This window comes from Elephas maximus, chromosome 10, assembly GCF_024166365.1.
Source record: "Elephas maximus indicus isolate mEleMax1 chromosome 10, mEleMax1 primary haplotype, whole genome shotgun sequence".
NCBI classification, from domain to species: Eukaryota; Metazoa; Chordata; class Mammalia; order Proboscidea; family Elephantidae; genus Elephas; species Elephas maximus.
The window spans coordinates 80,084,387-81,211,724 of record NC_064828.1 but is presented as its reverse complement, the minus strand read 5'-3'; the positions used below and the strand labels follow the sequence as shown (position 1 = coordinate 81,211,724).

The following is a 1,127,338-nucleotide window of genomic DNA, read 5'->3' as shown; positions in this document are numbered from 1 at the left end:
CCTAGGGGAACTGGCCTTTGTCACATACCTATTCAGTCCTACCCTGGGGCTCCTCTAAGCTGGCTCAGGCTCATTTGAGTCAGGTAGACCTTCCTGGATTAAAAAAGAGTTTCAGGAAGAGTTTGGAGGTAGTTTGAGGCTGACAAGTCAGAAAATGAGGCCCCCGTCAAACTCCCCAATCCTAGGTCCTAGAAGGCTCTAGCAGACTCTTTGCTTTTTGGAGGTGTGGGGCATTTTCCTGTGGCTCCCCAGTCGTCCCTTTGTGCAGTGGTCCTCCCCTGGTCTCTGCTGTGCAAGGCCCCAAGACTGCGTCAAGTGTGATTGTGTGTTGGTGTCTGGGGACACAGCCTTTGCAGGTGTGCAAGCCCAAGGGCATGGGAAGATCACTTTGCTAGAGCAACCTGCAGTCTCCCCGACCGAAGCCTCAGTGTCCTCTGCAGCCTGACCAGGATTTTGACAATGAATTCCTTGGTCTACCAAGAACCCCATAGAATACCAATTGCTGTCAAGTCGATTTCGACTCATGGTGACCCCATGTGTGTCAGAGTAGAACTGTGCTTCATAGGATTTTCGGTGGCTGGTTTTTCAGAAGTGGATTGCCAGGCCTTTCTTCCAAGGTACTTCTGGGTGGACTCTAACCTTTCGGTTAGCGACCGATCTCATTAACTGCACCAACCAGGGACTCCAAGAACCCCATAGAAACCTTATTTTCCTTTGCAGCCTGAACAGGATTTTGACACTGAATCCCACTGTCCACTCTGGACCTGCAATATCTTACTGAGTTCTGTCTGCTTGAATTCTGTGGGCTTGTTTGTTTCACTCCCGTCCTGATCACTGAAAACTTGGTAGAAGCGGCTGGTTCCAAACTACTTCTAGTCTGGGGAGTGGTGGGGAAAATCCACCCCTGGAAGGTTTATGTGCTGGCATGGCTCAGCCCTTTTTGCTATGTAATCCTGGGAAAGCTCACCAAACCTCCCTGAGCCTCAATTTTGCTCATCTGAATAAGGGCACATACAATCCCTACACTTTTCTCATTATTGTAGAGGATGGAGTGAGATTGCTGCTTGCTGTACCATGCTGTCAGGAAGTGGGGTGCTTCTCCTGGCCCAGGGTTGCTCCCTACCCTGTCCCTGGGGTTTCTCAGAGCATTACCATCTCCCAAGCTAACTTCCTCTCTCATCTTTTACCTTCCTCCCTCCTCCATCTCCAAGCCAGAGTTCCCTGGAACTCCAACCATTATGTTTTACCAAGAGGCAACTTTTCTCCCCACCCAGTAATAATTAACCCATGATAAGCAACAAAAAAAGGCATCAGCATGATGATATACCAATTAATCATAGTCCATGCCCACATGACATGAAAATTGGACCTATTTTTAAAATTAATGGTGCTAGAAAGGCAGATGGAGTCCAGTCCACATAATAGTGTGGGGTGCAGTGCTAACCAGAATGGCCCCTTTCTCTGTACTTGCCGTGTTTACACCTGTCTCTATTGAAGCATTTTTCCATGAGCCTGCAGAGCCTATCCTCATTCATGTGTGTGCCCACATGTGCATTTTCATGTTACAGATCACATCACTCTGGGAGAAAGCAACTCTTTGCAGAAAAATAGGCTGAGCCCACTCTGTCCTTATGCTGGGGGACTGGAAGGGAGGCAGTAGAGGCAGGGAATTACAAGTGAGGGCTCAGAAGTCAGAAAAGCTGGAGTTGAATCTGACTTTGCCCTCTTGCTCCTTGTGTAACCTTGGGGGAAGTCATTTAACCTCTTTGAGCCTCGATATTCTCATCTGTGAAATGGGAATAATAAAAGTACATGTCTTCGTGAAGATTTTATATAGGTTAACTGTGGCCGTGTGGTGTGTGCCCGGTGGGGATACCTGGAGAAGGAGATCTGTGCTTCTGGGCCACTTGTTGCTGTGCAACCTGGGGGAAAAGCCTCAGGTTTGCTCATGTGCCAAAAACCAACCGACCGACCGACCGACCGACCAACCAACTCGAACAAAAAAACCCATTGCTGCTGAGTCAGTTATGACTTATGGCAACCCCATGTGTTACAGAGTGGAACTGTTGCACGGGGTTTTCTTGGCTGTAATCTTTACAGAAGCAGATCACCAGACCTTTATTCCATGGTGCTGCTGGGTAGGTTTGAACCATCAATCTTTTGGTTAGTAGATGAGTGCAAACTGTTTGTGCTCCCCGGACATTTGTGCTTAAGCACAGTGGGTGGTACATGCCTAGCTGTTTTAGAGTTGCCTTAAGTTGAGGGGAGGATCAGAGGAGATCCCTGCACACTGAGCAGCACCTGTGGAGCACAGAGTGAGTGCTCCATCCATGTCACCACTATGGTGACTGAGGCTGGCCGTAGTTTTTTTTTTTTTTTTTTTAAATATAAGGATTTATAAATATGATTTTGCTGAATCACAATGTAAACTGTATTTCTTACAGAGAACTATAATGAATACCAAAAGATTTTTTTTTTTTTTTTTTTTTCCTGTCCTGTGTCAACAGAAGGTCTGGAGAGCATGACCGCCGGGATTCCTCCAGTCTCAGTCAGACCATTAAGTTTGGTCTTCTTATGAGAATTTGGGGTCTGCATCCCACTGCTCTCCTGCTCCCTCAGGGGTCCTCTGCTGAGCTCCCTGTCAGGGCAGTCATCGATTGTGGCCGGGCACCAACTAGTTCTTCTGGTCTCAGGATGATGTAGGTCTCTGGTTCATGTGGCCCTTTCTGTCTCTTGGGCTCTTAGTTGTCATGTGGGCTTGGTGTTCTTCATTTTCCTTTGCTCCAGGTGGGTTGAGACCAATTGCTGCATCTTAGATGGCTGCTTGTTAGCATTTAAGACCCCAGACACCACATTTCAAAGTGGGATGCAGAATGATTTCATAATAGAATTATTTTGCCAATTGACTTAGAAGTCCCCGCAAACCATGTTCCCCAGACCCCCGCGCTTGCTCCGCTGAGCTTTGAAGCATTCATTTTATCCCGGAAACTTCTTTGCTTTTGGTCCAGTCCAATTGAGCTGACCTTCCATGTATTGAGTGTTGTCTTTCCCTTCACCTAAAGCAGTTCTTATCTACTGATTAATCAATAAAAAAACCCTCTCCCACCCTCCCTCCCTCCCCCCCTCGTAACCACAAAAGTATGTGTTCTTCTCAGGTTTACTATTTCTCAAGATCTTATAATAGTGGTCTTATACAATATTTGTCCTTTTGCCTCTGACTCATTTCGCTCAGCATAATGCCTTCCAGGTTCCTCCATGTTATGAAATGTTTCAGAGATTCGTCACTGTTCTTTATCGATGCGTAGTATTCCATTGTGTGAATATACCACAATTTATTTACCCATTCATCCGTTGATGGACACCTTGGTTGCTTCCAACTTTTTGCTATTGTAAACAGAGCTGCAATAAACATGGGTGTGCATATATCTGTTTGTATGAAGGCTCTTGTATCTCTAGGGTATATTCCGAGGAGTGGGATTTCTGGGTTGTATGGTAGTTCTATTTCTAACTGTTTAAGATCACGCCAGATAGATTTCCAAAGTGGTTGTACCATTTTACATTCCCACCAGCAGTGTATGAGAGTTCCAATCTCTCCGCAGCCTCTCCAACATTTATTATTTTGTGTTTTTTGGATTAATGCCAGCCTTGCTGGTGTGAGATGGAATCTCATCGTAGTTTTAATTTGCATTTCTCTAATGGCTAATGATCGAGAGCATTTTCTCATGTATCTGTTGGCTGCCTGAATATCTTCTTTAGAGAAATGTGTGTTCATATCCTTTGCCCACTTCTTGATTGGGTTGTTTGTCTTTTTGTGGTTGAGTTTTGACAGAATCATGTTGATTTTAGAGATCAGGCGCTGGTCGGAGATGTCATAGCTGAAAATTCTTTCCCAATCTGTAGGTGGTCTTTTTACTCTTTTGGTGAAGTCTTTAGATGAGCATAGGTGTTTGATTTTTAGGAGCTCCCAGTTATCGGGTTTCTCTTCATCATTTTTGGTAATGTTTTGTATTCTGTTTATACCTTGTATTAGGGCTCCTAGGGTTGTCCCAATTTTTTCTTCCATGATCTTTATCGTTTTAGTCTTTATGTTTAGGTCTTTGATCCAATGGCCGTAGTTTTGGCTACAGGCAAAAGACAGAAAGGATGGCATCCTTCACCCACATGGCTCCTTCTGGGGTTCTCTAAAGAAGCCCTTGTCCTGGGGCTATGAGCATCCTCTGAGACCAGGCAGGCCCTGCTCCCTCCTTGACCTGGCCCCCCAGCAGCATCCGCCCTGCTCCTTTGTCCACATCCACTGGGTCATCAGCCACACTGGGTGGGTCCACATCCACTGGGTCATCAGCCACACTGGGTGGGTCCACACCCACCAGCCATGACAGAGCCACACTCCTAGTGCAGCCTCCTCAGTTTGAAGCTGGGACTCCCTGGCTCTGGGGAGCCATAACCTGGTCAGGTTTTCACTCCTAATCATCCTTACTACCAGGCTATCTGCTGTTTTCTTGTCTCCAGGGGAACCCCAAACACCCCCACCCCCTTGTTGGCTTGGTGGTTAATTATTGTGTGTGTAGGTTGCAGAAACCACAGGCTGATATTGAGTGGCTGGCTAGGTTGTCCACTCAGCCCTTTTACTAAAGACCCATCCAGAAGGGAGGAGCCCTGGGCTAAAGGGGAGACCAGAGCTCCTGATACAGTGTTGGCATCACCATACTCCTGCTTCTTTCCTCTCATTTCCTACCCACTAGGTCCTCCCCTGGCTTTGCATCTTCCTTTGCCAACTGTGCTGTGGGTCTGCCTGACGTGTGAAGCAAAGGTCAGTACCTGTCTCCCACACCATCCCAGCTCTCAGGTTCCTTCCTGCCAAATGGCACAGGTGGTACCCCCAATCCTGGCCTGGATGAATTCTTCAGTATTTCCCCATAGGCAGGCCAATCTTCCCAACGGAGGAAGTCTAGCTTCAAAAACTCCAGCCAACTCCTGCAACCTGCCCAGGCCTGGCCAGGGAAGTAACAGTCAGAGGAAAGGCGTAGAGAAGCCCGGAAGACAAATGTTTTTGACAAGAAAAGAGGGACAAGTATCAAGGCGCAAGAATGGCTGGCCACAGGAGAAGACTGCTTCTCGTGGAGAGATGGAACAGAGTGGGTCAAAGTAAAACACCCTGAATCTGGAGTTTAGGATGAGCAAGAAAAAAGTCGGCTGGGCACAGATGTGTGGGTAAGTTCTAGCTGCATATTCTGCCTCCACCACCAGCTGCCATCAAATCAGTTCCAAATTACCACAACCCCATTGTGTCGGAGTAGAATTGCGCTGCCCAAGGTTTTTGATGGCTGATTTTTCGGAAGTAGGTTACCAGGCCTTTCTTCCCAGGTACCTCTGGGTATACTTGAACCACCAACCTTTCAGTTAACACCAAGTGCACTGTTTTTACACTCAAAGACTTCATATTATATACAAATTATAATATATTATATACAAATATACTTTTGATGTATATAATATAATTTTGAACTAACAAGATTGACAAATGAGGACGTGGATGTATTTATACAACCAGTCAATTCACCTAGAAATTTCAGGCAAGTGTATACAAGTGTGGGTTAGATGAGTCCATCTACTAATAAAATATGATATTACAACCCAATATACAAGACACTGTCCTTTAGGAATCAAAAAAAGAAGAAAATGGGGAACTGTGAGTATAGAATCAAGCATAGCAAAAAGTCTCATGGGGAGGTCTTGTGGCATAAAGAAAGATGAGGAAGGTTACACGTAGTCCATGGAGGATTTAATGTTGTCTACTAGAGTCGATACATCATTTTCCCAATGAAAGTTAGAGGGGAAATAGGAAAAACTGTGTAACAAAATTTACTGGGACACTTCTAGGTATAAAATTCAATCAGGCTATGTGAGATTATGCTGTGGTAACAAGTGACCACAAAATGTTGGCGGCTTACAATAATAAAGGTTACCCCTCATTTCTACTGCATTCCATTGTGAGTTGGCTACCTATATGCTCAGTCATTTCACTCCTGGGCAGACGAAGTGACATTGGAACTTCTCTATTGGAACATTGCTGGTCTTGTGGCAGAGGGAAAAGAGACCAACACCATGAAGTGCTCACTGATCCTTCAAATTCTGTCTGCAAGCGACACCTGTCACTTCTCACGTTCCATTGGTCAAAGCAAGTCACACGGCCAAGCCTATAAGAAACTGGGGCAGGGAAGTATAATCCTTCTTTAATGAACAATAATAAAGTCTACCACACAAAGGGTCCTTCAAGTCAGTTCTGCTTTCAGGCCATATTAGGGTCGAGCCTCACTAATTCTTGTGAGATGCAGAGCCCTCATTATCCAGGTGGTGGGTGACAGTATTGGGGTGAGATTATAAAACAACCATCAGAATATAAACTCCATGAGGGAAGAGTCTTTGTTTTGTTCACTGATGTATCCCAAGGGCCTAGAACAGGTGCTTAACATACATTTGTTGCTGAATGAATTATAAATGGATTTAAGATGCAGTTGGACCCCTCCTGCCTCAGCCAAGGAGTATTTGTGTTGCAGTTTCCTGATGCCTTTGAATGTGGAGATGAATACACAGTCGGAGAACCTGTAACTCACCTGCCAGCTGAGTTGGGACTGCTCCTTCTGTTTTGGGATCTGTGTATTTGGCTTCTTTTTTGGCCTAGCTCAGGCCATATGGTCTCTGTTGCCACACCTTCACTCCCCTGTTATAGTGCCAAAGCAGTCCTTGACGATACATAAATGAATGAGCATGTTTGTGTTCTAAAAAGTCTTTATTTACAAACACAGGCAGTAGGTGAGATTTGGTCTGTGGGCCATAGTTGGCTTACCCTTAGTTTAGCCACAATCTGGCTTCTCAAGTTCTTGCTTTTCATGGTGTCTCTTTTAAAAAAAAAAAAAAAATAGGATCACAAAATTAAGTGCCATAGGGGTCTGGGGACCATGGTTTCAGGGGACATCTAAGTCAATTGGCATAATAAAATCTATTAAGAAAATATTCTGCATCCCACTTTGAAGAGTGGCGTCTGGGGTCTTAAACGCTAGCAAGCAGCCATCTAAGATGCATCAATTGGTCTCAACCCACCTGGATCAAAGGAGAATGAAGAACACCAAGGACACAAGGTGATTATCAGCCCAGGAGACAGAAAGGGCCACATGAACCAGTGACTACATCATCCTGAGACCAGAAGAACTAGATGGTGCCCAGCTACAACTGATGACTGCCCTGACAGGGAGCACAACAGAGAACCCCTGAGGGAGCAGGAGAGCAGTGGGAAAAAAAATGCAGACCCCAAATTCTCATAAGATCAGACTTAATGATCTGATTGAGACTGGAAGGACCCTGGTGGTCACGGCCCCCAGACCTTCTGTTGGCCCAGGACAGGAACCATTCCCGAAGCCAACTCTTCAGACATGGATTGGACTGGACAATGGATTGGAGAGGGATGCTGGTGAGGAGTGAGCTTCTTGGATCAGGCGGACACTTGAGACTGTGTTGGCATCTCCTGCCTGGAGGGGAGATGAGAGGGTGGAGGGAGTTAGAAGCTGGTGAAAAGGACACGAAAAGAAAGAGTGGAGGGAGAGAGCAGGCTATCTCATTAGGGGGAGAGTAATTGGGAGTGTGTAGCAAGGTGTATATGGGTTTTTGTGTGAGAGACTGACTTGATTTGTAAACTTTCACTTAAAGCACAATAAAAATTATTAAAAAAAAAATTAAGTGCCACAATTTTGTAGTTTCAGAATTTCTTGATGTCTGCTTCAAGTGTTTAGGGTTTTGGTTTCTTTAGTCCCAGAGAGCATGTCCATCCCCAAACTCCCTGACCTGACAAGGGTTTGAAGCTTGCTGTGTTGTAAATTCTAGGGACTCCATCCCATTAGTATGCACGTCTGTCTTGCTTTTTGGGCATGAACCCACTTTCCCTGCTTGATGTTCTCCAAGGACCCCCTGGAATATTGCAGGAGAAGGAAAGGGCATGGGCCTGGGTGACGGAGGAGGAGCTTGCCTCTTTACTTGACCTTCACAGTTCATTTGGCTTGAGAAGTATAGGCATCTATTTTCTTAAGGATGTGGCTCTGATATTTTCATTTCATGGAACCTGATGCCTCAGCCTCACAGATTTTTTTGGGCTGGAGTGCCTCTGGTGTAATGTGACAGTCTGGAGAGTATTAGCTAGCCACCCCCTCTTTCTGGGTCAGTACCAGGCTTATGTAATTAGAAGTCCAAAGAGGAGACGAGTCAGACAGTCAGACTAACCCAGCCAACGTCCTTCCCCCGCAGCCTGCTATCAGGTTGTCACCGAATTTTGGAGTAGGAAGAGACCTTGTGAACTCTGTCCATCTTGCTCCAACTGGATATTTGAACATTATGAGGACCAAAACACAAGCCTCTCATCCCAGATGTCAAAGCCAGAGTCTAGTCTCCCATGGGCACCCCACGCCCTTCAACTCATTTACAGTCAGCTGCCCACCACCCCTCCCTGCTCTCTCCAATAAGATAAACACATCTGCAGGCCATCCTGAGGGAACTGGGGAGGGAAGGAAGAAGGGAGGAGGGAGCCTCCCCAACGCAGACAATCAGAGCTCCGGCCTTGACTTTGGTTGTTAAGATAGCTACCACCTCCCTTCTTCAGCTGGCAGGGAGCAGCAGCCCCGGGAACATGAGCTATGGGGGAGAAGAAGCCAGCCAGGGAGAAAGATAAAGGAGAAAGGGGAGGAGTCTGGCCAGCTCCCACCTCCTGGCTGCTGTTCCAGCCAAGTGGCTGAGCTGAAGAGAACTGAGTGATAACAGATAAGGGTTCTTGCTTTCCTGTGGCCTTGTTTACACGAGTTTAGGTTCTTATGGGCTGGTTCCTGGGAGTGGGAGTGTAGGAGCTGTGTGGGCCCAGGGCAGCGTGAAGTTCCTGGACTGAGGCTTGCTTTCAGCTGGCCAAGGCCTAGGTGGCTTATAGAGGCCCCCTGCCCCAGCCTTCCCGCCACCACTCTCAGGCTTTCTGCGTGAAGCCTGTTGGAGAGAGGCTTGAGCTGAAATGCAAGGCATTCCACACTTGAAGTGGGGGGTCCTTCACCCAAAAATCAGTGGGCATGGTAACTCTGTTTCTCATCTGACCTCTAGGGTCCCTGGGTACCTAGATAGAATTTCTAACTGCAACAGGGCCCTTATGGGAACACGCTTAAGCAAATTCCAGGATTTCCTGCCCTCTTTTTTTTGTACTGAATTCTTTAGTCTCCTTGAAAGAAATTGGGTCTGAACTGCTACTGGGTCTGAGGATCTGGATGCTATTGAAGAGCAATTGCTATGTGGCAGGTGCTGTGCTAGGCAGTAGGGATAGACCAGAGACACCGTAGACGTAGCCCACGCCTCGTGGACATGAAAAACAATTAAGAGGTGATGTGAATCATGGGCTGAGACAGGCAGGATAGGCTATGGAAGCATACGGCAGGGGACCTAACATTTCTGGTGGTTGGAAAAGCCTTTATGGAGGAGGTGGCATCTAATAGAGGTCTGAAGGATGAGTAGGATTGTCTAGACTATGGTGAAAGGTATGAAGAGAAAGATCATCCCAGGCACAGGAAACACTGAGATGAAAGTGTCATGGAAGCAAAGACATAAAGGCATTTTTTGGGGAAAGAAAGTAGCGGTGTGTAGTGGGAACCCAGAGGGGGGAAGAGGCAGTAGCCACAAAGGATGCTGCAGAGGTGGGCAAGGGCTAGATCATGGTGGGTAGAAAGAAGAAACGGGGCCTGGAGGGAGAAAAGGAATGGGATCAATGGGCTAGGTTGGGATGGGAGGTGGGAGGACTCCAGAAGAATGGGAACCACAGCCATCTCTGAGGCATTCTTAGATGGGTTGCCATGAGCTGGAATTGATTCAATGGCCATTGGTTAAAAAACGAAACAAAACCAAACAAAATGACTCCTGGAGTTAACTTGTCAAACTCACGTGGCTGCCTTTCACAGTGTCAGCACTCAGCAAATGCTTGTGGGTTTGTGGTTCCTGTGGATTCTCCTCTTGCCCTCAGGCTCATCCATGGTGGGTGCTCTTCTCACCCTCAGACCCATCCATGGTAGGCGCTCCTCTCACCCTCAGACCCACCCATGGTGGATGCTCCTCTTGCCCTGAGGCCCATCCATGGCGGGTGCTCCTCTTGTCCTCAAACCCACCAATGGAAGACGTCTGTCTGGTCCCACAGCCCAGTCTTGGTTGGTTTGACATGACTCCAGACTGGCGACGATCTGGTAGGTCAGCATCTCCGAAGTAGGACGGGTGGGATCCAGGTTGAGGGCTGAGCTGCAGCGCACCCAGATAGACCTTGATTCCTTTGAAACTATTTCATTTACCTGCCATCCACACCACACCCTCTACTAGGTGGCACTGAGAAGGAGCACCTTGTTGATGGCCAAGTCAACCAGCCCATGTGCGCGAGTCATCCCCAAGACCCCTAACGAGTCATCCATTTACCCAGTTTTTTCCTTTTTTCCATTCCATTCAACAGTTATTGAGTGCTTCTTCAGTCTCTGTCACTAGCATACGGTAGGTGCCTTCATTGTGTCAGGGTTCATACCCTGGCTCAGGAAGTCCCAGAGTTGGCAATATTGAATTTAATAGGTCAGGTACAGGTTCCAATATCAGACTGCTGAGTTTCAAATCCTTGGTGTACGTACCTCCAGTGAACTCAGTGACCTGGGGCAAGTTACTGCATCCCTTTCTGCCTCAGTTTCCTCATCTGTAAAACAGGTATAATAATAGTACCTACTGCATAGGCTATTGGTGGATTAAATGAGAGCATTCTTGTACAAGGCTTCATGTATAGTGAATTGTCAATAAATGATAGTTGCTATGGTTTATATACATCAGCTGATTACTTTGGGAAAAGGAAATTGTTAAGAAGGATTCTTTTTTTAACTGAGAAGGTAATGCAACAAATGAAAGATATCTACACTAACAATCCTGGTGGTATAGAGGTTAAGTGCTACAGCTACAGACCAAAAGGTTGGCAGTTTGAATCCACCAGTTGCTTGTTGGGAAACCCTGTCAGGTTGGACTCCAGGGCAATGGGTTTGGTTAACAGCAACTATTTTTTTTTAATGTCCTCTCCTAGTAATTGTTGTGAAATCATAATAAAAAACAATCCACAAGTCCTGGGAACTTTACGCTTTCTTTTCTTTTGATCTGCTCCAGTAAGCCCACTATATATAGACTCAGGAAATGACGGTGGTGCGTGATCCACTCCCACGCCTAAGCTGAGAAGTGAGAACCCTGGATTTGTATTCCTGTTCCATCCCTTATGTGTTGTGTGATTGTGGGTATGTTTCTTAGCATCTTGGAACCTGTATCTCCTCATCTGTTAAACAGGGATAATAACACCCTCCACGGGTTATGAGAAGTAGTGCTAATATGGGCGAGGTGCCGAGCACATAACAAAGGATTAGTAAATGCTTGTTCTGTGTCCCTCCCTCTTTTTGAGTGTACGGTTCACAGAATGGGAGGTTCCCAGGGGTTGTTGCCACCAGGCCAGCCCAAACCCACCTCCAGGCACCCCACAGGAAGCCCTAACCCACCTGAGAGGACTGGGGAGTCTGCTCTGCATTAAAGAGCAGGTGTCAAGCAGCCTCTGGCTCCCTTTGCTGACACCACTACAGGGAAAGGAGGGGCTGGGTGGACAAGCTTCCCCAGGGTAGTGCAGTGATTTGGTATATCGGCAAGGAGCTGGGAGGAGGAGAAGGCAAGGGGGGCATCTCTTCCTGGGAGCCCTTGGGAGCCGCATCCCTCTGGGCGCCCTGACCACCGTTAGGGAGAGGGACTGTGGACTGTGTATGGGGGGTGAGCTGGGATTGCAGAGTTCAGAAAGAGGTGTTTGAACAAGCCAGGTACGGTGAGAGAGAAGCTTCCATGAACAAGAGGGGAGCTCATTAAATCTGCTGGTGGGAAGAACCTGGCATTAGTTACCTAAATTCCCTTTCCCCAACAAAGGGCCTTTCTCAAATACCTGGAGAATATTATGTTAATAATAAAGAATTGCTTATGTTTATAGAACATTTTGCAAATCGTGGTTTTCTTTTATATTCATTTTTTTTAGGACTTTGATCAATCTATTATTTATTTATTACTGTAAGTCAGCTCAATGGCATGCAATGACACCTATATATGTAACAAATCATTTGCCACTTCAACATTCTTCACCTGTACAATTTAGTGACATTAACTATGTTTCATCCATTTTCTAATTTCAACCTCACAAAGGGGCGGAAAGGGAGGTAGGATTCCTGTCTGACAAATGAGGAAACTGGGGCTCAAAGGGGCTAAGAAACTTGAACAAGTGCACGCAGCTACTAAGCTGGGACGTCATGCCAGGTCTTCTGGAGTGAGGGCGTCTACAGTTGAGGAGGTGAAGGGTGAGTAGGAGTTGTCCAGGCAACTGATGCTTTGGCCAGTAGACAAAACTTAAGAACTGTCTTCGTCTTTCTTTGTTTGAAAGTAAAGTGCTACCTGACCCTTCTTCCTTTTCTGATCCATCAGCTTCCCTCTGATTTGGGGACTGAATCCCCATGTGGAAAAGCTCTCCTGGGTGGCAGTGTCCCTGGGAGGAAAAAGGGAGAAGCCCTGCAGATGGAGGGACCTAGAGCAGCCCCACGTAAAGGCTTTCCAGAGCTGCTGATTAATGAGTGAGTGAGTGAAGTTGGAAATTCATGCTGTCTGGACATCAGCTGTCACCAATTGAATTAGGAGCCTCTCATCCAGTTAGTCTGTGTCTAAGAGATCAAACTAACAAATAGTATGAATATGGAAACTTGGGGAGGCCCCTTTACCTCTCTGGGCCTCAGTTTCCTCACCTGTAAATGGATCCAACTTGTTTTTCACCCAACCCCAATGACCTTAATTTGACTTTCTGCACGTACCTTGGTGCAGCAAACATTTCCCGAATTCCTGGAAACCAGTCCAGCTCTGTTGTTACCAAACGGGTGCCCCGCACCTGTCACTTAACCTCTCTGTGACAGGGTTTCTGCATCTGCCGAAGGCAGGGGTGGATCCTCGGGGTCCTTCCAGCTGTAACATTCCCTTGAGAAGCCAGGCGCCAGGAGTGGGCAGGAGGACTGGTAGGCAAGTGAGGCCCAGGGGCTTGCCTGAGTGGGGTGGCTCAACGTGGGGTCTGAATTAGGGGACCACATGGTGAGCTGGGGTCACAGAAGCCAGTAGAGGGAAAGGAGTCAGAGGAGAGGGCCTGGAAGGGTAGGGTTAGGAGTGGGGGGTATTGAAGAGGGACTCAGGTCCTTGACTAACCTCTCAGCCTGCGCCCATCCTACTGGGCCATCTCAAAAAAGTGCTTAAGGCCCAACGTTCAGCCTGGGGAACCCTGTGAGGCTGGAGTCAGCCATAGCACCCCTGCTGTCTGAGACTGGGTCTCCTGGTGAGCTCTCTGCTGAGTCGACCTGCCTGAGGCAGGAAAGAAGGAAAGGAATCCTCTGGCCCCTGGTTGGACCTTGCCATGGAGGCTAGCATAGCTGGGCCAGTGTGGGGTTAATGCTAAGCAAATAGTATCTTTGCTATCTGGGTTTGGATCCCAGCATGGGGGAAAGGCGGAGCCCACAGGCAGCCAGTTGTATCCAGAGCAGCCACTGCTGTGTTATCTCAGGGTACGGCAGTTAGGGGGGAGGAGGAGGCAGGCAGACCCTGCAGATAATGGCAAACTGTGTTTCCTCCAGTCTGTCTGGGCTCTTTCCCATCAGGGCCACTATCATTCTTTAAACAAGCCCCACGGAGTCAGCTCCAGTCCAGCTGCTCTGGGAGAACCAGGGTGAGGACAGGGAGGTAGTCTTGTTCTGGCAAACCCCATTTCCCCCTGTGACTCAGTGTCTCCATCTTGAAAAGAAGGGGGAGGGTCCCTGTGGGTGTCCCTCCTCCTCTGGCTCAGGAGGGTAACCTGGGGATATGTGAGGTCATGCTTGTCATAGAGCTGTGGGCCCTTAGGAAAAAGCCCCCGAAAATATCAGCTATTTCTATTGCTTATGGAGGTTTAAGGTTCAAGAAGAGCTTGATGGTGTTTTACTCATCAGGTCTGGCCACTGTGCTGATCCCAGGCGGGACGTGGTTACCTAGGCCCGGGCTGAGCAGGTCAAGCGCGCTTCCTTTTTCTAAAGTTACAAACTCAGAAGCCTGGGGCTCTCAGCCCTGGGAGTCAGCTGATGCCTTTGCCCAGCAGCCCAGTGGAGGTGATGGCATTGGTTTCTGTGTTGGGCCCTTGAGTCTTTGGGAAATGACACATGGCTGTCACCAGCCCCACAGGCCATCACCCGCTGAAAAATGTGACTGTGGGGCCATTGGCCCCGAGGGTTCAGCACCCTCTGTAGTGGGAGGGTAAGAAGTTGGGGAGCTTGGGAAAGGTGCTTCCAATCAGCTGGAGACCAGTGTCCTAAACTTAAGAGTCCAGACACAGATCCCAGTTTTCTGCACACCAGCCGTGTGACAACTGGCAGCCATGGATGCACCCTGTGCCTCAGTTTCCCCATCTGTTAAACCAGCACTACAATAACAATCCATGTTTTATAGGGTTGTTGCAAGAACTAAATATGACCTAGAATGTTAGTGGTCCCAGGAAGACATTTGACACATAGAAGATGTTCAGTAAATGTTATAGAAGGTAGAGAAGATAGAATGAGAAGTCAGGCTAAGGGGTCAGAGAACATCCAGGTGGCCTCTCCTGATCTAAGACTAGCTTGGGGTAAAGTCCAGCATAGACTCAATGACAGGGCTTGATAACACTAGTCCAGGGGCAGCTAGCCTAGGTGACAGCATTCTTTGGAGAGCCTTATTTGGGTTAAGGGAGTAGAGGTTCAGTATGGAAGCAGGTTCCCAGAGGGATCCTCCCTCCTTCCACCAGAGCCCACAAACAGTTCAACTCTTTAATGCCTGAAAACCCAAAGGCCTTGGGAGATGGGTATGGGCAGAGTTGGCAGGCCCTGCGGTCAGAGCCCACGGCTGGATACGGGGACTTCGATTTTCCTGGAAGCTTCCTGTTACATCACCTGGAACCAATTTCTTAATCGGTCATTCCTGAGCAAAGGGTGAGGCTGCACACAACAGGCTGCTTCTCAGCCGTGTGTGCTTGGGCAGGTCATTTGACCTCTTGGAGCCATGGTTGCTCATCTGTAAGATGGGGATAATAATCAAGCCTCCTTTAGGAAGTGGTTGTGAGGATGAAACGAGGCAATATCTGAGGTTGCCACGTGCATTGTGCTTTGCCAGGTGAATGGAAGGGGTGATTTTAAGAAGCCGACCCACACGCCTGCCAAGGGGCGAGTACTGGTCACCTGGAGAAAGCAGTAGGAGCTTCTGGAATCTTCTCCATCTCAAATCACTGCCTTTGGAGAGCTTAGGTTATAGGGCAGGTAGGGCCACTAGCTTGGTGGGTGAGGCTAAAGTGGTTAGAAGGTTCTCTGCTAAACTCTTTAAGTAACTCTCTGGTACCACCTTAAGAGAAATCAGTTTGGAGCTTTAGTTCATACCCCCTTCCTAACAGAAGGAAGGAATGAGAATTAATTAGTAAACGTGGCTGTCAAACGTGGTCTGTGTTATTATTAACTTAATGTGTTTGTTTAAAAAGGGGGAGGCAGGCTTGCTGCAGTTCTTGGAGTGTGAGCTGCCAGCCAGCCAGCCAGCCAGCCAGCTAGCCAGCCAGCCAGCCAGCCAGGTTTGATGGGAAACCCTGTAGATTGTTTCCACATGGGAGCTGACAACACAAATAATTAGTTGCAGTACTGGAAGGCCTTGGAGGCAAGGGATGATGGGTTCTGATGATGGATTTTGCAGTCCTTCATAGAAAATACAGACAGAGGCCTTCCCTAAGGCGAGGAGTTATTGTACAAGGGAGAGGGTGCCCCAGGGGGGCTTGGGCACCACCGTCTGAAGCCAGCAGGCAGGGAGATCACATGGTGGGAGAGTGATGCACCCAGGCCACACTGGCCTAAAGGGGGGTTCCAGGCCATGCATACACATCTGTACCCCTGGAGCAGATCTTCCATGCTGCTCTGGAAGATACAAGATGCTCAACCAACCTAGTACATGTACCCAGGTTCACTGATGTTCTACTTACACGCACTCAGCTGGGGATGAACAGGGGTGGGTGGGGGTGGGTGGAGGGTAGGAGAAAGCTGGTGCTGAAAGGCTGCTTTGTAATGAATTACCTAATTTTGCTGAACAGTGCTGGGTTGGGAGGGATTCTGGCTGAAGCTTCCTTGGCTGAGCTTTCTTTGTATACTCTGGGTCCCCACATTTCTTACTCCTTTCTTCCCATGAGGGAGGTTAGCACGGACTCTGGAACTAGGCTGCTTGGATTTGAATATTGGTCCCACCACTTATTGGCTGTGTGACTTTGGGCAAGTTACTTAACCTCTCTGTGTCTCAGTTACCTTATTTATAGAATAGGGATGATGACCCTTTATAAACTTGGTGTGGGGATTGAATGAGTCAACACTTGTAACGCTTCTAGGCAATGCCTAAATGTTAACTAAACAAATGAGTTGGTGTTGCCCTGAACCAGAGGCAGAGAGTGGGCTGCGTTAGATTGCCCATGTCTCGAGATCATTTTCTCTTCCCCAGTCCATTTCAACACACGGTCTAAGAAGAGTGGGCTTGTTATGCATATCACATTCCATTTCCATTCCGTTGCAGCTCATCCACCACCACCAACCCATTGCTGTCAAGTGGATTCTGACTCCTGGTGACCCCATGTGTGTCCAAGTAGAACTGTGCTCCACAGAGTTTTCAATGACTGATTTTTTGGAAGTAGATCACTTCTGAGGTGGCTCTGTGTGGACTTGAACCTCCAGACTTACAGTTGGCAGCTGACCGCCTTAGCCATTTGCACCCCCCAGGGACTCATTACCACTCATAAACTCCTCCTATACAAAAGCTGGCCTGCCCTGAGCTCACTATGGACCTGTGAACCAATCGTCCACATCTGGTTTCCCAAATCCCACCAGCTGCTATGCTGTTTGTTCTTGGAAAGATAAATTCCCCCCTCAGGGCGGGTGAGTCGGCCCCTACCTACCTACACGCATCTTCGTCACGTATTTGCCCTCAAATATTGGCCGTCACCTTGAATGGAGTGGTTTGTGGGGCAGGGGTGCGTCAGGGTGCAGCTGTGTTCCGTTAGTTCTGGTTAGTGTCTGGAATCCTCGGAGGGCCTGAGGTTATCTGCTGCCCTGATTTTGCATGGAGGTTAGCCCCAAATCTTTTATACTTCAATAAAGGACATTCCTTTGACTGCTCATTCCTTACCTTGTATATTGTGACCCAACTCAGTATTTTCAGTCATAAAGATAGAATACTACAAAAAGAGAGCTAGAAAATAAGAGTGAGCATAAACCTGGAATACAGATAAGCAATTGGCAACTGCCCTGTCTCTGAAACCGGAGCAGATTGGATGCTTAAATGTGCGTGCGTTTATCCAGAGTCTTTAAACAGCTCACACCTTTGACATAGCAATATCACTTCTGGGAAACCATCCTAAGGAAATGCTATAAAATTTGCAAAAATGCTCTATGCACAAAGATGTTCTTTACATAGTTATTTATAAAAGGAAAAATTGGAAACAACCAAAACGTCCAGCATTTGGGAAAAGGTTATATAAGATTACGGTCACGCTGATTTCAGCGGTTTTCAAACTTTTATGTTTATGAGTTGCTTCAGAAGCTTGTTATAATAAGGATTCCCACCCTACCATGAAGATTCTGATTTAATGGCTCTGGGATGAGATCCAGAAATCTGCATTTTTAACATACTCCATATAATTCGGGTGCAGATGGTCTGCCGCTCACTTTTGAGAAAACTGATCTACTTGATGAGATGTTTTGCAGTAATTTAAAATGATGTTTACAGAGAGATTATAATAACATGGAGGAATGTTTTATAAATAAAAAGATATGTAAAACTGTACCTATAACTTTGTATCCAATTATGAAATACAACTATGTAAAACAAAGCAAAAATATACAAAAATGTAAACAGAGGCTTTCTTGGGGTGGTAGGGTTACGGTGATTTCCTTTTTTCCTCCATTTTTGTATTTTTCAAAATTTCTAAAGGTGAGCATTATTTTTATAATAAAAACCCATAAACCCATTGTTATGGACTGTATTGTGTCCCCCCAAAGTATCTGTCAACTTGACTATGCCATCATTCCCAGTATTGTATGATTGTCCACCATTTTGTCATCTGATGCGATTTTCCTATGTGTTGCAAATCCTATCTCTATGGTGTTAATGAGATGGAATTAATGGCAGTTGTGCTAACGAGGCAGGGCTCAATCTACAAGATTAGATTCTGTCTGAAGACAATCTCTTTTGAGATATAAAAGAGAAAGTGAGCAGAAGACAAGGGGACCTCATACCACCAAGAAAGAAGCATTGGGACCATAGAGTGTCCTTTGTTTGGACCTAGGGACCCTGTGCTGAGAAGCTCCTAGGACCGGGGAAAATTGATGACAAGGATCTTCCCCCAGAGCCAACAGAGACAGAAAGACATCCACTGGAGCTGGCACCCTGAATTCGGGCTTCTAGCCTCTTAGGCTGTGGGAGAATAAATTTCTCTTTCCTAAAGCTATCCACTTGCAGTATTTCTGCTTTAGGAGCACAAAATAACTAAGACACCCATGCTTTTGAAACAGAAGTTGTCCTCCTTGGAGTGAGTTAAAAGACTTCCTATTGGTTGCCCTTTTCCCTGGAATTTGTATGCTGGGAGCTTTCATTTTATCCTCACAGAGATTGCAGGATCCTAAAACAAAGCAATCCTGGGCTCCTCACCATCAGCCAAGCCCAAATGTATGCCTAGGAAGTGCTGTCAACAGTCCGCTTCACCTATAAGACATCTGATAAACTCCTAGAGCTATCAAGGCCATGTTTAACCCCCCACATTTAGCCTGGGATGCTATGGCTGATTATTTTGTAGAACTGGGCCATCTGGCTTAATGCTGCTCTCTTGAAGATGTTTTTAGGTGATGTTATAATTCGTACAGGACAGTGAGGTTCTCAAGAAGCTGGACATAAGAAAAACAAAGCTTTTTGGCTTCAGTGGTAGAATTCCCATCTTCCATGCAGGAGACCCAGGTTTGATTCCCGGCCATTGCACCTCATGCGCAGCCAACACCCATCTGTCAGTGGAGGCTCGTGTGTTGGTATGATGCCGATCACGTTTCAGTGGCGCTTCCAGACTAAGACGGACTAGGAAGAAGGACCTGGTGATCTATTCCTGAAAAGCAGCCAGTGAAGACCCTACAGATCACAACGGTCTTATTTGCAAATGATCACGGGGATGGCGCAGGACCAGGCGGCATTTCGTTCCATTGTGTGTGGGGTTGCCCTGAGTCGGGGAAGACTTGATGGCAGCTAACAACAACAACAGTTGTTTCCTAAGTATATGTTACAAAGCAACAGATGGTAGAGTACAGAGCTGTGCAAAGACAGTTTAAAGTGTCATCAGTAGATCCCTGACATGTAAGACTTAATTTTGGGAATGTGCCAGCCAGTTTGGAAATAAAAAGTTAGAGGCAATGTGGGCCGTTTCCACGGAGCCCTGAAACAGGACAGCCTGTTCTGGTCCAGGGTTGCCACCTGTCCGGTCCTGGTGACAGGTATGTACCCCTGTCAGGGGCAGATTAACCAGTAAGCATGACATACACCGGCTTAGAGTAAGCAAGGTACGCATGGGTTTAACTGTGTGTATTTGCTTTTTGGGTAATCTGTCCCTGCCTGCAGTGGAGATGGATACATCAGTTTAACTTGCTTCTAATAGGATCCAGTAGTGGGCTCTCTCACCATTCAGCCATATGACTGGGGGCAAGTTCAGTAACCTCTCCAAGCCTCACCTGTAAAAATGAGAATAAAAATTCACGTCCTGCTGCTCTTGCAGGCTGCTGTGAAATAAGGTAAGTGAAGGCACTCTGTGAACTGCAAAGCCCTTGGGGTCCCCAACAAGCAGACAGAGCAGCGCGCATCCTCCCGTACCTTCACATGTGACCCTGATGCTATCTCTGAAGGCCTTGGGTTAATCGTACTTGAGGGGCCAAGCATGATGACGCAGGATTCTGCAGAGCTTGAAACCGTCTTCAAGGCAGTGAGGAGCCAGTGGACTCTGGTCCTGGCTGTTGATAAAACACCTTCGTTAAGGCCCATTGCCAAAGTGGTTGAGGTCTCCACGCATTCTTAAACAAAACTGTCTCAGTCATCTTGTGCTGCTATAACAGAAATACCACAAGTGGATAGGTTTAACAGAGAGAAATTTATTTCCTCACAGTAAAGTAGGCTAAAAGTCCCAATTCAGGGTGCCAGCTCCAGGGGAAGGCTTTTTCTCCCTTTGGGCTCCTGAGGATGTTCCTTGTTGAGGAGCTTCTCAGGTGCAGGGACCCCAGGTCTAAAGGATGCACTCTGCTCCCAGTGCTGCTTTCTTGGTGGTATGAGGTCCCCATCTCACAGCTTGCTTCCCTTCCCTTTTATCTCTTGAGAGATAAAAGGTGGTACAGGCCACACACCCTAAGGAAACTGCCTTTACCTTGGATCAGGGAGGTGACCTGAGTAGTGTGGTGTTACGATCCCACCCTAATCCTCTCAATATAAAATTACAGTCACAAAATGGAGGACAACCACTCAATACTGGGAATCATGGCCTAAGAAAGTTGACACATATTTTTGGGGGGACAAAATTCAATCCATGACAAAAACTTTCATTATAAAAGTGACATAGGTGCCTTATAAAAAACTGATAAACTTTTTATAGGAAAACAAAAAGTAAAAAAGCCCCCGCTCTCTATGCCTCTACCTCCTTTCTATCACCCAAACTCCTCTCCCAAGTGAGCTGTACTATCTTCCTGACATTTTCTATGTATATACAAATATATATATACATACTTGAAAAGTACTATGCAAAGGCATTCGACTGTGTGGATCATAACAAACTATGGATAATGTTGGGAAGAATGGGAATTCCAGAACACTTAATTGTGATCATGAGGAGCCTTTACATAGATCAAGAGGCAGTTGTTTGGACAGAACAAGGGGATACTGATTGGTTTAAAGTCAGGAAACGTGTGCGTCAGGGTTGTATTCTTTCATCATACCTATTCAATCTGTATGTGGAGCAAATAATACGAGAAGCTGGACTATATGAAGAAGAACGGGGCATCAGGATTGGAGGAAGATTCATTAACAACCTGCGTTATGCAGATGATTCAACCTTGCTTGCTGAAAGTGAAGAGGACTTGAAGCACTTACTCAAGAAGATCAAAGACCACAGCCTTCAGTATGGATTGCACCTCAATATAAAGAAAACGAAAATCCTCACAGCTGGACCAATGAGCAACATCATGATAGACGGAGAAAAGATTGAAGTTGTCAAGGGTTTCATTTTACTTGGATCCACAATCAACAGCCATGGAAGCAGCAGTCAAGAAATCAAAAGATGCATTGCATTGGGTAAATCTGCTGCAAAGGACCTCTTCAAAGTGTTGAAGAGCAAAGATGTCACCTTGAAGACTAAGGTGTGCCTGACCCAAGCCATGGTATTTTCAATTGCATCATATGCATGTGAAAGCTGGACAATGAATAAGGAAGACCGAAGAAGAATTGATGCCTTTGAATTGTGGTGTTGGTGAAGAATATTGACTATACCATGGACTGCCAAAAGAACGAACAAATCTGTCTTAGAAGAAGTACAGCCAGAATGCTCCTTAGAAGCAGGGATGGCGAGACTGCGTCTTACATACTTTGGACATGTTGTCAGGAGGGGTCAGTCCCTGGAGAAGGACATCATCTTGGCAAAGTACAGCATCAGTGGAAAAGAGGAAGACCCTCAACGAGGTGGATTGACACAGTGGCTGCAACAATGAGCTCAAGCATAACAACGATTGTAAGAATGGCTCAGGACTGGGCAGTGTGTCGTTCTGTTGTGCATAGGGTCTCTATGAGTCAGAACCGAATCGATGGCACCTAACAACAACAACAACAACAAACTTGAAAAGAAAACACAATTGGGTTCATACTGTTTGAAAACTTGTTTTTCTAACTTAATGAACTATGTGAAGAAGAAGGCGGCATCAGGATTGTAGGATGACTCATTAACAACCTGCGTTATGCAGATGACACAACCTTGCTTGCTGAAAGCAAAGAGGACTTGGAGCACTTACTGATGAAGATCAAAGACTACAGCCTTCAATAGGGATTACACTTCAATATAAAGAAAAGAAAAATCCTCACAACTGAACCAATAAGCAACATCTTGATAAATGCAGAAAACACTGAAGTTGTCAAGGATTTCATTTTACTTGGATCCACAGTCAACACCTATGGAAGCAGCAGTTAAGAAATCAAATGAAGTATTGTGTTGGGCAAATCTGCTGCAAAAGACTTTAAAGTGTTGAAAAGCAAAGATGTCACTTTGAGGACCAAAGTGCACCTGACCGAAGCCACGATGTTTTCAGTTGCCTCATATGCATGTGAAACTGGACAATGAATAAGGAAAACCTAAGAAGAATTGACACCTTTGAATTATGGTGTTGGCAAAAAATATTGAATATACCATGCACTGCCAGAAGAATGCAAAAATCTGTCTTGGAAGTACAGCTAGAAGTTTCCTTAGAAGTGAGGATAGGGAGACTTGGGATCAGTACCAGGAGAAGTGCATCATGCTTGGTAAATAGAGGGTCAGTGAAAAAAAAGGAAGACCCTCAATGAGATGGATTTACACAGTGCCTGCAATAATGGGCTCAAGCATAACAATGACTATGAGAATGGTGCAGGACTGGGTAGTGTTTCGTTCTGTTTTCATAGGGTCGATATGAGTCGGAACTGGCTCAACAGTACCTGATAATAATTATAAAATTTCATGCCAGTTCATGTAAATTGAGATTAACTTTATTATTATTATTTTTAACTGCTGCAGAGTATACCATAGAACAGATACGGGACAAGTTATTTATTCCTTTATTAGCGGACATTTAGGTTATTTCCCTACCACCTGTCTGTCAGTTTATTGTACTGTGATGGCTGGAGGGTTGATACTATGCTGGAAGCTATGCCACTGGTATTTCAAATACTAGCGGGATCACCCATGGTGGACAGGTTTCAGCAGAGCCTCCAGACTAAGACAGACTAGGAAGAAAGGCCTAGCAATCTACTTCTGAAAATTAGCCAATGAAAACCCTATAGATCACAACAGAATAGAGTCCGATACAGTGCTGGGGTTAAGTTCCCTAGGTTGGGAGGTATTCAAGATACACAGTGGCCACATGATAGACTCAAGCATACCAGTGACCGTGAAGATGACACAGGACCAGGAAGTATTTCTTTCTGTTGTATATGGGTTCTGGATGAGTTAGAGCTGACTTGCCTGCAACTAACAAGAAGAAGAAGTTATTTTTAGTTTTTAAAATATTATAAACAAGGCTTCAGTGAATATCCTTGCTCATCTATTTTTGAGCAACCTGTGAATAGATCTCTGTAGAATAAATTTCTAGATGTGAAATTACTGGGTCAAAGAGGATGTTTACACATTTAAAATTTTGATAGATTTTTTTCAATTGACTTCCAAAAAAAAAAAAAATTGTATCAATTTGCACTCCCTCCAACAGTTTATGAGAGCTCCTATTTCTTCCCTACATCCTTGCCAGCAATGAGTGTCATGACATTTTTGCCAGGCATTCTTTAAGATGGAGAGGCCGGATTCTGTTTTGAGACTGTGTTCCATCAATGTCTTCCCAGAGATTTAAAAAATCATCATCACAAGGCCTTTTGGAGAGCAGCATCTGGCCCCAAGACAGTCCAACCACAGGAAATTATCAACAGATTTCCCAAGGAACCCTCTGAGTGCTGGGAGTTTATTCAAAGGGAGCCAAGGCTTTCTATCTGAACCCTGACATTGCACCAATCTGCTGAGAAGCTAGACATCTACCTTTCTTTTCCTGTGGTGGGGGGAAAAAGAAATGAAGACAAATTTGGGCATTCAACCAAACACAGTGTCCTTGAGACCGTGTCTGGTTATCTCTCTATCTAGTTATCTCAGGGGCCACATCAGCTTTTCTCAGTCTGTAAACATCCTGCAAAAACTGCTTATAAGGGATACCCCTATGAAATGCTAAGAGTAGATCAATTCCTTACCAGAGGTGAAGGCTGTGGATGTAGCTGGCCTTGCCTAAGCTCGTTCACCCCTGATCTCCATGAACGCACAGCGGATGCTGGCTGCTGCCTAACCCAATAGGCAGATCGAGGGCCTGATTAGGACACCAGCAAAGAGGGCCCCTAAAGCAGTGAGAGAAATGCAGCTTCAACAAAGTTATCCAGAATTTTATGTTCAGAAGCATCTAGAGAGAAGCAATTTTAACTTCAGCATACATGCAAGTTTCATGTTTTAAGGGTTTGAATGGTTTTTATTTTGAATCACATTTAGAGGGTGCCATGGTCTTCAGGGTATAAGACTTTTGAAGGTCTGAATGGGCTCCCCCAGGAGCTTCCCCCACCCTCAAGTCATGGAAGTTAAGTACTCTCTCTCTCTTTTTTTTTTAACATTTTTTTTTTTATTGTGCTTTAAGTGAAACTTACAAATCAAGTCAATTTCTCACACAAGAATTTATATACACCTTGCTATGTACTCCTAGCGCTCTCCCCCCTAATGGGAGAGCTGCCCACATAGCCTCATGTGTCTACTTGAGCCAAGAAGCTCAGGAAGTTAAGTACTCTCTGAGGGACTGAGATTTTCTAGTTCTTCACGGATGCCCTGCCTACTGGGATTTTAGAGATGGGGCCCCATTTCAGTGATGTCTTCAGAATACTACATCTCAGGATGGCAGTAGGATTTCACTGGAAAGCATGAGAAAGCACTTGGCACCGTGTTGGTACTTAAGCAATGTTTTCTTCCCTCTTTATAAGCTTGTTGTCTCTGAATCATGCTTAACAGAGCAGGACTTGAAAGATTTTAAGAAGTCCTTTGTTGCTTTAAAAGTCCCTGCGTGGTGCAAAAGGTTTGCGCTTGACTACTAACCTAAAGTGGGTGGTTCGAACCCACCCGGTGGTGGTGTGGAAGAAAGGCGTGATGATCCGCTTCTGTGAAGATTACAGCCAAGAAAAACCCTATGGAGCAACACTACTCCGTAACAAGTGGGGTTGCCATGAGTTGGGGTTGACTTGATGGCAACAGGTTTTTTTTGTTTTATTGATTTATACACAAAGCACTAGAGAAACAGAGGTATGAAATTGGAATTTCGCTATCCTCTCCTTAGCTGTAGCACACAGTATGTGCTGTATAAACAGTTTTTCATTGAGTTGAGTTCACTTGAACTGAATCATACTTGTATTCACCCCACCCAAAGTCAAATATGTGTAATATTCATGATGGGGCAAAAGGTTTACTCCTTTCTGGAGCTACTTAATTTCTACCATTTTCATTACCTATTGAACAATTCTATTCTACATTGGAGGGAAGGAAAGAAAAACTTGCATTTCCACAATGTGCTAAGCATAAAAACTCATTGCCATTGAGCTGATTCCAACTCATAGTGACCCTGTAGGACAGAGTAGGGCTTCCCATAGGGTTTCCAAGGCTGTCTTTTTTTTTTTTTTTTCACATCTAATTAGTTTTTTTTTTTTTTTTATTGTACTTTAGGTGAAGGTTTACAGAACAAATTAGTTTCTTGTTAAACAATTAGTACACATATTGTTTTGTGACATTGGTTGCCAACCCCATGACATGCCAACACTCTCCCCTTCTCGACCTTGGTTTCCCCATTACCAGCTTTCCTGTTCCCTCCTGCCTTCTCGTCCTTTGCCCTGAGCTGTTGTGCTCCTTTCATCTCATTTTGTTTTGTGGGCCTGTCTAATCTTTGGCTGAAGGGTGAACCTCAGGAGTGACTTCATTACTGAGTTAAAAGGGTGTCTGGGGGCTGTGCTCTTGGGGTTTCTCCAGTCTCTGTCAGATCAGTAAGTCCGGTCTTTTTTTGTGATTTAGAATTTTGTTCTACATTTTCTCCAGCTCTGTCCAGTACCCTCTATTGTGATCCCTGTCAGAGCAGTCAGTGGTGGTAGCCAGGCACAATCTAGTTGTGCTGGGCTCAGTCTGATGGAGGCTGTGGTAGTTGTGGTCCGTTGTCCTTTGGACAAATCTCTCCCTGGGTCTTTGGTTTTCTTCATTCTCCCTTGCTCCAGATGGGGTGGGACCAGTGGAGTATCTTAGATGGCCGCTCACAAGCTCTTACGACCCCTGACACTACTCACCAAAGTAGGATGTAGAACATTTTCTTTATACACTATGTTATGCTAAATGAGCAAGATGTCCCCTGAGACCATGGTCTCCAAGGCTGTAAATCTTTACGGAAGCAGATTACCACATCTTTCTCCCGAGGAGTGGTTGGTGGATTTGGAGCAGCTGGTGGGTTCGAGTGCTTAACCACTGCACCACCAGGGCTTCTCATTTTTGCCTTCCCAACAACACTAGGAATATTAATATTTTATAATTGAAAAACCAGAGAGTTTCTGCAATTTTCTTCCCAAGGTTACACAGGTAATAAATGACAGAGTCAAGATTCAAAACCAGCATTGCCTGACTCCAAACTTTGTTCTGGTTTCTCTCACTGCCTCCGTCACATCAGGTTTGCCAGAGGAAGTCTGTTTCAGAAGTGCCAGCTCGTTATTGAGTTTCAGGTCTGAGTATAAACAGAAACCCCTGATACCGCACCTAGCAGGTTTGCTTGGAGCTCTCCTGGTCCACAGAATGTCAGGTGGCAGTGGGGCACCAGTCCCTCTGCCAGATAAAGCCGAGTCATCCAGGAAACAGGAGCCGGGCACAGATGAACAAAGAGGCCTTTGTGGTGGTCATGGTGATGCGAGTTTCGAAGCCTCCTCCATGGCCTAGGCTGTTCAGGGTGTACTGATCGCAAGATCCTTCTCGACAGTGTTCTTAGGAGAAGCCCACACCTTTAATTAAGCCCCACAGGACTGAACTGGCCGCTGCAGGGTCCATTCATTCATGTGTCTGGTCGTTTATTCAGCCAGTGGCTATTACTAGGCTTTTGATTTTCAGGCACTGTGGGGGTTAGAGGGTAGTCCCTGGGTGGTGCAAAGAGTTAATGTGCTGCTAACTGAAAGGTTGGAGGCTTGCTTCTACCCAGGGGTGCCTTGGAAGAAAGGCCTGTTGATTGACTTCTGAAAAATCAACCATTGAAAGAAAGCCTCATGGAGCACAGTTCTCCTCTGACACACACGGGGTTGCCATGAATCAGAATTGATTTGATAGCAACTGGATTTTTTTTTTTTTTTTTTTGAGGAGGGTGCGGTTCGGGGATGTGAGAACATAAGCTGAGGGATCCCTGCTCTCCTGAATGGTCGTCAACTGAATTCTAGCAAGTTTAGGTAAACTCTCCTTACAGACTTTCTAATGCACAAACTTGGTCAAAGCAAGGCCCTGGGTGATTTACTCTCTCTAAGAAATGCACAGCTCCCAGTAGACACTGTCTGCTCCATAACAGCGCTCTGAAGATAAATACACAAAAAGAGAGGAGAAAGGAGATTTGGAGCAAGCACTCTGAATGCAAAACCAGGGGATTCCCCATTAGGGAAAAATTCCTCTGGTTAAAAAAAAAAAAAGAAGAATTGGGTAAATGAGGCTGAAACATCAGTGGTATAAGACAACCAGCACACCACAGAACTCATTACTTCTTTAACCACTTTCTCATAAAAAAAAAGATTAAAAAATTAATATATATCTATATCCTCCACCTTCCACCCCCCCAGGAGAGCTTCTGTCAATTTCTTTTTTCCCCAATTTATTGTAGACTGTATTGTAAATTGTTTTCCTACAAAGTAATAAAACATAAATGTGGGTTTTAGGCATGCCAATGTTTTGGGTTGGCCAAGCATGAATTCTCAGCCAGTTATGGGTTGAGGGGCCTAAGAGGAAGCTGTGAGAGCTGAGTGGGAGGTAGAGACGAGTCCGGGAAAACAAAAGTTCCCCATTGGTCTAGTCTGAAAAAACTGAGATTTAGGAAACCATATGATCTGATGTGAGCTGAAGGCCTTTAAGGGACATGAGAAGGGAATCTATGCCTTAACGATCCAGAGGCAAAACCAAAACCAAACCCGTTGCCATCGGGTCGATTTTGACTCACAGTGACCTTATAGGACAGAGTAGAACTGCCCTGTAGAGTTTCCCAGACTTTAGTCTTTACAGTAAAGGAGCCCTGGTGACACAGTGGTTAAGCTCTTGGCTGCTAACTGAAAGCTCAGCTGTTCGAACCCATCGGCTGCTCTGTAGGAGAAAGATGTGGCAGTCTGTTTCAGTAAAGATTACAGCTTTGGAAACCCTATGGAGCAGTTCCACTCTCTCCTATAGGGTTGCTATGAGCCGGAATCGTCTGGACAGCAAAGGGTAAAAAGGTAGGAGTAAGAGGAGCCTGAGGAGGGACTTCTGTCAGCCTGCCGCTGCATGAAGACCTTTGAGAACAGTTTTAGAACTGCGAGGTGAGCTAGGTGCGGGAGGCAGCACTGAGATAAACAAGGAGGCAGCAAGGCAATGAGGAGGGATACGTTCACAATTGCTGAGGTCCACTAAGGGCCTACAGTGTGCCACTGCTGGGCTGTAACCTCCTTGTGTATCCCTAGAACATGACATGGTGCCCACACAGAGTTGACACTCACTACTTATTTGTTGAATGGATAAATGGGATAGAACTATCGTTGTTGTTAGGTGCTGTCGAGTCAGTTCCGACTCATAGCGACCCTATGGAGAACAGAAGGAAACACTGCCCATTCCTACAACATCCTCACAATCGTGGCTGTATTTGAGCCCACTCTTGCAGGTACCGTGTCAATCCATCCTGTTGAGGGTCTTCCTCTTTTTCATTCACCATCTATTTTACCAAGCATGATGTCCTTCTCCGGGACTGGTCCCTTCCCGATAACATGTCCAAAAAGTTGAGAAGAAATCTTGCCATCCTCACTTCTAAGGAGCATTCTGACTGTACTTCTCCTGAGATACATTTGTTTATTCTTCTGCCAACACCATAATTCAAATGCATCAATTTTTCTTTTGTCTTCCTTATTCATTATCCGGCTTTCACATGCATATGAAAAGGTGACTGAAAATACCATGGCTTGGGTTAGGTGCACCTTAGTCCTCAAAATGACATCTTTGCCTTTTAATACTTTAAAGAGGCCTTTTGCAGCAGATTTACCCAATGCAATGCATCATTTGGTTTCTTGACTGCTGCTTCCATGGGTGTTGACTGTGGATCCAAGTAAAACGAAATCCTTAACAACTTTAGTTTTTTGTGCGTTTATCATGATGTTGCTTATTGGTTCAGTTGTGAGGATTTTTGTTTTCTTTTCGTTGACATGTAATCCATACTGAAGGCTGGAGTCTTTGGTCTTCATCAGTAAGTGCTCCAAGTCCTCTTTGCTTTCAGCAAGCAAGGTTGTGTCATCTGCATATTGCAGGTTGTTAATAAGCCTTCCTCTAATCCTGATGCAGCATTCTTCTTCATATAGTCCAGTTTCTGGAATTATTTGCTCAGCATACAGATTGAATAATTATGGTGAAAAGATACAACCCTCTCGCACACCTTTCCTGACTTTAAAACCGTGCAATATCCCCTTGTTCTGTTTGAATGACTGCCTCTTGTTTTATGTACAGGTTTCTGGTGAGCACAAATAAGTGTCCGAACTTCCCATTCTTCACAATGCTACCCATAATTTGTTATGACCCACACAGTCAAATGCCTTAGCATAGTCAATAAAACACAGGTAGATAGCTTTCTGGTATTCTCTGCTTTCAGCCAACATTCATCTGATATCAGCAATAATATCCCTTGTTCTGTGTCCTCTTCTGAATCCGACTTAAATTTCTGACAGTTCCCTGTCAATGTAGTGCTGCACCCTTTTTTGATTTATCTTCAGCAAAAAATTTACTTTTGTGATTTATGTGATATTAATGATATTATTCGATAATTTCCTCATTCTGTTGGATCACCTTTCTTTGGATTGGGCACAAATATGGATCTCTTCCAGTCAGTTGGCCAGGTAACTGTCTCAAATTTCTTGGCATAGATGAGTGAGCACCTCCAGTGCTGCATCCTTTTGTTGAAACATCTCAATTTGTATTCCATCAATTCCTGCAGACTTGTTTTTAGCCAGTGCCTTCAGTGCAGCTTAGACTTTTTCTCTCAATACCAGCGGTTCTTGATCATATGTGACCTCCTGAAATGGTTGATCTTTGACAATTTCTTTTTAGTACAGTGCTTCTGTGAATTCCTTCCATCTTCTTTGGATGCTTCCTGTGTCATTCAGTATTTTGTCCATAGTATCCTTCAAAATTGCAACTCAAGGCTTGCATTTTTTCTTCACTTCTTTCAGCTTGAGAAATGCTGAGTGTGTTCTTCTGTTTTGGTTTTCTAACTCCAGGTCTTTGCACATATCGTTATAATACTTTACTTTGTCTTTTTGAGCCACGCTTTGAAATCTTCTGTTCAGCTTTTACTTCATCATTTCTTCCATTTGCTTTAGCTACTCTACATTCAAGAGTAAGTTTTCAGAGCCTTTTCTGACATCCATTTTGGTCTTTTCTTTCTTTCCGGACTTTTTAATGACCTCTTGCTTTCTTCGTGTACGATGTCCTTGATGTCATTCCACAACTCGTCTGATCTTCGGTCGTTAGTGTTCAGTGTGTCAAATCTATGCTTGAGAAAACCAAAACCAAACCCACTGCCGTCGAGTTGATTCCGACTCATAGTGGCCCTACAGGACAGAGTAGAACTGCCCCGTAGAGTTTCCAAGGAGAGCCTGGCGGATTCAAACTGCCAACCTTTTGGTCAGCTTGAGATGGCCTCTAAATTCAGGTGCAATATACTCAAGTTTGTACTTTGGCTCTCATGAGCTTGTTTTAATTTTCTTTAACTTCATCTCGAACTTGCACATGAGCAACTGATGATTTGTTCAGCAGTTGGCCCCTGGTCTTGTTCTGAATGATGACACTGAGTTTTTCATTGTCTCTTTCCACAGATGTAGTCGATTTGATTCCTGTGTATTCCATCTGGTGAGGTCTACATGTATAGTCACCATTTATGTTGTAGAAAAAAGGTATTTGCAATGAATAGGTTGTTGGTCTCGAAAAATTCTATCATGTGGTCTCCAGCATTGTTTCTATCATCAAGGTCATATTTACCAACTACCGATCTTCCTCTGTTTCCAGCTTTCGAATTCCAATCCCCAGTAATTATCAATCCATATTGATTGCACATTTGATCAATTTCAGACTGCAGAAGTTGTTAAAAATCTTCAATTTCCTCAACTTTGGCATTAGTGATTGGTACGTAAATTTAACAGTCATATTAACTGGTCTTCCTGGTAGGTGTATGGATATTATCCTATTACTGGCAGCGTTGTACTTCAGGGCGGATCTTGAAACGTTCTTTTTGATGATTAATGTGACACCACTCCTCTTAAATTTGTCATTCTCAGTATAGTAGATGATTTAAAATGGCCAATGCCAGTCCATTTCAGCCCTTTGATACCTGAGATATTGATGTTTACGAGTTCCATTTCATTTTTGACAATTTCCAATTTACCTAGATTCATACTTTGAACATTCCATGTTACAGTTATTAATGGATGTTTGCAGCTGTTTCTTTACATTTTGAGTTGTGCCACATCAGCAGATGAAGCGCATATTACATTCATGTCATTAAGGTTGTCTCTATTTGAGGAGGTAGCTCTTCCCCAGTTGTATTTTGAGTGCCTTCCAACCTGAGGGGCTCATCTTCTGGCACTATACCAGACAATGTTTCACTGCTATTCATGAGGTTTTCACTGTCCAATTTTTTTTTACAAGTAGATTTCCAAGTCCTTTTTCCTAGTCTGTCTTAGCCTGGAAGCTCCGCTGAAACCTGTCCACCATGGGTGACTCTTCCGGTTTTTGAAATACCGATGGCATAGCTTCCAGCATCCCAGCAACACGGAAGCCACCACAGTACAACAAACTGCCTAGAGAGTGGTGGGGGATAGAACCAATAACAACTAAAATGCATTGAGTACTTGCAATGTGCTACAACCTTTCCTAAGCCTCCACATGCTTTAAAAATATACTCAGTTTTCACAATGGACTTGTGAGACAGGTGCTATCCTTTCCCCAGTGAATGCCAGCAGCGTACTCTACGTACATGGTTTCTGATGGCTAAAACCCTGCAAGGTGTGTTACTATGTTCATTTTACAGAAGAGGAAACTGAGCATCAGAGACAAAGAAGTGAGGTGCCTGGGCAGTCTTCAAACTCAGATTTGTGTGAATCCAGAAGCCACAACGCCATCTCTTCAGTGCCAAAGGAGCCAAGATTAGAAGGAGAGTCATAGAGTGGTCAGCAGAGTTCATGCAAGAGGCATTTATTAAGTGCCTACTGAATACTCAGCTCTGTATTTGGTACTAAGAAGACCAGATAAATAGAAAAAGCTATTCTTATCCTCAAAGAATTGACTTAGCTATCTGGGGCTATGTAACAGATATAAAACTATCTCCGATTGTACAGTCCCAACCCCCTAGGGGTTATGGAACCCAAAGGGAGAGTTAGGGGTGGGGATGAGATAGGAGGGAAGGTTCTAGAACTTGGAAGGAATCACTGAATGTATATTACATTTTAGGTGACTGGAAAATCCAAATGTTTAATATGAATGATACTATTTCAGACCCATAATGCCTTATTTGCAAGTCTGAAATCCAAAGGTCACAGAAAAACAATTTTTTTTTTTTTGTAAATTTGTTACCCAATTTCATTTGGCAGTAAAACCTGACCTGGACAGAAGAGGCGATTTACAGCCTTTCCTTAAGCCCCTCCGAGTGAATGCTGACACAATTGCAGTAGTTGTGAAGGTGTCTAGTTGTGGGGTGCTGGCCCAGTGCCCACTAGGGAGGCATGGTAGATACTGCCTATGTACTGTGTTACCCCCTAATACAAGAAAAACTCTGATTTCTGGTCCCAAGGGTTTTGGGTAGGAATCATTAATATGCATTCATCACACAATTGGACCATGCAAACCAGGCATTTTGTCAAGTGCTTTTACCCACATTACCTCATTTAATCCTCACGGCAACCCTATCAGGCAGCCCTACAAACCCCATTTTACAGATGAGGAAACTGAGACCAAAGAACTACTTGCCCATGGTCACACATTTGTAAGTGGTGGGGCCAGGTCTGAATCTAAGATCTCTCTTTGGGCAGTAGCTTCTCAGTGACCATATTGGTGAGAGCAGTTTTAGAATCAGGCTCAGAAGGAAGTTCAGACTGTAGAGGTCCAAGGCAGAAGCAGCTGGAGAGGAAATGGGACCCCAGGGGTGGGTGACCCATCTGGGGGCCGACGGGGAGGAAAGGGTGGGTGAAGGTCTGAAGTGACTCTCAGACCAAGTAAGTCCAGGTATGCAGCCAGGGTTGGGAGGTACAGAGGGGTGGGCCTCTCAGAGGAGCTTGGGCTTCCTGTGGCTGAGGCTGTAATTTGGGGAGCACAGGGCCCCAGAGAGCCTGGATCCCAACCCTGGCCTTTAACTTGTCACCTACTCCCAGACATAAAGGGTGACCCTCAGGCCTGCAGCTATTCCCCTTTTTACTGAAAGAGGAAGCAGACACCGAAGTCCCCCTTTACCCACTCTGTGTGTTGTGAAGAAGAGGAACCTGGATCTGATTTGGATTTTTTGAAGAAATCTTGCTTTGATGTGGTCTAATCCAACTTCTTCATTTGCTAGTTTGACCTGGGACCATGGGTGGGTGTGCCTCCAAGGGACCAACCGAGGGGACTCTCTTAGCCAGGGAATCTTGAGGGCGGAGTTTCCCAAGCCTGGTACCGTGACTCCTTGGTGTGTCTACAGTTATCTCTAGGGCCACCGCAACATTTCCAAGGCAAAATTTAAATACTGAAATAAACTTACTGCTAAAATAAACCTATAGGGAAAGAAAAAAAAAAAAAAAGGCCGATGCAAACCAGTACTTTTTTGGAGATGGAAGGGGAAAAGAAAGTTACAGTTTTTTTTTTTTTAAGATGTCAGTATTCTGAAAACATGGGCTATCAGGTGATATGTTGGGGAAGCCCTGGGTTGGAGAGTTGGCTCCATCATTTTCCCACTGTGTGACTTTGGCCATGTCTCTTGAAGTCCTAATAAGATAGGGCTAAAGATGCACCTGCCGAGTTTGCTGAAAGGGTTAAGCAAGATGGGGTCCTATGAACATGCTTGGTAAATCGTAAAGTACTACACAATGGTAATCCCTGGGTGATGCAAATGGTTAAACACTCAGCTGCTAACCAAAAGTTTGATGGTTTGGTCTACTCAGCCACTCTGTGAGAGAAAGACCTGGTGATCTGCTCCCACAAAGATTACAGCCTAGAAAACTCTATGGGGTGATTTTACTCGGTCACATGGGGTTGCTATGAGTCGAGACACCTCAAACAATTACACAGGGAGCACTAGCAGCAGCAGTAATAAAGACAACAGGAGGGTTATTTGGAAATTCTGCCAGTTATTACAAATTGAGATAGGTAGGCAGAACTTGGGGTGATGGGGTCAGCAGCTTGAAAAGTCTTCTCTGGCCAAGATGAACCTAAATCTTGCACTTAGGTTTGAAAATTCAAATGTAAAAATATAAAATGGAGTAGAGGTTAGCCAGCTGGAAGGGAGGGGATGACTGTCTAAGGCAGAGTGTCACACGGGTGAGATAGATGGAGTATTGGAGTGAGGGTGGATTGATTGGATGGAACACAGAAGGAGAAGAGGAGGGTGACTCAAGATGAGACTGGTCAGTGCGCAGGGTCGTATCAAACAGGATCTCATAGGCTGTGGTAGAAAAGCTGTTAAAGGTGCTGGATCTCTGGGGTCAGTGGGCCTTGCATCCTTGCCCTTAAGAGTTCAGGACTTAAAGAGTTTTGGCCATTTAGCATCTTGGGTTGCTAATCCTTCCTGAAGACCCTAAAATGGGACAGAACTGGTTAAACCAAAACAGCCTCTAAAGATACAATCCAGAGACAGAAGGGTAAAAACACCTGGGTTTCCCAGGTGTTCATTCTGTTTGGGTACATTTGGGATCTCTCTATCTTCCACTCTGCCTGCAGCACTGAGCACACAGGCTTGCTGGGGTGACCCCGTGGAAGGACCCAAGACTGGGGGTCCTCCTGACTCCACCTCTTTGGGAACAGCTACCATGGCAGTGGTGTTGTATTACATTGTTGTGGGTCCCCATCTCACTTCAAAAATTTCCTGGAAAGGCTGGGGTAGAGAGGATCCTGGGCGAGGGTGAGTTCCTAGGGCCCCATGTCCGAGTCCAGTGAGACTGAGCACTGTGGACACTTGTTTTATGCAGGGTCAGGCCCAAAGTGCAGGGTGTGTGCAGGAAGAGGACCCTGCCAGCACATGGCCCTGGCACGGCTGAGTGGGACGAGGTGGGTTGTGTGGCCAGTGAGGCCTGGTGTGGGCCCAGGCCTGGCCTTCTCACTCCTTCGCAGAGTTACCAGAAGCTGATGCTGGAGCCAGACCTCACCTCCTCCTGGCCTCCGTGCCAGGGCTGCAATAAAAACTAGAAAAGGATGCAGGCTGTCTGTGATGGAAAGAGATCTTCTCTCTGAAACTGCCACCTTGGCTTCCTGGGTTAGTTTTTTCAGGGTCAGGAAGTGAAGGTGCCTTTGGAGACTCCAGGAAGGGGACAGATGGGCCTTTTCTGTTCCCTGGAATTAGGAGGGAGAGGACTACACTTTCCAGCCAAGATTTTCAGATCAGCTGGTCACCTGATGCTCTCCCTTGACTATGGCTATGCCTGTGGGAAGCTCTTCAAGTCAGCCTTGTGCACAGGCTGCCAGAGTCCAGGGCACCTGCTTGTTCTTAGGGCTTACCTTGCAGGGCAGATGGAAGAGAGATGATGGTGGCCATGCTTTGAGCCATGCTTATGTCAGACACTGGACTGAGCCTTTCAATGTTAGTTGCTGTCGAGTCGATTCCTGCTCATGGTGACCCCATGTGTCCAGGGTAGAACTGCTCCGTAGGATTTTCAAAGCTGTGACCTTTCAGAAGCAGATCACCAGGCCTGTCTTCTGAGGCACCTGTAGGTGGGTTCAAACCACCAACCTTTCGGCTAGTAGTCGAGTGCTTAACCGTTTGCCCCACCTAGGGACTCCTGAGCCTTTTAATAACATCACCTTAATGTAATCCTCACAGCAATTTCCTGAAATAGGTATTGTTTCCATTTTGTAGTTAAAAAACTGAGACTCCAAGAGGTTAAGGGACTTACCCAGCTCATACAACTCATTAGGGGCAGAGGGAAAACGTCAATCCACATCTGCTTGACTCTAAACCTGGTGCCTATAACCACCACACAGGCTGCCTCTCAAGGTTTTATTTCAAGAGTAGTCGCAGAAGAGCAGGTGGAGAAGTCTGGGAACATGAAGTAGCTGGCGGGGAGGGTGGGGAGGTTTGAGGTGAAGATGGGTCCAGAAGGAGAATGAGGCAGGAGTATGGATCAGGGAAAAGCTCCTCCCACCCACCTGTGCCCTGCTGAGGAGCCCGGCATTGGGAATAGCAAGCTTTTGACCCTGCTTTCAGGGCTGGCCCAACTGAGACTTGGCAGAGAGGTGTCCTGATGTCCTGAAATCCCAAGACCACCTCTCTCCTCTTATCTTCCAGGTTGGTATTAAGTTGTTGAGGAGAGCAGGAACTCTGAAGAACTCAGTCCTGGGAGCTCTGGGCCCTGGAAGGGGACGAGGCCCGTTTCTGACAGAACTGAGAAGGGCTGGAGGGGGTGAGGGGCAGGCTGGTGGGTGAGGGCTGGCAGGCAACTGTGCAAAAGGGCGGTGTATCAGGCTGGATAATTTTCCACACAATGAAAATGGATCTGGGCATCAGCACCTGCTGTGGGGAACACGGTAGTGAGTTGGGCCTGGAGCTTGAGTTCTGGCATCTGAGGGCTCCGTCTTGGGAATGAAAGGGTGTCTCTTCCTCTGGAGCACTGAGAGCCTGATAACCCTCTTTCCTCATAGGGCTAATTTCTTCTCTATAAAATAAATGTCCTAAGTTCCTCAGGACCTCGTTGGATTTAGGGCCTGACTGTGAAATCTTCTGGAGTAGACAGAAGGGTTTAAGGAGAGTTGAGGTTGGGTGGAGGGTTTGTAAATAACTCCGAATTTGGGTGAAAGGATTAGATATGGATTCAGGGGTGGAGAAGCAACGTGGAAGCTGGCTGGGAAGAGATTTTGAGGTATTCCAGTCAGGAATACCTCAGGTTGTGTGTGTGTGTGTGTGTGTGTGTGTTGAGGGGGGCCTGCCTAACTCCTGGGTACCTCTCTGGGTCATTGCCATCTCCTTCCCCTTGTTCCCTACTGTGTTTTTGCTAACTTTATCACTGCTTCCTTTGCCTGATTTTTTCTTTTTTTTTTTTTTTACTTCAGCTCAATTCCAGGCCTCCTTATTTAAAACAAAACAAAACAAACAAAGCTTTCCCAACCTGAAATCTCCTCCATGGAGTTTTGCCTGAGCAGATGTAAACAGGGATGGCAACCAGCCCCCTTTGTCTCATCTACTTTAGTGGCCAGGACATACACTCTGCAACCTGATGCTCCAGCTCTCCTGGCCAGGGTGAGACGGTTCCTTGGCCTTGGGAACCTGCTCCCCTCAGGTTCGGTGGTGTCCATGACAGCTGTTCTTCAGTTGTCTTCAGGACATTCTTCAGCACCCCATGTCTCTCTGCTGCTGTTTGAGTCTGTCAGTCTGAGGTCAGTTGACATGGAAGTGCGCCTTTGCCATCACCCATAAAACGATCAATTCCTTACTTCCTTGAAGGTTCTGCAGGTATCTCTTGGTTGTGTGCCTCTCCAGGCTAAATAATCCCAATTCCTGTAACTAACTTTATCACCCAGTCATCATTATTTCTTTTGAAATGGCTCTAAGCTCCTCTCTTAACTTCCAGATTTCTAAAATTCTCAGATCTTCAGTTTTATAACGAGAGGCTAAGCCATAAGTACATGGAGACCAGTGACAAGATAGTCACTTGGTTTCTCTCTACCTTTCTGCCTTGGTGCCTGTTTAATAATCGTTCAAATCTCTTACATTTCGTCCTTGCAGTTTACGAAGCACCACCGTATCCCTTATCTCAGGCCATCAGGCCTTCTTAGCCATCTTATTATTTCCACTGATTCAGGTTAAGCTTGGTCCTCTCTGATCTTTATTTAGATCATTTTATTATACCTGTGGGTAGATGTTATAAGCAGCCTTTGGCACACGTTGATTTGTGGGTTTCCTCTGAAAAGGTCAGTGTGAAACAGGAAATATGACTAAGAAAGTCTTCTTCCTCCATGAAGCCTTGCTTCATTAACTGGAAAAAGGGCGCCCACCCTTCTCCCCTAGTACTTACTCACAGCCCAAACAGACACGTTTCAAAACAGCACATACTTCCCAAAACGTTAAAACGTGCACACTGGGGGTCATGTATGGTGTGAGTCGTTTATTTGTCAGGTTTGTTCTGTCTGGGGGCCTGTCCTTGCACCAACACATGCTGCCTTGTCACTGCTCGCTCCACAGTGTCTGCGGAAGGGCAGGGACCTGAGGGATCTGGCAAGACCTTGTGGCTGACCAACAAGGAGAGAGGAGCTCAGGAGCAGGACTCTCTTGGGAGCTCAGATGGATAAGGGCAGAGCCAGAATGGAAATCCAGGCCTCCTGACTCCCAAGTCACATTCTGCCTAATTAAACTACACGCCTACTTCCTTATTCCAGACTAAGTCAGACTAGGAAGAAAGGCCTGGTGATCTACTTCTGAAAAGCAGCTGATGAAAACCCTCTGGGTCACTATGGTCTGATCCGCAGCTCATCATGGGGATGGTGCAGGACCAGGCAGTGTTTTGTTCTATTGTGCATGGGCTCGCTATGTTTCGGGGGCCAACTCCATGGGAACTAATAACAACAGCCTCCTAAAGCTTCTGGAGGGCCCCCTGCATCTCCCTCCTTGTGGTCCCTAAGCCAGGTGATGTTGCGGTGTGGATACACGGTTGCTGGACAGGGCTCTGGGCAAGTTAATCTAGGATTTCTGACAGCTGAGCCCGTTTGGGAGGCAGTAGTAATTGCACTCTTGAGCCAAATTGCCTGGTTTACACCTTGTTTTGGTTTCCTCATCCATAAAATAGAAAAATAATAGTTCTCACCTTATGGGTTATCATGAAAATATATGAAATGACATATATATTTTAATAATTAAATAAACTAATTCACATAAAACATTGAGAACATTCTTGGTGTGTGATCACTCCGTAAATGTTAGCTATTATTATTCTAGTGGGTTGGTCAGCTTTCCTCCATTCTATTCAATTAAAGAAGAATTTGGCATCAAACATGTGCTTCGCTGAAGCTGTGAAAATGGCCACATTGAGGCTCCACCTCGACTTTGGCCAGTCTCCCAAATGACAGGAGTTTGTTTTAAGAGGGACTGAAAGAAAGAATATAGATGGTCCAGTGCAAAGTCAACACTGCTGGGGTGGTGGTTGTTGTTGCGAGCTGCTGTTGATACTCATGGGGGCCCCATGCACAATGGAACAAAATGCTGCTGGGTCCTGCACCATTCCCATGATCAGCTGGGGATTGGACCATGGTGGTCCACAGGGTTTTTGTTGGCTGATGTTTAGAAGTAGATGGCCAGGCCTTTCCCCCTACTCCATCTTAGTCTGAAAGCTCTGCTGAAACCTGTTTGGCATCATAGCAACATGCAAGCCTCTACTGACGGATGGGTGGTGGCTGCATACGAGGTGCATTGGCCGGGAATTAAACCTGAACATACTAAAAAAAAAAAAACCCTGTTACTGTCCAGTCGATTCCGACTCATAGCAACCCTATAGGACAGAGTAGAACTGCCTCATAGGTTTCCAAGGTTATAAATTTTACAGAAGCAGACTGCCACATCTTTCTCTGTGGAGAGGCTGGTAGGCTCAAACTGTGGACTTTTAGGTTAGCAGCTGAGCGCTTATCCCCTGCACCACCAGGTCCCCTTGGATCTTTTGCATGGAAGGTGAGAATTCTACCACTGAACCAGTATTGCCCCCCCCCCCCCATGGGGTTAGGAGTGCCTTTTTAGACAGAGTGGGTGACAGGGAGCTCATTTCCCTGAGATGACACAGTGCCCATTTCTCAAAGATTTTGAATGACTGAGGTGGTAGGCCCAGTGTTGATTCTGGTTTAGCAACCAATCCCATTAGTGAGTGTGTGGATTGAGGTGCAGGAGCTCAGGGCTCCATGTCCCTGGACCAAATGCAGAGAGCGAGTGTGGAAAGACGTGAGTGGGAGCCCCAGCTGGGCTGGGGGCTGCCGAGGCTCACCTGGCTCATCCTTCGGTCTGCTGCTCTAACTCTCAATGCCTTCATCTGTATACTGAAAAATTCCTTGAGGGAAGGTTAAAACCCCAACCCTGAAAGGCATTAGAAACTTCTTCTTAGCTTTGAGTTGCTTCCTTCTGCCCAACAGCTTCCTGAAAGCATAGCCTTGTCACAGTGAAGGGAAGATGACCATCTGCAGCATGGGACCCCTCATCGCAGGTATTAATAAGGAAGGCTCCAGGGCCACAGCCGGGCATGTGAAGAACCTAACAGGACTGAAGAGTTTATAAAGCTGTTATTCCTCTTGTACATTTTCATGAATTATGGACCAATCTGAATTGCTGCAATGTCAGCATGAATGTTTTGGCTCTGTGTTACCCCACAGTTGTCCTGTTCCCCATCTGCCCGCATGCCAGGGTTGGAGGCGCTCTTTCAGGGTGTGAGACAGGTCTGCCCAGGTACAGAGAGCCCTTCTGCTGATAATCACAGCATTCCGTCACCAGCCAGGCCAGGCTCGTGTTCACTTGTGCTATTGCTGTACACTGTGAGAAAAGGGCATTTTCTTTTCTCAAATATTTTTGATGGATTGATGAGTTCTTACTTGTGTGCACCTGGGTGGGCATTTGGCACAGTTGGTTGGTTTGGTGCAATGGAGGTGGTTAATGATTCCTTAGAAATTTGCTATGTGCTCTAAATAGGATTGCAGTAATCCTTAGGCTCTCTTATAGATCCTTACCTGGAATCCACCTGATCTAAAACCAAATGGCAGCAGACCAAACTTTGCATCCATTCCTAGCTGATTTGCAATTAGAGCCCCAAGTTTAAAAAAAAAAAAATTGGGAGGGGTTTGGTTTTGTACACATTTAAGTGAGATTACTGGGTGTTCTGCATTTATTAACCCGCTATTTCACAGCCGGCCTTGATTTTCCAGATTCTTACTTTTCCAAAGTCCCAGAGTTCCTTATGCAGACCTGGGAAGAAACAGCAGGAGGAGAAAGGCAGGAGTTGGTTTGGGGATTTGGATGCTCCCCACACCCCTATTTCCTGTCTTCTGGGCCCAAGAAAATGGCTCTCCACTGTTTACTAGCAGCTGTCTCTGCAGCCCGGAAGCAGCACTTGCTTTCCTGCGGGCCCCTGGGCCACACTTCCAGGCTGCGGAACACTGGCCACTCCCTGCCTCCCGGGCACGGGTTGGGGTGAAGATGTGTGTGCAGTCGGGTGTGGGAGCTGGGCCAGCCACTCTGCCTGTCTCTCCCAATTAGTTCCCCAAAGGGAACAAAGCCTTATTTCTTTCCTCTCTCAGTTCCCAGGCACTGGCTGGGGGGAAAACAATCCTTGGCAGCTCAGGGGTTAAAAATAAAACACAGCGAGGGGGTAAAACAAGCCAGGCAGCTGCAGCGGCTCCTCAGAGCCCAATCCAGGCTAAACAGAGGCCCCAGCAGCTCCTTGGAGACTTGAACCCTGTGCGATGGAATTTTCCCTTGCAGGGAGGCTATTGTCCTCTGGAAAGGGCCAGGGCATGAGGAGGGCCTGGGGAGCACTGATCTCCCCAGCCCTCAGCCAGGGAACTCCTGAGAGCCCAAGGGCTCTGTCCCACCCAGCAGGGAGTGGGTGAAAAGGCAACGAGGGTGCAGCCGTCCCACCCCTTTGAGGAAACAACGGGGCCTGGCGGGAGCTTCCAAAGGCTTGGGCACCAGTTGTTACCCCACTCCTCAGCCCCAACCAGCTAGTCACTGGGTTGGAATAAAAGGCTTGGTTCCCTTGGCAACTGCGGGGTCTATGGTCTTTCACAGAGTACAAGATGGGATTGGGGGAGGAAGGGAGGCTAAAGAGGAGGGGGCAGCCTGTTTACCAGCACTGTTTGAGTCTCGAGGGAAACTTTTGTAGGTTTTGGTCTGGGAAATACAGGATGCCCTAAGTGTGGGAGATGCTCTTAACTGCTTGCCAGTTTTAAGGCACAATTGTGGTCCATAGTGGGAATACAACTGCTTAGGCCTCATGTCGACCTCATAGACAGCTCAGGAGAGTTAAGTGGGGCTTACCTTTAATAGGAGCCCTGGTGGTGCAGTGGTTAAGTGCTTGGCTTCTAACCAAAAGGCTGGCAGTTTGAACCTACCCAGCAGCTTCCATGGCAGAAAGACCTGGTGATCTGCTCCCATAAAGATTATAGCCTAGAAAATGCTATGGGACAGTTTGTTGCTGTGAGTTGGAATCTACTACATGGCACCCAACAACAACAACCTTTATAGAAGGAAGCCCTGGGTGGAGCAATGGTTAAGTGCTTGACTACTAACTGAAAGGTTGGTGGTTCAAGTGTACCCAGAGATGCCTCGGAAGACAGGCCTGGTCATCTGCTTCTGTTAAGGTCATAGCCTTGAAAACCTTATGGAGCTGTTCTACTCTGCATACATGGGGTCACTATGACTCGGATTTGACTCGACAGCAGCTAACAAGAACCTTTATAGGTAACTAGCCTGGGCCCTGTTTTATAACTGGAGACCCAGGGAAGTGTTGATAGATGCTCGAGCCCATGGAGAGCTATTTGTGAAGCAGAGATTAGAATAGCAGGCGCCTGTCTCCAGGGTCTGATCTCAATGGACTGGACACAGCTATTTTTAATACCAAGAAAAGAGTTGCTGAAATATGGACAAAGTGCAGAACCTGATTTTGTCTCAAGCACTAGACTTTGTGAGGAGTTTGAAAATCTATGCTTATACCAAACAGATGTGTTTAGCCATAGCGAAAACAAATGATAAGGGGCAGGGGACCTTGACCCAGGACTTTGGGACAAAAGGTCCCAGCATGTTGTCGCTAGCACGGAGGCATATGGGACTCTTGGTGTAACCATCTCTGAGGCCCTTACAACACACAACACAGTACCTACCAAATGGAGCAAAGGACATTGAGTCAGTAAGCCATGGTAACTTATGAAGAGAGATGAATAGCATATTTCAGGGCACTCTTCAGGAGACTTACAAAGTTTTTTTTTTTTAAAATGGAAAAAAGAAAATAACCTTATCTGGTATAGACAAGAAGTTCTTCGAGACAATGAGAGCTGGGCTCATCGCTGCTTCTTGTGGACGGGCTTGATTTTTCTGCTTTTGCCTAAGGATCTGGGAGTGGGCAGGGGTCAGGAGTAGGGGGAAGAAGTCACTGTGTTTTCCTGAGAGGGCGGCCAGGGCTACCAGCAGTGAAGTGCTCCCTCACGAAACACCAGGGTCAGTGCCTTCAAAACTAGTGGGTGGGTCTCATCTGAAAGACACAATTTGAGGAAACCTAGGGGGTGGCTTCTAGATGAAGAAACAGCTGGAGGGCAGGCTGCTGATAAGGAAACAATCCTGAGACTGCTGCGCGTACATGACCTACGGCCAATTGGATGCCACCTGCTTTAATAATCATAATAAAAATATCAAGGAATCACTTATCGCCCAGTTAACTTACTGATTGGTGGGTTGGGAGAGAGGCAAGTCTGGGCCAGTAACCAGTTACTGTGGGTTGGTTTAGACTCGTGGCTACCCCGTGCGCATCAGAGTAAACTGTGCTCCATGCGTGTTTCAGTGGCTGATTTGTCAGAAGTAGGTCTCCAGGCCTTTCTTCCAAGGCCTCTGGATGGACTTGAAACTCCAACTTTTTGGTTTGCAGGAGAACGTGTTAACCATTTGCAGAGACTCCATGCAGAAGAACAACCTGTTTGGAAAATATACAGAAAGTGGCACTCAGAGGAGAGAAACCAGTGTGAGGTCACATTTACTGATTGCCAGGCACTCTGTCATGTGTATATGATCTCACTTAAATTTTACAACAATCCAGTGAAGTTGGTGTGATCATTATCTCCATTTTGCAGATGAGAAAACTGAGGTCTGGGCAGAGCAACTTGAGCACGATCATGCAACTGAAGACGAATAGAACTAGGTTTTGAATACTGATTCTCCTAGATCTATATAACAGTCTACAGTTTACAAGAGCACTCTCAGATACGAAATCTCACTTGATTCTCAGAACCATTAAAGCAGGAGATTATTCCCATTTATATCCACAGAAAGGAGCCCTGGTGGCGCAGTGCTTAAGCTCTTGGCTGCTAACCAAAAGTTAGCGGTTTGAGACCACCAGCAGCTCTGTGGGAGGAAGATGCGGCAGCCTGCTTCTGTAAAGATTGCGGCCTTGGTAACCCTATGAGGCAGTTTTACTCTGTCCTTTAGGGTCACTATGAATCAGATTTGACTCAACGGCAAGGGGTTTTTATATCCACAGAAGCTAAATATCATAGAGTTTAAATGACTTGCCCCAAATCAGAAGACTAGTATGTGCAAAGGCCGTTACTGCTCTGGGGCTTTTCTTTCAATGGCATGTGGTCTGGTCTCCACTCTCATATGTCCAAGATTTATATGTCTGTCACTCATTCCTTCATTTATTCATTCAACTAGTATTTGTTAAGTACCTATCATAAGCAAATCAGCAAGAAGAACAGAAAACAAATCAGATTTTTTTTTTTTTAAAGGCCTTGTGAGTAAAAGGAGTTTTATAATCTCATTGTCTTGTGTCTACAGTCTTGGCTGTCAGTGGAAATTTTCCAGAATCAGTGTGCTAACTAGTGCATCTTATTCAGCAAGCTGATACATTTACAACCGAGGAACTAAACCATTAAGAACTACTGAATCACAAACATTCCTGAGACGCCTCATTCCTTGAAACGGATGCAGTAATTCAGCAAGCTTTGGCTGGAATATTAGTGATACCTGAGCGGGGAGCTTTTAGAACCTGGAGGTAGAGGGAAAACAGTGTGGACCAAGGTTTTCTTTGGCTTTCCATATTTGCACAGCCCCTCAGCCAAGCTAACATTCCTATCTCCCCTGGTCCCCGTAGACTGTATTGTGAGAGGGCCCCTCCCACGGACAAACTTCCTCCCCATATCTGATTTCACAGCCCAGCTACTTCCTGGACAGGACCAACCACTTATCGAATGCCCAAACTTCTATCGGCCAAAGTCATTAACATCCTGGCCTATTCCCTGTTCACCCATCAACCTAGGATTACTTGTTAAAGAACAATTTCTCACTTGGAACCACTATGGGGAAAACCTCACCCCCAAAGTGACAGAAGCCTCCATAATGTACACAGAGAGGCGAGAAGTCCTTAGAGACAAGTGGACATGGTTGTTGCCCTTGAGGAGCTTGTAGTGTCAGGTGAACAAAATTCCCATTCCCCCTCTTATAGCCTGACATTAAATCATGGGGGTCAAGGTGCAGATGAGTGTTACAGTGCAGGGTGGAGGGAAGCTAAGGTGTTTTTAATAAGAAAAATGGATGATAAAGGAACGGTGGGGACAGGCCTTTGAAGGGAATGAGTTGATTCAGGTAGTCATTCAACAAATATACATTGAGTGCTTTCTCAGCAACCTGGTCCTGTGCTGTCTGGTGCTCAGGAGTTTCCCACAGATTGAGGACAACACCAGGTTGCACAGAATCTTCTGGAAATGGGGGATGATGTCCTTTGAGAGGATAGAGGGTGGCTGGGGAGGACCATGAAGAACCCAGGGGCTGTTATGCTGGTGTTGAGCCTGATCCACATGGCCCAAATTTTGTTGACCAGAGATACCCCAGGAGACAGCTGGTTGGGTGACACAGTTGTCCTCTTTGATATGAAATATCCTAAATTTTCAAAGGGTAGTTTAGGAAACTTTTTACATTCTCTTTGGTAAACACCGATGACGCTGTTATTTACAAATTAGATGCAAACATTTTTTTGTTTTTCACATTTTGCTATCACTCAATCTCTGCCTCTCTTCTCTCCCAGTAGGGTTGCCAGATTTGTTGCTACTGTTGTTAAGTGCCATCGAGTTGGTTCCGACACATAGTGACCCTATGTACAGCAGAACAAAACACTGAACAGTCCTGCGCCATGCTCATAATCGCTGTTATGCTCGAGCCCGTTGTTGCCGCCACTGTGTCAATCCATCTCATTGAGGTCCTTCCTCTTTTCTGCTGACCCTGTACTTTACCAAGCATGATGTCCTTCTCCAGGGACTGATCCCTCCTGACAACATGACCAAAGTATGTACGACACAGCCTCCCATCCTTGCTTCTAAGGAGCATTCTGGTAGTACTTCTTCCAAGACAGATTTGTTCGTTCTTTTGGCGGTCTGTAGTACATTCAATATTCTTAGCCATCAATTCAAAGGCATCAGTTCTTCTTGGGCCTTCCTTACTCATTGTCCAGCTTTCTCATGCATATAATGCGATTGAAAATACCATGGTTTACGTCAGCAGCACTTTAGTCGTCAAGGTGACATCTTTGCTTTTCAACACTTTAAAGAGGTCCTTTGCAGCAGACTTACCCAATGCGATGTGACTTTTGATTTCTCGACTGCTGCTTCCATGGTGTTGATTGTAAAATGAAATCCTTGACAACTTCAATCTTTTCTCTGTTTGTCATGATGTTGCTCATTTGTCCAGTTGTGAGGATTTTTGTTTTCTTTATGTTGAGGTGCAATCCATACTGAAGGCTGTGGCCTTTGATCTTCATGAGTAAGTGCTTCAAGTCCTCTTTGCTTTCAGCAAGCAAGGTTGTGTCATCTGCATATCGCAGGTTATTAATGAGTCTTCCTTCAATCCTGATACCCTGTTTTCCTTCATATAGTCCAGTTTCTGGGATTATTTGCTCAGCATACAGCTTGAATAGGTATGGTGACAGGATACAGCCTTGATGCCTACCTTTCCTGACTTTAAACCATGCAGTATCCCCTTGTTCTGTCTGAACAACTGCTTCTTGATCTGTGTGAACGTTCCTCATGAGCACAATTAAGTGTTCTAGAATTCCCATTCTTCGAAATGTTATCCATAATTTGTTATGATCCACACAGTTGAATGCCTTTGCATAGGCAATAAAACACAGGCAAACATCTTTCTGTTATTCTCTGCTTTCAGCCAGGATTCATCTGACATCAGCAACGATATCCCTGGTTCCATGTCCTCTTCGGAATCCGGCCTGAATTTCTGGCAGTTCCCCGTTGATATACAGCTGCAGCCTCTTTTGAATGATCTTCAACAAAATTTTGCTTGTGTGTAATATTAATGATATTGTTCGATAATTTCCGAATTCAGTTGGATAAACTTTCTTGGGAATAGGCATAAATATGGATCTCTTCCAGTCAAGTCTCTACCATCAGGAACTGATGGTACTGAAGGAAGAAGCCCAAGCTGCACTGAAGGTACTGGCAAAAAACAAGGCTCCAGGAATTGAGATGTTTCAACAAACGAAGGCAGCGCTGGAAGTGCTCACTCATCTACGCCAAGAAATTTGGAAGACAGCTACCCGGCCAACAGACTGGAAGAGAGATCTTACTAGATTTAATAAATAAAAGTACAAGAAGCCCAGTTAACTTTTAATTTCAGATCAACAACAAATAAGTTTTTAGTATAAGTATGCCCTGTGCATTCTTTGGGACATATATTTAAAAATTATTCGTTATTTATCTGAAATTAAAATTTAACTGGGCTTCTTGTATTTTATCTGGCAACCCTAAAACCCTACCCTCCCACCCTCCTCACCCAAAGTTCTTTGAATTTATTTTTGCTTCCTGTCAGTAAGCCGTACCTCTTAGGGCAACGAGCTTGAAGTTTTATTATCTTCTGTATGAAGCAGTGTCATGATTTGTCTTTACCTCTCCTCACTACATGTCCTCTTCCCCTATATTTCAGGAAATGGTGTGTTTCTTCTGGGTTCATTTCCTCTTTAATTGTATGGGAACACACTCAGCATTTGGCTTTCATACACAAAAGTTCCAGGTACATCAGACGAATTCTTCCATGGCCAATGCACATCTCCATCCCATCTTTTTGGTTGTCTTTCCTGAAGTCTTCTGTTAGAGATTTCTGGAATGAATGCACCCAGTACTACCCCTATTCCAGATGTGAAGACTCCCAGGGATTAATATGGGCAGGGTAGGACTCTTTGAGGTTATTCCAGTTCCTTTCCTGATAATGTCCAAATTAGTCAAGAATAAAGTGTTTATTGAGCGCCTACCTGACGAAGTTGATAAGGACGAGAGGGCAGCATGAGTTCATTTGATAGACTCTTTGAAGTCTATACACTTTGCTTTCTCATTCTGTTTTGTACTTTTGATAGCCTGATAACAAATCAGTAAAACAATTGAGAGAAAGGAGGAGGGAAGGCAAGTGGGAGAGATTGTGTCGTGGTCTTGACGATGCTTTCATCGCGCCAGAATACGCAATGGGGATGGTGGCAGTGTTAGGAGGGTGGAATTACGAGTGATTTTTCTTTTCTTTTTTTCTGCTTTTCAAACGTTTTATATTGTTGTTCTCTAACTTAAAAATAAAACAGAAAATAAATTTTTATTGTTTTTTAATGCTAGTTCTTGCTATAAAAATACCTACCACTGACTCTCAAAAGAAAACATGGATAAAATTATGACAACATTTAAATGCTTGATAAATTTTTGTGTGGTATTTTCTGAGTAACTTTTTCCTGGTTGCATGGCTAGATGGTGGGGGAGCTGGGATTGGAGCTTAGGTCCGCTTGACTGAAAAAACCCAGGCTCTTCCATTATATCATAGCAGAAACTTTTTAGCTGGATCATGCTGGAATGTATCTGTTCAGCACTTACTACTTAATTATTATTTTATGCTCTGACATCTGGAATCGCCTACCTACACAATAATTGATTTTCATAATGTTGATTCTTCTCCACAAAATCTATAACCAGTAACCAACCAGTTGCCATCGAGTCAATTCCTACTCGTAGCGACCCCATGTGAGTCAGAGTAGAACTGTGCTCCGTAAGGTTTTCATTGGCTGATTTTTGGGAACTAGATGGCCAGGCCTTTTTTCTGAGGTGACTGTGGGTGGACTTGTACCTCTAAACTTGGGGTTGGCAGCTGAGTGCACCACTCAGGGACTCTACAAAATCATTTGTCTATGAATTAATCGGCAGCGAAAAATAAATTATAATGAAAGCTACTGTTTCCTGGGTTGCCGTGTGCCAGGTACCGGGATGAATTTTTTTTAACACTAATTAATTCAATCCTTGCAATAGTTTGGAGGTCGGTTTTAGTCCCATTTTATAGATGAGGAAGTAGAGATTCAGAACATTAGTATCTCAAAGCTAGAATACCTCCGGGCCGAGATTCAGAATCAGTGGGCCTAGTTAGGTGTAATGTATTTCACTGTATGTTAATCTTTTAAAAAAATCACTAATCCCTGTTGAGGGTAGTAAGTCTATGCATTAGACAGTGCTAGACTTGAGCTCAACTTCCCATCCTCCATTTCTAAGCAGAAGATAAGTGTTTCTACCTACCTTTATAAGGGATTCCCCAGGTGGTACAAATGGTTAACTTGCTTGGCTGCTAACTGAAAGGCTGGAGGTTCAAGTCCACCCAGAGGCACCTTGGAAGAAAGGCCTGGTGATCTACTTCTGAATAATCAGCCATGAAAACCCTGTGGAGCACAGCTCTACTCTGACACACATGAACTCATCATGAGCAGAGTCAACTAGACCACTTGACGGCACCTGGTTTGTCTTTACGTTATTGTTAGATACCTTCAAGTCTGTTTCTACTCACAGTGACCCCATGTGACAGAGTGGAACCTCTCATAAGGTTTTCTAGGCTGTAATCTTTATGGGAGCAGATTGCCAGGTCTTTCTTCCAAGGAGCCACTGGGTGGGTTCCAACTAACAACCTTTTGGTTAGCAGCCAAGAGATTTACTGTTCTGCCACCAGGGCACCTTTTTTTTTTTTTTTCTTTATAAGACCCTTAAAAGAATGCGAGGTACTTCTCAGATTAAATCACTCAAAGAGTTGTCTTAACCCTGATCCCTACAATTAAGCTGAGAGGTAGGTTCCTTTTGACAAAGCCACAAATTCCAAATCTTGCGCCCTGTTAACCTGCCCCTTCCCTTGGAGGCCTTGTGGGAAGCCGTTTGTATTGTGAAGGCTGCAGAGGAAATCTCCTTCTTTGTTTCTTCTCAGGCTTTGGGAAGATTGGTTTCCATATTAAATAGAGCACCATACATTTCTGAGAATGCCTGTCCTACAGACTTGTTTTGACCACCAGAGGAAAGATAGAAGGCCTGTAGAATGGGCTGTGTGACCCAAGAGAATCAAGGAAAACCCTTTCCAAAACAAAGTTATCATTTCTAGTTCCCTCTCAAGCTGGGCTTCTCAGAGAGCAGTACTCACCAACGGGGAGACCCCTGGCTCTCTAATTATCATCCTTCTGTCAGAGGTGTGTTCACAGGCATTTATCACCCTGGTGGTGACCTTCTAATGTCTGTACTTCTTGTCAAAAGTTCGTGATGTGTTTGTTTCATTGAATGGGTTAGCATTTATCAACCATTACCGGTATTTCATAATCATCCCCCTTGGTGTTGTAAGTAGAATTAGCTTTCTGCATTCTTGAATTTTGACACATGATTTTTTTTAAAAAACAATAAGGAAATTTATTGTGTCACATGACTGGAGGTTGAGAGAAAGGGTAGGCTTTGGAATCTGCCTAATCCACTGGCTCTGACTCAGCTTCCCTGTGATGTTCTAGGTCTGACCTCTTCGAGGTGGTGACAGCATCCTTAGAGCAGAAGCGAGATGGTGGCAACACTATGAGCCTCAGTATATATGATTGTTTTTTAAAGGATACCTTTCAAAATGTTCATTTTCCCCCTTTGTATGCTTACATGGGAATATTAAAGGGAATGAAGGAAGGGAGTGTCTCCTGGAGGTTTTACCCATAATGCCTTCTTTCCAGAAGTCCCACTTAACATTATTTTAGCCAGTTTTATTTAAAACAAGGTATAGATTTCCTTTCAAAGAATAAAAAAATATTTATGTATACAGGGCAGGCATTACTCCCTATTTTATAGGCAAGGAAAGATTATTGCCTAAAATCTCAGAGATTTTGCCTCCATACGAGAATAGTATGTTTATCATTATGTGGCAGGAATATCTGCACAGGTGTGATTCTATTAATGATTTCAGTAATGATTCTATTCAGAGGTCTGAGTACTGATTAACGCTGCTTGGCCTGCTGCACAATGGGAGTAACCTGGGCTTGATAAACCAAATAAGACCTTTGTCTTGTTTTGCTGGCTGCTCAAAATTGCCCCTGTCATAAAATCATTCAGCCTCCAAAGAGAGGCTAGGTTCCTTCTTGTAAAGATCTGTGTTTTATTTCTAAACCATGATGGCTAGTTGAGTAAAGTGAAGATGCTGATAGGAAAGGCTTAGGACATGTGTATGTGCTTGTGGGTATATGTGTGCATCTATGTGCACATGGGCATACATGCTCATGTGTTCCTGGGTGGTGCAAACGGTGAAGCACTGGACTACTAACTGAAAGGCTGGCAGTTCAAACCCACCCAGAGGTGCCTCAGAAGAAAGGCCTGGTGATCTGCTTCTGAAAGATTCCAGCCTTGAAAATCCTATGGAGCAGTTCTGACCCCGTGTGTGCAGAGCAGTACGCTGCACACATGGGGTCTCCATGAGTCGGAATTGACTCAGTGGCAACTGTTGTTGTTGTGGGCTACAACTAACAGCGTGCTACTCCCCAGTGGGATCTGGGTTGGGGGGGACGGGATGGTGATGCAGTCAGTTTACCAGCACCTCAGGCCAGCTTGAACATGGATTGTTTGCAGACAACTCTTGTCCTGAGGTGCCAAGTCCTCTTCCTCACCTGCACTGGTCTGGGCCATTTCGCCCAGGAGGATGAAGCACAGGACTAAGGAAGCTTCAGTAGCTTCTCTGGGTTCATTTTGTCTCTAAGTCTATGTGAACACTCTGCTACACTCATGGGTGCCTCAGAAATCCTTAAAGTGGGCTGGAGTACGTGGCCGGATTAGCACTAACCTCCCCTCTCCTGGGAAAACTGCTTGGCCTCACTCCAGATTGGGGTCAACAGTGTCACTTCCATCTCCTAAAAATACCCAAACCTGCTAATTAAAAAAAAAAAAGTTAAGATTCTCCTATAAGATAGTGCATGTCTTACATCCCTCTTCCCCGAGAGATCTCGCCAAGGTGTGACAGAAGCACCGTCTGTACCTTTTGGGAATCCCGGAGGGAGTGCATCACCCGCTTCCTGGATGTGGATCTGGGTTTCAGGAGGAAGGAGAGCAGTATTAGGAAGACTGTAGACGGGTGAATTTGATGCCCGGCCCTGGTCAAGTTTTATAATGGATTTTTGTATATTTGGAAAGACTGGGAGTGCTTAGCCTGGAAGAAAAGACTCAGAAAGGCCCAGGTTTACAGCCTTAAAATACCGAAAAGGGAGCTCAGGAGAAGAGGAATTAGACTTATTCAAACTATGACTGAAAGGTGGAAGTTTCTGGAAGAAGTATTTTGGTTCAACAAAAGAATGATTGTCTAACAATCATCCAACAATGAATGGAAAGCTTCCTTGGAAGTGGAAGGAAGGGCTCAGTCTCAGGTTAAGGTCGGCAGAATTTTAAAGTGAATTCCAGGAGCGGGTTGGCGGTTCAACGGATGACCTCTAAGGTCCCTTCCAGCTCTCGGATAATATGATTCTATATCTGTAATTTTCCATTTCCCTATTAAGAAGAAATTTTCCACATTCAGAATCATTTTAGTATCTGATAAAGGCTGTGGGATGGTTCCTGCTCTGTTTGCTTTAACATGGGGCTTACTCCTTTGCCCCAGTGACTTAAGGCATAAACACATCAGTGCTGTTTATTGGGCGCTGGAGATAGGAGTTTATTGCTGGGTAGGGAGGTCTTGTTTACGCGGGGCCTGCCAAGGAGGGGTCGTTAACTCCATAGTTTGCCTCACATCCAGTTTCTGAAATTCCTTGACCCCAAAAGACCTGGGCATTTTACCCCAGTCCTGGATAGTGATGCAGCAGAAGAGTTCCAGAGCCTGACTGCTCATTTTCACCAATTGCCTCCATAGTTCTCTCAACATCCTCTAATTCCACCACTGTTCTCTGTCCTCTGCACTGTTCTGTCACAGAGCCCTGAATATTGGCGCATATCCTAAACAGTCTTTTGAAATTCTTATCTCTCACATCATCTCTCCTTAACACGAGGACAGAGCGAACTTCCTTTTAAAAATAATGGACCCTCTTTCAAATGCTCCTTTCGCTAAGCTATTATAAAGAGTAAGACCAAAAAAAAAAAAAAAACTAGGAAGAAAGGCCTGGCAATCTACTCCTAAAAATCAGTCAACGAAAACTCTCTGGATCTTGACGCTCTCCCACTGCTCACAGGGATGGTGCAGCACTGCACAGCGTTTTGTTCCGTTGTTCACAGGGTCACCATGAATCGGGGGCCAACTCTACAGCAGCTTATAACAATTAAAAACAAAACAAGGAAAAATCTCAGCTTAAACATCTGTTAAATACCAGGTTATAACTTCATCTGACTTTCACTTTGTTTTTTAAACATATCTTTTAGTTTTATTTAGGTTTATATTACTCTTGGGCATAGATAGAATGGCAAATATTAGCAAAAGAGATGAGTGAACTATTTATAACTTTTTCTTATTCAGAATCTGAATTTCTGGGAGTGCGTTTAGATTTAGAGTAGGATATGTGTGTTTTTCCACCCGGTGGTGTCATACGTGCTGGGAAGAGCACTGGGAGATAGCATTTCTTACAAGAGTGTTCCATGATTGTCACTGGGTGACTTTAACTTTTAAATGGGAAGTTCTTTTGTTTAAATATAATCAAATCTTTGCCTTTGTAAAAATGGCATGGTGTCAGACCTCCTTGCCTAATTTCAGGAGTAGGGAGGAGAGTCGAAATCAACATTAGCCCAAGGCTGATTCCTATGAGGTGGAGGTCAGGCATACTTCCACTCTCCAACCTTTTTACCAATTCTGACACCAGGCTTCCTCCCCACAACACTCCCTGCTTCTCTGCTGGGTTCGATAATTTATTGCAATGGCCACACAGAACTCACAGACCATACTCATGATTATGGGGTTTATTAGGGAAGTAACAGGTTAAAATTCAGGATCAGGATCAACTTGGAAGTAATAGGAACAACTCAGGACACAGTCAACTTCTTCTTGGTTGCTTCCACCGGGCCTTCCCTCTCAGCGTGGGCCCTCTTGGGCCTGGCTTCTGTCCTGCTCGAGCAAGTGTTACAAAGCTCTTTAGTTCTACCAACAAGTGCCCAGAGGCACGTCACTCACCCACTCAGCCAGCAAACCTGATTCCAGAAGGTGCTCAGCTCTCTCGCTCTGTGGGTCGGCAAGTCTAGCCTGTCTGTCCTGTGGTACTGCCTCTTGCACCACCTTCAGTGTTACAGCTCTCTCTCTGTTTCCTGGGTCTAGGAGGTTCTCAGCATGGAGATCATGGGTCCATAAGACATGCTCTGCTCCCTGTTCTTCTCCTTGAAAGTAGTGAGTTTGCCCTCCAACCTCTGGGATTGGCTCCCTTTAAGCCTAGAAGGATGGTAAAACTGACCAATCCCCTACAAGGGTTCCATGAAGCTCATTTGCATAGTTCCACCCCTACAAGAGTTCCCTGCACCGTATTTGCATTAGCAAAACTATTCAATCCCTTGGTGGGCCACAAGCACCTTATTTGCATAGTCCCACCCAATCATTTTGTGGGTGTTACAAGACCATGGCTAGAAGGGCCATATGATAGTAATTCATTGCATTGCAGCCCTAAGATTCACTAGATGACTTTAAAAAGAATATTCTTTTTCCCTCTCTCTTGGGTTATAGGTATGTTGCAAGGAGGGTTTTAGGAGTTGGAAGTATAATACTGATCATTTGAAAAGGAATAAATCAATAAAACTCATACCAACTGACTTCATATCAGTGTTCATTTCAATTAATAGAACATGATCAAGGATCTGGGATATAAAGCTCTCACCCTGAGAAGGATCCCCTTAGTTACCCCAATCCTCATCTCTTCCAGCAACCACCAGGGAGATGTAAGGATTGGCTCCAGATGCCTTTAGCTATTTCAGACTAAAGGGAATGAACAAAGATGGTCAACATGGTTAGTTGCTAGAGAAATGCAAATTAAAACCACCCTGAGGTAGCATTATAAGCCCATCAGCATGGCTAAAACTTTAGAAGACTGACAATATCAAGTGTTGGTGAGGATATGGAGCAACTGGGAACTCTCATGCATTGCTGGGTGAAAGTGCAAATTGTTAAAACCACTTTGGAAAACTAAATGTGGTGGGCATATATCATGGAGTACTCACAGCTGGTAGAACAGGGAACTTGATGCACATAACACAGTATGAGGCTGGCTTAGATCTGGGGGTAAAAAAAGTAGGTGACCAAATGCAATTTAGAGCATACCATTTGTAAATGAAAAGCACAAATCTATTAGTCCCGTAGAGTGCTTTCTTCTCTGAGTCTTTGGTTTCTTCTTTCTCTTTTGTTCTGGACAAGTAGAGACCAATAGATCTATCTTGCAAGCTTTTAAGACCTCAGATACTACTCACTACATTGGGTGTAGAACATATACTTTAAGAACTGTATTATACCAATTAACTGAGTTGTCCCACGAGACTATGGTACTAAGCCTTCAAACCCAGAAAACCAGTCTCTCAAGGTGTTTGGTTACACTAAGAAGTATCCATAACTGTGTCTCCTATGTGGTTTATTATATATAGAGATATACGTGCATGCACTCACACAGCTGGTTGTCGATATGCCTATAGAGACATCTGTCTGTGCATGCATATGTACCCATATATCCATATCCATACACACATATGCCTGTATACATATTTATGTAACCACTCACATATTTTTTGGTTGTTGTCGGTGTTGTTGCAAAATTTTACCAAAAATGTCCTTTTCTCTTGTGCACTTCTTAGTGACATCATTTACTTTGATCAAACAGAGTGCATGTCACCCATATTTGATGCTACCTTTCCCATCACCAAAATAACAAGCATCTACTATTCAAGAGTGCTTCCCCATCTCCACCCCCTCCTCACTCATTCCTGGTAACCACCAATGAGTGCTGATCACTATATACATATCTATTCTTGCTTCTTATGAAACTGCGATCATACAATATTTGTCCTTTTGTGATTGACTTATCTCACTTAACATAATGGCCTCCAGATTCATCCATGTTGTAAGATGTTTCAAGGACTTATTATCCTTTATGGCTGGGTAATATTCCATTGTACGTATGTATGTACGTACCACATTTTGTTTATCCATTCATCCATTGATGGGCACTTAAGTTATTTCCATCTTTTTGCTATTGTGAATAATGCTGCAATGAATGTAGGTGTGCGTATGTCTGTTTGTGTCTCTTTTTTTAGGTCTCTAGGGTATATATACCTAGTAGAGGGATTGTTGGATCATAAGGTATCTCTATTTCTAGCTTTTGAGGAAGTGCCTTACCATTGTCCATAGTGGTTGTACCATTTTATAACCCCACTAGCAGTAGATAAGGGTTCCAATCTCCCCACATCCTTGCCAGCATTCGTTGTTTTCTGTTTTTTTCTTTTTTTTTTTTGATCATTGCCATTTTTGCAGGAGTGAGATGGTACCTCGTTGTAGTTTTAAATTGCATCTCCTTCAAGGCTAATGATCGCAAGCGTCTTTTCATGTGTTTTGGGGTTGCTCGAATGTCCCCTTTGGTGAAATGTCTGTTTATGTCCTTTGCCCATTTTTTAATTGGGTTGTTTGTCTTCTTGTTGTTGAGTTGTCGAAGTTTTCGGTATATTTTAGAGATTAAACCCTTATCGGATATGTTGTTCCTGAAGATTTTTTCCCAGTCCGTAGGTTTTCTTTTTACTTACTCTATTGATAAGCGTAAGTATTTAATTTTTAGGAGGTGCCAGTTATCTAATTTGTCTTCGGTTGTTCATGCGTTTTTAGTAGTGTTTGATAATCTGTCAAAAAAAAAAAAATTAGGTCACACAATTTTGTCCCTGTGTTATCTTCCAGGAACTTTATAGTTTTAGCTTTAACATTTAGGTCTTTGATCCTTTTTGAGTTAGTTTTTGCGTATGGTGTGAGGCATAGGTCCTGTTTCATTTTTCTGCAAATGGATATGAGATGATTGTTCTTGTCTCAAAGGGCTGATGAAGGTCACATGGCTCAGGAATGGAAGGGGTTGAGCCTGAGTCAACCCAGGGGGCTGGGGGAGACACACCAGAACTGCACATACAGGGAAAATGTTCCAAGCAGGGAGTGGAGAATAAAGTTACTTCCTATACTCTTGAGTTTTAGAGATACTGAGGCAAAGACATGCACAGTGTTCTTTACATAATTCATATTGCCCACCTCTTGTCAGTTCTGAGCAGCATTCTAGGAACTGAGGAGTTTCTTTGGTAGAGAAGAATAGAAATTGTGTCTGCGTGTTTGGAGGGAAGTCTTGTAAAAGAGATTTTGGGTGAATGTCCATGATCACGTATGAGGGAGGTAAAAATAGACAGAAGGGAAGGGAGAAGGAACAGCCCCAGCTCCGCTGGTTCTCCTGAAAGATTTGAGAACTGACTGAAACTCGTGTTCTTTTCCCAGCAGTACTTGCTACCTAAGAGTCTGGTTTGATAAGGCCTTTCTACTGCTCACAGGCAATATCTTCCCCATGTTATTACTCTCTTGGTTTCAGTCCTGGGCTTGTTAGCCCATGACAAACCAAGCCAAGTCCTGTCTTGGCCATACATACTTCTTTACTGAGGCATCTGTTGAAGAAGGTGTCTTAGCTTATCTTGCATCAAGGGGTTTGACTACTTCTCATTCCCATGTGCAAGGCACTGTGGTGTAGCTGAAACCTAGCCAAGGGAGCCTGGGTTTAAAAGTCTACCACTTACATGGTGTGAGATCTCAACGAACTACTTTCTGCCTGAGCCTCAGTTTACCCAACCATAAAATGGGAGAACAACTGAGTCCAAAGAGCTGTTGAAAGGAAAAAATGAAATAAAGAATATAAAACGCTCTTGGCATATGGTATGCATTAAAAACACTACTTTCTTTCCTTTCATCCAAATATTAGCTGGGAAGTTGGGGCTATTCATGTATTTATTCAGCACATATTTATTAAATGTCCCCTAAATGCTGGCTGGCAAATGGTGCCCCCTGCAGATGTGCAGCACGGTGGCCCAGATGCCTCTGCCCCTCTGGAACATACAGTCTAGTGGGTTAAAAACAAAGTAGAATCAGGTGTTATGGGAGTTGTGGCATCATATTTTCTTAGCCTTATTCTCTGATGTCTCCTCCCCATTTGCCATGAGGCCAGACATGAACATGATGCTCAAGGGAAATTCTCTTAACTGAACCTTGAGAACAAGACAATAGTGACTCATAACAGGTAAGTTTCCATCAGCAGCAAATGAAGGACTGGGGAAAAGTTGAGAGAATCAAGCAGCTGTCACAACAATCGTCATCTTCTATTTATGTGGGACTCTTCTCTCTGCAAACTAAGTGTTTTGTGGACATTACTCAGTGAATTCTCACAGCTTCCTCATGGGGCAGGGAGGAGGCAAAGATTATTAGAGATGAAGAAAGAGGCACAGCTAAATGATAACTGCCTTGCCTGAGGTCACACAACCAGCAGAAGCACTAGACCAAGAACTGGGTTGCCCAACTTGGAGCCCATTGGCTTGCATTCTGAGCAGCAGGGCGATGAGATCAGGAAACTGAGTGTGATTGTGGGAAGTAGGACTTACTGATGGTAGGGGAGCCTTACAGCTTGTTCTGATGCTTTCCAAATATGAGTTCTAATTCTACATTCTTTTCTGCTTGGGTGTCCGTAAGGATTACATCTAGGAATATTCCAGTGTCGGTCTCTTCCGTCTTTCAGTGCTGTCCCTTGGATGTTAATGTGATGGGGACCTTAGAGGTAATCCTACCCAATCCCCTTGAGTTACAAATGAGGAAACTGAGGCACAGAGAGATGAAAAGACTCAACCAAGGTCATATAGATTGTAAGTAGATGAGCTAGGTCTAGAACTTAGCTCTCTCAGCCTCTAGCCCAGGATTCTTTCTCCCCCACCAGGAATGTTCCCAACATGCCCCTGTTGACCAGTCTTGGCCCTCTCAGTTCTTATTTGCAGCACTTTCTGATATCCCAGAACAGAGTTCCAAGCCTCCAATTCTCCCACTAGCCTACCTTATTTGTAGCTAGTTTTCTGGACTACCTCTTTGAGATTTCTCTGGAGCACTGTCTGCCTTGAGGGTGGCCTTGAATACTAGCCACAGGATGAGTGCCTAGAATTTGTGGTGAGTCCTTGAGATTACTTCTTGCAATGGGTGTCACAAGCTTCTCCCATACTTGCTCTTGTCTGCAATATAAGCCTCTGAATTGTCTCTCTTGTTTGAGTGCCAAAAGCACTTAGCACATGTGGGAATATTTTCCGATGACAGTAACTTCTCCACCGTTGATAATATCTACTTTAGTAAACTCTTTTACCTATCAAGATTTCCACTCTCTTTGACCACATTGTCACATGGCTTCAGAAGCCTCCAGTGGTTCAGTCAAGTGACAGTGTCTTGGGTCAACCATGGCCGATGGCCCCTGTCCACTGACAGTCCTCACCTACCATCATTCCCCTCCTTGAGCCTTATGGGCCAGCCGTACCAATCTTGCCCTTCTCTTCCCTACAAGATTCCCACACTTGAAGACCTCTGGCGTGAATGTGGGTAGATGGCTGTAGGTGGGGATGATCTAATTTTTATATTTTGAAGTTGAGTTTGTGCTTTTCAACCTTGTTTCTCTCTCCTGGTCCTAAGGAGCAGGGAGTTTTAATTAAACTTTGAATATCCCACTTAGTGCATTCACAGTCGGTACATCCACCCCGACCTAACAGGCATGGTTACCTCTTGGGGTGGGACTACTGAGGACCTCCAGCAAATGGACCCCCCTTCCTTCCCATTTTTTTTCTGAGTGCAGCTGACCTGATCACCACCATCCCTTAGGAGCCAGATGTGTAGGCAGCACATTTTATCCAATTCACAGAAAGGTAGAAAGGGAGACAGGAAAGATCCATGCGCAGCAATGGCAAGAAACCGTCACTTCTGTTCATGAAATTGGGGTTCCTAGGTGGTGCTAACTGGAACTTTGGAGGTTCAAGTCCACCCAGAGACAACTATGGAGCACAATTCTGCTCTGATGCACATGGGGTCACCGTGAGTCGGGATTGACTTGACAGCAACTGGTTTTCAACTGGTTGATGAAATTAGTTCCCAGCTTCCAATGTTTGGTTGTTAACCAAAAGGTCACCAAGTCAAATCCACCACCCATTCCTTGGAAACCCTACTCTGTTCTATAGGGTCGCTATGAGTCAGAATCAACTTGATGGCAACAGGTTTGGTTTGGTTTCTTTTATTCAGAGGGTGATGCTGTCTTGTGAAACAGCTCTGGAATCCTGCAAGCCTTCACAGAGACCTCCCCATAGAGATGAGCCAGAAGCCGGGCAGCGTGAATATGCCCATGTTGGCGGCTTGGGCATAGGTTGGTGAATCGTCTTCTCAGCAGATCCTTCTCAGCCTCCTCGGTGATGTTTTCACGAGTTCAAAGGGGCCAATGTGAGAAACCCGCTACTGCTTCGTGCACTCCCCCCTTGGGGTTACCTCGCTCTCTCCCCTGCTGCTCTAAGCACTTTACATTTATCTCTCTCATCTGCACACTCAGAGAAGTGGGGAAGAGACAGGTATTATTATTGCCATTTTACAGATAGAGAAACTGGGACGAAGAGCAGATGCGGTGCACGGAGGTGAAGTTGAGGCCGAGAACACAGGTCTGACCCCAGCTTACAGGATGTAGGGTGTTCTGTCATGTCCCCATTCTCTCTTGAATCCAAATAGCAAGAAAAACATGGCTTCAGAAGGAAAATAGTGCTAAAGTTTTATCTGATGAAAAACTCAATATACGCTGACTGTAAAAAATTTAAATGGCTGCCAAATATGGGGATAGAGTTTGCTCTGGAGGGGAGGGGTGGGTGCCAGTAAATGGGGTTAGCCTAAGGGCTTCAGTTATAACAGCAATGCTTCATTTTTCAAGTTGGGTGGTGGGTATAGGGGTGTGATCTTTTTCTTTATTCTCTTTTTGTGTATTTTAAATATTACACACCAAATTAAAATCACTGAACAAGGTTATTGTTCAAAATGGAGGAATTTTAGCTATGATTTCCAAGACTTTGAGTATCAAGGACCAAAAGGATTGATTAAGGCAACAAAAGCGATGGTATACTTCTAGAGAGAACGGCAAGGGAGGAGACTGGCAGAAAAACAATCATGGGATTACTTATTATGAAGCAAAAAATTAAACCGGGCCTTCAGCAAACGTTTAACTAGAGCCCACTGTGTGCCAAGCATTATATTACCAGTCGCTGTCAAGTCACTTCTGACTCATGGTGACTCCACGTGTGTTAGAGTAGAACTGTGCTCCAGACGGTTTTCAATGGCTGATTTTTCAGAAGTAGATTGCCAGGCCTTTCTTCCGAGGCACTCTGAGTGCACTTGGACCTCCAATCCTTCGGTTAGCAGCTCAGTGCATTGTAATGGTTTGCACCACTTAGGGATGAGTATTTTTCTAGGTGCGGAAAAATGTAGCGTGGTTCTTGCTCTCAGGGACTTTCATTCTAGTGAGAGAGAAAGGTAAAAATAGGCCAATAGTCAAAAAATATCTTACAAACTGGACTGACAGCAATCAGAAGCAGTTTAAGTGGAGAGAACAGGGCAGGAAAAGAAGGCCCCTTGGAGAAGGGTGTCCCCAGTGGATCCAACACCTACCCTCAAAAAAGATTATGATCTCATGTTCTTGCCATCCCAGGAATGGTCTCTGGTCTTTACTGCAGCACGTTCTCACTGTAAGAAACACAGAAAAGATCTGATTCCCACCACACCACTGATTCCAGTCCTGGCAACGAGTGCTAAGAAAATTATTCAAGGGGGAAAAGACCTGTTGGAGTAGGGTATTCCCCAATGAACCTATTGTTCAGTCTCAAAGGGCTCCTTCTCTATGTCTCCCATAGCAAAGATTTGGGGAGCAGCCCAGCTCCCCCAGGGATAACGAGGTGAGGGTGGGGACAGAGCTAGTGCCCCACGGAAGCCCTGGAAACCTAAAACTCCAACCAGTCTGAGTGTTGGTTCCACCCTGGGTGTGCCCAGGGCCTCTGTATTATACTCTAATGAGGGGTTGGGCCAATGGTGGTATGTTTCTTTTTTGTCAAATGAGGTGCTATTTTGCATAGATAAATACTATGATTGTGATGTGGGAACCAAATGGCAGATCATTATGCAGAAAGCACTGGCAAAGGTGAGATTATGAAACCAGTTCTGCTTCAGGCATGCTGCCTGAGCGTGGGAACTAGGAGGTGTCTGACTGTCTGGGCCTCAACCTGGGCCAACTAGATTGAGGCTGCCCTCTCAGGCTTATCTGCTGACAGCTGGCTGGGGCAGGAAGTGCTCTTCTCCACTTTTTACCCAAGACTCAGAATCCCAGGAAGGGGAAGTGGAGGGGGAAATGCAAGTGGCTCCCCCACTACTGGCCACACCTGAATGTATGGTCAGCAGTTGGTGGGACTAGAACCCAGCCCTTAGCTATATCCAATTGATTCTCTCTCTCTATGAGAGACAGAGGCTCAAAGAGGTGCTATGCATGCCTGGGAGGAGGCAGAAAATAGGAAAAGGAAGAACATCCTTGGTTCTGGGGGGTGGGGGGCGGCTAATAAGGGGTCCCGCTAGCTGGGATTGTTGTTGTTAGCTGTCATTGGCTCCCGACTCGTGGTGATCCCATGCACGAGGGAATGAAGCAATGCCCAGTTCTGCTCCAGCCTCATGACCGGTTATAGATCAGACCATTGAGATCCACAGGGTTCTTACTGGCTGATTTTCAGAAGTCTTGTTTTTATTTATATATCCTTCTTAGTCGGGAAGCGCCACTGAAACCTTTTCAGCATCAGAGCAACACTGACAGATGGTTGGTGGAAATGTATGAGGTGAGAATTCTGCCAGTGAACCAACACTGCCCAGTCTTTGCTGGGATAGCTGGGATAATCAGCTTGATCTCAGATGAGGATGGAGACTGAAGAGAGATGCTGCTTGGGAAGCCAGGGAGGAAAACCCAAGCAAGCTGAGATGAGATAGACAGGCAGCTGAGCAAGAAGACCCAGGGCTCAAATTTCCAAGCAGAGGACGCTCCTATATATGTCTTCCTAATGTGAAACTCCGTAGCTACTAGAGTGGTACATACTATACATAGTCTGTGCTTTGATGGAGCCATATGCCTGCCCTTTGTCGTGCTCCAAAAACCTGTTGAGAGTGAGGACTGTTGACAGTTTCCAAGAGGTCAGATACACGAGATAAACAAAGCCAAGGTCAGCACAGCCCAGGTAGAGACACAGGTGCCTGTATTTCAGGTGGTGTCAATAGTGAGAGCGCCCCCCACAGAGCACATTAGGGAGAGGCAGCCTGGGCTGCAGGAAGCCTGAGGGGTCCTCATGAGGCTAGGCAAAGGCCATCCATTCATTTATTCAACCAGCAAACTTTGTGCTAAGCACCTACTATGGTGTCAATAAGACAAAGAACCTGCCTTCGTGGAACTGAAATCAGAATAACCTCCTTGAATTACCCATCTGGAAAGCAACCAGATTGTTCCCTCTGTTTCCCTGATTCATTAGCACACTGTCACACCAGCTCTAAATAAGACACAAGACTTGGCTGATTGTCTTCATTTCTCCAGACTTCCCGTCTCATCCTCTCCTGGCAGAGTAGCTGGGGAGAGAGTGGGATAGGAATTGGGGGAGTTGGCTCCACCCTTCCCAAGGTCTTAGGACTCGGAGGTCTCTGGATGGTAAGTAGATGTGGCAAGGAGTGGTAATGATGCAATTCAATTATGCCAGGTAGTTAATGAGCTAGTGCTGTATCTTTATTATGCATCAAATACTGGAACACATTAAGACCTACAGTGTCTTAGGCCTTCTCAATACATACTACATTAAATCATGATTCTTTCTGGTAAGAAGCCCACAATTCCTATTCGTCCAATCTCTTCAACGACCCGACCTTTAATTGATGTGCAAAATCAACTGTGATCCTTATTCCATGAGAGTGACTCAATGGAGGATTATGATATTCAAGTTTCATGTCATCCTAGGAATGGTCTACGGTTCTTACTCTATCATGTTCTCACCGTAGGGAATTCGAAACAATCAGACTCTCACTACACCGCTAATTTCAATCCTGGAAATGAGTTCTAAGGAAATTGTTCAATAGAAGCAAAAAACTGCATGCTTGAAGTCGTTCACTGCTATCAAAAATTGGAAACAATTTAGCACATAGAAGATACAAAATATTACAGGATTGGTTGAACCAATTACGGTAAATCTGTACATGGCCTGTTATATAATCATTAAAAATGATCATAACAATACCCTTGTAGAATGATGGGAAATGTTTCGTATATGGTATCAAATGGAAAATGTATAATATAAAAAAGTGTGTATATTTTATGGTGCTCTGGTGGTACAGTGATTAAGTGCTTGGCAGCTAACCAGAGGTGAGTGGTTGGAGCCCACTAGCCATTCCGAGAGAGAAACATGTGGCAGTCTGCTACAGTAAAGATTATAGCCTTGGAAACGCTATGGGGCATTTCCACTCTGTCCTACAGGGTCGCTTTGAGTCAAAATTGACTCCCATCGGGTTTGGAATTTTTTTTTTTTAGATGTATATTTTGGCAATCTGCAAACTATGCAAGCATGTTGAATGCTATTTGCAAAAAAAGGAAATTGTGTTAGAATGATGGGATATAGGTGATTTTATAATTTTACAAAATTAGTGTTAATGTTAGACATAATTTTTAAGGCACTCTAAGAAAAAAATCCTAACTTAGAATATCGCAGTAACTCTTCATGACTGGCTGTTTTCCATGTTACCCCAAAACTGATAATCAGAGTGAGGTGTGGGTCCACCTACATCTGAGTCAGCAGGGGATCGTATTCAACAATGCTGATTCCTGGGCTCTGCCACACCTAGCACCAGAATCCCCCAGGGCTGCGATCCAAGAATCAAAGGTTCCGCCAAGCTTTGCAGTGATTTTAATGCACGTTCATGTTTGACAACCACTGTCCTAAAAGGTCTCAGAATCAAACTGTGAACAGATGACAACAAGAGGCAGGAATTGATTTTCTCTTATGAGAAGCAGGCTGATTCTCTGAAAGTCACTTTACTCAGGAATCAATCACTCATTTTTTGAATTTACCAAATTTGTCAATTTATCGAAAACTTGTTTTAAGCAATAATCTTCTGGAATATATTAGATGAACATATTCTCCATCAATATCACACCTGATTGCATCCTGTCTGAGTATGTTTGTAACCATGCATTCAGAACATATTCTTATTCAGTTCAATATATTATTCATGAATACATTTCTTGCAAATACATTTATAAGAAAAATAAAATGTTTTTTAAATACAAAGAACATATTCAAAAGAAAAATATAGTAATAAGAAGACTATGTCTATAAGAAAATGAAATCATTCCAGTCCCCTGAGCTTTTGACACACTGAATATTCCTTAACTTGCTGTTAAGAAAAACATATTCATTGAAAATATCCAAGAAGTTTTTGGGAAATTAGTAAATTTAGCAAATTCAAAGAACTGATTATTCAGCAAATCAGTGCTTTGGGGATTCAATGTTCCTTGAACCGACCTAGAGCCCCTCTAGAAACACAAGCTCCCCCACGCTGAGGTTTGAAGCAGTCAGGAGTCCTAGGTGTCTGAGGATATGCTGGAAGGTTTTGGAAGGATCTGGGTGTGGCATCTCTTTCCTGTGAGGCCCTGATGCTTATTCATAAAATTACAAGGAGGCCAAGGTAGTTCTTCCTTCTGTCCACAACCAATTTCATCACAGTGGCTGGGGGGTACAGTTCTTATCAGTCTTTTAGAGATGTGAGATCCATTTCTAAGGGGGGCTTGAAAAGTAATGGATTGCAATTTAATTTGAGAAGTAGGGGCTGACTGCACTCTTAGAGGAAGCCACTGTATATCTTGCTCCCCCTCACCTAGAGGTGAGACTTCCCCGCTGAGAACCTCCTTTCTCTCTTTGGTGGCCCCCCTCTGTGACACTGATATAGCTCTGTTGCTTATGCAAATTAACATGTGACCACCATTTTGGAATTTACCCCAGCAGTTTAGCAACTAATGAAAGAGTTCTCAACAGGAGATTGTGCTAATTCCAGCAGCCACTGACAGTCTTAAATAATCACTGATAATGTGAGCTCACATTTATTGAGTACTTTCCATGTAAGAGCCAGTGTGCTAGCCAATTTACATGGATTATCTCATTTAATTCTCATAACAACCCAATAAGGAAGGGACTAGTATTATCCCTAATTTACAGTTGGGGGAACTGAGACCTAGAGTTAAATCTCTTCCTTGAGGCCTCACATCCAGTAAGTAGTTGATCTGAGCTTTGAAACCAGGCAGGCTGGCTCCAAAGCTTCTGGCTCCCTTAGTTTGCAAGATAAACTCATAGTTTTATTGCTCAAAACCCATCTACTGCCAGTATTGTCCTGAGGTTGAGGATGGACAAATGTCTAAGGAGAAAGCAAGGTAGTAAAGAAGGAGGTATCCTGATAGGTAACCTGCTAGGAGCTTGTTACAGATGCTTAGACTGGATCAAAAGCATTTAAATGTACTCTGGGTCTTGAAGCTAATAATGCATGGAAGCTGATGATTGTCTGCTGACTAATGAAGGAATTTATCAATAACCCCGGTGCTGAAGAACTCCTCTGGGTGCCAGACCTTGAGGGAGATGGAATGCCCAGACAAGCACTTCTGCCTTCTTTGTATGGTTGCTAGATAAAATATATGCGCCCCCCCCCCATCAGTTTGTCATGCTATGGGGGCTTGCATGTTGCTGTGATGCTGGAAGGTATGTCAGCAGTATTCAAATACCAGCAGGGTCAGCTGAGCTTCCGGACTAAGACAGATAAGGAAAAAGGTCTACTTATGAAAAGAATTAGCTAGTGAAAACCTTATGACTAGCAGTGGAACATTGTCTGATATAGTGCTGGAAGATGGGCCCCTCAGGTTGAAAGGCTCTCAAAAGACAACTGGAGAAGAGCTGCCTCCTCAAAGTGGAGTCGACCTTAATAACATGGTTGGAGTCAGGCTTTCGAGACCTTCATTTGCTGATGTGCCGCAACTCAAAATGAGAAGAAATTGCTGCAAACATCCATTTATAATCGGGACATGGAACATACGATGTATGAATCTAGAAAATTGGAAATCATCAAAAATTAAATGGAACACACAAACATCGATATTCTAGGCATTAGAGAGCTGAAATGGACTGGTACTGGCCATTTTGAATCAGACAATCATATGTTCTCCTATGCCAGGAGTGATAAGTTGAAGAGGAATGCTTTCATTCATCGTCAAAAAGAACATTTCAAGATCTATCTGATGTACGATGCTGTCAAGTGATAGGATAATATCCATACTTCTACAAGGAAGACCAGTTAATACAACCATTATTCAAATTTACGTACCAACCCCGAGGCTAAAGAGGAAGAAATTGAAGATTTTTATCAACTTCTGCAGTCTGAAATTGATCAAACATGCCATCAGGATGCATTGATAATTACTGGCAATTGAAATGCAAAAGTTGGAAATAAAGAAGAAGGATTAGTAGTTGGAATATACTACTGGGTGATAGAAATGATGCCAGAGATTTCATGATAGGATTTTACCAGATCAATGACTTCTTCATTGCAAAAACTTTTTTTCAACATCATAAATGGCAACTATACATGTAGACCTCACTGGATGGAAGACATAGAAATCAAATCAGCTACATCTGTGGAAAGAGACGATGGAAAAGCTCAATATCATCAGTCAGAACAAGGTCAGGAACTGATCACTGGGTGCTCACATGGAAGTTCAAGTTGAAGCTGAAGAAAAATAGAACAAGTCTATGAGAGCCAAAGTATGACCTTGAGTATATTCCACCTGAATTTAGAGACCACCTGAAGAATAGATTTGACATACTGAACACTAATGACCAAAGACCAGACAAACTGTGGAATGACCTCAATGACATCATACATGAAGAAAGCAAGACATCATTAAAAAGACAGGAAAGAAAGAAAAGACCAAAATGGATGCCAGAAGAGACTTTGAAATTTGCTCTGAAATGTTGAGTAGCTAAAGCAAATGGAAGAAATGATGAAGCAAAAGAGCTGAACAGAAGATTTCAAAGGGCAGCTTGAGAAAACAAAGTAAAGTTTTATGATGAAATGTGCAAAGACATGGAGTTAGAAAAACCAAAAGGGAAGAACACACTCGGCATGTCTCAAGCTGAAAGAACTGAATAAAAAATTCAAGCCTCGAGCTGCAATATAAAAGGATTCTATGGGCAAAATACTGAACAATGGTGGAAGCATCAAAAGAAGACAGAAGGAATACAGACAGTCACTGTACCAAAAATATTGGTCAACTTTCAATCATTTCAGGAGGTAGCATACGATCAAGAGCCAATGGTACTGAAGGAAGAAGTCCAAGCTGCACTGAAGACGTTGGCGAATAACAAGTCTCCAGGAACTGACGGCATACCAACTGAGATGTTTCAACAAATGGATGCAGCACTGGAAGTATTCACTCATCTGTGTCAAGAAATTTGGAAGACAGCTACCTGGCCAACCGACTGGAAGAGATTCATATTTATGCCTATTCCAAAGAAAAATTATTCAACCGAATGGGGAAATTATCAAACAATATCATTAATACCACACACAAATAATATTTTGGTGGAGATTCAAAAGCCGTTGCAGCAGTACATCGACAGGGAGCTGCCAGAAATTCAAGCCAGATTCAGAAAAGAACGTGGAACCAGGGATATCATTGCTGATATCAGATGGATCCTGGGTGAAAGCATAGAATACCAGAAAGATGTTTACCTGTGTTTTATTGACTATGCAAAAATATTTGACTGTATGGATCATGACAAATTATGGATAACATTGTGAAGAATGGGAATTCCAGAACACTTAATTGTGCTCATGCAGAACCTGTATGTAGATCAAGAAGCAGTTGTTCAAACAGAACAAGGGGATATTGCATGGTTTAAAGCCAGGAAAGGTATGTGCCAGGGCTGTATCCTTTCATCATATTCATTCAATGTGTATGCTGAGCAAATAATCCAAGGAGCTGGGCTATATGAAGAAGAATGTGCCATTAGGATTGGAGGAAGACTCATTATCAATATGCAGATGACACGACCTTGCCGAAAGTGAAGAGGACTTGAAGCACTTACTGATGAAGATCAAAGACCACAGCATTCAGTATAGATTACATTTGAACATTAAAAAAAAAAAAAAAAACCCTCACAAATGGGCCAGTAAACAACATCATGATAAACGGAGAAAAGTTTGTCAAGGATTTCATTTTACTTGGATCAACCATCAACACCCAAGGAAGCAGCAGTAAAGAGACAAAAGATGCACTGCATTGGGCAAGTCTGCTGCAAAAAACCTCTTTAAAGTGTTAAAAAGCAAAGATGTCACTTTGAAGACTATGGTGCGCCTGACTCAAGCCATGGCATTTTCAATCACCTCATATGCATGTGAAAGCTGGGCAAAGAATAGGGAAGACTGAAGAAGAATTGATGCCTTTGAATTATGGTGTTGGTGAAGAATACTGAATATACCATGGACTGCCAAAAGAACAAACAAATCTGTCTTGCAAGAAGCACAATCAGAATGCTCCTTAGAAGCAAGGATGGTGAGACATCATTTCAGGAACTCTGGACATGTTATCAGGAGGAATCAGTGCCTGGAGAAGGACTTTGTGCTTGGTAAGATAGAGGGTCATCAAAAAAGAGAAAGACCCTTGAAGAGATGGATTGACACAGTGACTGCAACAATGAGCACAAGCATAACAAGAATCATGAGGATGGCACAGGACTGGGCACTGTTCTCTTGTACATAGGGTTGCTATGAGTCGGAACTGACTCTAGAGCACGTAACAGCAACAACAACAGATAAAATATAGGACATCATATTAAATTTGAATCTCAGATAAACAACAAATAAATTTTTAGGGTAAATATGTTCCAGATATTACATGGGACATACTTGTAGTAAAGTATTATTTGTCGTTTATCTGAGATTCAAATTTAACTGGGCATCCTGTATTTTTATTTGCTAATTCTGATAACCCAATTTCTTTGGGAAGACGGCTCATAACCCAGGCAATATATTAATAAGTACAGAACAAGAATTACAGATAACAGGGCCTTTGGAGTAGGTAGAGAGTTTTGGATTTGTACCCAAGGAGTTGAAATGATTATCTGGGTAACACAGACTGAGTAAAAGGGACCTCGTGATGGGAGGTCCTGGCAGAGCTGGTTCCTGAGATAAGTGGGAAGGATCTGGAAGGGTGGAGAGGGAGGAAAACACACATGGGGCCAGCAAGCAGACAATGAAAACGTGTAGAGGAGGCTCCATGCTGGGGAGGACCAGAAGTGGAAGACTAGCCTGTGGTGGGCCTTGAATGTCCTGCTAGGGATTTTGGACTAAGTCTCTTTTGTACAAGGATAGAGGACCAATTGAAACAGTATTTTAGGAATGTTAGTAGAGTGATTGGGTCCCTGTTGGTGCAAATGGTTGCTGTTAACTGAAAGGTTGATTTGAGTGCACCCAGAAGCACCTTGGAAGAAAGGCATGGCAATCTATGTCTGAAAAGTCAGCCATTGAAAACGCTATGGAGAGCAGTTCTACTCTGACACACACTGGGTTGCCCTGAGGCAGAATGGACTGGACAGGGACTGGTTAATCAGGTGACGGCAAGTAAGACTGGTGGGAAAGGTGCGTATGTGTGAATGCGAGTCCGTGGCAATGGGAAAGGAGGGTTGACTAGAAAGATATTCCAAAGAAATGGCTTCATCTCTCAGATAGGATATCCAGGTGTCCATCAAGTGGAAAAGTGACTGAAAGTGACTGTTTCCCCTCACATGGGAGACCTGGGCTGTGCTGAATATGGAGGAAGAGAAAGCAGCTCTGAGCACAGGGTCTCAGAGGGAAGCTTTTCATGTTAGGAGCACTCTCAGATGTCTGTCACCACAGGAAGACAGGTGGGGGAAGGGATAGTGTCACATCTTGTTCTACTTCAGCCCCCACCTGACACACACACACACACACAAAACTGTGTACTTATACTCGTATAGATTTTTGTAGAAAACAAACTCCTGTTTTAACCTCAAAAAATACTTGTTAGTGATGCAATTTCGTCCTTTGGATTCTGTTGTTTTGCCTCCTTTGGAGCCAGTCTTTTTAAGCACCTCTTCCACTGCCAAAGCTGTCACCAGCTTGGTGTGTGACTCAGGCAGAACACCTTCTTCTCTTGGAGGTTCTGGGTCCCCTTGCAGCTGGACCAACTCCTATTGCTAGCAAAAGGTTTTGAGATGCTCTAAAGAAATATATTTCAGCAGCACTTGAGATTCCTGCCATTGGGCCAACTTATCCTTTGCTCTGGCCCTGGTGTCAAGCCAATCGTGAAAAACTCACTCAGCTGTTCTAGGTTTTCCCAGCAGAACAACCTGGGCAAGAAAGAAAAGGCCCAAACATGTTGGAAATGGAAACAGTTCCAGCCCTTTCCTGGGACTGGGTGCGACAGGACAGACCCACAGAGGCAGGGCAGGTAGGAGGGAGACTCCTCCAGCAGGGGCAGAGCCCTGAGTACCCAGGCTGTATCTAATCTTCTCCCTGCCCTGCAGTGAGGGAGGTCTGGGCTTGCAGCAATGGTAATGTTCCAGAATGGCCTAGAGGGAAGGTGTGGGCTCAGTGGCCCCATGCATTGTGAGGAGGGAGAACATTAAACCCCCAAGCGGGGTGATCAGTACTTACTGTGACAGTAAGGGTATTCAGACCCTATTTCAAACACACTGTTGTGTGCCTCCTGCTGGCCAGGTCTTGGGCGAGGAGACTGTTGGGAAGGGGTGGGTCTCAGTGTCTTAACCTGTAGAACTGACCAAGGCCAAGATGTACTTGGGTTTAGGTCTCTTGCAGGAACAATGGCTAGCCTGCTCACACCAGGACAGGCTGACCTTGGCATCAAGGTGACCTGGACTTTGTTGATGAGGTGAATTGTGGGGGGAGGCACTGTGCCAAATGTCCATTGATCCTTATTTCTGCCATCCACCCAATTTCCCTAGGGCATACTGACAATGGCCACAAGTGAGTCCTTGCATAGATCCACCCCATTTCACTCCCATTGCCCATGGGCTAAACCATGCTGCCCTCAGGAGCTCCTACACCAGCCACACATACCTGCTGGCCCTTCCCTGTTCTCCGGGTACCCTTTGCCTTTGCATAGACTATGTGTACCCCCTACCTGGAATGCCGTCCCCCATCTGCTTCTTTGCCTGGCCAACTACTCCTCATCAGATGAGACTGTCTCGAAAGCCACCTCCCTGTGAAGCCTTCTGGGTTTCCTCCTTTCAGACCTTCTTCCCTAGGCTCTCTTCTGCCCTTTGGCTGGAGAGAGAGCAACTATATAGCCCATTGCACTGGAAGCTGTGTGTCTCCAATCCCCAGCCCTGTGTGAGGCACTGAACTTGGTCCCTATCAGCTTTTTGACCTAACTTGGGCCCACTGAACACCTGGGGTCTAGCCTGGCCTTGGATTTTTCAGGGCGCTGCCACACTGCCTTTCAACAACCAGCGTGGCCTCCTCTGGGGTGGGCTGCTGGTAAGGCAGAAAGTTCTCAGGTCAGTGCCCACACACCACCACCTGGTGGTCTTGCCTCAGGCCTCTCTTCCACCTTCTTGGGCTCATCTCTGAGGCATTGGATCCCTCCTTTATTTCCCAGATTCCTCCACTGAGGCCTGCCAGGCCCAGCCTGGCCTTTCTTGCTGAGTAAGCCTGTCTGCTCTAATTGTCACCAGCTGGGCCAGGCCTCCTTCCCAAGATGCAGTGAGCTGCCTGGGTTCAGAGGCCGACTTTGAGCACGCTGTGGGAGAATTGCTGTTGCTTCCTCCCAGTGAATGTTGGGGGAGACACCCAAGCCAGGCCACGGAAGGCGGGAGGGAGGCCCAGGAAAATGCAGGGACATGGGAGATAGAGTTGGGGGGACCCACTCTACTGCCCACAGCCTTTCTTTAGATCAGTGGTTCTCAACAGGGGGCAAGTTTGCCTTCCAGGGGACATTTGGCAAAGTCTGGAGACATTTTAATTTTGGAGCCCTGGTGGCACAGTGGCTCAGCTGCTAACTGAAAGTTCAACAGTTTGAATCCACCAGCCAATCTTTGGAAACCCTATGGGGCAGTTCTACTCTGTCCTATAGGGTCGCTACGAGTCGAAATCGACTCGGCAGCAATGGGTTAGGAGACATTTTTGGTTGTCACAGCTTCTGACACACACTGGGTCACCCTGAGTCGGAGTCTACATGAGGGCAACTGGTAGAGGGAAGAGGGTGGGACCAGCTGGGTGGGGGGGCTGAAATGTTTGAGAGGTGGCCTCAAGTGGGCTTCTGTGTGTTGAGGGGATGAATTATTCTCAGGGTACACTAGAGGCCTTCTCTACCTCTCCTGGGGTCTTCACATGGAACCCCAGTTCTCCCCACACTGATCCTGCCCCTTACTGCCCCGCCTCCATCCTCACCTCCACTACAGGAGGTGGGGGATGGTTCCTACAGCCAGTGGATACAGAGAAAAACTTTTCACCTTATTTTTTGCTCCACATCGATCCTTAGTTTCAGAGGGGCAAGGGATTTGTTATCCCTTTAAAAAAAAAAAAAAAAAAAGCTATATATAAAAGAACATTTTTTCTTCTAACCCTATACAATAGTAGGATTTGCCACCATGCATTTGTCACTGACTTTGAACCAGGAACTTTCTAGGGTTTCTTTTTCTCACAATAACCCTGTGAGATGAGTATTCTTATTATTCCTTAAAAAAAAAAAAAAAAAAGCAAACTTGACATAACCCCAGTTGGTTATGTCACTTGCCCGTGTCACATTGGTAGAAAAGGCACTGCTGGGTTTGGGGCCAGGTCTCTGATCCTGAGTCTGGAATTAGATCTCTGTAGATTTCTCCTGCAGGGGAGTGGGAGGCCAAGAGGAACCTTTTAGGTAAAAAGTTGGACTGAACCCTGCGAGTATGTTCTCAGGAACTCAGGGGCAGGGGGCAGCCAGGAGGGAGGCATTAGGCAGGTAAACACAGGGTGAGGGCCCCAGGAGAGCAGAGACTGCTGGAGGACACGGGCTGATTCTCATGAGGGGTGATTAAAGTTCACTTTTGAATCAGCCTCAGCCTGGGAAGTGTCTTCCTCCTCCGAGGCCAGTACCCTTGCCCGGGAGATCTGGCTGTACTCCCTACCCTGAACTTGATTAAGCTGCCTGAAAGGAAGGACCAGGGTGCCCCTTCCCAAGAGCAGCTGCCCAGTCTCTCAAGCTTTAGAAGTAGGCTGGCCCCTTGTCTGTCCGTGTGTCCACCCTGGAGCTCTTGCTGGGCTGCTTGCTGCCACCATCGCCACCCAGCTCGAAGGCTGCAGGAGGCTGGCAGTAAACAGGAAATGGTTAAGTAAGAGCAGGTGGAGCATGCCGGGTGCTGGAGCAGGGCAGGAAATAGCTGAGCAGCTGAATGGACTTGCAAGAATGCTCCTGCCCTCCTCCCTAAGGCTCTGGCAAAGGCATTGTCCACCCACTCCTGCCCAGCCCCACTCAGCAGCCTGACCTGCTGCCGCCCTCCTCAGCTGTGCCAGGGATGGAGAGGGTGGGGAAGGGCGTGCTGGAAGAGAGGGATCCAAGAAACCAGGAAGTCCAGGGAGGAGCGAGGCTAGGAGGGAGTTGCTCCCCAACTAGGGCTGTGCGTCAGGCCTATCTTGAGGGGCCCGGGGGTATGAGGGGCAGTGGGAGGTGACCAGGCTCTCCAAGAACCGGAGATTTTTTTCCTCTTCCTGGTTCTTTGTTCCCTAGAGAGCCCTTTGCATTGACTCGGACTCCCAGGAATTTTATGTCCCACCCTGGGTAGAGCACACTGCCAGGTCTGCGCCTGGGAGCTGGGAAGGCTGGATGGACCAGGGTCCTCCCCGGCTCCCCCACTGGCTCCCACAGTGGCAGATGACCCCCTAAGGAGAGCACATAACCTTAAGGAGAGATGAGGAAGCTGAGGTTCATGGAAGTTAAGAAACTTACCAAGGTCATCCAGTGGAGGGGGAGCTGGGGCTTGAACCCCCCTTTGTTGTCTCCACCTCTCTCCCCTGCGCTTCATCTAGCATACACAAAATTCTCTTTGCTTGAAGACCCCCTTTCAGCCCTGGAATAAAATCAGTGGTGCTCTCGGGATTTTCTTGACCCCTTTCTCTGGAGGACCTAACCTCATGAACAAGCACAGCTCAGCTCTACTTGCTGGGGCTCAGGGAGAATTCAGCCCTCTTGCAAGTGGGCTTCCTCTCTGCAGGGCAGATGGTTAATCTGGCTTTGAAATGCCCACTGACCCATCGCTGCCCAGGGACCCCAGGCCATATAGGTATGAATTCCCAGCCCAGCCCCACCAGGAAGGCCATCCCACACTGTTGGGCACCCAAGTGGCACACAGGGACACTGAGGCAGGGGTGGCCTGTTTCCCAAGCTGGTTTTGCTTGCTCCCCAGCAAGTGGCTCCCAGGAGTAGCATTGCTACAGTGGGGGGCTGTGGCATCTACCTGCTCAGATGGCCTTGGCCCCTGTCTGAGTGGGAGATGACATATTTTCTTAACAGCAGTGGACATCAAGGATGTATCAGTTCCCAAATGATGATAACCATTAAGCTTTACTGGGTATGTATTGTATTTATTTATACACAGTATGTATTTAAGTATGTACATGTATTTATTTATAGATGTACTAACTCATTTAATCCCTAAAACAACCCAAAGAAAAGGTACTTTCATTATTCCCATTTTTCAGATGAGGCAACCGAGGCACAGAGAAGGGAAGCAACTTGCTCACATCATATAGCTAGTTCACGTGCCGGGATTCAAACCTGGGAAGTCTTGGCTCCGGAGCCCATATTCTGGCCACTCTGCTGATTGCTCATGTGGGGAGCCTTGTGGGGAGACCACACCGGTTCTCCTGAATGGCCCTGGTAAGATCCCCATTCTTTGAAGAAATTCCTTTTCTCTCAGGAGCTAGAATTTCCTGAGCGCCCTTCTCTGCTAGCTGAAGTCTGAGGCTCCTGAAGCCCTTGATTAATACTACCAAGTGAGAAGAGGAGAAAATGGCCAGAAAGCTTACTGCCTCTTTAGGCTGGACTGCAAACATGGAGTCATCCCACTTCTACTTTCAGAGGAAAGTCTGTCATTGGTTCTGTTCATCTGAGAGCCATGTATTGGCACCAACTTTGTGCCAGGCCCTGGATTGGGTGCTGGGAGGGACCTACTAAAGTAGATACATTACGTGCCTTGGGACTTTAGCAGTAGAAGAAGGGACAGCCACTTTGTGTGTCTATTGATGCAATATGGTTGATGCTCAGATAGGAGTAAGCATGAGGCAGGGGGATATGGAAGCAGAGTAGGGGCACTCAGTCAGCCCAGGAAGTCAGGCAAGGTGTCCTGCAGGTGACCATGTCTTAGCTGAGCCTTAAAGAATGAGTCCAAGGTAGTGGGGAGAAGGAAAACGGTGGGGTGGGGACAGAGGCAGGGCCTTCTAGGCAGAGGCAACAGTGTAGGCAAAGATTGGAGCCCTGATAGTGCTAGGTGCTAGGTAAAAGGACAGAACTGTAAGCATGTTGGAGTATGCAGGTGGTGCAAAGAGTTAATGTGCTTGGCTGCTAACCAAAAGGTTGGCAATTTAAGTCCACCCAGAGGCCTGGTGATCTACGTCTGAAAAATCCAGCACTGAAAACCCTATGAAGCACAGTTCCACTCCCACACACATGGGGTCACCATGAGTTGGAATCAACTCGACTGCAACTGGTTTTTATAAGCACGTCAGCATTTCTAGGAGATGGATATGATGGGAGATAGGCTGGAGACATTCGCAGCCCATCACAGGGCCTGCGAGGCTATGTCAGGGCTCTTGTTCTTTGTCCAGCATGTTTCCTGGCCTGAAAGACTATAGGAAAGAAGAAGGCCTTGTAGATGAGAGCTCAAAAAATAGTGCAACTAGGAGGAACCACACTACCTGATTTCATGACCTACTACAAAGCAAGAGTAATCAAGGCAGTAGGATTGGTGAAAAGATAGGCATTTACAACAGTGGAACTGAAGAGAGTGCAGAAATACACCCCCACACACATGCTTATTTGATTTTTGACAAAGTGTAAAGGCAATTCAATGGAGAAAGGATAGCCATTTCAAAATACGATGCTGGGAAACTTGGATATCCATATGTATCTATATGCAAAAGAAAAAACAAAACAAAGGCTTTGTCCCATGACTCAAAATGGATCATAGACCTAAATGTAAAATGTAAAAGAATAAAACACAAAGACATTGGAGAAAGCATGCGTATGTAAACAAACCTAAAAGTATAAAAGAAGAAAACATAGGAGAAAATCTTTGTGGTTTGAGTGAAGCAAAGAGGTCTTAGACATGACACCAAAGGCATGACCCATAAAAGAAAAAGTTCATAATTGGACTTCATCAAAATTAAAAACTTCTATTTTTTGAAAAATATTGTTAAGAAATGAAGAGACAAGCCGTAGACCAAGAGAAAATACTTGTAAAACCTGTGTCTGACAAAGAACTTGTATCTCAACTGTATTAAAAACAAAAACAAAAAAAACCTCTCAAAACTCAATAATAAGAAAATAATCCAGTTTAAAAAGTGGGCAAAATATTTGAACACACACTTCACCAAAGAAGAAATATGATGACAAATAAGCTCACAAAGATATGTTTAACATCTTTAGTCATTAAATTAAAATCATAATGAGAAATCTTTTCGAATGGCTCAATAAAAAATTGAGAACAAAAACCCAACAATACCAAGCACTAATGAAGATGTGGAGCCACTGGAACTCTCAGGTGTTGCTGGTGGAAATGTAAAACGGGGCAACCACTTTGGAAAAGAGTCTGGCAGTTTAGTATAAAGATAAATAAACACTAACATATGGCCCAGCAGTACTACTCTTAGATATTTACTAAGAAAAATGAAAAAATTTTTACATACACACAAAAATCTGCACATGAATGTTTATAAAGGTTTTATTCATAATGCCCCCAACCTGGGAAAACCCAAATATCCTTCAGCTGCTGAATAGACAGACAAACTGTTGCACATCCATATAATGGAATAGATCAGCAATACAAATGAACTACTGATACATGCAACAACATGGACAAATCTCAACAGCAGTGAAAGAAGCCAGACTCTAATACATACTTATGATTCTATTTATATGCCATTTTGGAAAAGGCAAAACTATAGGGGCAAATAAACTGATTGCTGGTTTTCAGAAGCTGAGACTGGGGGAAAGGGCTGACTATAAAGGGATGCTGGGGAATTCTGGGGGTGATGGAACTCTTCTGCATCTTTATTGTGGTGACGATTATATGACTATATGCACTTGTCAAGGTGGTGAGACTCCACCTTGTCTACTTTGGGCAGGTTATCAGGAGGGACCAGTCCCTGGAGAAGGACATCATGCTTGGTAAAGTAGAGGGTCAGTGAAAAAGAAGAAGACCCTCAATGAGATGGATTGATATAGTGGGTGTAACAATGGGCTCAAACAAAGCAACAATTGTGAGGATGGTGCAGGACTCGGCAATGTTTCGTTCTGTTGTACGTAGGGTCACTATGAGTTGGAATCAACTTGACAGCACCTAACACGCATTTGTCAAAAGTCCTAGAACTATATACTAAAATGGATGATTTTTACCATATGTAAATTTTACTTCAATAACTCTGACTTAAAGAGCACAGTGCAAGTAGGTTATAGGACATAGGACTGAGAGTTGGGAAGAATGAGAATTGAAAGTCCCCCTTGGACCTAGTTCCCAATTGTCATTCTGCCTTCCCAGGCTCTTGTCTTCCAACCCTTGAGGGCCTAAGCAAGCTCCTACAGAAACCTTGGTACCTGTGGTTTTGAGGTCCAGAAAGAGAGCCATTAATGAGCCCCTCCTTTGGGAGTATTGAAGACCTTCTTTTTTTTTTTTTTTTAACACAAGTGTCCCTGGGAAGGCTAATAGCTTAAGTTGAGAGAGCCCCTCGTGAAATGAGAGAGAGGGAGTTGGTGGGAGGATGGGAGAGGAGTCAGTTACTAAAATGCTGAAGAAAGGTGGTGGGTTGGTATCAAAGACGAGCCTTCAGTTTGGTTGGCAGCACTAGGCTGTTCCACGAATCATGGGCATGGGGGACAGAGGCATAGGAACTACAAGGAAGGGCTGCTTCCCTGTGGCTTCATTTGCAAAGTCCTCCCTCTCCATCTGGTAAACCACAACAGCTGCCTGGGCTTCCTTCCTCAGTACCTGCCTCTTCTACCTCCTAATTATCCAATTTCAAGTACAAATTGCCCAGCCATGTTTGGGGGATTATTTCTTTATGGCAGCTAAACACAAAGGGCCTCGGGATCTTCTCTAGGTGTGTTTCTGCTCCCTAGGGCCCTTTAGAGTTTGAATTACCTTAGGCATTTCTGTCCTGTTAGTTAGACATTTCCTGGCCAGGAAGAGGGGCAGAAGACCCTGAGCAGGCATCAAGGACCCAGGCTTCAGCGGTCTTGTGATGTGAATTTTGGTGTAGGCAGACTTGCTAGGGCATCTGTCCGGCCTTAGTAGCTGATAATTGAATTTTTTTCTACAGCATTTGTTTCAAATGTGCCATGTACTTTCCCACCATAGGGCCTTTGCACATGCTATTCTCTCTCTCTGGGGCTCCTCACCTTCTGAAGTTCCATTTAATCACTATTTACTATGCCTTGCTATGTGCCTAGTGCTGAAGATGCAAAAATAAATAAGACAGGGCTCCTTATGTTAAAGGAGACTTTGGCCTAGCAAGAATGGAGGCAATAGTGGTAGTAACGATAACAACAATAGCAACAACAACAATGGCAGGACCACTGAGGGAGCACTTACTATGTTACAGGCATTTACATGCACAATGTCATCCAAAACTCAAACAGCCCTACAAGGTTGTCACTGTTATAATTCCTAGTTTATGAATGGGTAAACAAAGTCTCAGTGATATTAAGCCACTTGCTGAGCTGGTACCTGTTGAGGCTGGGACTTAAGTCCAGGCCTTTGGGACTCCAAAGCCCATGTTGGTGACCACAGCATTGTCCCACTATACCCAGAAAAGTCCCTTTCTGTCCCATGTGAAGGAATGTTGTCGTTAGGTGCCATTGAATTGGTTTTGACTCGTAGCGACCCCATTTATAACAGAACAAAGTGTTACCAGGTCCTGTGCCATCCTTACAATAGTAGGTATGTTTGAGACCATTGTTGAAGCTACCATTCAATCTCAATGCCAACTTGACAGATCCTCAATTTCATCCTCCATAGAAGGAATTAAAAATAATGTTGGTCCATCCCACAGAATGTAAGCTATAGCTGGAGAAACCAGCCTGCGGCCATAGGCAAAGGAGGGCTGGGCAGGGGTGCTACACACTACCTGGCCACCCTGCCTGTACCTTTCCTCCAGGAGCCTTCCCATTCATTGCATTCAAAGGGAACATACAGGACTGGCTGATCAGGGGGTGATCAGGGGCCTCAGGAGACACTCTGAGGCAGGAACCTCCCTGACTTTGGACAGAGGTGAGTCACGTGCTTAAGAGCGAGCCCACAGCAGCCCAATAAATTGTCCTCTGGCCCCCAAAGTCTTTTGCTGTCGAGTAATCTGAAGACGATAAATTTATGAATAATGCAGGTGATGTTGTGTAACAGCGAAGGTTGATGGGCTGGGAGTGACTCACTCCTGAAGGCCTCGAATCAGACTGATGTTATTTCCTTTGGCTTTCAATGGACCCATGCCAGACTCCCTGGAACACCTGCCTCAGGCGCTGAATCAGAGATGTGGGTTCTGGTTGGCAGAGGAGAACTGTAACCTTACTGCGGGCCCAAAGCCAGTTACAGAAAGACGGGTGTTGAGGAGGCTGTGTTACCAGAGGGCTTACAGAAGGGCTGCCCGGACGAAGGGGAAGAGGAGGCCTCATCCAGGTGCAGGGAGTGGATATTGAGTCCACAGAGGAACAGAGTGCAGTGTTTGGGTAAGAACAAGAAAGCGCAGAGGGAAGAGATAGAAAATGTGATTGTTGAGCAAGGCTCGGTTTCCCTTTTCTCTCCCTCTGTATCCCCCTTCTAAGGAGCTAGGCAGAGGAGAAGCAAAACCAGGCAAAAGTCTCTGGATAAAAGCAGCCTTTGACAAGGCCAGTGCTTTTGGTGGCTGCATTTCAGCTGCCTTAAAAATGACCTGGAAAGAGACGGGACCAGGTGGCATCTTCCGCACCTGGTGGGCAAATTGCCGCCTCTGTGAGGCTGTTGGACAACCAGCAAACAGAGCTCTCCCAAAGCCCGAGACCTAACAAACACTCCTAGAAAAATGGGGATAACCTACTCCCCAGGAAAGCTCCCAGAGAACAGGGTGGAGCCTTTTCTTCTTGGCTGTCTCTTCTTCCCTCAAGCCCTCAGCACTCGGCTCTGAGCTTTGGACAGAGCAAGAAAGTGCTCACGGGGCAGTGGTGGTCCAGTGGTAGAACTCTCTCCTCCCATGCAGGAGACCTGGGTTCGATTCCTAGCCAATGCACCTCAGCCGCAGCCACCACCTGTCAGTGGAAGCTTGCTTGTTGCTATGATGCTGAACAGGATTCAGTGGGGCTTCCAGACTAAGACAGTGCCCTGGCTTTAAGTAAACCCAAGGTAGGCGAAAATTATCCAAACTGTGTAAAAATTCTATACAAAGATTGACCCCTGGACTCCTTTACAATTAAAAGTCCTCCCTAGACATCTGAAATTATTACTTGAACTGCACCATTTTAATCCCCAGGCAGATTTTGGGGAACATATCTATTATTTATTTATTTTATCTATTGCACATAGTCTATTGTATCACATGAAATGTGCTGATGGCAGGTTATTTAAGTCCTGGGTCCTGAGGAACCATAAATATAAGGGTTCATAGTACCATCAGCTCCCTGCCCTGCTCTTTGCTTTGTCCCCCATTTTCTTCTGTGACTTTGGAAGTTCCATGCCCAGGACAATTTGCTCTGCAGAGGGCCTAGATTTCTTCTAGATGACACGGTCTGGGTGCATACAGTTGGCCAAGACTCGGGCCTGGGGCTGGGAAGTTTACCTCATTGCAGCAAGAGGCTAAACTGCTGCCTAGGTGGGCTACCTGTGTTGGGGCACCAGCCGTGACATTGCAAAACATGCGCTCTGGAAGGAACTTAGAGACTCCAGGCTAACCCCTTTTCAGGGGTTCTTCCTATAAGATCTCGAAGGCTGCTTTGGGGCTGGTGGAGGGCAGGAGCAGCATTGTCTGCCAGGGATGTTTGCATTTTCAACTCAAGCTGTCCCCTCTCCCGCCCACTCATTGTCTTCATACATTACGAGGTCCCCCATAGTTTGCCCCAAACTCTTCCCGCCTCCCTCATTCCTCTCTATGAAAAGAGAAGCTTCTGCTTGTGGGTTCCAGTGACCCTCCTCAGCTATTCCAGGGGGATGGAGTGATGGGCTTTCTACAGCAAGGTCTCCTGGAGAAAAGCCTGCCCAGCTCAGTGCTCCTCCCTGGGTGAGGTGAGGGAAGCAGGGGCAGGGTCTGAGCACATGAAGCCACACAAAGATGTCAGCGGTCAGGGTCAACAGGAGACTCTGGGGTAGAGCACATCATTTGACTCTTTCTTTTTTCTGTCCCTCCCACCGGCTCTCTACAGCATTCCCTACCTTCTTCAGTTCCCTGTTTGCATTTAGTGTGCTCCAAAGCTCAGCCACACTTTCAGAGGCCTTGGCATGGCATTCACAACCTCACCTACCTGCCCTTCCAGGTTCAGCTCCCAACACCACCCTCCACATTCTCATGTGCTAGACCCACGGATATGCTTAATCCCGGCGCATAGTTTGGGTTTGGGGGCCTCTGTGCCTTTGCACCTGTTGTTCCCTCTGCCTGGAATATGTTTCTCGTGTAAGCTCATCTTTCAAACTCAAGCTCAAATAAAACCCCCGTCTGGAGGCTTCCCTGAATCCCGACTGAAAGGGTTAGGTAATGGCAGTGTATGTTGCCACCTCCTTTATGGGCAAGAAGGTTTGTCTCACTGCACTGTAGTTAATTGTGGACCCTACTGTCTCATCCCCCGAAACTAGAGTGAACCTGTCAAGAGCCCATGTGGCAACACTTTCATCTTTGCTTACACCTTCACCAGTGCGTAGTGCTGGGTCTCTGTGCCTGGCACATAAAAAAAAAAAAAAAAAATTTTTTTTTTTTAGCTGTTGTTAAGTGCCATCGAGCGGATTTTGACTCATAGTGACCCTATATGACAGAGTAGAATTGCCTCACAGGGTTTTCTAGGCTGCAATCTTTAAGGGAGCAGATCACCAGATTTTTCTCCAGCAGTTTGAACCACCAACCTTTCGAATAGCAGCAGAGTGCTTAACTCTTATGCTACCAGGGTTCCTTTGGTACATAGTAGGCGCTCAATAAATGGTCATATGAATGAATAAATGACTCAATGAATGAATGAGCTAGCAGCAGGGTGAGAAAAGGAAACAGATGAGTTCTTTAAAGTGAGCGTGGCAATCGGTACCTCACAACGCCTTTATTCAGGATGCTCTCTCCGGAGATGGGCTTTGTGGGCGCTGTCTCGCCCCTGCCTGCCCTTCACTGCTAAGTCGGAGATCGTTAAGGGGGCTGTGCCATCTGTCTGGCCTCTCCTAGGGATTTCTCCACTGGCTGCTTGCTTCCAGCTTTCCTGATCGGTCTGCCGCAGGCCTTGTACACCTGGCGGGTACTTCATGTGGGACAAAGCCTGGGGTTGGCTGTGAGTTCCATCAGAGCCAGAACCTTACACTTTCCAGGGGGCAGCAAGAACAGATGCTTTACAGAGAGGAAGGGAGGGTACCAGGGTTTGGGGACAGGATTCCCTTGGAGGGCAAGGGTAGGTGTTAGAGTAATGGGAAATAATGTTGATCATGGTGTTTACGTCCGGTGGGAGGGGCACATGGACGGGGTGGGTGGGTGTGGGAGGGAAGGGTGTGGGCGAGGTGTCAGGTGAGAGTAGGAGAGAGCTGGAGTGCAGTGACTCACAGGGGCCCAGTTCTATAGCAGCTGAGTGTTAAGTGCTTGAAAGGCTTCCCAGTGAGAGTTGGAGAAAGGAAATGAGTTAGGGAAACACAGGGGCTGGATCACATTGGAGGGGCCGAGCTGTCGGAGCAGTGAGCGCCCTTGGCTTGGAAATGCTAACACAGGCTGGAGGTAGGGCCCGGGAAATGCTGGGGAAACAGGAAACAGACATTAGGACTTGGCCAGTGACACGCAGAGTCCTGGAGGAGCCATGTGGAAACCCTTCCCAGGAGCGGTTCTGTGCATCATCCCTTCCTTGCAATGACAGGCTTGGGGGACACCAAGGATTGGGGCTCAGCCTCAGTCCCCTGCAGGACCCGGTGCCCCTGGAAATTCCCAGCCGAGGCCGCCTAGGAGGGCCAACAGTCTGCTCCCCCACCTACCCCTTGAAAGGTTTTCTACTAATAGCCACAGCACCCCAGGAGGGGTGCACTGGGATCCATTTGTTTTTCCAGAGTCTGACCTCTGGGTAAAACTCTTCCCCCAAAATGTGCCGGTTTAAGTGAAAGCGATAAATCAGCCCCTTTGAAATGCAGAAGAAGCTCGGGAAGCCCCCTTTGATATGCAGCTTGGAAATGGGGCACTTAAAACCTGGGTTAATTCTCTGGCTTTATTGGAGGCAGAGAAAGGAAAAGGAGGAAGCCGAGGGCCGGTCATTAAGTCTGGGGGACTTGAAAAGCCCACGGCAGGATCACGGAGGCAAAGCGGCCATGGGAAAAGCACCCCCCACCCCGATGAACTTTAATCCTGGTTCCCACCCAGACAGATGAGATGGGGAGGGGGCTCGGCGGGGGCGGCGGTGGGGGAGGCAGGGCCAAGGAGAGGCTCGGGAGGGAGGAGAGACTGTTGCTATGGAAATGAGCCGGTGCCTGGGGAAGGAGAAAGCCAAGGGCTAACTTGGCAATTTCCTGAAAGGAGCTGAGAATTCACGTGAGTGTGTGTTCCATTCATTTCGCTGCTTGTGCTTTCAGAGGCCAGGGGGCTGGGGCCCCTCCATGGGGGCCAGGCTGTATGGCTCGCCCACTACCTCGGGGGCCCCTTGGTCTGAGCCCTTCATTAGAAACACCTGGTCCTCGCGGCACTCTTCCTCACAAGGCAGGGTGGAGGTTAAGGCCCTGAGGGCTCCCCGTGATTTTCAGACACAAGGTGGGGTTCTGAAAATGCAAGGTGCTTTCCCACCCATTCCCAGAAGGGAGGACAAGCTGGGTGCCGGGGACACAGGAGGTCCCAAGGCCGCCTGTTGGTGGTGAGGTGGCCCTGTATCCTGGATTTTCTAGGGGGGTTCTCCTTCAAGATGTTATGGGCCACTATTATCCCCATCCTGTCATTGGGCAGATGTTCCAACTTGGGGTCAGGGAGAAGCAGCCCGTCACTTCCCCCTTGAGCAGGATTCCTTGGAGTTCCTGAAGGTAGCTCCTGCAGCTGCAGGCCAGCCCTGCCTCCTCGTCCAAACAGCTGTCCCTGGCTGGCCTGTGGGCTGTGGCAGGGTAAGTGGGGAGACAGCTTGGTGCAGCCTGCCCACTCCTCCTCAGTCTTGTTTTAGGGGGTTGGGGAAAGGCAGGTGGGAGGGGGCGGGTGAGAGATGAGGAAGTAAGAGCTTGATTGTCTAGAGTTTAGACCTTGTCATTTCAGAAAGGCCAAGGGAGAAGGTGCCTGACAAGCGCTTGCCATCTCCAGCCCTTCTCTGATCTTTGGTGCTGAATTCTGGGGAACACATTTGTAAAGCAGCTGGGCTGGCCTGCTGGCCCACACAGGTCTGGGATTCTGAGCTCAGTGGGCTTGGGTTTCACCCACACACACACATACACACTCACACACACGCACGCACACATGGTAAGCTTAGAAGCCAGTGGCAGAGGCCTTTCCTGAGGCCCCTAACACATCTCCCCACTCCTCTCTCACCTGTGGGAGTCACAGACTCATGCGCATTTGGAGACGTTTCACCCCCCCACCTTTTGACTCCTCAGGAGTCCGCTGCGATATTCCAAATCTTTTTCCTGAGTTAGAACAACATGCTTACAATTGCGTTCCTCAATAAATTAACTCAATACGTTAAATAAACTCAATAAATTACTGAAATAACTTGCTTGAAGGTCCCCTAACTTGGGACAAACTGAGAGCAAGCCCCCCAAGGAGGCAGAACTTGGGATAAACTGAGAGCAAGCCCCCCAAGGAGGAAGGGGCACAGCAGTGTTTTCTGTTGTCACCTCCACCTCCCTGAGAGATATGAGGGGGGCAAGGCCCCTCAGCAGCTTCCAGGTCCCCATATAGGGCCCCTCCACACAGCCATTTCTGCTGCCTCCTCATCTCTCTCCTGCTCTTGAAGTGACCTGGGGTGGAGGGCTCCCCCTGTGCCATCTTCCTCACACAGCTCTCATCTTGGATCTCCTGATGCCCCAGCATTTCATAGAGTGAAAGCAGCAGACACTGGGTGACACCACCTGAGCTCCAAGGCTGTTCTAGAAGGCCTGGGTGGAGATGCCATTTTGCTTTCTCCCTCCCTCCCCGACTTTAGGAAAGGTGGGGCTTGGGAAAAGGGGGAGGGGGAGTCATGTTCACAAAATGCCTGCTTGAAAGCAGAGCCAAAGAGGATTAAGAAAGGGGATACAATCAACGAAAGGCCCCAGAGAGAAAGGCAGTGATGGCAGGAAAGGAGGTGGATGGTTGCGGAGCCCGGAGGGAGGAAGACAGGAGAGAAAAGACAGACCTCAGTGGCTGGGGGGAATGTCAGAACCAATCCCTGGTCAACAGGAGTGAAAGCTAAATTCGTGTTGCCTGAGGTGTTGCTGGGGAAGATTTATGGGGGTGGTGTGTGTGTGTGTGTGTGTGTGCGCACACACGTGCGTATATGTACATGAGAACAGGAGCCTGTGTCCATATCCACACATCCGCACTCACTCAGGCACACCCAGGGGGAGCTATAAGGTAGGCCTGTGCCAGAAACTGCTGCATTCCTCCTAACCCCGAAGCCAGCTCTCTTTCCAAAATGCTTTCTCATTATTCGCAGGCACATTCTTCCCCCACCACACTCGCCTCTTGTTTCTACGTGCCTGCTGCAGTCGAGACTCTTTTTTCCCTCCTCTCTAATGCAACTGTAAAAACACCTGCATTTTATTAATGCTGCGTGGGGCTGGGCTGAGCCCCCTCTGCTCTCTGCCCCCCCTCACCCCCAACCAAGCCCAGTGAAGCACAGCACTAGGGTTAACCCTGTGTGGCTGGGTTTCTGTCCTGGAGATGTGGGTACCTACTCGGTCTGTGCGGAAAAGTGCAAAAGAGGTGGAGGGGTCTGATCCGCATCCCCCAGACCTCCCGCCTGTTCAGCTGGATAGAAGTTCCCGAAGCTTTGCCTAACTCCATTCTTCCCTTGCTCCGAGCTTTTGGTCCAGTCCTCTCCTCACTGCCCTCAGTTTCTCTCTTCAGAATACGACGACACCATTCTGTCTTGAAAGGAATCCTTGTGAAGTTCTAAGAGAAACTCCTAAGAAGCCTGGCCCTTTAAGAGTCTACGCCACCCTTGTGCCTTTAGGATCCATTGAGACTAAACCACTCTAGAAAAATAGCGGCTTTCCTATTTAAAATATTTTAAATAAGGAAAGTATAAAGAATATAAAAATGGCCCATAATCCCATCCCCCTGAGAGCCATGTTAACTTTTTTTTTTAAAAAAATGCAGTATGTTTAGTTGAGTGACTGAAAAAAAAAAAGCTTAGAGAGGTATAACATGAAACTTAAGTTTTTCTCCCCTCAAACCACAGATGCTCCTCCCAAAGGTAACGACTGTTTGAACAGTGCTTCCTTCTTCTCTCACATAACTTAGTGAGAATTTTTTTTATGCCTTGGTAAACTGTCATGTTATTGTTGTTGTTAGGTGCCATAGAGTCAGTTTTGACTCACAGTGACCCAGTGCGAAAGAGTAGAACTGCCCCATAGGGTTTTCTAGGTTGTAATCTTTATGGGGGAAACCCTGGTGGCGTAGTGATTAAGTGCTACAGCTGGTAACCAAGAGGTTGGCAGTTCAAATCTGCCAGGCGCTCCTTTGAAACTCTATGGGGCAGTTCTACTCTGTCCTATAGGGTTGCTATGAGTCGGAATCGACTCGACGGCACTGGGTTTGGTTTTTTGGTTTAATCTTTATGGGAGCAAATCACCAGGCCTTTCTCCCACGGAGCCACTGGCGGGGTTTGAACCGCCAACCTTTCGGTTAGCAGCCAAGTGCTTAACCATTGTACCACCAGGGCTCCTCGAAAGCTAACACTTTCTTGTGTACCCTTCAGGGGAAGAATTTGGGCTGCTTCTTCTTTTAATTAAAAATGAGTCTGGAATTCTTGCCACTGCACAGACCCACTTCGTTGTTTTTAATGGCTGCACATTAATCCATAGCGTGGCTGTACTGTAGTTTATTTAACCAGTCTCCTAGCGATGGACATATAGGCTGCTTCCAGTTTATAACTCTTATAAACATTGCTGCAATGAGTGTCTTTGGACACATACTCGTGTGTGAGTGTATCTGCAGGGAAATTCTTAGCATGCAATTACTGGCTCCGATGATACGGCCATTTAACTCTTTTTTTTTTTGTTGTACTTTAGATGAAGGTTTACAGAGCAAATTAGTCTCTCATTAATATACATATTGTTTGGTGACATTTGTTGCCAACCCCACAACATGTGAACATTCTCCCCTTCTCCACCTTAGGGTCCTTGTTACCAGCTTTGCTGTCTCCTCCTGCCTTCTTATTCTTGCCCGTGGGCTGTTGTGCTCATGTAGCCTCGATTTGTTTTATGGTCCTGTCTAATCTTTGGCTGAAGGTGAACATCAGGAGTGACTTCAGTTCTGAGTTAAAAGGATGTCCAGGGGCCATACTCTTGGAGTTTCTCCAGTCTCTGTCAGACCAGCAAGTCTGGTCTTTTTTTGTGAGTCAGAATTTCGTTCTACATTTTTCTCCAGCTCTGTCCTGTACCGTCTATTGTGATCCCTGTCAGAGCAGTTGGTGGTGGTAGCCAGGCACCATCTAGTTGTGCCAGACTCAGTCTGGTGGAGGCTGTGGTAGATGTGGTCCATTAGTTCTTTGGACTAATCTTTCCCTGTTTTTGGTTTTCTTCATTCTCCCTTGCTCCAGATGGCGTGGGACCAGTGGAGTATCTTCGATGGCTGCTCATGAGCTTTTAAGACCCAGCATTTAACATTTTGTCTACACTTTTTTGAAAAGAACTGTTCCTTTTCCTTGGATGCTCTTCTCCATATTTTTTGGGCAAGCTCCTAGTCATCTGTCAGAACCAATTCAAATTTCATCTCCTCTGTGAAGCCTTCTCTGATTGCTCCAGAGACAAACAGACTCCCTCTTCCATGTGCCCTTAGTCCCTCTTAGACAGCCATGTTGTAGCTCAGTTTTCCTTCGGCGTCTGTTCTCCCAACTGGTTCGGGATTGAGTGCACTGAAAACCTTTCTCCTGGGGCACATTTCTTTTGACTTTTTAAAATTTTCTTTGTGTGAAAATGTTATCATCTCAAAGACTCCAAGTTGCTAGCGAGCCCTCTCCATGGGGTGATGTCTGCTTACTTCAAGGCAGTTTTGACCCATCTAAGACTGGCCAGTAGTTACCCTGTATTCAGATATTTTCTGGGAAGGGAGCCCATTACATTATTAGGCAATCTTTTCCAGTGTCTCAAAACCCCAGACATTCTTGGTACCAGACCTTTCCTGCTGCACCTGAAGTCGATTTTTCCTTGGTCAGTAAGTGCTTTGTCAGACCACTAACTCCTCACGCACTGGAAGGCTCTCATTACATCATCCCTCAGCATCAGACCTGAGGGCAACGAGTAATAGGCTGGGTGACTGTCTGTAAGTGGACTTTGGGGGCCTGGCAAGCCTTCTCTCCTGCTCAATTCTTATCAACATGATGAATAAACATTTCTGGGCTTCTATTCCTCGCCAAGACAAATGCATGATAGCAAGAGCAGCAGTTCTGAGTCCAAGGGCTCACAGCCCCATGATGTTGTTGTTGTTAGCTGCCGTCAAGCTGGCCCCAACTCATGGGCTACAGTTCAGACCATTGTGATCCAGAAGGTTTTCATTTGCTGATTTTGGGAAGTGGATCACCAGGCCTTTCTTCCTTGTCTGTCTTAAGCTGGAAAGTCTGCCGAAGCCAGTTTATCATCATAGGAACAAGTAAGCCTCTACTGACAGACTGGTGGTGGTGGCTGAGTACGACGCGCATTGGCGGGGAATTGAATCTGGGTCTCCGCGTGGAAGGGGAGAACTCTACTACTGAACCACTATACTGCCGCTGAGGTCCGATTCCTAAGCAGAGCCCAGAGCACAAGACCTTGGGGTCTTGGCACGTGAAGAGTTGTTCCATCTCTCACCTCATTTGGAATGTGGTTTGCTAGACACTAGAGCTTTACCCTCTCAGATCTCCATCTGCACCTTCTGCTGAAGGCCTTTTGCTGTCAGGGTTGAGTTCACAAAGGCACAAGGGCAGAGCTGGTGAGCTATTTCAGCAATCCCCTTTGACTCCCTCCGCTGACCAGGGACTGCATGACATATTAATCAGCTGCTTGAAAGGTCTGCCTGGCAGGCATATTCCCTGCAGCCTGGGAGATGCTGATCTTGTCAGCTTTGCAACATCAAAGAGGCAATGAGAGAAGAACAACGGGCTCAGAAAGACCTAGTCACCTGGGTGCCTGTCAACCGCAGGCTTGCAAGGCCTAACACATCTGAGACATGTTGTCTGGCTCTGGGAGGAAGTGGAGCCTTCTCTGCTGAGAGGACCTGCCCCCAGTCCCTGCTTCTGGGGCACAGGAAGGGGTGGGGGTAAGCCTAAATGTTGGCCTCCATGCTCAGTGACTCAGATGTCACTGCTACCACAAAGGAAAATTCGTGTGGGGGTGAGCACCTCCAGAGACCTCTCACCTGAGATTCAGGGCATAATATCTTCACTCACATGTTCATGGGCCAGGCCTGTCAGCCCCGGAACATTAGTCAATAGGCCTGTGTTGACATTTCTGATTTCAACTCATAGTTTCTATGAAGGACCTGGCCTCAAGAAGGGGCTGAGCCCTGAGGGAGACAACAGCCCTCAGGTACTTCACACAGTAACGGTTAAGGTTAGAGGAGTCCTCAGGAGTCAGTCTGGTAACTGGGTTTTGATATGACCTAGGTGATGGGGCATCAACATTAACATAGTTTGTGTGCTATAAGATGGTCTTGGTCCTTTTATTTCCCAATAAGCTGGAATGTCTGACAGAGTAAATTCCAGATGCCCTTAAGGGATTTTTTTTATGACTAGGTTGCTAAGGGGACTGTCCTCTATTGATAAGCATTTGGGAAATGCTAGTGTTAGGATAGGTTTTTTGGTGTGTGTGTGTTTCTTGTTGTTTTTGTATTTGTTCTACTCCCCTCCTACCCCAGACTCACCCACCCAAGGAAACTTAGGAAATTATATGCTGCAGAAGGTGGAAAGTGTTGCCAAGCTTTCACTAGACTGTAAGCTCCACAAAGAAAGGGATTCTATCTGTATTGTTCACCATTGAATTCCCAGTACCTCACACAGTGCAGGCTCCAATTAACAGTTGATAAATCTTGAAGAAGAGCCCTGGTGCTAACCAAAAGGTTAGAGGTTCAAACCCACCCAGTGGCTCTGCAGGAGAAAGAGCTGGCAATCTGCTTCCGTAAAATTATAGCCAAGAAAACCCTATGGGGCAGTTTTACTCTGTCACATGGGGTCGCTTTGAGTTGGAACCATGACTCAATGGCACCCAAGAACAACAAATCTTGAAGGGAGGAAAAAACAGTCGCAGAGAGTTCACTTGAGTTGCCTGAGATTTCACAGTGAAACCAGGAGGAGAATCCTGCACCCAACTCACAGGCAAGAGTTCTCTGCAGCAAACCACTCGACTTTCTTTGTAAAGATCCTTTGGGTGGGTTTGGGTGTCAATTACCTCTCACAGGGGAAGCAGCAGCCAGGGTGGACATGGGTCTTGAAGCTCAGGACTGGCCTTGGGACCGTGACTGAGACAAGATGGGCAGGTCCCAAAGGCATGGAAAACCTGGATAAGGCCCTGGTTTTGGTGAAATAGGGCCTTCCTACAGCAATCCATAGGGGGAATGGCTTGGTCCTAGAGGCTAGGGAAGGTGTTCTCTTGGCCAAGACTTACCGAACAGCCGAATGTCAGGACTCGTGTCCCTGGAGGCTTTCCTAGAAAGGGCCTTCTCCCAACCTTACCCTGTAGAGCTGGGGCAGGGCTGGGGGCTTTCTGCCCTGTGAGAGGCTCCAGAAAGCCCAGAGACAAAAGGGACGGTGCATATGCATTACTCCTCCTCTACAGGGCTCTGTTCCCTTCAGAGAAAACTTCCTGATTTTTTTTTTTTGGTCAGCTAGGTACAGAAAGCTTCCCTTCCCTTGACAGCTCTAACTGGGTAGAATGTTAGCAGGAGGGAAATTATGACTCTCCAAGAGTGTGTTGTACTTAGACTGACCATCCCCTGTATACTGGTACTGAGAGCCATGAGACTAAGAACATGGAACAAAGATAGACACTGAACCAAACTCCAGAGCCTCAGTTTGCCATGGCTCAGCTCCCGCACCAGGAGCCTGTGAACCAGCAGTTTTGAAAAGCCAATGCAGGAAAATACCTGAGGTTGTTGGCGGCTATGACCAACCAGTCCTTCTCTAGCTCCTGTTCTTTAGACTTCCCTGGAGTTAGAAGTCTTCCATGTAAATTCTTGTCAGTCTGTACCCCGAACAGCCTAGGGTATGGTGGAGGCCCAAGATAGTGCTAGTTTTGCTGAGGTCATCAGAACAGCTTTCCAAGCATGTCTGGCCATAGTAGTCCCATCCAGGAACTCTCTTGGAACTGGTGTGGGTTGTCACAGGTTCCCTGTGATACAATGAACTCATCCACATCGAGTCCACCAAAGCACTTGTTCTATATCCTGGTCCTTTTTCTGTTATATTTTTCTCTCCTCTTGGGACTGCTTTCCTCCTGTCCTCTCTTGTTGCCCCTCATCTTTCCAAGTTCTCAGTACCACCTAACTCCAAGGACTCTGAGAGCTGGAAGATATCATGGAGCCAGCTTTCTTCAAGTCATACTCTAACCCTGTGAAACATCTGAAGATGTTTTCTTTTAAAGATAAGTTTGGGGAGAGGGTTAGATGAGCTATGAGAAGTTACGCCTGTTTCTTCTTTATTTTTCTTTCCCCCTCTGGGGTGAGAGACTAGCTTTTTTTCTTTTTTTTTTTTTTACAGTACATTTTGGCAGGCCCCATTTTTTTTTGACAGAAAAAAAAATAACAGGCATATTTTGGGCGATTACTCAACTGGGGTCCTTTGTGACAGGATATGCAGCTGCGTGACTAATGGAGCTGGCTTTCTCCTGGCTTCCTTCCCCTTTCAGAGCTCTTGTTTACTGCCCTATACAGAAAAAAAAAAAAAATGCCATAAGCTACAGACTTTTTTATAAGAAAAAATGCCTGTGAGATACTCAAAGGCAATAAATCCTTTGGATATCCTATTTCCAGGCTGCAAACTCCCCACTCCCTCCCCACTTCTTTTTAAATGCTCAAGCTCTTGACTCACGACATGTGAATCTTCTTCTCCCACCCACACACCCTTGCTTTCTTCTGAACATATGTCCAGCAGATCGTGTTCGCGAGTGTGTGTGTCCCTGTGTGTGTGTTTGGGGTGGGGGAAGGGAGCAGGATGGAAACCATATTTATGATGCTTAACTCAGCAATTGCTGAAGGAAGGAATAATGACTTCCAGGGGCTCAGGGCCTTTTTTCCAAGGCCTTTGTGTTTCCATAATCTATGAGAATTTTGCAATGCAAGCAAAAGTTATTACAAAACATGGAACGAGCTTAATGAGGAAGAATATATTCTAAACATGGAGGCACTGTCTCTTTACAAAGGAAATCCAAATTCGGCTTGCTTTGGAATTCAGAATCTTTGGGCTTCCCAGAGAACTTTTGAGGAAGACTTTCTTTAGCTTGTGGCATTTGACAGCTGGAACTGACCCTTTAGTTTCTCTAGAGATCAGACAACATTTTATTTGAAAAGGTGTCTGGCCTGTGGATGGAAACATTGACTAGCTATTTAGGTTTCAAAGAGACAGTGTAGATAGAGTATAGGATTTATAGTCAGGTGATGGGTTTGGGTTTCAGTTGTGTGATAGGAGCAAGTCATTTAACATCTCTAGGTCTTGGTTGCTCCACTGTTAAAATTGAGATATTGCCATCTCCCCGTCTAGGTTGCTGGCAAGAAAAATGAGATGAGAGGAGTGGGACAGTGGGAGTTTTAGAGCAGTGTACTGTGATCCCTGCTAATGATTCTTCAGCCAAAGGACCAGCTCACACTTTCAACAGAGGAGAGAGTATGGTCACATGAGACCTATGATGCGCTCCTGATGAACAGAGGACCTGATGAACAGGAGAGAATTTATTTATAGAGCAGCCCTGGACACAATATTACATGGATGTTTGAGAGGCTGGTATTGCCTCCAAATTTGCCCACATCCTAGTTATCGTCCATGCAGGTCTCAGAATCATAACTTCGATCACATTCCTTCCCTACTCAGGAGGCTGTCTCATGAAATCCAGACAAAAGGTACCTACTAACCCCAGTTCGCCTGCTTTTTCTTCTGTAACTCATCTTATGCACAAGCTCGTTGTTCTAGAGAGGCGAACACTGGACACAGTTTTCTCTAGCCCCTTGCCCAACATTTTCACTGGACGTTGCCTTCACTTTCCTCCTTTTCCTCTCTGTTAAGCCTTGCTCATCTGTTGTTTCTGGTAAGATTCTACCCAAAACTTAACTCTCCTAGAGTTTCCACTGACTAAGAACACCTTGAGTAGAAACTCCAAGCCTTCCAGCAAATTCCAGCAATGGTCTCCTTTTACTTTCCTTGCTCGAGTCTCATGTAGGTTACGGGTCCTCAGGAAAGTCTGTCGACTTTGTCAGAGGGTAAACTGAGGTACCAGCCAAGGAACTAATTGACCAGGGATTACACAGCAAGTCAGAGGCACAGACAGGAATAGAAACCCCACATCCTGATCCCAGTTTGCTTGGAGTCTAGAGAGGCGCCTTAGCTTGGTATCCCAGAATAGCTTCTCCCAGGCTGACCAGCTGTGAAGTGATGTGTTGCAAGGGTTATTTTTTGCCTTGGCTTAACTCTTAAAAAAACACCCCAAACTCCTAAAATCGGCCTAAGAAAATCCATTTCTCACATGTCATCCGCTTGCCAAGTTTAACCCTAGTATATTACATCATGAACACCTTCAAGCCTCACTCTCAGCTTACGGTGACGCTCGGGTATCTGAATTCAGTTCAGAAATCACAGTTTATTGAAGGAAACAGATCATTAAGTCACTGCACTGGACTGAAACCATCGACATTGCTTATTTGGAGAAGCTGAGCATTGAATAACGTTCTGTAGAGTCGTGTGGACCTGGACTAGCTGGGGCTATTTAATAAAGGGTGTGGCCATCCGATGGCATGAGGCCCACCAGGGCTAATGTGAAGAGGGAAAGGGGCAAAGGTGTACTGGAGCTAGCTTGCATTGCCTGTGAGAACTGACGGTTAAATTTTCAGTAATTTTGCAAGTTCGTTGTTAGACTCAGACATTATTAAACATTAAATTACATTAACTTATAATTAACTAAATTATATTAAAAACAAAGGTCATAAATACTAAGAACTAATCACATCCTAATTATTTTACTACAATTTGCTATTATCAATGTGCTCGAGTTATTTATGTCTATTGTATCTATGTGGTGGGAATATGGTCTAGTGGTATGCTGCTATGCATCTCTTCCCGATTCCAAGTTCAGTGATGTCACATTGATAGCTTGAAATTGGCCACAGTAGGAATATTTACACCACGGAAATTGGCAGACTGTACAGGTTAGGGCTGGATTTTTTGTTTTGTTGCTGGTCTAGGCTTAAAAAAATGAAGGAGAAAACGTTAATAATGAGATGTTTGTAGCAGCGACATCATGAATGACAGAAAAAATTGAGAGAAATTCTTTCAGTATTCAAAAACTATTATCTGATTCAGCAAAGAAGCCACCCATATCATGGACAAATGAGTGAAGTTCTGAAATACATCTCTGCTGTTTCACTTTGTCTTACTTGTTATTGTAAATGAATTTATCAATCAACATTGGTGTCAGACCTATGCTTGGAAAGTCAGCTGTTAAATTTACCAGCACACTGTTGGAAAGGAGTGCGTATGGAATACTCCCTTGAGGTCTTAGAGGAAAGATGTTTTAGAATACCTACAACTCAGCAGTCAAGATCTTGCCGGAGGGACAGCTGTGGAAGAGGAGAGATTAATTGCTGGGAAAAGAGCAATTCAGAGCCAGCAGCCAGAGACTAGTCCATCAGAACAAGCATGTGGAAAATAAACCGGATAGACTAATCTGAAATATACCACTAGATACCAACAAGGTGAGGTGGCAGAAAAGCCATCATCACTTCTAAATTCAAGGTGAAGATTAATACCATATGTTAATACCATGCCTTAAAGTTCTAAATGTCTTTCCTGTACATAAGCTCATGTGATCACCAGAACAGAACTGTGAGGTAGACAGGTAAGCTAGATCCAACCCATTGGCATCATATTCATTTTACAGATGAGAAACTGAGGCAATGGGAGGCTAAATAGTTTACTCTTTCTACGTAACTGCCTAAGCCGGCACTTGAAGGAGAAACAGAAATAGCACGGACTTTGGGATCAGACACACCTGGGATCAAACCCAACCTTGTAATTTATGTAACTCTGAATGAGTTACTTTCAGTGGCGTATCTACAGAAAATAGTGCCTATGGCAATTAGTTTTAAATTGCTGAATGATCTCTCATCAGCCGGCGATGGAAACTGCGATGGCCAACAGAAACTGCTCATTAGCGCTCTCCTCAGGCAGCGCCAGGTCACTCACTCTACCTGCCATACCTTAGTTACACCTCTGGTTACTTTCCCTTTTAAACTTCGGTTTTTAAAGTTACAAAACTGAGGTATAAGGCCCAGGTTACAGGTTTGCACCGGCGACTGGTTTAAATTAAATACTAGATGTGAAGGACCTGGTACTTAGGACGTCACCAATAAATGCTTGTTTCCTTCTCCCTCCCACTATCATATTTTAAAATTACTGATACTTGATTTTGAAATGCAGATAAGATTCTTTTGGCTAACATATTTACTTTTCTAATTATATTTTTTAGGCTTAGGCAAAATTACTCTGCATGGCTTTAGGCCAAACCAGTTCAAGGGGGTAGGGTCGGGGCAGGGGCAGGGAGATGGGCCCGAAGAGGGCTAGGCTAGGGTTTCAGTTTCATAGAGAAGTTCTTCACTTATAGGTAATCGGAAAGAATCCAACACATTTTCCTAGTTCAACAAGCCTATTCCATGCAAAACGAGCCAGATTCCAGATGGACGGCTCCTTCCTGGGCCTAGGCCTCTGCATCACCACCAGCAGAAAAGAGAAGACCCCTTTCCTGCAAGACCCTCACCCTCTGTCCCCTAAAATACACAAAGCCTCACTACCACTCTCTGCCTTGCAGGAGACTATCTATGGAAAATAGTGCCAGTGAAAGAAACTGGGATGGCCGATAGATACTGTTCATTGGCGCCCCTCCTCAAGTGGTGTCCAGGGCACACGCCCTACCTGCCATGTCTTAGTTAGGCTTCTCCTGCCTGACACCCCAGGACCTATCTCCACAGGAAGCCAGGGCCTCCAGACCATTCCTTACCTCCATGGGCAGGAAGGCAGTCCCCACCCCTATCAGAGCCCTGCTCCTCCTTTCCAGCTTTATCTTTCTTCTCAGCACTTTCCCCATCTGGCACGCTGTGTAATTTACCAGGATGAGTGGGAACCGATTTGACTGCGATGGGTTTGGTTTTTTTGGTTTAAGCTCCATGAGGGCAGGGCCTTTTGTTTGTTTCATTTGGAACCTGTTGTTGTTGTTGTTGTTAGGTGCCGTTGAGTTGGTTCCAACTCATAACGACCCTATGTACCACAGAAGGAAACACCGCCCGGTCCTGTGCCATGCTCACAATCGTTGTTATGCTTGAGCCCATTGTTGCAGTCACTGTGTCAATCCATCTCGTTGAGGGCCTTCCTCTTTTCCACTGACCCTCAACTTTACCAAGCATGATGTCCTTCTCCAGGGACTGATCCCTCCTGACAACATGTCCAAAGTATGTAAGACACAGTCTTGCCATCCTTGCTTCCAAGGAGCGCTCTGGCTGTACTTCCTCCAAGACAGATTTGTTCACTCTTCTGGCAGTCCATGATATATTCAATATTCTTTGCTGACACCACAATTCAAAGGCCTCAATTCTTCTTCTGTCTTCTTTAGTCATTGCCCAGCTTTCACATGCATTATGAAGCGATTGAAAGTACCATGTCTTGGGTCAGGCGCACCTTAGTCTTCAAGGTGACATCTTTTCTTTTCAGCACTTTAAAGAAGCCCTTCGCAGCAGAGTTACCCAATGCGATGCGTCTTTTGATTTCTTGATTGCTGCTTTCATGGGTGTTGATTGTGGATCCAAGCAAAATGAAATCCTTGACAACTTCAATATTGTCTCCGTTTGTCATGATGTTGCTTACTGGTCCCGTTGTGAGGATTTTTGTTTTCTTTATGTTGAGGTGTAATCCATACTGAAGGCTGTGGTCTTTGATCCTCATCAGTAAGTACTTCAAGTCCTTTTTGGTTTCAGCAGGCAAGATTGTGTCATCTGCACAACCAATCCTGATGCCCCGTTCTTCTTCATATAGTCCAGCTTCCCAGATTATTTGCTCAGCATACAGATTGAATAAGTGTGCTGAAATGATACAACCCTGACACCACGCAGTATCCCCTTGTTCTGTCTGAACAGCAGTTTCTTGATCTATGTACAGATTCCTCATGAGCACAGCTAAGTGTTCTGGAATTCCCATCCTTCCCAATGTTATCCATAATTTGTTATGATCCACACAGTTGAATGCTTTTGCATAGTCAATAAGACACAGGTAAACATCCTTCTGGTATTCTCCACTTTCAGCCAGGATCCATCTGACATCAGCAATGATATCCCTGGTTCCAAGTCCTTTTCTGAATCCAGCCTGAATTTCTGGCAGTCCCCTGTTGATACGCTGTGGCAGCCGCTTTTGAACGATCTTCAGCAAAATTTTACTTGGGTGCGATACTAATGGTATTGTTCTATAATTTCCATGTTTGGTTGGATCACCTTTCTTGGAATAGGCATAAATGTGGATCTCTTCCAGTCGGATGGCCAGGTAGCTGTCTTCCAAATTTCTTGGCATAGACGAATGAGCACTTCCAGCACTGCATCTGTTTGTTGAAACATCTCAGTTGGTATTCCATCAGTTCCCTGAGCCTTGTTTTTCACCAATGCCTTCAGTGCAACTTGGACTTCTTCCTTCAGTACCCTCAGTTTCTGATCATATGCTACCTCCTGAAATGGTTGAACATCAACCAATTCTTTTTAGTATAGTGACTCTCTGTATTCCTTCCATCTTCTTTTGATGCTTCCTGCATTGTTTAAAATTTTTTTGCCCATAGAGTCCTTCAGTATTGCAACTCGAGGCTTGAATTTTTTCTTTAGTTCTTTCAGCTAGAGAAATGCTGAGCGTGTTCTTCCCTTTTGGTTTTCTATCCCCAGCTCTTCGCACATGTCATTATAATACTTTGTCCTCTTGAGTCAGCCTTTGAAATCTTCATTTCTTTTAGTTCATCATTTTCACCAACATAAATGGTGACTACACACATGGACCTTGCCAGATGGAATACACAGGAATCAAATCAACTACATCTGTGGAAAGTGATGATCAAAAAGCTCAATATCATCAGTCAGAACAAGGCCAGGGGCCAACTGTGGAACAGACCATCAGTTGCTCATATGCAAGTTCAAGTTGAAACTGAAGAAAATTAGAACAGGTCCACAAGAGCCTAAGTATGACCTTGTGTATATTCCACCTGAATTTAGAGACCAGTCCAAGAACAGATTTGACACACTGAACGCTAATGACTGAAGAACTGAAGATGAGTTGTGGAATGACATCAAGGATGTGAGACATGAAGAAAGCAAGAGGTCATTAAAAAGACAGGAAAGAAAGAAAAGATCAGAACAGATGTCAGAAGAGACTCTGAAACTTGCTCTTGAATGTCAAGCAGCTAAAGCAAAAGGAAGAAATGATTTGGAACCTAGAACAGAGTAAATCCTTTCTCCCCCCTTACTAATTCAAATAACAATTCATATTCAGTAGACAGATTTGGCTCAGACCTCACAAGCGCAAATCATGGAGGGTGGAGGGTGTTGCCAAAGGCCTGGAGCAGAGGTCACTGTCGGAAACAGACCTCCCTAAGGATCAGCCACAGACTGGCCATGATGGGGACTGAATGAGGAGATGGAGCTCAGTGGTTAAGAATGTGGTGGTTCAAATCCAGATCCTGGCACTTATTAGCTATGTAACCTTGGGTACGTTATTTTATCTCCTTGGTCTCATTTTTCTTATCTGTAAAATGCAAATAAAAATATCCACCTCATATGGTTGTAGTGTGGATTAGTGAGATAAAGCATGGTGAGTACTTAGCACAGAGCCTGGCACGGGGAAAAGGAGCCAGTATCCACTCCACTGTGAAGGCAGAGGTGGAGATGGGGCACTTGGGCAAGCTGGAAGTGGACAACTGGGGGAGATGGGGAAAAGCCAAGCATGCTAAAAAAGCCTTCTCTTCTGTATACACAGACAACATGCCCACCAGCCTGGCGTGGGGCAATGCAAAGGAGCTTTGTAGCAATGACGTTGATCCAGGAGACCTGGCTGGCTTAGGGGTGTCACCATCACAGCACTCACTGAACCCAGAGATTGCTGGAATGACTCCAATGCCTTCAGGTATATATGGTGTCTAACACAGCTTTCCTCTCTTGGGCAAAGCAACGGCAAATACACTTCAGCACATAGGAAACCATATAAGAGGGAGGATACCAGGACTGAAGCCACGCTCAAGGATAAAGGACACCAGGAGTCACGAGATATACTGAGTCGAGGTCTACAGGGTTTAGACCCAGGAAGAAGCAATAAGGCAAATGGAGAAGGTAGCATCATTTTTCTTTCACTAAGACAGTTGTGGCTTATTAAAAGAGGTGGGATTTTGAGGGGGCATTGAGGTAGAGGGGCTTTGAAAAAGGGCAGAGAAGGAGACAGCAAGAATAAAAAGTGGCATGTATGAAAGTATTAAGTATGCTATAAAGAAGACTGGGAAAAGGGGCGGAGTCCCTCAGTGGTGCAAACCATTAATGCGCTCGGCTGCTAACCGAAAGATTGGAGTTGGAGCCCATCTGGAGGGACCTAAGAAGAAAAGGTCTGGTGACCTACTTCTGAAAAATCAATCATTGAAAACTCTGGAGCATAGTTCTACTCTGACACACATGGGACACCATGAGTCAGAGTCAATTCGATAGTAACTGGGAAACTGGTAGACAAGAGGGAGGAACACAATGCAGGGTGTACAAGGGAACTACAGGTCTGTTCAGCCTTTAGGCAGGGCCTGAGTACATCAATCATTAGGTAGCAAACAGTCTGCCCCAGACACTGAGAGGGTCCTCCTGAGAAGCCTGATTTAGCACGAGAGGTCCCTGTTCCATCTGGCATTTTAAAGGGTGAAGTTGCTCAAGACACTATGGTATATGTGAAGAAAGACCTGGAAAAGAGGTCAGGAAATTTGATTTGAGGTTCCAGAAATGTCATTTTCTAGCTTTGACCTCAAGACTCAGTTTCTTCATCTGTAAAACAGAAGAAACATGCCCGGCTCCTCTCCTCCATAAAGCATTAAGAGTATGTGGTCAATCTCACAGGCCCATCTATTCTTGACCATTGGGGCCTTTGGCTCTGGATGCTCCGTGCTTTGCCCTTCCATGAACACTTGCTTAAACAGGCCCACCTGCCTAGTGCGGCTCCAGTGAGGAGAGCGTCCTTTCCTGTTAATTCTGACCTCTCACTGCCCCTACCTGCATGTGGAGACACAGCCTCTGGAAGCTGGGTGGAGTGGCTTGTCCATCAGTCAGGGCAGCTCAGGCGCTAAGTACATGAATGAACTCTTGCAAAGCATTCTGGGCCCTTTGCTTGAAAGCCACTGGAGCAAGACAAAGGGCGCCTTCCCTTGCTGCATTCCTTAGCAGGGGGCTCGCCACACCTGTCTTGCCCCAGAAGCACCTGTGCAGGTGTAGACATGTACACCTTCCTGGACGCTGGCTCTATCCCAATAGTATACAATGCAGGTGCAAATTCCTTTCCTCTGCAGCTTCCTCTGGAACTGTGTATCAGTCACATAGCCCTAATCTCGCCAGGACTCAGTTTCCAGGTTTGCAAAGTAGGGTCCTCAATCACTCTAAACTCCCTACCTCCTGGGGAATTTTCTGAAAGCTGTTACAGACTGTTTTAGATTCTCTGGGACCTCTGCTTTCCTTGCTCATCAGGGTCTCAGAGATCCTTTATTCAGGACAAGTCAGAAAAAGAAGACAGAGAAATGGACCAGAGACCTGAGCTGCACCCAGAAAGAACAGGACTTGATGATGCCCTTATGGGTCTGCCAGCATTCCCACACCAAATGCAGCCATTTGCCTCATCCTAGCTGAGAACATTTAGGGTCCCCAACCACAGCTTACTGTGAGGGTCTAGAGCCAGCCTGCTGGGGTGTGGGTATTCTGCCTCCCACTTAGTAGCTGTGCAACCCTGACCAAGTCACTTTAACCTCTCTGTGCTTATATTTTCCCACCATCTGTCAGTTTGCCGTGCTGTGGTAGCTTGCATGTGCTTTGATGCTGGGAGCTATGCCACTGGTACTTCAAATACCAGTAGGGTCACCCATGGTGGACAGGTTTCTGCAGAACTTTCGGACCAAGACAGACTTGAATGAAAGGCCTGGAGGCCTACTTCCAAAAAATAGCCAATGAAAACCCTATGGATCCCAACACAATATTATCTGAACGAGGGCTGGAAGATGAGCCCCTAAAATGGAAGGCACTAGACAATAGCAACAACAATGGACTTAAACATACTACGGATCATGAAGATGGTGCAGAACTGGGCAATGTGCCTTATTTTGTTATGTAAAGTTGCCACGAGTCGGAGCAAACTTGACAGCAACTAACAACAGCAACAACAGTTTACATTTTCTCATCTCTAAAATGGGGGTAGTAGTTGCACTCACCTCATAGGCCCTTACATGTACAGTATTAACTTATGCTGTTAATACTGTATTTGTAAAGTATCTGGTACCTAATACAGTAATTATGAATGATAAATAACAATAATAATAATAATTGTTGTTAGTTGCCATTGAGCCCATTTTGACTCATGGTGACCCCATGTGTGCAGAGTAGAACAGCTCCATGGGGTTTTCAAGGCTGTGACCTTTTGGAAGCAGATCATTAGGCTTACCTTCTGAGGTACCTCTGGGAAGTCCCAACCACCAAACTTTCAGCTAGTAGTAGAGGGCTTAACTGTTTGTTCCAATCCTTCTTTCTTCACCCCAATCATCATTCTGGTCCATTTCTCTGACTTTCTCATTACAGCCCCAGAGCCTGGCCCTGTCTTTGCCCTAGGTTTGCTACTACCATGAACACTCCAAGACTCATGGAAGCAAGGCGAGGAAGAGAAGTTGTGTGAAGCAGGTTGGGAAGAAGGATTGAAAAGAGGATGGGGTTGGGCTCAAGGGGAGGGGAGAAGATTAAGGACATAGAAAAGAGGAAGAGAACAACGCCTGAGTTTCCCCTCACAGGTTTGATACCGCAGTGCATAGCTGAGTGTCGGTGGAATTGTCCCCATACCTGGGCTCCCCCCAATCTAACTTAATCCAGCTTTTAGTAACCTGTGTATGAAAATGTTGTAGGACTAATTATACCCTCCAGATTTTGAATTCATTGAATGTGGGGGCCTTATCTTTGTATTCTTTGGCTCTTGAACTGAACCACGTTTAAAAGTTATTGCATATCCATATTCTTCCTTCCTTGACTTGGAATGGGAGGTTGGGAATAACTATGAGAATAACTATGGCCTCTTTGTCCCAACCCTAGGCCTTTCTTCAGCGTTTCTGCAGCCCCGCTGGACACAAAGAGAATCAGGAATCCCCTAGGCACCCAAATGAGCAATGTGAGTAAGGGTGTTATCCCCTGCCCATTTGACTAGATACTAAACTGTTCCCCGCTGCCATTTCTAATCTAGCACGTGGTACCATATTGGATTTGTGCCAGATAAATCCAGGGAGTCTCCTCAAGCTATATCTCAGAAAGCTGGGACCCCAACTCAGATGTTTTTAGGTCTCTCAAGCTCTCTCTGGTTGTTAATAACACCCTAATCTTTAGGGTCTCTTCCGCAGGAAGGGTTAAAAAAAGCCATTGCCGTCTAAACTATTGCTTCTGTTCCTCTTTCTCCCCTGTTTCTCCTTCCAGCCTGGAACAGCCTTCTACTTTCTCTTTCCATCTAGGAGGAACTTTCCTTAGGTCTCCTCCACACCATGGCTTGTAATAAAGTCCTGCTATCAGGCGTTGTTCTGGATATGTAAAGTGAAGATTTTAAAATTTAGAAATCCTTTTTTCCATAGAGCCTCTAGCAACTCAAGACAGTCAGCTTGGATTCTCAAGGCCCAGCAGTAACTCATTGTCCAGGTGGTTCTATCCCTCTACAAGAAGAATTAAGCACCATGGGTCCATGGTTGGGAAACCATAGCAAAAGATGACTTCCAGTGGAAAGGAAAATACAATGGTTTAAGATTTTTAATAGTATTGTCATTGTTGGTTGCTGTCGAGCTGGCTTTGACTCATGGCAACTTACGTATAACAGAACGAAACGCTTCCTGGTCCTGCACCATCTTCACGATCATTGGTATGTTTGAGTTCATCGTTGTGGGTATTGTGTCAATCCACTTTATTGAAGGTTTCCCTTATTTTCACTGACCTTCTACTTTACCAAACATGATGTCCTTTTCTAGCGAATTATCCTTCCTGATGATGTGTTCAAAGTAAGCAAGTTGAAGTCTCACCATCTTCCCTTTTAAGAAACGTTCAATAGTATTACCTCTGGCATACTTATAAAATGGAACATACATCATGGCAGTATTCCTGTATAATTTTACATACCATTTTATACTTTTGTGTGTATATAATGGGGAGGGCATACGTCAAATGAAAGTAATCTTTTCTCAACAGTGGAAATATATGTGGTTTTCACCTTTTTCTTTTGGCTTGTACCCATTTTCTGATTTTCTACAATTAATATATGTTTCCTTAGCGTTATGGTGTTGGTGAAGAATATTGAGTATACCATGGACTGCCAGAAGAATGAACAAATCTGTGTTGGAAGAAGTACAGCCAGAATGCCCCTTAGAGGTGAGGATGGGGAGATTACATCTCATGTACTTTGGATATGTTTTCAGGAGGGGCCAGTCCCTGGAGAAGGACATCATGCTTGGTAAAGCAGAGGGTCAGCGAAAGAGAGGAAGACCCTCAACAAGATGGATTGACACAGTGGCTGCAGCAATGGGCTCAAGCATAGCAACGATTGTGAGGGTGGCACAGGACTGGGCAGTGTTTTGTTCTGCTGTACACAAGGCTATTATGAGTCACAACTGACTCAATGGCACCTAACACCACCACCACCTTAGAATAAAAATAAGACAATAAAATCAATGATTTCTTGCATCTCTTGGGATAAAATAAGAATTAACTATATTTATGTAATATAATATTTTATAATATAAAAATATATAATATAAATAAATTTATAATATAAAATATATAATACTTTATATGAAAAATAATCCTATTTACCTGTTTATTTATGTAATATATGATACATACGATGTATTAGCAGATAGATGACTACTCGAAGGAAAATACTAGAAGGAGATACAACAAAATATTATCAACAGTTTTCCAATATGTGTTTTTTCTAAGTTTTTTTGCATTATTTATTATTTTTGTAATTTGGAGAAAAATCTGTGTGTGTGTATGTGTATGAGTGTGTGTGTGACTCCGTATGCTTCCTTTGGTGAAAACGAACATTTTCAAGTTATTTTCAGATCGTTATTTTTGTTTATTTTCCTGGTACAGATTAGTTATCTGTTTTTCTTAGCATAAAAACAGGTACTGCTTTTTTCCGGTACTGATAACTTCTAACAGTTACATGTTGGAGAGTTTGGCCAAGTCTGGCTAGTGCATATAACTGATGGACATGGTTGGGTGAACTGTGGATGAGCGTCTAAACTTGTTTACAAATAGTGAAAAAAACCACAGAGTAGAGAATGTTCTGGCCCTTATTTCCATGCACAAGGAAGTATGTTTTGGGGGATATATGTGAGCTTAATCAGGAACACTGGTCATCGTCCAAAGCGAGAGACAGGTAATGACTGAAGCATCCCCAGAAGGGGGATTGTGAAGTTGCATCCCGGCTGTCCAGGCCCCCGGAGAGATGGACATGATGATCTCATGGTTATCTTCCATCCCTTATGATCTCTGGGACTTCCCTGATGCTTGTGTAGCTGTTTGTAATTTGTGCTTTGGCTAGTGCTTTCTAGATTGCTCTGAGGGAAAACACCAATTTCTCCATTTTATTCTGGGTCATATAAATAGCAAAGTTTTAGGTCTCCATCCCCTGTTTATGAATTTGCTTCAGGAAATATTATCCAATATAAAAATGGCCTTAAGAAAAAGGAAGTTCTTATTAAAGAGGTGGATTTGAATTCCCAGGCACCTCTGGGCCAAGATTTGTTCACGTGTTAAGAGGACTCCCTGTCCCTACTCCCAGCCCCATTGCCCTTGGACTTCTCTGTGGGCAGAAAGGCCTTCTTTTCTGCCTAGAATTTTGAAATTTTCTGATGGAAGTCTTGGTGCAATGACAAATGTCATTTTGAGACCTCAGAATGTTTTCCATTCATCACAAATCACCCTTCTACAAAGCAGTTTTTAAATCCTTCTCTAGCACTAGTAAGGACTGAGAAACAATAGAGGTTTCATGTATTTGTCCAAATTGCATGGAAAGTTCCAGGGACTATGGGAGGGAAGGATGGGGAGGAGAATAAAAACAGAATGTCAGGGTCTCAGGATGTCCAACTTAAAATATTGTGCTTCAAGCATGTCCCTCTGTCTATAAATCCCATTCTCATCTCACTTACTTGGAGGTGGAAAGTTAACATTGTTTAGCTTCTCTGGTTTTGCTTCTCTGCTTTTATTTGACTGTTGGACACTGTTCACCCAGCTACCACCTTCCATGGGCTCTGTGAGACTCTAGGACTATCAGGAGGACTGCCTAGAAAGGAAAACCCATTTTACCACTGCCCCCTCGAGAAGGGACATCTGGGTCCACAAGGATAGTTTCACTTAACACTGCTATAGCTCTTCCTAGTTATGTGTCTGATAGCTTAAAATTTATGTTTAGATAAGCAATCAAATTCATACTATCGCCCAAGGCCCTAGAGTGTTCAGAGCACTGGGGAGGCAATTTTCAGGCATGTAAAGATTTCCGAGACAAGGCTGGGGGACACATAGATTCATTAGGAAGACAAAGGCCAACACATCTGAAACAAAGAACATAGAAGATGGTCTTCAAAAAAGAAGTTAATTGTGGGGAGTAGACAAAAAGTGCAGTGTGTGGAGGAGAGGCAAGGTAGGTTCCAGGCTTCCCAAGGGTTTGGCTGGGGATGGGAGAGTAGGGCTGGAGCTAGACCTCAGAAGATGGGCAAAATCTAGATGGATATGGCAAGCAAAGGAAATGGAATGAATAAGGACAAAGAATAGGCATGGAGCAGAATTTGGGATGAGTTTGCACGTCTGGTCAAGGTGAAGATTCATGTTGGGGAAGACATTCAGGCAACAATGGAAAAACTTGATTCAAGTTTGGGGCTAGATTATGGTCACTATGAATCGGAATTGAATAACTCAATGACAATGGGCTTTGTTTAGTTATGGAGGACTTTAAATGCTTCTTTTTCACTGTAAGTTCCTGTGCACCCTCTATTTTCCAGATAAAGACATTTTTCCAGCAGTGGCTTGTTCAAAAATCTGACATTTGTCCTGGACCTCTTCTTACTTCCTTCCTCATACTGGCCCACTACTAAACCTCTGAGCCCACCAACCAACCCAGACTGGGTGGTTTGCTCAGTTATACTGGGTACCATGCAAAGTCCAGGCTGGCAGGGAGGTTCATTTTGCCGATAGAGATGGACTGAGAAGAAGTTGAATCAAGGGGTTGGGCTGTGTCTCCACAGGCTACCACACTGGGAGGGTCAGTGGCAGATGCCAGGAGCTGCCTGGCATTAGGGTGCAGTCTGGTAGCCACAGAAGAGACCCTCATCCTAGGAGGATCTGAGAGCACTCAAACACCTGCTTGGCTTGATTTGCTTTGGCTAGTAGCATTTCTGGCAGGATGAGCAGGAGACGGATGGTTGAGAGCTGGCAGCAGTAGGAAAGGAAGTGTCTTTAGTGCTGAAATGAGATAACCTGTGAGCTCCTATCTGCAAATGGACAAGTTCTGATTTTAGATAATGTTGCTGGCAAACTTGAATCAAGTTTTTCCATTGTTGCCTGAAGCACTCCAATAGAAGACGAGGGTGGAATGGACCTGCCAGTGCCACTCTCCATGTGAAACAGACGATTAAAAGAATCCAATGGCCAGGAGGTCAAAGTGAGGTTTGACCCTGTAATGAGACAGAGGTACGTGAGGGGTCAGGATGTAAGAGGAGACAACATTGTTGGGTATTGCTGGGGAATGGGGCTCCCAGAGATGGGAACTATGGCCGTGGTTCTCGAGCCCTTTCCATGTCTGTGTTCCTGGCCTGCTGCCCTCTACATGGATTCATGAAACCAAGAAGCAAATGTAAGGGAAGAAGGGCTTTTCAGCCGAAAACACCCCATGAAGAACGACTTTTCTACAAGCAGACCAGCGGGGAGGACATTTGCCACTCCTCCCTGCCTCATAACCATGACTTTCTCAGTCAAAGACTGTCCATCTTTCCAGCTGTCCCACCAAGCTCTGGAGCCCCATGCTGATTTCCTTTGGAAGTGCCCCAGCTCCCGGGGCAACCTCCACAACAGCAGGGCCCATGGACGGCTCCAATGCCAAACTTCCCGTTGCAAACAAGGGTCGGCCTGGTCTGTGGAAGTTAAAATAACACACCGGCTGTTTATGAGCAAGAGCCCTCAGTAAAGTCATTGGGATGGTTCTCTCTGCAGCGTGTCTAATCTTCGCTGGCTGCCTTTCTGGGTCCTTGATTCTCAATCTATTTTGGTTTCTCTCTTCTTTGACTCATTCTGGAACTTCTGTGCCATAAATCTGATCAGCCCCCTCCCCCTGCCCCATCCCATGTCTGGTCCCACCAGCAGGCAGACAATTCAGAATTAGCTGTGGTCATGGTTGTCCAAACTGACAGGCAGGGAAACTGAGGCACAGCAGGCTGCAGGACCTTGTCTGGACTCCCACAGCGACCCAGTGGCACAACTGCCAGCAAGACCCAGGGTTCTGGCTGGGGCATTAACTCTGGAGCTCTTAGGGACGGCCCAGGGCCATGTGAACTATTACAAAGCTCTTACTAGGCCACACTTGTCTAAAAATCCTAGGACTATGTGGCAAATGGGATTGCAGTGGGGGTGGGAAATGTGTAAGGGTGTGTGTGTTTGTGTGTGGCAGATTTGATGGTGCTGTTTGCAATCCCCTCCATGCCTGGAATTTGACAAGCTCAGAAAAGGAGCAGAAAGCCCAAAATAATGCGGGGAAAGAACAAAGAGCCTTCCCAAAGCCATGGTTCAAGCTGTGGGCAAAATGTCTTCTTGGTTCTCATCCAAAGCCCCTGCCCTCAGGCTCTAGGGGCTAGCTGGGCTGGTTTGGCCAGTCCAAGGCCATGTCTAAGGAGTCTGATCAGCTGAACTCCTAGCTCCAAATCTTCCTGCTGCCCCAGGCCTCCCTGGGCGCAGCCTACCTGCTCCAGGGAGGGGAAACAGGGAGGCAAGGAGGTAGTCAGGCTTTTAGACACTTTCCAGGTGCTTCAGGGGGTCCACATATTTTCTATGTAAAGTTCAGTCTGTTTGCAATTAAGCCTTTCTTCTTTGCTTATTTCTGGAGGGATTAAAAATAGCGAAATCAGCTTAATCTGGGAGACTGAGATCAACAAGGCCACTGTTTCCAGCAGTATGAAAATACCAAGCAGTCCCACCCACATTCATGGGTCATACAGTGAAGCAGGCCTGGTAGGCTTTCTGGATGAAGGAACTTTAAGTTGCGTAAATTCTCAACAGATAAGCCTGTTTTTGGACTTCAGCAAGGATATCTTCTTTTCAACTTCATCTAAAACAGAAAGGGCCCAGCACTGTTTAAGGCCTGGAATCCTCTCTTTCTTTCTTTCCTTCCTTCTAAGTGAGCTTAAAGGGGCTAAAGGCCTTTCAGAGAATCTCATCTTGGTTCATTTACTTCACCAGCTATAGCCTTTCCTTAGAGATATGGGCACACAGGGATCCTGGGCAGCGCGGGATCCAAGAGCGCTGCTCCTGAACTGTCATACCAGGAGAGTGTGTGTCTGTGGTTCTTTCACCAGAGGTTGGAACAGATGTCACTGATCATCACGAGGGCTGGGGAGGAACACCCGCTTCTGTGAGATGGCTATTGGGCTGAGAAGGACAGGTGTGTCCATGGATCAGAAGAATAATCCCTTTTATGTTCTGCATTAGTCAGAATGGGAAAGGCTATGCTCCTATAACAAAGAAACCCCCAAATCTCAGTGGTAATCCTTCTGAGGAGTCTCTGGGTGGTGCAAATGGTTAACACATTCAGCTGTTAACTGAGAGGCTGAAAGTTTGAGTCCACCCAGAGGCACCTGGGAACAAAGGCCTGGCGATCTACTTCTGAAAAATCGGCTATTGAAAACCCTATGGAGCACAGTCTTACTCACCTCACTACCCCAGGCTGGTCTGCCTGCAATGAGAACAAAGTGGAAAACATCCTCATCCGCTGGGGGAACAGGGGGCAGGCCTGAAGTGCTTTTCTGGGGTGTTGGTTGCGAGGGGAACTCTGCAAACAGTAAAACATAAGCCAAGGGAATTTAATAAATAAGAGCCAATTTACGTACTTCAACAGCAACAGAAATAGAGCATTCCATCCAGATTGAATCAAGTGATCACCATGGATTTTCTTCCATCCTTGGAACTGACAAAGCTTCCTCAAGGGACATTATTTACAGTGTCCACCTTGGTTTGGCCTGAGTACCCCAAGCTGAACCCTCAGCGATAAGTAGAGGAGCAAGTGGCAATATTGGCTTAAGCTGGGTGAAGCCTAGACTAAATTAAAATGTCATGATTAATAGACATTTTAATTAATTCATAGTGAAAGAGAGTAAATTGTGAGGAAATATCATTTATGGTAGTATACATAAGAGGGTTTCACCATGGAAGTAATATTTATTATTACATTAAATACACACTAAGAACAAAGACTCAGCTCAACAGGCATGATCTGGACTTATTAGTAATTCCAATTCTAAAAACGTAGTGTTTGCTAGTGGAACTCCTGTCTGGGGTACCCCCACCTGCTGGTACTGCTGTCCTCACACTAAAAGTGTCTGATGTGCCTCAGTCTCTGTACCTGAGCAACAGACTGAGCTTGAAAAGTATCAGCCTAGTGCTGGCCCTGCCGCCTTTCTCTTAGTGCCACTGAAATGATATCTGTGCATTTTTTTCCTCCCCACTCCTCCCTCCCAGCCCCTGGTAGCCACTAGTCTACTTCTGTCTCTATGCCTTGGCCTTTTCTAGCTATTTCATATAAGTGGGATCACACAATATTTTGTCTGGCTTATTTCACTTACCACAATATTTTCAAGATTCATCCATGTCGTACCATGTATCAGAACTTCATTTCTCTTTGTGGGTGAATACTATTCCATTGTATGGATAAACTACATTTTGCTTATCCATTCATCTATTGGTGGACACTCGGATTATTTCCACCTGGTGGAAATAATGCTATTGTGAAGAATACTGCAATGAAAATTGGTGTGCTAGTGTCTGTTTCAGTCCCTACTTTCAATTCTTTGTGGGTATGTATCTAGGAGAATTGCTGGGTTATAATGCAATTCTTTGTTTAACTTTCTGAGGAATCATCAAACTATTTTCCACAGCAGCTGCACCATTTTATATTCCCACCAGCAATATACGAGTATTCCAATTTCTCCACATCTTTGCCAACACTTGTTACTTCCTGTTTTTTTTTTTTTCTTTTTAAATAATAGCCATTCTAGTGGGTGAGAAGTGTATATGTACTTTTTGACTGCAACTGTAAATTAGGGCTCTTTAGTTTCCAGGGACAGAAAATCTGCCTTAGTCTGCTTTAGCAAAAGGAAAATTTAATAGCCCATGCAATTGAAAGATCCAGAATTAGGACCAGCCACAGACATAACTGGATTCAGGGCTAAAATAATATGTTTTTAGGATCTCCATCACAGCTCTGCTTTCTCCTATATTGGCTTCAGACTCAGCTTCCATGAGACAGCAAAGAGGCAGCAGTTCCAGGCCCTATACCTCTCAGATTTGAAGTTCAAGGGGAAAGAGTGAGACTTTTCTGCTAGAAGTCCTAGGGAAACCTCAAGGTATCTCATAGGCTTCGACTGATCAGCTGACCCTTCCCTAAACCAGTCACTATGTCCCGGAGAATGCTATGCACTGATTGGCTCAGGCCTGGATCATATGTTTCGTCCTGAATCTCATGGACTGAGATCAGGGGACAGCGTGGGATTCCCCAAGAAGAAACTCTACATTAATGTTTGGCAATTAATGCTTAGCAGTACAAACACCAATGAGGAAGCCTAAACATGCTGAATCTAATCATTTACAGAAAAGCACATTCTGGGGGCAGCGTCTGTGTGAAGTTGGTTCAACTTTTTTTTTGACTGCCCCAGGATCCCTTTCTGTATGTGCTTGGTATAATTGCCACTGCCAGGTTGGTATAAGTTCTATTAGTGAGTTATTCTCCCCCGAACCCCTCTCCCAAGACCCAGTGCTATTACCAGCCTCTTCCGTCCAGAATCTGATTATAGACACAGTTGGGGATGGGATGGGGGAGTGTGTTTCTGATGATCCCTGACAAAGTGATGTTTCCATTTCACACATATGACTAATAAGGAACTTGGCCAGGAATAGCTCTTTATACAGCTTTAGAAACCCTGGCCTGAGCCATAAATCACTGAATGAGGCTCAATCTACATCCTTTAACTTAAAATCCAGTTTCTGTCTGCCCAGTATCCTGCCTGAGGAGTGGGACAACAGAGCATCTGACGGTGTCATCCCACTGGGACTACCTCCAGGCTTGTGGGGAGGTCACCTTCCCATGGTGTTGCCCTCAGCAGCAATCTGGGGTCAGGCAGAAACTCTGAGCTTGGCCCCTCACATCCTTCTACTTGCTGCCTTGCCAATGCAAGCCTTAAAAGTCATGGAAACATCTCTGGTTTTCTAGCTTAAAGGATTCCAGCAATAGGGGTCAGAGGGTAGAGGGTCAAGTAGGAATATGTGGAAGGGTAGATATCTCTGGGCAGGAAGATTCTTGCTCTTCCTGCATCCATGTGAGTAGCGGGACAAAAGGAGCTGAAAGGACAGCAAGAGTGTGGCAGGGCTTGGGCTTCTCAGGATAGAGACCAGGAGTGAGCGGCATTGCCAGAAGAGGCTGGGAAAAGACGTTTGTCTAGATTGAGCATCCAGAACACTTTGTCATGCATTTCCATTAGGATAGAAAAAAAGAAACCCAGTTGCCATCAAGTTGCCTCTGACTCATAGCAACCCCGTATGTGTCAGGGTAGAACTGTTCTCCATAGGGTTTGCAATAGTTGATTTTCCAGAAGTAGATCACCAGACCTTTCTTCCAAGGCACCTCTGGGTGGACTTGAACCTCCAGCCTTTCAATTAACAGCTGAGTGTGTTAACCATTTGCACCACCCAAGGACTTCAGTAGGATAGGCATCCAGAAAACCATCAAATTTCTAACACAGGAGATAGAGGGTAACATGGCATGAGATGGTCCAGCAGACACGATGACACATTGATAATTCAACAGCAAAGCCGCACTAGCAAAGCCTGCGGTTGGAGCAGCAAATAAGCAAACCAACTCAGAGTGATCAAATGCAAGCAAGACAGCAGGTGGAAGACTCACTGGCAACAAATAGATACCCTGGGGTGATGAAGACGGAATTGTTTTCTCTCTCCAACAAGGATAGCTGTTTTCCTTCGTTTGGGCAGAATTTCCAACTTTCGCAGGGGCCAGGTCTTTAGGGAACCTTGTTTCACCCTACACCAGCTATAAATAGTCTGGTGACGCCAGAGAACCTTTGACCTTCTTTGGATTTAGCTTTTGGACAAAGTTAAGAGTCTTTTCTGAGCCTTATTTTGGTAAGAACATCATTTGAGGGAGGATGGGTTGGGAAGAGGGTTCGTAAGGGCAGGCTGAAGACACATTTCTTTAAAGACATGTGAGTTGTATTTCATGGCTAGGGAACAGATGTCTCAACCAGTGTCCCTGGGCTCGTCCATAGCCCTTCCTTTTCAAAAACTCCAGCAGAGATTTGGAAGAACTTTCAGAGGTCAGGCTTACACGCTTGCTGCTAGAAGGAGTAGCTCATACCTGGGATAGCAGAAGTGGAATCTTCAAAGAGCCCAACATTTGGATTAATGGTGGCTGAACATAACAAGATGAAATAATAGGGTACAATAGGGAGCCTTGGGGCCAAAACAGACTGAAATCTACATTTTGGTTAGCAGCTGAGTGCTTAACCACTGCATCACCAGGGATCCTGATACATATCCAGGATTGGAGAGATGTGAAAAAAGACTTGGAGGTTTGAGTTGAGAGTAAACTTGATGTGAGTCAACATGCATGAAGTGTCAAGAAAATTGGTGTGATCATAGGTGACATTAATTTAAGAATAATCTTAGATGACATTAACTGAAGAGTAATCTTAGGTGACATTAACTGAAGAAAAACATTGAAGACCAGAAATGTATTTCCCTTGTTGGACTCTTTGCTGGGCTGTCCTACCTGGCATACCACAGCACCACCTTTAAAGGAGAGACAAAAAGAAGTTGGAATACATTTGGGGAGAGGTATTGGGAAGGGTAAGAAGCTTGAACGCTTGTCACGTGGGAAACGTACGAAGGAAAAACAGAAGAGACAATCCAGGGCAAATAAGAGAGAAGTCATCTTTGAGTATATGAAAAATGGTCATGTGGAAGAGCCTTGTCCAGATAGTGCAGAAAGAAAGCACAAAGACCAGTTGGTGAAGGCTAACATAGATAGCTCCCACTGAGTTAACTCTGACTCATGGTGACCTTATGTACAACAGAACCAAATGTTGCCTAGTCCTGCATCATTGTCATGATCACTGGCATGTTCAAGTTCATCATTGTGGCAATTGTGCCAATCCATCTCACTGAGGGCCTCCCTCATTCTTGCTGGCCCTTTGCTGCACCAAACATGATGTTCTCCAGCAATTGATTCTTCCTGTTGATGTGTCCAAAGCAAGTGAATGGAACAATGTCTTGTTGCGATCCACAGGGTTTTCATTGGATAATTTTCAGAAGTAGATCGCCAGACCTTTCTTCCTAGTCTGTCTTAGTCTGGAAGCTCTGCTGAAGCCTGTCCACCTCAGGTGGCCCTGCTGGTATTGGACATATCAGTGGCAGAGCTTCCAGCATCATAACAACATGCAAGCCACCACAGTACGACAAACTGAAAGACGGGTGGTGGGAAGGCTAGTGGGAGGCAGGTCTAAGCTCACTCTGCTGGGAGTCAGAGTGAGATATAAGCTAGTGAGCCTGCTTTCCCTGGAGGTGTTCAAGCCAAGGGCTGTTGGAGAAGAGACTGAGGAATTGAATGAGAAGTAGAGCCATGTTGCCCCAAAAGATCTCTGTCAAATCTAAATGCCTAACCACATGAGTAATGTTTGCAAACTTGTACTTCCTGCACTCTAGCTATTCATCAGCTGTATGACTGATGACCTAACATACCCAATGACTATTCTTCAATGCTTAGGTCATCAGGGTCTCTGAGCAGGGGATTCCCCTACGTGACCTTGGGTAACCTTTGGAAAAGCAGTTTCCTTCCACACAGTGGAAAGATCCTGGGCTTTGGGGTCAAGCAGACCTGGGATTGAATCTCCTCTGGGCCACTTTTCACTATGAGGCCTCAGATAAGTCACTTGGAGCTGGGATCACTCAGCTACTGGGCACAGGCTCTGTGCAGACACCAGAATTTGATAGTGAACAGATAGACACTGTTCCTGTCCACAGGGAGCTTACTTTCTTGAGCCTGTTTCCTGTTCAGTAACAACGTGCCTGTTCTGCAGCGTGTTGTGAGGAATACACGGACTAATACATGGGAAGCTCAAGGTCAGCTCAGAGTTGGTTCCTTTCCTTTCTCTTCATTGCAAGGAGCTCAAGGCTACAGCCATTCCCAGGAAACCATAGCTCCCAGAAACCCTTGAGGGCCCTTGTGTGAAATCTGTCACTATCTTTCCTTTCAAAGGTTGCTGAGAATTGGGCCCACCTGTCTCTCCTCCCTAAACAGATGCCCTTCTTCCATGGCCTACAATATGTTCACATGACCCACTCACCAACTTTTCCTTGGAGAACCTACACACAATTTGGTGGCAGCGGGGGTGGGCAGGTGGGGTGGCAAGGTTGGTAGCAGGAGTAGGATGGCTGCTGTTTCCTAGCAGGCAGGTATCCCCCGGTTTCTGTGGTCCTGGGTCCTGATTCTAGAGCCCCTGTTACAGATTTCTCAATGTCCTGGGTTGAGTAAGAAGACTCCCAGTTTCTGAATTTTCCATCTTTTCTAACAAGGAGGCCCTCATACTTATTTTTCAAAGTTCATACCAAAGACCATTTCCCCTGGGCAGCATCGCCTGATTTTTCCCCTTCGCCTGAACGTTCTGGGCCACATAACCAAGCACTGCCAACGGTTGGTCTCTAAACATTTCCTGCACCAGTCTTGGTTTCTCCAATGTGAGGGTGGGACCAGGTCTGATTCTCTGACCCCGTCCAATGTCCAGCTCCTTTTGGGTAGACAGTTGTTGTTGTAGGTGTGGTCAAGTCAGCCTCTGACTTGTGGTGACCCTATGTACAATGGAACAAAATGCTGTCTGGTCCTGTGCCATCCCCATGATTGGTTGTGGATCGGACAGTTGTGAGCCGTAGGGTTTTCACTGGCTGATTTTCAGAAGTAGCTCACCAGGCCTTATCTTCCTAGTCCATCTCAGTCTGAAGCCTATTTGGCCGCATAGCAGCACGCAAGCCTCCACTGACAGATGGGTAGTGGCTGTACACGAGGTTCATTGGCCAGGAACCCAGCTGAGGCCATCGCTCAGGGAAGGCACGATTTCCACCACTGAGGCGTCCAATATACCTTGCTGTTCAATTCTGTTTTCAGCTTTCCTCTCACAAATCCCTTTGTTAAGTGGAGAGCAGGAAGAGTAAACACCAAGTTAGCAGTCATTCAACCAATATTTCACAAATGTCTCAAGCCCGTGATTTACAGAATAAAACCTGCCTACAGTCGTGCCTCATGTGGCCTGTATTGTGTGTAATTAAAAAAAAAAAAAAAATATTACAAAAAAAAAAAAAAAAAACCCAGGAGATTTGTATACAAAAATCTGAATCTCTAGGCTGTCTTGAAAAAACCAGCTAAAACTGAGTTGCGGCTGCCCCCTTTAGACGGGCCTGCCTTCTCCTGTTCACTGCAGACCCTAACCAGCTAGCTTCCCTCCTTTGGGTTATTGCCAGTCCCCAAAGGCATCGGAGTTTTCAATCCGTGGCTTATTCGTTTAAGAGCTACTGACACCAATAGGAACCCTATGAAACTTTGAGCTTAGAGACGCCTGACTTCCCGGGCTTGTTTCTTGATCCACTGTAGGGTGTGTTCCTCCAGCCCAAGACTCTCCCTCTCCCAGGTGCAACCAAATCCCAGTTCCCACTGTGGGTGCTGCACCTCCCGTGGGTCTTGCTGACAGCTTTGCTGGCAGCAGCCTGCCACAGAACCGTGCCCAGCTTGCAAGGAGAGCTCAGGTGGGCAGGTGTGTGCCCCCTCAGGGCACCGCTCCAGGTTGAGCCTGAGGGCCCCAGCAGCTGCTCTCCACGTGTTGTTTCCCAGGCAGAGGGAGGCTGTTTGGAAAGACCACCCACTCAAAGGCTGGCCCACTTCTCTTGAAACTCCTTTCAAAGACACCCAGGGATTGACCCTCTGCTTGGCCTGGTGCAGTGACCTGAGGTTACCCACGCTCTCAGGGCAGTAGGGACCCTACTGAGGTCCAGTTTCCTGCCCTCTGCAGGCCTGGATTTCAAAGCTGTCCATTCTCTCTTCCTTCTTCTCCTGCCCGCCTCCCGCCCTCCTTTCCTCCCCAACATTCTTTGCTTCTTGTTTATGTTGCAGAAAACATCTGCGAGAGTAAATGACTGAGATGAAAGATCTTGGCAAAGGGCAATTTTTCTTTGCTTGGCTTAAAGGCGGACAGATGAAGACTTTAGCCTCACCCTCGCCTTCCCCAGTATGACGCCCTCCTCCACGTCCCAGGGAGGATAGAAATGGGATCTGAATGAAGACGGACCAGAAGGTGGCCCAGCCAGCCCCAAGTCCCCAGGCAGGGGAGATTGTTTTTCCAATGGAACAGGCTTGCCTAGAGGAAAAGGCTGCACCGAGGGTGGAGGAAAGCAGCTCGCCATGTTTCTACAGCTGGTTCTGCCATAGTGTTTTTCCTGCCTGAGAGGCCTCTGTCACTGCTGTCTCCCACTGCTCTCCACTCTGCCCTCCCTCTAGGCTGTGTGGCCGCCAGCGCCTGCGACTGACTCTTTGTTCTGGACTCAGTGGCATGGAATGGAGGGGAGTCCATCCCACCCTCCCACCAGCCTTTCCACTCTTTTGCTCCTCTCTCCTGAGAGGTTGTGCAGTACAGGGAGAGACAGCCTATGCTTCAAATCCTCTCTCTTATCTCAAAATGGCTGCGTGGTTTTGGACAACTTTGTAACTTCTCTGATCCTCAGTTTTCATGTTTGTAAAACGGGATACCTACCTCAAAGCGTTGTAACGAGGATGAAATGAAATAGCAAAACACAAAATTGAACACTTAATAAGGACATAATAAATGGTGGTGATGATGATGATCGGATAGGCTGTGGGGAGAGAGTAAGTGAGGGAGAAAGCTAACCCTGAGTTTCTCCATTTCTCCCTCTGTTGATGGGTTAACTTCTCCCTCTGCCCCTCTTCTCTGTAGAGGAATCGTGAAACAGCTCTGAACAAAAGTACTTGGTGTGTCTGTGGTAAGGGGTGACGCGGAAACCAGCTTCACCGTCCTTGGCAACGCGAGGGCTATTGGCTTTACTTTATGGCTGTTGTCTCCCTGCACTTGCTGACTCTCCTCCAAGGGAGGGAGGCCAGTGGCTATTATGGCTTGAATTGTATCCCCCCAAAAAGATGCATTTAAATCCTAACCTTTGTACCTGTGAACCTGACCTTGTTTGGAAATAGGGTCTTTGAAGATGCTACCAATTGAGTTAACATGAAGTCATACCAGACTGGGATAGTGTCCTGATAACGGAGGAGAAGGGACACGGAGGCACTGGGAAGACGACAGCACCTGATGCTGCAGCTGCAAGCCAAGGGGCACCTGGAGCTACCAGAAGCTCAAGTGGGGCATGGAACAGATTCTCCCTCAAAGCCTCAGAAGGAATCAACAGGGCTGACACCCGGATCTTGGAGTTCCAGCCTCTAAAGCTGTAGAGAATAAATTTCTGTTCTTATGAGCCACCCAGTTTGTGGAACTTTGTTAAGGCAGCCCTAGGAAATGAATACAGTGGCCGTGGTCATCTAGATGAACACCTGGAGCCCTGCACCATGAAGCCTGTTTGCCATGGCTGGGGCTGAGTGCCATGGGCTGGATTGCTGGGCCCCCAGATTCTTAGTCCAAGCATGGCATGGTGGCACCAGAGGGTTTCCCACAGAACAAAGGTAAAGAGTGTAGCTGCACCAGAGAGCAGCATGGGCAGCTCTGTCCACCCCATCTCATCTGCCAACCTGGCCCAGAACCTCCCTTCTTCTCCATGTTGCCTGACTCTCCTTCTGTTGGAGTACTGCAATAGCCATAAACCTTTTGGAAAGGGCAGGGCCAGATCTTAGGAGGACATCACCACCTGGGACCATGGCAAGGCAGTTGTCACTTGGGAAAATAATGAACAAATTCTTATCAGGAGGGACATGGGACACATAAGCTTTGGCCTAGATATAGGAAGAAGAAAATTTGGAGTATGGACTAGGGTAGGAATCCCCTTCCTACTCACATCATCACCAGGCTCACTGACTGAATCCAGGAAATTTTGCTCTTAGAGATTCTAGCTGGAGGGCATGGAACAAGGCCCATGCCTGGCGACCTGTCCTGAGGCTCCCAGACCTGCCCTGTCAAATCTTCCTGCACACAGGCCTCCCTCTTTGGAGAAGTACAGGCCTCAAAAGAGAAAGGCTGTGTCTGTCTCCTTTTCCAAACTGAGAAGCCTGAAGCCCCCAGACTGATCTTTGCAGGGAAAGGTGAAGGGGAAGAGCCTTGGCCGAGGAGCGGGGGCAAGATGAGCTACAAGTTCATCTCTGCCCCTGTGAGCTGGACCCCTGGGGTTTGGTCCCAGGTTATTAGGCTCACTCAGTATCATTATTACATCATGTATTTAATAATGGAGAAACTGGGTTCCAAGAGATCAAGCAACATTCCCTGTGCACATGGTGGAAAGTATAAATTGCAGAGTCAGGGTTTGAACCTGGGTCGGTGTGGTTTCATATCCTTAGTGTTCCTTCCCCACTAGACCGGCATGGTCCGATACGAATACCACTAGCCACTAAATATGAATTACCATATGACCCAGCAATTCTGCTCCTGAGTATATACCAAAAAGACTTGAAAGGAGGGACTCAAACAGATAACGGGTACACCAATGTTCATTGCAGCATTACTCACAAGAGCCAAAAGGTGGAAACAAACCAAGGGTCCATCAACAGAAGAATGGATAAACAAAATGTGGTATATCCGTACAATGGACTATTACTCAGCCATAAAGAGAAGTGAAGCTCTGATACATGCCACAACAGGGATGAACCTGGAAAACTTTATGCTGAGTGAAATAAGTCAGACACAAAAGGACAAATATTGTTATGACCCCACCTAGATGAAATATCTAGAACAGGCAAATACATAGAGATAAAAGTAGATTAGTGGCTACCAGGAGCAGCTGGGAGGAGGAAATGGGGAGCTATTGTTTAAGGGGTGGTGAGTTTCTGTTTGGGGTGATGAAAAAGTTTTAGAAATGGATATTGATATTGATTGCACCATATGGTAAATGCAATTAATATCACTGAATTGTACTCTTAAAATGGAATTTTTTTGTTATGTATATTTTACCACAATAAAATAGAAAAAAAAAAAAGTCCCATGTGGCTCGTTACTATCATATTGGACAGCGCAGATACGGAACATGGCATCTTCACAGAAGTTCTATTGGATAGCACTGCAATTAGACTGTACGGACTCTCTATCCTTCTCTTAACCACATTGTTTAAACCATTTAATTAGCTACAAACTCTTCTCTTCAAACACCTACACACTCACACCCAAAGACAGGGTGGTAATTATTCACCCCATGTTGGGAATAGGAGCACCGAAGAGCAGAAAGGGCCAGTGATCCATGGTGGCTTGGAGCCAGGAATTCAACCCCTGTCTTCCAGGCCTCTCTGCAGCTTCCTCGCTGCTCTGTGCAGAGTCAGGGCTCAGCTGGGCCTGCACGGCTAGGGGAACTTGGGGAGTGAGCCTCACTCACTCACTGACTCACTGAGGCAGGCCTGAAGGTCATGTTGCCGGCCTGCAGCCGTCCTTTCAATCACCCAGCCCTCTGAATAGGACCCTGTGAGCCCAGCCTTCTGAATAGGACCCTGTGAGCGGGCTTTGTGCAAGAGCACAGGAGAAAGGGGCTCTGTCTGGGAGCCCTCGAGCTGCTCTGAATCCCAGCACAGAGACCAGCACTGTGCATGGCTGCCCAGAGAGGTCAGGGCAGGGGAGGGGCCACGCTCCAGCATCACACGTCAACCTCCCTGTTCTGATAGTGGCTCATGAGTGTGTGTGTCTCTGTGTGTGTGACAGACCTTAGTCCCCAGTTGCCCCATCAGGAAAAGCGGGAGAAGAAGAATATTAGAATTAGACAAAGGCTGTATAATTTGCCAAGGATTTCACGCACAGTCTTGCTTTTCACAGCTGCCTTAGGAGGTAGATAGGGCACCTATGATCATCCCCATTGGCAAACGAGATGACTGGGGCACAGAGAGAGACTTGCCCCACAACACCCAGCTAGATGGTGGCAGAGGAGGCTGCCTGAAGCCAGGCCAGTGGTCTCTCAAAGGTTTTGCCCTGTCTGAGCATCCTTCACAGCGTGCTATAGATGCTTGCCTACCCCTGGGCTAGGAGGACTGGCCCAGGAGACTCCCTGAACCAGGGCTTCAGGAGGGCAGAGACTTTGTCAGGTTCCTTGCTGAAAGCCAACCCTTAGATGATGCCTGGCCCTTAGAAGGCCCTCAACAGAAATTAGGTGGATGGATGAGTGGCTGCTGTTGAATGTGAGCAGAGTGCAGGGGACAGTAGTGTCACCTGGCTCCTGTCTACTGTGATCAGTTACATGCCTTGGAGAAAAAGAGGAGATGGTGGACAGAGGCTGGGAAAGTTCCGGCTCTATTCCGTCCTCAACAAGCCACAAAGGCCAGAGAGAAAAGACACCACTGATAATCGAGGCTAGGCTTAGTCGAAGAGTTGGTACTCCCCCAGGGCCCCAAGTCCTAGTGACAGTCTCCCGCTCCTCACTTACCCCCTTGGCCCTGGATGCTGGGACCCAGAGGCCTGCTCCGGGGCCTGACTTCCGGTGTGTGTGGGGGCCTGCAGGCGTCCCTGGCAAGCCCAGGGCTGGGCGGAGACTGTGTAACTGGAGTGAGGGTGCGTGTCAGAGGGGACCGGGCTGCACAAGGAGACCTCAGCCAGGATGAAATAAATCTGCCCATTTCCCCCCACTCGCCTGCCCTCTCCCCCGACCTGCACAGGTTTGCAATTCATCCACCGTCCTCAGATGCTGTTCATGCTATCAGATGATGAAAATGGAGATTCATCTTGAAGAAAGAAAAAGGTAGCTCGTTCTCCCCTTCCTAGTCTATTTGAGCCCACTCCCTCCCCCATCGCCATGTGTTCCTGAAACCTGGGGCTGTTCCAAGCCTTAAATGTGCTGGAAAGTATATCCCTGAGCAGCTGTGAACCTGCTCAGGCTGCAGTGGCCTGGGGTGAATCAGAAACCAAGAGATAGCCGGCTAACAATGCAGCCCCTTGTTCCTGCGTTGAGAGAGAGATTGCCATCAGCGCCAGGGCTTCTGGGAGAGAGGGGCTGTAAGTGCACGCAACACACACACACACACGTGCACACAGGCACACTCACACATATGCATGCTCTTGTTCTTACACACACTCCTGCATGCTCACACTCACACACGCATTCACACCCACTTACACACACCAGCATGCTCACACTCACAGTCAAACACCACACACACACAAACCCATACACACACATACTCTCACAGTATACCCCCACACTCACACACACACACCTGCATGCTCACACACACCTTTTGCCTCCTGGCACCATCCACCTGCTGTGCTGTGTTACCTAGCAGGCTGGAGGTGATCCTGACTGGCCGGCTGGGTTAGTCTCTCTTTCACTCTTACCCCAGCCTCCCACTCTTTTCCTCTCATTCTGACCTAGCTGGGAAGGCAGAAAAGGGAGCTGGATGAGGGGGTTTGCATGAAGCCAAAGGGAGTGGGAATGTTTCAAGGTTTCCCAGGGAGCTGGGGGATCGTGAAGGACGATGGGATACACACCTAGAGGGGCTTCTTGGAGCCTGAGAAGGTTTTGGGAAGCCGGTTTGTAGGAACCAGACATTCTGAAAAAAAGAACGTGCAGGCAAGTCTCAAAGCAGACCTGGTCACGGACTTGGCAGCCACTCAAGGCCGCGGTGGAGTCAGGGGGCCTTCCCATCAGGCCTGATTACAACCACTTAGAACCCTGGCCAACTGCAGGCATGAAGTGCCAAGGACCTACAGGGGTCCCAACCACCCACAGAAACTGCCCTATTCAAACTCACCACATCCTGGAGAGGTGAGGGCGCTCTCCCCTGATCATGGATGGATGAACTGAGGGGCAGCACTACTTGGCTGCCAGGCACTGGCAGTGAGGAAACTATGATGCTCAGTTCCTTAATCCACGGTCCCTGGGTGATGCAAATGGTTTGCATTCGACCACTAACTGAAAGTTGGCTGTTCAAACCCACCCAGTGGTACCATGGAAGACAGGCCTGGCGATCTGTTTCTGTAAAAATTACAGCCAAGAAAACCCTATGGAGTTTAGTTCTACTCTTAACATGTAGGGTTGCCATGAGTTGGAACTGACTTGATGACAATGGGTTTTTTTGTTGTTGTTGTTGGCTCTTTCCACCAGATGCCTCCCATGAGCCTGATCTAAAGGTGAGCAAGGAGAAAGGATGAACATAAATACTTTCAGATGTAAACGTATCCCCACAGCCCATGGAGCAGGTCTTGTCTTCCTACACAAGATGGGCACAGCCCAAACTCCAGAATGCTTCCAGGACAAAGGCCTTGACTCTAAGACTGATCCTGAAGGACTCTACCAACTCTGAAGCATGGGATCACCTTCAACTCTACTCTCTCTCGGTCCTCACATCCAGTATGCTAGAGTCCTGCAGGTTCTTTCTCAGAAAGAACTTTCAAATCCTGCCTACTTTGCTCCCTTCCCAACCACCATTGCCTTACATCATCTCTTCCTTGAATTATCACCACAGTTTCTCTCCTTCACCATACACCATGCCAAAAATGCATCTGTTCATGACACTCTTCAGTTGCAAAACCTCCCCTATGTTCCTTTCCTCAGGATCAAGTGCAAGCATCTTAGTCACACCAAGCTGAGGCCAGTCTGAATCCAGCCTCATCTCTAGTTCCTTCCCAGGCACCCTCTGAACTGAACCGCTCTGTGACACCTCAATGCCTTTGCACATGCTGTTCCCTCTGCCTAGAATCTCTTACCCCCAACATTGTCTGTACCTGGAAAATTGTACCTCTCCTCTAGAACACAGCTCAGGTGCCCTCTGACTCCCTGCATAGCCCTGTGCTCATGCCTCTATTATACAGCTTCTTTAAACTGTGATGATCATTTACACACTTGTCCATCCCACTAGACCAGTGGTTCAAAACCAGGATAATTTCACCTCCAGGGGACATTTGTCCATGTTTAGAGACAATGTCACAACTTAGGTTGTATGTGTGCTACTGGCATCTAGTGAGTAGAGGCCAAGGATGCTGCTAAACATCCTACAATGCACATACAGAAAGAATTATCCAGCCCAAAATGTCAATAGTGTTGAGGCTGAGAAACCCTGAACAAGACTGTGTGTCTCTTGAGGCAAATACTTACTATTTGCTTATTTTTTATTGTACTTTACATGAAGATTTACAGAAAAAAGCTAGTTTCTCATTAAATAGTTAGTACACATATTGTTTTATAACATTGGTTAACAACCCCATGACATGTCAACATTCTCCCTTCTCAACCCTGGGTTCCCTATTACCAGCTTTTCTGTTCCCTCCTGCCTTCTAGTCCTTGCCCCTGGGCTGGTGTTCTCTTTTAGTCTCGTTTTGTTTTATGGGCTTGTCCAATCTTTGGCTGAAGGGTGAACCTCAGGAATGACTTCATTACTGAACTGAAAGTGTGTCCGGGGGCCATGCTCTCAGGGTTTCTCCAGTCTCTGTTAGGCCAACAAGTCTGGTCTTTCTTTTGGGGGCAGATACCTTTGTAATTCCAGTGCCTGGCCTAAAGAGGCATTCAATAATTATTTTTTTTAATGAATGAATGAAAAGACTCATTTAATAGTTAGAGATTCTCTCTCTTTCTCTCGAGGATGTGGGTCACTTTGAGATGGCCAAGTTAGAACTTAAGAAGGTGAACAGACACTGAACAAGCCTATTGAAAAGGATGGAATAAAAGATGTATGTGAACCAAAACGTGCTGTTTTAAGGCAGAAAAGGATGAAGGTATAGCAATTGCATAATTAAATAATTATTTGATTAAATCATGTAATTAATCACTTAATTGATTAATTATTAATATTATTATTATTGTATTTTAACGTGGATCTCAAGTTAAGCATGAACACACATCACCATTGTAGCCCTTCTTTTATAATTAGACAGGGACCTCAGGTAAATTCCCCCAACACATGCACACAGGGAGAGTCTACATTTATTAGGGCAGAGGATGCAAGGCCAGGCTCCACATCTTACATGGGATGTGGCCAGCTTGGAGACCATTCAGAGAGAAATGAAAATGATTAAAGCTCTCAATACCTAGGCCTGATGAAGAAAGGAGAAAGGAATTGGTATTATTTAACCTCAGAAAACGATGGCTGAGTTGTGTCCTAATAGTTATGTCCAGTGACAGGAGGGAGTGACCAGACACTTTTTGACACCCAGGGCCCAAGAAGAAGATACAGCCGAGGAAGGATGGAGTTTACGTGGCTTCTGACAGAGCAAGTAAGTGAAGGGATGAGTGAGAACCCACAGAAGCTCATTGTCTAGGGTTCTACCTGACTCCTGGTCTCTTGCCTTGTTCTCTGCCCCGCCACAAGCACAGATGGAGGGCTGGAAGGGGTGCTGCCTAGGCTTCAGACCCCGTCTCTAGAACTTTCCTTTGAACTGGATGGGCAGGAAAGACAAAAGAAGCCTGGAAGGCAGAGGGCAAGAGTATTGGGGTGGGGGGATAAAAAGGGGAGAAAGAAGGAGAAAGGAAAGCAAGAGCGAGGAGGCAGCTGGAGAGACATCAGGAAATGTCGAGGCTGGGTGGTGAGGCCTCCGCATCTGGAAAACAGACTGGGGGATATATTTAGCCTGCCATGACTTGCAATAATTTGTGTGAGGGGGGAAAAAGGAAAATGTGAAGTTGGCGTCGTTTTGGGGAGGGAATGAGTTATAAGAAAGGAACAGCTTGATAGGGGAAGCAGCGCATGAAGCCATCAGCCCTTGGCAGCTAGTTAAGGGCGTCTGAGCAGCACAGGCTGTCAAGAGTGAGTGATGGTGTTTACTGAGCTTAATTCAGCTCATGCCCCCATCCCCTGATGTGCCCTGTGCTCCCCATTGAGAATGTGGGGTGCATTCCTGGGCATGCCAGGCGCACCACCTACCATGCACCATGGCGATTCAAGGATGATTCAGAATGCTTTCTGGAGAAACAAGGGCAGACGGAGGGGCTCTGGATGGGGCCTCAGGACTACGTGAGCAGCACTGTGTAAATTCTAGGAATTTGTATACATTGCAGAGGCCTCTCTCCAGCTGGATTATAAATAGAGGATTAGTTCAAAGGCAAGCAGCCTTTTAAAGAGACAGTGCCAAGCAAAGCCTGCAAACCAAATACAGTAAAACCTCCTTAAACCCCTGTTGGTTTATTCCAAGTAACATATAAGTCAAAGCAACAGCACTTTCCTGGCTGGCTAGGCGTTCTCTTGCCCTATAGGGAAAAGTCTCTTCCCCCCCCCGGCCCAAACTCATGGTGTCCCCATGTGTGTCAGAGTAGAACTGTCTTCCATAGGGTTTTCAGTGGTTTATTTTTTTTTTCAGTAGATCACCAGGCTTTTCTTCTGAGGTATCTTTGGATGGAATCAAACCTCCAACTTTTTGGTTAGCAGCTGAGCAGGTTAACCTTTTGCACAACCCAGGGACTCCTAGAGGACTCAAATCGAACTATTGTAAGAATTCAGTTATCCAGAATGAAACAAGTCATTCTGCACAGCTGAGCTTTCCAGCTAGCTAAAGGTTTGCCCTTATTTTAAGTATCCCATTTAAAACATTTAATCATTTTGGATGTAAGTCTTTCTAAAAAGAGCCACATACATCCCTGGTTTTAAAATAGAATGTACTGATCTTAACATTTTTGTTCTACTTAGAGTCATTTTATAAACGTCAGTAACTACACTGTTATTCCAGTAGCGCCAAAGCCTTTTGAGGTATGGGCGGCCTTTGTCTCTACGACACGTCACTTCATAATGCTGTGTCTTGGTGTTCCTGGGTCTACTTTTCATCATTTTTCTCTCTCACCTTTTGTGGCCAGTAGTTGCATTGGCCTGTTGTTAGGGAGAGTGCTATTTTACCTGTAGCAACCTCATAACCTGATCTTCTTTCAGTCTAATTTACTTCTTTTAGTCTGTTCTGGGTTGAGAAACCAGATAGACAAACTTGTTAAAATTCTGTAAACAAAAAGTAAACAGACTTTGAGTGATCTTAGTCTTTCTTATCCCTGTAGGATTCACCCAATCTTTTCTTAAAGGGTAACAGGCCATCCAGCCCTCCAAAAATGTAGTTGCTTTCAATTATACGCTACTTTATATAAACCAGTATGGGTCTATGCAGGTAATTTTGGCTGCTGAGATGCATCTTGGCTCATCTCCAGGTTCTGGTGTGACCTTAGATAATGAGGTGTTGGGGTAGCTGTGTTTTGGGTAGGTAAAGGCTTACTCTATTTAATGTGAAGTCTATGATCTCAAGGTCCTTCATTTGAGCTAAATCGTTTTTGTTTTTGTGTTTCGCTTTTTGTCTGCATATATTTGAGACAGAAACCTGATGGCACAGTGGTTAAGAGCTACAGCTGCTAGCCAAGAGCTCAGCAGTTCGAATCCCCCAGCCACTCCTTGGAAAACCTGTGGGGAAGTTCTACTTTGCCCTATAGGTTGGCTATGAGTCGGAATCAACTCGATAACGGTTGTGTGGCCTGGTTTGATTTTGGCGATATTTGAGGCTGGTGGTGTGATTAAACCCAGCACAGGGAAAAGACCATAAATAATTACCCTACCCACTTGTTCATTAATGCTCCATTTTCTATGCCCTGGAAGATGACGAGGACTTCCAGGCAAGATGCTAAGCAGGAGAGCCATGCCTAGCCTCAAAAAAATGGGAGGACAATGGCTCAGAGATGTTGGGCTGTAAGTTGGTTTAGGGAAGCAGGTAGAAACTGGATATTCAAAATGGGTGAAAATAGGTCAAGTCAACTCTAGAGGGCCTAAAGGTATTTCCTTGAGTTGTTTCTCGTATCTTCTGATTAAATAGTGAAACCCTTTCTGTGGTTAGTCAGATCTGGTGCTTTGTAAAGTCCTCAAACTGCTGACCTCCCATCAGCAAAGATCAGACATTACTGATGGAGAAATTAGGCTAGGACCAAGGGAGTGACTTTAGGCTCTCATAGACCGACAGACCAGGAGGTGACTCTGAAGTTCAGACCACAGCCTCAAGGCAGCTCTCTGTTAGCATGTCTGAGGCAGAAGGAGTCCTACATTATTTTGAAGTTCTATCACAGTTTACTCTTGGATAAGAGCTCAGGGTCAGACTTATTTTGTCCTCATATCAGTATCAAAGTAAAAGACAGCTGGTCCCTGTGCTGAAGATGCTCAGCAGAGCCAGTCTGCCCACATTCTATTGTGAGGAAATCCATCCCAAAAGGCCAAAACAGGCTCTGGAGCACGTGCTTCCCTCTTCACATATGGACGGACTAGGGGTGCACACCTGGCTCAAGGACGACCCATCTATTGGCTAGCCAAAAATGGCCAATGGTTGTGTGGCCTGGCTCAAATAGATGGGCTAGGGTAAGTACATCCTTTTAGGGGAATCTGAGATTGAAAAATGGAAGGACTGGGCTAATTGACAACAGACACTGCAGCTGAAAAGTCACATAGGTCTAGAGTGGGGCATTGATGTCCTTCTGTAAGTTGACCTTATGGTAGAGTAGAAACGAATAAGAGGTGGAGACTGGAGGACAAAGTAGAGTTTTAGAGAGAGAATGCTTAGAGGGAAAGAACATAAAGAACTTTCCTAAGAGAGAGATGTCTAAGTTCTTCACAGCTTGTCTGTTCCTGTGAGGCCTGGTTACACTTGTGTTCCTGACTGTGGATTTCTGTGAGCTAGCTCAAGTTTTTTTTTTTTTTTAGCTCAAGTAGGTCTCTGTTCTTTGCAAAAGAAGCACTTTGCCTAAGACTACCACATTCTCTATAAAACAATTTTTCAAACACTAACTAGGAGCTCAAAGTTAGATTCATCTTAATATGTTCTTCTCTCCTCTAAGGAATTCCATTTCTTAACTTCTCCTCAGAGAACCCATTTGTCAAGGCTTTAATCCTTATCCTGTAGGATAGAGCAGAACTGCCCCCATAGGGTTCCCAAGGCTGTAAATCTTTACAGAAGCAGACTGCCACATCTTTCTCCCACAGCACAGCCGGTAGGTTCAAATCGCTGACCTTTCAGTTACCAGCCAAGTACTTTGCCACTATGCCACCAGGGCTTCTTGTCTTTTTCTGACCCCTCCTAAAGATTTAACTGAAAACCCTAAAAATCTGCAAATCCTTCATGTTCCGTTGCTATGACTGGTGTCAGAATTGGCCTTGGGGATGGTCAGAGTTGGTTCTAGTGCACACTGTTCTCTCGGCCATCAATCCTAGGACTGCACTCAGATTGATTTTTTAATAACAGAGCAGTCCTGCTGACTGACTCCAAGATCTGCTTCTTCCCAAACCTGATATTCCCCAGGGCCATCACCATCACAAAATGTCAGTGCAGGCAGGGGCTTGGCCCCTATGGAGCCCAACCCTGGGGTTTTAGTCGTGAGGAAACTGGGTCCCCCCCCCAAAAAGAGACTGCATTATTTGCCCAAGGTCAGGCAAAGTGGAATAACTTGTTTTTTCCCCTCTTCAAGTGTGTGTGTGTGTGTGTGCTTTGCTCTTGCCGTTACTGAACTTTTTCCCATGAATTTTAAAATTCTTCAAGCTTCAGAGGGCATTTTGAATTGCACGTATCCAAATTTCAATACCTGATTTGTGATCCTCTGTGAGTGACAGAACTGAGTGTGCAGATGTTCCACAGAACTCTGTAGATGCCCAGGTGGACCGAGCCACAGATGTTCCCCTAAAACTCACTGCATGTGACTGGTCTCCAAAGTAGGGTGTGTGCAAGTTGATTTGTTAGGGTAAGGGAAAAACAGTAAATATCTATTTTTTAATCTCATTTTAAATCGTCATTTTCTGTGTTTTATAATGTATATAATATTACAGCAAACATGCATATACCTCATAAACAAATATACGTATGTCTCTCTATATATTTGAGGGTGGTCAACTTTTTTATTGATAGAAGTGTGCAATCGAGGCTTTAACATGTAGTTCAAGTTCAGAGTTGCTGGTCACAGAAGAACCGTACATTACAATGTGGTGGGGATTGTGTGCTCACCATCATTCAGCCTCATGCAGTCCCACTAAACTAGTAGAACTTACATCAAAATGAAGAAATCATAAAGGAGAATGATATGATAACCTTAATAGATTCTACAAAATACATTTAATTAATCAATCACTCCTGGCTTTCTTTTTAAAATATTTCTTAGAAATTACTTTTTTAACACAAAAATACTTTCTACCTTAAATCAAATGCCAAAGTTATTCTTAATGTCCCAACATTAAAGGCATTCTCAGTAAAAAAAAAAAAAAAAAAACTAGTGCCATCGTAAAAGCAAAGATAAAATGAAGATATCAGCTCTCATTTTTACTATGTAGTTTTACTACACCACAGTAATTCTGAAGTTGTTTTTCAATGCAGTAAGACATGTTACAAGAAATAAAACTCCCGGAAAGGAGATGATTAAAATTGAGTTACAGTAACACAGCTTAATATAAGACAAATAAATAAAAACCAACATGTGAAGCAAATTATGTCAATTTCCTCAAATTATCAGAGATTAAATAAATAAATACATTTTTTTAAATAATAGAAGTTGCTTTATACTTAGAATTTTAATGCTAGAAGAGGTAGTAAACATGTACCTGACCCACAGGTGTTTGGTGTTTGTTGAATGCATGAATGAATTACAAAGTAGTCTCATTTTATAAGTAATGTAACTATGGTCCAGAGAAGGAGCCCTGGTGGCACAATGGTTAAGCTCGGCTGTTAACTGCAAGGTCGGCAATTCCAACCCACCATCAGCTCCTCAAGAGAAAAGACCTGGCAATCTGCTTTCTGAAAGAATACAGCCTAGGAAACCCAATGGAGCAGTTCTACTCTGTCATATTGCGTCACTATGAGTCGAAATCTGCTCGAGGACACCCAACAACAATTGTAAAGTACAGAGAGATTAAATGACCTGAATGAACTCACCTTTAAGGAAAATAGATTTTTCTTTATACATAAGACTAAGGATTGGAAGATAATAATTTTATCCAGCAAATGAAAATAAGACAAATTAGATATTTGAGCAAAAAAATAATTCAGAAATTCACTAAACAGCATTCCCAAATAAACTCCATATAGTTTAAAGAGTTAAATGTTAATAAATAAAAAAGAACCCACTCAGATTTCTAAAAGAAAATATAGGTGAACAGCTACAGCTGCTCCGTGGAAGAAAGATGTGGCAGTCTGCTTCCATCAAGATTTATAGCCTTAGAAACTCTTACAGGGCAGTTCTACTCTGTCCTATGTGGTCACTATGAGTCGGATTTGACTCCACCGCCCATAACAATGATCCCTGGAGGAGAAGGGACTCTAGACTAAAAACAATGGAAGTATCACGAAAGACCTAGAGATTTGACTACATAAAACGTTTAGATGTTTTTACTTTGAAAAACCAACTTAAAAGGCCAACAGCAAACGAAGGGAAAGATTTATAACAAAATGCAAGAGACACAAGGTTAATATCCTTCCAGAGTTCGTATGGTTTGACAAGAAAAACAAAAAGATAAATGAACAAAGAACAGGAACATAAAGGGAAGTGCAAAAGACCAACCACTGGAAACAAAAGGTCAGCTTCATTGATAATCAAAGCTTTGTGAATGACTATTTTCCACTTATCAAAGAAGCAAAGTTTTAGGTATTTGCTTACTTTTAAAGAAGCACCCAAAGCTGACAATTTGTAGGGAAACAGTCATTCTCATTCACTGCTGGGGGAGAGAAAACCGACACCACTTTTCTGTAAAGCTCTTTGTCCATATACATCCAGACTCCTGAAAACGCTCATCAGCTTTGACCAATTAATTTTACTTTTAGGAATCTACTTATGGTAGGACTGCTAGATTCCAGGTGCCCAGGTGCAAATGAATTTCAAGAAAACAACAAAAAATGTTTAGTGTAAGTATGTCTCAGGCAATAATAGTTTGGGCATACTTACACTAAATTCTTCATTGTGTGTCTGAAATTTAAATTTAACTGGGACGCCTGTATTTTATCTGGCAATCCTAGCCTATGGAAATAATCTGAAACGCAGCAAAGATTTATGTGCAAATCTTCTTTGCAATTTTATTTATAATAGCAAAATTACTGCAAGAAAAAAAAATCCTACATTTCCAACCATGGGGGGATAGGGGAGTCTGTGTCTGAAGAGTTTTTAATGACAATGCTTATGACATAATGTAAACTTAAAAATCAAGCAGGGTCCAGCCTATGATCTCAAGTACATAAAGCAATATGCACAGAAGAGTGACAAAATGGCAACAATGGCTCTCCCCAACTATTGACATTATGGACTATTTTTATTCTCTTCTCTCTATAGTTCTCTATTTTCTAAATTTCCTATCATGAGCACATAAAACCTTTATAAGGAGTGTGTGTGTGGTTAATTAAAATAACAATAATGATAAAACAAACCAGGCATGGTCAAAACCTGCATTATGGATGGTTGAGGACATATCCAGGAGGGTCCTGATGCTACTCAAGATGAGTGGGAAATGGAGCGAAGGCAGTGCTTCTTCTAACACATCCCTACTCTCAGGGCAGAGATCCGGGAAGGATGACAACCCTCGGGGTGGTTTGTGGGCTCCAAAAAGCAGCAGCAGGAACCTACGTCCCATTTCCAGGCAGGGCCCCAGAAGGCTTCCAGGCCTTCAAGAAGAGATGCTGCAGACTAGTCATAAGAAGGTCTCACAGAGTCCCCTGTGCCCCAGGGGGCTTGAGAGCCACAGAAGGATTTGGGGGGGGGCCCTCAGAGTGGCACAGAAGTGGCAGGCAGAGGTCGGCCCTGTGGCCGTATGGCCAGGAACAGGACTTTCAACAAGGGTCCTGGGCTGCTGCCTGGGCACCAGAAGGGGGTGGACACCTTGGCCCTACACAAGCTGTCTAAGGGGCAGCTTTCATGTTTGAGCACTCAGTAGGTGCACAATAAATGCTTGTTGCATGAATTGTGATGCCAGCAATGCCCAGGGCAAGCCTAAAGCAAGGTTGCAGGAATAGGAAGGGAGTAGAGAGAACTATGGGCAGAGGAGGAGGAACAGATGGAGGCCGTGTAGGGGAGCACAAGATAGGAGGGTGGGGTGAGGCTGGAGACTGCCACCGGGAGGGGCAAAGCCCAAAGAGGAAGCTGAGAGACAACAGTCTTCTGCTCCAGCATCTTCTCCCATCCAGGGAGAGGCCCAGCCCATTGTACATGGCAGCTCCTCTCACCTGGGAAGATGCTGGAGAGGAAGCAGGGACCTGGTGCTGCCGTTTTTGAGACAGGGCCATTGAGGAGGGGTGAACAGCCCACCCAGACCTTCTAGAAAAGAAAGACACAAGGAGTTGGTCTGATTTCTTGGCACATGTTTAACATTAATATTAAGTGAGTTACATGTTATATGAACATGTCTACCTGTTCCTAGGGTCCCCGTAGAGTCTCTATGAGTCGGAATTGACTCGATGGCACTGGGTTTCGTTTTGGTTTTGACCCATTCCTTGGAGGAGTGTGATAAGAGAAGTAAATACAGGGCAGGGGAGGAGAGTAGTTTTATCTTCCATCAGTGACGAATTTTTTTCCTCCCCACTTCAAAATGAGGCAATGCAGTAAGTTGGTATTTGCCATATTTTAGAGGGATCTGGTTTATTCTTTATTCCCCTGCTGCTCCCCTCCCTCCTCTGGACTCCCTTCTCTCTGTAGCACCCAGAGCAGTGTTAACAATGAAGGCGGCTGAAATTACAGCCATGACTTCAATGCGCAGCCAGTTGACTTCTGCTGGACTCCTCCATCTGATGGTGTGGTGGGTCGAATAATGTCCTCCCCAAAATCATGTCCACTCACAACCTCAGAATGTGACCTTATTTGGAAATAGGGTCTTTGCAGATGTTGTTGTCGTTAGGCGCCATCGAGTCAGTTCTGAGTCATAGCAACCCTAAGTACCATAGAACGAAACACTGCCCTGTCCTGCAGCATGCTCACATGAGCTGGTTGTTGCAGCCACCGTGTCAATCCATCTCATTGAGGGTCTTCCTCTTTTCTGCTGACCCTTTACTTTACCAGGCATGATGTCCTTCTCCAGGGACTGATCCCTCCTGACAACCTGTCCCAAAGTATGTAAGATGCAGTCTCCCCATCCTTGCTTCTAAGGAGCACTCTGGCTGTACTTCTTCCAAGACAGGCTTGTTCGTTCTTTTGACAGTCTGTGGTATATTCAATATTCTTTGCCAGCACCACAATTCAAAGGCGTCAATTCTTCTTCGGTCTTCCTTATTCATTGTCTAGATTTCACACGCATATGATGCGATTGAAAATAACCATGGCTTGGGTCAGGTGCACCTTAGTCTTCAAGGTGACATCTTTGCTTTTCAACACTTTAAAGATGTCCTTTGCAGATACAAGCAAGTTAAAATGAGGTCATACTGGGTTAGTTGTTGTTGTTAGGTGCTGTTGAGTTGGTTCCGACTCATAGCAACCCTCTGCTGGATTAGGGGGAGCCCTAAATCCAATGAGTGGACCCTATACTGGATTAGGGGGAGCTCTAAATGCAATGAGTGGAGTCCTTAAAAGAAGGAGAGGACACAGACACACAGAGGGAAGATGGCCACGTGAAGACGGAGGCAGGAACTGGAGTGATGCTGCCACAAGCCAAGAGCCAGGAACCAGAAACTGTACGAAGCAAGGAAAGATTCTCCCTCAGAGCTTCTGGAAGGAATCAACCTTCACAGGAATCAACCTGTGACGTATTGAATTTAGACTTCTCGCCTTCTGACCTGTGAGAGAATATATTTCTCTTGTCTTAAGCCACCCAGTTTGTGGTTCTTTGTTACAACAGCTCTAGGAGGCTGCAGACCTTGCTCCTCTTGCATCTCAACTGCATTTTGGACTTCCTGCCTCTATTTTCAAATCCCATGCTAAAAACCAACCAGTGTGAGCTTGTAAGAACGCAAACATGACCATTATCAGTCTCCTGCTTAAAACTCTTCAAGGGCTACCCACTGCCCACATTGTAAAGTCCATGAATGAAACAGACGAGGTCTCAAGGTTCAGGATCCTGCCTACATTCACCATTGCGACTCCCACCCCTGCCAGCTTCTACCGCATAGTCCAGAGACAGTAAACTCTGTGAGATTCCTGCCTCACCCACGTTCCAGCTCCTGGGCCAACACATGTGGAACATCATGTTGCTGTTTGTTGCTGCTCTTTTGTTTCTGCTGTTCCTTAGGCCTGGAATTCTGTAGCCCATCCCTCTTACCTGGTGAACTCTCTTCTCCACTAAGAGTCAGTTGTCACCTCCCCAACAAGCCAGGGCTGGGTCACCCTCCTCTAGGAATACCTAGATCATTGCATTTACCATGCCATATTTTCAGGATCTGCTTCTGTATCTGTTAGCCCTACTAGAGTATAAGATTCTTGAGGGCAGGAATTTTGTTTGATTCATCTTTGTTGTTGGTTTGTTACTTTGGAGACCCCATGTGTTACCATAGGGTTTTCTTGGCTGCAATCTTTATGGAGGCAGATTACCAGGCCTGTTTCTTCTAGGATATTGCTGGGTGGGTCTGAACTGGCAACCTTTCAGTTACCAGCTGAGTGCAAACCATTTGTGCCACCCAGGGACCATAGTTTGATTCATCTTTGAAGCTCCAATAACTAGTAACTACTGTCTGGCCTGTAGTAGGTGCATAATAAATGCTTGTTGCACGAATTACTGTGTATTGGTACTGAGCTAAGCACTTTATAAAGTGGATTATTTTTAACCCTTACAACAAGCTTGAAAGGTAGGTACCAGTGTCCCCATTTAATAGATGAGAAAACTGAGGCTCAGAGAGGTTAAGCTGTTTGCTCAAAGTCAAGGTGGTTGCATCTGGATTTAAACACACATCTTCTGATTCCAAAGCCCATGTTCCTGCCGCAGCATCACAAAACCCCCCTGGGAAGAGGTCTTTTCCGGGGGCCCCCTTGGATGTTTGGAAGTGAAATTGATGCCTTTCAGGGGGTCATGCTCGCCTGGTTTAGGGAAGTGTCATGTGAAGTACCAGGGAGACATTAGCTACTTCCAAAGCCTTGAGGCCCGGCCTCTGCACCACATCTCCCCCACAGGCCTTATGGGAGCCAAATTTAACAGCTCTTTCTCAGTCCCCACCCCTCTAGAACTCTCTGCAATACTGCCCTGTTCTCATTCCCCTCAAACTGCCTCCTTTCTCCTTCTCTGGCTTTTCCTCCTCTTAATTCGTAAATGTTGATACTCTCCCTGCTTCCCCCTTTTGCTGACACGACCATCCAGGTTCTCAGTTCCTCTCCCTGTCCTTGTGGCAGAGATGACCACCTGTCCACCAAACTGTCATGTCCCTAGAGATGCATGCTCAGCCAGTGACAACCTATCTCCACCCTTCTTGCTTCTGGGTGAGGCCATAAGACTGAGTTCTGGCCAAGGCCATAAGACTGAGTTCTGGCCAATGGGATGTCTGGCTCATAAAAACCTCCTATGAGACACTCTACAACCCCGTATGCCAAATGGATTTTAATTTCAAGGCAACCCTCAGTCAGGATCCTTCAGCCCTGTGCCAAGGTGACTTTATGTGAGTGACAAACAAACTTCTATTGTGTTAAAGCACTGAAATTTGGGAGTTAGCATAGCCTTAACTGGAAAACCCTGGTGGCGTAGTGGTTAAGTGCTATGGCTGCTAACCAAAAGGGCAGCAGTTCGAATCCACCAGGCGCTCCTTGGAAACTCTATGGGGGCAGTTCTACTCTGTCCTGTAGGGTCGCTATGAGTCAGAATCGACTCAACAGCAACGGAGATTGCCTTAACTAACTCAGACCCCCTCACTGATTTCTGTGTTCCTGGGCTCTCCCCACCCCAACAGGTTCCCCATTACTCTCTACCCTATACCTTATTGCTAATTAACCTTCCTTCAATCTATTGGGTCATGATGCCACCTTTCCCCCTAACTCTGCGATAGCTCCCCTATACCTACTGACTCAAGGACGAGCTTCTGGGAGAACTATGGAGACTTTGGGCTCCAAACCACCTCCCCTTTACTTTCTTTCTCCTCCTTGCACTCCTGTCAAATCTATCTCCAGAGAGCTCATAGGTATCCTGCCCTCTCCTGTCTCTGCTTCCTGTTGTTTTCTCTGCATCTCTACCTTTTAAAATCTTGCCCGCCCTTAGAGACCATCTCAAATCCCTGTAGTCACATGGAGTTGCTCCTCTCTGAACGGTCACAGCTCTCTGCTTGTCTCCCACATGGGATCTCTGAGATGTTGCATTACACTACAGTGATGTGTGTTTATTAACCCTCCTTCTTCCCTGCTAGACTGTCGGCTCTCTGAGCACAAGCCTGGGTCTTCCTCGTCCCCCACTGGTCGGGTCAGAGCCCCAGGTACACAGCACTAGTAAATCCCCTCCCCAACCACCCAGCTCTCCGCCATCTTTCTTTCTTGAGGGCGAGGCTGGGGAACTGCAGAGTGTACACAACCACCTCATCCATCTCCCTTCTCCCAACACACTCAGAGGGCTAACAGTGTGACCTTTTGCATCTGCGAATTCCTCTGGCTTGCTCCTTTTTTTCCTCTTTAAGCACAGGGTCCTGGAGCTTGCTCAAAGGCCTGACCTGGCTGGGAAGAAGTTGGCTGCTCTGTTTTATTTAGGCTAGCCCAGACATCAATCTAAGACTCTTTAAAAATAAAGTCCTGTTTCAGCTGAATCCCCAAGCATGTCCCCACCCACTCCTAACAAGGAGCTTATTTGCCTCCTCGGGCCCCCAGTCTCAATTACATATCCTTCACGTGGCCCACACATGTGTGAACGTGTGAGTTAGGATGTCAGCTAACAGTTGCCCTTCCTGGCCCAGTTCAAAGGAGGATTTCTCTCCTGTCCTAGGCTCTCCTTCACTGGTGCTTTTCTATCCTTTCTGTCCCAGGGGACCTTGCGAACTTCCTTGAGGCCTCTTGCCTCCCCAAACTAGCCAGAGCAAACCTTGTTCCTGGAGAAGATACTGCCAGTTCCAAAGGTCTGGGTCCTGCCATTCTTTTCCCACAAGGCCTTCTTCACAGTCACCATAAGAGCAAACAGAAGACAAAAGCCAAAGCCTGAAGCAGAAAGTGAGTTTGCAGTTGTGCTAGAGTGTGTGATGGGGGCCTTTGAATAAACGCTCCTAGTTGGGGTTGTGGGGAAGGGCAGCGGTCTGAGGGTGTACGAGAGGAAGCCCAGATTACGTTGGGGCCGACCCTTCTTACTACTTTGCTTGGCTACCGGAGCCTTGGTTCTTTCCCATTTCCACTGATGAAACACTTCTTTATGTCTTATTCACATCCTGTCTTGACTACCACAATTGTCTCCTTGCCGGCCCACATGTCTCTCATCACCAATGGGATCCAAATGTTGCTGACAAAACAATCTCCCTGCCTTGGTGCTGCAATTGCATTCCTCCACTTCTTCAAATTCTTCTCTGTCTCCCCATTACCAGGGGAATCACGCAAGCAGACCACTATCTCAGCTTCTTCACGTCCCCTCACATCCCCACCCTCCACCCCCATCCTTCTCTGCTCTTCCTACCTCCTTGTTCAGCCTCTTGCTAGTCCTAAGATCACAGCCCTTTCAGACCTGCCCCAGTTTTCCTGGCAGTCAATGAAGGTTTATTTAGAGGGACATGCAGTCTTCTAGGCAGTGGAGGTTCAGCAAGAAACACAACTGAGGGATTCTTGCCCTCCTGGAGCTTACATTCTAGTGGGGAAGACAGACGACAAACAAAAGTACAGTAGAATGCTGAATAATTATAAGTGCTCTGAAGAAAAGTAAAGCCCAGAGAGGATAGAGAGCAACAGGGGAGGTCCATCCCTCTTACACAGGGTGGTTGGGGAAGACCTCTTTAAGGAGGCCTGGAGCCTGCTGCCCATCTTCCCCTCATATGGGGCTCAGGCTTCTCTAATACCCTCCTGCTTTGACGGAGGACTCCCCTCCCACCCTTCTCTTTGCATATGTATACCTTGAACTAAGATCAGGGGAGAGGCACTGGGTGTAATTTAGCTTCAACAAGAGACTTGAAGCATTATTAATTCATGAAAGAGTCACGGTCAAAAGATGAGACGGTGGTGGTTTAGTGGTAGAATTCTTGCCTTGCATGTATGAGATCTGGGTTCTATTCCCAGCTAATGCGCCTCAAATACAGCCAACACCAGTCTGTCGGTGGAGGCTTGCATGTTGTAATGATACTAAACAGGTTTCAGTGGAGTTTTCAGACTAAGATGGACTAGGAGGAAAGGCGTGGTGATCTACTTCTGAAAATCAGCCAATGAAAACCCTGTGGATCACAAGGGTCCAATCCTTAGCTGATCAGGGGGATGGTGCAGGACTGGTCAACATTTCCTTCCATTGTGCAGAGGGTCGGTCCATGAGTCAGGGGGCTGACTCGATGACAGCTAACAACAAGAATATGATCAAAAGAAATCAAGCATAAACACACAAATCACAAAACATACTCTGTTCTTTTCCATTTTCCTACCTAGAATGGAGGTTATTTAAATATGGCATCTGACTGACTAGTGGAAACTCTGAGCGTCCTATCAATGTCTCAATTGTGTATCCCTTTACCTGGGATCAGAGAGCCTCTTTGGCATTAGTGACCCAAATCCAGCTCTGTCTAGCCTAGCTAGTCTTCCTTCTTCAGAGAAAGTGTAGTGGAGCCCACTACATGGATGCTTAATGGTGATCAGCACCATGTTCACCTTTAAACAGCCTATAGGAAAAAGTACCCAGTGATGGGGCTTCAATGAACAACTTTATTAGCAGGCGGAATGACTAATATTAAGTTAGCAGCAATACAAATTGTGTATGTGTAGGTTTTCTTCCTGGTAGGAGAAAGGGTTCTGAGGGGTAGGAAGATGAATTTGGGTGTGGGTTTAGACTGGAAACAATGTTGTTGTCCATGATCTCCTACTGGCTCTCTGGCAGCCAGCTCAAGAGTAACAGCCACCCTGTCCCTCACAGTTTCTCTTTGCCCCAGATTTCATAGCTTGGCCTGTTTAGATCTGCTCTGTCCAATAAATAGACAGTAGCCACTGGTGGCTATTGAGTCCCTGAAATATGTACGGTCCAAATTGATACATGCTGTCAGTGTAAAATATATACTGGGTTTTGAAGACTTAGTACAAAACAAATAGTAAAATATCTTACCTGTTATTTTGATATTGATTACATGTTAAAACAATACTTTGGGGCTAAATATATTATTAGAATCAATTTCACCTGTTTATTTTCCCTCTTTCGATGTGGCTATTGGAGTCCCAGAGTGGTACAAATGGTTAACACACTTAGCTGCTCATCAAAAGGCTGGAGGTTTGAGTCCCCCCAGGGGCACTTTGGAAGAAAGTCCTGATGGTCTGCTTTTGAAAAATCAGCCATTGAAAACCCTGCAGAGCACAGTTCCACTCTGATACATGTGGGGTCTCCATCGGTTGGAATCAACTCCATGGCAAGTGGTTTTTTTTTTTTTCTTAATATGGTTATTAGAAAATTTAAAATTACATATGTGGCCTGCATTACATTTCTATTGGACAGTACTGGTCTAATATCAGAACTCTGGTTTTAAAAAATATTTTTCCAAAGAAGTTACACTTTTTTCTATGGAAATCTTACACAAAACTGCACTATGTAAAGCAGGCAAAAGTGGAGCTCCCTAGGTTGGAGAGGGGGATGCCAGGGGAGAGGAAGTTGGGGTACATGGAGGAGGCTGGGAGTGTGGGAGGACCCCCATCCATCGCTGAGCCTTGTCTGGCTCATCTATTATTGGATTGGATGGCCCAGTCATTTGAAATTGTGGGGAAAATGCTCAGAGGCGGTCCTCATTCAATCACCCTAAGTGGAATCTGATCCTTATCTTGGGATAAACATTCCAAATGGAAGGTGAGTGCTGGGAGATAAGGAAGATAAGAAAACCATATGGCCCCCATCATGGGAGGCTTTGAGGACCTTATTCTTGAAAGGATTAATGATTCCAAAAGGGGATCATAGCTGTTTTGTTTCTTCAGGAGGCAGAAGCTCCAAAGCCCTAAATAAGGGATATGAACTGTCCTGAGGCTGAGAGGACTAGAACTCAGGAAGTGATGTTCCTCCCCTCCCTTACCTGGGTTCTTCTCTCTGCCCTCTTCCACTCCCTCCTTCCCCCCACCCCCCATCAAAGCCTCTGGGGCTGGTGTAAATGGACTTCTAATCTGTAATGCACTGGGCAGCCTAGATCTGAGGAGTTTGGGATCTGGATCCCCCTCCCCCAACCCCTTAATCTCAGGTAATTTCTAGAGACTCTACCTCTGCCCCCCGCCCCCCTTCTGTGCCTGGCCTGGAGAGAGGCAGGGGTTCAGGGGGCCTGCCTGGACCAAGGCAGGCAGCTGTGGGGGAGGGCAGGTAATCTGAGCCCAGGAGAAAGGTACCCAGGGATTTGGGGTTGAGGGAAGGGGGAGGCAGAGGCGACAGGCTTTTGAGCACGTTCTCTCCTCCCTACATCACGAGGCACCTCATCCTTCATTCCTCTGGCACCGATGGTCTTCCACAGCTGTTCCTCTTACCCACAACTGGAGATTGTCAAATGCATTAGGTTTAGGTGCAGAAGTGAATGCTCTCACCAGGGATGGTGTAGCAGTACTAATTGATAATAATAAGAATAATAAAAAGAATAACCAGTATTTATGGAGGGCTCACTTTGTGCTAGTGCTCCACAAGGATTGTCTCTGTGAATCCACAGTAGCTCTATGAGGTAGGTGCCATTTTACCAAGGAAGAAACTGAGGCTCAGAGAGGCTCAGTAACTTGCCCAAGGTTGCATAGCTAGTAAGAGCTGGAGCCAGGAGTCAAACCTAAGAGTCTGAAACCCCGCATCCAAGTTCTTGACTATCTTGATGCAGGCAAGCACGCAATTATTCCCATGAAACTTCAGCAGGCTTGGTCAATGGCAAGCAATTGCCCAGACTCTCCCGGGTCACATTTTGGACAGCCCCAAGGTAACAAGGGCAATTGCACCAGGCTACCAACCAAGCAAGCCTGAGCTGTGGTCTCACACCCCGCTTGGTGGGACAATTCAAGCCCACTTTTGTTCAAACAGTCCTGGTAGAGAAGGGGACACCCCCTCCCCACCCCCATCCCCAGCAGGGTCAATCTTCGGGAGAGGTGGGAACAACTTAGTGGTGGGGAATGGGGTTGGGCAGAACGGCATGAAGGCCCAGCCCACAGGCTTCCCCTACCTCAGGCTTGCCCTGGCTGATGGCCTGGGTTCGGGGCTTTTCTGTGCTCTGAGCACATCTAAACGTTTGGAGAAAAACAAGAAAGCGAACAATAGCCACTTGTGGGCTACAGAACAGGACCGACTTCCCCTGGGACTCAAGCACCGTTCATAAACTGCCCCAGCTGCACTCTCACGGTTGGGGTGTCACTGGAGCCTCACTGAATTACAGCCTTGTCCTCGCTGGGGGCGGCTACTGGCTCCTTTTATATCTCCTTGCGGGAATGCAGTGCCAGTGGGGGGAACCAGCCTTTTGGGGGAGGGCATGTCTTCCTGCCTGTCTTTCGGCAACTCACATAAAAAAGATGCACCCAAGCCTGGCATTGTAGCGCTGCCAAGACACGCAGTGACAGACATGTCCTGGTCAGAGCTGTATGCCCCACAGAAAAAAGGATCAGCTTTCTATCAAATGGGCCTTGGGCGCAGCCCCAGAGAGCTCGAAGGGGTCAAAAGGCCGTGGAGAGCAAGTGGAACTACCTTGTGCTGAGAGCAGTTTAGCCAGGAGGTGATGGCATGGGTGCCCACAAAAAGAGGCCTGTTTGTCCTCATGTCGTGCTGGGTGGGGCAGGTGGGCCCATGGTAGGCTTCTCCGAGCTGGCTCCCCTCAGGCTTTTCAGAGTTGCTTCTCATTGTCACCGAGCTCAACTCCCTTCTCATTCACAGTGGAACCAGTGATACCAACCAAGGCTCAACCAGGCTAAATTCCCCAAACAGGTGCTGCCTGATGGACCTCAGGACCCTCAGACAACTTCGATGTGCTGCCTGAGAGCATCCCCATCTGGATGGCATCCCTGGAAACGGCTGGAGTGTTTCTAAAGAGGCTGTTCAGACATCACATCACAGTCCCAGACGGCCCAAGCAGTTCTTGCACTCACTTGGCACCCTCCCTGAGAAATGCTTTGGACCAGACAGCACTTCTGGGGTTGTTTTTGCCTGAGGAAAGTGGTAAGAATTCCTATTGAAGGAAAAGTCAGTGAGTTCATTTACTAAAAGTATCAGTAAAGAACTGTCTTGGGGCTGTGAAGGGTACCATGTCACGGCCTGGACAAAAGACACTAGTGTGGGCAAGGAGGCCCCCAGCTGAGGGGACCTTAGGGCAGAGAGAGAGAGAGGGATTTAGAAACAAATGATTTGGTTTCTGGAGAATGAAGTGTCTTTGTTATTGTTAGCTCCCAACTCATGGAGACCCTATGTACAACAGGCTCAAACTGTTGTGACCCACAGGCTTTTCACTGGCTGATTTTTGGAAGTAGATCACCTTTCTTTCTAGGCCTTTCTTCCTAGTCTGTCTTAGTCTGGAAGCTCCACTGAAAGCTGTTTGGCCTCATAACAACACAGAAGCCTCCACTGACAGGTGGATGGTGGTTGTGCTGGAAGCACATTGGCCGGGACTCAAACCCAGGTCTCCTGCATGGGAGGCAAGAATTCTACCACTGAAGCACCACTGCCCACCTCATCCTCTTTTTATTAGTGTCTAAAATGTTCAAAAGGCTGTGCTAGGTTATACCCCCAAGCACTGATCCAAGGCAAAGATCAATAGTTCTGTGCTGACGAGGTCTTCCTGGGAATGTAGCATTCCTTTCTTCCCTCATTCACTTAGTACAGTCTTATTGAGGGGCTACCAAGTGTGGATGCCGAGGATAAAAAGATGAGTAAGAAACCATCACCCTCAAAGCTCTCAGTGGTGATGACATGGTGGAAAGAGTGAGGATAGGGGTGGGCAGAGGGTGGGCAGCGGATCAACTGTGGGAGGGCAGCAACCAGAGCCTGGGGAGGCTCCTACAGGCATAAACCTGAGCTAACCCTTCGAGGATGAGCCAGGAGCTTGCCAGGCAGCCAAGGAGGGACAGATAATCCAAGCAGAGGGAACAGAGTGTGCAAGGGCTGGGAGTGAATGTGTGTGTGTCCCTAAGGGGAGCTGGGACAAGGGCTATAAAAGGGGATGGTGCCCAAAGAGCCCCACATTCTTTGCTTTTGACTCTCATGATTTTCTATAAGCAGGGCACAAGGGGGCTGTGAAAATCTTCTGGTATGAGGCTCTCTCTTCAGTCAAATTCAGCACCCTGGCTTTGGTGCCATGGTGATCCCCACAAAGAGGGTGCCTATAGCCAGCCACCCGCTCCTTTCATAGTTAACGCTTTCCTGAAAATCTGTGCATCAGGCAAGCATGTTGTAAGAGAAGGTTCTGTTCCCAGGAAGTTAAACAATATTTTCACTGTATTTTCTTCATTTCAGTCTGACAGCATGTCCCCCCACCCCCTGCCTGGCCTCAGCCCTAAAAAATTGTTATTAAATCAATGCACCTTTAGAACTGAGGGAATACAGTAAATCTGTAATTATATCCCCACCTTTTAGACACAGTCTTTGATGGTGTATTTCCAGAATTTCATATACGCTCTCCAAGTTTATTCTCTTCCTTCACAATTGAACAGTCAACTGGCTTAAGTCCAGTGAGCATTTGATTGAGGCTAAACATTCCCCACTTTCAGCACTCTTAATGATTTCCATCTTTGTCTCAATTATGCAAGGTTTATGAGACCTGCCCTTCTTATCACTAGCATCAACACTTCATTTTTCCATTTCCCACTCATTTTTATAAAATAATAAGGTCAAAATGCAATAGAATATTCAAATATTTGCATAAACAATGCTGAACAGTCAAAAGGTGACGTTGCTGAATTTGTACTGTCGACAGCCAAGCAGTGTTACCATGTGATAGCTTGAAATGTTAGTTCATTAGCCAATCTGGGAAAGATGAACCCAGCGTTTGGTTCAAGGGGTCAGGGTGGTGTAGCTCAGTGTATAAAACCAAAGCCAAACCACTTGCCACTGAGTCAGCTCTGACTCATGGCAACCCCACGTGTGTCACAGTAGAATGGTGCTGCTCCATGAAGTTTTCAATGGCTAATTCTTTGGAAATAGATCTTCAGGTCTTTTCTCTGAGGCGCCTCTGGGTGGGGTCAAATCGCCAACCTTTTAGTTAGTAGTTGAATGCTGAACCATCCACACTACCCTCTGAGGACTGGCTGGGTATAAATTCTGCCACCTCCTGTCCAGATGGGCAGGCATTGCTGGGTAACGAGGCTGTTGGTAAAGGCATTTTTCCAGGCAATTTGTATTGCATCACAGACATGCTCCAGTAAAATTTCCAATTTCTCTGAGTCTGAGGTGCATAAGAGGAAAGGGGTGTAGAGACTGCCACCCCATTTTATAGCTGGGGAGATTCTGACACATCCATCACAGAGGGAGGTCAAGTTCTAGGTAACACTTCCCATAGACATGGCCCCAGGCTGATCTGCTGGCAGGAGGAGGTGGGGTGGAGGGGCTGCTATCATCTCAGAGATAGGGGGCTTACCAGCAAAAAGAGTGGTGAAAGGACACTTAGTGTTGCTTGAAGAAATTCCTCAGAAGGCTCAGTGGTGCTTGGAAACAGATACACAGGTTTTCTCTGCCACTTAGCAACGCTTTGCGGTGGAACGTGACTTAACAGCTTATGTCTCTAAGCTTGTCGCACTCTGAACGTGGTCCTTGCGAACTCAGCAGTTCTAGGGGATACACGGGCAAGATACTCCCTATCTCCAAGGCCGCCTGAATCTCAAGAACCTTTCCATACTGTTGAGTCAGAATCTCTTAGGTGCAAAGGAGTTTGTGAGGAAGTGGTGGACGAAAACCTGTTTTTTTAGCCCATGACTGACTAGCATGTTAGAAGGGAAGAAACCTAACCATGGAGGTGGGAGACCTGGCTTCCAGGCTCACCTCTGCCACAACTTTCTGAGTGAGTCTGGACAAGTCCCCTCATCTGCAAAATAAGAGGGTTGGTCTTTGTGAGCTCTTGCTTTAATACCTGACTATTAGATTGGTGAAATGGGATAACATGGGAAGTGTGAAAATTATAAAGTATGATTTTAAAAACTATCTTAGGAGGTATTTACTGTTTTCTCACGTGTGAAAGGTGACCAGTCTGACCCTGAGATTTATAACAACATATGCCGGCCGGGGTGCTCTGGGCTTCCAATACAGCCTAAAACAACCACACAAAACTACAAAGCCATTTGCTTTTGAATCAGATCCACAAGAGCTCTGGGTGGAAGGGTCACAGGTTCCCCGCAAGATTCTGACCAGTGGAAAGCTGGGATAGGAAAACCTCCTTTTTTACTAAGGTTAAGACCAAGCACACTTCTCAGTCGCTACGACCCACATTTTATGTTTTGCTTTGAGTTTTCAAGATCTAGTCTGAAAGATGGTGTTTTCCCAGCCTTTAAAGAAGAAAATGGGAAACGTGGGTTTCGTGATTCTTACTTTGCAACCCTCCTGGGAGACAGTACAAGAGCTCCACCTTTGCAGCAGCAGATACACACCTGAGCTTGGAAGGAAAACTACCTGGTAGTCAGCTGTGAATGTCCGTGAGACAAGGAAAGGGAGTCAGGGCTGGGAGGCAGGCGAGCTCCCCTGCTCGCTGAAAGCCTACTTTTGTTTGAGCCACATCCCAATCATGACCTACGCTCGGGAGGCAGGGACCATACCAGGGAAGGTGGGAAATTCCTAAAATGAAGCCGGGGCACCGGATGGGCCTGGAAGCTTGTGGCTGCAAGAATCCCTTTCTGCTGCGCCTCTTGGGGCAAGAAGGTTCCTCTCCCCCGCCAGCCCGTTCGGGTTGGTTTGCGCTGGAATGCGAAGCTTTTCAAAGTGTCTGAGTGATAGGCACTTTCTAAATATGTACAGCGATGGGCTGATAAGAAATCCAGCGTCTGGCTTCCAGGGTTCGTGGCCCCCCCGCCCTGCCCCCAGCCCGCGCGACCGGCGCTCCTCCTTGCAGCCCAGGGGGCACGAGCTGGGGCGGCGTCCCCGCTGTGCTCAGCTGAAACCCTAGCACTTCCTTATAGGCCTTGTTTGGGAACGCTTCTGTTCACTCCTGGGGTCCCCGTTTTCCAAGTTTTACTTCTGGAACTGAAAAAGAAAAAAGAACCCCCACCCCCGTCCTCGGCACCACACCCACAACTTGAGCAGGGCAGCAGCCGGGGTCACCCAAATGGCTGAGTCAATTTAACGAAACGGGAGCGTCCCCAACGGGCCGACCGCCCCCAGCTGCCTTCACCCCTCGCTAGGCCCCACAATGCGCCCTTGTGCCGCGCCTGCAGCCAGGCCGAGGGATTTGGCGCAGGGATGGGGGGAATATTCGTCAGATATTTAAAACAGAGCCGGGAGAACAAAGCAGGCCTTTGTGCTAGGAGCAGGGCCGAAGCCGGCGGCCCGCGCCGATTGCTCGCCGACGCGCATGCGCCTGGCGGATCCGGCCGCGCTCGGGTTACGGACGGCTTTGCACCCCAGGTACGCTGGGCGCTCAGTTAACCCCTTCTCCGCTCGCTCCCCTTGGCGGGGCTGAAAGAAAAGCTGACTTTAATCGATGGCCATTACATGTTTAATTGAAAAAAGAAAGTCATTTTCCCTGTTTCTATAGGAAGCGCAGATCATTAAAATAAAATTATATACCAGTTGGGAATCCAGGTTTTAAATGACCAGGATTAATAGGACGCTTGGGCTGTGTAAAAATCAAGACATTTTGAAACGAGGCCTTCTATGGACTCTAGAAGTGAGACTTTTTAAAAAAGAAATAGAGCTTCTTCTCGTTTCTGCTATGGTACGTGTTTCATTTTCCTGTTTACTGTCTGTCCCTTGGGATTTGGAAGAAGCATTGGTTATTGTCGAGGTGTTGACTCTTGTTTTAGATTGTGGGCTGGAGGGTGCTTATTTAATATCAAAAATAGCTAAATAGAAGTGAAACGTGCATGGAACACAGATGAACCAAGGAGTAAATCCAGTTTTGTGCACCAGAGTTTCCTATAGGAAGGAAGGAAGAAAGAAAGAAAGAAAAAGAAAATAGTTGGCACTAAACACTTTGTTATTGCTGGGGGAAGAGTTTGCGGAAGTCTCTCAAATAGGGCAGACTAGGAGTAACTAGGTGGGGGATGGGATGTGCAAAGTACCCCGTCTTTCTTCATATTGGCACTAATTGCCCTGGAATGTGTAATGGGACAGTGACAGGCAGAGGCTGGGGGAAGCCAACTTCAGGCTTTAGGTAGAAATGAGTTATTGTGAGTTATACAGGTGGATGGATGGGAAGGGCAGATGATTGCATAGCCTTCCAAACCAGGCTTCTGGGCCCAAGTCCAGAGGGGTTAGATCAACAATCCCCTGCCAAGTAAGTCAGGGGCAGTGGGAGGAATTAGGGGGACATCTCACGACTTGGGCGCTAGCTCTCTCTGTACACACACCCGTGGAATATCTGGCTCTTTTTCTTTCCATCCTAGCTCAATTACCAGGTGGTCACAAGAAAGGAGAGGTATTTTTGTGTGAGGTCATTTTGGCAGAAGCTCCCTTACCATCCTTGACCTCTAGGTCTCCAGGGCAATGGCTGCTGGGATGTCACTGGCACCAGATCATGTTCCTTAAAGGCCACACTGCAGCAAGGGCAGATAAACAATTTCGCGGCAACAGTCACGTAGCAAACTCATTCTCAAATGTGGCCTGGTCAGTTAGGATGATGTAAGAGTTTTTTTCCACTCCTTCCACATTCTTGCCTCAGAATTCCAGGACTAGGATATAGTCTAAGATTGTACCTTGGGATTTTGGCTAAGAGAACAGCGTGGGGTGAGCCTTGGAGATGTACCTTCTTCTAGATAGAGGGACAAAGCCCCTGTCCTCTTGGCTTCCCCAGCCCAAAGCTCATTTCCTCTCTCTCTCCAAGCCCAGTAAATAGTTTTATCTTTATATAAAGGAAGTTGCTATTGACAGCCTCCAAGATGACAGCCCTCAATTTGTTTCCTCCCCGTGTATGCGAGTCTGCTCCTCATCCCTTGAATCAGGGCTGGCCACAGTGACTTGCTTGGCCAATGGAATATGGTGGAGTGACGCCCTGGATCTTCCAAGGCTTAGTTATAAGAAACCTTGTGATATTTGCCTGGGTCTCAATTTTGGGACACTCCCTCCAGAAACCACCCACCATCTTATAAGATGTCCAAGCCATATAGAGAGGCCAGAAATAGGTGCTCCAGTCAAGAACCCCAGCTGCTCTGTCAGCCAACACTCAGCATCAACTGCTGGCCATGTGAGTGAGTGACATCCATCTTGGATGTCCAGCCCAGTAGAACCTATAGATGACTACAGCCCTAGTCATTAACTGACTGCAGCCTTAAGAGGTCCTGAGTGAGAACTGGCTAGCTAAGCCTAGTCAACAGTGGTGTGAGAGATAATAATAAATTGTAGTAAACCATTAAGTTTGTGGTTATGTAGCAATAGATAATCAACCGGAATGAAATGCTGGATGGTAAGTGGAAAGAGAAAAGAGACGCTCTTGATATCTCAACCACTTCGAAGGGCTCTGACCATTTCTCTGTCTTTTCTGCCCCTGCATCCCTCCCCGCCCCAAAGGAGTGCCTGAATGGGGCAAACAGTTAAGGTGTTTGAGTGCTAACCAAAAGGATGGAGGTTCAAGTCCACCCAGAGGCACCTTGGAAGAAAGACTTAGTGATTTAATCAGCCTTTGAAAATCCTATGGAGCACAGTTCTACTCTGACATATTCAGGGTCACCATGAGCCAGAGCAGTTGATGGCAACTGGCTACCCCCCAACACCACTTTTCCTTTCTGAGTTATGCCTGGAACACAGAACCACACGAACCTTGTATTGCTCACTAATTGTTTCATGGGCATGAGGGTAGGGACCTATTTTACTTGATTCTTAACACTCCTTAGCACTGACAGATTCGTCAAGTGGTTCTAGTGGATAAATATGGAGAATAACACCTGAAACAGCATTTCAAGGTGCTTTAAATAGCTTCTAATCTTTGATTTTAGATATCTGGTATATCACGACTGACTGGGCCCACCCAGGAGCCAGCCACATTCTGGGAGAGTCTGAACCCCACCAACACTGTGGTTGCTCAGGGGAAGCAGATGGGAGCCAAGAGTCCAGCTGCTAATCTCCTGCTTAGATTTGTCCCTACTGGGGCTTTAGGATAGGACACAGGGATAGGACACGTGTGACAGCCTTGGAAACCCAAAGGGGGTTAAAACCATGAATGGGAGAAAACACCACAAAGATGCGAGCCCCCAAGACTCACTCTCAGAGCTCCCTGTCTTACAGCTGAGTGCCTGCCTTACAAAGGGCATTGCCACTTGTTCAGGCCTCCTCCAGCTGTCCATTTGTGGACATGTATGTTCTAGCCCCACCAGGGTCAGAGGTGGGGACACAGATCAGCTTGTGCAGAACCTGGTGCCTGCTCAGAGGTCCTGCTGAGCCCAATGCACACTTAGCGCTCTGCCCTGGAGGTGGGAGGACAAAGGCAGTTTAGGGAGGAATTCCTTCATGCCTTTACTGTTTACCTGTGAGCTAAGCCTAGCTTCTGTAACTGGGGATGCAGCTGGGAATAAGACAGATGGACAGACCAGTCCCTGCCCTCAGGGAACACACCTTCTTGGGAAGTTGTCACTGATACACATCACACCTAAGTGAGAAGAGCTTGGCTGACTCTGGGAGTTGGGGGAGCTTGTGGTCTTGTCTCCTTACATCTGAGCCTACCAACTTCATTAAAGAGCTGGAACTCCCTGTGCTGGGGTGGTAATGAGTGTGGGTGCTAGAGCCACATGATACGGGTTCAAGTTTTGGTTCCACCACTTATTGGCTGTGTGACCTTAGACAAGTTACTTAAACTCTCTGAACCTTTAGTTCTTCATCAGTGAAAATAAGCATAGTAATACAGAGGCAGATTATCTAATAAACAAGGTAAGCATAGGCTTACTTACTTATCTATATAGTGAACAATGTCACATTTTTTTTTTCACCACATCAGAGATTCTGCTTTGGAGTATGGCTGGCATCTGTCTCTCTCCCAACCTCACAGCACCTTCCTACAGAATCAAGGCCTCTTTTCAAGTTTACAATCTTTGACAGGGGTGGAAGACTCAGTAAGCAAGGTAAGCATGGGTTTACTTGTGCTTACTTACTAATCTGTAGTGAACAATTTCACATGGGTTTCACTTTGATGTGGTGTGGTGAAACTCATGTGAAATTGTTCACTACAGATAAGTAAGGAAGCACAAGTAAGCCTTTGCTTACCTTGCTTATTGGATAATCTGTCCCTGGTGATAGTACTCCATCTCAGAGTTGTGCAAAGCTAGCACTTAGCTCTGTGCCTGGCTCCTATCATAAGTGCTTCCCATAGGACACGGGAAGGCTCTGCCTCTGAAATTGTCTGCAAGGTCCTGGCTGAGGTAGGACAAGTAGCTTTTGCTTAGAAAAAGCAAAATGGATAATGAGGGAAGGGGAGAGGACCTCACCTGGGGATGAAATAGTCCCGCGACCTAGCTGCTCCAGTTATCTATTTCCTGAGAGGATGGAACAGGACCCAGTTGACCCAGGTCTGACTTTCCTGGCTAAAGTGTTTTCATGGATCCCACCACCAAGAACTGCCCCTGCATGCTCTGAATCTCACACAGCTCTGGGAGCCTAGGGTCCTTTTCCAGAAACTTGAGATAGGTTTGAGGTCACCATTGTGGGGCGGGGGTGGGGGGGTGGAGTTAGAGGAATGGGGGAGGAGGAATGGAGGATGGGGTGTGGGGGGATGAGGGGTGGCAAGGGGGGGGTGGGCCATGAGAGCAGAGAACTGAGGTTCCATCATTTTCATTCCATCCCTTTATCTCACTTCAAACTCTGACATACGAGAGCTATGACTCACAGGCCCTGTTCCCAGCCCATCAATCCCTCTCCATGCTCACTTTTCTGCCTATAAAATGAACATAATACACAGCCCCTTTTGACTTTGAGGGGACTGGGGAGATGGGCAGGTCACAAAGGATATCACACTGGGGGAGCAGTTCTGAGAGGGGGTTAGCTGCCCCTGCCCATAGGAATGGGTTGTCTTTGTCAAACGTTCCCACAGTATAAAGCAATCAGCAAGGGGGACCATGGCCCTTTCTTCTGTAGTCATCAAGCATCTGCTAGAATCACAATTCCTTTTCCAAGCAACACATCCATGTTAAGCCACCATTCAGACAGTACTGTGGGCCCAGTTGTTCTGAGTATGGAATACGCTCTCTGGTCTGTAGCCTAAACCTCTACAAGAAGGGCCGTTTTCCTGAGAAAATGCCCACCTTACCTCATATTTCAGGATCTAGCTGGTGGCAGGGGCCCACGTCCTAACCAAGGGGCTCTTGGTAAGCAAAGCTTTAGCCCAGCATCTGGGAAAGATTCCAAATCCCCAGTGTTTCCAATGCAGAGGGGTTATACTTATTGTAAATCTCTACTCTCCTTAAAGTAGTTTAACAGAAAGAAGGTATTTGATCCTTCCTTAGTATATCTCAGTAGTTTGATTTTCACTGTCATCTGAACTCAGGACATAGAAAAGCAAAACATAAAGCTCTACTGGTCCTACTGGTTTATCCATCATATTCTGTTACCCCCTAAGAAGCCTGCTTTATTAGCATATCTGATCACTTGAGAAACACCTGGTCAGAATGAGTAAGTGGCAACAAGGGAAGAGTTGGCCTAGTTTCCTCCCCAGATGTAATTCTTTGCGCTCTCCACCCAGCGTCACTACTAGTCCACATGGCCCCTATGTACAAATTAGCAAAAATTGCCACTTCTCTGTGTGGACACGGCCATGCTAGGGAACACAGTTTGGATTTCAGCCCTCCACCTGACTTCTTGGTGTGATGAGCCTGTTCAGTGAACAGCCTGTACAACTGTACATGATGGCCCTTCCTCCAACCATTGTCACGAGCTCCAGTTCTTCTTCTTGGAAAGTGCTTGTTGGAGAGGGGTGGGAGAGATGATCATTGCTGTGCATTAGAGACAGGTGCCTGGAGGCCCAAGAGCAACACCTGAATAGGGGCATGTATTGAGTACTGATTGAGCTTCCAGGGCATTTCACTGTAGGGCCAACTTTCCCTGGGACAGGGGACCAGGCCTTAAAATTAAGATAGTCATGGGAGATGGAACAGCTGGTCAGCCTGCCCATAATCCTGCCTGGAAACCTGACAGCAAACAGCTCTGGATTTGCTCATTTGGATGCTTTAAGGGAATTTCCAAGAACCCTTCACCCTCTTCTGAGAAAGAAAGGGGGTGGGGGTTTCATGGAGCTACTCCCCTCTTGCCTCCTATTAAATTTGGTCTGTGGTTAGGACATCTGGGTGCAGGGAGTTTTAACCCATCTCTGCTTTCAGATCTAAATCCAATCACCTGTCAAGGGGCTTGCCTTCCCTGCTTTGATGTATCTATTTAAGGAGTTCTCCATGGTGCGATATGGGGGACGAGCCCGGAAGACTCCCTATGAGATCTCAGGGATATCATCTTCCTGGGCTGTGACCCAGTATCCTCACCTCTAAAACAGAATGAACAGCACACAGCATGCCCATAACACGGAGAGCCCTCATGACGAATCAGGACATGAAGCTTAGTTGGGCTTTTTGTAATGGATGCGTGACTAGATCCAGCCTCAAGTCCTGTAAATAACCAGGGCTATTAGGTTTTTTTTTTTTTTTTTATTAGGAAATGCAGAGATACTTGTTCATTTCCTAATTCATTCATTCAACAAACATTTTCTGGGTGTCTACCATGTGCCAGGCCTGTATGAGACTCTGGGTGAAGAGGCAAGTGAGGTAAATACCCTCCTGCCTACAACTTACACATCACTTCCTTGCTTGGGCAGGCCTTTCCAGACCACCCCTCTCCGGACTTTGACCCCCTTTGTGTACTGCCTTTTGGTAAATAGCATCACGCTTTAATTATCTGTTCCATGCCTGTCTTCCCCACTAGAATCAGCTTCAGGAGAAGAGGAACTATGTCCACATTAATCAAAATGAATCCGTTCCAATGTACCAGACCTGGCACAACATGACCCCAAATAATGTGGGTTGACGGAATCAAATTTCCCCCTCCTTACTGCACTCTTGGGGTCACCATGAGTCAAAATCAGCTCCACGGCAACTAACAACCAACGTACTGAAGTCTGGAATGGCTCCCCCGCCTGTGATTCTCCTGTGTTTAAGAAATCCAGCCCGCTGGAGGGTCAAATCCCAAGTGAGGATTCATCTGTCAATGTCGGGGTCACAGCCAGAGGATGGCCAAGCCCCCTCCCGCCTAAAGCCAGCAATTCTAGGTTGGTCTGGAGGCCTGAATGGTGAAGGGACAGCCAGATCACGGTGTGGGGACCATGTTAGAGACAGACTTACAGACCCATTCCAGGTGCCCAGGCTCCAGGCCTGGTCCCTCTTTAGGAAAGAAAGAAAGATATAAACCAAGAGTGTGGGTCTGAACTAGACCCCTCTGTGGGCCTGATGTTGACCTGCCACTACCCCCAGCCCGCGTGCTCCAGATGGGGGAGACTAACCACCAATGAGTTTGCCAGAGGCATGAGGTAACATGGGATAGGGGAGTGGTGTTGTGGCTGCTTGGCCTGCCTCCTCACACCTCAGAGTCTGGGTCCAGTTACACTCATTGTCACTGTGCACAGAACCCACGTCACCACTGGGAAGGAGATTAGCTGGGCCCTGGTTGCTGACAGCACTGTTTTATTCTTGCCCAGTCACTAAATCCTGGCTGTGTTGTTGTTTCCAATAGTAACAGGAGGAAAGGCTGTTTTTCCTCTTCCCTTTTACGATAGGTTGGTTACAGCATTGAGGCTTGATGACCTCGGTCTCCATTGAGGCCTTAATTCGGATCCTGGTGACCCATAAGGAACAGATCCAGTTAACTCTGCCCCAGGCAAACTGAGGGTGGCTGGGTGCTGGGGGAGCCAGAGTTCATCCGGGATTGGGCTCAGCTGCCCCTCCTTAGTTTGAGTGCTTATAGAATGTCCTTGGTGGCTGCCTTGGGTAGGCCTTCGGCAGTGGGACAGAAGGCAGAAGAAGGAGAGGAATTAAAGGAGAGAAAAAGAAAAAGGAACTTAAGAGAAGAAGAGGGAGGGACAGGGAGAGAATGGGGAGAGAAGAAATGTGTCTTGGAGAAGAACAGTGACAGTTATCAGCAGCCTTGGACATTCTTTGGGCTATGAAGCCAAAGTGGGATAACCCCATGGGCCTGGTGGAAAGCATGGGGTTTCTTTCTGGCAAGGGGCTTTTGTTTTCCCCTAGGAAGGAGCTGCCATTGTGGCAGATGAATGAATGAGTGAATAGGACCAAGATCAGTGGAATGGGATATTTCAGGAATTGAGTGAGGGAAAAAGGGGAAGAAAAGAACAAGTGAGCTATGGGAGAATCCAATAAGGGGGTTAAATCATTTTAAGTGAGAATAGTTAGTTACAATGTTGGTGCCAACTGGTGGTTTGGGAGGGGCTTACTCCTTCCCCAACCCTCCTCTACCCAAATTCTGTTGGCTTCCCCAAAAGCCATCCTGTACACATGTAATCAAAGTGAAAAATAAAATGTTTACTATAACAAACAGCCTGAAGAAAAGTCCCCTACCCCCTGTATCACCAGCTTGCCATCTCTAGGAGCCCTTCTTTCCAGAAACTCCAGAATTCCTGCTCATCAACTGCAAGGCACTGTGTCTTGCTTTCTCCAAATTCCTTCCCAGACCAAGCAAATTCAGGCTATGGACAGACAGATGAGGACCTGAAACATGACTAGAGAAGGCGGGGAAAATAAGCTTCAGATTAGTTTGAGAATAGGAAGAGTAAACCTTAAACTTCCAGCCACTCCTACTTGGGGACTTGGGGTATGAATTACTCTAACAATAGCAAATGATTGGGTAGATTGCCTCTTCACTTACTTCTTATCCTCCCGTTCCCCAGTAAAAAATGTTAAGTACAAACTTCTTCCCGGGGAAGATCCAGTGGGAATAGTCCACTGGAGTCAGGGTCAAGGGTTAGAGGTCAAAAAGTTGTGCCCACAAGCCTTGAACCAATCATGTGGGCGGCTGGCGCAGAGGTGAGCAAGTCTCTTCTTTCATGGAAGGCCTCTTATTAGAAACCAGAGCTGCACAGAGGGACTCAGTGAGTCAGATTACAATAGCTACCCATGGAGGGGACAGGCCAGAAGGGGTTGGGTAGAGGCTGTAGGGAAGGGGTGCCATTCTTAGGCCTTTGCTGCCTCAGGGACCTGCTGACTCACTTGGGAATCCTGGGGCTCCAGGCAGATCCAGTCCAACAACCTGCCTGGGTGTGTCTTCAGTTAAGTCTGGGTTGCCTTTAATGTTAACAAAGAACAGGAAAACACTAGCGTTTCCCTAAAAAAAAGGTGCACTGTCATGTTCAAGCCTTTGTAAGAGTGAGGAGGTCTGATTCCCAGAGAAGCATAAATCTTTCCTGAAATCTTGGAAGGAACCCTGGAGAGAGAGGAAAAAGGAGAGGGAGAGAGAGGAACTAACCCAGGAGTAGTGTCCCTGGAAGCTTTGGCACTGAATCCCAACGTGGATAGGGAAAGGTGCATTCTATCTGGAGCGAGGGTCAAGTGAAACTCTTGGAAACCATCAGCCCTGGAGAGTGAATAGGCTTGCCATGCTGGAAGCCGCAAAGGTACCATAATGTTCATTTAATCAAAGAGGAGACATAAAAGATGTGCTTTGCAAAAATAACCTCTTAGGAAGGCAAGTAGGTTAAGGGGTTTTCACAGAAGGTAGATGGCCATTTCATTCCTTCTCTCTCTCAGGACAGGGATCTGGAGACACTTGTGCAAGATGTTAAAGTTCACTTTTATGGTCCTCACTGTGGACTAATGTCTTTCCAGGTAGACTGTCTCTGTTTCCTTGGCTCCTTCTATTCACAGATTCCTTCCACCGTAGCTTCAGCTTCCATTTCTAAATCTGCTTTTGCCTGGGGGAGGCTGCAGTAACCGGCTCTAACTTGCTTTCTTCAACTCAGGACTAACCTTTAAATAAGACTAACCTTTTAAAACTCATGATTTTCTCTTCTTTATTATTTGAAATCCTGATTTTTAAACTTTTTCCTTTACTCACGCTGTCGATCTTTCTAGTTAAAAAATAAAAATAAGTCCTCCCCAGGGAGCTTGTATCGGGAGGGGGAAAAAGCTCCTTGTGTGTTAAGTCCTGCCAAAAACACCCAGAATAAAGCCTGTTGCTGTTGAGTCAATTCTGACTCATAGTGACCCTGTAGGACAGAGCAGAACTGGCCCATAGAGTTTCCAAGGAGCATCTGGTGGATTTGAACTGCTGACCTTTTGGTTAGCAGCCATAGGTCTTAACCACTACGCCACCAGGGTTTCCTAAGTCATGCCAGCCAGGGCTAAATGCTGAGTTACTTGTGTGAACTTGACCTTGATTATGATCCCCAAATGATTGCTGTGGTTCATGAGTGGTCTTCATCTGGCCTGATGCTCTCTTAGACCTTACCCAGGTTGTATCTGTTGCTATAACCTGGACGGAGAGGCTTGGGTTACCCTATGAAAGAGAGCAGCTGAGCTAGGAATTCTGAGGGGAGAACAAGGAACAGAAAAAAAAAAAAAAAAAAAAGATAGCGGGTGAGTCAGGAACTCATTTTGCTCCAGGGCTGCTTCTGTGGTCCATCCTTCTGAGTTTGGGTTTTGATTTATAGTGCCCCAAAAAGTCAGGGCTGGGCCAAGGGGAAACTAAAGCTGGAGTCAGTAAATTGAGCTGCTGAAGGTCCTACAATTAATGGAGAATAGATAATGTACATTTGGGGGCAGCATCAAGAGCCCTGTAGTATCAATCAGGGTCCTGGTAGGGAAAAGACAGAGAAGAATTTAATGAAGGGACTACACCTGCTCCTCACTTATTGACTCTCATTATCTAACATTTCACATTTACAACAATACTAAAAAAATCTACCATTTGACTATTTTGGGCATTAATGATCTGCGTCTGGCAGCAACGAACGCTGAGGTGCAAGGTGAGAGTAACTCTGGCTATGATGGTTAAGGTTATGTGTCAACATGGCTGGGCCATGATTCTCAGTGGTTTGGCAGTTAAGTAATGATACAATTTGACAGTTCATAATGATGTAGTCATCTACCATTTTGTGATCTGATGTGGTCATTCTCCATTTTTGCATAACACCAATTTTCACATAACAACCTGGTCTTTGGAACCTAACTGTGTTGATAAGTGAGGAATGGGTGTATTTACAAAAGTATGACAGGGTTTAGGGGAACGAACAAGGGATAGTACCATACCCCAGGTTTAATAACATTGGGGAGGCATTACCATCCCTAAATCTGAAGGGGAAGGAATAGTTATCAGAACCCAGAGGGAGTAACTATAAGGAGAGAGCTGCCTGATAGGACCTGTAACACTTGGTGGAGGCACAAAGCCAATACACAAGTGATTTGGCAGAGAAGAAACTAGGGGAATAAATACCCCAACCTCAAGATGTTCTTGCCTTCTAATTTCCTGCCAGTAGCTCTCTTTTGCTGAGCACAATTAGAAACCAGAGAGAGAAGGAGCCCCTTGATGCAAGATGAAGTGTGGAGAGTAGATCTGGAGGAGAAAATAGCCCATCACCTGGGAACACAGTTGAGATTTGTTTTCAGTAACTTCTAGCTTTTTTTGCTTCCTGCTCCATTGTCATACCTGTTCCTGTGTGGTTTGCTGATAATAGAATTTTTCTGCTACTTCCCTATACCCTGGAACTTCTAGCAAAATCATCGGTGTCTAGTTCCTGTCCATCTCTTCTCTCACCCACTATTTCTGTATCAAAAATCTTAGCGTTTTTGCTACTGGTCATGATACAGCGTGATGGTTAATGTTACGTGTCAACTTTGCTAGGCTATGATTCTCAGTGGTTTGGCAGATATTATGTAATCATCCTCCATTTTGTGATCTGATGTTAGCAGCCCATCAATTGGAAGGGGAGTTTCTTTGGGGTGTGGCCTGCATCCAATATATATGGATGTTCTGGCAAAGCTTGCTCTCTCTCTCTTTCTCAATCTTGCGTTTATCTCGTCATCCTCTGACCTCCAGTTCTTGGAACATGAGCCAGGAGCCTACTGCTTGACCTGCAGATTTTGTATTCATCAGCCCTTGCAATCATGTGAGTCAGCAAAAGCCTCCAGCTTGCTGTCTGACCCACAGATTTGAGACTTGCCAGCCTCCACAACTGTATGAGCCATTTCCTTGAAATGAGCCTCTCTTCAGTAGTCCCCAACTTATGATGTACCTGAGTTACAATGAACCACACTTACAATCTTTTTTTTTTTTTTTTGGTACATCTTATTGTTAGTAACAACAACAATAAGATTGTTAGTAACTCCCATGTGTCTGTCAGTTTGTCATACTGTGGGGGCTTGTATGTTGCCGTGATGCTGAAAGCTATGCCACCAGTATTCAGGTACCACCAGGGTCACCCATGGCGGACAGGTTTCAGCTGAGCTTTCCAGACTAAGACGGGCTAAGAAGAAGGGCCCATCAGTTTACTTCTGAAAAGAATTAGCCAGTGAAAACCTTATGAATAGAAGCAAAACATTGTCTGATATAGTGCTGGAATATGAGCCCCCCAGGTTGGGAGGCACTCAAAAGATGACTGGGGAAGAGCTGCTTCCTTGAAGTAGACTTGACCTTAATGACATGGATGGACTCAAGCTTTTGGGGCCTTCATTTGCTGACGTGGCATGACTCAAAATGAGAAGAAACAGCTGCGAACATCCGTTAATAATCAGAATGTGGAATGTATGAAGTATGAATCTAGGAAAATTGAAAATTGTCAAAATGACACATTGCATCAGGCAAATTTCCTGCAAAGGACTTCTTTAAAATGTTGAAAAGCAAAGATGCCACCTTGAGGACTAAAGTGCCCCCAACCCAAGCCATGGTATTTTCAATTGCCTCATATGCATGTGAAAGCTGGACAATGAATAAGGAAGCCTGAAGAAGAATTGATGCCTTTGAATTGTGGTGTTGGCGAAGAATATTGAATATACCATGGACTGCCAAAAGAATGAACAAATCTGTCTTGGGAGAAGTACAACCAGAATGCTCCTTAGAAGCAAGGATGGCGAGACTGCGTCTTACATACTTTGGACATGTTGTCAGGAGGGATCAGTCCCTGGAGAAGGACACTGGGCTTGGTAAAGTACAGGGACAGCAGAAGAGGAAGACCCTCAATGAGATGGATTGACACAGTGGCTGCAACAATGGGCTCAAGCATAACAATGATTGTGAGCATGGCACTGGACAGGGCAGTGTTTCGTTCTGTGGTACATAGGTATGAAGGTTGTTAATGAGTCTTCCTCTGATCCTCATGCCATGTTACCTTCATATAGTCCAGCTTCTCAGATTATTTGCTCAGCATACAAATTGAATAAGTATAGCTAAAGGGTACAACTCTGACTCACACCTTTCCTGATTTTAAACCATGTGCTATCCTCTTATTCTGTTTGAAGGACCGATCCAACAAAATGTGGAAATTATCGAACAATACCGTTAATATCACAGGTAAGTAAAATTTTGCTGAAGATCATTCATAAATGGCTGCAGCAATACATAGATAAGTAACTGCCAGAAATTCAAGCTGGATTCAGAAGAGGATATCAGGTGGATCTTGGCTGAAAGCAGAGGATACCAGAAAGATGAATACCAGAAAGGCATTTGACTGTGTGGATCATATCCAATTATGAATAACATTTCAAAGAATGGGAATTCCAGAACACTTAATTGTGTTCATGGAGACTCTGTTCATAGATGAAGAAGTAGTCATTCAAAGAGAACAAGGGGATACTGTGTGGTTTCAATGGCAAATATACAGGTAAATATAAAAGACACATTTTCTTCATTTTTAAATATACTTAAAAGATGAAAGCAAAAATAATTATGTATTGTGGAATTCATAACATATTCGAAGTGAAATGTGCAGCAACAATGGCACAAAGAAGAGAAGTATATAGCTAATAAGTTAGTGGTGGAGATAAAATGAAATCATAAAAGAAAAGCTCAATCAAAAAGAAGTTAGGGAAAGTTTAAAACAAACAACAGATAGGACAAACGGAAAACTAATAATAAGATGGAATGCTTAAACAGAGCATATTATATTACATGTGCTTGTAATTAAATGCAAATGGTCCAAATACCCCAATTAAAAGGCAGAGATCATCAGACTGGATGGATACTAAATCAAGAAACCCATTTTAAATATTAAAATGCAAACAATATAAAAACGATAGGAGGTATACCATGTAACACTAATCATAAGAAAGTTGGAGTGACTGTATTAATAACAAAGAAGACTTTAAGACAAAGAATATTACCAGAGATAAGGAGAAATAGTTTCATAATGAAAAAGGCAAAATTTTACTAAGGAGACATAAGAATCCTAAATGTATACGCAACTCCTAACAGAGCTTCGTAATACATAAAGCAAAGCCCGACAAAACTGAAGAAGGAATAGACAAATCCACAATTTCACCACTCCTCTCTCAGGAGCTGATGGAACAAATAGGCAGAAAAATCAGTTAATTAGTAAAGATATAGAAGACTTGAACAACACCGTCAACCAAGTTGACCTAATTTATATTTATAGAATACTCCACCAAAAAGCAGAATGCATATGTCTTCTCAAGTGCTCAGGGAAACATTCACCAACACCAACTACAATTCGAGGCATGATACCTGACTAAACACATTTGCATAGATTGAAATCATACAGAGTATGTTCTCTCATCACAAAATAATTAAATTAGAAATGACAGAAAGATATTTGGAAAATCCTCAATTATTTAAAAATTAAATATTATATTTTAAGTAACCAATAGGTCAAAGAAGAAAACACAAGGATAATAAAAAATACTTTGAACTGAACAAAAATGAAGACATAACTTATCAAAATTTGTGGGTGCAGGTAAACTACAGCTTGGATGAAATTTTTAAAATCTTTCAAGAAAACGTATTTGCTAACGTATAATTTACATATTTTAAAATTCATTTGTTTTAAGTGTACGATTCAATGATTTTTTTCTCCTTTAAAAAATTTTTAAACTCCGCAAGCTTTCATAAATTTTTACAGCTAAGAGTCTTCTTCTAGAGCATGTGACCCTATCTGCTCTAGGTAATACTTATTATATCGTAGAAAACACAGATCAAAGTGAGTTTATAAAGTTAGCTGGGCTTTTCTAATGTGTAGCAGATGCATGGGTTCCAGAATAATTGTAAATGCCCTGGTATCACGTAGCACATTTTCAGGTACTGTAGGTCTCCCACTATATTTAGTGACAGATTTTACACCCTATTGTAAGTCAAGGGAAGAGAAAGGACATGGAGGTTTATGCAGGACTTTTTTTTCCCCCCTCATTATTTTAAATATGTATATAATATATACATATTATAAAAATATGTTTGAAAGTATCCATGAAAAGTTTGACACATAGTAAACATTCAGTAGATTTTTTTTTTTTAATTGTGATTTAGGTGAAAGTTTACAGAACAAATTAATTTCTCATTAAACTGTTAATACACATACTATGCAACAATAAAGAACAATGACGAATCTACGAAACATCTCACAACATGGATGAATCTGGAGGGCATTATGCTGAATGAAATAAGTCAATCACAAATGGACAAATACTGAATGAGACCAGTACCTTAAAAACTCATGAAAAGGTTTACACAGAAAGAGAAACCATCTTTGATGGCTACAAGGGAGGGGACAGGTGGGGATGGAAAAACACTAAATAGATAGTAGATAAGTGGTAACTTTGGTGAAGGGTAAGACAGTTACACAATAATGGGGAAGCCAGCACAGCTTGACCAAAGCAAGGTCATGGAAGCTTCATAGACATATCCAAACTCCTGAGGGACTGAATTACTGGGCTGAGGGCTGGGGACCATGTCTTGGAGAACATCTAGCTCAATTGGCATAACATAGTTTATAAAGAAAATGTTCTATATCCTACTTTGGTGAGTAGTGTCTGGGGTCTTAAAAGCTTATGCTTGGCCATCTAAAATACTCCACTGATCTCACCCCATCTGGAGCAAGTGAGAATGAAGAAAACCAAAGACACAAGGAAAAGATTAGTCCAAAGGACTAGTGGACCACAACTACCACAGCCTCCACCAGACTGAATCCAGCACAACTAGATGGTGCCTGGCTACAAGGATCACAGTAGAAGGTTCCGGACAGAGCTGGAGAACAATGTAGAACAAAATTCTAACTCACAGAAAAAGACCAGACTTTCTGATCTGACAGAGGCTGGAAAATCCCTGAGAGTATGACCTCCGGACACCCTTTTAACTCAGCACTGAAGTTACTCCTGAGGTTCACCCTTCAGCCAAAGATTACCCATTGCCGTAGCGACTCATAAAGACCCTACAGGACAGAGTAGAACTACCCCATATGGTTTCCAAGGAGTGCCTGGTGGATTCCAACTGCCAACATTTTGGTTAGCAGCTATAACTCTTAACCACTATGCCACCTGGGTTTCCAGCAAAAGATTAGACAGCCCCATAAAACAAAATGAGACTAAATGAGTACACCAGCCCAGGGGACAAGAAGGAAGGAAGGGACAGGAAAGCAGGTAACGGAGAGCCCAAGGTTGAGAAGGGGAAAGTGTTGACATGTCGTGGGGTTGGCAACCAATGTCACAAAACGATATGTGTATTAATTGTTTAATGAGCAACTAATTTGCTCTTACACCTTCATCTAAAGTGCAATTAAAAAAAAAGAAAGACAGTTAATACACAAATTGTTTTGTGACATTGGTTGCCAACCCCAGAACATGTCAACACTCTCCCCTTCTTGACCTTAGATTCCCTGTTTCCATTTGTCCAGTTTTCCTGTACCTTCCTGCCTTCTCATCTTTTCTTTTGGGCTGGTGTGCCTATTAGTCTCATATACATAATTGAACTATGAAGCATATCCCTCACATGTGTTATTGTTGGCCCTATAAACCCATCTAATCTTTGGCTGAAGGGTGAACCTCAGGAGTGACTTCAGTACTGAGTTAAAAGGGTGTCTGGGGGTCATACTCTTGGGGTTTCTCCAGTCTTTGTCAGACCAGCAAACCTGGTCTTTTTTGTGTGTGTGTGAATTTAAGTTTTGTTCTACAGTTTTCTCCAGCTCTGTCCAGGACCGTCTGTTGTGACCACTATCAGAGCAGTTGATGGTGGTAACTGGATACCATCTAGTTGTTCTGGGCTCAGTGTGGTGGAGATAGTGGTAGTTGTGGTCCATTAGTTCTTTGGACTAATCTTTCCCTTAGGCCTGTGGTCTTTTTCATTCTCCTTTGCTGCAGCTGGGATGGGACAAGTAGATGTATCTTAGACGGCTGCTCGCAGGCTTTTAAGATCCCAGTTGCTACTCACCACAGTCTGATGTAGAACGCTTTCTTTATAGACTATGTTATGCCAGTTGAGCTAGATGTCCCTCGAGACCATGGTTCCCAGCCCTCAGCCCAGTAGCTTGGTCTCTCAGGGCGTTTGATGTGCCTGTGAAGCTTCCATGAGTTTGTCCTGGTGGAGTTGTGCTGACTTCCCCAGTATTATGTTCTGTCTTACCCTTCACCGAAGTTACTTACCACTTGTCTACTATCTAGTTAGTGTTTTTCCCTCCCCACCACTCCTCTCCCTAATAAGCATCAAAGATTGTTTCCTTCTGTGTGGAAACATTTTCATGTGTTTTTATAATAGTGGTCTCATACAGTGTTTGTCTGTGATTGACTTATTTCACTCAGCACAGTGCCCTCCAGGTTCATCCATGTTGTGAGATATTTCGCAGATTCGTCATTGTTCTTTATCTTTGCGTAGTATTCCATTGTGTGTATGTACCATAGTTTGTTTATCCATTCATCTGTTGATGGGCACTTAGGTTATTTTCATCTTTTTGCTATTGTAAATAATGCTGCAGTGAACATGGGTGTGCATATATCTATTCGTGTCATGGCTTTCATTTCTCTAGGATATAGTTCTAGGAGTGGGATTGCTGAATCATATGGTATTTCTATTTCTAGCTTTTTAAGGAAATGCCCTATTGTTTTCCAAAATGATTGTACCATTTTGCATTCCCACCAGCAGTGCATAAGAGTTCCAATCTCCTGCAACCTCTCTAACATTTGTTATTTTCTGGGTTTTTTTTATTCATGCTAGTAATGTCGGGTGAAATGGTATCTCATTATAGTTCTGATTTGCATTTCTCTAATGGGTTTTTTTTAATGGCTAGTGATCTTGAGCATTTCCTCATGTGTCTGTTAGTGGCCTGAATGTCTTCTTTGGTGAATTGTCTATTCATATTTGCCCATTTTTAATTGGATAATTTGTCTTTTCACTTCAGAGATGTTGGATTTTCCTTTAGGTTTTAGGGATTAAACCTTTGTCTGATATGTCATACCCCAATTTTTTTTTCCCAGTCTGTAGGTTCTCTTTTTACTCTTTTGTTGAAGTCTTTTGATGAGCCTAAGTGTTTAATTTTTAGAAGATCTCAGCTATCTAACTTCTCTTCTGGTGTTTGTGTATTGTTAATTATGGTTTGTATGCTGTTTATGCCATGTATTAACGCCTCTAGTGTTGACTCTATTTTTTCTTCCATGATCTTTGTAGTTTTTGGTTTTATATTTAGGTCTTTTTTTCCATTTTGAATTAGTTTTTGTGTATGGTGTGAGGTATGGGTCCTGTTTTATTTATTTATTTTTTTTACAAATGAACATCCAGTTTTGCCAGCAACATTTGTTAAAAAGACTGTCTTTTCCCCATGTAACGGACTTTGGGCCTTTGCTAAAGATCAGGTGGCCGTACATGGATGGATTTACATCTGGTTCTCAATTCTGTTCCATTAGTCACTGTGTCTGTCGTACCAGTAGGAGGCTGTTGTGACTACCGATGCTGTAAAATAGATTCTGAGGTCAGGTAATGACAGGCCCAATTCAATGATTTTTAGTAAATACACAGTCATGCAACTGTTACCATAATATGAATTATCTTCTTACGGTCTCTTAGAGATTCCTGTTCTGCAATTACAACACAGGTGCAGTCGTCAACTCTGCTTCTCACTCTTGTAACCAGCTATTTTTAAAACTCTTTAAGTTGAGATACAATTCACATAACCTAAAATTCACCATTTTGAAGTGTACAATTCAGTGGATTTTAGTATATTTATTATGTTGTACAACTATCACCACTATCTAATTCCAAAACATTTCTATTATCTGAAAAAGATACCCTGTACCTATTAGCAATCAGTCCCAATTCTTCCACATCCTATCCCCTGGAAACCACTAATCTATTGTCTCTCTCTATGGATTTGCCTATCGTGGCCATTTAACATAAATGGAATCTTACAGTATGTGGCCTTCAATTCCTGGCATCTTACATTTAGCATTTGGATGGAATGTTAAAGCTTTAAATGCTCATATTAGAAAAGGAGAAAGACCTATTTTTGACACAGGTGCCAAGACAATTCAATAAGGAAAGAATAGTTTTTTTCAACCAATGGTCCTGAGAAAACCGATATCTATATGCAAAATAAAAAAATAAAGTTGGACTCCTAATATACAAAAATCAACTCAGAATGGATCAAAGACCAAAATGTAAGAACTGAAAATATAAAACTCTTAGAAGGAAACATAAGTATAAATATTCATGACCTTGGATTAAGCAATGGTTTCTTAGGGTGTGACATTAAAAACACAAGCAACAAAAGAAAACATAGATAAATTGGACTTAATCAAAATTAAATCTTTGGTGTGGTAAAGGACACTATCAAGAAAGTGAGGAGACAATGCAAACAATGGGAGAAAATATTTGCAAATCATAGATCTGATAAGGATCTGGCACACAGAATATATAAAGAATGTTTACAACTCAACAATAAAAAAATAAATAACTCAACTAAAAAATGAGCAAAAAATTTGAATAGACATTTTTCCAAAGAAGATATACACATGGGAAATAAATATATGAAAAGATAAAAAAAAAAAAAAAAGCCAAACCCGTTGTCATCAAATCTATTCTGACTCATAGTGACCCTATAAGACAGAATAGAACTGCCCCATAGAGTTTCCAAGGAGTGCCTGGTGGATTCGAACTGCCGACTTTGGTTAACAGACGTCACTCTTAACCACTACGCCACCAGGGTTTCCACTAGTCATTAGGGAAATGCAAATCAAAACTATAATGAGATACCACTTTACACCCACTAGGATGGCTATAAACAAGCAAAAAAAAAAAAACGCTGGCAAATAAAAAGTGGGGGGTGTGAAGAAATTGAAACCCTCAGACATTGCTGATGAGAATGTAAAATGGTTCAGCCACTGTGGAAAACAGTTTGGTGGTTCCTCAAAGAGTTAAACATAGAGTTACCCTATGATCCAGCAATTCCACTTCTAGGTATATATTGAAGAGAACTGAAGACATACGTTCATACAAAAACTTGTTCACGAATGTTCATAGCAGCATTACTCATAACAGCCCACAAGTGGAAACACCCCAAATGTGGATCAACGGATGAATGGATAAACAAAATGTGGCATATCCATACAATTGAATATTATTCAGCCGTATAAAGAATGAAGGACTGATACATCTACAACGCGGATGAACTTTGAAAACATTATGCTAAGTGAAAGAAGCCAGATATATGTTGTCTGATTCCATTTATATGAAATGTCCAGATAGGCAAATCCATACGGACAGAAAGTAGATTAGTGTTTGCTAGGGCATAGGGGAGAGGAGAATGGGGGACTCAGGTTACTTTTCTGGAGTGATGAAAATGTTCTCAAATTAAATTGGGATGGTTGTACAACTTTGTAAATAAAAAAACCCACTTAACTGTAAACTTTATAAAGGTAAATTTTCTGGTGTGGGAATCAACTCAATTGAAAAAAAAAAAAGGATCTAACAGAAATGACTTTATGTCCCAGTGGTGATGACTGAATACAGACTTAATAGGGGGGTCTTTTCAGGAATATCTGACTCAACTCTGGCCAGTGCCTGCCCCCAGAGGTTACGGAATCTGTTTTCTCAGAAAGTCTAACTCCTAGGATTTTTAATTTTCTTCTCAGGTGTGGTTGCTACCAGGCTGCCTCCAAAACCCAAAGAATCTTGTAACAAACAATGCTGGTTGAATTTCCTATTTTGCTATCCAAGCTTACTTTCCTACTGTATGAGTCCTTTAAAATCCTTTGCTAACTTGTTCCCAAAGCCAGACCCCATGGAAAGAATTGAAAGATGGTGAGGCACTTTACAGTTTACGCTCACCACTGTTTTGATCTGAGGCACTTAAATTTAAATCGAGCATTATGACATGCCCGATGCCACACAGCCAGAAAGTGGCAGGCCTTGAACCATAGCCCCAGTTTCTCTGACTCCAAAAATCTAGTCTTTCTTAGAATAACTGAAATGTATTTGTGAACGGGTCATGGAGAAAAGGCCTCCCATCCTTACTTCCATGGATACTATGAAGGCTCTTGGGCATTTGAACAGCGGCTTCCACCGAGGATCTTCCATTAGTCTGCAGGATGCATAAGGGCCCCAGTTTTAGTTATGGGGAGTTCCCAGAGAGGAAATGATTTGGTACAGTAGGCACACCTCCTTGAGCATGCTATTTGTGGATCCAGTTGTCTCCTGCAGGGCCACATACACACATGCACACATACACAGGCACCCCTCTTTAGGACTGGGAATTGAGAACCCGGCTGCCTTCTCCCAGCAGTGCCGTGCTGGGGTCTGAGATCCCACTTGTACTTCTTGATGGCAAAGGATCATGTGGTTCCAGAGCTGGCCCATGGGACCAGGTGATTGCTGTGGTAGCCAGCTCAGGAGCACTGACAGGAGAGTCTGGAGCATAAAAACAGCTCCCGTCAGAATTAGGAGTGCTCTCCTCACCCCAACGACAGCTGGAAATTCTTTTTGCTCTTCTGCAAGTCGGGTGTTACAAACAGGAGATTTTTCAAGCGCAACCCCAAACACAGGAATTCTCCTCTCGTCAGTCTGTCTCCTGGGCCCCATGGAGACAGCTGGACTTCCCACGCAAGTTGTGAGTGCCCCTTCCTGGGTCAGCCTGCTCCAGCTTGCTCTGGAAGCAGAGCATAAGCTCCTTAAGAGCAAAGATTACGTTGCTGTTCCAAGTTGTGTAGAATGCAAAGTGGGCCATTTGCAAAATGTCCATTTCTGCTCTTAGTAGCAATTAATGCAATCTAGGCTACCTCGGGTTGGCAGGACAACTGTATTTACTCAGCTAGTTCTTTGAAATTCATGCATGATTCTTCCACTGGCTTTGGTGAACATAAATGAACCAATTCGTTATTACTGAAAAAGAAAATCCTTCACTGCAGACCACAATCTGGGCATAAGGCTAGACTGGAAGTAAGAAGACTAGAAAATGAAGGTGGAGCTAACAGGCTCCGTGATGTCCCAGGCCAAATCTGGTGGTAGAGGGTACACAGGCACAAAGGATATGAAAATCTTTCCGAAGTGAGAAGGGATTGGCTTAGCTTTCTCCAAATTCCCATACGAGATTGCCTGTGTGACTACCCAGTGTGGGCCATCACACAGACAAGTGGTTTCTGACTTGACTTTTACAAAACACACTAATTTGTTGAGTGTTTTGGAAACCCTGGTGGTGTAGTGGTTAAGAGTTACAGCTGCTAACCAAAAGGGTGGCAGTTCAAATCCACCAGGCGCTCCTTGGAAACTGTATGGGGCAGTTCTACTCTGTCTTATAGGTCGCTATGAGTCAGAATCAGCAATGGGTTTTTGGTTTTGTTTTTTAATTTTTATATGGTACATTTCCTTCCAGGAGCCACAAGCCTTAACAAGCTTCAGAAATTCTCATAAAATAAAGATGATGCAGTAAGGAAGGCAGGAAAAGCCCTTCCCAACTCCACAGAAGACCCAACCGGAGGAAATGAGATAGATTGCGGGCATCAGGGGATGAAGGAGTGGGAGGAAGGTTTAGAGAAGAGGAAAAAGAGGTTTTTCACTGGGGAGATGGTAAGACAATGACATTTTGTGCTGAAAGAGATAAGGAAGCAATTTCCCTGGAGGTTCAGAACTCCTGATAATACTCTTTGCTCAGAAAGGTATTACGTCCATACCTGGGCAAGGAGGGCATGAAAGAGTGGGCTGGCGACTTCTGGGTGCTCATCCAAGGTCTCTGTTCTGATTCTACTTGGCCAGGTTTGCAGAAGGAGGGACAGCGGTGAGAACAGTTAGAGCCATCTGCGAAGGGCATGTCCAATCAGACATTGGACACCTGAGCCTGGGATTGTTTGTTTTCCCATGTATTGCACTAGCAATTAGGATACTGGGGCTGAGATACGATTCTGCCTCTGACAGGCCACTCTGGCCTCCATTTTATCATTTGTGAAATGAGGGAATAGGACCTGATTCAAATGCAACACACTCTCATTAAGAATGTGTACGATACAAAGTTGAATAATTATCCTTTGGCCTGCAGGACCACACAACAGGGGGATAAGACACCCACACATACATTCGGATGCAGTTATAGTAGGGAACAAAAAATAGTCTAAGGGAGAATGGGAGAGCGGAGAGATTGATCATAACTTTTGGAATCTTATAGGTTTCTTGGAGGAGATGGGCTATGAGCTAGGTCTTGAGTATGGTTGAATAAGGTTCTGACAGGTGGATATTGGAGCAAAGAAGCTGAGGCAACTCTGGCAGAGGAAGCCATGAACAAAAAGAGGAACCAGCAAACTAGGTGAGGGCAAAGTGGCAAATTCTGGGAATGGAGAGTAGGCGGCCGTGACCCAAGCACATGTATGTGCCACATGGAAGGTTTTCAGTAAACACCAACTGAGTGATGGAGGCGAGGACTGGGCTGGAAAGGCAGGCAGGGCCCTCTCCCTGGCTGTGGACTCAGAAGCAGTGTGGAGTCTGCACGGGTTTCTGAAAGGGGACCCACTGAGATGGCTCCGTGTCCACGGTTGATGTGCAGGTGAATCAGGGAGGGGAGAGCCAAAGGCAAGAGAAATGGTCCAGGGTAGAGAAGGCTAGGGCTTGAGTGTAGACAGCAACATTGAAGAGGGGATAGATACAGAAAATAGTGCAGAACAAGATTCTGTAGGCTTCTGGAAGCTGATTAGATATATAGGGAGAGGGAGAAGAAGGAGATAAAGATAATTTTTGAAGGTTTCAAGCCTGGGCAGTGGCGAGGGTGGAGATTCATAAACAGAGATAGGCAACCTCAAGAAGAGGGATGAATTGAGGAAGGAGATGATCAGTTCAGTTTTGTGCAGAAAGGTTTTAAGATATCTACAGGGATTCTGGAATCTCTGGGTGGTACAACTGTTAATGCCCTCAGCTGCTAACTGAAAGGTTGGCAGTTTGAGTCTACCAAGAGGTGCCTCGGAAGAAAGGCCTGGCAATCTACTTCTGAAATAGCCATTGAAAACCCTGTGTTCTACTGTAACACACATGGAGTCACCATGAGTCAGGATCAACACAGCTGCTACTGTTTTTTTTTTTTTCCAACAAAGTCTATGTAGAGATGGCCAGCAGGCAGGTTATTGTTGGTTCCGACTCATAGTGACCCTATGTACAACAGAATGAAACACTGCCCAGTCCTGTTCCACAGCTGGCCCCTAGCCTTGTTCTAACTGATGATATTGAGCTTTTCCATCATTTCTTTGCACAGATGTAGCCTATTTGATTCCTATATATCCTATCTGGTGAGGTCCATGTGTGTAGTCACCATTTATGATATTGAAAAAAAGCATTTGCAATGAAGGAGTCGTTGGTCTTGCAAAATTCTATCATGTGATCTCCAGTTTCTGTCACTAAGGCCATATTTTCCAACCACCAACCCTTCTTTGTTTCCAACTTTCACATTCCGATCACCAGGAATTATCAATGCATCCTGATTGCATGTTTGATCAATTTCTGACTGCAGAAATTGCTAAAATTCTCCAATTTCTTCATCTTTCGCCTTAGTGGTTGGTGCATAAATTTGAATAATAGTCATATTAACTGGTCTTCCTTGTAGGCGTATGAATATTATTCTATCGCTGACAGCATCATACTTCAGGATAGTTCTTTTTGACAATGAATGCAACACCATTCCTCTTCAACTTGTCATTACCTATGTAGTAGACCATATGATTGTCTGATTCAAAATGGCCATTTCAGCTCACTAATGCCTAGGATATCAATGTTTATGCATTCCATTTCATTTTTTACAATTTCCAATTTTCTTAGATTCATACTTTGTACATTCCATATTCCAATTATTAATGGATGTTTGTAGCTATTTCTTCTCATTTTGAGTTGTGCCACATCAGCAAATGAAGGCCCCAAAAGCTTGACTCCATCCACATCATTAAGGTCAACTCTACTTTGAGGAGGCAGCTCTTCCCCGGTTGTATTTTGAGTGCCTTCCAGCCTGAGGGGCTCATCTTCTGGCATTGTATCAGACAATGTTCCACTGCTATTCATAAAATTTTCACTGGGTAATTCCTTTTAGAAGTAGACCGCCAAGTCCTTCTTCCTAGTCCATCTTAGTCTGGAAGCTCAGCTGAAACCTGACTACCATGTGTGACCCTACTGGTATTTGGATACCAGTGGCATAGCTTCCAGCATCACAGCAACATGTAAGCTCCCATAGTACAACAGACAGGCGCGTGAGGGTAGAAATGTGGAAATGCCAGTGACCAGAGATTTGAGGCTCGTGGACTTGGAAGTAATGGATGAAGTTGTGGATGAAGTAGACAGATGGGATGTGCTATGAGAAGATTCCAGGGCAGGAAGTGGAGCACTTGGATGGAGAGGAAAATGGGAACCCAGCAGGACAATAACTAGGAGAGCCCAGGAAAGAGTCCACATGTGAGGAGGAAGCAATGGGTTGGCTCTCAGGCCACTGTTTGTGAGGAAGTCCTGAGAGAACGGCCTCAGGGCAGCAGTGGGGTTGTCAGGACCTCAGGAGAGGAAATAGAAGTAGAAGGTGTAAACCAAAACCAAACTTGTTGCCATAGAGCCGATTCATACTCACAGCGACCCTATAAGACAGAGTAGAACTGCCCCATAGGGTTTCCAAAGAGCTGGATGCTCCCTTTACTGCAAACTTTTTTAAAGGGTCCTTTACACTTTCAGGAGCCCTGCTGGTGCAGTGGTTAAGGGCTTGGCTGCTAACCAAAAGGTTGGCAGTTCGAATCCACCAGCTGCTCCTTAGAAACCCTATGGGGCAGTTCTGCTCTGTCCTATAGGGTTGCTATGAGTCAGAATGGACTTAATGGTAACAGGTTTGGTTTTGGTTTTATAACAAAGATGAGCAAAAAGATGGTGACCTCAGAGAAAACAGAGCTAAAGGAAGTATTTCAGGATAAGGAAGATGAGAACATACTTTGGGTCAGTGCTCCTCAAACGTCAATGGGCATTCGAATCACTGGGGTTCCTGTTAGCATGCAGCTTCTGATTCAGGAATGCGGAGAGGGTGATGATGCATCAGCATGGAAGAGACAGGGGCTGATGCCATCAAGGATCTAGGTAAAGAAGTTAGTATTTGCAAAGGAGGCAGAAATATTGGCTGACCTCTGATTAATCAAAAAATAAAAAAATAACGGAAACCCATTGCAGTCAAGTTGATTCCAACTTATAGACACCCTAAGGGACAGAGTAGGACTGCCTCTGACTAGAAGGAAGAAAAAAGACAGGATGGTGATATGAAGGCAATGTGAGGTGGAGGACAAAAGGAGATGTGAGCGGCCCTATGGAAAGGCTTGGGTCTTCTTGGTAAGGTGGATGGTGAGAGATTCTGCAGAGAGAAGGTAGAGGAGGAGGTTTAGGGGGTCTGAGAACAGTGGAAACCTCGGGAACAGTTGCGTGGCTGACTTGTTGGTATGGGAAGCGAGTTGGGACTATAGCCTGTGTGGTGGCTGTGACTTCCTCTGCAGGGCTCAGACGCTGCAGAATGAGTGGAACCTATTGGGCAGGTCCAGGAAAAGTCAGGGGTTGAGGGGACTGAGGGTGCAGATGATTGGAATGGCTGGTCAGGGAACCCAGAGAAGCTCCTATGGGGGACTAGGGGGCAATGAGGCACAAGAGATGAGAAAGGAGAGCAGGAGGAAGGGGTTGAAAAGGTAAGAGGAGGAGGTGGTAGTCAGAGTGGTCGGAGTGGACATCAATGGCAAAGGTCTTGGAGGTGAGCAGATGGACCTTTCTAAGAAAGCTAGGCAGGTAAGTGACCAGCTTGGAGACTGGAGAGACGAGGAGGGTTGGAGGAGGGGCCAGCACCAGAAGGGAGAGGCAGGTCCAATGGCAGAGTAGATGAATGATTGAGGAAGAACCAGGGTCCAACTGCAGCAGAACAATGGAGTCCAGGGCTCTGACAGTGAAATTGCGGTAGAAAGTCCTACTCATTAAGCAAAAGCACCTGCTTAGAAGTCAGGATGGCTCTCAGGCAAAGAGGGCCTTCCCCATTTACACCCTCTCAACCCCCATTTCTGGAGGCTCCGTGAAGCTGGGCACAAGCTTCACCCCTGGGGACTACGAAGCCGAGAGCAGGGCAGGAAAGGTGACTCCTTCAGCTGCTGACCCACTGCCCTGAAGCCTGCTCAGAGGCACTCTGCCGCCACCCCTGCAACCTGCAGCTGCTCTCTGGGGCCGGAGAGGGTAAACCCCACTCTGAGGTCAAGCCCTTGGGTGCTGAGATTCCAGCAGTTCCTGCTTTCCCAGACCCCTGAGACTCAGGGAAAGCCATGAGGCCCAGTTTTGAAGGCATAGAGCATTTCCAACACACTTCTGCATCAGGGAACTCATGGTAGGGGAGGCCGTCAGCACTTCCGGTCTGAAAGGGACAAGCCCACTCGGCACAGCTGGACTGCCCAATCTCCATTTGTTCAGCTCAGTTTGATTTTCTTTCTCTCCCTGGTGGGCTTCAGTTTGGAGTTGTTTGCTCTTCATCAGCTGTTTTAGGGAAATGGTAGCGTTGGGGAGGGTTAAGGAAGCCTAGCGAAGGGAAGGCTCCACCGTGCTTGGGGTGGTCGACCTTGAGCTGTGCCCACACCCAGCCCTTATGCCTGCTGCCCTTCTCACACAGCCCTGCGTTGATGTCTTTTCTAGACCCTGTCAGGCCATTGACCTCAGGCCACTCCCTGCCAGAAACTGCCACAATATCTTTCCCTCCAAATCCCTCCCTTCCCTAACGCCTGGGATTTCTTTTCTTTTCCGCCCCAATCTTTCTCCTTATTGAGGCCTTTGCAAGGAGGGGGTGGAGGTAGGGCTGCTGGCCTTCCTTTGGCCTTGTCCTCCCTGGATGACCTACAACTCCTCATCTGGTGTGGCCAGCCCCCATGCTTTCTCCCCAGCACCACATGGACGGCCTCTGGCCTCTCTCTGAGTGTGCCTCCTCCGTGTCTGTGTGCTCCTTGTCCCATCTTGTGTCCCTTATTATTTGTCCGCAGCGGGGGAGGGAAGCACTAAAGGATCTGTGCAGAGACCCTGGGCAGAAGAAGATAAATGGAATTTGCAATAAATCCAGGAGCAAAGTTGTAACTTGACTTAAAAACAAACAAAAGCGCCAGAACTGCACTTAAGCGCAGCAGAGGCTCATCTCCCAGTGTAAACAGAAAAGGGCGGACGTGGGCCGAGAGGCCTTGCACAGGCTGGGGCCGGTGGAGGAGGGCTCTGGAGCAGGCACTGCACTGACTTCCTCTGGCGGGGTGGGTTGTGGGGAAAGGTCTCTGTGGCCTCATTAAAGGAAAAAGACGATGCTGGCACTGCTGTTGTTTGCCAGTCATTTTTCCATGACTTACTCTTTTGGAAAGGATTGGGACAAGAAGGTTGTTTGAGGGAAATGCTTTCTTAGCCTGTTACTGTGGCTGGGGTTGAGCAGATAGAAGCTTGGACCAATGAGAAGGAACTGAAATGTTGGGCGTGAGCTCCCAAGCTCTTAGCCTTCCCCAGGAGTGGGACATTAAGAAGCTCACTTGGACCTCTCAGGCTGAAAGGGGCGGGGGGCTCCACACTGCTTTTCCCTCAGCGGAGGGTGGCAGGTGGCTCTTGGCTGCAATCACTGTGCCTCACCTAGAAGTGTGAGGCTGTAATTACAAAAATTACTGTGCCTTGCCTTTACATATTAAACATCATAATTTCAAAGTGCTTCCACATGGGCCCTCTCATATGAGCCTCCCCAACAACTCTGAGTTGGTTGCAACTTTTGTCATTATCAATTTGTGGACAGGAACACTGACACAGAGAGGTGAAAAGACTTATCGAAAGCCACACAGCAAACCAGCAGTTGACGTAGGCCTACTAGTTGCCAATGAGTCAATTCAGAAGGATGGAGTCCAGGGCCCTTTAGGACTGAGTAGAACTGCCCTACAGGGTTTCCAAGGCTGAAATCTTTATGGAAGCAGACTGCCACATCTTTTGCCCACTGAGTGGCTGGTGGGTTTGAACCTGTGACCTTTTGGTTAGCAGCCAAGTACTTAACCACTGTGCCACCAGGGCTCCTTTGACTTAGGTCAGTGCAGTGGAAAAGATCGATCAAGAGACATGAGTAATACAAGCTGTGTGATCTTGGGTGAGTTATTTAACCTCTCTGGGCCCAGGCTTTTGTCTAAACGGTGAGGTTCCTTCCAAAGGCTAAACAGGTCACCTCCTGCCCTCTCGAACCCTGTGTAGCCAGATCTTTCAAAGTCAGAAGCCTGATGCTGTGTTAGGGAGTATACAAAGGCACAGTTAAAAATGGCACATCCTTGACCCTTGGACACCCTTATAGCTCAGTAATGAAGTCACTCCTGAGGTTCACCCTTTAGCCAAAGATTAGACAGGACCATAAAACAAAACCAGACTAAAGGGGCACACCAGCCCAGGGGCAAGGATGAGAAGGCAGGAGGGGCCAGGAGAGCTGGTAAAAGGGAACCCAAGGTCAAGAAGGGGAGAGTGTTGACATGTCATGGGGTTGGCAACCAATGTCACAAAACAATATGTGTATTAATTGTTTAATGAGAAACAGTTTGCTCTGTGAACTGTCATCTAAAGTACAATAAAAAATAAAAACTATAAATAAATAAAGAGAAAAAAATGGCACATCCTCCTGGAGGAAAAAAACCAAGCCTTTTTCTTTTAAATGTTAAAAGACAGCTATATTATAGAAAAGAATGCAAAATCTACATTTTAAAAGTAAAACAGGAAATTTCAAGGACATTCTGCACTGTGGCTGGCAGCTTCAGGCCCTCAAAGTGTGTGTTCACTCTCCCCTGTTGCCTGGGAACCTGGTGGGAGCGTTTGGAAAGTGTTGCTGGGGGCCCAGCCCAAGTCAGGCGGGATTCCCAAGCTCTGTCCTCTGAGACGCCTGGCCTGGCCCATGGGCTTGGCATGATGAAGAACTGCTCTTGTCTCTAATGGGCATTTGGGGCCCACCGGGCAGTGACCTATAGACACCCATATTCCTGGTGGATGCAGGGGGGCTGCATTTCCTCTCCCAAGGAGAGAACTGTTTTCACAGCACCTGGCGTAGTCATTCACATCCCAGGTTATATGTCAGAATCATCCAGTGAGCTTTTTAAAAATACCCATGCCAGGTCCAACCCCAACCAAGTGACCCAGAGTCCCCAGGAGTGTGGGTAGGGCTCAGTGTGTTCTGATATGTGGCCAGGTGCACTGGCCTCTGTTTCAGACTTCAGAGGCCAGGGAGTCCCACCGTGTCCATGTGTCCATAGTGTCATGTCACTGGAGGGGAATCAGTGACACAGACAGTCCCCCACCCTCTACCTTGAACTAGTGCTTTGAACCGTGGGCAAAAGAGCTGCTTCCAGAAGCCCATACCCTCCACTATAGGGAAGAGTGGGGAGGGTAGGAGAACAAGACAGATCTTTGCTGGGAGGATAGGGAGGCTGCTGTTAGTAAGTCCTGGCTGTAGCTGCTCCACCCGTGGATACTTGAGAAGGGGACTGCAGCCCCCACTCCCAGACACACTGGGTGGGCATCTGAGGAGCTGCAGAGTGTTGCTGACTTGATGCCAAAGATTCTGTGAAGCTGGAAGGGAACAAACCCTTATAGGCTCGTTTTACTGAAAAACTGAGGAGATAGAGTAAAATGACTGTCTAAGGTGTTACTCTCTGAAGGTAAGACAAGAACGAGGGGATCAGCTCATCCACTCATTCACTCACTCACCACCTAGTTATGGAGCCCTACTATGTGTCGGGAGCCCCTGGGTGGTACAAACAGTTAATGTGCTCAGCTGCTAACCAAAAGAATGGAGGTTTGAATCCACCCAGAGTTACCTCAGAAGAAAGGCCCCGGTGATCTACTTTTAAAAAATCAGCCATTGAAAACCGTGTGGAGCACAGTTCTACTCTGACACACGTGGGGTGCCATGAGTTGGAGCTGACGCAACAGCAACTGGGGTTTTTTGTTTTTTTTTTTAAACTATGTATCAGGCTAGACAGTTTGAATCCGCCAGGCGCTCCTTGGAAACTCTATGGGGCAGGCAGTTCTACTCTGTCCTATAGGGCCGCTGTGAGTCGGAATCGACTTGATGGTGACGGGTTTGGGTTTTTTTGTTTATCAGGCTATAGGGTTGCTATAAGTCGACACTGACTCCGCGGCAATGGGTTTATCAGGCTTTGGGAACATGAAGGTACACAAGACCAGAACTGGCCCTGGCCCCAGGGAACGTGAGTTCCCAGGGTCCCCTGCTGATAAGTGAGGAGTTGGGTGAGTGAGCACTGTGATTTCTTCCAGTTCTGACATGTGGCAACTCAATGGGAGCAAGGAGGCAGGAAGAGCTGCAGGAAAGCACGCCTGTGAGGGCGAGGAGCCACGTCCACCGCTCTCCTCTGCAGGCACAGATGGTGAAGTATGCTTACCGGAGAGCCAAAGTGCCAAGGACCAGTGCTGTCCCCACTTGGCCACTGCGGCCACTATCAGTCCTCTTTAGGAGGTGAGACAGGCCTCGGCAGCTGCCACTAGTTGTGCAAAACCGAAAAAATCTCCGGAATATTTTCAGCCCGTTTGCACTTATCAAATATCACACTCGAAAACCCAGCAATTTGCCTAGGATCCTTTCCAGAATAAAGGGGATTTCACAAACTTGGCCTTGTGTGGGGTAAGTTTCTTGGAATTTCAGCCTGGGAGCGGGCCTGGCCTCCTGTTGGTGGGTTCACCCCACCTTCCCATACTCTCCTCCAGCTCCTCTCACGGACACCTGGCCACACTGTCAAAGGCGACTTTCTGGACAGACGCTCCAGCCACAAGATGTCTGCGTTCCTCTGGCTTTTTGGTTTCCCCTTTGCATTTTTGGGAGTTACATGACACTCAGCAGCCAGTGATCCTGGCAGTCTAAGAAACACAAAGTTCAGGGCCCTGGGCCACTGTGGCCTCCACTGCGGTTTTTCTGAAGCTCTGTTTCAGTTGGGCTAGAGGTGAACACTTCCCTCCTGAGACCCCAGCAGGCGGGGTCTGAAGCAAAGTTCAAGGAACAGTCGCTTCCACCATGGCTGGGTGATGTTGGTCTCGCCCAGAGACAGCCTGACAACATGCTGACAGGCAGCCTAAGAACAGTCCACGGGCCGGACTGCTGAGAGGAGCGGCCTGGGGTGAGACGCAGCGGACGCAGAGACGCAGCGGACGCAGCAGACACGGGGTTCCTGACTCCTTCCTAACAACAATTTAACAACAGCAGCCATCATTAACTCTCCAAATGCTTTTATTAAAAGTTACATGTTACCTGACACGAATATAATTAGAACAGAACAACCGTTTGCAGTTAACTGTAAGTTTTATGACCTCACAGGCTTTTACAAGAAAGTCCCAGAGCACCTCATTTTCAAAAGGAGCCCAGAAGTGTGCTGAGGGTCCCAAGAAAGAGCTGAGATCGGAAGCCCAAATCTCCTCATACTCATAAAAGAAAAGATTAAAGAAAAAAAACATTTACTGCTTTTATGGTTATAAAAGTAATGCATGGCATGTGAGGACAATTTGGAAGACATGGAAAAGTATAAAAATAAAATAGAATCCACCCACAGTCCTTCCCCAGAGGCCCCTGTCAATGTTCTCAGGAATACTCCGATTATGAAAATATTAATATCTCTCAAAACCTGTACCTTCAAAATAAAAGTGGAACCAGATTTTGGAAAGACAATTCGTAATTTCATAAATGAGCTGTTAAAAACCTGTTATATTTCAGATAAATTTGATATAGGGGTGTGATTAATAAAAAAGGATAAAATTCATTCACCAACAAGTGATTGGGGTCCAGTTCTGGGGAAGGAACTGTATTATGTACTGTGGGATTATTGTTAGCTGCTGTCAAGTCAGCCCCTGGCTCATAGTGACCCTGTGCACAATGGGACTAAACACTGCCCAGTTCTACACCATCCCCATGATTGGTTGTGGATCGGACTGTGGGGATCCTAGGGTTTTCTCTGGCCAATTTTTAGAAGTAGATCGCCAGGCCTTTCTTCCTAGTGTCTTAGACTGAAAACTTCCCTGAAACCTGGTCAGCATGGTAGCAATACACAAGCCTCAGCTGACAGCTAAGTGGTGGCTGCCCGTGAGATGCTTTGGCCCGGAATGGAACCTGGATCCCCCGCCTGGAAGACCAATGTTCTACCCCCGAACCACCACTGGGTGGCTGCTGTTGGGATTGCCACCAGTTGCCGTTGAGTCAATTCTGACTCATGGTGAATCCATGTGTGTCAGAGTAGAACTGTGTCCCACAGGGTTGTCAGTGGCTGTTTTTCCGAAGCAGATCATTAGAGGTTTCTCCTGAGGTGCCTCCGGGTGGACCTGAACCTCCAACCTTCTGGTTAGCAGCTGAGCGCACTAACCATTTGCACCACCCAGGGGCTCCCAGTGGGGATTAAAGACATCTAAAGCATGACCCCTGGCCTTAAGAACTAGAGGGAGATGAGTAGCACACAAGGGTGGCTTTGGCCTTTACGTCTCCGGTCTTAGCAGCGATTGTCAGGAGGCCCTCAGGAATGTCTACTCTTTACTCATTCACTCAGCAAATATTTACCTAGTGCCTACTATGTGCCAGGCAGTTAACACTGAGACAATGGACAACTCTATGGGCTTGGTATGGGGGAGGACTACTCCCAGCAGAGGCGGTCAGGAAAGTGGGCTTGAAGGGTGCTGGCAAGATGGGTGTGCAGGGCGGAGGGGAGCACCTCTGTGAGAGAAGATGAAGCAGCGGAAGAGCACCGAGAAAACGGGGGCGGCGGGGGGGAGGCGGCAGTGGGTCTGGTGGATAAGCACCATGTGCGGAAGCGGGTTGGGGGCAAGGTTGGAAAAGGGCACAGAGCTGCCTCGAGGCAACGAGAACATGAAGCCGTTTAGGTTTTGGAGCAGGGAAGCATTGTGATGAGAGCAGCATTTTAGGAGATTTATATGGGCAGTGGCTTGTCTATGCGTCTGTCTGCCTGAGGGTATATGCCTGTCTGTATGTCTTTGTGTGTGTGTCTGTGTGTACCTCTGTGCATGCCGGTACATGTTTGTGTGTCTATGTATGTCTGTGTCTATATCCATGTATCTGCGTGTTGTGTAAGTCTTCATGAATGTGTGTCTGTGTGTGCATTTCTGTGTATCTGTGACTGTGTCTGTGTGTGCCTGTGGGCGTGTCAGTGTGTGTGTGTATCTACATGAGTGTGTACGTGCGTCTATGTGTCTGTGTCATGGTACCCTGGGAAAGGAAGTCTTTTAGTAGAGTTTCTGTCAGTACAGATGGTTTGTTGGGAGGGAGAATGCAAGCTGGGTCTGGAAGCCAAGCAGGAAGTGGGAGCAGCAGTAGAGCAGGTTACACAGTGAATCAGACTGGGGCAGCCACAGGAAAGGGGCAGGAGACCAGGGCAGGTTTGGGAACAGGATGGCCAGAGGTCAAAGGTGGAGCAGAAAGGTCTGCAGGGCAGCTTAGGGACATAAACATGTCACACCTGCCTTGAGTCTGACGTTTTCATGGCCCAGGGTAGGGCTTTTAAAGGGATCAAGCAGGTCAGGGCAATAAAGGTCTGAACTGAGGAGGTGGCAATGGAGAGAAAGATCTGGAGACTGGGCCCTGAGAGAATGGTAAATAGGGCCGTTGGGGTAGAGAATTGGTTTGGGGAAGATGATGACTTCAGTTTAGACATGCTGGGGTTGAGGAAACCACAGAAAAAGAGGCGGTCAAGTGTGTGGGCTGTGTGTGACCAGTGTCATGCTCCAGAGAGGACAAGCAGAGTGAGGAAAGGCCATTGGGTTTGCCTATTAGGCGATCTTGGTACTCTCAGTGGAGGGGACAGAAGCTGGTGAAAAGGCAGAGGAAACAGTGAATATGCATGGATTGAATTATGACCCCCCAAAAATGTGTGTATCAGTTGGGCTGGGCCAAAATTCCCAGCATTGCATGATTTTCCTATACATTGTAAATCCAACCCTGGTGGCGTAGTGGTTAAGTGCTACGGCTGCTAACCAAGAGGTCAGCAGTTCGAATCCCCCAGGTGCTCCTTGGAAACTCTATGGGGCAGTTCTACTCTGTCCTATAGGGTCGCTATGAGTCAGAATTGACTCAACGGTAGTGAGTTTGGTTTTGGTTTGGGATGATGTTAATGAGGGAGGATGGGCGGCAGTTGTGTTAGTGTTAGTGAGGCAGGACTCAACTACAGGATTGGATTGGGTCTTGAGTCAATCTCTTGAGATAGACTGAAGCAAGCAGAGAGACAGGGGGTCTCATATCACCAAGCAAGCAGTGCCAGGAGCAGAGCGCATCCTTTGGACCCCGAGTTCTTGCGCAAAGAAGCTCCTAGTCTGAGGGAACATTGATGAGAAGGCCAACAGAGAGAGAATGTCTTCTCCTGGAACTGATGCCCTGAATTTGGACTTTTAGCCTACTTTACTGTGAGAAAATAAACTTCTCTTTGTTAAAGCCATCCACTTGTGGTATTTCTGTTATAGCAGCACTAGATGAGTAAGACAGGCAATATGTCAGGATCCTACTATGATCATATGGAAATGAAAAACAAGGATACTAACAACATGAGTGGGCAGCAGAGTTGGGTGATGGGAGCTTTGTGTTTATTTGAATAAAGAATAAAACTCAGTCATCAAGATAGTCAGGCCTGATCCCATTAAGTACTTCCTCTGAGAGTTAGCAAACTGATATCCTTTAATCATATATTTATAAAGACCTTTCTCCAAAGGACCCCAAGTGCTCAATAAACATTAATTCACTCTCTCTTGCAGCCTCCCTTGGAGAAAAGTTGGTGGCAGCTATCACTGTTATGTTTAGAGGCACAAAAACTGTGGCAAAGATGAGAATGACATTGCCAAGGTCACAAAGCAAGTCTGTTGTGGGAGGTGTTGTACCTGGCTTTCCTTCTTCCACTGCTGGGCCATTCCTAAAGTACCCACATCTTTCCAGGATCCTCCAAGTTACTGGTGAGACTTGGCTATGAGACCAACTTCAGGGTCTGATGCTTCAGGCTGTGGCCACAGGATAATCCCAGAGAGACCCAGAAGCCAGGTGTGGGGCTTGCGGTGTGGATCCGTTGTTTGCCCAGTCCTGGACCATATGGGGACCAAAGCAGCTTACTTCTGCTGAGTCCTCAGGAGGTCATGAACATAGGCTGGGACCAAGCAGTAACAAAATTCTTAAACTCAAGTCATTCAGATTGTGTTTGATGGGTGACATGCTTGGAAATAAATGTAAGCTCATGCAAGAAATTCTCTAGTGCCTTAAGTATGGAAATACCTGATCCTTGTGCTTTGGGCTGTGCAAGATCCAACCAGATGCTCAGAAGCAAAGTGCTCTCTAAATGCAAAGAATAATCAGGGGCAGCCCACTAAGAAGATGTTTTCGTCACTTCTGATAGTGAGCTTGGGCTTTATCGGGGCAAGAAATGAAGGGAATCCCCAAAATGGAGGTGGTCTGCAAAGTCTTCCCAGCCGTGGCCCCGAAGAGTACAGATGTAGGGACCATAAGTCACTCTGTACTTCCCAGGATTGGGCCTGTTGATACCTGCCGAGCCCTGTGAGCTGGTGATACTCAATCTCTTAGTTAATGGGATGGGCTCGTGCAGGATCAGCTAAGTGTTACACATTCCCAGTCTAGTGTTTATGCCTCTTGGGTGGATCTGGGAAATTCAAGGGGCCACCAGCATGTTGGCCCAAAGCCAACAGTTTAATCAGGCCCTGAATCTCCAGAGATTCCACAAGGGGCTGGGTCCCTCTGAGGCCAGCCAAAGGGAGAAGCATCCCAAAGATCACTTGATTGGCTTCTTTTGAATCTTCTCTTTAACTCATTGTTCGCAGAGGCATTGCTTGTTAGTGCAAATCGTTCCCTCCGAGTCACGAGTCACGGAGCAACTGTAGAGAAAACCAGAGGGCCAGGTCTGCACATGAGCAGCTGAGCTTTCTTGGCTATCGTGCATGTAGGTTGTTTCCCACACCCATCTACTTCATTCCGTGGAACACGGGTAACCATGAGGAAAGAGAAAAGAGATTAGCACAATAAAGCATTCATTTTTAGGTTTCTATTGAGGAATCCTTGGTGTTGGGTCAGAAATCACCAAAGCATGGAATGGTGAGGGTTGACTTATTTGAGTTTGGAGACCCAGAGAGCCCAGATACTTATAGGACAGGGGCCCGGGCCCTGCAAGACAAGGCCTAATCTTTGGGGCACCAGGAGATCCCTGGGAAGGAAGAGGCTTGTCTTAATTTCTTATTGCTACTCTAACATGAATGCAAGTAAGTGGTTTTAAGAGAACATAAATTTATTTTGTCACATTTCTGGAGGCTAAAAGTCCAAATCAGAGTTTCAGTCATGTCAATTCCTTCCTCGTTGGTAGCCCCAGGCATTCCTTGCTTTCTTGGTGATCCTTACACAGCATCTGTCTTCCCCTATGTGTGCAGGTCTCTATGTCTAATCTGCTCTTTTTTATAATTTAGAAGTGATTAGGTTTAGGATCCACCCAATACTGGTATGATCTCAACAGACTCATATATTATATTAGATTACATTGTGGAAGATGATTACATTATATTACATTCACAGGTGTAATGGTTAGGATTCCAACACATATTTTCAGGGGACACAATTCAATCCATAACAAGGGTGATGTGAAGTAGTTCTGAATGGACGAAGGACTTGGGGCTTCCATGGAATTTCTGTCTTCTCTTTCCTTTCCCCATCCCTTTCTATGCCTTATAGCAAAGAAATTACAGCTTCTTACAATTAGCGTGAAGAGAGCCAACGCCAGAGTAGGCAAGCAAGGGCAGATTTGCCTCATGGTCTGGGTGGCCATGCATGGGTGAGCATATTGTTTCCATGGAACTGACTGGTAACTCAGGTGCACAGGTGCATGTTTGATGTAGGTAGAGCTGAAGGGATGGAAGGTTGTGGGAAGAGAACTGTGAAGTCTTGTCTTTCTCCAGTTTTCTTCTTTCATTTAAAGAGAGTAAAGATTAAGTCCTCAGGTCTTGAGTCAGATGGCTTGAGTTTGTGCCATGGAAAATGCCACATAGAAACCTGGTCCCAACCCATATGGGGAGTCTACTGACTTCCTAGTTCTTCTCCTTGCATTGGGGCCAATGGGTTTTCCAAAACTGACCAGGGCCAGATTTCTACCTTGTGGTCCCTTCCTTCTGCTGCAGCCTAGGAAGTAGTATAAACACCTCCTGGGTGTTTATTAAATGAACTATGATCTATAACATTAGAACAGCGTCTGGCATCATAATGGGTTCTATATGCTAGTCATCGTCATCATCATTGTTATTTTCAGCCTGGGGCTTGGCTGGTTATGGAGATTTGCCCACACTGCCACAACTCCTGGCAGCCTCCCTGTGTTCAAGGAGTGTGGGAACAGGGCACTGGCCTGAGTCCGATGGTCAGCACTGCAGTGGGTCATAAAACAGCGGCAATGGGAGCGGCCAGCTCAGATAGGGCGCTGGAGATGAAAGCTGACCGTGTTTTCCTTTCCAAAGTGCCGCTGTGTTCCTGAAGGCCTGCAGCTTCCTCTGCCCTGCTGGGTCTTTTTTTTTTCTTCCCAGTTCCTCTCAGTGATATCTTAAGAGGCAAACTTCCAGCACTAACAGGAGGTCTTTTGTTCTCCTTTTCTCTAAGTGGACTTTAACCCAGTTACTACAGACTGAGTCACTGTGAAAACAAACAAATAATAATATTCCATTTTCTTAAAGGCTCTCCCATGCCTGCTGACAGAAGAGGGGGAACTTGACATGGTGCTGGGTCTATGAGGCCCTTCTCCGTCCCACTTTTTGAAGGCACAGCCCAGGAGAACCCTCCAGAACACACTGGAGGCCGGCACCATGAAATTATTCAGCTGGGCTCTGGCCTGTTTAGAATTTCGTCTGATTTGGGGTGGCCCATGATATTCGGAAAAAGCCAGGTTCCAAGGAATTCTGGTTTCAGCACAGTTCTGGTGGGGTTTAGCCCAGGCTGAGAAGTAGTTATTACACTCCTGGACCTGCCACAAGCTACATTCTGGACTTGCTTCCCTTCTCCACACTTCCGTTTCTTTATATGTGAAACAGAGATATGAGACACGCTTTCATTTTTTTAGGAAAGACTTTGCAATAGTAATATCTTCCTGCTCTATTAGAAGACCCCAGGGAAAGCCTGTGCCCATTCAATAAAGGTTTCACCAGGCACTTTGTTTCACTGGGGTTATAGAAATGAGAAAGACCGTCTTCTTGCCCTCAGGGACACAGGTACATAAATAAGAGGGCAGTGACATCCGATACAGGTGAGATGAATATCTGCTGATGGTGGGGATGGTCATTCTACCTGGGATGTTGGGAAAGTCTTCTTAGAGGAGGTGGCTTTTAAGCTGAGTCTTTAACCATGAGTAGATGTTCACCAGATGCTCTGGAGACATGAGAGCAGATTGCGCAGGTGGAGGGAGTGAGGGGCATAAGCAAAGTACTGAGGAATGAAATCCCATGTCAAGTTTGAACTGACCTTTGTGCAAACCCTGCCCAATCTTTGTCCATGCATTTTTGGCCTACATGCTTAAGAGGACTGGACCCTCATTTTCCTGAGAAGGAGTAGGCCTGGGTGGACATGCCTTTGACTTTAGGACTCTGATCCAAGACGTTTTTTTTCTAGCTACATCAAACACTAAGCCTTGCTTTGAGCCACTAGCCCTCTGAGCTCACTGGCAAAGAGTACAACATATGGTTCCTAATGGATATTGTTGTACATGTCCTCCAAAAGCTTGTAACCCACTGTGTTCCTGACTTCCTGGAGCTCAAATGCAGAGTGAAACACACTCATGTCTATGATGAAAACATCATTCCAATTACCTGGAAAACTCCTGCTCATTGTCTACCCCAACTTACAAGCCTCCTTTACTGAGAAGCTCTCAGAAGCACTGGATAGCATTAGCAGCACTCTGCTTTGTGCTCTGTGCTCAGTGGCTCATTCTTCTCATCTTGGTTTAGGCTCTAGCTGTATTCTATTATAATTTCTCTGTTTCCCTGAGTGCCTCTCCTCATGGGCTGTGAGCTCCTGACGGGAGGATCACAGCTAATGCATTTTCGAATCCTCAGTCTTTAGCATGATATCTGGCTCATTTATATACAAGGTGTTCAATAGATGTTTGTTAAATGAACACCTGAAGGAATGGATGAGGTTTCAATTGGCTTATTGCATAATCAATCACACTGACAGGAAGCTTCACCTTCCACATCTTTGATAACAAAATTGTAAGGCCTAGCTAAGGATTTCCTATTGATAGAGCTGCTTGGTGCATTAGTACATCTGTCTTTCTGAGAAGTTACTTGCATTTGATAATTTAAAGTTGGATTGAGCCAACCCTGAGCCGCTAGTGCAAAGAAGGCCCTAGTCTATTTTTTTCCTGCTGACTTCTCTACTTTAGAAAATTCCAGGAGCCAAAACAGTGAGCATCCTCCATGAAATGTGTTGAATTTGCACCTTCTGGAACACAATTCTTTACATCCTGTGTCAGTCATCTGAAAAGTGAACATCTTCTCATCTTGTGACCTGGCAAGGATGGGGCAGGCTTCCTTCCATCAGGGCCAATTTATGTGCCTCCTTTTTTGAGGAGTGTTATCAAATACCATGGGGGTGACAGGAGCCTCATTATACAGGGAAGTGCTCCTCTGCTGGCCCTTCCTTCCCCACTCTCTATTCTGCCATTCCCAGGTATCTCCAAGCAGCCAGGAAGAGGCTGACACTAGATGATTTCACTGTTAGGCCTGAGCTGACACCCCCACCCTCCCATGCTGGGTATAGATCCCAGACCTAGTGCGGAGCCCTGGGCCTAGCAGCAGCTTATCTCTGTGTCTAATCTGCTCTTTTTATAACTCAAAAGTGATTAGATTTCTCTGCTTTGGAAGAACGCAAGTCCTTGCCTCAGACCTCATCTCTAAGCGTTGGATTATGGGTTTATAAGGATGAGTAAAAAATTCCAGGAACAGGCTTGGTCTCAATGACAGTAGCTGGTTAATTTCTTCTGAGAACACGGAAAGCTTGGTCTTCTGATGTGTGCCATGACAGGCATAAGAGGAATTTTCCAACACAAGAGCTGAATAAATTTTCCGAAGACAGGCTGACTGAGAAAAGCCACCATCTGACCACACATCAGAATTAAGAAATATGGCACCCCTGGAGAGGCAGTATTGACCAGCTGGAATAGTGGACCACAAGACGGACACACTCCCTTACCCCCCAGGTTTGTCACCAAGATCTACCACTGACTAGATTAGTAATCCCAGGAGAGCTAGAATGCTTGTTGTGCTGTTTCCTTACAGTGAGAAATTGGACAATCTTGACCATTGTTATGGATTAAATTGTATCCCCTCAAAATACGTGTCCTGCCACTCATCTGGCAGTTTGCGGTACTGTGGTGCTTGTGTATTTCTGTGATGCTGTAAGCTATGCCGACGGTTTTTCAAATACCAGCAAAGCCACTCACGATGAACAGGTTTCAGTGGAGCTTCTAGAATCACTTGGAAGAAAGGCCTGGCAATCTATTTCCAAAAACTAACCAAGGAAAACCTTATGAATCACAGCAGAACATTGTCTGACTTGCTTGTTTTGGACATGTTATCAGGAGGGATCAATCACCAGAGGAGGACATGGTATTTGATGAAGTAGAGGGCCACCCAGGGCAAGGGAGACCCTCTGTGAGATGGATTGGCACAATAGCCACAATGGTGGACTCAAACGTGCTGGCAATCATGAGGATGATGTAGGACTAGGCAATGTTTTGTACTGTTGTCTGTAAGGTTGTCATGAGTTGCAGTAGACTCAATGGTACTATCTATAAAATATGTATTAGAATCTGTAAAAATGGCGTGGAGGCAGTGTCTGACCTCCTCTAACTTGACAAGGAGGAAGGAGGACCAAGATCAATAGCACAAGGCTGATTCCTATGAGGCAGTAGTCAGCCATGCCTCCTCTCCCGGCCATCTTAACCAATTCTGACACCAAGCATCCCTGCCACAGCACTCTCTACTTCTCTGCTGGGTTTGATTATTCATTGCAATGGCTACATAGAACTCACAGACCATACTCATGATTATGGGCTTTATTAGAGAAATAATAGGTTACAATTCAGGCTCAGGAACACTCAAGGATACAGTTTTTCCATCAGGACAGCCTCTTCCCAGCCATGCTCGCAGGTACTCCTCTCCCTGGCCCTTAGTCTCTGCCCAAAGACACTCAGCTTTCTCACTCCATGAGCTGGGAAGTCCACTGCGCCATCTCCTGCGGGTCAGTCTCTCCTTCCTTGGTGGTGGCGGGCTCTTCTCTTTCCTGCCTCTGATGTAGCTCATTTCAAGCCCAGTGGGATGGCAAAACTGGCCAGTCCCTTTGCTCAGTCCCAATTACCCTACGACGCAGTCCCGCCCAATCATTTCGGTGGGAATTATAAGACCATGTCTAGAAAGGCCATACAAAAGTGATGCATCACACCGCAGGCCACCCCCTGGCTTTTCTAGTCATGGTTCTTTCATATTTGGAGGATAGCTTCGTCTCCCAATCATTTTACCAGTGTAAAACAATCACTAACAATTAATCGTTCAATAGGGCAAAGAGTCCCTAGGGTGAGAATACTCAGGTACCGCCATTCAGGTCTGCTGTGGGTGAATCTTAACCCCTATATCTGTGAATATAATCCTGTTTGGAAATAGGATTTTCTTTGTTATGTTCACTAGATCATACTCAAGGAAGGTGGGCTCTAAATCTAATCACTTCTGAGTTATAAAAAGAGCAGGTACACACAGAGTAGGCACACACGGGGGGAGGGTGTGGTGGGAGACAGATACCATGTGAGGATTGTCTGTAAGCCAAGGAACCAAGGAATATCCAGGACTACCTACAAGGAAGGAATCCACATGGCTGAAATCCTGATCTGGACTTTTGCCACAGAACTGTGGGAAAAATAAATTTCTGTTCTTTAAAGCCACCCACTTGTGGTATTTTTGTTACAGCTGTACTAAAAAAAAAAAAAAAAAAAAGACCTGCTGCCATCGTGTTGATTTCGACTCATAGCAACCCTATAGGACAGAGTAGAACCACCCTATAGGGTTTCCAAGGAGCAGCTGGTGGATTGAAACTGCTGACTTTTTGGTTAGCAGCCAAATGGTTAACCACTGCACCACCAGGGCCCCACAGCAGTAATAGGAAACTAAAACAACCATTTTGCTTCAGAAAGAGGCGGTGATGAAGAACAGCTAAAAGCTAAATGGGGTCTTTAAAATCTGTGACAAAAATGGTGTGCACAAGGCCTAGCATTATTCCTCAGCAGACGTTTACAGTGGTCCAGCTGTCCCCTTCTGTGAACTCAGTGATCACTCCTGGTGTCCACTCACTGCACACTACTCCATGTGGAACATTGTCCAATGAACTGGACAAACAAGGGTGAATTGTCTTCATCTCTTAGTGTTGTTCTCTTCAATTCCCTTCATCATCCTTCCATAAAAAGAAACGGGCCATTGTTTTCCCCAGTCCCTTTCTTTCTCACTTCAACAGCAGATCTTTGAAACTCTGAGGGCTAGGGTGCTGTAAAAAAGTCCAGGAGAAGGAATGCACTGCCCTTGTGTGTGAAAACCCACTGAGCAGCTGTCTAGGTTTCTACCTATCTTCTGTGAACCTTTGGAAACTTCCTTGAGAACTTGGAGATCCTCATTCTTGATTATGAAAAAAAAAAAGGTTTTGGTACGATTAATTCCCAATGTCAGGTGGAAACAACACCTTTTCAAAGCTGTTACTGTTGGCGAAAACTTCAACTTAGTGGTATTGTTTAGGACATCAGCTACTCTCCCTCGACAAGTGTCTGTGTGGGGAGGATCAAGGAACTGGAATCTGCGAAATAAAATGGAGAATAGACATAGAATGAGAAACAAGTAATTGACATCAGCCGTTCTCTCAGATTACCTTTTTTTAATATAAAAATTCTTCCTGATTTTGAAATAACATATGTTCATGAGAGAAAACTTGCAAAAGTAGAGATAAATCCAAGGCGGGAAAAAAGAGTCAAGTATACTCTTGTTACTCAGAGATAGCACTTTTAATGTTTTTATGCATGTTTTTCTAGTTAAAAAAATACATGATACTTTTTCTTACAAAACTGCTACATTCTATGTATATTCTTTTATAATCTTCTTTTTCCTTTCAGTGATGTACTGTGAACACTTTCCCATGCTATTAAGCCTTCTTCTAGCACCTAATTTTAGTGACTGCCTACTATTCCATCACACAGATGTTTATTTAACTAATTCCCTGTGGCTGAATGTTTAGGTTGTGTGCTTTTTTTCTATTGTAAATAACGTGATATAAACATCAGCGAGACTGACTTCTCCATTGTTCTGGTCATAAGGTCACTTAGTCCTGCCTCAGAAGCCATTGGCCATTTGGGGCCAGAGAAACAACATCATATTTGACTTTACAACCCTTGCTCAGAACATAAGAACAATCTGCTCAAGCTAGCCACAGCCCCTAAAGTTGTCTTGATTCTACAGAAACACTCACCAACATAAAAGGATAGTTGTGCTCAATTCATTTATTCATGGATGTATTGTTTCAGACAATACAGGCTCCCTTGACTGAGTCCCCCTTGACTCTGGCCACCTTTTCCTACAGGGAAGACTGACTTACTGTCACAGCAGTGGAAGCTGGATGCCATTTAGCAAGGTAATTCCGTAGAGGCAGCTTGAAGTGTGCATTCCAGAGTGAATCATGCATCGTTTTGGAATTATCAGTCATGTTTAGGATTTTCGGTGTCACTGTTGTGCTCCATTCGGATAGATAATCATGAGGAGACTCAAATACAAGGCCCAGGACTCTCAGCATGCCCTGCAGTTTACCAAAACACTGTGGTGTCATGGGCAGAACGGGGAAGGTGTGGGTTCAGGAACACCGAGCAAACTCCCAAAATCTGGGGCAAAATCTAGGCCGCCTGCTCCCAGTTCAGCTCAAAAAAAAAAAAAAAAAAAACGTTCAGCTCAACTTCAAGAAAATCGATCTGCCACATGGGGTGTGCCTTAGCATACCTTGTGTTTCCACATCCATGGTACTTTAGCCTGGCAGGAAGCCAGAGTGGACATGTGCTCCAAGGTAAGGGGTGGGTGCTGCATGACTGGGAGGTTGGGTCTGGGTGGGGCAGAGCAGCAAGTCACCTCCCCCTACATCTTCCCCTCATCTCAGTGGCCCTACAGAAGACTCCAGTGGCTGTTGGATGAGATCTGTAAGGAAGAAATTCTCATTTTCAAGGCAAAGTCTGGAATCCCTGGCCATCCTCTGAGGCCCTTAAGCTTCTGGAAGAGGCTGGTAGAAGAAGACTTAACAGAGAGAGAATGAGTTCAAGAAGGATGGCACGGAGATGCACATAACGGTAAAAATGTAAAAAGAAGTACGAGAAATTAAATACATGTGGGAAAGGAATACTGGTGCACAGATACACTCACACACACACACTCTCGCAGTTTAATGGGGTTTCTGAGAAAGGAAATTGTGGTCTCAAATGCATATGAAAAGTGGCTTGTCCTGGAGGGAGCTCTCAAAAGAGAGTGTGTGTTGGCGGGGGGTGGGGGGGGGGAGGCGGGGGTGCTGAGGGAATCACAAGATTCCCCTTAGGCAAACATTTTTGTCCCACCTCCAAAAGGTCGTCCTCTCTTCTCAGCTGCTCTAATATGTCACCAGACACCCCTGGCCAGTCTGACAGTCTCGTGTACACAAACAAAGCACCCCAGTGAACCATGCCTTTCCCAAGCTGCCGAGGGGTCTTCTGGGGGTTGGAAAGGATTCTTTCTGAGTTGATCCAGCCCTGGCTAAGGAGCTCAGCTGTCTCCTCTTCTAGGAAAGCAGGCAGGGCTTCTAGGAAAGATTTACTGCAACAGGACGTGGCTGTCTTCCACCATCTTTCCCGCCCGCCCCCTTCTTTCTTCCCAGCCAGAGACCGAGGTGGGGAAGTTTATAGAGGGGATGCTGGGAATAGATCAATATTCCCGTTCTGGGCAACTGAGGAGCTGCGTGAGGACAGCAGATGCCTCTCTTGGGACTCATAATTGGACAACTGTGGCACCCGGAGACATTCCCCACTTCTGCCCAGCCCAGGTGCCCAGCCCCTGAATACTGGCATCTGGTGATGAAGAAAGAAGAGCCCCATGCCCATTTTGCCAAACCAAGGACCTGAATTGCTTCCGTGCCCGATCAGGTTTAACTCTCCCTCCCCTTCTACAGTTTACTTCTGCCTACCACTGTGGCGATTTGGCCCCTACTTGTAGTCCCAACATGATGACAGATGGATGAGAGTTTGAGAGCTGACCCAAAGTCCCAACATGGGCCAGGTCCTGTTCTAAAGGCTTCTCATATATTAACTGCTTTAGACCTCCCCTTCACATTTATGGTGCAATTAAGACCTCTGGAGTTGCGGCCATTCCCTTACCAGCCCATAAAAGCAGGGTCTCTTGATGTTGGGAGGGGTTTGGTGCTTGAAGCTCTGGAAAACATTCATTCCCTTACTCCTGAGCCCAAGGGAAATGACATCACAGCCATCTGAAAAGAATGTTTTGGCCAGGCCCTTCAGGGAATTGGACCTTCAGAGGACAGGGAAAGTAAGCCTCCCCTTGGACCATCTGCAAACCGCTTGCCACCTGAGTCTGCGCCTGGCTTCATGCAGTCCTCCATGGTGAGGCAGCGACCCAGGGCTCTGTTTTTCCAGCAGATCCAGTAGTAAAAGGCAAAAAGGGCAGTGACAGTAGGACTGTGTTGGGCACTCAGGTGGCTGGATGATCACTTTCACATCCTGAGGGCTCAGGCTTGCAAGTCCAATGTTCTGGATGCCTACAGATCTCTGTCACTGTGGCCCAGGTAGAGCCAGACTCCCAAATGGCAGCAGGAGCCCAGCACTCCTTAGCAACGAAGTAAATACACTTGTTATAGCTGGTGGGGGGAACCCTAAAGAGCACGGTCCTGTCCTGTGCCACAGTGTTATTGGGAATCCAAGCTCACTCCACTGTCACTGACTCCTCTAGGCAGATTCCCTGAATCCACTGGGGGAAGATGCCATGACTCTGCCTCCAAAACCAACAAACATGAGCCAGGGCTTTAACTTGTTTAAATAGAAAGGAGGGAAGAGAAGACTCAGTGCAAAGAAACAGAATAAGAAGAGGTAAGGGGCCGTGGCCATCGGGCCTTCCTCAGGTGGGGGCAACCGCCTAGTAAGTACTTCATGGGGCTTAGCTCAGCCATCATCCCACTGTCCCTCTGGAAAGGTCCCTCCGTGGTGAGAGTGTTGAAGATGTGACATTCTACGGACTCTACCCACCCCTCAATGGTCAGGGTCAGGGTGGATCATGCTAACGTGGAGTAGTTGGTAGCTCAATTATGAAAATATCCTGAGAGGTGAGTCTGCATCATCATACTCTTAGGAAGAAAGATTGCAAAGACATGAGAAATTGAGATTGGATAGCCCCTTACAGGCAATCAGTCGAAACCCAAGGTAAGGCAGCTAGATGGTGTCAACATTTAGGACCTAGCTACATGTTTATACCCCCAGTGGGAGTCCAGAGGAGAAATCCAGGTTTGGGAGGCAAGGAGAGGTCTACTCCTCAGTCTTGGGAGTGATGAGGCCTCTGTCCCAGAAGCCTTTGATGTGGATAGGCCGTAAGCTAAAGAGCCATATCTGAGGTCTCCAGGATTTCTTTGCTCTGGGAACTGGACTCATGGAACAGGCTACCCCGGACCCTGCAGGGGAGGTGGATGGGAACACCCTGCCATGCCGGCAAGCTGAGTGGAATTATAGGTGTTGATCTGAGGAGTAGACAGACTGGTTTCAAGCCTGTGACCTGCTGGTGGAAAACTGGTTCCATTATTTAACAACTGTCAGCTTGGCCCCACCTGGGCCTGGGCAGACTGGCTAGCCGGCTGAGTTTGAAGGGATGTGTGGTAATTGCCGTCTCAGCTCTCTCACCCATCAGTCTGCAGAAACCCTCCGGACTCACAGGCTGACAGACTTCGAAGTTCTTAATGTTGGCAGGATGAACAGGCTAGAGGCCGGGGCCAGCACTAGCTTTCCGAATCACCGTCTGGGAGGGCACGCCATTGGGCTGCCCCAGGGTGACCTGTGTGGGGATAAACGGGATGAATGTGAGGTGTGGGTAGAAGCAGAGAGGGAGGCTTTGAAATGTGGCTAGGTCTAAAGTGAAAATAAATACCGGAGCAACATTAACAGACACCAGGAGCACAAATCTGAATGCACATGGAGTTTGTGTGTGTGTGTGTGTGTGTGTGTGTGTGTGTGTGTGTGAGAGAGAGAGAGAGAGAGTGCTTGAAGAGCTAAGGGAAAAGGGGCAAAAAAGAAAAGTCCCTTCTTTCCCTGTAACCATTAGAAAGAAAATGAAGTCCAAATTGCATTCAGGGCTGCTGGGACAGAGGAAGAGAGGCAAGAATGGAAAAAACAGACCATAAAGATGCCAGGGCTCCTTAAGCAGAAACATCTGTTGAAGTCATAAGACTTGGGGCCTGGTCAGGCTTCTAACAAACCCAGGAAGAGGAGAGTCCATGCTGGATCAGGACTGACCTCTCTCGCCCTGCGTAGACCCCTGGGACCAGCATACGTGCAGAAGAGATACCTGCTCCGGGGCTCAGCAAGGGCCTGGCTTCCAGCAGGAATGGGAGGGAGCGCTGTCCCCAGGTCCGGAGGGGCCTGCGGCAGTCATGGGGGCAGGGATGTGACTGTGGTTTTGAGCATGTATTTATTTAAAGCTTTAACTCCCTGGGGTAGCCTGGGGAGCCACATGCCTCAACTCCTGCAGCTAAAGAAAGAGAAGATGAAGGTGGGGGAGGGGAGGGGAGGGCAGTTGCTGACTTGCACAGGAGAGGGGAGGCTGGGCTTGTTTTTTGCAAATGCAGGCCACTCAGTAAATTGTGATTTTCAACCTAGGCCAACAGTCCAAGGCCTACCTCTTCTAACAACCACAAGAACGGCCCTAACATTTACTGACCATATACCACTCTCTGTACCAAGTTCCTTAGTAATCCTCCAGCAATCTCGTCATCCTCAGAATGGGTAGGGTCTTGCATGACCATCTTTAGGGAGGCTCTCGAATTATCCTCGGAGGAAACTGAGGCTTAGTGAGTTTAAGACTTGCCCAAGGACACCCAGCCAGTACATTCCAAGGAACACCCAGGGGCTGCCCCTCCTTCTTTCCCCCCAAAACTAATTTGAAAATCAGCTTCAGCAAAGCACCCTTGAGAAAGCAGCTCTGCAAAACCATCTCGAATGCATGGAGACCTCGAGGCCCCAGAAGACCCTTGAGGATTGCCCGATCTAGTGCTCTGTTGCATAAACATGCTAAAGAGGGAGGGAGCTATGGCCACAGAACACACTAACCCAAAACAAGGGCAAGTGGGCTCCAACTCCAGCTCCCCGACAGCAACCAAATCTGAATGAAATGGGAAGATCGAAGGAGAACTGACGGATTTGAATTGTGGCGTTGGTGAAGAATATTGAATATACCGTGGACTGCCAGAAGAACGAACACATTGGTTTTGGAGGAAGTATAGCTAGACAGCTCCTTAGAAATGAGGATGGCGAAGCTTCGTCCTGCTTACTTTGGGCACATGATCAGGAAAGACCAATCACTGGAAAAGGACATCAGTTTGGTAAAGCGGAGGGTCAGTGAAAATGAGGGAAACCATGCATGAGATGAACTGATACAATAGCTGCAACAATGGACTCAAACATATGAACGATTGTGAGGATGGCACCGAACTGGGCAATGCTGTGTTATAGATAAACTTGCCATTAGTAGGAAGGAGCCGGCAGCTAACCACAGCAACAGCGAAATGCACAGATGGGAAAAGAAGTTCAATCCAGATCCGACTCGACGGCAGTGGGTATATATATATATATATATATATATATATATATATATATATATATATATATATATATATATATATACAGTACTTGCCTCTGGGAAACAGTCGAAGTGCTGGTTATAAAGCTCCATCATGAAGTCAGATGTTATGTCCCATCTTCCTAGAACCACCCTCCTCAGGACCTGACTCTGCCTACCCACAGTCATTCAGTACTTAATCCACAGCTACTCATTCTTCCACGAGACAGCTTGGCCCCTCATAGGGCACTCACACTCTTATTTCACAGGTGATGCAATTGTGTCACTAGGGTTGCTGTCACCCAGTGCGGAAACTCGTGGTGTCACCTCCACCCACCCAGTGGGCAGACTGGCTGATTCTGCCCCTCCTGGCCCCATCCTAGCAGCTCCCCAAAGCTCCTAACCTCTCCCATTGGCCGAGATAGAGACCTTCCTCTTCACCCAATGGCAGTTGCCGCGGCCTGGCTGTCAGCACTCTTACTGGTGGGTGAGGGGGTGGTGGTGACAAGTTACCACGCCAGATGACAGGCGACAGGTGACACCAACCCTTGGTGGCCCTTCCTCAGGTGGCACCAGTCTACCTGCCACCACTGCTGCAGTGGACCCTGAGGTCATTTTGGTGTCACCCCCTCTGACAGTGCCAGAGAGTGTGATCTACACCTTCCCCCAGCCCCTTTGTGACACCACTAAGGTGGGGTACCTGGAAATGAAAGACTACCCCTCTTGGCTACAGGGTTCATGATCAGGGTCATTCCCCAGACAATGCAAAAGTGAAATGGCAAGGAGACTGGTTGAAGCCCCATCTCCTGGGCAGCTGACTTGGGAAAGTAAAGAATATTAATGTTTCCTGAGCAATCGACTCTGAGCTACTAACATTTACTAGGGTAGGAGCCTGCTGGAGCAGTCTCAGTCTCACATTAACCCTTTATGATAGGTAACTTCACCTCTCCTTTGAAGGTGAGGAGGACACTGAAGCTCAGAGAGGGTGCCTAACTGACTTAACATCACACAGTTGCTAAGTGTCAGGTGGGAATTAAAATCCACGAAGTTGGAGACCAAAGCATCTGTCCGTCTTTTCCTCTGCTCCAGTGGATCTCACACTCTATGTGCATCAAGTCACCTAAGGATCTTGCCAAAACACCCAAGATTCTGCAGTCTCTAACAAGTTCCCTGGTGATAGCCATGCTGCAGGTCCGGGACCAGACTTGAATAGGAAGATTCACACACGCTACCTTCTCTAACCCATGACTGTCTGTGCCATTTGAGCTGGCATGTCTCAGCCTCTCCAATGAGCTTTTCCACCAGAATAGACCCCTGAAACACACCGTGCAGTCCAGCCTTGTTGATTGCCTCATTCCTCACTATTACTTGTCTGACTGTTGAAAATCCAACATCACAGTAGGGTAGGAGAGGCTGGTGGGGGTCTGCTTAATGGAAGTACATAAACGAATGGTGGAGGAAGGCTGGGATAACACTTTGATACAATTCTGTACCTGGGAAATCCATGTGATAAAATCTCCCCCCGAAGGTCTCCCACAAGCTGATGGGGGAATTTCCTGCTCAGACCAGCAACTGGAGGTTCAAGGGGCCAAGTAGGAACACGAAGCAAGAAGGCAAAGAGATGCTTTTGTCTGGGCCCAAATGACTTTCCTTCCTGGTTCTACTCCATTTTCGATAAGGCTTTTCTCCAGGGCTTCCTGGAGAGCTGGGAGCACAAACCTTGCAGGAGGGCTAAGGTGATCTGCATTCCACAGAAAGGAGGGGTTGAGCGAGGCTTGGGCTTAGGTTTGCTCAGGAGCACAAAGACAGACTAGCAAGACAACCCAGAAAACTCAACCCCGGCCTCCGTGGCACCCTGACAACTGTTCCCATTCCTCTGACTTGGTGGAGGGGTTCCTTCTATCGACAGAAATTACTGAGGGTTCCACGTGCAGAGGCCGCGCCGGACATCTGCACATAGTACAGGGCAGGATTCCCTGGCTGCTTGCTGGCCCCATGGAACTCACAGCAAGAGAGGGCAAACTTCTAACTGGGTGATAGAGTTGCACGGGGTAAATGCATGGAAGAGGGGAGTCTGTGGTTCTGGGGTTACCTGTTCTGGGGGCGCATTCCCTGCCCAGCATGTCAATCATGCCCCTCGGCTGTCTTTTCTCCAAGTTGAAACCATCACCTCTTTTGGTTGTCTCCCTCACTCTCACTCTGCCTTGAAAACTTGGGTCTCCTTTCCCCCCTGGCTGGCCTTTATCTCCCTGATACCACCCTTTTAGAACCCACCGGACACCTTGGCGAAAACCAGAGTCACAAATCAGTTTGTGCTAAAATGGGCATCTGGAACTTATCAGCACAGTGACTGATTAGGCCACGCATGGGAACTCTGCAAATGTTTGCACTGGTCAAGAAGAAAGGTGTATGTGGAGGGGAAAGGTCAGGTCAGACAGGGCAGACAGGAGTCCCGGCTGGGTGTGTGCCACAGAGAAGGGACTGTGGAGCTGGGGTCTGGTCATCCTGCACCCACTACCAGCTTTGAAAAGATCCCAGGTACATCACCTCCCCAGGACCAGGACAGCTCTGGCTCTCCACACTAGCCTTACAGACTCTTGATTGCAGTCCCTCCAACCCAGCCCCTGCTTTCTGCCTTTTATTATCTTCTCTTCCACAGCCCAGGAGGCGATGAGGGTGAGGAGAAATTTTGGATGAAGACTGATTGCAGCAGATTCACTATTAAATGAGCAGCTTAACATGCCATGGATGCTTTACGGGGGCGTGTGAGATCTGCAGCAGATGAACCAGTTGCCTTGGTGACGCTAATGAAAATCAGGCCTCTGAGAGGTCCAAGAACCCCTGTGGCTGAGCTATCTTCCCCCTCTGCAGTTCTCCTTGCCTCCCCACTGCCAGCCTCAGATCAAGCTCCCCAAATATATTTCTAAAATCTCTACCAGAAAGGGAGAAAGTCAGCTGCCCACCCAGGCATCTGCCCACGTCCTTCCGGAGCTGCTCCAGTGACACTCTCCAACATGGCTCATTATTCTGTTTTTCTTCCTTGCAGCAAACAGGACAATGGGGGGGCGGGGCGGGGGGGTAGGAGCTTGCTCTGTCCCATTAGGACTGATTTTAAATCGGGAAGTTTCCTTGGAGTTTAGGGACCTTATTTTGGGCAGGTCATCCTGTCCCTCACCACTTCCTACTCTTCTACCCTGTGTTTTCTTTTTTTTTTTTTTTTACTTGATTCCACCCTGGTAAAGCTGAGCTCTAACTTAGACCCCTTTACCCCCATTACTCCTTGGTTGCTTACTTAGCCCCCTTCTTTCCCTAGCCCACCAGTCTCCTGCTTGGGGCTTCTTGTCAGCTCCTGAGAAAGTTGATGGCGAGACTTGCTAAGACACTGTCTGTGTCTCCAATCTGAAAATGCAAGGGGTTCTGGGGACTGGCAGCAAGAGGAGCGAGGCCCCAGCCACAGTGGAGCCAGGAATTGGACTTATTCCCTCTGAAGAAAAGGGTTTCCCACATGAGACAGCAGGGAATCAGGACTGGTCTAAGAAAATCTAGGTGACCTCTGCTCATCACTTCTTGCCTGGTGGTTATTAAAATGGGTAGCAAAAAACTTGAAAAACATAGGGTACATAGAAGTGAGATGCAGCTCTGGGCTTTGTCCTGCCAATAAATGGAGAGACACCATTTGTCCAACTGATGAGCATATCACATGATTGCCCTCAATGACTTCCTCAATCCTATAGGTAATACAAGACTTCCAGGTAGAAAGGCAGCAGGGCGTTATGGGCAAGTCCTGGATTGGGTCAAGAGGGTGGGTATAATTTGAGTGTAATCCCAGCTCTGCCAAATCCAGCAGGTTCAGCCTGGGTAAGTAATGAAAACATTCTGTCTCTCTGTTTCCTCATCTTCAAAAAATGAGATTTAGATTAAAAAGAAAAAAAAAAAAAAACCGTTGCCATCAAGTCGATTCCGACTCATAGCAACCCTATAGGACAGAGTAGACCTGCCCTCACAGAGTTTCCAAGGAGCTACTGGTGGATTCAAACTGCTGACCTTTTGGTTAGCAGCCATGGCACTTAACCACTTGGCCACTAACCAAAAAACCAAACCCATTGCCGTCGAGTCAATTCTAACTCACAGTGACCTGTAGGACAGAGTAGAAACTGCCCTGTAGAGTTTCCAAGGAGTGCCTGGTGGATTCGAACTGCCGACCTTTACAGTTAGCAGCGGTAGCTCTTAACTACTATGCCACCAGGGTTTTCACTGGGCCTCTAGGGCTCTGAAATTTAGATTAGATGATCTTTAGTGTCTCTTCTAGTTTCAAGGGTTTTTTTTTTTTTTTTTTTTGCAATAATGAAAGAAGTATAACGGCACATGGTATAATTAAATAATGGGCCAGATGCGGGGTCCAGATGGTAAGTAATATGGACGATGAAGCAGAAGGATTAACAGAAATACTAGGAAAGCTTCATGGACGTGAAACTTGAAGCAGACTTTGGAGGATGAAGAAGATTTGGACAGGAATGAGGAGGACGGTTGAGCAGGGGCAGAATGGGCAGATGTTGCGAAGTGGGGAGGAATAGTTGGAGAAGGTGAGCTGGCTGAGGTTCCGGTAGCGATTGGGAAACACTAGAAGGTAAGGTTCAGGAGAGAAAGCTGGCCCAGGCAATTGGGAGGAACGTGAGGGTCGGAGAGAAGAAACGAGGAGTGCTTTAAGAATTTTAACAGCTGCTTCTTTCTGTTAAGAGTTGATAAACCTGCTTTGAGTGACTTCCTACCAACGCCTTGGTAATAAGAATTTGTGTAAAAGGTTAGTTACTGGAGGTTGAGACCCTCTGCCATTGGTTCATATGACCCCAAGGAAGCTTTGGGTTCTAGCTGAGGGTTCTGACTCTCCAGAGACATGTCCTTTTGTTGCCTTCCAGCCAAGGAGGCCAGCCAAATGGCCCAGGCTGGTGAGAAATAGTCAGGGAGTGTAAGAGGAGGAAAACAAGCTCACTACTTACTGTGTTGGGGTGCACGAGATGGTGACACCTGAATGACCCCAGAGGCATGAACGTCCTGCTCATGTAGACACCCAGCCTGGGACAGGCAGGACTTGGGCATCCTCAGTACTCTTCTAAGGAATTCCAAAGCTCCTCCTCATTGGGAGGAGGGTCCTAGGGTAGAGGCCCACACCCCTGGGTTCAGATTTGGGCAGTGAATTCCAGGATCCGAGTACCTGAAGTAAGGTTCAGCAGTGGGGCATGCGGGCTCTTGGTGGTTGGGCAGTGACTGAAGGAGAGCTACTCATGCCCCACTGCTGAACCTTGCTGCGGGTACTCGGATCCTAGAATTTACTGCCCAAATCTGAACCCAGGGGATGTGGGCCTCTACCCTAGGTGTCTCCTCCCAATGAGGGGCAGCTGTGCCACTGGTGTGCACATTGTAGGTCTCAGGGAGTAACCAAGGGCTGGCTGTTTGGGGGCGATGTTGAGCTTGGACGTGTGGGGTGGATGTCCACATACGTGTGCTCAAGGCCCTTCATAGTACCAGATGGAGCCTAGGTATGAAGCCAACCCAGGGCTGGCCCTTCTTATGCCATCACTTTTCAGTGTGGAGCTCCAAGGAGTCCCTAAATTCTAAATTCAGACTTGGCCTTCAGGATGTCATGGTAGGACGGTCGAACCTATTATATTTAATAGTTTGTTAGCTTGGTTTATAGCTTTGAGATATTGAGGCACATGGATGGGGTCCTCTGTTATACTTTTGCCCCCCTCAAATGTTAGGCGGTGGGCCAACATTTCCTAACCCATTTTACAGACTTTCTGTTAACTTACACGACTATGAAGGGCCACTTTTTCTCTGAAGGCTTGCACCGCCTCTCAGCAAGCCCTCAGGTGTCCTAGAGGGAAACCTAATGGGCCTAAGGCTTTATACAGCCTGCCTGTGCCCACAGTCATCCCACCAACCAGTCCCAGGAAGCCTAGTGACATGGATTCCAGGCCAGCAGAAGGTCTGTTATGCTCCCAAGGGTACCCCTCTGGCCTTGATGACTCATAAGCTTTGGGATCCTGGGTGGATGGCAGGGCCTGCCTTACAGGGCAGCAAAGTAGTGGTCTTTTGCACCCCTGGGTGTTTGTGAGGGAGCGTGGAAGATCCCCTTGGCCGGCCAAAACACCTGCTCCCCACCACATCCCCCGTGAGGCCTGAACTTTCTGTATAGGTACCAATTCACTCTGAGTTTCCAGCTCCGTACCTTTGCTTAGACTGTTTGTCAAACTTTACCCTTACCCACCCATCTTAAAGGCAAACTACTCAATAAAGAAGGCATGAGAGCCTGGTCCAAAGTCATCCATTCCTTCTTACTAAGTGACATTATGGTTGCAATTACTGTTAAAAAAGTAATTAATGCTCACGGAAAAATTTCAGTCCAAAGAAGGGTATAAAGTGAAAAACAGAGGCCCCCTCACCCCAAGTCTCAGCTGCCTTTTCTCAGAGATGACCATCCCCAGAGATGACCAGAATTGCTTGTGTCCCTGTGTAGAAAAAGTCTGTGCTTACCCAGGTCTCTATTCTCTTGGTACTTCCACTGCTACTTGAAATCTACAAGGAAAAACGATAAAGAGGGATGAGAACAGGGCCAACACCAGAACCTTGGAGAGATGGGCCTGGTTAGGCTGGTCTGAGAGTGGAAAATAACGGAGAAGGGAAGCAGAATGGGCTAAGAGGGGAAAGAAAAGTAGAACAGTGTCATGGATCCGAAGGGAGGAGCATGAGGTGTGGCTAACGTGTGTGCATCAGGAGTGGCAGATGAGTGGGCCAAGGAGGGCGAGAAGGAAGAACAAAACTGGTGGGGGAGACTGAGAGCAATTTCAGTGGAGTGGTGGAGACAGAAACATATAATAACACATATACAATAGTGTTTACTCCACGCTGGCCACTGATGAGCACATTTAATCCATATGCTTCCCACGTATTAACAAATTTAATCCATATGAGGAAACTGGGGTACAGAGAGGTAAGTATCTAGCTCAAGGTCACATAAACAGTAAAAGGCAGGAATGGGCTTGAACCCTGGGAGTCTCTCAAGCTGATCCACAACTGTCTAAGCTTGAGCAGGAGGTGAGGATGTGGGGCAGAGTGATGGGGACTCCCTGCATAGCTTCTACCCCGAGAGCACCTTCCAGAACACAGAGGATACTGGGGAAGAAGAGGAGATGCGTGGAAAAGGGAAAAGAGAAGAGCAGGAGCCCAGGCCCTGATTTTTTCCTGGATGGTGGGGAGCCAGCGGAAGGGTCAGGGAGGGCAGGGAAAATGGCGGCTCAGGAGGGAATCAATGCTTCCTGGTTGGCGACTTTCAAGAGGCCCTTCAAAGCTCCAAGGCTCTGAGCTCTCCGAGGGGTCCCGCCTCCACTCTCTGTCACTGCCTCCCAGGCAGACTGTTGCGAAGAGGCCCTTCTCATAGACTTGCGCCCTCACCTGGGCCAGGAGGCATCCGCGATGAGCCTGACAGCTGCTGCTGTAGTTTCTCCTTTCCATTGTCTTTTCTGGGCACTCCGACAGCAGGGCCTGCAGCCCCCTTGGGAAAGGGTGTGAGAGGGGAACGGGAATTGAGGACGGAAGTTGTGCCCTACGCAGCACACCCAGCTCTATCTTGGCTGCTTGAGAGTGGCTGGTGTGTTTGGGAACTGTGCAAATAGCGTTGCCAGATAAAATACAGAAACTTGAATTTCCAATAAGCAGAGACTTTTTTTTTTTTTTAGTGTAATCAAGCACGTCCCACATGTATATGGTAAGTATTTATATGAAAAAAAAAATCCATCGTTTATCAGAAATTCAAATTTAAATGGGGGTCTTGTATTTTTGTTGTAAATCTGGCCATCTTACTCACAGACAGAAATACCCACTCCCAGGACTCCCAGGACTCAGTCAGAGAGAAACCCAGGCTGGTGCTATGCCTTTGGTTTAGCCAATTTTAGTCCTTATGTACCAGGAATAGAAGAAATCTCTGAGCTGCTTTGGCTCTCGTCTGAGAAGCTCAAGTACCAAGCTAAGAGGCCCCTCCTGGGCCCACTCTGGAGGGAGCTTAGATCTCTGTGGGTAGTAGACGGGCAGTTTGGAAGCAGCTGGAAGAAGGACTTGAAAGGGAAGACCAGGGTCTGTTTCCTAGCATGGGAGGCTCAGAAATGGCTTGTCTTCAGACCCTTGAATTTTTGAGGTGAGTGAGGCATTGTATGCAAAGGGAAACTGGTAGTGGTATCGTTGCAACTTGGAGAGTCAAGAAGGTCCAGCATCGGTGACTGCCAGGAGCCCCCCTGGGCCCTGCTTTGTGTCCTACCTCTCGACTCTTCACAGAGCCACGGAACACTGGTGCAAGAAGGGGCCAGAGAAGAGATCACTAATGGAAAATGAGGCCAAGCAACTTCTCAAGGTCCACACAGCAAACTAGAGGTGAAGCCTACAACCCAGATCACTAGACACCCCAATACTGCCAAAGAGTTAGGTCTTGGATGGGTCAAGCATGAATCTACTAGATATCCCTCAAGTGCACTCTCCTCTCCTTTCTCTTGTCACCCCTCTATCTGCTATGTGTTGGAAGCCACATGGGTTTGGTGCATGATGTCTAAGTCCAGACCACCTGAACTCTCTCTCTGGATTTTGCTCCTCATGATCCTGTGACCTACTCTTTCCAATCGTGGCCTCAGAAATTCATTATCAAGGCCTTTTCCCAATGAACTGATATATCCTTCAAGGGGATATCAAAAGATATTCAGATGTGAATGCCTTTATTGCTTGCTTTCTTTCAAGCTAATTGTGTAGCAGGTCATGCATGAGGTGGGCTGGTAGATGGGGGAAACTCTGTGAAAGCTGCCGTGTCACACTATCCATGGAAAGAAAATTACCTCGTTCATCTTTGTATTTCTTTGTTTTCACTTCCATTAGCAATGAGTTCCCATAGCCATCTCCACATTCTGCTGTGTAGGCAGCCACTTGTTTGACAATGTGTTGTTGACAAACACACACCACAAAATCAGGAAGGTCAATGTGTTTTTAAGGAGTTTGTCTGATGGAAATGAACTCAGCTGTGGACCAGTTTGAAGCCCTACAAAGCAGAGGGCACACCCACCTACCCCTGAGGACATGTCTGACTTTGTTCATTCATTTAATAGACACCGTTGTCCACTCACTACATAAACCAAAAACCAAACCCACTGCTGTCAAGTCGATTCTGACTCACAGTGACCGTATAGGACAGAGTAGAACTGCCCCATAGGGTTTCTAAGGAGTGGCTGGTGGATTCAAACTGCTGACCTTTTTTTTGGTTAGCAGCCAAGCTCTTAGCCACTGCACCACTAGGGTCTACCCACTACATGTCAGGCCCTATTTTAAGTGCTGGGGATACAGCTTTGGAGAAAATAGACAAATTTTATTTCCTGCCCTCATCCTACTGTGTGTGTGTATGTTGTGGGGGAGATGATTAATAAACAGTAAGTGCTATAGACAAAACTAAAGCAGGGAAACGGGGATAGAGGGTGCTTGGGAGTGATAAGTTTGGTCTTTCACATAGGAAGGTGAGGGAAGGCTTCTCTGATAAAGTGATATTTATGGAAACCTGAAGCGAGGAAGCTAGACATATGGATTTAGGGAGTAGAACATTCCAGGAGGAGGGAAGGGAGTAGAACATTCCAGGAAGAGGGACCATGCCTAACATGGTAGAGGAACAGCTTGGAGGCCAGTTTGACTAGAGCAGACAGAGTAAGTGGAGAAGTGGTGGAAAAGTAGTAGGTGGAAGGGTAGTAAGGCCGTATCATGCAGGGTCTCATAAGACCTTTACTCTGAGTGAGGCTGGAAGCCACTAAGGAGCTTTGAGCAGAGATATGACATGACCTGATTCATGCTTTTAAACAATGACTCTGGCTGCACTATTGAGAATAGATTAGGGTGGGGATGGGGGGTGGTGGTGGTGGTAAGAAGCAGAGACCAGCTGGAGGCTTTTGCAATAATCCAGACAAATGATGATGGTAGCTTTGACAGTGAGATAGCAATGGAGATGGTGAAAGGTTGTTGGATTCTGAATTTATTTAAGGGAATGGCCAACAGGATTTGCTGATGGCTTGAACGTGGGGTGTGAGATTCCCAGAGGAGGCAAAGATGACTCTAAGACTTTTGGTCTGAACAACTGGAAGAACGGAGTTTCCATATACAGAGATGAGGAGACTTGGGGGCTGATGGGAATCAGGAGTTTGATTCTGATGTTAATCTGGACACGCCCAGTAGCTATCCCAGTGGAGATGCCAAGTAGGCAGTCAATTGTATCTACATTTTTGGAATTTAGGGGAGAAGTCCAGGCCAGAGATCCAGTTTGGGAGATGCCAGCATATGAATGTCACATGAAACTATGAGACAGCATGAGATCACCTAGGAATGAGGTAAGACCTGAGAATGGAACTCTGAGGTCCTTCTCTGCTGTTCATGAGCAATCCTGAAGAGCCATGCTTGGCATTCAATGGGGAGGCATGGCACCCACAACAAGGGTTGGTTCCTTTTGGGGGAAGATCTTCTAAATCAAAAATAGGCTTGGGAATGAGTTGGGGGTGGGAGGCACTAAAATGGATGCATACCTGCTCCACTTCCCTGGCAGAGATGTTTAGGGAGATGGGCAGGTCCTGGTGTCCCTACATCCAATGATCCACCATTTGGCAAGCAATGAGACTTGAGCAGTTCACAACTGAGAGACCTGCTGAGAAGAAGAAAGCCTGGCAACATGGGTAAGAGACCTTGGGCATAGCTGACACTTGGAGGTGGTCGTGTGCTGGTGACAGGCCCTGGGACTTTGTGAACCAGAGATGTGGGGTGGACCAAGCAATGTCTGACAAAGTGGGTCTCAAGATGCTGAACATGCTTGGTGAGAGGTACTGTAAGGAAGAGTGTAGACAAGGTGAAATGAGAGAAGGCGGAGAGGAATCTTTCAATGCAGGGGTTAAGAAAGTGGGCTCTGCAGTCAGTCAGACCCAAGTTCAACTCCTTGGACAAGTTGCTTGAGCATGCTGTAAATGAAGAGCTAACAACTCATTGTTGTTGTTGTTAGGTGCCGTTGAGTTGGTTCCGGCTCATAGCGACCCTATGCACAACAGAACAAAACACTGCCCGGTCCTGAGCCATCCTTACAATCGTTGTTATCCTTGAACTCATTGTTGCAGCCACTGTGTCACAACTCATAGAGTGCCTATTTAATGTTTTTGACAGAATGCCTCTGGCTGAGCAGCTCCTACTGAGGAGATTCATCTAAAGGGCTTGGCTCATAACAGAGTGCCAGTAAAAGTCACCATCAGTTATTAACTAAGCCCATCCCCATGGCTTCCTGTTAGAGAAATCGTCATTCTTGAGAAGCTTCTTGGAAGTGAAGGTCTTTTTAGTCTTTAGTAAGGACTTAATAAGGCAACCAGAAAACCAGTCAAAGACTTTTTTTTTTCCCTTTTCTCTAGCTTCAGAGAAGGTGCCGAGAGAAGACTTTCCTCACCCCCTGCTTCTCTTGCTCCTCCGGCCCGTTTCCCCAATTCCTCCACCCCTAGCTACATGAGACAATAATTCCTTGCTAAACTGGCAGGCTTTCACCCTGCTCTGAGGAACTCTTGGAATTGACTAATAAGGCTGCCACAGGTGCTGCCTTGCCGTCAGCCATGAAAAATGTAAAAATAAACTCTTCTCTGTTGCAGAATGGTGACAGGGCGCATATGCCCAGAACCTGCTGCTGCAGGGGTCTCAAGCCACAGGGCCTTTTTGATATCACATTCTTGTTTCTCTGGCCCAGAACCCACTTATCGGCCTCACTATCCCATTAGGGTAGGCCTGGTGGATTCAAAATGGAGGCCTGAGTGGCCTGGACTGTCCCTGGCAACCCTCTGGGGCCAACTATGCAGGCTGTTGAACTGTTGGGTGCAAGGACAAGAACTATCTTTTGGGAGAGACCAACAAAGATTTGTTGGTTTTATTATTTTAAATAATGTCCAGTGGACTAGACAGAGTTTTGAGGGCTGAAAGCTAAGACCTGTGTGGTCAGCAGTGTTGTTACTGGAAAAAACAGCTGCTTCTCACCCTCTGCTTGCCGGAATTACAGGGAAGAGAATGTAAGGGAGAGCTTTGGATTCCCTTCAACAGGTGAGTTAGCACTCAAAAAAAAAAAAAGGGCAGTCAATGAGAATGGAAAATTGAGCTCAGCCCAGAAACATGTGCTGCATGTTCTTGTTTGTTAAGCTACGTGGAGGAAACTGAGCACCAGAGTGAAGCTTAAGTCTTGATCTGTGACCTGAATGGAAGATTTTATACCTGGTGACCCAGGAACAGACATAGTTTAAGCCTGAGATCTGGATGGTAGCCTGGAGCTTCCCTGGAACCTTAGGTTCCTGGAGGTAGTCATGGGGCTTTGTACATTCATTCAACAAATACGTGCTAGACGCTGCTGGGACACAGCAGTGAACAAATGCTCTGCCCTTCTGGATTTTTAGCCTCAGGGAGAGAGACAGATAAACAAATACATGTCTCATGGGGTAACACATTTATGGAGAAAACTAAAGCTGAATGTTAGGGATCGAATTGTGTCCCCAGAAAGATATATTGAAGTCCTAACCCTTGGTACCTGTGAATGTGACCTGGTTTGGAAATAAAGTCTTTGACTATATTATCAGTTAACATGAGGCCACGCTAGAGGAGGGTGGATTCTAATCTGGTTCTAGCAGTGTCCTCATAAAAGAGAACAGACACAGAAACAGAGGAAGGAGGGCCATGTGAGGATGCATCTACAAGTCAAGAAACACATGAAGCTACTGAAAACTGGAAGATACAAGAGAGGATCTTCCTCTAGAGACTTTGGAAGGAGCATAGGCTGGCCAATACTTGGATTTGGACTTAAATTTCCATTCTTATAAGCCACCAGTTTGTCGTATTTATTACGGCAGTCCTAGGAAACTAATACACTGGGTGAGTGGGGTGGGAAACTTTGGGTAGGGATGGGGTTGCTGTTTTATGCAGAATGTCAGCAAAGACCTTTCTGAGACAAGAAAGAGCCCAGCAGATACCTGGGGTAAGAGCCATCAGGGAGAGGGAATAGTAAGTGCAAAGACAGTGAAGCAGGAAGGTGCCTTGGCTTCCTGAAGGAACAGTAAGGCATTTAGTGTGGCTGGAGAGAAAGAGAGGGTATGTGGGGTGGAGGTGAGAGGACAGCAAGAGATAAGGGCAGGGAAGGAGCAGGGTTGGATCATGTGGGCCTTGTTGGCCACTCTGAGGCCTCTGACTTTTACTGAGTAATACAGGAGCCACTGGAGGGTTCTTAGCAGAGCAAGGACATGATCCAATTTACCCAGATCACCTTGGCTGCTGGGAGTTGACTATAAGCAGGGTAAAGTGGGAAGAGGGAGACTATGCTAGTAATCCAGGTGAGGGATTAGGGCACCCCACAGCCTGGGTTTGAATCCTGGCTCTGTCACATGGACCTATACCATTTTGGGTAAATTATGTAATTTCTCTGTGTTTCTGCCTCCTCACCTGTAAAATAGGCTTGTACCCATTCTTCATAGGATTATTGTGAGGATTAAATGAGTTTATACATGCACAAAGCACAGGAAGAGCTCAATAAGCATTATCTATTATTACGCTGAGGATGATGTTGTTAGTGTAAAGTAGGCAGTTTAGAGACAGGAAGTTAAGGTCCACAAGGGCAAAGGGACATCAAGATGGGAGTCACCCACTGGTAGCTCAGTCATGAAAGTCAAGATCCACTGGCAGGTCAGGATAAGCTGTGGATCATGGATGAGAGGATAGCCCAGGAACAGGTGGGAGGAACCTTGGCAGCCAGAGGCCAGGTGAGAGTCTAGGTGTGGGCAGTGGGGGTGTCCCAGGAGTTATCTGAATGTCTGACTGGAATCAGGAACCCCAAGCAAGGAAACTGGAAAATAAGAAGCTGGCCCCCAGGCAGAATGAAAAGATGGGGCTCTCTGAGGGGTCAAGTTGAGAAAAGCAGTTGGTGAATAGAAATCACTGAGCTGCAGGGACTGCTCAAGAGCAAGAAACCAATGCCCACATCTTAACTCAAGAGTTTTTTTGGCTTTTTGAAGAGAAAGCTTCAGTTTCAACAAGGTGGAAGGCAAGACAATTCCTGACACAACCTCTCTTGCAAGATGTAAAGTCTGGGGGGCAGTTGGGCAAGGTCCATGATGCCGGGTTGGGGCTGATGTCTGTGAGCAAGACTTAAACCCACAATAGGTTTGAGAGGCTCAAGGGGACCAATGGACATTTAACGGAAACGACTACTTTGTTTGGATTAGAGATAAAACCTCAAAAGTTTGGCCACACATTTAAAGATGGATCACAAACATCTCTTCATCTAAGCCAGAGAACACAGGACAGAAAATGAGGACTCAAGGCCAACTTTTTTGTATGGAGTATAAAATAGCTATGCACTGAGGTTTGTAATGGTATGTGTGCTAACAAATTTCCCCCAAATGGCATGCTTTCTAGTTCTTGGGATTGTGCTTTATAGATTTGTTCTCATAAACAATAAGATAAAACCAATACTCATTTCCTTCGTCTGCCTCTAGCCGCTCCTTCTTCCCTTTAGAGACTATTTGCTGTAATTTTTCTCTTCTTCTATCTGGGTTTTGAGTGAGGACCTGAGGAGGATCTCTTAAAAAAAACACCAAACAACAACCAACCAACCAACCAACCAACCAACCAACCAACCAACCAACCAACCAACCAACCAACCAACCAACCAACCAAACAACCAACCAACCAACCAACCAACCAACCTACCAACCAACCAACCAACCAGCCAACCAACCAACTACCAATCAACCAGCCAACAATTGACCAACCAACCAACCACCAACCAACCAGACAACCTATACCTCTAATCCGCATGGTTTAAGCACAATGCTGCTGGCATGCGTTGTTCTCAGCCTTGTTCTCCAGTTTTAGCTTGCATCATCTCCCGCCTTGTATTCCAGGCAAGCAGGGAAATTGGTCATTCCTTCACTGTCCCTGACTCTCACGTCTACCAATTCTTGCCTCCTCCTGGAAGGGTTGTTATAATATCTCACATTTGCATAGAACCTTCAGGCTTACAAACACCTTCACTGGTTGGTATCAGGTTTAAAAGAAATGATGTACATGTGAGTGTTTTGCAAACTGAAAGCTAATATAAACATGAAGTATCATGTGATTTTAAGTGTGTGGGGGACTCTCCAGTCTTTGAGCCCGAGGCTTCTGCATGTCCTTAGGGCTTTTGTCTTAGGGTATTTATCACAGTGTCTTAAACTATAGTTATACTCTTTATAGATTGAGAGAAGGGCTCTGGACTTAAGTATTTGTCTTGGTAACTCACATAGTGAGAAGGTTAGCTGGAGGTAAAAGTGGGAGTCGGAGGTAAAAACAAGAGGGTCGGAAGGTTACAATAGTTGCCAAAGGCACTGGCCCCACCTCCTGGCTCAGCCAGGGCCCCCAAACTTAGACCCCCTGATGATGGAACTTGGCCTTGCTTTTGTCCCATCTTTAAATAGTACAGGGCACTCAGTAAATAGTTGCTGAAAATGTATTTCTCACAGTACCCGCCTCTGTTTTGTCCAGGTCACACCATCACCTCCTGCAGATGCCTCCATCCCTGGCTTCTTCTGGCCTATCTTATGCATATAAGACTAGTCCTCCACAGCCCTGTTTGATCCCAGACCTTCCTACCCTAAAGTCAAATGACCTTTGGAGACAGCCTTCATTCTGGGGCCTCTCCTGATCTCAGGCTTCCACACAGGTCCTGTCTGCCCTGTGCTCTGTTCAAGGCAGGGCAGTTCTCTGGGTGCTCCTTATTCCCCAGGTAGAGGAACAGAGGCTGGCCAAGGAGGGGCAGGGTAGAGGGACCTGGAAATGTGGACCCAGAAGCCACCAGGGCAGGCTCATTCTTCCTTCTCGTTGGCACGGTCTGTCCTGTTACTCCGGGCCACTTTAGGTAAACAGGGGAAAGAAAACAATGTCTGTCTGCTACAAAATGAACCTGTCAGGAAAGAAATGTTATTGCCAAGTGTTCTCAGAGGGCAAGACAAACAAAGAAGGTGAAAACCTGTCTTTAACATTAGGCCCCAGTTCCCAGCCATGGCCCAGTGGCCTTTCTGTAACCAAAGGCCTGATGCCCCTTAAAAAGGGAGCCCTTTCTATGCACCCCTCCTCACTTTTCAGGGATTAGTTTGGCCTCTTCTCTCAGTCCTGCTTTAGAGGCTCCCAGCTGAACAGCCAGTGGGGGGCAGAGGCTGCTGGGATTCAGGCTGCTGCTAAGCCTGCTCTACAGCAAAACTAAAAGCTCATGGTAATGTCGGTTGCTGGCTATGCCCTTTTGGTGGTGGCATTCCCATCTCCAAGGAAGCGGTCACATCAACCTGGGGCATTCGGCATCCTGCCCTCTCGGCAGGCAGAGGTGTCCCATAGCAACTGGAGCTGTGATCTGCATATGACAGCACACTGCGTCTATTCAGGACTTTTCTTTCCCCTGCTTTCTTTGAAACAGGCTTGCCCTATATCCAAGTTCCCTATGAGCCCCATACAATGAAAACAGCAGTTGACAGGTTCCCTGTAACTCGTGAAATCTGAGTGCATCCAAGGGGAGAAAAAGAGTGCTCGTTACTGAAACACAAAACGAGCCTCTGTCAAGGCGCAGCTAGTTGGCCCTTCAGTTTGCCGCTGCTGACCCCGCTGCCCTTCCAAGCACAATAAGCAGAGGGAGGAGAGGGAGAGAGAGGTCTTTGCTCCTTAAGTTGCCAATTGACCACCCTCCTAACCCCTATAGGGACTTCTTCACCCAAACAATTCGGGTGACAGAGGTCAGGGCTCCAGCTCATTCCTCCTGGGAGATCTTAGCTCTGCCTGTAGGGACTTTCCCAGGTAAAACAAAGACAAACCCTAGAAGCATTAAACAAACTCCTGCTGATGACGCAGAAGGGAAACAGAGAAAAGGGAAATTAGAGGTGCCCAGAACCACAACACTGGACCTCAGTCCTTTCATCTAGCCAGACTTCAACAGCTTTGACACATTCTGGTATTGGGTCATGCATTGGGAAAGCCTAGCCATGTCCAAACTCCAAAATGGTGGTCAATGACCACCTAGCAACCGGGTTGGAAAAAGAAGCCAAGTAGCCAGAGGAAACTGCTCTTCTGTTTTTGTCTACACTGGCTTTCAGCTGATTAACCAGATTTTGAATAACCAACACATCAGAAGATGAGAAAAAGAGAAAGAAAAGGCAGAGGAAAAAGAAGATGAGATTTACAACATAAGACAAAAACAGTGCAAGCTTCAAAGGAAAGCCTGCAGTCAACTGCTACCCATTCCTGATTTGCCCAGTAAGGACTCTAGAGGTATCCAACTCCATCCACCCTGTGAATCATACACTCTGTTCTGCACAAAGTAACACAGGGTAGTGTAAATGAAGAGAGAAAACAAAACAGAACACATTGGACTCTGTATTTTATCCCCACGCAGCTCTCAGAAGAGCATGGAATGGCCAAGCAGGATAGAGCTCTATTTTTCTTTCACTTCTGATTCCAAAAGCAGTGACTGAGAGCAGTGATAATCTCATTGTACCAGCGATAGAGTATAAGCACACTTGGGGACTACAGGCAATCATTTATCCTTTGGGCCTCATATTTTATCATCAGGAAATAAACTGTACCACTTGCAAGTCTCTAGATTTGGTGGTGTGCTTTCACTTCCCCCTGCATCCATCTGCCCATGCTGACCCTTCTTGTTGGAATGCTTTCCACCTACTCACCTACCTGGCATATTTTTGCTACTTCTTCAAGTTCCATATCAAGTGCCATATTCTTTATACAGGCTCTATTTTAGCACTTTTCACATTGTATTATGATCATCTATTTACTTATTTTTTAATATCATGAGACTATAATTCCTTTGAGGGTAGGATCAGCCATTTTATTCAGTTGGGTATTCCTGGTGGTTACCATGTAGTAACTATTCAAGAATTGAACAGAATCATCATGCGGATAATTGTTTCTTTTTCAGGTCCTGGATTGAATTTTATTCAATCACAATGGACTTGTGAACAAGACTATGGCATTGCATAACATAATAAAAGTGAAAAAGGCCCTTGGAGTTATGCAATATGGTGGCCCTACTTATGAAACTCCTACCTTGTGCCTAGGAGGAGCCCTGGTGGTGCAGTGGCTAAGCACTTGGCTGCAAACTGAAAGGTTGGTGGTTCAAATCCACCAGCTGCTCCATGGGAGAGAGATGTGGCATTCTGCTTCCATAAAGATTTACAGCCTTGGAAACCCTATGGGCAGTTCTACTCTGTCCTGTAGGGTACTATGAGTCAGAATTGACTCAACAGCCCACAACAACAACAACAACAACCTTGTGCTAGGCACAATGGGAGAATCCAAGTGCTAGGCACAATGGGAGAATCCAAGTACTAGGAGCTTACACTCTAGTTTCAGAGACAGAGCTGATACAGAAGGAGGAAATACGGGCACAGCTGAGGGGGGCCCTGCTTGTGGGTGCAATAAACACCCTGGGCAAGTAGAGATCTGTGTGGACTTCATCCATTAGGAAAGGTTTCATAAAGAAGGCAGAACTTGCGCTCTCCATGACAACTGGAATAGAAAATAGAATGATAAAGTATGAGCCTATTTGGGATATTAACAAAAGCAAATATATTGAGAAAGGAATGAGCAGAACACAAAGGGAAGACAATAAACAACACAGCCTGACCATAGATGGTAAAGAGGAGTATACATTGTAAAGTAATAAGAAATTAGGTTGAATTGGCAAGCTGGGGTCAGATAATGAAAAATCTTGAAAGCTAAGGACAGACAGTGGGACTTTATGTAGGAGGACACAGGAAGGTCTTGTAGGTTCTAGAACAGAGAGAGAAGTGATATAATGAAAATAGTGACTTTAGAAGAGGGATTTGTTGAATATTCAGATACATGGGTGACTAGAATATGCCCACTGTCGTCGAGGCACCAGGTAAGTTTCTCCCAGCTCTACAGGTGTATGCTATGATTCCACGACTCTCTACGAGCAGAGCTGTGGAGGAAGGCAGTTGATCTGGCAGCAGTGGGTAAGAGCCTACAATGCTTTATGAGTACCTGTTTTCTAAAAATGGATTAGGTTCACATTATAAGGAAAACTGGTCTAATGGGGGATATGAGACAAAAAATGCCCAAGCCCGAGGGTCTGGCTTGGCTTTGCTGCTTACTTGTTTGAAATTTGGCTCCACCTTGATTTCTTAATATCTAACGAGGATGATGTATACAAGACTGTTAGATGGAGAAAGAACCAGATTCACCCTATCATTAATCTCTGGATTTTTATACAAAGTATAAGAGCAGAAGATATAGTTTCCTTTATAAGTTGCATCCTGAGGACCAGCCAGTCATTCAACATAGTCTTGTAGACTCTGAAGATACAGCAGCAAAGAAAACACACAAATTCCCTGCCCTCATGGAGCTAACATTCCAGTAAGAAACCATATAAAGTGAGTTTCTCATTAGGTGTGGAGAAGGGTGAGTCCTGGAGCTGTTTAATCCAGAGAAGCCAGAGAAAAGGGTGGCAAAAGCAAGGGAAGCTGCCTTCCAAAATGTGAGGGTTTGACATCAAGAAGAGGAAGTAAGTTTACTTTTTCTGGAAAAGTACTCCTCAAATTTTCCATCCCATCAAACCCAAGGGATGCAAACAGATATACCACACTCGTTAAGAGTGGCTTGTGGCAAGAGTGGTTCTAGGAAGGGATGGGAATGGAGAAATGCCCTGGGAGAAAAGATCCAGGAACACTTGCACTGGGACAAATTGATGAAGTGAAACTTCGAGGGGAGCGATGGCCTTCCCTGAACACATTCTCCAAAAATTACATCTTTTCAACAATATTTAGAAAGATATTATATTGTATTATATTGACATGAAGCTGTCTAAGGCCATCGTGAAAATATATAATAGGGAATGAAGGGTAAAAGCAAGAGTCAGTCTGTCCAATATATGTAGTCAAAACACTAGTGAGCAGGCAACAAGATGAGGAGAGAAGGGGGAAAGAGGGAGACAGCCCTCTTTATGTGTCTGCTGTGCTTGATATTGGAACCTGGCTATACTTCTGCCCAGCTTTTGAGAAGTATTGAAAAAATTAGGTCAATGGATCAAGGTCATAGAGTAGCAGAGTCCACCTCAATATAAGAAATAACTTTTAAGGATGAACATTTTCAAACAGTGGCTCAGACTTCTTCACAAAATGGCAAATGCCCCATCTTGGAAGCATTCAAACCCAGGATGGTTACCTGTTTGAACATCCTGTACTACGGGAGATGTGACTCCATGATCAATCCTAGCCCTCTGAATCTCAAAATCTGGACATGCAAGGCAGAGGTCTTAGGAGCAGGAAGGGGAATCCGAGGACCCCTTCCTACCACCACCAGCCACAGTTCAGGGAGAAACCTTTCAGCAACAATTAAGGGAGCCCAAAGGCTGGTTCTTAAAATTGAATGTCGATAGAATTAATTCCCTGCTGAATTTTCATCACCAGTGTCTAAGCATTCATTCCCCTGAACCATTATTTATGCCTTGGAGGCATTTTTTTTTCCTTTGTACTTTTTTATTGTGGTAAAATATATATGACATAAAATTTGCCATTTTAACCATTCTTTTTTTTTTTTTAAGTGTACAATTCAGTGACATTAATTATATTCACAATGTAGTGTAACCGTCACCACTATCCGCTTCTAAATTTTTTTCATTATCTTAACCTGGAACTCTGTACCTGCTTCAGCGACAACTCTATTCCTCCCTCCTCCCAGCCCTGGTAACCACTAATAAACTTTGGTCTCTATGCATTTACCTATTCTAGATAGTTCTGTAAGTGAGATCATACAATATTTGTTCTTTTGCATCCAACTTATTTCACTCAGCATAACATTTTAAAGGTTCATCCATGTCATAGCATGTATCAGAACTTCATTTCTCTTTATGGCTGAATAATCCATTGTATTTTTTTTTTTTTTTTTATGGATATACCGTATTTTGTTTATCCATACATTTGTTGATGGATGGCTTGGGTTGTTTCCACATTTTGGCTATCATGAATAATGTTTCGGTGAACATTGTTGTGCAAGCATTTGTTTGAGTTCCTTCTTTCATTTCTTTTGGGTATATACCCCGGAGTGGAATTGCTGAATCGTATGGTAGTTCTGTGTTTAACTTTTTGAGGAGACATCAAACTGCTCTCCACAGAGGCTGTTCAATTTTACATCCTTATCAGCAATGGACGAGGGTTCCATTTCTCCACCTCTAGAGGCATTTTAAAGATGGCTGAAATTGAGATGTGAGAAAGTAAAGGAGAGACTTGCCTGGAATTAGAACACAACGAGGTTTGCTCTGAAGTGGCTGTGCAGAAACAGTAAAACAGACATGCCTGCCTCTGACAGCGTCAGGTCCCATCTGCCCGTGGGTTATAATGAGTCTTTCTGGATTATTGAACAAACGGCTTGAAATCACCTTTGGCCGGAGGAAGTGTGCTCCTTACAGGAGGACCTTAGAGTGGCCCCCTGATAAGGCAGCGTCCTGTCTGGCTCCCCGTCCACCCCTTCACAGCTGGTCCTGGTGTGGTTGCTGCTGACTTCAAAGGCCCTGCTTCCCTTGGATCCACATCAAGGACTGGAATGAGAAAAGGGTCCTCTGACCTTAGAGTAGTGAGGGACGGGACCACCTTTGGTTGTGTGCGTGCACGTGGATTTTTCCTGTTGCTATTGTGTTTTTATGCACTAGATATAGAATATCTGAAAACAATAATCGGAAACAGTCTTTCACCTAAGGCCAGAAGCTGGAAACTGGCCCAGTTGGGGGAGAGGCTGGTGGCCCATGTTAATGACTTCACCAGGGTGGTTAACTGGGCCCTTGCAGCCCCAGCCCCAAATACTGGTATTCTCAGGTTTTCTCAACCAACTATGCCACAGGCTATGATCAAAAATGCCTTCTAAAAAAAAAAAAAAAAAAAGCCTTCTGCCTACCTAGGTCTCTCAATGGGAGTTGTCTACCTGGAGGCCAAATCTTATCCTCAAACCCATAATCTGCCTTGTTCTCAAGGTTTTCCACTTCGGTTTCAGCCCAACCTGATAATCAAGACCATTCTACTCTTGAAATCCAGCCCTCTCCTGGGCTCTTGGGAGGGTGCCTTGTGGTGGTGGTAAGTCATATGGGAGGACCATTCTGAGGTTAAGGCTGCTGGGTACTGGTCATGGGAAGCTGACAAACTCTGTGGCTGTAAGTAAGGGGTAGGGAAGCTCCTTAAATCCAAATTCCCCGCCTCAGGCCTGCACCTGGCCTCCTCTCTGGGAAAGGGGCACACATCACATGCTTTCTCACGGACCTGTCCTCCACTGGGATGGATCTTCCAGCTCCAGGGGCCTCTCATTAACAGGAAGTGCCACAGCAATGCTAACAAGGCAGTCCAGGCCTCTGCGGTGTGACCTCTCCTGAGAGGAGCCCGCCAAGCCGTGAGCCAGTACCCACAGGCTGAAAGGAGACGGGGAGCCTTGATGAGGGAAAATATGAGAAGCATGAAGGTTTGTACCAAAGGGTTATTGGCTGCAGTGACCACTCTTCAGGCTTTCTCAGCCATTTTCTGTGGGTCCTGAGGTTTAAAGGACCCAATGAAGAAAAACTGGGCCCCAAACTGATGAAGGCCCAACTTCTCGAAAAGACACAGATTGCCCCTTCCCTGCTCCAAACACCAGGCAGAACAAATGCTATTAATAACCCTGGCCTCTCCTCAGTCCAGGCAGGGTGTGCAAGGTTGGGGCCTGCACCCTCAGTGAAGCCAGCTGTTCCAAAACAGGTTTGGGAAACTGATCTTTAGCACAAAATAAAAAGTGTGTATGTGTGTGTAGGGGGTACCCAAGAATTCTTTATCAAGACCAGCATTATTTTTAATTGCCAAGAGTCAGCTGGTGGGTGTTATTCAAGGCTACAGAGCAAAGGCTTGCCTGGGATCAGAAACCAATTTCAAGAGGAGATAAGAAAGCACAGCCCAAGGACTGGTCGCTATGGAACTGCTGTTTTCTTGTGGAAAATTTGGCTACACCTCAGAGTTTATACGACTCTCTCCCTCTTTCTTCCCCATTTAAAAAGGGAACAGTGGATTTGAGCAATCTGGGAATTCTGGTTTCTGCCCTCCCCCCAAAGCATGACCGATGGCCCATTTTTCAAGCCAAATCTAACCCCTTGTAGGCAGCTGTCAGGAAACCACAGAAGGTGCTTGAAGGAGTGCAAGAAATAGCTGGTTCTAATCTGGAGAAAAAAAAAAATGAATTAACAAGGCAGCTACTTATGGAAGAATGTTTTCTTTTCTTCAGCCCCAGCCTGCATATTTTCACAACATGTGTACTCTGTTACCTTGTCACTTCCCTGTTTTCTTTGGGTAAATAACTGGGTTCTGGACTTGGGGAAAAAAAGAAAAAGCAGCTTGGAGTGTCCCTGGGCAGGCCTGCCTGCCTGGCTGTGCTGGAAGGAAGAATGAATATGCACTGCCAGCAAACAGGCCCGTTTCAAACCCAGCTTGGCCAGCCCTGGATGGGGCTTTTCATTGAACTCTCCAGGTGAGGGTGTGGGAGTCAGAGAAGGGAAGAAGCAAGCAGTTCAACTCAGCCTTCGGGTTGGCAGGCCCTGAGGCTGGGGGAAATAAAGAACTTTTCTCCTTCGCCAAGTCAAAGGTGAACCCCTCTCTAAGCCTGACAGTCAACAAGGCTTACCACGGCTTTCCTTCTAGTTTCTGCCTTCCGACTGGTCGGGAGGCAGCCAGGAAGACAAAGGTCTGGCCTCACAGTGCCAGTTTGTGAACTCTGGCAGGGACCAGGTTGTTCCAGGGAAAACAGGAGTAGGGTGTTCCTCTGCAGCAATACGTGGTCAGCGTTTGGACGTGTAGGCAATGGGCTCCACCTAGAACATGCCCAGAGGTTTCCGAGTCACAGTCTTCAAGAAGCGTATTTAATACCGTTTCACATCTCTCTTCTTGGAATACTCACTTGGCAGAGTCTGTACCATATTCCAGATGAGTACACAGCAACCCTGGTTTTTCATTACCAGTATACCATTTTAGACATGCACTGTCGATGAGAGTGTAGGGGGATGATGAGATTGTGGGGCAACAGCTGGTTACCCTGATCAGTTGGGGTCTTTTATTTATAAAGCTATTTCCTGTTCTTGTTAGCAACTGTAGAATTGACTATGACTCATGGCAACCGATGTACAACAGAACAAAATGTTCGAGTCCATCGTAGTGGTGCCCATCCATCTCATCGACGGTCTCCCATGCCCTGTTGGCCCTCTACTTCACTAAATATGATGTTCACTCCTAGCAAAAGATCCCCCCCGATGGCGTGTCCAAAGCAAGTGAGTCAGACAATGTTCCATAAAGCTATGTTTCTGTTGTTGTCGTGTGCCGTTGAATGGATTCTAACTCATAGCGACCCTATATGACAGGGTAGAACTGCCCCATAGGGTTTCCTAGGCTGTGATCTTTATGGGAGCAGATTGCCAGGTTCTTTCTCCTACGGAGCACCTGGTGTGTTCGAACCACTGACCTTTTAATTAGCAGCCAAACATTTAACCATTGCTCTACCAGGGCTCCTTCTATAAAGCTGTTGTTGTTATGTGCTGTCGAGTTGGTTCCGACTCATAGTGACCCTATAGCTATAAAGCTATGGCAACTCTTATTTGGTTAGATTCCTCATAGCTGATCATTAAAACAGAGAACCAACAATCATATTGCTCCCAACATTGAACAGCCATAAAAAAGAGTTAGTTTACTGTACTCCATAGCATCCCTGTGGGTGCTAGTTCCACCCTGCTTGGGGAAACTGAGGCAGGGTGTGTGTACTTAGAGGCTGAGGCCTGCCACAAAAGCCCCCACAGGTGACATGCAAAAACAGGATTAATTGGATGCTCTCTGTACCTGTGTGTGTGTGATTCCTTTCTCCATCTGCTCAGGAGCGTTTGAGTCCAACCTTGAACTCCCTGTCTCACCTTGTAGATCACACAGCTTTCATCAGGCAGAGGTTTGGAATCCAAAACCGGAGTTTTCAGTTGCAAAGGTCTGGCCCCCATCTGGTGAGCAGTTCTTCCAGTATCACTCAGTGGAAGGGCTACATATGTCCTAGGAGATGGGTCCCTTGGAAAGGAAGGGCAATGCTGTTGTAAGTGTTGGCTATTCTGAACTGGCACTTCAAGAATGTCAAGGGCTTTCAGAAGGAGAAAAAGGGGAAACTAAAAGCTTTCTGGTAGCAACAAGACAAGGACATTCATGAACTATCCAAACTATTTACCTGGTCTAGTCCTAAAAAGACAGCCGTGGAGATGTGTTGTGAGGCAGATGGGAACATCTGTGTGAACAAAGATGATCGCTAATGTTCACTGAGCAGTCCTGCTCCCAGGGCTGTTTTAAGTGCTTTGCCCATATTACCTCATTTAATCCTCTCACCTACCCTCTGAGGCAGGTACTATTTTCCTCCTTTCCCAGATGAGGAAACTGAGGCACAAAGAGGGTAAGTAGCTTGCTCAAGTTGACCCAGAGAAACCAGGCCCAGGCAGTGTGATTCCAAAGCCAGCATTTGTATTTGTATTCACTGACCCTGAGGAGAAACCCGAAGGAATTCTCTCCTCACAGTTACGGAATTCAAGAGCAGTCCCTCCATCTGGCTTGACTGCCTGTCCCCAGGCCCAGGAGACAACTCTACTAAAGCCACCCTGGCAGCAGATTTAAATACCTCTCAGGTTTTTTCAGGTCACTGTCACAGCATTCTTTCCACAGGGAGCCCTACGACCTGCTAGTCCCTGAGCAGCCAATACTTGGACTCCCCTTCCTCTACCTCCTCCCAAGGGTACTCGACCTGGTTTGTATTTGTCCCTAAGCCTGCACTTCTGGTCTTTGCTTCCTTCTAGCTGCCTCCCTTAAGTGTCTTGGGTGGTGTTTTGCAGAGTATAAGCCCCATACTAGGCCAAGATTTAAGCCGTATTTCTCCAAGGCGACCTCTAGACTGCCAGTATCAGCATCATTTCAGGTGTTTCAAGAATGTGGATTCTCAGGCTTTGCCCAGACCTGAATAAGATTGTCAGTGATGGTGCCAGAAATCTGCATTTTTAACAAACTCCCCAGGAGATTCTAAAGTGCGCTAAAGTTTGAGGCCAACTGTTTAGGCTATTTATCTGAATTAGCATATGTTGAAAAAGCCAGACTTGGCCAAACAGAAATCAGCCATTCTCAAACTGAGCTTGGCCTCTTGCCCTGGGGGTGGGGTGGGGTGGGAGTGGGCCCCATGCAAAGAGACTGAGCACATTTAGGTGCAGCAAGGGGGTCCTCAAATGGGGAGGCCGGGGTGAAAGGTGAGGAGCGGCAGAGGGGGGCGAGGGAGGCTGGGCAATATCCCTGCCAACCCATTTGGAACTCCTGGATGGGTGAAGGCCCTGCCAAAACACTCTCCAGTGACGGTTCCAAGCAGAATGCCTCCAGAACCCTGTTTTAATAGGTGTTCCTGAACCTGCCTATTTCCTGCTGGGAAGCAGCGTCCCTTTGGTTCCCTGCTGGATCATCCCAGGCAGCAGGATGGATAGAGAATCCTGGCTTGGGGCTTCTAGAAAGGAAGTCAACCAGGTCTGGAAAGTGGAGAGAGGGGGTGGGATGGAGAGGCAGGCAACCTGGGGGGCTGAGAAGTAGAGGCCACGAGAGCCATTCCAATGCAGCTGAAGGTCACTCACGAAGAGGCTTAGGGGAGAGACAGCCACTAAGAGACCCAAGTCCCCAGGTCCTTAATGAAAAACCTCCCAGGGAGCCCACTGTCTCTAGAAGATGAGATTAAGTTTATGGTTGGTCAGTCTGGAGTTGGAGAAAATGGAAAAATAAAAGAATTTTTTTTTTCTAAAATTGAGAAAGTAAGGCTTTTTTTTTTTTTTTTTTTTTTTTCCCACCTCACCAACAACTCCAAAACAACTGAACACAAAGTACCTTAAACTGGGCATGTGGTAAGACTTACATGAAAATCATTTTTCAGCTCATTTGAAGGGGAAAATATTGCTATTTTTTGTGACCACCTGTAACATATGGACTTGCTCAGTGGAAGTAACACAAATTAGAAATCTGATTATTAGTTGAAAAAGTGGTGCAAGATGGAGATAGAGAAGGGAAGTGGGCTGAGGAGGGAGTCTTTACAGGGTACATGAAGGTGGGACTTTTACTTCTAGAACTGTTGTGCCCATGTGGACTTGGGCAAGCTACTTCATGTCTCTGGACCTTGGTTTTCTCATCCAAAACAAGGTGGGGAAGAACTCTATGAGGTCAGGAGAGTTGCTGCTCTGTGGACTAGGAACACTTGGGGTGGATCCGCAGGGCCTCTGTCTATTCTGTGTACTCAAGTGTTTTTTCCAGTGGCCTAGCCTGGGGCCAAAGAAGTCCTCGTGGTGCAATGGTTAGGCATTCGGCTGTTAACCGAAAGGTCAGAGATTCAAACCCACCAGTTCTTATGCGGGAGAAAAGACCTGACGATCTGCTCCTGTAAAGATTACAGCCTGGAAAACCTATGAGGTAGTTCTACTCTGTCATATAGGGTCACTATGACTCAACAGCACACACAAAACAACAACATTGTGTGCCAGAAAGGAGCCCTGGTGACACAATTAAGTGCTCACTTGCTAACCAAAATGTTGGTGGTTCAAGTCCACCCAGAGGCACCTTGGAAAAAAGGCCTGGTGATCTACTTCAAAAAAATCAGCCATTGAAAACCCTATGGGAAGGAGCCCTGCTGACACAATGGTTAAGTGCTCAGCTGTTAACTTAAAGATTGGCAGTTCGAACTCCCTTTCGGCTTTTCAGGAGAAAAGATCTGGCGATCTGTTCCTGTAAAGACCACAGCCTAGGAAACCCTTTGGGGAAGTTCTACTCTGTCCTATACAGTCACCATGAGTCAGAATCGACTTGATGGCACACAGCAACAACAGGTTAAATTGATTAAACAAACAAAAAAACCCGGTGGAGCACACCTCTACTCTGACACACATGGGGTTGCGATGAGTTGGAGTCAATTCTAGGGCAATTGGTTAGCTTGGGGCAAGTTCTTGTGTCTCAGGCAAAGACAGGCTTTTCCCACCACCTCTTTGGTGGGAAAACCACTAAAAAGGGATTAAGAGCAGCTTTGCTGCCTTCTTCCCTAGATTAATAAAATTAGGGCATGACTCAGAATTGCTCCTATGATTTGTATTTATATGAGTGTTTTGTCTATATATTATAGTGTTTATGTCCTTGCTGGTTAAGTAACCTAAGGCTTTCCCATAAGGCCATGAACAATTACGCATTTGACTCCCATTAGAGAGTGGAAGGGAAAGAAAGCCTTTGTGGAGAGTCAGAAGTACATTAGCCTGAGCCTCCAGTTCTTGGTCCCTCTCCCTGGCTTACCCATTCTCTCTGGGGCAGAGATGGAGTGGAGATATTCAATGGTTTCAAACTGAAACCAACATATGAAGAGTTATGAGGGCCTCTACTCTCCCCTGCTCCTTAGTGGTGATGGCCTATGACTAAGGCCACACAGCCACCAGCCTAAGCCCAAGCTTGATCACCTGGAAATGGGAACCAGGGAAGCACAGCCTTCCTAGCTGTGCCCCTCTCCCGCCCAGCACCAATACAAGTGTCTTTGAACTCTCAAAGCCTGGCATAAATTTATGGTTAGAATGCCTCTAGATCAGAGGCCTCACAGTTAGAGAGTTTCCTTTTTTACTTTAATGGCACACAGGAATTCTCCCCTCTCAAAACACACACATCTTTTTAAAATTTGCACCTTTTTTTTTCAGGCTGGTTTCCTACGGTGAGGGAGAGGCTAGGAAATGCCCAATAAATCATCTCTCTGTCCTCACTCAATTGAAAGGCAGGAAATGCAGAGAACAATCCGTTACCTTTTCCACTTTGCATATAACCAGAGCCATCAGGATCTGTTCCTTTGAAGGGCAGACCCCTTTGACATTAACTCTTCAGGGCCAATGGCATTTGTTTCTAGGGACCAGACCCAGAAGGAGTAGGCGCATGTGGAATGCCTCCTCTACCAGCCCCTTCGACAGGCAACCTTTTGTGGGCTTGCCCTGTGAAGTCCATTCAATTAGCCATGATTTAAGGGCTCATGTGCAGGACATTGTACTAAGTTGTGCAAGATACAAGGAATTATAATCCATGTTCCTTGTCCTTAAGGAGTTCACAATCTAAGTGTGATGACAGTTAAGTCATGAACATCAAGATAATAACCCCATCAAGGAGAGGCTGAGTGGGGTGGGAGGAGCAGAAAATGCTTCCCAGGAGCCAGCAAAGTCTTCCCGAAGAAATGAAGAAAGCTGTGGGCAGAGGCCTGAAGACTAGCTACAGCTTGATGATACGGAAAAAAGGAGGAATGGCATTGCTGAAGATGCCGGGGACTCCTGAGAATGTCACGAAATGGGGGCTGTGGGGGGCAGGAAAGAATGCGGCTTATTCAGGGGATAGTGAGAAACCAGGAATGTGTGGAGAATGTTGGGGTGGGAGCGATAGGAGACAAGGCTGGAAAGGTAAGTAGGGATCTGTAGTAGGTTGAATTGTGTCCCCACCCCCCACAATTCGTATCTGCCCAGAACATGTGACTGTGACCTTATTTGGAAATAGGGTCTTTGCAGATTTAATTAAGTTGAGATCATACTGAATTAGGGTGGGCCCTAAATCCAATCGCTGCTGTCATTATAAGAGGAGAAGAAACACCAGAGACACACGGGCAGAAGAAGGCCACGTGAAGATGGAAGTAGAGGCTGGAATTATGCTGCAACAGCCAAGAAATGCCAAGAACCACCAGAAGCTGGGAGAGGCAAGGAAGAATTCTCCCCTAGAGTCTTCAGAGGGAGCATGGCCCTTGATTTAGGACTCTGGCCCTCAGACCTGTCAGAGAATAAATAACTGTCGTTTTAAGGCACCAGTTTGTGGTACTCTGTTATGGCTGCCCTAGGACACTAATCCAGGGCCTTTTCTGGGAGGTCGTGGGAGTGTGGCTGAGGACTGCGGACCACCGAGCACGACATATTGAAATTGTGCTTGCAACCTGCATAAACCTGACTCACTGGCCCTCCCTGGAAGACGGCTCCACTTGGGTTTGTCTTCAAAGAACACGCGCAACTCCAAATGCCTTGAGACCTAAAGTGATCTCTGCCATAGGTTTTCATGAGAGGGGCTGTGATGCAGGGGTTTCCTACAGTGCATTTCACAGAAAACTTTCCCCTAAACCTCCTGGGACATTTTCTCCTCCTCTCATGTACTAAAATTATCTCTCAATCTCTTTCTTTCTCTCTTTCTAGACACCTCCCTTTTTCAAGACATCCCTCCCCCACCCTCTCCTTGCCAGGCATTCTCCCACCGCTGCTGACCCTCCGACCCACCCACAACCTCCTCACACCTGCTGTTCAGGACAGGTGAGCTTCTCCTCCTCAGGCTGTTGGGGAATTAGAGATGTCTTCTGCTGTGCCTGCTTTTCTCCCCGTGACTCACCCTCTAAGTATCCTGGGGCTAAAATCCTCTATCTTGTTGTGGCTCTTAGGAACCATCTGGAAGGGAGTGCAAGTGAGATCTACAGAGAGGGAGGGGATGCTGAGGAGGCTGGAGACAGGGTAGCAGCAGGAGGCCACTGGCTCCAGGGGCAAGGCCTGAGCAAGGTCCTGGGAAAGAGCAGACCCTGAGAGGCATCCGGTTGTCCACTGAGGCTCTGGGTTGGGCTGGAGCTTCACATTCGAGGTCTGTCTTTTTTTTTGTCCCTTACCTCATTGTGGGATCCGTGAGTCTGTTTTGTTCACCAGCCCCCAGCACAGCACCAGGCACATGGCAGACATTCAGTACATAGCTACTGCATAAACGAATGTTGGGATGAATGAACGGGTGTGTAAATGAGTAGCTCAGCAATGCCCCAGGTGAAGAGAAGGGACCCTCCACAGCCCCATGGCCAATCAGTGACCAGCCATGGCCATTGGATCACCTGCACTGGTGTCCACGAAGATGAAGATGAGAACTCCAGCAGGTGGAAGGAAGGGTCCCTTGTGCCATTGTCAGTTTCCTCCCTCACTGATTCCCACTAGGGTGGAACCATAGACACACTGGAAACGTCCTCAGAGATCACAGTCCCACCCCCACATACAGACACGGAGCCCACAGCTCTGCCAGCGTGTACCTCGCGCCTTCTACTGAGAGCCAGTGTGTTGTTTTTCCCCTGTAATATCTGCTTCATGGGCTAGATGTTAAGGCTTAATGTGTTATCTCTTCTGGAAATATTTTTTATTTTAAAAGAAGAATGCACTGAGCAGATTACATTTAACACTGGAGAAAGAAAGAAGAGAAGGGGAACCACCATGTTTTAACTCCCTGTTATGAACCATTCACTGCTGGTGCTTTTAAAAATAATATTTTTATTTATTCCAATCTCTATTGCTATTCATTCAACAATTATTTTTTGAGCACCTAATGTGTTCCAAGTATGTTCCAGACACAGGGAAATATTAGGGAACAAAACAGACAAAAATCTCTGTCCTCATCACACTTACATTCTAGTGGAGAAAACAAACAACAAATAGGAAAAACGAATAAAATGAGTGTATCAAGAGGAATTAATGAATGAATAATGACTATATTAAAAGGAATAAATTAAGTGTATTAAAAAGTGATAAATACTATGGAGAAAAATAAAACTGGGAAGGGGGATAGCCCAAGAAGTGGGGGGTTGGGGAGGTTGGCAGTGGGAAGGGGGCAACGTAGATTAAGGTAGTCAGTTATCACTGAGAAGGTGACATTTAAGCAAAGACTTGAAGAGGTTAGGGAATGAGCTGTGTCCATACCTGCCGGAGTGTTTCCACCTACAAGGAGAAAGCTCTTGTGGTGGGAATGTACCTGGCCTGTTCAAGCAACAGGGAGACCAGCCTGGTAAAAAGTACACTAAGACAACTCTTTAATGGAGAGAACTGGTTTACCCTGGTAGCCCACTTGGTTAACTCATATTGTTAAGGAAGTCAGGTCACAGATATAGGATATAGTTGTTTTCCGACAAAAGCTATCTTATAATGGCAGGAGAGATGCTCACCAGAGATTGGATTAATTATCACAATCCTGTCCTTGGAGACAACCTGGAGCCTGATTCCACTGCTCACTACCTGATTTATACAAATCACTCTCTCTGAGCCTCAGTTTTCTCTTCTGCAAAATAACCCACTGCCGTCGAGTCGATTCCGAATAGGGAGACATTTAATAACAATTACCCCAAGAGATCAGTCTAATTCATTGTATGAAGTACTTCATAAACTGATCTATTGCAGAAATTGTTAATTGCTGTCATTATACTATGAAGGTAGCTTGGTGTCTTTGCCTAGCTCACGATGGGTCTGTAAAGCCATTTTAGTAGGCAAAGGAGATTTCTTGGTTCTGTCTGCTAGGTTGCAAAGACTGTGTGTCAGAGTAATCACACTATTTGGGATGGGAAAAGATTTCATAAGGCACTCAGCCCCTCTGATCTTTGGCTGGATCTGCTAGGCCATTTCCCAAACCTGAGATAATCCCACTATCCCCACTCTCCACCCCTCCTCTCCTCTGCTCTGTCTCTCAGCTGTACTGGAGAGAGACATGTATCTGCGCCAACGACCTATTACTAAATCATATTGTGTGACCTTGACCAGGCTCACAATGCTAACAATTTCCATCCTTTGGTTAAGCCCTTGTTTGCTTCCTGTGGTGAAGCTCTAAACCTTCTCCACCCTCTCCAAGGCCCCAGCCCCCCATCTCCTCCACTTTGCTCTAAGCTGATGGTCTGTCTTCAGCCTCACCTAAGAGGAGCCAACTCAGCATTGGGAGCTCCCTTCTTGCCTGGAAATTCTTCACCTTTATTCCACTCACCATTTTCAGGTCCAGAAGCAATACCATCTCCCCTGTGGAGGGCATGATTGCTTCTTGAGCTGGCAGCTCACTTTCTATAGACATAATCAGAGTGGCCCCAAAAGATTTACGAATAAGGAAGTTGATTGCAGCAGTGTTTATTATAGCAAAAACTGGGAAGTAACGTCTATACCCCAAAAGGAATTGGTTAAGTTGATCATGGTACTGCCATGAGATGGTAAAGAAAACTTTATAAGTAGAATGATCTCAGTTTTGTTAAAAACCAAACAAAGTCAGCAACAACAAACACAAATATATGTATAGGGGAAAAAAGACTGGAAGGACAAATACAAAACATAAACACGGATCATCCTCAGGTGCTGAGACGGCGAATGACTTTTCTTTTCTTTTAACCTGGCTGTCATGGAGTTGATTCTGAGTCGTGGCGACTCCGTGTGTAGGAGTAGAACTCTGCTCCCTAGGGTTTTCAATGGTTGATTTTTCAGAAGGAGATCACCAGGCCTTTCTTCAGAGGCACCTCTGGGTGGACTTGAACCTTCACCCTTTCAATTAGCAGCTGAGAGTGTTAACTGTTTGCACCACCCAGGAACTTCATTTACTCTTAGTAGGTCACTATATTCTAAAATTTCTACTGTGAAAATATTGTATTTTTGTAATTAGAACAAAAGGCAAAAAATATTATGTTATTACAACATTTCTCTGTAGAGAGAAGCTGCGTATAATTCAGATCCTTTGTTGTCCCTTTAAATGCAGCTTTCCTGGGGGGGTGGCTGGTTGACAGCTGCACAGTAACTCGCGTTACATGTAAGGACTAGAAGCAAAGAAAACCATAACCAATTAGCATTGCAGCGGGAACTGAGGCATGCAGAATGGAAATGCCTCAACGAGAACGTGTGATTACTAATTTTTTTTTTTTCCCATTCTGAGACAGGTGTTTAGGGGAATGCACTTGATTTGTTCCAGATTTTTTTTTTTTAAATACAATTATTTCATGTTTCTACCTCTGTTTTCCTGGGAACTGTTAACATGCTGAACCATTCAGTTGTGAATGCTGCGTTCCAAATCTATTTCATCTCTTTAATGGAGGCCCTACTGTGTGCCAGCCCTGGTGATAGAAGGAATTATCAGCCAGTGGTTCTCTGCCTGGGGTGGTATGGCACCCTTCACCAGGAGCTTTTGGAAATGTTTGGGGGTATTTTGAATTGTGAAAACAAGCAGAGAAAGGGTGCTACGGATGATTAGTGGGTGGGGATCAGGGCAGTGAAACATCCTACAATAGGAGGGGTAGTCCTTTACAACCAAGAACTGTCCTACCCCAAATGCCAGGGCTCTGGTGGGCAGGTGAGTACAGGTGTGACACTCTTGCCCTGGGCCACGCAGTCAGATAAATGAGTGACTGGGCCTGGGCAGGACAGATAGAAAGGAGGGGACACCGGGGACAGTTGTTCCTCAGCAGCATCCCAGCATACCACACTGAAATTCAGGGGTACTGGATCGCCCAGATTTTCCAGCAGAGCCAGAATCTAGATGATGATGTAAATTTTTCTGACTGTTAAAAACACTGCATGGGCCAAACAAAACACATCTGCTGGCCAGACTAGGCCTGCAGGTTGCCAATTTGCAGTCCTGTCTTAGGGTAAGATGCAGTCCCTGTGTTCATGAAAGGAGTATAACAGAGCCTTCATGAGTTCAGGTTCTAGAGTTGACAAACCCAGGTTGAGATCACAGCTCCATCGCTCACTATCTGAGTTCTCAGCAAGCCAAAATCCTTTGAACCTCATTGCCCTACTCCATATATGGAACTAATGGTAACGCTCATTGGGTTGCTATGAAGTTCAATCCATGCAGGACAGGTGCCCAGTGCCTGGCATACAGGAAATGTTTAATAAAGTAGAGCTATTATTATTATTCCACCATCCATATGTCAGTTTGTTGTACTGCGGTAGGTTGCCTGTTGTTATGATGGTGAAACTATGCTACCAGTATTTCTAATACCAGTAGGGTCACTTATGGTGGACAGGGTTCAGCAGAGCTTCCCGACTGACTAGGAAGATCTAGTGATCTGCTTCCAAAAACTAGCCAATGAAAAAACCCTCTGCATCACAAAAGAGTATTATCTCATCTAGTGCTGGAAGATGAGCTCTCTACTTTGGGAGACACTCAAAATGCACAGCAGCTGCCCCAGTCGTGCAGTGGGTAAGCGCTTAGCTGCTAACTGAAAAGTTAGTGGTTTGAACTCACCAGCCACTCCGAGGGAGAAAGATGTGACAGTCGCTTCTGTAAAGATTACAGCCTTGGAAACCCTGTGGGGGCAGCCCTACTCTGTCCTATAGGGTCACTAGGAGTCAGAATAGACTCAACAGCAACAGGTTTGGTGCAACAATGGACTTGAGCATATCAGTGATCGTGAAGATGGCTCAGGACCAGGCAATATTTCATTGTGTTGTACATGGGGTCGACATGAGTTGGAGCTGACTTGACATCAACTAGCAACACCAACTATTACTATTATTAAGGACATCACAGTCTAGCATGAGCACCTAGACTGTGTACACCGCACTTGGTGCTGAGGGGTTAGAAAAAAGTATGAGAGAAAGCCCTTGGCTCAGAGGCATTTTCATTCTGGAAAGACAAAGGAACCCTGGATATCAATATGTGAGCTGGTCAGATACGTGAGTGGTGTGACTGACACGAGACACTTATCGCAGACCAGAGGTGAGCATTTCTTGGGGAGGTGGTTAGGGCAAGGGGGAGAGGGGAACACTACAAATGAAAGGTGTGGCCCAAGCAAAGGCAAGGAGACCGATTATAAAAGAACAATAACAACTGAGTGCTTGCCATGTGCCAGGAACTCTCTCTAAGAACTTCAGTACCAGTTGCTGCTAAGTCGGTTCCAACACACAGTGACCCTATAGGACAGCACAGAACGGCCTCATAGGGCTTCCTAGACTGTAGTCTTTATGGGAACAGACTGCCACAACTTTCTTCTGTGGAACCGCTGAGCAAGTTCGAACCGCAGCTGAGCATTTAACCACTGCACCGCCAGGGATCTTTAATAACTTCACTAAGGACAGTAGATATGCTCCTTTTCCTTGTACACATGGGCAACAACGGATGAGGCTGGTAAGGTCCCCTGGAGCCAGGCCATCAGGGGCCTTGACCGCCAGGCCAGAGCAGGAAGATTTAATTTGTTGGCAGGGAAGTGGAAGGATGGAAGTAACATGAAGGAAGATGGATCTGGGGTTGCCTACAGGGTGGAGTGAAAGTAGAGAGACTGGGGGCAGGCCAGCTTGTGGGGAGACCACATGTACGGCTTGGCAGTAGGTGGGGCGAGCAGTGAAGGACGCTTTAATAGGCTTCCAGACTGATTGAATTTGGGGGGTGGTGGTGGATTAGGGGAATTTTGTAAAGGGAGAACAAATTTAAACTCTTGTCTTCAACCATTTCTACAAGCTCTCTTGCTCTCCTGTCCCCCTCCACCTAGCATGTCCGTTGTCTTTATTGACCAGACCTCATGGTTGTAAATATCTTTCCCTTAACTATTTTTCAAAGTTTCGGAAGCAAGTACTTCCAATCTCTCCAGAAAACCCATACCCCCCCCCACCCCCCAACTCCTCACTCTCTAGAACACAGTTCTCTGCCAGTGTTATTGATGGACTGGGTGCAGCAAAGCTTCCAGATTTTTGACCCACTGAATCCCATCCTGCTTAGCAAATACATGAAACAATCTTTTTTTCCCCAGGGGGAAATTCTTAATCCACTAAAAGAGCAAACTCTTTCCAAGCACTCCAACAACAACCATTTACATTCCAACAGGCAAAATGCTGTTTACACACGAGTCTCATCTATTTTCAGAAGTAGACCAGGCAACGCCTCTTCTAGGGAACATTTTTCAGCTGTAATTCTGATTTATTCTATACAACGTAGAGTAATAGGACTACTTTGCTGGAGAAGTTTCATGACTGATGCATTTTTAGCACGAAAGGTGCCATGAACGATCACTTAAGTTCTCCCAGGTAACTACTATGCAGTAGCTGTTGGTGGGGAACATACATCTGACCATTACTTCCCTCTCAGAAAGGATCCCTCGCTTTGAAAAATGAGTAAAATGCATCCGTATCCACGTTTCCAGGAGGAAAAGTAAACAAATGAGAGTATGTGGTGGTAGGGCGCCTCTTGGACCAAAAGTGAGAGCCCTGCAACTTGTACCCAAGGAAGGGGCAGAGGCCAGGGCCTGCTTGAAGAAAGGAGAGATTGCCTCTTCTTGCTGCACCCTTGGAAGACATCTGAGTCTTACTAGTTCTTTCCCTGCTCTCCCTTCAGAGGCCCTTAATCTTCCTCCCATGTCCAACCCCCACCCCTGAAACCAATGCTGGTGGACAGCAGAAAAATTTGCAGCAATAGAGTTTCCGGACAACAGATGGTAGACCCAAGTTTTAATAGGCTGCCTTGCAGATGGCATAGTTGCTGTCACCAGAGGTGAACATAGGCTGAATTTCTGTCAGCAAGAATTGTTGTTGTTGTCAGCTGCCATCGAGTCAATTCTGACTCATGGTGACCTCATGTGTGCAGAGTAGAACTGCTCCATAGGGTTTTCAAGGCTGTCGCCTTTTGGAAGCAGATCACCAGGCCTGTCTTCCAAGGTGCCTCTGGATGTGTTCAAACCTCTAACCTTTCTACTAGTAGTAAAGCACTTAACCTTTTGCAGGTTTCCTCCAAGACTCAGGAGCAAAGAAATACCTATCAGACTCTTGTTTCCTTCTTTCAGATTTTCTATAACGATGTATCCAGACATGGGATAACAATCCTGTGATTACCTGGCCCCCCATACACACACACAGCCATTGCCATTGAGTTGATTCCGACTCATAGTGACCCAATAGGATAGAGTAGAATTGCCCCATAGGGTTTCCAAGCAGCGGCTGCTGGATTCAAACTGCCAACCTTTTTGGTTAGCAGCTGAACTCTTAACCACTGCACCACCAGGGCCCCCTACAGCTGGGCACAAATCACTTCTCATCTGTCAAAGGAGAATTTGGGCTTAAAGAAATCTGAGTCCCTTCCCTGGGCTTCAGCCTTGTATGACATAAACTCGAGACGTCTCAACCATAGATAGTGGCTCAAAAACTGGGATGATCCCAAGTTTGACTCAGTCAAAGGCTTTGGAATCAGAGCTGGCTTGTGAAGAGGAGTAAGGGTATCTGGTGGCTTTTGAAGGACCTGAGCTGCCCCTTGGCTCAAAACTCTCCCAACTCCCATCTCAACTCCCAGTACCTGAAATGTTAGCCTTATATTCACTCCCTGGGGATTTGAATCCTCCCCAACCCCACTAAGGGGCCTTATAATTAAATACAAATTATACCTTTATGCACCAAAGGGATGGGGGACTGGATTAGTTGACAACTCTGGGAGCACCAGGCAAATGGCTCTGCAGAGTGACAGTCCCCCACAGGGGGATGTCTGGAGAGGAAGGAGAACAGAAAGGGAGAGAACTCCAGGGGATCAGAGACCTCAGCTGGCTCCTGCTTCATCCCCAACGTGTCTGTACACACACACAGTCCTGGGTAGGGGTATTATCTGCCCTGGGCATTGTCTTGACTTGGCCAGGATTCCCACCCCGTGGGTCTCTGGCTGCAATTCTGGCCCCTCAGCTGTGGTGCTCTGTTTTAACCCACGACTGTCCAGGCCAAGTCCCCAGAGAGCCTGCTCTATCCTTCTCAGTTCTCCCCAGGCTCAAGAAGCTAGGCAGAATACAAAAAGGGCCCTTGGTGGGGGCACAGCTTCCTGGGAGAACAGGGACGCTGAGAGTGACAGAGTCTACTCTGAAACCTGCTCCAACAGTGTAAATCAAACTGCTCTCCTCCCTCAGCCTGCCCTGCCACCCTTTCCAATCAGGGAGTCTAAAATTACCATATTTACAGCATCTGCAGCCAAGCCAAGCACTAAACAAGATGAATAGCCATGACGCAGGAGGCTGAGTAGAAGTATGTACCCTAGCTGGGCTGGGCTGGGCTGGGCTGGGCACCAGGGCAAGAGCCACAGGGGGAGGGCTAGGACAGTCCCCAAGTGGGGGTCCTGGTAGAGAGGACTCACCAGTGCTAGGGGTGGGGGTGGAGACAGTCAGAAATGAGGAAGCCCAACGATATCAGCCTCTTGGAATAAGAGATGGAGCAATTAAGTATTAGATATGAGAATATGCTGGTAACTTTAGAAAACTTCTCCCTTCCCCATTCTATCCTATCCTCTTTCTGTCTCCCTCCCCTTAAGCCATCAAGGACAGAAGTGTTGAGTCCTCTAAGACAGGCTTCCTTAAATTGGGTTTGCTTGAGTTTGGGGATGGGGCAGAGGGGTAGGGTGGAGGGTCTCCAGTGGGGTCTTGCTTTGGACTTTTACAGTGGGGACAAATGTGTCTTGTGAGTCCCTTTCTAGAGCAACCTTTTCCAGAGAAGTCTGGTCAACCCACACAGGCCAAATGACTCATGCATAAAGAGGGCCTTGAAGGTCTGGGCGACTTTGCTCCGGAAGGACTGGTGAGGGGAATGATGGGAGTGTGTTCTGTGTCCAGGTGTTCCAATGCTCTTTGTCTTGGCCTGGCTTGTTCTTTACTTAGGAGGGAAAATGCCCACTGTCTTATTTATCTAGTGCTGTTGTAACAGAAATATCACAAATGTATAACTTTAACAAAGAGAAATTTATTCTCTCACAGTCTAGTAGGCTAGAAGTCCAAATTCAGGGTGTCGGCTCTAGAGGAAGGCTTTCTTTGTCTGTCAGCTCTGAAGCAAGGTCCTTCTCATCAATCTTCCCTTGGTCTAGGAGCTTGCCTGCATAGGAGCCCTGGGTCCAAAGGATGAGATCTGCTCCCAGGCTGCTTTTTTGGTGGTATGAGGTCGCCCTGTCTCTCTGCTTGCTTCTTTCTTTTATATCTCAAAAGAGATTGATTTAAGACAAAACCAAATCTTATAGATTGAGTCCTGTCTCATTAACATCACAGAGGCAGAATTTACAACGCATAGGAAAATCACATCAGATGACAAAATGGTAGATAATCACACAATACTAGGAATCACGGCCTAGCCAAGTTGACACATGTTCTTGAGGGACAAAATTCAATCCATAACACCCACAAATTCTCTCAGAGATTTCAGAGCTAGGTGGGACCTAAATACAACAGAGAGAGGGAAAGAGGCTGGGCTAAGGAGCCTCAGCTTGCGGACTCTAAGACCAGTTCTATTTCTTCTGGGTCAGGGTTTTTCAAAACAGATTTTGTGGTGCTCTAGCATTCTGAGGAGTGAGCCAAACTCTGGGACCCAACACTCCTCCTTTTAAGCCAGGGCATCTCCAATTTGATCTGTTTTGTGTCCTCAGCTTCTCTTTAAGTTTTTATCTCATTTCTGCAAAATTTTCAGTGATTCAGGTATGTATGAAGATAACTGGCCTGTACCACAAGACAGGAAGTAGTAGATGGTCCATTGGTGACTGGAAGTCAAGCTGAATGAGGTGGCTGTGGAAATTGGATTGGCTGTGGCAGGGAATACTGAGAAAAGGAGACAGATATCGAAGGAACATCAAGACCAGCACTAATGTGTGTAACAGCTCAGAAGAAAACGACTCCCCTGAGAAAACCAGAAGCTGCAGCTATCTTCAATAACCCTGCTGGAAGCTGAACTCAGACCCCAAAGCTCAGGCTATTTATGAAACAACTGTCTAATCCAGAGAAGCCATTCTTGGTAGGAGGTGATAAAAGGTAAGATTTGATGGTGTTTAATTTGTAGTTGTCCACACATACAAAAAAATGTTTCCAAGCTGTGGACATCCTCAAATAGGTGGACAATTCAGCACATGACTAAACCTGGCCCTACCCTCAGGATATGCTAGAGGAGAAAGTCCTGATAAACTGACAGATGTGTTTCTGTTCTTGGTGGCCCAGAAGAGCCAAGAGCCCTCCCCCCTCCCCATTAACATGGTAAGAACTGGGCAGAATTAGTCACCCAAAGATGACAGCTCCTATCCCCACCAGCCTTTGCCCTGTCCTAGGTGGGGTCTTTACTTCTCAGTAGTAGCCAAGAGTCCTCTGCTCTCCTCCTACCTCTCATCTCATCCATTCTCTGTCTCCTCCACTGGCTCCGTCCACTTTCCTTCCCTCCTATTAAGTGGTACTTCCCCAGGTTTGGGCTTCTGTTTTTTCCTCCAAATCTGTCTGCTTTTCTTGAGTGACCTTGTCCTCTGCTGGCTTCATTTATCACTAAAAACCTGTGACCTCAGCCCTGACCATCTTCCTGAATTGCCAACATATATTTTCAACTGTCTACTGGACACCTCCAGTTGGACATTCTATGGTTGTCTCAAACCACACATGTTCAAAACTGATTTCATTATCTACGCTCCCCTGCTTCCCATGACAAGCCACTCTTCTGGTTCTTCCTATATAGTTTTCTCTCTCCATCAATTGATATCACCAGCCACTCAGACATCAAAATGGAAAACTTTAAAATCACCTCTGGCTCCTCCCTCTCCATCACCAAGGCCTGGCAATGTCAACTCGATGAGTCCCTTAGATATACGGTCTTTCCATCTCTGCCACCGGTGCCTGGAGTAGATTTTCAGCGTTTCTCTGCTACTATAAATCACTCCTACCTGATCTCCCAACCTCAGGTCTCCTTCTGCTCTACAAACCTGAGATAACTGTCTAAACATGGATCTGATTGTTCATTCACTAAATATTGACTGAGGGCCCACACTATGGCAGACTTTGTGCCCAGAGCTGAGTAAACAATGGTGAATAAGTCCTTATGGGGCTCACATCTCAGTTGGAGAGGCAGACAAGAAACCAGCACGAAACAGACAAATGAAAAAACAACTTCTTTGTTGTAACACCCATCTGTCAGTTTGTCATGCTGTGGTGGCTTGCATGTTGCTACGATGCTGGGAGCTATGTCACTGGGAGCAGGGTCACTCATGGTGGACAGGTTTCAGTGGACCTGCCATACTAAAACAGACCAGGAAGGAAGACCTGGCAATCTACTTCTGAAAATTTGCCAGTGAAAACTCTATGGATCATGATAGAATATTATTCAATATAGTGCTAGAAGATGAGCTACCTAGGTTGGAAGCCACTCAAAATACACAGTGGCCACAACAAAGAACTCTAACATGCCAACAATCTTGAAGATGGCGCACAATTGGACAAGGTTTCAGTCTGTTGTATGTGGGGTCCCCCTGAGTTGGAACTGACTTGATGGCAACTAACAACAACAACAAAGTTGTAACAAGTATTATGACAGAAACAAACCAGGGGCTAACGTAGAAAATAATGGGGTAGGGTGTATATCTGTGCCACCCACTGTGGAAAGACCTTTGAGAGCCCCTCATTAACTACAGAACGAAGTTCAGACTCCTCTGTATGGCAAGTAAGCCCCTTGCCAATCTAGCCCAATATAAATTTTCAGTCATTTCTCCTACCACTTCCCCTGTACCCTATGCTTCATGCCCTATTCATTTTTGAATCCCAAGTCCCTTGTTCCTGGCAAATTACAAGGTGTGTAATCAATAGTTAAGGAGTACTAGTGGTGTAATGGTTAAGCCTTTGGCTGCTAACTGAAAGACTGTGGTTTTGAACCCACCAGCAGCTCTGCAGAATAAAAGACATGAAGATTTGCTCCTGCAAGGGTAACAGCCTAGAAAACCCTATATGGCAGTTTTACTTTGTCCTACAGCATCTCTATGAGTTGGAATAGACTCAACGGAACACAACAACAGCAACATTCAGTGTTTGGGGAATCAGCGTGTAGATGGATGAATGATGAATAGGGTTCCCTTTACAGGGCACACCCTCTCCCCTTTCTCACGTCTGCTCTTAGGTGAAATTTCTTTACTATGTATGACTCCTTCTCCTGAGTCTTCATTGTGTTTCTCACATGGTTTCTGCTTGTGAGAAACACAACATCTGACTGTCTTTCCTGCTAGACTGCTGAGGCATTAAAGGCAAGGGCAGTCTTGTTCCAGTCTGAAAACATGCCTGGCACACAGCCGATGCCTGAAACGTGCCAGTTGAGTTGACTGTGAAGGGCATGAAGCAAAGGGAAGTGATTCTTGTCCGTTTTAGATAGTTTCCTGTTAAAACAGCTCCAGTGGCCAAAATATTTGGGTGGAAAGAAGCATGAAGACATCTTTTGCCAAGTGGGCAGCCAGAGGCACACACCTCTTCTCATTCAACAGCCTTAAAGAGCCCATCTTTGTCACCCTGTTTTTGCCTTTGAAAATGCTTTTGTGCAATCAGAGAACAAACAACATGCCCATGGCAACTGGTGCTCAAAGATCTGCCCTTTCTCATCTGAACTTCTCTGGGCGGGGGGTTGATTCTAGGGCTTGGCTTATGCCTTTAAATGCTCTATGAAGAACTAACTCCATTTTCATCCTAGCAACGAGGTATTTGTTTCTTTCCAAGGAATGTCAATGAAACTTGACTTCACTTGGCTTTCGTGAAAAGGTTGCTACTCGTGATTTCTTCACTGATCCCAGCCTTCCGTGTGTCACGTTACCAGATAATAATGGATTCCTATGCTTCTCCTGTCTTAGCACACCATTTGTTTCAGCAAGCACCCTCTTAATTGATGCCATCTTGATTGTTCCCTCAAAATTTTTTGAAATTTCCCAACAGTCACATTTTCTGTCGCTCAGAAGATGCATCAAAGAAAAAAAAAAATCAAATCCATCACCCCTGAGTCAATTCCAACTCAAAGGGACCCAGTAGGACAGAGTAGGGGTTTCCAAGGCTATAATTCTTTACGGTTGCAGACTGCTGCATCTTTCTCCCATGGAGCAGCTGGTGGGTTTGAACCGATGACCTTTCAGTTAGCAGCCAAGCACTGTGCCACCAGGGCACACACACTGTAGATATCCTAAGATGTGTTGGTCTCACACTGACACATAGTATGACATGGGGAGAAGTGCAGCTCTGCCATTCACTGGCTCTGTGACCTTGGAGAGCTATTGAATCACTTCAAGTCTCTGTTGTCTATCTGCGTAATGGAGATCACAATAGGACCCACCATTTTGTAGTTTTGCTGTGAAGAAATAAATGATATTCATAAACCTTATGCCTGACATATGTGAAATGCTTAGCAATGTTAACCCAGTGCCGTCGAGTCGATTCCGACTCATAGGCACCCTACAGGACAGAGTAGAACTGCCCCATAGAGTTTCCAAGGAGAGCCTGGCGGATTCAAACTGCCGACCCTTTGGTTAGCAGCTGTAGCACTTAACCACTACACCACCAGGGTTTCCACTTAGCAATGTTAGCTACAGTAAAAGCTCAATACATATTAACAATCATAAAGTGCTCTCGCTGCTCTGAGCATATATCTTTGGGCCTTAGTGAATGGTCTGGCTACACATTACAAATCCTGTCCCTATTTATGATTGTATCACTTCCTTTCAGAGCCAGCTGATCATATAAATCTTAGGAAGGATGTCATAACATCCCAGAGATAATCTCAATTTCAGATGCAGACTCAGAATGCCCAGGGGTTCAGTAAGCAGCTAGTTAGTGGACGAGCTGGCATTTGAATTTATTCTTTCTGACTCAAAAGCAGTAGTGTCTTCATCTTTTCACTTTACCTTGTTTTCTCCCGTGTGAAATGGGCTGTCATTCCCTGTTGATTATTGTAGATAGTGCAGCTGAGGTTATTCTACCGTTCTGTAATTACCCTCAGACACAGCTGATTGAGATATCTGATGGCCTCCATTCTGACCCACTCCTGGCCTGGGGGAGATGACAGGCAAGGCTGTGAAAATTTCCCCCATCTTTCTCAGATCTCCCACATCCCATTCTTGGAACTCCCCAATCACTATTCTGTAGGCCAGAGTAACTGAATACAGGGGTCTCTTGGTCTTTGGCAAATATATTCAGAGTCCCTGACTCCTATGGCAGGATAAGGGGAAGGTGGACAGGGAAGCAACCATAAAAAATTCCAATAAAAAGCCAGATTAAAGGTAATAATAAGACAAGAGGTAGTTTTTAGCCTTGCTGCTGCTCTCAGAAAGTCATTGGGTGTGTGCTGATCTGCCTCCTTCCAAAACACGGTTGACTCTTGAATTTCACACGTGGTCACTAGTCCTCCTTTCTTTTTTTTTCAATCTCCCCAGAAAGCACCCCACCTGGACCTGAGCATTTCATTAGCCCTACCTCTGTAGGGGCCATTTCAGATTTTTCTTGACAGCTTTATTTTATTAGCTCTGGTTCAATGTCTCCAGCTCGACTGGTCTCGGCCAAGCCTCCAAAGGAAATATGATCTTCTTGCTGCGTCAGATCATTTGGAAATAGGTACAATTGGCTTGGAGTCTCTCCATGCAGGCCTGTAAAATTGCTCTCTCTCCTTCTCAGTGGGTTGGGTTAAGCCCAAACTGAGGCAAGAGGTTTCCAAGGAATACAGAGCCGAGAACTGTAGTAAGGGCTGGTGATTCAGCCAGTGGCCCTGTGGCTTCGGAGTCAGTACTAACCTTCCACTGGCAGCAAGTCTCATGTAGGCGGCCTCCAGAGTCAAACAAAACAGTGAGATCTTCAACACTGGGCTTCATGAAACATTTTATATGAGTAGCGGGGATGCAGGTTGAGTGTGAATCTCTTCACTCAAGCCAAGCTCTAGTCTAAGTTTTTGTGTTTCCAAGATAAATGAAGGTTAGTGAAATTGATTTCGAGATTTATGTATCTTTTTGCAAAGTTGGCAGGATGTCTACATTCCCATTGGACCAATTCCGCTAAATACCATTGAAATTCTGACATACATTTGTCCCAAGGTCTTCTTGGAGTTTCAAATGGGGTTAATATATTCTCTGACCTAAATTCACATTGTGTTATTTTGTTCTACCTAGTTGAGGGCCTGTCTAGTATAATGAAAAGAGCTCTGGGTTGGAAATCAGAAGACTTGGGTCAAAGTCCCAACTGTATCATTCATTCACTGACCTTGAGTAAGCCATTTGACGTGCCTCAGTTGCCTCATCTGCAAAATGGGAATTGTCCTATTTGCTTTGAAAACCTAAAGCACCGTACAAATATAGAGAGGGCTCGGCCTCACTAGTGGCTGTGTGGCTGAGAATGAAGTGATTCTCCAGGTTTTGCTGAAGCCATGAAAACCTGTGGGCCCAAAACAATGTGATAGGGAGATGGACATGAGTTATCTGGTAAGCAAGACACTGACTGCACACTTAGAGGCCTGATTCCAACTCATGTCAAACCCTTTAATCTCATTAATTAGGATTTTTATATAATCTTTGATTTGGGAAATGTCTTAGTCATAAACCATTCAATCTTGTATCCAGTGGAAGAATTTTCCGGTATTTTCCTACCAGAAGCACCCTAATAATGCTCAATATTCAACAAGAAGCCTTTATTAAATGGCTTCTAGGTTACAGGTTTTAGCACCAGAAATAAAAGACTTTGACTTCAAGGATTTCAGTCCTTTGGAGAAAATAAACTTATAAACAACCATAAGGAAAAGCAAAGAAGCTAGAAGGAGGGCAATAGAAGAACGACAACATCTCTAGGGCAGGGGTGGGCCAATTAGGGCCTGAGAGCCAAATAATAAGAACAGCAGCACTGACCGCTCTGCTGTGGTTCTCTTCAGACGTATTACAAGCTGAAAACAATGACCAGATGTAACAAGAAGTCAAGTCAAAAATTTTTTTTTAATTTTTAGAAATATGAATTTACATCCATCATTATTTATGATGAATCTCATCCTACATATTTATTGTTCTTTGAGATATTAGCTAATGATAGTATGAAACCATCACAATTAGTAAGATATCTTAAGCTATGGTTTATTTCATCCTTTTAAAATTTAATTTTGTATATGTACAGAATATATGTATATACATATATATGTATAGTAATACATTTGTATAATGTATAAAAATAAATTTACATATATTAAAACCCACTGCCATTGAGTCAATTCCAATTCATAGTGACCCTATAGGACAGAGTAGAACTGCCCGATAGAGTTTCCAAGGAGCACCTGGCGGATTCAAACTACTGACCTCTTGGTTAGCAGCCTTAGCACTTAACCAGTATGCCACCACGGTTTCCGTACGTATATTAAGAGTACATATTCAATAATGGAAACCCTGGTGGCGTAGTAGTTAAGTGCTATGATTGCTAACCAAAACGTTGGCAGTTCGAATCCGCCAGGCACTCCTTGGAAACTCTATGGGGCAGTTCTACTCTGTCCTATAGGGTCACTATGAGTTGTTTCCTGATAGGGTGTTCAACCAAAAAACTTTGGAGGTCACTTCTATAGACAAGAGAAAGTAATGGAGATTTTTTTAAAAAAGAAGAGATAGGATTAGGCTTGTTGAAGAAGTTCCCACAGGATGTGTATCTTAGTTACCTAGTGCTGCCATAACAGATATACCAAAAGTGCATGGCTTTAAAGGACAGAAATTTATTTTCTCACAGTTCTGGATGCTGAAAGTCCGAATCAGAGTCTTGGCTGTCTCGATTGCTTCTGTGGCCTCTCTCCTATTTCTGATGACTGCCAGTAATCCTTGGCATTCCTTTATTTGCAAGCAATTTTCCCGTGGCACCTGTTTCCCCCCTGTGTGTGTCTCTGTGTCTATTTTGCTTTTTTTTTTTTTTTTAATAACTTGGAAGTGATTAGGTTTAGGAGCCACCCTACTCTGGTATTATCTCATTAACATAACAATAGAAACTCCTATTTCCAAACAAGATTACGTCCATGAGTACAGGGGCCAGGACCTCAATACATATTCGGGGGGGGGACACAATTTAATCCATGAGTGTGTTTCTCTAATAGCTTCAGGTCTCCCCAGCTGCAGCCTGAGTTTCTTGGGTGCATGTGCTATGTGGAGGATAGACTGGAGAAGGAAAGACATGTCAGCGTGGCCAGTTCCAACAGTTTTTAAACAGTTGGAACAAAAGGCAAAAATACTAAAAACTATTACTGCAAGTCCCATTCTGCCAGTTCCCTTTTCTTTCAGAAATGATTCCTGGCTGGCCTAAGCAGTGCCTTAAAGGATTGCATTGACAGTTCCTGGTTTGGCATCAAGCAGTTAGTTGGGTGACATAAGAGCACAGAAGAAGCTCTAGGGCTGAGGACACATACCCTGGGAACACTGCATGCAATCCAGACCCAACTTTCTTTTCTGACCTACATGAGTTTCCAAGGCAAAGGATTCTTCATTCAAGGAGGGATGTAGCCACTGTTTCAGCCAGAGAGGCCATTCCTACTCCTGATCAGCATGATTAATTGATTCTGACAAGCAGACACATTCTATCAAGACTGTGTATATAGGATGTGGCTTCTGGGAAGGCATTTTTCTTCGGAAAGGGGCCAGGTAGACCACTAATCTATTACAGTAAGTTCTTCTTAGCCATCTACTCCTTGCCACAAAGAACCCAGTTGCTGGATTTGAAGAACTTAACCCATATCCTGTCAAGTCCTCAAGAAAAGAGGAGGCTAAACTGAATTGGGCAGGATAAAGTTCATGGAATTCCACTGATGGTATAGCCTAGGCATTCCCTGAGAAGCCGCCATTATCCATTATTGGTCTTGAGCCTAAACCTAAAAATCTGGAAACTTTAAAGAGAGCTTTCTTCTTTATAGTCCATGAAGGAGGACATATTATCTTCCTTTCTGCTTTTCTATTTAAAGAACTTGAAGGGAAAAAAATAAATACAAAAACAAAATGACAGCAACTACTATCACTTTTTATGCCCAAAGATGGAGCTGGGAGAGAAAAAAGAAAGGCAAACTCTGCCTGGTTTTCATAACGCTATACCATCCGACCCTCCCCTGCAACTAAATCTTATTCTCCAAACGAATTCTTCATTCCAATAATGTCTGTTTCCCTCTCTCAAGCATGCCGTCCAATTCCATCCTTTGCTCTTGGTTGAAATTCTTTTCAACCTTGTAGCCCTCACAAACCTTTGTCCCCTTCGTGAAGCTTCTCTTACTGGTGCTAAGCCCACTCTCTCTCTCTTCTCCAACTCCTGGCCAGTCAGGTGTTCATACTCATAGGTGCTCCCTTATGTCTCTTTTGCACACATGGGATCACCATGAATCAGCATTGACTCCATAGCAACTGGTGTGTGTGTGTGGTGGGGGGTGAGGGTGGGATGGGGATGATCTCTAATCATTTCAGGTCTCCTCAGGTGAAATTTGAGGTGACGTGTCATTTTGTATTTCTACAGTACCTAGAACCATGCTAAACCCAACTTTACAAATACTTATTTTCTGACCAGCTAGTAGCATGTGTTACATGGAGAAATGAGTGATCACATTGGAAAATAAACAACCCTCTCATTCCTACCTAAAGAGCAAGATCTTGGAAGGGTGGCAGGTGAATGAAACGGAATAAGGGGGGGATAGATTAATAAATTTCATGGTGAACAGAGCTTGTCTCAGCTGTCCAGGATTACTGACAATCCCCTATACTGTTGTGGTGTGGTCTGCAGAAGAGTCTCCGCTCTTGAGCTCCAAATAGCGTGCAAGGATCTGGGAATTCTTCTCCCATGTTTGTCCTAAGCAGAACATTTGAGTTCCCTAGATCTTGTATTTAAGAAACAAATAGGAGAAGGGTGGGGATTCACTCCTGATCTGGAAGCACTTGAAAGGGGCTGAGCACAGGATTGCTATCTAGTGATTCCCTTGGTGCATGTTGCTTTGTACAGCAGTTGGGGATGGATGCCAGCACAGACATGCTCCCACAAGGACACAGCCTGCCAGGGTTACGGGGCCTAAAGGAAACACTGACAGAGAAGATACTCTTAATATCCTTTCTTATTGCATTGGTACAAAACACTGAGCGCAAGAGGCTTAGCCAACAACAGCCTGGAGGACAGGGGGCCCCATTAAAGGCCACAGTTTAACATCCTTTCACTCAGCTGAGGGGAAAAAAGTCCCTCCTTTCTCACCCCTTCCCCAAAATTAAAACAATGAAAATCAGTTCTCATTATCCCAATAATTAAGTTCCATTCAGCCAGCTGACAACGGCCAAAGAATGATTTTTCTGTGCTGCACTGTGTGGCTGCCCTCCATGGCCCCATTCATGGGCTACTATGTGCATTTAATCACCCTTAGCTGGGCCGAGCTAATGAAATGCTGGGGCCTTGCCCTGCCCTGACCCTGCTGCTATTTCTATCTGAGCTCAGCATGTCTTTTGCTTGACAGTTGCAACCGAACAAGCAGATTTTTCTCTCCCATCTATGGAGTGTAAAGAGCCTATTTTGGCAGCCTGTGGGGCTGGGGACCCCGCTGGAAACCCAGTGAATGCCTCTGTACGTTACTATGTAAAGCTGTTTTCCAGACTGAAAGGAGGGGTAGGGAAGGGGGCAACGTGCAGGAGACCTGAAGGCTACGCGGGTTGTGGCCCCCAAGCCCGAGGGAGGAAGGGCTGGGGGCTCTTCCTGGGGCAGGAAGGGAAGATGAGCCTGGAAGAAGTAAGGGCCCATGTGGTAGGGTGAGCTGCTTTATCCTGGTACAAACCTGAACAAAAGCTCTTTGTCAGTTGTCAAGGCTCTTCCTCCCTCCCTCACTGGCGTCAAAGCAAGAAAACCATTGCATTGGGTTTCCAGTTCACATGGCCTGGTGAAAGAGGGGGATACCACAGGGAGACTGCTCTCTTGAAATTCCTAGCTCTTGTTCTACTGGTTCCCGAAGATTGAGAAATTAGGGAATAGGATGCCAAAATTATAGGCATTTATTTATATCGAAATTTAGGGAATCACAGTTAGCTAATGGAGAAGAAAACTTCCTTTGAGGGAACTTGGAGAAAAAAAAGCAAAAGAATTTCCTAAAGTGATAACATGGTGGCTTTATAGAGAAAGAACATAGCTAATGAACTCAGCTGCTAAACCAAAGGTCAGCAGTTCGAACCCCCCAGCTGTTCCATGGGAGAAAAGACCTGAAGATCTGCTCCTGTAAAGATTACAGCCTAGGACGCCCAATAGGGCAGTTCTACTCTTTCGTATAGGGTGGCTATGAGTCGGAATTAACTGGATGGCACGCAATAACAACAGTAATGAAGGACTTAAATCAGGAATGAAAATTCAAATGTCCCCAGGGGCCAGAAAGGTCACCCAGTAAGGGAAGGAAGACAGGTAGGAACTGTGGCAAATTAGGAAGCACCAGCCAGAGCCAGTGTTTTCTACTCAGCATCAGCCCCTGGTTGCCACAACGGTAGGTGAGCCTAGAATTCCATGATTTTCTGGGTTTTGTTATTTTTTAAAAAAGAAACCAGAAATCTGTATTCGTATATGAAGTCTCCCAATTTTTAACTTTGGAAACTAACTCAAGATGTTAAATGGTGCACTAAAAAAAAAAAAAAAAAGAAAGAAAAAACCAAACCCACTGCCATGGAGTCAATTCCGACTCGTAGCAACCCCATAGGACAGAATGGAACTGCCCTGTAGAGTTTCCAAGGAGCGCCTGGTGGATTCAAACTGCCAACATTTTGTTTAGCAGCCACAGCATTTAACCACTACACCACCAGGGCTTCCCAAAAAGTGCACTCGCCAAACAAAATGCGTTGGCGTGCTGCAAGGCCACCCCTAATGTTTGCAGGACTTGGGGCAAGAGTACATATGGAGGCCCATGTATCTAATGTCTAAAAATTTAAAAGGTGTAAATTAAGCTCACAGATTACTAAACAAGCTATACCAACCTTTCCATTATGAAAAGTATGCCTTCTTAATGACCTCATGAGAAACCTGTGCATAGATCAAGAGGCAGTCATTCGAACAGAACAAGGGGATACTGCAAGGTTTAAAGTCAGGAAAGGTGTGCGTCAGGGTTGTATCCTTTCACCATAATTACTCAATCTGTGTGCTGAGCAAATAATCCAAGAAACTAGACTATATGAAGAAGGACAGGGTATCAGGATTGGAGGAAGACTAGTTAACAACTTCTGTTATGCAGATAATCCAACTTTGCTGAAAGTGAAAAGGACTTGAAGCACTTACTGATGAAGGTCAAAGACTACAGCCTTCAGTACGCACTATACCTCAACTTAAAGAAAACAAAACAACATAAAGAAAACCAAAATCCTCACAACTGGACCAATAAGCAACATCATGATAAACGGAGAAAAGACTGAAGTTGTCAAAGATTTCATTTTACTTGGATCCATAATCAGCACCATGGAAGCAGCAGTCAAGAAATCAAATGATGCACTACATTGGGCAAATCTAGTGCAAAAGACCTCTTCAAGTGCTAAAATGCAAAGGTGTCACCTTGAAGACCCAAGTCATGGTGTTTTCAGTTGCCTCATATGCATGTGAAAGCTGGACAATGAATAAGGAAGCCTGAAGGAGAATTGATGCCAATTATGGTGCTGGTGAAGAATGTTGAATATACCACGGACTGCCAAAAGAATGAACAACTCTGTTATGGGAGAAGTACAAGCAGAATGCTCCTTAGAAGCAAGGATAGAGAGACTATGTCTCACATACTTTGGACATGTTATCAGGAGGGACCAGTCCCCAGAGAAGGACATCATGCTTGGTAAAGTAGATGGTCAGGGAAAAAGAGGAAGACCCTCAACGAGATGGATTGACATAGTGGCTACAATAATGGGCTCAAGCATAACAAAGATTGTGAGGATGGTGCAGGACCAGGCAGTGTTTTTTTCTATTGTACATAGGATCGCTATAAGTCAGAACTGACTTGACAGCAACTAACAACAACAATATCCTGGAAACCAGGTGTGAATTTGGAGTTCTGGGACACCCTGGTGGTTAGGAGCTATGGCTGCTAACCAAAAGGTCAGCATTTTCAATCTATCAGGCGCTCTTTGGAAACTCTATGTGGGAGTTCTACTCTGCTCTATAGGGTTGCTATGAGTAGGAATCAACTCAATGGCAACAGGTTTTTTGGGACATCTTAGAGTTCCTCACAGAACTGACACAGCAGGGGAGAGCTTGCTCCTGGACCCCAGCCCTTTTCTTCCTATTCCCCGGCTCTGCCTTGCATTTCCAGGGGCCTTGCACACTCATGGAAACCCTCGTGGCATAGTGGTTAAGTATTACAGCTGCTAACCAAGAGGTAAGCAGTTCGAATCTGCCAGGTGCTCCTTGGAAAATCTATGGGGCACTTATGCTCTGTCCTATAGGGTCACTATGAGTCGGAATCGACTTGACGGCAGTGGGTTTGGTTTGGTTTGGGTTTTGCACACTCATGTAGATAGCCAGCCCACAAGTCCAAGCTCTGTCTATCTACACCTACACCTACAGTTAGCTTTCCCTTTGCCTCCCTCTAGGTTAGTGGTACATTCACCAAGGGTGCATGCAGTTTGCCCAAATGGTCTTGGTGACATTTGACAGGAAATTTCAGAGTTCTGGGGCCCAAAGTGTGGTCTAGAAAGAGGGTCATGGGTTCTGGGTGGTCACATCTCTTTGCCCCATGTGGCTGGGCAAGAGCCAGAGTGGTGCGTTTTAAAGTGTGAAGTCCATGGCAGGAACCCCTCTTGCCCAGATCTAAGGCATGAATTAGATCTCTGAATAAATGAACCAAATGCCCAAAAGTGAAGACATCTTGGTTTTTGCTCTGGTTTTATGACCAGCTATGTGATGTTGGGTAAGTCACAATCTTTTCATGAATCACTTTCTACGTGAATAAAATTGGGATAAAACACCTGTTCTAACCAATTTATCTGAGAAATAAAATGAGATTATGCATTTGAAAATTAATGACTAATGAGAGAAGTAAAGAAGATGATTTAGAAAATAATAGTACCTGACACAAAGGGAAAGTATATATGAAGATCTCTCTCAAAATATCTCATTAAAAGTCTGTTTTAGCCCAAGGTATGGACTAAATCTAGAAGGACTAAAATGGTAGTACTTCTCATTGAGGGTTTTCCCTCTTCTCCAGTAATCCCTCTGGTTGGGTTTCTCATCACACTGATCTTAGAAACGCACTGCAGAGGTGAACAAAACAAAACAAAAAACCTGTAGACTTCAGAGATTCATGGCTCCTTTCTAAGAACATAGCAACTCCTTTGATCACCCCTAAAGTAGAATTTCTCTTTAGGGACGTGTGTGCCATTATTGTGATAGTATTCCAGAAATGTTGGGTCCTGATTTTTAATGAAAGAAGGCCAAAGGGAAAAGTAGCAAAGGGGAACAAATTTATTTAAAAGAGGAAGAAAATACTAAAAATTTCCTAAGGATCTAAATCAATAACAAAGCAGGAATTTTTTTTTTTTTTTTTGGTAAGCCGTTAGAAGAATTAACTTATCACCAGAGAAGTAGACAAAATCTTGCGAAGGGTACCTTCGGCTACCAGGAAATATTTATATGATGGTAGGTTTAAGAGTTCCTTCCAAAGCAGTATTGCTTGATATAGATAATCATGTCAAAACATAACTAGCCTGGTACTGAAAGATATCCTTTTATTTAGACAAATTCAGTCCTAATTCTGAAAGTAAGGCTGGAGAGGAAATAAGTTTTAATATTTTCTTAAATATCCATGGAGGAGTTGGGAATAGTGAACATTTGTTGTGTTAGAATGCTCAGCACCTGTTTCCTCTTCCTAATAGCATCATGATTTCCTTTTTCTGGTGTTATGTTGTTCCTATAGGACAGAGTCTATAGATATAACCGGTAATCAGGAGGTCTGCGATGAAGCTAGGCCAATCAGATACTCCCCCAATGGAACATGAATTTTGAGCAGAAAGACAAAGAAAATGAAAATGTTAGGAATGTCATCTCTTCCAAGGAGCGTATCCTGACCATAGTTTTGTGACCCTTGTTGTAGTTCTTGTTTCCTAGCTTCTGGAACTTGCTTGCTTCTTGCCTGTTTCCAAGACTGCTTCTCCAGCTTTCCCTCAATCCTGTGGACTCGCATATCCTTCCTTCAAATTCCCTTGGGCTCACATTAGTGTAAGTGTTTCTGTTGTATGCAGCCGAAGAACCATAACAGATACAGTGACACCAATGCACTGTGGGAACTGACCTTCAGTCCAATTTACCATATTTATTGGTCCTTCCATGTGCTCTGACCTCATGGAGGGTACTTCTCACTGAGGGATAGGACACAAACACTTAACACAAAAACAGTGCCCCCATTCCAGGATTTTTCCGCCTAGTTACACATATTCATTTTCTGTCTTGGTTTTCCTGAAATGTTGGACTGTTCATTTAACTTTTTACTTCACTGTATTTTTTTTTTTTTTTTATGAGCTGTTTATAAAATGGCCAACAGAATCTCAGCACTTCAAAGGGTGCTCCTGGAATGAGTTTATAGTTGGAATCAGTGTGACAGTGAGTCAGTTTGGTGAGCCTAAGGCCTGTTGTAAGATCGATGTGTCAATATCACATGCTTAGAAGTTAGGTTTCAATGCGCCTGACTGCCCTTGAAAGAAGTTGGTGGAAAAAGGCCGAGGGTTTGCCAGGTGTCAGGGTTGGGATATGCTGAAACTAAAAATAACAAAGAAGGGAGATATGGGGGGCGGGGGTGAAGATACATGGGAAGGAAGCAAAAAGAACCAGGGAGCTGATAACAGAAAGTACAGAATGAAAGATAAACAAGAGTGCAGGGTATTAGGGACAGGAAATGCTCTGTACTGGGTTTTGGTCTAGATTTTGAAATCAGTATTAACATTTTTTTGTTTAACTTTTAACCTTAGTCACCACTAGAAGTCCAGCCTCTTTGGTCATTTACCATGACTCTTACCTTGATATTGATCTGTATGTCCACCAACCATAGGGAGGCAGGGTAATTTGGTGGTTAACAATACAGGGACCCTAAAGCCAGACCAGAGTTATAAATTGGGTGGCATTCCCTCTTTTTGTACTCCTAAAGCAGATTGTTTCATGTAAGGGTTAACATAAGGTTGTTCTTTGAAAATTAATTTTTCTAAAGAATTATAAATTTCATCTATTGGTATTAAGTTATTCATAGAGTTGTTCATGAAGTTTCTCATTCTATTTTTATTTTCCCACCAAAAAAAAATTTTTTTTATAGTATCCATAGTTATACTCCCTTTTTAAATTCCTAACACCATTGATTGCATTTTGTCTCTTAATTTCTTGAGCAGTCTTGCTAAAGTTTTATCTATTTTACTAGTCATATCCAATAATTTACTTCTAGATTTGTCGATTCTATTATTACTTTCTTTTCCATTAATTTCTGACCTCTGTTATTTCTTTCTGCTTTCTTTGAACTTAATCTGTTGTTTTTCTTGCTTCCTGGTTTAAACACTTAACCCCTTTATATTGAATCTGTTAAAACTCTTTTTGAATTAATAAATTTTAAGGTTATAAATTTCTCTAAATGCAGCTTTAGCTACGTCTTCAAGCTTTGATAATACACAGTTGGTCCTTATTATTCACTGGTGGTGCATTTGTGAATTTTCCTACTTGCCGAAATTTGTTTGTCACCCCCAATCAATACACATTGTGCCTAAGTGGTCATTCATGGACATGCAGAGATACAAAAAATTTGAGTCACCCCAAACACGTTCCTAGCTGAGCTCACACAGGGCGATGCTCTGCCTTCTTTGTATCAGCTTTCATACTGTAAACAAGTGCCTTTTAGGGTCTAGCTGGTGTTACATTTTTATGGCTTTTATTGTTGATTTTGATGTTTAAAATGGCCCTCAAGCATATTGCCAAAGTGCTGTTTAGTGTTTCTAAGCAAGAAGACGGTCATGTGCCCTATGGAGAAAATACACATGCTAGATAAGCTTGGCTCAGGTATGAGTTACATAGTGCTGTTGGCTATGATTTCAATGTTAATGAATGAACAGTAGGTACATCCAGAAAAAGAAGAACTTTGCTAATTTTGAGTGGGAGATCCTGTTTCTCTCTTTTTTTCTTGTCTTTCCCCCCATAATGGTTTTGTAGAGGTCTCTGGTTCAGAATCATCTTACACTAGTAGTTTGAGATCCTGCCCAACCATGGTATTTGTGATCTCTCCTTGTGTAGTGAAAGCACCCTGGTTTCTGGTTGCTGGCTGCTAGGCTGTCACTACTTCTTCTTGCCTCCCTAGGCTGCCAGTTTCATAGAAACCAAAGGCCCAGGTAGAGTCATCAGCAGCCTTTTCCAACCTCCTTTCCCTAGTGATAAAGATCTACCTCACAGTTTCATTTCAAGTAGTGATCCTGACCCTGGTAACCTACCTCACATAGAACAATGTCAGTCCCTGTTAATTCCACAGGAGTCGTTTGTCCTTCTTCTGGATTCAGAACTCAGTCAAACTGTGGTTTCAGCTCTGTTCACCATTTCAAAATTAATCCACTTGGAGGAAGGAAATCAACTGCATGTGTTGAAGCAAAATAGGGTTGGGGATGATTTAGAGTTGGACAGACCAGGGTTTCAAACACAGACTCATCATTTACTAGCTGGGAAATTGGAGGCAAATTATTTTACCCATTCGAGCCTCCAGTTTTCTCAGTCATCATTTAGAAATTATAATACCTACCTCACAGGATTTCTGGGATAAAGTTTAAGATAGTACCTGGCACCCAGTAGGTACTCATAGCAAGTATTAAAATGATTATTAAATACTAACTTTTAAAGTGAAATATTTAGTTTCAAATAAATCCATGCTTGCATTCATGATGTTTTTTCCACTAAATATTGAACCTGGATTCAGAGGCTCTCTCGTTGATGCTCTTCATGCCTCCTCTTGGTAGTGGTCAAGATGTTTAATAATATGAAAGTTAACAGATGGATCGTGAGTTCTTACAAGAGATTGGGTAAAACTTCATTTATTTAATTTATACTTTATGATTTATGTCCACCTTTCAAAGTATACTTGTAGTAAGTTTACAATAAAAGACACATGTACAATAAGATGGTTGAATAAGAAAATGAGAACTTTAAACCATAGAGGAGAAAGGGAAAAATAATAATGCCAAAAACCTGAACTGAGCTAATAGTTATTGTAATTGAGCATTAAATTTGTTCAAGGCTTCCTGGCAACTTAAGGCAAAAAAGAGGAAATGCGATGCATGACATAATTCTCAATGGCTGAAGTTTTTCTCTTGAGTAATTTAACAAAGTTATGATGGTCCTCAACTTTGTCTGTCAATTTGTCATACTGTGGTGGCTTACATGTTGCTATGATACTAGAAGTTAGGCCACCAGTAATCCAAATGCCAGCAAGGTCACCATGGTGGACAGGTTTCAGAAGAGCTTCCAGACTAAGACAAACTAGGAACAAAAGCTTGGTGATCCACGTCCAAAAATTAGTCAATGAAAATTCTATGGAGCACAGCAGAATATTGTCTGATAGAGTAATGGAAGATGGGCTCTCTGCCTTGAAAGGTACTCAGCATATACAACATATGCAGGTTAGCCCAGGCAGCTGTTCTGATGGTTTTGGTTTCATAAAATACTATAATACAAACCTCTTTTATAAGGATAAAGCTAACAGCAACATACAATGCCCCAGTTCTGCTGTTTTCAATTCCAATGATACCAAAGAATATGGAGCGTTTTTGTTTTCTTGTTATTGTTACTGTAGTTTGTAATCAAAACTTTGTGCAGGTGTAACCATCTTCCGTCCTGAATTCTCTGCTCTGCCCAGAAACTTCTCTCCTGGGCTTGTCCTGCAGCTGCTCCCGAAGTAGTCACTTAGAGCTTGCTCCCTCTGCACTGACCCGGCCTCATGGTTGCCAGGCTAAGCTGGCTGCCACATCAAGAAGGGGCAGCGTGTTAAGAGAGGCCTCTGTCTAGGACAAGCAGTGTCCTGAGCACCATGGGCATTTCCTGGTTGAAAATGAGCTGGTCTTCTTTCCTTTGGTTCTCTGCCTTTGGGAACCTATTAGCTAACACCCAAAGTGCCAAAAGGCCTAAAAGTCCAAGGTTGGCCTCACAGTGAGATGAGATTCTGGGACCAAAGATCTCTCCGGCAGGGAGAAGCAGTCTGGACGAATCAGGCTGGGTCAGCAGGGGGCATGACTTAGCAACTGAGGTGCCCTTTCCCCACTATACTTGCATAACTCTAAACACAGGGCTTGTGTCTCCAACACTCATTCATCTGGTCCCGGCACACCAAAGCCTGCTTCCTGAAGGAGATGTTCAGGAGAAAAAAAAAAAAAAAGGTTTTAAAAAGGACGTGCATACCTGTGCTTGAACACTGTGTCATTCATCTCAATCACGGGGAGCGTAAACGATGGCAAACCAGGAAGAAGCCGGTTTTCCTGACATGCCAGATAACTTGCCCCTCAGGTTTGGGGCCCATTTAATAGTAATAACAACAGCTAGCACTTCTTTAGTGCTGAACACATGCTAGGCAGTACTCTAAACACTTTGTATATATTAACTCATTTATTCTCCCATTTTATAGATAAGAAAACTGAAGCATGATGAAGTTAAATAGCTAATGTCACAGAGCTTGTAAAAGACTGAGCCAGAACCCCAGGAATCCTAACTTTTTAATCTGGATCAAAAGCTTTACTTGGATATTTATGTGATAGGGATGGGGGGAGGGGTTGGGAAAATCACAAATTTCCACAGATAGCTTGTCAAACCCAAGAATGGCTCAGGTTGGCCCCCAACACTTGGCATGTCATGGTCTTGTCATACTAATTCTACATCCTGGAGCCCATAGAGTTGTGACAGGCTATCTGGAAGGGAAGAGGGGTCCTGCAAAGGGTGTGTTGTCCAGAAGTGTTTGGCATTTTGGATGGGTGTGCGGAGCAGCTAAGTGTAACACAATGGGCTGCCTGGGCCATACTGAGGAGAAGCCCTGGCAACACTCCTCAGAAGTGAAACATCTCTAGTCAAAAGAGGCTCCCGCCCTGGGAAACTCTAAAAGGGGAAGCACTCAGATGTTGATGGGGCTTGGCCAGCAGGGCGGAGTGATTTTCCAGATGGTCAAAGAAATGCTAAGGTAGCTTGTCTTGGTTTTCAATCAGCAAAGGCCAGGTCATGGCACCTGGAGGAGGTTGTTTTCTTTTGTGATGCAGCTGTCTGTTGGGTTCTGAATTAGCTTCCTATCACTGCTGCAACAACTTACCATAAATTAAGTGGCTGAAAACAACACAAGTTTATTATCATATAGTTCTGGAGGTCAGAAGTTTGAAATGGGTCTCACTGGGCTAATCAAGGTATTGGCAGGGCTGGGTTCCTTCCTGGAGACTCTAGGAGAGAATTCATTTCCTTGCTTTTTCCAGCTTCTAGTTGCTGCCTATGTTCCTTGACTCATGGCCCCCTTCCATTTTCAAGGTCAACAAGGGCCCATCAAGCCTTTCACAATCACTTCACTCTGACACTGACTCCCTCTTCCACATTTAAGGGCACTTGTAATTACATTGGGCCCACCTAGATAATCCAGATTATCAATGATTAGCAATGTTAATTCCATCTGCAACCTCAATTCTTCTTTGCCCCTTAACATAACATATTCACAGGCTCCAGGGATTAGACGTGGGCATCAGTGGGGGCCCATTATTCTGCCTTACACAGGCCCAAGTGGAAAGGCTCAGAACCCAAGAAGGAGCCATGGATGTTCTCAGAACATATGAGGTCCTGCTAAGCAGCTCGTGGTCTCTGCTGCATGCTGGAGAAGAATAGTGGGGACCTGCTTCAGAGAAAAGATTGTGAAGTTAAATAATTTAATATCTACCAGGCTTTTAAAGAGCTACAGATGCACTCATCTTCTTGAGAAGACTCAAGCAACTAAAAGTCTAGAGCTGCCAAACTTCTGTTCCCATCAGAGCCTAACAATAGAACCATCATGTGGACCTAGACCACCTGGAATTCTCTGGAACAAGGACCACAAGGGAAAGTTTGAAGGAGAACATGAGAATTTGCCACAGTTAAGCCAAAAACCAAACCAAACCAAACCAATTGCTGTTGAGTTGATTCTGACTCACGGCAGTCCCATGTGTGTCAGTAGCATTATGCTCCATAGAGTTTTCAATGCCTGATTTTTGGAAGTAGTTCAGCAGGCCTTTCTTCATTCTGAGGCACCCCTGAACGACCTTGAGCTACCAACCTTTCAGTTGGTGGCAAGCATGTTAACCATTTGCACCATCCAGAGACTCCTTCCACAGTTAACTCAGTCCTAAAAACTCAAAAGGATGTATCCAGAACGCTCTATCATCATGTTTCTTGGATCTGTTAGATACAACTTTTTATAAAGCCAGCTTGAGCCTGTGGGCATGATTAGCCTGTCTACCTACTAGGGTAGTAAGCTTAGTGCTTGCAATGTGCTTTTATTTCTTGGTCTTGAAACAACCCCTTCTGGAGTGAGGCCTGTAATTCTAACACTGTTAGGTTACTCAGTCAGGGTTTACTCTATCCATATACCTTATTTTTCCTGTTCTGCTCTGGTTTCCTCTCAGTTTTAGTCTGTCTAGCCCGAAAGGTTAGAATTTATAATGTTAAAGCATCTTTTAAAATTATTTAACTTTTCTGTGTGTTTAAGTCACCCCAGAATCATGGCAGTACCTCTTTCTGTTGGTCTATCATAAGGAAGGGCCAACTGTGGGTCAAAACATCAATTACCCATATGCAAGTTCAAGTTTAAACTGAAAAAATTATACCAAGTCCATGACAGACAAAGTACAATCTTGAGTATATCCTACCTGAATTTAAAGACCATCCCAAGAATAAATTTGACACGTTGAATAGTAATGACTGAAGACCAGGCGAGTTGTGGAATGACATCAAGGACATCATACATGAAGAAAGCAAGAGGTCATTAAAAAGACAAGTGAGAAAGAAAAGACATAAATGATATCAAAAGAGACTCTGAAACTTGCTCTTGAATGTCAAGTAGCTAAAGCACAAGGGAAAAAATGATGAAGTAAAAGAGCTGAACAGAAGATTTCAAAGGACGGCTCGAGAAGACAAAGTATTATGATGACATATACAAAAGCCTGGCTATAGAAAACCAAAAGGGAAGAACACACTCAGTATTTCTCAAGCTGAAAGAACTGAAGAGAAAATTCAAGCCTTGAGTTGCAATACTGAAGGATTTCACAGGGAAAAACAACACAGAAAGCATCAAAAGAAGATGGAAAGAATACACAGAGTCACTATACCAAAAAGAATTGGTCGACGTTCAACCATTTCAGGAGGTAGCATACGATCAGGAACCGACGGTACTGAGGAAAGAAGTCTAAGCTGCACTGAAGGCGTTGGCGAAAAACAAGGCTCGAGGAATTGACAGAGTATCAACTGAGATGTTTCAAAAAACGGATGCAGCGCTGGAAGTGCTTACTCATCTATCCCAAGGAATTTGGAAGACAGCTACCTGGCCAACCGACTGGAAGAGATCCATATTTATGCCTATTCCCAAGAAAGGTGATCCAGCTGAATGTGGAAATTATCAAACAATATCATTAATATCACATGCAAGCAAAATTTTGCTGAAGATCATTCAAAAGTGGCTGCAGCAGTACATCGGCAGGGAACTGCCAGAAATTCAAGCTGGATTTAGAAGAGGACGTGGAACCAGGGATATCATTGCTGATGTGAGATGGATCTTGGCTGAAAGCAGAGAATACCAGAAAGGTGTTTACCTGTGTTTTATTGACTATGCTAAGGCATTCGACTGTGTGGATCATAACAAATTATGGATAACATTGTGGAGAATGGGAATTCCAGAACACTTGATTGTGCTCATGAGGAATCTGTCAAAAGACACATTGCATTGGGCAAATCTGCTGCACAAGATCTCTTTAAAGTGCTAGAAAGCAATGCGTCCTTTGATTTCTTGACTGCTGCTTCTGTGGGTGTTGATTGTGGATCCAAGTAAAATGAAATCCTTGACAACCTCAATCTTTTCTCCATTTATCATGATGTTGCTTATTGGTCCAGCTGTGAGGATTTTTGTTTTCTTTATGTTGAGGTGTAATCCATACTGAAGGCTGTGGTCTTTGATCTTTATCAGTAAGTGCTTCAAGTCCTCTTCACTTTCAGCAAGCAAGGTTGTGTCATCTGCATAATGTGGGTTGTTAATGAGTCTTCCTCCAATCCTGATGCCCTGTTGTTCTTCATATAGTTCAGCTTCTTGGATTATTTGCTCAGCATACAGGTTGAATAGGTATTGTGAAAGCATACAACCCTGACACACACCTTTTCTGACTTTAAATCACACAGTATCCCCTTGTTCTGTTTGAACGACTGCCTCTTGATCCATGTACAGATTTCTCATGAGCACAACCAAGTTTTCTGGAATCCCAATTCTCTGCAATGTTATCCATAATTTGTTATGATCCACACAGTCAAATGCCTTAGCATAGTCAATAAAACACAGGTAAATATTTTTCTGTTATTCTATGCTTTCAGGATCCATCTGAAATCATCAATGGTGTCCCTGTTTCTATAACCTCTTCTGAATCCAGCTTGAATTTCTGGTAGTTGCCTGCCGATGTGCTGCTGCGATTACTTTTGAATGATCTTCAGTACAAATTTACTTGTGTGTGATATTAATGATATGATTTGATAATTTCTGCATTCAGTTGGGCCACCTTTCTGGGAATAGGCATAAATATGTATCTCTTCCAGTTGGTTGGCCAGGTAGCTGTCTTCCAAATTCCTTGGCATAGATGAGTAAGCACTTCCAGCACTGCATCTGTTTGTTGAGACATATCAATTGATATTCCATCAATACCTCTTAGCAATTATTATTATTAAAAGTTCAGATAAGACATGAACCTCTTCTCTTATAGTTGGTGAACCAGCCACCTTGATGTCTCCAGAGCATTGATATATGCACTCCATTTTGAGTGCAGCAAAAAACATTTTCAATCAAAGTCCCTTTTTGTTTGGCTCTATACAGATATTATTCCCACAAACGCCAAGTCTTGTGGGGGAGGGTAGACATCAAGATCCATTGTTGAGTGCATACATGACATCTAGATGGATAGCTGGATACTTACACCAGGACCCAGAAAAACTCCTCTACTCAGCTTGTGTCAAGCACACAAATAAGGCAGAGTGGGTTCTCTTGGGGCTCTTTGGTGCTCATGCTTTACCCTAACCCTATCCCAAACTCACAAGGAAGCCTCCTAGGACAATGCCACATTGCTGTAACAGCCAATTCAACCCTATTATTCAAAAGGCCATCAGGACAATACTTCTCATGAACAGATCTTGGTTAAGACCATTCTAACTGGGCTTCGAACCTCTGTGCACAGCTTAACTTCTCTGTGCGCACTTTGTGGCACAAAGTTGAATGTTACAGGATTGTCCTTGGGTTCTGTAAAGCTGGATCCCTCAGGCTTCCTGCCCTATCCCAGGGCCACTTGCTATTCTCTGACCTCATGCCTGCTGTTAAGGATTGAATTGTATCCCCTCCAAAAGATATGTTGAAGTCCTAACCCCCTGCACCTGTGAATACTACCTTGTTTGGAGATGTTATCTTTGAAGGCATTATCGCTTACCATGAGGTCATACCGGAGTAGGTTGTGACCTAATCCAATAGGAGTGGTGTCCTTATAAAGGAGGAGAAGAGACACAGAGATACACAAAGAAGGAAGATGGCCATGTGACAACAGAAGCAGAGATTGTAGGAGGTAGAGCTGTAAGCCAAGGATTGCCAGGAGCCACCAAAAGAGAGGAGAGAAGAAAAAAAAGCACAGATTAAGTTCTCCCTCAGACCCCTCAGCAGGAATCCATCTGACTGACCCTCTGATTTCAGACACCTATTCTGCAGAACTGTGAGACAATAAATTTCTGTTGGTATAACCCACCCCGTTTGTGGTGCTTTGTTACGGCAGCCCTAGGCAACTGATACATCTTATATTCTGCTCTCCTCACAGTAGTAGTTTACACAGCCTGCCCTCCAATGGCCAGATTCTGTCACCAAGCCCAGACGAGCTTCAAGGCTGGAAAACTTGAGCAAACTTCAAATGGCACATGAGCTGCACAAATTGCTCAAATATGCACCCCAAAACAAAAGGGTCCCCAGGGATTCCATCTATTTCACCAAGCTTCAGCTGAGGAAAAAACATTCTAATGGCCCCGAAGCAAAAACGTCAGAGATCCGTTTTGCACAACAGCAAATGCACTGCCAGCTTTATCTAATCGGGGAGACTTCTTCACAGCTGATGCAAGGCTGTTCCTACAAATCGGTCCTGAGCCGTGGGGAGTACAGGGAGAGGGGCCTGGATTTTAAATACTAAATGATGGTTCTTTTGGCACAGGCAAAGTAGGTTGGCAGCTGAAGTTTGGACTGACCTCTGACCCTGTCCCACAGTTCCGCCAAGTCCCACCACACAAAACTAAGCCATCTTCAAATCCCCAGGCTGTAATTGGCTCTGGTTTGTTTTGCTTTTCTATTCTACTCAGAGCTTCAAAAGGTGCTTCCATAATTGTTTAAGGCATGAAAAAGGCAGGTTTCAGCTTTCCTAACTGGAATTGGAGGTAATTACTGTCTTCCACATACGAGCCAGTACATGCTTTAAATCAGGTGGCTTTGGGTTGTTTTATAAAGTGTAGCTGGGCCTCTGGGCCAGGAGAAGGAGGATTATGGAAACTTTCAGAGGCTTCGTTCCAGAAAGAGAAGGATTCAGACATCTCAGAGACTGTGAGGGGTCATCCATATTCTTCTGTAGTCATCTCAAGCTTTGTCCAAGAAGTTTGGCCTGAAAAGATTGTGTCTTCAACCTCATCCTGGAAATTCAGGAGACATTTTTCAGTTTCCTCTCTCAAGAGACAGAAGCTGACGGCCTGTTAACTCCCATCTTACTTGTAATCAGCAACTATGGGCTTGATCTGGGGCTGTTCTCCTGTCAAATCTAAACATAGGTCCAAACCCACTTAGGTCTAGTAAGAGCCTCCATAGAGGACCAGAACAAGAATTCATTTTTGTACTTTCAGGTCAACAAACCCAAATGTTGGCAGTCTCAGGCTTATATCCCACCCACACTGCCCTGAGTGTGGACTTGGAGCCAGACCTTGTTTCATATTCCAGTCTAGTAGCTGTGTGTCCATAGGAAGGGGCTAACTTCTCTAATCCTCTGTGGCTGCTCCTATAGAACAAGAGTAGGAACTGGCCTGACCTAATAGAGTTGCTGTGAAGTCTATGTGAGGTTAGCCCATGTAAAGTGTTTGGCATAGTACCTGCCACGTAGTAAGTGCTCAATAAACATTAGCTATTTTTACTTCCACTACCCACTTATCAGTTTGCCATACTGTGGTGACTTGTGTGTTGCTATGATGCTGGCTTTCCAGATACTAGCTGGGACACCCATAGTAGATGGGTTTTAGCAGAGCTTCTAAACTAAGACAGACTAGGAAAAAGGCCTGATGATCTACTTCTGAAAATTAGCCAGTGAAAACTCTATGAATCACAATAGAATATTGTCTGATATAGGGCTAGAAGACGAGCCTCCCAGGTTAGAAGGCACTCCAAGTACACAGTGGCTGCAACAATGGACTCTAATATGCCAACGATCTTGAAGATAGTACAGGACTGGGCAGGGTTTCATTCTATTGTACAGGGGGACCCCATGAGTCAGAACTGACTCAACGGCAACAACAACAAAAACATTCTTAGCAAATATAATTGTCAGAGGCATGGCCACTGATGCCAAGGGAACCACTCTGAACATTTTGGAAGTTCTGGGGTTTCAGAAATGGAGGAAGAAAATAAGCTGCTACAGGAACAAGGTAAAGAAACTGGAGGAAGAGCAGGGCAGACAGCTCCCACCTTAAAATGTCTTCCTTCCTGAGGGCATTAGACGTTCCACAGGCTAGAGATTTTGTTTTGGTTACTCTCTAGCTTCTTTTCAGCAGTAGATCTCAATGAGAACTGGATGGTTAAATATCATGCTGCTTATTGAAAGCTTGGCTGTTTGAACCTACCCAGAGGCTTCGGAGGAGAAAGACTTGGTGATTTGCTCCTATAAAAGTTACAGCCTAGAAAACACTACTGGGTAGTTTTTGTCTGTCACATAGGGTCACTGTGAGTTGGAATCGACTCAACAGCACCCAACAATAACGTATATTGGCATGAATTGGTTTACTTGCTTTCTTCCTAACGCCAACACATTCAACAGCTCTTGAGGGCAAGGGGTTTGGGTCTGAGACAGGACTGAGGAAAGAAAGAAAGCAATAATTTAGGGTCATGAAGTTCTGTCTGGGAGAAGGCCAGCTGTTCAGATTCTGAGAGCCACAGGTCAATTCACTCTCTTTGGCCCACAGACAGCCTGCCTGACTCATGGGAAAAGAAGAGGGAGCTAAACGGAGACCCTGAATGGCTTCTCTGATTTTTGTACTTTCGTATTGATCACTCCTAAAACACCGTCTTAAATGGCTTCCAGGACTCCAGCCTCTCTGGGAGCTCCTCTCCTCTGCCTGAGCTACATACCTGGGCCACCCTGGGTTCGGGCCTCAGACTCTTCTCCTCTCCTCTACAAGCCATCCCTAAAGGATCTCACCCAGGCCCAGGGATTGGGTCCGCCTATTTGTCATTGACTCCCAAACCAGCTTCTCTCTTGACTTGAATATTCAGTTGCCTACTTGACATCTCCCTTTCAAACCCCTCAAATAGAACTCTCAATGTTCCCTTGCCCTAACTCCATGCCAACAAATACAATCAAAACAAGAACCAACCCATCAGCAAGGTCTCCACATGAATGTTCTTGCTGTAGACAACCTTTCAGAAATATTTCTCTTTGTACTATGCATCTTTTTTCATAGCACTTAAGACAATGTATAAACACATATGTATTCTATACTTATTTGTACTATGCCGATTTCCCCAACAGACTGTAAGTTTCATGAGGATGAGGTAAGGTCTATTGGTTTCCTGTTCTTCCCCACACTCAGGCCAGTGCTTGACATACAATAGGTCCTCACTATGTATTTGCTGAAAGCGTCAATGATTTCAGAGTGGAGATGGGTCCTGGGGTCAGGAAAAGAGCTTCTTTACACACACAGAAAAGGCTGTGAAATCCAGCAAAAGTAGTTGAGATCATATCTTATTTTCCTTAAGTGGGCCATCTGACTTCTTCCCCTCCAAAAACCCTGGACAGTTGGAACCAGTGTATAAGACATGACCATGAACTTGGTGATGAACTGCTGCAAGCTTAACTCTCTGATGTAAAAAAAACCAAAAAACCTGTTGCTGTGGAGTCCATTCTGACTATAGCAACCCTATAGGACAGAGTAGAACTGACCCATAGGTTTTCCAAGGAACGGCTGGTGGATTCAAACTGCTGGCCTTTTGGTTAACAGCCTGAGCTCTTAACCACTGTGTCAGTATGGCTCCTATCTGATATAGGGAGTACCTAAATTATATGTGTACACATGGTCAACTCTCAATTACCCATTCCAATGGATAATCTAATGGCCAATAATCTAATAGTTTATAATTTAATAGTCCTTCCTTCTGAAAGTTTTAGATGTGGCTTTGGATTATGTTTCTGAATTTGCATCAGGATACAGGGAGCTCTGATGGTTTAGGAATTCACAGTACTTTGAGCTCATTATGCCCAGTGTCCCAGTCCCAGTCACCTCTTAAGGGCTCCTTTGGCTCTAAAAACATGCAGAAGAAATACTGCATCATACTTGAGAGGAAAATGTATTGGGTATTTACTGGGTTAGAAGATTTGGGGTCCAAATCCCAGTTCTTCCACTTATTCTGTTTTCACATTACCTGGCCTGGTCTTTGTTTTCTCATTTATAAAAGGGGAATATGAATCCCTACCTCCCAAGACTGTTATGAAACACAGTCAAGTTTTCAATGACTCCTCAGGCAGATGTAAAAAACCAAGTCCAAAGCAGAGATGAGCCCTCTACAAACTTTCTGTTTCACATTTGAGGAAAGTAAGACTTCTCTTTTCTCTCCTTTTTTTTTTTTTTCTTCTCCCTAAAGGGCCTTCTCTTCTAGGCCCAGTGGGCCAAGGTAAACAAAGTCCTGCCTTTATAATCATGCCTGGTTCTGAGAGTTCCTGACAATGACTCTACAAGTCTGAAAGAAAATGCTGTCCTCAGCAACCTAATATGGAAAATGACTGTGGGCTCTCCCTGGGCTCCACTGGCCCCGTCAATGGTACAAATGGTGGTGAATTTCTTCACACTGGTGCATACCTCTGGGCATTTGCTCATGTTGTCTTGGCCCCAAAATGTCAAGGCTAGAAAGTGAAGGCACCCTGAAATCCAAGGCAGAACCAATCATGCTGTCAGTGGGTGGCTGGGACTCGGAGGGCCCCCAAGGTCCCACCTCCTTTTTCTGTCATAAAGTTCATATCTCGAGGGAAAACAGCTGTCCATTCTCAGGCCAACTGGGACTGAAGCCAGCTGCTCCTTCCAGATGCCAAGAGCCAGATGCACACCCACTCTTCTCGCTCACTCCCTAAGCCTAATGTCTCAAACTTTGAGTTTATGAATAAGCTGAGGAGCTTGCAAAAAAAAAAAAAAAAATGCATTTCTCAGGCCCTACATGCAGAGATTCTGAGTCAGTCAGGTCAGCGTGGCCAGAAAATCTGCATTTTAAATAATGACCCTCCATCCTTCTCCATTCCCCAGGAAATTCAGATGTAATTGGTCTGAGAATCATACTCCAAGCAACAATCTTTGCAGTAGAGGCACTGGTGTGGCGGTAAATGTTTAACAATTAGTTCTGGAAGGGGAAAGCCTGGTTTGCAGATTTCCACGGTGTAAATAATCCCACCATGGCCAATTTCAAGCTACCAACATGACATCACAATTGCGGAATTGGGGAAGATGCATACAGTCAGTTCTTTCAAGCCCATACAAGCCGGCTTCAGCACACCACTGAGTCTAAGTCTCTGGAAGCCTCTGAATGCTGGTTCCTGAGCTCTAGGACAGAAGGGCAACTGTACAGCCCAGGATGTCACATCTCCCAGTTTTTAATAAATTCTTAGCTCTTTGAATGGTTTGTTTTGGTGATTGGTTCCCAAAAACCTCTAGAGGCCCCAAACCAGAAAGAGAGGAAGAGAGAGAGAAATGGTTCCAGGAAAGAAAATGCAATTAGTGCAGGATGTTGGCCTCAGCCACACTGTCAACCTTGTTCAACCCAGCTTTTAGTGGGGAGAGGGTTTTCAAACACCTGCTTTCTGCCTTCGTTTGATAAGCTTTCTGGTTGACTCACATAAACCTGATCCTGCTGACCTGGAGAAGGATGAAAAGGCTGAGTGTTGGGGACCTGAGGGGATGAAAGGACTGGGGAAAGACCGTAGGGTGGTCATATGACCTGAGGTCGCCATCGGCTTAAGGCTTCCCCTTTGTCTCCTGCTCTGGCCCCACGTTGGAAGGTCTTGGTGATTTCCTCCTGCCCCCGAGTAGGCGAACAGATGTGGAAAGGTCTCGAGTTCCCAGGGCTCAGGACAGAACCCCTTGTTGTTTCCCGCCTGCAGATTGGGGCCTGTGATCACAGATAGAACAGCTATACAATCACTCACCACACGGCTCAGCCCAGTCAGGTGCGGGGTTCAAGCCTACTCTGCATTTCTGTGGTGCAAACAATTTACACATAAGCTAAACTGAAAAGAGTGAAAAACAATCACATCCCTGCCCTTTCTCGAAGCCACTTTATATGACTTCTGAGGGACTTTCAGAGAGGCAGTGCCTTTGGTTCTTCCACAGTGATAAATCCTCATGGATGCCATGATTGTTTGAACAAATGCAGCCTTTTGTCCATGCTATTCCTCTTGCCCCGTGTTGTGGGGGCTGCCGACAAGAGAACTTTGCCTGTGTTTGCCTGGAGCTGGAAGGAGCCAGCTACCCTGAGAAGGAAGTCTTCTATGGTCCACTGAACTTTCACTGCTCATTAAGTGAAGGAGGGAGAAGGAAAAGGGTTACAAAGGAAGGGGCGCAGGTGTTATCTTCCTCATTTACCTTATTTTTTCAACACTGATAGTCTGAGGAATTTCTCAGAGCCTAGTTTCCTCATCACCCTCTATATATCTTTTACAAGTGGGACAAACAAAACCATAAAAATTATCCTAATCTCTCTTAAACAAAGAACCTGTCTCATATCTATACAAGAATAGGCTTATACAAGAATAAGCTGATGTCTAATGATATGCTTTCTAGCTGATGCAACAATTGATGGCCATTAAAATTTTACACAAAGACTTGGTACATGTGTGTCTTGGCACATAGCATATTCACCTGTACATGCTACAAGTGATGAAATATCACTCATTTCCCTAAACCAGTGACTCTCAAAGATTCCTGTGACCCTTTCAAGGTGTCGTCAAGGTCAAAACTATTTTCATCATAATGCCAAGATGTTATTAGCCTTCTTTGCTGTGTTAACACTTGGGTAAAACTGCTGGCGCCTTAGCACTAATCAAGGCAGTGGCACCAGACTGTACTGGCACCCATGGTATTCTTCACCACCACAAACTCACAGGGGAGGGGGAAAAAAAAAAGGAAACCAGTTTCTTTTAAGAATGTCCTAGATTAAGCAGTCAAAATTGTTAATTTTATTAAATCTCAGCCCAAGTACACATCAGTTTACTATTCTGTGTGATGAAATGGAAAATAAGAATTAAGCTTTTCTGGTACATTCCGGAGTATGATGGCTGTCTTGAGGGAAAGCACTTGTGTGATTGTTTGAGCTGGGAGCTGAACTAACCACTTTCATGGAACACCAGTTTTACTTGGAAGGACCGAATAAACACGGTTATTCAGACTTAGTTATTTAACAGACATTTTTTCAAAAATGAACAAACTGAGCTCGTCACTTCCAGAAAGATAATTGACAGTATTTGTTGCCAAAATCTGAGCTTTCAAGCAAAAATTAGGCTTCTTGAAAACTCATATCTGCTACAGTGAGCATAACACCTTCCCAGTACCTACAGAAGTGTCTGGTGAAATTGGTGGTGATACTAAGAAATATGAATTTTTACTTTTTATAATGAAATGCACCAATATTTGGAAGACCTGTATAACTTAGTGCAATGATGTTTTCCAAATAGCCCATGCATGGTATTATGAAATTGTGCAGGGTAAAAGACCAATTCAAGCTGCAAGATAGACCCCTGGATCTTCATGTAACAGAGTGTGAAAAGTTCATTGGTATGGTTTCAGAGTCCACATTGCAACTAACCTTTAATAAACTACCATTTATCAAGCTTTGGTAAAGTGTCAAAGAAGAATATCCACAATTATTTGAAAAGGCTATAAAGATATTCTTCCCTTTTCCAAGTATGTATCTATGTGATGCTGGATTTCCTTCATAGGCTTCAACCAAAACAACATTATCATAGCTGATTGAATGCAGAAGCAGATATGGGAATCCAGATGTTTTTTATTAAGCCAGACATTTAAAAGATTTGGAGAAATGTAATACATTCTCATTCTTCTTACTAATTTTTGTTTTGTTGTGAAAAATGCAGCTATTTTAAAAATAAAATTGTTATTTATGTTAACATGTAATGGGTTTATTAGTTATTTTAAAAATAATTGGCAAATAAATATTAAACATTCTTATGTTTTAATTTTTAATATGGTAAATGGTTAAATTATCTATTGCTACATAACAAAATTCCCCCAAACCCAGTGGCTTAAAACAACACTAATCATTGGCTATCTCTCAGAGTTTCTGTAGGTCGGGAATTCAGGAGTGGTTTGGCTAGGCAGTTCTGCCTCATGGTCTCTTGTAAGGTTGCACTCATCTGAAAGTTTGACTGGGGCTGGAGGATCTGCTTTCAAGGTGGCTCACTCACGTGCCTGGCAAGTTGGTGCTGGCTGGTGACAGGGGACCTCAATTGCTTTCCAGATAGGCCTCTCCCTGGGGCTATTTATGTGTACTAAAGCATGGTGATTGGCTTTTTCCAGAGTGAACAATAGAAGAGATCACGTAGGAATCTGTAGCCCCTTTTATGACCTAGGCTTGGAAATCCCACACTACCACTTTTGCCATTTTCTGTTGGTCAGCTAGACCAACCCTGATTCAGCATGGGAGAAGAAGGCACAAGGGCATGAACACCAGGAGATGAGGATCATTGGTAGCTATCTTTGAGGCTAGCTACCCCAGGAAATACCAATAGATATAACCCACATAAACAAAGACTCTTGAGGGTCTTCAAAAATTTCTAAGAGTGCAAAGAGTCCTAAAGACCAAAACATCTGATAGCAGCTAGCCTAAAGGAATCAATCCATTTCTTTCTCCTTCTTCTTCTTTTTTTTTTAATTGTTTTTTAGGTCAAAGTTTACAGCTCAGGTTAATTTTTCATTAAAAAAATTTATGCACATATTGTTTTGTCAATCCATTTGTTAATAGCATCTTTGTTCCTTTTTAAAATTTTTTGGTTCTATTGCTCATAGTTATACCATTATTTAGGCAACTTCTTGCGCATTTGCCTTCCATAAGTTTAGAGACGATTATCTCTAGCTTGTTTCTGCTAAGTTTGAGTTTATTGGGGGCCTTCTTGTGAGTTTTAATCCTCCCCATAATTTTGGGTTGTTGAATTTTTTGCATGGCAGTGCTGGGGCTCACTTTCAGCTCCAGTCATCCTGAGATCGGGCTTCTTGAACAACCAGCCTGTCCAAGATGGGGTCACCAGCAGGAAAATTGGGGTACTAGCAGATAAAGAAGAGCTGCCCTGAGCCAAATGCCTATAGAAATTGGGGAAACATCAGTGATCTAAACAGACTGAGGTCCCTGTCCTCGTGGGGTCTGCATTCCAGAGGAGAGATGAAGAGGAACAACAAACAATACATAAGCAAATTACGTAGTGTGTTAGAAAATGAGAAGTGCTGTGGGGAAAAAATGGAGTCAGGTCAAAGGAATTGGGAATGCAAGGGGGTGTAGAAAGCTTGTAGGATTAACTAGGGCGGTTAGGGTGAGCCTCACTGAGAAGCTAAAATTGGAGTGAAGACTTGAACAGGTGAAGGCACTAGCAGAGGGAACAGCTGTAGCAAAGGCCCTGAGGTGGACACATGTCTGGTGTGTTTGAAGAAAGTAAGGAGGAGAGGGAGGGAAGACCAGATCCTTCAGAGGGGCCAGATCATTTAGGACCTTCATGGCCACTGTAAGGACCATGGCTTTTCACTTTGAACCAGATGGGAGACCTCGCGGGGTTTGGGGAAGGGGGTATATGTGATCTGATTTGTATTTCAAAGGGACCACTCTGGCTACTATGTTGAGAATACAGTACCGGGGAGTCCCAGGGTGGTGCAAATGGTTAACGCACTCAGCTGCTAAGCCAAAGTTGGAGGTTTGAGCGCCACCTCAGAAGAAAGCTTGGCCACCTGCTCCTGAAAAATCAGTCAATGAAAACCCTGTGGGCCACAGTTCTACTCTGACATACTTGGGCTTTCCATGAGTGGGAATTGGCGCAATAGCAACTGGTTTATACTACCAGGAACAAGTAGAATAGAAAGACCAGTCAGGAGGGTCTTACAGTTGATCAGGGAATAGACGACAATAGCTTGGAACAGGGTATTGGCAGCGGAAGCAGTGAGAATTAGTCTGACTCTGGATAGCTTTTGAAAGTAGAGCCAACATGATTCCCCAGCAGCTTGGTAGTGAAGTGTGAGAAAAAGGCAGGTGCCAAGGATGGCTCCAAGGTTGTTGGCATAAACAGCTGGAAGGTTGGTGTTGCCATCACTTGACAAGAGGAGGTTTCAGGGGGAGCAGTTTGAAGGAAGGAGAGATTTAGAGAGTACCATTTTAAAACATATTAAGTCCAGACATTTCCCAAGTTTTCTGTAAAACCCCAGTTACAGTTGGTCTCCCCAGAGCCCCCGTCACACCTCGGTTCTAGAGGCTTGCCCAGGCCCTCCTACTGCCTACTTTATAGAAGACATTAAAGGCAATCACGCACTGTATACAATTTTATTTAAAGGGGCTCAAGAATGTTGTTTTTTCACCTCCCACTCTTTGTCTTTCTTATCGGAAATGAAGCGAAACAGCCAGTGGAGATGGAATCTCAGGTTTAGAAATCCTAGCAGGTAATTTGGAAGTTGAAAACAAATCTCCCCTGAAATGCATTAAGCAGGTGAAGGGGATTCCAGCTTCAGCTCTTAAACCACACCTTATCCTGGCCTGGCAAATAACTTCCTCCCAGCCCGGGGCAAATCCCAACTTCCACCCACCAAATGCCTGTAGTTAATAAACCTGAAGTGACAACAAAACCCCAAAGTGGGAAGAGGAAGTCTGATCGAAGGGCATGATACCAGAAGGGCTGGCTGCCTGAGAGTCTTTCTCTGAAGTAACACTCCCAGAAGGAACATTTGGGCAGGGTAGCAGGGGCCCCGGGGATGGGGGACCAGCGGCATTACTTCAAGTCTTGAATGCCAACAGCCAACAGCCAATACCACAAAGAGAGGACAACAGCCTTATTTCAGAAAAGGGCAAATACCTGACGAGTCAAAATGATTATTCTTCTTGAACAGCCTTGTCCACTGGTTTAATTAGAACTTTATATCACCAATCATAATAGTCAAACCCCACAAAATGGCTAAATCTCCAGATCCGTTACCAAGTGGTGATATAAGTCATGCCTCCCGCTAAGCGCAGCAGGGCTGGAGTTTCCAAACTTTGGCCTAGATAAGTCATCTGAGGGTCAGTGAGGAAAATTCTTAGGGATTCAGGGGGAACTAAGGAAAATAAAGATCATGTTATGCTGCGAGGAATGTACGCCAGCAGTGCTTAGCATTCCCATTTTACATATCAGAAAACTGAGGCTCAAAGAGGTTGAGCGACTGGTCACACAGTTAGCCAGCAGCAGAGTCAGGACAGAGATTCATATGAAAATTTATGGTGACTACCTTGTACTGAAGGAGCCCTGGTGGTGCAATGATTAAGTGCTTGGTTGCTAACTGAAAGGTTGAAGTTTTGAACCCACCCAGTGGCTCTGCAGGAGAGAAAACCTGGCAATCTCCTTCCATGAAGATTAAGATTACAGCCTAGAAAACCCTATGGGGCAGTTCTACTCTGTCCTATGGGGTCGCTATGAGTCGGAATGAATTCAATGACACATAACCACCATCGCCACCACTACCTTTTGCTGAGCACCTCTAACGAGATAGGAAAATACCCTATGCTTTGTGTGTACTGACTCGTTCAATTCTCATGGATCAGTCTCTTTTTAAAGAAGTGAGAACTGTCCAACAGAACTTCCTGTGATGACGCAAACATTCTATATCAACCCTATTCAGTATGATAGTCACTAGCCACAAGCAGCTATCGAGCTCTTGAAATGTGGCTAGTGCAACTGAGGAACAGGATTTATTGTTTTATTAATTCTAATTAATTTAAACTTAAATGGTTACATGTGGCTAGTGAAGAACTGACGCCTTTGAATTGTGGTGTTGGCGAAGAATGTTGGCTATACCATGGACTCCCAAAAGAACAAACAAATCTGTCTTGGAAGAAGTATAACCAGAATGCTTCTTAGAAGAAAGATGAAGAGACTACACCTCACATACTTCGGACATGTTATCAGGAGGGACCAGTCCTTGGAGAAGGACATCATGCTTGGTAAAGTAGAGGGTCATCGAAAAAGAGGAAGACCCTCAATGAGATGGATTGACACAGCAGCTGTAACAATGGGCTGAAGCATAACAACGATTGTGAGGATGGCACAGGACCGGGCAGTGTTTCGTTCTGTTGTACACAGGGTCGCTATGAGTTAGAACCGACTCAATGGCACCTAACAACAACAGTGGCTACTGCATTGGACAGCACAGCTCTAGGAGGCTATGTAGCTTTTTCCAAGCCCAGAAGCTAGTAAGTGGTGCAGAAGGGTGAGCCTTGGGGCTAACAGAGCCACAGTCTTTACTTTTCCCCTCTGCTCCCTAGCCAGGCGGCCTGCATTTTATAGAATGAGAGGCCCAGGGAAGTAAACTGACTAGACATATACAATCAGCCAAAAATAGAGCCAGACCCCGCCAAAGGCCAGGTCTGTATTCAAGACTGCTTCTGAGTGTGTCTGGAGGCCCCAACAGAACACCAGCTGAAGGCCAAACAACCCATGAGGTGTTTGGAACCCTGCATCAACGGCTTCCCAGATCCCGCCCAATGGAAGCCCAGTTGGCAGCGGGTTCTGTGACTCACAGGCCAGTTCCAACCCTGCTATTTACACAGCAGCGTTTCCTTTTTCTGGGCTTAAGAATAATCAGTAGAGAAGTGGTGAGCTCCTAGGCCCAGCCTAACCCTGTTGAAACATGTAGCTGCTAAAGGCTTCCACTTCAGGCACTACCTGGGAAGCACAGCTACCACCTGCCCTGTGTCTGAACGCAAATGTTCCACCCAAGCTGGGCCATCATTTGTTTCATCAGCTGCTCTACAGCCTTCGAATGTTCACCTCTACCCCATCATTCCCCTGATTCAAAGCTGCCAAAGACATTCCACACTGCTCTGAACAAAACCCAGAATCACCACGTCCATGGGCTGGCTCTTGCCCACTTCTCTGACCTCATGTCCCACCCTCATCCTCATGACTCACTCTGTTCCTCTTCTCCTTGGTGTTCCCCAAACACATCAAACATGTCCCTGACCCAAGCCTTTGCACTTGCTGTTCCTTCTGCCTGGAATGTTCTTCCCCAGGACTGGCATGTGGTTTACTCTCTTTTCATTCAATCTCTGCCCAAGTATCACTTCTTCAGAGAGGTCTTCCTGATTCTATGTGTGTTAAATAGTGCACTCCGTACCCCCATCTCTTTATCTGGCTTTACTCTTTTCAAGGCACTTATCACTAACTAGTATTACATGTATTTGTTTGTTTGTTATCTCTCTCCCCTGAGAAGTTATAAGCTGGGTAAAGGGACATTGTCGTTTTTTAACCTGTGTCTCCAGTGACTAGAATAGAGTCTGGCACAGAGGTACTGCCTGAATATCTGTTGAATGAATAAGTGAACAAATGAATGCATGCATGCATGCATGCATGCATGACTGCTTACTGAGAGTGCAGGGAGTGGGTAAGTTCAGGCTTGGCTCGCTCTACACAGATCAGCACTTCCATGGTTTGGAGGCTGAACCATGAGAAACAGATTTCTTGGTTGAATTTCCTTTGCCCTGGGAAAGTTAAAAATCACAGATAATCCAAAACTCAGTGCCAAGTTCTCTGATTTATTCATGGAATCATTCTCACAGAGGTAAACAAGAGCAAAGGACTGAAAAGTGAACAGTTGATGGAAAATAGCCTGGGGGACCCATATGCTCCACATGCCTTGAACTGGTCTGGGCTCCTTCCACCACACTCACTCAAACTTGGATTCAGAGAATCCCCGATGATTTTCACTCCCAGACTGCTTTGGTTCAAGCTCCCATGTAGCTGTTAGGAGTGAGGGGTGACTGCAAGAGAAGGCAGCCAGGGAAGTCCCACCTGCATGTGAAAATGACACTAAGCACCCATCCGAAAGGCGCACCCATCCGAAAGGCACACCCAGAACAGCTGGCATTTCCCAAGGATGCCACAGGCTCACAAAAGCCACCCAAATTTCTTAAAACTTGATTTTTTTTTCTTTTTCTCTCTTTGTCCTTTTCCCTGTATTGATATTTCACTTGATGAGGTTTTGTCCTTACCTTCTCTTTTCCAGTAAACAAAATTGTGTTGCGACCTTGATTTAAAAAAAAAAAAAAAGGGTATTTGCCAAACAAAATAAAAACTACCACAGTGAAACACACAACAAAACCAAAAATGTTTCTAAGCTATAGAACCTCAGTTTCGGGAAGAGTTAAGTGACCCAATAATGAGAAACTACCTCTTAGAAGAATGCTTACTTTTTTTTTTTCATTTACCATTTCAACATTTTTTTACATATACAATTCAGTGACATTAATTACATACATCATGTGCAACCATCACCACTATCCATTTCCAAATTTTTCTATTACCATTAAAAATCTGGATTTTTTGGAAGAAATTTCTTTCCTTTAGTGTATTCCGCACAAACACATCTCTTTTATTCCATCTTTAAAAACTTCAAAGACATAAAATTAGTGGCACCTAGAACAGTGCTTGATGCATAGAAGGTAGCCAGTATATATCGAGTGAATAAATGAAAATATCATGCCAAAAGGGAAATTGTAGGCTAATATACAATGGTGCCATCACCCATTCAAATACCAGCAGGGTCACCCATGGTGGACAGGTTTCAGTGGTGCTTTAACACTAAAACAGACTAGGAAGAAGGATCTGGCAACTTCTAAAAAAAAAAAAAAGGCAGTGAGAACCTTATAAACAGCAGCGGAACATTGTCTGATACAGTGCCAGAAGATGAGCCCCTCAGGTTGGAAGGCACTCAAAATACAACTGGGGGACAACTGCCTCTTCAAAGTAGAGTCGCCTTTAATGATGTGGATGGAGTAAAGCTTTCGGGACCTCCATTTGCTGATGTGTCACACATCTCAAAGTGAGAAGAAACAGCTGCAAATATCCATTAATAATTGGAACATGGAATGTACAAAGTATGAATCTAGGAAAACTGGAAGTCATCAAAAATGAAATGGAACACATAAAGATAGATATCCTAGGCATTAGTGAGCTGAAATGGACTGGTATTAACCATTTTGAGTCAGACAATCACATGGTCTACTATGCCAGGAATGACAAAGTGAAGAGGAACGTGTCACATTCATCGCCAGAAAGAACATTTCAGATCTATCCTGAAGTACAATGCTATCAATGATGGGAGAATATCCATACGCCTACAAGAAAGACCAGTTAAAATGACTATTATTCAAATTTACACACCAACTACTAATGCCAAAGATGAAGAAATTGAAGATTTTTATCAACTTCTGCAGTCTGAAATTGATCAAACATGCAATCAAAATGCATTGATAATTCCTGGTGATTGGAATGCAAAAGTTGGAAACAAAGACAGATCAGGAGTTGGAAAATATGGTCTTTCTGGTAAAAATGATGCCAGAGATCACATGATAGAATTTTATAAGACCAACAAATTCCTCATTGCAAATAACTTTTTTCAACAACATGAACAATGTCTATACATGCGAACCTTGCCGAATGGAATACACAGGAATCAAATTGATTACATCTGTGGAAAGAGACAATGGAGAAGCTCAATACCATCAGCCAGAACAAGGCCAGGGGCCGACTGTAGAACAGACTTCAATTGCTTATACGTAAGTTCAAGTTGAAGCTGAAGAAAATTAAAACAAGTCTATGAGAACCAAAGCACAACCTTGAGTACATCTCACCTGAACTTAGAAACCACCTCAAGAATAGTTTTGACACATTGAACACTAATCACATAAGACCAGAACAGTTGTGAGATGGGATCAAGGACATCATACACAAAGAAAGCAAAAGGTCATTAGAAAAACAAGAAAGATCAGGCCAAAATGGATGTCAGAAGAGACTCTGAAACTTGCTCTACAATGTAGAGTGGCTAAAGTGAATGGAAGAAATGAAGTAAAAGAGCTAAACAGAAGATTTCAAAGCTCAGCTCCAAAACACAAAGTAAAGTATTATAATGAAATGTGCAAAGACCTGGAGTTAGAAAACCAAAAGGGAAGAACACAGTCCGCATTTCCCAAACTGAAAGAACTGAAAAAAAAAATTCAAGTCTTGAGTTGCAATTTTGAAGGATTCTGTGGGCAAAATATTGAACAACACAGGAAGCATCAAAAGAAGATGGAAGGAATATACAGAGTCACTGCACCAAAAAGAATTGGTCAACATTCAACCATTTCAAGAGGTAGCACATGATCAAGAACCAATGGTATTAAAGGAAAAAGTCCAAGGTACAGTGAAAGCATTGCTGAAATACAAAGCTCCAGGAATTGTTGGAATACCAATTGACATGTTTTGACAAATTGATGCAACGCTGGAAGCACTCACTCATCTATGCCAAGAAATGGGAAGACAGCGACCTGGCTAACTCACTGGAAGAGATCCATATTTGTGCCATTACAAAGAAAGGTGATCCAACAGAATGCAGAAATTATAAACAATATCATTAATATCACATGCAAGTAAAATTGTACTGAAGATCACTCAAAAGCAATCGTAGCAGTACATCAAAAGGGAACTGCCAGAAATTCAAGCTGGATTTAGAAGAGGACAGGGAACCAGGGATATCATAGCTGATGTCAGATGGATCCTGGCTGAAAAAAGAAAATACCAGAAAGATGATTACCTATGTTTTATTGACTATGCAAAACTATTTGACTGTGTGGATCATAACAAAGTATGGATAACATTGTGAAAAATGGACATTCTAGAACACTTAATTGTGCTCATGTGGAACCTGTACATAGACTAAGACATAGTCACTTGAACAGAACAAGGGGATACTGCCTGGTTTAAAATCGGGAAAGGTGTGGGTCAGGGTTATACCTTTTCACCATACTTATTCAGTCTGTATGCTGAGCAAATAATCCGAGAAGCTGAACTATATGAAGAAGAACATGGCACCAGGATTAGAGAAAGACTCATTCACTAACTTCAATATGCAGATAACACAACCTTGCTGATGAAGATCAAAGACCACAGCCTTCAGTATGGATTATACCTCAACATAAAGAAAACAAAAATCCTCACAACTGGACCAAGAAGCAACATCAAGACATCGTCAACAATTTCATTCTACTTGAATTCACAATCAATGCCCATAGAAAGAGCAGTCAAGAAATAGAAACGACATATTGCATTGGTCAAACCTGCTGCAAAAAACCTCTTGAAAGTGTTAAAAAGCAAAGATGTACACCTGACTCAGGCCATGCTATTTTCAGTTGCCTCATATGTATGGGAAAGCTGGACAATGAATATGGCAGATGGAAGAATTAATGCCTTTGAATTATGGTGTTGGCAAAGAATATTGAATATACCACAGACTGCCAGAAGAATGAACAAATCTGTCTTGGAAGAAATACAGCCAGAATGCTCCTTAGAAACGAGGATGGTAAGACTTCCGTCTCAAGTACTTTGGAGAAGTTATCAGGAGGGACCAGTCCCTGGGAAGGACACTGTGTTTGGTAGAGGGTCAGAGCAAAAGAGGAAGACCCTTAATGAGATGGATTGGCACAGTGGCTCTAACAATGGGCTCAAATTTAGCAACGATCATGAGGATGGTCCTGGACTGGGCAGTATTGCCTTCTGTTGTTCATAGGGTTGCTATGAGTCAGAATCGACTCCACAGCACCTAACAACGACAATACACAGCGGTAGGGTTGAGCAAAGCCTGGATCGACAGTCAGAAATCATGGGCTGAATGCCCTACTATGTAACTTTGGACATGCCCAGAGCCTCTGTTTTCCTCTCTGTAAAATGAGAGGCCTTGCGTAGCTGGATGTGAATTTCCCTCTCAGCTCCAACATTCTCTAATCCTCTGAGCATGACTTCTCAACCTTTATTCTGGGCTAGTTCCTACTTGTGTCCTGCTGAAAGCAAGGTCAGCTGCCCTCAGGATCACCCATTGTTTTTAAGCACTAAAGGTTATTTCATAACAATTCTCCCTGAATATTTGTCATGTCTTCCATGAAAGAAGGTTCAGGAAGGTAGCCTTCATCAAAATAGGAAGTGAAGCAGGCTGCTATTGCACTTATCAGGTAATGCAGGCTTAACCGAGGTTCCTGTGACCCGGTATGAGGATTCTGGGAGCTGGACTAGGTTTCAGAGGTTTTTAGAGTGCTGAGAAGTCATCTCTGTGGCTCGCTGGATTTGGTGCCTATTTTCCTCCTTTCTGCACCTCAGGGGCATGGGTGCCAGGTAAAAGTTTCATGGCCCTTCCCTTCCTCCCAGGGTCCTAGTGCAGGCATCCTGGCCTCTGTCCTCTGAGACTAGTTCCTTCCTGTAGATGCCATTGGAAGCCCAGCACTGGCCCAAATCGTTCCCCGGTCCACCTCGGGATTTTCTTTTAAGCTGCCTGTGAACTTGGCCGTTTCTTTCCACTTTTAGAGTGTCGCAAAGCACCAGTGTGGTAAAATTTGGGTGCCTTCTCTACTTTTCCCAACTCGGTTCACAGCCTCAATTTACCAGAAGGAGAAAGAACCCTGGACAAGAGCAAGGAGAGCGTGCTAGGCCTCAGTCTCCTGAGATGTGATTAGATAAGGGGCTCCCTGATTGGGCTCTGGGATGCAGGGCCCGCCCCTTTTCCTTGTTTGTTTGTTATGTAACTTCTACACAGGCAGGGACTGTTTTTTTTTTTTTTAACGTTCTTAGGTACTCTAGGAAGAGAGAAACATTTTTATGACCCAGTAACTAAACAATAATGGAAATCATGGCAGCCATCAGCCTAATCAAACCCATGGCAAAAAGCTCCACATTCCCAAAGGAGACCCTGGGAATTCAAAGCTCTCTGAAGCTCTAAGTGGTGAGGGCATTGCCGAGGGCCCCAGGACGTGGGCTGATGGCTGATGAAAGGATTTTAACGCGCCACTGAAATTCGCTTTTTCAAAATAACCACTTTGAAACCTGTTAATTACAGAGGCACAACCAGCCCCAGCCCCGCAAAGGGACCCAGGGCTTTTCCCGGGGAGAGCTGAGCTCTGAGGCTGGAGCTTCCATGGCGCTGCACAGGCTTTGTGTTGGGTGAATTAGCTTCAGGAAGAGAATCCAAATTAATTAAAACCACATGGCCACTCCCCTCACCCCAGCCTCCTACTCCACCCCCTCCCCTGGAGACAGAGGCCGGCTCAGTCTAATTTGGTCCAGTGTTTTTGTTTCCTAAAATCTGTCTTGGGCTCTGGGCCATTAATAGGTTGCAGCTGATTTTAATCGACATGAATCAGAGACCTCGCTTCTTTGGTTTTGAGGAGATTACAAATTGTGTGTCCCACAAACTGGGGATGGAGGGGAAAGGCCCTGGGTGGGAAGGGGGGGGTCGGTGCAGAGATCCTGGAAGGCACAAAAACTCTGCTCTCCATTAAGCGGGACAGGGACTGAATGAGCCTGTGATCTCGGAAAGCTGGGGGGAGGCCAGTTAGTAGGAGGCAGGGGTCTTGCTGCTGTGACCCTCTGGCAGAAAAGCAGAATGCCTTCTGTGAAAAAACAAAAAAACCATTGCTGTCCAGTCGATTCTGACTCATAATGACTCTATAGGACAGAGTAGAACTGCCCCATAGGGTTTCCAAGGAGAGGCTAGTCAATTTGAACTGCCAGCCTTTTGGTTAGCAGCCTAATGCTTAACCACCTTTCCACTCACCTATCTTCAACAAGGAAACCCTGGTGCATAGTGGTTAATTGCTATGGCTGCTAACTAGGAGGTTGGCAGTTTGAATCTGCCAGGTGCTCCTTGGAAACTCTTTGGGGCAGTTCTGCTCTGTCCTTTAGGGTCACTTTGAGTCAGAATCAACTTGATGGCAGTGGGTTTGGTTTTTGGTTTCCAACCTTCAACAAATTAATTTCTGAAGTTTTTGCTGGACACCAACCATGAGCTAAAACAGCATCAGTAAAGGCCCGTGGGTCAAATTCTGCCCATAGTGTTTTTTTGGAAATAAAGTTTTATTGGAACACAGTCAATCCCATTTGTTTATGTATTGTGGAAAGTATTTACTTTCTGGCTCTTTACAGAAAAATTTTGCCGACTTTAGAGCAAGAGAACTATGCTAAATCTCATTGGGCAGGCATTCTACTTACATGACAACAAAGGACAGATTTAGAATTGACCCTGTTCCCACGTTATACCCAGATCTAGGTTTCTTCTAAATATCATCTTCAAAGGAAGTGTCTTTATGCTCATTTAACCAATGGTGGTAAGAAATAATGCCCACGAGCTTGCTATTCAGGTAAGATTCAAAGTCCTCACCCTGACAACCCTGCACTCCCATTTTACAGATGAAGAAATGAAGTCACTGAGCTTAAAAAAAAAAACACTGAAGATTAAGTGGGCACGGGCAGCCTCTGAGGCAGAGAACAGTGCTCCATTCATCACGTGACATGTAAACTGTTAATGAAGGGAGTTGGGTGCTTTAACATGACACTACTTCCTTATATATGTTGTTTGTTGTTGTTAGGTGCCATTGAGTCTGTTCCAACTCTTAGTGACCCTATAGGACAGAGTAGAACTGCTCCATAGGGTTTCCAAGGAGCAGCTGGTGGATTTAAACTGCCGACCTTTTGGTTGGCAGCCTAGCTTTCAAACCACTAGCCACTAGGGCTCCCCTTATATGTGTAAGGTCATTTTACAAAGCTCTTTCACATGCGGCTCCACAAACAATCCAGTGAGCAGCTGAGTCCATTTTTTTTGGTAAAGAAATGTACCAATGAATGTCAGTGGAGCAGGGATGAGATTCAGATATGCCACACCACACTCACCCCTTGAAAACCACTTTTATTCAAGGCCCAATGGCTTATGAGTGGTGGGGGTACTTGGGCCAGGCCTTCTGGGCCCAAGGCCAGCCCCCACTCTGTCAGGATCCCAGGCTGCCCCTCCCACTCTCACAGTGTGCTTCTAAGACAGCCCTTGGCCTTCAGATTCTTTCAGCCTGGGGGTGGGGTGAACAAGAAAGGGGGGAGTTATAGTTAAGTGACAGGTACAGTGATGGAGGGATGCATGGGTGCTTGGAGAGGACAAAGGAGAACACTGCCCTGTCTGAAAAGCAAACCTCTTTATAAGGATCCCTGAGTTAAGAGTCTCCAATGCAGAGGCTGCTCTCTGGAAATGCAATCAGGCACCCTTCCAAGGCTTTTAGGGACAAAATAATTCTTATTGGGATCATCTTGGGGACAGGCAGAGAAGTCTGAGAAATGAGCAGTCTCCCAGGGACTAGTTTTGGCAGGTAAACGGATGAAAGCTGCTGCATTGGACCAGTAAGGACAAGTGCAGGCCTCTTCCCAAAGGAACCCATTTCCTCCCTCCTCTGGGGGTTCCAAGTCAGGGCCAGGCCTGCGCTCCAGGTGGAGACCTTCCAGCCAAGGGAGGAAGTCTCCCCAGGCTGCAATCGCAGTGCTCTGGAACACACTGGAGAGCGGCTATGCCTGGCCTTGAGCAGAATTGCGGAGGACGTGGAGAGCCACACTAGCTTCATACAGAATGCTGACTCTCTGCAAGGTCTCCAGCTAACATAGGAGCCGAAAGTTCCTGTAATGGATAATGGTCTGTACTTCACCGTACCCACTGTACCCGGGTCCCTTTTCCTTGCCAAGCTTCTCCCTGAACTTTAGGCAGCACCTTAAAGGAGTTTCAGAACTCATGGAGGAGTCACAGGTCCCAATCTTTAGAAGCTCTTGCTGACTAGAGATTGTGAATTGCCTGAGGGCTTCAAAGAGACTCCAACTGAGCAGGGACGAAGGGTAAAGCAAACTCCAACACCATTAAACAACTGGAGTCTTGAGTTGAACCAGGGCAAAGCCTGGGAAATGACCCCATTGGTATCTTTGTGTCCCACAGCCATCAGAACTCGGTGCTCGGAGTCAGCCATAAGTAAGGCCTGTCCTGAGGGAGGACAGGCATGGCTGCCTCTGGCTTCTACCTCCCAGTAACCCTCCCAGGACATTGTTTCTGATAGCACCAAGGGTTGTGGGTGTTATCCTCAAAGTTCTGTTTTGTCTAGACTTGGCTTCCTGGGAGGCTTGGGTTCTCTGTGCCACGGAACCCAACAGCCTTTGCGTTGGTTTTTGTACTGCTTCCTTCAGTCTAGGTTAGAGGAAGAGCAGGGGCTCGTGATCCTCTCCTGGGTGCATTGGGAACCCACATAGGCACTCAGGACACCTAATTTACAAGACCCTGAGCTGTGCTAAGAAGCCATGTTGGCATGGTGCATCTCTGGTGATGGCATTGTGGCTCTCGAATGCAGGAACGCGCCACAGTTAATAGTCATCACTGAGTATCTATCATGGACTGTGGCACCATGTAGCTCAACGAACTGCCAAGACAGACTCCGAGGTGGTCAAATGCCAAGGAGTTTGTAGAGTGGAGTTGCTCCCCATATTGCAGGGTTCAGAAATGTCTGCCCTTACATCTGCCACAGCGGTGTTTGGCCAAACTCCTCAATTTTTCTGTGGGATGCCAGTTTGAGGACCCAGAGCAACCTGGAGCCCTCACACAAAGAACAGAGCGTTAAGTCAAGCTCTACTCTTCTGTGCTACCAGCCAAAGCCAACTGAGAATAACGCAAAGTGAAAAAGCTTGTGACTACTTCCTGGGGCTGGGCTCACAAACTGAAGCTCAAAACAGAGGAGGCCAGACAAGTTTAAAACCACATAAACACAAACACTCGAGCTGCTATTGGCTGAGCAGATTTGGCTCTAAAATGGCTTCAGAGCAATGAAGGAGGAGAGGGTTTTAAAATTAGAGCTGTATCCTCTCTCCCCTCCAAGCATATATGGGTGGGAATTGTGGATGGATACCGAAAATTGATTTCATTTGTCTTTCAAAAGAAACAGGCAGCAAAAGAGCTTAGCCATCTCCCCCCTCCATCCCCTTTCCATGCCCCCTCATCGTACTCTTCCAGCTCACCTCTAATACCTGGAGCTTTGGCTGTCAGTCATATTTTGTGTCCTATCTAAACAAGGGCTGGTAACTCGCCCAGGAAATGAACTTCGTGAGCACTGCATATATACCGGCCTGTGGTGTGGGGAGTTGCCAAACTTTTTTCTCACGGAGAATTTTCTCAAAATCTTGAAACTTTCCCTCAGCTTCCCCCTGCACCCTTGAATGTGTGCATCTGCTGTGCAAGCACACACACTCAAACACAAAATTTCCCCTCAGTTTCCCCCAACACACACGCACAGAGACACTTGCTCATACACACACACACACACATTCTCAAAGCTTCCCCCCGCCCTAGTTTTCCCCCCCAAATATTAATGTAAACATCTAGGCATGCAGCCACACCCCCTCACCTCTCAGACACACAGAACTTTTTGCCTTTCATGGTTTCCCAGCACACAGGAACTCAGGGGCTACATATGTTTATATTCCCGTGCGTGCGCACTAACTAGCGCACACACACACATGCGCGCACGCAGCCACGTTCCAACTGGTTCACTCACAGCCATGAGAGGCCGGGGTCTGCTTGCAATTGTTTTTCATTGGCCTCTAACGGGGCATTCATGTAAGAGAGACGGTCACCAGAGGTTTGCCATCCGTTTTGTAGCACTTACCCGGAGGCTGAGTGCTGAGAAGGTGGCTTTTTCAAATTATGCGTGGGTGACAGGGTGAAAAGCTGAGACAAAGGTGTCCTTTCCCATCTTCTGCCTGAATTTCACTCACGAATGAGCACTGTTCTGGATTATTCTGAGGATTTATTTGTTGTTCTGCTTGAAATTAGGCTGGGAGGATGCGTGGCTCAGCTAAAGGATTTCTGAAAGTTTTCCCTCAGAGTCCTGCTTGGCCACTTCATATTACTCCAATTATTCTAGGCCTGGGCTGCCAGGGGCAAACTGTCCTCTGAAGGCCTGGGTGGGAAGTAGAAACTAAAGGAGATAAAAATGGGCCCCATGTAATCACCATCCTTCTGGGAAATTCTGGCCCACAAGGAAACCTGGTACATAGAGGATTCCCCACTGCAACCCCAACTGCACTGAATGTTTTAATGATTCTCTCAGCAATACGTATGCAACGGGGATATTGCCTTTACATTGGCGATAAGGCTGCCTAAGGCACAAGTCCATTTTTTTTATTTTCAAGAGCCAGATGGACTTAATGCAGCTAAGAAACTCACAAATCCAGCGTTCATGTGGATCTGGACAGAGGGGCTGTATTCTGTTGCCTCATTCACACACAATTTTACTCCTGGTACACACACCGAGCTGCTGACGGATCTCACTGCACCCTGCTCGGCAGTGGAAAGGGGCTGGCTAGAAGTACGAGTTCTTTGTCCTTAGCTTTTGCTTGTAATGCCACTCTACTGCCCTCCCCAGCAGAAGCCTTTCTTCAAATAAAACCTTGCTAGAAAACCCAGTGTGCAAAACTGATAAAAGCAGTGTTGCTCTGGCTGGGAAGGGAAGGGGTTGAGCGAGGGATTGGTTTGCGTGTGTGTGTCGGAGACTGGGGGGAGTCCCATCTGCTCTTACTCCGTCCTGATCCTTCCCCCATGTACACTTCAGGGAACCTCCTTGGAACCCAGTTTGAAAACCATTGCCACAATGCAGGCCCTTGCTCAAAATAGCTTAACTTACAGTACCCAAGAAAACACACAATGATAAAGAGCTGCTAGAAATTTGACAGCTTTTTTAAATTTGCTGGACCTTTACATTCCATTGAATCAAGCTGCAGCCTATGTTTGGTGTGCATATGGAGTTGTGGACCCCTTTCAAAACTCCCTGCCTCCCCCAAGGCTCCATGCACACACACATATGCAGGTCTACAGCCTATGCAGAAATTAAGAGAGGAGCAGGAAAAAAGACTGGGGTCCCAGATGGAGCCACGCCATCAAAGGACTCCGGTGTCCAGTGAAGGAATTTGTACGTAATGCTATTTGGTAATGTAAGGCCATCAAAAAGCCATATGCAATCATGCATTGTTGTTAAAAGCAAAATAAAACAAACAAAAAAAAACCTGTAGCTATTGAGTTGATTTCGACTCATAGTGACCCTCTAGGACACAGTAGAACTGCCCCATACAGTTTCCAAGGAGCCCTTGGTAGATTCAAACTGCCGACCTTTTGGTCAGCAACCATAGTGCTTAATCACTACACCACCAGGGTTTCCATTGTTAGGTACTGTCAAGTCAGTTCCGACTCATAGCAACCCCATGTACAACAGAACGAAACACTACGTGGTCCTCCATCATCCTCACAGTCACTGTTATGCTTGAGCTCATTGTTGTAGCCACTGTGTCAATCCATCTCATTGAGGGTCTTCCTCTTTTTTGCTGACCCTCTACCTTACCAAACGTGATGTCTTTCTCCAGGGACTGATCCCTCCTGATAACATGTCCAAAGTATGTGAGACGAAGTCTCGCCAGCCTCGCTTCTAAGGAGTATTCTGGTGTACTTCTTCCAAGACCGATTTGTTCTTCTGGCAGTCCGTGGTATATTCAGTACTCATTGCCAGCACCATAATTCAAAGGTGTCCATTCAGTCTTCCTTACTCATTGTCCAGCTTTCGCATACACATGAGGTGATTAAAAACACCATAGCTTGGGTCAGGCACACCTTAGTCTTCAAGGTGACATCTTTGCTTTTAAATGCTTTCAAAGAGGTCTTTTGCAGCAGATTTTCCCAATGCAACGTTTGATTTCCTGACTGCTGCTTTCGGGGCTGTTGATTGTGGATTCAAGTAAAATGAAATCTTTGACAACTTCAATCTTTTCTCCATTTATCATGATGTTGCTTATTGGTCCAGCCGTGAGGATTTTTGTTTTCTTTATGTTGAGTTGTAATCCATACTGAAGGCTGTAGTCTTTGATCTTCTTCAGTAAGTGCATCAAGTCCTCATACATATATACGTATGTATACATCTATATATATATGTATTTTTTTTAAAGTATTACCCCTTTGCAGCTGAAGTTCCTTTTCCCATCTTCAGCTCTCTGAGCCTCTGGGTCTCCTGTCCTGTACAGGCCACTGGGAAGTTTCCCTTCAGAGACAAGCACCAGTCCAGACACCTTTTTCCAGCCATCATCATCAGAAGCGTGTACCGTCAGATGTGGCACTACTTCGAGTGAGTGGCCCAGCCCAGTCCTCTGGATCCTCTTAACTGGATTGTGAGCAGACCCATTGAAGTACTCAAATGAACACAGGCCTAAATTAAAGAATGTGTGTGTGGGCAAGCAACAGAGGATTCATACTGTATGCAGGCCAAAATGGGGACCTGATTCCTCGGTAGGAATTCCTAGCTAGGGCTGCAGTAACAAAATAGCACAAACTATTGACTTATAAAAACAGAAATTTTTTGTTTCTCAATTCTAGAGGCTGGTAGTCCAAATTCAGGGTGTAGGGGAAGATTCTTTCTTTTCTCTCCTGGCTTCTGGTAGCTCCAGGAATTCCTTGGCTTGTAGCTGTAGCATAACCCCGTGGTCACATGGCTGTCTTCCCTCTGTCTGTCTCTGTGTCCCTTCTCCTCTTTTTATAATGATACCACTTGTATTGGATTAAGACCTACCCTACTCCAGTGTAACCTCATGTTAACTCAACTGATAACATCTTCAAGGACCTTATTTCCAAAAAAGGTCATGTTCACAGGTACCAAGGGTTGGAACTTCAATATATGTTTTTGGGGGGACATGATTCAATTCACCGTCATTCCTAGACTTTCTGACTCCTCCAGACCTCTCAAGAAAGAATTTGATTGCATTTGCTGAGTCAGGAAACATAGCTCTAGGTGGCATCCGACACTGGCTTAGGCATTTGGGCAACAAGGCAGCACTCCTAGCTCCAGCTCTGTACTATTTGCCTTGGGGAAAATTGCTAAAGCTTCTGGTACCTGAATGTGTTCATGCCTAAAGCTCAGAGTACTGTTAACTTGCATCTAACAAATTCAGAAGGGGCGGTGGGGATAAAAATGTAATTAAAGTCTGTGAATGCTTTGGGCTTCCTGGATGAAAGACAACACTGAAGTTTTATTATCTACCTACTCTGCTTTTTTATTGCTCCGGTTCCCTTCTGTTTTTCCTTTTGCGGGTCTGCATAAACTTTATTAGGTATTAATTTCAAAAAAAGTCCTCCTCGCACCTCAGAGCAGGATTTTGTTTGGTGCCTCAGAGAATTAGTCTCCATAACCAGGACCCTCAAAGGATTCCTCTTGGTCAGAGTGGAAGAAGCCTACATGTATTTGGCTACTCAGTTCAGCTCAATCTAGCAAATATTTATGGAGCATCTACAAACATATGCCTAGCCCTGAGAGGCAGGGCAGGCCTGGAGTGATTAGAAAAGAGATTATGAACTTTGGAGCCAGCCAGCCCAAGGGATGAATTCCAGCTCTACAGTTTCATATGGTGTCCTTGGATACCTTCATCATCTCTCTGAATTTTTGTCGCCTGTGGAATGGGGATAGTTTCCTCCATCTCATGGGGTAAAGTAACAGAAAGATATAAACCTTCTAGTAAGCAATTGGTGGGGACTCCGTAATTCCCAGTTGCCTCCCCCTCCAGGATCCCACCTCTGCAGAAGGGGGAGAGGAGAGGACTCTACCTGCAGCTCCACTTCCTTTCCTTGAGGCCCTCTGTCTAGTCCTGGAGGGTTGTTAATCCATTTTGGAAAGAATGCTGGCTAGTTGAACCAGTGGTTCTGGAACCTTCTCATCTCAGTTTCCCCCAGGGCTCCTGGGCAACCCACTTCCTCCACACACTCCCTCCTCCCCCCACCAAAACCTCCAGGCCTCCACATTATTATTCCCCTCCACCCATCCTCTAAACCCATCCCCAAGAAGGAAAAAAGAGCTTTCCCATTCTTCTGGGAAGGAGAGCAAGGTGGAAATGCCTTTGCTTTGTTGCAACCACTTCAGGAAAGATCAAACCATGGGCTTTGTGAAGTGCCAGTGCTCCTAAGAGGAGCTTCAGGTAGCAGAGAGGAGAGGCAAGGCCAGGCAGGGTAGGCCGACAGTGTCACACCAGGGCCAGTCCAGGCAGGACTGACACAGCTGTCCAAGATAGAGCCTGCTCACCAGTGCCCTCATCTGCCTGGGCCCAGCCTCAAAGATGCCCCTAGGATGTTCCCTGGCAGAGATGGCTCTCCAGTCTGAGAGAACCATGCTAATGGCCTCCACATTGGACCTTGTCCCTCCCTAAATGAGGATTCTTGTTGTCTCTCAGGTTGCCAGAGAAGAGAGCGGATGCAAGGAAACCCTTAAATAGGCACCACTGAGGCCAACACACTTTAAGAGTCTGATGCTTAGTAGGGGCTGTGCCTTCCCACAAATCCCCCAGCGCATGGAGCTTTGAGTCTGAGTGCTCAGTCTGTTTGTTCTTTCAGAAATGCGCCCTGGAAGCCAGGAGTTATTTGTTTCCGAAAGGTAGGTGCTCATCAGGTGGGTGGTCTTCGCATTTTTTGTGTGCTTTGATTCCCTCTCTTTTCTTTTCAGGACCACTGAGTGGTTTATTTTTCCCTCTCCCTGCAGTGCTCTGGGGGTTTGGCTGCACAGTGCATCTGTGTTGGGTTTTCCCACAGGCCGGTGCAAAGGCAGCCCAGTTGTCTTCAGAAAGCCCTGGGCGCCCCGTAGGGAGTGCCGGAGCTGCAGCTGTGTACCCCCTCCCTTCTGCAGCAGGCTTTGATCAGTTTTTGTGGGGGCTGCGTGCAGACTGACCTCCCGTCTTCAGCGTCTCTCAGGTGGAAAGCTCTGTTCAGCTTGTCTGTGGCTTCAAAGGCCCTCTCTCCTTCGGGCTGGGACGGGACTGATAATGGTTCCCATTTTGTTGTTGTGTGATCTCCCAGCAGCCCTCATCTTTCCATTGACAGGCTCTTGCTTGTTTGGCTGAGCTGCTTTGGCCGAACTCAAACCACCTTTCTGGTTGAGGAAGCACATTGACATCCTCTCCCATTGAGGCTCCTTTGATTGCTCAGACATGGCCTTCCAGCCTAGACAAAGGTGACTAGGCTGCAATGGCTGGGCACCTGGGTAATCAGAATCTGGGTGCTGAGCAGGGCCGATGGGCATGAGAGGCAGAGCACTCCCGGAGCCTGGTGTCGGTCAAGAGGAACACTCAGTGCCGCCCTTCCTACCTCTCAAGTACCAAGCTTAAGGGGAGCTGCTGCTTTCTGCTCCAGTTGCTTGCAGGAATCCAGCATGGTGGCTGGATTAGCATGCCGTCCCACACCAGGGTCTGAATCTAGTCTAAGGCTGAGCAGAGGAAAAGGCCAAAAGTTGTGAAGTGACTACATTTCCCATGAACTTGAGCTATTCATTATCTGGAAAGGTAGGCACTAGGCCAGCCAAACTCAGAAGTTCCTTTCTGGCCTATTATTTCCAACATTTGTGGCTTTATGGACTCAGTTCTCAGCCTGAGGGGTAAACAACAACTCACTCAGCCACTCTTGGGCCCACTTCCTGTTCCTGCCCCACACCATCGCTGGCTGAGCTCAGCCTTCCAGCCCTGTGGTCGGGGTGGAAGGAAAAGACCTGGACGACCAAGGTGGCTGCCAGGGAGTTTGAGTGGGAGCAGGGATTTGAACTGGTTAGTTCTGGTAGAACCTCTACTGAGAATCTGCATTTCGAACACTTCCCAGGCAATGCTAATGCTGCTGGTTAGGGACCAAGTCTGAGAAGCACTCGTAGAGCCAAAAAAAAAAAAAGAAACGTTGCCCTCAAGTTCATTCCGACTCACAGTGACCACATAGGACAGCGTAGAACTGCCCCATAGAGTTTCCAAGGAGCGCCTGGTGGATTTGAACTGCTGACCTTTTGGTAAGGGGCCTTAACTCTTAACCACTACACCACAGGGTTTCCCACCTGTAGAGTAATGGTTCTCAAATTTTGTTATAAGTAAGAATCACCTGGGGATCTTGTTAAAATGTAGATTCTGATTCAGGATATCTGGGGTGGAAATGCAAATTCTCAGCAGGGGTTTGAACTGGAATGAACTGCTTTGAAGCCCTGGGTGGAAGTTGCTGCCTCACCAGATGATCCAGTGGGGCCTCAGCCACAGCTCGCTGCTCCTCACCGCGTGGATGGGGTTAGGCTGCACGCTGCCCTTCAGTTTCCTCACATTTAAAATGAGGGTGGCCAAGGGCAACAGGAGCGGTCAGGAGATCATCCTTCTTCCCCAGCCTGATAGCACAGTGCTCTTCCTTCCTTTTGATCATACTCAAAACAACTCCTGCAATAGAACAATAAGTCCGGGAGGAGGTGGGGGGGGGGGATTTATTATGCTGTTGTCCTGGGGCAGAGCTTTGCCTGACTTTATCTTGCACAGAGGTCTGCATGGGAGGAAATCTGGCAGGCCCTTGGGTCCTCTCCCTGATGCTGACGCCCACCCCCATCCCCCTCCTGCACTCCCTCCAATGCGGAATGCTGGGAGGACGGAAGACACTGCCATATTAGCCACACCCCAGTCCACGCCACAGCAGGAGGGATATCAACCTTGATCTCCAAAACTAAAAAAAAGGCAACTCTGTGAAAGACACAGGGACTCCTGACAGGGCCAGCTTAAGTCCACCCCACAAAGAGGGGACTCCAAAGAGTGTCAATTTGCCCCAACAAGACCTCTTCACACCTTTCTCACCAGCCAGTTTATTTCTTCTCTGTCCTGGCTGCAGGAGTGAGTTCTGCTTGGATGAGTCCTCTGTTCGTGGAGAAGCAGGGGACAGACTCAGCAGTGGACTCTCAGCTTCTCACACCGGAGAAACCAGTAGATTAGGGGTTTCAGCTCTTTCTCCAACATGGCTGAGAAAGGAAAAAGGATCTTGGAGCCTTGGGGCTAAAAAGACCTATATCAGCTCAAGTTTTGACTAGATTTTCCCCAGAATGCAGGTACCTTGCCATCCATCTGGTTTTAGCAGGATCTAACCAGGTCCTCTCAGCAGCTTTAATCTCACAATCCATCACCCCAACTCCCCTGTCAAAGAGAAAATGTAACGCCAGTGCTGCTAAGATTCAGAAAATAAATCTGTTCGCATCAACGAGCCAGGCACTATGGGACCCGGACCAAGTGTCTTTGTGGGACTTGAGCTTTTTGTAATGCCATGGATTGCATACAGGCAGATCTGGGTTGGAAGTCTGATTCCATCATTTGTTGAATGACCTTAAACAGGTTACATGAGCTCTCAGAGCCTCAGTTTCCTCATACGGAAGATGGAGATCAGAATACCAACCTTATAGAATGACTTCTCTTTGTGTCAGTTCTACTCTGACACACATGGGGTCACCATGAGTTAGAGTCAACCCAGTAGCAACTGGTAGGATGGCTTTGGGGATTAAATGACAAAATTTATGTAACACCGCTAAGCACGTGTTAAACAGTCTACAAAAAGTGTGGACATTATTGTTAACATTGTCTCAAATAGATGTGAGGGTCTGATGTGAGTAGCATCCTTGAGTGAACTGTGAGCCCTACTCTGCCACAAGGGGTAAATGTATGAGAAGTACAAGAGGGAACAGCAGCACAATGTTTAACAGAGTTAACCTCTGACACCAGCAGCAAAGCCAGGGGCAGAACTCAGTTTTCTAGACCTCCAGATGCTCTCTCTCTCTCCAGTCAAGTCATCTCTCTGCACAACCTCATTGTTATCAGTTTCCTACAGCTGCTACAACAAATCACCAAAGACTGAGTGGCCTTGAAACAACAGAAATCTATTCCTTCACAGTTCTGGAGGCTAGAAGCCTGAAATTAAGGTGTTGTCAGGGCCATGCTCCCTCTGAAGTTTCTAGGGGAGAAGTCTTGCTTGTCTCCTCCAGCTTCTGGTGGTTGCTGGCAATCCTTGACTTCCTGGGCTGCATCACTCCAATCTCTGCCTCTGTAGGCACATTGCCTCTGGCTCTTCATGGATCTGTCCTCTGTTTCTCTCTTATAAGCACACAAGTCATTGGATTTAGGGTCCACTCAGGCAATGCAGAATGATCTCCTCTTGAAATCCTTAACTGAACTTATATCTGCAAAGACCTTTTTCCAAATAAGGTCAAATTCACAGGTTCCAGGGATTAGGATGTGAATATATATTTTGGGAACCATCAGCCAACTCTCTACATCCACTAACCCTGCAAAATGTCCCATTGGATTGGTGCTAAAAAATCAAAGACCAGTGCACTTGCCTGTGGCTGATGAGGAAGATCATCCCTCTCCATGCTGACATAACCAGTTTTCCACTTGGCCTCAAGAAGGGAGTGTTACCTCCCACCTTCAAAAAAGAAAATCTGGCTGCTCCTTCTTTATTTATTCGCATGTAGTGAATTACAGCTTTGGAAAGCCTTATCTATATTACTGGGTCACTGTGAGTCAAAATCGACTGGATGGCGACGAGTTTGATTTGGTTTTTAGAGAAGACAGAAAAGGACATCACTTAGAAAAGGACATCAAAACCACCCACTGCATCAAGTCGATTCTGACTCATAGCAACCCTATAGGACACAGTAGAACTGCCCCATAAGGTTTCCAAGGCTATAATTTTTACAGAAGCAGACTGCCACATCTTTCTTCCTTGGTTCAGCTGGTGGGTTCGAACCACCAATCTTTTGGTTAGCAGCTGAGTGCTTGACCATTGCAGTATCTTCAAAAGAAAATCTGGCTGGCTGTTTGTTCTGGTAGAGAAGATAGAAAAGGACATCGCTGAGAAAAGGACATCATGTTTGGTAAAGTGGAGGGTCAGTGAAAATGAGGGGAACCCTTCATGAGATGGATTGACATGGTGGCCACAACAATGGGCTCAAGCATAAAAATGATTGTGAGGATGGCACGGGCCCAGGCCATGTTTCATTTTTTATACATAAGGTCGCCGCAAGTCAAAGCCAACTCAACAGCAACAACAGCAGTGAAGACAAGTTCTTCCTGCCCTTGGAGAAACTGAGACCCCTTGCATTCCATGGGACAGTTCAAATTAGAGCTGAGTCCTGGGTCCTCCTATTCTTAGCTGAGCATGTTGGGACTTCACAACCTGTTTTGCACCTTAGGGTTATGAGTGAGCTGTGAACACCTGCTTCCAAACTGTGTAGTGGGCTTCCTCTCTGCTAAACTCCACAGGAGACATCAATTCTCCTGGTGTTCAAGCTCTTCACCTTCTCTTCTTCTCCTTGCCATTCTCCCAAGGTCCACCCCCCCCCACGCTGCTTCCCCTAGAAAATGACCAGGGGAGCCTTCTCCTGTCTTTTCTCACAGGTCTCCTCTGGCCTTGCTCCCTGACCCCTCTTCTCCATTTCCTCCTTCAGCCCCTCATTCAACCATAAAGATCCAAGTCCAAACAGAAAGTACATTCTCCCAGGGGTCCCCAGGCCCCTTTTGGGAATACCTTTCCCCGCAAATTGCTTACACTTCAGCTCCCAGTCTGTGAGGGAATGAAGATTACAGCCAATAGCATTCTTCACTCTTCCAATCAAACAATACTCATATATCAAGTTCACACAGGCCTCAGCTTCTTTTCAAGAAAGAAACCAGGTCAATGTTCTTTCCCTCTGAAGAGTCTAATTCAGTGGCATTCTTGTGGTCACCTTGCTTTTCTCCTCAACAGCTACTATTAATGACTTGGGTTTGTAGCTTTCTCTTTAAAGGTGTCCCTCCTATTTCTGGCTTGCAGATGTTGACAGGTGGCACGTGTAGAGCTCAACCTTCGCACACTTGGGAGCTCTAAACTCTGGAAGACATACTAGCAGAGTCCCATGGGTTTATGGAACCTGGCTAAGGATGGGAAAGTCAGTATGAACCTACAGTCCTAAGAACAGGGTAGCAGCAGAGACTAACTGGAAATAAGTAAAAATCAAACACAGTAGACAACAAAACTACCCAGTGTGTCCCTTAGTTAAGAGTAGCATGGCAAGGAGATGGGTAAAGTCCATTACCTCTCTGAACAATCCCTCAGCTCATCTACTGAGGGCTCCACTTTCTCCCCTCTCCCTGCCCACATGTTTGTACAGAACTTGTGTCTTCAAATACAGACCATGTATGCACAGGGCACAGCCCTTTAGACCTGGAAGGGCCTTGTACCACTTTAGAATGTGACTCCTAGAAGGGTAAGATCTGAGCTGTTTGTTCCATGCACACAGTCCAACCCCTGCTCTCGCTCTCACTTCACACTTCCTTCCTGGGCAGACCCAGGTGCCCCATGTTCATGGTACCGTATTGGCTTATGTGCAGGTTACCAATGAGCTTGCTCTTGATCCCTCTTCTTTGGCACTTCCTCTAAAATGCAGTGACTAAAGCTGAGTCTACAAGGTAGCAACCAAACTTTCCAGCAGAGAACAATGGGTGTGGGTGAGAACACCTTAATAGCCAGACTGTTGTTTCCCAATATTTTGTTTCTGTGGCAGTAAAGCAGATTTTTCTGGGCAAGATGAACAGGTTTGGACATTCCTTTGTCTTTCAGAATTCCTACAGGCTGCAAGAAGAAAAAGAACACAAGCGATACAACACAGAGGAAAAGATGCTTGAGTCCTGTGTAGGGCCCAGCCAGGACCTTGTTTGAAACTTGCTGGTCTCAGTTATGGGGGAAGAAAGTGAATGCTCCCATTATATTTGCTCCGACTTCATTTGAGACTTTTTAGTTTTGTGCTTCTAGAACAGAGAGGAGATTTGAGACTTAGAGGAGAAAAATGCCCACAGAGAGAACTGGGGATATAGAGACTGTGCCCCATGTTAACTGGGGCAGAAAGTAGCAAATCCGAGGACTGAACTGTCATTCACACACTCACTCATTTAACACAGGCCTGCCATGTGCTGCCTGGCAATGGGCTAGGCCCCTGGTCAGACACAGAGAAGACCCAATCTTATACCTGCATATACAGGTCAGTGAGACAGCCAAGTAGGCACACCAAGAGCACCATGGCCATAGTACAAGTGCTCATTCAGAGTAGCAGGTCATGGAGCACCCAAGGAGCCCCTTCCAGGGGTGCCAGGAAAGGTTTCCCAGAGCTGGTGACATTGAAGCCTAGAGTTGAAGGATGTATAGCAGTCTTCCAGATGGAGACAGGAGATGAGCATCACAGGCAAGTGGGCACAGTGTCTGCATTGGCTCAAAGGTATGAAAACGTGCGTATTTGGAAACTTCGCGTCTGGAAGGCTGGGGAGGGCTGCAGAGAAGGCAGGTCATGGATAAGATTGTCGAGGCAAGTCAGGACCAGGCTGGGAAGGGCCTTGCATTTGACCCAATTCTTTCTGCTGACTTTTTTCCTTTTCAAAGAACAACAGCCAGATATTTATCATAAATCATTTCCTTTAATCCTCTCAATAGCACCTTTTATACAAATGAAGATTAAAAAAAAGGACATTGCCATGGAGTTGATTCTGACTCATGGCAACCCCATGTGTGTCAGAGTAGAACTGCTCCACAGGGTTTTCAATGGATGCTTCTTGGGATGTAAATCACCAGACCTTTCTTCAGAGGTGCCAGCAGCCCAGCTTTTAACTGCGCCACACAGGGACTCCACAGATCAAGATAGTGAGGTTCAAAAAGATTGTGATTACCCCCAAAGAGGGATGTAAACATCTTGGATGGTATCAGGAAATGCAGGGGAATGACAGCATGGTCACCGCTGAGGAGGGGAGGAGGAAGGATGGAGCCAGGAAGGACACACAGGAGGCTTTAACTACATCATAATATTTAATTTCTTAAGCCGGGTGTGGGTGCACAGCAGCTCTTTATGCGTTTCTGTATGTGTGACATTCTCATGATGACCTTTTATGTCACTGGACTAGTACATTAGGCTATCATTTCAGTTGGGAAGCAGGCACTGTATTAGGCTGAGGAGCCCTGTGGGGCCCACAGGACCTGCTTTCTCACCTTCTAATACCTGCTGAGTTTTTCACTATGGTGGAGTATAAGTTGGCTATTTTCCTTTTTTTTTTTTAAATACTTTGCCAGGGTGTCAAAGGCAACACTTCTTCAGAAAATGCGAGACAGAGGGGTTTATCCCTCCCGGCCTCCTCTGTGGACGGTTATTAGAACTGAATGTTTCCTTCCTGGGATATAGGAGGAAAGAGAGGAGGAGAGAAAGGGAGTCCAAGCCCCACTTGGTGTCCTCAGGGATGGTCTATATGCTTGAAGGATGGAGCTCCTTTAAAGTGAGTTTCCCTTCAGCTACACTGTTTGCTTTTCCTGCCAGAGCATCCTGCCCTCTCCAGCGCAGCCCTGAGGAGGAGACCCAGCCTCCTGCCTTCCTGGTGTGCAGAGCCTAACACAAGAGCCCTCTGCCATCGGACATCCTTACCATTTCCAGCTATTGAGTGTAATCAGGTGTGCCAGGATCCGATTTCAAAGCCAAAAGCAAAGGGACTCAGAGGACTCCTCTCTTGCTGCTGCTTCAGTGGAAGACAAAGGGGACTGCACAAACAGGATGTGCCGAGAACAGCACCCAGCACTGCCCCACCACTGAGGGGCGGGCAGGATGCAGGGCGGGAATAGATGGCCAGTGAGCTTGGATGTTGTCATGGGAGGTAAACCAGGCCCAAGAGAAACAAGAGGCAGGGTGAGAGGGACACATGTGGTGGCTCATCTGATAGCCTCTCTGGGAGGCTCTTTTTTCTTAATTAAATGAATTTTTAATTGTTGTAAAAATATAGGTGGAAATCCTGGCGACTTAGCGGTTAAGAACTATGGCTGCTAACTAAAAGGTCTGCAGTTCAAATCCACCAGGCGCTCTTTGGAAACTCTATGGGGCAGTTCTACTCTATCCAATAGGGTCACTATGAGCCTGAATCCACTCGATGGCAATGGTTTTTTTTTTAAACATAGATAACATGACATTTGCTATATGGGTGGTTCTTGATAGACAATCATGCTCTCGCAGTGTCCAGGGAGTTGTATAATCCCTGCTACCAGAAGATTCTGACTCTGGCCTTGCCTAGAATGTTGATATTTCTAGAAACCAGAGGGAACCTCCTTGAAGGGCAGGAGAGGAGTGGTATTCGAGGAGGCAGGACTCCTGCGGAGTTGAGTGGTAGTGAATCTGTCTCTGTCTATTTGATCCCAGATTCTGATTGCTGGGTTTGGGACCTACATCTAGTATTCTCCCAAATGGAAACTTGAAAAACAGCCCAAAGTCATTCCAGGGAACAGGACCCTTCTTAGAAGGATATGGGCTGTCTTAGTCATCTAGTGCTGCCATAACAGAAATACCACAAGTGGATGGCTTTAACAAAGAGAAATTAATTTTCTCACAGTCTAGTAGGTTACAAGTCCAAATTTAGGGCGTCGGCTCCAGGGTAAGGCTTTCTCACTCTGTAGGCTCTGGAGGAAGGTCCTCGTCCTCAATCTTCCCATGGTTGAGGAGCTTCTCAGGCGCAGGGACCCCGTGTCCAAAGGATGTGCTCTGCTCCTGGTGCTGCTTTCTTGTAGGTAGGAGGTCCCCAACTCTCTGCTTGCTTCCCTTTCCTGTAATCTCTTGAGAGATGAAAGGTGGGGGAGGCCACACCCCGGGGAAAATCCCTTTACTTTGGATCAGGGATATGGTCTGACCAAGAGTGTTACATCCCACCCTAATCCTTTTAACCACAGACAGAGATTATGATTTATAACACATGGGAAAATCACAAAATGGAAGATAACCACACATGGCCTAACCAAGTTGACACATTGTGGGGGGACACAATTCAATCCATTACATGGGCCCAAGGAAAATTTCAGTATTTCCTCCTCTCCTTCCCACTGCTTACATTCTTATATAAGAGAAATCAGAGATTTTAAGAAATATTAATCAAGGGTGGACTTGAAGGCAGACAAAAGTGTTTAAGAGCAACAAGAGCAGGAAACAACTTACAGTGGGAGGGGAGATGTCTTTGAGGGTGGACCGTCTCCCTTGCAAATGGTAGATTTAACTGGGATGTGCCCCCACTTCAGCATCTTTCAGAAATAACTTTGCGGGTGCTCCCAACCAAGGGTGCTTGGAATGTTGCCTACGGGCACTTCTGGTGGCACAGTGACTGGGGGATGCTCCTGGCATTTTGTTGCTGAGACAGGAAGGCTGAATGTCCTCCAGTACACAAGACAGTCCCACACGGAGAACTATCTCAGCCAAAAGGCTCATAGAGCAATACTGGTGAAAGTGGTTGTTTCTGACACTGAACTGAACCCCTAGCTTCTCCATCCTAGAGTCATGGGACGTGAAACCTCCAGAACCAGTCTGAGAGGGAGAGGCAGATTGTAGGGCAATTGTTGGTTCTTGGTGAAATAAAAAGCACCCAGAAAACGAAAACCTGCCTGGTATTTACGGTTCCTCATTGCCTCTAAAGACAACTCTGAAATAAACTGTTTCTTGGAGAAATTTTAACCTGATGCTTTAAGCCTCCAGAGATTTACTGAGATGCTTTCTTCCAGGGTTAGGGTTCAGAGAACTGGAGATTGAGTGGTTGCCTCTGAGCTTGCATAAAATAGGCCTGGGGCATATACTAGGTTCTGCTTGGCTGCTAACTGAAAGCTTGACTGTTGGAACTCACCCAGCAACACCGTGGAAGAAAGGCCTGGTGATCTGCTTTCATAAAGATTACAGCCAGGAAAACCCTACAGAGCTCAGTTCTACTCTGTAACACAGGGGGTCACCATGAGTCGGCACTGACATGATGGCAACGGGTTTGGTTTTTGGTTTTTTGTTCCTGTTCTGGTGCAAATAGCTGCCATACTATACTTCAGCAATGGCTAACAAATAAAAGTCCAGCTAATAGTGGGTATATAGAAAGCACAACAAATGTGCTAATTATAAATGATTTCTGTCTATGTACGGCGACAACATGATTGGGGCTTTTCCTTAGTGTAGGCAGGCTGGAGGAGTGTGGAGTCCTTGGGGGAATTCTAATTCCGTTAAATGGACTAACTACAGTTGTGCTTTTGGAAAAGGCAGAGGCAATCCTCTAGATACTACCTAGATTTTTCTTAAAGGGTGAGGCTGTATGAATCCATCATTCTACTCAATAGCAAGTGACCTTCAATGAGAAGTTGAACTGTACGGAGATTTTAAGCACAATGTTGCAATGACTTTTAGTATATGATTTATGATTCAAGATGAACCACTGCTAACTCCTGGGTTATCCAGCCAGGGAGGGTGGAAAAGGCGGGCCCATTAATCCAAAGGTGGCAGGAGACCCCTCTAGTGAGCTAACTGAACGGGGAGAGGAAGTGAGCCCAGGTGGAGAAGAGAAAGCCAGGAAGAAAGACCCCCTCCCCTCATCTCCTGGCAGTCCTGAGCGATGGTCCACCTGCATTCTCTCTCAGAACCAGACTGACTCTGGAGCTTGTCTGAGTAGAGTTTAAGTCCTGGGTGCCACCCACAAATTGTGTAACATTAAGCAAGGCACCTAAACTTTGAACCTTGGTCCTTCACGTTTAAGATGGAGATAATAGTACCTTCCTCAGAGGGTTGCTTGGGAAATAAATGTGCATTTATGGAACAATATGTGCCCAGCCTGGTATGAGGTGCTGCAGAGACAGTAGTGAAAGGACTGATAGTTTAATGAGATCATTTATGGAGTGCACTGGGCCCAGACACTGCCTGGTATATAGTAGCTGCTCAACTAACAGTTCCCTCCCCCCCTTATAACCTATACCAACTGTGCACCTGCTGTGTACAAACTACAGTGCCAAGCCCTCGGATCTGACATTACAGTTACGGCTGCTGATAGTCAATTTCGACTCGTGGTAACGCCCCCCACCCCCGTGTGTCAGTAGAACCGTGTGCTCCAGAGGATTTTTGGTGGCTGATTTTTGGGAAGTAGATCACCAGGCCTTTCTACTGAGAAGCTTCTGGGTAGACTCTAACTGCCAACCTTTTGGTTAATAGCTGAGAGTGTTAACTCTTTGCACTATCCAGGGTCTTCGGACCTGACATTACACAGCACTTTATAGCTTCAAAACTGGTTTCACATATGAGAACAATTGTCACCAGTTTTCAAACTTGCTCACTGGGGTATGGAGCTTCCATGTAGAGCCCCAGGAATGGTAGAAGGGTTTTTGATACTTCCCTTCAACTGGAGCAGCCTTTCTTCTACAACTGTGCATCTGGGACCTCTCAGGAAGATCCAGTCTATTTATTGAACATCCTTGACGTACCAGACACTGTTCTAGGTGCTAAGGACACATTGGTGAGCAATAAAGATCCCTGCCCTCCAAAGCATATATTGCAACAGGGAAGACACATAATGAATGACAGACATAATGAGTTCTTCAATGATGTTGTAGGGTGATAAGTACTTTGAGAAAATAAAGTAGAGCAAGTTGGGGGTAAGGAGATTGGGCTGCAGTTTTAAACAGGGTGGTCAGGGTATGTCTCATGAAGAAGGTAGTATTTTTGCAAAAACTTAAGAGGCAAGGTTTGTAAAAACAAAAGTTTTTTTAAACAAAAACTTCTAAAAACTTAGGAGGTTATAATATTTTTGCAAAAAACTCAGCTATGGGAACATCTGGGGGGAAGAGAGAGAATCAGCCATGTCAATATCTGGGGAAGGAGGTGAGGAGTCAGCAATATCTGGGGGAAGGAGATGAGGGAGTAAGGTCAATATCTGGGAGAAGGAGGTGAGAAACAGCTATGTTGATATCTGGAAAGGAGGCAAGGAGTCAGTAATATACGGGGGAAGGAGGTGAGAGTCAGTTATACTAATATCTGGGAATGAGGTAAGGAAGTCAGATATGGGAATATCTGGGGGTAGGAGGTGAGGGAGTCAACTATGCCAATACCTGGAGAAGGAAGTGAGTCAGCTATGTTGATATGTGGGGGGAAAGCATTCCAGTAAAGTGTCCAAATGTGCAAAGGCCTTGTGGTGATGGTGTGCCTGGGGACAGGAGGAACAGCAAGGAGAGGAGCATGGCTTCAGCAGGTGAGCAAGTAAGGTATTGGATATGCAGAGCTTTGTGGGCCAGTGGAAGGACTTTGCTTTCACTCTAAGTGAAAAGGGAGTCACTTCAGTGTTTTGAGCAGAGGAATGGTGTGATCTGATTCACTTTTTAAAACTGTGTTGTTGTCAGGTGCCATCGAGTCAGTGTCAATTCATAGTGACCCTGTGTACAATAGAACGAAATGCTGCCTGATCCTGTGCCATCCTCAAAATCGTTACACTTGAGCCCATTGTTGTAGCCACTGTGTCAATCCATCTGGTTGAGGGTCTTCTTCTTTTTCACCGACCCTCTACTTTACCAAGCATGAGGTCCTTCTCCAGGGACTGGTCTCTCCTGTTAACACATTTAAAGTATGCGAGATGAAATCTCACCATCCTGGCTTCGAAGGAGCATTTAAAACTGTAGAACACGTTATTGCTCCAGGCTCAGACTGTCATGAAGGTTGGAAAACCACTGATCTTTCTTTTACCATCGCATAAGGCCCCTTTGGGACGAGGGTCAGGCAGATTATTTCTATTTTTTCACACTGAGAAACTGTGATTCAGGAAGGTTACAGGAGTTTTTCGCCCCAGAGCTGGAAGGTGGTGGGCTGGGCTTGAATCCAGAGAGTCTGTGGCCCAGGCTTCCCATGGCCTCCCTGACTGGTCTAAAATGGGTTCCTGGACAGTAGCAGCTGCTTGCTCCAAGTGTTAACGTGAGTTTCTTGTATGCTCGAGGGCTGTTGTGAGGCAGAGAAAAAGTCCATCTGGGACTACTTTGGTTTTTGAAATTAATGTTTTATTTATTAAAGTTACACATTTAAAAACCTACTTTTCCCTTAGGCTTTAAAGTTCACCTTACAAATTTCATATTCTAGTAATAAATTGTTGATGCTCAATAAAAATTTGTGGATGATGTCCTCACATTTCAAAAGATCCTTCCTGCATAGCACCTCAACAGTGAGCCCAATACACTCCATGTAAACCAAACCTGTTGCTCTCGAGTAGATTCCAACTCACAACGACCCTATATGACAGAACAGAACTGCCCCATAGGGTTTCCAAGGAGCAACTGGTGTATTTGAACTGCCAACCTTTGGGTTAGCAGCTGATCTCTTAACCACTGCACCACCAGGGCTCCACACTCCACCTAGTGCTTCCCATATCATACTGCTGTTGTTAGGGGCTGTTGAGTCAATTCTGACCCCATGTGACAGAGTAGAACTGCCCTGTAGGGTTTTCTGGGCTGTAACTGAAGCAGGTTGCCAGGTCTTTCTCCCTCGGAGCTGGTGGCGGGTTCGAACTGTAGACCTTTCAGTTAGCATGTCCCATAGTAAATCACACCAGAAATGAAAAAGGGGTCCTGTTAGGGGCTGGTGGTGGGGGTGCAACTGAGCCAGACACTGACTGATAACCAAGGCGCATGGGTAGAAGATTCCAGAAGCACCTGAATGAATTAATAAAGGGAAATGTTGTCCCTTCTCCTTTTCTCTATCTCCAGGAATCCTTGGGTGGGAGGTTTGAACCCAACCAGAGGTGCCTATGAAGACAGGCCTGCTACCTGAAAATCCCAAGAAGCGTAGTTCTGTTCTGACATACATGGGCTCATCATGAGTTAGAATCGACCAGACAACAAACATTTCCCATCTCACTTTTCAAACTTACTCCAGGGAAAAATTGTGACGGCAAATTTGTAGGCTGTTTTTGCTTCCACCATGTTGATTAGCAGAGGTGCCAGGGGCAGGTTTGTAGCCCAAGTCCTCTCCAAGACCCTCTTCCCTTCTCTGGCCACGGCTTCCCTTCCCCCATCCTCTCCTGGACCTGCGACAGTTTATCTCTGCTTTTTCCAACTCTTCCCCTCTCCCCTCTGGCTCCCAATACTTCAGCCCTTCCCTCTCTCGGTCCTTCCTGCTGCGTTCCTCCCCTCCCCTTCCTTCTTTCTGCCCTGGGAGCCCTCCGCCCTCCCTCTCCCCACTGTTCCTCTCCATCCCCCACACTCTTTGTTGCCGAATCCAAGGTTCTCAATACAATAAAGCTTTGATGATTTGCCCCAATTGAGGAGGAATGTCAGCTTAAATTAATGAGGAGTCTGAATAATAGAAATTTAAAGCAAAGTTTAGTTGCTTTCAGGTTATAAGACATCCTTTCTAGGGTGAAGCGTTAGCACTTAAATGCAGTAGTAGCCTATGTCGAGAAATGGGGCAATATGTCCTAAAGAATCTTTAAAATGGTTTCACAGAAAAGAACCATTTGTAATTAGCACACTCTTTCTTTGAATCTGAGGGTTTCAGCTCCTAAAATCTTTCATTTTTAGTGGCCAACATTTCTTATTACCACGGTGATTTTACTGGGCGTCTCGTGAGTTTTTCATGACAGAGACATTTCTACATTGGAAGTGCTCTTTAGAAATTTTTAATTTTCAATTTCATGAGCAATATATGAATATATTTTCTTTGCAAAAAACTAAAACCTTAATAATAATAATAAATTAAAACCTTATAAATATTGAAATCATTTCTGCATCCCAGTTTGTACCCCTTTCTACTAGCCTGTGCAAAAATGCCTTCTCTGGGGTTCTATCCAAAAAGGAACCATCTGCACTTTGATTGGTTCTTGCTTTCTTTAAAAAGTAAGGAGTGGCAGAGGGAGTTAAAGCTCTCAGCTCTCCCATTCAGTACTACTAAGCCTCAGTTCCTCCCTACTTCCTTACCACAGCGCCACCATAGTCCACTCCCATCTCTGCCAGGAAAACTCACCAAGATGAAGTATATATGGTGAAATGTTAAAACCAAAACCCATTGTCGTCGAGTCGATTCTGACACATAGCAACCCTATATGACTGAGTTGAACCACCCTATAAGGTTTCCAACGCTGTAATCTTTATGGAAACAAACTGCCACATCTTTCTCCCGAGGAGCAGCTGGTGGGTTCCAACTGCCGACCTTTCAGTTAGCAGCCGAGCACTTTAACCGTTGTGTCACCAGGGGTCCTGATGACAAGATGCTAGCAATTGTTAAATCTAGATAAGGGTATTTGGGTGTTCATTATATTTTCTACTTTTCTGAATGTTTAAAAATTTCATAATAAAAAATCAAAGAAGAAGAAGGAAAAAAAAGACAAACTCACCAACCAAACTCTCTGAAAAGCAAAATGGCAAATGACCCCAGGGGAAAAAAAAAGGAGTGTTTTTGGTTACAACTGGCCTCTTCCTCCTGAGGATTCCCCAGCCTCTCAAAGGCTGTGCCTCATTTATAGGCATCATAACAATAATGCCACAGCAACGTCCATATCCTTCAAGCCCTTTCATACATATTTGTCTTTTATTCTCACAGCAATCCTTTGGGGGAAAGGCAAAGCAAGTGCTGTCCCCCTTTTACAGAGGAAGCCATGAGATTTAGTGACACTAGCTAACAATAACGTTGTTGCTGGTAGTTGCCATGGAGTCGGTTCTGACTCATGATAACCCCATGTGTACAGAGTAGAATTGCTCCATAGGGTTTTCAAGGCTGTCACCTTTTGGGAGCAGATTGTCAGGCCTTACTTCTAAGGCATCTCTGGGTGGGTTGAACGGCCAACCTTTGGTTAGCAGCAGTGATCTTAACCATTGCGCACTAAGGCTCTGCTAACAATAATAGCTCCCAGTTGGGGCTTTCTTACTAGGCAGCAGGCATTGTTCTAGGCATTTACGTGTGTTAACTCATTTCATCCCGACAACAACTCTATGAGTTAGGTGCTATTACTATCCTCATTTTACAGATGAGGAAAGGAGGCACAGGGAGGTTAAATAACTTCCTCAAGATTACAAAGCTAGTAAGTAGTGGACCTGGGATATGAGCCCAGGTAGTCTACTCTTGAGCCCATGCTCTTGAATACCTCATGTGATGACATTACAGATGTCTTCCTAGTATTCAAAGGGTGGAAATCTGGCAGCCTCCAAGCTGTATTCAGCTTGCAAATGTGCTTATTTGATGCACTCAGTATTTCACTACTGTTAAATTAGTTGCTATTCTTTAAATATGGAAAGATTTCATCTGAAATTCCGTATTTCTGGCTTCTCTTGAAAAACCCAAAGTTCTGGCAACAGTAGGCCAGCATCCCACAAGGTAGCAGTTAGCTGGAGCTGATACCTGCTGTCTCTTTAGACAGGGCATGCTCTCTCCAATTTGTCACAGTCCCTACTACCCCCTGTTATCCACCTGGCCTCTTTTTGCAATGCTGTTGTCTGTCTGGCTTATATAAGCATTTGAGTTTAGAGTTCCTGTACTGTAATAAAACTACAACTCCAAAGAAGCAGAATGTAATTTCTGCCCTGGTGCTGTCAAAGCACTACCAGATTCATCCATCTATCTGTCCAGCCAATCATCCATTCATTTTCCATCCGTACATCTTCTGACTCTTCCTGTCTCACGTGCCCTCATTACCTAGCTCAGCAGTTCCCAAACTAACTGTATATAGTCACACCTACTGTTTCTTGGCCAACATCTACTTTTCTCCCACTTAGGACTAGAAGGATAGCATCAGAGGTAGGAGATGATATATTGAAGAAAGGAGTTATGGCAGGGAACTATTTCCCATATGCCCCATGTCCACCCTTTTTCCCTCCCCTTCCTCTACAAAGGCAATCATCCAACACTCAAGGTCATTTGTTTTAGCAACTAAGAGTAGTTGTCAGCAATCAGTCAAGAAATTCTATGGTTTCCCCAGTGGTGTGAACACAACCACCAGGATGGACTGTGAGGGTGGGGAAGGGCTAGGAAGATACAACTAAAGAATTCTACTAAACTTTCACTAAAGATGAACTCAGACCATTTCACCAACCCTCCCGCCCCCACCCCATACCAGAAATGGGCAGATGTTGCCTAAAGTTCATAGCATAAGGAAACTCTGGAGCTGGGAAGCAGGCATGGAGAAATTAGCAAAACCCAAGGTGGCTTAAGGAACTCTGAGAGCTCTATAGGCCTATCTAGCTAATTTGTTGGGTTTAGCAAGCTATTTTTGTCTGGAGACTCTGAGTCCAGTTTAAACAGAGTGATGGTCGGAATAATTACTGCAAATTTTGCTTCATCTTAAGCCTTGCTATGGGTTTCCTGCAGGTGTTCTGGTTAGAGAGGCTTATGTTATTGACACAAAGATAGGTGGTTGCTGATTAACCCCGGAGGGGCCTAGAGAACTGGGAGAAAGCCAGTCTGGCTTCTGCTCCATTTTTGCATCAACTTTCAAGCTGTTAGCTTGGTAATGACTGCAGAGTTTGGATGATGGAGTTGGAGTGAGAGGCCAGACAAACCCCAGATGGGTTCTCAGACCCAGGGGACAGCCAATGGCATTAGACTTCAACCTCTGATTCTAAATGAAATGAGCAGAGATCTGGAAGTTATCCAGAGGAACTGACTCTAGAATCCCACAGCATCAGGTTTAGAAACACTGTCAGATTTACCTTCTCTGCCTTCATAGGCTTCTAGGAAAACTTTGCAATTTCAATCAGTAGGTAAAAGTGTCAATCACAGGACAAGGATGATTTAATCAACATGGGCATATTCAGAGCTCAGATACAGAAAAGGGCAGGGAGGCACAGGTTTGTGTAGATTTGCCACTATTTCACTTCTAGGTTCATGTGCTGAAATTTGAATGTAGATGGTTTGGGTTGGCTTTTAAACATCTGATGATAAGGTATAATGGCAGTGGTATCTAATGAATAAGGGTTAAAAACAAGTGTTACAATTCAATTGTTTCCCCTATTCCTTTAGTTAGTGTGTGAATTCAGACAAAGTTACAATTTCTCTGACTCAGCTGATATAGGGCCACAAAACACATGACTAATCTTCCAAACACATCATGAAGATCTGTGAGTAACTGTCCATGAAGAGCTTTGGTATCTCAGGAGAACACATAGCAAAGGCCTGTGCCACACAGAGTCCTTCACTTGTATTCTAAACCTTAGTTGGACAGTAGATTGTTTGGGATTTGCTATTCAAGAATCTGGGACCAGGGCTGAAGTCCCTGAGCTGATGGATGAGCAGTGATGAGGGATGATGACCTGGCCTAGGTGGTAAAGGGACCAGGTCTACAGTGATGAGAAGGGGAAAGAGGAAGTGCAAGAGGGAATGGGTATTCTTGTAGCAATTCAATCTGACAGTACAAAGAAGCTGCCTTATGACATCTGCTGCTGTTTAGGCAGCCATGTTTTTGGCAATACATTCCTCCCTCGGCCCACGACTGATTGGTTGGCTGGCGACCAATGATGTAGTCTAAGACAAAACAATATGATGTGGCTGAGCCAAATAGATTCTCTTTTCAGAATTTTAACTACAAAGTACCACGAAAAAAAGACAATGAGAACTGAAGATGAAAGGCTGGGGCATACGGAGAGGGGCTAGTGACACCATATGCAAGGTGAAGTTTTGAGTAAGCAGAACTACAGTACGTAGGCCAATCTATTGGGAGGGAAAGTTCCCTTGGGCAGACACGCAGAGAGAAGCAGAAACACCAGGGTAATGAATCCCCAGGGCTCTTAAATGCATTCCAATTCAGTTCCATTTCCAGGCCACCTATGTCCTTAACAACATCATCCCCTTTTATCTGAGATAAGCAAGTCTCTTCTTCCCAATGAAAAGAGCCCAACTATAACAGTATGTACAAGTTCCATGTAAGTAAGTCAAAAACTGAATTATTATCTGAAGAGACTTATTTTGGGGAGAATGAGTAGGCTGGTTCCCTGAACAAACATGGTTTACTACCATTGCTTGCTTGGAAGCATCTTGTGTACTTGAGATTAGGTTTTAGGCAGGAAATGGTGTGACCTAATTTCTTTCTTTGTTCTCATGATGTCAGGGTAGGCCAAAACTATGTCTGAGTCCTGAAAAGAGGAAGTCTTGGCGTCTACAAAGAACTGGTCTGGTCTGAGAAAATTAAGTCCTTTTTAAGTTGCTAAGATTCAGGTCCACAAGTCTCTATGAGGAAAGCTTTAAAGCCAGGACTTTTTGCCTAGTTAAAAGGAGCAAGGCATGGCAGCCATGTTGGTTCACCAACAAGATCTCTTGAATCATTTCACATCTCTGATTTCAGGGCTCAGGAGAGCTAAACTGGAAGAAAAAACAAGAGCAGCTCTTGTCCATATGAGACTTCATCTGTTATGTCCACAGGCTCTTGGAAATGTCCCCCGGCAAGGCTGCCATCAGCACTTGACTGAAAACACATGGAGGCAGCTCACTCAGAACAGGAATTCATTATTGGAAAAATAATAAGGGAAAGTTTCTCTGTGTGTGTCTCTCTCTTCTGCTGCTGGGAGAGCTGCTTTCTGGAAAAGTCGCAGGGCTTAGACGGAATTTGACTCATGTCTGGTAACAAGGGAAGGAATGAAGGGGGAAAGGCACATTTCCAGAAGACTTTTCATACAAAGCATGATGGTCCCAGGCAACTCAAAATGAGTTGTTCCATCTTAGATGTACTGTTGAAATCAGGCCATGGCTCCCTTTAACCCATTATCCTTTCCCAGAGTTGTTAGTGTCTGATAGCTGTATGTGTAAAGTTTTCAGAGTTAACTGGTCTTTCCTGGATACAAGCTGGAAAATTATTTGGTCTCCCTTCCTCAACACTACCTCACAGATCTTCAAATATATGCCAGGTGATCCAAAGGAAAGACATATATAAAGAGTGAATGCGAGGAAGGAAACATTTGCCAGCCACTGAGCACTGCAGTTCGTGGCAGACATTACGAGCATTCACTGATATCTAGTTTTCCTTCCTTTCGAATCCAAACATAGGGGAGATGTGTACTTCCCCACGTCCTTGAAGTTAGGAGCGGGCATGTAACAGCTTGGCCATGAAAGCGGAAGTGATGGTGCCATTTCTTGGGAGTACTTAATTGCCAGTGTTCAGCCTCTCTCTCTTCCCCTGCTGTGGTGATTGTAGAAGTGCCTTTTGATACTGAAATGTGATATTGAGTCATCACATGGAGGACAGCTTCCCTGGAGTGTCTCTCATGCATGTGCAGACTTTGTTTTAAGTCACTGAGGCCTGTGGGTGAGGTTTTGTTTATGCAGCAAAACCAAGTTGATCCTGACTTACACCCGGTGATTTATTGGTGTTCCCTCCTCACAGATCTATTTGGAGTCCTGGAGAACCTGTGTTCCATTTCAACCCTGAAATTCAGAGAAGTAGGCAACGTACATTCTCTCATACCTAGGATATTCGGCTGAGAAGTGTGATGGGCTCTTTCCTTCCATTTGAGCATAAGAGGCCTCTGGAATTCTGTAGCAGAATAAAGTCCTTTCACAGCCATAGGACAAAAATGATGGTGAAGATATTGAAAAGCCTGGAAAAAATGATGCTCCCAACTGGTTCTAACACCACATTTTTTTTTAGGCCAGAATCAGATATTTTGCACTTTCCCTTGCCTCTCTCCTATTGCCCTCACTAGCTAATCCCCATCGTTCACCTTGAAAACTTTCATTTGGCAAACCGGATTTTGCCTGATAAAACTTTCAGCAATCCTGTCACTGAGCAATAACTGCTTCGCTCACAACAGACAACATAAAAGACACTAGGTACAGAGTTCAGCACCTCTGGGTTAATCCAGAAATCTTCACTCTGTGGGACTGACAGGAACCACACACTTCTGAGTCTTCACCAGTAGCAGATCAACAGAATAGCTAGGAGACTAGAACTATTAGGGAGACAAAATTGGACTTAGCCATATATGTACATTTATATATACATACACATACATCCCTAAAAAATCACTGAATCACATCCAAATTAAATAAAAGTAACTAACAACACAAGGTGCCTCACTAGCATCTCATGGGTGGTGCCAGTCTGGCAGATTTCCAGCTCCCGGGGAAGAACACCACCTGTGACTTCTTGCTTGTGAACATTTCCTAGGGCAACTTTGCTGTGCATGTCTCCTAATCTTTCATCCTGGTGAAAAGAGAAGAGGCAGCGATGGGGTCGCTCTGAATTCTCAGCCTCTCAGCACCACTGCCCAGACGCTCTGCAGCCCCTGCACACACCGGATATGAAACCTAGTGTTGCTTCTAGTGATTCTTTCTATTGAAAAATATTTACTGAGACCCTGTTACGTGTACAGTATTGTGCTGGGTACTTCGGTGAATCAAGACTAAACAGGAGAGTTGTAATAGATGTGAACAGAAATACAACATGCGTGAGGGGTGAGATAGAGAAAGAAGGAGTAAGACTGCTTGAGTTCAAATCCACGTTCTGTCACCTTCTGGAAGAGGCTGAACCCCTCTTGCCTCCATTCCTCATCTGTAAATAAGGAATACAAATCGTGAGATTGTTAGGTGGATGAGATAGGGTTACGTATGTACAGTGCGTGTCAGACATGCGGCAAGAAGGTAGCAAATTTCGGCACAATCCGAGATGGTTCTTAGGTCCTGTCTCAGCAGCATGGTTTGTGGTGAAAAGCCTTCTGGATCTTGGAGCAGGAGAGTATGTGGAGTGACGTGTCAGTCACTGGGTGTAGAGCTAAGACATTTCCTGGGCTCAGAAAAGTAGTCTCAAGGAGGAAGCCATTTAATCTTTAACATCTGGGGTCAAGATATGCCTTCCTCTTACCTTTTTTAAACACCTTTGAATGCCCTATTTTAACATGTCACCTGTTGAACTTTCCTTTCTTGATGGACAGTGAAAGTGGAGAGACATCAAATTAATAGTTGCAGAGAACAAAAAACATCTTTCCCAACTTCTCAGATAGTCCCTTTATATTTGCAATTAGCTGATCCATGTAATAAGAATTCATAGGAAATGTATATTTAATCAGCTGCAAAACCTCAGCTTGGTTTCCGCAAACATTCTATTAAAGACCATAAGTTCTCAAAGTGTCCCTCAGTCAGAGGGAGACAAATGACCACAGTCTGGAACGTTGGCCTCCCCTACCTCTTCCCGGTCCACCAAAATCCTTCTTGTCTGATGCCTAGTGCACACGCTTGCTCTTCAGGAATAACTTCTCTGATCCACACCAGCCAAATAAAAAGCTCTTACTTTTGCCCTTGTAGCATGTGGCTCGGGCATGTCTCTATCATGTCACTTTATTTTATTGTGCTTTACACCATAGTTAGTAGTATATGAATTTTTCTCTTTTTTCCATTCCTTGTAATACATTTCTCAAGGACAGGGTGCATAACCTGTTGTTTTTAAGGCTTCACCTTAACACTGGGCACTTTGTATGTGTTCAACAAATGTCAAGTTGTTAAAGGATGTAGTCATTAACCATTCTTTGTCAATCTGCACTACTATGAACACAGCATTCTGTTGGGCACTGATAAGACCAAACCAGTTGCCGTTGAGTTGATTCTGACTCATGGTGACCTGTGTGTGTCTGAGTAGAATTGTGCTCCATAGGGTTTTTGATGGCTGAATTTTTGGAAGTAGATTGCCAGGCCTTTCTTTCGAGGTGCCTCTGGGTAGGCCTAAACCATTAACCTTTTGCATGAAATAGGACATGACTTGATTTCAGCCCCCAAGGCAATTAAAATCTCTGAAGGATGGGTAGGTACAAACTGATTCTACAGAGAACAGCTTGGACCACTAAGAACCTGGGTAAGAGAAATCCCAGTGCCAAAGACTGGGAAAAGTTAATGCCTAGCTCTGAAGAAGCCCCTAGACTTGCACTGAATGAAGCCTGAAGCTTTGGTCAGAAGCCTCATGGTGTTAGGAGCCTGTAGGCTGGGTGTTCTACTGGAAACATGACTAAATTATCCTACGGGTCACCAGTTGGTTTATTTGCTAATTGACTAGCCCAGCTTTGGGCTTTGAATCTAAAGAAATCATTCCATCCTTTATTAGATACTGCATGAATCTCACTCTTTATTCTGCGGGTCTATACACAATATAATAGTGAAACTTGAATTTACACCACAATAGTTATGTGGCTAATGACCCTCCAAATGCCACTAATACCGTACATGCTACGCTTCTTGGTTGGATCTGAACCTGTCTGTGAATTCGGAGACCACTGACCTCCCTTTGACACAAGAGCCACGCCTATGCCCACCCTCGGCCTCCCCCATCCTTCCATGATTTTATTTCTGAATCAGTTCCTCTTTGGAGACCCCAATTCCTTTACACCTACTTTTTATTTGCTGGACAATACTTTATTCGGAAATGTTCCCTCCTGTAATTACAAATCCTGTTAGTCATCCTCCTCCTCTCCACGGGGGGATTGTGAGCCTTAATTAATTAATGTGGTTAAACCGCTTTGAGGTGCCTGGTTGAAAGGTGCTATATAAGTGCAAATTATTATTATTATGACTGTTGACATCCCATGGCGGCAAAGCCTTCAGCCCCATGCATCTAGAAACCTGAACAAAGGCTTCTTCATCTTCACCTTCCCTGCTAGGTCTGAAATCTCTGGCTCAATGGTACAGGAGCAAATCTGTTACCATCTCAACAGCAATCAACTAATTAATCCCCATTATGTTGGCTTCCGTTTCCTTCTTTTAAGCAGCGTGGTCCTATTTCATTTCACAAATCATGCATCCATCAGCTCTAGACAAAGACTGCAGTATTCTTTTGGCCTCTGTTAGCCTAAAAGGAAAAAAAAGAGCGAGAGAAAGTGTGAGAAAACTGTTGCTGTCATGAAATGCACTAACTTCTCACCACCAGTCTAAATAAAACTCTCCTTACAGCAGCAGTCCTCTTACAAACCTGTCTACTATCCGGGGAGCCAACAGCCTCACAAACCAAAGACACTCAGAAACATAGTGCAGGTGTGGATTAAGGTTCCACAGCTCTAGCTTGACTGCCCATAGCTATAGACAAAAGGGGAGCTGTCTGGGCTGATGGGAAGAGGTCATGCAGAGAAGTGGGTGTCCCTCTTTGGCTTCGTCCGCTACCCCTCCCAAGTTTCCCCTGAGAAAGCCAGCTGCCATCTGTAGCCAGGAAGCTCTCACAAAGGCAAGGGACCATGATTTAGATGTTTTGTGCTACACCTAGCACACCATAGCCCTTAACAAATGCCCAATACTTCCACTACGAGGGTAGCCATTGAAAACAGCCCTGTGGGGGAGGCTTGGCCTCTCATAGGGACACTGCTGACCAAAACGCTCCTTACAAGGTTGCGCCTCAGCCCCTTTGTTAGAGTGGATGTGGGTGAGCCTCAGGGGGTCATGTCTTCATCTGCCTTCATTTATCCTCCCTATTGAAGGGCTCCTTCAGGACATCGGTCAGTCTCTGTGGGGAATGATTTTGAGAGCAACAAAAGAACTTGGGCCCTTTGGGGGGCCTTCAGAATTCAGTAAACATCTGGACACGGAAGGCTAGGTTCTCAAGCAGTCTAGCTGGGGAGATGTCAAAAGAGAGAAAGAGCCGTGTATGTAATGCAAGCTCTTAGTTCTGTGGCGACATTTGTTGTAGAAAGACACAGAAGCCCAGTAGGTAGATAGGAAGATTTTTCTAAAGCTGCTCTATTTGTCAGTTTTTGTGAGAGCAGTGCACTGTTTGTTGGTTCTCATGGCATGTGTGAGGAAATAGAAGTTTCGCATCGCTGGCGAGCAGCATGTGATGGATGTCGAGTCTGTATGTGCTATGAATAACCCAAGGTTGCATAAGCATGTCCTGGTAGTTATTGTTAGGCATTTCTGTTATCCCTGAGGTTTACACAGCACTTTCTAATCAAGGTGACTTGTTGGATTCTCATCATGAGCACATTTTAATTGATGAAAAAATGAAGCACTAAGAGGCTAAGTGATTTCCCTTCATCACACAGTGAAATTCAGGATCTGAACTCTTGACTCTTAACACTCCCGTTATTGTTGAGTCAATCCATTTAGAACAAATTAGTCAGCATGATTCAACATTCATCACACGGCACTAATCAGCATTCCCCCATGTCCCCAAATCTATCCTCGAATAGCAAAAGAAACTGGTGTCTGTCAAGAGACAGTGGAACGTGGTTTTTGTCAGTATTCAGGAGCTGACGTCCAGTTCATGTCTGTCCTATGTACTCCCAGGAATCTTCCTTGGCCCTCCTAGTTGGAATGAGTCTACCTCTTCTATCTTTTCATATTCCATTGTTTGAGCCTAGGTAATAGGCTGTTTTCAATAAAATATATTTAAGTAAGTTTCCTCTAGCTAGATTTTGAGCTCCTAAAAGTAAGGGATCATCTTTTTTTTTTTTAACCTTATATCCCCTGAGCCCTGAGCACCATGGTTTGCAAACAATAGACACTCAACAAATACTTGCTGAGCTGAACTCACTGAAGTGGAGCTTTAGTCATATTCAAGAAAGAACACCAAATCCTTTGGAAGAGGTTTTTAAAGAAAATCAACAACCTGAATTGATTTAACATCTTTTGCTATTACTACCTGGGAATGTTCACAAATGCAAATTGTTAACTTTACAAAGATAGCCAAGTAGCTTCCAGGTTCTAAAAGAGAAGTGTGGATCCAGTCGAACTATAATCCAGGCTCTGGAATGAAGTTTTTGTCTCTAATCTTATTCCAAGTGATATTTTGTTCCAGTTAAAAAACAAAACAAAACAGAGACAGGAAGAAACATTTTTGGGGAAAAAAATGTGTTTGGTTTATGACTTTGGACCCAAGTTCACACTCTGCCTTGTGCTATAAGGATGAGTAGCTCTTGTTCAAGCATCTTTCTTGCATACTAGCAAACCACTCACTGAAGTTCCTGTCCTAGGGAGATTCTGTTTTTGGTAGGGGACCAAGATTTTTGGGTGCAATCCTTGCGTAGTGACAGACTGTAATGTCCTACTCCTCTGTTCTAAACTCTGGAAATAAATGGGGTCCACAAAGCATTTCCAACTCAAACAATATTTGTGCTGTTGTTTCAAGACTGTAACTCTATTATGCAAGAAGGCCAACCCTAGGGTCTGTACTACTGTACGCTGAGGCCTAATCTCTGCCACTGGGTTCCTCTTAAAGGGCTGTATCATTGAATATTCATAATCTTCTCTCTCGTCATAAGAGAATTGAAAATTTTAGCTGGGCACATGGCTGTACAGGTTAAAGACTACATTTTCCGATCTTTCTTGTCCTATTTATACAGATTGGTCAATAAGATAGACACATAAATAATGTGTGTAACATCTAAGTAATGTCCTTAAAGAGAGATGACTTTCCCTCCTACCACCACTCCTTATCCCACACAAATCCTGCTACCTGCATGGAGGACATGATGCTGAGTCATCCTGGATCATGACAACAAGGGCAATACCTTAGGTCTGACAGGGCAATAAGATAAGAGTCTGGGTCCCTGGACAACCATGTGGAGCACAGCTGCCATTCCAGTTCTGGAATGTATGCCTCTGCAATGCTACATGAAAAAGCACTAAGCTTCTATCTTGTACGCCACTGATAACTTAGATTGTGGTTACACACAAGCAAACTTACAGCCCTACTACACTCAGAGTTTCTTGAGGGATCACTATTATCAGTGCAAATGATCCATTTTAGCTCAGAATTTCAAGATTCAAGATTCAGGATGGACCTGGAGTATCTCAACGGAGGCCCAAGAAGCCTGACAGATAAGTTGTCATGGGGCTGCCATGATGGAAGATGAGAGGGCCCAAGCCCCTTTATGATTTTTCAAATCTTAGGAGCCCAGGCTAAGTTCTTGGAAAAGGATAAGAATTCAAATTTGAGGCCCTGGACATACTTGACTTTACCTTTTTGGAACTCCATTCCCTGACCTGAAAAAAGGGTGTTGGATGAGATTACAAGCTTTCTGGGAAGAATATGAAGTTAACTTTTGGGAAAGTAAAGTCATTTTTGTCAGTTAATCATCGAGGTACATGCATAATGCACACACACTATACAGAAGATCCCACCAGAGGCTCTGGAAAGTTTATGCTCCAGTGACAGAGAAAAAAGAGGCACCCATAAAGTATGCATAAGAAGACTGACCTTGAAAACATTACCACAAATTATACACAGCTGCACAGGTCCATTACCTTCAGAGGAAGTGCAAACTGATAGACCTCTTTGGAGAGCAAATTGGGAATATATAGTAAAGATGAAAATGTGTATAACCTCTGACCAGCCATTCCATTTTTTTTTGATATATATGTAGAGAAACTCTCAAGCCTGCATACCAAGAAACATGTGTAATGATGTTCATTAAGTTAGAAACAATAGCAATTTTCATCAATAATGGAGTGAATAAAATATGGTATATTTATACAATGAATGTGAATACCTCAATTAAAGCAAAAGAACATGATCTATATGTATCAACATGGATGTTTCACAAAAATATAACATTAAGTGACAAAAGCAAGTTGTAGAATAATAAAAAACCATTCATGCAAATTTTAGGATGTACTCAAAACAAATCATTGTATTATGTTTGGATTCATATATATGTCAAAAAGTTTTTAAAAATAGAGGGGAAGGATCTACACCAAACCCTGGAGAACTTTTACTTCTGGGAAGGAGTACAGGGTGGGGAAGGAATGGACTAGGGATAGGTACAAAGGAGTTTTGACCTTTGTCAAGTTTTATTGCTGGAATTAAAAATAGAAAACTGAAACAAATATGAGAAAAATTTAAAATTTGTTAATTCTGGATGTTAGCTGCATGGGTGCTTGTTTTATTATGTCCTGTACTACTCTGTATTAAAAATATTTTTCCACATTGAAAACAAAATCTCTCTTTGAGGGCTAATAGCCAGAGTAAAAAAAGTGGACAAAGCAGAGGGTCAGATTGGGAAGATGTCATGGAAGGAGTGAATGTGAAATGAACGTTAAAAGAATAGAAGAGAACTGGGCAGCCAGGGGTCCTTCCTCATTCCCCCTGGGAAGCAAGCCCCTTGCCAAGAGGCAGGCAGAAGGAGAAAAGGATATTGCTGCGGCCTGGACAAGCTTTCTGGGGCTGCAGTGGCACCTGGCAGACTCAGGGCAATGTGATAAGCCTGCTCTGTCTCCTTCCCCGTGACCTCTGGAGAGAAGTTTGCTCTCTCTGCTCCATGAAGCCCCAGGGCTCTCTGCCCAGGCTACCACAAGAATGCCAGTCTGTGCCAGGTGTGTGGGTGGTATTGACCATGCAGACACCTCTGTACCTGGATGGAAACTGATCAAGAATCTTCTGGGTCACTTTGAGTCCATCAGGCAGAAAACATTTAGATGGGTTACTGATTCAAACTGAAATCTGATGAACTCACATGGTGGTACTGTGGGGGAAGGGGGGGGTGGGGGTGGGGGAGGGAAGAATTTTTCGATAAATCATCCAGTTGGCTTGGTGACTAAGAAAATGGGGTGGAAGAATCTAACCCAAGTTTGTGACAACGGAACAAATAGAGGAGATTAATGCCTCTTCGAATGTGCTTCAAAAGGCGATCAAACAACTATTTTTGATTGTAAAAGCAAAGCAAAGAAAGACGAGGCACATAATTTTCCAGCTCTTTAAAAAAAAAAAAAAAATCATTGTTTCTTTGTTTTCTGGTGTCTTCTGAGTTCCTATTCTAGGTGGATGGAGAAACAGGAAACCATTTTGTTTCTAACACCTTCTCTGGCTCTCTCTCAGGGTGTCCTGGTCTCCTATGAGGTTCTCCATGTCCTAGGTTTACGCCGCTTATTCAGACTTAAATTAGTAGAGGTCAGCATTAGAATCCAAATTTAACCTGTCATACCCGATCTTGATTAAAAAAAAAAAAAAAAAAAAAATATATATATATATATATAAAAACATACTCTGTCTGAGAAGGGAAGCCATTATCTTCTGTTGGTTTAAAACAGACTAGCTTTTGCTTTTCCAAATGTTCTCTAGAAGAAAAGATGGTAGGGCACAGAAAAAGTGAATAATGAGGAGCCCCCGCTGAATCAACATCTCTCTCCCTGGTGGCCCCTTCTTTAGGATCTGCTTCTTTACCAAGTCCATGGGTGGTTAGTCCCTGGAGCCCCAGGAAAGCCAGGATGGCAGCAGGATTGCCAAGCCCTGGATTTGCCCTCGGCCTCCAGCAGCATCAGCTACAGAGCCTGGCTGCTTTCAATCATAGAATTTCTATTCTTGGCATGACACAAGAGGCCCAGAGGTCCCAGACGTGTTCTGGGTGGCACAATGCTTGGGGCTTGCTGGGAAAAACAAGTACATCACCGGAGCAGACTTGGATCACGTTGGAGCTCACCTGTAACCTCTTCCTCCCCACTGCAGCCAAGTGCTTCTGTGGGCTAACCCCAAAGGCAAATTCCCAAAGAACTCCTGGCTTTTAGTCTTAGTGGTTAAGAGTTCGGCTGCTAACCAAAAGGTCGGCAGTTTAAATCCACCAGGTGCTCCTCGGAAACCCTATAGGGCGCTGGGGCTTTCATGGTGAACTCTGGGGACAAAAGGGAAAATGGATTAACGGGATCCCCTCCCCACCCCAACCTTTCCCACTTCGGTTGCACAAAAGGACTGAACTCTGCTGTCTGGGCCTTGGTCCCTCTCAGAGTCCCAACAGTCAGGGCACTGATGGCTGTGAGGTCCCTCTTCTTTGGAGCGCAAGCATTTCCAGGGTCTTGGGCCCAGCCAGGAGAGGCCAGGATGCTGGACAAATGCAGAACAGACAAAGACGAATGCAAACAGGATGGTATTACCATGTTAATGGCCTGAGCCAGGCGGCCTCCTGAAGATGGTGGGAGGGTTTTCTTTCTTTTACTTTTTTTTTGCAAAAGGAGAATAGTTCCGCTTTCTATTTTTCTACAACAATAGCAGGGAACGGCTCCTTCAAGTGTGGCAAACAGCAGCCTGAGAAATCCCTAACCAGCCCCTCAGTCTCTCCAGCCTGCCGTTTTATTGTTCCCCCATCCCAGTGAACAAAGGGGAAAGAAGGGTATAAGGCCCCCAATTGCTGACTGTTCTCAGCATCCTAATCTTTGAGAATTAGTGAAGGGAATGGCCTGTGGAGCCAGTAAATCAAATTTCGGCCTCACCTTTTATTCCCTCTCCCTGCTTATTCACTCAGGAGCTCTTCAGGTATTATAAGGCCTCTTGGTTAGCAGGCCAGTAGGAATCTTGGAACTTGCCAAGGGGATTGGGGCTTGCTAAGGGGATAAAAGGCACTAAGGGATCATTCCCACATTCACTAACAATCCGCTCCTCACTCCCCACTTCCCTCCCCAGGACTAGCCTGTTGGGATTCTTTCCCACAGTTCCAAGCTGGCTCCAACACAGATTGAAATGTCAGGCCACAAGAGGCTGGGCAGTTCCTCTTTTAGTTGGTCCTGCAGGAGCTGCCTTCACTCTTACAGTCCATCCTTCACTGTCTCTCTGCCCCTCAGACATGGATATGCCCCCAGAGCCCAAGTACCACCATGCTCTATACCAACTGGGAGCTATCATGCCAGAGCAACCCCTCACAAATAAGGAGGCTTCTTGGCCTAGGACTGCTGGTACTTTTCCAAGGTCACCACCAAGGATCTAAGATTTCTTTGCTTTAAACCTGGGGAATTGTGCAGGTGTCTTTTAGCTCTGTCAGCTGGTTAGAGTGGGAAACAAACAAACAAGCAAAAAAAAACCCGTTTGTGTTTCAATCTGTGGAGATCTCAAGGGTATGGCTCTACTGAGCTAAATGAATGATAAGTACACCACCTCCTAAGAGAATCAGATAAAGCTGAGGTGGGGAGGCCACTAGAGATCACCCAGTCTGGTTACTACAAACCAAGTAAGAAAGACATTTTACATAGCAACCCTCAAACATGAACTCAAAATTTTCACACACACACACACACACACACACACACACACACTCTCTCTCTTTCACTCATTCACTCACATAGCAAGCATGTCATAAAACGGTATAATGTATGTAATATAATCTGATATTTTCTATTTACCTCTATTTCATTAAAAAAAAAAAATGCTGGTTGTGACCCATTAGTTTGATTTCAAGACCCACCAATGGGCTGCAACAAGTTTGAAAAGTGGTTCATCAAGGGTAACATTTTCATTTTCAAGCTAACAAAACTAGGGCCACAAGGATTTTCTCAAGATCACACCAGAGCTGGAATTGAAATCTGAGGGTTCTTTCCAATAAAGAAGGGTCCCTATTTTTCTACAGAGCAGGAATTCTTTTTGTTTCCCCTAAGTCTTGGGAGCCCCATAGCAAGAGGAAGGAGGTGCTGGGAGGTTTGTATTCAGTGACATTGCTAATTAGAGATAGAAGGTTCCACTGCCCCCCAGAAAACCTCAGAGAGAGGTGTAGCTTCAGAGGAAGGGTGTGGGATAGAAAAAACAGTTTGAAAAGCAACCAGGTGAGATTCTGAAGTCTCTTAAATGCTTTATTTACTTGTAAGGAGTTCTTGTAACATAAGAAATTTTCCTGAGTTTTTCTGTTCTCTGGACGCACACTTCCAGGTCATTCTCTTTTAGTAATTCACTTTCTCCCGTTTTCCAACCTTTTTCTAATAGTCGTTCCTTGCAGTAAATTTTTAGCCTCCAACAATTCATTGGATTTCCGGTGTCTACTTTCTCTGAACAACTTCCTCTTCCCTGTCAAAAATCATGAACTTAGCAATAAGCATTCAAGAGGCAAATCTGTGACTCTTGTTCCCACAAATGTTATCCCCAAAGTTATCCAAGTTAGTTCAGGCTTAGAAATGCTAGTTGCCAAAATGCCCAGGAATCAAGATGCAGGCATCGTGTCAGGACTCTAAATACGTTGTTGCAGGCTGTCAGGGCAGAATGGGCTCTCTTTCCCTCCTGAAATCGTCTCATAATCTTCCATAGAATTTCTTAAAATCCTCATCTAAGTGTGCTACTTACTAGAATTCTAATCTTTTAAGAAAGCCTCTAAAAACGAAGAGCTGAAAGCCACACCAAGCACTAGGTAAATACAAGTCCAGCTTTCTGATTGCTTAGTTCTCTACACCCTTGGAGAGTATGTAACAAAGGGGCCTGCTGTTTGCTTTGCTTAATCTGGTCTTAAAATCTCTGCTTCTTTGTCAGAAAACAATATTTGCAATTGTGAAAAAAAATATTTACCAAGGAACTTGGATAGCATAAGTCAAAGGCTAAGAGCCAAAGGTCAGTAGTTCTTACCCCAAATTTCCCTGGACCTGAGAGTCCCTGCTGTGGAGCTCAGCTCCACCAAACAAACACAGAGCTTTCTGGGCCCATTAAGAAGCAGACATTTGAGAAGAGGAAAGAAAGGGAAGGCTGTAGCCTGTTTCTCAGTCAGAAGCATGAACTTTCCAGCCTGCCCCATAGAATCCTGCTAGACCTTTGCAGGGCAATGGTCTCCACGGGGATATTGCAGGGACTCACCCTGTTGCACAAACCTAGGAAAACACAGTATTCTCCTTACAAGCTCCTAAAGGGCAGATGTTCCTCAAATTGGCAGTGATGGCAACATGCTGTCCTGCTCCCCTGTGGTCTAGGCCAGATGCTCACCTATGCATCTCTGTGGGTGAGGCCTCTTGCCTGACAGTGGGGGACAGATGTGTATCCTGAGAGCCTCTGCAGGGACCCTTTCCTCACAAAGCAGATGACATCTACCCCATGGGCTGATTCTTCTGAGTTTAATGGTGTTTGCATTTACCCCTAATGTTAACTGTTTTCTGGACAGACCTGCCATTGGGCACCAGTGACCACCAGAGTGTCCAGCAACTAGGACTGAGCCACCACTTGTAGATCAGTGAGCTCTGGGTTGTGGTCTTGTGGTGCTCCACCCTGAGCAAGAACTCACTCTTTCCAAGTCCCAGGCCCATGTCACAAGATACAGGTCAGTGAGGTCTGGTCCTCAGGGGAAATGCCCTGCTAGAACTTCAAAACAGGGAAAGGAAATGGAGGAACTAGAAGGAGACGGTGAAAGTAGGGAGCATGGAGCCATGACAAAGTGCCCCACGGGCTGCCGACCTAGATGGTTTTTCAGCCTGCTAAGCGAGGTGGCTCCTCCAAACTGGTGCAGGAGACTCAATGCCCAGTTCCTCACTCCATAGGATCTGACAGGACTGTGGTGGTAGCAGTTCCTAGCTTGCTTGGTTGGAGACTCATTTTTACATACAGTAGTATAATGCGTATGAATTCACACTCTTCTACTCATTGGCTAGGTGCCTATAGCAGGGCCTACAATTTCCCCTGCTGTCCATTCCCCCTTCTCCGTTTTAGTAAATAGCTCCTCAAGCTTCAACATTTGCCTGCCTCTTTTAAAGCTAGATGTGGCCATTTCACTAAGCTTTGGCTAACAGAATGTGAGCGGAAGTGATAGGCAGAACTTCCAGCTGTCTCACTGCTATGGAATTCTGTAGTTCTCCCTCAACCCCACCTCAATCTTTTGTCAAATTCTTGCTGCAACTACCAATCTCTTTTATCTTTCAGGATAAATATCACTGATCAATTCATCCTGGCTTTTGATTCTGTCTTGAAGTAGCTTCTAGCAGGATCACAGTGGCAATTACCACGAGCAGTGGGCAGCACTGAGCAATAATTAGCTTAAATAAATGGTTTAATTCAAAGGTCTTACCTTGAAGAACCAGGCCTTCATCCTTGATGGTGTAGACAAATGAGGTGAAAGGAGCCAGAGGGGACTTGGCAATGAGAATCTGCACACAAAGCATATTTTCCCATGTTAGTCAAAGGAGATATTAGGGATGAACCTCTACTCACTCCCTTTCCCACCAAACTGTTGAAACAAAGTGGTAACCTGTAAGCTGTAAGGTTTATTTTTTAAAAAATGATTAGAAAACTAAATGTTCAAATGAGTTTTATCCCTTCAAAGTGGTCACCTTGAAAAGTCATACACTTACTCTGCCACCGAATGCTTCTAGAAATAAGTCTTATTATTTTATGTCACCCACTTAAACAGCTATTTTTCTGTCCAAAGATAAACCAAGACTGATTCTTTAGTTGTAGCCATCAAACTTATCTATTTTACTAAAAAAGGCGTCAAAGTCACCCTTAAAAGATAAAGATTTACCATCACTGTAAATACTCAAAATAACTTGCTATAAAGGCAATGCTAGCTATGGATGGGTGTGTTGTGTGTTGCTGACCCCAATGCTTCAACCCGTCTATAGTCACACCCTTTGTCATGTGACTGCATGGCCTCTTACTAAAAGGGTGGAGTATTTCCCATGGCTCTTGATTATGGGCTTGGACTCATGACTTGCTTTGGTAAATAGATTTGAGGTAGTTCTCAGCCCAGGCCTCAAGAAGCCTCACATACTTCCACTTGTTCACTCATGCTCTCCCATTGCCAGAGAAAAATACATCCAAGCTACTGTCCCAGAAGGGTGATGAGAGTTGCCTGGAGCTGAGCTGCCCAGCTAGGCCCAGCCAACTCCCACAGGTCCACCTGCATATGAGTCAAATGCTTCTACTGTACACCTCTGAGATTCTGGAGTAATCACAAAGCATTACTGTAGCAAAAGTTGACTGATTTACCATCTAAAACAGAATATCAATGGGCATTGTCCCAAGAAGATACTTACTTTAAAGGAAATGGTCATTTTGTCATTAAAATGTGAGTATCATTAACACATTATCACGTCATGTGGTTCTATAGAACCACATTTCTATTATATTTTATCATTTCTACTAAAAGAAGATGAATATTACTTTCCTATTTTACAAATAAAACAACATCATCAACAATAGGAATGGTTTGGCACAGAGCCACTTAGGTAATCAGGGAGCCAAGAACAGAAAGAAATAATTTTAAATAACCAAAAGGCCAACGTGTAATATCTCAATGCATCTCAATTCAACGAACATTACTGACTGTCAACTATGAGAAGTAGTATAATGTATATGAATCCAGACTCTCCCACTGATTACCTAGGTGCCTGTGGCAGGGACTATAAATTTCCCCTACTATCCGTTCCCCCTTCTTCCTTTTAGTAAGTAACTCCCCAAGTTTCGACATTTGTCTGCCTTTTTTGAAGCTGGATGTGGCCATTTAACCAAACTCTGGCTAACAGAATGTGTGCAGAAGTAACAGGCAAAAATTCCAGACTATGTTTTCATAAGAAAATCACATGCTCTTCACTTTCTCTTTCCTTCTTTCTAAGGGCAGGGACCAGCTTCAACATATGGATGTGGACAACATCCTGGGGGATAACAAAGCAACAAGAGAGAAGAAAGATAGATGACATCATAGAGCACTGAACCGTCCCACTTGGGGTCACCTGTCCATCTTTAGACAGAGCTGCTTGTCTGAACTACTGTATTTCAGGGTGTCTCCTTGGAAACTCTATGGGGCAGTTCTACTCTGTCCTATAGGGTCGCTATGAGTCGGAATCGACTCTACAGCATTGGGTGGGTTTTTTGTTACTATAGTGTAGCCTGAGCTCTAACCAATACTGCAACTCTGGACAAATTAACCTTTTTGAGTCTCAGTTTCCTCACATGTAAAATGGGGATAACAACATTTGCCAAATTGGGATCATTTTGAGTATTAAATTAAGTATATAAAATGCCTATCATTGTGTCAAACACACAGTAAGTATATAATAAATAACAGGTACAGTTCCAATCAATTCATCACATATGTTTCCCAACTGTCTCTTAGCTCTCACTTGCCAAGAAGCAATATACCTTGCTTTTTCCAGAAGGAAAAAATTTTCTAGTTGGACCTCAAGATTCTGACAGCAGCTCTAAAGTTATCTAGAGAAACTTGCTCATCATTCTTAGAGCCAGTGTCTTAGTCTCCTAGGGCTGCAGGAACTAAGTACCACAAAGTGGATGGCTTTAAAGACCAGAAATCTAATGCCTCTCAGTTCTGGAGGCTAGAAGTCCAAAATCAGGGTATCGGCCATGTCAATTCCTTGTGAAGGGTCTGAGAGAGGAACTGTTCCAGCCTCCCTCCTAGCTTCTGGTTTCTGATGGCAACGCTTGGCATTCCTTTGCTGCTTGGAGATGTATCTGCACATGGTGTCTTCCTCCTGTGTTACTCTGCCTCCCTGTCCTCCCCTTTTATAAGACACCAAGGAGTCTTGGTGGCGCAGTGGTTAAAGTGCTTGTCTGCTAACCAAACGGTTGTTGGTTTGAACCCACCAGTTCCATAAGAAAAAGATGTGGCAATCTGCTTCTGTAAAGATTACAGCCTTGGAGACCCTATGGGGCAGTTCTCCTCTACGTGGGAGTTTTTTTTTAAATAAGACACCATTCAGATGGGATTAGGCCCAACCTACTATTTTTACTCTGGTATGACCTCATTAATTGATAACATTTTCAAAGAAAGACACTATTTCCAAAGGTCACGTTCACAGGTATTGGAGTTAGGACTTTTTAACATATCTTTTTGCGGGACACAACTCAATCCATAACAACCAGTGAGTAGATGTTCCAGCTGGGCATTTACATCTTCATGGCCAGAACAGCTCCACTGAAGATTAAAGTGGGTTCTTTCCTGACTGAGATAGTTTAGGGACGGTTCAATGTGAAGTTTATGAGATGCCTCTTACTAGGGGGATGGCATGGTAGAAGAAAGGGCAGTCAGTGCTTCTCAAGCTTTAATGTGGTGTGAATCGCCTGGGGATCCTGTGAACAGGCAGATTCTCCGTCAGTGGGGCCTGAGAGCCTGCATTTCTAAAAGCTCCCAGGGCACGCTGATGCTGACACTGTGTAGCAAGTTTCCAGGCAATCAGCTTGATTGAAGAGTCTAAGACAGATAAGAGTTTGGAGGCCTGGAGCTAGTTAGGAGGCTATTGTGATAATTCAGATATCAGGTGACAAGGGTCAAAACCATAGCTGTATCAGAAAGAATGGGGAAAAAAAGAAACGGATGAGAGAAGTATAAATACTTATGTAAAATAGCAATAAAAAAATACACTAAACATATCTAAAGCCTCAGCACTTCATTGTCTGCATGTGGCAACTGGCCACAAAACTAAAGGGTATAAATAAATAATAGATAAAGTATTATACTGTATTTTTGAAAATCGTATTACTATTTTTACTTTATAGACTGCATAATCTGAGGCCCAGAAAAAAGTATATGATATTCTAATGCTACAACAAATGGCATCTGAATCCTCCCCTTGAGAGGGAGAGCAGTCAGATGATGGAGGTGGAATGTCATAGAGCTGGGAGGCTTAAATTCAGATGTCATCTCATCCCGGAATTATTTCAGTAGCCTTCTAACTGGGTCCACACCTTCACTTTGTGAACAAGCCCTGAGCCCAGTCTAGGAGGGCCCTCTTTCTCAGGGAGTCAAGGGACTTGGGCAGGTTACTGATTAATACACTGTCTTTCTGGGGAAGAGTTTTAAAATGGATTATCAAAAGGATGACTTGTGTGCAGTAAGAAAAAGTGGAAGTAATCAGTTACGTCAGATGATCCCCACTTCCTTTTTCTGGATAGAACTTCCAGATAGATAGATCAGAGGGTTGCCACCAACACGAAATATCTGATTTTTAGCAAAAATATTGACAAACTATTACAATAGCTTTCTGAATAAAGGGAAGACAAGTAGTTGGGTTGGATGCTAATACCATTAAGCGGACCTGTAAGTGACCAAAGGGTCAACAGCAATCTGGCAAGGGGGTAGAAAACTCTAGCAGAATATACTGGATTCTAGCGTTGGCCCTGTCACATGCAACATTCTTACTGACTAGGATGAAGACACTGATTCTTACACACGTCCATACAGTAAGTATGAGAGAACAGCAGGGAATAGAACTAACAAAAAATGCTGTTCTAACAAAGCTTACATTATAAAGGAGGCAAAAAAGACAACAAAATAAATGAGTAAACTATATGGTATGTTGTTGTTGTGGTTAGGTGTCGTCAAATCGGTTCCGACTCATAGTGACCCTATGCACAACAGAATGAAACACTGCCCAGTCCTGAGCCATCCTCACAATCGTTGTTATACTTGAGCCCATTGTTGCAGCCACTGTGTCAGTCTACCTCATTGAGGGTCTTCCTCTTTTCTGCTGACCCTGTACTCTGCCAAGTATGATGTTCCTCTCCAGGGACTCATCCCTCCTGACAACATGTCCAAAGTATGTAAGACGCAGTCTCGCCATCCTTGCTTCTAAGGAGCATTCTGGTTGTACTTCTTCTAAGACAGATTTGTTCGTTCTTTTGGCAGTCCATGGTATATTCAACATTCTTCGCCAACACCACAATTCAAAGGCGTCAGCTCTTCTTCGGTCTTCCTTATTCATTGTCCAGCTTTCACATGCATATGATGCGATTGAAAATACCATGGCTTGGGTCAGGTGTACCTTAGTCTTCAGGGTGACATCTTTCCTCTTCAACACTTTGAAGAGGTCCTTTGCAGCAGATTTGCCCAATACAATGCGTCTTTTGATTTCTTGACTGCTGCTTCCATGGCTGTCGATTGTGGATCCAAGTAAAATGAAATCCTTGACAACTTCAATCTTTTCTCCCTTTATCATGATGTTGCTCATTGGTCCAGTTGTGAGGATTTTTGTTTTCTTTATGTTGAGGTGTAATCCATACTGAAGGCTGTGGTCTTTGATTTTCATTAGTAAGTGCTTCAAGTCCTCTTCACTTTCAGCAAGCAAGGGTGTGTCAGATGGATCCTGGCTGAAAGCAGAGAATAATGCAGGTTGTTTTTTAATGAGTCTCTCCAATCCTGATGCCCTGTTCTTCTTCATATAGTCCAGCTTCTCATATTATTTGTTCAGCATACAGATTAAATAGGTATGGTGAAAGAATACAACCCTGACGCACACCTTTCCTGACTTTAAACCAATCAGTATCCCCTTGTTCTGTCCAAACAACTGCCTCTTGATCTATGTAAAGGTTCCTCATGAGTACAATTAAATGTTCTGGAATTCTCATTCTTCCCAACATTATCCATAGTTTGTTATGATCCACACAGGCAAATGCCTTTGCATAATCTATAAAACACAGGTAAACATCCTCCTGGTATTCTCTGCTTTTAGCCAGGATCCATCTGACATCAGCGATGATATCCCTGGTTCCACGTCCTCTTCTGAAACAGGCCTGAATTTCTGGCATTTCCCTGTTGATATACTGCTGCAGCCATTTTTGAATGATCTTCAGCAGAATTTTGCTTGCGTGTGATATTAATGATATTGTTGTATAATTTCCACATTCGGTTGGATCACCTTTCTTGGGAATAGGCATAAATATGGATCTCTTCCAGTCAGTTGTCCAGGAAGCTGTCTTCCATAGTTTTTCGCATAGACGAGTGAGCACCTCCAGTGCTGCATCTGTTTGTTGAAACATCTCAATTGATATTCCATCAATTCTTGGAGCCTTGTTTTTCGCCAGTGCCTTCAGAGCAGCTTGGACTTCTTCCTTCAGTACCATCAGTTCCTGATCATATGCCACCTCTTGAAATGGTTGAACATCGACTAATTCTTTTTGGTATAATGACTCTGTGTATTCCTTCCATCTTCTTTTGATGCTTCCTGCCTCGTTTAATATTTTCCCCATGGAATCCTTCACTATTGCAACTCGAGGCTTGAATTTTTTCTTCAGTTCTTTCAGCTTGAGAAGCGCTGAGCGTGTTCTTCCCTTTTGGTTTTCCATCTCCAGCTCTTTGCACATGTCATTATAATACTTTATTTTGTCTTCTCGAGAGGCCCTTTGAAATCTTCAGTTCTTTTACTTCATGAATTCTTCCTTTTGCTTTAGCTGCTCGATGCTCAAGAGCAAGTTTCCGAGTCTCCTCTGACATCCACCTTGGTCTTTTCTCTCTTTCCTGTCTTTTTAGTGACCTCTTGCTTTCTTCATGGATGATGTCCTTGATGTAATTCCACAACTCCTTTGGTCTTCAGTCACTAGTGTTCAATGCGTCAGATCTATTCTTGAGATGGTCTCTAAATTCAGGTGGGATATACTCAAGGTCATATTTTGGCTCTCGTGGACTTGCTCTGATTTTCTTCAGTTTCAGCTTGAATTTGCATATGAGCAATTGATGGTCTGTTCCACAGTCGGCCCCTGGCCTTGTTCTGACTGATGATATTGAGCTTTTCCATCGTCTCTTTCCACAGATGTAGTCAATTTGATTTCTGTGCGTTCCGTCTGGCGAGGTCCATGTGTATAGTTGCCGTTTATGTTGGTGAAAGAAGGTATTTGCAATGAAGAAGTCGTTGGTCTTGCAAAATTCTATCATTCGATCTCCGGCATTGTTTCTATCGCCAAGGCCATATTTTCCAACTACTGATCCTTCTTTGTTTCCAACTTTCGTATTCCAATCACCAGTAATTATAAATGCATCTTGATTGCATGTTTGATCAATTTCAGACTGCAGCAGCTGATAAAAATCTTCTATTTCTTCATCTTTGGCCCTAGTGGTTGGTGCGTAAATTTGAATAATAGTGGTATTAGCTGGTCTTCCTTGTAGGCGTATGGATATTATCCTATCACTGACAGCTTTGTACTTCAGGATAGATCTTGAAATGTTCTTTTTGATGATGAATGCAAGACCATTCCTCTTCGAGTTCTCATTCCCAGCATAGTAGACTATATGATTGTCTGATTCGAAAGGGCCAATACCAGTCCATTTCAGCTCACTAATGCCTAGGATATCGATGTTTATGCGTTCCGTTTCATTTTTGACGATTTCCAATTTTCCTAGATTCATACTTCGTATATTCCAGGTTCCGATTATTAATGGATGTTTGCAGCTGTTTCTTCTCATTTTGAGTCGTGCCACATCAGCAAATGAAGGTCCCGAAAGCTTTACTCCATCCACGTCATTAAGGTTGGCTCTACTTTGAGGAGGCAGCTCTTCTCCAGTCATCTTTTGAGTGCCTTCCAACCTGGGGGGCTCATCTTCCAGCACTAAACCCCAACCCAGTGCCATCGAGTCGATTCCGACTCAGAGGGTTGCTACATAGGACTATATTAGACAATGTTCTGCTGCTATTCATAAGGTTTTCACTGGCTAATGCTTTTCAGAAGTAGACTGCTGGGTCCTTCTTCCTAGTCTGTCTTAGCCTGGAAGCTCAGCTGAAACCTGTCCTCCATGGGTGACCCTACTGGTATCTGAATACCGGTAGCATAGCTTCCAGCATCACAGCAACACACAAGCCCCCACAGTACGACAAACTGACAGACACGTGGGAGTACGGTATATTAGATGATAATATGTGTCATGGGGAAAAAAAAGCACAGAAAGAGTATAGGGAGTGTATTGTATTGAAGGAAGGGGTCAATTTTAAATAGGGTAGTTAAGGGGTGACCTTACTGAGAAGATGACATTTGGATTTGTGGGCCAAGTCACTGATAATGTACTATCCTTCTGGGAAAGAGTTTTAAGATGGATTATCAAAAGAATGGTTTGTGTGCAGTAAGAAAAAGAGGAAGTGATCAGTTATGTCAGATGAACCCCACTTCCTTTATTGGCTAGAACTTTCAGATTGATAGATTAGAAGGTAACTCATTCCATTGAGGTAACAAAAGACAAACATTTAGAGAAAGTATTAATATATTGGATTAGACGATCATGTTGTCACAACAAATCTTAATTTTATTTGTTGGGGCAAATCCTACAAATCTTTTAGGATGCAATTTTATTAAAACAAATGTAAGATCTTATCTTTGAGAACAAGGACCAACAACTGGCTACAGCATGAGGGTGATGAGATTTAGCACTCAGAAACCACAGTTCAATGTGAGTGGGCTATGAGATGTGATTTCAAAAATTTAGTGCGGCCTCAGGTAACATCGATGGAGACACAGTAACTGGAACAAGGGAGGTGAAGTTCCTGCTGTCCTCCTCACTTGGCAAACTATGCCTGGTGAAATGTACTTGGATTAGGGTCCAAATTCTGGATGGAAATTGACAACAGGAGAACAATCAAAGTAGAACCATCAAGGTGGTTAGACGCCCAAAGCAATTCATGACCACAAATACTTCAATGCAAACATGACAATAAGAGGACTGGGTGAAGGCTCATATAGCCTTTAGCTTGAGTTTCCTGATCTGTAGACTCGGTAATGTTACATTCTATAAAGAGAAGTGCAAATTAGCTTTCTAGCCCAAGACGTTTCAGAAAAAAGTGATGCTTGCCAAGCACATTTGTGAATATACAAGCATTCTCTTTCTTAGATGTGAATCAATACTACATGCCCTTGGCTTTTCTGCTTTTCAAGCTGTAAACTATTCTACTTTAAAATAAACAAACCCCTAGCAGATGATTTTGGCTATTCTGTCTCAGTTGTTCTGCCATACCATAAACTTGGGTTGTTCTAATCATTGTCTTACTTGGGCTGTTTGTCAAGTGTCCTCCTATTTACTCCAATACATAATGCACTACAGGAAGGACTGGCTGCCTAATAAAACTCCAGGGTCCCAGTGTAAAGCTGACTATGGAACTCTCTGAGGGTTCATGGAAATACAGAATTGGGCAAGAACAAGTGTAGATACATGTAGGTCACAAAACCTGGAGCTCCACATGGTAGGTGTGCGGTATCGTAAGCTGTTAACTCTGCCTCCTGCAAATAGCCAGATTGATTTTTATTCAATGTTTCTTCCATATCAGATCAGCTCAACGATATGAATATACTATCTTCTCTCTTCACCTATTCTTGCAAGGAAAATGATCACTGGTATTTTTAAATTCTTTCAAGGAACAGGTAATGTGTATTGACTATGTGTTAGAGGTCTCCTGGGTGGTGTAAATGGTTTGTACTGACTTGACTACTAACTGAAAGGTTAGCAGAATCCACCCACTGGCTCCACAGAAGAAAGTCCTGACAATCTGCTTCTGTAAAGATTATAGCCAAGAAAACCCTATGGAGCAGGTCTATACTGTAACATGTGGGTTCACCATGAGTTGGAATTGACTTGACGGCAGTGGGATTGGGTTTTGTACTAGGTGCTGGGCTCCAAAACCCACTGCTATCTGGAAATAATTCCCAATATCTGTACCATCCACCAAACCATCCATGCACATATTCAATCCACGAATATTTACTGAGCCTTTTACTTTGTGCCAGGTACTGTTCTAGTGCGAGGACCTAGCAGCAGACAAGACAGACAAAGTCATTGCTCTCATGGAAGTTACATTCTTGTGGCAGAAGACAGATAATACAGAGATGTCTTTGGCTTTTGTGCTTTCATGACTTTGATTCTATTATGAACCCCTCATTCTTGGACATTCACTCATTCATTCATTCAATCTATCAACAGACATTTATCGAGTACTGTGTTAGTTTTCTAGGGCTGCTATAACAAATGACCACAAAATGTTCTGGATAAAAACAACAGAAATGTATTCTTTCACAGATCTGTATGTAGTCCAGAGGCCCAAAATCAAGGTGTTGGCAGGAATGGTCCATGACGGCCTTCCAATCTCTGCCTCCATCTTTGTGTATCTGTGTATTCTTTTATAAGGACTCTCTCATTGGATTTAGGGTTCATGTGAATGCAATACAATTTTATCTTGAACTTTAATTACATCTGCAAAGAATTTATTTCCAAATAAATTCACATTCTGAGGTTCTGGGTAGACATAAATTTTTGGAGGAGCACAATTCAACCCATTACGAGTACCTACAATGGCTGAGGCAGATTCAGTTTGCACTGTGTGAGTTTGCACTTATTAAAAGACTGCCATATGCAAAATGGACATGAAAAGAGAGAATGGAGGGAGGGAGAGGGCTGTCTCATCAGGGGCAGAGTAATTGGTAGTATGTAGTAAGGTGTATATAAGTTTTTGTGTGAGTGACTGACTTGACTTGTAAACTTTCACTTAAAGCATAATAAAAATTATAAAAAAAAAAGACTGCCATATGTTTCTACTGCAATTTATTTCTTATATGTATGTTCTGAATTCTTAATAGGATTGCTAAAAAAAAAAAAGATCAGTGGCTTTTTTTTTTTTTTTTTGTATCTACTCTTTTTCCTTCTATAGGGCCCAGTCCAATGCTTTGCATACAGTGGGCTCCTAAAAAATTGTGACTGACAGGGCTTTTCCTCACTATTCCTGATTTTATCCCTGTGATGGTTAAGGTTATGTGTCAACTTGGCTAGGCCATGGTTCTCAATGGTTTGGCAGTTATGATGTAATTTGGCAGCTGTGTAATGATGTAATTAACTCCATAATGCGATCTTCTATGAACAGCCAATCTGTTATCAGGGAGATTCCTTGGGGTTGTAGCCTGCCTCCAGTATATAAACGGATGTTCCAGCAAGGCTCTTGCTCTGGATTCTGCATCTGGCTCATCACCATCTGACCTCTGGTTTTTGGAACTTGACCTAGCCAATATTGGGATTCGTTGGCCTCAGCAGCCTGTGAGCCAGTGGCCAGTCATCTGGCCTGCCAATCCTAGGTCTGTCAGCCCCTGCAGCTACTTGAGTCTGGAGAAGCCTCCAGCCTGACAACTGACCTGTGGTCTTGGGACTTGCCAGCCTCTACAACCATGTGAGCCATTTCCTTGTAATAAATCTCTCTTTCTTTTTATTTTACATAACACACACACACACACACACACATGCTTCACTGGTTTTGCTCCACAGGAGAATCCAGCCCAAGACAATCCCTAAGCTGTATGTGTGGAGGTTTCTTCCAACTTACAAGTGAAAACACAGAGGTCTCTGTACTCTAGACAAATTTAGAAGCAGTTTTCATTTGGAGCTCACTGACCTTCCTTGCGGATTCTCTCCTCCTTCTTTTATGTTTCTCCCCTCAGGTACCTATTACGCTGTCAGCAAATAACTGTCAGCCCTGGTGGCACAGTGGTTAAGCACTGGGCTGCTAACTGAAAGGTTGGCAGTTTGAACCCATCAGCAGCTTCATGGGAGAAATATGTGGCTTCTGTAAAGATTACAGCTTTGGAATCTATGGGGCAGTTCTACTCTGTCCTATAGGGTCATTAGGAGTTGGAATTGACTTGACGACAATGGGTTTGGTTTTTGGTTAATTCTCTTTAGTCCTAAAATGACAGCTGATTTAAACTTTTCAGTGTTAACCTTTTCAGGTATGTTTGCATTTTAATACAAGACTTCAAAGGGAGGATAATGGATCTAAACTGGTGGAAAGTCTTGCTGGATCAGGGAGGTGGGTGGTGGAGCCTTCCGGGAATCCCATAGTAATAATAATGATGAAAACAATCACCACCACCAACAGATATTAATCCTCTCAACAACCCTTTGAGGTAGGTAGTTTATAAGTGTTAAAGCCAGGATTCTAACACAGATCATCTGGTTCTACAGTTCATACTTTTAACCACTTTGATGGCAGCCCCAATGTGGCACATATAGATCAACCTACTTCCCTGGGGTAAAATATCATGTGAGGATGAATGCATAATAGTCAATAAGGACATTTTTTCCTGCAGCATGGATACTGCATGAGTCAAGACAAGGATGGGAATTAGACTGGACACCCATGTGGGTGGCCTCAGCTGTTCACGAGCTTCCACATTGGCAGTCTTCCTCCTGCCCTTCATCTCTGAATGCCTAATTCCTAATTATCTTTGGAGCCCCATACAAATAATACCATCTTGCTTTTTATAAAGATGGCTCCGAAAGCAAAGAAGGAAGCTTCTGCCCCTCCTAAAACTGAAACCAAAGCAAAGTCACTGAAGGCCAGGAAGGCAGTGCTGAGAGGCAGCCATGAAAAAAAAAAAAAAGAAGATCTGCACTTCATCTACCTCTGGCAGCCCAAGACATTGAGGTTCTGAAGGCAGCACAAATATCCTTGCAAGAGCACCCCCAGGAGAAACAAGCTTGACTGCTACACCATCATCAAGTTCTGCCGACCACTGAGTCAGCCATGGAGAAGATCGAAGATAGCGACACACTTGTGCTCATTGTGAATGTGAAGACCAACAAGCACCAGATGAAACAGGCTGTGAAGAAGCTCTATGATGTTGATATGGCCAAGGTCAACACCTTGATCAGGCCTGATGGACAGAAGAAGGCATAAGTTTGACTGGCTCCTGACTATGGTGCTTTGGCTGTTGCCAACAAAATTGGGATCATCTAAATTGAGTTCAGCTTGCTAATTCTAAACACAAGTTTTTTTCACCATACACACAAAATTTGGTACCATCTCCAGAAAGTCTATGCTGACTTCTCCAGCATGAGCTAGTCTCTTTTTAATCCCATCCAACTTTATCTGTACTGCTGTAGTAGCACTTTATACTTTTCTCTATTTTAAGTTGATCTTACATGAATTTACTTAATCTATTTGAAGGCAGAGACCATCATTATTGTTGCTGCTGCTTCTTGTCCTACCAACCTCCAACATGGCGCTATATATATAGTAAAGGCTCAATTATGAAACTGAATGAATGAATTAATGTACAAACTGATGACACACAGAAGCTTTACTGACTATATTCACTTTGAAGACTCATCCGGGAACCCTTCCTCCCTGCCCCCCACTCCAAATTGGGGAATGCAGAAGATGCCAGAGAAAAGAGCAGGCTGCCCAGTCAATCACTGCCAAGATTTTCAGTTTGGGCAGGCCTAAAGTCAAGTCTTTCTTCGGTTTTCATTTGCTATAGCATCACATGTTTTTCCTGGCCTGACCCCACTTCCATAAGGCTCAGAGTGTGGAAAAGGAGTCGCAGAACAGAAAGGGCTGGGCATAGGAACCCTGGTCCTCCTCCAGGACGGTGAAACCTTCTAGGGATAGTGCTTGTGTCCTCTTTTTTGAAGTATAGGTGTGACCCTCATCTGGCGCAACCCAACCCAGCCCTTCTCCTCCATGGGTGGCCAGAAAGGCCAGTGTGGGACAGGCAGCACAAAGGTGTTAGGAACCTAGGTACAGACCATTCTGGAGGCTGCTTTTAATAGCATTCTGGTCCTGGCAGGTTGCATAAGTTCTTGCAATAGAGCCCCAACTTAGGAAAAAGTGAGTTTTGCTTTTGTGGCCCAGGAAAGCAGACAGGAATAGGCAGCCATGTGCTAAGGGCAAGCTGGCACCGATTCTTCCACTTTCTCCTTTCTAATCCCTGTGCCAGGCAGGCTTCCTTTAACACTGGTAATGAGTCCTTCCTCTCTTTTATTTTCTTCCCCTTCCCACCCACCACCCTAAATCTCAAATTGGTTTGGGGCAAGGGGCAGATTAGAACGAGCTGGCAAAGAGAAAGTGTAAGTAGAAGGATTTCTTGCTGAAGGGGCAGGTGGTAAATAAAAAAAAACAAACCGGTTGCTGTTGATTCCAACTAATGGTGACCCCACATACTGCAGAGTAGCACTGTACTCCATAGGGTTTTCAAGGCGAGTGATGTACTGGTTAAGTGCTCATAACTGCTAACCAAAAATCAGGCAGTTCGAACCCACCAGCCACCCCATGGGAGAGATGTGGCTGTCAGCTTCCTTAAAGATTACAGCCTTGGAAACACTATGGTGCAGTTCTACTCTGTTCCATAGGTTTGCTATGAGTTGGAATCGACTTGATGGCAATGGGTTTGGTTTTCTGTTTGCCTCTGGGTGAGTTCAAACTGCCAACCTTTTGGTTAATAGTTGAGCGCTTAACCATTTGCACCACCCAGGGCTCAGGGGCAGGTGGTAGGCCTGAATTTTCTCCAACCCTGCCCCTTGTTATAAGATGTAGGGCCCTAAAGACTAATGTAATGTGTTCAGCCAAGAATACTGGGATGAAAAGCAACTGGGGTAGGTAACTCAGAAATATGACTTTGCATTTGCCCACAATTTCCTTTCCTGCTAGCTTTTAAATTCTGTTTAGTCTCTCCCATGATCCACAAAATTATGAGGTTGTAAATGAATTCAGCTTGATGTCCTTATTGAATGTGTCTGATACTTTTATCTGCATGCAAGGTTCCTACTGAGAAGCTAGAGAGGAAACCCACTGACTCTGAAATGTCCTTCAACAGGGACCCTATTATCCCACTTCAACTGGATTTCTGGGCTAATAAAACCCATTGCTAAGCTAAACAAACCTTTCCTCTAGCTGTGCCAAGTGTCTGCGACAGAAACCCTTCATGCCAGGGTTTTTCCTCCTTGTCCAAGACTTAGAAAAAGGTTGTTTTCTCAGCTGCTTTGAAGTCCAGGAAGAGAGCCAGGGAGGCAAACAAGCCAGTCACTCTTGCATCAGACAATTCAACAGGCTTTTGATAACCTCAAGTCTTCTGTGTCTTCCCCATGTTGAGCTGAACTCTCCAAGTCAAGGAACAGAGGGGCCGGAAATGTTCTAGACAGGAAGATCTCTGGGGCTGGAATGGGGCCACAGGATCAGGGGGGCTTGAAGTATACCCAGTGATCCTCAAAGGAATTCTCTACTCATTGTGTTGAGAAAGCTGGAGGGAAAAGTGGCAGAGGTCCAGCTCTCAGTCCATATCTGGATCTTCTACTGATTACAATCTGCTTCGTCACTCAGGAAAACCACTCTCCACGGAACACTGAAGCCTCAGCGCCAACAGGGTTGCAAGACAATGAGGGGAGAGTAGAGAATGAGTTTAGTGATGTCCAATCTGCATCCTCTTAATAGGAAGGAAAATCTATAGAAGTGACATTCAGAACCAAAACCCACTACTGTTCAGTCGATTCAAACCCATAGTGACCCTGTGGGTCAGAGTAGAGCTGCCCCACACGGTTTCAAAGGCTGTAAGTCTTTATGGAAGCAGACTGCCACAGCTTTCTCCCTTGAAGTGGCTAGTCTAGGGTTCAAACTGCCGACCTTTCAGTTAGCAGCTGAGTGCTTAACCACTGCACTACTGAGTCTCCTAAAAGTAATATAGTGCTGGCAAATGGCAGGGTGGAAAAATGAATTGTATTTGAGCAGGCATCAGATTTATTCATTTTATCCCATACATGGTCTACTTCACAACTTATCCTACAGAAATTGGAGGGTAGAAATTAAGCTGATCTGAATCTCTAATGAAATATAATTTTAGAACCTGGGAAGATTCTTCCAGAAAGTCTGGCTCTGAGGCTACAATATCTGAATCCACCATAGAGTATAACTAAGCCTTTTATAACATCTCTCTGGTGATTGGTTTCAAAAAGTTTACCTATAACCCATCAGGTTCTTAAAGCATATATAGGTATTGCTAGCTTCTTAAAGAAAATATATTAATTTCTTCAGGTCAACAGGATATTAATTTAGTAAATTAAGTGACAGTAATAGTTCAGCAAAGTTGAAAGAATTTTACAGTGAATACTCATATACTATCAATCAGATTCTACCATTAACATTACACTATGGAGCCCTGGTGGCGCAGTGATTAAGAGCTCAGCTGCTAATCAAAAGGTCAGCAGTGTGAATCCACCAGCCGCTCCTTAGAAACTCTACGGGGGCAGTTTTACTTTGTCTTATAGGGTTGGCCGCTGTGAGTCGGAATTGACTCAACGGTAACTTTTTTTTTTTTTTAACACTTGTTTTTATCACCTTTCTATCCATCCATTGATCCATCTCTTAAAACATTCTTTACATTTCAATCTAAATTGCAATAGTTCAGCATGGATATAATTAACTATGTATAAGTTTAATGTTTGTTCACACTTTTTAAAAACCATATTTTTTTTTTCCAGTGAACTTTACATGTGGGTTTGAAAGGGTTAGTGGCTCCTTCCCAGTCACACTAGAAGCAGAGAGAATTTTAGTGACTGCATAATATGGTGATATGCAAGTTTACACAGTCAGAGAATACGAGGTCATTGATTCTCTCTCTATTAGATACTAGCTTTATTTAAGTGCAGTTTACATACAGTAGACTTCACCAATTTTAAAGGTATGGATTGATTAGTTTCGACAAATGTATACAGTTGTATAGCCACCATTGCTGTTGTTAGGTGCCATCGAGTTGACCATACAACAGAACGATCCTCATGATCATTGCTATGTTTAACCCCATTGCTGCAGTCACTGGGTCAATCCATCTCATTGAGGATCTTCTTCTTTTTCACTGACCATCTACTTTACCAAGTATGAGGTCCTTCTCCAGAGACCAGTCCCTCCTGATAACATATCTAATGTATGTGAGACAAAGTCTTGCCATCCTTGCTTCTAAGGAGCATTCTGGCTGCTTCTTCTAAGACAGATTTGTTCATTTTCCTGGCAGTGCATGGCACAGGCAGTCCCTGGGTTACAAACGAGATCTGTTCCTAAGTATGTCTTTAAGAATTTAGAGGTAAGTTGGAACAGGTGCATATGGTTCTTATTTAGCCTTACTTCAGCGCAAGAAAAGGCTTGAAGTCTTTTCAATGATTTAAAAGCTGCATGTGCAGCAGCTGACGGTGATTGGATAAGTAGGGGTTGGTTCAGGAAACCCTGGTGGCATAGTGGTTAAGTGCTATGGCTGCTAACCAAAAGGTCAGCAGTTTGAATCCCCCAGGCGCTCCTTGGAAACTCTATGGGGCAGTTCTACTCTGTCCTATAGGGTCGCTATGAGTTGGAATCCACTCGACGTCACTGGGTTTGGTTTTGGTTTAGGGGTTGGTTCAATCATTTCAAAGTGAGGGCAAATTTATATAACATTAAAGGGCAAGTATAATTGTCCATAAGTCAGACATTTGTAACCTGGGAACTTACTTTATATTCCATATCCTCCAACACCATAATTCAAATGCATCAATTCTTCTTCGGTCTTCCTTATTTATTCTCCAGCTTTAGCATGCATGTGAGGCAGTTGAAAATGCCATGGCTTGGATCAGGTACACTTTAGTCCTCAAGGTGACGTCTTTGCTTTTTAACACCTTAAAGAGGTCTTTTGCAGCAGATTTGCCCAATGCAATACGTTGATTCATTTTTTGACTGCTGCTCCCATGGATGTTGATTGTGGATCCAAGTAAAATGAAATTCTTTGACAACTTCGATATTTTCTTCATTTATCATGAAGTTGCTTATTGGTCCAGTTAGGAGGATTTTTGTTTTCTGTATGTTGTGGTGTAATCCATACTGAAGACTGTAGTCTTTGATATTCATCAGTAAGTGCTTCAAGTTCTCTTATCTTTTAGCAGGCAAGGTTGTGTCACCTGCATATGGCAAGTTGTTAATGAGTCTTTCTCCAATCCTAATGCTGTGTTCTTCTTCATATAGTCTAGCTTCTCAGATTATTTGCTCAGCATACAGATTGAAGAAGTATGGTGAAAGGATACAACCTTTCCTGACTTTAAACCATTCACTATCCCCTTGTTCTCTTTGAATGACTGATTTTTGGTCTATGTATAGTTCCTCATTTCTGTTTTCTTTATGTTGAGGTGTAATCCATAATGAAGGCTGTGGTCTTTGATCTTCATTAGTATGTGCTTCAAGTCCTCTTCACTTTCAGCAAGCAAGGGTGTGTCATCTGCATAACGCAGGTTGTTAATGAGTCTTCCTCCAATCCTGATGCCCTGTTCTTCTTCATATAGTCCAGCTTCTTGTATTATTTGTTCAGCATACAGATTAAATAGGTATGGTGAAAGAATACAACCCTGACGCACACCTTTCCTGACTTTAAACCAATCAGTATCCCCTTGTTCTGTCCAAATAACTGCCTCTTGATCTATGTAAAGGTTTCTCATGAGTACAATTAAGTGTTCTGGAACTCCCATTCTTCCCAATGTTATCCATAGTTTGTTATGATCCACACAGGCAAATGCCTTTGCATAATCTATAAAACACAGGTAAACATCCTCCTGGTATTCTCTGCTTTCAGCCAGGATCCATCTGACATCAGCGATGATATCCCTGGTTCCATGTCCTCTTCTGAAACCAGCCTGAATTTCTGGCAGTTCCTTGTGGATATACTGCTGCAGCCGTTTTTGAATGATCTTCAGCAGAATTTTGCTTGCGTGTGATATTAATGATATTGTTGTATAATTTCCACATTCGGTTGGATCACCTTTCTTGGGAATAGGCATAAATATGGATCTCTTCCAGTCAGTTGTCCAGGAAGCTGTCTTCCATAGTTCTTGGCATAGACGAGTGAGCACCTCCAGTGCTGCATCTGTTTGTTGAAACATCTCAATTGATATTCCATCAATTCCTGGAGCCTTGTTTTTCACCAATGCCTTCAGAGCAGCTTGGACTTCTTCCTTCAGTACCATCGGTTCCTGATCATATGCCACCTCTTGAAATGGTTGAACATTGACTAATTCTTTTTGGTATAATGACTCTGTATATTCCTTCCATCTTCTTTTGATGCTTCCTGCATCGTTTAATATTTTCCCTATGGAATCCTTCACTACTGCTACTCGAGGCTTGAATTTTTTTTTCAGTTCTTTCAGCTTGAGAAACACTGAGCGTGTTCTTCCCTCACAACTGGACCAATGAGCAACATCATAATAAATGGAGAAAAGACTGAAGTTGTCAAGGATTTCATTTTACTTGGATCCACAATCAACAGCCATGGAAGCAGCAGTCAAGAAATCAAAAGACGCATTGCATTGGGCAAATCTGCTGCAAAGGACCTCTTCAAAGTGTTGAAGAGCAAAGATGTCACCCTGAAGACTAAGGTACACCTGACCCAAGCCATGGTATTTTCAATCGCATCATATGCATGTGAAAGCTGGACAATGAATAAGGAAGACCGAAGAAGAGTTGACGCCTTTGAATTGTGGTGTTGGCGAAGAATGGTGAATATACCATGGACTACCAAAAGAACGAACAAATCCGTCTTGGAAGAAGTGAAGCCAGAATGCTCCTTAGAGGCAAGGATGGCGAGACTGCATCTTACATACTTTGGACATGTTGTCAGGAGGGATGAGTCCCTGGAGAAGGACATCATGCTTGGCAGAGTACAGGGTCAGCGGAAAAGAGGAAGACCCTCAAAGAGGAGGACTGACACAGTGGCTGCAACAATGAGCTCAAGCATAAGAACAATTGTAAGGATGGTGCAGGACTGGGCAGTGTTTCGTTCTGTTGTGCATAGGGTCGCTATGAGTCGGAACCAACTCGACGGCACCTAACAATAACAACAACATAGTTCCTCATGAGCACAATTAAGTATTCTTAAATTCCCATTCTTCACAATTTTATCCATAATTTGTTATGAGCCACACAGTCGTATGCATTTTGCACAGTCGATAAACACAGGTAAACATCTTTCTGTTATTTCCTGCTTTCTGCCAAGATCCATCTAACATCAGCAATGATATCCCTCATTCCATGTTCTTTTCTGAATCGGGACTGAATTTCTGCCAGTTTCCTATCGGTGTACTGCTGCAATCGCTTATTTTACTTGCATGTGATATTGATATTGTTCAATACTTTCCCATTCTGTTGGATCACCTTTCTTTTTTGGAATGGGCACATACATAGATCTTTTCCAGTCGGTTGACCTCTACTTCCACCTCTACCTTCACTGCCACCTCTACTGCTGTAACAACTGGTACTGCCACTACCACTCATTCTGCTACCAACAACTGCAAGGTTGTGTCATCTGCATATCACAGGTTCTTTTGTAGATGTTCTTTATCAAATTAAGGAAGCTCCCTTCTATTCCTAGTTTGGGGAGTGTTTTTGTCATGGAAGTGTGTTGGGTTTTGTTGAATACTTTCTCTGCATCAATTGAAATGATCATGTGAGTTTTGGTTTTTATTTTATTGATATGATATATTACATTAATTTTCAGATGTTAAACCAAGCCTTGCATTCCTGTGATAAATCCCACTTGATCACTGTATATAATTCTTTTTATATGTTGCTAGATTCAGTTTGCTAGTATTTTGTGGAGGATTTTTCTGTTCATATGCATAAGAGATATTGGTCTATAGTTTTTTTCTTGTGATGTCTTTGATTTTGGTATTAGGAAGATACTAGCCTCATAAAATGAGTTGGAACGTGTTCTCTTCTATTTTTAGGGAAAGTTTGTGAAGAATTGGCATTAACTCTTCTTCAAATGTTTGGTAGAATTCAGTGGTGAAGTCATCTGGATCTGGGCTTTTCTTTGTGGGTAGATTTCTAATTAACAAACTCAACCTCTTCACTTGTTAAACGTACCTTCAGATTGTCTACTTCTCCTTGAGTGGGTTTTAGTAGTCTGTGTCTTTCTAGGAATTTGTCCGTTTCTTCTAAGTTATCTATTTTGTTGGCATACAATTTTTCATAGTGTTCTTTTATAATCTTTATTTCTATAAGGTCAGTAGTAATGCCCCTCTTTAATTTCCCAGCCTAGTAATTTGAGTCTTCTCTCTTTTTCTTTTTCTTGGTCAATCTAGCTAAAAGTTTGCAAATTTTGTTGATCTTTTCAGAGAACAGCCTTTGGTTTCACTGATTTTCTCTATTGTTTTTCTATTCTCTATTTCATTCATTTCTGCTTAAATCTTTATTGTTTCCTTCCTTCTGCTTCCTTTGGGCTTAGTTTTCCCTTCTTTTTCCAGTTTCTTAAGGTGAAAGCTTAGGTTATTGATTGGAAGATTTTTCTTCTTTTAAAAAAAAATATGTTTAAAACTATAAATTTCCTTTAGTTGCATACCATATGTTCTGGTATATTGTGTCTCAGAGTATTCTACAGTTTCCTTTGTGACTTCTTCTTTGATCCACTGGTTATGTAGAAGTGTGTGGTTCCATTTCCACATATTTGTGAAATTTTCAATTTTATTCTGTTATTGATTACTAAGTTCATTTTATTGTGGCCAGAGAACTTGGTATGATTTCAGTCTTTTAAAATTTACTGAGTCTTGTTTTATGGCCTAATATATGGTCTATCCTGCAGAATTTTCCAAGTGCAGTGGAGAAGAATGTATATTCTATTGCTGTTGGGTAGAGTGTTCTATAAATGTGTTAATTCTAGTTGGTACATAAGTATCATCTGAGTTTTCTATTTCCTTGTTGATCTTCTGCCTAGTTGTTCTATTCATTAATGAGAGCAAGGTATTGAAGTCTACAAAGATTAATGTTGAATTGTTTATTTCTCTCTTCAATTCTGTCAGTATGTCACGTATTTTGAGGTTTTGTTTTTAGGTGCACATATATTTATAATTGTTATGTCTTCCAAATGCATCAATCCATTTATGATTATAAAATGTACTTTTTGCTTTCCAGTAACAATTTTTCTTTTAAGTCTATTTTGCCAGATATTAGTATAGTCACTTTAACTTTCTTTTAGTTACTGTTTGCATGGTATATCTTTTTCCATCCTCTTACTTTCAACCTACTTGTGTCCTTGCATTTAAAGTGTGTCTCTTATGGAAAGAATACAGTTGGATCATTTCTTTTTTTAATTCATTCTGCCAAACTCTTCCTTTTGGATTGAGATGTTTAGTCCATGTACATTTAATATAATTACTGATATGGTGGGATTTACGTCTGCCATTTTGCACTTGACTACTAACCTAAAGGTTGAACCTACCCTGTGGTGTCATGGAAGAAAGACCTGGCAATCTGCTTCTGCAAAGATTACATCCCAGAAAACCTATGGATCAGTTCCACTGTGTAATACATGGGATTGCTATTGAGTCAGAACTGGCAACGGGTTTGGTTTTGGTTTGGTCCTCTGTATCTGTTGCTTCCATGTTCTGAAAAAAATCTTAAGGTTTCAACTGCTGCAGTATTTCGCAGGCACTTTGGCTTACAGTTTCCTCTGCTCTGTCTTGTCAATTTTCTATCATTTTCTGTCTTCCAATATTTTGTGGAAACTCATTGATGTCTCTTTTCTCAATCTCTTTGCCTTTTTGGGTTAATATTATCATTATTTTTTATTACCTATTGCCACCAAGTTTATTTTGACTCATAGCAACCCCATAGGACAGAGTAGAACTGCCCCATACGGCTTCCAAGGGTACAATTTTTATGGCAGCAGACTGCCACATCTTTCTCCTGTGGAGCATCTGATGGGTCCGAACTGCCAACCTTTTAGTTAGAAGCCAAGCACATAACCAATGGATGGCTAGAGAGAGTGGAGATAAATATAATTGGTCAAACCTTCACTTTAAATAGGAAGCTGTCTTTGTGAACTTTTGATCTTTTATCTCCAACCAGGTAGTGATTTGGTGAGATTATCATAAGATCAGCTTTTCTTTTTTTTAAAATCATAATATCAGCTACATAGACACACACACAGACACACACACACATCACACATATATCTATCACTACTACCCACTGCTATTCAGTTGATTCCAACTCATAGCGACCCCAAAGGGTTTCCAAGGCTGTAAATCTCTACGGAAGCAGACTGTTACATCTTTCTCTCTCAGAGTCACTGGTGGTTTTTTAACTGTCAGCCTTTTTTGGTTAGCAGTACATTGCTTTAACCACTGTGCCACCAATAAGTACTATATATACCATGTAACTTCTCTCAAGGGTGCTCAATATAATTTTTAGGTGCTATCAAATCATTCTTACAGGCACCTTAAAAAGGTGGCTTGTGGCCAAGTATGATTATCCTTAATATAAAACGCAAGGTTCTGGATAACAATTCAGGAAAATTAGTAACATGCCGTGTTTTGAAGGCCAGACTCTGTCTTTTCTTGCTGTCCATCTGAGTGCGTCTGTGTGGGCAAGGCTAACGTACAACTTGACACACAGGTTGTAGCACTAACCATTACTGAGGTTGTTAATGTTACCATTTGTTAATGTTATCAGCTGGCGCTATTAAAGGAAGAAATAAAATTGGTTGTATCATTGGTAAATACATGGCCATCAAATACTGTATTTTTATGCAAATAATGTGTACCTTCTATGTTTGTTTGCCAATTGTGCCCTCCCCCCTTAAGGCATTTTCTTAAGCACCACTATGCTAATTTTTTTACATGTCGCTGCAAAAAATTAGCATACTACCCATATGAAAATACTTTGAGTGGGGAGGGCACAGTTGGCAAACAAATGTAGAAGTGCATGTTATTTGTGTAAAAATACAGTATTACATGTAGACTTTATTTTTAATGGCTCTTCATCAAAAGTTAACTTAAGTATCACCAATTGCAACTTTCAAATAAGTATAAACAATTATGTGCTGGTTTCATTGTCGTCTAAAGTGTCGTCTAAAACTTCAATTTAGCTCCAACTAAAGCAACCAAATGGAAACCCTGGTGGCATAGTGGTTAAGAGCTGCAGTTGCTAACCAAGAGGTTGGCCATTTGAATCCACCTGGTGCTCCTTGGAAACCATATGGGGCAGTTCTACTCTGTCATATAGGGTCACTATGAGTCAGGATTGACTCAACAGCAATGGGTTTGGTTTTTTGGGGGGGTAAAGAAACCAAATAACGTCACAGGCAATTTCAAGTGAAAGAGACCCATTCCCTCTCTCTACCTTAAATCAGGAATATAAAAATGGCCAGAAAGACAAGATGCTTAGGAACTCTGCCCCTGTTGTTGCTAAGCTTCTAACTACCCAACGAGGCAGGCCTGACTTCCCAGCACTTTCCACAGGCCCAAAGGAAGCAGAGCTGGCTTCTCTTGTCCAGGCCCACTTGAAACATAGCCAAGGCAAGGCAGCTCTGGCCTTCAAGGGTCACAGAAGGAAGGCTGTGGCCGTGTGATTATTACAGTAAAAAGATGCCAGGAACTCAGAGGGTGTGGCTTGAATTCTGAAGCACACATCCTTGTTACATCATGCTTGGGCCACACGGGATTTTCTTCAGTCTCACAGGAACCGATTCAAGGAAGGCAACATGTTTCTATGTAAAGAGGCTGAACTATGAATTTGACACATCCAAAAACAGCTGGTCAACTGCGATTGGTTTGTGTAATGTACCACATCCCTGGCCCTACTCTGATGGGTGGAGGTACCAATGTCAGTGAGAAATCAACACGCTTTTTCTTCAGAGCACAGTTAAATTAATTCCCCCTGTTACCAAAGCATTCTTACTATTTCCCCAAAGTCCTCCTCCCATGAAAAAGGGGCAAAGGACATGGAGGAAACACAAGACAGGATCTCAGAAGTGTTTAAGAGTGTAACGGAAAGACAGTAGAGTACCCTCATCATCCTTTCTTTTAGGGTTTAAACTAATCTAGTTTGAACTAGTCTTTGTAACAAGGTCAATAAGATGGAAGGGAGCTGGAACTTTATACAATAACTCTCTCTAGTATTGTCAGGGAATTACTGGGGACTGTCAGCCTGGTCCTTGTATTTTTAATATTGGTAAGGTGACTATGTCTTTATCTTACACTGCATATAAATGTAAAATGACTCATTTATCAAGCACTGTTGGGGAATTAAGGCATCTTTGACTCACAGAAAATAGGCTCATAGACTGAAATACTTCAAGAAATAAGAATCTGCAAGAGATGTATTTCAGAGAGAATTTGATTAGAAAAGCTTGATAGCAACCAGATTGGTTTTATAAGGATTTTAAAAATGAGTCTGTATCTTCGAGTATTCATTTGATTTCTACTTAAAGGTCCACTTCAAACATTAGGACTCCTGGCAACTTGGGATAATAGTAATTATAATAAAAACATTTATTAGCTCTTACTCTGTGTCTGGTACTCTTCTAAGACATATAATCCTCACATCAACCTTATGAGGTAGATACTATTATTATCCCCATTTTACTGATGAAGGAAGTAAGGCACAGGCCAAGCAAGTCCACTGATCAGTAGAGGGAAGGGTCTGGCTGCTCATGTCTAGAACTTTAATTTACAGAAACCTGAGAACAAGTGGGCCCACCAGGCAGCCACTTATGAGGTCTGATTTGAGGGATGCCAGGAGTATGCTTAATCAAAATCTTCCTCCTCCTCCTGACTTGTCAGGGTTTAAATTGTCATTAGAATCATACTTCTGGATTAAATTGTGTCTCCAAGCAGTCTCCCTGGTTAACAGACACATGTACCACTAGGTAGAACACATCCTGTAGAATGAGTCAGTGCCTGAAACACAGGGCTCTGAAGCTGAGGCTACAGACGAATATTGAGCATCAAAAGGGTCAGAAAACTCTCAACATGAGATGGTCCCTGAGCTGGGAAGTCTGGACAGGCCCTCTGTGGGGTCTAGCATGGCCTGACTCTAAGTCCCCAAGAAGGTGATGGGGGTGTTTAACTCCTCCTATTTTGCCACCTTGTTAAGGGTTAGCCTTGTTCAGCACTCTTCCAAAAAACCAAACCAAACCCATTGCCATTGAGTTGATTCTGACTCATAGCAACCCCCTAGAACAGAGGAAAACCACCCCATAGGGTTTCCAAGACTGTAATCTTTACAGGAGTAGATCATCAGGTCCAAATGATGTGCTCTGCTCCTGGTGCTGCTTTCTCAGTGGTATGAGGTCCCCATGTCTCTCTGCTCACTTCGATCTTATATTTCAAAAGAAGTTGGCTTAAAACACAATCTAATCTTATAGATTTAGTCCTGCTTCATTAACATAACTGCCACTAGTCCCATCTCATTAACATCCTACAGATAGTATTTACAACACATAGGAAAATCACATCAGATGACAGAATGGTGGACAGTCACACAATACTGGGAATCATGGCCTAGCCAAATTGATACACATATTTTTTGGGGACACAGCTCAATCCATGACACCTGTGTAGCACCTGGTGAGCTCGAACTGTTGACCTTTGGGTTAGCAGCTGAGCCCTTAACCACTGCGCCACCAAGGCTCCTTCAGAATTCTTAGGGGCCCTTTAAAGTATCATAATGGTACAAGCATTCTTTATCCTTAATGTTGGCTAGACTGAACTATGGGAGTATTTGCCAGACCCGCCAAGAAATTGGCTTCTCTCCTTCCTGCTTTATTTTTTCTGATTATATAAATAACACATGTCCACTATAAACAATTCAACCAACATAGAAAGTTATGAGGAACAAAGCAAACCAGCCCCTTCTCAGTGATCATGGGTAAGGAAAATTCTTTAGGTTAGGAACTGCAGAGCAGAGCATGGGGTCCAAGCTCCCTTCTTCCCTGGCGCCCTGTCTGAGGTGGGATAGGGGGCAAACCCAGAAGATATGGTTTTAAAAAGTCCTAAACTCTTCCCGACCCCAGGCCTTTCCAATGCCAGTCTCAATCTGTCACCGTCTGTTCTCATCCTCCTATCAGGCAGGTGGCTGTCTCCTGGAATGGCACACAGTAACCTTGGCCTTGGCCTAATTAGGAGGCCCAGCAATGTGAAAAGACTCTCCTTTGTTCCCCCAGGGCACCCATCTTAAATAACAACTCTCAATTTTTTCCCCTTCTTCCCAAGGAGTTAATCCTGTTTTAGAAGCAAACTAGAGCTCTGCCTAATTACTGTGAGACAAAAGCTTTTATCACAAAGACAAGAGCCCACATGAGTTTTCTTCAATGCTCAGGCAGTTTTCCTAACAGCAAAGAGGAAGAATAAGCTGGAGATAACTGCCCTAATGACACTGTGAATTCCTGATTACAGAGGTAGGGAGAGTTATTCCCAGGGGAATCAGCCAGTACTCTATGGGGAATGAGATACCAAAGAGAAAAAAAGGCAAAAGAGAATGGAAACTTAAAAAAACAAAACAAACCAAAAAAAAAAAAAAAAACAGGTTTGGCAACACAGGAGCCTAGAGACCTCGCTCCTCATCAGGCACAGCTGCAGAACCTCTGACTTTCACAGAGGAGAAAGCCAGTGTGATCTTGGGGCAGATTGGGGGAGAGATATAAATGCATCTCATTGTTCTGAGGTTGGATTTCTCTGGCAACCTAAAGCAGTTTTCTAAGCCATCTCCCCTTTTAAAATCAAGATCATAAGTGAGGGGCACAATTAAGGCAGGCCCTACTGAAAGACATTAAAAAGCAACAACAACTATATTTAAAGATCCAGTCAGGCAGGGATCACAATGGAGGGTCCCAGACAGAACTGGAGAAAAATGCAGAACAAAATTCTAACTCAAAAAGAAAGATCAGACTTGCTGGCCTGACAGAGACTGGAGAAACCCTGAGAGTATGGCCCGTGGACATCCTTTCAGCTCAGTAATGAGGTCACTCCTGAGGTTCACCCTTCAGCCAATGATTGAACAGGCTCATGGAACAAAACAAGACTAAGGGGGCGCACCAGCCCTGGGGCAGGGAATGGAAGACAGTAGGGAATAGGAAAACTGGTAATAGGGAACCCAGGGCTGAGAAGGGAGAGTGCTGACATGTCGTGGGGTTGTTAACCAATGTCATAGAACAATGTGTGTCCTGTTTGATGAGAAGCTAGTTTGTTCCGTAAACCTTCACCTAAAGTACAATAAAAAAATAAAAAATATAAGAGAAAAAACCCAAAAAAACCAAACCCAGTGCCGTCGAGTCGATTCTGACTCATAGCGACCCTATAGGACAGAGTAGAACTGCTCCACAGAGTTTCCAAGGAGCGCCTGGTGGATTTGAACTCCGACCCTTTGGTTCGCAGCCGTAGCACTTAACCACTATGCCACCAGTGTTTCCATAAGAGAAAGACATGGAAAAAAAATAATTAAAAATAAACTGCTTAAAAGCCTTCCTGTATGAGTTCGATGGACACAATAATTCCTTCATTTTAAATGCCATCATCCTTTTGACTACATTTCTGTATAGCCATACCATGGAATACCATGGCACTATGAAAAAGGAGGAGTCCCTGCGTGGTACAAATGGTCAAGGTACTCAGCTGCTAACCAAAAGTTTGGAGGTTTGAGCTCACACAGAGGTGCCCTGGAAGAAGGGCCTGGCTATCTACTTCTGAGAAATCAGCCATTGAAAATCTTATGAAGCATAGTTGTCCCCTGACACACATGGAGTGCCCATGAGTCTGAATCAACTCTACAGCAACTGGCTATGAGAAAGGATAAAAAACTCGCCGTCGAGTCGATTCTGACTCATAGCGACCCTATAGGACAGAGTAGAACTGCCCCATAGGGTTTCCAAGGAGCAGCTGGTGGATTCAAACTGCTGATTGTTTGCTTAGCAGCCAGGCTCTTAACCACATTGTCTCCAGGGCTTCAAGAAAAGATAAGTAACTCTATATTTACATGGAAAGATTATCCATGACGTACGGATGATTTAAAAAACAAGTTATGGAGCATTATATATGGTGAGTACATACATACTTTCATATATGCATAGAAAAATCTAGAAGAGTGTATACTTCTGGAGGATTTTCTTTCCTATTCTGTATTATTTTATATTGTTTGATTTTTTTTTTTTTTTAAACATCAGGCATGTGTTACTTTTATGTTTTCCATTTTGGAATAAATAAAAACATCCTCTCCTTCATACAAGTAGAGAAAATGAAGTTAAAGAGACAGTGAGTGCTCTGCCATACTAAATCAGCAATCAAGCCAGAGTATGCAATTCGTTGTTGCCAGGAATTCCCTGTTGAGCAGGCGTGGACTTTAGTTAAGTGCCACTGAAAGCAGATCACGCCAGAACTAAGCTACAAGACCTAAAAAGGGCAGACACCCTTTGCAATTATATAAAACCATATTTACAATAAGTATAAGCAATAGTTACTTAGAACTGAAAGACTTATTTAATGTTATACTAATTCAACAAATATTTACTGAGTACCTCCTATGTCCCAGGTACTGGGCTAGACACTAGGGAAAACAAAGATGAATATGATGAGGTCCCTGCCATGAAAAGCTAAATGGACTGGCTTTGAGGTAACCCAGGCCTTGGGAACCCAGATGACACATGCTGAGAAGCTCTGGCTTCCCAGCTCCTTGCCTTTGTGTAGACAGCAGCTCAGGGCTTTAGTGGCTCAAAGGCCTGCGCTTACAGCTTTCTCAGATGAATCTGATCAATATACAAAAGAGGTTTCCTGGTAGAGTGCATGGATTATGTATCTTATATAATCTTAAAGTGAGTTTTCTCTGTCGCATAAGCAAAAAAAAAAAAAAAACAACAACCCAAACCAAGCCTGCTGCTCGGTCAATTCCAACTAATGGCAACCCCATGTGTTACAGAATTAGAACAGCCCATAGGGTTTTCTTGGCTGTAAGCTCTACGGAAGGCTTTCTTCCCTGGTGCCACTGGGTAAGTCTGACCCACCATTCTTTAGGTTAGTAGTCGTGTGCAAGCCATTAGTCCTCACCACTTGGACTACCACATTTTTTTGCTTCTTGAAAACCTTTCTTGGCCCAGTCTGGGTCTGCTCACTGTCCCATCCTCACCTCTCCCAGTCCGGATCACTCCCCATTCTGGCTCTGCCAATTTAACATGTTAGGTGTGCCTTTCTTTGGGGTGTTTTCTCTCTCCTGGATGAAATCTTAGGTTGTTATACCCTCTGTCAGAGCCCAACTCAAAAGTCACCTCCTCTGTGAAGCTTTCACCTACTCTCTCCTTGACTCACGAGAATCAGCTGTGCCCTCCCAGCCTTTATTCAGCCTGACTGCTGCACCATGTCAGTCCGTCTAGTTGTGTAATATGGAAGTACTGCTCTGTCACTTGGCAAGTAGCTACTGCCCTTGCTGCCCCAGCCCTAGAAGCCCCTTACCTGATCCAGCAACTAAGGGGTTACTGATGGTACAGCAGGGGGCCTCCAGAACCAGCTATTAAGACATCTGTTTTGTCTGGTCCCTTGGGATGCAGCACCAGTCCTTAAATGGTTTTACTCACCCCTGCCCATTACACTGTATCACTGCAGTACAGTGGTTAATGCTCAGCTCCTAACAGAAAGGTTGTTGGTTTTAACCCGCCAGCCACTTTGCAGGAAAAAGATGTGGCAGTCTGCTTTCATAAAGATTACAGCCTTGGAAACCCTATGGGGCAGTTCTACTCTGTCCTATAGGGTCGCTGTGAGTTGGAATTGACTCGTCGGCAACAGATTTGGTTTTGGTTATCCAGATAGATGTTGAAAATTATGTTTTATTCACCTTTGCTTTTTCCAGAATCTAACACAGCATATAGTAGATGTTTAGTAAATGCCGGCTTGCTAAGTGATCACATTTCCAAAATGATTACAATTTCAGCTCACACTATTTAATGCCACTTCTGAACTGGAAAGAATATTTTACAACCCATCATTAATGATTAAATAAGATTAACCCAGGAGAGGCTGTATTTTTGTAGTGGAAGAAATGACATCAAGAACTTTCATTAAGCTTTAATATGTGGCAAAGATGCGGTGAATAGAATGGCTAACTAAAACCCCAAAATGGTTTTTTAATTGCTTTCAAGTCATTATTTATTTTTTTTAACTTACTCTTTATCTGAACCTTTTCAAAGAGATATATAAATCAGAAAAGTTGGTTAATGTAACTTTCATACATTTTTTCCTCTATTGTGGTGGAGGCGAATAATGAAAAAGCCAAAAGGAAACAGGGAAGGGGAAGAGCAAACGTATATGGAGGAAGAGAAGCAAAGGCGTGGAATGATCTTTTGTTCTTGTTAGGTGCTGCCAAGTTGGTTCCGACTCATAGTAACCCTATGCACAACAGCACGAAACACTGCCCGGTCCTGCGCCATCCTCACAATTGTTGTTATGCTTGAGCCCATTGTTGCAGCCACTGTGTCAATCCATCTCCTTGAGGGTCTTCCTCTTTTTCGCTGACCCTCTACTTTACCAAGCATGATATCCTTCTCCAGGGACTGGTTCTTCCTGATAATATGTCCAAAGCACGTGAGACATGGTCTCACCATCCTTGCTACTAAGGAGCGTTCTGGCTGCACTTCTTCCAAGACAGACTTGTTCATACTTTTGGTAGTCTGTGGTATATTCAATATTCTTCACCAATACCACAGTTCAAAGGCGTCCATTCTTTTCAGTCTTCCTTATTCATTGTCCAACTTTCGCATGCATAGGAGGCAATTGAAAACACTGTGGCATCGGTCAGGCCCACCTTAGTCTTTAAGGTGACATCTTTGCTTTTCAACACTTGAAAGAAGTCTTTTGCAGCATATTTGCCCAATGCGGTGTCTTTTGATTTCTTGACTGCTGCTTCCATGAACGTTGACTGTAGATCCAAGTAAAATGAAATCCTTGACAACCTCAATCTCTTCTCCGTTTTTCATGATGTTGCTCATTGGTCCAGTTGTGAGGGTTTTTGTTTTCTTTATGTTGAGGTGTAATCCATACTGAAGGCTGTGGTCTTTGATCTTCATCAGTAAGTGCTCCAAGTCCTCCTCACTTTCAGCAAGCAAGGTTGGGTCATCTGCATAACGCAGGTTGTTAATGAGTCTTCCTCCAATCCCAGTGCTCTGTTCTTCATATAGTATAGCTTCTTGGACTATTTCCTCAGCATACAGATTGAATAGGTATTATGAAAGGATACAACCCTGACGCATACCTTTCCTGACTTTAAATCACGCAGTATTCCCTTGTTCTATTCAGATGGCTGCCTCTTAATCCATGTACAGATTCCTCACGAGCACAGTGAAGTGTTCTGGAATTCCCATTTTCTGCAGTGTTATCCATAATTTGTTATGATCCACACAGTCGAATGCCTTTGCATAGTCCATACAACACAGGTAGACATCCTTCTGGTATTCTCTACTTTCAGCCAGGATCCATCTGACATCAGCAATGATAACCCTGGTTCCATGTCCTCTTCTAAATCTGGCTTAAATTTCTGGCAGTTCCCTGTCAATATACTGCTGCAGCCGCTTTTGAATGATCTTCAGCAAAATTTTGCTTGCACGTGATATTAATGATATTGTTCAATAATTTCCACATTTGGTTGGATCACCTTTCTTGCGAATAGGCATAAATATGGATCTCTTCCAGCCAGTTAGCCAGGCAGCTGTCTTCCAAATTTCCTGGCATAGATAAATGAGTACTTGCATTGCTGCATCCAATTGTTGAAACATCTCAATTGGTATTCTGCCCATTCCTGGAGTCTTGTTTTTTGCCAGTGCCTTCAGTGGAGCTTGGACTTCTTCCTTCAGTACCATCAGTTTCTGATCATATCTTACCTCTTGAAATGGCTGAACATCAACCAATTATCTTTGGTATTGTGACTCTGTGTATTCCTTCCATCTTCTTTTGATGCTTCCTGCGTCGTTTAATATTTTCCCCGTAGAATTCTTTAGTGCTGCAATTCGAGGCTTGAATTTTCTCTTCAGTTCTCTCAGCTTGAGAAATTCTGAGCACGTTCTTCCCTTTTGGTTTTCTATCTCCAGGTCTTTGCACATGTCATCATAATTCTTTACTTTGTATTCTAGAACTGGCCTTTTAAAAAAATTTTTATTGTCCTTTAAGTGAAAGTTTACAAATCAAGTCAGTCTCTCATACAAAAATTTATATACACCTTGCTATACACTCCTAGTTGCTCTCCCCCTAATAAGACAGTACATTCCTTCTCTCCATCCTCTATTTCCGTGTCCATGTAGCCAACTTCTGACCCCCTCTGCCTTCTCATCTCCCCTCCAGTCGGGAGCTGCCCACATAGTCTCATGTGTCGACTTGAGCCAAGAAGCTCAGCCCTCACCAGTACCATTTTCTATCTTACAGTCTAGTCCAATCCCTGTCTTAGGAGTTGGTTTTGGGAATGGTTCCTGTCTTGGGCTAACAGAAGGTCTGGGAACCATGACCTCCAGGGTCCTTCTAGTCTCTGTCAGACCATTAAGTATGGTCTTCTTAGGAGATTTGAGGTCTGCATCCCACTGTTCTCCTGCTCCTTTAGGAATTCTGTCGTGTTCCCTGTCAGGGCTGTCATCGGTTGTAGCCGGGCGCCATCTAGTTCTTCTGGTCTCAGGCTGATGTAGTCGCTGATTTATGTGGCCCTTTCTGTCTCTTGGACTCATAATTACCTTGTGTCTTTGATGTTCTTCATTCTCCTTCACTCCAGGTAGGTTGAGACCAACTGATACATCTTAGATGGCTGCTTGCTAGCGTTTAAGACCCCAGACACCACTCTCCAAAGTGGGATGCAGCATGTTTTTTTAATAGATTTTATTATGCCAATGACCTGGATGTCTCTGAAACCATGGTCCCCAAACCCCTGCCCCTGCTACGCTGGCCTTCAAAGCGTTTGGTTTATTCAGGAAACTTCTTTGCTTTTGGTCTAGTCCAGTTGTGCTGACCTCTCCTGTATTGTGTGTTGTCTTTCCCTTCACCTAAAATAGCTCTTGTCTACTACCTAATTAGTGAATACCCCTCTTCCTCATTCCCTCCCCCCTCTCGTAACCATCAAAGAATATTTTCTTCTCTGTTTAAACTATTTCTTGAGTTGTTATAATAGTGGTCTTATATAATATTTGTCCTTTTGCAACTGACTAATTTCACTCAGCATAATGCCTTCCAGGTTCCTCCGTGTTATGAAATGTTTCACGGATTCATCATTGCTCTTTATCAATGTGTAGTATTCCATTGTGTGAATATACCATAATTTATCCAGTCATCTGTTGATGGGCACCTTGGCTGCTTCCATCTTTTTGCTATTCTAAACAGTGCTGCAATGAACATGGGTGTGCATATATCTGTTCATGTAAAGGCTCTTATTTCTCTAGGATATATTCAAAGGAGTGAGATTGCTGGATAGTATGGTAGTTCTATTCCTAGCTTTTTAAGGAAGCATCAAGTCGATTTCCAAAGTGGCTGTACCATTTTACATTCCCACCAGCAGTGTATAAGTGTTCCAGTCTCTCCACAACCTCTCCAACATTTATTGTTTTGTGTTTTTTGGATTAATGCCAGCCTTGTTGGAGTGAGACGGAAACTCACTGTGGTTCTGATTTGCATTTCTCTAATGGCTAATGATTGTGAATATTTCCTTATGTATCTGTTAGCTACCTGAATGTCTTCTTTAGTGAAGTGTCTATTTATATCTTTTGCCAATTTTATAATTGGGTTATTTGTCTTTTTGTAGTTGAGTTTTTGCAGTATCATGTAGATTTTAGAGATCAGGATCTGATTGGAAATGTCATAGCTAAACACTTTTTCCCAGTCTGTAGGTAGTCTTTTTACTCTTTTGGTGAAGTCTTTGGGTGAGCATAGGTGTTTGATTTTTAGGAGCTCTCAGTTATCTAGTTTTTCTTCTACATTCTTAAAAATGTTTTGTATACTGTTTATGCCATGTATTAGGACTCCTAACATTGTCCCTATTTTTTTTCCAAGATCTTTATCGTTTTAGATTTTATATTTAGGTCATTGATCCATTTTGAGTTAGTGCTTGTGCATGGAGTGAGGTATGGGTCTCGTTTCATTTTTTTGCAGATAGATATTCAGTTATGCCAGCACCATTTGTTAAAAAGACTGTCTTTTCCCCATTTAACTGTTTTGGGGTCTTTGTCAAATATCAACTGCTCATATGTGGATGGATTTATGTCTGGATTGTCAATTCTGTTCCATTGGTCCATGTATCTGTTGTTGTACCAGTACCGGGCTGTTTTGACTACTGTGGCGGTATAATAGGTTCTGAAATCAGGTAAAGTAAGGCCTCCCACTTTGTTCTTCTTTTTCAGTAATGCATTATTTACCTGGGGTCCCTTTCCTTTCCGTATGAAGTTGGTCATTTGTTTCTCCATCTCATTAAAGAATGTTGTTGGGCTTTGGATTGGAATTGCATTAAATGTATAGGTCGCTTTTGGTAGAAAAGACATTTTTATAATGTTGTCTTCCTATCCACGAGCAAGGTATGTTTTTCCACTTATGTAAGTCTCTTTTGGTTTCTTGCAGAAGTGTACTGTAGTTTTTTTGTATAAGTCTTTTACATTTCTGGTAAGATTTATTCCTAAGTATGTTATCTTCTTGGGGGCTACTGTAAACGGCATTCATTTGGAGATTTCCTCTTTGATGTTCTTTTTGTTGGTGTAGAGGAATCCAACTGATTTTTGTGTGTTTATCTTGTATCCCAGTACTCTGCTGAACTCTTCTATTAGTTTCAGCAGTTTTCTGGAGGATTCCTTAGGGTTTTCTGTGTATAAGATCATGGCATCTGCAAATAGAGATACTTTTACTTCTTCCTTGCCAGTCTGGATGCCCTTTATTTCTTTATCTAGCCTAATTGCTCTTTTTTTTTTAATTGCTCTGGCTAGGACCTCCAGCACAATGTTGAGTAAGAGCGGTGATAAAGGGCATCCTTGTCTGGTTCCCAACCTCAGTGGGAATGCTTTCAGGCTCTCTCCATTTACAGTGATGGTGGCTATTAGCTTTGTATAAATGCCCTTTATTATGTTGAGGAATTTTCCTTCTATTCCTATTTTGCTGAGAGTTTTTATCATGAATGGGTGTTGAACTTTGTCAAATGCCTTTTCTGCATCAATTGATAAAATCATGTGATTCTTGTCTCTTGTTTTATTTATGTGGTGGATTACATTAATTGTTTTTCCAATGTTGAACCATCCCTGCATACCTGGTATGAATCCCACTTGGTCATGGTGAATTATTTTTTTGATATGTTGTTGAATTCTATTGGCTAGAATTTTTGCATCTACATTCATGAGGGATATAGGTCCATAATTTTCTTTTTTTGTGGTGTCTTTACCTGGTTTTGGTATCAGGGATATGGTGGCTTCATAGAATGAGTTTGGCAGTATTCTGTCCTTTTCTATGCTCTGAAATACCTTTAGTAGTAGTGGTGTTAACTCTTCTCTGAAAGTTTGGTAGAACTCTGCAGTGAAGCTGTCAGAGCCAGGGCTTTTTTTTGTTGGGAGTTTTTAAATTACCTTTTCAATCTCTTCTTTTGTTATGGGTCTATTTAGTTGTTCTACCTCTGTTTGTGTTAGTTTAGGTGGGTAGTGTGTTTCTAGGAATTCATCCATTTCTTCTAAGTTTTCAAATTTGTTTGAGTACAGTTTTTCATAGTAATCTGATATGATTCTTTTAATTTCAGCTGGGTCTTTTGTAATATCACCCATCTCATTTCTTATTCAGGTTATTTGCTTCCTCTTCTGTTTTTCTTTTGTCAGTTTGGCCAGTGGTTTATCAATTTTATTGATTTTTTTCAAAGAGCCAGCTTTAGGTCTTGTTGATTCTTTCACTTGTTTTTCTGTTTTCTATTTCATTGAGTTCAGCTCTAATATTTATTATTTGTTTTCTTCTGGTGCCTGTGGGTTTTCTTTTGTTGCTCTCTTTCTATTTGTTCAAGTTGTAGGGATAATTCTTTGATTTTGGCCCTTTCTTCTTTTTGGATGTGTGCATTTATTGATATAAATTGGCCTCTGAGCACTGCTTCTGCTGTGTCCCAAAGGTTCTGATAGGAAGTGTTTTCATTCTCATTGATTCTCTGAGTTTCTTTATCCCCTCCTTAATGTCTTCTATAATCCAGTCTTTTTTGAACTGGGTATTATTCAGTTTCCAAGTGTTTGATTTCTTTTCCCTGCTTTTCCTGTTATTGATTTCCACTTTTATGGCCTTATGATCAGAGAAGATGCTTTGTAATATTTCAATGTTTTGGATTCCGCTAAGGCTTGCTTTATGACCTAATATGTGGTCTATTCTAGAGAATGTTCCATGTGCACTAGAAAAGAAAGTATAGTTGGTTGCTGTTGGATGGAGTGTTCTGTGTATGTGTACGAGGTCAAATTGGTTGATTGTGGCATTTAGATCTTCTGTGTCTTTATCGAGCTTCTTTCTGGATGTCCAGTCCTTCACCGAAAGTAGTGTGTTGAAGTCTCCTACTATTATTGCGGAGCTGTCTATCTCACTTTTCAATACTGATAGAGCTTGTTTTATGTATCTTGCAGCCCTGTCATTGGGTGCATAAGTATTTAATATGGTTATATCTTCTTGGTGTATTGTCCCTTTAATCATTATGTGGTGTCCTTCCTTATCCCTTATGATGGATTTAACTTTAAAGTCTATTTTTATTGACACTCCTGCTCTTTTTTGATTATTGTTTGCTTGATATATTTTTTTCCATCCTTTGAGTTTTAGTTTGTTTGTGTCTCTAATTCTAAAGTTTGTCTCTTGTAGGCAGCATATAGACAGATTGTGTTTTTTTAAATCCATTCTGCCACTCTCTGTCTCTTTATTGGTGCATTTAGTCCATTTACATTCAGGGTAATTATGGATAGGTATGAGTTTAGTGCTGTCATTTTGATGTCTTTTTTGGTGTTGTTGACAGTTTCTTTTTCCCACTTGATCTTTGGTGCTGAGTAGTTTATCTTTACATATTGTCATTTCTTATTATTTGTTGTTGTTGATCTTGTTTTTGCTAAGTGCTTATTTTTTTCTTGTACTTTATTTAATGAGTAGGATTATTAGTCTCCTTTGTGGTTACCTTAATATTTACCCCAATTTTTCTAAGCTTAAACCTAACTTTTATTTCTTTATATCACCTTGACTTCCTCTCCATATGAAAGATGTATCACTACATTAGCCCCTCTTTATTGTTTTAATGTTGTCTTCTTTTACATAATGATATTGCTGTTTCCCTTTTCTGACCATTTTTTAAATCTTGATTTATTTTTGTGATTTCCCTCTCTGGGTTGACATCTGGTTGCTCTGACTTGTGTTCTAGTCTTGGGTTGATATCTGATATTACTGATTTTCTAACCAGAGAACTCCCTTTAGTGTTTCTTTTAGTTTTGGTTTGGTTTTTACAAATTCCCTAAACTTCTGTTTATCTGGAAATGTCCTAATTTCACCTTCATATTTGAGAGACAGTTTTGCTGGATATATGATTCTTGGCTGGCAGTGTTTTTCCTTCAATGCTTTATATAAGTTATCCCATTGCCTTTTTGCGTGCATGGTTTCTGCTGTGTAGTCCAAGATTATTCTTATTGACTCTACTTTGTAGATGAGTTTTCGTTTATCTCTAATAGTACCACTCTTAAAATTCTCTATCTCGATGGCACTGGGTGTTTTTTTGGTCTTTGGTTTTGGCAAGTTTGATTATAATATGTCTTGGTGACTTTCTTTTGAGATCTACCTTATGTAGAGTTTGATGAGCATCTTGGATAGATATCTTGTCATCTTTCACGATATCGGGGAAGTTTTCTGCAAGAGATCTCCAACAACTCTCTATTTTCTGTTATCCCTCCCTGTTCTGGTATTCCAATCACTCATAGGTTATTCCTCTTGATAGAGTCCCACATGATGCTTAGGGTTTTTTCATTTTTTAAAATTCTTTTATCTGATTTGTCTTCGAATATATTGGTGCCAAATGTTTTATCTTTAATCTCACTAATTCTGCCTTCTGCCTCCTCAATTCTGCTCCTCTGACTTTCTATTGAGTTGTCTAATTCTATAATTTTATTGTTACTCTTCTGAATTTCTGATTGTTGTCTCTCTGTGGATTCTTGCACCTTATTAAATTTTTCATTATGTTCTTGAATAACCTTTTTAAATTTTTCAGCTGCTTTATCTGTGTGTTCCTTGGCTTGTTCTGTGTTTTGCCCAATCTCGTTTCTGATGTCTCGAAGGGTTCTGTATATTAATCTTTTGTATTCTGCATCTGGTAATTCCAGGAAGACACCTTCATCCAGAAGATTCCTTGATTCTTTGTTTTGAGAGCTTATTGAAGAGATCATGGTCTGCTTCTTTATGTGATTTGATATTGACTGTTGTCTTCAAGCTATCTATAAGTTATTGTATTAGTCTATTTTATGTTTGCTTACTATATCCTAGCTTCTTGCTTTGTTCTGTTTTAATATGCCCAAATAGACTGCTTGAGTGAGCTAGCTTGATTATTTTTGCCTTTGAAGCTCTAACGTCCTGTCACCAGATGGCTGGAGCTGTTAGCAGGTAGATGAGCCTAGGCACCCATTCACTTTTCTTGAATGGATTCAGCTCAGGTGTCCAGGTGGCTGGTCATTAAGTGTGTGGTATGGGCTCTGTCCTACAGTATTAGAGGGGCAGGGGTGATTGGTGTATGTACAGGCATCTGGTTGCAGCAGAGGGTCACACTCTGAACAAGGCAGGGGGCTGACAACTGACGCTCAAGTGTCTGTGAGGAAAGCGCATCCCTGTTTCCCTAGAGTGCACAGGTTGGTGGGTTCTGCAGCCTGACCACGGGCACCCAATGCTTTTGGTTGTAAGGACTGGGAGGCAGCACTTATCCTTGGACCTCTGTCATGGGTGGCTAGGTGACATGGGTGGAGTCACCAGTCCTTAGGTTCCCGATGTGAGTAGGTGAGGACCCTTTTTAATAGGCAAAGCAATGTCAAACATCAAACACCCACCTGTCCACCACACAGCTGAAACAGTTGCAGTCTGCCAACAAGGGCATATTCTCCTGAAATGGGCCCACACAGGTCTACGCAGGGGTGAAAGGTATTCAAAGTCCATGGACCATTTGTGCCTGGACAGGAGCCGCTTCTTTCCTGAGCTCCCCAGCTTAGTGGAGCTGGCAGATTATCTTTCCCCCCAGTTGTGAATTTATTCCTTCTCCAAGGCCAGGAGAATTGCTCAGAGCACACAGCAGAACTTATCTTAGGCCGGGGAAATCGACAGCCTCTGAAGCTGGCCTGGGGGCAGGGGGCATGGTAAAATAAATGCAAGTACTTAGCTTTTGCTGAGAGTGCTGTTCTTCTCTGGTTCTAGAGGTGTGAGTAGGCTGTGCGGCTCACTGTCTCTCCCTGAGGAAACCGCATCTGGAACGCTACTGCCAGCCCCACCACAGTTGCTCCAGGGAATGGTGCCTGAGGGCTCCTGCCGAGTCAGGTCCGCAACTCCTCGCCGCTTCTGACCTATCTCTCTCTCTCTCTGCCACTCAGTCCACTTTCTGACTTTGCCTTTGATGTTCAGGGCTCCTAGCTTGTCATATATATAATCATTTCACTTGTTTTTTTAGGTCTTTGTGGTAACAGGGATCACCGGAAGCATCTGACTACTCCGCCATCTTGGCTCCACCTCTAAAGCTGCCCTTTGAAATGATCTAGAAACAAATCTCTGCAGCAAGGGTATGTGATCCTCCTTTTGGTCAGGCCTGGAGCCAGTGGGCACAGTCAGTCCTACCTAGACAACATAGGCTGAAAATTGAAGAGGGGTGTGTCTTTTCAGGAAAATCAGGGTGTAGGTAGTAAAAGAAGGGTTCAGAGATTAAGGGGAAGGAAAAACACCAGATGTTTACCACACTGTTTATGAAGCAAGACAACGTAGTGGCTAATAGTCACTTGAGAGTCAAACAGACCTGAGTTTGAATCCCTTTTCCATATTTACTGGTTGTTTAAACTTCAGAACATTTCTTAATCTCTTTGACCCTATTTCTTCATCTGTAAAATCAGCATAATAATACTCACTTCATAGTGTTATTGTAAAAACCCACCTCACAGTGTGTTGTGAAGATAATGTTTGTATAGCTTTTATCATGTGCCTGGGACAAAAATGGCAGCTGTTAATGCTGTTATCAGCATTCCCTGGGCCAGTCTATAATGGAAATGAGTAGGAAAGAAGGTGCATAGCCATAACTTAAAGATGTCAAACCATGCCAATATAGCCTCATTTTTCAGCCCCTCTGGAGTCCATTGGCTTGATCTTGGCACTTGAACAGAATCCCTGTCTCTAATTCCTTAAACCCTTCTAAGCAGCAGACCACATTTGTCTCCTCTCTCTTTATTGTACAAGTTCCGCAGGATGGACGATCCCACTTGTTCACCAAATTAATCACTTTCTATACAACTGTTCATAACTTTCAATTAGAATGATATGACTTGAAAATAGCCAATTCCTAGCTACAATATAAGGTGGGTCAGCAATTAAGAACGCTAAGTGGCATAGTGGTTAACAGCTACATCTGCTAACCAAAAGGTCAGCAGTTCGAATCCACTAGGCACTCCTTGAAAACTCTATGGGGCAGTTCTACTCTGACCTATAGGGTCACTATGAGTTGGAATCGACTCGACAGCAATGGGTTTTTTGGGGGTAATTTCAATTATTTTATTACCTATGGCTCAGTGTTATAAGTTGAAGGAGGTCGGGATTCAGAAAAGCCAGTGGATTTTAGGATATATCTGCAGGGTTGTACCTTAAGTTGGGAATAATAACTAAGAAGAACAACTAACAATTATTTAACCTCTTTGTGCCTTAGTCTCCTCATCTTTAAAATGGATAATAGTAAGTCAGTTCTGACTCATGACCACCCCATGTACTTCAGAGTAGAATTGCTGCATAGGGTTTTCATGGCTTTGACCGTTCGGAACCAGATCACCGGGTCATTCTTCTGAGGCACCTCTGGGTGTATCTGAACCGCCAGCTTTTCAGTTAGCAGCCGAGCATTTAACCATTTGAGTCAACCAGGGACAGCTACTTTAGTGCCTGATAAATGGTTAAGTACTTGATAAATGTTAGTTGTTACTGTTGTTACTAATATTATTAAATGCTTCTGCACTGGAAATCCTTATGTTAGTGATCTTACTGGTCCTTTAGCAATTAAGAGATCTTTTCCTTTTGAAGGAAGGAAAGTTTAAGAGATTTGGCTAGGCTTACAGATTCAGAGCTATGTGAACCTGGGAAGAGAATTCAGTTGTCTTTTCTCCTAATTTGTCCCTTTGTTGTAAGCCTTGTGGGCCAGCCCTTTATGCTGCAAGCCAAGTGTGAACGTGGGAAGACATCCTGTAATTCTAGTTTGGTGTTGTTTTTTTTTTTTTTGGGCTGCATAATGAGGGTCTCTGTCTACCTCTGGACCTCATAACAGAGTCTGGAGAGAAACAATTTTGCCAAAGTTCAATTGCATATCAAAGAAAGCCACAGAGCCAGAGAGCTCCCCGAGGACCCACATAGCTGCTCTGTCTACTGCCAAGCCATGGCCCTAATGCATAGATACGCCTGTAAGCCAAGAGCCAAAGCCACAAAGTTCCACTAGTTCATTTAGCCTTGGCATTTTCACATACTGAGGGATCTATTATCTGGGTTGTTGTCTCATTGTTAACGGGTAAAAACAGAAACATCTTCGTCATCGGAAAACTGGTTTACTAAAATCACCACCACTACCGCCACCCCATCTCGACCCTTACTGTGAGAACAGTTCCACTGCCTTGGTTGACCACATGGAACAAATGTCAGCTTTCCCCCTGGTGATCCCTGATCTGTTTGTGGCCATTCTTTTCCACAGGGAAGACTTGAATGGGCCAGTTTCTGCATCCCAGGGTGGGTGCAGCCCCACAGCTAATGCCTCAATGCTCACTCTCTGGAAATAGAGTCTATTATCTAGCTCAGTCCCTGCCCTTTGAAAATGAAGCTTTCTTCAAGGTTTAATTTCTATTCCAATAGCTTTTCAAATCTTCCCTAACACCTTTTGACCCTAAAATGAAGAAACAAGAGAATTCACAACTCTTTCCTCTGGAATTTGCTTTCTTTCAAATGGTGACCCCAAATCCAGTGACTAAAACTTTTCTCCCTGGAAGCCATGGTGCTTTGAGTTCTAAAAATGTCCTTAAATGGAAAGTTACATAGAACGTATCACACAAGAGAATTCTGAAGTTACAAATAATAACTTGTCATATTTAGAGAATTTTATCTCATTTAAGCCAATTGAATACATGTTGGTCACTTGCTCTGTGCCAGGTAATGCGCTGGGGCTTTTAGAGGTGAATTAGCCCCACCTTCTAATTTTTTTTTTTTTTTTCTAATTTAGTTGAGCTCCTAGTTTTTACCTAGCACAGCAGAGAGGCAGGCAGCAGGTAACTGTACTTAAAACCACGTGTAATGGGAACACAGGGAGAGACACTCTTCATGACAGTTGAGAAAAATTTAAAGAAATGGTATCATCAAGGCCAGGCCATGTAGGAAAAGTAGAATTTCTTCAGATGAAGGGCATTCTTGGCAAGGAATACAGCATGAGCAAATGAAGCAAGTCTGGAAAGTTCTAGGCAATACTACAATCTGCAAAGTCTTATTGGAAATGTCTAATTTATGAGTAAATATTAAATTTTTAGTAAAGAGAAGTTACTTTGCACTGGTAACATTTCTTATATTTGAATTCTGTTTGAATGCTCAAATTCATCTCTTACCAGAAGAGTTTTTACTCTTTGAAGTATAAAGCATTTCTTTCTTTTCTTCCTTTTTTTTTTTTTTTACAAATTTATGTTTTCAGAAAGGGAAATGCTATCCTTGAGAAGAAGTGACTTATCAAAGGCTGGGAAAATGTCAGTGACCCGACAGTTGCCACTGGCCAACCTGGAGGCGGACCTCAGAATTCCATCTTCTGCATTAGCATCAGACCACCCTGCCATCTAATAAAACTAACCCCATGTCTTGGTTTTGAACATTTGAGAATTGAAAGAAATGTGACAGGTCAAAATCTCAGATTCCCTTGGCTTTTTGATTACTTGCAAATTCACATAAGGCTCACATATCATTCTCCTCTCTTTTTGTCTGCATCCGAATTTGTTTGGTTGTTGTGTGAGTGATGAAAACTTAAAAGCTATGTTGATATGTACAGCATGTGGAAAACCACTTTAAGATTCTCTCTGCCCTGAAAGAGCTACAGGCACACGCACACACTCTTATACACCCAAACAGACCTAGTTGTCCACTTGTGCACATACTCACCATCACTAGACACCCGTTAAAAAAAACACATGCTGTGTGCTGACTCGATGGGAAGCCATGGGCTAAGTTCTCAAACACTGGCCAAGAAGAGATGGGATCCAACCCATCCCTAGACCACAGGAAAAATACTTCTGACCACAGAGCTGGCTGCAAAATATTCTTTTTGTAGGAAACAAAATGTTTCCAGCCTGGGATTTTTTTTTTGGGGGGGGGGTGGTCCTTTCACTGTTATTGAGTAGGAGAGGCAAATGCTTAAGCAAGAAGCCAAGTAAACATCTAAAGAAACCAAAACCAGGCTCCTTTTTTAGGAGAGTGGAACACAAAGTGAATGGGCGACACACTGGATGAGCCCCAGGCTTTTAGAAGTTTTAGGGGAACAGGAACCCGGGCAATTCTTTACGCACTTACAACCCCAGTTCAATCTCACTCTGTTGCAGCTGTGCTTATTAACCAAGTAGATTTGGACGAGTTACCTAACCTTTCTAAGCCTCAGTTTCTTAAATGCCAAGTGTGAATACTAATAATAACAATAATAGTACTGATATTATAAATAATATTTACATTATAGGTTACTGTAAAGAATAAATGAAACATATGCAAAAGTAGCACAATGCCCAACACATAGTAGGTGCTCAAGAAATGAGTCGTTAAGTATGTTCAGAAACTCTTACAGGTCAGTAGAGAGTCATTTTCATGGACTCCAGCTCCCATATTTTACAAATAAGGAAACAGTCTTAGAGAGATGGAAGAGCGTGACCAAATCATTCAGTAAACAGTAGGCTTGGGACTAAGATCCTGCAGACCAGATGCAAAGTGTAAAGAGAATTCAAGTAATTCACAATGCAGCATACACTATCTACTATTAGTTGGCGGTGGGTCTCGGACTTTAGTGTACCTGAGAATCACCAGGAAAGGTGTAAAAGTGCAGGTTTCTAGGCCCACCCCAGAGCTGCTGATTTTGTTTGGGAAGGCCCAAGAACCTGAGTTTTTTTTTTTTAATTTCTTTTAATTGTACCTTAGATGGTTTACAGAGCAAATTAGTTTCTCATTAAACAATTAAACACATATTATTTTGTAACATTGGTTGCCAACCCCAAGACATGACAACACTCTCCCCTTCTTGACCTTGGGTTCCTTGTTACCAGCTTTCCTGTCCCCTCCTGCCTTCTTGTCCTTGCTCCCGGGGTGGTGTGGCCATTTAGTCTCATTTTGTTTTATGGGCCTGTCTAATCTTTGGCTGAAGTATGAACCTCAGGAGTGACTTCACTACTGAGTTAAAAGGGTGTCTGGGGGCTATATGCTTGGGGTTTCTCCAGTGTCTATCAGACCAGAAAGTCTGGTCTTTTCTTGTGAGTTAGAATTTTGTTCTACATTTGTCTCCATCTCCGTCTCAAAAATCTGAATTTTTAACAAAATCTGTAGGTAGATTCCAAGAGGTATTCTTCTGACTAGCCCTTCGAGAAACATTATAAGAAGAAACCATGAGTCAAATAAATGACTGAGCAGAGTGCTAGGGTTTTATGCTATAGCTTAGAACAAATAAACAATGTGGCAAACCCTACCATAAATAGTGAAGAATATTCTCATTGTACAAAATAGTAAATGAGGTATAGCATAGCATTGCTTCTTCATAGAATCAGAAAATACAATCAACTTCTAGATCATTAAACCATGTTATAAAAGAGGACCTATGAATTCAGAGTCATTTCCCCAAGATCACATATCTAATTATAGACAGAGCTAGAATTTAATTCTAAAATATTGTTAGCTTTTTCATAACAGAGAAACTTCTAGGTTCTTTGAGGTAAAGACAGTGGGTTTGTCAGTGTATATTATACACCAGAATCCATGAATTAATCTGTCCCTGAAAGGATAAAAACATCACCCTTGCTTTTTTAAAAATATATTTTGTTTGTGTTTGGTGCAACAGACACAAGCAAATATACACCCATTCACAATTTCTACATGAACATCATCCTTGCTTTCTGATGCACTCAAATGCAAAAGTCCTCCTGTGTTATTTCCTTCCACAATTCATTCCCATAGGGTCCCTGTAGGCTAATGAAAGAAACTTTGTCAGAAGAAAGAATGAACAATGTCATATAGTGCTGGACATTTCAGAGACAACCAGAAACTATGGTTACATTGGTACGTACCACCTGCTTCCTTTTCATTAAAATCCTACTCTTCTAATATAAAACATATACCTGACCTCAAGGTCTATAAAGTTCTGTGCGTCATCAAATAACCACATAAGTATCCTGGTTAGTGGTTACTGTGTTAAAGAATTTGGGGGCTTCCTAGACACAGCCCAAATAAATCAGCCCAAATATGAGAGTGGATTCAGAGTTGTTCTCAAAAGGATAGAGTCTCAGCTGTTCCCTGTAGTGATGGAGCATGTAATAGTCTCTTAGCAATTTCTGGAGGTCTTGCCACAGACTAGAAATAATCATTATTTTTTACTTCTTGGTCCAATGCTGAAGGATATGAGAAAGCACACAAGTACAGCTCCTCCACTTCTACTTTTCTTTGATGAATGCTTTCATCAAGACAACAATTAATCTTCATCCTTCAACACAGTCCCTTCTGAAAGTTGCTGGGAAATGTGAGCAACATGGCAAAGTAAAAGCCATGGGCTGTTGGGAGAAAATCAGTAATGTATTCTGCAGTTGGGTGATGCCTACCCAAGCAAGAATCTCAGAACACTCCAATTCATTAAATTGGTAACAGTCCCTTTACAAAAGATTTATTATGACTTAGGCCAATCTTACAATCATTACTATTGGCCAAATAAGGCCCAAGGAAGAGGTTATAGAATGCTTCTTGCAGAAGCTGAGGTTGAATCTGAAATAGCATCCAAACACTTTGCTAGCCACTTAACCATCTAAGAGAGAATTCTGGCTTTTGGAGCCGTCCCTCTGCTCCATGTCATCAGTGCGTTCAGAAAATGCCAACTCCTTTCTTATGAAGCAAACCCATTAAAGGATGGGAGCCTGCCATGCTTTCAACAAGGGAGGGGCAGAGGTTATGCACATATATACAGTCCTGCAACATTTCAACACGTCTCTTTTCAGAGGAGTTTCTGTTGGTTTCAAACCCCTAACCCCCACGAGGCATTATTTCCAGCCATTAAAATGTTTTCTGAGCTTAGATACATCTGGAAAGTTTTGGAAAATCCCACAGGAAGGAGACTGGGCCAAGAGAGCTCCTTTTCTCATGCCATTCAGGAAGCACTGCACAAAATGTTTGCCCTACAAGACAGCCCAGCCCAGGAGCCCAACTTTCAGGGCTGGAGAACCATGATGGACAGAGGAGCCCTTTGGGAAACAGGGCTAATGGAGAACAGATTTGGGGTCTTATATTAACGACGTGCCAAGCAGAGAGCTTAGGTAGACCCATATTGGTCAAGATCCATCAGAAAAATAAGACTTGCCCCAAGTAGTTCAAGAAAGAGAATTTAATGTTTTGCTGGGAATTAGTTACAAATGTGTTAGAAGAGCTGAGAGAAAAATAGAGAGGCAACCCAGAGATGAGCAACAGTAAGAAGTCACCACCATCCCTAGGGGTGAAGGGACAATGGAAGAGGATGAGGTACCCAACTGGAGCTGAGACCACAAAGGGATCACAGAGGAGGAACTAGTATCACTACCTGAGACACCACTGGAAGCAGAGGGCGATGGCAGAAACGCATGACTTCTTCTATACTTCTACCCTTCAACCCCCTCCAGGGCCTATGGCTCAGAAGCATGGAAAGAAAGCCTGTAAGAGTCAGCTCCCTGCAGACTGAGCAGAACAGGGGAAAGGCAGGGAATGGAAATGAGAGCAAACAAGCAATGACTGACACGACCCACTAAGGCATGAATTTCCAATCCCCAGCTCATAGACGGGGATCTTTTAGAAAGCCTTGAAGCCTAAACTGGTAGTTGTCCAAAACAGTTACTGATGCCACACTCCTGGACTTCAAGATTTCCAGAATATGCTGGAAATGGAGGCACAACTATCCATAGGGCCCTCTCCTTTCTGAGCCTAGGAACTTTACTACAAATATTAAAGCCCTATATGTACCTTTCCCCATTGGGCATCCTCAACTTTTCATTTTTCACATATCCTGATGATCATTGTCCCTTTATAGAAGCCAAAGTTCTAAAAGAAGGAAGTAGCATTGAGGGTGGAGAAGAAGGGGATAATGGGCTGGAAGTAGTGGATGAGGAAAGAGGAAGAAAAAAATTTGACTTAAGATTCTATGCAATTATAAGAAATACCTTCTGATCTCCAAGCTAACACTGAGGGCAGTCACTGAGGTCTGGGCTAAAGAGTGGAAGCAGCCACACTGTCATGTAACAGGGGACTAAGCATGTTCCCAGCAGGGTCAGCTATTGTCTCCCATGCAGGCCCATTCTTTCTCCTGTACTAGCCCATTTCAGCGAGCGATACCTCATCTACTCATTTGCTTACATCAGAAACCTACCCCTCCTTCCCATACAGTTCCCAATCCTCCTCTCTGTGCTTAAATGCTATTGATCCTGCCTCCTTACCATCCCATATCTCTTCCTTCTTCTCCACCTCAAGGGCCATTGTCTTAGTTCAGACCCTTATTTCTTTGCATTCTATTTCAAATCCCTCCAAGCCCTTATGGTAAGTTCCTGCCCAAAGGAGCCTTGTAAAGTACAAATCTGATGTCACAGCCCTGCTGGGAACCTCTCACTGGGGTTACGGAGTCTTCAGGATCCAGTCTGATTTGCCCTTTCTTTCCTTGTTCTGTCTTTAACTACAGTTTCCACCTTCCCTGCTGCCCCTGCCCACCGCACAGACACTCACATGCCCTGTGCTCAACACTAAAGAAGGATCATTTGCAGTTCCCACCTCTGGGCCTTTGCTCATATAGCTTCTCATCTCCTGGAAAATAGTGATATGCCTTTCAAACCTTGTCTCAAACATCACATATTCCTCTGAATGCTTCCCTGATCATCCCTTCCCTGCTGAGAGTTCTGACCATCACAATACTGACGCCCACACTGTACTCTGTCCCAGCTCCCGCGATACCTTCTTGTATTTATTTACATGTCTATCTCTTTCTACAAGACTGTACAGAAACTGGGATTTATTTGACTATATCTCCAATGTTTTGCACGCAATATCTACCCCAGTAAAGATTTGAAGAAATAAAAAAATGATTGAGGAAGGGAAGCATGGAGGGAAAGAGAGGTGTCCAACAAAAAGAATACTTATTGGTCTTGTTTAGATAAAAACAGAGAGTTATGAGAATCCATATCTACGATTAGAGCACACACACAAAGGAATATTCTTACAATTATGGTTCCTACATTTATTGTCAAATATTTTAAACCGTAATGTATGTTGTTGTTGTCATTAGATGCTGTCGAGTCGGTTCTGACTCATAGCAACCCTATGTACAACAGAATGAAGCACTGCCCAGTCCTGCGCTATCCTCATGATCGTGGCTTTGTTTGAATCCATTGTTGCAGCCACTGTGTCAGTTCATCTCTTTGAGGGTCTTCCTCTTTTGCACTGACCCTCTACTTTACCAAGTATGATGTCCTTCTCCAGGGATAGGCCCCTCCCGATAACACGTCCAAAGTACATGAGACAAGTCTTGCCATCCTCACTTCTAAGGAGTATCCTGGCTATACTTCTTTCAAGTCAGATTTGTTTGTTCTTCTGGCAATCTATGGTATATTCAATATTCTTCATCGATATCATAATTCAAATGCATCAATTCTTCTTTGGTCTTCCTTATTCATTGTCCAGCTTTTGCATGCATATGAGGCAATTGAAGATACCATGGCTTGGGTCAGGCATACCTTAGTCCTCAAAGTGACATCTTTGTTTTGAACACTTTAAAGAGGTCTTTTGCAGCAGATTTGTCCAATGCAATACGTTGTTTGATTTCTTGACTGCTGTTTCCATGGATGGTGATCGTGGTGCCAAATAAAATGAAATCCTTGACAACTTCAATATTTTCTCCATTTATCACGATGTTGCTTATCGTCACAGATGAGTGGTAGCTATAATGTACACTTTTCCTAAATTGAGGAAAAATATTAGATTTTTAGTGGATGTAAAAAAGTCACTAAGACTTCACAAATCCTATGGCAGTCCTCATCCAACTTACCTCAGTGTGTTTTCTTTCAAAGTATTTGGCCTTTGGACAACCATAATATGTAGAGAGAACCCCTACGTAGTGGGGTCCTAGAGATAAATGAAGCCTTTGGTAGAAATACCTGTTGATTAAGTCTAACTGAGATTATTGGTGGATTCCTGAGGAGGGCTGGTCTTCTCAAGTCAATGGGATCAAATATTGACAGACTCTTAGCAGAACAAGTCATGGGGATCTGGGAGCAAGATCTAGGTAAGATGGGGTGGGGGAAGAAGGTGCAAGGCCAGTTCCAGCATGGGGTCACAAGTAGGAAATGGAGATCAGTCATAAGGAAGAGCCCAGCATTCCAATGCAGGTCAGTACAGGGTGGTATGTCTGAAAAGAATACTGTATAAATAGCGACAAATAAGAGAAAACAGCTTGATACAAGCACACTGTAGCAGGATTGGAGGCCACATTGGATCTACCAAACCTGTGTATTTTAGGGAGGCACCAGAAGAGAACAGAGAACTGCAGGAGTTTTCCCATTTCATTAGACATTGATCAAGCCTTCATTAGCGGACTGGATAATAATTTTCGAGAAGAACAGACAATTCAGAAATAATTTAAAGGTAAACCATGAAATTGATTACTATGTTGGAGAAGTGAATTTGCAAGAAAGAGTAAAGGGGCAGATATCATTTATATGTCATTCTGCCTCATCCATGAGGAAAGGGATCTATCTACTATGCTTACCATTGTACCCTGCAGGTTCTCACTGGAGGAGACCATGGACAGGTAGGCACAGGCCTATCCTCAATGTGGGCAAGACTCCACAAAGACTCCCTTCTCTCTGACAATAAATGGCGGGATGTTGAAGCTGAACCCAGAACATGGGAAGGACACTGACTAGAAAGGCCAGAACATGGAATCTGAGAGAGGAAGGGCCAACTCTTCCCCTGGCTGAATGGAGAGGTTTAGAGGACCATGTCCCATGGACCTCATTCTTTCTCAAGAGAGTTTTATTGCCATACAGAATCACGGAAGCTATAGAAAATAACTAATGATTATTAAACAAATAAAAAACCCAAACCCAGTAGTAGTAGGCAAAAACCCCTTCAAGACAATAGATTGTTCCACTCTTTGAGGAGCGTATTCTACCTAGTACAAACATTGCAAGAAACTATACCACGGTGGTTGAATGGATCAATCTCCTGTGATTAATTCCAAGCTGCATGGAGGAATAATCTTACATTAGCATAGGAACAGTACAGAATAGTAGTCAAGAACCTAGAAATGTAGGGAGGGACTGTATGTACGTGTATGTGTGTGTTGTGCGGGGAGAGCAAAGGAGGGAGAAAACTCTGGCTTTGCCACTCAGAATCCATGTGATTTAGAGCAATTTTTAAAAGCTCTATAAACCTTAATGAACTCATCTATAAAATACACTTAGTAGTACCTCCCTCATAGGGTTGTTGTGAGGCTTGAACTGGAAAATGACACATAGCACTTAGCATAGAAACCGTACAAAGGAAATTCTCCATAAATGGATGGGTAGACAGAGCAAAGCAATCAGAAAGCAGGGCCATGGGGCTTTGTGTAATTTGTTCTCAATCCCTCCCAGATACACCAGGAGCCTCAATTCCAACCTGAGTTCTAACTTTTCAAGTCTTGTAAAGACGTGCCTCTTCCTGGAGTTTGACATTCAGAGAATTCTGTTACTTAGAGTCAAGGATGCCAGGCCCAGCTCGATCTCTCATTGCCAGTTCTGTCAAGGGTTCAGCATGGATGCATTGGGGTACAACTACTGTAGGTAGACTGGCTCTCCAGAGGTGTTCTTGAAATCATAGTAAAAAAAAAAAAAAAAATTTTTTTTTTTTTTTGATAACAATAAAACAAGGGTCCAAGACTCAAGCACATATGCTCTTTGTCCTAGATGCCAGAATTCTTAAGCTCTGCCAAGCCAAGAAGGGAAACTTCCAGAAAGAGACCCTTGGTGGAAAAATCTCTGCTTCAAGCATTTGAATCTAAGGTGGTTGCCAGGAGCCATTAACTGATTTAAAAATCCAGGCAAGTTTGGGTGTAGAGAGACAGGCAATAGAGTAAGAGGAAAGTTGAGGAAAGGAAGGAATGAGTATGTCAATTTTTATGGTAACTGAAAATTCAAAATTATTTGTTGTTGTCAGGTGCCGTCAAGTCAGTTCAGACCCATAAAGACCCTAAGTACAACAGAATAAAATGCTGTCTGGTCCTGCGCCATCCTCATAATCGTTGTTATGTTTGAGCCTATTGTTGCAGCTACCGTGTCAATCCATCTCGTTGAGGGTCCAAATTATTTAGACCAGCAGAAATCAGGAAAACTCACTGAGTTAGATTGTATTTGACAACTAATCATGCACTGAATAATGTGTAACATATCAAAAAATGTTATGGTAACATAAGCAGACTTACATAAATTCAAACCGAATGCTACAGACATATTTAATTCATTTTCGCTCACACCTCCATCATGTAAATCCTTTGCTTATCTCCCATCCCCATACCCTTAATTTCACAAGTGATTAAGATTCTGGAAGGGCCTGAACCCCCGCTCCCCATCCTACCTCACCCTACTCAATGCCCCAATCAGTGAGCTCAGGAAAGGGCATGAAATGCAAACCAGCATTGTACCATGCTGTGACCCTCACAGTCACAGCTCAGGCGGGTAGAGGAGCAAAGGTCACAGGGGGTATAAATAAATCACGTCACCTGCACCACCTCAACAAGGGGACATTGCCCCACAGTAACAACCACCAAATAAATTCTCCAAGCTGGACCTGCTTCAGCCACATGTGTGACAAGCTATGCTTTTCAAATCACATGCACAGAAAAGGCAAGGAGCGTTTCTGAATCACAGTTGCATGCCAGGAGTATTTCTAAACCAACTAATGCCAAGAGCACAGGCAAAAAGCAAGGAGCAGCTCATTCTCTCCTCCTTTAACGTCCCGCACCAGAGGGAGGTGCTCTTCTAATATGTAATTCTGTAAGCCTTGGAGGTAACCTAAGGGACATTCTAGATCTAGTGGTCCTTGGGGAGAAAGTCAGAGAGAAAGAAAATAAGGGTCATCCACCACAAGCCAAAAGAATCATCACTGAGTTAGGGCTTCACTTTCCAGTACCTCATTTTATTCCTAAATAAAAATTACTTACATCTCTGAGAACACGGTCTAGCAAAAAAAAACTTAGGCTCTGGAGTTGCATGGACTTGGTTTCAGATCTTGATACTACCACCAATTACAAGTTATTTGGAAGGAGCCCTGGTGGCATGGTGGTTAAGTGCTCAGCTGCTAACTCAAGGGTCGGTGGTTCAAACCCATCAGCTGCTCTGCAAGAGCCAGACATGGCAGTCTGCTTCTATAAAGATTATAGCCTAAAATTGACTGAATGGCAATGGGTTTGACAAGTCATTTGGAGCCCTGGTGATACAATGTTAAGCACTCAGCTGCTAACCAAAAGGTTGGCAGTTTGAACCCACTTAGTGGCTCTTGGGAGAAAAGAGCTGGTAATCTGCTCCCATAAAGATTACAGGCTAGGAAACTCCATTGGGCAGTTCTACTCTGTCCTATTGGGTCACTAAGCCAAGCCAAGCCAAACCAAGCCAAGCCAAGCCAAGCCAAGCCAAACCAAACCAAACCAAGCCAAGCCAAACCAAACCAAACCAAACCCAAACCCAAACCAAACCTGTTGCCATTGGGTCAATTTCAACTCATAGCAAACTTACAGGACAGGGTAGAACTGCCCCAAAGGGTTTCCAAGGAGCGGCTGGTGGATTCAAACTGCCGATCTTTTGGTTAGCAGCTGAGCTCTTAACCATTGCACCACCAGTGCTCCGTTGGGTCTCTATGTGTCGAAAATCAGCTCAACAGTACCCAGCAACAACACAAGTTATTTATTCCCTTAGCCAGTTTCTCTATTTGTACAAATGGAGGTAACAATATCTACCCTGAAGGATTGTTGTAGGGATTAATAGAAATAATGCATGCGAAAAGGCTGAACATGACATCTGCAATCTTATGAGTACTCAATAGAGGTTAACTCCTTTCCATCCCAGGAAAATAAAAAAGGCTTTAAATCAGTATGAAGTCCCTGGGTAGTGCAAATGGTTAACGTGCTTGGCTGCCAGCTGAAAGGTTGGTGATTTGAGTCCACTCAGAGGTACTTCAGAAGAAAGGTCAAGTAATCTACTTCTGAAAAATCAGCCACTGAAAATCCTATGGAGCACAGCTCTCCTTTGATACACATAGGGTCACCATGAGTTAGAACTGACTCAATGGCAATAACTGGTTTAAAATTAATAGTGCCTGATATACTGGAACCAAGCAAGGGTGCTCCTCACTCACCATCTCTGGGGCTCTGAGATGACAGGAAATGGGTTTTCTTACAGGCTGCCTGTCACCTCCCTTCCTCCCTCTGTCCAACTTTAGGTTTCAAAATTAAAGACTTAGAGACACAAAAGTATGATAAACACAAGCTTCTCCCACGCAAACAAAAAACAAACAAATACTCAGACAGCTCCAGCTCTCCCCAAACCATCCCACACCTTTAGCCTATGAAGGCAGGAGACAGGATGCTCATGAGCAGGAGAGGCAGTGTAGTTAGCCCTGATTGCAGAATGGTGTCTATAAGGAAAGTCATTCAACTGGGAAGTCCATGTTCACTACTTGAAGTTCAACCTGAAGAAAGTCACATATTCACAAGTCTGGGCCCAAGATAATGGTTTTGCAGAATTCTGTAGAACTTTTTATTAACCATGGAAGGTCAAAGGGGGTATAAATATCACATCATCTGCAAACTCAGTTGCTTGACTGGGTTTGGGGACTTTTTTGTTTTGCCCAGTTTTCCTACCAGAAAGTCAGCACAGTAACATGAAAATAGCAACAGATTAGATATCGGAAGAATTGAATTCCAGTTCCATATCTGCTACTTACTAGTTGTGTGACCCTGAATAACTGAGTTAACCTCACTTGCTTACCCCCACCTGTAACTTGAAAGAGAGAGAACAGAATGTGGGTGTGAGGACCACACACTGAAGAATCACTGGGAATGCCTGCCAGAAACTTGCAGATCCTGGGCCTGGCCCCGCCCTGACGGAATTGGTCTTTGGGGGTGGGGCCTGAGGTCTGTATCATTAATCCAAAAAACCCACTGCCATGGAGTAATTTCCGACTCATAGTGACCTCATGGAGTTTCCCAGGCTGTAAATGTTTACCGAAGCAGACTGCCACATCTTTCTCTCAGGAAGGCACTGGTGATTTCAAACTGTAGACCTTTCAATTAGCAGTCAAATGTTTTAACCACTGCACCACCAGGACTCACTGTATTGTTGAGAAAGGTCTTCAATTCTTCAGGTCACTGTAGTTGAGAACCGCTGGATAAGACAATCTCTAGAGAGTCCCTCAGTGGTGCAAATGGCTAATATGCTCAGCTGCTAGTTTGAGTTCACCGACAGGCATCTCAAAAGAACGGCCTGGTGGTTTAGTTCCAAAAAGTCAGACATGGAAAACCCTATGAAGCACAGTTCTACTCTGAAACACACGGGGTCACCATGAGTTGGAATCAACTTGATGACAACTGGTACTGGTAAAGCGCATATCGGAGATGAGGCTGTCATATCTAAATGCTTTTTGTTCTAGTGAAAGTGCTGATACATCTGTAAATCTGTTCATAGTCTATGCAGATATTAAACCGTTCTCTCCCCTTTGCTTTCCCTACCCAACAATGTTTCCCCATTTTCTTCTCATTCATAGCTAACTAACGAAGGCAAAAATACAACCTCTTGTTCAACCTTCATTTTCAAATGGGTCAACTAGATTTCAGTGTCCTCGACTCTTGGCTCACTGCCTTGTCCAAGAGATCTCGTAGCTGTCTCCCATGTTATTTCCCAACTGAAAACACTTTCCTTCCCTAGCTGACACTAGGGTCTTCAGTTTGGTTTGGAACGTCTATGTCCCTTCTACTTAGTTCCTGCAACAGCTGAGATTTCTCTAGCAATCTCTCATCTAGGTATTTGGCCTGGTTTACTTAGCAAGTTACAGCTGGGAGGGTCATTGCATAAGGGGATTTTGTACCAGACGAACAGTGTGTAAAAATAGAACTAGTCAGGGCTGGAGGAGAATGAGGGGGGTGATAAAAATGCTGGTGAAATGAGTGCCTCATTAAAGGAGAAACCACTTAAATGCTCTGTGAGTGGACAAGTCATTCAGCCCCTGGTGGCCAGAGATTATGACCTTCAAAGAGAGAAATATACTAAGGTTTTCATAAAAATAACCAAATTAAATGTAAAGTATTTTTCTTTATTTACAGATATGCCCTCCCTACTTTCTGGTGTTAAAGTGTCTTTCCCTTTTAGAAACGATGGTGACAATTAATTTTACAACTCTACTTGACAAACAATGAAGTTTAAAACCCTATGGTGGTTCTCCCACCCTTGTTTGGTTTTTATTTTTACTTGGAGCTTTTATTGGCCCCATGTGGGTAAGACCTGAACTGACAGATCTGATCGGACTCTCCCCTTTAGCAAAGGTACACAGCAAAAGCATCTAAGACTCCCATCAGAAGCGTGGTGGCGACTGTACAAATGTATTTTTCAATAGCAATTTTCAATGGAATCTCTTCAAGGGAAAGTTCTCTCTACTGGAGCCCATTCAGAAATAGTGATTTCTTGGGTATGTCTACTTTTTTCAAAAGGACCCCCCGTGGAATTTTTTTGTTTGTTTGTAGGTGAACGGGAAGGTCTATCGATACTCTTGTCTCACATGCTGAGATAGGAGCAGAAGGGTCCACTTGGAGTCTGTGCTCTTCTTTCTCAGATGGAGCCTGTCTTCATGCTCTGGGAATCCTAGCCTACTGTATTCATTTGCTGTGACTGTGTACTTTTAGGTAACACTTCCTCAGATTTTAATACATTTGCCTAGTGACCTGAAAAAATCATTCAATTAAAGTCACAATTCTGGGTTCCCTTTTGTCCATTTTCCCAATCTGCACAATACCTGTTAGAGCACTTCTGATGGAAGACTGTGGGCAGGGGCTTAGATTTCACACTTGAGCAGCTCTGAAAAGGGAGGGAACATTTATACCCAAGGCAATGTACTTGGCTGGGATTCTATGTTCCCTTTGCTATTTCTGCAGATATTTATGCTTAAAAAGAAATTTCTCCCACTCCTGCAGTACAGCCAAACTCTGGCTGGATCCAGCCATAAAAAAGCCTCCCTGCCTAAAAACAGCAAACAAGTTGGGGTAGAAAACAAGAGAACAAATATAATTACCTGGAACCATTGTACAAAGGGAAAGACATTCATCTTTGAGTCATGGCAGCTAAGCCCAAATCCCTCCTTGAAGGAATCTGGGAGTATGGAGACATAAAACTATGACTTACATTGGGTAAAACATTATATCCGATAGCTTTCTTTGAGTGAATATGGATATATGCCTGACATTCTACCCCAAATCTACCCTTTAGCTTAGTGAGGAGAAAGGATTTATCATCTTTTTTTCATTATTCAGTCCTCTACTAAGCCTTTCCAACCACAGTTAAGACAACTTCAGTGTTACGGAAGATGGCAACAAAGACCCTACCCCTCAGCCAAAGTCCCCACTGCTGCCTGTTCTCTGAAAGCAAAACCCCTCCCTCACTCTTCTAGGTCTGTGTTTAGACTCTGGTTTGCTTACACAAAAGAATTTCAATTAGGATTTCAAGGGAAGTCTTGCTTCCACTCTCCCATAGCTCCCAGAGGCTGGATCTACAAAAAAAAAAAAAAAAAAAAAGTCCCTATATTCAGTATTCTTACAGTATTTCTATATAAGTATGTGCTTGTAATTGTCAAAGTTTGATGCTCACTTTTATAACTGACAATTACTAATCTTCTAAAAGAACTATTACACTGTAAAATTAAATTCCTATGGGGAAGAGTGATTCCAAGTAGGCGGTATATCCTTCTCAAGACTGAGTTTCAAATATGGATACAAAGTGTTTTTCTCTCTCTTTCAAAATAAATGTATTGGATGTATAAATGCCAAGCATTGTCCTAACCTCTAAGGGTACATAGACAAGATTCATTTATAGTCCTCAAGGGGCTCATAATAGAGGGTTCATGAGTATAAGAACAGACACAAGTGCTAGGTCCAAGTGTGAGCCAGAGGGAAGGGGAAGTGATTATATCCAGGGTAAAAATGGAGAGTTAGGGATGTATTCACAATGGTGGTGCTTGTTGTTGCTGTGTGCCATCAAGTTGATTCTGATTTACAGTGACTCTATAGGACAGAATAGAACTGTCCCATAGAGTTTTCTAGTGTGTAATCTTTAAGGGAGCAGATTGCCAGGTCTTTTCTCCCATGGAGCCATTGGTAGGTTCAAATTGTCGACCTTTTGGTTAGCAGTCAAGCGCTTAACCACTGTGCAACCAGAGCTCCTTGTGGTGGTACTTGAGTGTTTTAAAATACAGAATGGAAATGGACAGAAGAATTATATCACCAGAAAAGGAAACACAAAACACTTCTAAGATGCAAAACGGTCTGGCGCTCTGAGAAAAGCCTAAGAATTCAAGTGAGTACCAGGAGTTTGAGTATTTATTACTAGTCTTGTCAACAGTTTGCTGGGTACTTTTGACTCCTCCCTCAAGTGCTCTGTAACTTCAGGGTGCTTTCTAAGTAGAAGATGAAAATATTATTATAAGGTTCATTATAAATAAATCTCTTATATGAAAAAAATCACTTCTCCCCAATTTGCTGAAATAAGAGTCATAATGTTTATTTCAGAAAGGGGGTGTGAGGCTTAGTCAGGATTAATTTACTTCATTACTCCTTCTTGGGCACTTAAAAATTTATATAATTCCCTATGTGGAAAAAACAGACTTTGTGAGGATTTGATGAGAAATTGTATGAATGTTTCATCAAGTTTTTTCCATCATTCTTTCATGTATAACCACCCTCACTCTCTATTCCAGTCCATCATTGCAATGTACATGGTTACTGTGAGATCTTCCCAAATGAAGGCCTCTGTCAAAACATTCTGCATGCCTCTGCCCCACTAATCTGCACAGAATCTTCCTTTGTGGATGAGCCCTCCATCTACTCCTGGGTAAAGGTCAGCTGTTTTGAGCAGGTGCTCCTGCCCTTCCCAGGCTAGCCGGGTTGCCCTTGACTACCCAGCATTATCATCTACGGCTCTGCCAGCATTACCATCTCATCATACCCCTTCTTGGCTTAATAATCTCCTTGAGCTCTTATTAGTATTAGTAATGTTTCCTTTCATTGAGCACCTGCTATGAGCCAGGCATTGTACTGGATGCTGTGTAGGCTTTATCTCATTAATCCTCAAAACATTCCCATGAGATAGGTATTATGACCTTCAGGGCACTACAGTCATGATTTTGGCATAATTGAGCACTTACTGAGACTGTACCAGGTATTGTACTTGACACTTTATATATATTATCTCATTTACCCTTATAAAAACCACGTGAAGTAGCTATCATTAGTTTCATTTTACTGATGAGGAAGTTGAGGCAGAAAGGGTTTTAATAATGGCACAAATCACTTATCTGAGATTCAAGCCCAGGCTGGTCATATTCCAGAGCACATGATCTCCTTCACTGCCCCTGGAATGACAGCCCCCACACCTTCTTACCTCCACACCGAAGGCTCTTCACAACCTGGCCCAGCCCATTTCTCTAGTCTCCTCTCTGCCACTGTCTCCAACACACATTACATTGCAACACATTATTCAATCTGATTCCTGGGTACCTTTGCACATATTTTCTGTAGGCCTAGAATGGCTTCTCTATGTTCTTCTCTGCCTAGACGACTGCTATTGCCCCTTCAAGGCCAAGTTCAAACATGAGATCCTCTGTGACCTTCTCTTAGAGGCAGAAGCAGTTATGACCACCTTGTGGTTCCCTTCGTGCTTACTTGACTTATGACACTCTTATAGCACGTACTGTTTACAAGTTTATCTATTTCCCCAAGTAGACTGTAAGTATCTACAAGATATCAACTATCCCCTATTCATCTTTTGAATCTCTAGCACCTTATACAGTAACTAACAGAGAATAAAACGAGCACTGGTGGTACGATGGTTAAGTGCATGGCTGCTAATCGAAAGGTTGGTGGTTCAAACCCACCAGTGGCTCTGCAGGAGAAAGACCTGAATAGCTGCTCCCATAAAGATTACAGCCTAGGAAGCCCTACGGGGAAGTTCTACTCTGTCCCATAGGGTCATTATGAGTCAGAATCATCTTGATGGCACACAATAACAACACCAAAAGCAGAGAATAAGATTAAATAAATATTTTCAAATGAATGAGTGCACAAACCCTCTGCTCTTGTTAAAAAGCAAAAAACAACTTTTCTTCTGAACATGTGACATGCCCTCCTGTTTTTCTTCTTGTGCTGCTTACCTCTCACTCCCAACATCCTCCCTTTCCTTTCTGACTAACCTAATTTTATCTACTATTTAAGGCAGAGGTTCTCAACCTTGGCTGCACGTTACAATCACTTGGGGAGCTTTGCAAATAAAATAAAAAATGCTGATGCCAGGCCTCACTGGCAGAAATTTTGATAGGTCTGCGGCAGGGTCTGGAGCCTTGGTGGTGCAGTGGTTAAGAGATTGGCTGCCAATCAAAAGGTGAACATTTCGAATCCACCAGCTGCTCCTTGGAAACTCTATGGGACAGTTCTACCCTGCCCTATAGGGTTGCTATGAGTCGGAATCAACTCCATGGCCAACTCCATCGGTTTTTTTGGTTTGCAGCCGGGTCCTGGCATTGGTGTATTGTAAAGGCTCCCAGTTAAAGTGCAATCAGGTTAGAGAGCCACTGACTTAGGGTGATACTCAAGTCCCACCTTTAAAAACTTAATGTGCCTCTGATGATTTTACCTGCCTCTGGACTCAGAGCAGTTACTGTTTTAACCACTCGTTAGATAATAAGGGAATATCTGCTTTGTGGCAGCACCTCAGTATTAGTTTGTTGTTTAGTTCCTACATTGTGCTTTGATTGTTCATGAGTATATATATCATCTTCCATATTAGACCAGAAGAACCTCAAGGGAAGGAACTGGCTTCTACTTCTTTGCATCCCCGTGCCAAGCACACAGGCCAAAACATATTTTTGATGATTAAAAAAACTACCTTAGGTATTTTTACACAAATAATGTGAGCCTTCTACATTGTTTGCCAACTGCATCCTCCCCCTGTGAAGTAATTTCATAAGCACGCTATGCTAATTTTTTTACAGCAACACAGTAAAAAAAAAAAAAAATTGCATAGGGGTGCTTATGAAAATACCTCTATTGGGGAGGGTGGGATTGGCAAACAAAATAAGGTGCCATTATCTGCATAAAAATACAGTAATTGAGACCATTCTAATTCTACCCCAAGGACACATCTTTGGTAAGGATAAATATGTTGCAAAAGGGTGGGGCAGGATTGAAGCAGAGTAGGAGAAAAGTAAATAAAAGTCAAATGGAAAAAAGCTAAATTAGCCCAAAAGAAAATGTTTCCCGGCTTCTTAAGAGGGTTTTTGCAAACACTGAAGCAGAATAAACAAGAGAATTAACTTGGCTTGTGCCCTGATAAGGAGATTTCTTTCTTGATTATATAATTTTATGAAGTTTCCAGGGTGTAAAGAAAATAATCAGCCAGGGAGGACTCCTTTCCTTACCCTAACTACACAATGCAGCTCCTGGGTTAATCGGCTTGCAGTTCTGCTAAGCTTGACCTGACCTCTTTCCAGCCCTGTGATCTCAGACTTAAGCCTCACATTCAAGAGCCCTGGTGTAGGGCTCAATGTCATAGAAACAGGATAAAACATAATTTTCATTCCATAACCTTCATCCCTTGGTGTAGTGGTCTCTGTTTATGTACCGAAATAAATAAATTGGCTATACCTGGTGTCTACTCCAAGTGGTTGGTGTTCTAATGTCTACCTACCCTAAAATGATCCGGGCATGTTCTACTAAGTAGTGCTACGAAGTGCTATTTGGTGCAATCTCCTTAAAGGTTAGCCTTAAAATATTGCTTGGCGCCCCTATCTCAGAAAAGGTTTATCTTCATATGATCTTCTATACTTTGCCACAAAGTAAGACCACAGGAAAGGCTCAATGAATCACTAAGCACACCCTCTGCTAAGGCAAGATAAGTTCATCAGACATAGACATATTTTCTGTATCAAGCTTTATCCTACTTATTAAGTCACAAAGGTAACAACTGGCCCCAAAGTTACGCACATTTCTATAGATTACATTTAAGTTCTTTTGCCTGGGTTGGCCATTTTAACACTGGTCAAATTTTACTTCAATTTCTAATTATTGTTTGAAAACATGAGTCAAAGCTTTTAATTCTGCTCCTGATTGATTAGTAACGATAGTAACAAGTTGTCCTTTGCAGATTAAGATAACACTGCTGACCCATCTAATAGGATATGAGTTGACAGACTATCACTGATCCATCCACACATCCCTCCTGGTTCTTCTTGTGACCAGTGGCCTGCAGTTGACCTTATGAGCCAAGAGCCAAGAGCTACCAAAGCCTTTCAGGCACAAAGAAGACACAAAATCATAGCATTCGTCCTACCATCAACTTTCTGTTGACAGAGACAAAATGGAAATGACTGATTAATTAACCGAAAAATGTGGCTCTAAATTCTCAATTTACTAATAAATTCTAACTAGAATTTAAACTTGGATTCTTGAATCCATGATTCTGTACATACTAAACTGAATCACAAAATCAGTATGTTAAGATGAGAATGCCATCTAAAATCTAAAACAAAGATGAACTATTGATTTTTAAGGACGAAAATGAATGAATCAACACTGATTCACAAAAAATCTTGCTTCCCCTAAATAGAGTTTAGGTAGTTGTGTTTGACAATCCATAATGATATCCCTGACAGCTGCAGACAGGATTTACTTAACACCATTAATTACCTAGGGTACAAACCAAAGGTCGTTAGGTTCTCCAGGAATATTTTTGGATGAGTTTCATCAAAAAGAGAAGTAAAAGATTCAGAGCCCAGGACATCTGAATCATCAGGGGAAAGGTATCATTGATGTAATGAGCAAGTCAGGGCCCGAAAACTCAAGAATGTTTCTCTAAATGAAAGCAAGCAGCTCCAACTTCTCAGAACATGGCTGACTCAATCACCAAGTTGGAATGTTATTTACACAGTCCTAAACAAACCGAGAAGAATCCTCTGGTCTGTAACCAAGAGTGCTTGGAAAGTTATGTCTGGAACAGGCAAAGGCTGATGTTTGTTTGTTTTTGATGATTCCTGGCTCCTTGGAAAAAAGCCAATTTACCTAATGCAGGTAAAGGGCAACGACTCCCCATCCAAGCTGCCTCCTCCAGCCAGGACAACCAGTACAATATTTCATGCCTCTTTGATTAATAACTTGGGTTTGTTACATATTTAGAAAATGGGCAAACCTTGGTTCTGAGTTCTGCCCTGTCCAACAAATCAGAATAATAATCCTGTCTACTTCCACTTTCTGCTTGCAGGATGGGCATGGAACCTAGTCCACACAGCAGGATAAAGTTGAGGTTAGACATTAGGAAAAGTAAGTTTCTTGATTATGAAACATTTTACCAGAGGAGTCAGACTGTGGCATAGGGATAGGGAGAGAAGACAAAGAAAGGAGTAGAAAGTAACCTTTCTGGGAATGGAAGGGGAGAATTCTCTTTTGAGGCCAGGATAGAAACCAGAAACCATAACCAGAAACCATAAACAGGGAACTATGAGAAAAATCATCATCCTTTAGAGGTCTCCCTGGCATCATTTAGTACCTTAAGCTACTAGTATCTAGTATGTATCTAGTATCTGGGGAATAGATTATTCACTTGACAGGATTTCGGTGGCCTAAGATTTTCAAAGCATACCAATATCAAGAAAAAGAACTACCAACATTTAATTCATACACAAATTATCTCATCCTCAGCAAAGCCAGAATGATCATTCACCCTTTAGAGATGGAGAATTTGAGATTCCTAGTGGTGTGGGCCTTATTTACTTACAAGTTATTGCAAACATCAGGGGGAATGCTAACTCTCTGATATCTGTTCTTACATTTTTTTTCTTGTGTGTGATTTGTCTCCCCATTTTATTATCATGGCCATTGGGGTAGGCTGGGATGGTGGTTTCTTTAGGTATCCCCTCCCACCAGTTACCAGTGCTGACCCAGGAACAATGAGGCCAACACTTGCAGAAGATGAACCCTCAGATTGTTATGTAGGTCTTGTTCTCTGACCTTGACAGTTTCCCAGTCAAAACACTCACCTGTCTTCTCTCTGAATCAAGGTACTGGAGAATCAGTCTGGTGTTCACACTGTGACTCCATGTGTTTCCCAGTGCAGCTGTCACACAGCTGGATGCAGAACTGCCTGAAATGAAACCAAGCAAAACCACAGTTATGAATGCCTTTTCTTGCGATGGCATTTCACATAGACAGAAGTCCAGTCATTACACATTGCTCAGAGAGCACTTGGACGCTTGGTTCATTACCAAAAAGTTGATGAGTTAGAGAAGATGGGGGGGGGGGGGGCGCGGTTAAGGAATAGAAAGAAAAAAAAAAAAGGAATAGGGGACTAAAAATTGGAACCACCATGAGTTTTCTCCAGCCTCAGTAAAAGTGTCCACCACCGGGCTAAAAGATAACAGTTATATATCAACAAGAGGCAAGGCAGCTTGGAGCCATTGCTAATAATAAATCAAGCCATTCCATATCCATGGTGGAAAGGCATAATGCTACTCCATAGAATAAAAGACAGCTATGAAACAGTCTTAGTTTAATAGTTGTAGGACTTCTTTAGCTTGATAAGGGTCTTAACTCAATTTTCCTTATCACTATAGAAATGGTGGCATATGCATATAAAATTTCTGCCCCCCCCCCCACTGGCCACACCCAGAAAAGGATTCTGGAAGAGCTCACCATTTCATATCTAATCTATTTTAGACATCCTTATCCAAGAGAAACATTCCTTTACCTTCTAAGACTTTCCTATAAAGGGGAAGATCTGAAATGAACTTTATCTGGAATCCTTCAACCACTCAAAGTTGCAGTTCAATACTACCTTACATCTCCAGAGCTTCACTGATTTCTCTTAGTATTACCAGGAAAACCATTCTTGCTCTCCTCTTCTTCCTCCTCAGAGGCAGGCCTGCAAGTCTCCTGAAACCAACCCATACTGGCATAACCAGCACATCCTGAGGTCTCCTCTGAACTTCACCCCAGACCATGGGAGGAATTCTAGCCTTGGGGTAGGTGTGCAGTTGGTCATTTAGTCTGCTTTGTACCCTCAAGATATCATCTCTTTTCAATCGGGGGACTAAAGTACAGAGAGGATGGAGTTTTAATTAGGTAAAACCAAATGAGCCCTTGAGTTTCTCATTTATTTCCCACTCACCTCATCATTTGATTTCACCCTCAATGTTGAGCAGGAACTGATCCTCTTTTCCAGGCTGGGCTACCAACCCTGCATGGCCTTGAGTTCCTGCTCCCAAGTGCTATAACTAATGATGAACATGGTTCAGTATATCTCAGCTGGAGGGGATTTTTTTGGTCATGTCTAATTGGGCATCTAGTGGGTAGAGGCCAGTGATGCTACTAAACATCCTACAATACACAGGACAATTCCCTACAACAAAGAATTATCTTGCTCAAAATGTCAGTAGTGTATACTGCAAGAAATCAAAAAAGACCTATGTAAGTGGAAAAACATACCTTGCTCATGGATAGGAAGACTTAAGATTGTAAAAATGTCTATTCTACCAAAAGCCATCTATAGATACAATGTAATTGTGATCCAAATTCCAACAACATTTTTTAATGAGATGGAGAAACAAATCACCAACTTCATATGGAAGGGAAAGAGGCCCCAGGTAAGTAAAGCATTACTGAAAAAGAAGAACAAAGTCGGAGGCCTCACTCTACCTGATTTTAGAACCTATCATATTGGCACAGTAGTCAAAACAGCCTGGTACTGTTACAACAACAGACACATAGACCAATGGAACAGAGAATCCAGACATAAATCCATCCACATATAAGCAGCTGATATTTGACAAAGGCCCGAAGTCAGTTAATTGCGGAAAAGACAGTCTTTTTAACAAATGGTGCTGGCATAACTGGAAATCCATCTGCAAAAAAATGAAGCAAGCCCCATACTTCACACCATGTACAAAAACTAACTCAAAATGGATCAAAGACCTAAACATAAAGTATAAAACAATAAAGATCATGGAAGAAAAAACAGGGACAATGTTAGGAGCTCTAATACATGGCATAAACAAAATATAAAACATTACTAAAAATGCCAAAGAGAAACCAGACAACTGGGATCTCCTAAAAATCGAACACCTATGCTCATCCAAAGACTTCGCCAAAAGAGTAGAAAGACTACCTACAGACTGGGAAAAAGTTTTCAGCTATACCATTTCCAATCGGCGCCTGATCTCTAAAATCTACACGATTCTGCTAAAACTCAACTACAAAAAGACAAATAACCCAATTAAAAAATGGGCAAAGGATATGAACAAACACTTCACTAAAGAAGGCATTCAGGCCACTAACAGATACATGAGGAATTGCTCACAATCATTAGCCATTAGAGAAATGCAAATCAAAACTACAATGAGATTCCATCTCACTCCAACAAGGCTGGCATTAATCCAAAAAACACATAATAATAAATGTTGGAGAGGCTGCAGAGAGACTGGAACACTTATACACTGCTGGTGGGAATGTAAAATGGTACACTTTGGAAATCGATTTGGCGCTTCCTTAAAAAGCTAGAAATAGAAGTACCATACAATGCAGCAATCCCACTCCTTGGAATATATCCTAGAGAAATAAGAGCCTTTACACAAACAGATATATGCACACCCATGTTCACTGCAGCACTGTTTACAAAAGCAAAAAGTTGGAAGCAACCAAGGTGCCCATTGACGGATGAATGGATAAATAAACTATGGTGTATTCACACAATGGAATACTATGCATCGATAAAGAACAATTTTGAATCCATGAAACATTTCATAACATGGAGAAACCTGGAAGACATTATGCTGAGTGAAATCAGTCAGTTGAAAAGGACAAATTTTGTATAAGACCACTATTATAAGAACTGGAGAAATAGTTTAAACAGAGAAGAAAATATTCTTTGATGGTTACAAGAGGGGGGAGGGAGGGAGGGAGGGAGGAAGAGGGGTACTCACTAATTAGGTAGTAGTTAAGTTTCATTTTAGGTGAAGGGAAAGACAATACACAATACAGGAGAGGTCAACACAAATGGACTAAACCAAAAGCAACGAAGTTTCCTGAATAAACTCAATGCTTCAAAGGCCAGCGTAGCAGGGGCGGGGGTTTGAGGACCATGGTTTCAGGAGACATCTAAGTCAATTGGCATAATAAAATCTATTAAGAAAACATTCTGCATCCCACTTTGGAGAGTGGCGTCTGGGGTCTTAAAAGCTAACAAGCGGCCATCTAAGATGCATCAATTGGTCTCAACCCACCTAGGGCAAGGAAGAATGAAGAACACCAAAGACACAAGGTAACTGTGACCTTAAGAGACAGAAAGGACCACATAAACCAGAGACTACATCAGCCTGAGACCAGAAGAGCTAGACGGTGCCCAGCCACAACCGATGACTGCCCTAACAGGGAACTCAACAGAGAACCCCTGAGGGAGCAGGAGAGCAGTGGGATGCAGACCCCACATTCTTGTAAAAAGTACAGACTTATTGGTCAGACTGGGACTGGAGGGACCCCGGAGGCCATGGTCCTCAGACCTCCTGTTAGCCCAAGACAGGAACCATTCCCAAATCTAACTCTTCAGTCAGGGATTGGACTGGAATAGGGGATAGAAAATGATGATGGTGAAGAACCAGCTTCTTGGATCAAGTGGACACATGAGACTATGTTGGCATCTCCTGTCTGGAGGGGAGATGAGAGGGCAGAGGGGGCCAGAAGCTACCTGAATGGACACAAGGAGAGAGAGTGGAGGGAAGAACTGTGATATCTCATTAGAGGGAGAACAATTAGGAGTGTATGGCAAGGTGTATGTAAATTTTTGTATGAGAGACTGACCGGATTTGTAAACTTCCACTTAAAGCACAATAATAATAATAAAAAAGTCAGTAGTGCAGAGGTTGAAAACCCCTGGGATAGATAACACCAACCATACATTATTCCTGGTTGAAGCAGGTATGGGGGATGAATTAGGTGGAAATCAACAACTGGGGCCTTAACAAGCCTGAGGACTTTAGATTGGAGGGAAATTTAGTATCAAAAAGAATTAAATTTGGGGTGACCTTGGGTCATCATGCACACAATTTAAAACATACATAAATTAATATAAAAAAAACCCCTAGACTGTGCTGATATGATCGTGTTACAGTCCCTTCTCCCCCGCCCCCCCAAAATCCTTCACTATCCCTCCGTGCCTGAGAATAAAATACTAACTTGTGAACAGTGTATTCTGGACACGTCAGCATCTTCCTCTGCATCTCCCTCTGGTCTCATCACTCTAAGCCCTCTTACTAGATGGTCTCCCATGACCTCTTCACTTTGTCTCTGTTCTTATCCTCCTCAGCCCCTCAACAGCATTTGATAAAGCTTCTCCCTCCCTTGGCGTCCAGGATACTGGCTTCTACTTCTCCTTTTATAGTTTGAGCACTTTTTCCTTTCTCTGCCTTTGTTCTCCCTCTCTTCTCTTCATAGCTTGGGGTGGAAGTCAGGGAGCTGGCCATGACCAGATTTCTGTGTGTTTGTTTCTTTATACCCAAAGGCCTTCAGTGGCTAAGAATGTCACATACATTAATAAAGAGGCCATGCATTTACATATGAACATGCAGAAAATTCTTAATTATCACAAAGAGATGTATTCTTTTTCATATTTCTTGAAATACCTGACTCTCTCAGTCTACTTTCATTTCCTCCTTTTTGATAGAGACACATTTAGGGAGAATATTTTCTGCTACAAGAAAACCAGCATTGCAAGGGCAATAGCACTGACTGGGGTTTTTTTTTTTTTTTTTCATTTTTTAAAACCAGCTGTATTGAGATAATTCACATACCATACAATTCACCCATTTAAAGTATACAGTCTAATGGCTTTTAGTATATTCACAGAGTTCGTCAACCATCACCACAATGAATTCTAGAACATTTTCGTCACTCCATAAAGAAGCCCTGTACTCCTTAGCTGACGGCGCCCAACTTCCCTCCCCAGCAAATAAGCCCTGTACTCCTTAGCTGACAGCGCCCAACTTCCCTCCCCAGCAGCCTCCCCCCACCTCCCCACCCAATTCTAGGCAATCACTAATTTACTTTCTGTCTCTATAGATTTAGCAACTGACTTTTAATTTTATGTGTTAGGAAATGATGGGAGTAGTGGGACTGTGGTCAGTTGGAGAATTCACCTGCAGTCTTATGGGGAGCAGCCCTGTTCAGCTTCAGCTGTTGCTGCCATGTGGCACCATAGTTAGCTTCATCATTTGGTTTTTAAAAGAGAATTCAGAGATCAATATTTAAGCACAATCTGATACTAAAAAAAAAGTTTAAAACACACACACAAATAAATATGCTTGTGGGCTAGATCTGAATCATTGCCCACCAGGCTTGTAACATTTGCTCCATGTGGCATGGCGTGGCTGTTGATGAGGACAATACCCCTACGGGATGACTCTAAGCCTTGGTCTCAGCCTCGCACTTCCCTTAGCACCTGTCCTCCATTTACAAACTCAGGAGCTGCAAGCCTAAAAAAAAAAAAGCCTGACATCATGAATTTTAGCATCATAAATTCAATACCTTCTGATCAGGCTCACATCTTTCCATGTGAACGTGCTCCTCCTTCTTTGTCCCTTTCTTTGACCTCCCAGTTAATCTGGTTTGAAACCTCAGTTCCATTTTTTATTTCTCCTTCTGTCACGCTCCTTCACTTCCAATGGGTTGTGAAGTCCGATTTGATTTAACTTTAAAGTCTCTTCTATATCCATTCCCTGGCCTCTATTCCGCCTACCCTGACCTTGGATCAGACCCACATTAATTTTCACCTAGGGGTGACTGTTACAGCTTTCTAACTTGTCTCCATGCTGCTGTAAGTTCCTACTTATTAAAACCCATCTCCTATTCTGCTGTGTGATCAACGGCCCCCAAGCACACACCCAAATATGCTACCCTGCCACTTACGACCAGCCTGCTCAAAAACTTTCAATGGCTCAAAGAGTTCCAAATTTGTAAGACTGGCATTCAAGGCTCTTCCAGACTATGCTCAACCTGCCTTTCCACACTTCTTTCCTCCATTCCATTTCATAAAGTCTTTACTCCAATTTAATCACTTATTCCTCATGTCCCCTCCATACCTGGAATGTCTCTACATCTACATGTCCAAAGGATTCATTGCTACCTCCTACATGATGACTTCCTTGGTTATCATGGAAATAATATCTTCCTCCTCTAAATTTCCATCATACATCTTCTCCTCACTTATCAATTATCTTGCTATCTGACATTTCCCATTTACAACAATATTGAAAAATCTATTATCCAACTATTTTGCCCATTAACAATGTACATCTGGCAGTAATAAATGCCGAGGTGTGAGGCAAGAGTAACACTGGCTTTGATGGTTAAGGTTATGTGTCAGCTTGGCTCGGCCATGATTCTTAGTGGTTTGGCAGTTATGTAATGATGTAGTCACACTTCATTTTGTGGTCTGATGTGGTCATCCTCCATTTTTGCATAACACTGATTTCACATAATGACCTGGTCTTTGGAACCTAACCAAGTCGATAAGTGAGGAGAAGCTGTACTTTTTTTCACTCTCCCATATTACCATCATGTTTCAGCCTATAGTATATTATTTGTGTGTTTTTCTCATTATCCTAATGTATGTTATCAGAGGGCAGAACCCATATATGATTTATGCTAGCATATGTGAATCACTTAACATAGGGTCTAAGACACAGTGGATGCTTAATAACTATTGATTAAATAAATAGTTAACAAGTTGTTTCTACTGAACTTTGAACCATGCTATGTACTTGTTTTAGTGGATTTGCATTCCTAATCATATTTTGCTTAAAAAAAAAGTTAAGATTAAACGGTTTACGTCTTCCAAGCCAACTCTAGGAGCTAGCTGCTTAGATGCTTGCTAAGTGATAAGACGAAGTGAGACTGAGCTTCAGAGCCTGCCAAAGAAAAGTACATGTGCATAACTAGGAGCTGCTAATCAGTTAAGCACTTAATGAAATTTATTTTTGGTAATAAAATTGTAGGCGCTTCCCAGGTCTAAGGAAGACAGAGGGTGTTTTCAGAGGTCAGAGCCACATCTGGCCGGTAGAGACTATTTTTAAAGAACTCCATGTCCCTAAACCAGTGAGAGCAGTGTACAAAAAGTGCCATACACTTACTTGTCTGTTTTCTAGACTGGTAAGCATGGGTCCTAACTAAAGGGCATGATTGCAAATGACCAAGGAAAATTTCCAATGTGAGCCCTGGGTGAGCAAGCTGGAGGAGATATATTTTCAGGAGTGCTCCCCAACATTAAACCACCACAAGAGTAATAACAGCAAGGCCTTGAAAGTTAATGGTAATAAAGGCAATATTTTTGAAGTAGGATATGCTAATATATTTATTATTAAATATATTTAATAATAAATATAATATATATATTTTTTACTATATACTTGACAAGGAGCCCTGGTGGTGCAGTGGTTACGTGCTCAAAGGTTGGCAGTTCAAACCCACCAGCCACTTTGAGGGAGAGATGTGGCAATCTGCCTCTGTAAAGATTTATAGCCTCGGAAGCCCTATGGGGCAGCTCTACTATGTCCTATAGGGTCACTATGAGTAGGAATCCACTTGATGACAATGGGTTTGGTTTTTACATACTAGGCATTGTGTGAGCCCTTTCTTTACACAGGGAGGGCTTGCATTTTGTTTGAGCTCTGTATCTCAGTTACATCTTTTTGATCCTCACAACAATGCTATGAAAAACAGTATTATCGTCCCTATTGACAGGCTGAGGCTATGAGAGATTAAGTAACTCTCCCAAGGCTACACAGTTGGGTTTGAAATCAGATTGAGACTTAAATACTACTCCAATTAACCTTCTCCAGGCTCTTCACATCTCTGTAGTAAAATAGTCTGCTACCCTACCAGCCCAGAAGGGGCCCATATGAAGTGCCTGAGGGGCTTAAAGCCCATCTCTGGGTAGACACTGACAGAGGTGTATCACGAGCATCTTATCACTTATCTGGACTCTGCTTGTCACTCAAGCTCCATGCTCAGCTTCCTCTGTCCTGATGTACTGTGATAACCCAGGCCAAGATGTTTCCAGAAAGGTAAAGTGCGTGCCCTGGCTTGGCGAGTTATTTAACCTCACTCAACTGGCCCAGCAGCTGGATCTGCACAAGCCAGAAGGCCTGGAACTGACCCTTCTTAGGAGGCTTATAAATCTGGTCAGGACTAGAAAGTTATTTCACTTAATAGGGCCTCAAATATAGAAAAACATCGGAACATAATTGAATGGTGGTTATGGGTGGTGGGATCTCTTGACAGAGAACTGAGAGAGAGGGAAGTGGGAAAGTTGTTAGCTACTATAATTTCATTTTCAACTAGAAAACTCAGTGGTCTCTTATGTATTTTGACTTTCAAGTATTCCTATGAGAGGGCTGGTATAAGTGATCATTATTAGCATTGTTTATGGGAAATCTTAAGGTAGGAGGAATCTGCTTACTGGCTTTTCTGAAAAGGTGATTTCCTGCCCAATGACCTAATTGGACAGGAAATAGATAAGTGAATCTTGTCTATGCTCATTTTAAGCAGAAGTTCTAAAAAAATGGGGCACTCTTTCCTTCTCTCTCTCCTTTGTTATGAGTATGATACTTAGACCTGCCAAGGACGTATGACTTCTTCGCACTGGAATTTGGTTGATTTCAATACAAATGAAATATTAAATAAATGAACTGGTCTTTGAAAATATTTTCATTATCCAGAGATTTTTCGTTATTATAGGATTGAGCCTATAGAAGTATCTGGGTAAGCTACATAGAATAAATCTAATTTATTTACAATGAAGTCAGGTGTCTCTAAAAAAGACTGTGGGAACATTCATTGCCCGTTTTCTCAGGGGCTCTTTTAGGTAAGTTAAAGCATGTTTTTTTCTATGATTGCTTACCCATCTGTAAAATGTGAATAATAATTCTTGGCTCCAGGCAAACAGAGGTTCTTTGTGACCCTTAGATGAAGATACTTGATACATATAAACGACAAGAATAATGATGATCAAACGCTGAAGATGAAATTCTAGGGTGAAAGGAAGTTTAATCATCTTCCACATTATTTTATCCTGCTAATGATGAAGCCCTGGTGGCACAGTGGTTAAGTGTTTGGCTGCTAGCCAAAAGATTGGCAGTTTGAATCCACCAGTCGCTTCTTGGAAACCCTATGTGGCAGTTCTACTCTGTCCTATAGGATTGCTATGAGTTGGAATTGACTCGACAGCAGTAGGTTTGATTTTTGGTTAATGATGAAGCAAGGTAGCGAAGCTCAGTAGCGAAGTGGTTAAAACAACAGGACTTAGGATTCTGGAATATCTTTCATGACTACTATCTTTTGGATCCAATTCCACACTGCTTTGAAGTGAGAGTTGCTTATGAAGACAAATTTCTTACAAGGCAAGAGGCTTTCTCCCTGTGCAATCAGACTGGAGGAGGAAAACAGGTTGCTATGTAGCCTTGATTTTGAAAAAGGTACGGGCCTCTGGTACCAACCTGTGTCAGTATTTAGAAGGAGCCTTCAATAAGAAAGCTCCTTCTCTGAAAACATCGCAATTTATGACTCCTGTGCTAAGCATTTCTGGAAAGTCAAACTGAATCTCCGGTACATAACAGAAAAGTGGTTGCCCTGTAGCAAAAGGGTCAACCTTAAAAGAATACACTTTCCATGTTAAAAAAAAAAAGTGAAAATAAAGCAGTGACTCCCAGACTAGGAACAGTGGGGAAGGAAAAGTTCATGGCCTAGGAGGCTGGATATTCAGTCCCTCCTTTTCCTTCAGAGAAAAACAATTTATTAAGACTAGAGAAAGGAAATTAAAAACAACAAAACAAAAAAATGGAATTAAAATGCCTACAAATGATATCTGGACTGATATAAGTTCATGAAAAGAGAAGGGATGTTACCATTGGAACTAACAATCTCTTTCTTGTCTCTTATCCTCACATCCTAAAACATGATCTATATAATGCATGATGGCATATGGTTAGCTGCTGGCTGGGAAGCAGGACCCTGGAGTTCTATTTCTGACATGGCTGTGGGCTTTTAATGAGACCAGCTGGGAGAAGGAGAGTGGTGTAACAAAGAACATCAGACTAGGCCTCAGAAATAACCAGGTGGGCCACTTACAGCACCTCTTTGAGCTCAGTTCTCCTCATCCGTGACAAGAAGGAGTTGTTTAAAATGATCTCAAAAGTTGCTGCTTGATCTAAAAACTTTTGAGCCTGTGGTATTTGGATGACAACAAATTAGTTCCTCATTCTGGACCTCACTTTTTCCAGGAAGTTCAAGAATGCTCTACTCATCGTATTATCTTTGAATTGCTGTGCCTTACCCGGCACCCATTTGAGCCTGAAAAGAGTGCAGACATGTAGTCATTTTCCTGATAGCAGATTTCTCTCCAGTTCTGGGATTTTCTCAGTCTATTCTACCCACTAACACCTTTTCAATGGCCAAATCCTAGCAAATACAACTTCATATGAAGCTTAAAGATGGGAGGCTGAGTGTGACGGTAAGGATTACAAGAAAATTCTCATCCATTAGTTCAGTTTCTTCTGTTTAAAACCAGGCCCATGGAAGTTGCTGAGCTTCAGCATATGTTTTTTGTTGGGTCATCCATTTGAACTGGGGAAGTGACTGAAAATCTTGGTTACTCCCAAGAGAAAGATGAAGTGGGTGATAAGTCTAGATCTGCTTTCTCCCAAGTTTCCCAGAGTAGCCTAAGCTACTTTTGTTGGTGGATCATCAGCTCTTGTTCTATTAAATGCAGAAGGCCAGAATTCCAGCAACCAAAGTTGAAGAGGGTGGAAAACTGTGTAGGTTAAGCTCTTTCTAGAAAAAGGATTCAAGATGACCTAGAAGCCCCAGGAGGCCACAGGGCAAAGGTATCATATAAAAGAGATTGGGGTATGTTCAGACATCTATCCTCCAACAAAATTAACTTCCTTGGGGGCTTGTGGTTCACTAACTGAACCTATGAACCAGCCAGCTGTATTTGATGTGCAATCTACTTCCTCAGGTCTCTAAAATTGACAATGGTCTGTAGGTCAAGTTCCAACAGAGTGATATTTCTGAACTAGCTCTATAAATAGAACACTGGAAAAAACCCGTCAGCTGCAAATGGCCCAGGGACCACACGTTATCTATTAAGTAACCGCAGAATTTGTGCTGCCATTTTAGATGAGGGGAAAAAAAAAATGTTATTTATAATCTTCTGGTCTCTGTGATTCTCAAAATACTTCAAAGCTATTAGGTTTCTTTCAGGTTTACAAATAAAGAACGTAAGGCATAAAACCATGCAATAACTGCCTCACCCAATAGCACCTGCCCACGGAGGAAGGCATTTGGCATGGCAAAGTATAAGGCTGCTTCACTTTGATAAAGAGGAAATCTTTCATTCCCAATGGCTCTTGACTAGAGAGGAATGGAATGAACGCCGCCCAGAGTCTTTACTTTCACAACACACCAAGGCTGATCTAAATCTTACTAAAACATGTACCAAGAAAGGTAAGAAAAGCAGAAGAGAGGAAAAAGTAGGGCAATCAGATCCTTTGGAATGCAAGAGTTAGAGATGGATTAATTTTCCATAGAAGGTGGAAACAGGGTTAGCTAATCACCAGGATAAAGACTGGTATGCACCAGTCCAAATCCCTCAAACCAACTCCATTTGCTTTTGCATGGGGAGAAAATACTATAAGTTTTCAGAGTCTTTGAGTGGTCATATAAGTTATCATCCAAACAGGACACTTTTGAGAATGAAAAGGGGGCAATTATATTTGGATAACAGGGGTAATCTGGGACTCTTCCAGGCAAACCAAGATGTATGATCACCGTATAGAGATACTATGTAGGAAGTGTCCAGAATTAGGACACTGAATCAGAATCAGAATCAGAATCATTTTACAAGAAAATGGTCAGTTTGGAAATCATCCCACTTGCCAGCCAAACAGTTCTGAAGGGGATACTACATAGGACTTCTCCCCTGTATTTGCAGTGACAATCATCAAGGTCCTCAAATATAGCTAGCAAAACAACAGCAAGCTTGAGAAGAGCATAACTAGAATATCTCAGAAGAAAGAAACAATCTCTCCCACCCAGCTCAGCTCCCTAGGTGCCCCAGGAGGACAGCCCCTTGAACCCTTCCTCTAATTAGCTTTCCTCCTGTGACCATCTATTAGGAGTCCCTGGATGGCACAAATGCTTAAGCACTCAACTACTCACCAAAAGGTTGGTGGCTCAAACCCACTCATAGGTGGCTCAGAAGACAGGCCTGGCAATCTGCTTCAGAAAGGTCATAGCCTTGAAAACTCTATGGAGCAGTTCTACTCTGCACATGTGGGGTTGCCATGAGTCAGAATTGACTGGATGGCAACTAACAACAACTTTCTATTAAAAACAAAACATTCAACTACGGCCCCTGGGTGCTCTGTTAACCCTGAACTAAAACTATACCCGAAGCCCACTCTTCAGACAAAACTTAGACTGGACTATAAAATAAAAAATAAAACTCGTGAGAAGTGTGCTCCTTAGTTCAATTAGATACATGACAGCAAATGGACGGCTTCTGTCCAGAGGTGGGATGAGAAGGCCGGAAGGAACAGGAACTGGTTGAATGGACACAAGAAACCTGGGGTGGAAAGGGGGAGTGTGCTATCACATTGTGCGGACTGCAACTAATGTCACATAAAAATATGTGTGTAAATTTTTGTATGACAAATTAACTTGAGCTGTCACCTAAAACACACACACACACAAAACAAAAACAAAAACAAAACATTCAAACCACATAGGGGGCACAGTTATCGAAGCTTCCTAGACATAAGCAAACAACTCGCGGGATTGGTTTACTGGGTCAAAAAGCTTGGGACATAGTCTCAGATAAAACTTAGCCAATAGGCGTAACATGGCTCACAAAGATAATGTTCTACATCCAAGTTTGGTGAGTAACGTCTGGGGTCTTAAATGCTTGTGAGCAGCCATCTAAGATACAGTTATTGGTCTCTACTCACGTGGAGCAAAAGAGAATGAAGGAAATCAAAGCTCAAAAAAGAAACTAGTCCATGGGACTAACAGCCCACACAAACTAAAACCTCTTCAGACCTGAGACCAGAAAAATTAGATGGTGCCCAGTTACCACTAACGACCATTCTGACCAGAGACAGAAAGGAAGGTCCTGGATAGAATGGGAGAAAAATATAGAACAAAACTGAAATTCCTTAAAAAGACCGGACCTACTGGACCAATAAAGATTAGAAGAACCCCTGAAACTATCTCCCTAAGATATCCTTTGAACTTGGAATTGAAACTATTTCTGCAGGTCATCTTGTATCCAGATAATAGACTGGCTTATAAAACAAACAGTATCACCCGTGAGTAATGTGCTCCCTTAAATAATTAACTATATGGGACCAAATGGTCAACAGTTGCCCAAAAGCACAGATGAGAAGGCAAGGAGGGGAAGGGAAGAAAATTGTAGCACGGAACAATATGTATAAAAATTGTTAAAGACGAACCTAATTTGCTGTGTAAACTTTCACCTAAAACACAATAAAATATTATTAAAAACAAAATTAAAAACCCATCCTAAATGGTAACCTATAGCTAGGTCTCCTGACCCTTGGCAAAGAATTCTTTAACTAAAAATAATTTAAAATTTTACTCAGTAGGGAAACACTCACCACCCTTAAGTAAATATTTATAAAAAAACAAAACAAAAATCCGACTACTTAAAAAAAAAACTGAGGCATTTTCTTTGTGAATTTAGCCTTCATCCAACATAAGCCAGGAAGATGCATACCTAAAATGCACACATTACTTCCACAATGTGTTCTCTTTTTACTGTGAATTCCTCTTGGGATGAGCTTTGCATTTCTGTTCCCGTGGTAGAATTTGAGGCAGCAAGGGAGTACCAGAGCCATATTCTATCTATTAAATCTTGTGGGTCCACAGTCATCGTCTCATTTTTTTGACACATTTGGTATTTGTTTCAGGTGATGTTGGCTGAGGCAGAAGGAACATAGCTGCTTATTCTGACCTTGGATTGCACGTGGCCCTGGCTGCTGGAATAAAATCACCCTCAGATGTACATCCGGTCAGTCAACTGCCCTTGGAGAGAGCGGGGAAGGGTAAAAATGGGCATATCCTTTACCAGTAACTTGTCCTCCAGGAGATTTAAACTATAGTGGTATGATATTTGGGAGTATTACATATTCAAGGAATTAGTCTGGGCATCGAGTAAGCCAGGTGACAACTTACTTGACTGGGATGAAAAGGGGCACACTAACAGTGACGTAGAGTCCCTGGAGGGTGCAAACAGTTAATGTGCTTGACTGCTAACTGAAAAGTTGGCAGTTCAAGTTGACCCAGAGGCACCTGGGAAGAAAGGCCTGGAGATTTTCTTCCAAAAAATCAGCATTGAAAACTCTATGGAGCACAGTTCTACTCCAACAGACAAGGGGTTGCCATGAGTTGGAAGTGATTTGAAGGCAACTACTCTGGCACTGGTAACAGTCATATTGTTTGCCTCTGGTAAATCAACTCACAAGGCAAAACCAGTACAGGGAGGCAAGGCTCCCAAGGCCTTGGTGGAGGCAGAGTTGGATCTGGGTAAGTTTGCTCTTGCTTTAGGTTCACACTGGATCACTGGCTCTTTTAAGCAATAAAGACAGCAGGGAAAAGAGATGCTGCAGTTTATCAGCATATATATTCTTTTTTTTTTTTTAGTTCATTCATTCAAGAAACATTTATTGAGAGCTTATGGAATGCCAGGCATTGTTCTAGACATAGGAGATACAACAGAGAACAGAACAGACATTGTCCCTCCCCTTAGGGGGCTCCCAGGTTAGGTGGTGGTGAATGCTATGAAGAAAAATTAGGAGGATAAGGGGCTTCAGAGGGCAGTGTGGTTCAGTGGTAGAATTCTCACCTTCCATGCGGGAGACCAGGGTTTGATTCCTGACCAGTGCACCTCATGTGCAGCCACCACCCCTCTGTCAGTGGAGGCTTGCTTGTTATGATGCTGAACAGGTTTCAGTGGAGCTTCCAGGCTAAGACAGACTAGGAAGAAAGGCCTGGAGATCTACTTCTGAAAATTAGCCAGTGAAAACCCTATGGATCACAACGGTCTGACCTTCAACAGATCATGGATGGTACAGGACTGGGTATGACTTTGTTCTGTTGTGTGTGGGGTTGCCATGGGTTAGGGCCAGGATATATGTTCTTGAAGGAAAATATTTTTGTGAAAACATCAGTGGCTTAAGACACAAAGACTTTTCAACTAAATGCAATGCCTAATCTTGGATTGAATTCTGGATCAGAAAAAAAAAAAAGCTATGGAACGCACTGTTGGAGCACCTGGGAAATGTGAATGTGGTTGGTATATTACATGGCAGTAGTATATTAGTACTAAATTTCCTGAGTGAGATGACTGTACTGTGGTTATTGTCATTCTTGTTCTTAGGACATAAATGCTAATGTTTTGGGGACGAAGGGTCATGATGTTTACAACTTACTCTCAAATCATTTGGCAAAGATAGCAATAATAAAAAATTAATAATATTATTATTAAAATTAAATTGGTAACAATACCACGAGAGAGAGAGAAAGCAAATGTGGCAAAATGTTAACAATCTAGGTAAAGGGTTGGAGAGTTTGTTTTACTTTACTCTAGCTTGAAATTGTCAAGGAAACCCTGGTGGCGTAGTGGTTAAGAGCTATAGCTACTAACCAAAAAGTCAGCAGTTTGAATCCACCAAGCACTCCTTGGAAACCCTATGGGGCAGCAGTTCGACTCTGCCCTCTACGGTCACTATGAGTCAGAATCGACTTGATGGCAGTGGGTTTGGTTTCTGGTTTAGAGCTTGCTAAAAAAATTAAAAAAAAGTGTAAAGATGTAGGTTGGCCCACCCTGAGAGATGATCAGAGTTGCTGACATCAGGACATGGGATTGGCTCTCAGGAGAAACTATTAGGGCATTGTTTCAAATGTATGGTCTAGGCAACAGATCCACCTAGTTAGCTTTTAAAAATGTAGAAACCTGGGCCCCACGCCCAAACCTAATGAATCAGAATCTTTGAGGATGGCGCCCAGGAATCTTATGGGGCAGTTCTAATCTGTCCTATAGGGTTGCTTTGAATTGGAATCACAATGGATTTGGTTTTGGTTTTCTCCCAGGCGATTCTTATGCACAACTTAAAAATTTGAGAAAATTTTTCGTTAGATACTTCCTGTTGTGCTTGTAATTGTAGGCTTCTCAGACTCCATGGACGGTCCATGTACTCTCATGAACACATTCCCGTTAGACAATTACCTAGTATCTTGTGGTGTGGCTCTGCATTCTTTTCATCTTGGAAGCCATGGGTCTAGAAAATGCCTTTTGGCTCATTTTTTTAAGACTCCTATCTGCTGACATTATCCCCTACCCTACTTCCTAAGAAGAAGAGAGATGTAAACGATCTTTAGAAATGCCATAATTCATCTAATTGGAGTTGTTGTCAGAGGAACCACCCAAAACACTAATTCAGAAAGGCTCGGTGGAGGAGGGGCAGCTGACAGCCTTCGGCATGAAACAGGCCAGGACTGGTGGTTGGGTGGGTCCCTCTCAGGCCAAGACCCTCATTAGGGTCCTGCCTCAGTCATGCTCCTTGACCCGCATTTCTTCTAGACTCAGCCTTCAGTGTTCAAGCTCCTCTTTGTTTCCACAGGGAGAATAGGAACTTAGTGCAAGTATAAAAACAAAAAATCAAACTCATTGCTGTCGACCCTATAGGACAGAGCACAGCTGCCCCATAGGGTTTCCAAGGGGTGCCTGGCGGATTCGACCTGCCCACATTTTGGTTAGCAGCTGTAGCTCTTAACCACTACGCCACCAGGGTTTCCAGAGTGCAAGTATAAGGGAGTTGAAAGAATAAAAATGGAGCAGGAGCGAGAAGCCTGGAAGTGTTTGAAAAATTCCAGAGTACTTAAAGTGCATCTAATAGATTCAACTTAAATTGCTTTTCCTGGTCCCACAATGTATTATCATCATTCTCATTTTATTGACAAAGAAGTGACTTGACCACTGAAACCCACCCAGTCAGAGGCAGAGCTGGCCCAGGCCTTCTATGACTTTCCACTGTCCCAGCTGCCTCCCTTCTGGCACATTGTTGTGGAGAGTGATTTTAATTATCGGCTTGCCCACAGTGGGGAGATTTATTGCTCTGCTTTCCTCCCACCCCATCTCATTCGCCCCTTTGGGAAGCAGAATGATCGTGATAGGGCTCAGGGTATTTTCATGTGTAGGACGGAATGGAATGCTGGCATCACATGTGTCTGTTGCCCCTGAAGGCTCAGGGCGGGGCAGGGGGGAAAAGTAACATGTTAAATAGTTCAGTGTAGGCAGTCCTAGTCTCCTCGGCACCCTGAGTTTTAGAAGAGAACCCCAAAGGTTTTCATTTTCCCATTGTGCTGAATTCACTTTGGCTGCTGAGTTCCTTCAGTTCAGCTTGTGTTTCCTTCACATCTGGCGCTGGGCTTGCTGATTCAAGGCCGGAGAAGCTACTACTGCACTTCTCGCTTTTTGTGGTGTGTGCAAACACAGACTCACGCACACATAGGAGGGATGTCCCCATAGCCATCCATCATGTCAACATAAGCTGTACAACAAATCGGGGTCACAAGAGGAAGGAAAACTCCACTGTGACAGGCATTAGAGAGGGTGTAGTGGCCTTCTGGTCCCAAGTTGCAAGATCTGGACAATGTGCAGATTGCCAGCCTGTGGGGGATCTTAGGCAATGGAGGTGACCTTGCTTTAACTTCCTCAAGTGTTCTGTTACAATAGTGTCCCAATCCCCACGGGTGCAGTCAAGTACTTTCAGGCCATCGCCTCATGATGGGAGAGGGAACTGATGAACAAAATGTGCTGACGCTAACAGAGTTATTTTAATGGGGGGAACTGGTTTTGGTGGCAGCAGCAGTCAGTACACATCTGCAAAATATGAATTCTTGGGCAAAGCAATTTCCTTCTTCCTTGAGGACACCATTTATCCAGAAATGGGAGAGAACTATGGATTTACTGAAAATGACCAACATCAGGAAAGCGATCAAGATCACTGATTTGATGTAACTTGTCCCTAATCTCAGGCCTCAGTTGATATAAGACAATATGATAAAGAATTAAGAAGTAACATTTTGGGATATTTAGTATGTTCCAGGCTAGGCTAAATACCTTACATATATTATCTCCATGAGGGAGGTCCCACTATCATACCAATTTTCCAGAGAACGAAGATGAGCCACAGAGAGAATAAGTGATTTGCTCAAGGTCTTCTGGCGAGTGGCAGAGCCAGGATTTGAAAGCAGCATTCTGACTAGTCATTTCGTCTGTTGTTGGCTCCATTTGGCCGTTTAGAAAATATTGTAAAACTGACACTTATCTCCCTCTCTGGGAGGTAAAACTCATGGAGCCCCCCCCCCCCACTTCCCAAACTCCCCACTCGTTTTCTTCGTCTCTTTAAATTGTAAGATTCTATTTTTTATTCAGAGTCATTTGTGCCTTCTGAGGAAAGCACATTTTAATAACGTCTTCTCCCTATTGTTAGGCAACTCTTGGCCATAGGATGGGTATCTAGAAGCTGATACCAAAGAAAAATAAATCTCCAGGTTCTGTAGATTTCCAACAGAAAATATGTAAAATAATCCCAGTTGCCAAAATCATGACCGGCCTTCCTTCGATGACTATAATCTCTACATCTGGCTCACTTTCTTTGCCAGAAGTGCATGATTATGTGCCTTTTTTTTTTTTTTTAATATCTTAGGATATTTCTATAACTTATGAGTTTTCTCAATAGAATTGCTATGCTAATTATGTCTATAATTTCAATGATAATTCTACTGTTCATTTAATCAGTGTTAACTCTATTGAAAACATAAAGCAGCAGAAGGCAAATGTGATACAGTCAGAAGAGGTCTGCAGGTTGTCAGTTAGCCCATTTTTTTCATTTGTAATGTGGTTATGGGACAGGAAGGGGAATAATAGTCACAGCTAACATTTATGGAGCACCTATTACGTGCCAGGAACTGCTCTGTTTTTAATGATAAAGTTCTTTTAATCATCTCAACAACATGAATTAGATACTATTATTGCCCCCATTTTACAGATGGTAAAACGAAAGCACAGAAAGGTTAAATAATTTACCCACAGCCATATTGCTAGTAAGTGGTAGCCACAGGATTCAAACCGTGGCAGTCTGGTTCCGGAGCCTATTCTTCAGCCTTACCTATGATTCTGACAGACAGCCAGGGCTGGGAGTTCCTGTTCTAGATACTTTTCACATCAGCAGGGAGTTAGACCCCAACAATGGATTATTATAACATCCTTAACCAAGGATGGCCCATAGAGTTTTTATGACACTACCACAGACTCGTCTTGTTTATGAAATAAAGCGATGGTACAAATTGAAGAGTTAGGTTTTAAGTTTTTTTTTTTTTTTTAAATAAAAGATTTTATCATCATTGTTCCTAAGGAAAAGTGACTTGTCCAAGGTCACACACTTAGTCACAGGTGACTACTGGTACAAACACCCTGGCACATATAGTCCTTGAGCCTCAGGGCTTATTGCTTCACCTAGAAGATATCCAGGACTCCTTGCCTGAATCCAGTTACCTCTATAATTATATACAGCTTGGTTCAAGTAAAAAGGGAACCCTAGAACTGCTTCATCAGCCCTAGCTGTAAACTAATGATAAAAACAACAACGACAACAACACTGCAGCAGTAACAACAGCCATAGTTATAAACTAAATGGTGGAAAGAACTCCAGGGTCCAAAAATCTCCTTAAATGGGTCAGTAAGGGAAAGAAAGGGAGGGCTCCTTCTTTAAAGAGGAAAACGTCTGCCAGCAGGAACCTAAAACTAATTATTCTGTATTTTCTGTTTTCATGACTAAAAAGTTTTCCTATCCTCCCCCTTCCCATCTCTATCAAAAGAATATCTTCAAGACAATCACAAACTTTAAAAGTAGCAAACTCTCACTTCAATAAAAGAAAGAAATAGAAATGCTAAAATCCATAGTGGTTGCACAACAGCTTTGTGAGCAGGAAGGGGAAGATTTATCTCAAGGGAGGCTAACTTCACAGGGTTGGGAAAAGAGAGAGATGAGAGGGGGCAAGGGTGGGAGTGCAGAAGAAGGGGAGGCGGGAGTGGAGGGGATAAAGGAGGAAAAATCGCTGGCTTTAAAAAGCAACATTGTCCAGAGAGGTGAAAGGGAACAGATGGCCGTGGAGAATGTGGCCCTCAAAGCCCCGAAGAAAGGGGCGATGCTGACAGGTCTTGCTGTTTCCCATTGATGCCTGAATGTTCTGGTGTGGGGAGCCGAGGCCAGTGCAGGGGACAGACCTCTGTTCCCAGCGGCTCACTGGGGCACTGGCACTGATGCTCGCTGAGAAAAAGCAGGCCAGAGGGAGGGGGGTGCAAGCAGCTGTGGCCTCCAGAGAAAAATGACAGTGGGCGGCAAAGGCAGCATGCGGGCTTCTACAGCTTTCTCTCCTGGCCCTGCCAGGACAGGACAAGAGCTGGGCCCAGAGTCCCGGCATCCTCCAGAGCACACACTGGGGGAGACATGGCTGGGTTAAAACGCATGCTTTGGGAGTATGGGGAGGAGGGATGAAGAAACTATTCTAAGTGCTTTTAGAGAATTGAGACATTCAAATGACAATAAACAAGAAATCTGGGTCTTGGAAAAAGGTCCGCAAACACTGCCAAGTAAATTCTATATTATTTCATGGAGTCTCAGGGCAGGGAGTGCTTTGCTGAGGAGTACAGGAGTCAGTCTCAGAGCCCTGAGTCAGAGCCCAAAGAGGTGCAGAATTTAAAGTGGGGCCTGCCAGGTGCAGCAGATGAGGAGGCTCAGGGGGCCTCTGGCGTGCAGTGTGTCCATGTGTGTGACTGCTATGGGCACCCTGAGGGGGCCTGCTTGTGGGCTCCTTTCCTGCAGTGCATCACAGTAGAGGACTGTTATTAGAGACTCACACGTCATTGTTACAAAGCATCGCTGGTACAGAAACCTCTGGCCAGATGATGGAGGTGTCCTAGGAGGGGAAAGCCAGACAACCAGACCTGTAGATGAAGGCACAGAGAATGGCTAAAGAGGGGGAAAGTTTGCAGAAGCATCGATCACGAAGAGGCTCCTAAACTTCAGGGGCAAAGATGTAATCAGTGTGATTTCCTTAATATAACTTTGATCAAGGAACTTATCGTTTCAGAGGCCTCGTGACCTCTCCCTATACCCTTGAGAGGATGATGATAACATTCAGCCCTGCTTCTGCCCACTAAGGAGGGAGTCACATTCTTCCTGGGTCACTGGGCAGTCTGCCCACAGAGAGCTGTGCGAGCTCAAAACATTTCTCCAGTTCTGATGATTCACTCAAGAGACCTGAATCCATGGCTCAGGTCATGAAAAAGTGGAATGCAGGCTTGGGGAAACAGATTCCCTCACAGAACAATCATTTGGAAATATTCCCAACATCTCAGGACCCCATAAATGTCTCTCATCCAATCCTCTGTGGGAGTAAGGGGGCTCTAAATATACTTAGTGACCTAGCGAGTTCACGTTTACCTGGAGCTAAACCTCCATTTCCACGTGAAAGGAGATGCTACAATGGCAACCGAGGCCCACACTTTGTACTGTACATACATCTGAGTTACTAAGAAAATTCCCATGGAACGGCATAGTGAAAAAAGATCAACCATGATAAAGGCCCTCCTTTTATTTCCCTGCTTCGTCCAAATTGCTACCAAGGCGCTTTAGACTTAGAAGTTCCACTAATCAACCTTATAAACAGCAGCCCAGCCATTGCATAGAAATTACTTTGTATAGCTCCTAAGTGAAATTACCCTGGCGGATAGAAGATGCCTAAGGCTTTCACAATCACAACATAACACAGCCTCAGTCTGAGAATAGAAGACAACCCCACTTTGACATCCCAATTGAAACTCCAGGCTGAATCTGACAAGAAGAATGTAATTACCTTTCCTAGTTTGATGGTGTACTAAAGAAATTGGAGAAGTGAAATACCTATTAGCTCCCCACTAATCCTCCTCCTAAATTCAAAGCAGGGCTAGACCCTGGAATTCATTTCTGAGTATTCTTACTCTCCACTATTGTTAAACCGCTCAATGGATAAGTGCTTCCAGCTAATAATGCTTTCTGCTGAGTTCACCCCCTCGTCTTTCCCAGCAGCTCAAAGCGCTTTACAAATATCACCTCATTATTCTTTGTAACACTCATGTGAGCCTGATAGGTAGCGAGGTTCATTATCTTCTCCTTACCAATAGGGGAAATAGACAAAGGAAGGAGAAGTGACTCGTTTAAGCCTACAAAGCAGAGGCAAAACTGGAACTAGGACTCAGATGTCCTCCTGACTCCAAATGTGCACATGTCCTATGTCAGCTAGTAAAGCTGTTCTGCTGACAGGGCAGTATTTATTGTCTAGCTGGGGGCTGTGTTGTAATCAACAGGTCCACAGAATTGAGGCCCTGGGCTGGAGGGAAAGGGCATGAGCTGAAAATGGAGAGGCCCCTCTTGAATGCCCTTAACTAGTCTGGACACCTCTGAGTCTTAGTGTCCTCCTGGTAAAAGGAGGTGTTTAGATTGGGGGATCCTGAAGGTCCCTTCCAGCTTTTAGATAATGAGTGAAGCGGGAGTTTCAAAAGAGGGGTTCTATTTTTCATTCAGCCCTTTGTGACCATCTGGTTTTCATTCCTCTTGTAAGTCTGAAATAGCATCCTTGCCTGTGTACGGAGGGCTTTGTCATCCACAGTCCATCGAAATGGGATCTTATCAGTCATTGCGAGATGGGAAATGTGAAAGGGGTGTCAAAGCCAAGGACTAAAGAGATAGAGAGATGGAGATGGGCAGGGATCAGGAGAGAGAAAACTGGGAGGGTCATAAAAAGAAGAATTGGCAAATAACATCTTGAGCTGGGCCTCGGCCCTAACCAGGGACACTCTCTACATTCCAAGAAACCTCCACAACATAAGAAGGCCCCAAAGAAAGAGGGTTTGCTTTGGGTTTCTAAATACAGGACTCATTTGCCAACCCAAAATACCCAAGTGAACAATGTCCCAATGTACCCGGCAGTGGTGGTTTTCCATTTAAACAGAATTTCATTTTAATGAAATCACATTATTGTCCCTTCAAGTTAATTAAAATTGGATTTTACAGGTGGTTTCATAGTTTATAATTTGTGTTGCTTGAGCCAGGTACAGTATGAGCTCGGTCAGATAAGCCTGAGCCTTTAGAAAACCTGTAGTATTTTATCTTTGATCTTTTACACTTTATTTTCCTAAACGATGCTTTGATACTCTTCATTTGTCACGAAGAGAGTTGGAGATGGAGAACATTTAGTAAAATCAACATTTGTCTGCAGGAAAAGCAGCCCCCACAACAAGAATAATGACCCTGGAAAGGGCTTTGGGTGATGGGCTGATTACAGTGACTGGATATAAAGAACTGACTGTGCAGCGGCCAGAAAGAAACACATTTTTGTAATATCTGAGTTATTTCTATTGGCCTGGTTTTCCTTGCATTCACCATGGGAACTGAGTCAACAAGTTTGCTTGCTTTTCTTTCAATGATTACAGTGCATCCTCCTCCCCCCACCACCATCCCGTACACGCACACATAAAGGGAAAAGAAGTACAGAATAGATATATCTCCTCGAAGTCAAAGTCTCGACGGCCCCAAAAATGTGGGTATAATTTTATTTATTTCCAAGTCAAGCTGTAAAGCTGATTGGATATAAGTTCTATTCCATCTGCTCTCTCCGAGGACCTCGGCCTGACCTTGTGGAACCTTCTTTCTGGGAAGTTAAGGAATTTCCAGGATTAGCTCAAATCCTGAGGCTGCCAACTGTGATAATCTACAAAGCTCTCTTAGGTAATGGTTCAGATCCTCATTCTGTTCAAGGCCAAGATGTTCTCCAATGAGTTAGAAATATTCTCATTTCCTGGACCTAGACTGTAGGGTGAATTGACCCTGGAAGAATTTCAGAAGGGCAAGCTCAGCATTTCTGCATACTAAAGACTCAAGAATTCATAGATTGGTGACAACAGAAATATAATTGGATTTGAAAGGTGGGGACTCATGAGGTCATCAGAAATAAGTTTTGAAACCACACACACACACACATCTGTGCATGTGCGTGTGCACACACACATATATGCAACAGAGCAGGATACAAAATAAATTTAATAACAATTGATCTCAACCACCTGATTTGATAGGAAGGAATGTTATAAACATCTCTTGAATTGAGCTTTTGAATTCTCCAGCAGAAAGCCAAGTTTCCAATGCTGATCAGATAAAATGCCAAATTCCTCTCACCATTACAATCTCAAGGTGAGGAAAGGAGAAGCATAAATCAATGCTCTCAGCTTATTGTTAGATCACTCACTGGTGCCAGGCCCATATCCAACCTAGGTAGCCTGGAGATGAGTAAGGCCTTAGGTCCTAATAGGGACCGCACTAGTTGAACGGGGTCTAGAGGTCATCCCAATCATCCTTTAGACACTGTCTTTCTCTTTATTTCCTGAACAGTACAGACATTTGGGGAGTAGATGGAACATCAAAGTAAGCTTCCAATTCAGCTTCTGTGACTTCCTTTAGATCCAGTTTTTCTATTTGAAAAACGGAAGTAGGCCTCTTAACATCTCTGAGATTCCCTACTACTACTGTATCTCTGAATTGATTGGTTCAGCATTTTCCCCAGTCACAGTATATTCTCTGTTTCCTTCAGTGCTGGTGCCCAAGGGTCCCTGACAGTGTCTGATGAGTCTCAGGCCATAAATTCAAGTTTTATTGGCCAACAGAAATATTTACTTCTCTCATCCCTGCAGGGTAGAGTTAATGTCAGAATACTAGTGTTCCAGGTGACTTCACACAAGAAAACCCACTGGCATATGCCAAGAGACACAATCCGAATGAACAAAGACAAAAACCCCAAACGAGAAAATTTAGTGTGTAAACCAAAAATGCAACAGCTTAAGTTCACAGTATGAACATCTAGGAAATAAATGGATAACTTTTAAATTAAGTTAAATTGCCAGAACTTCAAGGCTTAGATTTTCCACTACCCAAGATTTGCAGTCTAGTTATGACCCAGCTGAGCAACTATCTCCATAACAATGTGAGTTGGGGAAATTTTAAGGAACAGTTAGCAACTCCAAGGAAATTTTCATTCAAGGACTCCAAAATGTTATGTAAGCATTACTTCTTATGATCCTAAACAGATGTGGAGATGAGGCTCCTCATCTGAGAAATAAGAAACATTTTACGACCTGTCTCAGGTTATAGAATAAGCCAGGATTTCAACACAGATTCCGATAAGCCACTCATAGAATTATCCAAGTTCCTAATGAGCTACTCATTTCAAGAATACTTGGGCTTAAAACAGTAGAGAGAAATTCAGAAGTTTCATCAAGAAACAAGAGGCCCAACTCAGTCTTGACTATCAAAGTTCTTTGGCAACTTAGGTGTCCATTTGCTTACTACGCTTTATTCAGAAGTCTTCTGGAAGCCGGACCAGGCTGGACCAAATCTAGATCTACCAAGCCTGGCAGACTGCCTGACCAGGGGTCTCCAAGGGCTCTGGGCTGACACTGCTGCTGCCTTGGATGCCCTGTCCCTGTCTGCTGCTCCCTGTGCAATAACCGCTGGGCCACCCACCCATTTACCCAGTGAGGCTCTGCCTGTTGTGGGTGAAGGAAGGGCAGCCTCTGGCCTGTCCTTGCCTTGAGTCCAGGCTGAGCCTACCCTATGAGGCAGTGGGAGGAGGGCAGCCATTGTAGTCCTCTCCTCAATCTGTGGCAAAGCACGGGCCTATGCCCAGCACAAAACTGCTGACTGGGGAACCTCTGCCAGCTGCTCTAGACAAAAGGCAGGAGACCAAGGCTATGGTTGGGTTGAGGTCCACCCCCGCTCCACTGCATCCCCCAGAATATTAAAAGAAATGTTTTGAAATATTTTCCCACTTTTCTATATTACATGTCAGGTCAATTCGGAATGTAGGCCCATTAAGATAAACCGACATTTAGAATACTTTGGTAGATGTGATCTATTAAACAAACAAACAAAAAAACCACAAAGTATTATGTGTACTACAGTCCAATTTCTGAAAAAAAATTCAGGTAAGTCTTTACATACACAGAAAAGTGGCTAGGATTATGACTGATATTTTATATTATCTTACTGTAGCAGGATTATAGTTTTTATTTTCCTCTTTGTTACTATATTTTCTATTGGTATATACAACAGCATGGAAAAATTTCATAAATATAATGTTGAGTAAGAGAAACCAGTACCAATGCGAACCTACTTGATGACTCTATTTACATAAAGTTCAAAAGCATGCAAAACTGATCTAGGCTGTAGAAGTTCAGGTGGTGGTTATCTTGGGGAGGAGGAGTATGACAGGAAAAGGAGCCCTGGTGGTACAATGGTTAAGTGCTCGGTTGCTAACCAAAAGCTTGGAGGTTGGAACCTATCCACTGTCTCTATGGGAGAAAGAGCTGGCGATCTGCTCCAGTAAAGATTATAGCCTAGAAAACTCGGTGAGGTAGGTCTACTCTCTTGCATGGGGTCACTATGCATTGAAATTGACTTGATGACACCCAACAACAACAATGACGGGAAGTGGGAGCTTCTATTTCTTACTCTGGATGCTGGTTACCCATGTGTTCACTGAGAGTTCATGGAGCTATATACTCCTGAAGATGGATACCGTGTCTGTTTGTATATTTCATTTAAAAAGTTACTTTGTTAACATAAGAAAACAAAACAAGACTGAATCCAGGGGTTTCCTCACACATATTGTGAGGAAGTATAGGGGAAAAACTATTTTTCAGTGGGGAGAATATTTCAAACTGCGTCTTTAATTGAAGGATTATCTCTCTTGGGTGGTGGCAATCACAGGGAAGAGACAACAAGATTTCCAAAGCTCCACCTCTGAGAGAGGGGCTCTGGAACCTGGCTTTATAAAAGGAAGACAGCAGGAAGTTTAGAGGGGTCTAGCAGTCACCCTAATCACTCCTTACCCAAATTCACAGCAGTGAAGGGTCCTGACAGGTGAATATCAGCCTGCCTCATATGTCCCTCCACAATATCCCAATAACCGTATTAATAGTCATTTCTGGAATCCAAGTTTTCATTCCCTTTAGGCTCACTATGAGTCAGGTTGATGATTCAGCAAGAACCAGATGCAGACACGTTGAGAGACGTACTTTTCGCACAGAGACTATATTCTTGAAAACAACTAAATGTGGCTGAATATATTAGCAGGGAAGTTCTGTGGAGGCAGGGATACTGGATCCCCAGAGTCTAATGTAGGACTGGCACAGCTTGTTGTTGTTGCTAGGTGCCGTTAGGTGTTAGGTGGCATAGCTTAGGGGCTCAATAAGTATTTTTGAGGTGACTGAGTATATAAACCAACTTTCTAGAAGAAGAAACTGTTCTGGCTCAAGTAGAAGTTACTATGAATGGCAAAAGGGAGGGAAAAAGATGGAGTAGGATGATATATATTTGACTGGTGATATGTGTGTCTGATTATCCCTTCAGTGTTCCTCAACTAAGATAATTTAGGCTAAGCCATGGAAAGATTTGTGTTGCTGTAGATATTTGGTAAAACCATTTAGAACAGTATTGCCCAATAGAAACATAACGTGAGCCACATATGTAATTTAAAATTTTCTAGTAAGAGGTGAAATTTCTAGTAAAAATCTTTTAGAAGTAGAGTGAAATAAATTTTAATAAAATATTTAACCCAATGTATAAAAAAATCATGTCAAAAAATTAGTATAAAAATTATTTGTGAGATATTTTACAATTCCCCCTTTTGAAATCCAGCATATATTTTACCCTTACAGCAAGCACATTTCAAGTGCTCAGTAGCCATATGTGGCCAGTGGCTATTGTATCAGACAGTGCAGGTCTAGAAGAACACCCGTTTGGTGAAAGTTCTATCAAAAAAGTTGGCAAAGGTGTGTGTGTGTGTATGTGTGTGTGTGCGTGTGTACATATAAGAGTTTCAGACAGAGAGAAAGACTGACTACCAACTTGATGGTATTTAACACTGGTTTTATCTGCTCCTGAAGTCAGCTGTGTCAGTCCTTAGCAGTATCCTGACAATAATTTCCACTTTATGCTTAAGCTACTTTGAGTATGATTTCTGTCACAGGCAATCAAGAGTCCTAACCAATAGAGATAAGTATTGAGAAAACATGCCCAAAGATGCACCCTGCTTTAGTGGCACAATGCCTGTTAAGTGGTAGACATTAAATTGCCATTGTTGAATGACTAAAGAAATAAAGTTATTAACAAAAATTTGCCACCATTCTATTCCGAAAGTTCTTATGTCACTTGCTGTAGATTGCACAAGCAATTTGTACATCCCTTTTGAGAACAAATGAACCAAAGTCTAGCTCCAACTTGAAGTATTCCAGGTGCATTTTGGCTATAATTTCTGAATCAAACAGGAGTTTAATAAGGTGCAGGCGCTACAAGTTACCTGGATACTATCCATCTGAGACTGCTGCAATGTAAAAGAAATTAAAATAACAGCCTTTCTATCAGCCAACATACCTCCTGCTTCATCTCAGGGTTTGTCTTCCTGCCAACACATGTTTACTTCTGTGTGTCTTCAGGTAAACATGGAACTGGAGTTCCAGGGGAATGGATCAGTGGTTTAACTTTACTGAGGGAAAAGCAGTAGCTATCCCTGGTCTCATAACCCAAATCCCTTTGCAATTTAAATGCCATGAATAAGTTTGACATTTCAGTATTTTTTTTTTATTTTGCTCTCTTAAGTACAGACCTGCATAGGAGGGGTGTTCTCAATGCATGTACAGTTTCATCTTGATTCTAAATCGTCCATGTCACAAACCAGCTTTTGAGAATCCTAAACTGCATGTGTTGGCCCTTTCATGTTGCTGGGATATCTTCACAGGCAGCTCAGTGCCAGTAAGTTGGAAAAACCAAGCCCACTGCCATTGAGTCATTCCGACTCACAGCGAACCTATAGGACAGAGAAGAACTGCCCCATTGAGTTTCCTAGGAGCGCCTGGTGGATTTAAACTGCTGACCTCTTGGTTAGCAGCCATAGCACTTAATCACCATACCACCAGGGTTTCCAGTAAGTTGGAAAGGCAGAGCAAAATGAGAGACAGAAACAATCACCTTCCTGCTGCTCGATGGGAAACCCCGCCCGGGACTAAGAAGAGAGATAGTGAATTCCATTAAGAGGAGCTCTTTCTGGCTTGGCATTCAAAACCTCCAATGCTAAAGATACATGCAATGCCGGGGGGTTGGAGGAGATAGGAAGAGTGAATGGAGTACTAGGCAGTATCAGAGCAGAGATAGTTAGAAAGGAGTAAAAAGAGACGCTGTCTGTCATCTCCTGCTATTAAAGCTCCTGGACAGGCCCATGTGTACTGATTGTGGGAGGCAGTCTGCAGAATCAGCCATAACTCCCGCCATCCAGAGAGGCGTAAGATACTTAGCTGGTGCCTTACAGCAAAGAGAGGAATGGGGAATGGTACATTATTGGTACATCTATACGAGTCATAGGCTTGTAAATGCTTTTATATCCTGTATAGATCATTCATTCAGCATTTGAGTTGGAAACAACCTAATTGTCTATGGAGCTGTTCATGATTTGCCCTGGTTGAAAGGGTTAAACAGGTCAAAGAACACTTAACCTGTCATATTCGAACTTTCTATTCATCATGATTATGTGTGGGGAAACGCTTAGCGGATGGAGCCCCGGGCAGGAAAGCAGGACTCCTGGGTTCTGCCAATAGCTTGTGTGTGGCCTTATGCAAGTCCCTGCTTTTATCTCACAGTCTCCATTTATTAAATGGGGCAATAACAACTTCCAACTGCCCTAAATGTTGATGAGATCACGTCTGAAGAACCTGCAAACTCTGGACAGGGTTCTGGGGAAGTAGAGTGAATGAAGCGATAAAGGGACCACCTTAAGTGACACAGTAAGTGGCTAAGAGCATAAACTCTGGAGTCAGTTTCTGGGTTTGAATTTTGGCTCTGCCGCTTATTAGCTGTTCGTCTTTGGACAAATTACTTCACCTCTCAGTGCTTCAGTTTCCTTATCTATAAATCAGGGGGAGTAACAGTACCTACCCATGTTGTTAGCTGCAGTTGAGTTGGCCCCTGACTCATGGTGACCTCATGCACAATGGAAATAAATACTGTCTAGTGCTGTGCCACTCCCATAATTGGTTGTGGATCCAACTGCTGTGATCCGTAGGGTTTTCACTGGCTGATTTTTGGAAGCAGATCGTCAGGCCCTTATTCCTAGTCTGTCTTAATCTGGAAGCTCCACTGAAACTTGTTCAGCATCATAGCAACCCACAAGCCTCCACTGATATGCACATGAGGTACATTGGCCAGTGACTGAACCCAGGTCTCCTACACGGAAAGCAAGAATTCTACCACTGAACAGATGCATGTCTACCTAGCCCATAAAAGCAGATCAAACCTGCTATCATTGAGTTGATTCTGACTCAGTATCATCAAGTGAGTTAATATACGTTAAATGTGTATATATATATACATGCACATGCACACACATCTCACTATTAATAAGCACAGCATACTTTTATTTTTAGAATTGGAAAAGACTTGACAAAAGAACTAGTTCTTCTCAGCAAACACCCTTTTACAGATGAAGAAATGAGGGCCAGAAAGGTAAAAATAAATCAATGGAAAGATTTGTATATCCTATCCAGCTCATCAGTACAGAGCTAACATTTTTAAACAATTATTCTCAGAAACTGTCCTAAGTGTCATCATTGGGTGCTCTTAAAGCTAGACTAGGACCAGAAAGAAGACATACCCTTCTGGGTAGAGTTCTGGAGAACTAAGGTGACAGACACAGAATGCACCTGAAAGCGTTTGGCAGTGTACCATCAAACTGCCAAGGTGGTCAGCCTGAGAACTGCCAGCTGCTTTAAGGGGGTGTTGGGAAGGAAAGGGGTGCTAAGGGATGACAGGTCAAGGTCTATCACATGGGCTAGATAAGTCTTTTGGAAGGAATGAGCTAAGTTCAGAGGCTTCCATTCCTGAGTGGAGAGTCTGGGGGAAGCCTTCATCTCAACGTGATGTAGCAGTGAAGGGTGGCAGGCCTGGCAAGCTTCCCGCTGCAGAAAGGCTGTGGCCCAGCTGACGGGAGAGTCGGGCTGAGCAGTCTCACTTATTCCCTCGAGATCTGGCTCGAGCTCATAGCCAGGGGAAGTGGGGATTAACACAATGTGGTGTCCGAGCTAATGAGTTAGCAAAACAGAGACAGATGGCAATTGCAGTAACTTAACTCGCCCATCTCTGTTTGCAATGCCCTCCCACGGCTTCTCCTCTGTCCTCATGCTTTCTAGCTCTGCTCAGCCCTCTCTGTCCATCCCAGAGATCGCAGCCACAGAGAAATCGTTCTGTACGAAATGGAGCTGTAACACTACTTTCCAAACACAACTGCCTCCCACAATTGGGCTATGGCGGTGGGAGGGAGTTCTTTCAGACAGCTTTGGGGAGCTATTGACCTTGGCTCTAAACTCAGTACCTTGGCTCTAGCAGGAGGCAAACTTATTTTTATTGCATTCTTTTTATTTCATGCACTTGAGATGTAATTTTCCATAACAACTGCTTAAAAGGTATACAGTTGCATACAGGAATGCTAACAGGGGCAAGACTTACAACTTGGGGATGAAAGCAAGAAAAGGGAACTTTTATTATGACCCCAAAACAAATTTCCTTTAGTCAGATCTGTAGACCGCGGACCAGTTTCCTTCACAGGCAGAATGGGATAAGTGATGCCAACTTTGCCACTTTGGGAGGCAAATGACTGCTTTACAAAGTGTCTATCATCCTGTGCCTCTTCTAAGTTTTTTTTTTTTTCCCATCTTCTTTTGCAAGGTCATTGTTTCCAGGTGGAATTACTGTGCCAGCCCCCAGCAATGAGACTCACCTGGCACTGAAGCCAGCCAGGACATAACCATATTGGAAAATCCTGCCTGGGACTTTTATTATTTTTGTAATAATCTCCTTAAAAAACAAAACAAAACAAAACAAAAAAACATGAGAAATGTGCTTCTTAGTTCAATCACGTATATGAGACTAAGAGGGCAACATCTGCCCAAAAGCAATGACAAGAAGGCAGAAAAGGACAGGAAAAATGGACGGATGAAAGCAAGATATTGGGGTGTGGAAAGGGATAATGTTGATACATCATGGGGATTGCAACCAATGTCACAAAAGAATTCGTGTACAAATTGTTGAATGAGAAATCAGCATGTTTTGTAAAGTTTCACCTAAAACACACACACACACACAATTCAACCTCGTAAACAGCAGAAGATTTTCAGGAAGGAGAGGAAGGAAAAAAAAAAATCCTTGCTTTACACATTTTGGTAGAAAAGTTAATTTTTTCCCCCTATTTTTTTTTTTTATTCTATCTAGTTATTTCATTCAATGAGGTAATAAGAAACTTCAAAAAAATTCAAGTTAAACTTCATCTATGCAAGTAGGTTTTGGTTTTGCAAAGTGAAAAGCTGTCTAATGAGTAGAAACGTAAATGGTCATTGAATTATTCTATAGAACATGGACCTAAATAGGGATATTGAGAAAGAAGATTCTAAGCAGAAAATGTACTCCCTGCCCCCAAACTTCCCCACTCGGTGACCCTCTCAAGGGCTACCCACTCACTTCTGTCTTCAGAATGGGACCTGGGGATTGAAAAGTAGTAAAGAGTGATCAGTAGTAAGAATCTGCTGCTTACCAGCTGGCTGGGTCAACTTTACACCAAATGATGTCTGGGGAAATATTTATATTCTACCCCTGGTACTATGCCTGATAATGAGGGGCAGTGGGTGCTGACAGTAACACTCAAAGGGAACCAAACGCAACCTTCTCGGAAGTTGCACTTCATTACGGATTTTGTCACTCTTTTTTTTTACTGATAGGAATTTACACTCTCCAACCAGAAGGATCAGCTGCCTTTCATGGGAAATAACTAGTCACAACCTCCTTGTTCAAAGAGGCAGATATTCTGAAGAAGTGAAACTCATAAATGATCAGCATAGAGTTGAGTTACATTTCCTACAATGAGTACATCTGTACGTATGCCACAGGGTTTCTCAACTTCAGCACTGTTGACGTTTGGGGCCAGATACTTCTTGGTTACGTGAGCTTTCTTGTGTATTGTAAAATGGTGAGCCGCATCCGTGGGTAGATAGATACCAGTAGCACTCCCCCAGTCGTGACAACCAAAAATGACTCCACACACTGTCAAATGTTCCCTGGGGGGCAAAATCGCCCCCAGTTGAGAACCACTGGTACGCTAGTACACATGGTAGTGATAAAAATTCTGAAAAAGTTGAATGAGGAATGTTTTATAATTGACACTTTCAAAAGTTAAACAATTAGCTTATAAAATGTATTTCCTTTTTGCATAATAAGAATCCAACTCCCATGTATCCAAAGAGATCAAAATACTGACAGGGAATTAGCATCAAATTATAAGAGGCATTAGTTCTTCTTCTAATAGGGAAAATTTAAGAGCAAATTAAGAATTAATTGATTTTTCTAATTGTGGTTTCTTATCTGGCAAAAAGGAGCTGTGGTGGTGTAGTGATCAAAGCACTCAGCCGGTAAATGAAACGGTAGGCAGTTTGAACCCACCAGCCACCCCGTGGGAGACAGATGTGGCAGTCTGCTTCCATAAAAATTACAGCCTTGGAAGCCCTATGGGGCAGTTCTACTCTGTCCTGTAGGGTGGTGAGTTGGAATCGACTCTACGGCAGCGAGCATAGGCGTGGCGTACACTGCCAGAAGAATGAAGAAATATAACCAGAATCCTCCTTAGGATCAAGGATAAGGAAGCTTTGGCTTGCTTACTTTGAACACATCATCAGAAAAGAACATCGTGTTTGGTAAAGTAGAGGTCAGCGAAAACGAGGGAAACCCCCAATGAGACTGGTTGGTGTAATAGCCACAACGATGGACTCAAATATACCAACTATTGTCAGGATGGCATAAGGTCGTCATGAGTCAGAGCCAACACTTTGGCAGCTAATAAAAACTGATGGTATGTTGATAGCATCTTGGGCTATAAAAGTGGCATGGTTAAAGCTGAAAAGAACCTTAAAACCAAACCCGTTGCCATCGAGTCAATTCTGACTTATAGTGACCCTATAGGACTGAGTAGAAGTGTCTCACGGGGTTTCCAAGGCACAGCTGGTGGATTCAAACTGCCAACCTTTTGGTTAGCAGCCTGAGCTCATAACCACTTCACTACCAGGGCTCTGTAAAGAACCTTAGGGATAGTGAAAAACTCCTCTTGTTAAATCAATAGCACAATGTCACATAGCTTTTTCTGACCCAGCTGGGCCCAGCCTCCTTCAGATCCAAACCACTGTTCTTTCTCTGATATGTAGGGTTTCCAAGCGGCGCCTGGTAGATTCAAACTGCTGACCTTTTAGGTTAGCAGCCATAACTCTTAACCACTACGCCACCAGTATATTCAATATTCTTCAACACCACAATTTGAATGCATCAATTCTTCTTTGGTCTTCCCTCTTTCATTGTCTGGCTTTTGCACGCATATGACGCAATGCAAAAGACCATGATTTGGGTCAAGCGCACCTTACTCTTCAAAGTGACATTTTTGGTTTTTAAAACTTTAAGGAGGGCTTTTGCAGCATATTTTTCTAATGCAATACATTGGTTTCTTGACTGTTGCTTCCATGTATGTTAATTGTTGATCCAGCTAAAATCACATCATTGACAACTTCAGTTTCTTCTTCATTTATCATGATGTCATTTATGAAGATTTTTGTTTTCTTCACATTCAGATGTAATTCATATGGCAGGCTGTAGTCTTTGACCTTCATCAGTAAGTTCTTCAAGTCGTCTTAATTTTTGGCAAGCAAGGTTGTATCATCTGCATATTGCAGGTTGTTAACAAGTCTTCCTCCAATCCTGATGCTGCGTTCTCTTCATATAGTCCAGCTTCTCAGATTATTTGTTCAGCATACAGATTGAGTGAGTAAGGTGAAAGGATACAATCCTGCTACATACCTGTACTGTCAGTTGTTGTTGTTGCTAGGTGTGACCGAGTCAGTTCCAACTCATAGCAACCCCACGTACAACAGAATGAATCATTGTCTGGTCTTGTGCCATCCTATAATTGTTGTTATGCTTGACCCCACTGTTGCAGCCACTATGCCAATCCATCTCATTCAGGGTCTTCCACTTTTTCGCTGATTCTCTACTTTACCAAGCATGATGTCCTTCTCCACAGACTGGTCCTTCCTGATAACATGTCCAAATTATATGAGACAAAGTCTTGCCATCCCTGCTTCTAAGAAGCATTCTAGCTGTACTTCTTCCAAGACAAATTTATTGGCTCTTCTGGCAGTCTGTGGTATATTCAATATTCTTCACCTCACTGTTCAGCTTTCACATGCATATGAGGCAACTGAAAACACCATGGCTTGGGTCAGGTGCCCCTTAGTCCTTAAAGTGACATAGTTGCTTTTTAACACTTTAAAGAGGTCTTTTGAAGCAGATTTGCCTAATGCAATGAGTCGTTTGATTTCCTGACTGCTGCTTCCATGGGCGTTGATTGTGGATCCAAGTAAAATGAAATCCTTGACAACTTCAATCTTTTCTCCATTTATCATGATGTTACTTATTGGTTCAGTTGTGAGGATTTTTGTTTCCTTTATGTTAAGGTGTAACCCATACTGAAGGCTACAGTATTTGATCTTCATCAATAAGAGCTTCAAGTCCTCTTCACTTTCAGCAAGCAAGGTTGTGTCATCTGCATATCGCAGGTTGTTAAAGAGCCTTCCTCCAATTCTGATGCCCTGTTCTTCTTCATATAGTCCAGCTTCTGGGATTATTTGCTCAATATACAGATTGAATAAGTATGGTGAAAGGATACAACCCTGATGCACACCTTTCCTGATTTTAGACCATGTAGTATTTTTTTTTTTTTAGTATTTTTAGTATCCCCTTGTTCTGAGTGACTGCCTCTTGGTCTATGTACAGGTTCCGTATGACCACTATTAAGTGTTCTGGAATTGCCACTTTCGTAATGTTATCCATAGTTTATTATGATCCATACAGTTGAATCCTTTGTGTAGTCAACGAAACACAGTTAAACATCTTTCTGCTATTCTCTGCTTTCAGGCACAATCCCTCTGACGTCAGCAGTGATAGCCCTGTTCCACGTCCTCTTCTGAAACCAGCTTGAATTTCTGGCAGTCCCCTGTTGATGTGCTGCTGCAACTGCTTTTGAATGATCTTCAGCAAAATGTACTGTCAGTAGGATAAATCTTCAAAGTGTTTTTTTTTAAGTAACCAGAATAAATTTGTGCTGGTCCAACCAGTGAAATGGTTGTTCCCAGTCAAAGCCAGAGAAGGGAACCAAAATCAAAACCTCAAAATCTTGACTTCACTAGCCTGAGTGAACAAATCAACTGTATGAAGTAGAATTTGAGGAGTATTAAGTTCTGAGTCCTTGTGTGGTGTTTTTTTTTTTTTTTTATTTATTTAGAACTTTGCAGAGTACCTGACATAGTGTCATCTGTAATAGATGTTTTTTGAAGGAATACATAAACAATTTGTATTTCATAAATAAACAATTTGTATTTTGGCTTTTATTTGCACTAGATAAGGAATGTGTAGGGTAGAGTCCTAATGTTTGAGGTTAAAAGTAGGAAGGCCACTTTGCCCCCCACAAAATATCCCTTGGTGCTGGTGTCAAAGATAAAACCTTGAATGAGATCAGTGGTTCCCAACTGGGAATGATTTTGCTACCTCTGCCACCTGGGGAGGGGTATTTGGTAATGTTTGGAGGCAGTTTTGGTTGTCATAAGTAGAATGTGGGTGTCACTGGTATCTATCCAATGGGTAGAGGCCAAGGATCCTGGTAAACATCCTACAATGCACAGAACAGCCCTCCACAAGCAAGAATTATCTGGTCCAAAATGTCAATAGTGCCCAGGTTAAGAAACCCTGGGCTAGATAAACCACTGGCCAGAGCTAAACAAATGGACTTTATTTTAGAATGTGTTTTCTGCCAGTCTTAGTTCTTGGTCTTTCTTTTTGTATCTACTCCCCTTGAACTTCCTAATCTCAGGTCTTATTTTTTATGCATTTTGCATTCACTGGCCATTACATCTGATTGTTTCAAAGACAATCTGCAGGTAAGCATGGGATGGAACTGATAAAAACAACGGTCAGGGCAAAGCCCCTGTGGGAGAGGTCTTCAGTGGACAGGAACAGAATGATAGTTGTTTCCTCCTGAAAAGGAGCAACTGGAAAGGGTGCTGGGTAGAGGCCCAACTGGTGATTTCCATTCTAGTCTGCTTGTCGTGGCACTATTATCAACTAAGGGGAAGTGGTTCTAAAACCTAATTATAGGGAAACTCTATTCTATAGCTTTTTAACACAAATTCACTACGACCAATTTGGGGGAATTAGGAATATCAGGAATAACTCAATATTGCTTTAAGTGAAGCTTACATTAGTAAAATTCTTCTAAGAAATAGGTAAAAATATATTTCTGAGGGAAAATCACCTGGTAAAGTAGAAAGACTGGAATTCTGGCAAGCCAGAGTTAACAGGCTGAGTGACTCTGAAAAGTCACGTATCATCACTGAAAATTGATTTCCTTATCCATAATAAGAGATCACTTTCAGAAGCTACATTTGATAGTTTATGGGATGAACAGAATAGAATATACAGGAAAATTTGAAAAAGTGGAGATTTAGAATAAACAAGAAAATGATTTCATGGCTTAGGCTGATGGCTCTCCATTCTTCCCTTTTAGTTTAGAAGCTTATCAAAAGATGCTGAGAAAACTGTGTTTGCCTATTGATCACTTTAACTTAAAATGATTGAAGTGCCCACTTCACTTACTTTTACAAGACTGGAGTCACCACTCTTTTAAACTGAAGGTTGCATTATGTTGGTTTACACAAAGCCTGGCCTTGATGGAGGCGGAATTAGAACACAGTTTTCCTCTCGCGATCCAAGTATTATGGCCTAACAGTAAAACACTGAGAACCCTGAAACTGCAACAAAAGATGTGGGATTATATTTTCACTTAAATGACACTGGGTGGTGGTGCCATCCAGACTTTGGAGTGAATTATGGCATAAACACAGCCTAGAGACTCGGCTTTTCACTGTTGCTTTTTCAACTGATGATTCTCACTGTGATTGTAAAAGCCAGTGATCCCTATTCTACCCCCACCCCATCTCTCTGTGGGGAATTATAATATGATTAAATACTCTTAATTATACACACACACTGACATCCTGAGGAAACTGATGAAAACTACCTGGCAGAAAACATAGGTGTATATTAACTCTAACCATCTGGGGCCTGCTGGGGCACTAACCACAACCCTTGGCTTTTACTCCTCTAGTGAGATGTCATTCCGAGACCATGTGTGTGGTCAGTTAATCATGTATGTTTCAGTTTGGCTTGGTAAATATGCTCTGCAATTTCACTTTGGTCCCCTCACATTCTTAGCTTTTAAAGATCACCAACAACTCCTGTCAGAGAGGAATAGCTGAGAGGGAAAGCAGCCTCCTCATTGAGAAGCTACTTAGAAGCACACGCTAAGCACAGGAAACACCTCCTAAACACTAGGGCTTCGAGAAAGAGGCAATTTAAGGGAATGACAGCAAAATAAAAGTCTGGAATTTTCGGAAATGGTTCCAGGAACAATGAGTATATAAAAATGAAGTGAAATCACTTTTTCCAGGCAATCCACTTTCATAGACAATGCAATCATATGACAATAACTAGCATTTATGAGTGTGTGAGCACACAGTATATGTTTATAGATACCTCAGCAGCCGCCAACAGCGGAAGAGGGTAAGTGGATCCCTTTGTGACCAGCAGCCTCCCTTTTCACCCTGCTATATTTTCACCACACCCATGGGAGCATCGCTTACTAGCCCAGCAAGGGCTGCCTTGATTAAAATGTGATGTCCCTGGACACTAATAGTTCTCTTGGGAAGTAAAGGGAAAGTAACCAAACCGCATTATGGGAGGAGCAGACAAAACATCTCTCCCCTTCCCATTCAGACACATCCTGACCACAGAAAATGTCTTCCCAACTTCTCTGCTCTCCTCCCCATTCTTCTCACTTGGTTACATTTATCTGCCTTTCCACCTACTCCTCACACATCTCTGTCCTTTCTCTCCTCTGCCTGTGGTGGGAGTGGGTTATTTCAGTCAACTCCAGGCAGAAAAAGTGGTACCATTTCCCATATCTGCACTGAAGCTTAGGAACCTGGTTATAGACGGGAAGGTGGCTAAGGGCAGAAAGAGGACTTCTGGTGACGTACCAGTGTACCTCTCTCTCCCAGTAATTCCTTGTTCTTTTCCCCTTAAAGTACTGGGCAGTCATTGACCAAATGCTGTTGGCTAAGAACTTGAAAAAATGTTGGCAAAATCTGTGCAGCAAAAATTATCTCCAAATTATAAACTATAATCAGAGGGATGATTTTTTTTTTAAAAGATTTATTCATTCGTGCACTTGTCATTCAATGAATATTTGAGGAATAAGGTATGCCTGACCCAAGCATTTCAATTGCCTCATAAACATGGGAAAGCTGGACAATGAATAAGGACGACCAAAGAAGAATTGATACATTTGAATTATGGTGTTAGCAAAGAATATTGAATATACTGTGGACTGCCAGAAGAATGAACAAATCTGTCGTGGAAGAAGTACAGCCAGAATGCTCCTTAGAAGCGTTCTCATATACTTTGGATATGTTATCAGGAGAGATCTCAGTCCCTGGAGAAGGACGTCATGCTTGGTAGAGGGTCAGTGTAAGAGAGGAAGGCCCTTAAGGAGATGGACTGAGACAGTGGCTGCAACAATGGGCTTAAGCATAGCAGCAATTGTGAGGATAGTGCAGGACCAGGCAGGGTTTCGTTCTGCTGTACATAGGATCACTATGAGTTGGAACCGACTTGACAGCACCTAACAACAGCAACAACAACCTTCTATGAACTAAGAACTAGACTGGGGGAGACCAGCCAGGTCTATTAGTAAATAATGGCATGTGACTTATGTCAGGCTGAGGAAGCCTGGCAATGTCACGCTCTCCTTGAATGAGAAATTCCACTTACAGTTTCCTGGAACATCTAATAGTAGAATAGCACAATATGGCAAATAAGAAGTACCCAATGTATATTTTTGTTGTTGCTGGATGAAGAAGGATTGTTGGGAAGAACAAGTAGACTGAGTCAGAAGGTATGAGGCATCTTCTCTGGGCCTAAGAATCCTCACCTGTAAAATGAGGATCTTGCCACTGGCTTCATTTCCCTGATGAGACTGCAGCGAAAATCAAAAGAGATAAAGTATATGAAAGCACTTGGTAAACCATAAAAGTGGAACGCATACAAAAACCATTGTTGTTATTGTTCAATCTCAGGGTACCAATAAGAGTAGTACCTCTTCATTTCAACCAACAAAGAAGCTTTTATAGAGGAAGGTGGCCACAATTAATCAGGTTAATCACTAATAAATTAAATCATCTGTGTCTTAAAGGGAAAGGGACGTAGCTATTGGGAGAAATAAGCTCTTTATAATTTAGTATACAGTGATTGAAAACAGGAAATACTTGAATTATGAAAACAGAAGAAGCCCGTATGCTAATGAATTAAACATATAGGGATGGTCCAAGAGGAATTAGGTTGAGTGAGATGAGGATAAGAAAGTTAAAGCTAGTATTTTGTTCCACCTCTATATCCAGTTTATGAATATATGGAAACAGTTCAGTGTTTCTCAAACTAGAGTCATATATGGACTCTTTTTAAAGGGGAAAAATTGCTTGAGATGCCCAAAATACATTTAAAAACCTCTAGAAGACCTTGGATTGAGTCTAAAAAAGATTCAGAACCACCAACTTACTAACCTTAAGACTTAATTTTTGAAAATGTCTTTCAATTGCAAAGTGTAATCTTCATAACAGGTTAAAAGAATATTCTCATTAAAATAAAAATGTAAAATTTAAAAAATCTCATAAAACTTGCAGATCACAAGAACCCACAGCTCCAATTTGAGAAATACTGATTTCATCTCACTCCTTCCTTTTTCTAGATGAAGGGACTCATCTGTGGAGACACAGTGACTCTCCTAAGCCACACAGATGGCTATTAGTAGAGGGGAGCTGTAAGCTCAGGTCGCCTGGTTTCTAGAGCAGAATTTTTTCCTTCTTTAGACAAGGCCTTCTCTGTTTTCAGCAGAGCTCGCTATCTGCTTCACACAGATACTGGTATTGTGTTAGTCCAGAGACAAGGAAGCAGATGGAGGCGAGAAGGTTTGACGGGGAGGTGATGTGGGTGGGGTTGATGCAGAACATCACTGCAGCTGGGAGAGCCATTTGTAAGAGGGTTATTTCCAAGGCTGGATTCTTTTGTTCATGATTGAAACAAATTCTGAGTGGAAAACACAGGCAGTTTTAACAGCAACAGCATTTCTGCCTAACAACCTTGGGCGGAAAAGTAGGAAGAATATCGTCTCGAGCTCAAAACCGGAGAGGAACTGCAGAAGGTAAGAGGTTATAATTCAGGGTGGCCAATTTAATCAGCTCATATTCATTAAACACCCACACACACATGGTGCTTTACAACAAACCCCTACCCTCACTCTGAAGCATCCACAGGCCTATTTTAAACAGGCCACCCTGTACACGTTGGGAATCTGGCCAGGGTGTTAAGGCAACTGCTTCCCTTTCTAAGAAATAAAGGGTAGATTTTTAGACAACCACAACTAAAGGTTAAAGCCTCTAGTTTTACATCCCATTTGAAAGCTGGGAACAACTATGGGAATCTATTTTCCAAGAATCTCTTTGCAAAACTCAATAATATATTAAACCCTTCCATTTCAGACCAGTAACATCCTATACTATCTACATTCCCAGACATTTACCCTGCAATTTCCCTGGGTGCATTCCCACTCCTTATTGGATCTGAAGGCAAGTGCTTTATAAATATTTCTACATAATGACTGAACCATTATGACCCTTGAGTTATGTATAATTAGCCAATCAATGATTTTAGTCACTTCCGGCCTTTGGATAATGAACTCATTGTAACTACAGAAAGCATGTAGCTGCCATTGCTCCTTTAAATTGCCAAAAACATTTTCAGCCTTACTGATTTATCAAGTGACTTCTGATTGCAATCTGATGAGAGCACCGACTGGGCCTGTTCCCCTGACATTTCCCAAGGAGCTGCGTCTAGCAAGCTTCTGGTACTAGGTCCTAGGGAGTAGTGCAGCATAAGTCAACCCACTTCGGTCCCTGCCAACTGTGCTGGCTATGACTTTTCCAAGAAATCTCTGATTGTGGCCCACACAGGAGGGCATCAGATCATTCGGAAAGACTTAAAAACTGCCCTAATATCTGGTCATTCTCCAATAACTTTCTCCTTCATACATGATGATATCCACGTAGAAGGCCCCAGAAACTCAGCATAAGTCTCAAGGCATTCTAATTACATCTTATAGGACAAAGCACAGAGCTGGTGCTCGACTAACTGCTGCTGGGTGATTGGTTGTTTATTATTTGGGCTAGTTTCAAAGTGTGTTTTAGGGAAATGAGATGGGTTCAAGAGGTAGTGCATAAAAAAAAGGAGAGGCAGAATGGCTTCTTTGCAATGGCTTTGCATGCTCCTAAGATGTGAATAGGAAAAAACAGGTATTTTCCAAAGCAGTTAGGTGAACAATCATAAGGGTTGTGTTATAATAAGGCTAAGTTCTGTAAGTAATAAGGTTAATTTAATAACAACCTTTTTTTTTTTTAACAAAATCCGTGGGCAGCCCCAACAGCTTTGCTGTGGGTATGCGTGAAATGAACAGCAAGTGGCTTATTTAGCATGTCTCTCTAGCTCAGGAGTAAGTCCAGGGGCCTTGGATCCCTAAGAATCCTCCAGCTAAAGCAATACAACGTTATCAATATTCTGGAAACCTCTTGTGTAACCCTTGCCAATGGCATCATCTTCTCTCCCAACCAAAGTTAACCTTTATTCTAAATGATGATTTTCACTCAAAGTATTTTCAGCATTTCAAAAATCATATCAAAAACCATATTACACAGCATAAGACCTCACCAGGCCAATATAAGAGACAAATTTCTTTTATTTTTCAGTAGAATGAAATTAGGTAATTCATTAACTCATTCAACAAATGTTGACTGAGTGCCCCCTATGTGCGGAACAAAGACTTAGGCCTTGGGGAAATAGCCAGATGTGATCCCTGTCCTTGTGGAGCTTATGGCAAAGACAAGCAAATAATTACATAAATAATTAATAAATTATAATTGTGAAGAGCTCTGTGGGTGAAGTAAAGGGTACTCTGTGAAGTAAAACTGAAGGTCATAATCCAGGAATGGTCACAGGGTCTAGGAATGTGTCCCTGAGAAAGCACCATGGAAGGAAGTTCTGAGGCAGAAAAAGATTCGGCATAATGACATTAAATAGGTATCAAAAAGAAAATGGAATCATTATTTAACCATTAAAGCTTGTTTGCTAGACCCAAACCTTCAAAATATGTGTCTGTCATGGATTAAATTGTGTCCTCCCAAAATGTGTTGTATATTCTAACCTGTATGCCTGTGGTCATGATCCCATTTCAGAATGGGCTGTCTTTGTGATGTTAATGAACAGGATTAGTGTAGGGTGTATTTTTAGTCAATCTCTTTTGAGATATAAAAGAGATTAAAAGCAAGCTAGCAAGCCAAGATGGGGTAAGATAGATGCCAAGACACATGGACCTTCAAGGAACAAGGAAGCAGAAGTTGAAGAGATAAGGACCTGCCTCCAGAACTGACAGAGAGTAAGCCTTCCCCTAGAGCCTGCATTTTGAATTCAGACTTCTAGCCTACTAAACTGTGAAAAAATAAATTTCTGTTTGTTAAAGCCACCCACTTGTGCTATTTCTGTTAGAGCAGCACTGGATAACAAAGACAGAATTTGGTATCGGGAGAGTGGGGTGCCATTCCAATAGATACCTAAAATGTGGCAGCAGTTTTTTGAACTGGGTAATGGGTAGAGGCTAGAAGAGTTTTAAGGTACCTAGCAGTAAAAGCCTAGATTGCCCTGAAGAGACTGTTGGTGGAATCATGGCTGTCAAAGGCAATTCTGGTGAGGGCTCAGAAGGAGGTGAGAAGTGTTATAGAGAAAGTATCACCTTAGAAAATACATATGGCACCGGTAACAGAATGTTACTTCTGGTGAGGATTTAAAGGAAAATGATGAACACGTGATTGACAATGAAGGATGGGCAATGATTTTTATGCAGTGGCAAAGAACTTGTTTGAATTATGTTCAGATGTCTGGTGGAAAGTAGTCCTTGTAGGTGATAAAGTTGAATATCTGGCTGAAGAAATGTCTAATCAAGATCTTACAGGGGCTGTGTGGTTCCTCCTTGCCACTTACAGTCATGTGAAAGGAGAGAGATGGGCTTAAAAATGAACTGTGCAAAACGGAAACAGAACTTAAAGATTTGGAAAATTCTGTTGTACACGTGTCCTAGAATGCTCACCAACGACATGGCTACACAATCTTTTGTTAAATAGATTAAGCCTGTGACCGATGGATCTAACTAAAGACCACAGGGGAAAACCTGTCAGCTTAGAATGAAGTAGACAGAGAAAGAATAAAAGGAAAAGAGTGCTATCTGCCTCTTAGAATTCTACAGGCAGGAAACAGGTCAAAAGAGCTGTATCTATTGTCTTCCAAGAAAAGAAAAGTACCATCCCTGGAGCAGCATGGAGATCAGCAGAACTGTTGGAAGGAGCACAGGAAGCAGGGCCTTCTCGGTTTCAAAGGGTGGAGCCCCAGTCTCCTGGATCTCAAAGGGTGGAGCCACAGCCTCCTAGGTTTCAAAGAGTCAAATCTTTACCAACTTGGTTCCAGTTCCAGAGTGTGGGACTGCTGTTAAGGTGTGCTGGGGGATGAGGCCACCACCCAAGGGACAGAAGAATAGGGGCAGCCAGGGCCAATTGGCTGGGTCACCACTCAGATGAGTTAGGAGAACAGGGCTGCCCTATCCTGAGGGAGCAGAGTTACCATCCTAGTGTGCCTGGAAGGCAGAGCTGAAGCTCAGGACCAAGAGGCCTCCACCTAGAATCCAGGGGGCATGGCCAGCACTCAGAGTCTAGAGGGTGGGGCCGTTGCTCATATGGTCCCAGACGATTATTTTCAAGCCTTGAGAGCTAATGTAAATTCTTCTGCTGGGTTCATGGACTTACTTGGTGCCCGCTATCCCTTCTTTCCCTCCAATTTCTCCCGTTTGTACAGGAAATGTCTACCTTGCACCTGTTCTACCATTGTACTTTGGAAGCAGATAACTTGTCTTCTAGATGCCACAGCTTCACAGATGAAGAAGAATTTTTCCCAGGATGGACTATGCCTAAAGTCACCCATATTTGATTTAGATGATCCAGAAGATGAGATTTTGGATATGAACCTGATTTAAGACTTTTAGGATGATGTGATGGGGTGAATGTGTTTTGCATGTGGGAAGGACACGAATTTTGTGAGGCCAAAAGGTGGAATGTTATGGATTGAACTGTGTCCCCAAAAACTACATGTTGTAAATCCTAACCTTTATGTCTGTGGTTATAATCCCATTTGGGAAAGGGTTGTCTTTGGTATGTTAATGAGACAGGATTACTGTAGAGTATATCTTTAGTCAATCTCTTTTGAGATATAAAAGAGATTAAGAGCAAGCCAGCAAGCAGAGATGGGGTAAGATAGATGCCAAGACATATGGAGATCTCCAAGGAACCAGGAAGCAGAAGCTGAAGAGATAAGGACCTTCCTCCAGAGCTGACAGAGAGAGAAAGCCTTCCCCTGGGGCCAGTGCTCTGAATTTGAACTTCCAGACTCTTAAACTGTGAGAAAATAAATTTGTTTGTTAAAGTCACCCACTTGTGCTAATTCTGTTATAGCAGCACTAGGTAACTAAGACAGGGTCTATAAGAAAAAATAATAATAAACCATAAAGTTTAAAAACCACTTCTGCAGAATGACCCACTAGCCACTGAAGCTGGGTCAGAGGAAAAAGAGTGTTAGGGACATTCAACTTTATCACCACACACAAAGATATTAAAGAAGATCCTTGCATCCGGCTCCTGAAGTGTTATATCCCGAGATCAAGCAGCAGGCTGTTCCCAAGTTTCAATAGGGTAGTGCTAAGTTTCAGTTGCTGAAGCAGTTCCGTCTCCACGAACCTATACAAACCATGACTATGTCAGTTTTTCCAAGCAGGAGAAATGGATGGAAAGCCAGGCCACATCTTAATAGGGCCCTGGTGAGCTAATGGGTGTGATTATTTCATTGTCTCGGATTCACGCCAGCCCAGGCTCATCAGATACAAGCACAATCCAGGAGAAACATGACCTCACTTTCAACATGGGACCACACGTTCAGATGCCAATAGGAATTTAGCGATCCCTTGGCGCAGGTAAAACTGAGCTCTTTACAGTTCCAGCTAATGAGAAGCATACCAAAGTTACCTAAAACAGTAAAGCTAATATTGACATTAACATACTAGATACTGTTAGGGTAAGGGATGCCAGGAAAAACTTCTGACACCATCTGTGCTAAGTGTGTCACATCCATAATAAGGAGCGTATTTAAGATAAATTGCCATCTCTTTAAATGACTAAGTACCAGATTTATGGAAAGCTATAACCCCACCAGGGCCACAGAGCTGTTAAGTGGTTAACGCTGTAAAGGTGGGGATCTCAAGATTTCAGTTCCTCCACAAACTGTCCCCTGACTTTCAAAGTCTTTGCAAAGGTAACTTCTGTGCCTCGGTTTTCCCAACAATAGAAAGGGTAATTCCATCACTTGCAGTGCATAGCTAGGAGAAAAGTAGGGGGTTTGCAGTCAGAGACATGCACATAGTTACTGATTTATTCTGAGAACCTCCCCGTCGTATCATGACGACATTCATTGGAAGACACCAGCAAGTATAAAATAAAGTTTGGTGCATTCTAATTCCAGCTTAAAGCATGTTCACTGGTTACTCATTCAATAAATTTTCCCTGAGAAACCCTGAACAAGGTAGGCACCAGGGATATAAAAAAATATAAAAAAAAAAAATTTTTTTTTTATAGTGTTTTTTTTTATAGTGTTTTTTTTTTATAGTGGTGATTAAATAGAGATTTGATCCCTGTTCCAAATCTACTAAGCTGCTCGCATTTATACTCATGTGGTCTGCCTTTGTTTCTGTTACAATGGATAAACAGCCCTGCTTCAACCTAAGGCCAGCCCATCCACTTAGACCTGCATCCTATCATTTCCTGCATCCTCCATGTCTTTGTAACAGTGGATACCCCTTTTTCTTTCTAGCATTATTACATATTCCCTCTCTACAGCATCATGGACATAAATACAAAAATATAAAATAAAAACGCCCATCTTAAAAAAAGAATAAAACTTCCTTTGAGTCCTCCAGCTACCATTCCATTTTTCTGTTTCTATTTGCAGCAAATCATCTGAAAAGGGTTTCCGTGCTCTTTGTTTTCACTTCCTTGCTTCCAATTCTCTCTTTGGGCTCGGGTACACGCTCTCGTCGAGGTTGCCATTGATGGTATCCTGCCAAATCTGAGGTCGAGTCTCAGTCCTCATCTTACCTGCCATCTCTGATGCACTGGGCCTAGCTCCTTGCTTCTTGAAATACTTGCTTTCACTCATCTTCCAGAAAATCATACTCTCGTGGACTTCCTCCCACCTCATTACCCTTCCTCCCAGTCTTCTTTGCAGGTTTCTGCTCCTCTTCTCCTTGCAGTCTTCTTTGCAGGTTTCTGCTCCTCTTCTCCACTTCTAAATGTTGGCCTACCTCCAGGATCAGCCCTCTTCTCATCTCTAGCTCAATCCATTCCCCTGAGCTTCAGACTCATGCATATCGCTGCCTAATTGACATCTTCACTTACACGCTTAGCAGACATATCAAACTCTCAAACTTTTCTAGGACATAACTCTTTATCCCTACTCTCCTACGCCTACCTCAATCTGTTCTTCTCGCCAACATTCCTAGGTTTTCTGGCCAAAGTAACTCTGAAAATAGAAAAAGTAACACTATTCTCAGTTACTTAGGCTCCCAGATCTAGAGGTAATTCTTGATTCTCTTTATATTCACACTTCATATCCAATCTATTTCTAGATCTTATAAGCAATTTCTTCAAAAATATATCCTGAATCTGACCACTTCTCACCCCTCCACCACCACCACCCAGTCCAAGGCACCATCATTTTTTGCCTGGATTAGTGTTACGTTTCCTGACTGGACTCCTGGCTTTCACTCTGACAGAGTCATCTTTCTAAACGGTCAATCGAGATATATATACCTCTAGCTTAAAACTTTACATTATGCTTAGATTGAAATTCAAACTCTTTACCTGGCTTATATACCTAGCCTGTGCTTACCTCTCCAAATAACTTACCAACCTCACCAGCTTGTTGTGAATATAAAATTAGACATACAAAGGAACTTTAAAATTATTAGGTGTCCTAAGTAGATGTTGTTGCTATCATTATTATTGGATCAGTTGCCCTTTGTTAAAGAGTTTGAAATATGTCTTCTAAACATAAACTGTAATTCCTGCCAATGGCTGTCTATTATTACAAATACATTGTGTAACAGGCAAATTCTTTCATTCTTGTTAATAGGTTTAGCTATTATCCTGCTGCTATATATTTAACTTTGTCCTTTTCCCTTCTGGACGTGGGATGTCCCTTGCAGGAAATAACAGCTGTGCCACTAACCCTGGATATGGTCCAGGGCCATTTCCATATCCTGTGGGAGAACCATCCCCTAAAAGTTTGTTTTTGCAGCACAGAGCAGACAAAAGATCATTTTTGAAAATATACATTGTATATAGCACTTTTTGTCCAAAATGACTTCTATGGGACCTGGAGCAATGACTGAGCTGCAGTTTCCTGTTCTGCAACTTGTATTGAGCTAGACATTATGATTGTTCTATTCATCACCTAAATGCAATAGGCTCTGGAATGGAACCCAGCAGTCAGATAATATATGCTATAATGGCTTGGGAAGGGAAATGAAGGGGTTGACACCCATTTTAAAGAACAGGAGTAGTTTATGGAAGATGAATGCCACTGATTGAGCTGCACCAAAATTCCAAGGCCAAATTTTTCCCTTGATAAGGTTAGAATCCCAGTTTCATGTTTTACCGAGAACCCAGCAATGGTAGGGCCAGGAGAGAACCTTGCAGTATATTAGCAATGCTTTGTGGATCACTGATACTACTTCCTGAGTGTTGCAATTTTTTTAGGTATGCTTTCCACATCTCAACTCAGTGGACTGAATCTGTACAAGAGCTGATATGCTGAAGTGCAATATCTCAAGATAATCCTGATGGTGCCTTTCCTGAATGGTTTCCATATTTTACAAACAGCCAAACCCATTGGCATTAGGCTATTTGCCATGATTTTTATTTTTAGATGAAAAGCCGACAAACACACTAATAATCTGGGGACTCAAGCAATAAGCCCAATGGGTGATATCAATACGTAACCATGTCTCATCTCCTGAGAGGGATGAATCAGTCGGCCTCTTCAGGACAAGCAAATGCTAGCTTCAGGGAGGAGAACTGGGCACTGGCTAAACTCTACAGGCAAGGGGCTCAGGAATGCTGTTGCTTTTTTTCATTGCCATGTCACTGCTCCTAGTGAAACAAAACAAAACAAAACAAAAACAGTAACTCTGAAAAAAGAAAAGAACAAACAGATTTCAGCAGCTACCCTGAAAATGAGCCACAAAGTCCAACTTGATTTTGTAGTCACACGTCAGATGTTTATAATCTACTTCAGTTAGCCTTCTATGGGCTTTCCCTTTCAATTTTAGACCACAAATTTCTCATAAATTCACTGCTCTCTTTCATTCCTTTTGTAGCAGCTGAGTGTTTCCTACTTTGGGAGGTAGGCATGGCTTTCTCGTATTAGGACTTCAGACAATTTCTCTCTTTTGCTACTTAACCCATTGCCGTCAAGTTGATTCTGACTCATAATGACCCTACAGAACAAAGTAGAACTGCGTCATAGGGTTTTCAAGGTTGTAATCTTTATGGAAGCAGACTGCCACATCTTTCTCCTGCAGAGTGACTGGTGGGTTCAAACAGCCGACCTTTTAATTAGCCGAGAGCTTTAACCATTGCACCACCAGGGCACTAATGACACTGATGGACTCAAACATACCAACAATCATGAAGAAGGTGCAAGACCAGACAGTGTTTCGTTCTGTTATATGTAAAAAAAAAAAAAAATAGGCAGCCATGAATTGGAGCTGACCTGACGGCACTAACAACAACAATGACACTGAAGCAGCAGCCTTGATGGCAGATATGCAGCCCAGGTACCATCACTGCCCCATTGTAAAGCCCATGGTAGCCATTGCTAAGTAATTACAGGACAGCAATCAAGCAGCCACTATCAGCCATTTGCGGTTGGATGGAAAAGGAAACCTATTTGCCATCTCTGGCTAGAAGCACCCAGGTATTATTGGGGGGAAAAATGAGGCATGTCCACTTTACAGATCAAAGATAAAACCCAGACAAATATAAGAGAATTCACATATTCTGTCTTTATCTGGCAGGTGGACAAAAGCCTGAAGATGTAGCTATGATGAGTGGGAGCATGGTTAATGGAGAGGACAGGGCTTTGCCATGTACTGGCTATGGGATTCTGAGGAATTTACTTAACCTCTCGGAGACTGTTTACTCATTGGTGAAAATGCAGAAAAAACCACCTGCCTCACAGGGCTTCTATAAAGATTGTAGGAGAAAACAGAAATAAATACTTGGCTCATGATTAATGTTAGTTCCTTTCCCCTTTAACTTTCTGGTTTTCTAGTTCTTAGAAGCAATTTTACCTGGCTTTAGTAATTTTTCCTCAGTAATAAAATATCACTCTTAAATTGAACCTGCAATAGATAAACGGCAGGATTCTGCTAACGCTTTGGCATCCAGACAGATCTATAGCCATTAAAACAAGAATCAACTCTAGAATGTTTCCCCATGAGTTCTCCTTTTCTAAGTGGTTGCCAGAAGTCTTAGAATGACCATACCCTTAGAGATACATTCCAAAACAATGTACTTTTCAGACATTTCCCCTTTTTGATCCAAGTTGTGGCATCAGCAGTTTGCCTCTATCATTAATTATCCCACTTCCTCAGGAGCCAAAAGGACCACCTCTTGATTCTTCTCCCCCTAGAGAAGAATGGCAATTTTAGCCTGTATCTTTTAACAGGGCCCGATTAAGTACCAACTCAGCCTTTGTGCACAATAATTTTAGTGCTGTACCCTCTGTTTGGAATACTCTATTTTTCTGTCTCATGGACTCATTTCAAGTCACCTCCTTTCATCTTCTCTGGACTTCCCCATTCCTGAGAAGTAATGGATCTCTCCTCTATGTTCTTTTAATCATTATCAACCCATATTTCATAAATCTGTTCATGTTTCTGCTCTACTTAACGTTTTTTGTATCCTCAGGTTTGGCACATAATAGGCATTCCATAAATGTTGAGTGAGCAAATTAATGAATAAATAATTGAATTAATACAAAAATTATCAGCTTCTCAGGTGGCCTCTCACAACTTATACATAAGCATATAGATCTGAGGTAAGTCTTTTGAGTCCTCCTACTCAACATGTAAGAAATACAAAGATGATGAGTGTTCCATTTTACAGGTGCATCTAATTTAGTCTAGGTAAAAAAAGAATGACTAAGAAAGTGAATATTAAGTACAACTTGAAAAAAATATTATTATCTTCATTTTTTCAATCCAATAATTCATTCCATGAACAGGTTTATTAAGTGGCCATTCGGGTTGCCTGCCCATCAGGCTGGACCATATACAATTACAAGGATTCCTCAGTAGTCTGTAGTCTCTGCCTGCATTTTATAAAGAGTACTTCAAAATGCTCTGAAAAAATCTGTTTTTATGTCTTGAAGCTCCTGAGAGTGAAATGTTACAGTTGGATGCCGCTTGAAGCTCATTTACACATTGAAGTTATTAATCCCTTTCTTATATATTTGATATAAGCCCAAGGGCACTTGGGAGGGTGATCCAATTACCCAATTCAGAGAATTGCCCTTTTCTTTCAACCAAGTTCAGAGCTCTGAATTTTTGTTCCACCAATGACTTTTTGTTTCAGTCAAACAAGGTCACGGAAGAGGCCAGTATCTGCCAAGGCCAACAGGGGTTTCATTTACATGCCCACTAATGAGAGCAACATAAGAACCTCTTGAGAGCATTAAACTAGGGTGTGGGACAACAAGACTGTTATTTATCTACCAGCTCCCAAAGCCACCACTGCCAGTTTTTTACTATTCAACATTTTTGGTTACCATTTTGGATTTAATCAAACTCTCTTTTGTGCATCTGGAAGATGTGGGTGGGATTTTGTCAGTAGACAAGGAACCTCAGGGGAGATGTTTAGGTGAGTACTGGAGGAAGGCTGTTTCAGTCTAGGGACATAAGACTGGCTAGCCAAGTCTACATTTCCTTAAGTCAGAAATTTCAAAAGCTAGCACATTAGTGGCTACAGATCATGGATTTTCTTTTGCCATCCATCATCTGCCACAGGCCTTATATTCATGATATTTATTTTTCATTTACTTTTTGTTGTTGATGTTTCCTTTACAATGACTAGTAGAGCGTGAGTCAGTCTAGCTTTAGCTAAGACTAGAACACGTTTATCATGGCCAGAGAGAAGATGGCCTGACCAATGTCCTATCAGTGTGAGAGACACAGGCTACTGTTGGGATTGACTGCGGTGTGTTTGATACTAGAAGTTGCCGAACAGTTCTTGAGTTGAGAATCAGCATTTAACAGATGGTTCAGGGAAATAGGAGCCCTAGTGGCATAGTGGTTAAGTGCTACGGCTGCTAACAAAAATGTTGGCAGTTCAAATCCACCTGCCTCTCTTTGGAAACCTTATAGAGCAGTTCTACTCTGTCCTGTAAGGTCGATAGGAGTCGGAATTGACTTGATAGCAATGGGTTTGGTTTGGGTTCAGGGAAATAAGGTAATATGTCAATGCATTTATTAAAACTTCCAGGACTCCCAGTTCTAGAGTTAGTAAACAATTAAAATGACACTAAGGTTGTGAAGAGAATAGCTAATTTGGGGAATGTTTATTAAACTCATGGACAAAATCCCATTGCTATTGAATCAATTCCAACTCATAGAGCAGAACTGACCTATAGAGTTTCCAAGGCTGTAATCTTTATAGAAGGAGACTGCCACATCTTTCTTCCACAGAGCAGCTGGTGGGTTTGAACTACTGACCTTTCAGTTAGCAGCCGAGTGCTTAAACACCAGTCATAAAAAAAAAAAAAAAAATGATACCAGTCTTTGAATTGTTCTGTGTTTGGAAATAATTATCAGCAGAAGCATCTGGAAAACTCTCCTTCCTGCCTGAGTATTTCACGAATGGATAAAAATTATCACTGAAAAAAGTCAGGAAACAAAAAAGTAGGGGAAAAAATATTGTATTTTCTAGTGACCCAATGATGAGCCAACAGTTTTTGAGTCTAATATGTCTAAGAGGAGACAAAGTTTTGTGAATAGATGGAGATATGCTTTATAAAAGGTAAAGAAGGAAAAACCCAAAAACCAAACCAAACCCAGTGCCGTCAAGTCGATCCCGACTCATAGCAACCCTATAGGACAGAGTAGAACTGCCCCATAGAGTTTCCAAGGAGCGCCTGGCGGATTCAAACTGCCGGCCCTTTGGTTAGTAGCCATAGCACTTAACCACTATGCCATCAGGGTTTCCAAAGAAGGAAAAGATAGTTTAAAATATAGTTTAGATAGCCATACATTTTACACAGATGAAATTTTCTGATCCATACTGTTCAGATGAGAATGACTTCATTGCCTTTTCTTGTTTTTTTGGAACGAAGAGGAAGAATTCATAGATCACACTGATTAGTTAATGATCTGGAAACTAGAGCATCTAGGTTTTGATCTCAGGTCTTGAAATTAATTCATCGTGTGCCTACCCTCAGTTTCTCCAGATGAAGTATCTAGATTGTAAGATACAGTATGATTCACCAAATAGAAAGCCTTCACAGATAATGCCTGCACACGCAAGCTCTGAAGGTGAAATTCCTTTCAGCAATTTGAAGCTCTAAAACACTGAAGCGCAAATAAGACAGTTCTTTGTTTTCTAGTGGTGCTATCTATCAGGGTCTGGATAGAAATCGCCTCATGTCTTTCCTCATTAGACAGCTAAATCAGGCACAGACCCTGGCTTCCCTTTATTCCACAGTCCTTACGCAGATCTTTTTCTTTCGGCATACTCCCCGAAACTCTGGAGTTAAAGCCAATGGTCTATTCTGAGGTGCCCACAAAATACTCTTTATTCCCACTTCTATGTTCATTTTTCTATGAATTCCAGCCCTAGATATCTAGTCCCAAGCACTTTTTTTTTGGAGCCAGGATAGAATGAGGTAGATGACGTATGTGAAGGAGCACTAAATCCCTACTGCCCTCAACCCTGAGCTCTCTCACCAAAGTCAAGGGCAGCCAGATGCCAGCACTGAGACTTGGGTATCTCTCTGCCCCCACCACCTGCCAATTCCCGCCTACAACAATCCAAAGAACGCTGGGGTCCAGGGAGTGTGAGTGGGAAAAGGGTAACTGGCGGGAGGGAAAACACAATCCTAGTCTCAAAACAGCAATAAAAATAAAATTAAACCCTCACACCACACATAAGATTCTTTATGTCAATTGAAGTTGCCTGAGTACTTCACACTGGAACTACGTGCAAGAGGATTTTCTGAAAAAACAAACCACACACACAACAGACCTTACTGCTCCCTTGAAGGGGCTTATTTAAGGCAAAACAAGGCCTCCCATCATTCCTGTGAGAGATCATTGTCCCCCTTGTTGCCACAGCGCCCTGTGAGGCTGTGGGAAACAAATGACCTCAGAGGCACTGCAGTGTGTGTCACTGCGAAAGAAAAGAGGAGCGAGGGGGCTGGGGGGAGGAAGGGGGGCTGCTGTCGAGCAGAGCCCTCCATGGCACAGTGGTCCTCCAATGATATCCCTCCAGGCGCAGCAGGGAATGAGGCTTGTAGGCCCCAGGAGCCTCCATCCAGCCAGTAACGGGATTAGGCTCCCATTCCCCAGAAGCAAAGCCTCTTTCTGGATGTCCTGCTGCTCACCCTGGTCAATCTGGCCTCTAATTGGCCCTCCCGACAAAGTGCCTGATGATTGCTAGTGTCTCACTCTGTTTAATGGGTGTCTTCAGTCAAGCAAGGGCTCTTGTGAGGCCTGTGAGGAGAATGAGGGAGGGGAGGGGAGGAGAGAAGAGAGCAGTCAAGAAGAGTGGGATGGCTGGAGGCTGGGCAAGAAGGGGAGGGACAAACAAGTCAATCTGGAGAGCAAGGGAAAATGGAGGCAGGGAGAGGAAAAAGACAGGGAGTATGCACAGGGGCAGGAAGATGGTGAAGCAAAGTTTAAGCAAATACTGAACAGACATTTACTTTGCCACAAAATGTGCAGGTGCTGAAGAAGGAAGCCCATCCTGTCCTTACTCCCATTCAGGGCAGGTGCAGGAAAACAAGTATGCAGCCCAGACAGAAGTGTGCCTTCCCACAGCATACCTTCCTCCCCTAAAGTTTAACACATCACAGGTTTTGCTTCTTCTCCTGGGATCTCTGTGAAATAGGGCAGTTGATGTGATTTCAACTCTACATAGGCACACAGGATCACAGAAGTAGGCTCTAAGTCTTACTAAGTGGGCACCTCTACCTTCAACACACACACATGCACACACACCCCAGTCTCAGTTTCTAGCTCTTCCTGTTGGGCTCCAAGGCTGCTGGAAACACTGAGGTACGGCACCACATTTAACGTTTAAGAGATAACACCGGCCTCTGGCCCTCTGCCTGGCCCTCCTGCCTGAACCACAGAGCTATGGTAACCACAGGGCTAAGAAAAAAAAAGGTGAAAGAGGACAGAATGGACACAGGTGAGGAGAGCATAAACACGATGGAATGAGGAGGCCTGCTTGATTCAAAGCTCAAACACTTGAGGATGTTCTGTCTTTATACTGCAGAACATTTAGGAAACACAGATAGGCAAAAAGAATTAAAAAAAATTATACACTTACATATGTGTGATGTGTTTGTGTATGTGTACACACACACACTCACACAAATATACGTGAATTCAGCCAACCTCCTCGGATGGAAAATATTTGGGGGGAGGGGGGAGAAATTTCCAGAAAGCAAAACTGGAATTTGGCACCCGATGAGCACTATGCTGAACCTATGCGAATGAAGAGATACATAGGCATACCCTGCTGTAGCCTCCTACCATTTCACAGGTCCTCAGTCTCTCTAGCACTAGTTAACTAGTTGTTTGGGCATTGTTTGCTTTGTGTCTTGTCATTAGTCCCTAAAAAAATACAGTACTGTATAACAAATACTTACATAGCATTTACATTGTATTAGATATTATAAGTAATCTAGAGATGATTTAAAGTATATGGGAGGATGTGTATATGTTAAATGCAAACACTATGCCATTTCATACAAGGAACCTGAGCGTCCATTGATTTTGGTATCCGAAGAGGTCCTGGAACCAATCACCCTTGGATACCGAGGGATGGTATATAACATTTAGTTTATGGGTAAATTTCCAACTACATATTGTCATGGATTGAATTATGTCCCCCCAAAAATGTGTGTATTAACTTGTTTAGGCCATGATTCCCAGTATTGTGTGGCTGTCCTCCATTTTGTGATTGTAATTTTATGCTAAAGAGGATTAGGGTGGGATTGTAACAGCACCCTTACTCAGGTCACCTCCCTGATCCAATGTAAGGGGAGTTTCCCTGGGGTGGGGCCTACACCACCTTTTATCTCTCAAGAGATAAAAGGAAGGGAAGCAAGCAGAGAGTGGGGGACCTCATACCATCAAGAAAGCAGCACCAGGAGCAGAGCACATCCTTTGTCCACGGGGTCCCTGCGCCTGAGAACCTCCTCGACGAGGGGTGGATTGAGGACAAGGACCTTCCTCCAGGGCCAACAGAGAGAGAAAGCCTTCCCCTGGAGCCGACACACTGAATTTGGACTTGTAACCTACTAGACTGTGAGGAAATAAATATCTTTTTGTTAAAGCCATCCACTTGTGGTATTTCTGCTTTAGCACCACTAGATGACTAAGACACATATGTGTATATTTTCAATGTAAATGTGTAGTGTGTTATTGTGAGGTAGGTATGTACATTTCTTTTTACTGTTTAATCTCCTGTGTTAATTTACCAATTATTTACTTGATGTATAGTTTTAATTTCTGAAAATACTAGAGCTGCAAAAATTCTATTTATCCGTAGAATATGTATTGTCCCCTATAACAAGGAGACATGGTGCCTTCAGTCTTAAACGTAACAAGAGTGGTAAGCTGAATACAAAAAACTATTTTGTACCAAAAAATCTTTCCTCACAAAACAGTCTCAACTGTGGTAACGCAGGTTTTTGCACCAAGTTGGCGGCTGGGAAATACTGGTTTGGGAGAAACTGGGTTTGATATAGAAAAGTCCTGCCCATTTGGAGTTGTTTACCAGGAACAGAAACTTCTCTGGGTTGCCCTCCCTCCTCCTGGTGGTGCCTGAGACAGTGCAAAATGCCAGAGGTGCTTGCCTTTCACAAATATGCTCATTCCTGGTACAAATTACAGATAAGAATAAGAAGGAATTAAATATGTTACATTTCTATTATCTTTAAGTCCGATGCTTTTTTTTTTCCAGAGTAGCTATGATTATGAAAATGTAGGCGCTAGAATCAGAAACTTGAACCCCAGCTTCCCAACTTAACCTCTCTGTGTCTCCATTTCCTTACCTTAAAATGGGACCAATGACAGTACTTATATATCAGATGGTTATGACACTTAAATGAATTAATATATAAAAAATCCTTAAAATAGAGGCTGGTACAAAAATTAGCTGCTATAATAATTATTAATATTAATTAGTATATTGCTTAGCTTATTCTCATTTAAGAATTCTAGCACCCCTGTCAGGGATTAATGAAAATAATCACAAGGGCTAACATTTTCATTTACTAAGAGTTTGCTGTGTGCCAAGAACTTGAGTTGCTTTATACATATTCCCCCCAAAAATGTATGTAATTCTCACAATGGTTCTATGAGGGAAGTTTGTGAGCGTATTCCTAATGTCTCTGATAGAGGCACTGCATTAGTTTCAACCATATGGAATGGCTGATAATCAACCATTTTGATCTATAAAAACACCAACTTAATTTAGCTTAGCCTAATTCCTTTGGGGTGAATATAAAGACTTTAGGGGTACAAGAACCAAGTCAAGGAAAGAAAATACACAAGGCAAGGACCAGGAGGCTACCCCTTTGCCCATCCCATCCCCATCTCCCCCACAAGCTAAACATGACAAGAGGATATGATTCTGGGGGGGAGGGGGAGAGGCGGGGGAAGCAGGAGACAAGATGACATCAGGTATAGAAGAAAAGGGACTAACATCCCAGACAGGAAAATTATAACAGCTATGACTTGAAATTTCTGTCAAGATTTTCCCAGGCTCAGAAAACAACTTCAGGTCCATTCATTCATTCAATAGGTATTTGTTGATCATCTAATAAGTGGCCCTGAAATAGAGTGGAAATGAGTAAGACCTGGATTCCAACTTTGGTTCAGTCATTTGTTAGTTATGTGACCCTAAGTGAGTTTCCTAGCTACTAAGCCTCAATTTTCCCGTCTATAAAATAGAGGTAATACCACCTTGTTGGGAGTATTAAAGACAATACATGTGAAAAACACTTAGCACAATGCCTGGCACATGGCACGTGCCTAATAAAGGGTAGATATTATTATTATTACTACTACTGCTGCTGCTACTGCTGCCACTACTATAGGGTAGATGTTATTATTATTATTACTACTACTGCTGCTGCTACTGCTGCCACTACTATGACAAGGCATTGTCTTAGACACCTAAGGGTGGGCCCTGCTTTCAGGGGGGTAAGTCAATGGAAGGAAGAGATACACAAATAACACTGGCACAATGTACCCCAAGAGAGGAAGGCTAAAATGCATTTAGGGTAGCCTTTTTTTTTTTTTTTTTTAATAGGAGAGGAGGATTCACCAAATGAAGGGTAGAGAGAAGACAGTCCAGGAGAGGGAGCAGCACCTAAAAGGTAGAGAAGCCTAAAAGGAACCCAGTGGGCTCTGAGCTGGGAGTACGTCTGTCTTGGCATGTGGCTGGAGAAAAGGGAGGGAGAAGGAGTAAGAGAAGGTCCGGGGGGTGAGGGGTGGGGTTGTCCACAGAATAGAGAAGAATAAAACAAACAAACAAACAAAAACCCGAACCCACTGTGTGGATTCCAACTCACAGTGACCCTACCAGAGTAGAACTGCCCCACAGGGTTTCCAAAGAGCGAACTGCCAAACCTTTTGGTTAGCAGCCAAGCTCTTAACCACTATGCAGTGCATTTTCCCTGATTCTTCTTCTCTGTCTCCACACTGCCACCCCCTCCCCGCCACACCCCAGAAGTTCAAAAACAAGGAAGACTAGGCACATTTTAGAATTCTTCTTTTAATTACCAAGGATTTTTTTTTCCTTAAAGTTTAAGTGTTTGTTGTCTGAGACACAATATCCCAGCCCAAGGTGATGAGGTTGAGTCCTCCTGCACCCTGCAAACACTGTGAAAGGTCAAAACTAAACAAGCAAAAAGCACTCGGGCTAAAGGCAAACCAGAGGAATTTTCTTTCTTTTCCTCCTTCTTCCAGTCTCTGAAAGGACGGGTCCCTAAAGTCTCTATTTCAAACAAAAAGAACAGGCAGTTTCAGCTTCTAAATACTGACAGAGAAGAACAACCACTGTCTTTACAGGGAGAAAAAACACACCACCCACCACACACAACTTTCAGTAACACTTTTGCCAGCAGCATTCAAAATGATTCCTTTGAGTTAGCCAAGAGGAGCCCTCAAAAAGTGAAAAAACTTGCAGATATGCATGGCTTCTGGGGCAGGTAACGGCCATTCGGAAATGCTGGGCCCTGCTTCCTGAAGCTGCCTTGACCTGGCTGTCCAGTCTGCGTTTTCAGGTAGCAGCTGTTTGTGTTTACCACCCCTACCTTGAGCAACGATTGTGAGGATGGCACAGGACCGGGCAGTGTTTCCTTCTGTTGTATATAGGGTTGCTGTGAGTTGGAATCAACTCAGTTTCACCTAAAAACAACAACCTTAAGTGATAAAGGAGGGGACTTAGCTTTCATCACCCGCCTTTCCCGGCCCTCCCGGCCCTCCCCACCTCCCCGTTCACTTTTTCTTTAGCTTCCATTCAACCCCTCCCAAAACAACAAAATGCCCTGCTTGCCCCTGAGCTAAAGGAATCCAATCACCCAGAAAGGGAGACTTTATGAGCTTTCTGGGGGCTCTGGGTGGATGGAAGGGATTAAAACGAGGTGTGCTTTATGTCTTTTGTAGTGTACTCTCCTGCTGCCTTATGGAGTAGCCAATTCCCCACCCTTGGACAGGTCTGCTTGTTCCTCTTGGTGGGTTCTGTTTTTCTTTTCTCCCCCCATGATTTTTCGTGAGGTGGAGGGAGCATGCAGTAAAACTTCATTTCAGACGCATCATAAAACTTGGAGAGGCTGGTCTGTGGCAGCTTTCAAGTAGGTGGGGTGTGCTCTGCTGCTGGAGCAGCTCCTCTGCAGGGTGGTGTGAACTTCCAGAGGTTTCCAGCTGTTGTGTCACTTCTTGCTGGGCCCCCAGCAGAGGGGCACAGCCAGGCCCAACTTCTCTAGGATTGACATGTCTTCCATTAGCATTGTGAAATTCTTCTTTTGTTAAGGATAATCACACTCCATGGTACAGTTAATTACAACATATGATAATTCTTAAAATATCTTCCTAATGGCTTTATAAATTCTTCTAGTAAAGGCTTTCGTACGATGTGATCTAACTAAATGATTTACAGGGCAGATCCTGCATTCCAAGGCCTGATTAAACCGTAACCCTCCCAGAGTTTTCAGACTGGACCAAACAAGCAAGTCACAACAGGAGAAACACAAACGGGCTGTAAGCATACAAAAAAATTCTCAATCTTTCTAGTAATCAAAGTAAAGTAAACATACACAACCATGAAATCTCATTTTCACTTAGGGGATTCACCAAGATTGAAAAAAAAAAATTTTTTTTTTTCCAGTGTAGGCAATAGTATGGGCGGCCAAGAATTCACAAACACTATTGATGAGCATGCGAATTGATACCAATCTGACAGTTTGGCAATACGTATGAAAGTCGAAACACGCATATGACCCATGAATATCATTTCAGGAATGTATCCTAAGGAGATATTTAGACAAGCTTGGAAAGCTGTATGTTTATTACAGTCTTGTTTTTTTTTTTTTTTTACTTTTTCAAAAAGGCTTTATACTGTACAATCCAATTCATATGAACTTTTATTGAGCTTCAAGTGAACGTTTACAAATCAAGTCAGTCTGCTACATATAAGTTTATATACATCTTACTCCGTACTCCCACTTGCTCTCCCCCTAATGAGTCAGCCCTTCCAGTCTCTCCTTTCTGACAATTTTGCCAGTTTCCAACTCTCTCTATCCTCCCATCCCCCCTCCAGACAGGAGATGCCAACACAGTCTCAAGTGTCCACCTGATATAATTAGCTCACTCTTCATCAGCATCTCTCACCTACCCACTGACCAGTCCCTTTCATGTCTGATGAGTTGTCTTCGGGGATGGTTCCTGCCCTGTGCTAACAGAAGGTTTGGGGACCATGACCGCCGGGATTCCTCCAGTCTCAGTCAGACCATTAAGTATGGTCTTTTTATGAGAATTTGGGGTCTGCATCCCACTGATCTCCTGCTCCCTCAGGGGTCCTCTGCTGTGCTCCCTGTCAGGGCAGTCATCGATTGTGGCTGGGCACCAACTAGTTCTTCTGGTCTCAGGATGATGTAGGTCTCTGGTTCGTGTGGCCCTTTCTGTCTCTTGGGCACTTAGTTGTCGTGTGACCTTGGTGTTCTTCATTCTCCTTTGATCCAGGTGGGTTGAGACCAATTGATGCATCTTAGATGGCCTCTTGTTAGCATTTAAGACCCCAGATGCCACCTTTCAAAGTGGGATGCAGAATGTTTACATAATAGAATTATTTTGCCAATTGACTTAGAAGTCCCCTTAAACCATGGTCCCCAAACCCCCGCCCTTGCTCCACTGACCTTTGAAGCGTTCATTTTATCCCGGAAACTTCTTTGCTTTTGGTCCAGTCCAATTGAGCTGACCTTCCATGTATTGAGTGTTGTCCTTCCCTTCACCTAAAGCAGTTCTTATCTACTTATTAATCAATAAAAAACCCTCTCCCTCCCTCCCTCCCTCCCCACCTCGTAACCACAAAAGTATATGTTCTTCTCAGTTTATACTATTTCTCAAGATCTTATAATAGTGGTCTTATACAATATTTGTCCTTTTGCCTCTGACTAATTTCGCTCAGCATAATGCCTTCCAGGTTCCTCCATGTTATGAAATGTTTCACAGATTCGTCACTGTCCTTTATCGATGCGTAGTATTCCATTGTGTGAATATATCACAATTTATTTACCCATTCATCCGTTGATGGACACCTTGGTTGCTTCCAGCTTTTTGCTATTGTAAACAGAGCTGCAATAAACATGGGTGTGCATATATCTGTTTGTGTGAAGGCTCTTGTTTCTCTAGGGTATATTCCTAGGAGTGGGATTTCTGGGTTGTATGGTAGTTCTATTTATAACTGTTTAAGATAACGCCAGATAGATTTCCAAAGTGGTTGTACCATTTTACATTCCCACCAGCAGTGTATAAGAGTTCCAATCTCTCCGCAGCCTCTCCAACATTTATTATTTTGTGTTTTTTGGATTAATGCCAGCCTTGTTGGAGTGAGATGGGATCTCATCGTAGTTTTAATTTGCATTTCTCTAATGGCTAATGATCGAGAGCATTTTCTCATGTATCTGTTAGCTGCCTGAATATCTTCTTTAGTGAAATGTGTGTTCATATCCTTTGCCCACTTCTTGATTGGGTTGTTTGTCTTTTTGTGGTTGAGTTTTGACAGAATCATATAGATTTTAGAGATCAGGCACTGGTCGGAGATGTCATAGCTGAAAATTCTTTCCCAGTCTGTAGGTGGTCTTTTTACTCTTTTGGTGAAGTCTTTAGATGAGCATAGGTGTTTGATTTTTAGGAGCTCCTAGTTATCTGGTTTCTCTTTGTCATTTTTGGTAATGTTTTGTGTTCTGTTTATGCCTTGTATTAGGGCTCCTAAGGTTGTCCCTATTTTTTCTTCCATGATCTTTATCGTTTTAGTCTTTATGTTTAGGTCTTTAATCCACTTGGAGTTAGTTTTTGTTCTTGGTGTGAGGTATGGGTCCTGCTTCATTTTTTTGCAAATGGATATCCAGTTATGCCAGCACCATTTGTTAAAAAGACTATCTTTTCCCCAATTAACTGACACTGGGCCTTTGTCAAATATCAGCTGCTCATATGTGGATGGATTTATATCTGGGTTCTCAATTCTGTTCCACTGGTCTATGTGCCTGTTGTTGTACCAATACCAGGCTGTTTTGATACAGTCTTGTTTTTATGATAATAAAAAATGGAAAAAACCTAAACGACCAATAATTGGGAATCCATAAATGGGTTATGAGACATCTATTTAATGGAATATTATATCTTTATTTATAGACACAGAGTTGTCCACAATAGGCTGTTGAGTAGAAAGCCAGCCAGTTACAGCAGAATCTTGTTTTTTAAAGTTGGTGCATGTGAGTATAAATGTGCACATTCTGAGAGACATCTAGAAAACTGCTCACCAAAGTGTTATTTCTCTCAGTGGTATGATTTAAATTGACTTTTACATTTTTCTTTACATTTTCAGTAATAATAAGTAATAATAATAATAATAAGTAATAACAAGTCTATCTTCATTTTGAGGAGGAAAAATTCCCAAACCGCTGAACTAATCTGAGCCATCAAACTGTGACCCGCAACCCCATGAATTTCAGTCCATCTGGATCTGGGGAGGTATTTACTAGAAAGACAACTATGGCTTAGGTGACATTAGAAAGAGTTCCTTAACACCAGGAATAAAAGAACCAAACCCAACCCACTGCTGTCGAATCGATTCCAGCTTACAGCGACCCTATAGGACAGAGTAGAACTGCCCCATAGGGTTTCCGAGGTTTGCCTGGAGGATTCGAGCTGCCGACCTCTTGGTTAGCAGCCGTAGCGCTTAACCACACTATTCCACCAGGGTTTCTGGAATAAAAGAAGGTGGATGAAAATCCCCAGGAGATACGTGGGTGGATTACACTAGAGAATCTAGAAGATCCACAAGCCGAAGTTCCACTTTATTTTTTGTGGTTTCCAGAATCAGGCCAAATTAGTATGTTATCCTAGAAAATAAATTGACAGAAAGGCTTACGAAGCTGGTAACAAAAACAAAGTGCTAAACTTTTCAGGCAAATAGTTCGGGTTCTAGACATTGTTAAGGTAAATTTTAAAACGCTCAACTTAACTTTGAGAACACTGGAACTAACCTACAGCTTGATAAATTTGAATTATTATTTTGTGCAACATGAACAGCTAAAGAAAAAAGTTGTTAGATGCTCGAGTCGGTTCTGACTCATAGCGACCTTATGTACAACAGAGCAAAACGCTGCCCGATCCTGTGCCATCCTCACAATCACTGTTATGCTTGAGCCCAGTGTTGCAGCCACTGTGTCAGTCCATCTCCTTGAGGGTCTTCCTCTTTCGCACTGACCCTCTAGTTTACCAAGTCTGATGTCCTTCTCCAGGGACTCGTCCCTCCTGATAACATGTCCAAAGCATGAGAGACAAAGTCTCACCATCCTTGCCTCTAGGGAACATTCTGGCTGTACTTCTTCTAAGACAGATCTGTTCTTTTTTTTCTGGCAGTCCATGGTATATTCAATATTCTTCCCCAACACCATAATTCAAAGGTATCAATTCCTCTTTGGTCTTCCTTACTCATGGTTCGGCTTTTACACGCATATGAGGCAACTGAAAACACCAAGGCTTGGGTCAGGCACACCTTAGTCTTCAAGGTGATATCTTTGCTTTTGAACACTTTAAAGAGGTCTTTTGCAGCAGATTTTTCCCAATGCAATATGTCATTTGATTTCTTGACTGATGATTCCATGGATGTTGACTGTGGATCCAAGTAAAATGAAATCCCTGACAACCTCAATCTTTTCTCCGTTTTTCATGATGTTGTTTATTGGTCCAGTTGTGAGGATTTTAATTTTCTTTATGTTAAGGTGTAATCCATACTGAAGGCTGTAGTCCTTGATCATCGTAAGTGCTTCAAGTCCTCTTCACTTTCAGCAAGCCAGGTTGTGTCATCTGCATAATAGAGGTTGTTAACGAGTCTCCCTCCATTCCTGATCTCTCATTCTTCTTCACATAGTCCAGCTTCTTGGATCGCCTGCTCAGCACACAAATTGAATAAGTATGGTGAAAGGATACAACCCTGATGCACACCTTTCCTGATTTTAAACCATGCAGTATCCACTTGTTCTGTTCGAACTACTGCCACTTGGTCTATGTACGGCTTCCTCACGAGCACAATTAGGTGTTCTGGAATTCCCATTCTTCACAATGTTATCCATAATTTGTTATGATCCACACAGTCATACGCCTTTGCATAGTCAATAAAACACAGGTAAATATCTTTCTGTTATTCTATGCTTTCAGGATCCATCTGACATCAGTAATGATATCCCTCCTTCCACGTCCTCTTCTGAATCCAGCTTGAATTTCTGGTAATTCCCTGTCGATACACTGCTGCAACTGCTTTTAAGTGATCTTCAGCAAAATTTTACTTGCATGTGATAGTAATGATATTGTTCGATAATTTCTATGTTCAGTTGGATCACCTTTCTTTGGAATAGGCATAAATTTGGATCTCTTCTAGTCTTCTGGCCTGGTAGGTGCCTTCCGAATTTCTTGGCATAGACGAATGAGCACTTCCAGTGCTGCATCCGTTTGTTGAAACACCTCAGTTGGTATTCTGTCAACTCCTGGAGCTTTGTTTTTCACGAATGTCTTAAGTACAGCTTGGACTTCTTCCTTTAGTACCATCAGTTCTTAATCATATGCTACCTTCTGAAATGATTGAACATTGACCAATTTTTTGGTATAGTGACTCTGTATTTCCTCTATCTTCTCTTGATGCTTCCTGTGTCATTCAGTATTTTGCCCATAGAATCCTTCAATATTTCAACTCAAGGCTTGAATTTTTTCTTCAGTTCTTTCAGCCTGAGAAATGCTGAATGTATTCTTCCCTTTTGGTTTTCTAACTCCAGGTCTTTGCACATGTCATTATAATACTTTACTTTGTCTCTGAAAACAGTGTCTTCAAAAATAGGCAATATATGAAGAAAAAAAAAAGGGTGGGGCATAAAAACACATTTTTCCTAGTCCCACCAAAGCAGGCATGCCACTTTCTGAGCTGTGTCCATTCGGCAGCCACCTGCACCACTAGGATAACTTGCTGGAGTCCTCTTTACTGTGTGCACCTTGGCCCCCTCCACAGTCAGAGAACTTGCTTCACTAGAATTCTCCCAATGCCAAAAGTTACTTGAATATTACTGTAATACTAGGATTATCTTCTCAATTTATAAAAAGGGGAACTGAGTCACCCTGAGGCTAAGAGGCTTACAGATAGGCATTTCAAACCTCAGAGCTTGAAATGAAACTCTGAATTCAGAATTCAGGTCTGGGTCCAACACTGAATTTTTTTGTTCTTCCCTATATCACGAGTGAACCCTGAAGCTGGTCAGCAGCTTCCTGGAAGCCGACCCAACTCACCTTTCCCATCAGACGACAGAAGATCCGTAGGTCTTGAAGCTTCTGAGTACCCTGGAGCAACAAACTTCATTTTTTTAATTTAAAACATTATTGGAAGATGCAATTGTGTTCTACCATAATAGGCATGCTCATCACAAATAGCAATGACTACGGTTCCTTTTTCTAAAGGTCTTTATTATTTTACAAGGAATTCCTTTGTCAAGAGAACATTACCGCTATTGCCAACATTTCTAAATAGTATTTAATTTCATGGACATGGTGATGGGAAAAGATCACAAGTTGGCTGCTTGTTTTATATCATACCCAAAACTCATATAATGTGTATATCTGATTTAAGCACATCCCTTTGAGACTCATGGGCTTGGGGTACCCCACATGCTTACCCTAGTTGGGTGCCCTGAGTTGCTCAAAAATCTCTAGTAGAAACATAGCTATGTGGATGTAGAGGTCTTCCTGAGCCATTCCCCCAAAGTGGCAAATTTTCAGAAACATTCTAAGTAAAATATTGACATTTCTGTGCCCTACTCCCCCTACTGCAACAAGAGCCACTCCCCTCCACTCTCTAGGCTATTATAACCGGGGTTCTCCTCTGCCTCCAAATTTTTGTGCTTTCTGCTCTTGATTCCAAGGCTACTGGGGAACCCGCCTTCCCCAGCCCTGGTCCTGGATCTCATCTTCCCCAATACTCGGTCTAAGTCTTTGGTGGCAAATATGGTTGTGGGAGGGAGGAAGGGACAGGAAAAAAGGTAGGAACACCCCAACTCCATCATTTCACATATGTACTCTTCTCTTCTAGCCTATCCCCTATACCTACGTACACAGAGGCCCAGTCTAGCTCCTGGGACAAAATGCCGAGGAAGCTACTCTGCTAGCTCATAGTGACTGTCTAAAATGCAGATAAAGGTTATTTCAACCTTTTGTGAATCCATTATTACCACCAGTGCATTAATCTTTTTCTCTGGAGTTTTAAGTAAGATCTTCTAAACATTTTAGAGAAAAAGAGGTCCCTTTTGGCAATTAGGAAACCCTGGTGGCATAGTGGTTAAGTGCTATAGCTGCTAACCAAAAGGTCAGCAGTTCGAATCTACCAGGTACTCCTTAGAAACTCTATGGGGGCAGTTCTACCCTGTCCTATAGGGTCACTAGGAATCAGAATCGACTCAACAGCAACGGGTTTTGGTTTTATTGGCAATTATGGAGCTCTGGTGGCTCAGTGGTTAACTGTTCGGCTGCTAACTGAAAGGTGGGTGGTCTGAACCTACCAGCCACTCAGCAGAAGAAAGATGTGGCAGTCTGCTTCTGTAAAGATCATAGCCTTGGAAACCCTTTGGGGCAGTTCTACTCTGTCCTATATGGTAACTATGAGTCGGGATTGACTCAACTTCAAAAGGTATTGGCAATTATGCCAAGACACTAGGCATGAACCAAAAATTTCTGTCCTTAGAAACTGGAATTTGTGTTCATCCTAGGTCTAAGAAAAACAATACAGAATGAGAGGCTAGCGAAGTGGGCCAGAGGGACTGTTTTGCTCTCCACCTGCTTTCTACATTGATAGTAATAAATCCCTTAGAAACTTCCAACAAGCTGTGTGCTTGCTTCAGGAACCAGAAAGATGAGGAAAAGGTTTCTGACTATACTCTGTAGGCTAAACATGAGGAATGAAACAGTACCACCCCACACCTTCTCCATCATACCCTTCTTCCCAACACCATCAGAGACAATAGGTAGTAAAAACAAAGGACACTGGTAGGTCAATTCTTTGGGTCCTCAGAAAAGGAAAAAAGGGAGTGAACAGGTTCAGACACAGACCTAGAAGAGCCTCAGGGGGCCTACACTGACAGGTGTCCCAGGAATCCCTGGGGCTCCCTCTATGAAACCACTAAGCCCCTCCTAATAATGACAACCAGGTAGGCAGTGCCTGGAAGTGGGATGGAAAGAGGATGAGGAACAGTTCCCAGGCCCATGCCCAAGGTAGCAGTGAAGAAAATCTGTCCCAGCATCCCTAAATCCTGTTGAACATAACGTTCCACAGAAGGAGCCCTGGTCGTTAGGGTCTATGATGGCATAACCCCATAAGTGTACTAAGTATATTAAAATCCCCTGTAATACTCCCCTGTAATCTCAGGAATCCAGGTGCTTATTTTGGAAAGAGTGTTCTGCAATCCAACAGCCATCTTCTATGTGACCTGCTAGAGCCCACTCACTGGTAAGTTCGAAAGGTTAGGAGAGGTGTTTCCTCGTGGGCAAGGCGACGGGCTGGTCATATCTCAGATTCATGTTAGCTTTCAGAATGTGTCTACAGGAAGTATCAGAGCTGATCACAGAAGAAAAAAATGCATTTTGGCCATCTTCACAGTTGATAATAGTTATAGAAATATTGTGCCAAATATTTTTTTTACAGTTGTGTAAGCCTTTTTCTTAATCTACGCTCTCTTCTCTCTCAATCTCATCCATTAATTCATTCTATTATTCACTCATTCAACTATTGTCTATTCACACTCTAGGCTCATTTACCACCTGTAGGGAATGACTCTCAAATGTTTAACTCCAGCCCACACCTCTTCAATGAGCTCTTATATCTTCCTGGTATCTTCTCAATGTCTCAAGGGCACCCCAAACTCAACATCTCCAAGGCCAAGCTCATAATCAGCCCTTGAATTCATTCCTTTTTTTTTCTTTACCTCCACCATATTACCGCAGTGCAAACAACCGCATATCCCACCCGATCAGTTGCATCTGCCTTTAGGCAGGACTCCCTGTCCCCTCTCTGCACACCTCTAATTTATTCTCTATAGTTTAGCCACAGTGATCTTCCCAAAAAAGCAAATCTCATCACTTCATCCCACTCCTTGCTTGAAACATATCAATGGCTTCCCATTGTTCTTAGAATAAAGACAAAAACTACACCATGGTCTGACTGCTGACTCCCTGGTCAGCCACGTCTAACACTGCCCATCTCCTCTTGCTACCGCAATCTCTTACACTTGCTGTGCTTCTTCTCTCCACACAGCCTGTGTTCATGCTGACCCTCTTCATGAAATGCACTCCTCTAATCAATGTCTACTCTCTATCCAAATTGCAGGACAATATCTCCTCTTCATCAAAACTCCATAAATATATTCAACTCCCCTGTAATACTCGCTTAGCCAATGCACCTTTCTTCTTTGAGGCAAGGGTCCCAGATGTAATTTGTCATCTACTTTGGGTTTCTTTGATTCATAGCTCTCCTCCCCTTAACTGTAAGCTTTGTGTAGACAGGGGCCTTATCTGTTTGGTTCATCATAGACATATATTAAATAATTATTGAATAAAGGAAGGAAAGAAGTATGAAATAAAGGAAGAAAGGGGAAGAAGGGATGGAGGAAGGGAGGGAGGAACAAAGGAGAGACTTTTCCCACACTCCATAAAACACTCTGGACTTTTCTATTTTTGGACTTTTGTTCATGCTATTCCCTTAGTTTAGCAGATTCTTCTCCCTCCTGCCAGTTAAAACTCTATTTCTCACTCAACGCCCCGCTTACACGCCACTTTCATGTATCTGTCCTTCATTTACGGCATTCATTGGGTCTGGTCTTGATTAAGGTGACTTATACACACAGTCGCCTTGTGGGCAGGGATCATGTCTTATTTGTCTCTGTCCCACCCCCCCAGCACCAACCTCAGGGCTTACGACCGTGCCTTCCACAGGTTTACTGAAAAGAACTGAATTACACAGAGCCACTGATAATAAGGCTGGAGCTATGAAGGAACACATTCCTCTTCTAGAGCTGGAGGACTCCATGCTGTACAGTCACACTGCTACCCAGTGCCATTCTATCCAAGACTTCACTGAAATCTGAACCAACAATTCTGCAAGGCTTTTTATTTTCTTAAAGAAGTCAAACAGATGCAATCCTACCTTCTAATATCCTACAATATGAAATGGAGAATGACAATAAGCCAAACACTTAGATGTAAACATTAGAGTAAGTGTGTTATGTGGATTTGATGAATAGAGGTAGAGGGAGTTAGATATCCTGAGGCAACCATCACCTCCCCTTCACTAAATCAGGGAAACAGTCTATCTTTGCTTAATTCTAAAGAAAACTTGTTTTAGTTTATCCATCTGTCTCATGGTTGCCACAATGTAATTTTCAAATGAAATTTCTGAATGCAGACCACACACGTATTTCAGTGGACCTAACACTGATTTATGCCACGACTGGGGGAAGGGAGACACTCTGAAGAAAGATGCTTTACCAGCAGTTTTCTGACGCCAGCCTTTGCTTGCTCCACTGTAATAGCATGCAGATAGAGTTTAGTGTCTCAGTTACTTCTGGATTTGGCCCATTCGAGAGTCATGTCATCTCTGCTATACCAACAGGCATGAAAGTCAAAACTGTGATTCCTAACACAACCATGGTGATAGAATATAAATTAAAAGGCCCTTGCTTGCTTAGCCTTCATTTTGAAAACATCAGAATGCAATTTGTTGGACAGATTCTATAATCCGCAGATGAAGGCAGTTATAGAGCTCAAGTTTATCCAGCGTTAACAAGCCCTAATAGTCTAGTTCAGCTCAGACATAACAAACGGAAATGGCTTTAAATTATCCTTCCCTAGAGACATGATTTCATAAGAGAACAAACTCTATATGCGCACAGAGAGATTTCCAATGTAAACATGTGGTGGAAGCTAAAAGCTGCAGCCGGGTTTCAAGCCTGGATATGCCAATGGCAGGGTATTTGATTTCAAAGACACCGATTTCCTCCCAGTGCAATAGCATGCATGCTTTTTTTTGCTGACTACACTTTGAACTGCAGAATACACACAAGCTTGCATATATGTGTAATTTTATAGTTTTCTTTCTAGCTAGGATATTAATAGATTTATTCAGCCTTTTCCATGCATAAGTATGACTGGGATACAGATGCTTAAGGGATAGGGTTCCTCATGGAAAAAACATGGCTCTCTCATCACCTGGGCTGTCTGAAATGTAGGTGAGCAACTTGGCTTTTGCATGTTCAAATGGGAGATCAACCTAGCTCCTGCTGAATATGAAAAAGCGGAGAAAAGAGAATTTCCTTGAGCTATCCAGAGGATACGATGTCCTAGCTTTTTCCTTTTGGGCTAGTCAGGACTAAAAAGCCTAAGCCTAAGACTTTGCAATAGCAACTATTCAACGTCCCTTCAGTCTGTAGGCCAAATTAGGCCACCTGTGGTTTTTGTTCAGCCTATGAGCAAAGAATGGTCTTTCTATTTTTAAATAGATGGAAAAAAAAGAATATTTTCATGAAACATGGAAATCACAAGAAATTCAAATTTCGGTGTGCATAAATAAAGTTTTATTGGGACACGGTCACAGTCTTGTTTACGTATCCTCTGTGGCTGCTTCTGTGCTACAATGGCAAAAGCCGAGCAGTTGCAATGGAACCTATATGACCTGCGAAGCCTGAACTGTTTATTCTCTGGCCCTTTACACAGAAATGGTTTGTGGATCCCAGATCTAAATTAGGAAACAAAGGCAGTGTTAATCTTCAATTGCCTTTTTTTTTTTTTTTTTTTAAAGAAACCTACGCATTACGTTTAAAAAAAATATTTTTTTTTTAAACGTTTAGGGACTCCCAAATGAGTTAAATATCCTTTGGGTTTATATAAAAATCCACTTGTCCATAATTGAAAGCCTTTGTACAATTTTCCACAAAGTCAAATATATCTAAGGGCCAGGATGAAACTACAAGTAAGAAACCTTAATTTTTATTCAAAATTTCCTGAATTTGAAAATACTGTATGACTATTTGCAATCTCTTCTTTAGGCTTGCAGCATACCCAAGATGCCTCACTTTTCAACCACTGCAAGCTGTTATTGTTTCCATAGCAGCCCTATGTAAACTGTTCTTTGCAAAATAGTTTATATTTCTTTATAATAAAAATAAAATAAAGGTAGTCTATGTTCGAAGTCTCTGGGTGGTACAAATGGTTAACCTCCTCCGCTGCTAATCAAAAGGTTGAAGGTTTGAGCCCACCCTGAGACGCCTTAAAAGAAATGCTTAGAGATCTGCTTCCAAAAATATTAGCCACTGATGACCCTATGGGGCACAATTCTAGCCTAACACACATGGGGTTGCTATGAGTTGGAGTCAACAACAACTGGTAAAGTCTATGTTTATTATCAGAACCTGTCACAGGAGGCATATTAGTTTCAATGACATTAACAACTTTCGAATATAAACCCTTTGAGGGAATGTCCTTTTCACTTAAATTTTGTCTGTACCTTTGGGGAGCATGAGCCATGCAACAATTGCTTGGTAAATACTTGCTGTCTTGACCAGTATTCACTGCACCTTGCCTTCTCTCTTGCCCAGTTGGCTTTCAGAGACTGGGTGGAGCTGAGATGCCCTGGGGCAGACGCCTGTCTCAGTCTACACAGACATCTTGTGCCTTGGCTTCCACGCAATCTTTCCGTGTGTAGGGATTAAGATAAAGACCAAAAGTGACCAAAAGCTTTCTGCAGCCTAAAAGAACAAAGGCTGCTCATCTCAGTAGCTGAAACTAAACAGAGCCTGCTGTTTTCACAAGCCTGCTTCTAGAAGCCCAGATCTTTGCAATTGAAAACCAAAAAACCCATTGCTGACAGGGGATTCCCAACCATTCAGGAGAGCAGCTAATGCTATTTCCTTGAAGTTATAGGAAGTAAAGAAACATTGCTAATAAAAATTTCTAAACTGCTGTCTTACTCTTCCATGCATACAAACATGCATTTAATCAACAAACATTTCTAGAATATTGCTAAAGCATCAGGTGCAATGCTCTGTGTTAGAGACAACAAAAGGAGCACAACTTGGACATTGCCCCCAAGATCTTTCAGTCTAGTGGAGACAAACAGAGTTGCAAAATAGTTCGTGAAAAAAAATGTGTTGTGTACTGAGAGGCACAGATGAGGACACAAGGGAGAGAGTTCTTGATTCTTTCTGAGGGTAAGTTGTCTAGAAAGGTTTCAGAGAGGAAGCGGCACTTTGGTTGAGTCTTGAAAGCCGAGCCAGCTTGGGGGGCTAGGCTGGGGGAAGAGCTGGAAGGGGTAAATTACAGGCAGAGAAGCAGCAAAAGCAACCAAAAATGTGAAATAGCCTAGACCGTAAGAGGTACTCTGAGTGATTCCTAATGGCTCCAGTGTATGTGTGTTGGGACGAGGGGAGTGGTGATGGGAAAATGAGGCCAGCAGAGAAATCATTCAGAGAGATATGGCTAGAGAACTCAGTACCTGCCAGATCCTTGAAGTCCCTGTGTGTACGCTAAGGAGTTTAGACTAATCCTAGAGTCAGTAAAAAGACGGTAAGGGATTTCAAGCACAAAAGTAACACAATCACATCGTCATGTCAGAAAGAACACTTTGGCCACAGTGTGGAAGAGGGATGGAGGGGCTAGAGAGGGGCTGCTGAACAAATCCAGGCGAGAGAAATTCAAGGCCTGAACTTAGACAGTGGACATAGGCCTGGATGTGAAAGGTGCCAAGGAGGGAATCTTCATAACTGAGTGGATGTTTGGGGGAATGAACAGCAGAGGTGAGAGTAAGAAGTCTAAGTTGACTCTCAGCTCTTTGGTAACTGGGTAACCAGTGCAGTTGTTCACCATGAGAAGGAATAAAGAAAGAGGAACAGGAACTTTTTTGCTTAAAAAAAAAAAAAAGTGTCTTCCTGATTATATCCCAGGCTAGGAAGCCATATCAAATGAACTTGTGCTTCAGGGTGTCTTGGAAAATTCTTTTTCTGTCCTTGTGACTTCAACCATGTCGAAGATAAAGTCACCTTAAATCTATCTTGGAAAAAGGTGGGATATAAATAAGTAACATAGGAAGTGCCAAGTTTAGTTTTTAATCCATTCTCTGTACATATCCAAAGACAAATATAGGATCTTCCCAAAACTTGTGTAAGGTTTGAAGGCATCATTAAATTACACATCTTTTCTACGCCTGAGTTTCGAATCCACCAAAAGAGACAGAGGAGGTGGAGAACGTGGTTTGGGTGCATAGCAACAGTGGGTTTCCCAAAACCACACCCCTGAATTAGGCAGTGGCCCCTTTGTTTCTGTGGCAGGTGGAGGATCATACCTGAATGTGAGAAATGGCTTCCTTATTCTAGACTCACCAATCAGAGAAGCCATTCCACCTTCCCTGGCTAGGAATGAGGAGGAAGCAGAGAGAGCCTAAGAATGGGTTAGGAAAAACCCTTGTTTATACAGAATAAGGATCTTCCTCCTAACAGCCTTGTCTAGTTTGCACATTTTTATTTACTATTTTACTAACTTAAGCAGGGGATGCGATAGAATTCAATTCCATACAATGAGCATCAAATTGTTTCTCTGTTCCAGGCACTGGTCTAGGCATTGGAAACAAAGGGAAATAAGTTTATAGGAGAAAGATAATCAAGTGCTAGAGTAGAAGGGATAAGCAAAATATTTGGGGAGCAAAGAGGAAGTAATGATTAGTCATAACTTTGGGAATTAGAATATTAAAAGCACCTTCAATTTTTTTCTTCCACTGCTTAAAGCATTTCAAACTGTCATTTCTTTTTCATCAATGAAAGTAGCTTTTCATTTGCCACAGGATGTGGAAGCGCCTGATGTGCGATTGGGTGAGGTCTCGGTGGATATCTATCTTTCTACTTGCCCAACATCCCTTTGCCCTATTCTGGTAACAGAAACCTTGTTTTCCTTTAGAGAACTGCCCCAGCCCTACCTTTGGGGTCCTGCCTCCCTGCCACAGGCGTAGGCAAGTGATCCCGTGGGTCAACAGGACTCTTTTTAGGTGTACTGACTTAAAGACAGAAGGGAAAGGGGTCTCAGGCCTTCTGAGATCCTAAGTAATAAGGATCAGGGAAGCAGCTTTGCTTGATGTGGTAAAACCTCTTGAAAATAAAACCAACAACAAGAAAGCAGAGCAGAGAGATGGAAAGAGCAATGGAAACAATGACATTGTTAGAAATCTGGTTAGATCCACCCCTTAGACTTCCCAATTACATTACATTAGCCAATAAATTCCTTCGGACCTGTCACTTGGCACCAAGAACACTTTCTAGTACTGTATTTATCATAAACTTACAAGTTAAGACATTACTTAGATTATTTCTATTGTACCTTTGACCTACGATATTAAAGTTCAGATTTCCACAAGTCTTTATGAAGATCAGTACATACATAACATAAGGTATGTTCTAGGAACTACAGATTATTTCATAAATGACAGTGTCATTTAATGACGAAGCTACTCTAATACAGTCATTTATCAACTATCATTTTAGCTTTTATTTTTCCTGTTATATAATACCTATAGCTCAATCTTCACTAATATGTATTTCTATGATTAATTTTATCCCTTGTGCATTTTTTTCCACTACAATTTACTGAAATACTGTCACTGTGGTTCTTGTTATCCTTTAAGAGACCAAAGTCATTTCCGATTCTAATTCAGTCATTAACGTTGTGGTTTATCTTAACATTCTCTCTGCCAGTTCATCTTAGCAGCATCTACAAGGTTAAATCACCTCCGATATGTGGAAATTGTTGTTTCTCATCTTCCTTGAAGGTGAAAAGATGAGCAAAATTAGAATTTTAAATTTTAAGAATGATCCTCTAACTTAGTTTACCTAGCAGTAAAATGCTTACCTCCTTCTTCTTAACCCATATGGGTGAAATGGAACAAGTGAGAGCTTGTGGAGATTTCTAGCACCAAAGGCAGAGTGTTGCCCATTGTTTTTGTCTTTTACTTCTCTACCACATTCTCATCTCTTAGATAGCCAAATACTAAGAATGTCTTCGGTTATGCCATATATGCAAGATAGCGGCGAGATGATAAAAAGAGAGGGTAAAAGTTTATCTACTTTCCTTGATTACTCATTCCAATGTTTCAAAACTACCCAGATGTTATTTTAATAAATATTTCTAAGTAAATGCTATTAGCAAAATACTATTGAATACTCATGTGCCAGCCACTGTTACATTTCTTCCAAAATAATTTCCTTTTCTTAACCCTTGTGTAGACAAAGAAAAAGCAGGTTCCTTCTCTGTAAATGATTATTATAAGGTCACATCTCAGCATTGTCTGTGATGAACTACCTCCATTTCTTTAAACACTCTCGATTTTGACGATTGCAATTATACACATTACAGAAAAGACTGTGCCATTCTATTCCTATCTTACACTACTCCTTTTCAGCTTTTATTGCTTGGGAGAGGCAGATTTCCAAAGGCACTAATTTATCAACATTTAGACTGATTCATGTTTATGAGGGAGAACTAGACACAGAGAGAGAACAGTACGTTCAATGTTTGTCAACTAATGAAATAAAGTTATTTGGTATGGATGCTGGGGTAGGATGGGGAATAAGAATATGGTTAAGTATAGAGACACATTCTGAGATATGTGAACAGTGTCCAATTTTAACCTCCAAATGGGTGGACCATTGGCAACCATGTTTTAATCATGTGACCTGATTGGTACTAGGCCAATCAGATGCTCTCCTTGGAATTTTGTTTGAGAGATGCTGGGAAAATCTGCTGCAAAAGACTTCTTTAAAATTTTAAAAAGCAAAAATATTACTTTGATGACTAAGGTGCACTTGACCTATGCCATGGTCTTCTCAATCTCCTCATATGCATGTAGAGTTGGGACAGTTAAAAAGGAAGAGAGAAGATGAATTGATGCATTTGAATTGTGGTGTTGGCAAAGAATACTGAATATACTATGGACTATCAGAAGAATGGACACGTCAGTCTTAGAAGAAATACAACTAGAATGCTCCTTAGAAGTTAGGATGGTGAGACTCTGGTTTGCTTACTTTGGACATGTCATCAGTAAAGGCCAATCTCTAGAAAATTACATAATGTTTGGTAAAGTACAGCGTTGGTGAAAATGAGGGCAACCTTCAACGAGATGGATTGACACAATAGCCACAACGATGGACTCAAACATATCAATGATTATGAACAGGGTGCAGGACTGGGCAACGTTTCGTTCTATTATATATGAGGTCACCATGAGTAGGAGACAACTCAAAGTTAACTAACACCGACAACAGTTAGCCTTGACTGGTCATCTGAACTGAGAACATAGAGACTTGAGTACCGAAGAGGGCCAAGTATGGCCACGTGCTTACTAAGCAGTGAGAGTGGCCAGCTGAGAAAGAGAAAAAGAAGAAAGCAGATATGCAGAGAGAAGCAGAGATCTGAGTTCACGAGTTGCAAAGAGAGCAAGGTAGACAGACAGAAACACCTGGGTAGCGAAGAGTAGCTACCTGCATCCTCGTCAGAGTTCCAGTTCCAGGTTCTAGCCCCATACGAAGCCCAGCTAGATTTCATGCCCTTGGGTTCTGTGAGAGTCTCCTGATTTCTTAAGATAAATTTCTCTTTTTTTGTTAAGATGGTTTGAGTGGGCTTCAATTATTTGCAAACAAAGGTTTTCCAACCAAGACTATAAGGCAGTGGTTCTCAACTCTGTTTGAGCGTCAGAAAGCTTTGAAGAGGTTCTTAAAAACACGAATACCTTGGCCCTGCCCCCTTAATTGCTGAATCAGAATTGCCTCAAACCACATACCTATCTCTCAAAACTGTCATTAGTATTTGACTTAGATGAGTTTCAGTTTTACAGTCAAGAAGGCAGTATACAAAAGGGTAAGATCATTTATTTGTCCAGGACGGTGTCATAAATGTGCAGAATCTGATTCAGCACATCTGGGATAGAGCTAAACATGAGACCTGATAATAACAATAAGGTACATAGCAGAAAGCCAGGTATCAAAAGAGAAAAGACATTTCAGATCAAGACAAAAATGGCAAATAGAGAAGAAATAACAATAGAATGCAAGAATGCACACCATTCCACAAAGCTATGGCTGTAAATGACTAATCTAAGCACCTACTTCTGCACTGAACAAATTGTGGTCAATTTCAGCCACCTGTCATGAAAAGAGACTTAAGGTTCCAAATGCCCAAAGTATTTTAGTGTCAATAAACTCTCCACTGCAGCTTTAAATCTAAATCATTTTGGTACCTGGAAGCATCAACCTTTAAAAAACATTATTTAGCTGGACAATTATAGGGCTAGAATCAGCACAAATGAAAATAAGACGTGAGTGTGTGCAAGAGGCAATTAGGTAGAAATTTAGTATAGAAATTCTCCCCTGCACAGGAAGAAATTGAGTTTAAAAGTTTATTATATTCATCTGACAGCAAGATTAGCACTCAAATTATGGAATAAATTAGTATGGAAAACTACAAGTGAGATCACCCTCTTATTACTTAGACAAAGGGATTTATCTGAAAAAAAATTTTTTTTTTTTTATTTTTTAGAGAGGGGATCCTTCTGAGGTAGAGGAGAAAAATCACTGTACTAGTTGTATAAACAAAACATTAATTAAAACTATAAAAGAAAATTTATAGTGTTCTACTCTTTGTTGCCATGAATCAGAATCGACTCAATGGCAATGGGTTTGGTCCTTTTTTTTTTATTCTTCGGAAATGCATCCTTTAAGAAGTACACTATTTGGTTAAGAGTCACTGGGAACAAATAAAGATATAGTTAGCTCACTTGCAAGGCCTGGGAATAAATTCTTCACCAGAGAATGGGCTGGGGTCTGAAAGGCACATCAGGAATAATATACAATCACATGAGTTTCAAGAAATTGATTCAGAGAAAAAGAATCTGATTTGGGATTTAGAAACCTTCCCTGTGTAATAGATGCAGATTTGGCAGCGAGTAGAACTCTGTCATTATCTTATGGGAAGGTTCAAGGCACTTCTTATGTTAAGGTAGGGATTTAGGAGTATTTCCTTCTTTAAAACTTCGAGAACTTACTGGAAACTGATTGGAGAGTATCATGATAGCAAATCCAGGTCTTGGGCGGTCAAGGCCCTTGAGGATGGAGTTCTCAACTTCTTCAGTCTACTTCATTGCTTACTATAGTCCCACATGCAGGCCCATGTGTACAAAAAAGGATGAACAAGCGTTGAATGAAATCCAATGAAAAGAGAATATAATCAGTACTGCACATTTATGACATAAAAAACATTGATGACATAGCTCTGGACAAATAAATGATCTTAACTTTTTGTATTCTGCTTTCTTGACTGTAAAACTGAGAATCATCCAAATCAAACGCAAAGGAAGATACTAATGACAGTTTTGAGAGATAGGTATGCAGTTTAAGGCAAAAGATGGCAAAATCATAATTAAATATTCCGTTTCCTCAATAGTTTGCTCTATGAATGAGGTAATAATAGCTAACATTTGTTCAGTACTTACTATGTATCAGATACCATTCTAACATATTACATTACCATCTCTTTAAATCTCCCTAATAACCCCTGAAATAGGTACTATTATTCTCATCTTTACAGTTGAGGAAACAGTGGCACAGAGAGGCTGAGTAACCTACCCAAAGTAAAATAGTTGATTAGTGGCAGAGCCAGAATATATACCCAGGCAGTCCAGCTTCTGATTAATCTCTTATCCTTTAGGCTATACTGCTTCAGGGAATATTTTGATCACACATGCTCTTCATTTCTCTCCTTCTAGTCTCAATGCATGGCTGATCTAATGGCCATTTCCCTAGTATCAAACCTATGGTACGTGTCTGCTTGTTCATGGTGAAGGCTGCTCAAAGGATCAGTATTTTGACAGATTTACGTAGTTCCTTTATGTCAATGTTTTTGTTACTGGCAAAGTAGTGGCCACAGATTCTGGTCCCTTGTTGTTCTTAGTTGCCGCTGGGTTGGCTCTGACTCATGGAGACCTTATGTATAACAAAATGAAACACTGCCCAGTCCTGCACCATCTTCACAATTATTGGCATGTTTGAGTCCATTGTTTTGGCTCATCTTCTAGCACTATATTGGACAACGTTCTGTTGTACTCCATAAGGTTTTCACTGTCTAATTTTCAGAAGTAGATCGCTGGGCCTTTCTTCCTTACCAAACCTATCGCTGTCCGGTAGATTCCAACTCATAGCGGCTCTATAGGAGAGAGTAGAACTGCCCCATACGGTTTCCAAGGAGTGGCCAGTGGATTTGAACTGCCAATCTTTCGGTTAGCAGCTGAGCTCTTACCCACTATGCCACCAGGGCTCTGCCCCTAATTAGCCAGGTGAATCTGAACAAGCCTGGCAAGGCCTTAATTTCCTCATTCAAACAAAGGAATTACATTAAATCATCCCTAAGGCTATTTTCCAACTTTATGAGATTCTATGAAAAAAGATAAAGATCCCAGACCTTTTCTACAATTCCCCACATTGTCAAGCCTTATCAGCACCATCCTCACAGAGCCTACAACCAGCTCCAGGCAGGTGAATTAGTCAAGGAAACCTGTGGGTATCAGAAAGGAAATGCTTGGAGGCTGAAAAGATGCAATCAGAAAATTACCAAGGAACTACAGTATGCTGACTGTACTAGTCAACCACGTGGATGGTTATCTTCTATTTTCTACATACTTTATTATTGTGAAATGAGGTTATCAATGTCAAATAAAATACTAATTTTCTCCACTTGCTTCTTTTCATGTCTTCATGACCAATTTTTCATTTTTCCTTCTCAAAATGTTACATGCCACACTTGTGGAAATAAAGAATTCTTAAATACCGAGCACGATTAAGGACCTGAACACTCAACCACACTACCTATACCAAAACCCAAACCCACTGCTGTTCGGTGGATTCCGACTCATAGCAACCCTATAGGACAGAGTAGACCTGCCTCACAGGGTTTCCAAGGTATGGCTGGTGGATTTGAACTGCCGACCTTTTAGTTAGCAGCTCAGCTCTTAACCACTGTGCCAGGATGTAACTTTTGGTTCCACTTGTAGCATGCAATTGTGGTCCTAGTGGTTTTTTCACAGCCATTCTCTTTGATAAGTTTTTGGAAAATGTTTGTCATGACCTTTATACATATTTAAAACCCAGGCTTTGTTGCATCTTGAAGAGTCCAGCTACCCGGCCCACAGGCTCCGCCACCAACACCTGGCCACATGGGGACGGTGCCTCCTGCACCCTCCTCGTTTGGCAGCCACACGGAAAAGCTCTTCTCTTTTAATTTTGAAAATAAATAAATAAATACAGAAAGAATAGAGGAAAAATATAACAAACACATGTGAAAATTTTTCTTCAATTTTTTCCTTTCCTTTTTTTGTTTTGTATTTTTTTAAAAGATATGTATCAAGTTGAAGTACCCTCATTGCATTTCCTTCTCCAGTGACAACCACTGTCAAGAATTCGGTATTTATCCTTCCAGTCTTTTTCATAAATATACAGCCATTTTAGTCTATAATCCTATCTGTGAAGCATGGATTATCTCTAAGGTATACACACAGAATTGCAGTTATTGGGCTGTAGAGTGTGTGCCTTTTCAGTTTAAATAGATGTTGCCAAATTGCTCTTCAAAGTGACTGTACTAATTTATTCTCCCATTAGTAGTGTGGGTTCCTGTTCCCTCATAGGTTCACCAACATTTACTTATTTATTTAGGCCAAATTTATGGGTAAGAGTAGTATCTCATTTTTATTTCCTTAATGAGTTCTAAAATTGAACACTCAAGTTTCTTCTTCTAAAAATTGCCAGTTTATATTTTTTGACCATTTCTCTATTGGGTTGTCTTTTCGTTTGTTTGTTTTATTGATTTTGGGCATTCTTTATATATTATGGTAGGAGTAAGCCTAACTTCTTAAGGCCAGAAGATCATAGGTTATAGAATCATTTGGGGGGCCTTGGTTGGCCCTGATTGGGCCAAGGAGACACCCAATTGATTGGCTGGCTTCCTAGGGAGAAGCCTACTTGCAGTAGCATAAAGAGTTGAGGTCATTCTATCCAATAACCAGCTACATGGTTACTCAGCTTGGTGGCGAGGTTATGGACCAAGTCCTTGGGTTCGCATTCATTCCCCTATCCATTGTCCTGGTCACTCTGCTACTCTCTGCTTCTATTTCATAGTCGGTCTATGGGAGAAATAACACCAATCTTTTTTATTATTACTCACGGAATCACAGAAGGAAGGAGAAAAGGTCTGGACTCTCTTGAACTTTCTAAAGAAATGTTTCACATACATGAGATGATTTTAAAATGTTTTTACTCAACTTACAACATGTTAAAGAACTGATGGCACTAAACTGAAATGGAATAATAAACAGAGATTTAGCCTTATTTTTCTGCATCTCAGTTTTTCCTTCTAAGAAACAGGGAGAAATATTTTTGTTTTCATTTCCTGAGGCTAACTAGAGACAGCAGAGAGTTAGAAATACAGCAGAGGCAATATTTTCTTTTTCTGTGAGGTGAATGAATAAATGATATACTCTCTTTCCCTAAGAGAAGTTAGGCCTTTCAACATCAGCCATGAGGCTGCTTCATGGTTCTCTCCCTAACTGACTCAGTGGAGAAGAGCCACACACCTACAGAGGTTTGGAAAGAAAATAATAGTATGAAAGGGAGCTGAGTCTTTTTGAGATTTCTTGACATAATGATCTCATGTCAAGCTGCAACTGTGAAAATGAATTTTATTTTGATTAATGACCTTTATTCTGTTAAAAAAAAAAAATGACCAAAGTGTGTGTTTATATATGCAGAGATGTATATTATATGTGTATGTGTGTGTATCTCATTTGTGTTCGTGTGTATATATCAAGAGTGAAAGAGCCAGCTGTTTTAGCCATTTATTTTGGGGGTTCTGTTGAAAGGAAATTATGGGAGAAAATCTGATACCTTTAATCTTTCAACAAGACAGGGTTCAGAGGGCAAGTGTGGAAATAAATTAGAAACCAGCTTCTTGTTTCTAGATCAGTTAAAAAATGTAAACAAATATATAACGTGAAATCTTTTTGGAAGCCAGGTTTTCGTTGTTGCTGCCTGGGGCTTTTTGTTTGTTTGCTTGCTTGCTTGGTTTTGTTTTTCAGTCGGTTTTTCTTGTATAATTCAATTGAGAAGTGAGAATGGGTTAAATATTGCAAGATCCTTTTCCATTCAAAAATCACCATTTTCAGCAAACACTCCCTTAATCCTTTCAATAACAAGGTTCAGAATTGATATCCTTCCCCCTTCCCAGTTATCCCCTGTACCTTGGACTTGAAAACTACAAACCTAGAAATTATCGCTTGAATATATTCAGAATAACCAACTGTGAAGTCAGACAACTTCTGCTTATTAGCAGATTTCACTGGAAAGCCTCCTGGATAAATTACTATTAAGTGACCAAGTGGGCTCCAAGAAGGGGAAATGACCGTTGGTGCCTAACATGCGGAAACTGCAACGCCTAAGCCGGGGAGGCCAAGGAAACTGCAGAACCTAGCTATGGAGCTTCTTAGTAGATATGTGCACGCACAAAATCTATAGTCCAAAGAGCTCTTGTACAAAGCATCCCGAGTCTCCACATAGCAGAGCTTAACTCAATGGCCCAAGAAGTGTAGAAAAACTTTAAATAAACTCAGCTTAGTGAAGTAACATATGGCCTTTAAATTTTTTTTTTTTTTACTTTAACTTTTAAATAACTCTAGATCCATCAAAGCACTAACAATGGCAAAGCTTGTATGGAAACCCTGGTGGCGTAGTGGTTAAGTGCCACGGCTGCTAACCAAAGGGTTGGCAGTTCAAATCCGCCAGGCGCTACTTGGAAACTCAATGGGGCAGTTCTACTCTGCCCTATGGGATCGCTATGAGTCCGAATCGACTCAACAGCACTGGGTGTTTTTTTTTTTTTTTTCCACATATATAAAACTAGAGTTGTTTCCCTAAGTAAAATCCATTCTCCAAAGTCTTGGTTTGAAATCTCTGAATCCCAAATTAGACTAGTCAAGTTATAGTAAGAAATATGCCAGATATCTACTAGATGGTCAACAACTGAACCAGCAGTAAATGCTTCCGACTCAATATGGGACCCATCCACTTAATACTACCTCTCCAAAAATACTGGCAGTGATGCTAAATTAGCTCATGATTATATAGTTAATGCAGAAACTAATTGTGGATTGCAAACTTACAGCTAAACTGAAAGAGTAGAAAATAGAAATCTTAAATTTCATAATTTTTTCTTTACCACTAGTATTTTTGCCTTGTTTATTTTGCTTATTTTTTTTCTGACGTGCTGTTTGTCCATACACAGTATTTGCTTCTTCACAGGCATGTTACGAATGTTGGAAGAAATCCCTGGGCAGAACTGCACCTAAGCCAAATCTGCCCTTTGCTCATCTTACATTTTAAGCTAGGCAGCAAGTGATTTCGCAACACTTTCGATAGGCAAATTCATGATCTGGTAATCAGGGACTCTTAGTGAAGAGGAATCTTATGGGTCATCTAGTCTAACTTTACACTCAGTACAAGAATTCTATCGGCTTGAAAAATCCTTCTTTTGTACCAGTGAAATGTCTAAGGCAATCTTCTCTTAATATACTCAGTGGAGGAAGAAAACATCTGGCCATCTTTTTTTTTTTTTTTTTTTAAATAAGAACTCATTCTATACTTAAAAACCATTTATTTTCTCCCTTCAATTTTCTTTTCTTTAGGATAAATAGCCCACTTTCATCGTTCTTCAGAGATCTGATTTTCCATGCTTTTAATCATTTCAATTGCTTTCCACATCCTCTTAAAATGTAGAAGCCCAAGCTGGGCATGGTAGCTGAATGAGAGCTTTGCTACGAAGTGTCTCATTCATGCTGAATATGGTGACTCAGTTTTTCGTGCAGGCTCTGTTAACATGGCCTAGTATTATGCCAGATTTTAAATAGTGCTGCCTTTTTTTTTTTTTAATTAATTCTTCACTTTGAACTCTTTAACTATGTTATCAAAATAAAATATTTTTAACATTAACTTCTTTAAAAGTGAAAATTTCTCAAACCATTTAGAATTGTCTTTTCTGAGGCAAAACCCAGATCCCACAGGGTTTTAACATATTAAGTCACAGATGCCACACAGGACTGATAATATACCTCGTTATGAATCCCAAATTTCTTCTTAGAATTCCTGAATTCTGTATGTGTATCAGCATGCTCTCCGGAATCAAAGAAAATGAAAACTATTCTCTTTAGTTCCTTGGCCGTTCAGCTTAAGCTGATCTTAGTATGTTTTTAGTAGCTTGGGGCCTCCATGGGGCTGTAGGTGACTTTTCAGATAGGTGGATATTCTATGCAGGAGTCTAGTTATAAGTGATAGAGTGCCAACTCAAAATGGCATAATGGGCAAAACAATGGGTAGGGCTGAGGGGAGAGTTATGGCTCACATTACCAAGAGAGCTGGATCCAAGTGCTTAGATGATGATGGGATGGTCTTTATCGTTCAGCTCTGCAGGCATTCTCAGACAGGATCCCCCCCAGTGGTAGCTTCAGACTTACAGACTTACGTTCTAACAATTTAGTGACCCTAGCAGGCAGAGGACTCCTCTTTCTCAGGTCTTCCAGCTCAACTCTTAGGGTAGATTCTCATGTGCTCAACTTGGGTCAAATGTTCTTTCCTAAGCCAATCACTGAAACTCTGCTTGGTCAGATCCAGGTTCAGAGCCAACCTCTAGAGCTGGAGGGTGGCATCAGTCCCATGTAATCCACGTAACTGGAAAGTGGGGTGGGGGTAGTTCCCCAGAGGAAAATTGTGGTGTTGCTTCCAAAAGAAGTGGGAAGAGAAGCTGGGTAGGGGAGAACAGAGCATCATTCCTCTACTCATAACCCTTCCAGGGAGCCGACAAATGGCATCATCTGTGACACATAGCTCAGAATCAGTAAATGCCTGCAGAATGAATCCACTAGCTAACAGCCCTGCCTCATTGTGAGCATTGGTCCATTACCAGCACAAGGCTGTAAACACTTAGGGACAGCAGTAGCATTGCCTAGCAATGTAAAGGAGAAAGTGTTAGTTGGGTTTGGATGGTTTAAAGGGACAAGGGTTGAAAAGACACAGTTTTTTCTGTGTAATTCCATAGAGCGCAACCCAAGAATTAGAGAAATTGATCCCATGGATCTAAGAAGCACCATATACTTAAAGCCTACAATGAAAATTCCCATAGCATTTCTTTGTTCCCTGGTTCAGTGAGGTTCTGACCAAAACTGGCAGGGTGGCCATGGAGACAGGCTGGATGAAGGTGAGGAACATGGGAAGGGAGGAATGGACTGGGGGCTCCATAGAAAACTGAGTACCTACGGCATTCTAGGCAGAGGTAGCGTAGGTGCTCTTGGAAATTATCTACTTTTTGAAAGTGACCTAAGGGTCTCCTTCTGAATATCACAGTAAGATGGATGCATACCAGTGAAGAATTAGAAGACAAGATTCTATTCTAAAACTTACAAATACTGTGCTGAAATGTGCCACATGATGTTTACTAAGGCACAGTGATTAACTTTTAAATTCCAGTGTATTTTGTCTTTTATAGTCACAGGTATTCCTTTGCAATTATAACTTGATATTTAATTTATGACTATTTTATGCTGTGTTTTAATAACACCTTCTCAAAGGTTAATATCCACTCATAGTGGTTAGAACTTGAAATGATTACGGTGTGTTTATCTTTGGTTCCTTGTTGAGTCTTAAGTTAATTATGAAAATATTTGTAAGTAATAAAAATAACCTCGATGGATAATATGGGTATTGGTATTAAAAGCAAACGGGAACCAGGAAATTTAGTTGGATTCCCAAAGGAGTCTTTGGCTGAGAAAGGTTTGGGAACCACCAGGGTAGATGTCTCCAAATGTAATATACTTTTGGCCTAAGCATAGAAGGAGAAACCAATGAAGAGAAAAAGAAAAGGGAGAAATGGAACAACTCTCTCCAAAAAAGAAAAATCTTAGAAGAATAGTATTTTTATTCTCTGTGTGCTTTGGAGGAAAGCAGTTTAATTTATACACAGCTTTCCCTGAAAAAACATGGGCTAAGACAATAAGACACTGAGAAAAAGTAATGGTGTAATAACTATGGCAGAAATATTTTTTAACCTATTAAAAGTTTAGCTTGCCAAAACATAAAATTTAAATATACACCCCTACCTCTAAAATAAAAAATAAAAACAAGTTTGCTGGGTATCTTTCCGTGTGTCCCTCCAGATTTACTCTTGATCCTTCTCCACCCTGCTCTCTGCCTAAGGAAGCCTACCTGTGTGGGTTCCTTTCCTGGGCTTAGCCACTGGGTGTGGGGGGCGGTGTGTGTGTGCCAGCGGGGGATTAGAGGAGATAGAATGGTGATGGGCTACAGACTGGCTACACCTCCTAACAAAAGGTCTCAGATCCTGCAAGCATCCTTTCCTCCGCACACCCGACTCTGTATCCTTCTTCCAGAAAACAGCCCCTCCCCTCACCCTTTCAGGTCTAGGGTATTAATGGAGCCCCATTGTTCCTAGTCCTGGAGTACTGCACAATCCCTTATGGGTTCCCTGTTTCTTGTCTACTCCACTGAACCCGAACCAAGCCCGCTGCCATTGAGTGGATTCCAACTCATAGGGACTCTATAGGACAGAGTAGAACTGCCCCATAGGGTTTCCAAGGAGCGCCTGGTGGATTCGAACTACTGACCTTTTGGGTAACAGCCAAACTCTTAACCACTACACCACCAGGGTTTCCACTCCACTGAAAGTACTCCTTTTATTAAGCTCGCCCACATTATCCTAAGTGTTCCATCTCTTTCCAGATGGGATCCTGACTGATACAAGATGTAATGTATTAGGTTGTAGAAGAAGTATTAATTGTAAAAACAGTTCTAATGACCAGCTGCACCGCACTTTATGTCTAGTTCTAACATTTACTATGATTTTTATTAGAACTGAATGAAGGCCAAGCCTAGGCATAAGGAGCATTATGACCAAAAAAGCCTCCAGTCCTCTGCTCATGATCTAGCCATAGATACAGAGTGGGCTGGAATGAGAACTTCTGGGCTGTCATCACGCTGATACCACCCACTGTCTCTTCTCCCCATTGTCCTAGAATCTCTATTTCATCCTTACAACCTTTCTTTTCACTGGCTAGTGGTGGGGCAAACAACACTGTGGGTGACAGTGTCCAGGGTAGTACCAAGCATATAGTACATTCAACTGGGGAGACAAGTTTTACATGCTAGTGAACGTATAATTAAATCATTCAATTAGTATTTAATAAAATATGGAAAGAAATTGCTGTAACTCTGAGCACCTCAACTGTAGGAAGCACGTCTTATTCATTTTTCTATCCCAAGAGCTAGCACCATGCCGGGCATGTAGAAGAGACCCAGGAAAACCTTTATTGAGATGAATTAGACTGCTAAGCTCTATGCAGTAGCCATAGCTATGTATCCTGAGTATACATTTCTACCATATTCTCAGGTTCTATCTCACTCTTAACAGAACATCATCATGTCTCTCTCAGTGATTCCTAATCACCTTTTTGTCACGGACTTCCCCTCTGAGAATCGATGAAAGCAATATATCTGCTCCACACCAAAAAATAAATATAAGTCAGGGACTAAGATTAAAAAATATCCTCTCTTAGTCAAGATGCTCAGTATAGTACTGAAGAAGACAAGGCTCTGCTTTGTGTTAGGACAATTCAGAGCCTAACTCTGCATAGAAATGGGCAGGGCACAAGTATGAGGAATCTGAAAGGGTGCACTGCAGTCCAGACTTCGCAAGAATACAACCTAGAGACACCTACTTTCTTTATTCAGACTTCAACTTCTGGCTATGTATATATTGATGGCTGCTGCTGATGACAGTTCTCACTATGGGCCAGGCACTGTTCAAAGTGTTTTATACACCTTAACTCACTTAATTCTCACAACATCCATGTTAGGTAGATAATGCTAGTCTCATTTTAAAGATGAAGAAGTTGAGACACAGTGAAGTTCTGCAGACTGCCCAAAGTCATAGAGGTAATTAGTGAGGGAGCCAGGATTAGAATTCAGGTAGTTCTACTCGAATGTTTGAACTCTTAACTAGTCTACTACTGCTCCCTCAACTAATGAGTCAATAACTACTTCACTCCACTAATGGAACTTTATTAGCACAGCTATGGTTACCTATTTATTGAGTATCTGCCGGGGTGCAGGGCATGTTGTTGGTTGCTATGGGAGACCTAAAGAAGTACAAAACATAGTTCCACCCAAAGCTGTTTAAATACTAGGGGAGAGTATAAGGCAGATTTAACACCTCATTTGCATTAGTAATATTATGTGGCATAAAACCCGTTGCCACGGAGTTGATTCCAACTCATAGCGATTCTGTAGACAGAGTAGAACTGCCTCACAGAGTTTCCAAGGAACTGCTGGTAGATTTGAACTGTCGACCTTTTGGTTAGCTGCCAGGCTTTTAACCACTGTACCACTGGGGCTCCTCATATGGCATAGGTGAACTACCATAAGTGCTACCAAGGTAAAGCATTGAGAGGATAGGTGAAAAGCAGCCTGAGAGGATATTTAAATTTCAGGGCAACCTGAACAGGAATCCAGAGTCTGAAAAAATAGTGAGTAGGAACGAGAAGGTGAAGTGGCCTGTAGAAAAGGTAATCATACTCCAGAGAGGGAAACGTAACCTAAAAATTAATCTATAACATGAAACATAAAATTTATATTTTAAATATATTATTTAAATAATATAAAAGGAAAAAAGTTATAAAGAGGTCATTTATATCGTTAAAAGATGTCATTTCAAGTTGGGAAATTCAGAATGGAGCCTGTGCAAACTGAGCCCAGTGTCAGCTGGGGAATGTCTGAGATGAGCATATCCAAAATGGACCAGTCCCCACTCTGGATCTCGCTGTGTGCCAGGTACTCTGCCAGGCTTGGGGATAAAGAGATGAGCAGGATAGGGTACCCACCCTCAAGAAGCCCATGGTTGATTGGGAACGATGGACTGCACAATTTACTATAAAACACTGTGGTACCTGTGATGACAGAGGGGTGAACAAAGAGTCTGTAACATGTGGACTAGAAGGAACATCAAGAGTCATTCCTGCTCAGACATGCAGATTGAGAGCAGATGGTTTGTTGAGTCCACCTGGGCTCAGATGTCCCATTCTAACAATATTGGAATGGACTTCAGAACATAAAACAAGAGATTATTTGAGAACCACCAAAGCAGTACTGTAAGTAAACTATACACAATTTATTGATTGGGCATTTATAAAATAAATTACAGTATATACAACTGTAGGTGTGGTTTTATTTACAAGCCTTTTAAGAGGCTAATAAGCTCTTCTAGTCACTGGTGGCTAGATGTACCTGTCCTGGCTCTTTTTCTAGATTTCCTTTCCTGCTGCCCTAGCTGGCTTTGTAGCTTCTGAAAACTCATAATGGTATGGCCTGGTCAGGAGGGTCTCTGTGATTGCCTCTGCATGCTCTCATAGTATCTGAATGCCATGGTCCAAGGCTGAGCTTGTACTCTCAGGAACATTTCTTGGCTCCTGCTCCCACTCTGGCTGTAGAGCATCTGTGCATCACGTTCTCTTATGCAGGGCTAGGTTTCCTCAGTGCTTTCTTGTTTGTACTGTGCCTCCTCTCTGGCCACCTGCCTTCTCTCTGGCAGGCCTCCCAGTTCCCCATGGAATGCCACCCTTAGCTGCCAAGGCCTCAGACTCAATGCCTGTTGAGGTCACAAGTAGAGGGTTAGCCCACTCTCTCGTCCAAAATAAGTACTCAATAAATGTTTGCTGCAGAATGAAGGGATTAATAAATGAGTGTGCACACTTTCAGGTCTCTATAGACCCTGTCCTTGGCTGCACTGGCAATAATGCTCAGCTCGCACAGACTGACTGCCGTCCCATTCTCGCCCTGCACATCTCATCCCTCCGATCCGCTTCCATTCCTAGACCCCATGGTCTGGCCCGGTGTTCTGTGTTTGGGTCAGGAAGGCCTATTATCTTGTCCCTGTGCTCTGTTTGGGGGCAGAAGTAACTTCTGGGCTGATTGCTGCTACGAAGACTGTCTCCTAGAAACAACAGATGTTTTACTCTCTCTGTTCCTGCTTTCCCTTTTGAAATCCTCACAGTCACCATATCTGCTGGTCAAGGTTATTAAAATGATACATCTACGAACATCAAAAGCTATCCACAAATGGGGAAAAAAAAATTCAACGCTTTTTAATTCTCCCAACTGTCTTTTCCAACTTACCTCCAACATGTGAGAGTTAAATGGCCACGTGGTCTGGGTAAATGCATTTGTGGGCGTGAAGACATACGTGCCATTGTGCTGGAGTAGCAGAATTTACTTGCAGAAAACATTCTTTCCCATATAATATTTTCTTTATCTACCCACCAAAAATTGCACAGGATAAGAATAATAGCACCTAATGATGGAGCTTTAGATAGTGCCATCAACGTTGATGCCATTTTGATCCAGTCTGTGTACTTTTTAGTGGTGATACCGTGATTTTTCCAACTCTGTGTTTAGCCCTTTTCCCACCAGGCCTACAAAGCTGAATATTTTCAGAAGCAGCCCTTTGAATTATAAAAAGTATATTTTAACTATCCCTTTAAAATATATTTTTTTGAGGTGCTAATTAAAAGCATTCTTGGTAACAACTGTGCAAATCCAAAGTCTTTAGATTTCTGCTTACAGGCACTCCTCCTCTCACCCCACATTCACATTCCAGCACACTCCCCCTATGCCCCTAACTCAGACTTGCCAGCAGCTGTCTCTGCCTAGGCCTACAGCAGAGGCTCTGAATTGTTCTAGCACAAAATAGGGAGACATTGACCTTTCAGCAGAGTGCATCCATGAGATTTAGACGCGAGATTCTACTAGGTGCCACACACCTCTAGGACATCCCCTTCCCAGTCTGCAAAACCTCAAATCAGTCAATCAAGATACACTGATAGAGCACCGCTTATGTGCTTGGCTGCTAACCAAAAGGTTGGCAGTTCGAATCCACCAGCTGCTCCTTGGGAACCCTATGGGGCAGTTCCACTCTGTCCTATAGGGTCGCTATGAGTTGGAACCGACTAGAAGGCAACAAGTTTGGTTTGGTTTTGGTTTATGTGATACATGACCAAAAGAAGTTATGATCTAGAGGAGTACAAGGCTTTGTAGAGGCCTTAAATAGATACTGGAATGTTATTTGCCATGGAGTTGGCTCCCACTCACAATGACCTTATGTATAAAGACTGAAACATTGCCTGGTCCTGCGCCATCTTCATAATCGTTGGTATGTTTGAGTCCATTGTTGCAGCTATTGGGTCAGTCGGCCTCACTGGGGGTTTCCCTTGTTTTCAGTGGTCCTCTACTGTGCCAGACATGATGTCCTTTCCTGGCAATTAGATACCAGTGATTTCTACTGATACTTAAAAAAGATACCTCATAAAACAGGTTCATATATGCCAAGAGCCGATATGAGATGGTAACAAGGGCAACTGGGGAGAGGATGGAAAGAAATTTTGAATGGGGAGTTGGAATGAAAAACAGTCAATCAGTCTGGCCAAAATACAGGTGAGAAGAGGTACATCAAAGCCAGGCTGCCAAAGTCCTTGAGTGAAATTATGGAATACGTTATCCTGCAGCCCTTGTAAACTGCCACTTGGATTTATTTTGGACCTTCTAGGTGTCATACGGAAGTTGTATATAGTTACTCCAGCATGGATCAAAAGAAGGACATTATTATTATTTCTTGTTTTATTTATTTAATATCATGCTTACTATGTGCTAAGTACTGTTCTAAGTGATGTACAAATATTAACTCATTAAATCCTCACAGCGACATTATGAAGTGAAAAATGATTATTTTGCCCTTTTTATAGACAGGGGAATGGAAGCACAGAGAGTTTAAGTAACTTGCTCAAGGTCTACACCCGTGCTGCCTTTCTTGTATCAAAGAAGAACAGGTTATGGACAGAATGCTTCTGCCTGCTGAGCCCCTCAGAGGCAATGACTGCCAAAGGCAGGGACTAATAAATGATGCCTCTCCAGAGTTTTCTCTGAAATATTCTAAGGCTGTCACTTGCTAAATTGTTCCTGGAAGTTCCTGTGACATCAGCATTCCCCAGAGGAGAGAAACAAAAGTTTGCAAGTTTACCAAACCTATAAGTTGACTCGAAGCCCTGGTGGCGCAAACGGCTAAACCCTTGGTTGCTACCTGAAAGATGGGTGGTTCAAACCCACTCAGCAGCTCCACAGGAGAAAGGCCTGGCAATCTGCTTCCGTAAAGATGACAGCCTAGAAAGCCCTGTGGGGCAGTTCTGTTCTCGCGTGGGGTGGCTATGAGTGGAAATTGACTCAATGGCACCTAGCAATAACAACGTAAGTTGACTCGGACCTGAAGCGGGGGCAGGGATTAGAAAAGGACGGGACATGGGAATGTGAGGAGAAAAAAAAAGTGTGTGTAGGGTAGGGGGTGACTGGGGCTGCCCTTGACTTGAAGAATAGAATAAGATTACTATTTTCACCTGTGTAGAGCTGAGAAAAAAAAAAAAAAAAAATTATTTTTTTTAGAGCTAAGAACGGACACTGTAACACTATGCTCTTCACCCACTTTCTCCCCCTAGTTTCCTGTTGCTTTGTTTTGAATTTGCTTTTGGAATTAGATGGGTTTGATTTTTAAAACTGTCGAGAAGTTAGTGGTTAAAGGAAATCGGAAGTAGGAGGAACACAGCACAATGGGGACTAAGACAGATAAAGGGACGCCAGAGGGAAGAAAGATGAGAGAAATGTTTCAAGCCAGAGGAGAAAGACTGAGACAGCTTTTTCCGAGAAAGAGTCAGTGTTCTAGTGTGACCCTATGAAAAAAATTCGTCCAGGCTCTTGGGTCCATAACCCACAGTTTGAGAAATGCTATTGGGATACTTGGTAGACCACACCCATAGGGATATTTTACACATAACAACTGTGGCCACAGCAGATTATGGGAATGGAATGGATAACTTCATGAACTTTCCCAGCTGGGGCAAGTAAAACTTTTTACTTGATGAGGAGAACAAAATGCTGACCAACTATTTTATATAACCTGTGAACCAGAAGGAGTATGTGTTGGTTCAAAAAGAAAATGGTGCTCGGCATTGTATTTTTGCTACTTCTTTACCAAGAAGAATGCTAGGAGGGAGAGGATGGTGAAGAGGGCTAAGGCCCTTTGGCTTTGGCAGAATATCTGGCTGAGTGCTACAGTAGCTCTGCAGAGTTTAGATGAACAGCGATTTTGGGACAATCATGTGATTCCTATGTAAGCTCATCTTGTAGCTGTTACCCATTTACATTCTAATGTTTGGAAGTCTCTTCAGGCTCTTTAAAGATATTAAAATGATGACACATTTAAATGTTGTAATAAAGCTGTTGGATGTTTTTCCCATTGGTTTAAACATTTTCACATAGCATAGAAAGCAACCAAAGCTAACATCTTACAGTGCCCAGGTCTCCATGTCTCGAGCTGCTGTGTGACACACACAGACAAAGATTGTTAAGAGCCTATTTCAGAAGGAAAGTCCCCCATTAATTTCAGCCAGAAAGCAGCAAGGAAAGAAATGGATGATTCCAACATCAAGTCAAACTGGGAGCTTTGGGAGGGAGTGGAAGAGTGGGGATCGAAGGGTACCACAGGGGCAGGGGTTTGGGAGTCAGACTGACCTGAATGCTATTCTCAACTCTGCCTCTAAATAGCTCTGTGACCTATGGCCGGTTACTTAACCTCTCTGGAGCTTCATTTCCTCATTGTAAAATGGAGAAAACAATACCTGTCTTATAGGGTTGTTGGAAGGCAATATGGTGAAGGTAAAGGATTGGCACATATTAGGCACTGAATAAATGATAGCTATTTTTATATTATTATTCTATGGATTATTATTCTCAGAGCCATGTCTAGTCAGACTTCACTTCACTAGGCCAGGTAGGTATTTTACAGAGGCAAGAATTCAAGAGGGCCCAGAGCTATCCTAAAGAAGATAAGTACTTTGGATTTAGAAGGCAGCCCCAATTCTGACCTGATCACCTGAGTTACAAAGCTGAAACATGAAGGTATTCTACAAGGTCTGATTCCGAGCTAAACATAGGAGGGCCACCCCCAAGAGAAAGCTAAAGGAATGAGAACGAACTCCCTTCACCTTTGTATGACTGACCCGATAATATTTTTAGGGTTTTATTTCATATATTTTTTGTTTTGGTTTAAAACTGATAAGAACTTTCAGTAATCATAAAAGCTCCCAGGTTCCTTGGACAAAATTATCATGGAAGTCATGTGGTTTGCCAGATTTAGCAAATAAAAATATAGGATGCTTACTGAAATTTAAATTTCAGATAGACTATGAATAATTATTTTTAATATAAGTATGTTCCGGTGTAATATTTGGGATGTAGTTATGATAAAATAGTATTGTTGATCTAAAATTCAAATTTAGCTGGGCACCCTGAGTTTTATCTAGAAACCCTGAGCAGTGGCCAAGAAGTTGCCTTTTCTAACCTGCAAAGTGGCAAAGTAGTAATCCCCACCTATAATTAGTACCGCATTGGAAAACACACAAAAAATTTGTTTCTAGGACTATTACTTCTCAGCAAATACAGTACTAAATTCTGACTTTTTTTTTAAAGATCATTTCCTCACACAGGGATTTAAAAAAAAATTTTTTTTTTTAAGCATCTCAGTCTAGAGAAAAAATAACAATGGGAGGGGACTTCCCCTCTGATGGCATTTAAATCATTTTTGGTAGACTGATGTTTAAGACGTGATGCTGCTTAGAGTACTCACCTCTTACTTATTTAGCTTGTCTAGTAAGGCCAATAGGCTCACTTATATTCTTCCAAATATCTCTCTTCTTTATTCTTTATAAAAATATATATATATATATACACACAGAAATTACATTTCCCCAAACTATGAAGCAGCATTTTCTTTGGTAGTTTTGATGCCACTAAATACTATGAAATTAACCTTTAGGATCGAAAGGGCAACACCTGACAGTGCTGCCCATTGTCTCTAGCTACAGCTGCAGTCTGCCTATTCACACTGACCCAGAGAGAGAGGTCGGCCATGTCGTGAACAAGGCCATACAGTAGGTGAACAGTCCACGCAAACAAAGAAAGGCAAAACTCCCTCTTCCTTGGTTATATCAAAACCAACTGAGTTCTTTCCTTCCTGATTGTAAAACGATAATATTCCTTACTTTTCAAAATATCCTAAAATAGCCCCAGGTTCAAGGTCCTCAGCAATTTAAATTTAGAAATTGGTTTACTCTGTAGGACCCCGGGAATTTTAAAAGCAAATGGTATCAGTCTTTTTTTTTTTTTTCCCTCAGACCTTCTATCCAGTCCCTAATGCTATCCAGGTACAGTGATTACCCTTTCAAGGGTTAGCAACCAATGTTTCAAGGAGCTGCTATTGTTGTTGTTTTAGTCTTCTTGAAAGTATTACATTAAAACTCTGGGCCAGTGTGCAGCAGGCCTATGGCCAGGTTGAACTGGACAAACAAATGGAACTGGTTCCAGTTTACCAACTTGGCACAAATTATGTCCTGGTCCAGGAAGTCCTTTTTAAATCATGGGAAGCCACTAGTAAAAGTGCACTGGAGCTTTGATGGTGGCCCAGTGGGTGGTGTCCACAGTGATGAATCACAAAAGACAAAACTGAAGAAGAACACTAATCATACCACCTTGGCATAAGGAATTCACAAGGGTCAGAGTGAGTATGAACTGCTTCTCTGGCAAGTCTTCCTTGATACAGATCTTACGGTTTCCTTGATTTCCCTGTTTCTGACATAACCAAAAAAAAAAAACCAAACCCAGTGCCGTCGAGTAGATTCCAGCTCATAGCGATCCTATAGGACAGAGTAGAACTGTCCCACAGAGTTTCCAAGGAGCGCCTGGTGGATTCAAACTGCTGACCCATTGGTTAGCAGCCATAGCACTTAACCACTACACCACCAGGGTTTTAGAAATAGCCTCTACCAATGATATACGCATTCATCCATCTTGGATTAATTACTGCTTCCAGAATACATCCAAAGCTCTCCTGTCCCTGAACCTTTGCTCTCATCTTCTCCCATGCCTGCTGAAATCCTACTTATTTGTCAAAACTGAGCTCAAATGCTACTTCTAGAAAGTCTTCCCTGAAATGGTTTCTTTCCCAATTCCTAGCATTCTTTGCTTTTCCCATTTTTATGAAGCTATCTAATTGGAAGTAGTGATGAGCTTGTTTCCCTCACTAGTTATAAAACCCTCTGAAGGTAGTGACCAGATCTCACAGAGCCTCACCCAAATGGGGCAGAGGGCAGGCACTCAGATGATGTCAGCAGGATCGATGCATTTATTAGCCATGTCTTTGTTTTCTCAGTAACATCTCTTCTAGGAAGCCTTTACTGATGACCTTTCATTATGCTCTGATACCACACAGTATTTACCTCTACCAGAGCACTTATGATGTCATAGTGAAATTATCTGTTTATAAGTAAATGACTGGACTACAAGCGCTCAGAAAGTAGGAACCTTCTCCCACTCATCTGCATGTTAGCAGTGCCTAGCATAATACCTGGAAATCAGCAGGCATGCAAATGAACATTTGATGAGATGTTCAAAGTAGACTATAAGCTCTTTGAAGGGAAGGTCCACAGTCACATCTTCTGCACCTTCTCTTTAAAACCAGGAAACATTAATCGATGTTGATATGTACCAAACTGTTTCTTGTAGATCATACCATTCGGTGAGCAAAAACATGGAAGCTCTCCCTAAACATAAATGCTAATCTCAAGGCCTCATGCACTTTGAGAAACTTGGGATTTAGATGTCTCCAGTGAATTCCTGGGTGGTCCCCTTCCCTAGCCTAAGATAGCCTCAAAAATGTGTTTTGCACTTCATCATGACCTGCATTCCAATTATGATTATTATTTGGTATTTTCAAGATAAGTCCAACTGATGTTCTAAAATTGTATTGAGGTGATGGTTGCATAACTCTAGAAATTTACTAAAAATCACTGAATTGTACACTTACAATGAGTGAATTTTATGGTATGTAAATTATACCTGGATAAGTGTGTAAAAGGAAAAAAACAAAAAGAACTCAGACTACTGAACAACAAGGAAAACACCTTATTTTTCACTTTGACCTCCAAAGTCTGTCATAGCAACAGCGTGGCTGTTTCTTGTAAGCCAGGAGGTGCATCCACTCTGGCCAGAGTGCTCAGGCAGGTCAACGAATGTAAACGGCTCTGCAGAGGTCATCACAAAGGCGCTGTTGTTCTATCTCATAGCCGAGAAGGAAAGGAGAGTCGCCATGGAATATCTATGCTCACTTGCATACCTAATTAGAAACATGTGGAACAGGGCCCACCCACGGGTCAAACTAGCCAGAAAGGTCCCTTTTCTTCTGCCTAATGTTGCATCTTGGCTGAAGTAAGACCTCTCCCTGGGCCTGCCACTGGGAATGGTTTCAAATTATAAAAGCATCTCCAAGGGCCACCATCAAAGCACCGATGGATTTTCACTAGTGGCTCCCCATGATTTGAAAAACACTTCCATGACCAACACATAATTTGTACCAGGTTAGTAAACTGGAACCAGTTCCATTTGTTTGCCCAGTACAACCTGGCCAGAGGCCTATTGTCCCCTCAACCAAGTTATACACTGTTCAGGCCCCCCTGGGATAGGTGAAATGCAGAACTTACAACGTTTAAAAGCTCTAGGCAGCATCTTGGCAACACAGGTCACAAATGTCTGTATTCTTTCTTGTAATACGTCTAAGTTGAACTTAATACTCTGTTTTTTTTCCACTTTACAGATAGAGAACATAGCACCAGTACCCAAACTGTCTCAATGAGATATCAAGGAAATGAATGAGGGATTAAATAAACTCTACTTGTTAATGCTCTAAAGAAAATGGCACGTAAGACTTAGATATTACCTATTATGTTGTTGTTAGGTGCCATGGAGTTGGTTCCAACTCACAGCAACCCTATGTACAACAGAACGAAACACTGCCCAGTCCTGTGCCATCCTCACAATCATTGTTATGCTTGAGCCCATTGTTGCAGCCACTATGTCAATCCATCTTGTTGACAGCCTTCCTCTTTTTCACTGACCCTCTACTTTACCAAGCACGATGTCCTTCTCCAGGGACTGGTCTCTCCTGTCAACATATCCAAAGTATGTGAGACGAAGTCTCACCATCCTCGTCTCTCATGAGCATTCTGGCTGTACTTCTTCCAAGACAGATTTGTTCCTTCTTTGGCAGTCCACAGTATATTCAATATTATTTATTATAACATCACCCAAATAGCAATGCTGCTGTCTGCATTCAGAAAAGCCCCAGTTAATATTCACTTTTCTTCAAACTCTGAGAGACAATGACTTGTTTTAGTAGTAGGAAATCAATATAAGTCAGTGCAAGTTTTGCTTTGAGTTTTAAGAGGTACAAATGCTAGCAGATCTATTTACACACGCTAAAATGGTCTTATATTTTCCTTTTCACATTGCAAGCAATACATGTACAGCGTGTTGTCCTGGCCCAACATGGGGCCTTTTATAAATATCAGATAGTCCAAGAGGCCTGCTTTGATCTGACCAAAGATGGGTATTTAATATCCTATGTGGAAGAAAGCTATAGTTCTTAATTACCTGGCCACAGATCTGCTGCCAAGCTGCTTCAAGCCTCTCCTCCTAATGTGAAATAAAATGGCCATTTACTTCAAACCATGTGGTAGAGCCAGTGCTCATGCCAGAGAATATGCATTCCTTCTTCACTCATTTACAGATACATAAAAGATCAGGGCATCATTCGTTAGCATGGGAAGCAACCATCAGTCTGTATTCCATTGTTTCTTCCAAGCTTGCCAGGCAGAAGACCAGGGACTAACAATGGGTGATTCTGGGAAAGAAACTGTGGAAACTAGAGGGAGTTTATTTTACACAGAGAGTCGATCTTGGATGAGATGTACAACTAAAATGAGACAAAGACTGAAAGGCCTTTGGGTAGAATCCACGCGAAATGTCATTAGTTGGCTTTCTACCAAAAACTAACTAGGTTCTGGCTACTGGATGGTGGTAGTAGTGGGCGGGGAGGGGGAGTCAAAATTTAGAACCCATGGCTCCAGTTAAATCAGTCACATGCTCTATAGGAAAGTGATCAGTGTGGCCTATCACAGAGACCAGAGGACCAAAGTTTGGATATAAAGGATGATCCTGAATCACTGACCTTCCCTATGTCTCTGCTGCCTCAACTACTAAAAAATTGTAAAAATGGTGCGATGGTGTCGTCAGGCCTCCTTGTCTAACTTCACAAGGGAGAAGGAGAATCAACAGCCCAAGGCTGATTCCTATAAGGCGGATGTCAGACATACTTCTTCTCTCCAAACTTTTTGCCAATTTTGACACCAGCTGTCCCTCTCATGGCATTCTCCACTTCTCTGTCGGGTTCGACAATTTGTTGCAGTGGTCACACAGAACTCACAGACCATACTCAAAGTTATGGGGCTTGTTAAGGAAACAAGGAAACCCTGGTGGCGTAGCGGTTAAGTGCTACAGCTGCTAACCAAAGGGTTGGCAGTTCGAATCCACCAGGCGCTCCTTGCAAACTCTACGGGGCAGTTCTACTCTATCCTACAGGGTAGCTATGAGTCGGAATCGACTTGATGGCACTGGGTTTGGTTTTGGTTTTGGTAGGGAAATAACAGGTTACAGTTCAGGATCAGGAATGACTCAGGATACAGTTCTTCGATCAACACAGCCTCTTCTCAGCCGTGTCACTGGCAGGTCTCTCTCTGGCCTTGGCACCCTCTCAGCCCCACCTCTGCCCTGCTCAGGAAAGTGTTACAAAGCTCTTTAGCTCTCCCAATAAGTGCCTGGGGGTATCCCACTCTGCCAGGAAGCCTCCTGCCCGAAGGTGCTCAGCTCTCTAGCTCTGTAGGTCAGCACACCCACTGTAGCTGCCTCACTCCATGGGCCAGGAGGCTCACAGTGCTGTCTGGTGCTGGTCTGGTTCTGTTTCCACTGTTTCTCTGATGTTGCTTCTTGCTGTCTTATGCCCTCTTTGGTGTTACAGTCTCTCTCTTTCTGTCTCCTGGTTCTAGGAGGTTCTCAGCACAGGGACCCCAGGTCCAAAGGATGCACTCCACTCCTGTCTCTTCTTCTAGGTGGTAGTGAGGTCCCCCCTTATCCTCCTCCAGGATGGCTCATTTTCCCTAGCAGGATGGCAAAACTGACCAATTCCCTCATTAGGGTTCTGTACACCTTATTTGCATGTTTCCACCCCCCACAAGGGTGCCAAAGACCTTGTCTACATTATTAGCAAGCTATCAAATCCCCTTGGTGGGCCATAAGCACTTCATCTGCATAGTCCCACTCAGGCATTTGGTGGGAGTTACAAGACTTTAGCGAGAAAGGCTATACAATAGCGATCCATCGCACCACAAAAATAAGTAATACCTACCCACTTCGGTGTGAAATGAAGTTGCATCACCTTTTTGGCTCCATAACCAAGATATGCCTTGTTAATATTACATTGCTCTGTACAATCAAATAAGTGGAAGCTCAGGGCTTCCAATACGTGCATGAATGCTAGGGAATGAATGACCAGGAGCCAAATGTGAAATCAGTTCTGTGAAAAGAGGCAAGCATTTTAAGTCTGCCTTTCAAGAAGCTACAACCCCACACGACTACTAAGGTCTAAAGGGAAGTGTTTTAACGTTGTTTAGCTCTAATTTCTTTGGCTGGTTGATGCCTCACTGACCACTTCTATGAGAGGTCTAGGCAAGGTGAGGGATCAGAATGACTGCACACGGTTCAGTGGGCTGGGGAGTAGGAACAGGAGAGGACACAGTGGAGTGAGAGTGAAGTGGGCAGAGAAACTGTCCTTTGAACAAATGCTGATTTTTCTCTAGGCAGAACGATTATAGTGGACTTGCTATCAGCACTCTAGGCCTAATCTTTCCAGGTACGTCTCTGAAGGGAATGGCTCTGATCAAACCGTCCCAAAATCTGTAGTTGAAGAGGTAGAAGGAGGAATTTAAAAAGCTGGTGATGCACTTAGAATTCTTAGTAGGAAGCTAGATTCACTCCTCTTGGACACAGCATTTGCCAGCTTCTACGTTTAGGCTGCCAGGCCTGAAAGGCTACACCAATCAGGGGCCACTGGGGACTTTATGCCCCTTGCTTCTAGGTTTCAAAATGGCCAAGGGAAAAGGGAGGAAACCAGTCACTAAGAATCCTGGTACTGAACAATCCTAGCTATTGTCACCCTGTTCTGTATAATTCTATCAGCAAAACCATTTACATCACTCCAGACCCATCCCCAACCCCACAATCTCCCCTGTCACTCAACCTATGATAGTTCCAGGGGAATTACAGGCCAGAGGTGAAGGCTTCCTTTGTTTCCGTCTCTATGATAGGATGACATGTGGTCCTGAGTGCCAAGGTACTGAGATAAGAGGGGTGCTCAAAATGCCCAGATGGCTGGAGAATGAAAACCCGGAGACCAACGCCAAGTTTGCACAGCAGACAAGGGCCACTGTGGCCAGGGCTGGAAGTGGAGTCCTTGTAATCCACAGGCAGCAGCGGAACTAAAGGGAGGTCGTCTCCCGACTCAGCTGGTGGGAGTTGGGCAGCTTCCCAGCTGGAAGGAACTCTCAAACACATCCCTGTAAGCTGCCTATGAAAGAGAGAGATGCCGTTAAAAACAACAAACAAAAGGAGCCGCTAATCAAGAGGAACTTTAGATTTAAGAAGGGGATTCAGTCATCCTTCCAGAAAGATGCATGTCTGGGCCAAGGCCCAAGAGAATGACATTCAGCTGCTGTACCCCTCTTTAGCGCCCAAATATGGAGGCACTGAAAGGAGGAGAGATTCACAAAGGAGGCAGATGGGAAGGCCCCCATGGCCGAGCAGGGTGATTCCCACACAGAATATTAGAATTCACCAGGTATAAGCAATCACAATTGGAAATGAAATAATGTTTTGAATAAGGAACCAAGAATGACTTCAGAACTCACATTATGCCCGTTTCCCCTAAACTTTGAAAGTTATGATGCATAGTGCTGGGAATCGGCGACTAATGATTTTGTCCACCCTAAGTCTGATTCCTCAAGACACCCTGGCCAAGGGTTTTTTCTGTGGCTGGTAAAACAAATACAGACGTATATTAGGCATATATAGCCCAAATGGTCACAATTCTTCTCTTTCAAGCTTAATATTTATCACAAGACTATTTCGTTAACAGGGGCTGCTCCCTCTATTTCTTCCCTTATATTTTTCAGTACCATCCAAATTGCTCTTAGCAACATGTTATCTTCCACTAATCCTTCAGATACAAAGGCTGTGGCATCCCCAGGTGAACCACACCGAGTATGACGGTAGAAAAGAGAAAACATCAAAGCTTGATAATTATGCTGGCAAAGGCTATAGACTATGGAAAGGAACTGCTGATAAGACATTCTAGAATAACTGGGCTTCGAGAACTATCTGAGTGGTTTCCAGGGTTCCACTATTTTTTTGTTCCTGAAAGTCCAGCTGCCTTCGTTCAGGGGCACAAGAGGTGCAATTGCTGCTGGAGCCATCCTCAGAAGACAACAGGTTTAAGGCTGCGGGGATCTGCATGGCCTGTGAAGACTGATCCTTCCCTACCATCTTGCTTTGGTGGCTGGATGGACTGGAGGTAAAACGATAGAATCTTTTCCCTCTGGGCTTTCATTTTCAATCTGTTTTAAATTGGAAGACAGCAGAATAGTGGATCGGCTCTTCTGCTTTAAACTTGCAGGAATACAAAGCAACAGAGAAGCTCCAGGGAACTGCATTTTGTTCTTCCCACTTATTTAGGTAGTGTCAGTGCAGACCAACTGAATAAATCTTTATAATCAGAAACGGCTGCTCAGTTATAACTTACCCTTGGAGACACCACTTTCCACCAGGGTTTTGTTTTTTTTTTTTAACAGCACATTTCTCTTCCATGGTGCTACCATTCTATATAGACTTGAGACTTTGTAAATGAAGAGTGTTCAGTTATCCGCACAAATGGACAAAATAATATTTACTTGATTTTTACACCATGACTTGAAATAACAGTAGTGAGTTTCAATGGGTCAATTTGCTAGATTATAGCATGTTTGGGGCCCATATTCAGCTACCTTCTCTTTTTGTCCTGTCGTCTCCCCAGATAACATCAACATCCATGGGTAGAGTCTTCTAAACAGCAGTGGTGCTATTTTAAGTAGGATAACATAGAGGGAAAAGATGATCTTGAGATGAGATAGCATGAGGATTGCAACAGGAACAGGATACCCTTTGCAAAGAGAATGCAAGCTCTTCATAAGAGCAAGAATCCAGGATGTCCTAGGCCACTGCTGGTGGCATTGTCATTTATCACTGGCTGAAGAAACAGTGGCCAGATTTCCTGAAAATTTTTTTTAAAAAGGTTTTTTCCTGAATTTTCTCCTGACGTAAACCATTATCCATTTGCAAGAGATGAGAGAGAAAAAAAAGAAGGCATACACATATGTTAAAACTTCAAGCCTTTAAAATAGCCATTGCCTGCTTCCCAAATGGCCTGCTTATTAAGTCTCATTTTCTTACAATGATTTCCTCTTCAGACAAAGCTGCCTAGGGGCAGTCTGTTAAAACTGATTTTCTTGGTCTTTTTTTTTTCTTTCTAGATTACATGTTGGGCTGTAGCTAACAAGGTAGACATGGCACCAACAATCTACTCTGTATTGAGGGGTGGATTAGCCAGTAAACAAAGTACATACAGGCTTACTTGTGTTTCCTTACTAATCTGTAGTGCACAGTATTACATGTAAGCCCATGCACACCTTGCTTATTGGGTGATCCATCCCTGTCTGTATCCCACAACTCACAGAAACTTTCTGTGTGGGTTTCATTCACACAATGATGAGGTGCACAGGGCAGGAAAAGATGGGAGATAGCCAGGGAGGTTAAGAGGCAATGGATGAAAGACCACAAGCTAATTTCCTTGCCAGTTAGCTGTCTGGTGATAAGAGCTGCCTGCTAGGAGAATAACATGGCCTAGGATCTTTCCACAAAAGGAGCTGCACCATCACTGTAACATCCTGGGGAAGTCTGTGAGAGAGGAAGCAGAATGGCTTGCAAACGGTCTAGTAAGAAAAAGCAAGAAAAAATGCTGGAACCCGGCTCACATGTGGAAGGCTGCTCACTACCTTGTATAGTTAAATTTTATTTTTAGACAAACTAGTTTCCTTAAAGACAAAGGTTATTTGATTTTTAAAAAGACTGGCCTCACCTGCTTCACATTCAGCCTGATGTGCCCCAGCTCAAGCACTCATGACAAAAACGGTGGTCCTGACAACAGCGTGGAGTTCTCCATCAATATCATACCTGCCATGGGGTTTTGAAGTTGTCAATGATTTCATTTTACTTGGATCCACAATCAACAGCCATGGAAGCAGCCATCAAGAAATCAAACGACACATTGCATTGGGTAAATCTGCTGCAAAGGATTTACCCTTTTAGTGTGGAAAAGCAAAGATGTCACCTTGAAGACTGAGGTGCACCTGACCCAAGTCATGGTATCTTCAATTGCCTCATATGCATGTGAAAGCTGGACAGTGAATAAGGAAGACAGAAGAAGAATTGATGCCTTTGAATTGTCGTGTTGGTGAAGAATATTGAGTATACCACGACTGTCAAAAGAACAAACAAATCTGTCTTGGACGAAGTACAACCAGAATGCTCCTTAGAAGCAAGGATGGCGAGACTGCGTCTTACACGCTTTGGACATGTTGTCAGGAGGGATCAGTCCCTGGAGAAGGACATCATGCTTGGCATAGTATAGGGTCAGCAGAAGAGGAAGATCCTCAACGAGGTGAATTGACACAGTGGCTGCAACAATGAGCTCAAGCATAACAACGGTTGTAAGGATGGCGCAGGACAGGAGAGTGTTTTGTTCTGTTGTGCATAGGGTCGCTATGAGTAGGAACTGACTCGACGGCACCTGACAACACAACACGGGGTTTACAGGCTTCAAGACATTGTAAAAAGTAGCAAGCACAGAGGATGAAAGCTAGAACTTTTACAAATCCATTGGTGATAAGAGGAAATCAGATTTGGGTGCCGGAGGGCAAAGTAACTCACAAAACTTTGATGTCATCCTTCCTAGCCTAGAGTGAATAAGGTATCTGATCTTCTACCCAATACCACCAAGGCTGAAGATGCCAGAGAAAGGAGTTTTATGTAGGAGAGATGTGTGCGTCCTCATAAGCCTTTACAAATCTCCCCAGGAGCCATCGATGAAGCAACTGGCTGATTCAAAACTAATTTAAGAGCCTGAATTATAGAAAAAAAGATATAAATCAAAGAATTTTTTGGAGCTATTGTCAGGCATGGATATTCAAATGACACCTTGCAAACAATCTTACTTATTCATCAAATTATGCTTCCTCATAATACGAAGTCAAGTAAATTTACATGTAACATCCTGGCATGTCTAAGATTATTCCTTATATAAAACCATCACGCTCTGTTGAAATTCCCTAAGCTCCACAGCCAGAATAACCTTTTCTCTGGGATTACTGATTTCTTTGGTTGGGAGAACTAAGCCTGTTAGTGTCCAATACCTGCGGCTCTGTGTCAACTCCAGTTGCCATATCTACAGTAAATATCCCAACTCTACCACTAGCTGGAATGTTTTACAACAAGCGACACTGTCATTAAAGACACTTCTTTAGGGGGATTTAATAAATGCTATTTTTATTAGTATCTATATTGTTACGGTTATTTGGAAAATACTATGGAAGATTCTAAGTGCAGACTGAGAACGCTATGCTCCTAGCTTTCTCCCTTCATCCATTCTGTGATTTTCATCTCCAAAAATGATAAAAGCCAAATTTAGCAGAACTCTTTGGCTTTTTGATCTTGGAAGATGTAGTGTTTCTTAATGTCCAACTGGATTTCGTCTTGTGCCCTTTACTTCTCTCTGCCTCTCTGATTCTGCTTTCTTCTCTACATGAAAATAAATGTTCTTTACTGGCCTCCCATTTTCTGATCCAGAGTCCTGAATTGTGACACTATGACGAGTAATATCCTCTCTGTGGCTCATTTCACTGCTGATACCAGCACCACGGACTTGGCGTTTTATTTAATCACTGAAAAATCGGTACCAGCCACTTAATGAAGGCTGGTCTGCCTCAAATGTTTCCCATTAGACAGATGAAACAGAGCTGGCTTTCTTGGTGGAGAACATGAGCTCTTTTATGCTCTATTAATTAATGAAGGCTCTTAATTAACACAGCATAAAAGATGGGTCTTGCTGTAGCAAGATAACTCATGAAATAATCGATTAACATTTTAAGAACTAAAGATGGAACATCAGTGTTCAAGTGACACAGGAACATCATAAAATAGAATGGTGCTGTATCAAAGCTATGTTCATAGGCCCATCACTGAAATAAGTGGTGTCACCCATCAATATTATAGCCTAGGAAACCCTATAGGGCAGTTCTACTCTGTCCTAGAGGGTCACTATGAGTTGCAATCAACACATTGACACAAGACAACAACAACAGGATATTACAACAAGGAATTTTTCTTCTGTGTTCTAAGAGCCTTCCCTCTCAGTATTGTATATGGGCAGAGACCAACTGCAGCATTTCCAAAAGAAAGTTCATTTGGTTTCAAATCACTTTCATAACAACAGAGACTAACACTTAGCAAGAAGAGAGCTCCTTTGTTCAGGATGAGGATGCTCACGTGGGTGGCAGGAAGCTGAGTAGTCTCTTCTCTGGAGAAGACAATGCCTGTGGGTAGCAAGCCTCATCCCCAAACTGCCTCCTTTTTTATTTATTCATTTTTTAATGACAGAGATATAAACACTAGTGACAGAAAAATCAAAGAATCATCTCAAATCATAAAACTGGCAGGGACCTCAAGAAGTTGTCATCTGACTGCCTCATCTAGAAGGTTGTGTTTCTTAAATTATTATATTAACCCTCAAGCACTGTGATTCAATAAGGTCTAAGGGCACAGCAATGTTTTATAATTTATTTCATCAAGCCCCTTATGGGGGCTTTTGTTATTTTGAATAATGAGAAAAAGAATGAGGTTCTTCGAGATTTGGCAACTTGAAGATTTTACAGGTTGTTAAGTGGAAAAGGTAGGAATAAGATCCAAGCCGTGTTCCTTTGGCAAAGGAAGTGCCTGTGTCACTGGTTGCATGTCTACAGCAGCCAGGAACTCGCTCCATCACAGCATTTCTTCAGAAAAACCCTACTAGTTACATTCCCTTTTCTCTCACTGACAGAGAGGAAGGCATACTGGATAAGCTGATATAACAGAAGAATTCTGATGCACAAAATGTCCTAATGAAAGGTTCGTCAGGAAAAAGAAACAACAACGACAACACAGAAAACAAAACAAGAACACCCAAATAGAGAATCATGTAATTCCACCCTTGATATTATTTAGAAAATAGCAGGGGGGAAATACCATCCACTGTATGTTCCTCCAGAACCTACAATCAAGGGCTCTAAAAAAAAAAAAGAAAGAAAGAAGAAAAAAAAAAAACCAAACCTCTTGCCGTTGAGTAGATTTCCACTCATAGTGACCCCACGTGACAGAGCAGAACTGCCCCAAAGGGTGTCCTAGGCTGTAATCTTTACAGAGGCAGACTGCTACATCTTTCTCCTGTGGAACGGCTGGTGAGTTCAAACTGCCTACCTTTAGGTTAGCAGCCGAGCACTTAACCATTGCACCACCAGGGCTCCTTAATCAAGGGTTCTAGCCATTACTGGCTATAAATAAATTTAATAAGGACCAAAAAAAAAAAAAAATCACTGCATCATTTACAGTTCTCTCTCAACTCCAGCTGACAAAAATCCAGACCAGATGTTTGTTTTGCAAGAACAACAGCAAGTGGGGAAACCTCAGTCAAGAATATGAAAGCCCCAGAAGAAAAGGAGGAGTTTGAAGAGGAAGAGAGAGCAAGGTTAGCAGAGAGGGTGTGGACGAACCTGGTTTGATACAGATTTAACAAAAACAGAATAATTTATTTTGTACATCAGAAATCCAGCTTATGAGCCTCTCCCCTGCCTCATCACCTTTTCAAAGCCACAGTGGCTTGGCTGGTGAGGCCTGAAATGGTTGTTCCATAACCTTTGCTTTTAAATTAAACAAATGACCTCAGATTTTGGAGCAGTTGTTGACTCGGGGGAAAGTATGCCATTAAAAGTGTGCCAGAAACAGATTTAATTGGTACAAGTCCCAAAAAGTGCTCGAAAGAGCACAGGCTTCCCGTGTATAGATTTCAGGGAAATTACTCAAAGGCGAGCAGCTTTGTCAGAATTTGAGATGTGAAACAAGGCAGCTGAAAGACTCCATATCAAAAGGGTAAATTCAATTCGGGTGATATTAATCTGATTACCTAAGTAAGGCCGTGAATCGGATATGCTCCATTGTGCATTCTCGTTCAACCTGGACAGCTGGAAGAGCCAATAGCTTCCCTTCCCCTGACATATAATTAAGTTTTAAGAGATGATCAAGTTACGGATACAAAGTTTTAAGAAGTATTTCACTCAGGAGTGGCATTTACAGTGCTTGCCTGTTGCAAGAGATATTGTTCACTTTATTTCCTCAAGCCACACTGGAGAGTGTGTGGCTTAGAACCTAGGGGCTTGGTGTTTGTGTTTCAGGCTACAGTAAACGCCCTCTCTGCACCTGCCTGGAGGAAAAACCAGTCCAGCCGCCTCCCAAGACAAAAGGGCCCTGTATTAAGTGCTGAAAACCCAGACATGAACTGGCCCTGTCAAATTCCGGTCAGGCGAAAAAAAATCAGTATTTTCATTCAACTCAAGAAGAGCTGTAAAATATGTTTCTGGGTTTTCTTTATCACCCCCACCAAGTCTGAACAACAGTGACCCATCAACAAAAGTCACCTCCTTTCTTATTGGCCTCCTTGCCCTTCTAGGTTCCTTTCCTGATGGTGGAATCTATTGCCTGGCACACGATAATCTGTCCTCCAAGGATCAACGCACACTTTCCTGCTCTTTCTCCATCAGGCCCTTCCCATTGCAATCTCTCTTCGGTCAGTAAGGACATGCAAGCATATCCTCTCAGAGAGATAGCATTACTAACTTGGGTGTTTTCAACCCGAACACATACTCCTTGCAAACTCCAGGTATGCTTAGAGTTGCAAGACTGTTTATCAGTAGGCCCATCGCGGTTCTCAATGCCAATTGGTCAAAGGACATTGTGGATCAGGCATACCAGTTTTAGGTGACTTCCCCTGGGAGGCCTGTTCAGCTTGGGCTTGCTCCAATTCATGTCTAGAATCATGCTGGTCACAGCTGATCCGAACATTCTCATACAGAGAGACGATTTCTTACAAAATTCAAAATGCAACCAGGTGAGGTTTCATTCTTAAATTTCACCAGAAGCATGGGCAACTTTAGCCTACGTCACAGATGAATAAACCAAGAAGGGCAAGGTGATTATCCCAGCTTAAGAATGCAAGCTGGACACAAAATCAGAAAAAAACAAACAAACCAGTTGCTGTCCAGTTGATTCCGACTCATGGTGACCCCATGTGTTTCAGAGAAGAACTGTGCTCCAGAGGGTTTTCAGTGGCTATGATCTTTCAGAATTAGATTGCACTTAACTGCCTGCATTACCCAGAGACTCCTTAAAATCAGAAAAAGACCCGTGAGTTGCAATCTCTGAATTCTCTAAGCCAACCCTGAGTGGAGGGGGAAATTGATTAAATAATGATTTGATAATGATTTTAGCTGCCATAGATAGTAAGGCTTGGGCTGAGAAGCACCTCTGAGAGTATTTGGTGATAAACAGCTACATTTTCACAGGTTAACAGCTCTCTCAGGATTGATCTCACAGCTTCTCCAAACTCGTGCCTGAAAAAGAACAAGAAAACCAGATAATGAGCACAGAAAGCCAGGCTCCCTAGCCTAGCATGGCCATTGCACCAGGATGTGCTTAATTGTTTGTGTCTGGAGAAAGCAGAGGAACCAAGTGGCAGCCTATCTGATTTGCTGCATCTTAAACAGCTGGCCAAGAAAAACAGTCACCCACCACAGGTGCTAAGCTACATGGAGCTACCTTGGCCAGCCTAGCGAGCTCTCAGTGAAAAACAGGCCGGCTTTATATATAGCCTGCCACTTTATGAGTGGATCTAACCTGGTGATCAAGGTTGCCTGCTGGCTGGTCTCCAGTGCACGACACACACTGTGATTCAGGATAGACCTATCACGGGAACCCATCTCAGTGTTGTCCTAGTGATCCTCAGTGATCTCCTAAGATGGTGGCCCAGGCACTGATGCCAGTGATCCTTCCTTTCTGTGAGTGCCTCTGACATTAACACTCTCCCTCCTCCTGGCAATTCACTAGGTGCCATGCTGCAGTGTGACTTTGTTCCATGTGAGTGGGCCTCATTTTCTGGCCTTTCCCCATTTCCTTTCCTTCTGTCCTAGCCACTGCATGTAACACATGCAGCCTATTCAGATGCACGGTTAGCCTCATGCAGGAATTCTAGGGTTCCACCAACCAGACAAAAAAAAGCAGTAGGTTTTATGTTCTTAAAGGAGCTCTGCTGGCACAGTGGTTAAAGCACTGTGCTGCTAACTGAAAGGATGGCAGTTTGAACCCACCAGCCGCTCTGTGGGAGAGAAATTTGGCAGTCTGCTTCCATAAAGATTACAGCCTTGGAAACCCTATGGAGCAGTTCCGCTCTGTTCTATAGGGTTGCCAGTCAGAATCAACTCGATGGCAGTGGGTTTGGTTTGGTTTATGTTCTAGAGGACAAGGGCCAAGTTTGATACATTTTTGTTACCCTCTAACACCCAGCAAGCACTACACATTATAGATGCTTCATACTTAATGAATGAATGAAGCAAACACTCGAGTTTGGGGTTCAATCCTGCTCTTCTTGAAAACAAGGAGGGGAGACATGTGAACTTTACCATAGGCCTATACCCAGGATAACTCATAGGGATGTGGGGAGAAAATATGACAGCCTAGCTCATTTTAGAAAAACTTCTATTTCTAGTGTGTTTTGCATAACTTAATAAGACAGCAGAATCACTGGGTGGTGCAGATGATTAAGCATTTGGGTATTAACCAAAAGGCTGGTAGTCTGAACCTACCCGGAGTCACCTCAGAGGAAAGCCCTGGTGATCACTTCCAAAAAATCAATTAGTCATTGAAAATCCTGTGGGGCAGTTCTCCTCTGAAACACACGGGGTTGCCACGCGTTGGCGCTGACTGGATGACGGCTGCTAATAGCAGCACTGCATGTATTTTACAGAGAGCAAGGTACGCGGGGGTTTACAGTAAGCAAGATATGTGTGGGCTTAATCGTGCTTACTTACTAATCTGTAGTGCACAGTTGTGTAAGTAAGCACAAGTAAGCCTGTGCGCACCTTGCTTATTGGGTAATCCATCCCTGAGTATCGTTACCTGTGTGTATGGCTGAGGGAACTGAGGCCCAGAGAAGTTCAGTGACTTGCTCAAAATAACACAGATAGTCTGCAGAAGAGCTGGTCCTTGAACACAGGTCTCCTAATTCCAACTCCAGTACTCTGTCCACTGTTAAAAGCACTACTTCTCTAATGTCTAGCCAAAAAGAGATTTCAGGGTTCATACAAAGAAACGGCCACAACTATAATACTGAAACAGGGAACCCTCTCAACTCTGGCAATGACAGAAACATATAATCATAAGCTCTATCTGTGGTAGTTGTATTATCATCTTGTAGAGCTGAGTATAGTGTACCAGCCAAGAGCATGGACTCTGGAGTCAGAATTTCTGGGTTTGAACCCCAACTAATCACTAGTTATGTGACCATCAGCAAGTTATATAAATGCTCTACAATTCAGTTTGTTTATAAAATGGGGAATAATTGAACCCCACAAAGTTCTTGAGATAGTACGTGCTTAGTACAACACTTGATAAATAGTAGGCAGTCAATATTATATTATTATTATAATTCTTAACAAAAGGAATGTTAAACATGTATTTATTCCGATAATGTGATTGTAGCACTTTAAAACAGTTGCTTTTTTCTCTCACCTGGTCACATTCTAACTATAAGGTGCCCTGATAAATGAGAAACTCACCTGATGCTACTCAGAAGCCTGGTGCACCAAAGAAATCTCTCCCAGGTTGATGAAGTAGGAAATTAAACCAGACCTGGCCACCCAGAATCTTGGTATGGTTAAAGCTCATCATAAAGTTCTCAATGCCTTAAGAAATTTGGTGCTAGAAAACAACAAATGCCGGCAAGGTTGTGGGGGAATTGGAACTCTTGTCCATTGCTGATAGGATTGTATAATGGTACAACCATTATAGAAAACAGGATGGTGCTTCCTCAAAAAGCTAGAAACAGAAATACCTTATGATCCAGCAACCCCACTGCTAGGTATAGATCCTAGAAATATAAGAGCAGTAGCACAAATAGACATTTGCATACCCATGTTCACTGCAACATTATTATTCACAACAGCAAAAAGATGGAAACAACCTAAGTGCTCATTAATGGAAGAATGGATAAACAAATTGTGGCACATACATACAATGAAATACTACACAACTGTAAAGAATAATGAGGAGTCTGTGAAACATCTCATAACATGGATGCATCTGGAGGACATTATGCTAAGTGAAATAAGTCAATCACAAAAAGGGAAATATTCTATTGTCCCATTATTATAAAAAGTCAAGAATAGATATACATGCAGAAAGCAAAGTTCTTTGATGGTTACAGGGATGGGAGGGAAAGGGATGGGGAATCACTTTCTAGACAGTAAACACTTTCTAGATAGTAAGACACTTTTGGTGATGGGAAAGGCAAGGCCAAATATGGGTGAAGTGAGCACAACGTGACGAAGGTAAATAAAGACACTAAGAGGTACACCAGAAAAAGGGTCAATTTCGGTAAATGCTATAACATATACAATTTTGCAACAACAGTAAAAACAACCAAAAAATGTGTGTGGTTACGTAAGTAGATATGGATACATATATGTGTACAGAAAGGCATATCTGAGTAAATGCATGTGCATGTATAGGGGTATCTGGAGGCATATCTATGTATGTATTTGTATGTGTTACATATATATCCACATATATAACAAACCACATAGAGGGCACAGTCACTGAGGCTTCCTAGACATACCTAAACAACTCAAGTGATTGGCTTACTGGGTTAAAAGGCTTGGGACCATAGTCTCAGGGGACAGCTTAGTCAATTGACATAGCTTACAAAGATGATGTCCTACATCCTAGTTTGGTGAGTAGTGTCTGGGGTTTTAAAAGCTTGTGAGTGGCCATCTAAGAAACAACTATTGAAAAAGACAAATAACTCAATTAAAAAATTGGCAAAAGATATGAATAGACACTTCACTAAAGAAGACATTCAGGTAGCTAACAGATACATGAGGAAATGTTCACGATCATTAGCCATTAGAAAAATGCAGATCGAAACTACAATGAGATTTCATCTCACTCCAACAAGGCTGGCATTAATTCAAAAAACACAAAATAATAAATGTTGGAGAGGCTGTGGGGAGATTGGAACAACTCTACACTGCCGGTGGGAATGTCAAATGGTACAACCACTTTGGAAATCGATTTGGCGCTTCCTTAAAAAGCTAGAAAAAGAACTACCATACGATCCAACAATCCCACTCCTTGGACTATACCCTAGAGAAATAACAGCCTTTACATGAACAGATATATGCACACCCATGTTTATTGGAGCACTGTTTACAATAGCAAAAACATGGAAGCAACCAAGGTACCCATCAACAGATGAATGGATAAATTAAGGTATATTCACACAATGGAATACTATGCATCGATAAGGAACAGTGAAGAATCTGTGAAACATTTCATAACATGGAGGAACCTGGAAGGCATTATGCTGAGTGAAATTAGTCAGTTGCAAAAGGACAAATATTGTATAAGACCACTATTATAAGAACTTGAGAAATAGTTTAAACCGAGAAGAAAACATTCTTTTGTGGTTACGAGACCGGGGAGGCAGGGAGGGTGGGAGAGGGGTATTCACTAATTAGATAGTAGATAAGAACTACTTTAGGTGAAGGGAAAGACAGCACACAGTACAGGGGAGGTCAGCACAATTAGACTAAACCAAAAGCAAAGAAGTTTCCTGAATAAACTGAATGCTTCAAAGGCCAGCATAGCAGGGGCAGGGGTCTGGGGACCATGGTTTCAGGGGACATCTAAGTCAATTAGCATAATAAAATCTGTTAAGAAAACATTCTGCATCCCACTTGAAGAGTGGCGTCTGGGGTCTTAAACGCTAGCAAGCAGCCATCTAAGATGCATCAATTGGTCTCGACCCACCTGGATCAAAGGAGAATGAAGAACACCAAGGACATAAGGTGATTACGAGCCCAAGAGACAGAAAGGGCCACATGAACCAGTGACTACATCATCCTGAGACCAGAAGAACTAGATGGTACCCGGCTACAATCGATGACTGCCCTGACAGGGAACACAACAGAGAACCCCTGAGGGAGCAGGACGCCAGTGGGATGCAGACCCCAAATTCTCATAAGACCAGGCTTAATGGTCTGACTGAGACTGGAAGGACCCCAGTGGTTATGGGCTCCAGACCTTCTGTTGCCCCAGGACAGGAACCATTCCCGAAGCCAACTCTTCAGACATGGATTGGACTGGACAATGGGTTGGAGAGGGATGCTGGTGAGGAGTGAGCTCCTTGGATCAGCTGGACACTTGAGACTATGTTGGCATCTCCTGTCTGGAGGGGAGATGAGAGGGTGGAGGGGGTTAGAAGCTGGCGAAAAGGACACGAAAAGAGAGAGTGGAGGGAGAGAGCAGGCTGTCTCATTACGGGGAGAGTAATTGGGAGTGTGTAGCAAGGTGTATATGGGTTTTTGGGTGAGAGACTGACTTGATTTGTAAACTTTCACTTAAAGCACAATAAAATTAAAAAAAAAAAAAGAAACAACTATTGGTCTCTACTTATATGGAGCAAAAGAGAATAAATGAACTCAAAGGCACAGAAGAAACTAATCCATAGGACTAATAGCCCACATGAACCACAGCCTCTTCTAACCTGAGACCAGAAGAACTTGATGGTGCCTGGCTACCACTACCTACCATTCTGACCAGGGACACAAAAGAAGGTCCCAGACAGAATGGAAGAAAAATGTAGAAAAAAACTCAAATTCCTTAATAAGGCCAGACCTTCTGGACTGATAGAGACTAGAGGAACCCCTGAGACTATGTCCCTAAGATAACCTTTGAACATGGAATTGAACCTATTTCTGCAGGTCACCTGTCAGCCAGATAAAGATTGGCTTATAAAATAAACAGTAGTACCCATGAGTAATGTGCTGCCTTAAACAATGAACTACATGAGATCAAATGGTTGACATTTACCCAAAAGCTAAGGTGAGAAGGCAAGGAGGGGAAGAGAAGCTAGATCAATGGAAACAGAACAAACAGAATGGAAATAATGAGAATGCTGACACATTGTAAAAATTGTAACCAATGACACGGAGCAATGAAAATTGTGAAAGGGAAACCTGATTTGCTGTGCAAACTTGTACCTAAAACACACACAAAAAATTAAGTGTGTATATATATATGTATTAAAAAAACACGTATATATATATATATATATACATATATATATGTAATGTATATACCAAAAAACCAAACCCATTGCCACTGAGTCAATTCCGACTCATAGCGACCCTAGAGGACAGAGTAGACCTGCCCCATAGGGTTTCTAAAGAGCGACTGGTGGATTTGAACTGCCAAGCTTTTTGTTAGCAGCCAAATCACTGAACCACTGCATCACCAGGACCATATATACATATATATATATAATGAAACATTGTTTTATTTTTTTATTTAGCAGTTCTTTATTATAAATGATGCCTGTTTTCCATTCATGATGTTAAAATTTCTTTTTGAAATAAATTTAATTAGATACAAAAATTATAATAATAAAAAAAAAAAGAACCAAAGAAGACACTCAGGTGGCTAACAGACACATGAAGAAAATGCTTGCAATCACTAGCCCTTAGAGAAATGCAAATCAAAATTACTATGAGATACCATCTCACCCCGACATTACCAGCATGAATCAAAAAAACAGAAAATAACAAATGTTGGAGAGATTTTGGGGAGACTGGAACTCTTATGCACTGCTTGTGGGAATGAAAAATGGTACAACCATTTTGGAAAACGATATGGTGCTTCCTTAAAAAGCTAGAAATAGGAATACCATACGATCCAGCAATCCCATTCCTAGGAATATATCCTAGAGAAATAAGAGCTGTCACACAAGTAGACATATGCACACATATATTCATTGCAGCATTATTCACAACAGAAGAAAGGTGGAAACAACCTAAGTAGCCATCAACAGATGAAAGGATAAACTATGGTACATATACACAATAGAATACTACAAAACAATAAAGAACAATGATGAATCTGCAAAACACCTCACAACATGGATGAATCTGGAGGGCATTATGCTGAGTGAAATAAGTCAATCACAAAAGGACAAATACTGTATGAGACCACTGTTGTAAACATTCATGAAAAGGTTTGCACACAGAAAGAAATAGTCTTTGGTAGTTATGAGGGAGGAGAGGGATGGGGAGGGAAAAACACCAACTAGACAACAGATAAGGGGTAATTTGGTGAAGGGTAAGACAGTATACAATACTGGGTAAGTCAGCACAACTTGACCAAGGCAAAATCACAGAAGTTTCATAGACACACCCAAACTCCCTGAAGAACCGAATTACTGGGCTGAGGGGGCTGGGGATCATGGTCTTGGGGGAGATCTAGCTCAACTGGTATAACATAGTTTATAAAGAAAATGTTCTATATCCTACTTTGGCAAATAGCATCTGGGGTCTTCAAAGCTTGTGAGCGGCTATCTAAGATTCTCCACTGGTCCCACCCTGTCTGGAGCAGGGGGAATGAAGAAAACCAAAGACACAAGGGAAAGATTAGTCTAAAGGACTAATGGTCCATAACTACAACAGCCTCCACCAGACTGAGTCCAGCACAACTAGACAGTATCTGGCTACCACCACCGACTGCTCTGACAGGGATCACAATAGAAGGTCCCGGACAGAGTTGGAAAAAATGTAGAACAAAATTAAAAATCACAAAAAAAGACCAGACTTACTGGTCTGACAGAGATTGGAGAAACCCCAGGAGTAGGGCCCCCGGACATTCTTTTAACGCAGTACCAAAGTCACCCCTGAGGTTTACCGTTCAGCCAAAGATTAGACAGGCCCATAAAACAAACAATAATACACGTTGCTCAACCATGTATACGGGAGTAAATGGGCACACCAGCCCAGGGGCAAGGACGAGAAGGCAAGAGGGGACAGGAAAGCTGGATGAATGGGGAACCCAAGGCGGAGAAGGGGAGAGTGTTGACACATCACAGAGTTGGCAACAACTGTCACAAAACGACATGTGTATTAATTGCTTAATGAAAAACTAATTTGCTCTTTAAAACTTCATCTAAATCACAATTAAAAAAAAAAGAAAGAAAAAGAAATTAGGTCCTATCCCCACCCAAAAGTGATTCCCTCCATCCTTCTAACCTGCAAACTGCTGCCTGAGAAATCTCTTTGAATTACAAAATGATCTTGTCACTTTCTGCTTCAATGGCTCCCCATTACCCTCAGGAAAAAATTCAAACTGGTGAGCATGGTGGAAAAGATCTTTCACAATCTAGCTCTGGCTAGCCCTCCAAAATGATTCTCACCACTCCCCTCCATGACAGCCTTAATGGACCACTCACATGTCTTCCACAGCCCTCTCTGCCTCTTTTATTACATGGGGTTTTGCCTCTGCCAGGAGCACCTTTCCCTCCTCCTTCTCCTTTTGGGGACTATTACCAATACTTCAAGATCCAGCTCAAGTGTCACCTTGCTGAAAAGCCATCTTAAAGAGCCCTCAGCCCCAACCCAGGACATCTATGTTCTCCCCCAGCAATATCCTGAACCTATCACTACCATGGCCGCCCCCCCCCACACTTTTTTTACTTGTCCATCACGGTTCCCAAACCACCTTGTTGGCAGCTCCCCAAAGAACAGAAACTGTGGCTTTTGTCTCTGTATCCCTAGCACTTGCCAAGCACAGGACCTAGTACATAGTAAAAAAAAAAAAAATGGTGCCCAATAAATATCCTTATTCTATATCAGACTAAAGGACTTCAGTCACTATCTTTGTGTAAATGTGGAAGATTTCTCCTTCAAAAGCTGAGTGATCAGTCTCCTTTTCTTTCCTTTCTGACACTTCCCAGTGCTGCCTGTTGTTATTCATCACCCGCAGTCAGTTCAGGTACAAAATTAAAGCTGACTGTACTTTGAAGGAATTTTGGAGTATATACCATGCATGGTGAGAAAAATCACAACGGTGGTTCATGCTTCTCTTAGGTGAATGCAGGTCTAAAGCCTTGAATAATTCTTTTGTAGCTGTAGGTGCCTCATTCATTTGTCAAATATTTATTGAGCAACTACTACGTGCCAGGCACTATATGAGGCTCTGAGGATCCAGAAACATACAAAATACACAAAAATTTCCGTCTTCAAGGTGCTTACATTCTAATGGCCCTTAAGACAAGATTTTCTTGCTGGTTTACCTTAATTTTCTACTCTCCAGTCAAAGGACAAGCTCTTTCCCTCTGCCCATGATTGGTCCCTGGAGGAGAAGGTTCTTCCCGACTGGGCCTTGGATCCATCCCTTGGGCTCTGGAAGCCGTTTATTCACTGATGTTTGCCTCCTGGTCTGGAGCTCTCTTGCAGGCATGTTCTCCTTGTCATTCAACTCAGAATCAATTTATTTTGACATTTTCCTAGCCTCTAAAACTCCTGCCCAATGGAGAATCTCTATGGCTGGAAGTGATAATGCCAGGAGCTTGGATTTTCTTGCCACCTTTCATGGGTCTAACAGATGGGAGTATGGTTAAGAAAGTCAATATCATACCCTAAAAAGGCCTTATTGTCTTCCATTAAAACACAAGATTCACTTCTCTCCACACACATTTCCATTTAACTCATAAAACTCATGATGGTAGGGAGTAGTTTTGTTCCAGCATCTTGTAAATTATGGAAAGGATGTAACTTACAGATCTAGTTCCCCAATGTATATATTTCAGTTATTCAGCTGCCATTTTGGAGTCTCTGGCTTATCTTGTCTTAAGCATTTGATAAGTGATAGCTGAGCATAAGATATAGGCTGTGCTAATGTACCTCTGTCATATGCCTCTGCGTGTGAGGTAACTTATATACAGTCAATTTTAGGCCTTATTCTCATAGGATAATACTAGTTTAGAGTAAGTAGTTACTTCTGGACAAATAAGAGAGACTTTTCTCTACGCTGAAGAGAAATTCTAGGGCTAGTTGTAGTTATAAAGAACATTAGATCAAAGGGGAGCCAGATGGTTATCTGGGGCTGGAAAGAAAATGTTTAAAAACTTTTTTTTTTTTTTTTTAATTACATTGGCTTAAAGGCATAGACAAGCAAGAGAGAGATAATAACAAATAAGCTGATCTGAAAGGGGAGGAAGTTCAGAACGGACGTGACTGAAGAGATTGATAGAAGTACACAAACCTACTTAGCAAGCTTATAATAATACCTACTCAGTTGGACAAAACCCTTCAACTAGATGTTATGCCGCAGCACTTGCCTTATTGGTGTTCCCTTCTAAAGGAATCTGCCCTCTCTACATAACCCTTATAAAGGGAAAACTGCCCAAGCCCAAAGACCTTGTAAGAAAGCATAGGTGTACTAGCCATGTTCTTTACCATGTGACCTTCTCCTGGGTTGGTCATGGCTACTGGACAAAAGGACAACCCATCCACAAAAAGACCTGGTATGAAATGGTAAATTGGACCAATCAGATCATAAAGACAAGATCAGTACTATGGAAAGCCAAGGCAGATATGAAAGAAATTAAGAGAATGCCTGAGGTTTTAACCTTTCCAATTCCCATGTGATCTGGCTATATATGTGATCTGGCTACACATTGCCAGGAGAATTCCAACTGTAACTTTACCGAAGGGCTTAGTGGATAAAAATGTAAGTTCTGGAGCCAGACTCCCTGGGTTGAAATATTGGCTCTGCCACTAATTAATTGTGTTGTTTTCTAAGTCCCAGCTCCTTCATCTATAAAATGGGATGATTAATATCCACCTCAGTAGGTTGCTGTGAGGATTAAATGTGATAACAGATGTACAAGCTAGGCACACAATATATTGTCCAGAAATGTTAGCTGGTATTTAAAAGGCCTGCCTTGTTTTAAGCTAATTTGAGTGGTTTTCTGTTTCTTGCTACCAAAAGGGCCCTGAAGTTGTAACTACTCCATACCAGACTTGAGACAAAGCATACAGACAACACCACCGGTGACCCAAGAGGCGCATGGCTACCATGAGTACTAAAGATGAAGTTACCCTTTTACATGTCTATCTCTCTCATTAGGACACAGGCTCCTTGAGAGTGGGGATGGAGGCACATTCTCTTGGTATTTCTGGTGCACAGATAGGGGCTCACTGAATAAAACAGTAGCTCTCAAAGTGTGGTCTCCAAACTAGCAGTATCAGCAACCCCTGAGAATTTGTTAGAAATGAAAATCATCAAGCTTTTCCCAGACCTACTAGAACTCCAGCACTGGGACCCAGCAATTTGTAGGCTGATAAACGCTCCAGGTGATTCTGACGCCTGTTAAAGTTCGAGATCACTGGAATAGAGATTCTGGTGTTGAAAAATAACCACTCCATATCCTTGACTGAAGAACAGCCCTACTCTGTCTTGGGAGATCATCCGTCTTCTGTGATTGAGCATGTGGCTTTGGAAGGGATGCATACGGAACTCTAAAGGAGGAAGGAGAAACATTTCTAGCCAGCCAAAATAGCTTCATCAATCACATCGATCAAGGGGACGATGTGTTACTGATGGATTATCCTCACATTCTTGTCACAGGGGCTTCAGGAAAAATCATAAACTCCCTAACATGGCACGCCAGATGTCCATGACCTGCGCTGCTTTCTTAAGTCTCATCTGTCGCCATTCTCCTACATGCTCCCTGCCCTCTCAGTCATAAGGAACCATTGGTGGTTCTTCAAATAACCATGCTCTTGCTACCATATCTTTGGAAATAATACACCCTCTACCTAGAATGCCATTCTTCCATCTCTATCCTTAGCACCTAGTATAGTACCTGGTATATAATGGGCACCCCAAGTCCCTAAATACTCAGTGAGTTAATTATCTCCCTACGTTCAATTTCCTCATCCCCTGAGTCACCTAACACATCTATCTATAGTCATCAAACTGCACAGTTATGATCATTTCAGTACAGTCTAAACTCAATTTTAGCGTTCAAAGTCTCGCCTCAAACTTCCAGATTTATCGCATATGGCTTACCTTTATTTACCCCAAGCCCCATTCAAATGGGACTCTTTTGCCCTTTCCACACATCGTGAATTTTCGTCCTACCCAGATCAGATATTTACGGAGTGTCCTCCAGGAAATAGGGTACACAAAAGTGATCAAGACAAAGTTCCTGCCTTGAGGATATTATATGTAAGCAAAGGAGGCAGACAATAAACCCATAAGCAAATAAATTTATAATACAAGGTCAGGGAGTGATTTATAATTTATAATACAAAGGTGATGAAGGAAAATAAAGCAGAGTTAGGGAACAGATGAAATTGACTTGAGGGACAACAGGTTTTTTGTTTTTTCTTTTGTAGTGAACAGAGAAGAATGGGATGAGGTAGGGGTACTATTTTAGATGGGGGGGTGAAGGAAGACCTCTCTGAGAAATGACACTTGAACAAGACAGAATGTAGTGGGGAAACAGGCCAAGAAATAATCTTTAGGATAGGTGCTCTAGGCAGTTAAGAACAGCAAGTACAAAAGCCCAGTGGCAAAAACAATTTGGTGAGTTTGAGGAACAAGGAAGTGGGCTGTGTAGCTAGAACAGATTTTAAGAGGTTCAGAATGATAGGAGATAAGGCCAGAAAGATAGACATGGCTCATTTTGAATTTCTTGTTGTTAGTTGCCAGCAAGTCCATTCCAACTCATCGTGGCCCCATGTGCGCAAAGGAGAAGTGCTCCATAGGGGTTTTCAAGCTGTAATCTTCCAGAAGCAGATCACTAGGCCTGTCCTCTTAGGCACCTCTGGGTGGGCTCCAACCACCAACCTCTTGGCTAGTAGTTGAGCGCTTAACTGTTTGTGCCACCCAAGGACTCCAATTTTGAACTTAATGCCTTGCTTTGGAGAATTTCCTGATCCTTACTTATCTCTGTCTATTGAAATCTTAACTATTTCAAAGGCCTATCTCTTAAGTCTTCCTCCCTAGGTTCTTTATATTCCCCTCTGCTGAAAGAGATGTTCTCCTTAAATTCTGGAGCCTTTGGTACATACCATACTTGTCTGGAAGCATTTCATACATATAGTTTTGCTTTAGAATTATTTCCAAGCTACAGTGCATACATCTTGAGGGCAGGGACAATATCTTACTCATTTCTGGATCTCCTGTAACTCTAATACAGTACACATACTAGGTGTTCCACAATTCATGGAATCATTGGGTTAGAAGGCATTTAAAAGTTGCTTCATTTAGCCAAAAAGTTTTTTTGTTTGTTTTTTTTGAGAGACCATAACACTAAAACTATGATAATATTTGCAGGAATGCAGCTAATACATAAGAAAGGTCAGTATGACTGAATGAAATACAGTTTAACCCAACTAGTATTTATTGAATGGTTTGTCAGAAAAAAAAGAAGAAAGTCAAAGCCCTAAGAGAGATGGAAACCTAGATCAGAGCTCAGCTAGACCATCTTTGGGCCAGACTGTCTTAGTTGTCTTTGCTACAGTCCTATCCCAAATCCTAATAAATGTCAAATATGCCTTCTGAATCTACTTCATTCCAAATTACAACACAAACTAAATTATTTCCTAGGACCACCCCTAAAAACCAACCATTCTTTCACTCTTTATGATCTCTCAGACCTAGAGGCCTCTCACACTTGGTATAGAATTCCCTGTGATGATGGTAAATAAGCATCTTTTCTCAGAGAATCCATCCAACCTGGAGGCCTCCAAGATCACAACTCTTAGAGTTCCTTTTCTCGGCTTTTGGCCCCGTTATCTCTGTAGTCGAGTCAAATAACAAGGCTGGCTTTGGTGTTCTCGTCCCTTCTGCCTTCTTGACACTGAGATTTTAACAGGAACATGTGCAGATCTGGGAAATTAGCCAGTAAATCCTAGATGGTAAAGAAGTCTGAGGGTGAGAAAAGAAAGGGGGGAATACTTTCAAAACATCTACCCCAGCCCTCCCACGAACCAACTCAAAGACTGTTCCCCAAAGAAAACTCTCTGGCTCTCATCTAATTTGATCTTAATGCACTTCATGCTTCAAATGCCTCGCTCTTTGGCAAACTACCACTAGCAAAACAGAGTTCCTGACCAAGAACTACTTCCTGGTGGTTGACTTTAATGTTCCCTTTCTCCTTTTGATCCCCCAGCTGTGGTTACATTGCCTGCTGGCCTCCCCACCGAAAATCCTCAACATTCCTCTCCCTTTTCAGATTTATGTCTTTTCAGGCATTTGTAGGCAGTGCCCATCTCCTCACAACTCTAGCTGGCCCACCTCACATAATATTTAAGGTTTCTTTAGCTAAGCAGCACACATACTTGGTGCTTTTAATCTTTTTACTATAAATTAGGTCTTTTGTGGCATCTGAACAGTTGCTGGAAGTAATACATGCCAGTGTGGGTATGTGTGTGCCCTTCTGAGTAGAAGCATGTGAAGTCATGTGTGTTTATATATGTCCGTGGTTTAGGAATTGCAAATTAAAAGGTCACCAGGACACTTATATATTTTCATCCGAAACTCACTCCTAAGAGGCAGCAGTGTCCAAACTTAGGATTTCATACAAGGGGCTCCAACTTCTGTCCCCGGCACCAACACCTCTCACTCACCCTGTAGACTTTGAGTAATTCCCTTCTCTCCTTCATGGTTCAGTTGTTGCTTGAGGTGGATTAAGAAATTCATCATTTCAAGACATTTTAAAATATATAGAAAGTCTAATGTTAACAATGTTGATCAGAGTTGTTAATACTATCCCTGTAGTCACATGGTGACACCTTATGTTTTCAGCCTGTGCCATCCCCATGAGAGGTGGATTTTTAAAACTCCTCCATCCATACCCATTTATTTATATGTGATCCTACCCAAGCCAGTTAACATTTAGTTTGAGATCAGGCTGAGGAGGGCCTTGGAGCTAAAGTGTGGAGAGAGTTCTGCTAACTTGACCAACCCACCCCAAAGTTTGTGCTTAATGGCTTACAAATTTGGGTAATGCAGGACAATAAATCACAACTATAATAATAAAGCTGAAAGTACACACAATTTAAGCAGAAACACCAGTGTTTTTTATCGGAAATGAAAAGAAGCCATTGATCATAGCAACTGTCTAAGATTAGCAGGGAGCCACATTTTCAAACATCCTGCAGTAAATCTAGAGCAGATCCAGCTGGAAAGCAAGAGTGGAAATAAAACTTGAAAATTCATACCATGCTTTGAAGTCCGTTTCTTTCACAACCATGGGTCCCTGATTTGCCCCAACCACTCTGAGCTGCTCTTGCTTGTTGAATTTATTTTAAAAGACACACAAGCCACGCACTTGCATATAATTTTTCAAATGGACTCCAGCTTTTTGCAAGGATCGCTTGTTAGGGAGTATAAATCCCAAAATACTTTCTCTTGCACATGAAATCAGCCATCAATTCCCCTGACTTCAACTGCAAATAGAAAGATTCCAATACTAAAACTAGAAACCACTCTTGGTTCTACTAAGTACTGCTTTTTTTCCCTTGTATTCTTTCCTTGACCTATATACACTTTCAATTTTTAGTTTTCATATGCTATGATCTATCAAAAAATATTATCACAGGTAAAAAAATACTAACATGTCAGATGCTAGAAATGCCAGGACAGCAACCTAAGAATGTCTTCCTTTCCATAAAGCCATATAAAAAATATAGGGCTCCTGAAATGGGCCATGTCACCACACTGAAGTAACTGCAAGCTCATTAAATCATCAGAGCAAAGAAAGCTCATGGTCTAGGTTGAGTAGAGCTTCAACCTTGCACAGGGCTTATTATTAACTTACATCAATTTCACCTACAAACTATGTCCCAGTGGATGGGGACTCAGTCAGTTATTTTGCTCAAATCCCAGGTGATTACAGAAGAGGATATGGCATCTCAGGCCAGCTGGACTGTTATATTCTTTCTCTACTGTTCACAGCCTGGGCACAATCACACCCAGGGAAAAGGGATGTTCCTTACGATGGAGATCGAATGGTCCTTGGTATCTTCGAAGACCAAAGAAGAATCAGAAAAGGCATCTAAGAAACGTGTCCTTGGCCATTGAATAGTCACAATGATCTAGCCAATGACTAGTCACTGAGCTCTGCAACAACCTAGCACACACTTGAGTTTCTGTCAACAAAACAGAACAAAACTGAAGAAGAAAATACTTCGACTCATGGTGCCTGGTCTAAAACAATGTAGGATACAGAATAAAAAATTCTGATTTTTTTTCTATAATAATTTTCACATTATAACTTTGATCAGTTTGTATAAGTCCTGAAAGTTTCATTTTCCCAACTAAATGAAATAATGTTTGTGAAACGTAGGTTTCAAATCGACAGCACATTGCACATATGAGGAGCTATTTTAATTAAATAGGGAAAATTCAATTTGCTCTCTTGTTCCTTCTCAAGGCACAAAACTCCAGGACAAGAGTAAAGTCTGGAAGTCCTTGGACTTTAAGGTCCACTTCTTTTTCTGCCATCTGTGTCTCTCCCACCTTAGAGCAGGATAATTCAACAGTGGAAAGAACTTCAATGAAGACAATTATACTGTGGACCCAAGTGGTCCACAGTATAATTAATCCGAGCATCAACCCAGTCACAAATTTAATAAGACAAAAAAAAAAAAAAAAAAAGCAAGAACACCTCAGCAACACAAAACAAAGAACTCTCAACTTTACAAACACTGGGAGGGCAACAGCTGGTCAGCTGAGATTAAAGGAGCGTGAGAGAGCGCCTCCCCATCTCCTGACTTCTCCTCCCCCATAGACATCCCTACAGCCAGCCAGAGCTCGCTTTTATAGCCCTGTGCAGATGACCTTGTTCCAGCTAAGATAGGGGCTCTTTTGATCTCAGCAGGGGGATGCTCCGGGCCTGCAGCTGGCAGATATTAATATTACAGGATCTGTTGGGGTGGAAGAGATCTCTCAGTTGGGCCCGGTCACTTGTATTCCCTCCTCTGCGTCAGGGCAGAAGGGATTTCATTTCCCTGAATCAGCCCCTGCTGGGTACTCCTCTCAGGTCAGCTCAGATCATTTCATTGCTGGCTGCTTGTTCTCACTCCACAACTGTTTTTCAAGGGAGCACTGTTAAAGCAGTACCCTCTGCTCTGCAGCTGAAATCTATTAGAGGGTAGGATGGGCCCTGGGCTCACCCCATCGCTGTGTGTTTCTCACTCTCACTGGTGTGCACATCCTTCTTGTTGTGCACATGCTTGTGTGGGAGAGAGGGCAAGAGACAGACAAGATCAGAAGCATATACAGCGGGAGAAAGAGACAGCAATACCAGGAGAGGAGGTATGCCAAAGTATCAGTGCTGAGATTTCTGGAGATCCTTTTTATTATGCTTTATCTATGGATATATCAGATCCAAGGTCCTTCTTCCCAGTCTGTAAATCAGAATTAAAACCTCATCAATCAGTAAATGTTCCTGATCTTCAGTCCTACTGTATGATCTTATGCTAGAGCTGGGAGAGACTTTCAAAACCAAAACCAAACCCATTGCCGTCAAGTCGATCCCGACTCATAGCGACCCTATAGGACAGAGTAGAACTGCCCCATAGGGTTTCATCGGCTGATCTTTACAGGAGCAGACCGCTACATCTCCCTCCTGCAGAGTGGTTGGTGGGGTCGAGCCACTGACCTTTCGGTTTACAGTCGAGTGCTTTAACCACTGTGCTACCAGGGTTCCTTTTGAAGAGACTTTAGCAGTCTTCTATTCACCCAATCTGTCATTTAACAGAGGAAGAAACTGAGGCCCAGAGTGATGAAAAGACCTGACCAAGATCACAGAGGTAATGACACAATGGCAAAGCTGTTATAACAAATGATTGAAACAACAACAAAGCAATTTACAGATACACAGTGACATTAACAACCATGGAATATATTCTAATAAGTATAAATGTTCTAAGAAACTTGTCCACCTGCTCACCTATATACAGAAAAGATCTAGAAAAATCAACTGCATCAATTCTTCCATGGATTTCATAATAAGGAAAAGTTGTCTAAGGATGATTTGGTAACTTTCCCATTGCTTATGAACATGACTATCATTTTCTTGTAGCAGTTATACTGGAGACCCAAAGCAATTTCCTTTGTATTTGTTTTGCTCTTCTTCTTTGGTTAAAGTAAACCAGGGAGCCAGGACAAAGAAAAGCACTATTACATCAAAAGCCAAAACCAAACCCCTTGCAATTAAGTGGATTCCAACTCATAGCGACCCTATAGGACCTAGCAGAACTGCCCCATCGGGTTTCCAAGGAGTGGCTGGTAGGTTCAAACCGCTGACCTCTTGGATAGCAGCCAAGCTCTTAACCACTGTGTCACCAGGGCTCCACTATTACAAAAAAAAATCCCGTTGCCTTCGAGTTGATTCCAACTCACAGAGGCCCTATAGGACAGAGTAGAACTGCCCCATGGGGTTTCCAAGGAGCGGTTGCCAGATTCAAACTGCCGACTTTTTGGTTAGCAGCCAAGCTCTTAAGCACTACGCCATCAGGGCTCCCTAGTATTACATACTAATTTTCAAATAAAGAAATACATATGTGTGTATGTGAAATAATTCTAATACAATTTTTGGTGATGTTCATAGGTGTTTTATGTGATTCTCATGGTTAATGTTCTTCCAACATGTTTACTATGGTTTCATTCAGCATTTGTTTACCACCTACTGTATGCCTCAAACTTTGCTAGTCACAGGGCACAACATGGATACAAAAGGAATAACACATAGTCTGTGTCCTTAAAAATCTGACAATATAGTTGGGAAAACATGAAAAGCTACTTTTTTGAGAACTTTTCTTTATATAGTTGAGCAGGTGGAGAGGCCACCAAGGATGGAGAGTGACACCAGTGTGGAGTAGAGCAGGCAAAGAGATTTAATGGAAGAGCTGTTCCTTAGTAGGACTCAAAGGATTTGGGCAGAAAAAAAAGAGGTGGAAGGGAAAAAGGGAAATGCTGTTCTAGATGGGGTGAGCTGCCTTTGTGGAGGCTTGGAGACAGGAGTGACGAGGGCAGGAGGAAAACCTGCAGAACACTTGGCACAGAAGCTTCCCTTAAGGCTGAAGAGGAAGGGAAAGGACAGACTATGAAGGGTTATGGAGCGCCAAGTTTAGTAAGTGATGTCTTAGTAACCTGGCCCACCAAAAAGAACAAAAAAATTCCCCTGATTTTAAGCATTTGTTAATTTCCATAGTGTAAATATTGCCATCTGGGCTGATTCCAAGCTAGCAAACCCCAATAATTGATTTACTGATTTTAGCCCGTTCTCGGAAAAAAACAATTCCAAAGTTTCTGAGCAGGAGAGTGACGCAGTAGAAGGAAGCCGGATTGGGGAAGTTCAATTTGGTAGTGGTGAACTGAAGACGGTAGAGGCTAGAGTTGGGATACCCATTTTGGAGTTTATTAAAATAATCCAGCTGTGAGTTTAACAAGTCAGCTGATCACAATACAAATTACAAAAAAGAGGGAGCAGAGGAAAGATATACTTGGAAAGAAGAAGCAAGATGACTTGATAACTAAAGGAGTGTGTGGAGGGAGGAGTATTAGAAGATCCAGAATTTCAGCCTGGGTAATGAGAGGAAGGATAACTCATTGCTGGGCGTGGAAAGAAGGTATAGAGCTTCTCAGAGGTCTTATAAATAAGTAATTAGTTTTCACTTGAAAGACACCACCAAAAAGCAAGAGTGTGGTCCTTGCAATTTCTGAGGCTATAATCTAGGCAGATGCCCAGAAGACCACATGAGAAGTCAGGAGCCATGCTAGGCCTAAAGTTCCCATGTATTCCATCATGAATAATTTTCAGAAATTAGAAAGTGCAGAGGGGGCTGGAGCACTTATACACATCTACCTAGGCCCACAGCATTGTGCCGTGAAATAAAGCAGACTACAACTAGAAGAACTCAGAGAAATGTCAAGTAAGAACTTTCAATAAAACTAGAAACCACCCACTGGCTCAGTGGTGTAATTCCCCTAGCTACATAAAGCTTATTGCCATCAAAACCATGGCCTGTCTGACCTTTTGTAGCATGGAAGGGTGAGAAAATTTTGCAGATTTACCAATTTGCCAAAAATTCAGAGATTTTTCTGAATCCTTCTATAAAGCCGATTGGGAATGTGACATCTCTAGCACCTGATAGCTGGTGTATACTTTTAGCCAGTCCAAAGGTACCCACAAACAGAAGGCTCAATTGCGATGTGACAATTGGTAAAGCCAACATTTGAGCATCAGTTTCAAAAATGAAGTCATGCAGCAGTACGCCAGCCCTTGTACTGAGGATCTGAAACAACCCACAGAGAGTGATGAGCCTCAAGATTGAGATGATGGATATCTCTGAGGAGGACTCGCTCAAGTGAAAAAGGGAGTTCACTTAGACAGGGCAAGGGAGTCTCTGAATATAAGGGATCAGATACTGGGAAAGGTGGCCAAGCCTAAATCACCAGGCTCCAGCTGGGTTCTCTGGCCAGAGCTTATTAGCCATATCTCCCAGCTCTCAACAGGAGGCAGAGAGGAGGTGGGGCTGTATGTCAGTGTCAAGTTTCAGCCTCTCTAGGACAGATCCCTTACCTTCAGACGGGGACAAATCATCAGCTGGAGACACCAGGTCTGCCTGAGAAGCGAGGGTTCTGCTCAGATGGGTTGTAATTTGATTCGTCAAGATAACCTGTGAACAGACAGGGAGAAGGTGGGGGAAGGGAGAAGAAAGAGAGAGAAGACTAAATTAATTATTAGAGCTATCGAGAGGCAGACTGTGGTTTAGGCAAAGGCTGATAAGTAGACAGGTAGGAAAACCCCAGCTCTGACTTTCAGCAACTTTATCTTTAGGCCAGAATATCTGACAAGGCCTGTCAGTCATTCAAAACACAGAAAACTGAAGAAGCAGGCTAATTTTTTCCCCCCTGAGCTTAAACTGCTAACCAATTCTTTCTAAATGCTGAATAAATTGCAATAAAGAGGTGTTGTTATATTAGCCGAATAACAGAAGGCTAACTAGAGAGTTAAGATGCATATATACACAGCTTACCAGATGTCACCTTTTTAAAATTATATCCATAGACAAAGATATTGCTGGTGCTGAATAAAAGTAATTTAAAATTTGGATGTCTGTGGCTTCTACCCTTGTTATCTCAAAAGTCAGATTTTATTTTCCGTTTTGTAAAATAGGAACAAGGTTCATCTCCCACAGTATAATATGCTTCTTGTAAATTAGTTGAACTCTAACAAAGGAACTCCTAAAGTCTCACTGTATGTTTAAAACAAAAATTAACATAATCTTACCTATCCAAAGTTCATAATGTTAAAATTCCTGACAAGGACTCTAAAACTACACAATTCATGTGGCCTTACTGCCACACAATATTTTCACACTTGGTAGTTAAGAAACTATACTTTAAATATCCTTATTCACAAAAAATCCTTATTGTTTAGAAACCTAAAGGAAGAATAAACTACAGATTCTCTGCTGGAAAACCGTAACACGATTAACACCACAATCATTTTCCAAGGTCTGAGTGTGCCCATCAAGGATAGAAACTGTGAGCGTATCGGTCACTCTGAGGTAACTTCCCTTCTGAAAATGGCACTAGGTATTCAGTGCACAATTCACTGGAACATCCTGATGCACTGTCTTGGTTTGTCCTGAGGGTCAACTATGATTTTGTTGCCACCTTCATTTGAACAGAAATGGAAATCATCTCTGTTCTTCATTGTCCAACATTTCAGCCACACCTCTGTCACTGTCTCTTGGATGAACCAGTGACACATTATAAATCCTGTGCCAATGGCAGCTTGATTGAGGACAGAGAGGAGAGCAGGATGGCAAGGTCAGGTCTATTAACAGAGACAACTTTTCCAAGATCTTTGTGTGTCAAGAAGGCTTATGTGCCTCCAGCAACTCTTCAGCAATGATCAGATATTGTGGCATTCACTGAGTATTTGCTTATCTTGTTATCCCCCATATTCTTTTGTATAGATACTTTTCACTCGGGCTGGTAAGAATCACATATGATAAGTCTTTAATTAAGATGAACTGAAATGGTCAAATAATAGTTTGCTTTTTTAAGAAACAAGGATTCATATTCTGAAGTGTTCATTTCCCACTTTATGATATAGGGTATGAGCTTTGGAGTTCAATAAAACTGGGTTCGGATTCTGACTCTGACTCTGCATGCCTTGCAAAAGTTATTTAAACCTCTGTGCTTCTGTTGTTGATAGGTAAAATAGTATCCATCTTATAGAACTCTTATGAGAATTAAGTGAGATAATAAATATTAGGTACTTAACACAGTGTCTGGCCCATAGTAAATAGTAAATGGCAGCCACTGTTGTTGTTATTACCTCCTTCAGAAGATAATATACAGGTTAATAAATTAGTATATGCCACATCCACCAATCAGTTGTAAGAGCAGTACACTAAACCATGATTTTCTACATAAGGATATACTTTGATGCCTGATCATCTCTACCGATCTCTTATTTAATTAAGTTTTATTTAAATGCAAAGAGTTTGTGTAAAAATCTCAGTTAAAAAAAGATAGCAATGATTTAAAACAAAGGCAGTAGATACTGACATTATATGATGCTCTGAAAATGCTATGTGCTGTCCTTACCAACGATCAAAATGATGTATCTGTCTGTTCCCATAAAATTATTGTGAAATTTATGAGATCTATAAATATGTGAACTATGATTTTATGAGATTCTTTGAAAAGATGGCTTGGTTAACATGAGTAAAACTCCAAAGATATGGCAACAGTCATCAGAAAAAGAAATATTTACTGAATACCCTCCATGCAAAGCATGTCATGATGTACTGCATGTATTCTCTAAAAACTTACAGGGCATTTACCAAAATATTCAAACCACTTTTTCTCAATTTTATTATTATTTCACTGGTCTTGCAATGGAAACTTGTACTGAGGTGATGGTCGCATTATATATAGAGCTGATGAAATGATATCCTGCAGAGCCTAAAACCAGGCTACAGATATACCTCAAAGGATAAAAAAAAAAATTTTTTTTTTTTTTTTTTTGCAAAGGATACCCACCCTCATTTCCACTTCCGACGGCAAGAGTAGATGAAGAAGAAAACATTTCCACTCTCCAGTGGCAAGAAAACAAGTTCCTAAATGGTTTTGCTAATAACTGAGTCTCAAAGCCAAATCACTGAAAGGATACACAGAAACAAAACTGAAGGTTTTGCTAATCACGCCATCTAATTGTTGTGGTTTTCTAAATCCGCGTTCAGCAAAATGACAGAATGGAAACATGTCCAAACAGCATTGATTACAAACAATGACAACTTGGGCAGAAGCCTATGGATGTGTTTTTCCTCTGAGGCAATCTGAAGAATTGAAAACTATACTCTTAAAATAACTAATGAAATACTATTGCAAGTTATAAACAGTCTTAATACTATCTAGTTTCTGAAAATGAGTTTTGACTGATACTTCAGAGGGGTTTTCCTGCTGCTTTGCTTCATTGGAAAGATTGGGGCTTCTGGTGTTCAGTTCTAAATTTGTGCAAGAGCACTTTGCACAATGGTTTAGAGTGAGGGCTTTTGAGCTGGACAAACCAAGTTCAGACCCCAGGCTCAACCACTTACTAGCTGTGTGACACTGGGGAAGTTTCATAACATTTCTGAGTATAAAAATAGTACTTAACTCACTGGGTTGTGAGGATTAAGCTGGATAATGCAGATGAAGGCCTTAGTACAGGACCTGACCGATGGTTGTTGTTGGGTACCACTGAGTTGACTTCGACTCATAGTGACCCCATGTGACAGAGAACAGCCCCATCGGGTTTTCTTGGCTGTAATCTTTACAGAAGCAGATGGCAAGGTCTTTCTCCCGCAGAGCCACTGGGTGGGTTCGAACCACCAGCCTTTTAGTTAGCAGCCGAACGCTTAACCATTGCACCACCGTTGTGCCACAAGGGCTCCTTTGATTTATGGGAAAAGCTTAATATGGGTTAACCTTCATCATTGTTATTACTTATCCTTTGCTGATTCATATCTTGCTTTTTTAGACAGAAAATCTCATTCCTGATTCCCTTTTATACAACATAAAGCCCACTGCTGACAAAAAACAAATATTTGCTGTTTATATGTTGAAAAACAATAAATCTTTAATTGAAAATTCATCTGCTATTCTTGTCATTTCTTTAAAAGTATGGCTCATTTAAAACACACAACACCCGCCTCCCCAACTATCATCAACCACAAACCCTGGGACTCTTGGACTAAGGGGAAGATATATATTTTAAATGATCATGATTACATTCAAAGCCAGAGGAGACCAAATCCAGCTTAAAATTTACTCTTCAGGATAAAGTATACCATTCATCTACTGGGGGGGATAGGAAGCCCTATAAATTGTATAAAGTGACTATTGTCTTGTACTCAATTTTATATACAGAGAGACCATTTACTCCCAGGGCTTCCCCACATTGCCTTCTTGGTTGTGGGATGCTATGAAGATGTACACTTGAATAGCAAATGGCCCCCCATCTCATGTCACATCAACTTTGAGTCCTCATCTTTAATGTTCCCCTTCTAAGGCAAAACGGGGGGATATTTCTTTCTTAAAAGACCATGTCCCAGGGTTCCAATTTTTCCCTTGCAACACCAAGCCTCTCTAAATTCATCCTAGTCTACTCTCTTGTGTATGTACAATAGTTCAACACCTGTGTATGTTCAGTTTAAGGGAACAATTAAGCTATCTAAAAAAATAAGTGAGTTTAGGGTGCAGATTTATAAACAACCCAATAGGTCCTGTTTTCACAGGGAGCAGGACTTATTTTACAAGCTAGAGAAAAGAGATGGACAGACAAGAACCAGTTAGAGACCAGATGAACAGGTAAGGAAGGTGGCTGGAGAATTAATGTAGTTTTAGTCAGAAGACAGAGGGTGTTAGGAATGAAGAACCAACAAACACATACAAAAACAAAAAAGGAAGACCCAATTCCTCTAAATACCAGAAAGGTAGCTTAAGATAGCAAATACCTTGAGACAAGAGGGTAGGAGCAGAATGAGCCAATCAGAAGAATCATTAGCCCTAAGGCTCAGTGGACTAGTGTGCTGACCAATGGAGACTGACTCTCCACCAGTCTATGTGTCCACTGCTGAACACCTGCCTTCAGCTCTGCTATGACTAGAGTACATCTAGACTCTACCCAAACCCTACTTGAGCTTGCTGCTCTTGGCCTAGAATAAGTTCTGCCTTGAGGAGTTACTGTATGTGTCTAGTCTGATCTGTCCTACATTAAAATATTAGAATTATCCTTGGTGTGGCTTCCATGAGCAGCCACTTAATGTATTCATGCCCACCATGAGTACTGGAATATAGTGGACAGAAGAGAAAATGGGACAGCCCTGGAGAAATCAGTGAGGAAACTGCCAGGCCTGGAGGCACAGCCTTTGATGGAAGAAGTTCCTTTTATTTTACTCTTGGGAGGTGACAGAGAAGAGAAAGTTTGTGGTCAGCCAGGGATAGAATAAGATGGGATGGGATATCTGGCCCTGTTTGGTTAACAGAAGAGATATGCAGGACTAGCAAAACAAAAACTGAATATTCACAAGTCAGATTTTTCTAAGGACCTAAGACTATGGGCAAATGCCACTGTTTCACTTTCTCAATGCCCTGGGGGCAGGGGAGAGGCAAATTTCCACAGAGTGAACTTGAGTCACCTGCTTGAGATTCTAGTACAGATAAGAAGAGGGATGAGCAGGCTTCCCTGCCTACTCTTCCTCCTATGGCAGCACGGAGCAGAAGAGAGAGAGAGAACTTCTGCAAAAGTGTCAAGCACATGAGGCAATCCTAGCTGAATTCTGTCAATCTTTTTGGTGGTTTTCAGTGGTTCCAGACTCATAAAAAAAAAACAGCTTGTCATTTCCTAGGTCCCAGGAGCTTGAAAACTAAAGCTCTTTGTGGAACTCATGTCTAGTGCAACAGAGTTCAAGGGGTAGGCTGGGCTACAGAAATCATGCTGCAACCTCAGGTATCAAAGGGACATCTCTATGCCTGTAAAACACCCACTTCCTCCTGTCACCCCCTCCCTGCCAGAAACCCACCACAATTGAACACAGACAATCAGAGGAGTTTCTAAATCACTTTAATTGGGCCTGTATGGCTCGTGCAATGATTGCCCTGACACTTTCAGCTCCAAAGTGAACAGCCAGCCAGCTGGATTACCTGGCCAACCAGAGAAAGGGCATCATCTGCGTGACAAAGTGGGGATGTGGGTGCTGACCTCACTCATAAACTGCCTGGTGCTAAATCTCTCAGAATGGCTGTGCTCTGCCTCTCATCAGCTCCGAAGGCAAAGCTAATATATATATACTTTTCTTTTCGTATTTAAAATGGTCTATCTTCTTAAGGCACAGTTTAAAAAAAAATGTTACTTTTGGTATCTAAAATGATCCAGATTGCCAGATATGACAGCAACCTAGCCTTTCTATCCAAACGGAGGCACCGAGCCTTTCTATCCAAACGGAGGCACCGGATAAATCAGAAATTCTGAGTTTTAATCCTGGCTCTGTTAAGGGTTGCTGAATGCCTTGCTTTTAAGGAGACAGAGGCCAGAACTTTCCTGTGAGAAACTGTTAAGGTTCATTGAATCCTTTCATCACCAAGGCTTCAGAGAAAGGCCCTGGAGTGGTTTGCAGTATACTCTCCTCTGACTTGATCTCTTTCTTCCCAACCATGACCGTGGGTGCCCCAACCCATCTGCTGTGATAACAACATGGTGAGAGGGAACTAGGAGGAAAGAAGAGAGAAGAAGGGAATCAGGAGAGGGCAAGAGGTAAGGGAAAAGGATGTGAAGAGTGGGAGGGATGTTCTGGGAATAGGGTAAGTTTCCCTAAAAGCATATCTAAAGGGCCACACTCCCAGGCCCACGCCTCTCCCTGGCCAACTCCTCGTCCCACTTGCTTCCCGTCTACTTCCAGCTTTGAAAAGAGACATCCAATATTTGTTGTGAAGAAAAGTCAGACCAAATATTCTGGCATTTGAGCATCACAAAAACAAATCTGGTTTTGCTATTCGGTAGCTTAGTTTTGCCAAGCTGTGGAAAATTATAAAGTATTAAAAAGAAAAGCCATTCTTCATTCCAGTCAGCCCAGAGAATATCAAGTAGAATAAAGGTCTGATAAGGTTTTAGTCTTCCAGCCTGCTATTTCCATCTTAAAGGACTGCATGACAATTGTTTTCTGGGAAAATCTAAAAGGCTATGGGGGGATTTTCCTTTCGAAATATTTGTGGCAAAAGGACCAAACTTCTGTTTGGCTTGAAGAAAACACTGGTGTGAGAGAGCCAGATGCCTGGGTTTTATTTCTGGCTCTGTTAACAATCTGCTGTGCAATTCTGGGAAATGCTCCTAACTCCTCTGTACCTAAAAGTGTTGAGTCCACCAAAGATAAGGAGAGAATGAGCCCATGATGACTGTAAATTGTAGCAGGCTGCTAAGAAAATGTTATATGTGTTTCATCTCCTAGTAGTATTCACGTACTTAAAATTCCACCATCACCATTGATTCCCATCATCTCCAACCTTAAGAGATCCATCCCACACAGAACCAACTGACGTTGGCTGAGGAATGAAGGAGGGAAAAAAGAATGAGAGAGAGGCAACTTTAAATGACCTGTGTTAATGGTCAGATTATTTTCCATCTTGATAAAACTCACGGCTCTTATTACCGACTGTGAGGAAAAATCTCTGTGGATCTCACTGTGAAACCCATAGGCAAAGCTAGGGAAATCCTGACTAGCAGAGGAGTCTCTGAAGATGTTGGCTCAGTATGAGGCAAAGCAGATGAAGGAAAAGACTCTCCTCAGCTTTGCACAAACACACTCCTCAATCACAAAAGGACTGGCAATTTTGCTTCCACCCCATTCCAGCCACTGCCTCCACCATGAATTCAGAGAAAATGCATCGAGGCTAGAAAGATGTCTGCCATTTGGCCAAAATTAACACAGCAGGGACTGCTGGTTGTTCTCCTTGGCCTACTTCTCCTGGGTACACACGCAAGGGGATGCAGTGGAAACCCTGGGCCAGCAGCTATCGAGCCACAGGCGTGGGGATGGAAAGCTCTGGTTCCACTGTCGGCACGCTGTTCCACTGGCCCTGATGGGGCTGAGGTTAACACGTGTTGTCGGTTCCGGGTCTCAGATGGGGCCGACAGTTGTAACCAGGCCGCAAACAGTAGGCTGGTGTGCTGTTTCCACCTTCAGCCCAGCCTCGGCGGCATCCTGTCAATAATCTTGTCCCACTGCAGGAAATAACATGCACCATTGGCGAACTGCAGCAGCGCGTTCACAGTGGTTTCAAATGGTACATTTGCCAAACGCGTGCAATTCTGCAGCTAGCACGGGACCAAAAACGTCTCCGGGCAGCCAGGGACTGGAAAAAACAAGGCCAGCTGTCAAATGACTCTAAGGTTCACAAGGACGTGGAAGAAACTTTTCTGCCAGCCTTCACCCGCACTGTACATTTTTTGTGGCTAAGTCGCTTTTGCGTGAAGTTTGTTTGACTGTCTTTGCCCACACCCTCACCACTGCCCATTGAGCCCACAGAAAGGCAAGGGAGGTGAATTTCCAACAGCCCCCTGAGTTTCTGCTGACCTTTTTTGGTGTTTTTGTTATTTGGTGGTGCTTTCTATTCACGTGTTTGCCTGAGTTCTGGGGATTCCCCTCCCTTTGATTTGCAAGGAGGATTAGAAAGACACAGCTTTGTGATTAGTCCACCTCAGATGACTGGTATTAACTGATTTTCCCTCCTTAGACTTATTTGAGACCAAGACAAAAGTTCTGTTGAGTCACTTGTTCCCCAGAGGCTTGAGAATATGGCTCTTGGGGGGAGTCCAACCTGATGAACCTAACTTTGCTATCCTCCAGCCCCATCCCCACTGGGAGCTGAAGCTCCGGGGAGCCTCTGGTCTCAGCCAGGCACTGAGATACCTCCGAAAGGAGTATGAGCCAAACCCGGATCTGACTCTTTGAATCTCTATGGCACCAAGGCTTGCCCAGAATAAAACAGCATCCTAACCACCAAGAGTTCCCCAAACTCAGTGACTGAATGGTGCAACCAATTCTATCTCTACAGCGAATCTGTGCCATAAAATGGGAGCAAAAAGTCATTCACTATCTATTAAAAAAAGAGGTCAAAAGACCTGCCCAGGAACAAATTTCTCTGTTCACAGTCTCATCAGATATGTTATTGAACACAAACTATTTATCTGATGTCTTCAAGGAAGTAATATTCTGGAAGGCATTATTTTCTTTTATATAAGATGAAGCAATGCTGTCTATGTCCATGCTTAAATAAATGACATCAATACAGACAAACGATAATAACCTACATTTAAACAGAGTCAACACAGGAGAGACAGAAGAATAGGTCTATAACAAATACAGTAAAATGGCCAAATATTTACATGGTGAGTAGGGGCAGGCTTCCTTCCATGGCAATGCCCTTGGAGTAGAAATCTTTCATTGTGATCACTAACACGCCAACTCCCAAACATAAGATACAGGCCCATAAAATGAATGTCCTGGCCGAGGCAAATCACACTCGAAATATAAGCTCTAATGCCAGGATGGCAAACAGATTTTTAGTCTTCAGTGCCCACTCCAGTGGCACAGTGATGATCACGTGAAATAATGCCCCAAGAGGAAATATGAGGCTGTGTCAGGGTTCAGCAGAAAAGGGTGGCTAGAGGGGACAGTGAGGCACATGTGTGCTTCCTGTGATTTTTTTCAGTTGGCTATCTTGTTCACTTCTCATCTAATGTTATTGATGATAATAATTATGCCATTTTACATATGTAAGGTGTTTTATATTATTCAGAGTATATTCACAGCACAGTCTTAGACGATCCTCACTACTGTGTGAGGGAAGCTGGGAAATAACTGAGGCAGCTACTATGTTAGGACGGTATGCTCTGGAGCCAGACTGCTTGGGTTTCAATCTCAGCTCTGCCACTTACTAGCTGTGCAATCCTGAGTAAATTATATCATCTCTCTGTGTCTCAGTTTCTTTAACTGCATAATTGAGATGATAATAGCACTTATTGTAAGGATAAATGAGTTAGCATATAAAGCACTTAAGACAGTGCCTAGCACTTAGTAGATACCTAACAAATATTAGCTTTATGTTTATTATTCTATCCATTTCAATTTTCTAGTAGGAAGACTGAGGCTTATGACATTCTCATTTTAACATCTATGTTTCTCATGGCTTATTCACTCTGGCTCTCACACCCTCCCCAGGTGCCCTGGTCTGAAATGTCATCCTTTACTCTTCCACAGTTTCCATCTTTCAGGGGCCTGTTCAAATCTCACTTCTTCCATGAAATCTTCCCTAACTATTCTAGTCCCAACTGAGTTCTCAGTTCTTAACATTCTTACTGTACTTAGAGTTAATTTAATAGTAGTCATTTCACATGTGTTATTTTTTTTATTATTCTTTCACCTGCAGTGTAAATGTCATGAGATTTTTATGTTTTATGTTATTCTGACTTTTCTGCATCCCTGTCTCCACTCTAAAGGAGGAAAGGGACAAGAGGAGACACCAACATTTATTGAGCACTTCTATGTTTCAGACCCTGTACCAAGTGCTTAACATGCATTGGCTCATTTCATCCTCACAACTCCCCCACAACTCAGTGAGGTAAACATTATTACCCTAGTTTTGAAGATGAGGAAACTGAGGTTCAGAGAAGTTAAGCAATTTTCTGAGACCAAATAGCTAGCACGTGGTAGAGCCAGATTCAAACCAAGTCTGTCTGGCTCTCTAGTCTACATTGTTTCTACCACCATAAATGCTAACAATACAAAAACCCACCACCTCTTAGATACGTGTTGGTTAATTTCGTCAAGGCAAAGTATTTGCTGATATCAGATTGATCAAGTTCTGGGTTGCTTTATGCAAAATCACATGTAAAGGAAAACTGTAAAAACGTTCAAGAATAAAGCAAATTTCCAGTAGCAAGAAGAAACCAGTTGACTGTTAGAATTTGATTTGGTAGAGCTGGAAACATTGAGTCTTCAGGCTGGGGAGGAACCATGCTCCAGCAGGTATGGCAAGGGAAAGGACACAGACTCCTAGATTCTATTTCTGTCTTGGCCACTAACCACTCTGCTAATATTTTCACTTCTGCTAAAATGTGATGACGGGAGTTTCAGAAGGAAGGTTGCCACATAAGAACAAAATAAGAACAGGCAGTTAGCTGGTTAAACGTGGTAGAGCCACAAACGACATTGAGATCTGTAATAGGAGTTCATAGCTTGGACAAATTCCATTTGGGCATCTGCCCTTCCAACTTCGTTTCAACCAGCACTGGGTCTGGAACAATTCTTAAACATGAATGATAACAGTATCTATGTTTTTAAACACACCGTAAGGCTATCTTTGGTTTTCTTAGTACCCATCTGAGCCTTTCAAGAAGTTTGCTCTTGCTTTCCTACTTGAGATGGTGTTTGCGTTTATTTTTCAGACTGGTTGCTCTGTGCAATGGTAGTATTAAATAAGAAAAAGTCAATTGATTCTTAATATGTTTGGAAATTGATTCATGAAGTATATTAGTGCCTCTGCATCCTGATGGAGCCCCTGGCCTTATGGTGATGAACACCCTGGGATGGAGGTGGCGGGCAGAGGTTTGTTGGTTGTTGAAGTCACCCAGCTGAGAGGCTGGGCCTAAAAGGACTGGTGACCGAGGTGGGTTTGTGGCTGCTCCTTCAACTTTCAGGTGTAGCATGATCATTTTGAAAAAAGGGGTAAAGGACCTGTGGGTGGTAACTGCCTAAGTCCACATAAATGCAGAATCTTGGAGCTAGGTGCAACTCTTGTGGAAGGCTCTTCTTCCATCAAGGCCAGGAAAGGGATCACTGCTGAGAAGAGATGCCCGGCTGCTTTAGAATGGGGGGACAAGCAAGCTCTTTCTGTTGGGTTATTTACAACATAGTGTTCCTTTTCAGGAACTCCTCCTGCCCTCCCCAGGACCACACCAAAATGACTGACTCCGCCTGTTGTTCCAGTGAATCCAGTCAAATAAATAAGTCAATTCTCTTTAAGTCTGTGGTCTCAACTCCTTGTTGGTTTATTGCAAAATTAAAGGGCACAGGGAGTAGAACCATCAATCAGTAACCAGCAGAGGAATAAGCTCTTTGTGGAATGTACTGAGAAGCAGGAAAGAAGAGGAGAAAAAAATGAAAAGAAACCTCATGAAATGGTCATTTGTTAGGAGAACAGAGGGAAAAAAAAATCACATTTCATATGCAACGTTATTTAGGAAAAGTCTTATTAAAGGTTTCCTATCTCACCAGGAGAGCAAGCACAGGAACGCAAACAAAAATCCCTCAAAATGATCTGCCATTTATTAGTGTTGGTTTCTTGTGGGTTTTGCTGTATTCTACAGACACAGCCAGAGATTGTGGCCAAGGGGCTGGAACAGTGACTCAGCAGGCTCGGGACCAGGGGAGGGAGGCGAGAAACCACCATTGTTTATCATAAAACAAACAAACAAACATAACTGGCTCCTTCAGCCCTCTACTCCAATCCTACCTTGTCTCAGCAACACATTATTTAAAGTAAAAGCACCCGATCTCATCCCTTACTTGGAAATTTTTATAAATGCTTTTTGACAAGGGTGAAAACTGAAAAGTAGTATGTAGTCTAGGGGAAGAGAACACTAACAGTACCCACCGGGTTCAAACACCATGCTAAGTGCCTTGTTTATATAACCCCCTTTGATCCTCATTGCAACCCTATAAGGTAGGTGACTTTATTCTTCCACTTTAAGGATAAACATATTAAGCAACTTGCAGCAAGCAGCAAAATCTGTATGACTCCAAAATCAGTCCTCTCTACGAGGTGTACTATGTTCAAGCACGGTACCAGGAAAACTATCATGGTGTTCTAAATTACACTGAAGAAATTAAATAGACAGGATTGGAAATACCACAGCGGTAACTCACCAGCCCTATGTCTACCTTGCACTTTTTCTTCACCAGACATGTTTCTTCTTCAGAGCAACTACTATTCTTATTCATTTCACAGGAGGGGTAAGTGAGGTATCAAGAAATGTAGGGAACTGCTCATGCTGGTAATAAGAAGAGTCATCAGACTACGACATGGCTCTGACTCTTATCTGTGGCCAGATGTAGTCTTTGAAATAACTTGGTAATGTGGAAAAATTGTTAATGTTGCTTTAGAGAGAGGAAGTGGCTATATATATATATATATATACACACACACACATATAAATGTATATATGGAACCCCAGTGGCACAGTAAGGAGCCCTGATAGCACAGTGGTTAAGCACTCTGCTGCTAATCAAAAGGTTGGTGGTTCAAACCCACCAGCTGTTCTGCAAGACAAAGATGTGGCCATCTGTTCCCATAAAGATCACAGCCTTGGAAACCCTATGGGGCAGTTCTACTCTGTGCTATAGGGTAGCTATGAGTCGGAATCAACTCAATGACGATGGGTTTTTTATTTGGTTAGTGGCAAAGTGGTTAAGCGCTTGGCTACTAACTGAAAGGTTGGTGGTTCAAACCCACCCAGCAGCTCCACAGGAGAAAAGACTTGGTGATCTGCTTCCATAAAGGTTACAGCCCAGGAAACCCTATGTCACAGTGGGTTGCCACGAGTCAGAATCAACTCGCTGGCACCTAAGAACAACAACATACATGAATATAAAATCTCATTATCATCTAGTGATAAGGCAGGTATTACATCTCTTTTCACATTGGGGAGGAAAAGTGACTTGCCTAAAGTTTACAGCATATAATTAAATGGACCCAAACCCAGGTCTACTCACTCCAGAGTCTAAGCTCCCTGATCAGAGAGAGAGACATACTGATAGCAAAGAATAACCCCCAGGTCTCAATGACTTTCTGAAACAAGGATGAGCTGCTTGTGAAGTTGTAATGCTCACTGGAACTTGATCTTGGCTTCACTTTTTCCTCCACAAAGGTAACTATTAACAGTGTTAGAACCTCTGTGCTCTCATTAAAGGTGGTCCTCCCTCATTACTAATGTGAGACTCATTGTAAATATTGGCTGTGTAAATATTGGTTTATCAGAAATGGTTCCCTTCATTAATTCAGCCAAGAAGTTCCCAAGAGAGGACAGCAGAAGCAAGAAATAAGAAAAAAAAAAAAAAACCATATTCGGGGCTGGGTAGGTTCAGGGCAAGATCGCAAGCAGGGTGGAAGGTAAAGTTTATATTTAGGGTTTATCTCTACAATCCCCAGCATCTTCTCTTTGCCCCAAGTATCCCATTGGCCTTGCACCCTCATCCTGCCCAGTGCAGGCAAAGTGGAACCCCTCTCAGTCCTCCTTTCCTAGGCCACCACTACCTGCTGGGCTTCGACAGCCCAAGAGCCCATTCCTACACTATCCACCACTACTTATAAAATCTACACAGTCCTTTCTCCCCTTCCCTTTTTCTCATGAACTAAGTCTTAAATAAGTCTCATTGGTGATAACCTTTGCCACAGGTCTTCATGTTACTATAGGAAGCCCCTAGCTACATACCAATTGTCCTAATGAGACAGAGTCCTCACAGTGGTGTATTCTTTACCTGGTTTCCCTACAGTGTTCTATTGCAAAATCGTTTCCTTTACTGGGTGCCCCTCCCTCAGCTTTGCATTTGAATCCTACTTTTGCTTGGCGGTTTTATGTGTAAACCCCATTGTACCTGCGTAGTATGATTAAGAATGTTGCTGATGTAACTTGTATCAGCTCCCTACTTGTAAACCCTTTTAAAGGTAACCTGCCAGCCCGCCCTTGGGGAGCAGTCTTGGCAGCAGTAAGCACCGACTGACTCCCTTTCCTTGTACAATGAAACAAAGGTGCCTTTTTGTTCTCCCACCTCAGTCTCTTGTTCATCGGCCAATACCAGTCATGCTGAATAAGAATCTGGGATTTCAAGTAGTGACTAAAATGGTGGAGATGGGTCTTGAACCCAGTTCTTCTACCTCCAAGCTCCGAGTTATTTCCTCTACATAATTTTTTTCCCTCCTCTTCTGAAATAGAAAATCTAGCTCTACATCTTACTGACTCCCCTACAGATATTTGAAGCATAGTTTAAAAGCAGAATATGACAAAATAAAATTACTTAAATAATGTATTTAATCATTAGAATTTAAAATGTCAACAAAATATTTATTAAATACTAATTATGGGCAAAGCCAAGGAAAGAAATAGCTGATGCTTTACTGTTCAGAAAGAAGCAACATAAGCATATGAATGAGCTCTCATGAAAGTGAGCAAATAATCCTTGTCTCATAACAGGGGTGGAAAGAGAGAGCTATGGGAGTGTAGAAGATGGGAAGAGGTGACTTCTAAATGGAGAGCTCAGTGATACTGTCATTTGAACTGGGCCTTGAAAGTTAGGTACAATTTAGACACTGAGAGTTATGTGGAAGGTCATTCCAAATGGCAGAATAAGCCCTGATAGAAGAATTTGGATCTGTACAATCTTTCAGCCAACCACTGTATCTTTCTAAGAGACCAGGCATTTATAACAAGAATTCATTTGCCTCTAGAAGGAGCTCATTGAAAGCATGGAAACAAGTCCCCTAGACGAAAGACATTGGGAGAAGACTGCCCCTCCTCATGCAGCTTCTCACGTCTAGTATCATATCCCAGCCTTTCCGAAAGAAGAGGCAAGGTGTCTTCATAATCCCTTCCTGCCACTGAAGCTAGTTCCTACAGGACAAGTTTTTACAGTAAAAAAATAATACCTCAGCTGAGAGAGTCAAAAGCGTGTGTGTGTGTGTGTGTATGTGTATGTGTGTATAGAACTAAGTTTCAAACTGTATTTAGAAGCTAAATTCTGCTAAACACATCAAAGAGTACCAGGCCCCATTACAGAGGAAAGGAAAAGCCCTAATTCATACGCAAGAGGGTTTAGAAAAAATCTTTATGACAGACTTCTTAGCAAACTAGGGGAGCAAAAACTAAAACAAAATAACCACCAAAGAAGTGCTCAAATGACTGTGTATCACTGGTGCCTGTCCTTGTAGCTTCATTCCAATTCTTAGGCAAAAGAGACCCTGTTAGGCTTCAAAGTTTTCGTAACCTGGAGAAAGGAGGCATTATCAGCCAAAGAAGAGTCCTCAATTTGTTCCACTACTCAAAAAAAGGCTATTTTTTTTCCCCCAGTTACTTTTCAGCCTGACTGACAAGGAAGCTTTCCACTTTTCTGTTTATATTTTCAAAGCCAACAGCAAAGCTCTAACTTCTAACTTCTAGTTATAAGTTCAAATAAAAAACTTAATCAATACAATGTATGGATATATTATTTTCATATTTTCAGTTACTAGGTAGTACATGGGGGTCACAGAGAAATATCTCCTACCTCAACCCAAAACCTGGAAATGAGGAAAATAAGATGGCTCTCTGCAGTTAAACTAGGCAATCAGGACCTATTGGCCCAGAGTAGAATCCTACAATGAAAGGTCAGAATATGTGCCTAGTAAAATAATGGATCTAGGCAATGATCATCATTGGATAAGAAGGTCATTAGGTAAAAAAAAATTGCCAGAAAACTTGGTAATGGTGGATCAGGCTGCCACCATCTGAACCCACTGATCAATTCGAGTACCATCAAAGGTGGTACAAACAGACATTTCTTCCTCATGACATGATACAATAGAAAGTACACAGTACCACCTGTAAAGTATTTTTGCCTAAAATAATTAGGATCTCCTAATTAGGATCTCCTCCTGATTAGAAGATCGTATTTTAGGCAAAAACACTCTATAGGTGGTGCCGTGTACTTCCTGTTATATTATGTCATGAGGAAGAAATGTCTGTTTGTACCACCTTTGATGGTACTTGAACTGATCAGAGGGTTTGGATGGTGGCAGCCTGATCTTCTACTTAGGAAACCCTGGTGGTGTAGTGGTTAAAAGGTATGGCTGCTAACCAAAAGGTCAGCAATCTGAACCCACCAGGCATTCCTAGAACCCTGTGGGGCAGTTCTACTCTGTCCTATAGAGTTGCTATGAGTCAGAATCAACTCAATGGCAATGGGTTTGGGTTTTTTGGGTTTCACTCTAATCAAGCCTCAGGTGTAACTATCAGTGTACTGGAAATTTGAAATATAAGAATAAGTTTAATTACACCATGAGGAAGCCATCAGGTAAAATCTAGAATGGGAGGGTTGGGGAGAGGACATTCCACTTTCAATTTCTCCAATGAATCAATGTCATCAGCAAAGGAGGAGAGGTGTATTGTTACAGAATAAAACAACCAGATGCAATGTGTTGACCCTATTCAGATCCTGATTTAAATTAACCAATTGTAAAAGGACATCTTTGAAATAATCCAGGACATTTGAATGTGGGCTGAGCATTAGATAATAATGAATTATTGTTAGTTTTGTTAGGTGTGGTGAAAGTACGTTAGTTATGCTTTTAAAACGCCTTTATCAATTTAAAGATGGGGGCGTGTATTCCAAAGATGAATTTAAAAGTAATATGTGTATCAGGAGGATGAGAGGAAGAAGTTGGTCAGCCAAAAATTATACATAAAGGATAGTCAGAGGGGCAGTGCTAATTGTAAACCCAGCTGGGGACTGGGGGGAGGGTCCTGCGCAACTCCACCTTTACAACAGGTAGATCTGGACTGTGGAGACAGATGCAGCTGCTAACAAGGCCCGAACCATAAACATTTGAATCACTTAGCTCCCCTGTTAATCAACTCCATATTCACCAAGCAACCTTCCAAAAATTTGATTTCTCATTTAACTTGCCTTGAGGAGGAAACATGTTAGTCAGATAGGTGTGCCTATTCAACTTACTGAACAGCTTTATTTTGGATTGTAAAATCAATAATTTGGCATTCTGTTTTATAGCTCAGTCTGTACTGTGAGCTTTGGGACCAAGAACATGGCCAGTTCCACCTGAATGTGATAAGCGCTGGGACACCGAGCCTACGAGGACCGTGGTCAAGTTCTGGGTCCAGGCCAGGTCACCAGGTAAAAATGATCCAAAAGACTTCCTGGTTTTGGCTAGCAACCTCCTCCCTAGGAGTTGCCCTGACCGCAGGGTCCTCCCTATATTTCCTTGAGTACTTTCATAACCCCATGTTAACCCCTGTTACTTTCCTATATTATAGTAAATAACTGTGATCACTTTTCGGAAGACAAAGTGGTCACCTGTGGCTCTTTTCAAGCAAATATAAACCTCACCAGGGGCTTTCAGAACCCATAGGACATCATGGGCAGAAGCTGAAGAAAATACAATAATAAACACTATTAACTGAGCACTTTTGAAGTACCCCTTACACATAACATTCAATCCTTACAAAACCCTGTGGTATAGGAGAGAGCGATGCAGTAAAGGAGGAAGAAAGAGAAAGAAAAACAGGACAAGACATAAACTAGACAAGACACTGGAGCTGGCTGGTTCAAAAAAAAAAAAAAAACTCTAGTAAAGCTAAGAAGGGCCCTTTTTTTTTTTTTATAGGGCCACTCTGTTTTAAAATATTTATTTACTTATCTATTTTACAAAGGTGGGAAATAAGGTACAGTGAGGTTGAATAACTTGGTCGGGGCCATGCAGCAAGATGGAGCAAGGACTGAAACCTGGACAGTCCAGTTGAACGGTATGGTTCCCAGAAACAGTGAAGTGTCTTCTCATACTCACAGCAAATGAGGAGCAGAGCTGGGAAGAACCAGTTCTCATTTTTCACTATGAGTCTGCTGTCTCCCTAGAGGAAGTGGAAGCCAATGGAACCCTTGAGACATTACAATCTCCCAAAACCAGAGCCACCAAAGCCAGTTCCGTTAGCTCAGAAGGAGCTGACTAAACACCCAAGTTATGTAAGTCCATCCCAATGATCATCTGGTGGAGCAGAGCTTGTATGGCAACTGAATCTCAAAATTAAAAAATAACCCCTAAAATCAAAACAGAGCTGTCTGATTACAGGAAAAAGAAAAGAATATGGCACATGAGAATTGTTTGCTAAGCAGCCATCTAAGATGCATCAATTGGTCTCAACCCACCTGGAGCAAAAGAGAACGAAGAACACCAAAGACGCAAGGTAATTATGAGCCCAAAAGACAGAAAGGGCCACATAAATCAGAAACTACATCAGCCTGAGACCTGAAGAACTAGATGGCACCCAGCTACAACCGATGACTGCCCTGACAGGGAACACAGTACAGCATCTCTGAAGGAGCAGGTGAGCAGTGGGATGCAGACCTCAAATTCTCATAAAAAGACGAGACGTAATGGTCTGACTGGGACTAGAAGGACCCCAGAGGTCATGGTCCCCAGACCTTCTGTTAGCCCAAGACTGGAACCATTCCCAAAGTCAACTCTTCAGACAGGGGTTGGACTGGGCTATAAGATAGAAAATGATACTGGTAGGGAGTAAGCTTCTTGGATCAAGCACACATGAGACTATGTGAGCAGCTCCTGTCTGGAGGGAAGAGGAGCAGGCAGAGGGGGTCAGAAGCTCGCTGAACGGACACAGGAAATACAAGGTGGAGAGAAGGAGTGTGCTGTCTCATTAGGGGGAGAGCAACTAAGGAATACATAGCAAGGTGTATATAAATTTTTGTATGAGAGATTGACTTGATTTATAAACTTTCACTTAAAGCACAATAAAAAAAAATTGTTTGCTGTTCCCCTTTCAGGTTGAAACAAAAATCTCACAAAGGTAACCTCAGGCATTTGCCTTTGTCCCTCTAGAAAAGGGAGAATGCAGTGAGAATGACAACATCAAATTAGTAGGTTCCCAGAGTTCTAACAAAACTGTTCTTTATTTATTTCAAAGCTACCATTTATTGAGAAGTTATTATGTATGGCCAACGGGGCTCAGTGATTTACCAGCATTATCATCATCACTGTCCTTAAAACAGCTCAGGTTAATCAGTCTCTTGCTATGAACCAGGCACTACTTTGCTAAGCACTTTATACAGATCACCTCATTTACTCCTAACCACTGTCTTATGAGGCAGGCCGTAGCATTAGATCCATTTTACAGCTGAAGAAACTGAACTTAGAGATATTATAGACATTGCACAAGATAAATGGCTGAGCCAAAACTTGAAGCTAAAACCCAGAGTCCAGATCTAATGGAATGTAAGGCATTGCCTCTTAACCTCCGTGCTACATTGCTTCTTTATTTATCTCTTTTGGTCTTTACAACACACCTACAAGGCTAGTGCTATAATCTGCATTTTACAGATGAGAAAACTGAGGCTCAGAATGGTTAAATAACTTTCTGAAGACAAAGAGCTTGTAAATGGCAAGGCTGGGATTCAAACCCAAGATTATCTGCATCCAAAGCCTGTGCTCTTCATTACTATACTATACTATCTCTCCTTTCACGGGGATGTCAGGTCAGTCATGCAAGGAATATTTATCAAGGGCTTACTATGCACCAGTTTCTAGGCATTTAGGGTACAATGTGAATAAAACAGACAGAAATCCTCACCATTGTAGGGTTTATATTCTAGCAATGGGAAGCAGATGGTAAACACAACAAATGAGTAAATAACATAGTATGTTAGAAAGTGATCATTGCCACAGGGAAAAAATAAGCTAGAGTAAGGGGATTTGCCATAAGAGGTGGGAACAGGTTGCAATTTAACCAGAGTGGGCAAGATAGGCTTTACAGAAAAGGAAAAATTTAAGCATAGATTTGTAAGTGCTGAGGGCATCAGGCATGTAGATAGTCCTTCATCTCTTCACCAGCAATCTTTAAAGAGAAATTTAACCCTTTTAACATCTTTTCTCATGTGGATATACCCAGGAAGCAGAAAAGTGAAAACGTGAAGGGCCTTGGCTTTGCCCCATAACTCTGACAAAAACGTATACTACAAGGCAACAAGAAAACATGCACCCAGCTCAACCACCGCTACGGATGGGAATGGTAAGGATGGGTGGCCGTGGCTAGGCAAGGAGAAAAAAAGGAGCTAAATATTTTACCTATCAACAATTAGCTCCCAAAGTGAGTGGCCTTTCTCAGGCAATCCGGGTGATGTCTTTGTCAAGCTCTCAGTCTACAGATGTTAGCATTATAAAACTATTCTCATAAAACCACTCTGCATAACAGCCAAAGACTGGCTGAACCTCTGTGACCCAAAAGTGACATCCCAGAAAAGCCAAGGAGGCCAGCGACATTACACGTTCCATGAATACACAACGCAGAAACCATCCTGCAGTAAGATCTTGTTACACTGCCAGGGTCATCAGGGAGTTCATCCTATGACTGTGGGAAGTTTCCGAGACAATCTCTTCATCCAAATTAAAAAAGACCAAAAAAAAAAAAAAATCCTCCACTGGGAAAGACCTCAAGAACTTGTCCCTCTATTGTAAACTTTCTAATAAGGAAGAGTTAAAGCTATACACTGAATTTTGTTGCTTGGCCTCATATATGAATGGCCCTGGTTGAAACATCTTCCCCTTCTAGTGATCAAGGACATTTTGTTGGCCAGATCCGAGGGTATGTCAATACGTATTCTGTAGGTCCCACTGTGATGGGCTATATTGCAGGGCATATCCCAAGTTCAGCAAACTGGAAAAGCTGAATTGTCCAGTTTGGTAACAGATGCTAAGGTTGAGAAGTAGTTACCAAGGCTAATGTTCACACAATTACTTTAGAATTGTTTTTAATATTGATTTACTTGCCGATCCCTGGAAAAAGAGGGTGGCTCTATAATGGCTGTATCCAAACGGCAGCTATGCATGACCAGAAGCCTCAGATCAGGTAAGCAGGTAAACCCAGGGCCCTGATCTGAGGCCTGTGTTCCTCCACTACATCACACTGCTTTCACATGATGCAGATTCTACAAAACAAATTAAAAATAAATTTTAAAAAGAAGAAGAAAAGCCAAGAGACAAAAAAATAACTTTAGATTCACTTCTGCATTGAGTATACATGTTTGCTGAGCACCCACTCTTTGACAGGCACTGTCCTAGGTTTTGGGGTGACAACAGAGAGCAAGACTATTGAAACTCCTGCCCATGTGGAGTGAGTGCACACGCTACCTGGCATCTGACAAGGAAACCAGGAGATAAGCAAGAAAATTTCAGATATGCGAAATGATGTGAGGAAACAAAACACTGGGTGAAGGTCAGTGATAGGACTGGTCAGGGAGGCCTGTCTGAGAGAGGATGTCTGCACTGAGATCTAAGTGACAACCTAGATGTGGCACAGCATTCAAGGTAGAGAGCTCTAGGCAGAAGGGATGAATGTATAGGTCCTAAGGCAGAAGCAAGATTGGGGTACCCTAGAAACCCAAAGAAAGTCTGTGTGGCAGGAAGCTAGTGGGCCAGAGGGGTGAGAGAGGTGGGCAGGGCCGAGTCAGGCAGTACCTTGGAGATCAGCACAAAGGCTTTGGACTTACTTAGAAGAGTGGTCGAGACCGCTGGAGGATTGGAAGCAGGAGATTGACATGATCTGGTTTATGTTTTTAAAATGTGCTGATTCTGAGGAATTAAAAATGCCAACACTGAACACCTACCCTCCTCCCCTTGAAGGTATAAAGATTATATTCTGTATAGCTCATTCAAAACACTCATGAGAGCTCAATTTTCCTTGGCTGAAAAGAAAAAGAAAAAAAAGTCTACTAAAGCTGTTCTTCAGGTTGCCAAGAGCTGGGGAATGTGAGAGACTAGAACACTCGGTCCCAACGACGAGGCAGTGCAGTGGGGTACAGGCCTACTAAGGGTCTAGACCAGAACCAGGGGAGTGTTCTTGTAGCCCCATCTCCTCCAAGCAGCCAGAACAAGACACTGAAGGGGAGAAGGTGTCTGATCACACTGGGGCTGCTACAGCTGGATCTTAACAGATGCAAGAGGACTGAAGTAGAATATGTCTAGCTGGAAACATTTTCAAATAGAATTCCAGTTTATCCAAGGCAGGATGTGGTCTTACTGTATCACTCAGCAAGTACTTATTACATCTCTACCAAATGTACCGTAGGAACAGAGGAAGATGAAAAAGTGAGTATTGGGTTAATTAAAGATGCAATGTACTTTTGAGGATTTGAAAGCAGAATAAGGTAGACAGGACTGAGAAGGGAAATTATCTACACTGGTACACAGCACTTTCTTCACGGGTACGTAGGTATTTAGAGACAGAGCTAGAACCTAGGTGTCTTAGTTTCTTAGTGCTGCTGTAACAGAAATACCACAAGGGGGTATTTTTAAAAAACAGAAATTGATTTTCTCACTTTCTTCTAGAAGTCTGAATTCAGGGCACTGGCTGTAGGGGAAGGCCCTCTTTCAGTTGTCTCTGGGGGAGATTTCTTTCAGTATCTGTAGACCCTGCATTCCTTGATTCTTTAGTGATCTCCATTTGGCATGTATCTTCCCTTCCACTTGCACTTACATCTCTGTGCCTACTCTGCTCTTTTTATATCTCAAAAGTGAGTAGGTTTATCAGCCCAAGACCGAAAAGAACTAGAAGATGCCTGGCTACTGCTGATGACTGCCCTGACAGGGAACACAACAGAGAATCCCTGATGGAGTGGGAGAACAGTGGGATGCAGACCTCAAATTCTCATAAAAAGACTAAACTTAGTGGTTTGACTGAGACTGGAGGGACCCCAGAGGTCATGGCCTCCAGACCCTCTGTTAGCCCAAGGACTGGAACCATTCCTGAAGCCAACTCTTTAGATAGGGATTGGACTGGACTATGAGACAGAAAATGATACTGATGAGGAGTGAGCTTCTTGGATTAAGTAGACACATGAGACTATGTGGGCAGCTTCAGTCTGGAGGTGAGATGAGAAGGCAGAGGGGGACAGGAGCTGGTTGAATGGACACGGGGAATACAGGGTGGAGAGGAGGAGTGTCCTGTCACATTAGGGGGAGAGCAGCTAGGGTTACATAGCAAGGTATGTATAACTTTTTGTACAAGAGACTGACTTGATTTATAAACTTTCACTTAAAGCACAATAAATTAAAAAAAAAAAGTGAGTAGGTTTCAGACACATCCAATACTGATATGGCCCTATTAACAGAACAAAGAAAACCCTATTCCCACATGGGATGACATTCATAGGTATAAGGGATAAGATTCCAACACATATTTTGGGGAGACACAATTCAATCCATAACACTAGGTCTTTTGATTCCTGGTTCATCTCCGTCTCCGGTGAAAGAACCTACAATGAGATGTGAGCAGACATTCTGGCAGGAGTCTGTAATTCCCGCTATTACCCCCAAGAAGGCGAAGGTCATCCATAAACAGCCACTTGGCTGAATCCACTTCAGCAAACTGAGTCTCTTCCAACCCACCATCAGTTTCGCTTCCCCATGGGGAAGCTACAAAATGTACATGGGAGGAAGTGAGAGTGACCAGCTGGTGATCATTTGTCTTTTTGAAAATGCGCACTCTACACGATGGTATACATACACACAGAGGCAAACTGCAGTGTGGAGTGCGTGTGTGTGCTTGCAAGCACATATTCATGCATTTTAACTCTAATATATATGCATTCTAACCCTCATCCAAGAAAAATAAGCAAGATGTGAACATGTCAGATGCATCTACAGAGTGTCTAAAGTGATATCTGCCACAGAGGGACTAGAGAATTGGCCCGGTTTCCTGGCTAGAAGGGAATGCAATTCTTTTTTTGCTGCTCAAGAAGAAATGCTAGAACTCTATCGGAGGCTTTATGCTAGTCTCTCTTCTCCGAAGCAAGGTCCGATAAAAATGGCATACAGGTCACTTGTTTAAAACAACAGCAGCTTATAACAGTAGCTGATATACTACTACGTGGAGGTGTCTGGCACATTAGTTAACATCTGAAAAGTTCAGTTTTAGCTCCGTAAAATGGGAACAGTAAAACTGACACGCCTCAGAATCTGGGCAGTGGGCGCTTTAGCATGAAAGAAATAGTTTAATTAAGATAAAACATCAAGAAAACAGCAGCCAATAAAAACATTTTCGTACCATATTCATATTCAAAGTGATATGATTAATTTGGTGTTAACTCAGAAATATCAATCAAATAGATCATATTCCTCCACTGTCAGCTGGAGAGCCACAAGACTGAACTGTGGGCCTCTAAGCCAAATACTTCAAAGACAAATTCTTCTACGCACTGTGGGGAAGACCCTCCTTAAGGGGGTTGAATAGGCATTATGGGAGTTCTAGAATAAAGCTCCCTCTACATAAACTCTGGTGGTGTAGTGGTTAAGTGCTACGGCTGCTAACCAAAAGGTCAGCAGTTCAAATCTACCAGGCGCTCCTTGGAAACTCTATGGAAAAGTTCTACTCTGTCCTATAGGGTCACTATGAGTCAGAATCAACTCAACGGCAATAGGTTTATAAGACTCATATCAAGAAGTATCATTCTTTTAATTAACATTCATATTTGCCAAATTATCTAATCCTACACACTTAATTCGTATCTATTATCTCACTAGAGTTTGTACAGCAATCTTCTGAGGTGGAGAGAAAAGTTACTATATTCTTTTCTATATATGAGAAAATTGATGCTCTGAGAAGTTACCAGAATTGTCTTTTCCAAAGGAGGTAAGATTCTAATCCCAGATTTTCATGATGTTCAACTATCATCATTTCTGTTAACCAGCAAAATATAAATTAAAATTATATTTTTAAATTAAGTTTTAGCAAAATTATTGTATCAGAAAGCAAGTCAGTATTTGCCTGGGGCCAGGGGTAAGGGAGGGGGTTGATTACAAAGGAGTATGCGGGAACTTTATGGGGTGATAGAAATGTGGTTAGAAGCTATATACATCTACCAAAACTCATCAATTATACACTTTATAGTATGCAAATTAAATTAAGTTTTTTTATGTTAAGGTAATCCCTCAATCTTGTTTCTCATATGCTAAAAAAAATTATTGATCCTTATTATTCGCCTACTGACTTTGCCTAGAAGACTAATAATTCTTTCATTTGAATCTTCTAGTAGTGAACATGTTCTCTGTCACCATCTCTTTGATGTTAAATGCAATGACATTAAATTATGCTTCTAGGTTTGCATAGGGGAATTTTTTCATATAATACTGTATGTATTTGAGGTATGTTTTTAACATCAGTGGTTGTCACAGTGTTCCTGTTATTAGGGCGACTCTGGGGATCTGAATTAGCTGGATAGGTCACACTTAGAGCTCAAAACCAAAGAGCAAAAATTTCCAAAGAACAAAAAAAGTAATGTCTTTTTTTGACATTAAGAGCATAGTACTCTTCCCCTTTTCAAGTTGCCTTTTACCCAGCTGAGGAACAACATCAGGCCATCAGAGGCAATGTACTGAGGTAGACTCACAAGTCAACTTTTCAGGGTAAAGAGCCCTTAGCGAGAACTCAAGTTTTTGGTCTCCTGTTTTGGAACTGATTGAGAATACTGATTCTGTTTTCCTAGAATATGGGCCCCATGTCTCTGTAGCTCTTTGCGTAAAACAAAGAACCATAGAAAGAAATGGTTTGCTGATGTTTTTGATAAAATAACAACATTTACATATCTTCACAGCACCTTACAGAGTACTTTGACATTTATTACTGCATTTGCAGCAACACCTTTGTAAGGTTGGTACCATTATTTTCCCTATTTTACAGAGATATCAGAGACACTGGGAATATATAAAATTTGTCCAAAGATACTCAGTAAGTGGCTGAATCTGAATTTGGTCTCAAATCTTCAACCTCATGGACAATCGTCTATTCACTTACACCACGCTGCCTCTGATAACTTCACGTATATCAAAAAGCCAACCCCCTTAGAAAGAAAGAAGTACCTAAAGCCTATTTCCAATAGTGCAAATACTTACTACTTTGCCAGATGAGTTCTTCCTCATGAGTAGGAAAAGGAATAAAGAACAAACATGACGGGACCATCCTTACCTAAGCCTGTACATTCACTTTATCCAATTTGGTAACACTACATCTTATTACTTGTGCATTCCTATCATTGTTTTATTTATAATTCACATTTTGCTGAGCATAATCATGTACATTCTTCAAAATGCCAGGCAGTCTCGCCTTCCTCTATGAGTCCTTCTCTCATCTTCCAGAATGAATTAAGTTTTCCTGCTCTGTGCTCACTTTATTCACACCAGAAGAATAGCATTTACTATCTTATATTGTATCGTTAGTTATTTTCACACTAGTCTGTCCCAGTGGTCTGGGAGTACCTTAAAAATAAGGATCACACTTCATTTATCTTTATGCCACTGGCACAGCACTTGCTATACAATAGGTTTGGACAAATGATTGCTAAATTGAATAGAATGCTCATTATGGAATCTAACAATTATTTGTGATATTCTTAGATATAAATGAGTAATAGATCTCAAGAGAACAAGCTTTATTAAGGTTAAATCACTGTCCTAAAGACACAGTAACTCTGCCATTATAATCCTACCTCCCAACCCAGTGTAAGAATTCTATTTTAACTACTACAGAAGTTATCATAGATCTCTAGCTCATAAGGGTCTATTCACCCCAGACATCACAGTAATAGGAAGCTCTATCAGTAAAGTGAACTGGATACAAGATAGGAAGCTGAAACCCAAGACCACCCCATTCATTCTAAGACATCTGGTCACTTGGCCAGTATTCCACATAGTCTGGTTGACCTAGATTATCCTATTTATTTCACATCCAACCCTGTAGTATGTACTATACACTATTTTAGAAGTACAGTTTGGAGACATAAAGGCTTCAGAGTCCATATTCCATGTTTTTTCTATTACACTATGCAGCCCTTCCTACACACACCTTCAGTTTGGGACAGGTAATATCCAAGTATGACAGATGAAAAGAAGTGGTAAAGAAGGAGGTTAGGATACAATGCTAATCCCTCTCCCTGCCATCTATTTTCCTTGGATCCTGAAAGCTTCTGACAGCTCTTTCAGCACTCTACAATTCCCCAAAACTAGTTTCTACCAACCTCTTCACTAACTGCACTAATCCCTGCTTCAACATTCAGCCCCTGATAATTATCTTAAGTTTCCATAAAAGTCCCAGTAACCCAGTAACCTTTCCTAGTCTCTAAAAAAGCTAAACACCCTATGCGAAGTCTCCTGTATTTCTAGTTTTTCCCACAAATTGCTAAGGTTTTCTTTTCATATAATGCCATATGTATTTCTGAAAATAAATGATGTCCAATAAAAAATAGCATATAGATCACTTGTTTAAAACAAACAGCAACCCAAAGCATCTCTTACTGGCTTATCCAAAATCTTCTCACAAATTCCTGACCGTCCAAAACAAAACCTACTCAGGAAACGTTCACTTCTTTTCCACTCTGGTTAAATCTATCTTCAAGCTCAGAAACCTTTGATAATATGTCAGGAGTTTGGCTCCATCCCTGCCTGTAAGTCATCCTTAGTGACCAAATTCCTAGAAAACTAGGAACTTGTGAGGTTGGTACCATTAGGCATGTTGACCAATATGAAAACCCCTGATTAGCAGCAGAGAATGGCAAGTCAAAATGTACAGACTAAGTCCTACTGATTTCGAAGCCACATAAACACAATCCTTACTCCTATTCTAAGCAGTACGCCCTGGTCCTTGAAACAATGGATAGAGCTCTTGGTCCTGGAGCTCTATCCATTGCTTCAAATGAATCCTGATAAAGCGGCAAAAAGGGGCCGTGCTTGCAGAAAAATCTCCAGGTTTGGCAAAGCAGGGCAACCACCTACCCCTGGGTTTTGGGAACCTTGGCTATTCCCAGAAGAAGAGAAATATAAGGCAGTTAGAAGACAAGCTCCAGAAAGGAGAAATCACATATAAAATACATTTGCTGTTGACTTTTCTTTAAACACTGTTTTTTTGGCATTCCTTTTACCTACTATACATGTTTTGTGATTTTTGTATTCTGGTTTCTGATGATCAAGGCTGCCATTAGTGCTCATTTAAACCAGATGTTTTCCACAAGAAAATGTCAGATGAGGGGGAAGGGCTAGACCCATTATGAAAGAACGTAGGCTTTACAACTTTCCTCCTCCATGAGACTTTGCAGATTTGACTCAGGTTTCCGAACTGAAAGCCCGACTTATTCTTTTTGCTTATAGTGGAGTGTAGTTTTATGTGCTCAAACAAAACTACTGTCAGGGGAAAAAAAATGCTATGAAATATATTAATCTTTGCATATATGTATAACCAATGTTATTTTCATAAATCTGAAAAAATAAAATAGGAAGTAACTATTAATGATCAATGCTATTATGAAATAAAATTTAATCTAAGTTCAAAAACCTTATTTGAATTTTTGTTGAGAATGTGTAGTTAACATCACTGGGGTCATCTGCCCTGTGAGCCTTCACCACGCCCTCATCCCTTCTATGCAGCCACTTGACATTCTTGCTCCCTTTTCACTCCTTAGGTCTTCTCTGAAACAGGGAATTCTTTCTTTGCCTTAGGCTGCTTTGATTTGGCTTTTTGGCACTTGTAACAAAGAGTTTGACTACAATGTTGTGCTGTGCACTAGAATATTCTGGGTTCAAGCTCTCTTACTAAGGCAGTTTGTTTTATGGGTAATTTGTAAAAATTGCAGGAAAGTATTTACAGGTAATATTTTTATACCACTTGTTATCTTCAACCCTAACAATATACCAGTGAAGCAGGTACCCCTTCTTTGATGCAGATGAGGAAACTGAGGCCCAAAGACTTGCCCAAAACCTCCTAGTTACTAAGAGTAGTGGGAAGGATTCCTACCCAGGCCAGTGAAACTCAGAATTCTATTAAGCTTCTAAAGGAGCTGGGTAAAAGGGTAGATAAGAATCCCACAGCAGGGGTCCATGAATATAAATGTCAATTATATTAGGTGAAAAGCTTAAATGGTGTATGGGATAAGTTGTTTACCTTTCTTTACTAACAAAGTAGAAAAATTTCTGTGTCTGAGTAAACAGGCTCTGCCTGGGGGTGTGTGGGGTGGGTGGGAAGGGGGTAAGAGAGTGGTGCTCCTGGGTAGCTTTGGACAGGGGTTGCAAGGTTCACACAACCCATCCCGTTTGACCTTCATCTTCCTGAGAGTCCCCTTCCTATCCCCACCAGTATCTCAGGTTCCCCATATAATACTGCCCCAGCCAGAATAATAAAAACAACTTGCTCTTAAAATCTTGGACCCTGAATTCTAGCGCCCTCTGCTACACTGCTGCCCTCTGTTCCCACTCTGTCTAGAGCATCACAAGTACACAGGCACACACGTGCACATGCATGCAGCAACATTCACAGGGAACAACTGCACAAGTATGTGTTACTACAAAAGAAAGGGAATTCTGGGGGAAAAGGGCCAATGTCCACTGGGCAGGGGTTCCTCCCATTTACAGATGCTCTACTGACCTGGCTAGAGTCATTATGAACCCTGGATTCATTACAGGAGACAGCCTCACCCAGGAGCTACCCATCAGCCCAGCCCTCTCCTCTGCTTGACCCTTAGAGGCCCAGGCAGGTGTTCACCTGCCTCAGATTCCCTTGTTCCTCTATTTTCAATTCAAATATGGCAAGTTCCTTCTGCCTCAGCCTTTTCTTCTCATGACAGTCCACTGCCAGCCCTATAGTTGTTATGGGTTTGAACATATAATACCTCAGCCACAATGGCTTTCTTTTCTTTCTGGAATACTCCAACCTTGCTCTTATCCCAGGGTCTTTGAGCTAGCTATTTCCTTCTGTCTTGAATATGTTTCCCCCAGGCAAGAGGTGAATACGAGTTCCAGTTCTGCCCATTACTTTACTTCCGGGGAAAAACAGGAATTTGTAAATATCTAATACAGAGGGATCTCCTTTTACACTGGGCTTGCATTCTATAGTTGGTGTGTAAGGCAAGATTTGCATAGTCAAAATTACCCTGGAAAATCCCTTAAATCACCCAGTATAAAATACATGGTTTTGTAGTTACAATGCTGCACAGTAATAGGTGTACACAGTAATATGTCTACTATATAATTAAAAGTATAAGTGCAAAATTCAATTCTGCAATATTTTTAATGTATACAAGAAAGTGAGTGCACATTTGAACTTGAATAAATTAAACAGACCTCTGACGCTACTCATCTGTATCTTTCACCCCAACTCCCACAGGCTTCTCCCACACTTCTAAATAGGCTTAAGGGCTCCATTGACATGAAAAGACAGACAGCTCCGGGAACCTTTGAGGCCTTCTCTTAAGGTGCACAATCACCACAAAAGGAAAAGGGAGAGCATTCTTTCACACAGATCTCTTTTCCTGTTTTTGCCTTGTGGCAGGAACAAAAGATTTCTGAAAGAGAAAGCGGGTGAAAACTGCAGGCAATAACTTCTACACCAGGCTGTGAAATATGTCCACTTTCAGAATGCTTCCTTAAGCTGCACTCTCCTCAGAACACAGCCTTGAGGACCCCCAAGGGTCTTTGTGACCAACTGGTCTAAGGTCTCTGAAGGATGTATCAGCCTTAAAAACGAATCAGCTCTAAGAAGCCATGCAGAATGAATTAGAAAGGAGCATTTCCATTGAAGTCTAGGGTAAAACAAAGGTTAGAGTAGGCATTTCATGACTGATGGAAGATTAGCAACTTTTTTTTGAAGGTCCTTAGGGTCGCTATGAGTCGGAATCAACTCGACAGCACTGGGTTTGGTTTGGGGTTATTGCTTATTGGAAACCCTGCTGGTGTAGTGGTTAAGTGCTACGGCTGCTAACCAAAGGGTTGGCAGTTCGAATCTGCCAGGCGCTCCTTGGAAACTCTATGGGGCAGTTCTACTCTGTCCTATAGGGTCGCTCTGAGTCAGAATCGACTCGACGGCACTGGGTTTCTGGGTTTATTGCTTATTAAGAATTATTCTCTAAGTATTTCTTTAAATATAGCATCAGGTAATTGTTTATGTTATCTGTTGACTGTTCTTGTAAATGTGAGAAAATGAACTTACATTACCCCACTCCACCACCATACACACAAACATACAATACCTCAGCCACAATAGCCTTCTTTTCTTCCTGGAATACTTCAACCTTGCTCTTACCTCAGGGTCTTCGAACTAGCTATTTCCTTCTGTCTTGAATATGTTTCCCTCAGCTCCTCTAATGACTGGCTCCTTTTCATCATTTAGGCCTCAGCACAAGTCACCTCTTCAGAGACCATCTATGACCAACCATTTTACAGCAGCCACCTTTCCCCTACTTCCCCTTATCACCTTTCTTTGTTGTTAGCTGCCATCAAGTCAGCTCCAACTCATGGCGACCTTATGTGTAACAAGGACATGTTGCTCAGTCCTGAACCATGTTCATGATCGTTAGCATATCTGAGTCCATTGTTGTGCCTATCGTGTCAGTCCATCTCATTGAGGGCTTCCCTTGTTTTCACTGGCCTTCTACCAAATATGATGCCCTTTTCTAGTGACTGGTCTTTCCTGATGACATGTCCAAAGTAAGCAAGTCGAAGTTTTGTCATCCTCACCTCTAAAGAATATTCTAGTGTATTTCTTCTAAAACTGATCTGTTCATTCTTTTGGCAGTCCATGATATATTCAATATTCTTTGCCAGCACCACAGTCCAAACGTCAACTCTTCTCTGTCCTCCTTTTTTGCTATGCAACTTTTGCATACGTATCACCTACCCTGATTTTACTTCCCTTGTCACATTTATGGAGCCTGGTGGCACAGTGGTTAAGAGCTATGGCTGCTAACCAAAGGGTCGGCAGTTTGAATCTACCGGCCACTCCTTGGAAACCCTTTGGGGCAGTTCTTCTCTGTCCTATAGGGTCGCTATAAGTATGAATCAACTTGATGGCAATGGGATTTTTTTTTTGGTCACATTTATCACTGTCTGAAAATACCTTATATATTTGCTATTTTGCTTACTGTCTGAATCTTTCCACTGTAATGTGAGCTCCTTAAAGACACTATCTCTGCCTTGTTCACCATTCTCTCCTCACTGCCTAGCACATGCTTGGGCTACAGTAGGTGCCCAATAAATATTTAATGAAAGAATAAATGATTCTCAGGCAAAATAGGTGGAAGTAAAGGCTCTCCTGCTTGGACCACAATCTAATGGCCAAGGCATAACGCCTAACTGGTGCTTGCTACTGTAAGCACTAGGACAAGGGCTAAGAAGGAGAGTAAAGCTGTAAGGGCTCAACTTGCATGCCTAAAGTTATAAACAGACAGGAATTATCACAGAATTGATTAGTTTGCAGTGTCTCTACCATTTTCCTATACTCTGCCTATTGAAAAGAAGAGAGGTAGATCAGAGATGTAGAACCATCACCTGTCAGGAATATCAGATATACCCCTGCCTAAGATTTACAACAGAACCAAGTTTCCAAGCCATTCACCAAAACACTGACTCTTTTTACCTGGTCCAGTCGGATTAGCTAAAATCATGGGGTTCTAATCTCTGGGTATTATTATGGGGGAAGCTTGCATAACCATCAGACTCACTATGATTTCTTCCTTGACTAACAGAATACACCTACTTCCTTTTATGGTATCTGTTGAAATTCACTTTAACAGACCTTTACTGAGCACATATGGTATAACACACAGAGTGCAAAGTGCCATAGAGGACACTGAGATGAGAGTAAGCCAGTGGGCTCATCACCAACAATTTAATAGTGCGAGGCATAAGACAAACATATTAACATACAAGCCTGACTAGGAGGGTCAGAAGAGGCCCAAAGAGTCCTCAAGTATCAAGAACCACTTATTACTATATATAAAAACCCAGAAACTAGACGATAATATACAGAGGACAGTGTCAACCAATAATAATAAGTTTATGTGTCCCTATAATCTGACCTACAAAAGACACTGGAATTGCTAATCAGAGAATCAAAGATAGTGTAGCGTGATAGAACAAATCATGAGGAATGGGTGAACAAAGAAATATTTCTCCAAGTACTCTCCAATGCCCTAGGCACCATCCTAGTTACTTCAACATGGCCTATTTAATTCTTATAATAATGATATAAAGCATCAATTCAATTTTATTATTGTTTTTATATACGGGGGACTTGAAGCTCAGAGTGATGAAGGAACAAAGTGAAGGTGCCAGGGTTGGAATTCAAATCTTGAGACTCAGCATCCAGTGCTCTTTTTATTTTCCCACAACCATTTCCTTAATCAGACACCATATAACCCATCTTCGTGAGACAGAAAACCACACATGTCAAATGAGTTATCCAAATCCAGCTTTTCAAGTGAAGACTACATAAACTTCAAAAATAAAGTATGTAATTGAGGATATAGATCCCAAAAGGTAGTATCTTCTCCAGATGGTACAGAAGTAATGATACCAATTTTGTGTTAGATCATTTATTTTTCATAGATTCTCAGCAAAAACATCCACTGGAAAGTATCTAACAGAATTAAAAAAAAAAAAGACTAAAACTAAATGTAATCACTAGCTGCTTACCAAAATTTCCTAGGATGACTAAGGGGGTTTATTTTATAAAATGTGTTGCCAGTTTCTTTGAATAGACCTGAGCTAATTTAAAAAATATATTAGTGGTGCTCCGTGCATGTGTCTACCACAGACCTGGGCTTATCCCTGGTCTGTTATCCATCTTGTTTTAGAATCATATGAAATTATGGCCATTTATAACCACACACAGCAGATTACAACTGCCATTACATACTTAACCTTGTCCAATTCTTCCTCATCCCCTAAAAAAAGGCAAATGCCTTCTTGTTAAATCATACATGATGACCCAAGCAAAAGCCTTTGCCTTTTAAGTACTGTGCTTGTGCTCTGAGAATTTTTAAATCACCCTCCTTTTCTTTGCATTTTGTTCTGTTCTTTCAAAATAGCATGAGATCAGATAGGCCCATTGGGGTAAAAGTTGAATGGGAAAAGACAGGCAAGTTGACCTTGTTTTACCTCTACAACTTCTTCAAATCCTGATGCTTCCTTTAAACATGATTCACAGCATTTTAAAATTCATTCAAAAGCATCTGAAAAGCAACATTTAGATTTCCTTGAGAAAATCAAGAATTTTAGTAGGGTATTACAATCATATAATTGCTAGGAATGGTGGGTATGAAACAACTGAAGGAAAAACTCATACTTCGAAAGAATGACCTGTATTCATTGATGACAACCCCCAGAGGATGTTTGTTTAGCTTTTTTTTTTTTTTCCTTCCCCCAAAAGAGACTATGGTGTCTTAATTCAATTTGTTCGACAAATATTTGCAGAGCACCTTCTATGTGACAGGTTCTATTTTCGGAGTTGAGGTTATAGCAATGGCCAAGACAAAGTCCTCGTGGAGCTTATGCTGTAGTAGGGTAGATTATGTTGGTGTTAAACCGTATCTGCAAATTCTGTGACACAGCTCCCCGAAAAGATAGAGCCTCTATGCCCTCCCCTTGAAACTGAGTGGGCCTTTGCAACTACCTTGACAAACAGAATGGCATGTAAGTGATGCTGCATGACTCCCCAGGCTAGGTTTTAAAAAAATGGGAAGACCTTGGAGGCCATGGTGAGGATTTTGAATATTATTCTAGGAGAGATTAGAAGCTGCTACAGAGTTTTGAGCAGGGGAGCGACATGATGTGATTTTTGTTTTAGAAAGACCACCCTGGCTGCTGTCAGAATAGATTTCAGAGGATAACAGGAAAACTAGGATAGTATCCTTGCTTATATAACTAATGATGGCCACTTGGATTACGGTGATAGTGGTGGAGGCAATGCGAAGAGAATGGATTCAGGGCATATTTTGAAAACAGAGTTGACAAACTTGCTGATGGACTCAATGTGGGTGTGAGGGGAAAAAAGAAATCAAGGGCAACTCTGATATTTTTGGCCTGAGCAACTGGGTGAATGGTGTGCCATTAACTGAGATCATAAAGATTATGGGAGGAGCAGGTTTGAGGCAATCAAGCGCTCTGTTTTGGACATGTTAAGTTTGAGATGCTATTAGATATCCAAGCTGTGGTGTCAACAAGGCATTTATTTGGATATATAGCACTCAAGGGAGGGGTCAGAGCTGGAGACATAAATTCAGAATCACCACTGTATATACCTGATATTTAAAGTCAAGAGAGGTGTAAACAAAGATTGAAGAGTGAAGAGGTTAAGGCCCTGGGTGTATTCTCTGAGGCTGGAAGAACTAGCAAAGGCGAGAAAGGGAGAAGGGACAGGAACAGTAGAGTAGTCATTGAGATAGAAAAAGCGAACAAACAAAAAGGAGCATGATGTCCCAGAAGCCAAGTGAAGATGATGTATCAAGAAGGATCAACTGTGTCAAATGCCACTGAGAAGTCACATAAGATAAAACTGAGAACTAACCATTGGAATCCATAACAGAAAGGTCATTGCTAACTTTGACAAGAGTGGTTTCATGGAATGGTAGGTAGGAACAAAAGCCTTATCAGGGTGGGTTGAAAACAGAATGGATGGTGAAGGAGTAAAGACAGTGAATGAGGACTTAGATGATTCCTTTGATATGGATAAGATGGATGGTATCTAGAGGGGTAATGTGAGATCTAGAGTATGTTTAAGATGAGAGATATTCCAGAATGTTTTAATGCTGATAGGAAATGAACAGGGCGAAGCCGATGAGGGAGGAGACTGGATAATTCCAGGTGCAAAGTTTCTGAGGAGGTTAGAGTGGGTGGGATACACTGCACAAGTAGATTTAGCCTTAGAGGGACAAAAGGACAAAGAACATGAGTGTGAATGGAGCAACAGATTTGTTAGTAGAAAGATGAGAAACATCTTTTGATTGCTTCTATTTTCTCAGTGAAATTAGAGGCAAAGTCATCAGAAATGAGTAAAGAGAAAGTATTAGAGGTTGGAAGAAAGAACACGTGAAGTGGTTATTTTAGAGAGGAGATAATAGAATTGATGGGCATTCAAATGAGGATTATGAACATAAATATCAAAGCAGTATATGTCTTTCTTCAGTGATAGCACAGAGTGGACAGAGAGACTTAACTAGTATAGGAATTTTTCTAGATGAGTATGATGGAGAGAAAGGAAAGGAAGCTGAGTGTATAAACAAAATAATGATTATAGAGGTAAACAGTGGAATCAGTTCAGGTAAGGAGGGAATTGAGAACTTGAAGATAGTTGAATAGTGGTATAATAGCTTGTTTGAGGATCTTGATGTCATCAAAGTAGTATTGTATAGGGGATACTAGAATAAATGAGCTGTAAATATAGGTGGTGGTAATCAGAGAAAAGGATACTTGATATCATGACTTTGGAGATGATGGTACAATTGGTAATGTCAAAGTGTAAGGTAAGACCATAGAGTCGATGACTGAAGCGGCATGGAGGAAAAGATCCTTGAGGAGAGAGGGAGGTCAAGGAACTCAGAGGCAAGAATGTTGGACACATTATCTACATGGGTGATGAAGTCATTGAGGATGATTACAGGCATAATGCAGAGAAATACAGGGAGTCGAGAGCCTACATTTTTGATGCATGAGCAGAGGCCAGAAAGTTGATCAATGACTGGTTTAGAAATTGACATTTCACGACTGATTTCCTTGAATTTAGGCCCTGTATTTTTTTCCCCATCTCGAATTAGAACTTTACTCTTAACTCTGAGTGAACTAGAGCCTAAATTTGGGTCTACTCAGTAACCAGTGCCGTCGAGTCGATTCCGATAATTTGGGTCTAGGTATCGGTAACTCATAAAAAAAAAAAAAAAAAAATCCCAAATGCATGAATAAGTGACAATAATCTGTGCTTCATGTGCCTACACTAACACTTTGATCTTGGCCTGCCACAACCGTTATTCTCCCTTCTAAGGGAGCCCACCTAGCCACAGTCCATTCTGTCACAGTTGGTGCAAGGCAACACCCCATGCCCCTCCTCTTACAGTTTTTGATATATAGACAATTGAAATTTTCTCAGTATTGAGGTAGGCAGCTACTGGATGGCGGATGGGAGGAGCTAAGCTGCCATTTTCCCTCCATCATGGCCCCAGTGTGACTGTGCCAACCCGATGACATTGGCATCATCACAGGAGCTGTCCACCAATCCTGATGGGCCATGCCCCCGAACATGTCCCGAAGAACAGCCCACCCCTACTCTGTTTCCTCCCCATATAAACCCCTGTGCCTACTTATTGAGTAAGCCCCAGTGTGCTCCTTTGCTTGGCCAACCAAATAAAGTTTTCTTCTTTCACTTTCACCCGACCCATGTCTCCATGTCGCACTGAGTGAGACCTGGAGATCTGCTAACAGTATTTTGTAATTTTTTTTTTTTTTGCAAATGCAGCATTGAATGGCAACATCCCTTCCTACTCCCCGCCCCCACCCAACTATATTGCTACTCTTAAGGCTTCCTATATAAAAATTCTACAGCCTCCACTGCCAGTGGCCTAGTTGGTCATTTTTAAACGAGGGTAACCCATCTCCAGTCACAGTTGAATAGGCCAGAGTTAAGCACCTGAGTCAAGGGTAGGAAGTGAGGACAGAATTTGCAAGTGGGAGCTGAGTTAAAGAGAAACTGTTCAGACTGTAGCTGAGACATGTCAATCAGTGAGGCCCCACAAATCTCTGCTGCTGAAGTCCACCTTCCAATACCAGCAGCCTCCACGAAGTCCCACTCTATCGTGGGTTCTATTCTTGAATTTCAAGGAGATTCTTCTCCTCGCAATAAACCTTCTTTCACTTAAGCTAGCTTGAGTGGATCTTTATTCTTCACAGCCACAAGAGTCTAATTCAAACAGTACCAGAGTGTGAAGGAAGGAGAATAATGCGCTGCAGTAAACTGTCTCATATGGGTGGTCATGACCTGCCCTCAAACAACAGGTAATCTGTGGGAAAGCCTGCAGTGGGATATGGGTGGGAAAGGTGCAGCATTCACTGTTTGACATCACACACACACAATCTGACATCCTGTGTCACACATGCAGCTGGCATCATAAAGACTCTATCCTGGAGTTTTGTAGCAAATCTGCTGCAAAATTCCTCTTTAAAGTGTTGAAAAGCAAAGATGTCACTTTGAGGACTAAGGTACACCTGACACAAGCCATATTTTCTTTTTTTTTTTGATGGTGTAAAACATTTTCTTTTTTATTAAACTTTAGATGAAGGTTTACAGAACTAGTTTCTTATCAAACAGTTAGTACACACATTGTTTTATGATGTTGGTTAACAACCCCATGACATGTCAACACTCTCCCTTCTCAACCCTGGGTTCCCTATTACCAGCTTTCCTGTTCCCTCCCGCCTTCCAGTCCCTGCCCCAGGGCTGCTGCACCCCTTTAGTCTTGTTTTGTTCCATGAGCCTGTTCAATCTTTGGCTGAAGGGTGAACCTCAGGAGTGACCTCATTACTGAGCTGAAAGGGTGTCCGGGGGCTATACTCTCAGGGTTTCTCCAGTCTCAGTCAGGCTGGCAAGTCTGGTCTTTCTTTTTGAGTTAGAATTTTGTTCAACATTTTTCTCCAGCTCTGTCCGGGACTCTCTATTGCAATCCCTGTCAGAGCAGTCAGTGGTGGTAGCTTGGCACCACCTAGTTGTACTGGACTCAGACTGATGTAGCCATGGTAAAAAAAAAAACCGGTAGATGCGATTTACTAGTCCTTTGGACTAATCTTTCCCTTGTGTCTTTAGTTTTATTCATTCTTCCTTGCTCTCAAAGGGGTAAGACCACTGGAGTATTCTAGACGGCTGCTCACAGGACAAGCCATATTTTCAACCGTGGCATATATATTCAAAAGCTGGACAATGAATAAGGGAGATGGAAGAAGAATCGACACATTTGCATTACTGTGTTGGAGAATAATATTGATCCCAGGACAGGAAACATTCCCAAAGCCAACTCTTCAGACAGGGATTGAACTGGACAATGGGTTGGAGAAGGATGCTAGTGAGGAGTGAGCTTCTTGGATCAGGTGGACACTTGAGACTATGTTGGCATCTCCTGTCTGGAGGGGAGATGAGAGGGTAGAGGGGGTTAGAAGCTGGCGGAATGGACACGAAAAGAGAGAGTGGAGTGAAGGAGCGGGCTGTCTCATTAGGGGGAGAGCAACTGGGAGTATGCAGCAAGGTGTATATGAGTTTTTGTGTGAGAGACTGACTTGATTTGTAAACTTTCACTTAAAGCCCAATAAAATTAAAAAAAAAAAAAAAAGAACATTTAATATATCATGGATTGCCAGAAGAATGAACAAGTCTGTCTTGGAAGAAGTATAGCCAGGAGAGCTCCTTAGAAGCAAGGATGGCAAGACTTTATCTCCTGTACTTTGGACATATTAAGAGGGACCAGTCCCTGGGAAAGGTTATCATGCTTGGTAAAGTAGTAGGTCAGGGAGAAAGAAAAAGGCCCTCAATGAGATGGACTGACACAGTGGCTACAACAATGGGCTCAAACATAGCGATGATTGTGAGGATGGCACAGGACCAGGTACAGTCTTTCATTCTGTTGTACAAAGGGTCACTATGAGTAGGAACCGACTCCAAGGCACCTAACAACACAACAACAGTCTCTCTCCAGGACTTGTTGTTTGAGCGTTGTTTGTCTCACATATTGTCATTATTCCCTAAACAATACAGTATCACAACTATTTATATAACATTTATGTTGTAGTAGGTATTATAAGTAATCTAGAGATGATTTAAAGTACACAGGAGGATGTGTGAAGGTTATATGCAAATAATATGCCATTTTACATAAAGGACTGAGCATCCACAGATTTTAGTATCTGCGAGACGTTCTAGAACCAATCCCCCTCAGATCCCAAGGGAAGACTGTATATGTATATATGTACATTTACACACAATGTATTACAGATCAGTGAACCCAGAACCTCTAAGTTTCATTAAGACACAAGGCCCATGGAAACTTTCCAGGGTCACAGCAATTTACTACTGGCTAGAGAAGTATGGAAACCTTGGTGGCGTAGTGGTTAAGTGCTACGCATGCTAACCAAAAGGTCAGCAGTTCGAATCCACCAGGTGCTCCTTGGAAACTCTATGGGGCAGTTCTACTCTGTCCTATAGGGTCGTTATGAGTCAGTATCGACTTGACAGCAGCAGATTTTTTGGATTTTGAGAGGTAGGTTTCTGTACTAAGAAAAACAAAAATCAATATTACTAATCATGTCATCTCACACAACTCACCTGTATCTGAATCTCAGATACCTCATCATTAAAAGGAGAGCAATAATGAATTTCTCTCAGGGTTTTTTAAGCATTTATATTAAACAAACTAAAAAAAAAATTTTTGACCCATATATATTATGAAGAAAGTAAGGACATTCAAACTAAAGGATGGAAACTCATATTTCTTGAATACTTACTGTGTGCCAGGTACTGTGCTAAGTGTTTGGTATAAAAAAAAAAAATTTTACACCTATATATATATATATATACACCTAGCACACTAGTTGTGTTTATATTCATTGATAACAATTTAAAATTAAATGATGATTTTGAAGAATAAGAAATTGTATTTAATGTTAAGCAATAAAAGCAGAATGTAAAGTTATAAAAATATATATAACCCCACCACCTTAACAAATCAATCATTAACATTTAGCCATGTTTTCTTTTAGCCTTGACCCATATATATTTTTATAACTTTATATTCTGCTTTTATTGCTTAACATTAAATACAATTTCTTATTCTTCAAAATCATCATTTAATTTTAAATTGTTATCAATGAATATAAACACAACTAGTGTACTAGGTGTATATATCCTAGCTGAACTAGTCATTCTTCCGTTGTTAGACATGGGTAGAGTTTTTTCTTTTTGTAAATAATGTTGCAATTAATTTGATTCATACATTGGTGGGGTTTTTTTTTGTTGTTGTTGTTAATTTCAGATTTTATTCTTTTTCCCTGAAACCAATTCTCCTAGCAATATAATATTAAAGTATGGCTTTTTAATAGAAGTATTGATTACTTGTGATCTCTTTAATATAGCTTATATGAATAAAGCCCGACTTGATGTTGATGATTTTAATATTTATCTGACTTATTTGATTGGATGAGCTAGGAGTTGTTAGAAAACACGGCCTCTTGGTTCCTGGGACAAAAGTTTGTTTTATTTTTATACCACCTATCAGATCTGTAGACATTTAGAGGCAAGAGAGATGAGTGGAGGATTAAGACAACAGGAATGGCGTGCGAAGGCGGTAGGATTTGACCCAGGCCTGGGAAGCATGGTAAGATGGTGGACAGGTCTCAGAGAAAAAGGAAGCTTTATAGATAACGGGAACAACCTGGGAGAACATACAGAGGCATGATAACAGAGCAGTGTGACTTCCAGGGCCGTTTCCTTGAAAGCAGCAGAGGGGTAAAACAGGGAACAGCTGGAACAAGCTTGAATACGAGAAGGGACATAGCCTTGGAAGGACCTGAGAGTCGGCATAAAAACTGAGACTTCCCCAGTTGAAATAAATTCAACCATACTCATCAAATTAGATGACACATTTAATGGACTTTTGACAAGTCATTTTTGAGGTGATTCCAGACACCCAAAGCCACCTACCATGAGGAAGAGAGACCGCTTAGTCCTTTCCACACAGACTGCAGAGCAGGCGTCAGATGGTGAAAGGCAAGACAGAAATTACCAGTGAAGTGTTAACTGGCCCTGGCCCTGGGCAGGTGACAAAGATGCCTAAGCCCTAGAACTCCAACGATCAGTCCTCAAATCAAGGCCTAAATAGGGTCAATCAGTATCCACTTGTCAAGCTTAGTGAGTCACCTGGCCAAATCCAGCCAGAGGTAAGGTGCAGCACGTACTTCTTCAGTTGACCTCAGTATAATATCCTGGATCCAGATGAACTTTCTTTACACAGTATTTATTATTCTAATAAACCAAATGGAATGTTTAGAGATGACTGGAGCAATCTGATTGGCAAACTTACAGGGCATTAATTCTTCCAAGGTGACTGGTGCACAAAAAGTGAAACTATAGCACTCATGTAAACAATCCCTCTGCCTCATTTCCCTCCCCCAGGCACCTCTAATTTTCAGCTTATGTTAGCTGTAAATTGAGCTCAGGTTTTTTGGTGTAGAAACATGGCATTATCCCAGAGGTAGAGCTTACTTTTCGGAAAAGAGGAAAAACTCTATAGTCATACAAGGTGCATAAACAGGCTTTCATGATCAGTAACTAAGATGAGTCACTAGGACATTTTGGTAGATAGGTAAGGTCATTGCATGAGCATCTCAGAAACTAAATACTAACTTATTCCAGGTATTATAAGTTGCCTTTAGGCGAGAATGTGTGAGAACTTTTGCCCACAAATATGTATACTTTTGAATTAATCCCAAAGAAAGGACAGGAACTCAACAATACAGTCTCGCTTTCTTATTTCTTTCAAAACAAGTCCCTCCCTGCAGGTACTTTGAAAGTTAGAGTGAGAGATCGTCTTATGAGCCAAACAATTTATAAAGGAGTTGAGTCAGTCAGGGATGAAAGAAGGACTTGGAATTGTGGGGCCAGAACCAGGGCATACAGGCTATTTCCTGGGGCCAGACAAACAAACCAGGTAGGTGCCCTTTCAGGTCAATTCTTAATTATCGGGAGGTAATTACCTTATTCTTATCTTTGGCATATCTTGCTTTCAACTTCTTGTTGATATTATTAACTTTGTTTCAACCTCTTTTGTTTTTCCCTGTCCTTGAATTCATTCTTAGACCAGAAAGAACAAAATTGTTTTTTAGAAAATAGTTGAAACACAAAATCCTTGAGACACTAATGTGTTTAAAGGGTATAGAGAAAGAAAAAGGAAGAGAAAGAAAGTGAGGGAAGAAGAGAATGAGAAAGAAATAAAAAAGAGAATGGGGAAGAAAGAGAGGTACTAAGTTGGAAGGAGAGAATGAAAGGGGAGGGAGAGGGAAGCAAACAAGCAGTTGTATTAAGGATGATAAAGAGAATTATTCCAGAAGTGAGGAAATCATGACATCAGAAAGGGATATGCTGAAGTCTCTTCCAGCTCCTCCCAAGTCATCTCTTGATTACTCAGTACCTAGCAAGTATTTATGAAGCCCAGTGGTACCCCGTGTATCCAAATACACAGGGGCTCATCATCACACTTATACCATGGATCCCTTTGATGGCTTGGTGAAGCCTATAGACCCCTTCTTGTTTTTGAATGCATAAAATAAAACACATAGGGTTAAAAAAAGAAAACAATTTTATAGAAATACAGTTTTCAAAGTCTCTTTAAAAAGTGAAATATTAATAAATGTGGTTCTTAGTGCATTAGATAGGAAAATGTAGTAGTGGGTCTAAAAATTACTATGATGACTGTAAAGAATATTTCAAGAAATCTGGAACAACTGAAATATGATATTTATTGTTGTTGCTGCCATGGAATCGGCTCTGACTCATGGTGACCACATGCCCAACAGAACAAAACATTGCACAGTTCTGAGCCATCTTTCCAATGGTTGGTATGTTCGAATCCATTGTTGTAGCCACTGAGTATTTTGAATGCCTTCCGATCTAGGGGGCTCAGCGTCCAATACTAAACCAGATAATATTCTGTTGTGATCCATAGGGATTTTATTGGCTAATTTCCAGAAAGAGATTTCCAGGTCTTTCTTACTAGTCTGTCTCAGTCTGGAAGCTGTGTTGAAACTTGTCCACCATGGATGACCCTGCTGGAATTCAAAATGCCCATGGCATAGATTCCAGCATCACAGAAACATGCAAGTCACCACAGTATGACAAATTGACAAACGGGTGCAGGAAATGTAATATTAAATATCTGTAATATTAAGTATCAACTTACCTGTGTTTTATTGACTACACAAAAAGCATTTGACTGCATGTATCATAATAAATTATGGATAACAATGTGAAGAACAGGAATTCCGGAACACTTAATTGCGCTCATGCAGAACCTTTCATAGACCAAGAAGGAGTCGTTCGAACAGAACAAGGGGATACTGCATGGTTTAAAATCAGGAGGGGTGTGGGTCAGGGATGTATCCTTTCACCATACTTATTCAATCCGTATGCTGAGGAAATAATTTCAGAAGCTGGACTATATGAAGAAGGACATAGCATCAGGATTGGAGGAAGACGAAGACTCACTAACAACCTGCGTTATGCCAATGACACAACCTTGCTTGCTGATAGTGAAGAGGACTTGAAGCACTTACTGAGGAAGATCAAAGACTACAGCCTTCGGTACGGATTACACCTCAACATAAAGAAAACAAAAATCCTCACAAATGGACAGAAGCAATGTCATGATAAATGGAGGAAATACGATAAACAGAGAAAAGTTGTGAAGGATTTCATTTCATTTGGATCCACAATCAAAACCCGTGGAAGCAGCAGTCAAGAAATCAAACAACGTACTGCATTGAGCAAATCGGCTGCAAAAGACCTCCTTAAAGCATTAAAAAACAAAGGTGTCACTTTGAGGACTAAGTTGTGCCTGACCCATGCTATGGAATTTTCAATTGCCTCATATGCATGCAGAAGCTGGACAATAAATAAGGAAGACTGAAGAAGAATTGATGCCTTTGAATTACAGTGTTGGCAAAGAATACTTGAATATATCATGGACTGCCAGAAGAACAAACAAGTCTGTCTTGGAAGAAGTACAGCTGGAATGCTCCTTAGAAGCAAGGATGGCGAGACTTCAAATCACATACTTTGGACATGTTATCAGGAGGGCCCAGTCCCTGGAGGGAGACATCATGCTTGGAAAAGCAGTGGGTCAGCAAAAAAGAGGAAGACCCTCAATGAGGTGATTTGATGCAGTGGGTGCAGTAATGGGATCAAACATGGCAAAGGTTGTGAGGATGGCGGACTGGGCAGTGTTTCATTCTGTTGTACACAGGGTCTCTATGAGTCGGAACTGACTTGACAGCACCTAAAACAACAACAACAACATAAGATTAAAGTCACAGGTGCTGCTAATATTATTGCAGTTTGTTGCCTACATTCAAAATTGAAGCAAATGCTAAATTTCATCTAAAGGCTAGCGAAAATGGACATGTAATTTTTTCTCATCCAAGGTGATGAACTCCCTGACTTCCATCCACAGACCGCTTGGTGTGGAGATGGGGAGGCCCATTGATCCTAGGTTAAGAACTCTATCTAGATGTTCTAAATAATAAAAAAACAACTGGAAGAAATAGTTCGTCTTATTTTACAGGACTTTTAATCTAGAAGAAATATAAAATTCTGTGAAATTATGCAGACAAAAGGTGCTGAGGAAACCAAGAACTCTGAGAAAATATAACTGAAGAAAAAACTAACATGAAGTGGCACTAATTATAAAGGCTTCTTGGAGAAGGAAAGCCTTTCCAAATTCCTAAAGAAGCACTATATATTGGCGACATTGACTAATTGAAAAAAATTAAATATAATCCTCACCTCACACCATACATCAAAGTAAAATCCAAAGAAATTAGAATTAAATTTGTTTTAATTAATAAAAAACTGAATGGACAAATTAAACTATTTAAAAATGAAAACAAAATGTAAGTATTTCTCTTCTTTGTTTTTAGTGATTGTTGAGACAGAGTAGGATTTAGCATAATATACCAGTAAAACAAATGGCAATAAATGTAGTAGTTAAGAGTGTGGGCTCACAAGCCAGGCTGCCTGGGGTTGAATCTCATTTATGCCACTTCTATCTATATAACCCTTGGTTCCTTAATTTCCTTATTGGTGAAACAGTGATACATATAAGTTTATACATATAAAACATTTGAAATGCTAGCTAATAATTAGTCTATTATTATTATAATGAAATCAACTTCTTTTAAAGCCCTTTAAGCCTAAATGAAATTATGAAAGAAAATAGCGATATATTTAATTACCTCAAAATTTAAAAATTTTTTTATATCAATGATTCCTTAAACAAAATTAAAAGGATAATAAATGGCAAATGAAAAACTGGGAAAAATAATTGAAACAAATATGAGAGGCAAAAATACCCTTACTATATAAAGAGTTCCCACAAATCAATAAAGGAGTCCTGTTGGCACAATGGTTGAAGTGCTAGGTTGGTGGTTCAAACCTACCCAGCAGCTCTGCAGGGGGAAGACATGGAGATTTGCTTCCATAAAAATTACAGCCCAGAAAATCCTATGGGGAAGTTCTATTCTGTCACATGGCATCACTGTGAGTCAGGATCGACTTGATGGCACCCAACAATAACAAAATGCATTATCCTAGGAATAAAAAACATATATAATGTAATATTATATATATCTACACACACACACGCACACAAATACATTGACATTCCAATAGAAAAAAAAAAACAAAAGACTTAAGTGGACAACTCACAAAAGAGAAAATACTTGTATAAAAATTTGTTCAAAGAAGATTTAAGGACACGAGAAAATATCTAAAGTATATTATTAAGTAAGAAAAAAAAAGGGGGATCAAAACTGTATATAGCATGGTGTCAACTTTGTAAACATTCACAGAAATACACTGAAAAAATTCTGGAAAGAAATAACTGATTTCTATTTTCTTTATAATTTTCTGCCTTTTCAAATAAAGATTTGATCAAATTTATAATGAGGAACATTCTTTTTAATATGAAAAAACAATATAACATTGCAGCATTGCTTGAAATAGTGAAAACTGAAAGCCGCCTAAATTTTCATCAATAACAAATGGGTTAAAAATATACATAATATGTATGTATGTATTCAATATGAATTACTTGGCAGTTGTTATAAAGCAATGAAGTATATTTTTTTCTGCAATGTGGCTACATAAAGTAGCACAATAGTTTAAGTATGACCTTATTAAAAATACTGCACATTTCTCCATTATTTAAATTTATTTCTAAAGCTACTGATATTTATATAATTAGAAAAATCATGAAAGAAAATGGTCATGGACAGAGATTGGCAAAAGAAGATATGTGTGTCTGTGTGTGTGTGATGGAAGGAGTGGTGAAGGACAAGCAGGAAAAGAGATTCAAGGCCTGGGGGAGTATATTAAATTTCCAAATCATAAGATAGGATTATATTTAAATGTAAATTCAAAAATACATATCCAAGCTAGATTTTAATTAGATGGCTCCTACTTCCTCCTCCCCCATTCACATAATTTTCCAGGTACTTGGGATAAATAATAGAGAAGACCTATATTTGGGTCCCTGTATAGAATATTTTCAGAACAACCAGGGTCTAATCAATCTCTAAGGAGTCCCTGGGTAGTGCAAAAGTGAATGTGCTCAGCTGCTAACCAAAAGGTTGGTGGTTTGAGCCTGCCCAGAGATACTTCAGAAGAAAGGCCTGGATATCTTACTTTCGAAAAATCAGCCATTGAAAATCCTATGGAGAAGAGTTCTATTCTGACATACATGAAGGTCGCCATGAGTTGAACTGACAACTGGTATTGGAATCATTCTCTAAAGCTCAAAATTTTTATAGCTAAAATGCAATTTAAAAATATCACCGTCTTGCTGATTTCAAGTTTTAGCTGCCTGGCTATAGATAGGCACACTCAATTCCTGCAAGCTGTAGTATTAAAAAGGGAATTTGATCTCCTCTTTTGTGGGAGCTGTAGAAGAACCTTTAGAAATAAGAGGTTCAAAGAGGAAGGCTGTTGGCTGTGAGAGGCACTCCTTTTAAATTCTCAGTAAAAAACAGTTCCTTCCTGCGCCTTACAGGTTACGAACCCTTCCCCAAACGACAGCATGTCAATCCTTACGTGGATGACTGAGATGATATGGCTGAGCGAACACTGTGTTCAGTCATAACAGACACTTGTGCTTTTCCTAGAACTTTAGAAAACAGAGACTTTTAATGCAATGTATTAGCATATCATCTTTAAACAGCGCTGTTCTCTTTTACTGTCAAAAACAGTTTTTCACACTTTTATAAGGACTGAGCTGGAAAAGTAAAACACTAAAATCTGAAAAATTCAGCAGGGCTATGAGCAAAGAGATCGAACCCAGCAGACATGGAGAAAATGTTAGTTAGCTTGTCTGCCGAGAGGAACACATGTGATGCTTGCAGGGCACTTCAGAGAACAGAGTCCATCATGGGAAAGTCTCTTTTCTCAAAATTATTTCCTTTATTTTGTTCTCCTCATCATGAGAGTCAAAATGACAACTCCTTCACATTCTTTCAAAAGGTTTAACAGGTTTCAAGCTATTTACCAGCATTTAAAATAGAAAAAGGACTGGGACCTCTTCCTTTCTGTAGCCACACTCCCCTCTAAATAAACAACACATGCTTGGCTCTTTCACCTTATGCTTTTAAGAAGGAATTTTAATGGGACGGGGCTCCTCGATGTGCACGGACTTAGGAGGGAGGAGCACATTAGTAAATTATACCTTACAAAGAGTCTGAGCCCACTGGCCATTGTCAGTGATGTTAAGTCCATAAACAAAATCTGTTTTTTTTTTTTTTTTTTTTTAAATCCCTCCTTGAAAGGTGCAATAGAAGAAGATGAATCACTTCTTTTTCTCCAGGCCTGTCATATGAGAATGAAGGACTAGTCAATGACTCCAAACAGCAGGGCCCTGACAAGTAGTCAAAGACAAAGTTGTTTTGTTCAGCATCTTTCCTTTCTCTGGTAGCATTTTCCTCTCAATTAATATGTTATGAGGCTGTACTGGAGAGCTCAATAAACTGACACTCAAGGTCATTAGTTGGCTTTTTTATGCTGAGACCACTGCTAAGAGATATATATAGCTTGTGTCCATGAAGGTGGAGTTGCTGGAACTTCTGCTAACCTCTTGCTGCAACACCGGACTACACTGGGGCCACCTCTGCATCCTGTGTTGCCGATGTTTTTTGTCCTCACCTAGGAATGGCCCCCTCCCCTGGACTTCACTCTCTTGTTGCTCTTACTGTTAGACTCCAGCCTCAGGTCTCTGGCTTTGAGCTATCATTTAGATGTCAGTATGAGGCCCTCAGAAACCCTGGTGGCATAGTGGTTAAGAGCTACGGCTGCTAACCAAAAGGTCAGCAGGTGGAATTCACCAGCTGCTCCTTGGAAACTCTACAGGGCAGTTCTACTCTGTACTATAGTGTCACTACGAGTCGGAATCGACTGGATGGCAACAGGTTTTTTTTTTTTTTTTAAATAAGGCCCTCAGTGATTTAATGCTGGTTGGCCCAGGACTGTGAACAGGCCTAAGGAATACCCAAAAGGTCTGTTCCCAAAGAATTTGGGGAGAACTTTGCCTATTTTTGGAACCCTGGTGGCACAGTGGTTAAACGTTTGGCTGCTAACCAAAAGGTCGCCAGTTCGAATCCATCAGTCGCTTCTTGGAAACCCTATGGGGCAATTCTACTCTGTCCTATAGGGTCACTATGAGTTGGAATTGACTTGACGGCAGTGAGTCTGGTTTTTGGTTTGGTTTTGCCTATTTTAGGTATGCTTTTTCTCCCTATAGATAAAAACAATACAATCATTACCATCGTGTTGTTCATTTTAGAAATACAAATCCAAGGAATTCTTGAATATTTGAAAACATCTAATTAAAAGAATTCACCACTTGTCTGCCAGTGTGTCATGGTGTAGAGGCTTGCATGTTGCTATGAGGCTGGAAGTTATGCCACAGGCATTTCAAATACCAGCAGGGTCACCCACAGTGGACAGGTTTCGCTGGAGCTTCCAGACTACGACAGACTAGGAAGAAAAGTCTAGTGACGTAATTCCGAAAATGACCCTGTGGGTCACAACAGAATTTCGTCTGAAATTGTGCTGGAAGATGAGACCTCTAGGTCGGAAGGGACTACACAAAAGACACAAATGTGAACTCAAACACCAATGATTACAAAGATGGGGCAGGGCCAGGCACTGTTTCGTTCTGTAATATATAAGGTCACCATGAGCTGGACAACAAAAATTAAAAGAATGGACTAAATTTGGGTTGTTTTCCCTAAAAAGTAAACTATATAGTTCTATTCCTTGAGCGTTATAGTGAGAAAATTAAGCTTCTTGACTGAGAAACAAGCTGTTACTCATTTTTTACCATCATTCTATTCCAGAAACATAAAAGCATGGCCTGCATAGCAACGATCCACATGAAAATGCACAGGCATACTTGCTGTAGTCCTAAGAGCAGAAGGTACCAATTAATTAGAGGGGCATGAAAATAAAGACATGACCAATGGCAGAGGTGGGAATGGAGAAAGACAGTAGAAGAGTGACAAACAGCAAAAATATCACAAATAAATAACCTGCAATGAATGCTAGATACAAAAAAGGAAGGAAAGCGAGGCCGCCGTTCAGAGACTGCATCCAGGGTTATTCTGTACAACACATTTATTCACTAAAGCAGCTATTAGAGGAAACAATAAAGAGGCCCCCTCCCCCTAGAAATGTGAGCCCTGCTTTGGAATTTTTATGACATTTCATTCTTAACAAACGAGAAAGTCTCACAACCCTCTCCTAGCTTCAAAGCATCACTCTGGTGGTGGTCTACGATGGATAGCCTGGTCTGATTTAAATACGTTGTTTGAGGTAAACTCAAAAGTCATATATACTTTATTCTTTATGAAAGAATCTGGCAGCTCTGGCAGACAAACAAACAAACAAGCAAACAAACCTCCTATATCCCTAACCTAGAGGCTTATCCCAATCACTGTGACTCATCTTGGTCACTTCAACAAGGCCCCTTTGTGTCACCAGTGCCCTGTCTGCAAAATTAGGATATTACCAGGGTCCCAGCTAATAACAAAAAATACTTAGGGATCCTTAGATGGAAAGTTGTATAGGGTGTGTATGTGAGTGTCTGTGTGTGGTTTGCAAAACTACAGTCTGGTTGTTGATTTATGCAACAAGTGGGTTCCTGAAAAGTAGAGATTAATTTTTTTTTTTTCATTTTTGTAATAGAATCATTTACAATTCACATCAGGAACTCACTATTTAATGAAATCCGATTGTGGTTCCAGTTGTAAAGAATGCTTTTGTAATTAAAATAAAATTCTTTTGTTTGATCAGTTTTATACATTCAGACTTGGTTTTATTGGAGTTCTTTAGAGTATGCTCAGGGTATTATTACCAGTTGGTACATATTGTCTTGTTTTAATGTTATTCTTTTTTTTTCCCCCAACAAAAATCCAAAGAATTATTTCTGTACTCCAAGTTCGTACTTTTCAGAACACGGAAGGATGACGCTGGCACTGAAGCTTTATTTAGCTTAGTGTGTTTCATGGCATGTGAGGTTTCCAGGGTAGCAGACATGTTAAGAGTACTGAGACACACAGACCAGGCAGCAGTATTTCCAAACCTGTAAAGAGCTGAACCGCAATCAAGCTGCACTTTAAAAACTGTATGCCTGAGTTGGAGTCCCTGGGAGGTGCAAAGGGTTACCATGCTCAGAAGACAGGCCTGGCAATCTACTTCTGAAAAATCAGCCATTGGAAACCCTGTGGTGCACAGCTCTACTCTGACACACATGGGGTCACCATGAGTCGGAATCGAATCAACAGCAACTGGTTATACACCTGAGCTAGCGAGGGGGTATCTTCAAGCTGACCCAGCTCAGCCACTGCTACCCCTCTGCCAGAGCAGATGGCACCACTCAAGGCAATGGCTCAGGCGTCTCATCCCCATGCCCTCCATGACCCACTGGCACGCAAAAGTAAGAGTGTCAGTGCCATTGGGCCCATCCATCCCAATCTGCCATTTCAAAGCAGCTGCCTGCAGGCCATGTATGCCCTCTCCTACCCAGAAGCAATGGAGTAGAAAAATTTAAATGCAGGGGAGCTGGGGGTGCGAGGTGGGGGATGGGGGGAATAGAGAGAAAGAAACCTGAAGACTATCTTGGAAGCATATGTTCTAGAATCGTTGCAGCCAGTTCCCTGTCAAGAAAATATTGGCCAGGTTGCTTGGTCCAATCTCATGTAGCCACAGATGGTTTGTGCCTCACCATTCGAGACCCTGCTCTCTGAGAGTGAAAAACAAAGGATATCTTGTTTTGTGGTGTAGTTATTCTGCCACCTAGTGTTAGACACGAAAACAAATATCACATCTTTAAAACTACAGGCCATATTCAGAACAGTTTTTAAAAGAGAATCATGAACTTTGGCTAAATTGCATTTCTTTTCTTCTAAAAACAAATATCCTTCATTAACTGGCCTGGAAAGGTATCACCAACAATTACAACAGTCCTCGTGTGAGGGGAAAGCCGTAAATATTAGACTATGAAAGAGAAGAGCATACAACCTGAAAAAACATTTCAATGAGTTTTAAAAGGACTATTCATTTCGTGTAAGGTAAATACCACGAATTCAATAACAGAAACCAGGAAGTGAAACCCCCAGGAAATGGGAAGGGAAAGTGTCACCATTGCAGTTTCTGTCCTGGAGGAGAGAGGAAAAAGTAAATACTACACAGAAAACAGAGATTGCTTTATAAGGCACTATCACTTCGGTACTATTTCATCAGGAGGTAATGTTGTGAGCTCTGGCCTTGGAATGAACGTCTGGATTTGAGTCCCAATTCAGTAACTTCATAGTTGGGTTGGGTAAGTTGTTCAGTATCTCTGAGCCTCAATTTTGTTTTCTGGAAAACAGTTGTTCTTATATCCACTCTCCCTACCTTCACAAAACTGCAATGAAGATCAATTAGATAATGTATGTGAGGGCATTTTGTAAATATAAAGCACTATACTGACTGCCATTGAGTCAATTCTGACTCGCAGCAACCCTAAAGAACACAGTAGGACTGCCCCGCAGGGTTTCCAAGGCTGCAATCTCTATAGAAGCAGAGTGCCACATCTTTCTCCTGCCAGCCTTTCAACTGGTTAGTAGTTGAGCACTTAGCCATTGCGCCACCAGGGCTTCTATAAAGCGCTATACAACACCATAAAACAATCACCCTTCTCTACTATATCATTCCTTTCTCTGGTTTATATGTGGGTATGTGGCCCTCTGTGTAAAGGCCTGTATATCAAATTTGTCCTAGAGTGCTAGTGTTCATTTTCAAATTAGTGCGTTTATGGTTAAAAGAATTATTACATAAAAAAAAATGTTCAAATATGTCATGCAACATATGAATTAGCTTTATAGCTTAAAATCAGGTTATTCCAAATATTTCTCCTTAAAATTACGTTACATTGAGAATAATGTTATCCTGATTAGCTGTTTCTAAATTAAAATTGATACATTCTCCAAGTTCTTAAAGAGACTGTGAACTCAACTTTCCTTCTTGTGGGCAGAGCTTACATTGTTGATTATAAACCAGGTATCACAAAGTTTAGTTTTTCATTTCTGTTCCACCACTAACTTAGATGTATGACTTCGGGCAAGTTACTTAGCCCCTCTCGATTTCAGTTTCCAAATGTGCAAAATATAAGAGGTAAACTAAATAACTTCTCCTTCCAGTTGTGATGAAAAGTGGTTCTTCTGCTTTTGATGATGAAATTCAAAGAAAGCCCAAAGCTTATGGTAGACCAGATATAATTCAATTCTTTGGAAAAGTCCTAAAGTTTGTATAAATCATAAGAGAGTCATAGGACAGAAAGAACAGTCTTAGGAGAAATGGCTGCTGTAGTATAGGTGTGTTTGTGTTCTCTGTCAAAAGGTCTTAAAGCTGCTCAGAAACCACTTGGGGCTAAAACAAACAGGCTGCAAGAAAAGGTTACTCCAGCCACCTACCTGGGCTTTCAAAATTGCAAAGGAAGATTTTACTTCCATTTAGCTCTGAAAACACCCTTTGCTCTTTTTAGTAATATTTTTTTTTTATCAATGCCAAGAAAAGAGTTCTTTTCATCCAGATTTTCTCTCTCCCTACAAATGTCAACATTACTTGGGAGTACAGCAAAAACAGCCTGGAATTTTCATGGCGTGAACGTCAGACCAAAGTCACACTGCAGAGGGATCAAACTAGAACATGACTGCCAATAAAGGATTCAACCCTGCCTAGAAAAAACACAGCTGTTGGTTTCTGCTTTAGAAATCACCACCACACAGGGTTTACAAGCTCTTCTTCCCATATGGAAGCAGCTTTGCTGTAACTGTTTGAGATCCCCTCTTACTCTGGCAGATACCAGTGCCCAGTCTTGTAAAAATGTTCAGATTTGCCCATTCTCCACACCTGCACATTTGTATACATCCTGGCACATTTCAGTCCAGAAGATTGAGCCCTTTCCCTTCCCCCATCTGCTGGAACTTCTACCCACTATATCAAAAGGATTTTTTTCAAGTCTTTCCAATAATCTGCTGGAGGCCACCGAGACAGGTCTAATCAGGGTTTTCATCAATCTTTCTCTAGGAGCCAAACAGAGCCAGGAGGCTAAATGGAAAGGTGCTGAATTATTTTTTCTCCCTGAAGACACACTTCTGCCCAGAGTGAAAGCCCACCGTGTGTTCCTGGGAGCTAACATTTTCCTGGGGAAGGTTCAGGGATTTCACATATGCCCCAAACCAAATACACATGAGGCTTTAAGCTTAAATTCCACAGAGCCTTTAAAAAGGAGGGGCCTTTCCTCTCCTTGACTTACAATAACCCTGAAGGCTTGTTGTATCGCATTCACTTTGGCAGTTCTCCAGAGCAGCTGACACACTGAAAATAAGCACACTGCTGTCCCATGCCACCTACCCCTACCCCCTCACAACCACCACTCTTCTCACACACACAGACCCAAGAGAGTTCAAAGATGCCTTCAAAATAATGTGTAGGTGAACATACCCCTGCCTCATAGCTCAGAGTTTAGTATCAGTCTGGAACAGTCCTAGTTTAGAATCTCAAGTGTAAGTCATCATTGGCCTAAATCAGACTGTGGGATTACAGCCCTCCTCAGTATGTGACAAAAAGAATCACCTTTTAGAGATATGTGTCTGGGTGGTGCAACCTGTTAACATACTCAGTTGCTAACAGGAAGATTGGAGGTTCAAGTCCACCCAGAGGCACCTTGGAAGAAAGGCCTAGCAATCTACTTCTGAAAAACCAGCCATTAAAAGCCCTACAGAGCACAGTTATACCCTGACATACACAGAATCGTCATGAGTCAGGACAGACTCAACAGCAACTGGCTTTATCTAAGGTCGTAAATCTCTTTGGAGACATTTCCTCCACTTCCAAACTGCCTCTGTGTCTCTGTCATCTGGATAAGCAACAGGAAAAAGGTACTGGGTAATTTTTATTGTACAATTTGAATGAAATACTTGAGGCAGGCCTTTCCCTGCCTGAGAATCCCCAGTGGAAAGCTGATCTGGGAGGAGGACACAGAAGCATGATGCAGTAGCAGATCACACCAATGCTACAAAATATAAACGACACGCTCCAGGTAAGAACCTGAGTCCCCCAAGTAAGAGGCCATGCCACCTGTTATTAATGCATCAAGAATCTGATCAAAAGGGTCACATAACAGAGACTCCTTCAGCCTGAGACTAGAAGAACTAGATGGTGCCCGATGACGGCCACCAATGACGGCCCTGACAGGGAACACAACAGAGAGTCCCAGACAGAGCAGGAAAAAAGGAGGGTACAGAACTCAAATTCTAGTAAAAAGACCAGACTTAATGGTCTGACTGAGACTGGAGGAACCCCAGAAGACATGGCCCCTGGACTCTCTGTTAACCCAGAACTAAAACCATTCCCGAAGCCAACTCTTCAGACAAAGATTAGACTGGACTGTAAGACATAAAATGATACCCGTGAAGAGTGTGCTTCTTAGTTCAAGCAGATACATGAAACTAAACGGGCAGCTCCTGTCTGGAGGCGAGTTGAGAAGGAAGAAAGGGACAGAAGCTGGTTGAATGGACACAGAAAATCTGGGGTGGAAAGGAGGAGTGTGCCGACAAAGAGATAGCAACTAGGGTCACATAACAATGTGTATATAAATATTTATATGAGAAACTAACTGGAGCTGTAAACTTTCACTTAATGCATAAAAAAAAAAAAAAAAAATGAATCTGATCAATCCAAAGCTGGCAGTCTACTGACTCAGAATTTAGCAGTAGCTTCAGTTTCCCAAATCAGTGAGGGGAGTTAGGTATCCAGCACATAAAGCCTTCCAAAATGAACCACTATCTTTGAAGGACTACATTTATACACACTCCAGCTTCCTCAACCCCACCCTGGCTGGGGTTCCTTCAGATCACAATACAAGTTGGATTCAGACCCTTCAGAACCAGGCAGGGCCTGACTGGCCTGGAGGGGAATGGAAATGACAATTAGGACAGAGGTCATGGTTTTGCGTAGGTGTTTTTGTCTTGGTGTCAGCTGATGCATCTCAGCTATTCTGTGTTAGGATATTTTCTTACTCCTCCCTCCCAGGGAAAGATCATGAGCCTTTCATACTACTCCCATTCATCTACTCAAATGCTAGGAGATTATTTTCTTTATGAAGTATGCCGATTAATTGCCAAGGCAACACCTGTGCATCCCCGTTTTTGCTATGGGAAGCATTCTAGGAAATCCATGTACAAGACTGTCCAGAGATCACCCACCCAGTGGCTTGGAATGCAGTGTGACCAAAGGCATTTCCAGAGAGCTCACAGGGCACAATGGTTATGCATGGGTGGATTTGCTAGATGGATTAGACAAACCAACCGCAACCTTTCCATCTTTTGTTTCGATTCCTTCCAGTAGATTGGCCTTGTTACCAATACTGATGCCAAGACGAGCAATTGCTCACAACAAAGAATTGTTGTTAACCCCTACCCCCTGCTTCATTCACCCTAATTATTCTCTAACAATACAATGGCTTCAAAAAGCCTCCAACTGTCCAGCAGACACTAGGGGCCGGAGGAATCACTGAACACAAGCAGCCTATCAACAAAAGACAATCCTGAAGCAGCTTCTGTTTGGGTATTTGCTCCATCTTCTCTGAGACAATGGGAAAGAGAGCTCAGGGGAATAAAAAGGAAGTCCTGCCTTAGGGGTCTTTTGTTTGTCTGCCTTTGCTGTATCTTTTCCAAGTTCTTGGATGTATACTTCACCACTCTTAAATACAGGAAAAAGCCCTGATTTCCGAGGAAATGCAGCTTCTCTGTTTTTGATGAATTTACATTGCACTCAAATCAGAGTTCAGAGAGAAGGATCTGGTTAAGATTTTTTTCACTTAAGGCCAAGTACATCTTATTACATAGCAGAGATATGGGTCCACTGGGCTAAATCATAACAACAATAACAACATAAATAGTTCTTTCCATAAAATTTTAGATGGCAGCATAGAACCCACCAGTGGCTCAGCTTGTTTTGTTTTCTTTTTTTCAACAGATAAAACGGATTGACAGAGTAAGTGAATAGAAAAATAATACATTAGAAGCAAGCCATCATGAAAGGAGACCTGTTTAGTGAAACTGGAATTGATACAGTAATCCTTGAAGTTTCCAAACAGGGAGAAAAAAAGTCAACAGAAAATTAAATGAGAGGAAGCCTCTGTTGATTATAAATCAACATATAATTAGATTGAGATGCACCCATGGTGATGAAATGGCAGCAGAAATAAAAGGTCAGTTGTTTCCAATAGTCAATGCTGCCAGCCCTGTGTTTAAGGGGAACAGATCCACACAGCAACCCAGAATCTCAAAGATACCCCAGAGTAAAGGGAATTCATTATAGTCTTCTTGAGTCATCAAGTAGTGTGTCTATATATAAATGGAACATTGGACCTGGAATGTGTCTAGTGTGTCAATTACTACAGGCAATTGAAGCAATAAAAACCAAAGCTCCAATGCCCACAAAAAAAATAATAAATAAATAAATAAATAAATAAATAAATAGTAAGTAAGTAAGTAAGTAAGTAAGTAAGTACGTAAGTACGTAAGTACGTAAGTACGTAAGTACGTAAGTACGTAAGTAAGTAAGTAAGTAAGTAAGTAAGTAAGTGAACAAAGGGAAACTGAATTCTCCAAGGAAGAAAAAGACTGGATCAAAAAATCAGGAAACTCTAGACCTCAGAAAATACAAAATAACAACAATCATGACAATTTATTAGTGATACTACTCAATTACTCTAACACACTAGAGGACTTAACCAAAAAGATAAACCATTAGAAATATAAAACAATATGCAGAAAGGTTTTTTTTTTTTTTGCCTAAAAGTTTGCATAATTAAAGAAGTTTATAGTAGGCAACAATTTGAACAAATGCTTTACAGGTTAAAAAAAAAAGAAAAGAAACTTTGATTTATTGGAACTTGTAAAGGCTAAAAAATTACTCATCTTGAAGATATGTCATTTACTAAAAAATAGACATGATCACTCTAGGCAAGTTTTTGTTATATTTCCAGAAATTATAATATCACAAAACTGTGGCCACAAAAAAAAAAAATTGAAATGTCATTAATTATCATATGTGACTCAAAGCAATGAGTGATTAGAATTTAAGAAGTACTGATTTGCTTTAAAATTTCTGGTATAAATAGTCCTAGCTTTCAGATGTAAATTAATTCTGAAGACTATATCTTAAATTAATAATAACAGTAATGCATGCAATACACAGTACTTATTATAATTAGTGTGATGGATGTGAGAATGCACTAACCAAAGTCCCCTTCAAGGATGGACTTCCTTCCCAACCCTGAAAGAGTACAGTCAGCAGGCTGTCTCCAGCATCACGTCCTTATGGGTCAGTCTCAGCTCCAGAAGGCCTCTTTGTCCTGGGTCATGGCCTTCCCGAAACAGCTCATATCCAGTAACTAGGAGGTGTGGTGGGGGGAGGTAAGTATAATGGCCCCCATTTTAGCCCATATGAAGCAATATTCACTCTAGAACTTTCTTAGGGTTGACTGAGGCTGTGTTGGGTCCACATAACCGTTCAGTTTCATCCTCTGCCCAATCCTGCTCCTTTCCTTTTCTTTCTCAAATGTTGATCCTTACTTAATAAATGTCTTGGACCCCAAAGTCCATTTTAATATATGCTTTTGTAAAACCCAACCTGAAACAGTGGTTCAATAATTCATCCATTCAACACACAGTAAATATTTATTAAACACCTACTATGTGTCAAATCCTGTTCTAGATACTAGTGATTCAGTGGTGAATAAATTCCTACTCTGCTGGGCTTTAAATTCTAGCAGGGAAAAACAGACAATAAACACACGAACAAGTAAATGTAATCAATTCAGACAGTCATAAATGCCCAGAAGGGGAAAAAAACACATGGTACTCAGAGTAGAGAGTGTCTGGACGGCGTAGGATAGGAGAGTGCTAGTTTAGCTGGGGATTTCAGGGAACCTATCTAAAAGATGACTTTCTAGCTGAGATCTGAATGATGTGACATGCCAGTCATGTGAAGATCAGAAGTGAAAGCATTCCAGGCAGGTGTTTTTACTGTTTCAGGTGCAAAGGTTCTCAGGAAGGGACAAGCCTGGCACACTGAAGGGACAGCAGGAAGGTCAGTGTGGCTGAAGCACAGTGTTAAAAGATGAGGTCAAGAAGGCATGGATTAGCTTGCATATATTTTCTCTGTACACTGAGTAACTGAGGGATAGAACCATGTCTTATTTGTCTTGTTAAGAGCACAAGCTTGAGCTCAAATCCTGGTTCCACCACTGATGAGCTGTGTGACCTTAAGGAAGTTACTAATTTCTCTGAGATACAGCTTACTTAATAGTACACTGATAATAATATCTTCTTCATGAGGTTGTCATGAGTATTAAGCAAAATAATGTATGAAAAATATTTAACATGGTTCCTTGCACATAGCAAGGGCTCAATAAATTGTAGTTATAATTACTATTTTTAGCTCCAGCAACTTAGCAGGCACTCAGAAACTGTGTTGATTAAGTAAGGCAAAATCTTTCCTGTTCCAGCAATAGAGAAAACTATCAAGTTCAAACTGAGGAAGCAAAAAAGGAACTTTATTGCATATTTGTTCAATAAATATTTACCATGCACTGACATGTCAGGGCTTCGACCTAGAAGGGGAAACAAGATGTGTAGATATTCCATTTCCAGGCTATCTGTGACAAGTGTCGTCCAAGTATAGATTATCCACGAGTTCAGAGTTTGGTGGTAACATCCAAACTCCTCCTGGTTAGGATAGCTAGGAAGGCTACCTTGAAGGGCAATGAGATTTTTGAGAAAAAGTCCATGCTGGGCAAAAGGGATGGGCTGAGCCAGGTGTAAAGTAAAGAAAGTAAATGTATCTTTAGGGAATGATGACTAGATCAGGCTAGCTGGAATGTGGGAGTTTATGCTTGGGAGTAGTGAGAGAGAGGTCTGGAATGGGCAGTGTGGACTAACTTGGAAGGGTCTAGATGCCAAAGCACAGGTGGTGAGAAATCAAAGGCTTTCAAAACAAACTGACCCGGCAGCTGTGTACAGGGTCCACTTGGGCAGGAGAAACCCTGGAGACAGGGCGGACACTGCTAGAGTCATTTAATCCTCATAACAACCCAAAGAGCTTCCTTGGATGGGGAAACGGAGGCAGTGTGTGCCTCAGGTTGCACATCTTAGACATGATGGGGGTGGGATACAAACTTAGGCAGTCTGGCTGCAGAATCCGTGAAGAGACAAACATGATTGGGCAGTGTCTTGTGAATGGTAAAAGAGTAAAAACAAAGGGGCTGGGCTGCAGAAGGGGGTTGGGGGAAAAGGGAAAGGAGGGAGGTGGGCAGAAACTACAACCTTTTGAAAAATAAAACCTGAGAACCAAAAGAATTTAAATGGAACTTGTATTCATTAGACTTAACCAAAATGATGAAACTAAATATGTTATCATGACATCATGATTGTCAGCTTAAAAAGAGCACAAATAAGTTTTTCTTACAACAACAAAGGAAGAAAGAAAAGTAAACACAGAGTTGTTTGACACAAGGTTCCAACCCCACATGGCAGTTTACAAGAGGGAAGAACATGCAATTTGGGTTTGACAGTGTACCAGAGCCACGTTTCAAAGAGAAAGACAAGAAGATGTCATAGAAAAGGTACTGGCAGGTATCTAGGGTGAAAGCCATGATAAGGTACAAACAGCTACTGATTAACAGAACAATGAACACGCAAAGATGGCAAGCTCCCTGGATTTTTGCTTTTCTCTGCAGAAATGTACATATGCATTTGGTTTTATTTTAGTTGAATAGATAATACACGTAAAGGACCCAGCACAGTGCCTGGCCACTTTTCTTTCTCAGATCCTTTCCATTCTATCCAACAAAAGGGCAAAATTGCCTTTCTTTTTTCTGATAGCTTAAGCTGGTGAAATAGAAAATAGTCCTATAATTCTCAGCATTAAAAAAAAAAATTATTATTGTACTTTAGATGAAGGTTTACAGGACAAACTAATTTCTCACTAAAGAATTAGTACACATATGGTTTTGTGACACATCAGCAAAACATGTTGCCACGACATGTCAACATTCTCCCCTTCTCCACCTTGGGTTCCTATTACCAGCTTTCCTGTCCACTCCTGCCTTCCAGTCCTTGCTGCTGGGCTGGTGTGCCCCTTTAGTCTCGTTTTGTTTTATGGGCCTCTCTAATTATGGCTGAAGGGTGAACCTCAGAAGTGACTTCATTTCTGAGCTAAAAGGGTGTACGTGGGCCATACTCTTGGGGTTTCTCAGTCTCTGACAGGCCAGTAAGTCTCGTCTTTAAAAACTGTTTACAATTCTTTCGAAAGAAATACATCAAGGCAAATTTAGATGGGCTAAAATCTTTGAGTACTGGCATTACATAGGAATGAGTGAGGATGGGGATGGGTATGGAAATTGTAGTTGTTGTCAGCTGCCATCCAGCTGTTGTTAGCGCCACCAACTCATGATGACCCCATGCACAATGGAATGAATTGCTGCCAGGTCTTGCACAATCCCTATGACTGGTTGTAGATCAGACCATTGTGAACCACAGGGTTTTCATCGGCTGATTTTTGGAAGCAGACCACCAGGCCCTTCTTCCTATTCCATCTTAGTCTGGAAGCTCTGCTGAAACCTGTTCAACATCATAGCAACATGCAAGCCTCCACTGAAAGAGGGGTGGTAGCTGAGCACGTGCACTGGCCAGGTATCAAACCCTGGTTTTCCACATGGGAGGTGAGAATTCTACCAGTGGATCACCAATGTCCCAGGAATGGGCATAGGCCCTGTCTTTTTGAGAAGTAAACAAGGGCAGGGACATGAACAAACTTCAGGTCATGTGAACACAGGAGTCCTTTTGTACTTTGGACACTTAATCTTATTCTAGTGGTGACGCATTATAAAGAGTAAATTCATGTGCCTGTTGAAACCTCAGTTTTTCCTCCTTTAGTTAAATAATCACCCTTTATCACCATTTTACCCCCTAGCAATTGATGAGTAAGGCCTTCTGAGCACTTTTAATGAAAGATTAGGTAAGAAAAAGAAATTAATTATATATACACTCTAGAAAAAGTACACTGGTAGCTTACCTAAGCTTTAAGTCATATTGGCCTGAGGCAAAAAGGCTTATGCTGCTAGTGGATACCATCCTCTTTTTCCTTCACCCTCCCTGACCAGACAATCACCAGAAGCTCCTGGTCATTGTCTGTTCTTCCCTAACTGGTTGTATATGGAAGTGTAGAGATGAGGCTGTTAAAACCTTCCCGGTCTTGGGGTAAAAGGTGCTGTTCTAAGTCATTCCACTTATTACAGACCTTGCAGGCGTGGGCTGTGGTCCCAAATACAGACAATGAGGTCTGTTCTGAGATGAAGAAAACAAAATACCTGAGGCAGGCTTTATTATTGTAGATATAACACCCAGGGTAATCCATAAGGGTAATAAGAGCACCCAATAAAAAAACACTGCTGCTGATAAAGGGGACTGTGGGTCCTGGACAATGTCAATGTCACATAGGTGAAAGGTCTCTCTGCTCCAGATGCCTTCTTGGATGTTCTCGTGGCCAGACTGTGGCCTTCTGGGTAGGCTATGTAAGAATAAGGAACAGTTGTGGCCAGAAAAGTGTGGCTAACATCACTTTCTCATGTCCAATCGAGGCCTTTCAGATACTGAATTACACTTAGAACGGTCAGATTTTCTAAACAAAAAAAAAAAAGGACCCTTGTCAGTAAACTAAATTCAAGGGGACAATGGAACAGAATATTTGAAATGAGATCGTTGGACCATCTGATAATTCGATTCTGCTGGACAAAGAGGCCTCATGTGGTTCTTTTGGCTGATGGCGATTACAAAAGAGGCTCCAGAGTCCCAGAACTGAATCAGTGCCATGGGCTGGGTTGACAGAACGGGTGAGTGGAAGTGAAAGTTAAAAAAAAAAAAAGGACACTGAGCTAAAAGAGAACAGTTTGTTGAAGATATCACAACCAGGCACTAGAGTAGAGTCCTGGAGCTCAGTGAAAAACAGGGCTGTGAAGAAGTACAGCTTCTGTGAAGAAGGACAGCCTGAGGTAAGATCAGGGCAAGAACGTCCTCCCTTGGTGAGAGTCAGGATGTGACTTGAAAGCAGTTAGATCTTCTCAGAGAGACAAGCCGAAAGGAAGGCTGTAATTGCTCTTAAGCAGGCTTTGTTCGTTTAGAATTCGTCAGTGTTGGTTAAATTCAACACCACCAAGAGTGGGGTTCAAAGGTGGGGTACTGTTTGTGACTCCTTGAGAAAGGAAATCAGAGCAGAGGAGATGGGCATAGGTAAGACTATAGGAAAGAGATGCAGCCACCCACACCCTCCAAGTGTTCACAGCTGATGTGACAAAAGAGCAGAGGCATATCCTCATGTAACAGTTCTGTCTCATCTGGCATGAGTCTCCTCAGGAGGCCATAATCCCAACAAAGACAGGGGCTAGAGCTTAGTCATCTATGTGGCCCGAGTGGCCATGGCCAGCACGCCGCCTGCCATGTTCTGACTGTTGAGTAAATGTTTGTTGTTTTTGTTGTTGTTAGGGCACCAAGATTCCTGCAGAACTAGTGTCCTCCAATAGTGGTTCACAGAATGTCACAGAACATTAGAGCTGGAAAGGGTCATAGAGATCATCGCATTCAACTCCCTGATGTAGATCCAGAAACTGAGGCTAAGAGGTATAGCACGCCTTGCCCAAGGTCACAGTTAGTTAGTGGTGGGGCCAAGTCTAGTGCTCTTTCCACTGTCTTCATGGGTCTCAAATTTGACTGTGCATAAATGGACTTTGGAAAATTTTAATAGCCTCTGACCTCGTTAGGTTCCTTGGCTCTATGCCCAGATATTTTGATTGCTATGAGACCCAGGAATCTGAATTTTTAACAAGCACTGCATGTAGCCCAAATTGATGAAATCCATTGCAGGTACTCTACTGACTATAATCCAAGGATATACTGCACAGTTTATGTGGTCTGGCTTTAAGACTTGAGAACAAGCTGAAGAGTATGGTCCCAGTGATGAATGAGGGTCCATAATCTACCAGCAATATTTCCTTGTAAAAATTAATCGATTATATTTTTTCAGATGTTTAGAATCAAAACTACAATGAGATACCACTTCACACCCACTAGGATGGCTATAAGATGGACAATAACAAGTGTTGGGAAGGTTATGGGGAAACTGAAACACTCATATATTCTTGGCAGGAATATAAAATGGTATATACCTGCTGTGAAAAACAGTTTGGTAATTCCTCAGAAGGTTAAACATAGAGTTGCTATATGACTTCACAATTCCACTCTTAGGTATATATATTCAACAGAAATGAAAACATGTTCATACAAAAACTTGTACATGAATGTTTGTAGCAGAATTATTCATAACAGCCAAAAAGTGGAAACAACACAAATATCCAACAACTAATGAATAGATAAAACATGTGCTATATCTGTACAATGGGCTATTATTTGGCAATAAAAAGGAATGAAGTACTGATATGTGCTATGACATGGATGAACCTTGAAAGCTAAGTGAAAGGAGCCAGTCAGAAGAGACCACATATTATATGACTCCATTTATATAAAATATCCATAATAGAATAGGCAAATCCATAGAGACAGTTCAAATCCACCAGGCGCTCCTTGGAAACCCCATGGGGTAGTTTTACTCTGTCCTATAGGGTTGCTATGAGTCACAATCAAATCAACTGAAACGGGTTTGGTTTTTGCTTTAGTGCTGGCGAGGAGGGTGGGGAGGGGAGGCAGAATGGGGAATGACTACTAATGGGTACAGGATTTCTTTTTGGGATGATAAAAATGGACTAAAATTAGATTGTGATTATGACTGTACAGCTCTGTGAGTATACTAAAAACCAATGAACTGTATACTTTAAAAGGATAAATTTTACAGTATATGAATTATATCTCAATAAAGCTGTTAAAAGTATTTTTTGAAACATCATACTGATTTGTAAGTGTTCTAAATAACTTTGCTAATAGAGACTGCAAATTCAGAAGCCTATGAAGCAAGGCACATAAATAAAGTACATGAGTGAAGCAAGTGAGGTTTAAAAAAAATAGATAGTAGTAGGGACTTGGGCAAGTTGGAGAGGCATGCCCAGTCTCAAGGGAAGAGCTACTTAGGTCTAATCAACTGTTGTCATGTAAGATGGTGGCCCAGTATTGTCAGGTCTTCCAATTTTCAAGAGAAGCAAGAAACTTGGATTTTTATATAATATTTCTCCATTTTTAAACACTTACACTGAATTCATATTTTTTTTAAAAAGACATCACTGAGACAGCCAAGTAAAATATGTCTGTGGGCCAGAGGATCAGATAGTTGCCAGCCCGTGACCTTGGATCAATACATGCACATTTCCTTTACAATTAGTAAATGAATAACATTCAAGGAGCTCAGAAGCCCTTACAGTAAGTAATCGTCACAATTTGGAATATCCAATCAATTAACAAATACTTATAATAGGTTTTTTTTTTTTTTTGTATAATAGAGCTTCTAGGTCTAAGCCAGTGTGAAATAAGGATTTATCATCACAAATGGAAAGTGTGGGATTTGTGAGGGCGATAGCTCTGGTGGCCTGCACAAGACAGTTATATATATGGCACTAAAACGAAGGGTCCTGAGTTCCAGCACACTGCTAGGCCACATCTTGTGATACTTAAAACTGGCTGTGGACTATCTAACTGGCTTATTTTTCATTGCTTCAGTGAACAGCAGGAGGAAACAGGCTCATAGTTTCTCAGTGTGCTCACGAACTTCAATTCAAGATGCAGGTCATTCTTCCAGAGTCAGAGGGGAATAGACACTTGAATCCAGGTGCTTTGCGGGCTGGAAGAGATTTAAATCCCAGAGTTGGCTCCACACAACAGAAATATTTTTTCAATAATCCTCTTCTGAAGAAATTTCCCAGGACCGGGGGTTTTGTGGAAGATACATCACTGCTCACACATAATTGAAATAGCAGGTGAATAAAGGGGGAAGGGGCCAGCTGACTTGATGGAGGTTCATACAGATGTCCTTGAAAATGGGCAAGTGCTGGAGAATCAATTTGTGTGCTTCCTCAGAGACTTAAGGAACAGGTTGTTACAATTAGTTAAGGGGCTGCATACGAATGACACCCTTTGTGTGGGTGTCTGCAAGTCTATATAGAGCCAGCAGTCATTTGGACTCCAGGTTAGCCCAGGAAAACTGAACAGGGGCATGTATTTATGGGGATGCAAGGGATGAAGTGGGTTGCTTTAGAGAGCAACTCCCCTACTCTCCCCAAAGCAGCTCATAAAGATTATGGCCTAAAAGGGGTCAGTGTCCTGCTAGTCTTTGGCTGAGGCTTCAAACTTCATTAAAAGATCTATTTATTAGTCGTGTGTAGGAAAATAACAGAACCAACAGTGTGTTCCACAATAGAAACAACAAACACGGTTGCGAAACACCCAGTTAGTGATTCCTAATAACAGCACGAATAGGTTCTTCAATCCACAATCTGCACAGAACACATTCGCTATGTCCTTGGCCCTGTTCTCTTCTGCTTCATTGACCTCATCAGCTGTCCAAGCTTCAAGTACTTCGAATGCCTCTCACCTGAACTCTCCTTGATCCTGCTATGGCCTCCTACTGGACTTTACCACCTGAATGTCTCACTAGCACCTTAATTTAAACTCACCATGTCACAAGAGACCTCATCATTCCTCAAGGCTGCTTTTCTTCTGGGTTTTCGGTGGAAGGCATCATGATCCACCCAGACGCCTGTGTCCCTAACCTGAAGCATCATACTAACAGCAACCACTGTATCCAACCAACCATTAGAGTCATCCCATTTGACTTTTTTTTAAAAAATAATTTTTATTGTGTTTTAAGTGAAAGTTTACAAGTCAAGTCAGTCTGTCACATATAAGCTTATATACACCTTACTCCATACTCCCACTTACTCTCCCCCTAATGAGTCAGCCCGCTCCCTCCTTCCAGTCTCTCCTTTCGTGACTGTTTTGCCAGTTTCCAACCCTCTCTTACCCTCCCATCTTCCCTCCTGACAGGAGATGCCAACACAGTCTCAAGTGTCCACCTGATACAAGTAGCTCACTCTTCATCAGCATCTCTCTCCAACCCATTGTCCAGTCCCTTCCATGTCTGATGAGTTCTCTTCGGGAATGGTTCCTGTCCTGGGCCAATAGAAGGTTTGGGGACCATGACCACCGGGATTCCTCTAGTCTCAGTCAGACCATTAAGTCTGGTCTTTTTATGAGAATTTGGGGTCTGCATCCCAATGTTCTGCTCCCTCAGGGGTTCTCTGTTGTGCTCCCTGTCATGGCAGTCATCGATTGTGGCCGGGCACCATCTAGTTCTTCTGGTCTCAGGATGATGTAAGTCTCTGGTTCATGTGGCCCTTTCTGTCTCTTGGTCTCATAGTTATCATGTGACCTTGATGTTCTTCATTCTCCTTTGATCCAGGTGGGTTGAGACCAATTGATGCATCTTAGATGGCCGCTTGTTAGCATTTAAGACCCCAGACGCCACTCTTCAAAGTGGGATGCAGAATGTTTTCATAATAGAATTCTTTTGCCAATTGACTTAGAAGTCCCCTTAAGCCATAGTCCCCAAACCCCCGCCCTTGTTCTGCTGACCTTCGAAGCATTTGGTTTATCCCGGAAACTTCTTTGCTTTTGGTCCAGTCCAGTTGAGCTGCCCATTTGACTTTTGAAATGCAACTCAAGTCTATCTCCTCTTCCCTCCCCCTACTATCACCATACTTCATTGCCTCTCATCTATTCTAGACAATGCAGCAGCTTTCTAACTGATCCCTCTGCTGCCATTTTCTCCCACCCCACAGGACCACCAGAGTTCTCTTCCTGAAAATGTAATCAACTGAACTTACTCTCTATTTCAAAACCTCCATAAGCCCTTCCAGGGCTTACACGAAAGTGCCTTAGTATGCTATCCAAGGTCCATCATAATCTTATCCCCAATTTAACCTATGTAGGATCATCTTTTACCAAATCCCTTAAATATTTTCTCATTCTACCCTAAGTATGCTATGTTCTTCCACAGCTCTTTGTATTTACATGTTGTTCCCTGTGCTGAAGATGCTCCTCCAACCTCGGTCCATCTGGAAAATTTCTATACATTCCTGAAGTTCCAACTCCAATGTTTCTTCCTCTCCTTGTAGAACTATTTGCTTCTTCTGTTCATTACCAAGTAGTTTTCTCATACTAATCACAAGGCACTAACACTATGAATATAACCATGCCTTATTCACAACTATATCTCTAATGACTAGTACACTCAGGTGCTAAATAAATGTCTGTGAACTGAATGAATAAACTAGGGTATTAAAGCATTACACAAGGGAAATTGACTTCGCATATAATTAAAAGTATAACCATGAATCTAAAAGCGAGTATTTCTTCTTAAATTAACTTCATGATGAGGAATATTAGCCAGACAAAATAATATAATCAACATATATGTCCTTGGCTCAGACAACCAGAAATGACCTTTCAGTCCTGTGAATACGGTCTCTTAAGGAAAACACTCAGAATAGTGTCTGGCAAAAAATAAGCACTATATGTATGTTTGCTGTTATTGTTAGGGGTTATGATCTGATCCATAGTCCATCTAGATAGATACTAAAATCAGCTGTCATAGTGGAATTCTACTGTTTAAGTAACCTACCTGTAATGCCTAATCTTACATTAAGAAGCTAAGATATTCATACACACCCAGAATATGAAGATAACAAGTTTCCTAATGCACATGAAAATATCCTGCTTCAAAAACATGAATGAGCCAGTGGCCTTTGGCCATAGCCCATGTACTAGCATCTGAGAACAATGTGCTTAAATGCTCTTGGCAATATCATCTAGGTCTTTCTATAGACCAACATCAAGCCAATTTATCTGACCTTCCTGATCTACACAGCCCATCCAGTACCTACAGCTATTTTCTAGAGGTCTGCATGAGTCAGAACAAGAAAATGATTAATCAACTTGGAGGGATTTGAAAGCTGGAAGAGAGCCATCCTGTGAGTAAAACCTCAGAGCTGTGGGATTGCAGCCCTTGGAAAGTTAGGGGATTTCCATGGTTGAAAACACTTGGCCAGCTTGCTGTGGTCCTCTGACCTTGCAATAAAGACAGGACAGATCGAGCTGGGTGATTTACCTCTGACAATATCCTATGTGTGCTGTCTTTGGCTATTCACTCTGACTTGACAAAACCAAAGTTATTCCCCCTGAGCCTTATGATTTTGGAACTGGCTCAGAAAATCCCCTGTGTTTCTTCCTCCCAATGGATATCATTCTCAGTCCTTGGCTTCACTTTTATGTCTTGTGAAGCTTAAATTAGAAGTGTTATGTAAAGCAGCTAGCACCATACGTGGTAAACAGTAGGTTTTTTTCTTTTTTAGGTTGGTCTCCCAACTCTTAGTGTATAAAGCACCATCTTGTTTTTCTTTCTTGCCCATTGTTAACCTGCCAGTGCCATTTTAAAATAGTTTTCCCCACTTAAGATTAATATCGCTCACCACTGTTCCTTATTTCATCTGTTTAAATTCTTCTAATTCCCTTTACGGAGGACTTCGTTTCTGAAGTCACTTTTAAAGATGCTACTCTAGCATTGGAAACCTTGGTGGCATAGTGGTTGGCAGTTCGAATCCACTGGGCGCTCCTTGGAAACTCTATGGGGCAGTTCTACTCTGTCCTATCGGGTTGCTGTGAGTCAGAATCAACTCCATGGCAATGGGTTTACTCTAGAATTATCTATCTTTATTCTTCTAAAGCACTACAGACACTGCACCTGAGTTGTATTAATGCACTGATGTGTTTTCTCTTATTTGTTGTTTAACCTGTAATATTTATTGATCTCAGCAGAGTGAATTTCTGATTTATTTGTCTATCTCTACCAGTCATGTTTCTAGTTCTTCCATGTTTTAGCCCTTTCACATTATGTGCACTGCCCTGCTTCTTCTTTCTTTCATTAAACATATGAATCGCTTGGATTTTATTACTATTTATTATCATCTCTTTCTTTCCTGGTTCTACTTTCTAGTCTATCAGTGTCAATAATACACACCCTGTGTCTGCTATCAATACTATGTCATCATGATACACTAATGCGTGACTCTTTATGGGTCTTCTGTCCCTATTTTCTCTTTAGTGTTATCTACTTTCCTTATGTATCTTCTTAGGACTTCGTCTGTTAATTTAATGAAGGAATAAGTTTAGGTAACACTTTCTGCTTAATTCTTTTTCCTACCAGAAAAGATTAAAGTACCTCTCCATTCAGCAAACTAGTTGCTTCAACATAGTCATACATCTCATATAAACAAACACATATATATATAAACTTTTATTGACAGGGTTCTTATCCATCGACTCATGGATCACAAGAAACTTGTTCAGCAATGACAGCTGTTGCTTTTCACTGCAATGGTGTGGACAGAGGGCCCAGGGGATTTTGCCTTGGCTCACAGGTCAGTAAACACATTGAGAATTAACAGTGAAGAGATAAGAAACTGGGGTGGTGAAAAGGCTAAAAAGTCTTGGGTTGGAGGAGAAAGAGAATGGAAAGAAATTTCAGGAAAAGGAATAGGAGCTGTAGACTGAAAGACCAAATAAGGAAAAGCAAGGGAGAGAACAAATAGGGTTAGAGAAAAGAAGATTAAAAAAGAAAATGCAGAATTGGAGGGAGGAAAGTAAAGTGGTTACGGAAAAGAAATCAGGAACAGAGGCAAAGAGAGAAGAAAAAAGTGGCACACAGCTGGCCATTCACTTGAAAAAGAAAGCATGATGGAATATATTTAGGAATAAGCAAATACAGATGAGAAAACATTCCAAATCAATGTGTCATCCTCATTTAAAAGTCCCCTTTGTTATTATAATCTACTACCCACAATATGGTTTCCTGTTACAAATCCTTCAGCCTATAGGAGCAGAAATAATGCTCTTGCAAATTCATTTGAAGTCTGTAACTCCAGTCAAAGTCCGAAAAGACACAAACGCTGTCAATCTACACAACTCAACAGTGAGAAAATAACTCAAAGTGGGGTGTTCTTCTGAGAGATTACCTCTAATGACTGGCCTGAATTTTGGCCTTCCATATATGATAATGATGATGATGGTAATTTATATCACATACACATAATTTTAAAAATTCATTTGACTCCAGGCCAGTACAATGACCAAAGATGCCCACTGTTAATTACAGATATAAATTCTAAAAGTACACTGGCGAAAAAGAACTCTAAAGTCACAGCCAAGCCTTCCTAAGCTTGGTAAAGGACTTTATGGCAACTGCTTCATAGGAAGCAGTTGGTGGTACAGTGGTTAAAAGCTTGGCTTCTAACCAAAAGGTCAGCAATTCCAATCCATCAGCTTCTCCTTGGAAACTCTGAGGCAATTCTATTCTGTCCTGTAGGGCGGCTATGAGTCGGAATCAACTCGACGGCAACGGGGCTGCAAAGACGAAATCCTTGCATTGTTGCCCATTTCTTTGGTTGTAAGGTTGAATCCATTCCCACCTTACGGAATAGGTTTTTTAGTGGATAGCTGTTGTCTCTAAATCTGTCTTTCTTTTGGTAGGAGCACCCTCATTTAGTTTGGGGGGACCACTCTGACCTTCGCTGTGGGCAGAGCTGGTAGAATTGTCAGTCAAAGTGCAGGATTTTCCCTGGTCAAGGAGTAGGCTTATAACCCAAGCCAGGCAGTCAGACTCTCCTGGGAAGTTGAATGAGTAGCAGAACACTAAGATCAGAAAATGTCTGGAATAAATTCATGCCAGCAGTGGTCCTTGATGTGACTGCTTATCTCTTACTGTTTCCTGGATTCTCAGAACCATCCTGCTTCCTGTCCTTTATGAAATCTCTTCGCTCTACTTTTCCTTCAATTCTAAGAGCTATTACATATCTGCCCCAAAATGGATTTTTTCCTCCTAAGCCATCCAGTGCTAGTTTCTGTTGCTGGCAATCAAAAAAGCCGCAAATAATACAATCCACATTATGGTGGATCAGAAAGCCACCTGTTTAAGACTGTTCTATAATTTGATGCTTTTTGTAACTTCTTCACTAGCTGTAGGCCTAGTTCTTCTGTGCCTTCTCTGCCCTGGATACCCAGTTGAAAAAGCTTAGTTGATTCTAGACAGCAGGAGAAGGATGTCAGAAATAATGTGAGTTCCCTCAACCTAGGCAAATTTGAAGTTTTAGTATGAGATAAGGAAGGTATTTGGGCAATGACGGCACCAGAAACTGGTCACCGCCACTCTGTCAAATCTTGAGCCATTAATTTAGAGATGAGACAGTTTACACAGCTGAATGGGGTACAAAGGGACAACAGATCTAGGACATAGCTCTGATTCTGCCACCAAAAATTCAAAGTTTGCTTAGCCAAAAGGACATGCCAAGTCCCAAACTGGAGCTGGGACGATTGCCTTGTTGGTTACAGTTTTCAGAGCCATCATCTTGGTCTGGAGACAGGGTGACTGACCAACTGAAGAAAGAACGCTGTTTAGTGTATGCCCAGGGCCTTGCAGGAATATAGCTGAGCCTAGGATACTTAAGTAACTCATCCGAGGTCAACAGTTTATAAACGGCAGAGTAGCGATTTAAGCCCAGAGAGTCTTACAGACTGAATAATTAGCTGCAGCTCTGGGCCCCAAGGGTGGGGGAGGGGTGCACTCCTGGGGCTCCATATCAGAGGTCCTGGGGAGAGGAGAAAGTACTACCTAAAGACAGGAAGGACTGGCCTATTGCCTTCTTGGACAAAACCAGAAGGTACCTAAGCCCTGAAGGATGTGTATCTCTCTCTCTTGTTACTCCACCTCTGGCCACAGACTTAAGATAAAGAGGGTATTATTGAACCATTAAAGGCATCCACATACTTGGAAAGATCCAAAAACCTCCACCATTACCTGAAATACTTTTGCTTTGAATAAAAAATCCTTGAAGACCCGATTACAATTCCATTCTATATGACCAGCACCTAGCACAGTGCCTACCATATAAAAGGGTATAGTAACATTTCTGGAAGGGAGAAAAGGGAAGAGAAAAAAAAAAAACTAGAAAAGGATTCTCAAATACTGTATCAGAGAATGATGGTCAAATACTTAGCTCAGTAAAAGAGCCCTAGCCTGGAGTCAGAAGATTTGGGTCCTGGCTGTGTAAAACTGGGCCATTCACTTTAGTTCCTCTCACCCTCAGTTTGCTCATCCATAAAATGGGTCGAATGCAATCTATAAATGAGTTAATGTGAAAGAGTCTTGCTCAATGGCTGGCCCAGACCAGGCTTTTAACCTGTGTTTACTGAATGTTATGCTTCCTAGCTTTCAAATTTCATTTTCAGTCATTTAGTTTGGCTCCCTCATTTTAAGATAAGAAAATTAAAGAACAGAGAAGTGACAAGTCCAAGATCACACAATGAATGGAAGTACACCTGAGACAACAATCAAGTTTCCTTGACTCTCCAGCTGGTGCCCTCTATTCTGTATCACACTCCTCCTGGCTTGATTAGTATGCTTGCTTCTCCCTGCCGTCCATGAAGAAGTTTTAAAAAATAATAATAACACCACATAATTGATGGGATTCCAGGAAGCCATCAAGTCCATACCATTGTCTTTGAGCAAGACTCATCTTAAAACATACAAACGGAATAGAATATTTTTTTTTTAATCCTCAAAGATGGAAATTCCACCATCTTTCTCAGTAATTCACTCCAATTTTGCTTGTTAGTAGACACTTCCTTATGTCTATTCCAAATCCTTCATGCTGCAGTGTAAGCCTAAAGTGAGATGTGTTCTGTTAAGAGTCTTTATACACTCAGATTGCTATTAAATTGCCCTTTAGTCTCCTTTCTTCCCAACCTAATACCAATTTCTTCAAATTCTTAGTTCTTATTTCCCAATCCTTTAATCACCTTTGTAGCTGAACTCTCAGCCACCTCTAGATTCAACCTCTCCCTGTTAATTACAGATAGAACTGGGCACAATTTCCAACCACAGTTCTGAATGCTGACGACAAACTGATTGTATCACGGATGGGTCCTACAGGATAGCTCCCTAAATTAGCATCCCACCATCATACTTTGGTTTGTAAAACTACAGACCACCCTAGTTTAGGGTAAAAGTGGAGTGTTTGCAGCTTCTCTGTATCAAATTTAAACTTGAACTGGCTATCTCCCAATCCCCACTGTGTTTCTAACTACTCCTTCTCCAAGCAATTAGGGAAAACTAACTTTAATAAGAACCCAGATAAAACACAAGTAAGAAAGTAAATTAGCTAAACAGGAATCCTAAAATGTACATGAGGTATGGATATAAATATGTTCTGGGTTTTGTATATCACTGTTCCTCCATTAGCACAGATGATTCAGTGGTATCTAAAAAGCAATGAGTTACAGAAACACAATTTACGTATTGCCATTACAGTGTTTTCTCTTTTTTGCACAATTCTTTTAAATTTACAATTTTTTTAGAATTTTCTTCTAAACTGCACAAAAGTATGCCTAAATTTTCTTTAACAAATATACTTTTCTCCTGTGCTTCTACATGTGCTGTTGAGGCTTAAAAAGAAAACAGCTTTCTAAGGTGTCTTTTGTTGTTTACATAAAAAATAGGATCACGGCACTGTAAAATTAGCAATATCCTGAGCCACATATTCACATCAACTTAATGAATATTTATCAGGCACCTGCTATGTGTGCACTTGGTACTTGGAGAGCTGGATAAAATAAGAACAAAGTGCAATATGAACCTGAAAGGCTTTTCAGAGGAGATGACATTTAGGTTGTACAGAGAGGAATGAGTAGAATTTAGGCTGATGCTTAAGCTGAAGGAAGACATGCCAAGCAGAAGTAATGGATGAGCAAAGAAAGGCAGAGCAGCCTCGCTTATATAGCTAATGAGACATGGGCAAAGAAAATGATTGGGAAAGAATAAAATTGAGTTCTGGAGAGATGCTATTTTTACAATAAATTTTCCAACTAAAAGCTGTTCTTGAGAAGTCATCCAAGCACTGTAACAGAGTCATGTCATTTTAGTGCAATCTCAGGAAGAGAAGACAATTAATGAACACAACTGGTTGCATGCAGGATGGAGACTGCAAAAAAGGAGGCATTTTAGAAGGCCTGACAACCCAGGGAAACAAAGTCGTTTGCTTTTCACGGTTTAAATCATGTCACTCTCCAAGCGTTTCACAATTTTCGTCCATTCCACACCAGGATTAGTAGGTCCCACTTGGCAAACGTGGGACTTCTTTGTCTGTGCATGTGTTGTTTCTCAGCAAGAACAACAACAACAAAAATGTGGCGGAGGTTGATTTGTAATTTTTCACTGTGGCTTTGAATCACGGATGATATCAGCACAGGTACAGAAATTGGGTTTGTCAGTTAAGCCTACCTCCCTGTCGGATAAGCAGCAAAGCATGAAACATAAACCAGAACGAAACAATGGCAGAGCTCGGAGTTATCTGTTGTTGTTTTCCAAAGACAATTTAGTGACAGAATGGAAAGTGGTCAACTGGGAATCCAAACTATATTCTCATCAAGGCCAAGATCATCTTTCAGTGTAGGATTTTCTTTTCTTTCTTGCCTTCTTCTTTTTTAAAAAAAATTTGTTAACAAAGGGGAAGGAAAATGGTTGAGAGATGCCTAAAAATGGTTTGGCAGAACAGAGTATGTGGAGTAAATAGCCAGAAGGAATTCTGAATTATCATGGCAGAGTTCTCAATCCACATTCCCTTAACAATTACACATGCTTGTGCCACAAGACAGTCTCACCAGTAAACTGAAGAAGTTAAAGGGCTGGACAGGAGTTGGTGAACTTGGAGGACTTGTGTGAATACTTACGTGTTTGTGCTTGTAGGCATACACACAATGTACGTGCTTTCAGGCACACACACATATGGGCTTGTGTCTCTCAATAAAAACCAAAGAACTATACAAGAAATGCCTATTCATCAGACATTTATTAAAAACATACGTAGTCTGGATCAGGCCTTGGGCTAGGCAGGGATATAAGTGCTAAAGACATAGGAACCCTGTTTTGGAGGGGATCCTGAAGCAGAAGGAGAGAGAGGAATGTAAACATATTCAAGTGGATGTGGGTGGTAAGGGAGAGGAAACATTTCTATGCCCCCAAAATTGTGCCTTCAACAACTGTCTGGATAATAATTTCCCCACTAAACAAGATAGGGAAAATGTGAGAAATGGTCATTTTGGAAAGAAAGACCTGGGCATTCTGAGTTGGAAGTAGCAATACAACATCTAGTAGGAGACTTCCAGGAGAGACTTGGACATGTAGGCTTGGGGTTCAGGAGAGATATCTGGGCCACCGGTAGGCAGCTGGAACTGGTCAGGATGTGGGTGGCGGTGGTTCCCACAGGCATAAACGAGAGATCACCCAGGAATGGTATCTGCAATGTTGTAACAGACAAAAATTCCATAAAGACCTCTTGGGTAACCATTATGTGCAGGCATTGAGAGTTGAAAAAGATGGAGTTTCAGCCTTCAAGGAGATTACTACTCTTATGAGCACTTGAGTAAGGCAAATATTTCTTTCTTAATACTTTCCCTATAAAAATAGTCGCCCCCAAATTTACTAAAGTTACATAATATTTTCTTTCTATTCCTTTTCAGTACCTTTCCCTAAGTTTTTGTTTTTAAATTTAGGGTTGTCAATTGTCAACGCTGTCTCTACCATTAGAATAATAAGGTCATCTTGCTAAAACATTTATTTCTTTTTGAAATTCTCAAGAATTTACATGTGAATAATAACTACCACTCACTGAGCACCTATCGTATGTCAGACATTGTTTTTAAGCATTTTACAGAAGGTATTTCATTGAAACATCACAACAACCCTTTGAGGTTGGTATTATTACTCCATTTCATAGATTCAATAATTAGGGCACAACTGCTGGTGCCTAGAATAGTCAGGACACAGCTCAAGTCTGTCTCATGTCCATAGCAGTAAATCCATACTCTAAAAAATTCACCCATGATGTTGCTATATAACCACTCTCAGGAAGAGGGAACAGATAATCACCATCAATGGCAGGAAAGAGGTTTTATGATACCTGAGGACCTGCCATCAAACACCCTATCTACTCCCACCCCCTCCCATGATCACCTTGGGAATGCAGTTATCTTGCTTTGAGAAGTACTCCTAAGACTATTTAGCGAATGTCCAAAAGTCTGAGGAATGAACAATCTGGTGAGTGACGAGTGTTGCTGTACATAACATAACACAGTGAGTATATCTATTTAGGAAATGGAACAAATAATGTTCTATGCAGATGGGCAGGTTGGCCTTCGGTCTTTTCCTAAGACTCAAGATTTAATAATACCATGTTGGGCAGTGAAATTAGGGACTATAAGGGGTCATAATAAATTGAAGAATAAAAAATGAAAAGCTAAAGATTCAAAAATTCAAATTTGACAGTATATTCCTAAGAAAAGGAGTAGATTACTTGGTGTTAATGTAGCTCTGAATTTAAAAATAAAGCAAAAATTTAAAAAATGTGGTATGTATGTCCATACCATAAAGTATTATTCAGCCATAAAAAGGAATGAAGAACTGATAATCATGCTTCAACATGGATGAACCTTGAAAACATTATGCTAAATGAAAGAAAGCCAGACACAAAAGGTCACATATTATATAATCCCATTTATACGAAATCTCCCAAACAGGCAAACTGATAGACACCAAAAATAGTTTCGTGACTCCCAGGGAGTGGGGGTGGGAGATGGGGATAGGGTGGGGAGTGATTTCTCACGGGTATGGAGTTTCTTTTTTGGGGTGATGACAACGTTCTAAAATTAGGTAGTGGAGATACTTGCACACCTAGTGAATATACTGAAAACTCCTGAATTGTGCACTTGGAAAGGGTGAATTTTATGTTATGTGAATTATATCTCAACAAAAAAATTACAAGCTAAAAAATCAAGCAAGACAATGAGATTTGTAATGATTAATGTAATTGGTATCACTGAATTGTACATGTAAAAAATATAGAATCGGTGAATGTTATATATATTTTGACCACAATAATTTTTTTTTTTTAAGACAATGAAATTCATAAGAAGTAGTATGTAAGAATCACAAGACAATCTTATTTTCACTATAGAATTGGTCAGGACCTATAGATTACAGCATCCAATTCTGGAATCCAGATAGATGGCTTTACAGGAGAGCCTCAAAGTTGATTCCCAAAAACCGGTTGCCATCCAGTGGATCATGACTCAGTGATCCTACCGGACAGAGAAGAACTGCCCCATAGGGTTTTCAAGGAGCAACTGGTGGATTTCAACTGCTGACCTTTATTTGGTTAGCAGCCAAGCTCTTAACCACTACACCACCAGGGCTCCATTCAAAGCTGATTAGACTCGGAAAATAACTTACACAAAATACCAGAAAAAAAAACCCAGTGCCAAAAAAATACTAAAGAGACAGGAATAATTCTACCTAAAAATCCAAAGTTAAAGGGTAATTTAATTTCTTCAAGTATATAAGAATTCTTAGTAACCAGCTGCTCTCCAGCTTCTCTGAAGACAGGGTAGAAAGAAGAGAGCTCCAAAGGTAATATAAGGGATTTGGGACAGACACAAGAAGGAGTACCCTCATGGTGAGAGCTTAATAAAGGGCAATGTTACTGCAGGAGTCTGTCAGCTCTCCACTACCTCTGCGAGTCCCTAAAGTGGGGGCAGATGCTTCAGAACTGTTCAAAAGTCTTTTCAAAGCCATATTTGTGAATTTGTCATCACGCTACTCTAGCAGATACCCATTTTATTTTAAGACTCAGGTAACTGACTGGGATAAAGGGAAAGACATGCTATGGACTACATGAAATCCAACCAGATTAAGGTTAAAGTAAATTTCTTCAAAATAATCCCAATTTCCTATTGTTTTTCTTCATAAAGCATCCTGATGGGAGAGAAGATTATCAAATTCTCTTGCTCCAAATGAACTGAAGGAGATTCAGGCGCTCTGTCAACACCACTCCCATGCTGGGAGTTTTAGGTCCTTAGAAGTTTCCTTTCCCTTCATTAACATTTTTGATATTTTGTAGTTTTTCCCTAATTCTGAGAGTATCTCTGCTGCCAACCTTACATCCAGCTACCCAGTCTGTCAACTGTAGCGTTTTCCCATTGCCCTTGTCTTGGACCCCTGTCACCAGACTTTGTACCTTACAGAATCATTCCTGCTCTACCACCAGTAGCGATGACAACTTCTCTTTCTGACTGCATAATCAATCATGTCTAATAGTGCTACATTGAAATAGTGTGCCTTGATAATATATATACCCCACCATCTAATACATCACATCTTTGTGTTGAAAATAGTACAAATTTAAGCTTTGGGATAATGTTAACTCATATTAGTTGCCTGCTTTTTAAACATAGAAGTACGAATTTTCTGACATAGTTAGGGTGCTTTCTCATAGCTCCTAACTACGTGCTTTTCATCCTTAAAGAAAGACCAACACACTGATGTCATAATTACGCATTTGATTTTCTGTCTCTTGATTCGATAGGTACATAGTCAATGTTAGTGCCACATCAATAGCACTCATATTCAGGTAATAGGAAAACTAAGTCATCATTTAGGATTAACATGCTTGCCAATAAACACATATTTCTCTAGTGCCCATCCTCAGAGTATCAGAAATATTAATGGCAGCCATATAAACTGTTATGAAATGTACTGCCAACTGCCAATGATACAGAACAAAAAGTAGACATCTCATCTTACTGAAGCCAGAATCAAAGTTAAACCAGAAATAAACTAGGCAGTATTACAATCTTTTTCCTAATCCCTGGTCCTTACTTGGAAGTGGGATGGGGTGCAACATCAAATGCTCTTTATAAGTAAGAACAGAACAGGTCTTAAAATTGTTTTTGGCTCCACTGCCCCTGGGTCAGCTCCTGAAACAGAAGTCAGGCTTACATTAGTTTTCCTCATGCTGCTTAATTTTAGTAGCATAGTTTCCACATGCGCTAATTTCTTATTTTCGATGTTGTATGACATGTCTTGTAAATACTGTGGAGTTGGTTAACTGTACAACATTAAAGTTATATCCCCGTTAGATCTATAATTGACCTGTTACTTACAGATAAGGAGTAGTTCTGACCTCTGGTAACTACTGAGAATTTTGGAGCAATCCAACAAGGCCCTCTTACTTGCTTTAGACTAGCCCTAAGCAAGGAAAGTCTTGATAAATTAGACATAGTTGCCCTTTGAAAATAAAGTAGACAGACATTTTATATTCTACTACATGAGTAGAAAAATATTCTACTACATGAGTGTCCAACTCTCTGCCCCAGATTTTTCAGGTCTCATTCTTTCATAAAGACTATGAAAGCGAGGTTTATATCAAATGAAATTTGGTCCATAGCCACACAGCCTCACCAAGGGATTGGGGGAGAACCTTATAAATACCACTTTAGAGCCAAAGCAAAAACTGAACCCGCGGTCATCAAGTCAATTCCAACTCATGGCGACCCCATGCATTAAAGAGTAGAACTGCTGTACTACTCTGGGTTTTCTTGATTGTAATCTTTATGGAAGGAGATAACCAGGCCTTTCTCCTGTAGCCCCTCTGGTTGGGTTTGTAGTTGAGCACAAACTCTTTGTGCCACCCAGGAACCTCACTCTAGGGCAAGAGCTGTATATTATTGATATTCAGAACAAATCCCAATATGTTTCAGACAGTGTATCCATCCATTAATACCACAGTCCTTGCATGCTGAATGGGTTTAGGCCCCAACTCCCAGTCAGCCTAATAGACTCTGAATCTATCTCCCCTATACCGTGCACCCCCATCATATAACACTGACTAATTAAATAAATAGCTAAAATAGCAGTAATGCTCCTGATCAAGGGACCATTATCCACCTTCTCTATAAAAGAGCCACAAACTGCAAATTAATCAACCACCAATGATATGCCTTTACCTCGTGCAGGCTAAGTGCTCTGAGATCTATATATAACTGATAACAAGAGACTCAAAGTTGAGGATTTTTAGGGAGGAGGGATAAAAAAATGGTCAGAGAGCAACAATAAGGAAAAGGGAAGACACCTCCCCCCACTCCAGGCCTAGTGGCAGGAGAGAAGGCTGTGGAAGGTAAAATAGCTACGACTGAAGGGGGCATCAGGGGAAGCGCCTGCTCAGAAGACAGCCACACTGCTCTCAGAGCTAGACGGCAAAAGGGCATCAGGGGAAGCGCCTGCTCAGAAGACAGCCACACTGCTCCTAGAGCTAGACGGCAAAAGGAAGTTCAGAAAGGGGTTAGGGATGTAAGAGCTTTGCTGATGACGGAATCTGAATTCCAGGAGACACACGACTTGGAGAAGAGTGAAAGAAGGAATGAAATAGAAGAACTGGAGTTTGGGAGGTAAAGGATTTCCTTTAAGTCTGAAGCTTCTTGTGGTGACTGATCTAAACAAGGATAAAAGGCATGACGTTGTTGTTATGTGCCACTGAATCAACTCCAAATCGTAGCAACCCTATAGGACAGAGGAGCAGCTGGAATTGACTTGATAGCGATGCGTTTAATCTTTATAGGAGCAGATCACCAGGTCTTTTCTCCCACGGAGTGGCAGGTAAGTTTGAAACACTGACCTTTCTGTCAGTAGCTGAGCATTTAACCACTGCGCAACCAGGCAAATAGTGGTGAGTAGGTTGAGAATGTGGGGTGAGAGAGGGATTATTGTCTGGGCACCCCTTGACCCCAGCTGATGGAAGTCAGGAAGCCCAAGGAAGTTGGGTCTTATCCTAGTGTATAGACTCCTCTTGATTCCAGATGATGGAGAGGTGATATATAAATCCATAAAACAGAGGAATATAATATGCAACACTTTAAAATATTTCTTTGTAATTCTAGACTTGAGGAGTCTGATGGAGCAATGGTTGGAAACTCAGCTGCTAACTGAAAGGTTGATTGTTTGAAACCAACAGCGGCTCCACAGGAGAAGAGACTTGACAATCTGCTTCCATAAAGATTACAGCCCAGGAAACTCTATGGGGCAGTTCTACTTTGTCCTATAGGGTCACTATGTGTCAGAATCGACTCAATAGCACACAACAAAAACAATTTTAGACTTAATGTTATAGCAACAAATAAAAAGGTGAGGGAACAGCTGGGATAATGGAACTTAGATGGGAGACCTTAAGAAGAATTTGGCAGCCATATCTGGGGACCCTTTTGGGAGACTTAGGGATGTTTCATGGCTTCTGCGAAACTGAAAAAGATATGCTTGATTTCATGTCCCCTTAATTTTTTCCAAGACACCATTGTAGAATTCACCTTGGGCAAGTTATAAAATCTCCTTCAGATTCAGTTTCCTTGTCTGTCAAGTAGTGATGATAACGCCTATCTCCTTGGGGCCTCATGAAGGAGTCCTGGTGGTGCAATGGTTAAGTGCTCAGCTGCTAACCAAAGGTTCACAGTTCGAACCCACCCAGAGGCTCTGCCAATGAAAGACCTGGCAATCTGCTCTCATAAAGATTACAGCCTAGAAAACCTTGTGGGGCAGTCCCACTCTGTCACATGAGGTCGCTAAGAGTCAGAATTAACTCCATGGCACCCAGCAATAACAACTGTGTTGTCATGAGGATTAAGTGAGATAAATACAAGCACAGCACCTACCATACAATGTGTGCTCAACAGACACTGAGCTGCCCTTCTTTCAGTCATTCTTTCTTACAAATCCATGAGTCAAGTGTTATCCCTATTTTAAGATGCAGAAAGAGGTTTTTAGTGAAGTTCAGTAACTGAAGGTCACTCCTCCAAGAGGCTGAGCTGGGATTTTTGACTCTGCCTAGGCTGATACCAAAGGTCAGCCTGAGCGCTTTCCACTGAACCTCACTGCCTCTCCTACTAGTTTTTCAGCTACAGTTAATATTGGAACTTACTTCTCAAAAATTGGTTGAGGAACACATCTGCAGGGGTGCCACCTCTATAAATTCTGAAAGTAGTAAAATAGGTATAACCTGGCACAGGACTACATGTGAATCACTATCAGGCAAGAACCATCTGCATTAACCAATGATGATGGTGACGATGGCGACTGTGATGGTAGCAGTGGTGGTCGTAGCTATGGTGGTGGTAATCAAGAATAAACAGAAAATGAAGAGAACATTAAGGCGCTTAAAGATCCCGAAAGAGCCTGGGCATCTCTTTGGTACTGAGCGGATTGCTCTACGTTGTAAGGGCAAAACTCAGCTCAGCTTTCTTGGTTTCTTCTTTTTGTATTGAGAAAACCCAGTGTTAATGAAAACCAGTGAAGCAGCTGCAGGACATAGTAGAAAATGCACTGAACAATCGAAAGACATAGGTCTGGCCCTCCCTAGGCCACTGGGTAGCCAAATGGTCTTGGGTAGGTTCATAACCTCTTTGGTGGTATAATCCAATGATTAAGAACATGGATTTCAGGAGCAAAAAGCCTTGCGTCTGATTTCAATTCTGCTACTTACTACTGCGTGACTTTGGGGAAGTTAACCTCCGTAACAAGTTACTCTCAAAACGGGGATAATAATATCTAGTGCACAGACATATTAGAAAGATTAAATAAACTATTGGGAGAGGCACTGGTTCAGAGGTAGAATTCTTGCCTCCCAGGAGGGAGAGCTGGGTTCAGTTCCCAGCCAATGCACAGCCACCACCCATCTGTCAGTGGAGGCTTGCATGTTGCCATAATACTAAACAAGTTTCAGTGGAACTTCCAGAATAAGAAGGACTAGGAAGAAATCCTGGTGATCTACTTCTGAAAATCAGCCGATGAAAACCCTAGGAATCACAATCGTCTAATCCACAACTGATCATGGGAATGGCTCAGGACCAGGCAATATGCTTTCTGTTGTTCATGGGGTCACCATGAGCTGGGGGCCAACTCAATGCCAGCTTTACAACAGCCACAACAACAAACAAACTATTGCATGTAGTTGCCACAAAGTTGGTGTTCAGTTAGTGTCTGTTATAATTGTTACCATCACCAGTCTTTGAGCTTCATGTTCCCTATTTCTGAAATAAGGATAATAATACTTGTCTTGGCACCTCAGCTCTTCCTTCCAAACAGGTTATCATGTGTAAAATAGCACTTTGTAAGATGCAAAAGACCATATAAGGATATGTGGTTATTATGATGATAACTCAAGAGAGAACTGGATATACTATTTCTGCCACTTGAGGTTACAAGGATGATTAATCTTCTGGAAATTTTTGAAAATGATAACCAAATCCTAAAGGTCTTAAATATCTAGCTGAGGGAAACAAAATGTTCTTCAAGTTCTCAGAACTCCAAGTTCTTTTTTTCCATATAATAATTGGAACCCCTTAGGATTCATTTAACTCATAGCAAAAAGGCAAAACAACAATGACAAGGTTGAAATAAAGGGAAGGCTGGTTTCACAGATTGCCCACAAAACTGGAAAATGGTTACTAACAGCACAAAGCAATAAAGAGGCTTACAAATTGAGTCCTGGGAGGAAGGACACAAGCTATATTTGTTGCATGTGGCTGTCGAAGGCCAGAACTTAGCCCCTTCTATTCTGTGAAGTGCCATGTCCATAAATTTGTAGACTGTCATTCCCTTTAAATCAAAACACTGGTGAACAGTTGTAGCAGAGCCACCTCCAGAACATGACCAGCCATAACACTCAGAACATTGATCATCTCTCACTGCTCAAACAAATTAAGTCCTTGAACCACTGACCTGCTTAACTTGGAGTTTTTCTTGTTCACTAATATGTGTCCTAACTTTACAGATCTCAAGAAAATCTTAGGGAGGGTGTCTTAGAAGTTATCTAGATCCTCACTCTATCCCAATGATGAAACAGTCTTCTTCACAACATTCTGTACAGAGGCCAAGCATTTCTAGGGACAAGAGTGCCCCACTGCCTTGGTTGTCCCTTGGAGTTACTGTTAGTGAGTCCCAGGGGTAACACAATACCCCTGACCTAGGGCTTTCATGAGGGGCCTCCTGCTTGAGTAACATTCTGACCTTCTATTTACAGCGCTGTCCAAGGGATGCACCTTTTGATAAGATTCCAGGAAGGACTTTTGTGCAGACATGAACTAGACTCCCTTCTCTCTTTCAGAGTAGCCTGAATTCAGGATGCATGGATTCTCTCCTCTTCCACGAAGGAAGAGGCCTGACCCTGCAAGGAAAAGCCTGTAGGTACTCAGCTGCTGTGCCTGACTCCAAGGGTGTATTTACTTGGGGAAGGAAATAGAATAAGAGGCCTGATTGTAGCTCCAAATGAAGCCACATTCTCCACATCCTGATACCTGTCTATTTCCCAGCCAGTTAAGAACCAGGAATGAAGAGAAAGTGACCTTTGGATCCTTTAACCACCAGTAGAGTATACTTTTATCATATGACCCTGTTAATATTTGAACAGTAGTCTTCATACTCCTCTTTTCCAGGCCTCATATCTTGAGTTCTCCATTCCTCCTCTTACAATGCAGATCCACACCACTTATTTTCCTGACTGTAGTGGTTAATGACCACCTTAATAAATGGCCTGGACCTAGTACTCTGGACATGAACAATTAGAGTACAGAGAAACTATTACCACCTCAAATTGTTCTGTGACACTACATTTATTATAATGCACCCTTAGATTCATTTATTAGTTGTTTTCTTTATAAGCATGACACTGTTGGACCACATTAAATTTCCTATCAACTAGAATCCCTAAAACTTTTCCCCATGACTTGCTATTAAGCTAAGCCCCTCTTCTCTTTTGGGACTTAATGTAATAGTTTAACCTAAGTGTAGGACTTTACATTGACCCCTGAAAAGTCTGGACTCATCAGCTCTAACAGCATGACACAGTGGTTAAGAGCATGGCTTTGGTGTCAGACAACTGGTTCCTGTCTCACCTATGCCACTTACCGGGGTAGGACTTGATATCTCTGTGTCTCTATACCAAAAACCAAACCTAGTTCCATCAAGTTGATTCCGACTCATAGCGACCCTACAGGACAGAGTAGAACTGCCCCATAGAGTTTCCAAGGAGTGCTTGGAGGACTTGAACTGCCAACCCTTTGGTTAGCAGCTGTAGCACTTAACCACTACGCCACCAGGGTTTCCCTGTGTCTCTATAGTTGCCTGTATTTAAGTGAGAGAATCCATGTGACATATTTAGCTTTCTATCAGTGCTTAATAAATGTTATCTGCAGTTATTACTAGCAAACCCATCCTGCCAACCTACACAGATCTTTTTTAATCTTGTGTCTCTTATTGGACAAGTTAACCATATCTTCCAACCTAAGCCAACCATATGTTGCACAAGGACATCTTTTATGCTTTCATAAAAAAATTTTTTAAATGATAAAATTGGACAGAACGGCATCAGCAACAGGTTCCTGAAGCATATCATGATAACCTCCTTCTAGAATGACATCAACTCAAACCACTTGGGTACATTTGTTCAACCAGGTGTGGGTCTACCTACTTAGCCCCAACTTAATGACAAGAATATCATAAAAATCTCTGCCAAACTCTGCCCAGAAATGAAAATCCACTCTATCTATGATGCTCCTATAAGCAACCAGATCAACTGTAAAAAAATGAAAGGATGTTAGACATATGAAAGCTTTGTTTTAGTGAATTCATGATCAAAAAACCACTAAACCCACTGCAGAGTAGAACTGCCCCATAGTGTTTCCAAGGAGTGCCTGGTGGATTGGAACTGCCGACCTTTTCGTTAGCAGCTGCAGCTCTTAACAACTATGCCACCACGATTTCTAAATTCATGATAATGGTTCCAAATACTCACATTTTTCCTTTTCAATCATTCACCATTGTTTAGTCACCCATTGTAAAATTTTACTGAAGACTGATGTTTGTAGTTTCTAGAATATGCCTTCTCCCCTTCACACCCTATTTTTTAAAAATAAGGGTAATGTCTTCCCTTTTTCAGTTTTCTGGCACCATACCTTATTGCTATAGTTTCTCAGAAGTGATGCGATCACTCTGGCAAGTTCTGTCACTACCCTGGTGGTTCCAGTGGAAAGGGCTCAGCAAGGGAATTAGGGGATTTCTAGATCAATCTAATTTGTTGACCACTCAAAGGCCTCATGAGGCGGCATTTACCTTGGTAGTGATAATAATAACAACCCTATGAGTTTGGTGCTATGACAATCTCCTTTTTAAAGAGAAGGAAATCGGCCTAACTCACACAGCTTATAAATGGCCAATCTAGGATTCAAACAAAGGTAAATCAGATTCTAGAGTCCAAATTTCTAACCAAGTTCTACATTATCTTCCTTCTGTAGTAAATAATACCCTGTTGACCCTATAGCTATATGAATTACAGCTAGGGTCCAGTCCCTGCCTTGCAGGCCCAGAAACTTGACATTGACAATATCCCAGAGTTGACTAGACTTAGCCATGGTGCCTCATCCTAACAAAATTCACAATAAAGCAGTATAGCAAATCAGAATGCCAATTTATTGATTTACAATAGCTGTATATCTACCACACAGAACAAATACAACAGTTGGATCAAAACATTTTTCCCTTCAGACTGTTCTACCTACAGAGTCAAATTATAGTCACAATATAGTATCACAATAAGAGGAGTCTGCTATAGGACTTGGATGTTAAGTTGAATTCCCAACAAAGAAGGACTCTTGTTAGTGGAAGTAAAGCTTTGAAGGCTGCCAATATTCCCATTCCTATGGACAGTTTCTACGGGCGAGGGCACAACCCTCCGGATGGTCTGATGTTGACCAGCCCCCTTTCTGACACAGCTGTGCTTTACTTACGTTGATGCCAGTCTTTGACCTAGAGACAATCACTCTTTTTTAGAGACTTTTCAAAACTCTGCTCTAATCCACTCTCTGATGCTTTTATGTATTCATATATTTCCCAACCAAGCTCTTGAGTAACCTCCAGATCTAGTCTATCCTCTACAGTATCACTACAACCTAAGGCCTTTGACTCATTTAAGGCAGCTAGGAGCTCTCCTACTATCTTTTTTACTTTTATTTTTTTTACTTCTTAAAGACATATTTACCATATAGGGTTTGGTGAAGGTAGTACAAAAATGGGAGTTGAGACGGTCTTTTCTGTCATCTGTTAACATGATTCTATCTTCTCCAAACACTGGTTTCGGAGGGGGCGGGTAGTGGGAGGGCAATGTGATCAGGGAGAAAAGAAAGAAGTGGGGGGTTATTCATTTACTGTTTATATAGCTCTGTTATTTTGTTATAAAATGTATATATTACTTTCACAGTTAAAAATTCCAATTGTCCAAATTTCAGTGAAGCCAATAAAGTTTCAAAAATAAAAGTTACCCAGTCCAATAATACAAATAAATTGTCCCTACAACATACTTTGACTGGCTGTCTAATTTACTCCTCAACACCTGTAGTCATGGAAATTCACGGACTCTTGGGGCAGTTCATTCCATCTTTGGACATCTCTGTTAGAACAATCTTCATTTTATTAAGTCAAAAATTGTCTCTATGAAGCTTCCACCTATGGCCTTCACTCTATCCCTTGGGGCCTGACTAGACACATCTCATCCTACTTGTCCTTAAATACTTACAGGCATTATAACAGCTTAGATAGTAAACAAAACATGACCTCACTTGTTTGACTTTTCTTCTGGGCTAAATATTTTCCAGGATTGTGGGAAGGATGCTGAATGATAACAGAAAGCCATATGCTATGCATCTTTTCTAGACTATGATTTTAAGATTGAGACAGAGCTCCTGAAGTCCCCAAGAGTCTGTCTTACAAAGGTTCACCATTTTCTTACAACATTCTCACTTACAGAAGGAAGCAGGTAGCCAGACCCTAATAAGGATTCCAAACCACCATACATGGAAAGTGCCTTGTGTAAGAGTCAGGAACTTGAATTTAAAGTGGAAGTATCTCTATAATCAAACAAAATCACAGGCACTGGGCAAGGTGAGTAGGGGGCACAGGGTCAGAGAACATTTTGGATTAGGCCTCTTGTTGATTTTAGACATTCCTACCTAAGAAATGTACCATGGGCAATGCTATCATTCTGACCACAGTACATTAGTCAGAGAAACGGACTTCTCAAAGAGAAGGTAGAGGAAGACAAAGCAAATTATGAAGTGTGGGAACACCAAATTCACTGACACTGAAAGAGAGCTTGGGAACTTGAAAGTGAAAGTGACTGGAAATGAAGTGAAACAATTTTGTTGGTAAAAGGATGGAATGTGAAAATGAAATGAACATTCAAAATAGAGCACAGTTCTCATTGCTCTTCATTTTACTCGGTGACTCACACTGGGAGTTTTTATCATACATACAGAATTCAATCAGTAAAGTGACTGCCTACTCTCTTCTGACAACCTTATCATGAACTTCTGGGGAATAACTCCTTCCGTGTCATCGTGATAATGATCACAAACATGTTTCCTTGCTTTTGCAGAGTGCTGTGGAGATCACAGACCACATTCCCAAGTATCTTTTTTATTTAATCCTCTGTGAGGTGGGATTATTGTCTGTTTGGACACAGGTAAAGAAACTGCTTTAAGTTCAGTGTTTTTTTCCCATGACACCATGGCAGCGGGTGCTGCTACCACAGCCTACCGAGAATTCACTGAAGGCAACTGAGATATGCAGTGATTGCTCCAATACCCTTTATTAGTGCAAGGCCTAGTCATCCAAACAAGATCTCCTAGTCTCTGTAATGATTTGTGTATATACGTAGAATGCTGCATTATCATCTCTAACATCTCCTTTAAAATAAAACTCACATGTACAAGAACGTTCTGAAGGTCGTCCTATTTGGCCCTGGTGTATCTGAACACTACAACATGAGTACTGATCGCTTTTATTTGCCTCTGGCATGGCATATAAAAACTGCCGTTGCGTTGTATAGCTAGCTACCTTATTACCTGGTCTCAACGTTTCTAACCATAGAACTACCTTAAAGATATTCCTAGAGTGTGCTGCACCCAGATTAATACAGCCTGATGAAATTTCAGTGCCAAATAAGGAAAAAGAGCATGTATTACATTCCCCAGAGGTATATTACAGCCCGGCAAAGAGCTTCCTGCAGTGCCCATTTACAAAGATTAGCAGAAAGAAGAAAACAAAGGTTACAATAAAAAGGGGGAAAAAAATAGTCACTAAGAGTTCTTAGTATTATTCCTTGGCTTTGAAGCCTAAACAATGCAGCTTCTAACATGTAGTTAAGGCAAATGTATCCAAAGGGCAGGCAATACCTGAGGGTACAAAATATTTTAAAATCCTCATCCCAAAAGTAGATTTAAAGGACACCTTTTTATTTTTTTTTACATTTTTCAGATTGAAATAGTCTCCTTTTTCCGTGTCCTTGCTTAGGCTCTTTCGAATGCCAGAGAAAAATAAATAAGGAAAAAAAGAGAAAATGTAAAATGTTCTTAGGAAACTCATCTCCTTGGAGGGAATCTTCGTGAGAGGTACAGCTTTCCCAGAGGGAATATCAGTAAGACTGTGAAAATCTGAGGCCCTGGGAGCCAGAGCTGTTACTTAACAGAAGCCACAGCAGGGACAGTCAGCAATGGTTGCTGTCCTCTCTGTCACTGCCTTGAGCTCAGGAAGACAACAGGCAGCTCTCAAATGTCCTGGTTAGCCTCAAGGTGCCTAGCATGGTGCCTGGCTCAGACAGCACCCTGGAAATACTGGCTGAGTGAAATCAGACATAATAAAAATAGGCTCTCCAAGCCCCAAAGTATTACAAACTAGAATTCTAGAGTGGAATTGTTCTCTAGTAGAAGAAAGATGAAAGAAACACTATTTTGAACTTAATGTCTTCAAGTCTTTGTAATTTGAAGGATGAGAAACCCTTCTGGTCCGTCAGGGTCCCCAAACAGGGTCATCTCAAACATGATAGAAGAGGAAAGGGCTTTTCCAGGGTACTGTAATCTACAGAAAGGAGCCCTAATGGTGCAGTTGTCTGCTAACCAAAAGGTTGACAGTTCAAGCCTAACAGCTGCTCCTCAGGAGAAAGATGTGGCAGTCTGCTTCTGTAAAGATTACAGCCTAGAAAGCCACTGAGCACGATACAACTCTATTGTAGTACAACTTGTCATCACTAGATTTGATATACAACTTCTGGAGTATAATCTATAACCCCAAAGAAGTTTTGCTGTTGAATAGAGATGCTATAATGAATCATAACAGCTGCAGGCCTGGGCAAGGGTTGGGCGGATGGTGTCAGTTGGCCTGAGTTCAAACTCTACCATTTTCCAGTTGTGGGGCCGTGGACACATTATTTCACCTCTTCTAGTCTTGGTGTTTTCATCTGGAAAAGAAGAGGATGAAAGCAGATGACCTTGAAGACCCCTTCTAGCTTCTAGCATTTCTAACACTCTATGGCTCTGTGAAGAAAAGCAACTAAAATTAAATCCTTTATTGATTATATGCTGGGAAGGGAACAGGTTGATGCATCAGCAGGTCACATAGACATGGATCCTATTTGCAAAAGCCCAGCCCTTTTTGTGGCTGAGAGGAATGCGAAGAATATTTTGACTTTCAAATGGCGAAGATTTGGTTTGGACTTCTCTCCAAAAAGACAGCATGTCTCAGCAGTAGAAAAGATGCCAGTAGCCACAGGCTGGGTCACTGCTTTTAGTGAGGCCCAGCATGCATAACACAAATTTTTTAATTACCATTGCCATAACCTCTACCACACTTTGTTTTTCTTGGGCACTCTCCTGGTCAGGTAATCTGGGTTAGATTCAACCCAATTTATAAAATTTGAGACTTTTCCCACTGTAGGTAAGATTACATGCTATTTTAGGAAACCTCTTGGGGGATGAGGAAATATGTTGTTTTTCTTTTAAATATTATACTGTATATCGATTCCAAATGCTAACCGAGGTTTTAAAGAAAAACACGAGTTCCCTAAAAATAGCCTGTCTACAATGCCTCTTAGATTTGGGCACAGAGCATAACTTGCTTAGCATGCAATTAGAAATAAAATAATATTTGGTGAACATATCTAAAAGGTTAAAAAATTAAATGTGAATGCTCCCAAAACATTAAACAAATATTCATTAATGTGAACTGGGTTGCTCCTCTAAAGCTGTACTCTAAAAAAAATTTCAAATGGGCTCCTAAGTCCAGTTTTAAAAATCTTTGGTTACCAAATACCAAATTCAAAGTCTAGTCTTAGTATTCTATTTTCTCTGACCTCCCTGCAGTTTTTGACTGCTGAAATTCTCTCCTTTCTTGACCTCCATGACTCCTCATAGTACTGGCTCTCCCCTTACCTTGTGACTTAATTTTTGACATTTCCTTCACCAGACTATTCTTATCGGTCACATCTTCTCCTACAATAAATTCTTAACGTATCTCAAAATTCAGTGGGCATCTTCTGCTCCTTTCTCTCTCAGTCTTTTCCTTTTATAGTCTCTTCTCTGACTTTGCAAACACTAGTTGTGTTTACTCCTAACTCTGTATGGATGACCCCCTTATCTTAATTTCTCAACTTGATCCTTTAATGTGAGCTTCAGTTTTCTATCTCCCCCACTGCATGCTGGACATCCCTACCAGGACATTTTGCCTTATCATTATTTTAAACTTGGAACCTATATACAACTGGAATGAGTAAGAAAAAATAGGCTGACATTGGAGGTATCAGTGCAATCTCACAATTTCTGAAGTATGCATATGCATATATATGCATATGTATGTACGTATATATATATATCTATATTCATATACATATCTATATATATTTCCTAGTACTGTGCACTGAAAGGGCCAAGAGGCAAAGATACCCCAATAGCAGTGAGCACACCCACACCAACTCTTGCTCTTTAATGCCATTTCCCACTAAAAAAGAAATGGAGATTCTTGAAGAAATGGATGATTTGAGGGCTGAGGTAGGTTAACGACAAGATGAACCCAGAACAATTTATTATGCCAGAAAGTGAAGTGCCAAAAAAGGGAAAGGAAAGGAAACAAAAAAGAAAGGGAAAGGAAACAGAAAGGGAAGAGAAACAGAAAGGGGAGGGGAGGGGAGGTAAACAGAAAGGGAAGGGAAAAGAAAGGAGGGGAGGAAGGAAGAAACAAAGAAAAGATGGAGACATTACACAAGAACACACTGGCTAAATCTGGGAAAATTTGAGCACCAAAAAAAATTCAGTACAGTAATTATTAACCACTGAAAAGAATAGGAATCTGTGAGTCCAAACTAATAAGATACGGATGATGGATAAATGAATGGATGGAAAGAAAATAGAAAAAAAGAAAGAAACCTCTACCTCTGAAAATCAGCTAGTGAAAACCTTATGGAGCCCAACAGTTTTATCTACAACCAATCATGCGAATGGTGAAGAACTAGCCAGCATTTTGTCCCATTGTGTATGCGGTTGTCATGAGTCGGGGGCTGACTTGATGGCAGCTAACAACAACAACATAGCTTCTACAAGCCACAGTTAGAACTCCTTCCTGTTGATCAGTGATACAAAAAAGACTGATACATTTCCTCTCATTGACAAGCAGTTGAAAAGTACCTGGTCTCCAGTTGGCAGGTAAGAAAAAGAGAACATGAAAAGGTGAATTATTTGCCAACAGTCTAGATATAAGTCTATGAGTGGGTTCTAGAGCACATGCCCTAAGTTGGACCACAAAAAAGTTTTCCCTGGGAAATTTTTTGTGACACTAGGCCTGTCCCTGTTAGACCCTTAATGTCTGATGATAGCACAAGTTGACTGGATAAGCTTACCCTTAAAACCAAATGGTTTTAAAATTAGTTACATGCATAAGTACTTCAAGTTAATGAATTCTCTTTCCCAAAATGTCACTAAGATTCAAAGCCTGTTCTTTTCATTGCTTTTAGGGAGATATATTTCCTGGAACTATGCTAAAAACTGTAACTGAGAAGGCGCTTTAGAGGAGCTGCTTTAATAAATAGATGTAAATGATTTCTAAGATCATCTGTCTTAGAAGAAGTACAACCAGAATGCTTCTTAGAAGCAAGGATGGCAAGACTACATCTCACATACTTTGGACATGTTATCAGGACGGATCAGTTCCTGGAGAAGGGTATTGTGCTTGGTAAAAGTAAAGGGTCATCGAAAAAGAAGAAGACCCTCAATGAGACAGATTGACAGTGGCTCCAACAATGGGCTCAAGCATAACAAGAATGGTGAGGATGGCGCAGGACCAGGCAGTGTTTCATTCTGCTGTGCATAGGGTTGCTGTGAGTCAAACCAACTTGATGGCACCTAACAACGACAGAATTTGTAAGATCAATAAATTATATATGGGTAGGAACTTATAAAGTATTTGAAAGTGCTTGAAAAAAGATTTTTCTCTAAAAACAATTTCAATTTTCTAATATGATTGGGTTTTAAAAATAGGATTAATGATGAATTAGAAGAACAATGCAGTTCCATTGTTTAAACAAAGCAGCTGGGGCTACTTTGGATTTTTGGAGTGAATTTTTAACACTACCAGTAACTTCTGGGAGATCCAGCTGCTGCTTCTATGAATTTATATAGAAAATTACTGTTACATTTTACTGAGATCCTTCAACCTAAATCTTAAGAACAAATTAAGTCATGGGCTCACAAAAGGAAGGGTGTCTGTGAGGATATTAAGTTAGAAAAGAACGCACTTTAAATATCTTGCCCTGCAGCATTTTTGGTCTGTTTAAGAATTTTCTGTAGTAAAATTTTACGAACACTTTTGCAATTTTAAAACAAATTTCTAATGGGTAACACTTTAAATAAAAGCAATGACACAGTACTGCCCATTGCCTTCTCCAAGATGGCCAAGCTCCATAATGTCAAAAGGAGGTTAGAAGGAAGTGGTTAATATTGCTGTAGTAATCCTCAAAGCAAAGCCTCCATTCGGATGGCCTGTGTTCTCAGGCTCCCCCATGCCGGATGCTGAGATTGGTTTCAGGGACAAGGAAGGTGCCACAAAAGAAATGATTAAAAACAACTAGAAGACGATTACTCCTTTGTGACTCCTGCCTGAGAGCCTGAAATCTGACCAGAATTCATCTCAGTTTCTCTAATGAATTCCTCTGATGCTGTCATGCGGTTAATTCTCCACATTTTCTACTACTCTGATTATTAAAAAAAGAAGCAAAAAAGGAAAAGGAGGCAGCCAATATAAACATCAAAGGGTACTCCCACTTCTGTGGCCTTTAGATATTTTCCAGAGCTGGATTGTGGGGACAAAAGAAATGGTGGTGGTGGCGGGGGGGAATGGTGTTTTCTATTTCCTCTGGGAGACAATGGGCCAAACCTACCCGACAATGCTACAGTGCACACTGGGGGCATGTTTCATATTGCTGGGCAGCAAAGGTTTTTCTCAGCAGAACTAGAAGATATTTCCTTAGCTTAGTCAGGACAGACTCTGGCTATTACTGAATGCCAGTGTCTTGAGGATGAGAGCTGGGCCCTCCCTAAAAGGAGTCTAGTTGCAAACATCCTCCACTGAGCCTCAGACCAAAACAATGAAGGGGATGAGGAGAGAGCAGATGGAGGGGGTGGAGGAGGGAAGGAACTTGAGAAACTTAAAACCAGCATAACTTTTCATTTCCTGAACTTAAAGCAAATAGCTGTTTTGTGGTATTCACTGGAGTTTGAGTTTTGTCTTTAGCCAAGCCTGCAGACCCCACAAAAACTGACTAGAGGATTGATCTGAAGTTAATGAGGTGAGACTGAATGGGAATAAATGTAAAAATCTATTACACGGATACAAGAAATAAAACAAAACAAAAAAATTATATGCCTAAATTCAAGATGGAGAATTGACCAGGCTGAGCAAGAAAAAGATCTAGGAGTTTTAGTTGACTGTGAACATTATATGAGTCAACAGTGTGAGCTGGCTGCTGAAAAACCCAATGCAATCTAAGGCCAGATTAGCAGAAGTACAGTGTCCAGAGAAAGGGAAGAAAGAAAGAGTCCACTTGTGTTCCATCCTGGTTAGGACACAGTGGGGGTATTACCTCCATTCTTGGTGCCAAGTTTTAAAGAATATACACAAAAACTGGAGCATGTCAAAAGAGTCACGGGAAGAGAAAGGGTGTGGAAATCATGTCTGCTGAGGAGTAAGTGGAGAAATTAGAATTGTTTAGACTGGAAGAAAAGAAATTATTGGGCAGGTAAGCTATCAACAAATAACTGGAGGGTTGTTATACATAAGAAGGAAGAAAAACATCTCTAGGACCCAAAGGGCAGACAAATGGGCAGATTTTAGCTCAACATAAAGAAAACTTTTCTAACACTTCAAACTGTCCAAAAATGGATTATACTGTTTTATATAATAGCTACTTCTCAGGCACTGGAAGAGTTCAAAGTCTAATGAACACCTGTCAGGGACATTAAAATTGAGTATTCCAGCATCATGAGGGAGGCTAGTCTCAACGCTTTCTTAGATTATTTCAGACTTTAAGATTCTGAGCCTGAGAACTGTATAAGAAGACAGAAATAAAATAAAATGTGAAAGGCACCCATCATTGGTTTAAACGCTTCTATGTTAGTGGGATGTTTAGTCATATCATTCAACAATACCATTCCAGTTCCTGGAGTTGCATTATGAGTAAGTAAGGAAAACTTCCTTCCAGTTAGATGCTTACACTAAAGAAAGCATTGTTTGTAGGAATTCCAGCATTCCAATACCCTTTCTAATATATTAATTACACAGTTTGCCTTTTGTATAACTTGTCATCAGACACACTATATGCCAAAAAAAGCAGAACTCCTGGTCTTCTTTACCTTCATACCACTAGGGCCAAGCACAACACCTGACACAAACTGGATGCTCAAAAATATTTGCTGACTATGCTAAGCCTGTGGATAAGGGAATAAACAAAACAGACCTGGTCTTAGCCATCACAAAAATTATAATCTACTGGGAACCACTGATATTAAACAAACAAAAATACAAAGAAAGACATAATTATAAAATTATACTAAAAACAATGAGTAAAAAGTAAAGGGTAGAGTGAGGCATTATAGGGCAAGATCTAATTTTCTCAAGGAGGTGACCCTTAAACAGAGACCTGATGGGTAACAAGAGCTGGCCAGGTGAAGACTGGGGGAAGGAGGACTATTCTACGGGAAGAATTTATGTGAAGGGATTGAGAGGCAGAAAGAGGAAAGGAGAGGCAAGGGCTAGGCCATGAAAGGTCTCGTAGACCATATTATTTTTCCGAGGTTTTATCATAAGTGTAACAGAAAGCCAATGTAAGATTTTAAGCAGGGAAATGACATAAAATCATCACATTGTATTTCAACCCAATAGTGGGTCAGGAAATGAATTTAGTTGATCATGCCCAGCATTAAAAAACAAAAAAAGGAATAAATATAAAATAAAATGTCAAACTGTATCACACATAATAGAATTAAGTATTATTTTATGAATATTTTGTTTCAGATTTACTTATAGATACAGCTATGTGGCTATCCTGGGGGTATTATGAATGTATTTTTTTTTAATGTGGGTCACAGGCAACAAAGTCTGAAAGTCACTAATTAGAAGGAAACAAGAGTAGAAACTAGGAGACCAGTGAGGAAGTGACTAAAGTAGTCAACATGGTAAACATGTCGAGAAGTGGACGGGTTCAACACATATCCTGGAAACAGCCATTCAGAAGGACTTGATGATTGTTTGCATTTCAAGGGAAAATGAAACAGAGATGTCAAGGATGACTCAAGTTTCTAAGCACCTATTAACTCGAAAAATGAATGAATGAGTGAAAAAATGAATAAATGGAGATGGCACAGTAAATCTAGATAAAACTGTGGTTTTCTTCAAATTTGCCTATAGAAGAAAAAAAACTATGTAATTTAAAACATTAGGAACTTATTCTCTCCCTTAGATTATGAGCTTTTTAGAGATAAGGCCCATGTCTTATTCATTTTTACAACCCCAGCTCCTACCTTAGGGCCTGCCATGTGATACATGCTTACTAATTATGCGCTGAATGAATTAATGAATAAATTAAAAACGGAAAAATTGCCAGTCTTATAGAAAAACAAAGTATTGTGTAGTTCCTAAAGTCAAGGGAAAGGAAAACAAATTGTGGCAGATTTTTCTTAAAATTGCCACTTAGTGATCAAATTTGCAAAGTTACCATTTTATAAAATCAAAGGAACAATACCTTTAACATCATAATTATACTATGAAAGCACTCTCACTCCTTTTGTGGCAGAGAATTAATAAATCTTCAAAAGTCCCCTCCTACCACAATGTCATATCTCATTCTCATTCTATGTTTACAGATTTGTAAGAATTTCAAAGTTCTAAATTCACATTTCTAAACACTACTCAGATTATTCCTGTGTGCTTGGTTGAAGGCAGGTATAATCCTCAATTTAAAACAAAATAAAATGAGTCATAGAGAATATCCAAGAAACCTAAAGCCACCTAGCAGCAGAGCCCACAGTAATACATTCCTTGCCTTCGGGTTTGTAGTTAGCCATCCAGCACTCGGATTACACCCTGCCTGACACCATTTTTTTGTTGGTCCTGGTATATAGGACCTTTGTCTATTAAATTTTCACTCCCTAAAAAAAAAAAAAATTTTTTTTTTTTAAAGGGCAGACACCATGTCTTCTACTTTTACTGTATTGTCCATAATGCCTAGCAGTCCTGAACAAAGTAGACACTTAATATTTCTTGACTAGACTAGCATTAAGATTAAAACCAAGATCTCCTGACTTAGGAGTTCTTAAACTAGACTTTGCCACTTTCATTGAGCTGTGTGTGTCTTGCATGCAAGTTTTATTTCCAGTAGTTCTTATCTTCCATTACAAGACAGCATTTGCCTCTTTCCAAAATGAAAAACATTTTCCACTGTGAAGTTATACTCACAGCTGCGATGTTGAAATGTTCCTCAAACAAAGACCTTTATCTGTGCTGCAAAGGGGGAAAGTGTAACTCATAAACTTAATTCTTTAAACAAATTAAATAACTCTGTTCTTTTGGTCCCTCTTAGCTGGTTTGTTTGCTTTAATGTCCCATGTCTTTTCCCACCAAGTTCCCATAGTAAATAGTCCAGTGAGTGTGATTACTCCAGGGCAGACTCTTGCTGGTATAATGAATATGATTCCTATCATCTCTAACAGCTAGCCTGTTGTCCCAAGCAAAGAGCGCTGAAAAGGTGAATACACGTAGAGATGAAGGCAGGGGTTAAGAGGCTTGAAGGAAGCCTAAATCATCACGTTCAGTCAGAAAAGCTCATTCTCCAGCACACTCACCTCAACCTGATTTGGTGAAAACAGACTAGAGGCAGACTGTGCCTACTAATTTTTAGGTAGCTTTTTAGAAAAACACTTTTTTTTTTTTTTTTAGAAATACACAGATTGTTATGTCACACACCTGTCACTGAAAACTTGAGGTAATCATTTTGAGAATTATAGTGACTATTTTAAAGGGAATTTTGAGTTTGACCAAGTGTTTTACTATCAGTCACTTAGCCCCTTCTCACAGCATTTCTGAGAAACCTAATTATCATTGTTTTCATGTATTTATGAGCAAGCAAGTGATGTATGCAGCAAGAGCTGCGCCAAGCCCATCATATAGGTGCTACTTGAGAATATGGTCATGGTGCTCAATGAGTTTGCTTCTCGTAGAGGTGGCGGACATGTATAGAATCAATGAAACCACAAGGTAAAGTTAACAAACTGCTTCAGTATTGGGCCAAATAGCATTGCAAGGGGCAGCATTTAAGTGCAACCTGAAAGCAGGGGAAATTTAATCATGGAAGTAGCATTTGTCCTTTGTCTTGAAGGAGATCAGGTATTGAAGAAGGAAATGAGACAAGAGTGCCAGGCTGAGGTAACAGCATCATCCAGGCCGTAAACGTGGATAAGGACATGCTGTACGCAGGAAACCACATGAAACCTGCATGGCTGGAGCAGAAGGTTCAAGTGCTGAGTCAAAGCTCACATGAATAAAATCCACAAAAAAAGTTATAAGTAAAAAATAAATGTAATTTTAAAGTTTTCAAACATTTCTAGTGCCTCAAAGAAAAGGGGCTGTACCAACCTCAGTGTTACAAATCTTACTTAGGGTGAAGCTGACAAATCAACCATCTGAAAACATAACCTATCACTAAATCCTTAGATTAAAAAAACCTATTAATATAAATGATGTATTCAAAAATTCATTCATAAAATGATCCTATCCAAATTCCTGGATATGCCCCTCTTTTAATAAGGGTTACTCACAAGACGAATTCTCATAAAATAAGGTAAAAAAAAAAAAAAAAAAATTTTTTAAGGTAGGATACAAAATCAAAATGGAAAAAAGAGGCTGACATTTAAGGCCTCATCCATCAGGTTGGGGCCTGTAAAAAGAGTTGCCTGCAGAGTTCTGTTCTAACTTTTTATGCTAACATCAACAGGAACATATGGTTACAGACAGACAATTTGGATTCTGGAGAGCAAAGTCTATTTTCAGAAGGCCAATATACACCTTTTGACAGCTGACATTTAAGATCTAATCAAGTTTGGGGCCAATTAAAAGGAATTGTCTGGAGAGCACTGGCTTAGCATTTCTATTGCCAATTACAACTTGACAATTTAAATTTGGGACAGAAAAATACGTTTTCAAAGAGGCTGATACATAATATTCAATTACTTCTGCAAGGCAACACAAAGTTCTTTTCCTTTTACAATGTTAAGGAGACAGAGCTTCCAAAATGAAGACCTAATGAAAGGCTCCTTTCAAACAGTGGTCCTTGCTGTGTCCTCTTGATTAAGGGCTCATAAATAAAAGGACACAACAGCTGCAACGTGTGATTAACCAGGGTTTAGTATTTCAAACAGTGAATAACATTATAGTTATTGGAACCAACAAAACTCCTTATATTGGTTCAACACATGACCTTGGCTTTGTCTGGCCGGTGGGTGACCTGAATTGAAGAGAGATGTCTGGGTTGAAATTTAACTCGGTGTCTGAAAACCCATGTCACATGGCTGGAAAGCCAGTAGTGTTGCAATTTCAGGAACCCTTGCTCCCCTCAATGTGATTGGATGGTATAAAGGTGAATCTGAGAAGAGCAGCGAAAAATAACGCTAATTGGTCAGGCTCGGACAGCCCTTGAATAATGTCCAAACATTTGCAAACAGTCTGAGTAAACCACTCAGGTTATTCTTAACACAACCAAGGTAACTTTACTGCCTGCCATGGGCAAGTACCCTCTAGATTAAAGTGGTAAACAATTCTTGAGTGATTAATGACATATACTCTTTCTTTGCCCTCTACTGAAGGCAGAACACTCTTAAGGAGAGCGGAAAAAAGCTTTACCCCTGGATTTACAGGCTACGACCAAAGCAAACTGGATTTTCTCCAAGTGTAAGAACCTATTTCTGAGTAACACCTGGGTTCTCAAAAGGCAGGCCACATAAGACAGGAAGAAAAGGTCTTCCATTCCCTAGCAAGTATGCTCTAAGAAGTTGCCAATGCCCCTGAGTCTTAGTTGCAGAGTTTCAGGACCTGATTTTAAGAACTATTTTTCCCATGTCCATAATAGATGAAAACTGAAGGATAGCTTTGCTTTTCTCATTCCAGATGACAAGAAATTATATCACTTAGTGCTTAAACAGTGTTTTTTATCATAGGGCCTCAAGTTACCTTTAATCAGGTTGTCCTATTAAATGGTCTGATCATATAATGGTTTCAAATTTCGTTATACAGAAGTTCAAATTTCCATAAAGCAGATCTATGGACTCTTTAAAACCATGTTCAAGGCAAATATGTCTGATTTTTGTCTGTTTATTACTAGCTTAGATCTTAACACTGCAGTAGAAGTTGGGTTTCCAGCTGTGATTTAACCAATCACATTTTTACTTCCAAGAAATCATGAGATTTCTAAAAAGTTAATAACATTTATTGAACACACTTTTTTTCTGCATTTACAATATCCTTTAAACTTTTTTTTTTTAATGCCTAAAGTGATATAGCATTAACTAAGAGTATTTAGACAATTAATGGTAGAATCTAAGGAGATACATATTTCCCAGGAAACAGGAGTTTGCTTGCGTCTTCCATTTTATTTTTACCAATGAAATATATGTAACATTAACCCCATGAAGAACTTAACATTCACTAGCCATTATTTAAATTAATGGGATAAAAATGCTAGTTCCTACAGATTACAGACTACGATCTTAAAGAGTACTGAGCACGAAGTAGATACTAAATGGACACTTGTTAAATTAGCCAATTAACCACAGGGAAGAAAACCTAGTTTTTGTTCATTTTTAAATACAGAGTCAAAATAAAATTTTAATCTGAACTTGTCGTCTTGGTATCCCCAGAGTGTACAGTGTTTTGTATATAATAGGCATCATCAATAATGACTAATCATGTGAATGAATAAACTGATTAATTAATTAATGGAAGAAGGGCAGTTGAATAATACAACTAAGACAAACTGAGAAGGGATAATGCCATCTAGGTCAGTGAAGACAGGAGACAAAACATGTTCATTTAGTGTTATTACCTATTTCCATATATGCTTTACAAAGAAGAGTTTAAAATTTGAATCAGTGCAAAGTAATGGTAATTTAGCCTGGGTTTCCTAGCACAGAAATGATAACTGTGCCAGCCTTTTAAATAGGGGACTGTGTTTATTTCCTTTAAGGTCCTAATGTAAATTAAAGGTATTGCTTTCAGGAACATCTTTCAAGAAAGACTACTAAGGCCTCTTGTTAAATCAAATTTCTCTGAGCAAGTTTTTTGATATCTAGCTTTTTAAAAATGCATAAATATCATTTCCTTAAGTATGTCAGCAACTCTTAGTGGGAAAAGTAATTTTGAAATTAAACATGATTCCATTTCTAAAGCAATCAGGGCCTATTTTTAAGAATTTAAGGGAGAGGGCAGTTTTTTTTTTTTCCTCTAAGAAATAAATAGCAAGGGAAAGGCAGTTTAACCCTAACCGTACATCTTTGTTATTTAAAAACTCATGTCTTAAGATTTATAGTTCCCAATAAAACTTTATCAAGTGGGTAGAAAAATGTATGAAATCTACTCTTATTCATGGATCCGTAATTGCCACTAAGGAAACCATATTTTAGGTTATACTTCTTAACTTTTGAGGTTAGTGGCATGAAAGCAAACAAACATTACTTGGTTTCACAGTACTCCCTTTCCATAAAGAAATCAGCAGTGGATGATTGAGGGGATGACCTACTGACGACTCATTCACTCAAGCATTTACTGAGTACCTAGGTCATGGAAATTCAAGAATGAATAAAATACAGTCCTATCTTCTGAAGACTCACAGTTTAGGTACAAATTTAGACATGAAAAAAATTCATCAACTGTATATTTAAGGTCTGTGTACTTTATGGTATGTAAATTTTATCACAATAAAAACATTTAAAAGGAAAGATTAAGACAGGTAAGGTAAGTTTTACCATAACATTGAAACTATTATAACAGAAACAAAGAAAGAGTTCCTAACCCTGCGTAAGGAGTCTATCAACGTCTCACCAAAGAGCTGACGAACATAAAAGCTTCACTAAGCTATGAGTCGGAATCAACTCGGCAGCAGTGGGTTTGGTTTTGGTGGGTAAGCAGAAATGGTTGCAAAAAGCATCCTAGTGGAAGGAAAGGCAACGCAAAAACGCAAAGTTGAGGAACACCAAGAAGTTGAGTGTATCTGAAGCATATGTACATGGAGTGGACTCTTTGTAGTTGAAGCTAGAGTTATGCTGTTAGGTGCTGTTGCGTCAGTTCCGACCCATACTGACCCTACATCCAACAGAGTGAAACACTGCTCAGTCCTGCACCATCCTCACAATCGTTATGCTGGAGCTGTTATTGCAGCCACCGTCTCAATCCATCTCGTTGAGGGTCTTCCTCTTTTTCACTGACCACCTACTTTACCAAGCATGATGTCCTTCTCTAGGGACTGGCCCTCTTGAGAACATGTCCAAAATAAGTGAGATGAAGTCTTGCTATCCTCGCTTCTAAAGAGCATTCTGGCTATACATCTTCCAAAATATATTCTTTGCCAATGCCATAATTCACATGCATCAATTCTTCAGTCTTCCTTATTCGGAACTGGGTATGGGTATGAGGTGATTAAAAACATCATGGCTTGGGTCAGGACACCTTAGCTCTAAAGTGACATCTTTGCTTTTAACACTTTAAAGAAGTCTTTTGCAGCCGATTTGCCCGATGTAACACATCCTTTGATTTCTTGACTGCTGCTTCTTCCATGGGTGTTGACTTTGGATCCAAGTAAAATGAAATCCTTGACAACTTCAGTCTTTTCTCCGTTTATCATGATGTTGCTTATTGGTCCAGTTGTGGAGATTTTTGTTTTCTTTATGTTGAGGTGTAATCTATACTGAAAGCTGTAGTCTTTAATCTTCACCAGTAAGTACTTTAAGCCCTTTTTCACTTTCAGCAAGCAAGGTTGTGTCATCTGCATATTGCAGGTTGTTAATGAGTCTTCCTCCCATCCTGATGCCATGTTATCCTTCATATAGTTCAATTTCTCAGATTGTTGCCTCAGCATACAGATTCAGTAAGTATGATTAATGGATACAACCCTGGCGTAGACCTTTCTTGACTTTAAAACGCACAGTATTCCCTTGTTCTGTTTGAACAACTGCTTCTTGGTTTATGTATAGGTTCCTCATGAGCATAATTACGTGTTCTGGAATTCCCATGTTTTGCAATGTTATCCATAATTTGTTAGGATTCACAGAGTCGAATGCCTTTGCACAGTCAATAAAACACGGGTAAACATCTTTCTAGTATTCTCTGATTTCAGCCAAGATCAAGTTGACATCAGCAATGATATCCCTTGTTCCATGTCCTCTTCTGAATCTGGCTTAAATTTCTGGAAGTTGCCTTTTTTTTTTTTTTAATTAACTTTTATTAAGCTTCAAGTGAACGTTTACAAATCCAATCAGTCTGTCACATATAAGTCTACACACATCTTACTCCCTACTCCCACTTGCTCTCCCCCTATTGAGTCAGCCCTTTCAGTCTCTCCTTTCGTGACAATTTTGCCAGCTTCCCTCTCTCTCTATCCTCCAATCCCCCCTCCAGACAAGAGTTGCCAACACACTCTCAAGTGTCCACCTGATTTAATTAGCTCACTCTTCATCAGCATCTCTCTACGCCCCCTGCTGACCAGTCCCTTTCATGTCTGATGAGTTGTCTTCGGGGATGGTTCCTGTCCTGTGCTAACAGAAGGTCTGGGGAGCATTGCCGCCGGGATTCCTCTAGTCTCAGTCAGACCATTAAGTATGGTCTTTTTATGAGAATTTGGGGTCTGCATCCCACTGATCTCCTGTTCCCTCAGGAGTTCTCTGTTGTGCTCCCTGTCAGGGCAGTCATCGATTGTGGCCAGGCACCAACTAGTTCTTCTGGTCTCAGGATGATGTAGGTCTCTGGTTCATGTGGCCCTTTCTGTCTCTTGGGCTCTTAGTTGTCATGTGACCTTGGTGTTCTTCATTCTCCTTTGCTCCAGGTGGGTTGAGACCAATTGATGCATCTTAGATGGCCGCTTGTTAGCATTTAAGACCCCAGATGCCACCTTTCAAAGTGGGATGCAGAATGTTTTCATAATAGAATTATTTTGCCAATTGACTTAGAAGTCCCCTCAAACCATGTTCCCCAGACCCCCGCCCCTGCTCTGCTGACCTTTGAAGCATTCATTTTATCCTGAAAACTTCTTTGCTTTTGGTCCAGTCTAATTGAGCTGACCTTCCATGTATTGAGTGTTGTCTTTCCCTTCACCCAAAGCAGTTCCTATCTACGATTTGGAAGTTGCCTTTTGATGTACTGGTGCAACTGTGTTTGAGTAATCTTCAGCAAAATTTTACTTGTGTGTGATATTAATGATATTGTTTGAGGCTAGAGAGGTGGGCAAAAGAAATGTCTTTGTCACAGATTGAATTATGTCCCCCCCAAAATATGTGTATGGATTGGGTTGGGCCATGATTCCCGATATTGTATGCTTTTCCTATATGTTGTAAAATCCTGTCTCTGTGATGTTAATGAGGGAGGATGGGCAGCAGTTGTGTTAGTGAGCAGGACTCAACCTACAAGATTGGATTATGTCTTGAGGCAATCTCTTGAGATATGAAAGAGAGAAGCAAGCAGAGAGACAGGGGGACCTCCAACCACCAAGAGAGAGGCACCAGGAGAAGAGTGTGTCCTTTGGACCCAGGGTCCCTGTGCAGAGAAGCTCCTAGTCCAGGGGAAGACTGATGAGAAGGCTGAGAGAGAGAAAGCCTTCCCCTGGGACTGACACCCTGAATTTGGACCTTTAGCCTATTTTACGGTGAAGAAAGAAATTTATCTTTGTTAATGCCATCCACTGGTATTTCTGTTACAGCAGCACTAGACGACTAACAATCTTACATACCAAGCTAATGAATTTGGATTCCGTGCCATAAAAAAGCGGAAGTCTAATGAGGTTTTTAATAGGAGAGTGACTGGATCAGATTTGTTTTTAGGATAACTCATTCCATCTTTCTAGAACAAATCACCATCACCCTTAAATTCAATTAGTTTTCTCAAGCCCATTTCTGGAAAGAATGTCAGGGTGGAGAAAAAAAATTTTGCTTTCCTAGCAGCCATTAATTCATGATTCACACTATCAATACAGCCATCACAAGTAATGTATTGGCCAATATAAAATTAGAGTCATGGTCAGGCCTGCTACTTTTGCCTGTAACAACTGCTCCTGAATGACCATTCTAAAAAGCTCTTGTCTAAAAAAAAAAAAAAAAAAATCACCATCCGGCTCTCTTCTTTTTAATTTTGTAAAGTATGCACCACCCAAACCAGGGCCTGATGAGCTCTGAAGGAAAACAAGAAAATTAAGAAGACTGGTGTCCAAAATCCTCCTATGAAATATGTCCAAGATGAAGTAAGCAGAAAAAAAATTGCACAATGGTATATAACATATAAACCCATTTTTATTAAGAAAACGAATAGTAAATATGTTAATACACACGTTGAACAAACTTGAAGGACAATATACAAACTTGCTAGCAGCAGTTAAGTCTAAGATTATGGGGGATATTTCCTTTTATCCACAATGTATTTTTTAAAAGTCTGAATTTTATGACTATATATTACTTTTATAAACAGAAAAATATGTGAAGGATCAATTTAATTTAAGTCTTTCGATGGTGGCCTATAATCACAAAGGCTGTGGGAAGCCAGATAAGAGAGCTAAGTGCCTCCCTGTGAGACTCACCACTAATGAGCAGGTTCCCTACATTTCCGTATGGCCCACATAACATAGCAAAGGAAGAGTTTTGAGATTTGAAGGCAATCCTCATTTACCTGCCTTGTATTCTCCTTCCCTAATTTACTTATGAACATGGTGTAATTCCTTGCTAACATCGTTTTTGCCCCCTGTGGCCTTTAAAATGATTTTAATGCTGATAAATTTGCTGTCAATCTGTGCCAGCAGCAAATAATCTTCAGGTTTGCCTTTGTGAGAAACAAATGGGCATTTGGGTTCTGTGGAATTTCCTTCTCTTGAAGGACAGCAAATCCAAATGGTCACCAGTGAGTGAATTCAAGAGCGATTCAAGATTAATTTCTACATACTATTCTACTTGCTCCATATAGAAACTGAATTGCTAAGGCTAAGTCTAACCTGTCAGCAATAGTATCTTATTATACAGTTATTCTTCATTTTTCAAAATGTATTCCTATACATCATTTCATATGATTCTCATAAAAACCCTGTGAGGTAATTGGGGTTGGAAATTATCCCTATCCCTTTTGTTCTTCACAATTTTTATGTTTTAAGAGATACTAGGTTTTGGGGGGAGGTGAGAGAAAAATGAAAGGAGTGCACACCCAGCACATAAAATTTTGAAAACACAGGTAAAAACAAATAAAACGAAATAGAACCAAACCAAAGAATCACTCATATTTCCACTACCAGATATAACATTATTACCACTTTGGTGTATAGGCTTCCAATTTTTTTTCTCTGTATTTTATTAAGCCTGTTTAAAGATGAGAAAATTTTCACATGGCAAATGAAAGTCAAAGCTAAGGCCCATGTACTCTTTCCACTATACCAGGGGTTCCTTCCTTTTTACTAACTTGTTTCACTTTCAAAATGCCCAAGCATTATAAATAAAAGAGTTTCAGAAACACAGATTTTGAGATGCTCATGTTTTGTTTCCATGTATTAAGTAAACTTATTGATGGTCTTTGGAGAGAAACACCTCTAGTATAAAAATGACTAAGATGCTCTCTAACTCTGAAATGATTCGAACCTTCTCTAAATGGAATCACCATCCAAGGGCAGGATCAAAAATCTAGATCAATAGGGTATCAGATGAGGGTAAGTTAAGTAAGTCAAAATCCCATTAGTAAGCAGTTAACCAATCTAGAATCAAAATGCCAAACCAATGTCACAAGTTGGAACAAGGGTTAATTAAGGAAAAGAAAGGAATACAGGCCAGGAAGGATGAGGCTTAACCAACAAGTACATTTGTCGGATAACGTTGGCAGATCACAAAACCTGTTTCCTCTTCTTCCTGGGCACACAGCTAGATTACATTTTTCAGTTGTCCTTACAGTTTGGTGTGTTCATGTGACTGCATTCTAGTCAATGGAATATGGCTAAAAGTGATGTATGACATTTTTAGGCTTGGTCCCTAAAAACCTTCCATCTGCAATCTTTCATGCTGTTTCCCATCCATGATGACCTTGTTGTTAGATGCTGTCGAGTCCGTTTTGACTCATAGTGACCATATGTACAAGAGAACGAAGCACCGCCCCATCCTGCACCATCCTCACAATCGTTATGCTTGAGCCCATTGTTGCAGCTACTATGTCAATCCATCTTGTGGAGGGTCTTCTGTTTTTTTCCTGATCCTCTACTTTACCAAGCATTATGTCCTTCTCCAGGGACTGATATCTCCTGATAACATGTCCAAAGTATGTGAGACGTGTTCTCGCCATCCTTGCTTCTAAGGAGCATTCTGGTTGTACTTTTGATGACCTTGGAAATCATTTATTAAAAATGATGTAGTCACAAGATAGAAAGAGCCTGAAATTACTGAAGAGCCTCCCACCAACCAAGAACACCTAATTAAATTTTATATGAGCAAGAAATAGACTTGTATTCATCAAGTCATTGAGACTTGGAGGTTTAACCTCTGACAGGGGACAAATTAGCCAGACCATGTAGGCAAGGCCAGACTTTGACATAGTCTTGGATTAGCCAGTCTTCATCAGTCTAGGTCCACACCTGCTGGTCAGGCTTTGGTAGCCAGATGCCAACAGCATGCTGGATTATTTTTTGTCAGTGAGCTCTTATTCTATCTGAATTTTAAATAGGTTAAGAATATCAAATGATAGAATCACACATGTGTTATAAACAAACCATGAAAAGATTCAGCAAAACCCCAAATGCCCATTCAAGCTTTGAGAAGACTGTGATAGTGCTATATGGAGGTAAAATATAATTAAAACAAATTACAGCATATAGATTTTTAGACCAAATATGCAAAAAAGGGGGGAGAGAAAGAAAAGCTACGATTTATTGCAAGTCTAGTATATTCAGCTGCTAACCAAGAGGTCGGCAGTTCAAATCCGCCAGGCACTCCTTGGAAACTCTACGGGGCAGTTCTACTCTGTCCTATAGCGTCGCTATGAGTTGGTATCAACTCGACGGCAGTGGGTTTGGTTTTGGGTTCTAGTATATTCTAGAAGCTTCCACATACATATTCTTAGTTAATCCTCAGAAGAAACCTGTGTGTTAGTTATTATTTTCATTTTTACAAAAGAGGAAACTGAGGATAATAGCAATTAAGTAATCAGCTGAAAGTTACACATCCAGGAAGTGGCAGGGCCAGTATTAAGCCCTAGTCTGTCTGACTACAAAGCTCATATTCTTTTCACTATACTCTTGCTACCCTGATATTTGCATAAATCTCAAGGTTTGCAAAAGAGCCTCTGACCCAAGTACATTTCTTGGATGGCCCCAAAGGTGGCTGCCCCATGTTTCACCCCTCCAGATGCAGTCACTGGGAGTCAATGCTCCTTAAATTTCTAAGAAACACTGCATGTTTGCAAATGCCTCAAACTTTTCCTGGGGAGTTGACCTAGACGTATTTGAGGAAGGCACCTCAGAACTCATCTTAGCAGTAGATGTTTCTTCAAGAGTCTGGCAAGTGGTGAGAAGATTAAACAACTCTCATACATGTTTATATTTACCATATAAACATGTATGCAGGCATGCATGCATGTGCACACACACAAACACATAATTTAACTATCTGTACTTCAAGTTGGCTGACTTTCAAATCAAGTCTCTCATAATCAGAAATTGGCATATATAGAGCATTTGAAAACGAATCCAAATTGAATGGAATATTAAAATGTTTACAAAGCGTACTTGTTCCCTGTTCAAGAAAACCCTGCTGCCCATTTAAGTCTGCAAACACATTTGTCTGTAATATGTTAAATCATTACATTTGGAGGTACAGGCAAAACCAACAGGCAGATCTGAACTAGCAGACAACAAACTGAAATGCTTATAGCAGTCAAAGTTAGAAAACATAAATCACAAGAGCTATCTAGTACACTCCATAGCTGTTAATTTAGCTCTGGAAAAATCTCTCTAAAAGTGGAACTTTTTCTAAATTGAAGCCATAAGATGGCCTGAATAGTGGCAGGGGTTTGTAAGGGAGGCTGATATCTCACAGGAACAAGGGACCACACATCAGACATGAGAGCTTCTCAAGTACCTTTTCACTAAACCCACTGTATTATCATGGCAAAATACCTTACAATGCTCTAGGGGTTGAAAACCTTAAACAGTAATGCACACATAATTATATTCTCTAAGATAGCATTAGATCCAAATGAAAAAAAAATGTACTGTTTAAAAGCCAGTTGCACTTATTAGCCATATAAGATTGGAGAACAGGATGCCTGACTTCTACTCACAATTTTTCCAGTGACTCACTGTGTAATTCTGAGGACACAGCCCTTTTGATCTTTAGTTCCTTAGCCCATAACCAGAGAGTTTTAAATTGTACCCCCTCCCCTTTTGGAGGCACTTCTCAAGCTTCTTTTGCCCTCAGATGAAAGGATCTATAGACGTGGAAAATTGTTTAGTGATTTCCTACATCCCTCTTTCTAATATTTCAGTCATTATCCTTTTCCTCTGAGGGACAGTGCAGTGAAATCACTGCTGTGTACAGTTGAAGCCACAGGCTTAAAATCTCACTGTTGGAGGGGCAGGCTGAGAAGGAACAAGTCCGGCTTTAACACCACAAATATTTCCAATTACCAAATGTGGGCAGAAAGAATACAAAAAACAAGGCATGCTAAAAAGGCCCTTGGTATCCTTCAAAGCTTCCCTTTTGGGATGAAAGTTCTTTGAGGCTTCCAAGGCAGAAAGCCCAAGCAGGCTGCACACCTGGAGTGCATTAGTGGGCCCTGGACTCGAGGTGAAACAGGCTGAATTTCATCTGGAGGCTTCCCACAATCCATTCTCATAAAAGCTCACAGTAATTTACCAGCTTAGGAACATGGCATGGTGTTCAGGGAGCTGAACCCCAGGATTACCTTCCAGAGTCAGTGGATAAATCCCACTGCTTATCTATGTAAACACACTTTCATCTTGATTACCTTTAGCTCAAGGAGAGTTTCATTTTGTTTGCTATGGCACAGGGTCAAGACCAAAACCCACCCTCAAATCATTCTCATGCCTCTCCCATAAAGCCTTTCAAAAAGCACACAAATGATTCAACTAATGAGTGGTCGAGTTTTCACATTGGGCTATGTGCTCAACTAAATACAAAATGCCAACGCTTCTGCTGTTTGCTTCCCTGACCTCACCTGCCTCACAGAGATGATGCTGGTTTGTCTTGCCAGTTCCCCTCTTCAGTGTCCCCCCAACCTCTGACCTATATGAGTCACCAGTAGGCTCCAACCCTACCATGGCTGCCAATAAGGCTGCTCCTACCCAGAAACACTGTTTCCCCACATTTCCCCATCACTACCCTGTACCTCTTGAAGTATAACTCACCACAGAACTCAACCAGCCTCCATGATTACTGGAGTCTATGCATCTGCTCCCTAGTTGTCTCTCCCCACCCCCCTCTACTTAGAGAAGAGGTAGAGAGGAGGGGCAGAACAAGATGGCAAAGTGAGTGCACACTTTCATTTCCTCCCCCAGCAACTAATCCACTAAACAATGAATAAAAACAAGCACAGAGCGAGATCTCAGAGCTCCAGACAGCAGCTGAGATGCTGGAAAGTTAGGGAGAGTTCAGAAGTAGGGGAGGGGAGAAGCAGGGATGGCACAGAAGCTGGGACAACCTATCTGCTAACATCAGGAGTACTTGCTCATCACAGCCATTTTGGGACAGGGCTGGGCAACACCCTAAACAGGGAACACAGAAAAGGACCTAATCTGAGGAAGGTGTAGCCCAATTTTTTAAGGTGGCACAAATTGGCCATGGGAGTTTGTAGGCTGTGCAATTAGGAGGGGGTGAAGGGAGACCATGGTGCTTCAAGAGAGTGCTATCGAATCTTGCTGAAGCCCAAGAAGGAAGACACTAGGCCCAGGAGGAAGTGTAAGGGCAGTAAAGTGAAGGGAATACTTCAGACTGATGGGCGAAACAGAGGGAAACAGCTGGTTCCCTGCCACAGTGGGACACCGTGGGAGAGCTTGTGCTGGGACACCTGTGAGAGAAAGACAAAAAGAGCCCCCACCTTTTCCACAGGGAAGTCAAGCCCCACCATTTACATCAGCATCTGTCACCAGCTAACCTCCTGCCCCCATGCATGTATACTGAATTCCAGAGATCAAGCATCCAGAACACCTGAATCAGTGGGGGGAAAAAAAAGCCTAAGGAAGCGCCCTCTAATGGTTCTCAGGAGAATATACCAAGATCACTGCCACGGCATCAATTCTGACTCACAGAGACTCTGTGCAGCAGACTGGAGCTGCCCTGTAGGGTTCCCAGGGCTTTGAGTCTTTGCAGAGGTGGGATGTTTCATCTTTCTCCCTCAAAGCATTTGGCGGGTGCGGGCCCTGGCCTTTCACTTGGCAGACCGGTGTTTGGCCGCTGCAGTACCAGGGTACCTAATCAGAATATTTTCTTGCAAAAATCAGAATACAAAATTTAAAGTGAAAAAAAAAAAAAAAAAAGGATAATGGTTCAAGTTCAACAAAAAATAGTAAAACACACAAAATCACAAGAGCAAAAAGACTAATCAAAAGCGAAGCATGAAGAAGAGGAAATTTATACTACGGAGGCCAGACTAATGCAAAGAATTGATAACTTTCAGACTACAGTGCTAAATACGTTTAAAGAAAGCAAAACAGCACACAGAAAACAAACTAGCAGAAATCAGGAAACAAAAGCTGGAACAAAATGAGAGACTCAACAAGGAAATTGAAAATATTAAAAAAAAAAAAAAAAAAAGCCAGAAAGAACTACTGGAACTGAAGAGTAAGGCAACTGAATTAGAAAAAGCAAGGAAAACACTCAGCAGTAGAGTCAAACAAATAGTAGAATAAATGAACTAAAGGACAAAATAACTGAACTTGTCAAATCTCAAGAGAAACAACAGAACAAAGAAAAGTGAATAAACCCAAAAGGAAATAAGGGATTCAATTAAGAAATCTAACATGATTATCATTATTGGAACCCTGAACCACCAAGACAACATCAAAGGTATAGAAACAATTTTCCAAGAAATAATCCGATAGAATTTCCCAGACCTGAACAGAGAATCAAACCTGCAAATACCGGAAGCTACATAAGCCCCAGTCAGAAGAGATACAAAAAGATCAATTCTGCACCACATTCTAATAAAATTCTTGAAAACCAAAGACAAGTAGAAAATTCTGAAAGCAGCAAGAGAAAAATGCAATACAATATACTATGGGTCTCTCATAAGAATCAGTGTGGATTTCTCCCCAGAAACTCTAGAGGCCAGAAGACAATGGAGAGATGTACATAAAATACTGAATGAAAACAATTGACCATCAAGATTTCTTTACTCAGCAAAACTGTCATTCAAAAATGAGGGGGAAATCAAGACATTCCCAAACAAATAGAAGCTCTGAGAATTTGCCACTACTAGATCAGCTTTGCAAGTATTGCTCAAGGGAGCACTCCAAATGGAGAGGCAAGAGCATTAAATACTCGTATCTATAAAAAAATATACCCAGGGAAAATAAATAAATAAAAAATAAGAAAGATATCTCCAAAAAAACTCAACAACATGGGCAATTATAAGAACTGAGTATATGATATTTTCAGGAAATAAATTCAATAATTAAATCCCACAAACAATAAATACAACATCAAGTTTATAAGAAATAAACACAAAATTTATCGACTATAAGGTTGTATATTGATGTTAATTGAGACACACCAACAGATATGGGGGAGGGAGGAGCATATCAGGAATAGATTTATTATCTTAAGGTTGTATGTTAATTGTTCTTCATATGTTAAACTTTGTTGCAATTGTGAGTTGTATAATGTAATATATGTGGTAACCACTAAGAAATCAAGAAAAAATATTCAGAAGAAGAAAGAAAGAAAAAAGGCTCACCACAAGAAAGCAGCCAAATACAAAAAAAAAACAGACAAATCAGAATTAAAAAAAAAAAAAATGAAACACTCAGAAAACAAATGGCAAAATGAGTGAGATAGACACTTTGTTTTCAGTAATAACCTTAAATATAAATGGTCTAAATGCCCCATGCAAAAGGCAAAGAGTGGCAGATGGATTAAAAAAAACATGATTCATCCTTTTGCTGTCTACAAGAAACACACTTTAGACATAAAGACACAAACAGACTGAAAATAAAAGGATGCAGAAAAATATTCCATGCAACCAATAAAGAAAAAAGAGCACGGGTGGCCATACTGATATTAGATAATATAGACTTTAAATCAAAATATATTACATGAAATAAAGAAGGACATTACATAATAATAAAAGGGTCAACCCAGCAAGAAGACATAACAATTATAAATATATATGCGCCCAACAGCAACGCACCAAAATACATGAAACAAATACTGACTAATATGAAAGGAGAAATAGACATCTCCACAATAGGCATAGGGGAATTCAACACATCACTTTCAATTATAGACAAAACATCTAAAAAGATTGCTAAAGACATTGAGAACTTACATAAAATCATAAGCCAATCAGACCTAATGGACACACACAGAACACTCCACCCACCATTAGAACAATACACATTCTTTTCAGTGCACATGGATCATTTTCCAAAACAGACCATATGCTAGGACACAAAACACATCTCAACAAATTTTAAAAGACTGAAATCATACCAAATATCTTCTCTAACCATAATAGTATAAAGCTAGAACTTAACAACAGGAAAAACAACAAATACATGGAAACTGAATAATACACTACTAAAAAAACTATTGGGTCACAGAACAAATCAAAAGTAAAATTTAAAAATTCCTAGAATCAAAGGAAAACGAAAACACAACATATCAAAACCTTTGGGACACAGCAAAAAAAGTACTCAGAGGAAAATTCATAGCAATAAATGCCTACATTAAAGAAAGATCCAAAACCCATTAACTTAAACTGACAACTCAAGCAAATAGAAGGGTGAAAGAAGCCAAAAGCTACCAGAAAAAAGAAAATAAGAAAGATCAAGGCAGAAATAAATGAAATAGAAAAACAAGAGAAAGAATCAATAAAACCGGAAGTTGGTTCCTTGAAAGTATCAATAAAATAGACAAATTACTGGCTAGATTGACAAAAGAAAAAAAAAAAAAAAACCATAAGAGTAAAATAACAAAAGAAATGAAATTGGTGACATTACAACCAATCCAACAGAGATAAACAAGATCATAACTGATTACTATGAAAAATTGTTCTCCAAAAATTCGAAAACCTAGATGAAATGGACAAATTCCTAGAAGCACACTACCTACCCAAACTAACACAAACAGAAGTAGAAAATTTAAACAAACCCAATACAAAAGAAGAGATTGAAGATGTCATCAAAAAACTGCCAACAACAACAAAAAAGCCCAGAACCAGATGGCTATGCTAGAGAATTCTACCAAATACAAATGTGCAAACAGAAGAAGACAAAATAGATAAATGGGACCTCATAAAAATTAAAAGCTTATGCTCATCACAAGATTTTATTAAAAAAGTAAATAGACAACTTACAGACTGGGGAAAAAATCTTCAGAAATGACTTATCAGATAAGGGTTTAATCTTTAAAATCCATAGAAAACTGCAACAACTCAACAACAACAACAAAAAGACAAAATAACTCAATCAAAAAATGAGCAAAAGACATAAACAGAACCTTCACCAAAGACGACATCCAAGCAGCCAACAAACATATGAAAAGACATTCATGATCATTAGCCATTAGAGAAATGCAAAACAAAACTATAATGAGATACCATCATACCTCAGCTAAAGTGGCACTGATTAAAAAAAACTGATAATGACAAATGTTGACGAGGATGTGGGGAGACTGGAACCCTTATCCGTTTCTGATGGGACTGTAAAATAGTACAACCACTACGGAAAACAGTATGGTGCTTTCTCAAAAAACTAGAAATAGAACTACCCTATGATCCCACTCCTAGGAATATATCCTCAAGACCTAAAAATAATGACACAAACAGACATGCACACCTATGTTTACTGCTGCTTTATTCACAAGAGCAAATAAATGGAAACAACCAAGTGTCCATCAACAGATGAATATATAAGCAAACCATGGTACATACATACAATGGGCTACTATGCAATCATAAAGAACAATGATGAGTCTGTGAAACCTATTATAACATGGATGGACCTGGAGGGCATAATGCTAAGTGAAACAAGTAAAGCATGTAAGGACAAATACTGTACGATCCTTTTTTTATAAGAAGACAAGAATAGATATATACAGAGAAACGAATGGTCATTGGTGGTTAACAGGGAAAGGAGAGGGGGATGGGAAAATACGCTTTAGATCATAGAGACTTGTTATCGTTACTATTATTTTTGGTGATGGGAAAAGTGGCACTGAATGTTGACGTAGTGAGCACAGCACAACCAAAGTAAAAATGAATGTTTGAGCACATATGGATGGATATAAGCATATTGGTATATGGGTAGGTACAGGTGTGTACATAGGTGAGGATAGATAGAAGTATCTATAAAAAAAAACATAAAATTTTTTTTTAGGTACTTGTAAATGCCAATATGTGGGTGCAGGCACATATATTCATTGTCAACACAAATACGGGTACTCCACAGACATAACCAAACATCTTCCAAGGTTGGTTTTCTTGTTTGAAAGCTTATGACCATAGTCTCATGGTCTCAGTCAATTGGCATAATATAGTTAGCAAAAATCATGACCTACATCCTAGTGAAGTGAGTAGCATCTGGGGTCTTAAAATCTTGCAAATAGCCACCTAAGACACAAATCCAGGACTCTACTTACCAGGAGCAAAACAGTAAGAAGGTAACCCAAAAGCTCAAAGAAGAAACAAGTCCACGTGAGCCACAACCTCATCTACCCTGAGGCCAGAAGAACTAGATGGTGCCCAGCTACCACCACTGACCGTTCTGATTGGGGTCACAATAGATGGTCCCGGATAGAAGGGGAGAAAAATGTGGAACAGAACTCAAATTCTTTAAAAAAAAAAAAAAAAAAAGCCAGACAAACTGGGACAGTAGAGAACAGAGGACTCCCTGAAACTATGCCCTGAGACACTCTTTAACCTAGAACTGAGCCTATCCCCTGACATCACTCATTAAACATTAGAGTGGCACATAGAACAAAGGATATAACCTGTAAGATTGATGCCCTACTTAAAAGCCACCAATATGAGACCAAAACCACCAATATGCAGAAATTCTCAAATTGGAACCTAATTTGCTATGTAAACTTTCACCAAAAAATCGATAAAACATCATTAAAAAAAAAAAAAAAAGAGGAGGTAGAGGGAGCATAAGGCTACAGGCTCAGAGGCATAGCGGGGGTGGGGGGCATTTACCCTTGGGCACAAGTCCCAGGGGACACCAAATGAGGCATGGGATGATATTCCTAGGCGCCACAAATATGAAAGGTGCCTGACTAAGGCAGCCAGACAAGACGGGGGAAAAAGTCTCTGGTTAAGTGTCACTGCTATCAACCATTCACCTTGAAATTGGGGGGAGGGTGCAACTTAGAGACTGCCCCTGGGTGCTGGTTACCCTCTCTACACTCCCGCACAGGCTGTAGAGCCAGATATTCTGGGTTTTTTTTTTTTTTTTGCATTTTGGCTCTGCAATTCACTACGTTTGTAAACTTGGAAAATTTAGCCTCTATTTGCCTCAGTTTCCTCATTTCTAACAAAAGGACAGTAATGCTTACAGGGTTGTTGTGAAGATATATATACATATAAAACAACAGTGCCTGATATAAAATGCTCAATAGCATAATGATGATCATGATATCTTCATCATCAAAGCCAAGTACTTTCTTTAAAACGAGTGCTCCTCCACATTGGTCTTCTCTAACAGTACTCATCTGTTAGTGCACAGGATGACCTCCTACTCCCAAACCATAGCCAGCTAGAGAAAACTGAGACATCTGTAAGCATTCTGTAGGATAAACAAGTTTGAGCAAAATACTACACAAGGGCAAAGTAAAGATGAATGATGGCAGCTCCCAAAATACTCTGTACTCCATCCAATTCAATGTTCTAAAAATATAGGCTATGGTTCAGAATCTACCTGGAGATGGAGTACTTTAAGGTGACAGGTGATGGAACTTTTTACCTAACTTGACCGTTAGAATGAGTCGCTGAGTTAGGCAATGCTCTGTCCCAGGGGCGGATTAACCAGTAAGCAAGGAACCCACGAGTTTACAGTAAGCAAGGTATGCACGGGCTTAACTTAGTTTACTTATTAATCTGTAGTGAACAGTTTCACACAGGTTTCACCACATCTTTCACGTGGTGAAAAACAAGTGAAACCGTGCGCTACAAATTAATAAGTAAGCACACTAAGCCCCTGTGTACCTTGCTAATTGGGTAATCCATCCCTGCTTGCCCTATACATGTGCTTCAAGACTAAAGGATTACTATACCACAAGCCAAGCTCTAACCACAGAACGCCAGGTGGGATAAAGGGTAGCAAGTATAGCACTCCCTCTCCTACGCCCACACACATATAGACTTTCTATCATTTACACAAGAACCAACCATATTGAAGCAAGACCTGAACTGGCCAGAGTCCTAGTATTTGGGGCTCCTTACAAGCCATTTGTATTTCCCATGTGATGTGAGGTATAACACTCCTACAGTGTGACACCCTGAAGGATGCCTCGTCAGTTTACCTGTGTCACAGACTAGCACTCTAGCACATGAGCTCTATGGCAGTCTTGCGCCCAACAGATACTACAATGTGGCAAAGCATTTTCTGAATTGTATACTTCTATAAATTGTGATATTACTAGAGATGTTCTTTGAAAACAGTATTCCATGTTCCACATTAACATTATAATTTCTATGTGTACCATGACACAGAAGCGTGTGATGTATTCAAGACAAAGATCAGAGAGAAACCTATCCACCAAGTCACCAAACATTTACTGAGCACCTACTAAGAACAAGTCCATGTGATGCCATGCCTTAAATATTCCATACTTTGGGTTCCTATTGGTAGGTCAGGGATAAAAATATATATATATATTTGCCTGAAAGGAATGCCCTCTGGGTAATAATATTTATAAGTGATTTGAGTTTTTTGGATTAAAAAAAAAAGTAAAAATGAATTCAAGTATTTATTTTTAACTGGCTGCATGAAATGTGTCTTATCCTCAATTAGAGTCTTGCCAAAAAAAGATAACAGAACCTCATCCTAAAAACAAAGCAGACTGAGTCTGAAATCTGGGGATTATATATGAAGAACATCTACCACATTCTAGCACAGCAAGGAAATTATATCCCAATAAACAGTCGTTTAACTGCAAAAGGAATGCTTAGCACATACTGCAAACAGCTCCTTTATCTTCAAAGGAGAAGAGAAATACTAATGAAGGACGAAGGGGTTTTAGAGTACTTTGCAGGAAGATGGCATTGATCTCACTTGCTTCTGTATCAAAATGCCAATGCAGAAACACACTCCCACAATTCTTCTACAACCAAACACTTGGCATTCGCTGTAATTTAGACCAGGGCAGCAATTTTGTCTGTATATCTTCTTCAAAGTGTTGCCTATTTCAGCCTTTTCAACAAAGCCAAATACTCTGATCTAGTTCTGACCTTAAAAAATCCTGTCTTGAGTTGCCTTAAAAGGTAGGCCTAGATGATTTTTTTTTTTTTCCTAATAACACAAACAACATCAGTTGCCAGCCATACAAAACAAGGGCAATGAAACGGATGTATTAGACTGTGGGGGAACTTTCATGCAGCTTTACTGACAACAGTCTTCCTCCTTGACATTGCATTCTACCATTTTCCAACATGTAAACTATAGGCCAGGAAACCCTAGTGGCATAGTGGTTAAGTGCTACGGCTGATAACCAAAGGGTCGGCAGTTCAAATCCACTAGGCGCTCCTTGGAAACTCTATGGGGCAGTTCTACTCTGTCCTATAGAGTCGCTATTAGTTGGAATTGACTCGACGGCACTGGGTTAACTACAGGCCAGCAATGGAAAGAAGTCTCAGCCCTCCAGGCTGTGTATAAAAATTCCTTTGTTGACTTAAAGGAATAATGGAAAATCGAAAGGCCTGACCTTCAAACGTATAACAAAGAAGGATTTGAAAAGGAATGTGATTCAAAAGGCTGTGGATTGCCCAATTGCTTGAATGATCGAAGTCTTAATCCAGCCTCCAATGCCAGCTCCCCACATGCCTAACATAATCCTGTATCTTTATTCAGGAGATTGAGAGAAGGGGCAGGGGGGACACCGAGAGAAAAAAAAAAAAGATTACACAACCACTGCAAAGTGGAAAATGGGCCATAGCCAAAATAATGATTAAGCATATAAAACAACAGTCTGCAAAGTGTTCAGAAAGACTAATGCAATGAATTAGGTCACCAGGAAATAATCCTTTTATATACAAATCTGATAAATGGGTCCACGGATTAAATATTAAGAAAAGTTATTTATCAATTTACTCATGCTGTGTCTATGCTCTGGAAAGAGGTATGGGTTTCAGTTTATACCAGCTGTTGTCATAACAGCCTCAGGGCACAGAAGGATGATGAGAAAGGAAGAAGACCCTGATTTTACTGCAAAATAAAGAAAACAGAACGTTGACCAGTTCCATGTCAGAAAGACAGCATTATAAAAACAGTGCTGAGGTGACCTGGTATTTTACCTTCTTGGACGAGCTGCCTTCTTTCAGGCAATGTCAAGGTCATGTGCACTGAGCTGTTGAAGATACCTGAGTAGGAAAATGTTGTTAGGCAAGGTAACTCTCTTCAAAGTGTGCTCAGTCCTGGTCATCTGGTGATCACAACAGTGACTCAGTGATGAATAGCTAGGACAGGGTGAAAAGCTTAGTTGAAGGCCAGAAGGTTTGAACTGCTTGGCTGGAGAGTTAAATTCTTTTAACCCATGATAAGTCTTTGTTAGAGAAAATTTATGTATATGTGTTGTCAGAAGCTTAAGCTGATTTTTTTAAACTTTAAGTGTTTCTTATTTCTATTCCTTTATTTCTCTGTGTCTCTTTCTGTTTCCTTCCATCCCTCCTTCTCTTTCTCTTTAAAATCAATTTAGAGTTGCTCAGAGAAGCTTCAGTGATAATGCCAACATTAAAACAATTTTATATCACTTATCCAAACTTGAGGAGCCCTGGTGGTGCAGTGGTTAAGAGCTCAGCTGCTTACCAAAAGGTCGGCAGTTTGAATCCACCAGGTGCCCCTTGGAAACCCTATGGGGCAATTCTACACTGTCCTATAGGGTCACTATGAGTCAGAATCGATTTGATGGCAACAGGTTTGGCTTTTTGGTTATCCCAACTTGATGGCACCTAACAACAACAACATCCTTATGATTGGACTTAGGCTCTGCGCTGGTGAGAAAGAATATAATCACATGTAATAGATTGCAATCTTTCAAGGAAAAGTCTGTATAGAAAACCTAGTTAAACTTGAAAAATAGATTTTGGTAGATGGGAATCAGTAAAGCATATGTAACTAGATCGCTCACATACTGGCCAACAATAAGTATCGTTCTAAAAAACAAGAACAAAATAGCTAGGTGCCTCATTGCTCATGCATGCTCATGCACACACACACACACACATACACACACGCGCCCGCGCGCACGTGCGCACGTGCGCAGGCAGAGGCAGCTGCTGGTGGGATTGATTGTCTTTCTGGCACCCAGAAAAAGGTGGTACTTTAAAAAGTTTTCAGGGGAAACAGCACTGAATATGTTTCTGTGCAAATTTACAAGCTGTTTGCCGTTTGCAGTTCCTGTGGCATTATACACTTAGTGGCATTTTAGGACCTGGAAGAAAAATCTTGCGTAGAAACAAATCTTAATCCTCAATATTATCTTTTTGGCTGCTTCTGGTAGTTACACTCTGCGAAAAAATCTCCTTCGCTCACTTTGTGACGTGCCTCAACTGTGGATGACAAACTTGATGGTAATATTATGAAGAGAGTGATTTAGAACAGATCTGTAGTGAAAAACAGAGCTCAGTCTTGGCATAGTGCAGATGATTAATACACCCTGGGCCCATGAAATACGTACTCTTGTAGCTAATTGAAAGAATCCAGAAGCCTTCTCTGGTAGTTACCTGGGTGATATTTTTCTGTTATTCTACCCTCTTTTGGCAATGCTGTAGCTATTTATTTTAAGGTTGGTCACCATTTAATTCCCAGAGTCAGGAAATTCATGGTTCAAAGTTTACTTTTTTGTATGTAAAATGAACGTACCCAGAAGTTTTCAATATGAAATGTTAAGGCTATAAAAGGCATACAATGTTCATCTTTCCTGGAGACAAAAGGGCTTTACGAATACTATCTTGTTTCAGTTTTTAATGCTTGTTCTACCCGAGTGGCAGACATCATGATACTTATTTTCCTCCTGGAGAAATATTTTGAGAATGATTGAGTTGTCTGAGATGAAGTCAGTGGTGAGGCTCAGAAGTGCGTTCAAACTTTTCTGATCCTCAATTTCAGGGCTAGATTATATTATCTCATTTTTTAGAAACAGCTATGAATTTAAGAGCTCTTTTGAAAACAGCATATTAAGAGTGTAGACTTTGGAGTTAGTTGTACCTGGTTTGAATCCCAGTTCTACTATTTACTGTTGTGGGCCTCGGACAACAACAGTAACCTCTCTGTGCCTCACTTTCCATCCATCCATGCAAAGTTCCAGAAAAGCAGATAGGGGTTACTTGTGTTTTCCAAGATGCATGCCTGTGAGATAAAATCTGCTTCCTCCTCCTTAGATAGATTGGAAAGTTGGCACACACTCTGAGGCCCCAGCTAACAGAACACAGTATCCAAATGGAGTCAGAGCCAGTAGGAAGATCCAGCCTATTGAAGCACACTCCTAGAGATTTACCGATGGATACAGTAAGCAGACTGCTAGATCACTCACCGTGACGTAAAGCCCCATTACCTCTTGTTGTTGAGTTGATTCCGACTCATAGCAATCCTATAGGACAGAGTAGAACCACCCCAAAGAGTTTCCAAGGGGCGGCTGATGGATTCAAACTGCTGACCTTTTGGTTAACAGCCGTAGCTCAATGTAGCTCTTACCACTACACCAGCAGGGCTCCTCATGCTATAGAGCAAGGGGAGGAAAACAGATAACACCTCAATAATAGATATTGCAGATATCTTTATCTCAGCCACCTGCAATTTAAACAGACCCCATAATTCCAAATTTTGAATTTGGTTTGGGAATCACAAAAGAACCCTAGACTTACTGATGAGGCACTGGCAAACTTAATATCATACCCAAGCACTGATTTAGAAGGAAATGAATCACAGATTGAGTCAGCAATGGCTCTTCCTGCATGACCTAAAATAGGTGTTTCTTAGCTCCTTTCCATGTAAAGGCTGTCCCCAGTCAGCTATGCTTGTGAGGACTGATGACCTCACAAACATCCCAAACACAGGTGGGAGGGCCATGGACGAGTACACCTACCAAGTCTTTAAAAGCCATACCTACAATGAATAAAATGGAACTAATCAGTCTGACACACTTAATACTTAAATTACTCTGCATGACTGACAAAACTCAAATACCTCTTTGGTGTGCTGTAGTTCTATTATAAACACAGCAACTTTCCCTAAGGCCAGTAAATGTACTTTCAATTTGTTCCTCCATCAATGACAACAAAAGGATGAAGAAAAGGGTTTGGAGTTATATGCTTTAGATGGAAAACCAAAAAGCCAAAAACATGAGGAAAGAACAAATGAAATGAGAAATTATAGTATATCAGTATCAAAGATCCTGTACTGCAACTGAATGAATTTATTGTTTTACTTATTGTTTAGCCTTCTAGGAAAATATTGATCCCCAGGATGCAAAGTAGAGGTGGAGAAAGGGATAGAAGAGTCTGTCTCTGCTACATAGGTAAATATTATAAATACTTACACTAACTGAATACCATTTGTAAGGAGGAACATAAAATGAAAAACTTACAGGTGAATTGTACCACTGAGCTTACATTTTCTTGTGTCATGTAGCTCAGTCCCTAAAAAGAAGATCAGTCAACATGAGGTTTCATTCAGTTCATTTCAAGTTTAAATACGTGGATCAGAGTAAGTTTGTAGGCCTCCATTGAGAAGGTGACATTTGAGCTAAGATTTAAAGAGGGTGAGGGAGTTAGTCATGTAGACATCAGAGGGAAGAACATTTCAGTCACTAACTTTGATCCAACCCAATGGATCTACTGGATACAGTTTTACCTACATATTCTTGGCTTTATTTCAGCATTGTTCAGTATTTCCAGTGTATCCTCTCCTATGCCCATGCATTTTATTTTTAAATAGCTTTCATTAAAGGGCTCAAGGTACTATATCTAAATTGATCTCATCTTAGCCAGGAGACACTGAGGCCCAACAAGATTATTTCCTTCTCTTAGTCAAAATGATATTGTTCTCTTTTCCACAACTGTTCTTGGAACCACTGTTGTTCCTTGACTACTTTGGACTTAAAACCTGACAGAAAGTGGAACTTACCCCAATACCCATGAGAGTCTGAACATGCAGAGCAATAACTAGTACATGCAGAGTAACAATAGAAAAAAGTGTTAGGGTCATTAGGAAGATAAGGGGGGAGTAGGAATAGGCTGCTGTTAATCACATTAATAGTCAATGCTAAACTAGAAACATCATGATGAAATATTCTAAGACTTGGGCTAGTCAGTGGCATAATTACAAAGATGCCCTGCAGAGTAAGTTTCTAGTGGTTGGGGTTTCAGTGGCTAGAACTTTCCCCTTCGTGGACCAGTAAGTGGTCACAGATGTCAACATAATGACCTATGTAGAAGTATTTTATATATTTTGCCTGTCTTAAGACTTCACTCTTTCAAAGCTATGCATTCTTCCTTAAGTAAATATTTGTCTATGTAGTGTAGTGGTCCCAGGCCAAGGAAAAAAGCCAGAAAACATGGATGCTACTCCATATTCTGCCACTGCTATTCAATATAAAAATGTGGAAGTCATTTCTCCTCTAAATTGCCTCTTAGAGAGAACTTAGTGACAGTACTAAGGAACTTAGACTGTCAATGTCCCTAGCCAACTCCTAGAGACCTTTACACAAAATTGTTCATATTCTATACAATTTTTATCCCACAGAAGGTGCCTGGACCTTGCAATCTAAATCAATATGTAATAATAATACTCTGTTCTTGTTACCTCTAAGATCTTAACTAGGACTTCCTGTTCACATGTCGAAAATCCGCAGCCCAAAAGGTTAATTCCCCAGTCAGGACTCAACTATACTTATTGACTGCTGCCTTGCAGAATAAGATCTTGGGCCCTAAGATCTGGTAGCTCCCACAGACAAATATGGCAAGACAGTAATCAGCTTTTTGCAAAGAATGTAAAGAGGATAATTCTACCTTTAAGTCTGATCTAGGCTTCAGTGGCAACTAATCAAACTGAAAACTTCATTAACTACAAATGGCTCGAGCCAGCCCTAAATAATAAAAATATGCCTTGATGGGTTAGAAACTGAACTAAGTATATTAACAGTGCATGCTCATTTGAATTCTGTCACTGATTTGCTGTGAAACTTCTGGCAAGTCAAAACTTCCCTGAGCCCAACTTCCTCATCTGTAAAGTTAAAAAAAAAAATTTTTTTTTTACCACCTGGGCTTTCACAAGCAATAAGCTGGGGAGGGGGGGGACTTTGAAAAATGCAAATGCCTAAAGCTGTGTAATCAGTCACACTGTTTTCAAACTAAAACAAAGGCCTGACTCCCTACCATGCAGGTGGCCTTACATTGCAGTGATAAGGGACCTTGGAGATTTGGCTCAGAAATGAGTCAACAGACTACAATACAGGAAGGGCATGGGCTACTAGGGAGGGAGGCCAACGCAGGTTAATCATTCACAGGATTAAGTGTCTTACTTCTCTTTCATAACATGGGCTTGACTAGCTGGAAACATACCCAGCCAAGCACAAAAAGCCATCAGTGGTTAAAAGGAAATAATTGAATGGGAAAGGAACCATGGTTCAGGTCACATAATTTTCATTCTCTTAAATTCTTTCTTTAAGGGTCTTTACTCACTTGAAATTTGGGAGATGTCAGTTCAACCTGAATACATATTCACTTATATTTCTTGTTGAAACAACTTCTTACATATTGTATGAATGAGCCTTATAAACTGAAAAATTCCTGTGGAAGACTTTGGCAAGAATTTGCAATCCTTTTCTTACCTCTTTGTAAATGGCTATGTGACTTAGACAAGTCTCTTAACCTAGCTAAGTTTCTTATTTTCCCAAATGAGAAAACAGAAATTATGAGTTCGGCCCTGGCTAATGATGGGACCCATTACCTTCACACAGTTTATGATAGCGTGGTGGCTTTCATGTTGCTATGATACTAGAAGCTATGCTGCCAGATTTCAAATACCATAAGGGTCACTCATGGTGGAAAGGTTTCAGCAGAACCTCCAGACTAAGACAGACTAGGAGGAAAGCGCTGGCAATGCGCTTCTGAAAATTAGCCAACGCAAACCCTATGGATCACAGGAAGGTGCGCCCTCCTAGGTGGGAAGGCACTCAAAATACACAGTGGCTTTAACAATGGACTCGAGCATGTCAATGATTGTGGGGAAGGTGCAGGACCCAGTGGTGTTTCAGTCTGTTCCACATGGGGTTGCCCTGAGTTGCAGCCAACTCAACGGCAACTAACAACAATAATGAAGGCACAAACCCATCAGCACCTGACTCTCCTTTCCTTCAATAACACGTTTGTACTTTACAACGTGATCAGAGGACAAGTCAGAAAGGACACGACAAATATACATGCAAAAGGTTAAGAACGTAATGACAGAAAAACATACAGGATGCACATCCTTTTCGCAACAATGAAGAAACATTTCTTTGTCCCTTCTAACTGAGAACTCCCTTAAATCTAAGGGAGAAGAGACGGTACAAAGTGAAACTATAGGAGGTACTGTTCCATTGAAGCCTTAACAGAATGTAATGGAAAGGACTGTATTCAAACCGGCTGATAAATATAATTTTAAAGTGGCTATGATACAGAGGTGTGAAAGTTTTAAGTATTTTTATCAGCCTAAAATAAAATGAAACATGGTAAGATGAAAGGTAATCACTGCCTAAAACACGGTATTTAATTTTTTCTTTAGAAAATAATACAACAAATTTGAATGAAAAACCCTTCTCCAAAGAAAATTCCACTGCAAAAATGCTTCATTTCCCTCTCATTCTGTCAGGCTCTATAGTAACAAATAAGAGAAAATGATGATGGATCAAATAAGTTAGAGCCCCTTCAAAAGAGAACCTCTCACGTGAACACATGAACTCAATCAGTCTGAGAACCAGTCCGTCTGTTCGCACAAAAACATGAGCGACTTCTACGACTTGCAGGAACGTAAAGGAGTGGCTAAGCTGTATGTTGGCCTAAAACTCTCCCTGGCAGGCAGGGCTGACCCCTTCAGTGACTCCTAATGAAAATCGCTTTGCTCCACCCACAGGCCAAAATCAGGGCATGAAGCTTTTATTTCTAAAAACCCTAGTCTAAAAGTCAATGATGGCATTATTCCATGAACTCCTTTTTTTTTTTTTTTAAATCATAGACCTTTATGCTCAGAACCTGAAACCAATTGCCACTGAGTTGATTCCAACTCATGGTGGCCCATCTGTGTCAGAGTAGAACTGTGCTCCATGGATTTTCAACGGCTGATTTTCCAGAAGTAGATCACCAGGCCTTTCTTCCGAGGTGCCTCTGGGTGGGCTCCAACTTCCAACCTTTCTGTTAGCAACTGAGTGCATTAGCCATGTGTACCCCCCAAGGACTCTTTATACTCAGAAGTGAGCATAAAAGGTTTCATAGCCTTTCCAAAATTATTGTGGATAAAACAAACACAATCTAAATGTCCAACATCTAGAAGAAGAATGATTATAAAAAATGTGTTACAATCATAAGATAGTCCATTATGCTACCATTATGTCTGTTTACAAAGAGTTTTCGATAGAATGAGAAAATGTTCGTGATAAATGGTAAGTGAAAATACTACATAAAAACTGAATGTAAAATATTAACTAAACTATGTAAAAAAACTATATAAAATAAGACTTTAATGAAGTGCTATTATTAGTAGTTATTTCAGGGTAGGGTTATAGGTGATTAATTATTTTATAACAGCTTTTTTGAGATATAACTCACATACCATAAAATTCATCCACCGAAAACAATTCCATGATTTTTAGCATATTCAGGGTTGTGCAACCATTACCACAATCGATTTTAGAACATTTTCATCACCTCAAAAAGAAACAAGGTGCCCTTTGCCATCACTCTCCAACTCCTCAATCTTTAAGCAACCACTAACGTACTGTCTGTCTCCACAGATTTACCTATTCGAGCTATTTCATAAAAATGGAATTGTATAATATATGGTCTTTTGTGACTGACTTCTTTCACTTAACATCATGTTTCCAAGGCTCATCCACACCACACCATGTATCGGTATTTTAATTCTTGTTATTGTCGAATAACATTCTATTACATAGCTATGCCATACTTCATTATCCATTCATCAATTCATGGGCATTTGGGTTTTGTCCCCCCAACCCTGATGGCACAGTGGCTAAAAGCTCGGCTGCTAACCAAAAGGTTGGCAGTTCGAATCTACCAGCTGCTCCTTGGAAACTCTATGGGGCAGTTTTAATCTGTCCTACAGGGTCGATATGAGTCAGAATCTACTCGATGGCAATGGGTTTGATTTTGTTTTTTTGGGTTGGGTCGTTCCCACTTTCTGACTATTATGAATAGTGTTGTTATGAATATTTATGTACAAATTATTTTTAATTATCTTAGGCATACACCTAAGAGGAAATGGGTGATTATTTTTAATCTTTTTGTGCTTCCCAAATTTTCTACAAGAAACGTAATATTTTCATTAATTAAAAAAAAAAAATCAGTAATAAAAAAAGGTACCTTCTTGATTTTAATTCTCTTGTGTGCCAGTACTTCCCCTGCCCAATCTTTCATTCTGTCCTAAAACCAATCTGGACGTTTTGAAGTTAATTAACTAAAATGTTTTTAATGAATGCTTGCTCTGAATTGGACCCATAGGGTTTCCAAGGCTGTAATCTTTACAGCAGCAGACCGCCACGTTTTTCTCCTGCAGAGCGGATGGTGGGTTCAAACAGCCAACCTTTTGGTTAGCAGCATACATGCACATGCACAAGCGCACACACACACACACACACACACAGAGGACTTGCTTCCATTCATAAAGGTTGTATCGGCAGGGCAGTGCAAGAAAATGTAGCAATGGCACTACTGTAAGGTAAATTAGGAATCCATATGAGACCTCTAGTTCAAAAGGTACCCATCATGAGTATTTTGCAAGAACAACCAGCCCTCACGTGAACGTGTATTGCTGACGCCCCTCAGGCTACCTGGGCCACAGAATTCAAGCCATTAGGATCCAGCAATATCCATATAGTTTTTTTGGATACAGTCTATCAGATTGAGGGAGGGAGTTAACTTTCTTTTTTTGTGCAACTCTACTGATGTAAATAGCACCAAGGCTCCTGGGTGAGATGAGGAGGGGACACTTTTTTTGTTGTTGTTTTTTGAACATTTTATGTGAAAGAAGTTTATACAGCAAATTAGTTTCCCATTCAACAATTCATACACAATTTGTTCCATGACATTGGTTGCTATCCCCACAATAACTTTCCTAATGTAATATGCTACATTTAAAACATACAAAAAAATTCTGAAGAATATTATAATAAGCACCCATGTTATCAGCTTAAGATATAAAATATTAATGGGAGTATACTTTAAGGAACAAATGAGTGGAAAAATCAAATTTTGTAATCTTAGTGACCAATAACAGAATAAGAAGGTTAGAGTCATCAACAAGAGGTCTAAAAGTAGGATAAAATGCTTTGGGAACAGAAAATCTGAATCAGTCACTAGGCAAAAATCTGAAACCAGGCGATGCTGGGAGAATACAACCTGTCCTGAGTATGACACTGGCCTGTGCACTCTCTGGCTCTCCCACACTGCCTCTCCCAGGGAGCCAGGTGAATCCTCCATCAGGAGACTGACGAAAACCAGCCTCAGATTAAAAGGAACAGAGGCTACCATTTATTGCATATGTTATTCAGGCTGGCATCTTTGGGGAACAGGGACTGTATAAACTGCTGTTATAGTGACTAGGCAAACAACAACAGCTAGAATAATCCTTCCTGAAAACTGAAATAGGAGAGTGCCAGGAGTGAAATGCTTTGGTGGAAGTATGCCCATGTCCTAGGATCTGGAACAGAAGAGGATTTTAAAGGGCAAGTCTGAAATGTACTCGCTGAACATGACTTGCCTTGCTAAGCCTGGTTCTTGTCATGGCTATTATGCCCTTAATTTCATGAACATCATGTTCACTTGGAATGAAAAAAAAAAAAAAACTTGTTTTAGTATAATTGCACATCAATATGAGAGTCCTATTATTTCTATTAAGTTAATTAACCTATTTTTGAAAAGTATACAAAATAGGTCACTTAAGTGGGTGTGACCTTACCCAGTGAACTATGCTTTTAAACTGTCTCCAACTATTAAGATTTATAGACCCCTTTATCAACATCTTGGTTTGAAAAGGGAGGGTGAGTGAAAGGCATGCAGCACCAGGCAAAAACAGCTTTGGCCCCTATCAATCAGCCTATTATAACTTAATGATATTTAGATGATGTGATTAGATTTTCAAATTGAATGCTGTTTAATCTAAATTCCAGGTTGCTTGTGCAATCATGCCACATTTTTGAGGCTCAGGCAAGCAGTCTGAAGGACAGAATACGTATCTGAGGTCTATAAAAATAATGTCCCTCCTGGATTGATAAGAAAGAAAATGAATTTACCATGGTATATATTTATGGGCAAAAACTGCTTCTAAACCATCACCATTATCATCACTAAAACCATGAAAGGCCTTTGCACAACTGAGCTTCATGCTAGGCAATATACAAAAGCTTTGTCTTCTATTTTGGTCCTAAATAAGATGGGGTGAAATCCTAGAAGTCCATTTCAACTAAATTTAATAGAATTTCATATTCAAAGTGATAATATCCCTTGGGCCTCTTCCCATCTGAGTTTCTCTGGTTCCATGACTATGTGGCCCATCTCAAAGAGACTCTTCCAAGCTCTCACATTCTATAAAAAACTTTCACTATGAGAAAGGTGCAGATCACAAAAATATAATAATAATATCAAGTCTCCCAAGAATGATAACTTTCTCGGGATCTGTGAGCTCCAACATTATATATATGAAGTCTTCCCCGTTTCAGGACCTCACCTGAAAAGTAGTGTCAAAGTCACAGAGCCTAGTGGGTCCCAGTCCTAGTCATCTTTAAACCCTCACTAGGAAACTACTAGAATCTCTGGGTGGCACAAATGATTAAGTGAGGGGCTAACCGAAAAGTTGGCCATTCGAACCCACCCAGAGGCATCTCAGAAGAAAGACCTAGCCATCTACTTCCGAAAGATCACAGTCATAAAAACCCTGCAGAGTACAGTTCTACTCTGAAATACATGGGCTGCCATGAGATGGAATCAACCTAATGACGACTTGCTTTTTGTTTAGGTCAGGGACCTACTAGGCACTCAGAAACTATCTAGTAAAAGAATGAACAAATATGCAGAAATTGGCTCTCTAACGTCTCTGGAAGAAAGCCTAGGCTTCTTGGTCTTGTCTTTGAAGTTCAGTCTCGGTTTCCAGCTGTACTGTTGCTCTAATACAGCCCTTCATGTTTGCTTCTCTCTAAGTAAAGTGGCTATTATTGACTATTCCCCATTCATTCTGCTTGTTTGTTTATTTTTCCCTCTAACTTCATGTCTTATCTTGTATTATTCTTTTGTTGCAGCATGGTTCCCTCATCTCCTAGTATTCAAGTCCTCTCCACATTTTATTCGGTTTAGATGCCATTCTCCTACATATAATTCAGCAGTTTATTCCTAGAGAAACAGATTTAAAGGGGTTCTGGACTCAAAGACACCAGATATAACAGAGAACAAGATAATCAACTGAAAATGGTTAAGTAAAAGTCTACATACTGGGTAAAACAATACCCCCACCTCTAGCCTCTGTCCCTCCCTCAGCGTCCAAAACTCTGGCAACCAGCTATTCAAATCCAAAAAAAAAAAAAGGAAGGATATCTCTATGGACAAAGAAATGAGCCCTAAAGAAAAGACAGATACAGACATTTGGAGGTCCACCCACAAAACAGCTGGGTCCCTCTCAATCACCCTGTGACGAAGCCATCAATCAACAAAGTGCCCACATACTTAGAGCTTCCATTCTGTGTGTGTGTGTGCACGCGTGCACACGCACGCACACACGTTCGCATATCTTGCTCAATATGCATGCCTCGCCAAAGATAACCAAGCTTTTGAAGAAAGCCTCCAACATGAAAGACAAAGAGCAGATCGTAACCCACAGGTGTTAACTATGCCCTAACAATTGTCTGTCTTTACCACTGAAACAGTCATATTAAGGATTTTTTTTAAAAAACACTTCTGAGAACATTAAGGATATGATTTTCAATAGTCAGCATCTTGTACTTTGATGAGACCTGGATGATTATCAATACAGTGATGAGAGAAACTTTTAGGTAACTTCTACTAAGGTTAAACTAAAACTTATTTTTGCAGAGAAATGATAAATGAAGAAATACAAATTTGGTACATTTATATTATGACTGTGCACATCCTAGGGCCACCATCACATCTAACCAAAGTCTAACTTACCTGGGCCTTCTCTTCCCTCTGCACTACTTTTCAAAAGTTCAAAACTGTCATTTCCTCTGAATTCTGTTCTTGGCAAGCTGACATGAAGAAAGTTATTTGTTTGATGAATACGTGCTAAGGTAATTGCTAATAGATTTATGTCTCCTTCTAAAGCAAGAAAAAAAAATTTTTTTTTTTTTCTAAAGCAAGGGTCTAAGAAAGAAAGGATGCTGGAGTCAATGGACCTAGGTTCAAGCCCTAGCTCCATCACAGGTCAATGGAATGCCCTTAGGTGGATCAGTGAATTGCTTGAAAGTTATATTTCTTGATCTCTAAAGTAGATGTAACAAAAATCTACCTTGTAAGGTTGTTTTCAAGATTAAATAAGATAATGCTTGTGAATGGACTCTGTAACTATAAAGTTCTAAAGTGGGGAGGGAGTGTAAGTAGAATATCATTACCCTAGTAAATGAGTCTTCATGGTGAAACTTCAGACTGGGTAGGCATAGGGGCTACGGGGGCTTTCCTGTTGGCCCTTCAATCATACCAATTAAGTAAAGTCGTACTTTAACTATCAGATCTCAAACTGGGTACTTTTAAGGCCATTTCCATGCACTGCTGAAAAAGCAATGGAATTCAGGCAGGGAGACATGGTCATAGGACTTTACTTCATCCATTCAGCCATCTGCCCATCTATCCATTTATCCACCCATTTAACAAATCAACCAAGCCCAACCTCTGTCCCAGCCACTGAGCTGGACATGGAAATGCAAAGATGAAGACTTGGTACCAAAAAAAAAAATGACTCCATGCATGAATTTACTCTGGGTCTAATTAAAAGAAAAAAACAATTGAATACGGCAAATTATTGGTAAATTCAAGACTAGTAAATATTACAAAAAATATTTACTTCAAAGGCTTACTCTTTTGAACTTTATAAATAATGATGATATTCTGTATATACTGTTTATAGCACCTTTATCCTTGGAACAGGAGAACTTTATACTTTCTCTCATTAGTTCTAACAACTTGCCTGTCGGGTCAGCAAATAGCAGGGCTTTTATCTTCATGGTATAGCTGAAACTAAGACAAAAACAGTAGAAACACTGTACCTGTGGCCTCCCAGTAGGTCATTAAAGTGAAGCTGGAAACCGAATACAGAGCTCCAATCTCCTGGTGTGCACTCTCTCTCCTACACTATCATCATCATTGGTCATCATTTAGGATATTACCAGTGGGTCTCTGGCACTATATTCATGGCCCTGTGCCAGGCCACCCTCTTATGGAATAAGATGTTAATGCAGAGATTATTGCAGGGATGGGAGTAGTGACGTGAGTAGGGAATTTTCTGAGGCCTTTCAGCTACTACTATATTTCTTTTATGTATTGTGTTTATGAAATTAGGTGGATTACTACATAGCATGTAAAATTAAAAAGAGTTTTATGAAGTACTTGTAACCTCAAATATGGAGCCAATGGTAAAGGGAGTTATTTTTGATCATTAATGAGGGAGGCAAGATGACAGAGAGAGCAGGCAATGAGATTTGGAAGCCTGCACCACCAGGTCACCAGCACAGATCTAGTCCAGGCTTGGAGTGACTGGAAGTTACACTGATACAATAGAGTTTTGTTGGCTAGTGTGAAATCACTGGTCTGTTTCATGCCAGTTCTCACAAGACAAGCATTCACATCAGAAAATAAATAGCACTTCTGACCCTGATAGGACCCTTCGCCCAAGTGAAAAATCTGGATGAATGAAGTCTGTACTTCTGCCTCCCTCCCTCTCTCCCCACCATAAAAGCTGAACCACTCTCTCAGTGTTGCATCCAAATCAATAACCTCTACATGGCCGTTATCTCTCTCTGGCACAGCTTGCAGGCCACTGTGCAGTCTGACTTTCCTTCTGAGATGATCTGTAGGAGTTCCTGGGTTTATACACAGTGTGTGCCAAGGTAAAGTTCGCAATGAGTTGCTAAGGGGACAAAAGAATAAATTTCATTGTAAAGTGATTTCCAAATTTCCCTGTTGAAAGACATCTGAAAGTACTTAAGAAACATACTTACATCCCTAGTGTTCAAAATTAAAAAAAAAAAAATTCTGTCTTGCTCCATAAAGGTTATTGAAAATACCATGAGATTAATGCTATTTATATGGCATTGAAATAAACTCCAAAGGTAACACTTACCCACCTTCTGTTTACCAAGTTAATCTACCAAATTTGTTTACTTTGTCTGATTTACCAAGACAAATACGTTGAGTGTCTGAAATGTTTTAGCTGGCCCTGGGAAAGGAAAACTAAGGAGTGTTGTGCTTTTATTAATAGATAAGTGCAAACAGGCCCGATCCTATCAAACGAGCAGCTAGGACCTTTGGTCACTGTTTACTGAAAATAAAATTAGCCTTGGCTGGCAGGTACTTATCAGATCTGAGAATAATTAACTACCCACATCTGGTACATGTTACTGAAAATGCTAGGGGGAGCCATTAACTTTGGTGAGAGTTATTTTTTCTGAACAGCTAACATTCCCCTAACGTCACCATCAGAATGCATTCTGTATTCCCAAGCACACTCATGGCAGCACCAAAAGCAGTTCCACAAATGGTTTCCCTACTCCAACCCAAAAGGGGAAAAAAAAACCACTTCTACAAGTCAAAACGAAATCACCGTGACATGGTTGGTTCCCACCGCACTCCACAATACTCACCAGTGAGACGACCTGCCCTAGCAAGTACTGGGGAGCTTTGTAAGCAAACTAGGGTCATTTTAAGTTAATCAGTAATAACATCGTTTTATGTTTTTGAAGGATTTCAAAGAACATCATCAATGTAGAATATTTTGTGACATTAGTTTTCACAATTCAAAAGCACACCTAAAAACTAACAGCTTCCGTTATTAGGAAGTTGAAAAGGCAGTAATCAAATTAAGGCACATTGAGCTTCGTTCATTTATTTTCTATCCAAACAATTTCTTTACAAGGTATTATTTCTTATGATTTTATGGAAGGGAAGGAAGTGCCCTTAGGCATTCATATAAATAAGCAATGCAGAATAAATAATTTTACATTTATGTCACGGGAGCTTAGAGACAGGAAACTCTGGACCCAGCAATTAGCTTGCTGTGAAATTCTAACTAAGTCAAATGACTTGTTTAGTCAAGTGACTTCTCAACCATCTGGTCTGTAAAACTGGGAATACCAAACATGTCACAAAGCTGTTGGGAGGAGTCAAGTTGTGATAGTGCCAGGAAAATGTTTGTAAATAGATAAGGTATTCCAAATCTCCACAAACATATACTCTCAAGGAAAACAGTTGTTGTTAGTTGCCATGGAATCAATTCCGACTCATAGTGACTATGTGCGTCACATTGGAACAGCTCCATGAGGTTTTCAAGGCTGTGACCTTCTGGAAGTAGATCACCTGGCCCATCTAAGGAAAATAGTGAGACTGTATTAACAGCACAGGAGCACTGGTGCTGCAGTGGTTAAGCACTCGGCTGCTATCCAAAAGGTTCAAACCCACAAGCCTCTGCAGAACAAAGATGTGGCAGTCTGCTTCCATAAAGATTTACAGCCTTGGAAACCCTATGGGGCAGTTCTACTCTGTCTTATAGGGTCACAATGAGTCGGAATCGACTCGACGGCAAAGGGTGTATTAATAGTAAATTATAACATTTTACCTAGCACCATTTATCAATGTATATTTCTACATTTTTTTTTTGTAGACAAATACTATTGTCCCTCCTAATATAACATAAAGGCATTGGAGGTTTAGTGGCAGAATTCTCACACCTTCCCTGCAGGAGACCCGGGTTTAATTCCCAGCCAATGCATGTCATGCACAGTCCATACTCAACTGTCAGTGAAGGCTTACATGTTCCTGTGATTCAGAAGAGGTTTCAGCAGAACTTCTGGACTAAGACAGACTAGGAAGAGAGGGCTAGTGATCTACTTCCAAAATCAGTCAATGAAAACCCTATGAATCACAACGGTCTCTCTGATCCTCTTATACATGAGGTTGCCATGGGTTAGAGGCCGACTCAGTGGCAGCTAACAATAACAACATGACACAGGAACTTGTATTCCAGTGATTTCTAAGCCATTGGATGGTTTCAAGATCAGCAACTGCCTTATTCCCAAGAAAACTGTAAATTATCACCTTTCTGTAATATTTTTGTTTCTGGGATTCTACCAACCACAAATAGATGGCCTGTTGTATATGTCTGCCTTATAAAAATATGCTAGGTGAACTCTTTTTCAACATTGTGCTGGAGGTCCTAGCCAGAGCAATTAGGATAGATAAAGAAATAAAGGGCATCCAGATTGGCAAGGAAGAAGTAAAAGTATCTCTATTTGCAGATGACATGATCTTATACACAGAAAACCATAAAGAATCCTTAAGAAAACTGCTGAAGCTAATAAAAGAGTTCAGCAGAGTATCAGGATACAAGATAAACATACAAAAATCAGTTGGATCCCTCTACACCAACAAAAAGAACATCAAAGAGGAAATCACCAAATCAATACCATTTACAGTAGCCCCCAAGAAGATAAAATACTTAGGAATCAATCTTACCAGAGATGTAAAAGACCTATACAAAGAAAACGACAAGACACTACTGCAAGAAACCAAAAGAGACCTACATAAGTGGAAAAACATACCTTGCTCATGGATAGGAAGGTTAAACATTGTAAAAATGCCTATTCTACCAAAAGCCATCTAAAGATACAATGCAATTCTGATCCAAATTACAATGACATTTTTTAGTGAGATGGAGAAACAAATCACCAACTTCATAGGGAAGGGAAAGAAGCCCTGGATAAGTAAAGCATTACTGAAAAAGAAGAACAAATTGGGAGGCCTCGCTCTACCTGATTTTAGAAGCTATTATACCGCCACAGTAGTCAAAACAGCCTGGCAGTGATACAACAACAAATACAAAGACCAATGGAACAGAATTGAGAATTCAGACACAAATCCATCCACGTACGAGTAGCTGATATTCGACAAAGGCCCAAAGTCAGTTAAATGGGGAAAAGCCAGTCTCTTTAACAAATGGTGCTGGCATAACTGGATATCCATCCGCAAAAGATGAAACAAGATCCATACCTCACTCCATGCACAAAAACGAACTCATAATGGATCAAAGACCTAAACATAAAGACTAAAACGATAAAGATCATGGAAGAAAAAATAGGGACAACCTTAGGAGCCCTAATACAAGGCATAAACAAACAATATATAAAACATTACTAACAACGCAGAATAGAAACCAGATAACTGGGAGCTCCTAAAAATCAAAACCTATGCTCATCCAAAGACTTCACCAAAAGGGTAAACAGACCACCTACAGACTGGGAAAAAGTGTTTAGCTAAGACATTTCCGATCAGCATCTAATCTCTAAAATCTACATGATACTGCAAAAACTCAACTGCAAAAAGACAAATAACCCAATTCGAAAATGGGCAAAGGATATTAACAGACACTTCACTAAAGAAGACATTCAGATAGTTAACAGATACATGAGGAAATGCTCATGATCATTAGCCATTAGAGAAATGCAAATCAAAACTACAATGAGATTCTTTCTCGCTCCAACAAAGCTAGCATTAATCCAAAAAACACAAAATAGTAACTGTTGGAGAGGCTGTGGAGAGACTGGAACACTTATTTACTGCTGGTGGGAATGTAAAATGGTACAAGCACTTTGGAAATCAAGATGGCACTTCCTTAAAAAGCTAGAAATGGAACTACCATACGATCCAGCAATCCCACTTCTTGAAATATATCCTAGAGACATAAGAGCCTTTACGCAAACAGATATATGCATACCCATGTTCATTGCAGCACTGTTTACAATAGCAAAAACATAGAAGCAACCAAGGTGCCCATCAACAGAAGAATAGATAAATTATGGTATATTCACACAATGAAATACTATGCATCGATAAAGAACAATGATGAATCCTTGAAACATTTCATAACATGGAGGAATCTGGAAGGCATTATGCTGGCTGAAATTAGTCAGTTGCAAAAGGACAAATGTTGTATGGGACCACTATTAAAAAAAAAAACTATTAAAAGAACCCCAAAAATAGTTTAAACAAAGAAGAAAATACTCTTTGACGGTTACGAGAGTGGGGAGGGAAGGAGGGAGGGGGTTTTCACTAATTAGATAGTAGACAAGAACTCTTTTAGATGAAGGGGAAGACAACACACAATACAGGAGAGGTCAGCAAAACTGGACTAAACCAAAAGCAAAGAAGTTTCCTAAATAAACTGAACACTTCGAAGGCCAGCATAGCAGGCGCAGTGGTTTGGGAACCACAGTTTCAGAGGACATCTAAGTCAACTGGCATAATAAAATCTATTAAGAAAACATTCTGCATCCTGCTTTGGAGAGTGGCGCCTGGGGTTTTAAATGCTACCAAGTGGCCATCTAAGATGCATCAATTGGTCTCAACCCACCTGGAGCAAAGGAGAACGAAGAACACCAAAGACACAAGGTAATTAATGAGTCCAAGAGACAGAAAGGGCCACATAAGCCAGAGACTACATCAGCCTGGGACCAGAAAAACTAGATGGTGCTCAGCTACAGCCGATGACTATCCTGACAGGGAACACAAAAGAGAACTCCTGAGGGAACAGGAAAGCAGTGGGATGCAGACCTCAAATTCTCATAAAAAGACCAGACTTAATGGTCTGACTGAGACTAGAAAGAAAGAAAGACCCCAGACCTTCTGTTAGCCCAAGATAGGAACCATTCTCAAAGCCAACTCTTCAGACAGGGATTGGCCTGACTATGGGATAGAAAATGATACTGGCAAAGAGTGAGCTTCTTGGATAAAGTAGACACGTGAGACTATGTGGGCAGGTCCTGTCTGAAAAGGAGATGAGAGGGCAGAGGGGGTCGGAAGCTGGCCAAATGGACATAAAAATAGGCAGTGGAGGGAAGGAGTGTGCTTTCTCACTAGAGGGAGAGTAACTAGGAGTATATGGCAAAGTATATAGAAGTTTTTGTATGAGAGACTGACTTGGTTTGTAAACTTTCACTTAAAGCACGATAGAAATTAAAAAAAAAAATGCTAGATGAGTGGACATCACACACCTTAGTAGATGAGGAAATGAACTAAAAAATGGAGAAACCTAAGGATATGGAGCCCAGTAAATAGGGCTTGGGAAACAGAAGGAGGTATGAATAATAGGTGAGGAGGAAATATAATATATAGGAGGAAAGATAGGCTAAAGGAAACCAGAAAGAATAGAAAAACCAATGTGTGTTTCCTGGATTAGGTAGTAGGGTCAGGTGAAGAATGAAGCCAAGCCAGTGGGATGATAGGCATGAGCTAGAGAAATGTCAAGTGGTGGGAGAGGGGTCATCCAAGTGAGATAGAAAGGCAAGCAGGAATTGGTTGAAATCAGAAGAAATGCTAGTTTATCTGGGTTGGGTCCAATAAGGTTGAAAAAAAAAAAAAAAAAACCCGGAAGACAGTAACAGATTTGTAATTCCATGCATGCACAGAGTCAGGAAGCATCTGGAACACAATACTGAAAAATTATTTGTGTAAAACTGGCAGATTTAAAAAAATACTAAGCCCCAAATCTTCCAACTCCAACAATAAATTTGATTTCCTGGATTATCAAAGATTTCTTACGTGAATGCCATCTGTAGCATCACTCTAATTGTTTAACTATTCTACTGGAATGCTATCTGTAGTTCAAGTATAGAAGCATAGCTTTCCAAAAAGTCATACAGATTTGCATACGTAATTCAGAAACTACTTGCAGTCTTGAGATAGACAGTACAAACTACTTTTATGTCATTAAACAGAAAGGTTGATTTCTCTGAAATGTCAAGCCCCATAGCTAGCAGCCATAAAACATGGCATGTACTCTTCTGTCTTCATTTCTTTTTTTCATAAAGTGCTTGCTCATAGAAAGACAATTTCTATACATTTTCCAATACATTAATATCCTATTATCATGAGAATTTTTAAAAATGCTTTGGCTGAAAGTTTTAAAAATAATTATTTCCCCTGGTATAGAATCTTCTGTTTGAAATGTTTAAAAGGTTTTCCAAGATAAACCTAAAAAAACCCACTGCTGTCGAGTCGATTCCGACTCATAGTGACCCTACAGGACAGAGTAGAACTGCCCGACAGAGTTTCCAAGGAGCGTCTGGCGGATTCAAACTGCTAATAACTAATAATAGCTAAGAACTGCTAATAACAAGAAAAACTAGCATAAATTTGTTTTAAACCCATTCAGTACTCTAATCAAAATATCTTCAGATTTATATTTTGAGAAAAAAATTATATGGCTTATTTTAGAATTAAAAATTATAACTGGAAAGTTATCTAAAGCTTCATAAAATAATTTTTAAAAAGGAACTTTTAGAATTTCAGTTAAGCCACTGAATAAGAGAATTTAATATTCTAAAGTTGGCTGCTAGGAAAATAAAAGTTTCCTTCAATTGGGCAGTTACTTAGTTATACCTAGCTGTTTGAATTTCTTTCAATCTTGCTATTTTATATCTTTCTTTCAAGTTTTATGTTAATAGTAATAGCCTAGAAATGGAACCTGTAAAGCAAGGTTTCTCAGTTTCAAGACTATTGACATTTTGGGCTGGATGGTTCTTGGTTGCAAGGGGCTGGCCTGCGCACTGTGGGATGTGTAACAGCATTCCTGACCTCCACCCACGTGTACGTGCATGCGTGTGTGCATGCGCACTTGCACAAACACACACCCAGTTACGTCAATGAAAAGTATCTCCAGACATTGCCAAATTTCCTCTAGGGGAAAATCACACCTGGTTGAAAACAACTGCTGTAAGGGGATGGCAACCATCACAGTTTCACATTTAGGTAAAGGAGCATGGTATTTTAGGGACAGAACAAGGTGTGGAGAAAAGAGGACGGGCTTCAGAGTTAGGTGGATTTGGGTCAGAATTAGAACTCCATCACTTATTAGCTGGGTACCCTTGTGGAAATTAACTAAGCCTGAACTTCCTCATCAATGAAATAGAAATAATAACATTTTAGCAGAATGTTTATACAACATTTGTTTTGGCCTGTCCAGAATCCCTTATTTAGAAGGAGGAGTTAAGAAATCTGCTCTTCCTTTAGGGAAAACAGTTATCCCCCACTCTTGGTCCAGCCTCTGCTCCAGGATTCAGCACATGAACCAGATGTATGCAGTGAAATAATTGCATCCCCAGGCTTTAATGACTGGCTCAGGGTTGGGCATATGACCAATGCGGGGCCAATTATAGCCAATTCTGAGACTTTTGCAGGAACAATCAGGAAAGATGCTTTACCTTGCTGCTGAGGTTGCTAAGGTAGTAGAGTGTACGGTAGAGCTACTCTTGTGGGAAAGCCAGAATGATAACAAAGCTAACCCAGCAGAAAGCAGAATCAAGAAAGAGAGAGAGACAAAGCCCTGATGAAATGATGGGTAATGACTGAAGTCAGATTCACCACCTCAGATTTTTTCAGTTATGTAGCCAATGAATTTGCTTACTTAAGTCAGTGTGAGTTGGGTTTTATCACTTGAAACCAAAGGAGTCCTGTCCAATACAAATACCTATCTCAAACAGTTGTTAAGAGGCCCAAGTAAAATAATGAACATAATAGACCTATAAAGAGCTTCCTCCCCTTGATTCCCAATTTATAAAAATCAAAACAAACACAATTATATAAGAGCTCAAATAACAATACAGTGAAGGATCAAACAATAGAACCCATGCCTTAGCTTTGAGCTTTTTTCAATGAACTGTTAGACATTCTAAGAAAGTCTAAATTCATTGAGCCAAAAATTACTATTTTTTTTTTAAGTTATCTACAATCAACCCAATGAATAGCGTTTGCAAATTCTACTTTGCTTTGTTTGCCACCATCATTTTTAAGTGGCCAACAGTAAGAGTTTGCTTTGTTTGGGTGCAGCTTGATTTTATTCTAATTTCAGAAGGATGAAAGAAGGCATTTATAGAGTAAATGGATTAAATTAAACTAGCAAGGTTGGAACCAGGGTTGGTTTAGTGAGGCACCAACCTAGGGTGCAAAATTTATGTGGGAGCCCAAAAACTCAGTAATCAAGATAAATATATTTTAATGCAATGTTTTAAAGAATCAAAATTATTGCCAAAAATTCGTGATGAAGAAACTATCACAATTTTAAATAAAGACAAGATCAGTATTTTTCTTTTTTCATCAGGTTCAAATACAGCTCGGCACAACATTGCAAAATAGAGTAAAATTTCTAAGCCATAAAAAGCAGAGACATATCAAGTGTTCACAAATAACACTGAGAACCTAAATGCACTTGAAGAGGCAAAGTAGTTAATACCTCTGGATTGAAAGCTAAGGAACTCAAGTGTAAGTAGGCAGCTCTGCCAGTACTGAGGTATGTTTAACATTGAACAAATTACTTGGCCTTTCTAAATCTTCAGTATTTTCTTAAATTGAAAGGGCTATCCCAGATTTTTACTAAGATCTTTTTTCACTCTGAAGTTCTATGATTCCATTCTAAAACTGATTTCCTTTGATATGTAAAAACAAATCATACAGAATATGTTGAATTTCCAGTTCAACGTTTGTGTTTTCTAGGAGCTTATGAAATGGTAAGATTTAACCATTCAAGTCTACCAGCAAAAATTATCTGGGTTGATGGTGAATTTTCTTTTCTTTCTTTCAATATGAGTGCTCTCACATGTTTCAGATGCCATCTGATTATAAGATCCTACGATGGGGAGGTCAGCAGCTTTCTGTTGTGGGTATAGGGTAGCATGGTTGATCTGCATCTCTAAAGGCTGAAATAATTCACATGGCCACCCACTGACAGGTCCATTGAAGTATAAAGTGATTGGGTTAATAAGTGACTGCTTAACAATTCTCAACAATTTCCAGAAATAGGAAAATGAAAATCTAAAATCAACAGTGACAAAAAGAAAGTGACAAGAATCTGGAGCAGGAATAAGAAAAAGAAAAATTGTCATCTATTAACACTAAAGAAATAGCAACTGGTTTGGAATGCACTGGAAATAGATTATAAAAATCAAATATGAAAAACTAAAATGCGTATAAAAAAAATTTTATTTTCAATTTCTTACTGAACCCTAAGAAGACCTCTCCAGGCCTGAAAGATTTTAAAACAGTAGTTTTTATAAGGGAATTTGTAAATCAAAACAGGGGTATTTTTTTTTTTAATCAACATTACTTTTAAACTTTTTACTATACAAAATTTCAAACATATACAAAGTAGAATAGTATAAAAAGATCCCCCCATGTGCCCATTATCAGCTTCAATAATTATCAACTCATGCTCAGTGTTATTGCAACTATACTCCCACACATTTCCCCTACTCTCATAAAAGGCTATTCATTTTAAGCACAAAAATAAACAAATCTTTTGAGGCTTTAGTTTCCTTGTTTGTTAAAATGCTGGCAATTATACTAACCTTATCTACCAATGAAGTTATGAAAAATGACCAAACCTTTCAAGCGTTTTCTGACCCTTACTGTGGTATTTCAACCTCAGAAATAACAAAATGGAAAATGGCATCACTTTTGTTTAAATAAGTTTTCTTCTAAGCAGTTCCAAGTGCTTCGGAAGAATTTAATTTTCATTCTCCCAGCACCTCTGTGTGGCCACTGAAAGTATTATTATCCACCTTTAGCAAAGGTAGCAATTAAAGAAAAAGGAAATGATTCAAGCCAGATCATACGAAGAAGCAATAGTACAGTCAAACATAAATCCAGATTTTCTGACTCCTCATGTTTTGTTATACTATGCCACTTCTATCATTATTACAATTTATGTGGGTGAAAACAATTTTACATGAAATGGACATAGACTCTATTAGCAAGTTTGCACCTTTAAAAGAGCAGTGCTATATAACGATGTAGGAATTCAAATATATTTATTAATTGACTAACTTTAAAGCTCACCTTGTAGACTCATACAAGGACACTCTAGTTGGTTGAGCTTACCTACAGAAGACAGCAAGAAGTAAAGCAAGGAAATTAGATACACCTGTGGTTCACTGGACTTGAACAATTATAGTTTGCCATTTCATAGGTTTGAAATCTAAACCATTTACTTGGCAGATGCAAAAAATTACTTTAGTATTACACTAGAGAATTACACAATTTGGGACCAGTCCATAGTGCCACAGGCATGGATGACGCAACTTCCAACTCATTACAGAGTATTTTTATAGCGCTTACCAAGTCATTATAACTTCATATATTTAAGACATTTTCCTTCCGACTCACACAATGGTTCCTGTTCATTGAGTTTAGTCAAAACAGGTTGGGATGGGGTGGGGAAAAGAAAAAAAGGCCATGTGAAGGGTGTGGCGAGAACAGCCTGCTATGAATGTTGCCTGTTATTCATTTCACGGGATTTATCAGGGCACAAGCCTTCCCTCTTTCCATGGTCTCAAGAATAGCCAACTGTGGTCTGAGCAACATCTTCTAAGGCCATTATAGCAGAGATCACAACTACCTATACACTCAAATGAATAGTTTAAAAGAGTACGTAGGAAGTGGATTCTTCTCTAATGATTTCTAACTCTGAACATAGTATTAGAGGTCATGAGCTACCCAACAACTGGTTTTCTGTGGCTTTCTGACCAACTGAATGAATGAGTGAACAACAGGTTTAAATAATATCTTAAAAATAATAGTTTGTTGTTAAAATCATTATTATTGTTTTTATTCAGGATGTAGTGCTAATGTGATCTGTTACTTCTAAAATAAGGCAGAAAGCAGAACCCAGATGTAGTAGAAAGGACAGTGAACTGGCAGTCAAGTGACATATGTTCTCATCTCATATCTGCTCTAATTAGCTCTGTCAGGCAAGGCTGATAGGTTTCAGGCTAGCAGTGTTCTTGTCTGTCAAAAGAAACACATGGTCTTAGTGATTTCTAAGATTATTTTTAGTTATAAAATTCTTATACTACCTAATTCCATACCTTTTATTTTACTAGTTCTATGGAATGTCCTCTTTTTTCACAACGCCATCTTTTCATAAAGCATGTCTAGCTTGCTTAAAAATGTTAATGATTCCTCTATTGATCGTTGTTGTTGTTGTTAGGTGCTGTCGAGTCGGTTCCAACTCACAGCGACCCCATGTACAGCCAAACTAAACACTGCCTAGTCCTGCGCCACTCTTACAATCGTTGCTATGTTTGAGCTCATTGTTGCAGCCACTGTGTCCATCCATCTGAGGGTCTCCTTTTTTTCACCGAACCTCCACTTTACCAAGCAGGATGTCCTTCTCCAGAGTCTGTTCCCTCTTGATCACATGTCCAAAGTAAGTCAGACGAAGCTTATCTATTCATTAGCTTATAGAAAAAAACTGTTTGAATCCAAAGCAGAGAAAAGGAATCACTTATATTAAATGAGCTTTTAATAGCACTTTTTTTATGAGCTTAGGCTAAAAAAATAATAAGAACAAGACTTTCTAGTTCTCCATATCACATCTAATCAGGCCATTTTCTGAGATTCAGAAATGACGGTTTTGGAGAATCTGGCTCAGTGTCTGGCAAATAATAGATGCTAGGTAAATATCTACATATTCAACCCCTCCCCAATCTTTCGAACACCACTGCCCCTACAAGCAAAAGTAGTTCTTTTAAAAATTGCAACCTTCTCTTTGAACCAAAAAGATGCTACAGAACCTGACTGAGGACTCATAATACTGAACAAAGGTTTAGGCTTTATGTAAAAGAGCTCAAAATCTTGCTAAAAGAAAAAAACGTATAAAAGTTTGTTTTCAAACTGTCAAGAATGGCCTTGGGTACATTATTAACAAGAGAAAATTTGTAAATAAATGGAAACCATTGTAATTCATTATAGTTCAAGCATATTTTTATTTTATATTTTCCCAAATACTTCAAGAATAAATATCACTCAGTATGCAATGACTTCATAACAGTAAAATTAAACATAGAACTTATAACTAAAAAAAGACTAAGCCTTCTGTGCATACTGCATGATACCAATTGCCATATTAACACCCAAGCAGAACAGAAACCTGTATACCAACGTTTACTGCAGGACTTCTCACAATAACCAAAAGGTAGAAACAGCTGAAATGTCCATCAACAGATGAATGGATAAACAAAAAGTTGTTTTGTACATACAATGGAATATTACTCAGCCTGAAAGAAAAATGAAGTCCTGACACATGCCACAAACAGATGAACCCTGAGAACATTATGGTGAGCTAAATAAATCAGTTACAAAGGGACAAACGCTGTACGGTCTAACTTATATGAAATAAGCTAATATATAGAAACCAAAGGTTATTAGTAGTTCCCAGGGGTGAGTGGGATAGGGAAAGGGGGAATTTTTTGTTTAGGGGGCATTGTTTAGGGGGCACTATATTTATGATGGTAGAATAATTTGAAAAAGGATCGTGATAATGATTGCACAACATGAAGAATGCAATATTAATGCCACTGAATTATACACGTAGAAATTGTTGAATTGGCTAATGTTCTGTTATACATATTTTTACCACACAAAAAAGACCCAAGTGGAGTGCTATATGCTGTTGTGTTTCAAAAAAAAAGGTCAGCAGATAGGTTTTCTAAAATGCCTCCTTGACTTAAAAGAGGGAATACACCTCAAAGCTGATAACTGGATAAGGGAGAAACCAGACTTCCCCAACAACAAGGCATAAAATAACTAGAAATCACAATGTGATCGCAAAGTATTCTGTAATTCTAAAACTTGCACACAAAAGCCTTTCCCTGTGGAGATGAACTCCTTCCATTCTCCAAGGGCTCTGTCAACATCACCAACCTCAAACACTTGGCTCACCAAAAAATGTGATGACGCAGGAAATTGTCTGGAAACAAACAAATAAACTAAAAAAGTATTCTTTCTCCCTGGAACCAGAGCTGCCCTGGCAGAGCAGGCAGAGCCACCAACATGTCAGGGCTTCATTTTAAAGTCGGTTTAATTGTTCCATTCCAGTTCAACAGCCTAACCCCTTTTCTAAGAAGTACAGAAAAGATCTTCCAAATATCATCTAGTTCTTACTTCACTAGCTCCTACTGAAGAAACTCTAAGTACAAATTAGACACATACATAGACTGGGCAGATGAACTCCAAGTCTTTGTATGTTACTACTCTAACTCAGAAGGGTCTTTTTCTGCTCTGAGGGCTTAGTCAATCAGAAAGTCACACTTACAAACTACGAACACCTTTGTGAAAGTTTTGTGTGTCCTAAACTCATATTTGCATTCTAGCCATTGCTGTGGTTTATCCATGAATTTTTTCTACTTTTCAAACTACTCTCCATAAAGGGAGAAAGCTGTTACAGCAACCACTTTATCCCAACCTAGGTAGCTTTTTGCAAACATTTATTGACTTGGCTTATACTATAAGGATTTTAACAAAAGGAAGGAGATAACCAACATCTCTCTAGCTTTTTTGTATTTTTTCCTGCTTCTTTTCTTGCCAAAAATTGGTTGGCTCCCCAGTGAAGCCCAAATAACAAAGTAAAACAAACAACCAAAATAAAAAACTTACAACTATTTGCTATTACAAAGAAATTAAAATAATACTGTACTATACCAGACGCTCCTTGGAAACCCTATGGGGCAGTTCTACTCTGTCGTATAGGGTTGCTATGAGTCAGAATCAACTCGACGGCAACGGGTTTGGTTTGGTTTTTTTATGATACCAACACAGCTCCCTTTTATCATTCCCTTTTTATATAAATTGTTCAATAAACCTTATAATTCTAGTAGTTTTTGTATCTCTTTCTCCACAAAATTCAATAATCTACCCATTGATGGTGTATCATAAGAATACAAAAATACATTTGCATAGCAAGGAATTCTGTTACATAAATGTTTGTCAAAGATGTGGGTGGGAAAAAGAATAGATCAATAGTAATTCTGAGATCAATTCTGTTTCCTAGCTCTTAATTCAAGATAATAATCATGGATACTTAGAGACTCCTTGTTTTCCTATTGGCCATTTCTGTAACCACCACTGAAAACCTAAAAGATGCTCCCTGGAGCACATTTGCTTCTGATAAGCTGTAGCAACAGGAACTAGATTTACCCTACTACCTAAACAACCAAAAATAGAAGAAAAATAAAAGAAAAAAACATATGAAACAGTTTTGTCAAGACACTGGACATCAGACAATGAAGAACAGTGATTGCTGAGAGGTGGGAAACAAATGAGTAGAGCTCTGCAATTGCCTAGCTTATTGCCTTGAATTTCCAGGCTGCCGTGCAGGCAAAGGGAACCCAGGTGGAGTCCAGCAAACTGCCCTGTGTTGAAGAAATGGAGCTGAGAACTGGGGAGAATGAAAGAGCTACAGTTCACAGGACAGATTTGTGGAGGGTTCCTCTCATGTATTCCACAGAGTACTGACCAATGCATGCATTGAGGAAACCACTTGAGGCTAGAGAAAGAACAATCTGAGAAGATTAGAGAGAAGAGTATCTGGCACTCACACAGGGCCAGGAATAGTGTCTATACCCACTAAAAAAAAAAAATTTTTTTTTTTTTTTTAAGTAACCAGACTGGAAAATTTCACAATTCATGGCAAATTTGGTATAGCACTCAGAAGGGTCTTTTCTAAATTACTGCCATCAAAGTGACTCTGACTCACGGTGACCCCACATGTGTCAGAGTAGAACTGTACTCCATAGAGTTTTAACAGCTAATTTTCTGAAGTAGATTGCCAAGTCTTTCTTCTGAGGCACTTCTGAGTAGATATGATCCTCCAACCTTTCAGTTAGCAGCTGAGAGTGTTAACTGCTTGCACTACCCAGGGGCTCAACCCTTGCCTCAATCCAAAAAAAACCAAACCGACTGCCATTGAGTTGATTCCGACTCATACTGACCCTGTAGGACAGGGCAGAACTGTCCCATAGGGTTTCCAAGGCTGTAATCTTTACAAAAGCAGACTGCCACATCTTTCTCCCACAGAATGGCTGGTGGGTTCAAACCATCAAACTTTTGGCTAGCAGCCAAGCACTTAACCACTGCACCACCAGGGCTCCTCCTTGCCTCAATGGTGAAGAATAATTACCCTCAGACTAAATGCTGTTCCTGCACTGTATAAACAAAACTTTAAAAGCAAGATACAAAAGAATCAAATGTTTCCAAGTAATTTAAATGCATCCCAGAACAAAGTTCAAGAAGATTTTAAAAATATCCATCACTTAAGAAAGTCAAATTCAGAATGTCTGGCATCCAATCAAAGATAACCAGGCATGCAAATAAGCAGGAAAATATGACCCATAATGAAGAGAAAAATAACTCAATTGAAATGGATTCAGAACTGACACAAATGTTAGAATAAGCAGACAAGGACATTAAAATAATTATAGCTTTTTGAAAAGTTAAATACAGATATGAATAAGACTCAAAACACAACTTCTATTTCTATAGGGGAAAACTACAACGTACTAAATGGTAAAAAGACTGGATGGGACTAATGATAGTTTAGACATTGCAGAAGAAATAATTAGTGAACTTGAAGACAGCAATAGAAACTACCCAAAATAAAACACAGAGAGAAAAAAAAAATCAACAAAAACAAAGTACATCAGTGATCTATATAAGGCAACTTCAGGTGGCCTAATATATACACAATAGAAGCCCCCAAAAGAGAGAAGTTAGAGAAAAAAAAAATTGGAAAAATAATGGATAAAATTTTCCAAATTTGATGGAAATTATAAACTCACACATCAAAGAATCTCAACAACACCCAAGAATAAGAAACATGAAGAAAAGCATGCCATGGCATATCATAATCAAATTGCTCAAAACCAATGACAAACAATCTTAAAAGCAGCCAGAGAAAAAAGAAATATTATGTACAGAGAAAAAAGGGTAAGGAAAAAATCTGCTTCCAGTCAGAAACAATGCAAGTCAGAATAGAGTAACCTTAAAATACTGAAAGGAAAAAAGACTGTCAACTTAGCATTCTATACCCAGCAAAAATATCTTTCAAAAAATGAATGAAAATGAAGACATCTTCAGGCATACAAAAACTAAATAATTCATTCCCAACAGACCCACTCTACAAGAAATGGTAAAAGGAAGCCCTTTAGGCTGAAGGAAATCTGGATTTATACAAAGGAATGAAGAATACTGAAAATGGTAACTACTGGGTAAATTAAAAGATATTTTTCTTATTATTTAAATATTTTTGAAAGTTAATTAGCTGCTTAACCAAAAACATATAGTGGGGTTTGCAACTTACATGTAAGTACAAACTTCATATTCTATATGTGAAGTGGTATATCACTTAGGGATAGACTGTGATAAGTTAAAGGTATTGCAATAGTTCATTTTATATATCAACTTGACTAGGCTATGGTACCCAGTTGTTTGCTAAAATGCTAGTCTAGTTGCTGTTATAAAGTAATTACATGTGACAGAATAAGCAGGTTACCTTTCATAATGTTGGCAGGCCTCAATCAATCACTTGGAGATCATAAAAGGAAAAAGGAAGTTTCCCTAGGATATATTCTACCTCCAACTATTAATAGATATTTTTCTAGAAACCTCTTACTCCTCACTCTTCTCATCACCTGACCTATGGATTTTGAGATGCAAGTCTGCAGGAGTCTCTAGACTGTTGCCTGACCTACAGATTTGGGACTTTATAGCCTCCCATAATCGTGTGAGCCAATTTCTTGAAGTAAGTCAATTTTCTCACCCCTCCCTTATTTCTCTCTGTCTCTCTTTTGCTTTCTTACTCTGTATGTTACAGCTAATAAGAATTACAGCTATTAAGGAAACAAAGGAGATAAAATGGAATCATAAAATATACTTAATACAAAAGAAGGCAGAAAAAAGAAAAGGAACCAAAGAACAGATGGGAAAGATAGAAAACAAATAGCAGATGATGGACATAAACTTAACTATACCAATAATTACATCAAATATAAATGGTCTAAACATCCCACTTAAAAGGCAGAGATTGCCAGATTGGATTTAAAAAAAAAAAAAGCAGAACCAAAATATATGCTGCTTATAGAAATGCACCTTAAGAGTAAGCACATAATAAGATAAAAATAAAAGGATGGATGAAGACATACTATGCTAACACAAACAAAAAGAAAGCTGGAATGGCTATATTAGTATCAGACAAAGGAGAATATTACCAGGCATACTAAAGATCATTTAATAATGATAAGAAAACATTGCAATGGTTTCTTCATTTCAAAAAGACACTATAATGTCATCTTCATATATCAAGAATAAATGTAATGTGACACCAAGAAGACATAACAATCTTAAGTGTTTACCTAATAATGGACTTCAAAGTATATGGAACAAAGATGAATAGAACTGCAAAGAAAAACAGACAAATCCATAATTATAGTCAGAAATTTTAATACTTCTCTCTCAAAAATTAACAGACAAGTAGAGAGAAAATTAGCAAGATACGGAAGGACTGAAAAGCACTACCATGCAACTTGACCTATTCATATACGAAGAATACACCCACCAGAACTGTAGAATATGCATATGGAACCTTAGAAAGTATATATGGAACATTTACCAAGATAGGTCATATTCTGACCATAAACCAAGTATCAATATTTTAAAGAATTCAAGTAATAATGAGTATTCTCTGGTCACAGTGGAATTAAATTAGAAATCAATAACATGAAAATATCTAGAAAGTCCTCAAACATTTGAAACCAAATAATAAATTTCTAAATAAATCATGGATGCAAGAAGAAACCAAAAGAAAAATTAGAAATTTGAACAAAATGAATATAAAAACAATATGACAAAAATTGTGGGAAACTGCTAAAGCAGTACTTGAAAGGAAATTTGTAACACTAAATACCAACATTAGAAAAGAAAAAATATCTTAAATCAATGACCTCATCTTTCACCTTAGCAAACTAAAAGAAGAAGAGAAAATTAAGCCCAAAGTAAACAAAAGAAAGAAAATAATAACGATCAGAGTAGAAATCAATGAAATAAAAAATAAAGAAAATCAATGAAACCAAACCTCGTTCTTTGAAAAGATCAATACAATTGACAAACCTCTAGCCAGAAGAATCAGGAAAAAGGAGATAAGACAAAAAAAATACCAATATTAGGAATGAGAGAGGAGACATCATAGCAGTTCCTATAAACAGTAAATGGACAGAAGGGAATATTATGAACAATGTTATGCCAATAATTTCAACAATTTAGATAAAATGGACAAACCACCAAAACTTGGTCAAGAAGGAGTACATAACCTGAATAGAAATAGATAAGTCTTAGAGCTCTTTACAACCAAAAACTGAGGGTGGGCAGGAGGGAGGGGAAAGGGGGACTCACTGCTTAGAGGACACTTATCTTTTGTTAAGAGTGATGAAAAATGAAAAAGATCTATACAAAGAAAACTACAAAACACTACTGCAAGAAACCAAAAGAGACCTACACAAATGGAAAAACTTAACGTGCTCATGGATTAAAAAAAAAAAAAAAAAAAGACTCAAATTGTGAAAATGTCAATCCTACCCAAAGTGATCAACAGATATAGTGAAATCCCAAACCAAATACCAAATACCAACAGCATTCTTTAATGAGATGGAAAAACTAATAACCAACTTTATATGGAAACGAAAGAAGCCCCAGATAAGCAAAGCATTATTGAAGAAAAAGAACAAAGTAAGAGGCCTCAAACTACCTGATCTCAGAACCTACTACACAGCCACGGTAGTCAAAACAGCCTGGTACCGGTACAATGACAGACACAAAGACCAATGGAACAGAATCGAGAACCCAGATGTAAATCCATCCACCTACGGTCAGCTGATCTTTGACAAATGACCAAAGTCTATTTAATGAGGGGGGGAAAAAAACAAAAAACTAAACCCACTGCTGTCAGTCTTTTCAACAAATGGTGGTAGCAAAACTGGACGTCTGTGTTTAAAAAAAAAATGAAACAAGACCCATACTTCACACCATACATAAAACGAACTCAAAATGGATCAAAGACCTAAATATAAAACCTAAAACTATAAAAACCATGAAGAAAAAATAGGGAAAAACTAAGGGCTCTAACACATGGCATAAAAAGAGTACAAAACATAACTAACAATGCACAAACACCAGAAGAGAAATTAGGTAACCGGGAGATGCTAAAAATTAAGCACTTACGCTCAGCAAAAAAATTTCACAAAAAGAGTGAAAACAGAACCTACAGACTGGGAAAAATTTTTGGCTGTGACATATTTAACAAGGGTCTAATCTCTAAAATCTATAAAATACTTCAACACCTCAACAACAAAAAGACAATTAATCCAATTAAAAAATGGGCAAAGGATATAAACAGACACTTTACCAGAGAAGACATTCAGGTGGCTAACAGACACATGAGGAAATATTTGTGATCATTAGCCATTAGAGAAATGCATATTAAAACTATAATGAAAAGAAAAGAAAAAAACTACAATAAGATACCATCTCACCCCAACATCATCAGCACTCATTAAAAAAAAACAGAAAATAACAAATGTTGGAGAGGTTGCGGGGAGACTGGAACTCCTATGTACTGCTGGTGGGAATGTAAAATGGTACAACCACTATGGAAAATGATATGATGCCTCCTGAAAAAGCTAGAAATAGAAATACCACATGACCCAGCAGTCTCACTCCTAGAAATATACCCTAGAGAAATAAGAGCCGTCACATGAACACCTATGTTCACTGCAATGGAAACAACCTAACTGCTCATCAATAGATGAATGGATAAACAAATTATGGTACATATACACAATGGAATACTATGCAACAATAAAGACCTATGATGAATCCACGAAACATCTCACAACATGAATGAAACTGAAGGGCATTATGCTGAGTGAAGTAAGTCAACACAAAGGGACAAACATTGTAGGAAACCACTATTATCAAAACTCAAGGAAAGGTTTACACACATAAAATAATCTTTGTTGGTTATGAGGGAGAGGGGAGATGGAGAGGGGAAATCACTAACTAGATAGAAGACAAGTGTTAACTTTGGTGAAGGGAAAGACAACACACAATAAAAGGGAAGTCAGCACAACTTGACAAGGCAAAGTCATAGAAGCTTTCTAGACATATCCAAATACCTTGAGGGACCAAATTACTGGGGCTGAGGGCTGGGGACCATAGTCTCGAGGGACATCTAGGTCAATTGGCATAACATGGTTCATAAAGAAGATGCTCTACATCCTACTCTGGTGAATAGCATCTGGGGTCTTAAAAGCTTGCAAGCAGCCATCTAAGATACATCTATTGGTTCCATCCCATCCAGAGCAAAGGAGAATGAAAAACCCAAAGACATAAGGAAAATGTTAGTCCAAAGGACTAATGGACCACATGAACTACTGCTTCCACCTGCCTGAGCCCAGAAGAACTAGATGGTGCCTGACTACCACCACCGACTGCTCTGACAGAGATCACAATACAGCGTTCCAGACAAAGCCAGAGAAAAATGTAGGACAAAATTCAAATTCTACAAAAAAAGACCAGACTTACTAGTCTGACAGAGACAGAAGGAACCCCCAAGACTCTGATCCCCTAGACACCCTACTAACTCAGAACTGAAGCCATTCCCAAAGTCCACCTTTCAGCCAAAGATTAGACAGGCCTATAAAACAAACAATAACACACGTGAGGAACTTGCTTCTTGGTTCAATAAAGCATATGAGACCAAATGGACAACACCTGCCCAAAAGCAAAGATGAGAACGCAGAAACGGACAGGAAAACTAGATGAATGGACACGGGGAACCCAGAGTGGAAAGGGGGAAAGTGCTGACACATTGTGGGGATTGCAACCAATGTCACAAAACAATCTGTGTATAACAGATAATGGTGATGAATGAACAACTGATAAACATAATCAATGTCACTGAACTGCACATGTTAAGAATGTTGACATGGCAAATGTTTTATTACATACATATTCACCACAATAAAAAATTAAATAAACAACAACAAACAGGAACCATAGTCAAGAATCTTCCCACCAAGCAACTTAAGGTTCGAATGGTTACCAAACATTTAAGGAAGAAACAACTTCAGTTCTACACAAACTCCTCCAGAAAATTGAAGTGGAGAGAATACTTCCTAGTTCTTTCTACGATGCCAGCATTACCCTGATGTGAAAATCAAGCAAAGATATTATAAGGAAAGAAAACTAAAGATAATACCCCTCATGAACACTGACATAAAACTTCTAAACAAAATTTTAGAAATAGCATCACACAATACATAAAAAAGATTAAACATCATGACAAAGTAGGTTTTATCCCCAGAATGCAAGGCTGGTTTAACATTCAAAAATCAATCAATAGGAGGCGGAGCCAAGATGGCGGACTAGGCAGACGCTACCTCGGATCCCTCTTACAACAAAGACACGGAAAAACAAGTGAATCGATCACATACATAACAATCTACGAACCCTGAACAACAAACACAGATTTAGAGATGGAGAACGAACTAATACGGGGAAGTAGCGATTGTTTCCAGAGCCTGGAGCCAGTGTACCAGTCAGGTACGGCACAAGCACAGACAGCGGCTCCACCCCCCTGAACTTACCCCGGGAGGGGGACCAGCCGGTTCCACGGGCGGCGTGGGACGCAGCCGGTAGGAGAAGTCCCTGGGAGGCAGTGACTGGTCTTGGAGCAGAAAGAGCAGCGTCCGAACCAGGGAACCGTCCCGCAGGGATTTGGACTGGATGCAGGTACGCCATAAACACGGAGAGTTGCTCCACCCCCCTGAACTAACCCCGGGAAGGGGACCAGCCGGGTGGCACGGGCGGCGTGGGACGCAGCCGGTAGGAGAAGTCCCCGGGAGGCAGCGACTGGTATTGGAGCGGGGAGAACAGCGTCCCAGCCGGAACACTCGGTCACGGCACAAGCACTGGGACCTGCTCCACCCATCTGAACTAACCCCGGGAGGAGGCCCAACTGGTTCGCGGGAGCGGCACGACCACGTGGCTGGAGGGACGAGAAGTCCCCGGGAGGCAGCGACTGATTTTGGAGTCGAGAGTGCACCGTCCCAGTAGGGGAGCCTTGACGCTGGGCGTGGGGCTGGAAGCGGAGGATCTGACCGTGACTCCAGCGGGCCAGACCCCCCCCCGGGCAATCTCCACACAGCCAGCACACATAGGCGACGCGCCCCGCGGGAGTCTCAGATATAATAGTCATTCCAAGCAAGACAAGCAACTCTGGCTATATTCTGAGGTGCTACTCTCCTATCTCTCTGTTCCCTCCCCCACCCTCCCCAGGCAGCTTCATTAACATCTGAATAGCCTGAGCCAGAGGGAGAACTCTGATAGGGATCTGACTGCATTTTTTTTTTAGCGGATTTTCTGGAAAAACTAGTTTCCCAGTGATGGCTCGGAGACAACAATCCATATCAAACCACTTAAAGAAGCAGACCATGACAGCTTCTCCAACCCCCCAAACAAAAGAATCAAAATCTTTCCCAAATGAAGATACAATCTTGGAATTATCAGATACAGAATATAAAAAACTAATTTACAGAATGCTTAATGATATCACAAATGAAATTAGGATAACTGCAGAAAAAGCCAAGGAACACACTGATAAAACTGTTGAAGAACTCAAAAAGATTATTCAAGAACATACTGGAAACATTAATAAGTTGCAAGAATCCATAGAGAGACAACATGTAGAAATCCAAAAGATTAACAATAAAATAACAGAATTAGACAATGCACTAGGAACTCAGAGGAGCAGACCCGAGCAATTAGAATGCAGACTGGGACATCTGGAGGACCAGGGAATCGACACCAACATAGCTGAAAAAAAATCAGATAAAAGAATTTAAAAAAATGAAGAAACCCTAAGAATTATGTGCGACTCTATCAAGAAGGATAACCTGCGGGTGATTGGAGTCCCAGAACAGGGAGGGGGGACAGAAAACACAGAGAAAATAGTTGAAGAACTCCTGACAGAAAACTTCCCTGACATTATGAAAGACGAAAGGATATCTATCCAAGATGCTCATTGAACCCCATTTAAGATTGATCCAAAAAGAAAAACACCAAGACATATTATCATCAAACTCACCAAAACCAAAGATAAACAGAAAATTTTAAAAGCAGCCAGGGAGAAAAGAAAGGTTTCCTTCAAGGGAGAATCAGTAAGAATATGTTCTGACTACTCAGCAGAAACCATGCAGGCAAGAAGGGAATGGGACCACATATACAGAACACTGAAGGAGAAAAACTGCCAGCCAAGGATCATATATCCAGCAAAACTCTCTCTGAAATATGAAGGCGACATTAAGATATTTACAGACAAACACAAGTTTAGAGAATTTGCAAAAACCAAACCAAAGCTACAAGAAATACTAAAGGATATTGTTTGGTCAGAGAACCAATAATATCAGATATCAGCACAACACAAGGTCACAAAACAGAACGTCCTGATATCAACTCAAATAGGGAAATCACAAAAACAAATTAAGATTAATTAAAAAAAAAAAATACACATAACAGGGAATCATGGAAGTCAATAGGTAAAAGATCACAATAATCAAAAAGAGGGACTAAATACAGGAGGCATTGAACTGCCATATGGAGAGTGATACAAGGCGATATAGAACAATACAAGTTAGGTTTTACTTAGAAAAATAGGGGTAAATAATAAGGTAACCACAAAAAGGTATAACAACTCTATAACTCAAGATAAAAACCAAGAAAAACGTAACGACTCAACTAACATAAAGTCAAGCACTATGAAAATGAGGATCTCACAATTTACTAAGAAAAACGCCTCAGCACAAAAAAAGTATATGGAAAAATGAAATTGTCAACAAAACACATAAAAAGGCATCAAAATGACAGAACTAAAAACTTATTTATCTATAATTACCCTGAATGTAAATGGACTAAATGCACCAATAAAGAGACAGAGAGTCACAGACTGGATAAAGAAACACGATCCATCTATATGCTGCCTACAAGAGACACACCTTAGACTTAGAGACACAAACAAACTAAAACTCAAAGGATGGAAAAAAGTATATCAAGCAAACAATAAGCAAAAAAGAAGAGGAGTAGCAATATTAATTTCTGACGAAATAGACTTTAGACTTAAATCCACCACAAAGGATAAAGAAGGACACTATATAATGATAAAAGGGACAATTGACCAGGAAAACATAACCATATTAAATATTTATGCACCCAATGACAGGGCTGCAAGATACATAAATCAAATTTTAACAGAATTGAAAAGCGAGATAGATACCTCCACAATTACAGTAGGAGACTTCAACACACCACTTTCGGAGAAGGACAGGACATCCAGTAAGAAGCTCAACAGAGACATGGAAGATCTAATTACAACAATCAACCAACTTGACCTCATTGACTTATACAGAACTCTCCACCCAACTGCTGCAAAGTATACTTTTTTTTCTAGCGCACATGGAACATTCTCTAGAATAGACCACATATTAGGTCATAAAACAAACCTTTGCAGAGTCCAAAACATCGAAATATTACAAAGCATCTTCTCAGATCACAAGGCAATAAAACTAGAGATCAATAACAGAAAAACGAGGGAAAAGAAATCAAATACTTGGAAAATGAACAACACCCTTCTGAAAAAAGACTGGGTTATAGAAGACATTAAGGAGGGAATAAGGAAATTCATAGAAAGCAACGAGAAGGAAAATACTTCCTATCAAAACCTCTGGGACACAGCAAAAGCAGTGCTCGGAGGCCAATTTATATCGATAAATGCACACATACAAAAAGAAGAAAGAGCCAAAATCAGAGAACTGTCCCTACAACTTGAACAAATAGAAACTGAGCAACAAAAGAATCCATCAGGCACCAGAAGAAAACAAATAATAAAAATTAGAGCTGAACTAAATGAATTAGAGAACAGAAAAACAATTGAAAGAATTAACAAAGCCAAAAGCTGGTTCTTTGAAAAAATTAACAAAATTGATAAACCATTGGCTAGACTGACTAAAGAAATACAGGAAAGGAAACAAATAACCCGAATAAGAAATGAGAAGGACCACATCACAACAGAACCAAATGAAATTAAAAGAATCATTTCAGATTATTACGAAAAATTGTACTCTAACAAATTTGAAAACCTAGAAGAAATGGATGAATTCCTGGAAAAACACTACCTACCTAAACTAACACATTCAGAAGTAGAACAACTAAATAGACCCATAACAAAAAAAGAGATTGAAACGGTAATCAAAAAACTCCCAACAAAAAAAAGCCCTGGCCCGGACGGCTTCACTGCAGAGTTCTACCAAACTTTCAGAGAAGAGTTAACACCACTACTACTAAAGGTATTCCAAAGCATAGAAAATGACGGAATACTACCCAACTCATTCTATGAAGCCACCATCTCCCTGATACCAAAACCAGGTAAAGACATTACAAAAAAAGAAAATTATAGACCTATATCCCTCATGAACATTGATGCAAAAACCCTCAACAAAATTCTAGCCAATAGAATCCAACAACACATCAAAAAAATAATTCACCCTGATCAAGTGGGATTTATACCAGGTATGCAAGGCTGGTTTAATATCAGAAAAACCATTAATGTAATCCATCACATAAATAAAACAAAAGACAAAAACCACATGATCTTATCAATTGATGCAGAAAAGGCATTTGACAAAGTCCAACACCCATTTATGATAAAAACTCTTACCAAAATAGGAATTGAAGGAAAATTCCTCAACATAATAAAGGGCATCTATGCAAAGCCAACAGCCAATATCACTCTAAATGGAGAGAACCTGAAAGCATTTCCCTTGAGAACGGGAACCAGACAAGGATGCCCTTTATCACCGCTCTTATTCAACATCGTGTTGGAAGTCTTAGCCAGGGCAATTAGGCTAGACAAAGAAATAAAAGGTATCCGGATTGGCAAGGAAGAAGTAAAGTTATCACTATTTGCAGATGACATGATTATATACACAGAAAACCCTAAGGAATCCTCCAGAAAACTACTGAAACTAATAGAAGAGTTTGGCAGAGTCTCAGGTTATAAAATAAACATACAAAAATCACTTGGATTCCTCTACATCAACAAAAAGAACACCGAAGAGGAAATAACCAAATCAATACCATTCACAGTAGCCCCCAAGAAGATAAGATACTTAGGAATAAATCTTACCAAGGATGTAAAAGACCTATACAAAGAAAACTACAAAGCTCTACTACAAGAAATTCAAAAGGACATACTTAAGTGGAAAAACATACCCTGCTCATGGATAGGAAGACTTAACATAGTAAAAATGTCTATTCTACCAAAAGCCATCTATACATTTAACGCACTTCCGATCCAAATTCCAATGTCATATTTTAAGGGGATAGAGAAACAAATCACCAATTTCATATGGAAGGGAAAGAACCCCCGGATAAGCAAAGCACTACTGAAAAAGAAGAAGAAAGTGGGAGGCCTCACCTTACCTGACTTCAGAACCTATTATACAGCCACAGTAGTCAAAACAGCCTGGTATTGGTACAAAAACAGACACATAGACCAATGGAACAGAATTGAGAACCCAGACATAGATCCATCCACGTATGAGCAGCTGATGTTTGACAAAGGACCAGTGTCAATTAACTGGGGAAAAGATAGCCTTTTTAACAAATGGTGCTGGCATAACTGGATATCCCTTTGCAAAAAAATAAAACAGGACCCATACCTCACACCATGCACAAAAACTAACTCCAAGTGGATCAAAGACCTAAACATAAAGACTAAAACGATAAAGATCATGGAAGAAAAAATTGGGACAACGCTAGGAGCCCTAATACAAGGTATAAACAGAATACAAAACATTACCAAAAATGATGAAGAGAAACCCGATAACTGGGAGCTCCTAAAAATCAAACACCTATGCTCATCTAAAGACTTCTCCAAAAGAGTAAAAAGACCACCTACAGATTGGGAAAGAATTTTCAGCTATGACATCTCCGACCAGCGCCTGATCTCTAAAATCTACATGATTCTGTCCAAACTCAACCACAAAAAGACAAACAACCCAATCAAGAAGTGGGCAAAGGATATGAACACACATTTCACTAAAGAAGATATTCAGGCAGCCAACAGATACATGAGAAAATGCTCTCGATCATTAGCCATTAGAGAAATGCAAATTAAAACTACCATGAGATTCCATCTCACACCAGCAAGGCTGGCATTAATCCAAAAAACACAAAATAATAAATGTTGGAGAGGCTGCGGAGAGATTGGAACTCTCATACACTGCTGGTGGGAATGTAAAATGGTACAACCACTTTGGAAATCTATCTGGCGTTATCTTAAACAGTTAGAAATAGAACTACCATACAACCCAGAAATCCCACTCCTAGGAATATACCCTAGAGATACAAGAGACTTCATACAAACAGATACATGCACACCCATGTTTATTGCAGCTCTGTTTACAATAGCAAAAAGTTGGAAGCAACCAAGGTGTCCATCAACGGATGAATGGGTAAATAAATTGTGGTATATTCACACAATGGAATACTACGCATCGATAAAGAACAGTGACGAATCTCTGAAACATTTCATAACATGGAGGAACCTGGAAGGCATTATGCTGAGCGAAATGGGTCAGAGGCAAAAGGACAAATATTGTATAAGACCACTATTATAAGATCTTGAGAAATAGTAAACCTGAGAAGAACACATACTTTTGTGGTTACGAGGGGGGGGAGAGGGAGGGTGGGAGAGGGTTTTTTATTGATTAATCAGTAGATAAGAACTGCTTTAGGTGAAGGGAAAGACAACACTCAATACATGGAAGGTCAGCTCAATTGGACTGGACCAAAAGCAAGGAAGTTTCCGGGATAAAATGAATGCTTCAAAGGTCAGCAGAGCAAGGGTGGGGGTCTGGGGAACATGGTTTGCGGGGACTTCTAAGTCAATTGGCAAAATAATTCTATTATGAAATCATTCTGCATCCCACTTTGAAATGTGGCGTCTGGGGTCTTAAATGCTAACAAGCGGCCATCTAAGATGCATCAATTGGTCTCAACCCACCTGGAGCAAAGGAAAATGAAGAACACCAAGGCCACACGACAACTAAGAGCCCAAGAGACAGAAAGGGCCACATGAACCAGAGACCTACATCATCCTGAGACCAGAAGAACTAGTTGGTGCCTGGCCACAATCGATGACTGCCCTGACAGGGAGCACAGCAGAGGACCCCTGAGGGAGTAGGAGATCAGTGGGATGCAGACCCCAAATTCTCATAAAAAGACCAAACTTAATGGTCTGACTGAGACTGGAGGAACCCCGGCGGCCATGCTCCCCAGACCTTCAGTTGACACAGGACAGGAACCATCCCCGAAGACAACTCATCAGAAATGAAAGGGACTGGTCAGCGGGTGGGAGAGAGACGCTGATGAAGAGTGAGCTAATTATATCAGGTGGGCACTTGAGATTGTGTTGGCAACTCTTGTCTGGAGGGGGGATGGGAGGATAGAGAGAGAGGGAAGCCGGCAAAAGTGTCAAGAAAGGAGAGACTGAAAGGGCTGACTCAAGAGGGGGAGAGCAAGTGGGAGTAGGGAGTGAGATGTATGTAAACTTATATGTGACAGACTGATTGGATTTGTAAACGTTCACTTGAAGCTTAATAAAAGTTATTAAAAAAAAAAAAATCAATCAATATAATTCACCAGGAAACCCTGGTGGCGTAGTGGTTAAGAGCTACTGCTGCTAACCAAAAGGTTGGCAGTTCAAATCCATCAGGCGCTCCTTGGAAACTCTATGGAGCAGTTCTACTCTGCTCTATAGGTTTGCTATGAGTCAGAACTGACTCGACGGCAACGGGTTTGGTTTTTAGATTGGTTTACAATTCACCATATTAACAAACTAAAAAAGAAAAAAAAAAGATCATCTAAATAGATGCAGAAAAGGCATTTGACAAATCCAACATTCTTTATCCCTTAGATAAAGGAGGAAAAAAAAAAAAAACTCAGAAAACTATGAATAGAAGAACAACCTGATAAAGAGCAAACAGGATAAAAAAATCTACAGCTAATGTCATACATATTGGTGAAAGATTGAATTTCCCTCCCCAAAGATCAGGAACAGGCACAGATGTCCACTGTCATCACTTCTATTCAACCCTATACTGGAGGTTCTAGCCTGTACAGTAATGCAAGATGAAATGAAAGACAACAAACAATTGGACTCTATTAATCTGAAGCAACAGAGGAGGAAAGAGAGTCAGGAATAGGAGGAGTTATATGGAATGTGTGTCTAACTGCCTCCATGAACATCTTTTGCCATGAGACCAGAAGAGCTGGATGGTGCCCAGCTACCATTATTGAACATTTCGATCAAAGATTCCATAGAAGAATCCTGACGAAAAGGGGAAAAATGGAAAACAGAGTTTCCAATCCTCATGGACGCCAGACTTTCTGGAGTCATGGAGGCAGGATGAATCTCTGAAACTACTGAGATAATCTTTAAACCTTAAGCCAAAAAAATCCCCTTAAGTCTTCTTAAAACCGAACAATATTTTAGGTTAACTAGTAAAAAAGGTCTGCATTGAGCATTATGCTCTTTTAAGAACTATCTATATGGGATCAATTATCAGAAACCCTGGTGGCCTAGTGGGTAAATGCTACAGCTGCTAACCAAAAGGCCATCAATTCGAATCCACCAGGTGCTCCTTGGAAACTCTGGGGCAGTTATACTCTGTCCTATAGGGTCGGTATGAGTCAGAATCGACTCGATGGGAACAGGTTTATGTGGGATCAAATTGACAACAGAAACTCGAAAGATTAGATAGGAACCTTAGGGGCTGTGAGTTTATGTTAATGAGGGAGGAACAACTCAGAAAAGGAGGTGAGAATAGTTGCACAACTTGAAGAATGTAATCAATGTCACTAAACTGTACAAGCAGTAGCTGTTAAAAAAAAAGTTGACAGATTGTGATAAATGTAACTAATGTCACTGAACAATTTGTGTAGAAATTTTCAAATGGAAACCTAAATTGCTATGTAAACTTTCACCAAAACACTATAAAATATCATTAAAAATAGAAATAAAAACATCTAGATAGGAAAGAATGATGTAAAACTCCTTTCATTTGCAGACAACAATAGTGTTTATACAGAAAATCTAGTAAAATCCACAAAAATGGGATTAGAACTAATAAGTGAGTTTAGCACGATTGCAAGATACAAAGTCAATATAAACACATGAATTGTATTTCTATTCAATAGCAATGAACCATTGGAAATGAAAATTTAAAAAAATAATACCATTTAAAATAGCATAAAAATATGAAATCCCCAACCCAACACAATGAACCATTGGAAATGAACTTAAAAAAAAATAATACCATTTAAAATAGCATAAAAATATGAAATACTTACGGGTAAATCTAGCAAAACGTGTACAATACCCATCAAAGAATAGCTAAATAAATGTTCAGAGGCTGAAAGACTCAATATTATTCATATGTCAATTCACCCTATATTGTTCTGTAGATTCAACATAATCTCAATCAAGTATTTCTTGTAGAACTTGACAAACGGCTTCTAAAATTTATATGGAAATACAAAGGACCTAAAATAGGTAAAACAACTTTGAAAAAAGAATAATGTCAGAGAGCTAACACTACCTGATAAAGATTATTATAAACTATAGTAAAAAAGACACTGTGGTATTGGTACAGAGACAGAGCAATGGAACAGAATAGAGAGTCCCGAAATACACACACACATATATATATACATATATGTCTATATATTGCCTTTACGGCTTTGTCAAAAATCCTTTTTTATATATACATTTATGTACATGTAAATATGTATACATAGTATATGTATACATATATAAATATGTATAGGTATACATATATATGTATATACAAATATGTATACATATATAAATATGTATATAAATATACATATACATAAATAAAACCCAAAAAACCTACTGCCGTCAAGTCAAAGAGTAGAACTGCCCTGTAGAGATACATAAACAGATATATAAAAACTGATGTTTGACAAAGTTGTAAAGGCAAGGCATTATAAAAAGGATGAACTTTCTAACAAATGGTACTAGAAAAATTTAACACCCATATGCAGAAAGATAAACTTCTATCTCCCTCATATCATATATAAAAACAAAATAAAAATGGATCATAGACTTAAATGTAAAATCTAAAACTATAACATTTCTAGGAGAAAATCTTTGCAATGTTGAATTATGCAAAGGTTTCTTAGTCAAAAAGCCATGATCCATAAAAGAACACGTTGATCAATTCTACTTCACCAAAATTAAAATTTCTACTCTTTGAAAGACACTGTTACAAGAATGACAAGACAAGCCACAAGTTGGGGAAAATATTTACAAATTATCTGATGAAGGACTTGGATCCAGTTTATAAAAAGAACTCCAACTTAAGATAACAATTCAATTTTTAAAAAATAGATAAAAGATTTGAACAGATATTTCACCAAAGAAGATACATGGATAACAAATAATTTAATGATGAAAATGCTGAAAAAATTCCCAGCATCTTTAGGGAAATGCAAATTAAAGCAACAATGAGATACCACTACACACTTATTACAATGACTGAAATGAAAAAGACTGACAATACTAAGTGTTGATGAGGATTTGGAGGTACTAGAATTTTCACACATTGCTGGTAGGAATGTAAGTTATTCAACCACTTTGGAAAAAAGCCTGGAAGTTTCTTAAAAACTTAAATATGTATCAACTCTATGATATAGCCATTCCACTCCTAGGTATTTACCCAAAAAGAAAGAAGGCATACCTCTACCCAAAGATTTATAGCCAAATGTTTAAAAAAAAAAAAAATTTTTTTTTTTTTTTTATAGCAGCTTTATTTGTAATAGCTATAAACTAGAAACCATTCAAAATGTTCATCAACAGGTGAGTGGATAAGGAAATAGTGGTATATACCTTTAATGGAATACTACTTAAAAACAGAAAACAATCAAGTAATGATACATGCAACAACATGGATTAATCTCAAAATAGATGAAAAATTGTACATACTGTATAATTCCATTTATAATATAAAACTCTATAGAAAATACAAACTAATCTGTAGTGACAAAAAACAGATCAGTGGCTACTTGGGGAAAGTCAGGTGGGGAAAGATGGGAGAGAGAAATTACAAAGGCCAGTGGAACCTTTGGGGGATGATGGGTACGCTCACTATCTTGATCATGGTGATAATTCCAAGGCTGTATATGTATGTCAAAACTTAACAAATTGTACTAAATATGTGCTGTTTACTGGACGTCGATTATGCCTCAATAAGGCTGTTAAATATCATTAATATCAAATGCAAGCAAAATTTTGCTGAAGATCATTCAAAAGAGGCTACAGCAGTGCGTCGACAGGGAACTGCCAGAAATTCAAGCTGGATTTAGAAGAGGGCGTGGAACCAGTGATATCATTGCTGATGTCAGGAGGCTCCTGGCTGAAAGCAGAGAATACCAGAAAGATGTTTACCTGTGTTTTATTGACTATGCTAAGGCATTCGACTGTGTGGATCGTAACAAATTATGGATAACGTTGTGGAGAATGGGAATTTGGGAACACTTAATTGTTCTCATGAGGAATGTGTACATGGATCAAGTGGCAGCTGTTCAAATAGAACAAGGGGATACTGCACGGTTAAAGTCAGGAAATGTGTGCATCAGGGTTGTATCCTTTCACCATACCTATTCAATATGTATGCTGAGCAAATAATCTGAGAAGCTGAACTAAATGAAGAAGAATACGGCATCAGGATTGGAGGAAGACTCTAACAACCTGGGTTATGCTGATGACACAATCTTGCTTGCTGAAAGTAAAGATGACATGAAGAACTTACTGATGAAAATCAAAGACCACAGCTTTCAGTACAGATTACACCTCAACATAAAGAAAACAAAATTCTCACAACTGGACCAATAAGCAATATCATGATACATGGAGAAAAAATTGAGGTTGTCAAGGATTTCATTTTACTTGGGTCCACAACCAACACCCACGGAAGCAGCAGTCAAGAAATCAAAAGATGCATTGCACTGGGAAAATCTGCTGCAAAAGACTAACTCTTTAAAGTGTTGAAAAGCAAAGATGTCACCTTGAGGACTAAAGTGAGCCTGACCCAAGCCATGATGTTTTCAATTGCCTCATATGCATGTGAAAGCTGGACCACGAATAAGGAAGACAAAAGAAGAATTGACACCTTTGAATTGTGGTGTTAGGAAGAATACTGAATATACCATGGACTGCCAAAAGAACAAACAAATCTGTCCTGGAAGAAGTACAACCACAATGCTCCTTTGAAGCAAGGATGTTGAGACTACATCTCATACACTTTGGACATGTTGTCAGGAGGGATCAGTCCCTGGAGAAGGACGCCATGCTTGGTAAAGTAGTGAATCAGCCAAAAAGAGGAAGACCCTCAAGGAGATGGATTGACATAGTGGCTGCAACGATGGGCTCAAGCACGGCAGCAATTGTGAGGATGGTGCAGGACTGGGCAGTGTTTCGTTCTGTTGTACATAGGGTCACTAGGAGTTGGAACCCACTCAAGGGCACCTAACAACAAGGCTGTTAAAAAATTAAATAATAATAAAAATTCTAAAGCACCCTTGTTTTACGTTCTTTTGATCCATGTTTGATTCTTTAGTCATGGTAGTTCCTTCCTGCTGTGTTGTAAGTCTCTGCCTATAACAGTCAGTGTTTAATATAGAAAGAACTACTTCTTTGTTCATCATTAAACAAAAATATTTATAGAAAATCTAATGTATACAAAGCAGTGGACTGGGCACTTGAGTGGGATATAATGGGGTGATACACGGGTGTCAGATTACGAGGGGTAAGTAATACTGATGACGATGAACTGTAGGAGGCAGATGTAGCTTACTTTGCTAGGGTATAAAAATGCTCAGGGAATGATTAAACATGAAGGCAAATTTCAGGTTTGTAGAGTGTTCTTGCTAGAAAGATTTTAAAAACGACAAGGTTAATACATCAGAAATTTCAAGCAGAATATAGAAGAAGCCAAACACAAGTTCTTGAAGTTAAATTCTTTTAGAATCTTTTCATTTATTAAACTGTAATACAATCAATCTCAACGGGAGTATACAAGACTAGAGTATGGCTAATGATTAGGAAAAAAAGTGGATTCTGGGATACATTTACTCATAGTATGTCTTTTGTATGAAAATTATGGGGACACATAGTCTCACTGTCATCTAATTGAACTGGGTGTGTACGCTTCAGTTGATTTAAAGTTTATCAACTTTGGCACTCTCTCCTCAAAGGTCAGGAACTTCTGGCTGTTACACCTCAAGTGGATTAAGATTCCTGGAGAAATTCTTTTGCCACCACAACTATTTCAGTGTGGTTCTAAGTGGTGTGTCCCAATGCTTGCGAAATTCCTCTGGTCTGATCCCATTTGAATGGACCCAAGATACAGCAAAATAGGACCTTCTACTCCCTGGGCCTATTTGGTTGTCCAATATCCTTCCAAAATCATGCATACTTTTATCTTTAAAAATTAGTAGTCTAATATATGGCATTAGGTACAAACACATGCAAGGAGCATTCCACTCCCTACCACTGATACACTCTTACTTTCACTTATTGAGAAAGCAACCAAGAAAACCATAAGAATGTTTATAGCTTTCACTTATCCAGTATCAGGTTTTGATTCCACAGAAACTCATAGCTATGGACCAAATTACATGAGCTTGAAAGTTCCCTGTCAATTAAGGATTCCATAAAGAAGACTCACTATGTGCAAGACATACGGCACCTTTTTCTAGTTCCAATTAACATCTATCTAAAATCGAACTCCAAGCTCTTTCTCCTGAGCATTCTCTTTATTAGTTCCTCAAAGTCCTTCCCTCCACTTCCAGCTTAAGTGCATTCCAGCTAGCCAACAGAAACCAGGCAATCTGAGAGGACCTCAGCTAAAATTCCCCTGGATCACATCTCCTCAAGCTTCCAAACTTCCTTTTCCCACTTCTGGCCTTTGCTAATTCAATCTTAGCTTTTGTTTCCTAACTCATTCCTTCTCCCCACACTACTGGGTTCAACAATGTAGTTCTGCTTCCTTTTAGTAAACAGGGTTGGGCTCCTTCACGGTACTTTATGTTCAAATAAGATAACTCCTACTTATATTCCAAATAGCTTTGAAAATATTCATTACACATTGAACCCATTCATCACACAGGTCAATGAGTTTCAGAACAACTCAAAACTTCTCAAACTTCTCAAAAATATGAATGTAACATCCTACACAGACTATATTCTAGATTTATATTCAAATGTTTAGCTAAATGGAAAGCACAGGCCAAGCCCAGGGACACTCCAGATGTCTTCTTTGGGTTAGTTCAACGTGTACAAAAATTTTTGGACAAAATACACTGTAGCTAAGTACAGGTGAAAGCCATAACAAAAAAAAAAAAAGGAAATGCATGAATCATAGTCATGGTATAAATAACTTTCAGGAATTCATCTCCAGACAACTCAGTCCATTCATACATTAATGCTAAGTTTAAGAATCTACTAGGAAAATATTATTGGATTAGAGAAGCTCAATTATAAAACACTTATTTTAAATTAATTTATTGAACACATTGTATACCTGGCACTTTATGTATGTTACATAATTTAATCCTCACAATAATCCTAAAGTTTTATTGTTATTACCCCCATATTACAGAGGAAGAAACAGAGTCCCAAAAAGCTTGAGTTACTTGCTCAATTTATTCTGCCATTAGTTGACAGAACAAGATATTCAAACTTAAACCTGTCTGACTCCAAAGACTACACTACCCTTCCCACTAGGATACACTCCCTCTCTGTTGAAGTAGTTATCACTACTTTAGTGCTCTGGAAAATTCCTGACACAAGGAGCCTGGATGTTACAGTGGAAAAACACTAGACTAGGGGTCAGAAGGCTTGTGAGCCTGGGCTCTGGCAGGTGTGTGACCTTGGCCTAATCATGTTTCTTTTGTAGGTTTTCTTTTCCTCATCTCTAAAATGAGGAATCTGGGTAGCTAACATCTAAGGGCCCTTTCAGCTCAACTGTTTTACCATATTATGACTCTATGAATTGCAGACAATACAAAAAGTCTGGAATATGGGGAAAGGGTGCATGACAGAACGATTAATTGGTCATTAGAAACAATATGGCCAAATAAATCAGGGATTGAAGAAAACAGACAAGCAGAAATGAAAGAAAAATGACTTTGTACTATTAGATTCCCAACATAAATAATAAGAATTTATATATAGTTTTTTTTATGTGTCTTAGTTTCCTAATTCTTTTGTAACAAATACCGTAAGTGGGTGGCTTTGAAGAACAGAAATTTATTTCTCACATTTCAGGAGGCCGGCAGTACAAATTCAGGGTGTGGCTCTAGGGGAAGTTCCTTCTTTGTCTATTCCAGCTTCTAGTAGCCAGCAAAATCATCCCTGGTGGTATAAAGGTTAAGCATTCAGCTCAGCTGCTAACTGAAAAATCAACAGTTAGAACCCACTCATCGACTCTATGGGAGAAAAGACCTGGCAATGCTCCTGTAAAGATCACAGCCTAGGAAACCCTACAGGTAGTTCTACTCTGTTACATTGGGTCATTATGAGTCGAAAATCAACTCGATAGCACCTCACAATAACAACAACAGTAGCCAGCCATCCTAGGAGTTTTGGGACTTGTAGATTTATGAGACAACATCTGTCTTCCCTTGTCTGCCTGTGTATCTCTGTGTCTAATCTGCTCTTTTTATAACTCAGAAGTGATTAGATTCAGAACTTGGTATAATATACCTAACATAACAAAGAAAATTTTATTTCCAAACATGATGACATCCACAGGTATAGGGGTTAGGATTCCAACACACACTATGGGGCAGGGAGGGAGGGAAGGAGGAGGGGAAACAACACAATTTAATCCATAACGGTACGTACAAAGTTAGACAAGATCCTATCACTGATTAATTTTTTTCAAATAGACTCACCCGTGGAGTTCCTCTTATATAAACAGAAGTGTGGGTTGGCGCTGCCAGGTATATGGCAAGCTGACTGAGTGTCCAGAAAGAGTGGCAGAAAAGAACAACCCACTGTATATTAAAAGCTCTACACATCAACAAAGGACAATGCTTGCTACAACAAACAAAAGACAATGACTGTGTGGGGTTTTTGTTTTGCTTTCCATATTCAGGCCAGGAAGGTCAGTCTGGGCACAGTGGAACTATTTAAAACCTTCATAACACATGGCTTCTTATATTCAGCCAAAATACTTCAGTCAGATTTCCTGATTCTTCCTTGGTTTTCTAAAATGATAAGAATAAAGTGCCTCTCTGCTCAGCTGCCATCACTAAGAACCAACACGAGACAGATGCAGACAAGCTCCATGGGAAAACACCACAGAGCAGAGGTCAAAGGACACCAAAACTAGCTCACCACCAGCTGGGGTTGGACAGACAACAATGATGAAGAGCTTTCTGGTCCTGGAGAGACATAATGGTTTGGGATGTGCTGCCAGAGATGAGGCAGGGCAAACTTTCTATGACAGTGAGAGAGTGCGTAGGCTCTGATTATCCATCCTGAGCTCTCCCCTCCCAAAAGATAAATGTTTGATGTGGAAAAAAAAAAAATAATAAAAGAAGATGAGCAGCCTAGTAAGAAGAGCCTAAGACAGACCAAATCTTCCACAGGATGTTCACGGACAAAAGGACTGAGGAATGTTTAAAAACAAACAAACAAACAAACAAAAAAAAACTCCCCCAAGAAGAAGGGAGGGGGAAATAATTAAAGCCATCCGTTCTGATGTTTGCCAAGGAAAGAGAGTAAGAGCAGTGTTCAAACTGCCTATAACACAAAAAACCAAACCTGTTGCCGTCAAATGGACTACAGTTCATGGAGTGGCTGGTGGATTTAAACCACCAACCTTTCAGTTAGCAGGTGCCACCAGGGCTCCTTCAAACAACCTATAAACCAGGTTCTGACTGTTGGTTCTAAAAGAGTCCAAACACCTTTACAACACCTCATAACCACCACCACTGTATCTCCTCTGAGGATCCCAGCTGCTTTTCAAGGCCCCAGAAAGCAACAAGCAGAATATAGTGACAGCTGGGAGGCAGAGGGTGGAGGGAAGGACTTGGCATAAATAGAGGTGTAGCCAAAAGGCACAAATCTGAAGGAGAAAGACAATTTTCCAGTGTGGTTTTTGCGTGTGGTATGGTGGGAGATCAAAATAAGAGCTAGCCAAAGCTCTAGCCTTGATTGCCTAAAGGATTTGGCAGGCTCAGCCTTCCTCATGGCAGGTGGGCTAGGAAATGAAGCTTTCAGCTATCTGCTTCAATGCTTTGCTCACTGTCACCATTTTCATGTTCAGCCCCTCACCCATTTGGATTTTTTTCTTCTTCTTCAGGGATTAGTACACAAGTGTGGACAAAATACATTTTGGTTATTCAGGACTGTTCTGTATATGATTTCCTCCTACATCGTATTTGTCAAGGAGGGACTTCAAGAACATGAAATCCTGACAGAGTGCAAAACAAACTATAGAATTAGAAGATCTGTAAGGAGCCTCTGAGACCATCTGTAGCCTCATTTTACAGATAAGGAAACTAAAGCTAAGAGCTGTAAGGTGATTTGCTGAAATCACACTAACAGAGAGTAACAAAGTCGGCACAAGTATTCAGTACTCCTACTCGCACCTAGCCAGTGCCCTGTCCACAAAAAAATCCCAATGTTCTTTTAGGACTCTTTTTTTTTTTTTTTCTCAGACAACATACTGATTCCCTCCCTCCCTAACAAGTTCCCTTCTTAATGGGGAATTGATCAGAAATGTGATGCATTCTCTCTGCTTTCTTATCAAGAAATTGCACATAAATTTAGTAAATAATCATCCAAAATGTTTGGCCCCCAGAAAAGAAAACCAACTTGCGCACTTACATAACTAAAACAGCACCCAGAAAAAGACACAACCTAAAACCAAACAGAGTGCACGTCAGTAAAAACTAGCTACAGAAAACTCAGCTTTTGCTTTTCACTTTCCATATATAGTCGTTGTTGGCTGACTCACGGCTACCCCATGAACAACAGAAGGAAATGCTGCCTGGTTCTGTGCCATCACCATGACTGGTTGCTGATTGGGCCATTATGATCCATATGGTTCTCACTGGCTGATTTTTTGAAATATCACTGGGCCCTTCTTCCTGGTTTGTCTTAGTCTGGAAGCTCTGCTGAAAACTGTTTAGCATTATAGAAACACACAAGACTCCGCTGGCAAATGGTAGGGAATCAGACCTGAGTCTCTTCCTTGGAAGGCGAGAATTCAACCACTGCACCACCAACGCCTCTATCATATATAAGCGCCACTATTATTAAATCATGAGGCTAATGCTGTCACCCAAATGAACTATGGTCTCAGTTTATCTTGACACATTGATTTACAAAGTTTAGCAGGTTAATTTCAGGCCTCAGAGGCATCTTTTAAATTAAATTAAGCAGGTACTAAATGAAGGAATACTGCATGGTTTAAAATCAGGAAAGGTGTGCGTCAGGGTTGTATCCTTTTACCATACTTATTCAATCTGTATGCTGAGCAAATAATCTGAGAAGCTGGGCTATATGAAGAATATGGCATCAGGATTGGAGGAAGACTCATTTACAACCTGCAATATGCAGATGACATAAGCTTGCTTGCTGGAAGCAAAGAGGAATTGAAGCACTCACCGATGAAGATTAAAAACCACAACCTTCAGTGTGGATTACACCTCAACATAAAGAAAACGAAAATCCTCACAACTGGATCAATAAGCAACAGCATGATAAATGGAAAAAATATTGACGTTGTCAAAGATTTCATTTTATTTTGATGCACAATCAACGCACATGGAAGCAGCAGTGAAGAAATCAAAGGATGTATTGAATTGGGCAAATCTGCTACAAAAGACCTCTTCCAAGTGTTGAAGAGCAAAGACATCACTTTGAGGACTAAGGTATGCCTGACCCAAGCCATGATATTTTCAATTGCCTCATATTCATGGGAAAGCTGGATAATGAATAAGGAAGACCAAAGAAGAACTGATGCCTTTGAATTATGGTATTGGAGAATACTGAATATACCATGGACTGCCAAAAGAATGAACAAGCCCATCTTGGAAGAAGTGCTCCTTGGAAGTGAGGATGGCGAGACTCTGTTTCACATACTTTAGACATGTTATCAGGAAGGACCAGTCCCTGGAGAAGGATATCATGCTTGGTAAGACAGAGGGTCAGTGAAAAAGAGGAAGACCCTCGACAAATGGATGGACACAGAGGCTACAACAATGAGCTCAAACATAGCAACAACTGTGAGGATGGCGCAGGACCAGGCAGTGTTTTGTTCTGTTGTACACAGGGTCACTATGAATTGGAACCAACTGGGCGGCATCCAATAACAGCAACAACGAAAACAGTATTTCTACCTCAAATTTAAAAATCAGAAGAGAATATCTTCATGTGAAATATTTTCATGGGAAAAAAGCATACTTTAACTTGAAATGTTGTTTATGACAAAACTGAACCTGTATTACAAAAATTTATTTCTCAATTTTTCTTCTTTTGCCAACAGAAATCATTTCTGATATTGAGGAAAAGTGCATTCTCAGAAATGGGTAATCCTTAAAGGGTTTAAAGGATTCTGACCCTGAGAAGGATTTGGGGAGTGTTTAGGGGTAGGTGAATATACATGGATTTGCATGCAATGTCATGACACAGCAATCTATCTTTTTTTCTCATACTGTGGTCTCTTATATTTAAATGGAAGTTTCAACACTATGAAAATCATGTCATATGACATTAAAAAAAAATCACTAACTAGTTAAATCAGTTAACTTTTCTTCCAATTTCACAGTTACTCTCTAAACTCTTACCCAACCCAACCAGCTGTCACCAAGCGGGTTCCAAGTCAGGGCAGCCCCTGTGTATCTGGCAGCCCCTGTGTATCAGAGCGGAACTGTGCTCCAGAGTTTTCAATGGCTGGTTTTTTTGAAAGTAGATCACCAGGACCTTCTTTTGAGGCACCTCTGGGTAGACGCAAACTTCCAAATGAATAAGGGGATTAAAGACACTGCCTCTGACATAGAGGCACTCAAAGTTACCTGTGGGAGATCAAAACGCGAATGGAATAACCCCTAGTGGTAAGTCCAATGATGAAGGATACTTTGGAAGCACATGGGAGAGGCACTAGGCCAGCCTGGCAGCCTGGAAAGGTCCAGGAAGGTTCACTGAAGAGGGTGACAACTCAGATGAAGGGTAAACAAGAACTAGTCACGTGAAAAAAACACAGAAGTTCCACTTCTATTATCCTTTGTATTTTCTTATCTAACATGCTTGTTTCATATGAGAATTTGACCTATTCCCGTAACACTGTTGAAGAAAAAATGACATTATTGTTATGTCCAAATAAAATTATTTAACAAAGAGTACTAGAACACATTAAATATCAAAAGACAACAAACCAAATAATAATGTTAATGTAACACCCAGACTTCAGGGAACATGGTAACTTTCAAAACTGTCACAGGAACTTTTCTATGCATATTAATAAAGAGCATTAACTATACGCAAAGCACTTTGCTAGATGCTACCAACTCATTGCCATCGAGTCGATTCCGACTCATAGCGATCCTACAGGACAGAGTAAAACTGCCCCTTAGAGTTTCCAAGGCTGTAATCTTTAAAGAAGCAGACTACCCCATTTTTCTCCTGCAGAGCAGCTGGTGGGTTCGAACTGCTGACCTTTTGGTTGGCACTTAACCACTGAGGCACTAGATGCTATAGTAGATGCAATAAGGAATAAAAGAGAGTCTCTATGGTTAGGGACTTTATCACCTTGCTTTACCTGCATATTCCTTCCTAGGGACAGAGAAAGGTCTAAAGCAACACTTCTCACCCTTTTTGGTCTTGGGACTCCTTTACACTCTTAGAAATTATTGAGGACTGGTACGGCTTTTATTTATAAGGGTTATATCTTTTGAAATTTACCATATTAGAAATTAAAACTAATACATTTTTAAAGCATTTATTCTTAATTCACTTAAAAATTACGATCATAAACCCATTACCTCTTAACATAAATAACATTTTATGAAAAATAACATGTTATGAGAAGAATAGCACTGTTTTGTTTTCTTGCAAATCTCCTTAATGTCTGTCTTAGCATGCAGCAGCTGGATTCTGACATTCAGTCTGGTAGGATAGCATACTTCACATCCCTCTGGAAAATGCCACTGTACGTTCATGAGAGAATGAGAATGAAAAAGGCAAATAATGTCTTAAGATTATGGTGAAAATGGTCTGACCTCATAGACTCCTTGAAAGGATCTTGGGAACCCCCAGAGACCCCAGGCCACATTTTAAGAACCGCTGATTTATAGCAATAAAAATAAGGTTCAAAACTGGGTAAGTCAGAGTGTGAATTCAAGCCCACTTTACCTGAGGTTTTCACTTACGGGAATCTTGCAACAACAGAGTCCAGTCCCTCACCCACTAATGGCCATATACGGTGAGGGTGACCATATACCCGGTTTGCCTGGAACGGTCTCAGTTGATTCCTACTGTCCCAGAGTATTTATTAATAAAGCCCCTTCACTCTCAAAGGGTCCTGGCTTGGCTGATAAATTATGTGCTCACCTCCATGATGCTTTGTAAAAGCTAAGCTAGCAGTCTGTTTCTTCCCACTACGTGGACAGGTCTAAAAGAAGCCACGCTGAGTTTGCTTTACATAGTAATGTTCTACCAACCTGTTGTCCTAAAAGACAGCCAGTCCTCTGAGAAAGGGTTGATCTCTTGGGTTCTGTGTTGTCTTTGCCTTCTTAAACTGTTGACACCAACAGTTTTTGACAGTTCTGTGTGAGAGCATGTGCTGCTTGTCTTCTTGCTATGTCCTAGTTCAGGGTTTGAACTATAGAATGTCACCTTGCCCAGTACTCTCAAATTGGTTGGAATGTAACCTATCAATTAAGGTCTACAAATTAACCAGACTGGGTGAACCACTAGACTAATAAAACACTAGGGAAAACCTAGCGCATAGATTTACCCCATCACAAGAAATTGAGGCAACTAAGTAAGACAAGAGACTTCTATGAAAAAGTACTAAATCTACTAGGCCTAACCCCAGGAGCAAGGCAGGGGGTATGAAGAAGACTGGGAAAGAAGTGCTATAAATTCTGAACAGTGAACCTTGAAACTGACGTGAATTTGGCTTTGCATCACCAAGCAGAGAAACCTCAGCAGTTATTCAGTGCTGTTAGAGAAGAGGGTAAAATTATAAGAACATTTTTATGAGTTGTGGCTGGCAAGCCCTCGCCTGTTAAAACTCTTTAAAAACCAATGCCTTGGTGGAGGTAACATTTACTGTTTACTGTAGCTCTGGTTGTTAGGGGTTATTGCTGAAGTCCCAGTTTTCCATGACATCAGCAGCATTCCAAGGGAAGTGTGTGTCAGTGACTTTCAGTAATGACTGCCTTTTCCAAATGTTCAAAGCTTCTGCCAAGTGGCCCTACACCTGCACACCAGCTGAGCTCCAGGAAAAGGAAAAGCAAGATGGATTAAGTGGGATTTTTGTCTGGGTTCCTTAATAGGACTAAAGGCTTTGCTTTCTTCAGTGTTTGGTTTTGTGCAATAAATTGGTGCCAACCCCTTTAGGAGTGATGTGACTCATCCTTAAATTTTTATAAACTGAATCGATTATGTCATGACCTCTCACTGTCATACTCTGGACTAGCCTTTTGAGAGTTTTCTTCTGCAGGAAAGCTTAGGGCTTAGTGAGATGATTAGCCCAGCATAGCCACACTCTTGGGAGAGTTTCTGAGACAGCCTCTGCTGCTCCCCAAATTAGCAGGAAACAGAAGCAGTAAAGAGTCATGACTGTGTGGCTGCTTTACGAATCACCTGGCTTTCAACATTTCACACCAGACATGCACTCTCTAGGCAGCAGCAGACCTCATCCCAGAGGCTGTCCTCGCCAAAACGGGCTGGTTAACCTAATCAGAGGGCGCCTAATGCCCACTCAAGAAGTTTGTGACTGGGATGGGGCCAGTACTAACTGTGTACTTAGGTAATATCTTTCTTTCAAAAGGCTCAAAGCATTTTATCAACTTCAACTGACTAGTATTCACAGCAACCCTCTGAGTAGAGAGGTGGCAAATATTAGTTCAGGTGGGAGAAATTGGGGAGTGGGAGGGAGGAGAATTAAGTACTCTGCCAAGAGTCAGGCAGTAGGAAAGCTCTCAGAGGCCCAAGCCCCCACACCACCACCCCTAGATAACGCATGCCTTTCAGGACTTGCTCCAATTCTGCCTATGCTAAACTAACCTGCTTTTTTGTCCCAATCAAAAGATTGTGAAAAACAAGCATTGTTGTTAATGAGGCAAAGTTGTCAGAGGACAGGCTGCCCTCTTAAGGGTTCTGATAAGAACATCGTTAAGCATCTAATATCTGCTCCTATGAATGACACAAAGCAGAGGATTCAATTTTTCTATATCTCAGTTTCCTCATCTATAAAAAAAAAAAAAAAATTAGAATATTTTCAAGTGCTATTTTGAAATTTTAATAATTAGCGTCTTGAATTGCATATACACCTTTGAGGGAGGATCTCTGAAGGGCTAAAAAGTACGCTCTTTTACAGTACATTACACAGATCTACAGAAAATTCCTTAATTACTGGTGCATTTGTTTTTAGGAAATAGGGATGAATTCACGTGCTTTCAAATGATGTTTTTTAAAAAACCTCTATAATTACAAAAAAAAAACTCCATCTTGGAAAAACAACATAGAATTAAGAAAAGGTATGTGGGCAGGATCTTCTTGGAATATGCCAGTCACAGATAACATACTAATAAAAACTGCTGCATTTCACAAATAAAGTCTCTCTGATTTCATCAATAGAATTGAAACAAACAAAAAATACCAAAGGACTCATTCTCAATCACAGATTGCCCAGGAAGATTAGAAAACATGGCTCTTGAGCTCAATTCCTGAATTAAACTGTAAAAGTCTGTCCAATGTAACCTGGCATTGAGTCCCATACCTCAATTTCCTTGCATAATTTTTAAAGGGAGGGCTTTACAATTATAACTTGTTAGCAAGAGACTGAGCTATTACTGATTAGATAACAAGTACTTCAATAGACTTTCCGGTAAATAGGATTAACAAAGCTCTCCCTGAGCCTAAACTCCCCAAATGATTTTTATAAATAAGTAAATACATAAATCAGGAAGCAAAAAGAGAGAGAGAGAGATGCTTTTATCCAAAATGCTTAAATCCCAAGAAAAAAGAATTGAAAAAAAAAGTTTCTTTTCTTCTTGGAGATAAAAGATTTAATGAGTTACTAATCCCCTCAGTAAAGTTCCTTTGGTAATTGCCCTATTTTAAACCACACTAATTTTGCTAGGAGCCTTTGCTGTTAAAATACGTTGTTTTATTATGCTAAATTACACACAAGAGCAATGTAACAAAATGGCAAAATATGCTTCTGATTTTGTTATGCTACCAACCTATACTTACCCCAAAATTTTAACTGCCAAGTGTCTTTTATCTAATGCAGACTTCATCTTTCACCACCCACCCTTCACCACATGAAGTAACAACGTCATTAGGAGTGGAAAACTCTGTGGGAATAAAAACCTGAGTCCTGGAAAAAAATACTAAATGGGAATCTGCCTCCAGCTCTGCAGATTTGCAAGCTTGCCCTGGCCTCATGGGTCTGGAAGCTAGACTTTTGTGCCCAGAGTATGGCTGTATGAGGAAGGCAGTCTCAACTCACACCCGGAGGGCTAGGAACAGAACACACAGTCTACAGTCCTCTCAAGAGCTCTGAGGGCTTGTGTACAGAGGATTCTTTCTCATTGGCCCTTGGTGATGTCATGCCCATGTCTCTAGGGCCCAGGAAATGCACCATGACTAATGGAGTGCCTCATTTGTGAATACACATTCCATCTCCGAAGAGCAGCAACAGGCAGTTTCAGGGCAACGAAGGCCTAGTTAGAAAATGCCAGTCAGCCATGCACAGAGGGCCTTCAGTAGTTCTGAAATAGACTGCCCTTGTTCATTTCCCCAGAAAACCCTTCAGCAACTGCCTATGAGCCTGTGGCCTATACTACTACAGAGCAGAAACCCTAAAACTGGTTTGTTTTGTTATTAAAATTATTCTCTTTAAGGAATGAAAAGTGGTCAATGTAACTGGACACACATCCTTTCAGATTTCTAATGTATTAAGGCAGGGGTTGGTAAACTCTCTCTGTAAAGAGCCAGATAATAAATACTTGAGGCTTTGTGGCCCGTATGGTCTGTCGAAATCACTCATTTCTGCCCTTGTAGCACAAAGTAGCCATAGACAACGCATATATGAGTAAGTACGACTTTGTTGCAATAAAAATTTATAAAAATAGGTGGCAGGCTGGATTTGGTGTACATGTCATAATTTGCCAACCCCTATATTAAAGAGCAGACCAACCCCTCCCTAGCACATACTGGGGCCACAGTACTCTCAAATAAGGGTGTAGTTAGTTACAGGAAAGAACGTGAAGAATATACCTGTAATGACTGTCCCATAAAACCTAAAAGGAGTTTCCAGAGAGTCAGTCTAGCTCAGTGGTTCAAAACATAGGCTCTAGAGTCAAACGACTGGGTAAAAATTCTGACTCTACCTCCTCTGAATTTAAGGACTTGGACAAGTTGTTTTATTGCCCTGAGCCCTGGTTTCTTCATTTGCAAAATGATGGTCCAAATAGTTCCTATCCTGTAGAATATGAAGCTTCAATGAGATAATATATGAACAAAGCTTAGTATAGTGTCTTGAACACCATAATGCCCCCCCAAAAGAAAACCCCAAGCCTGGTGCCACTGAGTCAATTCTGACTCAAAGCAATACAACAGGACAGAGGAGAACTGCCCCATAGGGCTTCCAAGGAGTGGCTGGTGTATTCGAACTGCCAGCCTTTTGGTTAGCAGCTGAGTACTTAACCGCTCTGCCACCAGGGCTCCTTAGAACACCATAACCTGTTGCTGTCGAGTTGATTCCGATTCATAGTAACTGTCATGGATTGAATTATGTCCCCCCAAAAATGTGTGTATCAACTTGGTTAGGCCATGATTCCCAGTATTGTGTGGTTGTCCATTTTGTGATTGTAATTTTATGTTAAGAGGATTAGGGTGTGATTGTAACAACACTCTTTCTCAGCTCACCTCCCTGATCCAATGTAAATGGAGCTTTCCCTGGGGTGTGGCCTGTACCACCTTTTCTCTCTTAAGAGATAAAAGAGAAGCAAGCAGAGAGTTGGGGACCTCATACCAACAAGAAAGCAGCACCAGGAGCAGAGCACCTCCTTTGGACGGGGTCCCTGTGCCTGACGAGTTCCTCGACCATGGGAAGATTGAGGACAAGGACCTTCTTTCGGAGCCAACAGAGACAGAAAGCCTCCCCCTGGAGCTGACACCTTGAATTAGGACTTTTAACCTACTTTACTGTGAGGAAATAAATTTCTCCTTGTTAAAGCCATCCACTTGTATTTCTGTTATGGCAGCACTAGATGACTAAGACAATCACCCTATAGGACAGAGCAGAGCTGCCCCATAGAGTTTCCAAGGAGTGCCTGGTGGATTCGAACTGCAGACCTTTTGGTTAGCAGCCACAGCTCTTAATCACTAGGCCACCAGGGTTTCCTACTCAATAATTATTATCTGCCATTATTGCTAGATCTTTTAAAAAGCAATCATAATCGCTACCCATGACTTCAGTAGCCCAAAGTGAAAAGGCATAGATCACCACAAATGCTACTATGCTATAAACTTCTTTCCAGTTTACCTATTAATACTACCCTCATTTTTAGTTGCTGCATATAATTCCACAGTAAGAATGTACCACAATTGAACCAAATTCTTATTGTCTGACATTTGTTTTCTGTCTTTTGCCATTATAAGCTATAGTATAATAAACATCCTAAAATCATGCATCTTTGAACAGGTATCCAATTTTGTTCCTTAGGGGGAAAAGTATGCATATTTTAAAGAGTTTGTAATTATCCTGTCAATTGGCTACAAAAGAGGTTATACCAATTTCTACTTCTACCAGCACTGTGAGGATCTGTTTTCTAACATGCTTCAAAAAAAAAAAAAAGAAGAAGAGTTTTTCTTTTTTTTGACCACCCTGGAACCACTTTATTTTAACATTGGAAAAACTAAGACCCAGAGAGGTGAAATAACTTGCCCAATTTTAGTTAAAAAATGTTTAATGTGGCCTACACATTTATAAAATATAGTTATTTTGACTAATGGCAGATCTTTCCAGAACTCATATGATTGATAATTATGAATAATCCCATTTTACGGTTGAAAAAGCTAGAGCTCAGGAGTTTACTTAAGATAGCCAAAGTTCTCCAGATAAGGCAAAGGATACGGATGAATCTGGTCAACCTAGAAATAAACTTTGTCCTATTGCTGGATGATGCAAGGCTCACCATAATAATCCCAGGCAACGTTTAATTTCTAAATAGGAGAGAAATATACTGTCTTCTTAGGAACTAATTTAATTTTCTTTTGGCAAATACCAAATCCAAACAGAGCCCTTTTAGTTTTTAAATAAGCCTATAAACCAAATGTCCTCTTACCAAAGGAAAAACTTAAATTCCCTGAGCACTTGACAAGAAAGTCATAGATCTAGGCACTTATTAAGATTTATTTCATTCACTCTACCCCATTACCATGCTTCATTTTCTTCTTAGCACTTACTATAATATAAAAGTACATTAATTTGTTTTAGATGGAGGGATCCTCCCAGATACCACCTATGTATCTCCCTAGTTCTATGAATCCAAGGCAGGAGGCAGGCTTTGGCATGTACTATATATTAGTAAGAATAGTCATTCTCTATTGAAAACACTGCAAAGCAAATCAGCTTCCTAATGGAGGTGAATAGCCTGTCTCTCATGAGCAGGGTCTCTACCCTATACTTCAACCAACTGCTCACTATTAGTTCAACTGTTAAGGTTACATGCTAGCATACTGTGTTCTCCCTTCTTAGCCTTTCATTCAGGAGATTCTGTCACTGTTAATCCCTGTAAGCATGTGCACTAGTTTTATTTATTTAGTTTATTTGTTTGTTCATTTGTCTTCAAAAGACAGGTGGGTCAGTAATTAGAATAAAGTTCTAAAGATAAAGCACCATATGTTCACTGTTTTATCTCAAAATATAATGAACATGGTAGTTGACTGCCCAATATCCACTCTGTCCCAAATGATTGATCTAGTCCTATACGGTCCAATATAGAAGCCACTAGCCAAGTATGGTTATTTAAATTTAAATTATTTTTTTTTAATTCAGTTCTTCAGTTGCACTAGACATATTTCAAGTGTTTAATAGCCACATGTGGCTAGTGGCTACCATATTGGACAGCTCAGATATAGAACATTTCCATCACTGAAATAAGTTCTACGGCCAGCGTGGGGTCTAGTCAAACATGCTAATTCCACTCTCCTTGATTTAAAATGAGTATGTGATTCAATGCTGGTCAATAAAACATATGAGAAGTCTGCTGAGGGGCTTCTGGAAAAGATTCAATGCTGGTCAATAAAACATATGAGAAGTCTGCTGAGGGGCTTCTGGAAAAGATTTTCTTACCATTAACTTTTTCTTAAAAAAGTTGCACAGGAAATGGTCTCTTCTTCCTTTAGACTGTGCATTTAGGATGTGAGGGAAATGCTGCAACCACCTTGTGAACATGAGGGGAGCCAGTCTAAGGGCAAAGCTTACCCAGTAAAGATGGCAGAACAGAATAACGGATGGATGAAATCACTGAGCTGTAGAGTTGTTCTACCTTATATCCTTGGTATGTGAGATGACAAGATGATAAATTTTCTCATTGTTTAAACTATTTGAAACTTGAGCTTTGTAACTTATAGTCAAATGCAACCTAATAATAGAGCTCTATTTATATTTTATAACTATCCCTAATAAAATTGACCCTACATTAGGCAATCTACTGCTAAAAATCTACAAAGACTCTCCACCTTGATGTATGTCCCGACATCTTGGCTACAACAAAGCTTCTTTCATTCATACCTCAACTAAAAAGTATTGCTGCTCACAGGTCTGAGTACCTAGTGTCTTTCTCCCTGTGCTAGTAATTTCTATTTATCCTATCACCCTTTCATCTGAGAAATTTGAGCTTCAAATGCAACAAGAAAATATACTTTGCAAATAAGATTTCAGTGGTGAAAGCTTTCCTTTTGACAAAGGCAACAAGAGTTCAAGGATAGGATTAGAAATCTTGGAGTTCTCAGAACTGAAAGGATCCTCAAAGATCACCTACTTCAGTACCTTCATTTTACAGATGAGGAAACAGAGGCCCATAGAGATAAAGTGCCTGTAGTTGATAGACTAATTCCCTGCAAAGATGTGCATGTCCTAATCTTTGAAACCTGTGGATATGTTTGCGTCACATGGCAGAAGGGACTTTTACAGGTATGATTGAAATAGGAATCTTGACACAGGAGATTATCCTCAATCATCCAGCTGGGCTAACTGTAATTACAAGGGTCCTTAAAAGAGGGAGGCACGAAGATTAAAGACAGAAAAAGGGGATATGACAATGGAACTAGAGGTTGGAATGATGTGCTTTAAAGATAGGGGAAGGAACTATTAATCAAGGAATGCAGGCAGCCTCTAGAAGATGGAAAAGACAAGAAAATGGATTCTACCTGAAGCCTCCAGAAGGAATGCAGCCGTAGAAATATCTTTGGACTTCTGACCTCCAGAAGTGTAAGAGAATAAATCTGTGTTTTTGGTAATTTATTACAGTAGCAATCGGAAACCAATACAGTGACTTTCTGCAAAGTTACCCTGTAATGCCAGTGCTCGAATCTTCTAAGTCCAGCTTTCCTTCTATCAAAAACTTCCATATAGTACTTCCTTTTTCCCACTGCTTTCTCAAAGACAGGAAAATCTCAGTTTAATGCCTTTATTATGTTATGTGGAAAACTATCTGATTAACCATAATACGGCACCATTATATAATGGTTAAGAACATAGCCTCCAGAGCCATATGGCTTGGTTTTGAATCCTGGCTTGCTGCTTACTAATTTTGTCACTTTTAGCAAGTTACCTAGCCTTTCTGGCCCGTGTTTCCTCATCTATAAATAGAGTTCATGATATTAACTATCTTATAGGTTTATCATGAGGACTTAATAGCTGTAAAAAACACAAAATATGTCCAGTACAGAGTAAGCAGTATGTGTTTGTTAGCATTACACTTTTAAAACTATGGCTGATCTTATCTGTAGCTGTCATATGTGAAGCTGCTCACAACAAATAAAATCTTAAAGATGACTGGATACAAAGAATTTAACTCAAAATAAAATGTTCCACTCAGAATGTTGTTTTCTTGATTAGTTTTGATTTTTAATTAACACAGTTTATATCCTATTTTAGGATTTTCTCTGTTTGGGCAAGTCAGACTACAGATAAGCCAAAGGAGCCCTGGAGGCACAATGGTAAGCACTCGGCTGCTAACCAAAGGGTTGGCAGTTCAAACTCACCCAGCAGCTCCGCAGAAGAAAGACCTGGTGATCTCCTCCCGTAAAGATTACAGCCTAGAAAACCCCACAGGGCAGTTCTACTCTGCCACGTGGGGTCACCATGAAATGGAACTGACTGGATGGCATACAGCAACAGCAGATAGGTCAGCCAGTTTGCAGATAGGAAACGGGTCCATAAAACTTACATGATTATCACATTTTTATAAATGATACAAGACCAGGATTTTAAAAACGTGAACTATGCAAAAAGCATTTGACAACCAGCTCATTCAAATGGCTCAGCTTCTTTTTATAGAAGAAAGTATAGAATCCACGGTTACCCTGAAGGTAACTTAAGGCTCTGCCAAAAATTTTCCCAAATGGCAAGAAAGTAACAAAATACTCGGATTTCCTCCTCCTAACATTTTCTTGTGTGTGCTTGTAAATATTTCTTGCTTGGTTTTTGTCTTTAATGGAATGCAGGCACTCCCAAAACACTGAAACTGTTCATTGCAATTTTGACACGCTGCATATTGGACAAATAAGGAAGACTCTGTGACAGGAGATGGAAAATAAGAGTGTTTAACTGAATCATTGAAACACTGGCAGGCAACACAAGCCTGCAACAGTAAGAAATGAGAATTAAAAGCTCCATAAGGGCAGCACCTATGTCTATCCTGTTCCCCACCATGACCCTGAACCTAGTACAATTCTGACACACCAAGAGATGCACAGTATGTGCACTGTATTTATTTGTGGGGTGAACAAATAAACAGATGAACTGTCAAAAGGAGAAACCAAAAGTTAAATGTGTGCAAGCAAAGCACATGGAATATTGTTGTACTATCTGGTATGTTTGAGAATATGTAGAGACGAAAATATTAGTGATGTCAGCTGTCTTTGTTACAAAAGTCAATGACACAAATACGGTCAGATCATATGTCCCCTTTCCAGTCTGTAATGAAACTTCTCTGAAACTCATAAGCAAAGTACCTCCTTAGTAGAGCAGGATTTTCCTTTTCTACATTAATTAAAATAACTCTAAAGAGAAAAACAGGTGTTAGAATAGAGGCAAACACGCAGCCATTCCATTACACTTGGATAACTATATATTGAATGATTTTTTTTCCATCTTAGGCTAAACTGCACTATACTGGTAATATGTCTGACCTGGAAAAGGAGAAGGTGGAGCAAGTAATTTGGCTGTTTAGAATTCTTTAGCTCAGTCTTGAGTAGGTGAAATCTATCCCTTCATTACTTAAGAGAACTAACTTCATCGAAATTAAAAACTTTTGCTTTGTGAAAGACCCTGTTAAAAGGATGAAAAGACAATTCACAGATTTGGAGAAAATATTTATAAACCACATGTCTGAGACAAGACTTAAACCTAGAATACATAAAGAATTCTCAAAACTCAACATTAAAAAGACAAACAGTACAATTAGAAAATGGGCAAAAGATATACAAAGACATTTCATTGAAGAAGACATACAGATGGCAAACAAGCACATGAAAAAGTATTCAGCATTATTAGGAATAGTGCAAATTAAAACCACAATGAAACATCACTACATACCAATCAAAACGTCTAAAATAAAAAAGAACAGGAACACCAAATGCTGGAGAGTATGCGAAGAAATTGAGTTGTTCATACACTGCTGGTGGGAATGTGAAATGGTATAGTCACTCTGGAAAACAGCTTCCCAAGTTTCTTTTAAAACTAAAAATGGATTTCCTATACAACCCAGGATTGTGCTCTTAGGCATATAAACCAGAGAAATGAAAACTTATTTTTACACATAATCTTGTACACCAATGTTCATAGTAGTTTTATTCATAATAGTGCCAAAATGGAAACAACCCAAATGTCCTTCAGTGGGTAAATGGTAAGTAAACTGTGGTACATCCACACCATGGAATACCACTCAGCAATAAAAAGGAAAGAAATACTGACACATGGAGCAACTTGGATGCACTTAAGGAAATTATGCTGAGTGAAAAAGCCAATATCATCCCCAGACACTCTACTAACTCAGAACTAAAGTCACTGAAGAAGTCCATCTTTCAGCGAAAGATTAAACAAGCCTATACAACGAACAACACATATAAGGTGCGCGCTTCTTAGTTCAATCAAGTATGCAAGACCAAATGGGCTATGCCTGCCCAAGAGCAAATAGAAGACAGGAAAGGATAGGAAAACTGGATGAATGACATGGAGAACCCAGGATGGAAAGGGAAAGGGGTAGAGTGCTGACATATTGTGGGGATTGCAACCAATGTCACAAAACAATTTGTGTATAAATTTTTGAATGAGAAACTAATTTGTGCTGTAAACTTTCACCTAAAACAAAATTAAAAAAAAAAATTAAGCCAGTATCAAAAGGATATATGCTGCATCATTCCATTTATATAACATCTGTGAAATAACATAAGTATAGAGATAGGAATGGGGAGTGAGGTGGGTGTGGCTACAAACAGGTTGCACAAAGAAGTCTTACAGTAATGGTGCAGTTAAGTATGTTGATGGCAACGGTGGTTACACAAAGCTACACATGATTAAATTGAATAGAGCTACACATATGCACACACAAATGAGTGCAGGTATAATTGGTGAAATCTGAATAAACTCCATCAATTTTACCAGTGTTTGTTTTCTGGTTTTGATATTGTGTTATACTCATGCAACATACTAACAACGGGGGAGGCTGGTTAAAAAATGTACAGGGACTTCCCTGTACATTTCTTTCATTTTCCTGTGAATCTATAATTATTTCAAAATAAAAAGTTTTTTAAAAAATCATCGTAAAACAAAATTATTGAAATTTAGGAATGTTCTGTTCTTTCAAAGGTGAACTATGTGATTTTAAGTTCCTATGTTCCATTTTTTTAAAATAATTTTTAATGTGCTTTAAGTGCAAGTTTATAAATCAAGTCAGTCTCTCACATAAAAACTTATATATACCTTGCTACATACTCCCAATTTCTCTCCCCCCAATGAGACAGCCCGCTCCCTCCTTCCACTCTCTCTTTTCGTATCCATTTTGCCAGCTTCTAAGCCCCTCTACCATCCCATCTCCCCTCCAGACAGCAGATGCCAACATAGTCTCAAGAGTCCACCTGATCCAAGTAGCTCCCTCCTCACCAGCATCCCTCTCCAACCCATTGTCCAGTCCATCCCATGTCTGATGAGTTGGCTTCAGGAATGGTTCCTGTCCTGGGCCAACAGAAGGTCTGGGGGCCATGACCACCGGGGTCCTTCTAGTCTCAGTCAGACCATTAAATGTGGTCTTTTTATGAGAATTTGGGGTCTGCATCCCACTGTTTTCCTGCTTGCTCAGCGGTCCTCTGTTGTGTTCCCTGTCAGGGCAGTCATCAATTGTGGCCGGGCACCATCTAGTTCTTCTGGTCTCAGGATGATGTAGTCTCTGGTTCATGTAGCCCTTTCTGTCTCTTGGGCTCATTATTACCTTGTGTCCTTGGTGTTCTTCATTCTCCTTTGATCCACGTGGGTTGAGACTCATTGATGCATCTCAGATGGCCGCTTGCTAGTGTTTAAGACCCCAGACGCCTCTCTTCGAAGTGGGATGCTGAATGTTTTCTTAATAGATTTTATTATGCCAATTGCCTATGTTCCATTTTTTAAAAAGTATATGACTCCTTCTCCATCAGACATTTTTAATAATAAAATATTTTTCTCCTTCCTCAAACTAAAAAATAGATGTATAAATGTTCCTCAGCTTTCAGAGTAATCCTTGAGATGTGATACACAGAAAAAAAGAAAAATTTCAGCTATCCAAAACCAACATGCCTGCCATACCTGGTAAGTAGTTGGAATCATAGCATTTCCAAGTTGGAAAGAACTTAGGTATCTTCCAGTTCGAATTTCCATCAATTTAAGAACCCTTTCTATAAAATCTCTGACTGATCCAGCCTTTGTTTGAACACACGCAGTGACAGAGTAGTAGATACTTACTGTTTTGCCTATCCACCACATTCTCTCTGGTAAAGTATCCCTCTTCTGTGAACTGCTTTTCTCCAGCTGTGGCTTACCAAGAGCCAATTTTGCCCCATGTTCCTAATCAGTCCAGAGAAATCACTTGAATCAAACTGAGCATCCTGCTTCTTGTCACTGGTTGATTTGCCCAGAGTTGGGCATTGAGCCCAAAGAGGGCTGAAGCCTTTTCCCAAGATTAAAAACCCAAGATTATTCTCACTAAATATGATAGAGAAACAGGGTCTTTTTCCACTGTTTTAAGCTATGAAAATCAGGCACTCTTTGCAATTTATGATGGACACGAGAAAGAATGTGCAGAAAGAAAAAACAAAGCCAACACTCTGCGAGATGCAGAGATGAGAGAAGGAGAAGTAGGGACAGCTGCATTTGAGTCCCTGGTTCTAGTTGTTTCTGAGGCTCAGTGGCATGTCTACCCTTCCCACAGTTTGGGTGTTCTATCCTTACTTTGTTCACATGAGATACACCTATTATCTTTTTAATAGTTTTCTTTTTATCAGACTAGTTCATGTCAAGTTTCCGCCACTTGTAACCAAAAGAATCCTAACTGATATAAACAGGAAGTCCACAGCCTCACAATGCAGCCTGTTAACAGATCTAATTGTTAGACTGTCCTTCCTCATGTTGAATCACAGTAAGCCTTCCTGGACGTTCCAGTCTTTGGTCTAGTATCCTTACCAATGCTCATCCCTTTTCCAAATATTCTAAGATCATGATCACATTTTACCTGTACATTTCCCTCTTATTTTGATATAGCACCCCAATTTGGGGGAAAAATTACCTCTACCCTAAATGAGGCAGCCCAGGGGAACTATGAGTCAAGAAGCCCTGCCTTCCTCTAGCCAAAGAATGAGCTTGTAACCCAAGCTAGATCCCTAGATTTGAATCTTGAAAAAAACATTGAAAGTTGCTGGAGCGTGATCACTCTGACAGTGAAGTCCTGAAGAACAAGACCATCAAGTTTACCAAAACCTCTTAAGCTGCTTTGGTCCCTGTCCTTTCTAAGCCTGATTCTTTCCCCTTCTCTTTGACTCTGTAAGCTCCTGATACCTTACTGTAAAGTATATCTTTAAGTTAACTAGAGTTAGTACATGCAACTAAAGAATCCTTACTTAAACACACTTCCAAAAGTTTTCTCTTTTTTAGGCTAAATAATCCCAGTTTGTTCAATAGTTCTTTATGTGGACACTTATTAGAGGCTGGATTTCCAATCTCTGACCTGATTGGTTCCCTTCTACATAAACTCATTTATCAAAATCTTTCTGGCACTCAAACAAAAGATGGTCCGACAAAGAGCAGAGAGATAGGGAGAATACTTCCATCATTGATCTGAACATGTGTTTCTATTAATATAGCTACAAAGTCCATGTCACAACCCCATAACATTGATGGCAAATTTTGAGTTTACAGGCAACTAAAATGTTTTTTAATAATTAAAATATTTTATCATGTTGTCAGTGAAACTAATTTGTCACAACAAATTAGGTTCCCGCTTACCAATTTCTACACAATTTGCTCAGTTGACATTGGTTACGTTTTCTATACTGTGTCAACTTTCTCATTATTTCCATTTTGATTGTTCCATTTCCAGTAATCTAGTTTCCCTACACCCTTGCCTTCTTGTCATTGCCTTTGAGTAAATGTTGACCATTTGGTCTCATATAGATGGTTTTTTAAAGAAGTACAATACTAATAGATGATATTGTTTATTTTATGAACCATCTGTTACTTAGCTAAAAGATGATCTCATGGAATAGGTTTGATTCAATGTTAAAAAGAGTATCTCAGAGCCATAGTCTCAGATTATCCCCCAGTCGCAACCAGTCCAGTAAGTCTGGACTTTGTAAGAACTTGAGTTCTGTCCCACATTTTGCTCCTATTCTATCAGGATACATCTGTGTGTTCCTGATCAGAATGGTCAGTAGTAGTAGCCAGGAACCATCTAGTTCTTCTTATCTCCAGGAATATGAGTCATGGTTCCTGTAGACTATTAGTCCTGTGGACTAATTTCTTCTTTGAGTCTTTGGTTTCCTTCTTTCTCTTTTACTCCTAACATGTACAGACAAACAGTTGTATCTTAGATGGCTGCTCGCCAGCTTTTAAGATCCCAGATGCCACTCACCAAGCTAGGATGTAGAACATAAACTTTAGGTACTATATTATGCCAATTTACTGAGTTGTCCCATGAGACTATGTTCCTAAACCTTCAGACCCTGTAAACCAACTCTGCGAGGTGTTTGGTTAAATCTAAGACATATTCATGCTTGTGCCTCCTATGTGGTTTATTAAGGAGTCCTAGTGGAGCAGTGGTTAAGCACTCAGCTGCTGACCAAATGGTCTGTGGTTCAAACCCACCAGCTGCTCCGCAGGGAAAAGATGTAGCAGTCTGCTTCTATGAAGATTTACAGCCTTGGAAACCCTATAGGGCAGATCTACTCTGTCCTAAAGGGTCTCTGTGAGTCAGAATCAATGGCAACAGATTTGGTTTATGTGCTTTATTGTATATGTGAATACATACAGATGTATATACTTACATATACACCTGCAAATAGATACATCTATATATAGCTCATATACATACATACTTATACATACCTATACACCTGTATGCATACATACATGTAACCACACTCCTATTAGTTGTTGTTACACAGTTGTATATGTTACAGCATTTACCAAAAATTTCCTTTTTTCTTGAGGACTTCTTAGTGACATCATTTACAATGGCCAAGCTGTGAACACTTCGTCCACATTTGGTGTTATATTTTGCATCACCAGAAATAACAAGTGTCCATTATCTAGAGAGTGATCTGCCCACCAGAACCACCCATCCCTGGTAACCACCAGTGATTGTTGGTTTCAATATGTATACCTATTTTTGTCTTTTTATAATACTGAGTTCATACAATATTTGTCCTTTTGTGATTGACTTATTTCACTCAGCATAATATCCTCCAGACACATCCACATTATTATATATTTTGAGAATTCATCATTATTCTTTATGGCTGCATAGCATTCCATTGTATGCATATGCCACATTTTGCTTATCCATTCATCTGCTGATGGGCACTTGAGTTGCTTCCATCTTTTTGCTATTGTGAATACTGCTGCAATGAATACGGGTGTGCACATGTCTGATTGTGTTTTTAATATTAGATCTTTAGGGTCTACACCTAGAAGCGAGATTGCTGGATCATAAGGTAGCTCTAGTTCTAGTTTTTTTAGGAAGCACCATGCTGTTTTTAATAATGATTGTACAATTTTACATTCCCAAAAGCAGCAGAGACATGTTTAACTCTCCTCACATCCTCGCTACCCTTTGTTGTTGTCTGTTTTTTTTATCAGTGTCATTTTAGTAGGGGTGAGATAGTATCTCATTGTAGTTTTGATTTGCATCTCTCTAATTACTAGTGATTGTGAGCATCATGTGTCTGTTGACCATGTGAATGTCCTCTTTGGTGAAGTGTCTGTTCATGTCCCTTACCCATTTTTTAATTGGGTTGTTGACTTTTTGTTGTTGAGTTGTTGACAATTTCTATATATTTTAGAGATTAAACCTTTATCAGATACATCATTCCCAAAGATCTTTTCCCAATCTGTAGGTTATCTTCTTACTCTTTCAATAAAGTCTTTTAATGAGTATAAGTATTTAATGTTTAGGAGGTCCCAGTTATCTAATTTGACTTGTGCTGCTTGTGCATAATAATTGATCATTTATTTTTTAGAACTTAGATCCCACAGCTTTGTCCTTATGTTTTCTTGCAAGAACTTTACAGTTTCAGCTTTAACATTTAGATCTTTGATATATTTTTACCTAGATTGTGTATGGCATGAGGTATGGGTCTTGTTTTATTTTTCTGCTTGTGGATACACAATTTTGCCAGCACCATTTATTGAAGTCCCCATTTAATGGGCTTTGACCCCTTGTCGAAAATCAGTTGCCCACAGATACATAAATTTAATTCTGGGTTCTCAATTCTATTCCACTGGTCTATGTGTCTATCACTGAATGAGTACCAGGCCATTTTGATTACTGTGCTTATACAGTATATTTCAAGATTGGTGAGTGTGAGGCTTTCGACATTGCTCTTCTTCTTCAATAATGCTTTGGTTATTCAGGGCTTCTTTCCTTTCCATATAAAGTTGATGATTAGCTTTTCCATTTCAGCCAAGAATGTAGTTGGAATTCGGATTGGGATTGCAGTGCAGCTATAGATCGTTTTGGGTAGTACTAATATTTTCAGAATATTAAGTCTTCCAATCCATGAACATGAAATGGCCTTCCATTTATGTACAGTAGTCCCCCTTTATCCCCAGTTTCACTTTCCACAGTTTCAGTTACTACTCATGGTCAACCACAGTCCAAAAATGTTAAATGAGGATCTTGATGAAATCTTGCACCATCCCACTCTGTCCTGCCCAGGGACCACATTCACATAAATTTTATTACACTAAAAACACCAAACCCAGTGCTGTTGAGTCGAACTATGTAGTTATGATTGTTCTATTTTATTATTAGCTATTTTTGTAAAACTCTTACTGTGCCTAATTTATAAATTAGACTTCTATCATCATAGGTATGTATACATAGGACAAAACATAGTATACATATAGGGTTCGGTACTATCTGCAGTTTCAGGCATCCATGGGGGTCTTGAAACATATCCCCAGCAAATAAGGAAGGACTATTTTATGTCTCTTTTAGTCTCTTGTACTAGTGTTTTACAGTTTTCATTGTATAAGTCTTTCACATCCTTGGTTAGGTTTATTCCTAGATATTTTATCACTGTGGGGGCTAAGACAGATGGAATTGTTTTCCTGATTTCCTTTTAAGAGTTCTTTCTGTTAGTGTAAAGGAACCCAACTGATTTTTGTGTGTTCATCTTGCAACCTGCAACATTGCTGAATTCTTCTATTAGATCCAGAAGATTTCTTGTGATTCTCTGGGATGGCCAAATAAAATTTTCTTTTTCACATTAAATTCTATAAAATTAAATCTTTCCAGCCTTACAGGCTATAGTTGACTTTTTAAATTCTAACTAAAGTTTCAGCCTGCTAAACTTTATGCAGTTTATTTCAGTTAAGTCTACAGATTTACTGTATTTTTACCCAAATAACACACCCCCTCTGCATTTGTTTGCCAGCCCATGCTCTCGCCCTGAGAGTCACCCTCACAAGTGCCGCCATACCAATCATCTTACTCATGTTGTTGAAAACGAAACTAACATAGTGTGCTTACAAAAATACCTTGTGAGGGGGCAGATGTGGCCAGAAAACAAACAAATGCAGAAGGCACATGTTATTTGAGTAAGAATACAGTACTGTTACCAATGTACTGATGTGGTTGTCACTGACTTTGGAATCAACTCAAATACGGACTGTGATTTAGCCTCTGACAACGTGAGACTATCCTGATCCGACAAAGAAATGAACTAGAATTAATTCTTATTATCAATCTTTACCTAAAGATGTTTAAGAACTCTACATTTGTATGTTTGAGTTACATAATGGAATTAGCTAAGTAAATTTGCATGGAAGAGCATCTGGGCTATTGACACCCAAAAAATTTATGCTAGATTTCCTAAGGCATAAAGAAACAAAAGTAGGCAAATAGGCGGAGCAAGATGGCGGAACAGACAGATGCTTCCATCGAGCCCTCTTTACAACAAAGACCCGAAAAAACAAGTGAAACGAGTATATTTGTGACAAGCTGGGAAGCCTGAGCATCAAAGGCAACCTTAGGAAATGAATTGAGGGACAGGAGGAGGAAGAGGCCATTCAGAAGTGGAGAGGAGTTACTGGACCTGAATCACGGGGAGCCCTCAGGCACCATTCCCGGAGTGGTGGTGGCGGTGGCAGCGGTGGTGGGCTGGTACTAGCGTTCGGCCGCAGTTTCCTCAGGGAGAAGCAGCCAGCCACGCAGCCCACACACACCTCTGGAACCTGAGGAGACCTGTGTTCTTGGAAAAAAGCTAAGTACTTGCGTATATTTTACCATGCCCCCCACCCCCACCCCCAAGCCTGGTTCAGCAGCTGAATCCCTGGGCCTGAGATAGACCCTGATGAGCACCTAGAGCCATTCTCCTGGCCTTGGGGAAGGAAAAAAACTACAACTGGGGGGAAAAGATAATTTGCTAGCTCCATTAACCGGGGGAGTTCAGGAAAGAAGCAGCTCCTGTCCAGGCATAAACCATCTGTGGACCTTGAGCACCTTTCCCTTCTGCATGGACCTCTGTGGGCCTATTTCAGGAGAACAGGCCCTTGTTGGCATATTCCAACCATTTCAGCTGTGCGCTGGAGAGGTGGGTGTTTGACTTTGACATTGCTTTGCCTATTAAAAAAGGTCCTCACCTACCCTCAACAGGGACCTAAGGACTGGTAGCTCCACTCAGGTAACCGAACCACCCGCGACAAGGGTCCAGGGATAACTGGTACCTCCCAGTCCTTACAACCAAAAACTTTGGGTGCCCATGGTCCCTCTGCAGAACCCACCCACCAGCATGCTCTAGGGAACAGAGATGCGTTTTCCTCAGAGACACTTGGGGGTCAGTTCTCAGCACCCTGCCTTGCTCAGAGCATGACCCCCTGGTGCAATCAGATACCAGTTTATACGTCAATCACCCCTGCCCCTCTAAGACTGTAGGACAGAGCCTGTACCACTAGCTTGATGTCAGCTACCTGGAAACCTGAGCTGAACTCATACAAGAAAACTGAATGGACTCCTAGACTGATATACCTGATAACAGCTCTACCCAGCTGAGGACAGGACGCCAGAGCTCCAAAGGCAAAAATAATCAAACTAGCTCACTCAAGCAACCCATAGGGGAGTATACCAAAACAAAACAAAGCAAGCAGCTACGACACAGTAAGCAAGCATAAACTAATACAATAATTTCTAGATGACTCAGACACAACAGTCAATATCAAGTCAGATAAAGAAACAGACCATGATCACCTCAACAGGCTCTCAAAACAAAGAATCCAGGGATCTTCAAGATGAAAGTGCATTCCTGGAGTTACCAGATGCAGAATACAAAAGTTTAATATACAGAACTCTTCAAGACATCAGGAAGGAAATGAGGCAATATGTAGAACAAGCCAAGGAACACACAGATAAAGCAACTGAAGAAATTAGAAAGATTATTCAGGAACATAATGCACAGTTTAATAGGCCAGAAAAATCCATAGACAGAGAGCAATCATAAATTCAGAAGATTAACAATAAAATTACAGAATTAGACAACTCACTAGAAAGTCAGAGGAGCAGAATTGAGCAAGTAGAAGCTAGAATTTCTGAACTCGAAGATAAATCACTTGGCACTAATGTATCTGAAGAAAAATCAGATAAAAGAATTAAAAAAAAATGAAGAAACCTTAAGAATCATGTGGGACGCTATCAAAAGAAATAACCTATGAGTGATTGGAGTACCAGAACAGGGAAGGATAACAGAAAATACAGAGAAAATTGTTGAAGATTTGTTGGCAGAAAACTTCCCTAATATTGTGAAAGATGAGAAGATATCTATCCAAGCTGCTCTTCGAACTCCACATAAGGTAGATCTTAAATGAAAGTCACCAAGACATATTATAATCAAGCTTGCCAAAATCAAAGATAAAGAGACTATTATAAGAGCAGCGAGGGATAAATGAAAAGTCACCTATGAAGGAGAGCCAATAAGAATACACTCGGACTACTCGGCAGACACCATGCAGGCAAGAAGGCAATGGGATGACATATTTAAAATATTGAAGGAAAAAAATTGTCTGCCAAGAATCATATATCCATCAAAACTGTCTCTTAAATATGAAGGTGAAATCAAGACATTTCCAGATAAGCACAAGTTGAGGGAATGCTTAAAAACCAAACCAAAACTACAAGATATACTAAAGGGAGTTCTTTGGTTAGAAAATCAATAATATGAGATATCAACCAGAGACTAGAACACTGGGCAGAGGAACCAGGAGTCAACCCAGACAGGGAAATCCAAAAAAGCAAAGCAAGATTGGAAAAAAAAAAAAAAAACCCAACACAGGGTAACAGCAATGTTATTATATAAAAGCAGACAACATCAAAATAATAAAGAAGGACTAAGAAATGTAATCATACACCTTCCATATGGAGAGAAAGACACAGCGATACAAAGAAATAAAGTTTGTTTTAAATTTAGAAAAATAGGGGTAAATAATAAGGTAACCACAAAAGAGACAAACTATCCTGCTCATCAAAATAAAATACAAGGGAAGAATGCAGACTCAGCAGAAACAAAATCAACAACAACAAATATAAGGAAAGGACAATATATAAAGAAAATCTACTCAGCAAATAAAATCAAGTGGGAAAAAGAAACTGCCAACACACAAAAAAAGGCATCAAAATGACAGAACTAAATTCATACCTGTCCGTAACTACCCTGAATGTAAATGGACTAAATGTACCAATAAAGAGACAGGGAGTGGCAGAATGGATTAAAAAACAAGATCCATCTATATGTTGCCTACAAGAGGCACACCTTAGACTTAGAGACATAAACGAACTAAAACTCAAAGGATGGAAAAAAATACATCAAGGAAACAACAATCAAAAAAGAGCAGGAGTGGCAATATAATTTCAGACAAAATAGACTTTAAAGTCAAATTCATCAGAAAGGATAAGGAAGCACACTATATGATGATTATAAGGACAATACACCAAGAAGATATAATCATATTAAATATTTATGCACCCAATGACAGGGCTGCAAGATACATAAAACAAACTCCATCAGCACTGAAAAGTGAGATAGACAGTTCCACAATAATAGTAGGAGACTTCAACACACCACTTTCGGTGAAGGACAGGACATCCAGAAAGAAGCTCAATAAAGACACAGAAGATCTAAATGCCACAATCAACCAACCTCACCTCGCAGACATATACAGAACACTCCACCCAACAGCAACCAAGTATACTTTCTTTTCTAGTGCACATGGAACATTCTCTAGAATAGACCACATATTAGGTCATAAAGCAAGCCTTAGCAGAATCCGAAACAGTCAGATATTACAAAGCATCTTCTCTGACCATAAGGCCATAAAAGTGGAAATCAATAACAGGAAAAGAAATCAAACACTTGGAAACTGAACAATACCCTGGTCAAAAAAGACTGGATTATAGAAGATATTAAGGATGGAATAAAGAAATTCAGAGAATCCAATGAGAATGAAAACACTTCCTATCAGAACCTTTGGGACACAACGAAACCAGTGCTTAGAGGCCAATTTATATCAATAAATGCACACATCCAAAAAGAAGAAAGGGCCAAAATCAAAGAATTATCCCTACAACTTGAACAAACAGAGAGCAACAAAAGAAACCCACAGGCACCAGAAGACAACAAATAATAAAAATTAGAGCTGAACTAAATGAAATAGAAAACAGAAAAACAATTGAAAGAATTAACAAGACCAAAAGCTGGTTTTTTGAAAAACTCAACAAAATTGATAAACCACTGGCCAAACTGGCAAAAGAAAAACAGGAGAGGAAGCAAATAACCCAAACAAGAAACGAGATGGGTGGTATCACAACAGACCCAACTGAAATTAAAAGAATTGTAACATAATACTATGAAAAATTATTTTCTAACAAATTTGAAAGCCCAGAGAAAATGGACAAATTTCTAGAAACACACCTAAACTAACACAAACAGAGGTAGAACAACTAAATAGACCCATAATAAAAGAAGAGATGGAAAAGTTAATCAAAACACTGCACACAAAAAAAGCCCTGGTCTAGATGGCATCACTGCAGAGTTTTACCAAACTTTCAGAGAAGAGTTAACACCACTACTACTAAAGGTATTTCAGAGCATAGAAAAGGATGGAATGCTACCAAACTCAGTCTATGAAGCCACCATATCCCTGATATACCAAAACCAGGTAAATACACCACAAGAAAAGAAAATTATAGACCCATATTCCTCATGAATATAGATGCAAAAATCCTCAACAAAATTCTAGCCAATAGAATTCAACAACATATCAAAAAAATAATTCACCATGACCAAGTGGGATTCATGCCAGGTATGCAGGGATGGTTCAACATTAGAAAAAGACTTAATGTAATCCACCACATAAATAAAGCAAACGACAAGAATCACATGATTTTATCAATTGATGCAGAAAAGGCATTTGGCAAAGTTCAACACCCATTCATGATAAAAACTCTCAGCAAAATAGGCATAGAAGGAAAATTTCTCAACATAATAAAGGACATTTATACAAAGCCAACAGCCAACATCACCCTAAATGGAGAAAGCCTGAAACCATTCCCACTGAGATCGGGAACCAGACAAGGATGCCCTTTATCACCACTCTTATTCAACATTGTGCTGGAAGTCCTAGCCAGAGCAATTAGGCTAGATAAAAAAATAAAGGACATCCAGATTGGCAAGGAAGAAGTAAAAGTATCTCTATTTGCAGATGACATAATCTTATACACAGAAAACCCTCAGGAATCCTCCAGAAACCTACTGAAACTAATAGAACAGTTCAGCAGAGTATCGGGATACAAGATAAACACACAAAATCAGTTGGATTCCTCTACACCAACAAAAAGAACATACAAGTGGAAATCACCAAATCAATGCCATTTACAGTAGCCCCCAAAAAGATAAAATACTTAGGAATAAATTTTACCAGAGATGTAAAAGACTTATACAAAGAAAACTACAGTACACTTCTGCAAGAAACCAAAAGAGACTTACATAAGTGGAAGAACATACCTTGCTCGTCGATAGGAAGACTTAACATTATAAAAATGTCTGTTCTACCAAAAGCGATCTATACATTTAACGCAATTCTGATCCAAATCCCAACGACATTCTTCAATGAGATGGAGAAACAAATCACCTATTTCATCTGGAAGGGGAAGAGGCCCCGGATAAATAAGGCATTACTGAAAAAGAAGAACCAAAGTAGGAGGCCTTACTTTACTTGATTTTAGAACCTGTTATACCACCACAGTAGTCAAAACAGCCTGGTACTGGTACAACAAAAGATACATGGACCAATGGAACACAATTGAGAATCCAGGCATAAATCCATCCACATATGAGCAGCTGATATTTGACAAAGGCCCCAAAACAGTTAAATGGGGAAAAGACAGTCTTTTTAACAAATGGTGCTGGCATAACTGGACATCCATCTGCAAAAAAATGAAACGAGACCCATACCTCACTCCATGCACAAAAACTAACTCAAAATGGATCAAAGACCTAAATATAAAATCTAAAACAATAAAGATCATGGAAAAAAAATAGGGACAACATTAGGAGCCCTAGTACCTGGCATAAACAGTATACAAAACATTATAAAGAACGTAGAAGAAAAACCAGATAACTGGGAGCTCCTAAAAATCAAACACTTATGCTCATCCAAAGACTTCACCAAAAGAGTAAAAAGACTACCTACAGACTGGGAAAAAGTTTTTAGCTATGGCATTTCTGATCAGCGCTTGATCTCTAAAATCTACATAATACTGCAAAAACTCAACTGCAAAAAGACAAATAACCCAATTAAAAAATGGACAAAAGATATGAATAGACACTTCACTAAAGAAGACTTTCAGGTAGCTAACAGATATATGAGGAAATGTTCACAATCATTAGCCATTAGAGAAATGCAGATCAAAACTGCAATGAGATTTCATCTCACTCCAACAAGGCTGCCATTAATCCAAAAAACACAAAATAATAAATGTTGGAGAGGCTGTGGAGAGATTGGAACACTTCTACACTGCTGGTGGGAATGTCAAATGGTACAACCACTTTGGAAATCAATTTGGCGCTTCCTTAAAAAGCTAGAAATAGAACTACCATACGATCCAGCAATCCCACTCCTTGGAATATATCCTAGAGAAATAACAGCCTTTACATGAACAGATATACGCACACCCATGTTTATTGGAGCACTGTTTACAATAGCAAAAAGATGGAAGCAACCAAGGTGCCCATCAATGGATGAATGGATAAATAAATTATGGTATATTCACACAATGGAATACTATGCATCGATAAAGAGCAGTTAGGAATTCTGTGAAACATTTCATAACATGGAGGAACCCGGAAGGCATTATGCTGAGTGAAATTAGTTGGTTGTAAAAGGTCAAATATTGTATAAGACCACTATTATAAGAACTTGAGAAATAGTTTAAACTGAGAAGAAAACATTCTTTTGTGGTTACGAGAGGGGGGAGGCAGGGAGGGTGGGAGAGGGGTATTCACTAATTAGATAGTAGATAAGAACTACTTTAGGTGAAGGGAAAGACAGCACACAGAACAGGGGAGGTCAGCACAATTGGACTAAACCAAAAGCAAAGAAGTTTCCTGAATAAACAAAATGCTTCGAAGGCCAGTGTAGCAGGGGCAGGGGTCTGGGGACCATGGTTTCAGGGGACATCTAAGTCAATCGGCATAATAAAATCTATTAAGAAAACATTCTGCATCCCACTTTGAAGAGTGGCGTCTGGGGTCTTAAACACTAGCAAGCAGCCATCTGAGATGCATCAATTGGTCTCAACCCACCTGGATCAAAGGAGAATGAAGAATACCAAGTACACAAGGTGATTACAAGCCCAAGAGACAGGAAGGGCCACATGAACCAGCGACTACATCATCCTGAGACCAGAAGAACTAGATGGTACCCGGCTACAACCTATGACTGCCCTGACAGGGAACACAACAGAGAGCCCCTGAGGGAGCAGGAGAGCAGTGGGATGCAGACCCCAAATTCTCATAAAGAGACCAGACTTAATGGTCTGACTGAGACTGGAAGGACCACGGTGGTCATGGCCCCCAGACCTTCTGTTGGCCCAAGACAGGAACCGTTCCTGAACCCAACTCTTCAGACATGGATTGGACTGGACAACGGGTTAGAGAAATGCAAATCCTTGGGCCATAAGAATCTCTTCCAAACGAATGAAGTGAAGCTTAATCTTATAGTGGAAGAATCTGGGAGCAACCGCCCACCAGATCCATATTCTAGCTTCTGAATACTACCATCTTCGCAAGGTTTCAATATTTCGCTTCCTATTTTGTTCCTGTGATTCTTCCCAGGCAATAAAAATAATTTTCACTTTGAAGTTGGGAAAGAATTTCTGTAAATTTTTCTAGTTAGATTATGCATTCAATTTGATTCAATAGACAGTACCATCACTCCCATAGCTATGTTAGGAACTGAGGTAAGAGGCACACAGCTTACACATCCAGGGGAAGAGTGAGTACAGACTAACTAGTAGGCAATTCTACTATCAGGTACAGTGAAAATTCAAAAGTTTAAGTCTACCTTGTTACAAAACAGAGAAAATATATCACAATTCTATTTGACTCTTTAAGGGATGACAGATCACTATCTCTGGGTTTTAAAGTAAGAGTTACTAAACAACATACCCCTCCTGTCATGATGATATGAATAGAATGAAGCAGAATACTTTAATGGTACTTTTCATTCCCTAGGGATAATCAAAAGTATATATATGTATTGTGATGTGCAATTGTTATTTATACCTTATTATTATGATGCAGTACAGCTAACTCTGGAAAATGGACCCCAATCTTTCACATTCATATACTCAAGGCAACAGTTCACTAAGTCCAACAATCATTCAGTAGAAATTCAATAAGTACTCTCTGTGTTCTGGAACTATGCTAGGCCCTGGGGAAACAGAGGTAGAGGGCTAAGTCCTTGTCCCCATGGAATTGGCAGTCTAGTAGGAGAGACAGCTACATAAACAAATAATCAGAATAGTGTGTGAATTGTGCTCTAAGAGGACTTAATCCTAGGAGAGAGGAGGAAGTGAGCAGCCCTGCTTAGAGGAGGAAACCAGGTGGATCAGGATGGGGTGGGGGTGAGTGCTTGATCTACTACTACATTTAAGAGTCTGGTTGCGGGGATACAAAAATGAGTAAGACAAAATACCTACTCTAAATACAAAGGGGGATAGGGAGAGAGATGAAAAATAAAATCCAAGGTGGAATGAGATATAAGTACTTTTATGGAAGTGCGAAGTGTTTTGGAAAAGCAGAGCAGGCAACAAAACTATTTTCTTTTGAAAAGGGCATTGAAGAAGGTTTCATAAAGGAGTTGGTATTTGAGTTGGCTTGTTGGCTTATATGCTGGAAGGTTCTATTTATACCAGCGAGACATAAATGATTTCAGAGGTGCTTTTAGACTTTCCCTTACAGAGAAACTGCAATAAGCAAATATATTTTCTGTTGAAAGAATCCACCCAAACACCTTGAGATTCTCATTCTGCATATTTCACACATGGTATCTTTTATGTCTGGGAAAGAAGACTAGGAAATGGTTCAAATACCCAAGGGCCCCAAAACATATATGTTGGAAAGTTTACCTAATTTCCAAAAAGGTCAAATTGCAGAAGAATCGGTTTTGATTGGAAAACAAGCTGCTCACTTATGGGTAGAGAACAGATGCAGCAGTTAGCGCTAAGGAGGTAAAAAAGACCTCTGTTGTCAAGACAGCCAGCCCACACCCTCTTCCTCGTCTCAGCAGCAACCTCATATTGATTAGAACTGTCACAATTTAAAACTCATCTTTGTGGGGAGAGGAGTGTAGTTTTATACTTCTAATACTTGCTGACAATGATTTAGAACTAGAAGACTTGGACACAGAATAATCTATAAAAAAGGAAAGCAATTTTGCAACTGCCAAGTGTGAGATGTGTTTTGGAATACACCAGAGCTGAATAGCTGCCCAGAAAGATACCCTGCACAATGCTAGAACCGAGGTAGTGAAAGTGATCAGGAAATAAGGTCACATAAGCTAAGGGCTAAGCACGAATGTGAATATTAAAAAACTAATAAAAAAATTATCAGCTCAAAGAAACTATACAGTTGTAAGACACAGATGCATATAATCCAATTTCTACTTCACCACAGTTATCACAGCCAAGTTATTCATGTCAGATCTAGCAACAGAGAAACCACGAGAAAACACCACAATGAATTGGCGCCCCCATCAACGTAAAAACTGATAGTTATTATGAAGATCAGGTACGGGGTTGTCATGCTTTGACTTCACAGGCACCATTTTGGTAACCCCTTTATAAACTCTGTTTTCATGTGATCCTAAAGGACCTTGGTGCCTAATTACATCTCTAAATGACATCATGAGAATGGGTGACAACAGAACTACAGTTTTAAGAAAAGTCTACCGTCAAATTTTGTGGCAAATTACTAATATTTAATATCAACTATCTGATCATCCAAAAAGGGATGAATGGTTACAATATGTCCAGAAGTAAGGCACTTTTATCTTTTCCCAGCAGTACCCAATTGTCCTGGCAATCAAACTGACCAAAGGTGAATTGTACAGATTATCTCTACAAACCTTGATGTGTACATGTTAACCAACATGCTCTACCACTTCTCAAAAATATTAAAGCTCAGTTTGCATGCACCGCAATTTGCACTCATGGATCCCCAGTTCCAAGAGCTATCACACTAAATTTGCATTCAGAGGAGCACAGGGCACTGAGAATTACACAGCCAGCTACTCATAAATGAGTGTGTATGCTTTTTCCATTGCATCTTTTCTTCCAGCTTTCATGGAAACAAGCACAGCCTCGGCCCCTTGATGAGCCAGCAGAGTCCAGTCATCTGGCAACAATGACTGGACTCTGGCATCTGATAAGAACATCAACTAAGGAAAATGAAAGGATTTTAAAAAAAAGATATGAACATAAGACAATACACTTCTCACACCCTTAAATTCTGCAGTTCCACTTACTTGACTCAGAATTAATTTTGTTTTTAATGCTATGTAAATGAATGTTACAGTCCTATCCAATTTTCAAACCACTTTGTCCTGTGCCTGGTATAGGGCTCAGTAATGTTGTTGGTGGCATGAGTGCTCCACAAAGCATAAGACTCACCGATGTACTGTTTTAAATAAAGATACATTTCCCATCCGATATGACCTTAGGTGGGAAAACTTAACTTTGTCACCTGTTTGTCGTGAGTGCTTGAGAAAGTTACATAATCTCTTTCAACTGTATCTTTATGATCTCATCTTTAAAATGAGTAAGAAAATCTTTTTTGTTTTGACCTATAAATTCCATTCACTGTATAAAATGACCAAAAACAAATTGCAAACTCATCAAAATCCAGGAGCTAATTCACTGTTTTCTCCTAGGAAAAACTCATATAATCTCCAAGAAGAGCACCATCACATGAAATATGTAAGTGCAAAACCACATCACTTTGTAGGTAAAAGTCCTTTTGCCTAGGTAGAAGCGTGAAGCCATGCAGTCTCATTAATCTGCTACTTTCTGAATAAGAAAGGCACCAACACTATTGCTTCCCCATTAAAGTTGCAAAGGCTTGAGGTAAAATTGGATAAAACTCCTTACTCAAGGTCACCTAGAAACTCTGAGGTCAGAATGGAAAAATAAGGTGAGTCTACACTTTTGGAGAGGATTATAGGTGTTATGGATTAAATACAGAGAGGTGTGCATCAGGGTTTTATCATTTCACCATACTTACTCAATCCGTATGCTGAGCAAAGAATCCAAGAAGCTTGACTATATGAAGAAGAACATGGCACCAGGACTGGTGGAAGACTCATCAACAACCTACGATACGCAGATGATACAACCTTGACTGCCGACAGCGAAGTGGATTTCAAGCACTTACTGATGAAGATCAAAGACTACGGCCTTCAGTAGGGATTACACCTCAACATAAAGGAAACAAAAATCTTCCCACTTGGACCAAAAAGCAACATCATGATAAATGGAGAACAGTTTGACGTTGTCAAGGATTTCATTTTACTTGGATCCATAATCTATCCCCATGGAAGCAGCAGTCAGGAAATCAAATGATGTGTTGCATTGGGCAAATCTGCTGCAAAAGACCTCTTGAAAATGTTGAAAAGCAAAGACGTCAGTTTGAGTACTAACATATGCCTGAGCCACGCCATGGTGTTTTCAATCGCCTCATACGCATACAAAAGCTGGACAATGAACAAGGAAGACCAAAGAAGAATTGGTGCCTTTAAATTATGCTGGTGGTGAAGAATAGTGAATATACCACGGACTGCCAAAAAACGAACAAATCTATCTTGTACAAAATACAGTCAGAATACTCCTTAGAGGCAAGGACAACGAGACTTGTCTCACATACTTTGCACATGTTATCAGGAAGGACCGGTCCCTGGAGAAAGACATCATGCTTGGTAAAGTAGACAGTCAGTGAAAAAGTGGAAGACCTTCAATGAGATGGATTGACACAGTGGCTGCAACAACAAGCTCAAACTTAACAATGATTATGAGGATAGTGCAGGACCAGGGAGTGTTTTGCTCTGTTTTACACAGGGCTTCTGTGAATCAGAACTGACTGGACAGTACCTAACAACAACTATCTAGTGATTTCCTCTCCCCTGCCTAGTAACCATCAGATTTTTTCTTTCTGTATGTAAATCTTTTCTTGAGTTTTTACAACAGTGGTCTCGTGCAATATTTCTCCTTTTGTGATTGACTTATTTCACTCAGCATAATACCCTCCTGATTCATTCACATTGTAAGATGTTTCACAGATTTTCATTGTTCTTTATTGTTGTATAGTATTCCATCTGCATGTATGTACCATAATTTGTTTATCCGTTCATCTGTTGAAGGGCACTTAGGTTGTTTCTATCTTTTGCTATTGTGAATAATGCTGCAATGAACATGGGTGTGAATACGTCTATTTGTGTGATGCCTCTTATTTCTCTAGGATATATTCCTAGGAGCTCGATTGCTGGATCATACGGTATTTCTATTTCTAGCTTTTTAAGGGGGCATCACATTGTTTTCCATTGTGTAAAATGGTTGCACCATTTTACATTGCCACCACCAGTGCATAAAAGTTCCAATGTCCCCACAACCTCTCCAATATATGTTATATATTTACTTTTTTTATTAGTGCTAGTAATGTCATGGTGAGATGGTATCTCACTGCAGCAAATCAGCATTTTTCTAACAGCTAGTGATCGTAAGCATTTCCTCATGTGTCAAAATTAATTTCTTTTTAAGAAATAGGGAAGAGTTCTGCCCTCAAAACATTTGTTTGCCTGACGTTTTAAATAGCACATCACAGCTATCTCTGTCCTATGGATCACTAGTCACAGAGTCCAAGGTGCTAATATACCCTTATGGAATATTTAGACCCTGCAAAAACATAGAGTCAAATCATAGCAAGGGTTTTCCTTCCTTTTAAAATGCATGAATGAAATTCCATGCAATTTCTGTGCATGAAGCTCTTTTCAATAAGATTTTTGTAATGCAACCATGAATTGATATCTTACTTTTTAAAGAGATGAAGTTCTTGGCAGTTACATGACTAATTTTATTTTCTTGGAATAGGCAAAGCCTGAACATAAAATATAAAATGATTTGTAGTGAAAAAATGATTCTCTCTCTTTCCCTTGTTTCCCAGGCACCGATTCCCCTCCCTGGAATAAATCTTTTAAAAATAAGCTATATGTGGACACAAGCACGTGTGTGTGTTATATCTGTATGTACGTGTTGTGTGTGTGTGCATGTATGTCTACGTGTGTGTGTATACACAAATGGGAGCATATTAGACATACTGTTCTTGTTTTCTTTACTTAACAATGTATCTTGGATTCTCTTCCATTATCACTCTAGAACTTCCTCACTCTTGTAAAAAGTTGCAGAGTAAATTCCATGATGTACCATAATATATTTAATCTGTCCCATATTGATGGACATTTAAATTGTTTTCAATCCTTTGTTATTGCAAATAATTTTGCTATAAAAAAAATTTTGCTATAACTTTGCTTATGTCAGTCATTTTGCTCAAGTGAGAGTACAAATGTAGAAAAACCCTTAAAAGTGGAAACGTTTGATCGAAGAATCCAAAAAACCAAACCCATTGCCATCGAGATGATTCTAACTCATAGTAACCCTGTAGGACACAGTGGAGCTGCCCCATAGGGTTTCCAAGGAGCAGCTAGTGGATTCAAACTGCTGACCTTTTAGTTAGCAGCCAAGCTCTTAACCACTGAGTCAAAGGATATGTGCATTTAAATTTTTGATAGATGTCAAATTTTCCTCCCCACAGGTTGTACCAATTTATCATTTCACCAAATTATGAGACCAACTGCTTCTTCAAACCCTTGACAAGCCATTGGTTGACCAAACTTCTTCATCTTCAACAATCCGATAAATAATGTTATTTTATAGTTTTAACTTAATTTCTATTATGAATGAAGTTGGACTTTTTTTTTTTTGTTAGTTTAAAAGTTGTTTGTCTTTTTTTTGTGTGTGTGTGATCTGTTTGTGTTTGTCCTTTACCCATTTTTCTACCATGTTGTTGGTTGTTTTCTTACTTGTAGATGCTCTTTACACAAAAAAGAATATAGTCTTGGTCTGTGATACATGTGAAATATTTTTTCCAGGTTTTCATTTGTCATTGACCTTGTTTATAGTGTTTTTTGTTATGCGTAAATTTTGTTAAGTATTTAAATTTATCAATCATTTCTTTCATGGCTTCTTTTTTTATTGTACTTTTTTTTTTAGATGAAGGTTCATAGAGCAAACAAGTTTCTCATTAAACAATTAATACACATATTGTTTTGTGACATTGGTTGCCAACCCCACGACATGTCAACACTCTCCCCTTCTTGTCCTTTGGTTCCCCGTTACCAGCTTTTCTGTCCCCTCCTGTCTTCTCATCCTTGCCCCTAGGTAATACCTTCTGGGTTTTGTATAATACTTGGAAAAGATTTTTTCATGCAGAGATTATGTGACATGTTTTTCCCAGTGTTTTCTTTTAATACTTTTCTGATTTTATTTTTTACATTTAAGTTGTTGTTCCATCAGAGATTTATTTTGGGATAAGGTTTCAGGTTCAACATTGTTTCTTTGCAAAAAGGTAGCATTTATTGAATACGTCATCTTTTCCTTCACGATATGCAAAGCCAACTCTACCATCTGTGCAATTTCCATATATATTTATTTCATGCTAATCCCCACATTTATTTTTGCATGTTCCATTCTTTTTCATTTATCTATTTGTACCAGTACCACAGTGTTTAGATTATTATAGCTTAATACATTTCATAACAAAATGGACTAGTTTCTCAGAGTTTGTCTGACTATTCTTGCATGCTTACTTTTCTAAATAAATGCTATAATCAGTCTATCTATTCTAAAACTAAGTCTGTTGTTACTTTATGTATGTTAGTTTATACAGCTTACATTTGCAGGTTAGTTTATAAAGAACTGACATTTTAATAATCTGACTCTTCCTACCCAGGAACAAGCTATGTCTTTCTGTTAAGTCGAGATATCTTTTGTGTCTTCCAGAAGTATTTTTAAAGTTTGATTCATATATATCTTATGCATTTCTTGCTCACATCATTTCCAGTATTTTATCCTTTTTGGTGTAAGTATAATACAAATGGGACATTTTCTTCCATATATCTTCTAACCAGCTGTTGTTTCTGTAATGGGAAACTACTCATTTTTGTGTTTATAGCAGTCACACTATAAATTTTCTTACTTTTGGTAAGCTTTTTAGTTGAGTCACTTGGGTTTTCCAAATATACGATCATATTAGCTACGATGTATGCTTAACCCTCCTCATTTCCAGTTTTTGGACTTCTAATTTCTTTCTCTTATAAGACTGTTTTGGCTAGTACCTCTATAACAATATTCAATGATAGTGAGGATAGAGGTCATTGTTGTCTTAACAACATTAATGGAAATGCTTCTGATATTTTCCTATTGAGCAAGATGTTGGCCTTCCAATTGAGATAATACTTTTTTTTTTTAAATATATGGGAAAAAAAAAGTCTCCACACATGGAAGACAATATAGTATAGTGGTTAAGAGCACAGACTCTGGAACTATATTCAATATGATATTTAAAAAAAAAACCAATGCCATCGAGTTAATTCCAACTCATAGCGATCCTGTAGGACAGGGTAAAACTGCCCCATGGGATTTGCAAGGAGCAGCTGGTGGATTCAAACTGTCAATCTTTTGGTTAGCAGATATAGCCCTTAAACCACTGTGCCATCAGGGCTCCATATACCATAAAAAAAATAGAGGGTCAGAAAAGCCAAAAGTTGATTCTCTGAAGAGATTAATAAAATTGACAAACATCTGGTGAGCCTGAGAGTAAAAAAAGTATACTTATTCTTCACTTATCAACTATCTCGTTATCCGGCATCTCACATTTACTACAACTGTAAAAAATCTACTATCCATCTACTTTACACATGACATACATCTGGCAGTAACAAACACTGAGGTGTGAGGCAATAGTAATGCTGGCTGTAATGGTTAAGATTATGTGTCAACTTGGCTGGGCCATGATTCTCTGTAATTTGGCACTTATGTAATGATGTAGTCATCTTCCATTTTGTGATCTGATGTGGTCATCTTCCGTTTTCACATAATGCCAATTTTTGCAAAATCTGGTCTTTGGAACCTAAGCACATTGATAAGTGAGGAGTGGGCGTACAGATTTTAAAATTTGAATTTTTTAAAGAAAATAAGTATAGATGTAGCAAAGACTAAAGCAATAATAAGAATACATCATGATCAATTTTATTCCAACAAATTTGAAAACTTAGATGAAATGGACAAGTTTCAAGAAAAATATCTATCAGCAGATCTGACTGAGGAAGACATAGGAAATATGAATGTCCTAAAACCATTAAAGAAATTGAATTATAGTTAAATATCTTCACACACAGCAACCCTGGTAGTGTAAGGGTTGAGAGCTACGGCTGTTGGCTAAGGGGTCAGCAGTTCAAATCCACCAGGCACACCTTGGAAACCCTGTAGGGCAGTACTACTCTGTCCTATAGGGTCGCTATGAGTTAGAATCGACTCGATGGCAACAGGTTTGGTTTTTTGGTTTTTTTTATCTTCACACACACACAAAACCATCTGGCCTAGATGGTTTTATATGCAAGTTCAGCAAAATATTTAAGCAATAAATCATTCCAATCTTATACAACAGTTCCAGAAAACAGAAAAAGAAGAAATACTTCCAACTCATTTTTTGTGGCTTGTACAATTTGGATACCAAAACCCAACAAGGACAGTACCAAAAAAAAAAAATCACTACAAGGCAACCTCGCTAATAAATATAAATGCAAAGGTCATTTAAATATATATATATTCATATATATACGCCAGCAAATCAAATCACAACCATGCAGTTTCTTGATCAATAAGAAAGCTATTAATGCAATTTATCAGGTTAGTAAATTAAAAGACAGAGAGCATATAATTATTTCAAAGATTAAAAAATAGCATTCAATTAAAAAATTAATAAATATTAATGATAAACACTCAAAAATTAGGAATAAAGGAGGACTTCTTTAACCTGATAAAGGATTCTGGCCAATGAATGGGACAGAAGTTGTATATGGCACTTCCATGTTTGATCATAAAATATTCCTGATGATCCTACATGCTCTCTTTTCATGTCAGCTGGTTAAAGGTAGAAGATCCAGCAGAGAAATCTGAGGAAGGCCTAGAGCACAGCGAAGCCACGAGATGAAAGATTCTAGACCCCTAGTCATCCCTTGTAAAAGTGTATGAATTTTCATTGTGAGTATATTTGTGGGATAGAGTGTATACCGAGGAGTTTCTTCTCTCCACTGACATCCTTGACAATATGGTGTACTGATTCTTTTCCTACCTTTCTGAACCTCTACTGGTTCCTCTTCCTCTTCTTGTTTTATAACTATAGGAATTCTTCTGGCTCTTTATTCTTCCCTCTCTTAGATTCGACTATCACTTCTGAAAAAATGATTATTTTTTTTTAACTTTTTATTTTATGGATTCATATGGATTTGTCAGAAATAATACTGAGAGTCTCCCTAATAGTAACATCTTGCATAACGATAGTAAAAAATTGATATTGATATACCATATTTTTAAGCAAATAACACGCACCTTCTACCTTTGTTTGGCAATTATGCCCTCCCCCAACAAGGTATTTTCATAAGTACTACTATGCCAATTTTTTTTCACATGTTGCTGTAAAAAAATTAGCATAGTGTGCTTATAAAAATATCTCCCGGGGTGGGCAACGGTTGGCAAACAAATGTAGCAGGTGCGTTTTATTTGCGTAAAAACACAGTATTCCACTGACTTTAGTCAGATTCCACCAATTTATATGCACTCATTCATAAATGAGTAACTTCAAAACTTACAAATCACTTTTAAAAAGCATTATGAAGATTTTCAGATATACTCAAAACTAGACAGCACTTAAGTACAATGAATTCCCACATAACCATCAGCCAGATTCAACAATTATCAAGTGTCACATCAAAGCACCTTATATTCAAAGAATCCACTATTAACAGTTTAAGGTGAATCATTCTATATCTATTTCTATGTATATGTATACATACACACACATACAGTATGCTGTTTTAAAAAACCTAAATGGCATACCATTTGTATTAGTCTGTTAGTTAGATTTTCATTTAACACATTTATACTGTAGAGGCTTTTTTATGTTATTACATATAGCTCAACCTCATTCTTTTTAGAGCTACATACTATTTCATATTCACAAAAAAAAACACCACAAACCCAACTTTATATTCAGAAAGAAACGTAGCTTCCTTAATGAATTTCTGGCAAAAATAAAGTTCAAAAACTGCTAAGATAGCAGTATTTGATACAAGTTTTACAGCAAATCCAATATCAAAAGCCACAAGGGAGTGGGTGTTGTCTTAGAGCCTTGCTAGAAGAATCCTTAATTACAAAGTGCAGCCTGCGTCTCAAATGTGTTTTAAAGTTTAGTTTTCTTCTTCCCATAAGGAAGAGAAGAGCAGAGCTGAGAGTTGAGAGCTCACACAGTTATAGTTACTATTTTAGTGGAAAAGTGGTAAAGGAGCACCAGAGTTAGTTATTGTCAGTGACGCTGTTTCCCAGTTCTTTCATCATGCCACATCACTCAAGAATTTGTTTCAGTGAATCCTTAAAATGTTTCTCTTGCCATTCTTGCTTGCAACTGTCCCACTTCACTCTCCATATGAGAGCTGTCTGGAGAGGAAAATGGCATAAATAGAAGAACGTTCCAGGTAGAAAAAGAAACATCTCTGAAGACCCTGAGGTGAAACAGAGCATGGCACAATTGAGGATTTGAAAGAATCCCAGTGGCTAGAGGGTAAAGAGGGAAAGGAAGAGCTAGGAGAAATAATGGGGCTAGAGAGGTGGCTAATGGTCTGATCATACAAAGCCTGATAGGTATTGTTAAAGATTTTGATTGGTATCCTAAGAACAATGGGAAGCTCCTTAAACAGAAGCTTAATATCATCAGATTTGCATTTTGAAAAGATTACTCTACCTACAATGTGAGGGTTGTTGTTGTTAGCTGCCTTTGAGTCAGTTCTCAACTCATGGCGAGCCCACATGTTACAGAATGGAACTGCTCCATAGGGTAGGTTCCAGTCACCAGCCTTTCAGTTAGGAGCCAAACGCAAACCACTTGTGCCATCCAGGCTCCCAACCTGAAGGTACAAGAGCAGATAAGGGAGCAACCTACTAGGAAGCTATTAGCTTCATCCCAGTAATTAACAGAAAGATTGAAGCTACCAAGGTAAGAAATTGGGAAATGATGATGAAATTGAGCTTGGGGAGAATACAAATAGTTATTGAATTGAGAAGTTATGCATGCAAAAGGTATTTTAGGTGAAGTAGAAAGCGGAGGAGAATTACAGCTAGAGATACCAGTTAGGAGACGATTATAGTAGAGAAGACATGAGATGTTGAGAGCTTGACTAGGATGATGGCAGAGGGAATGGAAAGGAAGGGACAAATGCGAGAGACTCAGCATTATGAAAAGATCCACAGAACCTGATAAACACCTGCGCTAGGGCTATGGATAGGTTTGGTGCCTTCATGCACTGTGAGCTCCTTTGTGCCCAAATATATCTTATTCTTCTTTTTAACTCCAGCAATCAGCATAAATTTGGCTCATGATAGACTCACAGCAAATACATAAATGAAAGAAAGGATTGACAGGACAGTGACAAGGACAGAGATACTTTTAGAATTACATGCAGAGTTTGTGGCTCTTTTCTTTCTTTCTTTTCCTTTCCCTTCCTTTCTTTTCTTTATTGGTACTTTATTCAAATGTCCTCACTGGGCACTGTCACAGGATGGAGGAGACTCTAATAGTGTTAATTTTTAGATTTCAGTAACTGTACTCTGCTTATGCTAGACGCTAACCTTAGAGCAGGCTGGGTGAAGGATATATGGGAACACGCTACTATTTTTGTAAGTCTAAATTATTCCAAAATAAAAAGCTAAAAAAAAAAAAAATCCTCACTGACAAATCTTTATTTTTTTAAGAGTAGAACTGATTTTGAAAAAAAAAAAAAGAATGGAAAAATTAATGCAGAATGAAGGCCATTAAAAAAAAAAGTCAGTAATTTATCTGGGTAATAAATTTCTTTGTGGGGTGAGGGGAGGGAGATTGGTTAAAAAAACATGGTGTGACTTTAATTAAATGTGAGACTGTTTTCTTTTGCAGTTTATACATGGTTCCTAAAGGCAATTCAAAAGGACGAGTTCTAAAAATATTTTTTGCAATGACAGCATCGTTGGATTAGTGTAAAGCGTGGCTAGGTTGAAGGAAAGCACCCATTTAAACAGTGTAACTTATGGCATATATATTTTAGAAAATCACTCTTCATTACCTTATGGTCACACCTCAGGGTGTTAAACTAGTTTCTGAACACTCAGTAAATGAAAGAAAAGTTCATTGAATGCAATAATTTATCATGTCTCCAGCTTTCTAATGTCAGAGAATTATTTTAGCCTCTTGTATTATGGAATATCTTTTTTTTTTAAAGCAAAAATATTATTCTTTCAAAAAAAATTGCAATTGCTATGGGGAAAGAAGGACAGTACCAAGAGAAACAGTGATAGAGAGTGTCCGACAGGCAGTGTATGATCACCACAGCCAGCTTTCTCAGGCCACGCCGCTGTTGGTCTCACACTGTATTCTACCTTTACCAACACTGAGTAGCCACCACACATATTCACGAATCTGTTGGTCATGACATCTGTAACATTTTTGGATAATTTATAACTCAGGATCTCATCCATTAGTTAATAAGCTCAGATATTCATTACTGCAGTTTTATGTTGGCAGGCCTTTGAGTCACATACTCAAAATAAAATAAAATATTAAACTATATACATATATATAAACAATTACCAAAATAGGTACCATGTCTAAGTCCATAACAAAACAGAAGAAACTTTATTTCTTTATTTCCCTAATGAGGCAGTGTTGTCTAGGATATAGGCCCAAGCCTTACAATCAATGTCTTAATTTCTTTTCCTTTTTGCCACTTAATTTGCCTATATTTTGCCTGCTTTGCTTATAAAACAGATGTAATAACATTGTTACCTTCCAGGGGACTTATGTAGATTAATCAATATGGCTATAAAACACTTTGCAAACATGAAGTGCTACATAAATACTCACTAACTCCTTGAATGTGCTCATTATGTTGCCCACTTTGAACCTTAATATTTGCCTATAACTCTATACTTGAGATTTCCCCAAGGAAGAAATTCCAACTTTTCTTGCCTCTGGCTTTATAGACTTTTCTTTATGTAAGCAAGGTCCAACTCAGTAGGAGGAAGAAACAGGAACAAACACAACCAACCAAAAACCAAGCAGTATTCATGGAAGGTCTAAGTCTGTGAACACACAAAATGCACCTTGGCAATAATCTCATTCAACCAGCATGTCCAGTTGGGAACTGCAACAGAAATGCAATGACTTACAGAGAGGAGGACAGTAAAAATTAAAAGTTTACAATACAATTTCACGACTCTCGAATTCTCTGCTTAAACAGAAGATCATATTTCCTCAATAATCAAAGGGCAGAATATTATAAAGGCTAAGAGGAAAACTTACATCTAAGATCTGAGTTATCTAGCCTTCTGTTGCTCCAGTTTTATACATATTCTCAATGAATTGTTTCAAACCACTGATACTTATGTTCTACTTAGCCAATCTGAAACTACTGCCAACTTAAAAACTCAGCTATATACTTAAAATTACTAAAAATCATTAAATTAGATAGTACAAGAAAAATATTCTCCACAATCCTCGTTATATAGTAAGGACTCATAAATAGTATTTACATAAAATAATATATAATAATAATTAACTGACAAATCAACTGATGTTTAATAAAAATGAAATTACTGAAGACTTAGGGAAATACCAATATTTCCACTTGTACATTAAACCAATGACAGTGAATTGTAAGTCTATAGTTATTTAGCCTGTATTTTGACAAGAAACTTATCACAGTGAGAGTAACAAGATTAAGAAAAAAAATTCTCGCTGTAAAATATATACATAGTATATATTTTAAAATGTAGCCCAGAAACCATCATATATAACTGTACAAGTTTAATGATAAAATACTGTGTACCCCTCAGAAGTTTCAATTGAAAAATGACTACCATACAAACAAGGTAAATAAGAAAAGTAACTGTCGATTAATGTTATTACACTTGAATTGCATATCTGAAGGATTAATTCTATGGCAAGTCAGAATACAATCTGTATAAATGGGTCAGTGTAAAATAAAGAGAAAAGCAGCAAATGAAAACCTTATGGATAATCATAGAACATTGTCCAACATAGTGCTGGAAAATGAGCCCCTCACTTTGGAAAGCACTTAACAATGGCTCAAATATGCCACCAATCATAAGGATGGCAACAAACAGGGCAGTGATTTGTTCTGTTATACATAAGGTCACCATGAGTTGGGGCCAACTTGAAGGCAACTAACAACAATAAAATAAATGGCTTTCCAATATTGTAATTTAGAACAATCTCAGTTATGTAACAGGAAACAGTCCAAGTCCACCTTAAAAGTTTCAGCTATAAAACAAAATAATACAACTTGCTGCAAAATATGTTCAGTGAGGCTGAATCAGGCTTTGCCATGACATAGGGTTGGATGGCTGCATCCAATACCAGCATCAAATACCAGAAGGGTCAAGTATTTAGGATGAAACCATAAAACAAGCATGGTACCACAATTCGTACGGCTTCAGTGAGTTCACACAGGAGAGAAGGAACCATATATATGTACTGAATGTGGAAAATCTCTTACCAAAAGATTAAGTCTTCTCATATACCAGAAAATTTATACTGGAGAGAAACCTTATGTTTGTACTGACTATGGAAGGGCCTTTAGACAGGAGTGAGAGTTGATTGTTACTTGTCAGAGGATTCATACTGCACAGAAACTTTATGAATGTAATGTCTATGGAAAATCTTTTGCTAGGAAAATCGCATCTTCAACTGTATCACTTAATTCATAGAAGAGAAAAACTTATCTGTGAGCTACCTGTGAGGAGGCCCTCCCTAATAAGAGGTCAAATAGGAAGAAAGCCCAGAAAGGACATACTTAAAATTAAAGCCTATCAATACAGTGACTGTGCTAAGGGCTCCCTCCAGATAGCAGTCCTCAGATGCATCAGAGCATTCACACATGAGAGAAAATCTATTTTGAAAGTGATAGAGCTTTCTCCCAGAAATCAGAGCCAATTATAGAGAATCCATGCGTCAGAGATCTGTTATGAATGTGTTATATGTGGGAAAGCTTTCAACGAGAAATTACTCCTTATTGTACGAGTAAGAAATCATTCCCAAGAAAACCTCTTAGAATGCATGGCGTGAGGGAATCTTTCTTTACTTGCATCAGCTTCATTAAGTATAACATCTTTATGTTGAGAGTTTAATGCTTTAAGAAGAGCCTTCTTCTCCACAGACACATCCAAACTCCCTGAGGGACCAAATTACTGGGCTGAGGGCTTTGGGGACCATGGTCTCTGGGAACATCTAGCTCAATTGGCATATCACAGCTTATAAAGAAAATGTTCTACATTATACTTTGGTGAGTAGCATCTGGGGTCTTAAAAGCTTGTGAGCAGCCATTTAAGATACTCCATTGGCCTCACCCCATCTGGAGCAAGGAATAATGAAGAAAATCGAAGACACAACAGAAAGATTAGTCCAAAGGACAGAGAGACAACTACCACAGTCTCCACCAGACTGAGTCCAGCACAACTAGATGGTACCCAGTTACCACCACAACTACTCTGACAGGTATCACAATAGATGTTCCCGGATGGAGCTGGAGAAAAATGTAGAACAAAATTCTAACTCACACAAAAAAGACCAGACTTACTGGCCTGACAGAGACTGGAGAAACCCTGAGAGTGTGGCCCCTGGACATCCTTTTAGCTCAGTAATGAACTGACTCCTGAGGTTTACCCTTCAGCCAAAGATTAGACAAGCTTTTAAAAAAAAAAAAAATGAGACTAAAAGAGCACACCAGCCCAGGGGCAAGAACTAGAAGGCAGGAGGGGACAGGAAAGCTGGTAATAGGGAATCCAAGGTCAAGAAAGGAGAGTGTTGATATGTCGTGGGGTTGGTAACCAATGTCACAAAACTATATGTGTACTGATTGTTTAATGAGAAGCTGGTTTGTTCTGTAAAACTTCATCTAAAGTATGATAAAAATTTAAAAAAGAACCTTCTTGTAGAACATATTAAAATTTACATTTCTTTAAATATTAGTGAGGTTGTTACTGGCAAATTACAGTTCCTCGTCTCCACCACCCACCTGTCAGATGGTCGTACTGTGGTGGCTTCTGTATTGCTGTGATGTTGGAAGCTATGCCACTGTTATTCCACATACCAGCAGGGTCACCCATGATGGATGGGTTTCAGCAGAGCTTCCAGACTGAGACAGATTAGGAAGAAAGTTCTGGGAATCTACTTCCAAAAATTAGCCAGTGAAAACCATATGGATCACAACAGAATATTCCCTGACATCGTGTCAGAAGATGAGCACCCTAACTCGGAAAGAGAACAATGGACTCAAACTTGCCCGGCAGTCATGCGGATGGCACAGGACCAGGCAGCATTTCGTTCTGTTGCACATCAGGTCACCATGAATCGGAGCCAGCTCAGTGGCAACTAACAAAAACAGCAGTTCCTCATCAATGAACTACCTGCTCAAAAACTCTTACCTATTTTTCTTATGAGTTGTTTTCTTTAATTGGTTCATAGGGGTCTCAATATAATATGGATATTAATCACTTATTTGTTATGCATTGCAAAAATTTTATTCTAGTTTTCATTATGGAGTCTTTCACAATAGAGACAATACAGATTAAGCTAAATTACAAATACTACTTTTCATCCAAAAAAGCTAAAAGTAAACCAAAACCAAACCTGTTGCCGTCGATTCTGACTCATATCAACACTACAGGACAGAGCAGAACTGCCCCATAGAGTTTCCAAGGAGCACCTGGTGGATTCAAACTGCTGACCTTTATGGTTAGCAGACATAGCTCTTAACCACTACACCACATACAAAGTCTAGTGAAAATTAATAAAATCAGTAAGCCAACTGCATATATTTTAAACATTTATAAAATATTTTCAGGGAAAAATCAGACATCATAGATCAAAATCTTATAAGGGTTCAGAGAACTTAAGAGCATGTCTTTTCAGTGGAATTAATTTAGTAGAAATATTGCCTAATTATATAAGGTAAATATTGTCTTTCTAGGTAGTGTGTTTATTTAATTCGTAAAGAAGAAAACACTGATGACACGCTCTCTAAGCATGCACTATATTCTTAAGGGCTTTCTACTGAAGTCTCACTTCCTGAGTGTTAACTGCACTGGCTTCAGAAGCATCTGGCAGGTATTGCCTTAGATGACCAAAGACCATCTCCTGGAGCCGGGGAGCCAGGGGAGCCTGCTGCCACTTTTCTCTCTGAATTCAGCTCGACGGAACCAGCTGCGACACAGCTGCAGGCCAGCTGTCAGCTTTGATTTCCCATGGTTGCACTAAAAACAATCACCCCAGCTTGATCGCATATAATTAAATTTGAATTACTACAGCTAAGGCTAAGGCTTAAAAAAAGAAAAAATTTTTTTTGCTTACAACACTAGAAATTAAAATTTGCTAAGAACTTGGACTATCTGCATAAAGAACTAGGTTTGTGTCTCTGACATCACGTACCTCTATGCACATTCTGTCATCTCATCTTAGGACAGGTAGACAAAAGGATTGATCATATTTTGTGATGGGGATAAATATTATATTTGCCAAACAAGGAAAGACAGAAATACATTATGGCCTATTGTTGGGCCAAAGGTGCCCTGACGGCACAGTAGTTAAGCACTGGGCTGCTAACCGGAAGGTCGGCAGTTCGAACCACAAGCCACTCTGTGGGAGAAAGGTGTGGCAGTCTGCTTCTGTAAAGATTACAGCATTGGAAACCCTATAGGGCAGTTCTACTCTGTCCTATACGGTCGCTAAGTAAGAATCAACTCAATAGCAAGAGGTTTTTGGTTTGATTGTTAGCCATTAACAGCAAGTAACCACTACATCAACACTCAGAAAAACAATTTCCCCACAGCTCACCAGACCATAAGCAACTCAAGAGCAGGGGGCACGCTTACCAATTTTTCTGACATCAGTTCTAGCCAATGTCCAACACAACAGGTGCTCGATAAATGTTTTCTGAATGAATGATAAAGGAAGCTGCAGTAGAATACACAAGGTAAGTTATAGAAATAGTTAAGTCTCCTCTATAGGTGACAATAGGACAGGGCTGATGATTTAATTTTTTATGTGATGTAGGGAAAATAATAGGTAGAATATTCCTAATTTCCATAGTCTCTGTCCTTTCAAGTCATAAATTTCATAGAATGAGTACTCAAATTTCCTCATTATGAAGAGAAATATTTTGGGTATGTATTCTGCAGCTCATCCAAGAGATAAAAGGAAGAAAGCATTCAGAGAAGTTACCAGGAGCAATCTCAGAACTAAGAAATAAATATTTTCACCAACAAAATCACTGGTAAGTTTAGTACTTACTTGCCACTACATTTTAATAACATCTACTAATTGAGTAAATGTCTTTTTAGAAAAGGGAAACTTTGCTGGTGCCTCTGACCTAGGGCCTGTTCCTCCCTTTGAGCTAGGAGCAACTGCCCCACTTACTCTGTGGAAGTTTTATAAGGAGTGTATACTGTGATCACACTCACTGGGAGGTCACTTGTTCACTCACACAGATTATATATAAATTACATCAGAGAAGTGGGGGAAGTAGTCAAGATATATTTATTTGCTAGCACTTTACTCCTGGGCAGAGAAAAGACTGGGTCTAAATTGGGGACATGTCCAAATTAACAGATAAAGCCTCGACATCCTTGATTCTAAGGAGCACTGTGGCTGTACTTCTCCCAAGACAGGCTTGTTCATTCTTCTGGCAGTCCATGGTATATTAGATATTCTTTTCCAGCACCATAATTCAAATGCATCAATTCTTCTTTGGTTTTCCTTATTCATTGTCTCATTTACTTTGGACATGTCATCAGGAGGGACCAATCACTGGAGAAGGACATCATGCTTGGTAAAACAGAAGGTCAGTGAAAACGAGGAAGACCCTCAACAAGATGGACTGACACATTGGCTCCAACAATGGGCTCAAACATAGCAATGATTGTAAGGATGATGCAGGAAGGTGCAACGTTTCATTCTGTTATGCATAAGGTTGCTATGAGTTGGAACCAATTCAATGGCACATAACAACAAGAACAAATTGGGGACTACTGACATTTTAATCTTTTGCTCTTATTTCTAAATGTGACTTCATAAGTAGGTAACTGTGGGATCCCCAAGATATGCCTATGACTCAATTTGAAAATGTGCCCATGGTACCATTTCCAGTCTCTTGGAGACCTGGGTTCAGAACTCCAGGACCAGGTGACAGGATCTACACCATGATAAGGTGGAAAGAGGAGAGAGATGGGGCTCTAGATGGGCACACTATGAATCACATGATTCTTTAACCACACCCAAAGGAGAGGCTTATGGATCTGTGTTCTGAATCTTAAAAAAATAAAGAAGGTCCTAAGAAGAAGGCAAGCGAGATCTCAAAAGAAGACAGCTGAGACTGGGCCTCAATGAATTATGGGAGACCATTAAATGGGGTAGAAAAGATAAAATTTCAGTATAAGGAGAGGCTCCAGTGACTAAGGCTGTATGAGTGGAACCTTGTACTAGGATGCCTACCTTTGAATGCTAACTGAATTTCCTGTAAGAGTGTATGCTATGGATAAAACTGCTTCTATACTAAAATCTCCGAAGGCTTTAAAAAAATGCCTTTAAAGGCAGCTCTGTGGGTAACACCATGGCTGCTGCTGGAGGGACCAGCAGAGATCCTACTATAACCTACCCTCCAGAGGAGGGTTGGAAGACAGCAGAGTGAAGTTTTCTGGCAGTGAAGGGCCCTTAGGGTAACTCACAGGAACTCATGCCCAAAGGACAAGCAATGAGGTCCTGCAAGGTACAAGAGGGCGGGGAAGGGAGCATCACACAGGTAACATGACTGCCTGAAAAGTGCAAAGTACAATCACAAATCAAAGGTGTAATAATGTCATAATACTTATCACCACAGGTGACCATCTGCTCTGAGGCTATTACAGGATATAATTGCTCCCTGTGTGCTGGTAGCCATTTCAGGAGACCCTGGTGGCAGCTCTGGCAACCTACCCAAGGTGGTCCTTTCCCATGTGTATTTTGGCAGGAATGGAGGGGTACCGAGTAAAGGAAGTGGTTTGGTGAGCACTATGGGATTTTCAGTTTAACCAAAACCAAAGTACTTAGGATGGCATTGTAGTAGGGTTGTGCTGTATTTATTTCTCAGAAAAGAAAGAACTGCTGCACATTCGATATGTGAAAAGAATCCTTGAAAGTAGACACCTACTCACCAGGAGCAAATAATAATTTAAGATGGATGAACTGAAAAGACATGCAACAGCACAACCACATGAGAGCTTTTGTGTATGTAAATTTGCTTGGTTTTTAAACCACTGATATCCTGTTTCTGAAAACTTATTCCTAGCTTCTATTCTTCTCTAATAGAACCCAATCAGTGTCTGACAGCTCTTTCCCAAACAGCTGTCTTTCATTTAATTTCATTTAGTGTGCAAACCGTTTCAAGTTGCATGCACAAGCATACTGTGAAGAATTCATTTTCTCTAGTTTCCTGGCGACGTTAAAAGAATTTAATAATAAAAAAGTTGAACTTTGGCCTGAAATGTTGCTGTCCCGCTGAAATGGTGAATTATACAAGTGGAAGTGATCCAAAGGTTATTTGGTCCACCCCCTACCTTGCAAAAAAAGCCTAAACAGATCTTTTCATGTAATTATCTTACTTGTCCTTTCAAAACCTTGTAAGAAAAATTCCACATTCTCACTAAATAAATTCGGTCCAGACCTTGATATTCTGAAGAATGAACTTCCACAGGGATAAAGCACAGAAGAAAGAAAAGCATTTAGGACTAAAAAAACTAAACACAAGTCAGAATGTGTAATTAAAAAAAAAAAAAAACAAGTATGATTCTAGAATGCATATACAGGAGAATATCAGAGAAGACTTTTATAAAGGAAGTTGAGTTTTTGTAGGAAAGAGACATGGTATCATACAGTAGTTTAGAGCATGGACTTTAGAATTTAATAGCCACAGATTCAAATTCTACCACTCTAAGTATCATTCTCTTCTCTCCAAAATGGGTATTAACATTTATTGAGCTCTTACTATATTTCAGGTGCTATTCTAAGGGCTTTACATATATTAACTTACAGATAAATGCCTGTATAATAGAGTTGTATAGATTAAATAAAATAATAAAGTGCTTAGCTCAATGCTCATGTTCAATAAATGGTAATAATTACTATTCTTATTTTTGCTTGTGAAAACCTAAATTGACCATCAATAACGCTTTCGGACCCAAAGACCTAGAAAAAGAAACTAAAATAAGTGATATCGCTCTGCTCCCTACCTGTTTCCCTTCTATCCAATCCAGGAAACAACTTCAAGATAGATGTGAGAAAGAAAGGAGATTCAGTTTCATCCCTTTCCCTAAATAATCATGGTAAGAAGAGGAGATTCTGGGACAGCATGAACGCCTTCCCACTTCTTTCAGCACAAACAAGAATCACCTCATCCTCCACTTCTTCCCGCCACGCTCATTGCTCATGCTCGTTGTATCATTCTCTGAGTTTCTAACCCACAAGGATCTCGAATGCCACAAAGCGCCAGAGAGAGCAGGCTTGCTGTCCCTTGTGAACAGCTCCCTATATTTAAATGGCCACCTTTTGCAAAAGACATGCTAAACTTAACGATCCAATTTCTTAGTAGCTCCTGAATATAATGGCACTTGGAAATGACAAATGTCTACTTACGATGATGTCCTTCTCTGGGGACTGGTCCCTTCTGATAAGATGCCCAAAATACGTGAAGTCTTGCCATCCTCACTTCTAAGGGGCATTCTGGCGGCAATTTAATACCCTCGACAAGATGGATTGACACAGTGGCTGAAACAATGGACTCAAACACAGCAATGATTATGAGGATGGCATATGACCAGGCAGTGTTTTGTATTGTTGTACACAGGGCCACTATGAGTCAGAACCAACTAAACGGCATCTAACAACAACAACTACTTATGAGCTTCAATTTAATTTGGGCCTTAGAACTTTTAATCTATTGATAGTACTTGAATCTCAGTATATCCTTAGGTAATAAAACCAGACTTCTCTGTGTGATCTTTCTATGTTCAGTTCACCCACAACTTGAACAAAACAGGGATATACTTCAAGGGTGATTGTGAAGCCCCTGTCCCAGAGATTTTGTCCCTATTTGAAGGAAAAACATTTAGTGTAGAGAAGAATGACTTGCTTCAGAAGGAGACTGAATATATTAAAAAATGGAGTCCTGGTGGTGTAGTGGTTAAAGAGGCTGGCTGCTAACCAAGAAGTCAGCAGTTTGATTCCATCAGCCGCTCCTTGGAAACCCTATGGGGGCAGTTCAACTCTGTCCTGTAGAGTTGCTATGAGTCGAAATTGACTCAACAGCAACTTTTTGTTTTGTTTTGTTTTTACCTACCTAAAATTATGATAATGGAAACCCTGGTGGCATAGTGGTTAAGTGCTACGGCTGTTAACCAAGAGGCTGGCAGTTCAAATCCGCCAGGAGCTCCTTGGAAACTCTATGGGGCAGTTCTACTCTATCCTGTAGGGTCGCTATGAGTCGAAATTGACTTGATGGCAGTGGGTTTGGTTTTTTTTTTTTAATATGATAATGCAGCCCTGTTAGCACAGTGGTTAAGAGCTTGGCTGCTAACCAAAAGATCGGCAGTTCAGATCCACCAGTTGCTCCTTGGAAACCCTACAAAGGAGTTCTACTCGGTCCTATAGGGTCGTTATGGGTCAGAACTGACCTGATGGCAACAGGTTTAATATGATAATAGAGAAAAATAAATGAGAAAACTGAATTACCCCTGCCAAAGGAATCAGTCAAGAAAAATAAATAATAAAACGAGCGAAATTTCTGACAGTAAAAGCTGTTACACTGTGGAATGAGCTATCTCGTTAAGAGGTTTTAAAATTACTAAAAATGGTTAATTGCTTAGGATCTTTTTAGCTGAAGCATTCTTCTAGGAGGAGGCGGGTGGATGATATGTCAAGATTTGTTTTAACCCCAAGATGATGTGATACTTAAAATGGTTTTCTATCATGAAATCATATGATTTTAGAAACCCAGGTGAACACATGGCTATTATTTAAGATCCCACTCCCACCACATTTAAAAGTTGAATCATCCATTTTAGTTTAAGCAAGATAAATTACCTATTCACCTAGGTTCACGTGCTTGGAAGAGAAGAAAAAAAATTAAAAAAAAAAGTGCCATCTCCCCCTGGGACTGTTGGAAGCAATGGCTAGAAAGTTGAGTCAAGATTAAGGAAGCTGAATTTGAACATTCTTATCACTTGAACAGGTGACATAAACAGTTAAGATCAAGGCTGCTAATTGAAAGATTGGCAGTTTGAACCCACCCAGAGGCACCTCAGAAGAAAGGTCTGGAGATGTGCTCCTGAAAGCTCACAGCCACGGAAATCCCATGGAGCATGGTACTACTCTGTAACACATGGGGTCGCCATGAGTTGGAATCAACTCGAGTAAGAGGCAAAGAGGGAAGGCTGCTGGTGAGTAGAACTAACATGAGAAAGAACTGATTAAAATTAACAACTTTAATCGAATGTGGCTGGTAACTAAAGCTGTGTTACAAAATTCTCTCTATGTATGCCAAAGACTTGGCAGGCATCAACTGTAGGGATACTTAGCATTCAATTTGACAAGAGGCTAAAACATAATCTATTTTAAAAGGGAAGACCAGAAATGAGGTTGATGATGCCAGTGCCTTGTGTTATCAAGGACTGTCAACCACTCTTCCATCTCCAGCCTCATATTTCTATCACTAGCAAGGACGCCTGGGCCAGACACCACATTCAGAACTATGGCTCCTTGCTGTCTACACTCCAGGCCCCAAATAACTGGTTTCTTCATCCAATCACTCTGAATAAGAGGGAATATTGTCTAGCAATTAAAGCAGAGGATCCCAGTGTACATCCCTGGGGAAATGCTTTCAGAATGACAATGGAAAAGAACCACCCTCCAGCAAAGATTTTATCTTCCTTTTCTACCAAGCTCCTTATTTCCCTCAGAATACTTTGCTTCCTGTTACATAATGCTTTGGGTAGGACACTTAGACTTTGCGCTAGCACCATGCCAGAGCACTCAAGAAATAAAACCTACTTCAATCCCATGTTTACAAAAGAAAGAGACATGTACGAATTTGTACCATAAGCTGGATTCACAGACACATTATAAAAGTCATATTCAACCTGCCTGCATTTTATCAAACCATGAATCATTTCTACACTGACCCCCCAAGACTTGTGCTCTGGCCAGGAAGCATTTCAAATGCATGGCTATCAAGTGCCATGAATAACAGAATTCAAGAAAAGCAGTTTGTAAATCAAATCTGTATTCTTGAAAATAAACACATTTCCAAATGATGTAATTACAACAGGATGCCGCACTTGGTTTGAAAGTTAATATAACATTTAGGTTTTTAAAAAAGGTACCAAGAAGGAAATATAAACAAATATGACATCATATTGTTCTGTACCAGTTTTTGCCTGAATGTAATTAGGCTAGCTGGTATAACGTAAGGCAATAGACAGATACAGATACAAATAAAGAAAATTAGAGGCCTCAAAGACATTAAAAGTCTAGGTTACATTGTAGTCTAATGTAAATAGCCTGAACACAAACAGATAATCTAAGTGGTATATAGCATCCAAACACCCAAAGCCAAAGTAATTGGTTTTTTAAAAATATATGTAACGGCTTTATTGAGATATAATTTACGTATCATAAAAGTTTAAAGTATACAATTCGGTGCTTTTTAATACTTCACAAAGTTGTACAACCATCACCACTATCTAATTCCAGAATGTCTTCATCACCCCAAAAAGAAACCCCATATCCATTAAGAGTCACTCCCCATTCCTCCCTCCCACCAGCCCTACCAAAAAAAAGAAAAACAAACCCACTGCCACTGAGTTGATTCTAAGTCACAGTGACCCTATTGGACAGAGTAAAACCAGTCCATGGGGTTTCCAAGGCTGTAAATCTTTACAGAAGCAGACTGCCACATTTTTCTCCCACGAAGCAGCTGGTGGGTTCGATTCACCGATCTTTCTGTTAGCAGTCAAGCACTTTAACCACTCCACCAGCAGGGCTCCTTCCCCCAGCTCTAGGGAACCACTAATCTACTTTCTATCTCTATGGATTTGCTTATTCTGGATATTTCACTTATCATCATGTAATATGTGATCTTTTTTTGACTGGTTTCTTTTCACTTAGCATAACATTTTCAAGATTCATCCAAGTTTTGGCAGGTATCAGTACTTCATTCCTATTCATTGCCAAGTAATATTCCTTTGTATGGATAAACCACATTTTGTTTATTCACTCATCAGGTGATGGACATTTGGGTTACTTCCACCATTTGGCTATTATGAATAATGCTATCATAAATATTACACACAGGTTTTCGCCTGTATGTTTCAGTTTTCTTTGTTATACACCTATTCCTCACCAACCAACTTTCTCATTATCCTACCTTTCTCATTTAGGACAAGAGTAAAAAATCTACTATCCAACTATTTTGTGCATTAATGACATATATCTGGCAATAGCAAATGCCAGGGTATAAGGCGAGAGTAACACTGGCCGTGATGGCTAAGGTTATGTGTCACCTTGGCTGGGCCATGATTCTCAGTGGTTTGGCAGTTACATAACCATGTAATTTGGCAGTTATGTAATGATGTATCATCCTCCATTCATATCCTCCTCCATCTCGAATAATGCCAATTTTCAGATAACATGGAACTTAACCATGTTGTTAAGTAAGGAGTGGGTGTATTTCTAGGTATGGAATTGCTAGGTTATATGTTAAGTCTTTTTTTTGTTTTATGTTAAGTCTATGTTTAACTTTTTGAGGAATGGCCAAAATGATTTCCAAAGTATCTTTGTCATTTCACATTCCCACCAGCAATGTATAAGGGTTCTGATTTCTCCACATCTTCATCAACACTTGTTATTTATTGTCTGTCTTTTTTATTATAGCCATCCTAGTAGGTGTGAAATAAGGACTGGTGGTGCAGTGCTTAAGTGCTTGGCTGCTAACTGAAAGGTTGGTGGTTTGAACCCACCAGCCAGTCCACTGGAGTAGAGACCTGGTGATCTGCTCCCATAAAGATTTCAGCCTAGGAAACCCGATGGGGCAGTTTTACTCTTTCCTATAGGTTGTTATGAGCTGGAATCAGCTAGACGGAAATGAGTTTTTGGATGTTTTAGTAGGTGTGAAGTGGTATCTCGTTGTGGTTTTGATTTGCATTTCCCTAATGGCTAATGAGGGTCAACAGTTTGAATCTATCAGGCACTCCTTAGAAACCCTATGGGGCATTTCTACCCTGTCCTATAGGGTCACTATGAGTCGGAATCGACTCGACCGCAATTGGTTTGATTTTTGGTTTTTTAATGACTTATGCTGTTGAACATCTTTTCATGTGCTTATTGGTCGTTTGTATACCTTTTTTGAAGAAATGTCAATTCAAATCCTTTGACTCATTTTTGTTTTGATTTTTCTTTTCATTTTATTGTTGCATTATAAGAGTTATTTATATATTCTGGATACAAGTCTCTTATCAGATACATGGTTTACAATTATTTTCTTCCATTCTGTGGGTGTCCTTCTTGATGGTGTCCTTTGAAGCATAAAAGTTTTTAATTTTGATGAAGCCCAGTTTATTTTTTCTTTTGCCACTTGTGTTTTTGGTGTCATATCTAGGAAACCACTGCCTATTCCAAGGTCACAACAATTTATACTATGTTTTCTTCTCAAAATTTTATACTTTTAGAGCTACATTTAGGTCTCTGATCCATATATGGTATAAAAAAGGGGTACAACTTTATCTTTTGCATATGGATATCCAGTTCGCACAGCACCATTTTTTTTCTTTTTTATTGTACTTTAGATGTATATATGTATTTTTTTATTTAGATGAAGGTTTATAGAACAAACTAGCTTCTCATTAAACAGTTAGTATACATATTGTTTTATGACATTGGTTAACAGTCCCACAACATGTCAACACTCTCCCTTCTGGACCTTGGTTCCCCGTTACCAGCTTCCCTGTCCCATCCTGCCCTCTAGTCCTTGCCCCTGGGCTGTCGTGCTCCTTTAGTCTCATTTTGTTTTATGGGCCTGTCTAATCTTTGGCTGAAGGGTGAATCTTGGGAGTGATTTCATTACTGAGCTAAAAGGGTGTCTGGGCACCATACTCTCATGGTTTTTCCAGTCTCTGTCAAACCAGTAAGTCTGGTCTTTTTTTGTGTGTGAGTAAGAGTTTTTTTCTACATTTTTCTCCAGCTCTGTCTGGGACCCTCTATTGTGATCCCTGTCAGAACAGTCAGTGGTGGTAGCTAAGCACCATTTCATTGTACTAGACTCAGGCTCGTGGAGGCCAGGGTTATTGTGATCCATTAGTCCTTCAGACTAATCTTTGCCTTTTGTCTTCGGTTTTCTTCATTCTCCCTTGCTCCCAAAGGAGTATCTTAGATGGCCGCTCACAAGCTTTTAAGACCCCAGACGCCACTCACCAAAGTAGAATGTACAACATTTTCTCTATAAACTATGTTATGCCAATTGAATTAGATGTTCCCTGAGACCATGGTCCCCACAGCCCTCAGCCCAGCAAATCAGTCCCTCAGGGAGTTGGGATGTGTCTATTGAGCTTCCATGACCTTGCCTTGTACAAGTTCTGCTGACTTTCCCAGAATTGTGTACTGTCTTACCCTTCACCAAAGTTACCACTTATCTGTTAGTGTTTTCCCATCCCTACCCCTCCCCTCCCTCAAAACCATCGAAGATTGTTTCTTTTTGACAGCATCATTTTTTTGAAGAGACTAGTCATTCCCCCACTAAATTGTCTTGGCACCTTTGCTGAAATCAGTTGGCCATAAATGTAAGGGTTTACTTATGGACTCTCAATTTTATTCCACTGATCTATATTTCTATCCTACACTAGTATCACATTGTCTGGATTACTGTAATTTTGTAGTAGGTTTTGAAATTGAGAAGTATGTGTCATACACTTTTTTTTTTTTAAGATTGTTTTGGCTATTCTGTGTCCCTTGTATTTCCAGATGAATTTTAGAATCGGCCTGGGTTTTGATAGGGATTGTGTTGAATCTATAAATCAGTTTGGACAGTATTTCCATCTTTACAACATTAAGTCTTCTGATCCATGAACATGAATGTCTTTTCAGTAATTTAGGTCTTAATTTCTTGGATAGGATTTAATTTCTTTCAACAATGTTTTAAATGTTCACTGTACAAGTCTTGTATTTTTTGTTAAATTTATTCCTAACTATTTTCTTCTTTTTGATGCTGAAAGTATTAAGTTTCAGTGTCTCTTTTAGCTTTCTTGAAGCATCAAAGTTAAAAAGGAATCATTATTTATGGACTTCATGTCCTATGCTCTATCCCTGTTGGCCTGACTGTATCCTTAGTAAAGAATGTTCACATCATCCTAGATATTTATAAACACATTTAATAAAGAGAGAAATAGCACTGATCTATCATGAGGCAGAAGAATGGAGCAGAGTGAAGACTGGAATCCAACAACAGGTTCAAACTAAAATCTGATCAATTATAGGATGTAGAACTCTAGAAAATTTGCTTTCCTTCTCTAGTCTCAGCCTTCTCATCTATAAAATTAAGACAATAATATATGCCATTTAGGACTTGATGTGGATCAGAAACAATATATGGAACATAAGCTCCTTAAGGGCCAGGACTTTGTCTTGTTCACCATCATATTCCTGGCCCCTAGGTCAATGCCTGGAGCATAGAAGGTACTCAATAAATATTTGTTAAATGAAATAATAAAACATATAATGTATCTAGCAAAAATAAAGACTCAATAAATGGCAGTAATAGTTATTAGCATCATCATTATCAGGAGATTATAAACTTTAGCATAAATAACTTAATTCTCCAATAAGCAAACTGAATTGTAGTGGCACCATAACCTAAATGGAATGGAAATACAAAAAAATTAGCCAGAGGTAATACAAATCTGAAGAGACCAAAGAAGAATCTGAACAACTCCAATGAAGCACAAATACTGCAATTTTGTTTATTTGCTGTTGCTGAAGATAAGAAAGTCCCAGAAAGGGGGAAATGTTTAAGGTTTGAGAGCTGACTAGAAATAAAAAAAAAAAATCCACCATGTCTATATCATGCTTATCATAATAAAAATTATATTAACAATGTGAGGATACTTCAAATTTTCAAAACTAGGATGGCGTATTCCTTAGGCTCTTATTTTCTGAAAAATTCTTCAAGTTTGTTTAAAAAGGAAAATAGAAAAGAAAAGAGAAAGAATCCCACACATATGCCAGGCTAGAAACATGTAGTTTCTGGCTTCTAATAGTTTCTCAAACTTCATAGAAGTATCTTGAAAAATAGGGAAAAAAAAACAAAAAAACTAACGTCCACACCAAAATCCAAGTGCAGTTGCCATGCAGCCTCTCAAAATGCTTTCTGATGCTTCAACAGATTGCTGGTTCATTTCCTGTAGTTTTACCTTCTAAAAAGATTAAGAAGGAGCTACTGTTTTGTATTTAAGACATGGTAATAAGACTCCTTATTTTTTAATAAGACTCTGAAACACCCGGCACTAGTCATTTTTAATTGGCTTGCAAAACAACTATTTTTGCACCTCAATTTCATACCCATCTTTGCAATCAAAGGAAGATGATTCTAGAAAATGTCATAAATAGCATAAAGAAACAATAAGATCTTTTGGCAGACTCAGCAAATAAAAGGTATGCTAACATCACTAAACCGTGCTTCTATATTTTTAAAGGCTTCTTGTTTTACCACACAAAAGTAGCTGTCTTCCTTGATGGACAGGACTAAAAAAGGCCTTTCTTGCTATAATAAAACCAAAAACTTGCTTATAATTACAAATAATAATTTAAGATTAAATAAAATATTTGGAGTCTGAAACGAAATTCAAAATGTTATTATCTTGGCATGCATTTTATAATGACTTGAAAGTCTTAGTTTTCTCCTTTTAAGAATAAAAAGACCAAATTTGTTTTTAAACAATGCATAAAAAATGCATAAACTTAGCAAAAATAATAATAATAAGCAAAGAAGAGTAAAAAATAAATGTAAAATTCTCCCTTACCCACAGACCCACAGTCCTAATCCCCAAAAGAAACCACTGTTCACTGTTTGTTATTAACAACCTGCAATTTTCCATCCATAGACAAATATAAGCAAACATACATACACAAAAGAAATTTCAGTTATACTACTGAAAAATATAGGCTAGCTCTATTAATGCAAAATAAAATTACGCACATGGCTAAATTTTTCTTTTTTGTAATTATCAGGTATGACTATAATGGAGCCCTGGCGGCACAGTGGTTAAGAGCTCAGCTGCTAACCAAAAGGTTGGCAGTTCAAAGCCACCAACTGCTCCTTGAAAACCCTATGGGGCAATTCTACTCCTATAGGGTCACTATGAGTCAGAATCGACTCAGTGGCAACAGGTTTGGTTTTTTGGTTTATGACTGTAATAGAATAATCAGAGAACCTTCAGCTTGAAGCAACTTTGGAGAATATCTACCAGTCCTCTCGTTTTATAGTACAGGAAACTCATGCTGAGTCAATTAGACAACCAGACCAAAGCTCATTAGTGTCACAGCTATTCCTAACTTTTATGACTTGGAACCTCTGGTTTTTTGTCCTCTGCATAATTTGAAAGGTATTGCTATCTCCTAAAAGACCTCAGAACATCTTTCTCAAAATGGAAAAAAAAAAAAAATCCCTGAAATTCAGTTTAAAGGGAAACCAAACCCAGTGCCATCAAGTCAATTCCGACTCATAGCGACCGTATAGGACAGAGTAGAACTGCCCCGTAGGGTTTTCAAGGAGCGCCTGGTGGATTCGAACTGCCGACCCTTTGGTTAGCAGCCATAGCACTTAACCACTACGCCACCAGGGTTTCCTTAAGGGAAGAAGTTGCAAATTATTCAAGTCTTTCCCACTGTTTCAACCTCTCATTCCATTAAGGGGGATTTCATTTAATTCCATTCAAAACAACAGTTCTGCCTCCTGGGCAGACTCAACAGCCATATTCACATCTGTACCTTGAAGTAAACAAGTAAAAATAAAGAGTAAATGTATAAATTTAGCTAACTCCTGTGCAAGCACAAGTAAAATGATGGATTTGATTTTCTCAGTTGAGGGCTTAAGAATTCAGATATACTAACAAGTCCCGACCTGTGTGCTGTATACACTGGATATCTCATTAAGAAGCTCAAAAGGAAAAGTTTCTGGTTCCATTAGAAGTGAATTAAATCTGTCATGGATTTTTTGTATTCCACTTACAAGAATCACGTGGGCCAACATTCACCCAACTGGTATGTGAGCAGAGACATGATGTCAACAGTGTCTAGAGATAACCCTGTTCCAAAGCCACTGTGTTCAGTGATGCTCAGCAGTGATGAAAAGTACTTTACTGGATGGCTGCTGGTAGAGGACGCAGTGGAGCAGGGAGATTAGATAACTGAATTGTAAGACACAGAATTTGGTTTTGGTCACACCATGTGACCCCAGGCCGATCTTCTAAGTGATTTGTTTCTCAGTTTACCTGTTTTTTGAATTGGCCACAATGATATTTATTGGCTTAGGGGGTTCAGAGACGTTTGACAAACAAAGGCCTTGCTCAAAGAGCATACTGTACTTATTCATTACTTCTAAATTAAAGAAAAAAAAAATCAACCTAGAAACAGCTTTTGCCTTCCCTTATATCTTTGCAGGGTTCTATAGATGTCAGGATCTCTAATATCCATTATATAATCTTTTGCTGGTTCTGTAAACCTTTCAAATTCACACAGAAATAGAAGCTGCCCCTCTAGCCTGACCTGGCACTAAATACTAAAACTTCTGTAGATTGTCAGCAGTAAAAATGCCAAATAAAAATCTCCCGGATACACTCTCTCACTCTGTATATGCTGTTACCTTGAGTTTCTGGCATTTGTCTCCAACATAAACAGGACTAGTGTCACCCTGAAGGAGATTACCTCAGTCCTTCTGAAAACTATGACTGGGTAAGTTCTATGCCCTAAAACAAACACAGAAGGAGGGCAAGGCGCGCAAGCCATAAGCCTAATACTGACAAATGCCAACTATCACTTCTAAAGGAAATAAAACATATTGAACCTGCAAAATTCTCTAAATTTTTACATGAGTGATTAATTATATTTTTAATTTCTAAAGCATCTTCCTTCTGAGGAGTTATTTGATCCTAATGTCTCTTTTTCAAAAATTAAATTTTTTTTTTTTTAATCATTTGCTAGGAAGTCTAAAGCTGTCAGAAATGGTCAATAATATATTTACCCCTCCTTTGTTCTATTAGGGCCCAAGACTTTTCCTTAGTCAGCCTGTCCTCTACCAAAATCTACAGAACTTCTCTTCCTCAATTTGTACTAAAGTTTTAAATTAACTTTGCACACTATGGAAAAGAAAATGAGAAATAGCTGGAGGTTGTGGAGAGAGACATAAAACATTATAACAGTCATAGCAACCTACACTATATTCATAGGAGTAATAGTTTAGAATCTCAGCTATTGGCACCTAGTAATCTAATATCTTTGGCTTTGTTTTCACCTCCTGGTTGCCTGCCTTTGGACCACTTCATTTTGCTTTTTTTATCATCATATTTTCCATGACAGGAAGAAAAACACGAGGAATTGAAACTTAACTTGGTAATTTACTCCCTAGTTGTTCTCATAAAAAGTTTGATGGACTAAGAGAATGAAATATTATGGTGACTCACATGAGGTTCTGAATTATACGTGGAATTCATTTAATTATTTTATTAATATTCTTGGTAAGGCAATAAAGTAAATGGCTGTAGTTCTCTCTGCTAATAATCAACCTGAAGTAGCTCAAAAGGCATGAATTGGTATAGAACAACAAAAAAAAAAGGCTGGGGGGTGGTGGTCAGGATCTGGGTGGGGTCCCCATACATCTATTTGCTAGCTGAGTGTCCCTTAATAAGCCATGTAATCCCTCTGGGCTTCAGTTTACTCATTGCAAAATGTCATGCATGGACCATATGATCTCTAAGGCTCTATTTAAAAAAAAAAAAAAGTTGTAGAAGGGTGGATTCCTTCTACAACTTTTTTTTTTTTTAAATAGAGCCTTAGAGATCATATGGTCTCTAAGGCTCTATTTTTTTAAAAAAAAAAAAAAAAACCCATGTGTTTCAGAGTAGAACTATGCTCCATAGAGTTTTCAGTGGCTATGATCTTGGCACTGGGTACTGGGTTTTATGATCTTTCAGTAGTAGGTTGCCAGGCCTTTCTTCTGAGGCACCTGGGAGAATTTGAACTGCCTACATTTCCATTAGTAGCCAAATGCTTAACTGTTTGCACCACCCAGGAGGGATTCCTAAGGCTCTATAAATCTCCGAAAATGGTAAATTATTTTAACCAATTAAATATTCATATCTCCTTTTACATAGGTCAGGCTCAGGTAAAAATTATTCATAAAGATAAGAAAAGTAGGGTACAATGGAGGGATGAGAGCCCAGAGTGCATACCCAATAAACAGAGGAGCGAAGAACCACCTAACCTTGAGGGGTTTACTGAACTACAAGCAGATGCCATATTGAAAGGCAAGAAATCTTTTCTGAAAGAAATACAGACTTTCAAAAGAAAAATTCTGTGTTAAAAGACCAGAATTTGTACATATCGGAAAAGCAAATGAGCATCCAATATGATTTATAAAAGTTTTAAAAGTCAGTTTTTTTTCTAATAAAAAAATTCGTATTTGATCATGTTTCCCTCTTATACTTGAGGTCTTTGGAAATACACTTCTATCTCCCTCCTTTCCCATCAAGCTCTCACGTGTTTCCATGGGCAAACTTTAACCAGAGCGTGAACCAGGGCATAGGACAACAGTCCGATCAGGAAGAAAGTCTGAGAGGACTTCCCCCATCCTTTGAAATTTTAATTCCTGTCCAGGCACTCCCTCTCAGCCCATACTCCTCTCATAAAACGGTATTTATTTATCTTTGATTCTCCTCAAAGGTGCCTGGAGAAGCCTGTTGAGTGAGCTGCCACCTTCTAGATATAATCGGTTTTCCTCAGTTCTTTGGCAGCTCTGAACACAGAAACCAAAAACTCTTCCGCTCGATTGGGCTTTCTCAATACAAAAGCTGGCATAGCCTCACACAAATTTCATCTAAGCGGAACAATAACAATATTAAGTTCCCTCCCATCACAATGGCCCTAGTGTTATTTGGTTGGATTGTCACTCCACCTGTCAGCTGCCACCAGAAGACAAGGAATTTGCAAATTTACACAGTTTTCTTAGGAATGTCCTTTCTTTCTTTCTTTTTCTTTTGGATTCTGCCTTTCTGTAGCTCCTATTCTTCAAGGTCATGGGGGCTTATTTAAACATAATTTTTTACCATTTTCCTGGAAGGGTGCCCTGCTTACAAACACAGGAAACTGTGCCAACACAGCAAACTTAACAAATGCAGTAAGCAGGTGACAGCAAGTAATAGGATTCAAAATTATGATTTTTTTGTATGATCAAGGCGAAAGGGTGCCAGGAGATTTTGTTCAGGGCTGTAGGCTAGGGTGGGGGCCTAGGAAAAAGAAGTAGGGAGTGTCTACATCTAGTTACGGTGAGGTGATTTTACCTATCTTCACAACCTAGGTCAAACTTCAAAGACATGAAAACCTAAGACACTTTCATACATCCCTGAGCGTAGTAATTAAATATTGATAGGTTAGGAATCTGGTGCCTGAACCAATATCCTACTGTGACACCCATTGCCATCAAGTCAATTCCAACTTATAGCAACCCTACAGGATGGAGTAGAGCTGCCCCATACGGTTTCCAAGGAGCAGCTAGTGGATTCAAGCTGACAACCTTTCATTAGCAGCCGAACTCTTAACCACTAGGCCACCAGGGCTCCTATCCTACTGTGATAGGTCCCTCTAAACAATAAGAATTTGGGGGTTCTCCTCCCATAGAAAGTAATAAGCAGACAGGCAGGACAAAGGGACTCTCTCATGTTTGGGGAAAATTTCCAAAACTCTAACAATTAAAGAAAGGATGGCTTTTGAATTACGATATACAGTCGTCCCTTGTTCCAGATCCCCCTCAGATACCAAAATCCGTGGATGCTCAAGTCCCTTATATAAAATGGCGTAGTATTTGCACACAATCTACGCACCTCGTACAATGTAAATGCTGTGTAAATAGTTGTTTCATCACAATTGAAGATTTGCTCTGGAAGGTAGCCTTTCTGTTCTTCGAGTGCTTGGAGCTCTTCTGGGAACACTGATGCTGCCTGGGCATCAGTCGATGCCAATTCTCCCCTCATCTTGAAGTTCTTGAGGCTGTAGTGCTTTACAGAGCTAGCCAGTCATTTCTTGCTATCCTGAAACTCCTTCCTCTCTCGCTGTCCTCGACCCCCTCACACTTAGTCTTTGAGGGATTGCTTTGACCACTTAATTGCTTTTTAGGAGCCATTTTTTTCACAGAAACAAAGGGTGCACACAATGCAAGTAGCTAATGAATGAGACCACAAGTTTTGGCTTCTTCTTTTTTCTTTTTCAATGAATCAGTGTTTCCTGACTTTAAGATCTGAGAGGAATTTCATCCTAGGTCCTCTCAAGGATGATGTGGTATGATATGCTAAGTGGTCTCCTCAATAAAAACTTAATTACATACAAAACAGTGAATTTTATTCAGCTGTTTACTATAACAGCCATCATTGAAGACACATTTTTAACACCAAAAAACGGTGAAAGAAAGAAAGATTTAAAAAAAAGGAAAGGAAAAGGAAGAGAAGGGTAGGGAAGGGGAAGGGGAGGTGAAAGGGGAAGGAAAGGAAAGGGAAGGGAAGGGAAGGGAAGGAAAGCAAGGACTTCTGCAAGGGGTAAATAGTCCAAATACGTAGCTCTCTAATGGTCTGATTTGACCTGTTGCTAAAATTCAGACAATCCAGAGAAATGGATAGAAAGCAAGTCGTTCACACAATCTTTTATAAATATCAGAATCAGGCATTTGAACAACTGGGCAGTGGAGAGTTTAAGTTCCAATCTCTTAAAAGAACCTAAATACAGATTGTCTATGGTGCAACTTTAAGGTACCCACATCTTTCAGTATAGCTGGAGCAGAGGGTAGGATTAAAGTCTTCTTAAAAAATTAAGGAGCCTAATGGCATTACACTCTACATGTATATGAATTTTGTAGAAAATAGCCCATGAAAAACATGGTAGTAAGGTAGAAAAAAGATGAGCTCTGGAGTCAGGCTTGGCTTCAAGTTTTATTTCTGTTTTGCATTGCAGTGGCCCCACCCTCTGCAACTGAGGAAGTGACAGCCTCATCCCCCCACCCTGCCATGCTCATGCTGGCAGTCCTGCTGGTCTCTGAACTGCTCCTGGGGTTGTCTTTTTCTTTTTTTGGAGAACAACATATGTTCGCAGCCAATTTGCCCCATTGTCCCATTTCCTGCCTATAGAATTCCAGTAATTGGTCAGCTTTCCTTCATTTCCATGCCATCTCTGTCTCCTTTAGTCTAAACTGGAAGTATTTCTATGGAGATGGTTGACTGGATCCACAACTCACAAGCCTAATCTCCTTAGCAAATGGGTTGTTCAGCCATACCTATAGTGTCCTCTCCAGCGCATGCTTTCTTAATTTTTACAACAGAATTTTCTAAATCTTCAAGTTTTGGTTTCTTTTTGCAATTAGTTCACTCCTCAGTTTATCTCTTCCCTCCCACATTTTATTATAAGATCCAAAGAGAAACCAGACTCTCCTTTCAATTCAAGATCTTCTTTAGAAATCTCCTTAGCCAAATATCCAAGTTCACTACTTACAAGTTCTACTTTCCACATAATATTCAAACACAATTCAGTCAAATTCTTTGCTAATGTATAACAAGGATCACCTTTTCTCCAGTGTCCAATAAAATGTTCATCATTTTTTTTTAAGGCCTCATCAGAAGCATACTTAATGTCCACATCTCTAGCAATGTTCTGTTCATGACAATAGAAGCTTTCTCTACAGGTCTCCTCAGCTCTCACCAAAATCACCTGTTAAATTCATAATTCTACCAACGGTCTCTTCAAAGCAATCTAGGCTTTTACTATGAAGCACCTCCAAACTCTTCTAGTCTCTACCCATAACCCAATTCCAAAGCCTCCTCTACATTTTTAGGTGTTTATTACAGCAGCATCCCTGTTCTCAGTGCCAAACTCTGCCTTAGTTTCCTAGGGCTGCTACAACAAAATGCCACAGAGTGAGTGACTTCAAAGAACAGAATGCGTTGTCTCACAGTCCTGGAAGCTAGGAGCTGGCCCTAGAAAATCGCTCAGCATTTCTGAATCTGTTTCCTTTATCTATAATAAACAGGTTATAATGAGAAATAAATAAGACAATAAAGTGCTAGCATATTATCTGATATGTAAACATAAAATAAATGGGTGGCAACACATTTGGGGAGGAAGAGAGTACCAACAGAACTAACTCAGCAAAAAACAGTATGCATGAAACTGAGGGAGGGAAATGTGGAATCCATATCTGGCTAAGGAAGAATTCTCTATACTGTGATAGTATGACACACAGCACAGCTTCCATTAATGGGAATGTATCATATTCCTCCAAGAGTTTTGGTAGGCAGAAAATAAGTTGAGAATACAGTTCTAGACTAAGACCTTGGTTTTTTGCTTTGTTTTGGTTTTTTGCCTTTCTTTAGTTGCATAAAATTAGTCAGTGTTCAATGTTTACTACAAAAAGAAAAAAATCCACATCTCAAATAATAAAGGTCCATAAAAGAACTCATTCATCTAATTTCTAAGTAACCACCCACACATTGCTTCTGTATATCATCACACTTAAAATCTAGTCAAAAGAACACTTAATGATAAATTACTTAATTATAAACCTATACTTGCCAGGAGAAGAATTTTAATTGAACATGCAACATAAAAAATAACCAGAGCCTGCTCTTGATAGTAACTATTCATTTTATCTTATGGCAGGTGTACACATGTACTTGAAAAGAAACATCTGTTTTCCTTCTTACAGATATTCTCACCTAAGAAAAAAAGACAAATTCCTGTTTCTCCCAGAAAATGCTATTAAAAGTCAAAAGTGGATGACCTGATGGATTTATCTAGGTGCATTTTTCCTCCTTACAGACACCGCACTTACCAATCATAACACTTTAGATGTTTTATATCTACTTTTCTTCAATTCACCTTTTATGGCTATTTGGTCACCTAACCTATTTTCTGGTTGTTGTTAGCTGCCGTGGAATTGACTCAGATTCATGGTGACCTTATGTGCAACAGAATTAAATGTTGCCCAGTTCTGTGTCATTGTCATAATTGTGAGCATGTTCAAATCCATCCCTGCGGCTATTTTCTGGTTATGTCTCCGAAATTATATTCATCCTTGTCCTGTCTCCCAGACCACTGGGTTAATTACACTTCTCAGCCCAGATTATACTATTATTATCAGTCCATTCAAGGCCCAACTCTTGGTTTTTTGTTTTTCTCTTTATCCCCAGTCCCCATTCCCCCCTACCTATATAGGCAAACACTTAATTGTTTGGCATCTGTCTTTGGACACGAGTTGTTGCTTTGAAAATATAAAGTGTTGCTTTGTGTATATATATGTTCTAAACTTTCGTAAATGGTAATGTGCTATGTATAGCCTTCTTTTCTAATGTTTTTCACTATATACCCTTTTTAAGATGCATCCATGATGGAGAATGGCCTTCTAATGAATATTACATTGTTACATTGTATTTCAAAGTATGAATCTGCTACCATAAACCATGGTACTATACCTAAAGGTGAGCTCCAGATGAATTAACCTAAAGATAAAGGTGGCTAACAGAACAAAGTGTCAGAGAGGAAATCTGTGGCCCCAGACCCCAACGACACAAACTATGAAGTGAAAAAAAATTTTTTGACAAAATGGAAATTAAGGGTTCCATATAACGTGAGGTCTTAAATCAAGGCATGGTAGAAAAAAGTCAAATAACTAACCAGTTATTTCTTTTTTTATTATTTAACTGGTCAAGAACATAAAGAGATTCTCAACTTTGTTAGTAATCGAAAAAATAAAATGAAATACTGCTTGTTACAACAACCATCACTTTGGAAAAACTGAACATATAAAATGTTGACAAGAATATGGGGAAACAAGAGCACTCATATCCTATTGGTACGATATAGACTGGTATAGCCTTTCCAGGAAGCAATCTGGCAGTGCTTGGTGGCCTTAAGAATGTTGCATTCACCATGAATCTGCAATCTTACTCCAGAGATACCCCCAAAGAGTACAAAGATGCTCCTTACACCACTACTTGTGCTAGCAGGCAGGTAGAGACAATCCACTTCTTTTTGATGTCATATAAAACTGTGTAGACCCACACTATGAAATAGATATTTTGTCAAAAAACATTAAATGTGTAAAAAAAAAAAAAAAAACGGCATCTACCACACACTTTCTGTATTAGGGTATGTTTGGAAATCTGAAGTACATAATACAAAATAAAATAAATATCTCACATTTACAAATGTATATTATTTTCTATAGACTCAAAAAGAATTTTTCTTAAATAACTAAATACTCTCTACAAACTAAGGCCCTAAATACTTCGCACGGTCTGATTGTTATTTAAATGCAATATCAATGTACTTTGACACTTTAAGTAATCTAGAATAGATTTATTAAAATTGCTTATCTTAACCCATTATTGAAAGTATGATGTGATAACACTCAAAGGGTAAGAAAGTTCCATTTTCTAATGTTATACCTATCTTTCAACAATAAAAGAATCTCATTTTTAATCTCCAATGCTGCCTTAAAATAAGTATAGTAATCAGTTCACAAGAACTACAGCCTATTATATGCTGGAAGTCTTAATGAGATGTGCTGGTACAGTGCTCTGAGTAAATACTCCAACCACTTTGGAGATGGGTTTGATGGACACTGTGTCCATGTTAGTGTCACACTTTATTTTGGAGTTCCCACAGACATGTGGCTCTGAAGTCAGAGAAAGCTCTGAGTGCCTGTGTAAAAAAAAGACAATAATTTGGCCACTGGAAAATCAACAAAAACAACTTGAATTATAAATTTATAACAGCTCTAGGTTTTTGCTTATTTTCCTAAGCTTTTTTTTTTTTTTTTTTAGATATAAACCTGAAATGATATCACCTGGGGTAAAAAAAAAGAAAAGCCCACAAATATCTAAATTTCAGGGGCCTATATACACGGGGTCTCCATGAGTCAAAATCAACTGGACCGCAACTGGCTATGCTCTACAGCAGCTAACAACAACAGCATCACTTTGAAGAAACTGCTATCCTGAAATGTGATTTAAATAAGAAAGGTTTTTGCCAAAAGCCAGCATTTTCACACACACAGAAACATGTACCAGACACAGGCTACCAAATAAGCACGTTCAGAGGAGGAAAAAAGTGTGGGGGGGGGGGTGGGGGGGCCGTGGGGAGGGGGGGCAGTGCGAGAGCAAAATGCAAGAGAAGCTCAAGGCAGGGACGGCAACTTGATAGGCCCAGGCAGATTGGGGTGTATGGCTTTGTTCCATCAAAAGGTCATTTGAAGCACAGCATTTTATTTTTATAGTAGGGTATTGAGTTCTGAGGTCTCTGATACACCCCAGGGAGCCAGCAAAAGCTAGTCTCAGCGCTGTGCCAGCCCCCTGCCGGGTCACTAATGAAGACAGAGAACTGTGAGCGCACCCAAATAAAACACAGGAAAAGGCAAAAAGGGGCTCCAAGCTTGGTCCATTCCTTTTATTCCAGAGAAGCAACCCTTCTGTACTTAGGGGCTAATGAGTCGTGAACAGGAGGTGGGAACAAATCACACAGTGAGTTACCAGGAGGGACAACATGCTTAGGCCTTTGTGTTCAGTAGCCGGTTCAGTTTTCAGAGCATTTCCCAGCAAGGACCAAAAGCAACTTGAACAAAGAAAACCTTGCAGTTAGATACTTGAACTGTGTCCATTAATACTCCAGAGAATTGGGTGCTTCAGAGTTGGATGACTGGTTTTTGTTGTGTTTTTTCTTTTGGGGGGGCAGAGTGGGAGGAGGGGACTTGATATAGGTAAGGGGGACCAAGGAATCAAATAAAGGTGGCTTTCTTTATCTGAAAAGTTCATAGAGTAGAAAATGATGAGAAATTTTTTAAAACTTTTTCAGAGTTGTTGTTTTGAAAGTTCTATCTCATTTCTAAGGGACGTGAACTCGGGTCCCTCAGAAGACTTTTAAAGTGAGAACAGAAATAAAGCCTAAGGAGGTATTTTTTTTCCATCCTCACCACTTAATTAGGAAGAGCCTTTTACTGTGTGCAAGGTTTTAATTGCCTCCTCCCTTCCCCAAGCTCCTTCTTAAATTACGCCCATAGAGCAACTGAGCCAGAGCCAAACAGACATCTGAAGCTTCTCTCACATAGGAAAAAAATACCAGTACAATTACCTCGACACCATTTCTCTCCCTCCCTTCTTCCTCTCTCCCTCTCTTTCTCTATGACACACACACCCCTCACACTCACCCCTGGCAGAAGCCTTCCTGGCATAACTGACAGCAGCAAATGCTGCAACCTGAGAAAATTCCCAATAATCTGAAGAAACAGGAGAAAAGAACAAAAAGGGAGGATCTATTAGAAAGAGGAAAGGAGAGGTTGAACAGGTTAACTTGGTAAAAAACAATAATAACAACACTTTAAAACTGAGATACTTTCATGGAAAATGGCAGTGATCCAAAAAGAATTGGATTTACTTTCATATACCTTAATAATGTAGAATTTTACCTGGATTTACTACGATAACATGCAGGTCAGTAGAAGATGTTTTAGTGGGCCCAGGACTATCACAAAATCTCTGTCCTTACCAGCATTTAGCCCAAGGACATTGCCATTAATCCATTTTAGATCCATGGAGAAATGAGATCCTTGATTTTCATTCGGAATTCTAACAATAAATTCAGAGTATGCTTACTGCTCTGCAATTCTCTAAAGTACCAAAAGCAATATTAAAGAAAAAAAAAAAAAGATGCCTTTGAGTTGGTTCTGACTCATGGTGGCCACACGTGTGTCAGAGCAGAACTGTGCTACATAGGGTTTTTAGTGGCTGATTTTTCAGAAGTAGATCACCAGGCATTTCTTCCAAGGCAGCTCTGGGTGGACTCGAACCAGCCTTTCAGTTAACAGTGAGCACCTTAACCGTTTGTGTCAGCTAGGAACTCCAAAAATAATATTGACTCCTATTCATGGAACACTAACAGCAGTGGTTAAGAGCTCAGGCTTCTAACCAAAAGGTTGGCAGTTCAAATTCACCATCTGTTCTTTGGAAATCCAATGGGGCAGTTCTACTCTGCCCTATAGGGTCACTATGAGTCAGAATCAACTCGACGGCAATGGTTTTTTTTTTTTTTTTTAACAGCATGCTGGTATATATGCACGACCTCTAATCCCTGTAACCACCAATGCAACTTAGACATCATCAGGTATTACTATAGAGTAGAAAAGTGAGGATATTTGACTTGTCCAAGGCCACGCAGCTTAGTGAATGATGAAGTCAGGATTTGAATCCAATTTTTTCTGGCTCTAAAGTCCACCCTCTTTCCATTAAACCTCAGAAGAAAGTGAGCTATAATCAACTCTTCAACATCTTAACAGTACCTTTTTTAAGCTTAATACCCAGCCAGAGTTTTCCATAAACAATCCAGCCTATAAATAAGTAATCATCAAGAGCCATAATGGGAATGACATCTTTGCTAGTTAAGGCAGACTGGCTGTCAGCTATCCCCAGGTGTACTTTGACACCTGGGACAAAATGTCAAAATAAAGTCACAACTACAGATCATATAAAAGCAACAATAAGAAATCCAAAAGATAAACAAGATTTCAAAAATGGACAATGACATAGAAGGTCTGAGAAGCAGGTCTGAAACAATGGAAGACAGGATCAGGGAAACTGAAGACAAATACTTGGATACCACTTTGTTTGAGGAAGAATCAGAAAAAAGAACAAAAATCTGCAAGTGACCAGAGTTTCAGAAAAAGGGGAGAAAATGGAAAACACAGACAGGATAACTGAAGAACTGCTGACAGAAAACTTCCCTAATATCATGGAGTCAGGATTTGAATCCAATTTCTTCTGGCTCTAAAGTCCACCCTCTTTCCATTAAACCTCAGAAGAAAGTGAGCTATACTCAACTCTTCAACATTTTAACAGTATAGTTTTGTTTTTTTTTTTAAGCTTAATACCCAGGGTTTTCCACAAACAATCCAAACTATAGATAAATCATCATCACGAGTCATAATGTGAATGACATCTTTGCTAGTTAAGGTAGACTGGCTGCCAGCTATTTCCAGGTGTACTTTGTCACCTGGGAAGTCTCCAGAGGATCTCAGAACACCCTGTTACTGTGATTCTTTAGAGTGGGATTGGACCCTAAGCCCTAACCTAACCTAAGCTGATTTAGAGTCCAATTCTAGAACATGTTGGCTGCTCAAAATAGAGAATCATCCCTCCCGGGGATCAGTGGGCCCTAGGGAATTCAGAAATGGTATGGACTGTTCCAGGAGTCTCTTAGAGTCTCTCTATCACTCTGAACCTTCAGAAACATTATTCCTTCAAAATTCTTCCAAAGTTGGAAGGCATTTTCAGCAAAATATAGAACTTCTTCATCACTAACAACACTCCTCCACTTTGGAAGGTGTCTTTCCTATTTAAGATTAGTCCTTCTCCCTGTGCTCCAGGCTCATCACATCCCATTTTGTTCTCAGCCCCATTTTGTCTCTTCCTGTATCAATGTCTCCAGTGATTCCTTCCCATGAGCATTTACATATGCTAAAGCCCACATGCCCTTCCCCAGCCCACACCTCCTTAGATACTATCTTCAGTCTCTTCTTTATAGCCAAAATACATGACCAACACCTGCTGATTCCATCCACTCACCTCCCATTTACTCCTTATCAAATGTATTGGATTCCTACAACCACCAGTCTACCAAAAAGGCTTTCAGAAAGTCACCAATGTTTTTTAGTTGCAAAATTCAATGACTACTCCACAGTCCTCATCTTACTTGACCTCTTAGCTAAATTTAAAAAATCACATACTCCTTTCTTTTTGAAACTCTCTCTACCCTCGGCTTCCATAAACCATACACTCCTAGTTTTCTTCACACTTTTCCAACCTCTCCTCGGTCCCCTAAATATACCTCCCAGCTACCCTAGGCTGTCTTCTTCCTTTGGGAACTTTCCTTGGACAATTTTACCTACTTCCTTGATTTCAATCAAATATCTATATACCCTGAAGAATATCAAATCAACATCTCCAGCCTGACCCTCTCTCCATATCTAGAAATGCAGACTTTGTGTGAGGAACAGCGGATACAAATAGGAACAAAACAGACATGATTCTTGAATTTCCCAAGTTCACTGTTTAGCTCAACCTCTTTCTTGAATGTCTCAAAGGCATCTCCGACTGAAAATGTCAAAAGCTGAAATCAGTATCTGCCTCCACCCAAAACAAAGCCTGTTCCTCCCACTGTTCCCCATCTTAACAAATGCCACCACTATTCACCCTTTTAACTAAGTTAGAAGCCTGGAAATTATTCTTGACTTCTTCCTTTCTCCAATCGATCAACATATTGTAATATTTTTATCTCCTAAACATCTCTATAAAACCTCTTCTCATCATCCCACTGTCACTCCCCAAATCCAAATAGCCATCATTTTCTATCTATATTACAGCCAATAGCTTCCTAACTGGTCTACTGCAGGCTTACTATCTGCCAATTCATTACATACAGCCACAAGAACCACACAGCAGCTCCAGGTCACCAGCACCTAGCCTGGCATATAGCAAGGGCTCATTATATTTTTGCTTAGTCAATGAATGAACCAATCAATCAGCCAACCAACCAATCCAGAGCCCAAGGGCTAGCGTTGACATTTCTTGAAAATCTCCCGAAAATTAAGTGGTAGTCTTAGAAAAACAAAATATTGCCCCAACGTTTGTACCTTTGTATTGCTCTGCTGCTCCAGATCACAAATATTGCATCAGACTGCTAAATAATGTTGTGGGAGCCACATTTGAACGAGCCATGTAAAAGCACCATGTATGTCTATAGCAGAGATTCTCAAACGGGGGCATATTTGCCCCCCATGGGACATCTGACATTGTCTGGAGACATTTTTGATTGTCATAACTTGACAGAGGGTAGTTGCTACTAACATCTAGTGGGTGCCACCCAGTGATGCTACTAAATATCCTACAATATAAAGAAGAGCTCCCCACAACAAGGAATAACCCAGTCCAAACAGTCAATAGGGACCAGGTTGAGAAACCGTGGTCTGTAATTACAAAACCAAGGCAAACCTTAGTGGTGCTATCTCAAAACACCACAAGATTAGAATGTCACAACAAGACAATAAACCTATTTATTTCCTTTGTAAAATGAGATCTGGCACATTCTACCTTTCAGAGCAAAAGTTAAAGAGTTTCTCCAGTTTAAAAAAAAATGGCAATAAGAAAATTTAAATAATGGCTTAGAGCTCCAACTCTGGGAATTAAAAAAAAATGTTTTAACAAGTTCTAATAAGATTGTTTTCATTTCTTTATTGAAGGCCCTTTTCTTTCTCTACTCACCCCCCCCAAAAAATAAACACAATAACCAAATGCCCCAACACACACACACACACACACACACACACACACAAAATTTTGTACCCTTGCTTCTCAGTTTTGGGAAGCAAAAAGGTCGTTTCTCCCTCTCACCCCCTCCACTCTCTTTATTTAACCAACTATAACATAGTTGGGAAGTATGTTTTATTGCCCATTGTCCTTGTTAATGTGCTTCCTATTGCTAAGATAAAACATAAACAAGTGGAATTCTTTACATTTCTCTCAGAAAATAAAAATAAAAAACTACATCAAGATGCTTAACTTGTAAAAATGTCAATAATTTTTTTTTACAATCAAGAAGTAATAAATATTATCTATTTCTATCCCAAAACAAGTCATCATCAAGCCAAAGCAAACATAAAGCAATTCTAATAGCTTTTTCTCGGTTAACTTTCTTTCCTAGATACCACATCATCTGTCGGTTTGTCTTACTGTGGTGGCTTGCGTGTTGCTGTGATGCTGGAAGATATGGCACTGAGATTTCAAATACCAGCAGGATCAATCATGGTGGACAGGTTTCAGCAGAGCTTTCAGACTAAGACAGAGTAGGAAGGAGGACCTGGTAATCAACTTCTAAAAAAATTGGCCAGTGAAACATTATGAGTAACAGCAGGACATTGCCTGATACAGTGCTGGAAGATAAGCCCCTTAGGTGGGGAAAAAAAAAATTTTTTTTTTTTTTGAAGGCACTCAAAATAGAACTCAGAAAGAGCTGCCTCCTCCAAGTACCCTCCAAGTACAGTCAATCTTAATGACAAGGATGGAGTTAAATTTGGGGGACCTTCATTGGCTGATATGGCATGACTCAAAAATGAGAAAAAACAGCTGCAAAGATCCATTAATAATCAGAACATGGGATCCATGAAGTATGAATCTAGAAAAATTGCAAGTTGTTGAAAATGAAATGGAACATTTTAGGCATTAGTGAGCTGAAATGGACCAGTATTGGCCATTTTGAATCAGACAGTCATAAGGTCTATTATTCCAGAAATGACAAACGGAAGAGGAATGATGTCGCATTCAAAGTCAAAAAGAACATTTCAAGATTTGTCCTGAAATACGACGTTGTCAGTGATAGGATAATATCCACACACCTATAAGGAAGACCAGTTAATACGACTATTACTCAAATTTACTCACCAACCACTAATGCAAAAGATGAAAAAATCAACTCAATGGCACCTAACACCACCACCACATTTTTAATGAATGGTATTTTCTACACAAAATCAGAATAGGCAAGGAGAGTAGCAGTTATGATTCAATGAGTAGAAAATTTAGTGGAAAAAGAAGATTTTTATCAAATAATCCAGTTACTAAATAGCAAAAATCTCCATTGCTTGCTGTTACAGTATTCCTTTTTTGAGCTTCATATGATATCTTCAAGATTTAGAGTAACCTGCTATGGGTCAACAAATTTGCTCAATGACTTTGTTGTCTGATTACCGCATCTGATTACTACCATAGAGTTTTTGATCATCAAATATAGCAGCTGTGTGCTGAACAGAACTATTTGAAGTAGGCCGAAATAATAGATGGAGACCTTGAAATCAAAGAGTAAAACTGCTTTGATTATCTGTATTCATCTCACTGTAAGATCCTGGATAATTCCCATTTTCTTATCCCTGCTTTATCAACGATACAGTTTTCATTCACCATATAACTCTTTTACCTGAGACATAGGATATGTCACAGTCATCAAAACCACATTTTAGTAATTGGAACTCTCTAGTTTGCCAATAGAAGCTGTGACCCAGCACTTGTACAGCACAAGAACTCCAATAAATAAGTTTTACCTTGAGTGAGTGCTCTGAGGAACGAGACTGGAACTAGACCGTAGAGCAGTACGCACACGTACACAGATGTCTATATACAAACACCACAGATATGTCAGAGTAGGATAAATAACTTTCAGCACTTGGTACTTGTATCTAGGCCCTCTCAAAAGCTAGAAAGTGAATTCAGAAGTAAAAATAACCAGGAAGCAACATTAATCACTGTTAATAAAAGCAAAAGATTAGCAACAACGTAAATGTCCATCAGTAGGGGGGCTTAGTTGGAACCTTGGTGGCTCAATGGTCAAGCAGTCAGCTAACCAAAAGGTCAGTGGTTCGAACCCACCAGCTGCTGCAGGGAGAAAAGAGAAAAGACCTGACTATTTGCTCCCATAAAGATTACAGCCTAGAAAATCCTAGAGGGCAGTTCCACTCTGTCCTATAGTGTCACTATGAGTTGGAATCGATTTGATGGCACAAAACGACAACAAAAGGGGCCTGGTTAAAAAAAAAAAAAATACAGTCAACCAATACACAGACACCATGAGACCACAGGAAAGAACAAAGAAGCTTTTAAATACCAACATTAAATGACTTTCAAGATATGTTGTTAAGTGAAAATTTTACCAAGGTATAAAAAAGTAGGTATGTACACACACATTTATACATCTTTTATGTGCATAAAATATTTATGGAAGGAAGAAAAACAAACTAGTAACTTGAGTTGTCTTCAAGGAGGCTATTAGGATGACTTGTGCAAAAGAGTGAGCAAAAGACTTATTCCTATATACTGCTCTGTACCTCTGGAATTTTGAACCAAGTTAAAGTATTTCCTATTAAAAATGAATAAAACTGAAAAAAAATTAAATCTTATTTGTCAAAATGTTGCATAATTGGTTCATTAGGAAAAAAAGACTTATCACTCTATAAGTCAATAAGTTCTTTTAATATGTGCATCAATACGTATGCCTCAACATTCCATTAATGCGACACTTTATTAAAGAGCTTCCCACTAAACATTAACTTAAAAAAAAAAATAACTCTATGGCAGTTTTCACCTCAATATCTTTCTTTCCAAATCAATACAGTACTTGCAATGAAAAATAAGATATACTAAGGTACACTTTGTGATCACTTATTCATTTTCCCTAATTGTAAGAGAGTAAAAAGATATTTTTGGCCTAATTTATTTGTCCATCAGGAGCCTTGGACCCCCACCTGCCCCCTACCAAAAAGACTACGACTTCCTTCAGAACTCTCATTCAATGCCAACACGAGCCTCAACGTAGGGGAAAAACCTTGTTAAGTGCCTTTTTTCTTTATTAATGTGTTTATTGTAGATAAATTAGGACACACAGATAAACACAGAAATAAGTTTTTGACACAGGTGATTCCAAACATAAATGCCATAAAATGTGGCTTTGCCCTAGGGCCTCTCTTTTTTAAAAAAAAAAAAAAAGCACACATTTCATTTAATGATGTGATTGTGTGGCCTAGACACATAATCCACCACCACAGCTACAGGAAACTTGAGAACGCTCCTCTGAGCTGGAATCATAGTCCTTCTTGTACTTTTTAAAAGGAGCATCAAGAAGTATTTGAATCTTTGGACAACTTCTAACAGAAAAAAAAAAAACTCATTATCAGTTATGCCAACCCTAAACCTGTGATCTCTAGGGGATAGTCTTCAGTGCTAGATAAATAGTACTAAACAATTACCATCCTTTAGGCATCTCATTACAGGACAATATTAAATAACTCTATAAAACTAAACCAAACCCGTTGTTGTGGAGTCAGTTCTGACTCATAGTGACCCTACAGAACAGAGTAGGACTGCCCCATAGGGCTTCCAAGGAGCAGCTGGTGGATTTGAACTGCTCACATTTTGGTTAGCAGCCAAGCTCTTATTTGGAGCACCACCAGGGCTCCAAATAATTCTATAGGGATCATATTCAAGTGATAAAAAAAAAAAAAAAAATGGGTAATTGTTAACTTCTGACTTCAAAATCTTTCAGGAAAAGATACAGAACTTTAGGTCTTCAAATAAGTACCTGCTTTTGTTGGACTCCATAAATCAGATCAGGTCCAGGTTTTCTATACAGCCATATAAATGGTTAGGCATTACTATGGCTCTGACCTTCAGTGAAATGCTATCAATGAATAGTTTGTTTCTAAGTTTCGATGTCCTTTTTTTTTCTTATTTTGAAATTTAACCATTACTAGTTTATCTGAAATTGATGGTGACACCAGATATTCACTGTGAAACTATTTTTCTTCAATTAGTATTAGCCTAGATGCATACATGTTGAGGATCACGGTAAAATACCTGTTCTTCAGACGAGAAATTACAGGTATCAGTTATTGTTCTTGAAGAGAACCCTGTATTGATCAAACTCAGCCCTCAGTCATGGCAATGCTTCCTAATTACCTAGGTTAAAAAGAAAAGGCTTTTGAGTAGAGCAGAGAGAGGCTTTCAAGAAAAGGCCAAAACACTCACCTTGAAACTGATCTGCACTTTAGAGTATGGACACCCCTCTTGCTATACCCTTCAATGGTCTAGGGCTTGGGTTTTGATAGACACTCAAAAGTAAATGCAGCTAATCAAACATTTGCCCATATCTGAAGAGTATGTTGGGTACTCGAGTGCATTATGGAATGTAATTAACATGCTCTGATTTTGAAAAAGCCCAGAGAACTGGAAGGGAAAATAAATAGAAGAATGGAATAAAAAGCATATAATTGGACATTTTGGAATCAGAAGTATGGACAGAAAATATATGAATAAAATTAAGCTGATATATCTGGGGAAAAACACTAGCTCATTCATCCTTAAGTTGAAGTAAATGGGAAGCAACTGTTTCTATCCTCGTTCTGCAAATAGGAAAAGCAAAGCATGAAGCCGGAAAAGCAACAAAGTGAAAGAAAATTCTAGGTTTATAAAAGCGATAATTGAGCAAGAACAACAAGGTTAAGTCTCTGATGTCATACGCTGCTGCTTTCATGTTTCTTTATCACATAAAGAATATTTTTATCCAGGTGTAAGAGAGGGAGTAGAATGGTAAAAAGATATGATCCTTGACTTCCAAGAGTTTTATGTATTAGAGAGAGAGATAGCCACCTTAAATCTTTTTGGGAACAAATAAAATTAGTTTTAAAATACGCAGAATAGATGCAGTCTAATATTCTACACGGTAGAAAAAAACACACACTTTAAAAAGCTTTTGTCTTTTTGCCTTTTATGCTTTTAATATACTTTGGCTAAATATTCATATAACACTGGGTGTAGCAATAAAATAAAAATCAGTTAAAAGGTTTAGATTTCAGTGAGATAAGCAGCCTTATTGTAATTTTAAAATATTTACTTATATTGCTAGTAGTATTGTTTGCTATAACTAATAACAATGAGAAAAATACTACTATGGTGCCATCTGCTTTCTAGAACGTATTAAGGTTTAATATATTCTATATTAAATGTTATATACTGTGGTATGGTCAAGTAGAGCTTCAGGTCTCTGAAGAATGGATGTACATTTTTTAAAAAATGGCAACAGATACTATGAAAAATCAATGGAACACTAAGTTTCTAAGAATATTTTTTACCATATTTTAAGCATACTTTACCAATAACACATGAAATAAAAAAGGAGGGTGAATAACAATTTACCTGGAACAGGCAAAGGACTTAAATAGATATTTCACCAACAAGGATGTTCAAATAGCCAACAAACACATGAGAAGATGCTCAGCATCTTTAGCCATCAGAAAGATGCAACTCAAAACTGCAATGAGAGGCCACTTCACTCCCACTAGGATGGCTAAGATTAAAAATGAAAACAAACAGAAAATAACAGATGTTTGCAAGGATGTGGGGAAATTGGAACACTTATCAATTGCTGGTGGGAATGCAAAATAGTACAGCTGTCATGGAAAACAGTATGGCAGTTCCTCAACAATCCCACTCCCAGGTATATACCCAAGGAACTTAAAAGCAGATGTGCAAACAGATATATGCACACCAATGTTCATGGCAGCATTGTTTATAACTGCCAAAAGGTAGAACCACCTAAATGTCCATCAACAAATGAATAGATAAACAAAACGTGGTACACGAATATAATGGGATGCTGCTCAGTCATAAAGAAAAAAAAGTCCTGATACATAGTACAACATGGATGAACCCTGAAAATATTATGCTGAGTGAAATCAGTCAATCACAAAAGGATAAACATTTGTATGATTCCACTTACATGAAATGACAAGAATAGACAGGCACGAACGTTTATTAACGGTTATCAGGCGTGGGAGGGAGGGGGAGAGGAGAAGTCACTGTGTGGGAAGTCGTGAGTTTCTGTTTATAGTGATGGGAAATTTGGCATTGATTAAGAGTAATGGTTGCACAATATGATTAATGTAGTTGATACCAACAAGTTGTACATCTCAAAAAGGTTGAAAATGGCAAATGCTGTGTTAGACATACATTTACAAAAAAAAAAAAAAAAGAGTAGCTGCTGATGTTGCTTATGTACAACCAAGCACCTCATGGAATTTGTTTTCTTGGTTTGGAGGTTTAGGGTCATGGTTTCATGGGACAATCCAGTCAATTAGCCTAATATTATTTTTGGTGTTTCTGTCCTATATCTTGGAGCCCTTGGTGGCACAGAAGTTAAGAGCTCAGCTGTTAACCAAAAGGTCAACAGTTCAAACCCACCAGCTGCTCCTTGGAAACCCTATGAGGCAGTTCTACTCTGTCCTATAGGGTTACTATGAGTCAGAATCAGCTCAGTGGCAATGGGTTTGGTTTTTCTGGTTCTACCTCCTGGTTTGTTGTATAGTTCCTGGGGTCTTAAACGTGTGCCAGCAGCCATCCAAGTCAATTGGACTCTATGCGCCTGGAGCAACAGAGGAAGGAGAGTCAGGAATTGGAAGAGGAACTGAAGTGTGTGTCTAATTGCCTCCATGAACAACTTCTTCCTTTGCCATGAGACCAGAAGAACTGGATAGTGCCAGGCTACCACTACTGAATGTCAAAAATTCTATAGAAGAATCCTCATCAAAAGGGGGGAAATGTGAAACAGATTTTAAATTTCCATGGAATCCAAACTTTCTGGAACCATTGAGGCTGGATGACCCCAAAAACTATTGCCCTGAGATAACCTTAGAGTCAAACTATCCTTTGCAGTCATCTTTAAACCAAAAAACAACTCACTGCCATTAAGTCCACTCCAACTCATATCGACCCTATAGGTCAGAGTAGAACTGTCGCATAGGATTTTCAAAGCTGCCACATCTTTCTGGTGGTGGGTTTGAATGAACCCCTGACCTTTCCATTAGCAGCCAAAGGGCTTAGCCACTGTGCCACCAGGGTTCCTGGCTTAACCACAGAGAAATGAGATAATAAAATATTCTTAGCCATTCAACTGGAATAAGTGTGTGTGAAAATAATAAATATAAAGATGTGAATTAGATCATACAAGCATTATACTACACACAATATTTGTACACCATATGACATATCTAATATGCTGGTAGCTCGTGGGCACATAAAACATTTGTTATCTTCTACTTTATGCACACATAATAATAAGCACACATTTTAATACAATATATTCTAGCAAAACATGACATACAACTTACAATTTTTGTTTGAGAGGTGTTGGGGTTTTTATTTGGTTTTTGGAGTTTGTGCTTATAGTAGTCTTTTAGGATTAATCTAAACAATTTTTATATATAAAGATATTTTAAAAAATCAAATGTCTTTAAGATTCAACTCTAAAAATTTTCAAAAATTTATATAGAGCCTTTCTACACAATCAGTAGGCTAGCCTTCCCAAAGTGAAACTTAACAGGATAACCTATTAAATAATGAGCAGTCTACTGGACAGACTGACTATAAAGTCCCTAAGGGCAGGGATGGTATCTTGTATTGCTATATTCTGCCCATCATGTAGTATGTATGGCGCCTTGCATATATGACAGCTATACAATAAATGCTGATTGTCTGAAACAGACTCTAACAGCTCAAATCCTAGCCCTACTCTGACAATGAAATTCTTGGGAATATAATAAATATCTTTTGTGGTGTCTAGCTCATGATTCATTCTCACTCTGCTCAGAATTACTGACCAACGTACAGAGGAGAAAGCCCATTTCTAACCCGCATTTTAGCCTTATTTCCAATATATGCACCTTATTCCTTAGCCATAGATGATTGGATCAAGAGTAGACTCACGACTCAAGCTAAGCCAATGAGAATGTGAACTTCAGAGGCACATAGATTGGGGATTGGAAGCTAAACATGCAATCAATGGCAGAGCACTAAAACAAAGGTTCATGAGCTTCTGCAGCTGAGTTTGCCAAAGCTATCTTTGTTGCTGTCCTTTCTGAAGCGTATCTCTCCAACTTTTCCTTGAGTTCCGAGAGATCTCTCATATCCTTAAAGGAAATTTTTCCTTTTTGGGTAGTAACAGAAATGAACTAAATCTGTTTAAGCAAGGATCTGAGGCAAGTTACTTTTCTTCACAGCTGTTTCAACACATAAAAACCATTATATGTATTCTTCAAGTAAGAAAGGTCCTTTGGTTTGTTAATTCAAACTCTCTCCCAATCAGGAATTCCTTTGACAACCTCCCTAAGACTTAGCTCATGTTAACTATTTTTTAAACAAAAGAATCCAGCTCTAATAGCCATGTCCTTTAAAAAAAAAAAAAATTTATTTTTTTATTTTTTTTTATTTAGAAGGAGCAAAAATCTGCCTTCCTATAACTTTGATCCACTGATCCTAGTTCTGTCTTTAGGAAAAAAAAATTTAATGTATTCTGCCTTCCACGTACCAATCTTTTAGCTTTTGGAGATGCTATATCATATCCTACTTTCACTCTTTCCCAGCTCATTCATTCTTGCCTGTACTTAATTAGGTACTTTTCATGGCTACAGAGATGTTAACTATTAAAGAAAACTCTACTTTTAGCTTCTCTGTCATTGAAGAAAAGACACACAGAAAGTGTCTCTATTGCCCACAAAACATTTCTATATGGATAAAAAAAAAAATTTTTTTTTTTTTTATAGGTACCATTATCTCAGCTAGGGAGAAGGAAGCTGACACACAGAAGCCCAATTTCAAACAAGAAACAGCAAAGCCTGATACTGTCCCCAATATTCTCTTCCATATCCTCAGGTTCAACAAGCGTGTCCTGCCGTCATGCTTCCCCCAGGAAATACCTCTCATTTGTCTGCAGAAAGTTACCCTAAATGCGGTGAAAACGTTGTATACCCTGCTCCCAGCTTCTAAGGCATAGCTCTGGTCAGGTCAAGCCTGTGCTCAAAAGCCTGAAAAGTAACATCCATGTTCACCAACATCTGGCACAAACCAATCTCCCCACCTTTATGACACAAAAACAAAAAAAGGAGAATTCATAAAAAGCAATTCCAGAACGGCAGAGTCAAGACCTTTGAGATCCACTTACTCGTTCATAAAACCAACAAGAACACTGGTGGAACTGTCCAAATCAACTTTTCCAGAACTCTGGAAATTAACAAAACACTTGCAACAATCTGAGAAATGTTTATTCTAAAAAAAGAAAGAAAGAAAAGAAAAAAAAAAAAAAAACAGCTTATCTGGGTAAGAATAGCAGCTTTGTGGCATTTAGCTTTCCCTTTTTCCATCTTCCTCTCCCCAGCTCCACAGTACCCTTGAAGACCAGCAGCCTTGCAACTATGGTAGATGGACAATAAGAAGTGTTGGTGAGGATGTGGAGAAATCAGAGCGCTCACACAGTGCTGGTGGGAACATAAAATGGTGCAGCCACTTTGGGACAGTTTGCTGACTCCTCAGAAAAATGAACAAACTTACCATATGACGCAGTAATTCCACACCGAGCTATATAACCATGAAAATTGAAAATACGTCCACACAAAACTTGTACACCGATATTCATAGCAGTATTATTCATAATAACGAGATAGTGGAAACAACACAAATGTCCATGAACTGATGAATGCATAAACAAAATGTGGTATGTCCATACAATTGAATATTATTTGGTCATAAAAGGAATGAAGTACTGATACATGCTAAAACACAGATGAACCTTGAAAACACAGGCTAAGTGAAAGAAGCCAAACACAAAAGGTAACATACTGTCTGGTTTCACTTTCATGAAATATCCAGAGTAGGTCAATCCATAGAGATAAAAAGTGGTTGCCAGGGTCTAAAAGAAGAAACGAATGGGGGGTGATTGTAATGGGTATGCAGTTTCTTTTTGAGGTGATGAAAATTTTCTAAAATTAGATAATGGTGATGGTTGCACAACTCTGTGAATACACTAAAAACCACTAAATTGTACATTTTAAAGATGTTTTTAAAATCTGTTATAAAGCTTCCATGACCTTGTCTTGTACAAGTTGTGCTTGCTTCCCCAGCATTATGTACTGTCTTACCCTTTACCAAAGTTACCACTTATCTATTGTCTACTTAGCGTTTTTCCTTGAATACATCCAAACTCCCTGAGGGACCGAATTGCTATGGTCACCATGGTCTCAGGGAACATCGAGCTCAATTGGTGTAACATAGTTTATAGAGAAAATGTACATTCGACTTCGGTGAGCAGTGTCTGGGGTCTTAAAAGACTGTGAGCAGCCACCTAAGATAATATACTGGTCTCAGCCCTTTGGCAGCAAGGGAGAACGAAGGAAATGATACAAGGGAAAGATTAGTCCAAAGGACCAGTGGGCCACAACTACCATGGCCTCCACCAGACTGAGTCCAGTACAACTAGATGGTGCCTAGGTACCACTACTGACGACTCTGACTGGTATTACAATAGAGGGTCTCAGACAGAACTGGAGAAAAACGTAGAACAAAATTCTAACTCACAAAAAAGACCAGACTTACCAGCCTGACAGAGACTGGAGAAGCCCCAAGAATATGACCCCCCAGACACCCTTTTAGCTCAGTAATGAAATCACTCCTGAGGTTCACCCTCCAACCAAAGATTAGACATGCCCATGAAACAAAACAAGAGTAAAGGGGCACACCAACCCTGGGGCAAGGACTAGAAGACAGGAGGGGACAGGAAAGCTGGTAATAGGGAACCCAAGGTCCAGAAGGGAGAGTGTTGACATGTTGTGGGGTTGTTAACCAATGTCATAAAACAATATATATATATTAACTGCTTAATGAGAAACTAGTTTGTTCTGTAAGCCTTCATCTAAAGTACAATGAAAAAATTTTTAAAAAGAACTATTAAAAAAAAAAGTTACACACACACTAAAAGGAGCTTTCCCTGATCTAAACCTTGCTCCCACATCTTCTTACCCGTGTTTCTTTGATCATATCATTCCTCTTCCTGGAATGCAGTCTCTTTTTTTCTTAACTGTTGAAATTAAAACCTATTCTCTAAGAGCTCATTCAAATGCCATCTCTTCCATGAAGCCTTTTCTGGTCTTCCCAGAAGAGATTTTTTTTCTTTTTCCTTTGGACTTTCAAAACGCTAAATCATTCTTGTATGTCACTTTAAGTATGTTGTCTTCAGCAGTTCTTTGTGAACATCTTCTATCTTCCCTACTAAATACTGAGCTCCTTGAGGGTAGGAATTGTGCCTTCTTTGTGCGTATATTCCTTGAGTGTACAGTGCTTTACCCCCACGTGTCTGTCAGTTTGTTGTACCATACGAGTTTGCATGTTGCTGTAATGCTGGAAGCTATGCCACCGGTATTCAGATACCAGCAGGGTCACCCATGGAGGACAGATTTCAGCTGAGCTTCCAGACTAAGACTAGGAGGAAGGACCCAGCAGTCTACTTTTGAAAAGCATTAGCCAGTGAAAACCTTACGAATAGCAGCGGAACATTGTCTGATATACTACTGGAAGATGAGCTCCCCAGGTTGGAAGGCACTCAAAAGATGACTGGGGAAGAGCTGCCTCCTCTAAGTACAGTCAACCTTAATGACGTGGATGGAGTAAAGCTTTCGAGACCTTCATTTGCTGATGCGGCACAACTCAAAATGAGAAGAAACAGCTGCAAACATCCATTAATAATCGGAACCTGGAATATACGAAGTATGAATCTAGGAAAATTGGAAATCATCAAAAATGAAATGGAATGCATAAACATCAATATCCTAGGCATTAGTGAGCTAAAATGGACTGGAACTGGCCATTTTCAATCAGACAATCATATAGTCTACTATGCTGGGGATGACAACTTGAAGAGGAATGGTGTTGCATTCATCGTCAAAACAACATTTCGAGATCTATCCTGAAGTACAACACTGTCAATGATAGGATAATATCCATACAGCTACAAGGAAGACCAGTTAATACCACTATTATTCAAATTTACGCACCAACCACTAGGGCCAAAGATGAAGAAACAGAAGATTTTTATCAGCTGCTGCAGTCTGAAATTGATCAGACATGCAATCAAGATGCACTGATAATTACAGGTGATTGGAACGCGAAAGATGGAAACAAAAAAGAAGGATCAATAGTTGGAAAATATGGCCTTGGCGATAGAAACAATGCCAGAGATCGAATGATAGAATTTTGCAAGACCAACGACTTCATTGCAAATACCTTCTTTCACCAACATAAATGGCGACTATACACATGGACCTCGCCAGATGGAACACACAGAAATCAAATTGACACTACATCTGTGGAAAGAGATGATGGAAAAGCTCAATATCATCAGTCAGAACAAGGCTAGGGGCCAACTGTGGAACAGACCATCAACTGCTCATATGCAAGTTCAAGCTGAAACTGAAGAAAATAAGAGCAAGTCCACGAGAGCCAAAATATGACCTTGAGTATATTCCACCTGAATTAGAGACCATCTCAAGAATAGATTTGATGCACTGAACACTAGTGACCGAAGACCAGACGAGTTGTGGAATGACATCAAGGACATCACCCATGAAGAAAGCAAGAGGTCACTGAAAAGACAGGAACAAAAGAAAAGACCAAGATGGATGTCAGAGCAGACTCTGAAACTTGCTCTTGAGTGTCGAGCAGCTAAAGCAAAAGGAAAAATTGCTGAAGTAAAAGAACTGAACAGAAGATTTCAAAGGGTGTCTTGAGAAGACAAAGTAAAGTATTATAATGACATGTGCAAAGAGCTAGAGATGGAAAACCAAAAGGGAAGAACACGCTCGGCATTTCTCAAGCTGAAAGAACTGAAGAAAAATTCAAGCCTCGAGTTGCAATGGTGAAGAATTCCATGGGGAAAATATTAAACGACGCAGGAAGCGTCAAAAGAAGATGGAAGGAATACACAGAGTCATTATACCAAAAAGAATTAGTCTATATTCAACCATTTCAGGAGGTGGCATATGATCAGGAATCGATGGTACTGAAGGAAAAAGTCCAAGCTGCTCTGAAGGCATTGGCGAAAAACAAGGCTCCAGGAATTGATGGAATATCAATTGAGATGTTTCAACAAACAGATGCAGCACTGGAGGTGCTCACTCGTCTATGCCAAGAACTATGGAAGACAGCTCCCTGGCCAACTGACTGGAAGAGATCCATATTTATACCTATTCCCAAGAAAGGTGATCCAACCGAATATGGAAATTATAGAACAATATCATTAATATCACACGCAAGCAAAATTTTGCTGAACATCATTCAAAAACAGCTGCAGCAGTATATCGACAGGGAACTGCCAGAAATTCAGGCCAGTTTCAGAAAAGGACATGGAACCAGGGATTTCATTGCTGATGTCAGATGGATCCTGGCTGAAAGCAGAGAATACCAGAAGGATGTTTACCTGTCTTTTATTGACTATGCAAAGGCATTTGACTGTGTGGGTCATAACAAACTATGGATAACCTTGCGAAGAATAAGAATTCCAGAACCCTTAATTTTGCTCATGAGGAACCTTTACTTAGATCAAGAGGCAGTTGTTCGGACAGAACGAGGGGATACTGATTGGTTTAAAGTCAGGAAAGGTGTGCATCAGGCTTGTATTCTTTCACCATACCTATTTAATCTGTATGCTGGACAAATAATCTGAGAAGATGGACTATATGAAGAAGAACAGGGCAACAAGACTGGAGGAAGACTCATTAACAACCTATGTTATGCAGATGATACAACCTTGCTTGCTGAAAGTGAAGAGGACTTGAAGCACTTACTAATGAAGATCAAAGACCACAGCCTTCAGTATGGATTACACCTCAACATAAAGAAAACAAAAATCCTCACAACTGGACCAATGAGCAACATCATGCTAAACGGAGAAAAGATTGAAGTTGTCAAGGATTTCATTTTACTTGGATCCACAATCAACAGCCATGGAAGCAGCAGTCAAGAAATCAAAAGATGCATTGCATTGGGCAAATCTGCTGCAAAGGACCTCTTTAAAGTGTTGAAGAGCAAAAATGTCACCCTGAAGACTAACGTGCACCTGACCTAAGCCATGGTATTTTCAATCATACCATACGCATGTGAAAGCTGGATAATGAATAAGGAAGATCGAAGACGAATTGACGCCATTGACTTGTGGTGTTGGTGAAGAATATTGAATACACCGTGGACTGCCAAAAGAATGAACAAATCTGTCTTGGAAGAAGTGCAGCCAGAATGCTCCTTAGAAGCAAGGATGGCGAGACTGCGTCTTACATACTTTGGACATATTGTCAGGAGGGGTGAGTCCCTGGAGAAGGACATCATGCTTGGCACAGTACAGGGTCAGCAGAAAAGAGGAAAGCCCTCGATGAGGTGGATTGACACAGTGGTTGCAACAATGAGCTCAAGCATAACAATGATTATAAGGATGGCTCAGGACCGGGCAGTGTTTCGTTCTGTTGTGCATAGGATCGCTATAAGTCGGAACCGACTCGACGGCACCTAACAACAACAACACAGTACCTTGCTCTGCACATAGCAGGTCTTCTCACAAAGTTTGGTGAATGAGTGAATATCTACCATATGAGTAAACAAAATATATTAAATCAGATGTGTGCAAGAAGTCTAATGCTTTTTCCTACCTTGTTTCCTTTTAGTACCAGCCAATTCACTGCTTGAAGAATAAATCACCTGAGAGTTTCAATGTCATGTTTTACATAAAATGTGGTCTCAGAATTCTCTATTCAATATCAGTCTGTGTTTCAACGATGTTTGTCCCTTAATAAAAATACTATATCCTTCTTTATAGAAAAATGAAAAAACAGCAAGTGAAAAGAGTTTTTAAAATTATTATTTACCATATTACCATCTAGAAGAAAGACTAATATTTTTCTGTATTTTCTTCCTGAGTTTTTTTCATTGCGTTATGAACATAGTTTGAGATCTCAACTGTAAGCACAATTTCATAAATATTCCCACAATTGTGTTTCGTGTCATTACAAATTCTTTGCAAACATATCCTTTCCTATAACTGAACATCATCCCCCTTCATTCTCATAATATTAGGCTGCTTTCAAAATTCCACTGTTGTAACAATGAAGACCTTGATGAATAATCCTTCTGTGTTTCTTATTATTCCTTTGGAATAGATTGAAAATCAATAGTGTGATTTGCTAAGGTCAAAAGGAACGTTCTTTAGAAATTAACATCCATTCCTTTTCTTATTATAAAAGTGGTACCTGGCCCCTAAAGAAAAAGTTTTTAAATACAGAAAATGTAAAAGAAAAATCATTCACAACCATTGGTATATGTCCTTCAGGCCTTCTCAAAGAGATGAACTCATACCCTATACAGTTTTATTATTCTCCTTTATTTAATTACCATTATAATATGAGCATTTTTCTAACATCATTAAAATTTTAATGACTTCATAATACTACACTGTATAAATATACAATCATATATGCAATCAGTGTTGAATATGTGGATTGTTTTCCATTTTTAATTATTATAAATAATGCCATAAAAACTATCCTCACATATAAATATTTATATACACCCATGATTATTTCTTTAAGGTAGATTTTCTGTTAATAGGCTTACCAGGTCAAACAAAGTATACCAATAATTTTAAAGCTCCTGATACTATAACATCAAGTTACATTCCAAGAAAGTTGTAATATTTTATATGCCCAACCAGAGGGGCATAGAGTGCCCACACTCTCAGAGCATTAGCAGTAAACAAAGCAAAAATAAAAAATTAAATTTTAAGTTTCCTTTTTAAATCTATGATTTTTATAATTCTGGATTATATATGTGTGCGTGTGTTTTGTATTTTACTTATTGCTCTTAATCTTAGGAAGTTCTCTATTAAACAGCACGTCAATATTTACTGATATTTTCTTTGTGTGTGTGTGCTATAATTGCTACTTAACAGGAGATATTCAACACAGATATAACATCCATTTTTAAAAAATGCACGTGCTCAAAAATGACAAATACATTCAAGCAAGGTTTGGACCAACATTTAAGGAAATCTTAGACGCTTTTCCTACAGCAATATCAAACCAAAATGAAGTCAAGTACCACCTTACTCGCAATAGCACTTTAGACAAATGAAATTTTTATTGAGGAAGTAAAATGTAAACTCTGAAGAGAAAAACAGAGAAAGAAAAGGAAAAACAAGAGCAAAATAAAGGAAAAGTTTTCATAATGTTTCAATTTTCAAGGTAACTGAAATGACCTCATTTTCAATAAACTTGAAATACAGAACTTCAATCTTATAAAATAGATAATGGAGGAAATTCATTTGTTAAGAGTATTCAAGGTCTGGAACTTAGAGAATATAACAGTCTGACTGTTGAGAGGATAGCATGTTAGAGAGTGGCATCTACTGGCTAAAAACAATGTGTAACCCAATTTTATTAGACATTATAAATACCAAAAAAAAAAGGGGGAGGAAAATTTGGAAAATCTGAGTTGTGGAACTGAAATCTGTGAGCATGAGAGAATTTTTTTATATGCCAGGAGAGCATAACGAACAGAAGGGAGCACAACGGAAGGGCAGCAAATTGCTGTTACATTGTCAACAAGCCACAGTCCATACTTCTGTGACAGAACCATGCTGGACTTCAATTCTGGATCCCCATCACCACCCTGTCAAAATATTTCTTCAATAAAAAAGCAAAAAAAAAAAAAAAAAACCCACTGCTGTCGAGTTGATTCCAACTCATAGCGACCCTATAGCACAGAGTAAAACTGCCCCATAGGGTTTCCAAGGAGTGGCTGGTGGATTCGAACTGCCAACCTTTTGGTTAACAGCCAAGCTTTTAATCATTGCGAGACCAGCGCTCCTTTTTCAATATACTGGGGGCTTTTTCCTGTATAAAAACATTGCTAATATCATGATAAAATCAAATGGAAATATAGAATTTGCTCAAATGTTTGCTGAGGGTCTACTATACACTCAATACTGTGTCAGACCCAGTGAGGAGTCAAGAAGTATAGCACATGTTCTCTGCCTAGAAGAAGACAAGTTCCAAACTTAGTGGTAGACAATGAAACCTAAGGTATTTATTTAAACTAGTTTTCTAACCCTACAATCTACAGCTCTCAAAATATGTAAATTGAAGTTACCTTCAAGTTATTGTTATTCCGGATTGAAGGATAAACATTACAATGTTAAAAAAATAAGGTGGTTGTAGAAGAAAATATTTTTAACAATGAGTAGATAAAGACTTCTTAGGACATAAAAGCACTAACCATAACAAAATTGGTAAATTAGTCTTTATCAAAATTAAAACCTTCTGCTCTTCAAAATACACTATCAGGAAAATAAAAATTCAAGCCACAGATCAGAATAAAATATTAGAATATGTACCTAGAATATATAAAGGAGACTTATAATAAAAACTCAGCAAAAGATTTGAACACCACGAAAGATATGCAAATAGTCAATAAGCACATAAAAATATTTTCAATATTATTAGTAATCAGGGAAATGCAAATTAAGCCCACAGCAAGATACCACTTCACACCCACTAGAATAAATAAAATTAAAAAGACTGGCAATACTAAGTGTTGATGAGGATGTAGAGCAACTAGAATGCTCATTAACTGCTGGTAGAAGTATAAAATAGTACAATCACTTTGGAAAACAATTTTGCAGTTTCTGATAAAATTAACTGTACACTTAGCAAATGACTCAAAAATTTTACTCCTAGACATTTACCCAAGAGATGTAAAAAAGGCTTATCAAAAATTATAATACTTTATTCATTATTCCAAAATGAGAACAACTAGAATGTTCATCAGCAGTTACATGGATAAATTATAGCATATTTGTACAATGGCATACTGTTGTTGTCGTTAGGTGCCATTGAGTCAGTTCTAACTCATAGCAGCCCTACCGGACAGAGTAGAACTGCCCCGTAGGGTTTCCAAGGGGTGGCTGGTGCATTTGAACTGCTGACCTTTTGGTTAGTAGGTGAGCTCTCAACCATTATGCCACTACGGATCCAATAATGGCATACTATTCAGTAATAAAAGGAATACACTACATGCAACAACATGGATGAATTTCAAAATCATTACACTGAGCAAAACAAGACAGACACAAAGGAGAATGTACTACATGATGGAATTTATATGAAATTCTAGAACAGACAAAACTCAACCACCATGACAGAAACCAGACCAAACTACTGCCTGGGGACAGGGTGAGGACTGCCTGCACAGGGGCACAAACTTTCTGGAAAGATAAAAATGTGCTATATCTGGATGTAGTGGTAATCACAAAGCTACATTTGTCAAAAGTCACTGACCTGTACACTGAAGTGTGAATTTTTATATATAAATTATACCTAATAAAGTTGATTTTTAAAAATGAACTGGTACAAATATGGTGATTAAGGAAATTGTCTCATTCTCCATCAAATACCTATATATTCCAAACTGTTAACCTTAGGAATGAGGAAAGCTAAAAAAGAAATTTTAAGGTAACTATTTTTTTTATTGTAGCAGTCATGAATCAAAACCAAAAATGAAAGTTCCAAACGATGTTTGGGTCATTAGGACCATTCACCCTGCCTCGTCTCCGATAAGTTATGTTCTCAAGGAAACTCACGGGAATTAAGCATGATGAAATTAAAATGAGACAACCCAATTTTTTAAATACAAACAAATTAGGTTAACACCAAAAGAAAGAGTTGGAGGTGAAAAAGGAGAAGGAGAGGTTACAGATGGGAAGTGGCCCATCATTTGTTTGATAACAGGAAAAACAGGTCTTGACAGTTTGCTGCCTTCCAAGAAGTGTGGGAAAGACAACTCAAGAAGAAGAGTGGACAGCCACCTGGAGCATCTGTCTATTTCTACAAGACCCATTTCCACACTGAGGCCAGAAGTCAGATGATGATATATTGGGAGCACATCTCCCCTCAAGGCGAACAGTTCTCTTTTGTACTAAATTCCTTAACTTTTCAACTCTTTATTGAATGAAACACTATGCACCTTCCAGACTCTTGCCCAAATTCTTTTTCAATCTTGCTACTGGTTGATGCTAATGTGACTGAAGCCATTAGACACATTAAAATAAATCTGGTGAAAAAGTCCTCATGTAAAACCAAATTATTTTTCACTCAAGACACTTTACCCCTCAACAGAAAATACTGATTAGATGTTCAATTACTTTAACTGAAAGCATGTTTTCCCCTACTTTCACATTACCACAAATCTAGGTCATGAAGAACTGCTGAAAAATTTCAATATCCTTTCATCTTAATTTCATTCCTAACTATAGAAAGGTGAGTTAAGAATCAGAATTAGAAAGTTGGAAAAGATCTTCTTGTCCAGCAGTTCTTAACTATGTGATAAGTTGGAGCGTCAAAATCAATTGTAAGATGTACTTGGTTCCTACAAATAATGAAAATACTGCAAATGTTTTGACTAATGTTTGTATAGTTTAAAGTTATTCCTATTAATAACCTCACGCCAACCCACCTGCATTCTGAGAAAGGTGTTACAGCTCACTGAGAAACAAGAGAGAGGCTTGTATATAACCCCTGGCCTGTCTTTCCAATCTCGAGCCTGTAGTGCGTCACTTATTGGTACACCAGAAATAGCTGTGGCAGTTACAAAATCAAAATAAAATTAAAGCATTCTAATTATATTGTTTTCTATCAAAAGCTAAGTATGTTGATAGGAACTTCTTCACACATATAACCTATCACGTGTTCTGCGACAGAAAACAGGTTAAGAAAAACTGACCTAGTCCAACTGCCTCATTTTAAAAACAAGACAACAGGTTATAATCATAGCTAAAAAGTGGCAGAGGCACTGGGACTCTTGCTTAGATCTGCGAGGCTTCCTAGACTGTGTTCTTCCCCTGACATCATACTGCCTTTTTGTCATTAATTCTGAAAGGTATTTCAAGTTGTAATCCAACTATTCTTCCATGTACACGCAAAACCCTAAAGAGTAGGTCAACTCTAAAGTCAATATACAATAAAAACTTAATAAAAATACATACTATGTATGGGCTAGGGAAGCATACCCAGATGAGTATGATATTGTCCCTGCTCTTAAAATGTTTGTAACCTACTGAGGGACACAAAATGTTTACAACTAAAATACTTGACAGAATATGTTAAATAGAAATAAAAGCTTAAAATACAGTATTATGAAGCACATGGAAAAGACTGCTTTTGGGTAGGCAAGCAGGTATCATGGAAGAGGTCATATCTGACCTAGGCTTTAAAGAATGGATAGGATTTCAACCAGTAGTAATACAGAGGAGAACATTATGGCTAGATGCAACAAAAACCTAAAGCAAAGGGATTGACCAGGAAAATGGAAGACTGTTCAAGACATGACGAGTAGTCTAGAATGGCTACAGCTATGTGCCCATGGGAGGAGAGATACAGGAGAGCACAATGACAACTAAAATTGGAAAGAGAAGGTAAGGCCATGCCATTCCACTGTGTCTTCAAAGTCAACGTAAAAAGTCTAGGCTTGGGTGGAAAATAAAGGAAGTTACATAATTACATCTTATGATGATAACTACAGCACCAGGGAGAAAGAATTACAGCAGGGAGAAAATAAAAACTGAAAGATTATTTAGCTTTATAACAGTCCATGAGACATTATGAGGGCTTGAATTACGGCAGTGGCAATAGAAATGGAAAGAAGGCATTAACTGCAGAGGTGGAATCAAACTGGGATTATGGGCAAATGATACAGAACACAAAAGAAAGGGAAAAACAGACACTGACTCCAGGGTTCAAGTTTCCTGGAAGAGGATATTGGCCATGAGTAGCCCAAGAGAAAAAATCAAAAACATAAGAAGGGTGGAAGGTTGGAGGGGTTATCAATGATTTTGTATGAGATAAACTACTTTTCACTAAGTGTTGTATTTTATGCTATTGTACGATATAAGATACTAGCTTTAGAAATACTTTCAGTTGCTAAGTGTGGGGAAAAGGATATACCTATTATCACTGGAAACCTTGGTGGTGCAGTGGTTAAGAGTTCCGCTGCTAACCAGGCACTCCTTGGAAACCCCATGGGGAAGTTCTACTCTGCCCTATAGAGTTGCTATGAGTCGGAATCGACTCAATGCCAATGCGTCATATATGATTGGTGGAAATATAAAGTGGTCCGACATGTTAGGCAAAAAAATTCATAAAATGCGCACAGTTTTCTGACTAGCAATTCTATTTTTAAGAATTCCCCTCACAGATAATCTCACACATGTACACCAAGAATTTAAAATAAAAAAGATATGCATACAGCATTGTTCATTAATAGTTATATTAATATTATATCAATATAATATTAATATAACTATTAAGGAAATATTAATAATAATAAAGTGTGACAAAACCTAAATGTCTATCAATAATATCTGGCTAAGGAAATACTATTTGGATAAAATGTCATATTTAAAAAAAAACCAATGCACCCTTAAAAAAATTAAGCAGCTTCATTAGTGAAAAAAGTAATGTGCAAAATAGTAAATATGGTATGCAACCAATTTGATGACAACCAAGAGCAACAACATTTATAAGAAAAATAAATATGCACACACATGCTTGTTTGTACACAGATCATCTTTGGAAGCATACTTGAGAGAATGAACAGGATCTGTAGAGGGAACAACGGGACTGGAAATGTTATGGCAGAAACACTTTTTTTTTTTTAAACAATATGCCTGTATTGCCTATTCTACTAACTCAACTGGAAGGCAACTGATGAATTAAATTTTTCTCCTTCCTATGGTTGCCCTCTAGTGGGAAGGGCAAATAAAAGGCTCAAAAGTATGCAACAAAAAAACTCAAAGGGACAGAAAAGTCAGAAAATTGGTAAACCAATTCTGAATAGATTATACTCCTCAAAAGTCATTCTACCCAAAACAAGTGTTGATCAACAAAGAAGTCTTTCCTAAAATACAACACAGATAAAACTGAGGATCATATATCTTAATATGAGATATGAGCAAAATCATCTAGTTCTGTGATAATTTTTCACATATTCTTTCCCCCACCAATTAAAAGTGCTTATAAAAATGTAAAAGAAAAATACAACTTAAAATATAATTTATTTGAGGGAAACTCTAAGTAACATAAAAAACTTTAAGTTGATAAGCAGGCAGATTTGGATTTTATCATTTAATTTTTTTTTTTACTCTTCACATGATGTTTGTTTCTTTAATAACAAATTAGAAAGAGAAAGAAAAAAAAATAGCAAGTAACAACTTTTCTAGTTAATTATGAGAAAGCTATACAAATCTATGAAACTTGAAAAGAATTTTGTCATGAAATAGACAATATTTTCAAATTCTATGCTATTTTTCAAATGTTTGCAAATATAGTTTGACATCTTTTGTATGTTAAATAAGGCCTGCCTAATTAACTTTATAATATAATCCTCTCTTTAAATCCTATGGCCTATGTCAAAATTCCCTCACCTGTCTGTCAGTTTCTCATACTGTGGGGACTTGTGTGTTGCTGTGATGCTAGAAGCTACTCCACTGGTATTCAAGTATCAGCAGGCTCACCCATGGTGGACAGATTTTTAGCTGAGCTTCCAGACTAAGACAGACTAGGAAGAAGCACCCAGCATTCTACTTCTGAAAAGAATTAGCCAGTGAAAACCTTATGAATAGCAGCAGAACGTTGTCTGATATAGTGCCAGAAGATGAGCCCCTCAGGTTGGAATGCACTCAAAATATGACTGGGGAAGAGCTGCCTCCTCTAAGTACAGTCAACCTTAATGACATGGATAGAGTCAAGCTTTTGGGACCTTCATTTGCTGATGTGGCACAAGTCAAATTGAGAAAAAACAGCTGCAAACATCCATTAATAATCAGAACGTGGAATGTATGAAGTATGAATCTAGGAAAATTGGAAATCATCAAAAATGAAATGGAACGCATAAAGATCAATATCCTAGGCATTAGTGAGCTGAAATGGAATGGTATTGGTCATCTTGAATCAGACAATCATATGGTCTACTATGCCAGAAATGACAACTTAAAGAGGAACGGCGTATTCAACATCAAAAAGAACATTTCAAGATCTATCTTAAAGTACAGCCCTGTCAGTGATAGGATAATATCCATATGCCTACAAGGAAGATCAGTTAATATGACTATTATTCAAATTTATGCACCAGCCACTACGGCCAAAGTTGAAGAAACTGAAGATTTTTACCAATGTCTGCAGTCTGAAATTGATCAACCACGCAATCAGGAAGCATTGATAATTACTAGTGATTGGAATGCAAAAGTTGGAAACAAAAAAGAAGGATCAGTAGTTGGAAAATACAAACTTGGTGACAGGAATGATGCCAGAGATTGTATGACTGAATTTTGCGAGACCAATGACTTCTTCATCACAAATACCTTTTTTCACCAACATAAACAGCAACTGTATACATGGATCTCACCAGATGAAATATACAGGAATCAAATCGACTACATCTGTGAAAAGAGATGATGGAAAAGCTCAATATCATCAGTCAGAACAAGGCCAGGGGTCGAATGTAGAAGAGACCATCAATTTGCTCATAGGCAAGTTCAACTTGAAACTGAAGAAAATTAGAACAAGTCCATGAGAGCCAAAGTATGACCTTGAGTATATCCCACCTGAATTTAGAGACCATCTCAAGAATAGATCTGATACACTGAACACTAATGACCAAAAACCAGACGAATTGTGGAATGACATCAAGGACATCATACATGAAGAAAACAAGAGATCATTTAAAAGATAGGAGGAAAAAAAGACCAAAATGGATGTCAGAAAAGACTCTGAGACTTGCTCTTAGATATCAAGTAGCTAAAGCAAAAGGAAAAAATGATGAAGTAAAAGAGCTGAACAGATTTCAAAGAGCAGTTCAAGAAGACAAAGTAAAGTATTATGATGACATGTGCAAAGACCTGGAGATAGAAAACCAAAAGGAAAGAACACGCTCAGCATTTCTCAAGCTGAAAGAACTGAAGAAAAATCCAAACCTCGAGATGCAATACTGAAGGATTCTACAAGGAAAATATTAAAGAACACAGAAACCATATGATCAGGAACCAATGGTACTGAAAAAAAAGTCCAGGCTGCACTGAAGGCATTGGTAAAAAACAAGGGTCCAGAAATTGACAGACTACCAACTGAGATCTTTCAACAAATGGATGCAGTGCTGGAAGTGCTCACTGGTCTACACCAAGAAATTTGGAAGACATACCTGGCCAACTGACCAGAAGAGAACCATATTTATGCCTATTCTCCAGAAAGGTGATCCCATAGAATGCAGAAATTATCGAACAACATCATTAATACCACATGCAAGCAAAATTTTGCTGAAGATCATTCAAAAGCAGCTGCAGCGGTATATCAACAGGGAACTGCCAGAAATTCAAGCCAGATTTAGAAGAGACTGTGAAACCAGGGATATCATTGCTGATGTCAGATGAATCATGGCTGAAAGCAGAGAGTGCCAGAAAGATGTTCACCTGTGTTTTATTGATTATGCTAAAGCATTTGACTGTATGGATCATAACAAATTATGGATAACATTGCTAAGAATGAGAATTCCAGGACACTTGATTGTACTCTTGAGGAATCTATATGTGGATCAAGAAGCAGTCGTTCAATAAGAACGAGGAGATGATGTATGGTTTAAAGTCAGGAAAAGTGTGTGTCAGGGTTGCATCCTTTCACCATACCTATTCAATCTGTATGCTGAGCAAATAACCCAAGAAGCTGGACTATGTGAAGAAGAACGGGACATCAAGATTGGAGAAAGATGAATAAACTGAACATTTCAAAGGCCAGTGTAGCAGGGGTGGGGGTTTGGGGATCATGGTTTCAGGGGACTTCTAAGTCAATTGGCAAAATAAAATCTATTAAGAAAACAATCGGCATCCCACTTTGGAGATAGCCATCTAGGGTCTTAAACACTAGCAAGCAGCCATCTAAGATGGATCAATTGGTCTCAACCCACCTGGAGCAAAGGAGAATGAAGAACATCAAAGACACAAGGTAATTATGAGCCCAAGAGGCAGAAAGGGCCACATAAACCAGAGACTACATCAGCCTGAGACCAGAAGAGCTAGATGGTGCCTGGCTACAACCGATGACTGTCCTGACAGGGAACACAATGAAGAGCCCGAGGGAGCACTAGAGTAGTGGGATGCAGACTCCAAATTCTCATAAAAAGACCAGACTTAATGGTCTGACTGAGACTAGAATGACACTAGAGGTCATGGTCACCAGACCTTCTGTTAGCCCAAAACAGGAACCATTCTCAAAACCAACTCTTCAGAGAGGGATTGGACTGGACTATGGGATAGACAATGATACTGGTGAAGAATGAGCTTCTTGGATCAAGTAGACTCATGAGACTATGTTGGCATCTCCTGTCTGAAGGGGAGATGAGAGGGTAGAGGGGGTCAGAAGCTGGCCGAATGGACACGAAAAGAGAGAATGAAGGGAAGGAGTGTGCTATCTCATTAGGGGGAGAGCAATTAGGAGTACATAGCAAGGTGTTTATAAATTTTTGTATGAGAGTTCGATTTGATTTGTAAATTTTCACTTAAAGCACAATGAAAATAAAAAAAAAAAAAAGATTGGAGGAAGACAAATTAACAACCTGCATTATGCAGATGACACAATCTTGCTTGCTGAAAGTGAAGAGGACTTGAAGCACCTACAATGAAGATGAAGGACTACAGCCTTCAGTATGGATTACACCTCAACATAAAACAAAAATCCTCACACCTGTACCAATAAGCATCATCATGATAAACAGAAAAAAGGCTGAGGTTGTCAAGGATTTCATTCACTTGGATCCACAATCAACACCCATGGAAACAGCAGTCAAGAAATCAAAAGACATATTGCATCAGGCCAATCTGCTGCAAAAGGTCTCTTTAAAGTGTTGAAAAGCAAAGATGTCACCTTGAGGACTAAGGTGCACCTGACCCAAACCATGGTGTTTTCAATCAACTCATATGCACATGAAAGCTGGATAATGAATAAGGAAGACCAAAGAAGAATTAATGCTTTTGAGTATTGGTGAAAGATATTGAATATACCATGGACTGCCAAAACAATGAACAAATCTGTCTTGGAAGAAGTACAACCAGAATGCTCCTTAGAAGGAAGGACGGCGAGATTTCGTCTCACATACTTTGGGCATGTTGTCAGGAGGGATCAGTCCCTGAAGAAGGATATCATGCTTGGTAAAATAGAGGGTCTGTGAACAAGAAGAAGACCCTTAATAAGAGGGACTGACACAGTGGCTGCAACAACAGGCTTAAGAATAACAACAATTGTGAGGATGGCACAGGACCGGGCAGTGTTTGCATAGAAAAAAAAAAAAATTGGAACTGACTCGACAGCACCTAACAACAACGACATCGACATATCTAAACTAACATAGAGTTTTAGAAAGTTCTGTGCAACTTTAACTTCATTACAGTTTGTAAGTATATTAAAAAAAAAAAAACAGCAAACGGCATTTCAAAGCATATTTATTTAAGTTTATATCACATACAACACATTCTGGAAAGTATCAAAGGCAATTCTGATGATTATGGTAAGAAATCCAAAGATCGTTAAAAGGAACAATTACATTTTGGCTTTGAGAGCTTTTCATCAGTAATCACTTCTTCTGTCATAAAATAAGAAGTTTAAGCAAATATGATCCAACACTAGTGCTATTTGGAGCAATCATGGTTTGGAGCTTACTCCATCCAAAGCAATAAATATTTCTTCAGCAAATAACACTGAGTTCTAGTACCAAACAGAAAGAAAAAAAATGGCCAAAAAAGCTAAGTCACTGTTGACACAAAAGGATCATATCTCACACTGAGTCATCGTAGTAATATTTTTAGGGCACTACAAAGGTAATTTCTTGTACTAAAAACAAACACATGGGCAGACTCTAGTAGCCAGCCTTTAAGATAACATCCAGTGATCTCTACTTCCTGATGTTCATTCCCTTGTGTAGCTCCTTAACACAATTAATCAGAGTTGGTTTGTGTGACCACTAAAATATGGCAGAAATGATAGGTGACTTCCAAGGCTAAGAGCACTAACAGCCAGCACAATTTGGCAGCCATATGGGTGAGCCAACTTGGAAGAAGGGCATCCATCCCATGTCAAGCCTTCAGATAACTGTAGCACCAGCCAGCAACTCACTGAAACCTTATGAGAGACCCAGCACCAGATCTGCTCAGTGAGCAACTGTGAGGGCTAATAAATATCCGTTGTTTTTAACTCACTAAATTTAGGGGATACTTTGTTGTATTTTTTTTTGTTGTTGTACAGCAATAATACAAAAGTCAAAATTAAGATATCAAGAAGTTTTCTATATCTAGCATTGCTTATTGGTCTTTTGCCATTGCTATCAGATAATTATTCCCATCTTTAATAAGTCTCTCTGAGGGTGGCTGATTATTGATTTATGTATTTACATGTAACGAGTCTTTAAGAGTCCTGATGATACTTACTGATCTGCAAATAAACACTAATAGTTTACATCCTTTCTACATACATTAAGTGAAATATCCTTTATCTTTAGAGATTTATCATGATCTTATGTGGTTCTTACATCACTGGCCAAGAACAATTTTCTCTGTGACTCATCAAAGGCAAAAATTATCCCTAAAAGTGGTTTTGAAAAGAGGCTAAAAATATGTTTATATCTTCAAATTAGCTATATCAGACAAATCACCAATTTTTTTTAATATTAAAGCTGGAAAGGACATTAGAGGTTACCTACACAAATGCCTTCACTTTTATGGATAGGGAAATTAAAGTCCAACATGATTACGTGTTTACACAGGTTCTGTTAGCTTATGAGGAATGCTAGTTTATTCCTAAATTGTTGAGTTTTGGGGATTTCTATAAATACTATTATAACCGAGACCCAACTAGTCCTCCAAACTGATTATGCTTTAATGTGGAAAAATAGGATGGATACAACTAAACACTGGTTCAAAATGTAATCTTCCTAGGATATACCAATACATGGAATACCATGCAGTTGTAAAAAAGAATAAGGAAGATCTCTACAAATGATATAGAATAATTTCAGGGTATATTATTAAGTAAAAAAAAAAAGTGCAAAAGAAGAGTATCTACAATATGTTACATTTTGTGCAAGAAAAAAGAGAAAATAAGAAATACATAAATATCTGCTCAAATAAGAACCATCCCATAGGGTTTCTAAGGAGCAGCTGGTAGATTTGAACTGCTGACTTTGGATTAGCACCCAAGCTATTAACCACTGAGTCACCAGGGCTTCAAGATACACATATATGTGTACATATATAGGTATATGTGTGCGCATATTGTTGTTGCGTGCCATTGAATCAATTCTGACTCAAGAGTGACTCTATGAGACACAGTATAACTGCCCCACAGGGTTTCCTAGGCTATAATCCTTACCAGAGCAGATCACCAGGTCTTTTCTCCTGCGAAGTCACTGGTAGATTTGAACTACTGACCTTTTGGTTAGCAGCCCAACACTTAACCACTGTGCACCAGGGCTCCACATATGTGTGTGTGTGTGTGTATGTATGTATGTATATACAAAAGGAAACATACGAAAAATAAGCAAGAAACTAAAGAGATTGGATACCTACAGGGGTAGATGAAAATAGGGTGGGAAGGATGAGGGGGTCTAAATAGCATAGAAGGAATAGGAGGTGATGCTCCTCTGAGTACAATTTTTTATAGGGTAATGATTTATAGAAATCTGTTGATGTTTTATACACACACAATCAATAAGGATGGGGGGAATTCTAAAATTTTAAAACAAACAGAAACAAATGAATCCAACTTTTATTTCAAATGAGTAAGATAATCACACTTCATGGAAGTAGGGGTTGGAGAAAGGATGGAAGACTAACCCAAGTAATTTTTTATCACAGTATTTGCACTATATACTCTCAAGCTAAAACACAAAAAGCATTCTAAATAAATAGTGGATACTAGTTAGAAGTGGTCTTTTTTTTGGCATATGTATGGGTTAGCAATTCCGAAACTACTTTCTTTGTATCTAGGACTGAGCAAGTAAGTAAATACATCGAGGACAATGGGAGCCACATTTCTCACTGTTAGTGCAGGGAACTGAAAACATGGAAAGAAGGAATGATAAAATGAACCCTGTGGAGCCCTGGTGGCACAGTGGTTAAAAGTTTGGCTGCTAACCAAAGGGTTGGCAGTTCGAATCCACTAGATGCTTCTTGGAAACCCTGTGGGGCAGTTCTACTCTGTCCTATAGGGTTGCTATGAGACAGAATCAACTCAACGGCAGCAGGTTTGGTTTTTTTTGGTTTTGTGGTACCGAATTGGAGTTAACAGTATGAACTCATGGTTTTTCATACGGATAGAATTGATGCTCAAGGCATTCTTGAAGAAAGGAATGATACGAGAAAATGTTTTCAAAAGATAAATCTGGAGATGTAATGTAAGACAGCGAGCAGTGAGGGAAGAAGCAAAAAGGCTGGTTAGGAGGCTGTTGGAATAACGAAGGACTGATATCTCAAAGGCCTGTGTTACTACTTTAGCTATGGTAATCGACAAAAGCATAAAGTCAAGAGACATTCTGAAGGATTGTTTGAAAGCTCTTGCTATAAAATTTCAAATTTTTAATAGCAATTCCAAGGAGACCTGGGGTTCACTCTAGGAGCTGCAGATCACCTGCACCTAAGGAATCTGGAGCTCATCTGTAATCTAGAAGGTGATGGGAAGGGTAAGGAGTGACTCTGAGGACAAGCAGAGAAGCCTTGGCTGGTGGCAGAGGAGCTAGGGCCCTTGAATGGATAGGTTTGCTGGGCTGAGCTTTGGTGCAATCTCCATATGCTCTGAAGGGTCCTGGCACCCTCACAGGGAAACGCTGGCCTGGCTCAGACCTTGAGTGGCATCTCTAATAGCTAACAAAATGTGCAAGTCACTGATTCCTGGATCAGTTCTATCATGTAAGTTCTAGAAAGGCTGATCTTTACCTCTTATTAAATACCTAAAGAATGTTTTGATTACTCACTATGTAGCTATCTAAATATTGTAAAATTCACAGCTACTCCCTTGTATACTTCATCTAGGCGTTGGAGGAATGAATATCCAACAAATATGTTCATATCATTTTCAAAGCAGCCTTTCTTTGATAAGATTTCTTCACAATTTAAAACTTGTTGACACACTAGACACTGCGGATAAGGTTTCAGTTAAAAATATTTCATTCTTTAAAGGACAGACTACTCTGCCTTCCCTCAGAAATAAGTCCTTAATAAAAAAAAAAAGAAAAAAAAAGGGAAAAGAAACAGAAAAAAGCACCCGTGAAAAATATCTAACTTTCTTTCCTGTAATCTGAATTCCCTTCCTCCAGTAAAGCTCGCTTCAAGAAGTAGACTCATTTATAGACTAACATTCCCTGAAACACAAGCTCAGGCATAGTGATGCCCACCCTCACAGTACCGAGGAGAGGAGATAATATTTGTAAAATGCTTAACACAGTGCCTGGCACATGGTAATTCCTCAAAATGAGAGCAAAAAATAGCAGTCAGCAAAAACAATTGCAGACCAAGAAAGTGCTTATTCAGCATGATTTCAATTATGTTAAATTACATGGGAAAAGATTAGAAAGAAATCTGCTAAAAAGTTAAGAGTCATTATCGCTGGGGGATGGTGTTAAAGGTGGTTGCTCTTTCTTATTTTTCCTCATTCCTTTCAAATTTTCCACAATGGGTACATATTGCTTTTATAGTCATAATTTGAAAATATCGAGTATTAACAGGGTTTTGCACAGGAGAGGCCGGTAGAGGGGTTTGCTCCCCCTGGCAGGTAATAGACGGATAGAATTTTGTCTTCTCCTTCTGCTTCACACCTTGGCCCTGTGCTCCCTCCACAACAAGACAATGCCTTATACCCTTTTTATCCCTTCTACTTGTTCCATCTACTTCTCTGCAAGTTGCCTACCAGCTATTGTTTCTTTTGTTCTCTGGTTTAAAAGGATAAAAATTTTAAAGGTCCAAAAAACAAACAAAAATAGACTCTTACAAAGCTTACTTCCAAGTAAAAACTTTATTTATCTAGAAAAGTGACATTAAAAAAAAAGTCTCCTGTCGTGAATATGAGATGTGAAAAGTCCTCTTATTATTATGGGAACATAGGAAATGTTAGAATTAAGAAAAAAAGAGTCCCAGGGCTGGAAGAAGTCACCATTGTATAGACAAACAAACTGAGACCTAGAGAAGCCTGACCTAAACACAGTGTCCTGACCCATTCTAAAATTCTATCTACTCTACCTTTCAACTTTTCTTAAATACTTAGTTAAGAAACTAAAAGGAATAAGTTTGGCTACCAAAACAGATGCTCATGTTACACTTTTTTTTTTTTTTTTTTAACTTTTTGAAAAGTACACTTATTATAAACACTATACTGGAAGGGAAGATTGCTTGCTGATCTAATATGCTTAAACTGGACCTCACTATAATTTCATCTGATTTATTGAAGAAATAAAAAATATCAGATGAAATTGGAAACACTGGTGGCATAGTGGTTAAGTGCTACCGCTGCTAACCAAAGGGTCGGCAGTTTGAATCTGCCAGGCGCTCCTTGGAAACTCTACGGGGCAGATCTACTCTGTCCTATAGGGTCGCCATGAGTCGGAATCGGCTCGACGGCACTGGGTTTGTTCTTTTTTTGGGGGGGGGGAGGGGTTATTGAAGAAATATCAATAATCCCATTTTATAATGAAAATCACAAAATTTACACAGGGCCTTAAGAGTTTTTTAAAAGCAATGTTCTAAAAGGCTACAAGATTAACGAGCTGTTCCACAGAATGTTTTCCTGACAATGCCACAATTTCCACAGGAAGAAGTCAGGGCTGCTGCTGCTGCTGCCGCTGCTAAATTTAAGGAGAGAAGAACTCAGAAGAGTGAGGGAAGTCTCTGTTTCCAGGCTCGAGGCAAGAATTAAAACATTTATATCAAAAATCTAATAATTTTACACCCTTAAAAAATCCACAAGGCTTTTCTTCTTTAAGCGCTAGTAAGCAGTTAAATCATCATCCCTGAGGGTCTCATATCTTGCTCTCCTCTCCTACCCCACCCACATTACACCCTGGCCTCTCCCTTAGTCTCTAACACCTACTGGAAAGCAGTAATAAATACAGAGCAAAGGTATTTTCAAATTATTACTTCATATACTTACACGTGATAACGCTCTGTTTCTTGATTGTAATGTCAAATGCAGATGTGCAGAATATTTTATGCTTCTCTCTAAAAAAACAACTTGTAAAAACTAAATTAAGTTACTTTTTACTTATATGATTCTCAACTGGTTTTCGTTTCCTGTAAGGTTAATGGATTTTTGGCAGAAAATATTCTTCACCACTCCTGGGTTATATATTAAAATGCAGAATTAAACGATCTTCCCTCACACTCAAAAATCAATAAATATGTTATTCAGGCCCTACTGTGTAAGATACTCTGTGGGAAATAAGATGTAGAAAACAGGACCTGCTCTTAAAACAGTTATTTACATTCTCTGTTACCCAAACCTAAGGGACATCCTTAGTAATGCAATACATTGTTTCCATTTCTAAAAAGTAACAGCATCAAACTCATGGAATCTACCGTTTCCTCTCAATCTCACAAAAATCCTGCCTGCTGAATCACAGATTGCAGTTGGGCAAAAAGTAAAACATGATAATGTTCCCACTGGTCATTTATAAACAAACAACAACAAAAAAGCCAAGGCCGTTACTGTCAAGTTGACCCCATGTGTTACAGACTAGAGCTGCTCCATAGGCTTTTCTTGGCTGTAACCTTTATGGAAGTAGATTACCAGGCTTTTCTTCCACGGCACCAGTGGGTATGTTCGAAAAGTCAATCCTTTAGATTAGCAGCCCAGCACAAATCCTTGGCACCACCCAGGAACCTTCAGTTATTAATAAGCACCCACCCAGTGGCTCCATGGGAGAAACACCTGGCGATCGGCTTCCGTAAAGATTACAGTCCAGGAAATCCTATGGGGTAGTTCTTCTCTGTCACACTGGGTCACTAGGAGTCGGAATGGGCTTGGCAGTACCTAACAACAACTATTAGATTATAACCAGTAAGAAAGAGACAGTGAGGAAAAAAAACTGGGGGGGCGGAGGCGGAAAAAAAGATCTCTTTACTAAGTTGTCTGTTTTAGGATAACCAGAACCAAAGTTTAAGAAGAAAAACATGAATTTTTCTTATACTGAAAGGAACACAAAGACTTACTTAAAGAAATACATATAAAGTTGGTGAAAATAAAAAACAATTTTAGACCTAAACCACTGTGGACATCTGCAGACCACCTAATACTCTGACCAGCCAAGCCAGTACCAGGATAAACTCAAGGATTCAAAACAGATCTTCTTGCTCTCTTGGCATTTCAAACAATTTGAGGAACATATGGATTAAAGGAGAGAAGAAAACCATTAACACCCCACGATTTGAAGTAAATAAAATTCTACAGTCTATATCACTGTCCTTACACTAGTTTGCGGAATTCAGAAGTAGAATTTCCCAACACTTCCTACCAGTTGGTTTCACAATAATTTTAACATGAAGACATTCACGGCAGTTTGTTTGCAATGCTTCTTCCTTCTCCAGCTGGACGCTTATTTGCATTGTTGTTGTTTTACTCAAGGAGACAGTGACTAGTCTTCCCAGTTGCTGGCATGGGTTTTTCTGAGCCAGATACAAAAGATAGGAAGCTGACAGTAGGCAAGAAGAAACCTGTTTTTCCCTTCGTGCTTTGTTGTGACCTGATAGGCAATAAGAAGCTGGGTGTCATATTTAGCCATGTCCCTTCCCTGTTTTTTAAAAACCTTATGGCTTTGTCCTCATTTGTAAAGTCTCAGCATGCTTCCTTCTTTTACAACCTTTTCTACAAACTATAACGGAAAAGCTACCTCATGGCAGCTTATATAACGTTACTCTTCTCAGGGGTTCTGCCTCTCAAGACAGGTTGGCTTTAGAATCACAGATCTACCCTATGCTTAGCCTCCTGGTGGTTTGGCTTTCTTTCTTTTTCTCTTTAATTCCAACAACTTACCTTTCCAAAAGAGGGCTGCTGTCTTTACTTAGTTGTTGAGAGCCTTTCTTTTTTTTTTTCGTTAACATTAACGTTAATTTTCACATTAGGTATGGGCCCAAGGCTGCAGATCAATTCTGCAACTTTTCTAGAGATTTGCAGGTCCAGCCAGAGAAGTAGAGTCTGGTTTGCTTTTGTGGAGAAAGTGATACAGACAAGTTTGGAAACTACTACCTAGTTAAAGAGTCCAAGTTCCAAATCTTACTGAAACTACGTGGGGCTCAAATTCCATTTTTCTCCCCAACTAAGAAAAAGCTGACGCTAAAAAACTGTTTTTAAAGCTTCTAATATTTCTCATCCGCCAAATATATTTTCCAAAACAGCATTCTGATCAGCATACAGTAATGCAAAGGAATCACCAATAAAGCAATTAAGTTCCACCCAAGATATTCCTGTACTAAAATTCAAAGGGAAGTGCTGGCAAAATGCACCTTAGCATCTGCCAAACCCCAAACATCTGAAAACAAATAGTAATTCTAGGATGTTTTGCCAGACTCCAAACAGCCACTGCCCACCCCTCTTTAAGAATGTCTGCATGTTTCTGAACACGTTCTACTTAGGCTTCCTATTCTAAGTCCTGAAGTGTCAAAGGTCAGAAACCACCAACCAGAGAAGTAATAAAACTGAAACTCTAGGTAAATAAACTTCAAACTCCAAAGCTCTGTCAGATAGATTCACACACAGTTCATCCGTTGAGAGAAGATTTTTTTCCCCCCGCTCAAGAAGCATTTTCGCCTCAGGATTACCTTTCATTCAGCATGGATCACCTACATTCTGACTCTTGCGGTTATTAGAGCAAATCATGGGGTGTTGAGAACTTGGCTCCCTGCATCTTAATAAAACCGTTAAAGTCCTAGAGGCAGTTAATCCATGGAGGGCTTTGTGATCCTATCCCCTGACATGTTTGATAAATATGGAAATTGTAAAATGTTCTGACTTGTTAAAATTTTTTCAGCCTGCTTAACATGCTCTTTGGCCTCAACACGCACAAAGTGCTGACTTGGCATGCCCTGGGAGCCTCCATCACCTTCTCTATTGTGTACACACTGACAACCCCTCAAGCATAAATAAGTCACACTTCACAAAGAAATGTTTATTCTACACTCTAAGAGGGACTCTCTTTTCTCAAGGAAACAAAAGTATGGGAAAGGGGAGGGAAGACGGGTGTGCAGAAAAAAATGTGGCAGAAAGACGAAAAAAGAAAAACTCAATTCTAAGCAACTGTAAAGCTGAAGACCGTAAAAAAATCTGGGTTAGAGATAGGTGTGTCTACAGTTGGCTGATTAACAAATCTTTCAGTCTGAAATCACTATGGTAAAAAACAACTATTCCTCTTTGTTTCTCACTTTACAAAATGTAATGAATAACATAAGTTTCTTTCAATACCGCCTATAATTCAAATGAGTCAACTCCCCCTCAACACTATTCAAAGCTAAGAAAATGAAATACAATTACGACATGTATCCAGCCACCAGTGAGCATGAAAGTAAGCTCTGGACTCATGAATAGGTTTAACTTCTACTCATCTCAAATAATCATCTTGGAGACTGAATAAACAATTATATACATACCAAGAAAGAGGCCTATAACTGTACAAACTAGGTGTGGTGTATAGAAACCCTGCAGACTCCTCTAGGCATAGGATTCACAGGGAAACTCTGTGAAGAAACAGTAAAGACAAAACACTGATGAAATGCTGGTGACGAAGTGGAATGCTTCGGAATCTACATACAGTTATGCTCATCAGTCATAGCCATTACTGATATTCCTAGATTTAACTATCAAATTCCTAACACTTTGACAACTACCAGAAGATTCTCTTTATGGGGTATCCTGAGGCTGCTGTTTGCGTTAATCGTAAAATTATGAGAGCAACAGCAAAAGTGGAAAGCAGAGGATGCAGGCAGAATGGAAACAGAGGACCCACGGATGTAGCAGGCCTGAGGAAGGCACAACTCAGTTAAGAGGAAACAATCAGTAAGAGAGCTGAACGACAGAGAAGTGGAAGGAGAAGGAAAAGAAGCTAAGAGTCAGGTTGGTGTACACAGTATTAAAACCATGCAAGAATAATTGAGAATTAGCTCTAGCTCCACAAATAGTCTTCAGGGCCTGGGCTTATTAGGGTGGGCAGGAAAAGTACAACCAGGCCATTCCAAAAGGAAAGAACTCAAATCACTAGTTTCTGGGGAAGAAAACAAAGAGAGGAAAGAGTGAGAATGTTGACCTCCCAGCCTAGTCTTGGTACCCCATAGGAATGAAGGAAAGTGGTCCAAATGACAAAAGATGACTTTGGGATAGAAAAAAAAAAAGAAATCAGAATGATTGAGAATATTATCCCCTACCTTCCCATCAATAGCAAGTTTTTAAATAATTGTTGTAGCTCAGAACATCATGTCATGAAGAGAATAACAGTACATACAGAAAAGGAGACCAGCCAAACTCGTGACCAAGTCACTCATCTTCTCTAATGGGAGGCAGAATGCCCAGTAGTCTAGATCAGTGCTTCTCAAACTTTAATACACATGCAAATTCCCTGGGGATCTCACTAAACGGCAGATACTGATTCATAAGGTCTGAAGTGGACCCAAAGCTTTTGCATTTATTTCCAACAAGCTCCCAGGTGATGCTGATGCTGCTGGTCCACAAACCACACTGTAAGTAGCAAGGGTTAGTATGGATCTTGGTCAGGTATAGTTCTCGCTTTGCTTCATAAACATGGATGAATTACTTAATAAGTCTCAGTTTCCCCATTTATAAAGCAGAGATAGCAATGCCTACTTTACAAAACTGATATAAGGAATAAACAAAAAAGTTTAGCCTAATGCCTAGTTAAGGAGTTCTGGTGGCACAGTCGTTAAGTGCTTGGCTGCTAACTGAAAGGTCAGCAGTTCAAACTCACCAGCTGCTCCTCTAGAGAAAGATGTGGCAGACTGCTTCCATAAATATTACAGCCTTGGAAACCCTATGAGCCAGTTCCACTCTGTCCTATAGCGTTGCTATTAATCAGAATCGATTCGACAGCAATGGGTTGACTATCTATTTACTACCATCACTAGCATAATGTTTCCCAAAGTAGGTTGCACATATCACTAGAATGCAAAGACAAACTTTTAACATTTTTAATTGTTAGGCATTATCTGTGGGGCAGTTCTACTCTGTCTTATAGGTCGCTATGAATGAGAATTGACTCGACGGCAGTGCGTTTGGGTTTTTGGTTAGGCGTTATTTCAATAGATATTAGAAAAAAAATGTAACCGTCAGCTTAAATCCAAGATTTCATGGGTATTATCACTTAAGATAAAACTAAGGCTAAAAGAAAAAGTCAATTTAAATAATTACTAAGTAATTAAAAGTATAAGAGGTACACAGATATGACAAAAGTCATGAGGATGATACCCAACTGACTGAAGTTTGGGAAACATCAGTTAACAAAGGGTTGTCAAGCTCCTGGAAGGCTCCTGCAAGGCAGGGGCCTGAGCAGATTATCCTTTCATGGGGAGCGGGGATGTGAGAGAGTTCTAGTTACATTTCAATACCTTATGGGTATTCAAGGCTTAAAAACTCACACTTTCATCAAATAATATTCTTACCCATACTTAATTGTGCATTACGCTATCATGGATCATCAAGCTATCCATAAGGTTAAGGGAAACAAAATTAAACAAGTTTGATTGAATACAATCATTTTCCCCTTCGATACTTAAATTAACCAATCTAAACTACCTCCCAACAATAGGCCTAAATAATAGAATTAAGACTTCAAGGAAAGGAAAGCTATGATTTCACAAATCCAGTATTATGATATTTCTCTTTTCCCACCAAAGTTTTGTAACATCAGTCTGAGATAATTTGTGGTCAAAGGATGAATGTGGATAACTGAACACTTTACCAACAAATTTGTCACACACTTTAACAACAACCTTTAGAGCAAAGAGAGGAAGTCTGGGGCCATATATGAGTTGAAAAAGAGGCAGCATGTTTATGAGTAGTACGGTTTTCAAAGAGAACTATAAAAGGCTTCCTGAAGTACTTAGCATCTGATGCCTGACGTGCTTGGAGTGCCATATTATTCTTACAATTCTACTACAGTTGGTTGATAGTTTCCACCAGTGGTACGCTGGTTTATGTTTAAGAACTGGTTCTTGGGGAGGAGGGGTGTATGTATGTATTATAACAAGAGCCCTGGTGGTGCAATGGTTAAGCACTGAGCTACTAACCAAAAGGTCTGAAACCACCCAGCGGGTCTGCAGGAGAAAAGATCTAGCGATCTGATTCTGTAAAGGTTACGGCCAAGAAACCTGATGGGGCAGTTTAATTCTGTCCTATAAGTCAGAATTGATTCAATGGCACCCAACACGTATTGTCAATTTTACTGACATAAATGAAGAATAGCATAAAATTTACAAATAATAAAATCTATAATATTCTTTACTCTTTATTTTGCATAGCCAATTCATTTTCATAGAATGTTTTCGTTAATTTTTGCTGAATAGCCAATCTAAGGCTATAACTGACAAATGAGTATAGTTCTAACATGAATATTGGTTGGTATTTCATTTATTTCATTTAACGATTGAGAAGAAAGTGAACACAGACATATGTCAGAACTTTACCCATCCATTTGTCAATGAAGTGAGCCACTTCTTTACTGAATTGAATAAGTTTTCAAATATTAGAGGAATATTTTCTCAAGTTTTCTGTGCTATTCATAATACACCAGCTATAGAAATGATACACTTTAAAGCTTAATCTGTATTATTAACATTTTCTCTATTAAAATTTTCTCTTTTACTTTCTTAAGTCTAAACAATCAACAAAATAACCAATCAAGTCACGATTTGTTGTGTTTGCCAATTTCCATGGTGTTAATACTTTGACCAGGACTAATTTCAAACTACTGGACATGGAGTTGGGGCTAGATGTGCAATAGTATATACCATCATACACTACTGACACGATAGACATGAATAACTTCAAGAACACAGATAATAGTAAAATATACTAAAATAATTATGAAATGATATGTTTTGAGTATTTACCTTTGTTTTTAATACAATTTAACTCTAAGCTTATATAGTTCAATATGCTATGTATAATACACTTATGTATATACAGTATGTATATATTTTTTAATAGATGCAATTTATATATATTTGATTCTATATATATATAAATAAAATATGTATACATTTTTAACAATATCTGGCTTATAAAATTTCTAAAAATTTAACAATCAGTTCTCAGGTGCCAGAAGAGGCTGTCTCCAGACACCTCTGGCCACAAATCACATTCTACATAATTGTTGCTACTACTGCTAGATTTACATATTTTGAGTTTTCTAAGTTAAAAATCTCTTGGATAAATATAATAAACTTTGTGTGCTAAAGACACACCAACACACATTGCAATTCGTATTTTTATATGGCCAAATTTGTAGTTAACAATGGAAAACTTAAACACCAAAGCCTTTAGGAAATCAATAAAAGCATCTTTGCATCTCAAAATATAGGCAATAGACAGTTGGAAAAAATAGGATATCAAGCTAAAACAAAATACATTTGCATTGATTTTCACAAATAAAAGTGACCAGAAAGACTTGATTTGCTAAAAGAACAAAAAAAGAAAAAATGCTGCTTATAAATGAATCATAAAGATGCTTTCAATGAGACAAAATATCCCCACGATATGAGTGCCTTAGATGCCGTCATTACCGGCCAATATCAACTTTTTAACTTGTAAAAGATAAAAGGGGGAGTTACAGTTAAATTCAAAACTCTTTCACTGATTCCTCTGATAAAAGTAAACCACTTAGAGAATTAGAGAACTTATCCACAAAATGGTCCTTTATGACACTGACTAGCACTTTTAAAGAATTTCAAAAACAGGTCTTCATTGCCCTGGTAAATTTTTGAAAAACTAGAAGCAGTGAAGTTGCTCTTAGTTCCTTGGAAAAACTCAATTAACGAGGACGAAAATTCAACTACCTCCCCTTTCATGGAGAATAGGCTTGTGCGAATGACTTTCCAAAACCTACCATAAAATCCTATGAAACTGTTTATTTCGAAAGTAAATCTTCAAAGGTGAGGGAAACGTACAGCACACGCATTGTTTATCTCTCTACAAGATGGAGCATATGAAAAAATTTATAACTGTCATGTGTTATTATGCTGCAAAACAAACGCAGATAAACACAAAAGTAATAAATATAGTGAGATTCATTAACAAATTGGATTTGCTGGAGGCACATGGAAGAGTTTACAAAAATTGCCATGTTTAAAACATCAGCAGGACACTGGTGCTAACCTGGGCTTTAAAAGAAGACTGTATGCAATAGACTCAGCTGCTCCTTCTGAATTATAACACAAGTTTAGGCTTGCAGGCTAATTTGAGAAGCAGCCCTGTTCAAAAAAAGAAGAAAAACAATTCCTGTCTTGTGTTAAAAATTCCAAATAAACCTTATGGCTACTCAAAGAAGGGGAAGCGGGGGAGGAAGAGTAAAACAATTAAAATTGTAAAATAAAATAACTGTTGAGTGAAATTTTTATAAAATAAAAATAGCTTAAAATTATATTCATAAAATAATTATTGCAAGGCAAACAAGTTAGGGTTTTAAAATTTTTAATTTATAGCAACATAAATTACTGAATTAAGCCAATTTTAAATTTTAATCCCTATTTGCAGTGACTTTCATTTAAAAAAAAAAGAGGGGGAGCACTAAACCTACATTTTATAACACAGAATTTTCTAATTATCTCCCTAAATTCTTTCTTTCAGTGTAGTCTAGTATGGAAATAGACGTTTCAAAAGTCTAATTTCACACGTAAAGCTTTAATTAAGAAATAATAATAATGTCTCTAATATTCGTCAATATCAGCAGTACTGTAAAGAAAAATTCTTCTAAATCAAGTACAAAGAGAGAAAAGCAATTCCTGACAAATAAGTCTCTGTTATTTGTTTAAAGCTTACATGTACTAAATGCAGAGGATTAAATAAGGCCTGAATGTTCTATTTTCTTCAGTCCTTTGGTCATTACTTTAACAGGCAAAGAATAACTAAACAGCAAAACTCTTTGACGAGAGCACATATTTTCCACACACCCTAAATGTCAAAGGCCTGTTTAGAGAAAGGCCAGTCTACTGCATCTTAGACGTAAGGGCCAGAATTAGGAGATGTTTCTGACTAACAAGTCTGTTTCTGCTTCTACCACTGCCTCATTCTGTAACCTTAATGTAGACTTTTATCTATTCTTCACTTGGCTTAAAAAAAAAAAAAAAAAAAAAATGGAGCCACATTACCTCTATTAGCTCCCTAGTATATTGTGAGACTACAATAAATAATGCCCATAAGAACTTTTATCTCTCAGGAAAAAAAAAAAAGAGAGAGAGAATTCTGACAGAGGCAGGAGAGGTTTTAGAGATTCCTGAGAGGCCAACGCTAAGTCAGGGTGGAACACAAGGAACAGATAAACCACCAATAACTGGAAAATGGCTGTTAGCCCTTCTTATTTCTTTTCCAGGTAAAAATGCTCTTTGAAACTAAGCCCACAAACTGCCATCTTGATCCTATCCAATTTCCACTCCTATAACATGCACTTATACCAGCGCTACAAATTATACCTTCTGAGCAAGAGACAGCTGGAGTAACTAGACTTATGATTAGAAAACCAGAAGAAAAATCTGGGTACTTAATTTCTAGTCCTGGCTCCTGCTTACCCCCACCCCCTACCCAAAAAAAGAGGAATTAGAAAGTAAGAGGAAAAAAAAATTTCAGGCTTTCCGATAAGGAACACTGGTGGCGCAGTGGTTAAAGCACTCAGCTGCTAACTGAAAGGTCGGCAGTTTGAATCCATCAGCCTCCACGGAAGAAAGGTGTGGCAGTCGCCTTCCGTGAAGATTTACAGCCTTGGAAACCCTACGGGCAGTTGATTTTGTCCTACAGGGTCACTATGAGTCAGAATTGACTTACCCACAATGGGTTTTTTTTCTCCCAAGAGAAGTCATCAATATGGCTGCCAGGATCTCTTGGTGGGAAAATGATTTTATAAGTTTAAACAACTGTACTTAATTGAACGTTAGCTCCCGGATATATGCCAGTATTTGCATTTAAGTTATTACATATTGGGACACAGTGTTTTCAACTGACTCTTCTCTGTAAAAGATGTCATCTCCAAAATACATATAACTTATACTTTTTACGTATTGGATGTATAATGTTAGTAATAGCTTACTATTACTTCTTTTTTCCCTAGAATTTAGGTTCACAATAGCTATACATCCTAAACACCCAATACTTAACTTCATACAATAACACACTATGTGACAACAGAGCAGCATTTAGAGATTTACAATGCGATGTGAAATCACACATGGTAAAAGAGGAGGGAATAGCTGAGTACATAAACAGTCTTAGCAAAACTTCCACAGATTGATAGAATCTGTGTTTGTTCACTGATGACAATCTTGAGACTTAGGATTTGAATTCTATCAGATAACCAGTAAACTAGTTGGCTTCAAGACAATCCTGACTCATGGCAACCCCATGTGTGTCAGCATAGATTTCAGAATTAGATTACCAGGCCTTTCTTCCAAGGAGCTTCTTAGTGGATTTGAACCTCCAACCTTTCAGTTAGCAGCAGAGCACACTAAGCGTTTGTACTACCCAGGGACCTGGCCAGTCTTTATTGGTTATTACCCTCTAGGAAGCAGTGATAGATCACTTTTAATTTCTTCTAGCCTCCACTAGTTTTGATATTTTCTTTGTTTATTTACAAGGGAAACTTAATGTGGTGTTACGTTTTGTTATAAGTCTTAATCTACTTCATCAGTAAGACATTTTCACCTGCGCGCATACACGGAGTCCTTCGGTGATAATTTAGCCAGTGTTTTAACTCCTGAGAACTACTGAAGGTGTCAGAACAAAAGCACAATTGGACATCTGCATATCGCCATCCTCCTCGGTGCTCACCTTTGAGTGGAGGAAACTGGAGAGTCTAAAGGCTCATTGCTCTGAACGATCACAGAAGAAACGATGTTCCATTAAATGAGAGATGTGGTGCTATTTGCCACATATGGAAAAGAATGAATATAATTATGCCTTTCATCTAATTACCATTTCCTATGCCGATTGCTGGTTAATTTATCATGGCAATGGTTTAGGGGCAAAAAGATACCAAAAGCAGTCCAAGTCCCAGTTTGTTAACAAAGAATGTAATACTGAAACCTCTATTAAGGTTTTAATATTTTTTAATTCCTTGATCTAATTCCTGGGACTTCTAGGTTTCTAGAGTTACTATACTAAGAATTTCATTAGTAAAATTTTTCTAACAGAAAGCTCTGCTATGTTTTAATTTTTATATACAACTATGGTAATTAGCCCCTTGTAAGAGCACAAACCTTTGCTTTTTACGGTTTATTTTTACTATTTCTTTATCACTGTTTAGCATACCACCCCCCCACGTGTCTGTCAGTTTCTCGTACTGCGGGGGCTTGTCTGTTGCTGTGATACTGGAAGCTATGCCACCAGTATTCAGATACCAGCAGGGTGACCCATGGAGGACAGGTTTCAGCTGAGCTTCCAGACTAAGACAGACTAGGAAGAAGGACCCGGCAGTCTACTTCTGAAAAGCATTAGCCAGTGAAACCTTATGAATAGCAGCGGAACATTGTCTGATATAGTACTGCAAGATGAGCCCCCCAGGTTGGAAGGCACTCAAAAGATGACTGGGGGAGAGCTGCCCCCTCAAAGTAGAGTCGATCTTAATGACGTGGATGGAGTAAAGCTTTCAGGACCTTCATTTGCTGATGTGGCACGACTCAAAATGAGAAGAAACAGCTGCAAACATCCATTAATAATCGGAACCTGGAATGTACGAAGTATGAATCTAGGAAAATTGGAAATCATCAAAAATGAAATGGAACGCATAAACATCAATATCCTAGGCATTAGTGAGCTAAAATGGACTGGTATTGGCCATTTTGAATCGGACAATCGTATAGTCTACTATGCTGGGAATGACAACTCGAAGAGGAATGGTGTTGCATTCATCGTCAAAAAGAGCGTTTCAAGATCTATCCTGAAGTACAACGCTGTCAGTGATAGGATAATATCCATGCAGCTACAAGGAAGACCAGTTAATACCACTATTATTCAAATTTACGCACCAACCACTAGGGCCAAAGTTGAAGAAATAGAAGATTTTCATCAGCTGCTGCAGTCTGAAATTGATGGAACATGCAATCAAGATGCATTGATAATTACTGGCGATTGGAATGTGAAAGTTGGAAACAAAGAAGAAGGATCAGAAGTTGGAAATTATGGCCTTGGTGATAGAAATAATACCGGAGATCGAATGACAGAATTTTGCAAGACCAACGACTTCTTCATTGCAAATACCTTATTTCACCAACATAAACAGTGACTATACACATGGACCTCGCCAGATGGAACACGCAGGAATCAAATTAACTATATCTGTGGAAAGAGATGATGGAAAAGCTCAATATCATCAGTCAGAACAAGGCCAGGGGCCAACTGTGGAACAGACCATCAATTGCTGATATGCAAGTTCAAGCTGAAACTGAAGAAAATCAGAGCAAGTCCACGAGAGCCAAAATATGACCTTGAGTATATCCCATCTCAAGAATAGATTTGATGCACTGAACACTAGTGACCGAAGACCAGACGAGTTGTAGAATGACATCAAGGACATCATCCGTGAAGAAAGCAAGAGGTCACTGAAAAGACAGGAACAAAAGAAAAGACCAAGGTGGATGTCAGAGGAGACTCCGAAACTTGCTCTTAAGCGTCCAGCAGCTAAAACAAAAGGAAGAATTCATAAAGTAAAAGAACTGAACAGAAGATTTCAAAGGGTGTCTCGAGAAGACGAAGTATTATAATGACATAAGCAAAGAGTTGGTGATGGAAAACCAAAAGGGAAGAACATGCTCGGCGTTTCTCAAGCTGAAAGAACTGAAGAAAAAATTCAAGCCTCGAGTTGCAATAGTGAAGGATTCCATGGGGAAAATATTAAATGATGCAGGAAGCATCAAAAGAAGATGGAAGGAATACACAGAGTCATTATACCAAAAAGTATTAGTCGATGTTCAACCATCTCAAGAGGTGGCATATGATCAGGAACCAATGGTACTGAAGGAAGAAGTCCAAGCTGCTCTGAAGGCATTGGCAAAAAACAGGGCTCTGGGAATTGATGGAATATCAATTGAGATGTTTCAACAAACAGATGCAGCGCTGGAGGTGCTCACTCGTCTATGCCAAGAAATACGGAAGACAGCTTCCTGACCAACTAATTGGAAGACATTCATATTTATGCTTATTCCCAAGAAAGGTGATCCAACCGAATGTGGAAATTATAGACCAATATCATTAATATCACACGAAAGCAAAATTCTGCTGAAGATCATTCAAAAATGGCTGCAGCAGTATATCGACAGGGAACTGCCAGAAATTCAGGCCGGTTTCAGAAGAGGACGTGGAACCAGGGATATCATTGCTGATGTCAGATGGATCTTGGCTGAAAGCAGAGAATACCAGAAGGATGTTTACCTGTCTTTTATTGACTACACAAAGGCATTTGACTGTGTGGATCATAACAAACTATGGATAATACTGCGATGAATGGGAATTCCAGAACACTTAATTGTGCTCATGAGGAACCTTTACATAGATCAAGAGGCAGTTGTTCAGACAGAACAAGGGGATACTGATTGGTTTAAAGTCAGGAAAGGTGTACATCAGACTTGTATCCTTTCACCATACCTATTTAATCTGTATGCTGAACAAATAATATGAGAAGCTGGACTATAAGAAGAAGAACGGGGCAACAAGACTGGAGGAAGACTCATTAACAACCTGTGTTATGCAGATGATACAACCTTGCTTGCTGAAAGTGAAGAGAATTTGAAGCACTTACTAACGAAGATCAAAGACCACAGCCTTCAGTATGGATTACACCTCAACATAAAGAAAACAAAAATCCTCACAACTGGACCAATGAGCAACATCATGCTAAATGGAGAAAAGATTGAAGTTGTCAAGGATTTCATTTTACTTGGATCCACAATCAACAGCCATGGAAGCAGCAGTCAAGAAATCAAAAGACGCATTGCATTGGGCAAATCTGCTGCAAAGGACCTCTTCAAAGTGTTGAAGAGGAAAGATGTCATCCTGAAGACTAAGGTGCGCCTGACCCAAGCCATGGTATTTTCAATTGCATCATATGCATGTGAAAGCTGGACAATGTGAAAGCTGAATAAGGAAGACCGAAGAAGAACTGACATCTTTGATTTGTGGTGTTGGCGAAGAATATTGAATATACCATGGACTGCCAAAAGAACAAACAAATCTGTCTTGGAAGAAGTACAACCAGAATGCTCCTTAGAAGCAAGGATGGCGAGACTGCGTCTTACATACTTTGGACATGTTGTCAGGAGGGATGAGTCCCTGGAGAGGGACATCATGCTTGGCAGAGTACAGGGTCAGCGTAAAAGAGGAAGATCCTCAGCGAGGTGGATTGACACAGCGGCTGCAACAATGAGCTCAAGCGTAACAACGACCGGGCAGTGTTTCATTCTGTTGTGCACAGGGTCGCTATGAGTCGGAACCGACTCGACGGCACCTAACAACAACAACAGCATACCACCATTGCTTTCACAATGTAAATAGTGTAAACAAATTAAATGTCAAATTTTATTACTGTAGTTCATGCTAATAGAGGGACTTCTAGGTGTTTAGAGATTTTTTGGTTAACCTTCAATGCAAAAGTACCATATGGTATATAACTCTAGGATGAATTTTAAAGGATTCCCTAATATGTGTATACTAGGGACTAAACTGAAGAAAAATTCAAGCCTCAAACTGCAATAATGAAGAAATCTGTCTCCGTCATCTAATGCTGCCATAACAGAAATACCACAAGTGTATGGCTTTAACAAAGAGAAATTTATTTTCTCAGTCTAGTTAAGTTACAAGTCCAAAATCGGGGCATCAGCTCTAGAGCAAGGCTCTCTCTCTCTGTCAGCTCTGGAAGAAGGTCCTTGTCCTCAATCTTCCACGGTCAAGGAGTTTCTCAGGCACAGGGATCCTGGGCCCAAAGGACTCGCTCTGTTCCTGGTGCTGCCTTCTTGGTGTTATAAGGTCCCCACTCTCTGCTTGCTTCCCTTTCCTTTTGTCTCATGAGAGATAAAAGGTGGTGCAGGCCACACCCCAGGGAAACTCCCTTTACCTTGGATCAGGGAGGTGACCTGGGTGAGGGTGGTGTTACAATCCAACCCTAATCCTCTCAACATAAAATTACAATCACGAAATGGAGGACAACCATACAATACTGAGAATCATGGTCTAACCAAGTTGATACACACATTTTTTGGGGGGCATAATTCAATCCATGACAGATTCTATGGGCCAAATATTGAACAATGCAGGAAGCATCAAAGGAAGATGAAAGGAATACACACAGTCACTGTACTAAAAAGAATTGGTCAATTTTCAAATATTTCAAGCGGTAGCATATGATCAAGAGCTAATGGTATTGAAGGAAGAAGTCCAAACTACACTGAAGGCATTGGCAAAAAACAAGGCTCCAGGAACTGACAGAATACCAATTAACATGTTTCAACGAAGGATGCAACGCTGGAGGTGCTCACTTGTCTTTGCCAAGAAATTTGGAAGACTGCTACCTGGCCAATTGACTGTAAAAGATCCACATTTATGACTATTCCAAAGAAAGGTGATCCAAAAGAATGCAGCAATTACTGAACAATATCATTAATATCACACGCAAGTAAAATTTCACTGCAGATAATTCAAAAAATGGTTGCAGCAGTGTATTGAAAGTGAACTGCCAGAAATTCAAGCCAGATTCAGAAGAGGACACGGAACAAGGGATATCATTGCTGATGTCAGGTGGAACTTACCTGAAAGCAGGGAATACCAAAAAGATGTTTACCTGTGTTTTATCGACCATGCAAAGGTATTTGACTCTGTGGATCATAACAAATTATGGATAATATTGTGAAGAATGGGAATTCCAGAACACTTGATTGTGCTCATGCAGAACCTGCATACAGACCAAGAGGCAGTCTTTTGAACAGAATAAGGGGATACTTTTTATGTGGTTCAAAATCAGAAAAGATGTGCATCGGGGTTGAATCCTTTCACCATACTTATTCAATCCATATGCTGAGCAAATAATTCAAGAAGCTGCACTATATGAAGAAGAATGGCGCATCAGGATTGGAGGAAGACTAACAACCTGCAATATACAGATGATAAAACCTTGCTTGCCAAAAGTAAAGAGGGCTTGAAGAACTGATGAAGATCAAAGACTACAGCTGTCAGTATAGATTACACTTCAACATAAAGAAAACAAAAATCTCACAACTACACCAATAAGCAACATTACGATAAATAGAGAAAAGACTGAAGTTGTCAAGAATCTCATTTTACTTGCATCCACAGTCAACATCCATGGAAGCAGCAGTCAAGAAATCAAATGGTGCATTGCATTGGGAAAATCTGCTGCAAAAGACCTCTTTAAAGTGTTGAAAAGCAAAGATGTCACTTTGAGACTAAGGTGTGCCTGGCCCAACTCATGATATTTTCAATCACCTCATATGCATGCAAAAGCTAGACAGCGAATAAGGAAGCCCAAAGAAAACCTGATGCCTTTGAATTATGGTGTTGGCAAAAAATACTGAATATACCATGGACTGCCAGAAGAACAAACAAATCTGTCCTAGAAGAAGTACAGCTAGAATGCTCCTTAGAAGCAATGATGGTGAGACTTTGTCTCAAGTACTTTGGACATGTTATCAGGAGGGTTCAGTCCCTAGAGAATGACATCATGCTTGGTAAAGTAGAGGGACAGCAAAAAACAGGAAGACCTTCAATGAGATGGACTGACACGGCGGCTATAATAATGGGCTCAAACATAACAACGATTGTGAGGATGGCGCAGGACTGGGCTATGTTTTGTTCTGTTGTACACAGGGTCACTATGAGTTGGAACCGTCTCAACTGCCCCTAACAACATTTGATGCTAATTTTGTATTAAAGGGGGTTACATAAATAAAGTCTCTTCCCAACATTCTTATTATAGGTTTAAGAAGGCAAATAATCCTACTGATCTAAAACCAAAAAATGCAATCTTTTCCGGGTCACATGAGATTTCTGACTAATCTTCCAGTGGTATAAAAGGACCAGTAATTTCAAGATTAGGAATATTTTTCTGTAAAAAATTTTAATTTTTTTTTTATACCAAGTGTACTAAAACTGGAATAAAATCTCTCCCAAAATACATTATCAAATAGTAGTCACAACAATAAGGCAAGAAAAGCTAATGTATAGTGATCCATTTGTATCTCAGATCAAAAAATAAAGACTTCTTCCTTAGGAGCAACACAATCAGCATCAGCTGCATTCCAAGATGAAGTCTTCATAAGTAAACATAAATAAAATTTTCTTAGCTAGCTGGTATATTCACCAAGATCTTTTGAGAACATTCATTTTTCCCTGTCAGAGATGGTTCAGTGCCATAGCCTACTTCAGCTCAAAGGTGACTAGGAAGAGTGGACCATTAATCAATCCATCGATAGGTTCCCCCTTGAGCAGCTTCCTTGTACGAAGCAGCCCTGTGGCATGGGCTGTGGAGCACCCACAAAAGTCTAATCCACAGCCCTCTGCACTCCTAGTACTTTCTACCAAACTTGTTGGAGAACAAGACAGTTCATTGGGCTTCATTATCTTTTAAGATGCAGTGAATTGAAGACTGTATGATTTAAACCCAACTTCTGTCTGAAAAACTTCACAAAATTATCCACAAAAATGTCACCCAAATATAGCTGGAAGACTGAATGAAAGTTGGCAGAAGTGCTGATTGTAAGTGGCATTTTACACTCAAAAGCATTCAAATACGAAAAAATTGTTTGTAGTACAAAATAAAAAATAAACACTAAAAGATTTAAAAATAAGGAAATGTATAAAGATAGGAAAATAAGAGCATGCGTTGAAAAGCAGTCTCATTATTTTCCACATTTACTTCTGTTTAAAGAAATATTCGAAGCTAAATTCAAGAACACCATATGTAGCTCTAAACCCTAACAAATATTGTCACGTGGAATAGTTTTTCTCTTAACCAAATTAATTATTTAACAACAACATTACCAACCAACCAAACCAAAGCCACTGCCGTCAAGTAGATTCCGACTCATAGCGACCCTATAGCAACAACATTAAGCAAACTTAATTACTGAGTGTCTACTATGGGCCAGACACTGAGCTAAGGGATGCACTGGTGAACAAAAAAGACATGGTGCCTGCCTTCAGGGAACTTGAGGAAAGGCATGGAACGCTAAAGTGTGATCAGCTCAGAGGCAAGAGACAGCTGAATAAATTAAAGTCAATAGAGCGAGAGCACAGATAAGAGGAAGAGATCAAGCTGAAGAAGTAAGTAGGACTAGATCAAGAAGGGCTCTACCCCAAAGGCAGTAAGAACATTGGACTATCCAGGAAGGGAAATAACATTATCAGCTTCACATTTTTTAAAAAGATCAATCTGTCTATAGAACAGAGTATGGAATAGCATGGTCCCATTGCTGTCAAGTCAGTTCCAATGCATAGTGACCCTATAGGACAGAGTAGAACTGCCTCACTGGGTTTCCAAGGCTGTCAATCTTTATGGAAGCAGACTGCCACATCTTTCTCCCATGAAGCAACTGGTGGGTTTGAATCACCAACCTTCGGGTTAGCAGCCAAGCACTTAAACACTGCGTCACCAGGGCTCCTTATAATAGCATGGTACAGGTGGAATGCTAGGAAGTCATTGCTGTAGAACTAAGAAATGATAACACCCTGGTGACATCCAAAGAAGAGACATAGAAAAATTCAGAAAATATTTAGAAGGTAGAATTATCAGAACTGCGCTTAGTGATGGAATCCTGGGAGGGAAGAAGACGGAGACAAAGGTATCTCCCAGGTTTCTGACTTGAGCTACTAGGAGATAAAGACAGCAGCAGCAGAACAGGCTTGGAGAGGGAGGGGTGAAAAGGTAGTGAGAATAGGACTAGGAATAAAATTTAAAATGTTTAGGAAGTTAGACTACGGCGGGTTCCAAAATGAGTAGAAGGTAAAAAGTGGAGAACGATTACGATAGGAAAGACACAGTGCTAAACAGAAAGAATATACGGACAACTTTTTAAGATGGGAAATATTAATAATGTTAGGAGCCAGTGGAAAGGGAGGTAATAATAATTCAAGGACCTTTCTTTTCAGTACTTACCATTATCAGCCACAGTGCTTAGCACTTTAAAGATATCACCTCTTTTAATTTTCAGAAAAACCCTATGACACAGGTATCATTATCCCCAATTAACACCCATGGAAACTGAGGCTGACAGAGTTTATATAACTTGCCCAAAATTTCACAGTAACAGACCTCAAATCTGAATTCAAGTATGTCTGATTACAAACTCCATGCTCAATCACTAGACCACATACAGGATTTAGGAGAGAGAAAGGATTAGAGAGAAATCAAGATCCCACTAAGGTAGGAAGATGATGGGACCCAGAACTTTACAAAAAGAAGTAAAAATTTTCCTTCATAATAGATGAGACAGAGGAAAATAACTGTGTACAAAGGTTTATAAAGTTTTGTTGGCAGATGAAAAGGGAGTTTCCTATCTGAAGATTTCCATTTTGCCTGTTGAGATGGAAGTAGTCATCTGCTAAGTATCAAGACAGAATTGATGAGGAAAATGTTTGAAGACAATGGAAAATAACTGAAAACATCATTCATTCACTGAACATGCTATTCTAGGCAATGGGGTTACAACAGTGAAAAAGAAAGATAAGCTTCCTGCTTGCAAGGCTGTTAAGTTTTTGTGAGGGAACACATAAAATAAGCGCATAAACAAAGAAGATAATTTCACACTCTGATACTATAATTGAGGAAATTAAGCAAGATAATGAGATCGAATGTGTTTGGAGAGAACTACCTTAGATGAGGTGCTCAGGGGAAGGCTTGTCTGAGGCAGTGGACACTAAAGCTGAGACTGGAAGGAAAAGCCCTATATGAAGCATGTCTTCATACAGAATAGGGGAAAGGGTTATTTATGGAATAAAACTGGATTGCTTTTAGATTGAATTGTGTATCCCAGAATGATGTGTTAAAGTCCTGACCCCCTACCGGTGAATGTGACCTTATTTGGAATAGTGCCTTTGAAGATGTTATCAGATAACATGAGGTCACACAGGAGTACAGTTGACTCTGACCCAATATACCTGGTATCCTTATAAAAAGAGAAAAGACACAACACAGAGGGAAGGCAACCATGTAAAGGCAGAGGCAGAGAGCTGAGTTATGCTGCCACAAACCAAGGAATGCCTGGGACCTCCAGAAGTTAGAAGAAGTAAAGAAGGTCTGGTCCCCTAGAGCTTTCAAAGAGAGCAAGGCCCTGCTGACTCCCTGATTTTGAACTTCTACCCTCCAGAATTGTGAGAGAATACACTTCTGTTGTTTTAAGCCATTATAGTTTCTGGTAACTTGCTACGTTAGCCTAGAAAACTAATACACTAGGTAATGCTAAGAAGCCTCCTGAGTTAGGTGTCTTGCATTTATAGTCACATTAATAACTTTTTCCAACTGAACTCAGCAGGGCAAGAGCAATCACAGAGAAAGCTCAGAGTACCACCCACGCTTTGTGATATCCCAGGCAGGTATGACTAATAATAAGATGACAGAGTTTAGTATGTTGAGAAGAGAGAAGTTAGAGTCCATGCGATCTAAACTGAAGAGGAAAGACAGTAAATAACTCAACCTATATAAATTCCAAGTCCCCATAAGGCTGAAGATCTGGTGTATAGGCTGGAAAGATAAAGAAGTTACGGCCAGAGAAGAAACCATCTGAATTTCAGAGGAGAGGTGAAAGTGGGTAGAAAAATGGCATGAAAGGGTGAAAAAACAAAACAGAGGGACAGGGTGTTGAAAAAGAGATAACGGGAGAAATGGAGGTACAAGAGAAGATGGAGATGGACAAAAAGGGGAGGGGAGAGGTAACTGTCAATGACAGCACAGAAAAGAACAGTTGGTTTAGCTAGAAAAAGTAGCTGGTGGTACAGTGGGTAAGTACTCAGCTGCTAAGCAAAAGGTAGGCAGCTCAAGTCCACCAACCACTCCTCTGGAGAAAGATGCGGCAGTCTGCTTCTGAAAAGATTTACAGCCTGAGAAACCCTATGAGGCAGTTTACTCTGTCCTACAGGGCTGCTATGAGTGGGAAATAACTCTGTGGCAATGGGTTACCAGGATAGCTAGATAGCAAAAGTAGCTTCAAAAAAGCAGAGTATTTTAGAGTAGGGGAAGAAGTGATAGTCCAGTAGTGACAGGGAGGATTCACGAGGACAACGGCTCTATGACAGTGAAGATGAAGGAAAAAGACGAGAGTCTTCTCAGAAGGAATGCTGGGGAACTAATATCTCAGGTGAGAGTCAGGCCTCAGGTCAGGAAGGAAACCAAAGCTGAAATGTCAGACACTGACAGCCGTCACTGGCCTCTGACTGTATGTGAAGGAACCATTTCTCAGGGTGTGATTTCCTCCATCTATGTGTCCCTTCTGCCAGATTCTTCTAATGTGACATTAACTTAGTTGGGAAGAAAAACATCAGAAATGCTTGTCTGAAATAAACATCCTTCTAGACAAATTTTAAATAAATATTTATAACTGAAAAAACAAACAAGAAAAAAAGCAAAGCCGTTATGCTGACATCAGAAGAGTAAGGCAGTTTATTTAGAGTCATTTGAACAAGGCAGACACAGTTGAAGGACACACACGGATTTTAGGTCCCATCATCTGGTTTCCCCCGATCCTCTGCTGAGACTGCCCTGCACCACAGAGCTCTCTGGGAACCTACTTAAAAGGTCTGGGTTAACACTCCTTTTATTCGCTTCAATATCCCCTCGATAAAGAGTGGTACATCCAAAGGATAAAACGAGTACTCAGCCATGAAAATCAGACTGTAAAAATATACTTATTCACGTGGAAAGATGTACTCTTTTCATTGTGAGTGTAAAAAGCAGGTTACGCAATAGAATGTTATACCCTCATTTTTGGAAATAATGCATTTTTACATATGAATATGTAAAAGTCTGAACCAGTATACACAAAAAATTTATAACAGTACAATTATAGGCCATTTTTCTTTCTACTTTTTAATCCTCTATATTTTATGATCCAGGAAGCAGCAAAAGAAGATGGAAGGAATACACAGAGTCACTGTACCAAAAAGAATTGGTCTATGTTCAACCATTTCAGGAGGTAGCATATGACCAAGAATCAATGGTATTGAAGGAAGAAGTCCAAGCTGCACTGAAGACACTGGCAAAAAGCAAGGCTCCAGGAATTGACAGAATACCATTTAGATATTTCAACAAACGGATGCAGTGATGGAGGTGCTCACTCGTCTATGCCAAGAAATTTGGAAGACCGCTACCATACTTGTACCCATCCCAAAGAAAGGTGATCCAGGAGAATGAGAAAATTATCAAACAATGTCATTAATATCACAAAGTAAAATTTTGTTGAATATCATTCAAAGTGATTGCAAGAGTACATTGAAAGGGAACTGCCAGAAATTCAAGCTGGATTCAGAGTACGTGGAATGAGAGATAGCACTGCTGATGTCAGATGGATCTTGGCTAAAAGCAGAGAATACCAGAAAGATGTTTACCTGTGTTTCATTGACTATGCAAAGGCTTTCAACTGAGTGGATCGTAACAAATTATGGATAATATTATGAAGAATGGGAATTCCAGAACACTTAATTGTGCTCATGAGGAACCTATACATAGATCAAGAGCCAGTCATTCAATCATAACAAGGGGATACTCCACAGTTTAAAGCAAGAAAGGTGTGCATCAATCAGGGTTGTATCCTTTCACCATACTTCTTCAATCTGTATGCTGAGCAAATAATCCGAGAATCTGGACTATATGGAGAAGAATGCAGCATCAGGAATGCAGGAAGACTCATTAACAACCCGCAATATGCGAATGACACAATCTTGCTTGCTGAAAGGTTGATGAAGATCAAAGACTACAGCCTTCAGTAGGGATTGCACCTCAACATAAAGAGAACAAAAATTCTCACAACTGGACCCATAAGCAGCATCATGATAAATGGAGAAAAGATTGAAGTTGTCAAGGATTTCATTTTACTTAGATCCACAATTAACACTCATGGAAGTAGCAATCGAGAAATCAAACGACATATTTCATTGGGCAAATCTGCTGCAAAAGACCTCTTTAAAGTATTAAAAAGCAAAGATGTCACTTTAAGGGTAAAGGTGTGCCTGACCCAAGCCATGGTGTTTTCGATTGCCTCATATCCATTCAAAAGCTGAACAATGAATAAGGAAGACCAAAGAAGAATTAATGCCTTTGAATATACTGAATATACCATGGACTGCCAAAAGAACGAACAAATCTGTCTTAGAAGAAGTACAGCCAGCATGCTCCTTAGAAGCAAGGTTGACAAAACTTCATCTCATTCACTTTGAACATGTTATCAGAAGGGGCCAGTTCCTGGAGAAGGAAATCATGCTTGGTAAAGTACACAGTCAGCGAAAAAGAGGAAGATCCTCTTGAGATGGATTGACACAGTGGCTGCAACAATGGGCTCAGGCATAGCAATTTTGAGGATGGCAGAGGATCGGGCGGTGTTTCACTCTGTTACACATGGGGTTCCTATGAGTTGGAACCGACTCGACGGTGCCTATCTGAACATTTTATGATATTTTTATCTAAATGGAACTGCATTTCTAGTATAATTTTGTAAGTAATTTTAATTTTTTTTTTTTTTTAAAGATATTGACAGTTCCAATATTAGAAAAGAAAAACAGAGTTGGGGCTATATGTATCACCTTGTTTAGACCTGAGCTGGTAATTAAAACACAATCCATGAGTGATCTCAAACAACTCAAATTTTCTATGTATTTTTTTAGAATGAAAAAGAAATCCAACACATTTTCAAATGCCTCATAAATATTTCAACACTTGAAAATGATTACTGCAGCAGAGATAGCTAATTACCCTCCAATATCCATTTTCACCCTTTTCCTAGTAATAAGAACCCTAATTCTTTGTTGGTACATTGATACCTAGCCAAAAGAGAACATTTTCTGGTCATTCTCTCAGATAGTTATAGCCATGTAACTAAATTTTAGACAAACAGAAAGTGCTATGTTCAACTTCCCAGAAGTGTGCTTAAGGGAAAGGGGCACACTGCTCTTTGCTTTTCTCTCCTCCCTGCTAGCTTTCAAGTTGATACAATGGCTGAAGTTTGAGCAGCCATCTTGGACCATGAGAGAACAGGCAGGCTAATCACGAGAGCAATAAGATAGAAGTTCCTTTTTTATTATATGCAGTCGACCTAATCCAAAATGATAAAATACCTCCTACATCAATGTCCTTCCCAACATATTTTATATCCAGTTCTGTAACATTGATAACAATAGTCATAAAAAGAATAAATTACTGAAATTGGTAAATAATGAAAGGTCACCAAAGCCAATGGTCTTTTCTCAACCTTCTTCCTACTTGAATTCTCTGCAGAATCTGACAATATCAGCCATTCTCCCTTTCTGAAACTCTTCTCCATTGAATCAATATTTTGTACATTTTGTTTCCCATCTGTTTGCTGGGTTCAGTTTTCCTGCAAGGCACCTTTACAATCTGGTGGTGAATTTCTCTAAACTGTTTTGACCAAAATTAAGTTTTTTGTATGCGTTTAAAGGCTGTTTCAGTAATCAATGTTCTCCTGAAGAGTACCTAATAACTAACCATTTAATGAATGGATAGCATATACCAGGAACTTTACATATTTTATCTCTAATCTTCTCAGCAACCCCACACAGTAGAGATTACTATATTCACTTCAGAGATGAGAGGCTGAGGCACAAAAAATAATCACCCAAGGTCCCAGAGCTGGTAAGTGAAAGAGTCAGACTTTGAATCCAGGCTTAAAGGGTACTGACTCTAAAATTCATTGTCCATTAATACCCCATGGCACACACATGTCTCTGTCTCAAGGAGTTTACATTGTCTTAGAGAAACAATCCAGGCAAATAAAAAGTTGAATAACAAAGAAGTTTAATAGCAGTACATGGCAAAAATCCTCACAACTGGACCAATAAGCAACATCATGATAAACTGAGAAAAGACTGAAGTTGCACAGATTTCATTTTACTTGGATCCATAATTAATGCCCATGGAAGCTGCAGTTAAGAAAGCAAATGACACATTGCAATGTGCAAATCTGCTGCAAAAGACCTCTTTAAAGTGTTAAAAAAGCAAAAATGTCACTTTGAGGACTAAGGTATGCCTGACCCAAGCCATGATACTTTCAATTGTCTCATATACATTCAAAAGCTGGGCAATGAATAAGGAAGACAAAAGAAGAACTACTGCCTTTGAATTATGGTGTTGGTGAAGAATACTGAATATACCATAGACTACCAGAAGAACAAACAAATCTGTCTTGGAAGAAGTACTGCCAGTGGGCTCTTTGGAAGTGAGGATAGAGAAACTCTGTCTCACATACTTTTGACATGTTACCAGGAGTGACCAGTCCCTGCAGAAGGACATCATGCTTGCTAAAATAGCGGGTCAGTGAAAAAGAGGAAGACCCTCGACAGGATGGATTGACACAGTGGCCGCGACAATGGGCTCAAACATAACAACTGTGAGGATGGCACAGGACCAGGCAGTGTTTTATTCTGTTGTACATAGGGTCTCTACGAGTTGGAACAAACTCAGAAGCACCTAACAACAACAATATGACAAAAACACAAAAGAAATAATAAGAAGTACTATGAGTCAGTAGGAGGGAGAGATCATTCCGAGTTCAACAGATCATGGAGTGCTTCTATTTCTCCCCCCCAAAAATACAGAGAATTACTTTCAAAACAAATTCTTGCTAAAACCCATCCACACAAAGTAAATAAAGCAGTAAGAGACATTACAACCTTGGGATAAAGGTAAAACTTAATAGAACTTGCTTTGACATTTAAATTAGTACTTTTAAAGTCATCAATAAAGTATTTTTCCTCTACAAAGTATGCCACAGGTGGTTTGTTTCATCGCATCTTAATCTTTATGGGAGGGAAAAAAGAATCACACAGAAGATTAGCTTTTCCAAATTGTGTACTGAAGGTAACCTGTTATTGACTAAGAAGGGACAGGGAAAAACTGCTAGAACTATTTTCTGGAAGTGTGTGAAATAAGATTATCTGCTTGTATTTGAAGTTATGTAATTTGAAAAGGTCTGAGAAATTCCTTTACAAAGTAAGAAGAGCTATAAATGGTCAAATAAAATTTTAACAATGAAAAGGTAAACAGAAATATGAGACACACATGACTCAGGTTCAATTTTTGAACAATATACTTTCAATTTTCTTAAAGTGATAACTAGCTACTTAATTACGAAGCAGTTTTTAAAATAGGTACGGGCAGTCCAGGTTACAAACAAGAGCCCTTCCTAACTGTATCTTTAAGTCGAAGTTGTAGGTAAGTCGGAACAGGTGCATACGGTTCTTATCTAGCCTTACTTCAGTGCAAGAAAAGGCTCGAAGCTTTTCAATGATTAAAAGCTGCATGTGCCACAAGTGACGGTGGCTGTGATGAAGAATGTGTTGCCAGCAGGTGTTGACTCAATCGATTCAAAGTGAGGGCAAATTTACACAGCATTAAAGGGCAAGCATAAGTTGGCCATAAATCAGATCTTCGTAACCCGAGGACTGCCTGTAATTCTGAAGTTGAGGTATTCTTTTAATGCAGGATATTTTATAAAAATTCAAAATGGGCCATGGAAGTCTATGATAAAAAAAAAAATTAAAACCTAGGGGGAGAAAGGAATTCAGTGTTGATTTATAAAAAGCAAAATCGATCTGTGTATGTTCTATTGGTTGTTAGAAGAAAATATTGAATTTTAAAAAAAAGATTTATTTTGTTAATGCCTTTTAATGCTAAAAAAGCTATTAATTAGAATTTTGTTTTATAACTTTAAAATATTATTTATTTTTTCTAAAATTTTAAAAATGATTTTTGTTTTTATTAAAAATGTAAAATATGCTTATTATTGGAAACTTGGAAAATAAAGAAAAGAATAAATAAAAGAACAAAGGGATATCCTCACCATCTCCAAACACTAACATGTCCTTCTTCAATGAGCATACTTTTTATATTTTTAGAAAAACATGATCATTCTACGCAAATATTCAGCATTCTTTCTTTGCTTTGCTTTTTTTTTTTTTTTTTAACCTAACCTTATGGTATTTTTTCATGTTGTTATAAAGTCTTCAGAGAACCCATTTTTAATTTCAGGAAATATCCCAATTGAGTTTACTTAATCACAATTCACCTTAAACAATGAGGTTGCTTCTAATTTTTTGCTATAATTGATAATGCTACAATAATCATTGTACTTTTTCTGATTCACAGATAATTTTCTTAGCATAGATTCCAGAAGTGATATTACTAGCAAAAGTCATACAATAAATAAAAAGCAATTAAATAATATACATGTTGTCATTGAGTTGATTCTGACCCATAGCAACCCTATAGGACAGAGTAGAACTTTCTAAGGAGTGGCTGGTGGATTCTAACTGTTGACCTTTAGGTTAACAGCCGTAGCACTTAACCACTGTGACCCCGGCTCCAGTTTAATAATAGTACGTGATTAAAAACACAAAAGAAATAATAAGTGCCTGAGTAAAGAAATGAGCTAGAGTTGGCTCGTATTGGTTCACAAATGTCAATAAATTTTCAGTAATTTTCTAAACCAGTTAACACAACCATCATTAAAAATTAAATTTTGTAAATGCACAAGTAAGTAAATTATATTAAAAACAAAGGTAATCAATACTTAAAGCTGATTACATCATAAATTTTTTGCCACCCTTTACTGTTATCTAAACTCTGGTTGCATAGTAGTTAAGTGCTACAGCTGCCAACCAAAAGGTTGGCAGTTCGAATCCAACAGGTGCTCCTTGGAAACCCTATGGGGAAGTTCTACTCTGTCCTATAGGGTTGCTATGAATTGGAATCGACTGGATGGCAACAGGTTTTTGGTTTTACTGTTATCTATGCTCTTGAGTTACTTATGTGTATTTTCTTTCTGTGGTGGGAATACAATATAGTGGTACGCAATTGCCCATCTCTCAACCAATTTCACATTTAGTGACATCTAGTTTTTTTTAGTTGGTAGCTTGAAAGTAGCCATGGAGGGAGTAGTCCTATTCTGGAAATTGGAAAATGTTACAAATCTAGCATCCCCCCTTTACTGCCCCCTAGAGAATCCCAGAGAATTACCCTGATTATTCACCTGGTGAGTTCAAACTGTTTTTCTTTTTTTTTAGTATTAGTTTTTTTTTTTTATAATTGTAGTTTAGATGAAGGTTTACAGAGCAAACTAGTTTCTCATTAAACAATTAATGCACATATTGTTTTGTACCATTGGTTGCCAACACCACAATATGTCAACATTCTCCCCTTCTTGATCTTGGGTTCCCCACTACCTGCTTTCCTGTCCCCTCCTGCCTTCCTGTCCTTGCCCCTAACCTGGTGTGCCCATTTAGTCTCATTCTGTTTATGGACCTGACTAATCTTTGGGAGTGACTTCAGTACTGAGCTATAAGGGTGTCCAGGGGCCATACTCTCAGGGCTTCTCCAGTCTCTGTCAGACCAGTAAGGCTGGTCTTTTTGTGTGTGTGTGTGTGAGTTTGAATTTTGTTCTACATTTTTCTCCAGCTCGGTCCGAGACCCTCTGTTGTGATCCCTGTCAGAACAGTCAGTGGTGGTAGCTGGGTACCATCTAGTTGTGCTGGACTCAGTCTGGTGGAGGCCGTGGTACTTGTGGTCCATTAGTCCTTTGGACTAACCTTTCCCTTATGCTTTTGGTCTTCTTCAGTCTCCCTGCTCCAGATGCAGTAAGACCAGTAGGGTATCTTAGATGGCCACTCACAAGCTTTTAAGACCCCAGTCGCTACTCACCAAAGTAGAATGTAGAAAATTTTTTTTTTTTATAAACAATGTTATGCCAATTAAGCTAGATGCCCCCCAAGACCATGATCCCCACAGCCCTCAGCCCAGTAATTTGGTCCCTCGGGGAGTTCGGATGTGTCTATGGAGCTTCCACGACCTTGCCTTGGACGAGAAGTGCTGGCTTCCCCAATATTGTGTGGTGTCTTACCCTTCATCAAAGTTACCACTTAACTACTGTCTAGTTAGTGTTTTTCCCTCCCTATAGATTATTTCTTTTTGTGTGTAAATCTTTTCATGAGTGTTTATAGTTGTGGTCTCATACAATTTTGTTGTTGTTGTTGTTAATTGACTTATTTCACTCAGCATAGTGCCATTCTCCCCAGATTCATCCATGCTGGGAGATGCTTCACAGACTCATCACTGTTCTTTTATAGTTTTGTAGTGTTCCACTGTGTATGTATCACAGGCTGTTCATCCATTCATCTGGTGATGGGCACCTAGGTTGTTTCCAACTTTTTGCTATTGTGAACAATGCTGCAATGAACTAGGGGTGCTACATCTATTCATGTGATGGCTCTTATTTCTGTAGGATATATTCCTAAAAGTGGAATTGCTGGATCATATGGTATTTCTATTTCTAGCTTTTTAAGGAAGTGCCATATCATTTTCCAAAATGACTGTCCCATTTTACATTCCCACCAGCAGTGCATAAGAGTTCCATAGCCTCTCCAACATTTGCTGTTTTCTGTTTTTTTGATTCGTGCCAGTAACGTCAGGGTGAGATGGTACCTCCCTGTGGTTTTGATTTGCATTTCTCTAATGGCTTTTTTTTTTAATGGCTAGGGTCTTAGTTTTCTGGTGCTGCCATAACAGAAATACCACAAGTGGATGGCTTTAACAAAGAGAAATTTATTTCCTCACAGTAAAGTAGGCTAAAAGTCCAAATTTAAGGCGTCAGCTCCAGGGGAAGGCTTTCTCTCTCTTTTGGTTCTGGAAGAAGGTACTTGTCCTCAATCTTCCATGGTCGAGGAGCTTCTCAGGTGTAGGGACCCCGGGTCTGAAGGACACACTCTGCTCCTGGAGCTGCTTTCTTGGTGGTATGAGGTCTCCAACTTTCTACTTGCTTCCCTTTCCTTTTATCTCTTGAGAGATAAAAGGTGGTACAAGCCACACCCCAGGGAAACTCCCTTTACCTTGGATCAGGGAGGTGACCTGAGTAAGGGTGATGTTACAATCGCATCCTAATCTTCTCAACATAAAATTACAATCACAAAATGGAGGACAACCACACAATACTGGAAATCATGGTATAACAAAGTTGATACATGTATTTTGTGGGGGGGGTATAATTCAATCCATGACATCTAGTGATCACAAGACTTCCTCGTGTATCTGTTAGCCACTTGAATGTCTTATTTGGTGGTGTTTGTTCACATCCTTTACCCATTTTTTAATTGGTTTCTTTCTCCTGTTGTTGTAGAGGGGTTGGATTATTCCTATAGATTTTAGAGATTAGACCTTTGTCAGATTTGCCATAGTCAAACATTTTTTCGCAATCTGTAGGTTCTCTTTTCACTCTTTTGGTGAAGTCTTTTGATGAGCTTAGTGTTTGATTTTTAAAGACCCCAGTTATCTAGCTTATTTTCTGGTGTTTGTGTATTGTTAGTTATGGTTTGTATCCTGTTAATGCTGTGTATTAAGGCCTCTGGGGTTGACCCCATTTTTTCTTCTATGATCTTTATCGTTTTTGGTTTTATATCTAGGTCTTTCATCTATTTTGAATTAGTTTTTATGTATGTTGTGAGGTATAGGTCCTGTTTCATTTTTTTTGCAAATGGACATCCAGTTTTGCCAGCACCATTTGTTAAAAAGACTGGCTTTTCCCCATTTGATGGACTTTGGGCCCTTGTCAAAGATCAGGTGCTGGTAAGTGGATGGATTTACATTTGGGTTCTCAATTCTGTTCCACTGGTCAATGTATCTGTTGTTGTACCAGGACCAGGCTGTTTTGACTACCGTGGCTGTACAGTAGGTTTTGTAGTGTGAGTCCTCCTACTTTATTTTCTTTAATAGTGCTTTACTTATCCAGGGCCTCTTCTCTTTTCATATAAAGTTAATGATCACTTTTTCCAGCCCTTTAAAAAAAATTTTTTTTTTTTTTTAAAGAATACTGTTGGTATTTGGATAGGGATTGCACTGTATTTTTAGATTGCTTTGGTTAGAATTAACATTTTTATAATGTTGAGTCTACCTATCCATGAGCACGATATGTTTTTCCATTTATGTAGATCTCTTTTGGTTTCTTGCAGTAATATTTTGTAGTTTTCTTTGTACAGATCTTTTACATCCCTGGTTAGATTTATTCCTAAGTGTTGTATTTTTTTAGAGGCTATTATAAATGGTATTGTTTTCCTGATTTCCTTTTTGTCATTCTCTTTATTGGTATATAGGAATCCAACTGATTTTTGTATGTTTACTGTATCTTGCTACTCTGCTGAATCATTCTATTAGTTCCAGTAGTTTTCTCATGGAGTCGTTTGGGTTTTCTATGTATAGTATCATATAATTGGCAAAAAGGGCTAGTTTTACTTCTTCATTACCAATTCAGATGCCCTTTCTTTCTTTTTCTTGCCTTATTGATCTAGCTAGGACTTCCAGCACAATGTTAAACAGGAGTGGTGATAAAGGGCATCCTTGTTTTGTTCCTGTTCTCAAGGGGAATGTTTTCAGCCTCTCTCCATTAAGAATGATGTTGGCTGTTGGTTTCGTATAGATGTCCTTTACTATGTTCAGGAATTTCCCTTCTATACCTATTTTTTATTGAGAGTTTTTATCAGGAATGGGTGTTGGACTTTGTTAAATGTCTTTCCTGCATTTCCTCATGTATCTGTTAGCCACTTGAACGTATTTTTTCGTTAAGTGTCTGCTCATTTCATTTGCCCATTTTTTAAATGGTTTATTTGTCTTTTTGTTGTAGAGGTGTTGGATTTTTCTGTAGATTTTAGAGATTAGACATTTGTTGTATTTGTCATAGCCAAAATTTTTTCCCTAGTCTGTAGGTTCTCTTTCTACTCTATTTTTTCTTCTACGATCTTCAGAGTTTTTGGTTTTATATTTAGGTCTTTCATCCATTTTGAATTAGTTTTTGTATATGGTGTGAGGTATGGGTCCTGTTTCATTTTTTTGTAGATAGACATCCAGTTTTACCAGCACCATTTGCAAAAAGTATGGCTTTTCCCCATTTGATGGACTTTGGGCCTTTGTAAAAGATCAGGTGACCATAGGTGGATGGATTTTCACCTGGGTTCTGAATTCTGTTCCATTGAGCTTGAAGTATGTCCAACACTCATTCATACAAAGTTTCATTTCTACATCAGCTATTAACGAAAAAAAAAAAAAGGAAGAAAGGGGAAAAAGAAGAAAAGAGGAAAAACAAAAAACCCTAAATTTTTTCTTTGCTCTTATAAAATACCCTAATGATAATGGAGATGAGAAAAAATAAAAAAATAAAATTTTTTTTTTTAATGATAAGGGAGATGAGAAGATCATCCAAATTGCTAACCTTACTGATAAATGATTCTGATCTCAATTACAAATAAAGGAAAAGGCAGCCATTAGGTTATCACACTGACAGCGTTACTGTATTTTCGTAAGAGGAAACAATCAATTTATTAATAAAGTATAGTGAGTCAGTCCAAGATTGTTGTCAAATACAATATTATTCATAACTTACTCATTAACTTGGGTATTCTCATAAAGAAATTACAACTAATTATCACACTGCAGTTCTAAGAATAGGTAAGGATGGAATCTTAGAGGCCTGACCACTGTGGTTGTTTGAGGAATTACTTAGTAGAAACTGTTCCTCTCTTAAACCCATTCTAGTATAGATTTATACAAAAAAAAAATACAAATATGAAATTGTTAAGTGTTACATAAATAATAGTATGCACGTTAAAAAAGATCACAGTCAACTCTTTGTTATCCATGAAGTTTAGAGAAAGTTGTATTCTGAGTTAATCCAATATTCTGATTTAGGTTCCTCATCTGTAAAATAACACAGTTATAGATTAAATGAATTACTACTTGTAAAGTGCTTAGAATAGTGCCTGGCATATACATTAAGTGCTAGGTAGGTGGTTATTAAATAAAGTAACATATTTGTGGCAGGTTGCATTTTCCACAAAAGGGCTCAGTCACATTTCTGGGTCCCACATGCCCTTCCAGAACCTTACCATTCCCCGTCAAAGGTGCAGGCTAATTTCCTCCCCTTTGTGAGCTTGTGATTGTTCTGACTAACAAGTAAAATGGGAATGATATTCTCTGAGTTCCAATACTACCTCATAGAAAGGCTACAGCTCCTGCCTGGCTCTCTGTTTTTGGAATGCTTGCTCTGGGGTAACCAGGCCCTACTTAACGAAGCCCAAACTAGTCCGTTTGAAGAGATCACACTGAGAAGCCTACGTGAAGAGGAACTGAGGCCTTCTAGCCAGCAGCCAGCAACAATTGCTAGACAATGAATGAAAGAGCCTTCTGATGATTCCAGCTCTCAGTCTTTGAGTTTTCCAGCCTCTGACAATGTGGAACAAAGTCAAATCATCCCTGCTGTGTCCTGTCCAAATTTCTGAACCACAGAATCTATGAGCATAATTGGTTGTTTTATACCAAGGAATATTTGCTGTAGTTTGTTGCATAGCCACAGCAAAGGAACAATAAAATTGCCACACTTAAGATCTGCATTTCAACAAGAATAAAAAAAAACTTAAACTGGCTTACAAAATTAAATATAATGGAAATAGGGAAGACATAACACAGAAAACTCACAAAGTAGAAACCAGGGCTTCAAACCTGTTCAAACCGGTTCAGTCATGGCTGACAAAGTGAAACCGGAACAAATGCGAATTTTTACAATTCAGGAGATCCAGAACAATAACCACAATAGGAAAAATTATAAGTCAAAGCCCTGGAATAGGAGGCTCTGAAGAGCCATAGTAAATCCTTTCAGGAGCCTAATGTGTGAGACTGGATTATTGGAAGAACTGTAGAGAGGCATACAACATTCAAAGCAGTGCAGTCAGCCACCATCTTTGAGCGGAGCACCACTGTTTCTGACTCTGCTCAAAATCCTACAGGCAAGAGATTTGGTTCCTGTACAACACATACACAGCTCTTGTTTTCTAAGAGGGAGATTAGGTTTCTAGCAGGGCTTCGACTCGTAATATTTCCCGTTCCTGTTACCACCCTGGTTTACCCAATTTTAAAAAATTTGGGTCTGTTCCAGTTTCACTTCCTCAGCCATGACTGAACTGAAAAGAATCGGTTCAAAGCCCTAGTACAAACAACTGTCAGGCATCTAACATATTATTATAACAACAGTAACAGCTAACATTTATTGTCCTCTGTGTGTTTTTGTTAGGTGCTGTTGAGTCAATTTTGACTCATAGTGACCCCATGTGACAGAGCAGAACTGCCCCATAGTGTTTTCTAGGCTATAATCCTTATGGGAACAGAACACCATGTCTTTCTCCCAAGAAGCCACTCGGTGAGTTCAAACCATCAGCTTCCATGTGTAACCAAAAACCAAACCAAGCTCACTGCCATCGAGTAGATTCCAACTCATAGTGACTCTATAGGACAGAGTAGAACTGCCCCATAGAGTTTCCAAGGAGCGCCTGGTGGATTCGAATTGCTGACTTTTTGGTTAGCAGACATAGCTCTTAACCACTAGCCACCAGGGTTTCCTCCATGTGTAAGGCACTATAAAAAGCCCTGACTTAATGTTCCTAACAATCTTGTAAGGATATAAGTATTATCTCTATTTTTTATATATCATATGTAAATAAGAAATAAGTACTCTAAAATTGAAACTATGAAAAACCTATTTTCATCTTGCCTTATTGATTCATATGGCACGTTTTAGATCCTTGTAATGGATCATCATCATGATATCATCACGATAATATACCTGGGGAGTTGGCAAACTTTTTCTTGAACAGCCAGATGCTAAATATTTTAGGCTTTGCAGGCCACATATCGTCTTTGTCAAATACTCTTTATTTTTGTCTGTTAAAACCCTTAAAATGTGAAACCATTCTTAGCTTGTACGTGATACAAAAACAGGCTTTGGGCCAGCTACTGGGGCATAGTTTGTCCAACAGACCATTTTAGCTATAGAGAAATGTTGAATACTAGAAGTTCAAATTAGTAAATCCATTTTTATTATAACATTTATAATAGTATCTACAGTTATACCAAATTAAAAAAACAATTTCTGGCTCCAGTATATTATTCTCCACTAAAAGCACAACACAAGCATGTCTGAACTATATCTGTCAGTAAGTGAAAATGTAGACCATAACTTCCATTACTAATAAATGTCTCTTCACAATTGACACTCACCTAATTTGAAAAGGTCACGTAGGAATCTGGAATGCTGTCTGAAAGAAATAATCTCTCTAGGGGCTAACTGCTTCTCCAGGCACTTACACAGATATATCTCTGTTTATTTATTGAGACTCATGACAGCCCAGTGTCACTGATAAAGCACTGAACACTTCTAACCTTCAATGTCAATGCTTTGCAAGAAAATGTTTATTATTCTTGGCAGGAAATGATGGAAACTGGTAAGAAATAGCCAGACTACCTTCATAGGCAAGTGAACTGGAATTTTTATGAACAGTTCCCCTAGTAAATTTGTCCACATACAGCTCAATCAACCAAATTTATAGCTGTTAACAGGTTGTGCCTCTGTATTCTCAAACATGTACATATTCTTCCTAATCAGAACAAAAACAGGTTTAGAGACCAGTTGTTTGATTGGAATCGGTACAGCCAATGCCTAACTGTAGTTACAACAATTATCAAGGAGAATCATAATCTTAGTGCAAAATTTGTTTTCCAGTTTCCTCAAAGCTACAAAGATGCTGCTGAGCAAACATTTCTGTGATCACCTAAAACCAAAGCTGTAGGATCTCACTTAAAAGAAGGTGCCCAATCTAATGCCAAATCAAACACACATTTTAAAATTGAGGTTCTGGGGCGGAGCCAAGATGGCGGACTAGGCAGACGCTACCTCGGATCCCTCTTACAACAAAGACACGGAAAAACAAGCGAATCGATCACATACATAACAATCTACGAACCCTGAACAACAAACACAGATTTAGAGACGGAGAACGAACTAATACGGGGAAGCAGCAATTGTTTCCAGAGCCTGGAGCCAGCGTACCAGTCAGGAAGAGCAGCGTCCCAGCCGGAGAACCGTCCCGCCGGGATTTGGACTGGACCCAGGTACGGCATAAACACAGAGAGTTGCTCCACCCCCCTGAACTAACCCCGGGAAGGGGACCAGCCGGGTCGCGCGGGCGGCGTGGGACGCAGCCGGTAGGAGAAGTCCCCGGGAGGCAGCGACTGGTATTGGAACGGGGAGAACAGCGTCCCAGCCGGGACACTTGGTCACGGCACAAGGACGGGGAGCTGCTCCACCCATCTGAACTAACCCCGGGAGGAGGCCCAACTGGTTCTTGGGGGCGGCACCGCCACACGGCTGGAGGGACAAGAAGTCCCCCGGAGGCAGTGACTGATTTTGGAGTCGAGAGTGCACCGTCCCAGTAGGGGAGCCTTGACGCTGGGCGTAGGGCTGGAAGCGGAGGATCTGACCGTGACTCCAGCGGGCCAGACCCCCCGGGAGCCATCTCCACACAGCCAGCACACATAGGAGACGCGCCCGCGGGAATCTCAGATATAATAGTCATTCCAAGCAAGACAAGCAACTCTGGCTATATTCTGAGGTGCTACTCTCCTATCTCTCTGTTCCCTCCCCCACCCTCCCCAGGCGGCTTCATTAACATCCGAATAGCCTGAGCCAGAGGGAGAACTCTGATAGGGATCTGACTGCATTTTTTTTTTAGCGGATTTTCTGGAAAAACTAGTTTCCCAGTGATGGCTCGGAGACAACAATCCATATCAAACCACTTAAAGAAGCAGACCATGACAGCATCTCCAATCCCCCAAACAAAAGAATCAAAATCTTTCCCAATTGAAGATACAATCCTGGAATTACCACATACAGAATATAAAAAACTAATTTACACAATGCTTAAAGATATCACAAATGAAATTAGGATAACTGCAGAAAAAGCCAAGGAACACACCGATAAAACTGTTGAAGAACTCAAAAAAATTATTCAAGAACATAGTGGAAAAATTAATAAGTTGCAAGAATCCATAGAGAGACAACATGTAGAAATCCAAAAGATTAACAATAAAATTACAGAATTAGACAGCGCACTAGGAAGTCAGAGGAGCAGACTCGAGCAATTAGAATGCAGACTGGGACATCTGGAAGCCCAGGGAATCAACACCAACATAGCTGAAAAAAAATCAGATAAAAGAATTAAAAAAAATGAAGAAACCCTAAGAATTATGTGGGACTCTATCAAGAAGGATAACCTGCGGGTGATTGGAGTCCCAGAACAGGGAAGGGAGACAGAAAACACAGAGAAAATAGTTGAAGAACTCCTGACAGAAAACTTCCCTGACATCATGAAAAACGAAAGGATATCTATCCAAGATGCTCATCGAACCCCATTTAAGATTGATCCAAAAAGAAAAACACCAAGACATATTGTAATCAAACTCACCAAAACCAAAGATAAACAGAAAATTTTAAAAGCAGCCAGGGAGAAAAGAAAGGCTTCCTTCAAGGGAGAATCAATAAGTTCAGACTACTCAGCAGAAACCATGCAGGCAAGAAGGGAATGGGACCACATATACAGAACACTGAAGGAGAAAAACTGCCAGCCAAGGATCATATATCCAGCAAAACTCTCTCTGAAATATGAAGGCGAAATTAAGATATTTACAGACAAACACAAGTTTAGAGAATTTACAAAAACCAAACCAAAGCTACAAGAAATACTAAAGGATATTGTTTGGTCAGAGAACCAATAATATCAGATATCAGCACAACACAAGGTCACAAAACAGAACGTCCTGATATCAACTCAAATAGGGAAATCACAAAAACAAAAAAATTAAGATTAATTAAAAAAAAAAATACACATAACAGGGAATCATGGAAGTCAATAGGTAAAAGATCACAATAATAAAATAGAGGGACTAAATACAGGAGGCATTGAACTGCCATATGTAGAGTGATACAAGATGATATAGAACAATACAAGTTAGGTTTTTACTTAGAAAAATAGGGGTAAATAATAAGGTAACCACAAAAAGGTATAACAACTCTATAACTCAAGATAAAAGCCAAGAAAAACGTAACGACTCAACTAACATAAAGTCAAACACTATGAAAATGAGGATCTCACAATTTACTAAGAAAAACGCCTCAGCACAAAAAAGTATGTGGAAAAATGAAAGTGTCAACAACACACATAAAAAGGCATCAAAATGACAGCACTAAAAACTTATTTATCTATAATTACGCTGAATGTAAATGGACTAAATGCACCAATAAAGAGAAAGAGAGTCACAGACTGGATAAAGAAACACGATCCATCTATATGCTGCCTACAAGAGACACACCTTAGACTTAGAGACACAAACAAACTAAAACTCAAAGGATGGAAAAAAGTATATCAAGCAAACAATAAGCAAAAAAGAAGAGGAGTAGCAATATTAATTTCAGACAAAATAGACTTTAGACTTAAATCCACCACAAACGATAAAGAAGGACACTATATAATGATAAAAGGGACAATTGACCAGGAAAACATAACCATATTAAATATATATGCACCCAATGAAAGGCCTGCAAGATACATAAATCAAATTTTAACAGAATTGAAAAGTGAGATAGATACCTCCACAATTATAGTAGGAGACTTCAACACACCACTTTCGGAGAAGGACAGGACATCCAGTAAGAAGCTCAATAGAGACACGGAAGATCTAATTACAACAATCAACCAACTTGACCTCATTGACTTATACAGAACTCTCCACCCAACTGCTGCAAAATATACTTTTTTTTCTAGCGCACATGGAACATTCTCTAGAATAGACCACATATTAGGTCATAAAACAAACCTTTGCAGAGTCCAAAACATCGAAATATTACAAAGCATCTTCTCAGACCACAAGGCAATAAAACTAGAGATCAATAACAGAAAAACTAGGGAAAAGAAATCAAATACTTGGAAACTGAACAATACCCTCCTGAAAAAAGACTGGGTTATACAAGACATCAAGGAGGGAATAAGGAAATTCATAGAAAGCAACGAGAATGAAAATACTTCCTATCAAAACCTCTGGGACACAGCAAAAGCAGTGCTCAGAGGCCAATTTATATCGATAAATGCACACATACAAAAAGAAGAAAGAGCCAAAATCAGAGAACTGTCCCTACAACTTGAACAAATAGAAAGTGAGCAACAAAAGAATCCATCAGGCTCCACAAGAAAACAAATAATAAAAATTAGAGCTGAACTAAATGAATTAGAGAACAGAAAAACAATTGAAAGAATTAACAAAGCCAAAAGCTGGTTCTTTGAAAAAATTAACAAAATTGATAAACCATTGGCTAGACTGACTAAAGAAAAACAGGAAAGGAAACAAATAACCCGAATAACAAACGAGAAGGACCACATCACAACAGAACCAAATGAAATTAAAAGAATCATTTCAGATTATTATGAAAAATTGTACTCTAACAAATTTGAAAACCTAGGAGAAATGGATGAATTCCTGGAAAAACACTACCTACCTAAACTAACACATTCAGAAGTAGAACAACTAAATAGACCCATAACAAAAAAAGAGATTGAAACGGTAATCAAAAAACTCCCAACAAAAAAAAGCCCTGGCCCGGACGGCTTCACAGCAGAGTTCTACCAAACTTTCAGAGAAGAGTTAACACCACTACTTCTGAAGGTATTCCAAAGCATAGAAAATGACGGAATACTACCCAACTCATTCTATGAAGCCACCATCTCCCTGATACCAAAACCAGGTAAAGACATTACAAAAAAAGAAAATTATAGACCTATATCCCTCATGAACATTGATGCAAAAATCCTCAACAAAATTCTAGCCAATGGAATCCAACAACACATCAAAAAAATAATTCACCATGACCAAGTGGGATTCATGCCAGGTATGCAGGGATGGTTCAACATTAGAAAAAGAATTAATGTAATCCACCACATAAATAAAGCAAACGACAAGAATCACATGATTTTATCAATTGATGCAGAAAAGGCATTTGACAAAGTCCAACACCCATTTATGATAAAAACTCTTACCAAAATAGGAATTGAAGGAAAATTCCTCAACATAATAAAGGGCATCTATGCAAAGCCAACAGCCAGTATCACTCTAAATGGAGAGAACCTGAAAGCATTTCCCTTGAGAACGGGAACCAGACAAGGATGCCCTTTATCACCGCTCTTATTCAACATCGTGCTGGAAGTCCTAGCCAGGGCAATTAGGCTAGACAAAGAAATAAAAGGTATCTGGATTGGCAAGGAAGAAGTAAAGTTATCACTATTTGCAGATGACATGATTATATACACAGAAAACCCTAAGGAATCCTCCAGAAAACTACTGAAACTAATAGAAGAGTTTGGCAGAGTCTCAGGTTATAAAATAAACATACAAAAATCACTTGGGTTCCTCTACATCAACAAAAAGAACACCGAAGAGGAAATAACCAAATCAATACCATTCACAGTAGCCCCCAAGAAGATAAGATACTTAGGAATAAATCTTACCAAGGATGTAAAAGACCGATACAAAGAAAACTACAAAGCTCTACTACAAGAAATTCAAAAGGACATACTTAAGTGGAAAAACATACCCTGCTCATGGATAGGAAGACTTAACATAGTAAAAATGTCTATTCTACCAAAAGCCACCTATACATTTAACGCACTTCCGATCCAAATTCCAATGTCATATTTTAAGGGGATAGAGAAACAAATCACCAATTTCATATGGAAGGGAAAGAAGCCCGGGATAAACAAAGCACTACTGAAAAAGAAGAAGAAAGTGGGAGGCCTCACTTTACCTGACTTCAGAACCTATTATACAGCCACAGTAGTCAAAACAGCCTGGTACTGGTACAACAACAGGCACATAGACCAATGGAACAGAATTGAGAACCCAGACATAGATCCATCCATCCCCATCCATCCACGTATGAGCAGCTGATATTTGACAAAGGACCAGTGTCAATTAATTGGGGAAAAGATAGCCTTTTTAACAAATGGTGCTGACATAACTGGATATCCATTTGCAAAAAAATGAAACAGGACCCATACCTCACACCATGCACAAAAACTAACTCCAAGTGGATCAAAGACCTAAACATAAAGACTAAAACGATAAAGATCATGGAAGAAAAAATTGGGACAACGCTAGGAGCCCTAATACAAGGTATAAACAGAATACAAAACATTACCAAAAATGATGAAGAGAAACCAGATAACTGGGAGCTCCTAAAAATCAAACACCTATGCTCATCTAAAGACTTCTCCAAAAGAGTAAAAAGACCACCTACAGATTGGGAAAGAATTTTCAGCTATGACATCTCCGACCAGCGCCTGATCTCTAAAATCTACATGATTCTGTCAAAACTCAACCACAAAAAGACAAACAACCCAATCAAGAAGTGGGCAAAGGATATGAACACACATTTCACTAAAGAAGATATTCAGGCAGCCAACAGATACATGAGAAAATGCTCTCGATCATTAGCCATTAGAGAAATGCAAATTAAAACTACCATGAGATTTCATCTCACACCAGCAAGGCTGGCATTAATCCAAAAAACACAAAAGAATAAATGTTGGAGAGGCTGTGGAGAGATTGGAACTCTCATACACTGCTGGTGGGAATGTAAAATGGTACAACCACTTTGGAAATCTATCTGGCGTTATCTTAAACAGTTAGAAATTGAACTACCATACAACCCAGAAATCCCACTCCTGGGAATATACCCTAGAGATACAAGAGCCTTCATACAAACAGATATATGTACACCCATGTTTATTGCAGCTCTGTTTACAATAGCAAAAAGTTGGAAGCAACCAAGGTGTCCATCAACGGATGAATGGTTAAATAAATTGTGGTATATTCACACAATGGAATACTACGCATCAATAAACAGTGACGAATCTCTGAAACATTTCATAACATGGAGGAACCTGGAAGGCATTATGCTGAGCGAAATCAGTCAGAGGCAAAAGGACAAATATTGTATAAGACCACTATTATAAAATCTTGAGAAATAGTAAACCTGAGAAGAACACATACTTTTGTGGTTACGAGGGGGGGAGGGAGGGAGGGTGGGAGAGGGTTTTTTATTGATTAATCAGTAGATAAGAACTGCTTTAGGTGAAGGGAAAGACAACACTCAATACATGGAAGGTCAGCTCAATTGGACTGGACCAAAAGCAAAGAAGTTTCCAGGATAAAATCAATGCTTCAAAGGTCAGCGGAGCAAGCGCGGCGGTATGGGGAACATGGTTTGCGGGGACTTCTAAGTCAATTGGCAAAATAATTCTATTATGAAATCATTCTGCATCCCACTTTGAAATGTGGCGTCTGGGGTCTTAAATGCTAACAAGCAGCCATCTAAGATGCATCAATTGGTCTCAACCCACCTGGAGCAAAGGAAAATGAAGAACACCAAGGCCACACGACAACTAAGAGCCCAAGAGACAGAAAGGGCCACATGAACCAGAGACCTACATTATCCTGAGACCAGAAGAACTAGTTGGTGCCCGGCCACAATCGATGACTGCCCTGACAGGGAGCACAGCAGAGGACCCCTGAGGGAGTAGGAGATCAGTGGGATGCAGACCCCAAATTCTCATAAAAAGACCAAACTTAATGTTCTGACTAAGACTAGAGGAATCCCGGCGGCCATGCTCCCCAGACCTTCTGTTGGCACACGACGGGAACCATCCCCGAAGACAACTCATCAGACATGAAAGGGACTGGTCAGCGGGTGGAAGAGAGATGCTGATGAAGAGTGAGCTAATTATATCAGGTGGACACTTGAGATTGTGTTGGCAACTCTTGTCTGGAGGGGGGATGGGAGGATAGAGAGAGAGGGAAGCCGGCAAAACTGTCAAGAAAGGAGAGACTGAAAGGGCTGACTCAAGAGGGGGAGAGCAAGTGGGAGTAGGGAGTGAGATGTATGTAAACTTATATGTGACAGACTGATTGGATTTGTAAACGTTCACTTGAAGCTTAATAAAAGTTATAAAAAAAAAAAAAATTGAGGTTCTAAATTAGGAAGAGGCTAATTAAATCCAAACTGGAAGGGGAAAGATTTTTGAGAGCCTGCAAATCAGAAGGCCCTCACGAGCTGGCATGGGTATGGGAGTGGGGAAATGAAGTCAGGTATATACAAAATTGTATCCATTTTGCTCAGGGATGTAAAAGTAAGTTTAAGCAAGTAAGAACTAATAAGTATAAGTTCACAGACAGCCCCCTTTACAAACAGAATAGATATGAGTTGATTGCTGGTAGCAAAAGGTGTTGGCCACAATCATGTTAATAAAAACTGGTTGCCTTGCTGAATTAATTAGTTAATAGTCATCACAGAGAAATAACCAATCTAGTCATTTTTAAAAAACCACAGCTAGCCAATTTATATCCTCCAATTTTGAAAGCTCCTGGAAAATTAGAAATATTTTTTGAAGGCATCTGATATTTTTTACTATTTTGCATAACTTTCCAGACATAACATCCACAACATCAAAGTGTATCATATGTATTGCTTTGAATTAAGTACAGACAAAGCAGAGCAGCTAACTATACAGAAAAATCTATCACCCATAAACACAGCACATTTTGAACCTACATTACCATATAACTGACAAACTATTTATTATTATAAGTCCAACTTAATACCATGCCCTGTATGAAACCTAAATTTTATGACAGACTTAAATGCTATAACATCTGTCCAATTCTTCTTTTCCTCAAATTATTCCAATGTGACTTCAAACTAAGTGCCAACAATAGAAGCTGATCAAAAGAAACAGCTCAGGTATATACCTTTTCAAAGTACTGGGAAGGGGTCCAAAAACCTTTAAAATAATGACATTTAAGCAATAGTCTCTATTTACAAGCATCTGAATTCTTCTGACATAGGAAATATTTTTATACTAAAAAAAAACCATTGTTCTAAAACCTTATATTTTTTTGTGATGTATTACAAAATGTATTAGAAAACACAGAGGGATTTGGTCTGAATAAATAAAATATATGACTGACACAAGACCCCAGACATATACCAGCTTCTCCAACGAAGCTATGTTCTGACGATCCAATGACCTTTTTCTCTGAACTTCTAGAGCATCTGTGGGCTACATGGCACTGTCAAGCAGTTGATTATATATTGATTGGTATTGTTTCTAAGTCATTTCTTATGTTGTTCCATGTCTTTAAAATCTTTTGCATCTCCCAGCAAGTGAAATATATATATATGCAATACTTATGAGCTACTCACCTCCTCACAATTTTCTTTCGTGCTGTGGAAAGATAGGTTCCAGTTTGGTATAAAGAGGTTTGAATACCGGGTTGAAGGGTTTGCACTTAATTCAGTGGACCAGGGCAAACCACTAAAAGAGAGTGAAATGACAATAGCAGTACTTGAAGAAGAATAATCTAGATGTTTTTGTACATGTTGGTTGGAGAGTTGTGAGACTGGAGGCAAAGAAAAAAAGACTACTCAATTGTCTACAAACTAGGTGGTCAATGCCTGAACTAGAATAATGGAAGGAGAAGTCAAAATGGGCATAGCAACAAATGAATAGACTGAGGGAGCCTGGGAATAAAGTTATAAACTGGTAATTCATTAAATATGAGAATAAGATAGAAAGAAGGGTGAAAGATAACTAGTTTCAGTTCAGCAAACATTTATAGAGGCCGTGCATGGTGCAAGGCATTTGAAAATGTGAAAACAGATAAACTCTCAGAGGTACTCAAAATCCAGTAAGATAGATGCAATGTCCACAGAAATAACGAAGTTTTCCCTTAATGAGTATTATAGATGTAAACAACACATTATAGGAATCCAACAGGGTGACACAACCAATCCTGAGTAGAATTGGGACAACCAACACTGTAAACTAGAATGACTATTAGAATAATGAGACTTTTGCCAAACCCATGCATTCTTTCTTCAAAATGTATCTTAATTCACCTCCCTTAAATCTCCCTTTACTAGTGAAATAGAATTGAGACGCCAAAAATAAACCCATCCATCTATGGACAACCGATTTTGAACAAAGAGCCCAAGTCCACTTAGTGGAGAAGAAACAGTCTCTTTAACAAATAGTGCTGGAAAAACTGGACATCCACTTGCAGGAAAATGAAACAGGACCCATACCTTACACCATATACAAAAACTAAATCAAAATGGATCAAAGACCTAAATATTAAAGCTAAAACTATAAAATTGTTGGGAGAAAACATAGGGACAAACTATGGGACCTAATTAAAATTAAAAAACCATTATCAAACACAACTAAAAATGCATGAACAGCAGAAAACAAATTAGATAACTGGGACCTCCTAAAAGTTAATACTTATGCTCATCAAAAGACTTTATCAAAAGAGTAAAAAGACAACCTACAAATTGAGAAAAAATCTTCAGGAACTACATATCCTATAAGGGTCTAACCTCTAAAATATATAGCAAACTTCCACAACTCAACAACAACAACAACAAAAAATCCATTTAAAAAAACAGGCAAAGGACATGAGCAGATGCTTCACCAAAGAGGTCATTCAAGCTGCCAACAACCACATGAAAAGATGTTTGCAAGCATTAGAGAGATACAAATCAAAACTACAACAAGATATCGTCTCACCTCTGTTAAAATGGCACTGATTTAAAAAAAAAAAAAAATGCACACAAGAATGTGGGGAGACTGGAATCCTTAACAGCTGCTGGTGGAATTGTAAAATAGTACAATCACTATGGAAAATAGTATGGCACTTTCTCAAAAAACTAGTTATAGAAAAGCCTTATGATCCAACAATCCCACTTCTAGGTATATAGTCCAGAGATTTAATAGAAGAGATAGGAACAGACATATGCACACCTATGTTCACTGCAGCACAATTCACAATAGCAAAAAGATGGGAACAACCTAAATGTCCATCAGTGGATGAATAGATAAACAAAATGTGGCACATACATACAATGGAATACTACGCAACCATAAATAATGATGAGACCTTGAAACATAACATGGATGAATATAGAGGACATTATGCTGAGTGATATATGGCTGCTATGAGTCAGAATCAACCCAAAAGCAATGAGTTTTACCATGTGGCATATATAATTTTGAAACAACAGCAACAACAACCAAAAAATATATGTGCAGGTATAGATGTATATATGCATGCATACATGTGTATAGGCATGTATATGTGTGTACATACAAAACTAAAAAAAACTAAACCCGTTGCCATCGAGTTGATTTCAACTCATAGCAACCCTATAGAACAGAGTAGAACCGTCCCCTATAGAGTTTCCAAGGAGCACTGGTGGATTCAAACTGCTGATCTTTTGGTTGGCAGCCGTGACACTTAACCACTATGCTACTAGGGTTTCTATGTACATACAAGTATACGCATATGTACATGCATATATGTGTGTACATTCATATATATTCATATACATATTAAAGCACATAGGAGGCACAGTTATGGATACTTCTTTGACAGAACCAAACACCTTGCAGGATTTTTTTTCTGGGTTTGAAGGGTTAGGACATAGTCTCGTGGGATGGCTTGGTCAACTGGCAAAATATAACTCATAAAGTTTAAGTTCTACACCCTAGTCTGGTGAGTAGTGTCTGGGGTCTTAAAAGCTTGTGAGTGACCATCTAAGATACAGCTAGTGGTCTCCACTCATCTGGAGTAAAACAGAAAGAAGAAAACCCAAGGCTCAGAGAAGAAACTAGTCTACAGGATTAACTGTCTACACAAACCACAGCCTCATCTGCCCTGAGACCAGAAGAACTAGATGGTACCCAGCTACCACTACCATTGTTCTGATCAGAGCCACAGTAATTGCATCCGGATAAAATGAAAGAAAAATGTGGAACAAAACTTCAAATTCCTTAAAAATCCAGATTCACTGGACTAGTCGAGGTTCGCAGGACTCCTCAAGACTACTGCCCTGAGATGCTCTTTAAACCTTAAACCAAAACTGCTCCCTGAGGTCAGCTTTTAGATAAATAACAGATTGGCTCACAAAATAAGGAATGATATCCATGAGTACTGCACTCCTTTATAAAATTATCTATATGAAACCAAACGGTCAATAACTACTTTGAAACAAAGATCAGAAGGTAAGGGGTTAGGGAAACTAGATTACTGGACACAGAACAACCGGAATGGAAATGACTGGAATGTTCATGCATTGTGAAGAATGTAACCAATGTCACTGAACATTTTGTATAGAAATTGTTGAATAGGAACCAATCTGCTGTGTAAACTTTCACTGAAAATGCATTTTTTTTTTTAATCTTTGCTAGCACTGGGTTTTTTTTTTTTTTTTGCTAACGAAGTCCAGGCACAGTTCATCTCTTGCCTATAACTTCTTCAGCAGACTCCCAACACAGGATATAATCTCTCACCTAGTTGCTCCTCAGTAGACCAAATCAAGTTAGTTACCAAAGTCTTAGTGGGCTGTATTCATGCTACCCTCTTACTGCTCTGAGGAGAGGGCTTTCATGACTTCTAATGACTCTGAGGATCAAATCATTGCTCCCAAAACATTATCCTACTTTTACTTCAGTTTTTCTCATCTTGGAAACCCTGGTGGCATAGTGGTTAAGTACTACGGCTGCCAACCAAAGCGTCAGCAGTTCGAATCCACCAGGTGCTCCTTGGAAACACTATGGGGCAGTTCTACTCTGTCCTATAGGGTCGTTATGAGTCGGAATCGACTCGAGGGCACTGGGTTTGGTTTTTGTTGGTTTCTCATCTTGGCCATACAATTTTAAATTCCTTTTATCCTGGTTGAAAAGATGTAGCCTTACTGTAAAAGTGATTTGAGGAGCCCTTGACTTATGACTCAGAAAAGCTGAGACCACATACTGGCTCTACCACCTTGGTTACATGATATTGAATAAGTCAGTCTGCAATCTTATTTCTGTAGCCCGAGGAAATAAAGCCAACCTCATGGGAATATTGTGAGGGTTTATGTGAAGTTTTTATAAACTGAGAAGAGCCATGATATAAACTTCTCAATGTTTTATGAAAATTATTATAGATCTATATTAGCTAAAACCAGTTCTTCACCTAATCAGTCTAAATGGTTCAGAGCCTAGAGCAGGGATTTGCTATCTTTGAAAACAGTATCTCAAGTCTCTGACTCCATTCATTTTGGCCATTACAGGCTAGTGGAGAGAGAAGAGATTGGGCGTTAGATGATTTTTAATCTATATCCATGTAGTGATTTCCTGACTCCTGAAGCTTTTGACTTTCTACCCCTATCCAAGTCAAAAAAACTGCAGTTTTCATCTATAAAGAAAAACAAAAGCCTAACTGGCCTTTCTAGCTTGATTAGTTTAGTCTTTTTCAATACTACCTGCCCCCTCCCTTTTTTAAAGCATTTGTAGTTTGGAAATTTTAAGCTTTTCTTTATTCATTCCTTCTATGTAAATGTTTTGCCAGATTCCTCTGTCTCATCATGTATTAACTGTCTATTAACAACACTTTCCAGTAGAACTTTCTGCAATGAAGGATATGTTCCATATCTGCATTGTTCAATATGGTAGCCACTGGTCACCTGTCACTATTAGCCATCTCTAACGCAGCTAGTGGAAACCCTGGTGGTATAGTGGTTAAGTGTTATGGTTGCTAACCAAAGGGTCAGCAGTTCGAATCTGCCAAGTGCTCCTTGGAAACTCTATGGGGCAGTTCTACTCTGTCCTATAGGGTCACTATGAGTCAGAATCGACTCGACAGCACCGGGTTTGGTTTGGGTTTTTTTGTTGTGGTTGTTAATGCAGCTAGTGCATCTGAGGAACTAAATTTCTACTTTTATTTAATTTTAATTAACTTAAATTTAAAGGGCCACATGTGTCTAGCAGTTACCGTTTTGGATAGTTCAGGTGCATAGCATGTGTACCAGAATCAGACACATTAAGGATTATAAAATCCACTGCCTTTACAAGGTTGACAGCCAGAGTGTCCATACTACTGCAGTTATAAAAATTAAGTTGATGCTCTCCAGGGTTGAGAGCTAGGGCGTTGTTTTCCCTACAAAGGCACCCACATGATCACAACTCATACCATTGCCCATAGTGTTCCCTCTGCTTAGAACAGCCTTCCTTCACTGCAGACCAACCAAGTAAACTTCCACTTATCTTTCAAGGCCAGTTCAAATGTTACCTTCTCCATGAAGCCTCCTTAAATTTCTCTAAGAGAAACATGGCAGATTGAAAAGAACTATAATTATGGAATGTGGCAGATTAAAGTTTCAATCCCAGAGACAGTCCTTACTAAACCTTGAACATAATTTAACCTCTTTGAGACTTTTTATTCTCATCTACCTAATGGTAATAAAATACTAATCTTTCAGATTTGTTGTAAAAATGAGAAATTCTGAGCAACATTATCATAATAAAAAAAAAAAGCTAACATCTATTAAGTGCCTACTTCTATCAGACATCAAGGAAGCCTAACACTTGGATTTTTTCATTTCATCTTCATAGTAACTTTAAAAAGTAAGTAACAATCCTTTACCTATTCATCCATATATTCAAAAATTTTATTCACTTATTCATTCAACCAATACTTGGGAGCCTAAGGTGTCTGGTGGTAAACTTTGGATAAAAGAGTACGTAAAACAAAATCCTTGCATTCATGGAGCTTAGATCCTAGTGAAAAAGACAGACAATAAGTGAGAAAATAAATAGATATATAATATAATGTCAGTAGTGTTAATACAAAGGAAGGATAAAAGCAGCAGGATAAAATAGAGAAAAATGCAGGATGCTATTTTATAAAAGAGGTTGCCTAGCAAGGCCTTTTTCTTGAGGTGATATTTGAGTAGGGAACTAAATAAGTTATATGGATATATGTAGGCAGAATGTTCCAGGGAGAAAGAACAGCATTATTGGGAGCTATTGCTATGAATAGGAATCGACTCAATGGCAACGGGTATTATGTAACAGGCACTATACTAAATACTAGAAATATCTGAGTCAATCAGACAAAATACTTACCCTCCGGGATTTTACATTATTGTGAAAAGTTTTTTTTAAAAAAAAAGGATAAGGAATTTAGAGGGTAAGAGAAAGTGCTGTTATTTCTACTTTACAAATGAGAATATTGAGGGGCTCAGTAACAAGGCAACACTGCTAGCATTTGAACCCAAGACGTTTGTATCCTAAGTTTATTCTTTTAGTTACTGTATCATTCATTCTCTTCCCTAAACCACAAAGTCTCCTCTGGAAACCACAGAATAGCAGTTTATTCTCTGTTACACCCCTATGCCAAAACAATGCAAATGCAAAATAAGGTTGAATAAACTCAGATTTCCACTCTAGATATAATATGAAAACTCCATGATAATTAAGAGACCAGGTCCTAAAACCAGAGCTATGGTTCTCCTTACTTAAGGAAATCCCATTTAAATAATAAAAGTTAAAAAGCTCACAACGATAAATAAAATATAACATTTAAAGGTAGAAGTGATAGGTTTTGGAAAATAGTTGGAATGAGACAAAGTGAAACTCAAATGGGCCTAAAGCTTATCAGGGCAAAAGGGAACTATTTTTATGGGCTTGTAGGGTGGTGGAATGAGGGGGGATTAAAATAAGTAGGGGAAGAATTGCAACGTTATCATTACTCAGATGTTAACAAACAAACTGGTGACAAGTTAGCATTACATTTGGGGATTTATTGACACTATTTGCCCATGTATTTTCTTCACTGTAAATCATTAGGACTTTTAAAATACTTTAAGTTTCAAAGCTACTTCCTATCACTTAGCAAACTAGTTTACAACTGTCAGCACTTCAGCTCAAAAACAGAAGGAAGAAAATTCCAGGGCCATATGGGAAAAATGCTCGTTACGTCATAATAATCTTTTAATCTGTGTAAAAACATCTTATTCATAATCATTGCACAGTTTTTTTCTAGTTACAAGAGCAATACATATTCATTTCTTTTTAATTTGGAAAATTCAGAACTATATAAGAAAGAAAATAAAGTTCAGCTGTAATTTCACCACCCAAAGATAACCACTGATAATACGATGGGGTATTTCCTTCCAGACTTTTCTCTACATATTATGTGTGTGTATGTTTGATGATTGTTGTCTTTTTTTTTAAAATAGAATTGATATCTATAATTTTTTGATGATTGTTGTCTTTTTTTTTAAAATAGAATTGATATCTATAATTTTTACATAGCTTCTATTTTGCTACTTTTCACTTAACATTAACATTACATGAACAGCAATTTCTCCATATTAAAAATACAATTTTTAATAACAGTAAAATAGTCTACTATACCCAATTAATCATTCCCTCATTGTTCATTCCAAATTCACGTCACTAAATATAGGGCTTAAAAGAGTATCATTGTACCTAATCAATATACAAAATTATGATTATTTTCTCAGGATAAATTCCAAAGAGTAAAACTATCAAATTATTTACATATATTTATTACAACAAATTTGATGTGTTGCCATTTGTCCTGTACAAGGATAATGCGAATTTACATCTCCACTATTAAGTCATGTGAGAATTTCACCCCATACTCATCCACAAAAGGCATCATATTTTTTAAAAAGTATGACAGCCAAAAAATACCATGTCACTATTCTAATTTGTATTCATTTAATTAATGAAGTTATTTTCCTTTTTTCTATTAACCATTTGTATTTCTTCTTCTGTGATTTCTTTCTTTATATATTTGGCCATTTTTCTATTAGCATTTTTTTCTCTCATTGATTTAAAAGAACACTCATGTAGAGAGATATTTGTCCTTTACCAACACACATGATGCTAACACATTTACTTCCTGATGGCTTTTTAAGTTTTTCTAATGTAGCAATATTTAAATTTTTCATACAGTCATATTTACCATCATTTTGTTATTAGTTTGCTCCACAGACTTTATGCTGAAAAAGCCTTTAACACTTTTCCCTTATAGTTGGGTTAGAGCTACAAAAAACTTTTGCGCCTAGAAAATCTACTGGTAAAATTCAGCAATATGGGAAACCCCCAATCCTACACTTATATCCCCACACACAGATAACATGCTTACTCTCTCTTCTCCTCAATCATACAGAAATACTACATGAAATACATGAAAATTTCTGTTTTGAAAACACAAATGAGCTTGAAATGAATAAAGGGAAATCCCAAAATGCCAGGGGATAAAAATGAGAATCAAAACAGAACAATATTTTCCCAGAAATGTAAGTTTGATTCAAAAAACAAAAATCAATCAATGTAATATATTAATAGAATAAAGGAGAAAAAAACACATCAGCACTGTTATAGACTGAATTGATTCCCCCAAAAATATGTGTTGTAAATCCTAACTTCTATGCCTGTGGTTATAATGTCATTTGGGAATGGGTTATCTTTGTTATGTTAATGAGGCAGGATTAGTATAAGGTGTGTCTTGAGTTAATCTCTTTTCATATATAAAAGAGATTAAACAAGCAAGCAAAAGAAGCAGAGATGGCGGAAGACTGATGTCAAGCCACATGATTATTACCCAGAAGAAGTTAAAAGAGACCAGGACCTTCCTCCAGAGCTGACAGAGAGAGAAAGCCTTCCTCTAGAGCCAACACCCTGAATTCAGACTTCAAGCCTCCTAAACCGTGAGAAAACAAACTTCTGTTTGTTAAACCCACCCATTTGTGGTATTTCTGTCATAGCAAGACTAGATAACTATGACAGAATTTGGTATCAGAAGAGTGGTGTACCGCACTAACAGATACACCTAAAATGTAGAAGCGGTTTTGAAACTGGTAATGGGTAGAGGCTGGAAGAGTTTTAAGTTGCTTAACAATAAAAGCCCAGATTACCTTGAAGAGACTGTTGGTAGAATTACAGACATCAGAGGCAATTCTGATGAGGGCTCAGAAGGGAGTGAGGAGAGCTACAGAAAAAAATCTCTATTTTCTTAGAGAATATATACGGCACCAGCAACAGAACGTTGCTAGAAATGTGAACATTAATGTGTTTCTGGTGAGGCTTTAAAAGAAGATGATGAATATGTGATTGGACAATGGAAGAAGAGCAATGATTGTATGCAGTGGCAAAGAACTTGTCAGAATTATGCTCAGATATTTGGTGGAAGGTAAATCTTGTAAGTGATGGACCTGGATATCTGGCTGAGGAGATTTCTAAGAAACATCTTAAATAGGCCACATGGTTCCTTCTTGCTGCTTAGTAAAATGCAGGAGGAAAGAGATGGACTTAAAAATGAACTGAGCAAAATGGAAACAAAAATTAAAGATTTGGTAAATTCTGTTTTACAAACTAAGGACCCATGTCCTAGAATGTTCTCCAAGGACATGGCTACACAATCTTCTGTTAAAGAGATTCAGCCTGTGACTGATAGATATAACCAACTACCACACCAGAAAACTCATCAACTTAGACTGAAGGGGACAGAAAAAGGTTGAAAGGAAAGAACGCTGTCTACCTCTCGGAATTCTATAGGCAGCAAACAGGCCAAAGGGGCTACATCTGTTGTCCTTCAAGAAAAGAAAAGGACCATCCCTGGAGCAGATCAGCAGAACTGTCAGAAGGAGCACAGGAAGTAGGCCTTCTCAGTTTCAAAGGGTGGGGCCACAGTTTTCTGGATCTCAAAGACTGGGGCCACAGTCTCCTATGTTTCAAAGAGTCAGATCTTCACTAACTTCAGGAGTGTGGGGCTGCCATTAAAGTGTTGCAGGGGATGGGGCCACCACCCAAAGCTGAGGGGTGGGGCTGCCATGACCAAAGGGCAGAAGAATGGGCCAGCCAGGGCCAAGGAAGTGGGGTCACCACTCAGATGGACTAGGAGAATGAGGCCATCCAAAGATGAGGGAGCAGAGTTGCCATCCCAGTGGACCTGGACCATGAGCCTGAAGCCCAGGGCTGAGAGGTCTCCACCCAGAATCTAAACAGCATGGCCAACGCCTAGAGTCTGGAGGGCAGGGCCATTGCCCAGTGGGTCTCAGAGAAGAAAGGATTATTTTCAAGCCTTGAAAGCTATTATGAATTGTTCTGCTGGGTTTTTTAGACTCGCTTGGTGCCTGTTATCCCTTCTTTCCCTCCAATTTCTCCCATTTGTAATGAAAATGTCTGCCTTGTGCCTGCTCTACCCTTGTACTCTGCAAACAAATAACTTGTATTCTAGATTTCATAGGTTCACAGATGGATTTTGCAAGTACACCAAAAGTCTCACCCATATTTGATTTAGATGATTCAGAAGATGAGATTTTGGACTTGGAGTTGATTTAAGGCCTTTACAATGATGTGATGGGGTGAATGTGTGTTTTGCATGTGGCAAGGACATAAATTTTGGGGGACCAAAGGTAGAGTGTTATTGATTGAATTGTGTCCCCAAAAAAGATGTGCTGGATTCTGTGGCTATGGTTATAATCTCACTTGGGAATGAGCTGTCCTTGTTATGTTAATGAGCCAGGATTAATGCAGGGTGTGTTTTGAGTTAATCTCTTTTGAGATACAAAGGAGATTAAACAAGCAAGCAAAAAAAGCACTGATGTGGGAAGAGAGATGCTAAGCTACATGAAGATCACCCAGTAGCAGAAGCTAAAAGAGATGAGGGCCTTCCTCCAGAACCGAGAGAAAAAACCTTCCCCTAGAGCTGGCACCCTGAATTGGACTTCTAGCCTCCTAAACTGTAAGAAAATAAATTTCTGTTTGTTAAAGCCACCCATTTGTGACATTTCTGTTATAGAAGCACTAGATAATAAAGACAATCACCTCAATACATGAAGAAAAGGCATTTGACAAAACCCAAGAGACTTTCATAATTTAAAAAAAAAAAACACTCAACAAACTAGGGATGGAAGGGAACTTATATCAATGAAGTTAATGAAAACCCACACTTAACACCATACTTAATGGTAAAAGACTGAAAATTTTCCCCCTAAGATCAGAAATAAGACAAGGATGTCCACTCTCATCAATTCTATTCAACATGATAGTGGAGGTTCTAGACAGGGCAATTAGGCAAGAAAAAGAAATCAAAGTCATCCCGATTGGAAAGGAAGGACAAAAACTACCTCTACATGCAGACAGCATAATCTTATAAACAGAAAACTCTAAAGAACACACACACACACACACACAAACAGAGCAAATAAACAAGTGCCAGAAGGTTATAGGATACAAGATCAATACAAACAAATTGACTCTGTTTATATATACTAGCAATGTGCAATGCAAAAATGAAATTAAGGAAATAAATCTATTTATAATAGCATGAAAAAAAAGGATACTTAGGAATAAATTTACCCAAAGACTTATACACTGAAAACTACAAAATGCTGCTGAAAGAAATTAAAGACGGAAATGGAAAGACATTTGTGTTCACGGATTTGAATAATTAATATTGTTAAGATGGCAATACACAACCAAATTGCTCTATAGAGTCAATAGAATTCTACCAGAATTACAACTGTCTTTTTTTTTTTTTTTTTGCAGAAATGGATAAGCTGATCCTAAAGTTCATATAGACATTCAAGGAATCTACAACAGCCAAAACAATCTTGAAGGCTCACACTTCCCAATTTCAAAACTTACTATGAAGCTACAGTAATGAGGACAGTGTGATACTGGCATAAGGATAGACATATACATCAATGGGATGGGTTGGACAGTCTAAAAATAAACCCACACATCTATGGTCAAATGATTTTTAACCATTCAATGAGGAAGGAATACTCTTTTCAACAATGGTGTAGGGACAATAGTCATTTGCAAAGGGATGAAGTGGGAACCTTACCTCAGACCATATACAACAATTAACTCAAAATGAACCAGAGACCTAAATGCAAGAAGTTAAAACAATAAGGCTCTGAATAAACAACAGAACAAAAATAGATAAACGGGACTTCATCAAAATTTTTAAATTTTGCTTCAAAGTAATTAAAATGATCTCAGAAGGAAATAGAAAACTTGAATAACTATTAAAAATTAAACCTGTAAGAGAAGATTTTACATGTATATAAATCCAACAAAGGACTCATATCTACAATATACAAAGAATGTTTACGAATGAATAAGGAAAAGCAGACAACTCAAATGGACAAACATTTCTGTAGGCACTTCAACAAAGAGACTACGCAAATGGCCAATAAACAAACACATGAAAAAGGTGCTTAATGTGTTAAATAATCAACAAAGGCAAAATAACAGCATACTGTTATACTCTACATACTCACTAGAATGGTTATAATGAAAAATATGTGGAGCAACCAAAACTCAAACGCTACTGGTCAGAGTGTAAATTAGCTTAACAGCTTAACTGTTTGGCAATATCACTAAAACTGAACATATGCATGGCCTATGACTCAGTAATTCAACTTGCCAGGTATATTATATAAGAGAATATAAATTTAAATATGTTCATTAAAAGACATACATAAAAATGTTCACAGCAGTCCTATTCATATCAGCCAAAAACTAGAAACTATGCAAAAATCCATTAGTAGCAGAATGGATAATTAAACATGATACATTCTATTGTGTGGATAATCACACAATAGAATACTCTACAGAAAATAGAATGAAGGAACCACAACTGTACAAAAAACATGATGAATCTCACAAGCATATTGTTGAGTGGAAGAAGGCATACACAAAGAATTCATGCTGTATGATTTTATTTATATATAGTTCCAAAACAAGAAAAACTTACCTGTGTGGTTTAGAAATCGGGGTAGTAGTTATGCTTCGGGGGAAGGGAGAACAGTGGCTGATAGGCACACAATGAGGACTCTGAGCAATTTTCAGTTTCTTAATCTGAATTTTGGTTTTTTCAGTTTGTGAAAATTCATTGAGCTGTACATTTATGGCTTATGTACTTTTTCATATGTATGTTCTACTTCAATTTTTTGTATACCTCATCAGGCACAAAGGGTATAAAGATAAGTTGTATGATACCTTCAAAGAAGAAATAAAATCCTATGCTACACAAAATTTCTCGAAAAAATTAAAAAATGAGGAAAATGTATCCAACTTACTCTATTATTTGATATGAAAGTATAAGTCTGATATCAAAACCAGAAAGTTATACTATTAGAAAGAAAAATTACAAAGCAGTCCTAAATAAAATATTAGCAAAAGAAACACAGCTATGTATTGTTGTTAAATGATCAAGTAGAATTTATCTGGGAATACAAGAATAGTCTAACACTAGAAAATCCATTAATGTAATTTACCACATAAACAGAATATAAGAGAAAACCTGTATGATTTCTCTCAGTGGATATAGATAATACAGCATTTGTAAATTCTGATATTGATTCATTGCTTTAAAAAAAGTCCAGCCATTCAGCAATGAAAAGAAACTCCCTAATGTGAAAAAATGATATGTTAGATGGAGTCTCTTTAAATCAGGAACATGGCAAGGTTCTACCATCAATACTTCTATTCAAGAATAAAGATGTGTAGGTTTGGAAAGGAAGAAATAAAATTATCATTGTTTGCATATAATATGATTCTCTTTATGGAAAATCCAAGAAAATCTACAAACCATTAGAATTAATATGCACATAAAACAATGTTGCTGGATTTTAAAACCTATATCAATTTTATGATGTAGCAACCACTTTGAATCTGTAATAAAAATAATTCCCATTTTAACAAAGCTATTAAAAATCCATGAATGAATCTTAAAAAAAGATATGCAGGATCTTTGTGGATAAAATGCTATATTATTGAAGGATATAAAACAAGATCTAAATTAATAAGAGAAAGAAAGCATTTTCATGAATGAGAAGACTCATAAGGATGTAAATTCTCCTCAATATAATCTATAAATTTAATGCAGTACTGGTAAGAACACAAGAGGATTTTTTGTGAGAGCTTATCAGAGAGAAGGAGAAGAACAAACTTCCAAATGATTGGTTATCAAAGACTGGGGGAAGGATTATGTAAAACTTGAAATCAAATTTCAAGGGTGATATTTGATTTTTGCTTTTCCCATTTCTGGTCTCATCATTTTCAGAGATAAGAGCCCTTCTCCACGAGTGTTATTTCTTCCAAAACATTCCAGAGCTTCAGAAACCAAACCAAATAATAACAATGTTATCGATGTTGTTGAGTGCCAACAAGTCAGTTCTGACTCATAGCAACCCTACGTACAACAGAATAAAACACTGCCAGTCCTGTGCCATCCTCACAATTGTTGCTGTGTTTGAGCCCGTTATTGTAGTCACTGTGTCAATCCATCTCTTTGAGGGTTTTCCTCTTTTTTGTTGACCCTCTCTCTACTCTACCAAGCATGATGTTTTCCAGGGACTGGTCTTTCAGGTCCAAAGTACATGAGACAAAGTCTTGCCATCCTCGCTTCTAAGGAGCATTCTGGATGTGCTCCTTCAAAGACAGATGTGTTCATTCTTCTGGCAGTCCACGGAACACTCAAATATTCTTCGCCAACACCATAATTCAAAGGTATCGATTCTTCCTCAGCCTTCCTTACTCATTGTCCAGCTTTTGCAAGCATATGAGGCGACTGAAAACATCATGCTTAGATGGAACAAAACAAGACTAAAGGGGTGCACCAGCCCTGGGGCAGGGACTAGAAGGTAGGCAGAAACAGAGAACCAGGTAATAGTGAACCCAGAGTTGAGAAGGGGAGAGTGTTGCTATGTCGTGAGGTTGTTAATCAATGTCATACAACAATATGTGCACTGTTTGATGAGAAACTAGTTTGTTCTGTAAGCCTTCATCTAAAGTTCCATAAAAAATTTAATAAGAAAATATCATGGCTTGAGTCAGGCACACCTTACTCCTCAAAGTGATATCCTTGCTTTTTAACACTTTAAAGAGGTCTTTTACAGCAGATTTGCAAAATGCAATACCTCGTTTCATTTCCTGACTGCTGCTTCCGTGGGTGTTGACCATGGATCCAAGTAAAATAAAATCCTTGGAAACTTCAATCTTTTCTCTGTTTATCATGTTGCTTTATTGGTCCAGTTGTAAGGATTTTTGTTTTCTTTATGTTAAGGTGTAATTTATACTGTACACAATATAGAATAAATACCTAAAGGTTAGATAAAAGTTACCCACTAGAAAAATGAAGCCAACTGAATCCAGGAAGCGAATTGATTCTTGATAGTATAGAAAATAAAAATAATCTAAAAGGAAAAACACTTAATAGGACAAATCCTAGCCTCAATGAAATAAAATGCTTGAATTTAGAATTCCCCACCAAAAGAAATACAGAAAGTATATTACCTTATCTATTTTATTAAGCCTTCACAGTATTCATACTAAACATGAACACAGAAACACATACCGGAGAATCTAAGAAAGTTCTTTTTAGTATTCTCACATTATCAACCACTTAGAAAACCTAGAGAATCCATTTTTACAGGATAAATCAAAATAACTGGAAGTAACCCTAGGAAACAGGTAACAGAGAAAACCAATTCAGAAAACCCTTGGAAACTTGGGGACACTCTCTAGAATTTAATATTAATGAAAGGATCAGCTTAGAAGCAGTCTTGAATAGTGGGTTAGAAAATATGAGCCCACAGGAATTTTCCACAACTTTATTTCCAAATTTATTAGTCATGGCAGTAAACAGGAATGGCCTAAGGTTTTTTGTTTTTTTTTTAAGGAAGTAAACTTTTACTATGGGTTGGACTTTCTGGGCTTTTTTTTTTTTTTTTTTCCTTTCCTACTACTAAAATATCTTTCAGATCCAAACTGCTTTTTTCAAAGCTCTGGACTATGCTAACTTTCAAAAGTGTTATTTTCAGTTTCCTAACTTTTACACCTCTGAGGCCTTGCTCATTCAGTTCTTTAAAAGTAGAATATTCTTGGAACCCATCTAATATCAAAATCCTGTTCGACCTTCAAGGCATAATTTAAATGTCATTTCCTCTCTGAAGAATTCTACAGTAATAATTAACTGCTCCTCGGGCCTATGTTTATTCTAAGAGGAAAGAAACTAACATTTAATGATCCTCTACTACACGCCAAGTGATTTATAAAAGAATTTCATTTTAATCTTCACAACAGTTCTATCTCCATTTTGCACAATGGGAAACTAAGGCTGTGAGAGATTATATGGCACGATAATAAATCATGGAATTGGAATTTAATCCAAGCCTATCTGGTTTCAAAGTCCATGGTATTTATATAATTTCATGCTGCCTCTATTATAGCCCTTACCACAGATTGACTTATAATGAGCTGTTCATATGACAGTCCATTCTTGCAGGTTATGAGATCTTTGAAGGCACAGACGTTGTCCTATTTAGGTTTGAAGCCTCCTGTCCTAGCAAAGTATCTAATACGTAGTAGATAAAGCATTCTAACAGTGCCAGAAATAATGTGAAGAAGTTGGTGTGGTATTCATTTTCCTCATGTAATTAGCTCCCATGTGACCACATGACCATAAAAAATAAGTACCTAGAATTCCAGCCATAACAGAGTAACTGGGACCAGACTTGTCCTCCTACTGTAAATAATGAGAAAACTGGACAAAATATACAAAAGAATTATTTTCACACATTGGACAAAATACAGTGCAACTGTGATCCCTAAGAGAGGGAAATGAGCAAGGTAAGGCCCCAAATCGTCCTGATGTCTGTCTGGAAGGATTTTCTGTAATATAACACAGGGAGAGGGGAATCCAAGCAGAGCACAGAGGTCCTGCTGAGTTGAGATGACAACAGTTCAGAGTTTAAAGAGAAAGAAGGGGATGGACTCTGCCCTACAGAGTACTAAAGAAGAGGGAGTTATGCAAAGAAACAGCTCCAGAAATCTACACAGGGTCCCCGTAAAACTGTGAGCAAATTACTAAGCTGCATGTGAATGGAGTAAATTCCACAAGGTCATACAAATGACCAAGGAGTGGTAAACTGAATAATTTCCAGAAATAAGGCTGCGAAACATTCGAAAAGCTAAAGTAGAGAGACCTCATTGAAACCTTAACAGCATTGTATAGAGGCTCCAGAAGAATCACACCTTAGCGGCAAAGCTAAACTAGCCCTAGAGTAACAACTCAGTTGACATTAAGTTGATTTTCACTCATTGTGACATCACGTGAGTCAGAGTAGAACCGTAACCACAGTTTTCAACGGTTGCTTTTGGGGGGGAGTAGATCACCAGGCCTTTCTTCCAAGGTGCCTGTGGGTGGCCTCAAACCTCCAACCTTTCAGTTAGCAACCAAGTTGCATTAACCCTTTGCAACATCCATTTGCACCACCCAAGGACTCCAGCCATATAGTGGTGCTTCTTAAAATATAGTTTGCAACAGAATAACTTGGAGGGCTTGTTAAAGCACAGACCGCTAAGCACCACCTTCAGAGTTTCTGATTCAGTAGTTCTGGAGAAAAACTCTATACTTTGTGTATCTAAGAAGTTCCCAGGGACCATACTTTGAGAACCACCACCCTAGAGTAAATGCAATTCTAGACACACCCTAAAAAGATTCAAAAGAATTGAACTACCACAATTACACTACCTGCTAGAACAAGCCCAAGATTATAGAAAGACAATAAAATTCTACATTCAACATCACATTCACAATACCCAGCATCCAATAAAAAATTATAAGTCATACAAAGAAGAAAGAAAATGAGATCCGTAATCAAAAAAAAAAAAACTTGGCAAATAAAACACATGTAAATGACAAGGATATAGAAATAGAAAAAGAGTTTTAAAGAGCTATTAAAAATATGTTCATGCTATTTTAGGTGAAGGGAAAGACAGCACACAATACAGGACAGGTCAGCACAACTGGACTAAACCAAAAGCAAAGAAGGTTCCTGAATAAAATGAACACTTCAAAGGCCAGCATAGCAGGGGCAGGGGTTTGGGGACCATGGTTTCAGGGGACATGTAGGTCAATTGGCATAATAAAATTGATTAAGAAAACATTCTGCATCCCACTTTGAAGAGTGGTGTCTGGGGTCTTAAATGCTAGCAAGCGGCCATCTGAGATGCATCAATTGGTCTCAGTCTGCCTGGAGCAAAGGAGACTGAAGAAGACCAAAGACACAAGGTAATTATGAGCCCAAGAGACAGAAAGGGCCACATAAACCAGAGACTACATCAGCCTGAGACCAGAATAACTAGATGGTGCCCAGCTACAACCAATGACTGCCCTGACAGGGAACACAACAGAGAACCCCTGAGGGAGAAGGAGAGCAGTGGGATGCAGACCTCAAATTCTCGTAAAAAGACCAGCCATAATGGTCTCACTGAGACTGGAAGGACCCCGGAGGTCATGGTCCCAGACTTTCTGCTAGCCCAAGACAGGAACCATTGCCAAAGTCAACTATTCAGACAGCTATTGGACTGGACTACAGGATAGAAAATCATGCCAGTGAGAACTGAACTTCTTGGATCAAGTAGACACATGAGACTATGTGGGCAGCTCCTGTCTCAAGAGGAGATGAGAGGGCAGAGGGGGTCAGAAGCTGGCCGAACGGACATGAAAATAGAGAGTGGAGAGAGCTGTGTGCTGTCTCATTGGGGGAGAGCAATTAGGAGTATACGGCAAGGTGTATATAAATTTTTGTATGAGAGACTGACTTGATTTGTAAACTTTCACTTAAAGCACAATGAAAATTTAAGAAAAGAAAGGATGGTGTCTGCAAAGATGTGTATGACAGTCATGGCTTGGACTAGGAGCAGTTTTCCTGAGCTCTGGTGATGAGGATTCTTAGAACAAACAGGAATCCAAGTCTCTAAACTGTACTATTTCAGGCTTATCATATAAAGAACCCTGTAATAAGATTTAGAACACATAAAGGAACAGATATTAGAATTAGATATTTTCATAAGTTGAACATAAAATTACCATATGACTCAGCAATGCCAATCCTACTTATATACACAAAAGAACTGAAAGCAGGAACACAAATGGATACTTGTATACCAATATTTATTGCAGCACTATTCACAATAGCCAAAAGGTGGAAATAACCCAAGCGTTGATCAACAGATGATTACTAAACAAAATGTGGTACATACATACAGTAGAATATTACTCAGCCATAAAAAGAAATGAAGTCCTGATACTTGCTACAAAATGAATGAACTTTGAAAACATTCTGTTGAGTGAAAAAAGGACATTGTGTGATCTCATTTATGTGAAATATCTAGAATAGGCAAATGTATAGGGACCAAAACTTATTCATGGCTACCAGGGACAGGAGGGGAGTTGAGCTTCTGTTAAGGGTGATGGAAAATGCTGGAAATGGACAGTGGTGATGGCTGAACAACAACATGAACGTGAGTAATATCACTGAATTGAACATGTAAAACTGTTGAAATGGCAAATGTTTTGTTACAGATACACTTACCACAATAAAAAAATAAAAAATCTTCATGCATGTAAAGAAAAACAAAAAATAAGGAACGAAATGGAAGGCAAAAAAAAAATTTTAACCCAAACAGAACTCCTAGAAATAAAAAAGACAGTACTGGAAGTGAAAAATTCATTGGATGGGATAAATGGCAGATTGAAAAAAAAAAAAAAAACATTGTCGTTGAGTTGATTCCGACTCATAGCAACTCTATAGGACAGAGTAGAACTGCCCCATAGAGTTTCCAAGGAACGCCTGGCGGATTTGAACTGCCGACCCTTTGGTTAGCAGCCGTAGCACTTAACCACTACGCCACCAGGGTTTCCAAATAGCAGATTAGATACAAAAAATGATCTACTTAACTTGAAATACAGCAATAGAAATTACCCAAACTGAAACACAGAAATAAAAAAGGCAAATGAAAATGAAAACTCGATGATCTGTGGAAGAATATCATTAGTTTAATACACATGTAATTAGAAAACCATGGGGGTGAGAATACCAGAAAAGTCTTTGAAAAACTAATGACCAAAATTTTATCAAATATGATGAGAAATGTCAAAAAATAGATAAAACCACCTCAACAAATGACAAGCAAGATAAACTTAAAGAAAACTCTATAAAGGTGAAGAATACTGAATATACCATGGACTTCCAGAAGAACGAACAAATTTGTTTTGGAAGAAGTTTAGCCAGAACACTCCTCAGACACAAGGCCGCTGAGACTTCGTCTCACATATTTTGGACATGTTATCAGAGTGGGCTACTCCCTGGAGAAGGACATCATGCTTGGTAGAGGGTCAGCAAAAGAGAGGAGGATCCTCAACAGGATGGACTGACGCAGTGGCTTCAACAGTGGGCTCGAGCATAGCACTGACTGGACCGGACAGTGTTTCAGTCTGTCATACACAGGGTTGCTATGAGTTGGAACCAAATCAATGGCACCTAACAACAACAATGTATTAAGCCATATTATAATCAAAATATTAAAAATTGGTTATAAAGAAAATGTATAAAAGCAATTATATATATAGATACACATATATATAAAAAGATACTTTAAACAGAAGAGCAAAGCTAAGAAAAACAGAGCCCACCAGAATACTAGGATGACAACTTTAAAGAGCGGAAAGAAAAAACACAAAACATTGTCAACCTGGAATTCTGTATCTAACTAAATTAACCTTTAAAATCAAGGCAAAATAAAAACTATTTCACTGAAAACAAAGGCTGAGAGAATTCATTGCAAGCACATCCGCAAAACAAGAAACGTTAAAGAACATTCTTAGGATGAAGGTAAATGATGCCAGATGAAAACTTGGGTCTACGCGAAGGGATTAAGAATACCAAAATATGGTAGATATGTGGGTAAATGGTAAATTTTTTTCCCTTATTTACTTAATTCTTTTTAAGATAACAGACTGCTTAAAGCAAAAATAATCAAAATGTGTTGTGAGGTTTATAACATAAACAGAACTAAAATGTATGACAACAATAGCAAAAAGGATGTGAGGGGGAAATAGAAAGTCTTATATTCCCTACCCCACCCCCAAATAAAATGTTTTTACAACTCAGTAAGAAGACAAATGGCCTGATTTTAAAACAGGCAAAATATTTAACAAACACTTCGGAGAATAATATACACAAATGGCAAAAAAAAAAAAAAAAGTCATGAACATGCTCAACTCACTAGGGAAATGTAAATTCAAAGCACAATGAAATACCACCACACACTCGCTAGAACTGCTAAGATTTAAAATACTGACCACACCAAGCGTTGATGGGGAAGGAGAGGAACTGGAAATCTCATATACTGCTGCTGGGAATGTAAAATGGTACCGCCACTTTGGAAAACATTTTGGCAGTCTTTACGAAGTTAAACATACATTTACCATATGACCAGCAGTTCCACTCTTAGGTACTTACTCAAAAGAAATGAGAATACATGTTCATACAAAGATTTACATGTGAAAGTTCATGGCAGCTTAATTCATAACAGCCAAAAACAGGCAACAGCCCCCATGTCCATCAATTCGTAAATGAATAAACAAGTCATGGTATATCCATACAGTGAAATACTAGTCAACAATGAAAGGAATAAACTACTCATAGAGGCAACAATATAGATGAATCTCAAAAGCTTTCTTGAAAGAAACATGATTGAAAGAAGCCAAACATAAAAGAGTACATACAGTATGTATCATTTTTATATGAAATTCTAGAAAATACAAAGATAATTCTTGATAGCATACACCAAATCAGTGTGTGCCTGGAGCTGGGGCTGAGGGGATCCAAGCCACAGGCACATATAGTCAGGGGAACTACAAAGGGACCAGATGAAACTTTTGGGGTGATGGAAATATCCATGTTTTCATTATGGTGGTGTCACACAAGTGTGTTTGTCAAAACTCATCAAATAGTACATTTTAAATGGGTGCATTTTATTGTACGTATATTATACCTCAATAATATTCATTTTAAAAATTAGCTGGGTTATTAGAAACATAAAGAACCTGACCATGGAGAACATAAGACTGTTCTTTGGCCAATTTCAGTTTAAACAACTTCTTTATTAATTCATATTTTCACCTATCATTTATACCAGTTTTAAAAATAAACAGTCTTATGAGCTATTCTAAAAAAATAACCTACAAAGCATATCAGCAGTAAAAAATCAGTTTTACAAAGAATTTTAGGCTATAATAAATACAAGATGCTAAAACTAAATTTATTTGCTATTTGTTTAATTTTTAACAGGCATTTTTTTTTGATACCATCATGTGTCATTCATTATGCTAAAGTCTGGGGATATAGAGATGAATTAGGAATAATATTTGCCCTCAAGAAGCTCATGAGGGAGACAAACAAGTAATAGCAATAATATGTTATAAAGGATTTTGAGAAAAGTATATACTGTGCATAGGGGAGCAAGGAAAGAAGTATACTCAATTCTGGCTGGTGGTGAGTGGCACAGAAAAGCCTTCACCTACAGGTGAAGCCTGAGTTACGTTTTGAAAGATATGTCGGTTTCTGTTAAGTGAATTTGAGATTGGGAGTAGGAAGCCACAGTGTATTCCAGGAAGAGGGAAGGGACACGATATGGTATGAAAGTCAATAAATAATTTAGCGCGGCTGAAGCAGAAGACAGAAAGGAATTAGAGATGACACTGAAGACATCTGGGAGTACATGACAAACTTTTAATTGCAGAATGACATGATTGAGGAGTTTATCTATTTGTTTTAAAGAACACAAAGTAGAGAGTGGATGGGATGAAAGGGACAGGTTGGGGACAAAACTAGAGGCAGGGAGGTCAGAAAATACTCCCATAACTTAAGAAGTGAGTAGTAAGATCTAGAGCCCTGGTGGGGCAGTGGTTCAGGTGCTCCACTGCTAATCAAAAGGCCGATGGTTCAAACCCACCAGCCACTCCAAGTGAGAAAGTTGTGGCAGTCTGTTTCCACAAAGATACTGCCTTGGAAACCCTACAGGGCAGTTTTGCTCTGTCCTGTAGGGTCACTGTGAGTCGGAATCAACTCAAGGGGCAGTGCATTTTGTGTTTAATAAGATCTAAACTAAAGCAATGAATCGCTCTCCTCTCCTCTTTCATTTGCCCTCCAGAACACCTTATTTTTGATTTCCCCCTTATCTCACCCATTGCTTCATATCAGTTTCCTTTGTTGGATCCTTCTCTCTCCCATTCATCCTCCAGCCCAGATATCTTAGTGTCTAAGTGCCCCGGGCTCCACTCCCTCTTCTCTATCTACTCACTCTTTTGGGGACCTCACCTAGTCTTTGTTTTTATACGCCATATATTTGTATGCGACAGTCCTTGGTTGGTGTAAAGGTCTGTGCTAATCTACTAACCTACAGGTTGGCAGTTGTAAACTACTTAGTGGTACAGTGGAAGAAAGCCCTGGTAATCTGCTTCCCTAAAGAGTACATCCAAGAAAACACTATGGAGCCCTTCTATTCTGTAAAGTATGGGGTTGCCGTGAGTCGGAACTGACTCAACAGCAACGAGTTTGTGGTGTTGTTGTTGTTTTAATTTGCATATGACATCAAAATTTGATGTTGTCACTAGGTGCCGTCAAGTTGGTTCGGACTCATAGTAACCTTACGTACATAAGAATAAAACACCGCCTGGTCCTGCGCTATCCTCATAATTGTTGCTATGTTTTAGCCCAGTGTTGTAGTCACTGTGTCAATCCATCTCCTTAAGTGTCTTCCTTTCTTTCCCTCTCTACTTTACCAAACATGATGTCCTTCTCCAGGGTCTGGTCCCTCCCGATAACATACACAAAGTATGGGAGACAAAGTCTCACCATTCTCGCTTCCAAGAAGCGCTATGGCTGTAATTCTTCCAAGACAGACTTGTTCTTTCTTCTGGCACTCAAATGGTATGTTCAATATTCTTCACCAACACCATAATTCAAAGGCATCAATTCTTTTTCGGTCTTCCTTATTTCTTGTCCAGCTTTCCTATGCATATGAGGCAACTGAAAATACCATGATTCAGGTAGGTCCACTTTAGTCCTCAAAGTGACATCTTTGCTTTTTAACGCTTTAAAGAGGTCTTTTACAGCAGATTTGTCCAATGAAATACGTCATTTGATTTTTCAGCTGCTGCTGCTTCCACAGGCATTGATTACGGATTCAAGTAAAATGAAATCCGTGACAACATCAATCTTTTCTCCATTTATCATGATGTCAATTATTGGTCCAGTTGTGAGGATTTTTGTTTTCTTTATGTTGAAGTGTAATCCATACTGAAGGCTGTTATGTAGTCTTTGATCTTCATCAGTAAGTGCTTCGGGTCCTCTTCACTTTCAGAAAGCAAGCTTGTGTCGTCAGCACATCACAGTTGTTAATGAGTCTTTCTCCAATCCTGATGTTGTATTCTTCTTCATACAGTCCAGCTTCTCAGGTTATTTGCTCAGCACATAGACTGAATAAGTACAGTGAAAGAACATAACCCTGACACACACCTTTCCTGATTTTAAACCACACTGAATTCCCTTGTTCTGTTTGAATGACTGTCTCTTGGTCCATGTACAGGTTCTTCATGAGCATAATTAAGTTCCAGAATTTGCATTCTTTGCGATGTTATCCATAATTTGTTATGATCCACACAGTCAAATGCCTTTGCATAGTCAATAAAACACAGGTAAACATCTTTCTGGTATTCTCTGCTTTCAGCCCAGATCCATCTGACATCACCAATGATATTCCTCCTTCCACATCCTCTTCCAAATCTGGCTTGAATTTCTGGCAGTTTTCTCTCAATGTACTGCTGCAACTGCTTTTTTAATTATCTTCAGCAAAATTTTGCTTGCGTATGATATTAATGATATTGTTCAATAGCTTCCACCTTCTACTGGATTGCCTTTCTTTGGAATGGGCATAGATATGGATCTCTTCCAGTTGGTTGGCCAGGCAGCTGTCTTCCATATTTCTTGGCATAAAAAACACGTGAGCACCTCCATCACTGGATCTGTTTGGTGAAACATCTTCGCTGGTATTCGGTCAATTCCTGGCGCCTCGTTTTTCGCCAATGCCCTCAGTGCAGCTTGGACTTCTTCCTTCAGTAATATCACTTCTTTCTTGATCATGTGCCACCTCCTGAAATGGCTGAACATCAATTCTTTTTGTGTATATTCTTTCCATCTTCTTTTGGTGCTTCCTGTACTGTTCAATATTTTCCCTACATTTTCCTTTAGTATTACACCTGGAGGCTTGAATTTTTTCTTCAGTTCTTTCAGCTTGAGAAATGCTGAGCGTGTCCTTCCCTTTTGATTTCTGACTCCAGGTCTTTGCACATTTCATTTTAATACTTTGTCTACTCGAGCTGCTCTTTGAAATCTTCTGTTCAGCTCTTTTGCTTCATCATTTCTTCTACTCGCTTTAGCTACTCAAAGTTCAAGAGCAACTTTCAGAGTCCCTTCTGACATCCATTTTGGTCTTTTCTGTCTTTCCTGTCATTTTAATGACCTTTTGCTTTCTTCATGCATGATGTCCTTGCTGTCGTTCCACAACTCATCTGGTCTTTGGTCATTAGTGTGCAATGTGTAAAATCTATTCTTGAGATGATCTCTAAATTCAGGTGGGATATACTCAGGGTTGTACTTTGACTCTTGTGGACTTGTTTTAATTTTCTTCAGCTTCAACTTGCATACAAGCAATTGAAGGTCCATTCCACAGTCAACCCCTGGCCTTGTTCTGACTGATGATATTGACCTTTTCCATCATTGCTTTACACAGATGTAGTCGATTTTGATTCCTGTGTATTCCATCTGGCAAGGTCCACGTGTAGAGTGGCCATTTATGTTGTTGTAAAAAGGTGTTTGCCATGAATAAGTCATTGGTCTTGGAAAATTCCATCATGCTATCTCTGGAGCCATTTCTATTCCCAAGGCCATACTTTCCAACTATGGATCCTTCTTTATTGCCAATTTTCACATTCCAATCACCAAGAATTATCAATGCATCTCGATTGCATATTTGATCAATTTCAAATTGCAGACGTTGGTAAAAATCTTCAATTTCTTCATCCTTGGCCTTAGTGGCTGGTACATAAATTAGAATAATAGTCTTATTCACTGGTCTTCCTTGTAGGCATATAGATATTATCCTATCACTGACAGCGCTGGACCTCGCTATAGATCTTGAAACGTTCTTTTTGATGATGAATATGATGCCATTTCTTCAATTTGTCATTTCCAGAATAGAAGACCATATGACTATCTGATTCAAAATGGGCAATACCAGTCCATTTCAGCTCACTAATGCCTAGGATATCGATCTTTATGCATTTCATTTTTGAAGATTTCCAATTTTCCTAGATTCATACTTTGTACATTCCACATTGCAATTATTAATGGATGTTTGCAGCTGTTTCTTCTCATTTTGAGTCATGCCCCATTAACAAATGAATGTCCTGAAAGCTTTACTCCATCCACATGGAGGGACCTCCAAATTCATTCCCTCATTACCTACACTTGGGTATCTAAAAGACATCTGAAAGTTAACAACTTATTCAACTCCTAAACCTGTTCTACTCACAGTCTTCTCCAACTCAGTTGATGGGAAATGTAGTTTCTCAAGACAAAAAAGCTTAGGTTTCTCTTGACTGTTTCTCTTATAACTTACATCTAATCCAACAGAAAATCCTATTGGTTCTATCTTATGGTTGACAAAATGGCACTGGTGCTTGGGTGGACAACTCCCCTAAGACTTATCTTTAGAAACTTAAGCTTAGCTTTCCTGTAAATCAGGCCACCCTCACTGACCAATGAGATTCTGACAGCAATTCAATAGCAAATTGTATAAGCCAATCATAAATGAGCTTCTTTGATTCCAAGTTTTGTCAATATAAAGACTGTTACCGCTGATACTGGGGGAGTACCTTTCCACTTTGTTTGGTGCTACTGATTCTTGAACATTCCACCCAAATAAACCTCATCCAACAGATTAATTTTGTTATTGATTCATTTTCTTTAGACACTTTAAAATTTCCAGAATCCAACCTTGTCTCACCACCTCCACTGCCACTAACCATTCTGTCCAAGCTACCTTCGTCTTTCTCCTGAAATATTCCAACAACCTCAAACTAGCCTCTCTGTTTCAAATGAAGCCTACTTGGACCCCCATTTTAAAAGCTGTCATTCTTCCCCAGTCCCCCACACTTCCAAATCGCCCTGTCCTATCCTATTTTTTCTTTTTTCATGGTATTAATGCCTTCTAAAATGCTATATAATTTACTTAACTCCTAGATCTATTTTTATTATTTTATTGTCTGTGTCCCCCACAAGCTTCATGAAGGTAGGAATCTTTGTTTTGTTCAACTAACTTGAACACAGTCTGGCACATAGTTGCTGCTAAGATTCCTTGAATGAATAAACTGTACTGGTGATACTGATGTATATAATCAGCAGGACTGGGCCACCAATTGTATTTGCAGTGTAAAGAAAAAAAGAAGGGTAAATTGACATCCCTATTTCTAATTTGGGATGAAGGAAACAAGAACAAATTTGTGAGGAGAAAAATCATAAGCTCAGTTTTGGACATGTAGAGTAAGTGGCTTAGTTATATCCTTCAGTGAGCTTGTCTTACAGTTCCAATCCTGAAGATTAAAACCATAAACCCTCAATCTAGTAACCAGTTTGTTTTGTTACAGAGTTAGGTTGTTGTTGTTAGTTTTCTTTTGTTTTTTCATTTCTTTGCAATTTTAAGGTCAATGTGGGAAATGTCAGAGAAGACCATGAGCTGAGGATGGGAAGAAAGATGGGCAGGAGCTAACGTGTCCCCAAAGAATCCTGGAAAACTTCAGAGAAAGGCAATATGGTAATAGAAAGTCTTGGGCATCTATAGATAAGACCTGAAGATCAACCAGTGGGGACCCCTCCCTGCCTCAAACCCTGCTTGGCTATAGTCATACAAGGGAGCAGTATAAAACTAGTTATAAAACTAGATATTACCTGCCCACCCTACCTAGGTGTACTAATGATTTATAAGCTGATGTTAATAGGTATTCTTTTAACATGAAAGACAGGCACTGACTATCTTATGTTTTCTTAAATTATAGATAAAACTTGGCTGTGTAACAGTGAATATGTTCAACCATTAACTTACCCTAAGGGCTACGCCTTTTTTGGCTTAATATTTCAAAAGCTTTCTTTTTCAAGATCTTTCTCGTCTACCAAGCAATAATGCACATTGAAATTAAAACTACCTAAAAAAAAAAAAAAATTTTTTTTTTTTTTAAACGTATTTAGCCAAGACAGCAAGAATGGCTTTTTTTCCTGAAAAAATAGTAGTTAATGTATATTTTTAAACTCTTTACACAGTATTTTTCATCTCAAAGAGCCAACATGGAAATGAACAATGTTCCAAAAAAGAAAATACAGACAATTCTGATACTTAAACTAAAGAAAACCCTGAAAAACCAAGTTCTAACTCAGAATCCAGTCTCAAAGCAACACTATGTACTGATGACGTACATAAAGGTGTATGTGATTTTTATATCAATACATATCATAGTTAATATATAGCTTTATACATACAGAGTTAAATACAGAATTTTCAGGGTTTCTTTATGATTTTCCTTATAATAAACAGTAATATTGTGCATTATTTTAATAAAAATGGATTTGACAGATTACATGAAACAGGGCCTATTAAAAGATTTTTAGGCAAATAATCAAAGCAATTGTAGTATATTATCAACTTCCTAGCACCTAGCTGAGTGCTGGCACTTACCAGATAGTCAAAAATGTCTATGAATAAATAAATGAGTAAAAGAACAAATGAGTGAACGAACCAAGAAACTTGGTTATTCTGATGTTTCTATGTATATTCATTTCATAGCACTATCTTTTCACAGCCGCAGAATGATCACCCTTTTTTGGTGTTCATAAAAATGTGTCAGATATATAAATAATGTTTCCTGGAAACAACATGATTTTCCCTTTTAAACTCCCATGTTGTAAGTTCTTTTAATTCCAGGAAGATACTTAGGAGGGAATAGACAAGGATAAAGCTCCTTTCAAATGCCACAAACTTGTTTTGATAATAACGTATACAGATGATTCCTGTTTATCAATTTATGGTCAAAGACAGTCTCTGCTCCTTAGCCAAATGACAGGGAGCAAGATTAGTTGTAAACAAATAAGAAATACACCATCAAAAAGAGGCAGCCTGCATCTTAGAAATCAACTCATTACACTAACTGATGAATCAATTTCTTCTATCACCACATGCCCAGAAGGTAGTTTGGCAACACCGTGGGAAATTTACTATTTAATTCCTAATGCAGTCCATTCCAATTCTGGATAACTCTAAGAATGAGAGAACTCTTCTTTACAGGGAGTCAAAATCTATCTCCATATAACATCTAACCATTGGTTGTAGTTTTGCCTTCTGGAGCCTCACAGTCTCATTTTAACTTCCCTTCCATGGGGTTGCTCTTCAAATATTAGGAGATAGCTATTAAGACCCCTTACAGGACCCAAAATCCCTTCTTTCATTAGCTTGCTTATATAAAAAATCCCCTTATTATTTTAACAGTTTTCTTCTGGGTATGCTTGAAGACTGTCACTCTTTGAAGTATGGCAGTCAGAACAGAATAATCTGATGCGTGTAGAATAAAGCAGGACTAGCACCAATTCTATTCTAGACATTCTATGAACATATCCTAAAATTATAATGCATTTTTGGAAAGAAACATGACAAAGTTGATTCATGCTGGGTTTTCAGTTAAAGATGTCTTTTTTTCCCCTACCTTTATATCTAAGTCATTTCTCCCCTATGCAGTAATACATAGCATTATATGTTACATTATAAACTTGTTCTCAGTAAATTTCACCTTGTCAGTTGACCCCACCATCCCAGTCTGTTTAGATCCTTTTGACTGCTATCTCTATAATGTAATAATTTAGCCATCCTTCTTCCCCAGTTCTGTATTATCTACAAATTTGATTAATGTGACAGCTATATTTTCTTTTAACTCTTTATATATTCTGTAACATGAAGCTGAAGACAGATTCTTGTGGTAACCCAGAGTCCTCCTTCCAGGTTAACACAGATCCATTAAATAGCACTCTTTCAGATGATTGTTCAACCAGTTATACATCAACTTAAGAGTATATTATCATGTTATATACTCTTGCTCACATGGTATCATGATGGACTAAGTCAAAAAGCTTCACAAAATTCAGAGCCTTGTATGGTGTGATCGACACCTTAATAACCTTCCTCAGAAGAAAGAAATTTGGTCTACTTAGTGTAACATGTGTTTCATAAACTCAGACTGCCTCCTAGAGATCATCAGTTTTGCTTTCTGAGTACTTAAGAATCATCTGCTAAATTATCTAATCTGGAATTTTACTGAGAATCCACTTCAGATTCACCAGCTATAGAGAATAAAAACAAGAGAAAACTAACATATGCTACTGCCTTAGGTCGCTATGAGTTGGAATCGACTCGACGGCACTGGGTTTGGTTTGGTTTTTTGTTAGGCTCTATGGTCACCCCTTCTCACCTCCATCCCCAGCCTCCCACCTCCACCCTCCATAGTTCTGCCTGAAGCTCCAGCTCAAGGGAGCTGGACCAAGTTGCAGACAGAGGCAGAGGAAAAAAGACACCAATGAGTTTTCCAGGTAAGTACCCAGCTCCTATTCCCATCTGCCTTTCCCATGCTCTTTAAACCAACAAAGAGGAGCAACAGTTATCTACTGTTTTGACTTATCTATACTACTTTTCCACTTCATTGGTATGTGGTATAGTTAGAGTAACTACACTGAAATGGTTTATATTAAGGTGTCACCTTCTCACCCTTCTAAAAGAAACAAATGCTATTCTCACAGCAACAGTCTGTGAGAAAAGAAGAGAGCAGTTTGAGATGCAGCTATAGAACCATGTCTTTCTGGTTTTGCTTTTCACTCTGTGACCTACTTACCACAAACTATACATATTTGAAGGTATTTAGCTCAAAAACTCCCAAAGCACTTTATAGATAAAACATATTATGACTCATTAGTCAATACTAATCAAAGTACCACTACTTACTTCTTAGGCAGCAAATAATCTTACCTGAGAAATGTGCACGGCAGATCAAAATTTAAAATGATGAACCTTACATTCAATTGAAAATGAAAAAAAGATACAATTCACATGTCCTACGAAGATAACTCTAGCATGTGATAAGAACCTTCATAACTTCAAGCATTAGTTCAGTCTTTTAAATCTTTCAGGTTTATGTTTAGAAAATATTTATGAAATTGCAATTCACTTTAGAAATATTTATTGAGTTTTTGCAATGGGCCTATCACTGTGTTACTAAGGATGTTTCTACAAAGTCCTACCCATAGTTAGGAGCAGATTTCTTACAATGGGAGACTTCACCTTAACAAGTCAAGAACTGGTCGTACAGCAAAAATGAGCAAAATTCAGGATAAAAACACACGGAATATTATGCTCCCTAATGATACTCTGTAAATAGCCACTGGATTTGAAGGATTTTGTTTGTTCACTTTTGCTTTTTACGTAATTGTCCCATTATGCACACTGACAAAATGAATTAAATGGTGTTAAAAGTCAAACCACTGTATCTAGCTACCACTGGAAAAGAAAGGATTATTTTGTAATTTCCCCCAGAGAATTAGGATCAGGTTCAAACTCTCAGGGACCTTGCATAGGTGGGGCATACAACTGCCTAAATTGGGAAAAACGCAGGGCTGGACATGCACACGCAAGCAAAGCAGGCAATTTCAAAGAAAGGCATTATATCCTTGAAGCTAAGGTACTGGCATACTACAGGAAATTCCAAATGAAAGTTTTCTGTACAGTTATGACCTAGAGTGGGGCTGCCCTCCTACCCACTGCTCTCTCCCCACCAAAATGAAAAAGTCACTTGGGTTTTAAGTTTCTCATGCCCATATAAAAACACAAGGTCAAAAACCATTAACACAATATTTTAAATATATCTTTTAGAAAATCTTCCAGGAATTTCTACTGTTTTTGGTGTTATATCCAACACGGACATTGTAGAATAGCAGAATCAGAATTTCAGAGTTGAAAGAAACCTTGGACATCATCTAATCTAAAGCTTTCGATTTTCAAAGGTTCAGAGAATTTAAGTAATTTGCTTCAGTCAAGCAGCTAGTTAGTAGATAAGTCAGGAAACAATAACCACATCTAATTCTGTTACCTGTGTAAAACGAGACCGGGTCCCAAAGAACACATTCATAATCCTGATTGTACAGAAATCCTACTTTACCTGACAGCTAAACACTTTACATTTTAAGTGTCTGCTAATCCTGAAGTCTAATATTTTTCACTAAAACTCAAACATCTTTCTGCAAACTCATAACTACAAAAAAATGGGTGTTAAGGATATTATATACTGTAAACTGCATTTTAAAAACCACATTATAATAGCCTTAGTGTATAGTAATCAAATGTCATCGCATATAATTAAAGATAAACTTGATGTGTCAAAACAGAAGATCAAAGCACTTTTAATACTTCAGGGGCCATCATTTTCTATGGTCTGTTCCTTGATCATGCCTTTAACTCACACAATTCAATGAATCACAGTCTCTCCCTGCTGCAGGAGAAATAAGCCAAAAAAACTATTTTAAGAAAATATCAACATACGGATAAAATATTTTCAAGTCATGACTATGAAAAATATTAGTACGGCACCAGTTTTCTCTTAAACCTGGAAAAATAGACAAGAAGTTGTTTTTCATTCTCTAAAAACAGATTCTGACCTAAGGAAACACTGAATTACAGAGAGAGTTCTTGGCTTCATACTGTGGCAAGAAAGTAGATCATCTGAATTATCTGATATTTCTTCTTTATTGTTTGTTGTTGGTTTTTGTATGTTTGCTTGCTTTGTTTTATTTTGTTTTTAATACCTGTCATGACAAGGAAACACTACCTACTATCTGAGCAATTCAATAAGAAAGAACCAAGGCACAGCACAACCAAAGTAAAAAGGAGCATTTGAACACATACAGATGGGTATATGCAAATTGGTAGGTACGGGTGTGTACAGAGGTGAGAACAGATAGAAGTATCCAGAGGTACATGTAAATACAAGTATGTGGGTGCAGGCACATATATTCATTGAAGACACAAATACAAATACTCCTCAGACATAACCAAACATGTTCCAAGGTTGGTTTTCTGAGTTTGAAGGCTTAGGACCATAGTTTCATAGGACAACTCAGTAAATTGGCATAACACAGTCTACAAAAATCATGATATGCATCATAGGTAAGTGAGTAGTACCCGGGGTCTTAAAACCTTGCAAGAGGCCATTTAAGGCACAACTACAGGTCTCTACTGGACAGGAGCAAAATAACAAGAAGGTTAACTGAAAGTTCAGAGAAGAAACAAATCCACACGAACCACAACCTCATCTACTCTGAGACCCGAAGAACTAGATGGTACCTGGCTACCACCATTGCCCATTCTGACCAGGGTCACAATAGTTGGTACCAAACAAAATGGGAGAAAAATATGGAGCAGAACTCAAATTCTTATTTTAAAAAAAAAAAAAGGCCAGACAAACTGCACCAGTAGAGAACAGAGAGCTCCTTGATACTATCACCCTGAGACAGTCTTTAAAACTAGAACCAAGCCTACCCCCTGAGATTATCTTTTAGCAAAATAGCAGAGTGGCACACAAAATAAAGGCTAACCCACCACCCACTGCCCTCAAGTCGATTCCGACTCATAACAACCCTACCCGTAAGATCAGTGCCTACTTAAAAACCATCAGTATGACACCAAAAGGCCAACCAATTCTCATAAGCAAAGATGAGAAGATAAGGGGCAGGAAAACTAGAGTACTGGAAAGGGAACAAAAAAAACACAAACAGAATGTTGACACATTGTGATAAATGTAACTAATGTAAATGAACAATTTGTGTGGAAACTGTCAAGTGGAAACCTACCTTGCTTTGCAAACTTTCACCAAAAACTCAATACAACATTATAAAAAAAAAAAAGGAAAGAAAGAACCAAAGGTGGTATCACCTGGCATTATACAAAAAACTCCCGCTTCAGCTATTTCATTACTCTAAACTTTGGCTGAACCACACTGGCTGTTATTTCACTGAGGAAATGATTGCCAAGTTATTCACAGGCACATACGCACAAACCACAGTGTAGAGAATGTCAGCCGTTACTCCTAAGAATATCTTCACTGAAGTATGTGCTGAGTAATGAGGAGTTACTCAGTAAGTTCAGATAAACGTAAAGTTAAAACAGGCCTACAGAGATAAATAATCAGCTGAGATAATACAATAGTTATGAAAGCCGATGTAAAGAAAACCTGCACGTTAAATGTTCCTCAACAAAACAAGAGAAAACAATGTGCCAAGAGTTCCTGAAAGCCTACAGATTTAAAATCATAAATAAGTACAAATACTAAGTTTAATTTTATCATGGACCTTTACAAATAAGTAATGGGTTTCCAGGAATTTAGAACCTCTAAAAGGCTACACAATGCAGCTTTACAGCTGCTTATTTCAAAACTGAAAACTTTTTCTTATTCTTGCCTCTACAACTTTAGATGAGTCACTTTCCGTATAGCTTTGCTAATTTGATAAATAAAACTGAGAGAGAAAATAAAAGACCTTTTCTTGACAACCTAAGATATTTCCAATCTTGAGAAACGTATTTTTTTTGAAGTCCCAAAATCTCTCACGCTAGTTTCACTGTCCACTGAAATGCCAGGTCAGATGGAAATGTTATTTTGGAACTCTATATGGAAAAGAGGTCAAACATTATCGCAATGGGTCTCCTAAAAGGAATGATGAAAACAAACACCATATGTCAGTACAGGATACAGTGTCCTAAGCATGCCCCATATTCCATATTATATTATACTCTATATTATCCAATTTCCTACAAAACTCAATAAAATAAAACAACACTTCTACAGTAACTATGGCATTCTTCAACATCTTAATTATTGAGTTAATTAACCTGATATATTCTTCCCTGTATGTTTTAAAGCATCTCTATAATCTACAGAATTTATAAGAATTTTTAACTTATAAATACTTTTAACTTGCATTATGGGTAAAGAATTACACATGCTTGGAAGGATGAATCAATCATCTCAGTCACAAGGATCTTAAAATCTAGTTTAGGAAAGAGGACTCACACACAGGCACACACACACACACACACAACACACACAAACAATTAAATTACAACAAAGGAAAAAATCAAGGAACAACAGAAACAGACAAACCCAAATGAAACATTCTACAAAATTAAGGACCTGTACTCTTCAGAAATGTCAACATCATGAAAAACAAAGAAAAACTAAGAAGGTGATATGACAACTAAAGAGATACGAGAACTAAATTCCTGCCCTCTCTTCCCAGATTGGGGAAAAATACTATAAAGGTCATACTGGGATAATGTGCAAAATGTGATGAGCTATATATTAAATATTTCTATTGTATTGAATTTGATCAATATAGTGGTTATGTCTTTGTTCTTAAGAAAATGTCTTTGTCCTTAAGAGACACATGATAAAGTGTTCAGGATGAATGGTCACAATTTTTGCAACTTACTAGCAAATTGTTCAGGAAAAAGAACTATAATATGTATATATATATGTGTGTTTGTAAGAGTCCCTAAGTGGCTCAAACAGTAAAGCACGCGACTACTAGCAAAAAGCTGATGTTTTCGACTCACCCAAAGGCACCTCAGAAGACAAGCCTGGCCATCTGCTTCCGAAAGGCCACAGCCTTGAAAACCTTACGGAGCAGTTGTACTCTGTACGTAGGGAGTCGCCATAAGTCAGAACAGACTAAACAGCAACTAATAACAATGAAAACATATGTGTTTGGAAGACAGGAAAAGGAAATGTGGCAAAATGTTAACAGTGGATAAATCAATGTGAATGGTATATGAGAGTTCATTGTACTAGCAACTTATTTGTATGCTTGAAATTTTTTCAAAATAAATTTTTTAAAACTCATGAACATTTAAGTTTAAAAAGGTCTTATAAATTGTCTAAAGCAATCTTAGATATAACTTCACAAATGAGAAAACTGAGAGCTGATAATTCAAGATATATGATTAGTAGTATAGATCAGTGGTCTCCAAACTTTTTATGGTGTACCCCATCAGTAAAATGTTTTGAGCATGTACCCCCTCAATATATTTTAATTATTCTATTTGGTTACTACTTTATCCTATACATTATAAAACACACAAAAATATGAAAATTAACTAGGATGAGATTAAAATATTTTTAAAGTTTAGATATTTTCTTCCTGCCTCATGGTGGGTCATCCTGGGCACCCCCTCCCCCACCTTACCCTACTGCTCACTGGCACAGGTAACTTTAAGCAGAAAAGAGAAATATAGAATACGTAAGGATACAACGTCAGGAGAGATTTCAAGGAGCTGTAACTTACGTGGCATCTGACGCATCATACGGCTTTGGTGGATAGGTAGAGAGAGAGAAGACAGGGATAAGGTTCACAGCGAACAAAGATAAAAAAAGGCAAAGAAGCAGAAGCATCACAGAAACTTTGGTGATTTGTAAAGAGGAACACAGACACAAAGACTGAATGGATAGCCTGGTAATGGACGGTGAAAGGTCTTAAATATAAAACCAAGGAGGAATGTCTCACACCACAGGTAATGAGAAAACTTTGAAGGTAACAAGGTGTCTTAAAACCAAGAAAGTTTAGAATAATTAATACCTCGCAGTGTTTTGCAGAATTAATTCAGGAAGATAGATAAGTTATTACTAAGTTACTCATCAGGGATTGCCATAACTTCTAAGAACCAAACTAAATCTTTGAAAAAACCTAGTTCTGCCTAATTTTTTTACTTGCCTAAATTTTAAAGCCATAGGTCAAGGTGGTTTTCCGCCAAGAGATATACTTAACAATTTTCAACACAGACCACTTTTTTTTTTGCCATCATTATTTCAAATCCAAATTGCCAGCTGGTCACACTCTTTCTCCAAAAATATCAGATGTCTGATCTGATGTGCTTACTACTACACCTGAAAAAAAAAATTGAAACTAAGGATTATTAGCTCTGCAGGCTTTTAAATCAAGTTTAAATATCTCTTAAACTTCATTATATAATGGAAGTAGAAACCATACCTAGTGTCAGCCATTCGGTATTTTGCAGTTGGAGCCCTGGTGGTGCAGTGATAAGCACTTGGCTGCTAACTAAAAGCTCAGAGGTTTGAATCCACCAGCCACTCCACAGGAGAACGTGCCACTTGGCTTCCATAAAAAGTACAGTCTTGGAAACCCTATGAGGCAGTTCTACCCTGTCCTATAGGGTGGCTATGAGTCCAGAATCAATTTGACAGCAATGGGCTGGGTTTTGGGTTTGTTGTTGAGTTTTGTTTTTTTCCAGTGAGAAAATGCTAACAAATTTGTATAGCTTTTATATATTGTTATATGTTAATGCAGAGCTATCCCAATGGTGTCACTGTACCTCAGGCCAAATTCATTGTTTTCTTTTACTCAGACTGATGTTGGCATAAAGAAACCACTGAGATCTGAGCTTACTTTCATAATGGATAAATTAAGCACAATATATGAAATACAAAAAGAATCCTAACTCCACTTGGTTTAGACCTTTATTTTAGCTGTTCTGTTAATTGATACCAATTCCTCATTTGTGATAGAATACAAGAATTCTTTCCCCAAACTATTTTTTAAGTTAGTTGCTTAACCAATACAGTAGTAATAGTAGTAGTAGTGCTAACTGGTTCCCTAAGGATCCATTCCCTGTTTAGTAATAATTTGGTTTAAGAAGAGAACACGCTAAGAACAAGCAGCAGCATCAGCAAAATATAGGACTTTATAAAGAAAGTTATAAAGGATATTGTAGTGAAATGTACAAAGACCTGGGGTTGGAAAACCAAAAAGGAAGACTACACTTGGCATTTCTCAAGCTGAAAAAAAATGAAGAAAAACATTTAAGCCTCGAGTTGCAATGCTGAAGGATTCTATGGGCAAAATATTGAATAGTGCAGAAAGCATCAAAAGATGGAAGGAATACATTGAGTCACTGAACCAAAGAGAATGGGTCAATGTTCAACCATTTTCAGGAGGTAGCATATGATTAAGAACTGATGGTATTGAAGGAAGTCCAAGGTGCACTGAAGGCACTGGCAAAAAACAAGGTTCCAGGAATTGACAGAATACCAATTGAGATGTTTCAACAAACCGATGCAATGCTGGAAGTATTCACTCGTCTACACCAAGAAATCTGGAAGACAGCTACCTGGCCAACTTACTGGAAGAGTTACATATTTGTGCCCATTCCAAAGAAAGGTGATCCAATCGAATGTGAAAATTATTGAACAATATTATTAATATCACACACAAGTAAAATTTTGCTGAAGGTCATTCAAAAACAGTTGCAGCAGTACATAACAGAGAACTGCCAGAAATTCAAGCCAGATTCAAAAGAGGACAGGGAACAAGGGACAACACTGCTGATGTTAGATGGATCTTGGCTGAAAGCAGAGAATACCAGAAAAATGTTTACCTGTGTTTTACTAACTATGCAAAGGCATTTGACTGTGTGGATCATAACAAAGTATGGATAACACTGCGAAGAGTGGGAATTCCAGAACCCTTAATTGTACTCATGAGGAATCGTGCATAGACCAAGAAGCAGTCATTCAAACAGGACAAGGTGATACTGCATGTTTTAAAATCAGGAAAAGTTTGCGTCAGGTTTGTATCCTTTCACCATATTTATTCAATCTATATGCTGAGCAAACAATCCAAGAAGCTGGACTATATGAAGAATACAACATCGGGATTGGAGGAAGACTCATTAAAAACCTGTGTTATGCAGATGAGACAACCTGTCTTGCTGAAAGTGAAGAGGACTTGAAGCACTTACTGATGAAGATCAAAGACTACAGCCTTCAATATGGATTACACCTCAAAATAAAGAAAACAAAAATCCTCACAACTGGACCAATAAGCAACAACATAAAAAACAGAGAAAATATTGAAATTGTCAAGGATTTCATTTTACTTGAATCCACAGTCAGTGGAAGCAGCAGTCAAGAAATCAAATGGCATACTACATTGGGCAATCTGCTCCAAAAGACCTCTCCAAAGTGTTAAAAAGTAAAGATGTCACTTTGAGGACTAAGGTATGCTTGACCCAATTCATGGTATTTCCAATTGTGTCATACGCATGCAAAAGGTGGACAATGGAAAAGGAAAACCAAAGAAGAACTGATGCATTTGAGTTGTGGTGTTGGCAAAGAATATTGAATATACCATGGACTGCCAGAAGAAAGTACAAATCTGTCTTAGAAGAAGTAGAGCCAGGATGTTCCTTAGAAGGAAGGATAGGGAGACTTCATCTTACGCACTCTGGACATGTTATTAGGAAGGACCAGTCCCTGGTGAAGGACATCATGCTTGCTAAAGTAGAGGGTCAGCAAAAAAGAGAAAGACTGTCTAATGAGATGGACTGACACAGTGGCTATAACAATGGGCTAAAACATAGCAACAATTATGAGGATGGCACAGGATCAGGTAGTGTTTTATTCCGTCATACACAGGGTGGCTATGAGTCAGAATAGACTCAACTGCACCTAACAAAAACATAAAGAAGGTGAAAGAAGGAGAATATACTTAAAGATTAAGATGATCTACTAGAGACTTAAAAAAAGCTTACTGTTACTTTTAATGACTTTTTTGGTGGGGTTTATGTATTACTATTATTTTAGCTGGTATAGATCCTCTATGCAGAATAAAAGACTGAAACGTTGGATGCCCAGAGTATAATATGCTCCTTTATAAAACAATCCTCCCTGATAACATTCTAACAACTCTATAAAACCAGTGATGGTAGCTGACACGTAGGCCTCTTCAATAATGTGTATGGACTAAACAACTGTGTTATTTTTGCTGCTGAATTACACCCCTGACAGTAGTTGTAGTACAATTTAATTGGGCTATAAAAAGCTGCATATATTTAAAGTATACAATTTGATAAGCTTTTAATTATGTATATACCAACAAAACTGCCACCGCAATTAAGATAGTGAAAATATCCTTCACCCCCAAAAGTTTTCTTCTGCCTCTTTGTAATTCCTTTCTCCTCCCCTGGTCCCCATCCCTAGGCAACACTGATCTGCTGTCAGTTCCAATTAGTTTTCATTTTCCAGAATTTTATACAAATGAGTCATATAGTATGTACTCTCTTTTTTTTTCTCTCTTTTGGTCTGGCTTCTTTCATCCACTGTAATTATTTTGACAGCCATCCATGTTGTTGCATGTACCAATAATTAATTCTTTTTTATTGTTGAGTAGTATTCCACTGTATGCATATACTAGTTTCGCTATCCATTCCCTTGTTGATGGACACTGGGAGATTTCCAGTTTTCAGCTATTACAAATAAGGCTGTTACGACATCGAGGCACAAGTCTTCATATGGACTTATGCTTTCAATTCTTTTGGGGTGAATACCTAAGGAAAACTACTAGATCATATGGTACATATATGTTTAACTTCAGGAGTCCCTAGTGGCTCAAATGGTTAAGCACTGGACTATTAACTGAAAGGTTAACAGTTCAAACCCACCCACAGGTGCTTCAGCAAACAAAGCATGGTGATCTGCTTCTGAAAAGTCACAGCCTTGAAAACAATATGGAGAGCAGTTCTACTCTGCACACTTGGGGTGGCCATGAGTTGGAACAGACTTGACCACAACTAACCACATGTTTAACTTTTTAGGAACTACGAACAGTTTTCCAAAGTAGTTCCACCATTTTACATTCCCCCCAGAAGGGTATGAGAGTTCCAGTTCCTCCACATCCTTGGCAACACTTAATATGGTCAACCATTTTCATTTTAGCCATATTAATAGGTGTGGTATCTCACCGAGGTTTTAATTTGCACTTTCCAAATAATAAATGATGTTGAACATCTTTTCATGTGCTTATTTGTCTTCCCTTTATCTTCTTTGGTGAAATGCCCATTCAAATCTTTTGCCTATTTTTTAATTGGATTATTTGCTTTCTTACTATTGAGTTTTGAGAGTGATTTATATATTCTCGATACAAGTCCTTATCACTTAGTCTGTGGCTTGTTTTTTCATTCCCTTTTGAAGAGCAGAAATTTTTAATTTTGATGAAGTCCAATTTAACAATGTGTTCTTTAATTGATCTTGCTTTTGGAGTCATGTATAAGAAATCTCCACCTAACCCAAGGTTACAAAGATTTTTACCTATGTTGTCCAAAGTTTTTCCTCATAAGTTTTATTGTTTTAGGTTTTACATTTAAGTATATGATCCATTTTGTGTTAACTTTTTCTATGGAGGGAGATATGAATTTTTTTTTCTTTCACATGTATATCCAATTGTTTCAGCACCATTTTTAGGAAAGACTTACCTGTCTCTACGGCAATGCCTTTGTACCTTTGTCAAAACTCAATTGCCCATGTACATGTGGCTCTGTTCTGGACTCTCCATGCTGTTTCACTGAACTATTTCTCTGCCTTTACACTCATTCCATACTGTCTTGATAGCTATAACTGTATAAGTCTTTTAATCAGTTAGTTTTAGTTCTCTAACTGTATCTTTTTTTTTGAAAGTTGTTCTTTACAATATTTTGGGGGGGGTCTAAGATGCTACAGTGATAGAAATGAAATAAAAGAATTCCTACTTATAACCACATGAACCCCAGACATATTCCTATTTAAAAGATAGAACCATCAATTCTAAAAGCTAAGCAGTAAATCTTTAAAGAAGACACAGTACAGGCTTCAGTCAGGTTTAGTTTATAGTCTCTACTATATTATGCAGGTACCATCACTCACCTCTTCTGTTTGATAATTTATGTGACTTAAACAGCCACAATTTGGAAGCTGATAACCTACAGTAACAGAGTATGTATTTAACATCTTTTATATGTTCAGAAGTGTACTAAACTCCATACAAAAGAAATAGAAAAATAGTGTTTCTACCATGCCATATCCACTTGGAAGAAAAACACACACACAAAATAATTGGAAGAAAAAAAAAAAAGCTTCAATAAATCAACATAAAAGTAATAGGGCAGGAGCTTGGTCTAAAAGTACTACGGAAAAGCAAGGTCAGATGGATTTACCAAGCAGACTTCTTAAAGGAAATCATCCGATTTTAAGGGAAATATGGGTGAGATTAGAGTAAATAGGGTCAGGAAGAGCCATCAAGTTATTTAGGAAAGATTATTTTAGTAGTACCAGATAAACCAAAAAACCCGTTGCTATCAATTTAAACTCATAGCTACCCTACAGGGCAGAGTAGAACTGCCCCACAGGATTTCCAAGGAGCGGCTGATGGATTCAAACTGCTGACCTTTTGGTTAGCATCCAAGCTCTTAACCACTGTGCCACCAGGGCTCCAGATAGGGTAGGTTAAAAGGGAGGATGATTAATGTTAGGGAGACCAGGGAGAAGACAATTGCTATAATCCAGGCATGAGACATTGGGGGCCTAAACCAGAGTAATGTCTATTGAAATGCCTTGAGATACCCAAAGAACCTGAAAGCAAAAGTTATTTAAAATTCTCAGCTCTATTAGAAATCAGAGTTAAATATTACATTTTAACTGCATTTATATATTATAAAATCATATATAAATCGCAATTGCATTTCTAATAATTTATTTTGGGGGGCAAAGATATCTACTCACACTCATCCTGAACAGTAGTGATGCCTCAGGGCTCCAGAATTGTTTACAGTGAACTCTGGGGGCTGCCATTTGCCAAGGCTGCCCACATTGTAACTGAATGTTTATAAGATAGCTAGCCGGTAAAGGATGCTTTCCTTTTTTCTCTTTCAGCAAAATGAGTAGACTAGCTTCGACCATATGGAAGCATTTTCATATTGCAAGATTTTGGGCGGGGGGTGGGGGGAATTTACAAATGCCATCAAACGAAATCTGCACTTTCAAATAAGGCTGATTAGTCAAAGTCTTATGTGGCAAAGTTGTATTCAATAAATCTTTTCATTTTTTCAACAAGAGAATGTTCAAATTTGTATAAAATGCAGCAGAGAGATCAAGGAAGATGGTGACTAAATAAAACATTTGGCCTAATGGACATCACTGGAGATTTTTGGAAAAGCAGTTTTATCTGAATGTTGAGGACAGAAATTCAAATGCATTTGCTTAGTTTTGTTTTTGTTTTTTAACTCTTTTCAGAAATATTAGAGTCATAGCAGCATCTTGAGGGCTATACTTATACTTCCTCCGGATACCTATTTTTGTCTGCCTGTGTTCTTCTCTTATGATCTCTCCTCCCACTTCTTTACCTCTTTTACCTTAAAACATACCTGAGGGTTTGTTGACCACTGGTAGTGAAGTGGGGCGTGTGTGGGGAAGTGTAGGCTAAGCAAGGGAGAAAACTAAAAATAAGAGTCAGAACTAATATCACTGGATCAGCTTTTATGAGGACACCCTCAGAGGTTCAGGGGGTCTAAAGGAAGAAATGTGGAGGCAAGATGAAAATGATCTAGGAAGCAACCAGGTAGGTTCTTTATCTTCTCAAGGTCCAGGCTACAGGCACGGGTCAAGGGCTTTAACCTTTTCCAATTCCTGAATTTCTCTAATTCAACTATACCCATGCTAAAGACAGGAATCCTGGCTTAAACACCTACATGCACAAATAACAGGAAAAAAGGCTTTTTTATATAAACACCAGTAATTAAGCCACAAGGAAACCAAAAATGTACAAATAATAACCTAAATCACAGACTTGATATTATAGATAACCCTGAAACACAAACCTAAGTAGAGCTTGATAAGGCTGTAATGAAAGCTCAAACACTGCTCTTATACTCTAACCATGACCTAACAGTCTACCTTTGCCTTTAGGGGGGAAATACAAAAGAGGAACAGAAAGGTGGAGAAAGAGGGAGGACAAAAAATAAGTAGATACAACGGTATATTGGTAGAATTCAGGTTCAAGTCACCAAAAGAACCACAGCTTTACTTCCCACTGGCTCTCAGGTCTCACTCCCCAGGGCTGGAACAAAATATACTGAGAATATTATTCACAATATTATTCTCAGGCTGTATATGTATTTATATTTTGATTAATATTATTACCTGACTTTTTCTCAGTGAATAATGGGAATATACTGACATAAAATTTCAATTACTGCACTTTCTTTGTGAATCAAATCCACGAAACTTACAAAAAAGAAAAGATAAAAGATCATTCCTTGTACTTATCTATGTATGCCAAAGGGCTTGGCCAGGCCCATAGCTGGCGCAGGCTAGGGATCAGAGGCCTTGAGTTGCTTGCTACTTAACACCTGTTCCGCTCTAGGCAACTCTGAAAACTTCTGCTTTGATAGTCCAAAGCTAAAAGGCAATTTTGATGGTTTGCCAGAGGGAACATTTTTGTTTTAATCATCACTTCATACAGCCATACTTCTTCATGAAAATTATGAAATATAGGTTCAAACTGCCCCGAAGTACCAACTCCCATTCTCATTTTTTAACTTTGGGAGTTAAAATTCATTCAGCAGCATCACAAAGAGGATTTTTTACAGATGAGTCAAGTTTTCTAATTTTTTAATCAATTAACATGTACTTACACATAATAAGTGAAAGGGTTTTGCTCTCAGAAAGTTGGAATTCTAATTGGAAAGGAAAATTAACTCAAATAAACTAAAAATATAAAAATACACAGTTTGGTATCAAGAGTTAATACAGCATGAATTCAAAGATTTAAAATTAGACTAGGCCAGAAAAGTCCAAAATGGCTTTAGGAAAGACGTGAAAGGAACATAACGAGATCTGAGATGAGTGAATAACATTTAAAAAAACAAGGAAATGACAGAAAAAAATTCGGAAAAGGATAATGGCGATGGTTGCACAACACGATGAACATAATTAATGTCTCGAAACTGTACATGTAAAAAAATGTTGAAATGGCAAACATATTGTTATGTATATACTTACGACAATTTTTTAAACAAAGGAAAGGAAGGAAAGCATCACAGGTAAGGTAGAAAAGCGGTCATAAAGGCACGAAAGTAAAACTGGACAGGGTATTAGGGATGGAGTTGGGAGCTGGAATAAAGTGAAAACAACCTGTTTAAGTAAAACAGGTGTTTATTAAGGAAAATAATTAAATAGGGTGAAGCTGAGATACAGAAGGCTTTGAATGTCAAGGAGACCAATTTAAACTTGAAGATTAAGTCAAAGAGAGTCACAAATGGCCTTACTGATAAGGCAAACAGCAGTATAAATTTCACCAAAAAAGGTGGTTTAACCACAGCATGGGGGTAAAGATTGGAAGCCAGTGAAGAAGTTGGTGGAGCCATTTAGGTGTACAGTGATAAGAACCTCAACCAGAAAAACAGCATTCATTTATACAGCATTCCACACTATATACTGACTGAACGTCTACCATGCACATGTGAATAAGACCGATAGGGTATTCCTGACCCACAGAAACTGTGAGATAATAAATGTTCGTTGTTTTAAGTCACCAAGTTTCAGAGTAATTTGTTAGAGAATTAGATAACTAATATAAAAGTAAAACCAACAACGGGGACAACAAGTTTCTGTTTGGGATGAGAAAGTTCTGGAAACAGTGGTAATAGTTACCCACCATTGTAAATGTACTTAATGCTACTGAATTGTACACTTAAAATGGTTAAAATGATAAATTTTATGTTATTTATATTTTTACCACAATAAAAGTATGCAAAAAAGAGGCTACAATAATATTCCAGTAGAAGCATAAGAAATAAGAAAATATGGCAAAGTTACAAAAATTCAACATTTAAAATAAATGCTGGATGCTTAATTTTTTTTTTTTAGTCTATTTAAAGAACAAACCAAGTAAATTTTTAATTTTTAAAATGGTTCTGATATACCAAATTAATCTATAACTTTGCTACTCAAAATATAAATAAGCTATTACCAATCTTTAAGAAGAGTAATCAGGACAAATTCTTATATTGAAAATGATTGTGAGCATTGACGCAGAACAGCTGCCACCCAGGATGACTAAAATAACACAAATTAGACATAATTGAGTTAAAGGACCACACCAGGTTTGTAATTCAATTTGTCCAATGTGGTTTTGGTTTGCATTTCCCCCCCTCCCCAACAAACTACAGTTTGAAAACTTCGTCAAATGGGAAGTACAAAGGAACAAGACTATATATAATGCAAATGTTTAACATGAACAATTTACATAAAATCTACTTTAAATGTTTAGACAAAGTTGTTTTTGTTTTTTAAGTCTGAATGCAGGAGGCACTTGTTTAAGCTTCCTTTGGGGGTCCCAGTCACTAAAACATCTTCCTGCCAATTTCTCACTCTATCACAATTTATCCTTGCTGTAAAACTGCATTTTGTTTTGATCTAGTTTCCTAACTTTGCACACTACTTTCCTAGGAGTAGAGTAGATTTCAGGCTTGATTCAAGGCACTTACTTGCAGAGTTCAGTCCAGAATCCATATTTAAGGCCACTGATGAGGCTGAAGGGTAGAGCCAAAATTTTTACCACAATGGGCCTTCCAGCAGCCTTAGATATAGTTGATTAACAAGCTGATATATGTGGCTAATTACACTGTCATCACTGTGTGGATAATTTTTATTTCTATGGGTCTTGCCAAGATGAGCCTGTCCCAGAAGAATGCTTAGATAAAATGTCCTAAAACTAACCAATCCCTAACCCTTGGGATTTACTCATACAAGGCAATTTGATCACCGGGATTTTTAATGAAAAGAGGCTTAGAAATTTAATATTGCCTCTCACCATGCCCTTTCCATTAGAAGTCAAGGATTTGAAGCAAAATTTGAGGTGAAGAGTTTTCCAAATGAGTAGGTTGCACAAGCAGTTCTCAGTTCATGTCATGATGATAGTTCCACAAAAAACCAAGGGGTCCAATGTAAAAACAGGCTTCATTTCAGAAATTGCTACTTAACAGGATTTCTCTGCTAATTATTGCTTAAGCAGAACATAGCAACAGAAGTGCGTGTCCACTTGATAAACAATCAGAGCACAAACTCACTCGCTGTTGATATTGATTGCCTATGAAGTATTTGGATTCTTGCATGTATTAAAAAGTCATTTTGCCGTGGGATGATAATATGTAAAAACTTTTACTGAGACAAACTCTTGCCGCTACAAATTTTTTACTCTGGCAGATGCAGACATGAAATGCACCTGGCCTAATTATCCTTTGCATAACACCAGAACACTCCACAAGCCTGTCCCCTCTAAAGTATAGATAGGTTCTTCCCTGCTTTCCTAACACTCTAAAAACACACCCAACAAGCATAAGGTCCTTAGGTCATTTCTTCATGTCAAACAAAGAGGGAAATAATTTTTTAAATCACATTTTACTCTAACAGTATTGTATCAGGGAGATACGATTTTTCCGAAATAAGAGAGCTACCTATTTAGTCTTTTGCCTGCTATCTGACACCACCTGAGGTATACTATAAATCTTCCTGAAAGACAAGGCCAAGAAGTACTACTGGCTAATTATAGGGGTCTCATGACTAAAACAGATGCTGAGTAAAAGATTGTTAAAGATTATTGCCAGCTAGAACATGCATAAGGCGCTCAAACTATCTTGGGAGCCTAATTATTATTTTTATGCCAAAAAAAAAATGTGGTTCCCTTTTTAAAGGTAGAAGAATTAACAGTATTGTGGCAACACTACCTTCTAAAACGCATTCACAGTGAAAACCATCTCTACAACTTTGAAAGGTATGCCTCCACTGAATTAAATAAATTTCAAATTATATAGCCATTATCATTTTACAGTTGGAGAAATTAAGGCAAAGCAGAGTGATATGATTTGTGCAAGGCCACAGGTTAAGATTACACTGTAGTTAGAGAATAAATATCCAACTCTTCTACCAAAGCAGGATGTCCCAACTACTCATAAAACATACAATGGTAACACAGAACAAAAAATGGCCAAAGAGCAGTCTGGAATACATCCAGAACTATGTATTCTTCCAATCTATTACAGTTCATCCTCCTCTTTCCATTTTCCAAATTTCTTATAATGTTATAAAGCCACCTTTATTTAAATAGTAATTTATTTTTAAGTACAAAGCTGCAATTCAGTTTCAGTTTGCAGCCAAATAAAGGAAAAACAACAGAGATGCAAAGCAAGTAAATGGCATCTCTCTGTGCTTCTTGGTTACCTGACTGATTTGAATTCTAAAGTTCAAGAAGGATCAAAAAAGCAACCTTTTTCTTTTTTTTAACCTGCCAACCTTCTTTTTTTTAGCAGACTACTAAATCTGCAGATAGAAAAAACAATCATGTTTCACTGGTATAATAAGTGTAACTAATTTAAATTCTGAACTAACCAAACACCAAGTCATCTTTTTAAGTTCATATGAAACTGCTGAATAAGGAAACAGACAAAATCAGTTCAAAATGTCTTGCCTCAGCTGAGCCTGGTCTGAAGCATTCCATAGTAGTTTACCTACTGAGTTATAAACACAACCATTTTGATTTCAGTATAAGTTATACTTACAAGTTTCATATGTGTTTATAAATATTTTGATTGGGAAATATGGATTTTAAAAATTATAATCTTTAATATTTTTCACCTCATAACAGAATAGTCCCCAGCTGCAGAAAGTACACAGCAAACCCTGTTGTACTTCATACAATCAAGTGTCAGTTTTGCTCACCAGTTGGACACGAAATTTTGAAAGAATTCTCACACCACCCAGGATGGCAGCAATTTGGAAAGAAGTACAACCAGAAGAGAATGAGTTTCTTTCAGCTCTTCCCGCAAATAAATATCTCCTTTTGTCTACACTTGTTTTTCCTTTACAGAAAAGTTCATTAGTGTTTTGCATAAAAAAAAAAAAACAGGTATTTTTCAAGAACATTAAGAGTTTCTTACACATTTTTATAACAAAAAGCAACCAATCACAAGAAGGTGAGAAGTGAAATTTAGAAAAGAAACCTGAAACTCTACAGAAAGCATTAAAATTAAAAAAATTTGTACAGTGGCAAATTTTACATATGACTTCCTATTCCAAGATTATCTAAATGACATAACTCAAAGGATATTGGAACAAAAATAAAAACATGAATATCCTTTAAAAAATATATACTAAAAGGTAGGCCACTAACTTTTGTAAATGGCAGCAGATGACTCAGAATATTAGAGTTGGAAAGAGCTATATAGATCATGAATCAGTTCCTCAAAGTTGTAAGTCTTTACTTTTATGTTAGTTTCCAGCATTGTTCTAACATAGAAAACTCTTTATTGGCCTAAGAGAAATGATAAACAAAAACTTTAGGTGACCTACTCTGAGTACTTCTCCCACCACTTTCAAGAACTTTCTTAAATATTGCAATGACTGCCTTACCGGTGTTATTAATTTGTATAGAATCTTTACCAAGGAGCACAAAGTAACTGGAAGTGGTTATCTTTATTATTTCACAAAACATCTCTGAGTAAGTTAAGAGTCAGAAAAAATCTACTTCATGCTACAGATGGGAAAATTTAAGAGCAAGGAGTGACCTGCAATCACAAAGTGAGTTAGTGATGGGCCAAGACTAATTCCCCAATTCCTGACCCCTGACCCTTTGCTCCTGGTATATGATGGTACCTCTTGAATCTCTAAACACTCCAGAGCATATAATAAGTGCAAACATTTTACAAGTACTTTCTCAGAACCTCTCATTCACTTTGACTCAGTCCTAAATTTCTTAACTTTATATAGCAAAAAAAGAATTCGGATACTGGTAGTCTAATCTAGTTAAGCTTTATTAAAAAAAAAAAAAAAAAGCTTTATAGTTTGGTGTTAATAATAACCGTTGACAGTTGTCAACAAGTCATTTGAGAGTTTTACTTTGAGCATTAAATAACCATTATAAATATTCTTCAAGGAAGAGTGCCAAGTAGCACAAGTTCATTTTAATCATTATTCATTCATCTCAATATTATTAAATTATTTGTATTTTCAACTGCAACCTAATTCAAGCACAGAAAAATGTCTGTTTATCAGAATGCATTCTCTGAAATAAAGTTATTTCAATAATTTAATAGACTCCTAGAGCGATAAAAGTCCTAAAAGATCATCTAACTCCCTCATTTCATAGATTTCAAATTTGCTTCTTGAATTAATTTGGGAATTTAAATTAAGTGCTAAACAGAAGCAATTGAGGGGGCAGACTTCAGCATATGGAAATGGGAAAAGCAGATGTATACATACCACAAAGAGCCCTGGTACACTTAATTCTCAGCTATGCCAGTAACTGGGAAGGAGGGTGTTAATGTCAATGATGTCCTTTGAACTGGGTCCAAGAGTGTTTCTAAGGCAGTCTAATTTTTAAGAAAAACCTTCCCTACTCAGCCAACAATTGTTAAAGCTTCTTCCATATTTAACTGGCATCAGAACCAAAATTTGCTTTACTGTGATCTTTTTCTTTTTTACCTTCTAATTGTCCATATGAGATTACTCGGAGGAAAGGGTCAAGCTAGTCCAAAGATGATACTATATGACAGAAGTTGAAAAAATGCTGATAAATCACTTATATGCATTAATATGTAAAGATCTCCAAGATACACTGTGAAGTCAAAAAGCAAGTCCACAGATTGAAAGACAGAATAAGCATGATACTCTTTTTGCAAGGAAAACAGACATAAACACACACAAACACACAAAGCAATTCTTTACGTCTTCTGTAAGTCTATTTATCTATCTATACATCTAACCGTAAGTCAATAAATAGAAAAGGTCTGAAAAGATAGATACTTGACTGCTAATAGTCATTAATTTCTGGTGTTGGTGGGAAGGAGACTAGGATTGGGGGCGATGCTGTTGAGGGGTTGTTAAAGCAATCTTTACAGATATTCCTAATGTTTTAAAGATATTATTTTAATATACCACTTATATAATAAAAAATAATTTTTAAAAAAGAATCAGATATGGAGGAAAAAGACAGAAGTAGAGCACAAATATGCAAAGATTATGGAGGAGTATCCCTAGGCACAGAAACCCTGGTGGCATAGTGGTTAAGGGCTACGGCTGCTAACCAAAAGGTCAGCAGTTCGAATCCACTAGGCGCTCCTTGGAAACTCTATGCGGCAGTTCTACTCTGTCCTATAGGGTCGCTCTGAGTCAGAATAACTGTATAGCAACGGGTTTGGACTTTTTTTTATGCCTAGGCACAAGCGTGAGAAAGGTCTCTACTTCCTCATTAAACCAGTTGCTGCAGAGTCGATTCCGACTCATAGCGACCCTGTAGGACACAGTAGAACTGCCCCATATGGTTTCCAAGGAGCACCTGGTAGATTCGAACTGCCAACCTTTTGGTTAGCAGCCATAGCTCTTAACCACTATGCTACCAGAGTTTCCTCATCAACTCTAGGTATAGAGCTGCTGCCTTCCTTCATTTAGCTTACTCCTTAAACCTACCATGTCTGGCTTTATCCTATTGATTTTTATAACGCATCAGTATGAAAGCTCTTAGTCCTGTGGGTTCCTATCTATTCTTTAAAACCCACTGCCATCCAGTCAATTCGGACTCATAACGACCTTACAGGACAGAGAAGACCTGCCCCATAGGGTTTCCAAGGCTGTAATCTTTATGAAGGAAACTCTGATGGTGTAGTGGTTTAGTGCTACGGGGACTAACGAAAAGGCTGGCACTTCGAATCCACCAGGTGCTCCTTGGAAACTCTATGGGGCAGTTCTACTCTGTCCTATAGGGTTGCTATGTGTCGGAATCGACTCTACGTCAATGGGTTTGTTTTTTAATCTTTATGGAAGCAGACTGCCATATCTTTCTCCCACAGAACAGCTGGTGGGTTCGAAGAGCAGACCTTTCAGTTACTGGCCAAACACTTAACCACTGCGCCACCACGGCCCCTTATCCATTCTTTACCCCCTTGGAAAGTGAGTCAAGGTAGGAGGAGTAGGTAGATGACAGTAATAGGGTTTTTCTTAATTCCCAAGCTTAACTGCTATAACCAAAAAAACCAAACCCAGTGCTATCGAGCTGATTCCGACTCATAGCGACCCTATAGGACAGAGTAGAACTGCCCCACAGAGTTTCCAAGGAGTGCCTGGCGGATTCAAACAGCCAACCCTTTGGTCAGCAGCCGTAGCACTTAACCACTATGCCACCAGGGTTTCCTAACTACTATACCAGGAATCTATTGTGGCTCTTTTCTCCTACCCTCCAGCTATAAAAACAAGAGCTGGCTCTTCTCTACCAGTATTAATAGAAAGGAAGCATTAGTTTCATTTTTTTTTACATGCCAGTTTCATCACAGCTCTGGTTCCAGAACCTTCTGGAATCAAGTCCTGCTTCTGGTTTGCCTTGGGAGGAAGTAATTTGCAGCTACTAATCTGAACTCTGCTCTAATAGGTGCCCCTATTGCTTGGTTCTGTGCATATGGCTTGGGTTTTGTTGTCCTACTTTGTCAGAAATTTGTAAAAATCTTGGTTTCCTCAGTCCCTCCATACAAACAGGAATTCATCAACCAGGGAACAGTATTCTGTGTGATCAAAAGCAGAAGTAGGCAGCAAATCCTGGGAACCGTGAGGAAGCCGATGTGGCTAGAGCTAATGTACATGTGTGTTTGGCAATGAGGAGTGGGGGCGGGGGAAGATTTCAGCTGAAAATGAGGTGACAATAAGTGGACTCCAGCCAGGCTATGAAACCCTGGCAAGTTAAGGAGTTTAGACTTTATCCCTTGAATGCAGCGGAGACCCAACAAAGGTTTTTAAGCCAAAGAATGATACTAGATCTGTCTTTAAAGAAATTTGACAACAGTATGGAGGATGGATTGGAAAACAGACCAAAAGTAGATGAGCAGCTCTCCTAAGGATTAAAATGAAAGATGGAAAGGGCCTAAGCAATGGCTGTGAGAATGGAGAAAAGAGAACAAATATATTCAAAAACAATTTTTGAGATAGAAGAGACAGAGCTTCTTGATAGATTGGTTGTGGAAACTAAGGGACCATAAGGATTCAAGATGAATGTGAACTTTCCAATAGGGAGGATGGGGAGACCATTAATAAAGATAAAGAGTACCAGAAGGAACGGGTGCTTGGGTATATGTGTAGCAAAATGACTGTGGGATTTGTTGAGCTGCTTGATAGGATATTGACTCTTCGCAAATGCCAAGAGGATAAGGATCTTGTTTTTTAATTTATTCTGTGCTGCACCTACTTCGATGCCACGTGCATTTAATTCAAGGTTATGAGCATGGTGATAATGCTAACCTACCCCAGGATAACTAAGACTTGACAATACTTAAGATACCTCTTCAAAGTGGCCATGTGGAAAGGAAACATGAGACAAGGTGGTTTGTTTTACTTTTCTGTCAAATTTCCTCTTTAGTAGTCTCCAAAATAAATTTCCAATAATAATAGGGCTTTTAACAGAAGATCTATTACTAAGGGCGGCCTGCGGCAGACCACAGTACCTCTCAGGACTTTACATTCTACACATTCCAATAATCAAGTCACATCACCTTTAATTCTCTTTCTTGTTCAGGAACCTGTCCTACCACTTAAGATTCTAAAACCTGCCACACCCAATAGTCAAACATGATCAACTCTTTAAGCAATCTGGGAGGAAAAAAAACCAGTCCTGTTTTATTTGAAAAACCTTAGCGGGGTATAGGAAAAAAAGCTCCATTTGTTCTGGTTAATGTTGTGCAATGTTTTCTGAGGTTTGCCTTGTGGGCATGTTGAAATCATAACTAAATAAATCAGCTCCGGCAACACAAAGAAACAATATTCCCTTCCCCCTCAGACGCCTGAAGGAAGAATGGCATCTTCTCCATGATGTGCGCACACTTTGGAGCTGCTTTGTTTTTAATCCTCTGCCAAGTCTAGTTTTAGTTTTATTTTCATCTTGGTAACCACAGTAAATTCCAAATTTTTGACAAGTAAATGCTTTCTTCCTCATCAGAATCCCACTCACTTTCCTTTCCAGCTCTTGGAACTTAAGAGTTCAGTAATGCCTGCACTTGCTGATCTCTTTTCGTGAAGAAATAAATATACTATAAATTAGGTATACTTCCTGGCATTTACATGTTAGTATAAGTGAGAAATAGGTTAAGATAAGCATGTCATCTTTTCTGCTCATCATATAAAAAACGTGTGTGTGTGTGTGTGTGTGTGTGCGTGTGTGTGTGTGTAGGGGAAGGAGCAGCATATGAAGTCTAGAGATCAGGGCTTAAGTCTCACTCATCTCATGGCTGTATCATGTTAGTCAAGCAACTTAAATTTGGTTTCCTTATATGAAAAATCCCTGATGCCCAGGTGGTATAGTGGTTAAAAGCTCAGCTGCTAACCAAAAGATCAGCAGTTCGAACCCACCAGCTGCTCCTTGGAAACCCTAAGGGGCAGTTCTACTCTGTCCTATAGTGTTGCTATGAGTCAGAATTGACCAGACAGCAGTGAGTTTGGTGCTGGCATAGTAGTTAAGAGCTTGGCTGTTAACCAAAAGGTCCAAAGTTCCAATCCGCTAGCTGCTCCTTGGAAATCCTAAAGGCAGCTCTACTCTGGCCTTATAGAGTCGCTATGAGTTGGAATCCACTCGAGGGCAACAGGTTTAACGGGCTCACTTTAAAATTCTGATTCTTAAGATCATAGCTATTACCTGGTTTTTTTTTTTTTTTTTTCTTCTTCTTCTTTTTTTAAACACATGGAAAGCAGTCACTCAAAAAGTTTTTCCCAAGAAAAAAGTAATTTTGGGTAGTAAAATAGGATAAATCTTAGAAATTACCTAAAAATAATTGCAATAGCAAAAGTGTCCTCAACAGAGAACCCCTGAGGGAGCAAGAGAGCAGTGGGATGCAGACCTCAAATTCTCCTAAAAAGACCAGACTTAGTGGTCAGACTTGGACTAGAAGGACCCTGGAGGCCATGGTCCCCAGACCTTCTGTTACCCCAAGACAGGAACCATCCCCAAAGCCAACTCTTCAGACAGGGATTGGACTGGAATATGGGATAGAAAATGATACTGCTGAAGAGTGAGCTTCTTGGATCAAGCAGACACATGAGACTATGTTGGCATCTCCTGTCCAGAGGGGAGATGAGAGGGCAGAGGGGGCCAGGAGCTACCCGAATGGAAATGAGGAAAGAGAGTGGAGGGAAGAACTGTGCTATCTCATTAGAGGGAGAGCAATTAGGGGTGTATAGCAAGGTGTATATGTAAATTTTTGTACGAGAGAGTGACCTGATTTGTAAACTTTCACTTAAAGCACAATAAAAATGAATTTAAAAAAAAGATTATACATACTTTTAAAAATAAAGAAATTTTTAAAAATTTTATTTGAAATTAACAGACACTAAAATGAAACTAAAGAAATTTTTAAACCTTAAGTGTATGCTTCTTCACTTAAACATTAATTGTGAAAAATCCTTCTAAAGAAACACGATGAAAACCATATAGATTAGACTATTATTACTTTAAAACTACTCTAAATTTTAGACAGGATTTACTGAATTGGTACTATGAAAACTGAGATTACTATGTCTTACTCCCACTTTCCTCCCCCGTCTCCCAAGTTTTGTTGTATGTATCTGCTTTACTTTGTCATAATGCATAACATTTACATTCCGTTCTATTATGACAGTCTCTAGTTTCTGAATCTTAATTTTATGCTCAAATATATTTAATATTCACAACCAGTCTTTATTGTGCTTGATGACTGAAGAAGTCTTTCTTTGTTCAGTAACAATCAGGATATGACTTCATGTTGATCCTTCTCTACCAATTTTTCAGTATTCAGTGGATCTCTGTGATCTGCAAATTCAGTTCTTCACTTCAGAGACATTTTGCTGTATCACTTCTCTAAATACTTTTTTTTAGTTCTAACTGTTGAGTCTTCTTCCTCACAGATACCAGTAATCCTTATTGTTGAGTCATTTTTGCGTCATACTTATCATTGTTAAACTTGCTTTAATCTTTGTCTTTTTTTCCTTGTGTTTACAGTGATTATACCAAGCTTTTGCTCCAAACCATTAATTAAAATTTCACCTGCATCTATTCTATTCCTTAATGGGCCGATATTACTTATTAGCTCTACGATGGTATTGTTCTTCACTCTACAACCTCATTTTTCATTTTTTAAATTTATTTATCATTTGTGTATGTATGCATGTATGTGATCATGTGTATGTGTGCATGTATGCATAATACATATTGTAAAAGCCCAAAAACCTGTACATAAAAATTTTAATAGTTTCCTGTGGTAATCAGTGATTTCTTTTCCTTTTCACCTATCTGAACATCTTAATTTTCTTTCACGATGAACATGTCTGTTACTTGTATACTAAAACTGACAGACACACATACATATACATAAATGTTGAGCATATATTTTTAGAAAAAAATACGCATTTCTAGAAAAAATATTGAAAACAGCAGCGGTGAAGTAATTTGTCTAAGAAGTCAGTTGATAGGACTATTATCTTAGACTATACTCGGCTATTTCCAAGATATTTGCCTCTGACAAGGTACACCTAAGTTTTAAGAACAGTGAAGTATCAAGCCAAGGACGAAACATCTTTATGTCAGTGATTCAAAATGCGTAACTTTCCAAGAATAATATTCTCCTTTAAGCCATGTGTACATTGTGCTTTTTAAAAAATAGGAAAGTAAGCTGTCGGCACTGTGGTCACCAGAATACAATATGTGCCTGAGATAGAGATACACAGTGGATGGGAGTGAAAGTCTCTCCTACTTCCTTTCTGACTGATTTTGTTCTCTTTCAGAGATTAAGCAAATACAGTCCTCAGATAATTTCTCCATTACAACTGTACCTAGAGAAGGAAACTCCTGAGTCTGGCAGGTTGATGATTAATGTCTAGGCTCTATCCAGTGTTCTTACAAATATACTTGTCTTAAGTTTGCTTTCTCTTAGATATATTGTGGGTATATTGATATGCCTACACTCACTCTGATGTTATCAAATTCCTAAAGTCTTAAGACAGGGTCCTGGAAAAAAACCTACGCAACTAAAGTGAACAGCAAAAATGATAGGCTTTTCAAGGAGCCTTAGTGACGCAATGGTTAAGTCCTCAGCTGCTAACCGAAAAGTTGGCAGTTCAAACCCACACAGCAGTTCAGCGGGAGAAAAGATCTGGTGATGTTCTCCCGTAAAAATTACAGCCTAGGAAACCCTATGGGGCAGTTCTACTCTGTCCTATAGAATCATGAGTCCGAATCAACTTAACGGCACACAACAACAACATAGGCTCTTCTGAATTAAGTTAAGGCTCTTCTGAGTTAAGAAAAACAATAGCTTTCATTGATGTCTAGGAAAACAAAGGTGCCTCATAGAAAAAAATCATACGGATTTAAATTTTTTTTTTAGGAAGAGATGAAATGATATTATAGAAAGATCAAGTCAAGTAGAAGCAAACCATTCCTGAATTTGAGTCTCAGTTTTCACCAAGCAGTATGACTTTGAACAAGTCATTTGACTTCTCTGAACTTGAGATTCTTCATCTGCTCAATAGGAATAGTATTTATTTCTGTCAGGTATTATATTTATATACTTAATATAAAACATTAACTTTACATTTGTATATTTCTTTAAGGTTTATAAAGTGCTTTTACAAAGAATATCTTTTTCTTGGCAGAAGTATGCAAACATATAACAAAAGAAAAACTTTAGTGGTAGATAGAATGGTAACTTGGCTGTTTATAAACTTTAATCATTAATCATCTAATAACACAGACGCATTATTTATCCCTGGGCTATCTTTAATTTTTGATGCTAACACTGGTGATGTACTGGTTAAGAGCTATGGCTACTAACCAAAAGGTCAGTAGTTCAAACCCACCAGGTGCTCCTTAGAAACTCTATGGGGCAGTTCTACTCTGTCCTATAGGGTCGTAACGAGTCAGAATCGATTCGACAGCAATAGGTTTGTTTTCGTTTTTGTTTTGGCAACACAAATTTCAAAAGAAAGTATACTGTTTTAGTTCGATGGCACGGGGGGTTGGTTACTATAACAGAAATACCACAAGTAGATGGCTTTAACAAACAAAGTTATTCTTTCACAGTTTAGGAGGCTAGAAGTCTGAATTCAGGGCACCAGCTCCAGGGAAAGGCTTTCTGTCAGCTCTCGGGGGAGGTCCTTGTCATCCATCTTCCCCTGGTCTAGGAGTTTCTCAGCACAAGAAACCTGGGTCCAAAGGATGCACTTCACTCCTGGCTCTCTTCTTGGTGGTAATGAGGTCCTCTCTCTATTTGCTTGTTTAATCTGTTTCATATCTCAAAAGAGATTGACTCAAGATACAACCTAATCCTGTAGATTGTGTCTTTCCTCATTAACATAACTGCCTCTAACCCTGTGCCTCATTAACATCATGTTGTTATTGTTGTTAGGCGCCATCAAGTCAATTCCGACTCATAGTGACCCTATGTTACAACGGAATGAAATACTGCCCAGTCCCATGCCATCCTCAAAATCACTGTAATGCTTGAGTGTACTGTCGCAGCCACTGTATCAATCATCTCGTTGAAGGTCTTCCTCATTTTCACTGACCCTCTGCTTTACCAAGCATGATGTTCTTCTCCAGGGATTGGTCCCTCCTGATAACATGTCCAAAGTATGTGAAACAAGGTCTCACCACCCTTGTTTCTAGGGAGCATTCTGGCTATACTTCTTCCAAGATATATTTGTTTGTTCCTCTGGCAGTCCATGGCATATTTAATATTCTTCACCATCACCATAATTCTTCCACAGTCTTCCTTATTCACTGTCCAGCTTTCACATGCATATGAGGCGACTGAAAACACCATTGCTTGGGTCAGGAGCACCTTAGTCCTTACAGTAACATCTTTGCTTTTTAACACTTTAAAAAGATCTTTGCAGCAGACTTGCCCAATGCAATGCATCCTTTGGTTTTTTGACTGCTGCTTCTGTGGGCGTTGATTGTGGGTCCAAGTAACATCACAAAAGTTAGGATTTACAACACATAGGACAATTACATCAGATCACAAAATGGAGAGCAACCACACAATACTGGGAATCATGGCCTAGCCAAATTGATACATATTTTGGGAGACACAATTCAATCCATAACATGTACCAAAGAAATATCTTGAAAGTCCAAAAATCATAATCTAAATTTCAGTATTGATAACACTGGCAGTTGATTCCTATTTCAACTTTAATAGGTTACAGAATAAAACACAAAAATGAAGAAGGCAGAAATCAAATAATGTAAGAACTATCGCTTGTATTTGTTGTTGTTGTTGTTAGTTGCTGTCAAGTCGATTCCAATTCACATGGCAACCCCATGTGTACAGAGCAGAACTGCTCCATAGGGTTTCCAAGGCTGTGACCTTCTGCAAGCAGACCACTAGGCCTGTGTTAGAAGGTGCCGCTGGGTGGGTTTAAACTGCCAAGCTTTTGGCTAATAGTCATGTGCTTAACTGTTTGCACCACCCAGGGAACCAGCACTTACATTAGATTATTTGAAATGTAATAGAAAAAATTTTGAGAGATGTAGAGAAAGGGCAGAAAAGGCAAGGTGAGGGGAAAAAGAAAGGTTTTCAAGGAAATACTAAAAAACTAGCTATCAGTGTGGAAGTCTTTGTTTGTTTGTTTGTTTTTTGGTGTCTAGAACATTCTAACAATAACAAAAATAAATAAACTCAATAGTATGCCCACATGAATGACTCTGGATGCCTAGTTTTGTAACTTACTGATGCAAGTTAGAAAAGACGGATGTTTTGTTTTGAAGGGGAGGATACGCTAGCAAAATTTGTTTAAAGTTGGAGCATCTTCAAGAAAACATTGAGACCTTATTCACTTGGCTCCAATTCCATCTCATTGAATTCATATTCAACTCTCCAACCTACTCCAGAAGCCTGAGCTAAATAAGAATATGGATGAAAATAAAGAATATTTTTCAAGCTGTAGCTTTTATCTGGATTTTGTTTACTATATTCAGTCTTGACTTTATACCAAGTTTATGTGGCAACTACTTGGTGGTAAGAATAGACACCAAACTTTTCCTTTGTGAAAACCAATGTGGGTGGCTCTATGTATTTTTTCCTCTTTTATAAGAGGGTGCTTTTGTGGTGGCAAAGGCATCATATACCTATGCAAGAAAGTCTGCTCCCCAGACTAAGTGGGCATTTAACAGTTAATTCCAGCTCTGTGTTCTACTGGATTAATAGTGATCAGAAGGTTCAGCCAATCTGAAGACGGAAAAGGAAAGAAATTCATAAAGAAAGTCATCATTACCAAATAAAAATAAAACTTCATGTACAGAGCCCTATGCTAACTATTATGCAGAATAAACAGACATGATCCCTGCCTTCCAGAAGCGCCCATGCTATAGTAGATGATGCCAACACAAATGTATAAACAGACATTCACAATGTAGAACAGAGACATGATGGTTGCCAGTAGGGCAGAAATAAATCAACAACAGCCAAATATTTACAATATGTGAGAGATTTATTATGCGTAATGTCTTTTATGCAATACATATAATAATCTCTGGAATTGGTGAAAGTTAAGATAGAATTCTTTTTTCTCCTGATCCTACTCTATCTCCAACTCCTCATGTAAACTCAGGTTTTAATCTCACAGTGACTATTTTTTGTCCTATAAAAATGGAATTAAATTTCTCCCAGGTTACATATACTATAAGCACACAGACTCATGAAAATGCAGTACAGCAAATACTATTATGATTTCTGATGAAGTGAACCAGGAGAGAAATTCAATTTTTAAATCCTTCCTCAAAAATATTCTCACATAATATACTTCATGATACCAAGTCAACCATCTGGGGACGTGAACTTTTGAAATGTTTAATGTGAACTTTTGATTAGAGGTAGGGAATCTGAGCTTTATAAATGGCACTGTCATTCCCCTTCCAACGCTTTCTGTTTAATTTCTCTGAAACTCTCTCAGACCATCTTCATTTCTTTGTTCCTTCTTTTCTCAAATTTCTTTTGTTTTCACTCTTTCTTGTGCTCCTCTGACTGCAGCATCACAGATATAAGACAGTTCCTCACGTAGTTGGGGGAGCAGGGATCTTTTTTCATCCAGTCTTGACTTACTCTCCCCAACTTAACCAAGTCAACACCTACTCACCTTACGTCAGGGAGAAAACCCTGAGTTAAGGACCCCTGTTATGTACTTTCACAGTCTCCTTGACTTCTCCTGTCACAGCATTTACCACATCCTATTTTATTCATCTGTTCACTTGTCTCTATCCCTCACTAGATTGAAAGTGCCATGTGGGCAGGAACTAGGTCTTTTCTTTGTCACCTGACTCAAGCATAATACCTGGCACATGGTACTTAGGCAAGATTCGTTAAGGAGATGAATGACTATGTGAATTACTTGACCAAAATAATTAAAACATGTTCTATACCTCTAATGCAGTGTTGGCCAATAGAGCTTTCTGCAATAATGGAAATGTTCGACATCTGTTCTGTCCCAATATGGTAGCCAGTAGTCACAGGTGACTACGAACACTTGAAATGTAGCCTGTACAACTGAGGAACTGAGTTTTTTGTTTTATTTCATTTTAATTAATTTAAATAGCTATGTGACTAAGAGTTACCATATTGGGCAGAACAGCTCTAGAATCACAACGAGAATATAAAATAGCATGCATGACTTGGTTTGCTTACATTGTTTAATATACTGAACTTTGAAGCACAGCTTATTTAAATAACCAAAAGTTCCTAAGTGAAATTTCTCTCAACAGATTATACACTTTTTGAAAGCAGAAATTTTATCTTATTTGTCATCCTCTTATATATGTTTTTGTTAGTTCCCATTGAATTGGCTCCAACTCATGGTGACCCCAGGTACAACAGAACAAAACATTGCCCCGTCCTGTACTGTCTTCAGGATCACTGACATGTTTCAGTCCACTGTTGCAGCCATTCTACAGTGCCCTCCAATCTAGAGGGCTCATCTTCCAGCACTATATTGGACAATATTCTGCTGTGATCCATGGGTTTTCATTGTCTAATTTTCAGAAGTAGATTGCCAGGTTTTCTTTCTAGTCTTGCTTAATCTGGAAACTCTGCTGAAACCTGTCCACCATGGGTGACCCTGCTGGTATCTGAAATACTAGTGGCATAGATGCCAGCAACACACAAGCCACAACACTATGGCAAACTGACAGACAGGTGGTGGATCTTATATATAAACCAAAAACCAAACCTGGAGCTATCAAGTGGAAACCCTGGTGGCGTAGCGGTTAAGTGCTACAGCTGCTAACCAAGAGGTTGGCAGTTCAAATCTACCAGGCACTCCTTGGGAACTCTATGGGCCAATTCTACTCTGTTCTATAGGGTCACTATAAGTCGGAATCAACTGAATGGCAACAGGTTTGGTTTTTTTGGTTTTAGCTATCAAGTCAATTCCAACTCATGGCAACTCCATGTGTTACAGAGTAGAACTGCTCCATAGGGTTTTCTTGGCTGTAATCTCTAAAGAAGCCTTTCTATGGAAGCCTCTCTATGGAGGCCTTTCCTCTGTCACACAACTGGGTGGGTCTGAACCACCAACCTTTAAGTCAGCAGTCAAGTGTAAACAATTTGTGCCACCCAGGGACCTTGATCTCATATATGTTGTTGTCGTGTGCCATCAAGTCGATTCTGACTTATGGTGATCCTATAGTCATATTTAATAAATATTAGTTTGGTTAAAATGAATGTAGATACCAACCGCTCAAATTTAAAGAATTTTTTTTTTTTAACCCCTTTCCAGTTGCCGTTGAGTCGATTCTGACTCATAGCGACCCTATAGGACAGAGAAGAACTGCTCCATAGGGTTTCCAAAGAGCAGCTGGTGGATTCAAACTGCCAACCTTTTGGTTAGCAGCCATAGCTCTTAATCACTGTACCGCCAGGGCTCCAATTTACAAATAGCAGGTAAAAACTAAAAAACAGACAACTAATATTAAAGTAAAATAAAACAAAAAAAGATGTTAAATTACCTGGACTGAGAATCTTCCACAGTATGAAACAGCTAGCTAAAGTCATTATTTTCAGAAAAGGAAAGAGGACAGAAGGTTCAAACTCACTAAGTACAATTAATTTTAGCTGCATAGAATTTATATAGCTCACTTTTCACAACTATTAGCAATTTCTATATGTAATATTTCATTTTTATCAATACAAATTGTGAAAATTAAAAGTCTTCTTGGGTTGAGTCAAACAATTTTTACACATTAGGCTATTTCCTGATTTGGTATATTTCCAAACCTACAGAAATATCTTTCATATGAAAGGGAAGAAATCAGAAATGAGAAGAGTCAGACACTGTCATGAGAAAGCATACCACTGTGTGACAGAAAAGAGATGCTTGGCAAAATCCCAAACTACATTCCTAGAACAACTCCCTGAAGAGACTGTTTTCTCAAAGCATTTGAAAGTATCTTCAGAAGATGAAGTCTCAACTGTATATGGCTTTTTTTGTGATCCAGCCATAAGCTATAACAGTACCACTATTATTTATATTTCTGGATCCAAAATGTATGCACCAGCACGAATTAGTTGACAACACAGTTCTTCCCATTTATAAATGCAACCTTTCATGAAACCTTCTTCTGTTCTTTTAAGCAAAAAAACAAGAACACTGCCAGAGAAAGGCAAGAAATAAAATTAAATATCTGTCCTCAATTGTCCTCACAGGAACACAGCAACCTACCTCACTACTCCACATATTTTCTCTGCTCTCCTTTCTCTTCATCATTAGCAAACAGCCTTATCTTCTCCTTTCAATGAGATGCCTGAGATCATATGCTATATCCTCTAACATCTGTCCTCTCCACCAGGAAGCTCTCCTGTATCTTGATTCATCTTCTGTCTTCCTTCCTCTCTGATCTCTAAAATTCCTTCCCAGGGTCAATATCTCAACCTATACACTTGATCACTTCTTTCTAGACTCCTCTAAGATCTCTGTTGGTCAACAATCAACTCCCCACTGTCTCTCCTCTCCCTCCTTCTCTAAAGGCTGTTTACCTCTGCCTACAAATATTTTCCTTTTTCTTATTTCCCATCTTACAAAAAAAAAAAAAGACTAGTACATAGCAAGGTATATATAAACCTTTGTATGAGAGGATGGCTTGTTTATAAACTTTCACTTGAAGTGCAATAAAAAAAAAAAAAGACAAGAACAAAACTCCTTCCCTTGACCTTAGTGCTCCTATAGCTAACATTTCATCTCTCTCCTTTCCTTTATCTCATAAATCCTTAAAAGAATAGTCTACATTAGTTAAGTTCACGGCTTACAATGTACACATTATTTAACTTCCTGAATTCTTCCACCCACATCGTAGCACTAAAACTATCTTCTCAAAGGCCATCAGTGACTTCAAAACCACCTAACCTTAATCCTCATCTATCCCCTCCTCTGTGGAGCTTATACTATTGACAGGACTCCTACTAGAATCCTTTCACTTCTAGATTTCCATGTCACATGCTGATCTAGAAGGCAAACATCAGGTCCAGTATCTACATGCGCACAATGCCTACTATCATTTCCCTCACCCATAAGATACAAACTGGTTAAGAGCTCAGCTGCTAACCAAAAGGTCGGCAGTTCGAATCTACCAGCCACTCCTTGGAAACCCTATGAGGCAGTTCTACTCTGGCCTATAGGGTGGCTATGAGACAGAATCAACTCGACAGCAATGGGCTTAATTTTTTCTGGATAAGATAAAAAAGAAGCAGACTCACTGAGTCTGTCGCCTCTTGGGGAGACAGAGTAGAGAATTAAGCACATAAACTCTCATCTATCCGGTGAGCTCAGGAGTGGTATATAATCTTGGCACTGAGAACATAAACCTCTGATTTCTCATGCCATTCTGTTGGTACCCATCATAACCGCTTCTGTGATATTTAAGTAGAAAGAACAATGAAATTAACTTTAATCATGGATTTCCCAGAGATTCTGGGGATTCTTCTTTGGCAGAAAGACCAATCAATGCATAATGAAAAGTCTTTAAGGAGTACAGTAGAGTCTGCAGGGACAATGGTCATTGCAGCAGTCACAACAAAACAGGGTCACACAGCTTAATAGGAGCCTTTTATACTGCCTGATTTCCTCTCCCTTTTTGACCACTCACACTAACTTCTTTTCCTCTATTCAAACCCCCAAAAGTATGTATTTCTCAAGGTTCTCTTCAATCTTTTCTTCTCTTCCTGTTTCTTTCACCTCCTTGACATTCTTATGTGGCCCTACACATTCTTCTCAAACACTTAGTTCATCTTACGAATTCCCCAAACCAGCTCCTCTTCTTAACATCCCTCTTTCTCTTAATGGCACCACCACTGCCCTAGTCGCCCAGACACAAATCTTCCTTGGAAACTCTCTTTCCCACACTTCTCACATACAATAAGGGCACAGTTCTGCTGACTCTGCCTACCAAATGTTTCTCCTTTCTTTTCCATTTCTACTGCCACTTCTTAGGATGGGCCCTATTACCTCTCACCTGGGCCTCTGCAATGGCCTCTTTATTGCAATTCTTAGCTGTATTCTCTCCTCACTCCATTGCATCCTTCACGTAATGATCCTAAGGCACAGCTTCTAACTTCTACGCTGCCACTACTAAAAAGTCTCATGGGCTCTCTACTTGCCTGGAGAATAAAGCCCAAAATCTCAGCCTCACTTTCAAAACCCTCCACAACCTGGTTCAAGCTTGACTTCCAATTTTATCTCCCACTACTCTCTTCAATGAAATCTTTACTTCACTCTACCTCAGCTGCTCCCTGTTCCAAAGAGGTTCCAGTCATCCCCACCTATGTTTCATCTTTACTCATGCTATTTCCCTTGCCAAGAAGATGTCTCTTACCCTCCACTTCCATCTTAATCTGTCCAGATTCTGCAGGCACTACAATGTCCAGTTCACATGCCCTTCCTTCATGAAACATTCATCTTTACAAGAGGATGGGATGTGCCTTGTTTACATATTCTTCTCAGATGGTTCATTCTGCTTCACTCTATAGATGTTTATATATTTTTGTTCTTTACTTGACAGTAAATTCTCTGAGGAAAGAAGCAATATCTTATTCATCCTGGCTTTTCTGCAATGCCTAAATAGTGTCCTATACTAGTGCTGAATTAAGGAAGTCTCACAAAAGAGCTGATGTTACTGCAGACATTCAGTCAAAGATGCCAAAGAACATCTGATTCAAAATACTAAGTGTTGAGAAAAGTATTCATGCTTTTACAATTTTCAGAGAAGCTATGAAATTATACTCAGCAAATAATCTCATGTCATGCAGTGTTCCTGACAATTTTAGATGCCATAAGATATTCAACTATTTCTAGTTCTTAAAGAGCTTCTCCCATTCCTCATCTTTCTCTTCTTCTTTGTCTACCTCCTCTCCCTCCTCTCCCGCCTCCAACCAAATTTTCAGAGGACAACCTTACTTCACTTCATTAAATTTAATAGAGTGTTTTGATGTCACTTATTTCCTTTTTTACTTGAAGACAGTAGCTATACCAACCGTCCTACCTTAAAAGGTCTTTTAGGAATGGGCCAAACTATAAGATGTCATTTGGGAACAAGTTTAGACCACAACATGCCTATCTTTTTTTTTTTTTTTAATTTTTATTGTGCTTTAAGTGAAAGTTTACAAATCAAGTCAGTCTCTCACACAAAAACTTATATATACCTTGTTACATACTCCCAATTGCTCCCCCCCAATGAGACAGCCCGCTCCCTCCCTCCATTCTCTCTTTTCATATCCATTTTGCTAGCTTCTAACCCCCTCTACCCTCTCATCTCCCCTCCAGGGAGGAGATGCCAACATAGTCTCAAGTGCCCACCTGATCCGAGAAGCTCACTCTTCACCAGCATCCCTCTCCAACCCACTGTCCAGTCCAATCCCTGTCAGAAGAGTTGGCTTTGGGAATGGTTCTTATACTGGGCCAAAAGAAGGTCTGGGGGCCATGACCACCGGGGTCCTTCTAGTCTCAGACCATTCACAACATGCATATCTTATTGCAGTGATATGTTACTATGCATTATAAAAGCACTCTGGCTCTGCTCATGTACACTGTTAGAATGTATGACAAAGTTTAATAACACTTCCCCCTACCTATCTGTTCATTCCTAATTTATTGCAAAAAATGTTTCATTTACTCTTCCATGCACAAATTTTATTACTTCTTAAAATCTTGTACTCGTATGTGCTTTGTTATTGACGATGATGCTTTCAAAAGATTTTTTTTCACTTCTAGTTGAGTTAAGGTACCCTTAAAAGAATGAAGTACCTTCAGGGTTAACTATAAACAACTTTGCAGCTACATGAAATCACTCACAAAAGAATATTAAAAAGTCCATTATTATTTATATAAGTTATAAAAACATGCTAGAATAGTTAAAATATAATTTATTATTGTAAATTCAGGTAAACATGAACCCTCACCTCTCAATAGTCATCTTTCTGTCTACTGTTTTATGACTCTCAGGATCATATGATCAAGAGGAGACAGGTTCAAACTTTCCAACTTAAAACTTTAAACCATAGTCTTGTTCCTTTCTGTCCAAGTCTTTTAAACCAGCAGGGCAATAAGCTTGAAGAAGAAATGGATTCTATACTAAAGGCCAAAAATAGTTGTGTTATTTTAGTTAATAAAACCATTTAATTTTCCATTCTCCTAAAAATGTTCATAAAAACTTCACTTGACAATAGCAAACTACCATAGAAGAAAAATAAAAAAGACAAAAGGCCTTTGACAACCAGATTATATTGGTATTACAATCTTCTCCCAGGTTCAGACCAAATGAGTGATAATATATTTTAATGAATGCCAAACCAGAGTATCAACTGCATACATTATAAGCAAATTTGTTACCAAAACAAAAACACTCTAACAGTGCATGCTAAGTAGCATATATCTCTAGACCCCAATTCCTATCACAAGAGATCTGTCTATTCTTCCTCCATCCTGGGAGACTTCCAGACTTCAACGTGTATTGGTAAGAAACAGAAAGAATTTCTATGATCAACCAAACCCATTACCATCAAGTCAATTTCAACTCATAATGACCCTATAAGACCAAGGAGAACTGCCCATAGGGTTTCCAAGGTTGAAAATCTTTATGGAAGCAGACTGCCACATCTTTCTCCCTCTATGATCCAAGAACTACACAATATCTCCTAATCTGAACTCAATCTTAGGTGATCTTAGAACCAACCAGGTCTCATGAGAGTCTATTTTTAAATAAGGTCATAACTACACATGTCCCTGTAGACTGTAACAAATTGGATGTATGTACATCTGAACTCTACTACCCAATAGGAATTTAGTTCTTAATCTAAATACAACTCCAAAAGACAGAGAGCTTTTCCTTAACAGATGGAACACTGTATATCTAATTTTATCACAGTGGCCATATTTTTTTATGATCAGTTTCATTGTTGAAGAAAATGTCATATTTCCTATGGTTGTAAATGCTTTATTGGTCAAGAAGACATAGAGGTAAATAGGCTGCATAAAAATTTCTTCTAAAATAAAAGGGTAAAGGTTTCTTAAATATCTTACTGAAACCACTACTTTCAGGCAGCAGATTTTTCCTTTATCATATTGTACTAAATGAGGGGCAAAGTGGGCTAAGACTACTTTCGTCGCTAATTGCACGGTAAGGATCAGCATGAATCCAATCCCCAAAGTTAAGGACAGATCCAGTACTCACCTTCCCACTTCTCCATCCTTATCATCAGTCACTTAAGTGGCATACTCTCTATCTGACATTAGCCATCTGAAGCTGGGTCAGGGTTAACAAGGACCAGCAGCCCATGCAACATTTCTCTGACTCTAGCCACCAAGAGCTAGGTCAGAGCTCACAAGTTTGAAGGACACCTTCTTCCAGATTGCCAAATAGGCAGTCACCAGCCCCTGCAGGCTCTCACTGCCCCTGTTGTTGTTGTTGTTGTTGTTAGGTGCCATCGAGTCAGTTCTAACTCATAACCAATCCTATGTACAACAAAACAAAACACTGCCCAGTCCTGTGCCATCCTCACAATCGCTGCTATGCTTCAGCCTGTTGTTGCAGCCACTGTGTCAATCCATCTTGTTGAGGGTCTTCTTCTTTTTTGCTGACCTTCCACTTTACCAAGTATGATGTCTTTCTCCAAGGACTGATCCTTCCTGATAACACATCCCGGTGGGTTCATTAATTCACTGGAACAATTCAAAGAATTCACGGACAGTACACATGGGGTCGCCATGAGTCAGAATTGACTCGATGGCAATGGGTTTGTTTGTTTGAATACCATAATTATAGCTACAACTCCATTACAAAAAAGAAGGATACAAAGAGGCCCATAAGGTGAAGACTGGGAGGAATCCCAGCACAGAGCTTCTAGGTCCCAAAGAGGGATATGCTACCCTCTCCAGTGCCTAGTCACTAACCAGGATGCTTCTCTGAGCCTCAGGGTTCTTACTGGCCTCCCCATGTGGCCATGATAGATTACATCATGTTTCCTGGGGCTTAGTCTGCACTGAGTCCTCAGGTGGTCTCTCTTGGTCTGGTCAGCCCCCAATCATTAGCCTCAGGCATGCTCCAGCTCAAAAGAACCAAGAACAAAGGTCTAATTGCTTTTTGAAAGGTGACTGTACACCTTGCACATATATACACCAGTACACAAGGCTACTTAAGTGTTAAATGTTAGGGATTGCCTGATATACACAGGAATGAAGATAAGGTTTTTTTGTTTTTTTTTTTTTAAGAACAAATATTTGCCTTTCTGCAGAAAGTACCCCAAATCTGAATGTTCTTAAATTTAATTAAATCTTGTCTTTCCAGTAGTTTGCTTCAAACAAAGAAGCCTCTTTCCAAGAAAGACCTGTATTTTAACCAATAATCCTAGGGAAGAAAACTTATATAGTTTAATTACTGATGTGACTTGCTAATAAGAAATTCTGAGTATGGAAACAACTTTTTGTAAGCTAAAGGGAAGATAGAAGAAAACAAACTGATGAGAAGTATTTAATGTAACACCTAGCATGGGCCTGACACTATAATTGGAGTTGGAATAAAATGCAATCAAAACAGACACAGGCCCTACACTCCTGAAGTTATCATCTACTTGAAACCATTACTATATTTTTCTCACATCAAAACAGCTATCCATATTGTCATTGATCCATGAATGAAAGCTGAACATGCCTTGCAGGAACTCTCTCGTAACTCCTGAAACAATCTGCTCCTCTAAACAAGAGACTAACCAACTGGACCTTCTCATTTCCCCTAAGGCTTTGTGTGATTTACTATTTATATTTTATTCTGTACATTCGGTCTTGGAGATATATAATATATATGATATATACAATGGTAATGAGAGTAACAATAATGGCAATAGCTAATATTTATTAAGCAACTATTCAATTCCAGACACTGCACTAAACCCTTTATAGTTTAATCTAATCCTCACCACAACCTTATTTGGTGGGTACTATTATTATTACTTGATGCCTCCTGAAATGGTTGAACGTCAACCAATTCTTTTTGGTATAATGACTCTGTGTATTCTTTCTATCTTCCTTTGATGCTTCCCACTTCATTTAAAAAAAAAAAAAAATTGCTGTCAAGACAATTCCAACACGCAGCGACCCTATTGGACAGAGAATAACTACTCCCTAGGGTCTCAAAAAAAGGAGTGGCTGGTGGATTCGAGCTGCCGACCTTTTGGTTAGCAGATGAGTTCTTAAAAACTACGCCACCGGGCTACAATTGTCCAAAGAATTCTTCAAAATTTCAACTTGAGGGTTGAATTTTTTCTTCAGTTCTTTCAGATTGAGAAATTCTAAGCATGTTCTTCCCTTTTGGTTTTCTAACTCCAGATCTTTGCCCATTTCATTATAATACTTGATCTTCTTGAGCCACCCTTTGAAATCTTCTGTGCAGCTCTTTTACTTCATCTTTTCTGTCATTTGTTTTAGCTACTCTACGTTCAAGAGCAAGTTTCAGAGTATCTTCTGACATCTATTTTGGTCTATTATTTCTTTCCTGTCTTTCTAATGACTTTTTGCTTTCTTCATGTATGATGTCCTTGATATCATTCCAAAACTTGTCTGGTCTCCGGTCACAAGTGTTCAATGTGTCAAATCTATTCTTGCGATGGTCTTCAAATACACTCAAGGTCATATTTTGCTTTTCATGGACTTCTTTTAATTTTCTTCAGCTTCAACTTGAACTTGCACTTGATGCTCTGTTGCACAGTTGGCCCCTGGCCTTAATCTGACTGATGATATTGAGTTTTTCCACCATCTCTTTTGACAGATGTAGCCAATTTGATTCCTATTCTTTCCACGCAGTAAGGTCCACGTGCACAGTCACTGTTTATGTTGGTGAATAAAGGTATTTGCAATGAAGAAATCATTGGTCTTTCAAAATTCTATCATGAGATCTCTGGAGTCATTTCTACCACCAAGGCCATATTTTCCAACTATGGATTCTTCTTAATTGTTTCCAATTTTTGCATTCCGATCACCAGTAATTACCAATGCATCTTGATTGCAAGTTTGATCAATTTCAAGCAGAAATTGCAGAAGTTGGTAAAAATCTTCAATTTCTTCATCTCTGGCATTAGTGGTTGGTGTGTAAATTTGAATTACAGTCATATTAACTGGTTTTCCTTGAAGTGTATGGCTATTATCCCATCACTGATAGTGTTGTACTTCAGGGTTGATACTGAAATTTTGCTTTTGACAATAAATGTGACACCACTCCTCTTCCATTTGTCATTCCCATCATAGTCGACCATATGATTGCCTGATTCAAAATGACCAATACCAGCCCACTTAGCTCACTAATGCCTAAGATATCAATCTTTATGCACTCCATTTCATTTTTGAGGTAGCATATGATCAAGAGCCGATGGTAATGAAGGAGGAAGTCCAAGCTGCACTGAAGGCACTGGCGAAAAACAAGGCTCCAGGAATTAACAGAATACCAATTCAGATGTTTTAACAAATGAATGCAGTGCTGGAGGTACTCACTTGTCTATGCCAAGAAATCTAGAAGACAGCTACCTGGCCAATACACTGGAAGAGGTCCATATTTGTTTCCATTTCAAAGAAAGGCAATCCAAGAAAATGTGGAAATTATTGAACAATATCATTAATATCACACGCAAGTAAAACTTTGCTAAAGATAATTCAAAAATGGTTACAGTGGTACATCGACAGGGAAATTCAAGAAATTCAAGCCGGATTCAGAAGAGGACATGGAACGAGGGATATCATTGCTGATGTCAGATGGATCTTGGCTGAAAGCAGATAATACCAGGAAGATGTTTATCTGTGTTTTATTGACGATGCAAAGGCATTTGACTTTGTGGATCATAAGAAATTATGGAAAACATTGTGAAGAACAGGAATTCCAGAACACTTAATTGTGCTTGTGCCGAACCTGTACATAGACCAAGAGGCAGTCATTCAAACAGAACAAAGGGATACTGCACGGTTTAAAATCAGGAAAAGAGTGTGTCAGGGTTGCATCCTTTCCCCATACTTATTCAATCTGTATGCTCAGCAAATAATCCAAGAAACTGGACTATATGAAGAAGAACAGGGCATTAGGATTAGAGGAAGACTCATTAACAACCTGCAATATACAGATAACACAATCTTGCTTGCTGAAGGCAAAGAGAATGTGAAGCACTTACTGATGAAGATCAAAGACTTCAGTATGGATTACACCTCAACATAAAGAAAACAAAAATCCTTACAACTGGACCAATAAGCCACATCATGATAAACAGAGAAAAGATTGAACTTGTCAAGGATTTCATTTTACTTGGATCCACAATCAACACTCATGGAAGCAGCAGTTAAGAAATCAAATGATGTATTGCACTGGGCAAATCTGCTGCACAAGACCTCTTTGGAGTGTTGAAAAGCAAAGAAGTCACTTTGAGGACTAAGGTGCACCTGACCCATGCCATGGTATTTTCAATTGCCTCATATGCATGTGAAAGCTGGACTATGAATAAGGAAGGCCAAAGAATAACTGATGTCTTTGAATTATGGTGTTGACAAAGAATATCGAATATACCATGGGCTGCCATAAAAACGAAAAGTCTGTCTTAGAAGAAATACAGCCAGAGTACTCCTTTGAAGCAAGGATGGTGAGACTTCATCTCATGTATTTTGGACGTGGTTTTTTTTTTTTTTTATCAGGAGGGTCCAGTCCCTGGAGAAGGACATCACCCTTGGTAAGGTAGAGGGACAGAGAAAAAGAGGAAGACCCTCAATGAGATGGACTGACACAGTGGCTACAACAATGGGTTCAAATACAGCAACGATTGTTTGGATGGCACAGGACCAGGCAGTATTTCGTTCTGTAGTACACAGGGTCGCTATGAGTCAGAACTGACTGTAGGGTACCTATCAAAAACAACATTATTCCATAGGAACCCTAGTGGCACAGTGGTTAAATTCTTGATTGCTAACCAAAAGGTTAGTGGTATGAACCCACAAGCCGCTCCGTCAGAGAAAAATTTGAGAATCAGCTTCAGTAAAGATTTAAAGCCTCAAACCCTATGGAACAGTTCTACCCTATCCTACAGGGTCGCTATGAGTCAAAATCAACTCCAAGGCAATGAGTTTGGTTTTGGTTTTATTATTCTATGAGATAGGGTTTATATTAAAAGATCACTGCTAAATCAAAAAGAGGGATTTAAATATATCAAACTAAGAAAACTAATTTTATTCCTTGACTCTTCTATCTAGAATCATAGTTAACAGCTTAATCAGAAATATAGAACTCTATGTTCAAGTTTGTTACAACAATTCTCCTCTTTAGCAGAGTATATGCAAAGGTTGGGGTATGGCAGGTGATGGGGAAGACAGAAGTAGTCTACAGCATCTCCAGTCCCCCAAACCTGTGTCCAAACAAAACCACAATAACAATTTGTTTTATCAAAGGATTTGTACCAAAGACTTTTGTTTGACATAAAGGAAATCTTAGGCAGTGATGAAATTAAAAATTTAGGTATTAATTTCTTTATTTGTATGTTCCACTGAGATCTAACAACTTTTTTTTTTAATTAATTTTTATTGTGCTTTAAGTGAAAGTTTACAAATCAGGTCAGTCTCCTCATACAAAAATTTACATACGCCTTGCTATACACTTCTACAGTCCTTCCCTCCATTCTCTCCTCATGTCCATTCAGGCAGCTTCTGGCCCTCTCTGTCCTCTCATCTCCCCTCCAGATAGGAGATGCCAACATAGTTTCATGTGTCTACTTGATCCAAGAAGCTCAGTCTTTACCAGTATCATTTTCCATCCCATATTCCAGTCCAATCCCTGTCTGAAGAGTTGGCTTTGGGAATGGTTCCTGTCTAGGGGTAACAGAAGGTCTGGGGACCATGGCCTCTGAGGTCCTTCTAGTCCCAGTCTGACCATTATGTCTGGTCTTTTTACAAGAATTTGAGGTCTGCATCCCTCTGCTCTCCTGTTCCCTCAGGAGTTCTCTGTTGAGTTCCCTGTCAGGGCAGTCATCGGTTGTGGCCAGGCATCATCTAGTTCTTCTGGTCTCAGGCTGATGTAGTCTCTTAGGCTCAAAATTACCTCATGTCTTTGGTGGTCTTCATTCTTCCTTGCCCCAGATGGGTTGAGACCAATTGATGCATCTTAGATGGCCACTTGCTAATGTTTAAGACCCAAGACACCACTCTCCAAAGTGGGATGCAGAATGTTTTCTTAATAGATTTTATTATGCCAATTGACTTAGAGGTCCCCTGAAACCATGGTCCGCAAACCCTCGCCCCTGCTGCGCTGGCCTTTGAGGCATTCAGTTTATTCAGGAAACTCCTTTGCTTTTGGTTTAGTCCAGTTGTGCTGACCTCTCCCATATCGTGTGTTGTCTTTCCCTTCACCTAAAATAAAACTTACCTACTACCTAATTAGTGAAAACCCCTTTCTCTCTGTCCCTCCCTCCCCACTCTTATAACCATCAAAGAATATTTCTTTCTGTGTTTAAACTATTTCTCGAGTTCTTATAACAGTAGTCTTGTACAATATTTGCCCTTTTGCAACTGACTAGTTTCACTCAGCATAAAGTCTTCCAGATTTCTCCATGTTATAAAATGTTTCATGGATTCATCATTGTTCTTTATCAATGCATAGTATTCCATTGAGTATTCCCTTGTGTGAATACACCATAATTTATTTATCCAGTCATGCGTTGATGGGCACCTTGGCCGCTTCCAACGTTTTGCTATTGTAAACAAGTGCTGCAATGAACATGGGTGTGCATATATCTGTTTGTATAAAGACTCTTATTTCTCTAGGATATATTCCAAGGAGTGGGATTGCTGGATAGTACGGTAGTTCTATTTCTAGTTTTTTAAGGAAGCGCCGAATCAATTTCCAAAGTGGTTGTACCATTTTACATTCCCACCAGCAGTGTATAAGTGTTCCAGTCTCTCCGCAGCCCCTCCAACATTTATCATTATGTGTTTTTTGGATTAATGCTAGCCTTGTTGGAGTGAGATGGAATCTCACTGTAGTTTTGACTTGCATTTCTCCAATGGCTAATGATCGTGAGCATTTCCCCATATATCTCTTAGCAGCCTGAGTGTCTTTAGTGAAGTGTCTGTTCATATCCCTTGCCCATTGTTTAATTGGGTTATTTGTCTTTTTGTAGTTGAGTTTTTGCAGAATCACGTAGATTTTAGAGATCGGGTGCTGATCAGAAATGTCATAGCTAAAAACTTTTTCCCAGTCTTCAGGCAGTCTTTTTACTCTTTTGGTGAAGTCTTTGGATGAGCCTAGGTGTTTGATTTTTAGGAGCTCCCACTTACCTGGTTTCTCTTCTTCATTTTTAGTAATGTTTTGTATTCTGTTTATGCCATGTATTAGGGCTCCTGACGTTGTCCCTATTTTTTCTTCCATGATCTTTATCGATATCTAACAAGTTTTTCTCCTTTCCTACTTTCTATTTCCTTCTCTAAAAATAACCATTCATCTATCTTAAAGGTTAGATTAGAAAGAAATATTTTAAAATTCCCCAGATGGTATCCCTAAATTCAAAACAGGATATCCTACTGAGAACTAGGAGCTCTTGAACTCCATTGTTAAACACATACATATAAATCCTAAATTCACTCAAAATCTCAGCACTGCAGTCAGTCCCTAAAAGAGTTCAAAATGGCCCTTCCTTCTCCAATATGTCCATTTGGAAAGATAACTTGGTTTCTATTATCCTGAACTGGAATAACCTTGAAGATGCCCCTGGGTAAAGTCCTAGTTACAACAATTCTTAACCTTTTAAGGGACATGGAAATCTTGAAGAATCTTGTGAAGGCTATGGACTTTTTTCCCAGAATAATGTTCCTAAATTTATACCGTATTTTTATGCAAGTAACACACATCTTCGATGTTTGTTTGCTGGCCCCAAGATATTTTCATAAGCTCATTATACTAATTTTTTTTACAGTAAGATGTGGAAAAGGATAGACATGGTGGCACTTGTGAGGGGCTTCACGGGGAGGGGGGTGTTTCTGGCAAACAAAGAGGGTGCACATTGATTGCATAAAAATACAGTATACAAAAAAGTTTGCACAATTTCAATTATAACCCTAGGTCTGTGTTACCCTCCTATATCACAGGAGCTTAGGATTATGTGTGAAAATGACAGAGTGAAGCTTTTTGAAGAAAAATCAGTTGAAAGAAAAATATTAGATTTCCCAAGATAAAGGGGATAGTTGGCAATCTGGGGTATTACTAAGCGGAATGACACCAAATGGTCTCACCAAACAGCACTAGCAAAGCCATACAGAAGTTACCATAATCTTAGACTGTGCTAGAAAGACACAACCCACATTAAAATCTCTCAGACTCCCATTACTGACTGACACCTTCTCAATTTAGATATTTTAATAACATTTAATCAGTGGAAAACATTGACATTCTGGTACAGCCAGATCTTCCTTACTCTTCCTGATTCTCATCTGGAAGACAGTTTAGCTTACTTTGTTTTTTATTGTTGATTTTATGGTTTAACTGTCAAAGTTGGAGGGAGAAGGGAGGTCTTACTTTTCCCTTGCCTACAAGGAGTACACTTAAATATTTTAATATAATAATACACTCAAGCTAGGTATGATTCTTTCTCTTCTGTGAAAGGGCTTCCTGGCCTATCCAACCATCATAGTGACTCTGAAATACACCGTTGCACTTAATCACCCACTCCCAATCCAGCATATTTCAGACTCCATCTAGTATCTAATAATCTACAAACTCCATAAAGAAAGGGCCAGGTCAGTTTTGGCACTACAGTATATCCAGTGGTTAGAAAGCTGGTACACAAAAATATTAGATGAATGTACAACTTCAAAGCGTTGATGAAACTCCTGAAGCAGCTACTGGTTCAGCTACTAGGTATGTGACCTCGGGCAAGGAATAATAACTCTCATAGAATTGTTACCAAAATTAAATGAAATAAAATGCATACAATTAACTGTACAGTACAAAAACCAAACCCGTTGCCATTGAGTCAATTCCACTCATGGCAACCCCATGCGTTACAGAGCAGAACTGCTCCATAAGGTTTTCTTGGCTATATTCTTTTCAGAAACAGATAGAAAGTCAGGCCTTTCTTCCACGGTGCCACTGAGTGAGTTCAAACTGCCAACCTTTAGGTTAGCATCCAGTTGAAAACCACTTGTGCCACCCAGGGAGTAATGTCAAAAACCCTGTATTATTCTTTAATATATAACTATATTTGAAGGCCTGTTAGAATGAAAACAGATGAATTTTAAAATATGACTACATTACAAATGATGAGATTCAGAATAACTTTACAACCACATTTATATAAAATGTATAATAATAATAAAAAGCCACTTACACAAAGAGAAACCCAACTAAAAGCAAAAATACTAAAATATAAAGAGGAAAAAAAAACTCATAAATAAAGCAATGTTTTGAAAGAAAATAACTCCCTTATATATTTGTGGCTTCAAATAAAGCTAATACTTTCCAAGTGACAAGCCTGGTACAAACATAGCAACTGGGAGATATATTTTTGTTAAAATTATTCTCCAGCTTAGAAAAATCCCCATTTCTTAGAGGCATGTGCTCTAAGATGAAATTATTTTGGAGGTTTTCTTTTTCCTTTCAGAACTGGCTTCTTTAAAAACTTAGTCTAAAGCGCCATCTACCGTGTCTGTTAGGCTCACATCATTTTTGTTGGTTTTACTGCAATGAGTGCTGCAGAAATAAGAAATTTTGCCAGTTTAGAATCTGTCACCTTAAAATTCTATTCCAAAGAAATTAAAGAGACTGCCTTTTTCCCCAGTGTGTGTGTGGTGCTCTGGTGGTGTAGTGGTTAAAGCTAACCGAAAGATTGGCAGTACGAACTCACCAGCTGCTCCACAAGAGAAAGGTGTGGCAATCTGTTTCCGTAGAGATTTACATCCTTGGAAACCCTACGGGGCAGCTCTACTGTCCTATAGGGTCTCTATGAGTCGGAAACAACTCGAGGGCAATGGGTTTGGGTATACACTATAAACCAAAAAAAAAAAAAAAAAACCCAGACCCATTGCCATCGAGTCGATTCCAACTCATAGCAACCCTATGGGGCAGAGTAGAACTGCCCCGCAGAGTTTCCAAGGAGCACCTGGTAGATTCAAACTGCTGGCCTTTTGGTTAGCAGCTGTAGCACTTAACCACTATGCCACCAGGGTTTCTGGATATACACTATACTTAGATGTAAATGCCTACCTATAAAAACAGCGTGTGTGTATGCTTGTCTACCTACATGCTTTTTATCTGAGCGATCATTTTGCCTGCTCGGGTGCAACAGATTTCTCTTATGTGGCCTTTCTGGCCCTGGGGTTTGCAATTCTCCCAAAACGATCAATTGAGCCATGACCTGCCAAAGGATTGGTGGATTTGCCATTCCCATAAGTGGTCTGCAACGATTGCTGGGTTTACAAGCTACCTAAGGGATTGAATGGGGGGACCTACGCTGTAGCTGACTTTTACCAGGATTGGCTGCCCCTCACCCAGTCTGACCTTTACCCAGACTGGTTAGGGAGCCCATCTTGTAACTGACAAGGAGTATAGTACAAACCAAAACTATAAACATATTAAAAACCCTGGAACCTGAGGGCACAGCTGTCCTGATGGAGGGGTGAACTGTCTGAGAGTCACCCTAAGAGAGACCTGTTCAGCGGGGAGGTTAACTGAACCTGTCCTGGTTAACAAAGGGAGAGATACACTCTCTGCTTCAGGGACCTTCCCAGACCTTTCCCTGGGTTGTATCCTAAGTTTCCTGGGTTGACCTTGAGTTGCATCCTGAATTGTATCCTGCATTCCTCTGCACTGCTACCCTAATGAACCATGTAACGTTGAGTACAGTCTGTGAGTTCTTGTGAGTTCTGTGTGACCATTGCAGCGAATTATCGAACCCAGTGGAGAAATCGAGAGTGAAATGATGGAGAAGCAGGAAAGTGGAAGTATATAATACCTTTGCCTCATAGGAACCGGCCTTATGCTGAGTCTGGCTTATAAAGTTGCCCATACACCTGCTTTCTCTTCCCTTTCTCCTTAAATAGCCCTAAACTAATTATAAGACAATTTTCATGGACGTGAACAAATGTTTACCTTTACACATTAGAGGGGCAAGTAATAATAATAGTGAACTTTTTTATTATGGTAAATATATAGTTAACAAAACATTTGCCGTTTCTACAATCTTCACATGTACAGTTCAGTGACATAAATCATGTTCATCATGTCATTCAACCGTCACCTGACTTTTTCCATCACCCTTAACAGAAGTTCAGTGTCCCCATACCTACCAAAAAAAATAAATAAATAAACCCATAGCTACAGGTGTGTCAAATAATGTTCTAAGTGTTTTTCATTCAATATCTTATTTAATCTTCACAATAACGCTTTGAGGCATGTGCCATTAGTAACATCTCCATTTTACAGGTGAGGAAACTGAGGCACAGAGGGATTATGAAATACTCTGCCCAAGGTCACACCGCTGGTAAGTAATCAGACTATGATTTCAGCCCAGACATTCTGGTTACACACCTATCTGTTAACCATGATACTATCAGTGGGTTCAAAATAATTATTATTCACAGTTCTGTATTCAGAACTAAATAGGGCAAACTCTACCTGATGTATTATTTCAATACATTCTAATACCATTCTGTCTTTCACCGTTCTTTGTATATACGTATTTTTAAAAAGTATTGTTTTACACAGAGGGAAGCCTACTAAAACAGAAATACCTGGGCCCTGCTCTGGAGATTCTGATTAGCCGTATCTGGCAGGAATTTGCAATCTTTGTTTTTAACAAGTACCCCCCCAATGACTCTGATGCCATCTGAGACCCTGTATTTAGAACCATGAAGCATTAAGAGATAGCTTATTCTTGGGCTATCAATGACCACTTTACTAAAAAAAGAAAATCTACTGCTCTTGGACTAGAAGGTCTCCTGATTTTCTCTCACTCTGAGAGTTTAATACAGAGAACAGTAGAGACAAAAGTCAGTCATAAATTTAAATGTGTGGGGAATTTGTGTGCTCACACTGGCTTTCAAAATAGCGACACACAGGATTGGTAAATGGAAATTTAAAAAATTTGTTTTAATAATATCAGAAGGGTAAGGAAGAAATGAAGTAAGCCTCTGTGGCTGCTTCTATACACAAACTCTTTTCTGACTCTCCAGATCATTTATTCTTTCTACCAATGATTTTCAGTACTTACTCCAGGAATTCTTGTTGAGGGTGAGGGGTAAAGGCAGAGATTCAGCACCATTTCCATCCCACCCTCACTTAACCAAAATAAAGGTCCCATGGAAAAAAGTCTGAAAACCACTGGCGCACTCCACTCATGTCAGTGCAATTGACTAAGGTGTTTGTTTCACCTGGATGTACCACCATGCAAATAAAACCAGGCATCTTGAGACAAGCAACTGTGACTCATTGCTCTTCTGGGATGGACGGACGGACGCTCAGGCAGACGGGCAGATGGATGGATGGACGGATGGATACAGATGACCAGCCCATAGCTTCTGTGACAGTGTCTATCTTATTGTTTAATCTACAGGATCTTTTTCACTGTACAGATGTAGGCTTTATCCAGAAAATATCAATGCATTAAGGGACTCTCCAGTTAGTACCCAATCTTCTGCTACCTCCAAAGAGTACACTTAGAGGACATAGAGAAAAATTTGTAAAAAAGGAAGTCACTTATAAAAATGACACATCTATAGTTTAATGAAACTGGTGTTTTTAACAAGCCTCTCTGACTTATAAACGTGAATGAATGATGTATGTCAAATAAATCAATCAAGAGCTTATTTTAATACTATCACTGCACTAATATTTTTGCTATTTCTCATTGGTAATTTCCTTCAGAGTCAGTTTTGGAAGCAATAAAAGAAAATTAATTTTATTATTTTATATTTAATCTATACTTTATTATTTAGTTACCAATCTTATTCCTCACATTTGGTTCGAAATGACTGTCGGCTATTTCAAAAATATCCTACAAAATGAGGACCTGACACCACAGAAAACAGAAGAGTGTAGCAGAGGCTAAAACCCACTGTCATCAAGTCAGTGCCAACTCACAGCAATCCCATAGGGTTCCCAAGGCTGTAAATCTCTGCGGAAGCAGACCGCCACATCTTTCTCCTGCAGAGCCACTGGTGGCTTCAAACCACCAGCCTTTTGGTTAGCAGTCAATCGCTTTAACCACTGCGCCACCAAGGCTCCTTTAGTAGGGACTAGTCCACAAAAAAGGGGCACACATAAAACAAACATATAATTCCATGACCATTTTGAGGGAAACAACACTTATTTATATGTATTACTGCTGGCATTAAAGAAACTCAAGACACCGTATTTTTAAAATAGTTACACTTTATAACTATAATTATTGCCATAATAGTTTTTATTTTTCTATATATCGAGATGTTCTTTGTCCTAAGTCTTCTTTATATGACAGGAATCAAAGTCAAGTCTTTTACAGAGAGACTCCACAGTCTTCCTCTGAAAGGACTTGGCAGACTTTGTAACTTCAGTGTCTTGACGTTACTATTGCTACTTCACATAAACCTTCACTTTAAGTTTATTGTGTCTGCTACCACATTGCCCAACTCTTCCACTATTCAAAATACTCTGAAGAAGCTTCCCAGAAACCCCTGCTTCCCAGAAACGCAGCAAAAGCAATTTGGTGTCATCAGTCGATTTCACCATTTCCTTTCTGGATTCATTAAAACATTAAACAAGCACGATCTTGGTATGAATCCTGGGTTTCCTACTATTAATCTCTCTCCAGCTGAAGTCCAGCCATTCTCTACGATGTTGTGGTTCCATCACAGGACCAGGATGTGCGGATTTGCTAAAAGTTTAAAATTCGAGGGATTTTTTTTTAACTGAAAGTTGCGAAATAAATTACAAAAGTATGGGTGGGGGGGTCCCAAAGGAAGAGCCAAGGAAATCAGCAAAGAGAAACAGCTCCTAGTTGAGCAGTCTTATCCAAGCAACTCATTCTTAAACCTCAACAGGATTTTGACCTTTGCCTTCCAATTATTTATTTTCTTTTATAATCGTATGAGAGACCTTATTAAACACATTGGAAAACTCTGTATGAATTATAACCAGCGGGTCCAGCTACTTTATTAGTTTTTTACCCTCTTTATTGTATTTAAAGGGAAAAAAGCAAACAGTCTTTACTCCGAAAGTAAAAAAGCAAACAGCTTTCTTCCCAAACTGGTCTATACTCTGAATAAGAGAAATCTCTCTTTTATTCAAGTGTAAATCTGTTTGAAGCTTTCATTCTGCTTTCCCAGCCTGCTCTCTGCAGCTGCATAAAAGATGAGACGTGGGAATGAAAAAAAAAAAACTAGACCAGGGCCAAAAAGCAATACTGTCCATATGCAAACTCAGTCAAAGAGCAGCAAGACTTCTTCTCTACCTCCCTTTCCACTTTTTCCAAAGGATTCCACCTTTCGCACAGACCCCTCGCCAAAGAGAGGTGGAACAATACTAAACCATGTCCTATCGTGTTTATAACAACATTTCATATACAGTCAGAGGAAGGATAAGGTTACTAGAGGCCCACCCCCAACTCCTGACACAGCACCTAAGCTGGAAGGAATAAGGCAGGATCAAGGGAGTAAATGGAGAAACTCTCACAGGTCTTTTAAGATGCCCATTGGGCAGGAGGGCTGTAGGGGCAGAGCAGCAGTGAGCAGAAATCACTTTACCTATCCTCCCCTAAAAGGCCAAGTGTGCTGCAGGCTTTCAGAAAGTCTGGCAACCTATTAGCTTGCATGGGAGGGTGTCAGGTAACCTTATACATAAACTAACCAAAAACCCAAACCCAGTGCCGTCGAATCAATTCCGACTCATAGCAATCCTACAGGACAGAGTAGAACTGTCCCGTAGAGTTTTCAAGGAGCTCCTGGAGGATTTGAACTGCCGACCCTTGGGTTAGCAGCTGTAGGACTTAACCACTACGCCACCAGGGTTTCCATAAATAAACAAACTACACAACTGAAAAAGTTATCCATCTCAAAATCAAACTCTGCTGGGATCAGAAGGGTATTCTCAAGTGTTTTGACTCAGATGTCTTTATAATTTCATGTTATTTTTAATACTGTTCTTTGGATTTTGCCCCACACAGAATTCCCAAGGCACAGGAGGACCATGAACAATGTCCAGAGGTATAAAATGCAAAAATACTTTCCTCCTACTTGTGGATTCCAAGATAAACACCACAAGAAGCACATGTGACTAAACTCAGAGCTCTTTCCAAATTAAATACTGCATCATGTGCAGAGTGTAGGGCTTAAAAAACAAAACCCCACAAATATTCTACACGGTTCATAAGTCAGACTTGGGTAAGCACATGACCATGCTCTAAGAAGGAAACATGAATTGGGGAGTGGGGGTAAAGGGTGAGAAAAGTCTGAGTCATGACCTTTCCCAGAAAACTGGTGCTATTTTCAGTGAACATTTGTGTAATATGTGACATAGATGAAAGAAGAAATAGTAGTTCTCTTTGTTTTTGTTTTTTTTTTACTGATGGCCCTCAAACTGCCCAGTAAATAGGGAAACCCTACAAAGATTTCAAAATCCCTAGCTAAGCCACACACAAACAACATTAAATACAGATGCACGCACGCACACACACACACACACACACACACCGTGTACGTGTGTGTGTCTCTCTCTCCCTCTCACCCTTTCTCCCTCTCTCTGTCTCGCTCTCTCTCTAAGGTAATGAATAATTAAATGTCTGGCTGACCAGCCCAGACAGAATCCTTTTGACCTATAAGCTGGGTTCTGGATGAAGTACATGGAACCTTAGGGGGCAGGGAAACAGGACACTCAGGTCAAGTGAAAAGACTTCAATATTATTTATACTGTGCTTCAAAAAACTAACTTAAAAAAAATACATGGATAGATAGACAATTTTGCTAACTGAGTGAGTTCAGCTTTTTCTCTCATGACTCATCCTAACTAAAAGATTTTAAGAAATCCTGATTGCTTGGGAAATGTTTAATTGCTAAAAATCTTGATTTTTTCAAATTGTGTAATATTTGATAGGTATATATACTATGTAGGTTATGAAACATAATGATAAAATATACACCCATGAACCCACTAACCAACTTACGAATCAGAATAATCCCAATTCCAGTGAAGTTACACATGGGTCTCTACCGAACCCCACCTTCCCACCTCCCTCTCAACAGTCATCACCATTCTGAATTGTGCATTTATTCCATTCTTGCCTTTTTTTAAGAAATAGTTTTACCACATCCGATAGCGTTTTATTTTTAACAAAGGAATTAGTATGCTCCTCACACTGTCAATTTTACATACAGGCAATCCCAGGTTATGAACAAGATCCGTTCCTAACCTGTCTTTAAGTCAAATTTGTAGGTGAGTCAGAACAGGTACATACAGTTCTTACTTAGTGTCAGTCAAATGTTTGTCTTAGTATATAATACATATTTTTCCTTTCTATGCATAAAAAATACTTCAGAAACACTTCGAAACAGTGCAATATTTTCATGAGCATCACAAAGTAATACATGTGATTGTTATTATGAACCACTGTGGTACTGGATATTTACTCAAATGTTTAATATAATAGGCTTTGTGGCAGTATGTTCGTAAGTATGAGTCATCCATAAGTCGGACGTTTATAACCTGGGGTCTGGCTATATGCTATCTAATTTATGCCAGGATATACACAAAAGTGCACACAACTTGACTTCCAGTTTTTCAAGCTTACGTCCTAGAGCAGGATGACACATATCACACATTGAGTATACACAACGTACTAAAATGAATTAGATATTCCTCCTTTGTGCACCTCTTTGGATGTTTCCATATTGGAGAAAAAAAAAAAGAAAAAGAACCCTTACCTCAATATATACAAAAAATTGTGTATCTACATGTCTATCTCCCACCAAATTTAAGTACCTCAAGATCAGGGATTATAGCTTATTTGTTCTCATTTCCCAATACCTAGCAGAACGCCAGGCACATAATAAGGGTCAAATAATTATTTTTCAACTGATCACTCAAATTAGAGTCCAAATGCCTCAAATGTTTCACAGTCAGAGCTCGTCAGCAACAACAACAGAAAATATTACTCTTTTGATCACTACTTTTCTTATATAACAGGCCTCTATCCCTGGGCCCATGTTTACCAATTCTCTCCCTAGACTGAGAATCGATATGACCAATCAGTACATCATCTCATCACACACTACATAAAAATCTTAGGGGATACTGAAATTGTCAAATGAGCCTATTTCCTTGAGAGTCAGAATGATCAAGGCACAAGATTAAGATTGAGAAGATCCAAAATGTCTCTAGGTATGAAGACGAATCAGGGGAGAAAGTGCCTGAAGACTTTAAGCCAGTCAAGGGTCACCAATCTAAAGGATCTTTCTTGAGGGACAACAGCATTATTATTCCAGATGAGTTAACAGTTACACGTTAGGAAGCAAAGTTTAGGGAACTGTTGACATAAATACTATCGATAGTCTGGAATTGGTTCTTATATTGTAAAAAAATGAAAACTAAAAAAACTTAAAAGTCCTGCAGCACAAGCCACTACTTTACAAAATCCACGCCTTTTCACAAAATATACCTGAGAAGGTTTGGTCAGAAATCCCCACTGATTTTGATAGGCCATTCCAAGGAAAAACCTTAAGAAGGTGGACATCCTTCTCAGAAGGCTTTTAGTGTTCTATTTCAAACCTCAAAGCAGAAAAAAAAATTATTTATCTGTGCCAACCACTTGCCAGTTATGATCATTTCTTAACTTACCTCAGCCAACTTAAAAAATATCCTCACTACTACCACTGCACTTCAATATCAAGCTGAAGGTATGGTAAGGGGACTAAGAAGGCTTCCAAATGGACTATTTGGGAGCGACTGGCCAAGAAAATGGACAAGGGATTGCAACCGTTTCAGTAAAACCATGTTCATCAAAGCAGTCAACCTGCTCAATTATTAACAGGGAGACATCTCCTTTCAGACTTAGCCAAAGACACTCCATTTTCTCCATCTACCTCCCCTGCTCAATCTAAACAGGAGTTATTGTTTACAATGGGTTACTCTCACTATTCCTAAAGTCAGCGAAAGACAACAGCTGCATCACTATGATGCCAATCAACTATGACGGCATTTCTCTGAAGGTAACCAGACACCAGCAGAAACTACTGCATAAACGCATCCCTGGTAGAACCGGTTGTTCCCTTATTGTTAGTAGGTTTACTTTTCGGCCATGTCTCTGGGAGTGTATCTCACCTGAGCCCAAAAGGAGAAAACAACACTTCTTTTCTCACTACCCCAACTCCTAGTATTTCTCTAGTAGTTTGCAACTAGCACAGCACAAAGACAGTAGGAAGGTGTGTTATATGCTAGGGGACATTATGTTTCACTCTTAGTAGTTCCTGTTCTTTTTTGGCTTCCTGTAATTACATTCCACATTGACTCAGGGCACAGCTTTAAGTTTCAACAAAAGACAACTGTCAACACTCTGTTCACCCCTTCATAGCAACCTCACACAAGCAAGCACACAGTATTGCAATATTTCTAAACCACCTTATTTCATCATATTGTATTTAGATATGTATAAAACATATTTCAGCTCTAAGGAACACTATCAAGAAAATGAAAAGACAATCCACAGAATGAGAAACAATACTTGAAAATCATATATCTAATGAAGAACTTACACCCAGAATATATATCAAACTCTTACAACTCAAAAATAAAAAGATAACCCAATTAAAAATGGGCAAAGGTTTTGAATAGACATTTCTCCAAAGAGGATATAAAATGGTCAATTAGCACACGAAAAGATGCTCAACATCTTTAAAAAAAAAAAACCAACATCTTAGCCCTGAAGTAAATGCAAATGAAAAGCACAATGAGATGACACCTGCCATGCAGCGGTTATGAACTAGGCTGCTAACCAAAAGGTCAGCTGTTCGAATCCACCAGTCACTCCTTGGAAACCCTATGGGGCAGTTCAACTCTGACCTAGGGTCGCCATGAGTCGGAATCGGCTCAACGGCAACAGGTTTTGTTGTTGTTGTTTAAAATGGTTTTTAATTTAAAAACAAAAAAAAAGGACAATAACAAGCATTGGGAAGATTTGGAAAAATCAGAACCCTCATTCACTCCTGACAGGATTGTAAAATGTGTAAGCCACTTTTGAAAACAATTTGGCAGTTCCTCAAAATGTTAAACACAGAGTTACCATATGACCTAGCAATTCCACTCCTAGGTATATACCCAAGAGAAATGAAAACATACGTCCACACAAAAAACTTATGCATGAATGTTCATAATTGCATTATTCATAATAGCTAAAATGAGGAAATAAACCAAATGTCCCACCAATCAATGGATAAATAAAATGTGGTACACTGTATATCCACACAATGTAATACTATTCAACGATAAAAAGAAATTAAGTACTGATACATGCTACAACATGGATGAATCTTGAAAATATTATGCTAAGCTAAAGAAGCCAGACACAAAGGCCACATATTGTATTATTCCATTTACAGGAAATGTCCAAAATAAGCAAATTCATTTAGACAGAAAGTAGATTAGTATCTGCCAGAGGGTATTGGGGAAGAATGAGAAATGGAGAATGACTGCTAATGGATGAGAGCTTCTTTTTGGGGTGGTGAAAATGTTTTGGAACTAGATAGTGGTGTTGGCTGCACAATTCTGTGAATATGCCAGAAAAACACTGAATTGTACACTTTCGAAAGGATGAATTTTATAGTATGGGAACTATATCTCAATAAAGCTATCAAAAACATTTCTGTTATCTGAAAGCTTTTTTGTAATGTGTTCTTTATAAAATAGCAAACAATTTGAGGTCAGTGATGATATATCTGTTTTCTTAAGTGTATTCTTGAATATGAAAGTTCTGGAATTCAATAAACAGATGGTGATCTACTAGGACTAACCTCTGGTGTGGTAAAATTTCAGCTGCATGAAATCCCTCTCTTTTCCTACTTTTTACTCTTGTACTCCACCATGACTTAGTTCCAATGGTCATTTTTGTAAGATGAAGTCCTCAGCGGGCCCTGGTACCCCAAGGAGTATTAATAGGAACCATCAGCCCCTATTATTTTAGAACAAGAAAACTACAGCTAGACCTTAGCAATGTATCCTAGGCAAAGCAACATAATTTACATTAAAATTTAAGAGAGTTGTATTTTATTTTACAGAATCAGCATTACAAATCCATCTCTGTCCTTGGACTGGTATATATGCTGGTTAACTTTGAAAGTGCACCACATTTTATACTTCAAAGTAATTGCCTAAACTAATATATGTACAAATTGTTAAAGAAGGTCTTTCTGGTATAATAAAAAATTAACTCTCAGAAAGGATTCCTATATGAATCTATCTTATACCAAGTACGCTACAGCAAATCAAATTTATTTGTTCATGTATTATGCGTAGCCATCACCTGCCAAACCCTGGTGTTACATAAATGAGTTACATTAGACACATGCTCTACCCTAAAAGAATTCACAGTTATGTAGAAACGGACTCCTTTGTGAACAGGCAATGACTGTGGTAAGTGAACCTAGAGGAGAGTACATACTGTGTTAAGAAAGTCTTCACTGTCAGAAGCCTGAATCCTATAAGGAACAAGGAAATCTGTAGGTTATAATCAGATGCTGAGGGTCCCATCTGATCCTATCATTCATTCAACACATTTATGGACACATACACACACACCACACCCCCATGACTAAGAGCCAGCTATTGAACCACATGCTCTAGATTCCTGAATAAAATAGACTCCCTGCCTCCGAGGAGCTAATTTTCAAAGTACGTCAGTAAGAACTTATTTTTTTATTATTCAAAAAAAGGTTTTCTCTGATAGGGAAATGAAACAGAAGAACCAAACAAAACTAAAACTAGAAAACATTCTGTTCCGTATTATTTAACATATCCTATAAAGAAGGGGTCAGAGTTTTTTTCTTTTTTAATAATACTTTATTGTGTTTAAGGTGAAATATTACACAGCAAATTCGGTTCCCAGTGAACAATTTCTACACAAATTACTCAGTGATACTGGCTACATTTTTCACAATGTGTCATCATTCTCATTCATTCCAATCTGGTTGTACCATTTCCCTGCCCCCTTACCTTCTCCTCTTTGCCATAGAGCAATTTTTGAACATTTAGTCTCATATAAATGATTTTTTAAAGGAGCACATTACTCAATTCTTTAATTTATGAGTCGATCTTTTATTTAGCTAAAAGGTGACCTCAGGGATAATTTTTGTTTAAGTTTAAAGAGTATCTCAGGGCAATAGTCTTGGGGAGTCCTCTAGTCTCAACTGGTGCAGTAAGTCTGGAGTTATTAAGAATTTGAGTTCTGGTCCACATAGAAGAGGTCAGTTTTAAGTTCAGATATTTTAAGCTCCGTTTACATGTAAACTTTCTGAGGGGAAAGGCAGCATCTCCTTCACCATGTTATACTCAGCCAGAGTTCCGAACTCTCATGTAGTATGTGTCAAATAAATAAACAAATGAGTGAGCTTGTAGTGTAGGCAAAAAATGCCACAGGTACCACCTTCCTGAGGTAATTACAGATGGCCTTTTACTCTTTCCTTAACAATATGCCTGTTTACTTTCTCCTTTTCTCTACTCCTTTTCTCCCTTGTTAGCTATCTCTTCCTTTCATTCTTATTTTAAACCTATGTCTTAGGACAGGAGCCCTGGTGGCACAGTGGTTAGGGTGCTCAGCTGCTAACTGAAAGGTGGCAGTTGGAACCCACCACCAGCGCCACGGGAGAAAGATGTGGCAGTCTGCTTCTGTAAAGATTACAGCCTTGGGAACCCTATGGGGCAATTCCACTTTGTCCTACAAGCTCACTATGAGTCAGAATCGACTAGATGGCAAGGGGTTTATGTCTTAGGACTGCCACAAGCTACTCCCTCTGGCATTGCTTTGCTAAGTAGGCCACACTAGCTACTGACCCTAGCCATAGCAATAACACTTAAGAGTTTTTTTTAATTAAAGAGTGCCACCTAGTGGCTAACGGTCCCTTTATCCAGAAGTTTAAAAAAAAAATCCAGTTGCCTTCACTTCAATTCCGACTCATGGCAACCCCATCCCTGTTACAATAGAACTGTGCTCCATAGGGTTTTCAATGGCCGACTTTTCAAAAACATATCGCCAGGCCTTTCTTCCAACCTTTTCAGTTAGCAGCCTGGCACATTAACACTTCGAACCACCCAGAGACTACCAGACAATAAAACTGGAAAGCCGAAAAGTTAACTAAGAAACATTAATGAATTTCAGTTGTTCTGTTGTGCCAGACTGGTCTTCTGGCAGTATCAGATACCCTCAATCCACGTCTTAAGTCTTAAGACCCTCAATGAGATGGATTGACACAGTGGCTGCAACAACGGGCTCAAACATAGATTTTGAGGATGGCACAGGACCGGGCAGTGCTTCGTTCTATTGTACGTAGGGTCACTATGAGTCAGAACTGACTCCATGGCTCCTGACAACAACAACAAGGCTATAAGCGGGGACAGTGGTGGTTCAGGGGTAAAAGACCTGGGTTCACTTCCAAGCCAATGCATCTCCTGTGCAGCCACCACCCATCTGTCAGTGGGGGCTTAGTGTTGCTATGATGCTGAACCAGTTTCAGTGCAGCTTCCAGACTAAGATGACCTAGGAAGAAAGGCCTGGTGATCTACTTTGGAAAATCAGCCAATGAAAACCCTGTGGATCACAACAATCTGATCCACAACCGATCCCAAGGACGGCACAGGACTGGGCAACATTTCGTTCCATTTGCACGGGGTCTCCGTGAGTCAAGGGCCAACTCACTGGCAGCTAACAACACCATAACAATCCTCTTACTCTATGCTAGAAACGTCTGCGCTTTTACTGAATAGGGTTACATTTCCATGTCTTTTTCTCAGTACATGCTTTTCTGGGGGTGCCCTTCTCTCTCTATTCATTTGGTAAATACTATTGATAGCACCTTTAACTTCCTAGTTACACGTTTATTTGTTTGTATGTCAAATATTTAGGACTAAGGATTATTAGAGGGCAGGAATGATGGTCTAACTTGTGCTTGTTTTCCCAAGACCTAGCACTGAGTCTGCCACAAGTCAAGTGCCCTATAGTGTTTGTTGAATGGATTAACTAATGTTCCCGAGCCCTGGATGATCATATATCGCAGAAGCTTAACTCTCATAAAATCTTAAAGACAATATTAAAACTTTAAAGTAACGGTCTTCATTTGTAGCTGTTAGGTGCCTTTGAATTGGCTCGAAATCATAGTGACCCTATGTACAAGAGAACAAAACACTGCCCAGTCTTGTGCCACCCTCACAGTCATTGCTATGTTTGAGCCCACTGTTGCAGCCGCTGTGTCAGTCCATCTCACTGAGGGTCTTCCTCTTTTTCTCTGACCCTATACTTTGCCTCTCCAGGGACTGGTACCTCCTGATAACATGTTCAAAGTATATGAGACAAAGTCTCTTCTAATGAGCATTGTGGCTGTACTTCTTCCAAGACAGATTTGTTTGTTCTTCTGGCAGTCCGCAGTATATTCAATATTCTTCACCAACACCATAATTCAGATTCATTAGTCAATTCTTCTTTGGCCTCCCTTTTTCATTGTCCAGCTTTCACATGCATATGAGGTGAGTGAAAAACCATGGCTTAGGTCAGGTGCACCTTACTCATCAAAATGACATCTTTACTTTTTAAGATTTTAAAGAGGTCTTTTTGGCAGGAGATTTGCCCAGTGCAATATGTGGTTTGATTTCTTGACTGCTGCTTCCACGGGCATTGATTGTGGATCCAAGTATAATAAAATCCTTGACAACTTCAGTTTCCTTTCTCTCTCCCTAGCATTACAGCCCCCGTTATCCTGTATTTCATATCTTCTTTCTCTTGTAAGTCTTCCGTATCTTACCTCTCTTTTGATGGGGCATTATCCTCCAACAGCTTCCCGAGAAAGCATGTACAGGAGATAAATCTTTTGAGACCTTGCTTGTTGGAAAATACTTTTATTCTATTCTCGTCAATCTATGTTTGTAATAATTTTCCTCTAAACTTGAAGGCATTTTTCTACTATCTACCAGCTTCCAGTGGCATTTCTGGAAAATCTGACATCCTGCTAATCGCTGTTCCTTTATTTGTGACTTATTTTTACTGTCTGGTACTTAGAAATGTCCTGATAATATGTCCTTTTTTCATTCATGGTGCTGAGCACTTTTAATTTAGAAGTTCATGTCCTTCAGTCCTGGGAAATTTTCTTATTTTATTTCACTGATAATTTTTCCCTTCTATTTTCACTCTTCTGTTTCTCTGAAACTCCTATTACAAAGGAGTTGGACCTCCTGAATGGCTTCTCTATAATATTTTTAATATTTTCTCTAGAATTTTTGCATCTCTTTGACTTTTTTATTTTATTTTCTGGGAGAGTTTCTGATCTTCCAATCTACTGGGTTTTTTTTTTTAATTTCTGCTATCATATTCTATGAGCCTCTTTTTCCCTAATGGTCCCTTTTTCAATCTCTTATTCTTGCTCCATGTACTATATGTTCCCTGATCTCACAGAGAAAATGATGTCAGGCACTGTGCTATGTGATTTACATTCAGCATTTTTAATCATCACAACTAACCTATAGGATAGATGTTATTATCCCTGCGCAGATGCCAAATAGGAATCTGAAACTCAAAATATGTACAGGAATGAACTCCTGATCTTGCCCCTAAAACCTGCTCTACCTACAGTCCTCTTGTCAGTCAATGGCAATTCCATACACCTAGTTTCTGAGGCCAAAAACTTTTTTCTATCACACAACATATCCAAACCATCAGGAAATCCTGTTGGCTGTACCTCCAAAATGCATACAGAATCCAACGATTCCTCACCATCTTCACCGCTACTACTTTGGGTAAGCCACCATCATCTCTCACCTGGGTTACCATGAAAGCCTCCTAACAATTCTCCCTGTTTTTTATCCTTTTCCTCCACAGTCTATTCTCAACATGGCAGCCAAAGTGCTCCTTTTAAAACCTCATTCAAGGCTTTGGTTCCAAAGTCACCTTCTCAATGATGCCAATCTTAACTATTCTGCTTAGTTTTTTACTTGCTCTCCTCCCTACTCCATCTCTCCCTTACTCTGCTCTACTTTTTCTCTTCTTACAGCAGTTAGTATTTTTAATATACTCTAATTTACTTCTAATCATTTATGTTTATTGCTACACAAAGGAAGAAGTCATTTTTTTCACTGCTACATCTCCAACACCTAGAAGAGTGACTAATGGTAAATATTTGTTGAATGAATGAATGAATAATTATTTTATACATGAGGACAGTAAGGCCTAGAGAGATTAACCTGTCCAAAGTCACACGTTCAAAACATGAAAAACCTAGTAAGAATTCATGCTGGCATGATACCAAAGTCTACACCTTTAAGCAAAACTGCCTCTCATCCCTAGCTGTGATTAAAATGAGGTAAATTTTCCACAGAATTCTAAGGTTTTTTTTTTTCTGATATGTTCTCATAAAGGAAAGAAAAAAACATTCCTTTTGTGTAAATCTGAAGGGAAAGTGTTTATGCGTATGTGTAAGGCTGTAGAATGTGATGGTATTTAACAGAAAACCCAAGCACATCAAGCAAAATTGGAAATTTCTTTGATTCCTTCAACTACCTAAAAGGGAAAAAGGTTGCCAGAGAAATTTTTATGTGAGGCTTTCTGACCCCTAGTAGGATATTTACTGCTTTGTGCCACTTTTACTTAGCAAGGCAAGTCTTTGAGGTACATAGCATATGACCTTATCTAGGATTTTCCAAGTTTTCTTGCAATGATTTTAAATAAACACATGCAATTATATATTTTAACTGAATTACTGAAAAGTTTTTGGCTACTCCCTCTATTCCCCTTCAAGCATCAAAATTATATATTCTCCTGGAACAAGATCGAGGGAGAAAGAAAAAAAAAGAAAACCTTCAGGCTCCAAAAGGAAATATTACTTACTTTGTATTGGCAGGCTTAAAAAGTAAGGGGAGAGACTTCTTACATATAGCAACCTTAGACAATACTAATACTAACAAAGAGAATCAAACTCCAAGTATGTAATTTCATATGGATTCTACATGTTATATAAGAGTGACACATTTCGCCCCATAAGGTCAAGAGGGAAGCTGGGGCAAAGCTATTTGTGTGTCTTTGGCAGTAGGTGTGGTAGGCAAGACTAAGCTGCTGGGAAATTAGACTCTTATGCTTATTTTCCTTCACACTCACTACTTACCTGACATCATTTCCCTCCAGCAAGGAAGACAGAGGCCCATATAGCTAGAGGAATCAGTTCTGAAAAAATGGAAAGCTACTGCCAAAGCAGGGAGGAAAGCAAACAGTTACGTCTATTCCCAAGTAATTCACTTAGGCCCTCTCCCAAGTACTATAATTCATCCGATCACTAATTGAACTCAAGTCTATCCAATAAACCTTACTCCAGTATTGCAGTAAACATTTGTTGTTTTTGCCTGACTGGCATCTAATCCTCTTTTTCTAGTAAATATATTCCATTTGGGGGGTGTCATGGATTGAATTGTGTCCCCCCAAAATATCTGTCAACTTAGCTGGGCCATGAGTCTCAGTATTGTGTGACCGTCCACCATTTTACGTAATTTCCCTATGTGTTGTAAAGCCTCACTATGATGAAATGAGATGGATTAGTGGCAGTTATACTGATGAGATATACAAGATTAGATAGTGTCTGAAGCCATTTTCTTTGAGATATAAAAGAGAGAAGGCAGCAGAGAGATAGGGGAACCTCATGCCACCAAGAAAGCAGCACCAGGAACAGAGCGCGCTCTTTGGACCTGGGGTCCCTGCACCTGAGAAGCTCCTCGACCAGGGGAAGATTGAGGACAAGGACCATCTTCCAGAGCTGAGAGAGACAGAAAGTCTTCCCCTGGAGCTGATGCCCTCAATTTGGACTTTTAGCCTACTTTACTGTGAGGAAATAAATTTCTATCTGTTAAAGCCACCCACTTGTAGTATTTCTGTTATAGCAGCACTAGATGGCTAAGACAGAGGGAGAAACTACTCCTCCATACTCTTACATCATATGTTTTAGGAGGGGTTTCATCCCCAAAAGAGGGGTGGGATGTGCCATCCACACCTAGAAGGAGCAACAAATCCCCCAGGCCACAGTGGGCACATAACCCTAGCTGGTCCAATCAAAGTGAATCCCAAGGGCTTGCACAGGAGCTACAAAAGAGATAACATAAGCCTGAAGCTGCTTGCTAACAAAGTAGACTCTGAGTGAGGGCAATATTAAAAAAGAAAAGGTCGCTCCACAGACACATCCAAACTCCCTGAGGGACCGAACTGTTGGGCCTCACGGCTGTGGGGACCATGATCCTAGAGAACATCTAGCTCAACTGGCACAACATAGTTTATAAAGAAAATGTTCTACATTCTACTTTGGTGAGTAGCATCTGGGATCTTAAAAGCCTGTGAGTGGCCATCTGGTATACTCCACCGGTCTCACCCCTTTGGGAACAAGGAAGAATGGAGAACACTAAGAACAAGGGAAAGATTAGTCCAAAGGACTAATGGACCACATCTACCATGGCCTCCATCAGACTGTGTCCAGTACAACTAGATGGTGCCAAGCGACCACCACTGACTGCTCTGACAGGAATCACAATAAAGGGTCCTGGACAGAGCTGGAAAAAAATGTAGAACAAAATTCTAACTCAAAAAGAAAGACCAGACTTGCTGGCCTGACAGAGACTAGAGAAACCCTGAGATTATGGCCCCAAGACACCCTTTCAGTTCAGTAATGAGGTCACTCCTGAGGTTCACCCTTCAGCCAAAGACTGAACAGACCCATGGAACAAAATAAAACTAAAGGGGCACACTAGCCCTGGGGCAGGGACTGGAAGGTAGGCGGGGACAGGAAAGCTGGTAATAGGGAACCCAGGGTTGAAAACAGAGAGAATTGACACGTGTTGGGGTTGTTAACCAATGTCATACAACAATGTGTGTACTGTTTGATGAGAAACTAGTTTGTTCTGTAAACCTTCACCTAAAGTTCAATTTAAAATAAATAAATAAATAAACGCTATTGGGGAAAAAAAAAAAGAAAAGCTCTGAGAGGGAACTAACCCTACCAGGCATTAAAACACATTATAGCAACCAAAACCAAACCAGTTGCTGTCGAGCTGATTCCAACTCATGGTGACCCCATGTGTTTCAGAGTAGGACTGCACGTCATAGAATTTTCAGTGGCTGTGATCTTTTGTAAGTAGATCACCAGGCCTTTGTTCTGAGGTGCTTCCAGGTAGATTCAAACTTCCAACCTTTTGGTTAGCGGCTGAGCACTTAACTGTACCACCCAGGGACTCCTAGAACATACTATAAAGCCTCCATAATTAAAACATACGGTATTAGCGTATGAATACACAGACCTTAGAATACAGAGTTCAAAACCAGACCTATGTGCACATAAAAATTTAGTAATGATAAAAGTGGTATCTCAAATCACTATGACAAAGTTGTTTTTTTAAAAAAAAAAAATAAACGGTGCTGGGGCAACTATTTAGCCATCTAGAAAGAGATAAAACTAGATCCATACCCCAAATCATATACATGAATTAATTCTAAATAGATAAAAGATCAAAATGTAAAAAATAAAACTATATAAGTACTTGAAGAAAACATGAGAAACTTCCTCTGGGAAAGGCTTTGTAACTATGACTCAGAATCCAGATGCAATTAAAGAAAATACGGATATATGGGGCTACATGAAAAGATACGAACAATAAAATCAATCAGCACTGTTGCATTTCCTTTACAAAGTACTACTCTGTTTAGAGATAAGACTTTTCAGAGGGAATACAGACCTTTGGTAATTCTCTCTTCAAAGCAAACCACAGATAAGGTTCATTCTCAATTAATTCTAGAATGATCATCTAATTTACGAACTGAATCATCCAATTTATGCCACAGACTGATTAAGGCCTCTAGAAAACCGGACGACCGAGAAGTACAATTTTAAAACAGGTTTTGCTTTTGTGGAATACTGTAGCGAACTCTGTGTCAAAAGTTGAAGAAGTTAAAAAAAAGCTCTCAAATAAAATTCCTAGATTTAATTTATTCATGCTGTCTTTAATCTTCAGACACAGAAAATCTGAAATTCACGCCAGGGGAATGAAACTCTTTTCTTTATCATTATAACTGAAACAAACACACATCTGGTCTAAAAGGCAGCAGCTTTTAAGAGTCCAGAGATTAATGGTTCTAGAATACAAACAGACCACAAAGCTCTATCCAACTGCAATAGAAATGGAGCTGAGGGGAGAATGGGAAGGGGTAGTCCTAAGGGAGGTAAATGCAACTCTCAAAGCTGGCTTCCGGCCAGCACAGCTATACTCACATCTCCTGACTTGCCAAAAGTAACATTAGGCTCTTTCTGACCACAAATAGTGAGGACAATAGTTTTAGGTTTCACCTAAAAATAACTATAAAAAACAACCATATATCAAAGTGTGATGAGAATTTTTAAACTTTGTATCATGACCCACTAAATGCTGTGTCTGTTACAGAGATGCCTCCACCCCATTTTTCATTCAGCACTAACACTGTAAAACAAGAACTATTACTTTAAAATCCAATCTATGATGTACAAGGTAAATTATTATACAAGGGTGTCTTCAGGTAGCGGTCTATGCTTTTCAACCTGAATTCAACTGGTACCTAATCCAAGTCATTGCACAAATGTGGCACTGCACAAATCTAATGAAATGTGAAAAACGAAAGGGCATCCATCAATGCTGACCTTAGTGGTTGGAAAGTGAGCAATAACAAACTGCAAAGCAGAATTAAAAACAATAATTATTTTCCTAAATTGTTTTTAAAATAGTTTACTTTTACTTTCTCTTCATGCAACATCATTTTTGTTTAAATACTTAAAATAAAGCAAAAACAAGGGAACTACAGTCAAAAGAAGAATAAGTATCCTCTTAAGATAGCAAAAGGAGCACTTGTGGCAAAGTGGTTAAGCACTCAGCTGCCAACGGAAAGGTTGGAGGTTCAAACCCACCAGCCATGCCTCGGGAGAAAGATGTGGCAGTCTGCTTCCGTAAAGATTACATCCTTGGAAACTCTGTGGGGCACTCCTACTCTGCCCCAAAGGCTTGCTATGAGTTGGAATCGACTTAACTCAATGTTAGCCACGTTATTAGACACGGTTCCATAATGTCCACCATGGAGATATTCACCTACAATTTCAAAATGGACTGAAAGCTAAAATGTTTTAGAAAAAAAAAAAAAAATTCCTAAAAATTATACTTACTGACTGATTTTGAGTTTTACAGAAATAAATATTTCTAACCACAAACCTTAAACCAAGGCCAGCCAAATGGATAATGGAAAAAGCTTTAAGATTTTAAAACAGAGTATTTTTTTTCACATCATTAAATATTCACTTACAACATTATTTTCAGAGGCTACGTAGCATTCTAGTGGCTGATTAGAACAATTCATTTAATCAAGCTTCTCTGATAGACTATTTATGAGTTTTTAACAAATGTTATAAACAGTGTAAAAATACATTCTTATTTATTTTCTTATGATAAATAAGAAAATAGAGAGAGTCGATTTTGGGGGCTAAGACATTTTGCTAACAGTATCCATTTCCCCACATCTTAATTTAGACTGCATGTTATTCTTTCTTTCAATCTTACAATGTCTACTGAATGTGTCTCTTTCTCCCCTTTCATTTGTTACAGCTCTACAATGAGCCAATGCAGAGTTAAACCAAAAATACCAGCTGCCATCGAATTGATTCCAACTGAAGGTGACACCATGTGTTTCACAGCAGAACTGTGCTCCACAGGTTTCCATGGCTGTGACCTTTCAGAAGCAGATCGACAGGACTTTCTTCCAAGGCACCCCTGGGTGGGTTGAACCATCAACATTCCAGTCACCATACAAGTGCTTAACCATTTGCACCAGCCAGGGACTTCATTTTCCTAGATTAATTTAAGCTCATTATTTGTGCCTTGATAACTGTGACAGCCTTTTGTTTTCCACATGCTCTCTCTTCTAATCTATCCTCCAGAGCAGGAGTTCTCAAACTTTTTGGCCTCAGAACTCTGTATACTCTAAAAATTATCGAGGATTCCAAAAAGCTTTTGTTTATGTGGGTTATATCTATCAATGTTTACCAGGTTAAAACCGAGAAAAATTTCAAATCCTAAGAACATAACAGTACATCTTTCATTAGCTGCAAAGCAATGATGTCATCACACATCATAGTCTTAGTATTATCAGGAGAGTTTTGACTTGGACTGTTTGAAAACGTCTCAGGTACCTACCAAAACCAAACCAAACGTGCTGTTGTTGAGTTGCTTCCCATTCATAGCGACCCTATAGGAAAGAGTAGAACTGCCCCATAAGGTTTCCAAGGCTATAAATCTTTACAAAAGCTGACTGCTGAGTCTTTCTCCTATGAAGCTGCAGGTGGGTTTGAACCGCCCACCTTTTGGTTAGCAGCTGAGCGCTTAACCACTGAGCCACCGGAGCTTCTCCAGATACCTACAGGGGTCTTCAAACCATATTTCGAGAACTGATGAAATAGACGGTGCTTTCTTTGATGGTAGGATCCATGTCTTATTCATCTTTGCAACTCCAGTATCAGACATCATAGGTGCTCAGCAACCATTTATTTAATGACTAAATACACTCCACCACCGCCACTGGCTCTCCTAACATATTGCTCTGGCCATGTTGTTTTCCAATGAAAACATCTGACATTTCCTAATTGCCTACAAAATGAAAAAGAAATGTCTCTCTCTGGCCTCTGAGGGCCACCTTAATCTAGTCATTATTTCCCCTTTAACCTAATCTATCCTCAACAAAAACTCCTGCTCCAAGTAAAATGATTTACTAACATAATTCCTAAAACAAACATGCTTTTACGCTGTTCTACTTTTATGTCTTTACTCATGCCATGTGTAATACTTGAAATTGATTCCTTAATCCTAATCATCCAAATCCTACCTACGTATCCCAATTTCCACCTCTTCCTTTAGGTCTGCCCTAACCACTGCTTCTTATCTGAATTCCCATAGCACTGACTGTCCAAACCTGGGTCCCCAGACCAGCAGCATCAACATCACCTGGAGACATGTTACATATGCAAACTAGCAGGCCCAACCTCAGACCTAGTAAATCAGAAACTCTGGGGGTGGGACCCAGCAATCTGTGTTATTTAATAAGTCCTCCAAGTGACTCTGATGCACTGTCAAGTTTGACAACCATGAGGTTTGAGGATTATGTTTTGCTATAAATAACTGAAAACCTTACTATAGTAATTTAAAAAAATAGATATTTATTTCCTCACATAAAAAAGAGGTTCGAAGCAGACAGTCCAGGACTGGTACCCAGCGATGTCAATAGCAACCCAGGCTCTTTCTATATTTAATCTCCAACATCTTCAGCGTGCTGGTTTATTACCTCATGGGTGCAAGATGATTTCCTGCTCCTTTAAGGCAGGAAGAAAAAATAAGCGATAAAGGACCATTCCAGAAATGTCACTGCCCTTCTATCAGGAAAGTGAAGGCATTCTTAGGACCCCACCACCACCACCACCGAAAGATCTTCCCCTAAATGCTGCAGTAAGCTGTATTTTCCAAAGATGGCCACTCCAATATATTAATCATATCCCACAAGTTCTTCTCATAATGTGATGGATACTCCAAGTGAGAGGAGAAGTCATGCTCTCTCCCCTGGAATCTGGAAAAGGGATTGTGACAGTCCCTACCAACAGAGTACATCAAAAGTGATACTATGTGACTTCTGAGGCTGGGTCAGAAAAGGGATACAGCGTCCACCTGGCTGTCTCTCTTGGGAACCTTGTTCTTAGAATACAGTGACCATGTTGCGACCACATGTGAGTGTTCCAGGCAACAGTACCAGCTGGGCCTCCCAGCAGGCACAAGCATCAACTGCCAGAAGGCATCAACAAGCCTTCAGAGTGTTCCAGCCCCCAGTCTTTGAGTCTTTAGCTGAGGCTTCAGACATGGAGAAGAAACAAGCTGGCCCCTGGCCTTATCTGAATTGCTGACCCCCAGATAACAAGAGAGATAATAAAGGATAGTTGTTGTTTTAAGCCACTGCATTTTGGGATAATTTACTAAGTAGTAATTGAAAACTAAAACAGATATATCACTGGCCAGAAATGGCCACATGTCACATGGCCACCTCAGCTTCAGAAGAAGCTGAAAAGTCAGGGGACAGAATTGTCATGAATCTTTATCTAAGGTTCACTGCCACTGAAACATGATTAGGATTCTATTAGCAAGAAGACAGAAACGAGTACTGGGTAGGCAACTGTGATGGTTAAGGTTGTGTGTCAACTTGGCTGGGCCATGATTCTCAGTGGCTTGGCAGTTATGATGTAGTTTGGCAGTTAAGTCATGATATAATCAACTCCATGATGAGATCTGCTATGAGCAGTCAATTAGTTGAAAGGGAATTTCCTTGGTGGTGTGGCCTTCCTCCAGTATATAAATGGATGTTCCAACAAGGCTCTCACTCTGGATCCTGCATCTGGCTCATTAACCTCTGCCCTCCAGTTCTTGGGACTTGAGCTAGCAGTTTACCTACCAATCTTGGGACTCGTCAGCCTCCACAACCTGTGACCCAATGGTCTGCTGTCTGACCTGGCAATCTTGGGTTCGTCAGCCCCTGCAGGTACTTGAGTCAGGAGAAGTCTCCAGCCTAATGCCTGATCCATAAACTTGGTTTTGCCAGCCTCTACAACTATGTGAGCTACTTCCTTGAGATAAATATATATATATATATGTATATAGAGATATACATATGCAGATACATATATATATATATATACACACACAAATATATATACATTTTTTCACCAGTTTGCTTCTCTAGAGAACCCAGCCTAAGAGAGCAACTAACAGTATCGGACACAATCACTTCCTAATACTTAATACCTACTACCTTGTATCAGGAAGCCCTGGTAGCATAGAGGTTAAGTGCTACGGCTGCTAACCAAAAGGTCAGCAGTTCAAATACGCCAGGCACTCGTTGGAAACTCTACGGAGCAGTTCTACCCTGTCCTACAGGGCCGCTATGAGTCGGAATCAACTCAATGGCCATGGGTTTGGGTTGGTTTTTTTTTTTACCTTATATCATATTGATCTTTTCTTAAATGTATGTTTTATATCCATTAAGAAAAGTAAGAGTTTTTTAAGGCAAAAACTATTCCATTACAGAACACCTTAAATTGTGGTTGCTCTAAAAATTTTAGTGGAGTTCTTTAACTTCTGAAAGGAAATATTTAGGTTACTTTTTCCTTTAGAAAGAACTTCTGGGCCCTAATAGCTGTGAGATTCTGAAACAAATGCACAAAGGTTTTATGTTTTTTGTTTTTTTTTTTCTGGAGATTTTCAGAACAATGTCTCTGGAAAAACACTAGTGCTTCTAAACAATCAAATAAGTTTTAAAGATCCCTTACAGAATACAGATAAATATCAACCGACTCCAGAGTCAGAAGCCATAGCAATGGCCCCACCTCTGAAAATCCTGCCCTGAGCTGGGCACCACAGGCACTTGCCCAGCTCTTTTAACAGAAATAAACATTGGCGTAGGCTAAATAAAAATTGCAGGGTACTTTGTAAACAAAGTGTGAAACATTTATTTTTAAATAACCACATTAACTCATTATTAAATGACAAACTTACTCTAAGTAAAGAGGGAACCTCACTGTATCTCTCAAAAATGACACTAGCCTCCAAGTACTCCTGACCATTCGCGACTTTTACTAGCTCACTATACTCTGTGGTGGCGCAGTGGTTAAGAGCTATGGCTTTTAACCAAAAGATTGGCAGTTCAAATTCACCAGGCGCTCCCTGGAAACCCTACAGGGCAGTTCTACTCTATCCTATAGGGTCGCTATGAGTCGGAATCGATCTGACGGCAACAGGTTTGGTTTTTTAGTTATCTCTATTTCTTTAAACAATAAGAATAAAAATATGGAAACCAGGTATTATTTGCAATTTAATTTTAAAGCAAACCTTAATACTAGTAGGAAAATATGCAAAAACTTTTATTCTTGCTAAACAGAAGCTGAGTAAAGTGCATTATGAGTTTACAAAACTCTGATTCATCACTCAAATAACTAAAATTGAAACAGCCACTAATTTAAGGTTAGTAGCTTATGAAAATATCAACTAATATTCACATAGTGCTTCAAAATTTATAAAGTCCTTCCAGATAGGTAGATAGATACAGTGAAACCTGTGAGAGCCGGAACTCAACAGAACTGCTTTGTTTTTCCAGGTCCTGCAAGTTTTCCACCTGTGAAAGGTGCAGTCACCACTTTTGTATCACTCTCTATTTAGAGGAAAATATTTGAGTTTTCCTTCTCTGACAGGTTTCTGCTGTATACAGGTTCCGGCTCCTGCAGGTTTACTGTAGATAGGGCGTTAGGTAAGTGGATAGATAATGTCTCTATACAATTATTAAACGAAAGTGCTTTATAAACTATAAAAACCTCTATAAGGATTAGTAATCTATCCATCTTTTAATATTACTAGTAACAATAATACTAAGCCTTGTGAGGTAGCAACTTTTATCCCCTTTCCACAGATAAGGATGCTGAGGCTCAGAAAGTAGAACTGACTGGCCAGGGTCACAGAGCGAGCTGTACTGCATTTGGTACTTAAACTCCTTTCTCTGTCTTGAAACTATGGGTACTTTCTACTATAGGATCGCTATGAGTCGTAATCAACGTGACGGCACTGGGTTTGGTTTGGTTTTTGGTTTTCTACTGTATCATGCTGTTACTATGAAATGTTTTATCTTCAAAGTATGATTACCAAAGACTGGGAGAGAAAAGTGAAAGACACCTATTGTTGGACAAAGAACTGTCATTTCCAAGGCTGTAGGGCAGGCCCATCCCATGTTATTGGACAACCCAGGAAACCATGCTGAAGATCACAGAATAACACAGAAGATATCCACTACAATATAGTCTAAGAAATGAAATTAATTTCTGTAGCCCTAAGCTAGGAGCATGAAAAAAAAAAAAACTTTTCCAATTATAACAATTTCAATGTATCTTAAAAACACTGTCCGTTGGTTCCCAAGACTATTGAGCATAACTCTACTCCAGTTCAGGTCTGAACTGTCCCTCCCTCAAATATGCATATACTAAAGACCCTTTCAGTCATGATGCCTGTAAAAACTACCGTAAGTTTTAAGTCCCTACAAACTTTTAATTAAATTCATGAACAGAGAATTTTACTAGATACATCTGGCAATGCCATGAAATTAAAATGTCTCCTGTCCAGTCTCAGCATGTATCAAGGCTTTATTAAATCTCAAAGCAGAATCTTAGGTGGCTGCCTGTATTTCAGATGTTCCCCAAGAGAGATCCAAAGTACAAGTACGTAGGAATTATTCTCCTAAGACGGTATACTTATCACAGCACTTAATATACAAGTTTGCCAATTTTGGTTAAAGAATACAGAAACCCAGCAGGCCTTTAGCATATTCACTGGCAGATAAAAGGCATTAATTATACTCTTACCATAAATGTATGACTTATATGTTGGTGAAAAAGTGATCAAAGCTGCAAGTCTTCAAGTATTCTTCTTACTTCAAATACTGATACTGATTCATACAGAAGGACCTCTCCAATTACACTTTCAAACAACAATCAAAGAGTAAGCAAAGTGTCAGACTTTCCTTTGATAAAGGTGTGGAAGACAGAATTCTGAGTACTGAACAGCTTTCAGTAAGGGAACAGAAAAATTTTGACTACTCATTAGGAAGCAACATTCCATAGTGAATAAGAACGTTTGCACTGAATTCAGAGACATCTGCATTCAAACCCTAGCCCTTCCACTTACTAGCTATGTGATTCTGGGAAAGTCATTTAATCCTTAGAAGCCTCCATTTCTTCACCTATAATAGGAATCATGTAGCCTAACTCATAAAATTATCTAAAAGATTAAATGAAAAATGTTTGGTACCTAGAACAAAAACAAGATAGGTCCCTGACTGGCTCAAACAGTTTGCACTTGACCTAAAGGTCGGGGGTTCGACCCACCCAGGTACCATGAAAGAAAGAACTAGTGATATGCTTTTGTTAAGATTACAGCCAAGAAAACACTATTGAATAGTTAGTTCTACTCTGTAACACATGAGGTTGCCATGAGTCAGAATAAACTCAAAGGTAAGAGCTTTTTAAATTTATTATTAAGAGTCCCTGGTGGTAAGAGGAAATACAATCATTAGCCATTAGAGAAATGCAAATCAAAACTACAATGAGATCCCATCTCACTCCAACAAGGCTGGCATTAATCCAAAAAACACAAAATAATAAAAGTTGGAGAGGTTGTGGAGAGACTGCAACACTTACACACTGCTGGTGGGAATGTCAAATGGTACGACCACTTTGGAAATCGATTTGGCGCTTCCTTAAAAAGCTAGAAATAGAAGTATCATACAATCCAGCAATCCCACTCCTTGGAATATATCCTAGAGAAATAAGAGCCTTTACACAAACAGATATATGCACACCCATGTTCACTGCAACACTGTTTACACTACCAAAAAGATGGAAACAACCAAGGTGCCCATCAACAGATGAATGGATAAATAAATTATGGTACATTCACACGATGGAATACTACGCATCAATAAAGAACAATGATGAATCTGTGAAACATTTCATAACATGGAGTAATCTGGAAGGCATTATGCTGAGTGAAATTTGTTGCAACCGGACAAATATTGTATAAGACCACTATTATAAGAACTCAAGAAATAGTTTAAACAGAGAAGAAAATATTCTTTGATGGTTATGAGAGTGGGGAGGGAGAGGAGTATTTACTAATTAGATAGTAGACAAGAACTATTTTAGGTGAAGGAAATGACAACACACAACACAGAAGAGGTTAGCACAACTGGACTAAGCCAAAAGCAGTTTCCTGAATAAACTGAACACTTCAAAGGCCAGCATAGCAGGGCAAGGGTTTGGGGACCATGGTTGCAGGAGACATCTAAGTCAATTGGCATGATAAAATCTATTAAGAAAACATTCTGCATACCGCTTTGGAGAGTGGCGTCTGGGGTTTTAAACACTAGCAAGCACCCATCTAAGATGCATCAATCGGTCTCAATCCACCTGGAGCAAAGGAGAATGAAGAACACCAAAGACACAAGGTAATTACAAGCCCAAGAGACAAAAAGGGCCACGTAAACCAGAGACTACATCAGCCTGAGACCAGAAGAGCTAGATCGTGCCTAGCTACAACCGATGACTGCCCTGACAGGGAACACAACAAAGAATCCCTGATGGAGCAAGAGTGCAGTGGAATGCAGACCTCAAATTCTCGTAAAAAGACCAGACATAATGGTCTGACTGAGACTAGAAGGACCCCAGAAGTCATGGTCTCCAGACTTTCTGTTAGCGTAAAACAGGAACCATCCCCAAAGCCAACTCTTCAGACAGGGATTGGACTGGACTATGGGATAGAAAATGATACTGGTGAAGAGTGAGCTCCTTGGATCAAGTAGACACATGAGATTATGTGGGCAGCTCCTCTCTGGAGAAGAAATGACAGGGCAGAGGGGGCCAGAAGCTAGCTGAATGGACACGAAAACAGACAGAGGAGGGAAGGAGTGTACTGTCTCATTAGAGGGAGAGCAACTAGGAGTATATACCATAAAACCAAAACCAAACCCACTGCCGCTGAGTCGATTCCAACTCATAGCGACCCTATAGGACAGAGTAGAACTGCCCGATAGTGTTCCCAAGGAGCGCCTGGCAGATTCAAACTGCCGGCCTCTTGGTTAGCAGCTGTAGCACTTAACCACTATGATACCAGGGTTTCCACAGGAGTATACAGCAAGGTGTATATAAGTTTCTGTATAAGAGACTGACTCGGTTTGTAAATTTTCACTTAAAACACAATAAAAATTAAAAAAAAAAAAAAAAGAGTCCCTGGTGGTACAAAAAGGAAACCCTGGTGGCGTAGTGGTTAAGAGCTACAGCTGCTAACCAAAAGGTTGGTAGTTTAAATCTACCAGGCGCTCCTTGGGAACCCTATAGGGCAGTTCTACTCTGTCCTATAGGTTGGCTATGAGTCAGAATTGACTCCATGGCAACGGGTTTTTGGTGGTACAAATGGTTACTGTGCCTGGCTACTAACAGAAAGGCTGGAGGTTCAAGTCCACCCAGAGGTACCTCAGAAGATAGGCCTGGAGATATACTCCTGAAAAATTAATTACTGAAAACCCTATGGAGCATAGTTCTATTCTGATACACACGAGATTGCCGGGAGTCAGAAATAACTAGCAAGCAACTGGTATTTACCATCGACAGCACTTCAGCCCTATTTAGGCAGATTACTTAAATACTTTGGAAAAATTTCAACAGTTACTTTAACCACTAAAAAAAATTAATACAAACTGTGAGATACTACATAAGGTACCTGATCTTAAAAAAAAAGGGACTTCATAACCCAAACATTTATGATCAAAATTTTATTTTAAAAGAAGTTTAGGTTTTCAGACCATTAGTGGTAAGAACAAGAGCCCTTGCTCTCTTTTTAACTGCCCACATATTTTTCTTTCCTATATCCATCAAAATACCCTTAGGAGTAAAGAGCAATCATCTGATTTAAATGTTTTAATAAGACATTTCCCAGCAGAGACTGAATCAACATTGAGACAAAACAAATAGGGAAATGTGAAATTGATAAAATTACTTCTCTTTTATCAAGGATAAGCACAAGGCAATAAAGGGGGAAGGATCCAGAAATACAAATACTTTCAATATCCTTTATTTTAAATTATCTCAGTAGTACTGGAAGACAGATAAAACCTTTAAACCATTACAGCTATGTGTTTATATAAAGTCTTAAATGTTTGGGCAAATTTTAAGACCTTTACAAAGTCAATTAAGTGCCTACTTCAATTTTTACACTCCTTAAAGGGAAAACACTCTAACTAGGATAATTAAAGTACTTTCTATTTTAAGACCAAAACTTTGCCTAGGACTGTAAACTCTATTAAAACAAACAGAGAAATAAATTTAATGATTTAAAAAACTGATGAGAAATAGAAATAAGACTGGAAGATACCAAAAAGTAAGTCAAGATTCAGGATGCCAAGAAATTAATTGAGCTCCTTTTCGGGGAAAAAAATAATAAGATATGAAGAAGAAAAAAAAAAGTAAGATTAAAACACCACAGACAACACACACCTGGAAGGTAACTGTAATAACTCAATAGACACATTCAAGAAAGACAAAGGGCACACACTAATACCAACCAAAGAAACTATTTTTGTCTTTAGTTCAAAAACATAAAACATCCTCTGACTAACTTCTCGTATACCCAAGATTGTATTTCAAACTGTTTATTTGAATTGAATTAAACAGTGAGCTATTAGTAGATTCCATTCAACACAATATCTAATTTTTCTACAACACCTTCCTCCGTTAAGTTAAAAATCATAAAGTAGAATATCATCTGACACTGTTAATCTTCTATCTTCTAAACATTATAGTAATACTGTATACAAGCACTAATGTTACATTCTCCCCTTGATGATCCCAGCACTTTGTATAAACTCTTGGGTGATGATGTCTCCCAGAAGTTCACACATTATGCTAAAATAAAGGTACAGAGCTTTCAAATTATCAGCTCACCCTCTACATCCAATTTTAACAGAGAAGGTGGTGGGTGAGAAACTCCAGTTTTAGCTTTTAAGTAAGTATGCTGTCATGAAAATTGTATAATTAAAAGTGTGATATAGTCATTCTACAAATATGTATTGCACACCTATTCAATATAGAACACTATTCAATATGAACCCGTCAATACAGGCAGTTATAAAGGATACATAAGAACATAGGTTTGCAGGGACAATTTCATAGACATATAAAAGTGTAAATGATTTTGCAGGACAATAAATGATTAAAGTTCCAATTAAGAAGTTAAAACCATGAGTCCTACAAAAAGAAAGGAGAGTTGATTAGAGCTAAAACACTGATACAAAAACCTCGGGGAAGAGACAGAGCCTGAGAGCTCAGGCATGAAAGAAGGGTAAAACTTAGAAAGGCAGAGATGAAAGCGGAGGACATCTATAGCTCAAATAAACATAACTCAGTAGAGGTAGGGATAGACCAGGGATAGACTTTCTCTCTGCACAGAAAGGGCAAGGCAGAAGGAGTACATTGGAAAACGATTGAAGACAACTTTGAATATCGTATCAGGAATTTAGATTTAACAAAAATTAACAGGAACACCTATTATGTGCCATGCACTTCCCTAGATATAATACATAACAACTGTGAACAACCAAGTAAGTTCTCTGCCCTCACAATGCTTAGAGTCTAGTAGACTTATAAGTCATACAATGTCACGCGATGCTTCTGAGCAGAAAAGGGATGTAATCAGAGCTATACTTTGGAAAAATTATGTAGCAATGGTATGCACCTATACAAAAAACAGACAAGCAGGCCATTTAAAACACTGCAATATGATCCAGGATAGAATTAGAAAGTGATATTATTCAGTTATACAAATAACTTCTTGAGCCATCTTAAGAAAAATCACCTCTTTTCTCATTTGAAAATTGAAGACTGTCACTCAGTCACAACCTTAAGATTCTTTATTGGAAAATTCTACGACACACCAAAGCACTATGTTATATATGTAAAGTAACATTAAAAAAAAAAAAAATCTTTTTTTTTTTTTAACATTAAAGACTGAGCTGCAACTTGCTTTCATTTCTAATCTTTTCTTAGCAGCACAGCTTTATCACTACCAATCTGTCTCCAAAAGAGCATTTTCTTTCTGAATCAGAATGGGACCTCAAGGGTCAAGGATCAGACATGATAGAGGGTTTAACTAGTGCCTATGAAGGCCTGTTCCAAAAATGAAATGGAACGCATAAACATCGATATCCTAGGCATTAGTGAGCTGGAATGGACTGATATTGGCCATTTTTAATCAGCCAATCTTAGGGTCTACTATAGCAGGAATGATAAATTGAAGAGGAATGGCATTGCATTCATCGTCAAAAATAACATTTAAAGACTTCTCCCGAAGTACAACACTCTCAGTGACAGTATAATACCCATACACCTACAAGAAGACCAGTTAATACAACTATTATTCAAATTTACGCACCAATCACTAAGGCCAAAATGAAGAAATTGAAGATTTTTACCAAATTCTGCAGTCTGAAATTGTTTGAATGTGCAATCAGGATGCTTTGATAATTACTGGCAATTAGAACGCAAAAGTTGGAAAAAAGCAGAGGGATCGGTAGCTAGAAAATACGGCCTTGGTGACAGATACGGTGCTAGAGATCACATGATAGAATTTTGCAAGACCAACAACTTCTTCATTACAAATACCTTCTTTCACCAACATAAATGACAAATACAGGTGTGGACCTCGCCAGATGGAATATACAGGAATCAAATCCTCTACATCTATGGAAAGAGAAGATGGAAAAGCTTAATATCTTCAGTCAGAACAAGGCCAGGGGCCGACTGCAGAACAAACCCTCAATTGCTCATATACAAGTTCAAGTTGAAACTGAAGAAAATTAGAACAAGTCCATGAGAGCCAAAGTAAGACCTTGAGTATATCCCACCTGAATTTAGAGACCATATCAAGAAGAAATTTGATGCATTGAACATTAATGACTGAAGACTAGGCGAGTTGTGGAATGACATCAAGGACATCATACATGAAGAAAAAGCAAGACATCATTAAAAAGACAGGAGAGAAAGACCACAATGGATGTCAGAAGAGACTCTTGAAACTTGCTCTTGAATATCGAGCAGCTAAAGCAAAAGCAAGAAACGATGAAGTAAAAGAACTGAACAGAAGATCTCGAAGGCCAGCTAAAGAAGACAAAATAAAGTATTACAACAACATATGCAAAGAGCTGGAGATAGAAAACCAAAAGTGAAGAACACACGTGGCATTTCTCAAGCTGAAAGAACTGAAGAAAAAATTTAAGCCTAAAATTGCAATAGCGAAGGATTCTATGGGCAAAATATGAAACGACACAGGAAGCACCAAAGAAGATGTAAGGAATACACAGAGTCGCTATACTAAAAAGAATTGGTCAACATTCAACCATTTCAAGAAGTAGCATATGATCAGGAACCAATGGTACTGAAGGAAGAAGTCCAAGCTGCACTGGAGGCACTGGCGAAAAACAAGGCTCCGGGAATTGACAGAACACCAATTAAGATGTTTCAATAGACCAATGCAACGCTGGAAGTGCTCACTTTTCTATACCAAGAAATTTGGAAGAGAGCTACCTGGCCAACTTACTAGAAGAGATCCATATTTATACCTATTCCCAAGAAAGGTGATACAACCAAATGTGGAAATTATCGAACAATATCATTAATATCACATGCAAGTAAAATTTTGCTGAAGATCATTCAAAAGCGGCTGTAGCAGTATATCGACAGGGAACTGCCAGAAACTCAGGCCGGATTCAGAAGAGGATGTGCAACCAAGGACATCATTACTGATATCAGATGGATCCTGGATGAAAGCAGAGAATACCAGAAAGATATTTACGTGTGTTTTATTGACTATGCAAAGGCATTCAACTGTGTGGATCATAACAAATTATGGATAACATTGCCAAGAATGGGAATTCCAGAACAATTGTGCTCATGAGGAACCTGTACATAGATCAAGAGGCAGTTGTTCAAACAGAACAAGGGGACACTGCCTGGTCTAAAGTCAGGAAAGGTATGTGTCCGGGATGTATCCTTTCACCATACCTATTCAATCTGTGTGCTGAACAAATAATATGAGAAGCTGGACTATATGAAGAAGAACAGGGCATCAGGACTGGAGGAAGACTCATTAACAACCTGCATTATGCAGACGACATAACCCTGCTTGCTGAAAGTGAAGAGAACTTGAAGCACTTACTAATGAAGATCAAAGACCACAGCCTTCAGTATAGATTACACCTCAACATAAAGAAAACAAAAATCCTCACAACTGACCAATAAGCTGTTGATAAATGGAGAAAAAACTGAAGTTGTCAAGGATTTCATTTTACTTGGATCCATAATCAACAGCCATGGAAGCAGCAGTCAAGAAATCAAGCGATGCATTGCATCAGGCAAATCTGCAGCAAAGGACCTCTTTAAAGTGTTGAAGAGCTAAGATGTCACCTTGAAGACTAAAGGTGCGCCTGACCCAAGCCATGGTATTTTTAATCGCATCATATGCATTCGAAAGCTGGACAATGGATAAGAAAGACTGAAGAAGAATTGATGCCTTTGAATTGTGATGTCTGCAAAGAATATTGAATATACCACAGACAGCCAAAAGAATGAACAAATCTGTCTTGGAAGAAATAAAACCAGAATGTTCCTTAGAAGCAAGGATGGTGGGACTGCATCTTACATACTTTGGACATAATGTTAGGAGGGATCAGTTCCTGGAGAAGGACATCATGCTTGGTAAAGTACAGGATCAGCAGGAAAGAGGAAGACCCTCAAGGAGATGGACTGACACAGTGGCTCCAACAATGGGCTCAAGCATAACAACGATTGTTATTGTGAGCATGGCGCAGGATCAGGCAGTGTTTTGTTCTGTGGTACACAGGGTCACTATGAGTAGGAACCAACCCAATGGCACCTAACAACAACATGAAGGTCTGTGCTACCTCCCTTTGTTTATAGTCTCAAGCAAACGGCAGAAAGAGAGGTGACGGGTTACTTACGTATCTGTTAGAAATAGGAAAAAACAGTAGACAAGACATTTATTTTATTCTTCATTGTACCACAGAGGGCTATATGTCTCCTAGAATTAACTTTTTTATAGATGACTTAGGGTAAAGACTGTTTTACTCATCTTTATGATCTCATAGTGCCTAACACAGAGCTTTGTACACAATTACCAAAGGTGAAATTAAAAAGGAAAAGACAAGAGAATCTGAGACCCAAAGAATGAGTTAAAGAAGGGTTTAGGCAGTTGCAACATCCTCCATAACAAAAAAAGCTAGGAAAAGGGGATCCAAAAATGAACAAGGCATGATTTTTCCTTTTGAGACGTTTATAGCCTTATGAAAAAATATTAAAATATTAGGAGAGAGAAAATATACCAAGCATCGAGAATGAGGTAACTACTAAAATAAATAATTAATGGTACCTTTTACTGAATGTGTCAAACATTGTGCAAAGAACATTACAGACATTATCTCTAATCCTCGCATCTCCATGAGTCAGATATTATTATCCCCATTTTTCAAATGGGGAAAATAAGAATTAGTAACTTACTCAAGGTCATAAAATTACCAAATTGTGGGGTAGTGATTCAAACCAATTCCAAAGCCAGCACTCTCAATCACCAGGAACCAGAGTGACAGCAAGGAAGGTAGTGATAAGTAAGCAAGTACTGAATATATTTTGAAGGTGGGGCCAACAGGATTTGCTGAAAGATGAAGAAAAAAAAAAATTGAAGAGGTATTGAGTAATATCTATAGGATCAGATAACTAAATGGATGAAATCCAGTGCATCAAAAGTAAGTCCCTTTCTGGCTCCTACTTTCCTTCTCCAGGTGCAACCAATGCAGATTTTTTAAAGAGCATTCAGAGCCAATTTATGTATATAAAAACATATATATTTCTCTCACCCTTTTTGTCTTTTCATTTTAATTTTGAAATAATTTTACTTTCAGAAAAGTTACAAGTGTTCCCATGTATATTTCACCTAGATTCTCCTAATGTTAACACCTTACATAAACCATTGTCCAATTATTAAAACAAACAAATTAAGATTGATGCAATCTATTAACTATATTTTGCCAATTTTAAGCAGTTACAAGGAAAGACGCCATAAAAATTCTTATACATATCTCTTGATACCTCTGTTTGTCAGGGGTCCGCAAGAACAGGCAAGAATTTCAGCAGCAAGTATGAAAACTTTTGTTAAAAAAGATAAAGAAAAATACTTAAAATGGATATAAATATGGCAGATATATTTTCATAAGACTTTATTGAAATTTTATTAGCAGTTTCTTCCTAAAGATTACTCATCCACAGTAGCAGACCCTGGGGATCAGAGATACGGAAGACATAATCTTGTCCTTTACAATCCGCTATCATTCTGTAGGTCTCAGAAAAAAAGATAATCTTACTGTAAAAAAAAATCCTGGAACTGACATCCAAAAGATCTTGCAATTTACTATTTGTCCTCTCCCCTGCTGAGTGCCCCTGAACAAGGCAGGTCACCTCTCTTGGCCTCAGTGTCATGTGTAAAATGAAGGGGCTGATCTGGCAAGAAAATCCTATTATTTTAATCTGATATATAATTTAAAATATACATAATAAGTATTCTGTGGATGGTAATTAGAAGTAAATGATAAACAGGCAACATAAATAACCATAACCACGATTTATTTTATACAGGCAATATTTAAATTCTTCTCTTATGCTAATCAAGTGTCATCTATAAACAATTTCACAGTCAGTATTTGTTCAGATTCTAGCCTGGACACACTTGAAAAAAACAAAGGTTCTGTACCTTACATCCCAATAACAGATTGTTCTTTACACCTCCCCCATAAACTTCAGAAGAAAAGATTCTACCAGACTGTGCTTCTCAAACCGCAGCCTGTAAAACATCCAAAGGTCTGTAAATACTCTCTGAGAATATTTAAATTTTATGTTTCCATTTCAATGATAGTCTAAAAATATTAGTATAGGCATTTATAACTGAAAACTGCCACAGGATCATTATCCCCATTTTATGCCTGTTTTCAAGGAAGTGATGCCAAGTGGTACTACTTTAATCCTCAGGGAGTAATGAGAAAAGAGCAATGGCAAAGTTAAAGTGTAAATGAATTCACACCCATGTGACAGCCAAATGATGTCAACCTCTCCAAATAGAAGAAGATTTTGTAGTGGTCCAAATAAAGAAAAAAGACTGGTGGCTCCACCCACACCACCTAGCCACTGCGTGACAGGGGTCTGAGAATAAGTGGTGCCGCCTATTCCTTACAGCCAACAGCACTGAGTGCCCATTCCGGCCGCAAAACCTACCCTCCTACACACTCTAGGGAACAGCAACGTGCTTTCCTCCCAGACACTCAGAGGCAATTGCCAGCCCCCTGCCTTGCTCAGTGTATAACCCCCTACAGCAGCCAGATACCTGTGCCTACACCAATCACTCCTGACCATCTTGGACTGCAGGTGAGAGCTGGCACCACACACTTGGTGACTGACTACTTGGACACCTGAATTGAATTCATACAAGAAAAGTAAATGGACTCCTGGGTTCACATACCTAATAACAGATCTAACCACCTGGTGACAGGACATTAGAGCTTCAAAGTACCAATAACCAAACTAGTTCACAGGACCAGCCTATTTGGGCATACCCAGCCCAGACCCAGCGCAAAAAAAAAAAAAAAAAAAAAACAAGCTAGGACACAGTAAGCAAACATAAAGTAAATAAATATAACTTATCAATGGCTCGGAGACAACAGTCAGTATCATATTACACAAAGAAGCAGACCACAATGGCTTCAGCAAGCTCCCAAAACAAAGAATCAAGAAATCTTCTGGAGGAAGAAAATTTCCTGGAATTATGAGAGGTAGAATAGAAAAGATTAATACATAGAACTCTTCAAGAGATCAGGAAGGAGACCAAGCAAAATGCAAACCAAGCCAAGGAACACACAGATAAAGCAACAGAGGAACCTAAGAGGATGATACAACAGCATAATCACAAATTTAACAGGTTGCAAGAATTCATAGAGAGACAGCAAACAGAAATCCAGAAGATTAACAATAAAATTGCAGAATTAAACAACTTAATAGAAAGTCAAAGGAGCAGAATTCAGGCAATGGAAGTCAGAATTAGTGAAATTGAAGATCAAGCACTTCACACCAACTTATTCAAGGAAAAATCACATAAAAGAATTTTAAAAAATGAAGAAACCCTAAGAATTATGTGGGACTCTATCAAGAGGAATAACCTACAAGTGATGAGAGTATAAGAACAAGGTGATAACAGAAAATACAAAGAGAATTGTTAAAGATTTGTTGGCAGAAAACTCCCCTGATATCGTGAAAGATGAAAAGATATCTGCCTAAGATGCTCATTGAACCCCACACAAGCTAGATCCCAAAAGAAAGTCACCAAGATATATTATAATCAAATTTACCAAAACCAAAGATAAACAGAATTTTAAGAGCAGCTAGGGATAAGTGAAAAGTCATCTATAAAAGAGAATCAATAAGACTAAGCTTGGATTACTCAGCAGAAACCATACAGGCAAGAAGGCAATGGGATAACATATATAAGGCCTCAGAGGAAAAAAAAAATCACCAGCCAAGAATTATATATCCAGCAAAACTGTCTCTCAAATATGATGGCAAAATTAGGGTATTTCCAGATAAACAGAAGTTTAGGGAATTTGCAAAAACCAAATAAAGAAAAAACGTAGGAAAGATGAGTCATCACATGAACTACAGTAGGGATATATACATATTAAATTCAAAAGAAGTTGTGCAATAAGTTAATACCACATTTATATTGAAAGCAACAATTTAATCTAGCAAACTATCATTTACAACATTAAAATAGCATAAATAATTTGAATACTGTGTTGTTCATGAATGCAATCCAGCTTTATGGTTGCATAAGTGTGATTTAATACAAAGAGTTCTTTGCTAGCTCTATAATTCTATATTTTTCCATAATATTGTAATAAAACTGAAGTCAGCAATGGAAGTTCACGAGAATATTACTTGCCTTTAAAATGAGTCAGCAATGGGAGTTCATGAGAATATTATTTGCCTTTAAAAGGGGTCAGTATCTTAACCAAGTTTGAGAAAACACTGCTCTTTTGGCAGACTGCTCTCTTACTCTTAATCCCAATTCCTTGAGATACTGGGCTTGTGGTAGCACTAGCCCTGGGTCCTGAGACTAAGAAGAAAAGAGAAAAGCTCAGATCGACAAACTATTGCCCATGGGTCAACTCTGGCCCTCCAGTTGTTTTTGTAAATAAAGTTTTATTAGACCGCAGGCATGCCCACTTGTTTATGAAATGTCTATGGTTACTTTTGCACTACAGTGGCACAGCTGAGGAGTTGCCACAGACACTGTACGGCCCGTGAGCTTAAAATATCACTATTGGCCCTTTACAGAAAAGGTTTGACCCCTGGCCCAGATGGGCTAATAGGGTAAAAATGAGAATAGGCTCATTGGTATTTGAAAGTCCTGGAGCAAACATGTGGGAAGCAAAGTATTTTTGTTACTAGAAGGGAGATAAAACAATGAGATCCTATGATCTATAAAAGCAAGGTGTTAAATATTAGATATAAGATCCTCCTTACAGCTTTTTCCAAGTTATCATTTATTAAGCCATATGTGAGACTCTGTGCTAAAGCATATCTACTGCAAAATTATACTGAGTTTCTACTATCAGGGGAAAAAAAAATTTTTAATGCCATTCTCTAACTCCTCTAAGGACCTTTTGAAAAATGGGCACTATACCACTATTTTAAGCTGAGGCATCATTATCCCCATTTTATTCATTAGGAAACAGAAAAAAAGAAAAGTAATTAAGTTAGAGTTACACAAGTAGACGTGGAGGAGATCAGTTTCAGGCAGAGTATGATTTTTGGAGACAGAAGGCCTCCATTAACATTTAAAAATGTGTGTATGTTGCTGTTGTTGTTAGGTGTCAGTGAGTTGGTTCTGACTCATAGCAACCTTACGTACAACAGAACGAAATACTGCCTGGTCCTGCGCCATCCTCAAAATCCTTGTTATGCTTGAGCCCACTGTGGCAGCCACTATGGCAGTTCATCTCCTTGAGGGACTTCCTCTTTTTTGCTGGCCCTCTACTTTACCACGCATGATGTCCTTCTCCAGGAACTGATCCCTCCAGATAACATGTCCAAAGTATGTGAGACGTAGTCTCGCCATCCTTGATTCTAAGAAGCATTCTGGTTGTACTTCTTCTAAGATAGATTTGTTCATTCTTTTGGCAGTCCATGGTATATTCAATATTCTTTGCCAACATCACAATTCAAAGGCATCAATTCTTCGGTCTTCCTTATTCACTGTACAGCTTTCACATGCATATGAGGCAATTGAAAACATGAGGGCTTGGGTCAGGCACACCTTAGTCTTCAAGATGACAGCTTTCTCTTCAACACTGTAAAGAGGTCTTCTGCAGTAGATTTTCCCAATGCATCTTTTGATTTCTTGACTGCTGCTTCCATGGGCATTGATTGTGGATCCAAGTAAAATGAAATCCTTGACAACTTCAATATTTTCTCTGTTTATCATGATGTTGCCTAATGGTCCAGATGTGAGGATTTTGGTTTTATTTATGTTGAGGTATAATCCATACTGAAGGCTGTGGTCTTCGATCTTCATCAGTACGTGTTTCAAGTCCTCTTCACTTTGAGCAAGCAAGGTTGTGTCATCAGTATAACACTGGTTGTTAATGAGTCTTTCTCCAATCCTGATGCCGTGTTCTTCTTTGTATAGCCCAGATTCTTGGATTATTTGCTCAGCATACAGACTGAATAGGTATGGTGAAAGGATACAACCCAGACACACACCTTTCCTGACTTTAAACCAGGCAGTATCCCCCTGTTCAAACAACTGCCTCTTGATCTATGTACAGGTTCCTCATGGGCACAATTGTTCTGGAATTCCCATTCTTCACAATGTTATCCATAACTTGTTATGATCTACACAATCAAATGCTTTTCATAGGCAATAAGACACAGGTAAACATCTTTCTGGTATTCTCTGCTTTCAGTCAGGATCCATCTGATATCAGCAATGATATCCCTTGTTCCACTTCCTCTTCTAAACCCGGCTTGAATTTCCGGCAGTTCCCTGTCAATATACTGCTGCAGCCGCTTTTGAATGATCTTCAGGAAAATTTACTTTTCGTGATATTAATGATACTGTTCAATAAGTTTTGCATTTGAAATAGGCATAAATATGGATCTCTTCCAGTCCGTTGCCCAGGTAGCTGACTTCCAAATTTCTTGGCATAGACGAGTGAATACTTCCAGTACTGCATCCCTTTGCTGAAACATCTCAATTGATATTCCGTCAATTCCTGGAGCCAGGTTTTTCGCCAATGCCTTCAGTGCAGCTTAGATTTCTTCCTTCAGTACCATCAGTTCTTGATCATGTGCTACATCCTGAAATGTTTGAAAGTGGACCAATTCTTTTTCGTATAGTGACTCTGTGTATTCCTTCCATCTTCTTTTGATGCTTCCTGTGTAGTTTAATATTTTCCCCATAGAATCCTTCAGTATTGCAACTCGAGCTTGAGTTTCTTCTTCAGTTCTTTCAGCATGAGAAATGCCAACTACTGATCCTTCTTCTTTGTTTCCAACTTTCACATTCTGATCGTCAGTAATTATCAATGCATCCTGATTTCACATTCAATCAATTTCAGACTGCAGGAGTTGGTAAAAATCTTCAATTTCTTCATCTTTGGCTTTAGTGGCTGGTGCATAAATTTGAATGATAGTTGTATTAACTGGTCTTCTTTGTAAACCCAAAAATAGGCATATGGCTATTATCCTATCACTGGCAGCACGGTACTTCAGGATAGATCTTCAAATGTTCTTTTTGACGATAAATGCAACGCCGTTCTCTCATTCCCGGCATTGTAGACCATATGATTGTCTGATTCAGTATGGCCAGCAGAAGTCCAATTCAGCTCACTAATGCATAGGATATAAACGTTTATGCATTCCATTTCATTTCTGACAATTTCCAATTTTCCTAGATTCATACTTCGTACTTTCCACGTTCTGGTTATTACTGGATGTTTGCAGCTGTTTCTTCTCATTTGAGTCTTGCCACATTAGCAAATGAAGGTCCCGAAAGCTTGACTCCATCCACGTCATTAAGGTCAACTCTGCTTTGAGGCGGCAGCTCTTCCTCAGTTGTGTTTCCAACCTGAGGGGCTCATCTTCCGGGACTATATCAGACAATGTTCTGCTGCTCTTCATAAGGTTTTCACTGGCTAATTCTTTTCAGAAGTAGACCACCAGGTACTTCTTCCTAGTCTGACTTAGTCTGGACGCTCAGCTGAAACCTGTCCACCATGGGTGACACTGCTGGTGTTTGAATACTGATGGCATAGCTTCCAGCATCACAGCAACTTGCAAGCCCTCACAGAATGACAAACTGACAGACACATGGGGGGGGTGTGTGTACACAATATATATTCACATGCACATATGTATAATCTATGTGTGTGTATAATACATATATATATATATATCCTACTTGCTTACCTGAAATTCTGTACAGCAGTGATTGCCACTACTGATCATGCATCAAAACAAAATTTACCCCAATGTAAGTATATTTATTATTAAAGTATATACCTAAACCAAAAACCCACTGCCGTCGAGTCGATTCCAATTCATAGTGACCCTATAGGACAGCACAGAATTGCCCCATAGAGTTTCCAAAGAGCGCCTGGTGGATTTGAACCACCAACCTTTTGGTTAGCAGCTGTAGCACTTAACCACTATGCCACCAGGGTTTCCAAAAGTATATACATACCTGCCATATTTTTACACAAGTAACACGCACCCTGTGCATTTGTTTGCCTGTAGCACCCTCGCCCAATGATGAACCCCTCACAAGTGTTACCATGCCAATCCTCTTCCACATGTTGCTGTAAAAAAAAATCAGCACAATATGCTTACAAAAATGCCTCACAGGAACAGGGCATGGCTAGCAAACAAATGCAGAGGGCATGCATTATCTGCATAAATATATGATACTGTTTCTATATATTAAAGAACATAAGTAAAACAGAAAATTTTTAAGTACAGGTAAAAAGTAAATACACGTATTTGTAACGATTTATTCCAATATCCTAATGTATCATGTTAAAGGTACCATATGCACACCCTACTTTGGAGATCATGATCAAGAAGACAATGCTTTCCCTCAGTACGCAGAGATAAGAGGCCTAAAATGCAAATGAACCAGAGACCTAGGATACCAGTAAAAATAAATTAATTGAAATGGTGGTTAATGGTTTCTTTCTTCTTGGAAGATGAGGACTAGAATATACGGCTGCACCACAGTGGAGGCTGTTGGAATTTGGGAGATTGTAATGGCAGCAAGGGAGTCCCTGGGTTGTGTAAATGGTTAATGTGCTTGACTGTTAACCGAGAGTTTGGAAGTTCAAGTCCACCCAGGGGCACCTCAGAAGAAAGGCTTGGTGATGTGTTTTAAAAAAAATCAGCCATTGAAAACCCTATGGAGCACAGTTCTACTCTGACATACATGGGGTCACCATGAGTCAGAATTGACTTGATGGCAGCTGGTAAGGGCAGCAAAAATCTTTGTTGATTCCATCAAACCTGTCTCTACCACATGTTCTCTGAGCAAGTTTGTGTCTCTCATAACAAAGTCAATAAATTAGGAGCATCAGGCTCTGAACACACTTTGCACCATTCCAACCTTTTAAATTTGTTGAGATTTGTTCTATGGCACAGAATAGGGTCTATCTTGATGAATTCCCATGTGCGCTTGAAAGGAATGCATATTCTGGCAACACTGGGTAGAGTGTTATATAAATGTTAATTAGATCAAGTTAGTAGATTACTTTATTCAGGTCTTCTATATCTTTATTGATCTTCTTTCACTAGTTCTAACAATTACTGAGAGAGGATTATTGAAATTTTCATGTATGCATGCAGGCATGCTTGCATACAAACATACATACTTAGACACACAATCTATATTTTTTATAAAGTTTTTAGCTGTAAGGACTTCATAAGCAATATTTATAACATAAAAAAACTAGGAAAAGACCAACTATCCAACAACATGAGACTGGTTAAATAAACTACTGGAACCATTATAAATAAAAAGTTATGAATTCATATGCTGAATAAGAATACTCCATCTATCCACCCATCCATCCATCCCCCACAACATTCAAAAAAAAAACATTAGCACTGACTATCCTTTGGTGAAGGAGCCCTGGTGATACATACAATGGTTAGGAGCTCAGCTGCTAACCCAAAAGTCAGCGGTTCGAACCCGTCCAGCCACGCCACAGGAGAAAAGACCTATTGATCTGTTTCTGCAAAGATCTGTTGCTGTTGTTGTGTCGTCAAGTCGATTCCGACTCATAGTGACCCTATACGACAGAAAACTGCCCCACAGGGTTTCCAAGTCTATAATCTTTAAAGGAGTATATCACCAAGTCCTTCCTCCCACAGAGCAGCTAGTGGGTTTGAACTGCCAATCTTTCAGTTAGCAGCTGAGTATTTAACCATTGCATCACCAGGGCCTAGAAAACTTTATGGAGCAGTTTTACTCGGTCCTATAGGGTCACTATGAGTCCAAAATGATGGCATCCTTTGGTTATGCGATTATTGGTAATTTCTATTTTCCCCCTTTAACCCTTCCCCAGTCTCCTTTGTTGGCTTTTTTCTTTAAAAAAAAAAAAAAATTTTTTTTTTTTTTAACCACAAAATACTGGCAATGCACAAAGTCCTGTCCTTAGCTTTCTCCCTACAGTTTCAACTATAACTTCTATACATCTGGTTCCCAAATCTATAATTCTAATGTACACATTTCTTGTGAGCTTTAGACCCTGACCTCCTGAAGTCTGTGCTGTTATTGTTGTTGTTAGGTGCCATCGAATGGGTTCTGACTCATAGCAACCCCAAGCACAAAAGAACAAAACACTGCCCTGTCCTGCGCCATCCTTACAATCGTTGTTATGCTTGAGCTCATTGTTGCAGCCACTGTGTCAATCCACCTCGTTGAGGGTCTTCCTCTTTTCCTCTGACCCTGTACTCTGCCAAGCATGATGTCCTTCTCCAGGGACTCATCCCTCCTGACAACATGTCCAAAGTATGTAAGACGCAGTCTCGCCATCCTTGCCTCTAAGAAGCATTCTGGCTGCACTTCTTCCAAGACAGATTTGTTCGTTCTTTTGGCAGTCCATGGTATATTCAATATTCTTCACCAACACCACAATTCAAAGGCGTCAACTCTTCTTCGGTCTTCCTTATTCATTGTCCAGCTTTCACGTGCATATGATGTGACTGAAAATACCATGGCCTGGGTCAGACGCACCTTAGCCTTCAGGGTGACGTCTTTGCTCTTCAACACTTTAAAGAGGTCCTTTGCAGCAGATTTGCCCAATGCAATGTGTCCTTTGATTTCTTGACTGCTGCTTCCATGGCTATTGATTGTGGATCCAAGTAAAATGAAATCTTGACAACTTCAATCTTCTCTCCGTTTATCATGATGTTGCTCGTTGGTCCAGTTGTGAGGATTTTTGTTTTCTTTATGTTGAGGTGTAATCCATACTGAAGGCTGTGGTCTTTGATCTTCATTAGTAAGGGCTTCAAATCCTCTTCACTTTCAGCAAGCAAGGTTGTGTCATCTGCATAACACAGGTTGTTAATGAGTCTTCCTCCAATCCTGATGCCCCGTTCTTCTTCATATAGTCCAGCTTCTCAGAATATTTGTTCAGCATACAGATTAAATAGGTATGGTGAAAGAATACAACCCTGACGCACACCTTTCCTGACTTTAAACCAATCAGTATCCCCTTGTTCTGTCCGAACAACTGCCTCTTGATCTATATAAAGGTTCCTCATGAGCACAATTAAGTGTTCTGGAATTCCCATTCTTCGCAGTGTTATCCATAGTGTTAGGATCCACACAGTCAAATGCCTTTGCATAGTCAATAAAACACAGGTAAACATCCTTCTGGTATTCTCTGCTTTCAACCAGGATCCATCTGACATCAGCAATGATATCCCTGGTTCCACATCCTCTTCTGAAACCGGCCTGAATTTCTGGCAGCTCCCTGTCGATATACTGCTGCAGCCACTTCTGAAGTCTGCAGCATGCCTTTTTTTAACCTGAATGGCTTTCCAGCTCTTCAAACTTAAAACATCAAAACCAAATTCATAAGGTTTGCTAACTTGAAAAGTATAATGAACCAGATAACAACATACCATTTTAAACCATTTAGTTCCATGTGAACCCACCTATTCAAAGTATAGTATAAAAGCTTAAATGGTAATGACTTTCCATTTAAATGAGGTAACTTGGCTAGGAAAATGCTCACATTTCCTAAAGGGGGTATTTTTTAAAGCCTTTCAAAACCAGTATTTGCTTGCCACAAAAACCAGTACTTCACTTGTGTAAAAGAAGCACATATTATATACTGCATATACGTCTAAACAGAAAAACAATGGCAAATAACACAGACATACGAGGGATGCTAGCTACCATTCTTTCAAAGGGTTCTGCTAAAAACAAAACCACAATCTCTTTCTCACTCAGTCAAATAAATTACCTCAGAAAAACTGAAATTCATTAGCCTACAATTACTGCTTAAAAGCAAACAAATATAACTTTAAAACAGTAAATTTTTCACATTGTATATGGGACTAAGTCAAGCAACAATATGAATAAAATAAGCATATATACTTAACTTTTCCATTCAGTCATGTATCTGTATAAAATATTTTTAAGTTCTCTTATTGTCCTTGATCCAGGAAAACGTGAATTTGAATTTATCATGAAACAACTAAAATAAAATTTAGAAGATGAGCACATCACCCAGGATAAACTTATAACACTCGATCTCACCAAGAATTGCATCATATAAGCCAAAGCATGAACTCAAAATCCGTTAAAATATGTGGAAATTTCTACATGCCACACTTTCTCCCCTAACTTCTTACTTGAGTTTCTGAGTTTCAAAGGCTATGTGGTAGTTTACACTACTGAATTTAAGTAATTTTCCAAAACAAATATAAAAATTATAAAATCATAACCAAATTTCATCTCAGTTTAGGGAATTTTCTTATCTTCTGTTGAGGCAATGCATGGCTAAAATTGAAAAGCCTGACAATGTTAACTGTTGGTAAGAGGTAGAACAATTGAAACTCTCCCACATACTGTGAGTGGGAGTGTAACTTAGTATGACTACTTTCGCAAACTACATAACAATATCTATAAAAGCTAAACCTATGCATGCGTACCACCACAACCCAGTAATTCAACCCCTAGGTGTATATATGTGCAATAGTATTATTACAACAGGCCAAAACTGGGATACTCAAATAATCATTAATAGTAGAAGAGATACATGATTTGTGGTATACTCATACAACGGAACACTACAAAGCAAGGGAAAAAATCCTACCCACTTTGACATTAATGAATCTCAGAATATTGAGTGAAAGAAGCCAGACACAAATGGTTCTATTTATATAAAGTTCAAAAGCAGGCAAAATGTTTCTCTGGTGTTAGAAGTCAAAAAAGTGGTCAACTTTGAAAAGGTGGGGGTTAGTCACATAAGCTAAGCTATAAGGGTGCTGGTAATGTTCCATTTCTAGTTATGGGTGGAGGGTACATCAGTCTGTTCACTGTGAGAAAATTCATTGAATGGTCCAATTATGACTTAAAATTTACTTTAAAAAAATTCAAGATATGTGTATAAAAAGTTATACCCAAAGGTCATTGTTGATATGCATGTCAGTCATTTAAGATGCTTTCTGAAGATGACATATAACCATGTACAACCGGTAAAATTATTTTTAAAGTTTTATCTTGTTACCCAAAGGACAAAATAATGTATGTGGCCCATCAAAAACTTGCTCTAGAAAGCTTATCTTAAACAAGTTGAGTTCCCTTTCTAAATAACAGAATAATAGATTAATTAAATGTAATTGCCCTACATAAAAAAATCAATTTAAAAAGAAATGCTTCACATTTTTTGTAAACAGAAAAACAACCTGAAAATCACTTTAATGAACAAATAAAATGCTGAATTTAAGGAATCAACCAATGATCTGAAGTCACCTAGAATTAATTCTTCAGATCTTAAAAGGCTTAATCCAAAAGCACATTTATGTCTTATAGCTTGCACACCACAAACCCTTGTAATATACCCAGGTCTTCAGATTCCCTGATCATAATTCCCACTTCTGAAAGCCATGCTAGCAGAATCTTTTAAGAATTTTCTTACTGGCACTCTAATGACTATCACTCCAAAACCAAAAACAGAAATCCATTGCTGTTGAGTTAATTCTGACTCACGGCGACCCTACAGGACAGAGCAGAACTGCCCGGTAGAGTTTCCAAGGCTGTAATCTTAATGGAAGCAGGCTGCCACATTTTCCTCCTGCAGAGCAGCTGGTGGGTTTGAACCACCAATCTTTCCATTAGCAGCCAAGCACTTTAACCACTGTGCCACTAGGGCACTTTGACTATCATTCCAAACATACCTTTATAGTCAGTTCTGGCCATTCGAAGCAAACCAAATCCTCCTGTATACAGAACAGTACTGAACATAATATCTAGACCTAAATATTTAAAAAAACTACAAAACAGCACTGAACCCTAAGATCCAAACCTAAAATACTTACAAAACAGATAACTGCTGCCATGAAAGAAACTGCATAAAAATAGGCCCAGGCAGTTTTATGGAGTTTTAATGCTTAACATTTATCTCAGGGTAACACTTAATGCTTAACATTTATCTCAGGTAAACAAAAAAAGGAATGACCATAAAAAATAAAATTTAAAAAAAGGAGTGACCACAGGAACTTTTTTAAAACACCTTTAAATCTTCTCTAGGCTCAAATTGTAAAAAATGTAAAATAATTTCAGCAGGTGAACTCATTTAAGAAGATGGTGATAATTGCTATAGCAGTTAGACTGTACTATCTTTAAAAAGTCATCTCTTTTACATTTTCCTCTACTTGATAATATAAGTCAGTGAACTTCATACAAAAGAAAGGGAAAGAAAAACTTACTGGAATTGAAAATTCCTCAGCCAAATACTTCAGTGAAGCTGCTTCTCTTGCCAAGAACTTGCTTCTTTCTTTCATATTGCCTTGAAGTTGTGTATCAAACTCCTTTCTGACCACAGAAGCAACAGAGTCAATAATCACAAGTTTAACTCCCTTTGAAATTATCTCTTCTTCCAAAGACTCAATCCTGGAAAAGCAGAATTTGTAAAGGAGTGAATAAATTTAAGATATAATAACGAAAACCCTATGGATCATAACACTCTAACCTGAAACCCATCACAGCAACAGTACAGGACCAGGCAGCATTTCTTTGCATTGTGCATGGGGCTGCCATGAATCAGGGACTGCTAACAAGGACAATAATTAAAAAAAAAAAAAAGAGAATACTACAAAGATTAATCAAACAAAAATAAAACACCAGCAACAAACTGTTCCTAACTTATAATAATTACTGTAGTAAGACCTCAGTAACATTTGCTAGCTGACAGAACGAATCAGTAATGGTGGGGTCAAAGAACTCCAGAGAGCATCTGTGGAGAGGTAGGATCTGAATTAGAAAGGAAAGCACTGCTTGATGGAATTTATAAAGCATAACCAATAATTTTCCCAAAAAACATGAAATATCATAATTCTACTACATAAGAACTTTTCTTTTTTTATTCAGAGGCTGAAAACATGAAAAGCCAAAAATAAAGTCTTCAAAATATTACTTAAATACCAAAATCTAAAAGAGCATACCGTTGTAGCACTTCATCACAGGTGAGTTCCCGATAAAGATGAACTTTACTACTTGTCAAAAGTAATTTTTCTTCAGTGTTAAAATATTCGGGAAAACGGGATTCTGCTATCTCAACCAGTCTGTGGGGGGGCAATGAAAAGCACATGGGAAAACTGTCAATGATATTTAAGCCCACATTGCTGAACCACTAATAAATCTTACTTGGAAAACTCTTAAGCCACAAGTAACACTGGAACAACAAGCGTTATCAATGGAGCAGATGTAAGCAAAATAGGTTAATGTCCAAGCTTAGAATATAAGCCCTCCTTTTAAAGCACTGACAGAGGTCAACAGTCAGAGCATGAGACCAGCAAGAGCCTTTAGATCTCACCTCATCTTGGGCAAGGAACAATGTCTCCTAGATTTATCTTTCTGGAAATAAATGTTTCTTATAAACAGTATTTTGACTAGCAGCTACAAGATATGTTTAGTAAATAAGAAATGCTTTCATTTTCTTGAGTGAAAGAAAATTTGAAAAAATACGGTATGTTATCATCCTAATAATCAGATATCAGTTAAGTCTTCACGTCTCAATCCAGAAAAATATGCTTTCTCAATTAAAACTTAATTCATACAAATAAATGCTATCTAATAGTTCCTTGGTATATGGCAAATTATATTCCAAACAAATTAATGCTATACACTAGTTCCTTGGAAATATGGAACTATTTCTAAATAAACGAATGCTATCCAATAGTTGCTTAGTAAACAAAAATTATTTTCTAAACACTGAATTCTGACCTCAAAGCTAGATCTAATGTGTGGGATAGGCCAAGTAAAGAAGTGTGACAAGTTAAAAAGATGCAACTATCTTCACAAATAGCACAAGACATGAGAAAATTACAAGAAATTTCAAATAGCTCAGGTTAAGGATGTTTACATACATAAATGCACATATATGTATCTTTGAGTGTAACTGTCTCCTATTTAAAATGATAGTTTATCAACTCTAATACTTAACCATCCAAGGAGGAGCAGAAGGGGGGACTATAAACACTAACATTATCTTATCTTTTATGTTTTGTATAAAAGAAAAAAAATATTTTCATTCCTAAGTAGTTAGAGAATTCCAAGAAGAGGCTAAGAACTAAGAGATAAACAAAATAAGTTCCTTACATATGCTATAATCTGAAACAAAAGAGAAAAACCTAAAACAAGAAAAGAGAAATAAAAAAGAACTAGTCAAAACATCTTTAGTATATTTTGGACAATGTGACATATACATACACAAAAAAAAAAGAAAAAAATTAGGTTAAACAAGAAGGGGAAAAACTACTTCAGGAGTAAGGCATAGTACCAAGAGATGTCGAGTGAGAAGAAAATGAATCAAATGGCCGATCAGAGGAAGTGCTTGAAAAAGGCACAGGGATTGACGTGGAAGACGGAAACGAGGTAAGTGATGGAGGCAAGAGGATATGAGAGGGCGCTGGCAAAGGCAAACCCTGAGGGTTAGGGGAAAACACATACATTTTTTGATTAGCGCAACCATTTGCTGAGTTTAGTGCTAGACAGAGAAGTCAACTAAAAAGCTCTGGTACTTGGAACTCACCGATATTTAATGTAATAGGCATGGCAGCATCTATCAGAAACATGGAAGTATGTCAAAATATGGGTGTCCAGTTGACTAGAAACCAGACTGAGAGTGCCTAACTCATTGTAACAATCACCAACAGCTGACAGACAATAATTATTTTCCACCCTCTAGCACTAGGCTGGATTTCAACTAGTGGCTTAAGTGGTGAAAGGCTCTGGAATTTATTACTGCTCTCTCATTCCATGAAGGCCCCTCAGAAAGAATGATGTTCAGTGTATGGACATGAATTAACTTTGTTCACAGTTACCATGTTATATAAAAGAATCAAATGGTTATTTACACATTTTCTATGATAAATTTCTCCAACTATTTTTTATTTCAGAAAAAAAAAATCAAATCAAAAGCCAAATAGAAATGTAGTATTTTATATGCTTTACGTTAATCACGGTAATTTCTTGTAAAAATCTTCATCATAAAGTCTTTTTTGGCTAAAGTAAGCAACAGAAAAGACCCTATCTTTTAATCCTAGACATTAATTATGTAAAGTATGAAAGCAATGACATCTAGCCAATACCTCTTCTTAAAGCGTATTCCCCTCAAAGTAGTCCCTGAGTGGTGCAAATGGTTAACGTACTAGGCTGCTAACAGAAAGGTTGGAGGTTCAAGTCCACCCAGAGGCACCTCAGAAGAAAGGCCTGGCAATCTACTTCCAAAACATCAGCCACTGAAAATCCTATGGAGCACAATTCTACTCTGAATACACATGGGGTTACCTAGCTGGTTAACTGCACAACCCAAGGACACGTGCTGGGTTTGTTGCTGTTGTTAGTCGCCATTAGGTCGATTCCCACTCATGTATAACCCGTTGCTGTTGAGTTGATTCTTACTCATAGCGACCCTATAGGACAGAGTAGAACTGCCCCACAGGGTTTCCAAGGAGCAGCTAGTAGATTTGAACTGCTGACCTTTTGGTTAGCCGCAGAGCTTTTAACCACTGCACCACCGGACTCCACTCATGTATACTCCCCAGTTACTCAATCAAACACTAATCTAGGTATTCCTAAGAGGGTATTTTGTAGATGCAATTAAAGTCTATAACCAACTTACCTTAAGTAAGAAAGGTTATCCAAGATAATCTGGTTGAGCCTGATTCAATCAACTGAAAGGCTTTAAGAGCAGAACTAAAGCTTTCCTGAAAAAGAATTTCACCTGTCAACTACAGCCTCAGCTCTGCCTTCCCTGATAGCCTGCCCTACAGGTCTGGGACTTGCTTAGCCAGCCCTGACAATTATGTGATCCAATTCCTTACAATAAATCTTTTGTATATATATACACATATATATGTACATACACACACATATATATATAAACTCTGTTTATCTGGTGGACCTTAGCTGATAAAATATGTTAACATATAATGGATTTAATGTTGTATTTTTTAATAAATAGTTACTTTTTTTTTAATTTCTCAGTTTAAATTTCTAACATGGTAAATACCAATTGACATAACTCGCCTAAACCAAAGGGAACAAAAAGTTTAAGAACTATGACAATAAAGGAAAAGACTAAAAAATTTAACCACCAAAAACCTCATATATAACAAAAGACAGCATGATCAAAGTTAAATGACAAATGACAGACTGGGAGATGTATTGTATGATAGACATCAATATCTTAAATAGACAAAGTTTTCCTATAAGTCCATAAGGAAAAAAGAGGGCAAAGTATATTTTTGGGCAATTTGCTGAAGAAATATAAATGGACCATGAACGTATGAAAAGATGTTGGGCCTCAACGGTTAAAACAATGAGATATCACTTTTTTCAAATAACCAAAAAAAAAAAAAAAAGCAACTGCCATCGAGTCGATTCTGACTCATAGCAACCCTATAGGACAGAGTAGAACTGCCCCGCAGAGTTTCCAAGGAGTGCCTGGCGGATCAAACCACCAACCTTTTGGTTAGCAGCCGTAGCACTTAACCACTACTCCACCAGGGTTTCCTTTTCAAATAAGTATGATAAGTATGATAAAATTAAAGAGATTAATACTGATGAATGAGGCTCTCAAAACACAGCTGGTGGAAACGCAAAAGGAACGGAGGGGAATGTAGCAGTTTATATCAAAATTTAAGATAAGTGCATTTTTGTTGGGTTCTTGATGAATTAAAATCATTAACATAAAAGATAAAACTTAAATATATTAGTAAAAAACTGCAGAAGAATATCTGTGAAACCTAATGGTGGGGAAAAAACTTCATTAAGATTCAAAAACCAAAATCATAAGGCAACAATTAAAAAATTAAGAATTTCTGTTCAACAAGGGACACCACAGATAAAAATAATAGATAACAGAACATATTTGCAATATGTAAAACTCATAAAGAATATCTAGAAGACAGAAGATAATAAGAACTGTAAATCAAAAAGAAATGACTAGAAACCCAGTGGAAAATGGACAAAGATGAAAGAGGATTTGAGTTCACATCTCAGCTCAACCACTTACTAGCCACATGACCTTGGAAAAATCACACAATTTCTGAGTCCCAGTTTCCTTATTTCTAAGTTTGAGACAGAGCCCTAGTGGTGCAGTGGTTAAGAGCTACAGTTGTTAACCAAAAGGTCATGAGGTAAACAGTACCTTATGATGCTGCTGTATGGATCAACTGAGATGACTTTCAGTCAATTACATTATGCTGAAATATGTTCTAATTTGTATCATGTAAGCAAATGTTATCTATAGCAATGGCTCACAAGCTTATCAGTGTCAAGAACCTTCACGTTACAGGGTGTCTAGCATCCTGGGACCCCACCTATTTATTATTGTGAAAACCATTTATTTTTGAACCTCCCTACAAATTTCCAAAGCACCTCATGGGGGGAAATCTGCCTGCCATCCTCCCCTAAGTGAGAACTACTGATTTATAAGATGGAGGTAGTAACAATCTAAAGGACCATGCTGTAAAATAAGCTAACTTTATACTCCTGACCCACCAAACCCCAAAACTGTATCCCTGAAAACCTATTACGTTTTCTATTTCAAATATTTCATTCTCTGTGGATGAATCATTTGCATATTAATTGCTAATGGGTTGCTCTGAGATAAAACACTGCCAACTTCTCCTTCCCTATCATCCAACTCCTACACGCAAAAACCCCGCATCTACACTCAGCGTCCCACTACCCTGAGCTACTCATTCCTGACAAATAATACCAGCTATGAATTCTACAATCAAAAGGTTTGCTGCAGTAGAAAGCCCCAGCAAAGGGTTCAAAGTGCTCCTTTTAAAAGGAGTCCTGGGCTACATTTCAGTTTTTCACTCACCATCAAATTTCTTCTTGAAGGTGACTACATTTTAACTTGGACCTGAAAGCTACAATGTTTCTTAAAGATTCCAGTTGTAGAGAGAGTTAACTACATGTGAACAGATGGACTTCTTTGCTGATCAGTACCAGAATCAAAAGGCTATGTCAATTAAGGAGCAGAAAACCCTATTCAGCATTATTAGTTCCCCCAGTGACCTCACAGCTCTTGCATAAAATAAAAGGAAGTTAAAAGCTTTTCGTTAGTGACCACATGCCAACTTGAAATAAAACATATGCTTAATGCAAAAAAAATTCTCCAAAATTCTAGTTGAAATGTAGCATCATAAATGTGCTGAAATTTAAGTTTATGGTTTCTCAAAGCTTCTTGTACATATGTAATATTTTCTTGTTCATTCATTCAATATACATTTGCTCAGCACTGTTGTATTACTAAAGATAATAATGTAAATCCATTAGTTTCTTGCAGATTCCAGAAAATTCCAGTTTTGTTTCAGTAATAATAAAAAGCACTTACTATGATTGATTTCCACTTTTTATCCTAGAAACTTTTCAGAATCACCTAGATTCACAAATGATAGGGCAGCTGGCACCAGACTCAGGAAAATCTATCCAGACTCATGGAACAATCTCAAAAATTGATAACAGGGAATTTATATGCCCCCTATTGCTAGCCTCCTGGGTCAAAGATCCTGGATTTGTACCAACTAGTAAATAGGCCAAGGAGCCCTGGTGATGCAATGGTTACACAGTTCCACAGGAGAAATAACCTGGCAATCTGCTTCTGTAAAGATTAAAAACCAAAAAAAAACAAACCCAGTGCCGTCGAGTCTACTCCGATTCTTAGTGACCCTATAGGACAGAGTAGAGCTGCTCCACAGTTTCCAAGGAGCACCTGGCGGATTCAAACTGCCGACCCTTTGGTTAGCAGCCGTAGCACTTAACTACTACGCCACCAGGGTTTCCTCTGTAACGATGACGGCCTAGAAAACCATATAGGGCACTTCTATTCTGTCACATAGGGTCGCTATGACTCAAAAATTGACCTGATAGGACCCAACATCAACAGTAAACAGGTCAACAGTGGCATTGTTTCAAAATTAACCAAGTTAATCTTTCGTCTTTACACACTGATTCGGAAAGAGTGATATCCTAAAAATCATTTGACTGGAATTAGGGGGTGCTGGCTCTGGGACACTTGGCACACTGAGAGGTAAAATGCATACCACATACATCAGCTCCTTTAGTCCTAAACTCAGTCCTTGCTCCCACACAGTACTAATGCAACATGTACCTCCACTTACTATATTTACCATAGTTCTGTGTTATGCATTGAATTGTGTCCCCAAAAATGTGTGTCAACTTGGCTAGGCCATGATTCCCAGTATTTGTGTGATTGCCTACCATTTTGTCATATGATGTGATTTTCCTATCTGTTGTAAATCCTGCCTCAATGATGTTAATGAGGCAGGATTAGAGGCAGTTATGTTAATTAGGCAGGACTCAATCTACAAGATTAGGTTGTATTTCCAGTCAATCTCTTTTGAGATATAAAAGACAGAAGTGAGCGAAGAGGCAGGGGAACCTCAGAAGACCAAGAAAAAGGCACCAGGAGCAGAGCACGTCCTTTGGACTCAGGGTTTCTGCACCAGGTGAAGATTGACAACAAGGACCTTCCCACAGCACCAACAGAGACAGAAAGCATTCCCCTAGAGATGGCATCCTGAATTTGGACTTCCAGCCTCCTAAGCTGTGAGAGAATAAATTTCTGTTTGTTTAAGCCACCCACTTGGGGAATTTCTGTTACAGCAGAACTAGATAGGCCATGAATTCTACATTTTAGTGATTATTTGATTAATGTCTTCTTCCCTTGCTGGACTATGTTTTTCTTCCAAGTTTTCAAAGCTTTTCGGATTTCATGATAACCCAAGAATGTCCACTTTTACCTCCTAAAATTCCAGTCCTAGAGCCCACCCACCCAGGTCCTGGGTCTCATCTCTTACTTCCCCAGATCCCTCAGTTCTTCTCACACATTTCAGTTCCCTTCTATTTACAGTTCTAAGACTCATCTTTATATTCTTTCACCATTTTATTTCTCTCAAAGCTTTATTTCAAAAACTTCTATTTCTATCAACATTCCATATTATCTCCCTGTTCGATTCCTAAGCCCCCAGTTCCACCTTCTTCTAATTATCTCCAATAGGGTTTAATACATAATCCATTCAACTCACATATAATGAAATTCTCATAGTTACCAAAATTTCTGTAATCCAGAATATGGGTACAGGTTGCTGGATTAATCTCTTTATTCATATTCTCAAAGTGCAAGGTGTAAGCATATAGTGCCTAAGATTGCACAGGATCTTAAGCAGAAGTCCAATAAGTCAAACAAACAAACAAACAAAAAAGCCCTTTTCTCAATCAATTAGAAGGAGGAAATCCATAGCTCTGTCTATTTAGTCCTCCCTTCACCCCAAGGCAACCCCAAGTACCTGAGGGCTTAGCATCAAACCATATCATTAACTAATTGTTAAATAGTCTGGAGGTACAATTACAGTCTATGATGAAAGTACACAATTAACATACTAGGGTAGATTATTATCTTCTAAAAGAGATATACAATAAACTAGGTAGTACATTCCTTTCAAAAATATAACTACTCTTTCTAAAGGAATTTTAAGTAAATTCATTTGCAGGATTTTCATTTTTAATGCATTTTAAACTTGGTTTTCATTTGAAATATAAATTAAAATATTCCTTTTTGAGTCTCATATTTTCCTATTTTACCTTTTTTCTAATTCTAGAAACTATTCCAGCTATGGCAGACACTGTTAATTGCCTACCCAATATCCATTCCCATTTCTTCCTTACTATAAGAACCCCAAGTTTACTCCACCAGCAATGTAAACCAAGCCTAGGCAACTAATCATGATTGTTATGACAACCTTTTCCCATTCTTCCTCGCATCTGTGGTGGCCCAGTGAGATGAAAAAGGAAATCTGCAGAGAGGGAGAGGTGAGTGTTCTAGAAAAACTTTTACTTTCCTAATGAAAGGAATACATACAGCTGGTCCTTTCCCCTCCCACTGATAGGAGCATGGGATGGATGTGATAACTTTACCAGTCCTAGGTCTCTTGTGGTACTACTAAGCAGTTGAACCGGTGCCAGCAACTGCCTACCTCAGTTCTTCTTGTTATGTAAGAAAAATAAGCCTCTTTCTATTTAAGCTGCTGTTCTCTGGGTATTCAGTGACTTGCAACAGAAAATGTTCCTAACCAATAGACCAACCTTCCCCTAATAACTCCAAATAGGGGTCAAACAGTCCTGAAACAGCACCAATGTTATGAAACCAGGCACTACAGAGTCAGCTCCATTCCATGACCCCACCAGGACAAATTCTAGAACACCAAGTCTGACATCTATACAAAAGGAGTGCTGGTACTTCTGAGGTCACCTGACCCTATCATCAGACCTCAAAATGTACTCCATGTGGCAGTCAGATGACCACACTTTACCAGCCTTATAAAGAATGGAATAGGAAAATAAAGACAACACAAATTTCAATCCCTATTCTAGAATGACCTTCAGATGTGCAACATAATTCCAACAAAGTGACTAAAATTTTACCTCTTCACATTTCCCAACCTGTCTCTGATGCAACTGCTAATATGCACATAGGCAGGAAAAGATAATTAAGGAGAAATAAGTAAATATGGAGGACCCAAAAAGTAGATAATTAAGGCTGTATGCAAAAACAAAGAAACACAAACAATACTCTACACGAATTAGAAAATATGGACTAGTCACCTGCATTTATGCTGGATAGGCTAAAACTTAACTGAAAACAACCAAAACAATTAGATATCACTCAATTCACTGACAGGGTTTTCAAACCTGGTAACAATATAATTATGCAACAGTTTACTCTTTAAGAAGACATTCTAAACTGGGCTTTTTAAAGGGTACAAAAAAAGGAGGAATCCAATTACAGTGAACCAAGCTAGGGTTTTTTGGGTAAGCTACCATTATCAGAATAACCTTAATCCTTGAATTCTTTAACCAAATTCCCTGGGACCTCTGTAAGAGCTATTTAGTACCTAATTGGCTAACTAATGCCTGCTTGATGTGTTAGTAGAGGAGTCCTCGTGGTGCAGTGGTAAAAGTGCTCGGCGCCAACCAAAAGGTTGGTGGTTGGAACCCACCAGTTGCTCCCCTGGAGAAGGATGTAGCAATCTGCTTCCATAAAGATTTACAGCCTTGGCAAGGTCATGGAAGTTCCACAGACACGTTCAAACTCCCTGAGAGACCAAATTATTGGGCTGAGGGATATGGGGACCATGGTCTCAGGGAACATCTAGCTCAACTGACATAACACACTTTATAAAGAAAATGTTCTACATTCTACTTTGCTGAGTAGCATCTGGGGTCTTAAAAGCTTATGAGCCACCATCTAAAATACTCCACTGGTCTCACCCCATCTGGAACAAGGGAGAATGAAGAAAACCAAAGATAGAAGGGAAAGATTAGTCCAAAGGACTAATGGACCACAACTACCATAGCCTCTACCAGACTGAGTCCAGCACAACTAGATGGTGCCTGATATCACTACTGACTGCTCTGACAGGGATCACAGTGGAGAGTCCTGGACAGAGCTGGAGAAAAATGTAATTCCAACTCACAAAAAAAGACCAGACTTACTGGTCTGACAGAGACTGGAGAAACCTCGAGAGTATGGCCCCCAGATACCCTTTTAGCTAAGTAATGAAGTCACTCCTGAGGTTCACCCTTTAGCCAAAGATTAGACAGGCCCATAAAACAAAACAAGACTAAAGGGGCACACCAACCCAGAGGCAAGGGCTAGAGGACAGTGGGGGACAGGAAAGCTGGTAATGGAGAACCCAAGGTCGAGAAGGGGAGAGTGTTGACATGTTATGGGGTTGGCAACCAATGTCACAAAACAAAATGTGTACTAATTGTTTAAAGAGAAGATAGTTTGTTTTGTAAACCTTCAACTAACGTACAATAATAAAATAAAATAAATACCACTCCCCCCCCTCCAAAAAAAAGAAGAGAAAAAAAATCTATCAAAATAAATAAATAAAGATTTACAGCCTTGGAAACCCTAGGGGGCAGTTCTACTCTATCCAGTAGGATTACTATGAGTCAGAATCAACTCAGTGGCAGTGGGTTTGGGTTTTGAGTCATATATGGTTTTGCTTCTGTTATTTTTTTTGTTGTTTGTTTATGCCAAGAACCAGCTAAGCTCATCGTACTGCAATTGATTATTATGTCTTTTAAGCAGGGCTTAAAAGATTCCATCCAGTTCAAACCCCTGCTGAAAATGTGCACTTCTAACAAGTTCCCAGGCAATGCTAATGCTGCTAGTTAGGGACCAATTCTGAGAACCACTAGCAGAGCAGTAGTTCTCAAAATTTACTATACATAAGAATCACCAGGGGATCTTGTTAAAATGTAGATTCTGATTCAGTATATCTGGGGTGGAAATGCAAATTCTCAGCAGGGGTTTGAACCAGAACAACCTGGTTTGAAGCTTTTAAGTCTCCTTTAACCTAAAGGTTCCCCCTCCAACTCATTTCTTTTTTTTTTTTTTTTAATCTTGCAATTTATTTGTTGAGAAAACCAAACTGCTCTATAGTTTCCCACAGTTTGAATTTTTCTGATTGCATCCCTGTACGGTAGGTTCACATGTTCCTCCTCTCTTCTCTGCATATGTTGTAAATTGGTAGTTGGAGTTGAAGGTAAATTGATCATTCAGGTTTGACTGTTCAGGAGATACACAATCACTGGTCCTGTTTTTGTGATCCTAGCAGCCTTTGATATTCAATACCTACATCCAATAGATTGTTAGGGTTTGTAAGTTGGTGTATTCTAGCATTCCCTCTTCATTTATTACTGTAATACTTCTATAAAAAAGACTTTTACAAAAAGATTACTAAGTAATACAGTTCGTATAGGTAAAAAAAGAATAAGTTCTTGATTTTTTTTTAATTTACTCATTTTCAAAATAATGACTTCTCCAGCATTCTCCAATATCATTGTCATTTCTTAATATCATTAATATCACTGACATTTCTTAGTATCATCATAGACACATGAATATAAGCATATTTCCTGTGTTTTAATCTACTGTCATTATTATTCTTATTGACACTCAATTTGTTTCACCTTTGGCCAGCAGGAGCCCCTCAGGTTGGTTCTCAGGTCTTTTTGACAGTTCCCTAATTAGTCTTTAATAGCATCCTTACTAAAAAAAAATTTTTTTTTTTTTTACATCAGATATGATAGGATGTTTCAGACTAACTTGGCAATGTCCTGCTCCAGACCTAGGATCAGTCATTTCCCCATTGTTTCCTAATTTTAATAAGAAATCATATCTGGATTCCACAGTCTGGGAGTTACAACTATGAATTCATTCACTTAGCAAATATTTTCTTAGTACTTAACGTGCGTCAGTCACTGAGTTTGGCTTAAAGATACAACAGAAACTCAATAAGCTGCCAGCCTAGTGGCATATACTCAGAAAGAATGGAAAACCAAGAAATGTACAGAAGAAAGCAAGTAGTTAACTCTGGGCAAAAAAATCCATCTGGACCTTCTCTGGCGAAGTAACATCTTTCATCAAAATGGTACTCTTTAGAAAGAAATAAGGGAGAAATCAGATTCATAGTGGCAAAGTCAAAGACAGTCTGAAAGGATTATACTTTGACTGAGAGAACAGGATGGAATGAGTCTCTAAATGTGTAAGACCTCGGCTTATGAATGCCAATCAGAGTTGGAGGTACAGGGATAGGGAGGCCAGATTTATCTCCAGGTGTACAGAATTACACAAAAGATCAAATGTCTCTCTCACAGAATGTTAGAGGTCCCTACCAAACTAACAAAATCTTTTCTTCCCAGGAGCGGATACACTTACCATCAGTGTGATTCTTAATGTCGCACTATTTCGAAGGTTAAGTAAAATACTTCTCTATCAAAAAATGCTTTGTGTACACAGGAAATGTGCAATTTTTCCGGTCACTAATATTTTATTTCCAACTAGAAATTACTCATAAAGCAGCAGACTTTTCGTCTTTCTTAATTTTTCGTCTTCCTCATTTTCTACTTATATTCCTCCCTCTGTTACTTGAGCTTCTTTTTTCCTGACTTTCTGCAAAATCCAGCTTACCCAAGAGCCCCACTTAAACCAATGAGAAAGGGATACGGGAGACAAAAAGAAATCGCTTCCTGGGTCAGTTTTAAAAGGAAAATTCCTTTAAAACAGTATCTAGCATTCTGTATCCTCAAAAGAAGAAAGAAGGTAAATGTTAACCTATTTGTAAAATGTCATATGTGGTACATAAAAGAAGTTACAAAAGTAAAGCACTATTATGGCAAGTAATAAAATCTCTTACCTTTCAGCACTAAATGCTGACTCTGTGTCAATGTATGCAACAGCTCCTTCTAATCCTCCCATGTTGGTGGGTAACGTAGCCAAAACACTCATCATTATACAAAACTGAGTTTTTCCACAACCTGGGGGACCTGTAATCTAAAAAACAAGGGTTATCTGAATAAACATAACAAGCCATTGAAGAACCTGCCACATACACAATGTATTAGTCCCCTGGGACTGACAAAACAAATTACCACAAACTGGGTAGAGCTTAAAACAACAGAAATTTATTCTCTCAGAAAGTCTGAAATCAAGCTGTCCACAGGGCCATGCTCTGCTAAATGCTCTAGGGAAGAATCTTTCCTTGATTCTTCCAAGCTTTTAGTGGTTCCAGGCAATCCATTATGCTGAGTGAAATAAGTCAATCACAAAAGGACAAATATTGTATGAGACCACTACTATAAGAACGCACGAAAAGGCTTATACGCAGAAAGAAATAATCTTTGACAGTTACTAGGGAGGGGATGGGTGGGAAGGGAAAAACACTAACTAGACAATAGATAAGTGGTACCTTGGTCGCTGTGAGTCGGAATCAACTCGACAGCAATGGGTTTGGTTTTGATATGGTTTACTTTGGTGAAGGGTAAGACAGTACACAATACTAGGAAAGTTAGCACAATTTGACCAAGGCAAGGTCATGGAAGCTTCATACACACATCCAAACTCCCTGAGGGACCAAACTATTGGGCTGAGGGCTAGGGACCATGGTCTTGGGGGACATCTAGCTCAACTGGCATAACATAGCTTATAAAGAAAATGATCTACATTCTACTTTGCTGAGTAGCATCTGGGGTCTTAAAAACTTGTAAGCAGCTATCTAAGATACTCCACTGGTCTCACCCTGTCTGGAGAAAGCAAGAATGAAGAAAACCAAAGACACAACGGAAAGATAAGTCCAAAGGACTAATGGACCTCAACCACTACAGCCTCCACCAGACTAAGTCTACCACAATTAGATGGTGCCTGGCTACCACCACTGACTGCTCTGGCAGAGATCATAATAGAGGGACCCGGACAGAGCTAGAGAAAAATGTAGAACGAAATTCTAACTCACAAAAAAGACCAGACTTACTGGTCTGACAGAGACTGGAGAAACCTCGAGAGTATGGCCCCCGAACACCCTTTTAACTCAATACTGAAGTCACTCCTGAGGTTCACCCTTCAGTCAAAGATTGTTGTTGTTGTTAGGTGCCGTCGAGTCGGTTCCGACTCATAGCGGCCCTATGCACAAAAGAACGAAACACTGCACAGTCCTGCGCCATCCTTACAATCGTTGTTATGCTTGAGCTCGTTGTTGCAGCCACTGTGTCAATCCACCTCATTGAGGGTCTTCCTCTTTTCTGCTGACCCTGTACTCTGCCAAGCATGATGTCCTTCTCCAGGGACTCATCCCTCCTGACAATATGTCCAAAGTATGTAAGACGCAGTCTCGCCATCCTTGCTTCTAAGGAGCATTCTGGCTGCACTTCTTCCAAGACAGATTTGTTCATTCTTTTGGCAGTCCACGGTATATTCAATATTCTTCACCAACAACACAGTTCAACGGCGTCAATTCGTCTTTGATCTTTCTTATTCATTATCCAGCTTTCACATGCATATGATGATATTGAAAATACCATGGCTTAGGTCAGGTGCACGTTAGCCTTCAGGGTGATGTTTTTGCTCTTCAACACTTTGAAGAGGTCCTTTGCAGCAGATCTACCCAATGCAATGCATCTTTTGATTTCTTGACTGCTGCTTCCATGACTGTTGATTGTGGATCCAAATAAAATGAAATCCTTGACAACTTCAATCTTTTCTCCGTTTATCATGATGTTGCTCATAGGTCCAGTTGTGAGGATTTTTGCTTTCTTTATGTTGAGGTACAATCCAAACTGAAGGCTGTGGTCTTTGATCTATCTTCATTGGTAAATGCTTCAAATCCTCTTCACTTTCAGCAAGCAAGGTTGTGTCATCTGCATAACGCAGGTTGTTAATGAGTCTTCCTCCAATCCTGATGCCCCGTTCTTCTCCATATAGTCCAGCTTCTCAGATTATTTGTTCAGCATACAGATTAAATAGGTGTGGCGAAAGAATACAAGCCTGATGCACACCTTTCCTGACTTTAAACCAATCAGTATCCCCTTGTTCTGTCTGAACAACTGCCTCTTGATCTATGTAAAGGTTCCACATGAGCACAATTAAGCGTTCTGGAACTCCCATTCTTCGCAGTGTTATCCATAGTTTGTTATGATCCACACAGTCAAATGCCTTTGCGTAGTCAATAAAAGACAGGTAAACATCCTTCTGGTATTCTCTGCTTTTAGCCAGGATCCATCTGACATCAGCAATGATATCCCTGGTTCCATGTCCTCTTCTGAAACCAGCCTGAATTTCTGGCAGTTCCCTGTCGATATACTGCTGCAGCCGTTTCTGAATGATCTTCAGCAAAACTTTGCTTGTGTGTGATATTAATAATATTGTTCTATAATTTCCACATTCGGTTGGATCACCTTTCTTGGGAACAGGCATTAATGTGGATCTCTTCCAATCAGTTGGCCAGGAAGCTGTCTTCCAAATTTCTTGGCATAGACGAGTGAGCACCTCCAGCACTGCATCTGTTTGATGAAACATCTCAATTGATATTCCATCAATTCCTGGAGCCTTGTTTTTCGCCAATGCCTTCAGAGCAGCTTGGACTTCTTCCTTCAGTACCATCGGTTCCTGATCATATGCCACCTCTTGAAATGGTTGAATATGAACTAATTCTTTTTGGTATAATGACTGTGTATTCCTTCCATCTTCGTTTGATGCTTCCTGCATCATTTAATATTTTCCCCATGGAATCCTTCACTATTGCAACTCGAGGCTTGAATTTTTTCTTCAGTTCTTTCAGCTTGAGAAACGCCGAGCATGTTCTTCCCTTTTGGTTTTCCATCTCCAGCTCTTTGCGCATGTCATTATAATACTTCATTTTGTCTTCTCAAGAGGCCCTTTGAAATCTTCTGTTCAGTTCTTTTACTTCATCAATTCTTCCTTTTGCTTTAGCTGCTCGATGCTCAAGAGCAAGTTTCCGAGTCTCCTCTGACATCTACCTCGGTCTGTCTTTTCAGTGACCTCTTGCTTTCTTCATGGATGATGTCCTTGATGTCATTCCACAACTCGTCTGGTCTTCAGGTCACTAGTGTTCAATGCATCAAATCTATTCTTCGGATGGTCTCTAAATTCAGGTGGGATATACTTAAGGTCGTATCTTGGCTCTCGTGGACTTGGTCTGATTTTCTTCAGTTTCAACTTGAACTTGCATATGAGCAATCGATGGTCTGTTCCACAGTCAGCCCCTGGCCTTATTCTGACTGGTGATATTGAGCTGTTCCATCGTCTCTTTCCACAGATGTAGTCAATTTGATTTCTGTGTGTTCCATCTGGCGAGGTCCACATGTATAGTCACCGTTTATGTTGGTGAAAGAAGGTCTGTGCAATGAAGAAGTCATTGGTCTTGCAAAATTCTATCATTCGATCTCCAGCATTGTTTCTATCCCCAAGGCCATATTTTCCAACTACTGATCTTTCTTCTTTGTTTCCAACTTTTGCATTCCAATTGCCAGTAATTATCAATGCATCTTGATTGCATGTTCCATCAATTTCAGACTGCAGCAGCTGATAAAAATCTTCTATTTCTTCATCCTTGGCTCCAGCGGTTGATGCATAAATTTGAATAATAGTGGTATTAACTGGTCTTCCTTGTAGCTGCATGGATATTATCCTATCACTGACAGCGTTGTACTTCAGGATAGATCTTGAAACGTTCTTTTTCACGATGAATGTAATACCATTCCTCTTTGAGTTGTCATTCCCAGCATAGTAGACTATATGATTGTCTGATTCAAAATGGCCAATTCCAGTCCATTTCAGCTCACTAATGCCTAGGATATCGATGTTTATGAGTTCCATTTCATTTTTGACAACTTCCAATTTTCCTAGATTCATACTTCATACATTCCAGGTTCCGATTATTAATGGATGTTTACAGCTGTTTCTTCTCATTTTGAGTCGTGCCACATCAGCAAATGAAGGCCCCGAAAGCTTTACTCCATCCACGTCATTAAGGTCAACTCTACTTTGAGGAGGCAGCTCTTCCCCAGTCATCTTTTGAGTGCCTTCCAACCTGGGGGACTCATCTTCCAGCACTATATCAGACAATGTTCCGCTGCTTTTCATAAGGTTTTCACTGGCTAATGCTTTTCAGAAGTAGATTGCTGGGTCCTTCTTCCCAGTCTGTCTTAGTCTGGATGCTCAGCTGAAACCTGTCCTCCATGGGTGACCCTGCTGGTATCTGAATGCCGGTGGGATTGCTTCCAGCATCACAGCAACACACAAGCCGCCACAGTACAACAAACTGACAGACAGGCCCATAAAACAAAACAAGATGAAATGGGCACACTAGTCCAGGGGCAAGGACGAGAAGGTAAGAGGGGACAGAAAAGCTGGTAATGGGGAGCCCAAGGTCAAGAAGGCAAGAGTGTTGACATGTCGTGGGGCTGGCAACCAATGTCACAAAACAATATGTATATTAATTGTTTAATGAGAAACCAATTTGCTCTGTAAACCTTCATCTCAAGTACAACAAAAAATGTTTACTATGTTCCCTCAGGGCTCCTTTCCAATATATGCATATTTATTATATAGATAAACTATTCTACTAATGTATTATATATAACACAAAACATAAGTCAAATGGAAATTTAAAAAAGATTACAAACATTTAAAATACTTTCAAATATTATTTACTAATGGTACAAAAAAACTTTTTACTTTCATAAAAACTTTTTAAGATGTTTAGTGAGAGCAATGATTTCAGACTTAAGACCTCCAGAACTGTAACAGAATAAAATGCGTGTTGTTTTAAGTAAATTCCCCACCCCCCCAAAAAAACAACTGAAATTTTTTATTTGGAAGATTTTTCCAACAGTACAGAAAACATTGTTACTCAATTTTCTAAGTATGCAGAAAAGAAACTTTTCATAGGACACACACATCTTTGACAATAAAAATCATTTATTTGGGGGACTATATCTTCCCTGATATGTCTTCCCCTTATTGGCACAAAAAACTTTACTTCTTCATGTACTTCATTATTAGAACAGAATCCAGGTAATACAATAATCTGGGCCAAATTAAAAAACATCTGTACTTTAATTACACAGCAATGTCCCACATTGAATAATTTGTTTTAATTCTTGATGCTTCAAATCATCTGCAAGGTTGAATTATATAAGAGATTACTGTAATGTCACTGAAAAAATCATGGAAGTTTGTCTTCCTATTCTGTGTATTTCTTAATCACAATGACTTCCTACTATCCCTAGCCAATATTTCAAAGGACAAAGTATCAGGAAGAGTTTTGTTGTTGTTAACAATAATGGATATAATCCTATATATCATATCGTTCTCTTCATACTTTCAAATTTTGGGGGTGTCTTATGAAATGAGACTAGATTGTCACTGCTTTTACTTGACTAGGAGTAGGAGGATCATCAGCTGACTTTTACACGTGAGTGGTTCACTTCTGCTCACATTATTATTGTCTTCAATCTAAATTTTCTCTGTAAGAGTATTTTTTAGAAAAATTAATTTTTTTAAAGAATTTTTTAAGCCATTTGTCTGTTTTGTGATATTTGGCTTAACTAAATCCATAAATCCACTTAGCAAGGTACTTGTAAAACTATAATTCATCCCAATATGCTGAAAATAAAAGCACAGGCAAGGTGCCTCTGTCAACCCTCTGTGCTCTTCCTTCATGAACTACACCTGATACATGACAGTCTGATTACACAGGCCAGATGAAGGTGTCAGTGTCAATGCATATATTAAATATTCATAAAGGATAATTTCATTTTTTAGATTGAAATACCAATAAAACGTCTAATATTTTCTTCCCACAACCTAATGAAACATATTGTGTATCCTGCTCTGGAAATTACTGGTTTAAAGAGCTCCCAACACTTACCATGGACCTTTTATCAATATTAAAGACAATATGGATCAAATGAGCCACCAGATACCAGAACAAGGGAAACTTCTGTCAGTGGAAATTGAAACTCGATGTTGAAAATGAAGTAATGGTTATACTTCGAAGTGCTAACTAATGGCGGAACCGAGGCCTGCCCTTCTACACCTGATATCTACATTCAAGGTTTTAGATATGTTCTAAGGCTTAATGAGTTAAAATCACTTAATGCTTCATGAATTTTAGTGGTAAGGTGAAAAAGCCATCATTTTAATTAGAATAATATATGAATTTTAATTCGTTTGTATTTAAATTAGTAATATTTTAATAATAAAATCAATAATTTAATTTAATTATATATTACAATATTCAGTAAATTATCAAGTATCATGACAATGTAAGGTGTTATCTTACTATTCCATTTTTAAATAAAGCATGTAAAAAATATCTGAAAAATTAAACAAACAACTGGCATTTTTCCTATGTACTAACTCAACAGAGCCTTGGTGAAAATAGAGTATCATGTAAATAATGTTAAGAGATTTTGGGGTTTGTCTTTTTTTGAGTTTGGATTAGAAATAAAATATTTGACATAATAACCTTTACTATAAAGTGTAATAACTATTTTTCTAATTCTTTAGAAACCTCAGATCCTCTTCATATATTTTTTCTTCTCTTCCTAGCCTCAAAAAAATTAAAGTATATGCAATTTTTATTAACTGCCCGGAGTTAAATTTCGTTATTTTTCAGGTTTACTTTGTGGTTTAAAACATTTCAACATTCATAATTTTTAGCTTCATATAGTTTAGCTCTGAATTCTAGCACCCAAACCACAAAATTTCAAGTTGTGATTCGGTTCCCAACTTCAACTCCAGTGGCGGTTAGAAAGAGACAAGCCAGAATAGTCTAAGTTATTTGCTTCTTGGAAACTTAAGAGTGAATACAACATTTACACAGAAGCAAAGAACAAAATACAATTATCTTCATATAGATAGAGCCTAAATTTCAACAATCCTGCCTGAGAAGTGTAAAAGAACTGGAAGAAAATGACCAGCAGTAAAGATCACTCACTACCAACAAAGAAGCAAATATTAATAATTGGTTTGAAGAGGAAAGAGAATTATTCCTAAGAAAAGAAGGTCTAGCTATATACTAAAGTAAAAATGAAGCCGACTCATTTTAATCTCAAATGAGATGAAGTGGTTGAGATGAATGTGAAACCCAGATATATTAGAACCCAAAATCTTAACAAGTTAACTCTCCCCACATTGAAGACAAGGGCAACAGGATGGGGCAATCGGCCAAACCAAGACTTTGCAGAAAAAATGTAGGGACTGCCTGGCTCTGATCTGAGACAAGAGAGCGTGTGGAAACTTCATTTTTTTTAATAATCTCTCAGAATCTGTGTGTCCTCATTTTTCTACAATCACATAGAAATATGATTAGGCCTTTCACATTCAAGGAATTCATTTTTAAAATAGGTCCCTAAATCCTAAAACCAAAAAACAAAACAATCTCAGAAAGGCCAGCTTGCACTTGGCCTTGTGAAAGAAAGAAACCTTGATCTTAAATTACTTTGCATCAACATGTGGAAGGTTTTATATCTCGGATTTTCTCTACCACTCCATCTTATATCATATTGACAGCTGCTGTTTTGAAGTAAATGGGAAGGGGAGGGAGAGAGAGAAGGGAGGCCAATAAGGCAGAATAAAGCAGTGGTACTTTGGGGCAGTTCTACTCTGTCATACACGGTTATGAGTCCAAATCCACTCGGCAGCACACCAACAACAACCCTCTTGGACAAAGATACGCAGATATTAAATGTCTTTTGATGACCTGGATTTGGACCAGTTCCCTAGTCCTGTAATCTCTAGATTACAAAATGAAAAGTACCTTCTTTGAAGATCCCTTTAAACACAACTTAAATTTTACCTAGTCACAGTAGAATCTACATCATACATTCTCAGCAGGGATGATATTAACTCCAGGTGAAAACTGGTTCTTGGGCAGAGGTAACTTTACTCTTTTTATGTATAAAGCACAGATATACATAAAGTACACAAAGAGATATAGAGCATATCTGTGGTATTAAAATTTCATGGGATGGGGGATGATTTAAAAAATTGTCTAAAAAAAAACTCTAAAAGTCTCCTTAACCAAATCAAACCCATTGCCACAGAGTTAATTCTGACTCATAGTGACCCTATAGGATAGGGGACAACTGCCCTATAGGGTTTCCAAGGCACAGCTGGTAGATTCAAACTACTAACCTTTTGGTTAGCAGCCATAGCTCTTAACCACTGCACCACCAGGGCTTCAAAAAGCCTCCTTAGGGGGGGTAAGAATGAAGAGTTTGGAAACACTGATTTTTATTATCTTACATGAGAAGACTACCATGATCTCCATGTAAACTTTTAAAATTTCAACTTCCAACATTATCTTTATGATAAATATCTAGTTATAATAGGTACAGGATTATCTGCTTATGTATTCTATACGTAAGGAATCTGATGTTCTTAGAGGAAAGGACAAAGCTCTGTAGTTCACTGTCTTTGGTGATTCAGCAGAGTTGGTATTTCTTTGATTTCTCCTCTCTGCTTCTGCTTTTGGCATGAGTAGCACTTTCTAGTTCGACTTTTAATCTTGGAGCTGTAACTGGATATGTAAATATATGCAGATTCAGTAACATTCACATAAATCAAAACTGATGGTAAATAAATTAAGGAATCTTGAAGTTAGAGTCAAGAAAGGACAACTATAAAAATGACAGCAGAATGTTTCCAGATTTATTCTCACTCCCTCAATCATCTCCAGACCTAGTCTAAGTTTACTCAACCAGTTGCCCCACCAGCTCTCCCACCAGATCTAACGTCTATTTGATATCTGGGATTCTAGGTTTGACCTCTTAACCAGAAACAAAGGTCATGCAAAGGTCAAAGGAATTACCTGGACACCTTCATTGATGTCTCTATTAATTTTCTATTACTGGGTAACAAATTATCACAAACTTCACAGCTTAAAATAACACTTATTTATTACTTCACAGTTCAGGCATTCAGATGGCTTTGGCTGGGCTCTCTCTTCAGGGTTTCACAAGGCCAAAATCAAAAGGATCAGCTGGGCTGAGCTCTTATCTGGAAACTAGGGGGAAGAGTCCACTTCCAAGTTCATTCAGGTTCCCTGCAGAATACAGGTCTAGGTCCCTGTTTCCTTGTTGGCTGTCAGCTGGGGGCCACTTCCTGCTCCTAGAGCCACCTAAGTTCCTTACCACACAGCCCCCTCCATCTTCAAACCAACACAGAACCTCAAGTCCTTTTCATGTTTCGAATCTCTCTGGCTCACTCCTCTTCTTAGTCAAAAAAAGCACTTTATTTTTACGGGCTCATGGCCCTGGTGGCACAGTGGTTAAGAGCTCAGCTGCTAACCAAAAGATCAGCATTTCGAATTCACTAGCTGCTCCTTAGAAACTCTATGGGGCAGTTCTACTCTGTCCTGTAGAGTCGCTATGAGTTGGAATTAACTCAATGGCAATGGGTTTGGTTTTTAGTTTGGGTGATTAGATCAGGCCCACCAGAATAATCTTTCTATCTTAAAGTCAACTGTGCCATGGCGAATGTAATTAACGTCACTGAATTGTACACTTAAAAATGGTTAAAATGGCAAATACTTTATTATATATATTTTACTACAAAATTCTTTTTAAAAAAGCCATATAACATATCATAATCATAGGACTAATATCATATTCACAGGTTCCAAAGATTAGGGCAGGACATCTCTGGGGGGCTATTTTAGAAATTTTGCCTACCACAATGTGTTGAGAATTTGTTACACTGCAATACAGAACAAAAAATATATATAACAAATATATAACCAAAAAAAAAAGATTAAAAAATAGATAGGTAGACAGGCAGATAGATGGATAGATACATATGTGTGAGAGCTCCAAAACCGAGGCACTTGACTGGTATCAGAATGACTGGCCCAGGCCTGAACCCTGACTATATCTTAGCTTTTGCTTATTTCCCCTGCGAACTTTTAGACAGACTCAAGTACATAACAAACGCAACCATTAACTTTCAGACAGATTTAAGTACAAAACAAAGGAAATGGTTTTCTCTGTGGTTAAAGATATGGAAAGAATGTTCCTAAGGGAGGGTCTTGATTCAAGACCCTTATCAGAAGTCCTCTAAGCAGTCCTCAGGAAATATTTTATCCAAAACAAGCTAGCAGCCCTCAGGAAATGTTTTACCCAAAACAAGCTATTTTTAACAGAATGTTCTCAGAAAGAATTTCTTATAATCACCTTGTGATCACCCTGCGAACCCTGCCTTAGTCACATATTTCTGTAATTTAGGAAGCCAGCCAATCCAAATAGCCCAGCTATGTGTTTGCAATCATCCCTGTAAAGCTCCTGCTTCTAGTTGTCCCACCTCCTGTTTCCTGATTTTACCTCATAAATATGCCCATGTAACTCCACCACTTTGGAGCTTTTGGTTTCACTTTGTGAGGTCCGGCGCGTCCCCGGTTCGAACTGTTTTGAACCTTCAGTAAATCTCCTTACTTTTATTTTAGCAGAGCATGCGTTCTTGCTCTTAGACCAAAACCTAAACCAAACTCGTTCCTATTGAGTAGATTCCAACTCAAAGAAACCCTATAGGACAGAGGAGAACTGCCCCATAGAGTTTCCAAGGAGCAGCTGGTAGATTTGAACTGGTAAACTTCTGGTTGGGAGCCGAGCTCATACCAGCCACCAGAGCTACTACTCTTAGATATATATATATTAGTGATACATAGCTTTTAAAACATATAAGAAAAAAAAAAATTTTTTTTAAGACCCCCAAAATAAAAGAATTCCTGGTGTTCATTAATTTTAAAAAATCATATAAGTAGAAAAATCAAAATCAGTAAATAAACTATTTTTATAATTAAAAAAATAAATGGCATACAAATGAAAATACTCAAAAAATAATGTACCCTAGAATAGCAATAACATTAAAAGTTCCTAAAGCTTGGCTTCCTCCAAGATGAAAGGGGAGAGTTTAAGAAAGGCAGCAGTAACCAAAGCATGTACGGGCCTGTAGGATATAGGAAAGACTTTGGCTTTTACTCTGACTGAGATAAGAAGCCCTCTAAGAGTTTTGCGCAGAGGAGCGCCATGATCTAACTTATATTTTAAAAGGATCACTCTGCACCTGTGTGGAAAACAGACTTTAGGAACAAAGATAGAAGCAGGGAGTATTCTAAAGCTCCTTTACTACAAAACTCCAGGTGATGACCACTTTGACTGGGATCACAATAGAGGGTCCTAGACAGAGCAAAAGAAAATTGTAGAATAAAAAACTAAACTCACAAAAAAGACCAAACTTACTGGTCTGACAGAGACTAGAGGAACCCTGGAGACCATGGCCCTAAGACGCCTTTCTGGCCTGGAACTGAAGCCATTCTCGGAGACTACCTTCCAGCCAAATAATAGGTAAGCCCATAAAATAAACAATAACACCCTAAACATGCTCGTTAGAACAATCCATTACACAAGATCAAAAGGGCAATATTTGTCCAAAGATGAGAAGGCAGGGAGGGTTAGAAAATCGGGGCGAAAAAAAACAGGGAATCCAGGGCAGAAATGGGGAGAGTGCTGACACATTGTGGGGAATGAAACCAAGGCTCTGAAACCCTTTACGTACAAACCATGGAATGGGAATTCAACTCGCTCTTGAGCGGGAATCCAACTCATAACATATTACAAAGGAAAAGGGGATGGGATTTGCTGATGGATTCAATATGAAGTTTGAGCAAAAAGAAAAACTCATGGATGACTCCCAGCTTTTTAGACTATGCAGCTGGAAGAATGATGCTGTTATGTCCTGAAATGAGGAATGCTGAAGGAATGGTTAACTTGGGGAACAAGACAGGAATAAGGGAGGGTACATCAATATATTCATTCAATGAGTTAATATTTTTAAAGCTTACTCTCCAGTGCAGAGAACATATATGAAATAATCACACAAACGGTAAAACTGTAACATTGACAAAGTACTACACAGGAAAGGTAGATGGTTCTAAAAAACCCCCAGTGCTGTCGAGTCAATTCCGACTCATAGCAACCCTATAGGACAGAGTAGAACTGCCCCATAGAGTTTCCAAGGAGCGCCTGGTGGATTCAAACTGCCAACCCTTTGGGTAGCAGCTGTTGCACTTAATCATTACGCCACCAGGGTTTAGACCAGGAAAACCTAGAAATAGGGGAAAGAAAGGCTTCTCAGAAAATATCAAAACTAAGCTAAGACTTGAAAAATAAGGACACAACTAGGCAAAGGGGGAGAACAAAGGTGGATTTTCTTTAAAGTTAATGAAGGTTAAGCTTCAGGGCCCATTACTTGCATAGGCCTCTTCCAAGGTCCTGGGAAAGGCCCTAGCAATATGTTAATATGGTCATGTTTGTAAAATTTGCAAAAAAGAAAAGCATTTTAACTGCACATGGTTAAGACCACTATCTCTTTCCACTCAGACTCCCCGCCATCTTACTTCCCCTAATATCAGATAGCACTGGAGTAGCTGTCTGCATGTTTTTGGAATCCAACTTAAAAAAAAAAAAAAAATTGAGTTTTACCCAAAAAAATCTGGGTACACACACAGTTTGAGTTTAGCAGAATATATTTATACAGAGTCAGTTCCGCATATTGCTAGCTATTGCAGTGTAAAAATGGCTTATAGGAATGCCCCTACAGCCTATGGAGCTAGGTACCTAGTATTACAACACAAAGGTATGGGCCAGAGACTCATATAGAGGTAGGAAAGAGTCATATGGTATCTGGCACGAGAAGTACAAGGCTAGTGGTAAAGAAACAAGGTTTGAAATGGATGGAGCTAGAAGCTTATTTTTGGGAAATTCTTCCAATCATAAAAGAAGTGAGGTTGTAAGTAGAGAATCTGGTTCTCATCAATGCTTAGTCAAAACAATATGAGCAGATTTTTGGGAAAAAAAAGTTAATATATATTCATAAGTGTGTAATCATACACACAGAAAGAATTAAAAAAAGACATATTCCAAAATACTGTTTTTACTCTCAGTGATATTTATTTTTATCATTTAATAAATCCATATATTTGTAATTTTTCCACAATAAAAATGTATTATTTAAATTATAAAGAAATATGGTTTTCCTTTTTAAGTCAAAAAGCTTTGTTTAAATATTATTCAAAATGTTTTATTCTTTTTAAAAAATAGATACAATTCTTTTAACTAAAATAAACATTTAATAAAATTTAACTAAAATTAAATAAAACCATATATACCAAATGTCTGTAGCATAAAGTCTATAATTTTCCATAGCTGCTGTCCTCTTCACTGATGCCCTTTATCATTGAAAGCATTATCTATCTACTGACATTATGAACTTAGACTCTACCAGTGTGTGTTAAATAGTTGTATATGTATTGTTGTTGTCGTTGTTTTAGTTCTCCTTTGAGGAAACTGGGGTTGATAGAACTGAGGGTTGATGTGAAGTGAGAAAATTAACTGCCTTCTTAAAAGATGGGGTAAACATATTAGAACAAAACTTATATCATCAGTAGTTTCTTGGTAATAACTAAGGAATATTTATATCTATGTTTTCTGTGTTTTGTTTTGCTTACGTTCTTTAATCAAAAAGTAGAAAAAAATCATAAGAAGACTAAAAAAGTGAACTTAAAATAATAATAAAGTCAAATTATTGAGGTTTTAAAAGAAAGGTGAGATACTGGAAAATAATATGTAAGTGAGGAAGGGATGATCAGAGTTCAAACATTCTTAGGTTCTTTTACTCTTCAGGATGGGGATTAAGATATTGTGCAGTAAAATATTAACTCAGCAGTTCTAGGCTGTCCATACCCTGTACATTTCAAAAAAAGGTTTGGCCCTTGACTGGCTTCCGGGAGGTAACCTCTAAAGTCTTGAAATATCCTGCCTGACAAAAGTGTCTTTGTTTACCTAGAAGCCTTGGGCCATCCCAGATAGTATAACAATGGTCTTGGGTGGGGATCCTGGGGCATGTGGTATAGCTTCACTACTAGAGAAGCTAGAGACAAAGGTCAGCCACACAGGTGGTCAGCCATGACTGCATGACTGACCCTGAATCCTGAATAAAACCCTGGACACAAATGCTCAGGTGAGCCTCCGTGGTTGGCAATACCCCATGTGTATTGTTAAACATCATTGCTGAGAGAACTAAGTGCTGTCTATACAACTCTACTGGCAGGTAAGGTGAGAATTCTCTCACCAAACTACCAAAGTCCTGATTACTCATTAAAACCAAACTCATTGCCATCAAGTCGATTCCAACTCATAGAGACCCTATAGGACACAGTAGAGCTGTCCCATGGGTTTCCAAGGAGCAGCTGGTGGATTTAAACTGCCAACCTGTTGGTTAACAGCTGAACACTTAACTACTGTGCAACCAAGACTCCATTAAAACCAAAAACAAAACCAAAACCACTGGCACCAAGTCGATTCCGACTCATAGCGACTCTATAGGACAGAGTAGAACTGCCCCATAGAGTTTCCAAAGAGTGCCTGGTGGTGAACTGTCAACCTTTTGGTTAGCAGCTGTAGTACTTAACCTCTATACCACCAGGGTTTCCATGGCTCCATTAGAGAAATGGAAATTAAAGCCACAATAAATTTCACTACATTGTCCACTAGAATAGCTAAAATCAACAGTGGACACTACCAAGTATTGGTGAGGATATGGAGAAACCGGAACCATCATGCATTGCTGGTGGGATGTAAAATGATACAGTCACTTTGGAAAATAATCTGGCAGTTTCTTGAAAAGTTAAACACATACCTATCATATGATCCAGCCATTCCACTACTGGGACTCTACCCAAGAGGAATGGAAACATATGTCCACACAAAAACATGAATGTTCATAGCAGCATTATAGGAAAAAAAAAATAGGTTACCTCCCAGCAAAAGGTAGCACCTCCAGACAGTTTCAACGGTTTTAGTATTTTTCTAGTTCTTGTGTTGGGTCATAGGTTCACAAAAGTTCATAACTTACATATAGAGGATATATTAATCTTGTACATATAAAATATATATTAAAATTTTGTTTTTTAATAAAATGTAAACTGAAATGCTCCCTGCGCTCAGCTAAAAAAAAGACTGAAGAGACTACCTGTAGCTGAAGCAGAAAGTAGAGAAGTCAAGAACTGGCCACTAAAAAGCAGTCTGGGTACGTAGCATATTCCAAGTCAGCCAGATAGATCATGAACAAACACCTGAAAGGCCTGTAACTACCGCTTGGATTCAAAAAGAATTAATAAAAGCTAAGTGAAAAAGTACAGGAAATTATTCTGAAACTTCAAAAATAGAAAGTAGTTGTTGGTTAATGTTCAACTTTTTGCAGTTTAAATAAGTTTAAAATACTAATGATCCAGTATTTCAGCAGGAGCCCCAGGGTTATACAAAAGGTTAATCACTCAGCTGTTTATCAAAAGGTTGGCAGTTCTAACCCACGCAGAGGCTCCTCAGAATAAAGGCCTGGTAATCTGTTTCCGAGAGATCACAGCCATGAAAACCCTGATAATATTGGAGCAAAGGTCCAACTAGAGCTCAAAAAGATTATGTAAAAGATTGATTCTAGCACCATCTGGTGGCAGTATTCTAAAACAGTAGGTTTAATTCTTTTTCTTATTAATACTAATTTGAGATATCTTTCCATTCACACTCATTCAGTCATTTAACATCTAATAAGCATCTACTACACATAGCACGGAGCCCTGGTGGCACAGTGGTTAAGAGCCCAGTTGCTAACCAAAAGGTCAGCAGTTCGAATCTACCAGCTGCTCCTTGGAAACCCTTTGGGGCAGTTCTACTCTGTCCTATAGGGTCACTATGAGTTGGAATCATCTCTATGGCAACAGGTACACATAGCACATTTATGTATCTTTAACTATTTCTTGGAAGGCTGGGCATAAAATAAGGTATAGTATCTAAATGTGTGTGTGTGTGTGGTGTGTGTATGTACGTATAAAATCAGGACTTCCATCTTGAAGGAAAAAGTCTACAGTTAAATTATAACTGTCAGAATGTATGAAGAGTCTGCTTTTGTTCAAAAATGTGTTTAAAGTATCTGTGACCCCAGGACCTTCAGACAAGAAGTTCCTCGGGAGTGTACTGGGAAACATAGTCTATCAAGTTACCACATTAGGACTAGTGAACACACCAATGCAGTTTTAAGATATCCTCAAATCCTTTGACACTTCTTCCTTCAAAAGGTAGAGCCTAATTTCCCTTCCCCTGAATCTAAGCTGAACTTAATGACTCACTTCAAATGAAGAAAATGTGACAGAAATGATAGCGTATAACTTCCAAAGCTTCATCAATTCTGTTCTGCCTTCTTTCGGATCACTTTCCCTGTGGGAAGTCAGCCACCATGTTATGAGGAGGCTCAAGCAGCCTGTGGACAGCCCATGTGCAGAAGAACTGAGGCCTCCTACCAACAGCCAGCACCTACTTGCCAGTCATGTGAGTAAGCTCGCTTGGAACAAATCCTTCAGCCCTACCAAGGCCTTCAGATGACTGCAGCCCTGACATCATTACACAACATTGCCTTACTAAGCCCACCCAAATTCCTGACCCACAGAAAATGAGGAATAATAAATGTTCACCATTGTGTTAAGCAACTTAATTTGAGGATAATTTGTTATACAAGAATACATAACTAATACAACAATCTATCACTTCTCAGAACCAAATTTTATCAGTAACAGGAAATAAAAATAGACCACTTTAATACTATAAGTTGCCCAAATGTTAGTAAAATTTCAAATTTTTCTTCCTAATTTACAAAGTAGTGACCCTTTTTTAATTCCCCCAAATTATTTCATAATTTTATTTCATAATATTAATATTAAGTTAATTTAAAGAAAAACAGTAACCTAAACAGATTTCAATCGGCCAATAAGGATTTCTTTGAATGCCTCCTTTTCGTGAGCCGTACAAGGTATCGAATGGAGATGAAGGAAAAAAACAAACACGGTTTTCAGGAAGTTATAACTTAATTCAGATTAATGTTCATGAAATAATTTAAGTGTTTTAGTAAAACTTTTCCCTTGGCTCTAAAGATTATAGGTCAGTGGGAGAAGATGTGGAAAGTTTCTCCTTTACCTCTGTGAGGGATCCACAAGCCACACCACCATGCAGAGCTTCATCCAAAGCCGAAAGGGTAGTAGATAAGAATGCTGGTGAGAGATCAGCAGACCTTTGGGTCTTCATCCTAAAAGCCTGAACAAGAAGAAGATTATGTTCTTTTCAATCTCCAAAACTATTCAAAAACATAAAGCAACTCCAAATCTCTAAACTTTAGCAGCTGTAATCCCAGTCCATCTTTTCTTCTTCTACAGCATTATTTATTTGTTCAACAAATATTTACTATGTGCTAAGGACTATGCTAGATTATGAGGACACAATATAACAGATAGAGCCCCTGTCCTCACAGTTCTTATAGCCAACCGAAACAAAAAAAACTCAATCTGTTGCCATCCAGTCGATTCCAATTTATAGCGACCCTATACGACACAGTAGAACTGCCCCACAGGGTTTCCAAGGAGCGGTTGGTAGATTCAAACTGCTGACCTTTTCGTTAGCAGCTGAGCTCTTAACCACTGCGCCACCAGGGCTTAGGACTAAAAACCAGGCAATTACAATTCGGTTAATAAACAACATTGTGGTACGGAAAATGGAGGCATAGAGACTGTACACCTGATCAGGACTGTGCGATCCAGGAAGACCTCATAGAACAGTGGGATGTCTGAGTTAAAATCTGAAATAGCTATTATACAGGCAGGGGAAACGTAAATGTTTCTGCCAAAGAAGACAGAATGCACAAAGAAAGGTCAAGAAGCAAGAAAGAGATGAAATAGAAACTAAGGAAAGCTACAAAAAACTTTAAAAGTCCATTTAGCACAGTCACAAGATGGAGCATGGTCAAGATGTAGCAAGAGATGAGACTAGAGAAATAAGCAGGGGCCCAATCATGAAGAGACTTGTTGAAGAGTTTGGAGTTTATGCTGAGACCAACAAGCAGTGACAAGATCAAATTACCATTTCAAAAAGATATTATATTCAATACAGTTTGTAAAGAATAGCTTGACAGTGGCTGTGGTAAGACAAATCCCCCCCACCCCCAAAAAAAGATGTCCCTATCAAATCCCTGGAACGTGTAAATGCTACCTTATTTGGAAAAAGGGTGTTGACGGATGTAATTAAGTTAGGGACCTTGAGGTGAGGAGATCATCCTGGATTATCCCAGTGATGCCTAAATACCATCACAAATATCCTTATAAGAGAAAGGCAGAGGGGGATCACATACACAGAGGAAAATGTAATGTAAAGACAGAGCAGACAGACAGAAGTGGCCACAAGCCAAGGAATGCCCAACAGTCACCAAAAGAAAGAGGAAAAGGCAAGGAATGGAATCTCCCCTAGAGCCTCCAGGGGGAGTGCAACCCTGTCAATACCTTGATTTCAGACAACTGGCCTCCAAAAGGTAAGAGAATAAATTTCTGTTATTTTAAGCTACATGTTGTTGTTGTTGTTGTTGTTGTTAGGTGCCATCAAGTCGGTTCCAACTCATACCAACCCTATGTACAACAGAACAAAACACTGCCTGGTCTGGTGCCATCCTCACAATCATTGTTATGCTTGAGCCCACTGTTGCAGCTGCTGTGTCAATCCATCTCATTTAGGTTCTTGCTTTTTCTCAATGACCCACCACTTTACCAAGCATAATACCCTTCTCCAGAGACTAGTCCCACCTGACACGTCCAACGTACATGAGACGAAGTCTTGCCATCCTTCCTTCTAATGAGCATTACGGCTGTACTTCTTTCAAGACAAATTTGTTCATTCTTCTGGCAGTCCATGATACATTCAATATTCTTCGACAACACCATAATTCAAAGGCATCAGTTCTTCTTCGGGCTTCTTTATTCATTGTCCGGTTTTCACATGCATAGGAGGTGACTGAAAAAAGCATGGCTTGCATCAAGAGCACCTTAGTCCTCAAAGTGATACCTTCGCTTTTTAACGCTTTAAAGAGATCTTTTGCAGCAGATTGCCCCAATGCAATGCGGTGCTTGATTTCTTGAAAGCCGCTTCCATGGACATTGACTGTGGATCCAAGTAAAATGAAATTCTTTACAACTTCCATGTTTTCTTCGTTTATCATGATGTTGCTTATTGCTCCAGTTGTGGAGATTTTTGTTTTTTTTTTTAATGTTGAGGTATAATCCACCCTGAAGGCTGTGGTCTTTGAGCTTCATCAGTAAGTGCTTTAAGTCCTCTTCACTTTCAGCAAGCAAGGTTGTGTCATCTGCATATCACAGGTTGTTAAAACGTCTTCCCCCGATCCTGATGCCAAGTTCTTCTTCATACAGTCCAGCTTCTCAGGTTATTTGCTCAGCATACAGATTGAATATGTATGGTGAAAGGATACAACCCTGACACACACCTTTCTTAACCTTAAACCATGCAGTATGCCCTTGTCCTGTTTGAACAACTGCCTCTTGTTCTATCAATAGGTTCCTCATGAGCACAATTAAGTGTTCTGGAATCCACATTCTTCACAATGTTATCCATGATTTGTTATGATCCACACAGTCGAATGCCTTTGTGTAGTCAATAAAACACACGTAAACATCTTTCTGGTATTCTCTGCTTTCAGCCAAGATCCATCTGACATCAGCAATGATATCCCTGGTTCCACGTCCTCTTCTGAATTTGGCTTGAATTTCTGGCAATTCCCTGTCGATGTACTGCTGAAACTGCTTTTGAATGATCTTCAGCAAAATTTTACTTGTGCATGATATTAATGACATCGTTTGGTAATTTCCACATTCTGTTGGATCGCCCTTCTTTGAAATGGGTACAAATATGGATCTCTTCCAGTCAGTTGGCTAGGTAGCTGTCTTCCAAGTTTCTTTCCTGTCTTTTTGTGATGTCAGGGAAGTTTTGTGTCAGGAGTTCTTCAACTATTTTCTCTGTGTTTTCTGTCCCCCCTCCCTGTTCTGGGACTCCAATCACCCGCAAGTTATCCTTCTTGATAGAGTCCCACATGATTCTTAGGGTTTCTTCATTTTTTTTAATTCTTTTATCTGATTTTTTTTCAGCTATGTTGGTGTTGATTCCCTGGTCCTCCAGATGTCCCAGTCTGCATTCTAATTGCTCGAGTCTGCTCCTCTGACTTCCTATTGCATTGTCTAATTCTGTAATTTTATTGTTAATCTTTTGGATTTCTACATGCTGTCTCTCTATGGGTTCTTGCAACTTATTAATTTTTCCACTATGGTCTTGAATAATCTTTTTGAGTTCTTCAACTGTTTTATCAGTGTGTTCCTTGGCTTTTTCTGCAGTTTGACTTATTTCGTTTGTGATGTCTTGAAGCATTCTGTAAATTAGTTTTTTATCTTCTGTATCCGATAATTCCAGGATTGTATCTTCATTTGGGAAAGATTTTGATTCTTTTGTTTGGGGGGTTGGAGAAGCTGTCATGGTCTTCTTCTTTATGTGGTTTGATATGGACTGCTGTCTCCGAGCCATCACTGGGAAACTAGTTTTTCCAGAAAATCCGCTGACTGGTACGCTGGCTCCAGGCTCTGAAAACAATCGCTGCCTCTCCGTATTTGTTCGTTCTCCGTCTCTAAATCTGTGTTTGTTGTTCAGGGTTCGTAGATTGTTATGTATGTGATCGATTCACTTGTTTTTCCGAGTCTTTGTTGCAAGAGGGATCTGCGGTAGTGTCCACCTAGTCCGCCATCTTGGCCCCGCCTCTTTCCTGTCTTTTTAATGACCTCCTGCATTCTTCATGTATGATGTCCTTGATGTCATTCCACAACTCATCTGGTCTTCAGTCATTAGTGTTCAGCACGTCAAATGTATTCTTGAGGTGGTCTCTAAATTTACGTGGGATATACTCAAGGTCATACTTTGGTTCTCTTGGACTTTTTCTAATTTTCTTCATCTTCATCTTGAACTTGCATATGAGCAATTGACGATCTGTTCCACAGTTGGCCCCTGGCCTTGTTCTGACTGATGATACTGAGCTTTTCCATAGTCTCTTTCCACAGACATAGCCAATTTGATTCCTGTTTTCCACCTAGGGAGGTCTACCTGTACAGTCACTGTTTATGTTTTTGAAAAAAAGTATTTGCACTGAAGAAGTCATTGATCTTTCAAAATTCTATCATGTGATCTCAGCATCATTTCTATCAACAAGGCCATATTTTTCAACTACTAATCCTTCTTCTTTGTGTCCAACTTTCGCATTCCAATTGCCAATAATTATCGGTGCGTATTGACTGCATGTTTGATCAATTTCGGACTGTAGAAGTTGGTAAAAATCTTCAATTTCTTCATCTTTGGCCTTAGTGGTTGGTGCATAAATTTGAATAATAGTCATATTAACTGTTCTTCCTATCACTGACAGAATTGTACTTCAGGATAGATCTCGAAATGTTCTTTTCGACGATGAACGCGATGTCATTCCTCTTCAATTTGTCATTCCCAGCGTCTTAGGCTGGGTTCTCTAGAGAAGCAAAACCAGTAAAGTATATAAATACATAGAGAGAGATTTAGATCAAGGAAATGGCTCACACGATAGTAGAGGCTGGAACGTCCCAAGTCCGTGGATCAAGATAGAGGTTCTTCCTGATTCACATAGCTGCAAAGGCTGGTGAATCCAAGATCAACAGGTTGGAAAGCAGGGCTCTTGCTCACAGACTGTGAAGATCAACGAATCCCAAGATTGGCAGGTAAGCTGCTAGCTTAGGTCCCAAGAACCGGAGGTCAGACGAACCAGAGCCAGCTGCAGGATCGAGTGCAGGCAAAAGCGAGAACATCTGCTTATATTCAGATGCAGGTCACACGCCCAAGGAAACTCTCTTTCAACTGATTGGCTACTCACAGAAGATTGCATCATGGGAGTGTTCACATACACACATAAACATAAGAATCAAGGCCTAGCCAAGCTGACACACAAACTTAACCATCACGCCCAGCATACCAGACCATATGATTGTCTGATTCAAAATGACTAATACCAGTCCACTTCAGCTCACTAATGCCTAGGATATCAATGTTTATACATTCCATTTCATTTTTATTGACCTCCAATTTTCCTAGATTCATACTTCGTATTTTTCAAGTTCCAATTATTAATGGATATTTACAGCTGTTTCTTCTTTGAGTCATGCCACACCAGCAAATGAAGGTCCTGAAAGCTTGACTCCATCCAGATCATTAAGTTTGAGTCTTCTCTGAGGAGGCAGCTCTTCCCTAGTCGTATTTTGAGTGCCTTCCTACCTGAGGAGCTCATCTTCCGGCACTATATCAGACAACGTGCCACACAGTTTGTGGTAATTTGTTAGAGCAGCCCTAGGAAACTAGTACATCAAATTCTTATTTCAAAGAGATGGTCAGGTTGGTTTGTGAAGATTATCATGAAAGTGGGCAACAGCAGAAGCAAGGAAATCTCTTAGGAGGATATTGTTATCATTCAGAAGAAAAGGAAAGGTGGCCCAACCTAGGGTAATTGTAATGCAGATATAAGTTTCTGGTACTAGTGAAGAATCTAAAGCCAGGTACCTAGTATATCTGAAGTTTTTCTAACGTAATAAAATTCTGAAATTCTCCTTTCTCGCCCTAAGTGCTTATACTCAACTATAAAAGAATTTGAGTTATTTCATTTTTTGATTTTGGTAATTCTGATGTATTTAGACTTATAAAAGTTAAAACCCTACAGGGAAAATTATTTTTATAATTACTTTTATTAATCTTTCCTAGGATATTAAATGTTAACTTGATTTTTAAAAGATGATTATTTTCTAAGGTTTCCTTTTTCTTTCAAGAGTTTTTGAGACACCCTCCCTTTTGTAATGTTCTTTTTTACATTTCAGTTTAGTTTTGCCTTCTCCTGGGCACTGCACAAAGAGTTGCTACCCTAGGATATTCTCATGGATTGAACTGTGTACACCAAAAATATGTGTCAACTTGGTTAGGCCATGATTCCCAGTACTGTGTGGTTGTACTCCATTTTGTGATTGTAATTTTATGTTAAAGAAGATTAGGGTGGGATTGTGACACCCTTACTAAGGTCACATCCCTGATCCAATGTAAAGGGAGTTTCCATGGGGTGTGGCCTGCACCACGGTTTACCTTATATGAGATAAAAGGAAAGGGAAGGGAGCAGAGAGGCAGTGGACCTCATGCCACCAAGGATGCAGCGCCAGGAGCAGAGCTCGTCCTTTGGATCTGGGGTCCCTGCACTGAGAAGCTCCTCGACCAGAGGAAGACTGATGACAAGGACCTTCCTCCAGAGCCAACACAGAGAGAAAGCCTTCCCCTGGAGCTGATGCCCTGAACTTGGACTTGTAGCCTACTAGACTAAGAGACAATACATTTTTCTTTGTTAAAGCCATCCACTTGCGGTATTTCTGTTATAGCAGCACTAGATGACTAAGATAGATATGAAGCAAATAATGTCTGCCCTTTCAGATACTGCCACAGTTCAGAAATTGTGAACAAAAAGGAAAGGACAGGAAGGTAAAGAAAATTCTTTGCATATCTACCATATGCTGCACTAAGTTTACACACAGTATTTCATTTAATCCTCACAATCACCCTAGTGTAATCATTTCAATTTTTACAGAGGCTAAAATATTGAGACTAAGAGAGGTTAAATGGTTTGTCAAAGATGACTCCAAAAGGGGAGGGGAAACAAGAATTGTTGCTGGATTCCGTCCCCTGCCCCTGCAAAAAAAAAAACAGAAGTCAGCATAACTCCATAATCCTAGATAACTACTATTGATAACATAGGTTATATACACTCACACATCTAGATTTCATTTTTAGAAAACTGACCTTGTACTCTAAATACAATTTGAAGGCCTACTTTTTTACCCAACATTTATATGCTGAGCATTTCTCCTGTTATTAAAATTCTTCAAAGAATATTTTAATGCCTATATATTTCATCATATAAATATAATAAAATTTATCCACTTCCTTATTATTGATTATTTAGGTTGTTTCCAATTTTTGATATAAGAAATATTTCAGTGCACACCCTTACACAGACATTTTTTGTCTATTTTATTGTGTAATTTCTAAGGGAAAAAAAAATCCTAGATGTGTAACTACCTAGGAGTATAAATATTTTAAATTCAAATTGCTCATAAGAAGACCACACCAATTTCCATGCCCACTAACAATGTATAAGAATGCTTGCCTCTCTGCAAACTTTAACATTAAAAATTACTACTGTTTTAATTAAGTTGCCCAGATAAACTGAGGTCAAGCCGTAGAACTGCAATCATTTACTCATTCATTCAAAAATATTATTTGAGTGCCTACTGCATGCCATATACAGTACTTAGATGGGCTCTCAGAATACAGTCGTAAGCCAAACAGACCTGGTTTCAGCCACATCAAGTTCACAAGTTACTGAATTCATGTCCCAAATGCAAGGCTCTTCCGTCTTTGTAAGGATGTAGGAAGACCAGTGTGTTACTATTTATGAACAATATACGTGCCCACTCTTCTGTAATCTTACCTACTGAATTCTTAGATCATGTAAAACACAGTTTATCATTGGATTTTTTTAAGCTTATATTCAGGTGCATAAAATAATTAGGAATGCTTCGGTAAAAGCCATGTGGTTTGCACATGATTTAGAAATATCTGAATATTGTCTACAATCTATCATCGGGCAATGCAGGTGGGCGCAGGGACATTTTAGCAAACATGTAAAGGCAGCTCTGTCTGTCATAATTAAAGTACTTCATTCATACCTACAAACGTAATTACCAGAATAACAGATTTGGCAATTCAAAAAAAGGGATAAAATGAACTAACAGAACAAGGCTTCAGAAACATTACTATGCATATAAATGAGACATAAAAGAATTTTGTGATATGACACTCTACCAGTTTTTCTTCTACTTTGGTGGCTGTTTCTTCTCAGGCTCATCCTTGTCTAATGTGCCCCTTAAATGTTGGTACCACTAAGGATTTGGTCTTGAGTACTTTTATCTTCTAGCTGTATACACAGTCTAGACAATCGCTCCTCCATTCCCAGAGTCAACTGCCATAGTTACACTAATGACTCCCAAACGTATACTTCTACTGCAGACCTCTTCCTTAAGCTCCAGGTCCATATATTTAACCCCCTATTTCGTATCTCCATTCCATATTTCACAAGCACTGTACATTCAACGACTACTAAACCAATTTCATGATCTGCCTCCCTCAAACCACTTCTCTCAATATTCCTTATCTCAGTAAATCATACTACCTGACTTCTCAAAGCAAAAATCAGGGAATCGTCTCTGACGTTCTCCTGTACCTCACCACCACACACAGCCAAACAATCACCAAATCCTATTAATTCTTCCTTCTAAATCTCGTTCTTATCCACATTATACCCTCTGCATTAAATAGCACACTAACAATTCAAGCCACAATCATTTTCTGCCTGAATACCAATTTCTTGCTCCCTTTCAATTACCTGTCTATGTTTAAGACTCATTTTTAAAAACACTTATTAGATTGTACCTTTTATGGCTTCCCACTACTCTTAGAATAAAGTCCAAAGTTCCTAATACAGTTTTCAAGGCCCTAATGATCTGACTCCTGCCTACTTCTCTCGCTTCATCTCTTGTCACACCAGCCTGATTTTATTACCATATCACCTCCCTTCCCAACCCCTTTGCCTATCTTTCTCCTATTCGTCCTTCAGGCTTTAGCTAAAGTGGTACTTCCTCAGGAAAGTCTTTCCTGACTCCTAAACTAAGTAATATTCCCTGTTAATAAGTGTTAAAGCTTCTTGTACTTTTCCTTCAAGAACTTATGACTACTACAATTAATCAACTATTTTTGTCATTATATGTTTAGTGTCTGACTTCCCCAGTAGACTGTAAGCTACATGACAGCAGGAGCTTTACGTATCTTGTTCATCAAGGTGTCTCCAATACCTGAGAAAATACCTGATACATGGTTAGCATTCAAAAAATACAAGTTCAGGGAATGAATGAGTGAAAAAATGAGTAAGTAAATGAACAACAATGACAAAAAAAAAACCTTCTTAAAGGACTAAACTAAGGCAATTATTTAAGGCAGAACTCAAATCTAAAGAACTCTATGAAAGTGAATACAGGGCAAAGGAGAGAAATGGATTTTAGAACTGGATATTAGAAATAGTAGTGAGACGTCAACTGAAAATGGTAATGGAAATGGAGATTAAAGCTGAGTTTCTGGCCCATTCTTTCTTATCTAATTACCTAACTGGAAATATGCCACAAATATTGACCAGATAGAATGACAGATGTCAAAGTAAAAGGTTCTCCTGGTGCTTTACAACCTTCAAAGTAATAACAAGTTAATTTGAATCTAGCCACAGAGTCATCACATTTTATTTTAACTGTCTAACTTCTCCCATAAAACCAAACAAGCTGTTCAAAGCAACAAAATCAATGATAAAGCTACAACTAGTGTGAATTTCTAACTGTGATTCTAATTCTCCCTCTGTCTACCCTGCCTGTATTTTTCTTAGATCATAAGCTAAATCTGAACAAAAGAAAGTACTTTAACTGTTCATTATTTTGAAAAGTTTCAAACAAAACCAACATTCCTTCCTTCCCTCTTCACAGAATGACATGATACTTTATTGGTCAGGAAGAAGCCCTGGTGCTGCCGTGGTTAAGCGCTCAGCTGCTAACCAAAAAGGTCAGCGGTTCGAACCCACCAACCACTCCTCAGCAGAAAGATGTGGCAGTCTGCCTGCATAAAGATTTATAGCCTTGGAAACCCGACGGGGCAGTTCTACTCTGTCCTAAAGGGTCGCTAAGAGTCGGAATCGACTTAACAGCAACGGGTTTGGTTTGGTTCAGTTTGTTTTCGTTGCTTAGTGGTTACCAAATTTCAATAGAGGACGGAAAAGTGAGTAATTTACAACCCACACGAAAGATATATTTGTAAAGCATTAAACATATTTTCAGGCAGCTTTCATTCTGGGAAAAACAGTATCTTTCCTATGCACAAAACCTACATTTTGAAAAGTTACAGTAATGAGACAAAAAGTACAAAAAAAAAAGAATAATTTGATGAGGGCTTGTTACAAAAGACTTCAACTTTTCTTAAGAGTAAGGATAAATTTTAAAGTATCATTGATTCAATCAACAAGCAAGTATAACTACAATTATGTGTAGTTTATGATGTGGAGTAAGTGATGATCCTAAAGGTTAGCACTGTAGAGACAGGGGAATGCTAAAATTAAGAGTGTCTTATAATTTAGGCATGAGGTCCACAAATGCTACCCAAACAAACACCAGGAAAAGACGACCCTTTGAAATATCACCCTCGGTTACAGGGAAAAAAACCTTCTAATTCTCATAATTAGGAATTATCTTCCATGAATTTATAATCTACATAAAATTTTCACAAATATTCTAATTAGAAGACTAACTCTATGGTGTGAAAGTTGATATTTTTGAGGTGCTCATTTCTATTTTTGATTTGTCCTCATCCCAAAAAAATAGTTTCAACGTGATAGAGGATCATTTATAAAAGAGAATTAAAAAAAGAAATACCGTTTGCATCTGTGGGGCACAGGCCCTGCTGACCATACAGAGAAGTTCATGGACACCTCCATAGCTAAGGCCAGTCACCTTCATAAGCTCCAGTGGGGAGAGACACAAAAAGTCCTAAAGAGGCACAAAGAGAATATTGTAAACATATTATGTGTTTAAAAGATATTGGAGTTAAAAGAAAACTTTCAATTGATACCATCCATGTGTAGATAAAAGTGTAACTTATTGCAGATTAAAGATTTACGTGTTCCTTACAATACTTTTCCCCTAAATACGTCTTAAGTGAGAGATATAATGATATAGTCTTACCCTCTAATCATCTAATCTAGTTAGTATATTCCAGAGGAGCCACAGCATATCAGACACTTAAATTCATCAAATGTTCACTGTTTGAAAACTGAAAAATTTCCTGCAAGCATAAAAGCTAAGTGGCAAACTCCTACTCATTATACTTACCAGAACTCTATTAGTCAATGAGCTTAGGACACAACAAGTAACATCACACAGCAGTAGCAGCATGTAACCCAGGATTATATGAGCACTGCAATTGTGCCAGAAGGAGACGAGGCACAAATACATGCCCAGAAAGTGTCAGGTTGAAATGCGTTTCCTTTTCAGCTAGTAGATCACTCAGGGAAAGTATTTGATAAATTGAGAGAAGATAAAACTGACTCTGGATGTCCTGATACACGTTACAGCACAGATGGACCTTGAAAACATTATGCTGAGTGAAATAAGTCAGTCACAAAAGGACAAATATTGTATGATCCCACTTACGTAAAATATTTTTTAAAAAAAAAAAAAATTTTTTTAAAGGGATCAAAGTTAATTAGTGGCTACCAGTGGCAGAAGGGAGGCGGAAAAAGAGAGCCACTGCCGAGCAGAGCACTGAGTTCCTGGTAAGGGTGGTAGAAAATTTTGGAACTGGATAGTGGTGATGGTTGTACAACGTGATGAAAGGAATTAATGTCACTGACTTGTACAGGTAAAAAATAGTGAAATGACAAACGCTTCCTTGTATATATTTTTACCACAATTAAAAAAAAAAAAAACTTGACTATGGAATGAAATGTTAAATTTCATGCTTTTAAAAACATTTCAAAGTACGAACACGAAGATTTTAAGGGTATAAGAAAAGAATCAATCAAAGATACCTTTAATACACAAAGTAAGTTTTTAAAAAGTACAGCATGCTTTGAAAATCTGCTTTATTAAGGATAACATCCTAAAATAAAACTTTGTTGTTGTTGTTAGGTGCCATTAATTCAGTTCTGACTCATACCAGCCCTATCTACAAGAGAACAAAACACTGCCCGGTCCTGAGCCATCCTCACAACTATTGCTATGCTTGAGCCCATTGTTGCAGCCAATGTGTCACTCCATCTTATCAAGGGTCTTCCTCTTTTTCACTGACCCACTACTTTACCAAGCACGATGTCGTTCTCCAGGGACAAATTCCTCCTGATAACATGTCCAAAGTACATAAGATGAGGTCTCTTCATCCTTGCCTCTAAAGAGCATTCTGGTTGTACTTCTTCTGAGACAGATTTGTTTGTTCTTCTGGTAGTCTATGATATATTCAGTATTCTTCTCAGCACCATAATTCAAAGGCATCAATTCTTCAGTCTTCTTCATTCATTGTCCAGCTCTCACATGTGTATGAGTCAACTGAAAATACTGTGACCTGGGTCATGCACACCTTAACCCTCAAAGTGACATCTTTGCTTTTTAACACTTTCAAGAGGTCTTTTGCAGCAGATTTGTCCAATGCAATGTGTCATCTGATTTCTTGACTGCTACTTCCATGGCCATTGATTATGGATCCAAGTAAAATGAAATCCTTAACAACTTCAATCTCTACCCGTTTATCATGATGTTGCTTACTGGTTCAGTTGTGAGGATTTTGCTTTCTGTATGTTGGGGGGTAATTCATGCTGAGGGCTGTAGTCTTTGATCTTCAAGTCCTCTTCACTTTCAGCAAGCACAGTTGTGTTATCTACATATCAAAGATTGTTAATGAATCTTCCTCTAATCTTGATGCTTTGTTTTTCATATAGTCCACCTTCTTGGATTATTTGCTCCACATACAGATTGATAAGTATGGTGAAAGGATACAACCCTGACATACACCTTTCCTGATTTTAAACCACATAGTATCCCCTTGTTCTGTTCAAACAACTGCCACTAGATCTATTGTGTTCCTCACGAACACAATTAAGTGTTCTGGAATTCCGATTCTTCACAATGTTATCCACACAATTGAATCCCTTTGCATAGTCAATAAATCACAGTCAAACATCTTTCTGGTATTGTCTGCTTTCAGCCAAGATCCATCTGACATCAGCAATGATATCCCTCGTTCAATGCCCTCTTTTCAATCTGGCTTGAATTTCTGGCAGTTCCCTGTTGAAGTACTGGTGCAACCATTTTTTAATTATTTTCAGCAAACTTTTACTTGCATGTGATACTAATGATACTGTTCAATAACTTCTGCATCCTGTTGGCTCACCTTTCTTTGGAATGGGCACAAATACAGTTCTCTTCCAGTTGGTTAGCCAGGTAGCTGTCTCCCAAATTTCTTGGCATAGATTAGTGAGCGCTCCCAGCATTGCATCCATTTGTTGACACATCTCAGTTGATACTTGGTCTATTCCATCAGTGCAGCCAATGTCTTCAGTGCAGCTTGGATTTCTTCCCTCAGTACCATCGGCTCTTGACCATATGCTACCTCCTGCAATGGCTGAATGTCAAGCAAATCTTTTTGGTACAGTGACTCTGCATATTCCTTCCTTTTTTTTTTTTTTTAACGCTTCCTTCATTGCTCAATATTTTGCCCATAGAATCCTTCAATATTGCAACTCAAGTCTTGAATATTTTCTTCAGTTCTTTCATTTATAAAACCTTAAATCTTATTTAACCTTCTACGAGAAATTTGCTTTACTACTATGCTTAAAAATGCAGTACCTGCTCTATACAATTTTTTGATTCCATCAGTAGAAAAAAGATCTTAGCTTATAATTTCTCTTGCTTTGAAAAGGAAACTTTTTCATGTTAGCGAAAAAATGTCTTAGAAATGGACAAAATTCTCTGGAATCCTAAATACGGTAAATGGCACAGTTGTAGCACATCTTATGTCAAGAACATTCTCCCCAAAAAATGCAAAAAAAAAAAAACTAAACCCACTGCCATTGAGTTGATTCCAACTCCTAGCAACCTAGGAGGACAGAGTAGAACTATCCCACAGGATGTCGAAGGCTGTAAATCTTTATGGAAGCAGCCTGCTACATCCTTCTCCGGTGAAGCGGCTGGGGTGTTCAAACCACTAGCCTTTCAGTTAGCAGCCAAGCACCTAACCACTGTGCAGCCAGGGCTCCTTGGTCTCTTTACACTGACCAATTCTAAATATTTTTTATAAATGGAATCATACAATATTTGTCCTTTTATGACTGGCTTATTTCACTCAGCACAATGTTTCCAAGGTTCAAACATGAACATTCTCCCCCAAAAATGCAAATACAGTGTTCAGGTAAATGAAATCACATTTCAAAATGCAACCTAAGTGGCTTGTTATTTGAAATTAGCCTATGAAGGAGCACCATCATTTATCTTTTTCTTTTTTTTCTGTAAACCTGGATATTCATATTTCAGGTTTATTTAAGAGTTATTAGGTTACTCTTACCTACCGACTCAACAGCAGTGGGTTTGTTTTTTTATTTTATTTTTAAGGTATACTTAAAATTAATTGGAACATAAATTTTCTCCTTGGGAAAAAAAATAAATAAATTTTACCTGACAGGTAACAATTTGGTGCCTGAGTAGACGCTCACACAGATCTTGTGATAGGCCCACTCGTCTTAGTTTCTTGCCAGCCATGCCTCCAGAACCAGCAAAGAAAAAAATAACCTTGAAAAGAGTCAAAAAACATCATAAGTGATAGCAGGTTGTCTACCCAAAATAGAAAATTCGTCAAACTTCTCTATATGCAAAATGAAATGTATAGTATTTAAAATATTACTGACAAAATCAAGGAAACCAAAAAACCAAACCAAACCCAGTGCTGTCGAGTCGATTTCGACTCATAGCGACCCTACAGAACAGAGTAGAGCTGCCCCATAGAGTTTCCAAGGAACACCTGGTGGATTCGAACTGCCAATCCTTTGGTTAGCTGCTGTAGCACTTAACCACTATGTCACCAGGGTTTCCAAAATCAAGAAAGGCTATTGTAATAGGTTAAACTGTAGCCCCCAAAACGATATGCCCACATCCTAATTCCCAAACCAGAGCCGAAGTACATACAACCTTGAGTATATCTCACCTGAATTTAGAGACCATCTCAAGAATAGATTTGACACATTGAACACTAATGACAGAAGACCAGATGAGTTGTGGAAAAAATGTAGAAGTAAAAGAGCTGAACAGATTTCAATAGGCGGCTCAAGAAGACATAGTAAAGTATTATGATGACATGTGCAAAGATCTGGAGATAGAAAAACCAAAAGGGAAGAACACGCTCAGCATTTCTCAAGCTGAAAGAACTGAAGAAAAAATTCAAGCCACAAGTTGGAAAACTGAAGGATTCTACAGAGAAAATATTGAACTATGCAGGAAGCATCAAAAGAAGAGGAAAGGAATATAAAGAATCACTGTACCATGAAGAATTGGTCGACATTCAATCATTTTAGGAGGTAACATATGATCAGGAACTGATGGTACTGAAGAAAGAAGTCCAACCTGAATTGAAAGCACTGGAGAAAAACAAGGCTCCGAGAATTGACAGAATACCAATTGAGATGTTTCAACAAACGGATGCAGCACTGGAAGTTCTCACTCATCTATGCCAAGAAATTTGGAAGACAGCTACCTGGCCAATCGAGTGGAAGAGATCTATATTTATGCCTATTCCCAAGAAAGGTTATCCAATCAAATGCAGAAATTATTGAACAATATCATTAATATCACATGCAAGCAAAATTTTGCTGAAGATCATTCAAAAGCGGCTGCAGCAGTACATCAACAGGGAACTGCCAGAAATTCAAGCCAGATTTAGAAGAGGATATGGAACTGGGAATATCATTGCTGATGTCAGATGGATCCTGGCTGAAGCAGAGAATACTAGAAAGATGTTTACCTGTGTTTTATTGACTATGCTAAGGCATTTGACTGTATGGATCATAACAAACTATGGGTAACATTGCAGAGACTGGGATTTCCAGAACACATAATTGCACTCATGAAGAATCTGTACATGGAACAAGAGGCAATTGTTCAAACAGAACAAGGGGATACAGCATGGTGTGCATCAGGGTTGTATCCTTTCACCATACCTGTTCAATCTGTATGCCGAGCAAATAATCCAAGAAGCTGGACTATATGAAGAATGGGGCATCAGGATTGGAGGAAGACTCATTTACAACCTGCATTATGCAGATGACACAAACTTGCTTGCTGAAAGTGAGGAAGACTTGAAGCACTTACTGATGAAGACCAAAGATCATAGCCTTCAGTACAGATTACACCTCAACATTAAGGAAAACAAAAATCCTCACAACTGGACAAATAAGCAGCATCACGATAAATGAAGAAAAGATTGAGGTTGTCTAGGATTTCATTTTACTTGGATCAACAAACAACAGCCATGGAAGCCGCCATCAAGAAATCAAAAGACACATTGCACTGAAAAAATTTGCTGCAAAAGACCTCTTTAAAGCGTTGAAAGCAAAGATGTTATGTTGAGGACTAAGGTGTGCCTGACCCAAGCCATGGTGTTTTCAGTCACCTCATATGCTTGCAAAAGCTGGACAATGAATAAGTAAGACCAAAGAAGAATTGACGCCTTTGAATTGCAGTATTGGAGAAGAAAATATATATACCATGGACTGCCAAAAAAACGAACAAATCTGTCTTGGAAGAATACAACCAGAATGCTCCTTAGAAGCAAGGATGGCGAGACTTCGTCTCACATAATTTGGACATGTTATCAGGAGGGATCAGTCCCTGGAGAAGGACATCATGCTTGGTAAGGTGAAGCATCAGCGAAAAAGAGGAAGACCCTCAACGAGATCAATTGACACAATGGCTGCAACAATGAGCTGAAGCATAGCAACAATTGTGAGGATGGCGCAGGACCAGGCAGTGTTTTGTTCTGTTGTGCGTAGGGTTGCTATGAGTCGGAACCAACTCGACAGCACCTAACAACAATTCCCAAACCAAAAACCAAACTTCTAGCCATTAAGTCTGTTCCAACTCATAGAGACCCTATAGGGCGGAATAGAACTGCCCCTCATAGTTTCAAAGGCTGTAAATCTTTACAGAAACAGACTGCTACATCTTTCTCCCATGAGTGGCTTGTAGGTTCCAACCGAGGACCTTCAATTAGAAGCCAAACACTTAACCACTGTACTATCAGGGCTCCTTCCTAATCCCTAGAACCTATGAATGTGTCCTTATTTGGAAAAAGAATTTTTGTAGGTATAATTAACTTAATGATCTCAAGACAAGATTCCCCCAGGATTATCCAGGAGGACCCTAAATCCAGTAACATTTGTCCTTACAAGAGACAGGAGAAGACAGGACACAGAGGAAAAGGCCTCAGAAGACAGAGGCAGAGACTCAAGTAAGTAGCCACAAGCCAAGGAATGCTGACAGCCACAGAAGCTGAAGAGGCAAGAAACAGAATCTCCTCTAGAGCTTCTAGACAATGGGAAAATAAATTTCTTTTGTTTTAAACTAAGCAGTTTATGGTAGTTTCTTACAGCAGCCCTAGGAACTGTTGTTGCAGTGGTTGTTGTTAACTGTTGTTGAGTCAGCCCCAACTCATGACGACCCTGCAATGGATCAGACTGTTGCTGTCCACAGGGTTTTCTTTTTCAATTTTTTTAAATATTTTATTTTGTTGTTGTTGAGAATATACCCAGCAAAAACATACACCAATTCAAGTCTCTACATGTACAATTCGGTGACATTGTTTAGCCCCAACTGGCCTGCAAACATCAGGTCAGTGTCACAATCCTGCCAGAAGTAGTTTCCTTAAAAAGGTGCTCTGCCCAAGAGACAGAAAGGGCCACATAAACCAGAGACTACAACAACCTGAGACCAGAAGAACCAGATGGTGCCCGGCTACAACCGATGACTGCCCTGTCAGGGAACACAACAGAGAGCCCCTGAGGAAGCAGGACAGCAGTGGGATGCAGACCCCAAATTCTCGTACAAAGACCAGACTTAATGGTCTAACTGAGACTAGAAGGACCATGGTGGTCATGGCTCCCAGACCTTCTGTTGCCCCAGGACAGGAACCATTCCCAAAGCCAACTCTTCAGACAGGGATTGCACTGGACAGTGGGTTGGAAAAGGATGCTGGTAAGGACTGAGCTTCTTGGATCAGGTGGACACTTGAGACTATGTTGGCATCTCCTCCCTGGAGGGGAGATGAGAGGGTAGAGGGGGTTAGAAGCTGGCAAAATGGACATGTAAAGAGAGAGTGGAGGGAGGGAGCGGCCTGTCTCATTGGGGGAGGGCAATTGGGAGTATGTAGCAAGGTGCATATAAGTTTTTGTGTGAGAGACTGACTTGATTTGTAAACTTTCACTTAAAGCACAATAAAGATTAAAAAAAAAAAATGCTCTGATCCTGCCACTCCCATCCTTTAAAATCAATCCCCTATGGCACCCTCACATCACAGGATAAATTTCAAGCTTCTCAGGACTGCATAAAGATCCTTCATAAACTGGTTCCTTACTTCCTCCTCATTCATACAACGACTGCAAGGTTCAGGTCCTGACCTTCCTGGACAGTTACTTCTTCTCTCAGTACCTTAATTTCCTCAACTGTAAAACAAGGATAATTCTACCATCTAGTTCATAAGGTTACAGGGAGAATTAAAGGATTTGTTTGAGTGGTGGCTTGCACGTTGTGCTCAAAATTAGTAATCATGATCATTATCAATTCATTCAGCAAACATCTATGTGCTGCCTCATGTGACCTGCTCTCCAACAATGTCAGTATACTGGTAGGTTGCGCAAACTTGCCATCCTGCCTCTTTGACTTTCATCCACAAAACCTTCCCCCACCCCACATCAGTCTCAAATGTTCTCACCAAACTTTGTTCAGAACAGTTCTATAATCTTATCAATGTATAACTATGACTTGCATGTTTGCTTCTCCCACTAGAGACTGTATGTGTGTGCATGCTTATATATGGGGTAAATAGTGACATTCAAAAGCAGTCCTGGTGGCACAATGGTTAAGTGCTTGGCTGCTAAGGGAAAGGTTGGTGGTTCCAACCCACCAACCACTCCTGGGGAGAGAGAGGTGACAGTCTGTTTCCCTAAAGATTACTGCCTTGGAAACCCTATAGTGCAGTTCTACTCTGTCCTATAGGGTCGCTATCATTTGTAATCAACTAGAGAGCACCCAGCAACAACAGTGATATTCAGCCCTGAAGACTGAACCTCTTTCCTCCCCCAACCAGGAAAAGAAAAATCCTGTCAGATATACGATGAAAACTGTGAAGTAACAGCAATAGTTAATGTTTATTGAGTGCTTACTACGTGCCAGACGTTGTTTCAAGCGCTTTGATTTTACCCCATTTTACAGGATACTGAGAAACTGACTTGAGAAACATGCACAAAGCCACCCGTTGCCGTCGAGTCAAAGCTAAGCAGGTAGCAAATGGTGGAGTCAGTCCACTCTGATCTGACTCCAGATTTCCCGCTCTTAACTACCTCCCCTTCAACATCACCTGGAGGACAGACCCTAAACTTCCCCTAAGGAGGATCTCCAACATGCCAACACTGAGGTTGGGGGGAAGGGGGGAGAGGAAGGGACCGAGGCATTAAGAGGCGAAAATATCATCCCAGAATTCCCTTAAAAGAGGTTTCTCTAGCATCCAGAATCTAGGAGCAACTTCCCTACACACACACACACACACACACACACACACACACACACACACAAAAAAAAAAAAAAAAAAGGCATCCGCACAGAAGAAGGCGAAAAGCCCCTAGATCCGCGCGGGTCCGGGTGAGGATCCCTACTGGCCTAAGGGGGCGTGCCCTGCACCCAAAAGAGACTCCCTGATGACACCGTTATCAATGCCCGCGGACCCAGTGAAGGCGCGGGAAAAAATAAGCGCACCCCCTTTCCGCACAACTGCCCCCCACATGAAGCTTTACAGTACCGGTCTGCAGCAGCCAACTTTCAAAGTTTCCCCCACCCCTTACACAGTTCCCCGCCGAAAGCACAGCATAGCAACAACCGAAGCGCTGGTTGGGTCGTCTCCCAGGCTACACTAGCCAATCAGAGGCAGAAACAGGAACAGGTTGGTTCTCCTGCTTGCTGGGAATTGTAGTTCACACTCTATAATCAGTCTATCAGTACGGGAGAGAGCAAATTTCTCAATATAGCGATAATCAAAATCCGGTGAGGACAAACCACCAAAGAGATTGTGAAGCAAGGGAAAACCTTGCTTGGAATTTTATCTTTTCCTTCTTTTATCTCCACATTTTTTAAAAAATCGCTTAAAGGAGCAGAGGCATGCTAGTTTTATGGGGAATAGTTGAATATTTACTCTTCATAGAAGAGTTTTTGGGAGGGGGCATTTTGCTTGTTTGCTTTTTGCTTTATAAAAGGGGTTGTGAAACAGTTTGAAATACGCTGAATGAAATTGCTCAAACTGAAACGGGAGAGTGTGTAGTGAAAGAAGAACACGAAAGAAATCAAAAGGAGGCTTGGTTTAAAAGGGGCTCCGATGAGAAAAGAAACCCAGTAAACTGGTACTTTAAGACCCTGTATTAGATCATTATCTTTGCAAAAAGTCTGCTCCTTTTCTTGTTCTCATCTCTCCTTTGTAGACTTCTATCTTATGTGGCTCAGTGGTTAAGCGTTTGGCTGCACACCAAAATGTGAGCAGTTCTAATCCACCATTCGCTCCTTGGAAACCCTATGAGGCAGGTCTACTCTGTTTCTGGGGGCAATGGGTTTTCTGCTTGGTAGGGCCCTGGGTGGTGTTTGTGCTTAACTACTAACCTAAAGGTTGGTGGTGTCAACCCATCTAGTGGCCCGCCACAGAAGAAAGGCCCGACCATCTACAGCCAAGAAAATCCTATTGAGCAGTTCTCCTTCGTAACACCTGGGGTCGCCATTAGTTGAAGTCCACCATGCTGCAAGAGGTTTGGTTTCGTTCTTGAATTCTGTTTATTGACTGCACCCCTTACTGCACTATGTGCCCCTTTAGAGCAAGGACCATAGCTGACTCAGCTGTTTTAACTCTTTCCGCTAAGATAGGGCCTAGCACTGTTCAATTAACAGTTGAAGAGTGAATGAGCAAATAAATGATTGGAAGGACGCGGCAGAAAATGGGAATTCAGAGCGTACGGTTCAATTTCCGGATTAGAAGAGAGCCGACTGGATACAGTAATAATAATTCAGGTCTCACTGCTCTGGGTATCCCCAGAGCCTGGCAAACACTGTCACGTGGTTGGAGCTCAGTTAAATGTTGACGTCAAATTCTAGAGGGAAAAGAGGGCAAAAAAAAAAAGAAAGAAAGAAAGAAATTAAGGGAAACAGCTATTCCTGTCACCTGCTCTGCCGAATGCATAACTGAAAGTGCTGCGCGGAGGAGCTGTCATAACTAAGAGGGATGGTCCGAATGCGGGACGCCCATTTGTTCTTTCCGAGCTTCCTACCTTTCCCTAGTCCCGAGCTCTGGCGTCACGCGCCACAAACAAATATGGCGAAACTTTTGTGGCTTCCCTCCATTCAGCCAATAGGAGTAGCCGCTCTAAATTGTCACTACCCCTCCCATCGGGTGGGATCTGTCACCTGACACAGCTAAACATGGCTGCGCTGGAAGCTCAGTTGCTTTGGGCGCGGGGAGCAGGTGAGTGTGAGGCACCCCAGAGTAGGTGGGGGCGCTCTCCACGACCCCGGTAGGGATCATTCCTGCGCCTCAACCCCCACCGCCCTCCACTTCTGACACAGATTAGCCTCCCGATCTTCAATCTTCTCTCTTAGCAGAGAGCTCAAACTAGGGGACTCCTGCTTAATTTCTCATCTTTGAGGAGGCAACCACCTGGGGATTTGGAGCTGAATTTAGCATTAAAGCGCAAGAGGGAATACTGACCTGAAGTTATGGGTCTGCGTTGTGTGCAAATACAACGATAAATATTAATTAAATAAAGAATGCGCATAGAGAGATGGAATCCACCCCTTGGGGAAAGGTGGCAGCTCTCAAAAGGAAAGAGTAAATTGTCAAATTAAACTTAAAATGATAATTGGGAAAGTGAGACTCGCCTTTCCCAGTCGGGCTGGTAGTTGCTGGTTTGTCTGAATACAGTTCCTTCCCTTTCTTCTCACTGTGGGTTGTGTTGTTCCTATGAGGTACTGCACGAACGAGGAAATTGAGGATGTGCTTGGCATAACTCATCCTGCTCCATCTCCCTCCACTCTGCTGGGAAAATGCAGCACCCATTTGGAAAAGAGGAAGCTGCCTCCCAGAAGCAGCTTTGGGGATTTTTCTGTGAGTGCCTGCGGAGGGGAGAATGGGAGCTGGCACAGGCATGTGTACCACAGCTACACGAGGGAGAAGGGGATATCCCAAAGAGGGTGGAAGACGTACTTCAGGCCCTGGTGGTGTGTCCACATTTGCTGAGGTAAGCGGTCATCCTTCCTGGAAGGCAATTACAGGACAGGAGGTACATGGTTCAATATTTAGTCATTGTCCTCCACCCAACAACCTTCTGAAGAATTAGCAGAGGCAGACTGAATTTTGCCTGCTCTGCAAATTTGCCTCTATAATATATATTTGTTGTTTAATTAACATTGGTTTTGGATTATCTGGAACTGGATTTAAACCTGGCCAGCAAAGTGTGCCTAAAACCACCATTTCTTGATTATCATCATTAAAGTAGATGAATGGAACTGCATTGAGAACTATTTTCTTTCCCTCCAAAAGAGCAAACCCTGCTCTTTTCTTGCTTATGAAATTGAAGGTGTTGTTGTAGCTTTAACAAAGGACTGAGAGTGAACTCATTTAAAACTTTTTATTTTGAAATAATTATAGATTCACAAGAAGTTGCAAAACAAGGACAAAGGGTCCCGTGTACCCTTTCCCAGCATCATCCAATGGTGATTGATAGCTGTAGTACAATATCAAAACCAAGAAATTGGCAATGGTACATTACAGTACTGTTAACTGAACTACAAACACAAACTACAGACTTTATTTAATTTTCACCTTTTTTAAATATGCATTCATTTGTGTTTGTCTAGTTCTGTGCAGTTTTATCCATGTATAGATTCATGTCACTACCACCACAATCGAGATACAAAACTATCACTGCAAAAGAACTCTCTCATTCCCAGGTGCTGCTCTTTGTATTGGCACTGTGCCTCCCTCTTTGTCCCCTAGCGACCACTAATCTGTTCTCCGTCCTAGATTTTTAATGAAGTTCTTCCTTAATTAATTAACAACTAGTGGTAGGGGAATCAAATGTACTATTCAGTCTCTCCCTTATTTCCCTTACTTTTGCTGTTATATTATATACTGTTTAAGTAAGTATGAGCACATACAGAGTAGGGAAACTTAAGGGATTCTTTTCTTCCTTTATTTTTTTCCTTCAAATTTGGGTCCTAGCCATTTACTGTCTGATTTCAATTACTAATGTCAAAGAAAGGTTTATGAATTCTTTAATGCTATTTTTAGCATACAGTTAAAATTTTTTATGAAGTTCTGTTTTATGACCATTTGATTCAGTTTCTCTATTCAAAAATATACTGTAGGTAGTTTTAGCTATTATGATTTGCTGTGTATTTTTTTCAATTTATTTAAAAATATTGAAGGGTAATAAGGTGAAGGTGGAATTGAGACTTTTTCCTTTTTTTATGACAGTTGTTCTCATTTTAATGTTTTATAGACTGTCGTATACATTTGAAAATTTCTCATTACAACAGTGTCTCGCTTGTCCAGGTTTAAAACAGACTGAGCAGTGAAATCTAAATCTTGAATCACAGAAGAGAAAATGGCAGTAGAAACTCTTTTTTAGGGATAACATCCTTTTCATACTTTACAGATGCAGGCAGGATATCAGCCCTCAAAGATTAGCATGGGTCTGGCTTCTTGTACTGGAAAAATGGTTTGCCCAGGAAAAGGTAAGTTAGGTTTACATTTCAGATTTTCTCCTGAGGCCGGAACTGAGAAAAACTTAGAAGTAATTATGCAGTCTTCCTTTTGTCTGTTACTTCCTCTTTTATGAGGTTTGTCATACTCTCTGTACTGACAGTGAGAATGGCTTAAATTTTTATTGCTGTCTTCTTACCTAAATTCATTCACTCATTCGCTAACATACAATGACATATAATATTATTTGAGATAACGCCATTTTGTTAAATATTGTTGTGTGCCTAAAGAACTTTCCAGAGCTCACTGACAGTGACAAGATAGTGAATACAGTAGGAACCCATAACATTTGGATCTATTCAACACTCCAGTAAAGGAAAATGGGCAGAGCTACAACTGACTTTTCTTCCAACAGCCTTACTTTAACTAGTCTTGCACAGTGAAAATTTATAGAGTTTAAACCCCATTAATTAGTAATCTAGTAATTCAGATCAACTGGAATAAAAGTTACCAAACATAAAAATGTAGTGAGAAAATTAATAGTTAAAGATAACTTGTAAGTAATCACCTGTTTAAGACTGAAGGGTCAACAATTTAAATCAAAGATGAGACTGTAAGGGGGCAGGGAAACTAAATTAATGGAAACAGAACAACCAGATAGAAGTAATGAGCATCTTCATGCATTATAATGTAACCAGTGTCACTGAAGAATTTGTGTAGAACTTGTTGAATGGGAACCTAAACTGTTATGTAAACCTTCACTGAAAACATAATAAAATACTACTAAAAAAAAAGACAGACTTGTAAGGAAGTGCTTTATTTTTTTGGAAAAACTGCCATCAAAAGTCCTTTAGGGAAGTCTTTGCTTAGGGGTCACTGAGTTTCTGTTAATGGTGGGAGAGTAATTTGGAAACAAATAGTGGAGATGGTTGCACAACTTGGTGAAGGTAACCAGTTTCACTGAATTGTCCATATAAAAAATACTGCATTGGCAAATGTTTTGTTACATGTATTTTTACCACAATAAAATAATTTTTAAAAGCCCTTTTAGAAGTATATATTAATTATCAGAAATTGATATCAATGAAAGAAATTTCTCTGAGGTAATTTTTTTTCAAACCTCAGATTTTAAGACTTAATTGAGGAACCTTTGACTCAAAAGAGGAATGACTGGCCCAAAGTCATACCAAGTTAGCTGAAACCAAGCTCCACAAGGAGCTGAAACCAAGATCTCTGACTCCCAGTCCTCTGCTTTTTCTACCTCATCATTATTTTTTAGCCCACTACATGGACTTAAAAATAAGGAAACCACAAATTCTATTTTTAAAATGTCTGTAATTCAGCCTGATTTTCTCCCCTACTCCCTTAAATTGTCTGAATTAATTTTGCCTTTAGTTCCAACTTTGCCTGACACTTATCCTTCTTCACATAGCTGTCCAAAAAAGTAACAAAAATTACTGATTTAACTGTATCTCTTAACCAAACTTTTGCTAAATGTCTGATAAAGAGATATGACAAAAAGACTAGCAGTGGGGGGAAAAAAAGAGAAGCAAGATTGAAAAGTAACCAACCCAAGAGTTGGCTATAGCTTCAGATTTAAAAGGGAAAACTTGAGCTAAAATGTTCAGTAGTATCTACTGAGGAAACAAAAGAAAAAAAAAAAAATCTTGTTACTGATTAAGGATCTTTCTAGCACAGACATGGAATTTGCCAAGCCAAATGAACTTTCCCCTCAGTTAAAACTATTTGCTTACTTTATGCCTGATTGGCTGCTTATTTTCTGGACGGTTGCTCAACCAGATCAGGTGGTAGATTTCACTTCCCTGGCTCCTTAGAGCAGACTAAGAGTTGTTCTTGTTTTTCCCAGCATCAAAGAACATTTTGGCCCATAAAGCTCCAGTGATTTGGTTATTTAAACAGTTGTGGGAGTGTTTTAGTTCCTCAGAGAAGTTTAAAACTTTGTTCAAGTACCAAGGCTGTAAGTGAATTCTTGGAGTAGTTCTGCAAAACCAGTCATTATACGGGTAGTGCCTCCATATTCTAGGCACTTAATGGCTGCCTACCCTTTTCCAGGTGTCTTAGTTATCTAAATACCATAGGTGGATGGTTTTGGCAAACAGAAATTTATTCTCTCACAGTTTTGGAGGCTAGAAGTCCGAAATCAGGGTGCTGGCTCCGGGGGAAGAACTCCTCTCTCTGTTGGTTCTGAGGGAAGTTCCTTGTCATCAATCTTCCCCTAGTCTAGGAGCTTGTCAACACAGGGACCTCAGGTCCAAAGAACACCCTCCACTTCTGGTTCATCTTGCTTGGTGATAATGAGGTCCCTCTCCTCTCTGCTTGCTTCTCTCTTTTATATCTCAAAAGAGATTGACCGAAAATACAACCTAATCCTGTAGATTGTGTCCTGCCCATTAACCTAACTGCCTTTAATCTGGCCTCAATAACATTATATAACACATAGGTAATTACATCAGATCACAAAATGGAGGACAACCACACAATACTACAAATCCTGGCCTAGCCATGTTGACACACGTTTTTGGGGGACACAATATAGTCCATAACACCGGGTCTCCTACCTTCTGCCAAAAGCTTCATTTTTAACTATTAGTTGAAACAGCAATTCCATTTCCATTTTTCCTTTCCTTCATCCACTTTTGCCTTCTGTCTCTTATTGCTACACATAAAAACGTGTGCAAAGGTCAAGGTGCAGACCTGTTCACTGCCATGCTGCTTAAAATTGGGAAAAAAAAAAAAAACTGGAAATAATTCCCATGTTCACAGTACAGGACTGATTAATAAACAGAAGTATATCTGTATGGAGTCCCAGTGTGGTACAAATAGTTAACGTGCTTGGCAGCTAACTGAAAGGTTGGAAGTTCGAGTCCACCCGGGGACTCGGAAGAAAGACCTGGTGATTTACATCTGAAAATTTAGTCACTGAAAACCCTATGGAGCACAGTACTACTCTGCCACACACATGAACGCACTATGAGTCAGAATCGACTCGATAGCAGCTAACAATAGCAACATATATAAAATACCATGCCCGCTATTTAAAATAAAGGGTAAATGAATTTTAAGTGACATGGAAGTATGCTTATTCCCTGCTGTGTGAAAAAAAAGCAGTTTAGAAAACAATATATTTGTTCTGCATGCATAGATGCATGTATAGAAAGTGGTCTGAATGACCTTAGACCACAGTATTAACAGTAGTTCTTTCAGTGGTACGATTTGATGTATACTTGATGATTTTGAAATTCTTAGACGTAGATTGTCCAAAAGTACTAAGTGTAGTTGGGGATTAAAGTTTTTTGCTTTTTTTTCTTCTTTCTCTTTCATGTGGAAGGAATACATAACTTGATTTAAACTAGGCATTTGAATTTTTCATCTATATATATTTTTTGCTAATATATATATTAGTTTCCTTTTTCCTAATATTTCTACATTGAACATGCTTTACTTTTATAGTAAGAAGATCTGTGCTTAGAAACATCGAACAAAGTCTTGCCTGTTTTAGGCATGTTAGTCATTTAGGACCCTGATATAATAATTTCACCAGCTAAATAAATATAAACTAATTAGTCTTTAGGATTCTAGAAGAAGCTCCTAAATTTTTGACCAAACTTTGTTCTTTTGTTAGGGACCTGCAGTTTGAACATGGTATCTATTCTTTCCTTATTATCCTCAGTAGAAGCAAAGACCTTCAACTTCCCAGCATGAATTGTCTCCACCAACTTCCAATCACAAGCATTGTACAAGCTGTTCAGATGGCATAGGTACACATATTAGGGAAGGGCGTGGTACGAAGAAATAGGATAGTGGATCAAGAACATATTAGATCTTTTCTTTTCAGCTTCTGAAGTCATGAATAGAATGAATGAATGGAGGGAGTGTGATCTTGTATTCTAAACCCCTCTCAGGCACACCATACTACAGGTGCTTCTAGCCTTGCGTTAGGAGACCCTTCAAAGACTCACCTTCAGAAAGCTTTAACAGGAGGCATGATTTACAGGTGTCTCTAATTTAAAGCAATGTTTGTCATGAATAGTCCAAGACTTTCATCTTATTTTTATGTGTATCTGGAGAAAAGGGGACTAATTTTAGTTTTAAGGACCAAGTAAAGGGGAGTAATTGTAAAACAGGCATGCACAGAAAGAGTCAGATGCTTTCTATCTATTTATACATTAGTCTTCTCTAATGGCATTTCTCATTAACAGACATTGGATTACTTTTTCCATTTTGTTTGAAATAATTAGAAAATGCTTCCTAACCATTTCACCCTTCATTTCACCAAATCTGTTGCCGTTGAGTCAATTCTGACAGAATAGAACTGCCCCATGGGATTTCCAAGGAGCAGCTGGTGGATTCAAACTGCTAACTTTTTGGTTTGCAGCCATAGCTTTTAATCACTGTGCCACCAGGGCTTCATTTCACCTTTGTTGTTGTTGCTGTTAGGTGCCGTCAAGTCAGTTCCAACCCATAACAACCCTGTGTACAATAAAATGAAGCACTGCCGGGCCCTGCACCATCTTCACAATCGTTGCTATGCTTGAGCCCGTTGTTGCAGCCACTGTGTCAATCCATCTCCTTGAGGGTCTTCCTCTTTTTCGCTGACCCACTACTTTACTGAGCATGATGTCCTTCTCCATTGACTGATCCCCCCCATAACATGTCCAAAGTACATGAGACGAAGTCTCGCCATCCTTGTTTCTAAGGAGCGTTCTGGCTATACTTCTTCCAAGACTTACTTGTTCATTCTTCTGCCAGTCCATGGTATATTCGGTATTCTTCACCAACACTGTAATTCAGAGGCCATCAGTTCTTCTTTGGTTTTCGTTATTCATTGTCCAGCTTTTGCATGCATATGAGGCAATTGAAAACATCTTTGCTTTTTAACCCTTAACCAAACAAAAAACCAAATCTGCTGCCATCACGTCAATTCTGACTCGTAGCAACCCTATAGGACAAAGTAGAGCTGCCCCATAGAGTTTCCAAGGAGCGCCTGGCGGATTCGAACTGCAGACCTTTTGGTTAGCAGACATAGCTCTTGACCACTACTCCACCAGGGTTTCCTTTTAACCCTTAGTAAAGATTAATTAAAAATATATATACACCTATGCCACAAGTTTGTTCGATTTAAAGATTATCATTGTTGTTAGTTGCTACCTAGTTAATTCCAACTCATGGCAACACCATGTACGCAGAGTAGAACTGCTGCATAGGGTTTTCAAGGCTGCAGGCTTGAAGAAGCAGAATTCTAGGCCTGTCTTCCGAGGCACCTCTGGGTGGTTTCAAATTGCCAACCTTTCAGCTAGTCATCGAGTGCTTAACTGTTTGTGCCACCAAGTAACTCCAAAAAATTAGATATGATTTAAAAAAGTGAAAATATGGCACACACTACTGGCCCATATTGTTTAATAAGTGTTAAATTCTTTCTCTTTTTTTCCTCCAGCTTATATGCAAATAATAATAAATAATGAAAACAGAGGTCTGGACCAAAAGGGGATCATATCCAGTGACAGAAAAAGTCATGTGGAATGAGTAAACCTTAGAGTCTGTGGCCAATCAGGGTGGGCTTTAAATGTCAGTATTTAAGAGTGAGATGGGTCCAAGTTTAGCTGTTTTTGTTTATAACAAAAAGTACCTGAAACTATATCCAGGAATTTAGTGGTTAAGAATACTTTATATTAAAGAAATAGCAAAAATAAGACTAAGTGGAGATAAATATTTACTTACAATTTGATAACTAAAGCATGTGTCTCATCTCTGTGCTCTCTTATGATACTTCTAGAAATTACTCCCAGCTGTTTTCCGGAGAAAGCTTGAGTTTCTTTTATTGTCAGAAGACCTACAAGGTGACATTCCAGAGGACATCCTCAAGGTGAGTGAGAGCCCTGGAGACATCTGCCGAGGGTTACAGTTACTCAAAGAGCTCATCTTCCAGGGACCCAACAGAATCATGTCCCAAAGTTGTTAACTGCACTTTGTTCTCAGGCAAGACCAGGCTAGATAGAGGCCCTTCGAGAGGAGTTTAGACTTAGGATAAGTTTATCTGATTTTGAAATTCTTAGAAGTAGATTGTCCAGAAGTACCAAGTGTGTGTAGTTGGAGATTAAAGGGTTCTTTTTTTTTCCTTTTCATGTAGAAGGAATACCTAACTGGATTTAAACTAGGCATTTGAATTTTTCACCAGTAGATGGTAGGGAATATGAAGGTGGAAATGAACTAATATTTGTTGAGTGCCTCTTCTATAACAGGAGGTGTTATACCTACTACTCAGAGCAACCTTCTGGGGTAGATTCAAACTAAGTTTTCTATATGTATATGGCATATACTAGGTACTACGTAAGTGCCTGAAGTATGCTCTGAGGTTCAACACTTGTTTTCTTCATGACCCTGCCATCCGTTGATTAAAGACATTTTTACAGTAGAATAAGATAGGCGCTGTCACTTGTATTAGGTCAAAGTACCATGGTCTTGTGATCCATCTCTGAGGCAGTTAGTGAAGAGGCATTCCTAAGCACCGTCTATAGGCACAATGCTAAAGTGTGGTATATAACCTACTTCCCAATCCCCTTTCCTTCCTCCACCCCTACCCTGAAAATGAAGTATAGGCTTAGAGATTTATGCCTTTAAGGAGCTTACAGGCTAGGTGGGAAGGAAGGACTAATATATGCATGAGACAATTAGGTACTAAACCATAGGGTATGAATTTTAAGTATATTGAAAGCTCAGGAAAGAAGGAGAGTGGTATGGGCTGCAGGTGTTGGGGAAGGTCTTATGGAAGGGTTAGGAATGAGCTAGACCCTTAAGCATGGCTAACATCTGATTTAGATCCAAAGTTAAAAGCTGGTACACAGTATTCTAAAAAAAATTGAATTCACATTTCCTTAGGTAGGCATAATGTCATATGTCCATTTGTCACCTGCCTGGTCTATGAGTTTGGGTTCCATAATTTAGATCAACAGTGTACGTTTTGGAGGCAGTGGTGTGGAGCTAGCTTGAGCTTGGAGGCCTTGGGCAATTGAGTTAATCTCTCTTTGCCTCAGTTTTGTCATTTGTAAAATGGAGGTAATAGTAGTATCTTTCTCTTAAGGTTATTATAATGATTCATTAAATTTTTCTGTGCAAAGAGCCTACCACAGGGTCTAACAGATAGTAACTACTACAAAAGTGTTTGCAACTGGTACTATTCTATATCTAGGCTAAAAAAGAAGAAAACATCAAGACATACAAGTGATAACATTCTAGACATGCTCACCATCATCCCTCTCTTCGTCTTCTATTTAGGAGCTATATGAAATCGTAGCACAAGACACGGAAGGCCCTGTGCCGGATGGAAATAGGAAATGGGAAAGCTGGCCCCGTCGGCTCAGCTCAGAAGCTGTCTCTGTGCTCTGGGATCTTCTGAGGCAGGCTCCCCAGCCAGCACAGGCCTTGCTGGAGTTCCTGCTGAGGGAGGACGACAGCACCAGCCTCTGTGGCTGGCCTCTGCAGAAGGCACTGGTGGACCTCATTCAAAAGGCACTGAAGGCTTTGCATGGCCCTGACGCTGGGCCCCCTGGAGTAGTAGATGCCATCTATGGAGCTCTGCGGACTCTGCGTTGCCCTGCAGAGCCCCTTGGGGTTGACTTGCGCCTCCTGTGTGAGGCACTACTGGAGGCCTGTAGGAACGAGGGGAGCCCACTGCAGGAGGATCGGCTGCTCAGCTGCCTGCTGCACAAGGCTGGACGAGGTCTGCTCTCCCTGTATGGCCATACCTATGCAGAGAAGGCCGCTGAAAAGCCACTGAGGGTCACATCCTCAGGAAAAGGTGTGTTCCCTTTCCTGCTTCTCCTTACGTTTAGGTATTGTCTTGGTTTCCTAGTACTGCTGTAACAGAAATACTGTAAGTGGTGGCTTTAAATAACAGAAAGTTATTTCCTCACAGTTTACCCCCCAAACCTCACAGTTTAGGAGGCTAGAATTTCAATCCAGGGCTCTGTCTGTTGATCTTAGGTGAAAATCCTTGTCTTTTCGCTTTTGTAGCCCTCAAGTCCTTGGTGATCTTCACGTGTCATCTGCCTTCTACAATGTGTGCTTCTGTGTCTAATCTCTTATAACTCAGCAGGGATTCATTTTAGGACACACTGTACACTGATATGCTTCATTAACATAACAAAGAAAATCTAGTTCCAAATAGGATTACATCCACAGGTGGAGTTAGGATTCCAATATATATTTTGGAGGCACACAGGTCAGTCCATAACAGGGATTTATCATTTGGTAATTCCAATATGCCTAACCTCTTTGAAGTTTCTCTGGGCCCGTGCCCTCCATATTGCCCAGGAAATCTAATAGGAGAGGCTGAGCAAAAATGCATAAGGTGTTCTTCTGTAAAAGCACAGATTGTATAGTCTAAGGTGGTAGTTGTTAGTTGCCATCAAATCAATTCTGATTCATGGTGACCCCATGTGTACAGAGTAGAACTGCTCCATAGGGTTTTCAAGGCTGTGACCTTTTGGAAGCAAATCACCAGGCCTGTTTTCCAAGGTGTCTTTGGGTGGGTTCAAACTGCCAATCTTTCATTAGTAGTCCAGCACTTAACCATGTGTGCAAAGATGGTGGTGATAGGGGAAAAAGTTAAGGTAATAGCAATAGCAGGAAAGAGCTTTCCAGAAGCTACTAAGTGAAGCAAATAGCCTTTAAGATAGAAGCGTAGAAAACCTGGTTTAAGTTTCTAAAAACGCAAACTCACATGAGTTGGTTTTTTAAATGGGTTCTCACTTAGGAGAGAAGAGTTCCTGTTTTACCAGTAACCCCGCCTGGTTTGATTTTCAGTCTCACTGGATCATCTGGATTCTGAGCGGGCAATGCTAGCTCTGTTCTCCAATCCTGACCCAGCCCAGGCTTGGAAAGTGGCCTATTTCTACTGTCTGAGCAATAGCAAACACTTCCTCGAGCAGATCCTGGTAAGGCTAGCTTTGTTGTTCTCTCTCACTGAAGTAGCCAGGGGTTCTCTCCAGGCTTTTTCACGTTCTCATTTCTATCCCACTCACTTACCCAACCCAAAGACATCAGTCAGTGGTGAGTCACTTGGTTTTGTCCATCCCACACTCCCTGGAAAAGGAAAACTCAAAACCAGTATGATTCATAGTTGGAATTTAGTCATTGTATGTGGGTTCTTTGGCAAGAACTAAAATGTTGGGTATATATAAGCTTTCTGGAGAGCGTGAGGAAGAAAAGACAATGGCAGCAGAATGCTGCCTAGCTGAAAGGGGAATTTAATTAATCTAACCTTTTTCTTCCAAGTTACAATTGAGCTTCAGTTTAATTCAGTGGATACTTATTAATCTCATTTTATATTACATGCACGGTGCTAGGAGCTGGGGTTTCAGCAGAAGTCAGTCCCTACTTTTCAAGGAGCTTACACTCTAGTGTTCTCATGAACATTTATTTTATTCAGCTGGCCACTTTTGTGATTCTCAGAAACCTCCCTGCTGTACTAAAGAGCTTTTTACCCCAGTGAGCAACAAGATGGAACTCATTCTTTCCAGTCTGCATAACTGCCTATAAAAACCACTTATGGCTTACAGGTGACAGCACTAACACTGTTGAAAGAGGAAGACTTCCCAAGTCTTGGCTGCCTACTAGACAGAGAATTCAGGCCCCTCAGCCGACTCCTCGTGCTTCTGGGCTGGACACACTGCCAGAGCCTAGAGTCAGCTAAGAGGCTGCTGCATACACTCCACAGGACTCAGGTAACTCTCACCCTTCAGCCTGGTCTGCTCTAGAAAGGAGTGCTATGGGGCTTTGGGCTTATGCAGAAGATAAGGTCCTGAAGTTGGCATCACAGTCTCTAACCCCAGGTGCCTGAGTCAGCATCTCTTTATTCTCCCCATCAACACAGGATCAAGGCTGCGATAAGCTCCTCAGGGATGCCTGTGATGGGTTGTGGGCTCACCTGGAGGTCCTGGAGTGGTGTGTACAGCAGAGCAGGTAAGGCCCTGGGCAGCCAGCTCCCTTTTGCCCTTGGGTGTGTTTGAACTTGTACTCCCCGTGTGTGGCCATTTCAAGACATCTTTCACATAAATATTTTGGGTTGACAGTGTTGACCAGCAGCTAACAATTATTCTAGCTGTTAAACAGGAAACAAATACAAGTAATGATTATCTTCACCGTAGCCGTAATGTTATTACCAGAGGAACATCCTGAAGGATGACAGTGATAAAAAGAACAATAGCTAACATTTCCTGAGAACTTACTATATGCCAGGCATTGCTCTAAGCCTTTAACATGGATGTTTCACTGATGCCTCACAATAATCCTGTGGGGTAGATACCAATATTATCCTCATTTTGAAGGTGGGGGAACTGAAGCCCAGACATGTTAAATAACTTGTCCAAAGTGACACAGCTAGTAAATGTAGCCCACATTCTTCACAAAAACCAAACCAAAGTCGCCCTTCAAGTCAATTCCAACTCATAGCGACCCCATAGCACAGAATAGAACTGCTCCATAGGGCTTCCAAGGAGTTCCTGGTGGATTTGAACTGCCCACCTTTTGGATGGCAGCCATAGCTCTTAACCACTACACCACCTTATTAGCTATATGTTATCCTGGATCACACTTTCAGTCAACAAATGCTTGTTGAGAAGTGTGCTAGGCCCTAAGCTTCCCTGATAACTATCCTTAGATCTAGGATCTTCCATAGATCTGGGTTTTTATTTTGTTCTTCACCCACTTCACCACAACTTCCTAAAGTGGAGTGGACAGAGCGGGAAGTTGTGAGGGTCTTTTACTCAAAGTAAAACCAGAGACCATTCTGTCAGCTCTAAACTAGAAAGACTATAGAAATTAGGAAGCTTAATCTACATGACCTTTCTAGACCCTGCTCACTAGAAAGGCCCTTTCTAGATAAGTAGAGCTAAGTTAATGGATGTATTTCCTTTAGGGTAAATAAATGTAATGCTCCATCCCAGACCAACCAAAATTAGTGTTTGGGGAAGCGAAACCTGTAGTGTCATGGGCCAGAGAGAAAGAGCAAGAAGGAATGGAGATTGGTTTTTCAGGGCAATAATATAAACCACTTTCCCCTCCATCCTCCCAACTTTCCCTTTCAGCAACCCCATACCAAAGAGAGATCTCCTGTGTCATTTACATGGTGGAGACGGCCACTCAGTGCTCTACTCTCTCCATCACCTCACAAACCTTCCAGCCCTCAGGGAGGAAGATGTTCTCAAGCTCTTACGAAAGGTGCCGGCCAAGGACCCCCAGCAAGAGCATGGTGAGTTGGCAATGGAGTGACTTGGGCAGGATTCCCTCTTAGAGTAATCTTGCCCATGTATCTTACAGCATAAGATTTATCTAAATGTGATTTCTGGAACATATCATTACAGTAGCCCAGTAGTTGCCTCTAAATTAGCACTGTTGGCCCCAGTCAGATTACGGAATATAGGAACATGTTTCTTTTTTCTTGGTAAGTTGTAGGAAATCCCATAAATACAATTTCCCCTCCTTTGTCCTCACGTAACCATCTCAGGAACCACTAACTTAACACTGTTTCCAATGAAACAGAGTTACAAAATGCCTACTGAATTCACAGCATTGTCACTGTCAGTGTTTATGGAAATTCTTGGTGAGTCTGTCTATGCTTCACATTTTGTACCTTCTCCCCACCTCCACATCTCTTCGTACTCTGTTGAACAAATAAAGGGGTTTAGAAGGAAGACTTACCTGAAACAACAACAAAGCCTTTTTAACTTTAGTTCTTTGCTTAAAATTCAAGAATGCATTAGCAGGCTTTTTCTTTTTGCTCTCAAAATTGTATCAGTCATAAACCAGAGACTGCATCAGCCTGAGACAAGAACTAGATGGCACCTGCCTGCAACCGATGACTATCTTGACAGGGAACACAACAGAGAACCCCTGAGGGAACAGGAGAGCAGTAGGATGCAGACCTCAAATTCTCGTAATAAGACCAGGCTTAATGGTCTAATTAAGACTAGAAGGACCCCAGAGGTCATGGTCTCCAGACCTTCTCTTAGCCCAAGACGAGAACCATTCCCAAAGCCAACTCTTCAGACAGGAATTGGACTGGACTATAGAATAGAAAATGATACCAGTAAGAGTAAGCTTCTTGGATGAAGTAGTCACATGAGACTATGTGAGCAGCTCCTGTCTGGAGGGGAGATGAGAAGAAAGAGGGAGTCAGAAGCTGACTGAATGGACATGAAAATAGAGGGTGGAGGGAAGGAGTGTGCTGTCTCATTAGGGGGAGAGCAACTAGGAGTATATAGCAAGGTGTATATAAATTTTTGTATGAGAGACTGACTTGATTTGTAAACTTTCACTTAAAGCACAATAAAAATTGTTTTTAAAAAATTGTATCACGGTATATTCCCAACCTGCCACACAGGCCAGAGATGCTTGTCTTTGAGAGAAACTTTCTCATGTGGCAGCAGGGGGATCCCAGCCTGAGTGTTGTTTTGATTTACTTTTGAAAAGGACCTACCACTAATTGGAAAGCAAGCGTAACTAAACTCCATGTTTTTTTCTGGAAAGATGGGCAGCTTGTTTAGCAGCTTTCCTAGAGGAACTGAAACTCTAACTACAAGCACCAAAGCCCTCCAAAGAGGAACTTTAAATACCACCCCTGTTGACCCACCAGAACACAACTTAGAACTTGAGTTCTAAAAAGGCAAAAGAGGGACAATCGTAGAACTGGGACTAGGGTGAAGCAAGAGAGGAATCTAGGGTGCAAAATTAAAGGAAGCCTGTGCTCTCGAGGTCATGTAAGTGCTTGCAAGTCCTGGCCCTGGATAGTAAAGCCATACAGCTCAGGGGCGTAGAGCAGTATTGATCTCGTTCTGCTTATTACCTTAACCCTGGCAAGACTAAGCTTCCTGAAAGTCTTATGCATCAACAGATTCATTACAACATGATGATAGCAAAGCATCTCTAGCTACTCCATTGCCCTGCAATAGGGAATTTGGTTCAGTAAGCAACAGGGTACCTATTCAGTGAAACAATATGCAGCCATCAGAAATTTAATCTATGAAGAAACAATCAAATGTTTGTACTTTTAAGATTTTTAAGAAAAGGAAAATTAAACTGTATATAAAATATCATTACATTCAAGTTAAACACACACAAATTCACAAAACTATGGAAAGGGATAACCCAGAATCTAGTGGTGGTTGGATTTAACTGGTTGGATTATGGGTGATTTTTTTTTTCCTACTTTTTGCTTTACTATATTTAGTGCTTTTTTCTTTAATGAACAGGTAGTACTTTTGTAATGGAAAGAATTAGGGCCAGATTAAGACCTTTAGAAAACCTGTGCATGACAAAGATGATGGTGCCCTCCTTTTCCACTAAAATTCAAAATTACAAAAAGAGAAATTCAAAATTATAAAACAAGTATAAAGACTTTCAACAAAGTCTGCACTTCTGACCTGCTGACTCACATTACTGCCTTGAGTTTCATAATTTGCTGGAACAACTCACAGTGCTATCATTATTATTATAGTTTTATTATATCAAAAAGGATACAAATGAAAGCTGCATAGGGCAAAGTCTGGTGGGAGGGTTCCTCAGACTTTTTGGGATATGGATGCTTCCCCACATGAAGCTTTCCTATCCCAAAAAAGGAATATGCTACTTTCCCACGTGCGTTATGTCTTTCACCAACCAGGAAGCTCATGGAGCTTCCATGTCCAGAGCCTTTATTGGGGCCTCATTACGGTCATGATTGATTGAATTATATCCCCTATTCTCCTTGTTCCTGAACTCTGCTGACATCACGGGTGATCTTTCTGTCCTAGCCAGCTCCCACCTGAGCCACCTCATTAGTGTGAATCCTCAGGTTTGGTCTGGAAGCCTCATCAAAGACACGTCAATCGCTAGGTAGATTCCAAGCTTTTAGAGATTATCTCTTAGGAACCAAAGACAAAGACCAAATTCTCTGGCAAAGTTAACCTCACAATGAGGAAATGACTTGTTGAATGGCCACAGGGCCTACGTTGAATAGACATGTAGAGGTGAGGGGGAAAAAGAAATGGAATTAAAAGTTGATGTTGACTATAGGAGAAGCCTGGCGGGGAAGCATATCAAACTGACGGATAGGAGAGAGTGTGGGAACACAGTGAGTCCACAAGAGCAGCATCTCTTTGCTTTAGCCATACTTGTAGCCCATGCCTGGAAGAACCCAACTCTGAAATTTTGCCTGTTTCTCTCTGCAATTCAGATTCAACTGATGCCCCACTCCCTGACCACCTGGGCCAGTGTCAGAACCTTACACTCTACCAGGGCTTCTGTGCCATGAAGTATGCCATCTATGCCCTCTGCGTGAATTCACACCAGCACTCACAGCACCAGAACTGCAGAGAAGGTCCCTCGGTCGTGGAGCCAGTGAATGACTTGCTCTCCTCCCCAGGTACAGCTCGTCTACCCCTCCCTGGCATCAGCTCCCTGGTAACAACCTGTCCCGGTGAGTTCTTAGCGTGATAACCCTTTTCCACCAGGATTCAGGTCAGGCTTCATTTTATCATGCCCAGGAAAAATTACATCCATTTACCAGCCTCTCAAAGGGATATAGAGAAAGCAGGTGATTTGTCTAAGTTCTTATGGAGTTTGGTCATCTAGTACAGTATTTTCTAAATGCTTTGTTTTTTTAAGTACAGTAAGAAAAACATTTCACATCACTCTACAGCTTCACTTACATACCATATAATTTGAATGTATGTATATATATGGGAACACAGGTGGTACAGTGTTTAAGAGCTTGGCTGCTAACCAAAAGGTCAGCAGTTTGAATCGACCACCAGTTCCTTGGAAACTCTTTGGAGCAGTTCTACTCTGTCTGTCCTGTAGGGTCGCTATGAGTTGGAATTAACTCAACGACAACAGTTTTGGTTTGGTTTTGGTACATATATGTGTATATGTCTACATATGTTATCTGTAAGCTGAAACTAAGTTTTAAGAAACAATACTTCCCTTTCCAAATGGAGCATACTTGATTATTTTTCTGTTCTATTCCATCTTACTAAATCAATTTCATGGGTCCCAGCCCACAATGTGAAAAATACCAACCTAATGTCCTATTTTCTCTCATTTTTCTTAATAACTTGTAATTCTACAACTTGCCTTCTGTATTATAGGAAGGTATCATGTGATGGTTTGCACTCAACTATTATCCTAAAGGTTCGTAGTTCAGACCCACCCAGTAGTGCCATGGAAGAAAGGCCTGGTGATCTGCTTCCATAAAATTTTCAGCCAAGAAAAAACCCTCTGGTAGTGGTCAGTTATCTCTCCCTTCCAGCTTTGAAATAGACCTTTACCTCTGAGAATGGTCATCTTTCACCTAGTATTTCTTAAGACTTCTAGGTAGCCAGTGATAAGGTTCAGAGTATCAATGAATGAAAATAGAATTGAGGAGTAAGGAGTCTCCGTTGCTACCTTCCTTCCAAGAAGTGAAGTATGGAGTACTTGTCAGAGATGAGGAATAATGTAATATTAAACAAGTTGGGACAAAATAATGAGTGTTCAGTCAGCTGTACTTTTAGTTAACGTAGTGAAACTTTTCTGTGAAGAGACACAGCTGAGCAGCCTCTGGGCTACAATCTCTCTTATTCTTCTGACTGTAATCCCAGTAGCCTCAGTATATTATAAAATATAAATGAGTTAAAGTTGTGAGAATGTTTGAGTCTGGCAAGTAGTGTTTTCTAATGTTTGCATTCTCTCGCTTTTCTTTCTCTGGGCTCTTTTATACATACTTCTTTAGGTGCTTCAAATCTCTTCTCAACATACCTGGCCAGGTGTCAACAGTATCTGCGTAGTATCCCTGACTCGTTGTGCCTGGAACTTCTGGAAAACATCTTCTCCTTGCTCCTTATCACCTCTACTGATCTTCACCAAGAGCCTCACCTACCTGAGGACTATGCTGAGGATGATGACTTTGAGAGGAAAAGCTCCTTGTGTTTGAGGTCCCTATCAGAGAGCCCTCAGCACATAGCTCAGCCTGAGAGGAAGTCAGAACAGGGTTTTCTGGGAGTCTCCAGAAGCCTTGCTTATACACTTCCAAGCTGTCTGAAGGCAGAGCCAAAAGACAGTTACCCAGGGCCTCATGGGCACAGCTTTTTGGACCTAAAGCACTTTACTAGTGGTATCAGTGGATTCCTGGCTGAGGAGTTTGCAATGGGGGCCTTCCTCAGGCTTCTCCAGGAACAGCTAGATGAGATCAGCAGCCGCAACCCTCCTGAGAAGCCAAAGCTGCTAGAAGCCCAGAGCTGCTTAGGAAGCAAAGATGGGCTGCAGAGCCGCCTGCATCGATTTTCCAAGGTTCTCTCTGAGGCCCAGTGGAGATACAAGGTGGTAACAAGCAACCAGGCCTCAGGTGAGACAGGGAGCATCATTCCCAGAGCTGATGGGTCCAGACAGTGGGGAGGGAACAGGGGAGAAAGCTAGGAGTACATGGGAGTCACCACGTAACTGAGAGCACATCATAGCAACCAGCGTCAGAATACTGGGCTATCACTCCATGTCTCACAGCTCAGTCCAAGGCTTCCCCTTTCTACCTGTTACCCCAGGAGAAGGGTCAAATCAAAGTCTGTCACTCTCCTATATGACCCCATTGGGTTTGCTGTTTCAGAGGGGCATCTGTTACCCTCCCAAAAATACCAACCTGTTGCCACATGGCACCCCAGTCTCCGCCAGGGTCGTCAGACACGAAGGAGCCAGGCAGGTAAGCTGAAGAGCTGTCTCCCCACATCTTGTTTCTATGTACCAGGCAAGTAGTATATTGTCAAATGTGTAGTATTTTTTTAACATAAAGCACATGATCAAAACAAGCAAATAAAAGTTATCTAAGATTATCCTAGTTTCACTCCCCCAAGATAACCCCTGTTAATAGTTTCTTATATATCCTTCCAGAAATACAACAAATATATATGTCCTTTCATATATATAAATTTCATATATATAAATGTGTCATACCATATATATTAATAACCTTAACTTGTTATTTCAGTTATATTCTTTAATGTATATAGATATGTCATGCTATACATTGAGAACTTATTTCACTGATCGTTTTAAAGGCTACCTGGTATTCCATTGTCACATATACCCTGTTTATATCTCCAGGTTTTTCCTATTATAACAGTGCTGAGGTAAACAGCCTTGTACATGTCTATGATTAGTTATGTAAGTTTGTCTATAGGACATTTTACTACCCATAAAATTAAGTCAAAGGTATATGGATATAGAACATAGATATTACCAAGTTGCCTAAAAACAAGTGAACTAATTTATATTCCCACCAACGGTGTAGGAGTGCCTTTTTGCACATAGGTTCATCAACAATGAGTAGTATGAAATTTTTTTAAATCTTTGCCAATAAAATTAGGTGAGGAATGGTACATTATTACTTTTTTTTATATATACATGTATATATTTTTTTTTTTTTTTAGTTTGATTGCAGTTGTCTTTTCATGTATTTATTGGCCATTTATATTTTTCTGTGAGCATCCCATTCATGTTCAAGGTCCGTTTTTCTTTTTGTTTCATCTTTCTTGTTGAATTTTAATATGTTCTTTATATATTAAGGAAAATATTTTCTCCTCATGTACTACAATTTTTTTTTTTCTTTCTTGTCTTATTGACTCTGTTCACAGTTTTTTCTTAAAGGGGTTTAGTACAGGAGTATTACACGAAAGTATTAAATGTTTAGATAATCAAATTTCCATTATGGCTTTTGATGCCCGCCTTTTAAATAACATAGGAACTATTAATTAACATAGGAATTAATAAGGGGTTCCTCTGTGCTAAGTAGTAGGTATCTTGAATGAGGCATAAATCAGGCCCTCACCTTCAAAGAACTGAAAATTTACTGCATAGACAGCACACGTAAAAAATTAAACTGAATGGAGGCACTGCCTGAAAAACAGAAGAAATCTCTTAAAAGGAGAAGTTAGCACCAAATGGTCCTAAATTCCTTTTTATAAAAAGAAACACTTTGAATCTTGGACAGAATATGTTTAGTGCAAATAGAAGAAGAAACTGCCTCAAAGAACAAGTAATCTAATGGGATAAATGCTTATAAAATAATACTAAAACCAGAAGGAACCCAAGGCATCATAATTTATTGATTAATTAACTAATTGGACTACTTATTTTATTATTCATTGAACACATTGTTATTGAGTGTCAGTATGTGCCAGGCACTGTGATGGGTGCTACAGATACAATGATGAGCAAAACTGAAAAAAAAAAAAAGAGATCAGCATGTCCTACAAAAGTCAGGGGACCCGACTTGATGGAGGAGTTGACTCCTTACCTGAGTACAAAAGACTAAGTAGGATCTAGCTAAGGGGCAACAAAAAAGGCAAGCACAGTGGATAGAGTGATGAATGTCATGAGAAAAACCCGGAAAAACATCAAGGCTGAGTCGCCGAGGCTCTTAAGCTGCTTAGTTAATTGGTTTGAGTCAAAAGGCATAGTTTGCATCCGCTTGACCGTCCAGCCCAAGAATGTGTAATTCATCATCAATTACCAACAGATGTCCGTCCCTTCAAAAAGATGCTGCAGATGGGCTCAGGTCACCAAATAGCTGAGGGCTGTGAGGAAACACAGTGAGCAAGGATACTCCTTTCCACAGGCTGATCTAGTCCTCGAATGACCACACTAAGGGATAACAAGTCTCCATTTGCAAACTCAGCACTCCAGGAAAGCAGGTGTTAGGAAGAAGCATTTCCTCTCGGGTTTTGAATAGTATGGTCTTTGGTGGACCAGGCCTTATACATTGGTTCCCTACCTTTTCAAGTATGAGGACACTTTTTTCTATGTCAGAAAAGTCTGTGAACCTCCTTTACACCCTACTACTTCCTGGTTATAATAGGTGTGCTGTTTTTTTGTTTTTTGTTTTTTGTTTTTTTCAGAATATTGACAGTGGTTAGTGAGCAGATGGGGGTCGCTGACACCTAGAAGTAATTTGAAAACTCTGGAACTCTGACACGCATAGGTTGGAAACCACTGATACAGGCTACTACCCGAATGAACATTTGGGCCATACTAAGCCTTCACCTGTGGTCTATAGGAGCATCCATGTTGCTGCAGGAGGAGCAGCAGGTGTAGCAGTTACCATGGTCCTCTCACTCTCAAGCAACCTTAGACCTCGGCTTTCAAGCCAACTTTGCACTTTGTACACTGTAAGGAGTTGATGAATGATCTTCTCTCTTCTTAATACCTCTAGATGGCCGAGACAGAGATTCCAACCCATCCCTGGAAAGTACAATTAGTGAACTGAGCACAAGTACTTCAGGTATGGTGGTTCCAACCAGTTGCCAACTTCAAGCAGCTTTGCCCTCACGTAGAGTTGCTATACACCATGGTGTGAAAACCAGGACTAAGCAGTTCATCCTGTGTCTAAGAAGGTTGATCTTGCAGACGACCAAGCAGATTTCAGCTGGGAGAAGGGAAATGGCTCTTTCACTACCAATTGAGTTACCCCCCAGCAGAGAGAATCAGAAGTGAATGCCCAAGGAAGACCATTGGTACTCACAGCCTTGTATCAGGGAGGATAGCATTGGTCTGCCCCTCGCTCCAGGAAAACTTAAAGACCTATTTACAGACCTTTGGAGAAGGACTTGGATGAGATAAGAGTTTGGTGGGAGGTGTCAGCACTATGGTTTTTCCTCAATTCATATTGTTTTGCTGTCATCCCACATTCTCATGTCCCAACAGAGGGGAGTCTGAGCCCTGTGTCTGGGCAGAATGAGCTGGATGGCCGGTTGCAGCCCCAACCTCAAAGTTCACTCATCCCCATGATGTTCTCCCCACCCGAGTCACTGCTGGCATCCTGCATCCTCCGGGGGAACTTTGCAGAAGCCCATCAGGTGAGGGGAGCACTTGTGTTAAGGTGTTAGGAGCTGAGAGTAAGGGGGAGCCTGGGCTGTACTTTGTCATAGAAAGAATGGTAAATCAGCCCCTAGCTGGCTGTTGCCCAGTAGGCCTCAGCTGAAGCTAACATGCGTGTGCAACCAGTACTACTCAGGAGCACTCGGGTGGCCCTGTTCCAGTAGGAGACGCAGGAGGGAGCTTCCATATGTGGCCCAATCCTTAACGCTGTGGATTTAGAGACCCGGCCTGGAGGAGATTCAAGATGTTGACTTTGTTTTCTTAACATAAGCAATGTTTTAACAAGATAAAATGTTCAGCCACAATCCCACCACTTTAAAAAAACTAAAATATTTTCGTCTCTTTCTTTGTACTCATTCTCTGAATACTTGTGTTTTTATGTAGTTAAAAATCATGGTGTAATTTTCATTTGTCAGTTTGGCCAATGGTTTATCAATTTTGTTGATTTTGCTATTTTCAGTATAAATAGAATGTCAGTTCAGTATATAAAAAGTCTTAGGAACCAGCAAGCCAGAATATTCATGTTGTATAGGAAGAAAAAAAAAAAATGGAGCCCTGGTGGTACAGCGGTTAAAAGCTCAGCTGCTAACCAAAAGGTTGGCAGTTCAAATCCACCAGCTGCTCCTTGAAAACCCTATGGGGCCATTCTACTCTGCCCTATAGGGTCTCTGTGAGTCAGAATCAACTCCACCGCAACGGGCTTAGTTTTTTGTTTGTTTGTTTTATAGGAAAAATAGCACTGATACAGAAATCAGGAAGACCCTTACCCCCTCTAAGCTTCAGTATCCTCCTCTGTGAATTGTAGCTAAGTGTAACACCTGATTTTCCTTCTTCATAGGAATGTGAGGAGGATTATATAAAAGCTCTGAGAAATACAGGAATCTTCAATTGCTTAAATGTAATAGCATAGAACCCTTATGTTTACAACTCTCTTGGTACATGTTATGACACGTGCTGGTCCCTTAACGTGTGGGCCAGAAATTTTTTTTCCTATGAATTTAATTATTGAGGAATAAATCTAGGTGATGAGATAATTTTTGCTTAACTTCCTCTGGTCATTTTAAATTCTGTACTTTAAGAATAACGATAATTGTGATCATCTGGGGAGGCTAGGACCCTTACCAGCCTTTCCTATGCCCAAATCCAGAGAAAGTAGGCAAAGAGTCCTCCAATGCTTTGTTCCTAAATATCCTTCACTCCTCTTCACCTCCTTGGGCCTTGGTTTTTTGTTGTTGTTGTTGTTGTTTTTAAAAAAAGCTTTCTTTTTTAACTTGGTTATAGAATAAATTGTACATTTTATAAGAAAATAGCAATATATATAGACAAGGAAATAAAATAACTTTTAACCTTATCATCTAGAACAACCAGTATTAACAATGCATATTTTTTGTCAAGGAGCCCTGGTGGTGCAACGGTTGAGCACTCGGCTGCTAACCAAAAGATCGATAGTTCAAACCCATCATTGGCTCTGCAAGAGAAAAGACCTGGCAATCTGCTCCCATAAAGATTACGGCCTTGGAAACCCTATATGGAGCAGTTCTACTCTGTCCTCTGGGCCACTATGAGTCAGAATTGACTCAACGACACAAAACAATGTATTTTTTGTCAATGTTTTTCCAAGCAGTTACATGACTCTTATATATCTGAGATTATTCTGAATTTAAAACTTTGTATCCTTCCCTTTTTACTTTATAATACAACCGTTAGCCTTGTAACTTTGATTTTAGTGATCTTACAATAGTTTGATCAAGTAGCTGCCCTAACCATTCTCTTGTTCCTGAACATTTAGATTGTTTCAGCCTTGTAATAAGTCGTGCCAAGATGATCACCTTTAAGTATTAAGCCTTTTGAATTATTTCCTTAAGAAAGTTTATCATAAAGTGACTGGGTCAAAGGGTATAAATTTATTTTAAAGCTTTATAGATTGTCAAATTGATTTTCAAAGTAGATTGTAGCAGTTAATTCTACCGCCGTTCCCTCAGATTTTATTTTTAGACTTTGCTATTGTGACAGATACAAAATGGTATTAATGTTACTTAAATCCCTTGGATTACTGGTGAGGGAAAGCATTTTTTCATGTATGTATTGTTGTTGGGTGCCTTTGATTTGATTCTGACTCATAGGGACCCTCTATGACAGAGTAGAACTGCCCCATAGGGTTTGTTAGGCTCTAACCTTTACGGGAGCAGATCACTACGTCTTGGCTCCCATGGAGCAGCTGGTGGGTTTAACCCCAATCTTTTGGTTGGCAGCTGAGCACTTAACCATTATGCCACCAAGACTCCTTATATGTGTATTAGTCATGTATATTTCTTCTTTTAAATTGTCCACAACTTTCACCTATGTTCTATTGAAGCTTTGATAGTTTTCTTACTGGCTTTTATGAGTTCTTTTTATATTTGATCAGTTCTTCTAACATTCAGTGCTCTCCAGACCCTTCAAACAGATGTCTTAGGACCATAGTCTAATGACTGGCAAAATCTCACACCTTTAGAACCCATTGCCGTAGAGTTGACTCCGACTCATAGAGATTTCCCCAACTCTGTGGGTATACCACAGGCCAACCCACGCTCTCTCTCCGATAACAGGTGGTGTTCATGTTCAACCTGAAGTCCTCGCCCAGCTCAGGAGAACTGATGTTCATGGAGCGCTACCAGGAGGTGATCCAGGAGCTGGCCCGAGTAGAGCACGAGATTGAAAACCAGAATTCAGATGCGGGCAGTGGCACCACTCGGAGAACTGGCAGTGGTCGCTCAACTCTACAGGCCATCGGCAGTGCTGCGGCAGCAGGTCAGGCTTTCCTGCTGCCACTGTGGTGAGGTAGCTGGGGGAGGAGGTGTAAGGAGAGGAACCACCTAAATCATAGACTTATTTTGACGGTGAGTGGAAATCCAAAGCAGGACACCTGTTCTGAAGAAGAGGAACCCTGGCACATTCTTAGTTTTCTAGCTATGCACACCCTCCTTCACCTTGGTGTTCACATACCTGCCACTTGAGCAATTCCACTGAGCTTGTCCTATGGGACTTAACTGATGAACGTGAATGCTATTTCAGCCTGTGTTGTAGTGGGCACTAAACTTGGCTTCATGAAATGGTTAGGATTTTATTTCCTTCCCATACAATTATTCAGAGAGAAAACAGATTATTTTACTCTTCCATAAAAAAGTTGTGTAGTAATGTGTGTGGCCTGAGACTCACAGGTCTCAATTCCCAGCCTGGCTGTCCTGCACCAAAGCTCATCCTCATCCTTTCATTATGTCTTGAAAGTGGAATCTCGTCCCACATGGTTGCACCTCTTCCTTGTCTAAGCAGTCTATATCAAGTTTACCATCACACGTTGCTCCTGATACATTCCCCTAGAAATTTCCTTTGCCTGTTCTAGACAATACATGCACATCTTTTTGTCCTTTATAGAAATGGGCTCTTATCACAAATACACACCTATCTGCCTTGCCTTCTTAGCAATGTATTTTAGAGATTTTTTCAATTAGCACACTCGGGTCCTCCTCATTCTTTCTCACCCTGCTTTTGGATCCCATTAGGAAGAAATCCTCAGTCATCTTGACCATCTTGAGTTTCTCGTGGTCTCCCTTTCCACACCATTGTTTTGATGCTGTAAGAGTGGCCTGTAATGATGGTACTAGTATACTAGTGAGGTTCTTCTGTACAGAACATATTCTGTGCAGAAGAACCTCAAACATTTTTAAAATAACCACTAAAAGTAATAGTTACAATCATTTTAACCCCTTGCTTTTTATTCCACTGCTGGGTTCCAGGCATGGTATTTTACTCCATATCTGATGTGACCGACAAGCTACTCAGTACCTCTGGAGACCCCATCCCCACACTCCAAGAGGACTTTTGGATAAGTAGCACCCTGGTGGATAGCACCCTGGTGGAGCCCACTGCTCCCCTGAAAGAAGTTCTGGAAGACCTCAGTCCCCCTGCCATGGCTGCCTTTGACCTAGCTTGCTGTCAGTGCCAGCTCTGGAAAACTTGCAAACAACTCTTGGAAACAGCCGAACGGCGTCTGAACAACAGCCTTGAGAGCCGGGGTAAGTGTGCTTCTTTAGCTTTGTCCCTTAATCCTCAAACGAGGAGATGCAGTTGCAAGAGACTTGATAAATGGTGAGAAAAGAAAGGAGTTAGGGGCAGAGGGAGAAAGGACTGTTAGTTAAACATCTTCAAGTCTAATCTGAAGACATAAATGTAGCCTGTGTTGAAAGTCTGACCTTCTTAATAGATATAGTAATCTGCAGTCATTTGGGGAAATTCTTTTCTGGTTTATAGATAAATAATCAAGGAATAAATATATATTCAGAAATGGTATAAATGGAATTTGTGCCCCTAGACTGCATGCTCCCTCCTGGGTGGACCCCACTTAACCTAAAACCTGGGATGATGTTGGAAAACTGAGTGGCTCACAGTTGGAGAAAGGATGATGATACCTTGAGGCTAATAATCTCCTACAATGTATGTATATAATTCTTACAAGAATCAGGGTGTCTACAGATAGAATTAGGCAAAGGTCCGATCCCAACCCATCCTTAATACAGGTGCCAAACATCGGAAGGATCTGACTAGTGAAGGAGAAAGGAACATGCTCTGCCTCAGTAGTATGGGGGAGGGGGTGGGGAATGGTGACTAGGTTGTGAGGTTGTGATATGAATAGCCTCTGTGTCAGGAGTATTGTAGGCAGACCGTGGCCTACATGATCAGATTTGTAATAACTACAGTGCTTCCTGGGTGCCAGGCTCTGAACTAATCACTTTCTTCACTTGATACTCAGAGTGCCCTTATGTAGAAGGTGACTGTTACTATCCCCATTTTTCAGATAAGGAAACTAAGGCACAGAGAGTAACTTGCCCAAAGTTACAAAGCAAGTATGTGGCAGGGCTGGGATTCAAACACAGGCAGTTTGGTTTCAGCAGCTGCGTTCTGAACCTACAATGAGTTGAGCAGGTTCGGGGATTTCCTAGGATGACTCACAGGACTCATTATATGGTGATACTCGTAGCTAAGATTTATAGTGAAAGGATACAAAACAAAATCAGCAAAGGAAAAAGGCTCATGGGGTGAAGTCCAGAAGAAACCAGGTGGAAGCTTCTAAGAATCCTTTCCCTGTGGGGTCACACAGGATGCACTTGCTTCCTCCAGCATTGAATTGTGACAACACATGGGAAGTGTTCAGCAGGGAAGGTCATTAGAGACTCAGTGCTCAAGGCTTTTATTGAAGGCTGGTCACATAAGCACCCTCTGCCTAACGAGTACCAAAATTCCAGAATGAAAGCAGGTGTTCAACATAAACCATATTGTTTGTACAAATATTTAGGTACAATGAGTCACTTTTTCATTTAGGGAAAGTTCTAGGTCAGTGTAGGGAGCTGTTTACTAGTCAAGTTCCCAGGTGTCAGCCAAGGCCAATCTTACAAGCAGGGCTTTCTAAAGATAGCAGGCTCAGACCTTCGATGTTAACTCTCTACTGCACACACCTTCAAATCACTTCTGAGCAGTTGGTTAAAATGTCCTTTAATGTTGACGTTGTTGTTGTTAGGTGCTGTTGAGTCAGTTCCAACTCATAGCATCCCTGTGTACAACAGAATGAAACACTGCCAGGTCCTGAGTCAGCTTCACAATCCTTATTATGTTTGAGCCCATTGTTGCAGCCACTGTGTCAATCCATCTCATTTAGGGTCTTCCTCTTTTTTGCTGACCCTCTACTTTACCAAGCATGATGTCCTTCTCCAGGGACTGGACCTTCCTGATAACATGTCCAAAGTACGTGAGACAAAGTACCAGCATCCTCACTTCTAAGGAGCATTCTGGCTGTACTTCTTTTTTTTTTTTTTTTTTTTTAATTCGTCTTGCCACCTGTATTGAATATTAAGTTTCTGAGATCTATATTCTGTCCATTGGTCTATGATAAAATAGCACCTATAATATTGATAACGTTCATAATATTCATGACAATTATATCTCCTTCTTTTCAGTGCTTGCACTTACTACTTATTTTTCCTAAAAGCATTGGCCAGGCTCTCCACTGATATGATAAATATTTGCAATATTAGGGAGAATCCTTATATTCTTACCAATTTAAAGGGAAGTTACCTAAAGGTTCATGAATAAATACAACATTTGCCCCAAGATTTTGGCGTAAGATCTTTCATATGTTTAGTAAGTTCCCTTCTCTTCCTAACACACTATTAGACTGGATTTTCTACAGTTTTCTTTGAGATTTTGAGGATATAAAGATGGCACACGACCAGACAGTGTTCCCTTCTGCTGTACCTAGGGTCACCACGAGTCAAACACAACCTGATAGTACCTAACAACAACATACAGAGGCAATATGGCCTATTATTTTCTGTTTTTCATTGTTCTTATCTGTTTCTGAAATCAAGATAACACTAACCTCCTAAAATCACGCAGGCAGCTAAAACACTTCCTCTATTTTCTGGAACAACTTGTGTAAGACAGGAATTAACTGTTTTCTCAAAACTTGCTAATTCTAAGGTGACCATTTATCTATAATTCATGTGACCAGAACACATTAGAGAATAAAACGGAGCATTATTAATACTTGTGCCAGGGCAAAAAAGAGCAAACAAGGACTATTCTAAGCAAAACAAACTAGAACTCAGTGTTAATATTTTAAGAGTCTGGAACTTAGTGGGAGAAGAAGCCTAGTGGGAGAAGAAGCCTATCAGTAGCATTTCAGTGGCTTCAGGCTTAGTTGACCTAATTAGGTTTATATTTCTATGAAGTATATTTCAAATTTATTATGCATATTTGCTCATCATGCTGTTGTTGTGGTTAGGTGCCACTGAGTCAGTTCTGACTCACAGCAACCTCACGCATAACAGAACAAAACACTGCCGGGTCCTGCACACATCCTCACAATTGTTGTACCCAACGTGTCAATCCATCTTGTTGAGGATCTTCCTCCTTTTCACTGGCCTTCTAATTTATCAAGCATGATGTCCTTCTCCAGGGACTGGTCCCTCCTGATAATATGTCCAAAGTACGTAAGATGAAGTCTCACCACCCTTGCTTCTAAGGAGCATTCTGGCTGTACTTTTTCTGAGACAGATTTGTTCATTCTTCTGGCAGTCCATGGTATATTCAATATTCGTCACCAGGACCATAATTCAAAGGCATCAGTTCTTCTTCAGCCTTCCTTATTCGTTGCCCAGCTTTCGAATACATATGAGGCAATCGGAAATATCATGAGTTGGGTCAGGCACACCTTAGTCCTCAAAGTGACATCTTTGCTTTTTAACACTTTCAAGAGGTCTTCTGCAGCAGATTTGCCTAGTGCAATACATTGTTTGATTTCTTGGCTGCTGCTTCCATGGGTGTTGATTGTGGATCCAAGTAAGATGAAATCCTTTACAACTTCAATCTTTTCTCTGTTTATCATGATGTTGCTTATTGGTCTAGTAGTGAGGATTTTTGTTTTTTTGTTATATTGACGTGTAATGTGTACTGAATGCTGTAGTCTTGATCTCCAGCATTAAGTGCTTCAAGTCTTCTTCACTTTTAGCGAGGAAGGTTGTGTAATCTGCATATCACAGGTTGTTAAATGAGTCTTCCCCAAGCCTGATGCCACATTCTTCTTCATATAGTCTAGCTTCTCAGATTACTTGTTCAGTTTACAGATTGAATAAGTATGGCGAAAGGTTGCAACCCTGACTTGATTTTAAACCACACAGTATCCCCTTGCTCTGTTTGAACAACTGCCTCTTGGTCTATGTACGGGTTATGTATAAGCACAATTAAAGGTTCTGGAATTCCCATTCTTTACAATGTTATCCATAATTTGTTATGATCCACACAGCTGGATGCCTTTACATAGTCAATAAAACACAGGTAAGTATTTTTCTGGTATTCCCTGCTTTCAGGCAAGACCCATCTGATATTAGCAATGACATCCCTTGTTCCATGTCCTCTTCTGAATCTTCTTGAATTTCTGGCAGTTTCTTGTTGATGTACTGCTGTAACTGTTTTTGAATGATCATCACCAAAGTTCTACTTGAGTGTGGTATTAATGTTGTTGTTCAATAATTTTTGCATTCCAACAGAATTTTCACATAGTCCTTCTAAAAATATATACTGTGTGGTATATACAATGCTGTTTTTTGTCCAACGATTACCCTTCCTCTCGCCTAGTACTATATTCTAAAACGGAGGGAGATATTATTCAAGATGTCAATAGCTGAAACAGTTTCATGTCTGTCTTAGGCTGGGTTCTCTAGAGAAGCAAAACCAGTAAAGCACATAAATATATAGAGAAAGAGATGTATATCAAGGAAACGGCTCACGCAATTGTAGAGGCTGAAACGTCCCAAGTCCATGGATCAGGATAGAGGCTTCTCTCAATTCATGTAGCTGCAGGGGCTGGAGAACCCAAGATGGACAGGTGGGAAAGCAGGGCTCCCGCTCCCAGGCTGTAAAGATGAACAAATCCCAAGATCTGCAGATAAGCTGATAGCTTAAGTCCCAAGAGCCAGAGGTCAGACGAACAGGAGGCAGCCACAGGATTGAGAGTGAGTAAAAAGCAAGAACATCTGCCTATATTTGGATGCAGGCCACACCCTCAAGGAAACTCCCTTTCAGCTGATTGGCCACTCCAAGCAGATTCCATCATGGGAGTGATCACATTATCAACACTGAGAATCATGGCCCAGCCAAGTTGACAAACAGTACTAACCATCACGATGTCAATCAATTAGGAATTTATTGCCTAATTACCTTATTTATTACCTGTCTTAGTTACCTAGTGCTGCCATAACAGAAATACCACAATTGGGTGACTTTAAATAACAAAAATTTGTTTTTTTCACAGTTCTGGAGGCTAAAACTCCAAATCAGGACATCACCTGTGTTGATTCTTTCTTTGAACTTCTCCTAGTCTGATGTCTGTTGGCAACTCTTGGTGTTTCTTTGCTTGTGGACGCGTTCTCAGATGGCATCTGTCTTACCCCCTATATGTGTGTCTCTCTGGCTATTTTGCTCACTTTATAAAACACCATTCAGAAGTGACTAAGTTTAGGACCCAGTCTACTTTTGTATGACCTCCTTAGCATAACAAAAGAAAAATCCTGTTTCCAAACTGGATTGCATCCACAGGTACAGGAGCCTTCAATACATATTTTTCAGGGACACAAGTTAATCCATTACAAATACCGCCTGTATTTCCAGATTATCCCAAGTATATGGGTGTGCAGGAGAGGTATAAGGAATAATCCCTACTTATAAAGTTGTTTATAGCCTAATCAGGACGTCCAGATACCACTTAGAGAATTAAGGAAGACAGATATGATCCTGGCTCAAGTTCGTGGCTGAGGGCAGTACCAAGACAAATCTGTAAGAAGTGTCCAACTGACTTGGGGCAGCAATTCCATTGGAGTGCAGGGGATACTGGGTCTGCTGCAGTTGATAGCTGAGGCATCTGGCCGGAGCCAGCCCTGGAACCTCAGGCTTGAAATAAACCAGGTATGCTGGTTGCCATCCAAGTGGCACAGCATGTATTTCCACCTTGATGTTGAAGAATATAAAATTACTCAGGTAAATACTGTGTTTCAGACTCTGAAAGTAGCTTCTTCCTGCATTCCTTCTTTCATCTGTTTCCAGGTCGACGGCCAGATCATGTACTGCTCAACGCTGATGGCATTCGAGGATTTCCAGGTGTTCTTCAGCAAATCAGTAAGATTCTCAATTATCTGCTCATGTCAGCAGGACAAACTAAATCAGGTGAGCTGCTTTTCTCCTCTTTATTTTCATCTGGACTTAGAGCATTTGGTAAGCATCAGGCTACACTTTTTCTCTCTCATTTGCTTTCCACAGAGAATGTAGAAGAAAAAGGAGGAGGGCCTCCACGGTACAGCATCACCGAGCTTCTCCAGATGTGCTGGCCCACCCTAACTGAGGACTGTATTGCCAGCCAGATCACCCTCTCCCAACAGCTCGAACAGGTCGTTCAGTCACTGAGAAAGGCACTAGAGCTGTCAGGTATGGGGCCCATTCACTCAGGAGCACATGAGGGCTGACATGAAAAGAGGAAGCAGCTGAGAGGGGAGGCACACTTTGGAGCAGAAGCTCAGGACTCCAGAACTGAGCTCTACCCATCCTCTAGTGAGCAGGGTCTATCTCATAACTTACTCACTGTCTGCTACCCTGCTTCTCAGGTGGAAGGGTATTCATACTCCATTAGCCAATATGTTTTTTCTCATTTCTAATGAGAAATATACTGAGCAGATACTCAGCAAATATTGATCAACCCTTCCCAAAAGATAGTTGTGCTCTTCATAAAGTCTGTTTCACCCCTGCGACATTGAGGTGAAAGCAGAACTATTGTCGGGTGCTGTGGGGTCAATTTCTGACTCATAGCGACCCCACGTGACAGCATAGAATTGCCCCGTAGGGTTTTCTAGGCTGTAATCTTTATGGGAGCAGATCTCCAGGTCTTTCTCCCACAGAGCCACTGGCTGGGTTCAAACTGCCAACCTTTTGGTTAGTAGTCAGGCACTTAACTGTTGTGCCACCAGGGCTCTTAGAAAGCAGATCTATAGACCCAGATATGTTTAGACTCACACTGTTCCTGGCTGAGAATTGTCTACATGGGTGACCATATTAGGATGTTACATCTGCCTTGTAAGTAGAGCGTTCATGCTTCAGGATGCCCTCATGCAGTGTACAGGAGGCCCACTTCACATAATGTTTCAGAAGTTGACCCAAAGCTGGATGCACAGACTAAAGCCTGCATCCCTTTTCCTGCCACAACTCCTCTCAGAGCCCAAGAGTACTCCGCTCTCTTCCTTGGTGGAGCAGGCGGCCCAGAAAGCTCCTGAGGCAGAGGCCCACCCTGTGCACATCCAGACTCAGCTCCTCCAGAAGAATCTAGACAGACAGACCCCAGCAACCGGCAGGCAGGCTGACTACGTGGGCACCTTCTTCAGTTACTGCAGCACCCTGGCTGCGGTTCTCCTGCGAAGTTTGAGTGCTGAGCCTGGTAAGTAGCAAGAAGGAGGAATTAGAGTCATGACTGGCCTGCCTGTTTTAGGGACAGGGTTTAGTGCAAAGAAGAGGCAAGGTGCTAGATTAAGAGGTTCTGGGGATAGCAAAAACCAGGAATACTAGATTTGTAAAGTCCTCCTCACTTTTCAACTTTGTCTATTTTATTTATCTTTGTTTCCCCAATACCTAGTACAGTTGTACAGCATATAGGGGGAACCCAACACATTTTGACAGAGACCACCTCAAGAATAGATTTGACGTGTTGAACACTAATGACCAAAGATCAGACGAATTGCGGAAGGATATCTTAAATGAAGAAAGCAAAATGTCATTAAAAAGACATGAAAGAAAGAAAAGGCCAAACTGGGTGTCAGACGAGACTCTGAAACCTGTTCTTGAATGTAGAGTATCTAAAGCAAATGGAAGAAATGGTGAAGTAGAAGAGCTGAACAGAAAATTTCAAAGGGCAGCTGAAGAAGGCAAAGTTAAGTATAATGAAATGTACATAGACCTAGAGTTAGAAAACCCGAAGGGAAGAACACACGTGGCATTTCTCAAGCTGAAAGAACCGAAGAAAAAATTCAAGCTTCAAGTTGCAATATTGAAGAGTTCTAAGGGGAAAATATTGAACAACGCAGGACACATCAAAAGGAGATGGAAATGATACATACAGCCACTGTACCAAAATGAATTGGCCAACGTTCACCTGTTTCAGGAGGCAACATATGATCAGGAACTGATGGTACTGAAAGAAGAAGTCCAAGCTTCACTGAAGGAAATGGCAAAAAACAAGGTTCCAGTAATTGACGAAATACCAACTGAAATGTTTCAACAAACAGATGCAGCACTAGAGGTACTTACTCGCCTATGTCAAGAAATTTGGAAGACAGCTTCCTGGCCAATCGACTGGAAGAGAACCATGTTTGTGCACATTCCAAAGAAAGGTGAGCCAACAGAATGCAGAAATCATTGAACAATATCTTTAATATCACATACAAATAAAAGTTTGCTGAAGATCATGCGAAAGCGGCTGCAGCAGTATATCGACAGGGAACTGCCAGAAATTCAAACCGGATTGAGAAGAGGACATGGAACAAAGGATACCATTGCTGATGCCAGGAGAATACCAGAAAGATATTTACCTGTCTTTTATTGACTATGCAAAGGCCTTCGACTGTGTGGATCATAACAAATTATGGATAACATTGCAAAGAATGGGAATTCCAGAACATTTAATTGTGCTCTTGCAGAACCTGCACATAGACCAAGATGCAGTCATTCAAACGGAATAAGGGGATACTGCATGTTTTAAAATCAGAAAAGGTGTGTCAGGGCTGTATCCTTTCACCATACTTAATAAATCCATATGCAGAGTAAATAATCTGAGAAGCTGGACTGTATAAAGAAGAATGCAGCATGGGGATTGAAGGAAGACTCATTAACTCCCTACAATATGCTGATGACAAACCTTCCTTGCTGAAAGTGAAGAGGACTTGAAGTACTTACTGCTGAAGATGAAAGATCACAGCCTTCAGTACAGATTGCACATCAACATAAAGAAAACAAAAATCCTCACAACTAGACCAATAAGCAACATCATGATAAACAGAGATAATATTGAAGTTGTCAAGGATTTCGTCTTACTTGGATCCACAATCAACACCCATGGAAGCAGCAGTCAAGAAATCAAATGATGTATTGCATTGGGCAGATCTGCTGCAAAAGACCTCTTGAAAGTGTTAAAAAGCAAAGATGTCACTTTGAGGACTGAGATGCACCTGACCCAAGTCATGGTATTTTCACTTGCCTCATTCGAAAGCTGGACAGTGAATAAGGAAGGCTGAAAAAGAATTATTGCCTTTGAATTATGGTGCTGGTGAAGAATATTGAAATATTCCGTGGACTGCTAGAAGAACAAACAAATCTGTCTTGGAAGAAGTACAGCCAGAATGCTCATTAGAAGCAAGGATGGTGTGATGGTTAAGATTGTGTGTCAGCTTGACTGGGCTGTGATTCTCAGTGTTTTGGCAGTTGTATAATATTGTGGTCACTTCCCTGTTGATATTTCACATGTGATCACCCCCATTATGGGATCGGCTGTGAGTGGCCAGTCAGTTGAAGAAGAGTTTTCTTGGGCATGTGACCTGCATTGAGTGTGGGTGGACATTCTGGCAGGGCTTGGGGGCTTCTACTTGTTCTGGATCCTGCAGCTGGCTCCTGTTTGTCTAACCTCTGGTTCTTGGGACTTGAGCTAGCAGCTTACCTGCGGTCTTGCCTGCCAATCTTGGAATATGTCGATCTTCATAGCCTGTGAGTAGCAGCCCTGCTCTCCAGCCTGCAAATCTTCAGTTTGCCAGCCCCTGCAGCTACGTGAATCAGGAGAAGCCTCTTTCCTAACCCATGGCCTTGGGACACTACAACCTCTACAGCTTTGTGACCCATTTCTTTGATATAAATCTCTCTCTCTCTCTCCATACACATATATATATATACATGTATATTTAAATGCCTTACTGGTTTTGCTTCTCTAGAGAACCCAGCCTAAGACAGATGGTGAGACTTTGTCTCATGTACTTTGGACATGTTATCAGGAGGGACCAGTCCCTGGAGAAGGACATCATGCTTGCTAAAGTAGAGGGTCAGCGAAATAGAGGAAGAACCTCAACCTCAACAAGATGAATTGACACAATGGCTGCAATAATGGGCTCAAGCATAACAATAATTGTGAGGATGGAGCAGGACCAGGCAGTGTTTCATTCTGTTGGTCATAGGATCACTATGAGTTGGAACTACTCAACAGCACCTAACAAGAACAATGACTCAAAAATATCTCAGACCTTCAGTCCACTATGGATCTGAGAACCCAGCAGAGGAATCAAGCATCTGTCACGGGTACTGGATTCTCACTTGAGTCTCCAGAGTGAGTACTGCACGCACTTCAGTCAGGTTAAAGGGAACAGGAGTGAACTGTTTGTGGCTACATCTGTCCACTGAAGCTCGTCTGTGGTTGGAAGTCTTTAGAGCAGTGGCAAGGTGTGATTGAACTTTTGATCCAGGTCATGTTGAGAATATCCTTTACCTAGAATGGATCAATGATGGGTTCTTAATATAGTCTTCATTTTGACACTGTGCTTTTTTACTGATTCTGGAAAACATGGCTTTGAACTCTTGCAGTCAGTGGTCACTTCTTTTATTTTTGCAGATCAGGTGGTGGTCAAGGTCGGCAATCCCTTTGTTCTCCTGCAGCAGAGCTCTTCCCAACTGGTGTCACATCTCCTACTTGAGAGACAAGTTCCCCCAGACAGGTAGGAAGCACCCCTGTGATTATCAGCTAGGTGCCTCCCTGACTGTTCCATCAAAGACACCAAGGCCTCAGTGGAACAGTGCCTGGGTGTGGGCATTTCTTCCAGAATTTGCATTTAATCTTACGTAGCTATGTTAAACTCCAGTGTGGCCAGTTTCTTTCTCTCTCTTGCCACCTCTCACATTTATAGTATGACCTCCCTCTTGGCAAAAATCCAAAAGTTTGGTAGCATATTTTCTAGTTAGGCTGTAAAAAGACAAAACATCCCCATAGATTGCTGGTGGCACATGAATTGCTACAGCCCATGTGGGAATGTAATTTGTCAATATCTATTAAAATTATAAATTCATAGACTCTTTGACCAGAATTTATCCTGCAGCTTTATTATGCATATGCAAACCGATGTATACACAAAGTTATTTTATTATAGCCTTGTATGCAATAGCAAAAGATAAGAAAAATCCATGTTCGCTAATAAAAGGCTAGTTAAGGTATGGTTCATCCACATAATGCAATACTACGTAGCTGTAAAAAAGAGTGAAAGGCCTTTCTGTGGAAGAATATGGACAAGTCTCTCAAATATGTACTATGTTATTAAATGAAAAAGCAAGGGGCAGGGCAGTGTGTCTAATAGACTATCTTTTGTGTTTAAAAAAAGAGACAGGGATAAATAGTTAAGGGCCTGCATTTATATTGGCTTCCACAAACATAAAGAAATTCTAAGCAGGTACATAGGCCTGGGTGATGGTACCGATGCACCCAGACCCCGCATGCCCTCTGCTGTCTTCTTCCAGGCTGGCAACCCTTCTGGCCCGGGAGGGTCTTGGCCTGAGTGTGCCACACGTCATCATCAACTGCTGCTGTGAGCCCCTTGCCCTTTGCTCCTCCCGGCAAAGCCAGCAGACATCATCCCTTCTGACCCACCTGAGCATCCTGGCCCAGCTGCACACCTCCCACTGCCTGGATGGCCTTCCACATTCTACACCAAGCTCCCCAAGGCCAACTGAGAATCCCACGTTGGAGAGAAAGCCCCGCATCTCCCCAAGGGATTCATGTCCCACAGCCCTCACCTCTTCTGCCTTGGCCTTCCTGAAGTCCAGCTCAAAGCTGCTGGCTACAGTGGCCTGCCTGGGGGCCTCCCTGGGGACAAAGGCCACCAAGCCCAGCTTGTCATGGAAGGAGCTTCGTGGCCGCAGGGAGGTGCCTCTGACAGCAGAGCAGGTAGCCCGGGAGTGTGAGCGCCTCCTGGAGCAGTTCCCTACTCTTGAGGCCTCCCTCCTGGCTGCCTGGAAGCCTCTCCGAGGCTCCTCTGAGCAGGGGCAGAGTCTGGCAGTGAGTCTCTGTGGTCAGGCCAGTCTCTCGACTGTCCTCCTGGGCCTGCATTCTCCCATTGCCCTGGATGTGCTGACTGAGGCCTTCGAGGAAGCACTGGTGACCAGAGATTGGCCCCGGGCCCTTGAGTTCACCTATGAGTATGGGCAAGAAGTGGACGAGTTGAGCAGCATAAAGGATGCAGTTCTGAGCCTTGCTGCAGCATGTGGTGAGCAAAAGCTGTCCTTTCCTTTCACTAGTGCTAATAGTATTATTTAGCATTCACCGAGTGGTTGCCACGTGAAGGCACTGGGCTACATGCTTTACGTGCATCATCTCATGTAATCCTCACAACGGTTCTAGAGAACTGAGAGGAGTCCCAGGCTCAGAGAACTTAGGAAACTTGTCCAGGAGAGTAAATGGTGGAGAGAGCTGAGAACCCAAGTCTGAGTTTAGAACAGACACTCATAACCAGTATTCTCGACCCTGCATGTCAGAATCACTGTGAAATTTTAAAAGCTACAAATATCTGGGCCTCACCCCCAGGGGCTCAAGTGTTTGCTTTAAAACAAGTGTCAGTAAACTTTCTATAAAGGGCTTTGCAGGCCATCCGGTCTCAGTCACAAATAAGCAACTCTGCCATTATAGCATGAAAGTAGGCATAGACGATGAGCATGACTATGTTTTCCAATAAAACTTTATTTATAAAAACAGACTGTGGATTTGTTTGATGACCCCTGCTTATAAAACATCCCAGGAGATTTTATATGTAGCCACAGTTGAGAGCCACTGGAGGATCAAGTGTCCAGGTGTGCTGTAGCGAATGGCTTATTGGTAGGAAGATTGGCTGCAGTTTGGAAAGATGAAAATCCTTCCTCGAGAACCCACTCTCTGGCTTTATGATCTTAATTGGTTGGAGTCTATTTTTCAGATCTGTGAAGTAGGTGTCAGAGAGAGAGATCTTCTAAGTGATACTGACAGAGGATATCCAGGGAATGAAACTACTTTACATGAAACAAGGAGACCTGGTGGTACAGTGGTTAAAGCACTCAGCTGCTAACCAAACGGTCTGCAGTTCAAACCCACCAGCTGCCCCACAGGAGAAAGATGTGGCAGTCTGCTTCCCTAAAGATTCACAGCCTCAGAAACCCTATAGAGCACTTCTCCTCTGCCCTATAGGGTCACTATAAGTCAAAATCAACTTGACAGCAGTGGGTTTGGTTTGATTTACCTGAAATAAGTTCAAGTATTGGAATGGAAATTTCCGGGAAAACTAAAAGTTCCACTGATAAGTTGAGCCTGAAACAGTGCTATATATGCAGCATGGCAAAACTTGGAAGGCTTTACCTTTTCCTCTGTCTTTCCTTCCTTCCTCCCTCCCTCTCGTCCTTCCTTCCTTCCTTCTTTTCTCCCTCCCTTCCTTCCTCCTTTCCTGCCTTCCTCCTTCTCCCTTCCTCCCTTCTTTCCTGCCTTCCTCCCTCCCTCCCTTCCTTCCTCTCCTCCCTCCCTCCCTCACGTCCTTCCTTTGTTTTTTCCTTCCTTCCTTCCTTCCTCCCTTTCTTCCTTTCTCCCTCCCTTCCTCCCTTCCTCCTTTCCTGCCTTCCTCCTTCTCTCCCTTCCTCCCTGCCTCCCTTCCTTCCTCTCCTGCCTTCCTCCCTCCCTTCCCTCGTTCCCTTCCTTCCTTCTCTCGTTCCCTTCCTTCCCTTGTTCCTTCCCTCCCTTCTCTCCCTTCCTCTCTTCATTCCTTTTTTTTTTCCTTCCATCCCTCTCTCCCTTCTGCAAGTCCCGTGACTATGATCAGATTTGCATAAAGGGAAGCATAGGGTGTATTGTTTTTCCTTATGTATAATGTTTCCTAGTGTACAACTGGAGCCCTGGTGGCACAGTGGTTAAGAGCTCAGCTGCAATCAAAAGATCAGCAGTTCAAACGCACTGGCCACTCCTTGGAAACCCTGTGGGGCAGTTCTACTCTGTCCTATAGGGTCTCTGTGAGTCAGAATCGACCTGACGGCAACAGGTTAGTGTAAAACGAGTTACGGTCAGATAGATCTTAGGGATCCTCCAAGCTCCTATTTTATGAAGTTGAACAAAACTTCTTTCTTGAGAAGTAGCCTGGACTCTCGAGGTCTTCCAGTGCCAGGCTTGCTTCCTCTGGGCATCTTTTTGTCTTGTAGACAAAGAAGGTTGGCAATACCTGTTTGCCGTGAAGGATGCATCTCTAAGAAGTCAGTTGACGCTGCAGTTTATAGACAGGTGGCCCCTGGAGTCATGCCTAGAGATCCTGGCCTACTGCATTTCAGACCCCACTGTCCAGGAAGGACTGAAGTGTGAGCTGCAGACAAAGCTGGCAGAGCTACGGGCGTATCAGAAGGTATCCTTCCTGGCATCAAGAGAAAGGAAATAGTCTTCTCCCCTATTGCCAACATCAGCCTATTCTCACGTGATGGGAGATTTTAAGAAACACAAAACCTGTGTTTGGCGTTTGCTCTACAACTGGCTTCTGTTCCTACATGAACAGCAAGACTGCCTCCTATCTGGTTCCTGGCTTATGTCAGCCTTTCATTTTAAGGAATGCTGTTTTATTTACTCATATAATTTTAAATATATATGTATCAAACTAGAATAAGAATAATAACACAATTAACATTGGAATGGTGCTCTACAGCTCACGAAGGTTTTTTCACATGGTGTATTTGACTTTTGTGTGGTTTTATGTACATTATGTCCTTCTTAAATGTCAGCTAAATTTCAGGAGCCATTTTAAAAGGATGTATGAAAGTGACAGTTGCAAAAATGAAAGATTCTTGTGGGATGTGCATTCTATTCAAGATCAAGAGGTTTAAGGAGAGAGATTTAGGTGTATAGCTGCATAACAAGTATAAATATATGCTAATTGTTTTGTCTGTGCTTATAGCAAATCAGGCTAGAGCCCCACAAGGGAGAGTGAAAATGGCAGGGGAGAAGGATTTTCTTTTCACTTCGCCTCAGCTCTTTTCATGCAGAGCCAAAGTGCTGCATGAAAGGTGATCCTGCAGGGCATTCAAGCCAAAAGAATATCTTGGGTAAAGTTTTGAGATGAGGGAACATGGGACAGTAACCCCAGAAGGCTTGAACAAGCTGGGAGTCATGGAAGGTTCCAAGAATTGTCCTAAGAAATGAAAGGCCCCCGGCCTAGCCTCCCCACTCAGCCATTGCTCCCTGATTAGACTTCTAGGTTAGGTTGTCTTATAAGAGGGGTGAGAGTTCAGGTCACTCTCCTCTCCAAACAACATTTTCCCCATTTGCTCAAATGCCTTCTCTTTCCCGGCCGGCTCTGACAGCCTGACTTTGGGGCAGAGATCTAGGGATGGCCCATTCCTGGGAAATCCAGTGACTTGTTCATGGAGGGAGAAACTGTTGTGCAGTTTGATAGATTTTCTTGTCTTTCCTTAGATTCTAGCTTTGCAGACTACCCCAGTGTGGTGTGACTGGCAGACCCTAAGGAGCTGTTGTGTGGAGGACCCATCAACTGTGATGAACATGATTCTAGAAGCAAAGGTACCATTTTCTTGGGTGGTATCCCCCTTCATCCTTTTTTCAGAGTTGCAGCTCCTCAGCTAGTTGTGTCAGCCCGTTTCCACTTTACCAATGTCCACCTAATTTTTTTATAACTGTGCCCCATTCTTTTTTTGTTTGTTTTTTAATAATATTTTATTGTGTTTTCCCTGAAGGCTTACACAGCAGTTTAGGTTCCCATTCAACAATTTCTATACAAGTTGTTTAGTAACAATTGTTCAGTGACAATGAGTGAACATTCTCATTATTTTTCCATTCTGGTTGTTCCGTTTCCATTAATCTAGTTGCTCATCTTTGTTTTAAACTAATTGTTGACCTTTTGGTCTCATATATGTGATTTTTTAAAGGAGCCCAGTACTTACAGGTGATTTTTTTTTTTGAGCCAATTTGTTATTTAGCTACAAGGTGACCTCAGAGGTTAGTTTTAGTTCAAGGTTTGAGGAATACCTCAAGGCAGTAGTCTCAGGGAGTTCTCCAGTCTCAACCAGTCTAGTAGGTTTTGTGTGTGTGTGTGCGTGCGTGCGTGCGTGCGTGCGTGCGTGCGTGCGTGTGTGTGTGTGTGTTAGGACAGTTAGTAGTGGTAGCTGGGCACCATCGAGTTCTTCTGGCCTCAGGGTAGATGAGACCATGGTTTGTGCAGGCTGTTTGTCCTGTTGCCACATTCTTTATTTTTTTGTGTGAAATTTACCAACATACAGAGAAGTATAGACAATAATATAATGGGCACTTTTGTACTATTACCAGCTTTTTCACATCTGAACATTATGCAATATTTGCCACAGATAGGTTTAAAAAAAATTCGAATCACTAAGAGCCCCCAGTATACGTCTTTGCAACCTGATTCCCCTCCTTTCTTTTCCAAATATAATACCCATTATGTGTTAATATTCTCATACATATTTTTATACCTAGGCCACATATTTATATACCTCTTTACAATATATAGTAATATATTTCAGGTTTTCAAACTGAATATTAAGATTATCATGCTGTATGTATCTTTCTGCAACTTGTTTTTTTCACTGTATGACATTTCTTTTTGAGATTCATCCATGTTATTTATGCTATTATCATTCTAGTTCATTCATTTCAACTGCCGTGTGATCATTTGTTGTATGGAAATACTACACATTATTTATTCATGCTCCCGTTGGTGGACATTTAGGTTGTTTTCAGTTTTTCACTCTTTAAAGAGGGCTATAACAAACTTTTTTATCTTGACACAGTTCCTTGAGCTCAAACGTGAGATTTTCTACACTGTGTACACGAGGTACAGAGTGTATACCTAGAGTGGAATTGCTGTGTCATCAGACACGAGCAGCCTCACCTTTACAAGGTGTTGCCAACTGCTGTTCAAAATGACTGTCCCAGTTTTACTCTCACCTGCAGTTTGTATTGCTCCATATCCTTGTCAACTTTTGGTATTGTTCAGCTTTTCACTTTTTGCCGACAGGATGGTATCTCAATGTTGTTTTAATTTGTATTTCCATGAGATACTAATGAATTTGAATGTCTTTTCACATGGTGTTAGCCATTAGAGGAGTCCTTGGGTAGCACAAATGGTTAAGCTCTTGGTTACTAACCAAAAGGTTAGTAGTTTGAATCCACCCAAAGGCTCAGAAGAAAGGCCTGCCTGTCTACTTCCAGAAGATCACAGCCATTAAAAACCCCACGAAGCATAGTTCAACTCGGAAACATGTGGGGTTACCATGAGTCAAAATCAACTTGATGGCAACTGGTTTTGGTTTTTTTAATTGGCCATTAGAGTGCTCAATAGAATTTTATCTATCTTTTAAGAAGCAGATACACCGTAGTTCAAAATACAGATGCTCATTTAAATGTTCATTCATTCAGGAAACATTTGTTGAATGCCCATTATTTGGTAGGGTCTATGCTAGATGGTGGCAAAACAACGATAATTAAGCGTAGTCCTTACCTCTGAGTGGCTGACATTGGGGTAGGGAGGGAGAATGTGAGACACATCCCTGAGTGATTGCAATTTCATATATTAAGTGACAGCAGTAAGCACAGAATATGGTAGAAGGGCCCTTAACGTAGCCTGAGAAACAAGGAAGCATCCTAAAGCAGGCAGCCCCAGGCAGAGTCATGTGGAGGGACTTCCAGCATTACAGGCCCCACCATGTTGGAATATTTGGACAAAGCTCTGGGAATTCCATTCTCTGAAATTTCCTCCTTAGTTCACACATTGGAGGCAGGAGACAGCACGTGGTTGGAATCCAACCCCAGACACATGTTTGTTAGGCCTAGGCAGTGCTAGTCTGCAGAATTTTTATTTTTTAATATTGACTTAGTGGCCAACATATTAAATTGGGAAATTTCATGTGAAAAATCAAAAGTCTGCCATAGTGGGCCTGTGTCCTCATATGGCAGCAGTCAGTTAAGTAGGGGCTATCTCCTTTGGACAGAATGTTCGCAGACTTCCCCGCTTCTTAGTATCCCCAGGGCTGATACCAAGTGTCAGTTGCCATATATCATCTGCTTTTCTTTTTTGTAGTAGGGGTCAGAGGAAAATAATATCATTGGCAGTCAGCCTTCTATGATGATTTTCCTAACTTACCTTGCCACCCTAGTCCTTTGAGTTTATGATTCCGTATTAATGTTATAGTGAAGTTCCCATCAGCTCACCAAACTTTCCTGGAGCTTTAGCAGACTGGAGGCTGTGCTGAGAAAAATCATGCAAAAGCTGGATGAGTGATGAGGCCAGTGATGTAAAGGGACTGAAGATGTGTGTTTCCTTCCAGGAGTACGGCCTTTGTGAGGAATGGGGCTGCCTATACCCCATTCCAAGAGAACATTTAATCAGCCTACACCAAAAGCATCTTCTCCACCTTCTAGAAAGAGGAGATTCTGAGAAGGCTCTGCAAGTAAGCCTCTGGCTTTTCCCATTTCTCTTTTGGGGAGGGAGAAGTGGCTTTTTTTCATGCTAAACCTCATGCAAAGCATTCGCAGTCCGGGGTCTGCCCCTTCATGTCCTTCAGGAGGCCCCTGTACTCATCTTGATTTGAAGGTACCTAGTTAGTTTTTTAGCCCAGTATTAGGTGCCAGATGGGTAGCTAGGTCCAGGAGTCTGCTGAACTCTGGTCCTGTCAAATCATTGGCACATTTGTGAAGCTACCAGGGTAAAAAATAAAGGGAGAGAAGGGGTTAGTCCACATGTTCCTTTCTCAGACAAAACAAGGCTGGCCTAAGGGATCTTCTGTAGACCTCACCTTCATCCTTTACCCATTTCCTGCAACAGCTCCTGCAAAGAATCCCTGACCCCACCATGTGCCTTGAAGTCACAGAGCAGTCCCTTGACCAGCACCCTAGCCTGGCCACTTCGCACTTCTTGGCCAACTACCTCACAACCCACTTCTATGGAGAACTTACTGCTGCCCGACACCATGAAATTCAGGCGCTGTACATGGGATCCAAGGTAAGGAGGAAAAGGAGGTGTCTGAAAGCATGCCTGAGGGAGAGACTACTGGCCCAGCCCCAACTTCACAACTTGCTCTTTTAATGGCTCTCCTCCCAGGCCCTTGTCATCCTTGACCTGGCGCTTCTGTGCTCTATAAATCCTTCTCCTAGCAGCCTACCGCATACTAGTCAAGGCCCCCTAGGACTTCTCATTCTTTTATTTCCCTGCCTCCAAAGTGAATTTGATCTATTCCTCTAAAGTTCTACTTAATGCTTTCCAAGGCATCTGCTCAAACAGGGTTTCCCAATCCTGGTCACATATTAGAATGACCTGGACTTTTAAAAAATAGCAATGGTTAGCCTCTACCCCAGAGCAGTTGAAACTGAATCTCTTGGGATGAGGTCTGGATATCTCCCAAAGGGATTCTGATGTGAGGATTGGAAACTACTGCTTGATAAACTAGTCTGCTAATGGAAAATGGTTAGTTGTCAAGGCAATTGGATGAGGTTGCTAGGTCCTTACCTTAGATGTGTAACCTCGGGGACACTAATACAAGGAATTACAAGCTAGAAGAAGGTAGGGTGTGGGGAGAGGTGGGACCCTCTGGCACTCTTCTGGTTATTCTGATGGACATAGTATATATCACATGGTCCCACATAGAGAACTAGTGCTGGGAGCAGCCATTAATGTGACCACTGGTCCGGCTGCTAAGACTTAACTACATAAAATGTTCCTGAAGATACACCTTTTTGGGTTTTTTGTTTGTTTCTTTCGTTTTACTTTTCGATGCACTCTACTTATATGGGGGAATCCTTGAGAACAGTTATTGGCAAAGAGCGGAGCCAGTGAACATATTTCAAGCATAGTGATAACGATCTCCGGAGGGAGTTCAGATTTGTCATTTACCTGTGGGACACTGGAGGTGTCAGATTTAAGCAGTCCGCTGACATCACCTTGTATTGCTCATTCTGAGTAAAGCCTCAAATGGATCGAATGGTGCCATTAAGGATTAGGCAGAGCTCTACCACACCTGAAGGGTTTAGGCCAGGGGTCAGCAAATTACGGCCTGTTGGTCAAATCCAGTCCTTATCCTGCTTTTTTTAAATCCAGTTTTATTAGAACAGGCACACCCGTTCGTTTACCCATTGTCTCTGGCTGCTTTCATGCAACATTGTCGGAGTTGAATAGTCGGGACAGAGACCCTATGGCCCACAAAGCCTAGAATATTTACTATCTGACCATTTACAGAAAAGCTCACCCACCCCTCCTCTAGGGCAGGGTACTGGGAGTACGTCTTGAGCACCACCTGGAGGATTTCGGTGGGCATTCAGCCTTGCTTCATAAAAGGCTGCTAGTCAGTTTCAGCAGTTGGCTTTGTGCCTTTTGGTCTCTAGCACCGCTGCAATTTGCAGTAAGCATCTCGAATTTCTTTCTGCAATTTGTGTGCCGTTTTCTTTACTCTGTGGATTCACCCAATGAACAGGTTCTGCTGACCCTGCCTGAGCAGCACCGGGCCAGCTATGCCCACTTGTCCTCCAGCCCCCTGCTCATGCTGGAACAGCTGCTGATGAACATGAAAGTGGACTGGGCCACAGTGGCTGTGCACACGCTGCAGCCGCTGCTGGCCGGGCAGGAGATTGGCTTCACCATGGAGGATGTTGACTCACTGCTTTCCAGATACGCAGGAAAAGCACTGGACTTCCCATACACTCTGAGGGAGAAACGATCAGGTAGCCTCCAACAAAACACCTTTTCCGTCCATCTGAGGTGGGGTTTTACATGGGCAAGAAATACCATGTGCACGTGCATGTGCATGCTTAGTTTTAATCATCTCCTCTTTTATCATGTTGAACTGATTGAGAGTGAAAAGTATGTACTTCAGGAGAAACAGCTCTTTGTTATGTAGGAGAGATCTGGGTCTTGCAGGAATAGCAGCCTAACCAGAATTAAAAAGTGGTAGATAGCCACTAAGGAGCCCTGGTAGCACAAAAAGTTGAGACCTCAGCTGCTTACCAAAAGGTTGGCAATTCAAACCCACCTAGCAGGTCCACAGGAAGAGGACCTGGTGATCTGCTCCCATAAAGATTACAGCCTAGAAAACCCTATGGGGCAGTTCTACTCTGTCACATGGGGTCGCTATGAGTCAAAATCAACTAGACTGCACCTAACAACAACCACATAACTTCTGCATGTTTGGTAGAGTAGAGGGTCAGCGAAAATAAGGGAAACCCTGAATGAGATGTATTGACACAATAGTCACAACAATGGGCTCAAACAGATCAAAGATCACGAAAATGGCACAGAACTGAGCAACATTTCATCTGTTATATATAAAGTCTTCTTGAGTCGGAGCTGACAACTAACAACAACAACATCAGATGGCTACTGCACGCACAATAATGTAAATGTTTGGGAAACAAAATATGCTGGAAATGGCCTTGGTCTGGCCTTGATGCAGCAGGTTCTTAAGAGCCATCATTTTGTGTTGAGAGTATGCTCTATTCCAAGTGTCACATTAGGTATCACTTGTATATGAGCTGACTCAGCCTCTTTTAGGATGAAGAAAATGAAGTAAATATGGGCTGACATTCCCAGCCAGCTCTTTTTCTGACTCCCTACCCTCCAGGGGCATCATTTAAATGTCTTCTACTTCCCTCTGGCATTTTTAGATTTATTTTGTAAAATCCTAATGTCTGCTTCATTATCTCATGTGCCTAAACATGGTTTGTATTTATTTAGGAAATGTGCATGCTGTTGGCTTAGAAGTACCTCTACCATTTTCTTCATACCTAGTTGAATCAGCAGAGCCAACAAGGCTTTGAACTAAATGCCTAACACAGTTAATAAAGGTGCTTATGGCGTAGTAGTTACGTTCTACAGCTGCTAACCAAATGGTCAGCAGTTCAAATCCGCCAGGCGCTCCTTGGAAACTCTGTGGGGCAGTTCTACTATGTCCTATTGGGTCACTATGAGTCAGAATAGACTCGATGGCACTGGGTGGGTGGGTATGATGGATCAGCATTTCGTCAGCGTTTTCTCTCTCTACAGATTCTGTGATTCACCTTCTGGAAGTTGTCAGTCTGGTTTCAGACCCTGAGACTTTGACTAAATCATCATCAGCAGAGTTCTCTTCTGCCGCTCCTCCTGGTAAGGTTCTGAGAGTTACCCATTATTTGGTTCAAGCTTGCCCAATTCTGGCTTTTTGATTCTTTTGCCTCTTTTTTCATTTTCAGTTACAGCACTCTTATTATTATTTCTTGGTTTGTTCAATCTTTGTGTATTCCAGAGAATTCAACATATTTAGTCTTTATGTTCATTCTGCCTCCTACATTACAGTTAATTATTTATGCCTTTCACCCACACAGGGTACAAGCTCGCTTGAGGACCTCTGTCATATCCTGGTCACCCTTTTCACCACCATTCCTCTTCCCCAGCCACCAGCCCCAAACAAGAAGGCTTACACTCAGAAGAAGCTCGCCAAATGTTTGTTTTGCCAAACAATCAGGGGAGCAAGATTCTAGAATTGGATCTGTAACCTTTCTTCTTCTGGGTCTTGCTAAGAGCCGCTGTGTTTCTCAGTTCTCTTTCTTTGTGAGCTGCCAACATTGCTAGGTGACAGAAAATCTCTTTAGATGCCATAAAGCAAACACTGTGGCATTTCACTACCATACTTTGAGAATTAGCCATGCTTCATGGCTAGCCAGCAGACCTGAGGAGAGGGTCAGACTTACAAGTATATGAGCAGCTTCACACATCTGCATAAGGCACCCTGAGCAGTTTGGGTTTTTTCTAGCTTCTTCTTAAGGAAAATTTACAGTACACAGAAGTAGAGAGAAACATTAATGAAGCCTCACACACCCACAACCCAGCCTTAATAATTATCATCTCATGATGACTATTCTTGTTTCATCTGTCCTTCTACTGGACTTTTTTTTTTTTTTTTTTCTGAGTATGAAAATACTGTTGTATGTTTTTTATTTATTTTTTGTTTTTTTTAGGTGAAAGTTTACAGGAAGTTTAGTTTCTCATTAAACAATTAATATACAAATTGTTCTGTGACATTCTACTGGATTATTTTGAAGCAAATCCTAGACATCGTATCTTTTTTTTTTTTAATTTTTATTGTGCTTTAAGTGAAAGTTTACGAATCAAGTCAGTCTCTCACACAAAAACTTATATACACCTTGCTACATACTCCCAGTTGCTCTCCCCCTAATGAGACAGCCTGCTCCCTCCCTCTGCTCTCCTTTTTTCATGTCTACTGTGCCAGCTTCTAACCCCCTCTGCCCTCTCATCTCCCCTCCAGACAAGAGATGCTAACATAGTCTCAAGAGTCCAGCTGATCCAAGAAGTTCACTCCTCACCAGCATCCTTCTCTATCCCATTTTCCAGTCCAATCCCTGTCTGAAGGGTTGGCTTTGGGAATGGTTCCTGTCCGGGCCAACAGAAGGTCTGGGGGTCATGACCACCAGGGCCCTTCTAGTCTCGGTCAGACCATTAAGTCTGGTCTTTTTACGAGAATTTGGGGCCTGCATCCCACTGCTCTCCTGCTCCCTCAGGGGTTCTCTGTTGTGTTCCCTGTCAGGGCTGTCATTGGTTGTAGCCGGGCACCATCTAGTTCTTCTGGTCTCAGGCTGGTGTAGTCTCTGGTTTATGTGTCCCTTTCTGTCTCCTGGGCTTGTCATTACCTTGTGTCTTTGATGTTCCTCATACTCCATTGCTCCAGGTGGGTTGAGACTAATTGATGCATCTTAGATGGCCCTTGCTAGCATTTAAGACCCCAGACGCCACTCTCCAAAGTGGGATGCAGAATGTTTTCTTAATAGATTTTATTATGCCAGTTGACTTAGAAAGTGTGGTCCCCAAACCCCCACCCCTGCTACGCTGGCCTTTGAAGCATTCAGTTTATTCAGGAAACTTCTTTGCTTTTGGTTTAGTCCAGTTGTGGTGACCTCGCCTGTGTTGTATGTTGTCTTTCCCTTCACCTAAAATAGTTCTTATCTACTATCTAATTGGTGAATACCCCTCTCCTTCCTTCCCTCTCTCCCTCCCCCCTCTCATAACCGTCAAAGAATATTTTCTTCTCTATTTAAACTATTTCTCAAGTTCTTATAATAGTGGTCTTATACAATATTTGTCTTTTGCAACTGACTAATTTCGCTCAGCATAATACCTTCCAGGTTCCTCCCTGTTAGGAAATGTTTCACAGATTCATCACCGTTCTTTATCAATGCATAGTATTCCATTGTGTGAATATACCACAATTTATGTATTCATTCATCCGTTGATGGGCACCTTGGTTGCTTCCATCTTTTTGCTATTGTAAACAGTGCTGCAGTGAACATGGGTGTGCATATATCTGTTTGTGTAAAGGCTGTTATTTCTCCAGGATATATTCTGAGGAGTGGGATTGCTGGATCATATGGTAGTTCTATTTCTAGCTTTTTAAGGAAGCACCAAATCGAATTCCAAAGTGGTTGTACCATTTTATATTCCCACCAGCAGTGTATAGTCTCTCCACAGCCTCTCCAACATTTGTTATTTTGTGTTTTTTGGATTAATGTCAACCTTGTTGCAGTGAGATGGAATCTCATTATAGTTTTGATTTGCATTTCTCTAATGGCTAATGAATGTGAGCATTTCCTCATGTATCTGTTAGCTACCAGAATGTCTTCTTTAGTGAAGTGTCTGTTCATATCTTTTGCCCATTTTTTATTTGGGTTATTTGTCTTTTTGTCATTGAGTTTTTGCAGCATCATGTAGATTTTAGAGATCAGGCACTGATCGGAAATGTCATAGCTAAAAACTTTTTCCCAGTCCATAGGTAATCTTTTTATTCTTTTGGTGAGTAGAAATTATATCATTTTATTCTAAGTATTTCAGTATATATCTCTAAAAGATAAGGACTTTTATAAAACAAAACCATAACACCATTAGTATAACTAAAAACAAATTAACAGTGATTTATTATTACTATCAAATAGCCAGTCAGTATTCAAATCTTCTCAATTGTCTCATAAAGATTCCTTACAGTTGGTTTTTCTAGAAGCAAGATCTAAATAATTTCCCGCATGGCATTTGGCAGAAATATCTCTTTTGTCTCTTTTAATCAATAGGTTCCCTTACCTTTTTTTTCTTTTTCATATCTCTTTTTGATTTGTGGGGGAAATGAGGTCCTTTGTCCTATAGAGTTTCCCACATCCTGGATTTTGCTGATTGCCTCCCTGTGGTAATTTGGGCCTCTTTTCCCTGTATTTCCAGTAAACTGGTAGTTAGATCTAGACGCTTGACTTGATTCAGATGCGGTATTTTTTGGTAAGTACACCTGGTAGGTGGTGCTGTGTGCATCCATTAGGAGGCATACAAGGGTCAGTTGACTCTTTTGTGGTGCGAACAGCCATTGATGATCTTTAAGTGGATCCATTATTTCAGGAGGGGTTTGCAAAATGGTGATAACTCTATCATTCCATCTTCATTTACTAGCTGGAATGTTTATCAGCTTTTATTCTTCTCTCTGGCTCTGACACCCAGGTATCTCGACTGTACATTCCCCAAGCCCAAGGGAGAGAAGTCTTCCACAGAGTCAGCCACCACTAGAATTCGTGCCCCCAGCAACACCCCCTGCTAGGCACCAGTGGGTACCCGATGAGACTGAGAACATCTGCATGGTCTGCCGCAGAGAGCACTTCACCATGGTAAGCAGCATCTGTATCCAGCTCTACCAGCAAGAGATGTTGATGAGCCTGAGTTTATAGTCACCTCTTGTCCTCAAGAGGACACGGGTATTTTCAGAACTATCAAACCCAGAACTTTGGGTTTATTTTCAGCACAACTGTGATGCAGTTTCTGGATTCAGACATGTGGTAGATGCCCTCAAGTAGCCCTAAATTCAAAATCTTTGCCTTTCTCATGAAATAACTAAAAAGAGGCAATGTCGTATAGCAGGAGTCACCCAAGGTCTGTAGACTTTGTTTCTCGCTCCCATGTCTTTCGGAACGAGACAGATAGTGGTTATGTGCTCTGGTCTGGAAACAGAGGACGTGGATTCAAATGCTGCTCTGCCTCTTACTAGCAATGTGTCCATAAACTTTTTCAGTCATTTTCAAATACTTATAAAATAGGTACTAGCACAAACTAAATTAGTTGCCATCAAAGCATTTCTGACTCATGGCAACCTCATGTGTTTGAACATAGAACCATGCTCCATAGGGTTTTCAACAGTTGTGATCTTTCAGAAGTATATTGCCAGGCCTTTCTTTCACGACTCCCCTGGATAGGCTCAAACTGCCAACCTTTCACTTAGTAGCAGAGCACTTAACTGCGCCACTCATGAGGCTGTTAAGACTTAATTCTATAATAAATATTAGCACACTTAACATAGTGGGCTAACTCACTGGCATGTTAACTCAGCGCTGATGAAAACAGTGTAACTTCTGTGCATCTGTTTCTTCCTTACCTGTAAAAGAGGTATAATTCTTCTATGAGCCCCACCCAACCCACTGCCAGCTGATTCCGACTCATAGCAAGCCTATAAGACAGAGTAGAACTACCCCATAGCGTTTCCAAGACTGTCAATATTTACAGAAGCAGACAGCCACATCTTTCTCCCACGGAGCAGGTTGTTGGGTTCAAACTGCTGACCTTTGGGTTAACAGCCAAGCACTTAACCACTGTGCCACCACGGCTCCTCATCAACGCCACAGGATTCTTATAATGAAATGAGGCAGTACTTTTAAAAACACTTTCAAAAATGGCACTTTTCCATCATCATCATAAATACCATGTAGAAATGTGATTCCTGTTGGCTGTGAAAGTCACTTCTTCCCATTATTTTTTGCTGTGTCTTCATGTGTTGCCTCCACAGACAGGAAGAACTTGTTTCAGGAGCTGTTGGGCAACTGTCCAAGACCTGGGCACCTTTGCCTCTTAGTTGATAGATACCTTGTCAGCTTCTTGAGGGCAAGGACTGTTGTGTTCTTTTTCAATACAGTCCCTTATACCTTATGGTCTCTGATTACATAATAAGCCACAGGTGGCCAGTACCAGGTATGAATGGGTTGATGACAGGTATACTCATAGTTCCTGCAATCTCACCTTCTCTTCCTGTCTCTTCCATTTCTTCCTGATGACACCCTTCAGTTTAATAGGCGTCATCACTGTCGCCGCTGTGGTCGGCTAGTGTGCAGTTCCTGCTCCACTAAGAAAATGGTGGTGGAAGGCTGCCGAGAGAACCCTGCTCGTGTGTGTGACCAGTGCTATAGTTACTACAACAAAGAGTGAGTGTCCTGCAGCAGGGCTGCTGCTGTCATTGACCTCTACACCTTCCCACATGTCCTTACACTCCTGGGGGCTTCATTGCGGAAAGCATTTCAGATCTGGGGTAATTACAGAAACTTTTGATTTACCGCATTCACGCTGAAATGGCATTAGCTATAACAGTGACATGTGTAGACTGACCTTAGGGAACTACTAAGGGAGGAGGTACAGGTGAGAGGAAGCCATGTTCGTTGTTCAAGACTCTTACCTGATATTCTCTCTTAGATCAGAACACTTGGTTCTTCAGCCCTTCCCCTAAATCAGGCTATCGATCTGAGTCCACCGACAGCCTCACCTGTTTCCCAGCCACTCTTGATTCAGTTGGTCCCAGCTGGACTCAAAGGCACTAAGTGTTTGGGCATCGCCTACCTCAGATCTAATCTAGGCAGTCATCCTGGCTTATTATCCACAATGAGAAGAGCCTCTACACTGTCATATTCCGAGTTCACCTGGAGTGAATTTCAGAAACTACTCATTCTTCTGACAAGACAGATCAAGACTGTGTTTTGCTCGCTCAGTGTTACTCAGTTTTTTCCTCTGTTTCCAACAGGATGGACTAAGACTCCTAGGGCATCTCGGAATATAGGCCAAAGCAGCTATTCAAAATCAAAATTGCTTTGAATTTTCCATGTTTTACTTAATGACATAAATAGATTTTACATTTTGCTCAATAGCAATTTTGTCTTTGTTTTAATATGGACATTTTTGTCATTATTTACTCTGGTGATTACTGATATCATAGGAAGACATGCCATGCTTATTGTGTGGTTTCTGTGACCCTGGGGTAGGGCACGGGGGATTATCAATACCCCATACTGTTGAAATTTGAAATGAGCAGTACATTCTATTAATTGGAATTCTTCTTTTAACAATCACTTAGCAATAATCACTTTGCCCTCAAGGAGCTCCCATTTTAGTGGGGAGACAACCAACAAACAGACTGCAAGGCAGCAAATAGGTACAGTGGTGGGGAGCAGCACTGCTTAGCCTGGGACAGTCAGGGCTTCTTGGAAGTGGAGGCACCTGGGCTGAGCCTTAGAAGATGAGGAGTTAATAGGAAAATAAGCCAAAAAAGAGCATGCCCACAAGTGAGAATAACAACTACAAAGGTTGGGACAGGAGAAAATGTGGATCCTATGAGGAACTGTGCTGGTAGATGATGGGCTGAAGTTCAGGCCGGCATACCCTGGATTTAGTGACTGGCAGCTGAGCGGGGAGGACCAAGGCACTGACACAAAAGCTCAGGGTTTGCTCTCTGGCAGCAGGGGCTGAGGTTGACCAGCAGGCTGCTGGTGTGGGTGCTAGACTGGGCTGCGGCTTCTGGCATTGAAGCTTAAGGCTTGGTAATGCTGGCTGTAGCTAACCAAGGCCAGTGGCAGAGGAGGAACGATTTATGCCTTGAGCAGAAGTCACAGGTGGCAGGAGATGGCCTGAAGAGGTAGCCAGGCCAGATCACAAAGGGTTTTGTCTGCTGAACTGGGAGTGTGAGATTTTTATTTTTAACCTTAAAGAGCTATCAAAGCATTTTAAGCAGGAGCATAACATGAGCAAATTTGCATTTTAGAAAGTTTGCTATATCTGCAAAGTAGAGAATGGGTTGAGAGAATTAGAGAGAACAATTGAGAAGCTATTGCAAAGACTCTAGGAATGAATGATGAGGACCATCACTGAGGCAGGGATGGAGAAAGTTGGAGATTCATGAGATGGAACGGACAGGACGTGGTGAATGACGGGTGGTGATAGGTGAGAGAGAGGAGTCTTGGGTAGTTCTCTAATGTCTTAGTCAGGTAACAGAGTGACTATCAATGCTATACACTAAGCTAAAATACAAAAGGAGGAAGAGTGACTCAGGCATTTAATTTTTCTTTCTGTTTCCAGTGTGCCACAGGAGAATCCAGGACAGTTGGAAGGTAAGACTGAATTACATTCTCTGAGTCTCTATTTATATACTCAAGTTGGCTCTTCAGTGTATCACCTACAACTGATACACTCAGTGGCAAAACTAACTTTTTTGTTAAAGAAAATCGTTATTTCTATCAGCCTGTTTTCCCTAAAGGACATCTATTAATCTATCACACCAGCCATTAGCTTCTAGCATTATGAAAGCAAGCAATGAAAGAAAGGCCTTTCATCCCTATTAACTGGCCTAATAATGTGTTTAGTGCTTCTGTTCTACCTCCTAGTCCGTTGTGTAGTGCCTGGGATCTTAAAAGCTTACATGCAGCCATCCAAGGCATGACAATTGGTCCCTGTTTGCCAGGAGCAACAGAGGAAGGAGAGTCAGGAATAGAAGGAGGAAATGGAATGTGTGGCTAATTGCCTTCATGAACAACTGCTGTGCAACCAGAAGAACTGGGTGGTGTCTGGCTACCATTACTGAACATTTTGATCAAAGATTCCATAGAATAAGCCTAATCAAAAGCGGGAAATGCACAACAGAATTTCAAATTTTAGTGAACTCTCCTAGAGCCAAGGGGGCTGGATAAACCCCTGAAACTATTGCCCTGAGAGAGTCTTTAAACCTTAAACCAAAAATATCCCAAAGCCTTCTTAAAACCAAATAATAATTTAGCTTAACTAGTAAAAGATGTCTGCCTTAATTATTATGCTTATTATGAACAAAGTGACAAAGCAACTCAAAAGATTAGATAGGAACCTTAGGGGACAGTGAGTTTATACTAATGGGGAGGAACAACTCAGAAAAGGAGGGTGAGAATGGTTGCACAACTTGAAAAATGTTATCAATGTCACTGAATTGTACATGTAAAGATGTACAACAAAGAAAGATCCTTAACTTTTAGTAGGTTATTTTTTTTTTTCTTCCTAGGTTCCCCGTCCTACTACCTGGTGCTCCTTGCCTCTAGACAGCTGCTATTAACAATTTGGCCTATATCCTTCACAGCAGGTTATTTCTTAGAGTACCAATGACTCAGCCCTCCATGTGGGAAACAGGAGCCTTTCAGGGTTTCTCATGTGAAGCACCAGGGTTGTGTGACAAATGTCACAGTGCTCATTCCAGGTCTATGCCTATGGAAGAATGTTTGAGATGCCTAATGGGGTCTCCTAAAGGAAACCAAAGGGACCAAGGAGAGAGAAAGGGAGCGCTAAGATAGCTTCTGCCTATAGTTCACCCCAGCTCACTGGACTGGGCTAGACTGGGCTACTAGCCAGTGACTGACAGATGAATGGCACTTCTCTTCTCAGCGCCAGACAGCTCCAAGAGTGAAAGCCCTCCGTTCTCAGCTGTGGTGAGAGTCCCCAAAGCAGCTGAGCTGGAATGGACTTTGGATCTGAACGAGGAGGAAAATGAGCTGGTGCGGAGTGAATTTTACTATGAGCAGGTAACAGCAATCAAATGTCACAGTTATTTGAGTGCCTTTGTGTTGTATAAAGGAGTCCCTGGACAGAGCAAACAGTTAAACAACCAACTACTAACTGAAAGATTGGAGGTTCCATCCTACCCAGAAGAGCCATGGAAGGAAGTCCTGATGATCTGCTTGTGAACAGTTACAGCCTTGAAAACCCAACGGAGTGCAGTTCTGTTCCCCACCCATGGGGATGCTATGTGTCAGAATTAACTCGATGGCAGCTGTAAATGATGTATAAGGCATGAAAGGAAGTTGAGGTATATGTGAACATGGCCTGAGACACATAAACAATTATAAGGCAGAACAATTGTGAGGAACATCTTGGAAAATACACGAGGCCAGTGAGTGTTGTGGAAAGTCAGAGGAAATCAGGAAGGGCATCGTGGAAGAGGTAGCATTTAAAATGAGCCTTCGAAGAGTGATAAGATTTCCACAAGCGGAGATTTGGAGGCTTGAGGGGAGTGAGGATGGGGAAGTACAAAACGAAAGCATCTGCATCAAGGCACAGCATCAGAACATTGCAGGGCATGATTGGGGAATTTGAAGCTGTTCAGTTTGGAAGGAATGTAATAAATTGATAGGGAGGCAGTAAAACATCAGATTGAAAAGGGATTCATGTATAAAACAAAAAAAAAACCTGTTGCTATCGAGTTGATTCCAACTCATATCGACCCTATAGGACAGAGTAGAACTGCCCCATAGGGTTTCCAAGCAGCAGCTGGTGGATTCGAAATGCCGACCTTTTGGTTAGCACTGAGCCCTTAACCACCACGCCACCAGGGCTCCAACGTATAGTGCCTTCAGTTCTGGGGTAAGGAGTATATACGTGGTGGTGCATCAGGAACCTGTGAAAGGCTTCCAAGCAGAGGAACAGAATGATGAGAAACGTGCTTGAGGAGCTACCAGCAGTGTATCCAGTGGCTTGAAGCAGAGACTCCTCCAGATGGTCAGATAGGGAGGTGGCTGTCATAGTCCAAGCTGAGAATAGCGACTAGTGGTACAGGAGACTGGAAAAGGGGCCCGGGGGGACGGGCTATCAACGGTCTCAAAAAGTAGGCAACACATGGACACAGCCGCCTTTTTCCCAGTAAGGTGACAAAACCTAGTAGCCAGAGCTTTGGCAGTGCTGCCGAGAATGTCTGAAATTTGTTTAGTTCCATTCCCACTTCTGCTTTGCTGTGGCATTTTGGCTCCTTCCACCAGGGAAATGGGAAGACTAAATCCTGCCACCCAGCAGCATCTGAAGAATGCTTTGCTCCCTGAGTTCACTGTGTCTTTCTGCCCCCTCGCACCCTGGCCAGGCCCCCAGCGCCTCTTTGTGCATTGCCATCTTGAATCTGCACCAGGACAGCATCGCCTGTGGCCACCAGCTGATTGAGCACTGCTGCAGGCTGTCCCAGAGCCTCACCAACCCAGAGGTGGATGCAGGGCTGCTCACAGACATCATGAAGCAGCTGCTCTTCAGCGCCAAGATGATGTTCGTCAGGGCTGGCCGGAGCCAGGACTTGGCTCTTTGTGACAGGTATTTGTAAATTAGTCCAGATTCTTTTACATGATGGTAGTTCCTCTCCGTGAAGCCCTGGTGGTGCAATGGTTAAGCATTCAGCCGCAAAACAAAAGATCAAATGTTCAAATCCACCAGGAGCTCCGAGGGAGAAAAGACCTGGTGATCTGCTCCCATAAATATTACAGCCTAGGAAACCCTATGGGGCAGTTCTACTCTGTCACATGGGGCCACTATGAGTTGGCATTGATTCGGTGGCATACGCAACAACTACAGTTTCTATCCAGCTGCCTTTTCTGATCCCGCTGTGATTTTTCATCTCACAACCCTCTCTGACAAGACATGCTGAAATGCCTTGCATCTCAGTTTGATGTTGATTAAAATACTCAGTTATCAAATCCCAAGTGTCTTCCCTTGCTCTAAGTGGACAGCCTGTGTCCTCTTTCCCAGAGTGGGTCCTCAAAGCGGAGTTTTCTCTAGTTACATCCAGTTAGAAAGAAAGTAAAGACTTTAACTTGTGAATTTGTGATTAGAAGCAATGTAGGGGAGCACTTTCTGGCTTCAAAGTAAATGTCCAATGTTCAGTGCTTAGTCTTGACTAAAATTCCACATCACTCTTGACAAAATTCAGACTGTAACCTCAGGGAGTTTTTTATAAATAGATTTATTATGTATTAAGTAAAGTTTTAAAAATAATCATAAAAATAACTAAAAATCTGCGAAGTTATAAAAAAAGAAGGCGAAAAAAACAGAAATCACTTCACAAAGTAAAAAACAGAAAACAAAGCATGGAAAAGGATTTAAAAGCAAAAATAAAAATAGAGACCAAATATATCTTAAATATCAGTCAATCTAAATGAGAGAAAACCTGCTTATTAAAAGATACTCAGATTGGAGGAAAAACAAATTTAACATCAAATCCTGAATTTCCTTTAAAATCTAATATGTTGTTGTTAGGTGCCCTTGAGTCAGTTCTGACTCATAGCGACCCTTTAAGACAGAGTAGAACCGCCCCATAGGGTTTCTAAGCAGCGGCTGGTGGCATTGAACTGCTGACTTTTGGTTAGCAGCTGAGCTCTTAACTACTGTACTACCATATTCACTTTAGGCTAAGGTAGCAGAAATTAAGAACGTCCTCACTTCTGTAGGATTCTCACCCACCCGCAAGGTGTCCTGGGCTTCCCTTGGCAGTTTACAGCAGTGATTTCAAATTACGTATTCTTTGTCCCCCAGCATGGATTCAGATATGCCTGCTGCCAGGAGGCCTTGCCCTGGGTAGAGAATCCTCACCTCTGCGTGGCCAGGTTGCTGATGGGAGTAGACTCATCTCTCGTGTGCTTTGGCGTGCAAATCAGTTAAGAACTCCTGGCTTGCAGAGCACTTCCATAACTCAGACCCCCTTCTGATAGACATTAAAATTAAATGAATGAATGAATGAGTAAATGTATGTTTTAGAAAAACTCACACCACCTATTTCAGATGTTTTCTTATTCTAAATGCACAAGTATATCATGGTACTGAATTTGCTTTTACACGCTGTCTAGTTGCTGCTGAGTCGATTGCGATTCATGGCAACCGCACACGTGTCAGAGTACAACTATGCTTCATAGGGTTTTCAATGGCTGATTTTTCAGAAGTAGATTGCCACGCCATTTTTCCAAGGTACCTTTTGGTGGACTCAAACCGCCAACCTTTTGGTTAGCAGCTGAGCACGTTAACCATTTGCACCACCCAGGGACCCAACCCATCTGTACTAGCTTGAGAATCTCTGGTGTACAGAATCCCTTTCCAGGGAGACCAATGGACAAGTCAGACTTCCCAGGGTTTTTTGCTGGAATTATTAGACAAGATTGGGTAACGTAGGGTGTAGGTTTGTTTTGCGCAGTACTAGACAGAATGATACAGCCCTCTGGGCTCTCTGTCTTTACAAGGTTTTTGCATTCATCAGGTAAGATCAAAGAAGATGGCCCTACTAGTTGTAACAAGTGACCATTCTTAACCCAGGGAGAGGATTTCAAGTCCAGGAGACTAGAATCCAAATGAAGGGCCAGGATGCCCTTGCCCAGCAGCACCCCCAGGAAATAGTGGTGGTGTGACCTCTGTGCTAAGCCAGAGTGCAGGCCGTTGATACAGTCTCCATGCTCTCTTTCAAGAAGCAGGGCTCATTCAAAAGACTGAAAAGCAAATGGGTAACTTCAACATTCAGTATGAAAGCCTTGCCTCAAATAGAAGGCCTGAGCATCCCTGCACCAAGTATTAATATCTAAGGTTTAATGAGGGCCAGAAAGGTTCCAGACACTATCCTAAACCTTTTTACTTGAGTTATTAACCAAACCAAACCTGTTTTCATTGACTTGATTCCAACTCATGGCAACCCTATAAAAAAAAAAAAAGGTAAAACTGCCCCCATAGGGTTTCCAAGGAGGGGCTGATTCGAACTGCCGACCTTTTGGTTAGCAGCCATAACTCTTAACCACTGTGTCCAATAACCTGGGCTCCTGAGTTATTATTACAGAAATGTAATGAAGAAATTGAAGCATAGAAAGGTTAACTACCTTGCCCACGGCCATAGAGCTGCTGATAGAGCCAGGATTCAAAGCAGTCTGACTCTAGAGCGTTCACTCATAGTCTCTTTGCTATGTCCCTCTCACTTCTCATTATCACACTTTACAGTTGAAAATGAAATTAAAAACTTTTAAAGAGAAACTATCCTTAGTAAAAGGTCCCGTGGTGGCACAAGCTATGTGCTCTTCTTGAGTGCACTTAATCTCTTTTTCTAACTCTAATACCCTTTCATCATGTTGAGATACTCAGTTGTGTTTTTCCTCATTCGTTTTTGCTAAGGATTCACCTATAGCTTGTAGGACATTTACAACATCTTGCTCTTCATTTTCTTCTGAAGCTTTTACACCATCTATTCAGGAAAACCATGCAACTGAGTTTTGACACATAACTTCTGAAGTTGCTCGTTTTCAAAAAATTTACTTAAATTATCTCACTCTTCAACTCTTAACAGAAATTTCTTTACTAACTCAGTAATCCGTTCTTTAAGGCTAACATCCCCTTCTTTTTGAGACAGAAGAGCTTCCAAATCACTATTCAACTGGCTCTTTTCTGAATTCAATCTACTATTTTCCTTATAAAGTGACTTGACTTCAGATGACAGTGTTTTCTGGTCTTGACAGAAATTACAAACCAAAAGGGCGACAGTTCAAACCCACCCACCAGTCCTGGGGAAGAAAGTCCTGGCAATCTGTTTCTGTAAAGATTACAGCCAAGAAAACACATGGAGCAGTTCTGCTCTGCAACACACAGGGTCGCCATGAGTCAGAATTGACTCAATGGCAATAAGCTTGGTCTGGTTTATGCTTAGTGAGAGTCTGTGGAGGAGGCTCATTGCTGTGCCCTTTTCCTCCCCTTAGCTACATCAGCAAGGTAGATGTACTGAATATTTTAGTTGCTGCTGCCTATCGCCATGTGCCATCCCTGGATCAGATCTTGCAGCCAGCTGCAGTAACCAGGCTACGGAACCAGCTTTTGGAAGCCGAGTACTACCAACTCGGTGTTGAGGTGAGGCAAAAACAAAGCTTACCTCTGCCCTACTGTAATGAGTTGCCATTGTCTAGCCTTGCAGACAGGTATTACCAACTCTCAGCTGTCCTTGGCCTGGGGAAGTATCTAGGGCACAGATGTTTTGCTTGTGAGGAAGCGATGGTAGGTGGGAGTTTGGGGAGGTGATTGGCAGCAGGGGGACAGAGTAGGTCTTTGGGAGCCCTCAGGCCTGGTGTAGGTATCTCTCACTAAGAAGCAGCAATTTTTCCTCCAGGTCTCCACAAAGACTGGGCTTGACACCACTGGGGCATGGCACGCTTGGGGCATGGCCTGCCTCAAAGCTGGGAACCTCACTGCTGCGCGGGAGAAGTTCAGCCGCTGCCTGAAGCCCCCTTTAGACCTCAATCAGCTGAGTCATGGCTCAAGGTTGGTGCAGGATGTGGTTGAATACCTGGAGTCCACAGCAAGGCCCCTTGTGTCCTTGGTAAGAGCACAGCAGTGCCCACTTGGGAAGGGAGTATGACCAGGCACAGTATACCCTGGGATAAGGATAGGCTTCAATTCAGCTGACCCTGTAAGTCCTGGCTAAGAGCATGTCAGGCTTCCATTTTGTTTTTTTCCATTACGTGTACAGTGAAACCTGTGAGAGCCAGAACTCGACGAGACTGCCTCATTTTTCCGGGTCTCACAGGTTTTGCACCTTTGACAGGGTGCTGTCTTAACCACTGTTCTATTGCTCCTCATAGTGGAACATATTTGTGTTTTCCTTCTCTGACAGGTTTCTATCTTACCACAGGTTCCAGCTTTTGCAGATATTACTATAGTTAGATAAGTAACACTATATGTATTTTCTTTAAGTAACTCTATGTGATTAGATAAGTCATACAGGGTCAATTTTTTTTAAAGGAGAAAGAAGCCACAGAAAACTTTTTTTTAATATAAAAATTATTTGTAATCCTGGTTAAAAAAAAAAAAATTCATTGCTCTTGAGTTGATTCTAAGCCATGGCAATCCTGTGTGCTACAGAGTAGAACTGCTCCATAGCGCGCTCTTGGCAGTAATCTTTACAGAATCAGATTGCCAGGCCTTTCTTCTACAATACCCCTGGATGGGTCTGAACACAAACCATAGAGCTCAAACCATTTGTGCCACCCAGGTACCTTAATCCTGTACCCAGTCAGACTTAATTAGCATTAAGGTTTTAGTGAGTTTTCTGATTATGTTTGTGAATGACACCGGAATTATACAGCATTACAATATGTAGAATTTTATATCCTGCCTGGGCATGTTTTCACATGGTCAAATATTCTTTGCAAGTATGGCACTTATTGAGTTCCACTTTTCCCATGAACCTCCCTCCTTTCCTGTCAGCAAGATGACGATTACTTTGCTACCTTGAGGGAGTTGGAAGCTACCCTTCGGACCCAAAGCCTCTCCTTGGAGGTGATTCCTGAGGGAAAGACCATGCACAACACCTACTACCAGGAATGCCTCTTCTACCTGCACAACTATAGCACCAACCTGGCCATCATCAGCTTCTACATGAGGCACAGCTGCCTGCGGGAAGCCCTGCTGCACCTCCTCAACAAGGTGGGAACCACAGACACAGTTCTCAAAGGGCAGTGCCTACCTTACCCACCTAGCTTGAACCACTCAGCTTTAAGGGGAGAGGGGTGCAGTATGGAAACATGGAGCTGTGGGATCATCTCTGGTGGAGCCGAGGCGAAATGGAAAATTCTCTCTACACAGTCGTTAGGCGGTGGGTGTGCAACAAGTCTTCTCCTGGATTCCAAATCACCCTTCTGACTGGCAGTGAGGAATTTCACTCCTTCCCCCAAGGCAGAATCAGATAGTAGTTAAGAGCATAGACTCTGGCGGGAAATGCTTGGTTTGAGTCTTGTAAGTCCTTGAACAAATTACCTAACCTCTCCTAACCTCAGTTTGCCTCATCTGTAAAGTAGATATAATCACAGCACTTAATATATAGGATTATAAACCCGTTGCTGTCAAGTCAATTCCAACTCATAGTGACCCTATAGGACAAAGTAGAACTGCCCCATAGGGTTTCCAAGGAGCAGCTGGTGGATTCAAACTACTGACCTTTTGGTTAGCAGCTGAACGCTTAACCACTTTGCCACCAGGGCCCCTATAGGATTATAAAAAAATTAAAAAAATAAAATAGTGAGGGTTAAATGAATCAATCAATATTTTGTTAAGTACTTAGAACAGTGAGTGCCTTATAGAAAACTCTCCAAATGTGTTAGCTGTTAAGACTTTTTGGAGCACATTAATGCTGACAGAAATTTTTTTTTTTTTTTATTAACTTTTATTGAGCTTCAAGTGAACGTTTACAAATCAAGTCAGACTGTCACATATAAGTTTATATACACCTTACTCCGTACTCCCACTTGCTCTCCCCCTGATGAGTCAGCCCTTCCAGTCTCTACTTTCGTGACAATTTTGCCAGCTTCCAACTCTCTCTATCCTCCCATCCCCCCTCCAGATAGGAGATGCCAACACAGTCTCAAGTGTCCACCTGATACAAATAGCTCACTCTTCATCAGCATCTCTCTTCTACCCACTGTCCAGTCCCTTTCATGTCTGATGAGTTGTCTTCGGGGATGGTTCCTGTCCTGTGCCAACCGAAGGTTTGGGGACCATGACCACCGGGATTCTTCTAGTCTCAGTCAGACCATTAAAAAAAAAAATTTTATGGTCTTTTTATGAGAATCTGGGGTCTGCATCCCACTGATCTCCTGCTCCCTCAGGGGTTCTCTGTTGTGCTCCCTGTCAGGGCAGTCATCGATTGTGGCCGGGCACCAACTAGTTCTTCTGGTCTCAGGATGATGTAGGTCTCTGGTTCATGTGGCCCCTTCTGTCACTTGGGCTCTTAGTTGTCATGTGACCTTGGTTAATGCTGACAGAAATTTTGTAAGTAAATGTTCTTATTTTTGTTTACAAACACCATCATATTGAACATTCACTGTAATGTCCTAGGCATATCACTGTATGCATTGTGATCTTTAAAAAGCAAAGTTTTAAATAATATACAACAAACAGGTAATACTTACCCAAAGTATACTGTGGTTTGGAATTTCCTGGTGAATTTCAGTTTGTAGTGGGAAGGAGTTCTTGAACTGGAAACCATAGTAGAGAGATCAGAAGAGAATTGGTCCATCGAGAAGTCATCATAGAAAGTGTGCAAGCAGACAAAGCGAATGGAGTAAAATGGAGTTAGGAGCCGAGAGTTGACAGAGGATGAGGGAAAGGAAAAGCGTGGTGTCTAAAGAGAGCTAGGACCCAGGGACTAAGGCAAGACGATGCTTCATCCTCGTCCTAGTTCTGTTTGCCTCCCTCCATACCTGTTGACTTAGCTGCTGGTCCACTCAGAATTGTTACCACAGGGTCAGGAAGTACCCATGACACAGATCCCCTATCAGGGCTCCAAATATCTGGTAAAAGGAGAACGGGCACTGTTCTTTTTTTTGGTGGGGACCACTCTACTTTTTTCTGCTCACATCCCCTGCCCTCCTCCCCTGGAGGCCAGGTACCACTGAAGTACTTTTTGGAGCCATTGTTGGGCAAAGTCAGAACTGTTTCACCATGACCCTTGGACATTCCTTTTTTTATCTGAATGTTCCATGATAACTTTCTGGGGAATTTTGTACCAGATTTTAAATATGAAATTAAAAGACTTCAAGGTATACTTTAATTGCAGTCTGCTGCCTTAATTCAAAATGACATCCAGTGAAAGTTTACAAATAGACATATGTTCTAGACTTGCTCCCAGTGACCTCACCAGTTCAGAGAGTTGTGGTAACCATCCTCTACAAGACAGTGCAAGGGAAATGTTCTCACTACTGCTTTAGCTGCTAACAGTCTTAGCTAATAACCAGGCCTCAAGGGTAATGTAGAAGTTATTTGGAGTTGAACAATAAGAAAACTAAAGCAGGGGGAAGTGGTTTGTGCAGTTTGGGGTAGAATACCCAGGAAAGGTGATGTTTGAGTAAAGATCTGAAGGAGGCGAGGGAGTAAGCTATGCAGAAGGGCCGGGGGCGGGCAGCCAGGCAGAGGGAGTAGCAAGTGCAAAGTCCAGGGTGGCTGGAGCAGGGGGAGGAGCTGGGGAAAGAGTAGCAGCAGATAAGGTCTGAAAGGTAACAGAGTTGCTAACTTCTTTTTTCTTTTCCTCAGTTTCCAATTGATTTTTTGAGGTAAAGCTGCTTCTCTAAAGCAGGAATTACAAATGGAAACCACGTAGTCTGTTCTTTCTGTTTGATGACTGTGGTCCAGAGAGTTAAGCTGCTTATTTAATTATCTTGGTATAAGCTGACTACAGCACTGGCCCTGCTTTGCATTTGTCTGAGCTAGGAAAGAAGCCTCCGTTTTTTATCTCCTATAATCACAATTCTTCTCGGGGCAAAATATCTTACCTTTATTTTCAAGGTGGTAAGAGCAGAAAAAGCACTGTGGAAATTACATCTGAATACCTAGAGCACAGAAGGTGTTCTGTTTCTAGCCTTATTCCCTGCCCATTTTGCCAGTTTGCCCACCACACTGCCCTGAGGATAAGCTCTCCAAAACACAAATGTTACTCTTGTTAGCTGCCTTCCAGTTGGCCCCTGACTCATGGCAACCGCACACACAACAGAACAAAACTCTGCCCGGTCCCATATCATCCCCATGGTGGCTTGTGATTTGGATTGTTATGATCCATAGTGTTTTCACTGGCTGGTTTTCTAAAGTAGATTGCCAGGCCTTTCTTCCTAGTCCATCTTAGCCTGGAAACTCCACTGAAAGCTGTTCAGCTTCATAGCAACACATAAGCCTCCGTTGACACACAGGTCGTAGCTGTGTATCAAGTTCAACTGGGAATCAAACCCAGATCTCCCTCATGGAAGACAAGAATTCTACCACTGAACCACCAATACCTCATTATTTATTAAATAGCCAGGGACTGTTCTGGGAACTAGGGATACAGCAGTGAAAAAAAGACAATAATATCTGCTCTTACGTTATAGTAGAGGGAGACAATAAACAAGGTAATAAACTATATAGTGCTGATGAAGATTAATAAGAAAACTAAAGCAGGACGTTGGGAGTGGCTTATGCAACTGTGAGTAGGATGCCCAGGAAAGATGACGTTTGAGTTAGACCTGAAAGAGGTAAGGGAATAAGCCATGCAGGTCGGTGTGGGGAGGGGTGGGCAGGCAGGCCAGGCGGAGGGAGTAGCAAGTGCAAAGGCCAGGGCAGCTGGAGCAGAGTGAGCTGAGGAGAGTGCAGCAGCAGATAAGGTCAGAAAAGTAACAGGGGCCATGTCCTGCAGGGCCCTGTAGACTTGTGAGGACTTGGGCTTTCCCACTGAGAGAGAAGAGAAACCGTTAGAACATTTTAAGCAGAGGGGTAACACGATCTGATTTGTGTTCTAACGAATTGCTCAGGTTGATTCGTTGGCATTAGAGAAAAGGAAGGCTAGGGTGGAAGATGGTAGACCAGGGAGGAAACTGTTGCGATAATCCAGGCAAAACATGATGATGGCTTGCTTGAGTCAGGATGATAGCAGCAGAGTTGGTGAGAAGAGGTCAGATTCTAGGTGTATTGTGATGGGAGGGTCAACAGAATTGACCAGTAAATTTGATTTTGGGGTATTAGGGAGAGGAGGACTCAAAAGTTTTTGATCTGAACAACTAGAAAAATGGAGTTGCCATCTACTGAAAAAGGGAAGATTGCAGAAAAAGCAGGTTTGTAGGAAACAATCAGCATTGGATGTATTATTAGATACCCAAGAGAAAATGTTGAGTGGGCAGTTGGATATAAGTTGGATATGTACTTCTGGAGTTTAGGAGGAAAGGATAGTCTGGAGATAAAAATTTAGGCATCATCAACAAATGGATAATACTTCATGAAATTAAATGAAATCACCAAGAGAGTGAGTATTGATAGGAAAGAGAATAGGTTTCTCCTAAGTCCTGGAGAGATTAGGAGGAATCAGCAAAGGATATTGAGAAGGAGTAGCCACAGAAGTAGAAAGAAAACCTGATGTCCTGGAAGTCAAATAAAGAAAGATTTTCAAGAAGGAGGAAGCCATCAGCTATATCAAAAGCTGCTAATAGGTCAAATGCAACAAGGACCAATAATAAACTGTTGGATGTAACCTCGTAGAGGTCATTGGTGACCTGAGGGTAGTTTCAATAGAGTGTGGGTGCAAAAGCTAGTTCAGAGTGGGCTCAAGAGGAAATCACAAAAAAGAAATAGGAATAGTAAGCGTAGGTAACTCCGTCAGGAGCTTTTCTGTAAAGGGAAGGAAAAAAGTGGAGCAGTTGCTAGAGATGGATTCTCAAAGGTATCTGTGATGCACAAAAGGTTCAGAAGCACTGCTTTGGGGAAGATACAGGAGGGGTGTGAGTGGAAGGAAACCCAGTGGATCCCAGACATGACAGGCTTGTGACTTCTGACTTCTGACCTCTATCTTCTCCAGGAGAGTCCTCCAGAAGTCTTCATAGAAGGCATTTTCCAGCCGAGCTATATAAATGGGAAGCTACATATTTTGGAAAACTTGTTAGAATCCATTGATCCAACCTTGGAAAGCTGGGGAAGGTACTTGATTGCTGCCTGCCAACATTTACAGAAGAAGAACTACTACCACATTCTGTACGAGCTGCAGCAGTTTATGAAGGTAACAGCAGCCCCATCCTGCCTTCTGCTCTGTCACAGGCACGCTGCTATGCAGGGGAGGCAGTGCAAGATGAAGGAACAAGACTTCATTTGATCCCTGGCCTTGCTCTTTGACAGACCCTAGAGTAAATCCATGTTGCTCTCTAGCATTGTTAAATAATACTAGGATTTCCATCCTAAAGAGGTAAACTTTAATCTTGTCAATACTGGCATTCTTCAGGATCCAAGGATATAATGGTAAAAATGAGGTGAGATATGTGGTAGTTTGAAGGTAAGCATGAGGCATGAATGCAAAATTCATGAGGAAGAGTGGAAAACCAAGTGAAGATGCCTGAAGGGAGAGGGAAGAAGTTTCTCCCAATCTGTCTGAGGGTTGCCAATAGTAGATCACAGAGAAATTGAATTATTCAATGCCAAAGCGTGTGTGAAGACAAGAAGTTGAATAGAGAATCAGAAGTATCCTTTTTTTACAATCTTTTAAGCGGTGGAATAATTTCCTATCCAAGAGTTCAGCTGGTCAGCTTGTCTTAGGATCTCTTGGGCCTTGGAGTGGCTGATATGAAAGAGAGAGCAGCTCAGCCGGTTGGGGGAATGGGTGCTGGCCACAGGCTTCATAGGTGGAATCAGATCAGGATTCTTATCACACTCCATTCACAAGATACCTGATCGCCTTTGACCTGGATGCTTATTTCCCTCTTCTAGGACCAAGTTCGGGCCGCCATGACCTGTATTCGGTTCTTCAGTCACAAAGCAAATTCATATACAGAACTAGGAGAGAAGCTCTCGTGGCTGCTTAAGGCCAAGGACCACCTGAAGACCTACCTCCAAGAAACATCCCGCAGCACCGGAAGAAAGAAAACCACCCTATTCCGAAAGAAGATGACTGCAGCTGATGTGTCAAGGTATTTGAAGGTTCAGGGAATAATCAGGGTGAGGCAGAAAAGACTGGAACTGAGTGTCTATTAATGATGAAGATGTTCTCGCCCAGTCTCAGAACCCTTGAGAAAAACATCCAGAAGGAATCGTCCTGGATCATAGTGTCTCATACAAGCCTGGAAAGGCTAGAAAGAGGCTTTTAGGATTACACAATTAGACTAAATGGCAAAATCCACTCAATAGGCAAGAAAGCTCATGAGGATCTGGCCCCGGCCTCCCTCTCCATCTTTATTTCATGCTACTCTCTTTGTCCTTTTCTAAGCTTCCACATGTTCCTTAATACACCAAGTCCTTTCTTGCCTCTCAGCTTTTGTGTTTCCTGATCCGTCTGCTTAGAACACACCATCTAAAGTAAGCACCCCACCACCGCCATTTATTGCCTTCACAGGCCTAATCGCTGAGTATTTTATGTGTTTGTTTATTGTCTCTCCCCTAGCCTGTATATTCTATAAGGGCAGAGTCCATGTCCCTCTTGATCTATGTTGTTCTGTTACCAGCTAACATAGTGCCTGGCACATGGGTGCTCAATAAATCCTTATTAGCTGAACAACTAGACTTTGTCTCGTTCCACAGTGCACCTTAACTATTGTGAATCTGTACAAGCACTGGTAGTTGTTGTTAGTTGGTGTCAAGTCAGCTCTTGTACAACAGAATGAAACACTGCCCAGTCTTGTACTATCTTTATCATTATTGGTATGTTTGAGTCCATTGCTGCAGCGATTGTGTCAGTTCATCTCATTAAGGATTTCCTTCATTTGCATTGGCCTTCTGCTTTACCAAACATGATGACCTTTTCTGGCAATTGATCTTTCCCGATGACGTAGTCAAAGCACCAGACCACCTGTTTTTGTCATCATAACTGCTCAGAGGGTATTTTGGATCTCTTTTCTCCATATCAGTTCCTTTGCCTTTTCTCTTTCCATTTTATTATAACTTTTTGGTCACCCAGCCCTAGCCACAGCACTCCTGAAGCCCCTTATGAGGCTAGACTGTGTGTACCTGTTACTGTAGGCACATGAATACACTCCAGCTGCAGATGGAAGTGACCAGGTTCTTACATCGGTGTGAAAGTGCTGGGACCTCTCAAGTCACCACCTTGCCTCTGCCAACCCTGTTTGGAAATAACCACATGAAAATGGATGTGGCCTGCAAGGTATGTATGGTGGTTCAGACCTCAGGCAGACTTCTTCTCTCAAAACACTTTCAACAATTTTAATTGCCTACTTAGGATTTCAGTTGTATGGTGGCGCCTCCCCCACTCAAATGTGAGCCACAGAAGACTGGATTCAAGTCCATTTTGATCACTTATTTTGTGTCCCTAGTGCTTGGCACTTAGTGGGGTCTCAACAAACATTTGTTGAATAATTGAATAAATGGGAACCCTCAGTGACATTACTGATTGAGGGATTAATCCAATAATTATTGCTTCTTTAATCACCAGCTTCCCTCCCTTTTTCAGGTCATGCTGGGAGGGAAAAGTGTAGAAGATGGTTTTGGAATTGCATTTCGTGTTCTCCAGGTATGACTTGGATTACTGGAGGTTATACCAGGGGTGATCAGCACCTGACCCCAGTTCTGTAAGAGGCTATTCTTCAGAAAAGATTTATCCCAAGAAAAGCAGATTTACACGAACGTTAAGTGTGAAATCAAGGAGGTGGCTGTTCTAGAATTGGGTCACATTCAAGATTTGAGGCCAGTTTGCCAGAAATCAAGTAGGCAACCACAGATCTATAAAAAGCTATCGCATAAATACCTTGAACTGGGTCTGGGATTTCTCCTCACAAGTGTTGCCCTGCACAGCCTGTCCTAGTCCTCCCAAGGGAGCGTGGCAGGAGGTGGGATCTGAGGGTTTTCTGTGTATCAGGAGGGGCACCAGCAGCAAGGGCTTCCCCTCCATCCTCTGCATGTACAGGGGCCAGCTCTGGGAGCACATTTCCTATTGCTTGTGATAAAGGACACAGGTGTGGCTGTGACACCAGGTCAGGGGCTAGAGCAGGGTCTCTCCAGATACCAGCCCCCTGTTGCCGACACCCTGGGGGCACACTAAGGAAATCATTTCTCTTCCAAGAAGCTGGGGTGTCCATGCTCTGTGCATATCTAAATGGCTTTGTAAGTAATCTGTCAAGTTTCTTTTTTCTCACACATTTCCAGTGTTGGACAAAGCTCTCCACACACAGATACCCCCACTTGAGCAGAGGGCAGCTCCTTACAGGCCTGGAGGCTTAAGTGTTGCTCTAGACCAAGTTTAAGGTATTTATCTAGCACTTTTCAGCACATCAGTCGTTTGATGAATTGGTCTCTTTCCAAACACAAAGGCATTACTCAACAGAGCACCAAGTCTCCAGGGCAGCAAACACCAACCCCTGACATGTTTCCCAACAGAAAGGTGACTCGTGAGCGAGAGAATGAACTGATTTGATTCGCGTAGATTAGAATATTTCCGAATGTAAGTGACACAGGAGCAAGTGCAGTATACTGTTTTAGACATGAAGATTGGGATTTTTGTGGATCCTCCTAAATGTCTGCCTAACTCTAACTCCAAAGGGGACCTTTCAGCTTGTGTTCTTCCTTATAGAGTCAATCCTCATTATTCACAGGTTGCATATTTGCAAATTCACCTACTTGCTAAAGTTTATTTGTAACCCTGAAGTCAACTCAGGGTACTTTCACAATCCTTCTCAGACGTGCAGAGTGACGAAAAACTTGAGCCTCCCAACGGACATGTCCCCAACTGAGATGGAACAAGGCGACACCCTGCTTTCTTGTTTTGGTGCTCATACTGTAAACAAGTGTCCTTTGTGCAGCTATTTAGTGCCACGTTGTTTGCATTTTTGTTGGTGATTTTGCTGTTTAAAATGGACCCCAAGCACTGTGCTGAAGGTACTGCCAAGGGTTCCTAAGAAGGCAGTGATGTGCTTTAAGGAGAAAATATACGTGGTAGGTTAAGCTTGGTTCAGGCATGACTTGCAGTGCTATTATGCATGAGTTCAGTGTTCATGAATCAACAATAAAAAACTAGGTGTCTTTAAATAGAAACATAAAAACAAGATTATGTATTTAATCAGTTGATGAAAATGTGACCAGAGGCTCACAGGAACCTGACTCTATACTTTCCCTGAAGCAAAGATTAGTACCCAGTAATTTAGTGTTTGCAGCAACTTTATAGAATGTAACCACCATGAGAATCGACTATTTTGAATGTAACCACCATAATGAGAATCGACTATTTGTATTTGCCATTTTGACTACCGTCAATATGACTTATCTATGCCAAGCACAGTGGGAGCTTTTTAAATGTTGCCCCCCTTCCCACTGTTGGTACCCCCTGCATTATAAGCCCATCATCCCATGTTCTTCTCTAGGACTTCCAGCTGGATGCTGCTATCACCTACTGCAGAGCTGCCCGGCAGTTGGTGGAGAGAGAGAAATACAGTGAGATCCAGCAACTGCTCAAGTGTGTTAGTGAGTCAGGCATGGCAGCCAAAAATGACGGGGACACCATCCTCCTCAACTGTCTAGAAGCATTTAAGAGAATTCCACCCCAGGTATGCTAACTCCCATACTTCAGCTCGGCCTGTCTATTTCAACATCTTCTGTCTTGGTTGTCTAGCGCTGCTGTAGCAGAAATACCACTTTAAAAAAGCCACCCACATGTGGTATTTTTTTATCTCACAGTTTAGGAGGCTAGAAGTCTAAATTCAGGGTGCTGACTCTAGGAGAAGCTCCCTATTCCTTGACTCCTTGATGATCTTCAGGTGGCTTAGCATGTATCTTCCCTCATCTCTGCTGGCTGGCTTGCTTGTTTAATTGCTTTTATACAGGCAGTTCCCAGATTATGGATGAGTTCTGCTCCTAAATTTGTCTTTAAGTCAAATGTGTACATAAGTCGAAACAGTTAGGTACAGTTCGTATCTAATGTCAGTTAGTCAAATGTTTGTGTTAGTATATAGTGTACTTTCTATGCATAAAAGACAGTAAAGAAACACTTATAGATATGCTAAAACATCTTAAACATAATAATAATAATGTTTTGATGGGTGTCACAAAGTAGTTTGTTATTATGAACCATTGTACATACCTCGAATTTTTAATGTAATAGGCTTTAATGGGGTTGATTTGTAACTGTGGGTTGTACGTAAGTCAGACGTTCGTAACCCGGGGACTGCCTATATCTCAAAAGAGATTGACTCAAGATACACCCTACACTAATCCTACCTCATTAACATAACAAGGACAACCCATTCCCAAATGGAATTATAACCACAGGCATAGAAGTTAGGATTTACAACACATATTTTGAGGGATACGATTTAATCCATAAGAATCTTCACACCCCCTCCTCATTTTTCTGTTCTCCACAATGTTCCTGAAGCTCTACAAGATACCTTTATCTTTCTGACACTTCTACAATAACGATCCCACTCTAATCAACCCTTCTCTGCAAAGAAAAATTCATGGTGATACCTCTATACCTAGAAGATGTCCCTCAATATCCCATTATCTAGTATTTTTTGCATCTGGCAGTATCTATGGGCCAACAGAGTTGAGCTTCTCCCTGTAATTCTAGAGGAGGTCAGGGTGGTCCAGAGGATGGCATTTGAAGCATGCTGCTTACAAAATTAACGGCCTATGTTTTGGTATCATTGTGGGGTGAACAGAACCATATCCATTTGTGAAAACCAAATATGGGGTTCTTGGGACCTTTGCCTTTTCCCCAATTTCCCCAAGCTTAGTGTTATCTGTCAGATTTCTTTCATTGCTCTTATATCAGGAATTGAGTTTAAAAAGAAGAATCAGGCAGATATCCCCAACCTGGAGTCAGAATGATGAAGCTGATACTGGATTGGGGCCAGGTTCCTGTGCTGGGGGATTCTTCTCTTACACCTACTATGTTTCTCTTCTGCACAGGAGTTGGAGGGCCTGATCCAGGCAATCCACAACGATGACAACAAGGTGAGCAGAATCCTCTCCAAACCCTGGTGATGCATGAACAGCACCTTGGGCTTGGCTTCTTGTTTTTTTTCCCTTGCTCCCTACAACAGCACCATACAACCTTGAATCTCAACTTCTTTGTTATTCAGAGGTGGGGCCGATACTCTGACAGAAGTGTAGAAGGGAGGGAGTAGATAGGGGAACATGTGAACATCAACTGCGTGAACTTTTGCCTTCCCATTTCTTTATCCCCAAGACAAACGTGTTCTAGACCTCTTCTGAATTTCTATTTTATACTGAAGTAAAAAGAGAACCCTAGGAAGTCCTTCTCTTCCATCGTTAGGGTGACTGAATGAGGTTCTCGGAATGGGTGGGCGCTTCCATCCTATGGAAAAGATGGAACAGAAGATACGAGGTGCTATTTATTAGCATATCCTGAGGGAAAGAGGGTACCCTCTACTGTTAGAAAAAGCTCCACCCAACCTTTTGACCAACAAACGTCCATTGGTATCTCATTCTCCAGAATGGGCCTCTCCCCTGAGGCCAGTGGGCTCTTCCCTACCTAGTCAGAAGTTGACAAACCTTTGCTTCACATTGCCTTTGTGATAAATGCCAGCCAAGATAAAAGTACTACCTGCTGCCCCGTTTGTGGCTAACCACAGAATCGGTCCTCCTGCCATCCTCCAGATGGCACATGGGCCAGGAGAGGCACAGGAAAACCAAGCCAGACTTTGAGCTACGCTTTCCACCAGCAGTAGAGTGATCTGGCAGATGAGTCCCTCATGAAGAAAATTAACGTCAGAGCCAAAGAGCTTCTTACACAGCCACAGAGCTGCTGTGGCTATATTGCTGATACTGGGACTCAGTTTTCGGGCATTTTTCAGTTGAGGATTAGGAAGAAGAACATACTCTAAACATTTCTTCATTTATTTCTTCATATCCAAATGAAATCCTAAGGCAAAGATAGATGAAAGCTCTTCACATTCTGAAATGTGGAGAAATACTTTCAAAGAACCAGAATGAGAAACCGGAAGCCGAAACATTCACCCAGGTCCCTGACTCCTGGACTGCAGTTCTTTTCCGAGGCTTCACTGAGCTTCACACTCAACAGAACAGAAACTTTTTCCTAGGGAAGATGTACATCACTAAAATCCATACAGTTGTTACCACTTTTTCAACGTTTTCACTCTGCAGCCATTCTGATGCAGTTAAGTGATTTCAGGCCATGGAGTCTTGCCAAAAACCAGCTTTATTTAGTTCCTATTGCAAACATAGGAGCCCTGTTCGTAAAGCACTGAGTTGCTAACTGAAAGGCTGGTTGTTCAAACCTACCAGCTGCTCCACCAGAGAAACATGTGGCCTTAAAGATTACAGCCTCAAAAACCCTACAGGAGGCGGAGCCAAGATGGCGGAATAGACAGACGCTTCCATCGAGCCCTCTTTACAACAAAGACCAAAAAAACCAGTGAAACGAGTATATTTGTGACAAGCTGGGAGCCCTGAGCATCAAAGTCAAGCTTAGACAACAAACTGAGGGGCAGGGGGAGGAAGAGGCTGTTCAGAAGTGGAGAGGAGTCACCGGACCTGAATCGTGGGGAGCCCTCAGACACCATTCCCGGAGCGGTGGCAGCAGTGGGCTGGTACTAGCATTCGGCTGCAGTTTCCTCAGGGAGAAGCAGCCAGCCACACAGACCACTCACGCCTCCGGAACCTGAGGAGAACGGTGCTCCCGGCGGAAGCAAAGTATTTGTGGATATTTTACCACGCTCCCCGCCCCCCCTACCCCCAAGCCAGCTTCAGTGATTGAATCCCTGGGCTGGAGATAGACCCTGGTGAGCACTTAGAGCCGTCCTCCTGGCCTTGGGGAAGGAAAAAATTTGCAAGTGGTGGGAAAAGTTAATTTCCTAGCTCCATTAACCAGGTGAGCTCAGGACAGTAGCAGCTCCTGTCCAGGCATAAACCGTCCATGGACCTTGAGCACCTTTCCCTTCTGCCTGGACCTGTGTGGGCCTATTTCAGGAGAATAGGCCTTGTTGATGAACTCCAACCATTTCAGCGGTGCAGTGGAGAGATGGGTGTTTGATGTTTGACATTGCTTTGCCTATTAAACAAGGTCCCCACCTACCCACAATAGGGACCTAAGGACTGGTGGCTCCACTTGGGTCGCCCAGCCACCCGCGACAGGGGCCCAGGGATAACTGCTACCTCCCAGTCCTTACAACCAAAAACTTTGGGTGCCTGTGGTCCCTCTGCAGAGCCCACCCACCAGCACGCTGTAGGGAACAGAGACACGTTTTCTTCAGAGACACCTGGGAGTTGGTTCTCAGCCCCCTGCCTTGCTCAGAGCGTGACTCCCTGCTGCAATCAGATACGGGTATATACGTCAATCACCCCTGCCCCTCTAAAACTGTAGGACAGAGCCTGTACCACACACTTGATATCAGCTACCTGGAAACCTGAGCTGAATTCATACAAGAAAACTGAATGGACTCCTAGACTGATATACCCGATAACAGCTCTAGCCAGCTGGGGACAGGACACCAGAGCTCCAAAGGCGAAAATAATCAAGCTAGCTCACTCAAGCAACCCATAGGGGTATACCAAAACAAAACAAAGCAAGCAGCTATGACACAGTAAGAAAGCATAAACTAATACAATAACTTATAGATGGCGTGGAGACAACAGTCAATATCAAGTCACATAAAGAAACAGGCCATGATCACCTCAACAGGCTCTCGAAACAAAGAATCCAGGGATCTTCAAGATGAAAGTGCATTCCTGGAATTACCAGATGCAGATACAAAAGTTTAATGTACAGAACCCTTCAAGACATCAGGAAGGAAATGACGCAATACGCAGAACAAGCCAAGGAATGCACAGATAAAGCAACTGAAGAAATTAGAAAGATTATTCAGGAACATAATGAACAGTTTAATAAGCTGGAAAAATCCATAGACAGCGATCAGAAATTCAGAAGATTAACAATAAAATTACAGAATTAGATAATAGAAAGTCAGAGGAGCAGAATTGAGCAAGTATAAGCTAGAATTTCTGAACTCGAAGATAAATCACTTGGCACTAATATATTTGAGGAAAAATCAGATAAAAGAATTTAAAAAAATGAAGAAACTTTAAGAATCATGTGGGACCCTATCAAGAGAAATAACCTACGAGTGACTGGAGTACCAGAACAGGGAGGGATAACAGAAAATACAGAGAAAATTGTTGAAGATTTGTTGGCAGAAAACTTCCCTGATATTGTAAAAGATGAGAAGGTATCTGTCCAAGATACTCATCGTACTCCACATAAGGTAGATCTTAAAAGAAAGTCACCAAGGCATAATCAAGCTTGCCAAAACCAAAGATAAAGAGACAATTATAAGAGCAGCAAGGGATAAAAGAAAAGTCACCTACAAAGGAGACCCAATAAGAGTAAGCTCGGACTACTCAGCAGAAACCATGCAGGCAAGAAGGCAATGGGATGACATATTTAAAAAACTGAAGGAAAAAAACTGCCTGCCAAAAATCATATATCCATCAAAACTGTCTCTTAAATATGAAGGTGAAATTAAGACATTTCCAGATAAACACAAGTTGAGGGAATTCGTAAAAAGCAAACCAAAACTACAAGAAATACTAAAGGGAGTTCTTTGGTTAAAAAATCAATAATATCAGCTATCAACCCAAGACTAGAACACTGGGCAGAGCAACCAGAAGTCAACCCAGACAGGGAAATCCAAAAAACAAAACAAGATTAAAAAAAAAAAAAAAAAGCCCAACACAGGGTAATGGTGATGTTATTATAGAAAAGAAGACAATGTTAAAATAATAAAGAGGGACTAAGATATGTAATCATACACCTTCCATATGGAGAGGAAGATACAGCGATACAAAGAAATAAAAGTTAGTTTTAAATTTAGAAAAATAGGGGTAAATAATAAGGTAACCACAAAGGAGACAAACTATCCTACTCATCAAAATAAAATACAAGGGAAAAATACAGACTCAGCAGAAACAAAATCAACAACAACAAATATGAGGAAAGGGCAATGCATAAAGGAAATCTACTCAGCACATAAAATCAAGTGGGAAAAAGAAACGGTCAACACACAAAAAAAGACATCAAAATGTTAGCACTAAATTCATACCTATCCATAATTACCCTGAATGTAAATGGACTAAATACACCCATAAAGAGACACAGAGTGGCAGAATGGATTAAAAAACAAGATCCGTCTATATACTGCCTACAAGAGACACACCTTAGACTTAGACACACAAACTAAAACTCAAAGGATAGAAAAAAATATATCAAGCAAACAACAATCAAAAAAGAGCAGGAGTGGCAATATTAATTTCTGACAAAATAGGCTTTAAAGTTAAATCCATCAGAAAGGGTATGGAAGGACACTATATAATGATTAAAGGGACAATACACCAAGAAGATATAACCATATTAAATATTTATGTACCCAGTGACAGGGCTGCAAGATACATAAAACAAACTCTATCAGCACTGAAAAGTGAGATAGACAGTTCCACGATAATAGTAGGAGACTTCAACACACCACTTTTGGTGAAGGACAGGACATCCAGAAAGAAGCTCAATAAAGACACGGAAGATCTAAATGCCACAATCAACCAACCTGACCTCATAGACATATACAGAACACTCCGCCCAACAGCAACCAAGTATACTTTCTTTTCTAGTGCACATGGAACATTCTCTAGAATAGACCACATATTAGGTCATAAAGCAAGCCTTAGCAGAATCCAAAACATTGAAATATTACAAAGCATCTTCTCAGACCATAAGGCCATAAAAGTGGAAATCAGTAACAGGAAAAGCAGGGAAAAGAAATCAAACTCTTAGAAACTGAACAATACCCTGCTCAAAAAAGACTGGATTATAGAAGACATTAAGGATGGAATAAAGAAATTCAGAGAATCAATGAGAATGAAAACACTTCCTATCAGAACCTTTGGGACACAGCAAAAACGGTGCTCAGAGGCCAATTTATATCAATAAATGCACACATCCAAAAAGAAGAAAGGGCCAAAAACAAAGAACTATCCCTACAACTTGAACAAATAGAAAGAGAGCAACAAAAGAAACTCACAGGCACCAGAAGAAAACAAATAATAGAAATTAGAGCTGAACTCAATGAAATAGAAAACAGAAAAACAATTGAAAGAATTAACAAGACCAAAAGCTGGTTTTTTGAAAAACTCAACAAAATTGATAAACCACTGGCCAAACTGACAAAAGAAAAACAGGAGAGGAAGCAAATAACCCAAATAAGAAATGAGATGAGCAATATTACAACAGACCCAACTGAAATTAAAAGAATCATATCAGATTACTATGAAAAACTATACTCAAACAAATTTGAAAACCTAGAAGAAATGGATGAATTCCTAGAAACACACTACCTACCTAAACTAACACAAACAGAGGTAGAACAACTAAATAGACCCATGACAGAAGAAGACATTGAAAAGGTAATAAACAAAATTCTGAACAAAAAAATGCCCTGGCCCAGACAGCTTCATTTTCAGAGAAGAGTTAACACCACTACTACTAAAGGTATTTCAGAGCACAGAAAAGGATGGAATACTACCAAACTCATTCTATGAAGCCACCATATCCCTGATACCAAAACCAGGTAAAGACACCACAAGAAAAGAAAATTGTAGACCTATATCCCTCATGAATGTAGATGCAAAAATCCTCAACAAAATTCTAGCCAATAGAATTCAACAACATATCAAAAAAATAATTCACCATGACCAAGTGGGATTCATACCAGGTATGCAGGGATAAAAAAAAAAAAAAATTTTTTTTCAGGGATGGTTCAACACTAGAAAAACAATCAATGCAATCCACCACATAAATAAAACAAACGACAAAATTCACATGATTTTATCAATTGATGCAGAAAAGGCATTTGACAAAGTTCAACACTCATTCATGATAAAAACTCTCAGCAAAATAGGAATAGAAGGAAAATTCCTCAGCATAATAAAGGGCATTTATACAAAGCCAACAGCCAACATCACCCTAAATGGAGAGAGCCTGAAAACATTCCCATTGAGATCAGGAACCAGACAAGGATGCCCTTTATCACCACTCTTATTCAGCATTGTGCTGGAGGTCCTAGCCAGAGCAATTAGGATAGATAAAGAAATAAAGGGCATCCAGATTGGCAAGGAAGAAGTAAAAGTATCTCTATTTGCAGATGACATGATCTTATACACAGAAAACCCTTAGGAATCCTCCAGAAAACTACTGAAACTAAAAGAAGAGTTCAGCAGTGTATCGGGATACAAGATAAACATACAAAAATCAGTTGGATTCCTCTACACCAACAAAAAGAACATTGAAGAGGAAATCACCAAATCAATGCCATTTACAGTAGCCCCCAAGAAGATAAAATACTTAGGAATAAATCTTACCAGAGATGTAAAAGACTTATACAAAGAAAACTACAGTACACTTCTGCAAGAAACCAAAAGAGACTTACATAAGTGGAAGAACATACCTTGCTCGTGGATAGGAAGACTTAACATTATAAAAATGTCTATTCTACCAGAAGCGATCTATACATTTAATGCAATTCCAGCCCAAATCCCAATGACATTCTTTAATGACATGGAGAAACAAATCACCAATTTCATATGGAAGGGAAAGAGGCCCCAGATAAATAAGGCATTACTGAAAAAGAAGAACAAAGTGGGAGGCCTTACTTGACCTGATTTTAGAACCTATTATACCGCCACAGTAGTCAAAACAGCCTGGTACTGGTACAACAAAAGGTACATGGACCAATGGAACAGAATTGAGAATCCAGACATAAATCCGTCCACATATGAGCAGTTGATATTTGACAAAGGCCCCAAAACAGTTAAACGGGGAAAAGACAGTCTTTTTAACAAACGGTGCTGGCATAACTGGATATCCATCTGCAAAAAAATGAAACAAGACCATTACCTCACTTCATGCGCAAAAACTAACTCAAAATGGATCAATGACCTAAATATAAAATCTAAAACAATAAAGAGCATGGAATTAAAAATAGGGACAACGTTAGGAGCCTTAATACATGGCATAAACAGTATACAAAACACTATAAAGAATGTAGAAGAAAAACTAGGGAGCTCCTAAAAATCAGACACTTATGCTCATCCAAAGACTTCACCAAAAGAGTAAAAAGACTACCTACAGACTGGGAAAAAGTTTTTAGCTATGACATTTCTGATCAGCACCTGATCTCTAAAATTTACATGATACTGCAAAAACTCAACTACAAAAAGACAAATAACCTAATTAAAAAATGGGCAGAAGATATGAATAGACACTTCACTAAAGAAGACATTCAGATAGCTAACAGATATTTGAGGAAATGTTCACGATCATTAGCCATTAGAGAAATGCAAATCAAAACTACAATGAGATTTCATCTCACTCCAACAAGGCTGGCATTAATCCAAAAAACGCAAAAGAATAAATGTTGGAGAGGCTGTGGAGAGATTGGAAAACTTATACACTGCTGGTGGGAATGTCAAATGGTACAACCACTCTGGAAATCAATTTGGCGCTTCCTTAAAAAGTTAGAAATAGAACTACCATACGATCCAGTAATCCCACTCCTTGGAATATATCCTAGAGAAATAAAGGCTCTAGAGAAATAAGAGCCTTTACACGAACAGATATATGCACACCCATGTTTATTGCAGCACTGTTTACAATAGCAAAAAGATGGAAGCAACCAAGGTACCCATCAACGGATGAATGGATAAATAAATTATGGTATGTTCACACAATGGAATACTACGCATCGATAAAGAACAGTGAGGAATCTGTGAAACATTTCATAACATGGAGGAACCTGGAAGGCATTATGCTGAGTGAAATTAGTCAGTTGTAAAAGGACAAATATTGTATAAGACCACTATTATAAGAATTTGAGAAATAGTTTAAACTGAGAAAACATTCTTTTGTGGTTACAAGAGTGGGGAGGGAGAGAGGGTGGGAGAGGGGCATTCACTAATTAGTTGGTAGATAAGAACTACTTTAGGTGAAGGGAAAGACAGCACACAATACAGGGGAGGTCAGCACAATTGGACTAAACCAAAAGCAAGGAAGTTTCCTGAATAAACTGAATGCTTTGAAGGCCAGTGTAGCAGGGGCAGGGCTCTGGGGACCATGGTTTCAGGGGACATCTAAGTCAATTGGCATATTAAAATCTATTGAGAAAACATTCTGCATCCCACTTTGAAGAGTGGCGTCTGGGGTCTTAAACACTAGCAAGCAGCCATCTAAGATGCATCAATTGGTCTCAACCCACCTGGATCAAATAACAATGAAGAACACCAAGGACACAAGGTGATTATGAGCCCAAGAGACAGAAAGGGCCACATGAACCAGTGACTACATCATCCTGAGACCGGAAGAACTAGATGGTGCCTGGCTACAACCGATGACTGCCCTGACAGGGAACACAACAGAGGGCCCCTGAGGGAGCAGGAAAACAGTGGGATGCAGACCCCAAATTCTCATAAGACCAGACTTAATGGTCTGACTGAGACTGGAAGGACCCCAGTGGTCATGGGCCCCAGACCTTCTGTTGGCCCAGGACAGGAACCATTCCCGAACCCAACTCTTCAGACATGGATTGGACTGGACAATGGATTGGAGAGGGATGCTGGTGAGAAGTGAGCTTCTTGGATCAGGTGGACACTTGAGATTATGTTGGCATCTCCTGCCTGGAGGGGAGATGAGAGGGTGGAGGGGGTTAGAAGCTGGTGAAATGGACACGAAAAGAGAGAGTGGAGGGATAGAGCGGGCTGTCTCATTAGGGCGAGAATAATTGGGAGTGTGTAGCAAGGTGTATATGGGTTTTTGGGTGAGAGACTGACTTGATTTGTAAACTTTCACTTAAGGCACAATAAAAATTATTTTAAAAAAAAAACCCTACGGGGCAGTTCTACTCTGTTCAAGAGGGTCCCTATAAGTCGGAATCAACTCAACGGCAACAGGTTGCAAACTCTTTGGCAAATTGTCCTTCTTCTCTTGGTAGGAATTTTGCCTGGCAATCTGTGATACATATTAATACACTCGTGGTATACATTTAACACACATGGGTGTTCAGTGGGCCCTGCAAGGACTGAGTGAAAGCTAGCATCCCAGGGCAGAGAGGAGATGCCCCACACGGCAGGACTTGGTCAGTTTAGTGAGCACAGACATCTTCTGACTTCTAGGAGATTATCTGTAATTGAGCTTAGACAGGAAAGAAAGACTTTAGTGACCAGGACAAAAAAGAAATTGGAGCATTGAAACACAAAGAGAGAAGAACCCCTTCTACTAGCCAGGAAGGACTGTCATGGCAGAAAGGCAGCTGCTAGTGGAAGCTCTCTGATGGCTTGAGAGGGCCTTGCAGGCCACAGCCTAGGACACTGGCTAACCAGGCTGCGACACTGCTGAGATCAAAGCCAGGGATGGGAGCCGCTCCCACCTAGCCTGGTTTTCATGAGAGGGCTCCATTTGGGAGCCGCTTCTGATCCAAACAACAAAAGTCAAGTCAACCTGGGGTTAGGCCTTAATTACACCTTTTCTAATTGTGTGTATGCATTTTTCTCCCCAAAATTCCTTGCTATTTTTTTATTCCTTTTTTTAATTAATTTCTCATCATTATTGAAAATATACACAGTAAAGCATACACCAATTCAGTTTTTACATGTGCAATTCAGTAACATTGGTTACATTCTTCAAGTTGTGCAACCATTCATACCTTCCTTTTTCAAGTTGTTCCTCCTTCATTCACAAAAACTCACTGCCCCCTAAGGTTCTCATAGAACCTTTCTAGTTGTTGTTGTCAATTTGATCCCATATAGATAGTTCTTTAAAAGAACATAGTGTGCAAGGTGGACATTTTTTACTACTTAAGCTAAACCTTTGTTTTGTTTTAAGAAGACTTCAGGGGATATTTTTGGTTTAAGGTTTAAAGATTATCTCAGGGCAATAGTTTCAGGGTTCATCAGCCTTCATGGTTCCCAAAAGTATGGAGTCCATGAGAATTTGAAATTCTGTTCTACATTTCCACGTTTTGATCAGGATTCCTCTGGAGTGCCCTTGATCAAAATGTTTAGTAATGGTATCTGAGCACCATTACTGGTCTTATGGCAAAGGTGACAGTTGTTCATGGAGGCAATTAGCCACATGTTCCATATCCTCCTTCTGCTCCTGACTCTCCTTCTTCCTCTTGCTCCAGACAAATAGAGATCAACTGTTGTGCCTTGGATGGCTGCTTGCAAGCTTTTAAGACCCCAGGCACTATGCAACTTGCTAAAGGATTTTTAATTAGCAAGTTGGAAATAAAAAATGGAGAAGGGAGATCTCTGTGCTCATGGTAGAGGGGGGAGATGTGATCATTCATTCAGTCATTCATTTAATACATATTTATTGAACACCTAGTACATGCCAGTAGTGTAGTGGTTAAGAGCTACGGCTGCTAGCCAAAAGGCCAGCAGTTCGAACCCACCAGGCACTCCTTGGAAACCCTATGGGGGCAGTTCTCCTCTGTCCTGTAGGGTCACTATAAGTTGGAATCAACTTGACAGCAATGGGTTTTGTTTTGGGTTGACAAGCTGGCCCTGTACTAGATACCAGGAATACAAGAGGTAGAAGAAGAAGGCACTATTCCTGACCTCGTGGAACTTAAAGTCTGGTCAAGGAGATAGGCATTAATATACATAATCACCCACAAAGCTACAGTCACAACTTGTGGACAGTGACAGCACTGGCTTTGACACCAGGAGGAAGCTGGAGTGCCTGAGTAGTGAGGAGGAGGCCTTGAAGGAGTGGGCAGAGCCAGGCTCTGCCTGCTGCCTTTTCCTTTTGGAAATTCTTAGTTTTTTTTTTCCTTAGTTTATTTTTAATAACTTTTTATACTGTAAAAGAGTACAATATAAAAGCTTTGTGTCCACAGTATTTAAAGAGCTGTTATACTGTACTGAAAGGCATTTATTTTGTATTTATTTATTTTGTAAGTAAGCAGTGAGAGTTCACCTTCCTCGAGCTTTCTGCTGCAGCCCTGTGTGTTTGTTGACAACATGTTCCTTCCCACTGTCTCCTTATCTGATTGCCAGGTTCAGGCTTACCTGACGTGTTGCAAACTGCGTTCCGCCTACCTGATTGCCGTGAAGCAAGAACACTCAAGGGCCACTGTGCTCGTCCAGCGGGTGCAGCAGGCCGCCAAGAGCAGCGGGGATGCCGTAGTGCAAGATATCTGTGCCCAGTGGCTTCTAACAAGCCACATCCGGGGAGCCCATGGCTCAGGCCCCAAGAAGTGACTGTGTGCAGTAAGGCCAGAAAAATGCAGCCTGAGAACTGTGGCAACAGGAGTAATGGGGATGCCCCCATCTCTTTCTTCCTGGGGAGTAGGACTCCCTCATCTCTGCCCCCTGGTCAGAAGCAACTAGACTAGACCCTCCTTGCCACCTTGGGCCAGGATGGGACCTTTCACACAAGTGCCATATTTCTGTAAAATTGTGGGGTCTGTATGTTTGTCTGGGGATGGCCAGTTCTTTCTACCTCAGTGAGTGAGTGAGTGAGTGAGTGTACATGCATGTGCACTCATGTATACACCTGAGCATTTCTGAACAAATGAATCTCTTCCATTGAGAAGAGGCACTTTATTTTAGCCTTTTGCTAGTCTGAAAACCTTCCCTGTATTTTGGTTCTTAACCCGGGTCATCCTGTTTGTACACACCCCCCTCCATGTGGAGACACTTTAGTAGCTCCTCTTAACTAGAGGGGTTTTACAGAAAATTATCAAGCAACATCAAAGGATTGCCTCTTTTTCCCTTGCTTTCCTTCCCAAAATTCAGAGATAGCTTTGGGGCCAGTATTATCTGTGGACTAAAACTGTTTCCCAAGTGTCTTCTCTGACAAGCACAAGGAGTTAACTGGAGTCTTTGGAAGGTAGTGTGAGCGCAAGGGTGCCAGCACCTGAAAGCTACAGGTACAGATTCAAGTGGTCAGGCCTGGGAGCCTGATATACAGGCAGGACAGGCACCATCACTGTAACCCAGAGGAGAGGAATACGTGAACCTCTCCAATAAGGACACATGCGAGTTGATCACAAGCACAGAGCTATCTCGTTTGAACATCCCTGCTGCAAAGTTGATGGGTGAGAGAATGTAGCTCCCTTTTTGAAAGTCAGGGGAGAGGAAAATGACAGCCAGGATCCTGGGACCAAATGGCTAGACTTTCCCTATTTGAGTTACAGTCCCTTGAGTGCCCCCTTGAATTGGCTAGGAAACCACTTCCTCCTCTCTCCTGCTTCCCTTCAACTCTTCAGGACCAAGGGATGGATATGCAGATATCAAGGGGTAATTGGGAAAGCAGTGTGCTCCTTTTCTGTGTCTTAGAGTCTGAGTAGGGTCTATGGGACAAGAGAATGAGGGAACAAAGAGTAGGTCAAGTGCCATTGGTGGAAAACTAGGTGAAGTGCTTCTTCAGTATGCACTAGCTTGTCTTCCCACCAGAGAGGTGACTGTTTTAGGAAGGGCCTGGCATTCTCAGTGACTTTGATCTGCAAATGAGGGGGCCTAAATAAAACCTCGGAGCCTCTCACCAACCAGAACTCAGTCTGTTGATCTCACTTTGGATGCTGAGGCAAATGGGAACTGGAAGCTGAAGTTTGTATCTCTGGTGCTTAGAAACCCTGTGGATTTCCCACCTAGCCAAGTTTTTAATAATAAAATAAACAGCTATTATGGGCATCTGTCAGATTAAAAATTTTAATCCCATTACAGAGGGGAAAAACTCAAGGAAAATACTAGGTCCCTTTTGGAGAAAGTTCAGTGAGTGGCTTCTTCTTCCTTGAGTCATGGAATGGATCTGTCTCCCAGGAAACGTGATTCCCTGGCATCTGCTTTTCCTTCTAAGTCTGCCCTTTTTGCACTGACCATTAAGCACTTTATATAATGGGTTGCAAATTTTGTAGCCCCTAATTTGGGATATTAAGACCAGACTTTCCTGACTTTTTCTCTAACTAGTTGAACTATAAAATAAGCAGCCATTGACCAGACTGACATAAGATGAGGCCAAAGGCCTTTGAGCATCACACTGTGGTTCAGAAAAAAGAAAAAAATATGTACATAAGAAGGGTTGAATGTTTTACTACAAGCAAGGCACAATAAAGTGTTTGTCCTACAAGTTTCTTATCTCCATGATTGCTTTGTACTGTCTAGCTCTTGGTCTTTGCATTGTTTTTCTTTGTGTTCTGTGTGGAGAAAAAAGGTGGGTGGGAAAAATCAGATGGCCTTCAACCCTCGATCTTTCACTGAATGATCCCCATAAGGCTAATCTAATGACCCTTTGGTTAGGATTTATCTCATTTCCTATGTGTTAAAAACTATTATACACCTTTGTCACCAGAAGAGTTTTTTGTTTTTTGGTTCATTTGAGGGTGGGGTTGGAGATAGGGAACACATTCATCAAGTCTAGAAGGTAAATGAAAAGTCTCTCCCATCCGTATCCCAGCCACCCAGTCCCCTCCCAGAGGCCACCAATGTTAGTTTCTAGTGTGTAGTTCCAGAGCTATTTTAGGCATAAACAAGTATTAATGACTAAAGCATTCTACTGGGGGGGTGTGTGCTATAATTATGTAGTCAGTCCTTATTGATGGACATTTTTGTTTGATTGCCATCTTTTGCCACTACTCCTTGGGCCATAGTGAATCATCTTGTGCAAAATTGCTGGGTTAGAGGATAGGATACGTGCTTTCCAAAGTGGTCACAGCAATTAGCTGTCCCACCAGTGGTATAGAAGAGTGCCCCAATAGTGATCAGACTTTGTAGGTCTTTGCCAGTCTGATGGGTGCAATATGGTACTCTAAAACTTTTTAAAACACTGTTTGTCATTTTTTTTTTTTTAACTCTGTATACCTTTTTTTTCTTTCTTTCTTTAATCAGCCAAATTATGAATCTTTGAAACCAGGGATAGGGTCTTTGGGAAAAGCAGAATTCAAATTTAGTGTAGTATATTCTCTTGCCCCCCTCTTAGAGCATATGTTTACAGTATGATACTTGAGCCGTGGTTAGTAGTATTGTGCCAATACCTCTTTTCCCCAGAAACATGATCTCATCCGATTTCCCAATTAAAAAAACAAAACAAGAGTACAACAAACATACACACAAAAAAAGTACAACAAACACAAAGTAATGATGAAAGTAAACCTGAAAACCAGCTGTGTGGACATGATATACCAAGACAGAGAAAAAAGTGGAACACCCAGTCTAAATCTAGAATAGATGGCCACTGACTCTGTTTAGAAACCTGAGTCACTCCAAAGTTGCCAGACGTCTTTGGCTGGAGCTTAAGCAAAGTAGATTAAAAGGCTATTAGACTCTTTTAATACCTAAGCAACCAAATACCAATAGACATAGTAACCTTGGAGGAAATAACATTTTCTTGATCCTCATTCTCTCTTCCACAGTGACAAATTTGACTAACTAGTCCTTGAAACTTCAGTTCTGTTACAAGAAATTTATTCAACATCTGGTTGTTGAAGGCTTTCTTGGGTGGAGTGTTTCCTGCTCTCTGTTTTTTCATGCTGTTGTTTCTGCTTAGAACACTTCCTTCATCACCACCACTCCAAATACTTTCAGGGCCGTATCAAATGCCTTCTCCTACAAATTAAACTTTCTTCTCTGGCTTAAAGACAGAAATTCTTCAAGGTTCTATGCATTCTCCCTTGACACCATCATCCTCTCTCGTACAACCCCATACCTTCAGCAATCATCTTTATCTTTGAGTTCTAAACCAAATTTGTCCCCTGTAATGCTCTTCAACATTAGACTTGCCTTTTGGCTGCATCCTGGAACTCACCCACATGGCTCACTGTGATGTGATAGATTGGTTTTGTGTGACCTTTCTCACCATGGTTTTGTAACTCCCACCCAAGCAATTGGGCCAGATTGTGCAAATAAGGTAATTGTGGCCCACCAAAGGGATTGGTCAGGTTTGCCATCCCACTAGGCTTAAAACGAGCCATCCCAGGTGCGGGAAGGGAGGTTCTTGCCACCAGCAAGAAAGAAGAGCCAAGAGTGGAGTCTATCCTTTGGTCCTGGGACACCTGTGTCGAGAAGCTCCAGGAAGACAGAAAGAGAGAGAACTGTAACACTGAAGATGGAGAGAAGTGGTGGCAGAGAAATGGCAGCAGAACCAGGAGATGGTGCTGTGGGTTTCCTGGCCCATGGAGTGAGAAAGCTGAGTGCCTTCAGGCAGGAGGTCTGCTGGCAGATTAGGGTGCTTCTGGGCACTTGGTGAAGTTAGGTTTGCCAACCCACAGAGCTAGGGCTGAGTGTCTTTGGGTCAAGGCTTACTAGTGGAGTGGGGTGTCTCGGGCTACTTCTCAGCAGAGCAGAAAGATGTTTATAACATCCAGGCAGGGCAGAGGCCAAGGGGTGAGAGAGAGGCATGCCTGCAGGCACGGCTGAAAAGAGACCGTCCTGATGAAAGAACTGTATCCTGAGTGTTCCTGAACCGGTATTGTAACCTGTTACTTCACTAATAACAAGACAATTGACTATATTGTCTGTGAGTTCTGTGTGGCCATTGCAATGAATTATTGAACTCAGCAGAGAAGTAGAGAGTGCCATGGGAGGGACAGTTGGTGTCAGAATTGGTAAAGATAGTGGAGAGAGGAGCATGTCAGACCTCCGCCTCATAGGAATCAGCCTTTGGCTGTTGATCCTGAGTCTCCTTCTCCCTGGTGAAGTTAGAGAAGGTAAGAAGCCACCGCCATACCATTTTTATACTCACAAGCCTGATCGTCCTCCTTTGGTGAATATCACTATTAATTAATGTTATTTTTGTGCATGCTGCTCAAGTTAAGAACCTCAAGGGTTCTTTGTGCTATTTCTTCCCCCTCCTCCTTCAATAAACATTCAAGTACCTACCATGCATCAAACATATACCCAGTCAAACCCAAGTCATATCATCCTACTGAGTCCCTGGGTGGCACAAATGGTTAAGTGCTCTGCTACTAACCAAAAAGTTGGTGGTCTGAATCTACCCAGAGGCACCTCAGAAGAAAGGCCTAGAGATCTATTTCCGAAAAATCGCAGTCATTTAAAAATCTAATGGAGCACAATTCTATTCTGAAATGCACGGGGTTGCTGTGAGTCAGAATGTACTCAACAGCAACTTTTCTTCTTTTTTTTTTTTTTTTTAGCATCCTACCTTAACAGTTGGAAGGCCTGTTACTTCTGCCTCATCACCTTAGTTCAGCCCCTTATGACTTCCTTCTGATTGTTGCAGAAGCTTCTTTCCATCACTTCAAATGCCTATCCTAGACTTGCACCTCCTAGCAACTACACATTAACAAATAACAACAATAATTCAAGAAGAATAAACAGAATTCTCGATAATTTTGAGGTACAAAAAGTCTTTCTAAGCAGATACAAACCCAGAATCCTTGAAAGACTTGATTTTTATGTCATCAGACTTATTGCTTATGAATTTTTTTTTAAACCAATGCAAACAAAAAGACCACCAAAACCTAGAAAAATATGTTTGTGATCTATATAACAAAGGCTTAAATTCTTTAATTTACAAAGAATTTCCACAATAAGAATAATACTAATAACCCAATTGAAAAATGTATAAAGGATACAAATAGGCAGTTTCTAGAAAAAGAAATGCATGGCCAAAAAACATGAAAAGAGATCAACTCATAAGAGAAATGCAAATTAAAACCACAATGAAATGTAACTTTTCACTAACAGATTGGCAAAGATCAAAAAGATTGTTAACAAATTGTGTTGCCAAGGATATGGGGGAATTGACACTCAAGTGCAGCTGATGGAAATGTGCATTAGTGCACTCTTTCTGGAGGGCAAGTTGGCAACATCTCTTAAAATTAGATTTATAGACTTAAAACAGGGAACTAGAGATGTTGACCAGTAAATGATGACAATGTCAAAACAATAAAAGGGGGCATAAACAGTGTAGGTATAGAACTTTCAAATGGAGAGGAATTCAAGGGGATATCAAGTAATAAAAGACTCATTCAAACTTGGGAAGATAAGGGTAAATTTCATGGTAACCTCAAAGAAAGTTAACAAAGCTAATCATCAAAATAAAAAAGAAGAAAAACATAATACTCAGTAAACACAAAATCCACAATAATGAAAGAAAGAAAATCAACAACAAGAGGAACTTAGCACAAGAAAAAAAAGAGGAACAAAGAAAACATCAGCACCACCAAAAAAGCACAATATGACAGCAATAAACTCATGGATAATCATGCTGAATGTAAGTGGCTTAAATACATCAGTAAAGAGAGATTAGCAGAGTGGATTTAAAAAAACGGACCTATCAATATGCTGTCTATAAGAGACACAAGTTAGATACAAAGACATAAATGTATTAAAGAATCCAAAAATATATATCAAGCAAATAGTAACCAAAAAAGAGCAGGAGTGGCAATACAAACCTCAGATAAAATAAACTTTAAGCAAAATCCACCATAAAAGACAAGAAAGGGAATTACATAATGATTAAAGGAGAAATCCATGAAGAAGACATAACCTTAATAAATATCTGCGCACCCAATGATAGAGCTCCAAAATACATAAAACAAACTCTAACAGCACTGAAAAGAGAAATTGACAGTTCCACAATAATAGTAGGAGACTTCAACACACTTCTCAGAAAAGGACAGAATATCTAGAAAGAAATTCAATAAAGATACAGGATATCTGAAGGCCACAGTCAACCAACTTGACCTCATAGGTGTATGTAGAACACTCCACCCAACAGCAGCAAAGTACACATTCCTTTTTAATGCACATGTAACATTCTCCATAATAGACCACATTTTAGGCCACAAAGCAACTCCCGATAAGATCCAAAACATCAATAATACAAAGCATTCTTTCTGATCAAAACGACATAGAAGTAGAAATCAATAATAGGAAGAGCAAGGAAAAAAAGTCAAATAAATGGAAACTGAAAAATACCCCGCTTAAAAAAAATTGGGTAATAGAAGAAATCAAAATGGAATCAAAAAATTCCTGGAATCAAATGAGAAAGAAAACACATCATACTAAAACTTTTGGGGCACAGGAAAGACAGTGCTCAGAGGTCAATTTATAGCAATAAACACAAAAAAAGGACAAGCCAAAATCAAAACATTAGCCCTAAAACTTGAACAAATAGAAAGAGAACAGCAAAAGAAGCCCACAGCCGCCAGAAGAAAAGAAATAATAAACATCAGAGCAAAAATAAATGAAATAGTAGAAAAACAATAGAAAGAATCAACAAAAGTTGATTCTTTGAAACGGTCAACGAAATTGACAAACCTTTGGCCAAATTAACAAAAGAAAAAAGAGGAAAGGAAGCAAATAACTCAAATAAGAAATGAGATGGGGCATTATAACAGAACCAACTAAAATAAAAAGGATCCTTATAGAGTACTATGAAAAAACTGTACTCCAACAAATTGGAAAACTTAGAGGAAATGGACAAATTTCTAGAAACGCACTATCTACTAAAGCACTACCCACTAACAAACTGAGATAGAAAATATGAACAGACCTATAACAAGAGACCCCCAGTGTCTGTCAGTTTGTCGTACTGTGGGGGCTTGAGTGTTGCTGTAATGCTGGAAGCAATGCCACCGGTATTCAGATACCAATAGGGTCACCCGTGGTGGACAGGTTTCAGCTGAGCTTCCAGACTAACACAGACTAGGAAGAAGGACCTGGCGGTCTACTTCTGAAAAGAATTAGCCAGTGAAAACCTTATGAATAGCAGCAAAACATTGATAAGAGTGCCCAAAGATGTCAGACATGGATTGGACTGGACAATGGGTTGGAGAAGGATGCTGGTGAGGGGTGAGCTTCTTGGATCAAGTGGACACTTGAGACTGTGTTGGCATCTTCTGCCTGGAGGGGAGATAAGAGGGTGGAGGGGGTTAGAAGCTGGCGAAATGGACATGAAAAGAGAGAGTGGAGGGAGAGAGCGGGCTGTCTCATTAGAGGGAGAGTAATTGAGAGTGTGTAGCAAGGTGTATATGGGTGTTGGTGTGAGAGACTGACTTGATTTGTAAACTTTCACTTAAAGCACAATAAAAATTATTTTTAAAAAAGAGTGCCCGAAGATGAACACCCAAGGTTGGAAGGCACTCAAAAGATGACGGGAGAAGAGCTGCCTCCTCAAAGTGGAGTTGACCTTAATGATGTGGATGGAGTCAAGCTTTTGGGACCTTCATTTGCTGATAAGGCACAACTCAAAATGAGAAGAAACAGCTGCAAACACCCATTAATAATCGAAGCCAGGAATGTATGAAGTATGAACCTAGGAAAATTGGAAATCATCAGAAATGGGATGCATAAACATCGATATCCTAGGCATTAGTAAGCTGAAATGGACCGGTATTGGCCATTTTTAATTGGACAACCATGTGGTCTACTATTCTCGGAATGACAACTTGAAGAGGAAAGGCATTGCATTCATCATTAAAAAGGACATTTCAAGATCTATCCTGAAGCACAATGCTGTCAGTGAGAGGATAATATCCATACACCTACAAGGAAGACCAGTTAATATGACTATTATTCAACTTTATGCACCAACCACTAAGGCCAAAGATGAACAAATTGAAGATTTTTACGAACTTCTGCAGTCTGAAACTGACTGAACATGCAATCAGGATGCACTGATAACTACTCATGATTGGAATGCAAAAGTTGGAAAAGAAGAAAAATCGGTAGTTGGAAAATATGGTCTTGGTGATAGAAATGATGCCGGAGACCGTATGGCAGAATTTTGCAAGACCAACAACTTCCTCATTGCAAATACCTTTTTTCGCCAACATAAACAGCGACCGTACACAAGGACCTCACCATATGGAATACATAGGAAGCAAATTGACTACATCTGTGGAAAGAGACAATGGAAAAGCTCTATATCATCAGTCAGAACAAGCCCAGGGGCCGGCTGTGGAACAGACCATCAATTGCTCATATGCAAGTTCAAGCTGAAACTGAAGAAAATTCAAACAAGTCCACAAGAGCCAAAGTATGACCTTGAGTATATCCCACCTGAATTTAGAGACCATCTTAAGAATAGATTTGACGAGTTGAACACTAATGACCAAAGACCGGACTAGTTGTAGAATGACATCAAGGACATCATACATGAAGAAAGCAAGAGGTCATTAAAAAGAAAGAAAAGACCAAAATGGATGTCAGAAGATACTCTGAAACTTGGTCTTGAACATCGAGTACCTAAAGCAAAAAGAAGAAATGATGAAGTAAAAGAACTGAACAGAAGATTTCAAAGGGCAGCTCGGAAAGACAAAGTATTATAATCAGATGTACAGGGAGCTGGAGATAGAAAACTAAAAGGGAAGAACATACTCGACATTTCTCAAGCTGAAAGAACTGAAGAAAAAGGTCAAGTCTTGAGTTGCAATAGTAAAGGATTCTAAGGGAAAAATATTAAACAACGCAGTAAGCATCAAAAGAAGATGGAAAGAATACACAGTCTTTATACCAAAAAGAATTGGTCAACATTCAACCATTTCAGGATATAATCAGGAAGGAGGAAGTCCAGGCTGCATGGAAGGCATTGGCAAAAAACAAGGCTTCAGGAATTGATGGAATACCAATTGAGATGTTTCAACAAACAGATTCAGCATGGGAAGTGATCACTCATATATGCCAAGAAATTTGGAGGATAGCTACCTGGCCAACCAACTGGAAGAGATCCATATTTATGCCTATTCCCAAGAAAGGTGACCCAACCAAATCTGGAAATTATCAAACAATATCATTAATATCACAAGCAAGTAAAATTTTGCTGAAGATCATCAAAAGCGGCTGCAGCTGTATATCAACAGGGTCCTGCCAGAAATTCAGGCTGGATTCAGAAGAGGACGTGGAACCAGGAATATAGTTGCTGATATCAGGTGGATCTTGGCCGAAAGCAGGGAATACCAGAAAAATTTTTGCCTGTGTTTTATTGACTGTGCAAAGATACTCAACTGTGTGGATCATAACAAACAATGGATAACATTGTGAAAAATGGGAATTCCAGAACACTGAAGTGTGCTCAAAAGAAACCTGTACATAGATCAACAGACAGTCATTCGGACAAAACAAGGGGATACTGTGTGGTTTAAAGTCAGGAAAGGTGTGCGTCAGGGTTGTATCCTTTCACTATACCTATTCAGTCTGTATGCTGAGCAAATAATCCTAGAAACTGGACTATATGAAGAAGAACAGGGCATCAGGATTGGTGGAAGACTCATTAACAACCTGTGTTATGGAGATGACACAACCTTGCTTGCTGAAAGTGAAGAGAACTTGAAGCACTTATTGATGAAGATCAAATACCACAGCCTTCAGTATGAATTACACCTCAACTTAAAGAAAACAAAAATCCTCACAACTGGACCAATAAGCAACATCATGATAAACGGAGAAAAGATTGAGTTTGCAAAGGATTTCATTTTACTTGGATCCACAATTAACACCCACAGAAGCAGCAGTCAAGAAATCAAAAGATGCATTGAATTGGGAAAATCTGCTGCAAAAGACCACTTTAAAGTGTTGAAAAGCAAAGATGTCACCTTGAAGACTACGGTGCTCCTCACCCAAGCCATGGTATTTTTAATCACATCATATGCATGCGAAAGCTGAACAGTGAATAAGGAAGACTTAAGAAGAACTGATGCGTTTGAATTGTGCTGTTGGCAAAGAATATTGAATATACTATAGACTGCCAAAAGAACAAACAAATCTGTCTCGGAAGAAGTACAACCAGAATGCTCCTTAGAAGCAAGGATGGAGAGACTACATCTTACATACTTCGGACATGTTGTCAGGAGAGATCAGTCCCTGGAGAAGGACATAATGCTTGGTAAAGTACAGAGTCAAAGAAAAAGAGGAAGACCCTCAACAAGATGGATTGACACAGTGGCTGCCACAATGGACTCAAGCATAACAACAATTGTGGACATGGTGCAGGACTGGGCAGTGTTTCGTTCTGTCCTACATAGGGTCACTATAAGTCGGAACCGACTCGACAGCACCTAACAACAACAACAACATAACAAGAGAAGAGATTGAAGAGGTAATTAAAAAAAAAAAAAAAAAAAAAAACTCCCAACAAAAAAAAAAAGCCCTGGCCCAGAAGGCTTCACTGGAGAATACTACCAAACATCCAGAGAAGAGCTCACAGCAGTAATGCTCAAACTGTTTCAGAACATAGAAAAGGAAGGGTTACTTCCAAATTCATCCTATGAAGCCAGCATAGCCCTGATACCAAAATCAGGCAAAGACCACAAAAAAAAAAAAAAAAAAATCACACGCCAAATCTCTCACGAATATAGATGCAAAAATTCTCAACAAAATTCTAGCCAATAATATTCAGCATCATTTAAAAAAAAATACACCATGATCTAATGTGATTCATGCCAACTATGTCAAGATGTTTCAAAGTTAGAAAATCAATTGGCTTAATCCATCCCATAAATAAAACAAAAGAAAATAATCACATGATCATCTCAATTGGTGCAGAAAAGGCATTTGATAAAGTCCAACACTCATTCCTGATAAAAACTCTCAACAAGGTAGGAATAGAAGGGAAATTCCTCAACATAATGAAAGGCATCTATGCAAAACCAACAGCCAACATCATTGTTAATGGAAAGAGGCTGAAAACCTCCCCTCTGAGAACAGGAATAAGACAAGGATGCCCTTTATTACAACTTCCATTTAACATTGTGCTGGAAGTCCTATCTAGAACAATAAGGCAAGAAAAAGAAATTAAAGGCATCCAAATTTGTAATAGATTGAATTGTGTGTCCCTAAAGTATCTGTCAACTTAGCTAGGCCATTTTATGAGATTTTCCACCATTTTATGTGATTTCCCTATATGTTGTAAATCCTATCACTATGATGTAATAAGATGGATTAGAGGCAATTATATTGATGAAGTCTACAAGATTAGGTTGTGTCTTAAGCCAATCTCTTTTGAGATATAAAAGAGAGAAGCAAGCACAGAGAGATGGGGACTTCATACCACCAAGAAAGCAGCACTGGGAGCAGAGTGCATCCTTTGCCTGGTTACCACCACCTATTGCTCTGGCAGAGATCACAATACAGGACCCTGGACAGAGCTGAAGAAAAAATATGGAACAAAATTCTAACTTACAAAAAAAACCAGACTTACTGGCCTGACAGAGACAGAAAAAAATCTGAGAATATGGCCCCTGGACACCATTTTAGCTCAATGATGAAGTGACTCTTGATGTTCACCTTTCAGCCAAAGATTAGACAGGCCCATAAAACAAAACAAGACTAAAGGGGCACACCAGCCCAGGGGCAAGAACTAGAAGGCAAGAGGGAACAGGAAAACTGGTAATAGGGAACTCAAGGTCGAGAAGGGAGAGTATTGACATGTCGTGGGGTTGGTAATCAATGTCACAAAACAATTTGTGTACTAACTGTTTGATGAGAGGATAGTTTGTTCTGTAAATCTTCATCTAAAGCACAATAAAAAAAAAATGTTGTAAAAGCTCAAGAAAAGGTTTACATACAGGAAAAAAAAACAATTTCTGATAGTTACTAGGGAGAGGAGAGTAAGTCACTAATTAGAGAGTAGACATATGTTAACTGTGGTGAAAGGAAAGACAACACACAATATAGGTAAGTCAGCGCAACTTTACCAGGGCAAAGTCATAGAAGCTTCCTAGACATATCCAAACACCTTGAGGGATCGAGTTACTGGGGCTAAGGGCTGGGGACCATGGTCTTGGGGACATCTAGGTCAATTGGCATAACATGGTTCATGAAGAAAATATTCTACATCCTGCTTTGGTGGGTAGCATCTAGGTCTTAAAAGCTTGCAAGTGGCACTGTAAGATATATCTATTGGTCCCATCCTACCGGGAGCAAAGGAGAATGAAGAAAACAGAAGACACAAGGAAAATAAATATTTGTCCAAAGGACTAATGGACCACATGAACCACAGCCTCCACCAGCCTGAATTCAGAAGAACTAGATGGTGCCTGGCTACCACCACAAACTGCTCTGACAGGGATCACAAGAACAAGAGAAAAATATAGAAGGAAAATAAAATTCACAAAAAAGATCAGACTTACTGGCCTCACAGAGACTGAAGGAACCCCCAAGATTATGGCCTCCGGACACAGTACCAACTCAGAACTGAAGCCACTCCTAAAGTCCACCTTTCAGCCAAAAATTAGACAGGCCAACAAAAAATAATAATAACACACAGTGAGAAACATGCTTCTTAGTTCAACCAAGTGTATGAGATCAAATGGGCAACACCTGCCCCAAAGCAAAGACGAGAAGGCAAGAAGGGACAGGAAAACTGGACTAATGGACACAGGAAACCCAGGCTGGAAATGGGGATAGTGCTGACACATTGTGGGATTGCCACCAATGTCACAAAACAATTTGTGTATAAAATTTTTGAATGAGAAATTAATTTGCACTGTAAACTTTCACCTAAAGCAAAACAAATTTTAAAAAATTAGATGTATATTTCCTTTGATACAGCAATCCTATCATTAGGAATATAATAAACAGATATAATCCTAAATGGTACATGTTGTTAGCTACCATCGGGTTGGCTCTGGTTCGTGGCAACACTATGCACAACATAACGAAACATCGCTTGGTCCTGCGCCGTCTTCATGATCATTGACATGTTCGAGTCCATTTTACAGCCATTGTGTGGTGCCTTCTAGGGGACTCATCTTCCATCGCTACATCAGACAATATTCTGTTGTGATTCACAGGGTTTTCACTGGCTAGTTTTTGGAACTAGATCACCAGACCTTTCTTTCTAGTCTGTCTTAGTTTTGAAGCCCAACTGAAACCTGTCCACACCATGAGTCAGAATCGACTTGAAGGCAACTAACAACAACCTGGGTGACCCTGAGAGTATTTGAAATATTAGTGGAATAGCTTCAGGAATTGTAGCAACATATAAGCCACCAAGTATGACAAACTGACAGATGGGTGATGGAAACTGTACATAGCAGTATGGTTTGTAATAGGAAAAAAAAAAAAAATCCAAAGGGTTCATCAACACAGGCTTTGTAACCGGACTGTTCAGGTCTGCTCCACACGGCCATAGAGACAAGAAAACAGGTGAAAACGAAAGAAGCAGCTTTATTTGGTTTGCCAAGCAAAAGAGCACACTAGGACTTGCATTGCCAAGATGGCTCCCTGAACAATGACTGAAACAGAATTTATTAGGGGAAGGGTCCTGGGGAAAGGAGCAAGGTAATTGGTTGGTCTGGCCCAAAAAAGACTTTCCAGGGCAGTTTTGTTGTCTGCACTTGCTCAGTCCAAAAGGGCGGTCTCTCAAACCAGATCTTAGGCTTGGACCCCTCGCTTCTGAAAGTCTTCCCCCAATCTTAGGCCGATAAAGTTCGGTTCCATCCAGCAGGAGAAAAGTTCCGGGGTCACCCAGAGGGTGGGATTGATGGTTCTGCCCTTGTAAGGTAGGCCAGATTT

At 41.2% G+C, this 1,127,338-nt stretch overlaps 2 protein-coding genes, 1 long non-coding RNA gene and 1 pseudogene across 11 annotated transcripts; 3 read left to right on the top strand and 1 right to left on the bottom strand.

The window, feature by feature from the left end:
• Window positions 1–191,531: 191,531 nt before the first annotated feature.
• RAD51B (RAD51 paralog B) lies at window positions 191,532–1,026,105 on the bottom strand. Of its 7 annotated transcripts, none has more exons than XM_049897892.1 (11): window positions 1,026,045–1,026,105; window positions 1,020,659–1,020,772; window positions 1,016,870–1,016,983; window positions 1,006,395–1,006,511; window positions 989,210–989,346; window positions 976,904–977,023; window positions 976,169–976,352; window positions 521,570–521,666; window positions 389,797–389,900; window positions 325,834–325,912; window positions 191,532–193,318 (listed from the first exon to the last, which is right to left on the bottom strand). In XM_049897892.1, exons 2-11 carry the CDS (start codon window positions 1,020,740–1,020,742, stop codon window positions 193,269–193,271), a joined length of 1,086 nt encoding a protein of 361 aa, XP_049753849.1. In that variant the 5' UTR covers window positions 1,020,743–1,020,772; window positions 1,026,045–1,026,105; the 3' UTR covers window positions 191,532–193,268. The 7 variants fall into 7 exon arrangements, 6 of the variants coding, with proteins under 6 accessions (XP_049753849.1, XP_049753850.1, XP_049753851.1 ...); XM_049897893.1 differs by lacking the exon at window positions 191,532–193,318 and adding an exon at window positions 312,734–315,965; XM_049897891.1 differs by lacking the exon at window positions 191,532–193,318 and adding an exon at window positions 323,113–323,861.
• Window positions 337,782–338,251, top strand: LOC126083851 (60S ribosomal protein L23a-like; annotated as a pseudogene).
• LOC126083852 (uncharacterized) lies at window positions 564,286–593,542 on the top strand. Its single transcript, XR_007518881.1, has 3 exons — window positions 564,286–564,374; window positions 592,395–592,508; window positions 593,453–593,542. It is a non-coding gene; the product is annotated as an uncharacterized LOC126083852 (long non-coding RNA).
• Window positions 1,026,106–1,027,681: 1,576 nt separating the features above from the next.
• Window positions 1,027,682–1,114,981, top strand: ZFYVE26 (zinc finger FYVE-type containing 26). Of its 3 annotated transcripts, XM_049897888.1 has the most exons (42): window positions 1,027,682–1,027,745; window positions 1,028,246–1,028,517; window positions 1,029,937–1,030,015; window positions 1,035,778–1,035,867; window positions 1,037,277–1,037,799; window positions 1,038,807–1,038,937; window positions 1,039,562–1,039,726; window positions 1,039,876–1,039,964; window positions 1,041,089–1,041,252; window positions 1,044,214–1,044,402; window positions 1,045,750–1,046,361; window positions 1,046,617–1,046,709; window positions 1,049,218–1,049,286; window positions 1,049,709–1,049,860; window positions 1,052,471–1,052,672; window positions 1,053,659–1,053,937; window positions 1,059,516–1,059,635; window positions 1,059,729–1,059,893; window positions 1,060,675–1,060,893; window positions 1,064,101–1,064,203; window positions 1,064,997–1,065,742; window positions 1,067,688–1,067,884; window positions 1,068,946–1,069,050; window positions 1,071,831–1,071,953; window positions 1,072,328–1,072,504; window positions 1,073,970–1,074,216; window positions 1,075,535–1,075,633; window positions 1,079,018–1,079,181; window positions 1,080,626–1,080,762; window positions 1,082,681–1,082,712; window positions 1,084,007–1,084,143; window positions 1,085,472–1,085,692; window positions 1,089,097–1,089,244; window positions 1,089,501–1,089,710; window positions 1,090,598–1,090,816; window positions 1,095,702–1,095,899; window positions 1,096,601–1,096,800; window positions 1,097,846–1,097,987; window positions 1,098,294–1,098,353; window positions 1,100,197–1,100,379; window positions 1,101,743–1,101,787; window positions 1,112,915–1,114,981. In XM_049897888.1, exons 2-42 carry the CDS (start codon window positions 1,028,324–1,028,326, stop codon window positions 1,113,116–1,113,118), a joined length of 7,632 nt encoding a protein of 2,543 aa, XP_049753845.1. In that variant the 5' UTR covers window positions 1,027,682–1,027,745; window positions 1,028,246–1,028,323; the 3' UTR covers window positions 1,113,119–1,114,981. The 3 variants fall into 3 exon arrangements, with proteins under 3 accessions (XP_049753845.1, XP_049753846.1, XP_049753847.1); XM_049897889.1 differs by lacking the exon at window positions 1,046,617–1,046,709; XM_049897890.1 differs by lacking the exons at window positions 1,027,682–1,027,745; window positions 1,029,937–1,030,015 and having other exon boundaries at window positions 1,028,310–1,028,517.
• Window positions 1,114,982–1,127,338: the final 12,357 nt, after the last annotated feature.

Bases quoted from the DNA above. Each gene is read 5' to 3' on its own strand.
- RAD51B (XM_049897891.1), bottom strand. From the start codon at position 1,020,742: ATGGCTGGCAAGAAACTAAGACGAGTGGGCCTATCACAAGATCTGTGT. The intron at 976,353-976,903 runs GTATGCTCTTTT...CTGCTTTTCCAG, and splicing joins TGTGATGAAGTGCTACAACG to GATTGAGTCTTTGGAAGAAG. The intron at 323,862-325,833 runs GTAAGACCTTTG...GATTTTTGACAG, and splicing joins TGAAGGCCTGGTTCTTCAAG to GGAAGAGGAAGTTGTTCAGA.
- ZFYVE26 (XM_049897888.1), top strand. From the start codon at position 1,028,324: ATGCAGCACCCATTTGGAAAAGAGGAAGCTGCCTCCCAGAAGCAGCTT. The intron at 1,084,144-1,085,471 runs GTAACAGCAATC...CACCCTGGCCAG, and splicing joins GTGAATTTTACTATGAGCAG to GCCCCCAGCGCCTCTTTGTG. The intron at 1,097,988-1,098,293 runs GTATGTATGGTG...TCCCTTTTTCAG, and splicing joins AAATGGATGTGGCCTGCAAG to GTCATGCTGGGAGGGAAAAG.